The 1,153,433-nt window shown below is 40.9% G+C and overlaps 2 protein-coding genes across 6 annotated transcripts; one reads left to right on the top strand and one right to left on the bottom strand.

Moving 5' to 3' along the window:
* Nucleotides 1-194,621: 194,621 nt before the first annotated feature.
* On the bottom strand, nucleotides 194,622-712,314 carry FHIT (fragile histidine triad diadenosine triphosphatase). Of its 5 annotated transcripts, none has more exons than XM_050979501.1 (8): nucleotides 712,264-712,285; nucleotides 691,354-691,504; nucleotides 581,231-581,352; nucleotides 329,596-329,741; nucleotides 328,695-328,724; nucleotides 276,263-276,331; nucleotides 202,279-202,382; nucleotides 194,622-194,936 (listed from the first exon to the last, which is right to left on the bottom strand). In XM_050979501.1, exons 3-7 carry the CDS (start codon nucleotides 581,328-581,330, stop codon nucleotides 202,281-202,283), a joined length of 447 nt encoding a protein of 148 aa, XP_050835458.1. In that variant the 5' UTR covers nucleotides 581,331-581,352; nucleotides 691,354-691,504; nucleotides 712,264-712,285; the 3' UTR covers nucleotides 194,622-194,936; nucleotides 202,279-202,280. The 5 variants fall into 5 exon arrangements, with proteins under 5 accessions (XP_050835458.1, XP_030083861.1, XP_018770748.1 ...); XM_030228001.2 differs by lacking the exon at nucleotides 712,264-712,285 and adding an exon at nucleotides 696,939-697,011; XM_018915203.3 differs by lacking the exon at nucleotides 691,354-691,504 and having other exon boundaries at nucleotides 712,264-712,314.
* Nucleotides 712,315-768,844: 56,530 nt separating this feature from the next.
* On the top strand, nucleotides 768,845-1,152,405 carry PTPRG (protein tyrosine phosphatase receptor type G). The gene is made up of 29 exons (XM_030227885.2): nucleotides 768,845-769,192; nucleotides 854,709-854,813; nucleotides 977,415-977,594; nucleotides 982,954-983,102; nucleotides 1,022,059-1,022,154; nucleotides 1,046,828-1,046,894; nucleotides 1,058,015-1,058,172; nucleotides 1,062,331-1,062,523; nucleotides 1,075,593-1,075,777; nucleotides 1,077,709-1,077,817; nucleotides 1,079,530-1,079,579; nucleotides 1,081,920-1,082,715; nucleotides 1,089,355-1,089,487; nucleotides 1,113,928-1,114,019; nucleotides 1,126,161-1,126,252; nucleotides 1,135,965-1,136,061; nucleotides 1,137,672-1,137,754; nucleotides 1,137,979-1,138,113; nucleotides 1,138,767-1,138,901; nucleotides 1,139,300-1,139,472; nucleotides 1,139,568-1,139,703; nucleotides 1,140,049-1,140,195; nucleotides 1,142,036-1,142,129; nucleotides 1,143,392-1,143,468; nucleotides 1,143,895-1,144,023; nucleotides 1,146,273-1,146,419; nucleotides 1,147,146-1,147,288; nucleotides 1,150,285-1,150,420; nucleotides 1,151,143-1,152,405. The coding sequence occupies exons 1-29, from the start codon at nucleotides 769,108-769,110 to the stop codon at nucleotides 1,151,287-1,151,289; spliced, it is 4,269 nt and encodes a 1,422-aa protein (XP_030083745.2). The 5' UTR covers nucleotides 768,845-769,107; the 3' UTR covers nucleotides 1,151,290-1,152,405.
* The last annotated feature ends 1,028 nt before the right edge of the window (nucleotides 1,152,406-1,153,433 follow it).

The raw sequence follows: 1,153,433 nt of genomic DNA, 5'->3' as shown, positions 1-1,153,433 counted from the left end.
ATGACCTCTGCCAGTCAGGTCAGGTTAGCAATTGCTGCATCAGACACAGCAAGCACTGATTCCCCTGTTGTGCCTTCCTCTCTTCCTAATTACTGAGATCCATCTCTTTCCATCACCTAATACTGAAAGTGCAGAGTGCATGGGAAAGTATTTCTGTCATGTGGAACAGAGATAATGGGGGAATCATAAAGGAGAACGGTATTTTCTCTATTTCAGACTACTTTTCTGCTATTCTTATACTCCTTTAGGTATAAAAAAAGGTAATAGTATTTACTTTTTTAATTTTAGAACTGTAGCAGGTGGTGGGAAAAGACAGGATGAGACAAAGCATTTCACTTCTCATGATGCAGTTTGGGGCCATACCTTGTTCACTGCTTTTAAGTTTACATGATTTACTCCCACAGACCTACTGTCCCTGAAAGGGTGGTTGCTGCACTGATACACCTAAATCTACAGCTGCTGGGTGTAGTTTAGGACAGGTGCTGAGTAGTAAGTCCTGCTGTTGTGCTAATCACCAATAACTTCCTAAAATGAGTTGGTAGTTGGGAAGATATGTTAACATTTTAAAAGCAGTTGTCTTGGCTCATCAGGTACAAGGTCTAAGAAATACAGAGCAGAAATTGGTTGAATACCTCTAAAAGCCAAAGTACTATCTGGACCTGCTTGGTTTCTCATTCTTTGTTTTTAGAAAAGTGGTTTTTCTGGCACCCTCTTGGGATTTGTTCTGGAGAAAATGGTAGAATCTGTGGCAAAACCCTCTGCCTTTTTAGCTCAAGCAGTGAATCTGTCAGCAAGCATGATGTGTGAACTGCTGTGACTACAATGGAATTAAAGCTAAAAAGAATAATTTTCATATTATAATGCCATTTAGTCTGTCACTTGCAATCTGTCTTTTAAGAGCAGTTCTAGGTCACTGACTTGTTCTTAACTTTCAATTTCAAAACTACCATGGAATTTTGCTCAAAACCCTCTTGAATAAGACAAAAACTGTCTGTTCAGTTTCCTGGGTGCAGCAAGAACATATGATTATGAAAAAGATATTGAGAAAATTATAGAAAAAAAATCTTCTTTCTCTCAAAGAGTGTAGCATTGCTTTTAAAAGGGACTTTTCCCTTTGACAGTAGTTTGGTTTTGGTGTATTCTGAATAATAGAAATCTACTTTTCCAGTGTTCCATATGACAGGGAAAACTGTTTAATCAGCATTACGTCTTCAAAATTGCATTTAGCAAATAAAAGTGTGGTGGACTTTAAATACAAATAAGAGCCATCCCTTGGATCTTCTTTTAACTGCAAACCTTTAAAGAAATTATATTTTTACTCTCAGCAAATTACCAAGGAGAAAAAAAATGACAAGTGTAATCTATTTTTTCCACAGCTGGTCGGTTGGCCAGAGTTTCTCATCAAGGAGTACATGCTGTTTGCTCCCCAGATGGACAGGCTGTGTGAGTAACAAATCCACAGAGCCTGGGACACAAGGTAGAAATTACACTGCCTGTGCTTTTAATCTTGCATAGCTCTGCTCATTGGTAATTGCAGGTGGCCCATATCCAAATGAGACTCCATTGGGGCAGTATCCTGTTTCTTGTCAAAATGAGTCCTATTAAAGCCTCAACTGGAATTAGGCCAAAACACTGAATTAATTATGGGAGGGAGACTTATTTTTAAAAAGTTGAAGCCCCATAATGGTGAAAATTAGACACTTAAGCACCATCAACTGCAACTGCAATTTTTGTTTCTTCTGCTTGGTCCGTTTTGTCTGCCTGGCTCAGTGCTACAATGAGAGATGATGAGCAAAAATACACAAGAATGTGACTGTGAGCACTTGTTCTGGGGTGTCTGGGTAGTGCTGGAGCAGCAGTGCTTGAACAGTGCCTCAAGAATTCCCTGAGGCTAGGACAAGAAATGCTGCCTGTGCTCTGGCACAGATATTTGGGTCACATCTTGCTCATCTTGCTTTCCCTTTAATTTAAAGCATGTTTGCTGCTGTCCTCGTTCTGCCCAGGAGTATTCCTACTTTATCAGTGAAAAGGCATGGAGATTTCAGACTTTTTTGTGAGAGTCTTATTAGAAAGTCTGAATTACAAAGTGATTCCATACATAAGCCTTGAACTGTTTCCTTGGGGACACCAACTCCCCTCTCCTCATACAGTCTAGATGTTGAAGACCTGCATTTTCTTCTTCCTGTGCTTTTGAGATGCCATTCCAGAGCTCAAACCTCTCAAAGGTTCACTAAAATGCTACTGGGCATGTTTGAAAGTGATATGTCTAATTTCTAAAGAAAGCCTCGAGGCAAAATGCTTTTCTCTTACTCTGATTTAATCCTGCCGACTCCTAAATCATTATACTTTTAAACTAGGCATGTAAACAGCAGAATCCAGACTCATTAGTGTGAGACTTGGAGGGCTGCTGCCTGGGATGTCATGGTAACTGGAGCTCTCTGCTTTCCCCCCCATTTCATGAGTGCTGTGGGGCTGGAGCAGAGCAGAGGCCAGTCCACTCTGGTGCTGATCTCCTGGGACAGCACTGAGAGGGTTCTGGGCTTTCAGCTTGGCTCAGTGGGCTCTCTTGGTCCCTCTTTTTAAAAAAGTCTCACCCCTGCAAATCATGCTGGAGCGTAAACTTGGTGCTGACTGTGTGGATTAGAAGTGAGATACTTCTGGTTGTTGTAGGTGAAACCTCCTCAGAGCTCTTTGTGTCTGCCCTCCCTTTCTGGCTGGTCTGGCCCTGATGTATACACAGGGAAGATGTGTGGACATGGGTGTAGGAAAATGTTAGATCTGGAAAAAATGTAATCAAATTAATTTATTTAAAGTCTCCTGCTGAATGGAGATATTGCAACATGTCCTTGTTTTATCTGGTGTCTGGAAGTCTCTTGGTGTGGGTACCCACTGAGCTCATGCAGTATCCAGCTAGGACCAGAAGGAATCTCTCTGCACAGCCCTTTGTTTTCCCTCGTAACGATCAAAGCTGAATTCCTGCTGTGACATTACCTCAGGATCCCATGTCCACTCCTGCCCTCTTTTCTATGGTACAGAATTAAGCAAGCTGGGGTGGCTGCAGCCCTTTTTCCCTGTGAATGAAGGGCTCCTGGCAGCATTCCTTGGTGGTGTTTGATAGAGCAGTTACGGAGTACGTGAGTCCCGGGCTGTCAGACTGCAATCTGTCTCAGCACAGTTTTGCTGATAGTTCCACAGCAGATGCCTGTGTGGGCTGATTTCTTGTAAGCCCTGTAGACTACTTTATCTTCAGCAACCTCCTCAAACCTCGAGGTAATTTAGATAAAGCATTTGTGCCCTTGCTCAACTTCATGATCAATATTTAACTGCTTTGCTATTATAAAGATACCTTGCTAACGAGCACACGGCGTGCACCGTCTGCTGGAGTGCACATTTGTTGGTAATTTTTCTCCTCCCCAAGAAAGTAACACAAGTCTGTATGCAAACAACAGCATCAATAAGCAGCATGTTTATATCAATATAGAAAGGATAAATCTGAGCAAGCTACAGATAAAAAATACAGTGTAGTTCTTGTGTAGCTGAAAAATTAGAGAAAGGCTGTTTGATTTTTCTTTTTCTGAGTGTGTGTTGTTTTTCTTTTTTTCTTTTTTTTTTTTTTTCCCTCCCACTTTGGTGGGAGACAAGAAAAATCTTCCTAAACAAGTCATATTGCCTGAAATATTACACCTCTGCACCACAGGTATAACACCTACATGATTGAACTTTTAATCTGGAAAATAATCACAGCCTTTTGTTTGGTTTATGCCTGCTCTGTCCTGGTTTTGGCAGCAGCAAGTGTAAATGTTGTTAGTCCTCTAGAGTCTAGAATGACAAGGCCAGTTGGAGTTCTGGAATGCCAGGTGATTCTCATACTGCTGGGTTATCAGAAGGAAATGGAGAGCTGAGAATTTGGACAGTAACCATTCCTGCTCCTTTATGCTGTAAGAAAGAGATGTGAAGAAGCCAAATGAAGTTTGCTGAAGGGACAGGTTTGTTACTGACCTCAGTGAGTGCAGAGTAAAATGTGTTCCAAAATAGGTAAACTGCTATTTTTGCTGTCATTGTTCTGAGTAGGGGAAAAAGCTCAGCTAAAGCCTGGAGAAGTGTTTGATGAACACCACGGCAGCTCAATGCTCAGTGCTCCCCATGGCTGTGCATGAATTGCTTTAGGAGTCTGTCCTTCTGTCTGCCAGGAAAAAAAAATTAAAAATTGGCCGTTCTCTTCTTTCAGGCCAGTTGTGAGCAGTGGTGTCTTATGGTTCCTCCAGCAGCCCTGCATGCTGATGCACTCTCAGCATTACCCAGCCATCAGCTCCCAAAGAAAACTGTAAACTTTGTAAACTTTTCACAACAAACAGGTTTCAGAGCCTTGAGTGGGATGTGACTCATGGGTTAGTGGCACCCACCCCACAGACCTCCTGATGTGCCTACAGCATGTCAGCATTTTCCCCTCCTTCAGAACCACATGCCAGCAAGTGCCCAGAGAGATTTCTTCTTCCACTGGGTCATTGCTTTTGTCATCCTGGGCTGCAGTAATCGGGTCAGACCAGGCTGAACTTTCTGCATTTGCGTGAGAGAGAGGAACCTTTACTGTGTCATTTCAGTGTTATTTCAGAGTTGATTTAATTAGCCCTTTTCATTTTTAGCTCATGCAGGAAGCATCCTTTTTTCTTACCCACTTAGCCAGAAACATCATGGGCAGTTTTTATGGGCTTGCTGCAAAAAATATCAGAGCAGCAGCCTTGAACATTCTCTGAAAGCAGTGTTTGTGGCACTTGTGTGTGGTTACATCTGCCAAGGCAGCCCTCTGTGTCCCAGGAGAATTAGGGTCAGACATTGCCCCCTCTAATGATGAGCAAATAGGGCTTTTAATGTGAGCATATCTGGGCTGAAATATAAAACAAGGGAGCAAGCTGTTCATGTATTGGTGGTAGCATATTCCAAAGATGTGAGAAAAATAATTGCAGCTAAATTCATTGGGCTATTGATACACCTGGTAAAGATAGTGAATAGCAGAGAATTGTTGCTGGTGTGTAATCAGCCACACTAGAAGCAAAATGCTGGTAAAGGCTCAAGTAAAATGTGATGGAATCTAGAATTGCATCTTGGATCCCATGGCAAAGATGTGGCCTGATCCAGAATTCAATGCCAAACTTCTTCTGGCTTCAAGAAAGTTGGAATCTGAAGGCTGGAAATTAGCAGAATATTTACCTAAGGCTGGCCTTCAGTTTTCCATACAAAATGCAGCATGAGAGAATTAGGAAGCTGATGAAAAGATGAATTTTGAAGTGCAAAACTTAGCACCCTGGCCATGGCAAAAATATTTTAAATCTGTGCAGGAATACACATGGAAATATACATTGAACTCATCTCCAAGACAGGAGTGCTATAGTAATTGCAACTTATTTATGTAAATGCTGCTACTCATAGGAAAGTGGTGCATTTTATCATAAGCAAAATCTTTATCATAAGCATTTTATCTTTCCTCTTCTAAGCCACTTTTAGCAAAAGACATCTTCAGCGTTCAAAAAGCTACAGGAAGAGCAATTTCAGGACATGTTGGACTCCTTAAACACAATGCTTTTCCTTGCAGCTCAGTTTCTCCTGAGCCTAAGCTTATATTTTTCTTTCAAGAGCCTTGGCTTCCTTGAAGGCTTGTTCCACCTGAGGAGAGATGTCCCTGTCTTGGTGTCAGCTTTGATTCAGAAGGTAATGCTGCATGGGGCCAGGAATCCGTGGCCTTTCCCACCAGCTGGCCATCTATCATTTCATTACAGAAAAGTTACCAAATTGAAGTGTCCTGGCTAATTCTTCCAAAGCAGCTGTAGAGCTGTCCAGTATCTCACCAGGCAAGGGTGCACGCTGTCTCAGTTGATAATAGTCTGTGATAGCATTAGCAGATGGCAGAACATGGCCTGCCTGTGGAATCTGACCCACAGGGATCTTCCAACAGTGCCTGTTTTCTCAGGGAAGTTCTTGAGACATCCTCTTCTCTTTCTGGTCCAGCATGAACTGTATTTAATTTCTCATAGAAATGAAGGAAGGTATCCCACTGCTGGAATCTGGCCTTGTGACTGCTAGTGACTAGCTGAGAAATGAAGATTTGCTGTTAATATTAATCCCTAGCATTTCTTCAAATGAGACTGTAATGAAATTTGATATATCATTTTTTTAAGTACCGGCACAAGAGGTATTTTAGATTTAACAACTGCAGTATCTTTGCTTCTTATATTTTTCATTAATCTTGATGTGCTTAATTAGTTGCCGTTCCTCAGTGGAAATGTTTGACTAGAGCAGAATGAGACTAATGAAATCTCTTGGGTTGCTATTGCTGAAAAGGACTAAGTGCTAGAAAGACACCAAACCTGGCTAAATATGGTGTTTGTTCCTAGGTTAGTGCTATGTGACAATGTTGCATATGTAAAAAAATAAAAATGTTTGAAGATATAAGCACAGAATAACATGCTTTTGTATTTTTCTGGTGTCCGATTCCACAGGAAATGTTTTTTTAATTGTGACCCCTAGTTTGTAGGGCAGGTATAGGGAACCTATGTGCAGGCTGGAAGTCTGTGCATAGAAAGAGCTAATGGGAGAAGTTAATCTCTGTTTTGAAAGCCCAGCACAGAGCTTTGCAAATACCAGTGTACCAAACCCAAAGTGTGTAAATTCCAACTCTAGGATAGGCAAAATAGGCTACAGTTTTGAAATTGGATCAAAAAAGATAGAAATATGTTTGAGACATAACTACATAACTGAATAAAGTCTGAAATCTGAGGGGAAAAACCCTCTGTTCCTAGCACTGAGATCACCCACATTTGCAGAGTGGTTTGGACTAGGTTCTATATTTCCTAACTTTTACCTGAGAACAGTATTTAACATTTTTAATTTGCTTGTTCAAAAGTCTGCATCCATGGCTTTCTTCATTTTTAGCCAGAGCATGGCAGCTATCAGGGTACAGTATAAAGGCTTACACTGAATATTGGCTTATTTGAGACCAGATTCAATCTCTCTGTTCATTGTTTGGAAGGAAGAAATGGCATTTATCTTCTCCCCAGCATTCAGCATTAGTGGTCACTATTGCAGAACTCCTTCCATGCTGTGATAACAGTGTAACAGATAGTATCATCTCTGTCTTCAGAAGAATAGGAAATAATGAGCCAGATTCGCTTCTGTTCCGGTTCCATTGAAGTTGGGGAAATTATATCAGCAGGAAGTTTGGCCTCCTGCATGTTAATTGAGCTCTTTTCAGTTCAGTGCTTTGTCTTAGTTTAATTTTTAAATTATAGCCATAAATTGTGCCTAACAATGCTATGTCAAGACCTGCCCTACTGCCAAGTGCAGCCTTTCAGATTCAGTCATTGCTGCAGCAGTGAGGTCGTGAGGCACCCTTGGGCTGGTTTCTAAATAAAACACAACATTTTCCACCAGCAGTTACCTGCTGCCTGTGTGTGCCACCTTCCAGTGCCTGATGAGACTTGTACCTGTGAAATTAAGAGTCATGTGGCAGAAGGATGGGGAGCATATGTCTGCCTAAGGAGGCCCAGGACTTGCCACAGAGTGAAGGCTCCGTGTCTTAAGTGAGATTCATTGCCACCAGGGACCTGGCAAACAGATGCAAAGAGGTTTGGTTTGGATGGGTTTCTCCAGAGATGGTGCCAGCCTGGGCTGATCTGTCTATCTTAGTCTGTTTTCCTTTCCTCACATGCAGGAAGAACAGCTGGGAAGGAAGAAGGGAGATGGCATTGCTAGAGGCTCCCAGGTACGGAGCAGCTGCTGTGAGATGCTGGCAGTAATGGGGGAAAAGTGGCTCCCTGAATTAGATGTGAACCTTGGTGCCTAATATTCAACCCAATGCTCATTAAATATTCTGCAGTTCTTGGACGAATAAGCCTCATTTCTTTTGTGTGTGAGCGTTTGAGAAAGTGTCTGTTTATCTAATTTATCTGGTTTTAATTGCACCTAACTTTATTTAATCAGTCTTTATTACTGTATTCTCTGTCTGTAAGTGATCTCTCTTCTACTAGATTGCTCATTCTTTTTACTGCAGGTGCAGCCTGAAAGCTGAAATAGATGATACCACAGAAATAGTTTTTCAAATTTGTAAGAATTCATGAGCATTGCCTAGAAAGCAGATTTTGGATCGCCTTCAGGGGGGAACACATTAAAGCCAGGTACTTGTAAACTCTTTTACAACATATTAGCAAAATAACAACGTGTAAAATAAGCATCTTCATCATCTAAGAACATCTGATGTTGGTCCATTAACTGCCTTCCTCTTTGGCTCAAGCTGCCAGTGGTCTCCATATCCAGCCATCATTTGGTATTATAGCCAAGGAATTGCCTGCTGTTTTAGAGAAGTGACCAAGTTTAAATAATGTACCAGGGATTTGGATTATTTTCCTTTAAAAAACATTATGCCCCATGTCAGTTGGAATCATCTTGAGAAATGTTCCTGTATGCAAACACCTAATAGAATTACATCTTGAAACCCTTAATTTTGTCATTAGCAATTGTTATTTCCTCTTAGGCCAGGTAATTAGTCGTACATGAGAAAAATACAATTCTTCCTTCATTTATTAATGGAAGTATCAAGGGTTACATTTGGAAATGGTATTATGGTACACATCTGTGTCTATTCAAATTAGGAAGGTTTTAATGATACCTCAAGAATTAGAAAAGCAATTGCTTAACTAAACTGAGGGAATTCCTACAAATGAAGGCTTTATGTTTATACAAGATTAGTTTAATCTGTGAATTGTTGCATAATTAGTTACATTATGCAGGAAAAATTAGATATCCTTTTTTTCAACTCTTTGTAGGTATGCTGTCATCAAGCTACAAAGAGCTCTGACTTTCTAACTGCTCTTCATTAAATATCATAATTACTGTTTTGTAGGTAATGTCCTGCTTTGGCAATGTGTGAAATTAGTGTCCTGAGATATTCTGAAAGCTTAGAAGTGCATGTGTTAAAAAGTCCAGACCAAGTGTTTATTTAAAATAGAGAGATATTCAGTTTCCTATCCTGTAGTTTTAATTACTGATACCTAAACAATTTTATGTATGATGTGGAGGGAGCAATCTGACAGTTCCTAATTGCTTTTTTTTTTGTGTCTTGATACAAGCTTACCTTGTTGGCTTTATTATATGGAAATACAATCACTACCTTATGAAGAGATGTTAGTTTCCCATATGGCTCAATTCCATGTACCTGGCAATTGGGATTACATTCTAAGGGTATCATGGCATTTGTTAAGAAGGGTGAAGGTTTCAGAAGGGGTTACTGTCTGCTTCAGTGGTGGATCTTCCCTACATGTGCCAGCAATGTCAAAAGACAGGAGAGCCACAGTTCATGGAACCTGCTTTGTCCTGGCATCTGCATGGCAGAACTATGGTTCAGAAGAAGCTAAGGCAAAAGTCAATGTTTCCAAAGCTGTGAGTTGTGGGATGTGAGAATGTGAGAACCATCAAAAATCATCCATCTAAATGTATCTTGGATCAACCATCAAAACAAACTTATTCAAAACCATTGAAAAGTCCACATTTCCACACAGTGTGAGGGTGAGCCTGCGGGAGTTTTCCTGGGTTTTAGATCTGCTGCTGCAATTGGGTGCTAGACCAGGATTTTGACAATGAAATAAAAGTGGTATAAACACGTGGATCCATGTTTTGGGTTTTTAAACTCTTTCCATCTCAAAGACAGCTGGGAGGTGTTAGGAGGGTTTTGGTTTGGTTTTTTTGACACCTGTGTGCACCTTTTGGAAAAATGTTCAATCTCTACTTTAAAGTGCACAAAACTGTCTTGAGAATTTGTGATGAGAAAGTCCAGGAAATGTGATTGCTGGGCAGAGAGCTGACCTGCTGAGAAGGCTGCTCACAAGAGACTGGTGCTTTTCAAGTACCTTGACATCAGGGAATGTCTGGGTTCCTGGCAATGTAGACTCTTTGCCTTTAAGTAAATGCATTTGAGAATAGATTAGTTTGCAAGCACTTGAATTGATTTAATATGTGTTTACTCTTCAGATATTCACTGTGGCTGTTTACCTCTGCAAGATAAATATTTAAAATTGCATTTGAACCTCACATTAACATTTATGTTAGTGTCATTATAGTTTCCTTTTGTGAATGAGATTTACCTATCAGTCTTAAAGCTGTAATAAGAATGAGTCTATTTTTGTAATTTTCAGCTTCTAACGATAATCTGCCATAGGGTTGAATTAATTTTGTGGTATGTTTACTGCTCATTCATCATCAGAGTCAAAGCAATGAAGCAGTCATCAGGGGGAAAAGCATTGTGGTTCTGTGAGCAGTGCAGGATGACAAGCCTTGCAGTGAAATCCACCTGCAGCACAGTGCAGCCACCTACTCCCAGGCAGTGAACATGTATCAGGGGACTGAACAGAGGTCTCCAGGGCCAAAGTCATGACAGCTGAACAAGAAACTGGTTGCAGGCATTTATTTCATTCTGGAGCTTGTCACTAGAAGGGAAAGGACCCAGGTTATGGCCATAGTTTTCAGTTTCCAGTAGCTCACTTGCCAGGAGCAGAGTGCAGAATTTCTGTTTCACCCATGGCTGCCCAAGGAGTGGCTTTGTTGTTGCTCTTAAGTGTACCAGGTTTGTGTCAGTGACTTAGGAGTGAAGGTTCCTTTGCTGTCTCTGTGTTTGCTTATGTCTGAAAATAGTGCCACTACCTAAATGGCTTCTTCCCAAGATGGGATTATCTTCCAGTTGCTGTTTTTTTAGCTTTGCATTAAGTTCAGGAGTCTATCTGACAGGAGCAGGGGCACTGCAGAGTTTAGCTTTTCCAAGTTCTCACTTACAGAAGAAATCTGATATTCCCTTGTGTCCAGACTAGATTTTTCTTTTTCCATTCTCTAAGGACTTACATGAATTCATATTTGGTTGGACTTTGGAGTTGATGGTAAAATGCTGAAGAATAATTCTGAATTTCTGTACTTTGTGCAGAGTTTTCACGAGTGTTTCAGAACTTTTCCACTCCATAGGCAGTTAATAACATCATTATGAAAATTTTAGATTTCTCAGTTCATCTAGTGCTAAATTCTATCAAGGGAGCAGCATGGTTGTGTAATGGCATGGGTTTCATTAGTGGGAACTCTGTGGTTACAGAAATATTGTACTGAAAGTCAAATACCAAGGTATGCAGTCAAGGCCCTTCTGGTTTTGTAAAGGATAAAGACTTTCATCTTTCTTCCTAATTTCCCATTTAATAATGGAAAATTATTTAATGGATAACTGCATATACACTTTTCCTCCCCTAAGAATTAAGAATGTAATTATATAGCTGAGAAAGTCTGAGCATATAAAGAAGCAGATTCCTGCTAGAACACCTTACAGGACAGGCAGTGTCCTGGTGTGGCTGGAAATCAGTGCAGGATGTGTTCAGCTTCCAAATATTCCTCATTTGGGTTTGTACACTTTGATACACAAACTAAACAATATTCTTTTTTTCCTCCAGCACAGAGTACTTCTCTGGTGTCTTGTGAAGGATAGCAAGCAGTGATGGCAGAGATCTCTGCAAAACACTTTTGTGTATTGCCTGTGTGATACAATCTAAATGTGCTGTTCTGCCTCTGCAACATGGATCAAACATTGCATCTTGAGTAAGGACAGATAATGGGTGCTCCCCCTTGGGAGATAGAAGATGGCTTGAGGCTGGACTTTTGGCATCAGAGAGATTACTTATATAAGTGATTTTATTTCTCTTTTTCTGGAAGGTTATGGAAATGATACACCTTAATAGAAAAACTAATAGCCCACAGGTCTTTTAGGTAGATTAGCCCTGATTTTGCTGTGTGTTTCTTACTTCATAAAAGACATAAGGTATTCAGAGCAGTAGAGAAAGACTTACAAGAAGAGATACTGTTTTGACAGTTTGGACAAGTAATATGATCTTGTTTGATCTTTATTTTGGAGTGTGAGATGAAACTTTTGCATGTGGCTGACTGTTCCAGCGCTGACTGCAGGACAGAGCTGTCACAATTCCCCTTGCTGCTGCTTCTGGGGGAAGGGGCTGCCTGTGTGAGGAGGAACTCCTCAGTGGAGGTGGAGCTGGTAATCAGGCTGTGTGGCTGTCAGAAGTCTGGGCATTGTCCTGCCCATAATGTGCAGATGTCTCAGGTGACCCTCAGCTGACATTGCTAAGAAAGGGGTCTGGAGCTGGTCCATTAAATCTGTGCAAATGAATCTTAACAACTGACATGATGGCATTGCTCTGGAAAGCATCTGCACCCAGGCACTGAGCAAGTCCAGGGTGAGGGCACTGACAGGATCCAAGTTAAGCATTTTCTTCTGATATTACTGTGAGCAAAGCCAGAGCTGAACACTGCTGCACTCATTTCCTGGGTTTGAACTGGAGGAAACAAGCAGCAGGTGAAGTGTCAGCCACGTTCCATTTCTGGGCTTTTAGTGACCCAAATCCTACTTTTTAAAATCCTAGGATTATTAAATCCTAACTTAAATCCTACTTGTCCATGTCGTCCTGCTTTATACATACAATTGTACTGGTAGGATGGGAAGGAAAGGGAAAATGAAGACCTGAAGAGAGTTGTTACCTCCTGTAACTGGTTTGCCTGCTAGCTCAGGACGACACTTCAGGGTAGATTGTTTGATGTTTGGAGAATGATGGGTAAAGTCTTGCAAGAACTGGCCAGGAGCACTCTTGTCCTCCATAGATAAGAAATAATCCTGGTCAGATCAAAACCAATTGCAGTAGATAGAAGTGAAGCAAATATTACTATATCCATAACATTTGCACTAATGGGCATTGTGGCTCACAAATTCTGAATTATTTTTAGTCCTCAATTTCTTGAAAAACTAAAACAAAGTTGGTAAGAAATGCCAATGTCTTGCAATGAATAAACACTGAATTTTAATTCTCTACTGACAGTATATATTAAAGTTTCTGTAAGCCAAGTACTTTGTAAAAAATTTTTTTTTATTTACTCCCCAGATAGATAACATTTTGACTGTCTCCAAAACTTTTTCAGAAGTTACTAAGTCTGGTAACACTGTCTTTATAGTCTTTGCTCGTCTGTCTTGCAGCAAAATGCACATAAAAGTTAACTTTACAATAATACTATAATATTCATGGGGTTGCTGTAGGAACTTTGAATAGTACAAACTATGCACACTCTAGTTGCAGAATAGAAATATGGAAACTTCATGCAGAATATAAAAGTAACTTTGATTATTGACTTTAACTACAAAGAACTGTAATGAAATAATTTGGTGAGCTGTTGTGAAAATGAATATAAAATCTAGCCCAATTATTCAGATATACAGCACTGAAGAATGCGGCTAAAGGGCTAAGAGAACAAATGGTACCAACTAGAGTGTACCAATATAATGTTAAAGAAGATATCTGTGTCACATGGAGAAATGCACTGACAAATAAAGGATTTTCATGGCAGTGTGTATTGGAAAAGAATGCCAAATTAGATTGTGTCCTGACTCCACTGGTAATATATTTTATACTTTCTAGACCTTTGATTCCCAGCTGATATACCATGTTCAGGGAGATGCTTTTAGCACTGACCTTTCAACAAATACAATTCCACTCAAATTCACACTTCATGCAACAAAAACATGCATTTATTGCTATTAATTCTTTAAAAAGTGTATAGAGACTTTGAAAAAGATTACTCTGGGTGGAATGAGAGAAATCATACAGACAAGGCTGGAGTGGTTGTTACTTTATGTCACAAGATTTATTGCACTATTCTCAACAGTGTATGTTAAACAAAATTAGTATTAGTGAATCAGTGGTGGCAGGCAAATGTGGCATAATTATGAACTGCAAATGGTAGCACAGTCCTTTGTTACTAATGCAGTTAAGTCATTAATAATGAAAGGCATACGCTGAGATGTGGGCGCTGAAAGTACTTTAGGAAATTATAGAACATAATTACATCTTCTCTGCTTTTGGGCACTTTTTTTTCCTGCCTGATATGCATGTTCTATTAGCTTTAGCTCTTTACAGACCCTAAATATTTGTAGTGTTTTGATCCACAGCCAGGTCTTGTAAACTACAGTGGTCTAGATCCTCCATTTATGACACCTAGAGCAACTTTATGGATTTTCAGCATTTTCCTGTCCTACAGGACTGTAGGAAAGGACTGTGTTGCTTTTGTATCTGCTGAGTTACTGCCAGAAGCCTTGCCACTGAGCTGGAAAAAAATATTGAACTTTGTGGGTTTTGTCATTTCTGTGGAGCTTGTGGTAGAGGTGACTGTATGGGAAATGTTAATGCTCTGGGGAAGACCCCACAGGACCAGGGTTTGTCATTTTGCATTTTCGTTCCTGAGCTGGAGATGGCAAAAGGTGACCTGGAGGGCTGCCTGGGGGAAGGTGTCCCTTGATGTAAGTCAACATGACAGGCTGGGTTGCTCAGGCATACTCTGTTTCCTGACCTGGGGTTGGTTTTTTTTGGATTGTGTCCTTGCAGGGCAGGTAAGAGCCTCCCATGGCAGAGGCACCTCTGCATGTCTCAGCCAGGTGACCATCCAACATGAGAGGGGGTTTGGGCTGTGGAGTGGGGAAGGGACTCTCAGCTGTGTGAGAGGAATGTGAGGTGCAGAGAGGAGCCTGAGGGAATGGTGGGGGTGCAAACATGGTGAGTGCCAGCTGTGGGAGGGGAGGGGTGACCTGTGGGAGCAGGGCTGCTGTGCCCTCGGTGCATTACTGGGGAGGCAGAGCTGATAAACAAAACAAACCTCCTGTTTGTCTGGGACAGCTGAACCTGGAGCTAGAAAGGGAGTGGGGAGATGAATACAGCCCCCATGCTGTAACAGTACCAAAACATCTCACAAGGGCCAGAAGGGCTTGGATGAGATGGAGATCACAGAAAGTGAGGACACCCCTTAGATGTCCCTGCAGGGAGGTTGCCAAAGGGCCAGGTCAGCGTGAGCAATGTATGAGGAGGGGGAAGTTGCTGATCTGCTTGAACAAAGTCTCTCTTTGGGGATCACTGCAGGGTCAGAATGGCTTCTGACTGAAGGGCAATTTCCTCACCTTAGTGAAGCCTGTGGCAAAACTCCCATTTTTCCAGATGTCTCTTTAGATATCGAAACAACCAGAAAAAACAAACTTCAAGCTTCAGTTCTCTGCTACATCCACAAGTTATTTTGTGAAGATCATCTGGCAGTGATATTTTCTTCCTCCACCTGACATGCCCTCAGAATCTATGAGCTGCTAGAGAGAAGCTGGGCAGGTGCTGGGCAAAGTTCAGCCAGTTTCAGGCTGGTGAAGTGGAGCATAAGGACACAAGATGCCTTGATTTTTGGCTGAGTGTTCCTGGCACATCTCTTTCATCCTGCTCATGCACAGTTGCACAACTGAAATGTGGCCTTAAGAGGGATGCAGTGAGGAACAGTTGCCATGTGAGAAAAACAGTAACACTAAGACCCACATGCTTTTTATTGTATTTTAATATATTTAAATTTTCAATGAAGATTTGTTCACAGCAATAACTTCAGACTCAATTCCATAGCTCTTCTCCTTGGCTCCATGAGCTTTTCAGTCTGAATAGCTTTGTCCAGTCTGCAAAGCAATTGTCTTTTCTTCTGATGTCTGCTTTAAGTAAGGTTTATTTTGTACTAATTTAACATTACCTTACTGATTAGTTGACACTCTTTAATTGACTTACATTTAAAAGGTTTTAAATGCAAATTGAACAGTTTAGCCAAATTACCAAACAATCAACTTATATCAGAATTAGGCTAGATAAATAAGGACAGTAAATGGATGGGAACACCATTGCTTGCAAAATAATAAATTAACAGAGCATCAAAACCAACTTTGATTGTTGTGTAGCAATTATCTAATGACAGTTTATCATTCAGGTAAAACCATTAGTCCATTCCAAAGTGCTTCTACATGTTCTCCAATATACGCTGTGAATTGCTAGCACAGGGAGCTGAGGATGCACATGGATCTGTCAGGATACAAACATGTGATAAAAATTTAATTTGTGCACACAGAGATTCTTTACTCTTGCCTGCTGTTGGTTTTGAAACAGGTTAATTTTCCAGGAGCTCCTAATTAGAACAGTGCCAAGAGTCTTCAAATCTTTAAACTGACCTTGAGAAATAGTAAAAAATCCTTCATGTCTAGGCCTTGATCCTGCTTTCATGTCTCTTTTTATTTGGATTACTCTCCAAGTATAGAGGTCACTTGAAACTACAGGTCCCTTGTGACTGTGAGGATTTGAACTAGTATATCCCATCACAGGGCATAATTAGACATGAAAGGCTAATTTAACTATGTGGAAGTCAGTCTAGGTTTACACAAGTGGTTTAGGGAATGCTCAGTACAAAGGGTGGATGCTACTGTCAAATAACATTTCTCAGATAACCTTAACACTGAAAAGTAATGAAGTTTAACTGGTAGGTAGTTTTAAGGAAGATCACTGTAGTAGTGAAAAACACATACTGTGTGATGTTGTCCCTCTGTGCAGAGATAAAACAACACAGGTATTGACTAGAGCCTGCACAGAAATGGAAGTAGTGGTGCAACAATTTTCATTTGAAAATAAGATATTTGATATGTACAAAAAGACCTCAGTCTGCATTGAAGAAAGTTCTCTTAGCTTCTAACCAGAGATAATGGAATAGAATGCTTTGAAGTACAATTAAAAGGAATAATTAAAACCCAGATCCTAAAGCCCCAGCATAGCTAGAAGTATTTCTAGGGATTGGGATGCCCACTGGATGGACTGCTCAGGCTAAGGATTAGCACAGTTATGTCATGTTACAGTGATGTGATATACAGGGTATGTATGTCTAAGTATTTATATATATGTTTATAAATATATGTGAATGCAGATTTTTTCCATATTATGCTAGAAGGACAGATGTTTAGAACTCTGGAAAGCCAAAGTGTCCAAGACCTTTGAAAGCATTTGATCTGAGAACTTGTTGATGCCTGATACCTGAATTACCAGACTGGAAAAGAGAGTCCTCTCAGTGAGCTTTGGAGTTCAGAAAACTGGGGCAGCCCTGATCTATTTTCAGATATTACAGGAGATACAGCAAGGACTGCTATAAGGAAGCATAATGATGAGATTAATATTTTGCCACGTTTTACTTCATTTTAAAATACAGTATAATAAAAACTGCTCCCTGTGAAAGAAGAATGCAAATGAGTTTGGAGTGCATTAGCACACTGCTTTGCATACTAGGGGGCTATAATATATATATATGGATTGAATTCACCCCAAGATTTTTTTGAGTTTACATAGGAATTTAACTAGAGCACAGCCCAATTAAATTGAGACCTAGGAGGGCAGTAACCCTGTTGGAAGATTACATTGCTCTTCACTAAACCTCAAAGACCAAAACAAAGGAACCCTTCCAAAGATATGCTGGTCACAGGGATAAAGTGCTTAAGCAAGGCATCCAACGTGCAAGCTTGAGATTAGCAGGTCTTCATCTTTGTCTGAAATGACTTCATAAAGGGAATCCCAGCCCAGAGCAGGAGCTGGAAGTGCTGTGTGCCAGCCTGGGGGCAGGATCCTCATTAGCCATGGTCCTTATCGCTGCTCTGCTGGTGGTGGCCAAGTGCAGGGGGTCAGCCTTTCCCTTGGAATTTAAAGATTCCATTTTAATAGCTTTAATCTTTTGCTACTGTAGATCCAGCTCTATAAATTATTTAAAAGGCAGAAGGTTTTTTTCTCACTAATTAATGACAGGTTTGTTAGCTACCGTAACAGCCCGAGGCTTCACTTTCCTTGTGTAGTTCTGTAACCATCCCATGATTACTTAATATAACACCCAGCCTCTGTGGCATTATAAAATTATAATTGATGGTTTGTACCAGCAGCACTTGGAGGGGTGACACAGCAGTAGTGCTGGATGTATTTACTGTCACAGAGAGAGCAGCCTGGGGAGGAGAGAGCAGCTGCCTGTTGAGATTTCAGTGCTCAGGAAGTGTTGAGAGTTACTAAGATCATCGGGGCTGACCAATTTTATGTCCAGGATTAGTCAGTGTTTCACCACACCTGAGAGATCACAGAGATCTTTCGAGCAGACAGAACACCCAGGTAGTAGTGGCAATAATGGAGTCCTGCACAAAAGCTTTCACCTTCTTTCTTCCTTTGTCTGCTTGGTAAGGGAATAGTGTTCCATTAAGTGTCCTGTGGATGTTCTTGTGGAGGACTTGCTGTCCTCCTAAATCACCATAATACCAGAGGTCAGATCCTTAACCGAAGCCTTCTCCTCCCTCAGCTGTTAGAGAGCCTCTTGCGGGGTCTGATCGAAGGATCTCAGGTTTCTGAAATGTTTGAGAAATGCCCTTCATCTGTCAGAGCTCAGCAGTGGAAATTACACTGCTGCAGCCCACGTGTCTTTGAACACTGTACCAGGTATCTGATGTCTTTACACCTTGGTCTAAGTTAGCTTTTTGAGTGCAGCTAAACTGGAGCCTGCTCCCCAGAGCTTGAAGCCACTTCCTTCCACACTTGCTGGCAATACTAAAATGATGCCCAGACTTCCAGGAGCCAGTAATTAACAGCTTTTTGCCCATTTGAAAATAAATAATAATTAATTCCTGCATTTTAATATCTTACTTGGAGCAGCAGAAAGATCAAAGTTCCTTTGTGCTTGTGTCCAAGCATAAGATGACAGAAGCAGCAGAAGGGCAATTTGTGGCTGTGTGTTCTTGAGGTTTTTTGTAACCTTTTGCACTGACTAAGATTATGTCAGGGCTCTCTGGGAATCCTAAGGCAGGGTAGGAGCTGACATCTATGGAGATCAAAGATGGAATATCAAGAAAGGAAAGGAAGGGGAATAGGGCTGTCATCTCTCAAAGTTAATATAAAAAGCTCAGCCTGATGTGGCATCAATGAATTTTGTGGGGGTTTTTTTGTAGTGTTGCTCCTCATCCCATGTTGCACAGGATGTGTTGGGGGGAAGCTGGGTAGGGCTCTGCCAAGTCTCTGCCCTGTGTGGTGACAGAATCTCACTTTCTGCTGGTCTTGTGAAGCCCTTGGCCATGACTTTACATTTGAAAGGAAAGAAGAAGAAAAAAAACCTGCCAAGACATCTTCTAGAAATAGATCCTTTAGGTCTGGTTTTTTTCATCTTCTCACTGGCAGTATCTGATCTTATGTAAGTTTGTAGATGTTTCATCAATGTGAAAAGCAAGAAAAAGTTAAAAGTGCAACCCAGAGTTAATACTGTGATTTTGCAGTGTGCCATGAGCATGTTTAAAGTGTCTTAGCCTACACAGGTGTGGAATTTGGGTTTAGGTTGTGGAGACTGCCATAACTGTTATGTAGTTTCTGCTCTGTGTGGAGATCTGATGTATCAGCTCTATGTTGCAAATACATTGGAGAGTTAAAAATGTATGGAATCCATGAAAAGCTGTGATCTGTTGGTTACAACAGCAGAAGTTACTCTTTTGGCAGCCTGCTCCGTGACCCCTGAGGCACTGAGGAACTGGTGTAGCTGCACATTGCTTCATAGCATTAAGTGAATTAGAGAGAAGATTTGAAAAGGTGAAAATCCTGAGCCTTGGGAGGCTTTGCCATCTGCATTTTCCTCCTGCCTCTGCTGTGAGCAGGGATGCAGGTACATAGGCACAGCCAGTGGCCTGACCTTCCTTTGCTCACAGGCACTGGAAATGAATGTGAATGACTCAGTGTCTGTCTGAGAGAACAAATCCCACTCCCACGGTTTCAGCAGGAAGTTATGCTTTTAAAAACTTGATGGCCCTTAAAGAGCAACTCCTTTCACATTTAAATTTTGCCACCCCATGCATCTTACTTTCAGGATGATTCAGGCTGCTTTAGGAGTAAATGAGGGGTGCGTGAGAACAAGCCATAAGAATTATGTTATCCTGATCTTTTGCTCCTGACAACCTTGCTGATGTGCAGTGAAATATAAAGGCTTTAGAGCATAATTCACTGTTAGACGTTAAAGAGAAAAAGTTCAGCTATTCATAAATTAATATTAAATCTGTTTTCTGCAGCCAGTGTAAGGCTGGTGATGACTCACTTGCCTGTACTTAGTAAAGAGCAATGCTCTCTAAAGAATCACATCCCATCGTTTCTGCTGACAGCTATTAAGAAAAATATTTAAAATACCTCTTAAAATTGTATATGTAATTCTTGGTGAAGTGACATTACATTATTTTCATTCAGTCATCACCCTGAGCTAGGACTGGAGTTTGTGACACACTAATTAGCTCTGATTTAGCACAACCATTATTTTTGGAGTTAATGGTTAGCAAACGTTGTCTAATATTATTATATAACCATTAATATGACTAAGGTAAAAAATGAGTTAAGTAAAAATGGGAGGAAAGTTAACATGGCAGTTTGGAAATACAAATAGGATTTTGAGTTTCCCAGCAGTAAGTCAAATAAAACAGCTGCACCATCCGTCTCTAGAAAATAAAACATGAAGATGGACCATTTCTGATGTGTTGAAAGGTTCAGTCCAGGGTGGAATTCATTCATTTGCAGGTGGACAGCTCCAACTCTGTGCATGATGCAGGCTTTGTATTGCCCTGGTCCTGGGTATTCTGTGGGATGTAGGAGAGAGTTTTTCCCAAAGAGTTTGAACCCTGAAAGTCAATGCCTTCAGGGGAGGGAGGGTCTGCTCTGCCTCTTCTGAGGGGTCTGTAGGGCACTCTTCTATCTTAGGACAATTTAAACACTACTGCCTATCACCTGACCAGTTTCTCCAACCTCTCTCTGGTGTGAAGGGCTGCTGAGTCCTGCCAGGGCTCCTGGGTGAAGCAAAGACCTCTTTGAAGTCAGGACTTTGATTTTCTTTCTTTTTCCTTTTGCTGCCTTGTGTTCCTGAGAGCTTCTGTGACAATATTGTGATTTCTGCCCTGTCCTTCCTGCCTGCCCCCCCTCCTGGGACTGGAGCAAGGAGAGGCAGAGGAGATATTCTCTGGACCCTGGATCACTGTGGGCAGGACTGCCATGGAGGCCAGAAGAAAAGGTGCTTACAGGGAGCCAAAAGACTGGGCAGGGTGGGAGTAGGGAAAATGCTAGCTCCAAAACTGGTACATAAAAATTGAGTTGAAATCCCCCAAAATGGTTTTCTCATTTTTCTTTATATGCAGAGAATTGTCTGAGACCTGAAGCCAGAGCATGGAAAGTTTCTCTTTCCTATGTCCTTTACCTATACTGCAACTTACAGAGCTGAAAAAAATCAGCCAGCCTGAGCCAAATACCCCCTGTCCCTCTCAGATCACCACAGCAAAGTAAGACAGCATGGAATAAAGGGGGGCACTCCCACCAGAAAGATCCAATAATGCTTTGGGGGAAAAAAGGATTTTAAATGTTACTTTAATAGTAAGTTTTGGTGCATGCTTTGTTCTCTGTTTATGAAAGATATTTTGCCTGCAGGGAAGCTCTTTGCTTGTCTGAGTTTATCTAAGAAGATTAAACTCCAAAAGTTCATGACTAAAAAGCTCATCTGTGTTCACCTGTATTCCTCACCTTGAACATGTAATCTGATGAGTGGTTAGGGTAGAAATACAGAGATGGGCTTTGACTTGGCTGAACTAAGCTGAAGACTTATCTCCAGCTAGCAGGAGGTGGGAGCACTGCTGGGGTGGTGTGTGTGTGTGTCAGCAGCACAGTGAGCTCTGGGTGTGCCAGCAGTGACATTCTGCAGGTTGGTCTCCCCAGCCCTTGCAGAGGAGGAGAACAAAGCTGGTGCAGCAGGACCCCTCAGGAAGCCTTGGGTGGGTTCTCTGGCAGTTCAGCTCAAGCAGAAGATGGCAAAGGGATTTCTGGGAGCCACTGCCTCACGTGCCTGATGGCAGTGCCCTGCCCCACCACACTCCTGTGCTCTCTGGGCGTGGAACACACACGGAGCAGGGAATAAGAGTTGTTGGCAAGGAGACAGCTGCACTGCTGGCTCTGCAGAGCTGGTTGGGATGTGCCTGGGCAGGGCTGCAGGACTGTCCCTGTGGGTTCTCAGCCCAGCTCTGGTCCCCAGTGCCTCACTCCTGGTGCAGGGGGTAAATCCAGGCTGGCACCCACCCCTGCCTGCTCAAGTGCTTTGTTCTCCCTGTGGAATCCCTTGCTCCTGGTCTGAGTGCTCAGCTCTAACCTTTCCCTGCACCTGCCTTATTGAGGGTTCACAGAAATGAGCAGAGGGAAGGAGAGAGGAAGCACCTTTGCTTCTGAAATCTTCACCACCATGCAGGTTCTTCACTGTGCAATGATACAGACCTGAAAACCTGTGAGGCACAATTAACTGCATTTAAAATGTTACCCAGCTTCAGTTCCTGAGGGCTCTATGATCTAAAAGGAATATGTGTGCTCTGGGTTCCAGCAGTGATCTGATTTTCTGTGTAAATATTCAAGCAGGTTTGTTGCAAAAAAATTATCTCTAAAAATACTGGTAAAATTTTGATTACTATGAAGCTTTACAAGGGATTTTGAGTTAACCACCCAAACTAATTAAGTGAAATTTTCCTAATTTGTTTATTATGTTAATGATCTGAATTAATTTATAGTAATTTAGCATGTATTACTAAAGATTTATTATGTTTCCCACCAAATGACTTAAGAGCTATAAATCCCATGGTTAACTGTAATTACTAGAGACATATTTATTGAAAGGGATAATTACATCTGATAAAAGTTCTTCAGTTAGGCTTAATTAAAACAGATTATTCCCCCATAAATGAAAAGTAAATATGGTAATTATTGGATAGATATTCATTGCAAAAATGAATATCTCAGCTTTTAATTTTCTAAAGGGGTGGGTAACTCAACTAAATAACTGATTGTTTCTCAATAAAGTGTAATTAACAAGCCTAGGAAATGGATATTTTTATGGGAGTAAACATTTTGCTAGCTAATGACTGAAGAGTAGACACTACTCAGAAAAATCAACAAAAAATTAACTTTTTTTTTTGAGTGGACTGTTGGTACTTTGAACTAATGAAGAGCATGCCAGGAAAATTATATTTTCTTACGGTAAGACTCCTCCCAGTTTATCTAAGTAGCAGGACTGAGGAAAAACCACAACTTTTGCTGTTGATAATAAGGATTACAGTTTCTTAGGCATACACCAAATTTACTGTGGTTTCTGCTGTTAACAAATTATTTAATACACATCACTGCACATGAGATTAGATTGCAAATCTGATTTTTTCATAATTTATCAGTGCACTGTGTTAAAAGCACTTTCTTCGGGGCTTTCACTTGTAAATCAGATTCAAAAGAGGGGTGAGAGCTGAGAGTAGAAAACATGTAAACATGCAAAACCAGATCCTTTTCTTGGCTGAAATTACTTCTCAAAAACATTTGGAGACATGGGGAATAAGTGGGCTCTAACTCCTTGATCACAGTTGCCCAGGTGTAAATGGGGGGAAACAGACATTTAAACTCAGATCCTTGTCACAGAATGTGGCTTCCCACTGAAGAGTTAGGGCAGCCCTTTGGCTGGAAGAAGGGCTGGTTTTCCCCACAGTCCTTAAACTTCCCAGCATTATTAGCATGCAATGTGAATTGTCTGCAGTTTGGTGTCAGTGAGAGCTGCTGCTGCCTCCTGGGATTTGTGACTGGGGAGGGGCACAGTGAAGGATGTAAAATTTTGGGACTGTGCATATGAAGTATTTCCACCTGTAGCTTGTGGAAGGTTTTGTGGATGGAAAGGGGTGGGTAAGCTCGGGCAGCTGAGGGCTGTGGCTGCCCAAGTCCCCTGGGAGCTCACCCCCAGGTCTAGCAGGGAAGTGTCCCAGGAAAATGCTGCTGGCGGGCAGAGTGGCTGGGGAGGAGTTGGGCTTCACTGGGATGCAAAACTATGGAGGGAAAACTTGTTTCAGGTGTGTCTGTGTCTTGTTCATGTGTCCAGAAGGTTTAGAAGGAACTGATGCTATTTTGGTGTACGCTGAGAAATGAAGATTTTGGTGGTGTGATGTATGCCATTTACAAATTTAGATGGAGTTCTCTCAGTAACTCAATATAAAACAGGGACAGAAAATTAGAATATGCCAAAGCTCTCTTTCACAGGTGGCTGAAATCCTCTCTCCTCCTGCAGGCACTGCCAAGCCCATGATGGGGCTCAGAGCTGGGATGTGGCCTGAGCCTCACCCCAGTGCAGCATCCTCCTGTACTCTTCCCCACAGTAATAAATGAAACATTTCCCTTTGGCATTGCCCAGCCACACTGTATCAAGAAAAACTTTTCAACCTGTTGTTACAAAGAAGCATTTCTCATGAAATAGTGTGACCTGAGTTTCAAGGTTAAAAAAAATATAAATTAAATAATCCATATAGTGGAGCTAGGATTATTTTCTTTCGGTCAAATGAAATGCTCTGGATCAATCCTAAATGAATTTTGCAGAAATCCCTCAACAAGTATTTCAGGTTGAGCAAGACAAGTCCCTTCCATCTCCTTAACATGTTTTTCATTGATCACTTCCACACAGACAGTACAGGGTAAAAGTCAAGACTGGGGTCAAGAGGTGTGCCTTGAAGTCCTAGGAAAAAAGGAAACAAACAGGTTAAGCTCATTCACTGAGAGGAGCTGATTTATACAGCTGCTGTTTAACAGCAGATTTTGCTTTTTGCAAGAACAATCCCCGTGCACAGGAGGAGGGTAGAAATATTTGAAGTCTCAGAGAAATTAAAGCTTTTTTTTTCCCATTTTGAAATGAAATTAATTGAGGCAAAATATTAAATGAGACTAATATGCTGTATTCTTGGGAAATATAAATGCAGAGACCTTATGTTTATCTGCTTTTTAGACAATTCATGATTTACATACCTGTAACAATTTGACACAAAGCTGGCAGTCAGTGATAAAAATAATTAATGGTAAAAAATAGAGATGCTTAATCCAAACCAAGTTAAAGCTCCAGCATACATTCATTATTACTTGCCACTCAAATTAGGAGCATTTCAGCAAGTCTGTGTGATATAGCACACCTTGTACAGCTTGAAAACCCTGAAAATGCAAATGGAAAGGTTTGTGCTCCTGGACTCATCTTCCCTAACTGGTGGGAAATTGTTTAAGAGGGTATTTTTCAGGTAATATATCTTGGTTTTTCTGTGGATTGCAGACCATTGCAAGGAACTCAGGATCTTTTGAAATGCTGGTTTTGAAGTTGCCTTCAGTGAGTTGAGCTAGGGCACTCAAAATAGGACGTAAATTCCAGTGCTGTTGGGAAGGCTGTGGTATGACTCTCAAGACTGAATTATGTTGTGCACTCCAGGTTTGCTTTGCAATTTCATCATTGTCCTTAGAGATCATCAAGATTGGCAGCTTTTCCAGCAGGGATGCACTGCACCCCTGCTCCTCCACATCACTCCTGGTCCTTGGGAGCTCAGAGGACTTTGTTCTGTGGTATTTTACTCCTGCCCATGTAAGAGAGGATTACTCTGGAAGTGACTTGTACAAAGTAAAGGAAAAATCACAAGCTGAAGGCACCGAACGTGGCTGTGTCTCTCAAAGAAGCCTGGTGATGCATTACAAAACAGAGACTGAACAAGGCTGTGCAATGGAGGCTGTGCTTTCTCCAGAGCAAGGCAGAGCTGGGGCTTGCTGCATGAAGCAGCTCAAGAGCCTGGTTGTCATAGCTCAGTGTTGGTGGATTCTTGGAGTTTAACTTCAAATGAACCATAGTGGGATCTGGTTCACTTTACCTTCTAAGGAGCAGTTTGTACCTTCCTGTTGTCAGGCTGTATTCCATGATTTCTCTGCTGTGTGACCTGGATGATGAACACTCACAAATGAATTTTATTTTCCAAACTGGAAGGGTTTTGTGTATCATTCTTTTGTTTTTCCCATACTGAATGGCAAAGACAAGACATTTCAGGATGGTGAGCTGGAGACAATCAATATGTGTGTGTAGATATGCTTGTGTTGGCTCTGAAAGACTTTCCTGTCTTGGCATTGAGTTTCATCTGCCATTTCATCACCCCACTGTTTTATGTGTGACATGCTCAGAACCTGAATTGTCTGTGAGGTATCTGGAGCAGTTCTGTGTGTTCATTAGTGTTGGCTGCTGGAGGATTCCCATCAGTTTTCCTGTCACTGTGGGTGCAGTGAGCAGATCCCATGGGACAGATGGCTCCTCCCTGTGCTGAGTTTGCTGCCTCTGGCCCTGTTAGTGGGCTCAGAACATCACCACGTCTCATCCCAGGACACCTGGGGCTCTTGGAGAGCTTTTCATGAGGAATATGACCCAAATTTGGGTCAGCTTTTCTAAGGTGTAGGTAAAATCCCCTAGGTCATTCATCCAGTCAATTTGTGAGCCAAGATGTTTTTCAGCAGCCACACTGGTGCATTCTCACAGCACTGTATTTATTTAAGTGCCTGCTAATTCTTTTTTTTGTTGCAGTTTTAGCCAACCAGTCAGATTTAATGGACCTAGCTCTTTCAGTCTTCTGAAAAGCCTGTTAAAAATTGCTGTCATTTCTTTCCTTTTTTTCCTGTCTTTAATACTGAAGTGAAGGTAAACGATGGGGTACATGGCCCAGTAAGTGCTTTGGCAATTTCATATCCAGCTCTGTGTTGGTGCTGGTAACTTGTTACTAGTAATTTTATTCATTTATTCTGAAATGTCTCTTACTGACATTTCAGTTTGACACAATTTCTCAGACATATTTTCTGTGCAGAAGAGGGAAAAAAACCCCTGACAAAACCCCATAAAAACCCCTTCTGATATCAGAACATCCTTAATCTCTTCCATCAAAAAGCTGATGCAAAAAATGTAGTTATGGATGGATTTTTCTCCCTCCTTTTTTTTTTTTAATTTTTGCAATGGTTTTATCTTCTTTCAGTCTTTCTCTACAGCTCAATTTCTTATCAGCTCTGCAAATTCTTTGGTAGGATTCCTTTTTGACTTGTGGATTGAAAAATTTTTCTGTTATTTACTTTTTGTGTCTTTGGCATGTTGATTTGTCTTTGTTCATTTGATGCTTTTTTGCCTACCATTTTAAACTTCCTATCTAATGTTTCTGAGTTGAACTTTTAAACAAGGACCTCTTATTACCCTTTTTTCTTTGTGTTTTATCCTGTTAGACCACATCATCAATTTATTTGTTTTTTTGAAAGAAAAAGTAGCAAGTATTTCTTCTGAGCAACTCCTATGGTTTGCTAAATAGCTCCCATGCCTCCTGTGAATGCCTTGTCTTTTTCTGCCATTTCTTAGTTTCCTAATAATACCAATCCTAGGCAGCTCTTCTTTTTAGATTTTAAGCAATCCTGCAGCTCTAATCTCCCTAATGGCATCACTCAGTTACATTGTAAAGAGCATTGCTGCTGATCCCGCTTCACATGTTCACCATTTCAGCTCAGAGGAATTTTCTAGAATAAATACTTTTCTACATTGTTGGCTCTTTGCTCTCTTATCCTGCATCTGGGACAAGCAGCTTTTCTGGGGTCTCCAGCATCCTGTCTCCCTGTAGGTTTGGTTTTGCCTCCTGGGCTTCCCTCCTGTCCCTCCTGGCCTTGCTGTTACCCCAGCTCTTCTTCAAGAGCTCTCTGATGCTCCCACACCCAGCTGCAGGACATATTAATTGTATTTATTAATTTAGTAGAGTGTGCTTATACCATTCCCATCTCACCAAAGAGTTGGGAATGTCTGAAAGGTGTCTTGGATGGGAGAGCCAAAGGTGCACTGGCTGCTTCTTGTGTGGAGAAATCTGGGAGGTGTTTTCTTTAGGATTTTATTTAAAAGTACACAAAGCTTGGGCTTTTATCTAAAAAAAGGAGAGAAAGCTCCTCTTTTCCTGAGCAACCCTACTGGTAAGGGAAAAGAGCTTACCCTAATCCCTGCAGCAAGTGGTGATGAAAACCAAGAAATCCAACAAGAAAAGGCCTTTTTCTGCAGCAGCACAAGAATCCTTGGGCCACGTAATTATTCCTTTCTTCAGCAGCTTAATTTACAAAATCTCTTGAATATTCTTGACCTATAGTCAAGAACAGGCACCTACTCATCCTCAGTCTTACATTTCCTTATGGAATGCCCCATCCTCTGACAACAAAAGGCTCATTGTAAGAGAATTAATAGTGCCTGAAGGTTTAATAACCTCCAAGGGGAAAAACAGCTTGAAGACAATGATTGCTAAAAGCCAGAGCATTTTCTTTGATTACACCAGGCAAGAGTGGACTATGACTGTTATTGAGTTCCTGCTATATAGGAAGTAGCAATGAATTGATCTTGTGAGTTTATTTTTCAGAAAATGTTTTAATTTCAGTATGTGTGTTCCTTCCTGTTTGGTGCAAAGAAAAGCTTTCTAAAACTTTCTTGGAAATGTAAGTTAAAATACCATTTTAGAAACTGAGGGGAAGTTGGAACTTTTTTCGGCAATATGTTGGTAATAAATCATATTATGGCATGCATAATATTGTCTTAAAAATATCCTACTCCTTTTAATTGGGACTGCTTAATTATTTAATTTCTAATTTCTCAGTGAGATATCAGAACTGATTTAATTTTGGGGAGGCTGTCCAGGCACACCTGATTGATGTGAATGGCTCTCTCCTTTCAAGGCAATGCTTTGTGTTTGTGAGGCAGTTCTTTGCACACTTCATAAACTCTGCTAGCATGAAGTTGAATAATGACTTTTGAGCAGTGTTTTGGGTTGTAATGCCAGCAATCAGAGCAACAATTTTTTGTTTTTTTTTTTTTTTTTTGTGTGTGTGTATGTGTGATTGTGGAAGCCTTGGGATTGCCTCAGATTGTGTGTGGAACCTCATAAGTCACTTCTGGCAACCTTGGTCTTAGTCAAGTTTCACTAATTTGGCTTCAGGACAGAAATCAATCAAAATGCAAATCTGATTTCTTTAAGCTGTGTTTCCCTCATTCATTCCTTCTTTCCCTTGCTTTTTGCACACACACCTGCTCCTTTGCACACATGCAGGCACCAGTCTAGTACATGCAGCTAAAGAATGAGCCAATCAATCTCTGTGCCTGGAGGAAAATAGAGAGATTGTTTATTTCCATATGTAATCACTCCTTATTAAAGGAGCAACAGAACTTTTGACAGGACAAATTATTTTCTTGTGTAAGTAATAAGGGAAAGTGACAGGCACACATAGGGAATGAATGGGAACACAATACAAGCTCTTTAGTGAAGAGGAGATGTAGTTTTTGTGTGTGTGGTTTTTTTCTCCTACAGAGATAGAGGTGATACTGCCAATGTTCAAAGGATAGAAAAGGGATATAGCATAATCCTCTTTAAGCAAGAAAACTCTTCCATGTCGTGGTGAAAGTACCATGGGGAAATCCTGCATAGCAAAATGAAGAGAACAATCAGTTAACACCCACTCCAGGCTGGTAAATCCTGGAAAGCACAGGAGATGGTAGCCCTGAGATGGACAGGATCAAAGACAAAGTGCAAGTATTTACAGGAGTAGAAAGTCTACTGTAAATAGGCAGTGCTCTCCCTGGAAGGACAGGAGCTGAAACACTGAGAGGCTGAACAGGGAAACACCTTCACTGCTCAACAGCTGTGAGCACAGGGAGGAGGCTCTGTGTCCTTACCAAAAAACTGACCAACAGGGCCAGGAGCTGAGCAAAGCATTCTTGTGTGTTCAGTCATGCCCACTGAGCCATTCCCCACCTCTGACCCAGAGATCCAGTGCTGCCAGCCTGGTTTCTGTGTAGGAAAATGACTAACCCAACTCTGCAGAAATTGCAGCCAGATGAATGAGGACTTGAAACAATGAACCACTTTCCCCCTCATTTTTCTAAGAACCCAGAGGAGTGAAAATGTCAGTTTTGCTAAGGTGATTTAGGAGAAATCTTGAATTCTTTGTCTGACAAATAAGAAGCAAAATGAGATAAAGTCAGAGAGCAGGTAGGGAATGTGCAACAGAAGGCATCACAGAAATGCAGGACCAAACAATGATTTACTGAGGGCTGTTACAACAAAGTGACTTACCAATTCATAAATTCACTGTAAGCTTGCTTTTGTATTATCTCTGCTATCACCAGTCCTTAGGACTGATAAGGCACAGCACAAGAAATCTCCAGTCCTTTCAGTCTTTGTCACCTGAGTGGCAGAGTTCCCTTTATACTCGTGCTTTGCTTTTCCCCTCCTGCAGATTTGTTGCCTTCTGTCCATCCTTGCAGCTCTGAGCTGGGCACAGGAGAAGCAGGAAGGCCTGAAGCTGCTCCAGCAGCTCAGTGTAGCCCCCAGCCCTTCCTTCCTCCCCTGATGGCTCTGGCTGAGGGCAGCACCATGCACTCAGCTGGGAACAGGCACATTTGCTCTCTAGATCAGCTGAAGGAGAAGTGCTGCCAAGACAATGTCTTCCCTCTGATTTTCCCTCTTAGGCTGTGCAAGCACTTCTGAGCCACAAAGTGCAGTGTGAACTTCCTTTGCTGTTTCACACAACATCAATTTTTTAAAGCAGACCAATTACAGGAATGTTTACAGCATTTCTCCACTGCAGCTAACATTAAACATTGAAGAGCTCTCCTCATGATCTGGGCTGGAATCCAGCCCTATAGATGCTGGGGAGGCTTGCTGACCCATGGTCCTCCAGGAATCAGTGCAGAGCAAGCAGTGGGAATGCAGCTGGCTGGAAGCCCTGCCAGGGGCTGCAGCCTGCTGAGCAGGGGAGCCTTGGCATCCCATGCCCAGGACTCCCTGAGGATGCACAAGAGAGTCCAAAAATTCATTAGGAACCCAAGCCATGTTCTGGTTTGCTCCATGCTCTGTCTGGAGTGACCCGTGGAGCGAGGCATGGGCAATTGCTCAGCACCAGAGAACAGCAAGCAGCCTCCACTGTGTGAGCTGCCTGGGGGGGCTGGGGATGAATGTGTGATGTGCTGAGGACTTCTGCATCTCTTTTTTATGTGTTGGTCAAGACAGAGAGTGGCTGTAACGTGGGGCTAAAAAGCAAAGTGTAGTTGCTGCATTATGCAGTGGAAAGGGGAGCAGTGCTGCTCAGTGTCCCTGTCACTGGCTGGAAATGGAGAGGAGCTGCACCCGTCCAGCACCTATGACACCTTAGACCTTTCCTGGGTAAAGTTTAGCACCTGAAATGCTGAGTCACCAGAAAAGGGAATGAATTAGGGCCAAAGGATTGAAAGTCACATTTGCTTTGCTGTCCCTGGTGTCACCATGAACCTGCAGGCTAATTTATCTTCGAGCTTGTTGACCCACTTGGAGAATACTCCCAGTGCAGCTGTGCTGACCCAGGGCCAAGGAGAAGAGGGGCTGGGTAGGTGCTGTGTGCAGGTATTCCCTGGGCTGCTGGGACAAGGATCTGAGTCAGAGCTCTCCAAGGTATTTATCTGAATCCCCTTGAACAGCAGGAGTGAGGCTACATCTGGAGACAATCATTACTGAGGCACAGGTTGGCTTTTTGTTGGTGGCAACCCCAAACCTGAGGGATGAGCACAGGACACTGTGTAGCTCCTACCTATGTTAAAAGTGTTACAATGCTCTGGTTTCACAGACACTGAAATTGCTGAAATTATAAATCAGCAATTTTACAGCACCAAGATGATTATTTACACTGTGCCAAGGCAAGTCTTTCTCTTAAATTCTCATGCTGCTTTTGAATAAGATGAATCTTTCCTGCTGTTTGCATGAGATGGCAAAAGCAAAGACATCATCACCTTTAATTCAGAACAGACAGGTTAAGTCATAGCTGAATTTTACACCAGTGCAATTTTATAAATTTCCATCCAATTACTGGAGATTTGTACCTGCTGAAATGGAAAAATGCCTGCTTGATGTGTAGATTAAGGCTTAGGAGCAAGGAGCACAGAAATGTGAAGCAGAAGCTGTTCCATGGGAAAGGAATAGAAATGAGAAAGAAGAAGAAGAATTATCCTGCTTTAACCTGCTGTTGTTAATCTGTATTGCCCATTATAATCTCGAGTGTCCTGCTCTGTGAAGTGTGCAATCTGTAGTGCTGCTCCCTGCACAAGCAGTGTATCTAATATAAAGGACTGCCTCAACATCCATCATAATAATTACTGTGTCATAATTTTCTGCCCTTCCTACCTCTGTTGCAAAGAGATAGAAGAGGCCTTTCAAGTGTTTGAGATTTTTTGCAAAAAAATTTCTCATTTATTTTTTAATATGGAAAATCTGTATTTCTGCCCTATTTATTTTGCAGGTTTGACCTGAAATAATGAAATATACTTCACTGGGGGATGTAGAGACTTAATTTGAATATCTGAAACCATGTCTATTTAATTTAATATCTGAATTTGCTCTGCTGCACTGAATGGGAGCATATTAGAGGTTTCATTTGAAAAATGCTTCCCCCAAAAAATCCTTAATTCAGTGATCCACAAGTTCAGAGACTGCTTGACTCTAAAATTAAATATGAAGAGGTTGCACATGATCATTGCAGTTCAGGGTGGTTAAAAGCTGATCTCTCTTTAAGTGTTTTGTATCAGAGGGGATGAAGCAATGAGCCCTGCCCCATCTGTGAGACAGCACCACTCAAACCTGGTGCACTGTGCCCAAACCATGCGTGTGTGATTGCACCAGCCATGCATGTGTGATTGCAGCACCCATGCGTGTGTGATTGCAGCACCCATGCATGTGTGATTGCATCACCCATGCGTGTGTGATTGCACCAGCCATGCATGTGTGATTGCAGCACCCATGCGTGTGTGATTGCACCAGCCATGCATGTGTGATTGCAGCACCCATGCGTGTGTGATTGCACCAGCCATGCGTGTGTGATTGCATCACCCATGCGCGTGTGATTGCACCAGCCATGCGTGTGTGATTGCAGCACCCATGCGTGTGTGATTGCACCAGCCATGCGTGTGTGATTGCACCAGCCATGCATGTGTGATTGCACCAGCCATGCGTGTGTGATTGCACCAGCCATGCGTGTGTGATTGCAGCACCCATGCGTGTGTGATTGCAGCACCCATGCGTGTGTGATTGCACCAGCCATGCGTGTGTGATTGCACCACCTTCTTGGCTCGATATTTCAGTTTGCATGGTGGATTCTCAATGCTGGGAAGCAGAGCTGGGAAGTGTGGTGTGCCTGAGCAGCCTGCCCAGGACCCCAGCTGCAGGAGGGGCTGAGCAGCAGCTCCTGCCCAGCACAGCCCCCCTGGCACACTGTACCAGGGCAAGGTGGGCAGCACCACGGCTGGCAGGGCTGTCCCTGCTCCTGCAGGAGCAGCTGATTCCAGGGCTCTCTGCCCTGACCCTCAGTGCATTGGTGCTCTGCTGCTTGTCTGTGTTTTTCTACAACAGCCCCCAGGAGCATTTTTGGTGTCACTGAGCAGTGACATCAGTGATAGGTGATCATTGCTGTGGTTTCTCTGTTCAGGGGCATCATCCCAGGTAGTGGGTGTTGTTACAGGAAAGACTCTGTAGCCTGCAAAGCAATGCCTTGTGTCTGTCTTTGGGGTGCCCTGGTGAAGCCAGAACCAGCTGGTGGGACCTGAGCCAGGACACAGCACAGTACATTCAAAAACTGTAGCAAAATTGAGTGATACCTTTTGGAGATTACAAAGGTTTGCAGTTTTACTTTAGTGCTTCAGTAAGGCAAGTCCACATGAAGGCTTTTATTACAGAAAAATATAATTCCATCACTGAAAAGCAATAAAGATTTCTTTGTAAATGTATTGTAGTAAGTGTTACTGAAGAAAATACAAAGTCTCAGTTCCACAAAGGGATCCACTTGACAGAAAATGTAATTGAGATCAGGACCTGAACTGACCTGTTCTGTACTCTAGTTGTGTGGTTGGTTTTGTTTATACATTTTGGTCTTATTTTTAATTATAGAAACATTTTCTGCCTCTAGGTGTTTTTAAAATTGCAGCTTTTTGATGTGTGGGTGCAGAAGAAACAAAGAATAGCTTTACACTGTGCTTAGGAAACACAGTTAACACCTTCAGCTCATGAAAGAAAAAAAATAGTTGAGAGTGGTGTAAGCACCAAATCTTTCCATTAAGTCTGTGCAGTTTACTGACCATTTATTTGGTTTTAAGAATTTCCTTTTTTTTTTTCTCAGTGTGCTGTTGTATGCAAGAGCTGTAGAAACAATGCCTGTGTACTCACGTTTACACATGTGAGTTTCCTTACCAAGAGCTGAGCAGTCTCATTTTTCTCTCAACTCTTTAAATATTGGGTGGTTGTGTGGGGACCATGTGCCTGCCCAGGCAGAGTTCTGTCACTTCACAAAATGTGGTTTCTGCAAAGCACATAAAAATGGTATTATCTTTCATTTCTCTCAGCTACACTAATCTTAACAAGTAAAAATAAAAAAAAAATAAAACAGGAATGTGATGTTTGAATTGATAACATCTCTCTTAAAGATATAAAAACTGATAAGCCTGGAAATGAGCCCTGAAGATCCCACTGTGGGATGAGCTGCCATCCCCCACCACCCTGGGAGATGTTTTTCTATCACAGATGAAAATTCAGCAACCTCTGTATCAAATGTTGAGCTCAGCTGCAGCTGTCATTAAGACTAAATTTTTGTACATCTGAATATTGAAAACCTCTTAAACTCACCTAATATTATTCTATTACTGGAACACATCTAACAGTAAATTGGAAAAAAAAATTGGTACCTTCTGAAAAATATGCCTTCCCCATCCATTTTCAGCTTCAGCATTATGTAAAGATGACAGTTATCAGCTATGTAGAAGAGCAGCTATATTAAATGTTAAATAACCTTTAACAGCACCAAATATTTAATCATAAAAATTAAATTGACAGTGGTGTGGTTCACCTAGTATCCCCTCAAAAACCTGACAGCATCATTTCTCATCTATATTGATAAGTACAAGACATCCATAAAATTGTGGGCTCAGTAGCTGCCTATTTATGAGAGGCTATCTAAAACTCATTCATTGCAGGTAATATCAGTAAGTCAATTCAGCTTAGGCTGATAGCTCATAACTTTTCAGACTGTTGTATTTACTGAGCCATGGACTATCCTTTCTTCAAGTGTACTTGAAAAAAATGACTTGTGTTATAAGACTATTTCTTCTCAAAGTATAATTAAGTGCTTTAAAATGAACTCCAAAACTGCAAATTCAAAACAGTATTAGACTTGGGTAATAATATAAAAAATATTGCTTTAATAATGCTTTGGAAATTGCACTGAGTATTGGCAGTATTCTGTCTGTAGGAACCCACCCAAAAAATCATCAGAGGGAGCTTGGTGCCAGGCAGGTTTCACAGGGTGGCAGGAGTCCCTGTAGCAGAGCTAATAAAGCTCCAGGTTTAAATGGGAGATATTCCTCACAGGGTGATGTGAATGACTGTGGGTGCAGGATCAGCTTTACAGGGAGCAGCAGCAGGGACAGACCTCTCCATCTGGGGGATGTGAAAATGCCTGGCCAAATTCAGGCCTCCCAAGCAGTGAAAGCACATCTGTTGATGGTGTTGGCTGCCTGTACCAGCTGCTGATTTTTGGTGTTTGTTGTAGGGTTTGGTCCTGGCCCTGTCAAAGTGGAAGCAATATTTTGTGTTTCTAGAGCAATCCCTTACTATGGGAAAGTCTCAGTTCATGTCTGGTGTTCTGTGTAAGCACAGCAGAGATGTACACAATAGAAATTCTCAAGTAAAACTGTCCTGTAAATGTTCTGGTGGTGCTTTGTTGAAATTGGCTTGGACAGATTTTTTTTTTCCTATTTGCAGTTAGGGAATAGAATTAAAAGCTCATAGAAATACCCCTATTGACTTTAATAATCTTTTCACTTAGGATAAGAGCTAAATACAGAATTTACCAATAAATAAACAGAGTCAACAGGAGACTTGTAAATATTAGCAATTATTAAAGTGAGTCAAAATCACAGAAGTGAAGCTTGAAACCAAGGCAGAAATTGGGCAATGATGTTCCTAGCTGGGGATCTTCCCTTTGCTCTCCTGCATTGCTTTTTCCCTTGTTCACCTGAATTCTCTGGTGCTGTCAGGGGCTGAAGGTGAAACTAGAGAGAGGCTTTACTTCCCTTTCTGGTAGCAGTGGTCAGGTTTGCTCAGCAGTCACTTCTGTCCATAATTCAGGCGGTAAATTGCTGTTTTGGAGGACTTCAGGGTGGAGAATTGCGTTACCAAGCTGTTTCATTATTTTTAAATTTCTGTTTCACTGCTTTCTGGCTTCTGATGTTTAGACAGAATTACGTTTTAGTTGTGAAAACATTTCCCCTGGGGCCTGAGCTGCAAAGGAGGAGCTGCTTGCCCCTGGTTGATGTGCAGGGGGAGGGGAAGCTCCAGCTGTGGGGCCCAGGCTCTCTTTTGGGCTCTGTGAGTGGCAGAACTTGTGTCACAGCTGTCCCTGACACCTGAAGGGATGCTGAACTCTCTGATCCCAAGGGACTGAGAGCTGGGGCTAAGGACAAAAACTCTTTACAAACATGGGCAAAATAGCAGGAGGTAGGTTGAGGGAATAGAGAGAGAGAGATGGTGAAGAATACCTGAGAGAATTCTTGTGGTTCTGCCCAGAGCAGGAGGGGTGTGCAGTCTGGAAGAGGGGTACTAGACTGCCCAGGAAATCTTAAGTAATTCAGATGTGAGAGCAGCAATCAGAAGATGGAGCAGTGCTTTTAGCCAGGAAACAACAGTCTAGGGATCTCCTTCAGAGACCTGTTGGACTGCACAGGAATGCCTCACCTCTCTTGCAAGATGGAGGATTTGGGGTGTGGATGGGTTTTCAGGGTTGTTTTTTTATTTGTCCCTGGCATAGAGGTACTGGTGGCAGCAAACCTGTTCAGAGAATTTCACAGCAAGTGTCTGAGAGCAGAGGTATTTACAGCAGCACATCAGCCTCGGCTGCTCGGCGTGTCTGGAGCCACAGCCTTGCCCTGCCAGAGAAGAACCTGCAGTGTCTGACCTGCCAGAGATCAGTGCTGGTGCTCAGCTGTAGGGCTCTGTCAGCCTGACAAGTACCAGGAATGAATGGTGTCATCATCTGCCACGTGCCATAAAATTCTAGCAGGAGCAATTGCCACCCCACCAAGGAGGGGGGAAAAAAAAGACCTGGACTTGAAGGAAGAGGAAGGCAGACAAATTAATGAAGTTTGGATGCCCAGATATGTACAGGGGCTGTGACAGCCTGGAGCAGAGCAGATGAAAGGTGTTCTGTACACTGGTTCCCCTCTGGAAGTGGTCAAAGGGGAATATGAGGTTTCTGCTGGGAAATGTGAATTGGCTTCAGGTCAGGCAAGTTTGACAAAGACATTTGATTTTTTCTGGCCATTGCACCATGGGCTGTCACAGGGTCCCTCAGCTGGAGCTGGAGCTCCCATAGGTGTCCCTTTGCCCAGGTAGGTGGTTGTTCCTGGAGGGAGCCAGGGGGACTTGCTCTGTGTGGTACAGGAATCCACAGCAGGCAGAGCCTGGGCTGTGGAGCCCGAGAGGGAAAAGGGATTTCCACATCTGATATATTGTTTTGCCTTGATTGAGTACAAAATTGTGACTTCTGAAATTTTTCATAGCACTGCTGCCTTCATTTGGAGTTAGAGTTGTGGCATGATATAACTGCCACTGTATAGTAAACTTGAGTTCTCATATCATGCTCATCATGATCCCAAAGTGCTTTCCTGAAGAGGAAGGCTGCTGATTCTATCCCCATTTTCTAGATGTAGAAATGATGACAAAGAGAGATGAATCGATTTACCCTGCAGATAAATTGATTTAGTGAGACTGAGTGAAAAATGGTCACAGTCCCATCCTCTCTGCAAACTTGAAAGCACAATGCACCAGAGGAGCAAGAGCCAGCTCTTTGCCCATCACATCCACCAAACACTTGATGTTTGTCTCTCTCTGGGGCAGGGATGTCACCTGCTGACAGGGCTGGTGACACACACAGGTGTCTCTGTGCTGGGTCTGTGGCACCTTGTCCTGGCTATTGCTGTACAACAGCATCCCCTCCTCAGAGCCTGATGGCTCCTGTGCTTTGAGTGCAGATTGCATCTTTCAAAGCCAGCTGCCTTTGCAGGTGCCCTGTGGTGAGTGGTCAGCTCTGACAGCAGTGTGGAGCTCAGCCAGGGCGTGCTGCTGATGCAGCTGCCTGAGTGCAAAGTGTTCAGGGATCTCCCCTGGCCCTGGGGCTGAAATCTTGTTTATGCCCTCTGAAAAGCAGTAGCTGTGGCAGCACCAACATGCCTGGTCAGGGTGACCTCAGGCAGACCTGTGTCATCCAAATTGTCACACTGAGACCTGTCTTCATCTCCACATTGAGAACAACTTTTTCTGATAGCAGGTCAGTGGAAGTGAGAGACACTTGGATTCAAAATGAGTGAGTTTAGGAAAAAATGTTGCTGTTGACAACTGTAGATGTGTTAGAATGGTAATGGGCAGCAGGAATGGGCTCAGTTCAGGGAGGGCTCCTCCAGGGAGAGGATGTTGGAGCTCCTGCTTGTAGCTGATGGTCTGGCAGGTGAGTATAACCCAAATATGTCACATTTTGTGTAAACATCCAAGCTTTGGGAAGTCAAAATGTTGGCAACAGTGCTGTGCACGAGGTGAAGTATTTCCACACCCTGGAACTAATTATTTTTATTTGAGTCCTTCTGCATAGTTAACCTTGGTGCTGTTCCTGCTTCTGCAGCATGCATGTTCCAAACAGAAATAGGATTAATTGTTTTCCAAGCTGGTAGCACATCTCTTAACATAGGCAGGAGGCAGGCAATAAATAACTAAAAGAAGCCCATGGAGCAGTGGCTCCCACTGAGGATTTTACTGAGCACATAGAGAAATTGATTCTGTTAAACTTCACTTGCTGAAGTGGAAAGTTAAAGAAGAGAGAAAAATGCTAAGAAATAGAGTAGTGCACAAGACTGTCTTCTTCATTTTAGGATTCTCTCTATAAAATATGCACATCAGAGGCTTGGAAAGGCTTCCTAAGGAAAAAGAGTTTTGGTGCAATGTCTCAGGGGCAGAGGGAACCACAGCACTTGCCATGCTGTTTAGGAGGCAGAGGGAAATGCATTTTAAAAATTTGCTGTCTGTTCCAGGTTCTGGTTTAGGGTCCATGTGCAGCCTTTTCTCAGTTAACACTTCTGATGAAATCAGCAGGATGCCAAATGGAAAATGGAATGTCTGCAGGCTGTGAAGTTTGGCCCTTGCTAGACTGAGGCACTGATCTGGAGGCTGGCAGTGCTTGGGCAGATGGTTGTCCCCACAGACACCTCATCATCTCCAGCAGAGCCCTGGCAGCCTCTGGGAAAATCCCCTGACTTTTCACACAGGAGAATGAGTTAGAGGACCAAAATGGTCCTTAATGGCCTGAAAATCAATTAATCCAAGAACTAATCATTCAGTTGCTCCTTTCCAAGGGTGCTCCCTTCTCCTTTTCTGATGAGAGCTGTTATAAACAGGTTTGTATCCAATATGTAGTTTGTGCTCTCTGTGTGCCTCTTGACTCTTCAGAGGGGAGACCTCCACAAGGCACAAGCTTTGATGCATGGAGTGTGTGCCAGAATCATGGCTGGCCATTTGCAGGTGTATTTTAGGGATTTTAACCAAATTAATTTCAACCTGAGCCATCCTAAATAGAGAGAAATATGTTGTTTTTTATTTTTTTCCTAGTGTGTTTTTAAAGTGGGCAATAATAGCAGTCATTCACAGCTATGATATGTTCCTGGAGCTGCCAGAAGGGCTTTTCTGCTGAAATGAAAAGCACTGGAATGGAAGATCCCCTGCTGCAAACAGGTTCATTATTTACTGTGCTCCAATGGCTGATCCCCCTTGATTTCCTGGGCCCTGTTCCCAACTCTGGGATGGAAGGAGCACCCTCCAAAGGTTCCCTCTTCATCCTCTTCTCTGAGGTACTGCCTTGCAGTTTGTGCTCCCAATTTGTAGCTTATCAGAGGAAGGATAGGACCAGTCACAGAACCACAGCAAATGCTGAGTTGGAAGGGACCCATCAGGATCATCAAAACCCCTGGCCCTGCACAGGACCATCCCCAGGAGTCCCCCCATGTCCCTGAGAGCATTGTCCAAATGCTTCTTGAACTCTGTCACACTTGGAGCTGGGACCTCTTCCCTGGGGAGCCTGTTCCAGTGCCCAGCACCCTCTGGGTGAAGAGCCCTTGTCCATTATCCAACCCAAATTCAGCCATTCCCTCAAGTCCTGATGATCCTGTGAGTTGGCTGCTGAGGCTTCAGCCTAGTTAACCCCTCCACTGCCACTGCCTGGGTCCCCCTGCTCAGGGCATGTCCCTGATCAGGATCCCTGTCCCTGCAAATGTCCCCAGGGCTGGCTGCAGACAGACTGTGCCCTCAGCCTGTCCCTGTCCCTGCAGACAGCCCTGTGCCCTCAGCCTGTCCCTGTCCCTGCAGACAGACTGTGCCCTCAGCCTGTCCCTGTCCCTGCAGACAGACTGTGCCCTCAGTCTGTCCCTGTCCCTGCAGACAGCCCTGTGCCCTCAGTCTGTCCCTGTCCCTGCAGACAGCCCTGTGCCCTCAGCCTGTGTCCCTGTCCCTGCAGGTGTCCCCAGGGCTGGCTGCAGACAGACTGTGCCCTCTGCTCCCTGGCTGGCAGCCCCAGAGGCAGCTCCTCCTGCCCGGGAGCCACTGGCAGGGTGCAGTGCCAGGGAAAGGGCTCAGCTGAGCATGGCCCAAGGCAGCAGCCTGCTCCTGGCTCCCAGGCCCAAACAGAGCCACCAGCAGCCAGCACAGGCAGGGCAGTGTGTCTGTCTGCACCTACCCGTGGAGGCTGGCCCCTTAATCTCCCTGTGTCTCACTTCTGTCAAGGGGGTCTAATAGCCCACTGCATCATGGAGGTAGCCTGGGATAAGAAGCTATTAATCACTGCACAGTGCTCAGACAGATGGGTTTCATTCCCAGAAGTGTTTCTACAGACCATGGTCACACAGAGCTGACATTAACACGTTGGTAACTGGGATTTACATAAGCTGGTCCCTGAAAGCACAGCTGGATGGTGGCATAGAAGAGTTTCTGGGCTATTGAGTGTTTAATTTGGCAGATACAATTCAGTCATGCAATGATCTGCTCTCCTGAAGAGGCAAAATGGGAGGGTTTGCACTGCTTGGTGTGTAGCACAGGGACAGGAAGGGTTACTGCTAAAAGCAAGTGGGCTCTCTGAGTGGGGAGGTGTGTGGAAGGTCTCCCAAATGCAAGAAGCTTTGGCTGCTTTAATCTAAGATCTGACTAATTTCTAGGAAAATCCTCCCCTTTCTACAGAACATACTGGAAAATTGTGCCTCACATTGTAAAGGAAGAGATTTATCTTGGGAAGGTATTAAAAGCTTCTGTTCCCCAGTTGTCATCTGGGAAGATCCAGTATTGATTGACCCTGGAGTTGGGTTTGATAGGTTGCATTGGTGATTACAGTATTGATTTGTTTCACATGCTGTGTTTGCTGTGTGCACAGGTCTCTTGCAGCAAGAATTAGTCTGACTTGCCACTTGCTGCATGTTTTTCAGGAGGGGAATCAGGCAGGATTCATTTTTCACCAGGCAGTCTCACAGAGTAATTAACTGAAAGGAGGCTGGTGAGAATTCCTGAATTACCCAGGGAGCACAGCAGTCAGAGGTTGTTGGTTTTTTTTTCCAGGCATGTGTAAGTAAAGAAATTTGCATTCTCCAAATATTTAAATCAAATACTGTATTTAAAGGGAAATGTGTCATTTTAAAAAGCACAGAAATATAATAAGAGCTGCAAGCAGTTTCAAAGACTGCCTGCCACAGCTGAGGCAGGGAATCTGCAGAGAGCCCCTTGGAGCACAGTGAGGGAGGAAGAGGAGGCTGACTAACTCCCCATGTCAATTCACACCCTGGCCTGAGAGCTGCCAGTGGCTTGTCCTGCCTTGTCTTGACCTGCCTTTATCAGCACTACTGCCTGGGCATGAAGGGCTGGTGTTTGATGCTGGGATGTGCAAAGGAGTTGGTCTGAACCCAGAATGTTCTTCTCAAGTTGTGCATTGAATTCAAGTAGCACGTGGAATGTAGAATCCAAGAGAAGGCTCCACTGCTGGAAGGTGAGGGCCATGAAGGTGATCACAGGGCTGGAGCACCAGACAGCTTGAGAGGGTTGGGAGAGTCCAGCATGGAGAAGGGAAGGTTTCAGGGAGACCTTGTGGCACTTTCCAGGACATAAAATGGCTGCAAGAGAGCCAGAGAAGGACTTCTAAAAACAATATGGAATAATAGGTCAAGGGGTAATAATAGGTCAAGGCTTTAGTGATATAAATTAGATATTAGGAAGAAATCATTGTGAGGGTGATGAGGCTGGAACAGCTGTGAGGCTGCCCAGGGAGGTTGTGAGTGCCCATCCCTGGAACTGTTCAAGGCCAGGTTGGGTGGGAGATCCTTGAATGGCATCCCTGCCCATGGCAGGGGTTGGAACTGGATGATCTTCAGAAATCCCTTCTAACCCAAACCTTTCCATGACTTTGTGATGATTCTGTGAAGGTCCTGAACGTTGCCTGGAGGTCACAAGAGTTGTTTCTGCAGTGACCATTTATGTCCTGGAAGGGAGGACTGCTGTCCCATGACTGGGCAGGGCCTGTGTCACTAAATGACATCATAGGCTTCTGCAGAAGAGAAGTTTTGCACATGAATTTTAATCTCAGGCTCTTAGTCATCCCATCTGGTATGATGCTAATTAAAAAAGTGAGACATTTCTAGGCCTACATGTGTAATTTGGGAAGAAATAAACATACTCAGAATGAGGCAGAGTCGTGTGGTGTTGCTGTTGCACTGAACCAAACCTTCATTGGTGGAGGAGACCATAATTAATTGCCATGCTAATTGTTACACTCCAGAGCACATCTAGAGTCCTTGGGTTTTCTCCCACTGTAAAACTAAAGGTGAAAATGACTTATCCTCACTTGCTTGACTTTTTCCTGCCTGGAAATAATTAAGAAGAAGAAATGAGAACCCCAGAGGTGAAACTCTCACTTTGAACAATGTAATGTAGAAAGAGGTAAAGAAAGTAGTAAAAGCAAGTGTTGCTTTGCAGTGCTTAAATTGCATGGTGTGTCCATGTGTGTAGGCATAATCTGGGAAGACATTAAAAATGCTTAAAGTTTAGCAAAATTAAGGAAAAAAACCTTCAATTTTAAAGAAGTTTCTCCCCTTTGATAACTGACAAGATAAATGGGGCAGGATAATAATTCAGTTGTTAACTTTCATCACAAACATTTTCTATCCCTTTTGTGCAGGGCTTAGTCTTAAATGTAACAAATAATTTATAATTATCAGTCTATTTCAATGTAATTTTTTTACTTCAGCATTCGAAGTATAATGCTTTCTGTGAATTTTTAAAGGAGTCATACTGTAAATTCATAATGAAGATTGTTAACATCAAGAAGGGGCCACTTTCCTCTCTGTTTTGCTAATTCCAGTTAGAAGCAGAGTGGGATTAAGCAGTCCCCAAATGCTGAAGGTGTTGCTGGGGGGTCATGAGCAATGTGCTGCTGTGCTAGATGGATCTGTACATGCTGGGAAATAGAACTCATTAGTGGTGTCTAGTTTTTCCTATGGAAATTTCAATTTTTAATAGGAAATATTCTACACTTTGCTGAAACAGTAAAACTGCAAATAGACATCTGAAATCTGGAAGTGTTTATTTGTCTGCAAAGACTGAGTATTCTCAGATCATCTGGGAAAAAAAAAAAAACCCAAACAAAAAAAAGCCAGAGTTGGATAGCTGAAAAAAAGAAAGAGGGAGGAACCATCACTGGTAATTTTAATGTCAAAACCTCTACTTCTTTTAGAAAGAAATCTTGCTGAATGTCCTGAAATGCAGCATGGCTGAGACAGCAGCATTGTCTCATTGCAGGGAGCTCAGCATCTGAGCGAGGCTCTCCTGGTGTCCAGTGGGGATGTGGCTGTAGGTCATGTTCACTTTTCCAGAGAGATTCTGTCCTTCCCAGTGTCCATGAAAGAATCCTGCACCCAAGATACAGATGCTCCCAGTGCAAGAGGTGTCTGCCTGTCTGCCTGTACAGACCTATACAGATTGTTTTCCTGTAGAAGACCTGTACAGAAGAAGGGAAACAGGTTTATGTAAAAATTGTGAGCTATCTGCTGCAGCGTGGCCTTTGGGTACCTCAGTGCATCTCTGCTTTCAATGTACTGAGCATGCACACAGTTAGGTGCTCAGCCACCCAGCTGCCAGGACAAGTGCCCACTTCATGGACAGACACAGGTATTGCACCTTGCTGTCCATGACAGTATGCTTCATAGGAGAGATCTTTATTGCTCTGATAAAGGAACTGGATTTTAATGAAGGTCACCCCAATGCAAGGTGAAACTGCTGTGCTGTATCACTCCAACCCAGAAATCAATTCTTACTGGGCAACTTTGGCTTGAAATTCCCTCCTCAAATCTTTCAATCAGATTTTCCTGATCATTCTAATACATGGATATCTGCTGTGTCATGGCTGTGTGATCATTAAATTGGGGGAAAAACCGCTAGTGCACGTGTGCTGGCAAGCAATTTATTCATTGCAGAACAGTGGAGCACTGAGTATCCATTCCGTGTCAGTTGGAGGGCACTGTGCTGTATTTGTTGCCATCATCATTATAAAGGTTACAAATGACCTACCTGGAGCTCAGCATATATCTTCTAGGAGGAGGTGCCAACACAAAGGTAATGGGGGTGAATTTAGAGTACAGCTTTAGGAACACTTGCTGCTCTACTCTCTAAGTCAATAGGTGTTGGTTGGAAACAGCACAAAAAGGAAGGAGAGGAAGCAAAGTCTCTGTCAGTAATCTCTGAGCATTTTTTGTTTGGAGGCAGATTGTTTGCCCTGCCCAATGCTGACAGCAGCTTACTACAGTAAAAGTGATTTTATTTTTTTTTTTTAATCAAGAATATTTTTTTTTGGTACAAATCATCTTTTTTGTTGTTGTTGTGAAGAAGTACATGGAAGGAATAATCATAAGACCAGATGGCATTTTCAATAGTAGGCCTATTCAGATGTTTTCAAATCTCTAATTGGTCACTGGTTTTAAATGTTAAAATGCTTCACTAGTAAATAATTTATATTCTCTCCTTTTTTTTTTTTTATGTTTACAAAGAATTATGGAAGAGTTAGATATATTAAAAAGAATGGTATTTTAAAAAATCAGCTTTCCAGCAATGTTTCTGAGTAGTGGCTGTGAGCTCCAGCAAATCTGAATAGAGTGATTGTCATTCCAACTGATTAAAAAGTGACAGGCTGAGAAGAAAGGCAGGGATGTATTTGTTGCTATAAACTGGCAAAACTATGGGTGAAACTACTCTGATGATCACCAGCAGACAATGCAGTTTGATATCTGTCATCATATCCTTGCTTCCTATGGCATTGCTTGCTTGGAGGAGAATCCATCTGGAGCATGCCTTGCAGCACAGCACAAGGGAACTTGGACAAAAGGGTTTGGGTCAAAATGAATCCATCTGAACTTTCAAAAGACATGTGTGGCATTAGATGGTAGATGAAATGCTGTGATTTTTTTACTCACTGGACATGCTGAGCCCAGTAGGAAGGCAGAGTGAGAAGGCCAGTCAGGATATACTCCTAAGAGGTGTTACCTGATTATGTGGCAGCCACCTGGTGCATCCTCATCTAAAATGTTCCAGGTGCTGGAGGAGGAGGTGATGCACAGAGCAGGGCCTTGCTGAGATATATTCCTGCTGGAGAGAAAGTGGCAGACATGAAACTGTGCTCCACTGGAAAGACAAAAGTGAGGAAGAAAAACAAACTACCCAAAGGATAACAAGGGAAATCAGTCTGACATCACTGAGGAAAATAGCTCAAAGTTGATGCTTCTTTCCAGGAATTTATTGGGGAACCTTTTGGTTAAATGTTGTCTCAGTACCACGCTGAAGATTCTGTAAAGAAACATTTAGTAATGTTTCTGTCTGTGGACATTACAAGGCACAAAAGAATTAAAGAAACTGAGAGAAAAAAGGCCTAGAGAAGGAGCAAGGACAGGTGCTCTTCCAAGGTACAGAATGCAGCAGGGTGGGCACCTAACACTTCATGCTGTGGATTGGTTGCATGTTAGTGTTTGATCAAAGGTTGGGCTTAATGATCTCGGAGCTCTTTTCCAACCTTAATGATTCTACGATTCTGAGTCAAGTAAAATACCAAATGTCAAATTGGTAACTGTATGCTTAAATTAGACACCCACCTCCTCATTTGAATGTGGTGAGAAATCCCTGCAGTACCTCTGAGAAGGATGGTGGGTGCTGACATAGCCCTGAGCAGAGCAGGTTAATGGAAATGGCATTAACACAGCTCTGGGGAGATGCAGCAGGTCCAGGCTTAAGTTACAGTCTACAGCTGAGGAAAAGAGGAGGAGGGGAAGACCAGGCAGGAGTTTGTCAAACTTGCCTCGCCTGGGCTCTGTCTTTGAGTTTGATATGTGTGTCCATCACTGAGGCCTCTGCCTGCTGGCTGTTGCAGACATGTCTGGACAGCAGGGTCCTCAGTGGGTTTTAGAAAAGCTTTGGCACTTGGTAGGTGCACAAGAGGGCAGTGCCTGGGCTGGACTTTCTTGGAGGGGTATAAGTGGTAGATGTGCAGTAAAGGGGAGATGGACAGAGAGGAAGTGCTGCCTGCACAGCAAGGAAACGAAATCTTTGTGAGCACTTGCATTTTTCACTTCTTTTTTCATCAAGAAACCCTTGTCTTGTGCTGGCCACAGCAACCTCCAGTCAGTCACTGCCAAGGTGTGTGGAGCACTTTGGTGTCCAGGTTGGACATTTCTACACATTTAAATGTTACTGAGCATGTGAGCCAACAATACAGTTGCCCTAAAGAAGCAGAAATATGTTGTATGCTCTTGTTAAAGCAGCTTGTTCAGAGACATTTGGATCCACAGGGGTTCTTTGCACTTTTCATGATGCGGTTGACAAAATAAGATCGAGCTATACTAAGAAACAGCACCAACTCTGAAAAAAACATCATCACTATATGTGAAGCACAGATGGTGCTTTTGGTACTTGGTATTATAGCTGTTTTTAAGTTTATTGGAGAAAAATATGGATTTTTAAATCTTACACCTGCATGCTGAGAGGAAGCATATGTAGAGACTCACTGAATCCCTTGGTGTATTCTGAGTGGATCGTTACATATTTGGAGATGGAGTTTTCTCTTCTCCCTCACCATGAGCAGTATTTAATTCTGCTGAAGTCAGTTAGGCACAGTGGAGGATGAAAAGGGTATTTGGCTTCTGTCCTGTGTTAGTGGTCTGGTTGAAAGGACAAAAGGGAAGCCCAGTTTTTTTCTTTCCCATGCCCTGTGCATGCCTGCACACACCTGCTCCCAAGTGTGCACGGCTGTATTGATGCATCTTTTGCACAGAGGTGTCAGCAGGATAAACAGAGCAGCTTACAGGGATTAGATCAGAAGGACTCCTAAGAACAGCTTCTTTGCAAGAGTAGCAGATCAAAGCCTGCTGGATGTTTAAATATAACGTCATGCAAATATCAGGGAGTTGCTGGCCCATCACTGCCTCTGAGCCTCCTGTCAGTGTTTGCCATGCTGCTGAGCCAGACTGGTACCTCACCTCACCTCATTTTCTGCAATCATGTATGGTTTTCTTTGATATATATTTCTAGGGAAGCTGTGCCCCTAGTTTGTTGCTGGTGTTCTCAGGCACTTTTGGAATGATAATGTTGCTTTTTTTCCATCCATTTTGTTGCATTTCATTGCCTGTTTCCATGTTTCTTTCCAAACCCTGGTGTGTTCTGGAATGTCCTTATGTTTCCCAGAAGGGAAGCTCAGAGTTGTACTCTGCAGCCCAAAAGTTAGATCATCTTAGGCAGGGCCTCACTTTTTGCATGCAGAGAGGTGTGTGCTTTTTGTACTGTAATTTAGGTGTGAAGTTACCCCTTGGTCCAAGAGGATGGATGGGTGTGCACGCATAACTTTGTCAGGGTGCTCTCTTCTCTCTCTCTCTACTCTTACCAGGCTTCCTCCAGGATGCTTGGATAGCTAAGCTCACTCAGAGCTGGGGTCAGATCTCTGATCCACCAAAATCTTCTTGGGTCTCCCTCTGTCTTTGCTCCCAGCTGGAGAAGAAGTCACTTCTCTAACTCCTCAGGGTGCTGCAAGAATAAACTCCCTGACTCTCATGCCCCTCTCTCGGGGAGAGCCCTGTGAGGAGAGACAGAATCACACAGGCAGGCTGTTCCCTGGAGTCCTGTCTGCAGGGAAACTTCTTTCCTGTTCCTTGATATTCCTGTTGCAATCATGCCAGAGCCTGAGAAGAAAACCTGTGATTCTCTCACAGCTGGTCCCCCTCAGCCTTCCTTGCAACGTGAAAGGTTCATTTTGGAAACCTGATTTTATTTTATTTTTTCTACATTAGGGAAAAAAATTGTTATTTTGAGGCACAGCAAATACTCTACTACCAAGATAATGCAAGAGAATGGAAGATTCCCCTTTCACCATTCAGTACCTACTCCTTGTGAAATGTGTAATTTTCAGTTTCCTGTTTCAAGAATGTCGTGGGGATCCAGAGCAGATTTTTCTTTTCAGTTTTTTTGAGCTGTTTTGTGAGCTTAGATGTCTTTTTGACACCATGAACTAAAGGGCAAAAATATCAAATAGTAGCTCTTCCCCCATGCTAGAATGTCACATTCTTTCCTCCTTGGGCTGGAGATCTGCAGGCAGAGTGTTTGCCTAGTAAGTGCCATGACAAGTCAAGGTTAAAACAGGATTATTTATTCCTTTTTCCAACTCAGGATCAAAGCACATTACACGTTGTATGGAAATCACATTTGAAACAGCTGAGTTCAATTACCTTCCCAAATAATTGTCAGAAACATGCAGCTGTTTTTGAGGTGGAGGGTATTACAGTAAAACCTGACCTTGGCCATACTCCCATGGCCCTCTGATTTCAGTGCATGGCTCTTCAGGCAGAATGTAAATCCTGCTGAGGGTCAGATCCAGGCTGCTGGGTAGCAGCATCAGTCAGTCATGGACCAGACACTGCCAGCTAAGCAGACAACATGCCACTGGGATCTTAGGAAAAAGGGCTTGTGCCAAGCATGCCTGGGTGTATTTGCTGCTGTATTTTGGCTGGTATGTGCTGGCCAGGATGTATCCTGGGTGTGGCAGTCCAGCTTTGCTGGTTCCCAAGCTCCTTGTGAGGGCAGTGGACATTTTCAAGCTTTGGTTGCCCTGGCTGTGGTGCTGACATGGAGGGGAGCAGGGCTGTGGGAGCCCTGCTAGCACTGCTCAGGAGGCATTGTTGGTGCCTTTGGGTTTATATCTCAGTTCCAGAGCTGCACTTCTCTATTTGTTCCTGCCAATGACAACTTTTAAACTCCCCTGATGCCAGTTCCAAGTGGGTGGAGAGGTGGCAAAAGAGCCTGCTTTGATTCAAGTGAGTGAGGGGGCAGTGCTACACTGTCTGCCTGATTATTTATCTCCCTAGTTACACACAGCACTTGCTTTCTCTGGAGTGATTCAAGCATATCATAACCTTTTGCTTTAGCTCCTTTATCATGCTGGTTTGCTGCTACAGTGTAGTCAGAGATCTGTCTGGGCCTGTGCAGAGCAGAGGATGTCATCTCATTTTATTGCACTTTGATGTGCCTCCCCCATGTTTTTTTAAGTTTCCCGTTTATCAAGCAGAAGGTTCTAAGAGCTGCTCTGGGTGCTTTTGGGCTGGGCAGAATAGGCTCTGTCAGTAGGAAAAGCCTCCCTCCAATGTCATGTGGAGATAAATGGGTATGGGAGGTGCTCAGCAAGGCTTACTGTGTCCTGGGGAGTGCTGTCTGTGAATGCAAAGAGCATCTCTCTGTGCTCAGGGATCCTCAGAGAGGTTTTAACCAAAACACCCATGGATTTCAGCAGGAGGAGTAGCAGATTCCTGCTTTTTTCTCCAGTCTCCTGCTAGGCAGTGGATGCATTCACACATACAAATGCTAGAAGTGATGCATGTGAGATTTGAGCTCAGATTCTGGGCCAGAGGGAGTCCTGGAGTCAGTTGCAATCTGAATTTTACATTGTTACCATGCAGCCCATTTACTTCTCTCCTTCTCAGGCACAATTACATTTCCATACCTGGTGTCTTCTAACTCTCCAACACAATTTGCCATGTGTAGGAGATTGCCTCACTACCTCCTCTGAGTCTCTTTGGAACTGCTTGAAGGAATGGGGAATTGTATCTCCTGGAAGGTCCTTTTTGGAGATGATGCCTAATGGGAGTGTATGATGCACAAAGTAAAGGAAACAACGTGTGTGTTAGGCTGTGGTTGAATTTTTGGGAGTAATCCAAGGACATAAAGAGGGGAGGGTCCCCTAAGTGTTTAGTCACCAGCAATTGAGGCAGCATTTGTGTGTTTGGAGAGGAGCAGCCAGCAGAGGCTGTAAGTGCTCCCATGGGGTGGCAATTCCACCCAGAGCTGGAGCTTCCCTACAGTTCCTGAGCTCAGGGTGGAGGAGAGCTGTTTGCTCTCTCTTTGTGCATCTCAAACTTTAAGGAGAAGAATTGATTTAATTTCATCTCATCTGATCTTGATTAATGAAAAGTCATTTCTGCTAGTTGTGGGCAGAAAAAATAATCTTTGACTATTTTGTAACTTTGCAGATATATGTAGGTGTGTGGCTGGAAATTCTATAATTCTAGAAATTATGACAAGGCATCCATAAAGATGAGGCTGAAACCCTATGAAGCAGCATTGTAGCTCAAAGGAGTGTTATTTAATACCTATTAATGGAACCGCTGAAGCATAAATACTTTCAGCTCAAACAGATTTTGTTAACTCCTTTGTGCTGGCAGTTTTGGAGTGGGATGGCAGGTGATTCACCACTGTCTGGCAGGGTGGCTGTCCCTCCATTCAGTGCCAGAATTGGTGTCATGGGGATGAGAGCCAGACTGCCAGGAGGAGGAGGAGGAGGAGGAGGAATTGCAGGAGCACATGGGCAGGCAGGAACCTTTTAAGGCTGTTCTGGTGTCCCTGGGGCTGCAGAGACACTGCACCTGCAGCTGTGACTGCAGCTCAGATCTTCCCAGAGCAGTCTTTGTCCATCACATTTCAGGGAAGGACTTCAGCCCTCCTGTGAGGGCTGCTGGGGGTGTGGGCACTGCAGGGCCCCTTTGGCAGAGGGAGCAGAGCAGGATCACTGCTGAGCATGCACAGGGGCTGGATTTGTGTTGCCCAATGGCCAAACTTTCACAGGGCACCCCTGGGCTTTTCCAGGAGACTCTGGAGAGGGAGGTACCTCCAAGGGGTGTTCCATATGGCCGAGATCAGGACCACTCCTTGGGGTTCCTCAGTCTTCTCAGGTGTTTTGAAGAGTGCAGAGCTAACAGCTCAGTCAGCTGTCTCAGTTAAGTGTCTCTGAAGTACTTTTGTTCTAGTTTCATTCTGTTTACTCATGGGTTCAAAGATCTGGAGCACAGCATGGGACCAGCATATAAATAACTGCTATTTAAAAGGAAGAACAATGCATATTGGAAAATTTCCATGCAAATTTTTAAGCAGTTTTGGGACACAAGGTTATCTTTTCAGGTCATCCTTTGAAACACAGGATTAGAAGAAATCTGTAAGTTGAATTTCCTAGACAATAACATGACTCCAGAAGTTAAGACTTGAAGAAAAATTGTAAACATTAAATTGATAATATATGAGAGTGAGAAATTTTATAATCTATTTTCTTCTGGGTTATGCCTACACAAGGAAAGTAGTCAAATTGTTCTGGAGAATGCTTTAATTAAAATTGGTACAAAATCCCTGGGTGGACTCTAAGATGGGTTAAGTTTGCATTTTGCTGTGAAATGTGATTCTATAGACAGGGCACAGATTGCTAATTATAATAAGTGGTGTAGCTGCAGCAGATCAGGTTTCTGCCATGCAGTGTTGATGCCCAAGCTCATAAGGCATGCACCAAAATCTGTGCTCTGTCCTCTGCTGCCAAACCAGCCACTTGAATGTAGGAGTCACACTTCAACGATCTTTAAGAAGCACTGAAATAAAAACAGTGACAAAGAGCAGCTAAAATATGTTCATCATGGAATTAGGGCTGGCTGTAGAACCAAACCTTCAGCTTTGTCAGTGGCAGCTCAGCAGTTTTCACATCACACAGCAGCCAAACAGGAACTTTGTTTATCTCTCACGTCTGTTCATTCACACTTTTAATTAGTTACCAGCTCTCCTCATGGTGAGGAGCTGGTGCCTGATGTTACTGAGGTTCTTATTAGAGTGTTCATGTTTATGCACATGAGTTCTTTTTATATTGGATTTCAAGCAGTCACAAGTCCTAGTAAGGAATTAAATGTCAGGTAAAGAAGAAATGTGACCCATTGATCAAGAGATGCTGTCCCACCAGGCTATCCTGGCTCTGGGTCTGAGTCACAGACAGGTGAGGATGTGCCCTGTTATACTGAAAAATGAGTATTTAGCAAAGCCTCAACACACAGGAGCACTCAGCAACTTCCACCTGCTCCCTCACTGCAGCAGTGCTGCAGCTGGCTCTGCCATCCCTCCACAGCCATGGCAGAGGAAAGGAAAGGACCAAAGAATGACAGAGAAATTTAAAATCCATCTTGATATAATCAAGGAATGTTTTTTAACTGAAGACTGGAGACAAAGATAAGGAACAAGCATGACACAATATATTTCCCCCTTTAAACTTGTCCTGCACAAGGGAGCAGATCTTCCCAAGATGTAAATCAGCACAGCTCCACTGGCTGGAGAGAACAGTTGTAATTTATCCTGCCTGAAGGTCTGCACAGAAAGTGCTTGAAGTTTCTTGCAATTCATTGGAAACTTGAGTCATTGAGAGCACGCATTTGACTCCACTGTCCTCTGAAGCAAGTGGCAGCACAGGCAACTTATAATTACAAATACTTGAAAAATCTCCTTCAGAGAAACTGAGGAGCTTGGTAAGATGCTCGAGCCAGTGGTGGCTGATTTCACTCCTTGAGAGAAAGCCTTATTGCTGTGATTTCAATCTCAGCACAAAGGCACTGTGCAGCAACACTGTGGAAGAGGTTCCAGGGGTTCAGCCATGCTATTCAAGTATTTTCAAGGATCATCTCTACCTCGTGGAGATCGGTGGGATCCTTTCCAGAGAGCACAAAAGCCTAGGAGAAACAAAAGGAACCTATTTCAAGCTTTTCTTGTGAAAACAATGTCTCTCCACAACACCTGACACCTCATGCAGCTGGTAAATACCATTCCCTATCAGCTACCTAAGCTTTTTTTTATGGGTATTTGGCCACCTACACTTGACCACCAAATTTCCACTCTGTTTGCCTCTGCTTACATTTATATAACAAAGAGCTTCTAACTGTTCATTTGTCAGCACAAGAAAGTTGAGCACAGGAGGAGACAAATATGATGGGCACCATAGAGCAGCACTCAGAGCTCTGCTGCTGCCTGTGAGTCCAGAATCTGTAATAGTTATGTTCAGCCCTTGCTCAGAAAGAAATGCTGCCAGGTGCTTGGAATGATTTAACTCTCTTGTTCCTGGACAAAAGTGGATGCTGTTATGTGCTAACTCCTTTCTCTGCTGGATGTCTCATCTTTGTTACAGATTTCATGTGATATAAAGGAAACACAGAGCTTTGGGCATGGCCTTTTCTGTGAGGCATATCTAGGGATCACCTACACTCTCCTGTAATCAGCAATCAGTGAGCTCAGGAATGGAGCTGACAGTCTCTTCTTTCTCATCTTTCTGCCTCCAGTCCATGGGTAGGGATTTCTGAGCAGGAGAAAGGAAGAGGATCAAGTCCTGCCTGCAATGCTCAGCATGTGAGAAGAGCTTTCTGGGCTTTTCCCTGTCCATCCTCCTGCTCTCCAGAGTCTGAGATTCCCAGGCAGTGCATCCTGGTGGTTGCTGTGCCCCACTGGGAATGGTGTTTGTGCTCTTCAGCTGCTCTGCTGAGGGGTCTGGGTGAAGCCTTGCATTAACTCTCACACAGACCTGGCCCTCCTGTGCACCTGAGAGTCTCACTGAGGAAAAGTGCTGTGGTAATTTCTCTCTTGATGTCTCCTAGCACTGGAATGTGGCTTTTGGTTGGAGTTCCTGCCAGCCTCAGGTAGCTAAAGAATTCAAGGTATTGGAACAAAGGCTGCTGTCCCTTGGGAGCAGAGCTGCCTGAGAGGGAGCTGACACTGGCTCTGACACTGAAGGATTCAATCTTTATTTCCTTATCTACAGAATCATGTGTCTTTCTGAGTTTCTAAATCTGGAAAGTGGTCAACATGATTGCCTTATCTTTTCCACTTGTGATGGAGAGCAAGGTTTTATAATGATACATCCATGCCTAATTAGAGCTGATGTTTATTAAAGATGAATATAATTTGGCTAAGAGGTTTTTAGTGCAAAACACATAAGAAAAAAATTACTGTAAACAATAACAAAGCCCCTGAACTGTCTTGAACTGTACAACTGAGATTCTCAAGTATTGTCAAATCATCTCTTCATGAAGCTGAACTGCTGACATTTATTTAATTACAATGTATTTTGGAGATGGAGCAACACTCCTAATTGCTTGTGCATGCTTGCATTACATCTTTTGTACAATATCTTTACTCAATTTGAATGAATTTGCATTGAAACGGTGAGCAAATTATTTATTTTGCAACAACCAGACACAGAGATTGCCTTGTGCTCATGTCTTACATAGGATTTTGGAGTATTTGCTGCTCACCTTTATGTAGTAAAAAAAAGTTGCTGAGAAGAAGCTTTTCTTCTGGTAAGAGAAGACCTGCAGAAACAACCTAAAATTGTGGTTGAGCTGAGATAATGGATTGCAGTAACCTCAAGGCTTCCCTCACTGCAGCAAATCAACTTGTCCAGGCACTGATGTTTGAAGATTGTGTTAGGATTTCCTGTTTTGTTTTCAGGGTGTTTTTCTGGTTACCCATGATTAAAAATTTAGCAGACTTGCCTAGCTGTGGGTTAGTGAAGTATGAACTTCTTATACAGCTTTTTTAGAAGCCGAGGTGTACTAAAAATTCTGTCTAGTTTCCCTGTGCTCCTGAAGCAGGAGTATGCAACAGAGGAAAGCCAGTCTTGTTTTGGAGCTTTTGGAGGATTCCAGTTTCCTAAGGGTATGGCACAGTTTCTCAGGTATGACAGGCAAAGTGAGACAGGTGTAAGTGGAGTGATTTCAGCATTGATCACTCTGCAAACCCTCAGGAAAGGTGGGGAACGGGTGTGGAATCTGCTGGTGAGTGAGTGGCAGAGTGTGGCTGTGCCTCTGAGGGAAACAAAGACCAGAACAAGCAGTGAAAGCTAATCCATAAGATGATTCATGTGATAAGAAGTTATCAGGATGATGAAGTATGTGAGGTCTGTGTGGTCTGATGCAATTAAGGCTCTCTGAATCAGCACAGCAGATTACATTTGTTGGTATTCATGCTGTGCTCTGTGGCACACGTGTGTCAGAGCTGCTGGCAGCCTGGAGATTTCAGCAATAATCAATAACTTCCAATTGGTTGGCCCTAAGCACTTGGTGAGCCAGAATGCCTTCTAAAGAATGAGAAGGATTTGAAAATAAGCATCATAGAACCACAAGGTTTGTTCTTCAGGATCATGATGCTGTTACGTGTCTGGACAGTTTATCAGATTGTGGACATGGGATTTTACATATTGTACCACTCTTCACATTCCCTACTGGGAAGTCTTGCACATTTTAGGACATTTGCCATCAGACTGGAGGGAACAAACCCAAGGCCATTTCAGGCAGACCTCTGAGATGCTATAATTTGAAATTGCGGCTCAGAGCTGGGAAAGAGCAAAGAGTTTTGCAGTAAAATATTGATTCTGCAGAGAATTCTAAAAGCAGGGTTTGGAAACTGCAGCAGCTAAGAGGATTTTTTTTTCCCAAACAGCAATAAAGTACTTGGAGTATCTGTGTAAGTTTTGTGAGGGAAATCTGTCCCTGGAAGCTGCTGCAGTTGTCTTTGGATGAGTTATTGTCTCTTAGCAAGCTTTAGGGTGTTGTTGAGATCCTTCCTTGCAAGGCTGGAGGGATGAAGACAACACTTTTAAAGATTGCACTGCAATCATCCTTACAAGAGCTGGCACTGGGGAACAGGAGGGCAGTGACAGACAGTGTTTTTTGGGTCCAGAACTGTTGGCCTTGTTTCCTATAATTTCAAACATAATGAGCATCTTAGAGTCAGGTAAGTTTTAAAAAGAGATGCTCTATTAAAAACAAATAGTCACTGCCAGCAGGGATGCAAGCTGGGACTACTAAAAGATGATCTGATGAGGATAGTTAACTGCAAATGGGATGTGGATTTCACTCTAATAGTTTATCAACAGGAGCCTTCTGAAAAACTCTTAAGTGCACTGCCAAATCCAGATTCCAAAGCAAGGAAAGTAATCCAAGTCCAATGTTGTTAGTGTCAGTGGTTTCTAATTAATTGTATGTTACCTGGAAAAAATCACTAGATAGTACAAAGCATTATTTAAGCCTTGCTTTGTGTCTGTCTATTCAGATGTTCCTTTGTTATAAATTTATTTTCCTCCTCAAAGCCCTCAAGCTCTTGTAATGGACTATATGGGTTGCATTATTCTCTTCATACATCTAGGAGATACTTCTACTGTTAAAGGAAAAATACAATTCCAGAAGTGTCTATGTGTGCCTGGGTTTGTACATCCTGAAAGAAGAGAAAAACCTATAAGGAAAACAATAATCTCTTATGGTGCTCAAGCAATTATTTTGTCTGCCTTCTATTTTATTCTGAACTCCCTTTTAAGCAGCCCTATAAGTTTTCTAGCACTGGTGTCTACTCTTTGGTCATAATGTTTCCCTGCTGCCTACTTAAAGTAAGGGGAAAAGAAGCCTCATGTTCCATATGTTTATTGAGGGAATTTTTTGTGTGTGCAGTTCACATAAAATTGCATCCATTTGGCTCGGGATCTACAGAGTAATTCCATTAACAAAGCAGCTCTCTACCTTTTGTGTGTGCTGTTATCCTTAAAGCCCATTCCTGTCATTGTGTCTCCCATAAAAAGAGAAGTTTTGCAGGTGATTTAGTTCAGTTCATTTCCACTCTGTTCTATTCTCTTTCTTTGTAGACCAAATAACTTTTCAGAAAACATTTGATAGAATCATTTTCATTTTTCTATTCAAGATAAAACTTGTACTGAGTAAAATGTAAAGTAAAATGCATTTATTCGATCCAAATTTTCCCTTATATAAAGCGTGAAGTTGTTTTTTTTTCTGCTTTATTTCACTCTGTTCCTCCCTCCACCTCTGAGGGCTGAGCTCCCCTTTCCTGTAAAATGTGAGGAGCACATGTGGCATTGTGTGCCATTCAGCACTGAGGGCTCCCTGTGCATAAAGCTCTCAATTCAGCCTGAAATTGTCTTCTTCCAAAAGAGGAACAAAATGTGACCTAGCTCAAAACTTCTGAGACAGGAGCACAGTTTTCCTCAGTGCCTCAGAATCAGCAGTTCTAAAGCCAGTGGCTGCTGCTCCTGGCTGAGCTTGCTGAGTTTAATGGTGACCCTGTGTTGTTGCTTCTCAAGGACATCCCTTAGGAAGCCCCTGGAATCTGGGATATCTAGAGATTACATCTTCAAAGGAAGTCATTCCTCCTCAGCAGATGTACCCCAGCAATGCTCTCACAAGGACACTCCACAGGACTGCTGAGGGTTAAGAAATGGGACTGAGTTCTCCAACTCAATGCTTTGACCACAAACCCCAGAGAAAGGCAAGCTGGTTTGCCCTCTGGCTTACAAAAAGGCTGTCAGGAGCAAGGCTGTTTATTGCCTGATGTACTGGTAAAAATGGTCTTGTGGCTTCCACATCCTCTCCAGCCATCTGCCCACAGCCCTCTGGCATCTCTGTGATGGCACAGGCCATCCTTTCTTCTTGTGCTTTCTACAGCACCTCACACAGTGAGCTCCCAGGCCATGGAAAAGCAAGAGGCACATAACCAACAGCAGTAAGTGACCTCACTGAGCCTGCCTGCTTGTGCCTTCCATCATAAAGCTTCTGGGTTTTTAGGGGCAAGGAAAAAACTGGAGGGAAACAAAGGGAGATAAAAAAAAAATAATTCCTGCCCTAAAGTGTGGGCTGAGAATCTGCCTGAAATATGAAAATATCTGCATGGAAGTACATGTAGACATCTAAATGAGAGTCTTTAGTGTGATGAAAGCAGCTCACCAGCCCTCATGAATTGCACATACACTTGTTTTTTCGAGTGAAACTGGAAATGAGTGGCTGCTTTTCCCCCTCCAAGTTAAACAGATTGCTGGGCTTGTGCTTCACTGCTGGCCCGGGAAGGTCAGGGGAGACTTTCCTTGCTCACCCTTCCCAAGTGCTGCTGTATTACTCACTCTGGCAGGGTGGAGACAGTGCCCCTTTTAGAAACTGCATCACTGGACATTTGCTAAGGCATATTGCCAGATTTAATAATTGATGGGTGGGAGAAGATCCTGCGTCCCTGTCTTCTGACCTCACGGAACATTGAAATATGGCAAATAACAATGCACACATGACCCCATGGAGGTGACTGGCACAATTTTCCATTTTCTCCCTCTCTCTTCCCCTTTTCCTAACCTTTCCATACCCATTTTTTCTGTTCAGGATATTTGTGCATCTCTTCACCTGGCTTTTAGAGTATAATTTCAGTTTTAGGGTATATTCATATTTCCAGGTACAAAATTAAGATAATGCTATGTGTCATCACAGATAATGATATAATAGTAGATCCCTTTGTCTGAAATGTGCTTTTAGGTATTACCTTGGTCAGTAATTTAATTGAATTGGGTAGTGACAACACACTGACATTGTTAAGGTTAATGACCCAATGATTTACAAGACAAGGCACATTTACCGGCAAATGGATTTTAGTAATTGTTCTACTGAACAATGAGTATAACAATTTGTACATTGATCCACAAAGTCCTACAGCAGAGCCTCTGCTCTTACTTTTCCAGTGCCCCTGCCCATAAATTCAGTGTTGCTCAGAGAATGTTTTGTTGGCTTTGCTCTATTTTCCCTGCATTGATCCAAATTATTTCTTTTGGTGTGATCCCCAGCTTTTGTTTGTGTGGGGCCGTGCTGGGTGTGGAGAATGGCAGACCTGTCCAGGCAGGGCAGTGTTTCTCTTGGCTGGGCTGGCCCAAGAGTTTCTCCAGTCAGTGGTTCCATCTCTTTGACACATGCTTAATGTCTGTTTCAGTAAATTTGGACTGTTCCATTTTCTCTTCCAAAATGCTATGGAAGGCAATGCCAAATGGGGTGGGAGAAATCTGGTTTAGTCAGAGCTATGATCTGCATTAAATAACTCTGTCATCTTCTGCAACACAAAGCAAAAGTGTTTGTTCCTCTTGAGCTGCTGCTTAGAGCTTGCACAAAATATTTTCTATTAATTCTTTGTTAGCTAAATTGCAGATTTCTTCTTTTTGTGTTTTTTTTTTTTTTTTTTTTGTTTTTTTTTTTTTTTTTTTTTTTTTGTATATTTTGGTTTCTTGCTTTGAAACCGACAACCAATTCATTAATTTTGCTTAAATATTTAGATTACTATGACAAGAGTAACTTTACTGGAGCCTGGAATTTTGTGAATGTTTAAGACCAACTGGAAAAGGTCATAAGAAGTGTTCAGCCAGAGGCTTAAGTTCCTTGATATTAATTATCTGTATTGCTCATTAAAGATGATGATTGCATGAGACAGTGTTTAACATCTTTATTAATTGACTATTACTGGAAAATGCAGTATTTAATCATCATTGATTTGCTGTATGGCTCCATCACTGGCATTAGCTGAAACACAGAACTGGACACAGAACTGGACACAGAAGTGTTTATTGAACATGGTTCTTTCTTACAGTATTATTGACAATGTTATCATTTCCATAGTGGTAATGGACCAGTAGCTGTTGGTTAGATACTCTTTGTTACAACACAGTTTATAAACTTCATTTTATTGACCATTGATTTCCTCAGTTGTCCTTTTTCTTCCCTTATTAATTTTGTGTCATTGCTTGCTTCTAGTGCATTGCTGCCAACTTTCTCTCTTTTGCATTTGACATTTATTGGCATTTCTCCCATTTTTAACTACTTTCACTCCCCCATCACGTCACAATTAGATGGTTTGTTCAAGGTATTATTGCAATTATCAGCCCTGTGTTCTTCAGGGCACTGCATGTGGTACATCCAAATGAGATTGTAAGGCTTCTGACCTTCAGCACAATATTCAGTAGTGCTTAGGTCTCAGGCCTCTCTCTGTTTGGGCCTAGCAATGTTTTCAATAGTAAAAAGAGAAAATGAAGAAGAAAATGTCACTTTATCCCATGATAGTGTGAACTAAATGGAAATAACTGGATTCTTTTGGTTTAAGGAACAATGTGCCTCTAACAGTTATCCAGCACAGCGACAGTGGTGCTATGGTGGTGAGCTTTTTACAGGTCCATAGTTTATTTATTTCTCTCAGTGGGCCCCCAGTCTGCAGTTCAGGAGATGGGAAGGTTGTAAAGGTTGAATGGGGATTATTTCCTTGTTTGCTAAACTGCTGTCTGTAATTTCAAACAGATCATAGAGACCTTTAGAGACACCCAAAGGAGTGGGAAGAATGCCACAGTGGAAAATACATTCTGTCCCTTTCAAACTGATGCTTTTGGGTTTAGTCCTAAATAAAATAAAGAAAAAAAATAGTATGAAAGAGCCACCTGTAGATATTCAGAGAGTAACAGAGTGATGAAGAAGGACTTTGGCCTTTTAAATGTCATAGAGAGGTCAACGAAGACTTTGAAAAAATTTAAGACATTGAAACAGTGTTTAAAGACTAGAAAAGGAAATGACACAAAAATAAGCTTAAGAAAAGAATAAACAGTGAAAAGAGAAGCTGGAAGGATATATTAACATGTGTGTCAAGTGTTTGGCTCACTTTGCAATAAGAAGCTGCAGTGTATGAAAACTCCTACAGATTTCCTCACTCTCTGTGGCACAGGCAGGTGAAATATTCAATGAAGCCATCTATAACTTCTCTGATTGCATTTTAAACATTTATGTTTCTAGCCTCTATATCTAATAAACCTGAGCCTTTAAATGGAGCATGGGTTATTAAATCATATCTTTTCCATCAGTCTCATCAGTGGAGGGGTACTGATAATATTAACACTGAATGTGTGCTGAACCCTAGTCCTTGTGCCTTGATGGATGGTTATTTGGGATCTCCTGTTTCCAGGTGTTTTCATACAGAAATTTTATGGTCATTAGTTTCCACTCTTGTTTTTCCAACAGTCTCACTGAAGGCCGTGGGTTAAAGGCCTTACCCAGAGGTGCAAACAATAAACTGTATGTGTGGTTATTGCTATAATTACCTGCCCAAAATGTCATAAAAAGATGTGTTACCCTCTGACCCTTAGATTGAAGGGTATGGTGAGTGATTTACAAAGCCTGGTTGTCAATCTAAAATAAAAAAATTTGGGAAAAAATTAAAAAATGCTATAAAAAAGTAAAGGAAAAAATTAAAGGTATATAATGTCATTTAAATTTTCATAATTGATGGGCATTGAATGAACACAGGAATAAGTACACAGATTCTTTTCAATTCAAAGTCTTCATACTAATTATCAGATTGCTATAAGCAAATATTTGTCTTCACAGAATGGCAGGGAAATGAAAACTGGGCTAAGTGTTATGGCAACAATGTAAAAGAGGAACTTAATTACATTATTTACTTGCAGCTGGGTTGTTTACATTTCTGGCTTTCAGGCTATTTTAATGTAAAATTAGGCATAGCATAGAAGGTAAAACAAGTTCAGCTTGGTCCTAGGTCTGGATTGTGAGCAATCCTGCTGGTTTGCAGAGGCACACCTCAAACTCACCCTTTTCTTCCTCTGGAGCTCTGCATAACATTTTTAGGCAATATGGACTGTCTTGTGAAGATTTGATACAAAACCACACGTGGTATCATGTTTTTGCTCAGACTGAATTCAGGTTCCTGTTTGGCTCAGTGACAGTGCTGCTTCTCTCCTCCCTGAAGCTCTGGTGTCAGAGAGCACCAGCCAAGCCCAGGGATTGTTTTCAGCAGTGGGATATGGCAGGGATGAGGCACTTGGATCTACATTTCTTTAAGGACTTTTTGCAAAGTGTCAGGAAGGATGAAGTGACAAGGTCTCAGCACAGCCTGGCCAGGGCTGTATCAGGGGCTAATGGCTAAATAGAAAAGTAGAATATCTGTGCAGAAGGCAAGTCAGGAAAATAGCATCAGAGGAGCAGAATGCTTGAGGAAGCTGCAAATGAAGAACAAATTCCCTGGTTTGGTCAGCAGAGATTTCAGAGAGGGTGATTTCAGGGGAGTTTGTTTTTGGTTTGGACAAGGAGAGGAGGAAGATAAGGTCAAATCTGAGAGAGAGCACTGAGGCAGTCCCTGAAGGAGAAAGCAGAAAGGTTAGAGAGCAGCATCACTGTTGGCTCTGCTTAGCAGGAAATGATGTGCCCATGGGACAAACGAGGCAGAGGCACTGTGGGAAGGGGGAAAAGGGAGGGAAGAAATGGTTTTGACATCTTTTGCCTTTTTGCTTCACAGAAATTGTTCAGCAAGAACAGGTGACTGCATGCAGTGCATGGGCTGGAGCTCTGCTGCTGGTGGTCTGTTGAGCAAAATGATGTTGCTGTTAATGCAGCTGTGAGTGCTGGTAGGAAACAGGCTGGAGAAGGATGCAGAGCAGCAAAGCAGCTTTTGTGGACACAAAACTGCACTCAGGAGTGCAGAGCAGCCCTGGGTTTTGTGCAAGTCTTACAATACCTGACTGCAACTGGGGGCGTTGTTCTTGGAGTGTGCCGAGTTCTTCCTTCACAGACACAAACCAGCTTCATTCTTTCTGCTTGATAATTTTCTCTCTTTGCCCCAATAATCAGTTTACTGTTTCAATTGCTGCTTTCCTGATCTTATCAGCAAGCAGTGCAAATCAAGGTCTGCACTAGGTCGATTTTGAATTAATGAGTTTGACAAATGTTTTCATTTGAGAAGACATGCTGCCTCATTGGGCTTGACTTAGCAGGAAAACATCAGAGTGACAATGCTGGATTTAGCTTTAGTTATCAACACTTTCAGCCTACATTGGTCTAAGTAATTGTCCTGTTCATATGCTGACAGGTTAAAATAATGTATTCTGGAATGAGACTGCTAAAACAGGAGATGAAAAGCAGCCTAAGAGGGTTATCAACTGTTACTATCTGTGACAAACAGGGTGAGCTAGATATATGGATAAATTGCTATTGCTCCAGAGGTAATTCCTATTATTAAGAGACATAAGAACCCCTAAAAGGCATTAATACAGTACAGCTAGTAAAAAAGCTCATCTGTCCTACTGAAGCTCTGAACTAATGGCACATTACAGGGTTTTCTTGATGCTGCACTGACAGGTGGTGATAGACCTTTAAATAAAATAAAAACCCTACTAGGCTTTTGGGAAGTCAGGCAACTGTGAAGATTTAAAAGCTAATCTTTAAGAAAATAAATAAATAAGCATCTTTATCTGAGATCTAAACACTATTAGGAATGATGCTTCTGGAATCCTCTTTATTAAGAATCAAATGATGTCGTGCAGATGGGATCTTGGCAAAGTTGGCAACTGCTGATAAAATTTTCTGTCCAGAGAAAAGATGTTTGGTTTTTGTTTTTTTCAGCGAGTATTCTTGGAATCAAATAAAGCAATTATTTAAATATGAATTGTTAAGTTTCTTTTCCATCTGGAAGGTGGTACTGGATTACTGAGAAATGGAACTCAATGGAACTTAAAGGAATTGAGCAGCTGCTGTGGGCTTGGTGCAAGGCGGCTTCCATAGGAAGCCTCTTCCTCTTTGGACTCTTCATGCCATTAATTGGGTTACTTAACTTGTGTCAATGCAGTTTGCCAGGAAATTTTAGGAGGGGTTGGCTCACTCACAGTTTAGTTCATCTATAAAAGAAATAGAGTAGAAATGTCTTTAGCAGCAGAAACTCTGTGCTTCTCTGGAGTCATGCAGAGGAATTGTAATTATATGTGCAGAAATGATGGGAAATTTTTGTTATTTTCTAGGAGAAGTTATGTAGGACTTTATTTACCTCACTTGTGCTTGTTCCCCAACATCACAGGCATTGTTTTCAGCAGTGCTCAGTGGGAGCAAGCAAACAAGGGATGGGAGCGTGCATGCTTCATACCAGCTGCAGTGATGGAAGTTAAATATTGATGGGCTAATTTCAAATGGGAGTTGTGTGTGATAATAAGAGGGCTAAAGCTGAAGGAAAGATTGCTGCAGGCTGCTTGGTTGTTCCAGAGGGAACTGGGATTGAGAACTGAAAAGCTCTGCCAGGTAGGAGAGGGCAGCGCCGTGTTAACAGCAGAAACACGAGCTGGGAACTCCAGGAAGGCTCATAACAGGCACAGGAGGTTTGGGAAGGAAAGGGGAAAGAGGAGATTGTATAAATACAACAACAACAGCAGCTCAAACAAAAGGGAAAGCAGTCCTAAAATGGGGAATAATGCTGAATGGCCATATGAAGAGAAAGAATGGAACTGCACCTTTTGGGAGCAGTGCTGTAGCTTTATCCAGTTGCTGAACCAGTCCTTTAATGTAAGGAAAAAAATCTCACATCAGCTCATACACTCATGTCGCAGGAAAGAAAACCAATTTAGTGCTGGAGTCCTACTTTGCAGCAATTAGAATACAAAACTCTCTCCCTGCTCTAAACTGTCTGCCTTTCTGACATCCTTTACAAAAAGGAACCTTATAGTTGTAATTGTGTGATTATTTTGACATCTTTGTACATGGCCTTGCTGTAGGTGAAGTCCTAGGGAAGAGAGGGGCTTTGGACACAAGCAGAGCTGGTGCCCCTGGTTCCCAGTGCATGAGGTAATCCCAAACTGCAAAAGAATAAAAATTGTAAATGGTGAAAATAACATCAGGAGACATCATAATTTTTCTTTCTTCCTTTATTCCTCCTTTTGAACTTGAAATAAAAATGTAGAAGAGAATAAAATCTTTGCTTTGGGGAGGAAGGGTTACTGCTGGCCAGGGCTGCTCAGCAGCTTTGCCTCACCTGGGAGGCTGAGCTGTGAGAAAACAGCTGGAAAGCTGAGAGTGCTGGAGGTTTGAACCCCTGTTCCCCAAGACAGGGATGTGCTCAGGCCGTGGTGGTTAGAGAGGTGTCTTCCCCTTCAAATGAGAGCCTCCACACCAAAGAAAACCTGCAAAGACTGGGAGGAAAGAAGGATGCCACACCAGTGCTTGCTCACACGCTGAACTGGGAGCTGGCAGGGGTGGGATGCATTTACCAAGGCTTACAGACAATGTGTTCATTTTGTTTGTGCATTTTTAATATGGGGCTTGGATGTAACATTTTGCAATGCAAGGCTTGGCCTTGTTTGTCACATACTGCCAAGATGGGCCTACTCCAGTATGTTTTCTGGCAAACACAAAAAAATCTGGGTCAGGTGTCAGGATCAGTGCTGATTTTAAATGGATGTCATGGGGAACCAGGTATTGGAGAGGGGAAGGAGTGTGAATAGGTCAGCTACACCCTGCATTCTTCTTGGAAGCTGCTCCTTGTTAGCCAATGTTTATTCATGAGGAGACCAGCATTTCTAGGAGGCACAGGTTATAAATATTTAGCACTGTCAGTGGAGAAGGAAAATATTGTTGAAACAATGTCTTCATTTGTCAGAGGAAAAACAGGAACTAATTTTTTGAGAGAGATCATAGTTAACTGCTCTCTGTGAACTGTTTCTCTAAAGATTTTGGACAGATGGATGCTCATGCAGCCAGAGAACTGAATGCCAATTGAGAGGAACACGCTTCCATTTATAAAGGCAGGGAAATCATTCTGTCAGGCAGGATAGAGGTACACAAATTAGGCAGGTATCAAAATTATATCTTGTCTTCAATGGCAACTGACTCTCAAAAAGAGACTATGAAAAGGAATAGCTAAAGATCTCACAGGCTGCAATTTATCTCTGACAGGAAGCTACAGTAGTAATCACCTGCTAATAATAATGGCAGGCAGATTTGCCCTACTGCCCTTCAAATTCCCTTCTGTGCTGTCACTGAGAAATTCCAGCCTGCAATTCCTCTGCACAGAAACCTCCCACAGAATCCCTGAACCATGGATGAGAAGACAGGGGAATGGCTGCAGGGCTCTGCCACCTGGAAGAGGCTTCTTGGACCACAAAAAATCACCTTATTTCAAAGTAAATGCCAGGATGGGCTCTTTGAAGTGAACTCTGCAATTACCAAAAGAAAATTTTGTGCAGACAAGAGCATAAATACTGCAGACAGATAAAAGCAGGGGATGCAAGGCTGTGGTGAACACGTGGTCATATTTATTTGCTTAGGAGCAAATCCAGGAGGATGCTGCTCTTTGTCCCCAGCCTGATGCCTGCCTTGGTGCCCACCCAGGGGTGTCCCAGTGCAGCCCTGAGCTACTGAGCCTCTTGCTTTGCTCTGAAGATTCCTACACCCTCTATAATCAAAAACATTGTGTTATTTCCAAAGGAAATGGGATTGGACTTAAAAGCATAATAAATGAAAAAAAAATCTTCAAAATGTTTTGAAGTCAAAAGCTTGATATTGAGTAATATCAAAAATTGTGATCGTAAGCATTTGCTTTCTTTTAAAATTCTCAGTTTCACATTGGAAGATGAAAAGTCTGCTCAAAAACCATTATGTGCTTAGTATTTCTGGCCCTGGTTTTTGGCTTTTGACATTTGGAAGTAAAGTTGAAAGTCACTGATGAAAATTTAAGTTATTGCCCTCTAACTTTTGACAGCATTTTCCAAAGACCCTGCTAAGCCCAAAGTATTTTCTACACAGCCTGTTCTTTGAAATTCAGTCACTTTTCCTTTTTCCTCATAAACATGTATGAGTCTATGTCTGGCCTTTGGTAAAATAAGAGTAAGACGTATTCCCAGCTTAAATCTTCCTAACATCCAAATTTCTTACTAAGCTTCTACTGCTGCTGAATTTAATCTACTGTGAATTATCAGAGTTCAGCTTCTAGTGTAAAGTAGGTTTGACCTCTGGCTGTGCAGTTTTCTTTATTATCATTTTCATGTGTTTGTTCATGGACATTTTATTGTCCAAAAATTCTTGATGGTTGCATCAGGATCTCTCACCTTATAAGCAATGGTTGCCTGGCAATTGAAAGATCTGGACAGCTTATTACTTTTCAATTAAATAAGTTTCCTTTTAATCCTCAGTATTTTCTTCTTTATGAAATTTTCATTTTTCTGGAAAATGCTGGAGCTGTAGGGAGTTTTAGAAATGGGTTGAAAGTTTGTGTTCTTTCATTGTCCTTTCTCCAACCTCTGCTGAACTGCTGTTTTGTAACTTTTAACAAGTACAGTAAATGACAAATGATATCCCTCGAGGTTTATTCATTCCTATTCTCATATGCCACCACTTAACTTGACTGATTTCAGCAGAGTCTTCAGCTCCTGGAAATGCTCCCCACTTGATTCCTCAAGGAAAAAAAGCCACCTTGCAGGACTTTTTCAGTGCCACAGTTCACAAGACAGGCCCCATCAGCAGGGCTGCAGGCACAGGTTCAGCAGGCAGCTGCCCAAGGTGGGAACCTGCATAGGAAATAAAATGGGGATCAGATGGTGGCTCTGGGAGGACATCTTTATGCTCAGCTGGGTTTCTGTGTCTGTCCCTGCCTTCTCCCTGCTTGGTGAGGGCAGATCCCCCCTCTTGCAGCCCCTTTCTCAGATGCCTTCTTACTCCATCCCCTCTAGCAGAACCTTCCCTCTGGGGATGATTTTTTGTGGTGTAGCTGTGGCAACACAGAGAATTGAGAATAATGGAGCAGGAATGGGGTTTTCCATGGGAAGGTGTGGAGTGGGACTATTCCTGTGGCAGTTTTCCATCCTGAGCAGGTCTCATCAGGCTCCCACACCCACGATGCCTGCTGCACTCCTGCAGGAAGTCCTCCCTGCTTGCATTCCCCCAGTTCCTGATAAGCCACACAGGTCCCACTGCACCCCTGGAACTGCCTCTGGTTTAAGGCCATGGTGGTAAAATTGCCTGCAGGATGCACAGAAAAAGATTGAGTTTGAAAGGAGCCCTTTTGTAGCTGCAATGTCCTGGACCATAATAGGAGAGTGTTTTATGGCCACTGCTGATGTGGGTTATATGGCTGCAGGATGGGAATTGTGCTTTTTTAAGAGGGGTGAGCCTTGCACTTCCATCTTTTTATAGACTGCCATGCTGCTTTGAAAAAGCCTTTGCATCTTCAGTGGGATACACAAAGCAAACGTGAATTTTTTATCTCAGAGTTATATTGCTCAGTAGACCCTCTGTGATTTCTTGTTCTGTCACTCTTCAACCCCAGTGTTTGCAGTGTTTCTGCAGTCACCCTGAGCATGCTCAGGGACGATTTGAAGGGAGCTGCTGCAGGGGTAATGTTTGCTTTGGAAGAAATGTGTATTTTACAAATAAGTTTCTTTCCCTGGTTTAAAGATTTCTAAATAATTATTTTCTTTCACACCTACCCACCCACACATCCTCTACTCCCTGTAGCATTCCTGCTTGAATTTATTTTCTGTGAAAGAGAGAGAGACTTTCCAGGTCCAAGAATATTGCCTTGGAAATTGGTATATTTGCAGTTAGGACTAAAGAGATTGTTGTGGCTTTTCAGTACCTCATTCTCAGGAAAATTCTGTCCTTTGCAGAGATGGAGCTGCTGTGGCTCATTGTGCCACTATTCCCCTCTGTAGGGAAGCCTTCAGCTTCTGGATCCCATCCAGCCTAACCTTTGAAGCTTGGATTTGAAGGGAAGGTCCCAGCAGGAGGCTGATGCCTGTCTCCAGACAGATTCCAGCCCCTCCTGTCTCTGCAGTAATCTGAGTTTCCCTGGTGTACTGTGGGTCTGAGTGCAGGAAATCTTCCAGCAGCAATGCCACAACCATCTCTCTGTTCCCTGCCTTTCCAAACATAAATTGTTCTCTTTTCACACTAAGAGGGAAAGAATTTAAGAAGAGACAGAGGAAACCAGAAGACAGATTCCTAGCAGGGGCCTCATCAGATAACCAAGCTGCAGTGAGGTCTCTTTAATGAAAGCTGGAAAATGCATTGGAAATACTTTATCACCTCAACTATTGCCTCTGAATGCAGGGATTGGCATGGTGGGAGTTTGCCATGAAGTGACTGTTCTCCACCATGTCTCACCCTGTATTCCTGACAGGCAGCAGGCTACTGGATAATCTAAGTGCTTGGCAGACTGCTGGGATGTTCCAAAGGCTTTGAAAAGCTGTGCAAATGAGCAATGCCCCTCCATGCCCTCCTAAGAACATGTGATATAAAATCTCATAATGTATAAAACTGTATTGAATTAATGGAAATTGTGATCATTGCTCCAATGTTTACTCTTTAAAAGATGTTCAGAGAGCAATTTAAAAAAATAATTTGTGCCTTAAAAAATTTTACTTACCCAGTTAGTAAACTGAATCTTATTTCACAGCAAAGAGTTGAAAAAGGGATCAAAGTTTGCATTGGAAACAAGATTAATTTTTCTAACTATGAGTGTAATTAATAATTGAAACACCTTGAAGGAAGATGTGGCAAATTTTCCACCAGTGAGTTGTTCAAATCAATAGGGGATGTCTCCTAAAGACTCACAAAGTGAAATTCCAGTCCTTCTTCTGTTAGAAAGAAAATCAGAGAAAAAATTAAGTATCTCTTTTGTCCTTGATTCTCTATAGGGTCTATAAACATCTGCTTCCCCAATCTGCATAAATTTCTGCAAAACAAAATATTGTAAAATATTATAGTTCTGTGTTAACCCAGTGATTCCAGAGTTTCAAAAGCATTTTCTTTAGTTCTCTTCATCTTCCCTACTTATGTATATTCTCCCCCAACACAAAATTCTTTTTAAAACAATGTCTTTACCTCGTTCTTTTGTACCCTTTCTACACTGTAATCATTTCTTCATCATCATTCTTTCGTTGCTATGTGATGTTCCATTTCCCATGTGTTTTTTCTTTGCTGTAGCTGTTAGCATCCTTTTAACTCTTCACTTCCTGCACTTGCCAGTGCTTTTTCAGTAAATACATATCAGCAAAAATAGACTGGACTTTCTGAAATAACAAGAAGGATTTATTGGTAAATACTGAATGAATTGCAATTGCACTTAGAGCTGCAAAGAACAACTGAGGTCACAGGAACAATTTAATTTGGTTTAACTTAGTCATTCCTTCCTGAAACAGCTGCTTTCCTCTCAAATGGCTGCAGTGCTCTGCTCCATCAGAATTAGAGAGGGAATTACTTGGGTCAGCTTAGACAAGGCTGGTGATGGCACACTGGCAGCAGGGCTTTGACTTTGCATTTCAAAATTCACTCTGTGAAATGCGTTCAGCAAAATATGATGATATCAGGAGCTTATTACTTGGAAAAGCCAATGAAGTGGTAAATTTTCAGCTGCATGGCTTGATCTGTGAGTTGCAACTGGGTTAAACCCCTTACTCCTGAGAAAGTTTTGGAGAAACTCAATTTGAATTTTCTAATCACTGAAGGATTTGCAGGGGAAGCAGCTCTCCTAGCAGGCTCTGGAGTGCTCACAGCCAGGACCCTTCACTGCACAGTCCTCAGCATGTCTGGGATCACTATTTCCCTGCAGGGAGTCAGGGACTTCCATCACATCCCTTGCCAGTCCCACTACAGATATCCAACCAAAGTTCACTGAACAGCCACAATGTACATTAAGTACATTGCACATATTCCTTCCCTATTTGTCTCCCTGGAACAGCCTCATTGTTTTCTACACCACTTGGGAGCATGGAGCAGGCCAGACTCGCTCTGAGCTCTGTTTGTCTCCTCTTGTCTGGAAAAGGATGCCACCCTGGTGCCCCAGTTTTAGCTCTCTGCTCTGCACTCCTGAGTGCTCTCAAGTGTGTTCAGTTTGCACAGGCCAGGTAGAGCTCCAGTACAAAATCAAACCTGCAGTCAGAAAAGCCTGCAAAGGAATATAATTCAAAATGTGGGGGCTACTTAATATGTAGCTGAACTCCTAAAGGAAAAATCAAAAGCCAGCATCAGCCTATGTATCTCTGAAAGCCTGCTCACCCAGGTCTTTTTTCAGTAGTTGAAAGCTCTCCTGAGTTGAAATTGTGACAGACAAACTGCCTGTCCTTCAGAGCATCCTCCAAACTTGCACTGTATCAGCTTCACACTATCTGCTTTACTGATGCCCACTTAGGCTAATGAATGCTAAATACTGCAAAGCAGTGCTGGTGCAATCAGAAGATTCGCTGGAAAAACTGTGCCTTGGAAATGGAGTGCAGCATCCACCTGCCTTGCCTGCAGGAGCAGAGCACCAGCTGTGCTCAGGAGGTATCTGAAGCTTCTAGTGTCCTGCCAAGACACTGGAGGCACTGGAGAATTTTGGAAACCCTATTACAGTTGTGTCATTGCAGCTCATTTGAGATACAGCCTGGAAAAGGCAGTGCTGAGGACATGAATGAACTGGAGCACTTGGGACAATCCCAAAGGGACCTGCACTGACTGGTCTGTGACCAGTTTGACAACAAAGAATCACTTGGTTTGTGATGCTGAGAGGAATTTATTTTCTAATTATTAGCTGCTTATTTATCAGCTGTGTTTGGGGAAGGGCAGATCACACCCCACTCAGCTATGGCAAACATTTTATTGTGACAAACAGCCCTGTCTTCAGCTCCTGCTGGGTCGGGAGGGGCCCTATTCAGAGTATTATTCGTTTCATTTAGTTGTTTAAAAGAGGACCTAAGCTCTTCTAACAGCATGGGTCATCCCTATTCAAACAGCACCTCTTTCACTTGCTAGTCCTTTTTTAACTCTCCCCCTGCAGGGCTTCCTTTTTCTTGGAGTCTTTTCTCCTAGTTTGCTTTTTCTAGGGCTTGCTTTTTATATGTGGGAGAGCAGCCTAGCAGATGCTGTTTTATAACTGGCTGTGGTCTGTCTCTTCAGCTAGTGAGTACTGCTGAGCTTCATTCTTACTGTCACAGGGAGTCAATGCAAGCTTTGAGCAGTTGCTTCTGCTTGGAAAACAGAGAATACTGTTTTACTTTTACAAGCATAAGAACACTTCAGTGTTCCTCTATAATCCCCTGTCTTCTGTGTATAAAGACTGCATGTTCCTTACCAGAGTGGGTGACCTCAGACCTGTGTGTCTGCTTCTGATAATGAACCTTCACTTTGCTTGCTTAGTGTGAATTACCAGGGAATAATTGCCTGGTGATTGCTTGGTGGTGAAAGTGCCTGCTGTTGCAGGACTCCTTTAGCAAACTCTGACAGCACCAGAGCTGCAGTGCAAATCATTCCACTGCCACTGAATTTCTTCCTGCACCTAAAATGTGTGAATGCTCTGTGTTCTGCATTGCTCTAGTCTGTAAAATAGCTGAGAAGTGTGCTCTGGCTTTGTCCATCTCTCTAAGTCCATTCTTTCCATGCATTCATTCACAGAGAGGCTTCTAAAAGTGCTGGCTGTTAGACTCAGAGGTCAGGCCATATGTCCCAGACAGCTGCTTCATGCTCACCTTACAAAGGTCACAGTAGTTGTGAGCACTTCTGAACAACTTAATCAGTGTACACATGAGCCTGTGTGGGAAGCATTTTGCATTTCATTGATGAGCAGGTTCTGTGAGTCACATGTGGCTCTTACTGTTATTTACTTGTAAATTAATTTTCCTTGTTTAAAAAATGATTTTAAATTTCAGGTTCATGGAAATGTTTGTTTGCAGTAATTTCCCTCAAATATATATTGTCCCAGCCCCAATTGTATTTGTTTTGTTCAGGAACATTGCTCAAACTGAGGATGTGAACACTGAGAGCAGAGCAGCACAGAGAGATGGCTGAGGCTAACAGAGGGTCCCAGTGTATGGTCACAGCTAATGTACCAGAACAGGTCAAATTAGGCCTCCTTCTCTGAGTTTAAATACAACTTGCAATATTTCCCCACCATTTCAAGGCATTATTAGCACTTGCTGTAGAAAGTATTAAACAAGTGCTCTCCATTTATTCACATTAATGATTCAGTGCAAACTCCTGCCTTCCCATTAATATCCACTAACCTCATTCAGTGATAAAACTTGATTTAATCTCCAAATTACCTCAGCACAAAATTTCTTGGAGCAGCAATGCCTAGTAGTCCAGGCTACGTGAGCTGTTGTGACAGCCAAATAACAACAGTGGCAGCATCCTTCTGGAGACTCAGAGAAAAAAGAATCAATCCAGAACATAAAGAGAGACACAAAGAAATGGCTAAATGGTATAACCCAATGATACCATACATCTCAGAAATGAGTGCCTCAAAAATCAATAAAAACTGAAAAGGGAAGAATTGTAGTTGTCTAGGTGCAGGTATGTCAAAGAAGGTGAAGGTGCCAGCAAGGCAAGTGCCAGGCTCTGGGAATGGTGAGGGAGATTGGCCCTGGAAAAAAGGGGACACACTGCCAGGGCAGAGTACAGCAAGGAAAAGGTGATACTATCTGCATTGGAGAGGACTGTGGATAGAATAGGAGAGGGAATTATGTTCTCTGGGATTTGAGGGGCACCACTGCTTTTGTGTTTTGATGGCCTTCCTCCACTTGGATGCAGAGGTGGGAACAGCACAGGCTGCTCAGTGCCTGGGCTCTTGTTGGCTTTGGCTAGGAGGGTGAGGTTGGGTTTGGGGCATCTCCAGCTACAAAAATTCATGTTGCTGTGCCTTGGCTCCAGTTGTAGTGCTGTGGATCCTTTCCCTCCAGAGATGCTCCTTGGGCACAGCTTCCATGTGCCTGTGCTGGAGCTGGTGTGGGGCCAGCACTCAGTGTGAGCTTGGGAGGAAGCAGGTGATGGAGGTCACTGCATCATGGACTTGTTGTGAGGAGCCTGACTCTCCTGCCTGGCACAATGCACTGGCCCAGCTCCCCCAGGAAAAGCTAATATCATGTGGATTTTGTTGTTCTCCCTTGACTGTTCTTCCCTGGACATTCTTGTGGGCTGGTGGGTGCAGGTTTTGGTGCTGTGACTGCTGAGTGGTGGCTGCCAGGGATCCATCAGACTTTAACTTTGCTGTGCATTTTTTAAAAAGCACCTTTAAATTCCCAGTCTTTCTACAGAGCAGGAGCAGATTCAGGCTGCTCTGCTTGCTAGCTCAGATCTGCTTCCTACCCTGCATGCTCCTCTTATTGCTCCCTTTGGAGTCTGCTGGCAGCAGATCAAGCCTGGCCTGTCCTCTTGGTCTGCAGCAGCCTGCTGTCTCCAAAGGTTTGTGAGAACAGTAGGGCCCTTGCCTCTCTCTGGTAGCCATTACTCTGTGTGTCCTGTTAGAGCTGCATGTATTTTAAAAGAACCATGGGGGGAAAAAAAGAGAAAAAGGCAGAAATAAGCAGAAAAAAGAAAAAGGCAAGGTAGACACATGACAGTCATTGGCAAGGGAAGGAAGACCCAAATAATCCAGGGACTGACTTCAACAGTCTGAGCCCAGTGATCCTGCTGAATTGCCTGCTGTCTCCCAAATGGCATAATTTAAAATCATTTGCTGCAGTTTTAGGCAAGAATTATTAAATGAATATTAATCAGTCATTAAATTCTGTGAAACTGCTTCTTCATTCTGGGCTGAATGAGGCCATTTAGCTGAGGAGTATTCAGCATGTTAATGTCTCTGTGAGCAGGTTCCTTCCCCAGAGCCAGCCCTGCTCTCAGCCCTGCTAACAGGGGCAGTTTCTTGCACCAGGTGGGTGCCTCTGGGGCTGGACACTGGCTGTCTTCTCAATTCCTACAAGCAATGAATGAAGGAAACATCAGCCCTGTCTCAACGCCAAGTCTGTTCCTACCTGCACTGAAACCAGCACATTCCCATCTAATTAGGAAGGTTTGATTGATATATTTTGCTTCTTCTCTTCCTGTATATCCCAATCCAGTGTATAACTCCCCTTCCTCCTGGTGCATTCAGGTCCCAGTCATGTTTCCTGTGGCAGGAAAAAAATCCTTCCCCGCTCCTGACACATGCAGAATTTGAGATATTGAGGGGGAAACTGCAGACATCTTAGTGGTGGCTGTATTTCTGCTGCCAAGACCCCAAAGCCATTGATCATGAAGGAGCTGATGTTAATGCTTGTTTGGAAAAGAAACCCTTTCGAAGAAGAACATTTCTCTGGCATGACCTATGCCCTCTGCCTGGGATCCACCCAGCACCCTGTCTGCTCTCTCCTTTTGCAGGGGGCAGAAGTCACATGTGAGTGGCACAGGGGGTGGTGCTGGCTGTGACCCCTCATCAACAGAATGCCCACCTGAAGACCTCTGACTTTTCCCTTTGCAACTTCTGTTGATTTCTTGGCCCTGGAGAAACATGAGAGGCCTCAGCTATTAGAGGGCAGCATTGACTGAACGGTGACAACCAAATTCATCACCTTTCCAGAGTTCCTGTGATCCTCTGATTCTTCTTTTCATGTGCATAACATCTCCTTTTCCCCTACATAACAGCAAAGTTAGGGCAAAAAGGAAAACCTTGGATGAATTCTTCCAACCTTCATTCTCTCTCCAGGCTCTGGCACTTGAGGGTAAGCAGCAAACAGTAGTTAAATGCAGTGAGGTGTGCAGGGCTAGAACAAGCTGTGGAAGAGCCTGATTGGACAGATCATTGCAGGACTCACCCAGTGCTCACTGCTTATCTCAGGAGGTGTGGGTGGGTGGTAGGGGGTGGCTTGGTTTTTTTCTTTCTCTTTTATAATAAGCAGGAGAAGGAACAAGGCTCAAAACTTTCTAGCATATGTCAAATGCATAGGTGTGCATGTGAATTTTATTTAAGTGTAGAATGGTGAGCTTTCACTAGCCAAATATTCCTGGCTCTCCAGGAACCTCCAAGTGTTTTGCATGGAGAACTGTTGCCCTTGTAACTGTCTGCAGGTTGCAAAAGGTAGAAGGTTTAAAGTATTTTTTTAAACTAAAGAAGTGTTTTTTGGTAAGTGTCACTGATGGTTTTTTTTTTCTTATCAGCCTTTGCTTTTAATGATACATAAGTGAATAAAGCAGAAAGAAATCGCTGAGCCTGTGCAGGCAAAAAAGTTAACACATTCTCTTGCTCTCATGCCTGAAAAATAATGAATCACTAAATCTTGAAGTCACATTGACATTACCAATTGGGTTTGAAATCAGCTTGGACCTAAGAAGCTACAGAAAACCTGCCAAGTGACAAACAGCTACTGATGGTGATGTAAGAAATTGGAAGCATTTATTAAACAGGTGCAGATTTCTATTTCCTAAAAGTTATTGGTTGGAGCAGTGCAGTGCTTCCCCTGCCTGGCACCTGCTTCAGGGGCAATGGCCACAGGCAAAACCTGCTTAACTGGAATCATCACAATCAGTGAAAGCACCACGGTTCCCATTGCTCCTGGCTTTTCACCTTTATTTTGTTGCAGCAGCAGAAGGAATTGGTTCAGTATCAATTCATCTTTCTGTGGGGAGAGGGAGGCAGGTGCCAGCTCTGAATGTGTGCTGGAGTTTGTGACAAGGCTCAGCTTACTCCAGCTTGCACCAAGTGCTGTGTAGTGCTGCACAGGGCACTGACCAGCCCTGTGGTCAGTACCTGGGCAAAGCAGACATTGCTTTTGTATTGTGCTTTCCAGCCAGGAACAAGGAAGGGCTTATTTCCAATTTACTCCTGGCTTCTGCCAAGCTGCTGAGTACCAGCATTTCTCATGGGCTTTGCTGAAGCTCAGCCTGAGACAGGGGTGCCTCATTCGTTGGAGGGGGTGCTCCAAGCCAAGGGAGGACTGTCATGTCTGTATTTTCATGCAGATGAGTTTTCACATGGCTCGAGTGTCCCTGTGCTCTGGTGTGGTTTCTGCCTGGTGCTTGGTGCTGTTCAGTGCCACTGTGGGCACTTCCCTGAGACCCTTCAGCTCTGGGAGTGTCCCATGGGCAGGTTCAAGAACAGGTGGCCTCAGTGCCTGCCAGGCAGGTATCTCTGCATGGTTGTTCTGCTCTATGGTGCAGTTTTAGGAAAAAACAGCTGGAATCCTTCTCCTGGGTGAAGTGTTTGCATGAGATTCTGTGCATCACTTAAGTCAGCAAAGCAGAACCCCACTGGGGTTCTGATAGAGGATGACCTCAGTGATGTGCTTTCCATGCTGCATCCCCTGGGATGGCCTGCCCAGGTGTGAGCCTCTCCAGGGAGCCCATGGAATGTGCTGCTCTGCTCTGGCCTCCTCATGGCAGCCAACAGCTCCTCGTGGGAGAGGGTCCAGCCTGACCTGCTCTTTTTGGAGGCTGATTGCCAGGTTAGTTGTCCTTGTCTGCCCATTTGGGAGGGTAATGTGAGAAATGAGAACTGACAGTGCATTTTAAGTGCAAGCCCTGACAGAAATTGGGTATCCACACATCTCTGTGGAACAGTTCCAGCTCGGAGCAGAAAGAGGAGCTCTGCTGTAATACTGACCTGGCTCTTGGGCTCTGCTTCTCAGAGGGAAATATACTGCACCAGAAAGTTAAGTCAGCAAAGCTTCCTATGACCCAAATTCTAAAGGGAGAACCTGAGGCAAATGATTGCTGGGAAAAGAGGTTCATCAAAGGCAGAGAAATACAATATTCTCTGCAAGAAAGCCTATGTAAAATATAAAAGAGGAAACATTTTGCTGATTCTGATCCCTGGGCAGTAGAGCATTAGCTGCCAGGCTCCAGCTCATGTGCTCCTGCTGTGCTGGAAGAATGTTCCCTTGAGGAAAGCAATAAGTGATCCCTTTTCAGAGGAGAGTGCTGTCTGGCCATATCCTGCTGGATCCTGGAATCCAGGTGCTGAAGTGTGTTGAAAGGCATTAAAAATACATTAAATACTTTCCTTTATGCTCTTTTTCTCCACATAACTCCAATGGCTGCAGAGATGCTGTGTGATATAAATGCAATAAGAAATAGGAGAGGATACATGTGTGTAACTTAGTTTTTTTCTTCTGGAATTTAAAATTTATTCAAATTTCCAAATGGGTTGACTTAGAAAACATATGAGCAAAACCCTCATAACTTATGAGTACAGGGTATAATATGTGCTCCTAAGGTTTTAGGAAACATCTCTGGCTGTAAGGTCTTTGCTGAAGGCTGCCAGAACTTTTTTTTTTTTTTTTTCCACTGATCTAGATATGATTTCATTTGTTTTCTTCCCTGACCTCTCCTGGCTGCCAATCCAATAATAGATCACTGTTTTCCTTTCATTTTCACCTAGCTGGTTTGGCCTGGAGTGCAGTGAATTTTCTCCATAGTAGCTGGTATGGGTTTGTGCTGTGGATCAGGGCTGGAAGCAGAGCTGGTAACTCAGGGGTGTTTTTGTTCCTGGGCAGAGCCTGCACTGAGCCAAGGCCTCTTCTGCTCCTCACCCCACCAGTGAGGAGCTGAGGAGTGACAGGCTGGGGTTAAACTGTGACAGGCCCTCAGGCAGCATCAGACATTGTCCTGCTGGCTGGTTGCATCCTATTGAAGCTGTTTAAGCACCAGTGTTTTTGTGCTCATCCCCATCTGGCCCAGCCTGTGACTTCAGATTTTTCTTCTTGCCCTTTTTTTGTGCTGGAGGACAGAAACAGGTGAATTATAGACTATGAGCTGTAGATACACTGACTTTTGGGGAAATTTGAGCACATTAACATTCTTTTCAAGAACATTATTCCCCCCCCCCCCCAACCCCCTTCCTTTTTAAATGAAAGTCAAGTTTTTTCCTTAAATTATTTTCTTTTTTGGTGAAGGGCTGTTGGTCAGAGAAATTTGACTTTTCTTATGCAAAACTTCTTTGTAAATGCCACCCATTGTGTTTGTGAAGTATTTATGACTGACCACTGTGTTTTCTGAGGACATTCTCTTGAACTCCTTTATCACCTTGGCTTATGCTGCACTAAGACACACAGGAGGGTGAAGGGCAGAAGCATTTATCGGGTTTTTCTTTATAACTTTGCAAGATTTACTGATTTAATGCAAAAAAAAACTTTTGATCATTATCTTTCTAAAGCAATTGAATTTGCTTTATTCCAGCTTGGGAATATGGCTTAAATTTACTTGTCTTTCTCATATCATACACCATGTGTCTTCTAGTGCATGCTTTCAAGTTTTAAATTTTGATTTATTGTAATTTATTACCTAGAAGGTGTTCTTAAATTACTGCCTCAATAATATAATATACTAAAAACTCGGTGGTTTTATCACATCATACCTGTATTTGACAGCAAATTGATCTGACAGTATTATTACATGTTTTTGACAGGCTTATTTGAGATCCTTAATTCCTAGTTCCCTCTTTGTTTCATTGCTGTAACATCACTGGCATAGCCCTGTGATCAATTATCCACTTAGGAAGACCCAAACGTCTGCCAGTTTGGTTTCCAGAGAGGTATTCCCTTCAACATCTGTTAAATATGTTCATTTTTTCACAGTTTAAAAGAAGATTTCCTGCCCTGCTCTTGCTGGTGAGTGTCACAGGGATGCTCTGACAGGCTTTACTGGGACTCACCCTTTGGGCAGATCTGGTGGCAGTGGGAACCCTGCAAGGGACACAGTTATCTCTCCTCACGCCAGAATATTCCATTTTTAAAATGGAAACTGCAGGAATGGCCACTGCTCTGGCTTCTGGAGAAAGCAGCACAGGTTTGCTTGCATTCAGTTCTGGCTATTCTGAGTTTGGGAGAAGGAGCTGGTCCTCCTTGCAAACTGGGCTCCATGGTGTGGCCAATGTCCCTGGGGTGATGCCTGGAGAGGCTGCCTGGAACAGAGGCCAGTAGAGTTAGAGAATAAAGTGGGAATTTATTAAAGGCCTTCAACAGATACACCTTGGGCAGTGCCCAGCCTTGCAGAGGCTGCACCCAAGATGGACAATGGCCATGAGTTTTTCAGATAAAAGTTTGATCTGTTTGCATATCAGGGGTTAATTCTCCAGTTACAGCTTCAGGTAAGGAAATAATGTTCTCCCAGTTTGCTCCCTCCTGATTCACTTGTGTTTATCTGTTCAGGGCCTGAGGCAGAGGGTGTCCTTGGTTCTCAGGCCCAGAAGGATTGTTTTGTCTGGCCAAAATGTGAAGAGACCTTGCTTACACTGCATGGAGTTCAGAGTTTTACACTAATGCAGTATAGGATCTGAAAAATATAAAAACTAAAAAATTGAAGGCACCAGAGGAAGGGGTTGAATTTTGTGGCAGTGAGATCTCTCTGTCCTAGGAATGAGGAGCCCCTCCAGCCACTGCCAGGGTGCCCACACCACGTTATCTGCCTGGCCAGGCTGGGCTTGGACTCTCCCTGACTCTTGAGCTGCTGCCCAGCACTCACTGGGGTAGGAGCTTGGATTAAAACTGAAATATCCAGGATGTCTGTTTGGTGAAGCACAGGTGTGGCTTCAGCTCCCAGCTCTGCCCTCTTGCAGTCAGTGCTGCACCAGGCTGCAGCACCTTGGGGTGTTGTCTCTCCACATGGATTACACAGGCAGGGCTGCTCTGGCAACGACGTGCTCATTGTTATTAATAATTCATTTTTACGGCATGAAAATGTAAATTTTTCACAAATAGCTATCCTACAAAAGGGATAATAAGCTATTTTATCACTGCTAGGTAGTCTCAGGGGCTATATAGCTATTTTGATAGCTGAACTTTTCTCCTGGTGTTTTTGCCTATGTCATTAATTTGCACAGATACCTTGTGTACAGGGTTATGCTCTTGTTCATGATGCTCACATTGCTGGATCATTATTATACACTTTTAATGTAATAAGGAAAAATCTTTGAGCCATAAAAGAAGAAAATCTTATGAAGTGAGTTGCCTTCCAGTGAGAAATATGCTGTTGGCAACATATTTAATGCAGCACCTAGAGAGTTTGATAATCACTGTGTGTCTGTGATATTAGCATTCACATTGCTTATGGCATTTGGATCAACAACAGGGAAAAAACTATCTTTTCTCAAACTAAAAGTTTAAAAACTTAGAGTTTTACTTTAAGCAATCAAATTGGGACCCTCTTGTTATACTGCAGCACTCTCTGAGGTTTTTGAGCTCCATGTTGGCCTTGTAGATCCAGAAGCAGCATGTGTGACATATTTGGATTTATACCCCACAGACAAGCATGGCAAATGGCCAGGTGGATTAACAAAGGGAGGAGCAAAGCCTCCAGAGGAGAGTGCTCTTTTAACAAACATGGGGGCTTCTCTACTGATGCAATGTCAGCACAGCCCTTGGCTGTGAAGTCATCCAGAGATCAACTATATCCAGGGTAAGCTGCTTTAAATAAAATGAGGATTTGACCCAAGAAACGTGGCATGTTTTCTACCAGCCCTGCTTTGCTGAATTGGGTTGGATCAGTCAGTATTCCTCCTGGTAGCTAGCATGGAGTTGGGTTTTAGATTTGTGCTGGGAAGATTGTTGATGATTTGGGGGTGTTTGCTGGGCAGTGCTCACACAAGTCAAGGCCTTTGCTGCTCTTCTCCCCACCCCCATGAGAAGGCTGGGGGTGCACAAGGAGCTGGGAGGGGACACAGCTGGAGCAGCTGATCCCAACTGACCCCAGGGATGTCCCAGCCCACGGGGCATCATGCTCAGCAGGTAGAGCTGGGGGTGTGAGGTTCAGAGCAATGGTGTTTGTCTTCCCTAATCAGCATTTCACAGTTCTGCTTTCCTTGGGATGGATGAACACCTGCCTGACCACAGGAAGTGGGTAATGAATGCCTTGTTTTGCTTTGCTCTTGTGAAGCTTTTGTTTGACCCATTAAACTGTCTTTATTTCAACACAAGAGTTTTCTTTCACCCTTCTGATTCTCTCCCTGTCCCACTAAGGAGGAGAGAGTGAGCAGCTGTGTGGGGCTGAGCTCCTGGCTGGTGTTATACCTGTTAATATGGAAGATGAAACGTGTTTTATTTTAGTTTGAAGCTAAAATCCAGCTTTACCTCCTTAAGGGTCCTTCCATCAGATTGCATTTGCCTGCAGAGCCTGACTTGAAGTTTAGTGTGAAGAGAGTGGTGAGCACCACACACCCTGGTATAATGACATGTGACTTCAGCTTGTGCTTCTCTTTAGGGGATGACTAATGAGTCTCTGTCTCATCGAAGACATTAAAATACAATTACATTATGTTATATCAGCTCTCACAACTGCTAAATTACAGAGTAGTAGGCAGTGGATTTTCTGCAGTAGATTCCAGTCAAACTCCTCCTGACACAAATGTATGTGAAAATTCACCGTGTGGACAGAAATGTATTCACTATTGTATTTTACAAGGCAGATTTTTCTTATGTTTTTACAGGCTTTTCTAGCTCTGGTAAAGTCTCTAATGAAATTCCAGACTGGTAGTTGACTCATTAAACTTTCCCTCAATCCATCACTGTAAAACTGATTATCAAGATGTTGTCTTTTGGTGTTATCAATCTTGAGTGACTCTTTTGGAGACTGATGCACATCCGTTCTTATGACTGGCTCAGATGATATCTGCTATTTATCTTGATCTCCTTTTATTTAGTGTTTTAACTTAGAAGGTTATACTGCCTTTCTTGATTGAATTTTAATGATGAGGTCTTGACTACAAGACAGACCTTCCACAGCTTTCAGAGACATTTTACAAAATAGTGTCCTCAGGCTTTCCTGGCTGACACATTTCCAGATTGTCTTTTTCATGCAGTTCCAAATGGAGTCTGCTCTACTCTGTGTATGCTTCTACTCAGGTGGATGTGCTGCAGTGGTACAGCCAGCTTTAAAGAAAATTTGGGATATAGGGAATTACCCCACAGTAAAAACCAATTATTTGCCAGCTTCCCTGTGGCTGTTAATGGGTCTGCAAGGGGCAAATTGAAGTTAAAAGGAAAGTATGGTTCTGTCAGCAATATAATTGTAAATAGACCAACATGTCAGTGAAATATACCAGGTCAGTTGTGGCCAGTGAAGTCATATATACCAGGTCAGTTGTGGTCAGTGAAGTCATGTTCTGGTTAAGCACAGACAAAACCAAGCAAAAGAAAATGAGGAGAAAGAAAATAAGGGAGGTAAAAAGCTTTGGAATGGTATAGGCAGCAGCATCAGACTCCAGTGATGGGACAGTTTAGGGCACAGCTGAAGCCAGACCAGCTGGGAAATGTTTTTGAGGATGGTCTCTGAGCACCTGTTGAGGGGCAGGACAGAAAAACTTGGCACTAAGGAATGGAAGCAGCTTAGCGTGTTCTTCACCATGTGTATCTGACCTGTTACACATCCCTTTTCACAGCCATTCATTTTTAGGACCAATACCTCCTGTACTTGAAAGTACAGTCTCTGTGTTACAGGACTTATGGACAATTTTGTAATTGGAATAATTAAACCTTTAAATTTACCTTTTTTATTTTTTTTCCCCAGCAGTACCTTGCACCTTGGGTAGCTTCTGTTAAGGATGGTGCTGTGGACTCCAGTCCTGGAATAAAGCTGCCACTCTTTCATGAGGAACACACTGATGCAGCCCTGGTGGCTGCCTAGTTCCTGCTAGTAAGGGGTCAGACAGCTGCCTTCAGTGCAGGGGAGCTGTGTCTAGCACACAGCAATCTTGGGAGGTGATGTTTTTGTGTGCATCATTTATTCTCTTGCTGGGGTTTCCTGTTCATCCCTAGGGAATCAAACTACTCCACGGAGAGCTTGGGAAGTGGTCACTTCTTCTTTGTGCTGTAGGGCACCATGAGGGCTGTATCTTCATAAATGGACCCTTCATTCAGGCTGGTGGTAGAGCTCTCACAATGGGCAGGAAATGAAATGTGTTTATGTCAATAATGAGGAAATGAGGTGTGTTTAGGTCAGTAATCAGCAAGCACTCAAAGCATGTGCCCATGTTTGCCCCCTGCCCCCACTGGACACAGCTACACGTGCACTCATCTGTAATTTGCTTTCTTGGTGCTGCATTCAGAGCTTCTGCTTGTTCCCAGCTGTACTTCAGTACCCAACAGGGACTGTAAATCAGATGGTGCATTTTAATGGAGTATAATAGATTTCTGGTGAAGAAAGAGCTTTCTTCTCTTTGCCTCCTTGGTGGAATTATTTGCATTTTTTCACCGTGACTGCATGTGTGCCAGTAGTTCTGGAGATTAACCTTAATCTCTGATTGAAAGCAAAGCAAAGTGACATTAGCTTGTAAAATGGATTCTGTGTGAGATACATTTAATGATTTTTTTTTTTTTTTCCCCTCAGTAGTCAAAGGTAAACTGCTGCTAGCAATGTTATTGGACCCAGATTTCCTTCTTTTTTCTTTTTTTTCCCCTTCCCTCTTAAAGGCTTTACCATTCAAAGACATGAAGTTTTAGAGAGCTTTTGGCTCTAATTCACAGATGGTGTGTAGTTCCCAAGTGCATCCTTTATGATAAGGAATCAGTTGTTTGAAAGTATTTTCTCAATAAGCAGGTTCAATTGATTCTCTGTGGCTGCTGCCTGAGCTGAGAAACTACTTCTTGTCAGAGATGAGGATGAAGAAAACATGTAACAGAGAAGCTGGGTACTTTATGACATCTGTTTGTCCAGAGACAGTAAGTTTCTTGGAAAGCCTCCTATCTGGGCAGGTCACACAATTGTGTGGCTCTTTTGGGTGATTCATAAGTTCTAAATGTGTCTTTAGCTCTCAAATACAGAATCATATGATTTGTCCTACTTTTTTCTTCTTTCAATTGCCATGTGGGAAGATGTACAGCATCTTGCCCCCTGTTAGCCTCCCTCCTTGGGGACGACTCCATCAGACCTGTGGGACAAACCCCAGTTGTGCTATAATGTTTAATTCCAGAACGTTAGAACCAGCCTCTGTATCACACAAGCTGTGCTCTGTTCTCATGATGGTCACCCCTGCAGGGCAGCTGAGCACCAGATCTCAGCTCCTGCTTTTGCAGTGCCACGAGAGCAGGAGACAGATCTGATGGGTCAGAGGGATCCCTTGCCAGATGCAGATGTGCTCCAGAGCAGAGCCTCAGGCAGCCACTCTGCAAGCTACCACTAAAAGCTAATTCCAGTGGAAGTTAGTTTTTCATAGCTCTGCTGGAGAAATAAAGCTCAAGGCAATGTTTAATCTGTCAAATGCTTACTGGAGGACTGGTAGTTCGTGTTTCTGTTGTACTCTGGCAGTGCCAGCTACTGGCAAAAGGCATCTACAGGAGCAGAGGTGGGGAGGGGATGTTATCACCAGGGCCTGTCCACTTCTGTGTGTTACCAAAGCACTAAAGGGGAGTATTTGCAGGTTTTAGTGTAAAGGAAAGGCCCTACTAAATTGTCTTGGCAACAGGATTATCACTGGCCAGCCAGAAAATCCTTCTCCTTGGAGGATATTGGCAGTGCCTTGTCCCAAGATGCAGCTCAGCCATGAAGCTCCTGAAGCAATTTGAGGGAAGCTGGTTTTAGTTGCCTGATGACACTGACCCCATCATTGGGTGAATGCTTTTGGTGGCTGGAGTTGGATTGTGCTGTGTTTTTGGTGGCTGGAGTTGGATTGTGCTGTGTTTTTGTTCCCACTGCTGGTCTTTTTGGGATGGTGCAGTTCTTTTGACATCTGCAGCTCAGACTGGGATACACACTGCTCCAGTGGAATTGTCCTCTTACACTCACTCTGCTTTCCATATCTTGCATTTCCAGCTGTTTTTCAGGGGGCAGCTGTTTCCTCCCTGGCTTGCAACAATGTTCAGAACATGCAGAAATTCCACCTTTAAGTTTTGCAGCCAGTCTGGTATCTGTATTTTATAATTTCCTCTTTTTATTGTTGCCTACTTCTAAATGTCATTGGAAACAGCCTTTAGTGCCTCTCTCCATAGCCTGTCCTTATAAAGATCTTCCATTAAATTTTGTGTCAGTTCAAGAGGAGGAAGGAACGTGGCCTTACCTTAGCCATGTGCAATAAACATTTGTTATGTGCCTGCTGCAGTTCACCTCCTTGGCCAGCCTGTGCTTTCCTTGGCTTTCTAGTTACTTAAATGAGTGTGGTTTGGGGACCTTGTGCTGCCCCATGCCTGTTACTGTCATGGTGAATTACACTGGCTGCAGGAACACACCCAGTGACAGACTCTGACAGCCATCCTGGAGGTACCATTTGTCAGAGGCTGATGTGTCTCAGGAAAGGGCCTGGCACTTGACAGAGCACTTACCTCTCCCTCTCTCCCTCCAGCACAAAGGCTTTGGAGCTGTCTGTGCAGACTGTGGCAGTGCCAGCTCCTAACTGGTTTTGGGGATGTCTTCACTGCTGGAGTAAACAATTATCACAGCATTCCTTGTAAGGATCTTCAACTTTTTAGGGTAAAATCCTGTTTTCTAAAGTTCTTTGAAGGGTTCACTGCTTTGGTTGTATTACCCCACTGTTGCCTTCCATCCTTCCTTTTTAACTTTTTTTTCTCCTTCCTACCCCCTCCTCCCCCCATTTAACTTTATCTAAAGAAGTTCAGTGAAAATTTTATATCAACTGTTTAATATTGCTTACAAGCTGAGAGCATTAGAAAGCCCCTTCTGCCCTGCTCACCCCAACACTTTCAGAAGCTCCTGCACCCATGGTGCAGTGTTACCTCTGTGCTGCAGAGAAGGTGATCCAACCCCCACGAGCACAATCCGAGCTTCTTCCTGCTCAGCACCTGGGTGAGTACTGGGGTTTATTAGACACCATTAGGTGCAGAGAGACTTCAAGTGCTCCAACTTTCCCTAAACTCAGAGTTTTGAGAGCATTCTTGAAACTTCCCATGTGGGTCAGTTTGATCTTGAAGGAGGGAGGATGAATGCTGTTCATCTGGGTTTTCTTCCCCTAAGGAATGGGTCATTGATCCATGCTGGAAACAGCCAGCCTTGCTGACTTCAGGGAGCAGAGTACAGATGGGAGCTGTTTCCCTTTCTCTGTAAGCCAAATGCATTGATTGCCTTTGAAACAGAGCATTTTCATTAGGCTCATTTTATTTCTCAGATTTTTGTCATTCACAGTGTTTATGAAAGGAAGAAATTAATGGCCCTTGTTAAACAGTGCAGAGAAGAACTGGGAAAGCTTCCTAGGGTTTTGGTCTGATCCTTACTTTCTTGCAATAGATCCTTGGGCTTTTGGATGGGTTGCTCTGGTAGCAAAGGCTGGAGACTGGTGTCACCCACAGAGGCTGGCTGCAGGGCTCCCTTGCTCCCTGGGTCACCTCCCCTGCTCCTGTGTGTGCTGCAGCTGGGGGAGGTCTCCAGGGGACAGAAACACATGAGTTTCCCCTTACAGGCACAGTGCAGACTGGGATGTTTGGGCTGTTGACATCAGTGGTCCCAGAGGGATCCCAAGGCAGTGCTGCCCCTCCCTGCTCTGAGGCTGCTCTCTGCAGAGCCTGAAGCTGCAAGGCTGAGATCAAAGGGTGCCTCTTCTCCCAGCAAGAGTGGAGAGGCTGCCTGGCTCCTGTCCTGTCCTGCATGGAGCTCTGCACTGTCTAAGGGGCAGGAAACCTTCAAGTTGCAGAGAAAGCAGGGGCTGGCCAGGGTCTGTCTGTGGGTGTTTAATACCAAAGCCTGCTGGAGTTCCAGGACACCAGTGGCTGTGCATGTCCAAGCTCTGTCTGAGACCTTGACTCTAGTCAGGGACTTGTGAGAACTGAAAGCTGAGGAAAACAAAACAGACCCCAAGAAGGTAAAGCCTGGGTCCATGGGCTGGGAACAGGGGCCTGCCTGGCTGCTGCAGAGCCCTTGGTCCTACACCATGGGAATCCCTGCTTGCCTCAGTTTCTTTCCTACAGCATTTCACTCACCATCTGCCAGTAGCAGCTTCCCTCAGCAGCTCTTCTCCCTCCCACCTCTTGCACACACCAGCCCCAGAGGGAAGGCAGCCCCTCGGATGGCACCCAAGGCATGGGGCTTGCTGCCATGGCAGGGTGTGATGGCAGTGACCTCTGCTTGGATCCATCCCCTCTGCCCTCAAGCTTTGCAGCCAAGAGGAGGCTTAAAAGCAGAAAAAAACCCAAATCTGTCAGAAATCCTGGTATTTGTGTTATTTCCCTGAAGGCAGAGTGCCACAGCAGGCAGCTGGGTAGCAGTGGTCGCTTTGGAGAGCTGGATAGAGGCTGTTCCTCTCGTAGGGGTCTGGATTTTATCATATGCTTCTTATTCTGCAGGTTTCCTCCTCTAGATGTATTTACTACATGGTCTCTTGGCTAATTATTTCTAGCATGGCACTGATTGAGCTGTTAATAAAGTGTGAAGGTGCCTCGCAGGCACTTTTTGAGTCTTAAAGAAATGATCTACATCTAAATTGCAAATAGTAAAATTTCCTTACCCACCAATATTAAGGTGATAGCATCTCCACTATTGTAAAATTAATCAAACTTCTCCTGGTGACAGAAATGTTAATTTAAATTTTTCGTCACAATTACAGAGAGAGTTATTGCAGCCTCTGACTTGTAATTAATTTCTCTTTCTTTTCATCACTGTGTTACAGCCCTTTGTAATAGTGATAAATGGAGTATCTACCTGACCTTTTTTTCTTATATAATATAAATTGGGTTTTCGTTTAAATAAAAATACTTCTGGTTAATCAGTGTTTTTTCCATAAATAGAAGGATAGGAGAGAATAACTTGGGGTTGTTTCAAGTAAGTATCTCTGCAGTCAGTGTGACATGCAGCAAGAGATGAGATTGGGAGTAGCAGGGACCAAATACAATGTTAGACTGTTTAACACTGTCCCCATGTTGTGTTGTCCCAGTGGAACCATGTGCAGGAAACAGACAATGAGGAGAGATTTGCTGCTGCTGCTGAGAAGGATTGAAAATAGGATTGGCAGAGGATCAAACCACTGGCATGAGCAAGAACTGGGAGAGGTTGAGGGATAATTGTCACAAGAAGAAAATTAATGGGTCAGTCAGTCAAATGTCTAAAGTATGTCAGCACTGGGAATAGCAAGGAGGAACTTCAGGTCTTGTGTGTAACCAATGTTATAATTTAAATGCTGTAGCAGAGGCTGGGTGGAAAATGCCAATGGAGAGAGTCCTGATAGAAGAGTTACAACTCATTCAGGGAGGACTTGGCCTTGGGGGAGAGGCTGAGACTCAGACTGAAGTTGTGGTGTGCCTGCTGCAAGGCTCCTGGTGTGGGAACAGGAATTCTCTTCAGGGACACTCAGCTGTGGACCACCAGAGAGGTGGGGCAAATGACACTGCTGAGCATCTGGCAGGTCAGCTCCCTGGTGGGCTGTGTGTGAGAGAGAGAGAAAGTAAGTGAACCATTGCCAAATCCTGGTGTGGCTTGGGAAAGGGAGGTTGGCTATTCAAGTGGATTTGTTTGAGGCTTATCCAGGGATCTGGTAAACTGTTTTAGTAAAATCACCTGGGTATCATGTCACAAGTGGCTGTGAGTTCAGCAGTTGACAGCATTAATCCCTAATTTCAGGCTATCTCATCTGAATTACTCTATGACATTCAGTGATCTGTGTCACAGGGGAGAAAAAAATAAATTATGAGAATACTGCCTCAGGCTGTACAGCCTCATAGATCAGTACATATCAAATTTTGTGTGTATCTCTGATAAGCATTCACTTTTTAAAATGCTGGTTTGAAACATGTTTCCTTTATGGTTAAGTTTCCCACCTGTAAAATTTGTGTGCCTGTGCTGTGGTCTCTGGGTTTCACCCAGGCAAGTCTCCTGTTAGAGGCATTTGGCCACCAACCAATTTGCCAGGCAAGCTACATTTTTCACTCAAATGTAGTTAATGACCCAAACGAAATGAAATGCTTGTTAGGGGTTGATTTAAACAATGTGGTCTAATGACAATGTTCTCTCCTTTCTGCCCACTCTCAATTACAATTCCACTTTATTTCAACGAGGCAAAAAGAAAACGAGCTTTTTAAACAAGGCTTAGGAACGTGTCTGTTGGCTGAAGGGAAACGAGGAGGGGGGAGGCCATTTAGCTGGAGATTTTTACTTTCCAATTTCCTGACAAAAATTAATTAGAAGAATCATGTAATTACAATAAATGTGTCTCATTGGTCCCTAGTGGCTTGTTTCTAAACACTGAATGATTATTTAGGCATTCGTGACAGCAACAAAAAGTAACAAATAAATGTAATGGGTTCTTTTTATATACAATAAAAATGACATAGAGTAGCTGCATGTTTTACTAATTTTGCTACAGGATCTTAAAGAGGTGGGATGTTGTGCAATTGGTTTAATTTTTGCTGTGGGTGCAGGGGTTGGATTTGGGATGAGATGCTGACTGGTGTTCCTGCTGGTGTTCCACAAGTGACTTGGGAAGATGGGTACCCAGCACCCACCTGCTGTGGTGCCCAAATTGCATGTTGCTCCCATGCAATGGGAGGAATAAATATTCCCTGCAAGTGAAGCTGAGATCAGTGGCTGTTGTGGCTTGGTTTTTCATCATGCCTGTGATGAACTCTCTGTTACTGGTGAAAATGGGTAAACCCTTTTTGAGGCACTTTTACCCCAAAGCTCAGTGGGGCAGGAGTGGTGCACCTGTATAGTTGGAGAACACTGGGATAAATCCACCTCCACTGCTTTTCTCTGCTTGTTATGGGGCTTGCATCTGCAAAGAACTGTGATGTGATTTAGCCTTATAAATGCCTTGAATTTTGGGTCTTTTCACTTATTCTTGTTTCATTGTCTTTCCAGGATAAGTGAAATTGAAGGAAGAATCTCACTAATATATCATGCAAGTTGGATTTAACCAGTTATATACATACAGATAAGGTGGACATGCATCCTAATACACTCCCTCTCCTAAACTGTTTTGCTTACAGGGCAGAGGTCTCTCTAGTCTGTCCTGTCCTACCCTGCTGAACATCTACAGCTTTGTCAGATAAGTGTGTGACTTTATCCTGGCTTGGGTTCATCAAATAGATGGTTGAGCTACGTGGAAAGACTTACGATCTGGACGTGGCTCTTCTTTTTTTGTTTTCCATAGTATAACAACCCTTACAGCAAAGCTGGCCTGGCTTTGGGATGTTGGTTAGGTGAGATGAATCCCACCCTCTAACAGGGTTTGGATCTTAAAGGTTGTACATAAGAGCCATTGGTGGAGACATATGAACACTGTAAATCTTTTTACTGCATGTACCAACCATAAAGAGAAGTGATCTTCAAATGACATCATCAACACAAAGGGCACTAGGAGAAGTTCCAGTTTATGACACAGTAAATCATCAAGCAGCCTAGTAATGAACATTGAGCCTGGACAGTTTTGCAAAGTGAGTTCCCATAGAGAATGGTATTGTGCATTGAAATGTGGGCTCCAAACCTGCTTAGCTAGTAGCACTTAAGCTGCTTTAGTGAGACCATTTTAGATTTCCACAGTCGACCAATCTTCCCAAATTGCTCAGTGTCTAATGTAATCCCAGATGTATTTACCATACTTCATTGTATTTATAGAGGTGACTAGGCTATGAAGACATGGCTTATTTCCAGGGACAAGAAGACCAGGTTCTTCAGTGTATTTTCCTTTAAAAGCAATGCTGTGGTGCTCTTGGAGTGTGTGGTGAACACATTTGTCTTTGCTCAGTGACGATGGTTGATCATTAGCAAAATGTATTTGAGTATTTATGGTTGCAGGCATATTGACCTTAATGCTCCACACAGCAGTGATGGGATCACTGCCAGCCACCATGGGGGAGCTGCCACATGCACAGCTCTCCCTGAGCAGAGAAAATGCCTCCAAGCCATGGCAGCTGGGAAGGGCAGTATATGAGAGGAGCAAGTCCTCAGTTCAAGTGTGATAAACTGGCTGCTAGAGCCCTGTTCTTTTCCTCTCCACTGGTTCTTGCCCTCACTTAGCACACAGGCTATTAAAGCACATGCTCCTCTGGGGCTCTTCTGCAGAGCTGCCCTGCATCAAAGGGATTACACTAATCAGTACCAGTGTGAGGATGTGGCTCATGGACATGGGGATGCTGCCAGAACTGTGCTTGAGGGGTGTTCTGCTCCAGCAGAACAGGAGCTTTGTCATGTCACTCCCAGTGGATTTACATCTGCATAGTCTTTTATTCTTGGAAGTGCCTAAAGTCAAGTTATGTTTGCAAAACAAATATATAATGTCCTGAAGCATAATTTATATTTTGCTATAGGTTTAGGGTGATTTCTGGCCAGGCAAAAAGCAGACTTTTCTGTTGAGCAGCATGACAGTCTTGTGACATAATGAATTACACACAGCTGGTTTTTCTCTGGCTTAGGAATTTTGTTTTATTATTACTGTATCTGTGCAATTCCTTAATATTCTTGAATCTGGACTCTGCTTACAGGCACATCGAATTATTCATACACTAGAGTGAAATATGATATGGAGAGGAGCATGAATGTGCTTTGTTTGTGTGTAACTGCATATGTAATGGTGTATAAAGACTTAAGAGCAGCTACTTAGATGCAATGTCTCTTCTGCTTTCTCATTCATCACAATAATTTGTAAGCTTCCTCTTCTAGCACTGCTTCTCTTCTTCACCTCACTTTCCTGAAGTTCTTTCTAAGCTAACATCCCTTTAGACAGTTGACAGTGGCAATTAAATAAAATAGACTTCAAGGGGATGGCTGACGTGCCTTGTGTTCAGCTGCAGTGTTAACAAGGCTGGGCCTTTGGGATTGGATCTACAACCTCCACAGGAGTTTGTGGGACATACGGAACTCCCACTGACTTTATGAGAAATTGAGAAGGCCTTTAGTACAGCAAAGGGCTTTGGGGAGTGCTTTTCCTGGCCTGCTCTGGGATGAAATGGAAGCTCTTGGAAGGGAAATCTCAGAGGACAGAACACCGGTATTTACTCCCCAAGCCAGACAAGGGCACAGGAGTTAGAGGCATACAGGGGACAGATTTAAGATCTCACTCTATGCCTCAAATATCACTGGTTTGCTCCTAAGTAGAATGTTTGTCTTATGGAAAAAAGGCTGAGCTGAAAGTCTCACCTATGGCAAAGTAGGGATGGATGATATGAAATACTTTGTCAGAATGTGTAGGTTAGTCAATCACATTCCTTAAATGTATGTCCAATTGAATGAAATGTCAGTTTCCAATTGCCAATGCTATTGAATTTTCTAAGTGTTATTTTGTTGGTGTAGATGCATTTTGCTTTACCTTAATGTTTTAGTGCATCTTCAGCAGCAGTGATTAGAAACTCCCTTTTGTGTTTTGTTAGTGCTTCATCCATCTCCAGTAAAATGTATCTTAATAAAATACTGCACAATTTACTACCAAATCCAGTGTTCCTACAGGTTTACATTTAGCTAGTAGGGAATACCCAGTGTACTTGGCTGTGTACAGGGGGACCACTTGACTCTCTCTGTTACAGGCTCAGTCTGTGTCAGGTTTCTCTGGAGAGCAGTGTTGTGATTTAATAACTGGTCTGCAGTTCCATGAATTACATCCAGGGAATTGTTCAAGAGGGATGATAACACAAATGGGTTACTTGGGTTAACTCAAGCCACTCTCCTGAGCACACTGGATCAATTTCCTAATGGATCAAAGTGGGTTTGTTTTGGAAAAATGCTGGCACATGTGTATGTGCACTCCCACATTGCACCACATAGACAAAACCAATTCTGAATTCTGTTCTATTTTAGTCTGTTCACATTTCATCTGCATTTGAGACTTTTGAAGTTGATTGAAGCACTAGGGATTGTGCTAAATGGAGGGACATGGGGCTGATGAGTGAGTGGTCCAAATGTTCACTTCCTGTCTCTTTGGTGTTGTGAAGTTTAAATTGTGGGGACAGGGAATACTGGTAGAACAGTCCATAGCTTGAATTGTAACTTTTGCTGCCCTCTAGCCTGGTGATAACACCAAGCAATGGAAATGCCTGCAGTTAGATGTCTGGGTATTTATCCAAAGCCTTTCTTCTTTAGGATCCTTTATGTCCACTTGATTCATCAAGCTGGAGAAAAGCCATAGCATAAATCCATAGTTTGGTATCAAATTAAGCTAAAGCTAAACCTCCCCTTACTGCATAAAATTCAGCAATTTTTTCATCCCTTTACTGAGGGGATTCATTCAAACCCTTTACTAAGTGCATCTTGCTTGTGTAAGCTCAAACATGCAGCTGAGAATTGTGGGCACCCTGACATGCAGAAATGGAGCAGAGATAAAACATATGGAATGGCATTGGTCTTACGTGTTTGTCCATTTAAATGCACAAGAATCTGGGGGGTGTTCCGTGCCCCAAAGAGATGTAAAATGTTGATATTATGGCACCTCAGTTAAACATAAATTAATCTTTTTTTATTGGCTTTTGGTACTGCATTGTCTCCATTTTTTTGTGGGTTTTTTTGAATATGCATAACCTGCTGAAATAATATGAAGATTTTTTTGTTTCCACTGCTGGGATTTTTTTTGCCACGTGAAAGAGTGCCTTATTAATGAGTGTGATATAAAGTTAAATTTTTTTATGTTTGTGGCCAAAACTTACAGTTTTATGTGTAAAGTGGTTTGTGACAATGGGTGTGGGTCTTAGCCAACCATGCTGCTCCTCTCTGCAGGTTTGTGTTGTTGTGCAGACCCCTACTCACAACTTGACATCAAAGAGAGGAGAAGCCATTAAAGGGTGCTCAGTCTCTGGCTATTTTGGGAAGACAGCTCTTCAAGTCGATTCCTCTCAAGAGCCAGGTATCAAAGGAAGTTGATAAAGTTGCTGGTGAGCACTTTCTAGTCTTTTACTGTAATCACTGAAATGGGGGATACAAAGGAGTTGACATATCAGGGGCACTTTCATTTCAAGTGAAGTCTGGGCATGGAGGAGTGTCCAGGGTTGATTTCTGTGCAGCTTCAGGAGTGCTGAGTGAAACTGGCTTACACATTCAATATGGCACGCTACTCTTTTTTCCTTGTTATTTTTTTTGCATAACTAGTTTCGTTGACAGCAGACTGGTTTTGCTCCTTTGATCTCTGCTCAGTTTGACTGTATTTTCAATAACTACTTAGTATAAAAATAAAATGTGCAGGCCGCATCAAATAAACTAATTAAAGATTAGAATGAAAAAGTGTCAAAATCCGAGCCCTTGCTGAGGCAGATTAGTCACTGCACATGAGACACAATCGAGTAACTAATGGGTTGCTGTAGTAACGGGGGAATCGATACCCTGGGCTGCTCGGGGAGTTGACAGTAATTTCTGCTGGGTCATAGATTCTGGAAAATGAAGTGCCACCTACTACAGCACAAGTAATCTCTGTGGACTTTTTGACAACAGAGCATCCTACAAAGTTTATATCAAAGAAAATGTTAATCCCTCAAGCCTGCTTGTTTACCTCTGCAGGGCTTATCTGATATTGCTAGAGCCACAGACAATTAAGTTTAGCCTCCTATGTGGGCTCTTGATGGGTCAGCTCTGCAAACAAGCTTTTGATTTTGCCTCCTAAGTGATGGGTTTGTAGGACATGGCAGTTCCAGGATGCTGGACTGAAGGAAGGGGAATGTGGAACAGCCCAGTCTGCTGTGCCAAATCAGCTCCTCTCACTTGAGGAAAACTCCTACTCAAGGCAAGAGAAGTTCAGCTTGAGGAGGAATTGTACTTGGGTACTATAGGGTGGTTTGTAACCCAGCTGTAAAGCCAGGTTTGCTGTGAGCTCTGTGTATTTGTGCCTTGCAACCCGGAATTTCCGAGATCTTTCCTTGTTTTCTCTGAACTGATTGCAAACCCTCTGGGCTGGGATCACTCTTATGTGTCTGGGCAGCACCCAGAGCCGTGTCAGCGGCGTGCCCGGACTGGGGATGGGTGGCACAATGGGGCTCTGCGGTGGGACAGGCAGCACAGCTCTCCATCCAGGAGTGGAGCTGCAATCTCCCAGCGCAAGGACTTGGGAGGGAAACCAGCAATCCTCCGGCAGGATTCCCAGCTGCGGACAGGGAGAGAGAGAGTCCTGTGAAGCACAAGGAGTTAATGTTAGCCAGAGAGCTACGGGGGGGATAATAAGTCCTTCCAAGCGTTTTTGGGGATGGCGGTGCTGGAGGGAAAGTAGGCCACTCCCTAATGAGGGGAGTGGTGGTGTTAATTACGTTTGGAAATGGCCTGAGCTCCTGAAATTCATCTTCAGCACAAAACGATCAGGAAAGTAGGCTCAGGCAATTAGGAAAGGGGGTGTGGGGGGTGGAACAGTGTAAAAATAGCCTGGATAATTAAGAGCAGAGAAGGGACCATCTGCAGTGCTGGCGAACAGGGCAGAGAGGGTTCCGGCCTCTGCTGAGCCCGGGCCTCAGGGTGCGGGGCCAGGGGCAGTCACCGCACACAGGGTGAGCAGGAGGCTCCCAGCGCTGCCCTGCCCATGGCTCAGCTGTGCCAGGGTGGCCGGGACACTTCCCATGGCTCGAAGCACCCCTGTGCTCCCAAATCCCCGCGGAACGGGCTGGGCTGGGCTGCGGGAGCGGCTCTGCCATGGAGCAGAGGCAGCCCCGGCGCTTTCCCGGGCTGTGCTATGGAAAGCAGAGCTGTCTGCTCTCCCTGCTGAGCTACAGAAACCTGTCTGGGTGCCTGAGTCCTGCTCGGCACAGTGGGGAGCGCTCCCCTTCACCCTTTTCCCACTTTATGGGGCGATGTGTAGTGGGAAAGAGCCCAGCCTTACTCTGGTATTCAGCCCCAGCGCTGCAGCTGCTGCTGCCGTCCGTGCTGGTTAGTACATAATGCTGGTGAATAATAATACCTGACCCAGCTGAACAAGAAGTCTTTTATCAAATACATTTAAAGAAAAATGACAGTCCGTGTAGCATGTAATAGAATGGATGATAAATCACAAAATGGGGAAAAACAATTGTTACTCCTGCTGGTACGAGTTCCCGTTCAGAAGGTCCATAAGTTATGTTTTTGATGACATAAATTTAATGAAGTTCTCTGGAAATGTTGACCAGAAGTCAATATACAACTCAGTCCTAAGAAGTTTCCTAATAATACCTCTGTTTGTTTTAGGTAATAGATCTGTTCACGTGTACCTCTCCTTTTAAGTGCTGTGACATGATACCGTGATGAAGTTACAATATGGAGCTCGACTAAAACGGCATTATCAGAAATGTCACCCCCTAACAAATTAGCAGTTGTGATGTTTGCCCTCTGGTTACAAAACCTTGTTCCTTTTGTCTTTTGCTATAACTTTGTAATAACAAAGCCTGTGATGTAAATGTCTTCAGGGTATGTTTCCAGTAGCAAAGTGTGAAACTTGTTTCAGTGGGGATGTGGGGGGAGAACAGATTTCTTTAAAATTCAAGACAAAGAATTTTTTTGCCTTGGGCATTCCAGTTGCAGCTGCTGTTGATACCCACATGTCTGGTTATGTAATCCACAATCTTTAAAATTGACAAACAAAACAAAAAAATCCCCCCAGAAATGTAGTAACTAATTTCTCTGGAGATTGATTTGTGGTGGAGATGTTGCAGATTTCAAATGAGTGAGGTGCTTTTTGTATTTACAGCTGTAGAGCCTGGGATCAAGCAATAAAATAGAATCAGGGTTTGGATTTTTTTTTTTTTTAACTGAAAATAGAAATTCACAGGTCTTGCTCCAAAGCCAGCACAAAGACCTCCATTGGGTCCTATGTTTTTCCTTCAACAGGGCATAGGAAGAATTGCAAATTTTAAAAGAAATATAGAAAAAAGCCCCCCAGGCCTCAAAGCTGTGGCTGATCCCAGCTCTGCTTGTGTTGTAGCAGGTCAGGGGACAGCTCCTGTCTCTGGCTCTCCAAGGGAGGCACATTCCTGAGATGCTGTCCCCAAACCTCTGCCAGTGACAGCAGGGCAGACAGTGTCTCACTCTGAAGTCCACCTGACTCCAGTTCTGCCCTTGTTGGACTGCTCTGTGCAGGTGGGAGAAGATCTTGATGGGAACTTCTGCTCCCTGACTTTGGCAGTGTTCCCAAATGAATCAGTAAAGGCTCAGGTGCCAGCTTGGGTGTGAGGGCTTTGGGCAGGGACCTGTCTGCTGGGAGGTGCAGTGCAGGCAGGACCTGAGAGGATGTGAGCCCTGGCTCTCCAGGAGCAGATGGGAAACAGAGATGGTGGGCTGGGTGGGCACAATGAGCCATGATAGCACATCCCTGAGTTTGCGTGCATGGCTGTGCAAGCCAGCTGTGTAGGAGGGTTTGGGGCTGGGCTCCTCTGCCATGGGGGTTTGTTTTATCAAGCCAGCATGGTTGGTAAAACAAACCCCCATACCAACCAGTTCATGGTTAATAATTGTTGCCATCACCCTTCCTGGGAATCAAAGAATGAGCTAACTTGTGCTCCTCAGGAGCAGAACCTGCCTTCATTTCAACAAAGGAAACAGAGACACTCTTTGGTTAGATATAACTAAGTGTTGCTTTTTATTTTTAAGATGCCACGGAGAAAACTTAGAGTGTAGAAGCTTAATCCATAATGGTGACACTTCACTTATCCAGGCAACTGGGAAGTGCTTAAATAGTGAAGCCTGTGGCTTAATTGGGTGTAATTCTAGTGAAGAGTCTGTTTATTTTCCTATGGAGAGGCTCTAAGATGCCTCTAAATGAAAATGTTACAGGTCTCTACCTGTGTGCCCCTTGACTTCATTTAAACATGCAGAAACCTATAAAAAGCATGTTTTCTCTGGTGCAATCAGCCTCTGTTTTCCTCTAGTTCTGCAGCTGGGAATGCATTCTGGGAGGTGAGAAAACCCCTCCCATGTTTCTGCACATATCGCTCTGCTCAAACGTGGCACAAGAACTATTGCTTGGCAAGAGGGACTCCCCAGAGGGCAGAGAAAACATTGGAACCCCCTGGAACTCTCTCTGGAGTGATCCTACACTGGCACCTTCATCTGAGCCCAAAGGTCTTAGGAGCAAGAGTCTAGGTGGGCTTAGGGAGGCTCGTGCTCTTCTCTTGTTGCACTCCACATGCTTTTCATCCTCTGCAAATTCCATGTTGGGAATATTTTCTGTCCCAGAGCTGGGAAGGATCCTTTTTGCAGGATCAGATACTCAAAAGTTTTTCTCCTCTTAGTGTGCCTGTGGGTATTTGCTGTTTATATTCCAGGCACAAAGCCCTGGTGAACAGAGGCAGACCAGGGGCTCTACCCTGGCCACTCATCCTTATTTAGATGGCCCTTTTGACTTCAGTGTGGTACTCCTGCATGCCTAAGAATAGTTTTCCTTTGTGAGAGGTTAGAGGATTGAATATCAGGGCTTTCCATTTGCATATCTTGGTTAGAGTCTAAACTGTTCCTTGCGTCCAAGTGTGTGGAAAATCTCTTCCTCCTGTTCTGCCAATGTAAAGTCCTAGGAAGAGATTTTTATCTTGAACATCCATTTAATCCAAACTAAATGTGCTCATATACATTCTGGCTAGGTTTTCAATTCAGAAGGCTGATTTTTCTTCTCCCCATTCCCCCTCCTTTACACAGAGGCTCATACCAGGAACTTCTTTTTGAATATCTGTAGGCAATTTCCTTGTCGTACTTGGATCTCCAAGCTTCCTTGGACTTCTGCAACAACAGAAGCTTTATATCATTGGTTTTTCACCCCAAAATGCTTAGTTTCTATTAACAGCCTTACAAAAGGGCAGTGTATTACTATGTGGTGATCCCAATGATAAATGAAGCACGTTATATGTGAAGTAAAGGCTCTATTTATCCTTGGGCTTTTTTTTTTCCAAAGTCCCAGCAGGTTTAATGTGAGTAGCTTTTGATGACCTTCATAACAAATCAGGAGTAAACCTCAGAGCATTCTCACAAAGGTAGACAGCGTTGCAGACATTTTTTAAATTAAAATAACAAAAACAGCAACAAGCTCTATTAGTAGTATTTGGTAATGCAAAAAAAGTTAATGTTCACTGAAAGCCAGGTGCCAACACTGTTTGATTGTTTACCAACACAGTCATAAAGAAACAGAGTTATTAAAGGATCTGAAATCACTCAGTAATTCAGCTGCTGACGTTGATGGATGGAACTTGGCTTTTCCTCTTTGCTAAAGCTGCTGACTGGATAAATGTTTTATTCATGGAGCCCAGGGCAGGAAGGGATGCCAAAGGTTTAAGAATATTTTAAGAAACTCTTTGAGATGTCAAGCAAGTTAGCAGGTGTTGTTAAGCAAAGGAGCTGAAGTACTACATTTAAACATAACTGAGCTCTCAACATATACAACAACAATACATCAAAAGCCAGGATGCAATTCTTGTCTTGAGCAGTATATGGAATGATGAGTTGGGAATACAAGTCCTTTTATTTCCTGCACCTTTGTACCTTCAGCCATCTCACAGCCTTGTCTCTTTGAGCATTATTATACCAAAGGGAATTTCACACATCACACTGTGAATTTAGGCTTGGGAACAAATAAATATTTAGATACTAAACCCTACAAGGTCACATATTTATATCAAAGACAAAATATGGTGACAATGTTCATGGAAATTGCAGCCAGGAACAAACAATCTGGGTCAGAATAAGTGGCCTCTGCCTGACTGCTCAGTGGGAGAAGTTGTTCAAAATGGAAGTTATCAAAAGGCTATGATCAAAAATAGTGTAATGAGGAATTTCCCTTTATCCTCTTCTCCCTGAACCTGCCTTCTCTTTGTCCCAGGGCAATGTCTGCCAGCAGCAAGCCTAGAACTTCTCACCTTTTGGTGGAGCTTTGCAGCAGTGAAGGACTGGCTTGTGATTTATGTGATTGTTTTAAATGCCTTGATTTTGTTTTACAAAAATTCAGATCTGGATCCATTGTTGAATTTTGTAAAAAAAACTTATTTTAATTCAAGGATGTGTTTTGAATAAAGAATTTTAATGAAGAGATCCTTGCCCCCACAATCTTCTGCATGGACAAGTGTTTGAATATTTCATAATCAATATTAAGAACTTCTTTTAAGTTGCTGCAGTCTCATAAGAACAGAACAGACAAGCTCTTGATGGAAGTGAACTGTCAGTCTGAACACTGTGACATTAGGAAATAGCTCCATTTCCAAGTCTAGCTGTGTGAAATGTCCTTTCTTGCCAAGGGAGCAGCAAAGTATAGTTTAAATGTGCCTTATTATGACATCTCATGAGTATAAAAATTGGGAAGGGTATTAAGAATGAATAATTAAAAGTAGAGAGTGATAGATAATGGCAAATAAAAAGCAGGTAACTACTGCACTTCCACTGCCCTTTTGATTTGCAGAGATTCAGTGCTAAAGACCAAAAGCGTATTTCTCATGGGCCCCAGCTAAAATTCAAATCCAATAGACTGACAGTGAAAAATACTGTCCAAAAAAATGCTGTCAAGTTGTATCAAAATAAGTCATAATATTACCTCCCTTTATCTGTCAAAGACATTGATTATTTTCAATAGAGGAGCCCTCTGACAGTTGTTGAAACTGAAAAATCCTGTGTTGGAACGTTTTGGTTGACACATGTCACTATTTCTTAAACAGATAAGTCAAATATGTTATTTTTGACTCTCTGTAGGAACAAGTGTATTTATGTAGTATTTTATAAAAGATAAATAATGCAGAAGGAAAGGAATATGCATTAGCACTGCATTTTCTCAGCTATTTGTATCAGTGGGTGTTTTGTTGCATCTTTCACAAATGTTCTTTGCATAGAATAATGTGTTCCTTTGGTGGCTGTGATACATTGCAGGGATTTTGTAAGGTACCCTGAAGTAATCCAGATAATCAGTGAACCATATTGGTGCTATTCTTGGTTGCAGCTGTCAGTTCACTGTTGGCTAGGCTGAACTTGTGTTTCCAACCAGCCACATGTCCCTAGCAGTGATTCAGACATGAGTGTCCTGCCAAATGCCCACTTCCATTGCACATGGACAAACTGAGAAGGGCAAAATAAGGACTGCATCTGGGACTTGCTGCTAGTTTTTGGAGTGAAACTGGGGCTGAGCCTCTTCCCAAACTCCTTCTGTGCCTGGCAGTTTTCAAGTGGTGGGTTTGGACAGCCCTGGTTTACAGGTGTTGGCTTTGCAATCCTGCAGGACGTGTTTAGCAGAAAGGAAAGTCTGTTTTCCAGCTCAGTTCTTATGTTTGGAAATAGGGACCTCTTTCCAGCTGAAACCTTAGCAAATGAAGAATTTGTTTCCAGTATGGTCCCTTGGGAGGGGGCTGTTGAGTGGCAGAGCCATTGGGACTTGCTAGCACCATCAAGAGGTATTAGCCTGTCTCTGGCTGAGGCAGCAGCAGCAGCCAGAGACAGGCTAATACCCTGGTAGACAGTCTTTATTATTCATTAGCACATATTGTACTTCCTCCTAAATATAATTCACCCTACACTTGTATCACATTAAGGCAACACTAAATCTTTCTGTAATTTGAAGGAAATACTACTCCCAGCTGTTGTGGCAGAAGTGAACTAAACAAAATCCGAAGAGGTGCTAAAGGAACAACCATAAAGTTCCAACTGCATTTGGCACACATCTCCTTTGGTGCTGTTTATCACAGAAGTGGTTGGAAGCAAAACTCTACGCCTGTGAACATGATGATTTTGTGCTCCTGGCATCTCACACCTTGAGAATTACTCTGCCAAAATGAAGGAAGCTCTCAGACTCCTCAGGTACTTGAGCACTTTGCAGCTTGTGGGGGAGTGGGGTGACTGATGAACTGAGCAGTGAAGTTCCTGGAGCAGGTTGTTGTGAGGGACACAAGAGTCCAGTAATTTGACTGCTGGTGAAAATGAGGTCCACAGGGACTGAACTTCAAAGACACATCTGGGTGCCTAATTCTGTCTCAGTGCAACAAAAGTGGAGCCTTAAACTCCAGGGATGAGCTGGCCTGTGCAGCCTGGCTCTGCCTGTACCAACTCAACCTGAAGGCCAGCATTTAAACAGCTTCTCTGTTGCAAGCTTGTCCTAAGAGCTGTAAGCTCTTGTCATTTTGGTTTGCATTTTTACAGCATTTAGTGGGATAAGGTCCTTACCCATGTGGTTGCTCAGGAGCTGTCAAGATGAATTACTATTAATGGTAACAATAATAAAAATAAACAAGTGTAAATAGGGATAGCGACAGGCTCAGAGCTCTGACAGACCTGGGAAGCTTTGATCTTGTGTTGGTAGAGATCAGGATGTGCTGCCTCCCCAGATGACAGGCTTGGATGGAGGAAAGAAAAAAGGGCTGTAAACATTGCCTGTAAATTGTGCCTCCACCATCTTCCTCGGGCTCCCTCCCCCATTAGCTCTGATGATTTACTAAGATCGTGTGTCTAAGCACCAGCAAAAAACCAACTCTGAAATTAACCCCAGCAAACTTACAGTCTCACACCTGACCCCAGAAGTGTGCTGTGCTGATCATCCAAGTGGTAATAGATGGCTCAGTGTAAAGCAGAGGAGAAATGTGCCATTAGGAAGCAGGGACTGAGCTGCTGAGTGGTGACAGCCGTGACAAGACACAAACCAGCGTGGGGTTCTGACAGTGTGCTGTGTTCACCAGGCAGAGAGAGGGAAAAGAAAAATAGGGGTGTCTGCACATATGGCCAATAAGGAATTTTAGCATAAGCCAGAAATTACAGTGTGTGGATGGGCTGCCTGTTGGGGAAGGAAGCACCAGCCTTTGGGGGCTGGCACTGGCCAAAGGCCTCCTGGATAAAGGGAAAGTGCTGCAGGAATCTGACTGGCAGCAGGTGCTACCCATTGTCCATGGAAATGAGCTGAGGACAGGGAAGGAGCCTAATTTACAGGGAAGGGGCAGACTGTAATTTCTGTCTATGTGCAGATTTGGTTTCTGAGCAAATCAGATTTATGCTTCTTTCAGACAATTTTGCTAATAAGCCAATGACTCAGAACCCACAGCAGATGGGATTCTTTAGCTGAGGTAGAAACTATTGCTTTTGTCCTAAAAAGAAAGTTGCTATTTTTCCTTTCTAGAAAACTGATCTCTGGAAACTGTGAGAAACTGTGTTCCCATCAGAAACACAGCTTTTTAAAATAACACCCAGCTATGCTTATGGACTCTTATCTAATATGCAGAAATTCTCATTAGAAGAAAGTTACTTGTGACAGCTTAGAATGTCATATGCTGGGAAAAATATTTTTTTAAATAATTTTCTGTAATTAATTATATCCCAGAAGCCACTGCCAACAGCCACAGCACTAAGTGGTGATTTGTGGTGAGCTCTCCAGGTGTCTGAACAGCAAGATGCCTTCCTGCAGGAGGCTGCTGCCAAGAGCTTGGGAATATTTCTGTGGTGGGAAGAAGGCTGTCTGTCTGCTGCCCTGCCTTTTGTCACTGACTTCGTACTCAAGTGGAGACCAGTGAGGAGTGGAATTCCTTGGAGGTTGGCGTTGAGACCACTGCTGTGCAATATTCCCGTTGGCTGTACCTCTCCTACAGAGACAGGCTGAGAGAACTGGGGTTGTTCAGCCTGGAGGAGAACTTGTTACAAGGATGTGTAGTGATGGGACAAGAGGAAATGCATTTAAACTGAGATGTTATACATTATGAAGAATTATGTTAGACATTAGGAAGAATTTCTCACTGTGAGCGGGGTGAGGCATTGGCACAGGTTGCTCAGAGAAACTCTGGGTGCTCCATCCCTGGAAGTGTTCAAGACCAGACTGGATCGGTGAAAGGTGTCCCTGCCCATGGTGGGGGTTTGGAAGTGGGTGATCTTTAAGCTGCCTTCCAACCCAAACCATTCTATGATGAAATCCTTGGAAAGGGACATCCATATAGATGAGAAACTGCTGAAGATTCCCTTCACTTCTCTTCTCTTCTTCCCCCTGTAGATGTTCAAAAACTTGATTCCCTCTAAAGTAATTCAGCTTCTTTTTTTTTTTTTTGACAGAAAAGCATCCACTCTATAGGAAGTTTCTGATGGATGGCAGCAAGCATGAATATATCATTATAAAAAGACATTCTGAATTCAAAACCCTTATGTAGTCTGAATTTCACTGAGGGGTATTTCTTTTCACAGGCTATAGAAGTGTGGGGTACAAGGGGTGGTGAAACCTTTCCTGACATTGTTTTGTTTAAATCCCTTTGAAGACTGTCATGTTTACCTTTCTTGAAAATTGTGTTACAGCAGCCAGAAGAGGAGGGTTTGCTTGGCTTGGTGATGGGCATGTGAATGCACCCTGGGAAGTGACAGAGGCTTTACTGCTTCCCTCTTTGTAGACTTGTGGTGCAGGTACAGAAAGTACAAACCTGAGGTTTGTGATTTGAAAATGCTTTAAAAATAAATTAGTTTTTTATTTATATTATGATACATGCATTCTTTGAAAATCATGTCTGTGTGGAGAGCTTCAGTAATTACACGTGCAGACATTTGTATGGCAGGCTCCCCTTGAGCCTGTACTCAGCATTTTATGATAATCTGAAAAAGTAAGTAGCAAATTGCTGAAATCTGATGCTCCAAAATTTAATCAAATCTAAGTGTGAATAAGAATTTACCAAAGCTTTATTAATCAAAATACTGATAATAAAATTCAATGTGAGTAAAAGGAAGTTACTGTTAATTGGATGGAACAGTTGATTGTCTAATGGGGTGAGCCTCAGAACAAAAAAATATCTCAAAGAGCTCGATGGAAAACATCTGCTGAGGTCTGAGCAGTGATCAGGAAAGCATAAATATAAAATGGCATGAGATTAATTTGTTGAATAGAGGACAACACGGAAAATATGACAGTGTTGTTCTAGAGATGGTGATGTGACCTCACCTTGAGAAGCATGCTTGGTTTGGTTACCCTAATTAAAAAATGATAGAGCAGGAAATAGAAGAGGTTCAGTGAAGGGCAGCAAACCTAATCAGAAGCATAGAAAATACTTTAGAGGGAAGATTTGCATGCAGCAGAGACTGCAAAGGTTAAATCTGTTTATTTTAGGCAGAACAATACATGGGAAGTGCCACTGAGAGACAGGCCATGATGGATATAAATAAAACACCAACACCATGGCTTTTCCTCTCTTGGATAAGAAAGAGAGACAGAAAATTAAATTTGAAGTCAATGCATTGAACAGCTTTGATAGGAAGAACTCTTAACCTAAGTTTTAATTAGCCTATGGGACTCATTGCCACAAGGTAGGATGTTGAGACCGACAGATTGGCTTTGTTTTTGGATTGGCAATATCACCTCCAGGTGGGTGGGATGCAGCTCCATCCCCTGCACTTCGGGCTGAATGCTGCACACAGCTTATCCCCCAGGCATGCTGCTGTGCAATTCTCCTTTATGGGATTTTACAGGGCCTTTTCAAGCAGCTGGCACATGTTGGTCTCTAGGCCATTGCTTGACTCCTGGACTTTGAATTCTGTGTGAGTGACAAGGACTGGGTAATAATTCCTGGATAAAAAAAAAAAACAACTGCCGAAATTTGGATTGTTAATTTGGACTGTTGTGGTTTCCCCCCACCTCACCTTTTGGACTTGACTGTGAGTTGACTGAGTACATCAGCTTTGAGGAGAGGTTTTGGCTTCCCATGGAAGGTGTCCATTTGCCCATTCTGGATCGATTTATTTTGCTTTCTTTGTCCTCTTAATAGCTTGCATCCCTTACAGTCTTTAATTATTGCACATTTTGGACTTTTTCACTCCAAACCAGCTGCCATCAATAAACTGGTCCAGTAATTATTTCTCTGGCTTCAGAAAATGGCTGTCGTGAAGTCAGAGGCAGTAGGAACAGGTGGGCTGCAGAATGCCTGTTTGATTTGGTAAACAGCATTAAAAAATTGGCACTGTGACTTCCTCCTGTAACAGACCAGTTCTACTGCTTTTGTTGATCACATGCTGCATGATTTCCAATGCCACAGCATTGGAAATACCTTCTTTGCCATTGCAAGACATTAATTGCTTTTTTGATTTTCTTTTGAAAATGTAGAAAGTTAAAAATATATGAAATATCCACAGGATGGAAATCCTTCAAATGTGCATTGGTGTTTGGTTGGGGAGAGCCCTTTGGGAAATGGGGAAGAGTACAGATGGATTGACAAAGTCAGAGTAGGCTGAGTCTGTGGTACAGCACCAGCACAGATGCTCTACTCTGTACAGCTCCAACTCTGTGCCCAAAAATTGTGCTCTGAGGCACTTTGTGCTTGTAGGACAGTTTAGCCTAATGCAGAGCTGGTAACTTGGCACAGAGGAGTCCTGCAGTCTGTTCTTGGCTCTGCTCAGGCCCCCTAGCTGAGCTCAGGGAAGTCACTGTAGAAACCTCAGTTCTCTCCAGAATGGGGATTGAGAACCTCCAGTCCCACAGAAGGGCTCTGTGAGGTGATGAGGACTAAATTTGGGGTGACTGGCTCCTGCTCCTCCTGAGGATGGGGCTGTGCATGGGGCCATGTTGGGGTGCAGTCACCCCCAGTGCTGTGAGCTGCCAGCTTTCCTGTCCCTCTCAGCATCACAGGGCAGCTTCAGCAGCAAATAACACATCTGGGCTTCTTTGTCCATCTCTTCTTCCTGCAGTCTCAGATGTTATCCCATGTAACCCCCAACTGTCACATTTGGAAGTGCTGTTTTCCACCAAGGCTCTCTGTAAGGAGGTCCTGCAGGAAGGGCTTTGTGAGGCAGCTGATAATGAGGGGCTCAGAGGAGGCCATGGCTAATGAGAGAAACATTCCTGTCCCTAAAAAAGGTCTAGGGGACTTCAGTTCCCTTGCTATCCTCTCCACATTGCCTGGAGATCAAACTTCATCCCTTTGGGAGAGGAGGCAGCAGCTGCTCCTCCTGCGAGCACTGAGCAAAATTAATTCTCCACTGCAGGTCACAAAGGAGCAAGTAAATAGATTATTATTGTCCCCAGGAGTGACTGAAAAGTGGTGACAGGGGATTTGTTCCTCCTGCCACTGCTTAGCATTAGGACACACGTGTGGGGATAAAGGATAAGGAAAGGGGAGAGAAATTCTTGGGGGGCTCCCTCTGCCCCACAGATGAGAGATTTGCTTCTTCCTAGCACAGCCATATGGTAATTCCTCATCTTAAGGGCAAGCTGGATGTCAATAGTGGGCCCATACCAGCTTTGTATGAAACCTGATGGATTTTAAACTGAAGAGAATTGTGTCCCTGTTCACACAGACATCCAAAGGTCCTGTTGTTCTGCTTCCCATGCTAGCAGGGCAGCTGTTAAAGCTCTGGAACATTTTTGGACAAAGAGTACCATGATCCTGTGAGACTTTAAAAATGAATTAATAGAACATTGATTTAACTTACTGGCTTTTTGCAATGCCTTTGTTTCCAGGCAGTAAAAGTCTACTTGCCAGTTGTCCAGCCAGAAGCCAGTATCTATAAAAACCTGCCCCAGGCAGTTCATGGAGGCCCTTAGTTAATTAAGATATGCATTATCATCTCTGCCTTGGGCTGCTTGTGAGAGAATGTAAAAAAGCACAACTAGACAACTGTCTTCTCCTCCTGTTTTGAGACTCATTCTTGATCCCACTGTGATTGCCAGCAGCAGACAAGGAACACAGCCAGAAGAGTGAAAATTAATAGTTGTGACATCTGAAATCTCCATCCGTGAGCTTAAAAGCAATGCCTGCTTTAGATTGGGCCTTTATTTTCAGGGGGCAGCAGCTCATTCCCTCAGTATGAGTGCTGGAAAATGTAAAAATAGAGTGTGAAGACCCCTGCTGCCACTCTGCACAAGGCTTCAGACAGCACATGGACTTCATTGTGATCAAAAGGGATGTGTCCTGTTGTCTGTGTAACTGTGTCTGTTCAGGCATATGCATTCTACAGAGTGGCTGTTCCTAATAGACAAAGGTAAAATGGTATCCTCAGGAGTTTCTCCTCAAGTATTATAGGTGTTTGGATCTTGACACACAGTTTCAGTGAATGAGAAAGCAGCAGTGCTTTGTTCTCAGCCTCCATCTTCCCCTTTGCCACCTTTCTTCTCTCACAGGGACTCTGCTTCCCTCCCTCTGGCTGACTTGCACTAGGGTATAAACCATCCTTGTCCTCCCCAGGGGGACTTTCCAGGCCTGCACAGCTTTCCTGCTGCCTGCCCAAAACCTCTGAGTGCCCAGGAAAGCCCTGCTGTGCACATTTTACATTCTTCAGGATGCAAAATTGGTTGAGAGGAAGCTGGCCTGGGAATGCAGCAAACTCCAAGCTCCAGCATATCAGGGGTGCTCTTTGCTTTGGAGATGATTGTATCAGGAAAGTCTGCTTGGGTATGGGCACGTGGCTCCAGTGAGATGCTCACTACCTCCTTCCTAGACCATCAAAACTTGTCTGGTTTCTTCAGCCTGCTATGGTTGAGTTGTGTTTGACCTAAAAAGATGTTAGGGAGGGCTCTGAAGGCAGTCAGCAGCTTCCTGAGCCAGCTATTCCCCAGGGAGGAAGGAAAGCTCCTAAGCCCTAGATAAAATGCTCATCACTTAGACAAATGTGCAGAGATCCTCAAATCCTCCCTAGAAATAGGGGATTGCAATATTAAACATAATTATGAAATGTCTATAGAGCTGCAGCTACAGATGGAGCTTTATGAGTGGTTTGAAGTAATGCTGCACCAGCATCAATTATCCCCAGCAACTGCACAAAGATATTTTTAGGGTGATATTTTCATTTTACAGCAGCACTCGGTCACTTGCAGCCACCAGCCAGGTGCCACCTCACCATTTGCACCCCAAGCATGCAGTGATCTCAGCAAAGCCTGGCCTGTCCCGTTCTCTTGTCTCAATAATCAGCAGCTCAGATGAACATTTTCCACTGTCTTGGCACCTCTGCTGTCAAAATTGCTGTGAATGAGGGAGCCTGCCTCTCTTTTCCTGCAGCTGTGAATATTAGGTACAGAGTAGCACTAAATCTTGTTTAAGCTACAGTAATTCCACCCAGTGATGAATGTCACTACCTGAATAATTTGGGTAATTTCCTGCAGCTCTAGTGTACTAGCAGAGAAATGAATGTTAATTTACTGCTAATTTAGTATACTAACCCTTAATTAGCAATGAGCAAGCTCTGAAATATTTGATTCTGAAAGCTCATCAAACTTTTACCAGCAAAAAAAAATTCTCCCCTCCCAGCTGAACTCTTCACTCTATTTGAGGTTATTAGCAAAATGCTATGGGTGTGCCATTCATTACCTCTCACTAGGATATATGTGGCTGGGAACACCCCCATTTTCCACTCCTGCTGCAGAAACCCATGAAGGAGATTCTTGCTCTTATGCAATAGATTCCGCTGTTGTAGGGTATTGCTGTGTGCAGAGATGCTGTAGCTTTACTGACAGCCAAGATTAATCATGGAATCATTCAGGTTGGAAAAGACCTTTAAGATCATTGAGTCCAACTGTAAGCCTTACACTAATTGCACAGATTATCAATGGCTGGTGTCTAAAGAGGTGAGAGAAGGCCTGAGTGTATCTAATGGGCTGGGCTGGCGCTGCAGGAGGCAGCACATGGCTCTGTGCAAAAGCTGGATGTGACATGACAAGATCTTCTTCCACTTTTCTCTCTGGGCTGTTTTGTTCTTTTCCAGTCAGGTCTGATATATCCTGCTCAGTAGTTCTATAGATTTTAATTTTATTCTTTTTGTGTGATAATCTGCAGAATAAGGCACAGCACAGGCTGAGCAGGAGCCTGTGTGAACCGAGCATCTCCAGCACCCTGCCTGTGAATGGAGTGTGTGCATGGGGGTCAGTGGTGGTGGAAGGTGGTGGGGCAGGAGGAGAAGGGACTTGGGAAAGGAAATGAAAGAAAATGTGCATGTCAGCTGAACTGCTGAAGCCAAGCCAATGGCTAAGCTGGGCAATGGGCCAGCACATGACTTATCTGTGTTGTACTGGAGGAATTTTTTGTACTCTGTGTTGGTACTGGGGGATTTTTGCAGAGGAAGGACTGAACTGTCAGGTGAATTTTGCTATTGCTGGAGATGAAGTCAAGCAAAGCCCCATAATGCTGGGGTGCTCTGCTAACTGTCCAGCAGAAATTCCCCCTGCTGTGCAGGATTATTGGTGTGTCATCCAGCCCAAAAGCTCAGTGATGAGTGGAAGAGATATCAATGGGGACAAAGACACTGTGTGCCTTTTGTGCCCTCAGAAAAGGTGGAACTGCCTCAGAGGGGAGAGAGGGTGGGAACTGCTCATGGTGTGGTTTTATGCCCTGACTGGGGACAGGTTACTCAGCACCCATTGCTGCAACTTGATTTCCTACAGCAAAAAAATGAACTTTCCTGTTTCAATCTTTGCAGATTTATCCTTCCAAAGTGCACTCTTGGTGTGGGCTGCTTTGATGTTTCTGTCTGGGACCCCAGTATTTACCTGACATTTGTCAGTCCCTCTTTTGTCCCATTGGTCACCTGGTTGAATGACAAGGACTGAATTTCTAGTACTAAGGATTATCAAAAATGTCCTCTGTAATACAGGGTTCACTGAGCAGCTTCAATCACTTCTTTCAAGAAGTTAATGGCAAGGTCTTCTCTTGGAAATGACCAGTGCTGGATATTCAGAGAAGTGGCCATGGCAGATAAGTTCCAGTTTGTCTGCTGTGGGGTTGGGTGTGTGCAAATTGAAGTCTGTCCAGCTGGGCCAGGACAGCTGCAGCTCCAGGTGGGCCAAACCCACCAAACTGCAGAGTTTCACAGCCTTGCCTAGCCCTGGGCAGCCCCTGGCAGCACACAGCTCCTTGCCCTGCATCCATAATGCCATGTTCCAGATCCTCCCCACTGCCATGAGACCAAATCTTGAGAGGAATTCACAGTCAGACAAGTGCAGAAGAGCTGTGCTGAGAAAGGAGCCCTTTCTAAGGGGGGGGGAATCTGTTGGATGACAAGCTGATTTAAAATGTTGGCCAGCCCTCTACTGACCATGTCCCTCTTCCCTTCTCTCCCCCTCTTTCCCACTGTGTTTGTTGCCCCTCCTCAGGTCTCACCAAATTTCTCTGCAGCTGATGAACAACACAGCAAAAAATCCAACACTTTTCTTCCTTGTGTAAATGCCCCAATTCAATGCCAGAGAATACATTTCACCCCAAGCTGACACCAGCACATGGATGACTCCCTTACTCTCAGTCCTTCCTAGAAGCATGTTCAGGGCTGAGACATACACAGATTTATGCAAATTCTACATCTTCCTCACAGCAGCTCTCACCACTTTCTGTGCAGCTCATGTAGCTGTTTGGCAGGATAAACACCCAAATGCCTGGTGTAATCCATCAGCATGGCAGGCACATCTCTTTCATGCCATTTTTCTGAGATGTTCTCTGTCTTTAGGAGATCAGCACTGCTCCATTAGCTGCTCTTCTGCCCCTGCCAGGAGGAGTGGGGAACTGTTTTATTTGCATATTAGGAAAAAAACAGATGAAAAATGGCTGTGTGTGCCTTCCATTCAGCCTTCTCTTTAAAACTTTTTTTGATTTGTTGAGCCTTTCCTTCACAGACTATAGTTTTCCCAAGGAAAATTTTGTCATTGCTAAATGAGCCATTCCACAAAATAGAGAAATGTTGCTAGACTGTGATCTTCTCCTGCACCTCTAGGCAGAAAATGATGTGATGTTCTTACACAGGTGAGAGGGATACATTCTCCATCCCCTTGGTGCTGCTGACCCTGTTGGAGAACCAACCAACCATCTCTGTGTGCCTCTTCTTGGGAGGGGCAGATTCTACCCAGCTATTCTTTACCAGGTCTGAGCTGGGAGAACTCCTCACTTACTCTTGTCTACTTAGAGGCATGTAAGAGCAGAATCTGACACCAAAATTAGCACTTAAAATACATTATTTAAAGAAGTATGCACTTCCATATTTATGTGATGGCTGTTTTACTGCTGGAACACTTTAATAAGGGCATACACACTATGCTTTTCTTATCTGCACTGTTTTATTTAGACTCAAAGGCTGAGACTCACCTAACCTGATGTAGTTGTGTTCTTCTTATTTGGACATGCAGTTTCTACTGCTGTTAGTGAGAGGAAGCTGGTGCTTTAGAGATGTCATTTGTCATCCAAAAAATAGGTGTGTAAGAGCAGAGAGATGAATCTTAAAAGCACCTTTTCCACTCTGTTGATCACAAAGGACATTTTGGGTTCTGGGCCCAGGTGGGTCGAGTCTGCAGTAAGGTGAATTCTACCTCACACCAGAGTCTTCTGCAGAACTCCAGGAAAAAAAGAGCCCTGGTGGACTCAGGAAGAGGAAACTTGAGTTTAACATGTGAAAACTCCTGTGTGTCTATGTGTGTGGCTTTTTTAGTTGCTGTTTCATGTAACAGATATCTTTAGGATCTGTTTTACCACAGCCAAAGAGGGACCAGTAGTCAAGTCTATAGAGAGAGAATTGCTTACCCTGGAAAAAATGATTAAAGCAAAATTTAGAGCACAAGTTAGATAACCTGTGGGGTGGGAGAAAGTCTAATGCAATGTTGTGGCCAGAAGTTACAGAGCAGGTAACTGTGTATGTTAGCAGGACTCAGTGAATTGGTGCTGCCCTAATGTCTGTCACTGGGTACAACCACATCCCGAGCTTGGAAAGCCTGATGAGATGGAGCAGCCTCAGAGGACCATGAGGGAGCTCATGGCCTGTTTTCATTCCCATTTAATTGAGAAAGTCTGGAAGATCACAGCCCTAGTAATGAAAACTCACTCACCATCTGTAAGTTCTTGTACAGGGAGCAAGGCCTTGCCAAATTGCCCTGGATCCAGCAGAGGGAAGGCCAGCAGTGGGGGGAGCATGGAACTGAACACAGCAGTGGTGGAAAGGAGCAGGGCTCTCAGTGGGAGCCCCTGGTGCAGCACACCCTGATGACACTGGCTTCTGATTCACTGCCAGGTTTATAATCAGGATGGGGTGTTTTTCCAAAAGAGCTGCTGTAGTTCAAAGAGGAATTAATTCAGGGGAGTTGGTGCTGTGCAGTAGGTCAATATAGCTGATCACAACAGACTCTATGGGAAAAAGGACTTTGTCTCCATAAATCATGGCTGTGGTTTTGTCCAAATGGTCTGGAAGGAGGCTCTTGTTTGCTAAGCTGTAAAGTCTTTAAGCAGAAATTTAAATTTTCTTTCTGGAAGCTCTTTAAAATTGATTCCCACAGTAAACCCAGCTTCAGGAAATCCAGGACAATGCCAGTTAATTAATTAAGGCGATTAACAAGTAAACTGGTGCTTCCTTTGACTGTGGGCAAGCAGTTGATATTTTAGCAAACTTTTCCTCATAATAATAGTAATTCTTCTTGGGGCTGTCACACTGTCCTCCCCCACCTCCACTGTTTCCCAATTATGATTCTCTTCTTTTGATCATGGAAATGGTTTTTTTTTATTATTTTTATTAATCTAAAATATGCTGCTTGGAGATGACATTTTGTGAAATGTTCATTTTAATTATACAGGGATGGTTATCACTGCAGGGATGTTGGCACTGGCTTTCGATGCAAAATCCTTCTTTTTGCTGATTATATTGAGAAAGCTCTGTGAGCCTTAGGCACCTGAAAATTGTAATGCATCATTGTTCACTACTGAGAGCAGCAGGGAGCAGAAATTAAAGCTGAAGTGGGAGGGCAGTGTGGTGGCATCTGGATCAGCAGTCCATGAGGACGCTGGGGAGGCTGGCATGCAGGTGTGCTGCTCCTGGGGACTGTTCCCTGTGCACACACCAGGGGACCAGGGTGATGGTAGTGCCCACCTGCAGAGCCAGAGCCACGTGTCCCTCCGGCTTTGTTGGCTGCTAAAAGTGAGGGAGGAGTGGAGCCATGAAGGTTTTCCAGCTGCAGGAGCATGAACACGCCCCAGTGCAGTAACTGCCAGACCTCATGCCTGGCTGTGGTAGTTTGGACAGGGGTGTAGCCAAGCCTTAGGGTGTAGCACCAGGTCCCCACACAGCTGCAGAGCACACCCCTGTGCCCCAGCTGTGTGTGAGGAGGGCAGGCCTCCATCCTCTGCTTGGTGCTGCCATCAGCCCCTCTGACAGTTCCTGGCAGAGATTTGCCTTGCCAGCAGCAGGCTGCACAGAGCTGCTCCTGGATGATGGAGTTGCCCTCTCAGGTGCAGCAGTAGAGGTTTCCTCTTCAAAAGACACTCTTGTGGCAGTGGTGTTTAGTCTGGGCCAGCCTGCTCCTTCCTGCATATCTAATACTTCTCGAGGCTTTTATCCATCTCAGTGGGACTGCCTGAACAACAAAGTGCTCCTTGACACAGGTAGGGGTGGTGTGATCTAAGCAAGCAGCAGTAACTCCCCTCAGCTTACTGCTTTCATGAGGAGATATGAAAACAAATGAGGCTGGAGCAGTTTTTCATGGGCCATGCCCAGGGCAGACATTTGAGAGCTGCCCTGGGACTCAGGCAGGCAGCTGTGGCTGTCACCCATCCCACTGGATCCAGAACATGGACTGTGCTCATCCTAGGCATGGCTTTAAAACAGCATTATTGCAGCTCTGGGAGATCCCTCCTGGGTTCAGATAAATGTCCTTGGTGTCATTGCCTGGGTTTAGGTTTGGCCCAGGCACCCACATTAGCATTCCTGCTTTACTGCCCAGCCTGCCATGAGGCTCTCCTTACGCACTGCCGTATTGGCTCACAGGGAACTGAGACCTCAACTTAATGCTGAACAAACATGTGACTAATGGCAGGCCCTTCCCTACGGACTTCATCTTAAATAGATTCCTCTTCAGATTATTAAAACTTCTGGTTTGCTGCTCTAGGTGAAAGTAGAGCAGAGTAAATAGTGGATGTTTTTGATCTGTAGTAAAAATGAAAAATTGGCGAGATAGAATAAACAGCCATAGTTGAGTGGCCAAAAAGAAATACTCTGTACTCTGAAAAAGTACTTAGTTTAGTTTTAGTGCTTTAATTTTTAAAACTGTCCTGTCTCTTAAAAACCCAGCTCAATATTTAATTTTAAAATGTCATTTTAAAAATTAATGGTGCTGACAGTTTGTTTCCTTTTTGGGGCAAGACGAAAGGGAAGAGAGTGACAGAAACAACCCATTACAAGTCTTTTTTGTCCTTTCATTTTTGTTGTTCAAGGAATTTCATATTCAGAAAAATTAATAGATCTCCACTGGAATAATAACATAAAATGAGGCCTGTCTGTCTAATGCCACCCCACTGTTTTACTACCATGGAAAAGAAATAACAAATTTCATTCATAAATGTACCAAGTGACTCTTAAGTCCTTGGTATAAGCTATAGCTGTTGCATCAGGCCACATAGGCAAACTCAGCTATTAACTGAGATAAAGATGTACTAAAGGAAGGGATCATTAGAAGATCAGCTGAAACTCCTTCATTATTAATGAGAACTACTTCTACATGTTAAAAGACTCCAAACATCTTTTAAAGAATGAAGCATTTATCACTTTGGAGAAGGAAGCTCAGAAGTGAAAAGGTAACTCTAAACCCTTTTTGTCTTAACACAAAACCCTCTTGATTTCTTGGGCAATAGGATGTTTTGCCTGACTGATATATTAGAGTGGGAGGAGGGTGGGCATTGAGGGAGCTGCCATCACACAGCAGTTCCAGCTGGTCTTGCAGGAGAAGCAGGATTGCAGAAAGGTCCAGGATGGCAGAGAGCAGCTCCACAGACTTGAGTGGGAAGGGCAGTGGGAGATGCTGCTGCCCTGGCAGGAGACTACAGGATCCCTTCATACTCCAGGGGAGCATAAAAGGCTGGTGGGGGAAGAAGAGCTGGTGCAGTTCAGGGCCTCATCTCAAAGTCTGTGGTGTCAGTGGGAGCTGCAGAAGAAGGGCAGAGCTCCCTGACAGCTCATTCCTTGTGCAGTGCCCTTTCCTGCAGCTCCACAGCTCCTACAATGCTGGTTTGTTATAAAATGGAAAAGAGCTATTAGCTAACTACCTGGAAAACTAATTAACCTATTGTAGCACAAATCCTGGCTTTACTGTTAATCTCATTCAAGGATTCCTTCTGTCCTGTTTGGCCTGGAGCTTAACACTGGGAGCAGCATGAGCTGGAAGTGTTCAGCACCTTTGAGAAAGAGACCTCATGCAGGTAGCCTGCATTAGGGGATGCTGGAAAATAATCCCCTGGCACATTAGCTCATGGCTGTGTGTGTTGGCAGAGATCAAGCCAGCAGTTCATGCTGAGCATCTGAATTCACAACAAAACCCAAATTCTGTAAAATAATGCTGGCTTTTTTAAATCCATATTTATTTCCTGCTCTCAGGCGCTTACCTAGGTATTGATCTGATCAATGTGAGCACCCTTTTGGACAAACAGGCTTCTTAAAATGCCTTAAAAGCTTCATTATTAGGATAATGGAACCAAAGTTAAAAACAAATCAAACAATGCACGTGTAAAAGGTTTCCCCCAGACAGCTTGAAAATAAATTGAAAACAAATTCAATTAAAATAACAATCAACCTTTTTGTTCCTTCAGTGGTATGATTTCTCCAAGGCAGGTATACAATGATAAGAGATTTCTTTGAAATGCTGAAGATAGCAAACCCATAGGCAAGCTATGACAGATCAAAGCAGTATTTGTGCTAAAGAACAGCCTGCTACTATTAAGTTTCAGGCTGAAATGTTTCTTTTTTTTTTTTTCCTTCTAATTTTTTTTCCTTTTCAGTCCCAGATGCTTTTGCATCTGTTGCTGTTCTTTCCTCATGGCTTCTACTTCGCTGAGCCAGGCTCTAGATCTTGACCCAAAGGCAATGTCTTGTCGAAATTTCCTTTTACATGTAGCATTGTACTTTCTGTGTTCTGTATGACCGGAAGTTTCCTTTTTCTCTGCTTACTTTGTTACCCTTGACCTGGGATTTCTTTGTGCCATTAATCTTTTTCACCCCAGCTGTAATGGGAATGGGGCTGTGCTTGGAGCAGTGTTGGAAGCAGTGTGGCCAGAGGCTGGGCTGTGCAGCAGGGACTGGTCCTGCCTGGCTCAGCAGTGGTGTGCCAGCAGTGCCAGCAGCACTGGGGCACTGAAAACGGGCTGCCAGTTCCTGTCATGGTCCCCTTGAGGAGGTTTTGCTGTTGCACACAGAATTACAAGTGGGCTGAGGTTTTTGCTTCTCTGTTATTTGGCATGGTGCTTGTGACCCCACATCTGCAGCATTGTGTGCAAAGGTGAAAGTAATGAAGGCAGCTACTGATGAGCTGTTTTTTTGCAAATGATTTTGCTGTGTTTGCTCAGAGCAGTAAGGACATCCAGTTATTTACTGTTTTGTATGTGCCACAGAGCACCTTGGCCTTGCAGCCGTTCTGGAAAAGACACATTTTCTGTTTTAACCAAGACCTGGCGCTGCAAGAACCATCCTTGTATTATCCATTGATTAGGTGCCCCTTGGGGTTGCCTGTGTAGTGTGTTCCTGTAAAATAGGAGCCTCTCAGCCAGGCTGGTGATGCTTTGAGTGCTGTCCACAGAGAGCCCCTGATGCTGTTTGCAGGAGAAACTTGCTGATTTTGTTCACCCTTTTTGTTGCAAATTTGCTTGATGGCTACTCTTCTCTGCAAAGTACCTTTTAGTCTTGAAGAAGCTGATGGGCTTTCTGTTTTGAAGATCCACTAAAATGAGGTATGAAATACTCCTCTATTATCCAGTGGGTGTTGGGACATCATGTTCCCAGTGCTGTAACCAGAATGGGTTTGGATTGGTACTCTGCTCAGTTCCCTCTGCTGTCAGTGCACTGGCTGTCAAGTAAGGACCTGTTACACTCTTCTAGCAGAAGCAGAGGATTAGGGGGCTGAGGGCCATTTCTTCACCTCCTTGTTGATGCAGAAATATAGCCTGCTCCAAGAGCACCATGTTAGACACTGCAGGAAAGTGCTAATTGGGACAGTCTTGGATATCAAGGCAGAGCTCTGTCGTTGCATGAAAGCCAGGCAAGGAGTTGGTTTTGCAACACTGATTTCAGCAAGCATTTTTAGTTCTTCAGGAAAGATTTTTCACCTGTTAGTTCCATGTAGTGGCTGGGTTCAGAGCTGCTTCTTGTTTGGCTTGAAGGAGGGTGTCACAGAATTGTGACTGTGCTCAAAGGAGGAACCTGTCTTGTTCTGAATGCAAAGTGTACTCCTTGTTATTCCAGGCACAGTCACTTCCACAATCACAGATTGTCTTTGGAGTCCTCAGAATTGATTTTTATGCCCACTAATTACTGCCATGTCTGTTCCTTGGAAACCATGGGCAGTGAAGGTGCAGTTCATGGGCATTGGGCTAAGTACAGTTTATATTGAGATGAGTTAATATCTGGAGGAATATTTGATTTTAAATAGCTGAAGAGGTCTTGCAAGGTTGCTTGCTACCTTGAAAAATACTATGGTTGCAGTTACTGTTCTGCAACTTTGCTGTTTCTTTCCTCTTCACTACATGATCCAATCAAACTGCAAATCAGCTGGCACCAATTGCATATTACTCCAGCTCTATGTTTTACTGAGAACTCCCAATAAAATGGGATTTTAAAGATAATTTTGGATGATGTTTCCTTTCTCTTGTCAGCAGGCCTGCCAGAATAAAAATATGAATTAGGGCTGGTGATGGATTTAGAACTGTGCCTGGATATATCAAAGAAGAGCCGGAATATGGCAATAGTAGGGTGAAAAAGGTCACTGTGCTGCATTCTTCTGCAAAAGCAGCCAATCTGCAGGGTGTTCTAGAGCACCAGAATAAGTTCTGGTAGTGGGGAGATCTTGGTAATTAAACTGGTTGTACTGGGTGAGAATCCAATGGGGACATTATATGGGTAAGATATGTGGAGGGGATATCTCGTGGTGATATCTGTTTTATGGCTGCAAGGCAAAGGGAAGCAAAACAGCTATTGGGTTTATTCTGCTTTCAAACAAATTTAATTTTTCCTAAGATTGTTTCCACACCTTCTGGAACATTATGCTCCTTACAGTGATTATCAAGCCTTTTTTTTTGAACATGCAGAACACAGATTTATATGAAACTGATGGGAGCACTTATGATTAAGAGATAAACCCAGGCAAGCTAGCTCTTAACAGAGTCTTCTCTTTGGTTAACTCAAATCTTTGGACAAGTTTGAAATCTGAATCTCAATCTAAATTTCACAAATAACCTTTCCTTTTCAAGTGGCTGAGCCCATGTTCCAGGTCCTGCAAGCACTGGCTCTGAATATCAAAGCCTGACCCCATCTACAACGATGGAAAAGAATCAGTTTATCCTTCTCTAGAGTGTAGCCATTCCTGGGTGAAATGGCAGGAGGCTCTTTTTAACAGCATAAAGCACAATTTTATGTGGAGAGCAAATGATTTCACAGCCTACTCTGAAAGTAATTAACAGAAACAGGGTGTAAACACTGGCTTCTGTGCTCTCTGAAGTAAACAAAATAAGAATTTATGCTATTGACCTTGTTAAGTAACTAACATTTTTCCTCCTCTGCAGTAGCTTTTGCTTTCTCCCACAGTTCAACCCCCCCCCAAGCCTGAGGCCGCTTGCTGCACCAAAATTTTCAATCACACATTTGAATAAACTGAATAAATCCAGCCATACTGCTAAACATATGGTAAGTAATAGCATCATTAAGAATAGCAGAGTGCACATTTGACAACTGAAGGGATTTGGCTGCTTTGTGCCAGAGGAGTGACAGCAGAGGAGCAGTCCTGGCTGCTCCTGCCATCCCGGCCCGTCCCTCCCTCTGCCCCTGCCTTGACCTGCTTGAAAATTTGAGAAGCTGCCCATCTTCTTACCAGTGACTTGGGCTCTTATCTTACTCTGTCAGCTGTGAGGCTCCATTTCACCTTAAGTGTTGCTGTTTATTCTGCACAGGTGGAGATGAGAGTGTGGAGAGGAACAAATAGATGCCCTGAGCATCTGGTCAGGGCGATTGCTCCAGGGGATGCCTTGGCCCTGGCTGTCCATCCATGGCTGAGCACTTCTTGTGGCATTCAGACAGACTGTGACACTCCAGGGAAACCAGAAAGTCCAGCTACTGCAGCATGGTCAGGAGCACAGAGAACTGGTGTGTTCTCAGCCCTGAACTAAGGGACTGGCAGCCTGGGCCATGTTGGGGGGGGGGGGTGTTGGAGTGGTGTGGGTAAATTTGGAACCTGTTCAAGAAAAAGCCCATCACTTCCTTCTACCCTCCCTGCTTTTCCTGGAGGCGCAGGGGCTGTTGTGGCAGTACAGCCCCAGAGGATGTGCACAAGACCCTGCCTGTCCTCTGCCAGCAGTGCTCCTGGTGGCACCCTGCTGCAGGATGCAGCCCTGCTCATGGGTTTGTGGGTGCTTTGGCCTGCAGAACCTCAGGTGTCAGTAGGGGTTGGCAGCCACTCTGTTGGCTTGTTCCTGTTCTTGCTGCAGTCACTCATAACCCCTGGCCCCTGCCTTCCCTGCTGCCCTTTCCTGCCCTGCTCCATCTTGGCTTCTCCTCCAAGATGTCCTTGATTTGCTGTCTATCATTTTCCCTTCTCTCCTTATCAGATTTGAAGTCCATAAATGCATCAATCCCAATCCCTGCCCATCTCAGAGCTGTAGACCCAGGGAGTTACCTCAGTTCTTGCAGAAAGACCAGGCTGCTGCCTTCTGCCCCTCCAAGGGCAGCTGGCATTGGCAGCTGTCACTGCCCATCACCCTGGGCCTCAGCAGCAGGGTGCCCTGTGCATTTGTTTCAGAAATGGTTTTATTTTGTACCTCCGTGCTGTTGCTAGCCTGGTGCCTCATGAAAACACCCACAGCCATGTAAAACTTTTCCCTTTTGATAGCCAGCTTTGCTAATTCTTTTAGACTCCTACCTCTGGAAACAGCAGATGGCTTCTGACCAAAAAGTCACTCCATCAATATAATGCTTAATGCTAGGGGATAAGACTGCTGCTTTACTATGCATCCTGGGTGCATAAACCCAGTTCACTTCATCATCTCTGAGCTCCCTTCACTTGCCACCTGTTATCCTGCTCCTGTGGATCAGTGTGCTCCCAGGGAATCTCAGTTTCCCAATGGTGAGGTGGGCAGTGCTCACTGCTCACCTGCAGCTGAGCTGGCTCAAGGTGCTCAGCAGAGGCTTCTGCAAATGCTTCCTGCTGCAAGAGGTTCTCCCCAAAACTTTGTCTGGCAATATTCATGTCCCAAACTTCTGCGTTTAAAACCATCCCTGAGTGTTACAGAGAGGTCACCAGATCAGCCAGTCCCTCTGTTTTGGTACTGCTCTCAAACTCTGCTGGCTGCTGAGGTAATAAAACACCTCCAGAAATTACATTCTTTTGATTCCTTATTTTCAGCAGAAGATTTTTTTCTATAAATCAACATCATGTTGCAGCATTTGCAATCCAGATGTTGAAAAAGGACCCTGAATTAATTGACTGTAAGGTGATGATATGTTAAAATGTAAAAACAAAGCCAGGAAGTCAGTTCCTGTATTTTGCATTGGCTGAGCTCTTAGAAATGCAGGAAGAGAATAAAGCACAGTAAAAAAAGAAGTTAAATGCAAATGTCTATTTTTTTTTTTTTTTTACTTGAATCATTGAATATGCTCTGAATAGTAATCAAGACCAGGACATTTTTTTTTAAATAAGAGGTTTTAAACAGATTGTTTCAATGCAAAGCCATGCTATGTTGCAGGGAAAAGACACCATTTTATTCATCTAAATCACACTTATTTCTGAAGGAGTATGAGTGTGTAGGGGTGGAGTAAGATATCACCCAGGAGCACTGGAAGGTGAGTTTGGATGTGCCCCAGGTCTGTTTTGCCTGTGCAGTTTACTGTGTGTATATCTGACAAACCAGAACAGAGAGCAGGTAGTGGAAGAGACTCCCTAGTAATAGTTGAGAACTATCGATGCTGTGGGCTGAAAATAAAAACAAGATTTATGTGCCACCAAAAAACAATACTTTACCAAAGGCAGGGTGTTGCAGAAGGGTAGTGATTCTCAGCAAGGAACCTGGAATCTGTGCGAACCTGGAATCCACCTGGGGATCCTCAGCAAAGGTGTGCGAGCTTTGCTGGCGGTGTAGGAGTATTTGGGAAGGATGAGGAGAACAAGGAGAGTTTGTGTGCAGCCCCCTGCGCTCCCAGCGCTGCCGGGGGCACCGCGCTCGTTCCGGGGACGCGCCCCGCGCTGCGCTTTGGCTGCCCGATGGACGGAGAGCCGAATGTCGGAGTCACACCCTCGATGTGTGGCTGGCACCGAGCGATCCCTCAGCCCCCACCCTGCCCTTGTCCTGGAGCGGGAGCCCAGCAGATGGAGCAGTGTTCCTGCGCTCGGGGATGCGGGGTGGACGCGCCGCATTCGGGGGGAGCGGGGCCGCATCCGGAGCAGCGCTGTGAAAGTCAATGGGATGGAGCTGATCGGCTCCTGCCCATCTATAAAATGAATGAAAGCTTCAGTGTAAAAAAAAAATACGTGTTAAATTCCCATTTTCGGTGAGGGGAGGGCTCTGTGATATATATATATATCATATATATCTGATTAACATAAGAGTTTGTATAGAAATACTTTATAATTTCCAAACTTTATATACTCCACTGTAGATTGTTTTTACCTGAGCTATAATTTACAGCTAAAACTTAGACAAGGGCATAACAGAATAATCCTTTTGATCACATTGGCTTTTTATGATAACTATATACTTTATTATTTTTAATAAAACACTAGTAGCTGCTGTTAGCAGTATTCCCACAGCAGCAGCTATGAGTTCTGGCACAAACAAGAACAGAGAACCCTTCTCCATGTCTTTTTTTCTTAATAAATAATTGAAGGAGAAAACGAGAAAAATATGGTGTAGGATCCAAACAATAAACAAAAACCAGGGTCAGAAAGCAGGGCACATGCTTTTTTCTCCTTTAAACCTAACTACCCATATTTTTTTTCTTACTGTGACAGAGAAATGTACTCAGCTCTTTTTGTAGTGAATTGTATCTTCAAAAAATATTTCTATATATGGCAGTGCTGAGCAGCCTAACAGGTCTAATGGCATATTTTCATCTGTGTTACTGAGACAGCTCTCCTGCCACACAAAGCACAGCCCTGCTCCAATTATGAACTCGTGGCTGGGCCTGCCCTGAACTACCTGCTGCTCATCAGAATGGTTGTTGTACCCAGGTAAGTTTGGAATAAGAGAGGTCAGCATTTGGCCCCTCCAAGCTAATGGGAATCCAGCCCTTTGTAGATTTTCTCATCTCTCTCTTAACGTCTCTGTTGGGGCAGTAACACCATCAGTGCCTTGCAGTGTCTGTGCACCTCCTTGCTTCCCAGGCTTCCTTGCTCCAGTGCATGTCCTTTGGACATTTCATCATTTTCCCTCTGAGACTGCCCTGTTGAGATCTCCCTCTGCAGAGCCTTGCTGTCAGTTTGTCTCTGGGTACAAGATACCCAGCCTTCAGTGTTAATTCTGCTGCATTTCAAAAGAATTAGAAGTTTGTAGTTGCAAAGCAGACCTAACAGGAATGTAAAAATTTCCTCTGAACATAGATGTTTTACATTAGCAAGGCACATCTGCTTGGCAGGCTTCCCTCCATTTCAGGAGGGCTAAATTTGGCTTCTTTTCAACCATCCTACCTGGTTACACAAGGTAAGCAGTAGAACTGAGCTTTGGATTGTTGTGTTAACCATCCTGTATGCATTTCATTTGCCTGGTGTCTGTATTTCTAGTTTGTGCCTGTAGCAGGAAAAGAAAAAACAAACCCCAAACCAGTGGTCCTTATCACATAATTTCAACTCCCTCTAAAAACTAATGGGAACTGCTATAAAATCTTAGCTGACAAATAGATTTAAACTTCAGTTTGACCTCCTTAGCCAAGAAAAACAAAAGCTGAGAAGGGATTAGTTGTCTGTGAGCACATAGAGGGGCAAAAGCCCGAGCGGGTGGGGAAGAGCTGTTTCAGCTGGGGATAATACTTGCAGGAGAACAAAGAGGGCTAGATTTGTCCTGAATTAATTTAGGATGCCAGAAGCTCCTTCATGTCTGGTCAGGGCAATTCTGGGACAATGGCACAGTAGGAACATCAGACAAAACCCAAAGCTGCCTTTTTAAAGGAGGATTCTCAGGGTGTGAAAGGGATTATGGGGGTGACTCCTGCAGAAGCTCAGACTCACTGCCCAAGGAGTCCTTCACAGTCCACTCGTGTTTATTCCTGTGTTAAAACCATTTAATGCTCCGTTTGGAATTACTCTGAGATATAAAAAAAGCATTTCTTGTGGCTGCATTGCTTGGGGAGAGCTACTGCTGAGCTGGGAGGAGTTACCAGCAGCTTCCAGGCTCCTGGCAGATAAGTTGAGCTAATGTTTCTGCTGCATTTGGTTCAACCCATTGCCTGCTCTGAGCCCTTTCTTGTCTTGCCATTCAAATGCTTCTGACTTTGAAAGCCACTCTGTACTCTGTCCTTGCCTCCCTCTCTGGAAATCTTACCCTTCAAATTCATGCACACCCCCAGCTGCCTGTGATCTTCCCAGGGGCCATGGTCTGTATCTTTCATCTTCAGGGGACTCCTTTGGACCCACAGCTCTGTTCTTTAGCAGCTGCTTCTCCTCTGAGTCACCCCCAGACCAAGCAAATGCTGCAAGCCTGGAATGCCTCAATTTCCTTCTTCCCCCTGTGCTCTAGGCCTGTCTCTGCATCTCCTGTCCCCGAGCTAGAATATCTGACACCTGCTCTCAGCAGGGTTCTGTGGACATTGGAGCCATCTGAATGTGCCTGCTGGAGCATTTTGAGATGGTCTATGCTTGGGTCATTGTTGGTAGCACTTGCTCAGAGCTGCTTTGCTGAATGCAGCCCTAGCACTCAATTTTATTATTGAGTGCTCTGTTTGAAGTTAGGTACAGGGAAGGAACTTAAATTAGTGGAATGGTGGGTGTGATGGATGTATTTTCTGAGAGAGAAGGTCCAATTAGAGTATCAGATGTTTCTCTGAGTATCTGTCCTCGATATTTTATCAACTTTGCCAGCAGTTGGAAGCCATGAGAGCAGATGAGGCTTGGTTCAGAGCAGGACTTCTGTGAAAGTGATGCTTCTCCCATGGTTTCCCAGTGTAGCTGTTGTCTGAATCTGCCTGTGAGAGTCTGTGGGTCAGCAGGAGCCTGGGACAGACCCATGGATCACCAGCCCATGGAGCAGTGGTGCCATTCTGCAGGGCAAAGGGGGACTGCTGTGCAGTCAGGCACTGCAGCAGTTCTGCATGCCTGGCAGCAATGTATTCCAGCTTTGTACTGCTGAAATGGGGGGCCAATCTATCTGATCCATCTGCTGTCAAATTAATGTCCAAAGCTGCCTTTTGAATTCAGGTCTTTCACAAGGAGCAGCCTGAGTGACAGCTACGGGAAGAATACAGAGATGTGAATTTCCTGCACTATAACTCTTGAAGACTGAAATAGTTGGTATTCATAGTTCAGCTTAGCTTTGGCAAGATGCTCTGAAATCCTAAGTTACACAAAGGAGAAACCATGTGTGCTCAGATACACTAGATCTTTTTTTATTGTTATTGGACTAACTCTTCATTTCTAAGTAGCTGCATGCCAGGTGCATGCCATTTCCCATCCCACTTTACAACAGAATTTTAAATTATGAAAACATTTTTCGTTTGAACTTTGACTAAAGGACATCTAAAGCTCCATGAGTATTGCTGGTCTCCTAGAGACAGAGTCAATAAAGTTCTGGCACTTTGCAAGTACCACAAGGTAATATTTTACTTCATTATGAAGTTTGTGCACCTTGCAATAATAGTACTAATACCTCAGAGAAACAAAAGAACCTTTTTAGCATTTCATTTGCATAAGGGCTGAGTTTTTTACCTGTTGAATAGGTACCCTGGGGGTCCTTTGATTTGCTGTGGAGCTCTGTATGGCATGGAAATAGCACAGGAATCAGTAGCATCAGTGGAGTTTGGGCACTTTCTGCCTTGTCAGAGTCATGCCACTCAAACCCCATTAACTTGTCCCCTGCAGCTTAAGTGGCTTTGTGGGTTTTTTCTAGTGTTGCTGATTAGCCAACCATTAAGTGCAAAGAGAAACTCCTGATTTCAAGGCGAGTTTCAAGGAAGGCTTGGACAAAAGGCGTGGACAAAAGGCGTGGACAAAAGTGCATTTGGGAGCAGGGTGCTGTGAGCCCTGGTGTCCTGAGCCCACAGACTGGATGGGCATTCAGCAGGTAAAAAAAGTGTTTTGTGGGCCTGTCTTACAGCAAGTGAGGACCAGGGAGGGAGTTTCTCCACCCTGCCAGGCAGCACAGCAAGTGAGTGAGCCCTGGAGCCAGGAGCCATTTAGCAGAGCAGCTCTCAGTGCAAGATCCCAGCAGGGACAATTTTGATGGCCTGGGTAAGTTGCTCAGCTCTCACTGGGGCTGTCCATTCTGCTAGGGAGAGCTTTTGTTGGAAATATGAATCTCAAAACACTATTCTATTGCTCTGTGCAATAAGCTAATCACAAACCCACCACTTGCATTAACAGCTATTCCAGCATGGAAACAGTGGGCCCAACTTGTTCACCCATGTGCAAAAAAAGTTCCCATAAATTTTTTCAAAAATCTTTGCTACATAAAGGAATGCAATATCTGAATAATTATTTTTAGTATTACATGTATAGTTTGACACTTGCAAACCTAAGAAAAAAAGGGAATGTGTTGTGGTGACATAAAGGGGAAGTAATGAAAATTAAGGAGATACATACATTTAAAAAGAGTTAAACTGCATTTAACCTGAGTGTGAACAATCATTCAGAATTAGCAAACTCTTAATTTCCTATAATTTACATTGAAAATGGATGAGGGCAAATTGAATTAGGGCCTCTTTAATTTTAAATAGATGCATCTACATAGTGATGCAATTAAACTAATATGTTCTGAGGGTTGATTTAAATAGCAGATCCAGACCAATGAAAAGGGCTATGGGGCACTTTGAAGAATTCTATTAAGATGGGCATTGGAAAGTGTTCCTGCAGAGATGCAGGAAAATGTCCTTGGAACAGGTTCCCCCTGTTCTGAGCCACGTAAGGACTCTTGGACATCATCTGCAAAACCTTTCCAAGCAACTTGTGCCCCACAAGCTGTGGATCCCCTGAGCTCTCTGAGCTGTTTGGCTCTGGGCTCCTTTCCTCAGTGAGGAGAACACAGCAGTGTCTGGGCACAGGGCTGTGACTTCAGAAGCAAATAGAAACTCAGGGAAGGTGGTTGGTAAGAGCTTTTTCAACCTTTCACCAGATTTTGAATGACTGAATATGTGAAGTGTTTATTGTTATCCTTCTCTGGTTCCAGAGTAAATGTTTGCTTCTTTTAGCCAAACTTTTCTCTGTATTCCAGCCCGAGAAGGAGCACACAGGTGCAGTGTCTATACTGCTCTAGACTGATAGATTCCTTTTTTCCCCCCCAAAGACTACACTTGTCTTAATTTCCTCTCAATTACACTCAGGCTTTAACTAATGCTGACTAACTATGGCCCAAAATAATTATTGCTATCTGTTCTCTTTGTAAATATAACTCCAGCGTTGAGCTAGAAGAATAATGGCATATTTACAGAAGGCAGCTAATTAAATTGAGCTTCAATTGCTTTCAGTTTGCCAGAAGGAGCCATTTTCACAGCAAAAAATGTGTGCAAGCCTGCATGCTTACCAGGAACAACTTGGTATAACATAATTCAGAGTTCCCAAGACAAAAATTCAGTTCAAGACAAATTTACACTGGCAATAAAAATCTCATTAAGGAAGATATGAAGATCTCTCTACTACACCACGACAGTTAAAAGAGGTTATCATTTTTTCAGTTTATTTAAGGAACAGTATATATTTCATTGTTCCAGAGCAGCTGTAATTGCAAGTGTCTTTCAAACACTGCTTGCAGTGATGCATTTGTCTTCTGACTGTAACTTCAGAACCAGCCTGTTGATGCATCTTCATTAGGACAGGAGAAAATGCTGAAGTTTCCAAATTCTCCAATGCTCTGGTTCAATTTTTCCCTATTTTCCAGCCCTGAGTCCTGAAAAGTCTGTCTCCCTGCTATTATTCAGCCACCTGCAAAAACTTCCAGTGGTCATAACTTGTCTCCAAGTGTTTGCACTCCTTTTTGTTCCTTTGAGATATTTAGCAAAAACCTTTCATGATAATTACAAAGCAGCAATCCTTTTGCAAATCAGAGTTTGAAAGAACCATTCTTGCTGAAGCCTGTTGTTCCCAGTCTCCAGGGCCTTTTCTGTTCTGCAAAAACAAGGGGATTGTTTCAGAGTGGTTTTTTCCTCTATAACAAAGATTGTCTTCCTCTTGTCTCAGTGTTCAGATGCAGAAGTCTGGCCCACTGATTGTTATTTACAGTTTTCTTTGCTGTAGCTCACTGCATTGCTGGATGGAAAGCTAATTTTCTTCTTCTGTCTGCATATCATTCCTCAATTTGTTTTTATCTGTTGGAAATAACAATTTGGCAGACATCAGCACTTTCCCCATGTTTAATTAATTCATTTAATTTTGTGGCAAATGAGACTAATGAGGCTTAATTTTGCTATTTATGTATTGATTGATAAGTATGGAGCTCACAGGAGATTTGGCTTTACAAACCAAAATTAAGTGACCTCTCCATGAGGATGATTTGGCACACGTCCTTCACTCAGTGCATGGAAGTGGAGATGGCACAGAAGCAAACATGGCTATTTTCAGGTCACAGGAAGATGAAATATAAAAATTTGTAATGTAAAACTCTTCTCATATGAATGGATATTAGTACCAAGTGGGCAGCCCAACTTGCTGGCCAAAGAGTGCTCTGAGCAGCTCCCCTTCTGATACAGCAGTGCTTTCCTTTATTGAACAGGAGCTGGGCACTGATGTGCCTCAGAGGGCCAGGGAGCACTGGGAATTCTGATAAATGGAATTTTGGATTCTAGGGAGTGTCTGAGCTGAGGATAACTGGCTTTACATTTTTTTCCTGTTTTTGAACCACAGAAGACTTCTGTGCAATTTAGCAAGTTTCATGGTATTTTTCCTGTCTGTAGTGTTGCATTTAAAATATTTTTGGTCTACCTTGCCTAGTTTGAGTGTCAGTTCTTTGTGAAGGGATTTGTCATTGGAAGGATGTAACAGAGGCAGTCCTGGCTTCCTCTGGAGCTGTTGCAACAGAGATGGAAAACAACACCACAGGACTTTCAGCAGCATTTGGTGGCTGGAGTTTGTCCCTGGTGAGGCAGGAGCTGGTGGGATGGGGGTGTGGTGAGTGAGTCCTCACCATCCTGCCTCTGCTGGTGAGTTGGATTGGGAGAAATGTGGAATTTTGTTTGCACAATGAGCAAACCTGGGCTGAGCTGCACCTTCCTCTCAGGGTGGCTCTGCTGGTGAGTTTGCAGTGCTGGTTTGGCCTCCCTGGCTGCTGCTGCTGGCCCCACACAGATGGGCATTTGGGCTCTGGGATGAGACACAGTGGGCTCAGAACCCAGCAAGAGAGAAGAGCTTTTGTTACCCCCTGCCTGAAGCACTGCACGTATTGAGGGATTGGGAAAAGCTACACGAGTTTCTTTGAATTTAACCTCAAAATCTAATTTCAAAGGTAACCGCTTTCAAATTTCCAACTGTCTTTAAGTCTTAGTATTGAAAGCCCCTTGCATTCCCCCAGTGGCAATGCTCAGCAGCCCTTGAAATTATTTCCAGCATGTATTTTAAGTTTCCAAAGAAGAAAGCACAGGGAAAAAATAAAAAATCTAGATTCTCCTCAGTGATGTTGCATCAATACTTGGCTGATCTGTGTAATGTGAAGCACAGCAGAGCAGAGCTGAGCTACCAGGAGCTCGCTAACGAGAGGATTAGATTTGCCTGCAGATGGGCTGGCATAACTTAAGCAAGAGAGCAAACGTGGAGTAAAGTCAAACTTGGGCTCTGGGTGAAGGTGATACAGCTTTTCCTCTGAAGAGCATCTGCTGCAAAAGCAGCAGGCAGGAAAGCAAAGCAAAAGCAATTGTTTGGCCAGGGCTTAAAGAGCATTCTGCACTGAGTAAGTGCAGCTTTGCTTTATTTTTTTCCTACTGCTAATTGTATTTATGTTCCTGACCAGCCCAAGTGCACTGAAGTTTAGGTGTGATAGTCAAATCCAATCAAAATATACTCACTCCTCTCAAGTAGGATCAGTTTAACAAATAACATCCTCTGAGGTGGGCTGGGGAACAGGGAAACCAAACTGACAGCAAAGGGTTTTCAAAGCCAAGCAATAACATATCAGTGCCTCTTTGGTCTGGGGAAGGGCAGGGATGAGACCCCAGCCTGGGGAAGCAGGGGGATGAGTGCTGTGGTCACCCTGCTGCTCAGTATGGGGGTGGTCCTGAATTTCTGGGAGTTTCTTTGAGGCTTCCTCATTGAATGCAGATGATTCAAAAAATTACGCCTGCTCCAGGGAGATCATTGTCCATTATTTTGATAGTCTGTGGAGCAAATTATTTAATCTTATACTTAAATGTTTATATTTAATATCTATTAAAAATCTGTTATTGTTGAAATAGAAATTGTTGCCATGTCTGTAAAAGATGAACAAATTTTCCACCATTTTAAATACAGGACAGAAATGTTTGTAGTTTATTTCTGTATTTCCTGCATCATGTCTGACAATTTTTTCATCCTCATCTATTATGAAATTTGCAATCTGGCCAGGGTTTAATATTATGCTATTATATTAAATTTCCATATTTTTATTATTCTACAAGTTTTGGAATTTGCATTGATACCTTTAGGTTCCTTTTTCTTATTGTCTGCTCTTCCTTGATGCTGATCTATGTTCCTTGAGATCATAGCCGTGACTTTTCCATTTGTAATTGCATTTAAAAGCATTTTTACAGCTTTCATTTTAATTGGGTATTTTTCCTTTTTAAAGAAACCTTCTTTCATGGTTGAAAGGGTTGTTTGTTTGTTTGTTTCTCTTGTCTCCTGTTTATTATTCACTCAGTTTATTTGCCTGAAAAGCATTTTCAGTTTCTATTTTGCCTTGCTGGTTTTCTAGAGTACCAGCAGCCAGCATTAATGGTCAAGCAGGTATCTGCAGAGCAGATTGAAATGTGGCCATGATTACTAGCAGTGAATCCATGATGAATATTTAGGTGATTTGTTCTCTTCATCCGTTTTTTTATCCAGGGAGATTGACTGCTGAACCACCTCAGTGCATCCACTGTATTATTTTTTTCTGTTAGGAAGTTATCAGTTTCCAAAATGTTTCCTGAAGTTGAGCCCCTGTGGTAATGTAACTTCTTCCTCATATCATGGTAGATGTATTTCAGTAGGTCTGCAGGGCTCTCAGAGGGACAGCTCTCAGTGCACAATGGTAGCATCCTACAGTAACTGCATCTTAAATTTAAAGAAAAGCCTCTAATTCTATTTTCTTTATGTTTAGGAAGCAAATACAGCTGTTTTAGTCAGGACAGAGTAGGAATTACAGCCATAGGTGATAAAGAGGTAAAAGGTACAAATTCAGTAAAGGACCAATAAAAGCTGTTGACTCAGGAAGGGCCAGGGGCTGAAATTAGCTGGATTACCCAGCTAAATAAATGATCTGGAAAATCCATCTGAATTAGCTCAAGCTGAGCCACGGTCTGACAAGTGAGCAAATCACTCTCAGAGGCTGGCAGGTAGGAGATGGACATGTGAGAGACCATCAGCCCTCCTGGAGGAAGGAGCAGAGGCTGAAGCTTCAGGCACCCAAATGTCTCCTGCAGAGACTGAGGATGGGAATGTTGGGGCTCAGGGTCTGGCTGTGGGAGCAGAGCTGGCAGGTCAGTGCTGCTGTCTCCCTGCTCTGGGACCCAAGGACCTGCTCCCTGGAGCTCTGCAGGCTGGATGGAGCAGGGGAGGGTCAGCTGTGAGAGCTGGTGGTGGTAGAAATGAGAGGGGAAATCATAATTGCAAATAGCAGGTGAAAGAGCTGAAATTAATTAGCACTGCAGTGTGAGGTGAAGGTGCAGAAAGCTGCACATTGTGCTGTGTGTAACTGCCTGCTGATTGTCACAATCTCTTTGTTTGTCCACAATCCCTCAAGGCAAACGGTAGCCCCTTCACTTGAGGAGTTGAAGGAACAATTGTATTTTGGCCTAAGAGAGAAATTCTTGTTAACTTGAGCAAGTAAAACATCCATGCTGCTTATTCCATGCTTTTCATGCACTTGCTGGCTGTTAGTTTGGCGTTTTACAAGTGAAGCCATGAAGAGATGACATTATTTTTTCTTTTCACGATTTTTTCTATAAATTTATTCTTCATGTCTCTGCAGAAACCAACTTTCCCCCCCTATTGTTCTTGTTATTGACATTATACATAGATAAAACAATTTCAGAAAGTATTTCTCCTAGTTAGGCAGAGCAGAGTTCCAATATACCATGGGCACATCTGTCAACATGATGCCCCTGCCTGTCTTTATTTTCTCAGTTTGCTTGTGGTCCATTTAAAATTAGATTACGACTGATTGGTTCCTGCATTCAAACTGCTTTGAACAATGCTCCATCCATGGGCATATAAAACAAAACTGAGGCGACTGGAAAGCCTGAGGGATCAATTCCAAATATCACTCTGTAATAAAAACTGTATTTCCTTAATTTTTTTATTGATTCAGCACTCATTCTCCTGTAATGTTGCCGTGGTAATATTAAAACTCAGTGACTGACATTGGCATCCCATAGAAGGGATTTAAATAGCAGTACCAGGGAAGAAAGCAGGCTTTGCTTTTGCAATGATTTTGCTCAAACTGGCACAGAGGAACTCCCTCGGATGGAGGGAATAGACTGGGCACCTTTTTTTTCTTTGAAATATGTCATTGGTATTTCTTGCAGCCCTGTACTATGCCTGTGAAGCCAACAGGATTCCTGCTGTTGGCACAGCTGGGTGCAGCCTTTGAAAGCAGGTAGGAATTTTTGGGTTGTTGGTGAAACAGGTTATTTGTGTAGGGCACAGAGCTGCTGTCTGTTCAAACAAGCCTCAGCCTGCTCTTCATGTAATTCATGATACAAAGCAAATGAAAAGAGAATTCCTGTGAAACTAAAGACATTTGGCTAATTCATAGTCACAAAAGGTGTGCATCTTACAGGTGGGAATTTCAAAGGACCTAATGAGGTTTGGATTCACAGAGCCATTCAGTGAAGTGGGAGCTGGACATGAGTCCTTCAAAATGCCTGGGAGTCCTTGCTTGCCTATGAAAAACAGGATGGAGATTTTGTTACATGCTGTGAACCTCCAAGATCTGTAACACTGCACTGGTGAGAGGCATTCCTCAGTCTCCACTGCCCACGAGGTTCTTTCTGGGGAAAACAAGGTATTCCCAGCACTCCAGCTTGGGTTTCTGCTTCCTGGGGACACACACAAGTAAAGGACACTGCTAAATATGAAATAAAACTTGAAAGTAGATATATGAGAGCTCCAGAGGCTGCTGGATGGTTTCTCTGTCAAGACAGGTTAGTTACCCATCTGCTCTCAAGTGTCCCAGAACCATAAAAATGACATGTCTGGAGTCTGCTTCTGGACTGGGAAAACTGTAATGGAAGTAGTCTCCTGCAGGAAGTCCCCAAGCTCTGGCAGAGACAATATTTCATGTTGGGTTAGGCATAAATCTCCAAGATGTTTGTAGTGCACAACTTGGAAACAAAAACAGGGGAGAGTTTGATCAAAGCTGTCCAGTTGAGGTGTACTAACCAGAATGATTCCCAGAAGCAAAACTGATTAATGGGCATGTTTGAAATAACCCAAACCCATTTGGTGGCAAATCATGAAAGAGGACTGTGACAAAGTGTTTTCTGGACTGGGTGCAAGGAGGAAAGCCAAAGGCCTTCTCCCTTGGCTCAGCCTGATTAAAAAGCAAATTCCACCCACCCACCCCTGAGCAAAGAAGAAGCTGAGGTCTGGTCCAAAATCAGCATCTCTGCACCCCAGAGGGAAAGTAACACCTGTTTAACTCTGTTTCATTGCTCTCCAAACTGTGCTTGTTGTTGACATCAGATGCCAATTAAGAGTGGACAAAGCATGGCTCAGACCCTGTCTGGGTGGCATGAACATCCCCTGGAGCTGTGCAGGAGCCTGGGCATCTTTGCCTTGGTGCAGGACAGGTGGCAGTGAGCAGTGCCACATGCTCAGCTGACAGAGGGGGACACAGCCCACTCCACCTTCTCCCACACCAGGGAAGTCTCCCACCCTGGGCCCAGCCAGGGGGAGTTCCCTGCCCCATCCCTGCTCCCCAAAGTGGAGTGCAGCTTCCTCTGGACTTGTTTGCTGTTGACTGAAGCCAGGCAGTGGTTTTGTTCTGCTGCAATGCTGAACGAATATTGAGTGTGCCTCTAAGATAAAGTCATTATTTAGGAGCTCATTAAAGTACTGGCCTTGAAAAAATTTCCCACTGCTAATATCCTCTTCCATCACTGTGTCAGGGACTGGAGCTGTTTAGAGAAAATGCTCTGTGCTCTGTGGCTCTCTCCCACCTCTTACCTGGGGGCCACCAGGACCAGGGCAGGGATAAAACTTTTTAAGCCCAGAGCTAAGAAAGGTGTTAACTTGAGCAGTAAATTGCCAAGTAACTCTGGCAAAACCCCTCAGCACCTTCATTTCCAGAAAAGATCCTGAGGCTGTTTTCCCTCTACTCCTCCCTTTAGTGAGCTGGGGCACTGCTCTGTGCTGTGAAAGCACCCTCCTCCCTCCTGCTCTTCTCCCCCACTCCCCACTTTTCCTCCTCATGCTTCTGCAATTCACCTCTTGCTGTACCTGCAGGTTTTGCAATAGGAGGGGAGAAATCAGCCCTGCCATTCCCACACATTTCTGTCCTGTGTGCTGGGAGAGAGTTGGAGCCCCCGGGGACAGCTCTGCCCCTGGGGCCACATCTGAGCCTGCAGCTTAGGAAGCAGCTTGGGGCTGTGTCCAGAGCTTGAAGGTAACTTCAGAAAGGTCTGAAATGAGTTGCTGAACTTCACTGTCAAGAAATCCTCCCTCATAACCCCAGTGTGGTTTCCTAGGTGGGCACTGGCAGTGTTGCTGTGTTGGCAGATCCCAACTCACTGGGCTTCAGGAGAACATCAAGTGCCCCTGCTGGAGAGCCTGTCCACAGCCCACCTTTCCTCCAGGCAGTGTGCAAACGCCTGCTGGAGCTTAAATAAATACTATTTTGCAGTAAATACTAATTTGCAGTAATTATATTTAGTCCTTTTCAAACCATAATTTACAGCATCAGATTATTATCACAGTATCTTATCTGCAGTTCCTAATGCTTTATTGTTATCCCATTACAGGGAGTTCTGCTGCCAGTGCATATTGTCTATTTCTCTTACAAATGTTCTACAGAAACCTTATTAATTATTAGTCTCATCAAACACCTGTTAATGTTACCATTTTAATAAATCTCCTCCTTAATTAAATTAGGTTGTTCTGATAGTAATCCTCTAATGTCCACTGCCTTTCTGCTCTCATCACAGTCTGATTGTAGAGTGGGAAGCAGCATTCAATTATAATTGATGTAGGTCATAATTCAGAACCAAATTATAACATATAAAGCCATATGATCATTGAGGAATATAATAGATCTCTATACTAAAGTGTCATTTGGATTGATTAGTGCTGTTTCTAGAGCCTTGTTAGAGGTGAGAAAAAGCTTAATTCAAAAGGATCTTTTGTTTTGCTTTTCTTTTTCTCTCTTTTTGTCTTGAATTTGTGTATTCTATTTCTTCCCTTGATAGGCAGCATCTAGCTCAGCTGCTCTGGGACAGTGCTCATGACTGCTTTCCCACTCTTTCCCACTGGTGGTTCAGTTCTAAAGCTGAGCTTTTTTTTTTATTATTTTGTAAAGGCAGACCACGTGATGATTTTATTTAATGATTTAATAAAACCTTTTCTCCTGAGATTAGATGCAAGAAATCCTGGTGCTGATCTATTACTGCTGCTACCCAAGCATGAAAGTACAGTTCTATGTGCTGCAGCAATGCTAAAGATACAAGAAAATACTTAAAAGTGTACCAGAATGAAGACCTTACCCTTGCTGTGAAGTTGGCACCAGGAAGGTCCCCCAGACTGGCTCCAGGACAGTCCCTCTCTGCTGGGCAGTGTCCCAGGGAGCCCTGTCCTGGACCTTGCTGGTGTCACACAGGTCCTGTTTGCATGGCAGGTCTGGGCACCCCTCAGCCTTGACTGCTGCTTCCCAGTTTTCTGAGCAGAGCTGTGACATGTTCTGTGGGATTAGTGGTGATCTCTTATCTTGCAGGAAACCCTGGGACAAAAAGCAGAACTTTCCCAGCACCTCAGTCAGAACCTGGCTCTCAGCTCTCCACATCTTTTCTGCTGCTGGGAAAAAACCTTGTTTCAGTTGCTTCACTGTCTGCCTCTCCTCCCATCATCCTCATTTACCTTCCTCATGACAGCTACAGTCATTTATTGCCCAAGAAAGCAACGTAGCAAAATGTTACCTGTGGTTTTAATTGATTTTTATATAATTTAGAAGCTCAGGTCCTTTTCAGGGTCTCCCCCTTACCCTGTGCACATCTTCTACCTCCCTACCAGTCCACCTGTGGGCTTCAGTATCCATTCCCTGTGGATTTCACTGACTGCTGTCCTCAGCAGGATATTGGCTTTTTCTGGCCCCATTTCATGAGGTGGATCCCATCTCTCCCCAGTTATCCTCATTTTTCAAAGGGGATACTCATGGCTGCAATTTCTGAATCATTTTTGAATTAACCAAAGGATGCTGGAGCTACTTTGTATGTGATCTGATCCTTTAAAAAAATCCTTTTCATTCTTCCTTTTCAAACTGAGTTACACACCAAAAAGATTTTGGAGAGAAAAAGATACAAGCTTTATTTGGATGACGCTGAAATGAAATACTTTACTTTTAAAAATGAAACATGTTGGTTTGTTTGGATTATTTGCCTTGTATTTTTCAACAATGGAGTATTTTATGAATTTTTATTCCTCCTTTGCTTGTAGCTTGCTGTAATTGTGTTGTTTTGATTCTTTCCACAGTATTGGCTTTGGTTTCTCATTTGCTCAGTTACAGTTCTGTCAGTTTTTAGATAAACTGAAGTTTTTGTACTTCTTTGAAGTTTCCATTCCTGCCCCATGTGTTATCCACAGTATTTAAGACATGGATGCAGAAGATGAGTACTGCAATCCCAAGTCATTGAAAACAGAAAATAAGTGGAAATCCATGGCCAGGAGCTGTGGAATTTGGACTGGTAAGGCGTTGGTGTGACACAAGTGACTTGCAAGTGATTGAAAAGCCCCAGGAGCAAACGAAGGGGTTGGTTTGGTACCTCTGACCAAACTACAATCATCCTCTGGCGCTTTTCTGCAGCCTGAACTGCAGCCATTGCCTGCTGCAGGCCTGCAGGGATTTTTAAGAAGCAGGCTCTGCAGAAGAGGCTTGCAGTGAGGCACTGGCTCCTGGAATCCATGGTGGATCTTCCTGTGGGAAAGGGATGGTGCCTCTTGCTCTGTCCCCTGCGGAAGAGCCCTCATTCACTTGTGCACAATGTGATAATTGAGAGGGAGTTTCCTGGAGCTGAATGCTGCCTGCCCAGGGTCAGCAGCTGCTCTTCCATCTTGCCTTCCTTTGACATCCCTGCTGAAGCCCCAGCATGGAGCTGGAGGGAGCCCTCTGAGCTGATGAGCCTTTGTTGCTAAGAGACAGCTTCTGGAAGAGCAGCACTCATCAGCTTGTTGGGAGGGGATAACCAACTGAGAGTTATGGTATTTGGAAAATACTTCTATACATTAACCACAAACAGGAAAATTATCCTGAAATGGGGGGTATCCTGGTTGCTCTTGAGCCATGGAGGTGTTTTAGCCATGCAGAGTGTGGCAGAGCCCAGCATCTGCTGGGTCCTGTCTCTGCTCTCTCCCATCACACAGAGACATGCAGAGACCATTAACAGGTCACTGTGGTGCTGCTCAGAGCTGTGTGGGGCCCAGCCTCACTGAACTTTGGTAGATGAAGCGTGTCTGCTGAGTTATAGTCCTACTAGAGAGAGATTCATTGCTCCTGCTAGGAGATAATGCATTTCAGGGTATTTTTTGGAATGTCACACATCTCTGCTGGGAGAGTGGAGGCAGGGCATGGAGTCACTCATCCCAAGCACACTGCACTTTGTGCCTCACCCTCCCCAAGTAATTCTTTGGTCCATTTAACATCAAAAAAAGTCATGCCTGTGAGCCCTTTGCAAGAAGCAGCATGGGATTTGTGCCTGGTGAGGCCACATCCAGCCCAGGAACACCTTCCTGGCTGGCAGGGAGCCCCCTGCTCAGTGCAGCTGCTTCTCCCTCCTTCACCCCCATGGGGGTTTACTGGCTTGGGAGGGGAGGGGCTGTCTCCAAATGACTGGTGGGGCAGAACTGCATTGCTTCTCCTCAGGCACAGGGCTCAGGGCACAGCAGAGAGCACAGGGCAGAGCAGAGGGCACAGGGCACAGCACAGGGCTCAGGGCACAGCACAGGGCTCAGGGCACAGCTGTGCTTTGCAGTGAAGCTCCTCTCCCGTGTCCTGCACACTCACTTGTTGCACATTAGTGGGACGTGGTGGAAAATTTATGTGTGATTTCTCTGCCTTCAGATGGAGCAGAAATGCCATTCTGCCAGAGAAGTGGGCTTCCACAGAGCTGAATGGCTCAAAGAATGGTCCCTATCAAGGCTGATAATCTTCCCTGGCGATAACACAGTGGATTATACAGCGATTGGATGTTGAGAGGAGCTGACCTTAATCTCCCTTAACTTTGGTTTTCTTTCCCATCTGATAATAATGGAGAAAGTACAACAAGTGCCACAGAAGATTACACACATCCTGCCACACTTTGCAGATGGCTGATACAAAAATCAGAGACAATGCTGAAATAATTAAAAAGCTCACAAAAAATGAAGCAGTGCACTCAGCTCCTTTTGTGAGGCTGTGGCTAAGGAAACAGCCAGCCAGCCTGAAATGGACAATATAAATGTAAGTAGATCTTATTAAGATTCCGTGTGGCTGTTAAATCATCCTCAGCCGTTGCTTCCAGCTTAGCATCACTGCTAATGGTGAAGAGAGGAAGAGATTAGTTTAGGCTACTTTGAGACATCACAGATATATGTGGGAGGCATCCTCTGTTTCTTGAACTTGTATTTCACTGCCCTGCTATGTGACGAGCGGAGTGCCAAAAATACAGAAGAGTTGGCACATAAAATCCACGTCTACTCTAGCTACTCTGTCAAGGCTAGAAAAAAAAAAGTCCTGAATGAGCCTTGGAGAGTCAACAAATCACTAAAATAGCAGCTAAAAGAGGAAGTTCAGCACGAGTTCAAGTCATTAAAATTCCCTCTAATGCATGCTCTCGCAGACCAGTGGGCTGAGCGTGATCCTGGGGAGTGGAAGGATGTGTGTGAGCTTGTGTGCAAGGGGAAAATGGACAAGGCTGATGTTGCTGACCTTGACCTGCAAGCCTGATCATTCCTGTTGTTTGAGATGGCTGTGTGGATAGAAAAGGTCAGTGGGGCAGCTCTGGGCTGGAAATGGGGAGAAATGATCTTTAGCGTGGCTTTCTTGGGCAAGTCCCCTCCTGTGTGCAGTGTAGCACTTTTATGTCTTGGACTTTTGCTGGTACTTGCATAAGGTCTCAAGGGGAAGGCAACTAGGTAAGGGAATGGCTATGGTGTAGTGTAAACATAGATTCTTCATTTAGGAAACACTCGTTCCTAATGGTAATATTTGGCTTAGGAGCAGACAAGGCCTATTAACTGTGAATGTGTTCTTTTCATGTTCTTCCACACAGGCAATGTGGGGAAAAAAGGAGACTTGCACCTGGATTGTCCATGTTAGCCACATTTCTTATTGCCTCCAGAGAGAGTTCTGTTTAGGAAGTGCAAAGCACGCCTGGTAAATGTATTTCCATTTATTCAGTAGTTCTAAGATTGAAAACTATGGAGACTGGGCAAAAGAAATATCAGGGGTATCTCATATCCAAGTGTTGCTTCATTAAACATCTGAAAATGGCAATGAAAAAGCAGACATTGCAGAATGAGATTACCAGGGAGCAGGATGATAACATGAAAGGCTCAGTCCTCTGCTTGTACAATACACAAGTGGTCAGAAAAATAAAGGCAGCAAACTATCTTACTGTATAAGAGACAAGGATTTTCATAGCTGTTATTTGGGATGCACAGAAAGTAGAAAATGGCTTTACACCAGAGAGTCACTTGTTAACTTTGGATATGTGATATGTGAATGTATAGCTGAGATAAAAAAATCCTCTGGTTTCATCCTTCTTGTCAGGCAATATTTGCATTCAGAAGCTCCCAATGTAACGTTGAGCAGCTAAGGAATATATGACAGAATATTGTAAAGCTAACCGACATTGTGCAAAAGAAAATTAGTTTTCTTTTATTGCTAAAAGATTTGATCAGTCTTGGCCCTCTCAAGAGGCAGAAAGACTAGACCACAAATTCCTGTGAAGCTGCCTGAAGTCATGACAGCTGCTGGAGGAAGGGTCCCTGGTGACAGAGTGTCTCTGCCACAGGAGAGCAATGTGTGACAGCAGCATCTTGGGACCATGCTGTAAGAGCTGGGGTTTAAGCCAGTTGCCCACCATCCTTGCCAGTCCAGTGCTGGCCTCATCCCTGGAGCAGAAATCCCCCACTTGTGCCATGTTCATTCCCCTGCCCCTTGCTGCAAACTCCCATGAGCCCTGGAAGCTGCATCACCTCAGGAGCAGAGGCAGGAGCAAGAGTTGGACCTGTTGGGGACACTGGGGTGCAGGGACCTGCCCAAGCTCTGCCTGTGTGTGGGGGACAACCTTCAGCTCAGCTCAACCTCCCAGTCCCAGCACTGCCCTGAGGGTTCCTGAACCAGCTCTGCTGTGGTAGAGATTCTCCAAAAGCCTTTTCCAGCAAGGGAAAATTTGTAACGTAATTCCTACTTGAGCACCAGTTTTTGGGTTTTTTTTTAAGATTTTCTTTTTCTGCAGGAGCAAAGGGATATTTGTTTTGGCTTGTACTTGTTTGTGTCTTTAGGTCCTGAGGCAGCAATGAAAGCTGGAATTCCAGCTGCCATCCATCCACCTCACATCCCTGGTACCAAATCTCCTGAGACAAAGCACCTCCTTAACCAAATTCAAGCCCAGTTCACTCTCTGGGAAAGAGCTGCCCCTGACCTCCTGCCATCCTTTTGTGTCCCCTGAGGGGCTGAGCTGCCAAACCAAAGGGAGCAGATGGGGCAAGAGGAGTCCAGGCAGCACTGGCAGCTCAGGTGCTTGGTCACCCAAGCCTCACCTGCTGCCCAGGTGGGCTGCTCCTAATGCTGGGGCTTGTCTGCATTAGCTCCTGTGTGCTCTTCACTGGTTGTCATCAAGGGCTTTGCCTTTTCATTTTCACTGTTTAAAGAGCCTTTTAAAATTAGGTTAATAATGATTTGTGTCTGTACAGCATCTCACAAGTTCCAGTGGTTTCCTGAACCCCTTTGATTTTTGCTGTAATTCTGGAGGTCTCCAGGAGCTGCCAGCCTTGCCAGATCTCCCTGCTGGTGGCACCAGACTGTGGGCTCTGGGCACACGGTGACACAGGGGGTGAGAGCAGGAAGGTAAAGAGGAACATCTTGATTCTTTCACTACCATCCAACCTAAAATCAGGCTGGGAAGTAGCAGATATCCCAGTGGCGGTGAAGCCTGCAGCCTCTGGAGTCCAGGTGCACTAGAGCCTGAAGGGAGCTGAGCTCCCTAATGAACGCACGCCGTGGCTTTGAGCATCCTGCATCTGCTGCTGATTGTCTGCTCTCAGCCCTGGCTTCCAGCAGTGCTGGGCTTCCCCCTGCACGCCAGCAGCAGCTCTTCCAAACTTCCTTGATTGAGTCTGTGCCTGTTGCTCGGTGCTTGAGTGATGAAATGGAAGGCAGCAAGAGTGACAAAGATTAAATGAGCAGCGAGAGGAACCTGAGCTGAATTTTGGGAGAGTAATTAGTGGTGCCAGTGGCTCCAAGCAGAATAAGGGGGTTTGCTTTCTGCTATTATCTGTGTGGCACTGGAGAAACACCAGGCAACTCCCTCCTGATTCTTCTCTAATTAAAAGGTTTTTATGTGGAAGGTCTGTAATAAATGAGGATGTGATAAATTAAACGTCACGAGTTCCCCACGCCGTGCTCCTGCTGCAGCAGGAAATGGATTCTGGATCTCACAGTGAGGCCAGGGAAGAAACTGCTCCTTTCCCACTGCAAACAGGAGCTTGTGGCACTGCCAGCCTGGAGGCATCCTGCCAGGTTTGCTGTGCCTGGGGACAGTGGGCAGTGTGAGCCAACTGGCCGTGGGGTGTAGGAGCCATCCCTTGGGTAAGGGCAAAAGAAATGCTCTGAGTGTGGTAGGGCTCTGCTGGCATGAGTCCAGGAGGGGAAAGCAAAGGAATTGCCTTCTTCCAGCAGAGAGAAAGCAACAGTAGAGCTTCTTCAAGCAGTTGCTGCAGCCCCTGGGCTGCACTGGCCTCTTTCCCAGGACACAGGGTGGAAAATGCAGCTTTTCTGCCAAACTGCAGCAGCTTTGGCTTCTTCCTGGTGGCTTCCCCCACACTTCCCTCGTGGTAGGCTGGGGAGCTGGGAGGAGACTGGCAGCCCAGAGGGATGGAGCAGGAAGAAATTGCATCCATCTGCCCTCCAGGGCATGGTATCCCTGCTGGGACAGCTCCAGGAGACCATCCAGGGGCTGTAGCCAGGAAACACCATCTTCTGCTCCCAGCTGCCCTCCTGAGCACTGGGAAAACAACCAGTGCAATGTCCTGGGCTGGCTCCCAAATTTGTCTCAAACAGGAGATGCACTAAAGCAAAATGCACATAAACAAAAAAAGGAAATGCTTCAAGATGATCCTAGAGGATTTTTTGGAAGTTTTCTCTGACATGTCAATGCTTTTATACATTTTTTAAAGGCTTGGTTAGATTGAAAGGGAAAAGGGAGGTGGTTTTCCTGTGGCTTGGAGTCAGTGTTTAAAAAATATAGCTGTAGGTGAAAAATAATTGCAAAATAAAATTAAAATCTGCTCCTCAATGCCAAAAGAATGCTAAAATATAACTTTTCCAGTTTTAGGACCAGGTTTTAAGCATCACCTCCTGGCCTGTCCTTGCAGTAGGAGGAATGGTTTGTTACTATCCTTCTGAAGGATTCTTTTTATTTTAATAGGTAAAACTCATGCACAGTGTAAACACACCAAAAAGCACACACCCTATTGAATTTTCAGAGGCAGGTATTTTAAATCTGGCCTTTTTCAAAACTGCAGCCATGCATTATTTACACTGGAGAATTATAATGTAACAAAGCTGTATTAGATTAAAATTGTTCCATAAAATATTGTGATTATCATTTTTTGTAGCTTGACTTAAGGTGAACAATTTATACAAAAATATGAATTATTTTCTGTTACAAAAAAAATTATTCCGTGTGGGCTCTGTGTATTACAGTTATTAATCTTTCTATTTAAATGCAAATTTTTCCTTTCAACTGAGAGCTAAAGATACTTTTTATACAACTAATAAAACACAGCTCTGATCTTCTGATCCCTTGTAAGGGAGATGGCTTTTTCTGCTGTGTTTGGGATGTCTGTGCTGGAACATGGTGTTCCTTTACAGCAAGATACTCTCTTCCTAAATACATTGAGAGTTACCTGCTCAAAATGGAATTCTCATTTGTACAGCAAGGTGTGACTTGGACAATCCTCAGTTGTGTGGTTTTTGTAAAAACAGGAAAGAGCTGAGAAGAATAGTGACATTTTGTGGCCATGTGCTGTGCCTGCAGTCTTGGAGGGTCATTTATCCTTGGAAAACCTGAAACTGAGGTTTCTTTGAGAGGCTGGAGTCAGCTCAGGTGGGAGCTGGTGGGGTGGCTCTGGCAGGGGCTCGGGGGGGCTGCTCAGAGGTGTTCCATTCCCCTGTGAAGCAGTTGTTAAAGATCTGCCAGGCTTTACAACCACCACAGTGTGGGTGCTGTTCAGAAAGTGCAGAGAGCCTCATTTCACCCCCAGAACGCCAGGTACCCCCAATACCACCACAAACTCCAGGGGCATGGGCACAGTTTGCTCTGCAGAAATGTCAGAGAGTCTGTCTGAACAGTTCCCATTTGCAGAGGGAGTGGAAGTTGTCCTGTTGGACCAAGGGAAGACTTCCAATGTCTGATCCCTGGAAGCTGCAATCAGCTGAGGTTTCTGCTTGCCACACGTGCCTGGATGTGAAAAGGAGAGAGGTAACTCCTATCTGGCAGCTTGTGTCCTGAAGCAGAAATCAAAGTTGTTTATGTGACTTCATTTTCGGTAACAATTTCAGAGTAATTTCTGCCAATTTTTCATCTGACAAAGTGCTTCTATTACCCTGAGCAACTCTAAGGACAGCTTCCTTAATAATGTTTATATTGTTCAAATCTAGTTTAGTATTAGCAAAGGAAGTGGAAAACAACTCTGCATCTCCATCTTTCATCCTTCCATGATCACAAACCTCCCACCTCCCAAGAAATGCTAATTCCTGCCCAAGAAAGCTTTCTGATGGTTTTCCAGGTTCTGCCTGGTCTGGCAGAGCGTGTTGTCCCCTGGCCACCCCTTGGTCTCCCTTGTTAGTGGTGCTCTGACTCACCCTGGATGGGAACTTGGCTGCTCCAGCTGCTGGAAACGTGGGTAATTGAAAAGGCTGAAGTAGTGAGTGCTGTTATAATTAACTGTCTGTATTAGGCATTTTACAGTTCTGACACCTCGCAAGAGTGGAAGTTTAATGAGAATGGAGAGAGGCTCAAAAGCAATCCATTTTCCCAGTAAAGATTGTAATGAAGGTGTGAAATGATGCACAGCTAACTAAACCTGTCTGTAATAGCCTCTCTGTTATAATGCAGTGATCTGCCACTTTGGAAAAACAATACAGTGCATATGTTAATAGATATACACTATATCGTATCTATCTATATCTATATCTATCTATATCTATATCTATATCTATCTATCTATACTATCTATATCTATATCTATCTATATCTATATCTATATCTATATCTATATCTATCTATATATATCATCTCTATCTATATTGATATCTATCTATATCTAATCTATATCTATCTCTGTCTCTATCTTTTCTCTCAGTGTTTATGTAATGTATCATGCCAGCTGGACTGGGTGTGCCATGTGTAGGTCAGGTGCCAAAATGTGTAAAGAACTGACTGTTGACAAAAAATGCTCATTTGCTGTGTAAAGATGAACGAAGCCCAAGGAAAGTCCCAGAAAATGTCCCAGAGAGGGCATTCAAGTGGAGCACAAGGGGCTGTGATTGCCCGTGCCAGGGCCAGCTGTGACACAGCACAAAGGACTTGTGTGACCCATTTGCACCAGCACAGCCTCCTCAGGACACTGCTGGCATGAATCCCTTGGGATCTGCCCTGGAGGGGCAGGAAGAGCAGATAGTTTTCCCACTATTGCTTCAGAAGAGGCTCAGTCAAGGATGAAAGATGGAGATGCCGAGTTGTTTTTTCTTCCTTTGCTAATACTAAACTAAATTTGAACAATATAATAGCAATAGTTTTCTCACTATTGCTTCAGAAGAGGCTCAGTCTCTGACTATCAGTTTAAAATCCAACATCAGCAGTAGTAAGCAGAGTGTAACTTCCCCAGCAAACCCCTGTGGTCCCCACTGTCATCGCATCTCTGTCTGCATTTGCAAAGAATGCCTCAGATCCGGTGGGTGCAGAGGGAACGGGAATGGGGATGGCACACACCACGTGGCTTCTGGTGGCACTTGGGACTCAGTGGCCCTCTGAGATTATTTTTGGAAATGAATGTTTTCCTCTGGGATCTTGTCTCTCCAGATTTCCTCTCCATAGGTTTTTATGTCCCCCCCTGAAGGGTTTCACTCTCAGCTGGTGAGGAGCTGAGCCCCTGCTGAGCCCCGAGCCCTGCTGGAGCAGGTGCCCTCTGCACACCCAGACTGTGGTGCATGGCCAGGAGGTCATTTCTGCCCACAAACTGCCCCAAAGCTGTCCCCAGCATGGAGCACTGAGGGCTGCTGCAGATGTATTGCAGGTTTCCTTTTGGATGGGTGAGTTTGTTTGTTTGTTTGATTGCCTGGGAGCCGTTTGTCACCATTGTCACCTTTGCTGTGACAAAGTGACAAACAGCTGTGAGGCACCTCAGCATCCTCACCTGGTGGGAGCACGGGGCTGCTGCCACCTCTGCATTTGCAGCCAGGCTGAGGGGGCTGAGGGCCAGGTCTCTGGGAGCTCACAGGTCTGATATTTGCCATGCTGGACCCTAAATGCAGACAGGCATGAAAGGCTGCTTCCATTCTGTGCAGCTCTTGCTCCAGTTTGACCCCAAAAAGCTTTTCATGGCTGACCTGAATTACCTTCTCCTTTTTTAAATATGTGATTTCCATGATACAAATGTCAAGCACATAGATGAAGAAGAAAAATAGAGATAAACACCTTGTTAATTGTAATCATTATGTAAATACCTGAACCCATAAATTTCAATAATTAGTTTTACTTACTTTTTTTCTCTCTCCTTGCATGAATATGGCTGAGCTTTCTCATAGCTGCTGGTAGGACAGAGCCTTGATTGCTGCACTACATGAGTTTTGTGTGTGGCATATGGTGAGGTCTCATGAAACATAATTGTGGAGCACTAATGTTCAGCTCTCCTGTGGGGAGTATCACATCCTGAAGGGTGACTCCTTTCAGTAACACCAAGATCCTATAGGAAAAGAGCTTCTTTTAAAGCTCCCCCCCATATGATTTATGGTAAATAACACTTGCATTCACATATTATGTGTTTCTGCTCTTGAGGTTTGCCCTTGTTGGTGCTCAAATTTGTTTTTGTTTAGCATGTCACAGGACTTGGAGCAATACAGTTTTGCCAAAATGCGTGGGAAGGCTATGTAAACACCATCCAAGCTTTCCATATACTCTGCATCCTCTCCAGTATGCTTAACTGTTCCAGCCATGCAGCTGAAGTACACCCACTAATACAAGTTAATACAGAGACATGGTTAGAAAACAGAAGCACTTTAACTAGATTTTTATAAAGAGAACAAGAGGATCCCCTGAGATATTGTTGTACAAATAACAAAAGACAGAAGCTCAATTAGTGAAAGCATGGAAGTGAAAAGTGAGACAAAAATAATATAGAGTAAAATTCAGCAGGTATATTAGTTTGCAAAGTATACTTTCTTTTACATTAAAGGGCTGCATTGAGGAGTAAATTATCTGCTTTCCCTATGACAGGTTTCTAAACTGAGGTTGTCAGAATTTTTTTGCATTGTTCTGACTCAAGATAGGAAAAGTCAATTCCTTAATTCTACTAGATGGAGGTGTCACTTTGAAACTTCCATTTACTTTTTTCATTAAAGGAGAGCAGAAGTTGTCCAGAATTATTTTTTTTCCATTTTTTGTTCCCCTGAGACTCCAACAATAACCAGTGATAGCTTTTTTGTCCATATTATTTTAAACTAATATTTCCCAAACAGCAATATATAGAAACCTGAACCTCAACAGTTGGCCAGCAAGTAAAGCAAGAAAGGATTTGGTTTACAGAAATAAATCCAATCCTTATTCTTTTTCCTTAGAAGCTGACAGTGTGTTTCCAGCAAGGTGAGACTACATAACAAAATGTTGCACTCTGGCCCATGCCTGCAGAGTTCTTTGGTAATGTGACTTCTGAAGCCCTTTATGCCTTTCCTAGAACAAAGCCCTGGTTTCCTGTCTGATCTCCTAAGAGAGCCCAGGAGCCAGCAGGGTTGCCTGCAGCATGTGCAATGTGCAGTTTGCACTGGCTTCAGACACTCCTCAGCCTGATTTCATGCAGCTTCTCATGCTTTAATCCTGCTCTCATGGTAGCTCACTCTTTGGGACTGCCAAGTGTCCATACCTGCCACTGGTCTCAGGGGGAAAGTCCATTTGTGCAGAATCCTGAGAATAACCCTTGTAAAATACAGCTGCTAAGAAAAAAAAAAAGAAATTATCAGTCAAAAGTGTTTCCCAGTTAGTTGGTTCAAAATGATTGGTTTTGGCAACTTTCTTCTGTCAGTCACTGGTCCCATGTATTTACATAGGGCTTAGTGATGAAACCACTTGGAAACGTGTGAAATTCTGTATTCTGCAGCTTAAATTACCCTTCACCAGCTAAAAAGGAAACCCAAGGAGAATACTGACACTGGGAGAAGCAGGGTTGGTAAGGGAACTTTTCTGAGGTGAAGCTGGAGCTGTCAGGACCAGCTCCTGGTCGGGGGGAATGTGCAGGGCAGTGAGATTCAATCCAGTTTTGTGGCATTTGGCTGCAGCCTCCACCTCTGTGTGCTGCTACCCTGGAAAGAGAAAAGAATTTTTCAGAACAAAGGTTGTCTGTGTAAAGCACCTTGGAAGAATGTATAAATGTGTCTTTTTCTGAAGCGGCAGGTTGTTTCTATATTGCCTTTTTTTTTTTTTTTTTTGGTGTGTTTTTATGTGGAATTAGAAATTATACAATTAATTTGACTCCTTAAGTCATTGTCTTATTAAATGTTTCAGAACTTGAGCCACTGCTTTGCCTGTCACCAAAACTGGGCAGCTCATTGTCCTCACTACAAAGATGCTGTGAGCCAGGGCTTGGTGTGGGCTTGTTTTGATTGGGGTTGATATCAAATTTCAGGGGTTTTATTTTGCCAATGTTAGGGTCAGATTTGCATGCATGAAAACACAGTCCTGTTCTGCCTCTGAGCAGTGAAAATGCTGCTCCCTTGTGCAGGAGACCCAGAAACTTTCTCCCCAAAGGTGATGCACTGCCTGGCTGATGGCAGAAGTGGAGCAATATGAGCAGCACTGCTTGATTTAATAGCATGAGATCCTCACAATGTGTTTCAGTTTATAATATTCTAGAGATAAGGATCTTTAAATACTGAAGGAGCATACAGTGTACAAGCATTGTATTGACATTTTTCTATGCTATCATAACCACAGATTCATCTGCTTGTCCTTATGTTAGCAATTTAATTTTAATCCAGGGCAATAATAAAAAAGTGCATTACTGGGGAAAAATAAACTCTTCATAGCCTGTGTTCCTGATATTTTTAGGGAACTGAATTGCATTTTCTGTTGACAATACTAGGCTATCTTTAGGTCCTCTGTGAACATCCATGAACAACAGAAATGTGTCTGCTAATGTATTGTCAGGCAGAGGAAAATAGACTGTTTGTAGCTCTTGTAGTGGGGGGCGGATCTGGAGCCCTGTTGCCCTTTCACTCTGCGATTTCCTGTGAGGAATTGGAGCAGCTTTGGGGGAGTGGGAGGCACTTCTGGACCTGCTGAGGCTGAGCTGGGAGGCTGCCCTGCTCTCAGGGTGTCCCTGCCAGCTCTGGATGGGGATGGAGCAGGGCTGGGCTGGGCTGACCCAGGCTCGGGGGAGATGAGGGTCAGGGTTGAAGAACTCAGACAGGGGGAGCTGTTTCTGCTCAAATGGGTTAAAATTCCCCACATCTCTGGGGAGTGATTTTACCTGACAACAGTGAGAGTCCATTCTGACGCTGAAAATCAGATCCTTTTTCTTTTTTTTTTTCTGTTTCTAGGAGAAGTTTGGTGGTACAGTTCTGTGACAAACACTGGCTGTTCAGGCACAGGTTTTCCTTGCCCCGACACAACCCTAGCCAGAGATTTGTTAAAAACTGGGAGCAATCAAGAGCTCAAAAGTTCTGTAGAATAATTTGGATTCCATTTTTTAATAATTTACTGTATTTTATATAGATGGAGGACTCAAAAATCCTACAAGAAGGAGCACAATATGAGATTTATTTCCCAAAGCTGTTTTTTTCTAAACTCTTGCCAAGAATCTTCTACTACAATTTTGAGCTTTATTAAAAAAAAATCCTAGGAGAAATGTGTACTATTCTCCATCAAACTACTTAGGACATATTCCTAAGAGTCACTCACACTCCCACACACACCTTTCCACAAGTGAGATAAATTGAGAATGTCACTATCTTTAATGTTAGAAGTATTTCCATCTTCCACTGCAAATATGCAGTGATGCATCTAGAATAGCACTACCAGGGGAAGAAATCTTCACACGAACAGAATTTAGCTATTTGTGTTCTCTTTCTAGATGCACTTAGTGGTTTTTTCTTCAGTGGGATCATGCTGGCTGCAGGGAATTGGAGAAAGAAAAACTGTTTCTTTAGATGTGAGCCCGTTCTGAGTCCTGCCCCTTGGCCAGTCTCTGGCAGCCTGCAGCCAGTCCTGAGCCCTGCCAAGCTGTGGGAGATGCTGACTGCAGGGCATTGCTGACAGCAAGGTGGGTGCAGGGGAATTGCTTTGACACGTGCTGGTGGGGCTGAGCGTGGCCTTCACCTCCTGGCTCTGCACAAAACTGCTGGCTCCAGTGGGGAAGCAGATGGGAATGAGGACTTGAGAACTAATCTCCTGTCTGTGCTTCTGCCTCTGTGACTAATTGCTCTGAAATTTGCACATGTAATAGCTTTCGCTTTTCCTAATGCCTCTTACTAGGTTAGCATTTTAAAAAGATGTATTTTCTTGTCATTAACAGCACTAGATGCAAATGGGGAAGCAGATAGATATACATTGCTTATTAATTAAAATAGGAGCACAGATTTTGGGCAGTGCAGTCAGGCTCCAAGGAGTACCCTGTCCAAGGCAGGGTATGCAGCAAGAAATGCACCCCCTGAACCAGTCCTCTGTGGGGACTCACAAATTAGAAATTTCAAGGGCTGTTGAACACTGTGAATTTTCACTGGGGATCAGCACAAAGTTATTTGGCATGGGAGGTTCTGTAAGTGTGATACATTGGGAGAGTTCATACTGTGCAATGGCCCTAAAACTCACCCATCCTCCTCTAGTATGCAGAGACCCAGTGCTCAGATGTGTTTAATATAAAGCAGGTAGGATATGAGCTGACTGGAGCAGTTTTTCTGTCTCTTGTTCCCTCTACATTATTCATCTCAGGATCATCTCCTGTGCTATTTATATTCAGCATAAATAATAATTAAACCAGGGGACAGAGGTGTGGTGTGAATGTGAAGGAAAACTCCACGTCCCCGATGTTACAAAGCTGGAAAGTTGGCCAGGACTGGGGGAGGCCCTAGTCTGAGGAAAGGTGGTGTGTTGGAAATGCTTGCTTCCTACAGGAAAGCATTAACATGCAAGCACTACTCTTAAGTGGCCAGAATGTGGTGATTAAAGTGCTCTTGCTGTGTGATCTTGGGCCTCTTGCCCTTTCTATTCCTTAATTAATTTCCTCTATCATTTATGAATTAATAAAAACAAATTACCTGCTTCACAGGAGGTGAGAGGGTTTATTCATTTATGTTTGCAAACAGTGTTGAGATCCAAGGAAGGAAGAGGCTGCAGAAGTGAGAGTGCTGTTATTAGTGCATGAATGATATATGACAAGGTTTTATTCCTTGGCAGTCTGATAATTTGACATAGCAGTCAGTCTTTTTCCTTTCTACTATTTAACTTTTTCTGACATTGTTCTATAAGGCATTACTTTTGTCTCTAGTGTGATATATAAATGAGTGGACACTCTGATTTTGGGTTGGTCATTACCTTTGTTTCAGCCTTCTTTCTTGATCATTTATGGAGAAGGGCACTGCCCAGTGGCTGTGGAGTCATCTACCAGCAGGTCATGCATTTGCTAATAATGTTGGGATTAAAAATTGTTTCCATGTCCCACTTTCATGGAATAAACACAGATTTCTCTCCTGGAAGAATGCTCTGTTTTCTGCTGTTACTAACAGGGTGGCAGCTCTGGGGGTTCTCCTGCCTGGGACAGAAGTGCACAGACAGGACAGTTCCAGCTAGACATGCAGAGCTGGTTCTTGTCTACTGACACAAATCTCTACAACTCAGACTTTTAATTTCTTCCTCTGAAAATGAACTGGATCAAGCTCTTACAGTCTACATGCAACATGCACTGGCTCTGGCCAGATGCTGCCTGTGAGGGTTTTGCTGCTGGAGTTCAGCAGAGGCTGATGCATGTCCATGACAGAGAGAGCTGTGCTATCAGTGGGTGCTCCTGATACCCTCACTCCTGGTGAGTAATGCAAACTAACACTGTGTTTCTTCCTATCTGTGCAAACCAGTCTCAGGATGGAGGCAACATGAAAAGCCAGCATCTCTCCTCTTGTAATGTCTAATAGCAACATCTGATTCTGGATTTTCAAAGCTCTTGCCTTAAGGTGCTGCTGTGATATGGAGTGTGTTTGTGCCCAGGCAGTGCTGGGAGAGCAGCTCAGTGCAATTCTGTATGCAGAGAGCTCTGGGCTGGGCTCCCCTTGGAGTTCCTCAGCAGGCACTAAGGATGTGTCATCCTTTGAGTTATCTCTTACTTTTAACTCTGATTTCCTCCATGAAAGCTGTTTTGGTCTTGATTCCAAAACACTACACAGAACACTGCATTTCACAGCGTGCTTTGCCACGGAGTTTTGCCAGGGGAGCAGTGAGGAGATGAGAGCTGCCTTTGGGGCTGTGCCTGCCTTCACCCCTCATGTGTGCCATGCCTTTTTCATCAGCAGTTTTCTTTGTGCCCCTCCCAAGTTTGCTTCTCTCAGGGATTTTAAGGAATGTCCACTGCCCTCTTGGACTGAGCTGTGTGGGAGAGGAAGATCGAGTTGCTCTTGGTGTTTGCAGTTTGCCCCTTAAATCTCTCCTTGGAGGAAGCTGCTCACACCATCTTCAATCTTGCACTGACCTGAAGTGTCCTGTTACCTTCCCCTCCTGAATGTGCAGGGTTTGTTTTTCTTTTGTGCTTGTGACTGAGGTTCACCCAAGGGCAGAAACCTTTGTGGGGCAGGGAGAAATGGAACTCTCTGTTTTGCAGTGTGAGAGTGCCCCCAGCCCTCCCACAGCAGCCTCCCCTCCTTTTTGGGGAAGATTTCCCCAAAATCAGGGTGGTCTCTCAGCCTCTGGCATTGAAACCCCCCTGGACAGTCTGGCTGAGGTGCAGCCCAGCAACCCAAAGGCAGCAGGAGCCCTGCACTCCTCTGGCAGCTCTCAGGGCCAGCACCCTGGGCAGCCTCAAGTGGTGGGCTCCTGTCACCAGCCCTGCAGAGCTGAGTCCTGCTGGTGATGGGTGCAAAGACCTCACTCTGCTGAGGCCACGGTGCTGCTCCAGAAACGCTGAGCTAATTGCATGAGAGGTGAAGCTCCAGTACAGCAGGGACTGATTCAGCCTCAGGCCCTACAGCTCATGGAAACCAAAGACCAGGCATGAGATTGCAGACCCTTAATCCAGCTGAAATACCATGATGTCTGACCTCATTAGAAAGAAGTCACAAAACACATCTCCCTGGATTGTTCCTTGCTGTTCCAGTGAAACAGTGGGAGCTCAGCCAAGCAGCCAGGCATTCCTCCCTCTCCTGCAGAGTGCTGTGTGCTCCTCTCTGCCTGGGAAACACTGAGAGATCCAGACGGAGCTCCCATAAACTCATGGGGAGGAAAACTTATAACTTACTAATTAATATAAAGAAATAAAGTGATTGCAGCCACAATGCTAAAGCTGATGTTGGCTGTGTAGGGTGAGAGTAAGGCAAACAAGAAAGTCACATACAGGGGCCAGGAGAACTTTTAAGGGTTAGATTCTAATACAATAGGGAAGTTAATGCACTGCCAGTGCACAGTTGCAGGCTTCCAGCTCATAGTCTGGGATAGCTCCTGGCACAACTGTCCCTCCCCAGCACACCTGGTGCACTTCAGAGCATGAGTTGGGGTTGCACATAGATGGGATGGACTTTGCAGGTGGCAGTGCTGTGCCTTTGCTTTCAATGCCTCTCAGCTTCCCCAGCACAGACAAGTCCCTGCTGCTAATAGCAGACAGCTCTTACTCCAGCCTGTTTGGATGCTGAGGTGTTTGAAATTCATGTATGGGAAAGGGGGAGGAAAACTGGCATTTCCATGCATGTAGCTTAGTGCTTTACAGTGGTTTTCTGCAACCCTGAATCATGGATGAATATTCCTACAAGGCAGCTCGGTCTCTACAGAGGTCCCTCTGCAGTGCAGCAGGGTGCTGAGCACCAGCACTGAGGTTTTTCTCTCTCAGCTCAGACAGAGAGGAGGTCCTGGCAGTGCAGGGTAATCCTGCCTCTCACAGCTGGGCTGCAGGCAGGGCATGGGGGGCTGAGGGATTTGGCTGCCGTTTGTGGGCTGAGGATGACTGAGCTGCCCTGTCACTGACACATCACCACTAGCACCAAGCAGGGCCCTGGAGCAGCTGGGTGATCTGTCCTGCTCATTACACAGAGTGAGGCCACAGGCTACAGGCTCCTGCTGGGGTGTGGCACTGTGGGGTGCTGCCTGCAGGGCTGCTGACCCCTCTGGGGCATGGCAGGGAGCAGCTCCCCTCGCACAGCCTGTCTGGGGCGCTGGACAGCGCGGATGGCGGCGCAGCAGGCGGGGACAGAGCATCCCCTGGAGAGTGATTGATTTCCCTGTTTAGGGCTCTGCTCAGCAAAGATTTGCATCTGTGGGGCTTGAGCTTAATAAAGTTGGGGAGATGAGGCTATTACAGCAGCAGAGGAAGCCATCAGTGCTTCAGACTTTGCACAGCACGGCACTGAGGCACTTATTGAACCTGCTGCACAGCAGTGGGGCCAGCCCTGCTGCCAAGCAGGAGCCCTTTGTCCTGCCCCAGGTTCAGCATGGCCAGAGGGTCAGGTGCTGCTTGGAGAGAGCTCTGGCAAGTTCAGCTTTGCAGGCTCTGGGCTCAACCCAAGCCTTACAGCAGCACTGCTGGGCAGATACAGACCCTGACTGCAGTGCATTCTCAGCTGTGCTTCAACCTTTGCTTTGCTGCAGTGCACTGAAGGAGGGAGAGTTGTGTCACAGGCTTTGTGGAGGAGGAGGACAGTCCTGGGAGGAGGGTGGCCCTGTATCACCAAAGGGGTATTGGGGACAGGCAAAGGTGATGCAGAGACTCTATCATCAAAAGGCATGAAAAGACACTTTAGGATTAGAAATCTACAGTTCTTATAGAAACAATGGTGGACCTAAGGCCTGATTGGCCTTTAGGAATTTTCTCTCACACTGTTGGTGAGCTATGAATAGCACACTCTGGAGAACCATTTCTATAAACAGTGATTACAGAAAGAGAGATAATTGTTTAAATTCTTTGCTCTAATTTTCCCACAGCTTCTAAAATCCCGGGAGAACTATGTCCCTCCCTGTTCAGAGGATGTGTAATTACTACAGCCCTGGGGCCACCTTGCCAGTCATCCTACCAATTTAGCAATTTGGGAGACCTGGTGAAATGCCTGTTAGCATGCCTCAACACTGGCTTGGACAGAGAGACCCAGGCTGAGTCACCCTGCAAACCTCTGGTGGGATTTGGCCCAAACTCCATGTCTAGGCTTTGCTATGGACCCTCTGGATCCAGAATTCTTGTCTGTCCTGGTCCAACTTGGTAGGAATTGCCAGGCCTCATCAAGGCTGTGCCTCTTGGGCTCTGAGAGAGGGAGATGCCCTGCTGGGAGCTGTGGAAGGGTCCTGGCAAACAGCCAGAGGAAATCCCTGGGGAGCTGTCACTTCCTGGCAGCAGGGTTTGGCCTGGAGCATCAGCTTTGTCTCAAGCAAAAATCCTGTAAAGCACAGTCATAAAGCACAGAAATTGTTAGAAGGTCTTGAAAATCTCCTGTTTGAAGCACTACCTAAGGAGAGCAGCAGCTCTTCCTTTCAGCTGACTTTCCTGCATGAAAGTTGGAGCCATCTCCCTCCTCCTCCAGATAGTCTTTGCCTGGCAGCAGTGGCTTTGATGGGATTGCCTGGCTCTCCTGCATGTCTCTAGTCTGCCAGGACACCCTTTAGTTTAATTTCCTCCTCTGTGCCCATTTACCACCAAATTTTCTGAGATGTTTCTTGGCTGCAGCTGCCAATGTGAATATTTACCTGGAAAAGCAAACCAAGCCAAGCCAAACCTCACCTCTGTTAGAAGTAGCCAAGTTGTTGGTACAGACAGATCAGGTGGGGAGTGCATCACCTGAGGGCTCAGGAGGAGGAAGGACTTTGCTACTGAAGAGAGGGATGTAGAACTGTGGGGGTGAGCTGGAAGGCAGCTGTGGAAAGGAGACCTTCATCTGCAGGATGATCTCTCCACCTGTGAGAGGTGTCTGCAGCTTCCCTAGTCTGCTTATATCCCACTCATTGGGTGGGTAGGAGAAGAGAAAAATGAGTTGGAATAAATCAGAAAAGCTGGAAATGTAGGGTGTTATCTGCAAAGTGCAGGTGGAAGAAATGTGTTCTCTCTTAAAGACTTCCCACAGATTTAATTCCCTTGTGTCTTTTCTTTTAATGTCAGTGCTTAAAAATAGGACTGAAGAAGGAATATAACATTTTTGCTAGTGTTCAGCTGGCAGCTAGTTAGTGCTGGCTACTTATTGTATAGGCCAAATTGCTCAGATGAGACCTGCTTTATGGAGGTGCAAAATGGCTGCTGCTCTCAGGAAGCAGGAAAATTGGGAATCTTTTATCTTTTTTACTTCTATGGTGGCACAGTGACCTGCAATGCCTTAGCTTAGAGTAATGAGTCTTTTGTATCTGTGCTTACCCACCAGATAACAGCAGGTCACTTGGGCTCCTGGTAGAGCTGGGGAGGCTGAAATAAGGACAAGCAATTCCTCTAATGATCTCTGCTGCCCTCCTGGGGGAGGCTCACCTAGGATAATGCCATCCCCTGCTGAGTGACCACTATCATTCTTTATTTCCAAATCTGCTTCTTGCACTTCTGTGGTTAAGAAGGATTTAAGGCCATTAGCAGAAGGCAGTATGCTGTCTGGGAGAGGTTTGGCCCTGTGATGTGCTTCCTTCTCAGCGCTGGTTGGAGCTCTGTGCTCCTGAAATACCCAAACACAGGATTAGAACCTCTGTGGGGAAGGACTCTGCATTTGGCAGCTGTCTGGTTTAGCTGCCTGCTGGAGCAGAGTCTGCTCATCCCCTCTGAGGTGCTGGGCTGTGCTGGCTGGAGCCTGAACCTGCTGCTGCTTTTGCTGTGCATCTGATTTTAAGTTCAGAAGTTACTGGTTTGAGGGAGTGGTGTGACTGACTGGGTGGTTTTGTGATGGGCAAAGGGAGCAGGAGAGCAGCTGGGGTCCAGCAGTGGGTGTGCAGCAAGGTGAGCCTGGGCTCAGACTCACTGTCTGAGCTGAGTGAGTTAAAGGCAGGGAAAATGGTGACATGAGAGGAGGTGGTGAAAATGGGGACACTGTGTCTCTCAGGGAATCCCACCCCTTCCTCCGCCAGTGGGTGTATTGGGTAAAGTGGTTTAGCCAATAAACTAAACGGAATGAAACTAAACTGACTTAACTAAACTGATTCTTCCAGCCTGGTACCTTCCTTTGTGTCATGAGGAGCCCTGGGCTGAGCTCTCCCCTGTGCAGGTGTGTTCTCTGCAGTGACTGCAGCTTGGTGACCCATGGAGAGAGGTAACAGAGGAGTAAATCCTCCATGGGTGGGCAGTTCTTCCCTGCAGGGACAGCCCCCTCCTGTCAAAACCTCAGGAGAATTAATTTGATTTTAATTTAAAATGCACTTAAAAACCTCAGTATGGCAAGATGGAATTCTCTTTTCAGCTCCCTGCAAACCAGCTCTTCCCATCACATCCTGCTGCTTTCCCATAGCCAGCATGCCAGCACAGATATGCTTCAGAGCACAAGTCCCAGTGGCTGTGGGAGAGGCAGACAGAGTTTGTCTGCACAGCCCCTGCTGTCTGCAGTCTGCTCAGGCCAGTTCTGGGCCAGCCAGGCAGCTCTTTTCCCTGGCAGCATCAGGGCATGCCTTTTCCTCCTGCAGGCCAGCCACTGGCACACCCCATTGGCACAAGCAGCTGCTGGCACTGCCAGCTCAGGGGTGCATAAAAAACATTTGTGATGCCTCAAGAAAATATATCCCTCTCTCTCTAAAACTATATGAGATGGAGCAGCACCTTCTGTTTATGCTGCCTCCTGCCAGGCTTTTTAGCATTATTTATTAGCAGCTGGAGAAGAGCTCCCTGGGCAGCAGCACCTTCCCTTGGAGCCCTGTCCATGCTGTCCCTCACCGTGGCTCGCTGCCCACCTGCCGAGTGTGTTTGCTTTGCCGTTCAGCTGTTTTAAGGCCCCGCTCACCAGCTAGGATTTGGAGAGATTAATAATGTCTCTTTTCTCTACAATGTCCTTGACAAGCCAGAAATTCACCCATTTGCTGTTCTGAGCAATTAAAGGATGACATGGACATCCACCCCCAGGCAGCAGTTGGCGAAGGCGCCCTGTGCTGGAGCTGCAGAGCTTGGTGAGTGAATCTGTGGAGCCTGGCACAGAACAGCCCTGCTGACTTCCCCAGCCCTCACTGCTTTGTTACTCAAACACATCTAAACCCAGCACTGGCACTGCCAAGGCCAGCTGCTGCTGGTGGGTAATAAACCAGCACGTTAGGGTTTGCTTCTCTCACTGGGAACCTCGATGGATGGCAGGGCTTCTGTACTGATTGCCCTTCAGGTCAGAAACTGGATGGGACCACAGGGAGCTGGTAAGGGAGAAAAGCCACTCTAAACACACTGTAAGTGCCCCTTTGCAGGACTGGTGAGGTGGAAATGGTAATGTGTGTTTACAGGATGCAAAAAAGCAAAAGTGGCAAACTTGCTTGGATTCCCCTTCCACAGAAGAAATTCTGCTTCAGCAGAGGTGGGGAAATACTTGCTCTGATAAATGTTCCTTTATTGCTGGGATCTTATAGCACAAAAGAATCTATATTCTTACACAGAAGTTTTGGGAAAATTGCCAAGTGTTTCAAAATATGAGGGTAAACAATAAACAAAAAAGGAAGATGGGGAATTGGAGTTGGCAGAAGTGGAAACCTTTCCTGTCGGCTACTTCCCTCAGGGCTAGTTCGCAAAAAGCATGAAATGAATGCTCTGCTCTTATCTCCTGCATAGCTGGGAAGGATTCACCAAGCCAAATGGCTGAAAGTGTCCAGCAGGGACAGGTTTCCCTCTCTGTAGCAGCCACAGCACCATGAAGCATCCCCTCGAGTGATCTCACTGTGCCACACATTCCCATCCTCAGCAGCTGGTCTGGGTGTGAGAGAGCAGAGCAGGTTCTGATCCCATTTATCACTTTGCTGAGTGTTTGGAACTTCACTCCAAGGTTTTGTGTGGCTCTGGAGTACTTTTGAAATGCCTGGGAGAGTGGCTGAGACTCTGATGCACAGATGTGCAATGAAAGCACAAAAGCCTGTGCTGTCGTTTCAGGAACGTGTGCTGTTCCCCTGGTTTGCCAAACTCTTAAAACGATCCTAACACCTGCAGCCTTCCTGCAATCCAGCCCTGGGTGCTTTTTCTCCTGCTTGCTCAGCTTGTTTCTGGCTGCCTGTCACCTGGGAGATGCCCTCTCCAGCACTGTGGTTATCATTCCTGGAGCAGCTCCTGGGAGCAGAGGGGGAGCTGGGATTATTCCCTGCTTCCCTGGGGCATTCCATGATCCTGGATGAAGGACACAAGTGGCAGGCACAGCCAGGGATTAGCATGTAGAAATGTTGAATTTTAGGGAAGCCTAATATCTTTGAGACCCAACTCCCTGTAGAATTGTGAGTGAAATATTAGGAATGTTAAGGAAACAAGAAAGATGCTGGAATTTTGCAGTGTCAGGGGCTGGTGCTGGAAGGGCAATGAACTCATCTGCAAAGCCTGGTCTGTTTTATCTGATATCCCCACCTGCCTTCTTCCCCTTTGCCTTTGTCCACCCAACCCATTCAGTCAGAAATGCAAGCAGCTTGGACAGGGGATGTTTTCCTTTGTGTTTGCAAAGCCTGGAGATCCTGGGCTTTGACACTAAAAGAGCCTGGGTGATCTGGTGGAGATAGAGCTGACCTGCAGTGAAAGATTATCCCTGAGCTTCATGAGCCAGACTCTCAGCCCTCAGCAGCCTCAGACCTTTGCCATGCTGGGACTTTTGAGACAGGGTTGAAGTCTCCCAGCATTTTCTGGGAGATCTCTTGGCCCACCCACATGTGGGTGTCTCCTGGGCCATCCACCTGGAGGCAGCTGCCCCAAATCCACCCCGTGCTCTGAGATGTGCTTTCAGGATGCCTTGGCAGGCTTGAATACACAGGGCTGGGCTGTCTCCACAGGGCTGGAATGCTCTGGTGAGGACTTGACCTCTTCAATGGGAGAGCCACCAGTTCAGCCCTGCTGGAGGAACTGGCCTGGAGAGATCTGCACTCAGGCTTGGACCACCAACCACTTTTGCAAATGAGAGGGCTCTATTTTTGTTATCCAATCCTTCTTTGTGGAGCATGAGTGATTTCTTATGCACACAGAGGTTTGTGATGCAAGTCTGCATTATCCACCCTACTTCGTTACAAATGAATCATAAAATAAACTTAATGTAACAAAGCACACAAAAGTAGAAGGGGTATTTGGATTGGCTTGATGTTTTCTTTCCTTTTTTCTTTCTTTCTTTTATTTTTTTCAGTTTGGCAAGTACTCTAAGGTTTTTATCCAGCTTTGTTCCCTTCATGTTCTCCCTTTAGTTTTACATGGATCACTCCAAAGTACAGAAGACTCATGTAAAACAAAGAGAAACAGACAACACCAAGGTGAAAACAGACCTGGTATATCAGGGTTTATTCTTCCAACCAATGACTTTTGAACCCATGTGGGGGTCTTCTTGACAAAGAAGTTTAATTTCTACAGTTGTAGGTGTCATTTTCAGGGGTTTCCCCTCTGCAGATTGCTTTGTTCTGACTGAAGAATATTGCCATGCAATGCTTGGACCACCAGCTATGGAAGGCCCTGGCATGGGGGGCTCTCCTCAGGCACATCCAGAGCCTCTGATGCTTCTGGTGGGCCCAAACTTTTATTTTTCTTGTTGAGAAGCCTCTCAAGGGGCCACAGGAGGGGACTGTCTCACTGGGTGAAGAGAAGCACAAATAAAAGCCACAAGAAAAAGGAATGGAGAATTGTTTTCAGGTCAAGTCTGCACTAGAAAAAATATTTGTGTTCCCTTGAAAATCAAAAACACACTGGCAGTAGAGAGCCTGCTTTGGTGAGGCTTTCTGGTTACCTCAGCAGAACAAATATACTCAGGGCATCTCTCACTCCATGGGCCAGGTAAGAAGCCAATGAAACCATTTCCAGGTGACTTTTGATGCCTTTTAGCAGCAGCCTGCCTGCCAGGAGCATCACTGCTGCCCTGCTGGGAGCTGAAGTGCTGAGTGCCTGGGGCAGGCAGAGCTCTGCAGTGCTGTGCTGTCTGTCCTCTGGCCAATGCAAAGGCTGCAATCTCACAGTAATTCTGTTTGGCAGGGGTGCTGAGGGCTCAGCTTGCTCCAGGCTTCAGGAGGTTTTAGTCCCAGTCCTAAGCACTTGGAAAGCTGTGTGCTGGGGGCCAAGCTCACTGCCCTCAAAGTGGGTGCCAGAGGCAGCATTGATTTCAGAGGACAGGGCTGGTTATGTTTGCTGCTGCCTTGGATGCACCTGGGATCAAGGCTGGGTAGGCTGGATCCAAGGCAGCCTTGGATCACCTGGAGATACAGCCTGGCCCCAGCGTGTCCTGGGTGGCTACTCTGCTGGCAGAGCATTGTCTGGTGAAGCCAAACCTTGAGGGTGCAGCCCTCAGCAGGCAGGCACAGATGCAGTTGTTAGTGCCTCTGGAATAGCTGGGCCATGAATCAGGAATGGAGCACGTGTGCATCCTGATCCAGGGGACACGGAGCAGAAGGGCCTCTGCCTTTGTACAAGATGTGCACAGCCCCACTGTGAAATACAGCCACAGCTAAAAGGTAATGCTCAGGGTCTGATTTTTGGCTGCCTTCCTGCATTTCTGCTTGCAGATGTGAGGGGTTATTTTTGTGTGTTTTTATTTTTTATTTTTAATTAGAAAAGAATTCCTGAGGAACAAAGAGCTGAGAGCCCACTGTGTAAGATCTGAAAGCTCTGCTAATCAGAAAGGAGGGGGGAATAATTTAGAAGCCAGCCAAATAAAACTCAGGTGCCTATTACAAAGCAAACAAACTTCCAGTCACATCTGGAGTGCACTCTTGCTTGCTGCAGAGAGAGCAGCATCAGTGTGAACCTTCTGACATTGGAGAGTCACTTTTGTCCACACTGACCTAATGAGCAGGCCATTGGATTTGTTATAATTATAATGGGACTCTGATTAGTCCTTCTCCGTGCATCATAGTGAAGTCATGAGACTCCTGGACAGCCTACAGTGGTTCTTGGCTGCAATACTGAGATTAGTGGATGGCTAATTGCACCCAAATACCACCCACTTAGAGTTGCTTAAAGAAAATTGAAGCCTGGGTAATCAGGGAAATAAGCCTTTTATGTACTCAGAGCAACGTAATGTTTGTTTTTTGTTATTACCTAACAAGAAACACACCAAAACACATGGAAAATGTAAATTGTTTTATTGCCCAGGCAGTTGTTTGACAACTTATGAGGTCCCACAGTCCTGCTGTCTGCAGATGAGCAATGGCAGAGAGGAAGAACTTATTCACCAGGTGCCTGTGGCCCCAGGAGAGGGAGGCAGGGACAGCCCAGCTGGTGGAGAGGCTGAGGGTGCCCGTGCTGCCCTGCAGAACACAGCTCAGAGTGGGGCTCATCAGGGGGATCTGGAGCTCAGCTGGGGCTCCTGGGCCTTGGTGTACTCTGTGAGTGGACAGTCAGAGGGCCTTGGGATTTTCCAGCTGCTTCTGTGGAGATGGGAATCTGCCAGGCACCCTCATTAATTGGGGATTTAGCAGGAAGTTACTTTTCCAGAGCTTGGTGTTGGTGCTTCTTTTGCCCCTTGTTTGGATGAGTCTGTGTGTGATGGAGCTCTGTGGCAAAGGGGGATGTTGTGCCCATCCAGCCAGGTTTTAACCCCCCTGTCTGTGTGTCTGTATGTGATTTGTGTTTGTGTCTGTATGTGATTTGTGCTTGTGTCTGTGTGTAATTTGCTCCTTTCTCTTTTGTTTGTTTGGGTTTTTAAATTATTTCACTCAGTATTATTGAATTGATTTATTTATGTAATTTTATAATCAGAAGTGTCTAATTATTAGAAAACCGCATGAGAAAATTGGGATTTTGTCCCAACATTCTTATGCTAATGTAGCAAAAAATAATCATATTTAAACATCACTAATTCTAAAACACATTTAAATTGGGACCATTGAGCTTCACCTCCTATTTGTGTCAAGGGCTCTAAATATGTCTTTTCTAAAGTACAAGAAGTAAGATAAAAGCCTAAGGCTTCTAAAAAGTCATCTCTAAAAAATAATCTGGATTTCAGCTGGAGGTTGCTAGAGATGCAGTGAACCTTTTAGCAATGAGCTAAGCAACCCAAAAAATCAGCTTTATAGTACTTGTATCAACAGATTTGCTATAGAAGTCCAACTTCATTATCATGGCAACATTTTACAAATAAGTGGTGGAGCTGTTAGAGAGAAGCTGAGGTTGTGCAGTCCCACAGAGGAGCTGGAAGTGGCTGGTGAGCTATCATTATACCCATTTCTGGATTAACCAAATCACTGTCACATCCACAGGGCACAGAAAGGGTCTTTGGGAAACGGTGTCACACCTCAAAGGACAAGCAGGAAGCCCAGTCTGTAGACCAATAAGGCAGGCAAAACCTCTTTTCTTGCTGGCCCAAATTCATCCCAGGCTTGCACAGGTAATGTTTGATTAGCCTAATGAAGTGGGGAGAGACAGAGCAAACCTATTCCTCTTTCTGATTGCATTTTGGCTGGGAAGAAGGGTGTGAAGAGGCAGCATCCAGCCCCAGGTTTCCAGGGGGCTGCTTGGGTGACTCTTGCTCAGGGCTTGAAATCAAGAGCTCTGATCCTGATGTAAAATGAGCCATGCACCTGCCCAGGGGAGCTGCTGCCTGTGCCCACGACAGAAAATGATACAAGCTGCTGAGCAGGTGGCATGTGGAAGCCCAGCCCAGCCTGGCAGCTGTGGTTTGGGCAGCTCCCAGCCCCCAGTGGGGATGGCAGAGGGGACACAGAGGGGCCACGCTCACCCCACCTGTGAGCAGATGCTCTTGAGCTGCCCTGCTCCTTTAGAGCAGCAAAGGGCACAGAGCAGGACATGGCCCTGCACTGCAGGGCTCTGGGGACACATGGTGACATGCAGGAGCCACCGAGAGCCCACACCAACAATTTTTCCTGCAAGACTTCCCCTTGCCCCTGCAAGATACATGTGGGAAGAACACAGAGAACATAGAAAAGAAAAAGGGCAATCCAAAAGGCATCAGCAGCAGTGGTTGGGATGCTTGTGCTGCCTTTGTGCTGCCTTCAGAACCCAGAGGCTCGGGTGGAGTTCAGCTGTCCCACAGAGGTCCAATCTAAAGAGCTGAAGGGACAGAGAATGTCTCAGCCTCAGGTAAATTGTTCCACTGATTCATGAATTCCCACAGTTGTTCTGCACCAAGAACAATTTTATGTCTCTGCAGAAATGCCTTTGGTTTCCAGCCACTGGAGCTCAGGCTGCCTTCGTCTGCCAGGTTAAACAGCCTCTTCTTCCTCCTCTCTCTGTGACGGCGTTTGCTGAGAGCTCTCCAGCCACCTCTGATCCTTCCCAGGGACACAGGAACTGCATTGAACAGCCGCAGTTCCCCACCAAGGGTTCCGACCGGTTCTGACCAGTTCAAAATGGTTGGAACCAGTTCCAACCAGTTGAAACCGGTTCCAACTGGTTCCGAGCAGTTCAGAGTGGTACCAGCCACAGGTTCAGACCAGTTCAAACCTGTTCCACCAGGTTCAGACCGGTTCTGCCTTTCCTGCCCTTGCCTGCAGAGCCCCCCATATGTTCCCATCCCTTTCCCCTGGCTGCACTGGGCTCCTGCAGCCGGCCTGGTTCCGCTGGGGCTCCTGGAGCCTTCCCCGTCCTCTCCCGCAGCTGAGGCCTTGGTGCACACTGTGAGTGGACAACCAGGGGACCTTGGTGCACACTGTGAGTGGACAACCAGGGGACCTTGGGATTTTCCAGCTGCTTCTGTGGAGATGGGAATCTGGCCCAGCCGAGCCCTGCCCTGCTCGCTGCCTGCCAGGCCTGAGCCTGTCCTGAGCTGCTGCTGTGTCCTGAGGGGAGCTGAGCCCTGAACTGTCGCTAGCGAACACAAAAGAACCAGACCCACACCGCTGCTCCAAGGTGAAGAACAAAAAGGGAAGTTTATTTTCTGACTCCAACATTTATAGTTTTCCAAAAGTGACAGTGGATTGGAGGGTGACAGTGTCACCTCTCCAATGCCACTGGGCAAACCAACAGTCCATCAAGTCTCTCCTCCTCCATAAAGGAATGCAAAACAATGTGTTATCTCCAGACAGTGTGTGATAAAGTTCTGCACAAGGAGGTAAACATCAGAAGGCTTAGAAAATCCTAGAAAATCAGGGTGACACTGAACCCCTCTCTGCTGTCTGCCAGGACAGGGCAGGGGCAGCGGGAGATGCCAGTCCTGAGCTGGGTTTCAGTCTGCCATGGCCACAGTGTTTTTCTGCCTCTACTTTGGCCTCTGCCTGGCTCTGCCCGAGGGAATGGATGTCCTGAGACAGGCAGCTGGGCTGGGCTGGGGAGGAGGGATGGGGATGGTGGGGACTCGGCTGTGCTCAGTCTGCTCACACAGAGTTCACCAGCTCAGAGTGAGTGTAATTGCAGAGACAAAGTAGGAGCAGCCTGAATATCACAGGGATGGCAGAACATCCTGCCGAGGAGAAAAGGCCTTGCCGAGGTCCTGCTCCGGTGTCTGTGTGTGCTGTGCTGCTGTGTGATGTGTGAGCACTCAGCCACTCTGCTGCCAGGTAGAAATGAGAAATTTCAAGGGCTATTGAGCGCTCTGTGAATTTTCACAGTGGCTCAGCACAAAGTTATTTAGCACAGGTGTTTTGGTAATTGTGATGCATTGGGAAAATTCACAGTGCTCAATGGCCCTCAAACTCCCACCTGCTTGGTGTGGTGGTTAAGTATTAGTGCAGTGGATTATAGGATAAAATATGCAGGAGATACTTGCTGGCTGCAGGAGTTTTTCTAGTACTGGTTGTACTTGTTCCACGGTGGGTTTGTTTATCTGATGTGTACTAGAGGACAGAAAGTTGGCTTTAAAAGTTGAATGTTTTACCCCTGATGGATCTTCATCTCCTCATAGCCCAGGTGAGAGCTCTGGGGAGAGGAAATTGGTCTCTGGCCCTCATCCCTGGCTGTGCTCAGCAGCACCTCTGGAGATCCATTCTGGGGCTGCAAACACACAACCAGAGGCCTGGGAAAGGGGAGAGGGAGAAGAGGGGCCTCTGCCCACACTTTTCTAAATGTGTGCAACAGGCTGCAAGTCCTGGGTAAATTCTCTTTTAACTGTCACTTTCCAAGACACCTCTGTGCTAGGAGGGGTGCTTTGGGAAGGATGCTCTATCTGTCCTTTCACTGATGAGGGATTTTTGCAAGGATATGATATGGCCAAGTACAAAAGGATCAGAAGGAAACCTTAATTTTGCTCCAGCCCTGAAACACTCAGGCAAACACAAATGCTGAAATGATGACACAGGCCATTATTACAAAGTAATCGAAGACAGAAAATATTGTTTTCTGCTGTCTCCTAAGCTGAATTGTTGGACTGATCCTGCAAGCTTTGCTGGTTTTGCTGCCCATGGATGGGTGGCTAAACCAGAATGACCTGTGGCAATGTGGGGTGGCTGAGACTGCTGGCTGCTGCCATCTGCACTGCAAACTTATTTTTCATCTTTCTTAGTTATTGAATGGAGATTAGCAATTTGATGTGCCTCCTCCCCCAGCTCTCCTCTCATACAAAACCACAGAGCTGACTGGCTTTGCTCCTCCCAGTTCTCTCCATATTTTCACCCAAGCCCAGTTATCACGGGACTGTGCCTGCATACAACCATTCAACTGATGCTTTAAAAACCTTGCACACCTGCAAGAGCTTCCAGGAGATGAAAAGCTGGTGTGCAACTGGAGACTCCAGACAGGAAATGCAAGTAGGCTTAATGAATGGATTTTATTTTGAGCTCACTGAAAAATTTCAAAATTCTTATTTCTGACAAGGTTTCAAATGGAAGTTGCTGCCCCACTTTCTTCTCAGTCTCCTCTCTCAGGCCATGGTTTTTAGTGTCATTAACATGTAAATTAAGCTCATTTATATAAAGTAACATCTTGACAGGTTGACAAGTGTTGCATGTGGTACGAGTTTGAACTGAGAGCTGTTTCTGTTTCCACAATCTCTATTATTCCCTGGAATGGAAACACAGTCATGTGCAGTGTTGCCTGTTTCCCAACCTGGGAATGGAACTCGAGACAATTCTGGTCCACAAAAGCACCCCCCACCCCTTCCAGGGATGAGTACATCTTTATAGGTTTTAGGAAATTAGCATAGGAGAGAGGCCTTGTACCCCCTGGGCTTGGAGCTCTGCAATTTGTTTTATCTTTCTGCCCAGGGAAAGGCCCTGGAAAAGCACTGGGAAAACTGGCTACTGATACAAGAGACTACAGAGCTACAGATACATGTGGGAAGAACACAGAGAACATAGAAAAGAAAAAGGGCAAACCCAAAGGCATCAGCAGCAGTGGTTGGGATGCTTGTGCTGCCTTTGAGCCCCAGTTCCCTTGGCACTGAGCAGCTGGGACACCGTGCTGGGTGCAGCCCAGTGGCTGGGCAGGCTCACTCCAGGTGCTGTGGAAGCCACCAGAGGATCTGCTCAGTTCCTGCTGCTGCTGGAATCATGTTTGGACTTGTGTGTTGCATAGCAACCCTAAATTATTAGAAGAACCCTCAAAAGGCTATTAATGCTACTTATGCATAAATACCCTCTGTCTTGCTCGTTTATGAATTGTTTTTATGCTGTTTCTCAGCCAAGTGAAGGCTTTCATCTTCCTGAACAATGAAACTCAATCTGTTTCCAGAAGGCTGCTGGCTCCTGCTCAGTGGCACAGCAGCTGTACCTGGTCTTTTCTGGGGCAAATTCCCCGGGTTTCATTATAAGCAGGACTTTCCCTTGTTGCTTATTCCTCACTGCTGACCAGCCTGAACTCCCACTAGTAAAATGGGTTTCCTGGCAAGCATCAGCAGAGGTTCTGGTTCAGGTGTGGGAGTTCCCTGTGTGAATCCTCATTCCCAGATAGAAAGCACTTGCAGCTCATCTGTCTTAACTTCTTCCAGGAAAAATCATCCCTGAAAGCAAGAGATGTATTTTGCCTTTTTCTCCTACACTTTGAAAACTGTCAGTACTAATTTAATTAGTTGATGCATAATCACAGGTTGTAATTTCCAAGTCTAATGTATTATAATATTGTTTGTACTGATTTGATGATGAAAGGCCTTGTCAGAGACTTTGTTTCTTTTCAAAAAGAAAAGGTATTTATAAACCTTAAAAAAACCCCAAAACAAAGACTTTGTTGTTATGCAAATGAGACATACCAGATAAGGAAGGTTTATTTTACCTGAACAGGTATTTATGGTTATTTTCTATATTCTTGCTGTCATTGTTGCTGTTTACAGAACCCTTGACTTTCTCTGCAAGATGAATTCTTGCCAGGCCCAGCTCTGCAGCCTGAGGTTCTGCCCAGCCTTGCCCATGCTCATGTCCACCCACAGCCTCTTCTGCTCTGCCTGGAGCCCCATCCACCCCCAGGAGGGTCTCCCTGGCTCTGTGCCTGCCAGTGGGGTCTCAGAGCTCTGCAGCAGGACCCTGCTTTGCACAGGGTGTTCCAGGGCTGCTCCCCTTGCACTGCTCCAGCTGAGGGTCCCCAGAGTGCTCAGTGCAGGCACAGGGGGACTTGGGACACAGCACCAGTGGCTCAGCCTGTGTCTGGGTGTAAATCAGCATGTCCAGGGGCAAAAGGCCCAGTCTGGAGGCTGAGGGAGCCCTGAGATGATGCAGGGAGGGCTGGTGGCTGTGACCCTGCCTGGCAGAGAGGGGCTGCCATGCCCGAGCTGATGGGTCCTCCCCAGCTGCCCTTCTCAGGGAGCATGGAGCCACCAGCAGCATTTCACCAAAGCCCACTTTATTCCTCCAATCTCCTAGCAAGGAACATCTGCACTTTGCATCAGGGTTGGACTGAAGATCCAGCCAGGTGGAGTGGGAGTAAACAACACAGAACAGGAAGCTCCTCTGCTCTGAGCAGGATGCTGTGTAAACCCTTCTGTTTTGGGGGGATCTGCTTCATTTTGCATATGGTGTCCTCCAAGAGATGTCCATGGCTGCAGGCTGTGTGTCTGTTCCCTGGAAAAGCAATATATTTCTCCACCTTCCTGCTGGAGCCTTCACTGTCAGTTTTCTGCCACTGGGTGAATGACTCTGTGTGTCTGTCACCAATTGCACAGTCTGTTATTTAAATTACAAAGCTCATTCTTTGCATCAGTTTATGCACAGCAAGTTAGCAATCTATGCATAAAGTCCCAGCAGGCAATGATTGTCTCCTAAGGAAGGCAGAAGGAAAGGCAGCCCACTGGATTGACAGAAATATCCCTGAATTCAGATTTGCTCCTGGAACAATTTGGTTTTCTTTCGAAGAAAGTTGGAATTAACACGGTTGTGACTGAGCATAGGTGAGCACAGTGCTGAGAATCAGGCTGCCAACACAATTACAATGTGGTGTAAAAACCCCCAGTGTTATCAGCTTGTTTATGACCTCAGTGAAAACAAACCCCAGACCTGAAGAATTATGCTAATTCTTCTTTGATTTACAGCAATGGTAGCCAGCAATGTGCTGCCAGAGCTGCCTGATGTGTGTGTCCAAGGAGCCTGCATGGATCTCAGGGGCTTTCTGCAATGTTTTTACTTAATGGTTCATTAAGATTTGGGTTCTGCTTATCACAACTCCCACTCTGGGTATCTCCTCCAGCCATGGGTGGTGTGAGCTCACTGGCCCATCATTACTAGCAGGGTGAATGTGGGTGTGATCCAGGTGAGCTGGCAAAAGATTGTTATTTTCTTTAACTGCAAGCCATAGCAGGGCTGTTCTCTCCTTAGCTTGGGCAGTGGCCAGGCAGGGAGGCAGAGGAGACTGTTGTAGCCCATTTCTCCTCTCTGGGGTGGTTTCTGCAGGACACTGCCAGCAGACAGGGCTGTGCTGGCCTTTCCTCAAAGCCTTGAGCTGCTCTCAGACCAGTCCCCACCATCCTGCCTGGGAGTGTTGTGGAGTCACCAAGAGCACCTCCACTCCCCCAGAGGGGCTGAGCCACCTGGGTCTTGGAGCTTTCTGTGGATAAAAAGGCTCTTTTCACAGCCACTCCTATTTACACTTTCAATTGTTAAACAGGAGTTACAATTCTAGACTGACTGAGCCCTCCCAGCCCTTTTCTAGGTGTCCTCCCAAGAGGAGCTCTGAGGTGTGGCTGGTTAAGCTGTCAGGGACTGAGGTGAGTGTGCATCCCTTTTATGTCTGTGCCCACGGGGGTGCTGCATGGGCAGGGAGGGCAGCCCAGGGCTCTGGGCTGGGGTTCCAGTGGGTCAGTCACCCAGCAGAGTCACCTCCTCCCAGCAAGCCTCCCCTGCATTCTTGCCCTGTCTGAATTTGCAGTGCTGCCCTAACCACAGTTCTTGGTCACTTGTCTCTCTGGGGTTCAGCTGTGTTTGCTCTTGCTCAATAAATCAGAGGAAGCAGCTCCTGCCCTGGAGATCCCCCTGTCCCCTGGCCAGGCTGGTGCAGCAGGGCCCACTCACCCCCTCGACACCCTGGGCAGTTCTGAGCACAATGCTCAGTGCTTCCAGGAACCCCCATAATATCTTGGGAGTCATTTATTCATTCATAACCCCTGGAACAATTTCTGGATCCCTGGTCATGGTCTGCCTCCCTGCAACAAAACAATTTGGGAAAGGCTGCCCTTCACTCTCAGGTTTCAAATGACCTTTTTTTTTCCTCTGACAGAAGGATAAATTAACAGAAATTAGTGTGATAACTTTTGTTGTGTGGGGGTTTATGATGCAATATATATTGGCTGGTGTGAAATTTCCCCTTGCAGGGTGGAGCCCCTGTGTGCTTTGCCAAGCAGTCTCTGAGCCATGGCCTTACAATGGCACATCCTAATCTAAGGAGTTTAGGCACAAACAGTTATTATTTCTAAAGGAATACATGCTATTAAGTGCTATTAAACTTGTGTAGATATTATTATAACATTGGATGAAAAGCACTGGAAAAGGCTGAACTCTCACCTGCAAAGAGGCACATAATGCAAATCAAGAGAGCTGCATTTCTTTACCTCTTTATTGGCTCACAAACATGCAGCTTGTAGGAGTCCTTCAGGATACCCCCCCCTTCACAACTCTATTTATTTCCAAACACCACTAAAGGAACAGTTTTTTTCCCTCGAGGTAATTGCATAACTTCCTTCTGTTTCACACTAAAAAGCACCCTGCACATCAGTGGACTGCAGAGCATGTTTAGATATCTCTTATCCTTCGCTAATGATGTTCAGTAGATCAATCAGGGGGAGAGTAATTTATTTTTTTCCTTCCTTATAGAGGATCTTGATCTTTCTCTGAGGGGAATGACCTTGACTTGATAATGCAGCTAAACTGGGAAAGCTGTTTTGCTATTCAAACTGAATTTAGACTAGCTAAATAAATAGCAGGCAAAAGAACAAATCTTTTCCCCTAAATAAATGTAAGATATTAAGACCTGGCTTTGCAATGATTATAGTCTAACACACAGCTTGCTGAGAGGTGGTATTTTGCCCGTGTCCCCAACCCTGAATTTTAGATTCATCTCTGTGGAAACGCTTCCTTTTCACTATACATTTTGTGCATACAAAGAACAATTTAAAACTTACATGGTATGGTCAGTCAGAGATACCTAACTGGCTCTTTGGAAAACATGAATTGTGCTTTTTTTTTTTTTGTTAATACAAACACAAAACAAGTCAGTGGCACCACATTAATCATTCAAGTCGATTGGAAAGTCTCCAAGCACCAGCTGAGTTAAAAAAAAAAACAAACAACTAAACAAAAACCCCACACACTTTGATAAGAGCCAACTGGGAATGAGATTCTTTTTTTCCTCTAAGTTTCAAAAAGAACAACAACAAAAAAACAATTCGAAGAATTGGCAAGCAAACAAATTGAACTATCATGGCCGGTTGTAAGGGCCATGCTTTGGCTCTGGAGAAACAATTCATAAATATTCATTAGCCTGGGGAAACATGAAAAACAGGATTAGACTTGTTCCTGGGAGTTCATCTTTAGGGTCAATTCTGGGGTGAAAGAGCCAAGACAGGCAAATTGCAGTTTTATAACGCATTTCCCGGGACAGACAAGATCTGCAGTCTTCTCTCTTAAAAACAAAAGAAAAAAACCAACTTCAGAACACAGCAAAAAAGCCTTTTCACTTCCTCACACAGCAGAGATGCTGTCTCAGCTCAGGCACACCCGGTGTGCTCCCCGGGTGCCGTGGGACAGTGCTGGCTCTGTGTCCCCAGGGGCTCTGTGTGCCCTGTCCCCTCGGGCTCTGTGTGGCCTGTCCCCTCGTGCTGGCCTGTCCCCACAGGCCATGGCACTGCTGCCATGCTGTGTTTGGCATGAGAGGAATAGTGGATTTGTCTTTATAAACAATCTGTGGGTCCGCTGGTAGATAAAACCAGCACTGGGAGATAAAAGAAACAGTGGGAAGGGTTCCACTGATTGATGAATGGAAAAACATATTTGCTTTTACAAATAAATTTTAGGTTGGCTGTTAAATGAAATGAGACATTGAAAGATAAAGAAACAATGGGGAAGAAAAGCCCCTAAATTCCATAAGAATTAAAAATTAAAAGGGAGGTGTGTACATTAGAGGGGAATCTTTGGTATCAGGCGTATTGGGGAGTCTGTCCCTCTTAAGTACCTCAGCCAGTGGGGAAAGAAAGAAGGGAAATGCAGCTGGGAAATTGGGATAAAAAGGGAGGCTGCATCCTCCAAAAATTTGAGAGATCCCAGGGAATGCTCCATAGCCTCTCCCTTTATTCAAATACAGTAATAGGACTCCTCTGTCTCCTTTTTGGACATAATCCTCTGGTGTTTGTGGATTAATTTTCCTAACAGACACTTGTGAGGTTGCCTTAACCCATATTCACTGCTGGCATGAGGGATGCTCGCAGGGCTCAGTGCCTGTGTGTGCTGGAGCTCTGTACAGAAACTGGGGTTTCACTGGAGGAAAAGGTCCCACGGTTCTGAAGCTGGCAGGGTCACTCCTGGAGTCCCCCCACACCAAGTCAGTGCACAGCAGAGAGCTGATCAGCCCAAAAGGCAGATAAGATGGGAAGAGCACACAGTGCTTCCAGGAACCACCCCCAGCCTGCTGGGGGCATAGAAAGCTGTGACCTCTGGCAAGATGGCCAGGAGCAGGACGATGTCCATATGCTACCTGTCCCTGCCAGAGGCTGTGAGGAGGAGAAGTGAGTCAGGGAAATGCAGCCAGGTCCAGATGACAGCCCAGTACTGCAGGACTTGGAGCCTCTGCCCTCCTCTGCTTCCAGGGAAAGGCTGTTCTTCTGTTTGCTCCTGCATGCCTCGCTTGTCTGTTTGGAAGGTGACATTGGTATTGCCCATTGCCAAATGTGTGTGCAACTCCTTAGCAAGGGCTCTCCACTGCCAGGATGGATGGCTGTGTGCTGCCATGAGACACACACTGGCATTGGAGGCACCCCTGTGAAATCTGAGTGAGCCCTTGTGCTCATAGGAAAAAGACACAGCATGACTAGAAACATTGAAAAATCAGCCCCTCCACTTTTCCCTCCATTGCAGCACGCCAAGTTAATAGTGTTTTAATCCCTCTAAAGTGAGTGAAATTAGATTTTAGTGACTTTATCCATCATCAGTTGAGGACAGATACACCATTTGTGATTTCTACACTGAGAATCTTACAATCCTGCAATCCTATCAGGTCTGTGTGTCAAGGTTTTGGTAGCAGGGGGGCTACAAGGGTGGCTTCTGTGAGGAGCTTCCAGAAGCTTCCCCCATGTCTGATAGAGCCAAGTCAGATCTGCCACTGGCCAAGGCTGAGCCCATCAGGGGTGGTGGAGGCTGGCAGTGCCTCTGGGATAACAAGTTCAATAAGGGCAGAGAAAACCAAACCTCTGCATGATTGCAGCTGGAGTGAGGGGGATCTGAGAAAGGAACAGCTCTGCAGAGAGCAAGGTCGGGGAAGGAGGAGGGGAGGAAGTGCTCCAGGCACCAGAGCAGAGATTCCCAAGCTCCAGATATCCAGCCTAACACCCACCCAGCACAACTTGAGGAAATTTCATCTTGTTGCTTTTTGCTTGAGAGAAGAAATGAACCCCTGCCTGGTTCAACCTCCTTTCAGAGAGGGATAAAATCTCCCCTAAGCCTCTTCTTCTCCAGGCTAAAAACTCCCAGTTCCCTCAGTTGCTCCTCATAAAATTTGTGCTCCAGACCCTTCTATTGCACAGGAATGTGATCCTTAAAACCTGGTAGCTGGGACAAGGTGTTGGAGCCTCTCTGCCATTGGATGTGTAGCTGGAATTGCAAAACACCTCCCAAAGTGTGGGTGAGGAAGTACAGTCTAAGAGTCTTGCCAGAAATTGCACCAGTTGTGTTGACAAATAGGGCAAAGATGAAGCTGAGCTTAGAAAAACTGTAGCTATAATTATTTTCTGCTTTTCCATAAGTGAAAAAAGGTGGAAGTAAATTGGATAGTCTGCAGGATCCAGCTGTTAAACAGCAGCTTTCCCAGTTCCAGTGGGAAATGCTTTGCCTTGTGGTACTTGGGATACTGTAATATTGCCTTGCATTTTTGTTCTATATCTGCAGAGTCATTTCCTCCATCTTTGCAGTTACTTCTGTCATCTCTTGTGCCTTTTAATATTCCACAGTAACTCTCAGCAGAAGCACCAGAGGCTGAGGGGAAATTGGGCTTTCTCCACCTGAGCCTCTTTGTGCAGGGTTTTCTGTTTGCTGATTGCTATCTTGAACAAGCAGAATCCTGACAAATGAAAGGGGGGGGAAAGGGGCTGCTCCCGTTGAGCTTTTGTACCTTTTCCAGGTTGTTTTCCTCTGCTTGCTGGGTTACAGAGATACAATCACAAAGTTTTAATACTCTTGCTTTGGGGTGAGGGATTTCTAGCTCTGCAAGGTGGATTTCACTGAGCTTGATGATGTGGGCAGGCAGAGGCTGCAGGACAGGCTGTGCAGGGCTGCAGCTCTTCCCCAGGGTGATTAGAGCTGATCACCTGCTGGGTGAGAGTAATGCTGTGAGGAGTGACCAGTGCAATGCCAAACAACACTCTGCACTGTTATTAGAGAGGATTTAAACAGCTGCTCTGCAGTGGGTCATTCTGAGTCTGGTTTTATCCCAGTCCAGGTGTCTCACAGGTGTTTGGGTACAAGAGTTGTGGGAACAGCACTCTGGCTCAGCCTGATGGGAGCTGCTGGTTTTGGAGGGCATACAGCTGCTGTTTTCCCTTCATGCATGGTCAAGCATTCCCAGTTACAAACAGGGAGCCTGAGCCTCATCCCTCCCTGCTCTGTGCTTGCTTTAGTCTCTTGCTGTTTTCTTTTTCTTGCCCTGCATTGATACTTCCTTCACACTTCTGCTGGTCCTCCATCACCAGCAGCCAGGGCATTGCAACTGTCTATACTGTAACTTAAAGTGAGTGGCATCTTTTCTCCTGGCAACAAGCTGCTTTGCTTTCTTTCCCTCTCCTTCAATAAAAAGTGACAAGTGCTCCTTCACAGAGCAGTGCAATCAAAGGAGCTGCTCACAGAGAGCTGTCAGGGAGTTGTGCACTCTCTGCAAACAGTTTCACTGTGGGACCGCTTAAATAGAGTTCACATCCTTCCCATCTCTCTCCCTCTTGTGACAGTGCCTTGCACCCTTTCTGATGATATCAGAGCTTATCTCATCGTGGCTTATCTGAATAATCAGCTCTGGGTTTTTGAAACCATCTCAGAGAGATTTTTGTGGCTCTGCAAAGCTCTCCAATGTGGTAGATGCAGCTGAGAGCTGCACAGAGGCTCTGCTCCCTGTTCTGACACCAGCAGCCTGCTAATTGCTGGGTCAATGTACAAGGACATTTCAGGATGCACTGATGTGCATCTTCCACAGTGGTTCAGGCAATCACAGCCACTCTTTGGATGGAGGGTCTCATCTTGCTGAGTGCCAGCTCTGCCTAGCAGCCAGGGAGCCTCTCAGCAATGCTGCAAATCAATAATGTCTCTAGTTCTCCTCCAAATTCCCTGGAGTTTACCTCTCCCATCCTCATCTCCAGCAGTGTTCCTCAGCCCCGATGGGCATCTGTTGCCCATTGTCTCAGTGCCAAGCTCTTGCCAGTGTGTGTTGGAGGCACCTGGGCTGAAAATGCTGCTGTTCCACAAGCTGCTGAGGATCTGTGTTACCCAGGGCAGCCCCACTCCCAAAGGCAGAGTTTGCCAGGCTCCTTTTGGGCTGCAAGGGCAGCCTTGGCAGCATGGCAGTGGATTCAGCAGAGACCATGGATGGTGGATGTGGCTGTGCCCCTTTGCTCTCCACAGTGGATAAGGGCAGGGCACAGCTGGGGCATAAGCTTGGCATTAAATGCATGAATAAATCCCCTCAGGGTAAGGCTGCCTTGTAACCTGGCCTGGCCATCAGGAAGGGGAAGGACTGCCACAGCTATGTGTGCTGGCACAAACCAATTCCTGATGTGGAGATGTTGGCAGGAGAGTTTGGCACTGCTGCTGACAGAGCAATGCAAGGATGGAGAGTTCAGGGATGGCTTTTTGGCTCATCCTTAAATCTGAGTATAGCTAATTCCCACTAAATTTAATTTTAATTTGTTTGGACCAAGTGCATTTTAAGATAAGATTAGAGTTCAAGCTAGTCACAAAGTCTCCCATCTTTATATGAGCAGCCATTTCGTTTTGGTCTGTGTTCCTAGAGATGACCCAGCAGTGTGCACTGGAACCCAGCATTTCTAGGAAGGCATTGCTCTTTGTATTTCTTAGTTTTGTCTTGTTTTCTAATTTGTATCTACAGTATTGACACAGTTTAATCCCAGCTGGCAACTGAGAACCACACAACCACTGGTTCACCCCCTGCCCTCCCAAGTGCAATGGGGAGGTGACCTGGGAAAAAAGTGAAACTCCTGTGTTGAGATAAGAACAGTTTAATAATGTAAAGAACTTAATAGCAATATTAACAAGACTAACAACAACAACATGATGTTGTTGGTGGTGTTGTTATGAAAAGAAAATAGAGAGTGGAACAAAAACCAGGATGATTTTATTCCAAGGGATTCAAAGGACAATCTCTCAGCACCCACAGATGGATGCTCAGCCTGTCCCCAAGAAGCAATCAGTGGCTCCCCCCAGTTAATGCTCTGAGCATATGGAACATCCCCTTGGCCAGGTCAGGACTGTCCCAGCCAGGCCCCTCCCAGCTCCTCATGCCCCTGCTCACTGCCAGGGCATGGGACGATGAAAATTCCCTGACTCAGAGTAAGCACTGCCTGGCCACAGTTATACAGTGGGGTCTTATTGGTGTTATTCTCCTCCAAAATCCAAAGCCCAGCCCTGTACCAGCTGCTGAGAAGATAATTGACTCTACACCAGCTGAAACCAGGACAAGTATGTTTCAGTGAGTTACTACCTTCATTGTTAGGCTATTTTTTTATGCTGCTAATTTAAATGAATATTGCTTTATCGAGCATAGATGTACATTGGTATGAGCAGTAGGAAGCTCCGAAAACTACTTTGCAAGGATTCTCCTTCTGCTGCTGTGCTAATGAAACTGAAATACTCTTCCTTGCAGTGGTCTGTGCAAGATAGCTGGACTTTTTACATTTTGTAATTAGTTTCTAGATGATTATCTATTAATATTTCATGCTTGATTCTATGCCAATGTCTGCTTTTGGCCAAGGTCTCTTTTGACCGTCTTATTTTGCATATTAGTACTGAGCTTCTGAAGAAAACACTGATTTGCTGAAATCTGGGAGGCTGCACTTGCTGAGCAGACTGGGGTAGCAATTTGGGAACTTCAATAATTACTCCTTCATTCCCAAAAGTCTGCTTATACAGCACATAAATGTGAACTAACCTTTAGGAATCCTCTGCAGCTCTGACACCTAATATCAAACTTACACTTTGCTACAGGACAGAGAATGTATAATTTATGAGCTAGTGAAGTATCTTTAATTAAAACAGTATTTTCTAAATTTGGACTGAATTTAATTCTAATCTAACAGAAAGAAGCAATCCAAGTCCAGCTGAGGTTTTCCTTAAATACCACCCTTGTTATCTGGGAGACTTTGAATCAAGTAAGATAGATGGTTTTAATTTCCATGTTCTCAGTGTAACACTTGGGGTCAATGTTTGCATACTTATCATAGGCAGTTTACCACTGACAACCACTGTAATTGTTCAACTTTTCCTTGGTGAAGACCTGATTGACTATTATGCACTGTATTTATTTTGTCTCACACTAAAATATAGATGATTGATTATTCCATTATTCTATTGACCAAGGCTGTAACAAGGTGTGACAAATACGTGCCATTGCAGTCCATAACCAGCTGTGCAAGGTGGTGCAGTCAGGTAGGAGAATTTTAATGCACACAAATCTCTGGGAAGCCTAAGCAAACTTTCAGGACAGTGCATTTAAAAGATGTTACCTGAATGAATGGTCTTCATTTCTGCTAGGTACTTGCTAAGGATGAAAAAAGAAAATAACAGGTCCTGATCTGAAAAGCTTAAAATATGATTGAGAGTCCATGGGAGTCAAGGGAAATTCTTCCAATGAGTTGTTGGGCTTTGGCAGGGTCCTGAGGGTAATCCTTCTGTTTACTTCACTGAGAGTTGTGTCAGCCCTGAAAAAAATCTCCATTTGTTAACTGCATTAAAATGTGCTGAGAAAGAAATGTCTTCTGTCACTGATGTGGCACATTATTGTGAATTATATGCATATATGAAGGGGAAAGAGAAAAATCCTGTATTTTAAAGCTCTTTATCTGCAACTTGGTATTTGAAATACATAATTTAATTATCTTTGAACTACTTTGTTCCTTCTTAAAATAAATAGTATTTAATTTTCCTTTTAAATATCATGCATTGATGGACACAGCACTGGGGATTGTGGCAACAAAATGGTGTTGAACCAGCCACTGGAAATTAGAGCTAATAAACAATGCATTTGCTACCAGTCTGTCATATTAATTAGTCTTCAGAATGTGTCAGTGCTTTTCATTTGTATTTAACATTGCCTGAGCTTACTGCCAATTAAATACAATGTTGTTATCAACTCACACGTGATTACATTGGATTAATATGGTTCTTTTCTTTGATCCACTATAATTAAAAATCAGAGTTGTGATTTTAAACAAGTGTAAAAATACAATTAGTTTGTATGTGCAGCTGCCTTTTCCTTCTAATACACTTTAATAACATTCACCTCCAATTAACGGCTGGGGAAACCCTGGGCCCTGTTCAGCTGCTCAGAGGAGACTGAAGCATTTTGGAAGTGCTGGAAGAAGCCCCATGTCTGTCCCTATCCTCGCCCTCTGTCCCGATGTTTTGGATGATGTTTTAGAGCAAGACCTGTGACCCTTCAGCCCCCAGATCCTCCATGAGAACTCATCAGATGCAAGCTGAAAGAAAATACTGCCTTAAAATTCCATACTGTGTCCCTTGAGCATGATGGCTGCTCCATGCCTAAACCCCAGGGAGGCTCTGATGGCTGGGAGCACCACAGGGGGATGGGATGTGCATCCTCCCTTTCCTGTCCCCCAGCAGCCACAGAGCCCAGGGCCATATGGAGACATGGGCTGGTGTAAAATGGGCCACTGTGACTGTTGATGGGATGTGAGCACCTGTGTGACAGCCCCAGAATAACCAGTCTACCCAGTCTTGGCTTTGGAGGCTCCGGCGTTTCACTGGGCTCGATTTGGGACCTGCCACCCAGCAGGGGTAAGGACCAGACAAAATGCCACCACTCAAAGCAGAAGGACTCTGTTTCCCATCACTTCCCCCTTCTCTGCTGCTGACAGACAGGGCTCAGGCAGCGGAAAGGCTGGAGGAGGCTGCTCTTCTGCTGGAGCAGATAGAAGTAATTAGTCAAATCACTGCGGCGCAGAGAGGGAAGCTGGCCCATCTCCTGTGCACCACAAATGACTCATGGCATAACAGCTTCAGTAAAGGCGTGGTTTTTCCCCTCTTCTACTTCAAGCAGGGAAACAGAGATGAGCTTTTCAAAAGGCCATCGAGCCTTTTGTTGGAGAGCTTTGCCTTCCAGGTCTCCTAGGACCACTGAGAAAGTCATGACCTGAATAAATGTCATCAGCAATCTCTCTGGGAGGCACAGAGACCAAGAGCCTTTCTGCCTCCTGAAGGAGCATAGCCATGACCTGGTGAGCAGCTGGTGATAGCTGGTGACTTGTTACCCACCAGCCTGATAGACCCATTTATACCACTACACCCCAGTGGTGCTGGATCCTGTGGGAATAGGGCAGCCACCCCCTTGTCCCTACCAGCCACGTGGGGAGGGCACAGCAAGGGCATGCAGCCCTGCAAAAGCACTGCTGGCTGGAAGAACATTTTCCCAGCAAGCAGAAGCAAAGAGAGACTTGCTCTCTTGCTTTTTGCCTCACTTTCCAGGCAGTGAGGAGCAGTCAGTGCCGTGCCTGCTGAAACTTGCTCAGTTCAGCTGAGTCCTGCCCTCTGCTGTGCTCCACCAGATGCCACTGCAAAGGGCAGGGTCCTGCAAGAGGCAGTTTGTCCGTCCCACCATCCTCAAAGCTCCCCCCGTGCCCTTCCTCACCCATTCCCAAAGCAGAGGAGCAGCAAAGAATTAAGGCTGAATGGGCAGAAGGTAGTGAAACATGAGCCACGCCTTGCTGGCCCCTCGGAAAGTGACACAGAGTTATGCTGAGGGAGTGCTCTTTGTGCACATATTGTGTAGTGTTCCAGTGAGATGAAACCTGAGGCTCCTGATTCAGCTGATATTTCTGGCAAATTGTTGACCTATTGCAGTTTATTCAGGATTTTTGTTGTCCTGGTAGAGTGGCTCTAACGGTGACAGATTTGTCATTCTGTTTCTAACAAATATGCAGCTTTTGTGACTCTGAAATTTGTACCTTGAAGCATCCTGGATAATAATTGCTTCTGTGCTCCACAGTAACACTCTGTGTTTATAGGCAAGGAGAATAATTAATTTAACATTAATTAATAAGATTTAATATAGCCAGTGCTAGCTTGTGTCATAGAATAACTCATAGGGACAATTTTAATTTCACCTGAAGTTGATATTGATGGTTTCTCTCCTGGGCTGGAACCAGAGGATGGAATTGCTGCACTCTGGGCAGTGAGAAGGGCAGCTCTGCTAACAAGAAGTGGCTGTGGGGAAAGGGTTCAGGAATGCCACTTGTCACCTGGAAAAAATTTAAAGGAGAAAGCAGCAAAGTGGCCCTTTTTTTGGTTCACCTTGGGAAGGAACAACTGCAGAAGCAGTCTCCTTGCCTGGGTGTGATGCAGTGGGTTTGATGGATTAAATGCTGCTCTTTTAGAATTTTCCCTGCTTTATTGTAGCATGAGCAAAAGGACATTTCTTATGTCACTTCAAAGAGGAGATGTGTCAAATCATGGAGCACCAGGCTGGAAGTGACCTCAAGGATCACCTGGTCCAACATTTCTTGACAAAAGCTGTGTCAGACAAGATGGTCTATCACCCTGTCCTGCTGAATCTTAGAAGTGTCCAATCTCAGGGGATCCACCACTTCCTTGGGGAGATTATTCCACTGGCTGATTGCTCCCACTGCGAAAAATCTTCCTCTTGTTTCTAGTTGGAATCTTCCCAGAAGTCATTTGTACCCATTATCCCTCCCTTTTCCCTGGGACTCCTGGGAAAAGGGAGTCTCTGTTTTCTTTGTAGCCACCCTCTAAGTATTGGAGCATAGCTATAAATGCCTTCCCCAAGGCTTGTTTGTTCAAGGCTGAACAAACCCAGTTCTCTCAGCCTTTCCTCACGTGGCAGCCCTCCCCAGCCCCTGGCTCACCTTTGCAGCCTTTCTCTGCTCCCTCTGCCTGTTCACATCTATTTTATGTCACAGGCCCAAAACTGAGCACAGAATTCCAGGTGTGGGCCAGCTAGGGCTGGGTAACGTGGGGTACTGACTGCTTTATCTCTGCTGCTGATGCCCTTGGGGATGGCATCCAGCCCACTGCAGTGTCCCTTTGCTGCAGCCATGCTCTGCTCACTCAGAGTGATAAACCAAGTGCTGCCTTGTGCTTTGCCACCTGTTAAACCAGCTAGAGGCTCTGATCAAACCCCTTCTCTGAGAGCTGCTAGAAGGCTTTTATTAGCAGTGAGATGCAGCCTGCAGGGACCTGCCACAGTGATGTTTCCCTGACAGGGGTCAGAGATCAAACAAACTTCCTCAGTGATCTACGTCCAAGTTGTCTTTCATATCCTTTCAATATCCTTTGGCCTCACATTTCATACCACATTAAGGTTTTTCCAAAATACTCATGTTTAAGATGAAGCTCAGGCTGGAGCTTGTACCCGTCCAGAGGTGTGCCCTGGCAGTTTTACACTTTTTTGGGGTGTTTTCCCTGAAGTCAGGCAGTCAGGCATCCTTGGCTGCCATGGGCTGGATCTCCAGTGCAGCTCAGGCTGCATGAGTGAGGATGCTGCAGACAGCTGAGGTCCTGGGAATTGCTGATGAAACCAACTGCTCTGGCAGCAAACTATCCTGGGTCCCCCACTGGCTGTGTAATTAAAATGGGGACTGGATGGGTGTGAAGTTAATGCTGTTTACATAATGTATCTGTCCCAAGGTAAGCCTTCACATCTGCTCTCTGTAAAAGTGTAAGTGCAGGGTATAATTGAGTGAGAAATAGTTGGAGTGGAGAGCAGTGCTGTCCACCAGCAGCTCAACCAGACCTCTCTGCAAAAAGCATTCAGTCTAACCAGCCAGAGTTAGAGCTGGTATAAAAACAGGCTGGAGGCACTCCTGGTTAAAAACATTCATGGTTAGTTTTTAAATTTTTCCACTTAATTTTGTCATTGAGGACAAAGAGAAACTTCAGGCTGTAAATGCCACTGGTTCTCCATTTCACACTGACGTTCCCAGGGACAGCAGAACTGCCCATAAAGTGTCTGTCACCAAATGAAAACTGGAAAAAAAATCTTCCAGGTTTCTGCACCTCCCTGTCACTCACAACTAAATTGTTACTTAACCCTTGCCTGCCTACCTCCCTCTGCTGCTGGAGCTGGAGATGGTGACAGCTTCTCAACAGCTGCTGCTCTTCTGGGTGTGGGAGAGCTGCTAATGACAGTGAAAACAGGGGGAAATACCTGTCCTGGCATTTTAGGACTGGAAGTGTCTGCAAGTGCATTTGTGGAGTCAGAAAGGCACACCCAAAAGCTGTAGACAAAATTTGAACTACCCACCCAGGCTTTTCTTCCCACTTCACCAATTTTTATTTTTTTTTCTTTTCCTGAATGTCAGTTTACTTGTCAGCCTCTGGCTGGGGTTTTCACGTTGTTCCCTCACTTCTTTCAGTAGGATCCCTTTGCCAGAGAAGGAGAGAAATGTCACAGCATGACAGCTTCTCTGTCCCAGCTGCTCCTGGGAGTGGGGGCCTCTGGCAGCAGCCAGCACACAGCACCTGGACAGACAGACAGACAGCACAGCTCCTGATGGGGGCAGCAGGAACAGAGAGGGGTAAGGGCACCTGTCACACCCTAAGGCAGCAGCCCATGGATTGAAAAGTAAGATGTGCAAATGTGGTGGCTGCTCCTGGCACAAAGTGGGATGGTACCAGATCCATCCTGGCCTCTTTTCTGCCCCTCCATCACACCCCAGCACTGACTCCTCAATACTTTGAGATGCATGGTAATATTGGGTCATTTAATGGTTTATAGTATATGTCTATCTAATCATATTTATTGCTTATAATAATTTAATGTAGTATACTTCTATATGCATATATATATATATCCACATATAGCCCTCTAAAAGACCTTTATATACTTATGTTTATATGAGATATTTAATACATATGTAAAGATAATATAATATAATATAATATAATATAATATAAGTATAATATAATGATAATATAATATAATATAATATAATATAATATAATATAATATAATATAATATAATAGCATATAATATAATATAATATACTATAATATAATATAATATAATATAATATAATATACTAATATATAATATGTATGTATCTATGTATATTTAGAAAGGTGTTATACATGTGTATGCATGTGTGTATCTTTAAGGACCTTTGAAAAGGTCATTTAATGTATATATACAACCTTATGCACACATATATGCACATATAAATGTACATATATACAAATGTATATATATACATTTATATGTACATATATGTGTGCATATATGTACATATAAATGTACATATATGCACACATTTTTAACATTAAAAGGCATTGGAGTTTAGAGATGTAAATATATTTGTATAAAAATACCTGAAAACATTCTATATCTATATATGATCCATATCTAGTGAATATAAGCATCTTGGAGAGGCTGTGGCTCTGGTGCTTGGCTCAGCTGTGCTCAGCAGTGCCCATCTCACCTGCCCAGAAGGTCTGGGGTAAGTCCCCATCTCAGTGGGCTGCTGCCCCCCTGTTCAGGGACCTGTGACTAAGTGCCCAAAGCACCCTTGGCTGAGCTTGTACCTGAGCATTTGCATTTGTTTTCTGTCCCCTGATGCCACTCTATAAACAATGAGATTTCAATTCCCCCTCTGCCACCCCTCTGAGCATTTCCTGGCATCTGTCTGTGTTTAGAGCTGACAAACAGGGAGTGTGCTGCAGTCTGTCCTGTGGCAGATGCACAGGTGTGCACACACCCAGGGCTTGCTGTCTTGCCACTGTTAATTTTCCCTCTTGTTTTCCTGACAGTCAGTGTCTCAGCCTAGTCCAAAAGTGGCTCTGGAGGGTGGCTGAGGACAGGGCAGAGCCAGGTCCCTGCTGCAGGGCCAGGGCTTTGGAGAGGAGACCCAGGGGTGGAAAGGGAAGCTTTGCTTCTCAGCTACTGGATCTGACCAGAAATCTTCCGTTTAGTGACTGTAGCCCAGATACTGATGGGGTTTTTGTCATCTGCAGCCTGGTTTACACCAGGAGAGGCTTGGAATTCAGTGTTCCCTTCCCTCGTGGTTACAGGACTCAGTGGGGCTTGCACGTGCTGCTGGAGCCAATTCAGGATGGGGCAGTACCTGGAAAACTCAGCTGGGGCACACACACCTGGGCAGCTCAAGGCAGTGAAACATTCCTGCCTACATGTAGACAGCCAAAGCTGTTATGTTGATTTTCTGCTCCCTGGAAAGACTTTTCTTTTGGCCATTTTTTTGTTTATCTCTGGCTCAAAATTTATAAAGTGCTTGACCACCCAAGGAGCTTTGCAACTCCACCATCTGCATTGTCACACAGCAGGCAGGTCCCACCTGCTCCAGATCAGTTTAGAAGGAAAAAAAAACATCTAAGAAGGAACTGGAAGCAGAAGTGGATGAAAAATATGTCATTAAAAAGAACAAGAATTAGCAGAATTTAAGTGGCATAATGAAAGAAGCTTTGGCAATAAAGCAAGCTGTGTGAATAGGTCAGGAAGGGAAGGATGAAGGGACTCTTGCTGAGATTTAGACCTTGGGAAGACTATTCAAATGCACAGCTTCTACAAACACAGGGCATGAGGAGGGCCAGGGAGAGCAGCTGGCTCAAAGCACAGGGCAGGAGGATATGGACAGGTTATGTGGCCTCCTCCTCAAAGAGGGAAAAAGACCTGGCTTTTGGATGAGGAGGAAGATTTGGAGCAAAATTGGAGGTTAAGAAAGATGTGCAGAAATGAAATCCCAAACACATGAGCCCATGCTGAGCTGGGTTTTATAGGTACTGATCAACCAGCAGGAACTTGCAACAGGACATTTTTGGGGTATTTTATCTAAATAAAAAGCTTGCTGGGTTTATTTAGCACCTAAGGTGCAGGCTTGGGCTCCCAACAGCAGAGAGTGGGCAGTCTTTCTCCTGCAGTTTTCAAGGTGGGTGCTTGACCATCTTTTAAGCTCAGGGGTGGGATTGTGTACAAGGAATGTGTTCCATGTTGTGCAGGTATTTAAGAAGCGCTTGCTGGGTCCAGTACTGAGAGCTTGGTCACATTTTCCTGAGAGAAAGACCATTTACAGAGACATGAAGGCAAATGGGATAAATGCAACATGATTTATCAGGCAATATTAACCTGAAATCCCAAACTGATCTTGTAGATAAAGGAAATCCAACAGTTCCCCTCCTCCAGGATTTCAGTGAATCCCCTGCTTTTGTGCTCTGAATATCTAACAGTGTAAGTCGTGCTGGAGAAGATGGGGATTAATTAAATAACTCAGAAATAGGTGAGGAATTGGCTAATAGGGCCCAGTAATGGTAAGAGAGGTAAGTCTTTTTCAAGGACTGGGCTGCAGCTTACTTTGATCATTCTCTATCTGCATGGAAGGCCTCAGCAGAGGAACAGGGGTGTTTGCTCAGGGAATCTGGTGGGGACAAAGGCAAACACACAAGGAGCTTTGGGATATTGTAGTGAAAGGACCTGGAGGACCGTGAACACACAGGAGCTCAAAACCAGCTTGTACAGCATGGTAAGAGGCACTCTGCAGTCCCCCACAGCCCCATGGCAAGAGGAAGCACACTCAGTTTATCTCGTGTGGTGCACAAAGGCTCTGAATTTCCTCGTGCCCTGCTCCATCCTTGTGCTTGGAGGCTTCAGCTGCATGCTGGATGCTGTCAGATGCAGAAAGCTGTGACACAAACCAGCAATGCTGGTGGTACCATGCCTGGTTCAGCACCCCCTTGTTCACAGCTACCTGGGAAACCTGTCACAACCACGCTGTGGTTTTCTTGCTGTACATCTCCCTGCTGTCACCCATCTCTCTGCATGCCTGATTTCTGACTAATGTAAATACACACCCTCTTCTTTAGCATAATTGAATACTAATTCCTTAATGTGTGTTATTTCCACTGTATCTACATTTCCCTGCTATCCATCTTAAGAGTGCCAACAATTGCTATCACTGTTTGACTGCTGTGTGTATATAATTAGAACAGTTGGCTCAGGTAATTTCTTTTTTCTTCCTTCCTGCTTTCCTCTAGTCTGCCTTTTGGGGTTTTTCTTCATTTCAGGCTTCTTGGAGGAAGTTTTCAAAGCAGGGTGTGTGGCTTTTAACTCTTCCACCCATTGGATTGGAGGCCACCAGCTGCTGAATCCTCTAAAACCTCTGAGTTTGTTAAATTCTCCTGAGTAGCTGACTCCTCTCATTCTTCATTTCTTATCCCCAAGGCTCTAAGTAGAACTTTGTAAATGATGCTTCTGCAAGTGAATTCCCTGGTTGAAGAAATTGCCTGGCTGGTTTTATTCTCCCACCATTGCCAAGCATCTGCTGGTGTCCAGCTCACCCCCAGTGTGCCCAGGGAAGGGACATGCCAGGACCTGGATCTGGCCAGCCCATCACCTCCAAGTTATCCTTCTTTCAACAACAGGGAAAGGAAAATACCCAGTGGCTGAGGGATTCATGTGGAGACACAAAGCAAACCCACTCTGGAGAAATTCCCACTCTCTCCCCATGTCAGAATTTGTCTTGAAAGATTTTCTTTCACAGGGAAGTACCTGTTTAATTACAGCTATTGCAAAGACAGTTAATAGCTGATGAACACAGCAGTATATTTTAATTGAATATATTGAGCACTCTGAACAAAAAGCACAGCTCTTGACCTTTCTCATGAGTGAAATGTTAGAACAAGCTTCTCTACATTCTGAGCCCATGGAGAGCAAGGAGGGGACCACCCACTGCTGTTAATGGAGCCACCCATGTAAATCCCTTTATGACAGCTCAACAATGGGCTGCTGAATGTGCAATTAGTTTCATTTCATACAGTTATTGCTCATGTTGGAGGTTAAAAAAGTGGGAGGGATGCTCTGGTTAAAGCAGAATGCTCCAGGTTGCTGTCTTGGCCACTGCAGCCTCAGCTATCCCACAATAACACTTTTGTTAATGTCTGGAAGACTTTGGGTGGTTTAATGCTGGTGGCTACAGTTTGTCATTGCAATGGGACAGATCTGTGATCTAACCCTCCTCTCCTGCCCTCCAGGATCAGGACAAGACAAAGCCAGATTTATTAAAGAAGCCAGGAGCTGTTGCCCCAGTGCCCAGCTGGGTGCAGGAGCTGCAGAGATATGGGACCCACACCCCTCCCTGTCTCCTCACCCCAGCCAGCTTCTTTATTGATTTCTAAGCCTGTGATTAAAGTTTGCTCGTGCTGTACCTTCCTGAATTGGCACTTGGGTCCTTACTCCAGCAAAAACTCCCATTGATCCATGCTGGAGCTCAGGCTGAGTGAGCCCTCAGGGACCAGCTGTATATTTGCAGTGTGGTGCTCTTCAGACACATGACAATTTCAGCACAATTTAGTAACATTAAAACAGCATTACCAGTGTGTCTTTAACTGGCCATAAATAGAAACCTTGACTTGTCTACAGTGGTTTGATATTCCAAGCTAGACAAGAACATTTAGTCCTGGCTTGCAAGCCATTTTATCACCAAAAAGAAACTTTGTAGGTTAGGAAAGTCAAGAGCTTATTCTTGCAAAACTTCAGCCTGTGTCTGTGAGCTGCAGTGAAACTGCATCTAATATTCAAGTGCAGCAAAAAAAGGAAAGGCTCTTTTTAAGGCTCATTAGTGATGGCAAAAAGATACAAAAAGACCAACGCCATTTTACACTTGTAAAAATACCCCTAGCAGATTCATATTTTTTAATCTTCAGTACAAAAGCTCTGTAACTAAGGCATAAGTTCCCAATGACTAGCTAACCTTTTTTTCTATAGCCTCTGGCATTAAAACTCTCAGTGAAAAGACACTTTACAGCTAGTTCGGGCAGTTCATTTTCTGTCAATCAACTCTTAGGCTGGAAGTATAAAGGCAGCAATATGACAAGATTTCTATTTTAATATCTTTACTCTTGATAAGATAATCCTAGAGGAACGGTGGTGATCAAATATTTACAGGCAGTGCTCACTGACACAGTCTATTGTAAAATTAAATACATAAAATTATGTGGGGATAATGTTAATGTTGTGATAGAAGGACAAAAGGCAGCGTGCTCAAAATGAAGGTTGACTCTTCTTAATATATCCTCTGAGGCAGGACCAGTGCTGCTGGCATGGGAAACAGAAGAGCTGATTTCATTTCACATTTTGTGACCTTTCTCTGCTTTTCAGTAGCTTGTTTGCTATTTAAACACATTTGCTTACTTAATGATCTTGATTTTTAAGTATGTATTTGTGTGTGTGCTGAGTGTCTCTCTGAGATGCACTGCAAGGCAGAGAGCAGGATTTGGCACTGAGCCACTCCCTTGGGAGCCCAGGTTTGGTCCCAGCCCAGGTTTGGGCTGTGCAGAGCAGAGGGCACAGCCAGAGGGCACGGGGGGGTCTTTGCCCACTCACTGCATCAATGAGGGTGAGCAGGTACCTCTGGGGAGCTCTTCCTATTGCCCTGCAGACAGGCACATGCCCCAGGACAGGTGGAAGTGCCCAAATTCCTGATTTTATTGACCTTGAGACTGAGTAAATGCACTCAGGGAGAAACATTTGCAATTGCATTTTTTTGTCTTCCCCTTCTCTCTCTGCATTCTTGGTGGGACATGAGGTGACCTGAAGGCCCTGTCCCTGCCTTGGCTGTCCCTGAAGAGCACTGGCAGCACCCCAACACACCAGGGCTCATCTGCCACTGCTCTTTAATGGTGCTCCAGTGATGCTCAGCCAGAGCACAGTGGAAATGAAGTGCTGATTTAGGCTGAAAAACCAGTGCTAGCTAATATGGGAAATTACTCCAGCAATCATCACTCTTTTCCTGTCACTATGGTGACAAAAGAAATGACAAAAGCCTGAGCAGAAAGATATGGTGACACAAGTAGAGAGGGACAGAACAAATGCTTGGCAGCTGCAGCCAGGCCAAGGCAGATCCAGGAGGGCACAGGCAGAACAGGAAACCTGTGCAGGAGCCATTGCTCACTGAAGGATGCAGTTGTGTCCCACACAGGGGTTTGGAATGTGACACAAGTACTAAACCCAAGCTGCACCAAGTGTCACAGCCAATGCAGCTACCACAGACTTAAAAAATATAATAACCTCAGTCCTACAAATCTTTCATGCCACAGCTTTAATGCACTAACCATTGATTTTTGCACCTCCTTCCTCTGCAGGACTTGTTTGCCACCTGCCCTAGGGGGTCTGCAGCCTCCTCCCCACAGTGCCAGCAGCTGAGCATCCTTAGAGGACACAGAGGGACTCTGCCCTTCCCAGCCAAAGCCATGTTCACCTGGGACTTGGGAACAGCTGTCTACAATGAATGGGAAAGCACAGGGGGCACATCTGGAGACAGCCCAGGACTGTGAGGAGCAGCTGAAGGGACTCTGGCTGCTCAGCCCCTTGTCTCTGCAGCACTGCTGGTCAGGTTTCCTTGGGGCCCTTCCAGCATCCCCCATCTCACCATGCACAGAGACAAGGTACCAGCTCCCAGATGTCCAAAGAGCAGGTTGCTGTGCTGCTGGGAGAGAACTCTTGTCTCAAGAATATCTTCTCAAGAAACTCCAAAAAAGAAACTGGGCAGTTACAGCAAAATGTGCAGGTCTAAGGACAACTTGCTCAGGAGTCTCTGGTGGAGAAGGTGCCAGTGTGTTGGTGCCCATCCTGCAGTGACAGTCCAAGCCTGGGGGCCAGGAGGAGTCACCAGCAGATCAAACAGCATCCAATGTCTTTGCCACTTTAAGCTGAATTTTTATTTTCTTAGAGTCAAAGGAGGAAAAAAGGTGAGGTGCAATGGGGGAGCAGAAAAGGGTTCTGGAGAAAGAAGTGGGAAAAATCTTCATCCTGAAACACACCCTCTGCCCCACCTCATCTTTTTTCTTTCTTTTTTTTTCAGGAGGGAACACTGTATTTTCCAGCCAGCTCTACTCATGAGTGATTGTGCAGAGCTGTGCTAATGGGCTCTGCCAAGCTGTGGTCACCCTATGGAGCTATTGGCAGGAGAGGTGGCAAGTTGGAAAGGACTACAAGGCAACTCTGCATGATATTTTTTGATGAGCTGATTATTCAGAAATTTCACAAGAGCTGAAATATATCACTCTGTTCTGAAACTCACAGCCCTGCCAACACACAGGACAGCTTACATGAGCAGCAGCATTTTCTCCTTCACAGAGCTGCTGGCCTGCACGTCAGGATGCAGGAATTGGACAAGGCTTTTCAGCAGCCATCGACCACAGTGACAGTGAGAGGTGGGGAGTGGAGAGGAGGACACAGAAAGCTGGCACAGAAATTATTTTGGTACTTTCATGGCTGTCACTGTGTGTGTATTTGGGTTTTAGAGTTTTTCATTAGCTCTGTGGGTACTGGGGCATTAAGATTTTTATTGCTTTATGGCTGGGTATGAGATCACCCTGGATTCCACACGGATTCAGGTATTTTTATTTCAGGAGTGCTCAGTCTCTGGCCACTTTTCAGGGTACTGTCACATGCCCAGGAGCTGACCTTGACTCTCCCCACTGCATCCAGGACCTGCTGCCTTGGCATCAGCCTGTCTGCAGCCCAGTCAGGCTCCCACAGAGACCAGCAGAACATTTTCCCTTCTCTCCAGCATTACCTAAAAACAAAACACTGGCTTATTTGAGCACAGAATCAAAAGAGAGCCTGATACCTGGGGGTGGGTGAATGTGTGCTGGGGGAGGTTAGAAGCAGCATAGGTTTCTGAATTAACACACAAAGCCTTCAAGGAGCTGACACAGCCCATCCCCAGCCCATTGATCTGTCAGATCACATCCGTTTTGAGCTGTCTGGGGTGGCATCAGCTGTCCCATGGAGAACCTGGAGCTGGTACATCTGCATCTGGAGCAAGAACAATGCTGAACTGCTGAAAGACAAATAACAAACATCCCCATGCTGCACTCACAGCCTTTGCTGCAGGCACTTGAGCTGCCTGGCATGGCAGTGGATGGGCTGATGTGTCCCCATCAGATCAAGCTCCCAATAACCCATCTGCTCTCCCATGTGTGTCCTGAGCCTCCTCTTCTGCAAGTTCCAGGGCAGTCAGGGGACATGTGGAGCTCCCAGGCTGACCCTACATGTCAATGAGGAGAGCTGTGGCTGAACCATATCTGGTTTACTCATGGAAAAAGAGGCACACAGGCACAGCCATTGCAGCCCTTCAGAGGAACTGCTGTTTTGGGAAAAACTCTTAGGAATTGAAAAAATCTGAGAAATTTCCTTCCGTGTACGGACAGGGAATTAGGGTCTGAGCTCTGTCCTGTTATGAAGCCACCCCATTGGGACCACTCCCCTTGTGCCACATCCATCTGAGCACCTGCACTGGTGATTTCTCCCATGTTTCCTGCTTTGGGTGAGGGAGCCCAGCACTGCAGCATTCCCCAGACCCTGGTCAAGCCCCATGAGGATGAGAGATAAAGGCTGAAAAGGACAAAGATGGTTACAAAGTTCCTGAGTGTCTTCAGCACATTTCCGGCAATGGCACCTCTGCACACAGATCCTTGCCTGTGGACAATTAAGTCTGTAAGAATATATAAATGATCCAGACAGCATCTTCAAGGTCCATATCTTAAAAAAACCATGAGGGTTTACTCCACATACTGCTGCAGGATGTCATGTACTTCGTGATCTGCCTTTTCTAATCTCTCCTTATCTCTCACCCCAATCCTTTCTCATGTCCCTCATCTATTGCAAATTCCCTTTTTAAGCTGGAGCGAAGCGCATAAATATTTTCATGCTGCATAAAGAGGTTGTTTTGTGCATAATGTCACAGGAGGCCTTTTTTAAAACCAGGACCTTTAGTGCTGTGATAACGGGCTCCTCATTTACACAAATGAAATCTTCCATGGAGCTCAGCACTCATCTGCTCTGCAGCCCCCATGCAGAATGGCTGGCACAGAGCCTGCTCATCACAGGCTACAGAATTAATACAGAATATTCCATAATAAATAGGAAGCCATTGAGCAGCAGGTTTGAAAATGCCTTGCAAATGTAACTGATGCTGAGGTTTTTCTTTAGCGCTCCCCAGCAGCACAACCATTGTCTTCCTTCTATGTGAAATCACAGCAACTTGAAATGCTAAAGTGCAAAAGGACAACCATTTATGTTGGTCCATTTGCCAGCATCTTTGACCATTCTGTCTGCTCACCTTACCTTCTCTGTTACTTCTTGCTCCCTGACCTTCATTTCCTGTTTATTCAGCCCTTGCTCAGGGTCTAAAAAGTGCAGACACCATCAAAATGGACTTTTCATTTACTCTGCACAGAAAAACAAATAGTGTTACAATCTGTACAGTTTTTAAAAGGGCTAATGGAAGATACTGGGGGCCACATTGGGTCATGATAAGTCTTTGAATCAAAGTGTTTTTTAGGGCCAATATTTAAATAGCATGACAGTAAAAACTGGAATCAAACATCAGTGATTTTGCTCTAGTATTTCTAGTTATATTTGACAAGCATAAAGACTTTAAGCCAATGGACTGCATGGCTCTGCAGTAGAGAGCAGAGAGAGGCTTGGTGAAAAAGATGAGAACTCATCCATCGTGCATTTTCATGCTTCTCAAGCCAGGCTGTAACCCTGCAGGACAGACTTATCATGGAGCTGCTGAATTTGTTCTGCACATGATCACACTGTGCTGCCAGGCAGGCAAAGCTCTCTGGTTTGGACCTGCTTGACCTCCTCAAGCCCTGAGGCAGGCTCTGCACCCTATGGCCTCCCTCAGCATGACTCTTATTGAAAGACTTGGGGGCATTTTATTTTTCATCCTGACTTTGTGGGACACAGAAAGCTTTGGTTGTTTGCTTCCCTGCAGTTCCAGGAACTGCAGGATTATGGGTGCTCTTTTCATGCAGATCTTACGGACTCATTTTTTCTCTCTTCCATCTGCTGTTTGACTTCTTTTCCTGCATTAGGTGTTAACAATCAACAACTAAACCCATGGTGGGTTCCTTCCTGTGCAGGGTTCTGAACACAGCATCTCTTGGCCAGGGATTGCTCCACGTGAGAGGCTCCCACTCGTTTGTGGCTGGGAGCAGCCATTCATGCCAGCCTAACCCTAATGTGATTACTATCCCATGAGCAACTTCCCATATCAATTGTTTTACAGAAGTGTTTTGTATCAAAACTCCAGAAGCCTTTTCATAATGCATTAAAAGAACAGAAAAATGTAAGATCTCAAGAAGCTTAATATTTCTTGGTATAGAACTCACCTGAAGAAAAAGCTGCTTTCCAAGTTTATCTTGGCTAGTCTGTAACAAAGTCTTGGTTTGTATGAATTGCCACACTGTTAAAGATCTAATTTTTCTATGATAAAATAGCCTACATACAGTAACTGAATCAAAGAGCACAACACGGAGTAAACACTTTATAATGTACCTAAACACAGTAGCTACCTGAATTTCCTGGCACTTTATTTCTATTTAGGCCAAGGGACAATTTAAAAAGATTCATTCCCAAGTACACAATTCAGAAAAATATGAGTTACAATTCAGAGCAATATTTTGAACCAGAGCTGTTTCGTTGTCTTAGCTGGAATTCATCCTTGATGATATCCAAAGGTCCAATAAAATTTTTCATGGAAAAATCCCATATTTGTAGAACACAATAAAATTGTCAAGCTGCAGCTCCAGGGCAACTGAGAACTGGAGAATAAGGTTGTTCTTTCTGGGGACTTTCTGGTGTCTTGGGATGTGTTCCAAACTTTGTTACCTGAGAAGTATCAAACAGAATAGATCATTACATATAATAGCAGCTTTGATCTTTGTTAGTAAGACAAAATGTGAGGCTGTTTATTACTAACGACTTAGGTGCTCATTAGTGTGTTCTGACAGGAGTCACTGACAGCAATAGGCAAAAGGGAATGTTCAGTGTTAAATCCCCACACAGCACATTGCAGCTCCTATTACAGCCCCTTCAACAGAGGAAGGAGAAAAGCTTGCACACAACTATTTTAAAATTATTTACCAGAGCAAGAAAGAGATTTGTCTGATTTCTTATCTGCTTTTTCAATAAACTGCACTTGCAAATAATAGTAATGCCTGCTTTTCACATCGTGCTTTTCATTTCTAACTCACAAAGCACCCTTGGACAGAGGTCAGGATCACTTTACAAAAAACAAACATGAAGTGAGGCCACCTCTGTGATGTCCCTGAGTAAGACAGCACAGTCCCCAGCTCTGTTGACCGCTCCTCATAGGAACAAAGGATTAGAAAGGGCATCTTGTGTCATCAAATCCAGCTTCTTACTCTTCAAATCTATTTTGCTATAATAGCCTCATGCAAGACTCTTTGGAGCTCATGATCTTTTATATAAGCTCCTACAAATAATCTTTCAAGACTGTCATCTCTTGTTTATCCTTATCTACCCTGACCATGTGGTGGGACTCTGCCTAATGCCAAGGAATCACACACCAGTGATTTGGGACCATCACCCAGAAAATGCCCCCATGCTGGAGAATGAGTGGGGCAATTCTTGCCATGTCTGCTCCAATTTTATGCATCTCTTGGTGGTCCATCCTAGTAAAAGACCTGTAATAGATGCCATGACAGATGTGGAATGTGTTCCTGAAGCAGAGAAATAGAAATGCTGAGAGCCTGAAGCTGTGGAAGCCGTGTGTGAAATCCCTGCAAAAACTCACGGCACAGGTGCTGCTGCAGTGGTAGCTGGAGGCTTGCAGCAGCCCCAGGTGCTGACACAAATGGGGCTGAGTTTATCCCTGCAATACCTCTGCTTTTGTGTAGAGACTGACATCCTGGCAAACAACAGAGCCTCAAGTACACTCAGCCCAACATACTTCCAACATCCATCACCCCCTTCCTTTCTCAAATAACTACTTACTGCAGGAGTTATTAATGCCTTTCCACCTCCACAGCCTAGATACCGACACTCACACAAAGGCAGTGTTGAAGCTCTGAGGTCATGGTTGAGCTGCTGGTTCCAATGTCTCTCTGGGCAGTTCTATTATGCAGCAGCTACAGCAACAGGATACCACCATACAAACCTTTGCTAATAATTGAGCATGAAATAGGCTTTTGGCTTGGTATCTTCAGTTTTGTACCTTCACTTCAGAACATGTTTAGAGCTGGCTTCAATACTGGGAAAATTATCTCAGCTTATTAAACCCAAAGCTGTTACCCAAGTGTTGGATGAGGGCACGGCCCCCGAACTCGCTCCCCGGGGCTGCGCGCGAGGCTCGGCTCTTGCTGCTGCTGTGGCTGCAATTCCCCGGCCACCCACTCCTTTGTTTGATTGTCTCTCTCTCTCAAACATATGTTTCCCATTCCCACGGCATTTTGAGCAACAGTTTCCATTGTGAGCCCCTCCTGACTGGCAGTTCGATGGCAGCCTGTGAATCACTTGGCAGTATTTTGTGAATCTGCTTCGAGGAGGGTCTGGCTGCTCACGAAGAGCATCCTCTGGCAGCTTTGGGGGCAAGAGATTAGCACCATTTTGGCACAGGTTTGGGTGTAAAAATATCTAGTCACAGTTGATGTCATCCTTATTTGAAGCTCAGCATGGTCCTGCACCTCAACTTTTCTACCCCAGGTCCTCAGACAAATGTCCACCACTTATGCTCAGCTTCCCCCGTTTTCCTCTCATGCAACGTGACACACAAAGCCAACAATGAATCAAAAACTGATCCCACTGACAATATCTGATTTTGACAGGCAGCCCAGGTGGGCATTCAGGCTGCTGGATGTGCAGGTTAAGAGAACACTTGGCTGTCAGCTTTCTTCACCAACAGTAACACATTTGCTGCTTTGCATTTCTGCTGTACAGTCGTGTCTGTGTCTCTGGCCCTGATGTTTCTACTGTGGCCATAATTACAGGATCCAAGCACTGCTGTCTGCAATTCATGAATGACTCCCCATAGGGAAATGAAATAACTTTGTATAGTAATGTATAACTTTCAAGACAGTACTACTTCCAGCCTTAAAACAGAGCCCTGGAATGGGTGTGAGGGGGACATCATTGCCTCCCACAAGAGGATGACATTTCATTTATAACTCTAGCTGGCTCTCCTGTAGCTCTGTTTTCATAAGAAATAATCACATGCTTCAACCAGAAAAATAATCAACCTCAACACTGAGGCTGCTGTGCATTAGCACACCACATTTATTTGGGGAAGCCTTTTGCCCTGAGCTTTCCAGTCTGGGTGTCACTGCTGTACAGTCACTGTACCACTTCTGGCTGTTTACACCTTGAAGAGATAATGTAATTTCTGTGTATAAACCCTCTCCCTGCTGCAGAGTTAGAGAATATGGATATTTTACACTTAAAAATACCAGCAAGGGCCAGATTCTGTTTGTTGGATTTGTGTTGATAATTAATTTTCCTTGCATCCCATTGAAATGACAAAAACATTACTTTATATGTACTTACTGCAGAAAAAAGAGAATTTTGGGTGGAAAAGCACAGACCCTATGATCTGATCCATCTTCTTTTTGCTATTTCCAGCTACTTAAAGCATAATGTCACACTGAAATGCACACTTGGAGTGCTGCATTCTCTTCTGACAGATTTTTATGATATTTTTCAAGGTGACCTTCATAAAATGTGTTTCTTTTGAAGCTTATACTTCATTCTCAGGTCATAATAGTTTCACACAGGCAAGCAAACTGCCAGCTCCTGCTTTCTAATTAATGCTTCTTGGAGGCTTCTGAGTGGGGGATATAATTAATAGCACTTAAGTCTGGAGCGCAGAGAAATCTATAGCAGATTACTGGGATGTGTATTTACTTCAGGATTACACACAAACAACTCCCAGACCATGTCCTCTGGGAATTGCCCTGGCTCTGGCACCACCTGACTCTAACTCCAGTGTGAGCCCCCAAAAGGTTGCCCTGCTTTAGCAAGTGAGGCTCTGAAAATACTGAGGGTTTCTGCTTGCTGCAGCCCTTGTCCCTGCTCCCATTTCCCATGGCACAGCCAACAGGCAGCACCAAGTACAGAAAATACCTCTGACCATGCCTGTGGTGCCCACCCAGGGACAACAGTGCAGGCACAGCATCTTCTGGGGCTGACTGTTCTCACTGCATCCCAGATGCACTCTGTGGATCACAGACACAGCCATTTCTTTCTGGGTTTATGCAGTTTAAAGTACCAGAAATGATAGGAGGGTTTTTCTTACAGTAAAACAAGCAAAGGTGGGTGTTGCAAGTCATTTTGTATACTTGCCTAAATTTAAGGAAAGTGATGGGATTGCTCTGGTGTTCACTCTCATGCATGCAGCATAGATTGTCACACTCCAGAGGTGCTGGAGCAAAATCAGATGCAAGTCAAATTGCCAGTTTAAATTCCCCCCTGGCCAGCTGCTGTTATCAGGGGTAATTTCCCTGCTGAAGGCAATAGAACAGCATTTTTTCACCATGCCAAGATCTTGGTGCAGAACAGGCAGCTGTGAGGCAGGATGAGTGCTTTCAAAAATGAGTGGGGGAAAAGAAGAGTAGAATTTATACTCTTATATGTATTTATACTCTTATACTGGAAAGGCTGGAAAGTCTATATTACCCAGAAACATTGCCAGACTGGGGACAAGGGGGAGAGTTGACATCAGAAATCTGGCAAGACTGTGCAGGACACATTATTTGAAGGGATTTCTACAAGAATTTGGCATGTTGCAGGACACAAAATATTCAGGTTGTTAAGCAATTAAAAGCTATTGAATATTTGTAACTCCAAGTGCTTGGCAACAGAACATCACTGTCAACTTCTTTATGCAAAGGGACATTTTGACATTGTACTTAAGACTGACTACTTTTCTAATGGCATAAAAGTATTACTTCAGTTATGCACAAAATAGGAAAACTACTGAAACTTGTGCAGCCTGGTTCTTTCTTCAGAAATAACAACACAGAGTGAAGCTGCCTTTGAAGAGAAACATCTTCCACATACTATCTGAAGGTTAAAGTCTTTTAATCTTTAGCCTTTTTGCTGGCATGTGCAATTTAAAATGCTCAAAACAGACTATCAAAACACCCAGCTATACATAGCTAGAAAATTCAAAAGGCACATCTGAAAATAGGCTTGGAAATTAGGGTGCTGCATCAAATCCTGCTCTTTGAGTAAGGACCTTTTCCCTGTGCATCCACCTCAAAAAGCAACCACGTTATCAAACACAGCTGACCAGTGGACAGCCAACACAGAATGAGAAACAGCTCCCAAAAAAGGTCTAAAGAAGTAAGATCTTGGTGCTGCTAACAGGAGAGTGACTAACTGAGGAAATGCTACATTAAATATCTTCCCCCCAGAAAGTTTTTATTTCCTTTTCTTTCTCTCTTCCAGAGTCACATGAAGTTCTCCTGAGTTTCAGCTCTGCAGACACAGTTCTGTGAGCAGAAAGAACAAGTCCTTCTAAGGAGGTGGGATACAGTGGCATGGGGACACCCAGGGGAAGACCAGAAACACATGCAAAGCACAAATTCACTCATGATATTGCACACACAGATAAAATATTTAAAGATAAGCATTTTCTCAAGGGTGGAAACTTAGCAAGGCTAAATGTGTTCATTTCCTTAAGCAAGTGGGTGGATATTTTGGGTCATCTGGGGACTGATGTAGAAGCACTTAACTGTAGTTAGTCAGCCAAGAAAGGATCAGCACCAGCAAATGAAGTAGGGAGACAACTAAGAGCTGCTTGCGTTACTCAAGTATTTATTAGGAAAAAGTTCTTGCAAGTTCTTCTTGATTAGATAGTCTCTAAACACATTTGAAAGATGCTACTGGACCTAGTCCAGTTATGCAGGAGTTGTGGCAGGTAGAGAAGAGTTTGTGTTAAATGTAAGGGTAGGTGGAAAAGCCCTAAACCACAGCTCAGTCTGCCCAGGCTAAGCTAGCTAAGCTGGCCTTCTTTAAACAAAACAATGAAGTACAAAAGTAATACATGAGGCCTTAAAAATTGCTATTTATTAGCTGCAGAACCCCCATTCAGTTATTTCTGACTCTCCCTAAGCTGCATGAAAAAACCTCAAGTCAAGTGTCATTCAGGTAAACCCACAAATGGCAAAATAAATCCTTTGTAGGTGAAATATAAAAATACCTTCAAAGAAGGATGCATATAACCTTGTTAACTTGCCAAAAGTTTTCAATCTTCATCGCTTTAGAAGCAAGGTTAAGAGAGAAGACAAAGGCTGAGAAATGCAGAATGCATAGATACACCTTTATCTCAGATTCAGAGCCTTAAACCAGAAGCAAAATAATGTTGAGAACAAGAGATTGACAGTGATGCCTAATGTTGGGAATCAAGGGTTGGAAGGACTAGGCACTCTCATGATAATGATGCCAGGAAGATTTAATTTACCTGTTTGTTCTAGGAAAGGTAATAACCTTAATATCAAAGGAAACATATCAAGAGGTTATCTATGCAGACACACACTGACTCATTTTCATAATAAATGGAAATAGATGTCCAGCCACACAAATTTGCTTGGAGGAAAGGATTTATACCATCTATCCAGCTTTGTGTTTAGTATCAGAAGAGATAAAGAACATTTTATTGATATGTGGGGATTTAATTCCAACCCATTTGAGAATCTCTAGGAAAAAATGCATTTCCAATTTATTTCTGACCAAAAAAAGTCCCCCCAAAACCTACCAGATCAATAAAGGGAAACAATATCACAGTGGAATAGGGATGTGCCATTTTCCCCTAAGTACTACTCATTGGTGCTGGGCCACAGATGAAGCACCACATAATGCCTCTGTTAGAGAAGAGTGCTTACACATGCATTACCAAGGATATGCTCTTCCTGCCTGATTAATTCACATTTCAGCAGCATATTTCTGAGAAGGTGAAAAGTGGGTGTCTAATGCAACTCCAGCAGCCTCTGCAGAAATGTGACCATGTAGCCCAAACCCTGCTGCTCCAAACCCTGGAGGTCCCAGCTGCTGGGGAGAAATTTCCTTCCCAGATGGGAATAAATGTGTTCCATGGCTTTTTCTGTGCACCCACAGAAGGGCTGGCACAGCTACTTTGGCTGGAGAAGACAAGAGCATGGTCACAATGCAAGAAAAAAAAATGGAAGGGGAAATCTGCGGACTCCAAATGGAGTAATTCAAAATGCCATCCAAATGGCATTTGAATTTGCCATTTGAATGGCACAGGAGATGAGAGCTGCCACCTAAGTGTGCCACCCATGCAATGTGTGGTTTAGCTCAAGATTTCTCAAGCCAGGCTGCAAGCAGTGAGTCACACAGAGAAAGGAGGGTTATTTCTGGGATTTTGGTTCTTCAGAGGAAAAACATGAAACAGCCAGAAATGACAGAGAAGTGAGAGTGCTGGATGATGGCAAACAGCATATGGGGAGCAGGGGAGAGGGAGATTTGGCATCCTTGCTGCAGCATTACATCCCAGCCTAACTCACAGTGATCTCTGGGGCCAGTTCATTTCTGCTGGAAGAATCTGGTTCCTGGGACTCCAGGTATAAAATGAAAAACTCTCAATTTCTAGAGCACCAATGTTAGTGTTTGCCAAGTATTTTCTCTTTTCTATTCCTCCTGCAGATCTTTCTTTTTCTTTTAAGGTCAGTTGAAAATTTAGCAGAACAGGCAGTTTTCCAGCAGGCTTAGTTTTGGAAGTTGAACTGATCAGATCATTTAATACTTGACAGGTGAGGTTAGGATTTATGCACTCTATAGTCTGAATTCTGATGCAATTTTGTATGTATAGGTGCATATGCATATGTGGTTGTACACAGACACACCAGTTTTAGCTCTGTGTAGAGGTACCAGGGCTGTTTTCTGTCCTAAAAATAGAGGGAGGTTATGTTAAAGACTCCTCTTAAGTAAAAGCTGATGATTCTCATTTCTAGATGCACCATTATTTTTGTCTGGAAACAAAATGCTCTAGGATTTGTTGCTGATTTCATCAAGAAGGAGCATATCATTTCAGCCACTGTTGGAGTGCTGTGACCTTTTAGAAACAACACAAAACTAAGAACTTTGTTTTCTTTTGTTTCATTCTAGATATTTGCCCTGTTGTCTTCAAGAAGCCTCTGGAGGCTTGAGCAAAGGCTTGGGTGCTGCAGGAGTAAGTCAGTGTTCAGATCATTACCTCTAATTTTCCTGGAAATACTTCTTTAGAATTTCTGCTTCAGCTGCCATTTCTTCTTCTGTCCTCCACTTGTCAGGGGAATCATCTTTGTCGTGGCGCTGCAGCTTTTTAAGGCAGAAAAGAAAAAAAAGTCAGTTTATTATTTTTTCAGTTTTAATGTCAAATTTACGGCAATCAATCTAACTTTTCCATTTGCCTTCAGGATGGATGGACCTGGTGATGAAGAGAAGAAGGGTGAAGGTTGCTGGTTTAGAGTGGTGACAGTGGCTGCATTTACCAGGGCAGCACCAGGTGCCAGGGTGAGTGACAGGCAGGGACCAGCTCAGCTTTGTGGGCTGATGCTCAGACACTTTGTTGGCAATTGATGCAAAGCTGGCAGGTAAAACAATAGGAAAACACTCAGGTCCTTTGAAGCACCCATGGCACCAGTGGAGTGAGCTGGACACCTTGTCACTATTTCCTGTGAATTTTTCTCTCTGTCTTTTCATCTTCCCACCTTTCCTATCAAAGACCTGTTGTGATAACAAGGCCCTGTTGCAACTGTTTCCTACCAGCAGTTTATATTAATATTTTTTTCATTCCTTCTCTGCATGCAAGTTATCAATCCTTGCCTGCCATTGCTGAAAGCAAGACACATCCCTGGTCTAGAAACAAAACCTGTTATTTTAAGCATAATTATATTTAATTGATTTCTTGGGAAAAAAAGGTATAAGAAACATATAATTTTTTTGTCCAACTGGCACACTATGCCCACAAAAATTTGCTCTATCCCATAAGCAGTAACTGCCACATGGTATTGTCCCAGACATGATAATTTCTTCCTTTGTCACTCAAGAAGAAGGGAGCAGCTGACAGCTTTGCTGCTTTCCTGAAGAAGGGAGCTCCACATTAGGGTAAATACTGGCACTTGAGTGACTATTTGTGCACATGTCCCTTCAAGGAACGCCTGACACTTGTCAAGTGAAGGCAGCATTTACACCAGACAGCAGAAACATTTACTTAACAGATCAAGTGCTGAGATTCCAGTGGTTCTCTAGGTTTAGAGCACAGCACAGACTGCATTAACAGCACCAGTGCTTCTAAGGAACTTCATAATACCAACTTCCTGTTAATGTCACAAAATAATTTTGAAAACTAATGGATTTACACCTCTTATTCTAGGAAAAAATAAAGTATAGAAGATGAAGTGGTGAAAAAACAAAGATGAAGCCATCATGAACCTCCAAGCAAAGTGCAATACTGGATATGGAATGTTTAGCAATATACTAGCATTGTTAGCATCCCTCCAACTCACAAACACTTTTATTTATGCTATGTTTCTCCTACTCCGAATTTTGCTGCCAGCTAGAGTCCCATGTAGCTTTACACTCTGCAGCACAGATTTCCCCCTGCTCAGCAGATGAAGCTGCATTAGAAAACCATTTCCTTTCATGCCAATACAATGCAATAGCTGTAGGCAAATTAAAGTGTATTACTGTTCGACTCAGACAAGACTAATCTTCATTGTTACATTAGTACTAAGTATGTTATAAATCCATCTTGTAATAATGCCACAGAATGAGAAAAATTTAAAAGGCAGGGACTGGTGCAGTGTGCACACTGTCAGCACATGCCCTGAGTCCATGGGTCTGCTGTCACCCTCTGCACACACCCACAGGGTGTGGAGGTACCACAGCTGACCTGGCAATGAGTTCTTGGAAAGAGTACCCATCATCCTGTACTTTCTATGGACTGGGAATGCTCACATCTCACAAGAGAATGCACCAGGACAAGGCAAGTGGTGGTAAATCTGACTGAGGTGAGAGGTGTTCTCTGAAAAAAAGCAGAGTTTTGCTCATTCACCCTAATGCTGGTAGGAGGTATAGCAGGCTAAAGCTGGGAGGCAAGGGAGAGCTGCCCCTGTTCCTCAAGGTTGTCTTGTTCAACCCAGAAGAATTGCTTTTAGTGGCATGATTTGGCTGCTGCTCTCCCTTGCTATCTCATTTCTGCACAATCCAGGTGAGAGCTGGCTCCATGTGGAGACTGGTGAAGTGGGGATGTGACTGGTAGGTGGTGATTTTTTTTTTTCCCATTCAAAAAAAACTGAAGTGAGTGGTAATAAGGAGGGTTAACCTGCAATGGCTGTTGTCTAAATTAAAACTGTGCAGTTACAGACCACAGTGACTTCTCAAAGCTGGCAAAGGTGAGGGTTTCTTCTGCTACATAACAGCTAACCTTTAAAAATAATCAATCTTTGAGGTTAAAACAGATGTATGGAGAGCAGCAATGAATCCTGAAACTTGCCTGGAAGCCCAGCAGCCCTGGCTGGCAGTGCACAGCCCCAGGACACAGAGCAGCCCAGCCTGGATGGGAGCTCAGGGCAGGCATCTCGAGCCTCTCTCACTGAAATGGTGCCTCCACATTTTGTGAGCACACTGAGAATGTCAAACAACAGCCTGAGGTGTTAAATCACTGCCACAGCCAAGGTATTCATTGTTAACTGACTTACAGATGAGTATTTTTCAGTATAAAATTGCTACATCTACCCCTAAATAGGATCCCAGGACTGCTCTGTGCTCAGAACTCTTATTGTGCCAGTCATTTCTGAGGTGCAATCCACAATTATCACCCCAGAGCCACTTAGCTTGTGATAGTACCAAAGTAACACTGTTGAAAAAATGTTTTACTGCAAAACTCTGAAAGCCCCAAATTCTCTGAAAGCAAACCTGTTTGAAGGCACTCACTACAGGAGTGTCTCTAAATCCTGAGCATCAACAGGAAGGTGAGCAACGCCCTCAGCAGAGCTTGGCTAACTCCAAAAGGAGGGAACAGGATGAGAGAGCATGAGCAGCTCTTTTAGACAATCTCTATTATGCAAAATTTTTCTTTTAATATTCTGAACAAGCACTGTGACACACATTAGTCAGGTCTCTAATCACAGCTGCCCAGCAAATTACACACTGGATCTGCTCAACATTCCTCAAGCACCAAGGCTCGTGTTTATAACTCCAAACATCTTCTTGCCTTGCAGTACAAATAAATGCACTATTTCTAAGATATGCCCTTCTTCAAGCAGATCATTACTGATGTCTGACTTCTTGGGCTTCCTGATAAATTATCCTCTTCTTTCACCTCAAGCAGAAAATGCTCTTCCACCGATAATCTATGACTGTCAGTCTTGATTACATGTAAACAGTGGAGCTCTTTGAATATTTGTGCTTGTGAAAAGTGTTCATTTTCTCACTCATGTCTCCCAGTGTGAGATGCTGGCAGACCTGACAGCTGTGCTTTATGTTATTTTATTAAAGTTGCTAGTGCTGCAGAATGGGCTATGTTTTTATCACTGCAATTCTTAAGGGAAACACAATATTGTTTTATAGCACATTCACATTGGGGGACCTCTCCTTCTTGCCCTTTGTGGAGGAGCCCAGAATTCTCAACACAGTAAACTATAGGAGACCTGGGTCTATGACTGCCTGTTGCTTGAAGTAATATGTATATTATTTTTTTTTTTCTACTTATGCCATAACACCATCAGCAAAGCAACCTGTGTAAATACAGAGCACTAGCCAAAATTATTGGGAAAAAGCTTTTATGGTAGTTAGAACTATTCTCACTCCCCATGAATATTTATAGTTGATAGTTAAGAGTTTATAACCTCCAATGCATTTAACTAAAAGAAAAATTATAGTGATGGAGAGTAATTACACAAAACTGCAGCAACATAACAAAACTCAGCTGCCTCAGCAATTATAAAATACAGTATTATCAAAACCAGCAGCTACCAAAAAATAAAAAGAATGAATTTTTGCCAGTGGTTTGAATCAGAGATTAGGCATTACCCAGCTGCTGGTGTTCATTATTACCAACACACCTTGGGATATCCAGGCATCTTTTCTATAGTTAAATCACACTGTGGTGAAATATTCAGAGTGCTATCTCAACATCAGAATAACACATGAACCATGAGGAAGCTGAAAATCTAATTTCTTCTCACCAGTAGCAACCATTTCCAGAGCCTGGAGACAAACTTTATCCCAGGGCTGCTGCTACACCTTGCTTCCTCCAACTCCCCTATGGCAGCAGAGTAGTGTGACCAAAACACTCCAGAGCACACCCCTGCTCCTCTTCTTGCCCTGCAAGAAGCTTCCACCCCATGGAAAAACTCCAGGGCTGAGCAGGCTGTGGCTCCCCAGCCCTTTGGTGATAGTGGGAGCCTCCTGGTCCTGGTGATGGCTTCCAGCCATCTAAGCCTCCTCTGCTACTGCTTTTACAACTTAACTCCTGAATTGTTCCCTTTGCCCTGCTCCCCCTGGTCTTGACCCCTTTGCTCTTTTCCCCCAGTGCTTTCTTTCCTTCCACTTCTCTTTGTATTTCACTTATGACCTCAGAGTAAGACTTCATTTCCACCCCACCGCACAATGTGATTAAATGCAGCATTTACTGCTATTATCTGCACCTCCTGCTATGCTCCAGCCTTTCCTCACTCTCTGCTGCCTTGCTGAAAGGAGTGTGAGCTTTTTGGTAGGTGCCCTCCTCTGCCAGTCTGAGCCTCCTGCCTCCATCCCATTTGCCTTCAGCTGCGCCTCAAGTCCTGACTTGACTTGCAATGTGAAATGAAAGAATAATGGATGAAACCCAGCAGTTTCACAAAGCAGATTCTCAGGGATACTGGAATTACATGCCCTTACACATCCTGTTCCACCTATCTGGGAAAAATCATGGCGGGGGTAATCACTGCAGCAGCTCCCAGCCCTGGGCTTGTCTCCCAGCTGAGATCCCCCCAGTTCTGCTCAGGGCCCAGGAAAGGCAAGAACAAGGCAGGGAACAAGCCCAGCAGGATCCCCCTTGACCACACAAAACACCCACCAGACTCTGTGTCAATGCAGTGCTGGAGGCCCCTCTGCCCCAGCAGCTGCTGTGGGATCAGGACCCTTTCCAAGCCCCTTTCCCACTGCTCCCCCTCCCAGCCTGAGCAGCTCAGACAGTTCAGAGCTTTCCACATCTCTGGGCCCGTCTCCATATTTAATTACAGCTACAAAACTGCTGTAATTTAATTGCTCTAATTTACAGTGAACACTGCAGAAAAAACCCACATCCTATAATTTTCTCATCTGCTGACTTTGCTTATGATTCTATATCATGCAGATATCTGTGTTTGCATGAATCAGAAATCCCTGATTTTGGGGTGGGTTTTACATGCTGCATTAAACCTGAATTAGTTAAGGAGATGGGAAAAAAGCCTAAATTATCTGCATTTTTATATGAGACAATTTTTAAAGTATCTACTGGAAAATCCTTCTCCAATTGTTTTACTGCTTCTGCATGAAATATGCTGCTACCTCACAGCTGCTGATATTGCTGCAAAGCACATATTCCATTGGAAACCTCAGTTTATCAAAAGTGTGTTTTAGAGAGTGGTGGTTCTTTAGCCTCCTGTCGACTCTTTGTCATAGTGACTGCAAACATTTTTTCAGTTTTATTGTTGTGCTTTGAAGAAAGGCTTGAACCCCACACTTCACATATGAATAACTGCACCCCATTTAGCACTTAGATGAAGAGAATTTTGTGAAAACACATAAAGGTTAAGTAAAACCCTTAAGCATACATGTTTATGTGCTTGGCTAAAATAAACTCTGCAAACTGTCGTTTCTAACAATTCTGATAAGAAAAAAAAAAAAGACTAAATATGAAAGGAATCTTAAGAAATTTGCTTTTGAAAATATAAAAGACAAGCAAGCCCACAAGCAGAACGACACTTGCATGGGAAGCACGTTTACCATTCAGTGAAATATGGAGATTGCACGCTGAAGAGCTCAGAACTTGACAGACTTCCAGTTTGGCTCCAACTGAGATAAAATTCTTGGAAAGTGAGCACATTATAGAGAAGATACTTGAAGGAATATCCACTGGGGTAAGAAGTCTTGCCAAAGACTAGGGGAACTGCTATTTACAACCTGATTTGAATCCAGGCAAGGATCTAGAAAAGTGTTTAGATTTTCACCATGCCCATTATCCTCCTAGTTAACAGAGAATGTTAGAAGCACCTCTGTAGTCTTCCTCACCTGGGAAGAGAAGGTGGATTTTTGTGGGGAGCTTCCTAATGGCCTTGGCTACAGAGGGCTGTCTACACATGAGAGATGTGTCACACAGAGACCTGGCTAAGAAATGGCAATGTCATCAGGGTGACAATGTTGGAGGAAACCTTATCCTGCGTGCACAGCCTGTCATTCAACATTACTCATTTGGAAAAAGGCTATTTTTAATCAAGGAAAAGCACTTTAATCAAGGATAGAGTCAGTGATTCAAAAATTTCATGCAGGTGCATGCATTGCTTGACTGAAAGCCTCTTTTCCAAGAGGTCAGAGCTGCAGAGAGATGTGCATGTCCCACTCCAAGAGCAGAGATAACCTCGAGGTGCCTGAATCAGGGTGATGTATTCTGGCTCCTGCTGCAGTGAGTTTCAAAGTCACAACTTCCCTCAGTAATCTTCTTAACTTTAGACAAATATTTGCCATACTCTCAAAAAGATTCATGACATGCCAAGGAAAACACATGCGTGTTAAGGAGTTTGATTTGGTTTATTTGCTTTCTTTGTCTTTTTCTGACAGCACAAAGGAAATCAGCTGCAGGTGCTGTGGCATTGGCACAGGGCCAGTTCCCCACGAAGGGGAATGGGAGCATGCCCTCATCTCCAGGGGGGAGTTCCACCTCTCTCACCACATCTCTGGGACGTGCAGGAAGAGCCCATAGTGGTCAGAGTGTATTTCTTCTTCTCTGGGGAATTTGCTTATTGCTGTTGAACAAATCCTCACTCTCGGCAACACTTTGTGAAATGAAGATGAAAACATTCCATCCATGTGTTCTGGAGTAACTCATACTCTGAGTCACTCCCTCCACTGACTGTAGGAGGATTTCAAGGAGACTTCAGGGTCTGCAATCACACATACCACATATTTGAGGTGAACTACAGGGGCTTCAAAGCTTGATTTTGTGTGTGCTTCTCAGGGGACCCCTCACTCACCAACAGACCTTCCCAGGATGATCCTGCCTGCTCTGCTTTCCCCACAGTGCTCAGGATCACAACACTCCTGGACGAAGCTACATCCCCAGGTCAGCCTTTTCACCCAGGCACCCCTCCATACTTCTTTGGCTTTCAGCCTTGCAAGGCTACTTCACCATCTAGATTGCCTCCCTGGGATTTAGGCAGCCAATACCCTCTAGTAAGTAGGTAGTAAAATAGGTTGAAGAGTAAATTGCTCTCATTTAACATTCACTCAAAAAAATATGGCTGCATTTATTATGCAGCATATTGCTTTATATACTGTTTTGTTATAATAAGTCATGTTTAAAATGTCATGACATTTAAATCAACAGCAGTAAGAGGGAAATGCTGAAAAAGAGCAAGATGATCAAAAAGCCTCTGAAAAATCCTGGTGAGTCATTATGGGCCAAACACTCTCATTACAGCAAAAACAGTCACAAAAGAGCTTTAAACTCACCTGTGAGAAACCCACTGTAGAGAAACCCTCCCTGCCCAGGTCTCTGTGCTCCTGTGCTGTCCCCAGGTCTGTCACAGCTGGGTGGTGGCAGCTGGCTGTGGCCAAGGAACTTGGGCACCTGCTGCCAAGTCCTCCTGGTGCTCTTGCAGGAGCATCCCCTTGCAGGTTGATCCTTTCTCTGTGCTGCCCTTTGCCCCCGAGCCACTGCAGCCCTCTGGAAAGCTCTGCTGCACACCCACCCTTGGACCTTGTTAATGCCATTTGGCTCAGTGAGACCTGGGCTTCAATGCCTGTGCTGTCATACAAATGAACTTTACAAATAATACAAAAGACTACTTTAATGTGCCTTCATAGCCTTTGAGGAGGCACAGAGCCTACCACATCTACTACTGATGATCCACATGCACAATGGCAGATTTTCACCAGAAGGACTTTTAATGTTAAAAAAGAAGAGTGTGGATCAAAGGAGCTACTCTGCTCCTGCAGATTCACTGCTCCTCTTTTCCATCAGGTCTGGGCTTATATGCCAGCATCCCTCACTGCTGCCTCCATGCTCCCTCGCCCCCTCAAAGGAAAAAAAAACAACAACAACTTCAACAACAAAACAGATGGCAATGGAACGAAACATTAAACCTGAGCCAAATACCTGAGCTGTACCATGAATATTTCACTGAGGCATGGGGTAGAAAAGACAACAAAATGACCTTTTCTACCATCTTAAGGGATATCTAACCTGGTAATTGCTATAGACACATTGAAGAAACAAGAGAGAGACAAAGACTATTGGAAAGAAGTTGTATATATTTTTAAAAACTACCATCTCAATGTTCCCATTACAACCTGCCAATATGAATGACATTTACTTTTGCTCTGAGAAATGAAAGAAACTCCAAAAGACAGACTGCATTAAGAATCTATTGATATTCCACTGACCTAGTGGGATAAGAACCAAACAAATTTTATCAAGGGCAAATGCCCCAGAGTCTGTAAATTCATTTCTTAAAGTAGCAGCAGGAAAAGGGAAGAAAATCTTCAATACCTAGAACAGTTTTCAGACCCAGTGGAGGCTCCCATGTCTCAATGATCCAGTGGCAGCAGATAGTACCAGACCCATATATGGAATCAGAACTGGAGATTTCAGATGGCTAATCCCCTCTTCCAGTTTATCCAGCCCATTAATATTGCTGTAAAAATTATGCAGGAAGTTGTCTTATTAAGGGACATCACAGGAGGTTTTGCCCATGTAATTTTTTCCCTATTGTACAAACGTCACAAAGATGTATTTTTGTTGCAGTTTTGGTCTGTTGAAATCCTTCTGGGGAGTAAGCTGTACCCACATAATACCCATGCAGAAAAATAAGGATGGCATAATAGCCATGGAATAGAATATTCTGAATTAATTTAAGTAAAGGGACTGTGAATTTGTGAAGAATTAATTTTAGCTGGATATACTGGCAGTTAATTAAGGCTGGTAGCTTCTACTTGTAGAAAGGTGTTTTTGATGAAAATATATTGAAAATATTATTAAACTGCCTAGGAAAAAACAGTTGCTGTTGCCCATGCTAAAACCTCCCAGACATCCCATGTTTCTACGTAGAAACCATAAACTGATAGCATTTGCATAACAATTATTATTTAATATGTAGACTTCAGTATCATTGCTTTTGGACAGAATTAATATTAAAACCTTTGAGCACAGATATTTTAAAAATACTCATCTGAAAAGTCATAGGAACTTTTTTATTTTGCAATATTTTTGCAAGTTCTGTTCTGGTGATAGTACCCTAGCAGCAGATCACCACTTTCTCTTTGCATAATCCACAGGACATGCTCCAGAGCCACAGAAAATCCCACACTGCTTGGAGGGGAGCACATGACCATGCAGGATGGAGGGTAGGAAAGGTACAAAGACAACCTAAAGCAACCCAAACACTCCCAATTTTCAGAGACAAAAAAGTAATTTTGTATGCTTTCAGCTCAATCAGTTTGTTCATGCCTTAGGAAACGACGAGATCAACGGAAATGAAAGCAATTTCCAGCAGATATGGATAAAGCACGTGGCTCTGCTGAGAAGAACTTGCACGTTATTCCAGAAGCACAGTCAAAAACCTGTGGATTAAACGCTGAGAGAATGGATCATGCATGGGCTTGCTTCATCTGAATTTACCAGACTAGGGCTTTGCAGGTTTCCCACTCCTCCTTAGGAGGGAATTGATTGGGGAATCAGTTGTACAGTCACATACTTTGTGGAGAACTTGCAAAATATTTTATTTATTTAGACACTTTTTGAAGTTGCAATCCGAACTTCTTTCTCAGGTTTGTTGTTACATTGCTCTCTTTCTTTAGGTCTTTTTTATTTAAACTATCTTCTTCCAGTAAAACTTTCTTCTTCAAGCAAAAGTTAAAAAAAAAGGATCATGTTCTCAGTGTGTTTCAGGGTTTTCCTGTGCACATACTGTGTGGTACAAAGGCACACAAGCTCTCCCCATTCATCCTGACCCATAATCATTATTAAACTTAATTGCAGAAGACACTGTCTTCACAGCTTTATTTCTCATATGACATCTTGTGAATTGCTTTTAAGAAAAGCCATTTACACAACTTCTATATATATGTAAACTAGTACTCCAATGTCACATTCTTGTTTGCACATTCCCTTGTATTCATGTCAGCTAACCCTAATGCAAAAGCAAGTGGCCCTTCATGTATTTCAGTTAGGAAACAGTAGCATGGATTTTCATAAAACAAAAGTTTGACTGATACTATGCAAAATCTGTTCCACTGAAAAATTGGCATCTTGCCCATCATCTTCCACAAAGTTCAGTATCTTTGTCGGTGCTCATCTACTTGACTTCTTAATTGTCTGTGTTCACTGGCTGTATCAAATGGAGTTTTCTTTTTCTTTTGCTCCCTGCATATTACATCTTTTAATCGGGATATATAATTACTTACCACAATCTGCCATGCCAGATTTTCTAAGCATTAGTCTAATTAACTTAAGCTTGATAATTATGTTTCAGATATCATAACAGTACGCACAGAACTTGCAGATTATGCTGTTGGTTTAGCTGTTTCTGGTAACACTTTTCTCCTATTCTTACTTTTTCCTTTTGCTTTTTCTCTTTCTGCACAGGGTGGGAGCACAAGCAGAGAGAGGGACTGTTTTTCTCTTTAAATGATTCCAAGGTTTTCCAAAAACAAAAGCTGTCTGTGTTAAATAGGAAGCCATCAAAAGTAAGTCAGCACAAATGAGAATAGATCCATAATGCAAGGATTTCCTCTTTTTACAAGAATAAAAGATAAATATGTCACTGAAGCAAGAACCTTGAGCTTCTGATAGCGGAAATTGTAGAGGATTCTAGCACAAACCTACAGCATTTATCGGCTAATTATGAAAGTACTTAGACTTTGCACAGGTCTCCAGCTTGAGCCACTCTAATTATCCGCCTGTTGGCGACAGCCTGTCGCCAGGGAGGCAATAAATAAGAGATAACATGCATGGGACCTGGCACAGGCACCTCTCCAGCACAGAGAGATCATCCTTCACAGAGTGATGCAGCCCATCTGGGCAAATGAAATATGCAAGCCTGAGACCCCAGGTAAGAGTAAATAGATGCAGAGGACACTCATGTCACAGCCATAAATAAAGGAAAGAAAAAAAGAAAATCTGTGACAGGCTATGGGTTTGTATTTGAGTTTCTGGTGTAAATCAGATTTCTCTTCATTCCTGACAGCTTGCCTTGGTGTTCTGTGAAGAACATACCCTGCATTATTTGATTTGTCTTACTCCTGGCTGAGGGCATGGACACTGTGTCCCACCACACTGAATGGCCTCTGTCCAGGGAAACAGAGCCAGGCAGACCAGACCTCCTCTCCCTGCTTCCAAGACCATGGATCTGTCCTGCTGGCTGGAGTGCAACAGGTCCTGTTGGGTCCCAAAGGCACCCAGACCGCATTTGGGTACTCAGGCTGCAAACCCACTCATGTCTATGCCAAGAATTGCCATTTGTTGGAATTTTGGTGCAATGGTATATAAATGCTGACAAGCCCACACTGAGAACCACACCAAAAGCATTGCATTTGCTCTGGAGGTGTTGGTGAGGATTTAATCAGCTGTGAAACACTGGAAGACTCCTCAGCTGCTCCTGTGTTTTAGCAGACTTCATGGATAGAGACAGGACAGGCAGCCCTTGCTGAATTTTCCCTCATTCCAGCCCTTATTTTCAGATGATTGAAGGGCTGTCACCCTTGACAGAAGGGTGACAGCCGTCAAGGAAGTAATAAGGGTGGCAAGTACATAAATAAGCATAGCATAAATCTGAATATTGGTAATTAGCATTTCATTCAATCAGATTAAAAGTGTTAGACCACTGCAGCAGCGATTCCTTATAGAAAGCTATTTAACATTCCAATTATCTCTAATGAATTAACCTCAAAGTATGGCTGAGGTGCAACACCCTAAGAATCCCTTTGCTCATCTACAGTCCACTTGCAACTAATTTCACTTCACAAGCCTACCTCAATTAACATTTTTCTGTATTTCACACATCAGTAACTGCAGTACTGAAATACGCACTCCTTTCCCAAATTTAATAGCTGAGATACTTTCATTTTTTTTGATTCTACAAATGAAGGAAAATCATTTCCTGCTACTATCTCAAACCAATTAAAATTCTTATAATATTGGCTTTGCATCTCTTCAATACACATATGAACCAAAAAGTCCTGCATTTTTCACATAATAATTACTTGGAATTGATCTGCTATGCAGCAATCCAAAGACAAAGGGATTTACAATTAGCAAATTTTAAAGTTTAGTTTACATTTTTCATCTCTAGAGTTTTTAAAGAATGCTTTTTGGTTGAAAGTTTTATACTAGGAAGGAAAACTCCATTGGTACAACTAAATTATTTTCATTTAAAAAGAAAAAAAAAAGGAAAAATACAGATTTATTGATAGGTTTGAAAGGAGAACACACAGACTTTTAGGCCACTGTGGAACTACACAAAAAGCTATTGCAAAATAAGGGAAACTTTACCAGTACACCATGTGGATGGTGGGGCACTGGTAGAAGGACAGATCTCTAACAGAGATCTCACAGTTATCAAATGCTTCTGAGACAGGGAAGCCACTGAGCAGCCTCAATAGCAGGGCAGCTGCTGGGCCTCTTGGCCCTTCCCTTCTTCTTTCCTTGTTTTTCCTGGTGAATTTTATAAAAAGACAGTGTCATTTAACAGCATTCCCACTTTAATGGAGAAGCATGGTGAGGAAGCTCTTGCTCTGCATCATGGTTGTGGTAAAAGGAGCAGCATTTGTGAACAGATTACAAATCTGACGTTATTTTCCCTTTCACTCCATGTTTGCAGCATTATTTTAGAATTAAGAAAAATGAACACACATGTAAGATAACAGCATCCACGCAGCAATATGGCATAGCTGTTATTCCTCTTACAGGCATCCAATTTAATTTTATCATCAAATACCACACAGCACCAATGCCCGTGTTCTATTCCATCCTGATTTTACCCTCGGTGTAGAGCTAAGCATTTTGTGCTGTGCATATCATCTAGAGCTCCCTGTGAAGAGGAGCACTGCCAGCAGAGTGTGGCAGTGGGGATGCAGTACAGGGCTCCTTCTCATATCAGGAATGCTGGATTTTCCTTCCCAGCTGAAGCACCCACATGATGCCACAGAGCTTCACTGCCATTCCTTCTCTGAGCTGCTGAGCACTGCTATAATTAAGTTATGCAGATAGGACACAGGCATAATATAGCTTGCCCATATAGATACATAGAGTTTGTTTTGTCTATTAATTTTTATAATAAATAGGGGCATGCATGGCCTATTTGGTTACATGAGCAAATCCGTGCCCTGAAAGATGATGTTCTCATTAAGAGAAGCTGCAAGCCCAAATCTTATCTGAAGTGCTGTTTACTTTGCTGGCAGAACAGCCAGCATGCTGCAGAGCCTATATCTTCCACTGTGCCACTCAAAGTGAGAGCATTCCATAATAAATTCTAAAAGCTTAAAAAAAAAAAAAAAAGCCAGTAAGAGGAGAACAAACATTAAAAATAATAACTGCTTAATTTAGCTAACATTATAAACTAATAATTTTAGATGGAGTAATTTTTTTCATTATCACATTACCACAATAACATTCTTCTCTGGTGTTTTATCTCCTCTCAGAGATTACTGAATATCATAACATTTTGCCCTCACCTGAATTTTTACCAGTCCTTGGTTTTTATCACATACAACACTTTGGAAAGTCTAAATAGTAGTTAAAAATAAACTCTCTGCTAACGTTCTATTTCCACTTCATCCATTTATAACCAACACCACACTGCATTTATGCATGAATCTGTTCTTATGTCAAAACCTGTTTCAAGCCTGATTTTACTCATACTTTTTGTCAAGTGTCTCTGGGCTCCTGGAGTGGCTCTGATCCCCTCAGCCAAAGGGGATCCTTCTCCCTCAGGGGAGAAATTCTTTACATGAAATGGGCACTTTTATCCCTAAGCAGGTGTTCAGGACCACAGCTCTGTGTGGTGCCCCACCTAAGCAAATGCACCCTCCAGACTCCTTCCCACAATTTTCCTGGCTTTGGTGCCCAGCCAGGGCCATCCTGCCTCCAGAAAAGCACTGGCAGGACTCTCAGCTGCCTTGGAGCCAGAGAGAGCCCACAGGGTAGCAATTCACTGCCTCCTTTCACAGCTTACTGGCACCATCTGAGCTGGTAATTTCATATTTATTTCCTTAAGAGTTTGCTGCAGATGACAGTGCCCAGAAACTGGAGACATTTCAGGAGATTGCCTTGAGAACATTAGGAAAGCTGTAAATTCTCTCCTAGGGATTATTTCAGTGGCACAGGTCGAGTCAAGAGTTTTGATCCTTTCAATACATCTCTGGGGTTTTGGAACATCCATAAAAATTTGGAAAAATCTGCTATTGAAAAAAAAAAAAATCCCAGTTCATACCTAAAGAGCCTCCTGAAAATTAACACTGAGAAGTATCTCTTGTTCATTCTTTAATAAAGGGAGTGGGAAAGGCTGACAATAAACTAAAGAAAGCAAAATAGTGTCAATTTGCAGTTTGTGATGTGAAGACAGACCTTGTGCTGATTTTGGCACCAGTAGGAAAAGGAAAATCTTCAACTCATAATAAGATCCTAGGCAGGAAGGACATTCTCTCTAGACAAATTTGTCAGTAAATCTGAAGATGATTCATGTCCCCATTCAGCAGGGCATTTAAGTTTTCTTTCAATGCTTAAGAGCTGTTTGAACTCACTTAAGCTGATCACTTCTTAAATGCTACAATGAGATTGCACTGAATACCAGTAGGCACATCTATAAATATAAAAACCCTTCGGAGCCTAACAAGCATAGCTGGCTGTGTTACTCATTGTCCACATGTGAGAGCAAGGACTCCTGCTTTAATTAAAGTGATCCAGTGAAGACATCTGAATGCTCACAGAGAAAGAAATTAAGTCATCATGTGAGTCAGAAAATTGCATGTAGGGCTGGATTAACATTAGGGAAAAAATATGAGACATTAGATGAAATTCTTAATGAAAATATTATTTACTAATTCAAACCCAAACATTCTGGCAAATTTTAGGAAAACAACATTTCCTTCATTGTTAATGTTTCTTCTCTTGCATCTTCAGAAGTTTCTCCTATTATCACTCTTCATCGCTGTCATGTTTCAGTTGTTGCTAATGAACATTTGATCTTTTTCATAAAAAATATAGGAAATATAGGAAATATTAAAGGGTAAAAAGAGCCCCAGCAAGGAATGACCACATCCTGCAGTGTTTGCTCTAAGCATTTCAATAGCATGCCCTTTGACCTGCAGTGATAATTGGGGTCTGCAGGTCTTCCATAATTGTTTCCTTCAGCACAGGGAAATGCAAGGTATAACACAACAATCTGGAAAACTGTAACAACCACTGCTAATAAAAACAGCACAGAAAGGGAGGAGCCTCCTTTCATCCAAACAAGACAGCTTTGTATATAAACTCAGTATTGTGATTAACACAGGATAAATTAGTGGATCATAATTGGCACAATTTACATTAATTACACAATTACATTAATTTTGTGAAAATTAAGGTGAATAATACTGACTCTAGTATTTCCATCTCACTTTAGAATTCAAAACGGCAGTGTGAGAACAAAAGGGGTGAACCAGGCTCCAGAGGAAGTGAGGAGTGCTCCTTTCTGCTCCAGATATGCAGTGTCAGCCACAATTGCACTGTGGCCAGCATGTTTGTCAGACTATAACTGCAGCTCTTGAAGGGGATCCACCACCATCATTCTCTTCCTGGCCATTCTTCCCTTCCTTTTTCTCTTTTCCCATCCTCCATTATGATTTACATTTTCTCTCACTTTTACTTTTATCTGATGCCCAAGCAGATGCTGTGCAGCACCCAGCACAAGGTACCTAATCCACAATCCTAAATCCAGAGAGGAGAACATGAGGGCGTCTGGGATTCTCAATGTAGGAAGCAAGAACTGAGAACCACCAATTCCCAATCAAGTTCTGGCATCCACAGCATTGTTTCTTCTTGTTTCTAAAAGCATGTTCCTGTTAAACTCTATACTTCACTTACCACTGATGTCAGAATGACATGTGGAGCTAATTCTCTGCATCTGTCTGGGAGAAAAGGTGTATTGCTTCCATTTCTATCTGCCACTGTAAAGCCTGCCCTGCAAAGTGAGATGAAGAATTCCTGCTGTTTCTGTGTGCCTACAAAGCCCAATCTCCACAGCTCTTTCCTTTAAGGACACATTTTTAGCACGGCTTGAATGAAAGAAATGACACATTTGCCTATTTCCCCCAGCAAGCATTAGATCAGCCTCTGGCTGCCTTGGCAAGGAGTGAAATCATCCTGGGGCTGAGTGAAAGCAAACAGCCCATCCTGCCAGCAGCTCCCCCTGCTCACCTCGGAGCCACCAACAGGAGGCCAGGGCATGTCTTGCTGTTGGTTATTCTGCATTATCCAGGATAAGCCCTGGAGCCAGCTCAGGAACTCTGGATTTGCAGAGCTGTAATGGGGCTCTGACCTAATGGCACAGGAGAGCCAGGCCCCACTGGCAGCAGAATTTGACCCAAGCAGGGTCTGCTGCATTCTGCAGCATCCGCTGGCTTCGCTGGAAGCTCGTTCCGTGCTTCAGTGCCAGCAGGGACACAAAGCTCAAAAGGTCACACAGAGAAAACATAAAGGGGAAATTGTTTCAAGGCACAAGGAGCTGCTTCAATTTTTTTGTTCAAGCTGGTCTATCAGTTTGATTTTCAGCAGAGCACTGTGCTTCACCACACAGGCTCCTCTAACTAACCAGGCAGAAGTATGATCAGCTTTAAAGAAAATCGTGGGTCTCTCTGCAGACAACTCAATATTTCACTGCATCAAGCCCTGTTCTCAAACTATTTCTTATTGATCAGAATACCTCAGGCTATTACCTTTATTAATTAAATGATTTTTTATTTTTCCTGGTGAGTATACACGGAGATAAATGTCTCACAAATAAACTCAGAGCTTGCAGGCTGAGTCATGTGGTGATTTAGAAGTAATTTATCTTTTTCTCTCCCCCTCAGCAAAAAGTATTCATTGTCACAATACTCTGCTAGGCTAATGTGGCTGTGAAATGTGCAACATAAAGAGATATATTTCATTTCCAGCACAATTATACCAAGCTTTTATGTTGTACTAATTTGTAATTGCAATGCTAACAAGAGGATATGGATGGCTGCTAATCCATTTAAGCACAAACTACCACCCTGGTGAAGCAGGGCTGGATCTGACCCCTCTGGCTACAGCCAACCCCCTGTAGAGGCTGAATTTATATTCAAGTTTCTCTGTTCTTCAAAAAAACCCCTGTTTGTATATGCCTGAATTTTCACTGCTACCTTGAGCCAGGCCTGAGGTTATCAGGTGATGCTCTAAAGATGAGACACAGCATCTCCCTGAAGAACCTTCCCCCAGTGTTTTTCCCTGGCTGAATCACTGCAGAACACTTTGATGGGAAACAAGTGCCTTTTACTACACCAGCAGCCCCATAGCAAGCAGAGAAGTTGATCAGGTGCCTGCTAAGCATGAAAATATCACATTTCTTGTATCAAAGCTCTAAGCAAACTGTGGCTGTCCACTGACACCAAATACAAGGATCAAGTATGAGCAGAAACTCAGAAAGCTATGAAAATCAATGATTTTTGCTCTTTTTGTTCTAAAAATTGAAGCTTTCTGTCTATTCTAGAATATGTTACGATATTCTTAGACAGTGATATCTACACAGAAAGGGACACAGAAAAACAAAAAATTAGGGGGAAAAAATGGTAAACTCTTGAGTAAAAGTCAGACTTGAGACTGGATCGTTTTTTCCCCAGGCCTTTTTTCTCTGATATGGTTTTGCCCAAGTGAAAACAAACTAAAGAGTCTTCAAGATTTAGCCCATACATTTAATAACAAAATACTAAAGATTAGTTTATTTTCTTTAGGATTTACTAATCTCTTAAAAATCACAGCTTTACTTCATGTTGATGGTACCTATGGTTTTGGGCATGCTGAATTACTTTGGTCTAAGATAGTTTTGAATGAGACATTGCAAATCAGCCTAACACAAGAAGAGCCACATTCTCCTAAGCTTGCAGTGCTGCTCTACCAGTTTGGAAGGGTGCTTTACAAAAAGAGACAAAGGCAGCAAAGGCAATGTTAACAGAAACATACTTTAAAATAAATGACACATCAGAAACAGGGAAACCTCTGATTTTTCATTCTGCAAGCAAGCAGCTGCTCGAGCACCAGCCCACAGGTGGTTAAGGTTTATCTGCAGCTCCTTGGGGAGGAAAGTGGCTGTTGCTCCAATAACAGTAAGCCCCAGAGACTCTACTGACATTTTTCAGCTGGAAAGCAGGGCACAGTGTTGGCAGTATGCACATGTACACCACATACAAGTCCTTTGGCCTGGAGCACAGAGACCACACTCTCCACAAACCCGCAGCCATCACACAGCTCAGGCTGATCCATGCACTCTGAACCAGGCTGCTTCCATGGAAGCACCTCAGGGGAGCTTCTGCAACATCCCTTCCTGCTCTCCAGGGCTGTTTACTTACTGTTCCAAATCAACATCTGATACAAATTAAAAGAATCATAAAGTGTTTAAAGAAATTAGGATCATGCATGTCCTGTGACAGCTTCACTGAGAAACAGTGATGCTGCACTGAGTGCTAGTTTGTCGACCTTTGCTACTTACACAATTCACAGCCAATTTAATTAAAAATATAACAGATCTGAAAGCTGCTAAAATGCTTGCAATGACTATCAGTCATTTGATAATGGTATGAAAGAGCCATTAGAAGTGAACTGTAAGCAAACTTTTTCAAGATTGAATAACAAGGGCATTACAGCTCCAGCCATTAATGTCATGCTTAAAAAAAATTAGCTGTCCATCTCGCCTTAAAAACGAAGCATTTTTATCTCCCACACATTTACAGTCAAAATATGCTTATAAAAGGTACAGTAAATTTCATAGTTATGAGCTGCACATTTTGCATTCTGAACACTGAAACTGCCTCCACTGACTGACTTCATCGTTTGCTTGATTTAATACAAAAGCTCTTTCCTCCCCTTTTCTGCTTGTTGCTAAGATTAATACTCCGTGTTCATTAGTAATCAAATACAATGGCAAATGTAATATTGTTGCTCAGATGAACTCTTTTTATTACAAACACTCTCATGTTTAAATTATTTTCTTTAAATAGTTGTCTCTTGTTATTCTAGTTCAGCTTATGAAATTCAGAAAAACAGCAGCTTGGATGAAGGATGCAAAATTGAATAAGTGAACGAAAAAACCTCAGAGAATCAACATATATTGGTTACACCATTAAAACAGTAATGTTTAGCCATACTACAAGCCTTTAGAATTGCAAGACAGTCCTGGGATGACCAGGAACAGGATTGTCTGAACACAAACCACGCTCAACTGCTTTTGTCCCCTGAACACTTAAATACCTATTACCTTCACTTTAGGGCATGGGTTGGTCCCAGCAATCCTGCTCAGCCCTGCAGGGCCCCCTGCCAGCAGAAGGGACTCAAAGCCCAGCATCCACAAGTGGTGCAATCCTGAGAGTGTTGGAAAACCTCAGAGCTTTCAGAGGTTTGAAGGGGTGGAGACTTTCAGCCCCAGGAACGCACTACTGGGAGGTCAGAACAGCATTAGTGCTGTTATTTGACTGATGAGATTTCTGAAAATCAAATTTTAAATTTAATTCTCACTTGGACAAACAAAGCCACAGGTATTTGTTTTATGAGGTACATTTCTCAAATCTGTCTTACAACTTGAGGAATTCAGATTACCTGCAAAGAGAGACAAGCAGGTTCAGAGTAGCTCAGGTGTTGTGCCAACAGCAAACTCCAGCACAGACGTGCAGATATACGAGGCAGCCTGCACTCCTGGGAGCCAGGACAGTCAGATGCAGAGCTCCCCTGGTGAAAGCTTCAATTTTCAAAATTGTCAAAAAGATGAGTCAAAGAAAAAACAAAGAAAGCAATGGCTTCCTTTGATCCCAGAGCTCCAAGAACAGAGATTTTTAACAATACTGCATTATATAAATATATATATATATATATATATATATACAAACACATGTACAAATATACATTTAAATATATTTATATAAACATATATTAGTACATATTATACATATGAAAACCAAAAGTAAAAACCTTGTCCTTGGCCCCCTATTCTTAAAGGTCTCAAGTTCTGTTTTGAAAGTCATTGTATGCATCTTATCACTTAATAATTTTCCTGTTTAAAACTAGCCCAAATGATTTGCTTTGTTGAATTATTGCAAAGTTAGAGTATTTCTATGTGTAGCAGCAGATGCTGCTGTCTCTCTCACAATATAATACAACTTTACAACTTCTACTGCCTTTCATACCAACTGCATTCCCAGATGGACAGCATTAAATACAAGGCAGAAGTGAATTCAGGCAATGCACAGTAGATGTATGTATTGTGATACAGTGATGTAAAGTGCTGTCAAGACACTGTTTGATGAATAAATTAAGGCACTGAGCAACAAGGCCAATAAAAGAGTGAAGGGAAAAAAAAAGAAAACAGAGGCATGCACAGATGAGAAAATCTACTTAAGATAAAAAGATAAAAGTTGAAAAGATGAGGAGTTGATGAGGCAGAAAGATACACAGAGGCTGCTCCAGATGGTAGGAACAACAGCAAAGGTTCCTAAGCTTGTGTGGCACGAATATGTACAAAGGAACATGGCGTGGTTGCAGAGCCTGCAAAAAGACAAGTAAAGGCTGCAGGCATTGCTGAGATGCATCACTGCTTTTGGAAATAAGGAGGGACCCTGAAAAAGCTGCAGCTTTTGTTCTCAGCATGGTCAGATTGCTTAAAAACTCCTGATACTGTGGCTGTGAAAGGGTCCTTGAGGAATCTCTATTTCTCCATTCAGGGAAGGGAACATGCCATTACACAGTCTGCCAGCCACTGATTAACAACTGGCACACACAGAAATCTCTATGAACCACTCAAGGAATACAGATGCACACCAGGAATCACTTCTCTACCACACAAACTCTGTCTCAAAAGCTGGCCCAAGTGCAGAGCTGACCTGACTTCTCAGCAGTACACATTGCACACCTATGTCAGATTTGCCTTATGGGCTCCCTGTATTTTACATACAGTGTAGAGAAGTCAATCCTTAAACATCCCCTGCTACCTGAGGAGTTTTTAGCACAGACTGAAATGATGCATGAGTATCACCATCTTGTTTTCTATTTTGAAAAGTCAAACAGAACTGTGTTACGCTACACTGTTTTAAAAATATTAATAAACAAACACTAAACAATCTCAAGTTTAGCTCTTGGGCCTGAAGCTATGATACATGAGTGGCAAAGTGGCATAGATGTGTTGGCCAGAAATTACTCAGTTCTAACTAAGTGGCAAGAGTGCTACTTGAAATCACCAAGCATACGCATCCATGGATCCCTTTCACTCTCAAGTTGTCAGTGTGAGAACAGTGCTGAAAATAAACATCCCTCCCTTGACCTCCACTAACAAGTCTCCACAACCTTAGGCTTTCAGACTAGCAAGGCCTAGTGCTCACACATAGCTTCCACAGTGGCATTTTCAAGCAGAGAACGACAGCAGTGACACATTTAAGCCTTGTTCTTTTCCATATCCAGCTTTGTTTCCTTGCCCATCATCTGCAGCCTGTGCCAGCCCACTCCCAAGATGATCCTGGTGTATCAAAACAGGATTTAGCTACAGTGCTTGCACGTGTTGTCTTGCTCACCTCAGAACACCCAAATGTAAAAATGCTGTGCTTAACATTCATCAGACCAATTCAACAAAGCTATAAATGAAAAGAAATTGAAGCAACTTTGTGGCCAGGAATAAAGCTAAATTAAGTAGCAAGTGTTTAAAAGATCAAGACCTAAACCACAAGTTCCTACAACATGGAATCAGTCACTCGGGCACATCTGGCCAGAAATGAGCTTGATTCTTATGCAGAAACCCAGTAAATAACCTACAGGTAATTTAAAAGCCCTCAAGAGGGCACTCAGGAAAAGCCCAAGTCACTTACTGAATTACTGGTGGGACTCTGTACAGTGGCTAAGCATCCATCTCTCTGGTGTCAGCTCTGGAAGGCAGGGATGTAATCTGTCCAGTGTACCCAAACAAAACAGCATGCAAAAAACTGGTAGCAATATATATCCATGATTCTGGCTACCTCTTGTTTTATGCTCAGATTTGGGGATGATGGGTCATTACAAAGGATGTGCATTACACAAATAATCTATGATGTGCTACTGGCTCATACTCATATGAACATGACAGTCCAGAATATGAAATGCAATGTGGATGGATTCACTGAAAAGCAACAAATCAAACCTTAATCATCAGTCTTCATGTTGAAGATAAGACAGTGCTGTTTTATAAGAAATAGCCCTTGGAAAAAAGTTACATTGTTTATCTATAACCTACCCAACACAGACATTAAATAAGCTTCAGTCAACTAATAACTCAGACACCATTCATCTGTTTTGCTTTTACTTTTCAAGTAAAATTCTCATTAGTGGACCACTGGATTGACTAATTAATGACACAATACTTTAAAGAGGAGGCAAATGTCTTGTGTGTCCAATGCCTGTGCAAGAGAAACACAAATGACCTCAGGACCAGAAGAATTGTATGTTTTCATAATGAATTTAGGACACTGTCAGTCATGATCCTTTGCTTGGAATACCATGCTGAGATCCCCAGACTGAGCAGGGGCTTGGGCTGTCAGAGCAGACCAGATCTGAACTCTTTGAAAAGGATTAGGTCCTCCTTGGAGTCATGGGCAGGAGCTCAGTGCAACCCCTGAGGAAACCAGAGCAATCTCTGTCCAAGACTACAGAAAAAACAATTCTGTCAAAAATAGAAGCAAGATGCAAACAACCATGGCTAAAGCTCATGCACAATTTGGTAAAAAAAAAATCAGCCACCAATGTAGGTAACCTAGGTGCATTTATTCAATCTGACTGAGCAGAAAGAGCATTATTAAAAGAATTAACACATCCCATCCTGAGATTTGTATGGAACCAACTTGTGGGTGAGATCATGTAAGAATTGATTTTTCTGCCCGACTAAAAAAATAAGGTTTTGGAGGGATGAAAAATCATTATCTGAGGTGTTCAGAAAGTCTTAAGCAAAACTAAATCATACCTAAAATTTACCCAGTGCATGTATATGTCTTATCAAGGGGTGGTAAAAGTTGCTGTAATGGATAAATTATTAAATACTTTATTTAAACTTTATTTTTTAAAGTATATCACATATTTTGAAGACACTGGGACTAACATTAATTCATTTACTAAATAGGTTAATAAAAATTGCTGTAGCCAAGAGCTCTATTAAAAGTCCATAATGTTATCTTAATGGAGGAAAACTAATAGAGTTCTTTGGAAGTTTTCCATAAAATTAATATTGTAGAATTTCAGTGGATGTCTTAAATAGTTTAAATAGGCATTTTTATTAACAAACTTCATAATAGAATTAAAACAAATTAAAATCATTACTTTCTCTAAGAGGAAGTATTTACATTCCAAGCGTCTTAATGGAATTTATTCTTGAAAGAATGTAGAAACAATGCTCATTATTCAACATTGTGAAGTGGGAATTGGCTATTTGGCACCCACACATAGAAGATCTGCCAATTTGCAACTGCTGTAGCACTTAGCGGGAGCCTCTGTGTCTAAACCACTTTGCATGGCAGGAATCCAGGACCTCGACCTGCAATACAATCCACCTCCTTGTCAGGAGCCTTTCTTGTTGGAAAGTGTTAAACTCAGCCAGCAACCAAGCAACAAAAAAATAGTAATTAAAAAAAAAAAAAGAAACCTGAGTAATGCACAAGGCAAATAACTGAGGAAGTTATTGTATCAATCACCTTCTCATACCCTGTTTCCCCGGGCTTTTCCCCTCTTACAATTATCCCTTTGGTTTATCTCAGGTTATCCCATGTTCCTTATTTCTGTGGCTGCCTGCTTATTGAAGGTCTGTGCACATTTTCAGCTGAATGAAATCTTCCTATTTCAATTGCACTTCTTACCTGCTAATAGGGTTAAAACACCCACCAGGCAATGCAGATGAGCTGTGTGAGCCTTAGAGGGTTGTTGAGGTTGAAGGGCAGCATCCACAGTGCTGGAAATGACACACAAAATCCCACAAATCCAAGCACAGCACTGGAGGCAAGGTTTTAGCAAAGGGAGGGTGAGGGAAGAGCTGTGCAGCTGGAGGAAGCCCAGGGTCAGGGGCAAAGTTGATCTGGTCACCATCCTTAACTCCTGGTGGTGAGCAGAAAGCATTAATTATGATACAGCTAATGTGGCCAAAAGCAGCCATGCAGCCTGTGCCTGCTATAAAACCCGCAGAACCACAGAAAAATTTTGCTTTGCGCTCATGCAGGCATTTTTCAGGGAGAAAAGGGAAGCCCTGACCTGACAGAAGGGTACTGCAGCAAGTTTACCTTCCTACACTGAACTCAGCAGATTTCCAGTTCTGTTCCTAAATGAACAAACACATGAATTTCTGATGAAGTCACTGCATTTAATATCCAAGTACTGCACAAAGGCAATTGATACTAATGCTTTTGGAGTCCTATTCACCTATGAACATTCTCACTGGTTAGAGAAATCCATTTTCCTGACATGCCACATTTGATTATAAAAGGCACCATCAGCACCAGTTTTGGACAGCAGGGTAACACATGCACATGCCTTCCAAAGTGATCAAAAATTCATGTCCCACCCACACCTTCCTCGCCTTCCCATCAGTCAGGGGCGAGGGGAAGGTGACCATGAGAGCACAGCAAACACTGCCTGCAGGAGAGCCAGTACAGCCCCCAGGCTGGGCACTTCCAGTGGGAATTTTTAACAAGAGCAGGTCTCCTTTGTGCTAGTGGTGTCAGCTGAACACTGACTGACTGCCATGAAAACAGGGCATTGTGCAGAAGTTATTTGTCACTGTGTAATCAGCAGAGATAACCAGCCTTTGCTTCTCGTTATGGATGTTAGGCTGGAACAGACAGGGGTAGGAGGTGTAATATTGCATTGTAATTGCTCCTAACACTGGAACATTCTTCCCCCACCCTGAAATGACTTGCCAGAGAGTTAAAGCCCTTCCACAGAAATTGGCCGCATTGTGACATTCAGAGAACAGGCCAGAACACTGAAGCTATTTCAACCATTACCTTACCAGACACATTAAAGGACCAGATCCAAAGGCCATAAAAGTTCCAGGAAACTTTGTGTAGTCTATAATGAGGTTTGTATCAGGCTCCAGGTCCCAATCAGCCTTCCCTAGTTTTGGGATTCATGTTTGCTAAAATTACAAAATGTCCTTTCATTCCAGAGAATCTTATCAGAAAATTGATCTCTTTCTATATAAAGTCTTCAGCCAAGGTAAAGTCCTTTCAGGAGTTTTATGGTTTCCTATCATTCTTTTCAAAACCCTCTGGAAACTGGAAAATATGCTGATACTGTTTCCATGTTAAAAAGAATGGTTAAATAAAACAGAAATATAGTTCTCAAGTGTTTGCAAATATCCAGCCTTTTATAATCTCTTTGGCAAAAAGGGCAAAGGTTAACAGAAAACGGGAAAAAAAAAATCAGAATTAATTCAGAATGACACAATTATTTACAGAAGTACCTATCTGAAGATTATCTCATTACCTTACTTATGAGACCTATGTGTCTATGTATTTAAATTAAATTATCTAATGCAAATGTTATATATGAACAGCTCAGCAAGACACTGCATTGTATCAACACACCGTATTCTGTGTAAAAGCAGATTACCAGTTCTGGGATTGTAAACGTGTCAGATAATAATTTTATTGCTTTGCAGGTAGCAGAACCCCCAGTGTTCTTGTTCCCAAATAGTGATTGAGTGATAGCTTTTAATATTGTCTAATGATCACAAACATGTGGAGTCTTGTGTTAACATCTGGTTTATGGGTAAAGTCGCACACAAAACTACTCACAAAACAAATAACCCCCTGCCCTCCAAAAGGTAGAATTAATAGAACAAGAACATGTTCTTTTATTACTGAAGAAGAAGTAGCAGGGCATGCTGCAAACATTTATAGGTATGGTTTATGTAGTGCAACTAACTGAACAAATCACTTTATTCTTAGAAGTCACAAGCTCTAAGGAGGGGAAAACAGTTTGTCAGAAACATTGGAGGAAGAAATAACCCCAGAACCAAATCTCATAATTCTGAGCATGGCAAAGCTTTCACTGCAGACAAGGAGAGCTTTGCCTAAGGGCAGCCTTAGCCAGGAACATGTGATGTCCAGGCAAGCTCAAGAACTTTTGAAGGTAAAAATAAAAACCCCATTTCAGTTGTTCCACCCTTATTTTTTTATCAGTGAGCTCATTTTTTTATCAGTGAGCATCACATAACAAATAAATCCTCAAGGACTATTAGAAATCACCCTATTTGGTCACAGCTACTACAATTTTAGTTACAGACCTTCTACAAAAGTGTATTAAACAGGCTCCACTAGGGACTTCCCAGTCTCATCACATTTATTTCAGTATCTCAGATACTGCACTACCATACATTCTTCACTTATATGGTTCACTTTGTTCAAGCCCAATTCTTTTGCCTGGGTGGACTTTTTCCTAGGTACCCTGATCTTTCCAGATGTGAGTTCACAGCCCAGAGCCCCATCATGGTATGGCTTCACTTTGTCTCCAAGGCCTCTGCCCAGGGCTAGGAGTGCATGTGAACAAGCCCCTCACAGCTCCCTTCACAAACCTTGGGCCAGCTTGTACCTCTTGCTGGGCTCTCCTGGAGGGGACAGAAAATATCTTAGCCCTGGGGGAGCAGAAACTGATGTACTGGAGAGGTGCAGAGGAATTTGCTGGGATTGTTTAAGGACATTGTGGTCATTTTGCAGGTGTTTCCAGGGAACCATCTTGTGTTTGAAGGCTTGGGAAATCCAGCCTGTAAATCTACTCTTAGTACTGAGATGCAGAGAAGGAAATCCCCTGAGCAGAGAGTGTACACAAGGGCTGTTCATCACACACCTTCCCTTGCACCACAGGTCTCACCTCAGTTACTCTCACACCTGGGCTGCAGGTGCATTGCAAGGATCCACCAAAGCCAGTTCAAGCACCAGTGCAGACTTGGCTACATGCTGCAGGAAGGTACAGGTTCTCCCAGTCCTTAAAGCATCTCTCTCAGAGAAGTTTCAGAAGGGGAAAAAAACCCCAAACCAGTGTGAAGAATTCTCTGGGTAACACAGAGAGCAATCTTCTTCAGCATCACTGAAGCTGTCCCCACCCAGCCTGTTATTCCCTGGAACAGCAGGGCACAGCTGCTCTCCCACCCCAGCAGCCAACGCCCCTTACAGTGCACTGCCTCCTGTGGAGGGTGGCTTTTTCCAAATCCAAAAATTCCATAGCTGAGACTTGGATGAGACTCAGAATCTCTGTCCTCTAGACCCTAACATATGCATACATTCCCTTTCACGCTCTCACCCCTACAATTAATTGAAGAGTCATATATTTTAACAAACTGGTTAATTGAACATAGCTAAGTTGCAAAATTTAAGAAATTTGCCACGTTTACATACATAGTAATGAGATCAATTACTTTCAGCTCATGTAGACATATTGAGAACTAATGAGGTACTTAAAACGTGTATGGAGAAAGTCTACTTTCTATTTCCACACTGTAACTTAGAGCTTGTTAGGGATTTAGCTCTTTATCAGTTTGAGCTATGGCACTTACACTGATAGAAGGCCTGTTAGCTGTGGCTCCCCACTGCATTAAAAAGTCCTTTAATGCAGTTTTGTAGTGGCATACATCTCATTACAGTGCAAAAATGGGCAAACACTGAAGACCACGTTGCTGGAAAATACTTTGTCTGAGAACACAGCAAGCAGAAAGCTTATCCTTTGAAGGATAACATCCACCTCACTCATAATTTAGATAAGTAATTCAGAGACCTTTATAATAAGAAATCCTTTATCGTCATTTAAATCTATTGAAAAAGACCCACGAAGGTAAAGTGCCAAATTCTGGAACCGTTATCTTTATGGGTCACTTACAACAACAAAACACTCTTTCTCCCAACACAAAACACAGTGGTAATTTATTTCTTCAAAGAGATTGCACTGAGAGAACATCTACAGCACAGTACACTTCATACACTGAGCTCTGGGTTATTACATAGGAAGCCAATTTTCAGGCAGTGGTTTCAACATCTGAGCACAGCCCTGGATACAGCTCCAGGCACATCCGAGGTTTCTCATTAAGTTGGACATGCAATGAAAATGTTGGAAGTTGTTTAAGGGTGAGGAGAAAATGGACACCAATATTATAAAGGTACAAGAAAAAAACAGAAACAAGCAGAGAAACCTGTGACTCTGGCATGGAGAGTTACAGGTGAAGTCAGCCCAGGAGAGCCTCAGCAGGTCCCTGTGGCTGCACAAACGCGCTGGCCGACCTACAGCAAAGCTTTAAATCTTGCCACCTAGCAGACAGAACCAGCTGCTTTTAAACCATAGTTCTGACCATTTTTTCTGCCTATCAACCCTCTAGATATGTTATTTCCCTGGCCTAGATATCAAATGACACCCAATGTATGCAATTGCCCTCAGCCATTAGGCTGAGGTCAGTACAATGCCTCTCCCCAGGGGACAAGGGGCTCTTTATCCACAGGGGGAATACTGCACAAATATCTCAGCCTGGCTCCTGGGGTCACTCAGGTTATTAGGGACACCTCTGCAGCAGGAATGGAAGCTTCAGGTTTCCAAGAGATGCACAGAACAGCTTTTTACAGCTTTATCAATCTGAAGTCTCCCTTTCCCTCTTTTAGTTAAAATAAGTTAATAACAAGTTAATTTTCCTCCTGAATTTGTTCTCATTTGAAATGCCCATTTACAATATGACAACTAGCACCAGGACAGTACCCTTCAAATGCCAGCTGAATCCTGGGTGTGAGGCTGAGGGCAGGAGCCACAGGGATCACCTGTTCTTTGAGCAGAGATTTGCAGATCCAACCTTCAGCTGCTGAGGGAAGGAGAGAAACCACTTACCCAGCCGTGGCTGAGCGAAACAACCTCTCTGGAGCAGGAGAGCAGCAGCAAAACCAAAAGCTGCCAAAGGAGGAGGTAATCAGCTGTCTCAGGATGCAGCTGTGATCCATGGGGGTCACCTGCCTGCAGCACAAACTCCATCACCCAGCCTGGGTGAAAACGTGACCTTCTGGCACCAGAGGGTCACAACACTGCTGCTGTGAGGCAGAAAGCAGCTTATCCCCTGGCTCACTCCAGCTCTGGATGTGTCTGGGGCTGTGCTCCCCAGCTGTGCCCCAGCTGCCCCTGGCTTTCAGCACTCCCCTCTGTCCCCACCAGGCCAAATCAGCTCCAGGGGATTTTGTGGGCTGAGAGCTGGGCTTCAGGCCTGGCTTCCAGTTCACAGTGAGAATTGGGAGCAGGTATGGGGGTCTATCAACTCCTGCTCCCCACAGGAGATGAGAACCTGTAGAGGGGAGGAGGAGACAGCCATGGGCTGCCCCTGGTTTTGGATTTCCTTACACTCAGAATGCACGTGCTCATGTGCAGTATGTTCAGCCTGAATATACTGCTCTCTGTGCCACTCATCATACATTTGCTTGTCATTACAGTGCCTGTAAGTAAATACAGAGAAATAAATAAGAATACTTAGCACTTTAAGCCCATTAAAGCATTGGCAAAGTTTCACATGAGATGGTCTTTAAAGCTTGATGTATGGCAATAAAATTAGTTCAGAAAGAGACAGCTGCATAAAAACAATGTATGCCTCCACATAAAACTGTAAAAAATATTTTGACTGGCACAGATTTTAAGGTAGGCTTATTTATTGGAGCTGTGCTTCAGTAATTTAGAAAATACAGAATGGGAAGAAGAGGAGCATGGGATGCTCGCAGAGGGGCAGTTCCAATGAGCACTCATTGCAGCTGAGGAGTCTGAAATCACACCAGGAGTCTGAAATCACACTTTGATTTTGAAATAGCAAAGATTTGTACCCAGTGTTGGGCAACGACCACACTTTACAGCAAACTAAGAGCTAATGAAGTAAATTTAAAAATAAGTGGACTGGTGGGTTGAAAATATTATCTAAAAATATAATATGAAAGGAATATCTGATAACTAGAGAGTAATTATGCTTTAAAAAATCTGGGATCATCAAGTTTGAATTAAAACTAATGCATATTTTTTTTCATTGTGCTTCTGGACTACATGTGTCAGAAAAAGCCCATCAAATCTGTGTCTTTGATCCAGTTACCAGTAATAGAAGACATTTTCCCAGAGAGATACAAAAGAAAAACAGATTCATGAGAGCCTCTACTTCTTATTTATAGCTTTATGCAATTTTTATCTCATATCCTTCTTCCTGTCCTCTAATTGAAAAGCAAAATTTATACCTAAGAGCAACAGTGCAATGAGAGATGGTGCCTGCAGATTGGATTTGAGTCTCTAAAGTGAACAGAGTCACATGAATGATGCAGTGTTCTAGTTTTGCTGTGCTCTTTGCCATCTGTTAATGATATCGTGAGACAAAGACACAGGACCAGCAGCAGCAGGCTTAGGTAGCTCTTTCTTAGCCTGTTTTAAAGTGAGGACTGTGGTGGACTCAATTCACACAGGCCAAGGAAAAATAGGGCATCCTACTCTTTGGAAAATGTAAAATGAGACAGAAAATTCCTATTTTCAAACAAATATTAAAGGTTTATTTCTTTTGACAAGAACTTGGGCTTAAGAAAATTGATTGCTTTGCCTTTTCATATCAGATAAAAAGTTTCAAATAGTCAGTGACAATTTGTACTGGTTTTCCACTTATGCCTGGACTACCACCGAGCCTGTCTCGCATGAGCAAGGTCCTATTCATGTATTCTCTTAGTTGTCACACAATGAATTCTCATTACCAGTTAAAGCCTGTGCAGCCACATTAAAGTCCATTTATGTTCTGATATGTACATAGGCATTAATTCAGATTATATCCCTCTAATTGCACAAATTAATTGCTCTCTGATGAATTTTACAACACCTCATTTCTAAGGATTTCTCCTGAAAGTGGAGTGAAAAGGTCAACAACATGATCAAACACTACCCTGTTCAACATGCTTTGAAGATTATAATTATATCCAATTAGAAGTTTTTCCAATTATCACATACTGTAAGTTTTACATTCTAAGAACTAATAAGATCCTTTTGTATTTATTTACCCTGCCAAATATGTGTGCACACACCACCCAGTTACGATTTTCATGGATTGTTTCAGCTCAGTGGGGACAATGGGATGTCACATTTATTTGTTATTTTTCTCAGCCAAAGATCTACTTCTGCCTGGAAGGTTACCCCCACTGTCTGCAGCCTGACCAGGACTCTTGGGACAGAAGAAGAACACAAATGAGCTGATATTTAATGTCACAAGTATTGGTAGTACTTTATGGCTGTGTGCAATTTTTTTCATGGAAACATGCTCATGTAAGGAGAAACTCCCCAGTTAATGGGTTCTCCACGGTGACCACTGTACACAGCCCCTAAGCAAAGGAGAGGCACGAAACCAATGCATTTCCCAGTCTGCCAGAAGGCACATTTTTGTCATTCAGAAGGGTACAGATAACAGATTTGTATTCCAGGTACTAGTTGATTTTCAGCTCTTCTCGGAAAGCTATGTATGCACTTGTAGCCCAGAGAGCAATATAAGAGCAAGACTGTCAAACTTCATCTTTTCTGCAGACTAATTATAAAACCTAGGAGCCTAGTTTGCAAAACTGGCCTTCCTTTGCTGCCTCTCCATGCTATTTTATGTAACTTAACAGTATGGGGTTGTTTTATTATGGTAACAGATATGCTCAGTCTCTGGGTCTCTTCAAAACAGCAAAACTCACCAGTGCCAGCAGCAACATCAGGAGGAAAAGCTGGCAAGTGCTCAGCTTTCCTCAAATTAATTACCTGCTGAAATCACAACAATTAGTTTGTTGATTTGAATTTTACCCACAATACAAACACAGAAAGGAGAAAAGATTACAAAAGAAAAAAGCAGTAATGGTAAAATGGAGGTTTGGTTGTCATCTCTTGAGACAGGATCTCCCTCTTATGCTCCAACACAAACACCCATGGCTGTGATTGAAAGCCCATTGCTCTCAGGAAGATTTGATTACTTTCCAAACACAAGAAGGAAGCATCATTCCTCAAAAACCTGTCTTCCACAGTATACCTGGGGCTTTCACATCACCATTAATTTAGGGTAGCAACTCTCAACACTGCCTGTCCCACGGCAGCTTCATATCCAACTTCATTTACAGAATGGCTCGTCTCTGCTGGCTGAGGCTGCCCCAAACCTCCCAGAGAGCTAATGGCTAATTTAATGAACAGATTTTAATATTCCTGAGCTGCCACCGCATCAGCCTTTTTGCTGGACTGGATTCACATATTTCCTACAGAGCCATTTCTGTATCTACTTGTACATACTCAGGCACGCTCTGTGCCAATTTGCTCACTGTCTTGGTTGTAATATCTCTTTGAAACACAAAGACCTCATTATAAATATCAATAACAATAAAAAGCCTTTTATCTCTCTAGGCAAATTTTCTTTGAACCTAGATACATTTAGCATGTATGTGGGGTCCATATTTCAGCTTGAAGAATTGCAAATGTATTTATTGAGTGTTGGCAAAACTCTTCACATTGGTTTATATTCCTAACATGCACGTCCAACAGAATGAAATCTCCATTTGTGGAATCTATCTTCCTCACCAGCAAGGAAAAGATGAGTCAGGTCTCTCATTAGAATTGTTTCATTAAATCCTTCCTTATTCTCCCAGAAAATTCAGGAAAAATGAAATTTCATCCATTGCTTGGCTTCAACCAACTGTGAAAGAACTTCTAATTGAACTTGATATTTGAGAACTTCACAAGTTGGCAAATTACTAAGAGAACTTATAAGTCAGGCAGGTTAAAAGAAGTTCAATAGTGAATAGCAAGAAGAGCAATAGATCCAACAGTATGTAAATTAGGAATTGTATTTAAGCCAACATATTGCATTATGCATGAAAAGGTGAGTAATAGCAAATAGTTTAAGACATCTGTCTACAATTAATGAATCCTAAATAGCTTTATTAATGTAGGTCAAATTCCTTCTTCTTGTGGGAATTTGGCATTTACTAATACGCCTCTCTGAATTATTCAAAGATATATTTAATATATATACAAAATTGTATTGAGTGTGCTCTTAACAAAGGCTGCATTATGTTTGTATTAAAAACCTATAGGGACTACTTAATTTCAAATCCAGTAATCATTAAATAAATAATATTTAAATCATACTCTAATATATCTAAATCCAAATGTTATACAGAAGTCTGCAAAATATTGATTTATTTGTAGCCCACAGCAGAATGTCATCATCCATCACAGAGCAGGTATTCAAATTCTGATTTTTGTTCTTGTAAAACATAAACCTAGTATCAATTCCCATTGTGAAGAAAAACTGTGATTAGTAATTAAATTACAGTGCACTAAATTTACTTAACTTAAGTTCACCAGCTGGGAAAATTCTATGCCTCTGGGCTTAACAATAACTCCTAATCTTGCTGCTGCCTGTACCTAATTTTTTAACTTGTATTATAATTTTCTTTATTGGAATTTCATTAAAAATGGTAATGCCATTACTCCTGTTAATGCTCAAAACCAACACCATAATCCTGAATTTTAATTAGTAATTATAATTAATCATTATTCATTAATGAAATGTTTAGTTGCTAATTGTCTTTGAGCACCCCAGTCCCTAGGCTTATATGCATTTCAGAACACATTTAATTTCTCACAGTTTCTGTTTAAGTGGAAGCATCAACCTGTCTCACATTTAACACTTTTGTGTGGTGCAGTACTTCTGGTCTTTTATCCCCTCTTACAGGGTTCAAATGTAGGTTTGAACTCAGATTCAGAGTCCTGATTGGTGTTCCATTAGGGAGAATGGTCTGACCACAAATCCCTCCATCCCAGGAGCTGTCTCCATGAGAGAGTGGACCTGGGTCCCAAGGAAAGCATAAAAGAGCAGGCCGAGCATATGCTGGTACTTCCCCAAACTCTCCTCCTACCCTGAATTACCTGCATCAAGCTTTTCTAAGTTGCTCACAAAAGCCTAGAAATGGTTAATAGATATTACATGTAGAGACATGAATATAATGCATTATATTGGTCCTAAATACAACAAAAAAAAGCCTTAGAGATGATGGTGATAATTATTTTTGAAGCTGTGGGGATGTATAACAACTGGCTCCCTGATGAACAGATATATCACTGCTAACACTAATATATTAACCTTTAATTTATAAATGGAACTCTGTATGGAGTGTAGCCAGTTTGATCTGCAAAAGGAGCTGTGAATCTTACAGGGAATGACTGATATTCTGTGTCACCACTTCCTGAGTTCAGGTTCACAGATTACTGACAGCCTGTGCAGCCCTTGCTGGAAACCTGATCTGGCCCACAGAGACTTAACACCCTTTGGGTATTTTAAATTTAGTGCTCCTTGATGAGTCTGCATGCTATCCCTAAGAAATTATGGGCACTGACAAATGGATGCTGGCCCAAAAGACTGGAAAGCCAGAGTTGTGGGTTTATGCTGACATTGAAGAGTATGCTAAGCCAACATTCAACTCATTGGAAAGTCAAAATCAGAATTAATCTGAAGTTTTGATGAAAATCTGATACTTTTACTTCTGCACAGATCTTACTCCAGGAGAAGTCAACAACAGAAATAAATATATGTATTTTACAGCAATAAAATAGTATTCTCTTAAATTAAACAAGTTAAATATCTACTTGTTTTGTGAATTCACACAGACACACAGGACATTCTTGGGGGCATACTTCTGTAATTTATTTTTTACTTATTTTACATTAACTGTTCTTCTTACAAATGACATATTCTCCTTTTCACAACAGGATTTTAGATGTTTGATGGCTACCCATGAGAGGGTCAGCAAAAGTGTCTAGAAATATGGAGGAATTTATATATAGAGAAGTGCTGGATTTTGAAAGAGACACATTGTGCTCAGGGAGGCACCTTGCTCAGCTGGTCTTCAATTCCACTGGCATAAGTTGGAGTTGGAATATTTGTCTTAGGGATGAAGGTTTAGAAGAGAAATCTCAGCCCCAATGCACTCAGGGACAAGAACTTTATGAAGTACAGTAACAAAAACTAGACTTCCTACTGGTTCACCATCTGGACATTATCTAATTATTAATTAGGAGGTAGAGGACACAAAGGAAGCTCACTGTCTGCAAGGTGTGGTCTCCCCCCATGAATATCTAACAACACTTCCAAACCCATGATGTTAGCAGACAAGGGCATCTACTTGAGATTTACACCATATTTTCTTGGCTGCACAGAAAATAAACCTGCAGAAAGCCAAGAGCTGTTTCTGTGCTCTGGGGGCTGAAGGGTGACAGAAGAACATCTCTACTTGCTGCACCTCTAACAGCAACTGGGAAGCTGTGCTCTGTATAATGTTATGTCACTAATGTAGTACTTGATTCAGTGAGAGAAATTCTTAAAAGATAATTTTGAGGCAGATGGGGGATCAATAGTTTCCTGTACAGTCTGTACTCTCTATAGACCAAATAGTATTCATACATCTGAAGTTTAGCAGATGGTGTTTTTGCATTAATTTTCCAAACTACCAACTGTAGGATACTCTGTTTTCAGAAAACCAGTTGCCTTAAGGCTTGGATTTTTTAAAGTATTTCAAATGTTTTCATGTGTTGTAGGCACACCTCTTTCTCAGGTTCTTTCTCCCAAAGGTGCCGTTCTGATTTTGGATCTCAAAAAACCAAATTGACAACAGGCTCAGCCGTGCAGGTTCACACCATGTTTGTAACAAACCATGGAATATGACAGCAGCATCTCACTGCAGGGCATTTGCTCCTCTCTGCTGGACACACAGCCATCCTCTCTGCCAATGAGCATTTTGCTACTTACAAGAAAGGAAATCACACTGGTGGGTGGAAAGTACAATAGAAGCATTCAACATTCTCACAAGATGCCAAGGACCATTTGCTTCTGTTTCAAATCAGTCCCCAATGCCCACTCCACACTTGGAGCACCTGTTTTCATCTATCTGGATTTCTCTCCTGATTTAAATTATTTATGTAAACAAACAAAAAAAAAAAGTTGAGGAATTATGAGAAGGCGTAGTGCCTCCGAATATTTTAAGGAGACTGAATTCTATTTTGGCCAGCTGTTGTAAGCAAAACTGTTAAAAATTTGACTAGAGATGTACATATATCAAAACAGAAAAAGTTGCATAGAAGTCACCATGTCATGGATTTTGAGTTCTCAAAGAACTCCCCAAAACTGAGATACCTTTGATCCACTCCAAAGGGGGAGCAAAAGAAAACTTCAAAGAAGAATGAAAATCCTGCTACTTTGCACCTGCTTTAGCTGCAGCCAGTGTGTATTATTTATCATCCTCACCTCACTCCTGCATTGCTCTAAGCACGCTGAAGTCATTCAATTTAGCTTTGCAGTTTGGTCAGCCTGCCAGGAAGGAGTAATCTTGCCTTCACCTTCCCCAGCCCTCTCCTGAACGCAAATATAGAGTGACTGCTAATTTGTTGATTTATACAAGGTTTAATCCACTAGAGTCATAAAATATTAAAGGAATCTTTCTTCAGTAAATTTACAGCTAAATAAAACTGTAGCTTTCAAGTCTTGCTAGAAACAAGAGTGGCATTTTATTTGCTTGAAATCCATTTTCTGATTCAGTGAGGTGGACTGACATGGGCAGCCTGCTTATTTAAACCACAGCATGTGCAGGATGCTTGGGTGGAGTCTTTCTGAGAAAGGAAATGTGTTTTATTATTTCACAGAATAATGCAGCTAATGCATTCATCTCATCTTTTATTGTTACTGCTAAAGAAGTGTAATGAAAGACTAGCTACTTTCTGCTACAATTGATGCAAAATAATTAAGAGAAAACCCTGCATTAGTGCAAGATGGAAGCTTGCCTGACGTTGGTTGAAAATACATCCCTGAGCAATCTGGAAAAACTTGAAATAAGATCTCTCCCTGCTCTTTCCAATTAACAACCTATGGAGTCAGCATCCATCCCAACTCCAAAGTGAAGACAATGACGGAAATAGCCAAAAGACCAAATAAAAGTGATGAAGTTTTCTAGAGTACGTCTTCAAACACTATTTCTATCAGTGCATAATTTTGCAACCAGCAGCAATCTGGCAGCACATCATCAAGCCGAAAAAGAAAAAAATAAAAATCACCCCCTGTATATTTCAGATTGGAGGTATGTCAGAAAAGGCATTTGAAAAATAAATTTATTTTACAACCATCAATTTAATGTCAAGTGTTACCCTGCCCATTTTTATTTCCATGTTTTTAGGCAATTTCCATTTTGCTTTCCTGAGAATGTTACAGGAGGTCAAACAGAGCATTTTCATCGGTTTGCACCTAACACTGGAATTCCATTACACAGGGTTATACACAGCCCTGTTTAAAGGGAAGGAAAATCAATATGGGGTTACAGTTTCTTTTTTGCCTAACAGAGAATGGGGAAATGCCCTCTGGATTTCAACTTCCCAATAACAAGTTGGACCATAGGATGTCACTTGGGAGGTCCAGAAAGTCCCCTGTATAAGTGCTCTGCATATTTTTTGCAATTTTTCTCCTGGAAATCTGCTCAGGCACTTGCTGTAAGTTCTTTCAGGCAACAAAATTTCTGGGTAATAGGCATTTATGGAGAGTCAGTCCCATACTTAAATGCCTAAAAATAAGATTAAAGAACAAGTCAAATACCAATATTAGATTTGTTGAAACAAATACCAATATTAGATTTGTAGATTATTTAAGACTATCAGAAAAATATCAGAGAATGAACTCTTCAATATGCAGTTTGTCAATGGGAAAGCTAACAGCTTCCATTTTAAAAGATATTTATTCAACAGTGCATTAGTAAAAATTATTATTTTCAATAAAATATGATATTGATATGATAATAAAATATTTTTGCAGCAACTATGATTTGGTTCAAAATCAGAATTGATCCTTAGCAAGGTTTGGAGGCCCTTACTGACAAAGTTACAAAATAATTAAACATTTAAATCATTATGTGTGGTAGTGTGGATTTGCTGATCTTCAGCCTACAAGGCAGAACACCCAATTAACAAGCAATCCTCAAAATCCTGTATTTTCTATGCAATTTTCAGAATCTGTCAGTTTCTGAATCCCCAGACTTTGCAGCAGTATTGGGGCAGATCTATTCAAAGAAAATCTGTTTTGCTCAAGATAATCTCTTTGATATAACAATACCACAACAGAAAACAAACAAAAAAAAAAAAGGTCTTCTTTCCCTGCCTGAAGTTTTTTTGGAAAGGGGATTAAAAAATTACCATCTTTAGCTGCTCTTCTAATAGCAAGCCTGCATCAGAAGGGATAATCTCCCTTGCCTCTTCAGCACAGAAACAACAGTGTCTCCTTAAGCATACAGTGCTGTGGGTATAATCTGATTTACAGGGGAGATCACTCCAAAACGTAGTCTAAGCTTTCAGAAGTTGCTGCAGGTGCAGGTAAAGTGTATTTCCACACTTCTTCAGGCACAGGAAGCCCCAGCCCTGTCCCTGCACAGCTCAGCTGCAGCATTCCCAAGGGGTCCCCACGGCCCTGCTGAGCACAGGATCCCATATCCCTCATTGTCATCTCATTGCAGGGGTTCCATACTGTTGTCTCCTTATGGCAAAGGTTTCACACCTTCTTGGTGTTTCTCATGGGCAGCTCCTCAGGGCACTGACTCTTTCTTCTTCTCAAAGCAGCCAACTGACTCCAGTGCCCTTCCCAACCAGCCACCCCACTCTTGTATAGCACTCCTCTTCTCACTGGTTACAGCTGTGGCCTGTTAAAGTCAGGCCTGTTCCTAATCTTTGATAACTGGCCCAGCTGCAACTCCTTAGGGGTAAGATTGCTCTCTACACTATATTTTCTCATATTCTATCCTCCTACATCCCTCCCAAATTTAGGTCTTGCACTAGCCCTAAACTCATCCTCAGTGGCCTAGTGCTGGTTCCCCCTGAAGCTCCAGCCCCAGCTCTGCATGCAGGGGATGGTGCCTTGCTCCATCAGACACTGCAGCTCTCCACATGGGTCTGCCACGCAGCACAGAATTGCCAATACATATTTTCAGCACTGCTCAGATGTTGAGGATCCTTAAACTCCTTAAAAATTTCAGGAATTCATTTGTCAGTTGACATGTCCTCCAAGCACTGCTTCTGCTATCAGTGCAGAATTCATTTCATTGTGCTTTTCATTCAAACAGGGATTTCTTTTTTGTCTCAGAGCCTTCCTCTCTTTCTGCTGAAATCACAGCTTGGTCTGACACCATTTCCATGATGCTGCCTATCACCTATTCACAAACAATATTGCAGCAAAGACTGTTGGAACATCCAGCATTTGGGTGTTCTTGCAACAGAATTTATCCACCAAGAGAAAAACTTGATTTATATGTTGCAGACTTTACACCTTCCATTCTGTTTTGGCATTGGCTTCATACATTTAATATTCATTCCCTTCACTCTTATCCTGGCAGTTGTAGAGTTTATAAATCCTAATCTGTCTCTCTGAGATGGCAAGGTTGTGTTGCACCTTGTGTGATTCTCTGTCTCTCTCAAGATTTGTACCTTTTCTTAACTATTTGCAAAAACATGAGATTGGAGAAAAGCTTTAATGCAGGGCCACGGATTAATCATGGTTATCAAAGCTCCTTTTTAAAATGGATAGCAACACAGCATATACACAGAGACTGCACTTAAAATTGAAACTGCATCACAAAATTCATTTTTCCATTTATATATAAATTATGCATCTAAACAGAAGTGTTAATAATTTATTAAGTTGCTCAGCTAAATTCAGATCTTAATTAGTCTTTAGAATATCTGCAAAGTAAAAATACGTTGATTAGAACATGTAAATTTATTATTTGCCTTTTCAGCTCTTAGTATCAAGCAAAAATCTGGGGTTGTATTTTGAGGGAAGTTCAGGTACCCCTGAACCATTCACCATGCATACTTGATATTTTGTTGCTATTTTCTCTTACAGGCAACAAACACGGAAGAACAAAAATATTTGAATAAATTCAGAATTTTACAGGTTTTGGACATGCTTGGGGCTTTCACAGTGAAACACACTCTGAGTGAATAAAGATTTACTGCCATGGAACTGTGAGGAAATAGTCTGGGGCAAAACAATACAGCTGTATCAGAAGGACCCCAGGTTCAACAACATGGGGAAATAATGATGGAAAAAAAGGCACAAGCTAAAAACTGGGAAAGTATTTTGAAAGTCACTTCCTTTGCCTTCACAAACACAGTTAACCCAACAGCCCCATGCTCCTTCTTTGCTCTCTGATCAACAAGAAATGCCTGGCTGCTTGCAGTGCTCCTTTTATTTACATATCCCATGTTTCTAATGGGCCCTTATTCAGTTTTGAGTTTTATTTCGGGGTGGAGAGGGCAATAATTTAAATCCAAATGCACAAATGTTATGCTTTGAAAGCACCCAGGAATGGCTCAATAAGGAAAGTTGAGAGCAGGCCTGCTCTTCTTAAGGTTAGAAAGTTGAACATGGAGCTAATAACTGAGCACAGAGGCACTGACTGTCTGCCACTGCAATGTCACATCTTGGGAGCTCCAGCCACACTCTGCTGGATGCTGATGTGGCATCCAAAGGGGTCTGGGGACACCTGAGGGTGATGGAGCACCTCAGCAGCTTTGTGGATGGGCACAACTGGCCCTGCCACCCTCCGAAAGGTCAGCAGGTGCTGGGAATGAATCCCCTGAGCTGTGACAATGGTGACATTGTCCCTAATGTTAACAGCTCAGCCAGGGGAGGCACTGGAGCCTGGTCCTGCATCCCAGCAGGCACAGTCTAGTCCTGGATTAATTTTGCATTTTCATTTGGCTCAGCTGGACCAGGCTCTTTCTGCTCCCCCTCCAAGTGGGATTGTGGCTCTGGGAGCCTCAAGTCCATTTTCTGTTTTCCTCTTTGCAGTCAGTGCTGCAAGTTTTTCCCTGCTGGAAGCAGCTTCTCCCACAGCATCCAGAAATACATGTGGGGTTTTGTTTTGTTTTTTTAACTTTGTACATCTAAGACATTTCTGTGGACTTGTGAGCTGTGTTCTCCAGTACAAAGAAAGTCCTTCTTGGTGAACTGTAAGAGCTTTTGTCTCCCAGCCCTGCTTCACCCACTACTGCTACTGCTGCACTTTCAAAGATGAATTTTTCATCCTCTGCTTCCAATACTTTTTTTCCCCACAAGTTTCGAAAAGACATAACTATGGAAAGTTTCTAGATACTGCTCTACCAGTTGAAAAGTATATTTTATCTCTTTAGTGCCTTTCTTCCCAAAATGTAAAAATTGTAGAAACACCCCCCACATCCCTCAATAACCAACTGTGTGTCTTTGTTGAAGAATATGTATGTGTACCCACAGAAATACATCTGGAGGTGAGGAAATAAATTGCACTTATAGTGTGTGAAGATGAAGTTTTCTAAACTAAATTCTCTTTGACAGAAGTAGTCCTGCTTCAGAGAAAAAAATGTAACAGTAACTGTTAACACAAAGCTGTCAGGATTTCCATGCAAATTATGAAAGAGGAAGAGCAACCATTAGCATCCAAATGAGAGAAAACTGCCAGTCTTCATCATCTAGAGACAAACTTCTAAATTTGAAGATTTTGCTAGGAAGTTTCCAAACAACAAATACATCCCTGTGTCATTCACCTTTGTTCATAATGTCTAGCTTCATGAATAAACATTTTGAAATCATGAGATACCAATCATCCAGTGAACAGAGTCCTGTGACTTTGCTGAGCTCCCACATTACAGTGAAATTCAGATGCAGTCTAACACTAGAGGACCTCAGCCCTCAGGAAGAAAAAAAAAAAAAGTACATATCTTCTCCCAAATTACAGTAAAGATATGATATCTACCTCATCAAACAGCACAGAGATCCTAGAGGCTGAGTTATTGCTGTTAATGAGGCAGTCTCAGCCCAAGTACCCTAACCTAAGAGGTCAGAAATTGAAAATGTGCCTGTAATTTGCAAAGTTTTCAATTTAATGTTTCAATTTAAACCCCTCCCTTGCAGGTCAGGGCACTTTGATCCCCTCAGAGGACAAACACGAGGCACCTCTGTTGTACATGAGCAGGTCCCTGGTGTGGCAGTGGCTGTGCCAGCCTGGCAGGGGAAACCTGGACCTGGGAAAACTCCACTGCAGACACATTCATTCAGCATCCAGAGACTGTCCTTGCCAGTGCTGACAAATGTGGGACTGAAAAGCTCCCTCGGGAGGCTGCTTTGCTTCTTCTCCCAGGCTTAATGGAGGTGATTAACAAAAAAGTGGTTTTTTGGTGGCTTTTTTCCCCCAGACTGAACTCCTTGCTTCCCTTACAGCACTCGTTATCCAAGGGTCAGGGATGTCCCCCCAAGTCACGTCACAAAGTCTGTGCCACAGAACAATCCTAAACGAGCAGACAGCAGTTTGGGAATCTGTCTGTAGTTTGGGGGGCTCCTTTTCTCACTCTCCCAAGCTGAAGGAGAGGGAGGCCCCAGCATGGCCACCCCAGCACCCTGCCAAAGCTGCTCAGGGTGACCAGTGTGAGCCCTCACCCACACAGGAGTCACAGACATGTGCAGGGCCAGGAGATCCAGCACATCTCCAGATGTGCATCTAGCATTAGATGATGCATTATGAACCTGTGCTCCCACCCTTCACAGGTTCATAATGCATCATCTAATGCTAGACTTTGTATCAAATATTCTGGTTCAGAATTCCACCCCATGTCCTGTCCTTTCTTCAGAGGAATAGTGGATGCCCCTACTCACCCTCTCCGTGGTGTCCTGTGATTTTTAGATATATATTTCTTTCTATTTTCTCTTTTCCAGCCAGAGGACCTTAACCTGTTCACTCTGCCTTCCCAGGGAAGTCATGCAGATTCTCCTGAAGCTGTCTGGTTTAATAGATTTCACTGAAATTTCCCTAAATTCAAAAAATTCAGTGCTGGACTTTGCCCAAATGTAATAAATGCCAGATGCCCAAGATGAAGTTCTGCTCATGGAAAACTGTGAGTTCTGGGAAGAAAAGGGAAAGAAGATTACAATGGCTGCTAAATTTCAGGATATCAAAAATGTCTCTGGTTTCTTCTGTAATTTTCCATCTTTGTTGTGTCCCAACAAGAGCACAGTAATTCTCAGTTCTTCTACAGTTCAAATTAATATCCTGACCAGCCTTTTTTAATTAGAAAGAATACTTTTTTCAAAAACTATTACATCTTACAAGGTTACAGTGAACTGAGCACTTGTGCAACTACCATCTCACCAAAATAAATTCTCTGGCCAGAAAATATGCTTTAGCTAAAGAGAGAATCTCAATCCTGGTTTGGGACACAGCAGTTATATTTTAAAACACTTCTGAATAAAGATTCTTGCTGGATTTAGATTATGGAAAAAAATCATACATTTTTAAAATTGATTTGGAGGGATGGAACAGCTAAGATTAAAATTCAGGGTTAGGCACATACCTCTGACTGATTATAATTTACATCTCCAAATTGTTTTAATAAATATTTAATGCTAAAAGAGGGATACTGTTGCTGGTCATTTAATTTTTATATATATTGAATAAGTTATTTAAATTATTCACTAAAATTTTTAGCAGCTCAGCTATATCTTGTTCACAAATTCTTTCAAATCCTAATCTTTTATAAGGAAAACTGGGTCTAAACATTCTGGAGACATCCACATAAAAACCAGGAACAGGAGGAGGTTTGAGGACAGCAAGTCTGATCTGAGGCATCTAATTCAAGTGACATGTCCCAGCACCCCTTCCCCTGCCACCAGGACAAGCTGAGGTCTCTGTGACTGAGGAGGGCACGTGCCCACCTTGGGCAGATTTGCATGGATTAATACAAATAGAACACATCACTGAGCCCCGTGAAACACTCAGAGACAAATGAGAAACAAGTCTAAGGATTAAAATGAGCCCCTTGCTTATTTGGTCCCTCACTTTGTTAATTAATCTTTTGCTTTGCAGCCGTGGCAGCTCTTCCTTCTCACAGGAAGCATGGAGGGAGCACATCCCATCCAGGAGTGAGCCAGCCTTGGAGCCAGATCCTCCAGGCAGGACCCTTGGCCCACTGCCACAGGAGTTTCTGCACCTTCAAAAATATTTCAGAAGTGCATTGAGAGAGCTCATTTTACCTTGGAGCACCAGAAGGAGGTTACAATGCCATTGACTTCGTTTGCCGGGAGAGTGGATTAATTGCCTTTGTTACCATCACTGAGGAATAAAAATTACTCTCAGAGGAAGTATTTTCCCCAGGCACCACCAAGTTATCTTACAATCTCTTAACTTGCTCATTTGCTGGTAGAAACATCATCATTTTCAACTAATTTATATACACCCATAGATATTTTATATACATAAATATATATATATATATATATATATATATATATATATATATATATATATATATATATATATATTTCAGACCTGTGACAGGTATCTTGTCCAACATTTTGCAGCCCAGGGTTAGTAACAAGAGCTTTAAGCCATGGAAAACTACAAATCTCATTTTCACAGTAAAATATGGCTTTATTTCCAGCCTTGAAAGGCCATGAAATGATAGGCTATAAATTGCACGTTTTAATATCTATTTATAGGCCCTTCTATGGTGCACATCTATGTATAAAAAAACTTTCTGATTTCTGAAGTTCCAAAATATATTACTGTCCTCTACTTTCAAGGTCTTTTTTGAGGAAGTCACAGATTAAAGTCACATGGTTTGCAAATGGCAGGGATCCATATGCCATGGATAAATTAATGCCCAAGTACCAAACTGCTGCCCCAGAACTACATTCTGTTACAGACATTATCCACACCAGCATCATTTTCAGAATAATTATCCCATGAATACCCAAGGAAGCGTTTCCTGGCAGGCTGTGCCTCTGCATCTCCAGCAAACGTGTTTGCTCCAGCTTTGTACACACAGCAGTGACCCAGGGAAGGGAGGGCTCCTGACAGCAACCACAACACTGAGCAAACTTTCTCCCTGAAATCAATATTTGTGCTGTGCCTCAGGAGTTTCTCTTGGACTGGGGATCGTGCAAGGCAGAGTGGAGCTGGAGAAGCAGAAATTGTGTGGTTGTTCAGGGTTGTGAGGAGCAGGCAGTTCCTTCCAGCCCCTTCTTGCAGCCCTGGAGCCCTGATGCCTATAAAGAGCCTTCCTGGAGTCCCAAGACTGCAGTACCAGGGATGAGCAATGTGGAGCCCTCGAGAGATGGAGCATCAGCCCATCTGGGCTGCACCTTCCCACCTCCATTCCCTGGGGCAGCACCACCAGAAGCAATCCTGCAACAGAAACCAGAGAGCATTCCCAGACAGCATTCCAGAGAGCATTCCCCAGCTGAGGGGCCACGTCAGCCTTTGCAGGAAGTCTAAAAGCCACCAGGAATGAGGCTGGCTCTAATGCCAGCTAATGAGAGCTGGGGACTGGGCTTATCCCTCTTTGCCTCTCCAGGGGAGCTGTTCCAGGCCTGTGGCTGTGACCAAAGCAAGGGTCAGTGGCTGTGCTTGGCAGGACCAGGCACACCAGACAACAGATGCAAAGTAGATATCAGAACTTCAGATGACATCTTTTCCCCCATTTTTTTATGTTGACACAGGCCTGAGCAGAATGCTTAATGCTGGTACACACGGCTACCACAGCAGAAGATTTATGATTATTTTCATAACATAGGCCTTGTCAGGGATTTTTGATTTGATTTTGGTTGGATTATCTATTGCAATGCCAATAACATTTCACATTTTTTTAGGATGCAATGCAGTCAAGGCTGGTGGAAAGCAGGGACAGACCCACTTAAATGCAATTTGTTCGCAGCCTCGATTCTAGGAACTGCTCCCCAGGGGCAGCAAAGCTTGAAATGCTCTACAAAGGAATTTCTTAACATTTTTTTTTCATAGACAACTACTTCCATTAATTATTTGAATAAGATTTAAGTGAGATGAAAGGCTGTGCTCTGCCTTTGATGTGAACACATAACTATCATTAACATTTCATTATTAATGGGAGCTGGGCACACACAGTGGGAAGAATAGATCCCCTTTTATTTTAAGCTAAAGCTTTGTCTCTTTTCTCCATCATTTCTTTCACCTCTAATAACTAACCCAAGGTTGGAAGAGCCGGTCAGGTGCCTTAGTTGTGGTGACAGCCACAACACACCCTTGCAGTGATGGAAGCATTTGCCAGCCTCAGCACGGGTGGCAGAGTGACTTCCAACGAAATTTCAGCTGTTGAGCAGCATCCCCATGTTGTGGGGGTCACATTTTGCCTGGCTGACCCCTGCCCCACTGTACACCCCTTGCTGGAAAGTTCAGCTATTAATTTGGCTGTTATTTTTGCATTCTAGACCTACAAAAGAACCCAAACCCCAGGCTTTTTCCCCTGGAGACCTCATTGTTAAAGTCAGGTACAAGATGCCCATCCCAACCTTAGGAAGCATTTATCCCCTGTGAAGACCTTACCCACAGGAGGATATGGGACTATGAACACAACAGGGAAATATTTTGTATGAGAAAGAAACTTCAGGAAAAATATTTAGTCTAGGAAAAGATACATTGCAGTGGTATAACTATGGCAATGCAAGTATTTTACTACACTACTGCTGACAGACCTAGAGGTGTGGACAGGCTTTGGATATGAGACATGCAGAAGGTTTTAAGGAAAATTAAAGGGTACAAGCACTGGAAAAATGATACTAACTGCATAAGCAGGGATGCCAACTCAGGAGTTTGGTCAAGCCTTAAGCAAGATCCAGTTTCCTTATAACAAAAATACATTTTCTCATTCCATATCTATTCTCCTGCTTTAGATAAGGAGATTGTGCTTCTTTCACTGAAATACCATGTGAGCAAATTAATGAAGCTACCAGAAACTTAACTTTTTCATTTCCAGACTATATCATTTTACCTGTCCTGATTTTATGGTGCATTAATGTTGTTGTTGGCATTTATATGGCATATTAATTACATTCACTCAGTTATTTTCTCTGCTAAACTTAAAAGGTCATATCCTTTGTGTATACTTTTCTATATGGAAATTTGATTTCTTTAGCACACCAAATAGAAACTAAATCAAGGAAATAATGTATTTTCTGTGAAACAAGTAAATAGTATTCTGTGAAAGGACAGTTAATCTACAGGCTTGTTGTGAATGTGGGAGCAATGGAATAAATGTTTTATTCTATTTCCTGCAGGAGAGGAGCTGTGCAGCTCCTGTACACCACACACATTCTGCCAGTGCCAAGAATGTTTATTCCTGAAAGAGAAAAAAATGAGGGAGTTTATACAGCTTTCTATGTGCATAGTTTAATGCACAGAATAGAAATACTTTCCCCAAGAAGATGGCAGCAGAGAAGACATCTGATATACTACAGGCTATTAAGTTGTCAGTTCTTCTACCCTGTATATCTTCCCTTGAGTACAATTCTTGGATGTTTTCCTTAAAAAAAAAAAAAAAAGTTATATTTTACCCCAAAAAAATTTCCTGCAAAAATGAAGATCAATGGGGTGAATGGAGAAGTGTAAATATCACCTAGTGGAAAAAGCAGTCAATGCATAAAAGTTTTTGACAACAGCTTGGACAATACAATGATTTTGCTCAGAGATGAGGCTATTTCATCATGAAAAGTTTTCATACCAGGAAAATATTCATTGTGCTAGGGACCTGCTATCTAGCATTCCTTACAGATTTCCTTTTTCCCATGAGCTGACATGTAGGGCACTACAATGAATTGCAATGATAATGTGCTTTTTTGATTCTTAAATTTCAGAAGATGGATGAACAACAGTGCTCTGCTCCTGAGCTTGGGTTTATGTAAGAAGCTCCGCAGAGCAGAGGCCCTGGGAGCCCTAGGGCCCTCAATGACCTCCTGAAATCCACAGAAATGGTGTCTGAGGGAAGCAGGATGCTGGCAGCTCCTACAGGGTGTCAGAGCTGTGAGCACAAACTCTGCCCAGCTCAGGGGATGTGTGTGTGCCCCCATTCCTCCAGCTACAGAAATTGCTCTCATCTACACAGGGAGGCATTTCATCTCAGCCACCAAAAGGACAAGAACATGAGAGAAATGCACAGGACAGGAGCAGCAGGGCCAGGGGACAGCATGCAGAGCTGTGATGGGACAGTGCCAGGCTGCCTCTGCCTCTCTGCCCTTCCACTGGGATAATCCTGACATTCCCAGCCCCTCCAGGACCTGGGAACTGCCCTACCACAAACAAACAATGCTGCACCATAAACTGGTTACATCACAGAGTAATAACAGTGCTGAGGCTCTAGTGGAAGCTGAGCCTAAGAGCCAAGTAAGTTACTCAGACACCTGATTCATAACTGCAACAAGACTTTGTATTATTTAGTGGTCTGACTTGAGAAAAAAATCTGATACACATTTCTTCTGGCGGAAAAGTGGCTGAATTTCCATCAGCCATAAAATATGACACTAGTGCCTGGTGCTTTGCAAGAGACAGTATGCAGCTGCCACTTACAGCTATTCCTGCTGCTGCATTTGTGCACTGCTCAGTGCAGCTGCTGGGTCTCACTGGGACATGCTCAGTACAAAAGCCATGGAGAGCTGCCCCAGAGCTGTTGGTTGGGTGGCCTTCCCCATCACACACTGTTTCTCAGACAGTTTCAGCACCCTTCACTGTCACATTGTCAGGGGTGACAGTGACACTCATGGAGGGGTGTCTAAGGCTGGTGAATTAAGGTCATTAAGTTTTGCCTTTTTTTTTTAGCACCCATCCTGCAAGGCAGCAAATTGCATCTTTTCACCACAAAAACTGGAAATTCAGGAGGGAAAATTAATACCACAAACTTAGGTTTCCTTGTAACTGTTTTCCTTCTTATGACAGGCTGAGTAATTTTTTTTCTATTTCTGCTAAATAAAGAGACATTTAAGGCTGCAATTAAGCCCCGATTACAAATTAGAAAAGGAAACAGAAAATAATGACATTTATACTAAATATATATGATATTTACTAAAACCTTGGCAAGCACACTGAGCTACATCACTCCTTCAGCACCTTGGGCTTTTCAAATATATATTCTTCAAAGGGGGTGGTTCCATACTATCACAACAAATATCTTGAAGGGCAGGGAACTGCCAGCAGTGGCAACAGCAATATATGAAATTGCTTCTCAATCCTTCATATCTCCAGTATGCCAGCAACTGTAAATCTAGCAATGTAAAAGCAGCCTGAACCTGCTGGGCTCCAGTTGTGTTTATTGTAGTGTGGAATGGCCAGAAACCAGAAGTGAATATATAACCCAGTGACCATGCTTGTGCCAGGCTCCAATTAAGTAACTGGGGCTCTCAGAAAAATTTGGGCAAAACATGATTGCCTGTAATGGATCCATTTGCTCCTTCTCATTCATTCTGCACTGGGAATTTATGTTTTGTTATGAGGCCAGCTGTTCCTCCACGATGCAGGGATAGGGGAGGAGAGGTCTAAAGCCTTCTGTTAAGCAACAGAAGGGGTGTGTGACAGGAATTTTCAGGAGGCAGGACTCCCCCTCTGGGGCAATGCACCTCGTGTTACTGGGTTGGCTCTGGTTTTACCCCACATTTTGGCCATGGAGCAGCAACATGAGGACTGTCACACCCACTGGCTGCACCAGAAGCATCTCCCGTTCTTTTCCAATTCATCCAGTCCTCATGCATCCTCCAAGGATGCTCCAGAAGATTATTACATTATTCCTTCCAGCTGAGGAAGAGGAGAAGCAGATGGCAGAAGGTGACAGGGAGAAAAGAGCTTTCTCCTGGCTGCTAAAGCAGGGCTGTGACCTTCAGGGGAGATGGAAGACAGGAAGGGGGTGAGCCCTCCCAGCCCACAGAGCTGTCCCTTCCCTGGGGATGCACACCTTGGCCTGCCTGCAGCAGGTCACTAACTAGGTCAGCAAGGCACATGCTGCTGCTCACACACATTTAGGAATGGGCTGGAGCCCTGTTGGATGCAATGAAGCTTAAGCACAAGAGCTCAAAGCTGCATCAGCAAAGAACAGCAGGCTCAGGGCCTTGCCCAGGCACTTACTCTGTCCCCAGGCAGCTCTGTCCAGAGCCACCACATAGACCAGTCCCTGCTCTGAGCACAGCCAGCCAAGCCTACATTGCAGCCTCCCAGGATTTCAACTTCCTCAAAAAAATAAAGAAGAGAAGATGAAATTAGAAAGGACATTTCTCTTCACACTTCTGGTGGCTTATCAACATTAGAAACTTAAAATAAATTAACAATGCTAGATTGGTACTACAATGGAAAAATTAATTCAATTTTCATTTTTTAAAAAAATTCCTTTTATGCTGTTGGTGCCGCTGTGATATGAACAGTTCTGAATCCTACCCTCCATGAAGCCAGCATAATTGCATGCTGAGTGCTAGCTATTCTATCCACATTGGAAATGCATCCTTAAAACATTTCAGCTTAAGCCTTGTCAGTACTAATCCTAATGCCTGATGCTGAGATGTGTATTTTATTACTGTGTATAAATGAAAATGGAAAACCTTCATGGAGGATTACAGGCAGTAATAATGACCTCCACAGCATTACAGCCTGAAGATGTTCCCAGGAACCAAATGGGATTCTGGGATAAAAGTGACATGTGTCTATATAACCTTGGCACACGCTCCTGCTACACATGTACCTACCAGCTGTGGGATTGTAAACATATGTCCTTTCTAGTGAACTGAATATTCATCTATAAGGAGGCTAAAAGCAAGGAATGAGCAGGGGAGGTGGATTTTGGCTGAGGCAGCTAATGGGCTCCAGCTTCCCCCAGCTAGGGAAAAGGCTGCTGCTGTTCTGTGCTGTCAATGTGGACTGAGGGAGGGCAGAGAGTAAAAGAAGAAATGGCAGGAGAATGAAAAAAACAGAGGAGAACAAAGCTGGAGTGGTAGGGGAGAGAAGGGCAAAGGAAGAAAAGCAGGATGGAGGAGGAGGAGAGGAAGCAGGAAAATGCTGGGAATGGGGGATGCACCTCCCTGCTTTCATGTCCCACCTCTCCAAGGGGACAGTCCCTCCTGTGCATTTCAGGGATGCTTTGGAGAGGAGCTGTGGCTGATCCAGCCTGGGCTGGGTCACTCCAGTGCAGTGCCTGGGACTGCTCCAAAAGAAGAAGAAGAAGAAGAAGCACACATGGGGAAATGGAGACAGGGAAGCATGGAAAGAGGCAAGGTTTCCAGCATCTGTGCTCCCTAAAAACAGCCCTCACTGCCTTTTCTAACTGCAGGGAAATGGAAGTGAGATGCTCTGAAACCTCATTTTATTTGGCCCAGTTTTCTCTAATCTACCCTGGGGCCAGAAACACAGCTTTTCAATCTGCCAGAAAGTTGTTCTGCTGACCCTGAAATGTCAAACTGTTATAGGGGGCTGAATCCAAAATTGATTACTTCAGAGATCAGACAATAGCCAATTTTAGAGTGATTTTTTTAAAAGTCTTTCCTATGAACTTAAAAAAAAAAAAAAAGAGAGAGAGAGAAAGAGCCACTTTTGAAATAAGAGCAAGAAACCACCAGCTTTCTGAGACACCAGCAGTGGTTCTTTGCAGAGGAGGGGAGGAAGCACAGACCAACCCAACATTTGCAGGAATGGGATCCCAGGGATACAGCCCACAGGGCAGGTGTTTAACCCAGCACTGGTACACAAGCACTGCTCAGGGGTGGATGCACGCCTTGGCTGACCTGCCAGCCTGTTTCCATCATGAGCTCAGCCCTGCAGACTTGCAGAGAGACGTGTTCCTTTTCCCTCCACCCACAGCAATTCCAGTGCTTTGGGACCCATCCTGTGAGATCCACTGCTGCTGCAGCCACTGCTGAGCTCTTGGGGAGAGCCCCATCCCTCTGCCAACACCCCTCATTCCAGCTCCCCTTGAGCAAGGAGAAATGCCCTCAGGAAGCATTTTTGTTCCCGTCTCAGCTATTAGCCCATCACAAACACCATAATCTCTGTGTTTATACTGTAGTAAACAAGTGCTCTTGCTAAATCTCAGCAATTATAAGTGCTTCATCCTTTTCTTTAGCCAGCCAGACACAGAAATACATTTAATTAGTTAACACCCCCTGCCAATTACAACATCTGAGGAAAGTATTGCTGAGATCGTTGGTCCTAATTATTTTAATATTCAGGAGAACCACTTTAACATAACAAGATAATTACTCATGGATAAGAGTTTATGAGAGCTGCAATCCTTTTCTTTATTTTCTACAATGCAAGTCTGGGCCTAGTTAAATTTCTGAACACATTTTCAATTTAAGATTAAAAATTGCAATTTGTGAGAAATCATCAAAGTGCCATGTGCTGGAAGAAAAATAACTATATGCAATCTCAAAAATGTTAACACTAGAGCAAAATACATAATAGATACACTGTGTATTACATACAATTAATAGTGGAATCTAAGGGAATTGGTTTGTTTCTGTTCAAAAAGATCTTTTCACATGTACTGAATTGATCAGCCACTCAGTTAGGAGAAAAGCCCTGACTGCTCCTCACTTTAGAAAAAATGTGAGTTGCCCTTTACTTATCCAGCCTGCATCCTTTTGTAGCCATATGAATCCTCCTTGCCTGCTCACAGTCAATGGGAAAGCTGAGCTCTGTTGCACATCTGAGAAGCCCTTGACTCACATTTCTGCTGTTTGCAGTGTTGCCATCAATGGAGGAGTTTTTCAGCTGAGAAAACGTTGGACTTGGTACCTGTTATATTTTAACACTATATCACACCCAAAGAGAAACCCACAAGGGTTTTTCACATGCCAAATCCCAGAAATATATGCATGTATTCATCAAAAAAGAGTTTGGCAGGGGCTGTTGAACAATAAACTGTGTGCTGTTCCTTTCATGCACATTCAGAAAAAAAGCCTTTCTTCCACGTCCCTAAAGACAGCTTCAATATATAGGCAGTGAAAGATTTCAGTGTTTCTGGGTCTGTATTTGTACCCATGGAAGTACAGCCTGTCCACAGTGGAAGCCCATTTTCAAAGGAAATTTTCCTTTAAGAAAGTAATTTGCCCATAAGTCCCATATTATGTATTTGCTTGGTCCCTTTACAATGCACTGGTGGGGAAAATGGGAAGATGAGAGATGAGCACCACCATTAAATGTCTCCATTTGCTCTATGCATAAAGAAAGCACCTGATGGCACAGCTCTTGCTTATGAGGACAGGCTGTACTGGCTTTTAGGTTATGCCTACCCAACCATTTAAAAATATACTCAAGAGATGAATAGCCAGGCACCAACTCAAAATTCAAGCTAATCATGAGTTCTGCTCCTTTCACTAATGCCACCATCAAACTTTAGAGCTAATCTTAGGTAAAAGAAGTTGGCTGTTAATTAGGTGTTTAAATCTTGAGAAATATTTTAGAATTTGACAAAAAGAAAAATAAATGCTAGCACTACCCATTAATTTTATTGTATAATCAAAATAATTTAAATTTATTTACTAGAATATTTGCTAATTTTACAGCCAGCTACCAGAGCACACACAGAAAAAAGCCCTGTCCAAGTAAATATGTAGTAACTGAGAGGGAAAAGAAATCCACTTGATTTACTAAAGCCAACTTTGCCTTTAGCCCAACAAGTCTGCTTTAATTCAGTTGTAAGGATTATAAAAACAATGCATATCTAAACAGAGGTGATAAATTAGTGGAATTAATCCAAATAATAGGCAAATGGTAGGAGCAACACATGTAGAATGACTGCAAAGTTAGATTAATTTAAAATAAAACCCTGGAGTTATGTAAGCAATTACAAAAATTGCATTTAGCAGTAAAAGAGCAATTAAAACAAAAAAAAAATATGCCCTAACCCCAGACATTATGTGCTGGGGACAGGACAGGGCTCATAGAGAACTTGGAGATGAGCTGGAAAAGCAATTGAACAGAAAGTTTGTCTGATTTTACTCTGTTATGGAATCAATGTGCTCGGATATGGCCTCATAATACACAGATGAAAGGCTCATTTCTCCCCAGATGGGGCTCAGTAATCAGATATAGAAACAGCTATTTTTAATGAAGACCTGCAAAATCATAAAGGCTTAGATGTTGCTGGCTGGAGTAAAGCAATGGGAGGCAGACAAGGCAATTCACTAATCTGCCTAGTGGCACAAAACCAAGCCTGATCAACACATTTTTCACAGCAAATCACATTCCTTCAGTAAGGCTGGCCCAGAAAGGCAGCCATGCCAAGCCAGAGGGGAGCCTGCTGCCAACTGGCACACATGTCCCTCAGGTGGGAGAGCCCAACTGCATTACACAGCCTGGTACATTAAAAGACAGAAAATACCTGCTGGATTTTTCACTCCATCATCCTGACAAAATACTCCCATCGGTTCAACTCTTTTTTGCTTTTCCCATGTATCCAGCCCAGTCTATTTAAAATCTTTCCAAATGGGAGTATTCACTGGGAATGCAGGCAGCCATCCCAGTAATTGCAGCAAAAGTGAACATCTCTGACTTAACCCCTTATTTTCTGTGTACACACTTCATACCCTTTGAATCCAACATGTCCTGATATGCAAAGCCCTCAATGCTTTCTAAAATTGAGTACTATCTCCTAGTGGTAAATATTTTGAAAAACAGTGGCAGAGAAGATTGACTTCTCTTTGCAGGACACTAGAATGCCAACCAAGGGCCACCACACCAAAGAAACAAGCAGCAAATTCCTAATAAAAATCTTAGTGGAATAAACACAGTCTCAAAAAAACCCCATATAAGTAATTTCAAATGTGAAAATTTTGTGTATTTCCACACTAAGCAAAACCCTGATTTACTTAGTGTCCAAACCAAGTTGAAGTTTTGCATGAAAGGATCTGCAGGTTCTCTGTGGCAACTGCAGACACAGTTTGTGCCCTGGGCACCTGAGATCCACAAGCATCCCCCACCTGCTGTTGAAACACTTTGATAACAACTCTGCAATATAGAAGTGGTGTCAGATTTCTGGCAAAACAAAGTCAGGCTGGCCTTGCCAGGATAGAAATGAAAGCAGAAGATCCTGGCAAGGCAAAGATAGAAGGAGAGCTCCTATTCTGTGGGGGAAAAACCCCAAAATCAAGAAAAATACCTGGAAAAAAGTATTCCCCAAAATTAAAGACAAACAAACAACAACCCAAGCCCCAATTTTACAATAATTTTTGGCAATGAAAGTATATTCTGTGTGTTTGATTTCCTGACAAGACAATCTGGCACTTCCAGACAAATAACAGCACACAGACACGGGCAGACACTCAGCCCATGCTACCCAGTTGCCAGCCCATCATAAAGCCAAAAAGCAAACATAAACCCCACAGTAGTTCCACCAAGCCCTTTGTGCCCAAGTTATGCCTGTCATGCCCACAACAACCTAAGTCCAGCTCTCCCAATGGAAGGTTTGCTCAGCAGTGGAAAAATGGAGGTAGAGGCAGGGATCCATTACATCTTCATGTCAGCAGGGCCATGAGTGCAATATTCCCATAATAAAGAAATTAAGAAACACAACTGAGTTTCATAGAAATGTTAAGCACTATTAGCAAGAAGTCAGTGTATGGACTTCTCAGCCAAAGTGACCTCAGATCCATTAAAAACTAAACTCATGGCTGGGAGAGATGCAGGGCATTGCAACAGGTCCATTAGCAAGGGCCAGTGAGCTGTGCTAAGTGAGCTGTCGAGCCTGCAATGAGCAAAACTCAATATCTGTCCACAACCTCACTGGAGTTCAGACTTCTCCTCGCCTACTTGGGTAGAAGTTTGGCTTTTGGAGACCCTTTTCAGGCTTTTTCTGCTTCAGATTAAAACCTCCCTACTGACACTGGATGCCAGAAATAAAAAATAAAAACTTGCATACAAAAACATTGTTTTGATGATGGCTTACTGTTGGCAAGATGCACTGTTTTAACATCTGCTGCTGCTTCCTTGTCAGGTATCTATGAATAAGGCTGAGGATGTGTGAAGGAGGAGAAATCACAGAAATCGTGCTACTTACAGCTTTGTATTGAAATGATATTTACCTTTCAACTCTTGGTAAAACAAATAAAATAAAAAGGAGGTAATTTTACTCCTAGAATACTGATGACTAAATAAAACTGTGACATTTATTTCACAGCCTTTTCTGTGAAATAAATATTGGAGTAGCAGAAGCAGGGAGGGAGTGCTGTCAGCCAGGGACCCCAGCAAACTGAGCTGAAGTCAAAGAACTGTGTTGTGGCTGATGTCACTTTGCTGCCTGGAAATGCCAGCAGGGCTTCCCTGCCAGAGCCCCCCAGCTCCCTCTCCCTTTTATCTTGTACACACCCTCAAGGTGCAAGGGTGAGGAGAAACCCCAGCACAGCAGACATGGAACTGAACTGAGAAACTGAGAGGCACACCACTGGATTTATTATGAGAGCAGTGTTTTATCTAAAGAAAACTCCCTGCAAATGCAGAGATCCCAGTAAGGAGCCTCTTTCCTGGTCCTCTTCAGTCTCTGAGATTTTGATCTCTGTTTCCCAAGGTGGGCTGTGGCTCAGCTTCATGCATATCAAAACTGCCAGGCAGTGCAACTGCAATTTTGGGTCATCACAGGATGGAGCCCTCACTCTAAGTCTGTAGCCAGGTTTTCCAGCACCAGCAAGCATTTATCCAAAGCCATCAAAGGCACAGATGTTTACTAAACAAGACCTTTTTTTGCTGCATCAGTGGTGCTGGCTTATTTTGGTTTGGGTTTAGTTTTCACAATAGTGAAATGAAATGCAAGAGTAATGAAAGCCTTCCTTAATGCAAATTAGAGGACAAACACGTTTGTTGCTTGTAAACCCAAATAAGTTGGGCTGACTGAAAAATTCTATTTTAGAAACAGGTAAAACCAAAATGACTGAACAAAACTCCTAAGAGAGTAACAAGTTGCAATTTGCCAGCTCATAAAACACAGTCTGAGAAAACACTCTTCTGCAAGATCCAGTAGATGCCATGACCTGATAAAATAGAGTCCTCAGGCCCAGGAAATTCTTCTGTGTCAATGACAGCAAAAGAGAAATGCCAACAGCCCAAGAATAGGAGTTCTGCCCCTTATTGAAGAAAGAGAGGAAAGAGAAGGTTTTGATGTGTTACATGTACTCAGTGGAGAATTTTTAATTCAAGAGCCCAGCCTAATGCTAAGCAAGCTTAATAGATCTTCACACTGCTTTAAATAGGAATGGGAGTGGACTCCAAGCAGCCTGTGTGAGTACATGTGCTCACAATCACAGAGCAGGAGCTGGAGCTCTGCATTCCCCCTGTCAGGCACTGAACACCCCCATATGCCATCTCCACCAAGAGTGCTAAGCACCTTCAGAATTCAACACTAACTTCTGATACAGCCATAAATGAGTTCCCAGCAATAATCTGCTCTCCTTCTTCTCTTTTTTTTTAAATCTTGCTCTAATTATTAAGGAGCAAAACACTGATGAACAGCACTGATTGCATATTCTAAAAAAAAAAATAAAATACCACCCTCCAGCTGCTCTGTTGGTGAATCCCTTTCTTGCTGCTTGTTGGGATTTACTTTCAGCCCTTTGCATCTGAAACTAATTACTGCAACACCATCGTCAATTCCCTTCTCCTCTCTGGAATCGGAAGCAATATGGTACATTCAAAGATAATTTTTCATTTCTCTTCCTAAAGGAAGGGTCTGAGCTGTTCAATGAAGATAATGGTAAATGAGTCACCAATTTCAGAAGGTGAAACTTTCTGACATCCCTTTATCAGAAACCATTGTCTGAAATTTCAGCTGGTGATTTAGGAAACTTTTTTATATAAATGTCACCAAGACCTAGCAAAATCTGTCAGCTTTCTGTGTGATCCTAAAGACAAATTGCAGCAATATCGTGTCAACCAGCTCTGTTAAACTTACTTTGCTGTGTATGCTCCTTGCACCTGTTTCACTCTTAGCTTTTCTCTCAGAAAACATTTTGCCCAAGTTTCTTCAGTAATACTTGCTGGAATTTTCATATTTTTCTCAATTTTTAATGAAGACCCTTTGTTTTTAGTGAGAAGAAGCACTTACTAAGTGACCAGAGTTCCCAGGAAGTTGCAATTATGGTCCTGGAGTGTTCAATGGAAAGATTGTTCCATCAGGTCCAATATATCTGTGAGATGCCCTGTCAGAATTGGTTTCAAGAAGTAATTCCAGCCCTTATCCCTCTCCAGAGCTTACTCCTGTCTCCTATCACCTCATCATCCCCATTCCTGTATCTGCTCCCCTGGGCCAGGCACCAGAGGAGTGCCTTTGTAAGAGGCACAGTCCAAGAGATACTGCTACAGAAAATGTGTGTTTGTACATCCTCTGCTATACAGTGGGATGCTGAAAATAAAAGGAAATGAAAAATCCGTAACTCATTCAATTCAACAAGCAGATGCAACTTTGCCCTTCCACATAGACTTCTCTATGCTAAATATTAATCATAACAATTAGACTTTCTAGAAGATAACATTGTGCTTTCTCAAACTGATGCAGAACACTAAGATTTGTTCCTCGAGTTCTCTGATGCCTGAGCTATTGCATTGCTATGCATAACATCAGAAGAATTAAACAATTCCAAGCTATACTGTTATGACCAAAATGACACAACTGAAGCACTGCTCAGCTTCTGGTGTGCTCTCTGAATACAATCTGAGCCTTTGTTCACAGCATTACAACCTGACAGTACACTACAAAGAAAGTCAGAAAAGCAGCAACAAGATAAAACCAAACCCAGCTGAGGATCAGACCTCCCAAATCATTTAGTGAAGATGAGAATGAAAAACTGTATCATTTCAATTAAACTCTCTTCCAAGTACTCTCAAGATCTATCTAGACTGTATTTTTTAATTTATCTGGTTGAAATAAAGAACTGTTTGACACCTCATTTTTTTCATTATGGTGACTGAGAGCTTACATTTGGCACTGGCCATTTGAAAAAATGCAGCCAAATTTTCACTGGGTAAAACTGAAAAAAACAATGGAATGAAAGAAACTTTCATGCAAGTCCTGAAATAAGGGCTATTTGTGTAGTGTTTATTCTGGTTTGGTCCTGAACTGAAGCTTGAGTCAAACACACATCTTCTGTCCAGGCTTATTTACATTGGAAATTAAGAACAATTTCTCCACTGAAAGCATTGTCAAACACTGAACAGGCTGCCCAGGGAACTGGTTGAGTCACCATCCCTGGAGGTTTGTAAAAGATGTGTAGAGGTGACACTCAGGGACATGGTTTAGTGGTGGCTTGGCAATGCTGGGTTCATGGCTGGATTTGATGATCTTAGAAATCTTTCACAACCTAAATGATTCTTTGAGTCTATGATTTTATGTCAGTGCTGCCATGTTCATTCCCTTGCAAGGACAAGCCCTTATTAATGCCATGCACAGAGATGGAAACAACTCTAAATCTCCAAAGGCCACATCCCACTCTTTTCCCCTTCCCCATGTTTGTGGGCTGTCAGGTGAGTCACTGGCTCTTTGAGGTGACTATTTCATTAGGGGCTGTAATTTCCCCCTGTGTAGCCACTTGTGTTGTGAGCACAGTGTTCATGCCCACGCTTTGGAACAGGAGAGCTGCAGATCTGACAGCCCAGCTGAGAAAAAGCTTTGAGTGTGAGGATTAGAAGAAATTTGCAACGTTGTGTTTGTAGCATTTTGTACTCATTGTTCCCAGAGATAATGCCTTCCCTTTTACTTGCAAGATCTTTGTGTTTCTCACTACAATCAAGGAGAGGAAATCTGACTGCAAACCTCTTTGTTCTATATTATCATTTCATGTTGGTTTGGTGTGTTAATCAATGTGTCAGTAATGGCTGCAAAGAGAACTCATTCAATCCTCAAATGAAGAGAAATCTGAGCTTTCTAACACTGGCACATTTTCTAGTGGATAAGCTTTTTCACAGAGTAATTATTTCATTTTCCAGAAAGATTACTGATTACATCACATTGGAAAAAACTAAGAGAGGGGCCCTTTATCTTCCCCATGTTTCTGCAATTCTTGTACAAACTTATACTTGTTACCAGGAAAAATGACAAATTTGCCATCTGATCAAAATGTTAACAAGGTAAGTGTCAGTGAGATGGATCACTGACTGTCACTGCAAGCCAGAACATGAGGATACATGGATATTTCTCAATATATTCACTGCTTCCCCAATGTTCGCTAACAACATTTCTACTGAGAGTGTAATAAATCACACAGAAATAACAAGCTGCACAGGATCTCTAGGATATGATAGATTTGTCGTAATAGCAGCATTTGCAAGGTAGAAAACAATTGGTAATGATCTATAGAAAGACCTAATCAACTGTCATTTGCTATAATGTGGCAGACGAAGCAAAGATATGAAATCCATAACACTTCTTTAGCCACTGCCCTACCCATACACATACACACGTGTCAATTGGGGAATAGTAAAAAGAATTAATGAGCTTTGGGGTCACAGAAGTTGAAAAGAAAGTTAATAGCATGCCCTGGATGCAATCATTAAATTATACACTGCTGAACAAGGCAAGGGATAATCACAGAAACTGCACAGTCCTGTGACAGCAGTAAAGGCTTTTAGCAAGGCTGTGCCTCCTCCTTTGCTTTATTTCTTTTACATCTATTTCATTATTTTTAAAAGTACTTTATGTCAAAGTAGGGCTGGATAAGCAAAGGAAAAGCACTGTCTATGTTCACAGAGGACTGAAGTCTGTATGTGCCAAGGCTCCTGCAGCACAGGAGACCAAAACCAAATGTCTGTTTTGCACTGGGCTGTGCCAGCTCCCAAAGTGGCTGCTGAGGCTTTAGTGTTCTTTTGCTTCTCCCAAGGGGGAATGAATACTCACCTTCCAGAATACAGGTGCAGGATGATCAGCTTCAGTTTTCTGGAAGTCTAAGAGAACTGCCTTCCTGAGAGCTTTAGTGCTGCCTAGGGTTAAAGCCTAAATTCATGAATTTTAAGTACTGAAATATCCTCTTTGCATCACATCCTCCATTGCCATCTGTCTACAATAAATTTCAGGTGAAAAACCAACGCTCACATAGAAACCCAGAAGCTTCCAAGGTTACACAAACTGTTCTGTGAAGATTTTTCTTGCTAGCCACACCAGGAAAGGCTCTCTGGAACACAAGGCAGTATAGAGCATGCAAGGGTAATCCTTGATCTAAAATTTCAGAAATAAAATTGTAAAATTCACTCAATTTTTATGAGGCTCAAATCAATCTTTTCCCCTCCTTTTCTTTTTTTGGTCTTGTTTTGTTGGGTTGGGTTTTTTTTGTTTTTTTTTTTTTTATTTTTTGGTGTATTTTATTCCCCAGAAAGATTGGTAGAAGAATAATGGCTGCTTTGTGCTACTTTGCTTACAAACCACATTTTGCTAAGTGAATGCATTTCTGAGAACACAGGAATTGCTGTGCTGCCTCAGCACAGCAGTGCTCTGCCCCAGCATCCTGCCTGGCAGCTGCTGCAGGAGAATGTGCAGAAAACCTCCTAGTGGGCAATTATGGGAAAACCTGTTCAGATCCAAAATTTTCTTCCAGCCCCTCTATCAGTCAATAAAATTGGCACATCTTGAAACGTGGAGGTTTTTCTCTTTGCAAGCATTTGTTTCAAGTCCTTCCCAATGTTTGGAACTTAGTATTTTTCCACATCAGAGAGCATGCTAAAATCTACATTTTCAACAGTCCTTATCTTCCAGCCTGGCACCAAGCAAAGCTGGACAGATTTTGGAAAAGACTCAGCTCCTTGGTGAAATGGAATTGCTGAGTTCTTTTGTAAATCTGTCCTTAAAGGGTCACAACAGGAGCTGCTCTGTTTAGAGCAGTTTGAAAATCTTTCCTCGGTGGGAGGTTCTAAGCCTTCAGAAAGCTGGTGCTCAACACTTGTGATAATCTGGCCCCAAGATAAGTATCAGGGGCCAAATTAAGTGATTTAGAGGCAGAAATACCCTGCTGACTGCAGTGGAAATTTCCACTTGCCAATGAATGGCTCAATAGGATTCTGGAATAATAGAGCCATGAAAAGTGGATAATACAACAAACAAACATCAAAGGGTAAGACTTTCCTTTTCAATCATGTCTGCCTGTGCTCTGCATAAAAGGACTGAAATATTCTGACATGAAAGAAGGAGAAGGAGTGGTTAACTGCACAGCCATGCACTTCCTTCTGAGATGAACACACAGCATTTCTTAGGAGCAGTGATTTCTTAGTATTCATATGACATAGCTGGTTATGAGGATACCTGTCTTACATGATATAGAAGACACCAGTGGTACATGAACTGATCTCCTGGACTGGTTTCCTTTTCCAATCACAGAATCATAGAATTTGGGTTGGAAAGGACCTTAAAAATCATCTAGTACAACTCCCGTCATGGGCAGGAGCACGTTCCACTAGATGAGTTTGTTCCAAGCCTTGTCCAATGTGGCTCTGAACAATTCCAGGGATGGAGACATGCACCAAAGAGAAAACAGCCTTACATTTCTTTTTCACTTTGGGAGTGAAGCTTTGCCAGTCAAGTTGTTTTGCTTAGGAACAAATGACTTCCCTCTCTGTCCCTTAGATATTTTCAACATTCAGCCACTTCCATGCTGTCATCCATGATTTTGATCAAAAATGGAGTTTACACACAACTATTTTATGAGTGCTTGTGGCATTTTTGACGAAGAATTTCAGGGAAACTTACTGGTATCTTAAATGAACTTGGCCAGCACAGAGCTTGAACCTCAGGCAATTTCCCCAGATTCCCATGGCAATTTTGGTTGTCCTTACTAGCATGATTAAGAATTCTGTCCTTCAGTCCTGATGGAATACCCCATTAACAAAGGTTTCCTGCATGTTTAGAGGAGAAGGCTTGAGCATGAAGCTAAGGAGGGTAATTATGTTGTGGGCTGGATGGAAGTACATGATGTTTCCTTCATGGCTTCAGGTCTCTTCCAAAGCCCTGGGCAGAATACTGTACAGGTGTGTTACAGCTCCCTCTAACACACCTGCAGGGGTACAAAAGATTTTTGGGGCCAGAGGAACAGCCTGTTCAGAGAAGCTGAAGACATCATGTTAGGAGAACAGCAGGAAGGTATCAGAGTAGCTCTGATCAAGGAACAAAACTGGGCACCAGACTGATTATCAGAACAAGGTTATTTAGCAAGTAGTAATATCAGCTTTCTGTTGCTGAAATTATTTGTCTTGGTGAAGCCATGAGGTAACAAAGAAGAGACTGAGACATGAAAGATACTGAACATTCCCTCCCCCAAAGGGAGAGAGCAAGGCAGAGGATGAACATTTTAATTTCACCAGAGGAAATCTGACTATCAAGATGTAATCTCTTAATAAATGCTGTTCCATGTAATTAAAAGAAAAAAACAACAGAAAAAGCACCACAAAATGACTTGTGGACCAGCAGGAAACAAGAAACTCTCCATGGAGAGTGGCAATTCAGAGAACACCCACCATGTGGCCCACCTTCCCTATTCCCCCTCTAGAAACAGACCCATTTTACACATGGTGATTAAGGCACTAAAGCAAAAAGTATTAACATGATTCACATGTAGAAAACAAGGTTATTAGAAGTAGGGATCATTTCAGCATATTGTTCTCCTTAATAAGCATAGCAATGAGTAATTGAGTTTCAGGCAATCTCCAAGGTGGTGCTTTGTAGAGAAAACGGAACTTGGCATGATGTCTACTTTTCCTTTAATTACATTGCCCTAATGAGCAACTTTCTTTTCTTTACTCTCAGCAAATTTATTTCTTGAGAAGAAGCAACAGTAATAAACATGTTAAAAGGATCACCAGGTAGCACCTGAGAAGAAACATCAGGAGTTTAAAATGACAAGAGGTTGCTAAAAGTGGTGGAAAAACACCAGATTGTTCTCAGGTTCATTATGCTTATCACCCCTAAAAGCAAAGTAAAGGATGTCAGGAGCACATTACCTAACCTGGGAAGTGTCCTTGTTCTGCTGTTATTTCCCTTTCGCACATGTTCCTGAGAACAGCCCACAAACACGAAGTGCTGATACATCAATCCACAACTGCTCTGCTCACGCAGCAGCAGAGGGCAATTCTGCCTCATGCCCTTGTGCAAGATGAAAAGAGAAAATCACATGCCAATAACATCCTGCTGAGTGTCAATATTGCCTCTGCAACCTGATACAGAGGATAAAGGGCTGGCTTTTCCAAAGTCTTTAAGGCATTCAGACATCTGACTCTTGTTGAAAGTCAGTGGCTGTTTTGCTTACCTTTTTTTAGAAAACCACCTGAGAATCCTCTTGTAGCAAAGGACTTCCTGAATCTGCCTTTCTGAAGACAAAAAGCTGGGACATTACATATGTTCATTCTTCTCATTTTTTCCCTAAGCATTTCCCTCCTGGTGTCCCAGGAGACACCATACCAGTGAAGAAAGACCCCCTTTTCTACAGCTGGGTGAACATGTCTCCTCTTGTTAAAATACATGAGGTGTTCACCTTCAGAGAGCAGCAATTGCTGCTGCTCACAGGCCTTGGTTGAATAAAGCCAGTGCACTATCAGGTGACAATCTGACTTTTCAAATGCCAGTAGTACTACTCTTCAGGGGAAAAAAAAATTAAAAAACAAACCCAAAAATGGAAGCAAAGTTCTTGAGAATCAATCCAGTTTTCAATGTTTCTCAACACTGGGCAGCACATCCTGGAATATCTACCAGCTGTCTTAGGACCACACTTTCATACAGGGAAGCAAGTGCTTCATATGTGGTATTACTCTATGTAGCTGTAGATGGGTGATCAATCCACCATTTGCTTGTTCATGGATGTATGTGCACTCAGCTGTTTTGCCCTGACTCACTCCAGAACTTCACAAGGTCCCTTCACCTCTCTGCATCAAACCTGCAAGTACTGTTACTTAATGTACTCATGGAGGCAGGAGGAAACTTCATCTATATACATTAAAAATATACTCTGAGGTCTTCAAAAACAGACTCTTCAGATGTAAAAGTGTTAAATGAAATTATCTTCAAATAGAAAATCTGAAAGTGCCAATGGCAGCAGACACTGAAGACCTTAAGTGTTTATGCAGGTTTATGTATTGTTATTTCTTCAGTAAGCCTGCCACAGAAATGGCAGGGCTATGGGAAGAAAGTATGTTAGCACTTATAGTCTAATCATAAATGCATTAAATGCAACTATTTTACTGAGAAAAAAGCCAGGAAGAGAGCAGAGGCCCATCTCCTAGGGAGCTAATCTCAATTACTGCTCCCAATCATGCCTCAGCTGAAGAGAACCCTGCATAGAGCCCGTGCTGTCCATGGCCTGGCAGTTGTGTGCATTTGCCCCTTCAAAGACACTCTGATGAATGAATGAGAATAGATTTTTCCTTAGGAAAAAAGAAAGAAAAAGGTCATTGTTCAAAGAAAAGAGAAATTCTAAAACAGGCCTTCCATTAAAGCTCTATTTATTGCAATACCTTCCCACTTCCACAGACATTACAATCCCTAGAAGCAAGACACCAGTACGCTGAAGTAATTTATGTAGCAAAAGGTGGATACAAATGTTTAGCTGGATTTGCTTGTATGTTTACCACAAACCTATGATCAATTTCTGCAATTAAATGCAGGAGGGGATTCTTTGGCAACCTCATGCACAATGCTCCAGCTATCTGGGCAAAGTGGGACAAAGGCTGCCTTACTTCCCTGTTTTCCTGGTTTTTTGGAATACCTGTGCTTGGATAGCTATAATTGGGTTGTAATTCAGCCAAGCAAGATTTTGAAGCTTTCTTTTCCTTGGAGCAGTAAATGCCACTGCTTGATGTGGGCACCAGTTGTCACTTTCTCCAATTTGCAGGACACAAATGCTGAAATGGGAAAAATGCTGCACTGCACTACTTGAAACCCTTCCAGGGGCTCCCTGCAGCACTGGGAGGCACAGGCAGCCAGAGGAAGTTGAAAGCTCACTTTGCTAGCTGCAACTCTTAGTTGTCAGAAAGATAAAAGTTTCCTGCACATGCAAAATAGCAGCATGAGCTGGTTTTGAAAACAGATCATACGTTTCTGGTAATTAATTGAATTTTGGAGATGTTTCACTTCTGGCCCCCAAGGAAATGCTGTTAGCTGCTCTCTTCTGAGCATCCTGTGTGTTTTAAAGCACACACTTAATTCCACAGAGAATATTCCATCGAGGATATCAGTATGTTAAAACTCTCTGAGGAGGCATTACCCAGTGTGCACAGTTCTTTACTCCCCCAGCCCCCTGTGGTTCAAAGCTGGGCATTTGGTCACTGTGCTCTGCTCTCACTGGGCACTGATGGTCCCCACCTGCCCCTATGGCACCACAGAAATACTGAGCAGGGCTACAAACACTGTCTAATAAATCTGAGGGCTGGAGAACAGTAGGAGAGAGGGGAGCAGATTCTCACATCATCAGGAGGGAAATAGGCTTTTAAAAAGCTAGTTGTGTCTGTGCACAACAATGAAGCTTTATGTCTATATAAACTGACAAGTCAGATTGTCCTCCTGGGCCCAATTCTCAACATCAGTGCCATTTGAGGCGATGGCTGCCTCCTGCCTCTGCAGCCAAATGGCTCTGTCTGCCAGCAAGGGCAGGCAAGATGATTAAAATAAGCATTAACAGAATGGTTGGTGATTAGCTTCTTCCTCTCTCTTTTTTTTTTTTCTCTCTTTGCTTTCTCTTTTTTTTCTTTTATATAGTTTGGGCCCACCAAAGATTGCTAAAGCCTGTTCTTCATTAGCAGTGTACTTAACAAGTGTGAATTTAAAGTATTCATTTTCTTAAGGCCAAGGATTAAAGCAATTAAGGAAAACTGCTGCAACCTAGCACCAAAGTCAATCCTTAACATGGAAAAGAAACAATGGTGCTTAATGTATTTAAATAAAACCAAATTGTGCACAATTATGCTAAAACTCTGTTAAACTAAATTCTCACTCAGCTGCAATGTATTATTAAAATTTCTTTTCTGAAATTGAAATAACACTTTCTTTGCCCCCAGTATGGCATCAGATCTGTGGTTACATTGCATTGCTTTCCTGGCAAAACCACTGCAGCAAAAGTTAAAATCCATTCTCATTCTATCCTCATTTTACCATCAGCTTCTCCTTTCTTCTGGCCTTAATCCCTTGCCAGGTCTGCACTGGATTTCGGTGTGATTAGGTTTGTGCTTACCAACTACCTGCTCCAATATTCTGAACCTTAAAGAGAATAGGGGAACATTTCATTTGAAGCTTAAGGCAGCATTTTACTTTGGCAAAGAAAAATCTCTCTTTAGAAAATGGCAGCTCCCTGATAGGTTTGTTTGCTTTCCATATCATCAATCCAAAAAGATGAGTACCAATGGATACCAATGGGGCATTTTCTTCCCACAAGAATGAGTTCAACCTACACTGCCTCCAAGGATAAGCAGAAATCTGAAGACAGTTTTACCTCAGGGCTAGGAATACACAGGAAGCATCTGAGCAAGCCTAAGCACTGACAGCATGATCAGGCCTCAGAGACCATGTTCACTTTAATCTTCCTACCATCAAGTTGTCCTTGGTTGGAGGTTTTTTGTCACAAAGTCACTTGCCAATGAAGTACCATCAAGGACACAGCAAAGCAAATACTCCATAAACTAAATACAATAAACATCCTACACAAGGAGCCAAGAGATCCTTTGCAATGGCCACAAAAATTTGCATCTGCTATATTATAGATGAAATGTAAGTGGAACCGGCAGCCAATGTCTTTTAACCTGGGAGGACAATGATTGTAAAATCCCTGAGGCAGGAAAGGGTAAGAAGCATCAAGAGCAGTGATGGAATGCAGAGAGACAGCCAGAGTAGAGGGCAATGAGGCTGATCCATGGTATGCAAAATGCCAAATGCACATTGCCTTCCAGACAAAGCCTAGGTGTAAAGGGTCTGTGTGTGTGATCACGAGGGATGGCTGCCTTAATGGGAAACCTTTAACCACTTCTGATTCCCTTCTATAGCTGAGCTGTTTCCATTACTCTAGATCCTATGGAAGATCTTCCATAGCATCTAGAGAAATGAATGAAATGGCTTTTAATTAGATCAGATTATGGTATCCTGCTATCTTAAAGTAAGTGCAGCAACACAGAGAGCATAGAGGAAGGTCTCAGAGATTTCAGGTGTCAAATAAAGAAATACCTCACAGGGCTGGAAAGGGCAGAGAATACCACAAACAGTGGGGTTTTCATCTAGGGAGATAAATGTGACCCTAGGATGTCTCCCAGTATTGATACTGAGCCTTACTGACAAATTTGTCAGTTTTGCCTCATGTAGGTTGAGGACATGGAATAAGCTTGCAGGGCATGCCAGCATCATCCAGGGGATTTCCAATCCTAATCAGACAAAATATCATGGTCCAGAAAATAAATCATCCTGTTTAAAACACAAAGTAAATTCATTTGATGGGAAAAAACATAGTATCAGGTTAACTAAAAATTATTTTTTTTCCATCCACCTACAAAATCAAAACCGTAATTATTGGCACAGTTCTAGGTTCTATTGCAATACTCTCAACTGGAAATATTCACATACAGTTCATGTGCCCTGCCCTGCTGGAGTCACTAGAATATCACAAGACTCAGGAATCAACTGGGAAAGGCTCCTACTCCTTGGCAAGGAGAACCTCCTCTGGTGCTTGCAGTCAGAAAAAGCAGCATTGGCAAGACCACAGTAAAATCTGAAGCCTACTGGGAAGAATTTATTTGCTGCTGCATCAGGAGATTAGGAAATAAGCTTGTACCTGGGAAAACCAAAGCTTTAAAAAACACCCCACAAAACGACTTAGATTCTGTGCTGCTTCTGTCCTTTTCTATGGGTTTAACCATGCAGGGTGCAGAGAGAGCAGGGTCTGGCCCCGAGGGAGTTCAGACACAGCAGACTGATCTCCCAGCAGGCTACAATATGTTCCCAGAAGGCACAATATCATTCTGAGGCCAAGGAACAGCCTATTAACTCTGCATGCCATTAATTTTCATGAATAGTTCAATCTGATGCTCACAGGAGCTGTTGGGCATCATTCCATTTTGTCTCACAGACCTGGATGAGGGCTTATTTATCTTTTTACTTCATTCCTTACCTTTAAGCCCTTTAAGCAGCTCAGTGCAGCTGTGCAGGTTTCCAGCCCTGTGCCAGGCTCAGTGCCCAGCAGCAGGCAGGATGCTGTCTGCAGCGCGGAGTGATGGCATGTCACAGTCAAAGCCATTCAGGGAGAATTAAACTTCAGGCTTGTTTGACTAAACTTCTGAATTCACCACAGTTCCCCTGTTTTGCCAGTCTGAAGAAACAGCCCAGCAGGTTCTTGACTCATATGCCAAAATGCCTCCTTCATCCTTCCTGGAACTGGAAATGATTACTAATAGGTATTCGTGCTGAAATGATTTAGCATAACGTGCTGAATGAGATCACTAAGTCAAAGTATCTTTTCCTAAGTGAGTCTCTCACTGCTTGCCTGAATGCCAGAGGGGAAGGAGGATAGCATGAAACAAATTCTTTTGCTGGCTTTTTACAAAATTTCATAAATTACTTACTGAAGAACTCACAGTAGGAAGTTTCACTCAGGTTCATTAGAAGAGATCCATGATGCAGGTCTGGCAGGCAGAGGAGGATGGAGACACAGGGGTTTGGGTTAACCTCTCTCTTTCACACTTTCCCCCTTTTCAGTGCTCTCCAGTCTAGGCTGGGAACTGCAGACAGGCAGTGAAATGAGGAGGGCACTAGAGCAAGGCTGGGGAGGGGCTGGGCACTCTTTGCCCTTTGTGCACAGCCCTGGAAGTGCATTGCTGTGGCAGCTGCATCTGTTACAGGAGGCTGCAGGCACCAGGTGAAACACAGAATTTGGGGAGCAACAGGGGTGTGCACCACAAAACTCACCTCAGCATGCCAGGGATGCTCAGGGTTTCACTGAGAGGCCAGGCTGCCCTTACCCATCCAAGTCTGTCAGCCTCAGAATTAACTTATTGAGGTCAGCACTCATAACAGGAGTGCAGAGTTTTGATTGAGTCTTCCTTTCTGAGAGAGCCCCATCGTCTCTGGCCCAGTACAGCTATTACCTGCCAGCCTAAAGGATGATGAATGTTATTTATATTGCAGTAATGGCTAACCACTCAGTGGAGACCAGGGACAGGCTGTGCTATGGACTTTTCAAACACCCACTGAACGAGGGCTGCCCACAGATGCCTGGAAGTGCCAAGACTTTTCAGGATAATGTTCTTGAATGTCTTGGACACAATGACCTCCAACAACTGCAGTACTTGTGCTGACTGCAACAACACTGGGGCTGTTCTACAGTAAAGATGTTCTTTCATACCAAATTCTTATCAGTCACTGTGACATGCCCTTATAATAGCAAAGAACTCATCTACTTCAAAGGAAGCAACTACTTCATAAGAGGCTTTTAATTTCCTTGATTAATAAATGTGAAATATAATCTCTTTCAAACCAAACAGAAAATACAGAGGTATAAAGAGTTATTCTAATGGAAGGTTTTCCTAATATTTAGCTGCTATTGTTCTGCTGTCCAAGAAATAAAGAATCAGCGAATAAGAACTACTCAAGATGAAGATGAGAAAAGTAATCTAGCAATAGTAAAAGATGAAGAGCCTGATCCTATAAAAAATCCTGTAAGACCAATTTAACTTTGGCATGTGCGCACTTGCAGGCTTAGGCTTCAAATAATTGCAGAGAAATGTAAGAACTGATAAACTATAGCTTTAGCTTTCCACTACAGTGAGCCCAGAGAGTGGATAACTAACACTTCCCAGGAAATTCCCTTCCAAGAAATAGCTCTGCAAAGATGCAGAGGAAATACATCTAAAATATTAAATGCAGATGGTTTTTTACTATTAGTGATTCTCTTTGTATCTTGGAAAAATCACACAGTGACTTCTTTCATATGCACTGAGGTAAAAAACCTAAAATATTAAGTGTCACATTCTACCAAGGAGTGATTTAGAGAAGGTGCTGTGAAATAAGTGTCAGACCCTGCTTTATTCCTTCTGCAATTATTTTCCACTACCACAGTTCTAAAAATATATCCAGAAATCAGCAGACATTTGTGTCCATCAGATACCTGATTAAAATGCTAAGAAGTGCTAAGAAACACCTTACCCTTAATTATACTCTTTACACTTAAAAACTGCTTTAGACAGGGCTGTGTCAGAGCTTCAGAGCCAAAAGCCTGAAGACCTCAGAGCCCAGCAAACAGACTAAGCAGGGAACAACCTGATGTGCTTTCTTCTGCCTTTTCCATCAGGTAAGTGGTCACTCCCAAACTGAATGGGAGAAATTAGGCACACAGTGAGAGACTGCAAGCACTTTATGGCTGTCTCAATTCTAGAAGGCTCCTAAGAGGAGTGATGTCTCAGCATCTGGGCATTCCTTTCACTGTCAGACACTAAGAGCAGTGGGATTTATCAGCAATCTGCTGAGCATATACAGATGACAACTGCAGAGCTTGGAGAGCTCAAAGGCACTTACAGATAGAAAGGGGTTTGCAAAAGACATGTTGAACCAGAGCTGGGACCTGGAGCCTGTGAAAATTGCTCCCAATTGCTGTTAAACCTTTAGCTGTGGTAGCTAAGCCAGGCACTGCAATATGCACAATTTATCCTCAGTGTGCTTTACAATTGCACATACTGTCTGAGGGAGGCTGATCAGCCTCCATGTCACATTTTACAAGGAAAAGGCCATTGGGATGATTTTGGAAGGTGGTCTTTGCTGCCTAAAGTACAGCTCCATCTATCACTCAAATACATCGAAATGAAGTATTTACGAACAGGTTTTGGATTTTTAAAGTACAAATTTCATGAAAAATAGATTTAAAGCTCTCTCCAGCACCCACATCTCACCTAATGGGACTTTATCCCTTGTCGATTTCCAGCCTGTTGCCCCACCATGATCTACATATCTCCCTAAATCTTTTAAAGTATCTTCTTGTCAAAAGGATATGACTTGCAGACATCACATGGAGATGCATTATTTTTAAATGTTTTTGCTGTACTGACATAAGCTCCAAATTATTTCCAAAGTCAGCAGCATTTTCAATAATTTGTCCCTTTTTAATTTTTTAAAATAGCTTTATTCATCTGTGATAGCAAATTTCTTAAGTCCCTCCATCCTCCATCCACACAGTGATAGAACCCGGCATCAAACCTTTTATAGCAGCAAATGTGTCTTTGTTTCCCTAGCATTCTAGAAAAATTAAATCTTTCTTTAGCTACAGTCTGTACAAAAGGGTGTTAGCATTATGGTGTTCAAGAATAGCTAGTTAGACTCTGAGGCTACACATTCTTCTGCTAAAAGATACATTATCACATCTATGTCTAAATATTTATGGTTCCTGTTTGCTAAAAGCAACACCTACAATTGCTGTAATTGGAAATGACAAAATAAAAAAGAAATTCTTCCCCAATTTGCCACCCTTTTGCATCTAACAACACTAAATATATAGTCTAGTTCATTAGAGTTTTGCCTGATTCTGTTCAGCTATAACAAGGGAAAAATAATTGTGTTAAAAAAGAAGCAAATGGAATAGTAAATATGACAGAAACTGAAAGAGATTTGATGGGTTGATGCAGCATCTGAAACCCCTTAATACATGTGAAAAGGAAAAGATCATAGAACCATACAATCATTTAGGTGGAAAACACTGCAAGATAACTGAACCCAACCATCAGCTCAGTGCGGCCAAGCCAATCAGTAACCCAGGTCCCTGAGAGCCCCATCTACACATCCTTTAAACACCTCCAGGGATGGTGACTCCACCACTCCCCTGAGCAGCCTCTTCCAGTGCCTGACAACCCTTTAACCCTGTTAACTTTTGTCTCACTCAACTGCTTTTAACCACCACACCAGCAAAGACTGCCATAATTTACTTCCATTGGATCTCCTTGTTCAGCAGCCTCATTAAGCTTTTACCCTTACTAGTGGAGTTTTCAGGCACTCCACTTCATATGACTTGTCAGTAATATGCTTTCTTCTCCATTTTTGCATATTTAAGTAATTGAAAAACTTTAAAACACTCCACCTTTTTTTTTTTTTGTGAGTGGGGACTTGTCATCATGTAGATATCACAAAGGAAAAAATACCAAAGCAGAAAATGTCACGATGTCTCTTTCAAGCAGATGGTATTGCAGTAGCACTGAACAAGTTTATATTAATTACTTTCAGGAAGAGAAGGAGATGTCATATTTCACATAGAGGATCCTACCAAACCCACGAAGAACAAGCCATAAATTTAACAATAGTGAGATTTTTTCATAGAATCATTATGACAGCTGTCAAACTGGGGAAAACTTTTTGTTAATGCCAGTACAATTGTTCATTTAAACAAAAGCCAGTGATTCAGTCACACTGGAACAGCTCATGAGCTGAGCTCTGCTGCACAATCTGCACACATGCAGATATTCCATCTATATGCAGAGTTGCCCTTTAATTTCCATCTTTGGGGCTACAATGTGATTTGTCCAGAGCTGAGCAGAGCCCTACCAAAATCAGGCCAGAAGGCAATTTGTGATTGAGTTGTAACAAGCTGCCTGTGTTTTCTCTGGTTGGAAGGGAGAGGTCTGGCACCCCAGGCGAGCAGCTGGTGTATGCCAGCTCCCTGCATGCCAGGCTGGCCATGTGGTCACCCTTTTTCCCTGTGCCCTTAAAATAAGAGACCACAATTATTTGTAGAGATGCACCCTGCACCTCTGTGCAGTGACAGATTGAAGTCCCAAAGGTGTCAACTGTGAGCTCCCTCTCTGAAATCCCAGTGCAGATCTTGTGCCATCACAGGATTTTTGCAAGCAATAAAAATGCAGAGATCCCATCCCTCCACCCATGGGAGGGCCTGGGCCATTAATTTACTACCAGCAAAACCAACTCTGAAGAAGAGATGGAGTGTAACTCTTACCTCCTCATAGACATCATCATTCCTGCTGAAGTCTCCAGCCCTCCTTGGCAGCACATGGACGTGTACATGCTGAAAACGTGAAACAAAATAATGGTGATTATCAAGTTCATGACTTTCTTTTCTAACTGCCAGCATTATTCTCAACACACACAAGTAACCATGCACAGGCTCCCACAGCATTATATTCAGAGGAAAATACATTAACCTGTTCCATAACTGTATCTCAACTCTTTGGAGAATATAAAAGATGAAAAACATGAGAAACCAGCCCTGGTGTATTATATGAGCTTCAGAGTGAAATGCCTGGAAGTTTAGGGGCTCTGTGGAATTATTCATAGTTGTCAGAGACATATTTAGCCACAGCTTTGAAATAACAATGTCCCTTGGAGCTGAGTGTTGTGGCTTTGGAACAGAGGGGAATAAGAAGGTGCTGAAGATGGGATGTGGGGAGAGCTCGTGTGGGCAGCCTGGGCTCAGGGCTCCCTGTCTGGGGACAGGGCAGCTGCCATGCCATGGACAGCACGGAGGCAGAAGGGCTGGCAGAAGAGGACAGTGCCTCCCACAAGGTTAAAAAGACTTTAATGCTTCCTTTCCTCCCTGGAGGCTGTAGCCCAAATACAACAAACTGAAACCTGTGGGGCACAAGACTCATGCTGGGGGCACACCTGCAGGGACAGAGTGCCAGGTGGCCCAAAGCCTGTGAGGCACAAGGATTATGAGCCCAGTTTGGCAGAGGCTGAAGTGTGTCCCTCTCCTGGCACAGGGCCATTGCCCAAGGGGTAGCAGGGCTGAGGTCTGAGCTGCAAAAAGGCTGCACAGGCAGCTTTGTGTTACCCAGTTTGGGAGGAAGGTGAATGGTGATGTGTTTTCATCAGAAGTGCTGATAAGATCTGGGGAAAACAAAAAAAATTATGGACAAGAAAACAAATATATGACTTAGCACCTTAGTGCTGTGTCATTATTATTACCTTTTTTTTCTGACACTCTGTTCATACCATAATGGAAGGATAATGCAAAGTCCTCAAGAACCAAACTCTACTGGGAAAAATACTTTTCTGTAGTAAGTTCAGCTACTAACAACATTGCAATGCATTCTTTTCTCTTTCTCTCTTTGTCTTTCACTCTTGAGTAAAGAAAAACAATAACTGAGAATAATTCTTCAGGGAAAAAAACCCCAACACCTCAGTGAGGAGAGGCAGCAAATAATCTGAGTGATAGATCACATTTATGCATCTTCAGATCTTTTTAGATGGTGCCTAAAATCCTTTAAAAAAATGACTGCATCTGAAACAGCACCAAATGGTTTGCATAGAATTTAGATAGCTTGCACCTGATTCAATTTTATGAGGCAGAAATCAGCTGAAACTCCTGCACCTCATGGAAACATTCTCAAAATATGGCTTAAGTCTATAATGAAATATGAAATCAAAAAAGGTTTTCTTAGGCTATTTGTAAGAAAATTCAAACACCCCTATATTGTGTTAGCTTCTATCCATAATAACATTTGCTCAGTGAATAAAATGAAAACACAAGGATGTTTCAGTTAATGAAATATTCCAAATACCACACCATTTTTTTTCTCAGCTTTACCCTAGAGAAATCGAATATGTGATTTCTTATTCTTATCATTATCCACAGCTTTCAGTGTATTCAGACTAGAGATGAGGGTGAATCTTGAGGGTCAGAAACTGTGTTTTTGAGTAATATATCAGTGATAGTGTTCTGATAGTGTATTATACTAATATATCATAAGAGCAAAAGTGCTCCTGTGATGTATTATTGCAATGTATCATCTGAACATCACTGCTGGTATGATGTATTGCTCAAAATCACAAAGCAACTTTAAAGACAGTCTTCAGTAGCCCTAGGCCTGAAATTTCGCTTTTGGACAGACCTTCAAGAAAAATAAAAGTGTAGATTAAAGTTTGCAGGGGTACAGTAAAATTTCACTACTGTCTCACACCTGTTGTGCTCATTAGATTTTAAATTAATTCATAAGAATAGAGCCAGGTCATCTGCCTGTCAGTTTCCTTCTCTTCTGCTACAAGGAATGAAAGTTTTGCTACAAGTATCAATTTGCAGGAATTTCTCTTGATGAAATATATAAAACCTAACATCAGCTATCAACAACCATATTCCCCAGAAGTTTAGTCACCTTTAAGCATAATTTTTATCTCTGGTGCAGAATGCTCCAGGACACACAGAGGAGAAGATCTGTGTATACCCGTGACAGAGGATTTGGAATATCAGAAAACACGCAGGGATGAGTCCAAAGCTCAGAGCAGAGATGCTGCACTGCAGATGCACAGACCAGCACAGCAGGTAATGAATGAGCCTAATGTGATCTTCCACCCAAAATGGGCTCTTATGACCAGCATGGAAAAAAAAAAGAATAAAAAGTGTTTATGACAGCATATGGGGCACTTGGCATCGGTGGGGATGTTCTCAGGGGTTAGTCACCTTTACTACAGGCATTATGTTCTCACACACTGCCAGGCTGCATAGCAGAATCCATCAACTGCATCACAAAACAAATGAATATTCCCAAGGTTGGAAGTAACAACAATCAATTTAAAAGAGAGTAATTTTTTTACCAGTAATCCGTTTTTGGTTTGGGTTTTGTTTTGTTTTGTTTTTTGTTTTTGTGTTTTTTGGTGTTTTTTTTTTTTTTTTTTTAATTCTGTGTATGGGAAAGAAATAAATATCTGGATTCTCCCCACTGTTTGTATAACAGAAACAAACAGGATCGGCAGCAGCGTCTCACATATTTCCCTTCTATTCAGTTTTACCAAGAAATACAAGCAGTGCAGAGCTGTGGCTACCATGCAGTCAGAAACACTGAACAGGGAGATTTCACACCTTCTCCAATCTGCCTTTCAGCTTCTGCCCTTCTCAACTCAGAGTGGCTGATACTTTGATTCATTAGGAGATCTTTAATTGATCATTTTTACTCCTTAGTACTATTTGTTACTGCTAAAGCCTCAATCCACCAAGGCACTTAAGCACCAGCTCCATTTCCAACCTGTGAATTGGTTCACTGGGAATATTCACATCCCAAATGTTTTGTTTATGTCTCAGTGTTTTGCATTCACTGCTGGCTACAGAGAGGTCTCCCTAAATGGCAGTAGCAAAAATAACTTCAAGGTGCCCACAAATTAAAGTTGTTTCCTTTTATTTGTTTTCCAAGCAAAACAAAAACCTGCACATACCAAAAACCATTTGCAATTGACCGAAATACGTCAGATGCAAACAAAACACTGGAATGCTTTTTTTTTTTTTTTTAACCAAACAAATAGATTTAGGCAAACCTTCCATCAGAACACTGCTTGAACAAAAAACATCTTCACATTGACCAAAATTGTCAAAATAAAGCATTTTAATTTTTTTTCCCCAGTTATTGTTGGGAGCCTCATGCCTGGTGGGTGGCAGACAACCCCATCACATTCCAGCAGGCTGTAATCAGTCACTGTTGATGGTATTTCTTTTTTTTTTTCCTAAAAAATTGCTTTCCCCTCATTTTGCATGATTTTGATTAATAAGCAAGGAAAGCAACACACAACAGCCAAGACATTTACGTTAATGTACCAATCAATATCACCCACATCAGGGCAGAAAAATGCAGGCACACACTTGCAGTGCTTAGGTCCATCCCCTGCTCCTCAGGCACTGCTGGAGGAAGCAGGACACTGCCACGCTGGATGTGACAACAGTGACAATGAGAGGATGCAGCAGAAGTCCCCAGGTGGGGGGCACTGTGTGAGTTAAAGGTGCCTGAGCCCTGCTAGCAGCTTCTGAAACTGGGGGAAGATTTCCAGTCAGGGATATGTAGAACAGCAGTAGCTGGAAGGAGGCTGTGGGAGCTGGATTTTATAGGACCTTCAAAATTAAAATTATTAGACTGACATTTTTCTAGGGTAGGGACTGCAGCTTTCCCTGCTTTGCAATGTAAATAAAATCTCAGTTTGAGAAATTTCTAATGGTGGAGTTATCAGGTGATGCAAAATCACTCACAAGAGAAGTTTCTTCAAGACCTTTATACCCAGAATGACAAGAGCATCAGAAAATGTACTGCAAGGAACAGATCTGTAGTGCCATGGGAAACAAATGAGCCAGAGCCAGGGTGAGATGCCTCTGGCCTCCCACTGCAGCAAGAGGATGCTCTGATGAGCTCCATGGCTCCAGTCAGGACTGTGGGAGCACAGGGCTGCTCATGGGCACTCTCATCCCACCACTGCCAAAGTCTGGCTGCATCACAGGCATTTGTGGTATTACACCACTAAGGCTTCTCTCCAGTGAGCCAGGGCTGCAAAATGCCCAGAAAGTCTCAGCCAAAAGATCTGGAGCTTGTGTTGTTGGAGAAACAAGCATTCCGGTCAGGTGAGTTTTACTTCAGCACCCAAGGCCATGCAGAAAGCAATGTTCCTGGTTATGGCTGGTTTTATACACTGAATTATGGTCAAATAACCAACGTGTCACCACTGCACTGCATTTAAAGTGGAAATACCAGACAAAAATAGACACTGAAAGAGATTTCCCAGGTAGACCAGAACAGTGAAGAGCAGATGACCCTGTCACACACCACTGGGGAGGACATGGGCATTGCCTGCAATAATTCATGGACATTATGTTGTGGTCACTAAGCTGCTGTGCTGGTTAGCAGAGCAACATAGCTCAGCTTCCAGTTGAAAGGTAGATAACAGTCTGTCCATGAGCTGCTCAGGACCCAGGGTCTATTAGCAATACATGTTCTTACGGCATGAACTCATAAAAGCTGGGAAAGGGTCACACAACCCTGAGGATGGGGAGATGCCACAACATTGGCAGAGGAAGGGCTGTTCCCCTCACATCTGTAAAAGCAGAGCATGGCTGACCTGTGCCTTCATGCAGCAAAACCAGATGCTTTCAGCAGCTTCATACTTTTCCTTGTTACTTTTCATTTTTTCTATGTCAAAGCTTGGCAGCTGTGGGTTTCCACGGTCTCAGGGTGCAGCAGGACAGGAAAACCCATGACCTGCTGTGGTTGTGGCCAGGCAGGAGGAAGGGCTGGAGGGGAATCAGCAGCTCCAGGCAGCAAGACCAGCTGGCCAGGAGACACTCACCAGCCAGTTCACTGGGAAAAGGGATGGTGGCTCTCAGGGGAGACCTCACTTGCTGCAAAGTGCTCTGTCCATTACAGAGACAGGGGCTTCCTATGGGAGGCTGTGATAATGCTTCTTCTAAACTACCAGATTAACTGTAGGAATTCCAAACTAATAACCATTCTCCAAGTAAGACTGTTAGTGGGTGATAAAGAAAATCAGCCATAACACAGAGATAGCCACATGAAAAATAGGGCAATTTTGTCCTCTCTGTAAACTGGGCTTCCATGGAGCCCTTGTTTGCTATTCTCGATTAACTGCTCAATTGTCCCTGTTACAAAGTTATTCCATGGAAAGCCCTGCCTGTATATCCACAGCTCATTAGCAGGAAACTCTCCCTCTACTGCCCCTGAAAATCCAGCGGGTCACCAGCCACAGGCACACCTGGTACAGCTGCTCTTTCTAGCACTTCCAGGGCCCTTCACCTGCAAGTCCTGGCAGAGATATCTTTGTGGAAAACCAGTCTCTATTCAGTGAGTATTTATGAGCTCTTGATGTTTCTCCAAGTCCTGAATTGGTTTGAGATGGAGAAACAAATTTAAAAAATTTTTAAAAGTCCTATCCAGCATTAGGAAAAGAGTTTTGTACAACTAAAACACTCAATTTTAACAGCCTTTAAAATTATTGCCTGCATTAGTAGTGGTTTTTTTTCCTCATTTAAGGAGTTCTAAATTAGTCAAAGACAGACCACTTTAAAGGAGCTAATTTTTATAAAATAATAAAACATGACAGGAAACTGCTTGAAACCATTCCTTTGCTACAAAACTGCCCCATTTCTAGGAATCAGTGCTTTCTTTTTCTGCTTTACCAAAGCCTTGAGCACGAGGCTGCATAGGTGAAGGCCCTTGGTGTCTCCTCCCCAGCTGGCAGCTCTGCCGTGCTGGGGGCAAGGATTGCTCCAAATCAGGGAGGCTGCATGGCCTGACACAGCCCTGTAGCACCCCTGGCTCTGGTTTGTTGAAACACAAAACTGAGGTTTGCTTTTCTGCTGTTGGGAGGAGCATAAGGATGTGGTACAGATGGAAAGGAATGGCACAGACTGCCAGGCTGGAGAGCAGGATGTGCAGGAGAGCAGATTGATGCTTGCAAGGGAAGGACAGGGAAATCCATGCCTGTCCCAAAGGCCAGGGCAGCAGCAGGGAAACAGCAGAGACAGATGTGAGGATGGACTAGAAGAGCCACTGGAAAACAGGGAGGGTGGAAGCTGTTGATAGAATGAAGGCAGTGGTCAACATTTTGTGAATCAAAAATGTTGTACAGAAAGAGACTGCAAAGAAAGAAAACAAGAAACTGGAACAAGTCTTGGGAGAGAAGGTCACACAGGCTGTCCATGTGCTACCAAGCTGGAGTGTGAGGGTCCTTTGTATAAATCTGCATCACACTTTGCAGTACACACATCCCTAGGAGGAAAAATAAAGCTTTGCAATGATCCCTACCAACACTTACACCATGGATTTGCCTCTGGAAGAGTAATTATCCAGATACTTGCTCAGCACAGAAAACAGGTACTATGGAAAGCAACAAAATTAGGAGAATTTGCAAATGTCTCAGAAGCCAAACCAAGTGGGGGACTTGCAGCAGAGTACATCTTTAAACATGTCAGTTCAGAAATGTGCAGATTCAGCATTCTCAATAAATAATGCATATGTCAACTGCTATGAAGTTTAAAGAAATGAGCTGTGGGTGAGCTAGAAAAGGGATGTAGACTTCATGAAAACAAGCACAGAAAGATTTTTTAACCCACTTGATATCTGTAGTTAAAACTCCCATGGCTGAAGGCAGCTTTAGCTCTTGCAAGAGAAGTGCCAACCCCTCCCCTTGAGCTCCAAACCCAAGAAAACTGGGACAATAATGAGGGTAATGAGCCTGCTTGTTGGAAGTGGTGATCCAAATGTGCATCTCTGAACATCTCTTAAGAGATCCTCTGAAAGGCAGCAAATGGATCAACCAATTGGAAATAAAGGTTGATTAATTCTTTGATCTTGTATTTCCTGACCCCTAAGCTGCTCTGCAGTCTAGGAATGAGGGTCCATGCATGGTGGTGGGAAGGTCAGGCCAAGGACCATCACCTGCCTTTACTCATAGTCCATCCCCTCTACAGCACTCACCTGGGCAGACCTGCAGGAGCAGCAACAATTACTCTGCAAAAACAGCCCAAAGCCCTGGCAGCCCCCAGCCTTTTTTACAATGGGAATGACCAGAGAAGGTGCCTCTGAAGTTACTTTGGAAGGTGCCACATGCTCAGGGGTAGCTGGAGAGCACCTGCCTGGAGGCCCTATGCCTTTGCCTTCCCTGAGGGTCACTTTGCCCAGGTATTTTTGTGCAAATTTGGTGCTGCTGAGATTCAAATGAAAGCACAACTGCATTTCCTCCACCTCTGATCTTCAGTTAAGTCTTGATAAATGCATATTGTTTGAATACTTGTGATATGTATAATTAGGGTTCTTTAATTTATGTTTCAATAAAATGTTCTATAATAAACATTTACTGCTCTGTGAATAAACATTTAAATGAAGCTCCTAATGGGGGTTACACATTTTGAAGCAGTTCATGGCTTTGCTGAAGTCTCTGCCTATATTTAATGAGAGTCATTTCCATAATCTGTGCATTATTGCTTAAGCCTCCCTTTAGGAATATTTTACAAAGTAAAATTGTGTGAAATATTATCAGCTAAAAGAGAAAATGCTAAGAGGATTATCAAATTGTCCTGTTAAAGGGACAGCACAAACTTTCATTTCCCCCCTGAGATGCCAACACTGTAATTATATAAAACGTGCTTACTAATCACCACACCGGTGTGTTTTTACTGGGTTTTTCCCTCAGAGACCCAGGCTAAATTAAAAGGATAGGAGCCCCCTGAAAGGTCTGATATGAAGGACAACATAAAGCTAATTTACTTTCTGATATTAATAAGAGGAAGGACCAAATCCCCCAGGCAAATCTTGTAGATGCCAAGGAACATCCGGCTCGGTCAGGGCAGGCTGAGTTCTGCACAAAGCTGAGCACAGCTGCTCCCACCACGGGGCCCTGCAGCCCCACAATTAACACCCAGGCTCTCATCCCCATTTTGCTGAAACTTCCACCCATTTTCTCCCTGACTCCAGTAATAGCAGGACTCAGTCTCCCACATGAGATATAAAGCACACTAGGTCAAGGGAAAGATTATTGTTGGAATACAGAGGGTTTTCAATTCTCTGGAGCCTCTGCAAGAATACAAACACCTGTAAGGTATTTCTTCCGTATGTCTGACTACATTTGAGGAGAGCATAAAACTGAAATATATCTTCTCTGCTCTAGCAGGGAATAAGAGCATTATAGCAATGGCCCACTCCCCCTTTAATGCAGGGAGTGGGGGAGAGGAAGAGAAGATAAATCATGAATGTATGTGACAGGGGGAAGACAAGCCTTACATACCAGTTATTCTGAGAGGGAAATCATTCTCTCTAATTTTTGTGGCTGTTTCGTAGTCCTTTTAGACAACTGCTGCAATCTCTTCTAGGATGATGACCAGGTTCCTGCAGAATGAAAATACTCTGTCTCTACTTTCATTATTTAAAGATGTGTATTGGGTTTGTGTGGTCAGGTTTTGGTAGCAGGGGGCCACAGGGGTGGCTTCTGTGAGGAGCTGCCAGAAGCTTCCCCCATGTCCAGTGGAGCCAATTCCTGCAGCTCCAGGATGGATCCACCACAGACCAAGGCTGAGCCCATCAAGAACAGGGGTGGGGCCTCTGAGAAAAAAAAATTTGAGGAGGGGAGAAAAGCCCTGTGCAAAAGCAAGTACAGCCAGAGAGAGAAGTGAGAGAAACAGCCCTGCAGACACCAAGGTCAGAGCAGGAGGGGCAGGAGCTGCTCCAGCATAGCAGGAGCAGGAGCTGCTGCAGCCCCTGGTGCAAAACATGGAGAAGGAGCTGTGCCCCTGCAGCCCATGGAGCATCACAATGGGACAGGGGATGCCCAAAGAAGGCTGAGATCTCATGGGAAGCCTATGCTGGAGCAGGCTTTCTGTTCTCCTGTTGGAGGGAATCCTATACTGGAGCAGGGGAGCAGCATGAAGAGTCCTGCCCCTGTGGGAGTAAGGAGCAGCAGAGACAAGAAGGATGAATTTACCACAGCCCCCATTCCCCATCCTCCTGTGCCACTGGAAGGGAGGAGGGAGGGAAAATCAGGAGTGCAGGCAAGCCTGAGAAGAAGGGAGGGATAGAGGAAAGGTGACTTTAAGATTTGGTTTTATTTTTCATTACCCTACTGTGAGCTGATTGGTAATAAATTAAATGAATTTCCCCCAGTCAGATCTGTTTTGCTGATGACAGTAAATGGTGACTGATCTCTCCCCATCCTTATCTCTACCTACAAGCCTTTTGATGTATTTTCTCCCCCCTGTCCAGTTGAGTAAAGGGATTGACAGAGTGACTTGGGTGGGTACCTGGTGTCCAGCCAGGGTCAGCCCACCACAAGATGGAAGAGAGGTGCTGCTGCACTGAGAAAGAAATGGTTCCTGATGATGGCAATGTGACCAAATTCATATGTTTCTGTGGAGGATGAAATGCATTCAAGCCATGCTGCCTCTCATCACAGAATCCATCAGTGCTAAAGCAGATTTCCAAAGCTCTGTGTCAGTTCTATATACCCTTAAGAATACATTTCCCAGGAACTAGCACATATCTCAGTGGATACCTCTAACACTCACTAGACTGTATTTAGTTCTTTATAATATTAAAATTATATATAGCAGCTATGGGTTCCAAAACATGGGCTATTTCCCTGTTTTATTGCCAAATGTGCACATTCATCACTAAGGTTTAGCTGCTTCAGTTAAACCTTTTAAATGTAAATTATTTTCTGTTATAAAAAGCTGATTGTGGGAGTTTTAGTATTTCAAAGACGGTAATTTATGTGACTGGAACAAAATAAAACATTCAACAGAAACAGAATTTTACTTGATCAGAAATACTTTTATGTTTCAGTATAGTTTTCTTTTCATATTTTTCTCCTGCAGCAGTGGCCTCTGTCTTTCAATTAGCTAGAAACGTAAGATCTTACATAAAACCGTAATTTAATGCTATTTGCATATGCCTAATTCCACAACTTCTTTGCCTCTCATTTAAAGTATTTTAAAGTGTCATGAACCAATGTCTGAAATCTCTTGTGCAACCACTCAGGTGTTCACCCCTCAATAGTCCACAGAAGCCTCTGGGACTCTGGGGAATGGACCAATCTCCAAAAACCCCTCAGCATTAAGTCTCCTCCCTTGTCACCTCAAACCATTTCAATGACATATCAGTGAGGGAGCTGGAAATGAAGAAAGCAGATTTTCAGCTTGTATCATATGACTGCAGGTCAATCCCACTTTTCTTTGACTTACTTCCCCCACTCAGTGTTGAATTTGGGATACAAAAAAGCCTCCTTGAAATTCATCAGACTTCATAGGGCACCGACAACATCACCCAAAGGGGACTGAAATCCCTGCAACAACTCCTTGGTTCCTGTTGGATCAGCCTTTGCAGAACACTGTGCTAGCAGCACTGACACCTTTGAAGATTCTGACAACAGCCTTTACAGACCAACATCTTCCCCCAGGCTACCAGTGCAAAAGTACTGTCCTTGACTTCCCAAATAACCAGGATTTTTCTCACCACCTTTCAGAATATCCAGCCCTGCTTTAGTTCTCTTTCTGCTCAAGCCAGTGGCAACACACTTATTAACTTCAGCTGAAGTCCTTCCTGGTTTGACTAAATCTGGCAAACAGATGGGTTAATAATGGCAAAGGAGATATAATAATATGTCCACAGACTTCACCAAACTTCACCAATGGAGTGCAAATAAAATGCACTCCATTGCCTTTGTTCACTGTGTATTATTTTGAAGTTAGTTTAGAAAATGTACCAATATCCCTCTTTCAAACATTTTATTACCTTCTTAGGGTACTTTTGTAAGCCCTTGTATGGCAGGCAACATTTGCACAGCTCCCACCTAGGTGTGGTGAATGGCTGCAAGGCCAACACTGATAAACACCCAGAAATGCATCTTCCATTGAGCACCTGCTAAAACAGGAACTCGATCATTTTAACTTACCAGTTTAATTAGAGAAATGTATTATTGATCCAATCTTTCTTCATATTCATGAGCTGGCTAGAGAGAAGAGTGAACTGTTCTGCTCAGTTCACTTTCACCTTGATAAACATGAATTACCCTAACTGTGAGAGAAGTTATTTCAAAATTGTTTAAATCCACAGAACCCTTTCAACAGGGAACTTTAGTGGATTTGTAACACACACTGGCATTTGCCAGGAAGCCAGCTGAAACCACCAGACTTGCTGTCCTGGAGACCTTTCAACAGACACTTTGTCCAAATGGACTTTGACTGTGACAAGCAGGGCCATATGGGCAGGGGGGGAGCAGAGGTGAACAGTCCGTGATTAGTCCCTAAGTCATTTAACCTTCAGAATTACCATTCCACACACTCTGCCACCCAACAGGAGGCTGTACAAGCAGGTAAAAAGATAGATGTCTATTCTTAATGACTGTTTAGGAGACTGCTGAGCTCTGGTCTGTGCCCATGTTGGTTCAGTTCATTAATGTAATTAACCAACAATCAATCTTTTTAAATTAGTTACACAAAAACAGCTACAGCCAGATCAGCTGGCATGAAAGGTAGGTCACGGTCCATTTCTGCACAATTTAACATCCACACTGGAACAGAAGACAGGGCATGGAAGCATCAGAAACTGGAGCCAAATTCCTCCAAAGCCCCACAACTTAATTAAAGCGTGTAAAACTTGTGTATCTGCCTTGGTCTTGTCTGCTTGGCCTTCTGTGCTTTCAGCTCAACACCTTGATGATAGAGAAACTGCTCAGAAAATAAGAGGGAGGGAGGGAAAGAGAGAGGAAGGGAGGAAGGAAATATTTAGTAATGAAGGAACTTAAATAAATTTAAACAGTATAACTTTATGCAGAACTTGAAACTGTACTTTAACCAACCTCATGATCCACCAGTGGCTGTACAGAGAATAAAATGAAAACAGAAGGAGCTGCAGTCAGTGTTATTGTCTGTTCCTTTTCCATGGACTAGGAAAAGACTAGCAGAGCAACCTGGATTTTCACTGAACACAAAGGTTGCAGCACAGTTCCACCACCAACCTTGAATGCTGATCTGCTGCCCTGGGATCAGAGCTGCGAGCAGCTTGGAACTCGGGCTCACAACCGGACTCTTTCCCTTTTCTCTGGGGCTGGAAGGGATTTGGTCGGCCCAAACCCGGCGCAGTTCTCCAGGAGCGATGGCCGGGGGTTGCCGAGGTGACCGGGCCCTGCCCCTCCGGCGCTCCCAGCCCGGCGCTGCGGGCCGCGGTGCGAACAGCAGCACTGCAGGGTTTGCCCCGGGCTGCAGAGAGCTGACATTGCACAGACGTTCCCTGCTGGCACCAGGCTGAGGGCTGGGCTCGGGAGATGCCGCTCAGGACCCTCGGGCTGTGGCTGCCAGCCCGAGGAGCGGCCCCAGGCCCCTCCGGGTATCGGGGCTCGGCCCGGCGGCTCCGGAGCAGCTGCGAGCTCGGGGCGGGTGCGCTCTCAGCCCGCTTTGGCACTCATCGACAATTTCTTTCCCAACCCTTTAAGCTGAACCTGAACTAAACTGCTTTCAATTTCCCCAAAAGGCCAAGTTTGCAACTTCGCCGTATGTTTGTCCATTAAGAGAGCATCTGGCTTCTTTTAATCCCTTGCACTAACGGAGTTGATCCGATTGCTTGCTCGGGAGACACGGCAACGCAGGCACTGCTGCTGAATGACTGCCATGAAAGCGCGATCTTCCTCCGAAATCCACCATGAAACGGGTGGGCAAGAGGCTCCCTGCGATGCAGGAGAGCACAGCACTGCCCGGGCTGGGAGCCCGCAAACAGCCGAGAGCATTGCTCAGCTCCTTCCCTGTGCTTTGCCAGAACAGCGCTTGGAGGCGGCAGGATCAGAGCCACGGCCTCCCCCTGGGTGAAGTGTGAAACACTCGTCCGCTTCCCGCTTCTGTGAAAGCAGGCAGCTCGGCTGGTGCAGCAGAAAAGGACTGGGAATTGGGGCAGATGGGGAAGGATGCCTGCTCGAGTTTCATTATGAAAGCTGTGCGTAAATTAGCATGACTGGAGGGGGAAAAAAAGGCAATTCTAGGAGACCAAGGAGGAATATGCAACTTGTCACTTAACACTCCTCACCCTCTGCAGTGTTTCTGCCAGAAAACCACCAGAGCAGGTGCCTCCGGAAATGAAACTGAAGGAGACGTAAGTGAATTTAAAACTAATAACAGCGAGAAACTTTAATGAAACTCTCTCTGACTAGCTAGAGCTGCTTTTCTCATATAGGATTTTCTGGAGCTTTCATAACTCTGCACTCAAATACCATTCTCAGAAGTTGCAGGCAGCATATTATCACTTTGTGCCTCTGTGAACACAATGCACCTTTTCTGCAGCGCACGTATAACAGCAAAATGTCAGGAGCTCATCACGGCAAACTCTTGATTCATTAACAGAGTGATCTCTATTTTCTGGGCATATATGCAATTCTATTGCTCTAAGATATAAATGCTGCTAATTGTAATTTGGCTGCTTCTGTAGCTGGAGGACCAGGTTGCAGGAGCTGAGGGAGAGGAGATATTACCCCAGTAAAGCTCCCAGTCTGGTCTGGATCTGCCTCATCCCACACGCTGAGCAGGCAGCCTGAGCTATCCATGGTTTTTAGTATCCAACATTGCTGCCAGAGTCAAAAGCAAGCTGCAATTCACAAGGAATACAAAGTAGGGACCTAGAGGGCAGGCAAAACTTTCATAAATTCAGTTCATCTACCAACATCGAAAGAATTAGTAATCAGAGGAAGAAAGCTACAGAAGTGTTAACATTAATTCTACTCTGCTATGAGCCACGTGGTTAACACCATGACACCTTACCATTTACTGAGGGAGAGCTATTTATTTATGTAACCTATAGCTCACATTTAAATAATTAGTCTGCCTGATAAATTTTAGAACTTGCAATCTCTGTGCCACGTTTGCATAAGCACAGCATATTTAATGCAGGTACAATTGTTTAACACCTCCAGCATCACATTAAAGAGTTTCATGTAATTAGCAGAGTTGGGCACTCCAACTTTCAGGCCAGTTATGCATTAAAAAAAAAGGTGCTAGTTGTACAGTGTGAAGCTGCTGCTCCAGAAATGTAGTCTGCACTCCTAACAAGGGATGTTCAGAGAGCAATATGTGCTGCCTGGGAATAAGCAAATCAGGTCAGCTAAGACTGGACTTGATCCAAAGCTCCCCTCAAACCTTCTGTTATCTCTGAGAGTCTGAAGCTCCCCAGATCACTCTGCAGTCTTTGGTTTTCTCTCAGCTCACCAGGAGCAAAGGCCTGAATTTTAGAGGTGCCAACTACTTGTTCCTTTCTCCAGCATCAGCAGCTCAATGCTTCCCTACAGCCAGGTGCCAGAACAGCACCTGCAGGCAAGCATTTTTACAGGAGGGCATATTTCTAGAAGGTGGAGGGTAGTGCCCCTGGGGTGCTGCTCTGGATGCAGCAGTTCTGATTCTCTAATAAGCAGCAGCAGCTACAGAGGGAAACTCCTAATGAGCTCTGTTTGCTCCTCAGCAGAACAGTCCCTGCTTCCAGAAGGTGCATCAGGGATAGGCTTGGTCTTTATTGTTATTATTTTGTTGTAGTCAAGTAAGCAAAACCTCAGTTGTGTGAATCATATCATGGCAGTCTCTTGGCATCTCAGCAGATTAAGAATGCAATAAATACAAAACCTCACAGTTCAGGTTGTAAACATAAAAATAATACTGAATTTTAGTTTCAGATTTAAGCACAGGAGGAACCTGAAGTGAAAGCCATGCTCACAGAGAGTGGATGCCATTGACATTCCTGCTACGTAGGAATTTGCTAAACAACATGAACAGAACTAGCCTCTGTGTCAGAAGTTAGAGTGTGCAGAGTGACAACTAGCAAGCAAAGTGATATTCTGAAACTCAAATCACAAATCAAGAAATTAGAAATGCTTACTTAAGAGCTTTCCCTTGGGCATCTAACCTGAAAAAAAATAAATTGGTTTATTTGCTTCTTAGGTAGCCATTGCTCTTAAGCCAGATCATCACACATCCAAATTTAAAGCCAAATTTCTAAACTCACTCAGCAGCGAGCAGCAACTGACATCAACACGTCTTGTCAGATTTTCAAAGCACTTCAATGTTCAGCACACTTCAAAGAAATTAGCCACCTGCATTATTGCCAATCAGTTCTGAAAACCCTGTTTCATCTGTGTTAAGCTCTCATGAAAACTTCTATCTGTATATTTTTCCAAACGGTGTTTAGGCACTTCAGAAGCTATTCTTTGAATATTTTAGGGACACGTCAAGGCCCTTTTCACAGGGAATTATGTTCTAGTTCAATCTATCCAAAATTGTAAAGACACTGGGATCAATCCCACTGTGTCTATTTATCAAAAATCTTTTATCATCACGGGACCTTCATCTCAGATAAGTAAAATGAAGACAAGCTTCAAGTTAAAAATAGCACTACACAGACTCCTCTGTTGGTTACTCAGCTGCTGGGAACATTTACTTCTATATTGTTCCAAACTGAGTGGAGCAAACAAACCTCCTCTTGCTACTGCTGGAGAGAGGGAGCAAGACCAGATAATAAAAGATTCTTGATAACTCTGGGAAAAGAACTTCTCCTTGGGTGATAAGAATATATTTTCCAAGGAGAACTGCCACAAGCAACTCTTAGCAGAAGGTATGGGAAAGCAGCACATGGTATATTCAGGGACATAAAATACTCTTGTATTGGCAGAAGGAGTATAAAAAGATGAAGACAGGGATGAAGTATTCCATATTCTTAGGCATGAGAAAGGAAGAGATCCACATTTGCAAGTCCAAGGAAAGGAGGGGCCTTTGGGGAAGCACCACAAAAAATATGGCCAGGAAAGAAGAAGGACCTTCTTTCTCCACAAAGAAAATAACAACTGTAATGAATTAAGTTATACCAAAATCCTCATCTAGCAAGAATTTTAAGGGAATGCTTTTCCCCCAAATTTTAATGGGAAAAAACAGTTTACCAGCTTGAAAATAACTTAAAGAAATTTCTTCCCCTATTTCTGTGAAGAAACAAACTCAGTTTTGTACTTCTCCAAGCTTGGAACCAGATCCTTGCCCCCTCCACAAGAGGGAAAAGCTGGGGAGATACAGGACAGACAGGACAGACAAATCTCTTCTTTGCCTCTTTAGAGAGGTTTTTCACCCAGAGAAGCAGGGACTGCCCTGCCAAGGAAGGAGGACATGCAGTGAGGGGCTGATGCTGGGATGGCAGCAGGATAATGAGCAAGGCTGAGACCATCCAAGCAGGGACAGTGAAACTGTGAAGTCCAGCAAGAAGGAGCATCTCAGTGTCACAAATCCTTCTCATGTCAAATCAAAGCAAGAATAAACATAACGGAGCAGGCTGGGAAATCATCCTTTGTAATCTGCAGCTCACAAAAAGCAGCCACCCAAGGGGGTATTCCAAAGCAGCTCCTGAAGCTGTTTGACAAAACCCCTCAATTTCTGAAATGCTAATCAGGGCAGAATGAGCTGATCAGGGAAATGCCACGATGGATGAGGACAGGAGGCCAGCAGCAGATTACAGGTTTAAATAGACTTGTTAACATCTGCTTAGGGTAAACTATAATTAAGAAATCTCCTTTCCCTGTTTGGGGGTTTGAGAGTTTTGTTTGTTTGGGGTTTTGTCTCTGCTAGTTTTCTGCCTTTCCAGTTCTGACAATGAATTTCCTATCAGGACTCTGGGGAAGCAGAGCAGACTTTCAGCATTCACAATCAGCAGAAGCAGAAGATCATGGCAATGGAAAGGCATTTGAGTCCCAGAGTTGTTGCATTCTTTCAGAAGCTTTTCATCTTATGAATACAAATCTCTAAAAAACTCTCTTTACTTGTGGATTTACTTCTTGGGGCAGTTGCATCACTACACACCTAAATTTGAACAAGCAAACTGTTGCCCACTTGTCCATACTCCTTCTGCCACTTCACTCAGTTAAGAAATCAATCAAATTTTGTCAATTCTTTCCATGTGTTTAGTTAGAAGCAGGTGTCCAAATTACACAACCCTCAATTGATCACTTTTTCCCTTCAAAACTATGGAGGTAAGTCCAAACTTATGAGTAGGATACAAGTCTTCATAGTGCCCAAATACATTTTAAAGGGAAGATTTAGAAGGACAGAGGTTTTTTGGACCATCCTGACCAGAGGACATGCATTGTTGATAGCCAGAAAGCACATCTTGGAGGGATAGTGGCTGATGACAGAAAAACAGGCCACAGGTTCACCCAGACAATGTAAACTAGTATTTGGTTTTGGTAGGTTAATGCAGACCTTTCTAAGCAATTTTTAGGGGCTTACTTTGGCTTTAGACTGTTGAACCCAGTAGATTATTTTAGCACAAGGAGTGGGATGGAGCTTTTCACAGGGAGCAGCTTGCTGGGACAGGAGGACATTGTAACACAAATATCTAAACATAAATTCTAGCCTTTCCCCCCCATGGAAAGGAAAGCAGAACTCCAAAGGGTAGAGAAAAAAACTTATGATCCAGAGTAATACTATAGGAGTCAGTGATTAAACTGGGCTGGCCAAAGCAAGGTATCTGCATCTAAATTTAGCTCCCTAAATGATCTGGTTTGATTTTTCCAAGGTGATGAATGCCTCCAGCTCCTGTCGACTTCAGGTGCCCACATTTGAAATGTTTGGCCTTTAGTCTTCAACTTGAACTAATTGAAGGATTTAACATTTCAAAGCTAAGGGGTTTTATCCAATCCAAAGTGCCATAAAGCTGCAGTTCCCAGGCATGAGAGATATGACACACGAACAACTCAAAGGCAAAGCAGGAGAGGAAAGATGATTATTCCCCAAAGTGCATACACTTGAAAGACAGGCTAATGAGTTCTTAAATGACATCATTTAATCCCAGTGCTTCTCAAATACAATGCTGGAGTTTTCCCAACCTCCGTCATTACAGACTGCAGAGGGAAATTTTGACTGTGCTTCCCCTGCCTGCTGAAATACAGCAAAAATGTGTTGCTCAGTTAAGTTCCCTCTGAACTGCATAAGAGATGAAATTAGCCAAAACCAGCCCTGCACCACAGCTAGGCAGGAAAGCATGCCAAAAGGATCCTGTCCTCCCAAAGAGCAGAGACACATTTTCACAGAGATCCAGGGCCCACCAGCGCTGGAACAGAGACCTGTACAAGAGCACTTCCAGGGGTCACAATATGCTTAGAGACACCTCCAGAGAGGGAAGACTGGTGCACATGATCCTACAGAGTACTAAGTCCTCAAGGTGCTCACACCAGGGATGAGCAGCATTTCAAGAAAGCCTTGTGAGCCATTTGGCATCCAGTTCTACAGCTGCAGGGCAGAGGTTTTCACCAGGGGCTGTTCCAAGGAGACTCTGCCTACCAGGATCCACACTGGCTTTAAACCAGCTTCGCATTGGAAAATTAAATTTTCATCACTCTATATGATGATAAGCAATGCAGTGCAGTATAGATGCTTAATTATCAGTTCAAACATTTAATCAGAAGCAAGAACAATGAAAATACTGTTTCAAGAAAGGTGTGGTATCATGCAAAGTTCAAGAAAGAGTTCTAACAGCAGACTGAGGTTAAGTGAAGCTTTCTGTGATTTGGTCCTTGCTCTTTCTAGTAGAGACATTTCAGAAAGCACAGCAAATTGTGCATGAGGCTGCTTTATTTAAGGATAAATCCATGGAATCAAACAGCACTTTATAGAAGTGAGCCTATCCTTTTCTCTGCCACAATTTTGCACCACTGGGAAAGTCACCTCAGCCAGAACATCTCACTGTTGGTCACCTTCTGGGCATCCACATGAAACACACTGGACTGGTCTGCAGAAATCTTGAGCAATGAAAAGTTTAACTGTAGTCTCTAAGAACCATAAGCTGAATCTGTCATTTAAGTTGCTAAGTATGCAAAAGAAATCAAGCTCTAAAGCTAAGCTGTCACCCAAAGAGAATGAGCATTACTTAAAGTATAAAATATGTGTGTTAATGCTTCAGAGACATTCAGATACTCTGCTGAGAGGCTCTGTGTGAAAGCTCAGAGGACATTAATAACCTTGTATTCAGGGCAGAGTTTGGATGGCATCTGGAACTTCACTGAACGATGCAGATAAAAATAAACACTTGATCTTGTCCACCCTGAGCACAGAATAAAGTAGCAGCTTGTGATCAAGTCTTTAAGACTATATCACATTCATCTTCCAAATTAAAGCTACACAGACAGCCTTAATTCTGCCTTTTCCTAATCCTTCAGAGTTTAATTTTACAGTTCTAACTTTCTTTAAACATAGTAGTTTTTGCACATCAGTAATAATTCACCCATCTCTGGCAAGAATGATTTACATCCAGTATACTAGCACAGTAAATCCTAATGGAGTGATCCCATGAATCATAACATTGCATTACATTTAATTGCTATATTCATTAAATAAGAACATTGGATCTTTTTAAAATTAGAAATTTTGAGGTGCTATCAAGTAAGATTAAACTAATGAGATAAGATTTAATAGAATATGTAAGTTGTGTAAATAGGATTTTAGGCTGTGCTCGATTCTAGCTCGATTTTAATTTGATTTAGAACATCAACATCAAACTTTCAGCCTTAAGATTTGTTTCAGTTAATCTCATGCTAGCTTTAAGAAGTTGAGTCTAATAATGATTGCATTGATATTATATTGATTTCTTTTCCTCTTACACATTTTCTGAGCAATACCACTACTCCAGAGAAAACAGGAATGATGGGCAGGATTTGTTTAGTTGCTTATGATGGAGAGCACAGGATTAACTTTGCAGAGATGTTTCTGAGGCATGTAATTGCAATTCTCACCTGTGTGCAAAGCTGCTCTAGATCGAGGCTCCTCTGGTGACAGCAAGAGTAGAGACAAGGTGGCTGCTGGTGCACATTGTACAGAACAACCTCTATGTTTCTTACCTCTCTAAAACAGTGCTAATAAACATGTGCAATTAGTGAGGGGATCTCCAACAAGCACCATTTCAACAGCTCTGACAAGCTCTTGCCTCTCTTTTGGGAAAGTTCAACAGCTGTTCACCCTTTGTGAAAAACTGTTAAAAAAATGGCCAGAAAAGAGAACACAGAAGCAGGGTGTTTCCATTATTTAGGGAGTTCTAAAAGGCATCTGCAGGCTATAGACTTGAGTTATATGGACAAAGAGTGTAACTGAAGAACACAGGACCACCTGAGCAGCATGAAAACAAGCAGTGCAAGCTGAGCAACCCATTTGGGCAAGACACAGGAAAACAGGGGTCTCTGGAGAAGGGACTTGCAGTAAGCCAAGTGGGAGCAATCTTTGCCTGAATCCCTCTTGTAGTTGCAGGCAGAGACACTTGACACAGAACTTCAGAGGCATTAAACAAATGTTATCTCCAAGTCTGATGCACCAAGAAGGCATCAAACAGCAGCAAGAATCACAACTGAAAACACTCTCAAGATCATCACCAGCACAATGGGAGCAGAACAGCGCCATAAAGAGAAATAAATAGACAGTTTTGTAACTGAAATCAAAGCTGCATAGTTTGTTTTATGCTGATTTAGATTTTTGTAATTCATGTCAGAGAAAGGATGTGGCTTTTAGTAATGCTGAGCAATTGAAAGCAAGCTCAAGGACATATTCCTACTAAACCTACTTGTTTATACACTCCTTGCAGGCACAGACTGAACAGCAGCATCCACAGCCGGGCCTGCTATCTTTGTAATGCAAAATTTACTTTAGCACTTCCTGAGATTTCTCACAGTGTTGAAATTGCAAACTCAGATACAGACATTTGTAATTTCAGTAGATCCATCTGCACTTCTTAAGGACTATTACCCAGTGCTCTCCACTTTTGATCCAACTATGCCATCTGTAAAGAGAAACAATCAAACAAACCAACCAAACCCTAATATTTTTCAATTTTCTGCCCTATTTATCTGTCTTCAAAACATGAATGTGAAATCTGGACAAATCCAAGGGCTCTAATACTGTTTCTTTCCCTGCATTCCTGGCATAGTACTGCCAGAGAGGTAGAGGGTATTGGAGGAAATCTGAATGCTGATTAAAGTTTCATCTCTTGACAAATATATGTAGAACCACAGCACCTCATTAACATACACTTTGTTACCATAGCTTATCAACCCACTTACAGAAAATAAACCTTAGAAAATGCTTCTAGATTAGAAAGGAGAAAATAGCTCCTGTCAATCAGGACTAGAAAACCCCTCATCCTCCAGCTTGGGGGTCTGTCTACAGCCTTTTAAAGACAAATAGGAGCTCACTGTTTGTCTGTCCAGACAGTGGGATGCAGGCCAGGGTGGATCCAAGCACCAGGACCACAATTCAGAGAGAACCAAGCCCAGGTTTCCAGGTTCATTAACTGGAGTTCACCAGGGGGCTAACACAGCCTCAGGGCTTCTGGACCAGTGCTACCTCGCATCCCCTGACCTGCAGCTCAGGCAGAGTCCCAGGTATTATTTTTTTCATTGGAAGAAGCTCCTAATAAAATGGAAAGTCTTTCTGCATTTATACGTAACTCACCTATTATGTGAAGCTCCTCTAGATAAGAGTATGTGGAGAACACAGGCAATGAGATTGTTTGGCAACCTCTCTGCCATACAGAGTTATCTTGTCATGGAAGAGATGCACATGCTTATGATAAGAGTACACAGAAGGTCATATTGATATTGAAGGTTTGATAACTCCCACAGTGCAGAGGTGTCACTTGGTTGCACCATAAAACAGACCTGGTTTTGTCTGCTAAACAGAAATTTACTTCTGTGAGCCATTTCAATAGAACTCATGGCCACAGGACTCCCTTATTGTTGGTTACACTTATTTCTGCATGAGAAGCTATTAGCTAATGAGAAGATCTTCCTTTCATCTTTGGGGAAAAAAATTAATCACATTTCAAGTACTTCAGCACTGCTCAGTTCATTATTCTGGTTGAAGTTATTGTGTGTTTTGCTGAGGTTTCTAAGAAAGCCCAGGATACACACTGTAGTTGTACAAGAAATGAAGCGTTAAACAAAACCAAAAAAGTTTATCCTAACTTTTTCATGGAGTTAACATTTATCCTTCTTGTCTGCATTCTAGATAAGAACGGTATCTTGTTTGCTCCTTATTGTCATTCTTCTGTTTGTGCAGATCTTCAAGGGCTGTATTTGCATAATCTACACTGAAGTACCAGGAATACTTGATCTGTTTTGTGCAATATGAAAACATTTACATTTACAAATTTTCTATGTATTTTTTTAAAATACTGCTGGGTATTTTACATTCTTTCATGGAAATCTCTATGATGGTGAGTTCTGCCTCACCAACACTCAGTTTAGTCTACTATCCCAGTTTATGTATAGGGTTAATTTAAACAGAAATTGTTATTTAAAGGAGACCAACCTGCTGCTCATCCAGGCCACTCTAAAACTGAATACTACCTAACTCTACAACAGGACAATTTGTGGAATAAAGCAGCACTCACTGGAACTGTGGTAGGGTAAAATCCAGACCTTTATGCTGCAGGTTTAAAATGTGACTATTTATGATCAATCCAAGCAAAATGAAAATATAAGTGCTTCATTTTCTGCAAAGTAAAACCACCTTCACCACAATCACTACTCAAATAATTTGCCACTTGGTACTTTCCATTCAGGTGCAGGTAGAAAGAACAAAATTACTCAGTCAAAGGTGGAAAAATTCAGTGCAGATTAATAACTCTGTAAAAGTAAAGGAGGAAGATAATTACAATCTTTCCAGCACAGAACTATTCTGTGTACAGAACAGCTTTACCTAGTTTCAATCCACATATATTTTCATTTAAATACAGTCCTTTGCTAGTTCTACCACTCTCTAAAGTTTACTGCAGGGAGCATGAAAAAGATGGTCTTTATGAACAGATGGTCTTTTCAAGGAAATGTAGTTACACTTAAATACAGACAAATGCACTGCAGACTAATGGTCCTGTTAGAATGCAAGTTCTGAAAAGGGAAAATATGGGACCACATAATATGCTAGCCCTTAATTACAGTTGTTTCTTTCCCCTTCTGAAGACAAACTGATCACTAATGAAGCTTAATTAGCAGTAAACAGGTACCAGTGTACAGTCATTCATGTACCAACAGATGTCTATTGATTGTATTTGACTGAATACAAATGTGAGTAGCTGTTGTTTAGGTATTATTAGTATAGGATGGGAAATTGTAACACAACAGCTCCCTCCTCTATGACAAGTGGACAAATTCAGTCTGTCAAGCACAGCTGCATTCCTACCTGAAAGGATCAGTTTATACCCCCACACCTGGAGCAACCTCTTGTGTCCAGCATGCTTTCCACTGAGCCCAGCTACACTTGCAGCAGACGTGGAGAGATTATAGCAAGCCACAGCCCAAATGAGAAATATGCTTTTTTTTTTATACTTCTGAGACACCTCCTAATATTTGTTGTTTTGTGCATTTTGGTAGAGATCCTGCAGTTTTGTGAATGCTGCCTGGGCCAGCTTCAATGCTGAGTGCAATGCAGGAACAGCTGGGACAGAAAAGTCTTTTGGGGTTTTTCTTTTTTATTTGTTCGGGATTTTGATTTTTTTTTTTTTTTTTTTTTGTAAAAATCTTCTCTTTTTCATATTTAACAGGGTTCATTTACCAAGTTCATCAGACCTGAGTCTATGAAAGGCCCCTCAGCTTCAGGGCCCTGCATGACATCAGGAGTAGAGTATTTGGGGAGTAAACACTGTTAGCTGGGAAACACAATACCAGGGCAAAGATACAAAGAAACCTTGAAATTGAGAAGAAATCCTAACCTTTAAACTTTATTGGTTTTTGGTTTTTGTGTGTGCATGGGTTTGTTTTTTGGAATAGCACACTTTTCCTTTTTGCACTCTAATGAGAATGGTGAACCTTTCACCTTCCAGAGAGAAGCCCTAAGGCCTTCCCTAAGGGTCTGTGGAAAAGAGCAATGTGAATATTAATGCCATCTTTCCCTCCCTCTCTGCACTGGGAGCTGTGGCACAAATGAAATTCCACCCTTGGCAGTGTTGCCTTGGGCAGGACTCCAGTTCATCCCAAGAAAGATGAGCAAGAAGGTGAGCACAGCTGGGAGCTGCAGCCCTGCCCAGGAACCAGAGCTTTGTTTGCAATGGCACTGACACAGCAGGGGCTGACTGAGGGCACTGAGATCTTCCTGGTGGGAAAGGGAGTGTCTGTACCTGGAGCTGCTCCATTCCTGCAGCTGCCCCTCAGCCAGGAGGCTCCTGCAGGCACCAGGAGACACCTGAAGGAGGCTCAGATCAGCACAAGCCCTTGGGACAGGACTTGACAACATATGTTGGTTTTTCCCAAGTGCAGGAGGCATTGATACATGAAAGGAATACAAGATGTGCATAGTGCTGGACCAGCACTTTGGGATATCAATTTATTTCAAGTCCCACTTCAAGTTCCTTTAAATTTCAGCATGTCCCTTCTCTACCAGTGTCCCACCACAAAGCAACAAAGCAATGCCTCCTTTGTCTAAGCTCAGTTATAACAAGAATTGCCTATTTTATCAAAGTGCTCCCTGACACAGGAATGGAGCTTTCAAGAGAACTGAGGCTGCATCTGTATAGCACATAGCAGTGATTTCAAATTTTTCTGCAATATTAATATAAAATAGTATTAATTTAATGATAATCATATTAATATGATAAATCATATTTGAAGATGCTAAAATTTTAATACTCAGCAGGTTCCCACTATTTTTTTTTTATTTTAATGGAAAGTGAAATGTTAAAGTTACTTAGTGATGATGATGACTGAAAAAAAATGGTGAATAATATATTGATTAAAGAAATAAAGACTATCAAGAATATAGTGACAGATAATGTCATAGCTGAGAGGAAGCAGCTCCCCAAACTAAATATTCTATAATACCACAATATCTTATTTCTGTTTCTCTTCTTTTTTGAAGTATAGAGACTCAGCTAAAGAACAGCAATTCTGCATTCTCTTAAAAATTAGATGAGTGAATATGCTCAAAATTCTCTCTTCCCTTAGGCAACAGGATAACATGGCTAACCTTAAACTGGGATTTGGCAAAATAAAACATGAAAGCTGTTACGAGAGGAATGCCAAATCCATTAAGATGAAAACAAAGGAACTCTTATGTACATTATACAAGAGGGAGGCTTATTTGATGCCAGTTGAAACACTCATTCTACCTCTTTTGCTATGGTCAGTATTTTAGTTGAAATCCAAAGTGACTGACCCAAAATTTGATCTTGCCTCTTGGGTACTGAAAATCCAAAATAATTCCACAAAGGAACAGAATTAGTCAGTCCTTACTCTGGTGTTTATCAGCATACACTGGCACCAGTTGTTCCTTTCTCTTTTAGCTTCAGTGTTTAGTTTTAAATAAGACAGAAAGGACTTCTCACAGTAGAGCTCTATGCTCACACCACAGATGCTCCCAATGCCTCACAATCTTATTTCTCTCCCTCAAAAAAGGCAACTTGAATCAGACAAATTGGACCAAAACCATGCAGATACCACATCAGAGTTCCTGTCTTGAAATGAAGTGGTGAACCAGTGTCTCATCCACAGCCACTTGGGACTCTGGTATGGATTTTACACCACAGCCACTCAGTTTCTCTCAAGCCTGAGTCAGGTGTGTTTGGCAGACATGGGGGTATCCAGCCTCCATGTCTGATCCCCACCCTAACATGAAAGATCCTTCATGCAATAATGATCTTTTTCTTTGTAACACAAATATGCTCAGTAACCAAAAAATGACTTTTCCAAGGAAAGAATTAATCTGGAAAATCTGTTTCAACTATTTCATCCTGGTGTAGTGCTAAGTAACCCTCATGCTTCTATAACTAAGAAAAGTTTTCTGAAAATATGTATTTGTCCTGGCTTTATTTGTGTAGATACAACACCCTGAGCACATAATCCTTCACCTTTTACTTCTGTGGCTGATCAGATATGAAATTTCCACTTGGCTCATTAGCTTTAGTGTAGGATGAAAACAGTAAAATACTGACTTTCTTGAAGTCATCAAATGGGTCTCTGCCAGTTATTTCTGTGGAGACAAGAATAAACTCCATGGCAACTTCTAAGGAAATAATCAGCATTGGCTTCAGCCTGTGCTGTAAATGCTGGAAGTTAATTGCAGAAGTCAGACAAGGGGACATAGGATGATGATAAGCACTCAAAAATTTCTTATACTAAAAAATATACAATAACATCAACACTTTAACCATTGTCATCAGAGGAACTTAGTTTTCTCTCCTACTTTAGAAAGTAAACACATAAAAAGTTGTCAATATCTTTAGAATTTTCTTTTTTTTATCTGAAGAAACAGAACAGGACAAATTGAAAGAGATTATTTGAGAATCTCTAGTAAATTTGCATACACTTTCCCTAGGATTTGACTTTGATTCACAAATACCATCATTTGCACTGTTCCTGAAATAGGTGACACATAGTAGTCCTGGACACTTTGAGGTTTACAGATTCGAGACACATTTGTAACTGGTCCTGTAGCAGAGCCTCAGATCAAAGTGATGATTAAAATCTAAGTTCTAGTGGGAGTTCAATCACTTCAAAGCCTATAGACAGCAACATTAGCATCTAGCCATGCATAGTTTTAGTGTGTGGCTGGATCAGAAGTCCCAGAGGGAAATGAGGCAGCCTTTCTGTGGAAGCAGATAACACTCACAATACTCAAAGGTTTAAATCTCAGCTACTGTCAAACCCTCCTTGATGGTGAGGAGTCCTTTTGTGTTTATCTCAAGAACACCAGCGTTTTTAATTTTTTTTTTCCATTCCTGAAATAGTAACAACAGAATTTCCATATATGAGATTAAAAGCACTGCTGTTCCCTCACAAGTACAGTGCAATCTTTGCATCATTTGCAAGCAGACATCTGCTCTATAAATTCCCCCCCACTACTTAAAAATCATCATTTTCTACTGCAATACTTAGGAGTGTTCCCATTGTATTTCTTTGTTGTCTCATTCAATAATACCTCTGCACATAAAGGGTACTAACACAATCAGTTTACCTCTGCTATTATTTATTATTCATGCTGTGGGAGCACATAGAATCTCCAGCCATGGTGCCTTGATCTTATTTGTACTTGCTGAACAAATACATCCTAAGAGACAAGTTACTGTCCTGAAGAAACACTTTATTTTCAGCCTAAACAGACAAGGCAGTCAAAGGGTGGGAGAGGAAGTAATGAGGAATGGCTTGCCCACAGTCACACCACTAACCACTGACTTACCAAGGACAAGCAACAAACCACTGTGGAGTCCAGGAGAAGAGCCCTGGTCCATGGGAATGCTGCAGAGAGTGGCACTGCCCTGCCTGCAGCCAGAGCTTTGATTCCATCACCCTTTCACAGCCAGAGCCCTGTCCTGGCACTCACACAACCCCTCACATCTCAAAGGCTTTTGCAGTGGAGCCTTGCAGAGCAGTTCAGGATTCAGGAGCTCCATGGAGCTTGTGCTGGCACAGCTGTGGATCAGCAGCACAAGTTCACCCTGAGAGATGCTCAGTTCCTCCAGCTGTCCTGCATGTCACACAATAACCATGGGGAATCCCTCTTGGGATCCCCCACAGAGTTACTGCTCCAAGTTTGCCTGAACAGTGCCAAAAGTGCATTTATTCATGCCTGTCTCAGTGGCATAAGGAGCAATTACTGCATATGGGGATTGAATGAGGAAGTCTGCAGTGATTAAAGAACAGAGCATGGAGAACAGCTCGATCACCTTCACCCCTCCTGGAACACTCAGGCTCATTAGGCTCATCTGTTCATGCAGAACAATGTTAATTCACCCAAAAAAGGATTGCAGGAAAGGTGAAAGGTTGCTACATGTCCCCAGAGCTTACATATGGCACTGATAAGCTATGAGACAAAACCCCCCAAACTGCAAATGAGTGGAAAAGGGCCTTGGATCACAGTGTGGCTGGAGGTGAAACATCTGTCACATCCAGCTATCTACAGAAGCAGAAAGCTCATTTATTAACCAACTCTCCACCCAGAGATTTCTATGCACAAAAATATCAACTAGGTGAATGCTGTGAAACTGAATAGTTGCAGGTAAAAAGGCAGAGAGACAAACCCTCAGCAAAGCAACAAGGCTGAAGTGCTGTCTCCTGCTCTTCCCAGATTAGATCCCAGCCCTCTGTTCTGTAAAAACACACAGGTTGGCACCAACATCCTGGCAGATTACAAGTGAAGGAGAAATACCTCTCCTAATTTACATCCCACTCTCCACCTTTTAACCAGCCATCAGATTTTTCTTATGACCTTTTCCTGAGCTGCTTTTAAATGATAGCAGTGTATTTTTCCAAAGATGTGGCTCTGTTTTCTGACAGATGGAATAATTTTAATATATCATTTTACCTGCCTCACCAGGGAGCTCTGCAGCGTAATTAAAACACAGGACAGATGAAAAGGTTTATAGCACAGCTACATCACTGCAACATAATGCTCACTTGAGCATCACTTACACCCTGCTGCTTCCCAAGGATGCAGCAGAGAGTTCAGTGCTTGCTGGATGCCAGGCTCCTTGGGCTGGGACTGACTGGAGGGCAAAACAAATGCAGTAATCCTGCCCCAAAGCTGCTTGGCCTCAGCTCAGCACCTAAACCTCTGTTGGACACTGCCAACCCAAAATAACACCCACATCAGACAGAGCAGCTCTATGAAAGCTATGAAAAAAAAGCTATAAAGTTCTATGAAAGATAAATCAGGTGACAGGACCTCACAGTGGAGGCTTTACTTCATCCCCACAGCACTGACAAAGCAGCTTTACAACACGTGAAACACAAGCATAGAATGGCAATTTGTTTTTTGCTGAGTGAAGAAAAAAATAGAAATTTTGTAGCATCTTAATTTTTTGAATTACCTTAGAACAGAAATTAAGTATAAAAGTTTTGGTGAAGTCAGCAAATTACCAGAAACCAGATATGTGGATAAAGCACATGTGAAATAAGTGATTCAAATGGGCATTAAGTAGATGACATTAAGTTAAAAATCCATAAAGTAAAAAAGTTGTGGATCACACAAAGCCTGTACAGAGGGATGCTGTCACTAAAACCCACTTTACCTTGGCCCATGTTGATAACCCATCAGGACCATTGATATTTGTTCAAGAGTGTGAACTAACTGCAGGATCAGCAAAAGTAGAAAAAGTGATTTATTATGAAACAATAAATTCACTATTCAGACAAATCTCTCTTCTCACATTTGCCTTGGAAATATAAATATCGTGTAAGAATATCAAGGAATATCTTTTGTTGGAGAACATACAGCATTTAATTTATTCTGCTCAAATTTTAAATTTCAGTATTGTCATTATAAAATAAAAAAATTCTGCAGAGTTCTGACATAGTATTATTAGAAAGGGGCAATGCTAAAAATAAATAAATTTTTAAAAACTCATTGTAAGGCAATATCCAGAGGAAGCAGAGTGAAAGGTTGGATTATTTCTGTAAGTTAGCAAATGAGGTTAACTATGTTGTTAAATAAGTTTTCTGCTATGATTTTGTTTTTAAATAATTCATGCTCTTTTTTACCTCCTTTTGCTAACAGGCTTATGGCTCCTGGTTTTATGTTTAGCAAAAACAAAAAGTGTATTATTTTCTCCTGTAAAACTAAAAACATTCTGGTGGGGTTGGTTTTCTGACATGCATCATGACACTTCCTCTACAAAAAGCCTTTGAGACACTAGGAGAGAAATGCAGCATTCAGGGACAGACTCCTGTTCAGCTATCTGCAAAAATCAGATCTCAGCAAACCTACAGAGCAACAGGATTTCTAATAAGCCCTTCTGGCCATAAACATAGTTTATTGTAACATAAATATGATAATGTGAGGAGTTCTTGGCTGTTGTATTTCCAGCTGTCTTTTCTTAATGAACTCTCCTTTAAATCCTGCCCTTCTCTTGCCAGTAAAAGTCAGTCTTCTCTTGGGTCACTTTCTACTCTTCGATTTTCTCTAAGTATATCTTTAGAAAATCTTTCACTTTCCTTGTCATTCCCTCTCAACGCTCTGTTGGATCCTTGGCTCCCTCCCTTTCCTGAGTAGTGCCCCCATGCAGCTCATCCCTGCCCAGCCCACAGCCACTGCCTGCCTCACTGGGCCAGGGCATTGCCTGAGATCACAGCAAATTTCATCTCCACCTACCCCAAAATCTTGTAAATATCTTCCCTTTGCCTGTTATTTTTAACATCCTGCTTCTCTTTTTTCATCCCTGCACGAGTTCATTGTCTCCTCTTGATTTCACCAAACACTAAAGGTTTTTCTCTTGTGAGAGTCATCTCTATCACTTCCCTATTGCGTTCTCTTCTGCTGTCAAATATTTTATTTTAAGATAAAGACAACATTTGTATAATTGCAAGCATGATTATAAGACTTCTGCTGTGACAGAGGCAATGCCTGGCAATAATTTTGTTTTGCTTTTTAAGTAAAGGAAATGGATGTACTTATGCTTTTTAGTAAAGAATTAATTTCTGCCAACATTTTCAAACAGACAAAATTACATGAGCCAGGCACAGAGAGTTCTGATAGGCAGAAGCTGAAATATCATCCATCTTCATCCACTGAATTTGTACTATGGAATATACTTATTCTGTGCTTAGAGGGTAACTCTGCATTATTTCCTTTACATATGACAGATGCTCATTCCTCATTCTTGTTTTAGAGTAGAAATTACTGAAAAATACCACACATTTCACTGAACAGCAAAATTTAACCCCAGATTTAGCCCTCTAAAACGACAGAGTGGCTTTTATTCTCATTTGTTCTAAAAATTCAGTAATCCACTGCTCTCTAGCAGTTGAGGAATGTGGGAACAGGCAATCTGTTGCAGCCAGCTCTGTGTCAGACTTCCTGGGTGGTAACAGAGCTGTCACCTGGGAGCAGCTGCAAGGTAAGCAAACCCACTCATCTCTTTACACTCAGCTGCTGTGTCGGGAAAAAAAATAGATGGTGGCACTGATCTGGTACTGCCTGATACTTACCAGATATTATTTTTGCATTTATCACAAATTTGGTGGCCTAAAACCTGATGCTCTCCTGTCAAGCTCTCTCCCTACTACACTGCAGAGTAGCCACTCAGCAGATGGACCTGTGTAGTTGCATGAAAAACCAGAATGCATTAAAGTGTGGTAGAGTGATGGATGGCAGGTGCCCACCAAAGCCAATTATCACTAACCTTCCAAGCTGGAAAGTCTTGTGGGTCAAGATAAGGATGGGGAAAATCAATCACCAATTATTTTTACAGGCAAAACTAACCTGATCTGGAGAAATTAACTTAATTTGTTGCCAATTAAATCAGAATAGATTAAGGCATGGGTCTCTCAGACACTACCCCTGGTGCTGATGGCCTCAGCTTTGGAGGGTCTGTCTTGGAAATGCTGGCATTGGCTCCATCAGACACAGGAGAAGTTTCTGGAAGCTTCTCTTGGGAGCCACACCTGTAGCTGCCCCACCTTGCCACCAAATCCAGTCCTTTTAACCAAGGCCTTATGAGATTTGCAGGAGATACAAGACAAACAGAACCAGCAGTGTGCCATGATAAGAATCCTCCCTCTGATCAAACAGCTTCCCCTTTTTATCTGAGATGCAGCAAAGAGGCAGCTCTGACTTCTCTCACCTTGAACACTGCTGGGCCTACAGGAGAAAGCTGAGGAGCATCTGTTAAACACTGCACCCACAGCATGCCTCAGCTAAATCATTTCCACGGAGATGAGCACATGTGAATTCAGCAGAGGCTTTGCCTTGCAGGTGAGCTGGGCTCTGGACTGCAGAGAGCCATAACTGAATTCTGCTGGGAGCGTGTGCGAGCGCTCTCTGCCTATCTCGCGCTTGGGGTGCTCAACTTCAGCATCATTCAATTGACATAAATGCAATAGACTTCAAATAGGAAGATGAGCATTAGGCACAGAACAAAATTCTGAAGCTATCTTGTCTGGACCCCTACCCTGCAGGACTGCTTCCTGTAGTATGCACTGAAATGCTGTTGTATCTCCTCCTGGTGTGCCTTTCTTTCATTCTTGTACAATATCACCTTGTTAACATTCAAACAAAATAATATCCAAGGCCAACACTGAGTGCATTAGCAGCACCCTGTCCCAAGACACCACCCTGTTTGGAGACTTTTGTAAACATAAACCTTGATATTCCATTTTTAATTAACAAAGAAAGCTTAATATGCAATTTTTTTTCCCCACCCATCTGGCACTAAAGTTGCTGAGTTGCTTTGTTGCATTTTCAGGAAAAGTTTGGGACTATTAGAAGAAAATTAAAATATATTTCTCTCTCTGTGGTTCACCTGTCTGTTTCAAAGGTAAAGGGTGTTTGGAATTGAGAAAATAAGTGCTAGAGAAGATATTACCTACAAACATACTTTTATGCATTCTTTCTACTAGCAGCATAAAGGCCTTTTTTTCCTTTCCATGTGTTTTCTCTGTTCTGTATCAGGTCTTTGCATTTTCCCCCATCAGATCTTAACACACAAGAGGACAAAAACCAAACCAAACCAAAAAATTGCCATTAATGCCTTGTCCATAGCTTGACACAGGCTCAATTTCTCCGCTCCAATTTAAAGACCCTCTTGTGGTGAGATAACTTAGAAGTAGAATATTTTTATTTTGCAATCTACCACTTTTTCTCCTCAGTGATTCCTTTATCCTCTTGGGGGTATCTTCAGGGATTGTATATTGAGTTTTTAAATTAAACTCTCTGAGTCTTTTCCTTCTGTTGCTTTTAAACTTGTTGGTGAAGGAAATGTTTTTGAGCTTTGCAGAGACTTCTATAGTACTTCTTGCTTGTTAAAGCTACATCAAGTACCACATTAAAAAGAAATTCAAAGAAACTAGAAACAACTTTGTTTCTAACTGAAAGCAGAGATGGAAGAACATATAAGGAGCATGTTAGGAACTGCTCTTTTTCTGACTTAGTTTCATTAGATATCCCGGTGGAAATATAATATGGAACATATGTTCATAAATAAAGTGAACATCTGATTAATTTTGTTTCTATGCTTTTAATTGATCCATTTCTCAATACATAATGCACAAATTACCATATATATGTTGCACAAATGAAGGAAAGCCCACATGAAACCCTAGAATATGCAGTGGAAGAGACTTCTGGGATTTTCTGGCACAAGGTAAGTTTTAACTAAGTTCAGACCCTTTCCTTGCTCCTTTCTGAAAGGCCTGCAGCACATCCCATTTTAACACCAGCCCCCTGAAAGGCACCATCCTGTGACACCCTTCACACCAAAAGTGCCACCACCCCCCAGCCAGCCAAGCAATCCATCAGGGCCAATCTCTTGCTGTGGGACTGGCAATTGCCAGATGCTGCAGCAGAAGCTGAATATCTCTTAACAGCACATCTAATTATCTATATTATCCAGGGGAGAAAGAAGGGCCCTTTATATCTCCACATGGCAATCAATAGCTGCAGAACTTGGAGATATAATCCTTGACTTAACTATAATTTGTAACTTGTGCCATCACAGATGTCATGCTTCAAACAGAAGCTGCCCAACATTAGATCCAAACTTCTGAGTTCATTACTGCAGCCACTGACAACAGCAGCAGGGTTTTCCTTCCCTGGTGAGAAGGGTGTGTCTACTCAGCTCTCAGAGGCTGAGTGCTAATTGTCTTCCCTCCACGGCCATTACTGCAGGACCAGATAGCTCCTTCTTTAAAAGAAATAAGAGAAAGAAGGATGAGAGAATTTCAGCTCAAGGAGGTTTTATTTTTCATGTTCTTTCATGAAAATTGCTGTGCACAAGAGCAAACCCACAAAACTATGGACTCCAAAGCTGTCAATAAAAGTCCAAGATTTCTAGGATGCCCTTGAATATCAGGGAAATTTTCTCAAAAATCAGTTTATTTTATGTGAATTTCCTTGTTTATGTTGGCCCCTAACACACTATGATTATTTAAGTAACCCAGGATTAATTATTTCATTTACAAACCAAATCAGTAAGTTGTGAAAGAATGTGAAAGCAAGGATCTTTTTCTTTTAGTCTAAAAAAGCTAAAAGAGAAAAGGCTGCATATCTAGGCCCACTCCAGAGTTTGCTGTAACCTAATAAAAAAGGACACAAACTGATGAAGCTTATTCCCCTGGAAACAGGAATTTAAATTTACATTCATTTAATCTGAACACTTCAAAAGGAACATCTTAGAGCAGAATTATATTCTCCAGTTCATATGGCAATTACTACAGGGTCATATTGTCCATTACTGTGGCTCTCCTCCTGCACTGAGTTTCCATTGCTTACTAATTACAGGAATGCAGAATCAATTAGAGAAAATAATGAAAGGGAATATATAATTTCCATAAATAAAAGGAGCCACTTTCTTTAGAAACATTACATAAGCAAATGAAGGAAAGCAGCTTTAATTTAACAGATGGCAATCCATTTGAGGACACTGCTCACCACTAACCCACACTTCCTCATTAAAGAATTCTGTCACTGTGAACCTTTATGTATGACTATGTTATGATCTCTCCTGCCTAATCTGCTTTGAAGGGCTAATTAATACTAACCCACACTAGCCAATACAGACAGACCAAAGTAAAAAGAGAATTAGATTTACATTATCTGGAAATAATGCTCACTCTCTGAAAAACAGGTGAAGAACTTTACTGACCTAACTTATTTAACAAATGACACTTAAGTAATTCATTGACAAGGCAGAACAATAGCAGGACTAAAAGCCTATTAAATATTTTTTTTCTAACAGACATCACGCTGCATTGGCTGTAAATTTCTGGTGTAATTAATTAATTAAGACTTAAATATTTCAGTGATTAATTTCTATTAAAAATTCATAAAACATAATGACACTTAGGGAAAGAGATTATGGTTACTAGCATTTATTGACTGGGCTATAAAAAACCCAATCTATTTAAAAAAAGAACTCTCCTAGTTCAGCCTCAGAACACCCAAAGCATTTATTGCAAACACTGTGAAACCAAAGTGCTGATATTGCTCATACTTCTGGTGCATTTTCATTTTTCATTTGAGGACTGCTTTTAGCAGATGTTATTTAGGGACACTTATAAAATTCAACAGGAGCACAAAATTTCCGAGTGGTCTGATCCCAGACCTACAAGGATTTGGCTTAAAATGGTGGTGCACCTTGCCCAAATATCTCAGTGATCCCTGCTGAGCTCCTGTCACATCCAACCCAACCTGCAGACAGGATCCTGCCACCCTTTCCCACCGAATCTCAGCTCTATGTCCCCCTCCATTACTCTTGAGCATCCTCTCTTCCCTTCCCAGCCTCATACTTCAGGTACTTCTCCCAGTATAAACTAAATTCTGTCTGCAACAAATGGTAGAGTTCTTTTATTTTTAATTTTTTTTGTTTCTTTGTTTTACCACCTTGGAGCAAACTACTCAGCTCAGCCTTCCCGTAAAAACAAAGAAGATTTGTTTTTATCCCTTTTCCTCACCAAAGCCCCAGTCACACCCAGAGGGACCTGGATTCCAGTGCACAGAAGCAGCAAAGCCACAGAGGCACACTGTGCCTACACAGGCAGCATTTCCCTCTCATCTGCAGGAGATACTCAGAGTTTTTAAAACCAGCAGGGGACACCAGATTACCCACACTGACCTCTGTTTTACAGCACATTACATTCCTCCCAATTACCATTCCACTGAGATCTGCAGGTTTAGCCCAACCAGCTGACTTTGCAAGAACAGGGCTAACCTGTTCCATCCCACAGGAAGTTATAACAAGAAAAAGAAACTTAGAGGAGAGTCAAAAGAAGATAATTTCCTGGCATTCCAAGCTTAGCTGTTATCAATGCATATTTCATTTCACTTTGTCTTCTGCATAACTCTTAGCATATTCAGCCCCTCTGATGGAAATCAGCATGGTAGAATGACAACAAACATACCCAGGACTCTTCAACCCTCTTGGCTGTATCATTTCTATTTATCTGTTGTCTGCCTAAATCCCTTTATTATAAACTCTTTCTTGAGGCTAAACATTAATGAGAGATATTGCAAACTCAAAGCTCAAGTTTTCTGCAAGCTCAATAGAATTTATAATCATTGCAAATGCTTTTTTATATAAAAAGCTAATATTTTAAATCTTTTTTTCTTTTTTGAATTAAAAGCCTCTTTCATATTTGATGTATTAACTGTATTAGCATTTGTTCTCTATGAATATCAAATATTGGTGATAATTATTTGCATGTTAATGCTTATTAGTACATCCAACTGGATATGAACAATAAATATAAAAAAGTTTAAAGTGCAAAGTACTTCATATTCTGTATTTCTGGAAAAGGATGGGAAGCTGTAATTACCAATGACTGCAGCCAAGCCTGTAATAATCAGAGTTAAATCTAAGGTGAATCTAATATGAAAACTGTAAAGCAGTTTAACATAAGGTAGAGGGTTAAATTAGTTTATTAAAATTGGCTAGAAAACAGAATAAATTTAATTTCTTTACATTTCCTCAGGTACAGCATTTTGAGTAATGTAAGCATTTAAATAACCTATAGCCCTCCTTGATTTTTTCAATAAAATTCTCCTGGTTTTATGCTTGGATGACTTTGCTTGCTTATTTTAAAAGGAAAAAGATTATGTGGGGTCGAATTAGAGACCTGGTAAATGCAGGAGAATCTTGCTCAGCTTGTTTTTTGGGGTCACTATCCATCCCTGTCCTTTCCTCTCAGTTTTGCTCCTCAGGGATGTTCTCTCTCTGCTCTCACAGGTCCCTGCAGGGTTTCTCCTCCTCCTTCAAGCCCAGGAGCTTCCCACCCCGTGCCCATTGCCAGGCAGGCTGCTGCCCAAAGGAGGGAGAGATGCCAAAGGGGTTCCCAGCAGCAGGAGGGGCAGGATCCAGCAGGGCTCTCACCACCTTCCATTTATAGAGGAATTACCAGTCCTTTGGGACAAATCCTGTGCCTTGGTGTCTGAGCCTGGCTCTGGATCCCACAGAGCTCTGGGGAGCAGCTGGTGCAGGGAGCAGATCACCCCACATCCACCCCACAGAGACAGCCCAGCTGCTGCTGCTTGTTCTGCCTGGCAAGGGGGAATCTGTGCTTAGGAAAAAGGGGATTTATCCCCTGCTGGTTGCTTAAACAAAAGCTGCTCTGAGACAGTGAACATTTGGGCTGTACCCAGTGGGGTTTGGGCTGCAGTTCTTGGGGGCACTGAAGAGTCTCTCAGTACAGTCCCAGTCAAACCCAGCTCCTTGGCAAGAGGCAGGACCTGACCCCACAGTGGCCTTGGCCCCAAGGCAGGGGGGTCAGCCAGCAGGGACACCAGCACCTACACTGTGACAAGATAACCTCTTCTTTCTGTGTGAAAGCCAAGTTTAATTGCAGCTTCATTCAAGATAATGACCTACATAATTTTCAATAATTGGATACAATTTATCTTTTCTTAATTAAAAAAATGGAAATTAGCACAGGGAAGGAATACTGGAAAATGCTTCATTTGAAACCTCTTCATTAATTATCACGATGTCTAAACACCATTTTGAGAACTGCACTTACAGAACCAGAATCCAAATAATTTTTTCATTAGTCTGTTGAGTTTACTGTAATTCTCCAATTAAAAAACAACACCTACTTCTAGAAGATATCTGTTTTATTTGGATACTGTTGGTTTCACTGCTAAAATGAGTGATAAATCCACATATACATTCTTGAACAGGTAGTACAACCACCAGTATAAATGTGCATGTACACTATGAACTCATTAAATGAGGATGCTTAGAACTCACTGACAGTCTTATAAATGGCTTGGATCTTCCCAGAATTTTTAGTGGGCTTTGTATCAACCACAGAAGTCTTTAAATCCTTATTTTAAAAATTAATTATTATAATTCACATCATGTTTTTACAACTAGATCTGGCATCAGCATTTGATGGATGAAACAAAACAAGCCAGCCTTGCAGACGCTGGGTATCCCTGTTATGTGGTTGCATATGACAAGGGTTTATAAACTCAGTGTAACACACTATATTTACCAAGTCTCATTTTACATTTGTGGAGTTACTAAATTACTTTGACATATCCCCAGTTTATGTTCTATTACTGAAGAATAACTACACAACAGATGGCAGTGTGTTTGCATAACAATTTTTTTGGGCAGGTCAATCTACAAGGTAGTTATAGGGATTGATATATATTGGTGAACATGGGGATTATTTTTTGCACTATCAATCAGACAGTCAGTCAACAGAGTAATTTCTATATTGCAAAGGAGATGTTTAGCAAATGTATATCATTATGGACAATTCTTTAAAGAGCAAAACCATAGTAACAAGAAGAACCAGTAATAGAAAATGATGCTTCTAGGTAGAATCCTTTTCCTGAAGGACTTAAAACCTCCGAATCTTAAAAATAATATTAACAAAGAATGACTATAAAATCATACTGGGATTCATTTGGTGTGTGAATAAATATCTATAGCTGTATCTACTGCACTCTTCTGCATTAAACAACAGATAATTATGGACTATGTCATCTTAAGTGAAGATAATATCTTGCAAATAAGGTAATAATTATAAAGTTATGCTGCTCTGAGAGCCATGTCGTTTATTTATAAATAAAAAAAAAAAGCAAATCCCAACTAAAACTCTGAATCCTTGATTCCTGTAATACAGCCAAAGATATTTGAAGCAAAAGTTGCATCTTCTCCTTACTTCTTAGTCTCAGGGGAATGAACTTGGTTATCTTATATCAGCCACCACTCTGCAATGCGACATAACCTGGTGGCACTGGTTAATTCTTTGGGACTACTTGATCCTGTGTTAAGATGGAATGACTGGAGAGAGGGGGCAGAAAATTAGTCCACCTGCACCTCAGGATGTCTGGCTTCAATTTCCAGTCCTATCCTGGTGCTGTGGCCTGGATTCAACTATTTGCATGTCAACAATTAGGACAGTGAGAATTATCAAAGTGAGGAAGGGTTGTCACTCATAGTTGATATACATTGTAAGTGGATATACACTGTAAGAGCTTCTTTCTATTTTGCTGCCTGTAAGAACTGAGGAGTGACATTCCAACTGCTGTTCATCCAAGGAGACATCTAACATTGATGACTTTGTGTCAGAGCAGTGAAACAAAATAACGAAAGAGTTAACAAAGCCCCGCTAGTGTGTGTTCTTTCATGGAGCAACACAAACTTCATATTAATTAGTGCATTTTTTAAAAAAGAACATTTCTTTTGGCATCCTACTGCAATGTCTGGCTGCCATTGGGGAGGGCAGGGAACAGCTGTTTTCCATGAGAAATCCTAGCTGGTCTCTGTGGGTGAGTATTTCTATTTGTATGTACCCTGCTTAGTGCCAGACCACTAACTTTTAGTAATGCATGCTCTGTCTTTGAGGCACAAAAAGGGTGAGGTGGTGTAATCATTTGGAGGCTGAAAATTCACTGCATGATGCCTCCTGTAGTAAATTTGACCCTGGAATATTAAGGGGTGTTAAATAAATTGGACAAAGAGGTGTTTGGGGAGTAAAAGTGCCAGACACACTGCCATGAATGAGCAATTAGATGTTCAGGAACCAGCTTATCACAAATTACATGCCTACAATATCTATTACTGTAATGACCTTGAGAGTTGCCTCATACTCTCCCTTAACCTAATGAGCATGCTGTGTATAATCAATTACGTCTGCAATTAAAATTATAATTTGTCTAACAAACTCTTCTTCACTTTCTGACAATTTTTAACAAAGTCTGTTTCATACTGGTAAAAGATAAATATGAATTTTCTGTTGTGTGCTATTTTTTTTCCTTACACTGTGGCTAATTTATTAAATCATATTACTGGTCTCCATTATTTTTTAAGTTTTCAGCAAAATTTATTTAAGTTTCAGTCCTGAATGTCATGGGATAATTACAACATTTAACAGCAATTTCTCATTTCCCAATAGGGTTTGCAACCTGTCTTTGCCTGCTTACTGAAATTTGTTTTCATGTTTCACTCAACAGTTACTGCAGATATTCTGCCTTTCACCTCTGCACAGATATTCCCTGTTTTACTGGAGTGACCAGAAGATATTCTGCTGAAGAGAGCTGACATCTGCTTGCCAGCCCAGACCACCTGAGGTCAAGTCAACCCAACATCAGCAAAACTCAGCCCTGACCATTAAGGAACAGGCTGTCACTCATTGCAATCTGCTGCTAATTAGAGAGCCACCCAGGCAGGCTGCTACAGAAAAACTTCTTTTGCTCCTGTATCCAGCTGTTCAACAAATAAAAGGATTCATATAGAAATTGAATATGCTAATCATAAGAAAATGGAAAGACAAGGAAGAGGGGTTTTAAAAATGGATCTATGGATTTATGTGCTGAAGAAACAAAGCAAACCCTTCCAGCTCTCAAGGAAGGATAATGTTGGTGGTTCCCATACACAGCTTGCTCAAAGGGCCCCAATCCTCATGCTGAGCCCTAAGAGTTTTGAGTGAATCCCTGTATCCCTAAGCCATCCCTCCTCTCTCCAGGACCATCACTGTTGTCATCTCCTTGCAGGAGTTCCATACTGTTCTCTCTTATCACAAAGATTTCACACCTTCTTGGTGTTTCTCATGGGCAGCTCCTCAGGGCACTGACTCTTTCTTCTTCTCAAAGCAGCCAACTGACTCCAGTGCCCTTCCCAACCAGCCACCCCACTCTTGTATAGCACTCCTCTTCTCACTGGTTACAGCTGTGGCCTGTTAAAGTCAGGCCTGTTCCTAATCTTTGTGAATTGGCCCAGCTGCAACTCCTTAGGGGTAAGATTGCTCTCTACACTATATTTCCTTATATTCTATCCCCCTACACATCACCATGGGCAGAGCCAGGGTCCTGCCCCTGCAGCACAGGGGCAGCAGCTTGGCCTCAGGCCAGGATGGGGCACAGCCAGCCAGAGTCTCAGGGCATCACACAAATAAAGCCCAGCTGGAACAGTGCTCTGCCCAAACCCTTGGGCTCTCCTAAGCCTTGGACTGAGCCCAGCTTTGGGAGCCAGCCCAGGACAGCACATTCCCAGCACAGAGGTGATTAAACCTCACCAGGGCCATACAGATGTGCTGAGTCCTAGAGCAGAACAAGACCTTGTCTCCCCACCCCAGGCAAGCCCAGCAAACCCGAGCAAAATTTTTTCTTTCCTTCAAAAGCAAGGAACTGAGCAGTGGTTATGTAGTGAAAGAAAATCCTGAGCAGCAGCACCTGATTCAGACACAGAATAATTTGTTTTAAAAATCCTAATCCTGAACTGCCAAGTTATCTACCAGGGATTTCTCTCTAGAAAAAGCCAGGCAGCTGTGCTGACCTGCAGCCATAGATGTTGGTTTCTTTTATGTGATCCAAAGCTGAAAAGAGACCAAACACCTCTAAGGCAGATCAATGAGATGCAGGGTCTGTCCTGAAATGTGCTGTAAGTTACAGAGCCAGCTGGGGAGGCACCCCCTGAGCCCCAGGCTGAGGAATCTCACCCCAGGAGTTCACTCACCAGGACAGCTCTGCTTTGGCACCCAACATCTTTTATACATAAGTGAATTAGCTAAAAGACTCATTTCCTGCTCCCATGATCTGCCTTAAAGCTCCCAATTAGGTGAAAGTATGTCAAACTGGAGAGCTTTATTTGCTCCCCCTCCTTCTCCAACGCAGCCTTTCCCTGTCCTTACCCAGTTAATGCTGTGAAATGTTGTTGCCTATCCAGAAATACAAAGCGATGGAGCTGTTAGTTATACAAAAGGAATTCAAGTTCCCACAGAAATGAGTTTTGAATCCTCCTGATTTTGTACATTTGGAATGTTCTGCACCTGGATGGGCTCTAAAGGATGAGTGACTGCTGTGCAGGACAGCTAAAAGCAGAGGAAATGGGGGAAAAGTCCCCTTAAGGTACAGAAATACCCATGAGCCACTTCTCTCAATATGCAACTGATAATGGATAAACTACCCTGTATTTTGTATTTATTTTTGTCAACAAAATCTAATCAAAGTTCATTTTTTTTTAGAAACTCAATAGTAACATTAAATTAGATTACATAGAAAATTAAATCATAAATCCATGTAACTAGACCCTGCCTCTGTCTTGGTTGCTCCAAAACACAACTTTGCTCTCTTGAGCACCTCATTTAATTCTGGGAGGCTGAGCTTCCAAACTAGTTATGGATTTGATCATTTAATAACATGAAACAAGTAATTGTGTGGGGGAAAATTTATGATTTAATTAGGCCTTACTGGTAATCAATAGCAATCTATTAATTCATTAATTTGCATATCCCTTGTTTTTATGTGTGGCCACAAATTCTGTTAGCTTTCTTTTATTTTTTTTGAATTTATGAACTTTTTACCTTCAGTGTGCTAAAGGAGGTGCTCAAACTGTATGTGTTGAGCAGAGGAAACAACTGAGCAGTGGCAATGCCTGTCTGCCCTACAGAACTGACTGCAGGACAAGATTTAGTACTGAAAACAAAGATGAGAAATAAAACAACAGGGCCTACTGTCCCCAGGATCCATGCACAATTCTCATTAATAGTAATGAAAGATACTAAATGGATGTGACTGAGGGGAGTTTATTAGAATATAATAAATACTGGTATTTTCCCTTTTTTTTTTTACTTTATAGTTATACCTGAACTTCTCCAGGTGAAGTGAAACATATTTAAAGAAAAAATTAAAATCTTATATTGAATTATGCTTCATAGGTTATTGTCTCAAAATGCTATTTTTCATTCAGAATTATTAGATTTTCACACATCACTAATAACTGTAGGCTTACATTATACACTGTATGAAATCCAAAGATTACAATTGTAGGATCAAAACTGTTTGTAAAGAAATGGAAAAATCCCCATTGATTTCTTTCACATGTTTTCACAAGTGAGTTGAACAATTTATACCAGAGAAAAATCTTGCCCCAGACACCAAGGTTGTGCTACTTACATCAGGCTCAGACAATCGAAGACAGGTTATAAATTCATATTCTGCTGGATCATAATTCTGAATTTAACTCAGGGTGGCCTCACCAAAATGCATAGTTGAAAGAATGGCTTTTGTTGAGCACAGACGTGACTTATTTGCAGGAAAAAAAAGATTGTTAAATCTTTAAGATAAGTCCCCTCCACCTGAGGTGCTGAAGGTCAGGTGAGGAAATTAGTGATAATACCTTTTCTATACCTTCTCAATAGAGAATTATTAAAGCTCATTAACAGATCCATTTAAAACAAAAAAAGTGTTACCTCTGGGCATTATCTTTACCTCAAATATTAAAAATTATAATTGAAATCAGAGAAATTCAACATTCATGAAATCAGAGAAATTATTCATCATTAGGGATTTATTATCTTTACAAATAAGATCGAGACAATCATTCACATGAGCACTTTCCATCTGGTCTACTTTATTTTTTTTCTGGTTTATTTTCTTTCAGCCTCTCACAGAGAGAATTCTGTTCACTGATGCCAGGCAGACGATGGGAAATGAAGATTTCATGGTAGCAATGAAGGTGGTATCTCACAAAAAGTAAAACTTTCCTCAGATCTCCTGTCTGTAATCTCAGTTAAGGAGACAGTGTAATTGTTGATAGATTAATTTTGGTTTTTTTCCCCAATTGATGTCAATTGTGGCATCATTACTAAAATACCCAGAGATGCTTTTAATTTACAGAACTCGCTATGCAGAAGTTTCAATGATAATTTTTCTTTCCTGCAAGAGCAAGAGACTGAACAGTGGTTATGTAGTGAAAGAAAATCCTGAGCAGCAGCACCTGATTCAGACACAGAATAATTTGTTTTAAAAATCCTAATCCTGAACTGCCAAGTTGTCTACCAGGGATTTCTCTCCAGAAAAAGCCAGGCAGCTGTGCTGACCTGCACCCATAGATGTTGATTTCTTTTATGTGATCCAAAGCTGAGAACATGCCAAACATCTCAACCTGATTTTAGCAGGTAACTGCCTGCATTTATGGAAGAATCAGGCTATGTTTTGTGACTGTTCCTTTCACTTTTTAAAGGCACATCTCCCTAACATTTGGTACGTGTGTGCGCATGATCCACCCAGAGACACATTTCTGAAAAAAGAGGAATTTGGGTGTTTCTCCCTGCAGGGAGTGCTGCACCTCCCCTGCCTGGAAAAGCAGCACAGTGCAAGCAGCAGAGGATTTCTCAGCAGCTGTCACTGAAACTGCAAACCAGGCAGGCAGAGGGAGTCCAGAGCTGCAAAACCCACCCTGGCTGAGACTCCACCCTGGGGAGTGCCCAGCTGAGCTGCCCTGCACGAGTGCAGGGTTTTACCCCATCCCTGCTTGCAAGGGAAAGGCCAATGTAAAATGTGAGCACAGGAGCTGAGGATAAAGCTCCCTGAGACTGGATTTTAAGGGCATATTTCAAATTCTTTCAAAGGACAGCTTGGCTTTATGGAGTGAGCAGAGACCCAGCATATGAGTGGCCTTGCCAGAGGGCACCCAAGCAGCTTTCAGGAGAGATGGGGCAAATGAGGCTTGAGAGAAGGGTTTTGCTGTTTTGCAGGAAGCTCTTGGCTTGTCCAATGTGTGCATGAACTGAGACACACTGCAGTATCCTGAATTATTGGCTTTTTTTTTTTTTTAACAGTAAAAATATTACCTACTTTTCACCCTGTCATCCTGTCTGGAGCTTGCTGAGCAAGTTTTATTCTATTATTTTAACCTTAGTTTTCCATTTCTAAATCACTTCAAGCAGAGAGTTTTCTTTCAAAGAAAGAAAGTCCTGCATGGGCTAACCTGGTGCTGCCAGAACAGACTAAAATGGGCTAGGTCAGATATTCCTGTGTTTCAGATGTGCTTTCCACAGATTACAGGGCAGTGCCAGTGCACTGGCTCTTTCATGTGGCACAGGAACACAGGGCTAGGAAAGTCCTCCTTTCCCTTGATATTATATGCAAAAATGTTACATACACTCCTTCTTTTTGACATTTTTAAGAAGCAAACTCCTCCAAGCTGTGCAGACTCTTTGGAAATTTGCAGGGCAGCTTTAAGTACACACTTATTTCCTTTTCAGAAGAGGAGGTGACTTTCAGGAGAAAAAACGTGGAGACAACTTTTTCCTTTCTTGTTGCACTGATGAGGCACCCAGGGCTGCCCTGAGTGGGCTGCCTTTGTCTGGGACCCCCATGCACAAAGAGCTGGGACCCTGCCCTGTCACAGCATCCAGCCAGACACTGGAGCACCAAAGTTTAGCACAGAGCAGTCAACTGAAAACACCCTTGGGCAAGAACACCCAATAAACCCAACCCTGAACAGTTTAAATGTGGGTCAATGCCAGCTTGTGGAAGGCACACACTGGCATGAGGCAGAGAAGTCTTTTGGCATCCCTTCTACTCTGTGGTCAGCATACAAATAATTTTCTGTGGATCTTATGAAAAGCAGTACCTGGGAGGTAAGAATGTAAAGACAAATGTGCAAAATCACATGAGATCAGAGCACAGTCACATCATGTTTCATTTTAAAGCATAATAATTTTTAGAAAGAGTTAGTCAGAGACCTATTGTACTGAAATCTAGTTTTACAACACTTGCTTAATAAACAATTTTCACCTACTACAAAACACAAAAAACATCAAGTTAAATCTGAATTGAACAGGAATAATTTTCACATTTCTTGGTGAGATACATTTTAGTTGAAAACAATGTTTTGTTATAAAATTGAAAAAAAAAGAAACAAAACAAACCCAAGCATTCCCTCTTTGAGGAAGAGTTTTATAAGATAGGAGACTGACAAAGAAAAGAAGTATTATGGATGAGATAGAGCTTGAAAAGAAATTCATACACTAACCACACAAAAATTAATCAGACAGCCCTGACTGTGCTATTAATGATTTTAGACCTGATGCATGGGATTTCAGAAGGTTTTACATTTCAAGTACAATGCAGTATTTGTAGGACCTGTACTCAAGAGTGGCATTTGATTGATTGTGCATACTCCAAGACAGAGAATGCTTTAAATGCAAAACATATTGCTGCAACAGGGGAACAAAGAAGTGAAAGACACTTTCTAATTAAAACAGAGGATTTTTGATCCTAATCTCAGTCATTTTGGGGCAAATAAAGAGCAGCATGTCATAGATTTCTGAACACCCCTCCCTCTATTGTTTTTTTTTTTTTTTTTGGTCAAAACATGTCAATTCAATAAAATAGCATTTCCAAAGGAGGTTTTCTTTTCACAAAGGAAAAGTTTTTGTTGTCAAACACTCCAGTTGTAGCATTTTCAGAGGAGAATTTTTCTACCTTTTTGCTAGAAATACTTTTTCATTTTGAAATGTAACCCTGTTTATTGAAGAAAATAAAAAAAGGTCCAGCTCCCACCCACCAGACTGGGAGAGGAAAGCTCCAGTGGCAGCTCTGGGGCTGACAGGAACGTGCCCAGCCAGGAGGGAGCTGGATGTGGCCAGCAGAGCTGCAGGACCTTTAATATCTGCATGCCAAAGCAATTTAAACAAGCATTTGAACCCACTTACTTGCTTATTATAGTTTAATTTAGACAGTGTCAATATCTGTGACTAGCTCTGGGGATATTTTTGGAATTAAACTACCTAAAGAGAACATTCATCTAAGAAATCCATATGGCAGGAAAGAAGGGTAAAAACTGCTAGCATGGAATAGTAAAATGTTCCTTTTCATCACCATTCTTCAACTTAAATCTCTGGAAATTTCATTTACTATCCTCATTTATACTGCCCTATTTTTAACAATGCTTTGTTAGGTGATTTTTTTGTTTGTTTGTTTAGGTTTTTTATATTTATAGTCTATACAGACTATTCTGTGTTTCTACAGAGACAGAGGATTATATTGCTTTACAAGTCAGAGGTACAGCATGCCATGACATTCACTACTGGAAATTCAGAATAATCTAGATGCAGAACTATCATAATTCACTGCTAAAGAGATTCTTTCAAAAATTTCAGTCCCCATCCCTTCAGGGAACTTCACAACCCAGTATTTCTCGATCAGACTTCATTATCCAGGTCATCATTTCAATTTATCAGAGCCTTGGGGCCTTTGGTATTCACAGCTAGGATGGTGTTATGTCCATCAATCACTAGGCTGTTTCCACATTCCCACTTTTCTTTCATCTTCTTCAGTCTTCAAAACAATCTCTGAAACTTTCCAAGGTGTATACTGGACACAGACACCTCTCACTTCTGTCAGCTGCTTGAAGTACAGGAGCTGATCTGTACAAATTATGGGGGCCAAAAGAACTGTTTTCATTCTAGGCCCTGTATATTATTATTTGTTTTAGGGAAGGGTTTACAGATTTACCAATGCCTCTTAAATCTATAAGCCTGGCAAACAAAATAGCAATATGTTTTTTCTGGAAAGCTTATTGCTCAGTGAAAAACTAAATGCTACATGTTATGAACAGAAGTAAGGACCTGACAAAGCAAAGACTTATTAGGACTTATTTTGCATCATAGAAAACACAGATCTGGCCAAAGGACTGAAAAGAGGTTTAGACCAACACAAGGCAGATTTTGAAAAAATCCCTGAAGGAAAGGGCAGGAGTTATTATTGAGAGTGAGTGGAAGCCATAGAGCTGGCAAAAGACTTCAAGGAAGACGGGGGAGAAACTGTCTGGGTGATCCTGCTGCTTCTCTGTCTCTGTGAGGGGCAGTATAATCCTAGCTTTGAAAATATACATCACTAACTCCAAAGCACCCACCCCAAACTAAATATAGTACTGAAATAGTTCTGAAATAGCTCAAACCAGACGTAGCAGCCCTGAGACTGCTGAATTTACTGTACCAATTACCTGTCCACAATATTACATAGTCTCCAACCAAATACTATTAGTGTGGTTCTCAGAGCAATTCAAAGACACTGCTGCACTTCCTCAAATCATTTTTGGATGTCTCACAAGCTTCCAAGAGAATTATCATTCTTAAGGGTAAAGCACAGGAGACTATTTGTTCACATGTTTCAGTACAATCTGGGTTTCAAAAATTTGTTGCTTCCATGTCTTTTTGTATCTGAGTTTTTAGATTAGTTGAAAGGTAAGAAAAGTCTTCACATTTCTCAAAAACTGGCTTTTTTGTTCTTCTAAGAGAGCAAAAAGGGTTTCCAGTACTTCACTAAACCTGGGCTCACTTCTGTTGGTCTGCAGGGAAAGAAGGCTGAGGCATCAAAAGCATTGCAGTTAGTGAATTTAATCCTTCCAATGCAATTAGTCTGCAATGCAATCTGATTAAATTTAAAGACTCAAACCTCAAGTCCAGTACTTTGGGTCAAGACATAAATAGACAAAGAGGATGAAAGAGAAGTCTGCTGTGGGCTTAAATGAGCCCTGGGCTCCACAGCTCAGGTTAAGATTTCTGAGGAATGCAAGCCAGGTGGATTGATTTAACAGAGCATTAGAAAACATCTGGAAAAGAAAAATATGTACATCAAAAATAATCATGAGACAGTCTTCTCAGTGTAAAATAACTAGTGGAATGTGTGACATACAAAATAAGTTTCTGCACACATACCCACACTGCCACCATCAGCTTTGCTTTCTCATTTATTCAGGGGAACCTGTAATTGGCAAACAGGCCCTTCCTTTCTCATGGATAACAGAGGAGATGCTGAGCTGCTGGAGACTTCAGCACTGCTGCAAAATAGAGGATGTGTTCATACGTGTTTGTGCAATGGACACTTGCTGTGCAATATTATCTTGTCTCCACAGATAAATTAGTTGCTTCATGCTCCTGCCAGCTTGATTTGTTTAGCCTTTACAGAGTACAGAATCCATGGAGTTTCTTGTGATTGAATCTCATGTAAAAGGTAAACCTGAGAGCTTATTCTACACTAAGCTATACATCCACCCAGGCAGCCAGAGCATTTGCTGACTTGATGATCAAAAGAAGGCTATAAAACATACCAGGGAAATCTTGAGACGTCGCTCACTTGACATCCCAATAAGAGCCCTGCATTAAGATGCAGAGCTGATTTCCCTGATCCATGAAATTGCCTGGATATTTAAGGCATTCTCAAACAGAACCAGCATGAAACTCACCCTCCATTCCTGGCACAAGGACACCATGGGTTTTTTGTTCTCCAATAAAAAGAGAGCTCAAAATTGCAGAGATTAATAGTCTTTAAGGGAGGACCTAACCACAATTTCCTCCTTTTCTCAAATAATAAGAAATCAGTATTCAAAATCTCTTGAATGCTAAAAGGCAGTTTTGCTAGATGCACACTCTTCAGGTGCCAGAGATGCTCAGGTTCTCTGTTGTGAGTGGTTCAAGACCCTCTCACAATAAAACAGTGTGCAATTCTGTGACCATCTTTGGAAAAGGACAATTGTTTCTCTCATAAACAGGCAACAGGGCTGGGACAGGTACAATAGGTGGAAAGCTATGACAAATGATATGAAGGAATATATTGCATTATTTTGCTGTCTGAGACTGGGGACACGGTTCAGAATTCCTTACCAGGTGTACATTTCCAGCTGCTAAAGGGTGGGAAAAGACCCATCTATGCTTACAAATATTGGTGAACTGAGGGTCAGGTAGAATTCCTTCCAAAGACCCATCCAGTGAAAACACACAGTAAGGGGAGTTTGCAAGGGCCATCAGCTGCCCCAGAACACTGACCTGCAGGCTCTGCTGCCTTAGATGCAAAGGAGGAACAGAGTGCAGCAATACTGAAACCACAGCTCGATCATGAACAGCTTCCCACGAGAGAACTAGAAAGGCTTTAACACAAAATGCACACACCAGCAGCTTTCACACCACCAAAAGGGACATGTAACACTGGCAGGCAATCTCATCACTGATTTCTAGCCTAAATCACATGGAAAGGGTCATCTCCTTCCAACCTGTTGCCTACATTGCACGTATAATTTTCAGCATCTCCATTGCTAAGAAAGACCTGAGACCGATATTCAGGTCCAAGATTTTTCTTGTACATGGATTATCATTTCTTCTTGTGGACAAAGAAGGAGAATTCCTTAACCTTTTTCAGACTAAATTTCTCAGGTTTTGTCTTCAGCTAGACTGATAGCTATTCCCATTTTGTAGTAAAATTTTGTACTGAGCAAGTGAAAATTCAATACTCTTCTGCTTCCTGTATTTCTGTTCCTCTATAAGACATAAATTTAAACACAGTATTTATTTATATATTTACACAGGTATACAGAATTACAAAAAATGCAACTGGAAAAGACTCTTGAAACCATCTGGTATGTAACCCCTTTCAAAGCAAAATCAGCTACACCTAATTAGCTCCTGAGATATGCTTGCCTACCCTACTTAAACAGTCTCCACAAACTCCCCTGGATATTTCTGATGTTTTGCTATTTTTACTTTTAGAATGTTTTTCTAATGTTTGGTCTGTTCCAGAAATTTTAATTAAAATCTCTCTCAGAGGAGACTGGATTATTGTGGATTCTCATACATGGAAAAAAAAAAAACCCAAATAAATCCACATCCAGAAACAGGACACATTGAATTTAAGGTTCATAAATTATTTGTAGGTCACATAGGTGTTGTTTCAAGCTTTGTGATTCAGAAAAGTTTAAATGAAACCAGCTATTTATGTATCCACCCTATTGTTCCCTTAAAAGAAGATTTTGATCACAGTAATTTCTTTCCTGATTGAAGTTTTGAAAGCTCTAAATTCTCTGAAGAAAATAGTTGTTGGCATTTTTGGATGATAAACATCCCAAAGCGATGATGATAAATTACAGTGTTGCCCAATGATGCAGAAAAGTAGAGAAACTTAAACTGATAACCTCTGATTTATGAATACACACTCATAATTGCAAAGTCAAGGGGTTCACAGTTGTAAGAACGGGGCATTTTCATCTCAGTGTTTATTAAAAGTGTGAGAAGGAGGCATGAAGGGTGGCTGCCATTTTGTAATAAACACTTCATGCTCTTTGTTTCCAGTACAAACCCAAAGCAATTCAGAACTTCCTGTCTTTTTAAGGCCTACATGGGCATTTGTTACTGTTCACAGTCACAGAAGATGGAAATTTTTACATCTTTGCTCACTCATATAAATAATTCTTCTCATGTATAACCATTCCTATGTACCTTTTCTTAAAAGAGAGAAAAACACTTGTTCAAGTCATTGGAATAAAATTAAAAGAAATCCTCAGATTTTCTTCATAATCATACTGGTGAGAATAACAAAATTTACTTTAAAAGTATTTTAACTTATTATTTCACCTATCGACAGACACTGCCAGTGAAACCCACCCAATGCACTCAAAGTCGTGAGTCAAGGAATCTGTTTAGTCACAGTACAGAAATAAATCATGCTACATTCCTTCCATCCCAAGCTTGGTGATATTCTGATTTCTTCTTCTCTCTCCCTATTACCTCTCTGTTAAATATTCAAAGCAGGCAGAAAAAGGCAGAGGGAAAAACAAGGTCAATTCAGCAAATTGAAAAAAAAGTGAAATGTTCCTATCCACCATCATTTGGTTGTTACAGTTATCTTAATCAACTCAAACAGGTTCTCTGAGACATCTAATTTGATTTTACAAAGTGCTAACCCATAGCATATTTGACTTTCCTCTGATTCCAAATGTAAAAAATAGTCTTTATCTAACGTTGAGGCATATCATCTAACCACACATGCAATTGCATTTGCATTATGAGGCAGTGAAACATGGCTGGAGAGACATCTTGGATGTTATCTGTGTTATTACTCAAGTGGAGAATATATTCATAAATCCTTCTCTTCCCTTCCACCCTCCCACCTTTTTCTTTTTTTTGGAAGTACACTTAAAATCTGGTTTTTAGCTTCACTGGGCCCATTATATTTGAACTTCAGTAACAAGAATGTGATATGAATATGCTGAGAGAAAGCACAGACAAAAGGTATATTTTCATAATGTGCTTCAGTTTAACTGTTCCTACAATTAGCTACAACTCATTAGGCAATAAACAGAAAAACAGAGATCCTGAATGGAAGGGCAATATTTCCTCCATAAAACAAACAAAAAACTAAACCAGATGCCTTTTTCATGAGGCTTTCCTTGCATAAACACACCCAGCAGCTTAGAAAAGATATTTTCTTGATTGAAAATTTTTATCCAGGAAGAAAACATGTAAACATTATCTTGTGCAATTTCAATAAAAAGTATTTACTGCTATTGTACACTTGGGATTTTTTGATCCCAAGGATAAAGTAACAATACAGCAGTGCACTGCAGATTATGAGCTTTGATCTTTTATTAGTTCCTGTAATTGTGTCTTAATTTGTATTCTGCATAGAAAGCACTCACCTTCACTGTTTGTCCAGCTTCAGGGCCATCCTGTAAGCAAAGGGAAAAGTCTCAGGTTAGAGGATCTAATAAGGATCACACAGGAATTCAGAAATCTTACTCAATAGTCATTTACATCAATTACACTGTCTGTTAAATTAGCATATTTTTCCTGAGGACCATTCAATACTGAGTTTTTGGACAAAGCTCCTTTCCATATCAGACTCCAGCAAAGAGGGAAACTATCTCACATCACAAAAACAGCCTTTTCTATTTTTCATTTTTTCAGATTATATTTTTCAATAGCTAGCAATAGATTTCTGATCCTTGTGAACATAAAATCACACATGTAAGTAAGAATTTAATCAAACTGTGCTTGCTTAAATTCTGATTCTAATGAATGGGCTTAGTCTCCTGGTTTGCTTTAAACAGAGTTCATTTTTGGTATAAAAACACCCAGCACAAACAACTGAAAGGTCAGAATTTATAATGTATTTACATGGCTACAGCTCTCTGCTGCATATAAATATCTGTGAGGAGGGTTCACCTATCTCAAGTGTGTGCAGTGGGTTGAGTGTGGAACAGGGGCTGGGGCTGCCTTCTCTAGAGGCCAACCCTGCCAACACTTCTTTGAAAGAAGAATATTTCCTGAAATACTCACAAACAAGCACAGCATTTGAGAGTGTTTGCTGGCTTTATTCAAGGTTTTGCAGTTACTAATTAACCTCACTTTCCCACTGGTTTCCTCTTTCAATTTCTCAATGGCCAATCTGGAAGACTGCAATGCAGTTATTTGGCTTCTTGTCTGTTATTGCTGTTATTTTGCATTTATTGCCCCTTGAAGTTCCTTTTGTGGTTGGACTAGGGAAAAAGGCTGAAAAAACAAACCATTAAACCTTTCTCAGCTGACTGGTTTACAAACCTGGATGGAAAAGGTGAGTGAAGTGCCACGGAAATGTTTCTCCACCACGTTGCCGACCCTTTGTGCCGTACGGAACAAGTCGGCCACTTCCTCGGGACACAGGTCACGGAAACGCTCCACCGGCCGCAGGGGACAAACAAGGACATCTGAAGGTGGCAGTGTCAAGGCACACACACAAATCTGAGTGGCCCAGAACAGTCCCAGTCCCCAGCCTGCAACCTGGTTCTGATCACCCTTGAATCGCCCAAGCTCTTCCTCTCTGGTGACACAGCAAGAGCATCAGAAACACAGGGCTAATCACAGGGAATTATTTGATGCTGTGTTCAGAATTCTTGTCCTCAAACCCCTCAGATATGGACAAAATTAATAAGGCTCTCGTGCTATAATGAGACCTTTAAGGAAAAGCAAATTTTTCACAGACTCAAATTTACCATTGCAATGGAGAAATGCTGGTATTTATCTCCTGTAAAAGTCAGAGACATTTTCTTTTGTGATTAAAAATGGGGGTAAGCCAAACAAATTTAAGAGGGCTTTGGATGTGTTGTCTGAGACAGCAGTTTACAATGCTTTTCCCCATATGTGATACATAATTTTGAAAATCTTGATCTCGCACCTCTAATTTTAGGCACCTAAATGTGACAAGCTGGCACTATGCTGATCATAGCAGATCACTATTTCTACACATTATTTACAATTCACAAGGAATGCTCACCTGTTGTAACTATAATGTGCTTTTAAAAATACATTAAGATAATTAAGACTATTTCCTTTTAAGCACAGTGTTCACAATCCTGTAAATATACTTTGATTTAATTCTACCTTGGTGACTGTGATTTGAGAGTCAGTGAAATGAAGCTATAAAGTAAATAATGGAAATACACAGATGCTGCTTACAGTCATCTGATCTGCTGTGTTCACAGTAATTAATAATTGCTATGATTTCTCACTTGAAAGTCAATTATGCAACATTAATAATATGGTCCAGAATGCTTAGAAGAGTCTCAGTTGTGTAGATCCAACAAGCAAGTACTTGATTCTCATTTCAATTCCCTGCAGACAGGATTCTTTGCTGACTTACAGAATAGAATTTGCAGAATGAAGACCTTAAAGTAACCTTTAACACCACTTGAACTTTCATGACCAAAGGCTATGAAAATTATTTTTTCCAGTATTAAAATAAGTGTTCAAAGGACTATTTGAAGAAAATTAAGCTCCATACCATTGTATTACAGTCATCTTTATTTTTACTGCATCTTAAAGCCTGCAGGTGTTCAGGAATATTCTCTATAATCCAGGAAAGGTAACTAGGAGCTGCTCTGCAGTTAACAGATTCACAAAAAGGTTACATCAACCTGATTGTCAAGAAACACGTGAGACATTTGAAATAAAGAGAGATTAATACATGTGAAAGATCAATTATTTCCATAAGCATAAAGACAACATGTTTGCATACACCAAGGTTATGTTATAAGAATCACACTTATCATTCTGATAGGACAGAAAACCAGACATTTCCTTAAAGTAAAGATGTAGTGGCAGGTTTTGATCATTTTTCTAAATCCAGATGAGAACAGACAAGTCTGTAATGGATATTTGCTATAGTGGGAGCAGAATTGAGCAAGCTCCACCTGTAGCAGCTCCCAAGAGAACAGGAGAAGGCTGGTCCCAGCTGTGGGTGCTAATCTGCTTTGAAAATCTGTCTCTCAGGGGTTTTTTGTTCAGAATCAGCTATGCCACCACTATTCTTCTTTTTGCTTGTTACATTTTATGTTATTAACATTTAAGAAAGGAGAAAAATATATTTAGAAAGCAGGTACTTGGAAACAAAACAATCCTGGATGGATACAAACCCCCTAGTTTTGTGGGGTTTTAGTTCTGCAATGCTGTGTCCCTTGGTAAATTACCAGGGGTAGTAAACCCCTTGTAATTCAGTTGTGCATCGTACAGAGCACAGCCATAAACTGTGCTATTGGCTAAACTTGGGCCCAAGGGAAGAGCTGCAAAGTTGATTGGCAGACCTGATTTCCACACCAGGAATAAAGGAATAGAAAAACTAATTAATTTTACTCATAAGAAGGAAATCCATGTCAACACTAACACAGGAAAAAGGACATTCGTTTAATCTGAGTTCATTTTTCCAAAGGAGAGAAGGGAAGCTTGTACCCTTAGGGCATCTGATACTTAAGTAGATAATTACCCTTCTTCTGCAGCACTGCTTTATTATCATGGCTCAATGAACCATTTATAAATGAAGAATTTCCCCTCACTTACCTCTAGCAAAACTGTTGCTTACATTAAGACAAGTTTCCTTTTCTCCTCTCGAGTTCTCCCCAGCGGTCTCCCCCTCTCAGACTCGCAGAGGCCTCACCAGCAATTGTTTGTTCTCTACCTAGCTCAGGGCCACAGCCACAATTTTTTGAATTAATGCTGGTTTCTACAGTCTGATGTTAGCACTGTGCTGTTTGCCACTGCAGTGGGTTGTGGAAAACACGAGTTTAACAATTCTTGGGAAAGCTTTTGTTTCCATGGCACATCGCAGAGGGAGTGAGGGCTGCTTCTGACCAAGACAGGACAGGTTTTCTCTTCATTTGTCACTGACCTGCTCTGTCATTTTGCAGTTCTCTGTATCTCTCTTTCTCTCTCCTCTTCCATACATCATCTGTCTTATCTGCGTAGACAGCACTTGCCAGCTGGTGCAGTGGAGGTTTCTTATTAACCATGAACATCTCTGCTCATGTGGGGCACCCAGTGCTCCTGCAGTACCTAATGCTGCACCCCTGGCATTCTGCAAAAAGGACTTGCACTTCCTCCTTACATTACCAAAACTCATTTACAACTCAAACTAGATTTTAGCTATATTTCTGTCTTTGAATTTGATAAATAATTCAAAGGCACAATCATAGAATGGAGCATCTTTTGTGAACTTTCCATCATTTCAAAATAATTCTACAAAGAATAATGATAGAAGTTCTGAATCAGAGCTAAATTAACATGAGAATGTAATTAGGACAACATTCAAGTTATATTTAACTATGAATATATTAAAAGGAAAATGTTAGAATGAATTCATGAATTCGAGGTCATTAGGAAAACAACCATCCACTGCAACTTTAAATCATAGTTTTTAACTAAAGTTTTTGATGCTGGGATAGTTTTTAATTTCATACCTGGTTTGATTTTAAGCTGTACACCTGCTCTGTTCACCTCAGAATTCTTACTAAGGTTAAAATTAGATAACCTGTTCATTACTTTCTACAATAACCCACTGCAAACCCTGCTATGAAACCACTCCAGGTGACTATGTATAAAAATGAAAGAGAAAGTGAGTCTGTACTTGTGTTTATGTGCAATTACTCCTTGGACTGAAGCATCCACTGCCATCTGAGGTGCCACTCTGGAAGGGCAGGAGTCTCCCACATGCCCTACACCAGAACTGCCAGCCAGGTGGGACCCCTGAGTCACCCTGGGCTATCTGAAATGGCCAGGGGTGCCTGTGTGTGTCCAAGAGCCCCCCCTTAACTGTGGCTCAGCAGGACAAGGTGCTGCCACCCAGCACAGACGTGCTGCAGCACTGCTGACAGCATTCTGCCTTCAGAAAGTTTGAACTTTAGCTTTCCTTTCTCTAAGCACTGTAATTAATAATTTTTTGATTTCTTCATTCATTCTGAACTGCTACTGACTGATGAAGTTTCTATTTTTAAGCTTTGATGTGCACAGCTGTTATTTCCTTCAAGCTCTCTGAGTCAGTCCACATCACTAGAGCACATGCAATTTAATATGTCAGCTTCTCCATTTTAGGGAGTGAAGAACTTTTACACCTTATTACAATCTGTAACCACTGTTTCTCTCTCTAAATCTTGCAGAAGTCTCTCAACAGCCTTACTTCTCTCCCTAACACCTAAATATGCATACACAAATCAATCTGTGTTGGAAAAATCTTCCTTGGATTTGTGGATTGAAGGATGTGCTCACCCTGGGGATTTGGGGGCACTGAAAAGTGAGCACGTGCTAAGTGCACGCTGGCTTTGAGCTGATCAGAGTCAAGAGTCAGATCCTACCAGGAAATCAAAGCTCCTGGCCAACATCTGCATGGTGACCACTTCAAATGCAATTTTCCTTCCACTAATACACACAGAGTGAAGGCTGAAATTCAAAGGCTCAGCAGTAATTTTTATTTGCTTTATATGGATTCTGACTTAGAAGCTTAAATTATTGTAATTGTGTATTTAAGGCCCAGGCCAAGCTCTCTGTTCATTTCAATGGGACTGCACTCAACCCCTCAAAGTGCCTATTATAAATTTTCACACATAACTATCAAGGTACACACGTTCTGTAGTTCTGAAATGTTGGAAAAATGGCCTTTGGGGGGGTCAAAAAAGAAAGAAAACCAAAAAAAAAAAAGAAATCCCAAAGAGGTTAAAATTCCTTTTATGTGACAAGCTTTAGAGCTGAACATAGCTTTTTCCTGGTTAAGTCCATTAATTTGCTATATAGAAACACACTTTCAGTCTTGACTCTTGTTTTATTCCTGAAGTTGAACTTCAAACAGAACAATTCAAAGCTTTAAAAAGGAAAAAATTAAAGGCTCTCCAGGTACTGACACTTTAACAATAGGAATAAAGTTCTTTTTTTCCTCTTTGTCTTTTTGAGGAACCACTTAAAAACATTAAAATTGACAGGTTTTCTTAATATGTGAGGCTTTAAAAGAACAAAATACAAGGGAAAAAAGGCAAAATATCTAAAAGTGAAAGGGTAATTGCTACTTCATGAAGCTCCTGAGTTTCACCAATATTGTTAGCTTTCTATACCATTTGTTATAAAATTTTTTAACTTAGGAAAATTGTTTATTTTCACACAGTCAGGAATTCATAACTCACATTAGAACAGAAACATTTCCTGTTTCATTAAACAGTCTTCCCTCTCACAAGAGGGAGTGCAAGAGTCAACATCTAAGAAAACAACAGCAAACCGAAACAACAGCAAACCACCCAAACAGCAAACCACAACAACCAAAACCCCCCACAAAAAAAACTAAAGACATCTTTTAATGAAAAAAAGTCAAAATCTCCAAAATAAAATCTCCGAAAGTTTAAAATAAAATCTCCAAAAGTTTAAAAATTCTTAAATATCTATTTTTAGCATTCTAGTTTTTTTACATAAACAGTGCTTTAGTTGATGCTCAAAATTTTCCTTACTGACATAATTTTGGGAAACACCCCATAAACTACTTTTTCATTAGTATTTTGGTTTGGACTAATTGGTTTTCATTAAAAAACTGTCCCAAACTTTAGAGACTTAATATTCCTGCATGCATTTCATGAGCTTAGGAAAGTGACTTAAAGCACGGCAGCCTCGGCTCTCCCTCCAGGCTGGAAACACCCCAGTCACTCACAGAGCAACCTCCAAGAGGGATCTCCTCCTGCCTTGGAAATGGGGGCTGTGCTCACTTTAGGATTAATGCAGATTAGATATTGCCCCCATCTCTTGGTCCCAGCAGGAAGAACTTGATGGACATGGGAGATGTCCACCAGGAGCTGCTCAGGGCCAGCTCAGCCCTCACTGAGCAGGGAGGACCCGGCCTTGGGGTGGGTGCTGGGAGCTCAGGGGCTGGAAGAACAGCTGCAGAAAACTGTAATAAATGATTATTTCCAACTATTTCATGCACTGGTAAGAAAGAACCCTTCTGCACACCCCTAAGCTGATGGGAATGCAGAAATAAGGCACCGTGGGGGGCAGAGGGAGGGATAATTCTCTTCTTACACTGTTTTACATGAATTTGCATCAAGAGCCCCAAGCAGAGAGAATCACACAGACAAAGCTTCAGGTATTAAAACTCACCACAATGTCCCCAGATTCAGCTGAGGAGTGTGGGCAGGGGTATTAAATTCATCATTGCATCTAAGCAGAAGTTTTCTTTGTTCAAAAGCTCTAATTGCTCAGAGAAAGAAGTCCCAGAGCTCTGAAAAAACACAGGAGAATGCATGACTAATAAAATTAATATAACTGAAAAACAACTGCCAGTCATTTATCTTTTTTCCTGCCCTTGAACGATTCTTCAAATTTTGAAGGCTATGGGAGCAATTTCTCTGTGTGAGGAAAACAATAATGGTTTCACAGATGCTGCCTGTAGGAGGAGTTAAGAAGGAAGAGAACACTGAAACAGCACACACACATCCATACAGAGGGCATCAAAAAAGCCTCTAAAAATTAATCAAATGTATATTTTGCTTCATTACAACAATATGTCAAGGCACCCATTCAGTTCTCAGTAAACCCACAGAATGAGGACATGCATAAACCTTTAGCAATGCAAAACCTGACATTTCCCCCAGCCCAGAACAAGCCTTATCCAGTAAGATGGAGTGATTGACTTTAGGGAGGAAATCTGTAGAGGTGTTTGGATTAAGAGTAAATATATCATAACAGGAAAACGTGGAGGAAAACTCTTTAATGGATTTTACATGTAGACCTGTATTGAAATATATGTTAGAGGAGTGCCTGGGTACAATAAGGGAAATAGTAGTACATCACAGAGTTTGCTAGTTTGGGAAAAAACACAGCTCTGAACAATAAAGATGATTAAGAACCAATGCAAATGCAATAAAGTTACAATAAAAACTTAAAAATTGCTTCAGACTATTAAACCCACATGCAACTTTTTTATATATTGCTTTGCCACATATTAGCATTAATAAAATAAAGCCATTAAGATAAGACAAATTATCTAAATAATTTGATCTTGATAAGGCAGCACAGTACATGTTTACACTAATGCAGAAGATCAGATTTATGCAATATATCAGAGAACTAGTGGTTCCACTAGAACAAAGAGCAATCACTGCAAATCTTTGACATGGATCTCTCCACACTATGAGAAGTACAGTCTTTGAAGACCACATTGCAGCTTTTATACAGAGGGGTTTTTATTCCACTTGATCTTCTCACCCCACTGAAACGACTTAAAATGCCTTTTCATGTCAATGAAACATGCAGTAGTTCCAAGAAATGAACAATAAACATTACTTTTAAGAGTCAATATATTTAATTTAAATATAGATATGGCTTATTAATTTAAATACAGATATGGCTTATAGTCTGAATCTTGTTGGATAGAACAGCAAAGTACAAAGTCCTGCTACACAAAGTACAGTGACTCCACAAGACACAGGGCCACAGTGGGGAAATGTGAGACTCAGAACTGCTCACTTTTCATTTAAACAAGTCTTTCATATATTTGATATTCCCTTTAAATGCCTTTAGGGTATGTCAAGTAGGTCAACTAAAAGCTCAGTTCCTCATAGCAAGTGGTATTTTACTGCAGGATTTGTCCTTTTCTGCTGCTCCTGGCCTCGGGGACAGCCTCGGGCAGGAGCAGGTACCTAAGCGGAACCACAGTGAGAGCAGCTGTGGGAGGTTGTGGCTCAGAAACCATCTCTGATCCAAGTCCCATTTGGTGGAAATTTACTCAAGATCTAACATTTTTAACAGGAATCACAACCATATTCTTAGAGTCACACCAAGCTTCTGATCTTGGAAGGCCCAAAAAAAAGCAATAAATAACCAGGGACCAGCACAGAAATGCAGAAGTCCCAAAATAGAAGGATGGCATCTCTAACTGCTGTGATGCTCTGGGATCCTGTAAAGGAATCCTGCTGTACAGACACTCATTCCAGCTAAAACTATATCTTTATTACTCCAGCTGATAAATCTTTTTACTAAATGGATGACAAGACTTGTCACAACTTCATGAAGCCATCAATGCCCCTACAGCAACCATAAATGCACAAGACCACTGAAATAAACAGCCACACCCAAAGCTGACAGTGGAGACCAAACAACATTTGGGGTGCAACTGTCAAAAAGCAGGGGTTTGGCCTGAAAACTGGAGTGATGGCATTTGTCATAGTAACTGATTTATTCATGCAAAGCTACTCAGCAGCTACGAGTCTTGTCCAAATGACCTGCACCACCAGAAAAATTCCATTTACAAAAATAACCCTGCTGGAATTACATTTTAACATGCCATTGCAATGCCTCATTTCAAAGAGAGAAAGTGAGCTTGTGATCCAATCCCTCCACCTGAGAATATTGTGAGAAAATGCTTCAGCATTTGGTCTTAATTAAGGCTGCAGCCCCATCATATTCAAAAGCTAATGTGATCATTATGAAGCTATATTCTAGCTCATGATTCAGGAGCAATAATGAGGGAATAACTAATTACTAAATATTAGTTATGACAAATTTACTTTCTTGAAATGTATTGGATGCCATATACCAGACAGTAAGTTTTCCTGGAAACAAGAGGAGTTTACCTGGTAGAAAGATACCACAGAATGTGGGAATTAAGGTTCTGCACAAGCCATAAGCATTATTGACAGTTTTGTCTATGGCACTTGGAAGAACAATATTTTTTTGTTTTGGGCATCTGTGGTGGGTGACAGTAGTAAACTAATCAGATTAATAATTGGTGAATCACCTTGGGATTTCTCTCACCTAATTTTGAAGGCAAATTGGTTGGACCAGAGTGGATCTGGAACTGTGAAAAGCCAGATCTTTACTGGCAGTCCTTTGCTGCTTAGGAAGCTTCATTTCATCCTCTTCTGTTTTCTCCAGAGTTAAGTCAAGGGAGGTCCTGTTAGATGTGGAGAAGCTGATAACAGCTCTACTTTCTCCAAATACCTATCAATGCAGATGATTAAGAGCCTTCCATGTACTCTTCATAGCTCTGCACCAACTTTCTGCTGAGCAGCACAAAGACAAACCTGTAGGAGCACGTGGCAGACCAACAGTGCCTTCATTCCATAACCACTGAAGCATCAGCTGGAGCAATGCAGTACAACATCAATTACCAGAGTATCACAGGGGACAACAAATATGTCTGGATAACCAAGGTTTCAGGTAATTAAGGTAATTCTGAATGTAATTTATAGATAATGAGAAACATGAATAACAGGGAGTTTTGGAAAACTGAATTTGGGTAATTCAGGCTATCTTACACTAAGTATTCCTCAAAGAATATTGTAATGTATGCTGGGATTTTCAAAGCTTTTAAATGGACTAAACCACCTAATTCCCATTAATTTCTAGGATTGGTTTTCCACCTGGTTCTTTTAGGGCAATCAGAAAACTGCTCCAAATAAAGTCAATGGAGAGCTGTGTTTGCCTAAAACTGGAAGTGCTCATGGCATATTTTGCACAGTTAATTACTGAAATTGCATCTAAAGCAACAGGATAGGCTATGCTGTTCCAGGGAACAATTCCATGAGAGTAGGAGCAGCCTAAATCACTACACTCTTTGCAGGTATGGCATAGCCCTCTGTTAAAGCATCAGCATCTTTAGGAACAGTCCAAAAGCTGACAGAATCTTCTGTCTCCCTTGTGAAAGCCATTCACCACACTTGCATGACAGAGAGACAAACTATAATATCTCTGCCCTGCAATATCACATCTTTGATGTGATAAATGTCCCAGTGTGTTTTCATCAGTTCCTTTGAATGTTAAAATTGCAAAGTCCATGACAATGGATGTGCATCTCTACTGCATTGGCCAGTGCACTGTTGAAGTGGATGCAGTAGAGACAAGTAAGAGAGTTGATTACTGGCTTTGTAAATGTAAATTCCTTTGCTGTTTAGCAGGACTACTGAAACAGGGTTAACTACTGTTAACCCTGTTAACACCCAAAGGAGCCCTGCAGCATTCACCAGAGAAGCCCAGGTGCACACACACCCCTCGTTGTGTCAGGAGACCCTTGCAAACATTAATAGCTGGGTGACAATGGCACTGAAAGGGTAAACAAGGGAAAGGCAAGTGGGGGCTGACAGAGGCACTTCAGAAGAAAAAGGGATAGAGCAACAGTCTCTTCTGTAGTTTATGTCTCTGGGGATTAAAACCACGAGCACAGCTAAGAAGGGAATCAGCCCTCACTCAGCTGCAGTAGAGAGAAAGGTGGGGTGGAAATATCAAAGACCCTGTGTAGCATTTAAGCAGAGACTAAGAGGCAGCTCAACATGAAAAGAAATTATTTTAAGCCACTATTCTTTAGCTACTTAATTTTGACAACTTATTTCATACCTGCTTTAACACAAAAAGCTTGGTGTCGATGAGAAGGTTCACAGAGAGGGTGTGTGTCAGGACAAAATGCTCCCAAAGGTGCATTTTTCTTCACCTGCCACAGGAGTCAGTTTTGAGAAAAGTCATACTTAAGGGCTGAGAAAATGTAAAACAGATGTGGAGTACATCTTCAACATGAAACTGTCTGTACAAAGCACTCCTTTTAATACAAAAGGAAACTCAAGCAGAGATGCTAAAACATAGCTTACAAAGCACCCGAGACAATGAAAGCTATAAAGGAGGAGGGAATCAGAAAGTAGGTCTCCTTCCTGTTTTTCACTTGCATAATAAGCTCTCTTGGATAAGGACAACAGGGCCCAGTGTCATGATTGCCTGTGTAGATGCTGTTCTAATGCTATTATTGTCATTAATGCACATTGTTCCCAGCTCTGCTGAATGGCTCCGCCATGCACGGTACATAAATTCATACTCTCATCCAGAACTCCTGCAATATTCAAGAACAAGGGAATGAAGAAGACAAACTAGCAGCTTAACTGAATAACCTTATTTTGTGTGAGTGTCATCTGAAACCATTACTTTAATGTGATTATCTGTTTTTATTATTTCCTTTCTGAGGACCTGGAATAAAGACACAACCAAGACTCCCTTAGACACGGTCATTGGCATCATTACAGTCTTTCTACTGTCAGCAGCAGAGATCTGATCTGTAAATCAACTTAGACTGTAAGGGCTACTGAAAAGCAAGCACTCTTTATCATCCTATTACATACCCAAGCTACTGCTTCCTCTGGCTCACTGAGAAAAACAGACTGTTTTAGTTCCTTTACATAACCAGAGGAGCTCTTAATGCACAGATTATTGACTTAGTGGAGTTTTATCACGTCCCAGTGTACCAGGGGATTTTTAATCCAGGACTTCTTTACATGATCTATTTTCATGGCTCTTTTTATTGTCACAGTCTGTCATTATAATGATTTGCAAATCCAGAGCAGCGTATGCTTAGCTCTTTAACAGGTGTTTGTGAAGGAGATGAGGGGAAGGCATCTCCCCCCTCTCCTCTGCCCTCTGTAAGGGCCAAACCCCATCACATGCAGCACAAAATCCCCTCAGGGCTTGTGCAGCAGGAGCTGGCATGGTTTTCTGCCCACAGGAGCATTTCCACTCCCACCACTTCCATTAGCCCATCACCTCCAGGAAAGCAGCTGGGTGCAGGTGGATCTGCCTGGGTCAGCAGCAGCCAGCCTTGGTGGAGAGGCACATAAATGCACACATTCTTGAGGAGCCAAGTCTAAAAATGGTCTCCTTCATGACATCAGTTTCTTGTAAAAGCCACTGATGTTTTCTTCCTGTGTTGATACTACTGAAAGCAGCCAAGGATGTTCATGCCTAGTCCAGGGTCACTTGTGGGAAAAACAAATGCTCCAACCCAAAAGTAGCAAGGGGAGACCCTGAATGTCTTGTAGGTGTGAGATCAGCACAAAAATCAACCATACAGGGGGTATTGACAGGATGTTTGCAGAGGTGAAATCTTCTCTCTTTACGACTGTGGTTTCTGCTCTGCAGAGACTCAAACCTGCTCTGCTCCCTTCCACTCCCTTCTCCACTTTATTGCAAAGCTCAGATGGAAACACCCACATGAACCTCAATGCCTGCCTGCATGTAGCTCTCTATAAGTGCTGTAGAGTGTGAGGTTTTCAGGTACTTTAGGCTGATGACCATTAAGGGAAGCTTCTGATTTTATGTCGCTTCAACCCTTACATCCTACCTCACCCTCAAGAGTGGAGATTTCCCTTTCCACTGCTGGAACCAGTGGGACAACCTGCAAGATCCCTGTGCACTCCAAATTAATCCCAGTCCTTAAAGTCTCACTGGAGCAAGATCTGAGTAGCTGTTAGAGCTCCACAGCATGTCTACATATCCCCAAAGATTTGGGCTGTGATCTTTGGTTTGGAACTCTCTGTGTTACCGTAATACGAGCTGATAACAACAATGTGTCACTGCACTTATTTCCAGCAGACAGTTCCCTGAAGGGAAGGAAAAAAATGGTTTAAATCTGACATGCTATCAGTGTTAAAAGAGAAAGTAAATATATGCCAAAGCCAAAAAAACAATTGGAAAAAAAAAAATCCAGCAAAGAAAGATGACAGTATTACAACTGCATCCTGGATGAGAGGGAGAAAATGATGATGAATTTTTTTTTTGATGTTGAATTTAGTATCTGCAAATGAATGTCCAGATTTCTGTGTTTCTTCCTTCAATTACAAGCACACAGCATATCTTGGGGGTTTATGATCACCATCAAAGCCATCTTGCTGAGAAATGCGAATTTCTTTCTCTTTCTGAAGGTCACAAAGTAGATATCCCATATCTAGGGGCTTTAGGAGCAGGAACATTTGGTATTCCTCCAAATGAAAGCATCTCCAGTGTCATTTGTTCAGCTTCCCCTTGCTAAGCTGCTGGATGTGAATCACTCAGCAACCTCCCAACATGTCAGTGAGGGCTGTGTGCAGTTGGAGAGCTCAGTCTTGCAAAAGTGATGTGCAGACTTGCTGGTCTGGATATTAAACATGTTCTCTACTGGGTCCCCTTGAAGGTGGTGCCTGCATTTCACATGCAGCCCCACGCTGATCCTTACCACTGGTGTGAAAAACACTTGAGAATCATTTTTCCCTGGGCTTTACATTACTATCTTAGGATTCTTATCAGGCCACTCAGAAACTGGTGGCACAGTCATTACTGGCTGCATGTCACTGATAGAGAATGGAAGACACAAGAGATGCCTAAGCATAAGCAAGCAAACTGCAGTATAACTAAAAAAGGCAGAAAACACTGCTTTTTTTTGGTTATTTATAGGAACTTCAAAGTTCTCCTCAGTTATAAATCATTCTGAGCTACCAGTCTGCCTAAGGATGGCTGTGCTTTTGAAGGTGAAAGCTGGAAGATCAGACCTTGGGTGATAAAAAGAATGTTGGTTCCACTACAGACAAATTCGATTGCAGAGGAGATAAGATGGTGTCCAAGAACACGATAGATTAGGCTGAGATGTTTTTGCCATGCAACCAGTCATCAAGAGATAAAAGTGCTTCTACAGGGTAGATTTTCAGTAGGAGAAAATTAACCTCTGTTAAACCATATTTCCCATCAGAAAGTGTAAATAAAATTTCCATTTGACTGCCACTTTCTTAGGACAGTTGATTAGAATGGAAAGTTAATGAATAAAACCCCCAGCCTTTTAAACCAAACTTGAAAAAAAGTTAAACCAATAGTGAAAAATTTTAAAAACCCCTTGCAGCCATGATGCCAGATCCAATTATATTTGCACTACTAATTTATATGTGCAAGATAAGCAAAGTTATGAATGGAGATGAAAAGCCAAATAATTGTAAGAGGCAAGGGAAATTGTTCTATAGCAAAACATGCTTAGGCTGTCCTCAAAAGAGGAACCAACAAGCAATTTGATGTTGTTTCAGTATCTTCTGTTCCAGAAGCAGCTCATCACGCTGTGTATGAAAAAAAAAAAGAGGACTGGCTCATAAAACTTTCAGACAAACTATGTTTAGAAAGCATCAAAAAAACAACAGCAGCAACAAAATCAGCCTTTTCCTGGAAGAAAAGGATTTGTATGCAAATATACCCCAACATTTGTCACCAAAACGAAAGGATTTTGAAGTGAGAGAAGGATTTTTTGAATACAGTTTATCAGTACTTTGATGAAATGAGATGCCAGCTGCAAGGTTGCTGCTGTCTCCTTCAATAGCAATTAGGAGGCTGGGAAATGGAGCTGTAGCTTGTGCTCAGGGCAGAGCTGACACCACACATGCAGCACAATTCTGACACCTAAACCTCCAGTGGCAGCAGCCAAGGCATCAGGAGGCCCAGGCTTGGAAGTAAAACACTGCACTTACTGGCAACCTCTACGACCTGAGGCACTACAAAATGCAGGAAACACTCAGTATCACTTATAATAATTTAATGTTTTCCAGTGGGAGGAGGAATGGAGGAGCAATGTTTGAATAAAGCTAAAAGCAAACTCTGCTGCTGAGAAGGAATGGTCGGACTCGTTTTCCTTTACACACTTCCATTTTCTTTGTTTGTTCAGAAGAGTGTGTTTGCCCTTGGGCAGCTCCACCCAAGCCTTGCAACCAGCAAGGACTGAGCAGGAAATAAGCAGCAGGAATTACATTTGGTAGCCATGCCTCCCTCCTCAAGGCCTGGGGAAGGGATGAGCCCTCCAGCACACTTAAAGGTCAACAGGAGCAGACAGAGGTCAAAGCCATGGGGGCCACTTAGAGAATGCCTTGAGAGCAACTCTGTCTTACAGATTTTGGATTTGGAAACATTTGGTCACAAATGACACCTCTGCATTTTCATCTGCACTTACAGAAATCCTAAAATAATGAAATTCTGCAATTACTCAAGCTTTCTTCTTGAGTAATTTTGTCCTCAAAAGTACTGGAACATTCAAAAGCCTTGCTCAGACTTTGAAAACTATCCCCACTTCCAGATGCTATCACCACTGCTCTGCAATAGTCAATTGCTGATTGATTTCCTTTAAACTTGTGTAAGCTATAGATATATAGATGTGGACGTGCATTGAAACTCCTAGCGGGTTTCCTTGTTCAGAACTCCAATATCAAAACATCTCCAATCTCCCCAAGTGTGCTCTAGGACAACCTACAAGACAAAAGGAAGTCAGTTTCAACAAACAGGAGAGATTCCTTGGGTAATGAGCATCTTAAAATACAATTGTAAAACTTATTTTCTTGCCTTAACACACATTTGTGTTTTGGAGGATGACATTTCTGAGACTGCCACTGATCAATCACAAAACTTCCAAAACTTACCAACAACTAAAACTCTCTCTTGGAGGTTTGGCTTATGTGGCTGCATGTTCACACCTGCTTCCTCTGTTTGCATGCTGTAAACATTTTCCATAAATAAAAGTCCTAATAGGGGAAGGCCAAAGTCATTAAACATAATTTTGAATACATCAGAGCACAAAATGTTCCCACGCTGGCAAGTGCTGTGCAATAGAACAGATCTGCACATAATGGCAAGGAAAACATTGTGGAAGCAGATGTCAGGAAAATTATTTACCTTGATTCAGATTCTTCAAGGAGAAGGAGTTCAGAATATTTTTCTGAAACATGGATTAGCCCTGGTGGAGAAGAGGCTGGGCTGAACAGCCAGGAGCATTTGCAGCCCCATTCTCCCATTACACCTGTGTGGGTGGGGGAGCTTTGGGACATCTTCCCCTGCTGGGCACAGCAAGGGGAACCCCAGGCAGGGCTGGATGTGCTGCTGGCACCCAGGAGAGCAGGCCCAGGGAGCAGAGCCAGGGCAGGAGGGTGCAGCCTGGTGGGACACAGCTCTCACCTCGGGTGTCTCACCTTGGGCATCCCCCCGGTGCTCAGGGAGCTCAAGCACAAATCCAGCCCACACAAAAACCCACCTGGAATATCTAACACTGCACATTACATAGCTTTCACCACAGAAATAGCTGCATGCACAGCACAGGCTCCTCCAGAGCTGTCAAACAAGATTTGAAACCCAGTTCTTCTGGCATGGGATGCACAAATCTTCTGCAACAGCTATAGGAGATCTTGACTGACAGCAGGAGCAGCAAGCTGATATTGTTTGTTGTGCACTCAAAACCACACAAAGCAGAAACAGTTTGGGGACTTCAGCTTTACAAAATAGTTTTACTGCTCAGTAATGCTAGCCCTTGAGATACTAAAAAAAAAAGCAAAAAAGTTTTCCAAAGTAACAACTTTTTTAGCTACCAGAATGCTTTAAAGCCCCCAAAAAAGTAAAGAAAGGAGCCTGGGATCCATACATCCTGCTGCACATAATCCCCAAACAGACTATGTGCAATAAGAAAAATATTATTACTTAATATTTTTGCCTTACATAATTCAGTACAGTGCTGGATGTTGCTAAACCTTTTAACCCCTCAGTTTTTTTCCACTCCCAATTTCCACAAACACTGGTGACTTTTCTCTAAGGAAGTAAGATATACAAGTTAATAAGTTGAGTAGCATTTCATCCTCACATGATAAAAATTCATTAAAAATTCTTTAAAAAACAAACCAGGATGAATCCCAAACAGAAGAAAATCACAGAGGGCAACAGAGATGGCCTCACTTGGAACACAGCCCTTCACTCAAAAGAAAAATCAAGGGTATCTATTGCATCTTGTACAAACGCACCTCGGAAGCCACAAAAAAAGGTAATTGTAACACTATGTCAGGCAATGTAAATATGCAGGTAGGTGTCCAATTACTTCAGCTTTAAAGATCAGTGTAGTCTTTCTCTTTATGAGCAGGGAGGGTGCACACAGGTTTTGATACACACTCCTGATGTATTACCTTTGAAATCTGGCACTGCTGGGGACTGTTGTTGCTCAACCAAAGTGTATGTATGCAAAAGCTGGATCATTTTCATCATGCTGTGTGGTGTATAGCTGTGCTTTTCACAGTAAATATCTATACTGCTGAAGAAAATGCCCTTTTTCTTTTGAAGCAGCAGAGTACAAACCTCAAAGGTTGATTTCTTTGCAAAGACTAAGGCCCTAATGATCACAAGCAGCACAGGATTACTGCAGCCCCAGAGTTACAGAGAATATATCCCAGGCAGGTCCTTGTCAATACAGCTCACAGCACATTGCAGAGAATAAAGTTGGTATAAACTATTCATTCATATGTTACTTCATATTGAAAGATATATTGGTGACCTTCTCCAGCTTGACTGTTATAATAGTAATAAAACTGAATCCTGGAAGATTGCACTTGTGGTCAAAGTAGTAAAATATGACCTTATGCTATTCAACATTGACATTTATTATATCAATTCAAACACAAAAACTGCATTAAAATGATGTTAAGTGTCTGGCTTTCAAGCACAACAGCTAAGAAATTTGATCTGCCAGTAAGATTCCTTCACCAGCTCACCATTTCACTTTTCACCATTTCAATACATGAGACACATCATTTACCAAATCTGGTAGTTTAGGCTCTTTAAACAAAAGTCTGCTTGTATCTCAGCCACAGGACTCATGGCAGACGTGGCACCATGTAGTGAATCTGCAGTGTTCATACAAGGCAGCCTCAATATAAAAAACAAAAGTAAAATAAATCCCCAGAATCAGGAGTTCATCTTTGCTCTTTGAGTGGAAACACAAAGGGCTAAATGCAAAGTGCTGACCACCTGGCTGCAACAGGAACGAAATTTTTCACAGTCATTTTTAATATCACAGCAGCACATCCATTTCAATCACAGAAAGAAAACCTAGTCTCAGGTCAGCAAGGAAGATCGAGGATTCTGCAGCCCCACATACTCTGAACTCCTACTGGTTTCCCTAAAAATACAGGACAGAGAGCAGCATATCAGAGCAGAGAAGTGCACTGCAGATCTCAGAGCAGAATGAGGTCTAGAGCTATTTTGGGATACAGTAAAAGTTGAAGAATAGAGATATCTGGCATTCGTTTTATTTCTCTGATGCAGTTAGTGATGGTTCACAAGCAAATGTTTTTCAGGGTTACAAAACAATTACTAGTTAAAAATAAAACAAAAGAAAAATTGAGATTCCAGCCTCTAAGTGATCTAAGATCAGTCAAAAATATGGGCATCTGAGCATTTATTTGGAGCCTGGTAATCCTGCACAGAGACCTGTCTCCTGCTATGAGCATCCTGACTGTTCTGTGCTGTGTTACACACTCACAGTGATTTTAATGAGAAACTCAACAGCCATTTCAGAACAACAGACAGAAGCACATCAACCATTTTTTCTCAGAACAGAACTCTTACTTTTAGCCAGCCTAATTTCGAAAATATGCTTAATTCTCAGAACTAAATGAGAACACTAATGCCTCCCACCATGCTGGCAAGTTGTGAATTTTCAGACAGAAAGAGAAAAACATTGGATTTTTATAATCCAAGTTGCATAATCTGTCAAGAACAATGATTTGCGTCTGGCAAATGCTGATACGCGTTTTTAGTGGAGCTAAGCAACATCAGCTCAGAGAAGAGAGCAAAATCCCCCTGCCTTTGGGCCAGGCACTGCAAAATGAAGCTTAAAAAAAAAAAAGAAAAAAGAAAGAAAAAGTGGGTTTGTCATCAGGGTGGCAGACAATGACAGCTCCTTCATTTCAGCTCGCTGGAATACAGACTTTCTGTGTTCAGGCTATGCCTGACAGAGCTGCAGCTCCCCTGTAGTAAGGGTGACATCTCATTTGAACAGCAGCTTCACCCCAAGACATCCTCTAGGGCAGGCACTCCAGGCACACTCCCTTCCCAGAACCTCCAGCTTTGCTGGAGCAGCTCAGTGGCACATCTGTGCAGGAGATCTCCTGTTCTGCCTTGGCAGAAGCTGCTCCTGTGGTGCTCAGTGTCTACACAGATCCTTTTATTTGGTTCCCTTCCTCTCTAAGGGGTGCAACTGGGTCAGGCTTTTCTTTTTTTAAAACTCCTTTTGGACACATTTCAGCAGGTTTCTCCTCATCCACCCAAGATCCCAGCCTCCTCTTCACACAGCGTGCTCTTCTCACAACGTGTGATGCTCAGCAGGCCCTCACACCTGGATATAAAAACCTTCTTTCTTTGCTCTGTACCTCTTCCCCTACATTATTTGCATCCAACCACAATTCATTTCCTCTTATTTAAGAGGACAGAAATGTGACTAGTAAGGCATGTTATGAAGTAGAGTATTTCACAAAAAAAATCTGCCAAGCCCTCCACGGCCAAACTAATTATAACTGTACTCTCTGCAGCTTGATGAAGCTAAATGGAGATCTACAAACTGCTCCAGTAAATAGAAAAACATGCAAGTGAAAAACATTCATTTGGAGAAATATGCATCCAGCATTGAGGCTTCAGGAGCAGCAGTTTATAGACCCAGTTACCACTACATGCATTTTAAAATTGAATGCCTCCTCAGTATTCATGAAGTGTACCACAGTTCAATAGTTGTTTTCATGAGTTGTGCCTTCATTAGGTGAACAACATTAAACACCTGGGATACTGTTCAAACTAGTCCTAAGGGGCAAATTTTCATGACAAATGAGCTGAGATAAATTTTACAACTGAAAAAAAAAAAATCTCATTTTTCCAATGGTAAATTTACTACTTGTTTCAAAGAAATAAAATAAAGCAACAAAGACACAAAGTTAATATTAATATTACTTCTACAATATCCCACCGAAAAGATTTCAGTTTGCTCTGCACATAAGAGCACTTTCAAATACCAGAAGGAGAGTAAATATTTATTGACACATGCTTTTGTTTCCCCTTTCAAGTTAATGGGGTTAATTCCCCACTATCTTTGCAACCTTCTGTATGTTCATTATCAGGATGACTTCTTATATCTTTATGGCATAAGTATCTTACAGATTTTGTTCAAATCTGTTTTGTTCTTTACTTCCTAAGGCCTGTAGCATGCTTGTTTCAGCCCTTCCTAGGACAATGTACCACTGGAGATGTTAAATGTGCATTTCTGTGTGCCCTCTCCCTCGCTTGTTCAGAGCTGAGCAAGAAGTGCCTCAGTGCACACACAGCAGTCTGGCTCTCCCACCCAGAAGCTTTGGGAATGCTCAAATAGAGGGAATTGCAAGGAAGTCCTCTTGCCCTGCAGGCTGCCATGACTTCCCAAAGTTCTGGCCATCCCTCTGCACGTGTGGGAATGCTTCATCCCCCTCTGCTGCTGCTCTCAGCAGTGAGGAACAGCTTGTACTTGGGGTTTGCTTCTCTCTACTGGCAGCTGTCCCTGTCCCTTGACAGCTGACTGGACCGGAAAAGACTTGAAACGACTCAGAGTGGGGCTCTGACACTTCAGGACTTGGTGTCAGACTGATTTCAGGGCCATGGGGTCTGGCTGAGTCAGGGGATGTTCAGCTGGGCTGGCTGCCTCAGGCCAGGCTGCTTCAGGCACCCTCAGCCCCACTCCCTGCAGGGAAGCACTGACATTGTCACCTATGTCCCCAGCTGGCACTTAGGCCAGAGGCAGTAAGGACTCAGAGATGCATTTACAGCCACATTTTGTTCAGACACCAGGGGCAGAGAGAAGACATGTTGGGAAGGAAGAAAGGAGAGGGAGAACCACCCCATCCTTCCACTCCTACAGCAGCTGGAATCCTGCACAGGAAGATTCAGCCTGTGGTCCTGGCATTTTGTGCCTTCTTGCAAGCACTACAACAGCTGCAAACAGGGAAAACCAGCTGCATTTTCAGATAATTCTAACAACAGCTATTATTTCCATAATCCTTTATTCTAGCTTCTTAGGTCACAATTTTCTCCCACATCAATGACACCATCACAGGAAGGTAATATGGTCCAATTGAGTAATTTGTATAGATGCACAAACATCCCTAGCACAACAGAAGCTCTCAGAACATTTTCTTCTCTGCCTCTTTTTACTGCCTTCCTGGTTTATTTTACCCTAAACAATCCCTCTCTCAGGAGACCTTCCAGCTATCTTACAAGCAGGCACTGAGCCTTTCATACTTTAATAAAACATAAAAATTAAAGCAATGAGTATTAGAAATATCCATCTTACTCAATTAGATGCTCCATAGTGGACTGTAAACCTTTGAATGTGGTTGGCTAATCCCATTAACTGGTCAAGCAATTTTCTCTACTGCTTCCAGGAGCACAGAGCTCACTAGAAAATACATTTAGAACCATGCCCACCCTTTAGATTAGATTAAGCTGCCTATAGAAGTCCAAAGTGTTTCCCTAAGGTTTAAGACCTATATATTAATCCCTGTATTTTTCACAATTCACTGGGTATGCACTGCTCCTAAAAATTACTACAGGCTTGGTTTCACTTAATGTTGACTTTCCTCCAAAGTACCAGATACAGTGGAATCACAGGCCAAGGGAACAAGGACTTTCTTTAAAGATTACTAAAATTATATTTTTCCTCATAGTGAGAAAGAATTCCTCCAAATTTGGTTTATTAACAAATTCAAGGAAGGCTTCAAGAGGAGCAGTCTGGCTTTGGATTGCATTTCAAAGACTCCTGGTCCCTGCTGGGCAGGAGGGTGCAAGCTGTGTCCCAGCTCCACTCTGCTGGTCCCCATTTGTAAGGGCCTGTGCTTTATTGCTGTCAGCTCACACTTCCAGCCCTCCATGAGAGGGAAGGGAGATGAGAAGGGATACTCAGAGTCAGCCTCCTGCCCCCAAACACCTCACATGGTCACCAGGGAACACATTCCCCTTCCTTTCCCTTCTCCCTTCCCACCACTAAAGACCACCTCCCTCTCAAAGCTGGTCAATGGGCTCAAAGTTCCAGGGAATGCTTGGATCTGAATCCAGTTTTTCTCTTGGTTTGAAGGCAGACAAGGCAGATGGTTCATTATCAACATCAGTTTGTTGGGGTTTTTTTTATCTGCACTAGAAAATCCCTTCAGGCCCCAAAAGCTACACCTGAGGCAAGGTGTGATGTCCTGCACAGATGAAGTAAGAAATGGTCCCTGCTCAGAAACCATGCAGGAGAGACCGGGGACAGGAACACAGAAGGAGCAGAAATAAAGCACATGTTCAAAACAGAGATGTGCAGCACTAGAATATAAATGTCATTTCCTAGGGAAACTCTGCTAAACATCTTCCATAACCTAACTCAGCAGAAGAGTGCTGCAGATCCCTAAGAGCCCAGCAGTGTTTGCTATGTGGGCCCTCCTATCCATGTGGACTCATTTAAGACAACATAAAAGCAAATCAGTACCAAAGTTTAGTTATTTCCATCAGATAAAAATGCCAAAAACATGTTATGTCATTTCGTATTTTTGTCAAACAAAGGATGTTAGACAAGCAGAAAGAAGATATTTGAAATCAGTATCTAGAAAAGCAAATTATTTTAATTTTAAAATGGTGGCATCTTGAAGAGTGTTTGAATGAAGGTTCATAAATTGGCTGGAATTAAAGCAGAATTTAGCTCAGAATATTCTTCATAGCTGAATTATTCAAACAACATGAGGCTACTGAGAAAACATTGTCTGAGCTAAACCCTAATTACAACAGTGCAAAACAAACCACTTTAACTAATAGAGCACATCTTTCAGTGATGTCTGTTCTGAAAAAGGCTACTTTTTGTAATATGTGTGAACTCTATATTTTTCAGGAAGCAGTAGACTAATAGTAAATATTTGGCTGGCACAGCTTCAGCACACAGATCACATACCTGAGATTTGAGACCTCTCAGACAAGAAAATGCCTCAGTGAATCCTTAAGTTTGAATGGTTACAGATCAGCTGCCTTTGGCCACAGTTACTCCCCACAAGCCCCTGCATGACAGCACAACCTAGCAGGCTCTGCTCCAGCTAAATTAAAGGCAGAGAGAGCTGGAAATCATGAACACCTGCAATGTCTGCCCTAAACAAGGATTTAAAGGTCCTTATTTTCATAAATGAAACATTCTCATAACTGCTACAAAAGTGAGGACTCATGCAGAAAAAGGATGGATTGCAGAAAATATGCCGCATCATAGGTGTGCAGGAAAAATCAACTGCACCAATTGCCTGAGAAAGGAGAGAAACATGGGTAAGCTTTTAATAACTCCATGTGGTTTTTAGCAGGAAATGCACTTGGAAACACGTTGGGCTCCTTAGAACAAGAAGGTCCATGTTCCCCTGAAGGCAGGCACAGCAAGCAGAGCACACAGACAGGGGGCACAGGCACTCAGATGCCACTGGGACAGCTGCAGCCCCAGCCCAGGCAGTGCCAGAGCTGCCAAGGCAGGGCTTCTGTCTCCAAAGGCAGCTCTGAGCAGGGGCCCTGTCCTGCCATTGCTTCCCCATCCCCACGACCTGCCAGCACCACAGCCTGGAGCTGTGCTCGCTCTGCCCTGGTCACTCCTGGCCCTTAGAGAGCCCAGCTGAGCTCTGGCACCACTGAGGGTCCGGGTCATGATGGGTCCTGGCTGGAATGAGGGGGAGGGATGGAGCTGGTATGAGAAATTCTGGGCACTGAGGGAACAGAGTCCATCAGCCAGGCAGAACAGGGCAGCCACACCTTTCATCTGCTTAGCAGAGTCTGACATGTCAAGGGAGCCAGCACACGCAGAGGAGAGAATGCATTTCAGCTGGTGACATTTTCACTACAATACTCAGAGTTAAAAATGCATTAGCAGTAACTTTCCATCTATCAAAACCATGAGGCAGGAAGCAACACTTGCCTGGCAAAGTCTAAGAATGCTATTAAATGTGCTGGAGGCCAGACTCTGTCCTTTTTTATGATCCATTTGCATAAGTAGGACATTTTCACATAAGCCTACATGGCTTTAGGGCAGCATAACTTGCCACCTCTCTACCTGACTGCTACTTGCCTGACTAGCAAGCACCAAGAGCTGACTAAATGTGGTTTTTACAAAGCATTTATATCCTGACCCATACAGTGTGTGCTCATTACCTGAGTTTTTATAATATGTAAACAAAAAATAATTGTAAAACTGCCAGGGACACAAAGCTGCCACACCTCAGCTGAGTCACAGTAGCCATACAAGCACCTTCTAGCAGCCCTCAATGAACAGAAAGGACTTACTTGTGCTCAAGGAAAGAATATTCCTGTTTAGCTATGAGCTCTAGAAAACCCTTACATGCTGCTGTGTGTGCACCTCACCACAGTCTGGTCTTTGTTCTGCAAACCCATGAAGAACCCTGTCCCCCCTGCTCTTTCCCTGTTACCCAGCCTGCAGATCACTTGCTGTACCACCAGAGCAGCTCACACCTGCAGCTCCCCACTGCAGCAAGCAAGGCTCCTGTGAGACCAGCAGAGAGCTGTGGATGAAGGGATATAAACACCACTCCCTGTGCCAGCTTGTATGGGCTCTGCCCCGTGCAGAGAGGCTGTGCAGGTTGTCACAAAATGCTAACAGCACCCCAAATTTCCACCATCAAACACAGCCCAGTGCTGCCCATAGGAGTGACCAGGGCTTTTCTGGTTTGGCTGCCAGTGCTCCACAGAAATTAGCTGCTCCTTCCCAGGGGTTTCTGTGTTTATAGAATAAACACCCAAGTCCAGTATCCTGTGGTACACAGTGCACTCTGTTAACTTCCACCTGCATATTTACAGAATATCTATCTTCTTCTCTACAGAAGACTTGTGTAAGAGACTTTCAAAGAAACTTCTTTGAAGAGGTGTAAGGTAGAAGGCAGCCACAGGCACGTTTGCTCCTGCTCTCTGTGGGAGGAAAGGAGGAGGACAGGCAAATACCCTCAGTGTCACTCCTCTCTCTGCTGTTCTAATGAAGGTTCCTCACAGCCACCTTTCTGACAGAAAGCCTGCAGTTTCTTTACATAATGACTTCAGAATAAATTGCATGGGGATCAGAACAGAGGGAAAATTATAACTTGCAAGTACAGTTCCCCATCAAAGCTTCTCAGTTACTCCCTTATTTGGCTCATTCTCACCGTGCTCCTGATGATACACAAACGTGTGCAGTGCCTTTACCACACCTGGGGGTTACTCTGGATTAAAGCCATGTTTGTGTGGGCAGCATTTCAAGTAGCCAGGTGCCTAACTGTGAATAGAATAAAAACAGGAGTCCCTGCCATTTCCTCAGGGTCCCAAGAGTTAATCCTAAAGCCAGTTACCTGACACTGAATTTCACTCTACTTGAAAGCAACTCTCAACTTCAGGAGTAGGTAAACCATCTTTTATTTCTTCTTTAGGTGTCCCTGTTGAGTGATATTCTCTAGGAATTGTTATGGGCTCCTAAGGATCTGGGCAAAGTAGGTTCTTTCCAGATAATGTTCTTGCAGGCAGTGAGACAGTCAAGAGCTGCTGCAAGTGTTGCCCAGTAGCACTTGGAATGGCAAAGCTATTTCTGTTACTGAGGGCAGGGGGAGGGCCTGAGAGCAGTGGTTCAGAAACATTTCTAGCCCAGGCAGCTTCCTGCAGGTTCTCAAGATGCTAAGAAAGAAAAATTTCTGTTCTTGAATCCAATAGATGCTGCGGGGTGAACCGAGGGAAAATTCTCCTTGGGTCCTAAAGAGGAAAATATGAGAGTCTTAAACTTTCCCACTCATTCCATGCTACACCTTTTGCTCACTTCACCTAACTTTAGCCATCTAAATATTAGGATAGTTTAAATGTGTGTAAATCTAGTTTATAGCTATCCCTCAGGGGGAAAAGCAAGATTTCTCTGGAATGCAATTTTCCTGTCCTATGGCAGCTATCTCAGGCAACCAGGATAAATTGCCTGCTGGAATCTGATTCTTTTCAGCCTGGATGGCTGCCAGTGCTGACCCAGGTGAAAGGAAGGGCTGGGTACTACAGGGTGTGAGTGTGTGAGGGGATATTGAGCCCAGAAGGCAGATGGAGATTTCAGCTTGCCCCAGGAGGAACAAGGTTAAGAGGGGACTCTGCCTGGCTCATGGCTTTATCCTAGGACTGCTTTCTGATCAAGGAAGAAAAGGCTGCCCCTGGCTCCTAAAAATCAACAGCCACAGGCCTTACAGACTCCAGGCAAATGGGAAAGTCATCAATTCCTGTCTTCCACAAACTGTAGTGGGGCAACAGCTGACAGCAGGAAGCAGAAATGGTGGTGGTGTCAAGAACTTGTGCTGAATTACAGCCTAGTGCATCAGGACAGCAGCCAGGCAGGCAGCGTGTGCTGAAAAGGCACCAAAACATCTGGGAGTAGGTCCTGATTTCTGACTCTTAGACTAGGTACTGTGTCCAGGTGTGCTCAGTGTTAGCAAGTCATTCTCTTTGCTATCTGTCTCACCCTGGTCTGTGCAAACTGCAAAACTGAGCAGTGAGAGCCCACTGCCTTCACCCCCACTACTGACAGAAATACTAGAACCACAAGTGAAACAAGCTGAAGGATACATGGAAATCTTACAGCAGGGTTATCAGCTTTATCAGCTTGAAATCAAATTTAAGTCTGCCCAGCCAGTCCCAGAAGAACCTTTTGCTCCAAATTTACAGTGATAAGCATCATCTTCTTTTCATTTCATCAGCATTATTAATTAAAACACATCAATCTCTCTGTTATTTTGTCGTAAAAGCCCAGCTTACAACTTTTAAATAGTACCACAACATTAGATTTGCTCTACTCTTCTGGAAATCAAAGACTTCAGGGTCTCATTAAATGCCAACATTAATGGTCAACTCTTAAAAATCTTAAGAATGTGAGCTACATGTTAACTGTAACAACTGAAAACAAACAAAGAAAATGATGCCTGACTTTTCCCTGACTACCACATTATTTTGCAATATTTCAAGTCCCTAACTGGTAACTCCTGTTCAATCATTGTCATCTGGAAGTGGACCAATAACACTACCAGGAGAACCTGTCCTTATCCTTCCCACATCACATTTCTACCACTCTGAGTTCTGGTTTACAACAAAATACCAAGCATTTAAAGTCCCATGAAACTTTGAGATAGTTTTGATTTTTTGTAGATATTTTGTCACAGATTGTAATTTAAGGTTTAGAAAATAATTAAATGTAAAGCTTCCCCCCATATTAAAGTTACAAAATTGCCATGGACACCTAGCTGTGTTTTTAAAAGCTTCAGGGAGGGAGAGTTAAAGCAAGGAAGCAGAATGGCAGATATATTTGCAGGAACCACATACATGTCTAAATTGATAAATATATCTGCCTGCATGGGCTTTTATCTAACAAAAAGAAACAGAGAAAAAAAATGTGCAAAGAGAAACAGTAATTGTAAATAACAGTCTCTCTTGCTCTAATTTCTTCCTAAAATTAGTCACTTTGATTTCTGAGGTCTTGATCTACATTTTCTATTGTGGGCAATTTATTCCAAGCACAAGAAGTCAAAGCATCTACAAAACTTCAGTCTATTAACCTTGGGACTGGCAGCTTATTAAAAGTCATAGGTTGAGTATTCCAATTATCAGCCAAGGAGATAGAAAGAAACAAATTAAACATTGTGGCAAACAACAAGGGTCTTGTGGCCCACTGCAAGCAGTAAGATCTTGTTTTGTCTAGTGCCTATTATTTTGGAACAGAGTTCTCAAAGGGCTGGAGATTGAGAATATTGTGCTCCTATTCAGAGATTCTCGTATGTTTGTCTCTGTTATGTAAATCCCAGCACACACCAGGGATGAAAGCCATACATAGAGATCACAAGGACTGAGAAAATGGCATATTTCTCTTCCTGTACTACTTTAGACTTTGATTTTTCTGAACACTAATGCACGTTAAAAAAACCAAACACGAACTTGCAGTACCTTAAACGTGCAGATGTCCATGCCAAGAAGTAGGCTGTATTTCCTACCTTACATCTCACCTGCTCACAAAATTGTTTCATTCATTTCTAACTTCAGACTTTTGTACCATAGCATGGAAATTCTTGTTCTGGAAACCTGTCAGTTCCACAGGTCACATGTCAGACCACTGACACTGTTTCATTGGCTTGATAAATTGTGAATATTAGCTATTTAATGCCACATAAAGATCACAGTTGTTAGATTATATGATGTCTGCTATGGGACAAAAAAATAAGTGTGCTTGAAGATGTAAAAGAAAACTTCCAGGACCTCTGTATTTTACAGCATCCTGACTCCCTTTTTTATAACTTCCTATTCAAATCATCTGCACAATTTTGTACCCACAATCATGCATTTATGCATGATTTGCTTTGCTTGTATCCAAACAGCTTACTGGTGGGACCACAAATGAAGCTGCTTCTGCTGAAAAACCAAGTGGTGTGAAGAAACTGGAGCTCCTGCTTCCTCTTGTGTCAGCTCTGGCCCTTCACAGTGAATTTGTTAAACTGATGCACTGTGGAAAGAGTGGCATTTTCCTTTCCATGGAAGGAAATCATATCTAAGACTGAATATTTTTATTCACCAGAGCTACTCAGAATTGTAGTGTGTTTTTTTTTTTTTCTACCCAGCATTAAGTAGCAAGTGTGTTGGAAATGCTACTACTACAAATAGGGATAAGCTGCACTACAGAGAAAAATCTGAAGTATGTTTACCCCCCTTAAGACCTGAAGAGAAAATCTAAATCAGTCACTCACCTATTATCTACATTTTGGACTGATTTGCAGTGCACTATATTTCAGAAGCATTTATCCAAATTTCTGCTCAGGTATACAGTGGGAAATCACAGTGCCAGACTGAGAAGAAAGAAATAGCCTTAAAATGAAATGGAGAACAGCATTTTCTGCAGGAAAAAAACCTGCTCTTACTAATTGGAAGTCAGAAATTACATCATACAAGTGCAGAGAGGCAGTTCCTGTTCCCCACTTGGAGCAGAAGCCCCACAAAGTTAGGGAGAATTATTACACTGCATACAAATGAGCTGTGGAAAACATTTGTATTACTCCTGAAGTGTCACAATTAAAATGCAGGAGGGTATAACAACATATGAAGAGTGTTATAAATGCATAGTTCATCAGCACTTTGAAGATTTTTTTTTTCTTTATATATCTCTTACTACTATTCCTGATCTTCAGTTCTGGTATTAATTTCTTATAGCCAATCACTTTGCTTAGTGACTCAGGGAGAAATTATAAATAGTTCTTAAAATAGCCAAAAATCCAAGAAAGCACAAATTTTCTTGCCTTACCACACCCTAAAAATATGAAAAAAGCTGAAAAAGGATTGTTCTGCAAAACAAATGGAGGAGAAGCCCCCTAATGTGGAACAGCCACACAGCACAACAGTAACAAAAGGAGTAATAAGATCTGAATGTCATCTCATAATATGATTCTCTACAGAAACAAAATACTTTATGAATAATAGAACATTCCCATTCAGAATTACAGTCTCATTCTTTTGTATTTTTAACCTCTCTTCTTATGTGATAAGGAAGGTACCCTTGACTGCTTTGTACTTCTATCCTCTTGAAGCTGAAATGCACAGGCACATCCTCTATGAGGCACAGAAGAGACTTCATTAGCAATTCCAGATCCAGGATGCTATGAACTGACATCTCTAGTGTGCATCTCCTTGTCACTTTACCCTGCCTTAGCACAAAGAGAAAAAAATTCCTGTCAAACACTCTTCTAGACACATGAGTCTCTAGATAGAAGAGAGTATTTTAAAACAGAATCCTCTCCCCAGAAAAGGCAATGAGAAATGTGGGGAGTGATGCACAGTTATAATGCCCCACATTGGTTATGAATCTTCAAGCCCAGTGGCATTGCTCTGAAGGTTTCCTCTCTTCCATACAAACACTTAAAGTAGCTGCTTAAGTATAAAGAAATCTATCTACAGAGTAACAAGAATATTTATGAACAAATAAAACTTTGTGCGAACACTCAAGAGCAGAATTACACATTGGAGATGTCTGTAACACCCAGGAAATCCATCACAAAGGCCATTGAATAAGCTTCCAGTTCCCTAATTCTTTGTGTACAAAAATAAGCAGTTATTTGTTTATTGAATATCCTTCACTCTGGTGCAAAGACAACTTATGTTTCCCAATCAATTTTTTTGGCTTTAAAGTATATAATGGCCAGAACAGAAACAAGAACCTGCTTCCTGCACCTGTTGGGCTTTTTTCCACACTGAGCAATGTTGAGAGTAGCCCACCTTGCCTCTTGGAAAACAATCCCCTCTATCTACACGTACAGAGAGCTTTCTGTCAGTCACAGGAAGACAGGACAGTTCTGGCATTAAAATTATTTAAATATTTTAAAGAATGGGAAAATGAAATTTTCTTTTAAGGGAAAATTCTGGGAGTTCACCATTTGTTTTCACTTTGAATAGACATAAATTAAAGCTCCCTCCAAAAAATATTGAGATTTTGACACTGAGTGGGTTAGTTTTTTACATTTAAAAAAAAAAAAAAAAACTTGATGGAAAGTCAGAAAAACGTAATTAAGCCAGATGTTATATGATCAGAACCCCATTTTAAAACATAAATCATTTGCAGTATGACATGGTAGAAAGATCTGTGCTTTTTAAATACCTTGGTCTGAAGACAAATCTATATATAGTCAAGTTTTTTGAATGAAAACATTTAGATAAGAGTTATTACTAAACCTGTAACAGAATCCCTGCTTTTCAGGTTTATATATTGCTTCTACAGTTTCATCTAGAAGATAGATGGCACTTTGCATTCACAAAATACCATGCAAAGCATTAATCACATAATCTTCATTGTCTGCTCTGTAACACATATCAGAAAAAAGCATTTGTCAGAGAGAGAAACTGAGCAGCCAGACAGCTTGACCACAAGAAAAGCTGCCATTTATGCTTAAGACTTTCTAATTCCACTCTTGACCCAGCTTTATGCCCCTTCTGCAGTGCCTGTACTGTGCACAGCCTCCTCAGTAACACATCTGCAACTTCTCAGTACTTTCAGGCTCTTTTCCAGGTGGTTTTGCTTATCTCAGAATAAAATCCTTGAGAACAGAAGCTCAGCTAAGCAGAGCTGCCAGAAGGGTGCCCTGCCCAGCCCAGGAGCAGCCCAGCACCCACCTGCACAGCCAGCTAAACTACCCAGGTATTGCTTTCTGCCAAAATTGCAACCCAGGGCCAGGTTTCAAGTACCTGTAGCCCAAGGACAAGTTTGGAGCAACATTGCTGGGTGACCTTGGTCAAGCTTTACTGAGAAAACTGTTGCTTTAACTGGAATAGAGAATATGAGCTAAAGCCAGGCAAAATAAGAACAAAAAGATCAAAGTGCAATTGTTGAGTTGATAATTATTTTCCATGCAAACAAAATCATTGACTTGAAAATGTATAAAACTATAAGAAATAAGAATCAAAAAAGCAAAAGGCTGACCTCAGCAAGACTGAGGATCAGCCTCTTTGAAGAGAAAACAGAAGTCAACACTTCCCTCCTGCCCAACCCCAGAAACTCTTTGGCATCTCCTCAGTGGTGATGAGCATACTGTTAGCATAGTGCTAACATCATCATGTCCACATCAGTACATCTGTAACTTCATGGAGACTTTAAAGACATTTGGCTTGAGGTGAGAGCAAAGAAAGATATTTCAGTAATGGATTTGAGGAGATTGTGCAAAGAATTCTACTTGGTAAGGCAGTGAGACTGCCCTAGCAATAGAGGTCTGCAGCATAACCTCTAAAACCAGTGTGATCTCAATCTCTTCAAATCCAGATGTGATTTAAAATGAAATTTATTTCATTACTGTTCTTGGCATAGTAGTGAATACCTTTTGTGCTAAGACTTCAGATCAAGAACTAAACAAGTTGGTCTTCCAGTTAAGAACAAGGGACCACACATTTTCCTTTCCTTTCCTTGTGGGTTTCTCAAGACAGCAGACAAATTATCTAAACATCTTTTTAATTCTCTTTTCAAAAGCCAGAATGTAAACTTATAACACAGATTTGAACTTAAAGCCTAAGATGATGAATTTCTAGAACCAATCTCAGTGAAATTTAATTTCACTCCATATTTTGGGACTCTCTTTCAGCAAAATTAATCCATAGCTTACCACACTTCCCTGGTAGCAATATTGGGTACCAAGGCTACTTCAAAGAGCTGCACAAAAATGGGAAGTAGGCCAAAAAGCAATTAATTTTTGTTCTACCATTTCATTATATTTACACATACAAGGAAATACAGAGCCAAATATCCTTCCAAGGTTTCCTTTAATCAGGCTAAACAAGCAATGCTCAGCAGATGCCTAGTGTGCAGCAGTCAATGAAAAGTCATGTTTTGGACTGAGGCTTTCCTGACTGCCCCAGATAATTTGATTTCTTTTGCCACACTAGTGTTCCCAAAGTGGAATCCCTGCACACCTACATAAGTACAGGTGTCTTAATTACTGCTGGATTCTGATGGCCCAGACTGAGCTTTCTATTTAGGGCTTGACTACTACTTTGGGTTTGGTTTGTTGGGGTTTGGGTTTTTTGTTTCAAAATAGGGTATTTTCAATCATTCTTACAATTTTCTGAGAGTTTTCCAAAGTCACTAGAAAGGTTTTCAGGGAATTGCCTGAGTTTCAGGCCAGGTTCTACAGAGCTTTCTTGACTAAAGAGTAGCACAGCTCCAAGCAGCAGATGAAGAACAGGCAGTGATAGATTTCCTCTAGGGAATTTTACTTACTGATTTTAGGGGCAGGGGAGAGAATGTATTAAATGGTTCCTAAAACTGTTTTACTTTATATGATCAAGCAGATAATGTGTCACAAAATGGGAGTATAAATAATATGCATATAACAAACAACAACTCAGCTGTTCATAATATCTCCCTGAAGTGAGACAGTGAAATCTGAATAACAAAGTTGTGCATATCATGTAAAATATAAATGAGACAAACTATTTTTAAAAAGTACACTTCATATTTCAAAGGTTTATCTAAGTAACCTATTTCCTACTATGTATCTAATACTTCACTAACTGTAATGGCAGCAACATAAACTAGACTGATTACACTTACAGGAGAAATGTTTCCAAGAAAAATTCCACCCAGTTTGGGTGCCAGCAGCTGACCATTTCAATTGGCTAAATAAGCAAAATCAAACTTTTGTCTAAATATTACAGAGGTCAAAGTTGAAATAGGTTCAAACTACTTTTCTGAAAGTAGGAACTTTGTATGAAATACAGTTATATAATATTTCTATATATGTGTTTTGGGTATTTTTGATTGCAACTTCTAAGGACCAAAAGAGCATGAATAATTCATTCAGCTGTACTCACCATTAACTTTTGGTATCTGGTAACTCCCTGTTAGGAATTAAAGCTATTGGCTTCAGCAAACTTGGCTATAGAAGCATTGTGAGTCAAACTTTTACCATGAAAGCCATTTTGAGAAACAATTATGTAACTTAAGGGGTTCATTTCAAGACATGTCAGACTCCTACATTTTGTAAAGTGCTGTACCTAAGTTTTCTAGAAGCCAGTGTCCAACATTTCTTTTTCCAGGTTCCCCCAAATTTAATCAGTTTTGGTTTAATCTGAGGCAGTATTTTTTTCCATTATAAACCCCAGTTTGATTATTCCACCTCTTGGGGTCCTACACTTTGGTGCCTTTAAAGCGTTTCATTCTTAATTGCTTTTGGGCAGACTTTAGAAAGGACTCAGGATAATCTCCCACTGATGGAAACCCTCTGCTCTGCTAAAAGGCCACCAAAGAATGCACCTTTTTCCTTTTGCACCCAACTAATCAGCAGAAAGAAACTGTGTTTAAGGAATTCACATTCTTAGGAACATCCTTTTTGAACTTAGCTTCCCACTGGCATCTCCTGAGTGATAATTCATAGCTCAAGATACACTTCACAATCCTGTCCTAAGTAGTGTTAAATTGGTATTCCCTGCTCCACTGGGCAATCTATCTAGATGTGTAAAGAAAACTCAAGACAGTCACAATTATTTATGGTTGACAGACACTGGCAACATGAAATTGCACAATAACCCTTGGAAAGCTCTATACCTTGTTTGAACAATAAAAAAGATGAAGTTTCCCAGCAAATGGGTTATTATGATTAGAAGGAAATAATAACCACCCCAAGCCAAACAAGTATCTCAGCAATCAAGTGTCACTTAAATTGCTTGAATCATTTGACATATCTTTAGTGTGTAATACATATTAATAAAACAAATGAGGAATACCACAGAGATTTCAGAGGACAGCACTACAGTGCAGCTGGAGAAAAATCAACTTTAAATGAATTTAGATCATGGAATCGATATCTAGGGATTTACTAAGGATCACTGAATCCTTCATTATCGATCCATGAAAATACCATCCTTTTACCATGCAGGACACAATTACTAGTTATTTTAACAAATTCACACAATAAGAATCAACAAACTGTGTACTCATTAAAATTCAGTGCTGAATATATTACATAAGGAATTAAAGTCATCTCAAAAATGAGAGCATGCTTCAAAATTCATAGGCTTCATGCTCTTAACTGGAGATATGAAATGCATGCTTGCTTCCTTGTCATTTCAGTCTTTCCAGGAGCTTGATGCTAATTGGACCTCTACATCTTCTAACACAGAAGGAGAATTTAAAATGAAAATTATTCAAATAAACTCTATGAAAAAAAAGTCCCTATATTTTTCTACTTTATAAAGACAACTGGCTTGACTGTTTTCTGCTAAAACCTTGTAAACAGACTACATTGTATTTGTGCAGTTCAATCTCTTATTTTATCAGTGACACTGCATTACAGGCAAAGAACACTGCCACTCAAATTGTATTGCTAATAAATTATATCATGCTAGAATGTAGTTTTAACTATATCATGCTAGAATATGTTTTTAACTATATCATGCAAGAATATGTTTTTTTCTCTCAGTTTTGCACCTCAACCTCAGAAAATATTAAAGGGGGTGCAAGAGGTACATGAGAAGTTTTTTTTTTTAACAACAGCATTAAACAAATGTTGTCCCCCATCAATAATCTTCATCTCCACAGAGCAACTTTTCTGTGCCAAAGAAAGTTCTGGTCTTGCATCCAGTTTCCAGAGCCCTGGCTGAAAAACCCAGAGCACAGTTGAGATAAATCTACCTAAAACCTTTCCAATCATGGAGGCTGCATTAATTAGCCACACTTTGATAAAAATAGAATAAAAGATAATAATCTAAAAATCTACCACACATACAGGAATAACAACTGCTTTTAAAGACATAACCAACAGGTTTTAAACAGGAATATCTCAGAATGTCTAAACTGTTTGCTATCTATATCTGAAATAATAATTATTGCCATTTTATCCACATCAGAATCCCACAGGGATGTTTCAGTTGTCCATTTTTGTGTCTGTGACACCAGTGGACTGTGCTACAAGTTTTGGTTAGCACAATAGCCTCAACCAGAAAAAGAGCACACTTTTTATGTCTATTTTATATTTGTCTGTTTTCAAAAAGACTAAAAGAAATCTGTTGATATGTGGCAAGTTTCAGACAAAATTGCATTGAGACCCATTACCGTGAAGTTTGTACAAACAAAAATGTTTGAACCAGAAGTATGCAATGAAAACAAAACCCAAACAACACAGCAATGCTTACCCCATAATATTCTCAGCACAATCATATATAGAGGTTTTTGGTTTATAAATAGATGCAATTCCAGAGCATGCAGTCAGTCAAACAACAGAATGTGCCAGAAAAAAAGAGAAAAGAGGGAAACCTAAAAAAACCAACCAAAGAACAACAACAAAACTTAAAAAAAAAGAGAGAGTGGGAAAATGAAGTCTAAGAAGTTAGAACAACTTTTGGATAGTGAAATTTTCTCACATCCTATTTGTTAGAGTAAAAAGAATTAGGAACATTTCAAGTGTGCAGGATAATGTCATCCCACAACATGGAAATCACATAAAATGAAAGTGCTTTATAGCTAATTATAAAAAATCGTAAATTAAATTAGGCAGTTAGGAGAGGCAAATACTCCCACTATCCTGCTAAATTATCATGCCTTATATGCAGAAATCAGCCTCCAATGCTTCTCAAATCTCACCTTGCAAGGCTCAGTTCCCAAAGGATGCCTCTAAATACAGCCCTGCTTTACAGCTTTCTACCCAAATAAAAGAGCTGTTGCATTGCAAGTAAATTTGATTTCTAAAATTTCATTCCCTAGCACAATCCCTCTCTCTTTTAAACTTTGAAAGAAAGACAAAGAAAAAATAAATCATTTTGTGTAGGCAGTAAAACAATATAGTTTATAATTTTCCTTTTCCTGACCTTTGAATGTGTGCAGTTCTCTCTGAACTTACTCCAGCGAGCTGTGCAGGGGTTGGCATTTTTCAATTTGAAGCAGTAATGAAGGAGTGTAACTATGACTAATGTGCTGCACTTGCTTTGCTCAGTTCTGTCATTTCCTTCCATCCTGAGCAGGATCTCCCCTGCATCTGAGCAGAGCACACGGAGACCTTGCAGCACTCCCTGTTCCTCCTGGCCCTGATTCCAGCTGTGCACAACCTGCACTGACATCCCCCCAGGAAAATGGGCTGTGCTGCACTGAGACAGGAGCAGACACACCACAGGGACAGGCCACAGGAGCTGTTCACTTCTCCCATTTTTCTTTTGTATTGCTTTTCCATAATGCATCTTTAATGCATCACAAAAGGTGCAACGTTTTCCAAGTCAATTTTCTGGGGAGGTGAAGGGCTGAATCCTTAAGGGAGTGAAAATGCAGAAACTTGGAAACCTGTGCCAGTGTACTCCAACAGAAGGTCCTCCTCAATAGCTGCATTATCCCTGTAATCTCTATTTCTTTACTACAGAAGGCGAATGTAGCAAATCACAGCACATAAGTTATTTCTGTTGGGTTCCTTCTGGAGATTTCTCCATGTTGGTGCCAGCAGGGAATGCTGGGAAAAATTGATAAATTTAATCGTACATTATCATGCCAAATGAGACCTCTTCGTAAAGGGTGGGCTAAAGAAAGTGAAATTACAGCAATATTTGACTTTCTCTTACCAGAGAAGAGCCCCTTAACTAAGAACATTTTTCCCCCACACAGTTGGAAAGCAGTCCCTAGTTCAAGACTTTGTATGTTAGCTCCATATCCTCTCTGAAATCAACTGAGAATGTATCTTACTAAATAAATACTTCTTAAATTCAAGATTATTAAATACACTGTGTTTCAAGGGAGAGCAAAAGCACTTTCATAATGATCTTGCCATTGAAATGTTTACTTTCCAAGCACTGACTTTAAATGCTATTAAGCTTCAAAACAACAAAATCCAAGATTTTTCTTTGTATGATTACAAAGCTGAATTTCCTTTAAATTATTAATGAAGAAATATGATTAAATAGCTAATGCTTATAAAATACTGTGAAAATGTTTTAAGGAAGAATTGAATTCCAAAGGGAAAATCCTCACTGTCTCCTCCACCTTGGGTAGTGTGACATTTACCACTTCCAACAAAATAAACTGGGAAAACTCTAACAGATGTCTAGAAATCATGAACTGCTTACTAATAAGTGAAACTTTATTTTTCCCAAGAAGTTTTGTGGAAAAGTTGGACACTGCCTATTAGTATTACAAGCCTCTCCAGAGAACCATGAATGAAATCTTGCATCTCATTAGAATTGCATCCTTTCCCCAAAGTATTTGGTCCATTTCTTTTGCCTGAGAGTAAATAAAAAGAGCAAGGTCCTTCCCTCAGACTGCAAGTCTTATCTGAATTTTTATGTGATCTAACTGCTAAGTGTGTGCTCTGCAGGAGCTGTAGTCTCCTGATATCCTCAGAGGAAGAGGCCCAGGCAATAAACCTGTTCTCTGTCCCTTGCTCTGGGCACCAGCCTCTCTTCCCCACATTCCCCATTCCCAAATGCCTTGACCTTGAGCAGTGGGGTTTGATACACCTCAGCAAAGAACATTCTCAACATAAAAATTCACAGATATTCCACAGCAACTGGCAGGAGGAGAAGGGGGCATTGGAGATAACATCACACTGAGAGAAAGGCTGGGGACAGCAGGCAGCAGCCAGAGCCTCTGAGAGCTGTTGGGGCTGCTTGGCACATTTGGAATGTCAGGGATGTAGGACAGGATGTGTGCTCCATGTTTTATTCCATTTATGATCAGACAGCTGCTCTGAGAAGTTTGCAGTTGAGGTTTCAGACTGCAAACAGGAGTAGGGGGAGATGCAAAGTGTGGATCAGAGAAGGACCTTTCTAAACTCCCCCACCACAAGTTCTGGTTTTGGGAGAAGCCAACACATGTGCCTTGAGGGCTATAGCTAACCTGGAGAGTCTGAAGATCTAAAGAGAAATATTCCACACCCCTGGAGAATGGGAACATCCCGACTTTCTGAGAAAACAGGTGTGTGAGTAGGCAAAGTGCTGCAATAGTCCTCTTCTGAGAAAGGGATGCACCATCCCCCAAGCCCTGAAAGCAACAGTAGCTCCCTAATTAGGACCATTAGAAAAGGAACAGACCACTCTCATTCCCTCTATGATTTCCCCTGAAATGTCGCAGAACTGAAGGAAATTTCTAGAACTGAAGCCATGCCCCCCATTAGGCAGCGCCCACAGGGTGCAGCAAACTGCTCTTTGCTGACTGGTGCTGCTTGTTTGGAAGGTGCTTCACACAGGGGACAATATTTGCATGGTCTTGTTTTATCACAACTGGATTTCACACAGCACTGCATCTCCCACCTTCCTGCACACTGCCAAAAGGCAGCACCCTGCATTTTGCAGCAATATTGGATAAATATGTCTGAGCAGAGCAGACATTCCCTGGCCTCCCTGGTCAGAGCAGCTCTTCAACCCACAGCAGCTGGGAACAGGAAAGCTGTTTTATTTCAGCAGGGAGGATATTACAGTCTCTAATACTATTACCCAAAAGAGGTTTACTAGTGGGAATCAACATCTTGTCATATTTGCAGAGGCTTTTCTCATCCCCTATCTCATTTCCCTCTGGGCTCCCATTAAATTAATATATTACCCCAATGTTGTGTCAGTGGTACTGGAAATACCCTGTGAGTACAACCTATTCATGCTGTGGAGCATTGCAGGGAGCCTTGCTGAGAGTGGTGACCAGAACAGCTGCCCTTCATTTGGGGAAGTTGTGGGGGATCACTGAGCTCACTTACAGACTCAGGAGGAAAAAAACTGCAACAGGTTCCAGCCCTGGGACACAGCCATGCGTCCACACAAGCAAAAATGAGTTTTCTGAATATCATTTGACTTATGTGTGTGGTCCCACATTTGAAAGACAGAAAGATCAGAAACAGATTACACAAAAAGCACAACCCAACCCAGCCTCAGTGATTCTGAGGCAAAAACTTTAGGGTAATGGTGCCACAAGCAGATTTTTTTTTTTTTTATCATTCCTTCAGGGCAGAATTGGATTTTTTTTTCCCTGAGTAATCTGCAATGGATCAAAGGATCCAGTGGATCAAGCACCAAACTTAGCTTCTAACTGAGATAACCCCTGGAGATCCTAAATTTAGGAAAAAAAGTTGTTTCAAGACTACAAAACTGCTTTGCTTACACACTCCACTTACATAGCAATTCCAGAGTACTGCATTTATTTGCAGAATTGTCATATTGGCAGAAGTAACTGGCAAAAAACCTTTAAATTTTGCTTTGGATTAATGTAAATTGTGGATTGGGAAGTTCCAGAGTGTCCAATATTATTTTTAATTGCTTTTACTCTATAGAAAGTCTAAATGCTTCCAGGCTATTACCTGCTTTTTATATATATAAAACTTGTTAATAATTATCCAACCTTAGTGAAAGAGCAGTATGGGACAGGCAGAGGGAAAGGAGAAGGTGTCTTGGCTAAAGAGTTGAGCAGAGGCACTGGAGAGCACATCACACCATCTCCTCATCCCTCAGCCTCCCTTGGGCTCCATGGGCAATTCCCAGCTCCACAGGGATGGGACAACTGGACCTTCAATAATAACTCTGGAGGTCCTGCACTTCTTTAGACAAAGTTTCCTCTCCATTTCAGCTGGGGCTGTAGATCAGACCTAAGGGTTCACAGAGCATCTTACTGATCCATAATTTTACGATACATCTTTGAGTGCTGCCTAACAGGCAGAAGAATAAACTTTACCCTACTTTTTGAGCAGCAAAGCATGCTGTTTGTGCTCAGAATAAAATCCTTTCTTATAATTTTTCCAACATTCTGAGTAGCCTGCCAGGAGATATTTAGAAGAATAATAAATCTTACTGGTGCCAGGGATGTGGGAGAAGGGCTCAGGACTAATGCAAAGATCTGTTTTATGAGTGTCATCTGTTCCTGTTCTGCCAAAGGAAGAATGGCATATTGAAATTACTCTGCTGTAGGCAAAAACAGCAAGGACAGTACATTATCCTCTGTTGGCACCCAGGGAGGAAAAAAAAGAAAAGAAAAAGAAAAACATGAAAAACACATTGATGCCAGTATTGGGAAATACAGCAGAAAATGTGGTGCAAGTTAAAATATTAAGGTACTCAGTCACTGAAGCAGAAAAAATTCCAGGGAGTTGCATACTGCCAGGAGTGTCCATAGTGAGCCTGCTGCTCCTGCCTTTTTTACTTTTCTTCTTGTGGTAGGAAAGATTTTCAGTAGCATTACAGCAAATACGCCTGGTATTATGTAAGCAGGAGAGTGGCAGGCACAGGCTAATAAAACCAAAATGCCTCTCAACACAATGTCTGCTAATGCAGGCAAAGGAACCTGGCACAGCTGAAGCAACCAACACATATCAGCTGTCCACAGGAGGACATAATGAGCTTGGAGAGAATTATTGCAAAATTAAAGAGATCTTGCACATCTTGGCAAAGAAATCACAACAAGGGCAGCTATCTCTTCCATGCTATATGTGAGAACATCTAGAAGATGTGAGCATTTAAACCTGTAATGGGAAGGGCAGAATAAAGCTGAGAACAGAGGAATTTTACTACTTCTGTCTATCAGGTTTTGGTCAGCATGAACAACGCCTCTATTAGTGATGTTCATTTACAATGAGCAGTCACACATCAGTGACCACTGAGCTCTTGAAAATTTCTGCTGCCCAGCGGGAGGATGCTGAAGGCTTTAGATAAAAATCTTAAATGCCATCACTGGTAATGGGCTAGAGGAACCTAAGGAAGGAAATAAGTGAACATAACAATCTAGAGGTATATATAGATCTATTGCAAAGAGGTACATATAGATCTATTGCAAACACTGTTCTTGGTGTGTCTGGCCAGAAAACATAATGAACTTAAACTGCAGCACAAAGGGACTACTAGAGAAAATAAAATGTTTCTTCTGAGGGCTACCAAGTAGGGCTCAAGGGCAGATGTTTCCAAAGAGACAGAGGAATCTTGCACTGGTGACAAGTCCTGGGACAGAGAACAGATTAAACAATACCTGAAGTGTCTCTGGAATGATTTTTTTATATAATTCTGGCACATATTGCACTCATCATGATGGGGAAGCTGTAAGATTTGGAAAAGCCCTAGCAAATGGTTCCCATACCAAGGTGAGGAATGCATCAGTTCTGGATAACAGCAGATGTTATGGAGGAGAACTCAAAAGATGTTCCATTTTCCATTGAACAATTAAAACAATTTAGAGTCACTGGCTATAAAACAGACATTTGATGCAATGGGGTCAAATTGGTCTCATCATTGGGCACGCTGTGTGTGCAGAGCTGCCAAGACAGCCAATGAAGTTATGCCAAGTACAGAGCATAAACTAGACTGGCACTCCTGAAACTTCCCCATGATTTTATCTAGGATTTTGGTCTTATATTTTTTTACCTCCATACAGAAGCAGACTGTTTTCTTCCAAATGCAAGATTAGTACACATATTGACATGTTTTCCCAACTTCAAAAAGGTATCATTTCAGTCTGTAGAGCAGGGTTGGCTGGTGCTTAGGACAACCACATCAAGTGACCCATCAACAGCAGAAACTCATTTTCAAAGACATAGCTTTCAGCATGGCTTTCATCTCCTGAAGAGGAGAAGAAAGAGTTGTCTTTATTTAAAGATCTTAAACTCAGTGCAAATTACTTCTAAGATCCATCCAGAAAGAATCTCTTCAAGCAGAAGCATGGACACACAACAAGTAATATTTCAAGTGAAAATGTATCTGTTTTTCTCAAGAAACCCTGAAAATTGGACAGCTCCATATGTTAATATAGTCCAGGGTGTGAAACCCCCCAGATTCACAGGGCACTTTTCCCTGCTCCAATGCTCCATCTTCACCACCATCCAGATGCTTTTTTCTGCACCACAGAAACAGCACTGCAAGTGCTCCTCATACAAGCTCATTCAGAAAACAAAACAAAAGGCTGAAACACCAAGGTTTACCTGTAACAAAATAAGAAAAGGAAACAGCAAAGCACAGACAGGTGTCAGAAAGTTGCACTCTTAAAACAAAAAAACTCTATTTTTTAGCATGACAAGGAAGTGATGCTTTCACAGATCAAAATGGGATCAAATCCTCAGGCAATGCACTGTAGAAAAGCAGGCACCCTCACTGAAGCATTCTCATTAAAACACCCTCCCTCTGCCAATGTAACATTAGGGGTTTTTTTAAAAAGGAAAAGAAAAATCAGCTTTCATTTTCAAGTGACCTTTTTAAAAAATCCTTCCTAAAAAAATATTAACAGCATTGGTGAATACAACAACTCCAATTTCTGTGCTGATAGAACCACGGGTTGATTACAAACCTTTGTGTTTCTTCCTGTATTAAGGCAGCATTGTGCAATCATTGCTGACCTGGGATGAAAAGAAACAAAACAAAAACACACAAGCATAAACTCACAGCTACCATTATCCATGCAGGCTCACCAGGCAGAGGCTGGGGTATTAGCTGGAATTGTGCAAGGATGAGAGAGGAAGGGACTGTGATAGATGAGGAGATAATATTACACAATGTCACCCAGCAAATGGTGAGCACTCTGCAGCCCCACAGCCACGCTGATCTCCAGCAGCAACATAATTATATTTCAAATTAGTTTTCTGCAATGCAAAAGGGGAAATAAGAAAGATCATCTGATGGGATCATGATACAGAGAGAGACCTGAGTAATATATTAGGGTTTCTGGCCCATTATTATACACAGAAAATGAGGCTGTACAATTCCAGTTCATTTCTGGAGGTTCAAGGTCATCTTATTAGGAACAACATATTTACTGTGAGTCTGAAGAACCAGTATTGATTTGAATAGAAGTGCCTGTGCTTGGTTTTAGGATCCCTCTTTTCCTGTGCTGTCCGGATGAGCCATGAAAGGAAATCAGAAATGTCCAAGCATGGCTGGAATAGACCTTCTATCTGTGCTATTCTTTTGACACCACTACATGGAAGGATCAAATTTCCAGCTCAATGGTTTTCAGGAAGTACTGGAAACCAGCAAGAGGACAGGGGAACACCAGGACTGATATGCTGTACCAGAAAGCTTAACAGAGGCACTTTCCAGGCCAGACATATCCAGGTAATTCCAGGACCATGCAGTTTTTGTGCTTTGTCTCATCTCCTTCTGCATTGTCCAAAAATGTATAAAAGCATAGGTGCTGTCAAGCCTGGAGTTTTGGACTAGTTCAAAGATGCATCAAGAAAATCAGGGTGTAGATGAGCAGTATCTGCACCAACAGAGACATGAATCCCAAACCCCACACCAAGATGACAAAGGGAGACTTCTCAGTAGCAGAAATAATGTCCAACCAAACAGTGTAACCTCACAAAGGTTCTGTTTTCTCTGAACTCATTACAAAAGAAGAACCATTTGGATGATTCTTTATAGGTAACACACTTTGAAATTATTATTTTTACATTCCTTTTTATTTTAATGGATTTTCTGCTTCTTGTTTGGTGTTTTGGTAGGAAGGAAATGCCTGCCTCACAAAAGAAACTTATGAACTGAGTGAACATGTGTCTTAGGTTATAATGTAAGATGCAACCAAAAATATCTATTCTATTATCATCTTCATAGCTGTGGAGCAATGTTCTTTATCTCTTCCATGACATATCCCTGATAACTCCCTCTGGGTTTATCTCCATTAATGGGCCATCAAGTCTCACTGCATGACTCACAAAATTACATCATCCCATCCCGAAATGCTCTGCCCAGGTGGAGGAACCAAGCATTCCTACATGGATATAATCTGAGACTGGGAACAGCATGAGCAGAGCTACTTACTGGATTCCAAGAGGACAAGAGCTCCATAACCACCACTTGACCTTCAGAGGGAGACCAGCCCCTTCTACAGGATCAGCTCTTCAACAGAACCACATCCATCCCTTCAACAGGACTGCAGCCACCATTTAATCAGACTGCTGCCACCACCCTGACCAACAGGGTGTCAGGTATATCCTGACTCTGTCACTTTAAGCCAGAGTTTTCTGCCTTTATTTTAATTTTCCTATGAAATTGTAGTTCTGACTTTTAATCTCTCACTGGTTTGCTATCAAACAAGTACAACAAGCCACTGTTACAGTCTTGAGCTGTGCCAGGGAAAGTTTAGGTCATACATCAGGAAAAGAAGTCTTCACTGGAAGAGTGGCTGGGCAATGGGATCATCTGCCCAGGGAGGTGGGGGAGTCACCATCCCTGGACATGTTTAAAAAAAGACTGGATGTGGCACTCAGTGCCATGGTTTAGCTGATGAGGAGGTGTTAGGTCGTGGGTTGGACTTGACAATCTCAACCAAGATTTCCAACCTAGCTGATTCTGTAATTCTGGGTGAGATCTGAAGCAAAGGCATTCAGCAGCTCCATTTGGACTAAATCTAGGAAGCAGCTATAAAGGGGAACAATTAGAGCAATAGTGATTCATCCACCCAAACAGAAACCTTGGGGAAAGCCGGGAATCAGCCTATATGGACAGGAATGTTTTGCTAGAAAATAATGTCAAGACATGTATGCATGTAGAAAGCAGAAAGAAGAGAAACACCTTAAGCTTTTAAGTGCTAACATCCCAAAAGTTATGCACTAAGAACAGAACTGGTAATTTGCCCTGTGAGACCAGAAACAGAACCTTTGACTAAAGCCCTAACCAAGAGAGGCTTGGCTTCACAGAGCTGTATAATTGTTATCTGCTGTCTAATGCATCTGGAGAAATGGGTCACAGGGTGCTTTCTTTGTGAATAAACTTGATGGCTGCAAAAAATCCAGTCTGGCTCATCAGCTTCTCCTCCCTGAGGGAATAGTCTGCCAGACTCCAGGTGCTGCCTACCTTCTCAGGAATTCTACTGATTTCTGCCTCTAGCTAGTTTTAAGCCCAGGCATTGTACTTAAGTACCTCACAATGACAACTGCATGAGATAAAGGAGAAAATATATTTTTACAAATAATTTCCTTGTGTTTTTGTAGCACACTGTTATGGATGCTAATGCAGAAACGTGCAGAAATGTGCACAAATGCAAGTTGCAAGGTGATGGAGCCTTTTAAAATGTAGGGGTTTTATCTACCAGGACCAGGCAAGCACTGAGGGTTCTGCTGAGCTCATTGGCAAATCTGCTGCTTCCTGTATGCCCTGGTCAGACCTGTGCTTGTGAATCCCATCACACAAACAAGCTTTGCAAAATAACAACACAAGGCTGGCAGCTCAGGGGCACCATGAGGCCAATGGGGGCAGAAGGCTTTATTTTATTTCATTTCTGAAGACATCAACCTGTCTCCTTCTTTCTGCTTCCATTCTTTTCTATCTGCCCAGAACCTTTCTGTCCATTTATTCTGCATTCTTCCCAATCTATTTCTCTGCTGTCATCTGTTAATATTTTTTGTCCCCCCCTCTCATTTTACTGTATCTTCTTTTAAAGAAGCAGTAATCAAGGGTAAAAAAGACAATTAAGAAAAAAAGGAAAAGGGATAGAAAAAAGCTGAAGATTGCACCCACTCCAGTTCCTAACTCATTTCTATGGCTCCCCCTGAATCCTGCAACATTTTCTAGCCACCAAGGAGTCACAGTAAAATACAACTCCTGATTATGGAGAAAAGCAAATGGCACAGAAAACTTGGTAATTCTCATCTAAGGGCTGCAACTACCTATTGGCAGCAGGACTGCAGTGACAGAGTCTGTGATTCAGGTCCTTACCAGAACCTACACTGATGTTAAACCAACTAATAAAGAGTTGCAACAGAGATGTGCTAATTATATTTTTCCACTTGAGTGTGTACTGAACATTGTAAACTATCATTTAGTGTCATTATTTTAATGATGTATTATGTTGATAATGCAATCTGGGTTAATTCCCAAAAGTGAAATCTAGGGGAAAAAATGCTTCTCTGATATTTTTAAAATGCAAATTCTCTTTAACCTTAAACCAGAAACTACTATGGACCCAGGAAAAGCATTCATTTTCCATCAGAGGTAGCAGCTATAATTATTATGGAAATAATTGTCACAAACCAATTGACATCTTTCTTATTTTAGTAGGGGAAAAAACCCCAAAAGATAAAATCAGAATTCTATATGGTAAGGCCCATAATTAAGTGCCTTCTGTTAAGGGTTGTCTCATCTTTTGCTGAAAGAGGCCAACAGTCAGCAGTGTATTCAGCACTGGACAGGAGAAAATAGATGTACGCCTGTCCCAAAGGTATGAGGATATCAAAGTGTAACAAAGTGAAAGCAAAACACATAATTCTAATCACTCATGTTCCCCATCATTTTAAGCAGTATAAGTCATTCCATACTTTAAACAGCATTTATCCCCCCTGGCCTATTAGCCTGCAATTAGCAATAATAATTATCTCTGAAATTCCACCTGAATCAAGAGACAGGTCTTTCCTTACACATTTAGGCAATGACTCCAACCCAACCTGGCTGTGAAGGACAGCTCACACAGGTATTTGTTTACTTTTATACCTCATTGCCAGGTATCCCTGGATGACTGAAGAAGCAAGGAGCCATTGGGGGCCTCCCTGATCATCCAGTATTTCACCAATTGTCCAAGGACAAGATGAAATGTTTCTTAGCCTGATTATAAGAATCACATTTTCTTCAGGCAAGTAGTTTTACCTGCCTTGGTCTTACGTATTTCTGGTTAATATCCTGATATCTCTCTAAAAGAATTTAAAGACTGTATGTAAGATTTAAGCTTTTAACATGCTTGGAAGTCACTACAAAAAACCAACCAAACAAATAAACCTGTTAAAAGTATAAGTGTTTGAATGTACAATGCCAAGGGCCTGATGCTTCCTTCCCTAACGCTCATCACATCAGAAAAGACCACCCTGAGTAACAAAGGGATCTGCTAGTACAGGCAATGCCAATAACAGAAATGAATGAAGCCTGAGATCTTTGGTATCTTCCTCTGCTTCCTGCAGAGGCAGCTGTGGGAGCACTGATCTGCTGCAGATTGGCAGAATAATCTCTCTGCTGAACCCCACACACCTTTTGTGCCAACTACTTGTTAACAGAGCCCAAACAGACTCATTCAGTGTTTATCAAACCACGGAAAAACAATGGTTTTCCCCAGAGAGAGGCAGAAGATTTCAAAAGGATCGCAAAGCACTGACATTAACCACAGCTGGCAGATCTCCCAGGGACAGGGAATGAGTCTTTGCTGCTGAAGCCACTAATCATTGGGTGCAGGTTCTTGTCCCCAGCCCTGGAGGAGCAGCTGCTCCCAGCAGTCACAGGCAGCCAAAACAGTTTGAAAAACAATGGATTTTAGAAATGCAATACATTGGAGAGGGATTAAGGCATTTTGCCATTGCATCAAAGGCAGGGTTTGATTCTCACTTTGGACTGTGATGAGCTGACCAAAGCAAAAATAGACCCTCATCAAGGAGAGAGGCAATCCAAATCCCAAATCCCTTTGATTTATCCTGTGCTGGCCTATTTTTACCCAAAATCTACCCCAGCACAGGGAAGATGTGAGAACTTGCAGGTTACACAACCCTGTGTTTTCACAGTGCTGTTGGGTGCTGCGATGGCTGTAATTGTGATACCCTGAGAACGTTTGCAGCCTTCTGCAGATCTCACACTCACACTTCTGCCCAACTGGTGTGATGTGCTTGTGTTATAACAGTTCAACATGCTGTAACCAAAAGCTGTTGAGAATGCTGGTTCAAATGATTTCTCTCCTTTGTTTGGGTCTTGACATCTAGCAGTGAGTAGGTGATGGACACTGTGAATATTCACAGCCTGATTCCCTATTGTGGCACTGGGAAAACCATCTCATCTGTGTCTCAGCATCCTTGGTTGCCAGTCTGATACACAATGCCCAGCTCACAAGGCTTTGGACATTAGGGACCTGGTGGGTGGCACCTTTCTACAGATAAATGAACGATGTAAATCAGGGGGAGGTTTATGACAGATTAGGTGTTCCAGGAAACCTAACGGTCTTGGTGATCCTGGTCATACTGCAGAGCTGTCAGATGTATTTTCCACCTCTTTACTAATAAATTAATAAAAAGAAAATGCTTCCCAGCAGCTGCACTCAGACAGAACAGCAAACCTTAGTAGAAGATCCTGGCTGTAGTGTCCAAACCATGCTGAGTCTGGAGAGGAACTAACAACAAATGAAATCTCTCCAAGTGAGCCATTCGTTTTCTAGCTCAAAACACTGCTGGACTCACATATGTTGCCTGGGGGATGAAGCACGGGGATTTGTTTGAAATTCTCTTGATTGTCTGAATTTTTTTCTCCCCTCAGACTCTTTGACCCCTTGGGAAGATTCTGCTCTGTCAGGCATGCAATCAAACCCAAAGAGAAATCAAATGGGTTTGCTTACACAGTCATTAGTGGTCCCTAGAAAGCTCAGGGGGCTCATGTTTTCTGACACTTGTAAGATAAATTGGGAAAGGGTTATAAAAGAAAGGAAATAAAGACAGGAGAGAAGTTGGAAGACTTGATTGAAAAGGCCTACAGGAGGCACTCTACTTTTTTCACCAAACCCAGCAGTCTCTGCTTAGATTTTTTGTAAGACAAGAGCCATAGGATGTGAACCATTAGCTTTTTGCAAAGTTTTTCCAATCTGTACCGCATGCATCACCTCAATGTTCCAGCTGCAGACCAGTCAGTGTCATTTTCTCACAAGAGAGTTTCTCTGCAGAGTGCCAGGAGAACAGGCACAACCTATTAGAAAGGGCTGACAATAAATCCCTTATCTTTATTAAGATTCAAATCTTGCTCCACCCCACACTTATCAAATCTATTGATTCCAAAGTAAACAAAACCCTCTGTATAGGTTGGCTGTACGTGAATCTTGGATTTAATCTGAGTGTGTAGGTACCATGATTTAAGCAATAGAAAATTGAACCATCACAACAGGCTAGGAAATCATATAGAAGAATTTGCAATCAATCAAAATGCATGCTATGTTTGCTATATTGTCCTCATATTATTTCTGTAAATTAAATTTAACCCCTCATGAATCACACAACTAAATAACAGTGATACATTTGTACATGAAAATCTAGGATAAAAAAAAAAAAGATGAGTTGATTCACGATTTGTTTGGGGAAAAAATTGTTATCCACTTGAAGCCATCATTGGAGAAATTGCTTTTCAAATCTATTACATCTCAGGCATACTAAGTACACTCTAATGAGTTCAAAAATGTGTAATGACACCGCTAATTCTATGGCTAGCTCCGAATCAAGACTTTTTCTTTTCTTCAAAGGAAAATAGGATTATTAAGTGCACTAGGAGAATTTCCTTAACATGATTGATAGGAAGAAAGAGTAATCACCTTTGAAGTGCCACTACGTATAATACCTCTCCAGTGTTCTCTTTCTCCTCCTGACACCCGTGAGTAATTGAAAGTAAAGAAGCTGCTTAGTGTGATCAATGAAGCCCAGATGACAGCCTGTTCTACAGCACCTACCAGCACTGCAGGGTGACAACAGCCTCATCTTTGATACTTTAGGGTTGACACAGGGCAGCCCATTTTGAAGTGCCAGACTCCAGTTTGGCAGGAGTTGCAGTGCCACAGTCACTAATGACTTGTATTAGGTGCTCCTCTGTCAGCACCAGGGCCTCTCACTCTGCAGGAAATAATGCTGGAAGCCAGGCTGGAAACTGGGCCAGGCACTGCTGGGTCTGGACCCAGGCTCACAAAACAGGATTCTGCTGCAGAGAAGCCTCAGGAGCCCAGGTTTGTGCTGTTGGTGCCCCTGTCTGCAGCACATCAGGAACATCACCTGGGACATCACAGGGGGCAGCTCTGGCAGTGCCACAGGGCAGGGCAGACCAGCAGTGGGTACTGCCACAGCCCCCAGAGTGTCACAAACACACTGAGGCATTTTTCTGTTAGTCACAAATTCTGGGAATTGGAGAATTAAACAAAATTGCTGCACCCAAGTAGACTGCAGTTGACTCACAGCAGGTTTGTGAGGGAATAAATTATCTAAAAAATACCTGTATGGATTGCTTCCCATTTATCCATGGAACACTGTTTTGGTGTTAACAGCTTAGATATTTACAATGAATCTATTTACAATTATATAAGGAACTAGCAAGCAACTGTCTATATTTTACTGAGTTCTTTGCAAAACATCAGGCTGGTCTGAGCTGACTTCTCTGAGAAAAATTCCCATAAAAGATAACTTAAAAATCACCAAAATGTGTACAAATTTGGCTTCTATCCTGAGAACCAAGAAAAAAAAATCTGCAACATACAGAGCATCTCTAAAAACATTAAATGCAATTTTATTGATGTTTCAACAGCTCAGATGAGTTCCATTGTTTCACAGTCCTAGGCACTGAAATTGGAGGTGGTACACCAAGGTTAAATCACAGTAGTGACAGTTTCTTGTGTCAGACACCTGTCAGAGTGTAATAAGAAATCCGTGAAAAGAAATAAGATGCCAAAAGCACATCACAACAGGGTTTTTCATTTTCATACTTCATGATTCTAAAGTCACAGAAACTGTATACCTATGAAAAGAAGGTGGCAGCTACACACCAACATTTCCTGTTTGGCAGAAAATTAGACTGGGTTGAATGTAAAGACAGGTCCTGCCCAGCCATGCTTAAGAAAGGCTGTGTAATCCCAGCCTGGAATAATTTACACAGGGCAGAGGGAAGGGGACAATTTGTGCTTCACCTGATAAGGCCCTGGCAGAGGAGCAGAGATGGCTGAAGTGTGGCCAAATCAACACCCAGCTCAGCACCCCATAAATCCCCCAATAATAAGGGATTTATGAATTGTGGGCAGGATTTTAAGTCGGATTTGTCAATAGGGTTTTAGATATCAGCAGAATTGTCAGCAGGATTTTAAGGTGCAATTTGCATCTAGACACCCCACACCTGCAGTGCCTGCAGATTCTCCATGGGGTCTCCCTCTCACTTATTTTCCATGGGCACACACCAGAAACCTAAGCTCCCTTTTCTTTACAAATCCCCAGTGAGTGTCAGACACACTGACTCCAAACAATGAAATCACTTCAGAAAAATCAAAGCCATCAAAACTGAGCCACAGCAACAGGTTTAAAAAAAAATGTTTAGTTGATGCATTTTATAGGAGATCTATCAAAGGGACTGAGGAAAATGGAGCAATCACAAAAATGGACAGTTTCAGACCTGCACATGGGCCCATGACCACGGGAAGGAAATTGGTGCATAGGGGTAGCACTGGCTCCTTTTTGTAAAAAGGGATTTTTAAATACCTGTTCCTTGAAATTAAAAGGAAGACTTTCACAGAGAAGGGCTGTCTGAACGTTATTTGTGTCATCAAAGGATGCAGTCAGAGAATAACTTAGGCACCATGCACACCTCTGAGCCTGCAAGCCTGCTTAAACAAGTCCTGGCTTTACAGCAATAAGTAAATTTCAGCAAATCCCTTCTTCCCTCTTACATTTCCTTTACTTATATGAGAAAACTAATGGAAACCATTGCCAAAACCATGCATACATTAGGGGAGGCACATTCATCTCCATATAAAGATGTCTTTACTTTCAGAGCCTGGGCAGCTTTTTCTGGTTTGTTTTTAAATAGCCCTGCTCTGCAATATAGGCCAGTGCTGCATTTGCCTGAAAGTCTGCTTCTTGAAGCTGATTTCTTTAAAACTGTGAATGATACAGTCTGTTCTGAACTACCTATGCAGAGCTTTGGCAGTAACACTCCTACTAGCAGGAAGGGGAGTTTATAGCTGCAGCTTTGCAAGAAACAAATAACATTTTCCTGTGACTATTGATTGCCATCTATTTTTATGACACATCTGCGACTTTCAGTGACTTACACAAGTGTTCTGCATTAATAATATATCTGCCCCAGTTATTTATATATTTACTTGATAAATTAAAAAAATACATATTAATAAAACAAATATAAGGTTCTCCAGAGAGGAAAATATTAAATGACTGCTTTTATATGGAAGGCCACAGAGCAACACCCACCGAGAGACCGATTTATTTTCTGTACACACACGCAGGCATGTCACATTTATCAGTGTATATACATGTCCCCTGCCTTTTCCTCCTCCCCTGTAGGGAGTTCAGTGACCTGCACCCCCTCCCTTGCCAGAAGGGCCAGCAGCTGGGCTCAGCACCACCTGTCCCTTCAGGGGGCCAGAAGATGAGATTCTGGGTCTTAGGCCTGACCTTTACCACAAGCAATGTGAAAGGGACAAAGTTAGCAGCAGTGGTCATTTCCCCGAAGCTCTTCATGCCTCTGATATTAGCAGGCCTAGATCCACCTGCCACAGAATACATATTGCTATTTACTTTTTATTTTCCTGGCAATTTCTAAACAGAAAAAAAAAAAAAATTAAAAAGTCTCCCTCAGCTGGATGTGCACACACACAAAGTCTGTGACTCTCCAAAGCTATATTGTGCTGCTTCTCTCCTGGCAGCTGCAACAGACAGAAATATCCTTTAATCAGAGTTATCTTAAATCATCTGCCCATGCTCTGCACTTTATAATTATAAGATACTAGCCAGAAGGAAATGTTAGATTAACTAGTGCCCACAACATCTTTGAGCTGAGATTTATGGAGAAAAAGTCATTTTAAACTGAAAGATATTCCAATCCATTCTCAAGAGTCCTGCAGAACATGAGTGGAAGTGTAAAGAGAATAGCCAGAACTAGTCATACAGACTGCTAATGTCAAAGATGATGAAAATACAAAGTTGTGTATTACAATGCTAGAGGAAGAAAGATTCTGTCTCAGCCTGCCAGCCAACCCTGGAAAAATAACCTCTATCTGCACCTCCCCTTGCAGAGAGATTCCTTATCTCCCCCTCTGTGCTCACGTGGATTTCCTGTTTTAAAAAAGTGCTTTAAAATCTCCTGGCTGTTTTGAGCCTGTCTTTGTGAGGCTGGGGATGCACATAATGGGTTGTAATCTGCCAGGAAAGTCCCTTGATCCAGGTCACCACGCTGTGCCACCACACACAATGGGTGGCAGGCAGTGGAGAGCAGGAACCACGGCAACATCAAGGACAGAAAGCATTAAGCTGTGACAAATGTGAAACCACAGCCCAGCTGAAATAAATGGGGTATATTTCCTGTAAAGCCATGAAGCAAAAGAGTTCAGCAGCCAAGCTGCCAAGAGGAAAGAGCAGGAGTCAAAGGCACTGTAGCATTATATGTGTATCTGAGTTGGTTTATATGCTTGTAAAACTGCCCACTTCCTTTCACCTCTAAAATCAGTCTCTTAAGAGAAGTCTCCTCATTCTGGGTGACCTCAATAGTTGATTAGGAAATGCTTTCACCCTGTGGAAATGCCCTTGTGTGCCCACTGGCCATGGAGAAAGCATTCTGGACTGAGGTGCTTTAACTCCACACCTGCTGCCAAACCAGATGAACCCGGAGCCCAAACATCCTCTTCCATATTCAGAGAGATGTTTCTGGTGATGCTGTGGAAGCCAGTGCTGTCCTCTACAGAGACTCAGAGCTGCATTAAATATGTTCTTTTACCAACCTTCCTCCTTTCAGTGTTAGGACCATTAGGAAAATGGATGCTGGCAGGCTTTGCTCTTGACCTCAGTTCAAGCTCCCCGTGTTTTTCTATTAATCCCAAACAAAGAGGTAAATGCTAGGGGTGGCTTACAAAACACTAAAGTCTGGGGAAAGAGTGAGGAAAAATGCTTATATTATCACACTGCACTCCAGTTAAGAGATGCTGTACTTAGCATGTTATAAATCTGGAAGTTTCAGTTTTAAATTCCAAGGCAAATGCTGTTGAGCCAACCCTTCTCTTACCAGCCTTTAACAACTGCACCTCATCCTTAGTCCTTGGTAACACACAGCTATGCAGAACCAGCAGCTGCTGAAACTCACTCACTGAGTCCTGTCTCAAGAAACAGGTATTTAACTCAGGACACTTCAAAGATGAGTAACAGCAAAAAGGAGCAGGGGTCACTACTCCTTAGGTCCTTCAATTTTAGCTTCTGGTTTTGAAATACATCTGCCTTGCTAATTGGATAAGGGTCTGCTGTTATTTTCTTAATTGTTTTACATATATCTATTCACTCCAAACAGATTAAGATGAGAAAATGGATCACACACCTACAACTTCTGAACAGACAGTGCCTACCTGAGATTTGCATGCATGCCATGCTGCTCTGAAATCAAATGCATGTTCCATGGCATGTAAACTAAATCACTACAACGGAAGGAAAAAAAAAGGAGCTAATTAAAACACAAAGGTGAAAGACAAAATAAACAGAACAGGCAATGAGCCAGATGACAGCATTCTTCAGGTCATTACAAGGAGGCTGCTCCTCCGTAATGCTTGGTAGAAGCACCTCTCTCTGATAGAGAGACTTCTGTTGTTCTCTGTAAAGGCTTTTGCTTTTATTGCCACTAATCTCAATTTTCAAATGGACAATACATGGGTGAAATCCATTTTGGACCACTCATATGGCTTGTCTCAGTGAATGTTATAGGCAGAATAGTCTTTATCTTCCAGGAGTGCTGCTCACTGTTGCAACTGTTGGGTTTTCTCTTTTGTTGCTGGGATAAATTGCCTTCAAATACTCCTGCTTTTACTGAAAACACAAGACTTATTTTTAATCCTTCTTCATTGATAAGAAAAGCCTGAAAACGTATCTCAATGCACCCAAAATGTTCAGAAACTAAAACACAAACAATAGTAACTCCAAGGTTAGTCTCTTTCTTCTGAATCTCCTTATCAAGTCAATTTTAGAATTTTCAAAGGCAAACCCATGCTTCCTAGAACCTGAAGGTTGTCATTCCCACTACTAAGCCCATTTAATAATGGTTTAAGGGAAGCTCCCCTTTTGCAAAGGAGCTTTCATTGTTGAGGTAAGGATGTTGTGTGACCCAGACAAGACATTTCTCTACTTGAGCCCCAAACAACTCCAGTATACTCCATGTTCTTTCTTGTCTCTCGGTTTCTGCTCAGGAATCACAAACTGACTGCACAGGTTGGTGCCTCTAGAGCCTGGTACCTCTCTGATCTCTCCTTTCCACAGGAGCACTGCAGCAGCCCCTTCCCAGCCCTCAGCTGTGTCTGGCTCTGAGCACACAGAGCCTAAACCCCAGCTGGGGTCTGTAGGGTGAGCACTGAGCTCACCTGGGGTCTGTAGGGTGGGCCCTGAGCTCAGCCAGCCCCTGTCCATCCCTTCCACACCAGCTGGGGGAGGCTGAGGCTTGTTGCCCGTGTAGATGACTCACAGCCATCCCTGCACAATAAAACCTCAGAGTCAAAAACACAGGAGTTCATCTTCCATTGTGTTACCCAAACGCCTGCAGCCAAACAGAAACTAAAGAGAGTTTGTCTCTTGGCTCTTAAATATTTAATCCACACCTTCTACATGATATTCTAGCTTCTAGATACAATGCTGTAAATCACTGAACATCTGTAAGGAGTTACACTATCCTAGATTTTTTATATTTCCTTCAGTGGCACATCCATGTACGATGTGAAGGCTGATTAAGTTATGCCTTTACATATTCTGACAAGGTCTTCCAGCAGTGCTCAGGAATATTTCAGGCAAGAGAAAAAACCATACTGAAACACAGAAACCTGACAATTCTCACTCTTGCAGATAATCTACCTCAAGTCCATCCTAAATGCTAAATCCTTCAGAAGAACAGATGCAGGATGTAATTATACAAGAGAGGTATAGACAAGAAAGAAAATAAAAAGTGAGTTTTATCCCCTGCAAAAATTTTTCCTACACTACAAATACATAATTGAAATTAGGTGTCTTTTTCAAAAGAAAAATACATTATACTGACAAATTTAGTAAAAAGCTAAAGGACCTTGCCCTGAGAAACCTGAGTCATCACTGGTCATGGCTTCTACCAGGAATTGCTGTGTCATTTTGTAAATCACATTTTGTTGTCACTGCATTTCACCACAGCTGAATAAGAAGGGATTTATGAATTGTGGGCAGGATTTTAAGCAGGATTTGTCAGCAGGATTTTAGGTATCAGCAGAATTGTGAGCAGGATTTTAAGTAAAACAGGTGTCATTTGCATCTAGACACCCAGGGAATGAAGGACAAATGTCCATTTTTCCTTTGATGCAGTTAAGGTTCTTTGATAATGCAAAAATAGGACTGTGTCCTGAACAGTGCTTTTGCCTATAAAAGATGTGAAGAGACAGGATGATGTTCTGCTTGAGAAAAAGGTATGGCTGAATGCTTGACTGCTCAAAAAAATTACAGTCATTTCTAGAATATTCCTCTCCAGAAGGGAGTTACCTACCATCTTCTATTGTTGGTATGCTGCATTTTCCACTGTTGCTCACTAGAAATGAAGTCCCCTTGTTCCTCAGAATGAAAGACTGGGCACATGTAGAATTTTAATTTTTGTTTCTACTCTTTTGTCTTTCTGTTGAATAGTAAATGCCCTGACTGCTAAATGAAACTAGAGCCAGATGATCTTTAAGGTCTCTTCCAGCCCAAGACCTTCTATGATTCTATGAATATGTAACTAAGCTCCATTGGCAGGGTTGAAGAAACTTTTGCTAATATTAGTAGTCAGGGTTTTTTCCCACATTTATAACATCCTGTAATAGGTTTTCAGAACAAGTTTGTTTATTAATTGAATCTGTCATACCAGGAACACAAAGAGCATTCAGATTAGGCCAGGCTGGATGGAGCTCTCAGCATCCTGGTCTGTGGACAGTGTGCCTGCCCATGGCACAGAATTGCAACAAGGTCTTTAAGGTTCCTTCCAATCCAAACCATTCTGTGATTCCATTTTACAAAAGGACAGAAAAGCCAATGTCACCTGCTGGCTATGGAAGGGAGAACAGAGTAATCCCCATTCCCACATTCTCTGTATCCATTGAACAATTTCAGATCACACAAGTTTGCTGGCACACATTAAAGGAACTCAGAATATCAAAGTACTAGAGAGCCCATGAGTAACTAGATGGGGTCTAAGATAGGATTAAAAATTCCAAGTATAGGTTACTTGCACTTATTTCAGGATCTACTGTCTCCAAGTCCTAAAATTAAAAAGTCAGCAAAAGGATGTGCTGAATCCCAGATGTTAATTGCACAGACTCACTGGATTTGAACTGCAGATAATTAATTGCCAAATTTTAATACAAGCTGAACTAAATGGATGATAAGATTTCCAGGAGGTAGTTCTGAGGTCCAGAAGGGGAAGATTCTTTCTTAAAATGTGAGAGCCCTAGAGGCACAAGTCATCTAAAATGTCTGATTTCAGGAAGTTAGAGAAGCTTGGGAGAGTAGTAGAAGGGCAAAGTGAGGAGCTGTGATGCTTGAGTGCAGCAGCTCAAGAGAGCCTATGTGCTGCTAAATTCCTTTTGGTGAGAAGCAAGCAACTTTTCAGCTTTTAGAAACTGTGAGTAATTGTTAGCTAGGTTTCTTATAAGGTCAGTTATACACAAAATGCTCTGTTAGATTTTATATTTTAAAAAATCAAAACCAAAAAAATGGCATTTGCTGTTATGACACTAACCTCATCATCCTGGTTCTCAGGAATTCAGTTCATCAGTTAAAACTTAGAGTAAAATGACAGTAGAATTAGGGTATAAACCTTTTAAAGGGAAAAATATCTACCTTCATGAGGACATTTTTATCTGGGAAGTACATGAGGTTAAAACAACAAGACAAATACAGAGAGGAATTATTTTATCACTTGTGCAATAGAATACATCAGAGACTTCAGCTCTGATAAAAGCTACACTGTAGTTCATGTTGCCTGCTCATAAAAATCCAAATTGAAAAGGAACAGCAAAAGTAAATTGTGGCACAGGATTTAAGACACACATAGATTATGGAAGTGATCCTCAGCCTCAAGTCCCCTGCTTGGTTTATTAACCTGGTTTATTAATCTGATTTATTAACCTCACCACTCCTTTTTAACTCCATGCACTGGAGCACTGCCCCATCCCAAGTGGCCTTCCTGGTTTATTCTCTGACATAGACAGAATGAGTCCTTTTAATTTTATTTTTTCTCTCCAGAAATGTGCTATGGAGGCTCTCAGGCTGAAATTCATGGGTGCCTGCCATGTGTTCCAGGGTTTTATTAGGAACCATGACTGAGAGGTATAATTTGAAACTATTCTTATACTGCCAAGGCCAGGTTTATTTTCCTGCAACAGGTAACCTAAAGAAAATAATTTCCTGTTTGAGGAGACACCTAAATGACATTTAGCTGTGGGTAACAAAATAACATGCCCTACAATTAGATTTTAAAAATGCTGAGCTTATTTTGGCTGGTGCCTGATACCTTTTGAATTTCACTTCATCCTTTGCAGCTCCTTTTCAAGGAAGTTTCAGAGTATCTGGTTTGAAGGTTCCTGACCTGAAGGTCATCTTTGATATCAGCCCAGCTTTTGATTATCAGTTTAGCTACATAACAAAAACTTCCACATCTGCAGAGGATGGTAAGTACAGCACAACCAAGGCTGTCTCAGGAGGGTGCTAGGCTGTCATTCAGGCTTTCATTACGTCTCAGCTGGATTATCAAAACACATTGTTCACATGCCTTCCAGACCAGGCACTTCACAAACTGCAACACAGCAAAAATATTGAAGCTGGAGGGATAAGGAGCTGTCAGTGAGCACAGCCCACTGCACCCATGCTGAGAGCTAAACAAGAACCTCAGGCAAGGCAGCAAACTGCAGTTCTTGTCTCCCAGCCCACCTCTAATAACAGTTCTTCATACCTGCACCAGCAGAGAGCCCAAGAAATAGCTTTGGCCCCTCTGGGTGTTATTTGGTTATTAATGACATGGCAGAGAGAGGTTCAGGACTTGTTGAGCACTGTGTGGTGCTCTACACATCAGAACACTGATTTTTCCCTACCCCAGGAAAAGCAGATTTGCCTTCATACCCTCCCAGAGCCCAGGGATTCTCCTGTCAAATTCAGCCAACAGACCCACTCTTCATCTGCTCAAACCTATTTACTTCACTAAAAGGAAAATATTCAAGACTGGCCAGACTTTCTCAATTCTCCTAGAAATCATCCAATTCACCCATGTAAATCCCAGCTCTCTAGTTTTGAATGAGAATTATTTAAAAACTTACTATTTCAAATTTCACCACTTTGATATTGAATAGAACTTTTATTTTTTTAATGTGAGAAACTTTACTAAGAAGATGCTTAACATATTACTCAGTTGGGGGGTTAAAGATTATATATCTGTATTAGCAGAGGGCTGCAGTGATTCCTCCCTCCAGTCAGCCTGGAAATATCACTAAGGGAAACCAAAGACTCTTGGAGATCAAAAAATTAAGACAAGCCAACTATGACCACCACCAGGACTGGTGTGTTAACAGAGTCACGAGAGCTAATCATGCAGAATGTACTTTAACAAAGAGTTTACTCTGAAGTGAGGTGAGTCATAACTCACTGAGCATAACACAACAACCTTGGGATAGTTTTAAACATGGACTAAATATATTATTCACCTGCATCTATTCACAATGCTATCTCAGCAACTCTTGCATTGAAGTACTACCTCAGCTTTCATGGCATAGTTTGTTAATTCTGTGATTCTCCTACATGTGAAGGGCATTCAGAGGTTTCCTGTATTTCGTAATGTATTGGTATAATTACAAAATCTCATTAAGAAGGACTTTATTATTGATTTACTGGTTTTCTATTCATTAAATTTCACTGTAAAAAGGATTATTACTTTTAAAGCCAGCATGCTTAAACACAAATGGAATTATCGTAAGAGAAACAACATAAAATGGGGCTATTAATATTAAAGCAGCTATACTTTGAAGATTATTCATTTAATAAATCTTTGTGATATTAGCAAGATTGATGAGCAGTAGTACAAATGAGGGGAACATGGGAGAGATGATCATTTATTATCATTACAGAGATATAAAGTATGATTCAGTGTTTCATAATGGATGTTAAATTTGATTTAACATATGGCTGACTCATTCTCTGAAAACTATTCTTAAAGACATAAACTCATTGAAAAGTCAAATCCATTGTCTTAATAATACTCATGAATTATCTTTTGATAAGAAAATAAGTACCATGTCCTCAGACAAATCAGGCAGGCTGTGGCAGAGCTCTATGCCAGCAGTACAGAAAACACACCTGGAGACACAAACACCACCTTGAATGTGCCCAGGCAGGTGGGAACTGACAATGAGCAAAAATGTCTCTTCCTTTTGCACAGCCACAGACCATTTGTGCTCTGCATGCTGCCCAACACTGCTTCTACCTGTGCAACAGACCAAGGCAACAGCATTTCTGATTGTGAACAGGGGCAAGGCCTCCAAGGGATGTCACAGGAGATTCCCTGAAAATAAGTTTAAACCCCATTCAAGAGTTATCTTGAAGTGCTTAGTGTGTAGAGAGCAGGGTCTCTGAGATAGGACTGTTTATTTCTAAGCTAAAACATTTGTATAATTCACATATTATAAACCCCATGCCAGTGCTGAGCAACAGGATTTTGTTACCTTTTTGACACTATTTATTCATATAAAATTGAATAAACTGGACAATTAATTGCCTGATCAGGTAAGAAATTCTACTGTTTCAAATACCCTATCAAATTAAAATACACATTTGATAAACAAGACAACTTATATGCTAAATCAAGCCCTGATACCTGCTCAGAAAATATCTATTGAAAGAACTACTATCCAAATTAAATGTGGAGTCACAGAAAGTTCTGTGTCATGGTGATCTTTCTGCTTAGCAATCCTGGCCACAAAAACTTCTGAAAATTCCTTCTGTAGATCCATCATGATTGTGCCAGTGAATCCAGAGCAATCTAAATATCCTAATATCTTCTGTACACTGCCCCCACATGCACAGGGCACAGATGAGACTGAATGAGCACCACGTCCTTGGCACAATTACAACTCTATCGTGTGCATTTTCCACAGAGGGCATTTCTGCTACCTCTTTCTTTGCCTTTAGTTACCTGCAATATTTCTTGTTTAATTAGGAAAATAATTGAATCAATACCTCACCACCTCACTGCTCCTCTCCCCTGAGATGCAGCACTAACAGGATATATTCATATATTTATTCATTCATCATCCTATTGTGATAGTCTGATCCTTGCTGCAATAGCAGCAGCACAAGTCCCAGCAGCATGGATTACTGGGATGCTCAGTGTTCTGGACTGCCAAGTTCCTGCCTAGAAACCATCCTTACAGACTCCAGTCTGATGCTTTAATTTCCCACCTCCTCAGACTTTTACTTGTTTCTGCACTCTGCCATGTGCTACAACTAATCCAGTCCTGTGCTTTATGGAAAAGGATTGCTGAGCTGCTCCACTACCCCTTTACATAAAACACTTTATATGTCCAAAGGAAAGGCTTTGCCCTGTTCTAACAAACCACAGCCCCACCGTGGAGCCTGCTGCAGGATCTGGCCTTTAACAACTGACATATTTCCTCTGCATAAATCTGCCCAAGTACCATCTCATCTAAGTGAAATGTGACAGACCTAAATGTACAGAAGAGTAACAGAGCCATAGAGTCTTTATTCTTTTAATATTGCAATAATGTAATCACCTGCTAAAATGCCCTGTTCACTATCTCTCCTCAGCCATTTGTTTATTTAGTAGGAATTGACTCTGCATATCAACTTTGCATACATCTCAGACCTGTCATACTTTGCCTGCCTCACCTTTTCTCCATCTCTTGTGAGAATTTACTTTCACTTATGTAGCACTATCCAGGCAAACTGGGTATCTGCTAAATGCACTAAGTAGTAAGAGAAGAATATGGTAACAGGATGAAAAAGTTTCAGAACACTTTGTAATGGACAGATATGCAGATAGTCTAGTGAGGCAGAGACTTTGTAATAGGAAAATTCTAGTCTCTACATAGGTTTTAACTCACTCTTCTTTCTAATTTTACAGACTGACAATGGATTAAAAAGCTCCCAGGAGAAAGAGAGCATCCTGAAATGTAGGAGGTCTGGAAGAAAAATGAGCAATGGTCATTAAGTGAAATCTTTTGACTACATATTCTCTTTTTTATTTGCTGCAGTGACTTTTTCTACTGCTGGTAATTGACTTCTGCCTGCTTACAATTAAAGGATAACATCCATGTTAGAATATACAAGTGAAAAAATGCTTTCTGCAGGTGATTGACACAGAAAGATAAGGATGTACATTAGCTGTGAAAGCTGTTAATTGCAAATATACACAAGCATTAGCAGTGCTGTCCCTCTTTCACTGTCCTCAGCAAATAACAGCTGAGAAAGGATATTTGCATGTCCTTCTCATGCCTGTTGCACATCCACAAGGAGGCATGGAGATGTTTTGATAATTCTTGGCTGGACTACCCATTGATTCTCACCCAGTGCAGTTTCTCATAGGTGAATAAACTATGCAGAATACTCAATGAAGTGCTGAGGAGACAGAAATAAGGAAAAACAATCTTTAATTTCTTTTGCTTAGTTTGGAATTGATCAAAATTATGTCTCTTCTTATAATAATTTAGCAGGTATTTGGAAAAATATTATATTTTTATCAGACACATATCCATGTTGGGTAAATTAACCTGTGGTGAAATAGCAGATCAGCCAGATCTAAATAGCAGTATTTTCCTAAGTGTATAAAAGTAGTAAAAATAACCACAAAATTTGTACTAAATGGCAAGTTGCTTATATAAAGATCAAAAAGATGGTAATTATGCAAACAGTGCTTCAAGCACACTTTGCCCCAGCATCATTCCTTCCAGTACTGGACCAATCCCAGGTCATTATATCTGCACCACCATCTCTTGCTAAAGTAAGGATGTTCTGCAAGGCTTGTAGTGTTTCACTGCACATATCTGCCCCATCAGATACAGGTTCACCTTCTGCTTATTTGATTTAATTTTCATCAGTTTTTTTTTAGTATAGATGATTTCTTTCCTTCCTCCATATGAAGAGAGTATCTAATTCTAGAATTTTATCCTTTCAATTTCAGTCTTATTCCACCTCTTTGAGCATCCATATATGGAACAGGTGTTATGTGTATATTTGAAGTGAAAAAGACTGGTTCATTATTGTGTTTGGAAATTCAAATAATGTTAATCTATCTTTGATGCTCATCTTCTTTGGCCAAGTCATCACAGACTTCTCAATTAGCATTCTGTTCTTTTACATCCACAGTAACTTTTTTCCTACTTCTTGTTGTGTCATACATCTTTCTCTATATCTATTTAATATATATTTAGTTCTAGACAGATATTTATGTGAATTTCAAAATAAAAAACATTCATAATTTACTTTAAATTATCTGATTGTTTTTACAAATTTTTGAGAAAGGAAACAAACCAAACCAGTTAGTAGGTGGAATACATCAAATACCAAGGATACCAAGGCTATAATTTTGACAACTGCTTTCTCCCATTGTCTCTTCAGTGGGGCCACCTTAACCTCCTGGCACACCCAGCTCTCAGCAGACTCAGGCACCCTTAATTTGCAGGACCCATTGTTTCTAAGGGTACTCAGAGCTGTCATTTTGGGTGAAGAGTTGAGCACATTTGCACCACTGTAAAGTACTACCAGACTATGCAAATGATCCCAGGCCCAAGACCATGAAGTACTGAGGTCTGAAAACACTAGACATACATATTGTTCATTGTGTCTTTTCCTTCTCATAGCCCTGGCTTCTAAAAAGACTCTCCAAATAGGAGGAGAGGATGTAAATGAGAGAAAGCCTTTTTCATGCAGCACCATGTTTTATCTGCATCTTTTCATTCTCTCCCAGCCAAGCTTCAATGCCATGTAGATGACTTTCACAATATATGGCTTGTCTGTTCTTTTTCCTTCTTGGGCTCTGAACACCAATGCTATTGTTGAACCCTCAAAGGCTCTTTGTAGCCCAAAATAGCTGAACCAAAGCCTTTGCCTTATTCAGTCCTTTTACCCAGAACCTGATTCTTATTCTGTGGAGTAGTGATGAGTCTTTTAAACCCTGCATGCTTTTGCAGGCATTTAAGGTTCAAAAGTCCCTCATGTCTAGCTAATCAATACTTTAGGAAGATCTTGTGTGATGCTCATTAAAGTCTAATGCACAGTATCTCTTCAGCTCCTCTGAGCTCCATGCTCAGAATACCCTGCAGCTTCTCTCCAGCTAAATGGCCTTTGAGTTCCTCACACAGCTTGTTGAGGTGTTTTCCTGCCCATTTTTCAGTGATATAGTTTAATATCTCAGATAAATCTTTTGTCCTGAAAAGAAAAAAAAAAAACCTGAAAACCTTTTGTCTTTTATCAGCAATCCTTCAAGGAGAGGTGAGTAGAACCAACTTCTCAAGTGTCAATTCCTGGAGCTGCTGCTGTGCTTTTTGCTCTGCAGTGAAAAACCTGCAGGCTGCTGAGCACACAGCAGGACATCCTCACACATTCCAGTCCACACAGATAAATGGTTGGATGACTTTGAATGGGTTATTTCCTCCATCTTGCTCTTTGAACTCTCCTGTGGGCAAAGCTGATGGAGGCTACATTGCCTTCTCTTCTGTCTGCTGCCTCCAACACCAAAGACTCCAGGTGATGTCAGCCCAAAGGATGCCGAGTGTCATTTAACCTCTAATCAAGCCTCATCTCTTTGGGAGGGCTAGAATAAAGCTTATACCTTGCTTATTTACTATTTCTGGCCTATTTAAAGTGTTGAAGTTGCCCACACATGCAGATGCCAGCCATCTGCTCAGGCAAATACGTGCTGGATACCTGCTCAGGACCACAGTTCAGCCCAGACTAACTCCTCCTACCCTGAACCAGGAGCCTGAGCTGCCCACTACTGACCAAGGCTATTTAACAAGCTTTTCCTTCAGCAGTAATGAACCAGACAGAACTACCAGCAATAGCCACACTGGGGAGAAGGAGGAGGAGAAGGAGGAGGCTGCCACAGAGAAGCACTATAGCACACAGGGGCTGCTTGGGCATCATTTGGCAGCTCACTGGCTCCTGCCTGGAGTTACACAGCAACCCTTCACATTACCTAAGAGAAATATGAAACAGGACAGCCAAGAAACTCCCTCCTGGCTGTGAAGTCAAGCAATCTTTCATTTCACCATGTTGGGGTGACATTCAAATGAACATGCTGTTTAGATTTCCTCCTTCCTTCCCTTCTCCATAGCTACATTTCTATTGATCAAAGAAGATCATCTAAGTGAAAGTAAATAACACCAGAGAGAAAACAAAGACTTTTTGAAAACAAATTTATACCCTGCTAATTGAGCAGAAAGGCAAACATAAAGACTAAAGCAGCGGCTAACAGTTATTTAGAAAGTTAAGCCAGGATCTCCTAGTTTTATACACCAATATGGGTGGCTCTTTCCTAGCTAAAAAGCCAGGGCAGTGTTTAACCTCAGCCTATGTGCTTGTTTTATAATAATCTGGGATGTACCAAATAACCTAAACTACAAGCTACTGTCACTCTTGTTTGTAGCTAGGATGTTTGAAATAGCAGTTCAGAAGACATATTTATCTTTTGCCACAATATCTGGAAAGCACTGTAAAATGACCACCTGCCAATCTCAAATCAGAGCTCATGACCAGTGAAACTCTTGTCTGCTTTACCAGCATAATTCAATTGATTTTTTTAGAGAAGATTTTATAGAAATCAAACTGGAATATAATCAGGCAGGTAAGAGCTTCACAATGTAAGCCTGGATGCCTCCTGGTGTGTAAAAACAATTAAAAGACTAGATGAGAATTACAGTTCAGAACCAAATGGGTCTATTTTCAGATTGAGTTCACATCCCACCCCATGAGCCTGGCAGAACCTCCATCCAACAAGGCAGTCTTGGATTTGGGAACATGAAACACATAAGCACAATCTCTACTCCCACACACCCCCAAAGCATTTCCCCAAAGACAGCAGAATTACCTCCATTCCACTTAGGATGTTTTTGCATCCTCTTCTTCTGAAAGATATTAATAAACTGATGTGACAAATTATCAGAGGGGAGAGACACAAAACAAAACTTGTTTTGCTAAAGATGCCTTGCTACCTTGAAATGCTCTGATTAAGGAAGGTCCAAACCAATGCTGAAAGGAGGCACCCCCACAAAAAGAATCACACAGCAGCACTGCTGGGCTTGGCACAGGACACAGCTTTCCAATGACAGCACTACTGCAAGGAGACACTGCCAGACCCAGGCTAGTCAGAACTGGCCATTTCACCAAATTAAAACACAGTTCTGCTCTGGTCTTGATGCCTGGAGAAGCTACCTAGAACAGAGGCTAAAAGATAAAAGTAGGTATTTATTGAAAGGCCTTTCAAGGATACACCTTGGGCAGTGCAGGAGTCTCACTGAGGCTGCACCCAAGATGGACAATGGTCACAGGTTTTTTGGATAGATGTAAGTGTGGTCTATTTGTGTGTCAGATGTTAAGTGTCCAATTACAGCTTCAAGTAATGAAATCTCATTCCCCCAGTTTGCCTCCCTACTTCACTGTTTACATTTTTTGGGGCCTGAGAAAGTGAGGTGTTTTTGAGTTTCAGGCCTAGAGAGAAATTGTTTTGTCTGAATAAAATGGGAGAACAATAGCTGACAGGCTATGGAGTTTTAGAGTTATACACTAAAGAAGTACTGATCTGAAAAATATAAAAGGGAAATCTTAAGGCATCAGTCTGACTGGCATTTCTAGAGCAAATTTGCTCATCTTTCTGCAAACTCAACCTTGGGCCTTTGAAAGTCAAGTTGTGCTCTCTGGCTCCCACCACAGAGATTGTCCTGACCACATCCTGCCCTCAGTTACACCTGGGCAATCCTGGCTCTGGGAGCTGAACTGGAATACAAAGCAAGTACAAATGTGAGAAAGGCAGCACACGTGGCTCAGCACGTACACCAGAGTGGTTTTTTGGCCAACACATTCTTAGGTGATTTTTCTAACTTTAAAGCAATTCAATAACCAGCTATTTGGAGTAAGCAGAGGAAAAAACTGCTGCAATTTGAAAAGTGGGTCTAAGTAAGGACTTTTAGATGAAGTCCATTCCAAGCTCCCAGCAACTCCTCTGGGAACACATTTGAACACTTTTACTCATGTCTGTGAACCCTGGCAAAAGGGTCCATCAGTTTTTCCAGGGCCTGGCACAGGGGAGCTGTGCACAGCACTGATTTCCCTGTTTGCTGACACAGGGACAAATGGGGTGCTTTAATTCCTCTTCAGGCTTTTTTTCCATTTCAGAACATCTTAGTCATAAGACTCCTAGTGTTCATGGGAAGCAACAGATGCCAATTGTTCAATTTATTTCCTCCTAAATTAGGTCCATCCATCCTACTGCAACTCAGTGTCAGGTGGAATGGGAACACCAAATCTGTGGCATATATAGCAAGTTCCCAACCATTTTTGGTTTCAGCTTGGGAGAATAATGATGATTTCCTAAGCTAATGCTGAGGAAGGAAATGCTTAGACATGATTTTGTTTTCTTCTAGGAAATGAAACACAATAAAACCCACTAATTTCTGAGTGCTTTGGAAATAATTGCTCTTTTATTTAGATGATGCTTCTTGCTCTCAGTCTCAGGGAGGTAAATCCAAAGCAAGTACTTGAAATCAGTGGAATAACCTCTCCAATTTGATCCTCATTTTCATAAGCTTATATAAAAAATACTCAACTGGCAAAAGCTACAAATTATAAATAACAATAAACTACGATTTTAGTTTTACTGAGAGGAAAAAGTTACTCTAATTTTACCTTAAAGAATAAAAAATTATTCTTTTCCAAATAATGCCAAAAGTTAATAGAACTGTGCAGCAACAATTGCAGTAGGAGCAGCAAAGCAAGCATGGCCTCAGTCCTGGGCATGGACATGACCCTGTTAGAAAAGCAGAATCACCAGCATCCCACACAGCTCTGCAGGATGTACACTGCCCCAAATAACAGAGATTCCTAACACCTTTCAGAGCAAGGAACTCTATTTTCTGTGACAGAAGCAGTACCCTGTGACCAGCCAGGTGAACTAATCCCTGGCTCTCCTTTCAGTAGGATCCTGCCCATATCCATTTGTTTATTATAATGCTGAGCTTTTCCCTCACCTATTTCCATGACCTTCACACTTCCATGAGACAAGACTAAGTACTATCATCCTATCCAATTTCAATTTTATTACTCTGATATTTTGTTGCTCAAAGATGTCAAATTCAGTGTGATTCCACTCTTGCTGAAAGTAGTAAGAATGTGATTATCACTAGGAGAAAAGTTTTGAGCCATCTGCAAAAAATAGCAATAATAATGAAATAAGCTTTCCCAAAGATGCCATACATCACCTTTGTTTAATATTTTTGTCAGTTCCACTTAAAAAAATTAATGCCTTGGGAAAAAATAATTGAAAGTGTCTTCCTGGAGCACTGTAAGCACACCCTTGGGGTGTTTATTATTCTAGCAATTTCCCATTTTAAAATACACAGGTACTAACAACCAACAAATTATTACATTTCCTTTAAATGAACTGAAACAACAAAGATAATTAACTAAGAACATAAGCCTGCTTTCCATATGGTAATACACATCCCAAGGGTAAAGCACTTCTCTTTTAAGAGATTCCTCAGAGAATTCTTATCCACCTTGTAAGGGTAATTAACAACCTCAAACACAACTGAACCTGCTTAATGTCACAATATTCTGCACTGCATTACTTTTTCATGGTCTGTAAAAAAAGAGCACAGGACCTTGGAACAATAGGGAATTATTTTCTGTCATGGACAGTGCTGATGTAACTGACAGTATGATTTAAAATCTGAAAAGGTGGTTAGAGCATCCTTTACATTGAACAACAATTTTGTAGGGAAAAAAGAAAGGAACATATTGGCTAAGAGGTATCTAATGTGTTAAAAATCAGGTTAGATAAGCAAACTATACTTTTATTATAATTTTATTAGTGGAAACAAACAAGACAGAATACTAATGCTTTCTTAGCATGCACAGTGCATATTAAAATTCAAAAGTTTCTTGTCTACACTACAATTTTAAGCCTGAAAGCTGTATTAGGCAACAAGCTTATTGTTACTAGGAACAATACAAGGAAGAACGGGGTAAGTGGAATGAAATTAAAACTCAAAACCTAAACCCAGGGGAGCAGGAAAGGTAAAGATCCAGATCTGGGGTCCCCAGCACAAGAATAGCATGGACCTGTTGGAATGAGAACAGAGAAGAACTAAGCTGCTCACAGGGCTGAAGAACTTCTGCTGTGAAGGGAGTCTGAGAGAGTTGGGGCTGTTCATCCTGAGGCTTTGGGGAAACCTTGAGGCCCCTTCTGGTACCTAAAAGGGCTTCAGAAGACTTTTCACAAAGACATGTAGGAGAAGGGCATATTGCTTTAAACTGAAGGGAGGGAGATTTGGATTAGATCTTAGGAAGAAATCCTTTCCTGTGAGGATGATGAGGCTCTGGCACAGGCTGCAGGCAAGCCATGCAGTGATGAGTAACCTAACTCTGGTTAGTGGTCAGGTTTTCATATTTTATTATATGGCTTCAGTGAGGGATTTGACACCTTCCTAATGCTGCAGAGTGGACCTGTTTAAATACAAGAATGTTTTACATGGGAGAAATCACTGAGCTGGAAGAAAGTGAATGATTGGCACGGGGCAGAAGCGCTTTTTGCTTCAAGGCTCTGGCCTGTCGTTTGCTGGAAAATCTGTTTTATTAAATGCCATTCACACTTCCCAGATAAGTCACTGAGGGATATGCCAGATTCTTTCCCAAATACTGCTTGATACTCAGTGCTGATCACTGATGCGAGCACAACATCTCTTTTGATGTTTCTAAACACTGACCTGTATACATCTCCCAACACACCAGATCCTTATAAGGCTAAAAGAGAGAAAGATATCAACCCTTTGGACAGAGAAAGGGCAGAGGAAGCTGTCTTTATTTAAATACACATTTCAGATACTTAGAGCTCAGGAAAATCCAAACTGGGTGCCACTTGCCCTGTGATTTTTTTTTTGCTGTTATAGCAAGTTTTACTTAAGTGTAATTTTGGTCAATCAAACAACTATTACCAGAGGACAGGATGCAAGAAGGCAATAAGGAGTGCTGATATCACTGAACCAGTGATATCCCAAGAGCCCTCAGTGTGGCTGCACTCCTGTAAAATACCCCTCTCTCACCTGCCCATGCAGAACAGGGTGCAGGGTCATGGCCAAAGTTTGCAGGTGACTTTGAAGGTCAGAGGAGCAAACAGGAGCTGGCTTGGACACACATTTGGCTACAGATGCACACAGATGCCTTTAACTGAACTAAGAGCCCTCGTTTGACTCAGCTGTTGTTTGTCAGATGTGACAGCCAAACACTGATATTGTCCACATCAGAGGCTACTTTTCATTTCTGCTGTACATGTCAAATAAAAGGAGCATATTCCAGTGACACCCAGCAATCAGGCAGATTATCAGCATGAAAATTCTACTCTATTCAGGGACTGTACAGAATGTTTTTCTGCTTAGCCCACTTCAATCATACAAAACATAATAAATAATTTCTTCAAAAAGCTCATGGGCTCAGATCTCCCTTAAAGAACAACAAAGTGTTCTTACATGGAAGTCCCCTAACTGACATTTAACATACATAGTACCTACAGCAATAAATAAAGTAGATTTACTATTAAAGCTGTGAAAATCAAGGCTGTTACTACTGCAAGTCTATCCATCACCAGCACTTACTGCAAACAGCTTTTTCTGCAGCTTAGGCTTGTATAAAAATTTCTCCAATCAGGCACCACACAGATTCTAGAATGATATGCCATAGCACAGCTCTAACACCTATCATGCTTTACAACCTGGTTTAAAAAAAAATAATGTGAAAATACCACCAACCACCAAATACTCAACCTTATTGAGTATTTTTGTCTGTGTCATCTGCATTGCTGTTTTAGTCTCCCTTTTTTCCCCCCTTTGTATCAAAACCAATGACAAACTGCATGCCCACACACACATTATTGAGAAGATTCACTACTAACCCTAATACATTGTACTATTTTCTACAAAGGAGCATACTATACTTGATAATAACCAGCAGTAGATCATTATAATTATATTTACAACCAGTAGAGGCAAGAAATAAATATTCACAATACAAGCAAAGATGGCTTTACCTGAAGCACAGCTCAGATGATGAGGTGAAAGACCACTGATGTTCTCACGATCAGTAAATGCAGTACAGGCCATGTTGCAGGCATGATCACACAACTACTAACTACCAGTTAATATCCAAGTAAAAATAACATAACACCTGTGCTCAGCTGAAGGTTCTGATTCCTGACAGCGGCTGCATGGGATTTGCCATGGGATTTTGCTCATCTCCAGGTGAGCCCCAGTCCCCACTCACAAGGTCCCCTCCCTGCAGTGAGGGGGATGTGTGGCAGATGCATCTCCTGGCCTGGAATTTCCCATCCTGCAATGGTACCACCTGTTTTGGGTACCAACATGTGCTACAGCCCCCTCAAAATCTCCATAAGAGCACAGACCACAGGCAGAGACTTTAAGCTCTTAGAGGGTGTCCAAAGGAGAGCCATGGGGATGGCTTCTGTTCTTGGTGCCTTTCAGTGTTCATCCCTCCTGCACCCCCCAGAGCTCTGAGCAGGGCCAGCACCTCCCACAGCCACTTCTGCCCCCCGAGGCTGCTCCAGCCCCACCATACACCCAGACTCTGGGGGGAAGCTGAGCCTCCAGGTACAGCTGCAGTGGGACAGTCCGGGCCAATGAGCCCAGCCAGGGCAGCCCTACAACACCAAGACCTAACAGTCCCTCCAGACAAAGATTTGTATCCACCTCAAACAAGTGTTTAAAGATAAAAGAACTTGGTCTTGAGGCAAGCTTTACCACAAGAACCGACAAACTCCAGCAGGTTCAAAATTTTAACTGAAGCCTCACCTGCTTGTCTCCACTGCTCTTTCATAAGCCCAGACCTTATAAATGTGTTAGCAGTGTGATACCTCAGTACATCATAAAATATGTAAGAGAGGGTAGAGGATAGCAAAGCAAATGGCTCCAGAAGTAGCAAGACCCTTGGTATTTCCTGACTTTGGGGTACCTTTTATTCCTACTGTTGCATTAGTGTTATTTTCCAGGTGTTTGATGCAGTATTAACTAGCATCATGTTTTGAGGAAGAGAGTTGTAGAACACTGCCCAAAGGAAAGGGAAAATGCCTTGAAATGAAGTGTGTGATCATTTACAATGCCGAAAGCTTTTTAGCTACGGGCATTGTTTCACAGCCAAGGTAAGCACTCTCTCCTAGGGGTACAACTACACAGCTGCTGTTTAGAAGGGAAACTGAGCTTCTCTTTCCAGGCCTTCTTACATTCACATGGATGAGAACTGATCTTCCAGCCCTGGAGGTAACAGGGATGCCCCCAAACCAGGCCAGGAGCAGCCACAGAGGGGTTATCCTCCAGACAGCCCCTCCAGCCTCCTGCAGCACATTCCCTGCACACAGAAGTGAGCACAGCTGTAGGGAAACCCACAGAGCTGATGGACACACCTGATCCAGGAGGCAGGGAGGGATATGAAATTCAGAGCTGCCACGATGCTGCTTAAGGCAGCAAGGCACCACAGGCAAATCACAGGAGTGGGGCCACTAAAAGCAAGGGAGAGAAGAAAGATTTCTTCTAGAGTCCTTCAACCATCCCAGTAACAGCAAACCAGAGACCAGAACCCACCCAGGGCTGCAGACAGGCACAAGCACAGCCCAGGGCTAAGCTTAAACCTCAGGGCAGAAAGCTGAGAGGGTGTGGGAGGAGGTCCTGGCACAGTTCAGCACAATCAGAGCCCTGGAGATGGGCTGCACACGCTGCAGGAGCCTTGGCAGGCGTCTGTCTTAACTCAGAAGGAAGGAGGAGGTGGCAATTTTGAGATCCCTTTGTTCAAATATATTGTTAGGTGTTAGGCCATAGGTTGGGCTTGATGGCCTTGAAGGTTTTTTCCAACCTAGTCTTTCTGTGAATTCTGTGTGAAACATATTGTGAATGGCAGAGCTCAATCAAAAGTCTTCTGTAAGCTCCTCATCTGGGCTCTCCAAACTCACCCCAGTTTGTAGAAGGCACAGCATAAGTGAGTACATGCAACCTCCTCCATCACCTGGAATACACAGTGAAAAAAAGGGTGAACATTTGAATTAAAGTAATTAAATGCATGTAGCATTCTCAGACTGAAAGTTTATTTAATTTCCCGTGTTCCTTATCCCTGGAAAAGAAATTAAGCTTCATCTCATAAAGACTTGAAAGCTGGACAATCTCTGGAAAAATTCTGCCTTTCAAGAACACTAGAAATTGGAAAAATATATTCTATGCAGCATAAATAAACCTTAGCCAACAAAGAGGCTGCCTTCAGCTATACATATATGAATGTTCAAGCATATAATTGATGCATACATTTATTAATGCAAGCTCAGAAGCTTTACACCTTGTAGTCTAGTTGACATATGATCTTTTTATTTTATTTTCCAATAGAACAAAAAAGTAGTGCAGAAGTGATAAAACTCTTTGAGATTAAATTGGATTTTCCACTACAGAAAGCTGTTTGGAGACAGGTATTCCAACAGCAAGAGACAGTACAAAAAATTTCTCAGAGCCTTAATGAGAGTGACAAGGGGAAAAAAACTGTCTCTGCTCTTCTAGAATGTTACTCCAAATGCTGGTTTTGTCATAAAATACTTCTGCTTCTTTGCAGAAACTATTTTCTTGCTGTTATTACTTTGCAGTATTTAGCTGAAAGGTTGGAACAAGAAAGCTGCATTATGTCAAAATGTCTTATGTGCTATTCAGCAAAATGTGACACCAGTTTTGGGTACAACACATAATAAACTCATTATTCACTGATTAAAAGATCTGCACTCACTGTAATAATGTGAAATATTAGGGTTCCCCTGACAGAACTGAGGGGTTGGGATATTTACTGAAGAAATATGGGATAGCAGTGGGTCTGGCTCCATACACTGAGTTCTCTGCAGAAGTCCAGAACTTCCATCCCTTGCTTCACACTGATCTCCTGGCTGCTCAGATCCTCCTTCCCCACACCACTGGGGCTGCCTGCAGTCCACAAACCCTGCTCCAAGCTGGGGAACTGTTTGTCCCTCCTCCTCTCCTTCCCAGACAGAGACAGCTCACCATGTCACAAATACCCTCACATCCCTTCTGCCTTTTCATCTCTATTCCTCTTCTCCTTCACACCTCTCCTCTTCACCTTGATATTTCTCTCTGCCACCAGGACGAGTTTCTTACTCTGTCCCCAAAGACAACGATAATTCCTCAAAGCACACCTCCCAGCCCATGCCAGGATCTCTCAGCTCTTCACCACATCTCTGCATGCACATACACACTTCCTTCCTCTTCAGGATGCTTGTTGTCTCCTGGTCCTCTGTGGTGTCACACATCTTTTACTCCATTTATCTTTCATGTTCACAGTTCTTAGATAAAGACAAAAGAAAAACCACAAATCCCCAAACCATGTCACAAACTGCAGGACAAATGAAAAACTTCCTTTCCTTCTATTCCCAGATTTCTGCAGTCTAGTAAGAGATTGAAGTTTAGACAAATTGAAGATCCCATTCAAGTTGTGAAGTCCCTTACAACCTGAATTATTCTGTGATTCTATGTGAATTTGATCAGCACTGGAGCTGGCAAAAAGGTAGTTGTGGCTCACAGGCAGCTGTGGTTGAAAAAACGATATTAACATTTTTTTTCAGACAGATCAGACAGTTCCAGTATAATTGCATATGCAGAAAAGTTCATTGAACCAGGGAGGTTTCAGCTGAAACACACCCAGCTGAATGAAGCAGCTTAAAAATTGTCATTTCACAACATATCTCCTAAGTCACACAGATCAAGGAAAACTTCAGGTCAAAAAATTGTGTGCAGTTTATGAGGCTTTCCTGAAGGGCAGAGGGAGAGCAGGTTGTTGGTGGTACTACTAATGGAGCAGATAAAGGGAATCTGTCTTTCCAGGGAAAAGCATTTGTGGGCTGAGCTATCAGCTAAATCCAAATACTTCAAGTCTAATACTGAGAACTCAGAGAGTAAATACAGACTGGCTGTGCAAGCTGCTAGAGAAGGGATTTGTTGTGTAATTCACCGAAGACCCACACAAGAAGTTCTGATACACTCCAAGTAGTAAACCCAGAATATATATATACACACACACACACCATTTTTATGTCATGATTAGTCACTTAACAGACCAGTTTATCCCAGCAGACATTAAGCAGAAAGATTAAAACTGTTGTTTGTTCCCTGATGCTCTCTACAGTAGACTCTTCCTGGAGTTTTGCTGCTCAATCCATTACAAACTTTGCAAGAGGGACCTGTTTGTGTGGGACATCCCTTCACAAGCAACATCCCACTAGGATGGGCCATGCAAGGTTTGCATCCCAATGGAATTAGAACCAGACACCCCACACTGTCCATTGGTTCTACTTTGTGATTGGATCCAAGTGGCAAAAGAAGCTTTTCCCAGTCAATTGCACAGGCAATCTTAATTTCAGAATTTTCTAACTCCACTTCGGTATGTGTTTCTAAAATAATTTTTTGCACTATATAAATTACACAATGTTTCAAAAAAATGAGTTCAGGCCTTTGATGTTTGATAAAGTTGAATAGTTCAACTATTCAGCTACATTCAGGCACAGGTGGTTACCAACAACCAATGCAATGCATGCGTATCATGATTTATAGAAATCTGCTGCTTTTTTGAGATATTTAAGTTATTTACCCAAATTACCTCAACTACTTCTTAAAAAGGAATTATCATGAAAATTCAAAGAAACAACTTCAATTACTTTTGACTTCTGAGGGAAAGACTGACTTTCTGAAAACAAAAGTAATAATAATTTATGGCAAATTTCCCCTTGACTTCCTCTCAGCTTACAGCCAATAACCACTTTGAATAGGACTAACACATTATTCAGACTTGTTTTAGGCTTGCTAATCTTCAGTATTTCCTGAGTTCTGAGTTGTTGTTATTATTACCAAAAGATGGATGATAGTAATAAACAACTCTTTTGGAGGATGTACTTTGGGGATTTCATTTCCCACTTTCAAATATCTTTTATTTGTAGGTCTAAAGAAAAACACTGATATTGAAATTAAACCCCATCTCTAAACTCAATTGAATTATTCTATAGAATATAGATACTGATCAGGAATTGATCTGGTACAAGCTGAAGTCAGTGGAGGGCTGGATATTGGCCTTTAGGTCATGCTCTCCAGAGAGTGAAAGGGATCTTAACAAAATTATAGTTAATTAACTGTAGTGAGCCAACATCCCTGTATAGGTCTACAGCACACATTTTGCATATTTTAAGTGTGTGAAGCCTTTGTTGGAGGAAACAAAAGGGTTCCCTGAAGCATTTTTCTGCCCAAACAGAAAGACTGTCCATCATCTGGGCAGAAAGGAGGGAGCAGCAGCTGGAAGCAGTGAGGTACCACACACACCACAGCATCATCTAAAAGGTTTTGGGCAAATTGTACTTCAGAGTAAGAACAAGAAGCACTTCTTGGAGACTGACTCAAAACTCGGAGATTGCCCCAACACTCCAAATAAATTAAAGCAGCAGAGGAAAACAGTCATGAATGTGATTCCAAGAGAAACTGTGATTTCTGTGCACCTAAAACCAGATAGAAAAACCTAGTCAGAAAAGCCAGCTCCAAAATCATGGAAAAAGTAAACTCCTCTTTTTGCAGGAATGCTGTTCTGGGTAGAAAAGAGAAGTAAGCAAGTAATGAACAATTTGTGATCACTGAGCAGAAAATATGAGTCACTATTCAGGGCTATTATTTGGGTCAAAGAAGCAAGAGAAGAGGAACTGAGCCATGATGGTTTGGACACAAGTGGAATAAATGTACCCAGTAAGGAAGAGAAATACTGAGATGAAATTTGTCAGGTAAATGTGAAAATAAGGGGCCTAAGGCCCTGCCTACAAGAACCACCCTTTGATAAACTCAGAACACAGTCACACACTGCCAGCAAACACTGAAGTTTCATCTGCTCTGCCACACTCTCTAACAACTAAAACAGGCTACTTTGCTGAAGTATTTTCTACATAATAAGATAGTAATGTATAAACAAAGAATAAAACAAAAAACTTTTTACCCTTCATCTAAGTGGTAAATCAACTTGAATTTTGCCTGTCCTGTTATTAAATCTACCATTTATCATTTACCTTTATAGTTCCAGCTGGTCAATCCCAAGCTGACATTTGGGATAAGTTTGTTTTAATCTGCCACTAAATGGAGGCCACCTGAAAATTTCCTTTTTTAACTGAAACATTTACCTATTGTAATCCAGCACAGAGCATGAATGGTAACTGTTAGGAATATAAATTTCCCTCTCCATAAGTATTGTGCCTTATCTGGTAGTACTTGCTTTTCCTACTGTTAGTCTGCCTAGTGCATACATTTGTTCAAATAATCCCAGAGAGTAAACATGCAAACAGGTATTTCACTTGGCTACATCTGGAAGAAGACAGCAGCAGAAATTTTGGAGCACAGTATAACAGCTACAAGGGCAGTACTGTTAGAGCAACAATATTATCAGAAAAATGATAAATTGGAAAAATGTTTACTGCATTCAGATTAGATTAAATTCTGGTAATTTTACTATTTCATGTCAGTAACAATTAATAACAAAGCTTAACAAATTTGTATTATAAGGGATTGGTACAGACATAGATTATTTTTTAAAGGTCAGTTTCAGAATATGAACTAAATGTTTCTTGATCATGAGATATTGGTATCTCTTGCTGTCATCACACACACAAAGAGAACCCAATAATTTCTTTTTTATAGTAAGCATGTGCAGGCTTAATATATTCTATGCAATAAACAGAATTTATAAGCTGTAGAAATAGCATTTTTAATTGTTGCCTAGTAACAGTTACAATTTTGTAACTGACCTTCAGCTAAAAAAAGAGAAAATATAAAAACAAAAAAAGACAAGAAGACAGTATTGCACTATTAAAAATATAAAATTATTTTGCTACCATTTCTAAAGGTTCATTTAAACTTCTTCCTATAAAATGCCTGGAAGAGTTAAATAATTCCCTTGTTAAGCCATTTCCCACTTCACCATCCAAGCTCAGATTTTATGAAGTGTTGCTAAAATACGACACAGAGGATGAGTCTGTCACCTTGACAGCAAAAGTGTCCTGGTTTCTGCTGGGAAAAAGTTAATTTTCTTCCTAGTAGCTGGTACAGTGCTGTGCTTTGGATTTAAGATGAGAATAATGTTGGTAACTCAGGGATGTTGTGGTTATTGCTGGGCAGTGCCTACAGGGTCAAGGCCTTTGCTGCTCCTCATCCCATCCCAGCAGTGGGGAAGCTGGGGCAGGTCAGGGAGATGGGGCAGCTGATCCCAGGTTATCCAAGGGATATCCCAGGCCACACAGCTCAGCACACAGAGCTGGGGGAGGCTGGCTGGGGGCTGCTGCTCAGGAACTGGCTGGGCATCAGTCAGTGGGTGGTGAACAATTGAACTGTGCATCCCTTGTTTTGCATAGTCTAATTATTTTATCATCATCATCAATTATTACTATCATTATTATCATAATCATCATCATCATTTCCCTTTCCTGTCCTATTAAGCTCTCTTTATCTCAACCCACAGATTTTACCTTTTTTCTTCCAGCTGTCTCCCCCATCTCACTGTTGGGGATAGGGTGAGGGGGGTGCCTGTGTGGGTTGAGCTCCCTGCCAGGTTGAACCCCAGTAAAAAGCCAAATTGAACTTTTGCTGTCTGAGAAACTCCAAGGAATAACATAAAGAATTACCTATGTGTGCTATGTTTGCTAAATGCATATTAAGTTTTGTTTTCACTGTTAATCAAAAATGTATAAAAATTGCACTCACCAAGGGAAAGGATCAGGTTCTAGGGAAGTTCTTGCTTGTCAGAATCATCTCTGACATGCAACTCTGGAAATCCTCTTTTGTGTGACCAAACAAAATGCAGTCACATTTTACAAGCATAAACATTTTTACATATGGCACAATCTGACAAATACAAAATCCCAGACTACAGCTCCTTTTAGCTCCTCGACTATTCAGTTGTAAATATTCCATGATGCTAAAACATATAGCTCTATATACACAGTTAACAATTCTTTCCATGACTGCTGACTGTTTCAGCACTGAAACAGATCCTTCAACATTAGAGGTAGCAAATCTGGGGACCATTTGCAGCAGTCCTACATACTGAAGAACAGATATCTCCAAAAAACATATTTCCTAGGTTTAGAGGTTAACCAGACATCCACCTAAAGGGCATTCCTTAAAGGGTAGCCTGTTTTCAGGTCAGTTCCCTTGTTTAGAAGGTTCAGCTCTAATTGAAGCAGTAAGTTAGCTGATTTTACACATTTGGATGGAAGAGGAAAATGGCTTTTGTGATGAGCATCTGCTGTTTTGTTAAAAATGTGGTTAAAGACATTAACAAAAGTGACATTACCAGCTGTTCGAATGTCAAACAGCTTAGTAAAACTGTTTTTTGTCAAATGACAACATATGACACCAAAATCAATTCCAAACCAATAACACTCTCTTAGTTGCAAAACAGGCTGCAATCTAGAAAAAAAAATGTTAATTAAAGTACAAATTATATTTTTTTTCTTCTGGAAGAACAGAACGCCAGATTTGATGGCAAAACTCAACCTCTTTTCTAAATTCATAAAAGGCAGAATATAATTTACAATAAGTCCTCTGATGTATAAATAACACCTTATTCCCATAATACACCTGCAATAGCAATGGAACATGACAGGCTGTGCCTTGCAGGGTAATTAAACATGCCCCTGGTGTTTCAAGTACAGCCTTTGGACTTGTAGCTTACAAATCCCCCTCTCTCTTGTGCTGCAGTCATCAGGCCAGCACTGCCTGGTGTGTGCTGCTGCTCCACCACCCCACGCTCCTGTTTGCATCATTTATAATTATCAGATTATTAGAAGGTGACACATTAGCAGCCTTGTCAGCCAGCATTCCTCCAAGGGAAAGATTATAGCCTTTGTGTGTTTGGGCCAATGGCTTTAATGTTCTCTAAAATATGACTTGGGAGGAAAGTAGACATAAAATAAATTACTAAAATACAAATTTCTACCTTAAAGTCAGGCTTCAAGCAAATGTGGATAAATTTGCCTTCAGTGTCTTAAGCAACCTGTTAAGATCAGATGAAATCCTAAATGCTGGTTGGCTCACACCTTATTTAAGGATATAGCCTGGATTTTTTAATTAGGAGAAAGATGCTTGGGAAGTATTTGGGGAAATGCTTTCCCAAAACATACGGAGAATTACATGAGTAGAGAGACTCAAGGTAAGCTCAGTCCTCTGAGACAGCTCTGCTGCAAAAGGGATTGGTGGGCAAAGGAGGGAAACAGCTGTGCCTTCTTGTTAACTAAATAAAGGACAAATGCTTTAAATTGTGATCGATGTCTGCAGGCTCACAGCCCTTGAAAAACATGGAAGCTGGAATAGTGGCTTCCAGATGGAATTGCCAGTGGTGCTTTAGTGACCAAGGAAGTCTGGTGACATCCATTGGATTCCATGCTTTTGAGCAGAAACCCAGCTTGTTCAGAACACATCATGGCAGTTTTCATTTCTATATTAAACACAGCCCACTGAAACTCTGGTTTCTATTAAAAAAATTAAATTAATGTTATTTACTATTTTGAACACCCAAGCACATTTCAATTCACATTTTTAGCTAGCTGCAGCAAAGAAACAGGATATGGAACGTGTTTGTTGCTGTCCCCTCACACCACAGCATATGGTAGGTGAGTTACAGGCACTTGTGTTGCTGCTGCAGCTCTTGAAAACTAAATTGTTACATTAAAACCTTAGGCATATGCTAGTTTCAAGCTGTAAAATACCTGCTTCCTTAAACACACAGATGCCAATAATCCCCATATGTCTTGAGAAGATTTTGAGGCACTTTTAATAATTTATTAACTCCGTGAAATGCAAATTTGAAAATATAATGAGAAGAAGAGGAAAGAAATTTCTCACGTTTGTCAAAATTAACTGAAGTGTTGAATCCAGCCCCCTTTGCAGACTGAATTCATGTCCAGCACACTGGACCAGGTCCTTTCAACCTCTGTGATATATTCAGAGTTGCACTTCCCCTGATAGAGGTACCACTGATCTTCTCTATGGCTGATTAAGTCCTAATTTGGAAATTATGCATGTTGTAGAGGATGGGGTGGGCCTGGTGCCCAGGAGAGGAGACACTGTCAGGCAAGTTGATCCAGCCTGAGGAAACAAAGAGGAAACCCATAAGTGGCAAGAGTAGGGGGGGGGAAAGAAGCCAGGGAAAAACAAAGATTGTGCTTGAGGAAAGAAGAGAGAGACTAAAACAAGAAATAAATATCCAGTGGCAATGTGTTGTCATCTCATTGCAGGGGGTCCATACTGTTGTCTCTTATCACAAAGGTTTCATACCTTCTTGGTGTTTCTCATGGGCAGCTCCTCAGGGCACTGACTCTTTCTTCTTCTCAAAGCAGCCAACTGACTCCAGTGCCCTTCCCAACCAGCCACCCCACTCTTGTATAGCACTCCTCTTCTCACTGGTTACAGCTGTGGCCTGTTAAAGTCAGGCCTGTTCCTAATATTTGATAACTGGCCCAGCTGCAACTCCTTAGGGGTAAGATTACTCTCTACACTATATTTCCTTATATTCTATCCCCCTACAGCAGTGGGTGCTGATAAGGGAATGCAACTCTTGCACCAGCACAGGACTGCCTTGGGTTCCCCTTCAAACAGCCCCTGCTGATCTCCTGGAAATTTCAGTAAAGGGGAGAATTTGCCTGGTAGAAACCACAATTATCTGAATGCACTGTCTCTGCAGACCTGTTTGCAAGGCCTCACTTACTTATAAGCAAATCATTATGTACAGTAAATATAAGGGACTGAACTCACACAGTGCAGCCATTAATCTGATGCTCCCACTGCATCCACCTTAGCAATAAGATGCTTTTATTTCCAGCCATCTGCAGAGCTATGGATTCTCCTCCCCTTACTTCTTGCTTTAGTTTGCTCTCAAACATCACACACACACAGACAAATCAAGACATACATATTCCACTGCAATTCATTAGGATTTCCTAGCTGCTGTTATTATTGATTACTAATTGTTTGTCCCTGCTGCAGACAGAATTTATATGCTGCATGTTAAAATGAGGCATTGCCCAGGAAACTAAGAAAAATGATGCAAAAGGCTGACAATACAGATCAGCACTCAAAACCAAACATGCAAAGACAGCAGCAGACTGATTTCTTAAGTGTAGGAATAATCTGTAAACTTAAAGCTTAACCACTTTGCATGGCTGTATCAGGACACAATCTAATAATAAAATACAGCAGCAGGCTACAATGCTCCCGAGTCTGCCATTTCTCCCCAGCTGTGCAGCAGCATGTTGCACTGGTGAAAATTAGAAAGCAATGTAACCTCAGCTGACAGGTTTATTAAGACACAGAAGACATTACACAAGCCCCTTTGACATTATAATCACTAACTCAGTCAGGAGCAGAAACCTACTTGCTACCATTATTGGAAGTAATTGGTAAAAAGAAAAAAGTAGAAAAAAAGAGGAAAAGAGTAAGCAAACAGCCTTGTAAATGTCATGTTAATTATTTAGGATACAGGTGCTTTCAGGCACATAGCTTGCATCCCATCTGTACTTGGGTGGTTTTCAGTGATCAAAAGGAAAGAGCCAGTGGAGGAGTCTACTCTGACCTTGCTCCCTTAGTTCAGCTGCTCTTAGCTATGTTAAAAACCAGTCTGTGCTCAAGGCTGCACCATTGCTACCAGTGCAAGTCCCAGACTGCAAGGATTTATATTTAAATTACAAAATTGCTCTAAGCTGAGACATGGTCCACACAGCCACCACACAAGTCCTTTTTCTTTTTCCTCAGCCAAGGTGATTTTTATTGAGCTGTCTAATATTGTTGTTTGTGTTAGGGAAGGAGAAAGATTTCATGGGTTTATGCTTTTGGACTTACCTATACAGATTTCAACCCTTGGATTGATGTTAGAAAATACCAATCCAAGAGTGTCACAATTTCTAGAAAACACGTAAGTAGTTGTCAGTCCTTCACCTGTGGGACACCATCTATTGCAGGCAAGTAAAACCTTTTGTATCCCACATTTAAATCCCTGCTCATTGCCACTCTTCCCATGCCACTCCACTGCTGAAACCACCATGGCAGGCACCAAATGACAGAAAAGCACAATTCTTGCTTTTAGAGTTTGCAGTCAACATACAAAGACCAGGAAAAAAAAAAAAAAAACAGGTCAAAGGCAAGTGCAAACTAAACTAAAGAAACTGAACTAAATTAAAATTGAGATCTGAACTGTCTGCTGAGGAAAAATCTTTCCATTTTTTATTGGTTGTGCAGCCCTCTTAGAGCTTGGGTTGTCTGAAGAGTGGGGTGGAAGCCTGTCTGGCTTTTAACCTTTTCTTTCTCTCCTCCATTGTTTAAGAGATTCAAACATTCATCCAACTATTCCCATAGCTCTTGAAAACACTTCAAAACAAGACTAAGAGCTACATTTTCAGGAGTGCTCAGACAGTGCTTTTCTCACTGTGATCTGTGTGTGAGCACACATGGAAATGCTGCCCAGAATACCCTTTTCTGAGGAGAACAAGACAGTAATTTAAACATTTTCAGTCTCAAGACAGGTTTGAACTTCTTTTGCTAATTTTTGTTCTGCTCCTCTGGGCAGGACCTCTCTTTCTCCCTGTGTCCTCAGAGAGGCTGGAGCCTCAGGCATGTCCTGGGCAGACCTTTTGAAAGTGCCTCTGGCTCAAATGAGTGTTTCCTTCTGCCCTCAGGCACAACACAGGTACCTGGCAGGCACTGCAAAGGACAAAAGCTTTGTTGTTAAGGGGCACAAAGTGAAGGTGCTCATAGTTGCAGACTCCTCCATGGATTTCTCTATGACCCAAACCAAGTTCACTCACAACCCTGATCCAGAGAATGTACCAGAGAAAATCATATACCCATATAACAGAGAAATCAGACCTTAGGAAGGGCAAATGATAGCCTGTGAGTTCATGAGCCCAGAGCTCCTCTGATAACTTCAGAACGGGGGCCACCTTCAGTGTGTTACTGCAGGCTGAAAGGAGACTTGAAAGTTCAGAGCAATGCACTCATTCCATCTACAAACTTTTCTGAATAACAATAAATGCAAAGCTAAAAAGCATTTACAACACTGGATTTCCCAATTTCCACTAGACTGTGCCACAAGGGTCTCTTTAATACAAAGGAATTTCAAAATTGAAATTGAATCTACAGCCTTTTGATGCTAAGCAGCCTCTGTAAGCATTAAATGTTCAACATACCTACAAATATCTCTCAAAGATGGTATAAACACATATGATGACATGACTCAGCTAGATTTACTTTAAGAAGAAACCATATGAAGGCCTTAGATGGCCCCATCTGATAGACATGATAATGTACACCAACCCTTGTGTCCTGGGGGGGCTTAGTGGATGATTTAATAGGTATAGAAATGCTTGTGTTAGGAGAGTCCTTTAATATATTTATTTTGCCTTTAGAGCTTTCTTCTGAAGAATTCTCTGTGAAGACCTCAGGAAAGGTCATATTGCTAGGAATTTTACACCTTGTACAGAGAGTCCTCCAGAGAGCTTCCTGTGCCAGCAGTGAATAAACATTCCTGAGTGCTGTTGGCTCCCACCTTCCCTCAGCAGCCTGTGAGGCAAGAGCAGAGCTCTGCTGTCCCTTGCAGGATACATGCCTTTCGTTTTAATGACTGGGAGCTGAGACAAGATCTGCTTTTGTTTCCTCTCATTTCCAGATGCCTTCTTGTTTTGTCAGAACTGACAACTTAGAGGACAATCAAAACACTTTAAGAAACCCTTTTTGACCTTACTGCCAGGAGTCTCACAAAATTAATGTTTACAGCTATTTATATGCATTGGGAAATCACTGTTTCCCCTCTGAGTTTACACGTTTCACAATGTCTTTTTCTAGCTCTCTGGACATCACCACAATTGGAGAACTTTTCAGAAGCCATGATCTTTACTTCAGAAAACATACCAGGACTGATGAGAAATTGATGTTTCTCAAACACCCAGTGAGAGACTCTCCAGTCACCATTCAATGGGTTGATTCATTCCACACCATTCCATGCATAAAATGTTTTCCAAGCACACAGCTTCCAAACCCTTTATTGAACTGTATTTTCTGCTCCAAATCTATACCAATGGCAGTCATTAATCCAGCAATAGTTTCTATCCAAAACACAGAGGCACCCTCTTGTTTGTCTTCTTAGGAGTTACAGCATCCCTGTGTTAACCCTATCACTTGGAATGCTTTGCAGGCCCAGCTTATTTTGCCAATAAAAGATTATTCTTTAGTAGTAGTTGTTCCTACTGACTATTTAGTTTAAAAAAAATCAAGAATAAAATAGAATAAAAAAGATTAAAGCAAAATGATTGCACAAATTATTCTGTTGCCAAGTAAAGAAGTATTTGTGGTCAACTTCTGTACATCTCTACTCTTTAGCTTATCAGTAGAATTGGACACAAAGTCATTTGAAATTTAAAAGTCCGAGAGTGCTTCTTTAACAACTGCTTCTTTTCTCTAAGAAAAAATTTGAGTTTAATCAGTTATGTTCTCTCATTCTTTTAAAAAATAAAAACTGAATTATGTTTTAAAGCTCCTAAGGAAGAGCACCACAAGCCCTGAAGAAATCAAATTAGGAAGACCAGCTTGATGTGCTGGGAATCATCAAACAAACTTTATCAGATGTCCAGCCCTTGGGTACTGCTTGAGACTGTGCCAGGAAATTCTGTAACACCAGGTGAAAGCATGGATGTGACCTAAACAGAGAAAAACAGCTTAATCCATTGACCAGGCCAATGCTAGACATCACCTTTTGACAGAAAGGGAAAGGAATGCACAGATTTAATAAGGAAGAGATATCATTTTCTCTCTAGTAGCAGACTGGCATCAGGGAAACATTTGAAAAATTGTTAAATCAACTGTTGTGGCAGCTGAACATCCTTGAGTTTAGCCAATGTGATCTAAGCCTTCACAATGTGATTTGAAAATCCCAGAAAGCAACCTGGACTGGAAATTGCAGTGAGGGTAAAAACATAGCTTCTAGGCCTTTGAGTACCAGGTAGAGATTGTTCTTTATGGTTGCTTCCTGCAGAGAAGGAGCTGGAAATGTGGGGATTGTGAAAGGAAGCCCTGTCAATCAAATTTTACAATTATTTTTTCAGTGCTTTATTTTTACCCCAAAGCAATGCAATTCACCTCAGCAGGAAAAGTGCCTGAAAACCTTCAGAAATGTCAAAGACCACTTGGGTACAGGAAAGGGAGGTAAGATGTCATGTGTGTGCCATTAGGCTGGTAGTCAGGGCAGCATCAATACAAGGTAAATGATGGTAGGGATGTTGCTTTTTCATCCTTTTTTTCCCCTTTTTTTTTTCCCAGTAGAAGAGTCCCAAAAGAGCCATTAGTGAGAAACACAGGCAGAGTAAAGACAGGCAGAATGATACACTATCAATGGATTGAAAAATAAAACTACATTGATTTTATAGACATGCTTAGATTGCTAAGTAGCAAATTGCATCTTTATAATGCCTTTAATTTCAAGTGCTCTTCTGACTGTACACAGAAGAATCAGGACACCCTCAGGTAAAGTGCAGCCTGTTCACTGAGAGTACCTCTTACAGAACTTCCAAACCTCACTGAGTGGGGCTGCAGATCTTCAGTACGAGGACGAAAAAACCTACTGTGTATAATCTTCACTGGGTATATTCTTGTGTGGGAAGCTAAGAAAAATATGGTAATTATAGTGCAGGAGGAGGAATATAGATAAAATAGAATGTAATCCTGAAACTTACCATTTACCCAGGATATCACATTTTATACACTGTGTTCAGTAGGCTTAGGAAGAAGAGCAATGCAATTTTAAGGAATTAGTGGAACCCAGGACATCTTCATTTACTCCACAAGACTGAAAGTGCTGGTCAATCTTTTATTCCTCAGCATTCTGCAACAGTTGTCACATGTGAAAGGCAATTTCTGAGAAAACAAATTGTGAAGAAACCTAGAGCTGCACAGAACTGAAGGTGAAACCTGAGGGACCTTTATTCCCTTTCCATCCTGCTGTCTCTAATGATACCCATGCATCCCTCCCACAGACTGGGCTCCACTAGGCTGCTGCTGAAAAGGATTTACAGCATTCATTTGAACAGCAATATCACAGGACAATGGTTCCATTGGATTTTGGTTAAATATTTACCTGTACTTTGAAATCACAGCCTGAGCAGGACACCTTTCACAGACACCTGAGTTCTCAGCAATTCTTTTAACTAGCAAGAACAGTGTGTGACACAAGGATTAGAATTTCTCTTTCCAATCTCCCCTAATGGTTGGGAAAAATCTTCCTGGTTGTCTCCTCAGCTTTTCTGCTGCACTCTCTCCAAGCAGCATTTACACTTGTCAGAAAGCTGTGCTATTACTGTGCTCTCAAATTTTATCTTGCATAACCAAAATGCTATGTTAGGCCTATCTGCAAATTTCAGCCCAGTGCACTGCAGCATGTTCATAAAACAGAAGTTCATACACACAAAGCCAACATTAATATGCAGCAGCTGAAAATGGATAATCTCAGTACACTGAATGCCAATGCTGTAAAACTGTGAGATACACTAAACTTGGATATACTGTCCTATTAAATCCAAAACTAATGTTACTTCAGTGGTGAAACAGAGCATTGGAATTACCAGAGCTGTGTTCCCAGTGTTACAGTGGGAATAATTACAGGGTATTGAATACATTATATAGGGAATTTGACAATGTGAAGCAATGATGTAACAAGGGAAGTGTCTCCATACAGTTTCTGCTCTTAATTCCTTTGGGTAACAGTGACAGAAAAAATAAAGAGGGTAAGAGACAGAGAAAGAACACTAAACTCTTTCTAATCACCTTAAGTGTACATTAGAGAATCTGACTGCAACATTAGTGAAATTACACAGCATAGCTCAGATCAGAGGGACTGGATTTAATATACAGAAACCCTTTCACAGGCTGCACTGAGAGCAATATGGTAAGGAACATTGGGCTGGAGATTTGCAGGTTGAAAAAACACACACTGTACAGTTTCATTAAAAGTTTGAGAGCAGCTGATATTCTCAGTAACAAATCTTTCAAGAAGCTGCAGCAGCAACACACAAACTACCACAGCCTTAAGCTGGTAGCAATTACACAACAGTTTAAGTACAATACATGACTGGCCAGGAGAGGGATTCTATTTTCATAGACACTCTGGGCAGCCCATCTCCGAGACAGCAGGACTAGTTTGGGATATAAATTATTGGAAAACTCAAAGATGACCTTTGACAAAACCAGCCTAGAAAGAGCAAAGCACTAGAAAATGCTCAAAGCAAAATAACTGAACATGAATCCATGCTGACTTACACTGCAGTCCCAAGACCCAGACAGACACTTGACAACCAGCAGCTGCATGCCAGAAAAGAAGAAACATCTGGGAAGAGAGATGCCATATAGAAAAATGTGTGTTTGTGGGTGAGAGATGGGGACTGTGCAATGGGGGGGAGAGTGTGTGGATGTGTAACACAGACAAATGCTGTAACTTGCACCCACACTAAGGTGTTGGCTAGGGAGAAACTCTGCTATCCAAAACAGTGCTCCATGACAGAGCATAAACCAGGGAAACAGAAGGTGCACTATTGGAATTGGAATGAACTAGGTCAATGCCAAAGCTGTCAGCCCAGGAAATGTCCACGTCACCAGCAAGAGGCCAACAGATAAGTCTGGCAAGTCTCCAAACTTACCATCACACCTCTCCATAATTTTCACCTCTTTCCACAATTATCAATAGGATGAGAAGCACTGGATTTCCCACTGCACAGATGAGACACACAAAAAGGTGCAGCACAAAGGTAAATATGTGGAGAGAGGTGCAGAATGATGGGCAACAGATAGGAGCAGAACACCAGAAGAAGGAGAGTTTTGTAAGGAAAAGGAGGAATTACAAAGACAAGTGTTCAAAGGAGCTGGAGGCTGTCACACAAGTAGAAAGAGTAGAAACACACAAAGAGCTGAAGAGGCAGCATTCATCTGGAATAAAAGCAGGCAGTGAACCATATAGCAGAGACACAAAGAGAAAAGAGGGGCTGCAAGAGGAAGAAGTGTTTGCACACTTTTTCTGGAGGGTGAAGAGGGTTCATGAGCATACATGAAGGTCTGCAGCAGATGACAGATTGCTGAAACCAACATCTCCTTCTAATCCTTTTGTCCACATCAATTGACTTCTAAGACATGCTGTAAGGCTGTGCTGCAGTTTCAGGTTAAGGCTGTGAAATGAGGAGAGCTGTTCACTAAGATGGAGCAGTATTTTATACCCTGTGGGAGGCTGTTGGTCTGCTGTGATGCACTGTGAGGTGTTTGCATTTACAGGAGTGCCAACAGCATAGACAGATGCTTTGTTAAACAAACTGTGGACATCTTAAAAGTCAAAGGTACATGAATGTGCCAACATATGGCAAATACTACTGGTGTTTTTTCTAAGAGCAGAAAAAGCCCATTCACACAGATCAGATGTGGTTAAGGAAAATAAAGCTAAACTAGGCCAAGATTAAGATTGATACACTGCCTATTTAAGCACTTGCAGAATAAATGCTGAGCTTCCTTCTCAAAGAGCAGTGCTCACACCCTGGGCACTCATCAGAACTGGAATCCTGTATTTAATCCCCAGCTGGAAGAAGCCATTGACACAATCCATCTCTGTAACTCTCAGCTCTTTGCCTGTGTCTCACCCCTGGCTGAGACCACAGCCCATCCAGCAGACAGGCAGTGAAGCTAATGTCTCTTTTGTCTCTTTTTTCTGTCAATGCAACCAGTGTCCACCTTCACTCTTCCAGGGTACTCAGAGCTAACATGGACATCCTCAGTCCTCCAAAGCAGGCTCTGGGTAACTGGCATGAGCAGAGCTAAAGCTGCCCAAGGAACAGATGCTGAGTAGTTAGGAACATAAAGACAAACAGGCTGATTTTTTGAAAAAGGGCTGTCAGGAAACCCTTCTCAGAAAGGGTTAAAGATCCAGGAAGAAGCCAGAGGGACCTGCACATCCATCCCTCCTTGTGACCACAGAGTGGTCTCTGCTGAGAGCATGAGGACTGCAGCCAGAGCTCTGTGTCTTTCCTCACCTCTCTGTCTCAAGCTCCAGAGCAGTTCATACATAACAAAGGCTCTCAAAGGGGCAGCACTGCTCCTTGAGAAAGGAAATTACTTCTGCCTTCCCTCCTCCAGAATCCCTTCCTACACAGCTTGGGGAAGGGTCATGGGGCTGCACAGTCATCCACTATCTTCCCCAGAACAAAAATGCCCTGAGCAGCTGAGGGTTGGTGAGAGCACAGACAGGCAGGGAAGATCACAGAGTGTGATCTCCACAAGTAACAGCGAGGAAAGATAAAGCATCAACTTAACCAGATGTTGTCAGATCAAATCAGAGACACTGCTGCTCCCCAGCTGTGAGTTAATGCAGGTCAAGACACTCCATTCCTCTCTTCTATGTGCTCTCCCACACTTGCTATGTAGATAAATGCAAAACAAACTGCACTCTAAAACCAGGATGAAAAGCAAAAAATATCGCTCAGATTATGTAGGTAAACCAACAGGAAAGGAACAGCTCTCAGATTTGAGAGATGAGTAATATTCATATTGTTTAAGATTATTTGTTCTGTTGTCAGGGTACAATTTAATTGCTCTTTGTTGACAGGTTAGAGAGAAAAGCCACAGTGTGTAACGTATTCACAATAAATATAGATATATATGACCAATGCAAAGCTTTTCAGTGGAATTTACAGAGGTGATAAAAAGGGTCATACCAGTAATGCAGTGACCACATCAAATTACAAGGCCTTTCTTGATAGACCATGTACTCAGGTACATATAAATTAACTCACTCTGTGACAAACCTTTTCTAAAATAAGCACAAGCCAAAAGCAGCAGGAGAAGCTTAGCTGCAGTTGTGTTACACTGTTATCAGTTAAAAGGTCTAATTAAAAATATATTAACTCTAATTTTTACCTAAAGATAGAAAATATTGTGACACCAATTCAGGCCCAGTGAAAGAAAATGGTGCATAAAAATAAGATGCATGGGGAGCAGCTTCTAATAAATAAAATATTTTAAAAATTACAACCTCCTGCCTCTCAGCAGCAGTGGACTCATCATGAAGTGACCTCAAAGCTTTTGGTTTACTCAAGTTAAGGACACATTTGCTCCTTTCTCATTTCTTCACCATTGTCTGACTTGAGAAAATACAGGAGGAAGAACTACAAGAGCTACAGGTTAGAGTAGAAAGTGACCGGGGCTATAAGAACTTTTGCTACTTTGTAAATCATCACTGCAAGCATCAGGTTATTCTGCTTAAAACCACCTTAATAGGGGAACTTTTAAAATAGTGGTATTTGTTAAATCACAGCAGCACCTCAGCATTGCTGAACCTTTTCCCTCCACAGGCTTCTCTTTCCGCTGAGCCACTGCAGCTGCCTCTCTCTTGGGGCAGTAACCTTGTTCAGGCAGAGTTTGAGGAGCTGCAGCCCAGCCTTGAGCTACGTCCCTTCAGCTGAGACTCAGTGACCAGGCATGTGAAGCAACCAAAGAAAAACACTTCTGTTTAAATCATCTTCAACTATTTAAGGCCACCTTGCTGTGATTTGCACTGGAAGAGCCCAGGCAGGTTGATGATTCCCTTTCTGAGGAGAGCTGCAGCTCCCAGCTGTGGCTGTGATCTGCCCCAATGGGTATTTTCACATGATTTCACTTTTTCAGAAAAGGATGAGAATCCTTCCTCAGCTGTAACACAGGAAGATTGGAACAACTGGCTTCTCTTCAGGCAAGCTCAAGGGCAGTGTCTCTGCTGAAATTATCCCACCTGGACCTGTTGGGATAGGATTTGTTGTATGATACCAGGATCAGTGTGGCTAATGATGGAGTGCAGGGAGGTTCTAGCATCACTAAATGTACCAAAATCTGTCTGGTTTTATTCCTGGCCAGTCATTTCACCAATCTCTCTTGAAGTGCAGTGGGAAAAAAACAAATTCCTGACAAATTAATTGATGAAAGGGAAAACAACCCAGCTGAGCTTAAAATTGTCAGACTGGAAGCAGAAGCATTTCAATGGTGAAGAAGACTAGGGAAGTATTCTAACACTGTATGTGTAAAGAAACTGTAAAAAGCCTTGAAGAGAAAAATAAGGAGCCTCACAGCTGTCTTTTGCAAAAAACAAAATATTAGTGTTCGCTTACAAAGCATAAAACAGAATTTAAATGATGCACACAGCATAAAAAGAAAGAAAAGAAGTTCAGAAAGCAGAGTCAGGCAGGGGGTTTGAAATACTCTGCAAGCAGCAGGAATAACTGAAAGCGATTTAACTGAGCTATTACCACAAAAAAACAACAACTTACATCTCAGTATATTATTTTCCAGTTATACCAATTACACACAAATCCATTTTTGATGGTTAACAGGAGATGGTAAAAATATTCTATAATGGGATCCACAAGCTACACTCTGAAGTTAAAAAACCCCCCACACGACATAATTTTGTAATTTATTTTCAAGTAAATATCCCATGAATTTGAAATGCATAGCCTGGGCTGGAAGTTGACAGGTACCATCAAATGATGAGGTACTAAAATTTTTAATTTTGAATTTTAATCAAATTTCCTACCCTAAACATCAAACAGATTTTATGTCTAAAACACCATGTAAAAATGACACTCTTCCCTGGGAGATTTATGACCTCAGAGCACAAACACAAAATCTGATCCTGGAAATGCTCCCACACGAGTACCTCTGATACAGGTTGGGTCCCCAGTGACTTTCTGGCAGGAATCCAGCAACCAGTGACTCAAAGGTGGTAAACACTGGCACAACCTCAACTCACACCACCATGGGTTGGAGTGTTTATCTCAATTTCTGCAGAATTAGAGCCACAAACATGGTCTATAACAAAGCTATTACTCACTGCTGAGCAGTGTTGAATTCCCTGTTCACAGGGACAGCAGCAGACAGCCCTCAGTCAGAAGCAGAGCCCTGCTGAAAAGTCTTTCCCACTTGCAGAGCATTTAATCCCATTAAAGTATAGCAAATGTTTAGTATAAAATGTGCAGAAGGGAAGTAACTCCCCCAGTACAATATGATGGATGTGACTAAGGGAGAAATATGAAACTACCTTGCAGCAGGAAATAAGAGGGAAGGACAAATCTTGCCCAACAGATTCATGTTCTTTCAGTAAGCATGGTTTCAGAGAGGCTCACCAAAACAAGGCATCAGAAAACAGATTTAAACTGGAAACAAGATATCAGAATGAGCAAAAGCTGAAAACCCCTTTCAAACAGCATTGTGAGAACAGGTTCATTTGGGATTTGGAGTGGGAAGCAGAGGACAAAACCAGCCTTGGTTTTACTGATACAGCAATTCATCCCAAAATGGAAAGGTCTGGAATGAGCACCTGCTCACCACTGGCCACTGAGAGCCTTGGCCAAGGCCAGTACTGGAAGGTGCTGGCTCACTCTGTCTGCACTCCTACGTGTATAAACCTTTCAGCATTTCGGTATTTCAGGGTGTCTCACCACTACAAGAGCCTCAGTTAGAGGAAATGAAGGCTGTGCTAATAGCAGGAATTCTTTAAAGTGCAAGGCCAAGGTGCCTGGAACTCCTGATCCCTGCTGTGTGCCACCCTGCTCAGGACACAGGGCTCTGCCCACCTGACCTCCCCATGACCACTGATCTCTCCTCTTGTGTAGGAAACAATTTTATACCAACTGTGCTCACAGAACCTCCAAAGGTGCTTCAGCTGTAAAAGAGGTGCTTGTAAAGATTTGTTTGGGGAGTTTAGCAACAGGGCCACCAGATGGACCTCAGCAGCAGGAGGAGGAGACTCAGCCTTTGCCCTGCTCCCCATGGCACTGCAGAGCAGCAGATTTTAGGGCAGTGTGTTTCTTCCAAGGCATTCTCAGCACCAGCACTCCCAGGCAGGACTCTGAGAAGTTGTAAAGCAGCTTGGACAGTAACGTTGCAGATGACAATCCAATTCCAATTTCAAGCCTCACAGGGTGCTATTACAAACAGCAGGGAAAAATTACAGGAGGTACTTTGGCACCTTTAACTTTTAATAGTCATTTTAATCAGATGATCTTGACATCATTTTCCTGCCTGTTTGGTAATCTTATTTGGAAAAAGGAATGAACACAAGATCATTCTGCAACATACAATAACAGTTATTTTTTCCAGTACCTGTTTTTCTGAGCTTTCTTCCAGGGGAATCTTATCATAAATCAGTATACTCTGAATTGCTGGAATTGACTGTGTTGGCAGCTGGTGCTGATAGCTACAAATGTGAGTCACAGAACTGTAAATTAGAATATAGAGCATCAATAGATTTCTTTAGGCAGAGACTTTTTAATAGCATTAAAGGAGTGACTGCATTTATGGCTCAAGTGGTATCTTGAGCTCTTTTCCAGCTTAACTTGTAAAGTCACTTTAGTGGCAATGAGACTTCAGCAATTTTTTCCCCTAAAATTTATGTTTACAAAAACAAGAGAATGAAAAAAAAAAAAAAATCAGTCATTTCTTCATTTGTTACAAGCAGTCATTTCTTACTGGTGCCTCTTTTTTGGGGAAGTGGAAAAACCAGAATAATCAAACCAAAGCCCTCTTAAAAACCCAGATGAGGGGTATGGCCATACAGGCAAGGATTTTTATGAAGATGAACAAGACATCTTTGAGTCTGTGTCCCTTAGCACTTCAGCATAAAGATGATGAAGCTATAAATAAAACTTCAGTGTACAGCTTTACCAATAAAAATACTTAGAACAAGTAACAGAGCTTTAGATGAAGTTGCAGTGCAAAATCCCAAGGATGATTTGACATCCCACACATTTGTCTCTCTGCCTTCTGGAGACATTGATGGGCCAAATGGTATGTTTTATATTTACCAATATTTTTGCCATGACAGCAGGACCTCAGAACCAGGTTTCCATGGGGTTTGTGTTTTTAAAAGCCCTAGAGAAATTGTATTCTAGATATAAAGCTATTGAGAAAAACTTAATTAGAATTAATATCCTTTCTGTGTATACTAAAATAAACTCTCACACATTAGAAGTCAGAAGGAAAAATCAAGCCAGATATTTAGAGAACACATAATTGGAAAAAAAAATCCCAAGAAAACTAAAACCAAAAAATAACCCCAAAAATCAACCAAATCAAAAACCCCCAATTTTTTAAAACTAGTAGATCAGAAATAATGGAAAAAATGTTTCTCTTTAACAAATTTTAATGTTACCTTTCAGTCTAAAACTTAAAAAAAAATAAGTAAAGAAGTGCTAACTTTTAAGCAGATGGTTTGAAAGAAACCTTCTTCTGAAAATGGAAAACACGGAAAAAATGGAAAAAATGGAAAAAATGGAAAAAATGGAAAAAATGGAAAATATTTTATTTTAGAAACTGACAAAAGTAAATGTTTAAAATTATTTTACATGCCAAAATGGAAACAGTCACTAATTGTTGTTTGTGCCAAATGAAGCTCTGCTCCACTACACCTGTTCCAGGTAACCCAATTGTTTCTTTACTCACATCAATCAAAATGTGTGCTAAGAGTCTGCATTACAGCAGAGCTGCCTGCTATGAATGCACAGAGAATTAGCTGGGATGTGTCATTATGCAGCACAGTAATTCCCACTAATCCTCCCCAAAAACCTTAAAAAAGCAGCAAGAAAAAAAAAGAGTCAATTTTACTTTCTCACTGAAAAAAGTCCCATCACTACATTCACTGACATTAATCATTTTTTTTTAAAGATTGGATATTTTGAAGCTCAAAACACAGCTGGAATACAAGAACAGTAGAGTAACTTATTCTAATACAGTTAAGGATTCCTCTGCTCCTGTACTGAGAGAAGTCTGAGTCGAGATTTGCTGGTTTTATCCCCAATGGCCATTGAATGTAACTCAGGTACTGCCTTGGGAATTCAGGCTTCCCAGGCTACCCTATTCCTTTGGAATTCCTTTCTGGAACTCATGGAAAAGCACAAATGCAGCTCAGGGTGCAATCTGCCATCCAGGGCAGCTGGAGCTCAAATCAAACAGATCAATATTTGTTAGATGCCTCTGCTGTGTGACTGGACTTGTTCATGTTAGTCCTCTGAATTCCAGAAAAAAAGTGCAAATTCTGAATGCAGGAACCAGAAAAATTGTTTTCACAGATCAGAATGTAGCAGTATGTGTATCCATGTTGTTTTTCAAGTCATTTCTCCATCTGTATGAAGGATACTGGAAAGAAATTTTTTATAAATTAAAATGTGGGAATTTGGAGATAACAAAGATTAGAAATGCTACGTTATATTCAGAACACTAAAATTTAAGGAAAAAATTATCAGATATCAAGAAGATATCTTTAATTATGTTAGCAGGGCTCTTTACTTTAAAGTCTGCCTGAGACTTAATGATTCAGAGGTGATATTCAAATCGTGATTTCATCTCATTTCTCAGTTTCTAAAAGTAAATATTTTCCCTTTATTCAAGCTATGTGATCATTTTGGTCTATCTGCCCCAGAGCTTTTGATGCCATTATTATTATTATTATTATTATTATTATTATTATTATTATTATTATTATTATTATTATTATATTGTGATCATAATTACAGTCTGCAGGAAGCAAGCAGATCCAAGACAAGGTCAAAGAAACGGTTTGCTGTCCCAGGGGCACCACAAGAAATGAAATGGTAGGAATTGTGAACCACTTCCCTGTTCTCTCTGTCTGTTTACAGATGATAAAATAAAGATTTCTCAGTCACTCAGATACAGAAATCACAGCAGCAAATCCACAAGGGACAAAGCCCTTAATTCTGTCACTCTGGACTCACATTATTGCACATTTAGCCCTTGCTTCTTATGATTTGTAAAAGAAAGATGGATCAAATTATAGATATCATGCAAAAAGATAATCAAAAGATGCTGAAGTTGTGCTAAAAGGCTGTCCTTTGAGAACTGAAGTGTGTAACTTTGTAATTAGACTTTGGATGAGAGGACTATCATGTCCTAGTCTATTGTTGTTCTTATCAGTGGTCTCTGGAGACTGTGGACAACATCCAGTAATGATTGCAGAATTTGATCATGTTTCTAAATTAATTGTGCTGTGGCCTGTTGGGAGTATGCAGTCATATCCAGTGGAGAGGAAGGGAATATTATTGTATCGTGCCAAATAACCCCAAACAGTCATTGTGCTCAGCCTGGGCTGTGATCTAAATCAACTCAATCTACATTACCAAGCTGAGATATTAATTTACATAATCAGGTCTAAGTACAGAATAGATATGGAACTGCAGCACTAAGATACATTTCTCATTCAAGATTTGCAGTCTAGAGTGGTGTTCAAATGACCTGAACTTTTTAAAATTTCTATACCGTGTCAGCAAGAGAAAGTAAAGGATTTACTTAGCTGAATGAGGGTTGGGAGAAAGATTAAAGAAAAGCAAATGTTACAATTTTAATTTTTTTAAATTCCTACATGCCTGACCTGTCAGCACCCAATGAACAGGCACCTCAACATCTGTGACAACCCCAAACAGGATTCTTCCAAGGAACCAAGCTGCTGTGGACAACCCAAACATAAACCCCACAAACATATGCACTACTATAAGTAGAAAAATAGGAAAGGACTTTGGAGATGTTGCAGTACTGAGCCACCCAAATGCTTATACCCATCAAAGCTTCACAGATTTCTAACTTAAGAACCAACTGCTACTTTCAGAAAGTGAGAAAAAAATGCCATAGATTGGCATTTAGCAGAACGTGTCCTTAAGCACTGCTCAAGATACTGTAACCTCACCATCCAGAAAGCCACCCAAAAGTCACAGCAATATCCAGGCCATACAGCTGTGTGCCCCTGGCTGCAGGTGGTGGCAGAGGGACAGGAGTGGCTCAGATTCAAGGGCTGCTCTGCCTGAGGAGATGAATGGAGTGAGCACAAACCTGGGCTCCTCATCAGCCCCATGAAACTCTGGCACAGCTGGCATCAACCTGCTGGCTTTGGGCACTGCCTCCAACACTGATCTGAGCATTTCCCTCGCAATTCCCATAAATCTTGGGTTAGGACACTTCCCCTGAGCTCACTGACTCACCCTTGGACAAAGGCCAACACAAAGTGTCACAGCTCCCCCCATCCCCCTGGGCACAGACTGCAGTTCTTAACCCATTTTTGTGCTGCAGAGGCTTTACCTGGGCTCCCTAGCTCTCACCAAGGACTGCCAGTGCTCAGCAGATAAACTCATTTATTCCAAGCAGTACTTCAGAGAAGCTCTAAAATTCCTCTCTGGCAGCCGTGCCTCTCCTGCTGAGCATGAACCCAGGGTGCAGCAGCTGCTTGGGCATTTGTGCATCAGCTGTGTGGGCCACATGTCCAGCCCAGGGCATCTGAGCCCTCCCAGTCAGCTCTTTGTCACTGCATTTCTGGGCTCCTTCTCATCTTAGCTGCAGGGCACCCCAGGAGATGGTAAAAATTGATTACACTTCAAGTAATTTCTGGAAAATACATAGCTGTTTAAAATGTGAGTGCTCCAATTCTGCAGTTTTTTTCATTAGAGATAAAATCAAGCTAAACCAAACCAGCCAAACAAACAAACAAAAAAAGCCCCTAAAAAACTCAAAATAAAAAAAAACCCAAATTCAAAAAACCCCAAAACAACAAAAACCAGCCCCTCCCTCCCCCCTAAGAAACCCAAAACAAAACACCCAGAAACAAAGTAAAAAAGGAATTTGCAGCTTCAGAAATAAAAACTGATTCACTTACAGAGTTCCTAACATTTCCATTCTGGCACTGCCTTTGAAAGCCAGTTTGAAACAACCCCTGCCTACCAAATTGCTGAGGAATTATTGTCAATTACAGCCCTCCATCTGTTAAAAGGTATAGTCACTGATCACTGCTGACCTCTCCTGTCACAGGCCAAAGGGATGAAACATTCTGTCAGCCACTCAGTTTTGAAGTTCCAGGGAGAAGCAGACAGAGAAAGATGGAGAAAAATGAGCTTTCTTTTCTCAATTTTATTTAAGTATTTTTTTTTTGTGAAAGTAAAACCACATTTGCTTTCTCTCTAGTGAATAAATTGCACATGGCAATGCAATTTTCTTTAAAGTCATTAGCTTAATGTTTTAATTTTGGTATCATTTGCTGAAATCTTCACCCAATCAATCACTTCAGCTTTTGTTTCCTAGTTCTGGACAGTTCTGCTGAGCAGCACAACCTTGCTCCCCTCTCTGTTCCAGCACCTATGTAACTGGGTTGCACATAAATCTGACAGGATTCAGCAAAGTCACACTGCTGGGAGAGACCTGTTGCTGGGGACACCTTGCCAAGCTACAGAGAACACTCTTTCAAAGCAGATTTGGGTTAATTAAACTTGAATGCATGAAAACCGTGTGACATTTACCTGTGACTGCTCCCTCCAAGAAAAGGCTTTCTGTGATGGAAGAGACACTGACCTAATGGAAGGTAAACACAAATCAGTCTCACTGAATTCTGACTTAGCAAAGTCTATATACAACCACATCCACAAGGCAGGGCTGTTAATTAGGACTGGGAACTCCTTATAGAGCTGGGCTGCCACTTCTAAGGATTTAAAAAAGATTAAAAGGGCTGAAGAAAGAAGTGTCCCCTCAGGAGCACTTCCAGCCCACATTTAGGTCAGCTCATGACTGATCCCTCAGCTATACCAGATGTGTTTTATTAGAGAATGCTGTCTTCTGCTCCCAAATGAAATGCAGTTATTGAAGCTCATTGGAAAGAGCAAAACCTGGCTGGTGCAGCCTGGGCAGGCCAAAGAAAACAGGAAATTTCAATTACAGGGAAAGTCTTACAGAAAATGCTGATATTCACGTTCATCTGCCACTCTGCTAATCTTTTTTACAACTAAAAAAAACCAGGAAAAGGAGGTCTAGAGCTATTAAATGATTTCTTCTTAAGATCATTGTCTAAACAGGAGAAAAAATTAAAACAAGCAGAGAATCTACAGCTTCACAATGTCAAAATATGTAAAATATGGGGATTTTTTAAAATTAAAATAAAATCAAAATAAAACAGCCAAACCATCTGATATGACACTTTTTTTCCCAGGTTAACCAGAGCTGTCCCTTCAAGCCCTACTAAATGATTTCCAGGTTAGGATGCATGTGTGTGATGGAACTTGCCTAATTAAATGGGACTGATCTCAGAAGAAAATGTCATTCTGAAACAAAATTTCAAATTATTTATTTATAACATGTCAAATCTAAGGAATATTTTCCTACAGCTGTGCATGCTAACTATAGAAACATGTTTCTCATTGACCATTTTAAGCTGCAGATAAGATCTTTGTGTGAAAAAAACCAAACCCACAAATTCAGTTGCCTCTATATCTTTGCTTAAAGTGGCATGAAACTATTTGGTTGTTGTTTCTGTCTCTTAACTAACTCTGGGACAAACTTTGGCTTTTGTAACTCACAGCTTAAAACATGAGCAGCCCCATCTGAAGCTGGTCCTTGAGGGCTCTTTCTGCCTTATATACATATTACTCTCTTACACTTGCAGGCACTTTCTTCATTTCTTGATTCACTAATATTGTTTTTTTCTGCAGTTTCACTGTTTTTTAATGTCCTTTGAGCACCAGGGATGAGCATGGTATCCTAGCACTGGCCTCCCTGATGTGAGGAGTGAGAAAGTGAAAATCATTGGAAATAATTTCAGCAGCTCCATTGAGAGCAAAGACTGCTTCAAATTCATCAAAACAAAAGGTGCTGTGGTCATACAACCTGCAGTTTGTCCCCTGAAGTTAACAGGTTAATATTTTCAAACTGAATTCTAGATATCAATTCCCCAGGAAAGGGATTTTAAAAACATAATAAGCCCATTTCTCTTGAAGTGCAAAGCACGTGTAGGAACAGGAGAGACCCCATGGCAGGTCTCCAACACAGCAGTGGCAGGTGAAGCCCAGGGAAGCCCTGGTGATTGAGTGGGTGATTGTTCTTGCATTTCCCTGAAATATGACAGATGCAGGATCTCACTGCAAGGAGAGGTTGAGGAGTAAATCTGAGGACCAAGATTTGGCACCAAAACATTGGACCTGAAGCCTTGGTGTTCTTCATTCCTATGGTGATTTGTATACTCTCAGGAATGGGCAACTTGCCACTGTAGGTGATTTTCAGCTACATTTTGACCACAACTCCTTAAAGACTTTGTTGTTGAAGCCTGAAAGATGGATTTTTTTTCCAGGTCTTGCATATTACTTGGCACTGCTGAAAGATTTCCACATCTCTCCCTAGAAAGGATGAGCAAAGCAACTACAGCACAGCCTCTGGCATGCCTCACAGCCCACCTTCAGCTGGTGAGATGCTGTCCTGACCAAAGCTGGCAGAATATGACCTGCATTTCACCCAGTCCTTGGCAATAAAAGACAATAATTATCTTGATCATAATTGCAATTCTAATAATCTGACAAGAGACATAGCTCAGAAGATACTCAGGAGAGCTTTATCAATTAAAGTCACCTCTTCATTCACTACTGCAACCCATGCAAGGTCTGCAGCACTTTTCAGCTTTGCTATCTTGGGTGGTAATAAATAGACTTTTATGGCTTTCCAGATGTTAGTGTACAAAGTCTCTTTCATTATTCATGCTCCATAAACCCATACGAAGAGCTGGGCACAGATCAAGCACATGGGAAACCTAATTCCAACTATCTCACCATATTTTAGTTGCAATTTAGCAACAGCATGCTCAGTGCCCTTATTTATGAAGGTTATCTGCTTTGGAAATATATAAAGCCTCTGCTTGTCCTTTTACAGAAGTTTTTCACTACTGAAGCTTGAAACACATCATGATAGCTTAAGTCACACAAACAGCAAGGGACACAGCAAAGCCTGATTTAACTGACAATCTCTGCTTTGAAGGTAAAACTTCCCAAGCAGCTTAGATCCAGAAGCTGACCTGAAGGCTCATCTAACAACAGTTTGTGTTGTTAGACAAAAAGGAGTCAAAGACTTTAAGAGTCCAGGAAGGATCATGCAACCATGGTTTCAGTTCTCTTTTTTTTCCAAAAGATTTTTAGATTTTTGTTTTGCATTTTAGGAGATTGAGAATCTTAGTTTAAACCAGTTCTTAGCCACATTTTACCACATTACACCATGAGCCTTCAAAATAAAAAACCAGGCTTTTGCTAGTCTACTAAAAATTGCTACCAAAACATCTATTTTATACTGATGTTCACAAAGATGAAGATACTTCACAAGCTAAAAATCTGTATTTACATTTTACATGTTAGCAGCATGGTCTCCTTTCTGCAGATGACTTCCAGCCCCTGGGATCAGAAATCCCCAAACCAGTAGTGAGCCATAAGCAGAGAAACTTCACATTCAGATGAGTCTCCCTGCCATGAAAAGGTGTCAGTGAAAAGCCAAGTCCCAAATTCCCCTGATTCCTCCCTCAGGAGGGGCACATGTGAAGGCAGAGGGACACAAATCACAGTCCCAAGTGACACAGGGCATGCAGACTGCCCACCAAGCCAGGGACATTCTGAGAGAGCCAGAGAGCTTCGAGGACAGGGACAGCACCAAACCTGCCAAGACCCACAGGTGAGGTTTGCCTGTTTGTTTTCTCACTCTGGAAGATGCTGCAAGCCAAAGGGCACAAGACTCTGGGGAGACTCAGAGAGCAGAGCTCTAGTGGCAGAATATTCCTTCTTGCTTGATGAAGGGTGGAGACAACAGGAATTTCTCCATGTTAATTCATAGTGTCCCTTTCTCTCTGTGCAGAAATAAAAAGTGCAGGGAGTGTTCTCAGTAGAAAATGAACCAAAATCCTAAACTGCATGTATTTGTATGTAGGTGGCTGCTACCTTTTTTAATCACAGTGTTTCTTTGCCAAGAGATCATTTATAACATATGTATCAAATCAACACTTCCACAGAGCCAACTGTGAAGGAAAAAAAAAAAAAAAAAGTTTTTTTCTCATTCCTTTAAGGGACACAACCAGAAAAATATAACTGCAACCCTTTTTCAGCACTAAGCACCCTCCAGCCCTCCTCTCATCCACAGGTTGGGCAGTCCAGCTCAAAGGAGAGTGCCCCTCAACTGTCTGGACCCAAAAACTCAGAGAAGCAAATCCCCAGTGACAGCCAGTGTGATATCTGGCTCTCCATCCTCAGCTTGATGAGTGAATGGAGGTGAATTCATGGTTCTGTGCTCCCTCTGTTGCTGACCAAGCCCCTATCCCAGGCAAGGGAAACTGGGAGCAGGGCTCCCTGGGACACACCATTGTGCCCTGCACACTCTGGGAAAGCACAGCAAGGTCATTCACAGCCCACAGGGAGGGCTGGATTTGCACCAACAAAACAAAAATCCAGCCTTGCATGAAAGAGCTTACCTTGCTTTTAAACTAAACCAAGGTAAATTGGCTTTGATTTACCCCAGACATCCTCCAGCCCTCACCTTCCCTTACAATACTCAGGTGCAGTAACTCTGAACTATCTTCTGACCACCTCACTTCAAACAACAATTCCTTGCAAGTGATAAGCTTAGAGCTAAAAGTGATGAAAAGTTTAGATGATTTCAAGGTTTGTTTTTCTGCAAAGCTCCGAGCTTATGACAAACAGGAATTTCACAACTGATTCATTGGAATTAGGACCAAAGCAAAAGTGCAAGGAACTCTTGAAGAAAGCATGAAATGACTGTACATCCACATTTGTCATTCTATAAAATCAGTTCTGTTTCTAGGAAATCCTGCCTGCCTTTCCTGATGATGGATATAACAAGTGTGTAATTTGCCTCAGAGGCAAAGCAGAAATTAAAAATGCATTAATTCATGCAAAATGAGGTCTGGGATATATCTGTTTTGTTTTGTTCTATTATTAAAATAAGAAAGTTTAAACAAGAGGAAAATTTGGTATGAAACATAATCCTTAAAGTCCTGGGGTCCACTACAATGCTTGGACAAAATTCAAATACATTTTATCCAAAATATGGCACCAGCTTCCATCAAAAAATTATATGTTCAGTCACAAATGGTTATTGTAAAATCTTTATTAACCTAAGTGCATATAAAAATTGTGAATTCTTAATACAAAGCAGTATTTGACTTTTAAATTTCATTTTAAGCTTGCCCTGTTCACTTGGAATGTGATTACAGAGTAAATTAAAAAGTAATCACATGTGAATTACATTTCCTCATGAATGTAATGACTTCAGGAGACTGATTAATGTTAAGCAGTGCCTGTCCTACCTCATGCATACCTTCCCAGGTGAGATGTGCAAGATAGCTGTCGTGAGTTGATTTAATTTCCTTTCTCTGGTAGTCCAGTGAGAAATGTTGAACAGAAACCAATTCAGCACGTTCATTAGGCCTGTATATGTTCGCTTCTTTTGTCCACCCAAGCACCATCTGCAAAATACTCTCAGTGTCAGCTTATGATTGTGAGCAAGACCCCAGAGACTTGGCTCATCCTGTAACCTGCATCCCAGCCAGGAAAACTCTTTACATTTAGATGGAACAACTCAGCTGCTGCAGAGAGCAACAGATACATATGTGTCAGCAAATTAAAGCCTGATGAAAAAGAATACCTTGTCAATAAACTAGGAAATAGGCCTGTCTAGGAAAATAGACACAGCAATATATATACACCCCTCTAAAAAGCTGCACATAACTCAAAACATGTCTAAAACATTTTCTTTAAGAATTATTTTTAAGTGAATGTAGGTATTACATTAAAAAACATTACATTTACAGGAATACTTTATTATCTATGAATAAAACAAATGGCACAAAATTCTGTCCTTAATTCAATAGCCACACAACAGTTTAGTTCAAAATTTTTTTCCCCAACAATTGTTTTTAATTTAAATAAGAAACAAAAAGGATATAAACCGTATTCTCAGTTCATCTTACACTTCATCTTTTCCAGAGAAAGTCTCATATCCCTCTTGTACTCTTGGCTTTGATAATAAATAGGAATCCACTTAATATCACAGCTCAAGGAAGTCACAAGAAATAACCCCAAATTTTTGCACAGGTTTGTATGTTTCTATCAATGGTTTCTATTCAGAGAATCATATAACTGGGTACTTTTGAAAGAAAACATTCCACAAGTTACAGAGAACCAGCAGGATGTTTAATGCATGTGTAAAGAGGTAAATGCAGAATGTCCCTGAAGCCAGGAAAGGAAAATCCACCCACAGGAACCAACCCTACATGGCTCAGCACTGGTCTCAAAGGGTGATACTGATGTTTTTCCAGTCTTAGATGCCTTGATGGGCAATAATGAAACTGAGATGAATATAGGGACACCAACATTTACAAAACAAATCTCTCACTTAGTTTTCACCCAGACAGAAGAAAAATTAAATTAAAAAGTATAGACCCAGCAATGATTTTAGCTGTATTAATTTTGCAGCTAAATTCAGCCTTGTAAATACTAAAGACAAAAGCATAGGCTAATTGTTCCAGAGCCAGTTCATCTCTGATGACAAGAGGACTGTTCTGAATTCTAAGTGTGCTTTTTAGTGGCAGCATGAGAATAAATTCCAATATATTGCAAGGCTTTTTGCAATTATATATTCATATGTACATATATTAGTTTTCATCACCGTATGTTGTCACTTTCCATTATCTCTGCATCCTCAGCAGTAAGACTTTGTTTATTACTGATTTTTCTCTCCATCCTAAGCCTGCTCCATCTCCTCTTAGCAGTGCTCCCAGCAAAACCCAGCCCAAAGCTTCTCCTGATTTTGCCATCCTGGTTTGTTCTCAGGTGGAGCCACTCTCTCACAGCCTCATTTTTTGGCTGGCCTGGCTGCAATTCTCTTCCACCATCCAGCCATGTCCAAACAGATCACATTTTAGACATATTAGATAAAAATTGCTCCATTTAAAACTCCATCCCTATTCTGATGCAGCAACAAAAAATCCTCTGCAAACTGGACCATCACCTGGTAGGAATAAAAAGCCCTGGGAGTAATAACTTTTTAAAATCCATATGTGAAACTTCAAAATATCTAAATATCTTCCTAAAAAGAAAAGGTCACCTGTAGCAAGGGACAACATCACTATGTGACTATTAATAGAGCTCTGTTTTCAAAGGGGAGCCTTTGCATGTTGTGCAGTGTCATGCTCCTTTTTCAGCCTGTGGGATTATTGCTTTAAACTTTCCTCCTGACACCCAGCACTCCAGTTCCCTTCATGAGAAGGGCATTCAATCAGCAAACACCATTTTTCACAAAGCATATGATGGTGCTGTCCTCCTATCTGCCTCTTTTTATTTCACTGGACCTTAGGATCTCAAGAGACTATTCAAAAAGACAGCAAGAGACACTACTGCCCCAACTATCATTCTGTTTCTTGAATAATAACTGGAAATTAATTGGCATTAATTCACTTGTTCAGAGTTTTACAGAAGATGTTGCTTGCAAACAGCAGCCATGGTTGACTGATTACGGATAGGCAATTAATTTGGAAAAGGGTATTGTCAAATTAGAATCCAATATCATCTCAGTAGGTGTCACTGCAGTCAGAAGAACATGTCAAAAAAGGAATGCTAAATATTTAGATGGCACTGGCATCACCTGTCCTGCTCAAAGGAAATATTTATTCTATTTACCTGGCCTCTTCCAGTTTTAAACGTATCTTTAATCACAAAAATTCAATTCAGAGCTTAAGATAGTTGTTTGCTGCAATAAAGATTCAGAGGGCAAGCACAATATTTCTCTGCCCAGAATGAGCCTCCTGCAGCACATACTGCTTGTAATGACTATAACCATTGAGACATTTTTCTGCAAAATGTGTTTCCTGAATTATAAATGAAAATAAAATGAAACATCTAGCTTGACACAGGTTACTTCAGTATGCACCCACTGCCATTTTTCAGGGCAGGGTGTTTTCACAAGCAATGCAGTGAAGGGGACAGAATGTTCGTGTGGCTGTCAGGATGCCTGAGCCTATTTGAGCTCTGCCATTCATTTACCATCTTCTCCAAGCAACATCTTACCTCTGCCCTGTTCTCCTGCCATATTTGCTTCTTTCACTTACTTAGCCTTCAGTCTTTCCTAAATCACATTTTTGTGTTTTTTCAGCCTGTAACTTGGTGGGGTTCCAGCTTTGATTTAGACCAGACAGCATAGTTGCAGTTCTGATGGAGGGGTGATGTCCTGTGCCACATTGTCCCTCACTGGCTCTACCCCTCAAAGCAGCAAACTGGACACACTGCCCACTTCAGACAACAGGGCTTGGGCCAGTCCTGCTTCTTACTGGCCTGTTGGTTTTCCTTCTTCACTGATTATATGACGTTCATAAAGCAAAAAAGAAAAAAAAAAAAAACCCTTGATAAGCTCAGCATTTCTTTACTATCAGCAAAATCCACAAAACATAAAACTACCAGGATTTTAATATCAAGTGATGTGGCATGGCTGAGATGGATCTGGCAGCTAAGGGCAGTGCCCATATGCATTTTTACAGCCACATAATGGACTTTTTCTGTTACAAGTTATGTACTGCATAACTAGTAGCATAATCAGCCACTGAAATGTGCCACTTAAGAAATCACAAGGCAGCCTAAGGAAAGCTTTTAGAATAGAAAACCTAAAATTTTATCAAGTGTTCTACTAACTGTTTCCCATTCAATTTTGAAATGGACCAAAGCAGACACAGAATTTTAGAACATGTATTTGCAAGGGACATATTTCTGAAGCCATCTCCTCTCAAATAAGGCAGAAGCACAAAGAAAAGGAAAAAAAAAAACCCAGCTCACATCAGGGTGTCATCACCTTTCTGAGTTACCAGAAAGCATGAGCATTTCTAATACATAAATATTCTCCAGCTTATTGATATTACTGTCTTCCTACTGAAGATCTGCTCAGCTTCCAGCACCATCCACTGCAGAAGGTTCCTCATACCCCACAAAAACACAGATCAGATACAGAGTGAGCCTGAGAGCTGAGAGGCAATTTTTGCCTCCTGACAACTTCCAAAAAATCCAGTCCCTGCTGCTCTTTTCCCTAAAGCTTGGACACACAGGTTCAAGGCCAAAAGAGCAAAGAGGCAGCAGCTCCAGCTGATTCCATGGATTTGCAGCTCGGAGATGCCAGGAGACAAATTATCCCAGAGAAGCTTTGTGAGGAAGCTGAATGAGCTAAAGGGAGCCAGTACATCCCCACCAAAGCCACTCCTGCTATGGAGCTGCACATGTGGCTGTAACATTCCAGAGTGGCAAAAAAAGTCTTCTAAACAAAGCTTGGGAAGACCTCAAGGGATGGGCAAAACTGAACACACTTCACTTCGAGAAACTTGTTTGATTGTTACCAAGGGGCAGCAGGAAACCACCACACCTTTAATGGTTCATGCCCCATGAGTAGAACAAATGTATTCAGCAGTCAACATACTGAAATGAAGGAAAATTTAAAAAAAAAACAAAAACAAAACAGAACACTCATTTAGGATGCAGAAAACCTAACTTGAAATCCCTTTGCTGTTTCTCTCAGTAGCTTGAACCTGGTTCCTGCCAAAGGAATGCCCTAAGCTCTCAGTAACTTTGAAGTGCAGCAGATTACTTGCACTTGTATTTTGTAAAATCTCTCAAAAGGCCTTTTCATTCCAGTGAAAATGAAGCTGATTTCACAGTATCATGTTTTTGTGCACCTTGGAACTGGAGTTTTCCTGCCAGCCATATTAACATTTACATTCAAGAATAAATGAAATTACCTCAATCTTCTCAAAAAACTTGTAGCTAATTCGGGATTAATTTTCTCAATAGCCTTGATCTGAAATACTCAAATTTGGTTTGATTCATCAAAGTGTAAAGTAAATATTTCTTTAATAACTGAATTTATCTCAACATTCTGCCTTTATCACCTATTCCAAGAAGTTGAGGTACTACAGAAAATCAATTATTTTCAACAAAGAAGTAAAGACATCAGTTAAATCTCCAGTAGCTACAACAGAATAGTCAATTTAATGGATTGGTATATTTTTCTGACTTTTTCAGTTAGGCCTCTGGCTTCATTCATGCTAAAGGGCAGCAATGAGAGACAGAACAGTAATTGCTCCAAGTGGCACCACAACCTTTAGGCATTATTAAGAAATCCAGCCAGCATTTTGGAAGATAGAAATTATACCCTTACACTCCGTAATTTTTAAGACAATTGGCTGAAATACCAACTCACATCTTGTGTCCTTTGTCTTACCAATAAAATAAATAAATTATACTCTACTACTAAGGGTAATAAGAGGTACATTTTCCTTTTGACAGAGATATAAAACTGTCATTAATATGTTATAAGGGAAGATTATAGTCCTAAATGTAGCTATCCTTTCCACTTCTGACATGTCAAATTAATCTTTGCTTACACCATTACATGAACTAGACACAGGATGAAAATTCATGCCTCTGTAAAATGACACTGCAAGACCCCTGCAATACTGAATTTCCATTGCTAAGTGAGAACTGCAGAATGTACCCCACTGCTGCCATGAATCTTCTGTTCAAGAGTCAGATATCCCTATGCCAATTGACAATACAGCCTCCTAAAACTGCTAGCAAGGATACAGCAGTACAAATGCTGTCTTCATTGGCTGGATTTTATCTGTGAAGTACAAATTTCACATATAGGATATATTATGTATATTTATGTTCAGAGTTACTAATTCATGATTCAGATGGTTCATAATGGCACAGAACTTGGACTGCATTAAAAGCCACACAGCAGTTTACAAATCTGTTTGACTGCTCAAGACATAGACCTAATATTCTCTTCTCTATGGGAATGGATTCAAAGCTGGACTGCCTAATTTTAAGATTAAAAATGAAATAAAGACTAAGTTTAATAACATTCACAGGGTTTAAACAAAGATTGCCAGCTGACACCTCGAGGGAAAAAGCTCAAATTAGTTCTGTCAGCTTCCTTTTGAACAGTTATATGTTACAGTGATAAGAGGGGAAGCAGATTTATTTTAAAAGTTGACTGCAGCTGAGTTCAGAGGACCCAAGCAGAACATTGTATTGTAGACTCAAAAGGAAAACAAATACAGAGACTGCTCAGCACAATTAATTTTCAGAGCTTCCAACCATGGCCATGAAACCCCAATTCTTCTGTAAACACATTGTAAATTACAGAGATTCAGGAAGCAAGTAAAGAAAGATGAAAGGATGATGCTTCCTCACAAAGAGCTTCAAACAACTGCATTGCTCTACTAGGCCTTGTTCACAATCAGAAACTTGGACTGTTCTGACTGTGGGTTCATTGGTAGCTCAAGGAAAGTAAATAAAATTCCATTGTATCCCTACAGTTTGTGTTTTTAAAATATCACATTTTCCATATAAGGAGGAGATCGAGTGTTATCAAATAAGGTTAAAAACTCCCAAGGTGTTAAGCCAGTGTGACTCCACCCAAAGGAGGATTGCACTTCTTGGTTAAAAAGTGCACTGAGCACCCATAAATGCATGGCATCAAAAATCTGGGGAAGGTTTTTTAGTACTGAAGTTCTTGCTGCCATCACATGGTCCTTTGACAGTCTTTAAGAGCATTTGTGCAGTGGGCCCAGAGAGACCAGTCCTGGGAGCCCCATGCAGCACCCAGGGATGCTCACAGAGGCACCACCAGCTGGAAAGCCCTCAAGGACAAAGGGTTTGCACAATCTCCCACCTCCACAGCTGGCTGGACAGTTTGGCAGAAGCTCCTGAAATTAGTAACTCACAACAGCTATTCATCAATTTGCTTTACTTTGTTCAGTACTCTTCACCTTACAGCAGTGCAGCTGATAAATCTCTTTCTCTGATTTTGGTATGGTTCATCTGATGTTCATCCAGAACTGCTGTGGGCCCTTCCTCTAGAAACAGAAGCCTCTGTGAATAAAGCTCTTTGTGACTATTTCCATCTCACAGGCCTGGTTGTGTGGAAATGACACAAAGTAATTTCTTTACATGGAAATGACACCATTTAATTTTCTCCACACCTGACAGGTCCAGAAAGACTTGAGAAATTTCTGCTCAAGTGACGAAAAACTCAAGGTAAGATTTGGTGTGTTGGAAAACACTGTACCCCTAATTGGTCCCTGACCTGGGTTTCAGTTCTACATTTGAGCAGTGAAATCCCTCACTTGGCTGGGAATGATGGAATCTCTGTGTCAGGTTTCAAGAGAAACCTGACACAGCCTGCTACCAGACAGAAAATTGGAGAGTATTCAGTGAGACAGGATATATACAGAATCTACCATGTGTGCATCAGGAGGGCACACAGAGGAGCAGAGGTGTGTGCTATCTATAAATACCTGGATGTATATCAACACACACGTGCAGAGGCTGCTAAATTATAGCTGCTAAAATTGCACATTCAAAGAGCATAGATTCCATCTGATCAATCATTCAGGACATATTTACCTTTAATCTGCATAAAGGACATGATCAGAAAGCCAAACATCTCACTGTGAAGATATGCTAAATCAAAGAAATTCAGAGTGCTTTGGGCAAACCCCCATTATTATTACTTTAATCACATTCTTATAGGGAAAGTGATATAAATGTGTGCCATTGCTGGAAACCTGACCAATTTCTTTGATGTCTTGCCCAGCATGAAGTGAGCCAAGGATGCCCTGGAATCACAAAACATTATTTGTAAATTCACTTGTAAAAATTTGATATGAGCCTAGAGTGAAATTCAAAATCTGAAAGGGTACAGCAAAATCCTGTTAATACCTAAATCTATTGAAATAAGAAGTTATCTAAAGTAGTAAGGGCACAGAAACTACAATCTTCACTTCTTTTAACTTGAACTGCTGGGGACCTTTCTCAGTTGGTCCTTTTCAGAGATTTTGAAGTGCCTAGGAAACTGAAAGAGTGCCTTAATGTTCTCTTATAAGAAAAAAAAAATAAAAGTCTTCCTTAGACACAGCAAAATCCAGCCATAAAATGACCTCCTGCACACCACCCAGTGTGTTACATTGGAACTGGGGAAAGCCCAGTGTTAGAAAAACCAATAACACAGCACAGGAAGCTGCTACCTACCCTCTTGTTTAACTCCCCTTCCTCTCCTACACAGCTGGCTCAGCTGGTGAGGCTATTCCATCACCAGATTTTCAGGATGTTAAAATGAAGCCAGCACATCCTCCTTGTTTCTGGGCTGACCTAGACAGTCTCTACACAGAATCACACCAATTTCCATCCATCCCATTTCTTGCAATGGGCAGGTTGGGCAGCTAATGGAAACCAAAACTAGAGGGGGTGTGGGTGTGTGTGCAAAAGAGATAGACAAGATACACTAGAAATGAACATTATCAGTGTCAATCCATGGCATAGATTACAAACATTAAAATAAGAAAGCAAAAAAGTGCAAAGCCTTTCACTTAGCAGAACTCAGCACCAGTGCCCACAATAAAATATAACTAAATAAGGCCTCTTTGCCAAGTTTTGCAGAATTTTTGAATGGAGGCTGATGTCCAATTCCTGATGGACAATCAACCAGTGTTATTTGGTTTTCACATTTCTCTTTGTCTAAACAAGTCCTGTTCCAATTACAAATATTGGCATTAGGCTCTGTCCCACTGAGTGCTTTTAGTTATGGACTGTGTGGTGTTCAGTGACCTTACAGTCAATACCTAAAAATGTTAATGCAATGTGTTCTATGTCACATCCCCACAGAAAAGAGAAAATCCCATTATTAAGATATTTGACAGAAATGGGAGCAATCTTACTTCAACTCCTAAACTTAGCAATGCAGCATCAGCAAACAACTTTGTTTCTCTGTGCCTTCATTAACCTTTCCTGCTAATGGTGTTTCACTCTGCTGGGGCTATACATAGCCTCAGAACCATTACTAGACATGAATTTCATTTCATTCATGAGATTATGCATACTTCTCCTGGAATCAGTGCAGGAAATACAGAATGATAAAATGGGAAAAAAATCTGAAGCTAAATAAATGCAAAATGTACTGCACAGAGGAGCATATTTTCTGTAATCTAATAGCACTCCTTCTTTGGCTAGCAAAAGGAGAGTTTTCTCAATAAGTTTCTAATTGCTATATAAATACTTGCCAGGTGAATACTGGCACCAGCTTTTTTTGATCATGAGGGTAAAAAACATAAATATAAATGTTCTATTAAAATGTGAAACTGCAGTTAGAAAATTTTACTACAAAAATATAGCAGTTGTCTTTTTTGCCTTTTTAAACCTACTATAACTTTTTTTAAAAGATCTTACAATCCTCATGGAGTGAAGTCATACTTGACAACTAAATACAGCTTACTACTACACATCAAGGCAACATGAAAATACGTTTAAAAATACTGAATTTATAGAAGATTAAAAAATGTTTGTTGAAAATGTTTAGTAAATCTTGTCCAACATGGCAGCAAAGCAGTCTACTAGCAGATGGCAATCTCTCTAGGAAAAATATGATTTCATCCACATGACTGTAAATTACATGAAGACTATAGGTAATTTCATAGCATTACCTCCAAGAAAATAAGAGTAATCTTCACATATTGCTCCAGGGAGGGGTCCTGATATTAAGGGGATGATGATGACCTTGAAATATAAATGGGCAAGAAGAGATGAAAGGAAAATTACCTATAATTTTTGTTCTCAACCACTGGTAAATCTAAAGAATCCCTGGGTGAACTCCATGTCTTGTGTTTCCGGCAGAGGCAGAGCACACTGAGTTACTAAAATAACTCACTGGTGATGAATACCTGCTTATCCCATCACCACATCCTTTATAGGAAATTTCAACCAATAAGTTTGTCTGTTCTGCTCACCAATATGCAGAAAGCTTGTTAGAGCAAAGGCACATTTCAACTGGGTTTCTCTTGGAGAAACTTAACCTTTTTATTTTCCTTGGCCAATACAGTTACTGTTTTAAGAAAACAGCTTTTGCCAAGAGCTCTCAAACACTAAGTCATTTTAATGATTCCTTCCTTTAAATAAAAAGGAATAGTTACAGTACTGTTCATTTTCAAACAGAAAGAACAGTGCATTTCCTCTTTCTATCTGCTTCAATTCAGATATTAGAAAGACTCCCATAGAAATACTACATTTGAGCTTTCTTTGATCAGTGTTGAGCTTGCTCTCCTTCTGGTATTGTTATTATGCAAATTTTTGCATTTTTCCTCAAAAGGGTGCTATCCTTAAAGATATTTGAAGGTGAAAGATACACCCCTGCCAGTAGAAGGCATGGCACTCCTAGACCAACAGACAGGGCATTTTACATTCTTCTTGTAGCCCCCAAGAGACTTATTCCTGCTGGCCAGAGAGGAGTGAAAATATTAAATTCCAGTGCCAGCCCACTGCACTCACTGCCACAGTGGAAATCAGGAAGCAGAGACAGATGAAGAACCTACTGAGGAGGTGAAACAACACAGGTGATTTCCTGTGACTCCATCATTATTTGAGCTAAAATAGAAAGTTCATTACCAAGCAAAGACCACAGTAGGGGATGGACACAAACAGCCCATTTGCTTTGAAGGTATGTGCAGAATGAGACCCATCACTTCCCTGCAGATTTGATAACACCTCATGGAATCACAGGGTGGTTTGGGTTGGAAGGGACCTTAAAGATCATCTCATTCCAGTTCCTGCCACCTTCCACTATCCCAGATTGCTCCTAGCCCCATCCAACCTGGCCTTGGAAACTTCCAGGGATGGGGCAGCCACCCCTGTGTCCCAATGTAACAGATACAGACAGAGCAGAACCTTCCTGAAATGTGCCATGAGACACAGAGTCTTCCAGGCAGTGTATGCAGAGCAGGCCAGAGGGTACAGGGAAGAATGTTCCATCTAAATAGCCAAATTACATATACTGTATTTCAGTAAAATTAATAACAAACTGAACTCGGAGGCACCTCATCTAAATTTGAAATGGAAATTTGCATCTGCCATGTTTATTTCATTATTATTTCATGAGGAGTCTATGCTTGTTTATGAATTCTTAAAGTATATTTAAGCAATCAAGCATAATAGTGGTGTAATTATCTCAAACCTATTGCAGCTCCAGGACTTTATGAGGAATCTAAGTGCATTTCATGTAGCTAGCTCCTACGGTGTCTCACTCATGAGTTTATTCCCTGCTGGGTCTCATTGAAAAGAAGAGGCACTGACAAGGGAAAAAAAAAAAAAAAAACCTGTTACCAGAAAGGGGAAAGCAACACATCAGTCCTGTGAACTGACACCACTCCCATAAACCACATCCACATCTGTCCCTGCAGCAGCCTGGAGCCTGTGGCAGAGATCTTACAAGGCAGAGTTTTTGTGCCTTTATTGGGTTCAAAGCTACCTGAGTGAGGCATTGCTGAAGCAGGCACCTGGACCTGGCAGCCAGCCGGCAACAGAGTTGCCACCTTTAGGGGAAAAGAATCCAGCTGGGGAGCTGGTATATAATGAAAATGATTGAAAAGTGGTTTTGCACTTAATAACACTGCTGCCATGGTGATCTCTTCCATTCTGCTGCTCTCTGGGTAGAAGGCACTTGCTTGTTCCCCTTCACATGTGATATTAGCTCTTTTTTAAAAAGAGACAGAGGTGATAATGCTTGGCAGCTTGCAGATCAGCAGGGCTGCAGAAAGCAGAAAAACTCTGTTGGGCCAAAAGAGACAAGCACTGCCTCAGACCAGCAAAGCCCCTTCCCTTCCTTCCAAACTGAAGTATCATAGCTTGAAAATTAGACTGTGCAAGCTAGAAAATTCTTGTCCAGGCTTGCTACTACCAGGGCATGTTTAGGGCAGTTGTGGGGCACTTTTCCTGTGAAAACAAATATGGACATAGGGTTTAGTAGGAGTGAAACTGTCAGCTTGTGCTGCAGCACAAATTATCTTTTGTCTCCTTAAAACTAATTCAGCCAGCTGAACTCCACCCTTTCAGTAAAAGCAAATGGGATCAAATGCAGCAAAGATAATCTGCTGCACAAATTATTCCCAAGTTAAGCTTTTCCCAGACAACATATCTAATTATTAATGTTTTAAAGGGTGTAAAAAGTGAATTCCAGGACATATTTCTAATTCTTACCAGGAGGTCTCCCTTAAAGTCATCTCCAAAAATTGCCACTGCTCTAAATTCTGGTACACACCTTTGAACTTTCAGTCTTGCAGTGGTACATTCAAGACAAATGGGAGGTGACAGCTAAGTAGCAACAGTTCTTTAGTATAAACTGAAATTCATTAGATGAACTTTCAAAGGGTCTATGCAGTGTCTCACACTGAAAGAGCAGCTTTTCTACAGCCTGTTCCAGACATCCAAGAAGTTCTTGCTCCAAAACAAGTCTGGCTGCAGCAAATATTTGTCAAAATATTCTGAACTGATGCAATAACTGGATACACAGTCATTGACAGGGATTAGGAGGTTTCCTTTATGGTGATACTATAAAAGGATTAGTTCTATGGTTTTACAGTATAAATCCCTAAAGGCAGATTTTATTTTATTTTTTTTAATATATGAACTACAAAAAATATCATAGTATTTCTTTGTGAGATATGAATTTACTGCAATTTTTAGAACACTCATCTTTATCTTTATTGCTGTATTCCAGTAGACAAACAACACTTCCCGTGCTATCCTCACTTTTAGCTCCCTCTCTGCTTTATTAACTCGATCCTTTTCAGCCCTAGTTCAGTTGATATTTGATTAATTTGTGATCACTGCTTCTGGGCATCATGTTCTTAAAGATACAGTATTGTCCAGAGAATTATACATGGGAAATAACATCCTTTGTGTTTGCCTTTATTATCCTTTCTCCTTGTTCAGTGCCCATTTTTCCTTCTGTGCCACAAATACTGTATCTTACTGTATCACTGTATTATCCTAGCCACAAAGCTTTGTTCTCTGGTAATTGAAAAATTCTTTATTCATGGCTATCACATTTACTGAGGTCAAAAACTATGCACATCCCACATATTTGAAGTGCATTAGATTACACAGGCAAGTAAGTACAGAGTTGTTTAAAAGAATCATGCACAACTGCTTTTTAATCAGCAAAGACCCTTTAAAGTAGCTATCAGCACTGTACTACCAGGAACTGCCATTTAGACGCTCCTACTAAAAGCACAAAGATTATTCAATCTTCTTTAACTTAAAATAAACTTGGGTTACATGACACCAAAACATGCTGTATACACATTGTTTAGTCCATACTCTAGAAGTAGCTGGGCTCATAATTTCTTTTCTATAAATATTGTAGAAACGAAACCATACAGCTTGTCCCTTTGAGACAGGGAAATCATAGAGATACTCTTGGATCCAATACTGCTGTATGTTAAAGGACTTATTAGAATTTAAATTACTATTGTGTATTGTTTTAATATGTCTTCACAGCATGCACCACAACAGCTCCTTTGCAGCTATTACACTGTACATTGGCTACATCAATTAACAGAAATGCACATTATATATTATTGACCTATTTAATACCTAATACATTTTTCCACAGTCTGTTTTTTCTTCCTAATGTGCACTCACAACACACACCATGAGTTAGTTTTGCTAAGAAATTCACATATCTGTGCACTTACTCCAAGAACACTGTGCATATAGACATATATCTGAATCTAGTGACTCCTTATTAAAATCGAATTTTTCTGCTTTCTTTCCTTTGCAACATTCAAATCCCAATTTTTTAAAATAGGATATTAATGCCAAGTTAGGGACAAACCCTCATTAACTTGTACCAAGCAGCACAGAGAAAGAAAACTTCTGCAAGTTCAAATGACTTTATACATATGAAAAATATCAGATCTAGGTCAACATGACAAATAAAGTATATCTGATGTATAATATTACTCAATAAACAGACTGAAAAATATCTAAAAGCAGTTCACTAAATCAAGATAAAGTGTTGAAATTGGCATTTTTACAGATGACTGTTTCTAAAATCAATATTCTAACATTAAACTTTATATTTGTGACTGCCTCAGAAAGCAAAAAATAAAATCTTCAAAGCAGTGCTGAGAATTTAAATATTTAACTTTGACAGTCTGAAAAAAATATCCAACCATTTTAAAGAATTTCAATTATGTAAATGAGAAGAGTTTATACATAACTGACAAAATGAACTGTTTCTTTGGTGGTCTATTAGTATTGAAATGGCTAAACCAACATCTCTACTACATTGATCATAGTGACTTATAAGCATACAATGACTTAATGGTAAAATATCTTATCTATATATAATGCTACTGAATGCAAAAGCCTTTATGCATTTCCAGGTCTGAAATGAAGCCTACATATGCAAAGAAAAAAGGGGATAAAAAGAAAGCTTTTCTAAACTTTATCCAAAGGGCTAAGCAGCTCTGGTTGCTCACAATAAAATAAAATAGTTCCTATTTCATGGCTTCTGATTTAAATTCTGTCTGTGTTGGAAATGACCAAAAGCTGCTTAAATGTGACATGGTCTGTGTGGAAAAAATCAGTGGCTTTTCAGGAGTGGATAAGGTCTGCACCTTGGAAAGTTTCCTCACCAGGCAGGATGTCAGGGCCAGCTCCCAGGAGAGGCTCAGCTCTTTTCTGCAGTCTGTAACCCCACCCAGGCACAGCTGGGGTGCCTGACACTCATGTTTTAGTGAACAAGTGTTTTACAGAAGTGCTTGGCTCCAAATCCACTGCTCACTGTGGCTCTGAACTCACAAACCCAACTGGGTGAGGGTGAGAGACCACTCCAAGGTTCAGCACCAAGGCAAACTTTTTAGAGGTCTCAAGCAGTGATTTGAGTGCTGATGAGCTACACACAATCCTTTTTTGCCCTGTCCAGAGGACATCCTAGAGCCTGGATTTAATGTGGGTAAAGGAGAGTACAAAGAAAAAAGGATTGGGTTCATAATGCCTCCACAAATCCTTCTCTTTTTTCCTTTCTCATTCCCCTCCTTTAATGTCTCCTTTCATATTTCTTTTCTTCTTTCTCTCTTCATGCCCAAGCAGTGGTGCTGAATGCTAAAAACACCTGACCCAGCCAGTTAGTCACTTTGGATAATTTCTTTGGGAATGAAACCATGTGATTTGCTCTTTGTATACCCACCTAGATACCACAAGGTTGGACACTTCATTGAAAGTAAAGTTCTGGTATCCAATTTTCACAACCTGCCTACCTGATAGCAACCTCCTGACTCCAGGTCTATTATGGCTTTGGTTCTCTTTAATGGAGCCTTTTTCATTTTCTCCTCACAAATGTGCTTCAATCTATCTTACATTTTAATTGAATCAAATTTAATTTAAACCAAATCAAAGGTCCTTTCAATACATCTACATAAGAAAGCACTTAATCTTAATAAACTACCATTTAAGATGGAAAGGGAATCTACAGTAGCAGTGAAATATATAGCAAATCAAAATTCTCTCTGTTCATGTAAAGGAATGAAGCCAAAATAAGCTCACTCTACTGTTTAAACTGTGCTGCATGTAACGTGTAAGGAAGAGAAATGTGCTGCTAAAGTAATACACTGTGACTGTGAACTATTCGCTGAAATCTGAAAAGAATCCCATTTCCCAAAGCAGCTTAGAAAATGACATTTGCTGGGACCCTGTATTAATGAGATGAAGATCCTTACCCCCTTCAGATTTTATTACATTTCAGAAGACATTTCAAAAAGTCAAATAATTTACTTTGCTTAGGTTAGGAGGAGTTAACCCTCTGGGATTCACTGTCTCTTCAGCTCTACAGTTGTCTAGCATATGAATTTTACTAGAGCTGTTAACTTTTATTTCCTGCAATGCATGGATATGAAATACTAACTTCTCCTCCTTCCTCCTCTCTGCCTTTGCACTGCCAAGTGTGTACAATTCTTCAAAACCACAGTATAGTCCTACATTAGCTGTAACATGCCTACATATATTATTTACTACAATTTACATAAGAACTAGCTCACACCAAAGAAAGATTTGTGATCTTTCAACAAGAGTGAAAAAGAGACACAGTTTATGTGAGAAAACTCAATTATCTGTTAAAGTTTTGTAAAAATATCAAAAGAATTCTCCTTAACAAAAGCATTTCTACAGGGGCTTTGAGAAAAAAGAAGGCAGTGTCTAGTAGAAATCCTTGAGTAAATGCACTTTGAAAACCTGAAAATAGAACATTAGTTCTGGAAAAATCTGTTTCAGTTTGTGGAAAGGCAGATCCACCAATACCTCAGCTGGTTTTGTGCAAGGTTCAGAGAGAAATCAGGCTGTTGCACAGCCCCTGCATCGAATTCTGAGAACCTTTATGATAATACCACACATTCAAAAACGTGCCATGCTGCTCTGAGAAAAACCTTGGGCATGACAAACACAGAACTTTTATAATCATAAGTAAAAACACAAGGGAAACGATGAAATGTCGAGATTAGCAAAAGCATGAATGAAAAGGCTGCAACAGAACATCTTAAGAGACACTGTTCAGGCTTAGAGGGAAAAAGAAGCAAGAAATATAGGGATTCAAGAGAACAAAAAAGAGGACAAAGCAAGGCAGGTCACAATGAATTACAGTATCATCCACCCTCTTATTCTTAGGCGCTGTTTCCACGACAGAATGCAAAGAAAGAGACTTAGAGTTACGCCTAGGGTTAGCATCTCAGAAACCACAAAGCCCTGAGCTCCAGGCACACTGCAGCTGCAAAAGGCATCCGAAGTAGAGTGCAAAACTGCCACAACATGCCTGCCTCCATGGCTTTTTCATCGGGGGCAGTCCTAGGCCTGGGCTTCTTTTCCTGCATGGAGCTAGGGTTAGGGTTACGCCTAGGGTTAGCATCTCAGAAACCACAAAGCCCTGAGCTCCAGGCACACTGCAGCTGCAAAAGGCATCCGAAGTAGAGTGCAAAACTGCCAGACCATAGTTCATGTTATCTAGGTTGGACATGAACTTGGTTCATGTGATCTAGAAAAATTTCAGTGTGGGAATCGCACTTTGGTTTTCTTTTGCATTTCGGAGATTACAGCATTTCTCCCTTTGTGGGAGCAACACCCTCGCATAATAGGTTTTTTTCCTAATATCCTATCTCTGCCCTCAGTTTTAAAGCATTCCCTTTTGCTTATGTAAATATTCTCTGTCTATTTTCCCCTCATGTTCCCTTCAGGTACTTGAAGGACACAACCAGGTCTGTCTAAAGTCTTCTCTTTTTCCAGACTAAACAATCCCTGTTCCCTCAGGCTTTCCTCAGGGCAGAGGTGCTCCATCCCTCTGATCATTTTGGTTGCCTCCTCTGGGCTTTCTCCAACAGGCCCATGTCCTTCCTGTGCTGGAAACAGCTCTGCAGGTGGGGTCCCACCAGAGCAGGGCAGAGGGGTAGAATCCCCTCCCTTATCTGCTCTGCATGCAGCCCAGGATATGGCGTAAATGTGCCTTTTGTGGCCTAACTGGTTTTAAATTTCAGCAGGTACAATATATTACACATTACTCATACCTCAACCATCCTCTTTCTCTTCCTTGCCCTTTTTATTGTTGTATTAAAGATTAGTCTTTTCCTGGGAAGCTATCACAATGTTTGTTGAAGATATTTTTATGTGGCAGCTGGAAAGGAATTACTGTCTGGCATTCCTGATAAGGTTACAGGTGAATACAAAAGTGTAACTTTCCCTCTCTGTTACATGGTTTAATGGAGAAGTGTTTTGTTTTGCTTTCTTTCAATTCTTTCCATATCTCACTTATTTGAGGACTTGTGTGTTACAAGAAACATCAAAGACTGAATCAAGCATTTTAATATTAACTGTTTCCTGACTGGTATTTCTGAGATTATAAATTTTATGGAAACCTCCCACATATGTGACCCTCCACACATAGACTTAAATGCACTGGTGGGTAAAAAAACCAGCCTTTCCTAATTCCCCTATAGCAATTTTTCATTTAAAGCACATTCTAGCTGAAGAGAGAAGGAGAACATGCATCAGTAGAGTCCTTGCTGTTCCTAAACTCCCCATTCCTAAAGGTGCTGCTGACACTGCATTCCATTAACTTCTCAATAGCTTTGATGCTTGGGCACACAAAAAGTAAATTGGGCACACATTCTCCCAGGAGAAAACTCCACACTTATGTGTGGCTCAAACACCCAACTAACATGTTCAGCAAAATAAAAAAGAAGCTTCCTACCTAGAAATATCTCTTCCCCAACACACACAGTATAAGTGAAAAACGTCTGTGGCACAACCACTCATGTTTCTCCATGGACCTGTCTCCCCATCACCAACCAGGAGGCACAACACAGGATTATGAATGGAGCCTATTCAGAATCACATCAAAACAATTGCTTACTGCACCATACCCTGAAACAACTGGATCTGAAGCTATTTGTTCTGATAGTTCTAAAAAAAAAAAAAAAAAAGGGAGAGAAAGTTCTGAAAAATAAGTTTGAAAATCATAAGGACAATATCTGATTGTACCAGTTCCTCTTTGCATTTCCAGCTGGAATTCAACTGTTACAATAGGGTAGCACATAAATCTCTCCCTTCTTTTAAGTTTTAAAAGTGATCATGTTTGGGGTCAAATGAAATTTTATACAATGTATCTTCTACTGTCCTAGGGAAAGCACATAAAATATTACAAAGGAGATACAACAAGATACTGCATATGCTTTCTTAATGGCTGGCCCCCTTCTAACTGGAAATAACCTTTATTTAAGCAGTTTGAAATGATGAACTGAGGCTTAAAAATGCCTAGAGATCCTAAGAGAAAGATGAGTCTTCCTTTTATTCCTTCCTTTCGGATGATTTTTCCTATACTCTGCGTTAGTTCCTAGCTGTACCCAGTATTTTTTATTGTAGTATTAACCACCTACCTTATTCACAAGAACAAAGTTCCAATATCTCCCTGAAAGATAGTAAGTTTAAGGCTCCTTTTGTGACTTCTGATCAAAGTATAACATATATGGCAAAATTCTTCATTATGTGCTGATACCAAAAAAGAAGAAATACTTTGGAGATAAATAACATCCTATAAACTAGGTCAGTTTTTCCTCCTTAAGCTGAAAGGCTCCCTAGTACCTGTGAACCATCATATAAAAAAATATATCCTTATTCTGCCTGACCAAGATGTGGATAAAGATTAAAATAAGCCAGAGAAGATTTGAGCCAGAGAAAGAGCAAGTATATTTAAAAGCTTTCATTTGTAGACAGCTCTAATGGCTATGTCTGGCTTCACTTTAATCAGAAAGATGAAGAAGAATTCATAGGCTCCTTTCAGCCACATTACGTGGCAGCTGTTTGTTCATACAGTAAATGTATAACACCATGTCTTGATTATTAAATATGCATTTGCAGGTTTACAGGAAGATTCCTCTGTCAGAGTTCAGCATTCTTTATATTCAGGTGCAACAGCCGTATCTTGTGTTAGGCAACCTCAGCATATTAAGCACACTTTGATTTTCCTTCAGTTATTCCATGATGCTTAAAAAATTGATTTTTAAGATTTTTATCAATGAATTTTCCAGTTCTTTTGGGGGTGATTCTCTGCTATCATGAGGATTCATGATGGACTTTCATGCCTGGTTGTTGTCCACCACTCCTCTGCAGAGCTCATTTTTTATATACATTATCTTTTGAGAATACTTCATTCTTTGTACTAGATTAATTACAAGCACAATTTAGCTCTTTTTGACATTACTCTTTCTGTGCATCTTCCTGAGCTATGGTTTCTCCTTCTTACATGTAAAATCTAATGATAAGGAGCTTGCTGTACCTGATTACATTGCATGATAATGAATTTCCTCCTTTAGTGTAACTTTACATTACTTCCAATTACACAGGCCTAGGGTATAGATTTCTGCTTGCATGCACAATTCATTTCACCAAAGTTTAAATACAAATTGCCCAAAGCCTTCTTTAAAGAGATGTTGTTGTCATGCTCCAGCCTAGCAAACAAGTTCAGATCAAGCAATTTCTGTCTGAAGGGGCTGCCATGGGTGTTAAGAGTTGGAGTCAATGATCCTTGTGGATCATTTCCAGCTTAGGATATTCTGTGATCCATAGACTGCCTGTGTTACTCAAAAGAACAGCCTATCTTATCTTAAAGGTCCTTTCTAGTCTGAAAATCCAAGAATCAACGATGATTGCAGCATGGCCCTCTACACTATCCCCTTTATAAAAGGATGCTTGGCTGAGACACAAGAGCCTGGAGGTTCTTGACATAGGTGGTCAAAAAACATTCCAGCAAATTATCCTGATCTATGGATGTAACAAAAGACTCACTGGAGTAGAATAATTTTCAAAGTCCTATGTATACCCTGGGAAAAGAATGGGTATCAATTCTCATTTTCCTTATGGTTAACATACATCCATTTCTCTAAAAATTACATGTGAATGTATACAAATTAAATATGTAAGCAAAACCAGACTCATCTTTCCCACATGGTAGCCCCAAATGTAACAGCATTATTTGTCATCTCAGCCACAAGTGAGCTGAATCTGGCATCTGAACTCCTTTTTCAGTCAAGCAAACACTTATATAGGTCGAAGGAAAATTGCTTCTGTAAAGACTGTGAAAATTGAGCAAGGAACAGAGGAGCTGGTATACAAGGAGCAGGATGCAGGATGCCACTGGGAGATTACACTGTTTAGCTCTCCATCTCCACTGTGCTCAGATCCCTCTTAGCAAAGGACACAGCTGCAGGAGCATAAAACACAGCCTGCACACACTGCACTGCTGAAATGCAGCAGAACAGGTCAAAGGCAACTGAGGGAAGAGCGTGTCTCATACACACACAAATGGAACACCCTGCCTCCCATCAAGGCAATGCAGTCAAATTATAAGTACAGTTGGTGACTTTGGCTGGGCATCTTCTCCTGTGAACACCTTTTTCCCAGAGGTGCAGGTGTAGTGTATGGCCCTTACTGTTTGCTCCTTCAGCTAGATAAATAACTCAGTCACTAGCCTGAAAAAACACCCATGTTGGAAACTGGGAATTACTTCAGGGGAAGTGTCTATTTACCTGCCTGGTTCTGCTGGTCCCTTTTGGAACCTGTGATTGCTGCATCATGGTCATCTGTGCTCCTTCAGGCAGAAGAGAGCCTAAAATGAACTTCTCTGGGTCCTGCTGCCAAAATAAGGAAGTATAACCCTAATGAAATAATATTGCAGTTGAAATGTCTGTGCAGCTTGAACTTCATATGAATTCTAAAGCTTTTTATTTAATATATGCATGGGGCTGTAATTATAACTTGAAAGTAATTGTAAAAAGGACTTTCACTTCTAAGATATGTAATAAAAGAGTGAGGAAAAAAACATGAAGAGCTTTTAATACTTATTTTTCCCAAACATTAAAAACACTGAAAGGGAAATACTTCAGAATGACTCATTTGTAACCTCACAATTGAAAAAATTATTTAAAAATCCCCCAAACTTGACAGCCTACAATCAAATAAATCAAATAGGAACAGAGCCCAGCCAGGAGCTTCTACCACTCATTGACATCTAGAAAATGTGACTCTGGGAAGCCATCACTCTCCAACTACAATGACCTGAAATTATTTGGTAAACAACATGACTGCAATGTAAAGGTACAATAAACAAAGCAATATTAAAAATTCAGGAATGACTGCAGGGACTGTGGAAATTATTACTCTATGGTTTTTGTTTTATTCAAGTGCCAACAATATTTAGTCATCTTTCTTTCTTATTTTTATTTCTTGCATCCCTCTCAGAACACACTTGTTGTAATGCATTATGTTAACCCTAACTAAACAGCCACTGAACATGTAACTTGAACGTCAGCAGTCTTACAGCCCTGAGGAGCCTCAGCACATAGGTTTTAAAGAAAAATACACAAATAATAATCCATACAATGTGCATTGATTGTACCCTATGGGGATTTTTTTATCCAAAAGTACAGACACAAACACTCATGCTGCTTTTTGGTATCAAGGGAAAACACTATATGCAGAGAAACTACCTTCCTAAAGGCTAAATAACCTGCTCAGCCAAAACACACACCAAGATCATACACAGATCCCAACCTCTGACAATCACTGCTACCCCAAAAACCTTTTTTATCGCACAAGAACAGATTCCCAAGTCGCATTCCAACAAGGTAATTGAGGTACATATTTTCAGGCAAAGTCTGAATAAGCAAACCTCAAATGGTCACTTGACCAAGTGCTCTCTGTGGTGGAACTGCCAAGCTGAAGGACAAGAGAGGCAGCAGGTTCAGCCCCAGCAGCTGTTCCCAGCCCCACAGCCTCACCAACACCAGTGAACCCTCTGTGCAGTGAAAATCAGCCCAGTTCAGTCAAGGACTGCAGTCAACAGGACCTGATCATACCCAGATGAAAAGCCTGGAGACCAAAACACCACCACACTTTCCAAGCCACAGCCAGCCCAGCCTCAGGCTTATTCTGCTTTCCACAATGACCATGGCACATTCCCATTTTTGCTGTGGGAATGCAAAGAGTTTGGGCAATCAAAATCCACAAGGGTTAAGCTACAGTATAGGACAAATTCTTATCAAGGACACAAGAACCTCCGTCCAGCAAGCCCCCTAAAAAAACAGGGTGAAATAGGAGCCTGTGACCTCCTGAGGACTTAAACCACCAGTTTAGGCCTGCAAAGAGCATTTCACAGAAGTGCACATACATGGTGTTAGGTTCAAGTAGACGAAATGCAGGAAATCTTGCAAGGACAAGATGACAGAAATAATTTTGCTTGGTCACAGTTGATGCATCTGTTGTGTACAACCTCTGTATCAGAGGGTCAGAGGAGAATGCACTTTCAAGAAGACACAGAGAGTCTGGTTGGATTTCTAGTTATCCTTACCAATGCAACTTTTTTTCCCAATTCTTTGTATTGTTATCCTTTAATAATGACCTTTCAAGTATCAGAGGAAGACGTGTGTTTCAAGTGGAAAGCCAATTCCTTCCCTTGAGGTCTATGGCAAGTGGAAACCCTTTTGGTAGCTAAAAAAGGAGCGAGTGACTATCCTGCTCCCTGAATTCTGTTGTGTTAATTTTTCAACATGAGAAAAAATCCAAGCATTGAACTTCACCTTTCTGTAATAAGCCACCCACATGTTGAGGTTCTTGAGCTTGGAAGTCACAAACTTCCAGGTGTGCAGAGTCACCCCAAAGGGCAACGTGAATTGACATCTCTGAACTGAGACTCTGGAACCTGGGTTTCATTTCTCTGCAGTTACAAGTAGGACCAGCCAGGAAATTCTATAAATTGCTCAACTCTCAAACTCCAGGTTCTCTCATCCCAACCAAAATGTAATCTCAATTTAAAATTATTATAATGTTCATAAAAATATTCAGATTTTAATGAGTCTTATTCTTAACATAAATTGTTTTGAAACAGTTTAAATTAAAAAACTTTCTAATGTTGATTTAATAAGGCTCTGCATTTACTTTCTGATTGATCAACAAACTAACATGGAAAAACATTCGGACCATTTGAGACTATCAATATAATAAAATATCAAATAAGAATTTTCTCCTAACGAAATTACTTTGTAGACAAAAAAATTTGCACTGTTTCCAAATCTGGCCATATCAGTATTTATATATCAGGCCACTTCAGCACTGAGTTTTCAGATTCTTCCTCTAACTCATGTGCACCCTTCATGGACCTGGAATTTGTTTGGCTTTAATGATCTTAATTATATTTTGTCAATAGTATTTTCACACAGTTCAATTTATTTTCCTCTTATTGGTCAAACGGATTCACACCACTGCTACCCAGAAGTTTGACTTCTTGCCTTAAGTGAGTTTTTTCCATAATTGCTCCAAAAATTATTTTAGGATATATAGGCTTCATGGATACCCTGAATTACTCAGCCATTTTTATTCCAAGAAAGTAAAAAGTAAGCAATGGCTTAGATATAAAAGTTAAACACAGGTAAGGGATTATTTCAGCTGTACAAATTATTGTTGCTAACAGTACTTGACTGATTGATTTGCTCTGTGTATGTCATAAAGGAGTAGTCTGTGCATTCACAGTAGGTATTAGTACAAACAAAACTACCAAAGGTATATTTGCTTTGACACACTCCCAGTATCATGACATTTTGATCTGAGCATGATGCTCATCAATCTAGCACAAGAACTGCCTTTCAAACTTAGCTGCAGTGTTTACACTTGGATATAATGAGACAGACATTGTAAATTAGACAACAACTAAGCCAAATAATTTTAAAAACAACAAAGACACCACAAACATCTCATCTAAAGCCACAAAGAAAATTAGGTGACATAAGCCTTTTCTTAGATAGCTTTATATTTTTAATTTAATTGAAACGTTTTCATGCACTGGGAAAAACGCTGTAGCCTTCTAGAAAAGATGAGTTATTAGTGACTGTTGATTGATCTGACTAAAGCCTTCATCATAAAAAATGTATAGCTTCCTATAATTAAAAAATCCAAGCACTGTAAGTTGACTAAAATTCTGTGGACTTTTAAATAATTCAAATTTGTGTTTAGTAACAGCAGCTGTTTAATTAAAAGGTAGAAACTGCAACTAATCCACTATGGTTGAATGAAATATAATCTATAACAGAGTTTAATCCCCCTAAGACAGAGAACACTGATATGGATTCTAGAAGTCTGGGGCTCCATTTAATGAATCTCACAAAAGGGATCATAATACATCTGAGCCAGCTCATCTTTGTTTCTCTGATTATCCACATAATGAATCATTTCCCAGCTTGGTGCTGAAATTATAATTCCTGTTTTTTAATATTAAAAAGAAAGGTCTTTCACATGCATTATGTAAACTCCTCTGCTGGAATTTGTATTCAAAGCTTTACCAGAGTGATAAAATAGATGCACATGAATAGAAGAAATGCAATTTTTGACTCTTAGACAACTACTTAATTGTTCATAATTAAAACATTTTGTAACAAAATTCTTGCATAAATGTCCTGGAAGAATTTTTTGCAATGTAACAGTCAGCTAAGGAAACTGCTGCACACAGGAGGTCTGCAGTTGCCTGCTCTCTCTCAGCTGCAATGATTCAGGCATGATTTCAACTTTATATCAATTCCCAGAAGGATACTTCAAGGCAGGCGCAGAACAAAATGTTTTTTCATCACTTTTATATTTTTAATTACAAAACAGAATGAACAAAGAAAAAAATCACCATGTTTTCCTCCTCAGATCCAGAGAGCATTCATTAGTTTGAGATGCCTGTAATCATTCTGAATTTTGTGGACGCCAAGGCAGAGGGGATATCAAAGCAGACAATGGTAGTCCTTAATTAGTGAGGCCAGGTGGCACACAGAGTCACAGCACAAATTCCCCTCCACGTCCCTGCCAGTGATTGAAAACTTGACCTCAGCAGCCATTCTTCAGGGGTGAAAAATAATACAGTCACCAGGTGGCCATCTCTTCAACATCGACAGCCATCTGCACCAAAATGTGCTAAATTATGTTTAGTTCTTTTTAATGTGAACCATTATCCATTAGAGTCACAGCAGGAAACCATGAGGTCCTGTTAATTGAAACTTCAACTGTGACTTAAGCCTCTGTCCCAGACAGGAGACAGACACTTCACCTGCTGAGTCCTTCAGCCTAACATGGGCAACATTTTTCCTAAGTGTCTGATCAGATATAGAACAGTAAATGCCTGTTCTGCAAAACAGGCCAGGTTTGGAGAAGAAATCGTTCTGTGGAAGTGTTTTTTATAGGCTTCTCAGTGCTGTCTGTCAGACTAAAAACCAGTTTGATTCTGCACACTGCTGTTTATTTTACTAATGAGCTGACACACAGTGGTACTTGTGATTTGTCAACAAGCAGCTTTTTAACCCCTTCCTGGTGATGCCCTGAGAAGATGAAACGCAATGTGAGCTGCCACAGCTAAGTCCTGTACAGAAAGAGAGCTCTGTCTCTGCCAGGAGAACCCAAAACTTGTCCTAGTCTGTCTCCTATTAGTAGGCACAGATCTTGCTTCCTCATCTGCTCCTCAAGTATGGGGGGACTGAAAATATACACCCAAACACAACAGAGGGTGGACATGTTGGGGAAAAAACCCAGAAGCATTGAAAAATGAGAGAAATTTTCACTCATCATGAATATACTCCCTTCAATGCTCAATTTTCCCCAAGCACCTTGAGTGCTGTATCCAGGGTCCATCTTTACCAAGATCAGGGCCCTTGGCTGGCACGCCCTGGCACTCAGCAATATTTCCCCTTTGTTATTTTCACTGCACCTGAAAGAGATCCAGCAGTGTCAGAAACCACTGTGAGGAACAGCCATCAAAGACCACTTCAAGAACCTGGCAGAAGGCAACCTGCAAGGCAAGGAAATATCTGATGGAGCTGGAAGCTTGGGACACATTGATCCAAGCCACTCTGTTTCTGGAGGAGTGTGTGAATAAAAGGCACCTGTAACTCTTGAAAAGACTCAATTAAAAGTTCATGGGCCCCTCAGAGGTTTGTGAAGTGGTGGCATGGCTGTGATTCGTGCCCTTTGGGAGCTGAGCCAGTGCTCAGAGAAGTGTCTGCACTGCCACATCCCTGAGTGCCCAGGCAGTCCCTGGGGCTGGGCAGGCAGAGGGGGTCACAGCCAAGCACAGACCTTCACTCAGAGATGTTTTTATTCAATCAAATATAATAGCAAAGACACAAAGTGCTATGACTCTGAGCCTGCACATTAACAGAATCATGGTTCATCAATTTTTAAGTCCGCATTTAGAGCTTCCTCCTAAAGGCCAAAAAGTGGCTACAATAGATTGTCTTGCAAAACACAGCATCTGTTCTCTTTCATTCCATGGTTAGGGATAACCTTCATAAGCTGATTTGCTCATGACAATAAATTTATTTTCAGAAATTATACTCCTGATCTAATATGAAAAAATAAATAATTCAGAAGTTTCACATTATTACAGGGAATTATATTTAGGAGATCAACTAGGGATCTCTGTAATGAGAAACATTCACCTTGCTAGAGGAATGCTACTCTGCATTTAATCTTATAATATTCCCTTCAGGGTGTACAAGACAGCTTGCTGGAAAATATAATGACTCCTTAACTGTTTTCTGAAGAAAAAAAAAAAAGAGTAAAGAAAACAGTGATATGGAAATGAGATCTACATTTCATTTGAAATTCCATATGCACTATTTTAAAGCCACCTTGTTTCAATACGGAGAAAAATAAAAAGACTTTGATGGGTCTGTTATTTGGAAAAAGATATTAAAGCCACAGAGAAACAAAAGGATGTGTGGTCATGGTAATATAAAGTCCCTTGTATTTCACAAAAAGAAAAAAGCTGCTTCAGCTGTTTCTAGTTTCTTATTTGTTATCAGAAAGTGAAAAGCTGGTTCACAAAGTTCCCATTGGCCAAGAAGTGAAAACATCTGTTGGAGCCACGAGTGAGTTGCCAGGCACGTGCAGAGCACTGGTGCTGCAGCAGTGCAGCTCCACTGTCCCCAGCACAGCTCGGGCAGCAGCAGCAGCTCCTGCTGAGAGCAGGGGGAGCAGAGCAGTGCATGCCAGAGTGCAGCCACATCTGAGCACAGCTCAAAATAACCACACTGCAACCAAGCATTGCTCTCTCCTGGCTGTCCTCTCCAAATGCTGTAATTTATGTTGGTCAGAGAAGGAAACTATCCACTTTTTCCAACTAAAACTATTGTTGGGTGTCTGCTGCATTCAGGGTAATGAATATTGATGTTTGTAGCCATCTTCCAAATGAGGTAACTAAACAATACATACATAGTTTCCACCCGTCTGGAGTCTCCAAGAAAAATCATTAAATTGTCAGTATGGATGATCAGCTCTGAAGGAAAAATAAGTATTATTGATGATGACAGCATGCTATTGTATCTCTGCATCATTATGCCAGAGGTGTACCTTTTCAAAGCATCCCATGAGAAGTAGACAGACAACACCAATAATTGCCTGTGGGATTGCTATTTAGATGCAACAGCCTGAAAAAACATGTCTAAATCTTCTAAATGTCTTCTTGTTTTTTTAAGGATGGTACATTCTGCCTTGAGTATTTCAAATTATTCATTGTAATTAGAAATCTTCTCCCAAATAATTTTGTTGCAGAAAGGAAATCTTGAATACTAAAAAGAGATAATTTGAAAGATAACTTGGATACCTCAGAAAGAACAGTGGCACATAGTCTACAATGGAAAAGAGTTCCAGGAACAGAGATCACAAAAATTTCCATTTCAGTTTCCAACCATGTTATTATTACACATCAAATGTCCATAGACAACTGCCATCACAAAAATTATTGAGCTAAAAATTTCTACTGAGGCACTAATTTCAGGGTTTCACTATGAAACAAGTATTCTGACATAAAGTAAGTCTTACTGCATTTTTTTCCTCTAATAAGTCTCAGAAGTCATGTATGGTATGCAAATAAGGTATAAGTATGCAGTAACATATAGTGATGTTTGACACAGAATCAGGGTTCCCTGTATCACCAGATCTCACAACACTGATGCCTGCCAACTATTTTATTTAGTTTTGAGAGTTTTCCATCAGAGATGACTTTATCAAAAACATTCACCAGTCATCTTCTGCTTCCATTTTAGCTGTTTGGAGAGAGGGTTTAGTTCATGGGTATAATACTTTGTAACCAGCCTAGCAAGACAGGCTGGGCACTCCATGGGAAAAGGGACACTGTGAATATGGAATATCCTGATGTAGTTCCATCATGAATAAAACTTCTATGCACTCCAAATCCTGAGGCAAAATAGAAAATGTTCTTTACCATTATCAAGAAATTCTTATTTCTCTTCCCCCGGGAAATGAAGCAAAACTATTTGTTAAAAGTGTTGGTGAACAGCATTCACTAGAAATATGTTAAAATGGCATATATTACAATTAATTAGATTTCCAGTGGAGTAATGTGGTATTTGAATTTGACATTAAATCAATTCAAGCTTTACAGATACTCTTGACAACCCCACCCGTAAAATCAATAGTAAAACCTTGTATCCCTCAGAAAGGACAGTGATATCCATGTGAAAATACAAATTTAAATAAAATTGGAATTGTCTGTAGCAGGTAGCTTTGGGATTATTCCAGCAGTTGTACAGCACTTAACATGCCTTCTGAGATAATCATATTCCCAAGCACAATACAGAGGGTCTTTAAGCTGTAATTATGAATATTTTTTGTATGTTATCACATACATGGCACTTTTTTCTTTTTCCCATGGTCAAAGGAAAGTTAAGAATTTTTTTGGGATTAGTTTAAGTAAAATACTTACATTCTCTTTGCATCTACTCTAACAAAGTAGCTTCACAAATGACACACTGATGGTGAGATTCTAAATTATTCTTATCATAATTCACTATGAGGACTACAGGGAGGAGAAGGCAATGTCCTTTGCATGGAACAAAACTTTTCCTAAGGTGGCTTTTATTGTTGTCACAACTCATCTTCCAGTTTCTCATTATGGTAAATAACAATATCAAAGAAAAGTGGGTTTTTTCCAGAAGGATACTATAGGCATCAGTCTAAGAACCAGGACCTGACAGTGACAGAAGGAACTGGCAAGGCCCTTTCACAATCACTGAAAATACTCAGGCTTGAAATGGGAAACAAAATGAAAGAGTCCTGAAGGATGCAGCTACCACAAAACAATTCTGAATCTCCCAGAGTGGAAGAATATAAATATTCATTGTGTTCAGCAGAGAATAGCACATTGCCAGCTCACTGCAAAATAGAGACACTTTAGTATATGTTGAGGCCTCATAACAATGGGATTTGCCAATTAAATCTGAGGGGTGTGATCATTTCTGTTGTGATATGGTGAATAACATGCTGAGAGAAGCTCAGATGAAAGGGGTTTGAATCATTGCAATATTCTGTTTCAGCCTTCTTTTATTTTTTTTTTTCATCCTGTGTGAATATGAGAATGAAACGTGGTAGACAAGCCTGGGGAGACTTAAAGGAAGGTTATTTTGAGGTTGTTTTTCTTTACTTATGACAGCTAAATGTTAAACTAATACCAGCTACATCTACTTCTCTTTTAAAGCCTGTAAATTGCATCTAATTAATAGACCCTGATGAAGTAAGATACCTGTATTCCTCCAGATTTGGATCTAATGGAATATTTCTGTTACGTGCATAGAAAATTAAAATCCTGGGACTGTGTTGTGCATTTCTAAACAAATTCCCTTGGTTTCTTCCACCAAGTAAGTTTGAAGGACTGATGATGGCCACCCTGCCAGTGCTGTAATTTTTAATCTTTTCACTGCAAGCAGCAAAACCTCCTCATTGTGTCTCTCTGAAGCTGAGGGAGGTCCTAATGCAACCTGGCAGCACTGGCAGAGAGCAGCACAGAAGAGCTCAGCACGTTCCTGCAGGGTTCATGGCCAATAATCCTCACAAGGAGGGCAGCAGGTTTCCTACCCCATCCTTTGAAAAGTCTGGGGCAGGTGAGGCCCTGAAGGGATGGACCCAAGATTGTCACCACCCTCATAATTTACATTAACACAGAATGTGGAAAACAAGTCACAATCCCCAGAGTGGGAGTAGTTCAGGGTAGATTTAAAGCCCTTTTCCTAGAAAACCTCAGAATCCAGCAGGATACAGGGAACCCTAATAGAAACACACAACAAAAACCTGCTGTCCAACATCTCCACAGCTGGCTCTAACTCCTAAACAATCTCTGCCAATAACCCAGTACATTTGTGTGTATATACCAGTAAAAATGAGATATTTAAGGAGCATTTTGAAGGAGAAGCAACATCATTTCATGGGAGTATATTGGGAGCTCTTCTGTCTGAGGGCCCAGAACAAGGTGCTGGAAGCAGTGCTGAAAATGAGATCCATGAGCACTGCATTCACTTTGGACATGAACAGATCTGAGGATCACATGTTCCCACTATGGTCATTGCTACTGTTTTATTACTATTTATAGTACTACTGCTTATTAACTGGCAGGCATAGATATTTAAAGGAATCTAAAGGGAAAAATTCCTTCCTGTATATCTATATTTAAATCATGTTTCACATGTCTTTTATAAACCCTATTCCTATTAACAACAAGCAGAGTACTTCAACCCTCAATAGGTTCTGTAAGACACTGTCTGTCCTTTTAATACAACATACACTTACTTATTTAGGAAATAAAGCCATCAAAACCTAAAACACTTCCAAAAGCTTCCCAAAAGGTTTTGGTGTTAAATGGATAGCTTTGTCTGGAGGATCATTTAGCAGAACCAAAACAAATATTACCAGATAACAATAATAACAATATTAACAATAACAACAACTTTTTGCCTGGTATGATGGCACCTTCTAAGGTGACAACTAGCAGAGTTTTCACTGGGCATGAAGTATCTTATTTCAGGTCACATTCTACAGTACATATTTTGATTGCTGCTCACCCTTATCACTATTTGGCAGATATCATGTAATCTTCATGCACCAACATAAATTCTACCTATGTTCATTTTTCTTGGTAATCTTATTTACCGTCTCCCAGTAGCCATCAGTTTCCAGTGTACACACAGCTAGCTACATGCTAAACCTCATTTTGGTCTCTAAAAATTATTGTCACAATTTCCTTTGATTTCAGCAAGACTTGGATTTGGCCTAGGGAATTTATCCCATTTATTTGCAAAGCTTTTGCTAAATTTGTAAATCCCTGGAGAAATGTTCATATCACAGGGAAAGAAATTTCTTAAATGTGACAGAGTTGATAAATTTCTCAAGCACAGAAAAGTTTGGAGGATGCAATTTCTATAGTCTGAGCAGTCATCTGGCACACTGGGTGAGAGGAAACTGGTTAATCCAAAGGGCTTCCTAAGAATTTTTTTAAACAATTTCTCCTCCATCCTTTTAAATGTCCATACAACAACTGTCAGATTCTATATTAATATGCATTATAGGGGCAAAGATGTGAATAAGTGAAGCAATAGTTTCCTTCCAGGCTCTTGCTGCTGATCCATAAGCCTTATGATGTGTAGAATCATCATTTTGGAGGCCACACACTGAAGAGATTTCATTTTGCTTAGTTATCATAAGAACTTCATTGCTGCAAAATAATTCATATCAGCTAGAAAAAATAAGCCCAGCAATCAGCTGAAACTTAGCTCCGGACTCTTCTTGTCAAGAGTAATCCAGAAAGAAGTAGAAGAATAAAAACAAGCAAAGGGTAATGACAATTTTCATAAGCAAACTATGAACAGCTGCCCCAAGGTCAGTAACTGGAAAAATGATGTTAATGATCCTGCATTAGTTGGGTAACATGTTACTGCTCAAACAAATCAGCCCAGGTTTGAACCATTGTGTGGCTCAACATCAGTACCAATTAAGGTGGCAGATGATGTATAAAGAGCCTGGACAAAGGATATTATTATGTTACGAGCTATATTGATTTTTACAAGGTTTGCTTGATTGACTGACTGATACTATCAAGTAATTAGCTTTAATCTAGGGTTACAATGACCAAAAGAAATCCTGAATCAGGTTATATTAGATCTCAGATAGTATTTTACTGATATAGAAAAGTGTTTAAACAAGGCAGAGCCCTGGTTTCCTTTGTAAAGTCAGTGTTACACAAAAGATCTGTGCAGAACTTGGCACACCCAGGAGGTTCCCAGGCTGCACACAAATTCAGGTCACATAGGCAGTGGTCAGAGAAGAATGAACAACTTGATAAGAGATCCTGATAAGCACAGGAGTTGTCTGTAATTAGTTTTGTATTCTGGCATATCTGATTTTTTAAAAGTGTAGATGTAAAATAGTATGTAATTTCAACATGCCTTTTTTTGTTTGTTTGTTTTTGTCAAAGATTCTAAAAGACAGACACAGGGGATGGAGAGGGGAAGATGACAAGATCATTTGTCCATTGTGGTCACTTCTCCCACTGACAAAGCCAGGGCACTTCAAGAGCATTTATAAATTGCAAGCTCATCACCCATAAGAAAACCAGACTAACTTGGTGCAAGGAACCTGGTCCTAAAAGCAAGCTCCTCCAGTGGGTGCCTGATCCCAAATACCAAACCAACACTCTGTTACCTGGAAGAAAATTCTTTGTGGGCAGGAGACCAGGTTACAGATGCTTGCAATACTTCTCCCAGGAGAACTAACAGCAAAATGTCTTAGTTTAGTCTTTATCAGCATCAGCTCTTCTCCTCCATTTTACATGTATGCCTAATTTTAGATAGTCTATAAGAAACACTGCATGTTTTGATCTCAGAGCTCCCCAACAGACCTGTTCATTTCCACACACATACTTGCCTTCCCACTACTGCACTTCCACACTTGGATTTGCTCAGTGTGATGGGTCATTTTGCCTTCTCAAATATCATCTCCCTCTCTTCACACATTTCCTCTCACCCTCCCATCCTCCTGAGCCCAAATAATTCAGCTACATACTCTGGAAGGTTTTTACTTTCTCCCACTCATGCCTAACTTTTATATCTACATATACACACACACAGATACCTCCAGTTTTTCCATATCTTCCTGAGCAGAGCTCGTCTACTTAAAAGCATCTAGTTAGGCTGCTTTCCTGTTCCAACTGATAAAAGCTCAACAATTTGGACTAAAAACCACAAATTCCCACTGCATTTGTTTGCCCTGGCTTCACCATGCCCTCTGTGTGATGAGCTACACGTGGCTGCAGTCCTCCCAACACACTTGTTTGTGAAGCAGCTGTCAAGCCTTCAACTGCATGCAAGTTGTAAATAATACCATTGAAATACCACTGAAGGTCCTGACATCAGATGTGCCATGACTTCCACAACAAGCAGTGCCTCTGAACAAAAGCTCAGCCTAGTGCTGAAGGTGCCTATCTGTAAGAGGAACACATTTCTGCCACTGTGCTTGCCTTGCAGTATATCCAGGCTCACATACAATTCTCTTTCATCTGGATAGTTTTAGAGTCATGGTATTTAAACAGTTTGAAAATTAGCAGCAGTGTGAGCAAATCACAGCATAGCTTATCTCAGGAGAGCTTTTAATGTAAAGTCCTGCTCTTGGTCCCTGGGTGGGGCAGGTGGTGGTATTGTTGAAACACAGTATGTTTTCTTATTAAATCTCTCTTTCCCCCCTTTTATTGATTTGCAGATCTTTGTTCCCAGAGTGAATTCTCAGTTCCTTTCCTGGTGACACATTTTGTGCATTGATATTTATTGTGGGTTTGGCTATGTATATGTATGCCCCAGGGCTTCAGCTCTTATCAAGAGAGAGATTCAGTGTCTCAAAGCTGCAGGTCCTGTTTTTTCTGGTTCAACACATCCTTGCTCTAGAAGTTTCTGGGTTTGCTTGTCTCCTGAGAATTTACAAACTAAGACAAAGTTCCGGAGCAAAGAGAAATGTCTGTATATGTGACAGCAAAAGAAAAAAGAAAAATCACAGCTGTTCTGATCAAACACTCTGCCAGCTCATTTGAAAACTGTACTAATTCAGACTGAACCAGCATAAGCTGATGTGTGCATGCAGATGTTCACAGCCGCCCTGGAGCCCAGAACAAAGCTCCCATCCCAAGGACCTGCTGGCAGCCAGGTGGCCTTTGGAGCCAGGGACAAACCTTGGCTGAGCCTTACACAGTCCAGCCTGTGCCCCTGGGAGAGAGAATGGGAGGTGTGCCATTCTTTCCAAAAAGAACATTTTTGACTTAGAAGTTGGCTGGCCACCACTAGCTGCAAGTCTAAGGGGACTAATGACATATTTTCCTGTACAAGTAGCTTCTGTGAGTGCAAATTACACACAAAACCCTCAGTAAGCAGGTTTGGGAAACTTGACCCCAGAGAAAAGGAACATTTTTTTTTTTTTTTTAAAGTAATTTGCATAACCTGCCATTGTTTTTAGGATGATGGGGAATGCTAAAATGTACATTTAAGAAAACAGTAATGTAGGCTGTTCCTTAACTCATTTGGAAATGTCAAACTAGTGCTGGCTGGGATAATGTCACTGCTGCTGGAGATCAAGGAATGGGGACCATAAGACAGAAGGCATCAGGCACACAAATAAGCACATGCAACAGAGACTTTTACATCTCTCGTGAAATCATCTATTTTCACTTTGAAAATTGTCCAGCTGGTGACACAACTATCCCTTTGAAATTTATTTTTTTAGGAAGGCATATGTATGCTTTGGGACAGAGTTAAAAGGACTTGGATTGGATCACGGATGCTGCCCTTGTGGACAGTGCACAGTCAGAAACTGCTCCTATGCACTCTCAGGGATTTCTCCCCTTTTCTTGCTGAAAACTTGTTTTTTGTTAAAGAGAGATAAAATCTCCACATAGCTTCCTACAATAACTGCCCTTTTCCTCCTGATGGGATAACAGTTAAGCTAATGGGATAACCCTAGGAAGCAAGAATTCCACATGAACCAGACAGCACTTACCAAGCAGATTGCTCTGAAACAGAAATAATGCCACATATTTCCCAGAACACCAGAAGCCTACATCGAAATTACCAAAAAACTACCCAAGTCCCTGGTCCCTGAAACAGTTTCAGCCTGAAAACAGAGATTGCAGAGAATCCATGAAATCTGAGAACATGCTGCCTTGGACTTTCTGTGGAAAATGTTCAGATAATTAATATAACACACAGCAATATAAACCTCAAGACAAGGTTATATTTATTGAAAATGAACATATTTTATAGTCAGCAGCAGGAGAATATCACATGTTCCTCCCATTTGGAGAACGTTAGCCAAATAATTCTTCCCTGGAGTGGAACCCTCGCCCCACTGAAATCCACAGCTGCATCATCAGAGCTTCACTATCACCCCAGTCTTTATGACTGCCAGTTCCTTGACCATTGAAACAAAGTTCCAAAGAAAAATGCTATTTCAAAGCATCCTTATTCACTCTAATACACAGGCATCAACCAAGTAAGTTTTTTTACTATTATGAGAGACCAACATTCTTTTTTTGGTCATATAAAAACATCCTTATTAGGCAAAAGGGGAAGCAAAGGGAGGATAATGATAGCATAACAATGCTGCATGGGAGGGCAAAATGTATTCCAGTGGCTTTGGGGAGTGTTCTTTTATCTCCTTTGCTGGAAAGATCTCTATCTTTGTGAAAGCCAATATTCAATAACTGTGGTTGTTCTTTTTCATTCTAAAACAACTAAGACAAACTATAGATAAAAAAGAAGATATTAGATTTGCTTTTAAATTCTGGTTGTTGGGCCGGCTGTGATTTTAGACACAGCTGTAATTCAACACCCCTGCAGGAGTTCCCCACTCCCTCTGCCTGCCCCCTAAATGATTTATATGCAGGAACAGAGACCAGGATGAGAAACAGCAGATGCCAGATAAAACCACACAAGCCACACGCTCAGTAGCTGTGAAAGTACAAATGTAAAGGGAAATGCTGTGAATCACCAGCAGGAATTGCAGCTTGTCCAGCCCTGCCTGGGCTGGGTGCTGCAGTGCCCTGATGCCCAGTGGGGGCTGCCCACCAGTGCTCCTGGGATTTATGGCACTCTTGTCCCTGCCATGCCAAGCACAGGTCCCTTTAAACAGTCTAAAGCCAAGGCAGGAGTGATGCAAGCTACAGAAGTGACTACAATATAGATGTTCCCAGGGAGACTGTGTTTCTTTAAGGCCAGAAATCCATGAACTACTTCAGTGTTTTTCTTTTTTCAGCTGCCATTGTCTCATTCCAGCAGTCAAGATTCACTTACAAAGCGCTTCTTTGAAGCCAAATGTTATTCCACAACATCTATTTTAAGAGCAGTTACCAAAAATTCAGCAGCATTTTATAGCATCTTACAATGTCTTGAAAAAGCAAAAGCCCTCTGAATATAAGAGAAAACCAAATGTAATTCAAAATATTACAGCCTGAGCAAGGAACAAAGGGCTTCCCCACATACCACAGCTACCTTTGTTTCCAACTTCAGCTGGATTGGTATGGAAATGCTTATAGAAAATACATCAGTAGAGTAATATTTCTATTATTTTATTTATAAAGAAGGCTTAAAATTAAAAAGTCTTTTAGCAAATTAGAACTGAAGTGCCTTTATTTAAGCAACAAAACCTGTTTTCCAATGTTTCAAATAACACTATGAATCAAATAAACATTAGTAATAATGACAGCACCCATTCAAGGCAGCAATTAAATATTATCTCCTGGGTTTTAAGAGCCACGTACTTAACAGAAAGGGACTTTATATATGCACTGACACACAGATGGCACTTGAGTTCTAGCAAAAGAAACAAATTCAAATACTTACAAAACCACTCAGAACCCAAATGGTAATTTTAGTATATTCCCAAGAGAATTGTCTGTATCTGAAGATCAATGATTAAGTTATGTGACTATCAGAACATGATAACATCTAGCATTTACAGCAATAAAATAAAACTGGTGCCTTAACATATTCACTGGAGGCCAGAGGAGGGTTTCAGGAGGGTACACCTCCCCTGAGACATGCTGAGGTGCTGTCATGAGCACAGAGAGGGGGTGATGACCCTCTGGGCATGCCTCAAGTCCAGTCTCATTTACTTTTGTTCCTCAGAAGTGCAGGGTGCCTCAGAAACATGCAAAGAGGAAGTGAGACATGGCTCCACAGGCCATACAGCAGGGAGGCAAGGGGAGATTGCCTCTGGATCAGCCACAGAAGAGGACTGAGAAATAATGGGAGATATGAGAGTTATCAGCAGAACAGTCTAAGACCTGATGCAGCAGGTTGGTTCACATTTGATTATGTAAGATCTGAAGTCTTTTACTATTCTCAACAACATCAGAATGGAGAGAGATGATGTAAAATTGACTTCAGGGACTTTAACAGTAGCCCATTACATTTTAATACTAAATACTCATTGTCAATTATAAAAGGTGACCTATCCTCAACATGAAACCTGAATAGAATATTTACATTTACTGTATAAAACTGTGCATTGGCAGAAATCAAACATTTGTAGTACAAATGCTTCTGTTCCCATCTTTGGTTCAAATTCAGGAGTGACTGAAGGTTGTGACCATCTGGGGGCATTCAGTGACCCCTGTTAAATGAACTCCCTGCTCCACTCCATGTTTTTATGGACAGCTGTCACAGCACAGCTGCTATCTCTTGCCATTTTGGCAGTTCCATGGCTAAGCAAGATTCATGGAAACTGGTTCTGAAATGAGAAAAATGTGGGCCTGCTGTGCAGGCTGGTTTGGGCTGCACTGAGCTCCTCCCCTGGAAGTGCTCATTCACACCTCTCAAAGTGCTAAATCCACACCTGCACAGGCACAGCACAGACAGGTACAGAGGCAGTGGGAAAAAGCATTCTGCATGGCACAAAGAACAGGTTATGCACTTTGAGAACTTGAAATATCACTTCTCTAAGGAAAAAAATCAGCTCATTCACTGCTGGCAGATGTAGTGAGCTTTCAGACAGAATAAAATAATTTTGTGAATAAATACTTATTTACTCTGAGCTCAGTGTTTCTCTGCCAGAGCATCTGCAGAGCCACAATTAACTCAGCAGATGTAACTCTGCCTCCTCCACTGCCCAGCCTCACCACAGTGTCCGATTTGAGTTACCTGGGAGACATCAGAGAAACTGCAGTAAGAAAGCCAAGCTTTGGAAACACCAAGTCTTTAATGAATCAGCACAGATGCACTCATTTGGTTTAATTTTCAGCTTAAGTTAGTAATTGTCAGTTCCGGAAAAGCAGAGAATAAAACTATAGTGAGAAGTCAGTGCTCACTGGAACTTTTAATATTTCTGCACATCCCTCTGCCAATTTAGAGCTCAACACGAGCTGCAAGGTATTAGGAGTGAAACATGCAGATTTTCAACTAAATAATGGAAATGTGATTGAGCCACAGTAAACCAAATGAGAGCAAGAGAGGATCTGGGAATATGCATATGCAATAAGGAATATTAAAAAGTTTCTTGGGCCCTGCAGTATGACAATGCACTCTGATGATCATCTTTATTAGATAGCACTAGATAAAGAGCCAATTCATTAAAAATTAATGGCACTGTACTGCCATCCATACATTATACATAGCCATAAAGTGGATGTGGACAGCTAAATGCTAAATCTGTTGGAAATAACTGCAAAGTGAAGTAGGAGAGTGTGTCATAAAATAGTAGGAACCATGTAATAAGAAGGCCATACAATAAAATGGAGAGAAAAGAAAGACAATCTCACTCTATGAGTCTGTAAAATCAAATGAGATTAGAAAAACTACAGTAAACCAAACCTCTATTCTGAAACAGAAAAATTATTCTCAGAAAATGTACAACAGCAAATACAAGAAGCTTATTAAAGAGTGAAACTGGAGGGTGGTAAATACAATGACAAATGGCAAAGATGTTTGATTGCAAAACAGCAGAGCTATTCATGAAAAGAAAACCATTTTATTGCATCTTTTGATGAAAGCTCAACAATTTGGGACATTAACATCATTGAGGCAGAATCAGTAAAAGGTATGAAAACAGGCAGATAAACCTTTTTCATTTGGTCACAAAATGAAAATCCAATTTACACCATACTGTCTAATTAAATAAGATTCATTTTAGAGCAATTTAAAAATCTGTTTCATTTTCCTAAAACTCTTCAAGTTTTGATTACAGAATGAAGGCCAAATTCCATGGTTTTGGATCAAAAGAGCTATTCAGAATACTCATGTGTGCTAGAATGATATTTCTAAAGTTTGTAGATAGCTTTAGTGTGGACTTAAACTATCTAAAATAAGCCACCATTTGGTATGTTCAGTCCTAAAAAGATATGCCTTTAAGAACATTTACCATTCCACATATTTACATAGCAAGATACTTTCTGAAATGATTTTGCTAAATAATGATTCCTTCACAGTGCATTGAGAAATAGTGTTTTCTCATGGTGATGAGGAAGAGGAAGAAGTGGAACTTCAAAGAAAACTGTTTGGTTCAAACACAGATGTATTTTCATAAACACTGTCTTAAATCCTAATATTCCTAAGACTTATTCACAAAGCACAAAATCAGGCATACTCAAACAATTCTATCTTTCAAAATCAAACTTTAAAAGGAAAATTATATAGAGAACCTCCCTGCTTATCCCTGAAACTAACAACCAGGTTTGGGAATGTAACACACACACACTGGTGCAATTTCAGAGCCTGCACAAAAGCTGAAGGAACTACAAGAGTTAGCACGAGGCCACTTTTGAAACTTGACCTGGCTGGTGGATGGGAAGAGTGTAATTCATATTCAGAATGCCATTAAATACAGCTAAACCAGGCAAAGCACCACTCATTTCTACTACACTGAAATGAAATTCTGACCCTGCAGCTCTAGGAGCTCCCAGGCTGACAGTGACAGCAGGAACCACACGCTGTGTCATCCAGGGATGACAGGTGCTGGCATTTCTGAGCCTCTGTGAATGCCTGTGCCTCGTGTTTCCAGCACGTTCTTTGCTTTAATTGCCTTGTTGCACTGCAGCACAGTTCTCTCTGAAAATGCATTGCTGCAGTTTAGTGGAGCTGGACTCCCTGGACTGAGCCTAAACCATGGGTGCCACCCTTTGCTGTTCAGACCTTTCTCTAATCCAGCTGCGTGTTGCACATCTGGTTTTACAAAGTATTTATCACCAGGGTTCGTCTCTCTCACTTTGATATCTCCAACATAATTCTGCAGACTACTAACAACTTCTGATTTTAGCAGCTTCTAATGACAGCCCTTTAGATGAAGCCAGACACAGACAAGGACTGGTACAAAGAGAGCTTGAAAGCAAGTTTTGAGTTTGGGGTGGGAAAGACCCCTCACCCTTATGGATCTGGAAAGCATCTATTCCATGCATCAAAGATCCTTGTGGATTATAAATGTGAAAACTAAGAACAGAAAAGGAATTATTCACCACATTATTAAACATGACAAAAAGCTTCTGAATTGAAGCTTAAAACAGGCTATTTAGGATTCCAGCAATCCCTGGGACTTTGGCAACAAAAAATGTTCAAAAGCCTTTTATAGTTGCTGTCAGATTTATGTAAAGCATCTGAGATTCCTGTGAACTTATTTATATAACAGCCTAAAACTTGAAGCCAACTTGAAAGTCTTCCTATTCTAATTATTCAGTATTGAAGGCACTTTACAAAAGATACTCAATGTTCTTTGTTAAACAAATTCTAAAATGGTGGCCAGGAAAACACAGACTTCAGGTGAACATTTTATGGGCTGGCTGTTAATGTGGATGAGCTACAGCATTTGATAAAAAAGTTACTTGGTGATTTGTTTTCCTGTTTTCTGCTCAGAGACATGGGGGAGATATCACTGTGTTCTACATTCCACCCACATTCTGCCCCAATAATCTCGCATCATTATTTTTAGGAAAATTATAAAACAAAAATAAAAATAAAAATAAAAATAAAAATAAAAATAAAAATAAAATAAAAATAAAAATAAAAATAAAAATAAAAATAAAAATAAATAAAAATGAAATAAAAAATGAAATGAAATGAAATGAAATAAAATAAAATAAAATAAATAAAATAAAATAAAATAAAATAAACTAAATAAAATAAAATAAAATAAAATAAAATAAAATAAAATAAAATAAAATAAAATAAAATAAAATAAAATAAAATAACCATCTTTTTCAGAAAGGTACCACCAGAATACTTTCCAGAGTCAGTCTCAGGATGGACATAGGACATTACTGGGTGCTGAGGCCCAGCTGACCTGTCACCCAGGTACTGTCATTCCCAACCATTTGTTTTCTATCCCACATGAGCATTCTGCTATCACTCTGGGTCACACCTTCAGCTCCAAAATGGAGGGACATCAGCTGCAAATGCCTTCAGCACCTCTCCAACAGCACCCACGCTGCAGGCAGGGGACACCTTGGGAACAGGAGAGGGACATGGCCCCACTGGCTCTGCAAGATGCAGGAAAAGCTGCTGTATAATAAACCAACTCCCACCCCAAGAAGCCTTTTAAGCTTTATCCTTCAAGATCATTTGAATGTGAATTTTCCATTTCATCACCCTCTGTCCAAAAGCTCTCAATGCCATTTCCCTTCTTCCCAGCTCCCAGTTCTCCTGTTTCACCATTGCACCATCTCAGTGAGGTCACTCATTCTCTGCTATTTCAGACACTCCCCTTCATGTCAGCACTTCCCAACCCCCAGGCTGTGCATACTTTGAATGCAGACTTGCTTGTCAAGCAAAGCTCTAATTACCTCACGTCTTTATATTGATACTTTATCAGGTGTCTGCAGCTTCACAAAACCAGGGGTCTAAGAGGATATAAATACAAATCTCAGAATGTTAACATAGAATCCATAGAGACATTATTGTGCTTCACAGACACAACAAAGGGCATTTGCCTGTATTACCTGGGATGTGAATTATCTTTTACAAGCACTGTGAAACTGGTCAGATTGTTCTATCCCTACATGTCTCTGACCAATCAATGCCCAAATGAGGGTACCCATGTAGAAATTAAGAATTTCTTCACTGAAAACATACAGTTCCTCCTCATCCTTGTTTCTTTCATCACTATGCAGCAGTAAATACTACCTTGTATTAATTATTCAAAGCAGGAGAAAATTTATAACCCAAATGTGACATAAAGCAAACTACTTAAGATCATAATTTCTTTCATTTATCATAATTTTGCCATGTAAGTCAAGGGCCAGAAATGTAGCTGCAGCACACCTAAAGAGAAACCCACACATGAACTAAGTACCACAAGCACTAAGGATGCCAATCTGGCTGGCTGGGACTTTTGTTTGGTTGGTTTTGTGGTGTTGTATTTGCTTCACTGTGCTGATGAGCACAGTTTAACACCCATGCATTGTTATAAATCAATGTGAATTCTCTCTCTTCCTGTGTTTCTTTCTTACAGGACTATTCCATAGACATTCTGACTGTGGGATTTTTATGGATTAAGACAGAAGCCAGCAGCATTCTTTATTCACTGCTTTTTAGCATAAAAACACCACTTTGATTGCTTTTCTTTTTTTCCCACTTAATCATGTTTTAGACAGACAGCATCCAGGTTTAACTCATCCCAGCTCAGTTTTCTCTGTTTCCCTTTAGCCATAAGAGTTACAGACAGAGGTTACAAAGAGCAAGAAAAAGGTAATTTAATATTTAGTTCAATGACACCTGTGGAAGAATCTTGTGGACCTGTGCTGAGATCCCAATGAATCACCAGTGACTTACGATGCAAAACCAGTGACATAAAGGGGTAAAATGTCTATAAAGTCTTTAGGACTCCATTAGCTATTAGAAATAAAATATTAATATCTCTATTATGAGCATCCTTAAGACATGAACAGTGAATTTCAGGCCCTGAGTTAATCTTATCCAGTTTATGCCAGTGCAGATCCCACTGAACACAAAGGTGGGAAACCCATCCACACAGGCAACACAACAAAAATGAGCACTCCTAATTTCTATTTTCCCTTGCGCTGCCTGGATCACTTGCATTAAGCAAAGTGAAGCCTCCACAACTTGTGTTATATTTACTTTATGGGCAGGTGTAAGAACAGTGCTGGCTGAAAGCTCTTTGGAGACAGAACAAAACCCAGTGCTTTTTAGTTCTTCCAGTAGTTCCCATTGCCCCGGACCACTGCACATTCAAAGTGAACTGGAACTTCTCTCACTGCCATACAACTCTCCTACAAAAACAAAAGCCCATCTGAAGAGAATCCAAAAGACATCTTTTTCCCTTCTGACAGAGCAAATCCCCAGCTGTACTCACTCCCAGCGCCAGGCAGGCACGACCTTCCTGAGCACACTGATCCGCACAGTAAGTTTGCGCTTGCTTCTAAGCAGGGCTGCTTTCCTGCGTTTTGATCAGGACTTATTTACTTTGGGGTGTTGTACGATACTAAGACATCTAATAGGATGCAGAGCCTTTCACCTGCAGGTCAGTGCGCTCAATTTCAGCCCAGTTTATGCAGCTCGATCTCGCACCACGCCGTGAGCTCCGCAGGGGCCGCCGCGGCTCCCGCAGCACCGGGGATGCTCCGAGCTCCGGCGGGGACGGGAGCGCTCAGCCCCCGGGAGCAGCCAGCTCCTGCTGACGGAAAGTCGATCGTGCTGCACTGAGATCAGGTGAAACACAATGCTCTTGTCAGCTTTTTTCCTCTTACATCAATAAAAGAAAACTCGGGGCTGCCCCATTTGTTGCACGGAATTGCGGTGGCAGATGCGCTTCCACCGGGCATACACAGGGCCTGAATCGCTTCTGCAGCCCGCAGGAATCTGCTTCCAGCACCCAGCCCAGGGCACATCCAGCCAAAAGGATGCTATGAAGAGCCTCAGAGAATATAGTGGTTCTCCAACAACACATTAAGCTTCTTTTTTTTCTTCTTCTCTTTTTTTTTTTTTTTTTTTTCCCTATAGAAGGATAACAGCGTATTTTGAATAAACTGATGGCATCCAGCAGTTAGGGAAGAGTTACTTGCATATATACAATACTTAGACCAATCTTTTCCCAGGAAATAATGAGCTGAATTCTAGCAATTCCAGCCTCAGGTAGAGTGGTGAAAGTCCCCTCATCTGCATTAAAGTGCATAACACATTTCTAAGTGTCTCCATCACTGATTTGGAAATATGCTGCAAGGGCCCAGGATCAACATTAACAAAGTTATGTAACACATCTGAACTGTTCAGTAACACATAATGCCTCTTGGACTAGAAATCATCAAATTAGCTAGAAAAACACCTTTTTTCCCTAGAAGAAGCTTTAATGTTTCTGAGGGAAGACAAATAAGAAGGATTTGTCCATGGGAAATATTTAACTCATCTAAAAAGCAAATGTGTTTACCTTTGACTGAGATCAAAGTCACATGACACTGTAAGTCAAAATTGCAACTCTGACTACAAAAAAGGATCTTATTTGAATTTTAATCTCAAAAACTGAATTAGACTACCTTTGCAAGTCAAAATAAAGTCAGGTCAAAATCATAAAATCATAGAAACATGGAATGGTTTGGGTTGGAAGAGACCTTAAAGATCATCTAGCTCCAAACCCCCTGCTATGGCCAGGGACACCTTCACTAGAATCTTCTCTTCTATTTATTATTGAAAGAAGCCTTTTGCCCAAATAAATATTTTCTATTAAACAGAAAATTTGTTTTGACAATATCATATTTTTGCTTAGAAAATCTCTCCCACAGCAAATTCAGCCTCCTTTAAAATACTGGGGGGCGTTACATCTGTCTGTTTCTTCAGGGAAGAGGTGGCTGCTCTTCATGGCTTTCAGTTTTGCTGCCCTCTTCTCTGTCACAGAATCCCTCTGTTGGAGATGCCAGCACTGAACCTCAAAGGGCAGCTGGCATTCAGCAGCCCAATGTTCCTGTATAACAAAGACATATGGCTGTGCATGTTGAAGTTTTGGCAGGATTTTACAGAAAAAAAGGCTCTCAGCAACCAGAAATAAAAATGGTAAAGAAATTTATTCATAATTGCATCTTGAAGTGGAGATATGTACAAGAAACTATTATGTAACTACAGCCATCAGAAAATACAAAAATACATATACAACCCCTACCAGTTTATCAGTTCTAGGCCTGTGACTGTGATATTTAAGAGCTTTCTGCTCACTGATATATATTCTGCCAGCTGTCACATTGTATTTCTAAATTGTTAAAAAAACCCTTACCTATCAGCCCCAAAGGCATTCATTTTTCCCTGGACTTTATAAAAACTAGAATATGTTTCCGTGATATTTCTTTTACAATAGAAGGCCTGTTAAAAACAGCATCATGAATATTCTAGCTATGACAGATATGAAAGGACATAATATCCAGGAAACAGCTCTTTCTTAACATATTCATGAAGAGGTCCTTGTCAATCACAGCCAGTGAATTGAATAAAAAAATAATACTCAGAGTCTTAGGAGGATACAGCTGAGTTTTACATGCTGGAGATATAAAGACTGGGTTCCACTAACAAGATTCCTGGCCTGAAGTGCCTTTGTGAAATTATTCAGAAACCTGCCAATAACAATATTTCAGGCTGCAGAAATCTCCATGTGGGTCCGTGTGCTGCTGCCACAACTTAATGGAGTCTCCCAGCTGGTGCTTTAAAGGAACGATGTCTGCAGTCGTCCATTCATCTTGGAGTTTCAAAACAATTTGCTTTATGGCCCTGCTTCTTTTGAACATTAAAAAGCTTACATCTTGAAATATTCAGGAAATAAGAAACAAACTGCCAAATGCCTCAAGCAGGAGAACAACTTACAAGGCTACTTATTTATATACTTTAAAGTATAAAAGCAATATTATTTCCTATTTATGCTGCGTTGCTGACTTGTTCAGCATAGATAATTAAACACAATTTTATAATAAAATAGTTTTTTGCTGCCTTTGCTACTTTTAAAGCAGGTACAAAGCAAAACATTTAAAACATACTACTTGAAAATATACAATATAGAGCCAAACCTTACTTGATTTTTTTACATAAATCAAAAGCCAATTCCAAGTATTTTAATGTACACAATACAAAGTGGCAATCTGAAAAAAGTGCTAGTTTACTGACATTTTCAAACCACATGTCACCTTCCAAAGGAACACCCCTCCCTGAAATAACATTACAAGCCAATTTAAAAGGCTGTGTCCATTCTACTTCAAACATAATTACATGCCATTTAAATTTATTTTGTATCAAGAGAGTAAAAAACCCAAACCTAAGTACCACAGGTGCCTATATGAATTAAAATCAGTGAAATAAACCCAAAACCATAATTACACCACACCCAGGGTTTCACTGCTGACCACAATGTCCACAGCTGGCAAACACCATTAGCAGAACTCCTGCAGCATTCCTTTGTGCCAGACTGCTTCCAGGACACTTTAAATATCACAGTGATTTGCCCAGGAAATACACACAGTTTCCTGCTTGAAGATACAAATCACCTCAATGCAAAACACTGGGGTAAATTTACAGCAGCTTTCAAATCCATAAATTGCATGTTTGAGATTAATCCATATACATGGCATTCCACAGCCTTGCTCCTTCATGGAGATGGAAAGAACTGGGCACTGCTGGACACCCCAGCCCACAAGGCAATATACAGTGCTGACAGCTTCATAGATTCATTGTTTGCATCCCCTTCACAGTGCATCTGATGCCAATTCAGCAGGATTTATTTCCAAAAGATAGGTATCCATGCCTAGATTCCAGGGGAGGGTGCTGAGATTTGCCAACTCTTACTGCAAAGACATTTTAAGGCTCACAAAATCACTGCATTCTTTTTTTTTTTTTCTTTTTTCTTTTTTAAACAGGAAACAAAAATAATGTAGAACAACCTCACAGAACACATTGTAATGAAATCTGAAATATGGGTTACTGAAACCTTGAGGCACAATACCAAATTGCCAGGAGTCTGTTTCTGAAATGGAAATGTCTCAGGCTTTTGTTTTCACCTACCTGTGGCAGAGTACACAGAATTGCAAACAGAAATAACCCAGCACATTTTGGACTCTGAGTGCAAGTACCAGTGATATGCCACATCTGAAAAAAGCCCCCAAACCAATAAATCTGTCTGGCTGTCAAATATTAGGAATACCTACCACAGGTAATGTCTGGTACACCACCACATTTATTATGTGACTCACTCTTATGAAAACAATGACTACCTGAATAATAATAATAAACATTGCTGAATCAAACTGAGCACTGGCTTCAGAGCCTTCTCATGTTTTCACTAAAATAAATACACAGGCTTTCTGAGCTGTAGAGGTGAGATTCAATCAGGTTGGAAGTTTAAACCTGTGCAAATTCAGCATCAGCATGAACCAACATGAGCACTGCAAGGACAAGGAGGAGCCACTGTTTGAAAATCACCAAAACAGATCTGAAATGCTAAAGGATGAATTTTCTGCACACAGAAGCTCAGTTTCATTTTCCCCATCACTTCACCTTTGGTAAACTTGATTCATTAGTGTGTTAGTGTATTAATTGACAGTTGCTTCCTGTTCTAAGTGATTGCTTTCTAGTTCTATTAGGTACTGTCAAACAGCAGCACATGATTAATTACAAATAAACCAAGAACTTTGCTAACAATGGGCTGTTACAAAACCTCCCACCTTCAGGAAAAGAATTCTGCTGCTCACATGGCTGGGATGCTTTCCAGAGCTCCATCTGCAGCATTTCACACACATTCAAGCTGCACTGGCTTCTCATGAGATTTTAGCTGACATTCCAGGTAGATATAAATGCGTTACTTTTCCTTTTGTGCCTTACAGACTGACCCCTCAAATGCACAAAGTCACATCCCAGTGTTGGTCAGTACACAAAACATCTATCAAATGAGAAATTAGATTTTATGGAGGAGAGCAAAAGGCTGCATGTGAGACACTTTGCAGACCTCTGCCATGAAGACCAGGTCCAACACAAAGCTATCCAAGCCCTGCAGCCTCACAAAAAATCTCCTGATCGATAGTGGGAAATGAAGATACTTCATTTTGCTGTCAATATAATTAATATGAACTCAACTTAAGTGATTATCTATGGTCTCCTAGCTCACCAGAAAGAAGTGGAAGTTTAAAATGTTGCAGTAGCACAGCTACAAAGGAGGATGGCTGGATGGAGACATCAGACAGGCTATTCATCACCCACCTCAGCACTAATGGCACAGGTTCATAATGATTAAGAAGATCCATTCTGTCTGAGGTTGAAGTTGAGGTGGTTTAACTCTCCCTTTCAAATCTGTTTACAATGAAATTCCAGGGCTTTTATATATGAACAAGTCCTTGAATTGCAGACTGAGAAGAATCCCTTAATCAAAATCTGAACTGAAATTTCTTCTTAAAAGTTCAAACCAGCTGGCTGCCTAGTTCCTGTTACTGGGATGAACTACAAACTCTTTTAATCAGTCACAGTTTCCCTCTGTCTGTATTTCTTTTGGGTTTATCTAAAATTTAATTTCAGTAACTGACATTCCTGAAATTACAACTCCACAAGGTGACCCCTGTTGCTCTCTTTTGGAGCCCATCAAAAAATTGAAATCACCTATACTGGAGTAGTTTGTACCACAGAAACTTAAAATATTTCCAGAGGAATTGTTACTGTTACTTGGAAAAGCAGAATTTCACAAGTAAAATATTTCTTAATCAACTTCAATAACATTAAGAGAAGATAATTATTACCTTCTGGAAAACAATTATTGTCTTTATACCATGTGGCCAAGATCAACATCACTTCCAGGGTAGCCAGAGACTGCAGAAATGGAAACCACAAAGTATTTATTTTAAAGCATGGAACACAGAGAAATAACACCTATTCCTCTGACAGCTGTGGTGAGTAGCTCTGGTATGTTCATGGTTCATATTTTTGGACAGATTTTCTATGGTCTCAAGAACCAGCTCTTAGGAACTAATGGAATTTTAAGTAGATTTCCTCTGCCCACAAATAAACCCCAACAAAGGTAGACTGTACATATAAGAAAAAGATGATTTACCTTGGCCCATTATAAAATAGAAAACAGATGCAGTTAAGTGGACCCTTCAGCTGAAGCTGTTAAAATACAACCATCAATCATCATCATTTGGGGGTAGTCAGGAAAACAAGAGTAATGAAAATTGGTGCTTTGATCATTTCACTTAATTTTCTTTGTAAAAGAAAACAACCACATGCACAGGCAAAATTTCAAAGCCAAAAGAAGCCATTTACCAAGATCCTCAGATTCTGAATTTGTAAGTGGCTATTACTTACACAGCCTCTTTTACTTTATGGACGTGTTTTTTGTTTGTTTTAAGCAGTTTTATTTAAAAGAAATCTACTTTGCATCTGCCAAAGACTGCAGAAACAGAGGTGCCTATATCTTTGTAACACACAAACAAAATTATTTCAGCTAATATTGGGATGGAAAGATGAAGTATTTAGCTGGTTGTATTTTTCATTTATAAATAAAATTAAATATTATTTACCAAACTAGTAAGAAAAAATGATGGATACTAAATGGCACCTGCATAATCCTGTATTCATCTCTGTAAGCCTCGCTCAAGTATTTACCAAAATGACAATGCCAGACAACAACATCCCTGGGATGAGCTTCATAACTATGCAAGTTGAAGTTAAAAAGTGAATGAATCACTTGTAAAAGCTTTCCTTCTATCACAATATCCCTCTTTTTTTCTGACAGGATTTTCTCAACTAAGTAATGATTTATTGCCACAAAGTCCTAAGTACTCATCCAGAAAAACCATATTCAGTTTTAAGCACATTGTCTGTTTTACCAGAAACAATAATCTATGAAGTTTTATTATTAATATTCTGGAAAACACTCTACTTACACCCCTTCTTAATCCATTCCTCCATGTGCTTTTTCTAATTCACAGATTATCCTGCTTTCGGAATAATTCTCTCCAATCTCATCACACTGTCACACAGTGTCTCACTGCTGACCTACTTTGAGTCAGATACTAAGTCCAATAAAGTTAATCAAACACCTTTCCTCTACATAAAGTACAGTTTTTCTAGCATCCTTCCTTCTCTGAGAGTTGAGATCTTTAGTTACGTTTCCTCATTGCTGCCTTGATTCCATGCTTTCATGCTCAATCTCCCTCTGTAAAATCTCCAAAACCAAGAGAAGATAAAGAGGGTGAGAGATTTTCTGCTGAGCAAAAGATGTGGGGCTTGTGGGTTAAAACTAATTGAATTCCATTTGTCTTTTCAACATATTCCAAAAGTAACAGAAGAAGGTAGACTGTGACATTAAATTTCAGAAGACACTTACTCAGCATAAGAAACCCCAGCTGAGGAGCCTGAATACCTGACAATGATCCAGATAGCTCTCACTGGCTACAAGTCATGGAAAACTACTGTTTCCAAAAGTTACTTCAAGTGAAGTACAATAAAATTCCATTTAAAAAAAAAAATCAGCATTCAAATAAGGAAATGGCCAGCTACATATTTAGTTTGGCTGAAATCTTTCCTGCCTAATGCTTAGGCATACAATGGAAGGCTCTGTAATCCTTTCACTTTATTTCATTTCATTTTATAATTGCTTCATATTTTGTATATAATCAAATTTAAAATAACTTGCAAGTAGAATTTAAAGAAACTTCATCTCTTTTTCAAAAATAACATGAAAAAATGAAGTAGCAGATATGGCAAAAGATCAAATCACCATATAATATACCTGACAGAATTTTTCATAATTCTATTTCCCAAATCAGCTACAAAACCTCACTTTGTGCTTTCTCGAGAACCATCAAGGACCAGAGAGTGAGAACATAAAGGACAAAGTATTGAATAAATGGAATGGAACAAGGCAGTGCATTGTGTGTGATGCAGAATCACCCCACACCTTTGCAGCTGACATTCAGTGCTGGCAGGGAGTGAGCACCTTCCACAGAAAGGAGCCAAACAAAACACTGCTGCATTCCTCTGGGCTTTAAATCCAGCTCTGGATACAAACCCACAGGTCAAGCCCCCTCCTGGGACAATCTGTGAAGGACTTGCCCAGGTTGAGCTGAGAGCCCATGAAGCACACAGAGCCAGAGCCATTCCTCCTGCACATGGGAGCACCTACACCTTTCCAAGGGCACTTAGACTGAATTTCATGCAAATTAACACATATAACATACAGAGAATGCATGAAATGGATACATAATTCACAGTGTAATTTTGGTGCTGTTACAGTAAGTTTGATCTGTTTTCACAAGTACAACATGGGGGGGGGGGGGAGTGTTACCCCCCTATTTTTTCTTTAGAACAAAGCAAAGATAAAAGTCTAAACAGTCCCATCCCTTTGGAATCATGCATAGAAAAATGACATTTGCCACAAAGGATTTCATTTTGCCAAGACTCTAAAAAACAAAGCAAGCAACATGACAGGAGAAAGATCAAGAAAAGCCAGAATGTTAGAAGAAAATAGGCAATGCTGTTTAAGTGCTTCACTTGTAGCCTGAGAACTTCCTTCCATCAGTAGAACACATGCATCTGGAAATACTTTAATTTACAGAGGTCAACACCTGAATATAGAAATTTACAGGTGTATTAGAACCTGCAAATAATTGCTGGGTTAGACACCTGGGAAAAAACCCTCTCCCCAACATGTCCCCAAATTAATAGTATAATACTGGAATGGATTTTCCTGGAGATATTGTGCAGCTTCCATCACCAAAGATCTGTGGGGAAAAAGGATTAAACAAACAGTTGAGAGGCAGAGCATCAGCATAAACCAACACAGGCTGGTACTGCCATGGGATGGCAGAGTGCACCGACTGCCTCTTGGGAGACTTCCAAGCCTATTTTCCTGTGATTCTAAATCGTGTTTGTGTGTGTTTTTCCCCACAAAATGCAAACCTACATAGCCCAAGAGAAAGACTGTGTTTAGTTTGAAGTTACACAAGAAAGTGCATCTCTAGAGTGGTAGAAGTGGGAAAGGTTAAGAACTTCAAACACAACTAAAAGGATAGTAATATTTTCAACATAGGCTTGAATATGTTTCACATTGCTAGAAAACTCTCAGGTATAGAAATGATTTGTGAAAAGGCAGCTTGCTTATGGTTCACCCTACAGAAGATCCTGTACGTTAGAGGACGATTTTTGACTTCAAGTTGTGTCGCTCAAAAAGAGGTGGAACAAAAAGAACAAATAAACATGGGTTTGTTTCTTCAAGTGGTGGCATTTCTACTTCTCAGCAGTTCAGCACTTCCAGTTATGAGCAATCCAAGTGCACACAGAGGATTTCACCTCATATTGTCCAGGAGAGGCCCCCCTGTGATGGCAGCTGATGCCCAGGACCCTGCACATACTGCCCATGGCCTCTCCTCACCAGCTGTTAATATGGATGGGATAAAGTCTGCTGGAATAGTTTCAAAAGTTTCTCTGGGTGAAGAAGCAAGGAGGGAGGTATGACAGGAATTCTCTAAGAGGCAAGAGGGTATACAGGAGTTCTTTGCATCTCTGCCTTCAGGGCGTCTGTCAAAGCTTCCTACAGACCAGAGGGGACTTTTCTCCCTGCACTGCAGTTAGTGAAGCACACAGAGAGGTGACCCCAGCCTCCACAGACCAGTGTTTGTTCTGGGATAGCAATTCCAGTGTTAAAATTTTTCAGGCTAGGAACAGTTTGAGTATAAGATATTATTCCTGTATGATTTCCAGAGCCAGACACTTGTATAAATTAGACATGTCATGAAAAATCTGAATTATGTGTCGCATGGTGCAGCAGAGAGTAATATACAGACCTTTATTATGTAATAAAACAATTGTGTGCTGGGGTGATATTTATAGTATAATCCCGTATGTCCTCATAGCACTCTTTGGAAACATATAATTTAATACACACTGTATATTTTGTCTCTGTGTGTTTACATTTAAAGTAATGCAAACTTTATTCTCTAAAATCCCAGTAATATATCTGGAAAGGTTATTGCATGGCAAACTGGTAAACACAACCATAAGCCATTCTCTCTTGAAAAAGACCACTTACTGCCTGTGACTCATTCTGCATATTTCTTTAATATTTTCCTTTTTAAATCTGAGCAAGCTTCTCAAATGCTTAATGAGTAGGCTCTAAGGCTTTAATTTTCAGCCAATCCTAACTTTATTACAAAACTTTATCAAGCTATAAACACACTACTTCACTACGCTGTCATGTTTTTATAAAGTAGTTTATAAAAGGTGACATCTGGCAAAGAGGCAGATCTATAAAAATCATGCTGGTGGATGTAGTGTCATTTTTTCTGCCATCCTCCCAGAAAGAGTAATATTATTTTGACACACACATTCATCCCCACTGTCAAGCTTCTATTTTTATAGTTAGCTTACTGCACATATCCTTAAGCTATACAAAACCTTTGGGCTAATGTAAAGAATGACATTTCTGCATATTTATTATAACACTTATTTTAGGGGTTGACTTTGCCTGATAGGATTTTTCCAAGTACAATGTCATTTTCGTGACAATACACTTGGTTTGGAAACAATAAATAAAGATGCACGAGAAGTCATGAAAGGCCAAATATGCATGGACAAGTGTACAGCACCTCAGCTTGGCAAGCCCTACATTTGTCCTTCTTTAATATTTTATCAGATGTGTGAACTGTATTTTGGAGTTCAGCACAAACTTCAGTGCACATAGCATAATGAAATCTCTCCAGGACATTATAGGTTTCAGCAGGCTATAATTTTAATACTGTGGAGGTTTTAGCTCTGAAATGTTGGGATATAATTTCTTTCAAAGAGTTCATTTTTTTTCCATGTTTGTGTTGGCTCAAGCACAGCCAGGATATAAGCAAGTGGAAGAACACTGAAATCAGGAAGCTGATGTAGCACTTTTGTGATTTAATTACAGCAAATAACTGATTAATCTCTGCTATGTCGTAGCTTATCTGCTAAAGTAGATATGAATCCCAACACACCACAGAAAGGTTGTTTCATTTGATTGTGCATAATGACTTGCTCTTTCTCAGACTTCCTCCAATACAATGGATATCTCACTTTTTAAATGTGAAGTCTATCATTATTCACCTCTGTTGAATGCTAGACCTCTAAAATATTTAGCTTTAAACCACATGCACTATTCATGAAATTACTTTTTAGTGCCTTTTTCCAGTATTTAAAAAAGCAACAAAAGTGTGCATTCACACAGCAACAAGCCCAAAAATTAGAATTATTTAACTGCTTTTGAACATGACACTGATGTAGACAAAACCAGAAATAGGAGTCTGCTCACAGCATCATTATTCTGCCATCAAAAGGGTTCAATACTGGAAATTCCTGAGCTGAGATCATTATTGGCAGTTCACTAAATGATAATTTGGGTTAGAAGCAGCATTCTGCTCCTTAAACAGAGCACTGTCTTTGACATTGATGAGAAACATTTTACAGTATTTTTTAATGCTGAATTCAAACTACATAATACCACAGATCTGTTAGGAAACCAACATCACCCTCTGGATTGTTCACTCTAATTGTGGTACAGATCAAGACTTGTTTAACTTGATTGTTCCAATTCTAATATCTGGTTCTAATATCCCAATTCCACAGCTGCACATGAATAGTCAGATCTTTGCATCTGTATCGTGCCCTTAAAAGCTTCAATTTCAGAATCAGGGACTATTTTTCTCTCTAAATAATATAACTTCAGTATGAGCCATAGGAGAGAAGGTCCTCAAGTGCACTAAGCCTGAGGATTTCTGACCCTAGGGGAGAAGTAAAGAAATAGGAGACCACTGTAGGGGTGAAAGTAACAAAACCTTCCCGTGAATCCATCCTCAAATCTCCTGCTTTAATACCTTTTCATCTTTATACACAATCAGTGGTCAAAAGCAGGTCTTCAGAAATACCAGAATATATGCCTAATTGTGCTAAAATAAATATATTTACATACTGCTGTGCCTTCTAATTTGCCAGGCTACCTTCACAAGGTGCAGTTGGGGCTAGATCGTGTCTACAAACTCCCTTTGAGCACTGCATTATATTTAGTACAGAAATCACAACTTTAAAATGCTATTTTCTGTCTATGTTGCACATGTACTTATTGGGCACCTGCAGCAATCCACCCTTTGGAATTGTTCTGGCATGACTGAGGGGATCACCTCCTTTGAACAAAAATCTCAAGCAGTGCCTCTATCTTCCAACACCATCAAATATAAACCAGCACATCCTACTTGGATGGTGATAAGGAAAAAGGAGCAGACAGACATCAATGTGAAAAACAACACAGAGGGCATTCCAGAAAGCCTAGACTGAAAAATACCCTGCTGAAGAGTCATGTAAACATAATGCACTGGGGATGCTCTTTATAGATCTGACCTGGTTTTGATTAGTTTTGGGGTATTTTGCAAGGCAGTACATTGGACTGGCATGGTAATCAAGGCCTGGAAGTATTATTACCTGGAGTCAGCAATAATGAGAACGGAACCTCTAATTTCAAATTATAACACATTGATTAATAACCATGGGATGATTAGTCAATCCAAGACCTTAATGCACAATGGAGAAATTTATCCATTATCTGTTCAATGTAATTCTTCTTTCCTCTTGGTGACTTTAAAAACAACCAAGGAAAATTACTGTCCCTCAGTAAAGGCTTTTGAATTTCATATGCATTTAATTAGATAACTGCCAGCTCAAGGACAGGAACCATGACAAATAGTTGTTCTTTTAAAATTAGAAGAATAGACTGTTCAATGAACAATATTGATGTTCTCTTGTACTGAGTTATACAGGAGTCTGCTACTACTTCCTTTAATTTATCTAACCATTTTTAAGATTTAATGAGTTTTTTAACAAGGTTTTAGTTACATATGCTAGTTGGTCATTTTAAAAAATGTTGCTAACAGCAACAGTACCTGAATGGATAAAAATACATATCCCACCAGAATCTTCTTGGATTAGGAATAAAAGTACAATTTATTTAGAAAAAAGGGCATTTGGGATTAAGAGGCCATCTTTATGTTAGTAGAAAAACAACAGTTAATTCTGTTTAATCTGTTTAATTGCTTCAATAGCCATAATAATAAAGATTAGCTGGCTGTGAAACACTTAACTATAAAACAAAGGAGGATTTTTTTCTCCCATTTCTGGTACTGGGTGTTGTTTTCTGCTTTTGCAGGATGAGGGTAAAATGGAGGAAGGGTTCCTGTTATGATCTTGTTGTTTGAATTTTGGTTTTGATTTTTTTGTGAAGCTTTTTTTTCTTCTAAAATTTTTGCAGCAACAGTCAACTATCTCCTTCTTCCCTACTACATATACACACAGCCTAAAGGCTGCCCAGCAGATGAAGCACAGTTTATTTATTACTAGGAGCACCCCTCCCCTGTTCCACAGGGGTTATGGCTTGACCGTCCTGAGTTTGGTACAAGAGCACTTGAGATTTAAAAGGCCAACGACACCAATAAGAGAAAAAGACCTGCAACAACCTCCTGAACTGTCCCTTCCCAACTTTCCTCACTGCAGAGACAGGATTCCAGCTCCACTCTTGCTGTGGACTTACACAACCTTCTCTATGACAGAAGAAGCACAGAAGCCATGTCTGTGCTAAGGGCTGCCTCCCCATCAGCCTGGCCTTCACTTAGAGCTGCTCTGCTTGCCAGACCTTGTCACCAGCCTGTGCCCACCTGGGCTCCCATGGAGGGACACTGACCATCCCTGCAACTGGATTTGGCCCCAGGCTTCCCAAGAGCTCCAGGCACAGACTTTCTGCCTCAAGGAGTTTAAGTTTATCCAGTAATCACCTATCAGACACATCTGCCTCAAAGAAAACCCTTCATACATTAAATGCCAGACCTGAGATAATTTATTCCCAAAACAGTTAACTCAGAGTACATTTTCCTTGGCAAGTAAAACAGTGTGCTCTCTAAATAATGACACCAGCTACCCAGTGACAAAATATTTCCCTATCTTTTATACCATTTTGATAATTCACTGTGTGTATTACACACAATCAAGACATCCAGGTTTCAGAGGGATTCTGAGCACATCGCTCAGACTGACAGAGCAAGTATTCCAGACAATTGGCTCCCTGAGGGTCAAGACAGTGATGCTCAATCAGGATTCAAACGGGTCATAAACCCTTCATGGATCTCGCTCAAGTGGGTGGTGATGTCTCCCTGGGGCAGCTCATCCTTTTCTGCTACAGTAAAGCACTTGTCATTACAGACAAACTGCCCGTCAGTCTCAGGCACTCATTTAATCGAGACTTAGTGAGAACAGCAAATATTATCAGTGCCACAAAAGCCCTAAAGAGACAAATATATTAATCATAACTGCCGTGATGGTAATTTAAGACACTCTCAAAACTCTGCTGGTGGTCCTTATACTAAGATTGCTTTTTAATGTAGATTCAGATTTCCAAAAGTGGGTGCTGAAATCAGGCACTGCCATTTGGGTTTAAGCTCTTCAAGACAAATGCACTGAGAAGAAAGGGATGCCAGAGTACCCTTGAGCACAGAAACTGGGAGTGTGGCAGAGCACTCCTGAATGTTAGAAATCTTTCATTCAAAACCCAGGTAAGGGTTCCATGCCCAAACTAAGCACACAAAAGGAAACTGCCCTTTAAAAAGCTCAAAGTGCTTAGAATAGCCCAAAACATTTGCTTTTTCAACAGTTCAGATAACCTGGCATATGACCAAGGCAGCTACAATAAAATACAAGCATGAAATGAAAACCCAACACAATCCTGGCAGCTTGGGACACAATGCTTTGATTGTGCTGTTTTCATATCTAATTATGCTCCTATGCAAAAAAAAAAAAAAAAAAAAAAAAAAAAAAGGAAAAAGAAAAAAAAAAGAGAGAGAAAAAAAACCCAAAAAACCCAGTGTTATACACTACAAAAAAACTGTTGTAATAATCTAATGCTAGGCTTGGCTGGCTCAATAAAATCTTCCACAAAAGGTTTGCTCCCTTTCTCTACACCATCCTACAACCACACAATTCCACACTCATACAGTCCCAAAATTAATCTAGCTCAGATTCTCATCACTGCTATAAACAAATAAAGCTTTTATGTTCAGCTCATGTTTTGGAGTAAGGCTGAACACACGATAATTAATTTCTTGGGTTGCTGTAACATGCAGAGTGAAGTCCTTGCTCATTCAGCTGCATGTACACAGGTGTACATTTCAGCCTGGATCTTTTTATATCCTCAGCAAAGGAGTCAGCCAATGTAACAGTGATGTCATGTTCCCAGGAGGACAAAAAAACCCCAGTTTTATAAATCAAGTGTTCTTCTGCTACAACATAAAAAACTTACTGGAAAAGAAAAAAAAATCTAAAGCAGTTTCCAACTTTGCCTTTCCAGCTGGGTCTGATCCCTACACAATCCCTATCTCTGCTCTGCCTTGCAACTGCACTTCCCTCATTATCTGAGAGTTTTCTCTTGGCTTCCTGGGGAATTCCAGTGCAGACATACCCAGGTACACACAGGTGCAAGCCAATAAAGCAGGAAGCTCTGCCTCTGCACCTCTGGGATGCCCAGCTCACCTGCACAGCCCCAGACCCTCCCCAGCCCCGGCTCTGGGGCTCCATGGAGCACCTCTGGCTCCAGCTGTGTTTCCCACAGAAAGCCATCAGTCCTGCCTGGCCCACCTAAGGGATGGTTGGCAGTCCCATGAGCCCAAAACTGCTTTCACATCAGGGAGGTGTGTTTAGCACCCACCAGTCCCTTTCAAACACACACACATCCCTCAGAGGTTTCATCTTTTGTGTTTGGAAACAGGCAAGTTATTCCTGTCACATTGCTTCCAAACCAAATTTCTCTCACCATGCATATTTATCAAGCAATTCAGGAATATATAAAATACATTTCTACATAGCAGGTGGATAAAATATATTCTATCAATGTAAAACTGTTTTAACTTGAAAATCTTCTGACTATATTCCAAAATATTAAAGCATAAATCATAGTATTTAGCAAGATAAACCAAAGCAGAAGCTGTATTTCAATAATGGGGGTTTACAAGATCCTTGTACTGTTTTCAGCACTAATACAGCAGCAGGATAAGGAGAAATGAGGCTCCCATGGCCATGGCTGTTATTATATAAGGTTCTTTTTCCAAAACTCCTATATAAGGTTCTTTATCCAAAGCACTTTTCTTCTCAAACTTAGAATCTGATCAATACCCATAACTAAATAGGCCTGGAAATCAATCTGTGTTTTCAATCCCCTCTATTTTGTGAAAAAGAAATAAACTATTGCATGGAAACAAGAAACACATCACCCCAAAGCAATCTGAAACCTTTTTACAATACTCAGGACAGATTAGTCTGAACAGATCCAGTGACTTTATTAGATAATAGATAATAATGCCATATACATAGTGACATCAGAAAACTTTGAAAATAATATACAGTTAATCATAAACAACTAAAACTTTTATAAGCATTGAAAAAATTACAATATTGGATATTAAAGTCTTGTCCAGCCAAGTATACAAACTTTGGATTGACTTCCATCATATTTGAGTAACCCCACTTACTGAAAAACAACTTGTTAGTTCTTATTAGAATAAACCTGAGCATGTAATTCTCTTTGATTCTAATCTGGAGCTACAATTCCTAAGCCAGTACAGGGAGGAGCAGAAAGATAATCCCTATAAAAAATATCTTCACCAAAATGCAAAAGAAATTAAAAGCAGTCAAACAAAAAAATCACTCAGATTTGAAAAGAACTGTAACTGTCCAGTGATAATAATCCTAGAAATATTGCAAAAGTTTATGTGGGCCAAGAATCAATCAGGTATAATTTGGGCTCTCTTTTGGCAGAGGGATAAACTCTCAAGGTCTCTTTGCAGCCTACAAATTTTGTGAAGTGATTTGGGATCTATAAAGACAAAATCCATCATATAAACATAAAAGGGCAAAATTCTGCTCTTTCTTTAGTGTGTGCTAGGCCCCAAACACAGAGAGAGAGAAGAGCTTTCACTTCAAAAGCATTAAAGGCTTTAGTGCAAAGCCCAGTGTCAGGATCAAAGGGAGGCCTGAGGTCCTGGATGGGATGGGGGAGAGGGAAGCCCATCCCTGCTGTGCCAAGCAGACAACAAGGGGACATCCTTACTCCTGCTTCGTGTCACAGGAGTGGAACCACCAATACTCTTGCAGATCAAAGCAAAAGCAACTTTCCAGCTGGATCCATGCTGGCTGAACACATCTGTGAACAACTGGAAGGTGGGAAGCATGGGCTCATGCTTAATACTCCTGGAAAATTCTAGAAGAATTCTGTATGAGAAACCAGAGCCAGAACACACAGTAGTAGGGATCATTTCATTTTAAAATGACAAAGTCTTTTTCTACCCTGGGTTTTTTCCTGATGCCTGTTGTTTGTGATATGAAACAAAACACTGGGTCTTTATTTTCCATGTATTTAAATTCCTGTGTCCTGAAAATTAAGGAACAGAATATGCTTGCTTGAGATTTTACTGAAAAACTAAGAATGAGCATGCACACTTCATTGTGTCACCAGAATAGTATTTAGTAAATGTCTAACTGCAAAGAAAAAACAGCACCTTAGATTTAGAAGTGTCTTTTCAGAAAGAAGTCAAACTTCCTTTGACTAATTACAATGTTTTGGATTGATCCACAGACAGCAGGATATTGCTGTGTTGCAAAACCACAAGAAATAAGAATGCTTTAAAACATGAGCACTAAAATTAATGCAGGAATTAGGCAGCTGTTCAAAACTATCCATTTATTTAAACATGAGGTCTTTTACCTTGGTGTCTTCACTGTAACTCAACACTTAACACACATTTGCTTGGGATCAGCTCCTTCAGGCTCATTTTCAGAGTTCACAGCAATAGTCCTGTGTTACAGGAGGGCCTGGCACAGTGCACCCCATTTAAGTGGCAGCCAATTCACCCCCCTCACCAACAAGTAGAGATGACAATTAGTGACAAACACAACCACAGGGCTTCCCTTGTTGGACCAGGGCAGTTCCTTCTGTCAGAGCAGTTGCACAGGCTCATCATGACTTGGTGTGTTCAATTAAGACTCTTACAAAAATGGGTGTGAAGGGCACAGAAAATTGCCATGAAAAGGCAAATTAATTAATGAAAACAGCACAATAGGGGGAAACACTGCTAATAAGTGCTGCTTAAACAGATTAGAATGCATTCTGATGGACTTTCCTTCTCTTTCAAACCATTTTCTTTTGTGTCCATTGTGTTTCTGAGGGTGAACTAGACATGATGAAAAAAGACACTAATGCAATCTCAGCAATTAGCTCAAGATTCACTTTGGAAATTGCCAAGTATTAAAGCAAGGGCAGAGGGAGAGGAAACATTTACATTTGCAAACAAACAGGCTTTTTCTAGCCACCTCAAAGCCACCATGGCAACTGCACCTCACTTTTTCAGTAGTGCAGAACACTTTATTTTTACAAAGAAACACTCAATCACTAAAATAAAAGAGCCATCTCTGTGAACTGAACTTCTTGAATGCAACATTTGAGTGAGTGCATTTGTCTTCACTATTAAGAACATATTCAAGATTTCTTCCATTTTGGATCATAAACACTTTTTCTTTTCTGCCTGCACTGTGGGGATCCGAGGATACCTGACACTCTTGTGACTTGCAGGTTATATTTTCTGCTACTATCCTTCTATTTGCTACCTGTATGAAAACTAAAAGTGGGCAGTCATTGCTACTTCATCAAATGAACCCTGGCTATGAGTGCGTGGAAAGTTCTACTAATGTCAAGAAAGGTGAATTTTCTATAGGATTTTTCCTGAAGCAGCTAACTAGAACAATAACATATGCTGGAACACGTCCATGTAAATCCTGAATTTTTCTATTTGAATTGAGCTTACTGTATTCTTCTTTGGTATGAAATATTCATGGCAAAAAAGAGAAACCTCTTTAGTGTGGGGTTAAGCTTTTAAATACTGTGAAGAGTTTTAAAATGTCATGGCATGTAAAAGCAAGCAATATAAATATTATGAGTTTTCCTAAGTCAAATCTTTGGATTTTCTGATAGCAACAGATTACATTCAATATCATTTACACATTAAGGTTTATGCTTCAGGTAAATTCTACAAGTCTTTCTGAGTACAGAATTAATGTGCTACTTCTTCCATTACAGAACCTCTTCCTCCACAAGATCTTCAGTTTCCTGTAGGAACTGCACATGTGGAATAGCCAAGGAAAAGGCATCAGCACATAGAACTTAACTCACCAGCTTTCCTTCTGGCATAAAATCATCTGTAACAGGGAGGAATTTCAATCCAGCATGGGGCCACTCACATTCCACTCATGAGTTTAAAAGGAGATCATTCAAATTCAGAACTAGAAACATTTCCTTCTGGAGCTCACACAATCCCTTTCTTTGGGAGATTAAACCTCTGCCATTTGACAAAGCAACAAGAGGAGGAGCTCCCTATAACTTTTGCCACTGCAGATCATTTTGCATTCACGCTCTACCCCCTCCTTATCCTTCCTCCTGTTGCTGGAGTCCACACAGGACAGAATTATGTTAGTGGGTTGTCCATTAACATATAAAAAAGAGAGGAGACTGGGTAAATAAGCTTCTTTTTCCCAGGCTGACCCCTGCCTCTGGCAGTGAGAAGATAAAAAGTTCAGCTGTCCAGTTACCACAGATGGAAATAATGGACATCCAGCAAGCCCCCAGCTCCTCACAAGTGACATCCTGTGCTCATTTACAGCCTGAATTGATCTGCTTCTCCTTCTTGCTGAAAAGCCCTGATAAGGTTCAGAGGAGCAAAGAGAAATCCAGATTTTGTAATCAAGCTGTTTTGTACTTCAAATTAATATTTTCATATTTGCTGTAATTTAAAGATGCTCAAATCAGTTCATATTACCAAGCTGAACTGGTTATGCATAATTTTAATTCTTAAAATTTGTCACTTGCTTCCCAGACAATAATGTTATGCTGTTTCTAAACACAGATCTAAACAGTGACTTTCTCACTTTATGGGTCCTGCAAATTGCTTTGTTTCAAGCAGCCATACTCTGTTATGTTTCAATTACAGTCACATTTTATAACTGACATTCTTAAAAGTATTATATGTTAATATATTAATTTAAGGAATGTCAGATGGAGTGTGTAGACTTAGCACAGAACATATTCTGACAGACCTGACAAAAAACATGAAAAATGTGTGCTTTCTATCATAATGATTATTTTTCAGATAACACCAGCTGTGCAACTATTAAACCAAGTGACTGCTTTTCCACATAACACCAAGTACCAGCATTCAATCATGAAAGAAATATAAATCTCCATGGGCTTTTTCCACATGCTTTAAATCAGCAGCAATCTGTGCATTTGTATCTGCACTAAAAACATGGTAAAAACCAGCAATGTCTTCCAGCTGAAAACTCTTTGGTATTTTATTGATAGAGACCATGATTGGGATATGTAGTGTTATGTTTATAGGGATGTAGTTCAGTTTTAATCTCAGTTCCAAGTTAAATATGACAAAATACATTAACCAAATAACTTGAGCAACTACAGGAATGAATAAATCTTTTATTTCATCCTCCCCATAATTTTATTATGGAAGTTTTGGATTCTTCATCAATGCCAGATTAAAATTGTTCAAATCAAATACATGATGAAAGGTATCATTCCCCTTATGAAACTCCAAGCTTTTAGAAGAGTCTTTCCTTCTCCCTCTCCACTCAGCTCTCATAAGGTCCCACCTGGAGCACTGCATCCAGCTCTGGGGCCCCAACACAAGAAGGACATGGACCTGTTGGAGAAGGTCCAGAAGAGGCTGGAGCATCTCTTCTCAGACGGGGGGATCTGGGGTTGCTCAGCATGGAGGAAAGAGGGTTCTGGGGAGACCTTACAGCACCTTACAGTACTTGAAGAGGGCCACAAGAGCAGTAGAGAGAGAGGCACTTTTCACATGGGCATGGAGTCAGAGGGCAAGGGCTGATGGCTTTGAACTGAAAGAGGGTGGATTTACATCAGAGAGGAAGAAAAAATTCTCTTCTTGAGATAGAATTTGGGGAGGCCCTAGCACAGATTTCCCACACAAGCAATAGATGCTCCACCTCTGGAAGTGTTCAAGGCCAGGCTGGACAGGGCTTGGAGCAACCTGGTCTAGTGGAAGGTGCTCCTGGCCATGGTAGGGGGTTGGAATTGGATGATCTTTAAAGGTCCCTTCCATGCCAAAGCATTCTGTGATGTCATGATTCAGCTATTCTTTGGTATTACAAGATTCTGTCTACCAGCTGCATGTTCAGGGACTCTTTGACATCTTTGCAACTGGATAATGCCATCCTACATTCACATGCTGAAAGACAAAACCAGTCTTCTGCCTAGTTTCTGTCCTCCTCTGTGGAGTTCAGATGGGTTTATTAAATACCTCTAATTGTGTTAAACACCTCTTAACACCTCTTAAGCACCTCTTCTGTGTTCATTTCAGGCTCAGAATCACACATAATCTCTGTATCTCTGATCCTGAGGAAATGGAAAGGAAACACAGGCATTTTTTCTGGGTACACTATTTTAGATGGGGTGAGCTATGAAGGCTCCAGGGCAACAGCATTTGGAAATTGGGATATTTTGAACTGGTCTGTGACCCCATAAAGTTATAAATGGAATTGCTTAAAAATGTAATAATTATATTGAAATATCTGATTCAGACTATGACACCAGTTCTGGGGTTAAAACATGCATAAAATGCTCTATGTAGAAAGGTTATAAAGTAGGAAAAAAGGAAAGCATAGGTTCAGCTTGGCACTGCACGCACATGTAAGGCAAATAACTCTGGCTTGTGAGGAATAAGGCTCATAAAAGATTGGATCACATTGACTGATAAGCATTTGCTTAGGGCCAGGAAGAAGAGTAAGTAATCCACTTACATATCTGACACCCCACTGGAAAATCAGAAAAATCTAAGTCAGCATAAACTTTGCAAAACTGTTAAAGCAAATGCTCTACTGAATCATCATATTTAGACAGGAAATTGAATCAAGATGTGTCTAAAGCCAGTGGGTTCCAATGTCCCTATCCTTTAATTGGAGAGAACACAATACTTGTGACCTCCCTGTCAGGCACTCAAAACCAGATTTCAAGTCCTACTAGGTCTGCTGCTCTGTCTGCATTCTCTAACCTCCCAAACTCCACACCACTTCTCCACACAGCCTTATAATGCTCTTTTCTGTCTTTAGGGCTCACAATAAGACAAAAAATCCTATCAGAATTAATATTAAAAAAAAACCAACAAAACAAATCAAAACAACAAACAAAACCAATGCAATAAATAACACTTATTTGAATCCAGCACAGCAATGGATGATTCTTTGTTTCTTAAGAGCAGTAAATCCCATGAATAGCTGAAATTATCTGCATTGTGTTGCCTGACAGATATGCCCAGAAAGGCCTTGAAATCTTTGCTTTCATCTACCTGGTAAATTACCTCAGATGGGGGGAGATGTTCTACAGTCTCATCTCTTTGTTATTCATTATTGTTCTTAACTTCATCAGATTGCTACTCTGGGATGTCTAAGAACAGGGATTTTCCTGTGGTTAGTGGACTTTCTCCTAACTGAAAAATAATTTTAAAAAAAGGCAGAGCAGTGCACTGTCAATCAGTCACAGCAAGCATGATCTAAACAGCTGGATTATGCTCCTTGGGGTGACTCAACATGCAAATATTTTCATTTCAGTTCAAACACGGCTATTACTCCAAAATCTTTTGGTTTTGACTTACTGGACTTAGAAACATCCCTCTTAAGCAGCTGTGGTTCCACAAACAACCTAACGCTGAATTATTTACTTGTTCATCATTGAATCTATTAAATAACATATTAGTATATAAAATGTCAAAATGGAGTGAGTCTCCTTGGAAGTGTCAGAGGGAGAAATGCTGGGAATCTTTAGCCATCTCTGTTTGGCCAAGAAAAAAATTGGAGAGCAGCCCCTAGCAGGCTAAGCTGACCTGCTGTTATCTTCCCAGCCTGTGGATCCTCCCTACCTGCCAGGTCTTGTCAAAGGACAGCTCCAGGGAATTGTTTGTGGGGAATGTGCTGAGCAATGTTGTTCAAGCCTCTGCCACGCATTTTGCACATACAGAGAAAACACATTTAATACCAGTATCACCTGCACACAGGAGGTGCTAAAGGCTGAAATCACAAAGCTGCCAAAGGAAACTCGTGGTTGCTGTCAGGGAACAGCCCAGCAGTCAGTGGTTTCCTGGCAGAGGGGAGCTCTGGGGTCTGCCCTGGAGGCCCTTCACTCTGAGGAAGCAGCTGAAAATTCAGTGGAAGCAGCAACAGGGAACCAAGCACATCTTAGCCAAATGAATCAAGTTCAACCAAATGTCCCCTCTAATTCTCTTGATTTGCATGCAAATCAAAGAAATTCACTATTATTGGGAGAATAATTTTCTTTTCCCTTAAGCCGTGAAGGTCTTGAGGCTGATCTTTAACCTTGACCAAATCTGCTGACCCTTTAGATCTTAGGTCTTTTGCTCTCACAGTCATTCATGGACTTTGCACTTTCTGATGGGATGATTTTCAGAGCAGGAGATAATCTCTGTCTAGATATTTAAATGTGATGAATTCAAATACTTGGTTTGGACCATTTAATTTCATCATGATATAAATAACAATACACATTTCCATGGTTAGTTTTTTTTAACATCCCTTCTTAAAGAGGGATGCAGACAAACTAAGTCCAAATGGGAAAAAAAATTAAAAGCAGTGTATTATACAGTTTCTTAGTCCATGGTGCAGAATGATAAACACCTACAATGTCTGTGTGCACACAACAGGCTTTTCTGGTTCATATACACACATTTCCATTTCTCTTTAACAGTAATAATAGCCTTTTTGAGGCATTGAATTGCCATGGACATATTAGAGAAAGAGACAGCAAAGCCTTTAGCAGCAGGTGGCATGCTAAAGGAGAGCAAAGTGCTTCTTGTTGCCAAATAAACACAGGAGCCATTATGCACTCAGCAGCCTCACCTACAGCCATGGAAGTCAGTGCTGCTGCTTTATCAGAGTATTAAGTGATAGACAGGCTGTTAGCCAGAACTTCTTTATCTGCTCTTATTCTGAATCCTGTCATGCTATCTTTCAAATTTATCTAAACTACCATGACAAACAAGCAGACAAGCTCTCAGTTTTCACTGGCACCTCAAGGAGCTTAGCCCAGAGCTTTGCACTGTTTTTGCCTGACACAAGATAAGGAGTGTGGCTGGGTCACTGTCCCCCACGGCAGGCCAGGAACACTGAAGTGCAATCTCTTCATTCATCACATTTTTTATGACACCTGCTGTTACACACTCCCTATTTTGAGCACACCATGAGCACCAGGAATCAGGTTAACCAATAGCTCTGGCTTGTGAGGAATATGGCTCATTAGAGCCATAGACTTTTCCATTTCCAGGGCTCTTCCATTGGCCTTGGCACTCCTCTGCTTCCCAGTGTTGAGTTGTTATCTCCAGCATTGTGCAGTTCCTGATCAGCCACTGGTGGCAGGAGACACCTGTGACAATATCACACCTGGCACCATGTATGACAAATAAAAATAAATCCCAGCTGGTACAGCCAGCACTGGGATATTGGACTGATTTTCCACATCTTACATAACACCTTCAACCAGGACATTGTGCCTGAAGTACATTATTCCATTTGGTGCTTTTTCTGGATATGGGTTTCACCCTTCAATTCATATCCAGGGTAGTGGAGAGTCTGGCCAAAATAGCTCCAGATAATGCACATTAATCCATTTTTCTCATCTTATGAATGTTTAAATGAAGGTGGAGCAGGATGTATTTGTTTTTTCCCCTCATGAATTCCTTTGTCCAGGTTTGACTCAGGGAATGACTTTTCCAGTCACAGAACCAGCAGCCTAAAAAGGGCAGTATCATGGATTTCTCTTGCAAGCATGTTTAACAGATTGGTTTAATGGGCTGGCAACAGAAGAGCTCCATTTTTCTAATGGCTGGAGTCCTCCCTTACAATCTTCTGCTTACATGCAAAAACAAAGCCTACCTTTTCTTCACCTTTCTGATAGCAATTCAATCATTTCTGTAGATCAGTAAATCAGTAAAGCCACCTGCAAAATCTCTGGGGCTTCAAATTGTGTTATGCTTAACTTTCCTGCACTGAAATTATTTTATTAAGTGATTCAGTGCTCTGCACAGACCTCCACCCTCCAGAAAACTGGAGCTGATGACTGCAATAGATTTTTCAACAGAACAGTCAAACAACACAAATGATTTGCAACATTGCAGGACCCAGTAATTCCCACTATTCATCTTTTCAGGAGAGCTATGAATCCAGTGAAGATTTATAAGCAGAAAGTCACTTCATTCTCAAGTAATGTACAACTGGCAGCAGAAGGCACCCAGGTTTAGCAGGATCTGTTCATAACACACTGCATCACTTGGTGCCATGGCAGGCTGTAAACTCTGACCTAATTTGACAGAACAGCTAAAATTTAAAGGACAACATTTCCCACTTCACTTCCAAATGGGTAACCTGCAATGTTCCAACAAAAGCTGGCCAGCAGAAGGAGGGCAGACAGGAAAGTGTCCATGGTCTGCCAACTCCAAATTACTGTTAAGCAGTTCAGCATTTCTCTGGGGGGGAAAAGAGCCAAAAACCTTAAAAGAGTAATTAATTGTCATTTAGGAAAGGTCCTCAATGAAATGTATTTTTTGTCTTTTAATCATACATTCCAGTTTATCAGCAACCACCAAATTTTTCTGCACACACCCCTATACTGATGGCAATTCTAAGTTAGTAGCTTTTTCGGAGTCAAAAAAATATGGTCATTCTAAAACTCAAAGCAAAAAGTCCTTAGAAGTATCTTAGTATTTCCCAATAGTTTCAGGGCTTTTTTTTTTTTTCTTCCTGAGATGTTTGAATCCACTGTCTGGAGAGTAGGACACATCTCCATTATTAATGCATCTCCTGGGATAGTATCTTTGAAACTGTAGGATGTATTATATTTAGACATAAATAAATGAAAATCTGAGTTTCATGGATAGCAAAAAAACAACTTAGGGATTCAGAAGTTCAGGAGAGTAAATTCAGAGAGCAAGCATCTCCTAACCAACCCCAAACTTCTGCATTGTGTGCTTAAACTGTATCTCTGCATCATAAATAATATCCTGAATGATTTCTTCTTTCAGGATATGCCCAGGACCTAACATCTCCATGCAGTACACAAGAAAATTATCAACTCTGTTTTAACTTCTTAACTTGACCTTAATTTCTCTCTTCACCAAAACGCAGAAGTTTTAGGATAACATTTCAATCTAATTTGCATGAACCTGAAATGTCACCTGAATTTGTATTTGCCTTTATTAAGTGCATTGTAGAAGGATGTTTGAAAAAAATTAAAATTCCACTAGTCAAAAACTTTAACCCAGAATTTGCAGCCTGCCCTGTAGTTCAATTCCCAGTCAAGAAGAGACTAGAGTTCAGAACAGTCAAAACCTAAGAAAAATGCCATTCAATCAAAGCAAACCCTAATCTTCTGTGCAATTCATGATGGTAGGACATTTAGAAAATGAGATAATTTTCCCAAATCATCCTAATGTGTGGAATACATGAAAATTGCCATTTTCCATCACCCCTATGCTTTTCCTGAATGAATGCCTGAGGCAATCATGTTAAAATGCTATTCAAAAAAAAAAAAGAAAAAGAAAAAGAAAAGGAGGGGCAGTAGAAGCATTCTTGCTGAAAATGCTTTCCCTACACCTGGTCCAAAATTAGTAGTGATTGTAGACCTCATAAAACATTAATAAAGTCAGTTTTCATCTTTAGTGGCAGCATCTTTTGTACCTTCAAAATTCTAGGGGGTGTGAATACTTGCTTGTGCCATCTGGATTAAATTTTACTAAATCACTAGAAGTAGTGCAAAGGCACTATTCTCTCCAAAAGAGATAAAATAATAATTTTTATAGTAACTCTAATTTCTTCAGTGAATTAATAATATTTCAAAGAGGACTTCTGACCCATCCTTTCAACCTAAATTTTCCAGTTATAATTACCTGGTAAAATATTATGCCATTTCCATATGCGTGGTTAAACCTTGCCTTCTCATGACTAAGTCTGATTACATTCCAGAGCTGCAATTTAGAGATTTTTGATATCCTTGGAGAATTAAAATATATTAAAAAATAAATCAAGCAATGTGAATCTCATTAGGGAATCATCTCTAGTAGTTCAAGCAAAGGTCTCATTTATAACTTATAAGCAGCTTGATTTTTTTATGCTCTTGGCACATCCCTAGAAGTTTTACAGTGACATTTGTTATTGATCTCTCAAGAACTCAAAGGAAACACCTCTTTTCATTTAGAAAATTCCTCATTTAGGATAGCAGGGGCCATGGCTTTATTCTAAACATTAACCCCTGCTATCCATCTTGAGTTATCACTGTAAGTGATCATGTTAGAAATATTAAAAATAAGAGATAGCTTGTCATAATGCTAACCCTTGATGGTTAAAGAAATGATGTTATTTATATCCATTTATATGTAGTGTATTCACAAAAGTCTAGGTGGACACATCCACAGCCTTTCCCACTCAGCAGTGGCTCAAGCAGTTCCTGCCTTTGATAAATCCACCCCGGCTGGACCTGATCTTTAGTTGTCCTGCACATGCTTCTTGATGGCACTCAAGATGACCTGCTCCATGACTTTTCCCAGAATCAAGATCTGGTTGACAATTCCTTGGATCCTCCTTCCAGCCCTTCTTGTGTGATATTTGCCAGCTTCCAGTTGATTGGGACCTCCCCAGTTAGCCTGGACTGCTGGTAAACCATGGAAAGTGGTTCAGTGAGCACTTCCAGCAGGTCCCTCAGTGCCTTTGGGTGGATCCCACCCAGCCCCACAGAGCTGTGTGTGTCCAAATGGTGCATGGAGCAGGTCCCTGACCTTGGGTTAGGAGGGGCTTCATTCTACTCCCCATTCCAGCCTTCCAGCTCTGGGGGCTGGATACCCACAGAACAATTGCTGTCACTCTTAAAGACTACAGCAAAGAAGGCAGTCAGTATCTCAGTATCTTTTCCTCACACTGTCATGATGTTTCACCTCCCATCCAATAAAGGATGGAGATTCTCCCAGAGCCTCCTTTAGTTGCTAACATATTCATAGAAATATTTTTATTGCCTTCTAAGGCAGTAACCTAATAAAGTTCTAGTTGGGCTTTGACCCTTTAAATTTTCTCCCTATATAAACTCATTACCTTGTATACCTCTTGTATTGTTTGTTCCCTTTTCCAACATTCATAAACTCCTTTTTTTTCCCTGAGTTCCAGCCAAAGCTCTCAGTTCAGCCAGGCTGGTCTCATTCCCTGCTGGCCCCTCTTCCAGCACATGGGAACAGCCTGATCCTGTGCATCCAAGATTTCCTTCTTCAACAATGTCTAACCTTCCTGGACTTCTCTGCCCTTCAGGATCACCTCTCAAGGGACACTGCAACCAGACTCAAAATTATAAACTCTAGTGCATATAAATCATAGTCCAGGAAGTTCTCTGAAGCTCTTTGACTGAACCTAAACACAAAGATTCACAAGCTGCCTAGAGCCTGAAACATTCTGGTCATGAAACATTACCCCCCCAGCATGTGGTATGCCTATCAGCACAGAAGTGGTAAAAAAGAGCCGACTAACTTTATTTATTACACTTGTATTGCTTACAAAACCATTTACTTAATGGATGGGTATCATTAGCAGTCCAACCACAAAAAAATAATACAATGATGTGTTACATGGGTTCATTAAAATAATATTTCAAAGCAATCATTAGAACAAGAAGCTAAAGATACAAGAGAAAGTAAGTTATCTGCAAACAAATGAGGCAGAACAAACATGTTTTGAAGTAAGTTAAGAAACATGTTTACAAATATAGTGCACCATAAAGAAAGCAGGGCATGAAGCTTAGAGACCGCTGTTCATGCAACTTATTACACAAAGCAAAAGGGACAACTGGTTTTGAATCAAGGCTCTCAAACCTTTGGTCAGTATGCTGTGCTCAGGAGAATGTGCCTGAACACAGAGAATACAGAAGTTCAGTATAGAAAACACAGTAAAGGAAAGGTTATGAGTTACAGTTCCTTAGACTAAAGGCAGAAAACTACAGACATTGCCACCTCCTACTGTGGATTAAAAAAAAAAAAAAATAAATCACAAAACCAAAAACCAACAATAGCAACAAAAACCAACAATAGCAGCAACACCAAAAAAAAAAAAACCACAATAAAAAAAGACTCCCCATACTATTGCAGAATCAAAGAACATCCTCATGCTCACAGGCTTCCATGGTGAAATAAAAGCATTTCCAGTACATCAGACAAAGGTTGTAAGGACTATGCTGCTGTGACAGCTGGGGAATCATAAGTTTGCCTTACAGTAAATTCAGGCAAAGAAACATGAGTGAAGGTTCTGGAGCATGATACTCATTTACTGGAACAGCTATTAGCAGAAAACAGAAACAGGGGGGAAATTGGCTTGTTGAAGCATAAAGGTAAAAAAGGCCAATACTGAAATCATGCTGGACAAATGCTACCAAGGCAGAGTTATATCAGAAAAATTTTTGAGAAAGACAAAGAAAAAAAGTATAAAATCCATTCCATTCTTAATTTATTCCTCTTTTCTCTAAAAAGGGACAGTGATGGTGATGATTTCTGAACAAAATTTAGCCTAATTAGAGAGAAAAGAAATCTAGAATATTAGCATAAAAGTTGCCCTCATCTCATTGCATATTAAATATTCCACCTGATTTTCATTGTTTTTCTGAATATTTAAGTTTTTTTTTAAAATTGCAGTCAGGAAACTACAAGGACTAATAACCAGCCTATAACCAGCTGCTTAGAATCATCAGCATATTTAATTTTCTGGACCACCTTCTATCTAATGAAATTAAGAAAGCTGTTTTCCAGACATCAGAGCACCCAGCAGCTGATGGCCTGAGAGGAGCTCCTGTTCTCCCCAAACCACCTGAGCCACACATGTTTTGTTATGAGCCAGCAGTGACACAACTGTGCCTGCATCAAACAGGCAGCATGAGAGAATGATTTAATAAAGAGTAAACTGAAGGGGGGAGAAAAGAACATTATGGAAAGGAAGTAACAGCTCCCAAGTTAACGTTGCAATCAATTCCTATTACAAAGCTCTCTTTTAGCAGTTCTGTAATCAGCCCTAGACTGGAAAAGGTGCTGAGCTCAAAAATTGTCAGATTTATGCAAAAGCAGAAGGGAAAGCTTAAACAGGCTTTGGTTCTGGCCTGTTAAAATACTGTCAGGTTTCAAAGACATCCATCACGTTCCTTAGTCCCATTCTGTCTTAAAAAAAATAAAATAAACCAAAACCTTTCTCCAGCACCCTTGAATCTTGCAGCCTTGCACAGTACTTAGCACTCCTTGGGCAGGTTTGCACTCACTGCACACCATGATATGCAACAGCAGTTAACAGGATGTCTAGGTATTCTTGCCATGGATAGTTTGGATCATATCTGAGATACCTGAGAGCCTTACCATTTACTCTCTTCTGAGAGACAAAAAAACTTCTGAGAACTCAACCAAAACCAAGGGAAAATCAAAGTAGGTTGATCTCAAGTTATCTTCTATGACCAGCTTCTTAAACCAGTGTAGAATCCTAACAGATTACCACAGCCTGGAAAGTTGTGTTTCCATTTTTATCTTAACCAAAATGTCTGCTTAACCAAATAAAAATGGGGTTTTGTTTTGGTTTTCTTTCTTAGGGAAGAAGCAAAGGAAGATGTTATAGCATTTTACATTGTACTTAAGTAAATCTAAATGACTTACCAAGTTATATACAAGACTATATTAACTGATATAGAGAAAAGCAATGCTCATTTTTAATTTATTGCCATATCCTTAAGTGTTTATTCAATATATCTCATTATTGGAAAACTCAGACTTGTTCAGTGTACCAGAATAGGAGCTGATCAAGAAATCTCAGCTGTTGTAATATCTCTGCTCTAAGGAATTGAGATGGTATAGGAAATGACAAAAGGAGGCAAGAATCTTTTAGCTAAAGGACAATGGAGGAAATAAAGGTAAGGTAAGAGAATAAATTAGTAAGTGGTTATTTGTTTGGTTTTTGACTATTACAAAAAAAGGGAAAAAAAATCAGCCTAGAATTGAACATGTCTTAGCAAAGAGCAGAATGATACAAGTGCCACCAGGTGATACAAGTGCTGGCCAGGAGATGCTGTGGGTGAGGGCAGCTCCTGCCTGGGGCAAGGAAAGCCCTGCTCAGCACACCCAGCCTTGCATGCAGGTGCCCGAGGCTGCAGAGCTGATGTTCCTCATCTCAGAACAAGTGGAGCATCCTGGGTGCCAGTGGGGCCTCAGCCTGTGCAGGAACACCCAAGGGTCTCTGCATAAATAAACCATGAAGGAGATAAAACGAGAGTGACCCACTTTGATCATGTCATTTTCACTGAATCTGCCCTCAGGCTAATGCAGATTAATCTTTTTCTCTGATTAACAACATCATTAAAGAAAATAAATAAAGTTCTCAAGAATGTGTGGAGTGTCAGCACCTGCACATTTGCACAAATGTCATTTTCTGGAGTAAGCAAATCCAGGCCAGTGTGTAACACATGGCACAGTGACCTCTGTGCTCATCTCTGCCAAAGCAAGGACTGGACACGTTTGACAAAGGAGCTCTCAGACTGCAAAACACCATGAAAACCACATGAGGCAAGTCATAAATTTGTTAATTAGTTACAGGTTTATTGCAGGTGAAAAAATTAATATTTTTACATTAATTTCCCTGTCACCCAAATGATAAGCTAAAATTTAATAAGCTTCATATTGCAAATATACTACAGACTGTGATTATTAAGAGGCACCTGTAACCTTTATTTGTGATGACAAATTCTAGAGGATTACTCATCACACATGAATCAGTCAACTTTTGCTCTTGAACTTTCAAGACCTACCTTACCCTAAGTATCTACAATCCTGTTACCCAGCGAGCTGTGAGGAGAAGCTGGTGACAATCACACATCACACAAAGCATTAGAAAAGTCTGAGTATGCCCTCAGATGACAGGATTAGTGCTGTCTGCAAGGGCCACCAAGCACTATGCCTATTTTTGTGCAGTGAATACCTAAGGAAGTATTTTACCAAGTATTATTATAAATAAAAGTGCTGAGACCCACCAGTATTATATAAATTCTTCTACGGATCACATCAATTTAGAAATCAGATGAGGTTATCACTTTGATAGGATGCAGATTCTCACAACATCAAATGCACTATTTTTTTTACTGCAGTTGTCACCCTGAAAAACTCATTAAACAGGAAAATATCCATTAAATACTAGATGGATCAACCCTACAAATATTGTGAAACAAATTTCAAAGTATTTCCTATCACACAACCATTGCTGAAACACAGGCACGACTGAAAACCCCCACCTTTCCCTGGGCAACCAAGATGAGGACACTGAGGTAGTAAGGGGACCATGATAACTCACACCCTGAATTAACAGTGGTTCCAGCAGCTTTTACAGCTTCTCAAATTCTTTTACTTTCCTAAGAAACAGACACACCTATCATCCTGCTCTCTTTGACCAACACCCTAAATAATTCAGCTCGTCTAAGGAAAAAGGGAAACGAGAAAGGGAGAAAATCCACCTTAGTTGCTCAGAACCTTTTTCCATAAAATCACCTCCAGTGAACCCCCTGCAAAGGCAGTGCTGAAGAACTAAACTAAGCAGCTCCTAATTTATTGCTTCTTTCATTCAGTGAGTGCTTAGAAAATCCAATACTGAATTAATTCATTACATTAAAGCACTAAATTCTCTGCTAAAGTTTACAGTTTCAATCAACCACAATTCAACAATATTAAATTAGCGCAGCACAGCAGGTGAGAATTAAAAATTACGGTTACTAAACAAGTAGGAAAAAAAAGGCTTTTATTGTTGTGGCACATCTCTAATATGCTTCATAGCTGATTATTGGTACTGAAAAGATTAAAATTACTTAGTTATTTAAGTATATGTTAGTCTAATATGTAAGTCTAATGTCTACTTAAGGAAAAGATTATATTTTCAAAACTACTGATCAACAAGAAGTCTTACACTGAGGTCCACAAAACCTTGGAGGCACTCAACATTAAATAAAAAAACAAATGTGGATAAACACAGCTCTATGGGAAAAAATACAATTTCAAGTTAAAAAACATATCTATCTTCAATATTTATTTTTATTTTTATTTCTTGGGGATGAGAATAGGATTAATTTCAGGAAGAAGGTTTAGAGTAAGTGATTAAAGGCAATGCACATGAGAGTCTCTGATTTTCTGGCAAAAAAACCCCATTCTTTCCTTTGAAGGTATGGAAAAAAAAGCACAGAAATATTAAGTTTCAATGGCTTCATTTTGTATCATGTTTATGTAACATCTACAGGAAACCTCAACTCTCACAAACAGAAAAATCACCATCTTAAGAAGAGAAAATTACTGTAATTAAGAAAAACCCCCAGCAGGCAACAACAGCAAACCCTTCTACCCTCAGGGTAAGGACTGCTCCAGGCAGCCTGATTTCACCAGTCTGGGCAGCTCCTGACACCCAGTAACCTCTGCTGGAGAGATGCTGGAAGGCAGAGGAATGGCCTGATTGTGAAGGAATGAATTTCAGGACAACAAAATCTTTCTACACAAACTGGCACCAACATAATTCTGCCAGCATAGAAGGATGGGGACTCTTCTCTCACTGAAAAAAAAATTAACAAAATTTCCAAAGAATTCTAAAATTAAATAACAGATCCAGCATATACCTGAAAGGATACAAAGACAACAGCTAGGCATCAATGTGCAAAACTATTTCAAATTATTTAATCTTAAAAATCTGAGCATCACCATCAGTAAGATGTGAGGACTGTGCCATGCAGCACACTAGAAGTGAAACACTCCATTTCCACTTCCAGGCTGTTCTGCTTGGCTGTGCATTGAAGAGAAAACTCGAAAAGCACATAGCAGCAGATTGTTGTCCTTGAGAGCTCTGACCCCCAGATGAAGCCAGGTTTGCTTGCTCTATTCTTCTAGGGCAAGAACTGTTAGACTGGAGATAGTTTTCTTTAATTAAATTTATGTCACAGAAACATGGCTATTGCTTATTCAATCCAGACAAATTTCTGAGCTGAAATTAGAGCTCTTTTGTTTGGCAGCAAAACAGGCTTTGAGAAACACCAAGGAACTTTATTTCAGGAGAGCAGACCCAGCAGCAAGAACGGAGAGGGTGAAGCGTTTCTACAGCCAACACTTACATACTCAGGTAATGCACACTCCAAGTGCTCAGTATTTGTTGCAAGTTTCATTTCTGCTTTACAGTTAAGAATGAAGAAGAAAAAGAATTTTACAGGCTATAAGCACTCAACATGGACCTACAGTGCCTCTCCTTTACCAGGAATGTAAAACCTCCCCCACAGGAGAAAAAGCTGAAGCATCTGGCCAAGCTTCGTTTTCCTCGTGCCTTGTGATGGCTTTAGGCTCTGCATGAAAACTGGGGGTGATCTGGTCCCCCTGCTTAGTGACACCACCCAGCTGTGACCCCAGCCTGTTGTGCCCCCAGTGAGCAAAGGCTCCTGGCCACAGCTCTGCCTGTGCACAATACACACAATGAATAAAACCTGTAAATAAAAATATAAAAGCTCCCTGGCGCTGCCCTCCAGAGTCCTCAGAGCTCTCCAACACTGAGAGACAGTCCCACAGGCCCAGTGGGGGCTGGGAAGGAGGAAAGCTCCCCTGTTGCTGACTCCCAGAGACCCATCTCAAGGCATACAAAAAATTAATTACTCCACGAGGTACACAGCTACAGCATCACTTGAAAGTACGTGACATTTTTGGATAGTTCCCAGGCATTCGTGGCCAACAGGTGCCTGGTAGTTGCACAATTTTCTAATTAGTTCATGTGCTGTACTTCAAAACTAATTACTGAAATGGCTGGATTATAATGTAGCAGGGAGTCATTCGTGTGCCACCTACCATTAAGGGGAGGGAAATTTTGTGAAGGTTAATTAGCATTTTTAAAATACTTTGGAGATTAAAAGCTTTAACTATATGCCTAATAAAAGAAGTTAAGGTAATACCTTCTATTCAGTGGATTCCTTTTTGCATTGAAAGTGAATTACAAGGGTTGCTTTAAGTCCAAGAACATAAATTTTCATGTACAAGGAATTAAATCAACTCCCAACAGGATCAATCTGTTAGAGGGTGGAGAGCTCCAGCAAGACACAAATCATCAGAGGTGACCACGGCATCCTGGTGTGAGAGAGGCAGCTGCTGGTTCTCAGGCAGAGGTTGTGTGCAACTAAAAGTAGACATTTCCCTATAACATGCCCTTGAACAGGTCAAAAAAAAATCAAACCATTATGAACAGGTACCTTTTTAATTAAAATAATTCACAGATATTCTCCTCTTGGGACACCTGCTGGCTGTTCTCTGCTCAGAAAACACCCACTGGCCTCTCCAAGAGGGGATCTATGTGCATCTGAACCTTTACTGAAGTTGCAGATTCAGCATTTTTCACTCTTTTTGCCTACTGCCACAATTTTCAGAGTGACAGAGGACATCAGAAACTTTCTCCTTAAAAACAAACTTATTTTCTTCAGACATAGAGTTACATACGATATATTTAATGAATTTATAATTGCTTTATGTGAGCTTGGGAGAAAATATACAAATCATTATTAAGCATACATGTGTATTTTGTAATAATTCTGCTTCTTCACAACAGTAATGGGGGTAAAAAAGAGTTCATTAATTATAAAAAATATGTTCCAATTATTTGTTTCACATGATTACTATTTATGCTGTAAATCCGAAATTGTCATTGACTTAGAAAGTTATTACTGTCATCAATAGAAAGATTATTTTAGTGCTACAGATGGTTGTCCTTTTACAGGCCATTTTAATGACTTGTTCTTATATAATCTGTCATGCATTATTTTGTTGTTGTTACAAACTTTTTAAGTTTCATATAAATCCATTTTGATGTTTACTAAACAGATGGTGTTACAAAAAAAAAAAAAAGAAAATGAAAAAGCATAATAATGACATTTAGTTCTCAAAAATACTCCAAAAGCTACACATTTATTTTGTCAAATATGAAATCCATGTCATTTGTTAAAAAAAAAAACTTTGCACAGAAACAAAATTATGCATAAGTTGTAAACTTAAACAGCTTAGAAAGCAGACCATGAAATCAACTGAAAAAAGGTTTTTCTGAAGGTTGTTGAACTTCAAAAATGTTTGTCAATCAAGATAGACAAAGAATCTATTTACTGTAATTTTCAGCACTCCTTTTCCTTCTCCAAAGCTCCACTGTCAATTAACTACAGTAATTGCTAAGTCATCTAGATAATTGTTTAATATACAGGTGTGACTCAGGTCTGCTGCTTGAAATCTACTTGTAAGCTGTGGTCATCATGTAGGCACCTCAATTTACAGAAAGTTTTGCTTTGTTATTGTAATCTTTATGATTCTTTTGTTTAATCAGTGCATTGTCATCAAACAGACACAAAGACTTGAAGAGCTGAGCACCACAGCAAACACAATTACACCTAAATGAACATAGATCTCTGAATACTGTAAATTCTACATCGAAACAATAAAACTCTTCAATCCCAATTCATCAGTACAAGCTGAAAAAACTTTCCCTTCCCATCCATGACTTCTAAGATTTTGCAGAAATCCACCTCAAAATGTGAACATCATAAAGTGAAGCATTCTTAGGTGAGGAAATTCCAGAGTTCAGGATCCCTTAGCTCTGTACATTCTAGTCCTGTACTGCAATACAGAATTCAGCTACAGAATAACCTTTCTCCCAAACAATTCCTCTCATTTCAAACTGTAAATAATAGCTGCTTGTGGAGTTTGTCTGATTAAATTTTCAGTTCCCAGTAAATATTAACGTGACTAAAAGGGAATATATTCAGCTGATAATAACCAGTGGAACTAGAGCAATACCATAATAAAAACCAATTCCAGGTGACGAACATAACCATGCTTTTAAATAGCCAAGGAAATATTTTCTCTCTGCATTTTAAAACAGGAAAAGGAGGAAGAAAAATCAGAAAAAGAAATGGTTTTTGTTCCAGGGATGCTCCTGTAGTAAGCTTTCCACAAGTTTGGTCAGTTTTATGTTTATGATAAAATATGACGAGTAAAATACAACTAATTAGCCCATGTTAATTGTGTTACCTCCTTACAGCATGCTGCAGCAGAATAGGTATAACTCTGTATCTGCTTTCTTATCAAGCCAACAGATGTGTCCCAGCAGGAAGTTCCTTTGACAATACCTACTTAGCATGGTGATAATTCCTGCAAAATGTGGGTTTCTCTTGACATAGGCAAAACAGTGAAAAGGAAGTAAAAAAAGCCACGATACAGATGGACGACTCTTGCTGAGGAAAGTTATTAAAATGTGCAAATTTGTGCAATTGTTTCTAAGAGGGAAAGACAGAGTTACTAAATTTCCACTGTCCTAACAAGAACAAGCATCTGCTAGTGCAGCAAGTGGCTCATTGGGCAGGACATGGGCCTCAGTGTTTATATTCCTGGTATGTAAACTGGGCAGAATTTATTTCTGGTGCAGCTCCATTTAAGTCCTTGGAATTCCACCAAGTCTACATTTGATTCAATGGTGATCATTAACAATAAGCTAAAGGAAGGGCTATTATCAAGGCTGATGTCATTCCCTTTCATCAGTCTTCTACAGGGAAAAATTAGAGTTGACTTGAACTCAGGATGACTTCAGGGTTTTTTAAAATATATTTGGATTAGTACAGTATCAATTTCTCATTAAACTGAACTCATTCAGGCAGTGATTGCAGAGAATAAAAGTAAGTGTAAAACTTTCTACCTTCCTTAAGAGTGTGTATATTTTTAAAGCACTGAAGACTCTCATTCATTAAAGAAACACAACTCCAGCCATCTCTGAGTACAGTCATAAAAGTGACTGTATCTGTGGCTGCAGGGGCATATTTAATGAATAAGATTTAGTGTCCTGAACAGACAAAACCAAGTTGCTCTAACAGACCCTGCTTTATCTCCATCTCTTGCTCCATTTGCATGTCTGTTGTGCCAACCATTAGGCTTTAAATCAGGGCAATGAACTGCCCAGCAGGAAAAAAAAAACACTTGAACTATCTTTTAACAAGATGAAAGGGTTGGACAAAAGATGTCTTAGGGCCAAGCTTTATGTTACATAAGTGATGACTTTCACTTCAAACAGTACTGTCTGTAAGCACACTCATTGTTCCTGTGTTTAATCTGGTCTATGCTGGGTGCCACACATGCAGTGCACTCCACTCTGGGCCACAGTGGAAGGCTCACAAATCCCATATTCCCCTGTCTGCAGACTGGAAGAGGCTGGATATGTCACAGTCAAAGCAATACAAATGCTTTATCAGAACAGACACATCTTAAGGCTGCCCTGTGAGAGAGCAGCACCTGAAAGCAGCCAAGCAGCAGTCAAACATCAGAGCCCCAGCACTAGGTTGGATATTTATGAGAATCAACAGATTAATGTGTGCTGGAACCTCATCACTCCCCCAAAAGAGGCTCAAGAAATTCCTCCATCAGAGGTACAGTCATAGCTTAACAATCAGTGGGCTGAAACAGCTCTCCTATGAAGACAGGCAGACAGACTTGGGTGTCTTTGTCAGAAGAAGGGAGACCTGATTGTGTCCTTTCTTTACCTGATGGGTGTGTATAACAAAGATAAATATTTTTTACCAGGGTTTGTACCAATAGGACAAGGGGCAACAGTTTTAAACTAAAAATAGGAATACTTAGATTGGATATAAGGAGCACATTATTTATGCTGAGGGTGGTGAGGCACTGAACAGGTTGCCCAGAGAAGCTCTGGATGCCCCTTCCATGGATGTGCTCAAGGCTGGGTTGGTTGGGGCTTTGAGCAATTTGGTCTAGTGAAAGATGCCCCTGGTCACAGAACTGGGGTTGGAACTTGATGATCTTTAGGGTCCCTTCCAACCCAAACCATTCCTATGATTCCCACCCTTTGATTCTGCCTCAGTTTTGGGTTTTATTTTTCCAGGTATATTTTACCTGTGGTGGAGCTCTCCTTAAGGTTCTCCACTCAGTGTTTGGGCTTCACCGCTGGCCTGGAGATCCTGGGACCTGCTGTTCCCAAGCTCCAGAAGATGATCATTAGAAGTAAAGAAGCAGTGCCAGGAAGGCCAGGCATACTGCAAAACTTGCAGACAGACCCAAAACATTGATGCTCTTCTCAAACATTGGTTTCAAAGTGGTGCTGTAGTAAACTGCAGAGCCCAAGACTTAAAGAAAGGGTGATTTAGACTTGAGAGCTCCCAAAAGCTCCCCAGAAAGAGAGAAAACTTGCTGCAGTTTTTTAAAACAGGTTGGTCATTTGTTTGAAAAGCAGTATTTCCAAGATCTATCTACAGGGAACTTCACCATGAACTTTTAGAACTAGGTTTAAAAAACAACAAAAAAACCCACAGGGGCTGCAGAGGAGTTGCTGTTGCTTGATGCAATTCATTACAATTTCACAGAAAGGTTAAACAAATTCTGCTGGTTGCTTGATTTAATTCTGTACCAAATATGAGGCCACCTTGCTGTCTGTAATTTCCATTATTATTTAGCAAATTCTCTGTCAGGTCTGTCTATAAATATTCCAGTTTTTCATAATTCTGTGACTTTCACAGCCAAATCCATTAACCAGTTTGGATTTTTTTTCCCAAAGGCTGTACATAGAAGCATCTCTTGGGGTCTGAAAGTTATCTTATTAGGAGAGGTTGAAAGTACACAGAAATTGCAGAAAAAACATAGTAGATAAAGCAAGGCCTGGATAAAACTTAAACCAGCTTTATGAAAAATGCTTGTAGCTTTTTTGCCACTCTAGTACTTCCATCAGTGAGAAACGCTCTCCTTGTGCATCAGTCCAAAGGCATGATTTGAGGAATGATTTCAAAGGCATGATTTCAACTCCTTTTGCCCTTAATTTCAGGGCTCTCTCTTCCTCTCCCTGTTTTTGCACCTTTATTTTCAAACAGAAAGGAGTGTGAATGCTTGAAGTACAGACTGTTCTCCAACACTCTGTCCCTTAGGAAATGCTGACACAGCTAAGGATCAGAATATTCCATGGAACCTAGAAAACTTTTTCAAAGGGAACACCACAAGAACATTTTCAAAAACATTGTCCTTAATTTTCTTTTTGGAAATAGATTAATAACTTCACCTAAACTTTGCAATATTATCAATAAAAAAGGGCAAACATGATGAAACCATTCAGCCTAAGATCTAAAATGTGTTTGTATCAGACCTTAGCCCTGAAAATAAAATTTGGAAAATCTAAAAGCAAATGAAAACAAGACATTTGAATGGGATATCATGGGTTTGGATATCTCTGCATCAGTACCATGCATAAAAATGGCAATTTGTAATTTCAGAACAGTTTTGAATGCTATTTGCAAAGCTAGGAGCCATCATGTGAAGCTGGCCACAAATTTCTGTTTAATAAATATTGAGTTCCCACTCCATGTGGATTTTGCTACCTCGAAGCAATTTTAAAACACATCAATCAAATCCCTGTGAATCAGCAAAAGCAGATGCTGCTAACTGTTACAGGCAATATCACCTGAAGTTTCATTTTCTGCAGTGCTCAGTTAATGTAAAATGCATAGGAAGACCTTGGAGCAGAGACTGGATCCTGGGATTTCTGACTATAACTAATTTCCCCTAAGTGCCCAATCTCTAGGTCCTTGCATCAGTCTCCCCCTTCTCTCTCCCTGGTTGACTGAAGCTTGAAAATATTAATAAATATATAAGCACATCCTCACTTCTTTTTCCCTTTGCAAACGGCATGGACTATGCTGAGAAGATGAAACATCCCTCTGCAGTGGCACAGAGCCTGTCCTGACCCATGAGAGCTGAGGATAGACCACCCTGACCAAGGGAGCCCTTTCTCATCTGCTGTGGGGAGGAGGCACCATCACTTTGCCCTTTCCAGTCTGCTTTCTAAGAAAGGACATCCCTCATTCAGCTTTTGATGATACAGGTGCCCACCCTCCAGAGGTTCAGGTCTCTGCCAGAAGCACTTTACCCCACACCTGAGATAATGTACAAGTTCCTTCCCAGGGCAGGATTTAAGCAACACTTACTCTTCTGAGTTCAGTGTGAATGAGCTCAGGTCACAGAGACAGTGGCTGTCACATCCCACTCCCCACACATTTCACTCCAGGAGCCTGAACATTAACTCAGCATCAGCTGCAAAGGCCAATTCTGCCCTGGGACAACTCAGCATCCCAAGTCCAAGTCACTCTGCAGATTTGGTCAATGGGGCACTGTAACAGCAGCAAATCTCCTTTCCTGCATGTTTTAAAGAACTATTATGGGAAAGAACAGGGTAGCCCCATGTAAAATGAATATGTAAATGAAATCTTTAGTGGCAGAAGTGTATTGTGCCTTTAAGGCACAGAATAACTCTGGGCCACAAACCATCATTGGCTCACACACAAATCTCCCACTGCTGTCAGTGGGAATCTCAGGCACAGACCAAGATCTCAATATGCCCCTGAGAGTCTTTATTCAAATAAGAAATTCAAATGCCTGGTGAAGCTATAGGAAAAAAACATCAAAACCAAATCCAACTACTTTCAAAAATAGTAAATGAAAATCATGGTTCATACCAATTTTATCTTAAATTTCCCTTTGATTTCATGAAAACATAGGCTCAATGCTTCCAGCTTTTCTTACTCTCTCTCAGAAGCCACACTCTGACTGTTGAAATTATGAAAGATTCCTTTGAGGAAAGCAAAATTTTACTTTGGGCCAAGTGTCTGATTTTGCCTGCAGTTGAATTTTACTTTTCTAACACTAAGAAAAATGTTCAATGACAGATTTGGCTCTTTTTCATATCAAATCAAGCTTACTAAATTTTATAAATTCTTAGCATTGTCATGAAGAATTTACCCTCCAGTGGGGGAAACCCAAAATAACCACCACAAAAAAAACCCAAGGTAAACCAAAGCAAAAGGAATCACAGAACAAAAGGAATCACAGAGAGATAAATCTCCTAGTAAAGCCAGTTTTGCATGTCACAGAATAATTTTACTTTCATCAAGGACAGTTTTGCCTGTCATGCAAGGGGAGTTAAGCAATTTGCCAGCTATTCTAATAGGATAAAACCTCCTCCAATGTAGACTTGGGGACTACAAGCCAATCAATTAGACCTTAGTGGGGAATTACTGAGATAGTAATGAGCATTTGCTCTCTGCAAGGATGTCTTTATAAGTAGATGTGATCCAGAAAATGTAAGCTAAGAGCGAACAAATGGCTCTGTGTGTGTGTCTAAGTGAAACAAGGATAAACTGAAAGCTAATGGGTATTTAAGGAACTCCAACTCTGTGTTGCCAAGACAAATCCACCCCATTCTTCAATAGCAGGTCAAGGAGTAGTTGTGGGAATTCAAAATCTCTGCACTAAATTACTGGAATCAATAGGAGTGAATGCAGAAAGAGGGTAAGTACTGACCACAGCAGGCTCACTCCATGCTAAGACTGAGCTCTACTAAATATTAACTGGAAATTACACAAAGTGGTAGAAAATTCACTGTGAGTTTAATCAATGTGATCTATACCAGCAACAAACTTCTCAGAAAATCTGTCATTATGTTAAGATAAAGGTTATTGTTCCTTTACCCGTAGTAGTACAGTGGGATTTGTATATATTAAATCTGACACTTTGAGGTAGAAAATATAAAATTGTTTCAAAAGAGCAATAGTTTAGTATGAAAAGTGTTTTGCAAAATTACAGAAGCAAAATACAAAAGCTTAACCTGTTCCATTAACTGCTAAAATTATTTCCAGAATGGGAATTATATATATGCTGGCTTTTGTTAATCCTAAAAATACATATAGGCCTCATGTTAGAAGTACTAGTAATGTCAAATAATCTCACACTAGTGGAAAAGCTGATATCAAAGATTTACAAAATTCATAATCCATATTCTGAAACTAAAAATGTGACTTATATTTCCCACAGTTTTGGTTTGTCCCATCCTTATCCTGTATTTTGTGCATCCCACAGAAGAGACCAAAGGTGACAGCACTCTTCCTCCCAATTTTCTACAGTCAGCCTTGCAGGCCTGGAAACCACAAGTGTTATCTTTTACCCTGGGATCAATTTTTCCTTTCAATTTAGAAGTCAGAGGTTTCTTCAGATGGCCAGAGTTTGAAGGAAAAGTCTGTTTTTCTCTGTAACAAGTGAACAGTACAGCAAGAAACCAGCAGTCAAATGCCTGAACAGAACAAGTCAGAACTTAACATTTCTACTTATCAAAGTCACGATATGGAGGTAATTGCATCTGTTTATCAAGTTATTCCCATGTCAGCAAAAAGCTTGTGTGAATGTACAGCTAACCTGCTATGAAGCCGAAACATGAATTCTAGCATGAAGGAATATGATTTGAAAAAATTATTTGAGAATAATTTTTTTCCTCAAAGTCCCATGCAAGACACTATTTAGGAAAATAAGTACAGAGGGATGAGAAGTAAAATATGGTCTTTGGTCAAAATGTATCTAAAATAGTACAGACATTCAGATACCACTAATTAAGACAAAAGTAAGAGGTCATAAAATGTAGCAGATATGCCTAATGCATTCTTCCTGTTGAAGGACAATAGTTAGAAGAGAACTTTCCTCAATCCCTCTCCCCTCACCCATAGCATAAGAAGCCTGTAGAGGACACGGTGTCAGAATTTTGGTACAGCAACTTGGTGGAAACAAAAAGCAGATAAGGTGTGTTTGAAGCTCACAGGGTAAGAATTTTTCTTCCCAACCTCTCCCATGTACCATGTCAATCCATAATGCTTTAGTAAGTGAATTGTTTCACTTTCCTTGCAGCATTTGATTTTCAGCACAGTTAGAGAAACGGGATAATGGACACGACAGACCAGTAGCATGATGCTGTAAAGCAATTCTTGCATTCCCAAGACACATTAAAAGAATCTGTTAGCTCTGCACTGAAGCAGTGAAAGCACAATTTGTTTATCAGACTTCACACTGCCATGACTGATTAACAATTAATACATACAAGAAAAATGAGACAACACTACACACTGAGCAGGCGAGATGTTTCTGGTACCAGTTTGGCAACTCAGTATCTTTCATCCTTAAGAGGCAGTGAAAAATAAGATATTAATCATTTGGAATGGAGGACATTTTAACACCACACCCTCTTTTTAATAATGCTTACATTTAAATGCTGTAAAACAGATGTTTTACTGTACTGGCCACGTGTGTCCAGTGGATCAGAATGCACTCAAAGGAAGGGCTGCCTCTCACCCTGCACCCAACTCCCTCCAGAAACCCCAGCTCAGCTCCCATTTATTGCAACAGCCCCAGACCAGACAGGATGGGGGCTGGGGTAGGGACAGCAGCCACCCTGGGCACAAATAAAACAAAATAGATCAAAAACCCCCAAAATGGTAGGGGATAATAAACCATCCCCAAGACAAGTTTGTAATGTACATTATCATTATTTTACTCTGTTGTATTATACACAGTGTATTTCAAATGCAATAACAAAAATCCTTTGGGGATTCTCAACAAGCTTCCATTTTTTCACACTGCCAAACTTTTGTCGTCAAAAAGAGTTGAACTCCAGCAGAAGATTGTGACAGAGTGGCAAGTGTCTTTTTGTAAGCACTTACAATAAAGGGGGAAAAAATTTACATCCAAAAAGTGAATGTAAAAAGAGTTCAAAAATCTTCAGCTCTTCTTCTGAAGTTACTCACAAATATAAATCTGTATCACATCCTTAGACAAGGCTCTGAAAATGTTAAAGACTGACAGCCACCTCAGCAGCATCTGTTGTTTGAACTCTTAAAAAAATTAACCATACTTGGGACTCTTAGAACATTGTAAATGTTATATGCCCAGTGATTCCATGAGCCTTGAACAAACCTCAGAGTACTGAGACTTGCTGGAAACTCCTGTCTTACAGCATCTCTAAAATATATCAACTGCTTTTCTTGGATTATTTTTACATCTCTCAAATGCTCTCCTGAAACTGTAATAGTTCAATTACAGTTCTTAGTTCCACTCTGCCAAAGTAAAAACTGGGAGATACAAGATGCAAATAGGCTGCATCAACTATTTCAGCAACAGGAAATCATGTTATGCAGAACACATTGTTTGAAAGTCCACATACTTTTCAACACTTGACCATGTCTTCACTCAGAATCCATAAAGATACTTCCATTTAAAAGCAATAATAAAACCATCATGTTGAATCTTCAAGTATATGAGAGATCAAAGTACAATACCATCTCCATTACCATCAAATGTAAGCAAGGTGAGACAGAACCACCAGTGACCCATCACTCACCTACCAGAACAAATTAATTACCCCTTGGCATAAGGATAATTTTTACATACAGAGTCTGGCTCATAATGAGGTCTTTACTATGCAACCGTATTTCACATAATTGTCATCTTAAGTAAACATGTTTTAATTACTGTCACTTTTTTTCATTATTCATTCTCAAGCCTACAATACCTGTCAGGGCTTAATGGATTGTCATCTCCTGCTACTTTCCTGTGGTAACATATGTCCCCATTTATTTCACCAACACACTAATTAAAATACACAGAGTATGCAATGAATTTAAGGTAATTCTGATGGTGATGGTATTGCAGTTGTCCATCCTAACAATCCTTCAGAGCTTTTATTTGCTTCTCTGAATACTTTCATGGTGCTTTGTAGCTGGAAATAACGTTCTGTGTGGCTGTTGATAAAGTGACATTTGCCACAAGCACCATCACTTTGAAGAATATCCAAGGAGCAAAAAGGAAATCAATGCAATTTCCAGATAAAAACTTTAAATTTTCATTCAATTACATGGTACAGAATAGCATATTGAGAATAAACTTACCTAGTGGAGGGGAAAAAAGGGTGAATTCTGGAAATAAATACTGCCCTTTTTCATATGTAAACCTTAGTACCCTTACAAGTAAACTATTTCATATCATTATGTGGAAGCTGCTTACTTGTATGTTGTGTTATTTATATTAACACCATTGAAAGTGGTCCATCAAGAACTTGAAGGCCAGTTGATTCTGCCACTTGAGCAGGCTCATAAAATATTTACTCTTTGTACTACAAATGAGGTATCTCAAATGTCCAATTAGATGCCATATTCACACCAAACTACTGCTGAATCAACAGGTCCAGCAGTCCTTCAGCTATTCCTGACAGAGCTTTTCCTGGAGCCCTGAAGGGAAAGCAAAAACTGTGCTGTTCAATCCCATGCCAACCCTTTAACCTTTATATAAATAAAGCAATAATTTGCTAAAAGCACTTTCACAGCGCACCTAAGATGGAAGTCTAAAATAAAATGTAAAAGGGAGAATAGCAGGAGAAAGCAAAGTAAAAGAGGAAAATATATTTATGGGGGCCTGGATTTTGTCTACTTTAACCCCACTGACTACAGGGTTTGTACATCAGAGATGATACCGGATACATCCTGCTCTTGGAGCCATTAGTGCTGTTCAAAGGTAATCACTGTATGTCCAGTGAATCACATTTGATTCATTTCCAACATCTCTGTTCTGAAGGAAGACAGTAAAACTGCAGTGTCTGCAGAAAATAAATGCACATGCCTTATTGGTAAAAAAATTATGATCAGCACTATAAAAAGAAAGAGTAATTTAATATTTGTAATCACAAAAGAAACTCAGTGACTTGTTTCTGTAAGTCACATATATTTCTCATTTCCTTAACCTGACACACAGAGAATTGTCTGCTTGAAAGTTGAGTTTTGAAATTAGCATCTGTCTCTTTTTACCTATCAAACACAATCACACTGGGCATGGCTGAAACTTTTATTGCTCTCCTGACAGACACCTGGAGCCAGTGCTGTCAGTGCTCCTCTTTGTTAGCAGTGAGCAAGTAAATGAGATGGACAGTTCTTCAGCAAAATGCTGAACAAAAAGCAGACTGAAGCCTTTTACAAGGACATCACCTTTTGCAATACAGAAAGATTCCCTTTTTTAACTTTCTAGCACTGTCATATTTAGCAGCTCACGTTCCCTCTTCTCAGGCAGTTTTTCTCTATGATGAACCTACATTGTGAAGGAGACTAAGCTAATCACCAAAAAGCAGACAGAGGAATTCAGGTCGGGTTGTGAAGGTGAGGGAAGGGGGAGACTGTGCCTGAGCAGGCATTAACAGGTAGCAATATGGGCAGGAGCTGAAACCCTGCTGTACTTCTGAGGAGCACACACGAGATTCTTCTTCAGTTCCAGGGTCACTGGCACGGCAGTCAGTGCTCCCTCTTCACCTCCTGCTCTTTCTGGGACCACCAAGAATTACTCTGAGCAAGTTCTGTGTTAGTACAGGAAGCTAATAAAACATTCATCTTTGTCCACCTGACACTGCAGAAACAGGACTGTGTTCATTCTGGATAAAAGTGCCCTGACAACACCCCCAGGCTGGCAGGCAGCTTTATGAGCTGGGGAGCTCAGAGTAATTCTGGTCCTGTTTGGATGCCCTCACTCAGTGTCAAATCCACTGTAGAGGCTTCTGAGATGATATTGCAAACATTCTGTAGCATCCCAGTAACTTTTAAATGGGTTCAGCCAAGTTCATGAGCTGGAGAGCTGCTGCCAGCAATGCCCCAGCACACAGAGGATCACAACACCTTGCTGCAGTATCATCACACCACAGAATTACACAGCAAAATGGCCAACAGTATTTTGAAGCTGTCCAGAGAAAGATTAATTGATTCCTGACTATAGACTATTTCTAATCATTGCTGCCTCTCCAAGTGATAAGAAATATTTGCTTTTCTTCATCAGGAAGGAACAGTGGCTGCTGGAGCCATGGTGAATTATTTCTTTCATATCCTTGGAAACATATTATACAGCCTTAATTAAAAGAGATTTCCAAAAGAATAGCAAAACACTCCTAATGGAAAAAGGACATTCTGGCTTTCAATAGCAAGGAAAATAGAGTGCATTTGTTTACTTCCCTTGATATTTTATAAGCCAGGAAATGTTTTCTCTCCATATCTCACCTCCCAATGCTTTGATTTGGTCCATTCTGCAATATTTCACTTCCAGCAGCAATCAGGGGCTGTAACAGGCCAGCTTTCTCTTACAACACTTTCATTTAGTTCCTGTACCTACATTTAACACAAGACATTATTTAGAGAGGAGAATAAAAAGAAATATCAGGAAAATGGGTTCTCCAAGGCCTCAGGATCCAGAATTGTGGACATCAAGCTTCCTTTAGAAAAGGAGACCAGAACAGACTGGTGACTGTAATCATACACTGATTTCACTAAACCAGAAAATTCTAACAAGACCCTTGGGAAGCCTCTTAGAAGAGGAGGCAGAAACAAGGTACAGAGTGGTGCAAGTCTACCAAATCTTGTATCGTACTTTTCCAACCTGTTTGGAGACTTAGCACTCAGTAACTGCTCTTCACCAAAGCAAATCCACACAGATATATCTTCCAGAATCTTATCAAACATGCATAAAATCTCCTAAGGAAATTTTAGCTTCATTTTTCTGGCTACAGATGACCATGTTTCCAGTGAAAATTGAATAAAGGACAAATAAAATGAGCCAACTTGGGAAGGAACTCACACTTCAGGAGAAATATAGCTGATTCTCTTAGAGCCAAGATCCAACTCCCAGAATTATTTCATTTTTAACAAACAAGAAAATGCAACCCACTTGACACTGGGAATATGGCTTCCTGAAATCCATTCCAATTGCTGCAATTAAATGTGGCACATAAGCCAAGAACATGGAATTACTTAGACTCTATCAGACACACATTAACAAGTTTAACCTTAAAAAACATTATTAATAAATTATCCCTTTGTAAAGTCAAGATTGGTGAGGTTAGATAATTCCTGCTGTTACTGTCTTTTCTTTAAAAATTTGGCACAGGTAGAATTCCTTGCGTTTTCTTTCCATTTTAAATGCTTTGAAGGATGCTGCCAGCAAGAGAAGCACACAAGTCATGCTGCCCAAATTTCTCAACATGGAAATTACATGTCTTGAATTTTCTCACCAGAGTACAGGCAGAGTTTGAACTGACCACTAACCAGTGCTGATGGCAAGGAAAATCCTGTGGTTTCAGCAAAGTGTTACATGAACTGAAAAGGAAACACAGCATGGGAGCACCTTGACTCCTGGCCTTTTCTGCTCTAACGAAATATTTGAGACTTTCTCCAAGAAAGATGGGTGCAGCAGTCCAAGTTTTCAGGAATGTAAGGCCCACCAAGTAAGTAGCTCATGCTTAAAATATTTGCTCTGTGTGAACAAAACATCAAAGCTCTTATGTAACATGTTTGGAACAAAGTTCTTCCAGCCACAGACTCCAGAATGGCTCGTTGCATTCTGCTATAGTGCCCCAGCAGTTGCAGAAGAAAGGTACAACTACAGGATGTTCATCTGCATGTGCTGCAGAGAAACACCACCACTGCTTGTGCTTACTACAAATATGCCACAACAACTGCAAACAGAGATTTTTTGATCCTAGATCAGAAATGCCCTCTCTCCTTGTGAGGGTGTTCTCAGGAGCCAAGTGTTACTGTAGAAAAGACAAAGCTTATTTCATTTTTCTCCCCAGACAATTGCCATCAAACAGGGATTTCTGAAACATATTACAGCTTGTCTCGCAGACATCTGGAGCCAGGGCTGGCACAGACTCTGCTATTCAAAAGAAAAGTGAAAAAGACAGACAGCACTTCAAAATAAATCAATTGCATTTATTAGCTCCTTTTGCTGATGTTTTGGGGAAGGAAGGAAGGAAGGAAGAAAAGAGAGGAAGAGGTTTTCAGCACTAAAGGTCTTATTTTCTTTGCTATTTAAAACTCCTATTAGTTCTAGTCAGATCAATGGCATTATGCATTTTCCAATAATTTGTCTGAGATAAAACTAGAGCTATAAAAGCTTCAGGATTTACTAAGGACATCTATTTCCATTCCAAGAGCTAAATAAAACCAGGAAGAAAAATAGACCAATTTGAGCCCACCATACTTGGGTTTATAGTTGAATTTCCACACACTGAAACCAAGCGTGGCTCTCAAATTTGCCTTGAAGAAGACCAAAAGTCAGAACATTTGCTTGCACAGATTTAGGAGTATAGTTTTGAAAGAGTTCTCACAGTGCTCCTTTGGAGCACAACTAATATTCATGTTTTAGAAAATGTACTGCAGTAGCTGCAACATGCTGGAAAGTGAGCCTTTTCCACCTAATACCAAAACCTAAAGGTTTTATAAAATCCATACAGAATGGAGACTCTGAGAGAACAATTACAAAATCTTCTTATAAAATTTGTAAAATCTTTTTAGTTCAGAAGAATGAGCCAGCATGCTCAAAGCTTCATATGGAAGGCTGGAGTATCTCATACTGTTTGACAAACCCAAATGAAGTTTTCTTATCACTCTATTGGACAGCAAAATAAATGCAATAAGCTGCCAAAATACTGGAGCTTTCTGAGCTATCTGCAATTGCATCGTCTCATTTCTCTAAAAATAATACTTGTCGGCACAATTAAACACAGAAATAGAACAGCCAATTCATTAGATTCAGTTTTCCTTTACACTAACATAAATTGGGAGAGATGAAGTGAAATACTCTGAGTTAATTCCCAATTTGTACTGATGACAATCAGAATCTGGCTTAAATATGATCATCTGCTAAAATACATGAACTATGAATTTCAAAACAAAACAAAGTCTCTTCCTACAGAAGGCAACTGTGAAAACAGATGTCTCTGCTGTAAGAATGTTCAGTTTGATGCTATTATAAGAATTATAAAAACCAAGATCCACGGAAGCTTCCTTCCTGTTGGAAAATATAATATGGTTCACTTCACTAAAACAAACAAAGTCTGGCATGTAAAAAAAACCAAATAAACCTACACTACTGCTGCAGTCATTAACAGTAGTTCCTACATTCCAAATTTCACTTGCTCTTCTCATAACCTGAACAAGGTCTCAAAATACTAAAATATTGTTTTTAAATATTTATGATTCTGCTTGGCTTCAAAAGCAAATCACTTAAAAGTGATTTGGTGGATGCGTGGGAGTGGGATGGGAAGGCAAGTAAGAATACTATAAACTCATTTTTTGAGTACAAATAAGGAGAATGTGGTGCAGGGTCAGTGTTGCTGAGGGCATCGTGGTAACCACTGCAAAAGGCTGCACTCAGATAAATCTCTGTAGGAAAGAGCTTCTGAGGCTGCTGACACTGAGCTTGAAACAGTCCCAAAAACCATCCTGAAACAAATCCTGCAGTGCCAAAGACCATGAGTGACTAAAATACACTGAGTAGCAAATAGTAGAAGAGTGGAGGCAGCTTCTTGATTCCTGCAACAGCAGTCAGCATCCCGTGCCTCTCTGCCAAATGTAGTGGCTTTGAAATAGGCTCAGTAACACAGACTGAGCCACCTCCAACTTCCCTCATCAAGCTCTATGAATTCTTGTCTGGCTGAAGCACCACAACTATTTTTCCTATCCAATATTTATTTCAAGAATTGCTCTCCCAAAAGACTTTCCAAAATATGCTTGTATGTCTTCGTTTTGGCTTTGAAGCTGACACCTGTCAGACACACACCAACATACAGACAGAAAACAAGAGCGTTTTTCTCAGCCCTGGATTAATCGAAGAGAATTCCTTTCCAGAGTCTCAGGAGCAGCCTCCTAACCAAGATACAGTCATTGCAACTTTCTCCTCTACACCAAAAGCCAGAACACTCGCTGGTAACTAAGCCTGGGGTGTTCACTGCTTCCAGTTTCCTGTCAGATATCAGTATAATCAAGGCAGTGCAGAAGTTTTAGATTGGGCCATACAAATCAGCACATGCTCCTACCATAACTGGGAGTGACTGGATCTCAGTTTGTGAAACCTTTAGAAAAAAAAATTGAATCTTCAAATAAAACAAGTTTAGAAACTAAAATTTATTATTTTCAGCAACAGATCCTGGTAAGAAAGAAGAAAGTGATTCTTGGACAGTTGATCTCTGCACCCATATCTATATATATAGATGGAGAAATCAATTCATACAGACAAACTTCATGGTTATACAGTGCTGCAACTGTTGAATGAATCAACTGTCAATTTATACTTTTATTTATATAAACTTGTACTTTTAATTTATCCTTGTACTAGTTTATACTTTGTTGCTCCTTTGATTCATTAATAATACTGGGCAGCTCTGCACCTCCAAAACAGAGTGGAAATACTGGAAGACTCCTAAGTTTATTTGAATAATCTTCAAAAGTTTATATGGAAGCACTTTTGATGTGGAGTTTCTTGTGATTGTTCTGATTTCCTAGTAGAACTGGTCTAATCAAGAACGCATGTTGCAGAAATCCAGGGGAAACACAAAAAAACTTCAGTTTCTACTCCTGGCACTGACAGACCAAGCCTTGATCCTTATGTACACTGCAGTGTGCATTTTGGGATCAGAGAATGACAACCTGCTGCCACACACCCACATTTCTACTGTGTCCATTACATACTTCTCAGAAAGGTATCAAAGTCAAATTAATGAAGTCAAAGTCCTTCTGGAGAAACTTGCATAAGTCTGCAAAGCTCTGTCTGTGCCACTAAAAAGAATTTGAAGGTGATACACCACAGCTATAGCTGCCTTCTGCAGCTCTTCTGCTCTATCTGCAAATTAATCAGCAGCAAGGACTGGACAACAAAAACTACTTTCTGGAGCCTACATGACTACCAGTGATGTAAGACACAGGACCATCTAACTTCAAAGAGAACATTTGTTTTTATGTATGAAATAAGATGAACAGAACACTCTGACTACTTACAAAAGCAATTTCACTATGCACTCACAAGAAGACAAAAATCACATAGTACTGCCTGTTACTAAAGCACTTTGAAAACAAAAATTTGAAGTGCAAAAAATGTAAAAAGGGAAAGAAAATATCACTTAAAAATAATTTAAAACTTACTAAAGAGTAACGGACCTTTGAAGTACTAAAACCTACTTTACTTAACAAAAGCATTTGTAGAAAAGATATTGCTGAGGGGGAAAAACCATTCAAGCAGTTTTCAGACATTTCCAGGAAGTGATTTATCTTTTGGAGCAAAGGTTAAAGGCTCAGAGGAAAAGACAGGTTAATTTTGAATGCAGGAAAAGAGTCTGGAGAGGCAGTACTATATATATTGGCAAAACTAACATCAAGGGAGAAGTCCCAAGTTTTGACACTTTTTTTTTTATCCAGAGGAGAGACAAAGAGCTAAAATTTAATTTTGCTCTTTCTGAAAGTTAAAGGTGTCTTACTACCACAATGAAAGGAAGGCATCTTTATCCAGGTGGCTTAAGATGGCAAACAGTTAAGCAGAACCATAATCCTCCCTAAGGTCACACAGGCCAATGCAGAAGAGATGAACAAGGTCTCAAAATTAATAAGAGAAAGGGAAAACCACATTCAGAAGCTCTAAAAATTACTTGCAATAATGGCACAGGTTAATACCACTCTTGTCCTGAGACTCCATGCAATTTCCCAGAGGGTCTTAAAGATCACAGCACTACAAACCAGAATTTTTAAATAAAATTGGATAAGTCTTTAATAGGAGCTGATCACTTTTCATACTTTTGAGGATAGGGGAAACGAAATATCAAATATCCCTGTATGAAATATGCCTTCTTTGGATTATGGCTACTTTGCACATATATTAAGAGCTTTCCCAAGGAATTTTAGCATACTTTTTAATGTACATAATAGACAGGAATGGCTCCCATTAGGGAAAACAACATATCCTAAATAAAAAACAAAAGCCAAACATATAGAAAGGATATAGCTAATTAAACTGCCGAGCACAACTCCATACTGACAACCTTTCAGAAGAAAAATTACATGGGACAAGAAACACACCTGTTCAATGTTCCTGAGAAGGGAGCAGCAAGGCCCAGGTTCTCTGGCTCTGACTCTGCTCCTCCATTACTGCACTGGGGATGCTTTCTCCCCATCCCCAGGTTACCAACTGGCCCATATGCCTCCCCTGATCTTCTCCAGACTCTGCTCACCTAAAATTCACAGTCTATGTGATGCTTCTTCTCTTCCTAGCACAATTTCTGATTATATTCAATTTTCCTCCTGCTCTCTCTGTAGCTGTGTGATATCTTCATCTCCCTCATTCTGAATTCCCATGTAGTTATTCTGGGCTTGTTTCTCACCTCACTTTTTGCTTTCTATTATATCAATTCTGCTGAGCTTTTCCTGACTTGCTGGGTGATAACCTAAATCTCCTGAGCTCAGTGGGAACTGCCTGCCAAGCCCCCTGGATCAGAATTTTACTTTTCATGTAAGGAAATATTGCAGAGGGTTTTCTAATTCCTGTGATCATTTCAGGGATCTATAATCAAAATCTCAGACTTTAAGTCCTGTATAAATGAGATCACCATAATCTCTCACACCAATCAAAAACCACATGTCAAACACTGCCAACAGCAGAAATATTGCTGTTTCTTCTGCCGGGATGGTTGGTTACAACTTGGAATTACCACTTGCAATAAACACACTTATTCTATGCATTATACTAATTATTGGGCACACAAGTCCATGCTCTGCTGAAAAAGTGAATAGCTGGAAACATTGCTATGAATTTGATCACAGAGACACAAAATGACCAGTATAAATAAAGTAGATTATAAAAGAGCTCTGGAGCAAAATAGCCACAGATACAACATTACATAGGTTTTGCCATTTAATGGCAAAACAGATCTAAAAGCCTCAGACTTGGTTAGAAGCACAGAATTGCAATATTCACAACATGACTCAGCTTTCATTTCTGCTTGAAGCATCTCTGATTAATCCAATAAGAGGAAGGAAATTAAAGTTTGAGTAACTTTTTGCTTTTGGGCAAAAGTTGGAAAGAGATGTAAAGGGTACAGCAAATAAATTGAGGCAAGGTGATATTAAAAAAATATGAAAACATAGGAAATTACTCTGTATTCTGACACAACACATAGAGAACATACTCAGCAGAACTGGATTCCTCTTCCCTGAACAATCTGATTGACCCAAAGTGAGCCTCAAGGGTGCTCCTAACAATCAATCCTGTCAGCCAGCTCCAATGTGGCCTCACACTCCAAGCTGACATTGCCCATTTGTGGAAAGATTTCTGGGAAAAACAGGCAGCTTAATGGTCAAGGTAGGAGTTTATAGAAAGGTCAAAGTGTTGAAGCTGCTACTCAGTGACAATGGATTGCAAAGCCTGGAACTCATAAATATGCAAAATCACTTAGTACATAACAGGAAGTTGCAAAGCTCTTATTGCAAAGAGGTCTTGGAAATGACATGCTGAAACTATAATTTCCTACCACTTTGACAACAGTGCTCTATATGATCCTAGTTAAGCAGCAGTCTAAAATGGATTTCATTACATTTTGGAAGGCAAACAGATATAAACATGGAGAAAAATTCAACTGCTTATTCAACTTAAGCAAAGAAATGCTTTCAAAGTAAAGAAAAGGAACCTATTCATTAATAGCTTCCACTTTGGGAATTTTGGACTGATTCCTTATGTATTCCTGTTGCAAAGTCACCATTCTTTGATGTCACAGCACTGATGGAAGCATCAGGAAAATGCAATGCTGGATGTCACTACAAAGCATTCTGGGCTCCAACTGGCATTAGGTTCCCTAACAGATTAGAGTGAGAGGTGGGTCACAGCAGATGCCCTGCCTCGGTTCATTACTCAACACCTGTTAAAGTTGATTAACAGCCCCAGCTAATTAACTGTTAAGAGCAACTCATGTTGTAACAGATCCCAGAGGTATGAAAGTTGATTTCATTTACATGCTTGTCTTCTCTCACAAGGTCTTAGTTAAGCATCAGCAAAAATACCTTCCATGAAAAAAAAAGGGTCTAAATCTTTTATCCAAAATACCAGTGCCACCTGTGTATGACCTGTTTTCTAGTGTCAGATGTGTGCAGGGAAAGCCTTACAATAGGACTTAAAATGCTCAAAATACACACCTGCCCTGCAATTTAAAACTGTTTCCAGAGAATCTACAATAAGCTAGAGCCATGTGCACTGAAGCAGCTGAAACAGATGTCATGGCAGTCAAACAAAAAATGTCCTAATTTCAAATTCAAAATTCTGTGCTTTGGCAAGCATGATTTCCCTAACATAAACCAAAAGAAGTGATATTTCTCAGTGCTGAGAGCAACAGAGATACATAATATAAATTCTGCTGATAGCGAGGTAAACTTTGTATTTTTTACAAACAGTGGGATGCTATGCATTAGAATCACTGATTCTAATGCATACCAGCCTAAACAGGAGTAAAGGTATAATGTTTCAGCAGCATTTTACACAAGTGTACCTCATATGGAGAGGAGAGGTTTAGAACTCCACTATTGGTATCATTTAGGATTAGTGGGCCACAAAACTTCTAAAGACAAAACTTCTTGTCTCACTCTAATGATAGAAGAAATTTCTGCATTTGACAAGAAATTTCTCAAACCATTCATGTGAACTTTAAGACCCCACAAGCAAAACTGATTAAGAAAAAAAAAATCTACCCAATCAGGCATTGGGCAGCCAATTCACCTTGCAAGGAGATATTTATTTCAAGCAGCCACCATTCTTCCGAAGCCTGAAACTGAAGACAAGTCCTGAAAAAAAAGAAGTTGAATGATACTCTGCAAATAATAAGAGAGAAGGGCAGGCAGAGTCTCTCAGGACACAGTGAGAGTAAGTGGACCACAACTAAAGAGCTGAAAATATGCTTCTGTCTCAAAATATGTTTTTCTTTTCCCAGCAATATAAGTTGATCTAATGAAAGACTTCACTTCTTGCAACCATTACATTGCTTATGATTATTCCAGTATTTCTTTAGTCTCCTAAATGTCATATCCAATCATTTTTATCTCTTCTTACTCCTTTTATGTATTCCATCCCCTTGATTCCACTGGAATCTACCCAGCCACAATCAGGACTGTCTGTTCTTCCTTTCTTCATGCCTTTTTCAGGCCATGAAATAACTGGTCAAAGGAGACTATAAGGAAGGATAAAAGAATAAAGCTGCTCCAGTCATACTTCATTTTGCTGTATTAAAGAAAAATATTTTCTAATATTCTGAAATGATACATTTTCTAAACTGGCTAAACTGAACAGTTAAACAAAATTAATTTATTCTATAAATTCAAAATCATTACTTGTATTAGATCTTTTTTTACACTTTGTTTTTTTTTTTTATTTTTCTGGAAGAACTGCATATGCAAGGATATAACACAGGAAACAAAATAAATCACACTTCTATTATAAAGCCATATGTATTTGTATTTCTTCTAGACTTCCTAACAGCAGCCAATATTAACGTCCTCAAAATATTTTTCTTTTCTTCAGGCTGTCATTTTCAGCTTAATGTTTATATTTTCCCCCTTTCCATAGTATATTATATATCCACATATTTACAAACAACTCTGAAATCACTTCTGTCCCTCAGCTATATCAGCACTGTACTTGTTATCGTTCTTGTCCCTTACAGGCAACATCTTTACTCCAGCATATTTCTAATTTTCCCCTTCTTGTATCACATCAAGATATAGAATTATGATTTAAAATTACATTATTATTATCATTATTATTATTATATTAGCAATCTCAATTACAGAAAATTTGTTGTTCCTTTCAAAACCTGAACACTTTTTCCCCATGCTTACAGCTCACAGTTAGTAAAGGGAAGAAACATTTTACTGTTTGTCTGTAAACAGAGAGATTGCACAGATTCATTTCACACCTCCAGCAAGATCTTTGTGACAGTGCAGGATGCTCCCAGACATGTGTTGCTTTCAGAAATAATGGATCACAGAAACATAAAAAGATGCAATTTCAAGCTCTAGTGGAAGAAGTGAAATTATCATGTCATCAGTCTAAATGTAATCTTTATTTCACATCCCACCCCCAGCTTCCCATTCAGACACCTGCAGGGGCCAGCCTGACCAAGGGATCTGCAGTCCTTGTCTTCTTCATTTGCTACTTTAAAAAAAGATGCCAAGCATCCAGTCATTATCTCTGATTCAGAATAATGGCAAACTCTTCTTTTTATTCTCATGTTTATGAAAATAATAATTGTTGCACAGCAGGTATGTCTCTATAAATACACAGATGTGAAACAGTCCATAGTGGTAATACAGAAATAGAGAAAGCTCTTTTCATCATTATTATGCCTCTGTAAGAGAAACACAAGGCAGCAATTTTATGGGCAATATTTAACTTGAATTCACATCAGAAACAAGCAAGAATTGGTTGTGCCAGAAAAGTTGTCTTTTAATCCTGAATTTCATTTTTCCACATTTACTGAAATAGACAGATTTTGAATTTTTAAAAAAGAGAGAAGAAGAAATTTATATATTCCACTAAATGAAAAGGTTTTAAATTTTGCTTTTGATTAGGGAGCATGGCAAGTTTATGCACTTGTAGATATGATACAACAAAGGGAAAATGGCAAAAAGTAGAATATAGATGTTACTTTTAAAGAAAGTAAATACTAATAAGGACCATGCTGATTTAGTTGGAGGACAGAACTAGTAGAAAGAAAGCACAGTTCATTAGTAAATACATCTAATTATAAAGCAAGAAAAAAATTACAAGGATAGTCTGAAATATGGATTAATGTTGTCAAGTTTTTTAATTTTCAGAAAAAGAATCCTCATTGCCTTTCACAGTTTTCAAAGTCATCATTCATGGAGCATCAGAGCTACCTGACTCATTTTGGCAGCCAGGGGAACACTGGAAGCTTTTCACAGCTCATCTCAGAAGCTTTGGGAACTCTGAAGCTCTTCTGTAACCTATTGGACAGCCTGGTTCAGCCTCATAGGAAATAGAACAAAGAAAAAGTGGTAGAAAAATAGAATAAAATGGATGGCAAACATTGCTGAGGAAGGAAAAAAAAAAGGAACAAATACGAGAAGTGAAGAAGATGACCTGCTGCTCCCTGGCTTCAGTCTCAGTCTTTGAAAAGACCCAGATGCCACTGCCACTGTGTATCCTTCATTTCATTTCTTCAAAGCCTGGGTTTCAGAGGGGCCAACAGGAGAGGCATGGACAGCTAAGGAAAATCAAGTATGTTAATTTACCTGAGTGAAAATCATGTGCATATCAGGCACAGAAAATACACAAGGTATTAACCTGGCTATGAACAGGAAGTGTCAAACAAAGGAGCTATTTAAAAAATAACCAAAAAACAACCAAACCCCTGTCTCAACACTGAAAAGAGGTAATGAAATAGAACTGCTCCATGAGGCAGACACAGCAGTTCCCTACTGCAGAGCAGGCACAACCTGCCTCTAACGTCACTGGAGCACCTAAGTGTTACAGGACAAGATAAATAAACATACCATTTGTTATATGCACATATGTTACAGAAAACAAAGGATATTTCTCCTCTCTGTAGAATGTAAATGGGATTAAAATCTGTCAGGAAAAATAGAGATTTTACTGAATGGATCATAGAGTTAGAAAAGTCACAGACTGAGAGCAAAGGTGACAAAACTGAGAAGAAAATAAAAAGGAAAACTAAAACTTTGTAACTAAAAAGTTACAAAGGCATGAGGAAAAAACAGGAGAATATGGTCACCCCATTGCAGTAATCCACAAAACATAAGCAAAATTAACAGCTAATTCATGGAACCCTGACTGCTCACTTTAAACTTGCAGCACTTTTTCAGAGTTGTACCTGCTCATCTTAACAGCATCCTCATTTTGCAGCTTCAATTCATATTCCCAAAGCAGCAAAAGAGCAATCAAACTCAAAAATAGAAAATATTCTCTTTTGCCCACAGGCATCCCCAGGACATGAAAACAAGGAATGTACTTGATACCTATCACAGCTTGTGCCTGCTTGTAACCAATGGAACTGCTGCAAAAACGCAGCAAGGAGAAATGTCACCACTCATCAGTTGCCTTCTGCATGAAGAAGCTGCTTGTGCAGACAGAGGCACTTTTTGGTTTATTTTGATTGTTTATCACTTCTGTTGAGGCTCAGGATGCATCAGCTTGCATGTGGCTTCTTGCCAGGCCCACGAGAGACTGACATGCAAAGCACAAACACCTTCTGCTGCTCAGCACCAAACTTAACATAGAGAGTATGAGGAACGAGCTTTCAATTCTTGTAGACACATTTCTTTACTGTGATGGATTTTAGGGTAAACTGGTAGGTTAAACAATTCCAGTCTGCAGCCACACATCAGATGCTGCACAGCTCTGGAGATTATCTCCAGCACATCCAGCCCTGCACTGGAAAACATTCTACTTGTGACCAGCTCTCCTCCTCCACAGCCATTTTAACAGATGACAAAAATATCTCAAGGTAAATGGAAGCACATTATTTATACCTCCTGGGACTCTGGCTACTGATTTTACTTAAAATATAGTCTTAAACTGTACAAATTATTTGAAAGCTAAAATGCATCATTTCCTACTGCTGAATTCTAGTGCAGAGAACAAACTGTTACTCTGTATTTAGTGCTCTATGTCCAATATTTGATTTTTTTCCTTTGGCCCTAATGCTTTTACATAAAACTTTCAATTTTGCTTATTTTGTATTTAGTTAAACTGCATCCATATTTTGTCATTTAGACTTTTATAAAGAGTAATGCACATGTGCATTTATCAAAAATATCAAAATAACACATTTTAGTTTACATGGGTAAGGATGCATGAAGGCAAATGCCTTTTCCAACTTGATAAAGGTAACTTCACTCTTTTGGAAATGTATTCTAATGATGATAAATGAAGATATAGAGAATGTTTTTCAAGCACACTAAGTGACTGCACATCCTCATACATTAAAGTCATTATTTTTTCCTTTCTTTTTCCTGATAGCAACAGATTTTATTATGGTCAATATACAAAATACACAAGTTTCACCCTTTTTATTTTTTTTAATGGCTTCAATACTCTCTGGTACACAGCATAGAAAAAATAATTTGGCACTGCTTCTGAAACCATCTTGGATTTTTGCAAGTGAGCTGGGTCACAAATCAGTTCATGACTCCACAAGAGGAATAGTAGCCATGAGTGTTTTTCCGGCTGAAAGTTGGAACTAGAAAGTAAAAAAAAAAAAAAAATCAAACACCAAGGAAAGAACACACTGAAGAGCCCCAAACTGCTTTTGATTAAGTTATTTCATTATTTATCGTGTTTTTCCCTAACAGACTGCAATGAAGTGGCACAACATTTTCTCAGTTCAGCTCAACATGGTTCATTCAATCTGACATCAAATATTTATTCTGGGTACCTATAAGAAAGGCAAAGAGAAAACAAGAACCTGCTTCAAAAAAGTTGAAGGTAGAGCCAGTTCCCTTTTAATGGTGCAGCTCAAACTTAAAATGCCCTTCCCTAAGCCCAGAAATCCACATTCACTTGCCTCTCTCTACTCCCTGGAGATGTATCCCAGACCCTCTGGCTGGTGGAGGTCCTGTCAGTCTCACAGGTCATGCTGCTCTACTGCATTCTTCTCTGGAGCCAGACTGCTACTCCAGGAGTCCTCCACAGAGTAAGAACTTACTCCTTCCCTCTCCTTAAATGATCACTTCAGTATGTTCAGCTGCACAGAACAGCTCTGGAAGGAAACAAAGGTGTTAAAGTAGTTCCAGCCTTTATCTAAGCAGGATTCCAGCTTAATCATGATTGTGCTTAGCCCAAGGAAGGGACCTGGGTTCCTCTTGCAGAGGTCTTGTAGAGCTATTCCCTGAAATGCTCTGCAGTGCTGGCAGATACTCCAAGTCCAAACTTATCCTGTGGGGATTTTCAATAAGAGTGTACAAAACCTTACTAAAGCAAAAGTAAAATATTCCTTTATATAGATTTACTTAGTAGCAATGTTTCTTCTGCCATTATGGAAAAAGTTGTGAAGCTACAAGAGTTTATATTCATATACTGGAAAACAAGTAATGAGAAAAACACACATATTTACTTACACTGAAAAGCTCTAACTCGGAAAACACATAGAAGAAAAATGTTACTGCATGTATCTTCTGAAAATAAATCAAGTTCTAGAAGTTGGAAACTAATTTCTGTCTTGCATATTTTCATTTGTTCAAATTAATGAAAATTTAATAACTGGCTATTTTAAATTTTTTTATGTGTGGTAGTTCAGCATTTTGAGCACTTAAAACATGAGGACTTAAAAATGCCTCTGACATGTTTGCAAATACAGTTAAGACTGTCTCAAAATTCCTCATGACAAAGTCATTTTATTTAACTTGTCCTATTTAAACCTCAAAAATATCTGTTTCTTCGTACAATACAGTTCAAAAAGTTGTTTCAGGTTATTGTGGTTTTATGGAAAGGAAATCCAAAGTTGTTTATATGCAAAACTAGAGCAGCAGATAAAATTTGCGACTAGCAATTTGTAAGAAATAAATGGAGATGCTCTTCTCAAAGACAATTGCATCTGCAGAGAGTAAAAACAATCCTACCTCATTTAAGATTAAAAAAAAACCCACACAGAGTCACTTAGAACAGTGATTAGAACAGGGCTAGGAGACACAATATGAGTATCCAGCTCATTTATCATCTAAATTTCCTCCCAAACCCAGTTATTCCTTCAGTATTCCCACTCTGGAGACCAGTCAATTGCAAGAAATATTTGATTAATGCTCCCTTTCTCTTACCAAATAAATACAACACAGACAGCAATCTCCTGGTTACAGACTAACAAAATGGTTCCTAGAAGAGCTCACAAAGGGCTACAGTGAAAGTTGGCATAGGCCCTGCCAGGTGACTCTGGCTGCCTGCTCTGCCCATCCTGTGTAAAATATCACAGTGACTGCAGGAATTTGCTAAGGAATAAAAATCCTAAGAAGATCTTCAATAAAGATTGATTTACTGGTCAATATGTACTGACAAACTAGATTGTGCCTTCTGCAGCAAAGAGGTTAAATCAAAGCTTTGTTGTTGTACAGACTGTTTTGCAAAATGGACTATTTGTATACATTCACTAATCAAATTATTTTATTTCACAGGTAAATATGATTCACATCCCAATTCTAAAGAAGCATGTACAATTACAGTACTACACAACACATCCAGCAGAACTGTGCTTACAAAGATCTATCACTTTTTAACAAATTAATGGTTATGACATTAAGCCTATACTAAAATGCTTGACTCAGTCATGTTCCTCAAACTACCAATTTCTAGATTTTACGCTGTAATAAAATATTTAATTTTACAGTCCTGATACTTCACTGGAAATGCAGGCATTCTTTTTACTGTAGTTCCTGAATTAATGGATCCAGACCTTTCCAATCTCAAACTCAAAGGAACTGGCACTACCCACCAACCCCATCATAAAAAAAAAAAAAAAAAAAAAAAAAAAAAAAGATTTTAAAAGCATTGGGACATTTCCTTTTCAGGAAAGAGCTGTTAAAAATCCTCTTTGAATGCCCAACACCATTGTTTCCAAGGAGATGGCATTTAACCAACCTCTGGGGCTGTTTTGGTCAGTGGGCTTCATGGTGGATAACTTTCTTTTACCCATTATAAAGGTTTAGTGACCTTTTCTTTGATTACCCTCCTGCACTTTAGGCATGAACAGTGGGAAGAAGGAGCTCACTGGGCATCTCCCAAAAAACCCTCTCCATTTGGATGTGCAAGGAAGCCAGCTGGAGATGGCCATTCCAACACCCTCAGTCAGATAAATACATCACCACACAGGCTCCCTCTGTTGAGGTTTAATGCTTTCACAGCTCCTAGTGCTAAAGTAAAGGACCAGCTCTGCTCTTAAAAATCATCCCCAGGTTTCTTTTGCCCACACATTTCTCACGAGATCCAACTGCTTGTACATTATCCCCACCACACCTCTCATGGAGGAACTTCTTGCTTCTGCTGCCACTAAAAACTGCCCCAAACCATGGGGGAGAATTCAACCAAGTGGTCAGAGTACACCTTGCAGCACAAAAATATAAGCAGTTAAGCTTCTTCATCCTGTTAAGAGCTCAGAGACCAAGAGAAGAAGAGGTGAAGAAAGAAAAACAAAGAAGTGTGAAGACTTAAAAAAGGATTGAGCGAGGGAAAATCTGGTCAGATAGCCAAGTGACATGAGAGGAAAGGACAGAGACCATCTAAAGGGAAAGGCATAGGAGGATTGTGCCCTATCTAGAAATCAATCCTGCACATTGTGGTGCAATTATTGAATTGTCATAATACTGAATTGTCATAAATATTGAATTATTGAATTGTGTGCTTCAGACTTCTCATAGGTGCAAATAAAGGAAGATATGAACTTTGCATGAAACAGAGCTCTGAAAAATAATGACTCAGACTGAGTTTCCCAAATTAGCTGATGATAACGCTCACTGTTTCTCTATGAAGACAAATGAGCATAAAAACCATCACATGGTTTCTCAGCAGAGAGTGCGAGCAGAGGTTCACTAGTTCTGTGAAGTACCTACAATTTGATAAGTGCCACAGGAAAGTCTATAAAGCAAATGATAGTGCAGCTAGTCCTAGCACAGTGTATAAAAACCAGAGCCATATACTCAATCATGCAAGGAAGCAAAACTCTCAACATCTGCTTCTGAAGCATCCACCACTGTCTCTGCATACTGAAAGATGCAGAGATCAGAAAGCAAGAAATAGTTTGATGATGTAATTAGAGTTAGTTTTGTGGTGTGAACAAGAAAACTGTAAAAATTATTTTAATTCTGATATTTCCTAACTCCTGACTGACTTTGCAATAACCATCCTGTTCTAGGTTTTTTGTATTTATAGAGAGACAGACAAGATTGAGTTATCTTGGAAGGATGGCACTCCTCTTCCTTGCAGTCTTCATTAGTTGTGTTTGGACTTCACACAGCATGACAAGCTGTGTCCAGCAAATAAGACATGTTATTTTTCTGGTAATAATAATAAAGGCTTTACTTAATGAAGATGAAAAGGCTCCTGTTATTAAAGTGATTTACAGAATGACAGATATTCTTCCATTGACTGCATTGGAACAAGTTCCCTGCTGCTGAGACTACAATTAAAGCTTTCAAGATTGACCTGGCAGTAAAGACTCTGTAGAGTTGTCATTTTGGGAAAACATTGTCATACTTAAACAAAACACTCTTAAATACAGGAAGAATTTCTCAGAATGGCTCATTTGCCTATTAGATATTAAAGTATTACCTGCAAGGATATAATGGGAAATAGAAATAACCATGACAAGAATGGAAAATAAGTTGAAAACAAGCTCAGATATGTAAAAGTGGCTTGCAGCTGACCCTGAGGCAAGGCAGTTTGGTGATGTGGCACGTTCTTTTCCAATATGTGCTGCCTGTGGCTGCAGAACTAACAAAGCCAGGCAATGCTGGTGCCTGACAGCAAGCTTGTTGCTCCTGACATGCTTTTCAGGAAGCAACTGCTTTTTAGAGGAGCAGGTGGAGGGAGAGAAAAATATACCACTGGAACAATTCTATTTTAGACCTTTTGTTAAAGATGTTGTCTTTAAAGAACAGAAACAGAAGGACAAGGGGGAAGGTGGAGGGAATAGGGAATGCATAGTCTGGATTTATTAATGCTCTGAAATGCTGTGTGAGGGGAAATTCCAGGAACACCATATGCAGCATTCAGGTCAAAGTCTAGAGGAAAGGCTGTAGATATGGATAATCAGCATGAAGTGAAGAGAGGAAAATATGTGCTTTTCACTTTTTTTTCAAACCTGCCATGCCTCTTAGGAAGTTTGTAAACCATCATGTTCTCTTCAGCCTCCTCCCATCATAATGATCTGTCCCATTCTTTTAAACCATCACTGTTAAGCAACTCCTGTATTGATTGTTTCAGCCACTCTTCTGTATAGTATAAATTGATGTTTGTATTTTAAGAACTGATATAATAAAAATCCAGAAAAAGCTTATGAAACACTACCAGGGCAGCATGTTAGCCTTTATTACCTGTCAGACACAGCTGAAACCACATGCTTGTAACTCTTCTCACCTTCCCCACAGCCATCCAAGAAGGTTCTTGACAATATGAAGAGCCATGTCAATCTTACTCTGAGGCCAAAGGCCAAATATATTTGGAATAATCACACCAGAAGCTCTCTTTGGAAGCAGCAGAGAGGGACAGAGGTGCTTTCATGTTGCTGAACTTGCTCTTCAAGTGAATAACAAACTTCTCTATAAAGCACTAGGAGTACATATTTCATTAGGTACAGTTTGAAACAGTCTAAGTTCACTGGCAGCTCCCCCAAAAACCTCACTAATACCTCACTCTATGCCAGGTAACACTGCTGAAAACAAGATCTTCTCTCAGAGAGCATTTTAAGATTTTTACAAAGTGCACTCTTGAAGTAGCTGTAGGGTGTTTGTCTAACCCCAAAATTCTCTCTTTCTCCCCCTAACACATACAATATCAGCATCCTGAAGAATTTGTCTGTTGAAATACATAATTCCTGATGAGTAGCACCTCTGCACACAAATTTATCTTTGATTCTTCTGCCAATGAGATATGGTTTCTGTTTGTTCATAACAGAACACCACACACTGCCTGGATACAAGCTGCTGCTTAAGATAAGCTGACTGCAATTTCAGTATACAGTGGTATATTTCTTGCCCTAAAATAATCTGACTTTATAGCAACTGGATGTATGCCAGTTTCTAATTGTTTGTCTTTAGACTGCTGGCTTTCTTCTAATTATTCTCTTCCTGGGATACTTGGCTTATCTACTCCTCATTTTGTGCTAAATATTCCTTATAAAGTCTTCGCAAGCTTCCTTGTCTTCCTATATGTCTAGTATGTTCACTATGAAATAAATTCTTTCATTATTCCAAGCCTGGCAGTGGAAACCTTTCCAAGTTTTAAAAGCCCATGCTATCTCATTTTTCTTCCTGTAGCCAATAGGCATTTCAGTGATTCCTTGGCATGTGAAAGCTGCCATCCTCTCTCATCTAACAAGCTGCTAGGACATTTTACAGTATGTTTACAAGGAATCTGGGAAGACTTGTTTGTCCAGCAGTGTCTCTTGTCCACTTTGATGCTGAGTTCTAGTAAATGAATTTGTCTTCCTGGCACTTAAACAATGAATGGTCTTTCCATAAGCACTGGTTTGTCCCTACCTCTCAAATCTGATAGGGGAAAGTAATTTTATTTCAGTTCTTGTCTCTATATCTGCAAAGCTCCACAAATAGAAAGGGCAGCAACAAATGGTATTTACTGTTCATACACACCACTATTAAAGGAACCATATGCAATTTGTGTATATTCTGCACTCTGATCCTTTTGGGGCAAGAACATGTTTTGGTCTGTGTTGTAATTAGTTTAATAGCACTCCTGATTTCCAGGTTGTGTCCCTAGGAGCCAAAGTATAACAAACAGACACTATTATTAAGCCTGGGAAAAGCATCGAGATTTTTTTAAACGTGATTACTCTGCTGGCTTGTGCTAGTTAATAACTGGGCATCATGCTCACCCTGTCCACTACACAAAAAACAAAGCAGACATCCCAAGAGGCCAATTATAGACAGACCTCTGGAGAGCTACCAGTGTTCTTGAAGGAATCAAACTACCTGGTATTAGATAACTTTTCTTCTCAATGCAAACTGCTACTGGTATTTTATGCACTTTTAAAAATAAAACCTTTGGATAAAAATTTCAAAATACCTCTCCTGCTTCCAGAATAAGCACGTGTCTGCTTAAGAAATTAACTAATTTTATTCATTTTTTAAAACCCAAAGTATTTTTTGATTTGTCTATTAATTTAGACTAAAAATATCCCCTTATTATGCTTCATGCATAATAAGGGAGTGTCTGTCTCAAAAAGGTTACATTTTAATGAGTGCATTTTTAAAAACATGGGCGGGAAGTGGAACAATTATTCTGCTCTCGTATACGGAGAAACAGAGACACAGAGGCTTAGATTGTGCCTAATTAGCCCTCCTGCTGCTTTAGGCACACTCTATCATCCATGGAGAAACTGCCACTTCTTCCACAACATCATTTCAGAAACTAATCTGAGTTCTTGGAGCTTTCAGTGACTGTGATTATAGTGTCACCATTGCTGAAACAGAAAATGAGGGAGGAAGAAGCAAAAATCATTTCAGCACCAAATCTGGTCACTGAAAGACCAGAGACTTGACCTTGCATCCAGTCAGATTCAGTGCAGCTCTTTATCCTATTCTATATCTTGATTCAAAGCCTACTGCATTCAATGGTCAGACTCTTAGGAGCAACCAAGATTAAATCTTTTATTAAAAAACCTTGCAGTAACTCATTTCATATGATGAATCCAACTATAAGAAAGAGTGTCTTTAAATATCTTGAAATTTAATGGCAGAAGAGTAGTAATTAATCACAAACCTTCTGAATTATTATTCTAGGAATTAATTACTTTGAAAACATTTCTGCAAAGTGAAAAAATCTTAACTGAGGGGGAAAAGCCCACATTTATATTTATAATTCTCAAGGTACACCCTTTTTTGACATACATCCTTCTCATTTTTTTAAACAGAAAAAAAGAGAGCACAGCATAAATGATAAAATCCAAATGAGATTATTTTGTAGATTTTAATAAAGAGTACAATGTCAATTTCTATACTGCACTTCACTGCAAAAAGTCATACTAACACATAGAAGTTCTGCAAAGTAATTAAAAACTAAAAGAATTGAAGAATGTGTCCATGTTAAAATCACTTCAACCCATATTCAGGCTGAGTATGTACTGAGCCTGAAAAGTACTGAGAAAATCTGGGAAAAGTAGGTTAACTCTAAATGTTGCCTGTTTGTTAGAATCAAAGAGACAGATCAGAAGGTATGGCAACTAGTGATGGCATGATCAAACCAGTTCAGAAAAGTAGCTGTAACTTACATAATTCCCACAAACTTCAAGAGGTTTCCTAAGTTTTGTGGTTTGAAAATAAACTCAAAGCAATTCCTCTAGGAAATGTTAGAATGGAATTAAACATCATTAGAGAGATTTTGACACTTTGCCCTCCAATGATCCAAATTACAGAAGCAGGACTGTGTACATAATGATGTAATTACATGCGGTCATGGACAGTTTAATTACCACATGCCTGAGAAAACCTATTTTTAAAAAAAATTAGGGCACTGTTGGAATTTTCTTACTTCTATACCTGACTGATTTTAAGGATATTGATAGTGTTGTCCTAGATTACAATGCCAGTGTATAGAAATTCATTTCCTTCTGACACACACAAAAAGCACATGGATTAAAATGTCACCAACTGGCATTAAGTGATACTTCATGTTTCTCTTTTTAGAAATATTGGCTGTGGTCAGACAGAACTACAAAAGGTTTTCTCTAAAATTAATATTCACCAAAGTAATTTTGAAATTGTTGGATAGTCAGCTGCATCTTTAGTGCCTAAACACTGCTTACAGCCTATCCTTAGCTCTTACATTGCTGACAGAAAGTGTCACACATCTGATGCACAAAGTGTGTGCCCCTGAGAACTGCACAGTACCGCAAAAAAAGCTGCCAAGCCCCATTCTGGCACCTGCTGATGCAATGCTGCTCATTGAATAACTGCACTGGAAAGCCATTTGCATTAAAGAAAAATGTGCCTGAATCAATGGAGGGCTCCACACAGGGGAGGGTCTACTGGCAAGGCAGGGATTGTTTCAATTGTACATTTATAAAAGACTCTAATTTGGATCACACTGTTAGAGGCAGGTAATAACAGTTTTCCCTAGAGATTTCCTGCATTTCAGTGGTCACATTTGATCTATAAATAAACTTGCCAACATGTAGAAGGTTTTTTTAACCTTCTCATTAATAATTCTGCTGGATTACCCAAGCGCAGTGAGAAATACATTTCATAAAATTGCCTAAGGTACATGGCAAGGGATGACAAGGGATGACCCACATGACATTGTGAAGCTGGGAGGAAGCACTAAACTGCCTGTCCTTCATTATGATGAAATTCTAGTGGGGTTTGTGGTTGCCAATGGGAAACCAAAAGGGGGTCTTCAGTTTTCTGTTAAAAAGAAAGCATACACATAAATTTCTTAATACATCTGTACTCTCACACTCCTCACTAAAAAGGTATAATGAAAATCTTTGTTTGTCCTAAATATTTGGCAGCACTGGAAGCTACACCTAAATCTTCAGTATTTATTGCTCACCAATTAATTAGAATTCAGAGTCATGCATGTAAGTCCTTGCTCATCAAAATATCTGAAAATCTCACACTAACATCTTAAGAACCTACAGCTGTGTGTGGCATTCTGCATTTCCAACTCCAAGTGATTTTAAATTCTCCTCCTTTCATGATGAACATTTGTATCTTCATGCAACCCTCCTCTGGCCCATGACCTCCCCAGGCTGGACAGTGACTTTCCCCAGTCCTACATCTGCCAGCAAGAGGGCAGATAAAGGAGCCATGTTAGAGCTGGGATGGAGAGTGGGTAGAGGTCAATTTAAACTCTAACCCAATAAGGATCTCTTTTGTTTTATTCCAAGCTTGGCTTTGCCTCAAGCCAATTCTCATTATTAAATGAAATCGATTCATCATTCCATAAGTGGGAATATGGATTGCCAAAAGGGAAAGCACCCAACTTGGCTGACCAGTAAATTGCTCAGACTTTTACAGAGAAACAATTTTTCCTGGAAAAAACATTCATTTTCTGGTTTTGATTAAAACAAAAAGACACCTTATACAACAATTGCTAAAGCCATGCTTCTATTAATATTAATACCAAAAGCAAAATATCTTTGAGATTCAAAGGAAGGTAACTCTGACCTGAGAAGCACCACATAAAATTAAAATTCAGACACCTTCCTCAATCTGGAACCACTTTGGACCTGCACAGTTGAGAGTCTGTTCAAGAAGTCCTTTTCATCATTATCATCAGTTTTTTACATTCCACTAATAATTTAATCTCTGCCCTGTGTAGTAATTACCTTTAAATGTAATTAAAAAGTACAGTAGCACCTTGAAAATTCATCCTTGGGGGGAAAATCATCTCAAAATGGAGACTATAGTTTTAAGAGGATGAGGATGGCAGCAGCCAGGCAGATGATGGAATAAGTGTTACCACCCCCACGTGAACTCCTGCCACTTGTTATTGCTCAGCATTTCACTTGGCAGTGGCAGGCAATTCACTGGAGTTCCTGCAGGACATATTGGAATAACCAGTGCTACATCACATGGAAATGCAGATGATAATTCATGTCAGCTCTACTGGGGCCTGCTTTTAAAACATACTTTAAGACAACACTAATTGCAGAGAAAACCCTATTTGCTTTAGATTTTATTTCCAAGGGTTCAGCTGTTTATCCCCCTGCAGATCCAAACATTTACTGTACTCTGAGAGTTCACCATACTCTGGCAATTAAATTAATGGCTGCAGCAACAGCAAGAAATCCTTTAAACCCCTGTGGGCTTGTTCCTTTGATTAGACTAGATCAGTGAAGCTACAGCTATTTGCAGGCAGATTAGATAGGCTTGGGTTTTATTGCCATTTGCACTAGAGATTGAAAGGTCATGTTTGTTGACATCTTACCAAAACCCATCTGTGAAAGTTTACTTTAAAAGTTATTCTTCAGGAAGATTTTTAATTTTTAAAGAGTACCATATGGATCTAAGAGGAAGGAATGACCTAAGCAGGGCAATACAAAGCAGAGCATTCCACTTTTGCAGCGAGCAGCAGAACCTATCTGGCACACACACATAATTTTCTCCTCTTTAAGAGCAAAGTTTGAACAAATTATGAAATATCGGGTACTATTAATATTAGGCTTTGGGGATGAATCACAAGGTAGTTCAAAATCTGCATCTCTCTGATCTTGTTTTGGCTGAAGGAAAGAGTGTCCTGTCTGCCATGCTATTTTTAAATGCATCACGCTTTTTAACATTATTTAAGAATGTTTATTATGATGATGTCATAGGTAACAACAAGCCTGTCAGAGCATCTTACAAGTATTTCCATTCCTATTCTATTTGCAGTGTCAAATGCCAGACATTTTGAGATCAGAAAATATCTGCTCAGCCTTGTGGGAACAGCACTGCCATTCTGCAGCTTCTGAGACAAAGATAAAAGAATAGGAAAGTTACTGGCAGAGCTGGGAAGGGAATCCAGCCTTCTGCAGACCCCACTGCCAGCCTTAACAAAGAGCTGATCACTTTGTCCCAGGATTTGACCCTTTGCAGGAACACAACAGTTGTGCTTGAACAGTAATGATGCTTTGAGAACTTCCCCACCAACAGCAAGATGACCCCAGCAGTCAAACAGAAACCTATAAAAAGTGAGTGCATCATATATTTGTATTGCTGGGAAACAGCAGTTAACTAATGGAGTTTTGATCAAAAATGTGTGGCTTTCCATACTATCAACCAAAACAACATTTTCCCTGAACCTACTCATTCCAGACATAGCCCAACTCAAGCTCAAAGTACCAAACTGTTTACTTGCTTTAAATTCAACACTAAAGTCAGTCATACTACTCAAAAAAAAAAAAACCAAAAAAAAAAAAAACCAAAAAAAAAAAAACCAAAAAAAACAAAAAAAACCCCAAACCAAACAACCCAGAAAACCCCCAACAGTCTAAAAAGAAAGTGTGGTGTACTTTGCTCTCACATTATTTACATCACCAAAATTTTCTATTTTCTTTCTTTCAGATTCCCATTAATATCTACACATTTCATCCAAATACGTATTGTGATAGATGAGATTTCCTTCCCCCACATGAGATTTCTGTAACTTGGTTTTAAGAAAGATAGCAGATTTTGAAATATTCTGCGTTTCTAATACTTATAATTTCCATCGTGAAATTTGTTTTAACACCTCCAGAGAAAACCACCAAAAAACTTAACATTTTTAAAATGTGCAAGCTTTTGCCCTTTTTACCATGCAAGTTTCACACCAATTTATTCTACTCCTACTGTACTGCCAGGATTAGGATTGCCTCAAGAAAACAAAACCTTTAATTAAACTCTTATGAGAGGATAAAAAGAAATTATACTTTACTTTTTTTCTTAGCCATATTAAAATAGGTCTCTTAGGCCATTACATTATAAGTCTGTAATCCCACTCACTGCCTGTGCTGCTGGTGTGGAGCAGATGTCTTCAACCCTGCTCACAAAGGAAGTGCTTTCTTATGGATTTATGGCTCCCAAGGAGATGAAAGGTTTGTACATTTAATTTTGAAGGATGTGACTTCACCTGAAATGCTCAGATTTAAGACTTCTTGCAAACAGCAGAGGTATTCATTTCTCCAATCTCTTGCAAACCTGGAAATTCCAGTTATTTTCCCCCCTTTTAATTGATTGTAAACAGAATTATGCTAGAATGATTATTTTTTTAAAAAAAATTTAAAAAATAAAAGAACAAACTCAAAAAGGATATCTGTGACTATTTCCCAGCAGTTTAGAAAGTTATCTTTATTGGGATGTATCCTATTTTCTTATAACAACATATAAAAATTCCTCAAATAAAAAAATCTCTTCTTCAGTCAGTCAGCTCTTGAAAATTCTATTTTTGCTCTGTGTTTTATTGTTTAAAATTTTGAGGGGTGTGGAGGGTTAGAGAAGACAGGAGACCAATGCCACACATCTTCCTAAAAGGCACAAGATCAAAACACTCCCTTGAAGTATCTTTCAAAACATCCAAAGGCAGAATTTCCAGACTGTTCCTTATGTGTTTCTCATTATCTTGGCTCCCCAAAAGAATGCCATGAACAGCCAGTGCTGAGTTGTTTTCAACTTCTAGAAAATACACATGACAAAAGCAAGCACCAGTAGTACTTCATTTCCACCTGAGATTTTTCAAATATTTATATGACACTACAGAAATATGTTCTAGAGTGTACCACAGAAGGTAATAAAACTAATTTTAAATGTCTCCCAATTTCCAAAAGCATGAAGTTCTTTATGGCTTCTATACCTGCAGCTTTTCAGTTCAATACCTGTGCAGGAATCCACTGAGAACAAGCACGTAAAGAAACCACAAGGCAGCAAGAAATCTGGGCTGTGACTTAGCTCCTGATTTCACACCCTGCAGCACAGCCTTTACTTGATCTTTGCTACAACTTTGCTAAGCAGTCTAAGGAAAGGTGTCATTATTTCAACATATAAGGCAACAGCAACAAAAATAACTCCTAGAGTAAATTTTTGTACTTCTTTGCATGGAGAGAAAGCAAGAAACCCACTGGGTAAAGTTTCTGTGTTAGTTTTTAAAAGAACAGCTGCCCTCTACCAGAGAAAAAAAATTCTTTGCATTCAAGTGGAACACTCTAACTCTTCCCAAATATCTCCACTACAGCTTCCAAGTTAAAACTACTTGTTTCTCTAAACAATAAAGTTCACAAAAGAGAAATGAGGAAATGTATCAACTCTATGGAATCTTTGATTTTTTTATTTGTATACTCCCTTTACACCATGCACTGGTAACAAAACAGGCAAGTTAATCATTCAGTCAACGTATATAATTCAATAAGCCACTGAACTTGAATGCTCATCTTGGGTAATAGCAATTTACCAGTTGCATGATTGGCACAGTTCTTTGGAGAGAATTCAGTTATAAAAACGACATTTTATCGGCCTTTCTTTCGAGGTTCCAACCTCTCATTTTGGGCTCTATAATAAAAACTAATGCCAACCACAGAATCACATGTTTATTTGGTTTTTCTCGTGCTTCACTGTCTTTAAACATCAGCCATATGTAACCCTCTTAACTCAGAGTGACCAAGGAAACATGGACTGGTAACTTGAGTTTATAAAACATAAATATGTGTTCATTGAATTCTTGCATGTGCTCCAGAAAAAATGGCATCACGTACCAGCCAAAACCCTTGGATGCATTCCAGAAGTGAACCCATTCCTTCCTCCTTTTTTTTGTGTTAATCAAATTTTAAACCTTACCAGCTGTTCTTTCTTTCCTTGGTCTGGAGAATAAGGCTTTAGCTTAAGCTGGAAAGGAAGTTCTTACACCTAGGAAAGCCCATTTCCCAGTATTTTGTAGTGAGACAGCTTCCTAGAAAATTAATCAAAATTCATCACCAGCCAGATGTTGCTTCTCAGTGAGAAGCCTTTCCAATTGCCTAGCAGATATATTTCTCTTCCTCCCAGGGTTTTTTCCAAGGATTCCCTTTTCCCCCTCCAATCTTATGGCACTAAAAAATGCCTCAGCTACCTGCAAAATGTGAGAACTTGCATATTAAAATATTTAGGTACCCAGTCCTCTGAACCCTTAGGGTCCTATGCTGTCATTACAATGGGATGCAAATTTTTGTGATGTCTTCTGTCCCAGATTAGCCCTGGCTAACTTTTCTTATGCTCTTCAGTCTAGAGCACCTTTTCAGGTTTTACCACCAATTTAGGGAAAAGATGAATGGCATTTGAGTTCTGTAGTCTTCCTGCTTAAGGACACCAGAAAATTACAGTCAAGTTTCACACAATTGATATTTTAATATGGTGGCAAATGGGCAGATGGGAACGAGGTCCTCTCATTAGCCACTGAGGCACAGGGAGGTGCAATTAAAAGAAGATTCTGGGGAGGGCAGTGAACAGGAGCAGGCAAACAGGTGTGGCACAGCTTTGAGAGCATGGCACAGAAAGCAGGAAGGGTTGCAGTCATCCTCCTGCTAGTGGGGCTTTTATTTTGTGTTGGGGTTTGGTTGGCTGATTGGTTTTGGGTCTTATTCCACAATGGTAGCCAAACAAACAGAAGTTATAGCCAGTAAAGTGTCCCAACCCAAACAGAGGCTGCCAAAAAGGACGTGTCTGTCCAGACCACGTCCTCTAAGGATTGTTTGAACCTGTCAGCATTACCAGGGGCTGGTGCAAAAAACATCTCCCTGTAGTGCAAACAAGTGATTGATCTGTGATTCTGAGGTAATACTGTGGAAAATTTGTAGTTAACTGCAGTCAACAAGCTGGTTTTAAATTTAGGTTGCTAATTTTTCATTTTTGAATTTGCACAGTTTGTGCACTCCTGCAGTATCACCCAGAGAAACATCCCTCTAGAAGGACTTGGATGCACATGCCTTCACTCTTGTAAGATCACAGTTCACTGTTTTAATCCATAAGCTGGTTGTGCTGAGGTCCATTTTGGACAATAACAGGCACACAATCTAGGATAAGAGCCTATGGATCCAGTCATTAGTGAAAGCACTTCCCAGGGGAAAGATTATCAACTCTATTAAATGCTGTATGGTGTAACCACAGTGGTTTTTGTTACCAAAAAAGAGACTGTCTAAAAATAGATACAAAAATACAAAATCCAGCAGACATTAAAGCCCTATCATGTAACTATGCTCATGATAAAATACTATTTTTTAGTATATTTATGGTCCCCAACAGCCTGGAGCAGGGACTCCAGTCCCAATGACTTCACCTCGGCCGGTCCATCTCTGGCTTTTACAAAGCTTTTGGAAGGTGCCAGGAAGTGGCACAATAAGGATCAAATTTGCCATCTCTTTGCCCTGTGCAGACAGCAAACCAACAGATCACACAGCAAACCACCATGGAAGAGAAGACTGGATCAACCACAGCACAACAGCAGTTTTCCAAGAAGGATGCTCAACCTGTCCTGAGCACAAGCCACAGCTGGACAAAACTTCAGAACCATCCCAAGGAGAAAGCATTTCTCACAGCTATTGCCACCAAATCAGACAGTGCAAGTGTGACCAGCCTGCCCTCTTCCTGTCACCCCATGTGGCCTCACTGGGCACAGCCTCACTCAGGAACAGGCTGCAGACACTGCTCCAGCGTGACACACAGAAATTAAGAGACATTTTATAGCACAGACTCTTGAAAGCACAAAGATTAAAGTACGGCGCTTCTGCTGACTGCAGAAGCATTTATTTCTAGTCATGGATGCCATTTGGGGAATATTCTTTTCATATAATCTTTTATTTTCAATTTAAATGAAGCAGCATTACCAGCATGTTAAAGAGTTCATTCATTAGAATTAGAAACTTTCTTATAATACTCTAATACTTTTTTCAATAACAGCTTTTTAAATTCTCTAACTGCCTATTTGTATACATGTACATACACTCCCTATGTTTCCAATCCATTATATTGAAGCACAGCACATATATTTCTTTATTCCAATATTGGTAATTCATGGATTTCCAGTGTGTTTAATTCACCCCTACTGAAAAAAATCTCCATGATATTCATTTCACACAGAGAACCATCATATTTCATGCGCTCCTTGAAACTCATTGCTAAATTTTTTTTAAGCCTTTGTACATTTTGGATTAATACAAAGTCCCAAACCCCTAAAGACATTAGTGTTCAAATGAATAGAAATGGCTTTTTGATCTTAAAATTGTAGCAATTATCATATCCCATAAATTGCAGGAAAATCAAGTAACTTGAATAAACATTACTTGCTTCCTCCCAAAAACTGGCATCTACCATTTGCCTCCTTGAATGCTAAAGCAGACAAGAGAAAAGTCTGCATTTGTTCTTCATGTTAAATTAAGTAGATCAAGTTTCATTAGTAATATATGCATAATATAAAAAACTCAGTTATGTCTTGATTTTTCAGGAAAAGTAGATAAATCTGGATTAAGTCTAATTTGTTACCATCAATAAGACAAGTAAAAAATGCTGCACACTTTTTACAATTGCAAAGCTCAGTGATGAAGTCCCTCAGGCCTTAATTTCCCAGATGTCAAAGACACTTAGGAATTTCAATAATGATTATTAATCATCTCACAGTACTTCTCCACAAGCACAGAACCCTTGTCCTGTAATGTGGTGTTGGTTTTAACCCCTAAATTTTAAAAATACAAGGCATAACACGCTGGAAATACATTAATTACACATCTTACTCTCAGGAACTTTGTGACAGTCAAGGCTTGTACTGCTGCTTTTTCTCCCTCCCTATTGTGCCTTATTAATCTCCAACACGTTACTTCCCATGACTTGATAAAAGTTTCTTTTCTATTTGAACGTTCCATAGCAATCCATCATTGTCTAAGGCAGAATGGGTGTAAGTTATATTCTCTCCACAAAGAATAACCTCAGTGCCTCCTTTGATAGCAGCATTCACATTGATATCATCGTGACACTATTTATGACAGCAGTGTCAGGGACCGAACAATGTTCTCCTCCATCATAATTGCTGAGGTGGAAGAAGTTACACAACTGAGATTAAGCTGAGTCGAAGTGCCAGGTACTCTCAAATCAACAACAAATATAGACTGGTTTTGGCTTGATATCACTGCATTTTGTGGTCCAAACACATAATTAGTTGATCAAATCACATGACAAGTTTGTTTATTCACCATCTGTCAGCACCTCTAGGTAGTCACCTTCCAGAAGAGTATCTCTGCCTGCATTCTTGCTTTCCCAGATGTTGTGGTGATTTTTCCTACCTGTATCCTATCCATCAAAGCGATGTAACAACCTGCTGGAAGCATACACAGCAATGTTGGACAAATTTTCCACAAAGCCTTTTGTGATCTGCTGGAACGCAGCAACGGATTAAGCACAATTCAACTTAATGACACTAAAACAAGATCTTCCAGCTGAAATGCTCAAAGACACACTCTGAGCATTATTAATTGTTTGGGAAGGCCAAAAACAACTTGGAGATTCTCATTCTTCTGGCTTCTGCTCTTCTGAAGACTCACTGCCCTTCCAATGTCTAGATAGTGCATCTGTGTTTCATTAATGGTCTTGAAGAAAGAGAAGGGAAATAAGGATACTGCATGGGAGAACAAATCTCTTCCTTTCCTTCCACTGCAGAAGAAGTGATGTGTAAGTTTTTCTTGCCTTCCCCACCAGTATTTACAGAGCACACAGGACAATGTTCTTACAGCCTGTCCAGAAGAGATGCAACAGCAGTAAGAGAGTTGATTACAGACCTGAATGCTAAAAAGAAGAGCACAAGGACGTAGGAATAGAAATTCAATGCAGATGGCTAACTGGAGAAGTCTGTCAGCAAAGGAAGGAGGTGAACACTTACCCTTGAAGAAGAAGTTCAAGAAAATGTTGCTTTAAGCATCCCATAATATTTCTGATTTTTCAGACATAAATATTTTAATAACTGTCATCTCTGAAATTATAGTTGTGTTAATACTTCAAAGATTCTTTTATGTTCAAGAACAGAACAGACCCTTGTGATTGAATCAAAACAAAAATATTTGGAAAGTTTTCATTCTGTCCTCAGCAAAGAAAAACATAAGAAGTAAAATATTGTTTCCACTCAACTGGCTTAAGCAGCACACAGTTATGGGTGTTAAGCTCACCACCCGACATTACTTTATAAGGTTTGACCAGGATTTTTGCTAGCTTTGTCTCAGTTCCTGATTTTTTCAGTCACCAGATTTCTCTACCTAGATATTTTACTAGGTCTCTTTTCATCTTCTGGCTTTTCAGCCTTAGCTTTGCAAGCAGGGATACAGGGCATCAAAGGAACAGATGAAGCACCAAAAATAAGCAAGCAAGGGAAGGCAGCACCCTACGTGACAGGCTCCCCAGCATTTTTATGCTCATGTTTCCACAATTCCAATTCAACATATTGAACAAAGAAAAGATCATCAAACAACTACTAACTTTTACTTTCTGGAACCAATATGGTTTGTTGATGAGAAAGAATTTTTTGAAGGCAAACATAAATTTGATCAGCAAAAATGTGATTTCTGCTCAGCTAGTTAAGTGTCATTTTTTAAGAGAATATAAAGAGTTAATTTAAATTAAAATTCAGTGTTTTAAGTTCTAAAGCTCAACATAAGTGAAAGGATTAGACATAAGACTTTCTAATATCAGTTTAATGTATCAAAGATAACGTGTATGGCAGGAAGCATTCTGGCACATCAAAGAGAAATAAGTTACTGACATCTTTTGTAATATTTATCAGCTTCTTAATCTAACATACTTCATATACATGTATCTTTTTGCACTATTTGGAAATCTTCATAATCCATCCTTTTCCTGATGAATATTCAGCACTGCAAAAAGAAAGTTCATGGGATTCAGTCCCCCAGTCACACGAGCTCGGTTTGTCCCCCTGTGCTGTTCCTGCACTGCTCCAGACACCCTCCCGTGCTGCTGGGCTTGGTTCTCTCAGCATCCAAGGCAGAAAGCAAACCCAAACAGCTCAGAGAGCTGCAGGGTTGACCAGTTCCAAAGTAGCACAATCAAAACCTTTCCAGTGGAGCTCCTGCACAACAAGCACCTACAACAACACCAGGAAAAAATATATATACCACAGGCAGTGTAATATATAACACTCAGTATATAACTCCCAAGCCCTAACCCCGCTGGGCTCAGTGGGACTGGTTTGTTATTGTCTGTCAAGTGTGGAAATGTTTCATCCAGGGAAAAAGAAGCAAAAGGAAATGTATCCAAGTAAGAACACAGCTGAGGGGAAAAGCCTGTAACACCAAATCAGCTTTTTAGGCCAAGGCAGCTTTTTCTACATTCAGTTACACCCCAAACCCTTTTATTAGTTAGTTATATTTTAATTTTTTAATGTATCACTGACTATATAGATTCTCTAGTTGCTTTAATTTGCTACTTCTTTAATGTGCATTTAGGACATGTAACAACGCTTCATCAAAAAAATAAATATTCCTAGGCTAATCTTTTAAAGTCCCTTCCTGTAGAACCCTATATCCAACCCCCCTATTTCATTACACAAACCTGAAAATACTGCCCATGTTCCAACATGGTGTGTTCAAACCTCATCCACTCTCCTACCAGGACTATGTGCAGTAATGCACATATAATCAACAACAAATACTTTAACCTCAGCAAGGTGAGGCAGCATCTATCAGAGAGATGAAAAATACATGGAAGCATCTTTGGGTGGTGTAGGTTCCTTCTTTTGAATTAAAATGAGAGTGTTTGGGATTTGTTTTCATAAGCTTTTAACTTCAAGCACTCAACTGAATTTCGACTAGATTTTTGCTTGTTGGAATATGAACCAAAAATGTTCTCTGTTAGTTTCTCATTAATTTCTCTTAGTTTATCTCATTAAACAATTACACTTTAATGCACTTAAAATAAGAAGTTAAGTAAACAATTCAGAGTCCAGCAGATTCTTATGGAGGTCACTGTGTGTCATACAAACACCTGCCAAACATATGCTTTGAGAGAAACTTTTAATTCTCAGTTTATTTATTGGTAATAGTACTGCAAAAGAGCTGGATAGAAAAGCAGCATAAAATCTGTTGAGAGATGACTTCAGGGTTGCCATGGAAATTTGTCTGTGAGCATTCTTCTGTGTGTATTTGAGTGTCAAAAAATTCTGCATTGGGCAAATTTAGCAGATAAGGAGTCTGCTTTAGGTTGAAGAAGCTCAGAGAAAAAGCCTGAATCCCACAGCTAAATCATGCGAGAAAGTTGATGCTAGCAATGTCTCTAAATTTGTCTGAGCAACTTACACCTATGAACAAGTGATGTGTAAAGCCAAAAGCCCTGTGTCACCCTCACCCAGCCAAAAGCCCTGTGTCACCCTCACCCAGCCAAAAGCCCTGTGTCACCCTCACCCAGCCAGAGCAGCCCCTGGGTGATGCTGGCTCCCACCTCTGGCTGGGCTCTGTGTGCTCAGCACCCACTGTGCACTCAGATCGCTGACCAAGAGCGCAGCCTCAGCCCCAGGGTCAATACAAGTGTAAAATAGGAAAACAAAAACTACTGCCTTTCAAAGAGCTGACATGTAGAAAACTCCTTAAAGCAGAGCTCTCTTACCATACTTTTTGCTCCAGCCCTCTAAAACAGCCCTGCTCTGTGTTGTAGTTTTGATTGAAGTGTGAATTTAACTTTTACCCGTGGGTCGAGATAAATAAGCACTGCCTTGCACATTAAAAGTTGCTCCTTTAATAAGACTTTGCTTCCAAACAAGTCAGAATATTTCTTATAGAAGAAAGAGCAAGCAGAAAATTTTCACACAGGGACACTGAGAGAAAGGCATTTGGCAAAGAAGTGGAGTTTCCTCACCACCTTTCTGGCAATCTGCTATTTCTAAGCAAACCTTAACAACCTGATTTTGTTTAGAAACTTGTTTTCTGTAGAAAAAAAGTCCTCATATTAAAATGGAAACATATTGCAAGAAGGCTGCTCATAGTAACATTTCCTGCAGGTGAATTGTTTAAATGAATTCTAACCTCATGATAAACTTAAAATATTTCAACTTTATCCTTTTTGTTAATTTTATTTAAATGATTCCAAAAGCTAAAACATATTCCAGTTGAGAAAAACCTCATACTTTGTATGAAAGATGAAATTCATCAACAAGAGATATTTTATATTAGAGAAATTCTACTGTCAAACTGCAGAAATTACATTTTCCTTTGATCCACATATTGTATTTTCCTGAATGCATTTGAAATCAACCTAAGTCTATGTTGTGGAAATAATCAGATTCAAACTTTTCATTCTGATTTATTTCCAACTACTTTTTAATTTTTTTAATAAAGAGAAATGTATAGGTTATTATTGCTATGTCCTACCAAGTTCTGTCCCTGAACAGCATTAAAAAGAATTCTACAGTGATTATCACATGCTAAAGATATACCTTATTTTATAATTTGGGATATTTGCTCTTAATTCACTAATGAGAAATGCCACTGAAGGTCTGACTGCACTGGGAAGTTATTATGAATGTATTAGGCTGAGTGCATCTGTGTGTCAGCACACACACCCCCATATACACTCTCTGCAAATAGAGAACTGTGGTGGGGTGACCCTGGCTGGATACAAGGTCTCACCACAGCTGCTCTTCAGAGTTTAAAAACAGGTTAAAAAAGGTTAAAAACATTGTAACCATTATTGACAGGTCTGAGAATGTTCTCATGTTCAAGTTACAAACATTGGAAGAAAAGGAGTTTGTGACAGAAATGCTGAGAAAACATTATGACCATTCTAAACACAATGTTATAATTACATTCCTTGAATAACAGCTGGTTGAAAGAATTGCTACTCAGAACAAAACAAAACTCTGATTTCTAGCTGGGAACAGTCAATCAATCAGAATTCCCAGATTATAGAAAACTCCTACAAGACACTATTATCTATACAGCCACAGCCAGAAGGTGTCAGGGAATCAATTCATATATTATGCCAGCTTAATAAAATCTGCATGCAAAATTTATGAATACAGTAATATTCCCTTATATTGTAAGTTATTAATGGTCAATTTAATGACTATCTACAGCTGAAGTGCTTTGGTTCTGTATGATATTTTAATCATCCTTAGGCATTTATTTAAATGCATTTCATTTTATAGCCATCAGCTCCTCACAGATAAGACAGCCATTACATTCATATAGAGACATGCGAGGTAGCTACTAATTCTGTCTTTAAGCTGTTATTGATCCCCTAAAATTTACTGCATCAGGAAGAGAACTACATGTGCCATTACAACAGTACTTTTTCTAGTGCCTAAACTAGACTAAAAAGGTGTTTATGAGAAGTACTCTATGTGTAATCATTCTAATATCTCTTTATGTTTACAGTGCACAAGCCCTACATTACTGGAAAAGCAACATTCCCTGAAGATGAAGAAAAAATGTGGAATTCAAATACCAGTATCCTTAAGATAAAGCAGTGCTCTCCTTACTACATATTTACATCACAACAAACTTCTTAAAAGCTTTTTTTAAATTTTAATAAGGTAGTATTCAAAAGTTCATTTTGTTGCTTTTAAATAGAAACAGTCATGAATATTAATAGCCTATAATAAGTATGGGAAACTTCTGCTTGGATCCATGGTTGGACAAAAGAACACAAGTCCTAGGAAACTTTTTTTTTTATATAAGAAAACAGTATCTTTTAGATCAAATCTGATTGTTGATCCAATAAACTTGCTGTAAGAGACCTGATAATCCCCACAAGCCAGCAGAAAAGACTGAGACTCCAAGATGGAACATAGCAGGTGTTTACAATCAATGTGCAAAGTGTGTGCTGAACACAGTCCCTGACTCCAATAACAGCCATAAAAAATTGATGAGATGCAATTTTCACCCCACTATTTTTTGAGGCAGCTAGTAATCACTAAATTAGGGCTTTTCAATTTGTTTGCTGTTTGTTTGTCCTGCATAGCCAAAAGAAAAGGAGTTAAGGGACTCTACACAAAGAGATCAAGAACACCACCTAGGCATAATTAGCCCTCTTTCAAGTAAAATCCATAGCAAATGTATTCTCCTATGGAAAACCTCAGTCACCTGCACTGGAAAGGATAAAAGCCTAAATCTCATGTTTATTTTCCATATCATAACTCAGTTTCTCTTTTCATCAGTTTGAGACAAATATAACCCTTACAGAATTTAGACCTCCTCCTATAATTGTTATGGCTCACAAAGCTATTTCTACTTCATATATCTTATGAGTACTAGTAATTATAATTCATTAAAAAGCATTTTAATCCATTACAATTTTTCCCATGTCATCAAGCAAGATAACATATGCACAAGCATTGGACTAAAGCAACAAACTAACCTGAGAATGGAATCACTAAATTATATTGTACTAGTGCTGCAGCTTCTTGAAAATAAGGCACATGCCTGATCAATGATCAGGAGTATCTGAACATACAAATTACATTCTCAGATGTATTTTAAGCTATATGTGCTTACAATGTTATATACTTATATACTTATATTGTAAAATATTTCAAAGGTTTCAAGAGAAATGTGATTCTTAAATAGGAAGACATTCTTCATTTCCATTTTACTGATGATACAATAAACAAGGGTTTCAAAAACAGAGAAAACAATTTAAGAACCCACCCAAACTCAAACTGTTTTCATATGGATCTATGCCTCAGGGAATCAGTTTAGTGTAATTTCTCTACTGTCTAGTAAAAGGCAAACCCCTGTAAAATCTTCCTTTTGGGTCGCCATTAGTATCTCTCCTCCACTCTGCTGTCTACTTACTTTTGACATAGAATCTGCCCCTCTGCCAAATCTGACAGGGAATTAACTTTTCTAACCTAAAGATAAAGTATAAAATGTAAATGTTATCACGCTACACACATGATAAACGTTCATATCCAAAATCCTTTATACTACTGTCCTTGCAAATTTAGCCCAAACTGGCAAGCTCAGTTAGGAAAGACATTGAACCTATGAGAAAACAATGTATTGACCCCACATATACTTAATTGCTTTTATTTAGAATAAATTATATATGTGTAACCAAAGACAGCAATATGAAATAATCTTTTATTTTTATTTTGACTTCATAGCTTTAAAATTATGTTTTTGCTCTATAAATACACAATCTGCTCCTAGAAAGTTCGATTCAAAAGTAGTTTTATTAAATGATCTCATTTGAATAAGTAGAAAGACCTTAAATTAATAAGGACTATTCACACAAGTACACAGAGGCCAAATCAGCACCACTTTGACTGGTCTTCTGTTTGTTTTATTCTGTTCTGTAAGCTAAATGCAATAAAATAACAGAACATAATGATGAAAATCACAAAGGAATTTGTTTATGTTGTACACATGACCTGGTCAGCACCCTTGGCTCTGGCCTGCAGTTTTCTGGCACAGGGATTTTTCTTGTGGAACTGCTTTGCAAGCCAGGATCCTCTGTATTCAGAGGAGCAACACACTCTGTATATGCACAACGTTCAACTTGGAAGCATCTGATAAACACTGTCCCCATTCTGCCACCAAGCCATAGCACTGCTGCAGCTGCAGCCCCTGGCATGCAAGGCACTGCCCACCCAGCTGCTGGGGGTGGACAGCTGGCAAGCCCCAACAAGGTTTTGTAATTGTATTCCAGTGCTTCAAAAAAGAAAAAAATATGACAACAATAACTTTTCTCTCATTGTCAGACTTTCCTAATCAGTACAGGGTTATAACTCACCATCTTTTGCATATCCAAGGATAGGCTACTTTTCAACTCCCTGATAGTAAAACACACCTCAAATCACACACACCATGCTCAAGGTTCCCATTTCCTGCTTGAGCAGCCCTTTGACAACTTGTGAAGTGGGAGTTCTGGTGAGATTGAAAACCTGTTGACTGAGGTAGAAGCCCAGAGCAGCAAGGAGCAAAAGAATAATCAGAAGACTTTAACACCCTAAAAATAGGTACTGGAAATCACCTGGCCTTCTGTCAGCCCATTCAAGCACACTTACATCATACAGACACTTAAGAGAAAATATCCTTCCACATAAATTCCCAAGCTACCAACCTCAGATGGGTTTTATGACTTGCACATCAGGAACAAAAAGTAAATAGGAGCATTAAGATTACGATTGAGGTTTAATACACAAAACAAGAAGCACTCCAAATTACTGTCAGTGTATCTACAGAGGGGGAAAAAGAGGATAAAAGGAGGGATGCTTCCTCTGAGGCTGCATACAAGTTAAAAAATTGCAAAATTCAACAGGGAAGTGAACTAAAAGCCAAGTGTACTGAATTCCATGCTAAATTCTATTGCTTGTGGTTAATCTGTAGGAGTAACTCACAAAGGCAGTAGTTTTAATATCTTTGGACAGCATGTGTTTACCTAGGCAGCTATAGAAATCAGGAGGGTGGTTAGTCTCAGCCATATGATAAAAAATATGGCCAATCACATACTTTTAAAGCTTCAAAGCACAGAAGTGCTTGTGCTAGGAAGTGAGTCGGGACACCTATCTCTAATTAAACTACCAACACCTAACATCTAACCCCAAGGCAAGGCTCAATCCTGTCTCAACACTAAAATGACATTAATGTGTGTGTTTCTACAGCACATCATGCAACCACCACCACACAGCTTCCCTGATCACTCAGTGTTTGCTCTGCCCTTGCCCATACCATGACCTGTCCCTGGATCACCTCTAATAATGAAAGCCAAGTTGTACACAAATACTCATTATAGGCACCACAACCACCACCCAAACTCCATGGAAATTCCAGGAGTCCTGAGAAAATTGCCTGTTCTGTTCAGTTAAATCCTGTTTTCACTGTGAACAGCAGCTGCTCCTTCAGCTCCTTCTTAAGCACTGCCACTTCCCACTGCAGAGAACAGCATGGTTGGTATCTACAGGTCAGAGCCAAAACATAACCTGTGGCCTGACTCACTTTCAGCAGAAAGCACATCATAAAACATTGTTACAGTTTTTGTCCCAACAGGCAAAACGCACTTTCAGAGCTCATTCATGTCGCAGGTGAAAGATCTTAATTGTCCAAAATCACAAGAAGTTATGCCACATTTATTTCTATAGGCCATAATTCAACAAACTGCAGAAGTGTGTGCTCAGCTTTAGGCACTTGAGTGGTCCAAGTACATGGTACTTCCTGCTCCAGGCCACCAACTTCCTGAGCATTTAAGTGACAGAATAACACCTTGTTGTGATTTCAGTTTAAATTCTCTCAGAACAAAAGTCTGGGCTCCAAAGGTAGGCTCTGAGAACAGAGGGTGAAATTGCAGTTCCACTGAAAAGACTGTATGGCAACTTTTCTTTCTGCTGATCAAAAATATCAGCCAGAAAATAGTGGTTCTTGATATATTTTTATGCTGCAAGCACCTGTAATCTAAAGATGGCTTTAGTTTTTAGCAGAAGTTAAAACATTACCTCTGGTAGTTACTCTTAGACACTTAATACATGACGTGACCTACTGAAAGTACTTTTCTGATATTACTGACATTTGTTTAACCTCTAACATTAATTCTTTGTAGCCCAATAAATTTGAGTATCTTCCCCCTGTATCATCAAAAGACTGATACTGACAAAGAAAGTCAATCTGAGGCCCCCACAAAAATAATAGCTTTCTATTACATTTGCCATTTCACCTGAATAATTCCTGATAATCATGAATAATGATGTTATTTGACATTCTAATGATATCATGCTGTGCAACTTCAATCCATCAGTCACTGTCAGGAAGGTCAAATATTTGTATTCCATTACATTATGCAGAGTTCATTAAACAGTTAAATGACATTATACACCTTAATTATACTTCCAAATGAAACTAGCACATATCATTTAGATTTTAGAGTCTGTGTGATGCATCTCCATTTAAAAGAAGGATCATGATTTTGAATATTTGCTGGTGACAAAGAAATAAATTGAAAATTCAAACAGTAGTTCTTCAGCTCTAGCAAATCTGATGGGAAGATGAGTTCACTTGATACACCTAAAACCACCACATTCTTCACACACCAAGTTTATCATATTATCTGCTGGTCCCATGGGTTACCTAGTGACCCTAACAAGGGCTCAAACACTGAGATATAAAATGCCCCAGGAAACTGATTGCTGACTAAAGCTGTCTGGATCCAAAATGAGAATGTAGCATTTATGCAAGGAAACAGACAGGAAAAAAGAAGAGAAAATTTGTTATCAGTAGTATTTTCCTCTTCTTCAAAGCAATGATTTAACGTTTACCTCAACACAACTCAACTCAACACAACTCAAAATCTGCTGCACTGGATAAAAACCAACATCAGAAAAAGAAAAAAACCATATTCAGTTGTAGAGTTAAAAGAGTTCTATTTTATTATATCTAACATTACAAAACACTACACTCAGCCCAGCTTATCAGTGTAAATACTTACTACCCAACTACTACAGGAAGTAATCTAAAAGACTTGCTTTGCATGAATACAACTTTTTTTTTTCTCCCATCAAAACAATTGTCAAGAAAAACAGTAAGAGGTTCTTAGACAGCCATTAAGCAGCTATCAGTAGCTATTCATTGATTTAAATGGACTCTTTAAGAAATCATAGTCCTTGTGACTTTATTAGGAATCCCCTTTCCACCACAATCTTCTAAATGAGATACATACACAATAAGCAAAGAAATGGAAAAATGAACACAAGGCGAAATATGTTTAAAATCTACAAAAAATTACAAGTAAGGACATGACCTTTTTTTGATTATTGTATTTTACCAGATTACAAAAGCTTTATTAAAATCCAACTTTCCTCTTAGTTACAAATTGGTTACTTCTAAAATGAGTGTCTGAGTCTAATACTAAAAGAAAAAAACAGCCTTTTTATCAGATTGTCTTTCATTTATTACAGTATTTTATGTATGGGAAAAGAACAATATTCATTAGATAACAGCAGTTATGTTCTTCAGTTCCTCATCTAGCTTGAACCACTGTGGGCAATGTGCTTTTAAGTAATCAAAATCAACCCAGTCATGAAACAGTAGAAGTATGAAACTGTAGAAGTTCAGCAAAATTCAAGAATCCTGTTGAATATGACCTGAGAGGGTTTCCCTCTCCATATGAGTCCAGCCTCATTCACAGAGCAATGTATGTCTCTTGGTATCCCTATCTTACAGAAAAGTAGCTGAGACAACTAAACCAATACAGCTTTGGAGAATAAATGGAGAAATTTCAATTGAGTAAAGAGCCACCATCATATAGAACTGATCTAAAGAGTTTATTTAAGTTTAATTACCTTTCTTTGCTTTCTGAAGAACTGGGAAAAAAAAATATTGTTTTCCTTCACGTTACCTATTCTTCACTGTTCTAAATCTCTGATAGCTGCCAATAAGTATTGGAAGAAACTGGGAATAAAGAGTCTACCAGTTTCTGAGTTATTCCCTACTGTTTCTCCAGCTTCATTAAAACTATTTTCCAGTAAAGACGACATTTTTCCACTTATGGGAACTACGTCCAAATGTCTTTCATTTGTGGTATTTTTATAGTCCAAAGTGATCTGAGCTACACTGTCATCTGCAGAGTCAAACCTAATTAATTGCTTCTCCACTTCCTTTTGTTAGTGCCAAATGCATCATCACATCCTTATTAACAAATACTGCAGAGTGGTGAAGGCCAGGCCCTGGGATTCAGTGTCTAACAGAGCAGATTTAAAGCCCTAAAGAAAACAGCAGCCTGTGTCACATCCTCAGCATTCAGTATGCCCAGAACTCCAAGGAGGAGGACAGAAAGATGATAACTGTCTTTTTTTCTTTCATATGGAATGGATATTTTAAACTTAATTTTCTACTGAATCTGCATGGAAACTTTAACAGTTAATTTAAGCTTCAACAATATAAAATAAAAAAACATTTTATGGCTAATATTTTTGCATCAAAAGGCACAAAACAACTAATATCATGAGATGAATCATGAAACTGAAATCAGTCTTAAACCTTGTTGCTAACTGTGCAAATTGAATTGCTTTCAGTACATGCAGCACACTTATGCTTCCCTTTCCTTAACAGACAATGCAGCAGTCACTACAGGTAATGATATTTAATTACTCAATGGGAATGGCACTTTCACAAGGTTTATCATTGTGTTGCATATAATATGTATTTATATTAAGACTAATTTTGGAATTTTTCAGTTTCATTATTTTACTGAACAAACAAGGCTGTCATGGAATATAATTAGGACATCACAAAGGACCTTCTTAAATAGATATTCAGAATTCTGTGGCTCTGACAGCAGAGGCTTTGCAGAGTACAGCAGTTCAACTGACAACCAACAAAAATTAGATTCAAGAGTTGGAATAACATTAGTTTTAGATGAGTCTGCTGGCTTTCACTGCACTCTAGTACAAGGAAAATGGGACAAGGAACTCACAGGGAGCCTCCTGAGCCCTGCAATAATGGGACAGGCAAAGGTCCACTGTCTCTCATGAGAAACACACAACCTCCAAACTATTTTATACCTCCACACTGTTTCTCTTCCTTTTCTGTTTAGTATTTGTATTGGCACCTTTAGTTTTTAAATAAAGCACTTGTAAATACATCTTTTTAATGGTAACGTGTTCCCAAATATGTGAATTCCAAATGGGAAATATTCTCAAATTCCTTATGTGTCAGAGTATCTTACTCTTAAAGCTATCTTCTACCCCTTGTAGGTAGAAATGAACAATTTTGCTCAGTGTGTGACTACTGACAAACTGGTACAGTGTTAAGAATAACAAGTATTCACATCTTGCTAAGAAGGACAAATACTTATCTTTTTAGAGTTAATGAAATTGCCCGTGCTTACGAGTGGAAACAATTATCAAAGGAGACCTGCAACATGATCTCAGCAATGGCTTTGAAAAATCGAAGCCACCAAATGCATATGGCAGAAAAAGCCTTAAATACTATTAAAACTGAAACACAAATTAAAAACAAAATCAGATTAGATAAATCATGATTTTTCTCTCTTCAAACCTGCAGGGATAAAGAGCATGGATTTAGTAAATTATTGTTTTTTCTCTGCAAACCTGAAGAGATGAGGAACTCAGGAGGTGTCTGACAGGTGAGAACACTGTCATCTCCTAAAAAAATCACCAGCTTGGGAAATAGGCTTTAAAAGGAAGAACCTATCCTTATGTCATGCAGTAAATGGGCACAACAAACACTGAGATCTACAACAGTTGACAATTTTTCTTGCAAAGATTAAAAAGTTTAAAAAGGGAAGGAGAAGTAATAAGATGGTAGATAGTTATTGCTGCTGAATCCTCTGACAGATCAAATGACAATCTTGATTCAACTTTCATTATTTAAGAAGACAAATAGAGCATCTCTCTGTGCCTTTTCAATCGTGACAAAACACAGGTATCAAATCACATTATTTCCTTTACTCTGATATCTTGGAGGCAATATAAAATGATCCCCCCTGGACAACACTTTAGCTGAGGTACAAAGTTAAATTCATTCAGGTGCCATCAATGTGATGGTTAAAGATCAAGGGGGATCTGAGAAAAGACTCAAAGCTAGATGGCACATCACTCCCTTTCCCCTGCTCCCTCACCATGCCCCCACGTGCAATAAATAGCAGAATATCTCAAAGGCAGTAGATTTTTTGAATACATAGGTACAACAGCCATCTAACCATTGCACAGAAGAGTACCTTGCATTTTTACAGCTTAATTAAAATAGTAATTCTTTTATCCTTTCATTTAGTAGTAGCAGATTCTTTGTATCTGTTTCATATCAAAATACTCATAATTATGTGTGCTGGTATTTAAATTAGGAAGATCAAACCCCATTACATTTCCAAACAGATCCCACGTATAATTCTCTCAATTCTTACCTATGTCAGGTACATAAAATCATCTGTTTAATTTGCACACAAAAATGCCCCTGGTTTTAGCAGGCAGTTTTGCAAACTGTCTGCTACACTGCAAGCACTGGACAGATACAAATGAGCAGATAAATCCATGGGCTTCTAAAACACCAAGAAATGTAAAAAACCAGTTCTCAACAAGAATAAAGAATCTACACCACACATCAGGGTTCCAGCAAAACAAGCAATGCTGCTGTGAATGCCAGATAAATAAACCAAATTTTTCTTGTTTAAGGATGAATAAATCCTGTCCTGGACTCTTACTGGAGGTTTGGACTAAGATTATCATTCATATGCAGAAAAAGAAAACTCATATTGACATTTTGTGTCTCTCCAGTTCAAAAATGGGTCAAACAAGCTTAAGATTTGTATATAAAGATGTACTAAATGTTATAAAAACCATTGTATCCTTTTTTTTTAACATCCAACTTTCAGGTAAGAAGGATGTTTCTCCACATTAAAAAAATATATTCAATACCATAGGTATTTATGACTAAGTCATAATTGATAATAGATGCATTTAATTTTGCTTAGGAACATGAGAGAAAAGGGGAAAACGTGCATTGTTTTCTAAGCTAAAATAGCCTCAGCAAAATATTATGTTAAGTCAGCAGTGCTCCATTAACATTGCTGATAAAAATAGAATTGTACAACTCTGCAATATTTTTGTGATGAACTTTCTCCAGGTCAAATTCAGATTTTTTTGAAAGACAAGCAAGTATAACTTATTTTATTAATATTGATAGGGTCATAGTAAGAAAACATTAATTGAGCAGAAATGTCATTAGTATGCCTCCACATGACTGGATATAATTTGGTGGCTTTCTTTTTTTTTATCCTGAAAATCTCACTACCTAAGAAGGGTGGCAATTTCATGTTTTGCATTCACTCAAAATGACTGTAGAAAAAAAAACACAGCCAAAATTCACCACTTTCTTGTAACACTCTGCCAGTTTCTCTGCTTCTCAGTGTAAGCAGCCATGTCTCAAGTATCTCACTAAATTTTTTTAAGGAGAGTCATTTGAAAAACACATTTATCCTATTTCAAAGTGTTTACAGACTTTTCACTCGCAATGTAATTTTTCTCCAGCATAACAGAGCTATGCCAATTGAATTTAAAAGTTTGCCTTCATTTTGTCTTTAATTTGCACTACCTGAAGCTAAAGCAATTGGCAGGGGGAAGAACACGCAATTTCATTTTGAAAATATGCCAAATTTTTCTACAGAACACTGAGACAGGAGGCAATTGGCTCTAACAAGAAAGCATTAGATTGTTTGCAGTATTGCTAGTGGTGCTTGCACCAAACACTCAACAGGTAGGAAAAGCTTGGCAGAGGTGCTATGTCCTCACGATCAGGCAGTTAAAAACCTAAAACATCAGACTTCTTTTCACATGCAGTTGAAATTAATTGAATTTTGCCTTAGAGGGAATGCAATTCCCAGAAGTTAAGTGTTAAAATGTATAAAAATACAATCACTAATATATGAGTTACACAGAATTTTAACAATTTCTAAATTAGCTATTAACAGATATTTAGAAATAGAGTAACTTTACATTCCCTTTCAAGCTCCTAGCAGGAATATGAGGTTAAGAGGTCAATAAAGCTGCTTTATTTGTAATTCTCCATTCCTATTATCCAAGGTAAATGGTACCCCTTCAGAAATAAGATGCTTTGAAAGCTTATCCAGTTATCTTGACTTCACTTCCTAACACACCTTTTTCCCTTCCTTTTTGTATCAATCTTTCTTTTAAAGATGAAATTCCATTTTGAAGGATTGAGAATAGCAAAAAATATCACACCTCATTGTTGTCCCACTAACAGTCCACATCAGTCAGTGAGTGAGAGAAAAAGAGAAATTATTCTCAATTCCTCCATGTCAACCCAGATTCCATTTTCATTCCTCCAGACAGATATTAGCTTCTTATTAATCTTAAAGAGAAGTTCAATCTTGATTTCAAAGCACCAGATAATGACGAATGTTCCTCATCTCCAGCAATTTGTTTCAGTCACAAAGTTTACTCTAAATATTAAAACAAAATCACTTCTCCTAGTTCAGGAATCCCCAGATTCAGATTTACAGCTATAGCTCTTATTAATGCCATTGTTAATCTAGGACTTTTATTCCTGGGAAATTTGTTCCCATATATATAAACCTGCTTTCCCTTCCCCTTTCTCTACTTCTCCCATCTTCCTCTTGCTCCCCAAATCACACATGATTTTGAACTCAACAGCATCACCAGAAATGCAATGTTTTCACAATTGGGCTCTAGGATTCTTCCCAGCCAGGAATGCAGTTTATTTACTGAGCCATGTGCTCACTATATTTTTTTTCCTTTGAAGGTAGCAAAGTGAATTAAATCCCACATTAGTTAGGCTTTATCCAACTAAAACATCATTAATGAAACTGAGCCTAAGAAAACGTTCCTGCAATGTGTGCTCACAGTGCCTCAATTCTGGCAATGTTCATTTCCATGTCATAATTTAAATATATAATTTGTATCATACATTCTTTCTCTACAACCAGGCAAATTCTACCTGGGAGGGACATAAAAAGAAGTACTTAATCAAACAATGACACATTTTTAAAATATGTTCATAAATAGTTCCATTTTTACATACACATTGGAGCAAAATCTTGTATTCTGATACACAAAGTTCATCAGAAATGTTCATTGGACCAATAAAAAATCAGACCAACAAAAAGCAGAATTTCCAGGTTTACCTACTTAAACTCATACTCATTGCACACAATTTCTAATTCTATGAAGCAAACAGCCACCTCAATACATTCCCAATTACTAACAGGAAAAGATCATTGAATCCTGAACTAAAAGCAACAGCTCTTAGGCAGCCTCTGAGAGAGATCACTCATCTGAATGCAGTACAATGTTACACTGGAGCATCAGAAAGAATATTCAACTTTTATTGTACAATATGAACATTTTCTCAAGAGAGATCACTGAGAGATGCTGAGGTTTTCATGTTTTGATTAGAAGCAGTAGAAGCTGGCAGGTTACAAGGAGCAGCACAAGTAAAATACATTAGCAAATGAATAGCAGATTGTGCACACTTGTGCAGCCTTAGAAACCCAGATATGGGATGAGTGATAAAGTGAAATACATCTGTATCCATGAATTATGCACTCCACTTCCTACTGTAGCCTCATTTTACAACAAAGCCTCCATTGTCTGCTATGTTGATATCTAACTTTACTCAAGACAACTTACTAAAACATAATTTACCCAATTACCTGCTCAGAGAAGGTGCTTGACCCTCTGCTGAAGCCCTGCAAAGCAATTATGGTGCCTTTTGGAATCACTGTACTTGATAATCTCACTTATCACTTCAAACCACAGAGGAAAACATTCCCTGAACAAAAGAAGGAGCACAGGTGAGCACCTTTGGACAGGAGGTGAGAGACCCTGTATGTGCTCCCCTCTGGAGCAGCCATTGGGGAAAGCACAGCACTGGGTATGAGTTAGCTGTGCACTGGAGAGGAGGAAAACAGGGAGGGAAGGACTTGACCCTACAAAAAAACAATAGAAGCCAGAAGAGCTGAAGCCAAACAGACTTGAGGCCTTGCATCTCAAAACTCAAGGTATTTTACACAGGTATGTGGAAGTCTAGTACTGTGTCAGAGCAAAGCAATTGTGCTTAAGATTTCCCCTTTTCCTTAAGTTGCATCTGAAAAAATCTGTATTGGTGACTGGACTCTCTCCAGATCTCTGCACCTGCACTCCTTGAGGGGAATACAGTAAATTGGCTTTACCCTCAAAAGACTAACCCCTGCACCAGGCAGGCTGAAGAGATATAGATCACTCTGTGCTCTGGAGAAGGCACTAGGATGGCACATCCCAATGGCCTGCTCCTTCATTCCTGTATGTTTAGGGAGCATTCCTGCTTATTTCTCATGTACATGGCATGTCCTTTACTCCCCTCTTGGCTGCTGAAGGTTGTACTGGTTTGGGCTGGGGTGGAATTAATCTACAGGAGCTGCCCTGGGGCAGTTTGGGATTTGTGCTGGAAATAGCAGTGACAACTCAGGGATGTTTGCACTGTTGCTTTGCTGCTCCTCACCCCATCTTGTGGGGGTGGCACTAGGAGCCAGGAGGGGACACAGCTGGAACAGCTGATCCCAGCTGACCTAAGGGATATCCCAGACCATGAGGGGTCGTGGTCAGCATATAGAGCTAAGGGAAGGAGAAGGAATCCAAAGAAGGTATGGGAAGAAGAGAAGGGGTGTTCAAACTGTTCCATGTGATCAGGCACTGCTCTCCTGGGGATGGCTGAACATCTGCCTGCCCATGGGAACCAGAGAGTGAATTTCTTGGTTTGTTTTGCTGATGTGAGCAGCTTGTGCTTTACTTGTTAAACTGTCTTTACACCTAACACTGTTTTCTTATTTTTATCCTTCCAATTCTCTCTCTCTTCCTGCTGCAGGGGAACAAGAAGGTGGCTATGTAGTGATTAGGTGACTAGGTGTTAGGTGGTGATGAAGGTTAAACCACAATAGAGGTCCTCAAAATATAAGAAGTACAAAAAAAATCTTTAGATTATAATTATGGTACATCAAGGAATATTAATATATGTTTCAACAGAAAAATACCATATATTGGGCTCTTCACAGCAAGAAGAGATGACAGATTACCATTGAATCACTGCATCTCCTCTTAGGAGTTGCAATAGGAAGTTCATGCCAGATGCCTCTCAAAAAATGTGTTCCTGAAGAAAACACATAGTTGTATGACACTGAATAGCACAGAATAGCCCAATATACTGGAAACAATAAGCAATAAATGAAATTTCCAATTGACTTTCCAGCAAATCTATTCTCATTACAAATGGAGATTTTGCATGTATTGCATTACTTATGGTAATTGTGTGACATCTATTATGAATAACCATGTATTCCAATCATCTCTTTTAATTATATTCTGCTGTAAGAGCAAGTCATGCAATAGCTTGCCCAGCCTTGGTTAACTGTGTGTGTGCTGCATATCACCTTCTAATGGCTATATTGAGGACAAAAGGTGCACAAACTGTAACAGGAATGGCTTGTAGCTGTCATCTCCTTCATTAGCCAGAAACTACTTAAATGAGTAAAAAAACCTGAACTTAAATCCAGTTATATACTGAGGAAAAAAACTTGTTTGTACTCCTCTCTTTTCTGAAGTTCGTAGTAATTGGAATTTGAATGCAAAGCTTGTGGTTATCTGCTACTGATGCAGGAACATAAATTTTCTATAGTGTCAAAAGTGCAACAGCAGCAAACACCTCCTTTGTACTTGTTATCTGCTATCCATTTGTTTGTTTGGGTATTACTGACATGATAAAAAGGATAAAATTACAGGTTTGCTCAATAAGCACACCAATTACAAATTTACTCTCTCCTAGACTAGAAAGTAACTGCTGGACTAAAAGCATTCATTATTTAGAGAATCAGAGAACCTCTTTAGCTTGGAAAAGAACTTTCATCTCCTGAAGCCCAGTTCTTCACTCAACATTGCCAAGGCCACCAACTAACCCATGTACCCAAGTTCTACATCTACATATCTTTTAAATCTCCCCAGGGATGGCAACTCCTCCACTGCCCTGGGCAGCTGTGCCAGGGCTGGACAATCTTTTTGACAAACACATTTTTCCTAATGACCAATCTAACCCCCCCCACCCCTCACAACAACTTCAGGCCACTACTCTGTCCTATTTCTTGTTCCTTGGGAGAAGACACTGATCTCCACCTCTCCACAACCTCCTTTCAGGTAGTTGTAGAGAGTGACAAGATACACAGGACATCACAGTTTTTTAAACCAGAATGCCCATTATTGTGTTAAACCTCAAAGGAAACACTCATTTAACATTTCCAGAATCCTGCCTTAGTTTCCCTGACACTTTTCATACATAAGTTTCCTACCACTTAATTTCATATCCTTCCACATGACTTTGCTCTTCTGCATTTTAAGCTTGACTTCTTCCAGCTCCTTAGATTGATGCTTTTCTCACTAAACATTTGGCCAGGTTTCTTGCTGTACTAAAATAAATTCTTTTACCAGGTATTTCTGTCACCCCAAAGACAGAAAGCTCAAATTAGATTCACTTCAGTTACTTTGAAACTAAAGTTGTAACATGCTTTGAAAATTGAAAATAAGGGTAAACATGACAAAATGGGAGCCCTTCCACAAGTCCCTGGAGCTCATAAGTACAAGCAGTTCCACTTTCAGAAGACACATATTACTAACACACCTTCAGAATTGGACAGTGAGTTTCCCTGAAACATACAGAGCAGTAGAGAGGTTCATTCATAATGTGGTTTAAGCCATTTATAAGTTCCAATCAATGATAATGACAAACAGGTGAATAAAAGCCATTAGACAGAAGTGGAATTGTAACTTTTTTAGCTGAATTTTAATATTTGTTAGCAATTAAGTCCAGAAATTTAGTTGCATAAATCCAGCCTATTATGACACTGCTTACAAGCCCAGAGATCTCATTACTCTCCACACAGTCAGGGCTGAAGATTGGTTCAACACATGACTAATAGCAGACTGCTCACCCTCCACAGCCCTGGTAAGATGCGACAGGTTCCAACCTAGGAGCTGCTGCCTCTCCCTTATGTGGCCTTACACAGCTTTTCTAACACCTCTTCCAATGTAGGTTGTGCTGTAGCCTGAGAAATTCTTACCACTAATCTGCTGAATACATGCAAGTAAGTGATTTAACTGGTAATTTATTCCATTTGCAAACAGGCAAGAAATACTTCTGACCATATTACTTTAATTTTTTTTCCTTTTTATTTACAATACTGCCACAATGGATTTAGAATGGGATTTTCATCAACACCATTATATTAACACAACTATAACAATGCAAACAGAATTGTATATTGTTATGGTGAAGGGCATCCTCTTTCAACAGTCAGCACCTTCCAAGCATTTGAAGGGGGAGAAAGCATTTTTATCAGACCAAATAAGACAGCTGAACTCCATCCCCACAAATAAGTCATACAGACAAGCCTTTGTGCATAGAGCCCTGAATCTCTTATCTTCACAAGCAGCACTTCTTAATGCGAGTCAAACACCACCCTTTTGTTTGTAGACTGCAAACAAAATGACTCCAGCCCTGAGATAATTAACTGGCCTCTCTATCACCAGCAAGTTCAAGTGGTTTGCATACACAGAGCAGATCAGTCGTTCTTTGGGCTGTTGGAGGAGAGCCCTTTTCCCAGAAGGGAGTTGGAGAATACAGCAAATACTCTGTTGGCTTCGTGCTGCCAAGGGCACAGTCCCATTCCTTCTCCTCTGTACAACACAGCTTAATTTTGCTTAAAATTATTAGGCAAAGGAACTGTTTTTCTTACACTCATTTGTGCAAGTAAACATGATAAGGCATTAAATCCTGCTTGAGGGATCAGTAAGGAAGAGCCATGGAACAGCTTTATTTGGGATCAAAAAATTCAGGAGTTTTCACCAATTCTCAAGAGCTTCAGATACTTACAATACATAAAGCCTGAAGTTCCTCTGCATTCCTGATGAAGAGATATATTCTATACTTCCCTCCCATTTTCAAAAAAGATGCATCATTTACATCAGTTCTTCAGGAGGTCTTTGCTGCACTAGCAAAGGAACTGCATCCTCTTCCTAATGCCCTCCTCTTCTAGAATTATTACACATTTTGTAAAACTCATAGTCCAGGCTTTATTGTACCAAACAACATTTTGTGTCTCCATTGTGATTCCCTTGCATCTCCAGCCTCCTGTTTAAATTACAAAGCCTTTACCAAACCCCTTTAGTTTTAGCTCTTTGCTAAAGAGCTAAATGGAACATGACTGCTCCTTAACATTGTGCTAAACAAACTAATAATAGTGGTAATGTATAGGAAGTGTCTGTAATGGGCACTAAAGAAAAGAGTACTTTCCTACAACATTAGATATGTCAAACAAGCTGTTGCAAACATGCAGTGTACATTATTGGAATATGTAGATATAAACATATTCTGCAAGATAACTGAATTTTATTTTCTTACTCTTAGTTTGATGGTAAATATTAACACTTTTTTAGGCTGAAATCCATAAAATTCATACTTACAGAGCATAAATATAGATATGATAAATGTGTAATGTACAAATAAAACCATAACAGCAATTCTGTAAATTTATGAAGAAATAAAATTTCATGTACAAGATAAATTCCATGGTTTTCAACCAAACTTCTGGGAGAATACTACTGCTCTTTCTAGTGTGCTATTCTTCAGTGGAAACTCTGTCAGGTCTGTAACTAAAAATTACTTTGAAAGTATATTAAGTAACAATAATAATTCTAAAAGACCATTTCTTTTTAACTGCAAAACTTTTAAGGAAGGCATTAGGAAAGTATTTGTGGCACTACAGAACACATCAGTCTGAAGCAATACAGCCCTTGTGACAGCAGATGACAGGGAGCTCCCAGCCAGCCAAACTGCGCAGCAGAGCAGATGCTGCTCTCACATTGTCTGACCCTGGATCCCATCCCACCCCTGCAGCAGACCAATTACACTGCAGCTCAGGGTGTTAGCAGGCCTTTGAAGGGAGCATCTGGTTCAACTAATGTTTTCTCTGCTCATTAATAACAGGAACAAGCGGCAGGAACTCACAGAACAGCACACAGCCTCGGCAACAAATAATGACCATTATCTCCATGTAGTGATGAAGGTGCCAGAAAATATCATATGCTTTGGGGTTTTATACATGGTCTATTCCCCACAATCAGAATACCTTCTGGTGGGAAAACTTGGGTATATATGAAAAGAGCAGTACAAAATAGTCCAGTGAAATTCAGTATATAACAGTTAAACAGTCTTCCTTTTTTATTTCCATTTTGTAGGGGGTTTTTAGATGGAAAAGCCTTTTCATAATCAATCCCATATGAAAAGTTGCTATAAAGTGTTTATTCTAATTTATTACACACATACATGTGCCCTTAGTAAGGGAGCCAAAGTGTCCACAAATTTCTATAAAATTACTTGGTCCCAATAACCCTCAGTTTGCTGCTCCCAGCTGGAAAGACTGTTCCTTTTAATAACCAATTCAATAAACTGCTGAAAAATGCTTTGTATAATATAGTATTGCCATAGATCTGCTGTTTGTCTCTGTCATTACACACTGCATTCAATCAATTTACAAATGTTGCTATGTTCTTTTTGTGCTAGTTCTTATGGTACCCTGAACACAAATCTAAAGATCAATACCTTGTCTACTGAAAAAAAAAAATGGACGTAACTAATGAATAATTTTATTTATAATAAAAAGTCCTAGTCTCCAAATGGATTCTGCTAATGTTAAAATTCATTTTTCATATTTAACACAAGATGAAAACAAGTACCCTGCACAACACTGTAAGAAAGGCAGTGATAAAAACCAGTTCATAGTTATTGAAGATGGGAGTGAAAGCTCCCATGTAAAGCTCTGGTGCAGGGCTAAGAAAACATCAATAAAATGGTAGGTCTTTCACAAGGTATCTGTAACCATATTAAAGCACAAAAGGTCCATGTCAAAGAGCAGATGGAATTTGTTTCAAACAGCACCACAGTTCTGCCCTATGGAAGCAGCAAGGTTCTGAATGAAGCAATTCAAGCAAGAAGCCAAGGAGAAGCTGAGCTCACGCTGCTTGCATGAGCTGATTCAGTTCGTCTTGTGCCTTTTGTGTGACAGAAACAATGCATTTGCTGACTATAGACACATCCCTGCACTGCTCCAGCTATTGAATAGCTGCCTCCTCCAAAACAACCAAGGAGCTGTTCAAGGGAGCCACAAGTGACTGCTTTTCACAATCACCCTCTGCAAAGCAGCAAGCTGACAGAACAGAGAGGAGACAAGGACCCTTGTAAAAAAGGAATGGGTACCTGTATAAGGGTATCCAAGCAAGCTTCCAGAATACCCAGCTACTTCCTCCCCACTCCAAGCTTACAGCCCAGATGTGCTCTGAATACGGTATCTGTGTTCCCACCCAGGCTCTCGGCCCTGCAACAATGCCAGAAAGGCATCATAAAAGTACACTCCAAAACCCAGTACCTCATTAATCAACACTGTCCCCAAGGCCACATGCCTTCTGCTCTGATATCAGACAAGAAGAAGGCAACAGCAGAGCAGATACAGACCCCTTATTACTACAAGTGACCATGCCTCCAAACAGCCTGTGGTCCAACACCTCTGAGTCTCTGCCTGCCAGGTGACAGCAAAGGGACTGGATCTCCCAAGAGGAACAGGTACTAACCCTGCACCTCAGCACCTGCACCTCTCCTCTGTCTCCTTCTGCCAGAAGAGGTCAATGTTTCCTACTGTCCCACACATGTGCACATGGTATCTTGCACACTGAAGATTCCAGTTTAACGTTGAGTATCCCTTACTCAGTAATAAGAATCCAGCACCTTCCTAGCCAAGAATCTGCAGTAATCATTAGAAGGGATCCCAATCCAAACTGAGTTCCTGACTCTGTGAACTCAGTGCACCCATTGGGCAGAAGTGTAATGCTGGGAAAAATGAGGCACCTCTGTCTAGGAACAGGAGAACCCTTTCCTAAATACTATGTTCTTACTCTACCTAATTTTGGACTGCTAGCACAATTTGCCTTTCAACTGTCAAGCTAAATTCACAGGATTGGCAGCTCAAAATAAAACAAAACTTTGCAATGTGTTAAGTGAACAAGCCTGCTTTGGCATTGCTCAAGTCACACTGAGCTCCACAAGGCCATTGTGACAGACTTTCTCCCAGAGAATAGTTTTATTTTAAAACTATTACTGCAAATTCATAATTCCAACTCTATGTTCTGTTTCAAGATGGAATTTCAACCTTACTAGTTAATTAAAGCCACCACCTGGAGTGATCTGGCTTTCAAACTGATTTCCTTTATCTCCCTAATTCACATATATTAATATTTTATTTTCTACTGAAAAAAAATGTCACACATGTGCCAAAGACAAGGCAGATAAAATTATTGCAATAAAACAAAGAAAATACACTTCTTACTGCCAGGTCTCAAGATGAATGCTGCATTATACAGACACTTTAAAAGGCTTACAACTGCAAATTGCTCTATTTTACATACTGTATTCTAGCCTTTACATCAAGACCTCTCCTAATTTCTTCTCATTGTAATGAGAAAGGAAAAGGGTTGGGTTTTTATTACCTGAACAATTATTCAATGGAGAAACAAAGACTACATTATATATTACAACACAAGCTATTAAAACAATGTGACACTATAAAATACACTGCAATACTCATTATGGGATAACAAAGCTAAACCCTGAGCAAATAAATGTATCTTCTGAAAGTCAGCAATAATTATACAACAAGAGTTTATAATCTTTAATTATTTAAGAAAAGAAGCTTGTAATAATTAAGTTTTATAGGCTCCTTAACTTGTCATTACTAGGTGCTCACAGAACTTGAAAACAAGTTCATCTGAAATACTCTTTTTAACAACAGACACAATTGTTCACTTAACTGAATAATTAAAAAAAACAGTCAAATATAGTTTATAAAACCTGCACTCACAGAACAGATAAGAGTTTATTTACTCTCTGATCCACACAATGCATACAGCAACTGCTCAGGCACTTACAGGTCCTGCATCACACAGTGATCAGTGTGACACCAATGTGTTCTTACATAGCTTGGAAAGGGTTTTTGTTATGGAAAATCTGTAAATCACCTTGGATTTACATCAGGAATTTCAGAAACTTGAAGATCAGAAAAACTCTTAATTTAATTCATTAAAATCTATTGGTGAGACAGTGACACCTTTAAAGTTTCTATGAAGTCTGTGCATCTTTGCCATGATCTGACTTCTGGTACACACAAACACCATTCAAAACAGGTGGATAGAAAAGTTCAATATTGAACAATTATAATCTACAGAAGTGGTGGGAGGAAAGGAAGGTTCCATATTTCAGAGGAAATACTTTTTTGAGTTTAAAAATAATATATTAAACGTCATTTAATTTTAAGTTATGAAAGAAATAACATAAAACTACAAAACTAGCAAGAAGACTTTCAATAAACTCCAACTTTCTTTTTTTTCCCCAAAACCAGTCATTCATTGCCTGAGCTCCTACTAAAATTTCATCATGAACCTCTATGGGAAAAGTGATCAGTCTTGATTATTTCTGAAAAATTTCGCTTCCAGACACTAAAATCAGCACAAGTTACAGAGCAGCAGAATTTTGACAGGAAAATAACACACTACACTACAAAACACATTAAATAGGTACATTGAGCATCTTGTATAATCAAGTTGTAATACAGTTTTGAACTCAAGAATTTTACTTAGACCATGAGGCTTCATGTTTCCATCGTGAAATGTGTGCACTATACAGATGGTTTATTTAATCCATTCCCACCTAAATTAATTAAAGCAATCTGTCCCCCCCCCAAAAAAAAAAAGTCTTTAAAGTCTTCATACAGGGTTCTAGTTGCATTTGACAAATGGTGTACATTTAGCCAGGAAAAGCTGAAAATCCTCCATAAAAGAGCTACCACATCAAAAAATTAGTGACGTTATTAAAAGGGAAGTGGGATGTGTTATTTAGCATAATTTGGAATTGAAACAGTACCACCTCCAATAGACTTTAAAATGCTTTTAGTAGCACCTGGTTGTTGATATATCTTCTGTGGTGAAAAGGTCAATAGAATTTCACCTCAAAGGTCACAGTTGCTAAGCAACTGTTTTCAGCAGTTCTGCAACACTGATCAAGCATCTTCTGATCAAGCACCACTGCCTGGCTTTGGAATAAACTCATGTTGCATCCTACCTGGCTTTCCAAGTGTCCTGATCGTGTGCTGCCTTTCCTAGGGAGCAGCACCATGGAAAGGATACGGCCTGGCACCACCGGCCTGCGGTTCACCAGAGCAAAGCACAGCTCTGTCCTCAGGAACACCACCGAGGGCTTGATCAGGTGCTGCCCAAATCTCAGCATGGTCAGGGTGGATCTTCAAGGTCTGAAAGAGACAACGGTTAAGATAATTAAGGGATTAACTCTGCCTTTCCAAGCAACAGGAATAAATCACACTGCCTATGTAGCTTCTAGCACAAGGTGCCTCCTGGGCTCATCAAAGCACTGGGTGTCTTGGAATGGTTCTTACATCTTCCCTAAAATGATCATGGCTTTGAAGGAGTGGTGGAAAAGGCTTCTTTCCAAAGCAAAACATTTACATATAATTTCTTATACTCTTCTCTCATTATCTTGGCAGGGCTACAAAACTCTAGGAAATGCAATTTCTCCTTCCCATTCTCATTTGTCCTGCATTGTAAACATTTGGGTCATGTGTTCTTTGAAAAGCACAAATAGGATTTCTCATTTTTTCTGCCATAATGCAAATCAGTGCACACAAGACTTACGAAATAAACCACATTTTCTTAATCTCTCCATTAAATACCTCAACTGAAGAAACACTGGCAAATTGAAGAAAGTTTATTTAGCCATTTTCCATCCACACTTTCCAGCTTGAGCAACTGGAATGTGAAGATGATCACTGCCACATTTTCTCTTATAGACAGTCAAAGAATTCCTCTTTCATTCACTAAAATTTTCTCTTTTCATGACAAGAATGAAAATCCCTCTTAAATAGCTACAGCATGGTCCCAACTGTGTCTATTTTAGGTCTTTAAGCCCTAGAGTATTTAAAGTATTTAATTCAATCAGAAATATCCAAGGTACTGCAGGGTGAAAAATGAAAAAATGAAAAATTTCATGTGGCAATACTTGAGACACATTGGAAGAATTAGACTCACATAACCGAGCTTGAACCAAGTGACTAATCAGGAAATTCAGTTTCATATGTTCTCTGAGACAGGGAAATCTACTGCTACAGTCATGGAGGGTCTTCTGTTGCAGCTGTTTTCTTGCAAGATTACTGTGCACAGTTAAGACCTAAACTTGGTTCTTAATCTAAGAGATTTATTCTGATTTATCATCCCACTTGTGACAGCATATGTCACAGTTGAGATGGCCACAATACCCAGAGTATCACCACACAATTTCCGAAAGCTTCAAGCATTCCCCCAACAGACTAACACCATACCTCATCAGAAGGCTTCAGGCATCTGCCCACACAGAGTAACATCCTATCACTTCAGAAGGCTGCAAGCAACTGCCCTTCTTGTTCTTCAGCAGAACCTTTTATCCCCTCCTGTTGATGCATTGCACCTCTGTGCCCTCTGCTCCCTTTGGAGCAGAGTTTTTTTTTGGTTGTGGTTGGTCAGTGCCCCTGGGCACTCCATGGCTCGTTGTGTCAGTGCTGCTCACCTGCTGCCCACATTTGTGCCCACTGGGGATGAGGCTTAGCCACAGCCCCACCCCAATTACCCCAAACTGTGTGCCTGTACACTTGTACCTGCTCCCATAAGAAAAGTACAAATAACAAGCCCCTCCAAGTGCACACAGTTTGAAAATGTTTTTGAGAAATACTTGTTCTTCTAAAGGAACTTCTGGCTTTGTAGTGGTCTGATTCTGCAGAAGAACTTAAATTAAGGGCAGTAGATGCATCTAATCAGAGTTTACACCAGAAAAACACATATAGATCTTAGTATAAGATACAGTAACAAATAAGATTACTATATTTCCATGTAATAAACATTTTCTAAGCAGGCACCATGTCTTATTTTTTGAAAATCACAGACGAAAGGAAATGCTTGAAGAGACCATGGAGGAGTGGAGATTTTAAGTATGCCTGTTTGAAAGATTTGAAAAGGTTCTACATTCTTTTCCACATAAAGACAAGAGAAGATTAAGTGTCTGAGATGTGTCCCTTAGCATATATTAAACTTGAAAGTTGACAACATACAAAAATCAAGTCTCTTTAGCTGCTAGAAAAATTGCTTAGCAGAGAAAACACCTGCTATCTTGTGGTGATGCTTGAAAAAATAACTATTAGGAACTTGAATCAATCTGCCTCTTTTCTCTTAAGCAATCCATCAGCAACCCCCCATGGGTGTTTTTCATTCTGATTAAAACATGCAAGAATGTTTTCACACAACTCAGTAAAGAGACACGGTTCTCTTTGCAATGAAGGAAATGCTTCTGAAAAAGGAGAGAAACACATTCCATACCAGGACTACCCTCCAGTGATGAAATGCTGAGCTGGTGTCTCCAGAAGCTGAAAAATCAAAGATCCCCCTTGCCCTTGCACGTGGCAATGCTATGAACAGAAATCAAAGTACTACTGATGATTTCTTGTTCTGTCTTCCAGGACACTGATAAATAAAGGTACTGTCCAGAGACAAGGGACAGAATTAAGCACAGAAACAAGGCTTCAAAATCACAAAAGCTAAATGTAAAATATGATGATTGGAAATTTGACTTAAGGAGGGAGAGAACCTGAGATTTGGTAATCAACTGGAGAAGTCCTCTGGCTGATTGCTGCCATAAGCAAAAAACCAGAAAAATGTAGCAAAATAAGATTGGTGACATTAGGTTGCCTGTACTGTGTTTTCATCATGGACATGATATTTACTTACTTTACTACCTGTCTTGTTTTTAAAATACCTAGAATAATCAGTAACGTAAAAGCACTAATGTTGTACCTCTCCTTGCAATACTTTGAAGAATCACATTAAAGCCCAAGTGGGGTGATCCAGAACTATTAGAACATTTTAAAAAATCTCATGTATAGAATTAAAGCATGTATTAAAAATTGTTTGTTTACTATGCATAAAAGTATCTGAATAATGTATTTCTATCTCCTGATTCAGACTAGATAAATGTGATTCAAACTAACGTGCCAGTTGAACTGATTGTGCTGGGTAATATTGCAGACTTCCCAGTGCTATTCTCCAATTCTGCAAAGGTATTATGGGAGACTTTTTCTTAAACAACTGTTCATAATCTATTATATTTTACTTCAGTTGCCTTCTGCCCTAGTGATCCTCTGTTTCTTTCTGCACAGTACAATCATCTGTGTTCAGAACCAACAAAAATGCTAAAAAATGTCTTAGGGAAATAAGTAATGGGTACAAGTGAAATACCCACGAGTGTGCAGCAACACACTACAGCAAGGCTGGAATAGTCCAGAGTGCTGCCAGGCAGGAAACTGCTACTGGAAGAGCAAGTTTTTAGTCACCTGAACTCTATCACTTATTGCTTGCATGGTCTGTAAAGCAGCAGGAATCAATGAGCACAGGTGTGTGCACACAGGTCATGAGATGCAAACTGTGTGTGCACAAGGCTTCCCAATTCCCAGACTGGCATGACCACTCTAAGTCTGTTCCTCCAGGGATTTCCATTTTTCTCATAAAGAGGAGGTCAGTGCCAGACAAACGAGAAACAACACATAATTGGTTAAAGATGTTTCCTCTTTAATGATGGTAGCCTTTCTAATCCCCAGTAATAAGGAGGACAATTACACAGTAATGTTAGAAAATGAAAGAAATCCATTTCTGATTAAATTTCAGCTCAGTTTAACACAGTTTCTATTCTGACTATTCAGATGAAAAGTGTATTTACTCTTCTTCATATTGCAGATATACATTACATTGCCTGTTTCATCTGCCTCATTTTCCTAATTAAATTCCCTTCAAGCTGTGTTACTGCAGTTGTAGGTAGGAATACAGTATTAAAGGCTAACACAGCAAGTAGACTAATTTTACAGCCACAACAGACCTCAAATCTGTATAACCCATACTAGGAAAAGAAAAAAAAAAGACACTGGAAATCTACATTACACCCTGAAAAAAAAAGTGTTAAAATTAAGAAAAATCTTAAGACACACTGAAATGTGTTCAAATATTTTTATAGTTTTGTAAAATTTCAGCAGGTGATGCCCTGATGATTTTTTACTTTTTCTTTTATATACCTTTTACATATTCTCAGTGTCTTTAGCATATATATTTGTAATTCCTTAAGTCTGATAACTTAGCATAGTCCTGGTATTCTGTTAGGCCAGGAGACCAAACATCCTAAAGGCCTCGCAACTGGGGGCCAGAAAGCCCTACAATACCTAGAGAAACCAAGGTATCCTCTAGAATACATCCTATAAACTAAAACTAAGCCCACCTAGAAGGGAATACTTGGGAAAGGAAGATATGACACTATTCATTCAAGCCTCTCATTGGGGCATTGTGAATATATTACCTTGCAAGGTCTATAAAATTGTACGCAGGATCTACCCTGAATGTGCATTTCAGTGCATTCCACCTTGGCCAAATCTTGCACCATAAGGATCCTTATTAAATACCAAAATAAAAACCTTTATCCCTTAACCGTGCCTGGCTCTTAATTTTAGATCCAAGAAAAAGGCATCATAGGCACATGGCATTTACCTAGTATGTATAAGTACTACTCATATATTAAATGTATTTTTGAGAGGAAATCTATACACTTGTCTCTTTTCCAGATTTATTCAGTTTTGGGGTTAGGGGCTTTGGTTTGTGCTTCAGATTTTAAGCAGTATAAGCCCTGAAATCATTTGTGCAAATACACAGTGAGAACTCTGAACAAAAGATAAGTTCTCTTCTGAGCAGAAGTTAAGTTCACCTAAAACCAGGTCCATAGGACATCAAGATGGGTGTCTTGTTACAGGTCATAGCTAAAATCCTGCTTGTTACAGGTCATAGCTAAAATCAGAGACTTGGAAAAGTCTGGAAGTTTGCTGACTGCAAGGAGTGATGGCAGCAGTTCCTTAATGTTCTCTTCCTGCCACCACAGACCTCCCCATTGGATGCTTAATTGAGATGGTGTTGGTGCTCCAAAATACCACTTTTTTTTAAATACAATTACTCCTCCTTAGAACAAGGTGTTGAGATCAGCACCTGCTGGGAACCAAGCTCAAGGCTTTTGCTGAGAATCCCCTGAGCACTGTTTTAGGAAGGCTGCACATCTGGTTGTAAAGAGAGAAGATGAGAATGCAAAATGGGCTGCTAACTTCAAATGTGTATATTAAAGGAAACCAATTACAATACCATTATCTCTCTGTGCTAATAGAAAGGTCTGGTTTAGAAACACTCCCAGGAGTATTCTTAAATTTTAAAGTTTATTTTACCATATTAACATCACCTCTTCATGAATGTTGACAGTCCTGATTCCAATACTCAATTTCACTGTAAAAACACTGTGAATTTATGTGGCAAAACACAACTTCTTCCTTTCTAATTTTCTTTAAGGTCTTACAAAAATAGAATTTTTTTTTAATTCATCAAGATATGAAAACTTGTGTTACACACTGTAGTTAAGGGAACAAAGTAACTATATCCTTAAATTCCTATTTGGCATTGCTCCCTTTCAAAGGTTTGGTTATGGGGAAAGTGATAGCTCTACTTAGACATCTGAATTCTGCACCATATTCAGGAAATAATGTGCAATGAAGACCTGCACTGCAGGCTACCTTCCCTCTTTTCATGTTTTGGAATTTTTTACTTATTCTCTGCTCTCACTGCCACTCTGTAAGGATGTCACTCTGCCACTTTGTAAGGATAAAATCCACACAAGTCAGAATATTACTTATTTAACTCAAGCACCTGGCAATAAATGTGCTTGTTGCTAGCAGCCAGGATTTGACATTTTCATCAAGAAATACCTAAAAACACTAATAGAAAGAAATTATTTTATTCTAAAATCGCTTCGTTTTTCTACTGGCTCTATGTCCCTAGAACAGCTTTATCTCTCAGCACCCTTCACTCCCACTCCTGCACAAAATGTAACTACATATTTTGTGTTCTTCCAGTTCCAGAAAATAGCCTCTAATTAAAAACTGCTCTCCCTCTCAGTGAGCCAAAACATCACATACTATGCCATTTCTGTTCTGAAAAAGCCAAGAAGAATTACAAAACTAGAAAAGGTGCTCCTGTATCTTTGACAGCCATAGCCTAGATTCTCTCCATGGGAATGGTATTTAATGCTCTACGTTGAAGGGAAAAGCTTGTGTGGATTATTTTTCATTTTCACCACCCACAGAAGCTACTGAACAGCAAGGCCATTAAATGTGATGCATGCAACCAATCCTGTGGCATTGACAAGGACCAATTCCTCCCATCACAGACAGATTATGATGGACTCGAATCAACTACACGTGGCTTCCCCTGCTTAATCTAGCAGGGAAGAAAACATCAAAATTATTACTGTTTAAATAGATAGCTATTTTCTTAGCATGGTCAATCAAGCTAAATTATCTACACTTACAATGAAAATAGACTGCAGCCTGTTGCACAGTTCCTCAGCACCTTCCCATGTGTGATGCCACACATCCATCCGCAACCTCACAGCCTTTGCCTTGCAGCTCTGTTCCCTTTCCCCTGAGCTGCAGCAGGGTCTCCCAGCCCCTCTGGGAGAGGATTTTCCATTCTGCCCTTACAGCCTTACCCCTGAAAATGCCAATGTTGTTGTTATAGTGGGTTTTCCTAGGGCATGACTATGATCATCATGGGAAATGTCCCTTCCCCTGCCTGGCTGTGCCTTCTGGGTGGCACCAGTGGGCCAAGGAGAAGACTGCACAAAGCTTCCTGGGAAAGCAGCACCACCCCTGAGCACAGCACAGGACATGGACAGCATGATGAGCAGCAACCTGAGGGAATTCTGAGATCCTGAGAAAAAACAGATAGTTCCCAGTTGTACTGGGTCTGACTGGGATGGGCTTTTGTTCACAGGAGCCAGTATGGTCCTGCAGTTGGGTTTTGTAACCAAATCAGTGCTGATAAGACACCAATATTTTTGCTATTGCTGTACAAGGCTTTCTCTTTTTCTCCATTCTGCCCATCACCAGAGAGCTGATGTAATCTTCACCTTTGGCTCCTGACAGGAAAGATGCATTGCCCCCAAACCTGTCTCAAAATACTTTGTGCAACCAGTCCAGCTGTCCCATCAATTTATCTAAAGAAGAAAACACACAAAATTCAAACAAAGACTATAGCCTATTTAAAAGCTACAGGTCAAATAAAATATACCAGCATTCTCATTTCTTTGTGTACTAGCATATACATTTACTTCTCAAAATTATCCCTTTTCTGGCATTACACATCCTCTCTACTGCACCTGGTCAGGCAATGTGTGGGTACACACAGGCAGCATGTACACAAGTCTGTCCTTTGCAATTTTTTCTGGTCCATCATCAAAACAAAATTTTTTAAGACTTTTCCCCACTCCCAAAATCCTCACAACCACCCCATAAAACAACTAAACAACTCAAACTTCAGATACCCAGAACCATGTTGACCAAGAACAATGCAGACACCTAAACAAGTGAGCAACCCTGTAGCAACACTGCAAAGCAAGTACAACTTTGACAAGTTAATCAGCAAATGCAGAATCAAGCTAGACATCAAAGGCAATATAACATCCATAATACATGGAGAGGGCATAAATATTTTTAAATGATGCAGACGTAGTTGTCAAATTCATTTCTACAGCAAGCATTTTGGAATACAAATCAGGCCAACTTGTTTTTTTCTTATCATTCAGGTAAAGAGTGCAAAGTTATAAACAATAAATGAAAAGGTTTGTAGAGGCAAAAGAGTTGTATAATAAATTAAACTTGTAGAAAAATGAGAGTTTAGAAGAGTCCTGAAAGCACTAAACAGGCTCGACATCCTTCAAGTGTCCATGTATACACTGTGTGCCTCAGAAGATGACTCACACCCCATTTAAGCATGCTGAGAAAATCAGTCTGGCAGGGGAAGCCCTTGTTTGCCTCTGTGCTGAGGTAACAGCCAACTTCAAATATGAGGATTTGTTTCCAAACATCACTTTTTTGTTGTTGTTGCTGTTTTGACATCCTAGCTAGACCTGCAACTTCACTTTTCTAGAGTTTTAAAGACCTTTTACAATTATGAGCATGAAATAAGATTGCTGTCTTGTATTATCCTGCAGTAGGTTTGTGTCCATTTTATGCCAGAATGCACAAACTCAATGCACCACAATATTACAGAAGTTATCTTTCAAACAGAATTCCAGTCCCAAGACTTAATCTAGAACTTCTCACAAACTTCTCTGCCCAAAAACTGTGCCCATTTTTTCTCACATTAGCAGAGGTTATTTAAGATTATACCTCCTTCTATCATTAGCCAACAAAAATTCAGCAGGAATTCAAAGAAAAGTCTGACAATTATGAACAACTCAAAACCCATGGACTACATCAGTGATTTTAAGGAGAATGTTTTGTGAAACAGATCGATCAAAATCAACCATTCATTCTCAACAACTTCTACCAAAAGAACAAAATACATAGAAATCCATGCATATCCAATAAAATAAATTATGTTCATAGATTCTTCTTTAGTGTTCATCTTCTAGAGAGGGGGGAGGGGAAAATTTTAAAATAGCGCAAAACAAAACAAAGAAACAGACATTAAATTTCAATATTTAACAACTTGCATGTACCACAGCTATTACCCTGATGCATGGAGAACTCAGGGGTTTGATTTTGCTTCTGCAAGTCATTCTGATGAATGAGATCTTTAGTGTTGTAATAACTGCTGTGAGTAATGGAACAACCAATGGCTTTTATTAAGAAGGAACACTGAATAATGTATTACCAACACTAAGATCAAGGGAAAATACATTTTTATTAGGGAAAAATATTAATATCAATCATGCAATTTTTTTTAAGCAGAGAGGTGAAAGGCAGAAAAGGAAAAAATTAAGAAAATGCTTTACAGTATGCATGAAATGGCAGAAATTATACCATGAAAATCCTTTTTCCTAGTGTGGTTACCTAGGGCTACATTACATGGTAGAGGAGCAATAAAAAATTGTGACATCTCTTGAGATATATTAATGTAAGGGAAACTCTACCCCAGCAAAAGGAGAGATGGGGGAGGAAGCTCATTCCTTTTGAAGCTACAGACTAAGAGAGCTGACATGATGGAATAAGTAGGAATGCTCTTTTGCTGAACCCTTCAGTGGAAAAAAAAAGGTAGCTTTAAAACTGGAGAGTGAAGAAAAAGCTGTTCTATATTTTATTATTGTTATTACTTATATTCCAAAACATAAAGTAACTTTACAGGCTTTAGAAGCCTTCCCCTGAAGTGGCTTCCTACTTCCTCTGAGTGAATGCAATTTGGACATCTATAGGATTGGACAGCAGAGATGGGGCAAAGAGAGCTGCAGAAGACAAGCTACAGGGAGTTAAGTGAAAAGATTCAAGGAGTAAAGAAGTCCATTGGGAGAAGAGAGTAATGGCTCTTCCCAAAACTTTATGGTGGTGTAAACCAAAGGACAATCAGAGAGAAAGAGAGAGAGGGTGAGAGCACAGGGTGTGCTATGGCAAAAGGCTGCTCCACACAAATCTGGGCCAGCACAAGTCCAGGCAAAAAGAAGAGAGGTATGAGCCAGAAATGTTGGATGATGAGTTTCCAGATACAGTCCAGAACTTTATAATTTCTTCACTGAGAAACCAGCTACATCACTTCCAAAAGCTCACCTGAATCAGTAAACACCTTTAAAGATTTATTTTTTGTATTTTATTCTTTCGTCCTTTTGCCCAGAATTTCAGAATGCAAACTTATTATTATTAGACCTTGGCTATTTGGTAATACTATGAATTTGAATTTATTCTATTTAGAGCAATTCCTGCGAGACCTGAGTATCTCTGCAAGCATTTCAGCTTGCTGAATTAATAAATGTAACACAAACATTTAGAGGAAAATGCAGATACCATACTTAGTCTAACAATTCCTCAGGCATATAAATGAAAATAGACATTTAATGAAAATTTATTGTCATATTTACATTTATATATAGCTAATAAGACTAGATAGTGGGTCCTTCACATTTATGCACAGTTCATTTATGTTTATTTCTAGATTTTGGAATCTTTAAGACAAATCCCATTAGTTCTCATTTCATCACTTCACATATGTGCTTGCTCTCCAAAATGAAAGCACTTAAACCAGATTGTTCCATGAACACTGGAATTAATGAAGCATCATTTCATAGGATTTATGTCCACATATTTCCCCACCTCCTTTCATCCCCCCCAGAATGAGAGAGCCCTCTGCCAGAGCCCTGAGTGTATCCCAGGCAGGTGATTCCAGCAGAGTTATCCATGTGCAGAGCTGCCAGCCCGGGGCTGCACCCTGGGGAGCAGCAGAGAGGAAAAAGAGGCTCCCACCATGCAGAGCAGGCCAGGGACACTGGCCAAAAAGTGAACTGTTAGGACTGTACAGGCTAAGGACAGAGCTACCATGGTACACATACATATCCAATGCATTAAAAAAAAAAAAAAAAGAAAGAAAAGTACTGCTCTAATGCTGAAATTTGACAGTTATTTTTTTAAAAGTTAATATTATACTCACTGGAAAAATACAATCTGGTGTGACATGTTCTTACTATTTCTGGTTCATTTACACCAGTCAAATTGTGGACTGCAGGCAAAGAGCACTTTTCTAGGTTTAACTTTGCCTCTCTGAACAGGTTTTCCCTCTGATTTTCCTCAAATGCTTTCTCTTAACTTGACCATATGTTTGGAAAATAGCAAATACCATTCCTGCTTTCTGGTCACTTCGCTATCTTTCTCAAAGATACCTGTGGCAGAAATCAGAGGTTTCTGGATTTTTATACAGAGCACTATGAGGATCCTTGCTGAACAAGGTAATGTTGAATGATAGCTGGGTTGCAAATCACCTGAAAGAATAAGCAAATTTTGAAAAAGGAACACTCCCTGTCAAACCAGCATTAAAGCATGACAGGAACCTACTTACAGATTTTTGGTTAGATTAATCCTGAACACTATGACTCAAAAAAATGTAGGCAAAACCAGGCCTATTTGATATTACATGATATTTTTGTGAGAAGTTTCATATCTGGTAGCAGAAAACACAGTTAAATTAAAATACAGCTATTTACTGAATATGACTTCTTTTCATAAGATATTTTCTGCTGAAATTGCTTTGCAGCTCCTGTTATGCAATACATAAAGACATTAGATTTGTTCTAGTAGGACACTAAGCCTGAGAAGTTTGGGGTTACATTTTCACCTCAAGTTGCTCTTCAGGAATCTTTTCCCACAAGACAGATGTTCTTAACAATTTAACCACTAAAATCTATTAAACAGTTCTTTTGGCTTCACTAGGTTACTTTCAGAATCAGGCCTTAAGACAAGTCCAGCAACTCCTTAGAGATTGATTTACAGAAGTAAGAGAAGTCAAAGATGATCTTGTCAATATTCTTAAAGTCAAATTTCAAAATCACTGATGTACTAAAGCATTTTCTTTACTGTAATACTAGAAGCACAAATACAGAGAAACCAAGCCCAAATGTGGTAAAGAGCCTAAACCTATTTTCAAAATGCTAGCCTGCATTGTCCTTGGTAAAAGATTAGGAAATGCTTTAAAAAATTACATAAACATAGGAATTTTAAAAGTGCTCATTATTTTAAAAAATGTATTATTTAAATTTTCTTATTCATCTAATAATCACACATTTTACTATATCTGTACATCACGGTTGCTTTTTGTTTCATAATTGCCAAATGCCCTGAAAAATATGCATTTTCATTTAACTGTAACTACCATAAGATTCTTCATGTTTTTTCCTTTTAGAAAACAATCTATATGATTATTTTTTAACCTAGACTCACCATAGAGAACTGCATGAGTCTCATAATCAAGCCATAAACCAAGCAAACAGTTTTGTTTGTTTCTGCTGTATTTCTGGCTCGCTTTCCTACCCTGTATCACTTCAGGCATCAACAAAAAATGTTTTAGTGTTCCTGCTTTTAACTTTTCAAGATTAAAAAACATTTATAGTCACATGGTGGATTGGAATAGCTGAGAGTATTATGTTCTCATTTTTCTGTAAACTTGCTAACATTTTGAACAAGAATTGGGTGCCAGATGACTGGTCTGCAACTAATTGGGGAACAAATTTTTTGGTAAGATTTACTGAAAGGTCTTTGGAGCTCCTTGCCAGCCAGGGTTTCTAATAAGATACTCATGAATAATTAGAAATCTATAGACATGATTAAATCTTAATCTGCAATCTGCAGGATAAATGTTTAGGCTGAAGTATGGCAAACTGGCAGAGATCTCAACCAGGGACCCCTCTGCAGCTCCAAGAATTTGTCAAAGCTGAAGCTCTGATTTGTTTCTGAATTCTTCTGACTCCCCTGGACAGGTAACTCATAAATTGGGCTGCCAGCTCAGTGCCACAGCCCTGCACCCTCAGCCCTGACTGCCCCAGTACTAGCATATTCTATAAAAGGTAGGCATAAATGGTTTATTTCCAATGAAAACTTTGGCCTACCATTGCACTTCTTAAATAATGGATGCAATTTATTATTTAAAAGGTGATTTGCACAATACACATGTACTACCCAAGCTGCCCAGTAGGAAATCACACTTAGTCAAGCAAAGTTCTCACTAACTTGCATTTTTTCCTCAATAGCAAGCAGTTGTTCTGTAAGTAATGCCACAGCAATACCATAAAGCTCTGGGAATAGCTGGCTCTCAGCATTCTGGAAATGAATACAACTGTAAACAAAAGAGACTTTGAAAATACTGAAAAATTAATTTTCTTGTGTTGTTATAAGAGACGTTTTGGCTTCCCTGAGTGCAATTCATAGCTAGGAGAAAACTCTCCAACTCCATACACATAGGAGAGCCTCCCAGGTCCACAAAAGATATGAACTTGGCATAAGGAATGTAGTCTAATAAGAAGATTTGTAGGTTAACATTAAAAAGGTGCTTAGAGAAAGGGGCTCTCTAACTCTCTACATAATTCTATCATACCAGCCACTAACCTGGTACCTTTCTTGAATGTAAGAAACATTTCACTTCTCTAACCATTGTCAGCTAAAGACTTCAAAGAGCTTTGGGAAAATGTAAAGAAATATGAATCTAACAAATAAGAAAATAAAGCAGAGATAGACATTAAGGAGTACAAAATGACAGTGAAATCTTTTTTCCCTGGTCAAATAATTGCTACCAAAACTCTCAAAAATTAACAAAAGACTCACCAATCACTGTGTTTAGCTGTGGTGCAAATCTATGCTGCTGCTTTTAAAGAGGTGTGAAGAACTAAGGGCCTTCCTTGAATTCTCTATGCTACTCTATAAGCATTCAGCAGGCCTAAAACAAAAACTAGCATAGAATAAACTGCCAGAGGAGAAAATGAATGAAAGGAAAATCATGAAAATGTACTCAATATACAAAATGTGGACACAATACATAAAAATCACCGATTAAAGTTTTCCCAAATAGTGAAACAGTATTTTGCTAGATTTGCTCACAAATCTTCTGGTTTGTAGAATATCTTCACAGAGGTAAGAAATCTGAATACACAATGAAAATAAATGGAAGTACATTTAGAAAGATTATCTTCATGTTTATCACAGAGAAGACAGTACCATCTTTGAGGCAATATGTTTTCTCAATTAATATTCATTCCCCAAATTAACTGGATCACAAATTCCAATATTCCAAATTAATCTTTCTCCATTGCAAAAATCAAATGACCAAATTGACAAGGATGAGAATTCAGACAGCTTGTGTAATGCCAATTTACATGCAAGCATTAAGGAACAATCTTTAATAATAAAGTCATATTAGAGTTTTCAGCAAGCCCCAGTGCCTCATTCCTGCAGGTGATTCACTGAAGTTCTGCATATTTCAGAGAAAGTGAGTGCCTGTGTGATACTGCCCAAGATATCAAATACAAAGCTTTCTTTAGTGAAAAGCAGTGCCATGTAAATGTTCAGTTTGCAGCCCTGAGCTGCTGGGGAAGTTATCCAGCAACAAGAAGAACACACCTGCTGCTGAAATAGCAAGTGCTGTTTTCTGAACACAGAACATCCTGTATGATCTGAAGGGTTCTAAAATCCAATTGTATGTTCTAAAACATACATCCAAATTTGGTGAATTTCTCTGACCCTAATCTCTGTCAGCTCCCCATCGGTAAAACAGAGATAATACCACATCCCTCACTGGGGCTTTGCAGGGATAAATTTAATTTAAAACCTGTGTAGCACTTGGATACAGTAGTGATGAGCAGCACAGAAAAGCCTATGAGGAAATTAATAATTCTGACGTCTGAGCAGGGTCTGAACAATGTGCTGGAAATAAGGCTTAGGGCCACATATCAAACACTGAGGATAAAACAACATCTCAAATAGCTGCTCATTAATTGAGCACTGCCCATCTTGTGCACCGAGCAAGGAAGAAGTTTTCTGGAAAATATTATGTGTTTTAGAAAATTCTAATTACTTTATCAGAATGCATATGTGTAAGAGAAGTTGAATTTCTGTTGCAAAGCCAGTCTCAGCACTCTCTTCTTGTGCCCACTTGCTTTTGCATTCTTAATAATGTTCTCTGCATGAAGCTTATACATGTAACATTTATATAAAAAAGAATGAATTATAATCTCATTGTGAATCTCTGATTTCCATGCACAAGTGGTAATGAAAGAAATCTTTGTTTAAAAAAATTTCTTTAGAAAAATACAATAGCACTCTTGCCTAGGCTTGGTAAACTGGCAGAGATCTCAACCAGGGACCCCTCTGTAGCTCCAAGAATTCCAGGGCTTCCACTGAATTTCCTCTTCAGTTGCTTGGAATGTTCCAAGAGTCACTTCTGTCCACACTTACGGTGCACTGCCATAAGAAACTTGGAAGGGAAAACACATCAGGGCACTGTCCTTTTAATTTTAATCCAAGGCATTAAATTTTAATTCTCAACAACAGCAGCAGCTGACATGTTCCCCTTGGTAGTTCCCGTGGAAGTAAATCAGGCAGAAATGAAGTTAGAACTGCACTTGGGAATGACAGAATAATAGAATCTCCCCAACATGCTGTCCCTGCCTTCTTCCTCATCAAAAAAAATCCCCTCTGCACTTGCAGAAGCAGGTGATGGTGCTTTTCTGGTGACAATCTCCTGTTTCAGAGTGCACAAATACACTCAAGGCAATGGATATCACTGGGAGTGCCCTGGAAGAGCACAGCCCTCCCACAAAGAGCCCTACAGAAACAGCTCTGCCACCTGACCAAGGCAGCAGACCCCAGGAACATGGACAACTCCCAGGCCTGACTTCATTCTGCTGACATTTAAGTTGCTTCTTAAAATCCAGAAGAGTTACACCCAGAAATAGAAGACCAGACCCAGACCCTGAAGCTCAAAAAGATTTCTAGAACTCAATTAAAATAGCATAACGTATTCAAACTAGAACAAATTTTGTTAATACAAAATAATATGAAAAAATAAAGTAGATTTTCCAGAGACTACTTGCACAAACCCTTAAGAAAATAATACTCCCATTTCATTAATATCATTTATGTATGATCAGTGCTCTTAAATATCCCCAAGAGAAGTAAAACCTGTTATATTCCAGCTAAAATATCTGTCTTCAGAGAGTAATTAGCAGACATTTTTTGTTCAAATCAACACCAAATTCATTTTACTTTGTGAACAAATCTTTCATAGTATAACAAATATATAGAAATAAGAAGCCAGAAGGTTTTCTGTCTAGAATATGCCATCTTCTCAAAAAGGCAACAGAAAGCCAACATCTTTTAAATATTTAATTAGGACTCAAATCAAATTTACATAGTGATATGCCACATTCTCAGCTAGTGATGAAGACAAACATCTCTGTGTGTTATCAGTACTTGTAAGGGTAGTGATTTCTGTTTCACTTTGCCTACAGAAGATCACCAGAGATTTTCACACTCTTGTGCATCATTTCAGATGTTTTTTTAGCTTTTTATTTAACTAGTTCATTTTTGCTATAAAATGAGACATTACAGTCCCAACAGCAAAATATTTGGTACTTGATCAAAGTTTGAGATATGCCCTAAAATAATTGTATTTGCGTTTAGCAAACACTACAATTGAGATTTGAGCAAAACTGCTGATTGAGGCTGATGAAAATTACTCCAGCTTGACATGAATTGACAGATGTGATACTTAGCACACATCTGGATTTCCCTGGAAATTTTCTAATTTTCTTTCACTAATTTAGAAAAGGTTTATTTAAAATCTGCTGGAATGTACTGAAGTACAGATTCATATAATATCCAGTCATACAAATTAAAGGGAAAATACAGCTGAGAAATTTAAGCTCTGGCTTCTTGAAATGGTAAAAAGTTATCCAGAAACTAGAAATTGAAAATTTCCTAGGAAAAGGAAAAAATTGAAAAAAACAAACAGCCCATAATTTAATCACAAAACTAATAAAATGGACATACATTTCTCACTTCATGAGCTTTTTGAAAAAAACAAAAGGGAAAAAAAATTCCAAGGAAAGCTTTCTCACTTTTCCTTTCTATTGAAATACTTAATTGTCAAGAAACCAAATTTCAGTAAACAGCCACAAATACACAAGCACACAAACACTGCTACAAAAACACTATGGAAATCTCCATGCATTTCAAGGGTATGACTTGTAAAAACCTGAAAATATCAAACACAGTCACTGCCTGCTAGCAAATATGTGGGGTTTTTTTAATGACAAAGTGGTATGAAATTAAAAACTTTCATCATTAATAATTTTAAAAAATTAAAGAGATAAATTGGCCAAAATAAAGTAATAAACAAAACCCCTTGCCTTCAAACTTGACATAGCTATTTTCTCTTTCTGACAGCAATGTAATCAGTTAAACTGTGCATTTTCCTCTTCCCCCAGCATCAGAAGATCAGAAAATTGAAGGTGAAGATAGAAGGAGTAGCTCATTCTATTAGAGCTCCTATGCTGTCTAGAAAATGTTGGCTGGGAGATCTACGAGTGTGAACTCCGACCTCAGGACAACAGTGGGACTGTGGCAAACACTTGATCATTTGACCATGGCTTTGGCTTGCTGGATCTCCAGGGATGGACATTCCACAACGACCCCAGAAACAATATTCTTCAATATGGAGGGGGGGAAATGTAGATTATGAATGAACACTAAAGAAATCAATCCTTAGGTTCCACCAAAAACATCACAAGCCTTATGGAGATACAGGTTCTTATGTTAGATGTGTATTACCCCCTTCAACTTGTTAGCTGGAAAGAGAAATTCAACAGTTCCACAGCAACTGTTCCAGTTCCACATAGATATTCCAAGCTGTGACTCACTTGTGTTAACCTTAAAGAATGAAATGTTGGGCCTTGCTCTTTTAAGGTGTAGGACTAATACTCTGTAATTCATTGTTTAACTGAAGAATGTGTACAGGTTGCCATGGCAATGGCTAATCCACATTCCTACAGCTGAATATTTTATTTAAAATTATTAGTTTTACAAAGGACTTTGATTTCCATCTCTTCAGAATGTACAGCACAGGATACTGCAGCTCTAAATTTGCTCAGGTGCAGCCCCTCAGGTTGTGCCTGTGCCCTGGACATTTGCAGTTTTAAGGCAGGCAAGGGGGCTGTGGGGGCTCACTGCATTCCTGATAACAGCCACTCTGTGGAATTCGCAATTTGGGAGGAAGAATCTCAGATGAAGTCCCAGGATCTCACAAGAAGTCCCTGAAGCAATTGCATCCTTTGAAATGTGATTTCAAACCCAAACCCTTGAAATGGGATTTCAAACCCAAAGCAGTATGGGGAGCAGCCTCATTCCCCCTGGTGAACACTTGTAGTTCTGTGCATAGGGTAAACAGTGCAGTGACCCTGTTTTGTAGGAGATTCACCTTCTGGAAGGAGGGATCCTGTTAGTGCCTACTCAGGTGGATAAGTGCCTTTGTTTACCGGGCTGGGTAATTTTTTTTATCCTGCAATTTCTACAAGTCCATAGAGAATGGCTTGCTAAATTGAAAACAAAGGTATTTATAGAGAGAAGAAATAGTGTGATTTTTTTTTCAGAGCATCATACTCATGGGAGAATTCTGAAGACAATCAGAACCTATCAGTAGTGTGCCATTTATTTTATGCACGTTTGCTGCACACATCTATATATGCCAACACCCACTGAACAACAAAGGAAAACAAGGCACTTCCACTGCACGGCTTGTCATTATTTCTGAGCTGGAGAGGAACCTGGCTAAGCACATTCCTCCAGGTTTTTGAAATGCCCTTTGTTCTTCCCACACACTGGCATTGCCCATCCCTACTGAACACACAGAGCCAGACATTACTGCTGCAGAGGAAACAAGTCATGGCAGCAGGAGGCAGAGCTTTTACTTCCTCACATTCAGAGTGTAGAATTTACCCACCCCAGTGCAGGGTGTTCATGGGAAGAGACAGAAGAGAGCAGGATGACAGAGGGATCTGGACTAAGCAATCCTTTATTCCACAAACAGATGTTGCTAATGCATATGAACAATCAGCTCTTCCCCAGAGGCCACCCTGTCCCCCAACAAACCAAGGTATGCAATCTGACTGGACAAATATTGATTTCCCAGAGGAATTAATTTTTCCAAACACAAATTAAGTATTATCTCAAATCAGCAACCAAACTGCAGCAGAAATTTGCATTTAAAGATATTTAAAATTATTATACTGCAGTACATCTAGTATGTAAACATTCAGGACAGCCTAAGTACAATATGTATTTACTTACAGACCTTGAGTGTACTAGATGTAAGTGTTGCCATATTTAATTATTTCTGAATCAACACATTTTTAAATTAATTTTTCATTTTATTGTGGTTTAATTTACTAAAGGCACAATCCAAAGCCTTTCCACAGGAAGGAAAAATTACCATAACACTTGAATTGACTCAAAAGATCTTCTCCAAAATGATACTTATCACACCAACATTGTAGGTCCAGTCTTCCCTGCAGTTATTTAATGCCCCTTCACTTAGAGAAAGTTAATTTAGGTAAATTTTCCATAACTTATTTTACTCTTTGAAAGAATTTATAGCCTATATGCCCATTTCAACAGTATGTATCTCCCAGATGTGAGACTCGTATGTGACCCATATTTAACTGACTTTAATAACATCAAGTTACCCAAACTTGAAGAGGAATAAAAAGTGGATTATAAATGGGTATGCCTAATCCACTCAAGAACACTCCTATTATTTCATTAATCCCATTATTTCATATCAAAACAATAATATGAAATATTATGGAAACTGGAAAATGTATTTCTTAAGTGGTGTATATACAGTACTCTGACATTTCTCTGATGAATAAAGTACATCCATTATAAATCCTCTTCTAATTTATTCCATTAACTTATTATCTATTTGAACAGTTTATTTGAACCCCCTACTCAGGTCAAAGAGTGATTTCTGCAACCAAGAGTAACCCTAAGATGATACAAGTTAATTTTCTGTGTCATCTGACTAACTTCCAGCAGTTCATATACTTTTTCACTATTACAGCAAGCACATTTTCTGTTACTATAAAGAAGACAAGTGTTCATATACAAGAGCAAAGCCAAACCAAAGCACATTTTTTGCTTTTATAAGTATCAATTGGAGGAAAAAAAAAATTTTAAAAAATGTTCTAAATCCAAAAACTTGCTATCCTCAAATGTCCTTTTGTATCAATATGATTAAGGAAGTGCTTTTTCTCAGGCAAATATTCAAGTGAGGAGGGAGAATAATGCAATGATTGTGTTTACCAAGCTTCAACTCACAATCTGTGGATGGTATTGTTTCAGTATTCAATCTATCAATTTCTACCTCAAAATCTCTATTCCAGATGAGAGCACTTGAACACTTCATCCAACAGATGTGTTTTACAAATAAATTTGTAGACTTCCAGATTGATCTACCAATTCTAGACTAAAAAAAGAAATTAATGTGATGGCTCAGTTCTTGGAAGAACATTTAGAACACATCACCCTCTTGCCTTTGATTCCCCCCCCCCCCGTTCAAAACCTTAAGATCAAGGTACAAAACTCCCCATGATTCAAAAGAACAAACTAAGTGAAGTGACAGCAAACTAAGCCAACCTTCAATGAACTTTGCAATTATGGAAATCTGAATTTAAAAACTTGTGAATTGTTCACTATAGAAGTCAACAGAGAAAAAGTGATTTGGGTTATACAAAGTTGGGCACTGATTTGTTCCAAGCTCATGGATAGTCCTGACTCAAAAAGAAATTAGGTAATATTGGATAAAAAAAAATCAAAATAACCAACATGATTTCAATCAGTAGTGAAAGGCACATAATGAATGAAAGAAAGTGAAGCCATTCCCAGCAATGCATATGATTCAGGACTAAGCAATTGCATAACTGATCAAAGAAAAAAAACATATTAAAAAAATGGGCAGCAGAGGACACTAAGAGATTTCATTAAGAACACAGAATTTATAACTGTGCTGCATATATGCATGGTTTGTGGCAGAAGTATTAATAGAAGTAATAATACAGAAAAAAGACAAAAGCATTCACTAAGTATTGGTCTTCAGGAAAAAGCAAGATGATGCCATTCCAGGGTAAGTGCTTTCTACAACAATTATTAGAGAGACAAAGTTAATTAACAGTTGCTGAAATGAAATAGATCTGGATAATTTGCATCTCAAAATTTTGAGACAGCTAGCCAAGCACTAACAAGAGTGTCAAAAAGAGATTACATTGCTAAGCTTTAAAAAACAAACAAGCAAAACCAATATCCATAAATTGGGCAAGTCGGGCAAAATACTGGAATGGTTAATGTCTGACTTTACTAACAAGCAAGTAAAATAAAGCAAAATTAATGCCATATGAGATGGATGTATGGGAAATAAAGTTAGCTACCTGGAATTCACCTTTTTTTCCTTTAAATGCATTAGAAAGCTTGACTGATAAAAAAGGGTACATTTTCAAAATTAGGGTACCCTTCAAATGGGTACATTTTTAAAAAACAACAGCACAGAACATTTTATTAAGAACTAGAACAATTCAACATGACATACACAAGGCAATTTTTTTAAAATCACTAATAGACACTAATAAATAACTATAAATTACAATAATCTAGGTTTAGATGAACACTGCGGAATTTGGCATTTAATTCCATTCCAGCATCATTATTGGTATTTAAAAGGAAATTAAAATCATTGCAGATAAGGCTTTTGCATAATAGACTGAAGAATGCTCTGACGTAGAGTAGAACATAAATGTTCAGCAAGAAAATCATTTGACTGAGAAAGCTGAGCAGAGGCTGTGCTAAATATGAAATTATCAAGGTCTGTTGCCATGTTTGCATATCAAGAACATACACTGAGAATCAGGAGTTCAGAAGAATTCTGGAGTCACTGGGACCAATGTCAGAGACTTTGCAGCAAAGGTTCTGCCTCATCACTGGACATGCACACAGGGAAGTCCCAAGTGCACAAATGGATATTAAATTACTGTCTGCTCTTGGCACTAGTGCAGCCAGAGCTGGAATAAGGCCTCATGCAAAGAATTATTTTTTTAATCAGGCAGATACATTGTAGAATATTCAAGCAACACAAACACAACAAATCAATTAGAAAACATACTTTGCCAAAGGGCACAGAACTCCATCTATCTCTCTTGTTGAAGGAAAGCTTGAGGAGTGTCTTGAGTGCAAAAGTAGCTACAAGCCACACAGAGCTTTGCAATTTAGAAACAAAAAGGTATAAAAGCTTCTATTGATGGAAAATGACAACTATTAAAAGATATGAGCTCAGAAATAAAGTGCATGTTTTGTTTGGTGCATTTCACTTAAGGAAATGCACCAAAATAACATATTATTTGAACAAATTACCCAGGTCAGGATCTTTCAGCAAGAGTAATTTTTAACAAATAGGTTAGGATGATCTGAAATACCTAATTCCAAGAGTAATTTATTTGGCAAAGTCGTGTGGCTTTGTCCAGTGACAGTGAAGGCACTCTAAGGTGACTACACGAGTGCAAGCCCCTCAGAACTAGGAATTAGTTCCTTAAAGGAATTTTAGTGTTGCACATTGCAGGCTCACAAATATTGTAGTGCTTTTTGTGTCATGATAATGATTATTGAGCAGTGTGGTAGGGGACTGAGTAAATGAGGTAATCTGTAATTAAAATTAAATGTAAGTTTAATTTCTTAAACCTTTGATTCTGTTATGAATTCTGATCCAGTACTTACATAATAACCCACATTAATCAACATTATCTCTGTACCTTTTTAAAAACTTGGTATGCAGCCTCTTTACTAAGTGCCAAAAAAGTCTGCCATCACAAGCAGAAAAAGAGTGATTTACATTTACTTTCAAAATATAACTTAAGGAGTTTCAGATGACAGTTGGAAGGGTGGTTGTCACTAATCACACATATGTTTCTATTTGCAATCAGGTAGAAAACTAAAGTTTAAATTTACTGTAAACTAAGCACAATATTTTCATTTGCAAAAAGTAAACAAATATTTGGCTTTTTCTCTGCAGTCCCTTATTCCAAAATTGTTTAGCTTGAACTGGGCAAAGCTAAATCAAGAGAAAATAAACAAGGCAGATGGTTAAATAGCTGTATGGTCTGGAATTCCATCAACTTCCAGCTACCAGCTTACCACAAGGTAAAACAGCTCATAACCAGTACCAGAAAAAGTAAGCAAACCCCTGGGGAGGTCTATGAACCAGCACATGGAAAAGTGGTCTTTTGTGTCCAGTGGTCATTTTCAAGATGAGATTCCTGCTGAAATTCATACAACATAGCTCTAAATTTTCAGAGCAATTCAGCTTCCACTGCTACCACAGTGGCTGTATGTCTGATTTATTCAGAAATATACATATGCACAGGTTTCCTTTCTTTTTTAAGGAAGAGGGGGAGGCTATTCCTATTCCAGACAACACTCAAAAAGGTGTCAAAATTTCTGATGTATTTCAATGGATTCTGAAATATAAGCACCACTCTAAACAGAAAACCTTTGAAAATTTTAGGGAAGGACAACTCAGGACAAACAGTGAAATTCAGCAGTTTTTTTTTGATCCTTAATGTAGATCAAAGCTGTATGATTTATGAATTCTTTTTTGGGGGGGGCGGAGCGTGGAGGAGGGAAGGAGGGAGGAAAACTAGTAAAAGTGAACTTCCTCCCATTTCTGAAATGCATATCCACATCCTGCAGGGCTGGTGCAAGGCCTATGAAAAGTCTACTAAAGGTCTCCCAGAATCCCAGGAGAAATTTCTTCTGGAACTGGAACTTCCTGCAACGTTCTGCTAGGACATTCTAACCACATCCTGCCTCTAGTTTGGATGAAAGGTGGATGCAATTCCTCCAGACCTGTATAAGTCAATGCATTCCAAGCTAAGTCTAACTATAAAAGGAAAATCAAGTTTCACAAAAGAAAATTAGCTTGCATACCAACTGCAGCTAATTTCACCCAAGAGGAATTCTTCCAACAAGAAAGAGTTTTAAACAGAGGCTATTTCCTCCAAATAACCAAACCCTTTTTGACAAACTGTAAAAGTCAATTTAGAGGTTACTTATTTGGGAGCAATTGCTCTGATTCCAGCAGTGTAACCATCTTTGGATAAGGCATGGCAGCCACACCACCAATCCAGAACTTCCAGGATATTCAGCTAGAGAAGCTTCTGGACTCCAAACACCTTCCAGGGGTAGGAGAACTACCGCTACTAAATCTCTGGCAAGAAAACATCACTTAGCAAACTGCAGATTTTTTTATTATCTACATCTCTCTATTTTCACCTACCCACTGCTTTCAGCCTTAGGTTTTTGAGGGAGAAGTAAACATTTCTCTAGTGCACAGACCCATCTCCATGAGAATGCTGTGTGAATCATTCTTTCTTTATGCTCCTTTCACTGGGATGTGGAGACAAGGAAGTCATTTCTCAGCACTACAGCAAAACTAAAAAAACTCTAAAATCAGTAATGCTAGGCAGCAGCTCCAGCATGAAGGAAGAAAAAGAATTTGCCATGTAATTTCAAAAGCTGAAGAGAGGGATTCATAAACAGGCCCAAGAGTGCCAAATACCACCTCAGCGATAGGAGGGAGTCAGGTGTCTCAGAGCCAGGAAAAAGCTTCGCCCACATTCAGGAGGTGAAACAGCAAAGAGTCCTAACACAAACACACACCCCCCCCAAAAGCCCACACTCCTTCAGAATTTACAACTGTACTTTATTAGCCTCCCACTTTAATGATTCCACATTCAGGATAAGAAAGGACCTTATTTACCGTGTCTCAGTTGCCTGAAGAGAACCATTTTAATGGTTACAGTGTTGTGCAAGTACCTCTGCTCAGGGCACCTCTTCATTTGTTTAAAAACAGAAGTCTTGTTAAAATGCAGCACACTTTTTACTACGGGAAATAAAAATAACTGTGTTAGCAGGAGGCCCTGTAGTCTTTAGGGATTGAAAAGCAAAGAAAAGAACAACCCAGAAACCTCAGAGTCAGTATTGTGGCCTCTTGGAAAGAGGTTTAAAAGATCAAGAGCAAATAGATTAGCAGCCCTTTAGGCAAGGCTGGAACCTTGATCTTATCTATGAAAAGGCAAGAATAAAAACCATTAAGAAAGACTAAGAGTGAGTTCTGTTTAATTTACATTTCTCCGTTACTAAAAATTAGAAAGGTACAATGCTCTTTAAGGGAGAAGATAAAATTCTAATTACTCAAATTTTAAAATTTAAATATATTCAACTTAAGCCCTGAATCCAGAACTGCAGTTTAGGATTTTTCAGTGAGAAATAGGGGAAATCATTGATCTTAATATTCATTCCAGTGTGAGGGGGAACACAGACCAATCACAGCAGCACTGAAAAGAAATGGCTCTTTAATTTTTAATGCAAATGTGTGGGTAGGGGGGTCATGTGCACTGAGATGCACATGCTTCTGGATTTTCTTACATCTGATATACTCACAGGTCAAAGCAAATTCTCTGGAGACTGGCAACAGCTGGTACTTAAAAGACTTGGACCTAATGTTTTTCACACAATTACCAGCTCAGTGATACTAAAACACAACCACTGTGCAAAGCATTTCTTTGCATCTAAAGGGTAAAGGAGGTTTGCTTCCACTGTGTAGAGAAGACTGACACAAGATTGTTACTGCTTTACTTTTCCCCCTGAAATGATGAAATGATGTGATAATAAACACTGAGCAAGAAGGTACTAACACACCCGTGACACAAACAGAAAACCCATGGGGAATTCAATAAACCAGGGAAGGAGAAATTCACCCTGACACAAACTGGTTAACAGTAAAGAGACAAACTGTGCTGGGGGGGCTGTGCACATGATTTATTCTTTAATACCTTCTGCTGCAGTATTTTTGGGGCACATCAAAGAACAATATAGGATGATGTTGACAATCTCTCTCACATATAAAAATTTCATTATAGAGTGTTCAAGGCATCTCCCTGTATGAGAAACAGGAATTCATAGCAGTTGGCTTTTTTCTGTCCTGAGGAAACCCCTCACCCTCATGGTGGCTGTGTTGGGTCTGTGTGGCCAGGTTTTGGTGGCTTCTGTGAGAAGCTGCCAGAAGCTTCCCCCATGTCCAGCGGAGCCAATTCCTGCAGCTCCACGATGGATCCACCACAGACCAAGGCTGAGCCCATCAAGAACAGGGGTGGGGCCTCTGAGAAAACAGATTTGAGGAGGGGTGGGAAAGCCTGAAACTGAATAGTCTTGCCAGAATTTGTTCTGAAGCTGCAGATGTAAAATACAATGAAAATCTGATAAATGGGAAAAGAAGGAAGAAAAAAACAAAAAGGTCAGGACACCACTGTCAGAGCTGCAACTGTTTTACATTCTAATAAGTTTTTAAATGGTTCTTGTAAACACTCTTCTATTTCCTTCTGCAAAGTTTTCAGCACTCACTAACTTTTACAGGGACGTCTTTACTCTATGTCTTCTCTTATACTATCACAGTGAAACAAGTTTTATTTTGCATCTCTAAGAAGTACAGAGTTCCTTTCCCTTCTGTAGTTATAGCAGCTGGATAGCCTGAGCTGACTGAAATGCACCCTCATAATTTCCATCTCAATTCAGTGTAAACTCTTGCTTGTTTCCTGATAAAAACTGGTGCACTCTGTCCTGTCATAATTGTGTGGTTGTCAAAGTCTGCCTCAGGAATGACTGCACCCTGGAAACCCAGCAGAACTACAGATGCACTTAGCACACAGCATAGACTTCAGAGTCTTCAGAAAGGATGGCACTGCATTTCTGGACCTCATGAAAAAAACTAGCACTCTCAGTTGTTTTTAATACACGTGGATGAAATTGCAAAATCAGAATATGTAATAAAACCAAGAAACAAAATTATCCTCTCAGTCCTTCCACAAGCAAAATGAATTAGAGCTGTATTTGATTTTCAGAAGTAAATTGACTTAGATTTTGACCCAAAATTCATATGGAAAATAACCACTACATGAGAGCTGGCCAGGAAAAGCTGCCAACAGTGCATCAAGAGTTTTAAACAGAGGCCACTATCTACTGCTTTCTTTTCCAACCTAGAAAAAGAAACTGCTTACCAGATGCTGAAATCTTCAGCAGCAAAGAATCTATCATTCTCTTCTCATTACTGCACTGCACATGAAAAGTATCTTCCTTTGACTTCAGTGTAGTCAGACGACTACAGACTAGAAAAAGGAGAAACGGTCCCTATGTTTTATTAAACACTTTAAAAATTGATACAAAGAGTGCTCCAGTAACAAGAGCTGACAGCTTTGATTAACATAGCTACATTTCCTTCCTATTCCTGCATCACAGCCATTGTAATTTAAAAAATAAATAAAACCTTCTTCATAAAGAGCAGGAAACTTCTAAAAACAGCTATTTGTAAAGTCAAATCAAAGAGGAAATAAACCTAAAACCTTACTCCTCACAAGTCATGCTACATAAAGTGGAAGGGTCTATACCTAGGAAGAAGCCTCTGCCAGTACTGTGCAATTAACTCTGATTACATTAAGTTCTCAAACAAGTATCCAAAATCACTGCATGGCATCCAGACAGAAAAAGCAACGTCATCTCTGCCTCAGACCATTCCTGTAACAGACAGACTGGGGGGTTCACTGAGAGAAGTGGAAGGGAACGCAAAACTTCAGACAACACCACAGCTTATTTTCCTTCAAAGGCTACAGAGCATCCCCAATACTCCCATGTGACACCAAACAAGGTTTCTCATGTGGTAACAGAATCATCTCGCCCTAACACCATTCAGGCCTATTTAAGTCACATTTTCTGTTGTTATTTTTCTTTTTTTTATTAAAGGAGGCAAGAGCAAACAGCTTTATAATCATATTACCTAGTCTCAGTCAACTGTTTGCCAATGTAACAATATAGTATAGTGGTGTATATTAAAGTTCAAAAGTTGGACTCCAAAGCCAAACCTATTGAGGAGAAATATTTATAACCTTTAAATCAAGCTGCAGGAAAAGAAGTGATAAGGGATTCTGGTTGACTGTTGGGGCAGTAGGGCACAAAATGAGACAGCATAATTTAAATCCTTCAAAATTATATACTAACTTTTAAAATGTCTGTGTTTGACACAAATAAAATAACCACTCTCATGCATATATAAATATTGGCTGTGACAGCACTACTTGTGGAGTCTGAGTGCCAGGGCATGTGCATGCCCCCATGCCCCCAGCTCTGGAAATGTTCTGCTTTTGAGGACAGAAATTTCCTCTTTTACTTAGTGGCAACTATTAGCAGTCAAATTCATTTTAGTAGGATTACTTCCAGGCTCACCAACATACTGACTGTGTGCACCTAGAGAATTGCCTACTGTCTGCAGCATCCTGGCAGTACCAGAGCACAACCAAGATTTGATTTTCCTGGGCTCTTCTGGAGCAATTTGGTAATGAATTATTAACAATAAAAATAGCACAGAAAATACAACAAAAGCTAATGCAAAAACTGAAAAGGCTAGGGGAGACCCTACAAACTGCAGGGTATTTTAGATTTTATGCTCAAATTGACTTGGAGTTATGGAATTCTTTTAATTTACGCTTCTGCCTTTAATGTAGCTGTTAAATGAATGTGTCCCTGACCTTGGCTGGATGACAGAGGTAATCATTTCCCAAGGATGAATTGCTCTTGAACAGTTCTTCATTATCAGGCAGGCCTATGATTTCTTTTAAAGACTAGACGTGCCTCTATTCTTCTGCTTTGTTTATTTTGATATAGCAAGTGTGTCTCATTACTAAGGAACATGCTAAAAATCTATTTTATTTCCAGCTTATTTCATTCCAGAGTACAGATCATCTTCACGTGTTTTTTTGAAAGAGACCTGTATAAACATTAATGAGAAATACTGGATGCTGAATATTTCAGAAAACTCACAGGAACCGTAGGAGGTTTAGTCATAGAATTTTTAATTTTCTTTTTTTTAAGTCTGGCCAAAAAGTGAAAGCATTAAGCAATCAAACCCAGCTTATTCCATGCCTAGAAAACTGTGGTAGACCTTATCAACCCTGTGATCTTTCATCATGAGGTAAAATATCTTATTTTTGATTCTAATTAGCCTCTGGATGCCTCAAAATAGGAAGAATGTCCCTGTGGAGATTGTGTCCTTTGCTCACAAAGGACAAGAGGACTTCCCAGTAATACCACTGCACATTTGTCACTTTATGATCCTCCTGGCACCACTGATCTTTGACTAAAAAAGACACAGACCAAAAAAACCTACTTTTTCTCATCTCTCCTTCTTAGAATGGAATCTGCTTTTACTCATCTCTATGATTTTTCTCTTTCTTGCCCTTTCTTTAGCAATAACAAGGAAGGGATACCTTACATTAGTTTTCTAAATTTTAGTATGCAGGTTGCTCAATATTATATGCAAATACTTCATAATATATTTATATACTCTCCTTAAAGTTTGCCAGTCTCAAAGGGGTTGAGACAAAAGGTTCTTAGGAAACTGATGCCAAGTATTTCCAGTCCTTAGTATTCAAACTAGAACATTGTAAGGGAGATAGATTTTTCCTGATGATCATTTTACTTAATGATCTTTACCCAAAGAACTCTCCATGGACTCATCTCCTATTTCAAAGCAGAGCTCCCTGCAGTCAAACCACTCCCCATTCCCAGTCTTTTAATCCTGGAGCCAAACATTTCAGAACTCCAGTCAGGAGACTGCCCCACTAGCAACCTTCACCAACCAGAACAAGCTCCTGCAATTCTGCACAAACTTCCAATTCTTCCAGTTTGCTCCCCTTGCTGTGTGTTTTCATGTATCAGTAATTAGAAATAGCATGTCAAATCTGAATTCTTTAGTCATTGTCAAGTGCTTTAAAATCTGTACCTGCTCAGACATTCAAACCAAACTTCTTGAGCTGAAAAAGTTACTGCTTTTCAAACTGCAATATTCTTATTTTATTAACTTGTAGGGTCATGGTCAATTGATGAGTACCATAGAATACCACCTGAAAGTATTTTATAAGACAGCACCTGAAACACAAATTGCTTGATGCTGCCTAGTGCAAGCAACAATAATCAAAAACACAAATAGCCAATTTATTTCAAAATTGCCATTACTTACACAGTAAACACAGCTCACTCTTGTATATAAACGTTTTCAAGTGAAACTGCTTATACTGGACAGTAATTTTAGCAAGCTCTCCAATATATTTTGCTTGTCTTTTAATGAAATTTAACGGCTGGGAATAAGGAGCTGCAAGCAGACCCCAGGTTGCCACAAAGCACAAGTCCTCACTCCTCTGCCTGTGGACTGAACTTCAAGATGAGCTGTCAGAGCTGATCCATTGTTTCCACTGAGGGAGCCAAATGTGGTTCCCAGGAGAGGGACTGCAGTGACTCCTTGGAAGTGAATCCATTCTCACACTTGAGATTCTTTAAGGGATTCAGAATTTACATACATGATGAAGAATTTCTTCACTCCTGACCCAGGAAGCTCTCTACCTTGATTATTGTTTGAGAAGAAAACTAAAAATACCACCACCTTGTCTGTAGTAACAGGTGAAAGGTAGGCAAAGGATACACAGTGTTGGTTCAAAACTCACCACCACCAAGTACCAAATAAAGGCACAGCAGGAAGTCCTTGCTATACTTACAAAGTATTCAGATACAAATTTGTTTTTCCAAATAAATAAAATTATTCAAATTAAGGATCCTTATTAGTATTTTGCAAATTGGGCTACATATGTTGCCAAATAAAATGGATTTCTTTAACTTCCCTCATTTTTCTGAGATAATGTGTTAAGAACACAGTTGTTAAAGTACATTGTGAATCAAATTTTTTAAACCTATTTAACAGAGAAAAGAGACACTCAGGTTTCAGAAAATGCTTTTGCTTCTAAAGTAGTTCAGAGTCATGATTCCGCTCAGCCCCCAACTGAACTGGATTGCCTACTGCATCATCCAATTCCTAGTCTTCAGAAATATAAAAGTGCTACCAATGTTAGCAGGCTTTGGCAACACAAAAAATTGGCCACTGTACTCATAGTGAAGTGCAAAAGTTGCACTAATCAAAGATAATTTATGGACTCAGCATAAGGAGTGAGGGCACAAACATCAACAATATCAGCAATTAGGAATATTAGAACAAGAATATTAACCTGTCTGTACTTCACAAATTCTTCATGTTTTTGAGATTTATTTTTAAAAAATGCAATAGAATACTCTATGGCATTTTCAGAGAACTTTATGGATGTGCATTTTAACCTGTAGGGTAAAATACTTTGGACAACAAAGTGCAAGTTAAAAGATGTTAAAGAATTCCAGAACATATACTTTCAGTAGTTACTATTATCTGCATTATAATGTCAAAGCCATTATCTGGAATTGAAGTTAAATCTCACATATCTACTGAGCAACCCAAGAAGAAATATCAGACTATTTCAATATTGGAATACTTCAGTTAATAAATGTTTAATATTGATAATTTCTGGTATGTCCATTTCATATTTCTAATTGAAAGACTCATTTTTTCAGGATGGCCTTATGCAGGACTGCTTTGATTCAAAAAGCTCTTACTTTCTAAGTGGTCATCTCTATTTCCAGGACAAATCCTCAAAAATAAATTAACAAAATTTTCTTTGATGTCTGCTGAAGGAATAGCAGGTTTTGTATGAATAATTAGCACAGGACCAACAACAGAGGCCCTGAAAGGGGTAGGTCCTCTGAAAAGCCCTTTCTAAGCCCTCCAGAGGGCAGAACTGCCAGACTAGATGTCTTTCAACATTAAGCTTCATATTCCCTGGGAAACCAAGTGCAAAACAATCTTACAATGTTAATGAAGTGCTGAGATAGAATAACAAGTAGTCAGGTGCAGCTAATATTAATCTTTCTCCTGTGGGTCCACTGCCCTGATGCAGCACTTCCCATTTCCTTTTTCTTAAATACAAACACTGATCTCTTTTTTGCAAAGTTAAAAATCAATATTGTACGAGGACCCAGGCCTAAGCAGTTAATACTTCAGCTAAAATGAACAAACCTCCTGCTACACAGTCACACAGGCCCTCTTCACACAGTGGGGCTGTGTAGATATTTTATCATTCATTCATCAAAGTGCAGGTGAAAATTTTACCCTCCACTACAATCTGCTTGGAAATTATGAAAATGATGCAACATAAAGAAACCTGCTCTTCAGGGAGCAAAAATACCTACAAAAAAAAAATAAAATAAGAGAAAAATCTAACTTGCTTTGGGAAAGATCTGATTTTACCAATTTGGCTACAGAACCTCAGCATGTGGAAAAAGCAGTTTATACTGAGAATGCCACATGAGAACAGTCACCCTGGAGGATGAAGACATGTTGTGCTTTTGCACAAAGACTGTTTAGATTGGGAAAACCAGACAACCTGATGTTCCCAAAGAGAAGAAGTAGTCTCAGAAGAAAAAAAAAAAAAAAAAAAGGCAAGATCCTGGCTGGAGAAATTATTCTGGAAGCAAGAGCCTACCCATCAAACAAAGGCATGGATATGAATGCCAGGGAATTCCCAGGGACTTGGACCAGGAATGCCCATGAGCAGTAACTGCAAGCAGTGGTGCAACACAGACTGGCTCAACTTTCACCCAACCTTCCCAGGGCAGCAGCAATGTCCCAGCTGGGAAAGGAAGCCAAGAACAGTGAACACAGCAGGAAACAAGACTGATAAACCAGGAAGAAGGGTAAAACTCATTTGCCCAGGTTAATGCATGTACTATGTGAGTCTGCAACCACAGCAGATAAAAAGAAATTGCAGTACTGTTTCCAGAGAAGCAGACATGAAGCCTAATAAGCCTAACTGTGAGACTGAATTGAATAAACTTGCTGTTGACCAGTCAGTACCCGTTCTGTGATTCCCCTTAATGTCTGACTTCTCAAATCTTAGCAAAAAGATTTGCAGGTTCACCTGGCTTAACAGAAAGTGTACATGTTTCAACAGCAACAATGCTCATTCTGCTTATTAGAGTAGAAAAAACAGGGTGGAAAACCAAAGAAATTTCAGTTAAGTGAACAAAATCCTGAATCAAATGAAGTACAACTTCAGCACAATTACATGGTAGAGTCTGTAAGAAACAAGAGAAAAGCAGGGGCAGAGGTTTCAGCATCCTCTTCACCTCCCCCCCAAACACATACTTCTCATGTGAAGAAACTGAAATCCCCAGGCTACTGCAACTCTTCTCTAAGATGAAAAACATAGAGTGATCAAGGAGCAAGTAATACAGACAAAGAATTAAAATGATGTCATGCCTTGCTGACTCCATTGAGAGAGGGCCAGGGTCAGAAGCAAACTGATGGGTGATGCTGAGGAAAGAACCATTAAGACCATGGGCTCATACCAGTGCTGCTGCATATTCCTCTGGATGGAAGATGTGAGACATCCTGGGCATAGGCAGGACACATATTATTACTCCAAGTAAAACATTTATAAAGCAGCTAGCTAATAGCCTGCAGCAGTTTAAAGTATAACATTTCAGAAAAGTGTTGGATTATTTTTAAAATCACCAACCAAAAACATCACTTGGTAGAAAACAAAGGAAAGGAACAGCCTTAGACCAGAAAAGAAGTGATGGCATTTTCAAATAGTTGAAGAACAGGAAACAGTACCCAAGGCAAGTTGGGCTTGTCCCTTGAGTTGAAGCTGATGCACACTGAATTGTTCTTAGTTCCACTAACAGGTTATGTTGGTTTTTCTATACCCTTTTTTCTTAGCTATCAAAAGAGACCTGCTGAGATAAATACCTCAAACAACTGTGGTAAATACTAAAATTCCTCTATCCCCAGAAGCAGCCACAGCACAGAAACAAACTACACCTATTGAAGGCCAGGAGAGGTGGAGACTGAAAATTTAATAGCATCCCACTGTTCAGTCCAGAGACAACAGGGGAGGAAGAAATGCAGGTAGCCCAGATATGCACCATCTACCTTCAGGCAGCTCATGTTCAGATATCAATGAAGAGACAGATGTGCAAGCAGCTGGATAATTTAGGTGCTCAGCTCCTTTGAGCAAACAGTTATTTAGATTAGAAGCTTATTGTCAACACAATGTAGTTTTAAAAAATTAAGATACTGAACCAGTTAGAGCTAAAAGATGAAAAGCAAACGTGCTTGTTGCTCTTTCAGCCTTACTGGAGTGTACTGAAGATGATGATCAACACAGAATGCCAGCAAGTTTAACAAAAACAGGACTACAATAGGAATTTTGAGATTACAGTGAAAGGAATGTCTGCTCAAAGGCAGACAAAAACACATTCGAACACTTATTTTCAAATGACAGTCAACATCACTGAACTTCAGCCTTAAAAACTTAATAATTTTCCCCCACAGTTAGCAATAAATATTACCTTGTCCACAAAGGAGATGTAATCAGTGCTACTTTCCCCTAACAAGATAACATCTGGCAATAAGAATTATATTGATTATTTGATTCCAGCAACCTTTGCAGAACAAAGCCTCAGCCATGAATGCATAATTCTCAGCTCTCTATCATGGTTTATTATGTAATAAGATATTGATTGAACTGGAGGAGGGAGCTTTCTAGGGCCAGTCTTTCAGGTGTATTTAACTAGCCCCTAGTTTCTTTTCCTAAAAACCACACAGTGACTGGGTAATTACACCTCATGCTATGTTTGCCAACTGACTGGGTTTTCAGGGACCACTTACATTTTGCTCCTCCTGCAAAAGGAGCCATAAAACAGAGCCCACATGAGTCAACTGCTGAACTGCTGCAGTCAGAAACACCGTGACCTTCTGACAGCAGAAGTCTTTGCAAAAAAGACAATGCATGAATGATCTTTGATAAATCACATTTTCCAACCTAATCTGTTTTACAGCTAGAAGGCAGATGAAGCCATGCCTGAGAAAAAGCAACCTCCCATCACGTCTCTTCCACTTGCTTCTATTTGCCCATTACCAAAACCACTCAAACCCTCAGAATACCTTCATTATCAGCTTACTGCAGGAGCCTAAAGGGAGATGTCAGGGCCAAAATTTAGACAGCTTGGCAAAAACCTCCTGGCACATCCCTCTATGAGAAATTCTCCACAAAATAATTACAACCAATGTCAAAAAATACATCCAACAGCAACAGAGGGTAATATGCAAAAGATGTTTGTAATTAACCACTTGTTCTGAAAATACTAATATAATTTCATTTTGTAGATTCATTAATAGCAAATTAAACCAATTATTTATATTGCTGTACCATAGTTTGTGCTCTGTGCATTATGCAACTAAATAGCATTGATAAAACTACTACATTGCTATGCAGAATGTAATTAGAATTCCATTTTGCATATGCAATTGCTGCTGTACTATAATAAAGAATTAACTGATAAACAAGATTCAGGATACAGCCATTTGTCCTCTTTCCAATCATTATATTTCGTAATGAAATGGCATTGCTCAATTTAGCTCCTAAATATCTTAACAGAGAATAATGAACTTGAGATGTTCTGGAAGGCAGGCTAGGGAATGCTGTGTCGATAACAGCATTGTGTTCCCATGACAAGAATGAACTGGGAAAGTATATGACATAAAAAAAGTTCATTTTGTGATAAGGAAAACATTGTGCTTATGCTGTATTGAGTTTGTTCATATTCCTTTGTGTGTGGGGGTTTTATTTCTAATGCATCACAGCTAAGTATTTGTGCCTTATTTCATCATTCTACAAAGACAAATTGGGGAAAAACAAGACCAAACTGTACTGCAAAATGGTTCATTCCTGAATTCTTGATTCCTATTCTTTTAATTGAGTCCAATATGGTTTTTCTGTGGGCACTAAATACAAGTACCAAAAAAAAGCCTAAAAAAACGCCAAAACACACACAAAAAACCCCCAACCAAACAAAGAAACAAAAAAACCCCAAAAGAACCAAAAAACAACAACAAAAAACTGAAAACAACCACAAAAAAAACCCAGAACAGTCACAAATTCACTGCAATATAATGAGAGATCACCCTCTGTTCTTGTGGTAGCAGCACTTTTGACATAGGGTTCTCATTAAAACACCCAAAGCACCATCATTCCCCAAATCTTACATGCAGGGGACAGACTTGAGAATGTTCTCTCCCAAAGGATCAAAGTGGTTTTTAGAACTGAAGTTCACCAGTAACACACTGAGAAAAGCAATGTTGCCATGCTGCAAGTACTTCTCATCCTGAAAACACTTTACAATATTAAGCTAGCATCGTTATCCCTTTTTTTATTGAACAAGGTACAAAAGGATAAGTAACATGGCAAATGTCTTAACAGTGAAAAAGCTGGAGACAGAATTTAGATATGACATCCTGTTCCTTATCCTCCTTGCAAGGCTACAGAGCTTCATATTTATCCTATAATTTACATGAAAATATAAAGCCTACTAGCATTAGAGTATCTTTGTGCCAAAGGAAACTTAAAACGTATTAAAAATACCATGACAACAGCCTGCAAAACCTTCTCTAAACTGCCTTCTAGTACACACCACTGAGAACATCTCAAGTTGACCTGTAAAATTAATTCCTTGTTCTTTTCAGATGAATTTAGCTAGAACCAGAATTTTAGTGTTAATACATTTTAACACAATTCCAATGCCCTATTTTATACTTCATTTGACAATAAATATGAGCAGCACATAAACCTCAAATATTTACTAGCTCCCAGCATAGGAGTGTGTAACATCCCAAACCTAAGTGTTTCTAAAATATTTTGGAAGGAAAACATGTGTCATCCAAGGAAGTGGAATAGCAGCTCTTTCCCTTGCCCTTTCATTTTGCATCATCAGATTAATCCCTAGAGTAATTTCACTCATTAGAACTGGTTTGGCTGATTATGTTTGACCTAAGCTCTACTGCTACCACATTAGTGCTTGTTGATTTGTTAATTAAAAGTGCAAGTCCATCAAGCTAGTCACAAAACGGAAAATCTCTTCAGAAGTAGTAGTCTCTATAGCTGCTAATTTCTCCATGCCTAAAGCCAGTTTAGTACACAGGAGAGCAAACTATAAAGGACATTTTTTGTTCTTTATGCAAAAGCAATGAGCAATGAGTAATAAAAGGTATCAATTATTCACATTGCTTCCCAGCAGTTCAGAATCTCAAGAAGCACAAAAAAAGCTATACTGCTTTTCAGCAAAGAGCAAAAATTATTTGGTGAAATGCAGATATCTCTTTACAGAGAATTTGGCTAAATACATTTGGAACCAAGAAAAACAACCCCATCTTGATTCCTTTCTCTCAATTTGTAAATAATATGGGTCTTTTGCTGAAGTGTAAATTCCAGAATTGAAAACTAAGATGTGAGAAGCCACTGAATAGCTCATACTTTGCATTACCAAGCCAAAAAATATTGCCTTGCAAGAATTTATGCTTCTGGAAATGTTGAGAAACCACACTTTGCCCTTTGCCTCCTTGACTTGAATCAGCTGTACTTAGCCATCAAGAGCTGAGCATTCGAAGGAGAATTGCTTCCACAGTTGCAGGTTTGTTGATGTTGGAAACATCATGGTTTATATCTCTTGAACATATTGGACAAAGCCCCCTGTGGGTGTTGGGGTTTTTATTGGTTTGGGGGTTTTGGGGAGTGCACCATTTTGCAGGGGGAGGTTGTTGGGTTTTTTTGGTTGTTGTTTGTGTTTACTTTGTTTCCTTTAAGGGAAGAGGTAAAAAACAGTAAAGGAACATGAAAATATGAAGTGTCAAAAATGCTTCCAAATGTTGCTTTATACTCAATGATTAAACCTTTGCATGGGAATGCGGATTATGCATTTTAGAATTAGAGATTGTGTTAAATGAGTTAATGAAATGAGCAGAGAATAAAACCAGTGCTTTGTATTCAAGCTGCTGCCTTATGCATGTAACCATATCCCAGTTCGGAAAACCTGAGCAGAAAAGGCATATTGGCTTTCTAAGCTTTATCAACATAACCACTCTACCCATCAGGCATTTGATGAATTTGCTCATTACAGCTCTTCTTAACAGAGAAGACTCAACAAAAAACTGAGTTTTGCTGTTACTTTTCCCAAAGTCCTTAAATTATTACATTACATTGGTTTAGAATATTGATATCACCATGCATTTTCTAAATAATTAAATACAAAGAATAGAAAGGGCTAGCTTTCCTTTATGGTATTTTCTTAATGAACTCAAGAGGGAAAAAAGGATATCAAGAGTTTATGAAGTGTTTAAACATAAAACCAAGGAATTATAGATAAAGTTCCAAGCCATTAATCCATTATATACTGAGAATTGGACAAGCCCTGTGAGATATCATTTCCAGAAATGAATTGAGGAAAGCCATCAGCAAATAGTTAACACTCTGAACCTCTGAAACACTCCTTGATTCAATTCAAGCTGCAAACTTCTATGTTTAGAAGCTAATTTACACTGGAATCTGGAATTTAATCATCTCATCTCATGCATTTGAAAAAGGATGGCTTTACTTCACATAGTCTAAATTAACTTTGAAATTTTGCTACACATAGTAATATAATATCTAGTCAGATATGCTGATCTTACCTTGAAATAAATTAATTGCTTGATTCTTCCTCTTAATATAATCCTGATGTTGATAAAATTTCGCTAGGCATCATTATGAGTGGCTCTGGTCTCTCTGGTCTTTGTTTAAATAGGGTGGAATATCTATATAAATATACATATTAAATCACATAAAAATCATCAGGAGTGGGGATAGAAACAGGTTTGTTAGACAGGAGGTAAGAAGAGATGAAGGGAAAATAATTTTCTGTTTGATCCAAAGTTCACTGACTTCCAAATAAATAAATCAAAGGCCTTTGAAATAATTTTGTTTAAAAATTGTATTTGCAAAGTGAGGACATTGTCGAATTTTCCTTTTGCTGTTGTTGTTCTTTTGAAGTCAGTAAAACCTGGGCCATTATTTACATCACACTTACTGCATGAAGACTACCAAAGTGATTAGCTCTTTATTTCCAAAAGTGCTCTGAAGAATCCTCTGGAAGGGAAAATTCTGAGAAGTCTAGATGTTCAGGCAGTAAATAACGTGGGAAGTATATGATTTTCTTTTCCTCAAGAAACAAATTCTGCAATCAGTAACACGAGAGAGAAACCCCATAATCAATATGAAGAGAGCCTTCCTATGCTTCAGACTGTATGAAGGCAGATGTGTTTTTTGATAAGAGTCCTCTAGCTCAGGAAGAAAAATGTCAAGTATTTGCTTGATCTAGTGGGTTTATTCTTGTTCACCATTTGGAAAGAACAGCAAGTTCTGTGATCCTTCTAAACCAAGGTCCTGACCTTCACAGAATCACAATGCAATCAGGCTGGCCCTTCAGAAAGTCAGTCAGTGGGATGTTAGAATATGCAATTGTTAGTTCACACACTAAAGACTTAAACTGGTTTATTATCACCATGCTGGGCTCTACCAGTTCACAGGCGTTCACACCAAAATATTTTCCACAGAACAGGATGTGAGAACAGCCATTTTTAGGGAGACTAAAAATTTTCCAAAGGGAAACTCTGTAGAAGGATATTTCACCAAAAGTGCCATTTATTTATTTACAGTCCATACTATTTCTCATTTTTCAAAACCCATTATTTACAATAGAATACAAAATGTTACCTGTGTTAAGTCCTCAGTGATATATTAGCCTACCCAATAAGCAAAACAGTAAGAGTATTTGTAGACAGATTAAAATACCTAGTGTTGCAACCTTTCCCTATTTTTGGCTCTGAACATGGGCCAAGGTATGACCTTCTCTGCTTGGGGAAGCCTCCGTGGCTCTGCAGGCAGTCCCTGTACACATCCACTCCGAGTTCCAGCGCAGACACAAACAGCCAGGGACAATCCCTGACAGGAGTAACACTCTGAGCTGATGACCAAACCTGCTGAAACTTTGTTCCTTGCTCAAATCATCCGGATTATCAGCACAATTCAGCTCCTGTGGACATTGGGGGGCCTTCTCTGAGCCCCCACACTCAGGCAGGCAGAGGAAGGAATGGAACAGTCCCTCAGGTGAAGCTGGAGCAGCAGCAGCAGGCAGGAGCAAAGTGCAGCACTTGGTGCCAGCCAACCATGAAGGCATGTGAGATCAACTGCACCTTCCATTAGAACAGTAAAGCTGGATTTAATTACCTTTAACATTACTAAAGACATCAGAATCTATAACTTCCCTGCCATTGGCAAACTGACCTCTGTGGCTTTGTTGTAACTATTAATAATAAAGCAATGATAGTAAATTATGTGTGTTCATGCATAAAAGTAATTTTTCTGATTAATTCTAACTTAATTTGGAAACAAATATATTTCTCAGAAAACTGAGAAATAACTCATATAAGGAGATATCTGCTTTACTATTTAAGGTGGGGGAAAAGGGTTTTAAGTCAATTTTTCAGGAAATACATGTAACCAGAAAAGAAGCTTTACTTTTTCCATCATATCAAGAGGGATGAGAAAATATTAAAGTAATGGAGAAATTAGACATTTATTATTAAAAAAAAAACTGATACTGAAAGATGTTAATAACATAAACAAAAGAAAATTAACAACAGCAAAATAGAAAATTCAGAATAGAAATCCACTCCCTGACCTTCAGAGCCAGACATCTGTTCACCCTAAAAGAAAAAGGGGATGGAACACAGGTGTTTGTCTCAATCCCAAAAAGGTTTGTTCACTCTGTGGTAGCAACAGTTGCCTTTAATCCAAATCCAAGACTAAACCATTCCTCAGCCAGAGCACATCTTTAACACTTGTAGCATACTCCAGATCTCCTAACAAGATGTAATGCTGAGTGTACAGCCTGGTAACATTAAACACCTTTGGGCTGAGATTGAAATAGGATCAAGTTATTTGTATTAGATAAGGTTTTATTCTCCAGCAAAACCAGCACACCACTTACAAGTATGACAAAGATGCTGCAGCACAAAGATATTGAAATAATCAACTGGAGGTATGAACAAGTAAATATTCCATTTTGTTTCATTTCCAAAAGAAAAAATAAATTTAAATATCAGACACAATATGCTTCCTGGATAAGGCTCTACACATATAGAGAATTAGCCCAAAACTAGCTACTCTATCAAAACTATAAAATAGTCTGCAGATAGGAAGAACAAGCAACCCTTAACCTTTGGTTTAACTGTATATTAAACAAAACAAATTGGACAAGCAAAACAATTTGCTTTTCAGAATTCACACAAGAAAATGCTATTTGCAGAAGGCTAAAAACGTTCTCCCAGTATTGTATGGTATTTGGATTATCTATTATATCAAGAGGCAAAGAAATTAAACATCCTGAGAATCAGGTCCACTTGTCATGGAAAGAAAGTTTGTGAGGAACAATAAAAGAGGCTCCAAATTGAAGTTCATTAAAAAAAAACCAATGCAATTGTTCTAGTATCAAAATTCAAATGGGAAAAGAAATGCAAGATATAAAGGTTCTCAGACTGCTTCTTGTAAATTAGAAATATAACCTTTCATGGGTTCTTTGCTGAATATTTGTGTGCAGCAAGGACCAGAAATACGAGAACATCAATCAGCATCTAACAAAGGGTCTGTAAAGGATTGCTAGAAGTCCTACCTGTGATCTTTGATTCCTCTTGAACAGAAAGATAAACATGCTGAAAAAATGAAGAGCTGGATTAAGCAAAGTCAGTATGGAAAACTCTACAAGTTGTTAAGCCACAGGAATAAAAAACATCCTAGCAGGGATATTTTCAACTTAAATATTCTAAAAGGAAACAAAAGTGGGACAGGTACAGTCAAAGCATGAAACAGTTCTCTTGACAACATTTCATTGTCAAAGCCTTTTGTCATGTTTTTTGATTCTCTCAGCTCAGAAATATATTTTTTTTTGCATAGAACTCAAGAAGCTGTGGGTCAGCTCCATTCCTCATTTCCATCTGCCTGGTATGCAAACAAAACTGATACTGAAGATGCAAATGTCACAGAATCATAGAATGGTGTGGGTTAGAAAGGATGTGAAAGAGCATCACTATCTCAGGAGACTTCTCCTCTGCAAGAGGAGATCTCTTCAGGCAATACTGATAGGGTTTCATTCATTTACTTCTATTGAAACTGCTTTAGAAAATAGTGGAGTTCTGTCCTTAGAAGGCATAACAGCCATTCTTTGAAAATTCCATTAAAAATCTAAGCTGCTCTCCATATCAATCAGAGTATCCTAAAAATATAATTTAAAAAGGAGAGAAATTCCATTGCAATAGAAGCTTGGAGGCAAATCTCATTTTGCATGGATTTTCTGATGTATACATCCTGAGCACCACTTCAGAGTATCCTCCGTGAAAGGTAAGACTATTTCAAACACACTTGTCCTTCTACTCCCCGCCACCCTCCTGGCTCCTCCCTGTCACAGTTCAGGCTCAGTTATCCCATGGCACTGTTCAGCTCGCCTCCCTGGATTCAGCTAAACCTTATCTTTGACACAGTTAGTTACTGCAATGCTGCTGCTCCTCTGAGGCACAGCAGAAGTCAGACAGAATGCTTCACAAGGGCCTGAGCCCTGTATTTCACAAGTTCACAGGGAGCACAGAGCACTACCCCATTCACTAGAAGACCAAAGGGAGCAGTGAGGCCATCCCTGAGCAGCTGACATTTCTGCTGAGACACCAGGCCACTGAACACCCATGGGATGCGACAGGATGGGATTGCCCCTTTCCTCCAACAGGAAAATTAATTTCCTGTTTTATTAATACCTCATCACTGTAATACAGTGCAACTCCAGGCATGAAATCTCAGTAGGGAATAATGAGCATCTTCTGTCTTTACAGAAAGGGCCCTCATTCTCCTTGTAACACGTGTAACTCTCATAAAACACAAGCACACTAACACAGCACATTAAACCCAGTGAACTGGAACATCCTTTATGAAGGCCACTCCTGTTATCCCTTTGTTGGGCAGTAAATCAGCCCATCCTGCATGCACCCACTCACTCACACACAGCGCTGTCCCTGCAGCACTCAGAGGTTAATGCAGCCCTTCCTCAACTCCTGACATTGGGGGTACCATTGCACATGCCCCTTGATCCTTTTTATGTTTGCAGCCAGTTGAAGAATATTTCAGAACTAAGAGAGCCATCAAAGCCTCTCCTCACAAGTGAATTCACAGGCTTTCCAAGGTGTGATCACTGAATCCTGTCAAAACTTACACGTGGAATGCCAGTCGCATCACTTTTTGTTAATCACTGAGGTCCTTTAGCCCAAGGCCAGTATTTCTTCTGATCAATATAAATCTTTTCTGTCATCTTATTTTCGCTGTCACTCTGTGAAGTATTATGTTGCTGAGTCAAGATCCTCATTTATCCCTGGTGCTGCAGTCCTGTTCTTCCTGACAGCTACCCTGTGAATATATCATTATCAATCTCCCTGATCCTCCCAGGTTTGCACATAAATTCACCTCTCAGGAATTGAGTTCCATAAAGTCATAAGTCCCACCCCATTAAATGCTACCTGCTGCAACAGAGGCTTTACTTCAAAGCAACACTACTGAGAGACATGTTTGCTGTGTTCTGTGGTGAAGAAAAACATTCAGCAACAGCAGGAGTAAAAACATGGACCCTGGAAGCACCAGCTAATTTTTCACACCCAAACAAAGTGCCATTCAACCTAACACTTGGTGCAGTATCACCTCCCCCATCACACTGGAACACCCCTTTATACTTTCATAGAAATACTAATTAAACACTTAGAGAAAATAGTTCTTAATTTTATACCCTTAGCAGACAGCTAGTATAAGACAAGTATTTGTATGCACAACAGTGAGACCTTTGCATGCATACATCATAAAGCAGAATCCTTGCCATTTAAAACAGCTGAAAATTGAAGTATTTTTCTTCTGCACTGCTACCCAATATCAAAATCCAGCATTTTTCATATCAGTTAACCAGTACTCCAGTCCCAAGTCAGGAGGAGGATAATGCACAGCTTTCAGAAACACCGTCATTACTGGCACAGATTCACTGCTGGAATAAACTGCACTAATGCTAGAAGAGTATCATCACTCTTCATAGTGCAACACATTTAGGACCAATTCAGAAAAAATTTGAAAGTTGGGCTCTATGGTTTTTTTCCTCCATCCTGCTTGTATACACTCCAGAACATAACACATCAACTGTAGTTATCAGCCAGGGAAAACAGATAATGAGAATATTTAAATACTAGTACTAATTAAAACTTCTTTCCCTCTCATTCCTATTCACTTCTTAACACTACAACCTTTGCCTTTTGTTCTCTAGGTAATAAGTCCATGTCCACAAACAAATAACCACAGGTATTTCTGTCTGTATTTACACCAGTGTAAAATGAAATGCATTTTTTTTCCTCTCAACCATCCAAAAGCTGACAAAGTCTGTAACAGGAAACAATGCCTTTACTCTTGATCATATCACCCCATGATAAGAGGAAAACCAATTGGCCCTTATATGGAAGCTGCCTGCCCGGTTTGGTAATTAAATCCAGCATTTCCATTTCAAGCTATTCACATGCATCTTCAAACCCAGAAAAACTTTCAGAATTACCAATCTGATGTGAGACATCTTAGTTCTTGGTCTTAGCTCAGCCAAAAACACCATCACATTTGTTGGCATGAGCAGCTAATTTCCAGTAGCCTTTCCTACATCTATCCCTTCAATTTCCTAATTACATCTAATTTTAGACAGACAACTGTATTACCACAGCAAATAACAAGGATAATCAATCACAGGCATAAGCAGACCAGAAAAGGATACTGACATCTATCCCTGTCCCTTGTGTGTGTGATTTTCACAGCTGCAGCCATTCAGGCCATCAGTAAAAAAGGAGATCACAAGGATGCCCTCCCACAATCAAGAGGGCCTAGGGGGAGGTGTTTTGGAGGGGTTTTGGTGGAGTTATTTTAAGAAACATTTTCAACATGTACTTGTTCAATTCACCAAACTTTCCCAGTCTCATTAAAATGCCAATTTCTCTGTCTCCAAATGTATTCTGCCAGTGTTCCTGTATAAAATCCCTTTTGATCCATATATGCCAAGACAACACTTTTTAACATGGTAGCTACACTTGATCAGTATTGCAGAAGAGAAATGTCCATAGATACAACCAATATCTATGGACAGCTTATTAATGGTAGGAAATCTCAACAAGCCACAGTAGGATATAATTAACAACTTATGGCTAAAACAAGAAGTAAGCAGATACCTTCATTACTAAAAACACCTGTTATGAAATGTTCTTGTTTACAGCAGCTACTTCTTTTTTATGGGTTTAGCATTCCTCTTAAAGCAATTTATCTTATTCTGCAAACAATGAGTTGCGTATTTTTTTTTTTTTGAGTGTGTATGTTAACAGAAAATGATAAAACACTACTTCTGTCACCTTGTTCTCATTCTTGTGAAAAAAATCAGAGAGCAGACAGGCCTGTCCCCCCACAAAGACCATTTGTATTTATTTATCCTGATAAAACAGAGAGGTGAGTGATAATTCTAGACAGAGACCAATTTGGATCTCATTATCTCCACACTTTTTTCAGTTACTACATTTTACATACAAGACTGTATGTACCTTGGCAAGGGATTATTCCTTTATTTTAACTGGTAAAATATTTTATGTCTTCTCATATGAACCATGCAACACAAATATCCTTCACTTATTGTATAATAATAATATAGGCGTGCACTGTCTGGTACACTTCATTGCCTAAATGGATTTTAAAAAGTAGCTTTTGGGTTTCTTTAGTCCAAAAAATTCCTAATTTCTGAACTAAAATGCGTTTTCAGAACATCAAATCTTTTCTTGTTTTATTGACGACTGTGAAAGTAGGCAATGATTTCTAATGTTAGCTCTTTGTACCATTTATCTTCTAAAGGATTAACTGATTGAAAAAATGAATCTTATTTTCAAAAATAAATCAGAAGCAAATACAGCATTTATTTTCTTCAACATTATGTATTATTAATAAAAACCTGCAGTAATTCAGCAGAATTATTATGGATCTCCCCAGTAGAAACCTGTCATAGGGAGAAAATAATAAATAATAGACTGTCCATCAAGCCAGGTGAGCCTTCACTGTGCAGTGAAATGTACTCTGCAGCAGGTGTGGATCAAAAGTCACTTTCTGGAGCACAAATGGATGAAAACATATATTTCTAAATCCTAATACTTAATCATTCCAATTTTGTATACTCTCCTCTGCAAAGGGAAGGGCTTAGAAGTCAGCTTTAGCATATTTCTTCTAGCAGCCTTTGCGGTGAATGAAATTTTGACAAATAATAAATATTGAATGTTTGTCGAAATTTACAATCTTTGGAGATCATTAAAATCTAGATTATACTATTTAAGGGGCATAATCAGTGAATGCCTTTTCTGTATTTAATATGTAAAATATGCAAGGATGCCAACAGCAAATAGTTATTGGTTTAAACAGGACTTATTTTAATTATGACTAACCAAGGCAGTTACAGTGTTAATAATTCAATGTTGCTTGAAAACCACTCTCTCATGACTGATTTATACAGACTGAAGTAGGCACATGTTTTATGCTACAGGTGGATGTGAGGTCATAAGAAATCACTTTACAGTCTTCCCAGAAGTGCAGTGTCAAAAAGGTCACCTGTGGTAAAGGATCTTTTGGATTAGTCTTTCAAATCAATGCATGAATTAAAGGCAATTTACATATAAATGGGCTAATACTCTGGCTTTGAAATTAAATGAATTTTTAAGAGATTTAAGAAACAGCAGAAAAGGTCAGTTAGGCATTAAGTATACATAATGCAATTTTTAAAAACTCTTTGTCTTGGAACTTCATGTTTTTGGTTTATTAATATTTGGTACTCATAGCCTGTTTTTCTCAGAAAGGTGCTGCCAGGTATTTGTGAGCAACTGCAAAAATAACCCATGCCAGAGGGAGCAGTTTTCACATAAGTATGGCTTCAGACATAGAGAGTGAAATGTTGTTAATATTAAAATATTCTGAAAGAATTTTTATTAAAAAAACCTAAGAAGCTGTAATCAAAATTAGTTAAGTTTATTATACACTGGAAAATAAACAAAATTTTAGGGATATTTCCCATATGAAAGGCTGGAGTGAGGGTTGAACACTGGAAGGGGGGAAGGGGTGGGAGAGGGAGAAAGGTGGATTTAACACTCAGTTTTATTTCTCTTTACCTTGTTCTGACTTGATTGGTAATAAATTAAACTAATTTTCCCAAGTCAGGTCTCTTTTGCCGGGATGGTAATTTGTGAGTGATCTCTTGACACATGAGCCTTTCATTCTATTGTCCCTCCCCTGTCCAGCTGAGCAGGAAGGATGATGGAGAGGCTTTGGTACCTGACATCCAGCCAGGGTCAACCTGCCACAATCCTACAGTATTTAATAATCCTGGGTCATTAATAATAATACTGACAAACCAGCATGTGGTACAGACATCACCAATGCTGTTCTATGAAAAGATCCAAAATCATTTATACCAAAGTTCATAATCCTTCCATGCAGCTAATTTTAAATATTACAGAATTCTAAAGAAAATATTATTATCTAATCAACCTTGCTGACAGTTTCCTTAGAAAGCCTGTTTTCTATCATATTGCACAGTGTAAAACTGAATTTTATGTGATAATTACTAAATTGGTCCCTTCCCTTACAGGAAGGCAAAAGAAATCAACAGATGCTTGCAATGAGCCATGCAGCAAAACAGAATCGAAACTGACAAAATTTTAAATTTTGAGTCAATTTCAAAAGACAAACAATGAAGCTATGAATAGCATTCTGGGGCACATAAAAGGAATCATTTGGAGACTCTTTTTAGCCTCTTTTTATTCTTTTTTCAATTCCCTTTTGAATGGTGAATTTATTCCTACAGAACCCGAAACAGTTTAAACCAACTACAGATTTACCTTGATAAATTTCCATTTTGTGCAGATACTTTTAAAGCAGGTGTATGATTTTGTACAGCAATTCAGTTGATAAAAAAGCCAGATTGCTTTTGGTCAGTAACTGACTTTTATGCCCATAAATGGGGTTACTTATTTAGTTGTCTATTTCACAGAGCAATTTTTTGAGTAAAAGCTATCCTGAAAAAAAGAAAAAGAACATTTAATTCTATTCTATTGTGGGTTAAAATGCAGTGATTACTTATTTATACAATTTTGAATGGTTTCACATATGAAGATTCTGTTAGGCAGAGGAACATTATCTGTTGCACAGATATGAGACTCAGCACATGTTGAACAACGCCTACATTTTCAATCACTGTTTTAGGAGAAGAATGCAAAAAAAAAAAAAGATAAACACATGACTGAATCATGTAGGTGCTGGAAGATCTGTGATCATAAAAAAACTCCTCAGAGGAATGAGATCTAACCCTTAGAAAAGTAAATTAACAGCAGATTTTGTGAAGTTACACAAGAATTTTGTAAAAGAACAAAAGATAGAGTTTATAAGGCTATAGAAAATTGTGTCAAATATAACAACAAAGGGCATGAACTTAAGCTCAGGAAGGGTCATCTTCAAAGGGAATTCTGGAAGAAAGGTTTTACACAGCGAGTGTTTGCGATGGAAAATAAACCTCTATGACAACCTTTGCAACAAGCGATATAAACTTTAAAGGTGACAAGCATGGGAGAGACAGTTATTGTGCAAATATAGAAAGAGGGAGAGAGAGCTGTCTGGCCTTTTCAAAACTAGACTTTGCATCCATCCGTCTTTAAATCACCAGCATTGCAGCCCTATCTGCTGCCTCAGAAGTTCACTAAAAAGAGAAAATTGACACCAAACTGAACTGAAGGATCTAACAAGAAGATCCTGACAGTTGAAATGGGTCTTAGAGATTCCATCTACAAATGTTATTGCCTGAACTTACTCATTTCAGTGAAGGAATAAATCTTGCCCTATCTATTTCAGAGCCTTCATTTCTCTTGTAATGAGTCTTCACTTTAACAAGTTTTGATTCAATCATTTGCATTTTATAAACCAAACGTATAATCTTCAGTGACTACCCATTAAAAATACCCTCAAGTTACATATTAAAAACCTTGAAAAATTACCTTCTGTCATCTGGATACCGCTCTAAATCCCACATCTTCAAATGTCAGAAAAACCCTTGGTTTAAACCATGCTATGAAATATCAAGTTGAATACTACTTTTGAATACTACAGTTGAATATTACGTCATAAGTTCAGCTGCAGAATAGACAAGGGAAAGTTTCATAAAGCAGACAAGCCTCTGGGGAAATCCAGACTGCATTTGGAACTGTATTCTCAGGAAGGCTCAAAAAGGAACTTGACATCATCTTCATTACATATTCAAGGGCACACACAGTTTCAAAAGTAAAAAATAACTGATCATAAAAAATCTCACAGAAACAAATATATATAATCAAATCAAGAGGGCTCCAGATGCTCAGTTCTTCAGTGAAGGGATCAATAAAATGGCTAAAAATGACAAGTTTCCTTTAAAAATTAACTCTACCATATGCAAAACAGGAAAGAAGCTCCACTAACCACAGCCACCTGCTTGCTGAAGAGGGAAACTACCTCTGGAATTAACATTTTTTATTATCTGTGCTAACAGATTCTACTATGAGATTGATCTTGGCCTACCATCATTCAGTAATGTTGTTAATAAGAACAATTTTTATCATAATTACTGTATTTTAGAAAGCACAAAGAGTTGAATAGCTCTTTAATGATGTTTGGGGACTTTCACCATAAAGAAAATATATTATCTTACCAGATGCCAGATCATGCAATGAATCATTAACAAGAAGGTGTTTTCTGAATACTTCCCAAATAAATACCAGCTGATTTGTCCTCAGGAAGCAGACAGTCACAAGCATCTCTTATCTGAGATACCAAACCAAAGTCAAACACATTATGTACTAAAATCCTTAATGTTCATTTTTAACTTTTTTTGTCTTAAACAGGACACTATGATTCAAAATTATACAATTATTTTCAGATTTTTAAAAATATTGGTAGTTTTGTATCAATTTTTAAATTTATTTAAAGGGAAGAAAAATATATATACTACTCCAGGTGTACCCTGGTGATCCGGTTATGAGGAACAGCATATTTCTTATCTGTCAAGACATCTTTGAAGATCAAGATGGTTAAAAGAATCATTTCAATGGACTACAAACTTTAGGCCACTGCATTTGAACAATCAATCATCTCCACACACCCAAAACAGAGACTAAAACCAACATACTTGGCTATTTGGTATTTTCTGTTTATTTTAGGCAAGCCAGTTCTGATGCTCCCTGACTCCCTGCTGCTGCTCATCTCACAGAGAAGCCCTGACCTTGCTCAACTCCACTGTAAGGACAGAGCTCACAGCCATCAGTGCCACCTTGCTGCACTCCAGGAAAACACGTTTGAGTTGTGTTTGCATCACCCTCCAGCCCCTTTCCATGAGAGAAGTGGAATGGGGGCAAAAAACCACCCACAACAAAACAAAGTGCAGGGGAGAAAACCCCTCACTGTACTCAGCACTCCACTGTCTCTTTTTTTCTCCTTTGAGGAACAAGCTGTCTCTAACAGACTCACTCTGGTTTTTTCTGCCTCCTTCTGACTCTAAAGCTGGGATGGGGGAAGACACATCTATTTGTTCCTCTGTGAGATTTTCACTAGAATGAAAATGTCTCCTGCTATTTGGTCAGCTTTAAGTAGCCCCCTGCTGGACCAGACCTCATGTCGCTGGAGAAAAGCAGAGGTCATGGCAGGAAAGCAAGAAAAAGATTTATGTTAAAAATGTAAAGCTTTAGATCTTATTTCCCAATTGCAAGTGACATGTTTAAAAAAGAAAAAAAATTCTGACAGAGATAAGAAAGTAGAAATTCCTCAAATAAAGCACAAAATTAAAGACCAAATCCTTTTCCCTAGCACCAAAAAGCAATAGTTACTTCCATAAAGAATTAATAATGACCATTCACAGTTTTATATAAGAGAAGAGGGATGAATTTCACATCCGTGATAGCTGCTGGTTAGCAGTGAATAATATAAAACTAATTTACTAGATATGTGTCTGCCAATACATCAGTTGCTATAGTTGTTCATTCCAGAGCTAAAAACTATTGCATAAGCAGCAATCTCAAAACTTTTTTTTACAGAATGCAAATTTACAATTAATGGAGCCAGTGCTTTTCAAGTAATAGTTTTTCTTTTCACATTACATATTTAATAATTGTTTTTTTCTTAAAATGACTGATGGTAATTCTTTGTCCTCATAAAAATACAGATGCACTTTCCTGCAGCATGTACATTTTCTGCTACACATTGAGTCAAAGTGCAAGCAAACAACACTGCATGTGATCTAATTCATATTTTTACTTCTGGCAGGATAAACCCAGGTAAGGTCTGTATTTGCCATTTTACTCTGCAAAGGTGATCAAAGAACTCAGGAGCTGCAAGAGTAGCTTGACACAAATTTTTTCCTAACCTATTCATATTGAGAAGATTATGGGGTTTCTGATCCATTTGCATGCTCAACTAGCCTTGTATTTCTTATCTAACCTCAAAGTTTGTTCAAATTTCAGTTCTGTTTATGCCTAAGGAAAAAAAAAGAAAAAAAAAGAAAAATAAGTTATTATAGTATTTTCCTTCTTTGCAATGATTACTTTGTGCTAAGCAACCTCAGTTCTTAGGAACTTGGAGGCTGAGAAGTACTCAAGAAATTAGGAACCAAGTGAGACTCCCCTTCAACCAGATCACCCCTATGTTAGACAAGAAGTTTATTTACAGAGTGGGAATAGATCACACTTCCCCCCACCTCCAAGAGCTGAGACCACAGATGATTAATTTAAGGTAAACCCAAGGCTTTGATACTTCGATACATTTTGTGCCACCCACATACTCCGTCTCATTCTTTCTTGGATCATTTCCATTGCACTCCACTGCAATTTACCAAAACAAACCCACAGCCCTGTCAAGAGGGGCACGAACAAGAAAACGAAGCCTAAATCAAACCGTCAGTATACAAATGTACAAACTTCCACTTTCCAAATCAGAAGGATCACAGTAGTTCCTTATAAGAAGTGAAGATTTATAATAAGATTCTGCTTTTAGCTTTAAAACCAGTGAGGTTTCCTCCCTGCAAAACTAACAGCTCACTATTGAAAGGTTTTGATTTCATTACATGATTTCTCTGGGTAATTTACACAGTTACCAGCTCACTTGCAGGGTCACTTGGGGTTCCATTATTGCCACATGTATTTGAATGGGAAAGACTGAAGGCTTCAATGTCTGGAGATATCCTGGCTTGATGAAACTTTAATTTCAGAATTCTCATAGGCACACCAGCTGCACAATTCAGCTCCCCATTAAATAACATTAGCTTAGTGGAGAATTAGAAGATGCAGAAGGCTACAAGCAGGAAAGCAGAAGAGAGCAGGAGAACAACATATTTCAGCAGAAAGTCAATCCCTCTCTAGGGGTCAGGGTGTACAGCTGGGCACTCTGTTTACCAATGCCAAGCCTCTTGGCTTCATAAAATTGGCTCTTGTGATTGGATTAAAAAATTTTTGCAAGAGCTATAGAGGAATAAGCTCAATCAGAGATCATGAAATAACCATCACCCCAGCTCTGCCTGCTGGAGGTTGGACTGTCCAGCCTCATTTCACATTCAAAAGACCCTTACATGCAGTTTGTCCTGAGTACCTAAAGCTGTTTCACAGTACTGGATATATAATAATCCTGATTTTCTTTCCAAAATGTTCTCATGAACAAATTGTGTTCCCAGTTCAAAGACAAGGCATGTAGATTAAGAGACTCACAGAGATCAGTGTTACACGATTTACCTGATTTGGGGCATGGTTTTTTCCCCCCAAAGGTGTTTGCAATCGCTGTTTAAGGACTCAATGAATATGTGTCACATGGATTTTGTATTCATTTCTTTGTTCCTTGCTGCACAACCTTGTAAAGAAATCACTGATGGGTCTTATTCTTGTTGCAGCAACCAGAGCAGAATGCTCATAATCAGAAATACATGCTTACATCAGGAGGTTGCAGGAGGCCTCTTCTATGTATTATTCAATCACCTGAAAGAAAACACAACTTGGAGGACTTCACTAGAGAGGGTCACAAAATTATTCAGGGGAGAAATTCAAGTATAAGTGTTTGTTGTGTGGGAAGAAATGTACTCTTAATGGGAGCCTTACCGAATTCCACAGAACAGTTCAGTTTGGGAGAACACAATTGGTATTTGACTATTTTTGCCACAAAATCATCAAACCAAAAATAATTCAGTAATCACTAACATTTAGAGCATCCATCATCTGCTATTTGTTGAAGAACCAGTCACCAAATTGACAGTTTAGTAAAAAGTTGCATGATTGGAAATCATTACCACCAATATAACATATTTTATGATAAGCACCAATTAGGAATTCTGTCATAAAGCAAAATCCTGAAAAAAATAATGTTTCTTTGGTGTGAAGCTTCAACATTACCTCTTTTCATTCAGGTTTTCCTTTAAGCCTCACTCCAAATATTATGAATTCCAGGTTTTCATTAGATCTGCTTTAGAACAAGTCCCAACTCTATCCTTACAGGTCACATGGCTACAGATAATCAAAATTTTGACAGGGCTACATTAATTGACATGAACTTCCCAAACCTATACAGTAAAGCAATGCATAGTCTGAAGAGAAGGAAAAGCAAAGATATTTCTCATTCCTGCACACTGCTAGGAGCTCCTTGTTAGAACCTATTTTAGCTACCCAAGGATTTTAGCTCCAAGTCTGAGAAAAAAAAGTCTATACCATATAGCTCAGTGATTAGAATGATTTTGCAGTGTGTAAAGAAGGGACAATATGCCCCTATGCATTTCACCATCAATTACACTGGTGTGCTATAGGAGAATGGAGATTAACATTCCTGTCATGCACAAGATCTATGCAGCTGCCTCTTATTATTTGGTGAAGGTCATGAGTAAGGCCAAACCTAAGACTGCATTCTAGCTGAGTAATTCAGCAGTCCCTTCTCCAAATGTGATTTGATAATGAGTTATTAGGAAATATGAGCCTGGGGTAAGAAATATGCCGGTGTTTAGGAGACAAGATTCTGCAACAATCCACAGTTATTGCCAATTAGTGACACGAAGATTTCTCTCAGTGTAAGTAAAAAGCCACCATGAACAGAACTAACCTAATGTGGCATTTTGTCAGTCTACAGACAGTTTAAAAACACTGGAAAGTGCTCCAAGTAGTAGTTCTATTAAATTAATGCTATTTAATTATTCTATTAAGTCCCTCTATCCAGGTGCCCACTCTGTGCTTGCCAGTAACTTATCTATTGCTTAGTTGCCAACCATACAATTATTGTCATCCAATAAAACCCTTCTGGTTTCACAGAAGCAGCATAAGCCTTTAGAAAGTGGAAATTTTTTGCTCCAGAAATGCAATTCTGTAAATTGGGATCAATTATTGAATCAGAATAATGGAGTAATTCATACTTTGTCTTCTATTCTTCCAAAGCATTCTCAAAGGTAAACAAAAAGTTAAAAATAAAAAGCACAGCATTAGGTATTACAAGAAGTTAACATGGGAAAGAAAGGCTTGAAGTAAGGGAAAATTCTGATTAGTAGGAAGATGGGATTTAAAACCATCTACCTTAAAGACTCCTAAAAGTTAAACTTGACTGTTAGTGACCACACTAGGATGGTCACTCTAGGACTGGTGCTAAAACATTCTAGTCTTTAGCCTGCAAAAACACCCCTCTTTTTGAGCCAAGCAATTTGGCAGCACAAAGGTAACTCTAGAGGCCAATTTAGATAAATTTATTTATACATATATGAGTATAAGCATGAGTTTCCAAGCCAACACTTTGAAGAGACTGACAGAGGCAATGTTAACAAAAAGCTCAGACATCTACTAATTAAGAAGCTTTATTCTTGAACATATTTCAGGTATGTTTTAGAACTATACCAATATTTCAGTAATTTGACCTTCCTTGACATCACACATTCGCTCCTCAGCATCTCTCTTAGAATCCTTATTTAAGACTAAAGCAGAGAGACACATGGAAAATACTTTAAAATAACTGTCAAAGGTTACAGGCATGATTTCAGCTCATTACATTAAAACTCCATTAGTTCTCAGTTGCAGGAAGGTTGATCCTGTGCTTTGACTATAAGTTCCACCATTTTGACTCCTTGGGATAAAGCACACAGAATCTAAATCTCAAAACTATAGGTTCAGGTTTACAGGGCAGAACCTAGGACAGCCTTTTAAACAAGGAGCAGCAAGAAACTTGATTATTTTGGCGGGCTTTTCATTACAACCTAAAGAAGTAAATTAGTAATTATAAATTACCACATAGCTTTGAAGATGAAGAGAACTCAAAGAGAAATACAAGAAAATCAGAGCATAAAGTAAAAATTTTATTCATCGATTAGCAAGTTTTTATAGGAATTTGGTATTTGCAATGTTGAAGAGAGAAGGAGGCATTCCTTTATCAGGGTGAATGGGGGAAGATTGCTGAATTTGTCCTCTCAACAAGTTCCACACCCACATCTACTTGCCCACACAGGCTGTTTTCCAGGTTCCACTTACAGGCCTTATGCTCCCTGGATCAGAGAGCTTCCTCCCTGTAGGTCTGTAAGGCAGCTCTCAAATGGGCTCCTGATTTGCAGCTTAATCACTCCTTACTAAAGTAATTCAATTTACAGGAATGTGGCTTGTCAAACCTTTACAATGTGAAAAACGAAAATACATTGAGAAATTCAAACACTTGTAAAATTCTACCATTGTGTGGGAGTACCAGGAGCTTGGACCAATTTGAAAACACAGAACAGTCATTTGAAAACACAGGGAAGTTGTTTGACAATTGAAATCCCTAATTTTCTAAAACCCATATGCACAAGCTTTCAAGTGGCAGTTGCTAAAAAAACCCAATCATTTAAGAGCAGCTTCCACTAGAACAGACTTTGGGATGGATACTTTTTTAAACATCAACTGCTAGAGTTTGGTGACATTAGAACAAACCATAACACAAAATCAAGTGAGAAAATCCAAGTCCTAAAGTAACAAGTAAATTTTGTAATATTAAGAGTTTCTAGTGACCTGCTTGAGATTTTTTAACTGGTATCTCATGCAGTTAAACTCCAGCCTCCTGGTAAATAGGACTCACTGGAGTAACACAGTGCTGAGCCTACAGCAGAAAAATGTCAAGAGGATTTATAGGCACATTGACTGTAATTTACATTCAGCAGAATTTAGTATCTGCCACATCTACTATACTGCTTGAAATCTTCTGTTTATCAGACATCTGGGGAAAATTTCAGATTGCTAGGAGATAAAGAAATTTCAAAAACATTTGGAAGGACCTCATAATAGTTTATTGCAATGCTTTGAGATAAAGCTTTTTATAACACAATAACTATATTTGGTCACTATGAAACTATCCTAAAATTCTGATTCTTAAAAATAATACAAAAACTTCAGGAAACTGAATCTTTAGGGAATGCCATAAAGAGAGGAAAATCAAAACCCTTAAGGTTTTGGGAAACAGTTTGTATCCAGAACCCTTACATCCAAAATGTAGAGATCTGCAGGAGAAAAGCAAAAAACTGTTTTCAGCCTTAATAATTTTTCCAGTCATAGAATCATGGAATGTTTTGGGTTGGAAAAGACCTTTCAAGACCATCTAATTCCACCCCCTGCCATGGTCAGGAACACTTTCCCCTACCCCAGGTTGCTCCAAGCCCAGTCCAACCTGGCCTTGAACACTTCCAGGGATGGGGCAGCCCCAGCCTCTCTGGGCACCCTGTGCCAGGGCCTCCCCACCTTCACAGGGGAGAATTTCTTCCTTATACCCAATCTAAAGCTACTCTCATTTTGAAGTCATTCCCCCCACTCCTGTTACTACACACCCTTGTAAGTAGTCTCTTTCCATCTTTCTTGTACCCTCTTCTTCCCCAGGATTTTTTAAAAAATCTTTTATGAGAAGAGAAAGAGCTCTAGAAATCATGAAAGAAAAGCTTGGGATTTGTTGCAATACTGAACAGTGCCTTGTTTAAGGTACTCAGTTTTGGCTGAACCCTGCACAAATACTGAAGAATGCAGCACATTTACAAAAAGTGTGGTAACAAATTAGAGGGACGGTGAACTGGTCTGATCCTTGCCTTGACCATGGAAGTTATTTTACATTTTTATCTAAAATTCTTGCATTTCAGAAGTTTCTCTAAAGAAAAGTCTACAACACAAAAGAGCCTACTGAATTTACCCCCCTATTCACAGCACTGATGTGTGAGGATGACAAAGTTGGGCCTGTGAAAACAACCAGCATTCCTCTTTTTTTGAGCAAGGCAGGACTTCCCAGGTTATTATTTTCCAAACAAGTAGGATATCAAACCGCAGCATTTTTATGAGGAGACTGTACTTGGAAAAGAGCTTTTTCTCCAAAAAAGTAGACATATAACTAAAGGAGATAGTCATATCCTCAGATTTCCTGCAAGTCCAAATGCCAGGAAACAGAGTAAACCCAAAGAAAAGAAAAAACATGAAATATTCATCAACTTGAGACATACTCGTGCCCCATTTTCTCATGCTCCCTCAGTTTTGGGGGAATGCCTTGCTTTTCATTTGAAAGGCCTGGAACTCCATTTATCCTCTTTAAAATAATTCCTCTATCTACTCTGTCCTCATTTTTATACACATTTTTAGAAAAAGAAAAAAGGCACCACCACAAAAACAAACAAACTCACACAATACATCCCTGAGCCTACACAGAGGATAAAGTTTCTCAACCACAACTTTTTAGGCTGAACTTTGAACCTGTAGCTCCCAGGAGTCCTTCTGAGTCTTACTCAGTACAATAAATACCTGCTGTACCTCCGCTAGCAGAGAGAAATGGGAATTTTCCAGAAAGATGAATGCTCAGAATTCTGGCCAAATGAGGCAAAAACTTAAACAGGTCACTTTTTCCTGTACTTCGGGTCACTTTCACTAAGTCCAGAGTCGTGTTTTAACAACAGCTGGAAGTCTAATAGCTTGTAAATCACCTGAAGAGAAACAACAAAAAGGAGCCAGGCCACAGCCAAGAAAACCTTTATTTTCAATGACTATTTGCCCAAAGGCTACAACTGAAGTATCCAGTCAATATTTGATTTGATAACCTCATAGACACACAGATGATGTCATGCCACACCCACTACTGTAACCCCATTCCTGAAACTGCCTAATGGATTTTGACCTTTAAGCTTCTTCTCACTTCTCTAAGAGCATGTCCATGTCAACCAGAGATTTAAGACCATGGTTTGCTACACGTGATAAAGCAGCAAACTTCTGTCCCAATGTAAAATCTAAGGCTATACAGAATTCCCAAGCTCTCAAACACTCTGATCAGCCAGGCCCCTGCCAGGGCAGGCAGCTGCTTACCTGATGGTTTTCAATTTCACTTGGGAATAACCCATAAAATGTTCAGGAAAGAAGCACCTAGAAAGTTCCACTGTATTTTTGTGGAGGTTTCTTCCCTGCTTAGAATAATTTCAAGCAAAGGTCCATTATGGACAAGTTTCTAAGAATATGTAAAGGATTTATAAGAGATTGTTGGCAATGCCCTGATCACCCTCCTGCATGTCTACAAAAATCTTCAGATTGAGAGCTGCCTTAAGCAGAGTAATTTTTAACCTTTTCCTTATTGCCTAATAGTAAAAATAAAATAGATATTAAAAAAAAATTCAAAACCCAAAATGACAAAAAAAAGGGGCAGAAAATACAGTGGTCTGCAATCCAAATTCATTAGCTAAATGGGAACACATAGCCAGGAACTGCAGATCTGCAATCAGTAAACTTCCAGTAACTTCAAAGCAGCCCAGATTTCTCCAAAAGGAATGCACCAGAAGAATGACATCTTAGAGTCTCAAGGTTAGACAGAAAACATGAGCACAGTGGAAAGTTCTTTTACCCAGCAGTTCTCTCAAACTTTCCTTCCAAAGCATTGCTGCAACTTCAGTTCATCCCCCTGGCAGCCTGAGGCAGTGACCTGCTGTCAGCCAGGCATGGAATTCTCTTTAGTCCTGGAAGCAACTTCACCCAACTCAACGAGTCAATACCACTTATTGACGGGTGGACACACAGCCCAAATGCCATTTTCAAGTTGGTGAATTTTCAGTATTTTGGAACAAATATTAATAAAGGTTATCAGAGTCCTGACATTTGCTACTGGAAAGAAACTCAAAATTTTCAAGGGATAAATTAATCTGGTTTGTAAACATTCACAGCAACAAAAGATTATTAAAATACTAACTGAAAACAGCACAGGTATCTTCCAGGTATCACATTCACCATGTATAGATTTTTTAATGCCTTGCATCTATAATTATGCAACAAATTATAATGGTGCTACACAGACAGGTAGGTACAAATCCCAAATAAAGTCATGATTCAAAACTGCATCAAAACAATAATTGCTCCAGCAGAGACCACAGTAACATGTGCAAAAGAGAAGAATATGCAGATTAAAATCTGTGTGTGCATTAAAAATCAGTAACATTAGATAAGCATTTACGAGTTTAGATTTGAGCATGGATTAACAGCAAAGCAAACCCATGCAACAAAATGTTACAAAAGAAAGCAGTCACTGTAAAATTCACTGTTTTGTCTTTTTGCCAGATGATAAAAACTATTCCCTGCATGGAAATTAGATTCTTCAAAGTTACCATACTGAATCATTTAATTTGTCTGAGTACTTCTAATGCCGTTACACACTGCTCTAAGAATTTGAATTTTAGATTGAACTAATGAAGGGCAAGGTATTTCTTTACACAGACAGTTAGAAGTCAACTTAATAGCCAGATGCAGCACAGCTTACAAAAACACACAGCAACCCACTGCAATTTCATTTATCCAGGAGAAGGATGGATGTATCTTTCACAAATATTGTCTGTACTTAAATATTTCTATTACATCCTTTTACATGCCCTCTATGTGTAACAGTGCCTCAAAAGCTATAAGCCTATTTATTTAAATTTGTTTTTTTCATTATGCAGGGTAGGACCTCCAACTGTAAAACCTAAAGTTTGAATGCAAAATGTTTATTTGGAATTTGAGTGATCTTAAAAGCTTATTATTCTTTAATTGATCTTATTATTTATAAGATCTTTATTCCTTAGGTGATCTTATTATTCTTAAATTATTTATTGCATATTTAGCAACCCCAAGCAGCTCAGGCATGGCTCAAATCATTCTACCTGGGCCTTGTGTTCCACTTAAAAAAATTATCAATAATAGATGTGCAGAGGAAAGTCTAGGGAAATACTTCTATGTCATACAATAAAGAATTTATTCATGGTTTACTTTGTGTTACCCTTTGTTACCAACTATAATAGCCCAATAATGACATTAATTATAGATCATCCAAGCACTCCTTACAAAAAATAATGCTATAATGCCACCTTTAGTATTTCTTCTAACTAAAAGTCAATGCAAAGATTAATTTAGTGAGAACTACTCCATCTATTTCTGGAGAAAGATCACCTGTTAGATTGAAGTGGTCAGAAATATTTTGTCAGCAGAAGGAAATGTGTTGATAAAAAGGGGTATTCAGAGGTTGCTTTGAGTAGAAAATACTTAAAACCCACATGGCATCTTCTTTCCCCTGCCACATCCCCACTATTAATTGCTCTGTTTCATGTGGTTTTAATGTACATTGGTCATTCATGTTGCCATAAGCATGATCTTATTCATTTTAAGAAAAGAACTCAGTCCTTGATTAATTACCCACAGCCTGGAAGGTGTGTAAACACCCTGTGAGCCTTGCAATGCCATCCCAATCATCAGGGACAGGAGAGGCCATCAACAGTTTTCCACAGGCATCAGAAGCCTGCATGATGTCATTACAAGTCACCTGCCCTGCAGAGCAGCCTAGAACTGCTGTAACACATGAAAAGGACAAAACCCAGCCATACAGATGTGGAATATCTGCACTCTATCCAAGTGCATTTTGTCCCAGGTACTGTGACACTCTGTGGGAATGACTCAGTGGACAGGCTGGGCCAGCAGTAAATATTTCAGTACCAAATAAATAAATATTTCAGTACCTTCAGAAGTGTTCTGATTGTCTGAAGGACTCTCTCTTTCCTCCTGCACTATTTAAGAACTGCTTTGGGTAAGTTAGCAAGTAATAAGTATTTCACAGCTAGGAGCAACCAGTATAAAAGAAAGCAGAGGAAGATTAAAAAAAAAAAAAAGGCTGAAAACATCAGAGCAAACATGAATAAAAGGTCCAACAGGTAAAGGGACCAACAGCAGAGCACAAAAATTATATCAAAAATATACATCTCATGGAACAAAAAGACAACTTATTATAATATCCCTGGCCCTTTCTCTTTCTACAAACAAAAAACAAGTACCCAAATTGTAATATCAGCATTTGTTGGTTACTTTAAGATTACAAACTGCCAACAGGTTAAGCACATCACTGCTAGGATTGTATTTGAGAAACAGATAACACAAGAAATATTACATCTGCCACATCCCATCCTTCAAGTCATCCTATTCACTCCAGAAGATTGAGGTTAGGGGAATACTCCTAGTCTTTCATAGTTTTCCACTATAAAATCCTGCCTTTTCCTGGAACTCTCTAAAGTCCTTGCTTCTCTAAAATCCAATCTGTTGTGTACAGACCCACTTTACTATTCTCTTTGGATCAGAGAATGGAAAAAGGCAAAATGGTTTGGAGCACCTCTGCCTCAAAGCAGTCTCTGGACCTTACTAAAATCTAGAGCCTTTAAAAAGCCATCAGCCAAGTAAATAATATAATAGCCAGGGAGAAATCACTTGTGAGAAGAATCTGTTTATTGATGCCTTTTATACCTAGGAATGAAAAATAACACATGCAAGTCATAAATCATAGAAACATAGAAACATTTAGGGTGGAAAAGACCTTCAGGATCATCAAGTCCAACTGTCAAGTGCACAACGCAGCACAAAACTCTCAAGCTTTCCTTTCTCACGATACAACACCAAATGTGGATAATGGACCCTCCAGTGGGAATGAAGGAGGAATGACTGTTGTGGTTTAACCCCAGCCAGAATCCAGCCCCACACAGCCCCTTGCTCACTCCTTCCCTGGTGGGATGGGGGAGGGAATTAGAGGAGAGGAAGTGTGAAAACTCATGTGTTGAGGTAAAATCAGTTTAATGCATAAAGGTCTTGATGGCACAGCAATAACTAAAACATCCCTGAGTTATCAACAGGGTTTCCAGCACAAATCCAAACCAGCTCCTGAGCAGCTACTGTGAAAAAAACTAGCTGAACCCCAGCCCAAAGCAGCACAGTAAGACCTAGGCCTACCTGACACACACCTACACAACCATGACATTCCCCATGGGGGGCTAACCACAAGATGCACAGAACTTGTACACCAAGAGTTTGAGATGCTCCCTTCCCTGCAGGGCCACAGGGAATATAGGACCTGATTATGAACCATTAAAGTAAAAAGGCAAGACCTAAACTACCTTCAGTCTCAAAAGCTGAAAATACTATTATTTTTGTAGCAGAGGAACTAAGGAAGTCTCAGATCTGAAAGTGGTCTCAAAACTAGAGAGTTACTTTAAAAGTAAAATACAAATTTTATATTATCAAAAATAAATGCTCTCAGCAGCCTTCACAACAATTTCAGCAAAGAAGAGCTGGAAAAAAAAATATGCAGTGGTTTTTTTCAGTGCTTACTCTGGAACAACAGCCACTGTTATATTCAAGTAGAAAATTCAGGCTTTTAAGGATTCCTCAGAAAAGCAAAAACCTGACTTATCTATTGATAGCTCACCCAGCTTCCTTAAATGGACTGCAAATAATTTACTGAAAGCTTTGTAAAACTCTAGATATTTTTCAGTGCAGTAAAAAGATAAAAATCTTGAATTTCTTCTCCATGAGACGTTTCCACATCACTGGAATTGTGCAGTAGTAGGCAAATAGGAGATGATATAGTACAGATGATTGCACATAACTTCAGAAAAGATACTGAGAAAAAGCTTTTCTAAAAGTTATCCCAAAACCCACAGTCCTTTTACCTTCTTGGAAATTTGGTGATAGTTTGGGATGTTTTTATGATTTTTTTACAGAGGGGCCTAGGGGTCGAAGGCTGGAAAGGAGAGAGGGGATTATATGTCTTTCACAGTGCAACAGCAACAACAACAACCACTGCTAATTGCATTCCCTTGCATTTAACAGATATGAAATCAAAGATAAAAATAATGCACAAAGGGTCTAGTCCTAAATAGACTCTTCCCAGCCTACCAACAGGAAGGTAGCCCACAGTGATCCAACATGCTTAACTGCTGATGAAGAGGTCAGGTTTTATGAATCCAATGGATTTGTAACTGAAGCAAAAACTATTATTACACCCAAGAATTTGCATCTGAAATAAAGGATTTCCAATGGTTCAGTCCACTGCAGGAAATACCTAAGCCTTACAAGAGGCAATTTGCTGTAAAAGAACAAATCCATAAAGAACATAAATGAACTGAAGGTGTGGAAATATACAAATATGTGAGACAAGAAAAACATTAACATGTATAAAGAGTGGAAATAAATACATGAAGTCAATCAAAACTAATCCAGTACAGACAAAGGCAGCAATGCAGCCAGAGTCAGGTAGCATCATGATTATTTTGAGGCCATATGTTGTTCTTGCCTTCAGCATCTTATCAAAAAGTACAGAAATTCCCATTCAAGTACAAGTCAAAGTAAAATTATATTCACTTGATAAATAATTATTTTTTAAATTACACAATTAATTTGAAGATTCTTGCTATATCACCTATTAGCCATTATTTTCATGCAAAGCTTCCCATTCAAAAGTCCCTCATAAGAGTATAAAGGTGTCATTTGGGGACAAAAGCATAAAAGAAATGTGCTGCACGTATTAAGGACTGACTTTAGGTATTGCAAAAAGTTGGTATATTCCTGTAAGTCTGTTTGCTAATGAAGCAAACAGATATGGATATGCTTCCATTTGGTTTATTCATACATTATTTATTAACAGCTTCCAAACTCTTACAATAAAAGCCACAACCAATAATCTCAATGAAGCAGCTGTCATCAGCAGACAGCAGGAAGTCTGAGAAAACAGGCAGTAACATCAAATCTTTTAAAACTCTCTTTTACCACCTTCCACAATTATCTTAAATAAAAATTATAGTGTCCCCAGTAACTGCTGTAGGGCAGGCTTTATTTTTTCCTTTTCACCTTTTCTCTTCTAATACCCTTATTTAATGCCAAAAAAATTCCAAAGATTCCAAAGGACTTTAGAAGCCTGTATGTGCCAGTTCTCCCAGATCATTCTGACACCTATAATATTCTATCCTACACAACATCCCTCAATACACAAATGGCTAAGCCAGTCCAAAGTGCAACATGGTCAAATCACTTAAAAAAAAGTACAAGCCTGATAATTCTTTGAAGCTAACCCATTTGCCATGCACCAACAAGCACACAACCTTCTAAAAAGGAAAGCCAGCATTCAAAATTCAAGTTTGTAAGACCTCTCAAAATGAAGCAAATTAGACCAATGTTGAGTATCTATAATACTTATTAACCTTTATGTTCAAAACGTTTTCTCTCAACCACCCTCTTTTATCTTAAATGACACTAAGCATTACAAGGTTTAGAAGTCTAGCTTAAACAAGAACACAGATAATTGATGTGTAAAGCTTGGTTTTGACCAGAATTCAAAATCATGTAATCTGTGTATACATAAGGTCTGCACTGGCCCTGCTGTATCACTCATGAGAAATAAGGTGAAATCACTGATCAAACTTCTCAGTAGAGAATTTTTATGGGGAAATTTGTCTTTTCCCTAACAACACAATCTCCATGTGATAGATAAACTGTAGCAGCAACAGTACAGTCCTTGGTTGCAGTTATCCTAAGAATACTACAGCAAACTTTCTGTTAGCCAGACCCACCAATAGAACAATTTAGAGTTTTCTAAGCTGAAATACCTTAACTAGTGCTGTAGTATTCACTTAAGCCACCAATAAAAGCCATAGAACAGATATATTTTATGGATATAAATCAGCGTTACAGGATAGTAATTCCTAAGAAAGAATAATTACACCAACGTGACAACTTTCAGTTGTGCATCTGCATTCAGAAGAATCAAAGAAAGCTTTTTTTCCTAATATAAATATGCTGTCATAAGAAAAGCAGAAGTAGTAAAAAATGTGCATTTCAATCCAGTGGGAGTAATGTCTCCATTTAACAAGATGCTTCAAGTTTCCCAAGGGAGTTGTTTGTTTGTAACACAAAGCACTACACTTCACGTTTCTATTATGTCACGTGTCATTTGTCTTTCTCTAAGAAATCTGTGTTGTCAATATCTATTTCATTGTTCAGTAAATTTTCATTACACATGCCATGATGCCTACATTCTGTTATTTGCTTGGTATACATCAGTGTCCCACATCTCCTCTTTGGTTCAGGGAAATCTGGCTTTGAAAGAAAGAGCAGCAGTGGTCTGGATCCATCTCTCATACATGGGAATGACAACTGAACCATCTGAAAAAACATAAATGAGAGCTTCACAGAACGATTAACTTAAAAAGCATTCTCTGTGTTTCTTTTGGGACAATAAAGACAACCATCTAAAGAAAAAAGAAAGTTTCTAATTCTGCTTATTCTACTTCTCTCTATATGACAGAGCAATATGGGACATCTGACACTGCTCTACCTAAAACAAAACAGCATAAAAATCATCTTGAGACTAACATTTTTCAATACTATTCACAAGGTACCTGTATCACAAAAGCTGAAGAGAACCATGCTAAAACGATTTGTTAGCATAAATTTCTAAGCTAATTACTACTGTGTCTTTTGAATCACACCTTTACCATTCTTTTTTCAAACTCCACCACCCCAAGTGATAAAAATCATCAAATTCTTACTGATAGCCTCTTGAGGGGCATCTGGTTTTCACAAATATATATGGTGTATATATACACACATCTTTAAAACACTGTAGGTCCATCACTTCTGCCAGTGACATTTGTGACTTCCATGTTATTAGTATGTCAAAGTGAAGAGAACTGTTCAGAGATATTCTGATGAAAACATAGGCATTATAAAAGAAAAGAATAATTAATTTCTACCATTTTGAAGAATGTTTCAGATCAGTACACATTTACAACCGATCAAATTTCAGGATATCATTTATATTCATATAGATATGGCTGTTGTCTTGCTTGATAAATACTTACTGTCTATTAACCAGATGCCTGTAAGAGCTGTATTTACTTACATTCTCTCATCCTGCCTGAAAGCCTGCTTCTATGTAGTACTTAAAAAACCACATATTTTGCTCCTGTTGAAATAAGTAATAGCATTAACCTCACCCATCTTTGTACTTCTATACAAAACAAGCCATGCAAAGCCATAGAGAGGAAAGGAACTATTCCTCCAGGAAGGGCTTTAATGAAGTAGAAAAAGGCATAAACATCTCTGTATGCCTTGTGTGGAACATGGAAAGTCACACAAGGAAAAAATACAAGGAATTTGTTATGTGTCCTGTCAGAAAATGGCTGCTACATGAAAGCAAAACTTACTGCCCTAAGGGAATCCTGCATTTTCTTGGCTGTTTTTTGTTTTCCATCTTGCTTTCTGCTAGAGTTACACTTCCCAGCAAGGCAGAGTGTCAAGAAGCTTCAATACACAGAGAAAGATCATCTGACAACAAAAAGCATATCCAGACTGTCAGATGGAGTGGGTACATTGGAGAGAATTAGCTGGGAGAAAGAATCTGTCCAGAGATTGTGAAATTCTACTTAGAGGCAAATAAATCCTTCTCTCCAATTTAAAACATTTATTCCATTCTAACTAGTCCTTGGTCTTCAGGTGCCTGCTTCAGATGATGAAAGACATTTAAGAATCACAGAAACACACTCTCACTTAAATAGAAGACAGATGTGTGTTTGTTTTAAATGATTCACAAGCACTTGCTGTGAAACAGTGCTGCCTCTCCTGCCAGTTATCACTGGAAATTTTTTTAGAAGATTTTTCAAGTTAGCCAACATAAGGAATGTGATGTTAGTAATGGGATAACAAGAACCACAGGTGAGGCAGCTGCACTGATATCAGGGCAACAGCAAAGGACATTACAGCTTTTATCACACAGTGCAAGATTAGGAAGGTCTAGAGTACTTTGGTGTGGTCACAAGAGAGACACAGCAGAGTTACTATCAGCTCATCTTCTCCTGAATAGCACCAGTGCAACAGGACTAACTCTAGCTGAAAGAAAAAGAAGTCAATGAAAGGAATATACTTGAAACTATTTGACTATCATGATCAAAGTACGATAGAAACAAGAGGATGGCAGTTCTGTATAGGAAAAAAAAATCTCTATTTGCTATAGTTCAGGTTTCCTTTTTTGTTTCCTTTAAACAACATAGCAAAGGTTGAGACAATTCTGTTAACATTACTGGGAAAGCTACTAAAATTGTATGAGGTTTTGAATATAGCTTATGTTTAATAGCCTGAACTGCAAACCTGCAACCAAGATACTTTGCAACACATCCCAATTTTCAGTGTATTTGGCCAAGCTAGAAATGAAGCAAACTAATGGAAAAGTCATTCTTCATGTGAGAGAAGAAAAAACACAGCAGCAATTCTCAATCTTGCCAAGTTTCTAACTCCAAATTCACAATATTCCTCATTTACTATCAATGCAATTAAAATGCAGCTATTAAGACCTCAGGAACTTTATTCTTTTCATAAATACTAAAGTTGTTGGATATGTTACCAAAATTGTTACAAACGCAGATAGCTGCTGAAAATACTCTTCAAGACAAAATTACTGTTCAAGTGTTCACAGAACAGTCATCAAAACAATTATTTATTCTCAGACATAACAGAGAGAAAATAGTAATAATAACTAGAGCACCCAACAGACCAAAATTACTGAATTGTGTTATCAGATATGTGCAATTAACTCTTAAAAACTTCTGGACAGACCATTTTTTTCTACTTAACTTTACTTGTACTCACTGTAGTGGAAATGATGGCTCCTGCTCCTGCTGAGTTATGGAAGTTGTCCAGGTAGCCTGAGTACATTTTCCTAAGGCTGGATCCCAGCTCAACACAAGAGAAACACCTGGCACAGGAAGTGAAACACAGCGTGCCCAGCACATTTCTGTACAAGCACCAACAGCCAGAGCACCTGTCCCTGGGTGCCAGCCCCAGCAATGCCAGCCTTTTCCTTGGGATCTACCAGGACCTTCCCCACACTTTGCATCCATTGTACATTTTCACCAGCACAGTGAGCAGCGTAGGACCTCGACCCATTCTTCTTTCTTCTGAACATTTAATCTGCTATTTTTTTCTTTCTGTTGCTATAATAGAGAACCTAAGTACAAGAAGTTCTTGTGCTTTTATTCAGTATAATTAATCAAAATTTAGTGGGGGGGATGTAAAAACTAAATAAAAAAAGCAGTGTTAGAAAATACAGTAAAGATACTGCACCTAAAAACCCTGACTAATAATTGGGTAAAATTGACACAACCATCAAATGGAGATACTTTCCACAAACCAGAAGACAGATATGTTAAATTTCAAAATGCTAAGATATCATAGTATCTTAACAAAATGCAGGCAGTTAAAACATCATAAAATAAACCCCAAATGCCTTTCAATACTAAAAAAGGAAGTCAGAGTAACAATCAAACCCCCATGACAGATGAACCTTTTATCAATAAATAAAGCACATTTTTAGTGGCTTCTCCTCTTTGAGGAAATTCTTAAACAACGCCTGCTCAATGTAAAATCTGGAAGGTATGAAAACCCCCCCTAGCAGCCACATGAATGGGATTCTGCAGCCACCATTTTCTCTTAACCACAAACAGATTATAATTTACAGTGCAAGAGATTAAAAACCATTTTATTACTTCTCACTGCCATTCTGCCCTTACAGTACTGTAATTATGACTGGCCAAGTAGATCTTTAATTTGCACACCTCAAATACTGATTATCTGTATTCTGCAGACATCTACAAATACATACATCAAAGCTGCTGGCTTCCACAGAATGTTAACCAGGGCTCATTGTTCCTACATTCTTTTTAGAGTTGAATCCCGGTGCATTAGGTCTATAAACAGGTCCACTTAGTCATTTTCTTACAAGCTATTCATGTAGAAACTATAATGTTCTGTTCTCCCCAGAAGCTTATAATACATCACATGGATAATTGCATTTGAAAAGATTAAGCATGAAACACAAGAAACACCGATAAAATTCAAAGTACACCTGAGTCATCACAGGAGAAATGCCATTATTTCTTAAAGAGCAGGTAGCATGGCGGGGTTGGGGGCCAACCAGAAAAAAACCCAAAACAATACCAAAAAAACCAAAATTAAAATTTCAAAGAGCAGAATCCTGTAAGCACTGAGCAAGCATATTAGCCTTTGAATTATACACACTGACCTGAGACACAGAGCATGCCATGAAGTATTAAACACAAACTACAGTGGAATTAGCCTCATATACACCCAACAGGGCATAAATCTTCACTAAAGTCTCCTAGTAAACACAAAACACTCAGACAAATAATGTATTGAGAGAAGACATTCTCCAGCCTCAGCTCTCCTGAAGCTAGAAAGTCTTTCCTAAAATTTAAAGTCCATGCCTGTATCTCTAAATAGTGACAAACACTAAATCTGTTCAATCAAATGCAGTGTAACAGGAGACAGTTATCTAAAATTGTTAGTGAGTTTTGTGTATGCAATTGTTTCATATGAGCCACTGTATTTTGAAGAAATTACCTCTTTTCCAGTCATGTCAACCATTATCTCTTTTGACACCCATTTAACTGGCAAGGGTTCAACCACTTACTAAGTAATTCCATTTGCTATATATTAATAGTTTCAATAGTTTTTGCTGTCTCCTATCTGAGTACCCTCAGGATAACTTCCAGTGTTTTCCCATTTACATTTGATTTAGAAAAAGTCATAACAAAACACAATGTCACTTTTGAAACTAATAACAAAGTGTCATTTGAAATGGTTCATTAAACTTGCAAAACATGCATTGCATCCTTTCTACTGAGCCAGTATCTATATTAAAGGCAGTAAATCCAATTGAAAACAACTTTTAATCAAACTCAATGTTGAAGTTCTTAATACAACAACTGACAGTGTACAAAGGGCAAGGTGTACATTTCATTGTCAGACTAGTTCAAATAATTAATGAGATTTAAAATTAATTTTGGTGTAGCAACATGCAATTTTTCCAACTACTACACTGACTCATTTAGTGGAAAATATTACAGCAAACATTTCTCAAGTCCAGTTCAGTAGTCATTGTTATTAACAGAGACACTCAGAATCAATATTGGCTTCTCTGGAAGTATCCAGAAAGCCAGCTTGTCTGTATTATTAACAACCAGTAGGTGCCAGCCCCTACAGAAGGCAGAAACAACCTGACTGGTATATATATGAGAGACCAGGGTTCCACCTGTCCAAGAAGCCATTTGTTTCAAGTATATTCAACTTCCCCAAACCAGAGGGGTTTGCATCCTGTCTGACCTATGCTGGCTATTTCCCCCAGCCCCTGGGCAGACACAGCTCTGTCTTAAGCCCCTGTGTTCCACCAGTACTGAGTTACAAATATCTTTTTTCAGAACACTGATACTGCTAAATGGGGCTGTGGTGACTGGCTGTACCCCAGCACTGCCCTCTTTCTTTTTCAGAGTCACACACTGCAATGAGCTCCCTCTTCTCACTTTCGGCAAAGCTGAGGGCCAGGACTCGAGGATGAGAAGAAGACTGCCAGCTCAGGTCACAGGGCTCTTCAAGGGTCGCAGCTCTGCTGCCTGTTTAAGCCTTCCTTGCAAGGCTTATCTCCCAGGAAACCCAAATGCATGGGCATTCTACATTGAAACAGGAAAAGTGCAACAATCATCTGTTCATTGTATTTGTTTCCCTGTTATTCACCACATAAAGACATTTTCAGTAAGAATGCACAGACTAAACTAAGCAATGAATTAATAGATAATGTTAAGGACTTGAGACTCTTTCAAAAAACTCAAAAAAGTATGTTTATTTTTGAGATACCTTAATTAATGTTGAAAAAAAAGAAAAAGCCCATTCCTCAGTACACAGCACAGCTCAATTCTTTTCAGCTCGGTCAGAGTTATTCCTGTTTGGTTTTGTTATTCTCCAAATTATCACAAAAACATCACTTCAGGATCCAGCTATTGGCACTACAATATTTCAGCTTCCACTCTTGCTTTGTAGCTGAGCATGTTCCACAATTAATTCAACAGTAGCAGTCAAGCAACTAACGCAAAAATGCAACTTCTGTTTTTCCCGTTAAAGATATGAACCCCTACTTCTGCAACATTTACAGAATCTGCACCAGTCATTCTAATCCCTTTTATGGAGCTTTTAAACATTGACTGCATTAACTAATTAATTTGCCATTAACTAATTTATCTACTGACCAAAGAGAAAGAAACTGACACTGGGAAATGATTAGTTTGGAGGTTAAATTAATTAAAAACAGTACCATAGTGACAGAATTTAATCTCATGCTTCTCATGAGAGCGTGGAATCACTCACAACTGCAGCAATGTTTGATAAATCCATGGAGAGATTCTATGATGGGAGTGGAATTAATTTGTGTCACTCCTAAGAGTATATGTGCTCACTCAACAGTACCTGTACTAAACAACATTAAAAACACACAAATTGAGCAAACCAAATGAACCTGTTGTTTGAGCTAGCACATGCACAAGGGTAGTGAAGAGCCACTGAAAATACATCATCAAGCACAACCTCCCCCCCAAATGCAATCACTACATCACTCTGGAAACTACCACCAACTAACAAGTGCAGATGAAGAGGGAACTCTGGGCCTGAATGAAGGGAGCAGTGATGAGATTCCCAAATCCTCTGGCAAAGAAACAACAGAGAGAAGCATGAGAAGATGGGAGGATGAGCTGCTCCAACCGCAGGGACTCAGGCTTCTGCAGCAACTTGATTTCTCCACTCAACTCTTTTCTGGACCTTAACACAAAACACCCTGAATACATAAGCTTCCACCTAAGCAAGGCTCTAACTATCCAAGACACTGGGCTGTTTTGAATGGAGGATTAAACTAACACAGCTTGTAAGGCTCTTTCCTTATTAGCCCTCAATAACAGAGTACTGGTGACAGAACTTGTCACCCCATTGAGGTGTATAACCCTACAGCTCAAATCAAGAGCTGCTTTTGCAGCTTATACACAGAGAATCCAAATGGCTTCAGTTTGAATCCCAAAAGAACCAGTGACAACGTGGTTGTGGCAGCAAAGTTTCCAGCATGCATTGTACAATTCTGCCCAGAAGCCAAGGTAAGTACTCACATTAAGCAGACCATCTGTAAAAGGGAGATAATATTTTGTCCTGCTCTTGGTATTATTGGCAAATTATCTTCTATGTGTGAGCAGGAAGTTGCACTGCAGCTTATGACAAGAACGACATTCACTAGGTGGTAGTGTCAAACAAATAATAGTCATGCTAATAACTAAAGGAACTATCAAGACAAATCAATATAAAAAGAAATTACAATGCTTATGTAAAACATTATTTTCTATTCATTGAAAAATTACAAACCACGAAATACAACTGATCTAGCAATACGGCCAAATTGTTATTGATTTGCATTAAGAATTTTTCCCTACTTGACATTTCTAGAATTTTTATATAATTGTATATTAAGGCACATAGTGAGGATGAGATCTATTATAAATTCCACACATCTGCTGAGAAACACCATTCTGAAATTAACTGTCTTGAAACTTATATTTAGAGCACATGAAAGTAATTCAATTTCCCAATATTAACTCTTCTTACATCAATACCAGAATTTAAGACAGGTTGCATTTTTGTTCATGCTGTAAAACAAAACCAAGAGTCTCTTTTCTGTGGGGCCACAAGGAACAAGTATTTTTTGCAAATTTTTTCAGAGAAACAGATTCAGCTGACAAGGCTAACATTTGATAATGACTGAATAACTGTGACTTACATTCTAAACAAATGTAGGATGTCATGAAAACTTTTGAAGTTCAAGTCATGAAAATGAGATGATTAAATCCAAGTTGTTATTGTCATTAACATCATTATCTTTTTTTATATATATAAGCAATTTAAGGCTGCTTTATTGGATATTTTGGAATACAATAGAGACTTCTATCATTCCAAATAGACTATTGACCTCAGGGTCAATACTCAGCCCCACAGGTACAGCAATGATCAATTCAAGATGCAGGCCAGCATCTCTGAAAATGATACCTCTTTGTACACACTCTGAGTATGCAAACATGTAAATTAGTCTGGAGAGAACGTTACAGTAATGGGATTTTGGAGAGTGTTACACACCATTATGATGGAGGTCTCAAACAACGAGGCTTGTTTCAAACAAAATTCATTGCCATTATTTTAAAAAATTACAGTTATTTTCTCCTATGCCGCTATCATTTCCTTTTGAAATTAACTGTGTGATACCAAATGATATCTGATTATTTGACAGAATTTGAGACATCCAAGGCACATGCTATTTGCCTCGTGGAGCTTCACATGATCTATCCTCAAAACTCAACAGTGATCTAGTGATACTGAAAAAAACACCACAACAGTTTGGGGTTTTTTTGTGAAGGAATTTAACATTTAAGCTCCACAAACCAGCAAGCTACTTCCTGATTACTCTAAGTCCTTATCACTAAATGAATTTATCATGTCTTTTGTCCTCCATTGTTAATCTCATACTTCCACACAAGGAATTAATCAGAGAGCAACAAGCCAGTACCTCTGATATCTGATATCATTAATGGCATTTCTTTATTAACAAGAAAAGAGACTATTTATCAAAGCTCTAGCTTTAGGTTTTACAAGCTGCTGACAGAACAACTGGGGGTCTAGCTTCAGAAACAGAACCACACTGAAAGGGCTCAGAAACACGTTTCCTTTAATCATTACCTGATAATCTTCATGCTCATCTGGACCATTTTAGACTCACACTAGCATCAAGCTTGGCCATCTATTTGCCCTGTAATATTTCACCTGCCGCAGAACATTCAGGTTGTTGAAGCTGCAGCCCCCTGAGCAGGAAAACACTACTGTGAGAAGAGGACCCAACACACCCCAGCCAGCAGAGAGGACATGGCCTGGGCAGACAGGCCACAGCTTGGCACGGGAGAAAAATTAAATTATCATCACAGAACAGACAACAAACTGGGTCAAAGTAAACAATGAGGCATTCTGGGGATGGCAAAGCATAGAGTTGTCTAAAGGAAAAAATTGCAGTGGACTTTGCTAAGAATGTTGGGGTTTGTTTTATTAAAATCATCAGTATCTTTGGTGAGACAGGCCTTTTCTCCAAACTGCTTTTAACATAAAAAGTAAATCATAAAAGACCACAGAATGATTATTTCTTATAATCCCCTCTGCAAACTACCTGAAGTTAAAACACAGAAAGAATTAAATATCATATGCTATAAAATTCCTTTTATTTTTATCTGATGCTTCACTTGATACTCAAGGAGAAGATTGTGTGCTACTTTGAAGATACTCCTAAACTAAATTTCCTTGTTCAAATTAGAAACTTTGACATTTAAAATGAATTTTAATAGGGTAATAAACACAGGATATTTCATAACTCCATCCAAGATATGAGGCATCTCTGACCTACTGACAGCCCAGACTGAATGAAAGTCATCATTAAACACTCATGAGGCAGCACACCAACAGACACTTTGGAGTGAGTTATTTGAGTGGTAATGACAAATATGAGAAAAAAAAAAAGGCAGTTCAGCCTCCATCAGAAGTAGACTGTGATATTGTAATTCCTAAACTCAGTACAGCTTTACAAGATGTGTTATAAATTGGCCCCAAGAAATCAGTAATTCTGATTTCTGGGTGCAAACTGGCAATCAGCAACATTTACAAAATCTTCCCAGAAATCAGTGCAATGTATAGAAGAGAAAGAGACTTCCTATAAATCACACAGAAAAAGAGAAAATATGAAAAGTTCTTATTACAAGAAATTTAAAAGTTCCTTTTCTAAAAATTATGGAACTGGTATAAATCAAGTACAAGAGAGGTGTCCATGCATACTATACACCAGTGCAGCCTGGTTTTATTAGCACTGCAATAAAATAAGTCTTATAATCAATTTTTCCATAGGCAATAGCCTGCCCTGTTGCTTAGCATGGCAAAGTCTACCCCTTCATCCCCATTCCAACATAAATAATAGGTTGCTACAGCTCCACTTATCTGTACCAGTAATGGAAGAAAATTCCTGAAAATTCAAAATCTCACAAGTTCTCACTGATAAAATGAGACAAGTTGGTAGAGATTTACTTGGTTTAGAAACTGATTTTCTGCTTTATCAAAACTGGATTTAAGCAAGCAGCTACAATAATTGTAATGGAACACTACAGCTTTATAACAAATTCAGAGTTTATTGTGAAATAAGATGGTGCAACAGTTCCATTAAAAAAAGACAAAAAACAAACCAAAAGAAAAAAAAAGGAAAAAAGCCAGAAAGAAAAATGAGGATTAAGGGAGTGAAAATATTCCAAGAGAAAAGACCTTCATTAGTACCACAAGTCTCTATCACAAACAGGTTCAAAGCAACTGTACACCAAGTAAATCAATCTGATCTGTACCTTGCCCAGAATATCTATCAGAATATCTATTCCTATTGCCATGCTTGGAGGGGAGACACACAGTGCACAAAACACATCACATTTGATGAGACTTTTTAAAGGTCAGGATTTTATTTAGGAAAGCATTTCAGTGCTGGTTACTGAGTTACTGGTCAAATGTAGAACTGATTCACTCCTGTATGCCATAATTCCCATGATGAAAGCAAATATGGCACTGACTTTCTATGGAAGGGATATAACACACAGTGAATTAACTCCAGTCAGAAAAAAGCCTGGGATAGCACAAGAAATAGAATACTTATTTCTGCAGGTATCAATAATGCAATTATCACAAAAAACGTGTTACAAAATTATTTCTTAAAAACTGAGATCCAAAACATGAGTTGATAAAGGATTAAGCAAATCAATTGTCTGCAAGGCATTTCTAAATGTTTGCTCTGTGGGTGACCATGAAAGGGAATGTGTTCCCTAAATGCAGACTTTTGACTGAAGTTCAAGCTGTGCATGTTTTCCAACAAATCTCATTTCAGAGAGATTTAAGATAAAAGTCAGACTCTTAATAACTGAATTCCAGACTAAGTATCAAGAGAAGAACTTAAAGCCCTTACTGAGGCTTGAGAACCAGGTAAGCCCAGTGGGCCATGACATGACTCGTGCTTTGACTGCCTGTTGGCAGTTCCACCTCAAACAGAGGATGGGACAAGATTGGAACAGTAAAACTTACAAACAAGCAGATAATAAAACCATCACCAGGAAATGAATGGCTGCAACCCCCTGGCCAGCTGCAGATAAACAGGGACCCTACAGTTCCTTCCCTGAACACACAAACAGTGCAACCTCCAGGTGTCAAGGCAGAAATCATTTGGACAACAGTTGTACCTAAAATACCTGAATTAGCATCAATCATGCACCAGAATGCTTCTTTCTCTCAAGTAATACTCCTTCCAACTCCCCTAATTAAATCTGCTTATTCATTTTACAACAGAACAACAGATTCTGACAAAGCAGCGGCAGTCAGGACTCTTGAATTATTAAAATTTTTTTGTACATATTGATAACTGCATGTTCCCTAATTACTTTTCAAGATAGAAGACAGAGAGCCAGGTACATAGGGAAATACTTGCAAGTATAAAACCACAAATATTTGCACACAACCTGTGTGTGAACAAGGAAGAAGCCACACCAGTAGGAGTGAGGAATTCAGACTGCATCACATGAAAAATTTAACAGACAACCCTGAAAGGAAATGTAAAGTATCTAAACATTTTTAAATTACTAAAACAGGCACATTACAATCTATATAAGTAAAAACATCACAAAGGATTAGATCCAAAAATCAGAATAACATTTTTCAGTTTGAATCAAATACTAGCATAAGCTTAGTTTGTAATTAAATGCCTTCTGGCAAACCAGAAAATATCCAGCAGAGAACTATAAGGAGACACGATGCTCATTTTGAAGGCAATATCAGAAAGAAATCTGGAACACAGCACAGATGCTGGTGCACTAAAATGAATGCTAGTTCAGAGATTCAAAACCTTTATCAAACTTCACATCAGCTAAGTAAAATGAGTTTTTAATCAAAATTTATTTCTCAATTTTGCATATTTTAATTGAGCATAAACACTCCTAAGGTATCAATAGTGATAACACTACAGTGTAGCTTTCCTCATCATTTCACCAAGAAGTAGAATATTAAAAGCAACACATATTGAAATGAAGAATATCTAAAAATAACGTCAAGAAGTTTTTCAACAGATGCCCTCAATGCTTATGCACCATGAAAGTTAATTTTTAAGCAAATGACATGAATTTTAAGAGCCAAGGAGCAGCAGAAATGCTGCCCCATTTCCATTGCCCTGAACATCAATAATGACACAAGGGCCACAACATCGAAACTACACTTGGGGAAAGTGTTTCAAAATAAACAAAATTATTTGGTTTACAAATTAGGACTATAATGTGCTTAGAAAACCAAAACAAATGGAGATTCTTGAAACAAAGAAAGAGGAAAACTTGGACATAAAAAAATCTGTCTATTTTGTTAAGAAGACAAAATTTTAATTCATAGATGTTAAAGTGGGAAAACAATCATTAAAGACATGACCCCTGATAATTGTTCCTGCCCAGTTTAACTACCTTTTTTAGTGGGTATTTAATTGAAAACTGAACCATGAACAAAACAAAAACTAGCATTACATACACATCCAGCATAATTCTACAACATCTGTCTCTTGTTTTGACTTTTCTAACCAGATCAGGGATTTTTTATTGTCAAAAAAATCTGAATTTGAAGAACTGAGAAATAAGCTAAATTTATTTATAAAATGCTATTTTATAAACCATGCCTATGGATAAAATAGAATTTCCAGATTTTCATAATTCACAACCTTTTTTCTAGCACTGCCTTTTCTGTTTCTTGAAAAGACTCTATTAAAAGTTCTCAATTTAGGAAATTCTCATTTTGGCTAAAACATGCCTTTGTGGTGCTGCCTTATTATTATTAATGAGCAGCAGCAGTCTAATCAGATTGGGAATTCTAAAGCTTTTATAAATGCTACAATTACTTAAATTTTTTTTCAGTAAGCACTAAATATCAAAAATTGCACCTTTGCTCAGCTAAGCGGAACTGCCCTCATGAGGGCAAAATAACTTCATTCAGTATTAGGCAAACTTCACTGAAAAAGCCAAAAAAAAAAAAAAAAGATCTAGAGACCTTCTATAGTCTCAAATCATTCAACTGACATGCTCAAGGTTGAAAATATTGGTTAGAAAAGACTCCAATAGTTTTATAAATTAGGAAAGGAAGCTTGTGTTAAATTGTTATTGAAGGAATTAGATTTCATGGTCAACCTATGCAATACTCTGTACATCAGCAGCAGACCCTGGCAAGAAGAACATAATGGCAGGGGAACTCACTGCCTCATCCTGCTAATTGAAAGGACCCGACCTTGTCAGGGTCACGCACTGCAAGCTGGAACAGCCACACTGCAAATTATCACTGCTTTGCAGCTGCCCCTGCCTGCTACCTGTAAAGGCAATGTAACAGAGCATGCTACGCTCTGGTGATTAAAAATTAACTTTTTCCCAGTCTACATGGATTTTAGAAGCTTTAGAAACAGAAAAACTTAAGGTAAGTGGGTTTTTGCCTACATTTCAAAGTTATTTAGAAAATTAATACACTGTTCCATGTCTTGAGGCTATTGATATTCAGGTTAGACCTGGAGCTTTCCAGGAGGTGACAAGTTTGCAAGCAGGGATGTATTTACATAGCATCAATTCAATGTTCCAAACTTTCGTGTGCAATTTGCCTTTACTTATGGAAAGAGTAACAGTGCAGTCAATAAAACAACATCAGCTAAAAACCCGACCCATACAACAAGGGGTAAGAAAAGAATCCTATTACATATGTACTTCAATGTGTAATTTTAGGACACTCAACCCCAGTATTTCCTCCCCATTATTGAAAAAAACAGCATTCCAAATGTATATAAGCAATATATGTGACTGCTGGGAGTAAACTTTCAGTTCCCTGTAGGCACTTTTCCACTGATAAAGATATATTCAGCACATGTATATACTGAAAATTCTACATTGCTGTTCTTGGCATGTAATTAGGGGCAAAGGAAAATGTGCAGGACTAGAATCTTAAGTGTTGGTTTAATAACCTTTATCCAGCTCATTTCTGAATGATTTTCTTTCTCTCTGGAGAGGCTTCTAATGTCAAACACTGGTATTAAGGTGAGCCATGGTTACAGAAGAGGCACAGAGAGGGCACATGACAAAATTATTAATTATGGGAGGGAAGTAGGCAGAGAATTCTTTTTACTCCATAAATGTCCTTGGAAAGCAGAATATTTAATACCGAAGTCAAATACAGTTTCAGTAGTCAATAGCCACTAAAGTCTTACTGCTGCTGATAACAGTTGGGGATTTAAGAATGCCATTTAAAAACTGTTGCAAATGTGATTTTTAGAAGGCATTGGATATTTTTGAGAAGGCAAAAAGATTTACAACTTTTCAACTACGCTAACAGAAATTGGGCAATTATTCAATATCTAAGATATCTAAGCTATCAATCATTATCCAAGCTAGTGAGCTAAACAGCTTTAATAGAGTAATTTGAAATACACTTTTTCATACTGCTGGCAGTTATTGTTCATTTTTCAGATTCCTTCCTTTCACACCAAATAAGAATTGTAAGAATTGTACCAAGGCCAACAGGAGAGGTGGTCAGCACTATTTTCTGCTAAACTGAAATCTAACAATTCTTATTTCTTATTCTAACACCAAAAGGTTTATCTATAAATAATACCTTAAAGCAATAGGATGGGTAAATTTTAGGGTTGGTTGTTTGGGATTGGGGTTTTTTTTGAGGGAAAGGGAAACAGAAAAAGAATTGTGGTTCTACTCTAATTCATTTTATCTTTAGTAGATTACCAGAGTTACGGAAACTTCATTTTTCCAACAATTCCAACATAATTTTCCAGCAACTATGTGAGCAGGCTTCATTAGGAATTGTATCTTTGAACTAAAATTTTAATGATAATTCAAGCCAGAATGTAGGAAAATGCACAAAATTATAACAGATCAAATATAACTTAAGTTTTCAAAGTAAAATATTTTCATTAAAACTTTTTAACAATGTGATGATTTTTATTTTCCTTTGTCTAGGAAACACTTTCTCTGCATTATGAAAGCTCTATAGTATCCTGCATTCAACTACCTAAAGTTCTTTGCCTGATACAATCCTCCTTCTTACAAACATCAGAATAGGTCACTCTGCCAAGGAATTGCATTTATGAAAAATGCATGTTGTGAATGCCAAAGGCCATGCTTTTAGAATGAAAAAAAAAAATAAAAAATCCAATACATCCTTTAAAAGATGACAAATAGTCTTTATGAAAGCCATTCCTGCTCTTTCCATTATGGAAAAAGAAATCACAGTGGGAATACTAGCCTCAGCATATATTTGGCAGCTCACTGACCAGACAGGCTATTAACTATATAAAGGGATATTTCTGAAAATTATTTTTCCTTAAATAAAGTTTGGATTTCTCAATGGTTGAAATGCAGCGATGAATGCAAGTGCAAGCTGCTTATTAGAAATACTATCTCATCATCCCTGCACTCCATATTTTACCATATCTCCTATATCAAATGCATTTCTTCTGGAGATTTCCATACATCCCTTTAGTCTAAAACCTCCTTCACATTCCTAAACATCTCTTGTTTCCGAGTATCCCTCTTTTATTTTCTACAGCTTCCCATCACCTGGCTGTTTACTCTGCCACCATGTCTAATGTTTAAAAACCTTTTTTTAGATCCTGAAGCCTCAGCAAGTCTCCTTCACCGCCTTTTTAGAGGCAGAATCTGTCCTTTCATTAAGCCAGTTCTACTTGTGTCTCCCTGCAGAAGTAGTCAAGCTCCTCCTTTGTGTGACAGCAATCACCTCTGACCTTACCACCAGAAGACAGTTTCTTGTGGTTGTTGGTTTGTTGGTGTCTTTCAATATGAACATATACAAAACCTATACTAAGCCTCTATTATGAGATTGAGAAAAGGTTTTGGTTTTTAAACAGTGGAGCAAAAAAAGGGCTTGGTATATATGATGAACCCTCTGCTACCAGCTGATAGCCAGCAGCACTCAGATGGACTGGGCTTAAGGTGTTTCATTAATTATGCATATTGGAGGGATGTGTCCTATCATTAAATGAAACTTGAAAATTAAACAAAGCATCTCAAATTTAATATTCTGATAGCATTTCCCAATACTGAGTCATGTTTGATACCACTGGAAAAAGCTCACTGAACTGGAGATATGAACAGAAATTCAAAGTGACAGAACAAAGTACTGTGCATGGTCACTTATAAAAGTTTAACATTTAAAAAAAAGTCAGCCCAGTTTGTCCAAGAGCACACAACATGACGAATGTAAAAACTCAGTTAAAAAATGAATTTTTAGGATTTTCTTGTTATCTAGCTTTCAGTAATTTGGTTTTGAAGGAGTGGAGAGGATGGAGAATTTTTGTGTGTTTCAGTGGATGAAATTTCATAAACAAATTCCTTTTCTTGCACTATTGCTTCTTGTTTTCTGCATCTGTATTCAGGCAGCCAAGGGACCCAAAGAGCTCTTTCACTGAAAACAGAAAGAACTGGAAATATACTACATTCTTTATATTCTTTTCAGCCATCTGTCTCTCCACAGATGTAACAGAGCAGAAGCTTAAATTGACTCTAGTCTGATAAATACTGTTACAACAAAATCTACAGGTACATTATTTTAACCTCTTAACAGAAAATAAAATTCAATTCTTTCAAAGTTCATTTTTGTTTCCCTCCCATGACACCATAAACCAAAACTGAATTAAGGTTTTAAAAGCAACACTGAATTAAGGTTTTAAAATAAAAAAGAAAAATAGTGTCAAAGTTGTATCCTAAAGCATTTTTTGCTGATCATGTAAATAATTCATTTTCTATAGTAGAACAGGCAAATTAAGAATGTAAAATTTTCATTTGCTTTAAAGACAACCTAATTCATTCAGAAAGGACAGGGTGTGTGGAGCTAAGGCAGTAAAGACTTGGGATTTGTGAAGATTTTACAAACAGCTAGTGAACACATTATTACAAACATTGTAAATTCAGGGCAGATTTTTTCTGCTCTGAGCAATCATTTGTACCTGGAATTTACAAACATTGTAAATTCAGGGCAGATTTTTTCTGCTCTGAGCAATCATTTGTACCTGGAGTTTGCTTTCTGGTTTTGAGTGAGAATGCCCCTGACTCCTCAAGGAGATACTGACACCAATAACATGACAAGCACCTCTTGTCAAAGCAGCAGATAATGGGGCACTACGAGTCACCCCAGAAGAGCCAAACTCCTGAGCTCATTCAGAGGATGTGGCCCTGTCTCCAAATGCCCAATGCAGCTCTGCACAGCCCTGCATTCCAGGCTTGAGGAGAGCCAGGGATTAGGCAGAGTGCACACACACACACACAGCCCCCCTCAAGGCTTCCTTCTGTTGTAAGAACCTAAAGAGCACAGCTCTTACTGCCTGCACCCTGCTAACCTCTAATTGAGATTTCCTAGCAGAGGTATAATTTAGATGAATGAGATCAAAGATTTGCAATTTATTTCCAATGTCAAGAGAACTCAAAGGGTTTTACTAACTCATGTACATAGTGACCCATTATTTTAAAAGGATAAAAACTTTTCTTTCCAAAAAAGTAATTGGAAAAGTAAAGTAATCTTTTGTATTGGATACCATTAGAGAGCAGCCTCCTCCAGCTGGCTTGATTTGCAGAGGCAAAAAGGATACAACCAGATGCTCTCTTAAACAAAGTATTTCCACTGAGTAAGATTAAAACCAATTCTCTTCAAAAATGGATCTTTTAATTGCTAATGAAAATTAACTGGAGCCTCAAACACCACCCACAAGGAAAAAAATTTAATTCAAAGATTCTTCCATCTCAAATTTTCATAATATTGGGTTTTAGACATAAAACACATGACAACATCCATATTAAGTCTTCAAGATATTAGAAAAAAACCTTTTTCCCATGACTTCCTTTTCAAGGATCAGCTGTCACACTATGTGACTCTTCATGTGAAATGATACTACACAAGTGATAACATATTTGAATTATAACAAAACCAATGGAAGATTGTTATTTTATATTTTATTGCTTTCAATATTTCTTTAGCAATCATCATTGCAGTCTGTCTAAACAATTCTCTGTGCACTGACATTCACAAAAATGTGTTTTCATCAGGAAGTTAGACACTGTCATTAGGTTTCATGAAAAGCTATACTTTTCAGTTCCTAGTCAATTTTTTACACCTCACTGCATCATTGGGATGTGAATGCAACAGTTTTTACATCTGTCAGGCTTAGTTCTATTTACTTGAATACAAGCATTAATAACAGATTACTGGCAAACTGTAGAGAGATGATGAATTAGTTATGTTCTTATTATCCAACACTGGAACAGGACCAAGAGAGGAGGGTTCACCACATTCTCTGCCAAGAGAAAACCTATTGATAAGCCACAACAATCATCTACAAAGCTTGCAAAAGGCAGTGATTCAGATCATTGTTTCAGAGCTGATATTTTACATACCAGATCTGGCAATTTCTTTTGATTTCCTTGAGCTGTTTCGTAAGAAACTTGTTTGATGGTCAACAGCTGCAATACCTTGAGATACAAGTAGAAGACATGCTTAACCTGCTCTAAAGCCTACTACTTTTCATACTCTTCTACTAGTTTTGAGAAGTTCCAAATACCATTTTTCATGCCCTTTTATATCCTTGTAGAAGTAGCTGTCTATGCTGGAACCTTACAAAGGAAAGTGTTAAGGAATTCTTATCATACACCCTAAGATGAATTAAATACACATTTGTGCACACAAAACGCACAAAATGTTCTCTTCCAATGAGGGTCTTCACCTCATAAGGTTCTACCAGGAAATGGAATCACCTGAGGATAGCTGGACAAAACAAATCTGGCTCCAGCACAGGTGGAAAAAAAAAAAAAAAAAGACATGTTTTAGCACAATGACATCACCCCTACTATTAAAAAAAAAAGATGTATATTTTTTTTTAAAGACTGTCAGTCATGACTATGATAAATAAAAGCCTCTGAATTTTAGAGTTAGTTATACTATACCCAAACTATAGCTCCCTCACACACAGTTACATATAGAATATATATATATATGTGTAATGCTCTTCATTAAGCAGAGCTATTTATACTTCAAAACCCATGCATTCATGCAAAGATGCTCTCAGGTAAGAAATAGGAAAAACTGTGGGAAAATGTTATGAATAAATGTTGTCTTAAGGTTTGTTAAGTCTCAACCAATTCTGCATCAATTGTCAGAGAGTGCAAGCAGCTTTGTAAGCTTCTCACAGACAAGAGAAGTGTCCTCATTTATTCATGTCATTGGTGAGCTGTACTCCAGGGACAGCTGCAGTTAAGAACCCCCACATTCAGCATCAAGAGTCATTGATATGTAGCCCAGTTCCTAAAATGTTCAGAACAAAAAAAGGAAGATTTTGAGACAATGAGAAAAAAGGCATGACAAACTGAACATCAAAAACCTGTGGCTTTTTCCTCTGCAGTTGCACTGCTTATTCTAATGGTCATTGGTAAAGCCTACATAATCAGTAATAGGGCAGATCAAACCCAACCACAAATATCTGACACAAGCTTTTAAAAGCCTAAGACCAAATCACATTAAAGACCAAAATTTTACTAATTGCATTCTGCACATAGACTAAACAGGATCATGACAAAAGAGTTCCCTTCTTTAGACTTTATCTTTTAGTTCAGCCCTCCAGCCCAACCATCCCCACACACCACTGCTAGGATCTGCAGGACCATATTTATTCCAGAGAACTCCTACTGGGATTGCAGCACAGGTCCCTCTGTCCCCAACCTGCTCACTGCCTACTCAGCAGCAGAGCATAGCAATCTGTGAGAAAGAAGAGCACAACCAGCTTAAAGCCCTGCCACTCTTACCACTCTGCCTGTATCTATTTATCTTAGCAATTCACTAGAAAGAAATACCTTTCCAAGTGCTCACTTTTCCTCATCAGCCTTGCACAGAAATCACCTGACATGGAAGTGTTCATAACTACAGTTCACAGACTAAATACTATTGCATCTTTTTAAACAAACAGATCAAACATAACACATTTTTTTGCAAGTATTTTCACATACCCACCACCACTTAACAACGGGCATTCCTAGAGTCAAGCACAGAAAGGGGAAACTACAACTTGAAGCATCTTTTGGAAGCTCAAGACAATTAGAAAAGACCATGCACACTGTCTTCACTACTTCATGACATTCATGTTATTCTGAATGCAAAGAGAGCATATAACTGGGTTTGCTTCCTGATCTAAAGCAAACCAGCATGGTTTTGAATCAGTGGAGTCTGGTTCTTTTAAAGACTTTCTAAATGCAAAGACCTATAGACAACAATTCAGAATCAGGAGTGCATAATCAGAGGCTCAACTGTTGCTACACTAAGTCAAGTTTCTGTTACGTCACATTGTTTTCACAGATCCACTATGCCTTATGTCTGTACAAAGGTACCTCAAGAACAACTTCAGTTTTAAAGCTAGGAATAAGACTAATTCCCCTTGCTATGCTCAAGCATATTTTTCCCTAGCAGGTAGATACCTTTTTACTCTTCTGTATCTTGGAGGGAAGAGAAAGAAGGTGATGGAAAAAAAAAAAAGAAAGAAAGAAAAGGAATCTTCAGGGACAGGTTGCCAAGAAGCTGAGAATCTCAAAGGCTACATTAATCAAGGAAAATCTATGCTTTCAATACTTTACAACTTTTGCACTGAAAAAAATTCAAGTGAATGAAAAAAAGACACTCTTCCCAGGAATCTTGAAGCCATTAGAGCATCTTTGTAAGAACAAAAAATCTACAAGGAACAATATTCATAGATAAACCATTCTCCTTATGTCACATTCACTGCAAGAAGAAAATAGTCTCTGGAAAAGTGACATAGTGGTCAACTGTCAAAACAAAATGTAATTTAGCACTAACAATAGGTAAGGATTGTTAGTCTAAGTGCTCAATACCAACCATAAGGACCTCCTTGAATGAAATGCTTTTAGCATAAGTTGTAGCTAATAAAATTTTAGATCTTTCTCTCTGCAAAGAAAGAAGTACTATGGAATATCTTATCAATTTCAAATTATGAAAGTAACAAAAATTACCATTTAGATTTTCTTCCAAAAATTACAGTCTTCCTCTATTTTTCCATCTATCTTCATAAAAGGTACTGTGGTTTTTCCAAAAGTAGACCAATTGTCCAAACATTCACTTCTCTGCAGACAGCAGCTACTTCGTTTCAATTGTGCAGATATTCATCACAAAAAGTTACTAACTGGACTCTGAAAGCAGTTTGTGAAATTTGCCATCATTATTTTTATTTTAATATTCTAAATCACCTTTCTTCAGCTAAATTATATAAGCACTTAAGCTTTTTAAAACATTCACAGAGCTGAAACAGCAGAAGCTGTTTACCAAGTCACTGGATCTCTCCTAAAAGGTCTCTGCTAGAAGCTAATTTTGGGAAATAATCAAGCTTGAAGTAGTAGAAATGTTTTTGCAAAGCCTGGGGCATTCCACTGGTTTAACCCCCCTGACCTCACCCTAGCTTGGTGGAGGTGCCAGAAGGAAAAAACTTGAAAAGGCCAAGAAGCAATTATGAGTTTAATCCTGAGAAAGCAGAAAACAAGAGTGTGACTTAGAAAGCCAGGGCTGGAAGGAGTGAGCAAGGTTGCCTTAGCAAAGCTATTTACACTCAGAGCTGGAGAAGGAAGCATGAGTATTTTCCTGGAACCATGGAACCTGTGCCTTATACCAGGATTTTCTCCTGTCAGAGACAAAGGGCAGCCCATGGCCAACCCCTGAGCCAGGAGATGCAGCAACTGAGAGAGACAGACCATGCTGTATGCAAGCAAAGCCAGTTTATTACACTAATCACCAGAATTTAGAGTTCTCTTACTTCCTCACAAAATTTTCAACTCAGAGCCCCTTGCCCCTGTTCCCTTAGCAAAATAATCTTTCCAGTTATCAAGTCCTTGTTAACATGCTCTTGCACCAGCAATCACACGTGGTATCTTCACTTCTTGTTCTTGCCTTGAGTTTATCTCTCCCAGTTTCCACTGTACCAGAGGCAGGAGGTCTGTGGTGCTACCCAACTCATCTTCTGGAGCTGTCTGATCTCCTACATTTCCTCCTTTCTGTTCTACAATTGTTATTTGTTTTACTGATTTATTAATCAATCAATCAGTCTATGAATACACTGAATCAAGCAATGCAGGTATCAGTATAATTAATAGCATCCTTAATACAAACATTCCCATCTTAATTAAATTTTTGACCCATCCAGTAATCCCCCAGTCTCCAAAAAGATTGTTAAGCCAATCGCTCCATCTACTATTTTTAATTTGGCTACATTATCTTGTAAAGCTTTAATACTTGCATCAATAGATGGGGAGTAATCAGAAAGGTTCATATAACACATTCCAACAAAATCTTCACTTCCACGTTCATGTGCTAAAAGCAAAAACTCAATCGTGGCTCGATTCTGCAGCGTAACTTGTCTAAGCAAATCAACACTGGTTAATAATCCTGTTAAAGCAAGGGGAGCACCATTAGTTTGTTGAGATAACCAGCAGTCTAGCTGGTTTAACAATCCCAGAGTCTTTCCAGCTGCTATTCCTGGAGCAAGAAGGAGACAGCCAAACACTGTTGTAGTGACCAAAAGTCGAGGTTATCGCCGCAATTAGGGCTAAACACATGAATACTGTCGTTCCCTCTCTGTGGAAATTTATGTTGTAAAATCATGGGTGTCAACAGTGAGAGTCGCCCTAAACTGCAGGGGCCTCCCTCAATATGCAATGGAATAGCAGCTCAAGCTCTGTCTCACCAAATGAAAAACACTCCTGCTGGTAATGATAATGGAGCATTAGTAGAGCAAAAGATGTTGGTGGAAGAGTAATTTCGGCCTTGAATATGGGTTGGCTCAAAGAAACATTCCATGCTTTAGACTGGTTGGCCCCAGAATAATTAAATTTAACACAAAGGTTCATTTTTACAGATCCTAGAAGTTCTAATTCCTGAGGTTCAAGGGCTGCACAAGGGAGATATGGGACCCATTGGTTCCATGGATCGGCATTATTCTCAAAATGAAGAACATGAGCTGAAGGGGGATGTGGCCTTGTATCTAAAGGTAAACCAACAAGACAAGTAGTAAATGGGTTTTCAGGAGAGGCTGTAGCCAAGCATAAAGTATCTTGCCCTTTTCAATTGCTAAAGTTATCCATACATTCAGTTTTGGCTGATAAACAGGTAAAGTAAAAGTAACAGGAGGAAGTACTAATACTAGAAAAGCCTTTGCTAGGGTAAACCAAATACTAGCTTGAGGCAATGGCAATAGAGGATTCTACATTGCTGCTGTAGGAGGAGTTAGAACTAACAGTACAAAACTTATTAACAACTGCAAGCCATTGCTCACTTGATAACTCCTGATGTTCAGGCAAACCATACTGATGCCCACACACCAGCTGTTTAATCTGTATATTATTCCGACTGCTCCTTAAAGGGTCACAACACCAACAGTCAGCTCTTCTTTTATGAGATGCACAATACCAAAGGCACCCACACCTTTGACACTCGCACAGAGTCCATGCTTGATGATGCCCTGTGTGACAGGTCAAGCAGGGAAAGGAAATTAACAGACCTGCAGAGAGCTCCTCTTCAAAAGATGTTACAAACTGGCTGGGATCTGGGTGTTGCCAGTCTAGAGCAAGAAAAAGGTCATCAAAAGGAAAGGGAGCACAGTACCGACCACCTCTGGACATATGATCGACTGGCTCCCCGAGGACGGAAGACTTGTCTTTTATGACTTTGACGTCTCTAGGAAACCCAAACCACTTCTTCAAAGGCATGAATCCTTTTCTGTATTTTGATCAGCTGGTTGTTTGATGAAGGGCCTGATGTTCTTGACTGGAACCCAACGAGGACCAGTATCTGTGGAAACACAAGCATAACCCGTTCCCCATGTAATGAGGGGAAATGAGCCTATGAGTTTCCCATTTTCCAGGTCTTTTACAAGGACTTATGCTTTTTGCCCTATATCTAATAACATTTCTTTACTAGGTCCCCCTATAATAAAGTGCTTTATTATAGGGGGACCTTTGCTATCGGCATAGCAATTTAAAAAGGTGAAAACACATAATGCTTTATGTAGCTGTTCCATTGGCATATATCCCTGCATTCTACCTTTCTGTTGACCTAAAAGACAATTAAGAGTTGAATGAGCACATTCAATAATTGCTTGTTCTGTGCAGGAGGGAGTGATGCCAGTGATATGAGAGATTCCCCAAAGGGTGAGAAAGGAGGAAAGTCATTGAGAAGTGTAAGCAGGACTATTATCAGTTTGGAATAATACTGGACACACTCCAGCAGGTGTGTTTTAACACTGGCAGACAATTTGCTTGGAAATCTTCTTATACATAATGGTAAGATAGCAAACTGGGAGAAGACTTCTTGGTTGTTTTGAATTACACAGGACTCACTATTGCAGTATTATTACACTATTTCCCTCCAGAACCTTCACCCTCAGAGACAGTCACATGGGTTCCCAGCTTTGGTAATTGATGCAAGGTCCCCTTTCAATCCACAGTTCTCTTCATATTACACATAAACATGCACATTACACATAAACACCCAGATAAGATAGATGAGATCCAATCCAAACCACTCAACCTCCAACAGCCAAACTGCTTGCTGTCCTAAACAACCTTTTGGGATTTTTGTTTTTGCAGCAGAGAAGAAAATCCAATAACTGGGATATCATTTTGCTTGAGAAATTTCCATAACACCAAAGTCACTGCTGCTCTGAAAAGCTGCAATGACTGTTTCAAAGAACTACCATGAGGAGTGCCATTCTGTAGAGGTGTGTAGTTCCAGACTTGGTATCTTTTACTTCTGTGCCTTAAGGTCACTTCCATTCAGGTGGAATTACAGTCACTTCTATTTTAGGTGGATTTCAAGAAGATTAAACCCTATTGACAACCATCCTGCTTTTCATCTGAATTTGCACTATAATCTTCATACTTCATAGGAAGGAAAAAAAGAATCAGTTATCCTCTATACACTGAGTATCAGGCACACATCATGAATAGTCCCTGAAATTAGATAATGTTCTATTCCCTGCTCCTTTAAGTATTACTACATACTTAAAAAGTTAAATAGAGGTAGAAACCAGATTAACAAAGGTGAGTTCACCTAGAGAGAGTCTGTATTAATGAAGAGGTAATACCATAAATCTGGTGCACATGGAAGTGTGAAAAAAAGGTCAAGTCAAGAGAATGACTTCTCCTTCCTACAGGCAGATTGCACAGGTGCAAACATGCACAGAAGCTTTCTAAAATCCATGGCATTTTCATGGCTTTATGCAGTAAACTACTCTGCTCCTTGGGTAAGTTTTACAAGACAAACTGAAGTATCAGAGCTACAAAAACACTCTGAATTCTGTACAGGTTCAAAGAAAACAGCTTTTACACTGCACTTCTGCACTTTTTCACAAATCAAAAAAGCTACATTACAAATCATTGTGTAAGCAAAAAGAGCTCCCCAGACTTTAGATAATATCAAAACCTATTAATGCATGGGTCTTGATACTATTCCATGCACACAAATTTATTTTTATTTAGGGGCAAAATAAACAGCTGAGGCCATTACAAGCAGAAAACCACAGTCTTCTCTAAAGCAAATTCATTTTGTCTGGGTTTTGATAACACCAGATGTTTTCTGTTGCTGTACAAACAGAAGTTGTTGAAATTTATTTCTGTGAAAATCAGATACCTTTCTAGAACACTTAATATGCAAAGACAAGATCCAACCTGTGTCTAAACATCAAATTAGAGTCAAACTTCTATTGGAAAATTGAAATATGTCAATTAGATTGAATTCTAGCATTAAATTGGAACTGAACACAGGAAAAAAATACTGCTACTCTATACATCTAAGAATTTTATTAAGAAACAAAAAATAGGCAGAGTAAAAATCTGTGTTTCACAGTAAATGCCTAGATTTATTTTTGGAATTTATTACTGAGGAAAAGTAACTCAGAGCTTTACTGATTAAGACTTTCCTATAAAACTGACTTAAGACCTGTGACTTCCAGGAAGGACAAAAAAAATCCAAAGCTAGACAAGAGATGATCTGTCCCAGTGAAAGGTTTATCAGGCATTCAATTGCTTTCTTACAACCATAAGTATGAGAGGTGGGCAAAAGATCAGTGATGCCTTGTCCTCCTTGTCTAAGCAATTAATAATTTCCATCCCTTGGGAAAGCTTCTTCAGGGATCAATTCCCAGGTCTTCTGAAAGATACCTGAGTGACAAAACACAACTACAACCACCTACAACTACATGAAAAAAAGTACTCAGGAAAAAAAAATGCCATCTTACAGGTCATAATTTCACCATTTCTTTGGAGATAATAGGTATCATATTCTATCTTCAGAGGTTTCAGAGTGTGTGTGTATATATAACAAAGTAATTCCTCTCTAGATCAGAGGCCCAAACACTCAACAAAAGTCCAAAATGTTTTCTGCACTGTGCTGAAGCTGCTACTTAGGGTAGCTTGCACATAATGGGTAAGGACATGGCTGAGATACATTTTTAGCCAACTCCCTAAAAGTGAGCAACCCTTATGAGGAAATTCGAATTGTGTCAAGTCAGTTAAATTAACACTCAAAGGCCAGGTCACATAATAGCATGTGGGTACAAATATGTCCTTTCTACCATAGGAAGCCTGGGTAATCAGAGCCAGCAAAGTTTGTGTCAATGTACTAAAATACAAAAAGGTCACCTTTAGTGAATTAAATTAAATGCACAATGAATCAGGCAGCAAAGCTGCACAGCCACTATAAGTTGTTTAACTGTCCATTGTATGTAACAGGTAAGCGGGGAGGGAATTTACACCCTCAGTAGTTCAGCAGAGCCCTGTCCCATTCACCCTCCAAATGAAAACCTTTGCAGCCTTCAGTTTCTTGTGACATCTATGGTATCTTCGACTTTTGAACTAGATTAACTGAATGCGTATTTTCTAATAATTCTACCAATACACAATTCCTGGAAGTACTACAATAATTCTATTACCTGACACCATTAGACAGGTTCCCATGTTGAAATCCTCTAAAAGATTTTCAGCCTTATTACCAAAAGGCTTGAGCATCACCCAGCAGCACTTCTAATTTTTGCACAAATGACCTAGACAGCACTACATCCTGAACTACAGCTGTCCTAAGAAAAATAGGACAAAACAAAACTCTTCTGCATCACCATAAGTAAGACTACCACTTTTTCTGTCACTAAAAGCCTTCATGTTTTAAATCTCTTCACCAACTATTAAAACTTTTGTATCTCTTCTCTAACTTCAATAACCTCCACATGGAAAAATAAATGATCGCATAGGTGTCAACAAGCAAAGTACATCTTTATTTTGTTCTAAAAAGAAAGTGGCTGGGAAGGCATCTTTTGAAACAGCAGCACAGGTTGGTGGGCAAGGACATGACTGAAATTGTGCCCTTCCACTCAGCACAAACAACTGCCTATTTCAGTCCCCAGGTTTTTATGCATCATCCAGGTTAATTTTGATTACAAGCTATTTGTCTTCTGAAGACACTGAATACATTCCCACACAACCGTAGGAGTCACTCTGTCTCAGGGAAACACAGTACTTCCTGGAATTCTTGACATGCCAAGAAATCAGAGTTACTCCTATTGCTCCTTGCTGACAGCTCCTATTATCAGTTCTGCCATTAACTTGGACTGAAATCCAATTCTGGCCAGCCCCTTGACAAGGCATTTAAGACAACCAAATACTTACAAAAACTCTTCTCATACTTTTTGTATCTGGGAAGTTGAATTCTTGTTGCCACTTGGTATTTTGTTGTTTCAACTTTTCTACTGAAAAGCTAAACCAAAATATTCCTCCTTGGAATTTTAATGCAGAGACTACAGTGGCATGGACATTTTGCATAAAGAATCTATATCCACCAAAACTGCACTACATTGCTTTTTTTAGAGATATGCTGAACATCAGCCTAGCTAAGAAATCTGCTGACACAATAGAAACCTTTACTATGTTTCTGTACAAACGCACCAAGAAAAGTGCTTTTCACTTGCAGTTTTCAAGACCTGAAAGACTCTTCAACACAGTATAGTGCACTTGCATGACTGAAAACCCTACAGCCATATGTGAGTTCTGGAACTCTCAGAATGTCCTACTGGGATGGTGCTGCTGGGGCAAGAGACCAGTTCCCCTGTTTGGTGAAGATAACATAAGTTGAGATAAAGGAACAGAGTTATCATCATCTATCTTAGATGGAAGCAAAGAATGAAAGGTAAAATTTTTCTAAATATACATCTAAAGTACTTTTACACTGTAATTCAGTAGGAATAATGAAGACAATCCTCAAAATACTGGTCAAAACCAAAATTGTTTTACCACTGTCAGGAATGAAGTCAGGAAGGAGCAAGAGGCAGGAACTGAACTCATGTTTGCTGAACTTAAATCAACTTTCAACCCAAGCTTTCCTTTATTCTTCAGCACTACTGTGATATTTGCAGCTCCGGGACTTATTTAAAGATTATTTCTAATCTTCATTTTCAAATAGGTGTCTGTCACATTCAATAAGAGAAATGTATTCCAAAAGCCAGGTTAGACTTAACCAAAAAAAGAAATTTCCCTGCATTCAATTTAAAACCTTTCAGGAAAAACTTTATGAGAGTTATAATGGAGGGAGGGGAGAAATGAACCACCACCCAAAAACCTTCCATTAACAGTATTGCTAATAGGCAAGACATCCTTCATTTCTTCTAACAAACCACATAAATTTATAATGTGTGTGTGTGTGTGTGTGTGTGTGTGTGTGTGTGTGTGTATGTATATATGTATATATATATATATATATAATAAGACAACTTTCTCCTCCCTAACTACTTGCAAATAATGGAATGAAAGGAGACTCAAAACAGGAAAGTCTGAGCTGCAATGAACGAAAACTGAGGGATTGGGGGGTAAGCACTTTTTTAATTTTGGGGGCTTGGGGAACAGTGATGTGAAAATAAGCAACCAGCAAAAAACATAACTGAAATTTCCTCCAGGGAGAAGAGCTGTATAAATCTGTCCAAAAGATTGAGGAGCTGCTTTACTGCAGAGAGAAAACAGTACACAAGAGGATTCAGAGGTAAAGTGACAAACATAATGCTTCCACCTGGCAGAGATATTGACTGATATCCACAATATAACTACACAGACTGACACGAGGAAAAGAAAAAAAATACAGCAACTAGCAACAGACAAGTAGTTTCAAGATGCTTTAGGTATGAAAGACAGAATTTGGCAAGACAAAGACTAGGATTGATCAAGTCCACAGTTCCTAAAATTGCTTAGGGAGATTGTCATAATATGGCAAAGGACTGTACAGTCTGAATTTGTATAATGGAGTCAGAACTCTCAACAAATGCTACTTGAAAGAAACAATCAGGGACTGGCATATGTCCCAAATCAATAAATGGAGGTAACTCTAAAACAGAGTATAACGGTATACCAGAGTCTAAGAGAATCTAAAATGCCAATAATTGAGTCCTGAACACAGCTGGTTTAGATGGGATACAGCTTTAGAAATTCTACACACCAAATGCTCAAGCACACATTTTAACCTATTGTCACTTCTTCAATAAACTTCACACACAAGCATGCTCTTCTACCTTTGAGGAAAAAACCCAATCTGCTTCATCTTGGTATAGACTGAGCTGCAAATGGTTACTCAGGGACAAGCTGGGCACCAGTGGGTGCTCAACAATTGTACTGAGCATCACTTGTTTCTCTCCCCTTTTATTCCTCACTGTCTCCTTTTCATCACAATTATTACTACTATTATTATTGTCACTGTTTTTATCATCATCACTATTATTATATTTTTTGTTTCCATTATTAAACCATTCTTAACCCAGGAGTTTTATATTTTGTCTTCAATTGATTCTGCTCCCCAATGCGGGAATGAAGTGGGGGAGTGAGCAAGGGGCTATGTGGTACTGAGACACCAGCTGGGTTAAACCATGACACATATTAAAACAACCAAAATGTTATGTTCAACCCTCATTTTAAACAGCTTAACCTAAATTGTACTATAAAAAAGTCAGCATTTAAGTACAAGTTTGTTGAAGGCTAAGAATTCTCCTGTGGAGGAAAAAAGCTTTATAATAAAACTGATTCCCATTACATTAAAAGTATAGTGTTCCTTGATGCAAGCACATCATTCATCATCTCCTAAGTGGTAAGTAAAATGTCTGTAAATCAGGAAAACATTTTAAAAATCCACAGAAAAATTCCAAAACAAAAAATATTGTTAAATATATCTTCCTTTTATATTTCCTCCTCTCCCAATACATCATTAAATGTATTTTTTGAAGCCCCTGGAGAACACCCAACTCTTATAATAGGATCCTTTCTGGGACAGCCTGTCCCAGTACCTCTCTCCTGTGAGGATGCTGGGACAGGCTGCTCAGAGAAGTTGTGGATGCTCTGGAAGTTTGGATGGGGCACTGAACAACCAGGTCCAGTGAAAGGTGACCCTGCCCATGGCAGGGCTGCTGGAACAAGAGGATCTTTCAAATCCTCTACAACACAAACATTTTGTGGTGGTATTTTCTATACCTCATCACATAAAGAGACATTCTTTAGGCAGCAAGCACGGCCACAAAGGAGGAGGCCATGTGTCACCTTGTTCCAGGGTGAGCCAAGTCCTCCAGTGCATTGTCACACTGGGTGAGATTTCCAACACTGAAAAGTTCTCAAGTAACACCAAATAAGTCATTAATTCATTCAACTTATTTTTCCTCCACCAGTGCTTTTAAGTTGTCCATGGGCTACGTGGAGGTTTAATGATTATTTTTTTAATTTAAACTACTTGAGCACCACTGGTTGCTAAGGCAGCACTGGTTTATCAATATGCCACCTCAATATATTCACATGCAACTCTTTTTGCTCAATTTTGTGTGATTACAGGCACGTCCCCTTGAAGAGAGCTGGAAGCAATCAAACAACCAGAAGCAATCAAGACCCAGAGTGATAAGTACAAAATGGAGCTAAAAAGCTTGTTCCCTCCAACTGGTCACCCTGCCCAAATGGGAAGGGCTGCAAGACTTCCCACTGTGAAGCTGGAAAAGAGGGCAGATAAGGATGGTTCAGTCATCACTGTCAGCAGCAGCACATTTCTATTGCAAATAAGGAAATAAAAAGGTTTAAGCAAAATGGAAGTATTCAAACATTTATGTGAATATTTCATCTTATAATGCTCTTTCACTCCCCGCACTTCACTTTCTCTGTACTTAATAAAAAAAGGAAAACCCCTGTACTTTTCATTTAATTCATACTTCAGTAAATTACTATTCTAAAACAGCTATTACCACATATTAAAAGACACTGAAACAACTGAATTTGGCCTCCATACCAAGGTTACAAGGAACATGAACCACAACCAGGAACTGAATTCCATTTTTAATGGCCCAGTCTTGATTCCAATGTTTTTTCAATCAAATTGCCTTTAAGGAGTCAATTGTATTTCACAGAATTAAACAAAAGCAGTGGTAAGGTCAGGATGACAGAACTATCAGGAACCAGCTCTGTCTACTCATCCTGTTCTTAAGAGATTGTGAACATGAAATCACATTCCATTTGCAATAATCAAAATACTGTGTACTCTAAAGCAAGCCTAATTGATTTTTTTTTTCCCAAAAAAGAGGAGCATTTCAAACCATTTCAGATGGTATCCCTTCCCAAAAGCCTTGGCAGAAAGGCTTTTTTCCTTTTTTCTTTCTATCCCTTAGAAAAGAAAACAAGGATCCAGACAGGGTCTGTTTCTTTGTGTCATATTTGCTGTGCTACCCATGTAACTTTAATAAGCAATTTGAAGAAGGGAGACTTAAACAGAAATTTCAGGGACATAAGATAGAAATTCTGAAAACTTATGAACACCATTGGCAACTTCTTCATAATTTCTTTAAGCAGGGTTAAAGGAGCTAAATTGATTGTGTAAATATGAAGCAAAACAAAACAGCAGCATATTCTTGATTTGACACAGGATATTTGTTACAAATGAGAAACATTTACTATCCATGGATCATTAAACCCACAAAAATAATTTACATTAACCAAATTGTAAACTCCAAGGAATATTTTTAACATCTGCCAGTATAATTTCTTAAACCACAATCTATATAATCCATTTGATTTTCATTTTTTTCTGCTCATTAAGAATCTTGCATCTGGTACCTCGGGTATGCCAGGGAGGTCAAGATCTCTGGCAAAATGAAACATATTACAGCATATACTTCAACTGTTTTTTCTTTCCAAATGAATTACTTACTAATTAATTAAGGTTTGAGTTGAATTTATTTTGCTTCAGTTTTGGGGGGAGGAGTTGGTGGCTGGGGGTGTGTGGAATTATTTTTCACAAAGCAACTCTAGAACATCCAACACACTTTCTAGTAATTACATTCAAATAACACTGATTAATTTTAGAAGGTAGGACACATTCAATAAACTAAAGTTTCAGAAAAATATATAGTCTTATGAGTTCTCTAAAGCCAACATCTATTTGAAAATATAAAGGAGGGGAAAGAAAACATCTCCCTTATGCTTGGGAATGATATACAGGTAAGATGCAATGAAGAAATAGAAATAATATCACATTTAAAGAAACTGAAAAAAAAATTTTCAGAATCAGTAATGGCATGTTGTGCTTTGAAATGACAAATTATCCCAGGGCAAAAATAGATTCCAATATGACTGTGCATTAGTGAGTTCATTTACATATGTCTTAGAAATTGCATGTATCACAACTTTAAGTAAAATGTAGTCCAAATAAAAATTAAATTATAAAAATAATTTTCTTTTTTCAAAATAAATTAGTATATTCTATTGCCAATAATTCATTCCTTGCACAAAGGAACAGTAAAATTTAGAGCAGCATTTTGAGTCTTATGTTTTTCAATCAAGTTATGATCAAAGTATCTCCTGCCAATCAAAAGAAAGGCTATTATCATCAGTTATTTGAGTGAAAGTTTGGAGAATTTTCATCTTTACTTCAGACCAAGAACTTCAGCAATCACTGAAAAGACACTTTGCTATTTACTACAGTTCTCCAGGGGAAAAAGAAAAACCAAACCAGAAAAAAAAACCCACAATCCAGCACATTCAGAACAAGTCCGAGCATCACATCCTCTGAACTGCCAGAACTGAAGTTCAAGTCACAAGTTCTGACCTTCTCAGGAATGCAAAGTCTTATATCATGCTTATTATGTGAATACATTAAGTTGGGACATGCTGCAAATCTGGGCAGAAGTGATCTCAAACCACACAGCTGATGAGCAGTTTCTCTAACTATAACAAAAATATTTTATAAAACAAGTGTCAAATCATTAAAAAATCTTATGAGCCTGGTCTTAAAAATCTCATTTTCCTTTCTTTTCAACAAAAATCAAGTCTGGGACATTAAAGCATGACAGCAACCTGTGCGTCATCTTCAGTCATGCACAGCTCCCTTTATAGTCCCTGGAGGCAGCAGAGCCTGTGAGCTGTGATGGAGGGGCTCAAAGTCACACTCTGCAGCTGCTTCTCCCCCTCCTGAGTGTGAAGGGAGCCAAGGACAAATAGTGAACTCTCCCAGGCTAAGCACTGTGCCTAGAAAGAGGTAGAAGTGTTAAGAGTCTTGATCAAAAGACATGACATGACAGATGAGAATACCAAAACTGCTGTACAGCAAAGTAAGAACAATGATAAGATAAATGTAATTACAGTCTTTCACCGAGATCCTGTAAGCACACAATTCTTTTTGCCTTTCTCCTTTGAGCCAGGGTTACAGAGAGGAAGAAGCAGCAAGGAACAGGAGATCCTCATTAAACAAACAAACATTCTCAAACTACAGGATGTACAGGGATACACCCAGCTCTGTCAGAAAAAAGAACCACAGCAAAAAGAAAAAAAACTACCTTAGTGCTAGCAAAAGCTAAATTTATTTTATCTCCTTCCTTCAAAAAAAACTTAGAAAATGTCATTGTTTGGACAGTGTATTATAAAGCTCATACAATTTCCTCTGCCATAATTAAATTACAGATTGGTTTACAAAAACAGTAACTGTAGAACCATAAAAAGTTTACCGTTCTGCATTTAATGAAATGCTGCAGTCTTTCAAAGATTTATGCATATACTCAACTTGATCCAGGTGAGGCATTCCACTGCGAGGGCTGTTACGTTAAAGCAGCAGCAGGTATAACCAACATTAATTTGAAGCTCATGGTTGTTATAATAGCTAGAAAAGATTTTAATTTGTGTTTAACATCACTTTTAGGCATGAAGCACAATCTTATTAGCACAAAGTAGCTCCCACGTTAAGCTACACGTGCTGCCAAAGCACAGGAACACCTTTCTTGTTCATTTTTACTTTCCAGTTTCTGTTGCTGATACACTGTTCTTATACTACAGCTATAAACATAAATAGGATGCTTCCCATCCCTGCTTTTCATTATTTGTATCTAAATCCACATCTTTTTTTGGCTTCAGCTTTCAGAGAACCACACTGAAGTATTTAATGGAAAAGTGCAATAGAAAAGTGGAAAGCAGGGCTATGGTGAAAAAAAGGGTTGAACACAGACACAGAGACACAAAAAGATAAATCAACCTTTTGCTACAACTTCATTTTTCTCTTAAGTCAGCTAATAACATGCTCTGTCTCCTATATTACAGATTTCTGTACATTACGCTCAAAGCAAGTCAGTAAAAAAAAAAAAAATCTTCTAAACATTTTTCCTGTTCATAAATTACTATCTTCAACAGCCATTTGATCAGGCACACCTTCAGCACTGTGGTCTGCCCCTAAGTTGAACTCAGCTATTTTCCTTTTATTCTTATCAAGACAGAAGGAAGTCAGTTTTCCTCCAAAACTTTCACTTGTCAAGATGTCTTTATAATAGATTTTTTAATGCTTTTTAATTCCTTCATAAAATCATTTCAGAGTCACCAGACAGAACTACAACAAATTTGAGTATTAATAAAACAATTCCATTTATTACATGCAAGATTTTGAAGGAAAGAATTCTTATGCTCTTGACATGCCACAGGCATGTGTTAGAAGTTAGATTGAATGAAAAAAGATAAAAACTTTCAGAGTCAGCATTAATCCATGGTCTCTTTTGATGCTCACTCCCTTGGCAGCAGGTATTAGCTTTCCCAAGCCCAAGTGCTCAGAGGAACTACATTACTACTATTGCTAAGTCTTATTTACCAACCAAAAGGCTTTAACATGAGGGAAAATATGGAAAGGCTCAAATACCTGTGAAAACCCTGAGGGCTGTAGCAAACATGGGCAAAAAGAAAGCTCCCACACCCTGCCTGGAACTCTCAGTCTATAAATCCCAGCAAACTGTGACTAAAGGTATTTAACCTTCTGCAATTACAAAGAAACATGAAATAACTTAGCAAGATCTACCAATAATAATAATAATGAACCCTTTAATTTCCAACTTGGACAAGACATTCAAACAGATCTACAAAAACCTGAAATAAATTCTCAACAGCATCTAACTGACCTGGGACACAATGTCATAGTTTTTGGGCATAGACAACACCAACTCAATGTTCAAAATATTTGAAGGCAATACTAAGAAAAAATATTGACTATAACAAACCTGACCCTGTTATTAGGCAATAGACAACCAATGAATATTGTCCTACCCACAGAAGTACAGTGTTACCTGAATATCTATTCCCTCAACAGTGGCATCTTTTTTTTGGACAATATCACACAAAATTTATTTCTGTTCAGGAAGAAATCAACAGAAGAGACTGGACTTCTATTCACAGAAAATCTGGGTGCTACTCTCAGCAAGTTCTGTTCTCAGCACAGCCAGGTACTCAGAACAATTTTCTACCTGACTGGAGAAGGTTTCTTTTACAGTGAAGAGCGTTAGCTAGATGCAAAGGCAAGTGCAGTCATTAAGTCCCTTTGCCAGATGATCCATATGTAGAAAAAGTGACAAATAAAAGCTTTCAACAACACAGTTTAAGACCAAGACTACAAATACTATGAAGTTAAATACTCTGGTGAAACATGTAACTTTATTCTTTGTTGTACAGTACAAATATAATTAGACAAACCTTGACATGTGCCTTGGGCTGGCACTCTGCTTTCCTCTGCAACATGTTCTTGAAGTTTAGGAATTGTTTGGTTTAGAATTTAGTTTGTATTTATGTACAGCTACTTTTTATTGAGGCTCTTTGTCTCCAAGGTGCAATCACTTTGTGTTCAAGGAATAGCCTGACAAACACAGAAATCTTTTACCTGCTATAAATTTAACATCCCTGTAAGTGAATGATTCAGTCTGTTCTCCCAGACATCTGAGTGGCAGCAAGACTAAACATTCCCTGGTCAATCCACTTCTGACTGAAGTCATTTTCTGCACAACACTAAGAGAAGGGAACTTTAAGGAAACATGAGAAAGTAACCTATGAGATGTATTATTGAGAAGTCTCAACTTTAACACCAGCCATATTACAGCTGTGCCTACTTAGAGTCCCCAAGTAATTATATGTAATGAAGGACTAATGTTTTGGATGAACATTAATTAAATCAAACCCTTTTTCCTGGTTGGCATGTTGCATTATTTATATTATATTGCATTTACAGGCCACAGTGTCCTTATGGAAATTAAATACGAGTGAAGAGACAGATTTTTGCTGTCAGCACTAAGTAGACCACTACCTTCAGAACAGTCTTAGACATTTTCTCATTGCTTGGACAAAAAAATAAAGAAAGAAACTGAGGGAAACTTCAGTTGGTGAGCTACAAATATATGCTGGCCTTCAAACAAAATCAAGGAATGCGAAAGGAAGGATAACGAGGACGAAGTACCAAAAGGCTCATTAAACATCTTATTTCTAAAAAAATATGTACGTCTGAATGTATTAACTTAGATGTTAAAGATTAACTGCATTTGAACATGCAAAAAATTAGTTTAAATTAAACACTCAGCTATGCATTACTGCAGTACCTTAGATGCAGCAATGCTCAAAAAAAAGATCCCCAGCTGCATGCCCTACATAGGTGTTGCATTAAGGTAATCAGCAATTATATGGAGAGATTTATGTGGCATTAAAAAAAAAAAGGTTTATGCCCTAAAATAGTTTATTTAACAAAATAAAACTTCAAAGTAATAGCTATTTTAAAATCAGGCACTTTGGTGCCTAAAGTCAAGTGCTGTTAATTACGTGATGAATTCCAGTCTTTTTCATTAAACAGAATTACATTTAGCTGGGATTTACTAGATTAAATCTAAAGTCAAAACTAAAGATCATTCCATTTTGAAAAGAACCCTACACTTCTATAATAAAATTAATACCTTCGCAATCAAAACAGATTTCAAATTTTCAAAGCATTTTGCAAGCATTATGCCAATTTTGTAAATCCAGGAACTATATTAAAACCAGTTGAAATGACCTGTCAGAGGACACATAAAGAGTCAACAGTGGGAGTGTGAAGAAGTTGCATGTTTCTTAAGACCCAAGCATCAACACTTTTACATCCAGATTTGCATACTTGGGTAAAGAACCAGGGAAAATGAGGCTACACATCAAGAAAAATAAAGCCCTCTCTCCTACATTACTTTCTTTGCTACCAAGCCAACAAAACTTTAGAGAAGGATTCTCCCAGAAATGAAGTTTTATAGTTTAAAAGTAATAAGTTGCTCCAGCTGAATTTGTATGTTTCATTAATGAAAGTGAAAACACTTAACAATTTTTACATTTTTTAAAATTAAACATGTTCACTATACAACTGAAATAAGAGGAATGAACAGGTCACATACCTGATGGACTTCTAAAGTTATTTGAAAAAAGTCTTTTACCCTCACTTTTCAAATTATGCTATTTCTGTTAAACCAGATTAAGTAAAATTATAATGCTTCTATTAAAAACTCAGACCAATAAGGAACATTAGCTTTACTTGGTCCTTTGATATAAACTAGCACAAATTTGCATATTAAATAAACTTAATGCCAAGCCTATGTCTCTATTTACCTGCTTTAAATTTCTTTTAGATTACCTCCAGCTCAAACCCAACTCCATTCAGTTGGAATGTACAAAGGTAAAGTTAAAACTGATTTGGTCACTTCAACTCAATTTTTTGCATAGACAAAGCTTATGGTAACTTGATAATAAGCCAAACATTATTTGCAACCACAAATATTATTTTGGAAGCACAGCCTAATGGTTGAAGCAAGAGATGATAAATCCATTTTTAAATAGAAACCAATTTTCATCACAGACCACTGAGTGACTCTGGGCAAGTTAATTAACCTCCCTGCAATCTGTGAAATTGGGATAATACCTGGCTTGCAGTGCAGCTTATTTCATTAATGCTTATGAAATGCTGAGAGATCTTTAGATGGATATACTGTAGCAAGAGAAACAAGCTCAGTATTTCAAACAGTACTTTGAAACATAATTCCTATTTGAAAACACACCTCACTGTCAAGTAAAATGTCACTTCATAAGTAGTACTCAAGTGACTTTAGGTGCACTAAAACTGTACTCACAAGAAAACTGTAATCACAAGAAAAATAACAAGAAAAGGCCAAATATTATGTCTCTTCTTTCAGGTACATACAGAATTATCACTATGAATTTATAGAACTCAGATTCTCATCACAAGCAGCCACAAATATTGCAACCAACTTTGAAGAGTTACTCAGGGTCTGCCTGATTGTGATTACAGTTCACCAGAATCCCTAACACAAAATTTATTCTGTAAATAAGTATTTACAGAACACATATTGACTACACTGATGACCACGTTTTCCCCCAAGCACTGAAGCCAACAAAGAATTTCTATAACTTATATACTCAACAGAAATTATCTTTGCTGTTTGCACTCGGGAAGTACCAATTCACAGCCTTTCCCACACACTGAAAAAAAACAACACAATGCTGCTGTGGCTCAAGCAAAGTAATTACCACTCTCTAGGGCTTGATGACTCCTTTCTTGGTGTACTGAAACAGTTTATAGAAAACTAATTTTCTTAGTGATTAAGGAACATTAATAAGGAACATATTCTTTCATAAGTCAAGAGTTAGCAAATACCTAAATTCAGCAGTGATTTATTATAAATGCATAATAATGATGTCTCAGCCAAAGACAATTGAGCTGCAAAAATACATCATTAAGACCTGGGATTTTCTACCTCAACTCCCTTCTGCTGGAAAACAGTTTCAAGCAAATTAAATACTTGGCCTCCTCTTTTTCTTTTCCTCAGTTGTAAAAAATAACAAACTTACTTAAACTCTTTGTTCAAAAGCCAAGTATTCTGGGGATTTTCCCTCATAAAAAGGAAAGTTCTTCAACTCAAAGGTGCTACCATTTCGTTGAAGGTCCAGCAGATAACATGAGTAACAGTGATAAGCAATCTCTAACAGATAAGCAAATCCTGTGAACCACAGGTAGAGAGGAATTGTATTCAATAAACTGAAGGGAACAAGGAATGCCTTGACAAGACTTAAAGGTAGAAAGAATTTTCTGAAAACAGCACTGTTAAAGGAAAGTACAACCTTAACTTGTTTCTTTGGGTATTTGTATTGCAGCTTTAGAAAGTTATTTCAAGTTTCGAGTGTGTGGTGCTGAACTGTGCCACTTTTTACACTTCTCCCTCAGCTCTATGTTACAGTCTAAACTGTCTCAAATCCAGAAAAAAGGCAAAATCCTTTGGGTTCAAACACATTTTTTCCCATGACATTTTACACAAGTTAATATTACAATTAAGTAAGATATTAGGAGCAACTAACTACTCATTTTGATAACAATTAATGGAACTCCAGTATAAGCTAGTACAATTGTGTTATCATAAAGCCAATTCAGGTGTATCATGGTAACTCTTAAGTAAATCTAAAAGTAATCTCATTTTCCTTAAAACATATGCTTATTAAAAACTTTAGATTCATAAATATAATAACCTCTTTTAGTTTCACTGTACTCTACAATTTTATTGTATATTAGACCATTGTGTAAACACCTCTCAATATAAAAATTAAGATTCAAAACTCCAAAACCTGTTAACACTAGCAAATGAAGCATATGTTTAGCTACACAAAATATTCCTCTGCTGGAATTACCTTGCTGAAATAAGTGAACACATAACAAAAAAGGGAATTTTGATATTTCATATTTTGAATGCCATTGCTTCACACGCAATCACTGTCTCTTACATATAAATTAACATCCTACCATCTGTCAAGTGTTCAGATAATCACAGGGTTTAATGCACAATATGGTTATTAGAATGTGACCTGATAAAAAGAAAAAGAACACAACCTAATTTGGATTACAAAATCTACACTCTAACTGGCAAATGACAGTTTGACAAGCTATTATTCTGCATTTTGGCTTCTCCAGTAAAAGCAATTTTACGCATACGTAATTCTATTAGTCATACAGTCAACTGCCTGAGAAGATTACTCCAAACTACAAAATTTGCTTGGTCATTCAGGATTTTGAACCTATGTAAATGTTTGAACCATGAATAGAAGTTTAATGATCTCTATATACACATACCTAAGAAGAAAATGCAAAACTTATTTTGCTCTATGTAAAATAATCCTGTGATATTATCATCAACTGTAACCACAGATTTTCTTCAAGAAATCACACAAAAAGTCATTAAGCCCATTAATTACTTATTTATCAACTGGCACTGGCTGTTCCAGAAGTAGAGTGTACAGGACAGCTCTTTACCCAATCTGTTTCATATGCAAATGTGTCATCTGCTAATAAGCACCATCATTATTATCATGTATTACCTACATACTCTCTTTATGGCTTTTTCTACTCCCAATGCCTTGTTTTTGCCAACGTAAACACTACTGACAGTTGTCTCTACTAAAGACAGCTAAGAAAAATCCTATCACTAACACAGAACTACCAGGCAAGCCCCATGTGCCCATGGCTCCCACATTTTTCAGTGACTCAACTACATTGCTAATGCTTCAATAAAATATATTGCCAAAGGAAATACTCTAATGATAACTTCAAAGGGTAAAATTCATGCTCAGGAAAGGTATGCCTTATAAAAAAAAAAAAAAAAACCAACCATTTTAAGAAAGTGACACAAGAAAAACAAAGCACACACAACAACAACAGAAGTTCAACACAGTTTTACTACCTGCAAAAAATGAAGTTTCCATTTGGTAAATTTTGCTAAGATCTGGTTACACTACTCAAGGACCTACCTCAATAATAAAGCATCATGATCTTGCTTTCTTGCCAGGGGACAAGACAAATCAGCTCTTGGTATATGCAAGGCCTGACAGCATTTCAAAGTGTATCCTACTTACAGCTACACAAAACAGGTCTCATCATTCAGAGGTCTGCTACTCTGATTACCAATTTCTTCCAAAAGGGAAATAAGAAAAAAACAAGGAGAAATCACAAGGAAGGAACATTTAGACTACTTTGTTCAGGTTCAGTTTTACACATAGCAAAATATTTTCCTATTAAATGCCAGAAAATATCAGTTGTTTAAGTTAAACATCAAAAAAGTACCATTTTTCAAAGTAGCTAAGCCATATATGTGAGCTTGGTCCTTCTTTTGAAAGATCACACAATATAATTACCACAGGTCACCAAATTCTCACTGTATAATAATGCACACAGTGGAATTTATAAGACATGCTCAGCTGCATCATCCAAACCTGTAACTGCTTTGTGAAACCTGTTCCTCTGTACTGACAAGGCTCTAAGACTGTTTTTCTGGGGAAGTTACTAAGATAGACAAAGGAAAGAACAACCATGACACAATCTACTGATTCTCTGGATGTCTGTAAGTTGAGGAAGTGCAGAGAAAAGCTCTACAAATATTTACCCAGGGAATAACTACAGAGTAACCACCAAGCAGTAAATTCAGTATCTCACTGTTCATTTAATTCATGAGATAAAAAAGTGTCCACCCTATTCAAAGGCAAGTCTCTCCCCAAATTAGAACATAAACACTTCAGTCCGTGGGGTATACCTTTTTAACCCTTAAATTTAAGCACTTGGGACATTACAGCTTCATAACAATAACTGATAATTTTAAGCAACTTCAAGTTTAAACTGGAAAACAATGTGCCTCAAAACACAGACTATAAAAGTTAAAGAATTAGAGAGAGCTGTACTTGCCCAGTTAAAATTCTAAGTGCTGGACTCTTCAGGGCAAACTTAGACTGAGACAAGCACTGATGCTAGTCTGCTCTGCTGGCTACTAGTTGCTGCCTGTTCACGGGGCTGAAAGCAGATTTACACAACCACAGCTACTACATCACACCTGAAAATCACACCTTTAATGCTGCACCTGACACTTCCAACTGAATATTGTTGGTCAGCCTCAAATAACCACCCTGATGATTAACCTATGAAAAGGTTTGGTTTTAAAGATTCAGTGCATCACCTTTAATATTCTGGGGGTTTTTTTTCCATAAAAAAGAATATTTTCACAGGAGGTTGATCAAGCTTTTGTGGGTTTAGGTCAATTTGCAAGTTCTTTGGCCTACACTATTCACCAGGGCATTTATATTGTGATTGTTCACTCATCTCACCTGTCTTGTATTGTCTTATGAAAATGAAATTGAATACATTAATATCAGAATAATTAAATAATATGAAACACAATGCAAATCTTTTCACTGAAACACTTAGAGTAATTTCTTACTAGGCCAAGGTCAGGAGAAGCTGAAAATTAAAGTCAAATTAGCCCAATCAACCAAAATATAGCATCTGACTTAAAGTAGTATATTACAACTACCAAAGCAAGTGGCAATAAAAACACACTTTTGCCTACTGGGAAAGGAAAATACTGTGGGTGAGGGAAAAACAAAAAAAAAAATTTTAAAAAATACCTTTGATAATCAAAGGAGTTTCATACTTCTCTATCTCACAGAATATTCAGCGAATTACGTTTACTTCTCTATAATAATTTCATCCCTAACAAGATCAGAGAAAATTATTTATTCCACCCCCAGTCTTCCTACATTTGTACGTCATCCTAGGGGACACTGCCTTTCTGAACACTGAATTGCTTTTGGCCATCTGATATTACATTACTGCAGTCTTCTGCAGAAGGAGCCAGAAAAGAAAAAAAAAGAGGGGAAAATAATTACATTAATGCTGGGAATCAAAGTTTATTGACTTTCCCTTGAGCTATCATACCAAAAAGCTGATTACAGAAGATGTCAACTTATTTAATGATACCACCAACTTCTCTCTGAACTCATCAAAATATCTTCTGAAAAATTTCTCAGAAGTTTTTCAAGTAGAGGAATACATTATTAACTCTACTTCATCTGACTGAGGATAACTGTATTTTGCCTCTGCTCCTTCCACCTCTTTGTGTCTACCAAAACACTAAAAACATCATTGTAATAAAAAAACTCCAGGATGCTCAGAATTGCATTCTCAAGCAAACCAACATCTCATTTTTACATCCCATGTACATCCTACTTATTCTAAAAAACCTAGGGAAAGGCTTGACTAGAATACAGCTCTAATAAAAGTGAACATCTCATCACCACCCATGGCAGCTTGCTCTGAGAACTCAAGCTCAAACATGGTATTCTGCAGTATGGACACTCTAGTGTACAGAGACTCCATTGGCCATTATGGGGTTTTAAATTTTCACTCACACTGTCCCCTCCCAAGAAAGAGGGCTGCCCATACCTGTATTTGCTCCAAAAGTTGTCTTGAAGACTGTTAACGCTTCTTCCTCCTTTGGAGAGCAGATTTCTCTACCAACATTTTTTTTCCTAGACCAAGAGTGTCAACAGGAATGTCTTCCTTCCCTTACATTTACAAAATGACTTTATTGTACAGTGTGCATAGGGAAATACTCAATTAGGCAGCTGATAATGAGAAAAAAATGACCAGAGCTGTCTTTTTTAGCTTTTTTATCAGGGTCACCAGTGTAACAGAAGGCACCACTCCAGCAAAGAAATTGTCCTTGTATCATGTACAATACAGCTTTTTCAAAACATACAGGGGAAAGTACAATACAACTGTTGTCAAGTTTTCTGAACACTAACAAAGCCAGGAAGTACTTAATTAGTTCAACAAAGCTGTAGCTTATCACATTCTTTTTCAATGCAACTGCGAGCACGCCATGCAGAGTTGACAGTAAACCTCTTCTGAACAACATGCAATTAGAAGATTCATAAAATATAGTGAACAAAACACAGTTCAAAGGAAAGGCAAAACTTCTTTAGAAGAAAATGCTCCTTCAGCAAGATCTCCCCAAGTCAATCTGTTTCTTTAATTCACATGAAGGAGACAAATCAAGTTTGTTGGTTTCATTACCTGGTGATTGAACAAAGGTATTTATGCTCGAATACTCCTGCCAACACACGGTACACCTGCACGTCTGTAACAATTTAACACGGTTTAGTCACAGCAGGTAAAAGCCTTTCATGTTGCAGTGAATAGGCCCTTTGATACTCATCCACAGTCAAACGCTGCACAGGAGATCACTCTGCAACAGAAAACTGCTGTGAAAGTTTGGCTTGAACACAAGACTGACTGTTCAAGAACACTGTTCAAACAGGATATCATGACATGACAGATCAGAAGAAACAGCTTTCAATAAAAGGCAGACAGGGCATGCTGCTTACCTTGTGCAAGGTGATTTGTTCAGTAGCATTAGAAGGGACAACATCAGACAGAGCCAACAACCCACACAACTGAATTTGTGTCAGTGTCTCCCATGACAAGAACAATCTCTTACATTTAGGATCTGTCAGTCCTGTGAGGGGAAGTTGAGATATACCCAGGGAGCAATACTCAGTAAAGAGGACCAAATTTCTGTACATTTTGGATGTACAGTCTGGTTGGATTAAATTAGCTTTTGTCAGGTAGGAAAAAAATGAAAAAAAAAAAAAATCAGTTTCTAAGCTATAAGAGGGAAAAAAATGCATTCTACTACTTACCAATAAAATTGGAATTCTATATTCATTGCTAAATTTTTATTCTTATAATCAGTCTTTAAACACATAAGAAATGGGAAAGTCCTTTTTAGGACCTTTCAGCATTGTCTATGCTTGGAAGCTGGCAAAGATTTTCCTGGAAGAAATTCAGTTTGCAAAATGATATAAACAGTGACAGCAACAGTGCTTAGCATTACTATAGCATTAACTAGAGGAACCTACTGAAACAAATGTTTATCATAAAGTATTGACTCAAATAGCATAAAACATAATAGGTTCAGATTACTGCTGTCTTATTCAACACCACATTTTCACGATAACAAGAATAAGCAGGTTCTCCTACCTGCAGGTTAACAGGTTGCCTATTATTTTAAACTGTACTTGTGAATTATGGTAAGGATTTATGTTCCTCATGCAGAATACAGAATGCTGACATTGGAAAAAATGAACAATTGGCTACTGCGGCTTCTGTGTTCTAACCATTAGTACCAACACTTGAAAGGCCAAGAAGACTATAACATTTCATAACAGGAATGTGGCCAAAAGTCATCCTCACTTTGTGGCACTGAACCCAAGTTTAAGTTTCTGTACAGTGAAGCCACACCTAAACACTCACTGCAAGCACTCAGCTCAGCTCACCTGAGAATGAAACAGCCACCAGACACAGTATTCCAGGACAGCAGCTGGAACGAACAGGTTATTTTCCACCTTCCTTGCTCACATAATTTCTTTGAGAATATTGGCAGAGATTCCAAGAAATTCTTTGAATAATTTGAAAATGAAGAATAGACTGCGAAACAAAAATGTGGTGTGGGGTTAAAGATGCATTTCAGTAGCTCTCCTTCAGGAGTATTATCAATAAAACAATAAATACAAGCCAGTTTGGGATCTGCTTTTGCTCACAAGACAACTGAATAGCTTCAAACTTTAGTTTTGTGTTTACCCTGATTACACTAAATCTTCTCGGTGACTTCAGTTCTCTGCAACTCTCTTTGAGTGCTTTTAAATAAGCGATTCCCTAAACCCACATTTCAGTCTTACTGCTCTCACAGAGAAGAGTGGGTTCCCTTTTTAGTAGTTAAAAGTGTTCAGTGAAGCCTTGGACATGCTTTAAATTGTCATGGACAATTTAAAGCATATTAAAAAAAAAAATCCTTCCACTTTCTTCAAGTACCTCCTTAAATGCAAACCCTTCCAGTGCAATATATATGCAGTATGCTGTACAAAGACAATGCTGTCTGCAGTGTCAAACAACACACACTTACCCAGACCAAGTTTTTTCATTACTGATATTCTTTTTTAAAAAGTTGCACCAAAAGTTTTAATGGAATGATTAAAGTTTAATCTCTTACCAACTATGATTAAGTAGAGTCCCTATAAATTTAATCAGAGCACCTTTTTGCCATTATTGCCCAGCAGCTACAGCTTCAAGAGCCACAGTATAGAGAGAATTCTGTTGCACATTACACTTTAACCAAGAGCATCAAGCAGAACATCAAGCATAATGCATTTTTCATGTTTAGCCCAGTGAACAAGCCTTTTTTCCAAGACTGAGAAGTTAGCCTTTAACAACAGCAACCCAAGGCAAAAGGATTACAAGAAACGTATCAGCATTTCCAACAGGCTTTAAAGCAATCTAATTAGGTAGCCACATGCTATGTTTTGTGAGAAAACCAGCAACCTAATAACTGGATTGTCATCATAAACAAAATGCTAACAGTGAAATACTACATTTTCCTCCACCATCTGCATCCTATAAAATCCTGTCAGTATCTTAGTGGGCAGATAGACTGTCTCCTAAATAGCTTAACAAATGTATGCCCTATTTTAGGCTTAGAACTACAATGAGAGGCATTCAGGTTTAAGCACCACCTTACAAGAAAAAGGATTCAACACCTGTTGGATGCACAATTTCAACTTTACAATGAAATTAAATGAAATTTTGCAAAACATTTATGATGAAATAAAACAAGATTCATTGATACAATACAAGATGTTAGTCATCCTCACTTAAAACTTGAGGAACGTATTATCACAAAATTTGCATTTGTAGATTTGCTAAGTCAATTACAGGTAGCAGTTTATAACACCACTAAACCAGTTTCAGGAAAGTGAACTTAACACATTACCCACAATTTACAGCCTATGAATGTTAATTACTTTGTTTTGAACCTACTACTTCTAGTAGGTTCACTACTACTTCTCTTTCACTTCCTTTCTCAACCATTCATCTTACTGACATCCACAAAGCAAAAACACTGCAAATAGACAAATGTTCAATTAATGTAATGATTTAACTTACTGTACTTTGCTCTAAAAAAAAATAGGTTTTTTTTCCTTCTTCCAGCTTTCAAAGCACACTGTTTACAGTGTGAAAACCTACTTTCCCCTCAAGCACTCTATTTTAAGAGTGTTTTGTTCTTGTCTAAGTTATTTTAAACTATGTACTTGTTATAAATTCAGAGCAAAGCTCTCATTGATGCCCTTTCTAATACTGCTATAGTTACCATATACAGCCCAAATGAAGCACTGCTTTGTTTCATCGGCTAAATGATGTGTCAGTGTTTGAAAAATTTATCCTTAAAGCAAGAGCTTCAGAGAAACAGCTGCTTAATAGTAAAAAAAAAAAAAAAAAGTAAAATCAGTTTAAAAAATAAAAACTATTTAAATAGAGTATATTATTCTAATTCAATACAGAAAAAAGTTCCTTTACTGTCTCATTTCTGAGAAAATATATCAGAGACAACAGAAAATACAGGGTTGATATCAATTCAAAATATGAAAGACAATCCTTGATTATCAGCATCACATCCAGTCCTGACTTTATTCCTCTGGTCTTAGTAAAAGAATAAAAAGATTTTTGTCCCCTTCCCAGGAAACAGATTAGGTAGGCATGACATTTTCCCACTTCACCGTCGCATGCAGTAATAAGCTTTCCTTTTGTAGCATTTATGAATTCAAACAGTGCTGGGGTTAAGCCGGAGCAAAGCAATTTGGCATGCTTGCATCTGCTTTTATCAGGGAAAGGAAAAGCAATCCATGAGGTCTGGACTGACCTTAAAGCACAAGTATTTATTTGGAGATTCTAAGGGCTTACCAATTGTGTTTGGTAAGAGGGAACTTAAATTCAATCACGCTCCCGCCCAATGTCACCTTAATTCAGGCAATCACCTTTCAGTTCTTCTGCAGGGCCAATAACGTAATTGGTATTCTGGTACAACGAATATTCTCTTTAAAAAGGACACATTAACTACACACTCCCATTCTAACATGCTTCTTTCTACAGGACATAGCAGGTTTCCAAAGTTAGGTGCTTCCAAATTCAGATAACTTAAAAAAATTAAATCTATGCTGGTCAATGCAATTATATTTTCAAAGCCCTCTGATGCCTCTGATATGCAATGGTCCCAGAAAAATATTAAAGTCAATCATCTTATAAGTGAACAAATACTAGAGAAAATTGTCTTTAAAATCTAGGACATATGAAAGAGCTGGTTTGGAAAAAATGCATTCAGGGAATACACTTCTTCCTCTAGGAACTCAACACTCCAGTTTTATTTCAAGGCAACATTGCTCTAGCTCTTTCATGAAATCTGAGTAACTTTCAGTGTTTCCAACTCTCATGTCCACAATAAATTAAAAGAAATGCATTAGAAACAATTAGTGGGGAAACATTTATTGCCTCTCAATGACAAAGATACTTGATCAAATTTAGATCCACTGCAATGCAAGCAGTGAATACATAGTCTGCTGCTTTGCAAATGGAACTTTTCCATCTTTCAACCTAATAAATAGTACTGTTATTGCCAGATTGTGATGTGCCAGTGATTAAGGTTTTATTATTCTTTTTTTTTTACTTCATTCACTCTTCCTCCATCTGGAAAATCTGAGACTACTTTAAAACTGACAGTACATAAAATTAATTCTCAATGACATGATAAGCAATTCCCACATTTCATACATTCTAAGTACACCAGCATCCTATATTCAAACACAGAATGTGCAGATGTGGCACTTAGGGACATGGTTTAGTGGCAGTGCTTGGCTAATGGTGGGACTCAATGAACTTCAAGGTCTTTCCAACCTAAACGATTCTAAATATACATTCCACATTATACAAATGACCAACAAGAAAGAGAACTGTTGTAAAATTCTTAATTCCTCTACTGATTACTTAAACTGAGCATAGAATAACCCTTCATTTCTTTCTTCTCTAAGTTCCATTCAGAGCTTTGTCTGTCTGGAGCCAGACCAACATCAGCTCAAACACAAACACGCCCAGAAAATCAGGAATTCAAGCCAGATGTTCTCACAAAAAGATAAATTGATTCAGTTCACCAGGGCTGCTCAGGGCTCAAAAGCAAAGCAATCAGGCTCTCAACATGCCACAGAGATCACCACGTGCAATTCCGTTACGGCCAAGGACAAGGTTCTGCAGTCCAGACTGGCTTCACTGCCGTTTTCTGCTCAGCCAGTCCTGGTGCTTAACATCCCACTAACACACAAAGGACAGACCTAAACTGCCTCTTCAGTCTGAACAAAAACTGCACGATTCTCTTCATTTGACATCAAACCCAGACCAGTAGCCCATGCTAAGGGGCAAATCATAGCAGCTAGAGTTGAACTCAGAGCTAAAGGGGTGAGACAGCAGCTTCAGGATGAGCTGGCTCATCTTCACCCGTTCACAACAAAGGTGTGGTGAGTTTCTATCCACACGACTAGAGCATCTAAGAAATGTGCTCATATGAGGGCAGAATTAGACTCCACCTCCTCTCCAGAGAATTCTCCTCCTGCCAGGATCTCTCCAAGGAAAAGCAAGTCTGACAATTAATGTAGGTAACAGCACCTGACAGCAGCTGTGCAGATGTGCCACCTAAAGGAGGCAGGTATTGCGAGGGATCGAATGGATGTTTTCAACCTGTTTCCAAATAAAGAAGAGGAGAAAGAACTGGGTGTGTGCATGTGTGAGTAAGAAATGGAAGCCAAATCTATCTAAATTAAAGATAATTATAAGGAGGCTATTTGGTTCAAGGTCACCTATGGCAGGCAACACCACAGTTACTACAATAACTTCAGATAAAAAGAAGATTAGACAGGTACAAACAGCTGTAAACCTACAGAGTGCTGCTGCCACATACAGACTTCTCTTAAGTGTTTTCCTTTGAAAATACTTTTATTTATTAGAAATATTTGCTTGCTCCAACCTCTTTTTTCTTATATGTTTTTTTACCTATTAACAGCTTAACTGCCTATATATATTAAAAATTAATGTACCATGTCATAAAAGGCAAACATGATCAGGAAAAAAAAGCAAACTCACACCACAGTGTAGCATACATTTGCTTCTTTTGGGCTATACAAATCTGGTGTTTAAATGGTCTTTAAACCATTGATCACAGTGATTTAAAACTTATAACAACACAAAATCATATCAATTTAAATTTCACTGTATAATGTGACTATCTTGAATTTCTACATCTTTCTTTTATGTTGCAGTCTGCTTTAATTATCCCAGTTCAACTTTCTGAATATGACAACAGAAAAAGGTGAAAATGAAGTGAAAAATTAAAAGATGAAGTTGCTGAAAGAAATATAAGCTTATGGGATACCTGAATCTCAGAAAAATAGCTTACTGATGAAAATGGGTCTTTTTCAGGCTGCCTGATATAATATCCAGCCTCTTTTTAGCAAAAAAAACCTCCCTATTTCTACTTTAGCTATTAATCAAAGAACAATTATGTTATACATTTATGAGCAAGTACAGAATGCTGAATTATCTTAAAAGACTAAAGTTATTGTGATATTATACACACAGATAACTTTTATTCTCTGATACCTAAATTTTAGGTATTTATCCACTCAATACACAGTGAAAACCCACAGTTATGCAGCCTTATCTATCTTAATTTCCTGCTTTCCACGGAAATCCTTGATCACAGTACTACATAAGCAAGCCTCATGCAAATTCAGAAGAACAATTAAAAAGTCACTTTCAATTTTCTTGTTTTTCCCACCTGGCATTATTAATCAAGGGAGCAGACACAAGACCAGTGCATTTATTTTTAAATACACTGGCATTAATCTTTGCAAACATAACTACACCAGCACAACTTAACCACTGTGAACAAAGCACAAGTCAGCACTTATTCTCTAAGATTTGGAGACCCTCAGCATATCAACTTCCAGCATATCAACTTTCTTTACATTTTCCCTCTATCACTCACCCCTTTTGTCTGATAGTGAAGCCAGGTGGCTAAAGAAGTTGTCCTGTCAGCTTCATCTTCAATCTCTGCATGCAGATCTGTGCAGGTAACACGAAGGGTGTAAGGCAATGCTTGTCACTGCAATGTAAGAAATACACTTACCTTTAGAGTATCCTATTTCTGTAATTTGAGACTAAAAAGGGATAATAAATACATGTCCAGATGTATATGGCCTATACACTTATAATCATGTTTATTTGGTACAGCTACTACTGCATGGAAAAAGTCTGTACAAATAGATGTTGCTTCCCTCTACTGCTTTAACGACCCCATTATTTGGTCACTAACACTGAACTCATCCAGCAGTCCTGTACATGGACAGGGGAGCCAAGGCTAAAGCAATTTTGGCCAATGACAATTTGCCACAGAACTTAAAAGGGACTGCCCTGCATGTCAGCGAGACAGCACAGACAAAAGATCAACTTGTACAACCCCAAGTTTAATCTGAAGATGATTAACAAACAGGCAGAACTAACTACCAAAGGAAGTGGGCAGAGAATTACCTCTCAGTCTCTTCAAATGAAGAGAAGCTTTCCAGCAGATCCACTTCAGCCAAGCATTACCAGCCTCCATCATGGGAAATGAGAGACATTTACATTCCCCATGCAGAAGTTCAAAGGAAGAACTTCAGTGATCCCTTCTGATCTGTACAACTATTAGTCTCTACCTCATAACCCTAGGGACAATTTTTATTTAAGTTTAGCACAAAAAGAAACACAAATTTCTGCAAAACCAAAATTGTTTGAGTCTTTCCTTCAGTCTTCCTGGAAAAACTGATGGAGAATTACTCCTTGTCTGCATCTTGTCACTGCTCCCAAAAAAACTCCCACTTCTACCCTCTTCCCTCCTTTAATTTCAGAATTGCACCTAAATTATGATTCTTCAAATTATTTAGATTAGCAAGAGCTGGCTACATAAGTACTAAGATACCCATTCCAACAAAAACAGGTCAAGTGAAGGAACAAAGCTGCAGATCTTTTAGCTAGGAACTTCAGAGTTAGGAAATAGCACCACAGATTTCAGGTGCTTTTGTCTTCATCACTGCTGAAAACATTTAGAGAGATTTTAAGTGTGCCTATATACATTATATATGCAAGTTTTTATCAGCATGCATTTGGGTTATTCTCTCAGAAATCCCTCGCTCTTGTCCACAGAAAATCTGATTCAGGTTTTAGAGTTCTTACTGGGAAAAGAAAAACAATACACAAAATATATTTTAGCCTTTATATGTTACAGGTTTTGTGACAGAAGCAGCAGCTTTCTGCTGTTTAAAATGTTCCTGTTCACTTACATTTTACTTCTGATCTTGTTTTGGATATTCTTCATCTGTGACATTGCCAATGATTTATTCTGGTTGGAAATCATAGGATTTATTTCTGTTGAGCAAACCAGTGAGCTTTCTGAATGAATTATCATCAACTTCTTTCTTTTTTTTTTTCACTTTTTTTTTTAAGGAGGCCAAGAACTACTGGTTTTCCCTACTGCACTCTGGAAAGTTCATTGCACACTCATTCTGGTTCTGTGTCATGCTCTCAATGATTATTTAGTGTGTACATGCTGTCTATAATGACCAGATGAACAGAATTCAGCTGAACATCTTTATCTAATTATGTCCCATTTCATTTTCATGAGACTTATTTCAAACTTTTGCAAAGCAGGTCTTGGGTACAAATCTGATGTTTTGTTTTTTCCTTTCCATAGCTCTCTAAGCCACCCCCAGAGCTCATCAGATAGAATAAAATCAGTCGTTGTTGAGCTTTACAACAGTCATATTGATTGGTATGTCCCAAAGGCACATTGTCATCATATTACCACTGATGGGGTTATGGGCAGACACACACTTTGACATTCCCCTTAGATGTGATAAATGCAATCCTCATTTTCTCAGATCTTGTGCAATTCACCCCAAATCCATCGATCACAGAATGACCCTTTCTATTCCACTAAAGCTGCGAAATCCAAAGATAGAAATATCTTCCTAATTCATACATACACTATACATTCCATAGTCCTATTTCTCATTAGACTGGGATGATTCAGCTCATCATTTCCATGATGAAATTTCCAACTGGTGTGTTCCTTTTGAATAATGTTGTACAGCATCACTCTGAATAAAACATTATTAACAGGTTTCTCCCCAACTATAATCTATCTCATTTTTGAATAACAGAAGGCATTCCTGACATGTGTCATGTGTGAATCATTTTGTTTGTGGACTGCCACAATCATTATTATTATTATAACAAACAGAAACCACTTGGTAGTTGTTACTGGCTGAAGTTTTATTTGGAAATTTTACTCTAGTAAAAACATTTTTAAAACTAGACATAACAGGCTAGAAAAATTTCTTCCTATGCTTAACATAGGAAAAAACACTAATAAGCATTTACTAAGCATTACGGTTTGTGCATCTTTTGCCAATATTCTCAAAACAAGTAAAAGTTGGTCATTGCAACAATAAAGCAGCCAAGTCAGACACATATGAACTTCAAAGACCAACCAGCACAAACTCAGTGCCCTAACATTGCTCCTATCACAGAACTGCAGAGTGTAGAGATTATGGCAAGGTTTGGCCTAAGGTACAAAATTCTAGATGCACTATTTTGGGAAAATGTAATAAAATCTCAAAAGGTTTGAACACTTCAAATGCTAAGTAAGTGCTCAGGATGAAAAAAGAGATTCCTGTCAGTGCCCTACCGAATTATAAAACTGTTCTTAGTTTTGGGTCTTAAATATACAATTAAAAGTTTCCAGCTCTCATTTCAGATAAGGAAATTGCAATTCTTCTTTGGAAATTAACTTTCCATCTAGCTCCTGTACATGTTCATTTTAATTATTATTTTTGAACCACATGTCATTTAATTATTAAATGTGGCTTACATTTGCATAGTTTTTTTAATTCTCTCTTCTTCTACCATTTCATTTCATGTGAATGGGGTGTGAGCAGTTTGCTGACTCTGCTGATAGGCAGAGAGCAGGGAGAAGTCCTCGCTCCACATTTCATTCAGATAACAGAAACCTGCAAGCTGCTCAGTGTGACAGATGAGCTCTGTGAGCTAAAACAACTTGTTCCGCCTGTCAGGCTGCAAGAGCCTACAGCAGCAAGATACAATTGTGATGACACCGCCATCGCCAAACTGGGTCAAACATACGGTCACTTTAAAACAGAATGTCACCCCTTCTTTCTACTTGAGGAATTTGATTCAGTGACACTAAAAGCTGTTAGATACCATTAGCTTTATATCCAAGTTAAAATGAAACTGTTTCTCTGACAGTATTTGAAGGATCCTCTTTGCCATTAAAGTTCGTAGGAATCACAAACTGTCAAATAATGTCACTATTGCCCAGAGCCAGTGGGTGCTTTATGAGCACAACACTTTCCATGCTGCACCAGGGGAGAGTGGCCTTTGGAGTTATAGAACCATTATGGCCTTTGTGGATTAAATGCACTAAAATCATCACAGACTTCTAAAAAAAATTATACAGATATAAAATGTTTTCTTTAATTGCAGGAAAAAAATAAAAGAAGCCTGGCTGCATATATTATTTTGATTTTTAGATCACCACCTCATATAAAAATTAACTTTTTTTTAGTGAAATAAAAGAATTATTAAATGAATGATAGTAAAAATGTAAAAATAAATGAAAAGTAATATTTAATAAATTGTTCAAATTATTTCCCTCAGTCTTGGAAGATTTACTCAAGCCATACTGTGATGTTGGAATACACCATGCCATATTACAAGCATGTACTGTTCAAAGATTAAATAAATGTGGTATACAGGTCACACCACATGCTGGTTCTAGATAAGATTTGGAAAAGCAGATAATGAGATGAAGATAGTTCTGGTCATACTCTGATATTTGATGATCAAAATCTTGTATGCATTAAATGCTGTGTAAAGCCATCTTTTTTAACAGAATTACACTATGTATATGTTTCAGCACGGATACATTTAGTCCAAAAGTACTAGAAATGTAGAAGGCAACAGTAAAGGTCTGAGACATCCAAAAGTAATTTCCTCCTCAATATTTACCAATTTGTGTTGACAGTCTGAGTCAAGCTCAAATCATGGACTCAGGCCAAGCAAAAATTCCCAGCCTGTTAGACTCCACAGTTTAATTTAGGTATTTCAATACAGCATAATGAAGACGTTTTATATATTTCAGGTTTTGATGTATCTATTTTTCTGGTTTGTGCTACATACTTGGCTTTCAAGTTCAACACAAAAGTTTTCAGGAAAAATATTTTCAAGAAAAACTTCTCATGGAGCCATAACATTAAGATGATTCATATTTTTGTGCAGTTAAAAACTTAAACAATTCTTAAAAATAATGGTTGTTTACTTGCTTTGATTTTTAAATGTCTTTGATCTCATTCATTAATATTCATTAGACTTCTGGTGTTGGACTAATGAGAATCTTACACATTTATGAGAAGTTATTTAAACAATGCTATCAATTTTTTCTGACTTATGTTTTTCATCAACACCAAGAGTAGTTAATTCTTTGTATTCTCCAGTTTTTTCTTCAAACTTCCTGAAGACATGGTACACATTCTCCAAAACAAAAGAGAACTCAACAAATGCATAACTAATTCAGCCAATTTTGAGCATGGAACCCTTAGCAGATAACAAGAGAAACACATTATATATATGGACAGAATGAATAATGCTCAAAGGAAGAATCCAGCCAAATCTTTTCAGCCTCAGGAGTTTACAGGCACAAAAGCAGCAGTGCTGTCACCAGAAGACAAGAGCTGCCACTGATATTTGCCATCCCAGGTGCACACGCAACTGCAGGAACAGTGAGGCACTTGTGTGCTTTGTGTTTCAGAAAACATCAGCTGTGCTCAGATTGAGTTTCCATTGTTTGCAGTCCATATCCACAGGAATCTGAAAGGAAGAGTCCCAGAATGCTCCCAGAATCATCTGCATTGCACACACAGCATAAATGAGAAGCACCCAAGGGAACCGAAGCCATGCACCACAACATGGCAGCAAACAGATTCAATACACTACATCAAAATTAATACAGATACATGAATATATATTCAGATAAAGCTACACCAGTTTGAAACCATCCATTAGAGAATTCTATCTAGGAAGTAACTCCTACACCGCAAGAGAAATAGCCATTATAAGCTTCCTAATGACAATAAATAAAATAAACGTGCAAACGCAGCAAAGTACCTGATTATGCAGTGTCCACAATAGCACAGTCACACCATACACCAATCTTCCATACACAGAAAGCCACTGCTCTGGTCTCAGTATCAAATAATAACAAAAAAAATTCAAGGACAAAGTATTCCTAATTCTAGGATTCCAAATTTATCTCACAGGATGCTTGGTACCTAATACCTTAGAATCTACTATCAACCCCAAACTTTTCAAAAGAGTTTATTTTGTATGAAAAAGATCTCCACTGGTACAGATGTTTTATTATGTAAGTATATGAAAATGAATGTTATTCTATTCAACAACACAGTTCTGGAAGCAAATAATAAAGTAAATTTAGAAGCTCTAAGTAGCATCCAAAGTATTTGTATAAGCCAGAATCCTGATTATGTGCAACACCAGCCCTTACATATCACTCCCAAAGTTAAGTGTTATTAATCTTCCTCTAAAGAACAATATTTCCACCATTTCTTCCTTTCTGTTCTTCTCTATTCCCCTGCATTCACATCCTGATACTCGGTTAGTACCCTCAACCTCTCCTCTCAGAGATGTGCCATCACAGCATCCATCACACTGGGATGCTATCCCACCTAAGCAAGTCTTCTAAAAACCAGCTATGCATCAGAATTAATGTGACATGAAAAGTGTTAATATCACAACACTAGAAGGCAATTTTCCCCCTGACACCTGAGAAAGTGAAAAACAGGATAACATACTATTTAACAGAAATTTTTCCAAGTGAGTCAAGTATATACAATGCTTGGGGTTTTGGGGTTTTTTGTTATAAAATGTATTCTAACTCAAATATCCTAAAATTTCCAATTTTAATTTTTTAAAATTTTTTCTAAATTACACTATCAAGGCCTAACAGCTACAGCTTCAGCTGCAGCACTGGGAAGGCTACATCTCACAACAGGTATAAAACACTGAAGTTAATTAATAGAGAAGGATTCAAACAGCAAAACTGAGGAGAAGCTGACACAGAAATCTTTCTCATTGAAAACACCTAGGTAAAGAGAAATGACAGTGCCTGCTACCAAAAATAATGAACCAGTGGAGGGAAGCTTACAAATTATACTAATTAGTAAGAAGCAGGCAAGAAAAATAAGAGCCTCAAAGCTGGAGCAGCATCTTGGCAAAACCCCCACAAGGAAAGGCACCCAGTTGAGGCCCCACCATCTTCTGTGTCCTTCAAAGGAGGCACCCAGCAGTCCAATGTCTGCCCTAAGAAATTAGAGCCAACCAGCCTGGGCAAACACCTGACTTGCTAAAGCAATTTTTTAAACTTTTTTTTTTTTTTCATAAACTAAAAAGAAAACAGTGTGTTCCTACTAATGGCCAAGCCTGGTTATATCCACACAGGCTGAAGCAACTGCAGGTTGAATACACACTGAACAAGCTTTGGCAAGGTAGACAAGTGCTCTGCTTACAACAATTTCTATTACTTACTTCTGAAAGCACCACAACTGCCCACATGAGATTGATATTCTTTTACACATAAAAAGACTCAGAACCATTTTCTTAACCTCTCATATAACTGCACAATTTGTCCATCCTTCCAGTAAAACACAGAATTTTGTTAAGTTTTAGTACTATGTTCATTCAATCAGTATGTTCTGCCTCATTCAGATTTCACCTCTTTAAGTCAGAAATGTCGGAATGCTCTTGGCAGGAAAATCTGATTTGGTTAAACAGCTCAAGACTTTTCAAGTGAATGTAAACTTTGAAAAATATACTTGTTTTTTAGTGAAAATCATTATTATTGTTTTGAAAATTTCTTCATTCCTACAAGTTTCAATTTTTATTTTTTTTTTATGTCAAACAACCCCGAAGACTTCAACCATTCTAGAGACGGAAGTGGAATGCAAGGGGGTTTTTATAACAGCTTTTTTTAGGACAAAAAATTAGGCCCTTGCAATACAGTTCCTTTTGTATTTAAAGAAGCCCACTTCCTTACTAATTGTCACTGTTTCTGTGACCAAAAACTGCAATTAGTTACACTTCACAACACACACATGAATCCTTTTGTGGTTATATTATTCAGCCTGAACATTAATAGCAGAACTCTTATAAATTCTGCAGGAATTGCATCACAATGCCTATTTTATTAAACCATTTGTGGCAAGAGACAGTTAAAGGCTGTGTATCCTTTAAATATATTATTCTAGTTGAGAAAACAGTCTATCAGATGAATTAAAGAAGCCAAGAAACCAAAAACCAAGTAAGACTACTATTCAATTTGTACAAAGAGTACTTAATTTTTAAGATAACATAAAATACTAAAAAAATAAAATGCATTACTAATACTCACTTATTTTCAAATAGACTTCATAGCTACAAACAAGTTTCACAAGAAAAATAAAACTGACAGCAGAACAAAACCAACAAAGGAAAATAATTTTCATCAGTTCAAATGAAACTAACCAGGGCTACCAGCAGTAAAAACCCAACCTATTTTAAATTCCAAAATGAATCTCCTCTCCTGACCTTTATAAAGCTCAAGATGCATACGTACACAGAATAAACAAAATAATTTGAAAGCAAATTCACTGAGTGTGCCTGACCTTTGAAACAGCACAGATAATTTTAATCAGATTTGCACAATGTTAGTCTGTCTCAGGTTCCTTGTAGAACACAAAGATGACAAAACTACTTAAGGAAAGAAAAAGACAACATTTTACCAAAATAAAATATCTTTAAATATTTTTTTAAATATCCCTAAGAAAAGATATTTTCTTTTCAGAAAAGATTCCTCTGAAATTCTACTCCATCGATATCAGGCTAAGGTGCATAACTCAGCTCTAGACAGAAAAGCCCTTTCTGCCAGTTTGCAAGTTTCTGTCTCAGTTAAGATGAAGACTTGACATCAAAAGGGGGGGGGGAAAAAGCAATTTACACAAATATTTTAAAAATTGGGATTTGAGGGAGTGGCCTATAGTTGCCTCCTTGATCACCAAGCATATAGTGGCTGCTTAAAGCTTCTCAGTTCCATTGATTATCTTAGATTTTTCAGAGTTAATGACTAAAAAATATCAAGATCTGCAGGACAAACCTGACAAGCAGTGCTAACTAGTAAAAAGCTCACGTTACAAAGAGCAGAAGGTCTCAGAAATATACAAAAATGAGCCTTAGCTGAACTATCTGACAGCACTTTCCTTTGTGGAAGGACCAGGAGTTAAACCTTATACTTTACAGAAGCCCCAAAGTAGGTCATTGCAAGTGCTATTACTTGTGCCTGATGAAATGAGAATTACTAGCATGGGGAGCCAAAAGTCCTGTTTAGGTTCACAATGTTCAACCTCCAAATTAGAACTTCCATGCCAACAGCAACAAGAGGATTCTGCCCAAGCTGGAAGAGACAGCATGAGACCAAAATGCAAGCATTTAAAAAAGCTGAAGTTTTGCTTCGGTACTTTTAAGAAAAAGCAACAGTGAGCAGGACAGAGATCTTCATTAATTATTTTCCCAGCTGGGGGATGCCATATGACAACATAGCTTTGTCAAATAATGCACTTTATCTAACACCACCAGTTCAAATTACTCCTGGCCTAGCTGATTTTAAAGCTTCACTTCTTAGTATTTACAAAGAGATGTTCAGTTTAATAAACCACTTAGGACAGCTGGAAAGGAAATGTAAAGTAAATAGTGTTAACTACATGAATTTATAAGTATTCATGGCTCACAAATTAATTTTCTATATTGGCTATTTCCTTGTAGAACCTGTACTACCCTTGTAATTCTTATGAACAGCAAGATGAGACAAATGTGTTTCTAAGGAACTTGGTCCCTTTATCCACACTCAGATCATTGTGAGCAAACCTGGTACTATTTGACATGGCCTCTAAGACAATAAGCAAGAGAACATCATTCTGAAAACCAGCTTTGCTGAGAGCTAACACATGTTGAGGTGGGATCATGAACACAGCTTTCCAGAACACCATTCTTCCATTTGCGTGCCACTGATTCATTCTCTGAAACTGCTGCAAGCCAGCCAACCCTTTAAGATTATGGCAACAACCACATTTCTCTTCTGCCACACTGTTCTGGTCTTCTTCTCTCTCCTTTGCTCACAGAGAATTTTACAGTTTGTCTGCAACAGCTATCTGATATCCTCATCTTTTCCTACTAAGGAGTTTAATTTATTCAGCTTATCAGGAAGCTGAGAAGGGAGCTGATCACTGTGTACAGACACTTGCACAGTCTGTCAGTGTGAAGCATTCTGACCTTGCAAACAGAGTTACAGAGGCCCTGGCACCTGGAAATAAATCACACAGTGCAGTGGATGGTTCCTTACAATATTGGCAAATATTATTGATAACTGCATTATCCAGTCTCAATACACAGAGAACCTGTTACAATGTCTTACAATAACTATGAAACATTTAAGAAATAATGTAGAATGATTTTATCCTTTCTAATGCTGCCTTCGTATTCCTATTTTATTATACAAAGAATGCTCACACACGACCAAAAGTAACATTACACTAAAAAAATAAAGGAAAACAACTGCCAAATGGAATAGAAGCTGAAGTCCTGGGTCCTAAAATTTTCTAGAAAAAGATTAAATTAGGTCTTCATTTGAGCTCTGCTTGTCTGCATTTTGGTTTTCTGATAATTATGTGAACCTAACCATATTTTTAAATAAGACTACACATTTTCTTCAGCAAAACATCTGCCTAATCAAAAATAAGACTTAAGAGACTCACAAACCCCAGATTTAGGCAACTCCCTTCTGACCTTCCCCCCTCTTTCTAATTTTGAATGTTTTAAAAACAAATATCACCTGAAAATTTCTCTGCAATGAACCAAATTCTGCTCTTCTGAAATAGGATTCATCACAACCATATAATTCTTAAATATTTAATAACACAACTAAAAAGAGACTGAAAGCTTGAAATCATTAGATGTCACATCACAAGAAATAAAAAGGAGACATACATTTCTCTGCTAAGTGCAATTTCAAAGTCCTTTCACAGAGGGATCTAAAGACTGCCAGCTAGGTTGCTCTGCTACTGTATATTAAACAAGCAAGTAATGAAGCTATCGGTTTTGATTCATAAAAATGCCAAAAAGATTGTGGATAAAGTATACAAAATTAATGATTTTTCCTTTTATTTGTTTTTGAAAGGGAAGTATCAGGAAGGTAGCAAAAGTCAGGTAAAGCATCAAAACAGGCAAAGTAGTAACAACAGAAAACAACAAAATCAAGCACCTTTTCATTTTAGTGACCATTTAGATAAACATCACTGCATTAATGCTATTTAAAAGCTATTTCAAAATACAAAGTCCCTATGAAACACTTTACTTCCTACCAGTTTAAGGAATCATTATTTTGTTTTCAGTAACAGAACACTGATGTTCATTCGTAATCCCAGCTAAATGCAAATTTGAGCCTCATGTGTTACCTACTGCTTTCTAACAGGCCTTCATTATCTCTTAGTTCTCAGTTAAGACTCGTGCACAAATCCAGCAAAACAGTTTAGGAGGTACTTAATTTTTAGTATTTGCATAATAACACTGAACAGGATAAATAATATGCATACTTAGTGCCAAGCACCAGCACTATGCCAATTTAAAGCCTTTTTCTTTAACATTTCAGAAATAACTCTGAAAGCAAATTAAATGACATATATAAAGTAGTATGCAATGACTTCTGAACAACAAAACACCTGCCAAGGCCAATACCTACAGGCACATCAGATTTTTAGTGACTTAAGACCTTGCTAAATCTCGGCAAACATTAATGCTAAAAATCCTTTCTATTCAGAAGAATTGATACAAATGTTTTTGGCTCCTCATACAGTAAGACAGAGCATTATTTTGATAAAGTAACAGGATCACTGCACTGCCAATACAGAAGTTCTGTACTTTGGAGTAGCTACAAATGTGAAGCAGAAAAATGCAGCTGTTGTTATGTAATCTAATGAGCTATACTGGGAATATTCAGTATTGCAGTGCAAATTGATGAGAGGAGAAGCACACAATCTGTATAAAATAAACAGGTTTATTTAAATCGCACAATTAGGAAATTTTCTTTAGTATTGTCCAAAAGATTAAAACCAGCTTTTTTCCCCAAGACCTCTTTACAATTTTTCAAGTTTGCTACTAGAATAGCCACACCACTTCCAAGAGGAGTAGGTCTTCAGAAGCACTCTATCAATTTGAGAATTCTCTCCCCTTACTGTAACAATCTGCAGGGACCTATGAAAACACCTGCTCCTCTCTGAAGGTATCCTCAGCCCTCCCACCCTGACACATCCCCCTCAGGGATTACAGAACCTCCACTCTGGGGCCTTTTATAACTTGGGATTCTCCCCCACAGTCCAAGTACTGGTGAAGGAGAGCTCTTTCAACAATTTTCCAGTCTGTTCCATCTAGGAATACAGTTAACAGACTGTGTTGGAATTTAAGGGAAGGGAGGAGGAACTAGTCTTAATTAAGGGCTTCTGCAGAAACCTTTTCAACAGTTGAGTCACAGAGAGCACAAGTGAAATCTAATTGCACACTCCCCAGTGACACTGCAGGGACACTGAGGCTGCTGGGTTAGGCACAATCAGGGCCAGATCCAACCCTCTCCAACAGGAATCATATTCAACTAATGCAAGTACACTAAAGCTTTTCAAATGCTGATTATGAAGCTGGTTTTCCCATAGAACCCAATTTTATCCATAGTTTGTGTGCACATTATTATGTGGAGAGGTAACTCCTTCACTACAAAAACTTACATGCAAAAGTGAATTGCTTCTTATTCTGACATTGACTGTTTACCATGGATACTCAGAATCATCCTATAGCTTTAGGGACAATCATATTTCCCTCCCTGGTATCCAAAGGAACCAAGCAGGCATTTTAGCAAAACAAACTAAGATTTGTTTAGGCCTTAAAAAGAAATAAATAAATAAAAAGCAAACAAGCAAACAAAAAACCACAATTACATATGCATTTGAACACTGCACTCAGAAAACATGAGTTATAAACTGCAAGGATGCACAAGGAACACATTGCACCAAACATGTCTGAGAGTTTTATTTGATGAATTACTGGTGGAGTTGAGAAAGACAAGAAGAATGAATGTAATTTATAAAGACTTTCTTTAAAGCGTCCATCTCCCCTTAGAGCTTATGGAAATAACAAAGCAACAAAACTATGTAGCCCTGTAAGAATAACTTAAATCAAAGTGATAAAATAGCTATAGGAAGGCAAAAAAGACACTTGAGATATTATTTTAATAAGGAGAAAATATGGATGATACTGGATCAACTGGATCAACTTAGACTGATGCACAAAATAAAACACTGCCTACACAGCACCAAAATACTTGAAAAGTAATCAATTTGCATTTTGTAATCATTCTCCTGTTAAGATCTGAGCTACAGAAGTCAACGCTTTTCTTGGAGACTTAATGTATCAACATTTGGCCCTCTGTAGTAAGCATGGCCAATCTGTCTGTAGCTGTTTATTTACACACTAAAGACATTCTATACACAAATCAGCTGACAAAGTTGCAAAGTGACAATATTTTTAACCTTTTCAAAAACAGGCAAAATTATAATATAAATAAATGTAATTGACATAATAGAATCTGCAGATTCTGGAGAAGAAAGAATGATTGACATGTACAAAACTGAGTAATTAAATTTTCTGCAAATTCACAAAAGGATTGATGACAAAACGAATGAGAGGATTATACATTGTAACTATAAAAAGGCAAATCCTATAAAGTACACACACAGTTGTAATATGCAAGACAAGTGGATAATCCCATGTTCAGTGTTAAGTTACATGAGTTGACCCATTGTTTCCAATAGCATCTCTATATCCTCCAATTTTCCCAGCATGTAAAAGTATTAACTTGGTCACTAGCAAAGTCCATGGAAACTGCAAACACACAGTTCAAAGGCTGTCAAACTAAAATATGTTACTAAGACTCCAGGCTTTGTGTAACATGTTCTTCTCATTGCATTCTAAGACTGAGACACAAACCTTAACAAAAAAAACAACATTATAAGCTGAATAAAAGCATCTGAAAATGGATTAAATGTTTAATAAATAAGTGAATGAAAACAAGTACACTTCATGTTTCACATATTGCTGCCTTATTTCTTCTAGTTTTCTCAAAACTACAACACCAACAAAATTAGCATTATTATAACAGTACATTTTGAAGAGATTAAATTAGAACATGCATTAGAACTGTTATACTTGAAAAAGTAACAGTTCCCATTGAATGAAACAAGCAGCACCTCTGACAAAATGTCCCAAAAGCGAAAAAAAATAGAAATCAAGCTAAAAGAAATAAATTAAAGGTTTCATAGTAAGTGGTGAAATTGACAAGTAAACTAAATTCAGCTTTTCCCAGCACTATACCAAAATAGGATAAAACCAGTGTGGGGTCTATAGAATATAACTGCCAAAACATGGCTCCCTTCACAGACTTCTACTTGGAACCAGCCTTAGCCTAAGGCTGCTTTTATTCCTCTGCCCAGCATTAGGGTTATGCCTAGGGTTAGGGTTCTGAAAAGCACAAAGCCCAGAGCTCCAGGCACACTGCAGCCGCGAAAGGCATCCCAAGGGGAGCACAAAACTGCCAAGACACGGCTGCCTCCACGGCTTTTTCCTTGGAAGCAGCCTTAGCCCCAGGCTGCTTGCACTGGTAACAGGACGGTGTAGGCTGCTTTTTCCAACTGTATCCAAACTCCAGCTCCACATTATGCAGCTTTTGTACTGCAAAATGTGCAGACAGCTCAAGTGTGAGCTGTCTGCACATTTTCCGTACACAGCTCAGTGGGTTTTGTTGGTGCTGTCTCCTTGCCCCTCAGAGGGCTGAGCAGGAAGGGTTTCTATGGGCATGGGTGAGGTGCCAGCTCCACCTAAGACTAAATTTTTCAGTGCACAGAATGTAACTTTTAAAGATAGGAAAAGTATTCTCCTGTTGTTCAAAGACTTTAAATTATTCAGAATGTCTAAAACTACATTTGAAAGGAAATGTGAATGTAGGTTATAAAATACGGGGACCTGCTATTTATTGGAGATGAGACATCGTGTCCTGAGAAAAAAGACAAAATATTTAATGCCATTTTTCCATTAGACATTTCAGAGATTCCATTTAAAATTAACATCTGAGCACATGTTCTGTAATGTCTTATCTGAATCACTAACAGCCAACATTAAAAAATTAAGTACTTTAAAAACTGCTTACAGGTGGACATATTGTGCAATTGCTCCTTGAACTGAACTTCGTGTTTTACTCTTTGTAAGATTACGAAAGCCTGTAAGATTTTTAATTACACTACATCCTCCAAAAAAAAAAAAAAAAATTAAACCTAAAATAATTCTTTGTCTCAAAACTTTTAGCTGAAAATCCCTGAGTTCACATTTTAGGTTCCATCCTTCAGCCAAGAACAAGAGGACTGTTTTAGGGAGGGGGTAGGGAGTTGGGCTTTTTCTCATCCTTAATCTTGATTTTATTAATTTCTGTAATAGGTTACTAGGAATCTGCAATATGAATCTATTCCTTGGACACATGCTATCCTCAGAAAGACATAGCTACCTTTATCTAGCGTACGGTATAGTCAAGCAGCCTACCCATGTTCAGCTAAACCATTTAGGAACTGGTATAAAAGCACTTGATCGATCACTTCGACAACGCATGTAAGGATTCTGAAACGGTTTTAAGCGTTACTGCCTTACACAGAAATTTAAATTTCAGCGACTGCTCAGGCTCAGTGATCCAAGCACGGGCTGGCTGTTGCAATGACTGCCTCGCGTTCTGCTGAGCATTGGAATTAATGGATGTGCTATAACACGCTTTATTTCTGCGGCTCACCGAGGGGCTGCAGCACCGCCACGAGGGGCAAATAAGACAATTTTAATTAGCGCGAAACGTCCCCACGAGGGTATTTCAAAGCCGGAGGGGAGGGACAGGAGGATGGTGGGGCCGTGAGGGGGCGGCGGGCGCGGAGAGCACGGGAGCGGCACCGGCTCAGGGAGCGGGGCAGCGCTGCCCTCGGGCTCCCCACCAGCGCCAGCAGCCCGCTCCTCCCGCTGGAAGGATCCACAGCGAGGACAGGGAGAAGGGGTGAAATTGACACAAAATGGAGACTTACAGTCCCGCTGTGACACGCGTGCGCGGCTCCGCCTGTGGCGGCGCACGGCCGGGGGGCGGGGCCACCGCGATCTCGGGGCCAGCTGGGACGGTGGCTGCGCCGCTGCCGCCGGTTTTGCTGGCTCTCGGCTCTTTTCCTCCCTCTCGGCTGTTTGTTTTCCTCGCTGTCGCTGATTTCCCCGCTTGTGGCGGGCACGGGAGGATCGGGAGGCGAGCGGCTGCTCGGCCGCGGTGGCCGCCCCGCAGGTGCCAGCCCTCCCGTAGGTGAGGGACAGCCGGGGAGTGCAGGAGCGCCGTGCTCAGGGCCAGCCGTGCCCGAGGGGAGCCCGCAGGGAAAAGCCTCACTCATTGTGTGGACGCTTCCCTTGGCGATACGAGAGGCTCACACCATTACAAGTGGGGAAAGTGATGTTACAGTGTGTGCTGTGCTTGTGCCGCTGCCCTGTATATCTGGTTTAGACCCTGCTGGAGACAAGAGTTGGGATGATAGCTTCCATTTTGCTCTCATTTTGCCTTAATTTTTAGTTCTATGTAGCAACGGTGAGACTGTCAGTCAGTACTTCGTGCAGGCAGTGATGTCCCTGCTGAATTCGCTGCACAGACTCGGATGTTGGAGCTTCTTCAGTTCAGTATTGGAGTCACACAGGGCTCTCTGTAGCAGCAGCTCCTTCCTGAGCAGCTCATCCAGCACCATCATCAGCTTCTGCCATTTCTCCTTACACCCTTTTTCTAAAGGAAACAAGCTTGGTTAGTGCTTTGCTTTCATTCAGTTGGACTGAGATTTTTTTGGTGAAGACAGGGTCTTAGAGTAGAAAGCCAGGTTTCCAATTGGTCTTTGGTTTGTTGAGAGTTTTGTTTGGTACCCAAGAAAACTCTCACACAGCTACTTTTGTGTATATCTACTGTAGGGGAACAAAGTAGCTGAACATTACTAACAGTACGTCAAGCAATTAGAGATGCTGAGCTCAACCCCAAACCTTGAACTTTATTTTATGTACTAAAGAGCATGTTGGATGTATTTGCTGGAGCCAGTACCACTAAGAATTAGTGCAAGGCGCTTCTACTGCTGCATTAAGGAACACTGCCATAAATAATAAACAATACTCCAGTTGTCATAGTTTATTCTATAAACTCACATTGAAGACTTTGATGTCTCCAACCCATGAAGGTGGTATCGAGTGTCATTACTACTGAATGCCAATAGAACACCAAGATTGCCTTTTGATGCCAGTGCTGTGCATTATGTCTCTGTGTCTGTACTTCCCATGCAGCTAAGTCCCTTGTCTAATCCCAAAAACCACTCTGTGCTGAAATGACAGCATCAATTCCCACTGCTATTACACATTTTGTCAGCCCTTTGTGACACTGCACAGCAACAGGTCCCTTGAGACATTTGTCTGCAGAGCTACCCTAGATATGTCCCTTTTACAGTGTGTACACCTGTCTTCTAGGATTAAGCAATTGAGAATCCAGTAGTGCCTACCCCTCCTATGAGCACTTGATCCTGAGAAACATCCTGACCACTCGTTTACAAAAGCAAACAGAGTGGGAGCAATTCCCTTACCTAGTACAAGTGAGGTTTTTTGCCATCACAGGGTCACTTTCTTTCTTAATGATCACACTTTTCCCTTCCTGGCATGTTTTTCTATCATTAATTGTAAAGGACACCATATCATTAGTAAAAGCAAAGACCATCAGACTTATATATGGACAATTTCACTGCCATTTGCAGATGGTAATCCATCCAAATCAAGGAATGATCTGTGAGATCATGTGCTCATCACACTCTCATGAAAATACACTCCTTTTATGTGAGTTGTCTCTTGTTGACTCATCTTTTTATAAAAGATTCAAAAACATTTCCTCTTTTAAGGTCGACATGAAAAGATGAAAATTTAAGACAGTTTTGTTGTTCCAAGCACATGCTCATGATTCTGTGAAAACACTGTACTGAAATATATGCTGAGAAAGCAGACACTTCAGTAAAGCAGCACATCAGAAAATCTGCTTAAATATGTCACAAAATTTTAAAACCAACAGAAAAACACCACCAACAAACAATCCTGAATGTTATTCAACACTGTTGAAAACAAACTGCAAATTCTAATCTCTTTGAATAGCTCTAGCCATAATTCTCCACTTCTACCTCTGCAACCCGTCTTTAACCAGAGATTATGTGTTAAGTAAATACTTGCAGCTGCTAAAATATGTGAGACACACAAAGAGGTGGGCTACTGCTACATCAGAAACCTTGGTTTACCAAGAAAACAGCTTTAATATTTTGTTATTAACAGGGAAACGTAATACATGAGCAGAAGTGAAGTGTCTTTGTAGATAATCTGCTTCTAACATTCAGCTGAGCATGAAATCTCTTGAAGAAAAGCCTGATAGAGATCCCAGGAAAACATTCCTTTAGCTCACTGCTGCTTCTTTGTTCGATGGGGCAGTTCACTTTGTTCCTTTACACTGAGCTACTTTATACTAATACAGAAAGTATTTATCCTCCCTCTAATCCTAAGAGGAGCACAAGCCCTTAAGATCTTGACTTTGCCAATTTCCAAGTTTCAGTAAGTCAAGTCCTTATAAAAGGTGTTTTACCTGCAAAATGATACATGAAAATCTCTCTTCGTCTGTGACACATGGTAATTGTATTTATTTTTTAATTAATTCTGTGGTGTCCAATATGAAACTGTTAAATTATATTTCGGTACAAGCCTTAATCTGTGGTGTTACATAGCATGTATTTTCAATCAACTTTCTATTGCCTTTTGCCTTATCTGTTGTGTACCCAAGAAGTAGGAACGTAGTTCCGAAGAAGTAAAAATGCTATAGGTAAATTAAAATCCTGCAGTTTTGTCATATAACAAGGTGATTCTTCTCATGGTCTCTTTCTGCTGGGTTGTGCAATTTAAAGTGTGTATTTGCTTCTTTTGTGTGAAATTATACAGTTCACAATCCAAATGCTTCTGTGAGATCTCAGTGTGCAGTCATCAGAAAATCAGCAAACTATCATAGGATTTTTTAAATAAGTTTTGACTCCTTTCTTTTGTACTCAGTTCTAAAGCTATCTTCTGTTGGTTTCATTTGGGTGGGTTACAGAGATTGTGATGTGTTGGATTAGCACTGTTCTGGGGAGGCTGGGCCTTGGTTCATGCAGTTTCACTTTCATGGCAGCTTCTTTATTACCAATGCAGGTTTGCTCTCACTAAGTATTTTCTTCAAGCCACAATGTATTTTACACTGGTCAACACATCAGCTACTTAAGACCAACTGGCTGTTCCTTCTAACTTGCTTTTCATAATTTTTCCTCAAAACCAGGAACAATATTTATGTATCTGGCAGAGAAACAATGATACTGCATCTAACCAAAACAGCTCCTTCTGAGAAGCTGGTCATGAATTCCTCTCTGGTAGCTTGTCACCACAATATGTCTGCTGAGTTTACACCTTATGCATTTCCCATAACTGCACCCACAAGGCATCCACAAGTGACTGAATTTTCAATAATAACACCACATCCTTTTTTGAACTCTCCTCTTCCCTACCTCGGCAGCTGCAGCTCACCACAGAACTGCAGCCTCTCTTTGTGTTAGGTGTTGTACCTCTGTCTGGAGTGAAGGACTCTACAAACAGCACAAGAGTGCAAAATTGCTTTTACTTTCAGAATAAGTTTCAACACTCAGGGTTTTGGGAAGTGAGTTTTGCACAGAAAGTAATGAGCAATAGTCAACATCCAAAACAGAAAAACATTTTCGGGTTTAAATCAACAAGTACACAATGTTGTTTTCCCATAAGAAGCAGTGGCAGTGAAGCCTACCCTGCCAATAATGAAGCACTTCTAAAGGAGGACTCAAAGCTCTATCAAGGCATGAGGAGTGGAGGCACATTTCCCTCCAGAAATCAGCTCTCACTGAACCTGCTCACCAGCTGTAGGTGCAATTAGCTGTGTCCAATTTACATTTGGAGCACGAGGGACCAGCTTTCACAGCACGCTTAAAACAGCAAACACAACAAGCTGGGGTTTGTCAACACAATGCACAGTTTCTCAGTTCAATGGGAAACTTTACAAAATGTATGTGCAAGGTATAATTACAGCATGCCACAAATAAAATTTCAAAAGGATAATTGAAACAACACTCATATCTTGGAAAAAGAAGCTGGTTAATTGTTATAGGTTCACAGACATGTCACAGCACACAATACAATTAATAAAATATAAACACCAATTTTCAAATCAACACAGCTTGATAATTTGAATTCAAATTTTAAGAACAGAAGAAAAAACCCTAAAAAACACCACAAGTCTTTCTTTCATCTGTTTCCTTTTTCATGCTCTCTGCGGCCATTGAGACTAGTAGGAAACCAGCCAATTTAGTCTGAAAACTTTGCAGCATAGCAGGGAGTTTCATTTGTCATCACATGCAATAGCAGCTGTCTCCATCAAGAACGAAGTTAATCAGTACAGACTAAATATATTAGGTAATTCCTTAGATTGTTAACATTGTACTTTTGAATGAAAACCAGTCTTTGTCTTCTGATGCTGGAAAAGTTCTCTTTCAAGTAAATCAATTTTGTGGTTTGAAACTAAGGAGCAGTGAAATTCCTTAACGTATTTTTTACCCAAATATTTTTGGTAACTGAAGACATTCAGTTTACACAAGGGACACAAAGTGTTAAAATTTTAAAGGCAGAAAAGCAAATAGGTTTGTACAAAAAGACTTCAGTATTTACTTTACTCTTATGATAACTTTTTCTAAAAACAACAGTAAATCTTTTTATTTTGTTTCAGGTTTTATTTTAATTCTTTCTGCGATGCTTGAAAAAAAAAGGTGGTGTATGGTGCCTATTTAACTAAAGGAGCAACAAAAACTTTTAGAGCATTTTAATATAAAAAGAACTAGATCTTTATCACAAAAAAATCCCAAAAACAAACAAAAACCCCAAAAAACCCCACCAAAACAAAAAAAACACCAACGTTTCCTGTACAACAGAAAACATATTTAACCTTAAAAATCTGCTAGACAATTTTGTGAGGAACCAGAGCAACTAAAATACATATTATAATAATTAAATAGAAAAGAAAAGGTTGAGCATCACATATATTACTTGCAGAAGTTGTTAAACAATAGATGGGATTAGTAATGCAAAGAATATTCATATTCTGATACTATCAAAGGCATCCATCAAAGTGGAGTACATTTTTCCAAAGTCAAGGAAAATTTTGGCACTTGGCTTGACATGTCCTGTCCAAAGAAATTATAAAACGTTTCCAAGATATACTGAGTATATTACTCATAAAGTATTGTGCTTTACTAGGAAGGAAGAAGCAGAAGGCAGGAGTTGCAGGACAGACACAGCTCTTAAAGCAGCACAGGTAAGCATGGTTACAATCTTTGGTCTTTGGCAAACTGGGCCTGGGTTTACAGACAAGCTCAGCATGAGAAATATGGTTCATATGGATTTACAGAACTTACATAAAATTCAAAAATTTTTACGTGAAGGGGTTTCATTTTGAAAGCTTGAAATTATCTTTTTCTTCTAAAGATTTGGTAAGTCGATTTAGAGTTCTGTTTTACAGAGAAAAAGGGACTCAATTTCTGTTGTAAGCATCTCACTGGAACTAACAAAACCAATTACAGGTTTGCTCAAATGTATCTTAAATTGCTTGGTGGACTAATGTTGAAGGACTCAGTATAGCTATGGAGTAATGTTTCTAAAATTTCCATATGTCATTTACACAATGTCATTTAACAATTTTTTTTTTCTAAATCACATGAACTGATTTAAATCAGTTACTGTTTTTAATCAAATTCTGTTAGCCTATCTTAGAGTTTGTCCTTTGAATCTATAGATTACCCAAAGGAAATTTACCTTGAGAACAGGATGATAAAGTATTGACCAAAATGTAACTTATCCTTTGACAATTCTTGTGCTTGTGGAAAACATTCCAGTGGTTGAAACAGCTGTGCCAGTGGCTACTTAAATACAGTTGCAATCTTGACTAGGTCACAGAAAACTCAGGAAGCTCTCCACACTCTTGATAGCTTAAATATTTTGTGTTTTACTTTTGATGTTCTATTTTGAGTAGGTAAGGGATATTCCAATGTTTTTTAGAATTTTTTTTGTTTGGTTTCTCTGAAAACAGTTTTTTTTTTCAGGGGGATAAGGGGGTTTGAAAGTGGCTGTAGGTTTCATAAACTGTGTCTGCACCTACCTCTGTGAGCACCCATGCAGTCAGCAAAGAAGAGGAGCTAGAAAACACAGGAACAAGTTTTAAACTGTTCTAAAATACTCTCTCATAGTAATTTTTATTGCAGCATATTCTGACCTTTTAAGTCATAAGGAACTGATATTATTACAGTACTTTTGGTAAATGGGAGTCATCAAACCAGTGTTCCTCAAGATCATTCAGAACAGTTGCAAGGACAGTTGATCTCATGGGCTGCCGGTGGGGAAGGAGTGCTCAGAGCAGCACAGTCTCTCCCTGGTCCCGTGCCATGCTGCCCATGTCTGATAAGGCACTGGGAACAACTGACAACAGTGGTCCTCCCCTTCTGACCTGCCAAGCTGTCTCTATAAATCTCCTGTCACTGCTAAGAGGGCAGAGTGAGCCTCCACACTGGAAATGCCAAATACTCAGGGCAAATTCAAACTTGGTGTGACTTCTGCAGAAGTCACAGGAGGAGGCTTCACATCAGATATCACAATTATGATTTGAACATTAAGAAACTTGGGTTTGGTGCCATTTCTTAACAAATACAAATCACAAATATGGCCTGGAAAATTTTTTATTTGTCAGCTGTAGCCAAACAGTTTTCTCAACCCTGTTCAGAATGTGTCAAAGCTATTACTTTAAACATTACCTGGATGTCCATATGCTTTTTGTTTTCTGACATTGGTTTAGGATCACTACTAGCTCAGGTAATATGTCTTCTTCATATTTGGGTGTTTTGATAAAGCACATATGACCCTGTCTTACATTTCTTTCAATAAGAAACCCAAGGAGTTTTCAATAGGTGTTCATTGACTTACAGAAGACCATGATCATTTTTCTCTGGCATTAATCTGGTAATATAGTCTGCAAGTAGGAAGGCAGCACTAAAAGCAGGCATGGCCCTGTGCAAAGACTGAATTCGCAGCACTCAGTCTCACTGTCTCACAGTCTCAGCACAGTCTTGTCACTTCATTCTCAGCTGTATCACTCCTTTGGGGAAAGGAAAGCATTCCAAACTGGGATATCAGTAAAGTGCCACTACTGCTGGTTGGAGAGAAGGGAATCTGAAGGGATCTGGGTTTATGGATGATTCACAGTAAGTAACTGAAGGCTGCCACTCTGCTTCCTCCTTCATCAGTACTCTGTGGCTGTTGTGAGCTCCCTAGCAAGTGTTTAGAAGTGAGCTGAACCAGCTGAGACTAACCTTATAAAAATACAGGCTGCATGAGTGAATCAAAAGCTATATTGCTAAATTCCAGAGAAAGACCAAGATATTTGAGGTTTCAAATTAGTCCTTTATATGCCTCCCAACTGGATTCATTATGAAACTGCTTGTCTTCTAGAACATAATAATTCAATAGAGAAACAATTTACAAAGATCTGTAAGTTGTTGTTTTGCCTTTTTTTTTTTAATATTAGAGTACAAACAAAAGTGCATTCCTGTCACAAGAAACTTCTAAGCAAAGCAGAATTAGCATGAGAGGCAAATAGAGCAATACAGAGAAAAATGGTGCTACTCAAGAAACAGATAGTACTATTAAGATCCCCTAGTTGGCAAGACAGCAAGCCTGGACTGATTGCCAAGAGAATGGCAACAAAAACGTTCAGATAAATTCCAGTCTCAGTCTCGCAGACATGAGGCCACACAGGAACATTGAAATGCAATGTAGTATGCTTCCCTAAATAAGTGGTGGGAAAAAAATCCCTTCATTTTGTTAGGGGAGAGTTTTATATTTGGTAGAAGAGAATGACTATAAGCTATAGGCAGAATTTTAACCTAGATTGGCGTTCCACTCACACAGTAAGTAGGCAAAAAGGCTAGATTTAGCTGATATATTTTATGATTCCTCTAAGATGGGGAAGGATCTCTGCTCTTCACTCAGTCTCCGAAATGTATTCTCTGCTTAAAAACAAAGCAGGATGCAGTTGGATCTAGTAATACCATAGCAGAATACAATGGATAAATTGGGAAGAGGATATAGATAATAAGATATCTAGAAACTCAGTAAAAGACTAATCCATCTTGCAGCTGCAGTGTTTCAAAGAGTGCAACCCTGTGCTTGGGCACTGAGGTGAAATTATAACCATCTTACTGTGCTGAAAAAGAAGGTTGCCATGTTTTTTCCTAATACCTTCGTTCTCAATTCTACCCTTTGTTATGATCTGTCTCCACAGGGAGCAGAATCTGGCTCTGGCTGCTCTAAAATTTTTATGCAATATTTAATAAATGGCTCTTGGTTTCAGCCTCTTTTCCATAAGACATCATTTGAATTTTAATATATTTAGCATAATATGTAAAGTCTATCCCCGTGCAGGTATTTTTGCTATTACAAAACTGAAGACATTCCACTTGAATGCTATGGGGGATTATACCTGAAGAATACTAAGATATGTGAATATTTGTACACGGACATCAACTTAAGCAGTGCAGAAAACACATTTTACTAAATCAAACCAGAATATGATGAAAATTTTCAAGATTTACAGTAAGCTCATATCTTTGTACTGTGACTTCAGTAAAATAAGCCGGTGAAAAAGATATTACTGGAATCTGATGGGTAAATTTGACCTGAATTTTCATGTTAAATTCACGTTTAGCTTTTTTGGACTTGTTTTGTACTTAGAATATGAAGAAGCCTTTTAAAGTATGTATTGCAACTCACTTTAGAAAATCACCTTTCTCTGACATATCCAACATGGTCTCCCATGAATTAGTAAAACCTGAATAATTTAATGCAGGAAGGAGATTTCCATAATTTTGTGCAAAATTGTGTTCAGTATCTCATGTAACGAGCTGTGTGTAACACCTCAAGTGCAATGAGGATTTTAAGTTTGAAATCCATACTCTGTTTCTGTAATCAAACATGAATAGTATTAAATATCAGAGAATGGTTATCATAGTGAAATTTTCCTCTTTCAAATAAACATAGAATAAATATGGTGCCTAGTGCAATTTTACTGCATAGCATAAATTGTATCTGCTTTGTATTTAGCATTCAGTAAGAAACAATATGAATCTGCAAGAGAAGGTTTGTAAGAATTCAACTGCATCAATTTCTCCTCTCTTTCCTTAGCAATGAGACATCTCACTTTCCACAGGGAAATGGATGGATGTGAGGTGAAGAAATGATGGTCCAGAACACGGTGAAGAGCATGGTGTTTGATTTGAGGTTTTAAACATTATACTCTAAAAAAGAACCTGTGGCAGAGGAGCACCCAGTTGTGCAGGCGCCATTTGGTTTCCACTCCTTCCCCTTATGGGAATGGAGAACCTCTGGCAGCTGCCAGGCTTGAAATTCAACATTAATGCACTGCCACACTGGAGACAATCATGGAGTCAAAGCTGCACAACAGTGGAAAAGTCGTGGGGATTCTGTTCATTTTTCATAGATGTTTATTTGTTAATGGTGGGGGCCATATTGGTTGATTTACTTGAATGATGCTGCCATTTTGCATCAAGCCTTTAGTAAATATTTAGGAATACTCTTTTTCTATTTAGTTGGACCCAGTAATGTCTGTTTATTACTTTAATTATTCTTGGTATGAACAGGCTTTTATATACTTAAGAAAGAAGACAAACAGATTGGAAAGTGTCCTGCTGGCACACCAGCATTTGGGAAAGGATAAAGGCAATACATCCTTAGACATTTATATTTATTTCGAAACTACAAACCAGCTAAGATATTTTATTCTGTGCAAACACTGGCAAGAGATCAATATAAACAAAATGATCCCAGATGAGCAGCTCCAGCTCATTGTTATGGCCATTTCTCCTGCAACTGCCTGTTTTAGCTATTGAACAATTGCTGGTATTTCTGACTGGAAAGTATCAGTTACTTTCCTGTGAAGAATCTCGGAAGCATGGACTAAGTGACAGTGGAAAATGGTATACTGTGATGTTATAAATGATACAAAAAATCATGGGGTTGAAGATAAACCTTTTATTCATAACTATAATTTTTATGCTCTTGCATCTCTATTTATCAGCCTTCATTGCATGTCAGTTTTCACATTCATTCTTTTGGCACTACAGCTCTGAGCACCTCTAGCCAGTAAGACAGATACTCAAGATCTCTGTCTAAACTTTCATTTTCTAGAGCATAAGTTAAAACCAGATGGAATCTGAATTACAAAAATACAGTAATCTCAATCCCTATTAATAACCTGTAAAACCAGACTTTTTTGAAATGTAGTCTGCATATTGTCCTTTTATTTAGTTTCTGAAGAGCTTGTTTTATTTGTCATTATTGATTCTGAATGAAATAATTAAGATAGCTTTTACAATAAAAAAGCTACAGCTAGAGCCCTGATATTTACAACAAACTGTGGCTTTGATGCAGTAAAAATAGTATATTTTTTTCCATGCAAGCCTTTATTTTTAAGAAATCAAAATTTCCATATCTGTTGAGTTGGCAATAAGAAACTGCACAAAGAACTTGAAGGAGTACTTTCTTGTTGTTGCTATAGAGAGACTTCTAATTGCACAACATAAGAAAGCAAATTCCTTAAAAACTCATGATGCAGCTCAAAGAACTGCTCACACCCAGTAAATAAAAGTCAGATGAGAAAAAGTTGCCTGTATTTCTAGACCAGCCTTAAGTGCCAAGCTTGCAGCCATGCACTGTGCCATAGTCCCAGCATAGCTTTCAGCCACACTCACAAACAGGAATCAACATCAGCTGCATGTCCTGCAGAATTCCCTACAATTAGAAAACCTCCCCAGGCCCTAAATTTTTTGAGATACTCAAAATATCTACACGATTCAAGTTTTGATTCTGTGGAGTACTCATTGTTTAAAAAACACTTATGCACATACACACCCATACTGTGGGAGTAGTCATAGCCCAGCAATAGTATTTTTAGGCATTTTTGTTAGACATTATCCCAAACTTCAAACATAGCAACCTGGATCAAGTCATGTCAACAATTAAACTGAAGGACTGAAGTCCTTCCAGTTTTGAATCGGGGTTGCATAATGTCACAATTTAAGGATGTTTTTATTACTTAGTGATAATTAATAAAATATTGTCTCAGTTGTTTCTTGAAGAGTATTGTGGATGGAGCACTGCAGGAAAACACCTATGCAAATGGGACTGTGACTATATCAGATATTTTTAAATAATACATTGTCCATAAATACTTTGATACTGTTTTTTGAGCAAATGCACAGGAAGGATTCACTCAAGTTGTTCATTAGCTCTAAAATAGGAACATCTTCATTCTACATTAATTTGGTCTTTGTGTCAAAACATTTCTTACCTGAAAAATATTGCCCAGTTCAGCAAGCTCTTAAGCAGAGAAATAATGTTACTGTGTTGCAACTTGTGCTAAAGGCATCAGTCTAGTTCTAGGTTTAAAGTTAAGCTCAAAATAAAAGTAAAATCCTAACCCAGCTGAAGTCAATGGCAATATTCCCATAGGAAACAATGATATCAGTGTTTAATCACACAATTTTCATATTCAAATACCTGCATCCAACAGCCCTCCTTAAATTGCTACTACTAATACCACTTTTTCAAATTAGCAAAATTGAACAGGCATTATTCTTCTATAGCTGCATATATGACAAATATATAAAGCACATATTTTAATGAGGCAGTCTGCAAGTTCTACACAGAAAATCCCTTAGTCGTAAATATGGCAACACTGTCCATTTACAAACTGACAGAAGGCAAAGAACACAATAAATGAGAGCTAAAAATACAAGCAGCTACATCTGTAATACAGAAATATAGAAATAATAAGGATGGGAGAGGACAAAATAGAATTCAAGTTAATGGAGTAACCTGGGAGAAGACATGAAGAAAATAAATACACTATGGATAAAAGAAAACAAATATCTCCTAAATCAAAAGGAAGGTCAACTGATACTGGCCAGAGAGAAAAAGGATTGCTCAACATTTACATTTTTTCCCTATATTTAATAGAAAAGAAAAGGAGATCATGGAGCTCAGTGAGATAAATATTAATGAGGTTTGGGAATATCTAGCAGCAGAATTAATAAAAAGCAAGTAAAAGAATATTTAGATAATTTAAATATTTATTATTCAGAAGATCTAAATCATATTCAACCAAAGGATCTTTAAGGAACTGACTGAGATAGATCTGACAGACATCTTTGAGACCTCACCAAAAAAGGTTAGGTACCAAAGGATTGAAGAGGGATAAATTCTAGGAAGCAGAAAAAGGTAAAAACCAGAGAATTTCAAGCAAGCTCCCAGTTTTTTCTGCACATGACAGTACATAATGTAACTAATAGTGTATCATTTAATGCACAGCAACATCAGAATACTCTTTTGAGACTCTGAATTCTGTGTCTCTGTCCATCTCCATCTACTTTGTTAGTGTCATTCAGTCCTAGTCATTGCTGAATAAAATCAAAAGTTAATGGGTGTCAAAAACCTGAACCCAGATTAGATTTGGAAGTAAACAGATTATTTGCACGATAAAACAGAATATTTAGCTACAAATTTGTAGAAACTGAAAAGCTAAAGAACAAAGATTATAAAAAGAAACAATCAAGTGGGGTACGGATAAAATTACTTAGAATTACACATTTGTTTTAAACCACGGAAGTTATGGTATGCAAAAGTTCAGCCCCAGTATAACTCAGTAAGATGGAAAGCAATACCAGCAATACCAATCCTCATTCAGAGTGATACAAGAAGTGACATAAGTCTGTCTGAATCACATGACCATGTGCCAGGATTGTGGATCAGTCACTCAGGGGTTAGTTAGTAAGATTACTGTTCAAAATCTGTTATTGCACAGGATCACATCTGGGATCCAAATGGATTCCCATCTTGGGAGGTGCCACCACTATCTCCTGTTCATCCCAGTGACAAACTGTTCACACCCTGTATTGGAGATCACTGGGTGTTTGACACTTATTCCTACTGGAAGTTGTTCCAATATGTCACTCCTGCAATAGCCAAAATCTCCTAATTTTCAGCTACAACAAATGCATTGCCAATGTGAAACTTCCCATTATTGGCAATATTTTTAATTTAAATAATTACCCTCTATGTCAGGTGTTTGCCTCTCTTCATTTTTGGCAGGCATTAAACAGAACCTTTCCCAGGCTTTGGTATTTTGACTAGGCAAATGAAATTCTATACATTTTCTTAAATCACATTATTAATCTTGTTCTTTCAGGCTGTGATTCTCAGTCATATTCAAGATCTGGTCTTACATCACTGTCTGAATGCAATACTGTTTACCATATTTTCCTGATGCATCGTAAGATGAAGTTTTCTCTCTCCTATTTTGCATTAGTCATTACAGTTGTGTTGCAGTGTCCCTTTGTAGACCTTCACCAATTAAAAGCAAAAATCCTCTTTTTCATCTCTGAACTCATGACTTTGCAGTATTCAATATCAAATGCCCTTCTATTTGTATTTCTGAGATCATCAAATCATCAGAGTTGACCCACATGTTATCCTAGTCCTCTTCTGCCTTGATTATCTCTCCCAGTTTTCTGTTTTGAAGAAATTTCATTAGCACATTTTCCTTTCTGTGTCATGCTCATTAATGAAAATATTAAATGAGTCCTTGAAGAACTCCATTACCACAGTCTTTTCATTGCAATGCTTTCCCTTTAAATTATCTTTCCTTTAGATACTTCCTTGCCTACTTTAGATTTCCTCTACTATTCCCCAACTTTGCTTGCTTAACTGGTAATTTCCCAAATGGTATTATATCAAAACCCTTTATGAAGTCCAGATGAATGAGACTTGCTTCATTTCCTTTGTCAAAAAATCAGTTACTTTATCTGAGAAAAAATACCAGATGCTGCTAAAGTTACATTTTGCTGGTGGTTTATTCTGCATTCTGATGAAACAGTGCTATGTTCTCAATTTTTACAAAGACTGTATGCTTCACTTCTCCACTATCTACATGTTTCTTAAATTTTCATGAGAATTTCTAGTATGCAGAGGCAATACTCATGCTCATCAGCCACATTAACACAATGGCCCTTTTGGAGTCATTACAGTTGATCGTGCCAATGGTCCATGGATTATATACTTTTCTAAGGTCTGGTGCACTTGCAAACAAAAGGGTTTTTTCTTTGTGTTTCTGTTTCTTAAGAGACACTTTTTCTTCCTCCCCAAATCATCCTTTAATATTCACATAAAGCAGCCAAACAAAAGAAACCAAGCCACAAAAATTCTAGCTAAGATGATGTGATGAATACATTTAATCCTGAAGCAGAAAAGTAATTTCTGTCTCTGATGTAAGTTTTTTGTGGCTGCTTTTCTGTTTTGTGCTTCTGTAGAACAGAAAGGCCCTGACCCACTCTGGGGATCACAAGAACACATGCAAATTCAGTCTCATTTTTAACCATGCATCCAAGAGAGAAACTGTTCCCTGAGAAGTGCAGTTGTGGTTTTGTCTCTTTCAAATCAAATGTTGCCAGTCTCTGACTCTCCCCATTCCCAAATAAAACTATTCTGAAGCAGATCCATGTTTGCTTCTGACCCTGGTAGCATTGGCCTCTGGACCAGAGAAACCCCTGGAGACTCAGATTATGTCTAACAATGCAAATTATTGAAGGTGTTTGGGAATTTGTTAGTCCTGCCTAAAGGTCGTTTTTAGGCCATGCTCTAAAACTGGGACAAACCAGGAAGGGAATACAAGGAAATGAGGCCATTAGACAGCTTTTCATTGTTGTCCTTTTGTTGTCCTTTCCTAATCCTAGTGACATCTGTGAGTATGTCAGGGAAAAGGCCATTCTAGAACCAATTGAAAGTAATCCTGTATTGAGTGGAAGGATTAAATTAGCATTAGCTGCACTGCTGTGTTGATGCATCTCAGTCAAAGCCTCCTCATTGTCCCCATCATTTGCACACATTTCTTACCTAACCCCATCCTGGAGATAACCAATTTATTTGCTGAACAGGGAGACCCTAATATAGATTAAAGGGCAGTGTTACACTTTGTAGACTCAGTGAGGGCTGGGGTAAATTTTACTTCTTCCACACAATACAGAGCTCAGTGGGAACTCAGTCCACATTTGCAGTTCATCCCAGGTTTAGTGCAGGCACAGCCAGGCTGCACCTGCAGCATTAACTCTGCTCACTGTGTGCACAAGCCAGTTACCTGCTGCACATGGGGAACAGAGTATTAATGTAATTAAGGTCATTGGCCAGCAACAGGGAGACAGGGAGCTTTAATAAAAACAATACAAAGAACATGGAGGAATTCAGGTAGGCTTCATCATTCACAAACCCAAAAAAATCCCAAACTCAATTCCAGCTCGATAAAAATACAGGTACTGAATCTGCAATGATGAGTCTGGAGATGATTAATTAAATCATAGAAGATTCCAATAAAAAGCCCTGTTGTAAGTGGCTTAAAAGAGAAATTGTGGTTTAACGAAAGAGGTTTAACATCCTTGCAAGTCACAGTTCACAGACTCCTCACCAAAGAGTGAAGGCTTTGTTTGGGACACGCCTGTGCCAAAGACCTCCTGTGTGACCACAGGAGTGTATCTTACTTTCCCTGTCCTTTGTTAGTTATCTATAAAATGGATAATATTATTCCTTTCTCCATCCTTTATCTCATCTGTTTAGATGTTAGTTTCTTTAAAGAAAAATGTTGCCTCTCACAGCAAGAAAGAAAGAGTGTGGGCTCAGTAATAATAACTCTGAGACCTAGACATTTTCTGACAAAGTAAAATGATTTCCTCTTTGTCTCCTTGCTCATCAGCCAGGAGTATCAGGATGTGCAACTCTTGTGAGTCCATGGATATATAATGGAAGGCTGCATAGCTGGAGAACCACAGGGCATTCACAGTCTTTTACCAAGGGATATGAACTGTATTTGAATTAGGAGCAACTGACATTCAGGGTCTCCAACAATACAGGTAATTTGGACTTGTATAAGGAAGTAGGAAGTACCTATTAGAAAGAGAATTTGTGCAGAATACTGACCAGAAAAAGAATAGATAAGGGCTATTTTCAATAACTACCTGAAGTCATCATCCCAGTGAATTGGAAAAAACCACACAGTTGCTGAAATGCATCCACAGGAAGAGGAAAATGCCAACACAGAAAATACTAATGAAAAGACATAATGTATAAAATCTAGTTCCACCTGCAGTATTGCAGTCAGCTTTGATTACCTGATCAGATATGGGATGCTATCACTCCTGGAAGGGTGCAGTGCAGGAAGTCAGGGTAGTTCCTGCTTATGAGAAGCTTTGATGCAGAGCAATTATGAGGCATTAGGCTTGTTTTCCCTGATAGGTTTCAAGGACACTGTAATAGAATAGAATTCAAGGTGAGACAGAGGTATTAAAGTTATCTTTGTACTCAGCTAGAGACAACCAGTCTCCTCTGAGAAGCACATAGCAAATGATCTCAGTCTAAAGGAGGGGCTGAAGGGGGGAGCAGGAGAGCAACTTCCTCATTTCCACAGGAGCTGTCCCTCTCTTTTGGGGACCCAGGTTACTGTTTGGTCTCCCTTGGCCAATGGAGCTGTGTAGCTCCATTGGCCACTCTGCTGATGAAGGGAGCTCTAAGGGAGCATTAAAGTCACTCAAAGTAATTCCCTTTATAGAAACAGTACACTGTCAATATATAAGTTCTATAGTTTTATATAATTTTTTTTTGGTTGTTATATAGGAGCAAGACCAGGAGACAGAAGATTTAAAAACCAGGTTATGTGAGGAACAAATAAGAATTATTTTCCTTTGCTAAGCAGATAAAATCTTCCTGTGCCTAATAAATAGGTTATAATAGGGGAAGTCTGCTAGTCTGAATGTTAAAATCTCACTAGTGGCCTCTTTATTTCTAACAGCCCTCAGCCCAACAGGGTTTTTTTTTGTGCCATAATTTTCTCTGCTAACAATTTTTAAATTTTCTACTCCAATCCTTCTTAGCTGTGTCCTCTCAAATATGTAACCATTACAATTTCATGTGTTTGGTGATTGACATGAAGTTGGTAACAGTAAGAAAGTATGTATTGCATCCTTGTAGACTTGTCAAGACTCTGGAATGAACATATGCTGTTAGGACTGATTTGTCTGGCAGTCCAAAAACACTGATTGTTGTGGCAGGCTCAGTTTCAGCACTGAGTTACTTCACCATCCTTGCTCTATCAAACCAGCAGAATTAGTAATTGAAGCATCTTTGAAGGGGAAATACATTTCCATGCTCGTTTTTTTGAATTGCTGGGAAAGGACTATGGATACTTAAGTTTTATGGAATGAGAAAAGGTAACACACTGGAGGACTGGATTTGCTGATCAGTACCTTAGAATCCCAATAATTTAACTTTCACAGCTATAAAAGTCAGTATTGTTTTGTATAGTTTAACAGATTGCAGACCTTCATTTCTCATTAAAACTACTGTGGTTTTAGTCATTGATCTAATTATAATATATTGAAAAGTTCAGTAATTTATAATTCCTGTTCTATAGAATTGAATTGAAAGTATCCCTCTTTTGTCAGCTGGTACAAGTGGAACTGTTGGATTTACTCATACATGGCTTATGAAAAGCACAGAATTACACTTTTTTACAGACCTAATTTTTCACCTGAGAGCAATTCAGTAAGAGCAAGGTCTCCTAAAGTGCTTACACTGGTCTTGGACACGTCTTTAGAGGTGACTAAGAGGGAGTTTAGACTCACACTACAGTTAATCCTCAGATTCACTCTTCAGTTACCACTTGGAGTCTATAACTGTAAAACTTGTCCAGCAGTAATTGATCATGATCCTAAACAGCCAAGAAGTAATTGATCATGATCAGAAATTCCTTTTGCCAGTGCTGAAGAGTTCAGAGTTTGTCTCAATTTTGCTGAAATATTTGAATGCACAAATTGGAGATGTGACAGATCCATACTGAGTGACTCGACCCTGCAAATTCCATCATGTTGTCCTCAAAACCCAATTATTGATTATTCTAAGAGAGAATACTCATCTCTTGAACTCATAGCACACTGCATGGAAAAAAAAAGATTATTAATTGAAAATTCAATATATTTGTATTTAGAGAGAGGCTTAAAAAGTCACTGCAAATAAAATCTCTTTTCACTTGGTAAATGAGGAGTCTTGGACTCTTTCTCCAATGACCTTGTATTTTTGAAATAAGTATATTAATTAAATAGAAATTAGAGCAGTCAAAACTGAAATCAACTCTCAAAATCAACAAGGCTTCAGGAAAAGAGAAGGATGAAGATCTGTCTTAAAATCTGCTGAAGCTAAAATGAGATTTGAGTCTATTTTTTATATCCTTCCTCCTCTAACCATTGATCACCAGACAGAAGGTAGTAGCAACACCACTGCTGCTTCTCACTCTATTTTGTGCAAAGGGATTTGAAGCAGAGAGCCAGCCCCTGACATCTGCAATGTTCTGAGGGGGGGAAGTGTCAGAAGAGAATGGAAATTAAGAAACAATTTTTTCTCTCCTTGGCATTTACCATCAGTTATATTTGGCAGTGTCATATTCAATAATGTAGATTTGGAAGATACCTGGTTATTCCCTGGCACTGGCATAGGGACACTGGTTATTTCCTCTGGTAGGGAACAAGAAATTCACATGCTAAGCCAAAAAAATACATATTGCATGCTGAGCCTAGGTCACCTTTGTGGAAGACTTATTAATTATTTAGTGTTCAGGGGGATTCTACCAGCTTCAGTTGTTTAGATGAATTTTTAATAAGTCACTATTAACATAAATGGAAAGTATAAATTGCTTGCATTATCCTCTATGCAGTGGTAGTGATGAGAGGCTTCTGCATTAAGGTCTAAGATGGGATGTTTACCTAACAAGAACTGACATCTGAATAATCCTGTTCTCCTGGGAATGGCTAGAAAAATAAAACAAAAATCTTTTCACCATAGAGGAGCTCTTTTTTTACTGTAGCCAAAAGCACCTGAAGCAGTTATCTGAAGAACTGAAAAGAAAAAGCAATACCTTATGATGTGCTCAGTAACTTACCTGGAGATGGAACTATGTTCTAAAAGAAAATTTATTTGAGCCAAAGCTCAACATCTGACAAAAAACCAAATTTCTGTAAGGAGAGGGTGCCTTTTCCTGAAGCATATTACTTACTGTATATATTTTTCTCAATACAATTTGTTGTTCATGAAAGAAAGATTTAAAAACCAAAATTCTAATTTATCTCATTATCACTGAGAATTTCCAGTACTGTCTGTTTTCCCAAGAAATCAGAAAACATTTAATAGGTGTATGCATTAAATTAGGTTGTCTTAATGCTTTTTATATTTTGACTGCTGCCAGGACAGTGAGTCAACCAAGCACTACACTTGATGTGCCTAGACCTTCAACATAGGGCAGACAGAATGGTTTTAAATTCAGAAAAGCCAACATTAACTTGAAGAAAAACTGGAAATGAAACTTTTTTATTAAATATTATTTAAGACAGGTGGGGGAGACAGAGCTGCATTGGAATGTTTTGTACATAGCTGTCCCAGGTCCCTCTGTCCTTGTGGCTGGTTGGGTGATCCCAGTTAACTCCATGAATTCCTAAGTCACTGAGGAAATTCTGTTCTCTTGTTGCTTGGAAGAAAACATCTGTGGGATTTGCCTGGTTTCACCCTCCTCATCTCTGCAGTGTCTTTGCATGAGTTTCAAGCCATCATCTTCATTCTGTTTCTCTTTTGCTGGCCCATGAAGCCTGGAATTGTTTCTGTCTCAACACACTCAACAGCTTCCCTGAGGAAGGAGCCTGTACAACCTCTCTGCAAGACTCCACCCAGACAGGCTTCTTGAAAGAACATAAACACAGTTGTGAAGACATAAATAAAACAAATACCATCTGTCATGCTAGCATTGCCCCATATGTGTAACCACCTTTTCTTAGTCTTTTCAACTGATTTTCCAACATACCCAAATACACATTTGGCTTATTAGAGCATTTTAGCACCTTATGGATGCTATTCCAAACATTCTAAGTGCAGTCCATGCAAGTACCAAAATAATTCTGGATTTTTCTTGTCCAACTACAGTCATTTAGACTTTATCTGAATTATCTGGGACTGTTTTAGCCCATTCTGACTTTGTCTATTCCCTTACCCCTCACATGAGAAAGAAGCAAATGGGGCAAATTAACTTTGCACAATTTTCATGTAATCAGCAGTCTTTCAGCATATGTGACTTTTCTTAATTTTTTCTGCTTTGTGTCTGCCAAATAAACTTTCAAAACTACTCTTAGTCCTTAACTTTATCAGTCTTCCTATCTTTGTAAAAGTCCTGTTATAGATGAGGTTAATTTTTTTTTTCTTTTGCTACAAAGGATCATTGAATCCTGTTGAGTAGTATCAGAATCACAAATGCCTGAAGAAAAAAGGCAGAATCCCATTTGCACCAATAGGTTGCAAAGCCAGGGAGAATGCATGAAGGGTAAATTGGTGTCCCACCACTGTGCTGCAGTCCACGTGGGCAGAACTGTGAGGGAGATGAATCAGAAAATGAAACTGCTCAGTATTTCCCAGGTGTGATAAGTACTGCAAATGTCATCAGAATTCCTCAGAGTTGAGTAGTCATGATCTTATTTCGAGGCAAAAGATCTCGGTATGAAATACAGATCAAAAGGCAACTTGAAAACCTGTTGGTTGCGTAGCACAGAGGTTTACAAATTACTGTGAAATACAGAAAACTGTCACTGCCACAGACTACTTGTGCAGCCTTGGACAGATCATTTAATCTTATGTAGACCCAGAAGGCCTGACTAGAATGAAGATTCTGCTTTTTCCTCTCTTTTGTCTGTCCTGCTATTTACATTGCAAGTGTCTCTGCTGAGGAGTACAGTAGAGTCTCTCAGCAGTGCTGTAAAGCAAGTCCGTGAATGAAGACAAAGGCTGTACTGTCCAACAGTGTGGATCCTAAGACATTAGAATTTGTCATGCTTAAATAGCATTCTTCTCATCATAATCTTATTAATGTGATAAACTCCTGATTCTCATGATGGAAGTGCAAGTGCAAATGGTAACATGGCCTTTCTCTGCATTTTGGCCCTCTGGGACCATATCTGACTGTTAATCAGCTTGAAGCTGATTGACAGCTGTAACTTCAAGATGAACAGCAACAACAAATTAAATGTCCTGCCCTAGAAGGACAAGAAGCCTCCTACTTAATTGGCCACAGGCAGAGAAAAGGTAGAGACTGTGAGGAAAAGAAGACCAACTGGATGAGATTAAGGTAGAGGAGGCTTAACTTTGCCCTTGTTTTTAGCAATGTCAATTGGTCTTAATTCCACAGTGGTGCTGTATCAGTGTTAAACCAGCCAAGTGATGGAAAAGTGAAGTCGAGACTCAGTTGCCATAGGCAGGCACATGATCAGCAGGAGTGCCCACCTATATTCCCAATTACCACTGAGCAGACGCGAGGTACTTCCCTTTCTGCCATCCCTCATGTGTTTTTTTCCTGTTGGATACTGATATGTCCTACTACTGGCACGAATTTCTCATTTATTATTTCAGTATTAGAACACAGCATAGCATCAGATCATAACATGAGAGAATGTTTGTGTCTCTCTCAAGCATAGCCTTGGTGCTGTGTAAGGTGGGAGGGGAGGCAGAATGACAGTAAATAATAAATAAGGGAAATAAAACATATTTGAAAGCATGTAAAATTTTGGTAAGGAAATTTTTTTATGGCCATGGCTTTGGGGAAAATTACTTTTATGGCCAGCTTTTCAACAGGCCTGCAAAATATTCCTATAGTGTTTGCAGGTGCAACCATATGTATGTGAGGCATGACTGTCTAAAGAAAAAGCTTTCAGCAAGCTGAGAGAGTTTCTTTTTTATTCCTACTTGCTTTTAAAACACACAGGTCTTCTAGGAAAGAAATAACAACCTCCAGCTGAGCTCCTCTAGCTGTGTGGTTGGAAGAGTGAGAAAGGCTCAGCATCTTGGGTCTTCCCTGAGAAACCAGTACTGAACTCTTATGAATGTCACGCTGGATGCAACTGGGTGCAGAAGATTGAAGAATCTGGCCTGAGCATCTAGATCGTTCCATGTAACTTAGCTTTTGTTCCTCTTTCCTGCTCCCCACTCCCCAATTTACTTGCAGACATGGGCACACACATCCATGTGTGTACACACACATGTGGAGGTTTATACTGGGACATGGATTCGCACAGACACACCTACAGAGAGACACAGATACTGTGTACTTCAAAAAATGCAAATCTTTCCTATTTAATCATAACCTGCCTGCAAGCAATGTGTTTAATCATGCTAGAAAAGATACAAGTTGATAATTGTATTCAAATGAAGGAATTGTACAGAATTTAGAGGTTAGAAATCCTGAAGGCTGATTGTTAGTGTTGAGAGCATATATTTATAAGCAATTAATGGCATGCTTGGTTTTTTTTTTTTCTCCTACACACTTTTTGTCAATGATAAAGTACACCCTGTATGGTATCAACCAGCTCTATTATCAAATAGAAAGAAATAGGTGAAAGAAATTCACAAAATCCTGTAATACACTTATTCTCTGCCCACACACAGCTATTCTCTCCTCCTTTTCTCAGTGGGCTGTAATTTCTCCTTACCCTTTGAAAGAAAGCAGAATTATAAGAAAAATGGTAAACATGTTAAAGAATTGGTCACAAAATGCTAATATATTGCAGTCCTGTTGTGTCACCACCTGTATGTGGTGAATACCTACACATATGCAATAGCACTAATTATCAGGGACTGACCAAAGGTGGAGGAAAGCACTCTCATAATTCAGGACTGGACATGTGCACCTTTAAGAAAGGACACTGAGCAGAACAGGGTTTTTTTTGGGGGGGGGTGGGGGGTGGTTTAAAATCTTACACTGAAATTAAATCCACAGTTTTTCCTCTTTTCTTTTTAGCCACAAAGAAAACTATAAATCTTCTCCCCATCTGTTGATTGGAAAAAATTTGGAAACAAGACTGTTACTTGGAAAAGCAGGGTTTTCAAAAGCAGAAGTTTTCACAAGAATATACTGCTTTTTTTGACAAGCAAAGAAAAGTCTTATGTTCAGAAATATATGGGAAAGGGCAGAGGAGAGGAAAGAGACTGGGATTGATCTCAGAATATCCTGAAGGTAGAGTGCTTGCACAAATATGGGAGACTATTCCAGGACTTCATTTGAAGGAACGGTTAATTACTTCAATAATTATTCTACCATGAGAGACCTTTCTCCTTAGAGTCTGGTGTAGAGCCCTGTCTTGTGTCTTGTGGCACAGGATTATTGACCTACTCCTAGATCTTCCTTCTGAGGGGGTGAAGAATTAATATAACTAAATATTGTATTAATTAAAACTCAAGGACTACAATGACTTAAGGAAGAAATCTGGAATTGAAGAGGATCTCAGGAGATCATGTATTCCACCCCCCTGTACTGAGCACAGGAAGTGGACTGGATTGTAGAAGTTTGGAGCAGGGACCTGCTAGTGTGATAGCCCTCTTCTTTCTCTTTTTGGAAGAATAGTGTAACAGAGTAGAGAATAAGAGCAGAAAGGAAGATTGTTGTTCCCATCAACTCTCCAGAAGTAATGTTGATGACATTGAACTCTCAGGTTTTTTTCCCTTTGTTATCTTTAATTTCTCATCAGAACATCTGACAAAAGTATTTTACCAGAAATCCTGAGTGTGTCAAGGAGTGTACATGAAATAATGACAGAATTATTGGTGTTTTCCATCCCAAATCATCCATCAGTACCAGTGTTCTCTAGTCTTCCAATATGTAAAGGTCTACTCTATTCCTGAAGTTCCCAGATCAGCACTGAGAAAAGACTTGTGAAACTAAAGCATCAGAAGACATCTGATCTCAAAAGGATCCTAATTTCTTCTTCTACCAAGTACCTTCCTTAGACATTTGGATTTAGTAGCCAGGTCCGTGTTTTGGCATTGAGGGTTGCTGGCCTCCACGTTCTCCTACTTTCTGCTTTACCTGTAGAAACACCAGGAAACCATCCAGCTGCAGAGCATTCCAGTGCTGGTGAGGCAGCACTGGAATGCTCAGTCCTGCTCAGCAGCACAGACACCATGCAAGTTCCTTCTCCTCATTCTTTGTGGATAGAGAAGTCCAAATACACAGAAATCCCATGTCATCTCTTGCCTCCATGGGGCTAGTGCTAAAATTCCTGAAACCTGTGTCCCCAGGAATTCTTACCCATAGCAAAATACAGGTTCCTTCCTAGATGTGTGTTGCTGTGCTGTCATCTAGTGGCAAGGATGAATTGGATGTCATTCAGTGACAGTGGATGACAAGGTGTCCCTTTGCTGGACTAAATGCTCGACGTTGGAGAGTTCACAACTTTCTAAGTGCAGCCCCAAGGCAAAGATCCCTTCCCTAGTTTGTTCTCTGCAGGAAATCACTGCAGAGAGCCTGTGGAATGGGCTGAGCAATGGACATCTGGTTGCAGACAACAAGCTGTACCACACCATAGCATCTCCTGCCATGTCCTTCCTCTCCATCTCCTGTCATCCATCTTGGCTGTTAACTGTTTGCAAATACTTGAAGCTGAATTTCCAGCAGTGATTGATAGTTTCTTAACAAAAGCCATTCGGAGCAGTGTCAGCTAATGAAATGAGTCATTAAATCTATAATCATCTAAGCTCAAGAAGATACTTCTCTCAGCAAAAAAGTCCTTCCTCCTGCATTCATTTTTTAATTGACTCTTGGGGAAAAATTAAAAGTGCCACAATGCAGTTTTCCAGGAGGAACCAGACAAAACCAGCTTTCAGAATGACCCACATTTGGTTTGGTGTTTGGCAAGCTCGCTGATGTCAGCAGACAGACTTACTGGCATCGATTTCTGAGCGCTTTCACTCAGATTGGGAGTTTCATTTGCCAGGTGATGTTACACTTGCTTGTGCCTAGTTTTGGCAACATTATTATTAACACATATAAACATTTACAGTCCTGAGTTTATTTTCAACTGCAATGCTTGATTTAATGTCTTGCATTAATGTCTGTAAAATGGTTATAAAATTATGTAGAAAGTAATAACCCTTAACAATATAACTGGTCAACATCTATAGCACCTCTTTGGCATCACCTGCTGAACACTGCTGGGTTTGGCTGGATTAGGTAAAACAGTTGTAGCACATCCTTTGTTTGAAATGCTGATCCCAAAACCATTTTGATAGGAACCCTGCGAGCTGCTTTTCAAAATTTGCCACCACAAAGGTGGGCTCTTCATAGGTATCAGACTCTGGAAAGAAAGACTCAAGAAGCAATCTGTGCTGCAAAGCACCATTGTCAAAGCAGTATTCTTGTGTAAAATCTTCTTTCATCCCTGCTACAGGAAGTTGACAAATATTCTAAAGAATCCTTTTTATGAGGAAGTTGGAAATTGTGTTTATATTTTTGCCTTACAGTACAAATTGTGCTCTATCTCTGAGTTTAGAATGATTCCTTAATTCAACCAAGTACAATAAAAAGATACCTAAATCTCCAAGCAAAGAGAAGGATGTAATGATGTTCTTTAGTGACAAGGGACATTTAAGCACATTCTTAAATAACTTGCCTCTCTGAAGACTTCAGTAGATTCTCAATGGAGGGAAACAATGCTGCTCTATTTGCAACCTTTCTTGTTTTGTCCAGACCTCTATCCCTATAGTAAAGAAGAATATTAATGAACCTAAGAAGCATTCTGTTTTTCAAATTATTATAATTAGTTAGAGGCAGTAAATCAATGACCTTTTGCATTGGAGTATGATAAGACATTTCTTTATATGTTCCAGAAGAGGTTTAGTTTATTTTTGGCTCAGAATTTCATTTTCCTTGGGTGCTCTATAGAAACAAAATTGCAACTTTTAATTAATAAATTGAATGACAAGCTGTAACAAGGTCAATCAGGTTGAAATAGATGCATGTTTATTATAATGTAACTGCTTCTTCTATTGACCTATAATATCTTGATACAGTAAATTTTATACATAAATAAAGTGTTAAAAAATAGAAGGTTTAGGTCAAATACAATGAATGGAAGTGTATGTGCTTATATAAAAAAAAGAGGGCTAGACCTTCATACAGAAATAGAAAAAAATACCAACTCTTTATTAGGAGCAGTTAAGAATGATCTAACAAGTATACATCAAAAAATAAAAGTGGAGAAGATGTCTCAAGCATTCCAATGTCACCTTGAAACAGCTGGTCAGGGCGTTTTGGACAATGACCCTTGAAATAAGATTGGCTTAAAAGTAGTATGTGGAGAAAGATGAGAGCTGTGCCATTCACTGCCACAGTAACTACAATGCTATTTCACCACTGCATGTTGCTTTTCATTAATGACCATTTGCACACGTTTTACCCCTTTAGCAGCCATTTTTTGTATGTTCCCATTTCTTTCAGAGGAGGCCCTTTGTGTCTGTTCACAAATCTAAGCCATGCCCAAGGCCTGTTGTTCACAATCCCCACACAAATAGGCAGAGATTGGCAGTTCTGACACTGGATGGAGGAAAATCTTGTGAACACTTATTTTCCTTCACTTGTACATTTGTAATTACTTCTCTGGAGTGACAAAGGGCAAAAAGATGCCTGGATATCTTGAGTTTGACTCAGTTGTTTCTCCATTTGATTACCTGTGGAAATAAAAGCATAATCATTTCATATAATGTCATAATCCTCTCTCAGCCTCCTGCTTGCACATTTGTTTCTATTTGTCCAAGCACGGAAAAAGGCCCATAAAATTCTATCATTGCTGATGATACTTTTCTATTGGTAGTCCTTGTTTTGACTTAGTTCTTTCTGAAGATGCTCTAAAAATGCAGATCACAGATAATGTTACTTGCTGTATGAGGCAACTTTCAAGTTTTCTTTCCATTTTACCTCTTTCTGAGCATACAGGTGATTTTTTCCCCAATTCTCTTCAGTTCCAGAGCAGACATTAAAACTTCTTTTCTTTATAAACATATGCAGCTTGGGCTTTGCAAACTTTCAGTCTTTGTCCTACAAGAACATCACCACAGAACTTTCCATGTAATCTATGCATTTTGGTACTACTGAGCTCATATAATGAATCTCTTAAAATGTACTTATGATGAGGATGGATTATTTTTAGTACTTGGAAGAAAAAAATTATATATATATGTGTGTGTGTGTGTGTGTGTGTGTGTGTGTGTGAAAATACTGTCTACTTCACATAGATGAATTTGGTTAAATTCCAAGAAAATTGAATTTTCATATATATAGTTTCCTTTATTAGATGAGTGTGCATTCCTTCACCCACAGAAAATCTGTACAAATTCATCTTATGTTCCTTGGGTGTGCAAACAATACCAAAAAATAGTCGAAGTTAACATATTCTATATAAAACACATTTGCATCTGCTACGCACAGCTTCCTACGCTCTTCATCTTTAATTTAGCAATGGCTGGATGATGAAGTCATCGAGCCTTAGGAATGTGCTCAGGTCAGGGTCTGAAGCTTTATACTTCATCCAAATACCATTTGGTTTGGCCCCTTTTACTGAGATGCAATCTATCCTGCAACAGAAGATTTAAGTGAGCACCCTCAATAAATCAAGCTGAAATGAATTTTCCACTATGAATTATGTTGCAGACAGCTGCAAAAGCTACATGACTGGCTTTTTTTTTTTTTTTTTGTAAGTTTGAGGCCAAATTGTGAGATTAAGGATTGAGCTAAGGTTTGTGGCTGTAGAAAGGAATCCAAAAAGATTCTGCATGCATTAATATCTCTGATGAGAGCTGAATCTACACAAAGACTTTGTTTCATTGCCTTTGACAATGGCTACAGGAAAGACTCTTCTGTCTCAGCCTATGATTTGTGCATACTTAATGCAAGTCTGTCTTTGTAAGTAACAAGGCTTTTTACTTCAGCAATCGATCTGGGCTGGTTCCATAGCCAGGGTTAATTCTGGTCCATGCCACCATGAAGGCTGTGCTGAGAGTGACTAAGATTCTATTGCTCTGAAAGGCTGATGAAAATATGGAGCAAAAATTTTTTACTCAGAGTAATTAAGTGTAGCAGTATTGACTTTTTGAAAGTTATTGTAAGCTACCACAGCCAAGGAAATGGCTCCAACTTTCCATCACATTGTTTTTATTTTGCAGTGGCCTCCATGGCTTTCAGCAGCCTCTTTTCAGGCACTGGAGGAAGATGACAGCATCCAGCATTTCTCATGGAAGTATTTCAAGTTAGACAGTGACAATGTCTCCCAGTGTATCAAAGAGCCCAGCTTAAACAAATGACCAATTTGTCCTGGAGAGTTCTGAGAAAAGGACACAGCTTCTGGGTGGAATTATTTAGAATGCTAATTCCTTCTGGAGTTTTCTCCATCTTTCCTGGCAAATCAGGAAGCTGTAAGTAGGAATTTCCATTGCTGCAGCAAGAAAAAAGTAAAACAGGATTCCACCTCTTGCTATCAAAGTAACCCAGCACAGGTGGTGTGTTCACTGCCAAATACTCAGAGCTCTGCACCATCAACTGGAAGGAACAAATCATTAATGCAGGAGCCTTGTAACATGCCAACATACTCAAGGCTATAAACAGGACAATCAGTTGTGCCACCTTTAAATTTGCAACAGAAAATCCCAAGTCAGAAAACTACTTAAGTTTGGAACTTAGAGGTGTGTGCTGAAGATAAAGAGGGCATAGCATTAGACACGTAAATAATTTGAACATTCTCCCCTTGGACATGAAAACTTCTCCATTCTCACAGTGGTTATGTCTGGGGGTTGGTTGGGGTTTTTTCCAAGCACATATTGAAATACAGGTCACTGCATCAGGAACCCAGGCTGTGAACACAGCAATTGGATGAGGAAAAAGAAACCCACAAACACCTGAGAAGTGGATCAGCTATTGTTTGCCTATTGCAATGAAATAATGTATTTCAACATCAGTCAAAATTTGCATTTTTCTGCATTGTAACAGACAACCATTTAGTAGCTATTTGCCAGCAAGTGTGACTGCTAATGCAAGATTCCTGTATTCATTTAATGGGAATGTAATTGTGTTGTAAAATACATAATCTGAAGTAACCTACTATGACATTTACACTTGATTACCATATCAATGCATGCAGATACCTTTGCATTACAGACATCTTTGGAGGTGTTCCTTGAAAAGTGCACAGACAATGCACTGTGCTGTATTTCAAGCAAAGAAGTCTCTACTTGGAAGGAGTTATGGTGGTAAAAGGCTCTCCAGTACCTTAACTGGGATGTTTCACTACTTTTTTCCTTTCTTAAACATAGAACACAGATGATGCTTCACACATAATTGTAGTTGTTTCCTGGTGCTAATGTCACAGACATCAGAGAGGAGTGCTGGAGCAGGTAGCCAGGTTGTTCTGTGTTCCACCTGCTTGTAAGTGCATTATGACCTTGTAGCATGTATAAATTTTTTTTAATATTCTTATGATTTATGTCATGAGATTCATAGTAAGCACAGCAGGCAATGTGCAGATGCCTAGGGAATGCTTTTCATTAACCTAGAACATCAGAAATAAAGGTAAATTAGACTTAAATACTTCCTGAAGCACCTTGTAATCATTATTTTGGGAAAAAATTTCATTAAGAGATGTTTCACATCAAATACTTTTAGACAATCATCAGAGAAGATATCATTTTCCATGTTTCCTGTAAACTATACATTTTGTCCTTTACCTTAATATTGCCCAGAGGTACCTCCAGACATCTTCAAATTAGTCAATTCACTTTAATTAAATAAATTATTTTACCTCAGCAGAACAATTCTCTGAATATAGTGATATTTTCTGTTCTCTTTTTCCAAATATACAGTTCTTTTGCAAGCTAAAATGCAGTATGCAATGCTGGGATGGAACTTGTGCAAAATCTCTGGATATATATTTGCATTACATAGCCTTTTCAAGAATGTTTTAACTCTGTGGCTTTTATTGTCATATTTCATCATACTTTGAGTTCTGGACAAGTGCATATAGGAAACAAACTTTCTTTAATATTACTTGCCTGCTAATGGCAATAACAGAGTGTGAATGCCATCTTTAATTGGCAGATCTGCCATCTAAAAGGAGAACAGCCAGCAACAGCCAGGTGAGCAGCCTCAGGTCACTGTCCATCAGAAATGTCTTCCCCTGGATGCAGGGCTTGGTCTTTCCCTGGCTGAGGGTTTCAATGTGGGTTTGGTGATTTGCTGAAATAAGAACAATTACCCTTTTCATTACAAACTTCTAGAGACCCAAAACAGAACAAAAAGGTTGGGATTGGCCCAGTTGTGCTGTTGAAGGGATTCTAAATGATGCAACAGAAAACCTAACAACTGCTGTAGAATTTTTTTTTTTTTTTTTTTTGTGGCAGATTTCTTCCTATGCAGGCTGACTCACATGAATTGAAACAAAATAAATGAGAGTGTAATATTATGAAAGACATGAACCCCTAAGGTCAGCTCAAACTCTGGCTTATCTAATATGCCACCTTCTTCAGAGCAGTCTCTTTCTCTTCTGAAACACAGATGACACTGCTGAATGAATGAATCCCATTAGCAGAAAAGTGCCCAGCTTGATCTTTCTGTGCTTTCCAAATGCTTCCTGGAGGCACACAGACCACACACACTTGTCAGGTGCCTCACAATGGCTTGGATGATTCCAAGTACTTAATCTGATTGAACTCAACCATGGCTCCACACAGCATAACACAAAAGCATCTTTTAAATGTCTTGTGCCTGCAGGATTTGTCCTAAACAGCTGAACACCTTCATGAAATCTGCCTTGCTCTCTTTCTTTTTGTTCTCTCAAACCTGTGTTACTCAAAGATATCAAAGCACCAGATCTACCCAAGATCACTGCTGCATCTTCCAATCCTCAAGGAACTGGACTCTTATTTTACACTGGGAATTTATTCATAGGGACTTCTAGTTACACAGTGCTCTCAAGATTATTTTTAGAAATCTGAAATTTGAATAAATTCATATAATGTATTTAGTGTCTACTTTATGTGGTTTTTACAAGAAAAAAGGTTCACCTGACCAAACTAGGATCTCAGATATACAAAATCTTTTAATGAGTTTTCTAAATAGATGATCTTGGCATTTAAAAATCATCTGAGGCAATGAAGGTTTTTCTTCCTCATAGGGAACTGAAATTAGTTCCCAGACCAACTGGTATTTTTTGCTGTACATTTAACCTCTGGGGTTCTGACTTGCATCTTTTTCTATAACCAAATGATCATTAAGATCTAAGGTCAGTGGCATAGATTTTGCTGTAATAGATTTTGCTGTAAATGTATATTAATAGAGAAGAAGGAGATCAGTTTTGCAGACCCCGATATCAGGGCTGTCAGGAGAACCAGTGCACTACATGGTTAATTACTGCAGTGCTGAAACACTTTGACCAGCTACAATTACCCAGTTCTAAAACTGGAGCAATTAAATTTCTTTAGACTTCTTGCTGCAGAAGTCTCAGAGCTGTCTGATTGTGTTCTGTCCTTTGGGAGGACAGTCAGGGGGTGTTCCTGGCTCTGAGAGCCACCATGGTCCCCACCATGGTGTGCCTTGACCACCAGCATGTTCTTGTCTCATCCAGCTCAAGGAATACAAGCTTTACCCAGCTTCACATCCCTGGGCTGGGATGTCCTTTGGTTTGTGCTGCCCTCAGAGGGGCTGTGTCTTGTGTGCAGGGCCCCTTTCCCTCTCCACAGTGCATAGGCCATTAATGCTGAGCCTTGCCATGAATGCAGAGCATTACTGTCCATCTATAGCTACTTTCATCAGGCATAGAAAAGCACTTATAAATGCTGATGTGTTAAACCTTATAACACCCCTAGGAGGGAGATGAAAATTTCAGCATACACTTTACTGGTGCAAAACACATAAAGAAGAACTTCAGATGGTGGTAAAAGGCTGAGATGGTGAGCAGAGTGCCTTTAGGAGTGAGTCTGCATCAGAAGCCCTGTGATTTGCCTGTTTCCTACACTAAGCCAATGATGTGAGCTTTTTTTCTCTTTCCAGTTCTTAGAGTACCCAGACATTCCAAGTGAAAATCAGGACCCCATGGTCTCTTGGTACATGGTAAAGCCTCAACCCTAAAGAACTTAAAGCCTAAGTAAATGAGATATAGAAAGCTTAAAACAGAATACAGTAGAAAGAAGTGCACAAAGTTGAGCTGGGAACACAGTCCCTGAGTCCCAGTCCAGGGACATTGCCTCCAGACATAATTCCTTTCCTTTGTATTAGTCAGATCATAACTTGCCCCTCTCTTGAAATTAAACACTGCCATTACTGAGGCAGACAACTCTCCTGATATCTTGTAACATTAGGAAAAGGTTACTTTTAATGTTTTCTGAACTAGAACATGACAAGGAACAACCTGAAAGAATGAAAGGCAAAGTTGAAACCAATAGTTGAAAGGCAATAATTACATAAAATTCCAATTTTCCAATTCCTAATTCCAAAAATTCAGGAGTGTTTATTGCTTATTAGACAATTTCTGAAAATTATCATCTTTGAGATAAAAAGCAGGGCAGTCAGCAACTTGTAATCTTATGATGCCTGAGCAAGGGTATTTTGCAGTGTGCACCCAAGGACCCCTGTGTCCACAAGGAGGGACAAATGCCCTCTCTCTTTTGCACCAGGGCAGCCCCAGCAGGGCAGGAGGCCAGGCTGCAGCCCAGCTCTCACTTGGTACAGCCCTTCCACATCCAATGTCCTCATGTGTGAAACAGCTGCCTGGGCAACAGAAGAGGAAGACCCCACCAAGGATGTGGTTTGGGGTTTAGATGCAGCCCTGGAGGAAATCTTCTGCTGCCCTTTGATCTTTTGGGTGGTGGCTTTTTGGTTATAACTTTGACCACAGAGGGGAAGCCTGGGCTGCCTGTACCTGTCTGAGTGCTGCTGAGTCATTCCCCAGCTTCCATCCAGGCACAGGGGTAAGGAGACAGCTCTTGAGCATAATTGTTTTGTTTCTTTGAGGATTGAGAAGTCCTGTGCTAAGGAAATTTATAACCAGCTAATAAAAATGTGGCTGTTGCAGTTAAACACAATAAAAATTACTCTTTGTGCACCAAAGGAAAGGCATACACACACACATAACCATGTTCATGTCAGCATTGTTTAATGTACAAGTGTATATGTGGCTACATTTACTGATACAATGCAAATTCATTAATCAGAGTTTGTACAATATTCCACTAAGTAATGATGCACTAATGTTTTATCAAAGTTGGGCTTTTATGATATTCAAAATCAAACTATAGGAAAGCTGTTGAGTTACACTCATGTCATGGATCTTTGCCAGCCTCACCTGTCCAGCTCACTCAGGCTTGCAAGCCTCAAAGAATCCATTATCTCAGGGAAAAATGAACCTAAACTAAACTACAAACAATGAGATGCAGTATCTTGGACAACATTAAAGTCTTTAGACAGATGATACCAAGTCAAAAGGATGTGCTGTGACATGAGTTTATGTTATTTCATTGGTTTTGTGCTGAAACAACTAAACTTCAGCAATCTGAAATATATAGACTAACAGAAATCTCTTGGGAGATCCTCTATGAACATTTTATTGGAAACAAGAGACAGATCTTTACTTTTCATTTTTTCCACAGGACCTTATTAATCTTTTTCACCTGAATCTATTTCTTAGGAAATAGTGGCCTTTTTTCATCTCATCTGTGACCTCACCAGCTTCTTAGCACATTAGCATCTTTTCAGATTTAGTATGATTTTCACTTGGGGTTATCTGATTTTTTTTCTACTAGTCAGAAAAGCAGGACTTGCTTGCATGCTCACAGTAACATCACAGAGAAAAGTATTTGGCAGAACAATCAGCAGTTATTAACCTTTGGGCATAACTCTGAAACCAAAAATTCCTTTCTGATTTGTGTTCTCTTAAGTTACAAATATAACACTTGCAGCAGATGATTTTCTGTCAGAGAAGCAATAGATTGAACAGTGGGAATGCCATGGTGCTGGAGGTTAGGAGTTTTGCTTTTTTTTTTTTTTTCTCCCTTCTCTCAGGGAATTTTGTCCTATTTGTTGCCTAAGAGATGATAACAACTGGTGCTTAAGAGAGACAAAAGAAGTGACCAAGGTGGGGGAAAGGGGTGCAGCTGGCTGCAGCCTCTTAGCGGGAGCTTTTCTCTTGGAAGGGCAGAGGTGTCTTCCTTGGCAGACACCTGTCCTTTAAACTAGGACATATGGTTAGCTTTTAGCTTAAATTAAAATGGAAAAGAAGCTAGAAAATCAGTACAGCATAAGAAGAACTTGGCGTTGTCTTTTAATGGTAATGATAAAATAACCTGTGGAAGTGATGTTTAGAGTATAGACAATGTGAATTTCAATGTAGTTGAAATACACAACTTTGTGATAGCACTTTCTGAAGACCCACCTCATCTTGCAGTTTTTTTTCTGTTTCAGGAAAGGGAATCTCAGATATAGAAAACTAATATTTTAATCTGATTACTCTCAGAAAGCAGATGATTCAAATCATGACAAAGCCTAAGCAATGGGAACAGAAGGTGGCGGGGGGAATATTAAGCAAAGTGTGGAGCACACAATGCTTCAATCTCATGGTATCAAAAAAAGCTCCTTGTTTCTCAGAAGCACTGACAAGTTTAGTTCTTGGTCGTCTGAAGAAAATTACGGAGGAAAAAGAAAAGATTTGCAGATAGTAAGGCAGCACCTTCTGCTTTCATGGAGGGAGCAGGAAGATGGTGCTGCTGCCACATCCTGCCTGCCCTGTCCTCTGCTGTGGCACCAGAAGGAGCTGTGGCTCAGTGTGGCTCTGGGGGGAGCAAAACTGAGATGTCCCACAGCCAAAGCCTGGCAATTTTGAGAGCATTGATGGTCTGCCACTCAAGATACTTGGGGGATTTTTTTGCCCAAGCCCAATCTGGATGGTGCTGTGAGCACCACTGGATACCAGAATAAAACAGAGTGAACCTGGAAGGAAAATCTGTGGGCCAAGATAGTAGTCAAAGATCAAAGAAATGAAAGCAAATTTAGATCTTTGAGAGGGGAAGCAGTAATCTCTGAACAGGAGCTTAGCAATTCAGACACATTTGGAAAGCAGTGGAAGAGATGCACATACAAAAACAGACACCAGAACACAAATCCAATGTGAGATAACTCTGCATCAGATCAAGGTGTAAGAACACAGACAAATACAGAATAATGTATTCAGCAGAGGTGTTTGGGGGAGAATTATAGAAATCACCAAGGGATGCTGAGACTTGTCTAAGGATTAAAATGATGAAACAAACTTATGAGAGCATTCATAGAGCTGCAGTCCCTGCACTGTCTTCCAGTAGGCAAACTTTGATCTATCACATAAGATTTAAGAATCATGTAAGAATTAAAAGTGAAAATTAAAAAAGGGAAGGTTCAAGGTTGCCAATATGTCAGAGTAGCAGGGGAGAAACAGGAGGAAAATGTGAGTTGCCTACATCTCTCATAAGCAAAGGCAGTTCTCACTGATATCAAGAGAAGCAGTTTGCACATAACTGAAGGCAGAATGTGCCCAGGAGTCATCCTCTGAGACTGTCAGCTATGCACCTTTCAAAAGCATTAAATACACATGCTAAGATATATCCCTAGCTGCGTGAAGCCACTTAGCAAGACCCAAATGACAGATCCTGGGAATGCTTTGCAAGATCAAAATCTAGACTGCTGTGTCTCCATTTTTTCCCATTTGGAGATTAATCCAATGGTGAAAATCACTTCCAAAACTTAAATTGGGAGAACTGAATTCTCAGATCTGTATTAATAATGGGGCTCTCCCTGAGCAAACCAAACTAACGTTGCCTGGTTTTCTGTGGAGTATGCTCAGATTGCCTCTCTGTAGTTCCCAATATCTAATAAGGCATGAGATGTAATGGAAGTTTTTCCTCCTAAGCAAAAACATTAGGATCACCTCTTTCTACTCACTGCCTACAAACTGTGTAGAAAAGTCTTAAAGTCCTCCATCCCTGTGCCAGTTCCCACAGCTGAATTATTCCAGGAAAGCAGTCTGAAACATTTCTTCACTATGTTTTAGACATCACAGTCCTGTGTGCTGGTCAATGGCTTTCCAGTGGACATCTTGCAGTGGTCCCACATTAAGTCACCACGTGTCCAGGGCTGCTGTTATTTTAAGAGTTTAAGCTCTAAATGTTTAAAAATCAAATTTTCAGTGTGATGACCTAGGAATCATTCCAGGATACCAAGAAAAATACATTAATTCAGAGAAATCTTCAACATCACTACAGAATTTACAGGGCTGTTTCCTCTTTTTGGTTATTTATATGTTCATGTCTTACTCTGTTTTAGTTTTCTAAGTGTTTTCATTGATTTCTTTTTCATTTTCAGCACAAACTGAACACAGTTAATCAGTAGATACCAAATGCATCCTGCAACATTGCCAGTAGCCTAACATAAGTGGATTCAATCGCTGAATTGTTGTAAGATTAGACCTAAGCCACAGTATAAGCTTCATTGATCCAAGCCCAGCAAGATATCCATTCAATAATATGTGTTTTAGCAAGGTTTTCCACTTGTAAAAACTTTCTGCAATTTAGTGTTCATCCAATATGCACTATAAACATGCTGGATCAAATCTTGTATCAGTTTGAAGAACATCCCACTTCTTAGTAGGGAAGCAGGGGAGCTGGGTGTGTTGTGTAAGCAGAGACACACAGGGAGTGAGGTTCACTGTCAGAAGAGGCTCATCTGTGGAAAATGGACACTGGGAATCCTGAAAAGCTCTGGGAGGACAGGGGGTGAAAGCAGGAATGAAGTGCTGGTGTTGATAAAGCCATGGGCTCAGTAAAGCTGTTGTTACCAGCTGAGTGGTTCTTACATGGAAGGGGAGAGATCACCAAGAGCTGCCTGGCTCTGGTCACTGTGCAGTCCCACCCCTGTGGTACCTGAGAATCCCTGAGTGCTGTGTGTCCCCTCACACTGCCCTGCAGTGGCACACTGCTGCTGCCATGCTCTGCCCATGGAGCTCTGGGAAAGAACTGGTCCTGCCCTCACAGCACCTTCCTTCCCTGTGGCTCTGGCTGTCTCTCCTCACAGCCTTGGTTCCCCACCTCTTGACAAGAGCATGAGATTTCAATGGGAAACAGGGTCTAATACCACAAGAGATAAATAATGTGGGATTCCAAATTGCTCTGGGGTGAGGAAAACAGGACTGTGGGACACCCAACAGCGTTGCCAATATCACTGACACTTAGCTGTGGATATTAAGGGTCTACATAGCCTTCAGCATGGACACTGATTCTCTTTGGGCTGGAGCAGGCACAGGTGCCAGTACGTGAATAGTTCAGAACAGACCCCTCGTGACATTAGAAGTTGTTGGGTTCCTCCATGCAGGGATCTCCCTGTCAGCAAGACAGGCAAAAACCCCAAAAGGCAGAGGTGATCCAAATGCATCCAAGGGCTTCAATTGCTGCTTACAGTGTCCATCACCTGACACAAGTCATGAAATGATGTGGCTGTGATTAGACCACAAATGAAGTGGGGATGCTGATGCCAAAGGAAGAATGGGAATTGCAGATAGAGTTTCAAAATCAAATATCTCCAATAGGAAGGCAGTGATTTAATAACACCTAAGGCTGCTTTTTCATGAGAAGGTTTTCTTTCTTTGGATTTTTCTCAAAGCCCAGCTCTTATTTGGTTCCTAATGCCTAAATGAAGAAATTGTTTTTCAGTCCTTCATCTTGAACCCTTAAATGCACAGCATGCAGACTTTGGTATCAGAAAGGACTGACAGCATAATGACTTTACATGAATGTGAGACTTAAAATTACAACCAGCATAGTCCTATTCACTGGATGTTGCCCTTGAGAATAAACTTGGGTACTGGTAAACACATTCCTGAATACAGTCTCAGTGGCACAAATACCTTGTCATCTTTCCATGCAGATAAAGAAAGCCCTTTATTATATAAATGTCCCCATTTTTATTTTCCAATTGGGAACTTACAGCATATATATATATATATATATATATATATATATATATATATATATATGTTATTCTTGGTGCTGCTTGAGGAATGAGTCATCCTTACTTCCACTGAGAATTGCCCCCAACTACTTTAGTTCCATATAGGGAGCTGCATTATTTTGCTTAATTACATAAAGATTTCAGATCACTAAGATTTTATGTTATTAACACAAACATCAAATGATTTAAGCGAGTTCCTAGAATACCTCAGTGAAAAAAATCAAACCAAGTGCCTTAGAGGAACTGCTTCTTAAGTTTTGAAAGAGTAGGCAAATGAAAAAAAAAAAGTCAAGTATTTTTCTCACAGGACAACTAATAAAGAGAAAGGCAGGGGGCAGGGATATCTTCCTTTCCAGGTGAAGCCTCCTGTGGCTAATCTTTCACATTTTTATTTAGCCTAAAACCCCACCCTGCAAAAATATAAACAGATCTTTAAATTTATGATCTTGAGAAGTCTACCCACATGAGCTTTTGCAGGATCAAGACCTGAGAGAATGATTTCTGTTCATAAAGCACTTTTAAAGTTTTATGTGCCAAATTTTGAGAACAATCTATTTTCACCCACCCACTCTGACCTTATTTGCTCAGCAGGCACTATTTCTAGACCTGCCAGAAACCTCAACATGGCTGTACATTTTGCTGTCTACTCTTGAGGAGATAAGGCCAGTGTTTTCAAATGCTTTATGCACTTAGGCAGCTGCTGGAATGGTTCCTCACAGACCTGCTGGGTACAGGGGTTTTCAGTGAATGCAGATTCAGGGAAGCCCTGCATAGGTCTATTAATTCCATGATTACAGTCCTGGGACAGATTTCCTTTGAATGCAAAGTATGGCTTGCCAAGAATCAAACTGGGGAAAATGGCCTTAGATAAACTTTAGTAGAGCAGAAACACATGAAGAGCTCAACAGAGGGTGTCTGGTTCCCCCTCCCTGTCCTGTCTCCAGGAGAACCAGGTGGCTTTTGTCACAGCAAAAATCAATCACACTTCTCCCTGCTCCCACCTAGTCACTGTGTGTGAAATAAACCCTATTTCTAGGGTTTAAGTAGGATAATAGGGGAAAATGTAGTTTGCTTCAGCCTATGGATAATACACAAGGTAATAATCTAGAGCAAGATCTAGATTTCAGGAAAAGATCCTAAATATATGCTTGTCCAAAACTTCCTACTTTTGCTACGAGTTCCTAGTGTGTGAGGCAAGACATTGACACCCCCACCTCCCTAAACTCTACTGTAATGCCTGAAAGGCATCAGTTAATCACAGACTCACAGAATATCCTGAGTTGGAAGGGACCCACAAGGATCATCAAAGTTCAGCTCCTGGCCCTGCACCGGACACCCCAACAATCCCACCATGGGCCTGAGAGCATTGTCCAAGTGTTCCATGAGCTCTGGAAGGATCTGTGCTGTGAGCACTGTGCTGGGGAGCCTGTTCCAGTGCCTGACAACTCCCTGGGTGAAAAACCTTTTCCTGATATCTCACCTAAACCTCCCTTGACACAGCTTCATACACACAGCTTTGTCTTCTATACTTTGTGCTTTACTATGCAGTATCTTGAGCTTCACACCAGAAAAGTTTCTTAAATATAATTTTGCACTTTATGGTCAAAGAGTGAGAAGTCAGTAACTCTGTAATTGGTAATGGAGTTTACAGGAATGTTCCTTCAGCCATGATTGCTTTCTTCTCTTCTTCTCCTGAAAGGTGCATTCACTGTAGGAACTGGTAGATGAATAAGACTGACAGTATTTGATTTGAAATTCATCCTAGTAGCTAGTTATTAAAGATAACAGCTTGTCTGAGCTACTGAATATAAGAAAGCCTTCCTAAAAACCAACTCTGATAAGCATAATAGTTTCCCTTGCCTTTTAAATTCAGGGGCTCAACATTGTCTTCAGTGGTAATTCACTTCAAACAGGATACTACCAAAGCCTCTGGTTAGATGAACCATCACACTAGCAACATTCAGCTCTTGAAGTTTCCTTTATATGTATCACAAATGCCAAATTAAAAACTAAATTTTGAGCATATAGTCTGTGGGATTATTCCTACAAGCAGTCACTATAGAATTTAGCACATTTCTGGGACATACTGGCAATTACCATGACATATCTATGACACACAATATTTTGAAAATATCCTTTGTAGACCCTGATAGGGTCACTGGATACAGTATGGAAAAGGATATCTTGGGACAATTCACTGAGCCTTTTTATTGCTGAAGCACAGGATAGGAAATCCAGGGTGTGCTGCACAGGGCACAGCACACAGCATGACTACAGGATAGATGTCAACAGGCTCACATTTTACAGATCAATCCCAGCTGTACTGCAAAATTTTGCAAGGCTCAGGCAGACCCTCTGTGGTGCCCATCCATCCAAATTCATACTTTGGCAATGTGGATACTCAATCTAGTTTGGGTGAGCTGAAATAGCTGCAAGAAAGCACAGAACATGGATAACTGAGTCAAACCATTCCTAGGCTGCAGGTAAAATTTTCTCCCATTGGTTTATCCTGCAGAAAGTGGGAGTGTTTGGGCTACAGCTAAAAGCTGAAAAGAGAAGCTCAGAGGATTAGACAAGCTCAGTTTCAAATTCCTGGCTATCTAATTCACCAGCCTAAATTAATTTAAATATTTTAAGACCTGATTTTGAAGTAATATAAAATATTTATAGATTGTAATTACAATTGACAGCGTTGGTTAGTTCAGACAAAAGTATCAACAGACTGGAGTGGGGAGCAAACACCTCCTCTGGGGGTGTATAGCTTGATAAATATTGATATTGAAAACCCAGAAGCTTTTCCTTTGCAACTCCTGGGAGCAGATTATTTCCCAGGTGTATCCCACTGAAGGGATTGGGCATTCCTTTACTGTGTAAGTAGCTCAGCAGAAGGTGCTGTGCTAGAAATCTCAATGCAGTGACAATCCCTCTGCAGGGCACGACAGGATGAGCTGCTCTGGGAGGACTCACAGCTCTCACATCCTGAGAGAGCCTGTGCTTCCCATGGGGAGCCAGCAGCACAGAGCTGCTGAGGGCTGGGAGTGGGGATGGGAGGGCTGGTGAATCCACATGAGTCAGGGAATGGCCTGAGTGGGGGTGAATCCACCTGAATCAGTGAGTCAGGGTTGGCCTGATGTCACAGTGCACTGCTCTGAGCCTCAGCATGGGTAGGATTGGGAGGGATCTTTCCTAGTTAAGACATTTACACCAGGAAGAAAAAGAAGACAGTGTTGGTCCCTTCATCCCTCAGCTGTGAAGTACAGATATTTTCAAACATGGACTTAATCTGCAGGAACCACTGCTTGCAACTTGTCCAAAGGAAATCTACACCTCTCTTGGTGTAATTGAGCAAGAAATATACAGTGTGGGCTCTGACTTTGATGTCTTGCTGGATGAAACTTAAAAGCTATGATGGCTTAGAAGCAAGCATCAACACCATGAGTTTTCAAAATGAAAAGGCATCATTCAGAAAAGCAGAGATCAAACCCCAAACATCCTTAGATACCTCTGATAACTCACTTGTGAAATGGACATCTGCTGCTACTGAGACTCTGCTGGATGCCCAACAATTCAAAACTCTGCTAAAAGCTTGTACCATAAAGGTGGGAGCAGTGGCCAAAGTCTCATCAGCAACAACAAATAGTTGCCCAAACATTACATGATAGGCACCATTATAAGAACATGGAAAAGAGGAACGGCTTTAGTGGAGATATAAATAATGCAGACTGGCACAAACACATAGGCTGTGTGAGCTGAGAGAGTCTGCCTTTCTGGAAAAAAAAAAGAAGTTATTTGCAAAAGGGCAAAGGACTATGGATTATAAAATAAGTGTTGAAAAGCTGGTACTCCATAAATATGGTAAGAGTAGTTTATCTGCAAGAGGATTCAAAGACCAAAGAGAATTTCACATGCTTAGATGAATGTATTCCTGAAATTCTGCTACTCAGCTGTGGCTTCCCTCAGTGCAAAAATTGAAAGCAGAGACTTGATTTATTTATCAATAAATCCACAGTCTAATTGAACACACAGGGAAAAAAAATAGTGCCTGAGGATAGTTAAAGAAATATTAAACTACCCCAGAGTGTTTGCTGAATCTGCCACTTTGTCCCAGCAAATTTCTGTGTTGGGACACCCATGAGTGGGGAAGGAGCTTTCTCAGTGTGGGGGAGGAATTTGCATGAACCACTCTCTTGCTTTGCTCTGTTGCTGCCTCTCCACCTCCCCTGGGCTCCATTCTGGGGATCCTCAGTCTCAATCCACGGGCTGGAAATGCTGGCCAGGATGTTCAGGGTGACCCTTGGTGTGCTCCTTTCAGCTCCAAATGAATTCTTGGTCACACAACTCTGCCTGGACTCTGCAAAAGCAGAGAGAAGATCAAAAGAGAACCACAGCTTCCCCTCTCTTCCAGGAGATCCAATACAGAGTCTTAAAGGATGGGTAGCAGAAAAGTTATTGCTATTTCCCAGTTGTGCCTGCCCCACTTTCAGCATCCTCCTTCTTTGTTTAAGTTCTGTACTTCTGTTAAAACACTGCTGGATTTGGAATAATCAGAATCAGCAAAAAGATACTGATTTGTTTTAGTCACCTCTGATCTTTGCAATTCCAAGAATCACCTTCTCAAGTTCCTTTTTGCATTTTTTGGTTGATTGATTGTATGTCTGTTTTTTTATTAAAATTTGTGTGAGAGTGCAACAAAAGTGCAACTACAGCATTTCAGGAGCTGAGGAAGTAGGGCTGACAAGGAGCTTAGAGGATGTTTGGTGTAGCCCACCTCTGCTGAGGAATGTGGATCAAATATATCCAACAAGGCTGACAGCTCTTTTATCTAATCTGGTTTTTAAGACTCCAAGTAATAGAGATTCTACAGACACTCCAGCAGCCTGTTCCAGTGTTTACCTAAGTTTATAGTTAGAAAGATAACCCAAATCTCCTTTCTTGGAAATTAAAGCAATATTTCTTTCCCTAACCTCAGAGGACAATGGATTAGTACCTCCTTTTAGTGGCTTCTTATGTGCTGGAAGTCAGTTATCAAAGCCTCCTCAATTGTGTACAGGAAACAAACTGAGTTTCTCCAACCTTTTCTCATAGTTTATAGGTTTCTATTTATTCCTGTTTCTGTCCAGTGGGACTGAACCTTTTATTTAAAAATATGGTACTTAATTCACATTCTGGGTAAACTGCAGTCTCCAATACTTCTGAGCACAGCAGAGTAATGATGTTTGTCATGTTACAAGCAGGGCTACTGGTAGTACATTTTACAAGATTTGCTTTCTTATGAGTACATCTCACTTCTCATTTACTGTGGATGTTATCACCTTCAGATCTTCCAGGCTTCTCCTGCCTTTTTGGTGTGCAAAGATTTGGCTTCTCCTGCCTAGATATAGCTCTTTTTATTTCACTTGAGTGAATGTGACCTAGTTAAATTGGAATAATTTCCCTGGTTTACCAAGAGCACTAGTTCTAATTGTGGTGCTCTAGTATTTCCAGTTCCTTCCAAAATGCTGTCATTTACAAATGTTACAATATCTAATTTATTTTTTCCAATTATAACCTGCTTAAATTAGGCTGAGAAATACATGGTTTCTTGAAGGTTCCTTTTTCCATTTTCTTGAAAGCAGGCACTATATCTGTCCTCCTCTGGTTTTCTGGGACTTGAAATATCCTCCACAAGTTCTGAGAGATGATCACTAATAATTATGAAATTGCACTGGTTAATTCCTTAACCACTTTAGGGGCACAGGTCTTGCTGTCTACAATACATGTAATTTAACTAAATCTTCTGTCATTCATTCTCTATTCTAGTTCACACTCCTTTGCCCTGCTAAAACAAAATTATCAAGTTACAATTAACTTTTTTTCAGGAAAGACCCAAAGATAGCATTTAATGAGTGAGCAAAATTGCCACCACACCCTCTTGGCCTCCTTCCCCCTTCAAAGAAAATCCCACAAAGCTTTTGAGATGAAGAATTAGCAAAAAGTAAAGAAAGAAAATAACAAAAGCTGTTATGGCAACTTGAACTCTTTCCTGTTCATCTCTTTGTGTTGTTTGCTAGACTTCCCTCTTTGTTCTAATTAATTGACAAACTCCTGCTAGAGTCATTCATTTCTCAAAACTTATTTATTTTGCCTCACAACATTTATTTGCACAGCACTACTGTTGTGTACAAAGATTACTCTTTAATGGAGTTCAGAACACCCTTGCACAGCATGCAATTCTGTTCAGTCCAAAGAATACAATACCCTGTATACTGAGTCTGTAACTTCAATTAATCTTGTTTGGTTTTACTCTGCTTGATTACTCTTTATGTGCTTTCTTAAAGTCATGTGATTTTTACTTTTTATTTTGACTATTTTAATTACTTGCTTCTGCACAATATTTACAAGGATATTCCACAGCTCTTTTCAAAGCAGTTTGCATTATCTAACTGGAATAGATTTGCTTTTGCAATAACAAAATTAAAAGAATACAATCTTTTTAGATCTTGAGTATGTATTTAAATAAAAATGAGTCAAAACCTGTAACTCCATACTTTAAAATTTGAGACACCAGATAAAATGTTGGCTTAGTTTCAGCATGTCTGGATGTGAACATACCCCTTGTGGAGGTCTGTTTTAGAGGCTACCTGGGCTGCAGCCACACAAAGCACAGCAGGAAGATATTCCTGGAGAACAAATACAGATGACTATTGGCAGTGCTGATCTGAACCTCCACACAGGTTTGATCTTCAGAGCTGGCCTACAGACAATAGCAGGAAATAAACCTGCAGGACTGTAAGGGGAGCAAGCATCACCTGCAGTAGGACTGAGGTCTGTAACCTTGGCAGAGGCAGAGGACATCAGTACCAGTGATGGTGCAGCCAGTCTTGGGCACTGCTGGGGCAGCACCCAGCCCGATCTGTCTGGGGCAGGGGGAAATGACAATGAAGTTGCTCTCCTTGCAGAGCCTCCAGCAGCTCCTGGCATTCAGTCAGGCACTCAAGTCAGCTGCTGTCAGTGCCCCAGGCAGGCAGGATAAGCTGTGCTGACATGTGTGCTCCCAGGGCAGGCCTGGGCTCAGGCACAGCTCCAGAGCCCAGCACAGGCTGAGGATCAGGGCCAGGTGCTGCCCTGGAGCTGCCCCAGCCCTTTGGCAGAGCCTTGGACCTCCAGCTGACAGAGCCAACAGCAAGGGCTCTGGAGGGAGTGCAGCTGCTGGGAATGCCAGAGAGACTCTAGCTGGCCAAAGGAATGCACCTCCTGCACTCTGTGCTGGGTATTTCCCTGAGGCCAGCGAGTGTCTGCTGGCCTCAGTGTCTGTTCCCAAGGGGAACAGCAATGAAGCTGGGGTTTGGATCTTAGCATTGTTATTTAAGTGACTGGTTAAGCCCGAGTCTGTCAGTGATAGATAGAAATAACACCTGCCTGATCTGAAAACAGGAGCCTCAGTGACTTCACCATGCACTGCAGATAAGCAATATCTTGCCTGGTCACAGATGCCCGTGTTAACACTGCTGTTGCTGCCAGTGTCTGAGAGGGCAGCTGCCTCCATCTGCACATCCAACAGATGCACAGATGCCACTGGTACCTCTGCTTGCTAGATAAAGCCAGCCAGCAATATCAGCAGACCCCAAGCGAGCTTTATTTAAGCAGCATGGGCACTGGTGCCATGTGAGGGCATGCAGAGATGCTCTCCCACATACTGACTGTGACACTATCAAGAGCTCAGTTAAGGGTGGGGATGGCTGCTGCCAAATATTTCACATGCAGAAGGAAAGCCAAGTTATTTATCTTATTTTATTTACAGTAATAGGGGACTGTTGAACAGCATGTAAGTGCACTACAATAAAATCGATAGAGAATATTAAAAGCAGAAATAAAAATCAGCCAATATAAGGAAACGACTAACTTGAATGAAAGGATCTAAAAGGAGGGAACACTCAACAGCTCAGAAAAACCAACCCACCAAAACAAAAGAATGATTCCCAGGTTTGATTAGATAAATCCTCAGCCTTTCACTAAAACAAAATACCCTTGACATGATGGTTTCTCTGAAGCCTCCAAAAGAATTTTTCTCTGCCTACTTGAAAAATGTTCATAATCAAGAACCTGCAAATCCATAATCTCTATTTGGTCTGATCTCAGGTGACTCATTCCAGAAACTGATTTACCTGCACTGACACTGCAGGACTGGAATCAAAAGAGAGCTTTTAACAATTCAGAAGTCAGTCTGTCCATTCCAATGTCAACATGAGTTTGCCATTGGTCTTAAAATAGTGGCAGAAATTCTTACCCCAAGTAGAGGGGTGCTGGATTACTTTCCTTTCAGATATAAGCACTAGATGGCTGGTACTCTAAGCATGACTAAAAGGTTTCTCTTTGGTAAATGTACTCAGATTTTGAGACAAAGTTTAATGGGCAAAGCTCAAGTCTGACTGGAAAAGCTGTTTTCTGGATCACTGACCCAAGTAAGTCCAGTTTGTGAATGATCTATGTGATAATGTAACAAAAAATTGTTTTAAAAAAACAAAGTTGTGTTTGCTGTCAAGCCAATTTTTGCTGCTTTAACTGGACTTTGAATGAGCTATCAAAGACAGCTGCCCATTAGTGGAGGTTACAGCAAAAGCCACCAGTGTCCTTTGCTGAAAGCCCCAGCAGCCATTGCCTGAGCCCCTCAGGCTGTTTGTAAGGGCTGCATTAAAGCAGCTCCCTCAGCTCTTGCTGCTGTCATTGCAGCACTGCATTAGAGACAGCACCTGGCTTCTTTCTAACCAAAGACTATGGAAAATGGGGAGAGCAATATAAAGAAGAAAATCAGTAAGCAAGTTGAAATCTTTTACCTGAAAGTGTACTTGATCCACACCAATTCTTTTGCTTGAAGCTATGGTCCCCTTGAAAGTTTCTGAGCTTATCTCAAAGGTAGAAATTTTGAACTATGATTGTTTGATAGTGGCTGGGTTTTAGCTGTTCCTTCCTTAATTCTTTTCTGCCACAGAATGTCTTAAAATGAATGATTCGATGGTTCCATTCTTTACTTTTCAATTTTTCTATTTCACTATTATTAATTTGTCTTGTTCTGCTGCTTTTCAATTTTTTTTCCCCCTCTGGTAAAGTTAAAGGACAGAATGAAGTATTAAAAAGAACTATGTCAAACACTTGGCTGGTAACCAAAGGGTTACAAATATTTTCAGTTGCACGTTCCAGCTCCAGAGATCCCAAATTATTGTCCAGGTAATTGTATTTAAAGTGGTTCAAATTCATATTCATAACTGCTAGGCCCCAAAAAACCCAGAGAGTAATGAAAAATACTGTGGTCATTTCTCATACTGAGAGTGGCCTCTGCAGCAGAGAATGAGAGGTAGGAGGGGGTCCAATGAGGAAATAACAAAAATCAGCTTCAGAAAGTTTTTATTAATGCTGTAAATAAATATTTGCAGAGAAGAGAGAATGTTTTAAAATATGAACACACAAACACACTTGTGCACTTAACGGCATGCTTTGATTCCATATTGTACTTCAGCTAAAAATTCTATGCCACAGAAAGCAGTAATTATTTCAGCTTTGCATATTGCAAACCTGGTCACTGTCATTCTTTCTTTGCCTCCACATGCCTCAATGCCATTTTCTACAATCGTGGGGAGATTGCCTTGGCTCTCGCTCAGCTGGCTCAGCTAATGCAATTCACAAGCCTTCAAATGTAAGCTTGTAAACTATTTAGTTCTTTTTCTCTCTAACAGCTTGTCTATTAACAGCTCATTGAATGGAGGAGGGAGAAGAAGCTAGTGAGACCTCTCTTGGTATTGTTCAGCAGTGACCCTGGCTCTCTCGGATTGGTGGCCAGTGCTCACTGAACAGCGTTTGTCAGGACGCGTTGTTTTGCTGGATAATGGGGTATTGTGTGAGCAGCCGTCTGGATTAGTAGCAGGTAACAATAAGCTGGGAAAGTAAGTCTCCTGTGTGATATGGTTAGGTCATAAGAACGGTGTATAAAAATCCAAGGGAATGTTCCTTAGGATGGCCCGAGTACTGCAAGAAAACCTGTGCCATGCTGGGAACGCTCTGTCCGAACTTCCCTCTGTGCCCGGCTCAGGACCCTCATCACCGCTGTGTCCTCCGGCTTGGGATGGGCTTGGGGAGGGAGGATGGTTCACTGCTGCAGGGTTTGCAGGCTGTGTGTGCACTGCTCATGGCCTGTGCTTACTGAAGGTGGATTTTGTCAGGATCGTTAAAGGCTGGGCCAGGAGCATCAGAGCCTGCCCACACCGTGCCCGTGCCCATCTTCCTGCAGCTATCTGGTGGAAGGCTCTGCAATCCCTGCAGTGAGAAGTGTGATGACAGGGCTGATGATGGGGCCTGGCTCCTGCTCCAGCGCTGCTGTTCCACTGCCACTGCGAAATTCCGTGTTGTCCTGTCACAATGAGCCTGACACACCCTCTGCTTTCCCAATGGATTACACAAAATCGCTAGGATTTTATTACTGATGGCCGAGATTTCTTTAACTTTTCTTGGTGTTCTACATGGCATCACCAGGCAAGCTGGTGGCTCAGCGTTCAGTGAAGAGAATCACGCTCAGCACAGATTTCTCCCCCTCCACAACCCCCGACCCGCCGTACTTACAGGCCGTTCTGTTACAGAAACACCGCGTTTCCAGCTTTGTTTTTTGCTGTGCTAAGTGTTGCAGATCTCGTGTTATCTCCCAGACAGACTGACAAGGCGGCAGCACGGAGAAATCAGGTTTGCCAGGAGAGATTTATGAAGGCGAACTCGGCCGTGCGCGCATTGCGACTCCCCCGTGTGGCTCGAAACCGCCTCCGGCTCAGCCGCGGGCCGGGGCTGCCCGGGCTCGCACCGGCAGCAAACGCGGCCCGGGGAACACCCCCGTGCTCACAAGTGGCCGTCGGCTTGCAATTAATACTGACCCCGAGAGAATAATGCCATTCTGTGGAAAAAAAAAAAAAAAAAAGGTGTAAATATTTTACTAATTGTGATGCTGTGGGAGGCATTATGAGGTCTCATATTCTTTTGCTATGAAGTTGTCTTAACAATTTAATTCTCAGTTTCCTTTTTCCCCATCAATGTGTCTTAAGATGATACCCTTAACAGATGCTAAAATCTATTCGGTCATCATTAGTTATTTTAAAAGTGGCATCATAAATTAGTGCAGACTAAAACAACAGTTCAATGTTCTAAACACGTGTTAGTTGTACACTCCTCTTCAGGTCACTTATGGTAAACATTGCCCCGTTTTGGTTTAGCTAGGAAAGCCTAGTTTTCAGTCCAGAATTGAGTATTTTTACACAAAACCACACTCACACACATAAATACAGTTTCTACTACTATCTTTTGTATGTCTTATGTATATTTTCTTGGGCATGGGCCAGAGGAAGCAATTGTCTTCTTCCAAATTAAAGGGTTTGACTCTGTCCCATGCTACACTGTCTAAAATTACCTGTCAGCTGCTTGAAGAGAGGTTAGACTTACACCAGAACAGACAAAGGTAGAATTGGGCCCAGTGTTTATTGTGTTTATTAAAGTGTTTATTACTTTCAGGAACTTGGCATCCTCTTCTTCCATTCATCTGAAATCAACAAAAAGAGATGCTGAAATTCTAAAATGTTTTAAGCCCTCCGACATTGCAGATGTGAGCAGAACGCATTGTAACTACCAGACCTTGATGGCTCCAAGATATGCATCATGAACATGAAATCTGGGGAGAAAAGATAAACCTTGCCACACTCCCACAGTAGCAAAACACTGCAGAAAGTAACAACTGCATTTTTGTGGTATTTGGTCACATCCCTCCTTGCACTGGCAAAACTTTGACTTGGACCCAAGTAGTTGCAGTTCCAGGAAAGGGAATGCCCAGTGGAGTTGTGCCCAGCTGCAGTGGATCTGTATTTGATGACAATTGAAAAGATGAATGAAAATCGTTTTGGTTGCATTAGAGATGTAAGCTGTCAGGGATTTGGATTACTGCTTATTCAACGTTTTGGATGGCGTCTTTACGCTTCCAAGAAATCCTTTTTAGTCCAGGCATCAAGAGGAGACAGGATGAACTCCAAGCAAGAAACTGGAGTTTGCAGACAAGTAGCTCATGATCCTGACACTGGAGAATAAGGGAACGGAAAGTAAAACAGAGAAAACAAAGGAGACTTTGTGGGTGTGCTGTACTGCCAAACCTCAGTGGCCTGGATACATTGTTGTTGTTTATCTATCTCCAGCCGTGCTTATGGGTATGTATTGATCTGAATAACTCATGTCTGAGGGGTCACCGGGGCATCTGATTTTATCCCTTTCTTTGGGAGGTTTATTAATATTGACACTTCTTCATTTAATTGGGGCTATGGAATCCTTTTAACTGGCTATGGAATCCTTTTCAAATGGAATCATATTAGCTAATGTACTGCCTGTCCACACTCAAATCCAGAGTGCTTTACACAAGTCTATATTTGAGTAATGTTTTAAGAAAAAAAAACTCAAACACCAAAACCAGGGATATCTGAAACCAGAGAGGAATAGTAAAAACAGAGCTATGCTGTAATCTGCAATCTGCATTTCTCTGTTGCAACACAGGGACCCAAACTAAAGTAACAATTACTTTTCCTGTACCTCCCAAGTGTTATTTCTTTCCTTGTTCTGTCAAGGCCATTCCTCCCCGCACCCTCCCACCAGGGGCTGCAGTAGTTTCTGGAAAGCAATTATTCACGTCTGTACAAGCTCTTGTAAGACATTACCAACTAAAAAAGATAGCCAGAACATACAAGTTTGCACATCATCTTATTCCTGCAGTCAGAGTGTATATCTGAGGGAACATGGGGATGGCAAACGTTACTCTTTAACTTTCTCTTCTTTCCTTAAACAGATTGGGAGTCTGCTTCTACCATTTATAGAACAGATTTTTGCTTCTTGAAAGTGCTCTCCTGGGATTGACTAGGAGAGTGTTTTTTGCAGTCTGCTTGATTGGTCTTCATTGTGGAGCAATTTCGGGGGCCTGGCTTTGGACACCATTTGCAATGGGTTTACAGCAGAAGGTCACACGTTGTTAAAGAGTCATTACTGCCTCTCCCCTTGGGAGCACAGCACACCTGTGTCTTTACCCTTCACCAGTAGCTTCTGACACATCTTTTTGACATCTGTGCAGGAGGACAGGGACATATCACACTAATTTCTTTGGCAGAAATCAGCAGTGGAGTGAAAGAGGGAAAGGAAGAGCAGAAATTCCACCTTCAATGAATTGATTCATTCTCCCCAATTTTGTCTATGTTTTTAATGATGTTTTGCTTGTAATGCATAAGGCTTTTAAAAGAGTAGGGGTCTCTTTATGATACTGGCTTTGTGGAGTCCAGGAAGACAAGGGGGCTGGAATGTGGACATGAAGATTGCTCTTGGTAACTGTGTCAGTAACACGTCTAGATCCAGCACACCACACCCCTGCTGCTCCTTACAGCAGCTTACATTCAGCCTGAGCTCACACTGCCTGCAAACCCTGCCTGTCCTTGAGTCAACTTCACTGTGCAGGAAAACCCAACAGTTGCAGTTATCTCCCTGGCAAGCTGCACGAGAGTGGAAAAACATCGAGCATGGATAGAGGCTTCTCACTCAAAGCATTTCTGCTTCTCTGCAGCTGAGGATCCCAAGACTTTCATTGAACCCAAACAGTAGTGAAACCTACAAACTATATTTGCACCAATAATGGAAGACCCTTAGTCTGTTGTCTCGTTAGTTTCCACCTTAAATTCTGCCAAGGCAGTAATTTCCCTGAGTCACAGATATGGTCACAGACAAGCAGGACAGAAAACTGGGTCTTTCATCTCATCCTTCAGCTCTGGTCATGAACATGCTTGCTCTGCTCGCTGCCACACTGATGATAGATTTTTATATTCTTCTCTTAACATGAGAGGATTTGTGAATTAAAGACACACTCAGGGCCCTAGCAAGGTCCTACCACAGTTCTCTGAACTGCAGCTGCTTTTGAAAGAGAAACTCGCTGCTGATCAGTCCAACCCTCCACACTCACTTCTACAAACACAGCCAGTTTGGGGCCGTTTTGGGAGACAAAAGAACTGTTTGACTTCAAGGTTAATTCGAAGTTTTCAAGTAGGCGTCTCAGCATGTGACCAGTGTCTGTTCTGAGTGATCTAGCCTGGGGCTACCCTAAGGTGGTGGCTCCTTTTTTAGAACACAAGAAAATAAATGTATTGGTCTTCCAAAAAAGCCTTGTGCAAGCCCTGTGGGACACTTCCCAGCCAGGACATCTTGGAGTATCTCTCAAGTCAGTGCTCATTCCTGTCATGCTGGTTGAGCTGTAGATGTGCAGCCTGTAACACTTGCAGCAATCTCTGACCCACAGCCTGTCTTAGCCAGAGTTTGCATCACCCATTAACGTTTTTTATACCTTTCACTTTACCTGCATCTCTGAGTTCATTTATTTTTATGTCTTCATAAATCAAACAATACAGCTCATTGCTATGATTATATTGAATAAAGCCCTCTCTTTTATCACAGCACTTTGCTTGCCCTCCACCTCTGGTTCTCAGCAGGTTCTCAGATGCCTTGTTAAGACCTTCAAAGCCTCACAGCATACTCTGAGAAGAATGCATCTGTCCTGAGGCTTCCAGAAACTAATTCTGCAATAGTGTAATTTATGAAAGTAGGCATCCTTTTTTTTCCTTTCCATGCAAAGCTGAACAGGGACTAGGGCTGCTGAATTAATCTGGAAGTTTATACGTCACATTACTTATAATCTGAACTGTAGCTGCTTCTTCGTACTTCATGTTGAATTATCCTTTCAGGGCTAAATCCTCACCTGGTCTTTTCCCCACAGATTAACCATTCCAGTGAGGCTGGCAGTAAATAAAGGAAAATTCATCCTTTTCTTTCTAGACACAAAAAGAAGTGTAACTTTGTATATCTGACTTTTTTCTTTGATTTTTATTTTTCCAATCCTTTACATAGTCATTATAGTTGTTAAGAAGCCTGTTTTTGAAATTATTAATGCTATTAATAATTTTCTAATTCAATAAAACCTCTCATCTTTGAACTCCTTGCAATATTTTCTGCTTTCTTCAGCTTTTCACTAATTCAAACATATGACAAATACAACTCTTCGTTTCAGTTTTCTATTATTTCTCATGTCTGATCAAATAAATTAACAGACTTTCATTTCTTTCCCAGGAGTCATACCCGTATGTTGATGAAGACAGCATAAAAATATTACTTGTTCAAACAGGAGGGGAGAAAAGAAGGATAAAAGTTATCTTTTATTCACTGTTCCAAGCAAACCAGGGCTGCTGGTCCCATTCCTCTCACCTTGACATCACCTGCTTTGCTAACCATAAATATTGTAAGATTTGCAGAGCACCCATTGGTCTGGTTTAGCTGCACTGGGCTATAATGTCCTCTCTCAATCCCTTCAGTAGAGTAGCAGTTATTTTAATCACACCAGCCACAGTACTTCAGTCGCTGGCAAGAATCAGCTGTCCTGTCAGATGAGGCTGCTCCACAGCCAGGCAGCCCCAGCCCAGCAGAGCAGCATCCTGCTGATGCAGTTTGCTGTGTTTGGGGAGTTAAAGATCCGTCTGCAGGCCAATTTGTACCTGAGTATTGTTGATAGACAGCGTGCCTCGGGCACAGAGATACTGCATGCAGGAAATGGATTCTCATTTAACCGTGTTTAATTTTGTTCTCTGCATCTCCATCATCCATCTTTCCATTTCTCTGCCCACCCCAATTGCTAATGCAAAACAAAGCTACTTCAGCCACCACAGCTCCTAAACTGATGTGTGACGATGCAATGATTGATTTCCCACTCCAGGAAAAGTGGGTCATTGTACATGTTGTACCACAGCAGGCTGAACCAAGCTGGTCGTGCTGACATTGGGCTTTTACAGATTTGTTTTAAGAAGTTCAGACCTGAGGCGACTACTGTGAATATCCAGCCCGAGCAACTCTGGTTTTTGATGGGAGCTCTGCCATCCTAAAACCTTCCTTAGCAGCTTAGAGAGATCTGAAGTCATCTGTGCTCCTCAGGAGACAGGTCTCTGATTATGCATTTTATATCTTACTTTCATGTTTGCACCAAGAATGGAAAATGCAAAATTCCTCCAATTCCAAGATATGGGTCCAGTTTCAGGTTTGTCCTTTCCCAGGAGAGAAAACCCTAAACTAATTAAAAAATATGTTTTAAATATAAAATGGTGCAATTAACAGCTTTTGCAAAGGATTTTGAATTAGTGAGAAAAATACTAATTCAAACTGCTCTTTGAAAAAAATTCCACTGTTTTTACTTTTTTTTTTGTGATATTGCAATAGTGTGTAATAACTTTTCTCATGTAATGAGGCCTGTTGAAACCCACTTTCAGATTGAAACACCTTAAGATTGCCTCTAGTAATACCAGGGGGACTTCACTTGAAGATGCAAGTCTCAGTATTGGTGTAGAACCTGCCTCTCTATCTGCTGAAATAGAACAGCAAGGTTGCAATCAATTGCTGAAAGGGGAATATTTTGCAGGTTTTTCTGAACAGCCCAATAAGTAACTGAGCCCAGATGTCACGGCAGAATCCAAAAGGTCAAGGCAGGTGGGGATTTGATTTTGATTTTCATAGGAACAAAAAAAAAAAAAAAAAAAATCTAGAAAATTTAGTTCTTAAAATTGTATCTTTGTTTTTTATGAGAGTTGAAACCATGTTGTGGGAAATGATTAAATGGACAAGTTGGATGAGACCTTTCTCCAGGGCCTGTAAATTTTTGCTTTGCTTTAGGCAAATCCTTACAGAAGTACCTTCTCTCATCTTTGCACACCCCAAAGGGTAGTGTCCTCAAGGACAGAGAATATCTAATCAGGTCCTTAAATCCTCACACCTGAAAAATCCCTAGTGGGATGAGCAGTTTTGGCCAATGAGGATTGCACTTTTAACTTCCAACTGGGATTTTGGACAGTCATGACCTGGTATGTGGAAAGTCAAAGGAAAGGCTACAAATGTGTCCTGATGAGGGGCCCGTTGGATGCAGCAAAATCCACTGCCTTGGCATCTTGTGATGAGGGGGATAAACCTGGATGGACACAAAACCTCTTGCAAACAGTGCTAATTACCTGAGGTGCTGCTCTAGTGACCCCTGAGCTGAGGAAGGGGGAGAGAAAATCACTGCCATTCCACAAATGACTTCTGAATTTTCCTACTCTGTTCCTCCTCGTGCCGACCATCTCCTCTCCTCTGGAAACACCACAAATATGGAAGGTTTGCAGGTAAGCAATGAGGGGCATAGCAAATGACAGAGCCAGGGCTGAGCACACTAGGCGCTGATAAACCTGGCCAAACCCTTTCCTTTCTGAAACAGAATGCCTGGAATGGATGTAATTAACAAAGAAACAGACAAAAACTACCACTGAATGAAATTTAAGCATCAGCAGACCACAGCACAGCCAGGAAATACCAAGTACAAGCAACCATCCCTTCATCCTGAATTCACACCATTTTCTGCTTCTGTTTCCTGTGCAAAATTATCACTCATTCAGAAAGTGCTGCCGGGGGGGTGTGGGGGGTGGATGCAGAGTGGCTTGGGACAGCCTTCATCTGACTTTGCAGAAACACCAAACAATTATCTCATTTTGAGGTGGCTCTGGAAAAATGTGGTATAATGCACAATACTGGGGGAAAAATAGCAGTTTTGTGGGATGCTTCCAACAATACCCAGAATGATGAGTATTACTGGGGGAGGAAAAATCTATGTGATTCTAGGGGTAGTGGGGGTGGAGGTGTCTCTTGAAGTACCCAAAAAGATACGTACCACTGGAGGAGAATAAAATCTGTATGATTTCCACGAGGATTTCTGGAAATACCCGGCACAGCACTGAACTGTGGCATTCTGTGGGGGATAGATTCAAAGGGGATGGGAAACTGCGTGGTTTTGGGGCGGGGAGGGGGGCCGGACCCCTCTGATAGCACCCCGAGTGATGCACACAAGTAGCGGGGGGCCCACGAAGGACAAGGGGGGAGGCAGAACGAGACAAGGAACTCCCAACAGACAGCGCCAGGGCGAAAGCGCGGAGCCCGAAACTGCAAACGGCGAATTTCCGCGGCGCGGTCACACACCGTCCCCAACCCCGCCGCTGCCGGCGGCGTCCTCCACAGATACACGCACACAGGCGGCGAAGCGGGAGCGTGCACGGGAGCGGGAGCGTGTACACGAGCGCGCCCCCGCCCCGCCGCCGCGGCCGCTTTAAGGGCGACGGGGGCGCGCCGCCGGGGCGCCCGGCGCGCCGCCGCCTCTCCTCTCCTCTCCTCGCCTCGCCGCCGCGCCGCGCTCTCTCTCCCTCTCTCTCCCTCGCCCCGCTTTAAAGTCTCCGCCAGGATCCGGGCTCGCCCGCCACTTCCTGTACGGCAGGATGGAGCGCGCCGGGGCCCCGGCTGACCGCCGCCCGCCCGCCCGTGCGCGGAGGCGGCTGTGAGCGCCCCGTCCGCGGCATGCGCGCCCCGCCGCTGCTGCCCGCCTGAGCCGCGCCGCCCCGCGCCCGCCGAGCCGCGCGGGGGGGTCCCCGCGCCCCGCCGGCGCTCGACTCTGTCCTCCCCCTGCCCCGCGCTTGGGGGGATTTTTTTTTTTCCCCGTAGAGGAGGCGACCAGGAGCCCCCCGCTTTCTCCCGCAGGAACAGGGGTGCGGGGAGAAACTTATTTTCAACAAGTTTTTTTTCTTTTTTTTGGCCCCTTCCCCCCCTCCTTTTTTTTTCCTCCCCCTGTGTGTTAATTATTTTAGCCCCTTTCCCCTTTCGATGTGCGGCTTTGGACATGCGGAGGCTACTGCAACCGTGTTGGTGGATCTTTTTCTTGAAAATCACCAGCTCCGTGCTCCATGATGTGGTGTGCTTCCCCGGTGAGTGAGCGCGGCGGCTGGGGGGGCTCCCGGTGCCTCGTCCACACGTGTCCGCGACCCCGGGGGGAGGCGGCGGGGCACCCCGCGGATGCGGAGGATGCGCGGGGGATCGCGGGGGCCCCTTTGCCGGGGCGGCCCCAGCGTTGGTCTCCTCCCGCTCCGCAGCACTCTCCCGGCTGCGGGCAGCACTGCCCGCGAGTGGAGCCGTGAGCGGAGCACGGGCTCGGCTCCGCGCTCCCGGCGCGGTGTCCCCGGTCTCCGGTGCATTGCAGCGCCCGGCGGCGTGGGGCGGGCGCGGGGAGGGGGGGTCCTTGCGCGCTGCTCTTCTTTCATGGGGCTGCCTGGAGCTCCCTTTGTGCTGCGGGACCGCCGCTGGCCGCCCCGAAAGGCAGCGTGACTCCGCGCTCCGACCCCGCGTCGCAGCCCCCCGGTTCCCCCGCCAGAAACTTCGCGCTGCGCGGGTCCCTGTCCTCCCCACCCCACTCGTGTCCGCGGTGGGGGTCTCGCCGTGCCGCGTGCTGACCTTGGCAGGGCGGGGGGGGAGTCCCGCGGGGCTGCGCGCCCGCTCCGCACCGGGGCTACAGTTGTACAGCCACCACCGCGCACCCGCGGGAGAGGGGTTCCGCGGGCGGGGGGCACTCGGCGACCACCGTACAGTTCTCCCCCCACATGGAACCCCACGGCCGGTGCCTGTGTATCGCTTTTTGCCCCGTGTCGAACCGCGGGGCTCGCGTGTTTCGGGGCCGGGTGGGCGCTCTCCTGCCCTGCGCCCCGCACTGGGACGCGCGGCCGCGCCGCTGCCCCGGCCCGGGGGAACTCGCGGAGCTCGGGCTCCCTCCCGCCGCCTCCGCAGTGCCCGGGCCGCCCGCCAGGGGCGCTGTGGCGCCGCCGGCGCCCCCGCGGGGCGCGCGCCCCTCCGCCGGCGCGCAGCGCGGGCCCCGCCCGGCGCGCTCCCGCCCCGCGCGCGCTCCCGCCGGGATCTGAGCGCCCCGGGAAGGGCCGGGAGCCCCCAGGGATGGCGGGGTTCATTTTGCCCTGGGCCGCCTCTCTCCCGGCGGGGATGAGGATGGGGCGGGGGGTCCGCGCGGTGTGAGGCTCCGGGGGCAGCGCGAGCCCCTGTTCCAGAGAACTGCTCCCACCGCGGCTCCTCCCGTCCTTGCCGTGCGCTCCTCAGGCTGCCCTGCCTGTTGGCCCCGGCCAGGTGTGCAAGAGTCTAATGAAATAATTAAATTCTGGAGGTTCTATACGAACTTTTACTTATGCGTTCTGTTGTTTTTTCCATTAAAAAAAAAAAATTCTTCCTGGAATACCCTTTTTCCCCTAACAGCAAATGCAGAGCTAAGCAGATAGACCCATTCCATTCCTTCCAGCAGCTTCTCACATGGTAAAATGATCTGAAGCAAAAAGAAACTAAGCTGGGGAGAGGGTTAATACCTCTGCAGCTTTTGACGAAACATTTATCTTCTTTGTATTGATTTCTTCTCAATTTCAGCCCTTGGAGTGATGCCTTTCTCTCTGGTTCTGATATATATTGTATAGTAATTACATCTAGAAGGCAGGCTCCAGGAATGCTGCAGGAAAACAAGCCCTGATGTTGGTTTAATATGACAGTATTGTATGACTTGCTGATTTAGATCAGCAGTGTTTGAACCAGATAATATTTGCATTATGGTTTGAATATGAAGATGGATGCAAGCAGAGGGTAGTAGGATGCTTGCAGAGTGTTGGTAAACTCTTTAATGCCAGAAGCCATAAAACAGCTGTGTAATACTCGGGAATGTTTCAGGGCTCTTCATTGCTAAAGGTTTGCCTGGAAAGCAAACTGTTTTCCAGAAAGGCTTTTATGCCTTTAGTTTTTGTACAGAGCTACCACGTTAGACCTCGGTGCTCGCTCGCTGCCGTGAGCTTTCCTCTGAAGAGCAGCGGTACCTGGTGTGCAGCCAGGGCTGCGAGTGAAGCATCCTGAGGAACGGGGAGCCTCCGACTCTGATCCCGCACATCAGAGATGCCCGAGGCAGGGAAGCTGCAGGGAGGATCTCTGTGGGCTATAACAGGACATTGGTGCCGACAACATCCAATGGCAAATCATCGGAATTTGTGTTGGCAGGGAATCCCGGCCAGATATTAACCATTTAGTATCTGCCACAAATGCTTCTGTACCTTTTTGTAACATTTTCTAGAGAGGATTAAAGAAGTAAGGTATTTGTCAGCTCGGTTTTAATTTGTAAGCATCCTTCTTCCCTCTGTTTCATATCTCATTCCCTTTAAATGGAAGAGAGGTCACTACTTGTTTTCTCCCCTGCAAATCACTTTACTTTGTGAGGAAACATAAAGGCTGTTCTTTTCTTTGTTCAGTTACAATAAATGAACCATGTAGAAAATAAGTCTTTGCAGTATTTCTTTGTTAGTGGTGTTGTAATAGGCTTTCATTGTTTAAGTAGGTATTTTTGTTGTTGTTCCTTCAGTTGCAGTAAGAGAAAAGGGGTCACTCTGGCAAAAAAAAAAAGTGTGGGTAAGGTTTTCCCCTTTCTGAACTGTTTAGTGCATTTCTTTGTGGGCTTGTCACTGATAATTGCATTGATTAATAAATCAAACCAGGACAAGGTAAGAGAGGTTGTTTCCATGGGGTCTGTTTGCTTATTAATCTGAATTCACAGTACCAAACATCAGTGAGACATAAATATTAGTGTTAAGGTGATAGCCTTACTATCTGATTTCTTGGTGCTTTGCCAAGAGAGAGTAAATATTTTTTTGTGAAGTAAAAGGTACACATTTGTGCAGTTCTTAGCTCTTTTTTCACATTCTTGTCATCTAAGGAATGACAATTACTACCATTATCTTAGGCTAGATGCATAAATAACAGTAATTTTCTTGAGTCTAGATTAGCTCTTTGGTAATGAATTAAATTGTTGCTAACCTGGTAACTGCCTAAATGGGGTTTTGGATTTTGAATCTTTACAGATCTGAGCTGAGAGTTAATTTTGCTTGTAACTGTCTTCTGCTTGGAGGAAAAATTATACTGGGAGTGATGCCTTTTGAACTAAGTAAATACTACTTCAGAGATTCCTAAAGGTACAGAGAAGACTGGCTTTGTCTAGTGAAGATTTTACAGAGGAAGGTGCATTGTGCATGTAGAGAAATACGGAATGTACAGGAGAGGGCCCTCCAAGACTTTATTTAGTCCTGTGGCTTTTATGAAGATGACACTTTGTACATTTTAATTATCCCTTATTTTCAGCGCTATTTCAAAATATGTTACAGGAAGTTGCTAATGGAGTCCTTGAAGATAAAGACAGTCAAGTGAACCTTCCCAGGCTGCAAGAGCTGAGCTTGTGATTTGCTTCCTGGGGAGGGAACTCCAGGGAGAGCTTTGCTGTCCCTTAGCAGGCTGGTGGTTAACGGGGCCTGGACCCAGCTTGCAAAAGTCTTCAAGTAGTCACAGGATCTGTCTGTGCTAGCAGCCAGAGGAAGAGCTTCCTAAAGCTGGGAGGGAGGAAGAGGCATCACAGCAGGAAAGGATTTTAGTACATTCGAAAAGAAGAAAGGAACACAATTTGAGGGTAACTGGAATTCCCTCACTGATACTGCAATATCAACAAAGCCTGGATCCAGGCTGGGGATGTTGCTCTGCTTGGAAGAACACGGAGGATTTTTTGCCTGTGTGTATGAGTTAGGATTTCTTTTATTGCTCTCTTCTCCCCTATACCCTCTCTTTTTTGTCTAGGAAGGGAGGATGTGAGGGTTTCTGATCCTGTTCAGAAAAGGGGTGTCTTAGAGCAGTGATGGACTTGTGGGAGTCAAGCAGAGATGACATGTCCTTCACCCATCCCATCTGCATCCACACTGGAAATCTTTGTGAAACAAACAGATCCTGCTTGGTACCATAAAAAATCCCTGGAAATGACTTATTGATTCAGTAGGGTGATGGTTGCACTCCCAGTTTCTGGGTCTTTGCAGGGACAAGTGTTGGCTCTACTGTTATCAAGTTCTGTAAGTTTAATGGTTGGAATTTGTTTCCAATTACAGAAAAGACAGCTAACAGCTCTATCCATCTTATAATCAGTGCTCAAGGACTAACATACTTAGAGTTTTCTGAAATAAATGTTATTAAAGTTGACTCTAATTTAAATGTTCAAGTTTCATGGTTAAATTAAGGAATGACTTCAAACTATTAATCTCAACTGTCCTTGGAAAAAAGTGCTAATCATTTGGTTGCTGCTTTTTAGCAGCCAAATGAACATGTGGCATGATGTGCTCTGAAGCCTAAGGGTCTAGTAATAACACTGTACTTTAGCTAATATATAACTTTAATCAGAGAAATTATGAAAAAATGAGCCTAATTTCTCTTTGGCCAAGTTATTGTGCTTCCATTTTTATAGAGTTGCTCCTGTGTGTTGATGAAATTGTAGTTATTTATGTTTATGTGCCATGCTACTTCAAGTTTAATTCTAAACAACAATTCTTAAGTATTTTAGGAAGTGAAGCTTGTCAGACAAATGTTTTTAAAAATATGGAGTCATCTGAGGGTTTAACTATGCACCATATGGGTTAATTTATGGTTTATATATTCCATCTGGGGACTGCTTGCTGCTTTAGGTGTCTAAATATCTTGATCAAGTGTTCCCTTCTTCATGAGGTAAAGTCATATCAGTGTTTCCTCCAAGTGAAAATTGTGGATCTGTGTTTTCTTGCACAGGTTGATGGGAACATAGCTCCACAGATTGCCAGGTACAGCCCAGTTCCACCAGGGAGTATCAGTTTTGTGAACATGTGCACGGGTTGGAAGCAAAGCAGAGAAGGAAGATGTGCATTAATGCTCCCTTTCATGCTGAGCAGGAGAGCCTGGGGTGTGGCCAACTGGAGGTGCCCAGCTAGAGAATAACTTTTGATAAAAGCAGCTACTTTCCACTTTTGTGTGTCCATAAACCTTTAGAGAAAAAAGAAGAGCACAGACAAATCCTTGAGTGCTGTGAATTTTCCCATTACTCAGTACCTTGCCCTGATGATCATGTCACCTGTTTAGCAGGGTACAGATTACTTGCCCTAGGGCAAGTCAAATTGGTTTCTTCCTTTCAGTGGTGCTGACAGGTCCTCCAGTGCTCCAAGATGATCTCAGCCCACTTCAGTGAGGACAAGTGTGCTGTTGAATGAATCTGGGCTGCACTGGTTGTGTCTCCAAATGCTCGCATTTCGATGTGCACTCATCTTCTTGAGGCACAGCTGCCAGGACACAGCAGATTCCAGCTTTATGCCTTGAGCTGTCACATATTTGTGGCCTAAGCAGAATCTCTTCCCACCCTGAAAGTGAACAGATGAATTAGGAAGCAGATTGCAAGCACAGCAATGATGCTGCTGAGATATTCCATGGATATTGCTGTTCTTGTCTCATTTTTCCTTTCCCCTGATATTACTACTGGAAAGATGAAGGAAACGGTGATGGGAATAAAATCCCTGCTTTGGAGGAGGAGGAGTGAAGGCACAGGGCAGTAAGGGAGCTCAGGAGTTCATGCAGCCACTGAATGGCTCACTTTACAGCAAATTGAATTAGTAATCAAGTGAACTATGGTTAAAGTAAATCAGCTACTGTATGGCCTTTTGTTTTTTTCATGTGGTTTTATTCTGCATCTCCAAGTTTGCTTGGGAGCTGAAGTACTAGTGCTCTTAATTATCAAGTCATTTGAATAATGATGAACAATTTTCTAGAACTTAAAACATGTCTGCATCATGCACCTGCCAGCAGTACTGGCACATAACATCTCAGTTGAAGTGGGTGTTGCAGTTTTCTATGCATAAATGCTGCAGTGATGCCTGATAGATGTTTATCCTGTCCAGTGCCTGCTTTGAGGGACTTTGCATTCATAGTGTGGGGGCCTTTCTAAAGAAAATCTAGGTGTTTTGAGACTTGGATGCTTAGCTTAGGAAAGCTCCTTTGAAAAATCCTTTTCTCTGCTTGCAGCAAAGTAATGAATGAAACCTTGAGCCCTGAAGAGCTGTAGTAGTATTTAGGAGCAAAATGCAGGATGTTATTTGGTCTTGTGGCAGCTGCTTTGTTCTTTTTTTGAAATAAAATGTGCCTGTCTCTCTGACAGAGTGCTGTTAAAAGTTCTGTTGGGAGTCAATTTATTCTGCTGACAGGAAAGGAAAGCTATCTGATGACTTCTCACAGGCAAAGTGAAGAGTTGTTCAGTTTCCCCCCACCTCCCTCTTTCCAGCTACTGTCCTTGCAGGAGGCTTGCAAGAGACATAGGAAATGCTGTAATACTTGCTTTAACCAAAGCAGCCCTTGCCCTTTTCTTGCTCCTATAAAAGTATCTACTTGGATTCTTGTTTTTTAACAGTCTTAGACCTGGAGTTCCTTGGAGAGGTGTCAGGCTGGGTGATGACCAGTGTTGTCATCCCAGAGTGGAAGAGGACTTCAGTGTAAGAAGAGGTGAACACTGAATAAGCAGGATATGATGGTAATGTTGTGCCAATGCACAGCATTAAAAGTAATCTTTCCACTGCAGAGGTAAATAAAAACACTTCTGTCCTGGCCCATGTTGATGGTCCTCAGCTGAAAGCAAATGACTTTGTTTTGGTCTGTACATTTCTTTGGAGCAAGAATGTCCCTGAGGTAACTCCCATCACTGAGAACCACTCTCTGCCTTTGTGTCAGTTTCCTGTGCTTAAAAATGCTTCCCTGTATAATCTTTTTGTCCCTTTACCAACCTCCCCTCCTCTCCCCTTCTAAATTTTGCAAGAATTTGGTTTGTATGTTAGAAGGTGGTGAATTTTGTGATGCCTGTCTCAAAATAAATAGGTTTTGACTAGGAGCTTTTTAGGGCAATTTTAGTGATTTTTTTTCCTTAGTCATATGTTTCTATTAAACCTCTGTTTAGTGGCCTCAGTGTGAGGCTTGTGTCCAGCCATCCCTCCCCATTCCCAACCCCCTGGAAACAATAAATCTACCTAGTAACTTTCAACAAATTAGGTGCAGATCTACATTGCTATCAAAATTGAGTTTAAGGATTAATTTTTTATCGACTTTCATTGACATTTAGATTACTAAGGTGCTTTTAGACTTCTGGAGATTATGGTATAGATTTACTTCAGTCAAAGTAGAAATGAGGGATTATGTAGGATGTCTGTCCCTTAAACATTGCATCCATTCCCTGGATAGGCAGAGAGAACCAAAGTCTGTTCTTGTTGGCCTCCATTCTACTTGTAGGTAGTTGGCTTTTTATTGTTACAGTGCAGTAGCTTGTGTATTTTGTATTTAAATACATGCTTAAAATGCAACTAAAATTTGCCTGTTGACAGCAGTTGCATCATATTTTAATTGGTGAGAAGTGCTAATGGAGTGTTCAGGTTCTAAAATTAGTTGTTTATTTTTCCTTCTTTGCCCAAGGGTTTTGCATCAGATGATATGGTTTCTGTATAACTGTTTGTGTTCTGAAGTGACACCTTTGTACAGTTTTAGCTATTTAAGTAAGTGTTAAAAGTTTGTGCTCAGTGACAGCAGTTTCAGAAACTGTGACTTTTTAAATTGTTTCTTACTACATTGTTTATGCATTGCAAAGTGCTTCCCTCCTGTTTACTGTCAATTAATTCATTGTTATATTTGCAAGCTGGGGGTGCAAAATGTGCAAGTTCTGTTATTTCTTCTCTTGGTGCAATGGCAGAGCCTCAGCTGCTGCACACCCTGATGGCACGACTGCTGCTGCTCTGGCAGCTTTCACAGGTGAGAATTTGTGCCATAACCCTCATCATGACATTGTTCTGAAATACAACTGTGCTTGGTATTGTCAATATTCTCTTTGGACGGCCTTGTGTCAGAGGGGTGCTATTTTAATATTGCCTTTATATGTCTCTGAAAGTTTTTCTTTTACTGTGTGGTGAAATGCAAACCCACCTCCTAGTTTGAGTCTGCCTGTGGTGAAGCAGAGATGTCCAATCTGTCCATTAAAATTCTGGCTTTCTGGAGGATGCTTTATCATATGTATCAGTCCTTGGAATTGTTGTCAGTTGTCCCTTTTAAATCCATTATTTGTTTGGTGCCCATTTTGAAATTATCCCAGACTTCCTTCTATAAGCAAAGTAGTTACCAAAATAAATAAGCCACCAAGAAAAGTGGTGCTTAAATTAGTGAATATGAAGCTATAAATATACAACTGCTTTAACCACTGTCTCTTATCTGTTTTACTTTCCTCTACTAGTTGGAAGAGCCCTCTGATATTTTGTTACCATGAGAGTACTTCCACATTAGGATAAAACCATGCTACAATGTCCTGATTAACCCAGTGACCTGAACCTCACAAACCCTTTGTCATGAGATTTTATCCAGTCCTTGAATAATTTTTTGTCAGAGTATTTTTTTTTTTTAGCTTTTATCTAGGTTTTTTTCTGTTTCTTTAGAAAGGTGCACACCAGAACTGAACACTGGTCTTGTTCATATTATGTATGTGCAATGCTCTGCCCTTGCTGTTTGTCCAGGGATTTTCAGTGCCCTATTTTTCTGGCACAGCAAGGAAGCTCATGTTGATTGTTTGCCTAGTATGACTTCTGGATCATTATTGGAGTCAGTGCTGAACAAAATACTCTGCTGTTCACTGGCTGTGCCCTGGATCACTGATTCTTAGGGTTTCTAACTTTATTTTCATAAGCTCTTCAAATTAATTTTCTTTCCACTTTTAATTTTTTTATTTAAATGTGGCTTGAAAGCTGCTATAATGAGAATTTTAGAAATAGAAAGAAAAGCTTAAGTCTTCTGCAGCCTTAGTGTTTCAGATAATTTCTTCTGGTTTTGTTTGTTTCCTTTTTAAGCCCAGCAGTTTTTAATGGAGTAGCAATCTGGGCATCCTCTAACAGTGCAGGTGATGGGGAGCTATCTAAAGAGGGGAACTCAGGCTTTGACTTCTGTCAGACATGGAAGGTTTCACACAGCTCCAGAACCTGCCTGTGCCCTTCTGGCCACACTTATCACCCTGGAGTGACCTGGCTGTGGGTAAGAGATGAGCTCCACCAGACCCCTGGGCATTGCAGTGTGGTGCAATCCCAAGGAGGCAGTGCATTTCCCAGGAATGTGGGGAGGCTTTGCTGTGTCCATACCCTCACCCTGTTACTGTTAATGGTAACAGTAGTAACAGTAATAGTAACAGCAGCAGTTTTCTTGGGTAGAAAGTGTTTCTTTTCCTCCTCTGCTGGAAGTGGGTGGGGGGACTGGATATTGAGCTGTTAGCAGAATTTAGATCAGCTCTGTTACTGTGACCCTGTGTCCTTTAGGGTGGCTGCAGGCACACAGTTTGGGGTAATTGGGGCTGAGCCTCATCCCCAGTGGGCACAGCTGTGAGCAGCAGGTGAGCAGCACTGACACAACGAGCCATGGAGTGCCCAGGGGCACTGACCAACCACCAAAGGGAGCAGAGGGCACACAGGTGCAAGGCATCAGCAGGAGGGGTAAAAGGTTCTGCTGAAGAACAAAAAAGGCAGATGCCTGCAGCCTTCTGAAGTGATGTGGTGTTACTCTGTGTGGGCAGATGCCTGAAGCCTTCTGCTGAGGTATGGTGTTAGTCTGTTTGGGGGAATGCTGAAAGCTTTCTGGAATTGTGTGGTGATACTCTCTGCATGGTGGCCATCTCAGCTGTGACAGGTGGCCTCCCTTGGATGCTTTCAGCTTTTTACCTCTAAAGTAGTCAAGCTGCTATCACAGTTTCCCTTTGCTGTGGAATTTAGGTCATGGACTTCCCCAAAGTCTTTGATTTGGTGTTTATAGAGAGATGACACAGAGGGAAACTTCATGGAAATGAAAAGGAAAGGAAAAGAAGTTACTTGAAATCTAGCAAGCAAACTTTGACACTAAATGCTGAAATAACTTCAGGTGCTGCACCAGCCTGTTTTTGTGGCATTGCAACTTTGTTTTTCCTCTATGAAGTGGTTTTGGGTTTTTTCCCCACGTAAAGACCTATGCAAGATGAAAGATACTCTGGAAGGGAAATGTAAAAATCTTATGTAAAATGGATAAAATACAGCATGAACTGGAGAAAAAGTTCCATGTTCATATGAAAAAGTTGATGCCAAAAGTTGATACCATGTATCAAATGGTGAAAAGACAGTCCCTTCTCCCTGAGCTGATGTTATCTGGGAAGAGCCTGGGGTATGCAAAGGTATGTGAGAAAGGGGAGAGATATTTATGAGTAAAGGAGAGAGGGAGACCTGCCTTCCGAATATAGGAGCCTTTACAAAAACCAGAGAAGACCTGATCTGTACCTACCAGGTAATGCTCAAGTTCTGGTGCACTGAAAGGATCATAAATCATCCTTGATTGCTCCTGATGCTCTGGTGTGCTTCAGGCAGGCCCTGGCAGTGCATGCTGTCTGGAGAGCAGAGAAGAGTGACCAGGCAGTTTGCCAGGAAGGTTTTAATTAGCCTTTAACGTGCTGGGCTGGACGGCCATCACCAAAAGTCCCTCCTAGTGCTGCTCAGTGCTGCACACACTGTCCTTCTGCACCCTGAGCTCTGTGCCTGTGCTGGCTCTGGAGGCTGGAGTGCAGTGGATCAGCCTGGAGGAGCAGGTTCCTGTGCAGGGATGGGCACTGTGGTGCTGATTCTGGGACCTGCTAGAGCGTGAAGCCTGTGAGTAATGGTAATGGGAATGTATTTCAATTTGTAACCCATTCTCCTGTATCAAGATTGGACTACTTCTATTCTGTTCCACATGTGCATCACTTGGGGAAACATGCTGATAGTACTAAACATTTAATTGCTTCTCTTGATTTTATTTGTAAATTAGAATCTAGAGGATCTGTAAGGAAAAAAAAACCTCCAGAGCTTAATTGGGCAACATTTTAGAGTTGCTAAAGAAAAGAGAACGTGGCTCTTCAGCTTTTGGAGCTGAGACAAATGCAAACTTATTTATTGATCCATACATACGATATCATATTTTAACTACTGTCTAAACTGGAGGTCATCTCTATACTTGATTGCTTAAGAATCTGTCTATCTTATCACATCTTGTACTCATTTATAGTTGTTTCCATTTCTGGCTTTGTTGGAGAGACAGCTAGTGTTTCAACCTAAATTAAAATCAATAAGAAGCAATTTCGTTTGTTTTTTAACTACTAGAGCAGACTTCTTTTTTTTTAAGTGAGTCTCTGTCTGTTCAGCTAAGTCACTTGGTTCTTTCCATCAAGATAATTGCCAGGCCTCATTAATTCCTAATTTTTGCATATGTAGGAATTGGTTTATTTTCCAATGTACCTAACAAAATGTCAAATATGATTTAAAAATAAGCACTTAGTCTAAGTCATCACTGAGAAATAAATGCAGTAAAAAAATACTTGGCAGTTAGAATTAGCTTAAAAATATCTTGGGGGCTGTAGTGAATGCTGAGACCCTGGAGTCCTGCACTGGTGAGGTAGCTCAGGCTTTCCCTGGCACATTTGGGCAGTGATCTGCAGGGATGACTTCCAGTGGAAAAAGCAGAGTCTGGGGCTCTGTGCTTTCAGTCTTTGGCTAGGATATTTCTGCATTATGCCAATTCATGTAAGAAGCTGTTGTGTTGTCAGCTGGCTTTTACCCCACAGCCAGCAGGTTGCCAGCAATAACAATTACCCTGAGTCAAATTCAACATGGAATTCACAGTGCAGCAGTGCTGGGGCTTCCCAGGTAAGGCAGTGGTGAGCCATCATGTAAAATCACAGAAAATACCTGCAGGCAGTGCTGTGATGAAATGTCCAAAAGAGGAAGTGTGAGTTGATCACAGGGTGATCAGGGTGACAAGGAAATCATCCTTGGTGGTTTGCTGGAAAAGTAAATGCCTGTACTTTTATCAGGTGGTTCTTTGGGTTACTGTGATCTTGTTCAATGCTTCTTGTAATTTAAGAAATGTTGAAGAATTCCTGGAATGCTTAATTCTGAATACAAAAACCTTTTGCTTGGTCTAAATCTCGTTTCCTGTTTGACCTTCTTTTGAAGTGCCTAAGTGTTATGAGATACCTGTTACTTTAATTTCTTGGGTTCATTTTTCTCTCACCTTCTCCTTTCCTTCCGCTTGCTTTGATTCAGGTATGTTCATCAGTTAAGGAAGGGGGCAAACCAAGGGCAGAAAAAGGCAGATCTGGCTCCCCTGGTAATCAAAGCAAGAGACTGTTCTCTTAACAGCTAAAGTAGAGTTTTGTAGGAACAAGACATAATTAGTTACTAGATGACATGATGAAGAGTGCATTTCCTTCACCCTTGGAGGCAGCATAGGAGTTGTGTGTGAATTTCTGGAATTTGGTAACAGAACAGCAAATTAGTTAACTAATAACTTAAAACCACATAGCAATTCATGTTTATGTGCCAAGAAACCAGCTGTGTTTAAATCCATAAGCACACCTGGGATCCAGGGATGTAAGGTAGAAGTGACTTGTTCACATGCTAGTGACACCTACCTCAGGTGAATCCCAAGCCATGGCTCAGTGTAAGGAGTAATACATCACAGCACAAACAGATGCTCTGCCAAAAAGGTAATTAATACTTCATGTCAAGCACTATCTGCATGTACTGTTTTCCCTATTTCATGCTATTAAGCAGTGTGACCTTTTCTCTTTCAACAATCAGTTTCCAAGGTGAAAACCAACTTAGGAAGAAAATGAACTTTTTTTCATTGGCTCTGTGGAGTTTTATAATTTCACAGTAATCTTGATTACACCTTCACACTGTACAGTTCTGGCTTCTGTCTTGATCAATGACTCTTCATTCCTGTAGTTTGAGATGGCATCCTCCCTTCACTTCTGTATTTGGGAGACATGATCAGGCATTTTGGGTGCAGAGACAGATGGGGTCTGTAAGATGCTCACTGTCAATGAGTAACAACTCCAGCTTGTCTCATTTGCACCCTGTTAGTAACAAGGTCACTTGCTAAAAGGCTGAAGAGCAGGACAGAATTATTGATGTGCCTGACAGTTGTGCTTTTGGTTGAGCTGAGGATATGAGCATTTCATTTATAAAATGAAGCAGTGCTCTTTGCAAAACCAGGTGTTTCTAAGCTATGTACACTGAGACAGAGGCCTTACAGTTTGATTTTTTTACAGTCTCTTTGCTGCTGATTTGCCTTTCTGCTTCTCTTTGTGTAGTAAAGGCCATCCTGGAGTTTGCTGCTTTCAGGTGGATTCATTGGACATTATGCTGAAGCATGTGGGCCTTACTGGAAGTGTTCTTTCTTGGTGAGGTGGACATGAAACACATGGCTTTGGTGAACACATTTCCAGGGGCTGGCTGGGGCATGCAGTACTGAGTGAAATAAAAGATCAAAGCCAGGGGTAGTGTCCTGTCTGCTCTGGCAAGTGGAGGAACTATCCAGTGCTTCCCTTGGCACCTCTCACTGACTTTTGCTATGATGGATACAAGCAGCATCAGCAAAACCTGCCTTTATACTGCCTTATGACCTTTCTGCCTGCCCTTGCTGTCTGTAGACACGTGCTCTGTGAGAGGCTTGCTCACTGTTGGTGTTTCATGATGGGACTCTGCTCTCCTGCCTTCCAGGATGGCACTGCTGTGGTGCCAAGGTGGCTGTGGAGGAGCCAATGCCATGGGTTTGGATATAAAACCAAAAAGAGCTCCAGAGACCTTTCAGCTGGATTTCTAAGGATAATGCAGTGTTAGTGTCTTGGGTATTTGCAGCATCTCATGGAAATACCTTAGACTTAGAAGGATTGTGTATTATTCAGAACTATCAATAACTTCAGAGAGCTATTTTGCTATTCCTTTGTCCTTTCATTCTTTTCTGTCTTCCACCAATGCCTTGTTCTGATGGTCACTGCTCTGTGGTTCTTTGATTGTGTTTGGATTCCTGAGTTGTTCTCCTTGGCTGCGAAATGAAAACCCAGCAGGATGTGCAGTGCTGCCTTCCTGAGCACTGAGCTGTCCTTGCTGTGGGCACTTGCCTCCCATCTGCAGGAGTCCTCCCACTGGGACTGGGGGCTCCTCTCTTTGCCCTGTCCCTCTCTGGTGTAGCTGGGCCTTTACCCTCAGCAGGGTTTGCTGTCCAGCCCTCAGGTGGGCTGCAGGAGGAGTTTGGGCTCCTGGATGCATGGCTGGGGGTAGCTGTGTCTTCCACCCCCCTGGAGCTGAGCAGCTGGAGCACTTTTCCAGACACCTGGACCTGATTTCTCAGGTATTTATCATCCCTGGCAAGGAGGATGCTCTGTGGCTCTTGGATCACTGGTACCAGAATGGGTTTCTTCCATTAGTAAAGCAGTAGGTGAAAGATGGAACTGAACAAATATTCAGCAGATATTGCAGTAGTAGAGTAGAACTGACTTTTCACTGGGGGTTGATAATGTGTGTCTGGATCCATGATTAGAGACACCATCACTTAATCAGTTTGGCTTTTAAGTGGAGACCTGTCCAACCAAGTAACGAAGCTGTTTTATAGGGCAGGAAACCTCTTTGGTGTGTGATACTGAAGGCAGATGGCCTTGTGATTCCTTTGGCTGAAGTGTCTTCAACTTTTCTGTTGAAGGCAGAATTATAAATGTCCAAATGAAAACTGGTAAAACCTGTTAATTTTGCACCAGGGTCGAAGTGGTGGGGAAAGGCTACATTACATAGAAACAGGTGGAGGGTTACACAGGACTATTAGTTTTGGTCTTGAAAAAAATCCCCCTTCAAGCAGTGGGGATTTCTACCTTGAGTGTGATGGTGCAACATCAGATGAAATCTGACTGGTGAATGATTTATTGCAATGTTGACAAGGAAAAAAACTTCTCTACCACAGGCTACGTTGATAGAGGACAATGATATTTCATTGCAGTTTCTTCCCTGAAAAGCTACAGTGGCATTGATGTTTTATAGTTTACATGTTGCTTCATCAGTTTGAGCAGCTCGTGTCATGGAAGGGAAATGTGTGGAGATTGCTTGTTTTCAAACACTGATGCCTATGGACACGTTTTTTGCAATGAGGGAAAGCAGTGAAGAGAGAAGCTATTTGGACAGTCTTGATCACTGCCAGATTTCTCCCTTTTTCTGTCTAGGCTTTATTTTGCCAGCTATATATTTTCTTTAGTGTTTCAAGAAAAAGCAGTAGAAACAGCAGTAACAGAGTCTATGTAAAATACACACTGGTGTCCTAAAATCAGTTTAACATGTATTTGAATCTAAACTTCAACTGTGTTTTTCTTTGCCACTCCTTTCCTAGTTCCTCTCTGTTTGGTGCCATCCCAGGAATGCTTGTGAGGCCCAGAATTCTCACTGTGGAATATGGGAGGATTCTGCAAGTGACGATTTTAAGGAAATTGCATGGCACAATATACCAGATCATAGGTGATTTGCTCAAGCATAAACAAATTGAAAGGACCTGATGATAATTTTGTGGGAAAAAAGTCTGAACTCTGCTATGATTATGGGAGACTTTGTATTGGAGGATCTTAAACAGGACAGTTTGTGGTGTCCTGGTTTGAACCTCCCTGTGAAGAAAGCACACCTTGAAGAGTGATGGGCTCTGTTGGCCATGAAGATCTCAGTGTCTCCTGACGTTCCCATATCCTGAGAAAGGAACCAATGGACTGGGCCATAGCTCTTTTTTGAGATGATGAAGCTGAACACACATGCTAAAAATAACTTCTTAAGTGGGCTTGTGTGTAACCAGCACCTCTCAGAGGACAGTCTGCATTTCCATCAGTTCCAGGATGTTGAACCTGGTTGAATTGTTCTAGCTTTTATTTCTGGGGTTGGATCTGACAGCCACAAACAGCTGAATGTGATACCCCATCCTTGCAGTGAAGAGCAGTGTGAACACATCACACCTCTGACTGGCAAACTGGACTCCTCTGCTCTCTGTTGAGCAAAGTCAGTTCTGTTTAGAAGCAATTAAATTTAATTAAACTTGAGCTATTTGGACCGTGTTCTTCACAGTATACTCATAAAACAGAGTCTGTTCTGGCTTTTTATGCTCCAGTGTCTTGAGTGTTTGCATGGAAGCTCTGAGTAGGTGGCTGTGCTTTCTCCCTCCCAGACTCAGGCTCAGCAGGGTGCTGGGAATGTCTTTGGTGGTGCTTTCAAGACTTGCTGCACAAGGATGAGCAGGTGTGTGCCCAGGTAAATGCAGCCCAGGCTGACTGACCCAGGATGGCTCCTCACTCTTGTGGCAGGGGAGGAGGTCAATTTTCTGTGCTGGAGCTTGTTGTGCTTAGCTCAGCTGAGGTATCAAATAGTCAGACTTCCTCCTGCTTGAATCTGTGTAAAGACAGGGTGGGAGAGCAGCCAGGCCTTCTTGCCCTGGCAGTTGGATGTGCAGGTGTCAGCCTGCCTGGTTTCTCTGCTTGGGCAGCAAGACAAGGAGAGGTTTGTGTGCACAGCAACAGATTGAACTGGGTAGATCCAAGGTAGCTTGGGAGGACTCTGGTATCTCTGTGGGCCATGTTTATTGTGCCTGCAGGTGGCCTTAGGGGTCCCAATGTCTTGCAGTGCTGACTTTGAGTACACTGACAGTGAAGAAGGGGTGGTGTGTATACTCCAGGGAGTTGGTTTGGTTTTGTTTTGTTTTGTTTTTTTTGTTTGTTTGTTTTTTTGTTTTTTGTTTTTTTTTTTCCTTTTAATGGCTTGAATTCCTTTTGGACACATCTGTCTTATCAGACCATGCTACACTTGAGAATAAAGGAGCCTTTCCTCAGTGTTATCTGAAGTTCTCTGACCAAGGGGATGCTACAGCTGCACCTCCACCCTTTCAGCTTCTCTAAGGTTGGCTGCAGCATGAATCTGGTTTGCTCTGGAGGTTCATAATCATGAAATCAGCATTGATACTGAGCTGGTGGAATTTTTCAAAGAGGACAAATAGCAGTAGTCTTTCCATTTCTCTTTAATCAGATAACCTCTTCTGAGAGGGGCTGTGAGCTGGCAAGCTGATATGCAGTGCCTGAGACAGATCAAAAATGATACAGCTGCGAATTACTGATTAGTTTCTGAAAAAGCAGCTCTTTGTGGTTTGTAAAATAAATTGTCTCTGTGTGATGGTATTGGGATGCTGTTGATCATGCAAAAACCATCTTCACAAGGCTGAGTTTTCATTTAAAAAGGCATCATTGTCTGTTAAATATTTGGGCATTCGTATTCCCCCTGAGCTGATCAACTATTTGAAATGCATTATCTCTCAGTGCTGCCACAATTAAAGAATGGCAGGCTCAGGTGAAAGGGTTTGTCTGTTTCATAGATTGGAGAGATATGCTCAGTGAAAATGAACATCCTCCCAAGGTTAAATTAGCTATTTAAAGCTCCTCCAATTACGATCTTGGATAGAAGGATTTTTTTTTTTTTTTTTTTTTTTTACATGGATAAGAGTTAGCAGAGGACAAATGACATAATTGGAGGGGGAGACAGAGACTTCATACGTGCTTTCTTCTAAAAGAGTGAGAGGGAATAGACAATGCCAGGGAACTGCCTCAGATCTTAGTCCTTTCTGGTTGCTTTTCTCTCAAGCAGCTTTTGCAGGTTGGGAAAGAAAGAAGAAAGAGTAAGTGCTTGTGTAAAAATGGCCTGTGACTTCTCCCAGGTGTGCTATGTGGGGCTCGATGCTATCTGGCCTTTTTTGTAAAATGTGACTCTCATATTGGGATATATAAATAGTCTACTTTTGCTCACAAATAGCACAGGAGAATGTATTAGCTGGTGAGCTGAACTGACATATTCCTTTGTGCACAAATTATAACAACTTAAATGAAAATTACACTCATAGAAAGAGAAAGCACTCTCTTTAAATTAGATAAGGAGATTATGACAGAAAAAGATCATTGAATAAAGGGAGTTTTAAACTAGCCACTGAAATAAATGCATGACTTCAAACTTTGTCCTGCCAGAATTTATTAATAAAACACAATGAGGCATTTGGAATACAATGAAGACCTCTTCCTTTGAAGGTTACAGTGTAATTTGTGTAATTGTGTTTGGATAATTTGACTTCAAGATCTGTCCTTGTAATTTGGTAAACTGCAGATCTTGCTGCAATCTGCTGCATTTTTCTTGTGCCTCACATTGACACATCTAATTGCCTCCTAAGTATATACTCTGTTTAAAGCCATTGCACTGCCCTCTGGACCTTGAAAAATTCGTCTTCTGGTGTGTAATGATAATCTGTGTGTGGATCTTATCTGTGCAGCATCTGGCCACCTTTGCTTGCTCCCTTGCTGAGCACACACAGCTAATTGCCTTCCTGAATAACCTCGGTTTACGACCACACAGCTGAAGAGAGCTTCACTGTATGATGCCTTAATTTCTCCCAGCTGCAGAATGCCTTCTCTTGGCAGGGGAGCCAGAACAGGGAGTCACAGGCATCTTCTTGGAGCTGGCAGATCCTTGCTGAGAAATCCCCCCTCACTGTGTGTGTGTGGCAGAGTCTCAGCTTGTCCTGTGAGTGTGAGTCCTGTGTGAGTGGCTTTGGGCAAGGTGGTGACTGGTGCTGGTAGGGTGTCTGTGTGATTCTGAATTTATTATTCTAATGACACTCTTATCAAATAGGTTTTAAACCCTTGGGTTTTCTCAAGTTGTGGGCTTTGAAAAAAGTTGCCATTTTGTTGCTGAATTCCTTTGAAATCAACACTGTAGGCAAACAATTCATGTTCTAAGGCATCAGTGCTTTGGGTTTGTTCACTTGGAGAGTCTGAGTTTGCTCTTGGCTGATGAAGCAGGGAGAAATTTTAAATCTGGGGTAAAAGTTCAAAACACTGCTGAGGGAGATAAAACCAAATTGGATAAGAGATGCCTGTGGGAGAGTTGAGGGCAGAGAGTCGTGTTGAGGAGTTGAGTCACTGAACTCTGAGTGCAGGCAAAGCTAATTTAGAGATGGGGTTTTGCTGTGTTACAGCAATTTCTCCCATGGCTTTACACAGCAGGGCCTGAAGAATGGCTGTTGTCAAAACCACTGGAAACTTGAGATGTCTTTGAATCTTAAAATTACAGTGTTTTTTCCCTAATTATTTAGGAAAGACACCTCTTCACATATGTATTGATTCTTAAATGAATGGTATGAGACTTGAAAAGAAATTGTGTAATTTACAACTTATTTCTGCGTCCTTGGATTGAAATATGTGTAGAGTTCAGAGCAGAAGATGTTGAGTGAAGTTATACAAGCTTAATAAAAATAAACCTATACATGACTTTGCATAAATGGAGGAAAAATCAAAGGACTAACGAATTTGCATAGATAACATTTGAATTGTTAATTCATATTGCACTTCATTGCAAGGATGTAATTTTTAATTAAGAATAAAATGTGGTAGATATTTTAAATGGGAAATGATTATAATTGCAGATGGAAATTGAGGTAATGAGAACTGGTTTAATTAATTGTTAACATTTTTCTATTTTTTTTTTTTAAGGCTTGTGGTCTGTGGACATGGCATTTGTTTTGTAGATGTGTGTATTTAAACATACAATGATTAAGGCATGAAATGTTGGCAGCCAACACAGTTTTGGTCTTAAGTTGTATGTGTTGCTTGATGGGCTTTGGGTGGATGGACCTTGGGGAATCTTGAATCAGACTGATTGTGGTGTTTGTAGGATTGGTGTGAAAGTGAGGTATAAAAACTATTTCCAAAATGTCCTTTTTAAGCCCCAGTTATCTTTCACTGTGGATTTCACAGATGATGCAAATATTTCACTGGAGAAATTGAGGTCGTGTTTGTCCCCAGTAACCTTTGCCTTTGAAGCTGCCCATTGATGAATATGACAGCATTGACCTGAACTGAACTCCCCAAGACTTTGTGGCTCTGTTGGGCTCAGTCTGTGATTTCCTGACATGGCCCTTCAGGAAGCTGTGGGCAGCTCTTGGAAGAGCTGAGCAGATCCTGCCTGCCAGGGAGGGAAGGGAACCTGAGTGAGCAGCTCCTGACATCAAAAATCCTACACGTGTGGGGGAGGCTTCCTGCAGCTCTGCAGAGCAGTGTGCAGGCAGGGAAGGAAAGAAGATGGTGCTGCTGCAGGCAGGGGAACTCCAGGTGTGTGCTGGAGCAGCCCTGCTGCTGTGGTGTGCCCAGGGTGTTTCACACAGCCTGCTCTGGGCAGCACTGGGTGCTCCCACTGCTGGAGAAGGTCCCTGGGCCCTGTGTGCACACCAGACTGTGGCACTTTATCATTTCTTCTTCTCAAGGTCTCTGAAGATTTCCAGCCTTCTTTTTAGGGAAAAGCAGCGTGAAAATCTGCAGAAAAACCATTTCCTATTCAGATAGCTGTGACAGTGAGGTAAAGAAAAATACTTGAGCAGATTCCTTAGAAGAGAGGTACTTCTGCCATTTGAAAACTTGGTAAACTTATTTATCAAGCTTAGAGCTCTGCGTTCAAAAGGATTTTGAAGTGAACAAAATTAGTGTTGCCACTTACGTTAAGAAGCACATATGAAGTCTCTGTCATCTTTGGTTGCAGAGGGACTTGGAGAAAACTACAATTAGCACTAATTGGTGTGCTGTCTGAATCTTCTGTCTGTTGGTGTGAGAATGGACCCTTGAAATGATTGGCAGGAACTACCTGCCTGCTCTAATTCCCTCAAGAGCTGTTCTGTTGCATTGCAGCCCATCACAAATGAAATGAGTGTTTACCAGAAGCAGCCAGCTCACACGTGCCTGAATTATCCATGCAGCACAGATGCTGAAATTCAGTTACTGAATGTGCTGGGTACTGGTACCTGTAATAATGATGGAGTATGGTTTTTTCCCCTGACAAGTCTAGAGTTTTGACTCCTGCAGACATCATTGCTCTGTGATGCTCCACAGAATGTGTGGAAGGGATCTGGCACACCAAGCAGTTGTCTAATCTTTTCAGTATTTTTTTTTTTAATTTTAGATTTTTTGCCTTGTCACTTGGAAAGCAGCATTGCACCTGAAATCTGGCTTGTTATCCATGTTGGTCATGGGAAAAAATTTGCCAAATTAGTTAAAAGCTACATACATAGAAAAACATATCCCTGCTTGGTTTTGGGTAAATATAATAGAAACCTAAAGAGTAAACTAATATTCAGTAAAATGATAAAAGAATTTACTTGAATGGCAATGTAGTGGGGTTTTTTTCCCCATCTGAAGTGTGCAACCAGAGATATGAAGTATGTTAATGTCACTAGGGTAATACACAGCTGATAGCAGTGCAGTCATTTGCATTTCTTCCCCTCTCCTTGTGTTTCTTTTTTTTTCCCCTGAAGCACATGTGTTGGGAATTGAAAATGCAGCTTGCCTATTTTACACTGGCAGTAATCTTTCCATTTTTTTAATGTAAAAAATGAGTCCACAAACACGAGCAGCCACTGATGTATGGGGCTATTGATGGAAATTGAATTTGCAAAGGGAAAATGGGATTTGGTTGTAGTCTGAAATGATAATGATGTAGCCCAAATGGATTTGTAATGGTCATTCATTCATTTTTTTCTGCAATTTTGTGGTTTGACAAAACATTTATGCAGGTGACTATGAAAGTAGTCCAGGTTCACTCTGTGTGGGAGTAACTAGCTAATGGCAAGTTAAAGTATGCAAAGTCTGAGGTTGAGCCTGTGCCCCTAGACTTCAATAGTGGAAGGATGTGATGCTGTGATTCATTTTACTGAGAGGGGAAACGTGGTTGGGGTAGTGCTTCTTTGAGATCTAAGAAATAATGGAAGCAAAATGTACCTTGACATAATTCTTAACAATGTATGGGTTTGTAGGATGGACCCAGTGAGTGCTTTATGTAGCACAACAAATGTGTGAGAGACTTTGTGCTGTGTCTGGGTAAGCACAGACCTGGCCCTGAAGCATTTCCAGTCCAGCTGTGCTTAAACTACTGTGCATTACATGGAGCTGCTGTGTTCCTGTAAGCTCTACCTGTGTGACAATCCCCACCAGCCAAAAGTCTGAATTTGGGGCTGCCAGTGGACTGCAGTTTTTTTGGTTTTTGTTTTATATCCTGGGTGTAGTTTTATGTGCCTTATGATAACATCTGTATTGTTCTGATTTCAGTGGAGCTCTGTACTCCCTCCTGTGAAAGCAAAAGAATGACATGCCAGTGTTCATATGGTCAGAATAAACTGGTGGTGACAGGAAAATGATAATTTAATGGTGTGGATGGATTTTTGGCTTTGTTTTCTTCTTGTTTCTATTTTTTCCTTCTTTTTATAGACCAGTGAACGTCACACTTGTAAACTGCCTTCCATTTTAACCAGAGTATAGTCCTTGTTAAATGTTGTATAATTTAAAAGTATGAATAGAAGTAATTATGGAGTATGGGAAAAAGTGCTTCTGGCTTTATAAATATATCCCTTTTTATAAATTCTTTCCATTTAAAATCATTACAGCCAGTGGTTGAGATGCAGAGGCCCATGTGTGCATGCCCATGTAATGGACTCTGATGGACTCCCTGGTTCCTTCCAGTGCTGAAGGTTCTGGATCTGCTCTCCAGCTGCAGGAGACAGAAAGGGAGCACGTGGGGCAAGCAGGGCACTGATTCACCTGTAGTTAACATTGCCCCTGTTTTCATCCTGCCATGAATAAAGCTGCAGCTTCCTGGCCAAGAGCTTGGCTTTAATGCTCTGGAGCCCTGGTGGGGCTGTGCTGGGGGGAGCTGGGCTGGCTGGAGCTGCAGGAAACCTCCCATTGTGAGCAGGATCCCTCAAGTATTTCCTGCAATGTAACTTCAGCTGCTTTGGCTATGGGCCCTACTGCCTTTGTACTTTTTTTTTTGTAACCACTCCGTGAATGGTCCCGATGCAGAAGAGGCTCTGAGCATCATAAATCTGTTTATTTTAATTGGCTTTGCTATCCTGAGAAGCTCAGGGCAGAGCTAGGTGGCTCAGAGGGCTGTGGGTGGGGTTTGGTTTGTTTAGATTTCAGTATTTGGAAGCTGCTGGTTTGTTTTAGAGCCAAGCAGGCTGGGTTGGTTGGGCATCCCATTTGGGTGAGCAGTTTGGGGCAGAGACTGCTTCTCTGTCAGCATCTGCAAACCTTCCCAGAGCCTGGAGTACTGCAGCACTATAAATAGCATTAAGGGACAGCACTTCTCCCTATTTCCTTCCTCTGTCAATGACAGCAGCTTCTTTTTTGTTGTTGTTGTTTTTCATAATTTAGGATTGGCTGCTAAACAGGCTGATTTCTTCCCATGATACAATAATTCATGTTTCTGAAGCAGAGGTGTGAGGCTACCCAGACTGTGATATCACAGAATGGGTGAGGTTGAAAGATTTGCACCTTTGACAAAATTATTCTCAGAGGGAGGTGACCCCCTAAAAAGCCACTTTGCAGTCTCACCCTGGTGCAGTGAGTGCTGTGAGAGGCCAGGTGCCAGCAGCTGTGGAGTGCAGCTGACACAGGGTTTGGGGGGTCCCTTCAGCAGCAGCAGAGTTGCAGGCATGGATGGATGCCCTGAGAGCTCGCAGGCAAAACCAGCCTGGGGGCAGCCTGTGTGGCATTTTGACTTTGTGCTCAAGACACTGACAAATAAACATGGGTAGAACCATTGTGGTGTTGACTTTGGAGCAGGAGCTCTTAGCCAGTGCAGACTCCTCCTTCATACTGTGAAGTTTCATGCTCTGTGCCCAGCTGGGTGTGTGAGGTTGCAGCCATCAGTACTTTTGGTTAAATGCTGTGCTCTTTATGTTGACTCAACAGCTCATTTTTACTTCTTGGCTTTAACTCAGGAACACGCTTAAACATGAACTTAACTCTTGAATTCTTTAAATGTATTATTGAATTGGAGCCAAAATGGTGAAAGTGAGAAGCTTTTCACTAAAGAAATAAATTACTGGGGTTTTTGTTTTGTTTGTTTGTTTTTCAAAAACTATAAGTAAATTGTTTTTTATAAAGCCAAGTATGTGATTTATTGCTTGGTGTTTCCCTTTTAATTTGCAAAATGTTTATCTGTTGCTCTTACCATTTGCTGCATGTACAGCTCAGATGTCCTTTCCTGCAAAGGCAAGGAAATTATTGATGCATTAGTGCATCCAGATTTCCTTTGGTCCAAGTCCTGTGAAGTCTCTGAGGTTGGTTTTTCTCCTGTCTCCTGTAATTCTGTGGAGGCCCAAACTGCTGCAGCTCTATTATGAAATGTTTTGCTGATACTGCATTAAAAAGATGGAATTGTCAAATGTTTTGGTTGATCACTGGGAGTATTTTTTAAAGTGTAGCTATGTACGTGCAGATGTTTGATTTGAATGCTTTCATTCAATGGCCCCAGGTTTCAGTTGTTTTACTGGAAGTTCTAAGTATTTTTTGTCTTTTCCTTACTAAAACATTATGTTCATGAAACATTATGTTCATGAAACATTTATGGTAGCAATCCATTAAGAGGAAGATGAAGGTTTTCCTCTGAAGAGAATCTGCAAAATGTCTTGCTGAAATGACCTCTGTTTTCCAGCTGTTTTGTATGCATTATTGCTGCTTCCCACTGCAGGTTTAAAAGGTCCCAGTGATGTAATGCAATGATAGCTTTGTGTGCAAAGCTGCTTGGAAGCAATCTGAGTCAACAGGAAAGCAGTATCTTCTTAAAGCTTGTGACATATTAGTTTTGTGATCTTGGGTATGAGGGAGATAGAAAGGGCAAGGGTTTGCTGTAGATTCTCTTAAAGATTCTCTTAAAGGCATGTAGAGTTCTTGAAGTAGTAATAAATGGCAGATTGAAATTGATCTCAGGGAGACTTGCAGTGTTAACCATGGTACAGAAGTAAATTACTTTAGGTTTTTGGCCGCTTCATCAAATGGATCATGTTGTGTCATGGTGTCAAGAAACAGCTTTACCTGGAAATTTCAGCTATTTCTGGGCCTTTCTGGAGTGCCTCTAGAACAGTCAGCTAAACTGTAATGAATGATTGAATGACTATTTGTGCATATAAACACACACACATCATCCTAATAGAAGGGATAATGTTCTTGAAGACAGGATTAAGGACTCAGAGGAGCATTAAAAGCAGAAATATTTTTTTCTAAGTGAAGGAGAGATGAGTATTTATTATTAAAATAATAATTAATACTGCTAGCAAGTATAGAAGAAAAACTGTCTGGTTGAGCTGGTACAGATGAGCAGCTTTAAAACCACAATGTGCAGTCAATCACTTCCTTCAAGTGGCAGAACTGCCTGGTGTGTTGCTGCCAGTGATGATCCTGTTGGCTTGGGTACCTTTCAGAGAACCAAGGGACAGATGTTTATATATGCTCTTCTACAGTGGAAGGCAACTGGCTTAGTGGCTGCTAGATGGACGTGGTGATAGGCTGAGATAAGCAGCTCTTGGAATACAGAGCCTTGGTCAGATTTGCCATCAGCCTAACCTGGCACATTTCTGCTGAAGTCAGGGTGGCTGTGCCTGGTTTCACTGCTTCAGTCCCTGGCAGTGCTTTGCCTTGGGTGTGCAGGTGTTAGCTGTCCTGAGTGGGGACGTTCTTGGTGCTCTCTGATGCTGAAGTACCACTGAATTGCACTGTGGGCTTCTGTGATCCCACATACCCTGAAACAGATACTTGGAGAAGGGAAGGTTGTCAGAAATAAATGTGGGATTTTTATAAAACAGTGTTTTCAGTTTGGTTTGTTTTTAATTTCTTATGGATGTATGGTCTATATGAAAAAATCTAATAGTCATGCCCAGCACTATTACTATCCCAAAATCTTTCCTGCATTTCTGTTTTTCCCAGGAAAGCTCAGAGGTTTAATCTTCTTGTCCTGGCAATCTTTCAGAGAACTCTAATGAAAGTTTTTTTAAAAAAGTATGATATACTAAATAGGTTATGTGTTTTGCTAGGCTCTATAGATTCCAGAGGAAAGAATTTCATTTTTGTGAGTTCCCAAGTGCTTAAAATGTCCAACATCTGATAGGGAAGTGCTTGGTTTTCTAAGGAAGGATAGAACTTAGTGTATTATTGTCCATGGATGAATAAAGCTATTCTATTTTTGTTCTGCTGCACTGGTGTTAAATTCATGAAATGCAAATCTGAAGTGTATGTACTGTGCATATTTGCCTTACCCCTGGAAAAGAATAGCAGTTTATTACTAAGCACAGGACAATTTTTCAAGGTGTCAGTTTGCATTCCTTTTGCTTACTAATGAACTATGGAAATTGGTTACTAATGAGCTATAGAAATGGAGATTCTGCCTTCTCCCAAGAATGAAAGTGTTCTCCACACAGTAGGCAAAATGACTTGTTACAGGTTGTGGAGAATACAAGCTGTTCAATATATTGCTTTTATGTTCTAGAGGGTCAAAACACCACCAGCTCCCAGCTTTGCTGTCACTGCCTGCAGTTTTCTTCTAACAACTCTGAAAAGTTTATTCCTTATCAATGCATAAATCCTCTGCTCTGTAGTAAGCAGATTCTTGCAAATAGAAGTAATAAGCCAAGAGATACTGAATCAGAATGGAACCTGTGCCATTTAGGTTTGCTTGGAAATGGTGCATTTCTAAACAGTGACTGCTGCACATCAGTCCTTGTGTGCTGTGTGACACCTGAGAACAGAGTACTCCAGTGTCTGGTTCCTTTCTTTGAGTGCTTGAGTACAAAAACCAGGGAGGCAAGGTCTGTGGAGTCTGTAGGAGGAGGTAGAATGTAGATTTTTCCAGCCACTTGCAGATCTGCTGGAGATAAAACTCTCAGCTTTGGAAAGAGATTAGGCAAGAAGCACCTCCACCTGTGTATATGAATTTCAAGTCTCATGAGCTTGAAGCCAGTAAGTTTATGTACAAATGAAATGTTAACCCACCTTAGAAATATTGAGTGTGTGTTTGTGTACACACATGCATACAGTAATACACAAAGGCTTTGGAAGGATTGTTATTTCTGTAGTCAAAGAGCCATGATATATTTGGTGATTGGGAAGAAACTAAATGCAAACAGAAATAGATGGAAACCATTTCAAATGCCTTGTTGTACACCCTTCAAAAACAAACACTCTTTCACATTTCATTTATTTCCATGTAACCATTTGGAAAAGAGGGTGGGATAGAAAGAGAGCATTAGCTAAAATGGGGCAAATTCTGTTTGAAATAAAGCAATAACTCTTAGTCCATGTATCCCTGCTGGGTTGTAACATTTGGATGCAGTCCTGGGGCAGCAGGATCAGATTCCTTCCCTAGAATGACAATTAACAGGTTCTTTTTGCCCTGTCCATGAGTGGAAAGAGTCATGCAGGAGGAAGCCAGGGCCAGTGTGAGCACCATGGGTTTGTTTGTTTTGCCAGCATAATACTGTCAAAGCTTTATTGAATGAGCTGACTTCAAGCTGTTGATATAGTTCAGACCTTGGCAGCTCTCTAATCTCCTTGAAGCTTTGCTGTTTGATTGCATTGGTTTGCCCTGCAAATAGTCAACTGTGTAAGTTATCTCAAAGTGAGAATATATTTGGAGCCTGTGTTTGTAATGGACAAGGTTCACAGGAGTGCAGAGACCTTGTAAAGCACACGAGCTTGTTTTTGAATATGCAGTGAAATATCAAGTCCTGCTTCCTGAAACCTGTCAAACCATGTGGTTACAAGAGTCCTTTGGACAGTTAGCTTTAATTATTTCATTGTTTGTGAAATTACTGTCTGCCTGTTGTTGTCAGGTTACTGCTTTGTTTGTTGGTGGTATTGCATGGTGGTACTCAATTGGCTTCAGATAAAACAACGTTTTTTGTCATTGTTAGGGGAGGGAGAGATGAGATACAGGAAGTGTGGGTGGGGGTTATGTTTTTGGTTTTTTTTTAAATTAGCAGGTTGAATTTTGTTGCCTTCTTTCACAAGCAGGGTAATGTGTTCAAGGAAACAAATGCATGTAGTCTGTTCCTCATTGATAAATATTTCCTTTCAGCTGCACAATAACTGAGGTACAATGTGACTTCTGCAGTTCAGGCTCTGTAAATAGTTTCATTCTGAATGTCCCCTCCTAAGGCATTATATCTTCTTTTGGGTACCAATTTGACAAATCTGTGCTTAGTGTAGAATAGCATTTTTGAGAATCTGGATAAAATATGTTTGCTGCTTTCTGACACTATTAAAAAAGTGTATATTTTAAGAAATGCAACTTCTTATTCCAGATGTTTCTGTTCCAAACTGCTGTGCTTAAAAGAGTGGGGGAATTAACTAATGGAAAGGTGTGGGAGGATGTCTACTTCCAAAAGCCTAAATGGAGGGTGCAGTGAAGTTTCTGTGGTTGTTTCTCACTCTGCTGGAATAGGTCATAAAAGCTGCTGATCAATAGTACAAGCAGGTGATTAGCAGTTTTAGCTCTCTACACTTGCTTTAATTTGGTTGATGTAGTGTGCTGAAAATAGGATGCAGGACAGAGGTAGTGCTGGTATGAGGCAAGGGAAAGGCAAGATTTGGAGTATTTTTGTGAACTGAAAGTAATACCAAAGGCATGTAAATTGTCAGATTGGAACTTGTTGCATTTTTATAACCAAAAAAAAAAAAAAAAAATCACTTGGTTACTGAGGATCATTGGATTTGCCAAGATCAGTACCAGTAAAAGAAATATTCCCTGTTTGAAGAAAGTGATTCATTGCACCAGATTGTATAAAGGAATCATTATCCCATTGATGACATTTTCATCAAACACCAAGGATTTAAGTTCCTGCTTCATGCCTCCTGATAGTGCTGTTAGAAATTTCTTCTTTTCAAGCACTGTGTATGTGTGTCAAAATTCAACTGAGAAGGTCATAAAAATTAATTGAAAAGGAGCAGTAACGTGAGGTCTCTCAAGAACAAGCTTTCAAAATTGCAGCACAACTTGAAACAGCATTGGATTGCCCTGCTAGAATATTTTTCTACAGGTGTAGAACTCAAAGATAGTTTAGATTGTTGTGGTGCATTCTTCAGTGCTCCTGTTCCACTTTTACTGTAATATTGGCATAAATCTTATAAGTATATATAGAATTAATCTAAAGACAATGGTGTCATGCAGATAGAGCAGGCTAAAAAGCCCCTTTTGTCCAGATTGCTTTAATGTTGCCTCTTGAACGTTTCAGTTTGCAGCCTTAAAATAGCTTTCAAATGCAGCTTTTTGAATGGAATACATAAATAAATGCACTCTTCCTTTCCCAGAGAGGCAGGAAGGGTGTGTGTGAGTTTAACTATTTCATCATTCTTTTTCAGATGAGTTACTGACACAAAACATTACCTTCCCCCTGCCCTAAACAGGAGTTGAAGGAAACACTTCTTGGTGGAACACGTGGTTGTATCCTGAAGTGATTAAAGACTAAGTTCAAAACTCCTGTTTTCCCCCCAAGGAAGTAGAAGTTCAAATTACCACTAAAGGTTTGGCAGCTATAGAAATGCAGGAAGCCTTCAGCAAAGTTCTTATATATTATTAACCTGTTTCAGAATTGCAGTCCTGCCCTTACCTGTGAGCCCCTTCCTTCAGCAGCCTGGGAGGCAAATGTGCCAACCCTCCTGCTGAATGGCTTTTCTCTCCTGGCATTTTCAATACTGGAATCCCTGGAAGTTAAAAGGTTTTCAGAACGTGTGAATTTCTGCTGCACAAAAATAAACTGAGCAAACATAAAACATTTATTTCAGTTTTGCAGCCACGATTTATCTGGTAACTTTCTCCTTTTTACCTTTTCTCTCTTCTTTCTGAATGTTCCAGTTTGTTATTACAGACAATTTAAATTCCTTTCCCTCCTAATAATCTCTCTCTTGCACATACAAGATAACAGCCATATATATAGTTTTGCTGGATTGCTAAATTGACAAAGCACCAGAATAAACAGCAATGTGTTGCAAGAAGAATTAGCTGGTGTTTAACCTTCTTTTTTCGTTTATTCAGGTTCTTTTGCTCTGCCTGGCTCTAGTGAAAGCAGCCCAGTTGCTGCAGATCCTTTGGTGGCATGCACACCAGTTACACCAAGGCAGCAGGGTGAGTGCTGGGTGTAACCAAGAGAGCCCAGAGCCAGATCATTTGCAGGGTTTTTCGGCAGCCATCCAGGAGGAACCTGTTCAGTAATCTGTAAATGTGTAATCCTTCTAATGCGTCAGCTGTGTTAGAACACATTAGTGTCAAATGTTAAGTGTAATATCTTTGTCTGTGAAGCATATTGCTGAAACAAAATTAAACTGGAAATATCATGTGATGATGGTGGGAGGAAGAAAAACCTTGTGGAATTGTTTGGAGATGGATCTGGGTTAGGTTTCTTAGCTGTTCTGCATCACCCTCCAAATGGAAGTGGCATTACCTTTCCATGAGTGTTTGGCCTTTAACCTGTTGGTGGCTGCAGGAGACCCTGTCTGGTGTGGGCTAACTTCACACTGCCATAAGTTACTGTATTGGGTTTCCTTGTTCATCTGTTAATTCATATTTGAAGTGTATTGTGATCTGTTAGCAGTAGGAATGTGACTACTTGATGGTGGTGCTTTGGTGTTCACTTAAAGGAATGTCCTTTTCCAGTGGGGTGCAAGGAAGCTTGAGGGGCTCAAGCTGTTACAGCTCTTTTGAACTGTGTGCTTTCAGCTTTGTGTGGCTTTTGGAAGTGAAAAATAAATGTTCTTCTCGGTCTGCAGACCTTTCCTTCCTCTGTAATTTTAAACCCATTTCCTCCCCTTTTCTCCATGAACAATCCAAAGTGCAGAACTTTTTTTTATTTTGGTTTTATTTCCCGCCTTGGCTGCAGGGTGGGGCTGGGAACGTGGGTGATAAGCTCAGCACAAGAGGGGCAGCCAGGGGCCAGAGCCACCTGCGTCACCAGTGTCCTGTGCTGCTCTTGGCCTCGGCTCCTCCTGCCTCTTCCTTCATCTACTTGAGGTACCCAACTCTGGGCTGAGTTACTGACAGCTTTTACACAGGTTGAGGATAGCTGTCCCCACCATGGCATCCTCCAAGCTGCTTGTGTCTCCCCTGAGGAGGGGTTAGATGGACACAGCATCTTTAAAATCAGAAGGAATTCATATAAATCAAAGCTCGCTTGGGTTTAAGTAGCACGTTGGGTTGAGCCTCTTTAATGCTGCATAACTCAGCTCTGGGCAGGCACTGTAAATCTCCAACTTGCTTCAATTGCCTTATGCAGCTCCTGAAACATCCCAACATTTTCTCAAACTTATCAGTGCTTTGACATTAAATATTTCAAGAGGGTTTTGTTGAACAGAGTGTAGCTTTTTTTGCGTGTTCTTCTTAAAGGTTACTTCTTGTTGGAATGAAATCGAAGGTTGGGAGTTCTTGGCAGATGTTATGATTAAATCTGACTGGTTGTAGGCTCCTTCCTCCCCCAGCTCCCAAATGTAACATTTGGGATGATGAATAGCAGAATTTATAAGTGATTTTGGTAGCTCTAATTGTTCAGGTTTTGTGTGTGTGCACAAACAAACTCATTTCCTGTGAGCAAAAGCTGCAAAACTGATGGTTTTCTCTGGCTTGTAACTGTATTTAGCATGTCCAAAAGTCCCCTTCATGTCAGTGTCCTGGTAGTTGTCAAGGAATAGTTTAATACATGACTTAAGTAGGCTCAGCTGTAGAGAAATCACAGTGAGGGCTGGATGTGTGTTAAGTGTTATCTTTTCTGTATATCTGGTGGATGAGTTTTATGCATTTACACCTTTCAGCTGGACTTTGTTCCTTTTAAGTGCAGGAACTAGATATTACTAGATCTCACCTTTGAAACAGTGCTTATTTCTATTTATTCTCCCAGTGGAATGGCCTGCTATCAGGCTGATGTTGACCTAGATGTCTAATATGTGCCTGTTTTGCCTCTGGCTCTTCAGCCTTCAGTCTGTACAAACATGGTTAAATAGAGCTCTAGTGAAACCCTGAGTACTCCACCAACTGCTAATCCATTTCATCAACTTTCATGTATTTGTATACATCTAAAGTTTGCAGTGTATTGTGGAGAAATATATTTTTCTTCTCTAGTCTTTTAAATTAATTCTAGGTTTTAGTAGCAGTGCTGTGTAATGAAAATTAAATAAATTCCCCTATGTCTGAGTCCTAGAAATAAACCTTATTCATATACTTAAAAACAAGACTTCATGGAGTTTTGCATGTGTGTATAAAGCTCTAATACATTCAGATAGGTGAAAACTGGGTTCTTCTTCCAGGGAAAGTCCTGGATTTTCAGATTCTCAAAATGGAGTCAGACTCTGTGCATTAATAATATTTAAGCCTACACAGACTTAAAGGCCTCAAAATACATTGTGTTTTGGTTTGGTTTTTCAATTCTTGGGTTTTAAAGACGTAGTTTCAAAGATAATTGCACTTCTTTCACGTGGTACAAAATCCTTCCGGTGTCACTCATGCGAGTGTCGTGTTTTGGGTGGTCCAAGGTGATCACAGAAAATAGCAAGGTGTTTTTTTCTTCATCAAGTCCCTGACCTCCCCCTCCTGCCACACAAGCCAGGGAGGTGAGCAGGTAGCTCATCATGTTTTTCATTGCTTTGGTCTCATGTAGAACCAGCAAAGCTGTTCTCAGGCAGTTCCTAATGCCAGCAGAGATTTCTTGGGTGAGCTCTGTGGAGAAGAAACCTTTAGCTATGTTCTATTAACAGTACTACACTCTTGCAGTAAAAGGAATTATTTGGGGCAGAAGTCCATTATTTCTGGACCAGTTTCATTTAAAGTTACTTGTTCACCTTTGAACTGCTGTTCATTGCCTGGTGGCTTTACAAAGGAGCAGCCAAGGCTTACTGCAACTTAAAAATCAATTAAAAAAAAATCCTGCATCTCCATTTGTGACCTCAAAGTGGAGAAGGCAGGCAGATGCCAGATTGATTCAATTTTCTTCTTGGATAAATATTGATACTGAAATATGCTTTAGAGAAATCTGCTGAAATTCCTAGAAATAATGTCTACCTTCAATAGATTGTTAGTGCCCTGACCTAGCAGAAGATATATTATTATTAACATATTATTTACATAGGAAAAATTAGGTGGCTGGGTACAGCAGATGCCAATGCTGTCTCTTTCCCTGGAGCACTGCAAAGGCTGCTAATGTGACTTAAATTCTGCTGCTGCCACAGTTCTGGGTCTGACAGTCCGAGCTGAGCAGGATGTTTGCAGTTGTCACAATGACAGTAGACTCAACATTGCTTTGTCTTTTTTTATACAGCTACAGTCTATATTTAGTGATCTTGAATCCTAGTTAGCAATAGCAAGCAATATTGTTTAAAAGGAATTAAAAAAAAAAGGAGGAAAAGCTCTGTTCAATAGCTAGGATAGGTCCTGGCCTCTTAGTGCTTTCCTGAGCTCTAGAGTGAGGCAGGTACAGCTGAGCAGGGTCAGGGTAATCCTTGTTTCAGTATTTGAAATGGCAAACAAAAGCCCCTGAGTGATGGAGCAGGATTCCCAACTGGGGTTGATCATATTGTCACTTGTCCTTCTCGCTCAAGTATTTGTTTAACTTCTAATTTCAATGGTTCCAGGAAAGTATGATATTATTTTTAGTTATTTAGTGTGAGGTGGAAACTGTAAGGTAAAGAGGAGATGTTGTTATTGCCTTCAATTGCTTTGTTTCTTGGTGCTGTGTTCAAGTCTGTGAAGAAGAGAGCAGTCTCTGCTGATGGACACAAATCTCCCCTGTGTTGCTGCACATGAAGCCTCCAAGGAAGCTGCCATTTTAGTGAGCCAAACCCATCTGATTGCTGTTAGAAGCATGGCCAGAACCTTCCTATGTTAATGCTGCTTGAATGGCTCTGTTCTTCAGGATGCAAAGGATGTGCTTCTGGGAACATCTGGCTGACTGTTTAGAAGATGCCAGTGATCCAAGAGCTTGAATGAGATGTCCTTTTGGGTAAATCTGTGCTCATTATTACTTTAATATTAATAGAATGAGACAATGCATGAAATCCTGGCTCCAGCATCCTGGATGGCAGAATGCCCACTGCTTTCTGTATGCTGGGCTTTTTTCCTTCCATGTCTTGGTTGCCATGACTTCTTTTTATTCTGTGGATGATGCTGCAATGAGCTGTTCAAGGAAAGGAGAAAGCAAGCTAACTCCACATAATTTAGGCTGTCACCCAGCAGTCATCCTGCATGGCAGCTGGGGGAATGTGACACTTGAGTGTTCATGTACCTTGACGGGGAGCTGGGGCCCAGAGACCTCTCCAGGAGTGTGCTCAGTCAGTGTTCATCCCCAGAGTTCTGTCATTCTCACTTCCCTCCTGCCTCTGCCACTGCAAATTAGAAATTACTCTGCTGAAGTTAAAGTAACTAAATCAGTGTTAAGTGAGAAGAGATTTAAAATTGGGCCTCTTATTTTAAACTAATAAAAATAACAAAACCGAAGTGTGCTTTGGGGTTTTTTTTTTTTATCACAGTTCTTTGAAAAAATAACAGTTCTGGCATTTGCAACTGAGAATAGAAGTTATAGAATAGTGTTAAAGCTAACAACAGGCTTAACTTCACCTCCCTCAGATATCAAGTATTGTCAAAACTGAAGGTCAGAGATCAGTGACATTTACAATAGAGAGTACATAGTCTGTATTAATGACAAAATATGCTTCATCCTTTTTTGTACTTGTGGGCACATGTGAGCAGTATTTGGCCTCAATGAGAATTGCTGCAGTGCAAAGCTAAATAGTTTGAAGTCTTTGCTTTCATCTGTTATACCTTTCAGTTAACACACTTTTGTCTAGATTTGCTGGGCTTCCCACTGTTGTGTGATTTTTGAATGTACTTATTGCTGCAAGTAAATGTAAGCTGTCTCAAAAATGTATAACCTTTTATTAACTTCTAACCAATGAAAATAATGCAAGATGCCAGGGTAATCTGACCTCTGACTTCCCTTGAAGCATGAAATTTGGAACCTGCACCTCTTGCTGCTTTGCTGTTTATTATTTGCTCTTTGCTTTTTATTTGTGGGGCAGGTTTGCACATCTAAGCTCTACTCTTTGCTGTAAACTATATTGAAATACCAGAACCAGCATTTTAAAAGTTCACAGGGATTCAGCAGCTGAAAGTTTCTTTGTGTGTGGAGCATGGTGGCAATCACTCAATGGTAGCATTTACTCTAATGATGCAGACAAATTGTGCTTGCTCTTCTCTCTGTATATACATTTATATTTCTTCCCTGCTGTGCACAATTTTAGTGCCTGATTTATCAGCCTCAATTACAGTGGTAGAGCTTGATCTCTTTTCCTGCATCACTTCTATATGCAGCCAGATGGGTGCATTGGCTGCCATGTTTTTTAAAAACCAAAAACACTCAGCAGCCCATCTGGAATCTCGGTTGGCGTTGGCTAAAGCCAGCACTGAGCAGAGATTCCAGATAAGTGCCAGCAGCAACACATTTCTCACTTAAAAAAAAAAAAGCTTCATTTTCTTTCAGTTCTTGAGCTGCTGCTTAAGCTGGAATGAAAAACTGTGTTAGGTTCAAAAATACAAAAGCATTGCAATGTTAGAGATGCTTTCTAAAAATTCAGGGACTGCTTTACAAATGTGCTGCAGCTTTTCTGCAGTTGTGCTGCACTGAAATGTGGATTGCAGAATGTGCAGGAATTTGCACTGAGCTCTGGTGGAGGGAGGGCTTGTACCACTGAGAATGAACTTGGGTAGTGTGGGCTTCCATGTGGAATATGTCAGCACAGCTGGGAGTCTGCTTACAGCTTTGGGTGGCTTCCCCAAAGTAAAAATGATTAAAAGTGAAGTAAAATGTGCTTGAAAAGTCTGACCATTTAACTATAGAAGCAGTTGTTCAGCAGTATGGAGCTGGAATATCTTTCTGCTTCCCAAGTTACTGACAGCATATGCACAGATTAAGGTGGTATAATAAGCAGTGCCTGAATGGGAAGTAAGAATGTAGGGGGAAACCAAACAAAAAATCCCCCCCCCAATATGTCTTGCATGTGGAGTAGATATCGTGTTTATCTTGGACTCTGCCTGTGTGCTAGGAAGAACAAAAAGCATGCCTTGACTTCTTAAATTTTTTTTTTATAAACTCTTTGATTGTAATTAATTTCTGCAAAGAGACATGTAGCAAAATTGGGAGACACTCCAGGACCTAGTGTCCTGGAGTGTCTCCCAATGAAAGGCAAAATATGACCTTTTGATATTCTTTCTGCATGTTTTGCCCTTACTTTTAATGTGAAGTAAAATGGGAAGCTTTATTTTGTAGATCAGTGGAGAAAAAATGACCCACCTGCAAAGGAGCTCTGCCTTGCAAGAGAGGGAAAGCAAGGAAATTCCCCTCATCCTGAGTGCAATTACTGTAGTTGTGCTTTTGTATCTCAACAGACTACTTCAACATGATTTTGGAGGAAAAGAGATGACGGAGAAATTTAGATCAGTAAATAGCTGTGTTAAGAATTCAGATTCCTGAGGGTAGTTCTATCTTTAAACAGACAAAAAAGCTCAACCCAGAAGCCCAGTAAGAGTGAAGATTTTGTTTCTTTCTTAGAACTTGAGCCTTAATTCTAAGTATTTCCAGCTTTGTATCCAGTTTTTCAACAAGGAGTGTAAATTTGTGAATATGTATTTTTTGGGTACATTGCAAAGCCTTATTTTCATGTGCATGGGATTTTTAAGTTGTTTCCATTTTCATCCATGATGAAGTATTCAGAGACTGGGTGCTAACACAAGAGCCATAATAAAGTTAGATTTATTTACATGCAAGTGCCAGGGTAAGATTTAAGTTAATTCATACTGTTTTACTGCATAAACTTCTTTCTATCTCTCCTCTTTATGAAGCAGGAGTATTTTTGTTTCTTTAGCCTGGAAATTTACTTCAGTCTTTCAGATGTAGAGAAGAGGTGGAACAAGCTTCATCTGTGCAGATGGAGCACTGCTGAAACAGGGCTAAACACCTCTCTGGTTGTGTTAATGATTTTCATTTTTGGAGCAATGGCTTTTGCTGCATCCACTCTGAATTTTCCCTTGGCTGTCCTCTAACACATTTCTCACTGGAAGTGCTTGTGTCTAAGTGAAATAGAATGGTAAATAGTGCACAAAGAGCATGTAACCTGGTTGTGTGGGTTACACTGCTGTGTTTAGTGGAGTGGCTGCTGGGGGTGAGCTGGGGAAGCCCTGCTCTGCCATGGGGCTCCTTGGTCTCATTCTGATCAGCAGTGGCTGTCCCTGGCAGGTCAAGGAACAGGCCTCCCTCCCCTGAGTGCTTCCTTGCCTTTCATTTTCCCCATGTAAAGAGGGCACAACACTGATCAAAGTGATGCCTCCCACTGGTTAAAGGTGGAGTGCTGGATTTCTGTTTGCAAAGGAGGCTTTGATCCATGGGAACTGAGATGCTGTGGGCAGAGCTGGGTCTTGCTGTCCTCAGCCACTGCTTTAGGAAGTGCTGTCACTTCAGCAGGCAGATGTGAGATGTGACAACCCAGAAGTTCTGCTGTCTGTGATCTGTGAAATAGGCTGGAGTCCTGGGTCAATTTGTGGTACAAGTGGTTGCTGCCTGGTTATTGCAAATAAAGTTGAGCTTGGAAGATTATGGCTGAACTTTTGAAACCTGTCTGGCTTGCTACCAGAGGATGCTGCTGACATTAGATGGCTCCTTACCCTCAAAATGTTTTATTGTTTTTGTCAATGCTGTATTTTAAAACAGTACTACAAAATGCTGTTATATTTATGTCTAACAGTCCAATATTTATTTACAGTTGAGGTACTCTGTTTTATTTAATGCTCTTTATAGTCTGTCCATTTAGAGTGGTATTTGTAGAATAATGTATTTATAGAAACATTTTGACTGTCTATTATGGCATGGCAGTATCCTGATTAAGTTCTAGTTGGGCTTTGGCCCTTCTAATTTTCTCCCTGCATAACCTCCTGATATCCTTGCATACATCCTGAGTTGCCTGCCCTGACTTCCAAAGGTCATAAGCTTTCCTTTCCCCCCTGGATTCCAGCCAGAGCTCTGTTCAGCCCAGCCAGGTCAGTGGTCTTCCCTGCTGACTTCTCTTTTGGCATTTGAGAACTGACTGGGGCTGCAGGAGCACAAATAGGGCCAGAATCTTCCAACTTGTGTTTTGAGTTTTCCAGATTGTGTTTCTTTAGAACTTGAAATAATGTGAGCAGTGAGAAAATGCAAAAGCTTCAGCATAATGATGTGTGGGTGTGGTGCCAGGAACTGTTATTTCCCTTGTGAATATTTGTCATTCTTTGAATAGGATCAGAAATAGATGTGAGTGCTTACTACTATGAGTGTTCCTTCTTGGTATTTATCTTATTCTTTTGTTAGGTGCTGTTCACCTTAATGTTTCCTCCTCCTCCCAGTGCCTCTCACCCCTTCTGTATGTTTAGTCTCCAGCTTGTCCTGTCTTCCTTGTGGGTTATGACTTGTCTTGGCCAGGAACCAGTGAATTCCTGGAAGGGAAGTGGTGTCTCTTGCTGTTCCTCCTGCACCTTGCAGGGCTCTGAGCTTGGGAGGCATTGCTCTAATGCAGTGGTAAAGACTCCTGACAGCTCTTCTCATGTGTTTCTCATCTTCTCAAGATCATTCTAACTTAAAACCAAACAAAAAAGCCCCCAGAAGCAGCTCCATACACAAAAAATAGAATATAGCCCCTGCCCCCCACATCCTTGCTGAACAGGATGCCACAGTTAACTCTGGCTTCAGCATCCCAAGAGCTCCCAGTCTCAGCTGGGAGTCTTTGCTGTGACCTCTGAAACCTTCTCATCACCTGGGCTTCCTTAGGTGCTGTTACCAGGAGAATTTGACTCCCAGTTTATTTTGGTTGGAAGGAAAAAGGAGAGTGGCTGCTCTCAATTTTATTTTAATCTGCTCTAGAAATTTAAGCTTAACCCATGTATCTGGTTTAATCAGAATTCTGGGCAGAGTTCTGCTGCATAAGCACAGATATGCACGTGGTGCCTCTTCAAATCTTACAGGGTATTTGAGATGACCCCTCAGGGTCAGCAAACCTGACACCTGTGGGATACTCAGGTCCTTCTGCTGCAAAAGCACCACCTAAACCCTGGTGGGTCACCTTGGAGCATCTTGGTGGTGTGTGCAGGAGAAACTGCATAGTTCCATGTGGGTTTTGCCCCCATTGATGGTGTGATGTCTGGGTTCTGTGCTGATGGAGACAGGGAATAATCTTCATCTGTACTTTAGAATGAACCTGGCACAGCTTGGGTACCACATAAGCAAAATTGAATCTCATCATCCATAGCTCATTTTTATTGACTTTGGTACTGATAGAAGTACATCATAAATGAGAACAGCATCTCATATCAAGGCAGCTTTCTTTTCTGCTGCTCAGTCAATGAGATCTGGGTGGCAGCAGGCCTCTAACTCAAGGCATAATTTTCCCTAATTCAGGAAGTACTGTCAATATCCATGTTTTTACTGGCCTTTTCTGTTTACATGGGCACTTGCTTCTAGCCTGTGGCAGGCTGCTCTAAGGATTTTCTTCAGTATTTGTACTTGGTGTTTCTTTGAAGTTTTTTGTTTGCTTGTTTTTTTCATTATGAGGAAGGAATACTCTTTGTACTTTATTTCTGGCAGGATTGTTAAAATGTGAGCTTAATGTTTTGCTGGTAGGGAGTTTATTGCTCTTTGCCGTGGTGGAGTTGCTTGTTCTTGTATATATCTCATTGCTTTTATTTCAGTGTCCCAAAGGAATTTAGAATATGCAGCAGTTAATCATGTCCTATTTTTCTATGCAATCATAATTTTTCAGCTTGTCTATTTTTTTTTCTTTGTGTACATTCCCAATACACTTTTTTGTTGGTATTTTGAGAGAGGGAGTGTGTGTGTGTGTGTGTGTGTTTCCATTTGGCTGTAGGAATTTACAGAGACCTGTGAGAGGCTGGTTTGCATATCTGGAATTGGAGTGATTCCTTGCATCAGTACAATTTGTTATCTGTAGAAAACCTGGAGTGGTGGTGACAACTGCCATCCTGTGTGGCCAGGATAATGTGCCTTTGTTCAGCACAGCTCCCTGTCTCTGCCCAGTAATTAGTAGATGGAAGAACACTTGTACACCATGTTTATTTAAATGTAAAAGCTTGCAAGGATCGATAGACAGACTTCAGCACAGAGGCCACATCTGCAGTACCCAGCAGATGTAGCCATCTCCTGTAGCATGAGGATGCCAGTAAATAAGCACAAATCCCTGAGAAAATGATGCTGTGTTTGAGGGGATGTGTGTTATCTCCTTTTATCAGCCTCTGAGCTGCTGCTGTTGTGCTCTCTACATGGGATTAGTAATAGTGGGATTAGTAATAACATAGTATAACTAGGCAAAGGGAGGGGAGATGCCACATTCTGGAGCTGCAGAGTGCCTCCAGGAGTTGCTCTGATTGGGAAGAGCTCAGCTGTTTGGGCTATGTTTGGTGTGGGGATTTTATTGAGGACAGAAAAGACAGCTGTTGCCATTGACAGTTGTAATAAAAATCATAATAGGCTCATTTTAAATGGCCAAGTGTTTGGTCCTTCACCCTTTTCCCCTTCTATGAGATGCTGTATTTTCAATTTCTGCTTTCCCCAGTGATTTGGGGAGGGAAAAGGTTGTTTCTTAAGGCTTTGTTCTTGTCCCCTTTGCTCTTCACTTTAACCTTCAGGCAATTTCTTCAATTCCAACTAAATCAATGGTAGCTGAGGCTATCATCTCTGTGCAGATTTGTAGAAGTGTCTCTGTTCACTGCTAAACTTCTGCTTTTCAATCTTGCATATTGGCTTGTTTCTGTACCATGCCTTACAATGTCTTCTCAGAGCAAGCAGAGTGTTACAGAAACCTCAGCATCTCATTTGGCTCAGGACCACAGCAGACAGGTTATTCTGAGTTTCCTCCATTTCTCCAGGGTGTTTTCTTGTTCAGGCATTTTTCTGCTAACCTGTTCTGATTAATATATATTAAATGAATCTGTCTTCTCAGTCCTAGTCATTACTCCTGTTGGTCCAGCCAAAACACTTGTTCTAACCCACTTGTTCATGCAGTTCCTTTCTAGAAATCCCCTGTAAACTTCACATCCAGTTATTGTGTCTGATGGATACTTTTTGTCAGTTGTGAAAGCAATACACAGCTGTGACCCTCTCCGTTTAGCATCACTTGCCGGGCTTGCTGAGGTCCCTTGTCACTTCTGCTGTGCTCTCTGCTTGTCAGATATTTCATGATGCATCTTTGTGCTGCCTTCTCTGTGACTCTCTCTATGTTAATTTCTGACCTCCCTGCTTTCATCTGCACAGGTCTCTGTCCTGTGTGCTCAGTCCCTCCTGAGGACCTGTGTGTGCCTTGCTGCTCAGTGAACTGAGCTGACAGACATACAAATTGCTGACTGTTCCCTGAATCAAGGTTCAGCAAAGTGTTTGGAAAATGCTTGGCATCTATATTTGCTGGCAGCACCCACGAAGCAATAATACTTGAAGTGGAAATCAGTCTGACTTCTTGGTACAACCTCTCCACTTGTAACTCCTGGCATGGATGGCTGAATCATCTCTGTCTAAATAGACAGTACTGTGAACAGATGGTAAATAATTTATGAAAAGTGAAGCTATGAGCAGCCCTAAGACTGAACTTTGTGTCATATCTTTCTTACTGTCATAGATGTAGGCTTGCAGCTCTGAATCACAGCAGACTATACTCCATTTATAAGATGAATTTTAAATCATTCAGGAGTAAATGAGACAAAGCTGAATTTCTTGGTTTAGGCTAATAACAGGCAATGATCCCCCAGAACAAAGGGCTGTGAAGGGACTGAAAAGCATTGCCAGAAATTCATCTTCTGCCTCTACCCACAAGCCCTGGTCTAAAGTAATGCTGAAGCCACTTGTCATTTTCACTTCAGCTGTTCCAGTGACATGTTCAAACCCAGCACTAGATGCTGTGTCACAACGTTCCTTCGTGTTTGAAAAAATAACGTTAACTGTGAATTCAGAAAGATACTGCAGGAGGAATAAATTGAGAATTTGAGAAGTAAGGGGCCATGTTGGTAACTGTGTCACCTCTGTAAACATGAGGTGACTTTGATAAAACCCTTTAATGTCCAGGATCACAGCATCTGCTTCAAGAGACGAGTGCAGGGCTAAATTACAAACCTGTTCCTGGCTGTAATAAGGGACTGAAAGTACTAAATTCTGTTATTCCTGAGTTTATTACAGGTAAACTTGTAGTCATGTGGTTTTGGTTGGTGTGTGGTGTGTACCCCATCCCCCCACAGTTCACATAACACTGATTCTGTCTAAACTGTTCTAGGGAAAACACAGAGCATGAGGGCTTCTTTGATCTCATACATCAATATGCAGAGCACAAATGATCTTTCAGTCCTCCTGTGATTGTTTTGAAAGCAGAACCAAGGTAAAAATGAAGGGCTGCCCTGGCAGTCAGCAGGGCATGTTTGTGGATCCCCTGGCAGTCAGCAGGGCATGTTTGTGGAAGCTGCCTTGTCTCAGTGCCACATTGCCCACTGCAGAACTGGTATTGGTACTGGGAGAAGGTTCTCTGAGCCAGCATAACAGTTCTTGGGGAAAAATAAAGGCAAGCCAAGTGGTACTCCTGTCTTTTTGATCAGTCAAGTCTGTCCAGATGTTTTGTGTCTCCCACAGCAGTTAAGGTATTGGCTGGGAAGAGCTCCCAGTTGCTCCCTGCAGCAATTGTCTGTCAGAGGATGTGTTGGCTGAGGATGCCTGATCTCCTCTACATAAAAATGAGTGTGTGGCTGCTGGAGTCACTAAGCTGAATATTGACTTGTAGGGCTTGAAGTAGTCCCTGCTCCCTTGAATAAGTCCCTGTTCTGGAAGAGACCATGGCTGACCTTTGGAGGATTCTGCCACTGTTTTCTCCTGATGTGGACCCTTTTTCCAGCAGAGATCTGATTTTTGGCAATGCCTATGGATTTGCTGACAAGAACCATTGCTTAGTCAGTAGCTTGCAGCACAGCCTGCCAAGTGCAGCCATGCTTTGTATCAATACCTGCAGCTGCCCTGAGCAATGTGCTGACTTTGGGGTATATGTAAAACAGGGGGGGTGTGACCCCTTGAGCAAATGCTTTCTTATTTACACAGCCACAGCACTCCAGAGAAAAAAATTAGCTGGTGTTTGCTGGGAGTCCAAATGGTATCTGACATACTGTAGTCAGTGTTTAGCTCTGAGATGTCATCACAGAAGGGAGTTTTATGGTGATTGATATGTGAAAAGTCTGAGATTCAGCTGCGGGTTTTACACTTGTTTTTTTAGATTGTTTCATAAATATTCTTTGAACTTGATCTGTTTAATTAAAAAAAAAAACCATCAGTGGTGAGGCTGTTCCACACCAGTAACAACAGTTCACTGGTTGTGAAGATAGACAGATTTCAGTCAAACTCATGTGGAGAAATTTTGTTTGGAAATGATAATTTTGTTTAAGTAGTGATAATGTAGACATTTTATCACAGAAATGGGTAATTTTATTTTTTTTCTCTTTGGTATAACTTGGATGCTTGTTCCTGCACAGAGTGAGAAAGAGTGTAGTTCTGCCAAATAAGTAGTTACATGACTCATTACAAGGATCCTTAATTTTCCTTATTAATTTTTTAGGAGTAATTTGTGAAATCTATTAAGCATGGTAGCCCTGATGAAAACAGTGTGATCTGAAAATCACAAAAATTCTCAGAATTATTTTTGAGATGAGTGCTATCCTGTGCTAAAAATACGTTGTGCTACTGCAATCATTTTGTAGCTGGATTCACTCCATCACACAAGCTCTTTATCTGAAATTGCTATAAGCCATAACATAAAGCTTTTTACTTGCTCACATCTAATTGAGGGAATATTTATTTGCTGCATATTAAATTCAAACTGGCCTACTTCTGAAGGAATATTTATTACTTCAAATCTCAGTGCTTTGAAGACAGAAGTTTTAGAATGACTCTTATTCATGTGACAAAGTAAATTAGAAGTTTGTATTTCACTTCCTGTAATATTTGAAAGGGAGTAGTGTAGTGTTTGACAGGTATAGTAAATCATGATTTGTTGACAAAATTAAACTGTAAATGAAAATTTAACTTTTATTGTGCACATTTTGAAACAGTTTCCAGGATATGTATGGAACTCCACAGACAAATCTGGTGTGTTAAAGCTCTGAGCTTATAATGCAGGAACGTCTATCCTGGCTTTTACAGCTTTTCATGCATTATGGATACATTGGGGAATAGGGACATGTTCCCTTCCCTGCTGTTGGCTTAGGGAAGCAGCATGGCTAGAAATCCCAATGTCTTTTTATAAACTCTTGGGTTTTGTGCAAATGGAGCAATGTCAAGAACCAAAGCTGTTTCTCAAATATTTATTAAACACAAGCCAACCTGTTAGCTCTCTTTGTCCATGAAGTTCTGCTGGTGATCCTTGAGCCGACCCTGGAGCACAGGACCTGGCTCTTCCGTGGGGGATTTTCCAGCCCTCTGCCATCACAGCCACCTGTCTCCTCCTCTGCAGCAGCAGCACCGAGTGTATTCTGAGAGAAAGCCATCTTCCAGTCAACTCTGCTCTCTTGCTGATGAGAAGGATCAAACTTCCATGCTAAAAATCAGCAGTAATGAACAGCAATTACTGGGCAGAGTCAGCTGTAGTGATGTGCAGCACATGTTTAAAAATAGGAGAGAGAAGTAGTTGGTTGATCACTTACATAACGTGGCAAACCTTTGATGCTGCACATCTTACCCAGTTGTGTTGCTCTGAGCTCCTTGTGCCCTGGTCAGGGCTGTGCTCAGGACTCAGAGCTCTTTATCCCTGATTGCAGCTCCCTTCCCCCCAGGCAGGAACTTTGAGCCCTAAGTGTGCTGAACCCCAAACAGTGTTTTTGGGCTGCTACTCATTCATGGGGGAATGGCCTTGGATGGAGGCTTGGCACAGCTGATGTGAGGAGTTGTGTTCGAGACAGATCACTTGTTAATGTTTTCCCTAATTTATTCCTTTATTTGCTTGTGGTGTTTTTAAAAATTGATGAAGTCTGAAATAGGTTCTTTGCTGCCAATGAAGTTCTGAAATAGGATTTTTTTTTTCAGTAACCTGGACAGAGCTCTGGTTTCAGGGTGAAAACTCAAACTATTTTATCCAGGCATGTCATATGTGTGCTGCTCTATGTATTTTTTTTCATGAAGGTTTGTACTTCTCTTTCCTGTAATGTGCACATAATGTCTGAGGTGTTGTGAGGTCCAAGCAAGTAAGATATGTGATACCATCTTGAAATGGGATGTTGCCTCATTGAACCTGCCCAGGTGCTGCTGAGAAAATAGCAATACTCTCAGCTCCTTTTGTTCAAAATTAAATGAAAGCTCTTTCATTTAATTTTGAACAAAAGGAGCTGAGGGTAAAGTACAAAAATCAAAGACAACTCTTGACTCACTTAGGAGCTAACACAGGCCAAAGAAAAGATGACACTGAGACAGAACCTGCTTAGACCATCCCAAGTCTTGACCTTGTGTCAAAGAGCTCTAGAGTATCTAGCAGAGGCTCAGGTTGTGCTCTGAATGTCCCCTAAATTATTTAGAGGTCATTAATATTTGTTGGACATATTTGAGACTGATTTTAAATATAAATGTAATGATTGAAAATGCAGTGGGAAATAGGATATGAAACCCAAGTGAAGGTTACAATACATGAAGGGCAGTTTGGGGTAGAAGGGGTGCAACAAAAACATGAGGAAAACTGGACATATGTGAGAGTCTGTAGCAGTTTTTGTGCAAACCTGTTTAAACATTTTCCTCCTGGGATTTTTTTGTATATTTTTCTTCCTCTGGTTTGGTATTCTTGAATTTCACACTGCAGTGGTTCAGCTTACAGGCTAGTAAAGCAGAGCCTCGCATCTTGCAATGAACCATCAAGAAGATTTTTCTAAAATGCTGAAAACCATATGCTTTCAGAAGTAGCCTATCACAAGTAACTGGAAGGTGAAAGCCATACAATATGTTCTGCATCTTTAACTATGTAATCACAGCAGAAATGGCTCTGCTGGTAAAACAGATATCCCAGCAACCAATTGAAGGAGCCGTTGGTTTTTTTGCTATTTATTTTAAAGTCATAGTTGAATTCAGCCTCAGCTATTATGGAAAAGGGAGCAGTAATATGGCTCAGTGATCTCTGCAGGTGGGGAGGATAACTGAAAGTAGCCAGAGAAATGCTAGTGAGCCAGCCTGAGCTGCTGAATAAGTGAAGGAAGAATCACCCTCTGAATGTTGTTAACAGCAGTATCAATTTTTTGGTACAGGTTTTTATGTAGTTTATCAGAACAGGGGCTGGATTTCTTTTCTCTGAGTAAACATTGGCCATAACTAAATGGGGAGCAAACAAGGGAAGATGAGACCTACTGTGGAAGTTTAGAAATAATGTTTGGCTTACAGGCTTAAGTAAAGAAACCCACTGATGTTCCTAAGAAAGTTACAGCCATCAGATGCTGAATGCATGGAGTTCACTGACCTCGTGCTTTAATTACTGACTGCCTTTAGCCCTATCAGGCACAGCCAAGTGCCCTCCAGGTGGTTCTTTTTCACGTAGGAAGTTGTGCTCAGCTCTTGTTGCATCCCCACTTGTTAAGGAACCTTGTTTTCACTTTGTTGGAACGTGATGCTTGTTGTATGTCTGGGTCCTTAGTGTTTACTGTGAAGTCAAAAGTTTAATAAATAAAAATAATAAAAGCTTTTCTTGGTTCCAAATTAGCATCAGTCACTGCTAGAGACAGAATGGGACTTAGAAATGTGGGTGTGTTCCTGGAGCAGTGTGAAGCAGAACGGGATTGGAGACTGCAGTCATGCGAGTGGAAGCTCTCGAATATTCTGCCAACAGTAGCTTGGAGTTTTTAACATCATGTCACTTGCACAGAAGTTGCTTCTCCAAGTTACAGAAGGTATTTGAGGTGAAGGCAATGAGGGAATGTTAGACTGGATGTTACACCAGTTCTACAGCACACTGATCTTAACTTTTTTATAAAAAAAATAGTCACTGGAAGATCTGCTCAGGGCATGGTTCAGACATTGCTTTGAGAAAACTGTGATGTTAGAAAGACCCTCAGTACAATGGCTTGCTTCTCATGGAACAGCACTGTTTTTCAGAATTGCCTCAGTCAGGGACTGGGGCTGTGTGTGCAGATCAATGTGAGCTCAGGCTCTGCTTCCAGCAGCTGTGGCTGCGCTCTGAGCTCTAACAGGTAGCTGTGGCTGTGAGCTAACACAGTGGATTATTGGCTAAAGTGAGGAAATCCAGTTTGGCTGCACAGGCTCTGGTCCAGGCAAGCTTGGATCCGCCTGCAGAAGACTGTGAACAACCCGTGGGGAAGAGCAGACTTCCCTGCTGCTTCCTCATCTCCTTTTCTGACAGCTGCTGCCTGTGCCGAGCGCTGCGTGACAAAACTCAGCAACAACTCAGCAGGTCCTGCCAGGACAGCACACGTGGCTGTGCAGAGAGAAGCAGCTCAGAGAGCTGCATCCTGGCACCTCTTAAGATTCAGAGTCTGTCTGCACTAGGAGCAGGCAGGTTGTGAGATCTTGACCCCCCCAGGAGTATATGGAGCTCCAGAAATCTAGCTGTCTTCAGTGGGATTATTTGTGATGTGAGGTAGTGTGTAACACAAGTAAGGGATATCACAATCTGTCGCCTTAAATTGGCAATCTGTTACAAAGATGAAATTAAAATCAAGGTCAAATTTCCTTTCTCCCATGCATGTATTTGGCTGGTATGCAAGTCACCAAGAGTTCTGTGTGCGACTCAAGATACAATTTGGCCCTAAATTAATTTCATTACTAAAGCTGAAACTCAAACATGGTGTGAATGAGACATCTGCTAGTCTGCTGATTCATGTCTAAAGAGAAATGTCATAAAGGATTTTTAGAATGCAATGTTTCATATGAGGCAGCTGCACTGACGCTGCAGATCAATCTGTCTCAAATGGAGTCTTAAATAATAAACCCTTCTGTGAACCTTTTTGCTGTGAATGTCTTGGAAAATGCAGAGAAATTCATGTGCAACAGTGAAAATGAGGAATGTAATGAAAAATACCAGGAAGTTTCCCACTAATGTTGGACCATCAAGTAAATTGTCCCTGTAACTGAACTTCCCTTAAATCCTCTTGGTGTTTTCTACTTTGCCTCCTGGAAAAGGAGGACTTCAGTTAGGTGTGGCAGCACACAGTCGTAAAAAGTCATGTACTTGGGAAATACTAGCTTAAAATGTCTCTTCTTGTTTTAGCTGACTAATCACAGAATGATTTGGGGTTGGAGGGGACCTCTGCCAAAGCAGGTCCATCTAGAGCAGGTTGCAGAGGATCTCATCCAGGATTTTTCATATCCAGAGAAGAAGACTACCCAGTGTCTGGGCAGCCTGTTCCAGTGCTCTGATCTGCCTTTTCCCTTCAATTTTGTCGTATCTATTTTGTATTGGTACTTTTTTCTTATTGGAATTGTATTTGCTCATATTGAATACTCTCATAATCGCAAACCTTCACTAATAGTGACAAAATGTTATTTATTTATGTTTATTTGTTTTTTTATTGGCTTTTATAGCATCTGTTTCCTTTGGCATGTGAGCTTCTCTGCTACTAAAACAGGGATTTCAAGAACGTGAGCTGAAACTGCAGTGAGGTTGCATTTAAAACTCCCTTTAATTTTCTTTTTCTTTTTTTTTTTCTTTTTTTTTTTTAATGGGAGCCTGGGTGTGCAGGGATGGCAGGGGTAGGTAACATGCCTCTTCCAGTGAGAATAAACAGGAGGAACACAAGAATGTCAGAGCAACAACAATCCTGTTTTCATGCAAATTTCCCAGGAGTAATAGAGGCATATTGTAGATGACACATTACCAGGCTTGTCTTTAAATAGAATTTTTTTCCCAAGTCTTCCTGGGGGCACCAGTGACTGTTCAATGCAGCATTAATGGATGCATTCTCCTGATGGAATAACAAGGATTTGGAGACTGAATGAGACACTAAACTTGCCTCCTGCCAGATTTTGTACAACTCTTTTTCCTTTAAATCTGTACCTGGGCTGAGGCTTTCATGTCTGCAGGGCCAGTGACCTTCCAGCAGGACTTCTCCTGTGGACATCTGGGGGATTGTGAGTAACTGGAGCAGGAGGAGCAGCTGCTCACACTGATTTCAATCAGGAGATGGACATTCCAGCAGCTGGGGGTGGGAAGGGTCTCCTGAGCATGGCTCATGGTGATGGAGAGATGCTGCAGAGCCTGCACAGTAATGCAGTTCTGGAACTCACAAGTGCTGTCCACTGGATCAGTTCTGCTCCAGGAGAACACCTCATAGCTCCCAGGAGTTCATGCAGTGATGGAAGTGAGAAGAAAATGCAACTTGGGCCTTATTTTGAGGAGTGATGTATGTTTCCTCTCCTCCTTCCCAAAGGAAGCTTCCCTATTGCCCCATATCATTAGTCCAATGGTAGAGCTCTCTTGTCCAAAGTATTTCACCATTTATCTAGTCATCTTTCTTTTTCTCTTTGGCCTTGCTTTCTTTTTATACCTTTCAAAATGGGGAAATTTGAGGGGTGTCTCTCCACTTATTGAAGAGGACACTGCAAATCAGTTTGGGCACTAAAACTCACCCTTTGACTCACCTCTGATTTCCTCTGTGTTGTCATTGCATTTCCTCTGTGTTGTGTGCTCTCTGATCCCACTGTGGGAAGACTGCATGGAATAGCATTTTAGCATCAGCAGGGTTTCACTGGTTGTGATGATTTGGCACAATTTCCATCTGTGTTGTGCATGATTTCCAGGTCTCTTTATGTCAGAGGGACAAGATGTGTTTTGTGTTTTGACAGCTGTGTGTTGTTTGTGTTTTAATTTACTTACTGGGATGAAGTCCTCAGCCTGTCTGGATGAAGGTGGCAACAGTCAGCACATCACAGATTGGTACAGTGGTGTTCCAGGGACATGAAATATTTCAAGCCTATCAAATATGTTTTGTGCCTCTCCAGGTTAGGTCTTTTGTTAATTTCTTTCCCCTGAAGCTCTTGTCGTATCTATTTTGTATTGGTGCTTTTTTCTTGTTGGAATTGGATTTGCTCCTATTGCTCCCCACTTCTGCTTAGTTTAAATACTCATTTTAGCAGAACCTGAAATTGAGTTCTTTCCTCTTGCCAGTTTTCTGCCCGTGGCAAATTATCCAAGCACAAGACAATTGAGCCTTTTTCTGATCCAATGAATATTTAAATATTTTATGCAAATATTTGCTATATATTATTTGAGAGCAAGTGAGCAAACAAGAATATCTCCATATGCTGATGCCTAGTATAGTTTGCTGGTAGTGGGGGAACAGGAGCTCCAGCACATGCTTTTGCAAGTTGTTGTTAGGCAGAAGGAGTAGCTCTGATGTGGGGTTGCCCTTAGAATACCCTGTAGCTCTGTAGTGTAAGGACGTTTGGTGAGTAGGAGATCCAGATCTGCCAGAAAGGAGGTTGCAACCTGCTTGTCTGCAGGTGAATGTTGTAATTACTTACCTAAATTTAAGTTCATGAGCAATTTTTGTTGTTCCTTAAAACTGTATTTTTGGGTTTTTCTTTTTATTATTGGAGGGAGGAGGAGGAGTAATTTTTTTTTTTTTTTTTTTTTTTTTTACTGTAAAGGACCATTTTGGATCTCAGCTTATGCTACAATAATCCCCTATTCTTCTGAGGCTGTCCTTACTTCTACAGAAGCCTGGAAGAGCAGGGCAGTGCTAACACAAATCTCCAAAAGACTGAAATGCTGCAATACACTCCAAGGACTCATTTGTAACAATATAAAAATTAGAATGGACCATATATGATAATTTAAATTACATTGCTTATTTCAAGACTTGGCATCTCTGAAATGCTAGAACATCCTATAGAGAGTCAAATGCCATTTCATACGTTGATTTCTTTGCCACAACCCCCTTCTCTCTGAAGTAAAAGCAGCAAGAGGAAATAAAAGCAACTAAATGAAAAAGGAGTGGCTAATCTTTTTTCTTTTGTTTTATATTCATAGCTGATGTGCAAGTAATAATTCATGTTACTGCTCTGTGTTGCAGTATGTAGGTGTGTTTAAATGTCAGTCTCCTGTCATGGAACCACCTCTGGCTATTACTGAACTGTTAACTTGGAGTGAACAAAAAGGCTTCTGAGGAAAACAGTAACAGAGCAAAGTTCTTGTGTGTGTGGGATTTTGTTTACCTTGTTCCTCACAGAACTCTGAGAAACCTGGTGAGGGAGAGTGCCTGGCAGAGCACACTGCCAAGGGCTCCTTGTCCTGCAAAATATCTTGGCTGTGTAAGAAGCTTGCTTGTCTGTGTTGCCAATCACAGTTATTCTGCACTGAATGATAGGGTAGAGCCTTCTGGTATTTTTCACTCTAGTCTTGGACTTCCAGGATTGAAACCTGTTATTTTACTGCCTACTAATTCTTGCTGTTAATATGGTAAGCAATGCAGACTTTTTTCAGCAAATAAGCACATATCTCCATGATCACACAGGTCTGGCAATCACCTTGCAGGAAACAGTGAAACATCCCAGTAGGAAAATCACTGACTGCATACCATGGAATTCAACTCTGGCTCAGGCTCACCACTCACTGAAGGAAGGTGCTGATACCTTTGTATAGTTTGTATATCTCCTGTTGTATAAGAAAAGACCTGAAGAGAACTTGTTCTCCTGAAGACCAGTTATTTATCTTGGCTGAACCTAACAGCAATTCTGATTTGTTTGCCAAGACGGGGGTGGGGAAAAAAGGGGCACAACAAAAACTCTTCCCCAAACAAGTATCTAATTTAGTGGATTTGTTTAAGCTGAAAGAGACATCAGAGCTGGCAAGTTTTGAAATACTATCTTTTCCAGCTTAATGAACCATTTTCTTTTAAAGCTAATTATTCCCCAAGTTAAGCCTCACCTTCAGTCAAAACCAGAATTCTGACAAAACACTTGTGTGGAGCTGGAGCAGCTGCCATGGTCAAGGACTGGGGGTTTTTTCCCTTTATTTTCTCTTCTGACCATCGTCCAGAAGGGGAACCCAGAACATTCAAACCCATTAGGAAGCAAAACTCTCCAATAAGTCAATTATGTGTTGGTAAACCAACACATGTTATGTTAGTTCCTCAGAGGATAATCAGGAGGGCTTCTCTATGGAAGTGGGAAGCATTGGATTTCTGTTTTCAGCTCTTTTTCTGGATCTCTAGTATAATTGTTTGACCTTAATGAGTTAATTAAAAGGAGAACTTTTAACAATCTGACAAAAGTCAAGAACTTTTGAGCATCTCTAAAGGTGGAACAACTTAGAATCAGATGGCAGAGGTGCTTCATTTAAATGAAAAAGAGAAGCCTTTTTTTTTTTTTTTTGATTAACAAAAGTCTGAAGATTTTTTAGGTCAATGCTTTTAGGAGGACTCTTTTTGCACAGTTTCACTAGTAAATTTGAAGAACAGTTCACTGAGACTGCTTTAGAGTGCCTTTAGCACTCTTACACAACAGTTTGGAGATATATTAATATTCAGCAGTATATGATACAATCTCACAAAGTAATTGATAAAATGGCTCTGCAAATAAGAGAGCTTCATTTTCCCCTCTCTGCTAAAAGCCTTGGAGCTGTTGTTGCCTGAAATCCACGTCAGTGTGGGAACTGGGCTGTGAACAGTGCAGTGACACAGGGCAAGAACAGGGCAAGTCACACTGCAGTCCCTGGTTTAGTCCTGGCTCTGTGTCACCATTTGATGATCTGCTGCATCACAAACACCTTCCTAGAGCAGCAGAGGGTTCTGCAGCTCCCAGGTTTGCTGCTTTGCCTTTTTTCATTTGTGCCTTGTGATTTAGAGAGCCTCCATCCAAGAGCAGAAGGCGCCTGGGTTTGTGCAGTGTCTCAGTGCTTTGGAGCTCAGTGAGGAGGGGGAAGCTCAGCCTGAGGCACCTTTGGGGTGAAGATTCAGCTTGTACACCAGGCAAGATCCTGAGCTGAACACAGCACTGCAGCCAGGAGGCTTTGCACTTCCAAGGCTGCTCCCAGCTCCTCCCTGAGCCAGCAGCTTGGGGAGGTTTGTGCCACTGAGTGCAAGTGCTCTGTGCTGCTGGTTAAACTGGCCCAGCAAACATGGCACCAAGGGGAGGTTTTGAAGTGGATTTCAGCATAGATTGAACATTAAAGACCAATAGATGTTTGAGCAAGCCCAAGGTGTGCTGGAGTGGTTACACAGGATGCACTCAGCAGTGGCTCAGGGAGCTGGTGGCTGATCCTCTCCCCAAAGTGGGGGATGAAGCAGAGGAGCCTTTGTGGGACAGCATAGTTTATTACCCAGTAGGTGCCATTTAAAAAGATCTGAGGGAGAGATGGCAGAAGTATAGAGAACTTAGGACCAAGTAAGGTCAGTTCAATTTAGATGCCCTGGTATATTTGTGTTTTGAAATATCTTTTTGAGGAGTAGCAGTCTTAAAAGGAAGAGCAAAGCCTTGCCAAACAACATGCTGTTTGATTTTACATCAAACCTTTAAGACAGGATAATATTCACTCCAGGGAGGAAGAACAGCTAAATAAACATGTAGAAACTTAAAAGGTGCTGGGGTTTGGAGTAATCAGTGTGCAGTGTCCAGTGATGTCTGCTGAGATTTCCTAAAACAGCTCTGTGAATTCAGTCAGTGGAGTTTAACCTACACTGTAATTACAGGGTTTGCAGAGACAGTTGCCTCTCATAGATTTGCATCAAAGTTTCTTGAGCCTGTGTTTTTTTGGGTTTTTTTTCAGTGACCCATGACTCTGCCCTTTCTATGTCATCAGTCTTAACCCCCAGCCAGTATTACCAAACACTTCCAGCAAGTCCCTCAAGTCTTTCCCTTCTCCACTGCTTTGGTGACCTGAACTGAGCTCTTACATAACTGCATGATGTGGTCTCCTGTGCCTTCTCCCTCTGGCATCTTCACCTCTTACCTTTGCTTCTAGAGTATAGAAGCAGCTCCTTGAGAGGGCACCAGGGTGTCTCTGTGGCCATGCAAGACCGAGCCTGGTGGATTTCTGGTCATGGTCAGGGCCTGTGAGCTGTGATTTATTGTTTTAAGAACGTGCTTTATTCACTAATGAAATAACTAATAGGAACAAAAAATCCTGATGGAATGAAAACAAGTGGCAAACACTTAAAAAAATACTACTAGGAGAGCAGCAGATGATGCTTCTGTGGTTTTCTTTGCCAATTTCATATTTCTTAGTAGAGAGTTTGGGGCTTTTTCCCCATAATGCAAAATTCTTGGCAGCCATATAATGAAGTGTTAATTTTTAACAGTGGTTTTTTTTTTTGGTTTTGGATTTTTTTTTTTTTTTTAATGTTAATGTAGGGTTAGCCTGTCTGTTTGTTGTGTGTTGGTGAGGTTTTTTTCTAATTCATATGCAACCTAACTTATGCTATGAGAGACTCTCAAATATAAAGAACCTCCCCCTCCCAGCCCATCACTGGTAAATCCTTGTTTACAGCTTTATGTCTCTGGCTCAGTAAAAGCCAGAGTGGGTTTTGCTGCTCTCTGCCAGTCTGGGGGAGGACCTGCAGTGCCAGCAGCCAGTGGTGAGCAGCACAGAGCAAAGCTCTCCATCTTTGCCATGAGCCACCAGCAGGGATCCCTGCACCCCCTACGTGCAGCTCATTTTCTGCTGGTTCTGTGCTCAGTTTTATTTGCCCCATGGTGCTGCTCCTCCTTTCTCGTCATGGAGACAAGTTTGGGCCACCCTTGGTGCCAGAATGGTGTCACATCCTCCTGGGAAGCCCCTGGTGTGGTGTTTATGGTTCCACACCACGCCTTTGGAGCACAGCAATTCACAGGAGGTGAACAGGACACAGGGAGGAGGCTGTTCCAGGGCTTGAGGACCTGCTGTGGCTTTTCTCCTTTGTACTGGTTATTCCAATTTTTGTGATATTTAATCAGAAACCTAGGGTACTGCTTCCCTGAAAGCCCTGGTTCCTGGAGACACAGGATTATAGGAGAAGCTTGTCTGGGCTTTTCCTATTCATGTGCCAGTTGTTTGCCTGTTAGTGGAGACAGAATCCTTGGTCCTTAGAGAAAAACTTCAAAAATGTCACCCAATAAGGTTCTAAACCCAAAGCAAAGATTAAAAAACTAATGTAGTATTTCTGTACAACACACCCAACAATGAAGCAAATCCCTCTGCAGCTCTTGAGCTGTTTGTGAACAGACTGGGCTATGGTGCACTCTGGGAGGGGAGTGGGGAGAAGACCTTGCAGATTTGCATCCTCTTTTGCTTTACCCCTTTTCTGAAAAGAAACAAGATGAGGAAGAAATAACAAAGAAGTCTTTGAGGGGGAATTGTTCTTGAGGAGGGTATTGTGGGTATCTTAAAAAGAACAATCCTCTGCAAACAGCTGCTGCTCCTCTTTTAATTTTTAAGTAGCTTTAAAATCAGGAGCTTGATAGTGGGGAGGGCGGCATCTTTGCCTACTTCTAGCTCAGAAAGGAATATTTAGTCATGTAGAAAGGGTTTCTGAAAGCAGATTCCCTTTGCAAAGATGATTGTCACAGTAGCTTAAATTGTCTGTCAAGCATCATAATGGAGTTTTACTACTGTAGGAAAACAAAAGCAAAAGATAAGCTTAACTCAGTGAAACAAAAGAGAACAAAGGAGGGAGAGCAGCAAAGAGCCTTGCTGATGACAGGAGAGCACAATGATTTCCCTGCAAGTAACAACTCAAAAGGGGCTCCTAAAATGAGGTTAATACACTGAACAGCTGCAGAGGCTGTAACAGGGCTCACCTAGAGCAGTAACAAGGTTTGTGGGCTCAGAGCAAAGCTTGTTCTCCAGGGAGGGGCTCTGAAGGAGCATCATCTAGGGCCACATGCCCATCCAAAAGTTTTGTTGTGCAGAGAATGAAAGAAACTCCCAAGTGGGAGGAATCCTGAAGTGCTGAGGATATGGCCCAAGACAATTTCTTGTCATCGTTGTTCCCCTGGGGGAGCACCTGGATATCTTGCCCTCCTCCTGTTTTCAGTTGTACTGAAGGCATGACTTAGGCCAAAAGATGATTTGAGAGGTGTTGCCTGGGTGAGGCAGTGGCAAATATTTGCCTTGAGTTAAGCAGTTATGAGGCAGTGGCACTGTCAGGAGCTCACTATCAGTCTTAAAATGTCACATACACTTTCTGCCTAGCCCTTGCAGTCTCTATGGCTTCCAATTTTGCTTGCATTCCTAAAATTGTTTATAAATATTCATTATTGAATGTGAAATGAAGGAGTGAATATCAACCAGGTAAGCAGTTGCTAGCCTGTAAGACGTGCTGTCTGTTGGGATGCGGCAAGCAATCTTGGTTCCCAGAAATTCAGCTCTGATCCTGCATGTGCTAAGACATTTAGGCTTCCTGTAGTGAGTGTTTGTGTGTCTAGACTTAAACATAGGACATGAATCTGTGTGTTGCACTGTTATGCTGAAAATGGAAAGTCTTGCCAGGACTGTGCTGAAGTTCTTCATGAAACACCCCTAGAGCTTCACTTGCCCCATGAAAATGGAAAAGAATATATAGTACAAAGCCTTAAAAGACTAAAAACAGTGTGACCAGGCTACTTCTCCTTTTTAAATGTTGTGTTTGTGGTGTTTTTTTTTTTTTTTTTTGTTGCTTTATTCTTCTATTTGCATATTTTTACATATATATTGAAAGTAACTACTAGCAGAATGGCAAGTGTGTGACAGATGTTCACCCTGAGCTCTCCTACCCCGTGGCAGTGGGTCAGTGAGTCAGTGGGGATGCTGCAGGTGAGGGATTGGATGGTTGCACCTCCTGTTTAGAGCTGTGTAATTCACATTTATCTCTCTCCTTGAAAACGGATCCCTAATGTGCACTCCAGAGCAGTCGTGGTCAGCTGCTGATCCTGCCCTTAGCCACTGCCTGCCTGAAGGACAGAGATAAAAGGGTTGATCAGGTGGCTCCTTGATGCAGAGAGGCACCAGGAAGAGCTGCAGGGCCCGAGTGGCCCAGGCTGCTTTTGGGACACTTGAGCAGCTTCACTTCAGCCATTTGTCACTGATCTGCATTTTCAGTGTGAGTTCACAACCAGCTGATACCTGTACTGCAGGTACTGTGCCTTGCTGGCAATTTGGCAGGTAGACATCCAGTTTGCTCTGCAGTAGGCTGTGAGAGCCTTTGGAGGCAAAGGAGAGGCAATCTTTACAGATATTGACATCAGTGTCTTGCTTGGGTGTTGGATGCAAACCTGGCTAGATACTGGTTGTGAGAGTGATCAGAGGTTACCTATCAGTGGCTTTTCAGAAATACATGGGATAATGTACTGAGCATGGCTCAGAAAATGTCTGTCCTGGCACCAGCTCAGTTGAACATTTCTGTATTCGTAATGACTTGGATGATGCAGAAGGGAGTGTCCTTATTAAGCTGGCAGATGATGTGAGGCTGGGCTGGGCTGTAAATACGTCACATAAATAATCTTTTTTTAAAAAATGGGTGTGATTCATTGAAGAGAAATGTAGAACAATGGCTTGGATTTATGCAGAAGGCTTCCAGAAAAAGGTCTGGAGCTGTGGTGTGTCACAAGCTGAACATGAGTCAGCAATGCCATTGCTGCAAGAGCACTTTCCAGAGAAATCAGAACTCCTTCTGGAGAGGAGCAGCCATCACGTCACGTTGGCTGTGCTGCCTGCAGGTCACCTGGTGTCATCCTGCTGTTTCCTGCTGTTCCTGACACCCATGGGAATCCTCTGTGCCTGCTTTGGGGCACTGGGCTTCAAGGGAAAAGGTGGAGTGACTGAGTGGACTTGACTTTTGAGGCTGGTTACCCTGAAGAAGTTTGCCAGGAGCTGTGAGAATAGGCTTCAAGAGAGAAATCTGTTCTCTCTATTCCTGCTGCAAGAAACTTAATCAAGTGGAAAGGCTGAACAGTGAGGCTGGGAGGATTTGGGAAGATAGTTTGAGAGGCTGTGGGGTGTGTTTGACAGCCTCTAGGAACAGACAGGTAGGGTCTGTTGGCTTTAGGGAGAGCTTTGGTGCCCTGTTTCCTATGGATTACCACGTGTTGGGTACCTATGGATTACCATGTGTTGGCTGTGCTGGGTCCCAGCCTTTCTGTGAAGGAAAGGGGCACCATCAGCAGCTCTGGCTGTGCTATGAACCCCAGACAAGGGCTCACCAAGCCTTGGAGCTCAAGCAGGATGCTGCAGCTGTGAGGCAAACTGAGATGAGGGGGAATGTGCTCTGTTTATGCTTCTGTACAGCCCCAGTACAGATGGTTGTGTGCAAAGGCTTTATAAAATCCCCATGTCTGTTTGCTCCTGCTGTTGTGCATATCCAGGGATGCCACGGTGAGTCTGTACCTGTGTGCTGGGAGTTGTGTTTACATCTGTGATTTCTCTGAGGGTCAGCTTTTGTCTTGAGAAGTTGTCATGGCTGGGATTGGGGCAGCAAAGCTGTAGGGGGCTGTTCTCTGTGCAGGAAGTGCAGACAGGAGTCACTCACAAACCTGCTCAGATCATGGTTTGCAGCCTTTCTGATATGGAGGCAGTGCTTGTTCCCTCTGCTGCTGCCTCCTCTTCCCTTGTGCTGGCACCATGTGATGTTTACAGGCCCCCAGAGTGACCCCAGTCAATGCAATGAGCTCAGCTAAACACAGCCATTAAAGAAAACTGTTATTTTGCTGAAGGCTTTTTTTGGCTTAAATGTGGTTCCCCACTCGAATCCACAGACAGCTGCACCAGCCCAAGTGGGTTGTTTGAGCAGGGAGAGGAATGAATGGAATGGGAGAGCTTGGAGAATGCCTGAACTTTTTCTTGTGCCAGGAAAGCATACCTTGCTAGAGCCCAAAGGCTCTCACACCCCGAGCAAATGGCTCAAATCCAACTGCTTTGGAATCTGTGGACTTCAGGTGTGCCCCTGAGGCTGTTGCACCATGCAGGTGTAGTGGCTGTCAAGTAGCAAGCATGTAATTTGAATTCTGTCGCCTATGTAAGCATTAAATTACATGCTGTTAGAGTTTTGAAGGAAGGTATTTAAAGCCATCTAAACTTTAATAGAAACAAGATTTCAATTATTCTTGTAATGAGAAGGATGAAAGTTTTCTAGTTTATCTAGAAAAAGCCCTGTTCTTTAATGAACCTCTTAACCTCTTTCTTTAATTAGAAATGCACTAGTCTATAGCTGAATTTCTAATGAATAATCTATAGATTTAGCAGCTTCTGTCTTTTTTTTTCCCTTGCCCTTTATAAAAAGTTCCCAGTAAGCTACATATTTCCCACTGTGCAACTCACAGAGCATGCTACTGTCTTGCCATATGGTTGCTTTCCTCTAGCAATTAATAGGACTGCAAAGGCCCCTGACTCTTTGGGGACTGGGTATTTGCTTGTGGTCTTGTCAGAACATGCAACATTTTGAAAGGCAGTTTCTCACATTTGTGTCCACTGAATAACAAGTTGCCCAAAAAACAGCGTAGTAGAACTTAAACAGACCAATTTGGTTTATACAACTAAAAAAAATGGTAAAAAACCAAACCAGAGTTTGCTGTATCATTTCAAGTTTCTCAGGTCACATTCAAGAACTAGTTTTTATGGCTGGATGCATGTTGCATGGATGCATGTAATCAGTTTCTTGGCAAGTGTGTTTACAAGGACATTGTTTACAGTCTTTTTTTCCCCTTGCAGTATTTAAAAATTAATATGACCCCAAACAAGGAAATTTAAAGAAATCAACTAACATTTGTAGAGATGTAGTAAGGGGATGGAGGAGAAAGATTATGGAAACAACAGTCAAGGGTCCCTATTCAAAAAAGGGGAAAAGAGATTGCATCCCACTGTGTTGAAGCTGCACCTTTAACCCAGCTATACATGAGCCCTGAAGCATTTGAAGAATATTTTAGATCTTTCCCACACAAGTCTTTTTCCAGACATGAAAACTATGGGCACCTTTTAAGAACAATCTTTGTCTGAATTCTCTCTTCCTTGTGCTTCTGGAGCCGACTTCCATGGCATTTGAGAGTGGCTTTGCTTGATTTCCCCTCCCTGGTGGCTCTCATTGTGCATCACAGCAGGAGCAGCTCTGCCCCGAGAGCCCCACAGCCTTCAGGGCTGGGAGCTGCTCTGTGGTGGAGCATCACCAATGCTGCCATACCCAGCTCCTTGGGATTTTGGTTTGTAGGGATGTCCAGGAAGTGTCTGACAGGTGGGTCTGACCAAGGCTCAGTGAGAGAAGTCTTGTGTTCTTGTGTAGCATGGGCTGCCCTTGAGGAAGAAGGTGTCTCAAGGGTGAAAATATGGCTCAGTTGCTTTAAGGGAAATCTGAGAACCTGGGCTTGTTCATGGCTTTTGGGCAGCTCTGAATGAGCCTCTGGCTTTAGAACTGTTTAGGCTGCAAACTTGTGGAAGGTGGAACATGTCCCCTTCTGCATGTATTACTGTGCCTAGTGAAAAGGAACCTTTTCCTGCATGTCTCTAAGATAATATTAAGGGTATCTTTTTGGCTGGAATTTAGTCCTGCCAGGGGAAATGGGATGTGGGAAGGTTTTAATGTGTCCTCTGCACAGAAATCTGTCCAGCACTGGGGACACCATGGGTTAACAAAGCTGACACTGAGGAAGTTAGGAGGTGTTTTAGTGCACCAGTATTCTGGTGATTTGAGGGTTTGCTTACCTACCTAGCCTTCAGGAGATTGTTCAAATACCATTTTTTTCAGTATATCAGGAAAGGAAGGCAGAGAGAGGATGATGGAAACTAATCCTCTTGTGGTGCTGGAGATGCTGGCTTTATTAAAGCTGTTAGGTTGCAGTGGGTCTGATGGAAACTGGCTTAGGACAGGGGATTACAGAGCTTGAACCCACTGTCAGATGTGGAGTTGCAATGTGGGGCCTCACCTCAACTCCTGCTTAAGGTCAAGGCAGCTTTGTGTGCAAGCCTTGATTCCAGGATGCCTCCTAAGCACCTGGGGAAAAGTTCTCCCCACACCTCCAGCTTATCTCTGAAAGGTCAGCATCTGTGTTTTTTCCCTTCTTCCTCTGCTGCCCTGCGCTCTGGAATGGAAACAAGAGTGTGTCACATTCAGCTGTGCCCTGTGAACATCAGGTACTTTTGAGCAGATGCAAAGGATGCCAGGGAAATTTCCCTCTGCAAACTTGTTGAATCTACATCAGAAAAACTGGCCAGGGATTTTATTGCAGCAAATATAGCTGTCTCTCTGTTGTTGCTGTTAAAGATGCTCATATGATCTGACAATGTTAATGAGGGGGTAACATCAGCTGAGTCTAAAAAGCTCTTGTACAGGAAGAATATATTAAATTTCATGGTTATGGACACGTTTTGCCTTCTTAGCTACCCTGATGAGGAAAGAATGTGATTTATTGTGGAGTAACCCAAATGAATTTGGAGCAGTTGATCAGTTGGTCCTTTCCCATTAAATGTCTTCAGGTAATACCTGGGCTGGAAGGAACTGGAATGCTGTGGTGCTTCAAGAGAAGTTGATGTGTTTATAATTATATCTGGTGCAAGAATTTCCAACAGCAAATGAGTGAATAGGAGCTGTACTTTTATTTTGGGCTTTTTGGCATGTGAGTGGTGGGGAGGTGTCAGCCCCCTTCCATGGTGGCTAATTACATTTCCCACATGACATTTCTCTCTCCTTGACATATCCCATCATTCGCATCAATGATGATTGTCACCAGCCCCCCCGGCATCTCCTGTGCTTGCTTGAGATATGAAGCCATTTGTTCAGGGGAAAAAACTCCCAGGGTTTTTTTCCGCTGTCCTAATTTTCTCACCAACTTACTTGAGATATTCTGTGAAGCTTTTATTCTCATAAATAAGCTTCTTCTCCAGATAGGCTTTTTACAGATGTCCCAGCCCAGTTAGGTCCCTTGGTTTCCATGTGTTCATTACCTGCAAGAGGAGTGTGCTTGACATGGTGTTTTTGTAAAGAGAAAAACATATTTATATTCCTTACTTAACAGAATATAACTGTTCTGTGTATTGAGTCTGAGCTGGTGAAGCTTTGTTTAAGAAGGCATGCTCTGCATGTCTGAGTGTCCAAACAGAAATATTCTGTGTGCATAATGTATTAAAAAATGACACCAGCTTCTTGTCTTCTGGAGGACAAGAAGGTTTTTATCAATTTAAAGGCCACTCAAGGAAATGAAACAATACAGTTCTAGTGATTTATTTATGCTGCTGCTGTTGTACCAATATCCCATTTAAATGGTCTTATTCCAGAACAAGAATCCACACTGGAGGTAACAGCAATTGCAGTACTTATTCCAGGAGCTGTTGTAACAGAAATTAATGCAGTGCAGCTTCTTGGGAAGATGCTGAGCTTTAGGTCTGGTACAGGGTAACCCTTCTGCCTAGACTTCTACAAGTAAAGTCCCACAGGAATGGGATTAATGCTGTGACTTGGAGGAGAGTGCTGCCTACTTTTTTGTGACTTTGGCATGAACATTGCTAAAAACTGCTCAGAACCTCTGACTTTGTTTTTATTAATGAAAATAATTTCCCTATGATGTTGCCAAACTATGTTGAAAAGTTGTTTCCCCTTTACTGAGGCACTGCTGTGCCAGCAGATGTCCAGTTTCTGCCTCTCTAATTGCCTTTTAAACTCTTCTTCATTAACTAACTCCCACCTTCTTAAATATTCCAGGATATGTGAATCTTCACGGTTTTTTTTTACCTTAGAAGTCAGGACTGAAACCTGGCCAAGCAATGGAACATTAAATTTAGACCTGGGAAAGGGCTCCCTGTGCTTCTTACAAAAATGCATTTAATGTTTACATGTGAGCTGAAAAAGGGGACAGGGAACATCACAGAATTATTTAGGCTGAGCCTGGGGAGCAGTAGAAGGGGGGTCAGGGGTAGCTGGGAGAGAGGGCAGAAGGGTGGTGGGTGCAGCACAGGAGGAGTTAAACCCAAGGCTGAACCTCGCTGACTCCGATTATCAGGAGTCTCTGGTGACACAAGACTTGGACATTAGGTGAGCTGCTCATCCAATGTGGCAGTGAATTCTTGATGACAATTATTGATTCAGGTCTCAGAAACTGGCATATATATTGGATTTTAGAGGTGATATGTTGGGCTATCAGAGAGAAGCAGTTTTGGCTCTCTGCCTGACAAGTGGATTCAGTCATAAGACCCAGCAATTGCAAGACATTAAGCTTGAATGGGTCTAACTGGCTGGGGCAATTAGGGTGGTGCTCTTGTGGAGGGTGTGTTTGTCTGAGTAGGGAAAAACTCTTGGAGGCTAGAAAAGCAAAAAAAAAAACAAGAAAAAGCAGACCTTGAAGCCATTCCAGTCTTTGCCTCTTGCCAAAGACACTGCTGAAAAATACAGTAAAGGAAGATGAGGGAATGCCTCATATGTGTGTGTATGCGTGTATATATGTATAAAATAAATATTTTTATTTAGGGGACAGGAGAGGAAATTTGAAAGGTTGTTACTCTTGAAAGCACATAACACATCTCTTGAATTGGTAAATTGATGTCAGGTGAACTCCATATATCTCTGAAGATCTGGCTCCTGAAAAAGTCTGTCACCTTCTTCTCTTGTACTGACGTGCCGAATATGTGACATGCTGCATATCCACCTAAATCTTTTTTATTCCTAGTTAAACAGAAATGTTCCAAATATGCTCTTAGTCTGTCTGACCTTGGGCTTGTGTTCCCAAAGGATCTGTGCAGCTAATCAAAACTGGACCTGCATGGTGGTAGGTGCCTGATGCTGTATCAGGGCAGTATGCTTTGAACACATTCTAAAAATGAGTTACAGTTCACCTGGAATGTTACAAATACCAGGATAGCAAAGTTGCCCTGGCTGTGATAAATTGGTGGCCTCAGGGACTCAAGATTTAGTTAATGAAAAACTCTGTTGTTGCCTTCTGCTGTTTCCTCAACTGGCACTGAATGCAAAATCCTTCAAGACTTTTAAGAGGAGCCTTGGAAGTCTGGTGTGTGGAAAGGCAGAAGGGCTGGAGGAATGGAGGGAACCCCCAGGTGCACTTGCAGTCTGTGACATTTTACATAATAAGGCACAGCACTGAAATACCCTTCAACTGTAATGCAGTAAGCTTTGACTCAGGTATAACAGTGGTTTGGGGAATTCTGCTCCTATTTGTCTAAATCTCTAGATTCAGTCAGGGTTGTTCTATTTCAACATGGACAAAACTATGGCCTGCTCCTCTATTTCTTTAGAGCTTTGCATACTGGAGCACTCAGGATAAATCACGTTGATGTCAGTGGCAAAGCTCGTGCTTCTTTTGATGGTGTCAGGTTTTATCCATCACAAATTGCTGAACATTTTAGAATTCAGTCAGATGTAATCAAAACATAAATGCAAATTGGTATCATCTCATAATGTAGCAAATACAGGGGGAGTCTCTTTCTCATGGTGGTGTGAAAGACACATCTGTGCATATTTTTAACACACCTATGCTGTGATGAACAGATTTAGCTACTGTGTCATTATGATCACAGGGGAGAGACATTTCATTGTCAGTGACTGATTGCTTCTGCTCAGTTCTCGTTCCTTCATCGTAAGGAGCCTGGGGATTATGATGGACAAGGCAGAAAAAATCATGTAGCTGTTTGCTGTGATTTCAGATGCTGGTGACCTTCTCTCCACCACTGGGATGTCAGATGCACAGTCAATGGTGAGAGGCAATGGGGTTTTATTCCTTGAGAGAAGGGAGAAAAAGTACCTGTGCATTATCTGGGAGTTTACTGTGATGATAAAATTACTGAGTGCTGATTTCAGTCCTGTGTGGATCTCCTTAAATCACTGGATAGGGTTTTGAGATAGTTTCTCAAAATATTTGAAGTAATTTCTTAAAATACAAGGAATATTTTCAGAAGCATTATCTGATTTTTCACAATGCTTTCCAGAGAAAAACTTCTCAGAACATGATGTGCTGATGGGGGGATTTAGGTTCTTTACTTGGTACAATCAGTCAATTCACTAATTAAACTCTTCCTTTCACCTTTAGGAAAATCATAAATTAAACAGAACTGCTATTTTAAAACTCAGCCTTTAAAAACATTGAGGGGGAAGACTACCTCTTCCAAGTTATCTGAGTCAGCGTGGGAACCTTTGTTATCCAACGTGATTCATGTTAGGGAATGCAGCTTGTGAATCACAAATGGGGCTAGGGTGTTAAAGGGTGGGGGGGAAGTATCTTATTTTATCTCCCAAGCAAGAATTTTAAACTGAAAGCTAGTTTTTTTTCCTGCTAAAATAATGGGACATAGCAGTGGAGGAGAAGTATGAAGAAGCTAGTTGGCAGAGTTGTAGGCAAGTTGGACAGTGATGAGATAGTTTTGGAAATGGTTGTGTGAAGTTGCGTAAGAAAATGGGATCAGCCTGTTCCTTCAGCATGGACCAGTGTGCCTGGATGGGTTGTGAGGAGGAGTGCAGGTGGGGTGTGCAGGCACTTTGGGATAAAATGAGCTATATATTTGTGGTCTTCTATTTAGGAAGCTTTGATTAACAGCTCTCTGTGAGGTTTCACAGTCTGCTCAGCATTTCTGTCACCAAGTATTGTGGGAATGAGGAGAATGTTCCTGCTGTTAAGGCAGTCATAAAAGAATGTGTAAAGTAAGTATTTCTGGTAACATGGTGAGTCTCCTCACCTGGGGTTTTGAATTAAATTTCTCCATGAATGTGTATGGTGGTCAAAGCAGAGACATCTGTAAGACTTTTGAGGAAGAGCTAATACATCATGCTGACACCTGTTACAGTGTGACATGAAATTTCTTTCATGCTGTATCACCACGACTAAAGGTGTTCCCTTCCTTTGTAGTAGCATTTGGAAGTTAACCAGGAGATAGGAGCTTATGTCTCCTTCCTGTTATGTAAATTCCAAGTGCTGCTGGGGGGCTTTTAATAGGTAACTGCTTCCATTTCAATGTTACTAAGCTGCAGGGTGTCCCTTGGGTAAATGCAAATTATCCTAATAATAAATTTTAAAAATATTTCATAAGAGTGTACCTACACCAGCAGGATGGAGAGTGGGGAGGAGGAGAAAAAGGCAGTGGGGTTTTGGCTGGGCTTCTAATGAAACTTGTATAATTGAATATGTGCTAAATGAGAGCAGCATCTAATGAGAATAGATGAGCAGAATGACAATTGAGGATACGTACCTCAAACTTAAAACCAGCAATGAGGGCAGTAAACATACCTGGTATTAGGTAGCCAGATAACAGAAAGTTTAAGACTTAATAAAAATGAGCAATGTTCTTTCTTCAGGAACACAAAAAAGATTTCTGTAGCATTGTATCATGTCCTTTCTTTGTCCTTAATCAGCTGCAGCAGAGGCCTGGAGTTCAATACATATCGACTTAAAGCACATGCTGAAGTCTGAACTACTTGGGTTTCAAAACTTCGATTGTCAGGAGCAGCATACTAATCTTGGTTAGGTTATCTGTTCTTTTAAAGTTAATTCTGCAGTGTAGTCACACTTTTAATTCTAGCATATTAAACTTTGAGCTGTTTAAAAATCCATGCATCCCTAGCACTGAGCAGCCTGTTGGAAGAGCAAGCACATAACTTATTACAGAACTCTGATTGCCTTGGGAGCAGCATTGCCTGTGTCCATTAATCTCAGTAACATTATATACACATAATATATTGATAAAATGTTAATGACCTAACTTAATGCCAATAAAAGCTGGAAATGAGGGTGTAGGAGTTCAAAGTTTAGCACTCTTTAGCCTTCAGTCATTCTGGTTGGTTTATTTGTTTGCTTACTGATTAGTTTTTTAAAACCTCTCCCTTCCCCCCCCCCGCGCATTGCCAGCAGACTGTCCACAAAAGCACAGGTTGTGCCCAGATTCTAAACTAGCTACTCACACACCAGAGGATGAGAAATGTCCTCAGACTGGCCACTGCACAAACATTTTGATATTCTGCTCTCCTTTGCCAGCTCGTGCAGTTCTTTGGGCACCTTCTGTGCGCGGCGCTCACTGCGCCGGTGCCTCCGCCAGGAGCTGCTGCCTGCCCAGCCCTGGCTGGCACCTGAGACTGAGCTGTCTCCTGACATGCCAATCACTTAGTCCAGGCCTGCCACTGTGAGGAGGAGCACCCCAAGTGGAAGGGTCTGGTTTGGAGCCTCTCAGAGTAAAACCAGCAGCAAACACTGCTCAGTTGCTGCTGAGCCAAGCTTTGCTGCTGTGCTGCTGCAGCACTGGGAAAACTGATGGATTTCTGTAGCTGGAACAGCAGGAAAATGCAGCCTGGGTAAGGTATTAAGGCTTCCAAGTATTTCAATTAAAACTTAGTCTGAACTCTGCAACGCATCAAATGGACGGAAGAGAAACAGAGCAACAAAAATCAATATAAAAAGTAATTCATGCTAATGACATTTAACAGCCCTGCCCTGCAGTGTGTGATTCTCTGGGGAGGAGGACAATGTGTTGGCTATTGAAGTCTTACATAAAGTGTGAAGTGGAGAATGTGTGCTGGAGGGCATCAATATAAATCTCGTAACATATTTTGAATTTTCCCCCCTCCTAATTAAATCAAATGAAGCTTATGGTGATCCTCATAGGATATTTCTTGAGAAGAGGGAAAAATAAATGGAGTCTATTCTGTATGTTGAAGGTTAATTTTAATAAATCAGAAAGCAAAGATCTTGTAATAGGAAAGTATTTTCTGCACTCACCCAATTAAATGTTAGAAGCTGGATAATGGAATAATTGTAGTTAGTCAATTGCTACAAAGTCATAATAGCTTCAGTACAACTAAGACTCTGAGGCAGTGAAATGCCAGTGGTAAAATAATAAAACCATTATTTCAATAATAATCTCAAGTTAATTAGAATAAGGCAGTGCAATGTATTTTTAATATTAGACAAAAACAATTAGCATAGTACTTAGTAACAACAATATCCTTATTATCTGAAAGACGAAATAGGATTAATACAGCAGTAAAGCATTGAAATCATATGTCAACAAAAGAACACAGAGGGAAAATGACTTTTTAAATAGCCTGAGCCCCAGCACAAGTAATGGAAACTTCCACATCCAAGGAAAGGAAAATTTGATTGTAGCAGATGTATGGATGAGTTTCTTAATACAAGTATGGTGTTTTCCCTGTGCCAAATGTTTATCTGTGTGGCTTCTTCACAAAAAAGTCTTGAGTATGTTCTGATTATTCCTCCCTCTTCTTATTCCTGACAAGATTGAGACATGATATATTCCCACATGCCTGCCTGAGTACAAAATAACTGAAAGTTAAGGCTAGAAGGATTATTTAAGTTATGATTTGACCTCTTGCAAAGCACAGAGCAGAGGATTCTGCCCTGTTACTCCCATGTTATCAGGCTGACATTTGAAGCAGATGCGTGCTGTAGGTGCCCTAAGTTTCAGGAGTCTCTTACAGCTTGTGTCAGTCAGTACTGTGACCCTGTCACTTCTTAATATGGTGAAAAACTGCAGTAGATTTTGTTGCAGTTGCCCTGGTGGAGATCTGGAAGGCTGAGAAAACATTAAGCATTCAAACCAAGCCTCAGACGAGGGCTGTAGCCAGCCTTCCATGGGGACGGGTGAACACAGGCTTGCAGGGAACAGTCAAGAACAAAATGCTGGGTTTTGTTCTTAAAGCCTTTTTAGTTGCTTTCAAGATGATCTGCTGAATGTTGTGGCACTTTCACTTTGGTGCTTTTGGGTCGTTGTTACATGTTCATGTTTTGAGGTGGAGCAGACACTCTTGCTCAGCCTTACCTGCACTGTGAGTCCTGAGGAAAATGAGGTGCTCCTTCTCCAAGAGTGAAGAAAGAACCAGTTCAAGTCCTCTAAGCTTCACTGTCCTCCTCTGGGCTGCAGAGGGGAGACCTGGGCTGAGCTGGAAATGGTGACCTAAATGGGAAAAGGGTTGTGGGCAGTGGTGTAGAGAAGGGATGGGGAAGGGGCTTAGGGAAGGTGAGAACATGCAGCTCCTGGAGCCTCCTCACTGTGCAATGGATCAGGAGTGATGGATGCCTGTGAGCTAGGTACAGTTCTTTGGAAATGAAGTTCTTCCTTGAAAACCTTGATCATTTTGCTCTCTGTGTGTGTTTTACTCAGAAATACATATGCTTGTGTTCTGGCAGATGCCTCATTAGTACTGGTAGAAGAAAGGCTCTTTTTTTGGAGCAACTTCCCTGTTCAGAGAAACACCAAGAACTCCTGCACAGCTACCAAGATCTGCATTATATTATCTGCCACGTTGCAATAATATTTTGTAATTTAAGCCCAAGGACATAAATTCAGGAACTGCAGTATAGTCAATAAACTAAAAAAAAAATTGCTTGGTGTGGATAATTATGGCACTGAACTTGCATTACATTTTAACCTACATGAGACCCTGCTGACTTGACATTGTTAGTTACTTCCTTTTCTTGTAATGCATGTTTCACTGCTTTAGTCTAGCATAGTGGCCAAAAAGAAGGCCATGGATCTGTTCCACTGTGTCCAGTCCTATTTTACAATCCAGCTGCTTGATAACCACTCTGTTTTACAGTACAGCTATTTGATAGCCACCAACTTGTTTGTATTCTTGAAAAAATCCAGGAGATACCCTGTAGGAGGAAATGCTCTCAAACCATAACTTCAGTTTGTTAGAATTGGCTGCTTTCATTTTCTTCTTTGTTACCAGTTAAATTTTTGCTGTGAGTTGTGTATTCCCTGTGGGTTTTAGCACTGGGAATAATGCCTGATATTTTGTTGGGGAGCACAGGGTGGTGGAGAAGGTTAGGAAAGTTCCCTGTTTCCAGCTGTGGCAGTTTCTGGTTTGATCTAGATAAAATAAGAATCTTGAATGAGATCTGTCCTCTGATTAATTTGTAGCATTTTTCCTCCTATTAATTATAACCTGCTGTCTGGGCAATAGGTAAGAGAGGGCAAAGTCTCCCACAGAATCAAGAAAAGAATCAAAAATATATAAGGTAATTTCCACAAAAGAAAGAGGCATTTCCCAAAGGCCCTTTACACAATGGGAAAGCTCCTATTTTCTGCAACATCCTCATGTCTGTGTGTTGTTTGAGATTTTCATGATGCTGTCAGCTGCTGCAGACATATGGCTCCAATTGATTTGTCCTGACAATAACAGTTACCAGCACTCATTTCTCCACACCAAGAATGAGGCACATCTGTTATAAATTTGTTGACTGTCAAGGACCAGTAAAGACCTATCTGAAGAACATCCTTTATTTTGTACTTCTCCCACCCTCCCCATCCCCTCTGAAGGGTGGTTGTGGCCTGCTGTCCAAGACTGGCTATTTCAAGGTCATTTCCATGGAATGGTGTCTATCATGAGCACTGATTTTTATCAAGAATGGATTGCTGTGAATGAATAATTTCTAAGCACACCCTCTCATTTTATTCTGGGAATTTTTAGTTGTTCAGAAAGGGTTTTGAAGTCTGGTTTGGTTTGTACTCAGAGGGTTATTTTGCCCCTTAGTCCCATTTCAGGCTATAGGTGATTATTTTAGTGTGTACATTTGTCTTTGAATGCCTAAAAACGTTTGTTTTGAGTCTGGGCTAGAAGATTCCTGCAAACTACAGTGGGAGCTAATAGAAGTGAAAAAAAAGCATAATTTTTTGCAATATGACAAATACACATAGAAATGCTTCTCCAGGATAATGTTACTCCTCTGCCACCCAAATCCCTTTGGTTTTTTGTTCATCTTCTGTGGGTCTCTTCTGTGGTTGAATGCCTGGCTGCACCTTCTGGCTAGTGCAGTCTGTGAAACTCTTTTATCACCTTGGGTTTAACTTTGAAGGACAAATTGGTGCAACTGCCTGGATGGAATATTCCACTGGCACTCAGGTCTGATCCTGCATTTTAATTCTGCTTTGACTGATGGCTATCAGATGATACCAGGTAATGATTTGTCTTTTCTGCACCTCTGTTTTTCCTGACAGTGCTGGCTGTCTTAGCAAAATGCTGTGGTATCTCACATTGTGCAGGACTGTCTAAGAGCAGTTTTACCCAGCTGTGAGAGCTCCGTGATGTGGTGGGAGCCAGGGAAGTGGACTTTCCATAGCAGGCTCTAATGTGTTCCTGCTGCTCTCATTCCTCAGAATCAGAAAATACAAATATCTAACGGGTATGGGAGGTTTATCCGTTGCCTCTGCAAGCAAGACATTCCTGCCTTCCAGGTGGAAGGGTGAGAAGGATGGACAGGCACTGCAGATATTTTGCTTCTTTGACTGGCACAACTCATGTGAGGATGATTTCTGTTCCTTTGCTCTGCCCTTCACCTGCCCTAGGGGTGGCTCTGATAACACAGCAAGAGCATCTCCTTGTTACCTTCCCTTCAGCAGGAGGAATGTGCACCTTGGCATAGGACCTTTACCCTTAGATTGTGCAAAGATGCAAGTTTTGGCTTTACAGGTCTATATGAGGCTTAATGAAGTTGAGTTTTGACTTTTCTTTGCGTTTGCATAAAAATGATAAAGTTTCCTTTCCTGCTTCTCATTCAATAGCACAAGCTGGGATTCATAACACTGCAAGGGAAATATTAATTTAAAAGAAAAATCCTTTTCCTCCATTTTAAATTAAATTTCAAATGAAGAAAGACATCTCTATTCCTCCCATGGTACTTTTTCTTTTGTTTTTAATACAACGTATTATAACGTCATAAATAGAAATGTAATCTTATTAAAAGGCGTGCAGCAAGTGCTACTTTATTAAAAATTTTTTAAAATAATCATTTACCAAGTTGAAATATTAATGTAGCTGGCTGGAAATTGCAGATTTTTTACTAGGGCATAGTCATCTTTTAAAAAGCAAATTAAAGTAGATATATTTTCAAGAAGTGAAATTTCCGATAGTGACAGCTTTTTATTAGCATATTCTGGCACCTCTGGATAGGTTTAATTTTTTTTTCTTAAAGCACTAATATTTATTAAAATGTAAAGTTTTAAAAAAAATTTAAATATTTTTCTGCCCCCTCTTCCCCCTGTGTTCTTCATTGTCTATAAGTGGAGTACAAACAAAATTATCTTAGATCTCAATTTGAATGTCTCTTGGCTTTTGTGTAGTATAAATAAACTTACATCAGCCCAGGGCCCTTGCCTGTGAATGACATAAAGAGTATGTAACACCTTCTCACTTACCTAATTCCAAGGGGCAGAAATGCAGAGTCTGCTGAATATCTCAGCTGCCTTGGACCTCAGTGGCAATTAAGAACTTGCAGCTCTTTCAAGGATTTCTTCCTTCCTGACTTGATATATTCCTAACTCTGACCTGAGAAGCACCTTTTTTCTTTTTCCTTTCCTTACTTATACTGAAAATAATGAATAGTTATTGATCACATGTTGCTTAATGGGCTCTAATAAATTTACACTTTAAATAAGATTCTCCAGTGGAGTGTTTCCAGCTAAACCAGGGCCCAATTCCTTTGCATTAACACCACTCTGCTGCAATGGAGTGGCTAGAAATTGAAAAATTTTTAGCCTGCTCCATGGCTTTTTTGCTTTTGAAGTGTTTAGGCTTAGAGAGTGGGCTCCTGGTAAGAAGATGGTCAGTGCCATTGCAAGTCATGCCTGGCCATGGGCACCCATCCCTGTGGTGTGCACATTTCTGTGGCTGCTTGGTTTGCCCAGTGTTTGGGTGCTCTCCTCCTTGCCCTGTCCCCAGGGTGCCCTGGCAGAGCTGCTCTGCAGTCCTGGCTCCTGCCACTGCCCTTCTGCTCCAGCTGCTGTGTTCCTGTCCCAAAACATTTTCTTGCTGTGAGCAGTGCCCTGGTCCTGCTGACCTGTCAGACCTGCCCACCTGAACGTGGCTTGCCAGCCAGACCAGACTGAGTCTGAGAATTTTATGTTCTGTGTAGCATCCCTCAGAAATGGTCCTGCTGCTCCATTCCCCCAGCACACAGCTCCCAGGATTCTGCCCATTGCAGGGTCTTTGCTGGTCTTGCATCTGTTCAGAAAGCTGATGGCATGATTTGTTTCCAAGCCTGTTTCTGTTTCTTTGAGTCTGGCCCTGATTTTCTCTATAGCACCAACCACCTTCATCTTCCCTGTGGCTCAGTCTTGTCCCTGATTGCTTCTCCCTGAGGATGGCTCTGGCCCCTTGCTGCTGTTCAGTTTGGAAGCCTCAGCATCTCTGCCTCTTTTCTGAGTATGCTGTGGGGGTAATTTGTTGTTGTTTGGTTGGGGTTTTTTTTTGTGTTTGTTTGGTTTTGGGTTTTTTTTTTGGTTTTTTTTTTATTTGATGGTTGTTTTGGGCTTCCAAAATCCTGGCAAATCCTAGTATCCATCTTAATAGGATAATGACTTGAGCCATCTCAGTTGGAAGCTAAGCTTCTTGCAGTTTCTTGGTATCTCAGCAGATCTGCTTAAAGTAACTTCTTATCTTGTGTTTGTATCTTTTATTTCCCACCAGGGCAGTGCAGTAAACAGAGGGATACAGTCCATGTGAGCAAAGATCATCTTTGTATGTGCTAAGATGGATCATATCAGTTGCCAAGTGTGCTCTACATCAGTCTTTATATTCCTGCAACCTTGAAATCTAACCACATCCAGTAGATGCTATTCTCTAATCATTGTCACATTTTTTTATAGCTATTTCAAGTCCTGTGTTCAAACAGGATTTGGTTGTCAGTTGGCAAGTAGCTTGGCTGTGTGGCTGCCTCTTTGTAATGCATCAGTTTGTTCATCAGAGAAAATTACAATGTCAGGAGTCCTCTTCCTCCCCCTCCCTGAAATTTTGATGCATGTTTTGCAGAAGTCATGAAAGGATTTAAATCCAAAGCTGAAAAGCCTGACTGGAACTGATTGCTTTGAGCTTCTTGTTTACAAAATATGAATTGGAGGTTAAGAAAAGAAAGACAACAAGAGGTTTTCTTATGAATAGACTTACTTCTGATTTCTCTACCAAAGATTGTGGTGTGTAGGGAGAATGTAAAAAAAAGAAAAGCAATAAAAGTATATTTAATGGTGAGCAGCTTTTTTTGATGAAAACTCATTTTTGATAGTCTGTGCAGTATTGATAGAAGTTCTTTGTAGTTGTAAGGTGTAGCTTTACTGATCCCTGTCATGGATAGAAGGAGGAATGTTGTCAGAGAGCAAACATTGATACGTTGTCAATATTTCATGCATTTGTTATTTAAAAAGTAATTTTCTTATTTTAATGTGTTTTTAAATTGCTTAGAGTAAGAGAGGATATCTGTTTTGATATGAATATCTCTTTTTTGTTGGCAAACTAGAACACAGAATATCACCACAAATAAATCTTTTCAAGTATTGCATAAAAGGGTGAATCTGTTTTACAGCATTGACACTGGCTATCTGGGAGATGGAAAATTCTTACAGTTCACAGTGAAAGCATAAAAGAAGCATAAAATACAGAAATAACAACTGTGGAACACATGTGCACTCTTCGGAATTAACTTGCCCGGGGGGAGTTATTTTCTAGAGTAATTAAACTTTCTGTGGGTATTGAGGACCATTCTGGGGCTTTCTGAGTCAAGTGGGGACTAAGAACAAAGCTGGATTGTAATTAAATAGCCAAGCAATCTGCCTGGGCACTGAGAACCTGCAGCAGGCAACAACCTTGTTTCCTGCAGGTGGGCTGAAGTCTTCAGGAGGTTTCTCATGATCCTTACAAAAACAATTACATTTGTAAGGCTGCAGGCTGTACACCAGATTTCTCTGGCCATTCAAGGCACAGGGCTTTTGTTGTGTTTTAGTAATTGAAGTGCTTGTAATGACTGTAGGATTAGTAGCATTGGGGATGGGAGTTTTGCAGAGTTCTGTTCCTGAGCTTCCCTGGGAAGGGATGCTCTGGGATGGCAAAGCTTGGCCATGGATTGTGCAGCTCCTGGCTCTTTCCATCCATGCCAGAGTGAAGGCGTCTCCTGCTGGTCTCTGAGGCTGCTGGGGACTGCTGGGTGCCCCTCTGCTGCTGATTCCTGTGCTGTGTGCCCCTCTGCTGCTGATCCCTGTGCTGGGTGCCCCTCTGCTGCTGATCCCTGGGCTGGGTGCCCCTCTGCTGCTGATCCCTGGGCTGGGTGCCCCTCTGCTGCTGATCCCTGGGCTGGGTGCCCCTCTGCTGCTGATCCCTGGGCTGGGTGCCCCTCTGCTGCTGATCCCTGGGCTCTGCTCTCAGCCACAGCTGATCTGCACTGACACTCAAGCAAAGCCTGTGTTGATTCCAGCACTTGTGTGCACCGAGCTCCTCCTCTCAAACCTGCCCCTTGCTTACTTAAATCGTGGTGTTCATCTGAGCTCCCCTGGGCCTGGCAGAAGGTGAAAGCATCCCTTTGTTCCTTACTGAGCTCTTCACCTCCTCCTCTTTCACTCTTGTGCTGTGAGAGCACTTGTTGCCTGAAGATCACCATTTCTGAGTGCTCTAAAATCTAGCTCTTTATGAGGCTTGTTATGAAAATTGATGTATGAAACAAGGAGGTGGAGGGTGGAGTGAGGCACTGGAGACTGGAGAGGGTGACAAGGAGCACACCAGGACGTGGCCAGGCAGGGCTGAGCAGCCAGCACAGAATAGGAGGGCACAAGGTTGGTGTTAAAGGTGCTTTGATTCATTAAATGTGTCTTGTGTCATCACCTCTTGTCCCTCCCTCCCCTGCCCCAGGTCTTAGATTTTTTTTTTGCTAAAAATGAATTTTACTTTTTTTTTGAGTAATAAGCCTCAAACAGCATGTGGCACTGCAGTGACAGGCTTGCCAAAAACTGTCTGAAAGTGAGTTATTGCTTCCAGTATCTCTGTGCATGTGGCCCAGGATAGCAATTGTCTTTTTCTGCAGTGGTATTGCAGCATGAACTTCCATCTAATTCATTACCCACCCTAATACTCCAGTCTTTCTGCATTACTGCTTTCTAAACAGCACTCTCTCACTTCATTCCTGCACTGATTATTATTTCTCCCCCACTGCATAGCCTTCCATTTATCTTCAGTGGAATGTCTCACTTACATCAGCCCGTTTCACTGAGCCTGCCAGGCAGCTGAATGTTTTTGAGACATTCTTGCTGCCTCTCCTCCTCTTGGTTTAGCATCATTTACATTTATGGAGTGTGGGGTTGGCTTTGTCCTCCAGATGGTTTGAGCTGGTTGGATAGAAAGGAGCAGTGACCCTGTGCCCTTCCATCCCACCACTGTGTCATTTCAAAGTGACACCACCACTGGGGATTTTGGTCTGTTTACTTCATCTGAGCTCTGTTGCTGCTTTTGTTTGTTTGTTTGTTTTTTGTTTCGTGAAGGGTTTTTTGTGTGTGTGTGTTTCTTTGTTTGTTTTTATTTGGTTTGGTTTTTTTGTTCTTGTTCTTGCTGCCAAAGGCCTTAAAGCTCTTGCTCCCAGTGGTATGAGGTTCTATGTCAAGATCTTTATTGAATTCTCTGGAGACAAATGACCAATGAACCAAGTATTAATTTGGGATTCTAAACAGCACCAGACCTTCCTGCTGGGAAATTTCCAGAAAAAAAGTCTTGCCTGGGTGAAAACACTAATGGGAAACTGAAAAGCCAAGATAGAAGTTTAATTCAGTTCACAGATCAGCTCTCTAGTATTTAGTGTCTTCTCCCTTTGAACAGTGCAACTTATTTGGAAGGAAGGGAGAGAGTTCTCAGAGTGGTGGGCTTTGTTTTTGGGGCATATATCCCAGACTAACAACTTGTTCAGTCAGCACAAAAAAAAAAAATGAAATCTCTATTCCTGTCAGTTTCCATTTCAGATTTCTATTTTGGGAAATAAGTGTGGATGAAACCCTTTGTTACAAAATCTGTGTGTAATGCAAGCTGTCAGGAAAAAAAAAAAGATGAAAAACCTTGTTTTGTGAATCATAAGCCAAATTAAATACATTTTTACAAAAATAAAAATGAATGTTTGCCTGCTTGGTTCTACCCAGCTTTTAAGTTTGATCCCAAAATAATTTTTGTGGATCTGGCTGGAATTGCTGTCACATGCTGGAGGCACTAAATCTGGCTACCTGGGCACTACTGATCTGTTTCAACACAGAATGGTGCAAATCTCAAGTTATTTCTGCTCAGTCCAGGGGAGCATGCACATTTATGCTCTTCCATCTTTCCTCCAGGAGATTGTGCAGCTGTAGGTGGCCAGACCTGAGTGCAAACTGAGAGGAAGACATCTCACCGTGGGATTAGAGCATTTCTCCTTTCTTTTCTTAAATAGTTCTTTATTGAGCTTTCTACCTTTGGCATTAATTTGAGAGCTGGAACCAAATAACCAGGAAGAGATTGATGTGGCATCACTTCATTTCCCACAGTCGATAAATTGTTAAATGGGCCAAAGGACACAGGTTAAAAAAATCATTTTCTATAAAGAAGGAGGGATTTTTATTAGATGATGAGCCCCTTTCTGTGAAGACTTGATAGCGGGGCATGTTTGATCTCATGTCATGCAGTGGAGCAGCTCTGCTGGCTTCATAAAGAGCCTCAGTGGGACTGAAATCAGCACTGTGCCCTGCATTTTCTGCTGGATGAATGCTGGGTGTGCTGCTCCTTCAGAGTGGAGGAGGGTGAATTTGGGGGATGCCTTGGAGTGAGGGCTCTGTGAGCCCACAGAGCAGGGAGTGCAGAGGGGAAGCCCTTGCCCAACAGCAGTTGTGCTCTGGGGGCTCTGCATAAGTTTAGCAAAAACTCTGGTTTATAGGTGGATATTTGTCTCTACTGATGGAATCCAAAGGGGCTTTTAATGGGATGAGAAATGAAATTATGGGTTGCCAACAAGGAGGCAGGAATATGTCTGGAAAGATGGCAGTGGGTGGACAGAAGTCAGGCACAAAGCAGGTCCTTGCTATGGTTCTTTGGATGAGTCTAAGATTTTTTTTACCAAGATATTTCATGTACTTGGGGGAATCCATTTTGAAGATGTAATAAGGCTGTACTACCACAAATGCTGGCAGTCGATGCAAGCAAATTATTTCTAGAGCAGAGAGATGAATCTGCTGATTTTGCATAAGTTTGTGTGTTTTTGTGAGTAGTGCTGGATTTAGTGAAATGATAATGGGATGATTCTGCGTTAAGCAAGGCACTGAAAGTACAAAATACTCCATTAAGGTCATATTTATTTGCTATTCAGAGGGTGCTCTTTTAACTCCCTGTGTGCTACAGCACCTGATTATGTGAGAATAAGAGTCAGTTCGGTGGTTCCAGCCACAGCACTTTCTGTTGCAAAACCCTTAAAATTTGGGTACTTGCAATAAGGCAAGAAGTGACATAAAGCTCCCTTTTGCAATTGTTAATGCAGTTAATCCAGTACAAGCTCCATTATACGTGTGTGGTTTATACATTTCCCAAATGAACCTGCCATGAATGAAGAGACCAAAGCAGCCCCTTCTCAGAGTGCCTGGGCTCGTGGATTCAAGTTTCTTCTGCACCAATATACTGGGCTGCCTCTGGATTCCAGCTTGTTCCAAGCTTGTCTTTGTGGAGACAGTGCAGAGGTGTTGGAGCTGGCTGTGTGAGCAGTGACTTTGCCCCAATATTTGGGTTTTCATTGCCTCAGCTCACTCTGCCCAAGCTGCCTGATGTACTGGAGAATTGAGTTTATCTGCTTTTTCCCAAGTGCCTGCTGTGATTTTGTCAGTACTGGCTGAGAGAGCATCAGCTTTCCTGTGGAGGTCAGCCTTGCATATGAACCTCTGCTCTGAAGTTTCATTTCTGTGTTTGCATCACTCATTACTACAAATAAAATTCAGAGGTGACAGGACCTTTGTGAAGTGCGGTGGGGAGAGAAGATGAACAAGGATGAGGATTCCTCCTTTCAAGAAATGCAGATAATGATGGTTAACAGGAGTTTGAGGGACTGTGAAGGATGCACAGAGCAAGAGTTTTCAAGGTTGCAGAGTTTTCAGGTGCTCCCAATTATTTTTCTGTCTGACTACCAAAATCAGAGGTGTCTAAAAGGACTCCAGTTTTTAGAATATAATGTGCTTTAGTCTTCTGTAAGGTATCTCAGCTTTGATGTCTAGAGTACCAGTTTGTTTGAAAACTTTGTCTTAAAGGTAAAAGGAGTGTATTTCTGTATTCTCTGGAAGTGTCAGAGAGCGGTTTGGTGGAATAAGGGTTTTAAAAACAGCTGGTTTTGAGGTGTCTGCAGTTCCCAGAGTTGGGGGATGAGTGTTCCTGGGATGCTCAGACTTCATTTCTTCAGCTGTGGCAGTGTGACATGAAGAGCAGACCCTCCTTCCTGGAGAAGCCCTGCTGTTGTCTGGGATATTTTTTCTGCATGTTGTTCAGGAGGAAAAATACCAGACTGGTTTGTTTGGTTCTTTTTACATTACACGTAGCTCACGCGTGGGTAGAGTGGAGCTCATGTTCCACAGACTGAGAGCCCTTAGTCTCAGGGTATTCTGCAAGTTCTCTGGCAGAAGCTTTGCTGCAGGGCACCATCATCCTCTTGGCAGGGGCAATGTTGCAGTTGGTTTATTTTGTGTGGCTTTGTCTTGAGGTAGAAGTTGATGGCACTGTTTGTTATCTGGCTGAGTGCTTATTCTGAGCACAAGGGCTGCAGGTGATGCTGGTTGACATCAGTGGTCCAAATTTACCATCTTTGTCACATCTTGCACAGCTGATGCCAGCTAAGTGTAAGCCATGAAAATGCAAAATCAAGCCTTTTCTAATCATCCAGCAGCATCTGTCTCTTCCTGACCTCCCAAGCTTCTTTTTCTGTGTCCCCTTAATGGAGCATCATTAATGCAACTTGAAGTTGCCTCACTGTCTTGCTAATGAGCTTTGCTCATCTGGGTTATGAAGCCAGGCAGGCTGAGAGAGCAAGAGCTGTGGGAACTCCTGGCTGAAGGGACTGCTTTGCTTCTCCTTGGGAGGGCACCTGCTCTGGGGGAGAGGGGCTGATGGCACTGGGCACCACAGTACAGTGTGTGCCCAGGGGCTGCCCAGGGCAGCAGAGACTTCCTTGTTGCCCTTAAACTCCATCCCTTGTAGTACAAGGAAAAGCCTGTGCTGCAAATCTCTTTTCCATTGCTTGTCCACACAGCTCTGCTGCTCTGGGACTTTTTGCACTGTGTTGATACATTGGAGTATTACAAAACTGCCCTGCATTTAACTCCTGGCATTGAACACAACAGGTTAGCAAGGGGCACACCTGGTGACTGCTGTACTCATGGTTGGGATAAGGGCTTCTAATTCTGCCAGTTAATTTAATCCCCATAGTTTGACAGCGTGTCCCTTGGACTATTTTTCATCTTCAAATTGCATTTTACTGGTTAGTTCCTGTAGAGGCCTGCTGTGCTCTGCATTTATGTTCTTGTTCTTAGGATTTGTGCTGTTAGCACATCATCCATCAGACAGGTGAACTGCAGAGAATGAATGGATGGGGTGAAAAGTCTCCGTGTCAGTTTTAGGAATGGACCTGTGGATTCCACTTGCACAGGAATTAAGGGGCTGTCTGGGTGACTGTCATCTGGGAAAGGGACACATCTCTGGTGGCAGATGTAGCATCTGGGTGTCTGTTATTTCACTTAAGTTGTGAGGAACTCATCATTTTCAACTCCCATATTTCATTAATGGAAAGTTGTGAAAATTGGCTGTGTGTTCACAGGAGAACAGCTTCTGGCTTTTATCTGATATTGGGTAGAAATCTCTGCAGCATTATCAAGGGATGAAGTCTCATTTAGAATATAATTTGTTGATGCTGTCTGACCACTATATGTTGTTGTAACTTCCATCCCTCTTTGGCAAGGTATAAAATAATCTGCAAAATATGGAGATCCATGTCTGAAAAGTTTGTATAAAAGTAATGCACTATCAAAATAGATTGGCTGTGCCTGAAATATTTCTGGATTTATTTCCTGTCAAAGGGTGGTAAAATATTTAAGGCAAATAGCCTAGTTGTGTTTAGGAATTTTACCATGAAAGAGCCTAGGGAGATGAATCTAAGTATTATTTATTCTAATTGTGCAAAATATTTTAATTGCCCAATATTATAAATTTATTATCTATCAGTTTCCTCCCTTTTCTTTTATTCTTTCCTTCTGGCTCATTTGGCAACATTTATTCTAAGAAATTGCCCAGAAGCCTGAACTCATTTCAGCAGAGTGTTACAGTGCATAGCATTGCAATGTCTCCAGCTCACATGCTTCTCTTTAGCACAGCCCAATTAAAATACACTGAAGGCACCTAGATAAAGGTGCTGCTTTTTGCTGGTGAGGCTTGCAGGAAGCTTTAGGCTTGCAGATGGGTGTCTTGGATGACTCCTCTCTTTATCTCCATTTAAGAAATGGTATAAAAGCCCTTCAAGTAATGTCTCTGTGCTTTCATGCCTTTTTAAAATGCAGTGCTGTGCAGTCTCCAACAAAAGAATGGTTTTCTTAGTTTTGAAAAGTTGCTTTTCTGCAGGCATTGATTTGATACAGAACTAATTGCTAGAATACCTTATGATTTAGTGCTTTTTTTGTTACACACTAACAAGATCTTTTCTTTAGCCTCCCTGCTTGAAGTGTTCTCATAATGTGATGCTTCTCCAGACTCCAATAGCCAAGGCTCTGTCTCCCAAGGCTGGCTTGTAGCTCTGTGTTGAACTATTCAGTTAAGAAGTTCATACACATTAGGGACTAGGAATAAAACTGTGATTCAGCTGCTACTCTAGTCCAAGGTGGCAAGTCAGAATGACAATGAGGTGGGCAATGTGTGTACCTTTGAATTTGTCCCATTTTAATCCGAAAACAGATTTGTGTGCAGCCCTTGTCTTCAAAGAAAGCTTAGAAGGATGTGAGTGTGGCACACAATGTAGTTAATCTACCATTATAACTAATGATTTCACCATTCAGACATAACGTATCGATCTTAAAGGATTTTTCTTTCATAGCTGATGGCTTGATACCTTTTAAACACTAATGCCAAGGGTATAATCTCTCTGAATAGTGTAATAGCTTTACATTTAAGGTAGATTGGGGATAAAATTTTGTGTTTTCATGTGAGCTATGAATACCAGTAAGGTACTCAGGCAGGAATTACCTTATCGTACCTTTGAGGGCAGTTATCAAATAATTTTTATTGGAGAGTTAATCTGTTGAGTCAGAGTGAATGGAGAGCTGCTCAGGATGCTGAGTGGAGCCAGCATTGCTTTTGCTGTCTCCAGGTCTGTGGCCTGGGCTGATTCATTTAGCACATCATGGAAAATCATGTAGCATTCAGTGCTGCTTAAAATGATATGAAATGGTGTGTAAGGGATTTCTCCACGTTGGCTTTGAAGGATGCTCTCCTCCTGGCAGGGCTGCAGAGCCCAGCACAGCTCCACAGGCTGTGGGTTAGACCCAGCACACACCAGCAGCCAGGGGAGCTGCTCAGGGTTTAATTTCACGCTTGTGTATCTGAGTGTGCAATCTCTCCCTTTCTTTTTAATCGTGTATCTGCAAGCCTCAGACCATTTATTATGGTGTTCATTTCCCCGCTGCAATCAGCTCTGGCTGGATGGATCAAAGGAAACTTGCAAGGCAAGGGTTTCTGCTGTGCCTTCTCTTCATCTCTCCCTCCTGCTCTGTGTCCCTCTATTCCACCCCTCTCATTTGGCTGCTCCATGTTGAGCCTTCCAGGAGCATGTTCCTGCCCCTCCTATTGTCCTGATTTCCACTTCCCCAACTTTTGCAGGGCTCCCAGAAGAGAGGAGCCTCTCCTGTTTGCTCCCTGTCAGACCAGCCTGTCTAATTGCTGGCTCTTCTCCAGCATCCAGCTCTGCAGGAGTGGAGCAGGAAACCACTTGGCTGCTCCCTGTTCTGGAGCTGTTAACTGCCTCCCAGCTGAAAAAAGTCTTTTGGAATCCTGTAGTGATTGGTGCTTATATAACCTAAATGTTTTCTCAAAAACTTGAACTTTTCATTGGTGTCAGGTTGTTTCTGTCAGAAGGTACATCCCCACCTTCCCCCCCAAATCTGGAAAAAGTAGTGATTCTACCTGAAATACAAGATTGTTTTGCTGTATGAAGCACTTCCCTTTTTGAAATATCTTGATTTGAATGCTTTGGCTCTCCCAGACTTTTATCTGAACAGCCACTGTATGCTCTGTCCTGTACCTTGGTCCCCTTGAGGATGAGAGAGTCACTGACCCCAATTAACACTGAAGAACAGAAGCACCATGAGACTGAGTCTGATTTTCTGATGACTTAACCAGTGTGAGATATGGCCAGCAATATCTGTTTGTTCACTAGCACAACAATACTTGTGTTTTCTTGTGTTTCTGTGGCCTCATGAAGAAATGCCTGGTTGTACTGTGGACAGGCTGAGGGAGGAAGGGCTGTTGTGGCATGATTTTTGCAAGAGCCAGACCCTTACCTTTCCAGTTCACAGCATGGCCAGAGATCCTGAGCTATCATCCATTTCCCAGAGTTTCTGTCATCCTTTTCCCAGGGTTTAAGTGTATATACTTAAACCCTGGGAAAAGGATGACAGAATAAGTGTATATCTTCTCTAAATTGCTGGTGACTGCTGAATTACTGCATGTTTATAAGGGGATTATTATTGACATTAATGTTGGGCTATCTAGCAGTGGTGCAGGATTTTATTTAGAACAGGATGTTTCTTTCTGTTTCTTTTTCAGTCCTACAGAAGCTATTTAGCAACCAACAAGTCTCTTCCTCTAGTTCTCTTGCTAAGTACTTGAGCTCCCTCCTGGTTTGTAACATTTTTTATGGTGGAAATAAATCTGTGTACAGCATGTCTCTTCATCTTTTATAAATGCAGATAGGTGCACAAATCTATTATGTATCTATGCAGAAAACTAAAACTGCATATTTTCATAAGAATATCAGGTTTATAATTGCATGAATAAGATGCTGACAGAAGCAAATGTTCAATTTCACATTAAAGTTAGGCATTCATACAGGCTTGGATTTGCATAATTTAATTTTCTGCACAGAAGACTCTGAAAATCAGTGGCATGATTCATGGCCATACCATGGTTACTGTGAAGCTTTTGGATGGCTCTAGCTAGAAGTACAGAGGTGTTTAAGGCCCAAGATGTTTTGCACTGACTCAGACCCCCTGTACCTTCACCAAATCTAGATTATTTAGGCTCAGTTCCTTTCTCTGCTTGTAAAGGCACACAGGAGGGCTCACTGAGCAGGAGCACCTTGTTCTTTGGAGAAGGCAGTGTCCAGTCTTCCTCCTGCTGAAAGGGTCAGCAAGAAAAATCCCAGCTGCTTGCCTTCTCTGTAGAGGATGCTCAGGAGAAAGCTGCTGTCTTTCATTTTGTAACAAGGAGAGGCTTTAGGTGTATTTGTCAGCCCATGTGATTTTTAAGTGAATAAGTTGGCCATTTTTTTCTGATAGCCTTTCCAGCAATCTGCCTGGGCTATTTCATTGTTCTTTTCCTTGGGCTTTTCATGGCCTCTTATCTTTGTTCAGTTTTGTGGTTTTTTTGCCAAGAATGTTTGGATCTTCACATCCCACACCCGTTCTTTCCTGCTGAAATGAGTGCCTGTTAACTCCCAACCACGTAGACATAGAAAAGTAAATAAAAGGCCAAAAAATAAAAAAAAAGACTGAAGTTAGATGTTTAATTTAGTAGTTTTAGAGAGGAAAACAAAGTATGTGAGGTCGTGTTGCTTACAAATCCTGGTAGCATGATGTGTTCCAGTGTTTCTAGTTCGCAGCCTAGGGTGAATTTAACATTTAGAAAGTTGCCAAGGAATCTGGAAAACTCATTCAAATGGCACAATTAGTACCTTTGCTTGCACAAGAGATGATTTGGCAGGGGCAAACCTGTACTGCCTTTCCTGAAACTGCACGACTTTTGGAACCCTGAAGCGTGCAGAAATCCTCCTTGCAGAGGGAAGGTTGTACCCAGAGCTGGGTAACTCACTCATGGATAACCTGGGGCACAGCAGGCTCTCTGCTGCTGTGCTGCAAGAGCCTCCCAGAAGCTTTTCCAAAGGGAAAGAAAGGCAAATTCTGAGTTACTGGTGCATGATGTTCAATAAAGTCCTGTTCCAGGCTGCTCTCCAGCCCAGCTGTAATTGGCTTGGGAATAGAAGGGAATGCAGCACTTGGTGACTGCATATGGGTAGCAGTGCTTCATGGGGTTTTCTGAAGCTTTAATTTGAATTATTCAGCTAGTTTCTTACTGATCAAATAAGCGGTTTGGGAGAAGTTGGGCTTGAATTTCCTTAAAGCCATTTGGTGCATACTTGTTCCTCATTCCGTCTTAGTCTATGGATCTGAGGTGGTTTTTGTTTGTGTGCATTTATTATGGTGCTCTGAAAAATGCAGTTGAATTTATTACAGACTTTCTACTGACATTTGTGAATTTACACACCTCCACTTTGGTTCAATCAGATGCATAGAAACAATAAACCAAATGTGCATATGAAAAGCCCAAATACCCCACATCATCATGGAGGCAATTCATTCCTTTACAAAAGAAAAAATAAAAATTGTTGGAGGCATAAAAGAAAAAGTCCTGGGATGGAATGTAGGTGGGTAGGGGTAGGATGTGTTTTTTTTTTTTTATCTGGTTTACTTGAATTTAACACCTTGTGGCTTGTGGAGTCTTACAAAAATTTCTCCGTTCCTGTTCTCTCCCTTTTATGCTGTAAGTCACTGGTGTGGCACACTGGGTGTTTTGACAGACATAGTTTGGTAGTCATTGGCAAAGTAAACTTATCTTTGGGTCTAAACAGAGAAAGTTTGGTCATATGTCAAGGCTCATGTTGTTTGTTTGTGTACATCAGAATTTCCTTATGGAAATTACTGGAGTTGCACAGGCATCCAGACCAGAATAATGGTGAGCCAGTCCTGGCTTCTTTGGATGGGGGAGGTTTCAGCCTGTTAAATTCTTTTAAGCAATGCCTGGTTTGTAGTCTCTGCTCAGCAAAGATTGAAGCTTCACTCTGCAAACTCCAGGGAGCCAATAGCACTTTATTAACAATTCCTGCTTCTCTTCTTGGCAGCTCTGACCGAAGGTTATGTGGGCTCTCTGCATGAGAACAGACATGGGAGTTCTGTGCAGATCCGCAGGAGAAAGGCTTCAGGGGACCCTTACTGGGCCTACTCGGGTGAGTGACTTGTCTTTTCAGAGCACTAAAACATCAAATGTCTCCAGAATCAAATTGTTTACTTGCTTCTTATTACTACTGTGCTCAGTTTAAATGAGTTTTACAGTGCATTTTCCTTCTTCTGCCTTCCTTGCAAATTCCCCCTGTACACAAGCCTGCCTTTCTTGCATTTCTCCCATTGACCTGCAGGATTTGCCTTATTATTCTCCTCCTCCTTTCAGTCTTGTTTTTATTTCTTGACATACCCTTGGTCAGGCATACTCCCAAACTTTTCTTTGTTCTTGTGGTCTAATCAGTACATTCCAAGCTCACCATTTGCTTACCATTTTGTGCCTTCTAGGAAGACTGTAAGCATCCATATATATATATATATATCTCCAGAGTAAAAAAAACAACCAAAAAAAAAAGCCAAACTAAAAAACCAACACAATTTTTACAGTTATTTGGTTCTGTGCATGTATTTTTGTGGTAGTTTATAATGACAACAATCAGACTTGTCAGTGCATCAAGCCAGGATGTGTGGTGCTGAAAAGATTGGATACTGGAAGGGTATTTTATTGTTTGTCCCACTGCTTTGATGAAGTCTTATGGAAGAGCTCATGTACCTGCACAGTTCTGAAATACCACAAATAAAATTACACTTCAGAATGATGTCATTTGATTTGCTGGTTACTGTGTTCTAGAAATGGTGTTAATAGCTGTGTTGATTCTGTGGAAGATATCCAGTATCTAAAAAGTTTTGATGAAGATTTCAAGCATTATATTGAACTTGTGTGTGCTTTTCTGGAAGAGCTGAGATATGTTTCAGACATTTGTTGCCTGTCCAAGAGGGTTGTTGTGCAGGGCTAGTTTTAGCTGAAGGAAAAATATTACTTTCTAAGAGGTCTGAATGCTGATATGAATATGCAGCTGTTACTTTTTGACTGCCAACACCCCTCTTTTATCCAGACCATTTATTTAATGGGGAATGAATGATTATAGGTAAGTGTAGAGGTTTTTTCCATCAATATACACAAGTTATCTCTATTAGATGTCAAAATACAATCTATCTCATTTGCAAATGGGGTCAGGCAAGTAAAATAAATCTAAACATTTCAGTAATGTAGAACAAATGACCACTTTTGATTTTCAGCCAGTTCAGCCTCTCTTATCTGATGCCATTTTCTTCATATTTGCTCACTGAGGGGACCAGAGGTTATGAAAATGCTGAGCTTCTGTGTTTAGGTTGAAAGTGGGAATAAATGGTGGGTGGCAGAGCCCAGATACCAGACAGATGTTTGCTTCTAGCTGAGCACAGTGAGGAGGATCATCATGTTATCTCTTTCTTTCTCCTTGCTTCCTCATTCCCCAGAATATTTCCCAGGAACCCTGAGCAGGGCTTGGCTAAGCACTTGATGTACTAAGGCTTGTCCTGTGGGTAGGGTTTTGGACATGCCTAGGAAGTTTACATCAAATGAGCCTACAGAGAGGGGAAACTTCACTCTGCAGTCAGCAATTAGCCAGTGTCAGTGGTTTCCAAGCTCTTTTACAGACATTATCTGGTAGGCTGCTTCCCTGCCCTATCCTCAGATGGTCAGGCCAGCTCCCCTCCAGTTATTTGTACAACAGCTGCTGGCCCAGCCCCAGCAATTATGGGCAGGGAGGGAGGCTCTGCTGGGCTGAGGGCTGGTGAGGCTGGAGTTTCTTCTAAGGGACTTTGCCAAAGGGAGTAAACAAGACCAGGATGGTCCCTGACAGCCATCAGTGGGAGCTTCTGCTGAGCCCCAGCACAGACCATGTCTGAGCTGAGCTATGGCTTTATATTGATTTCAGTTGAGTAGAACTGATTTACAGCAGCATAGGTCTCTCTGTTTTTATGGCTGTGCCTGCCTGCTTGCAGAGCTTTTGTGTTTTTGGGCTTAACATTTCTGTAATAAATCCTGAGCTGGGGGTGGAGAGGTCCAAAAGCAGGCGGCCAGTTGTGGTTTTCCTGCTTGGGGGTGGGAAAAGGGCACAGCCATGTTGCAAAGAGCCCTCAAATATCCATCTTCCACAGGATGTATCTGTCCTAGACTGTGCTTTTAGATTATTTCCTCTGTAGCCTGTAGGAAACCCTTCTGCTGCCTGGAGCTCCTGTGGAGGGTGAATGGTCTAGGAGCTGGTGTAAGCACTGGAGATCAGGAGTTTTCCTGGTTTTATGAGTGATCCATAGCATTACCCTGTGCTGCCTGGTCATATTGATCCTCTCAGGCACAAGAGTTTGGAGAGGAGAAACTTCATTCATGAAGGTGTTGAACAAAGCTCAGACCTGTAACATTTGTATGAGGTACCCACAGCCCTAAAGGTGCCTGCAGCAGGAACCTGTGAGCTCCAGTGCCTTGTGCACAGAGCTGCACCACACTTCTCCTTTCACTGGAAAGGAAAGGATTTCAAGCCTTGTAAAAATAACCCTGTCTACAGACACAATTCTGACTATAACATTTATTCTAGTTCAGAAATAAAACTTGCAAAAGTAAAGACTAGATAATTAAATGAAGAAGGCCCATTTTGAATGGGTTCTGTCAAAAAGACAGCAGGAAACACAATCAGCCCTTTACAAGAAACTTCATTAAGTCTCTGCTAGCAGCTCTTTAAACCAAATTCAGAAGTGAGCAAATGCTGAAAACAGAAGACTGGCTTGTCTTTAAATAGGAACAGCAAAACTGAACAGAGACTGACATCTCCTTGATGTTCTTTTTAGGATTTTTAAGAAGCTCAAATGACATTTCTAGGGGGAATTCTCTGTGCATGTGTATTCATGTATGTTTTGGCAAAGTATTTATTGTGTTATTTGTAGTATTATTGTAAATTTTGACATGACTGTGTCTTAGAGTTTGTCAAAGAGTTCCTAAACTGGGACTGGCCACATTACTTGTAGTGCAACAGAAATGTGGAATAGGCACAGCACAGTCACAAGGAGCAGATGTGGATCCTGAATGTGTTTTACTGCAGTCTTTGCTTTTCCAACTCATCTTTTCTGTTAGGCTGACCACTGAAAGGACAGGTTTGAAATTATTTTTAGCACACCTTTATAATTGTCACAGAACTCAGTCTGTTCTTAGTACCCATCATAGTGACAGATAGTAGCAGTTTAGGTGCTTTATCATCACTGTGGACATAGTTTTGTCAATATGTAAGCTGGTTTTTAAACAAAAAACCAAAACAATACTTGAAACAAATGCCTACAGAATTATGCAACTGAAATATCCACCAGATCCAGGGCTTTCTGACTGACCCTCCCTTGTGTAGTGTATGCTCCTTCACAGAGCATAACATTCCAGACCTTTAGAGATGGCTCTCAGTGCCAAGTGTTGCATCTGTCAGTGCTCAGAACACTTTGCTGGTAATCTGGGCAGACCCTAGTTTGCCTTGCAGTAGCCCAAAAAATGAGTAGCTTCAGGGTCAGGGCCTTAGGAGGAGGTTACAGTGTGAGATGCTGATGCAGATGGTTGTACCTCAAGTGATGGTAGCTCTGGAGGACCTGTATCTACTCATACCTGTTCTTTTGAAAAGCTGTTGTGCAAAATTAATGTGACAGTCAGTGCATCGGATTGTGGAAAACCAGAAGTAGGGGCTTACCCAAATCAGGAAACTCCTTTTCAAGTCTTCAGGCAAAAGATGTCATGTTTAATTATTCCCAGTGTTAATTTTTGTGATTAATGGTATGGAATAGGTCTGCCCTGTTCTGGGGCAGGATGTTGTAGGTGATGGTGCTTTTGTCACTGGAGTTCCCAGCTGAGCTGGGGTGCTGGCACTGGCAGGGCTGGTGTGCCCTCCTCCCTTGATGACTGTTCTGCTGATCAGCTTCAGTGTTGTGAGCTGACTCATTCAAGAAATACTCTTCTGAGTAATCAAAACCATTTGGGCTTCTCAGAGAACAAAAAAACAGAGGTTGGCTGAGGATGTAGATGCGTTCTTTTTAGATGTTTATCTAACTGTGGCTTTGTAAAAAGAATCCTGTGTAAAAAAACTCATACAGTTGTTTTTTTCCTTTAATCTTATGGTGCGTTCAAGGCATCTCCTTCTTCTTTGTACCTTCAGTCTCTCCTATTCTGTGTAAAATTATTTGCACCACTTGTGATGCTTCTGTTATTTGTGCATGTCCTTACTGGTGTTTTTTCTGACTAAAATGTTGAATCCTTTCTCTCTAAGATTCTGTGCAGCTGCCGTGAACATTAGGAGAAGTTAATAGAAGAAAAATAGGCTTTACAAGAGTAGAGATGACCCTGAGAGTGGGGAAAGGTGTCCATTAAGAACAGGAACTTTGGCCATGCTGTCAAGCTAGTGGACACTATCAGTGTGTGAATGCTTTGTCCTGCAACACTTAGGCACTTACTGCTGTCTTTTAAGATGCTATTATTTAAAATATAACCGGTGGTGAATGTAAGAATTGAGTGTTCTTCTCAAAAGCAATTGCTGGCATTAAAACAGGAATGATGGGTAATGGTTATTTCCTGAAAGAACAGCAAATGGTGTTAACTGTGATGGAATGTAACTTGGCCATATCCTTTGTAAATGTGTGAATTTCTCTCTTTGCTTAGATTGTTCTCATTAAATAAGCTGCTAATGTGAATTGGACAGGAAATAATCAGCACATAGTAAGGAAAGCATCAAGACTTATTGAACTGAGAGGTAACTAATGGGCTATTTGCTGTGGTCAGTATTTCACTCCTTCAGTCCCCCAGAATAATAAATCTTGGTATTGACCAAAACTCTGGCACACCTCTAAAAGTACTCATCTCCCTTAAATGCAGGATAGTCAAAATGGGGAGGTCCTGGCTCTCTTGCTTTCTCACTCTTTTGAGCTGACTTTCTAAAGAGGAGCTAAGCTGAGAGAAGCAGGAAAAACATTCTCATTAATATCTGATCTGATCCGTAAACTGAGCTTTGAATATTTTTATCTGCATTCATCAGAGATGAATAGTAGTCTTCAGTGAACCCTGCTGGAACCAGCTGCAAGGCATTCGTTTCCATATGCATCTTGTTAGTGGAACAGTTGTTCCAGCAATCAATGCTGCACTCTTTCATAAGGGGAGCTCAGGAAACCATAGCTGGAGAGTTTGCTGCTACTGTCTGAGCATGAACCCTCATTTTGAACGTGCACAGCTAAAGCAACTGCCGTGTGCTCTCCCAAATAAACAGGAATTACCATCTGTATATTTTGATTGTTTGTGCTCTGATGTTTCTGGTTCATGAGGCTTCATGTCCATGGCACTGTACAGATGTGCACGAGGCACATCTGTGTCTGCAGATTCTGCATCTAAACGTGCACATACCCAGAGCATGTCAAGGAGAGTTCCTTTTATCTTTCCTTAGCTATCCTGCCCCTGGGAAGGAGCCAGTACAAAATGCTATCTTTTGTTTCTGCTCTGAGATTGAAGAAATGAGGTGTCACAATCCTTTCCCAGAGAACAGGGTACATCTTCCTAACCACAGCTTGAACAGAGTTCACAATCAGCTTGTGTTGAGTATTTACCACCAGCAGTTCCCTGGGGAGAGCCAGCCTTGCCAGGAGCAGCCCAAGTAGTCTCTATCATTTTTACTGAGCCATTCTGCTGGGGAGTAGAGCCCTGATTGAGAGTCTTGTCATTTACTTTGTTTGTCTATTGGCAAGTCTCTAAATAATCTGCTAAGGAAACCTCAGATAGTAATTTAGTTTCTACTTAGACACAGACACGATTTCATTATTGAATACCATTAATACTGTTTACTCTCTCTCTTGCCACCTTTTCTTGTGTGCCATGCTAACAGTTTATTCCAAGTTCTGTCATAGTCAGTCCTGGGATATCCAGTCTATATTGAAATGCTTGGCTGGATTTTTAAAAGCTGGATGCAGATATGGTGAAATTCCCTTTTTTATTTTTTATTTTTTTGGCAAGGTTCTCACTAGAATTTGATTGGTTTTCATGCTTCTATGCATTAAAGCAAATCTCTGATTTTTGAGTGTTGTGAATTTTTTCTTTACTGTTTCTTACCAGACAGGCCATTGGCAGATGAACAGCTTTGAGAGGCTGAAACAGGAGATGTGCAAGGAACCAGCCCCTCAGCTTTCACTCTTTCGTGAATGATTTTCCCTAGCACAGCACAGAAGTATAAAATAACAGCAACAGATGCTAGATAAAATCTTCAGAGCTGCAGATACAGTTGTTCCAGTAGTGCTGCAATCCCAACTGTGGTGACCTCCTCTCACATGAGGGAGCACAAAGAGCTGCTTTAGCTGGGGAGGGGAGACCTCTCACTTCTTTAAATGTACTGTGCTTTTTGTTGCATTTTCTTTCAATGTGAACACTGGGACATTTGTGGAAAACCTCTGGAATTACAACAACCAGTGCACTGTTCCAAAGGACTGAGAATGTGCTAAAGTGCAGCAAAAAGTTGTCAATTTAGTTGATCTCTAGGCACTGAAATAAGCAACAGGACAAAATATTTTAAGTTCTTCAGACATAAGAACACATGAAATGCATATATTTTAAGCAGGAAAAAGAAAGATGGATTATTTGGGTAGCAGCTGTGATACAAGCTCAGCAAATGGACTGGAGAGTACTCAGCAAGTTTGAGTCTGCTGGTTTTGAGGTCCTTGAATGATTGCAGTGATATATTGAAGTTCCAGTCTTGATTTCATATGTAACTGAACACATATAGGAGAATAACGGTGAGGAAAAAAGTATGTGAACAACAAGGATGCTTCAGTGGGAAACAAAGCAAGCACGGAAGCTCTGAATAGCCTTGTAGTGTGTGGTTAAAAAAAAAAAAAAAAAGTAGCTTGGCACAAACATTATTGCAATAGTCCAAGCATGAAATAATCAAGAAATGAATGAGAATTCTAGTTGCAGGATATAAGCAGAGTCTTTGTATGACATGGCTGAGCCAGGCCAGTACTGCAGTCTGTGCCGTAGATGTAGAATTATTTCCATTATTTTTGTTATGTCAGATGGCTTCTTTCTTTCTTTCCAGTTACTGCTCAGAAGATAATATTTTTTTCACTATCTCTGCCCCAGGAATTGCCCCAAGTCTCCCCTTTTCCAAAAAGTGTCTCCATCTTGCATAAAGTGGTATTGCAGATTTAGGGTTTCTAATCATGATGATCCTTGACAAGCAGCCCCTGCCTGCACAAGGAGCAGATCTGCCACGCTGGGCAGGGGAGGAGTGAGAGGGGCAGGGCTGCTATGGCATACAGGTGCCATGTGTTTGTTCTGTGCCAAAAGGCACATGTCTGCTGGAGAAAGGAAGAGTCCCCTGTGGATCCTTTGGGAATGCAGAAGGAGTGCTTAGCATCTGCAGGAGTTCTGATTCTTGCAGTGACTCTGGGGTGGAGCTGTTTGCACGTGGGGCCTGAGGGACAGGGCAGTGTGAGTGACTCCTGCATGCCCCCCATGCCAAGCACAGCAGTGGGAATTCAGTGCCAGTCCCAGGGCTGTGCTCTGTCTCTGAGGCCACACATCCCCCCTTACCAGGTGCTGAATGAAGACACCTTGGTTGCCTGGGGGACTGCCTCCTTTGGGGGAGACCATGTTGGTAGCACAGCTCTTGTGAAGCTCCTGAGCTAACAGAAGGTCTTCTGGAGGTGATCAGGCTGTGGAGCTTAATTCTTCCTTCATCAGCAAACTCGATTTCTCCCTGTGCTGGCGCTTTGTTGAAGCTCTTAGTCTGTTGGAGGCTTTCAGTTTTTCCCAGTGGGTTTGAGGAAGATCACATCCTTTTCCTATTCAATACACAGAACATTTGGCTTTAAGTTACAAAGTTTTTTTTTTTAAAGACTGCATGTGCCCAAAGAGTTGGATGGGCACACTTTTAACTTGTCAAATTAAATAAATATGAAATCCTGCAATGGAGTGTGGAGCTGTGCATATAAATTACATCCTTAAGCAGCACTTGAGTGATTTTCTGGAAATGTTTTCAACTCTCCTCTGAACTTTTAAGGGTCATCTCTGTAGCCTTTCTATCTGAGGCAGGTTGTTGGTACTGGAATGATTTATTGAAGAGGTATGCTGCTCTGCAGTGTAAAAATAATGTCAAGCCTCACTGAGAACCTGAGTATCAAGCTCCTGTTTATGTAAAGCTGGAAAGCAAGTGGGTTTAATTCAACTGAACCCTGAGTGAATATCTCCTAAGTGTGTGTTCCCACCCATTCCCATCTCTTAACACTGCCCTGTTGTGAGAGGAGTGGGACTGTGGGATGATAATATTTTCAGGATAATTAGTGAGATGAGTGGTTTCATTTGTGAAGAATTAGGAACCCTTTGTCCCTGTTGCAGAGGTATAAAGATTGGCACTTGACCTGCCATGGTAAGGCTGGTGGGTATTGCTCACTCATGGAGCCCTTGTGGTTGAACTCTCAGTGGGGTCAGATACTTTTCAAACACATAACTCCTTTAAAAATACCTAAGACTTGGCCAGCAAGTAACTCTTCCACCAGAGGAGTCTTTGCTGCCATGAGTGTTAGACCTTCCATCTTCTTCCATCTCCATCCTGCCAGTTTTCTTCCAAACAGTACTTGCCAAGTTTAGCCTAAGCCAGTCTGTTCTGGCCGTGGCTGAAGCAAACCCTCTGCCCTGCACCCCTGGGTGAATGCAGTCTCACTCCAGGGATGTGAGATGCATCCCTGGGTGATGCACCCCTGGGTGAATGCAGTCTCACTCCATGCACGTTTTCTCCAGGCTGCTGTAGGGTTCCAGCCCTGCAGGCACTGCACAGCTGCACATCCCTCCTTAGACAGCTGCTGAGAGGGAAGCTCCTGCTGTGGGCACAGCTGTGGAGGCCAGGAGGGCACAGGGAGGCTGGGTGCCATGTCTCATCACCCCAGTGTGTCTGAACTGAGGCCTCTGATGCTGGCCTGGGCTGCTTCTTTGGCTTGATGTAAATGAAAGCGTTCAGGTCAACACCTAAGGTGTGCAGCTGGAAGAAAGTGGAGGAGGAGCTGTTCCATGTGGGGCTCTTGATTTCTGACTCTCTTGAGAGGTTTTCTGAGCTGTCTTGATGTATAAATTTCCTCAGAAATGAACAAAAGAGGAAAGGTCCCTGCAGCAGAATGCCTGAAGGTGATGAGTGTTGGCATGTGACTGCAGTTTCTGTTGCTTTCCTTATGTGCAATAGTGAAACAAATGTTTCCTACGTGTCCCAGCTCCCCATAACACACTCACAGCTAGAACTGAGGTGACAAAAGTCCTTTAAATCCTTAAATGTTGTTCATTTGCTTTTGCTCTGCGCTGGGTGGACCTCCCAGGGCCCCTCTGCTGTATTTCACATTATCTGGTCCTTGAGCACTGTGTCAAGCTCCTGGACAAACAAAGCACTAAATGGATGGGCTCAGAATGAAGAAGTGGAAGTGATGTGATTTGCTCTGTGTTTGTGTGAATGCATTTCCCAAGTACAGAAATAAGATTTACCCAGAGGTAGCCCAGCAGTGAAGTCATGGAGAGCTGAGATCACTTCATGTTCACTTTTACATGCTCTCTTTTGCTCCTGAGGTGTGGTGGTGTGGCTCAGGCTGCTGAGCTCAGGCTGCTGCTGGAGCCTTCTGTGGCCCCTTGGGGTATGAAAATTCATTTTACATGCCAGATGCTAGTCTGCTCCTACCCAGAGGTGACGTGAACTTTTCAGACAGATTCCAACGTGGAAGCTTCTGTGGCACTTCAGATCGTGTTTTTAATTTATATTTCTGTTGCTGGAGACATGAAATTGAGACCACTTATCTTCATGGTACACTATTAGCATATGCTGATCTCTGAGGAAGGGGATCTGCTCTGTGAAGGTGTTTGCAGAGAATTGGATGTGACTTTTGTAAAGAAGGGCTCAGTGCATGTAGCTCAGTCACTGCTGATGCTGCACAAGGGCTCCCCAGATGCCTGAGGGACATAATTGCTCTCAGTGCAAACACAGAAGAGTTACCTCTACCTTAAATTTGTGCAAGTCATCTGAGAGGTGGCCTGGTGTTAAATGCATGGATGGCTGAAGCAGAGTGCAGTGAGGTGAAGTCTATGAACTGGGGAAGGCACTAAGAGCTTCCTTTTCTCTGTTAAAACACCAGAGCTGTGCAGCTCTGTGAACAGTTTGGTGCTTCATATTCCTGTGAAAAGTCTCCAGTGCCTAAGAAGCTCTGATCTAATTTCATGGCCTCCAGTTGTGCTGTGTGCCACTGTTCCCTGTACTGATGCTTGTGCATCACTAAACCAGGGGCTGTGCTGTGTCTGTAAGGTCACCCCTCAGTGTGGGTCAGAGCTACCCAGCAAGTTTGAGAGTTGTGGTGGGAGGGAAGGGGAGTTGGTAGCCCAGATGCAGGAGAAGGCTCAGATACCTAAACCTATTTCTTTAGGAAATGAGGCTAATCCACGATGGGCCCCTGTTCAGAATGGCCAGTGCTCCCAAGTAGCTTTTCAGAACACGTGCCAGTGAAGTTCTGCTTCTGTGGGGAGACCCCTGTGAGTGTGGCAGATGGGTTCTGAAGGCTGAAAAATGTCTGGGTGGTTCAAGTGATCAAAATATTAGTCATAATTCTATCCTGTTGTGCTAAGTGAAGTATAACTGAAATAGTCCAAGTGCAGCCTTTCCATTTGATGCCCTGATCAGACATGCCAATGGAGGAGGTCTGCACTGGAGCCCTTGGAAGAGGGATTTGTAGGCAGCCATCTGTTTGGCATTAGCAGAGGACCTTAAATGAGGGAAGGTGTTGTGGTGTGGCACCTGAACTCATCATTCAGCATTGCATCTTACAATTTCAGTATGAACAGGAGTACAGAGTATGGTAAACATTTTCAGTTTCCCCCCCCCTCGAAAGTACTGCTGGAAACTGTAATAAAAAGTAACTGCTGAGAAAGTAGTTTTGCTGAGTTATGCTATTTCTGAAAAGGCATAATGCTCCATAGGCTTTTAAGTGATACTGGGCATATTTAACATTCTTTGATGTTAATTTCCTGGCATATGGACATCTCTACTTATTAAAATAAATAAGTACTTTCAAATTTAATGAAATGATGGAGGAAATGGCCTTTTTTCACATTCACGTCCGCTTCACTGGATAATTTAATGTTTTAAAATGTAAGTTCATATTAAAGTTTAAAATTCAAGTATTGGTTTTTAAAATTCTGTAATAAAAAGGTTTTGCTGTGGGAGAGCTGTATGAATTACTGAGCATGATAACACAATTAGCAAAGTCTAGCTGGTGATTTCTCTGGTACAAAATGCGAGCTGTAAATCTTCCCAGTAGGACCTACAGCACTGGTTTGCTGGTGGGAACTTCTGGTTCTGGTTCTGCTCCATTCCTGGGGCAATACTCTGGCAGACTTGTCAGCTGCCTGTATTCCAGAGTGAAGGTACAGCTGTGGAAAAGGTCTCCTACATCACTGACCTTTCCCTCCCCTCACACACACATTTTACTCTCTGTTTGAGCTGACACTTTAAGCTTCTTGGGGCAGAGATGAGCACTTGTTAATATTGGCTCCCAAAAAGATCTTGCTGTTTTCTTTTATACTAAACATGGATATTTGCTTCCAAGGTCTTTGCATCTAATGGGAAATTTTCTTTATAGGTGTTACTGTGTTATTATTAAGTACAGGAAACACACTTTGATCCTCTCTTCTGTGCTGAGGGAGAGAACAAGAATTCCCTGGAGAATAAGTAATGTTCAATGTAATTGACTGGATATAAATATTTGAGTCCTAAATATTTAATGGAAGTCGTAGTGTTTGAATGTAGCAATGTGCAGTTGATGGAAGTTTGCTCTGTGTCTTTCATGTCTTGAGAGACTGCTCACGTGCTGTGTTGAAGCCAAGGGTGGCTTTATTTCATTTCAAGGCAGAGTAGAAACTGAAGAACTTATTTTCAGGGAGAAAAATGGCAAGAGACCCGAATGAAAAACCTACTCAGCTGAAGCAGAGGTGACAAAGTTCACTGTGATTATATTGATTTTAAATTACTGTGTAGAGCTGGGACTAGCCTGTGTCTGGTCCTGCTCATGATGAGAAGAAGAAAAGAAAAAGGCATGAATACTCTCCTCTCTGCTTCCAAATATTTTGTTACCAGTATGAAAATCTGAGAGCAGTCTTGTCCTCCTGACATTCCCAACAGGCAAAATAAAGGTGTTCCAGCATCCTCAGTGGAGCTGAAAGGGGATAAGAGGCACAGTGAGATCAAAACCTGTTTTTTCTCCCTCAGCAGCCTACCCCTGAGCCCTGGCTCCTGAAGGGAGGACCACACAGTGCCCTGTTGAGTGTGTGACAGATGCCTCCAGTCTGTGTGTGCCCCCAGCTCTGCCAGAGATGACGTTAATAGGAAACAGAGCATGTCTTGAGTTTGATGCACTTTTGGTGAAAAGTACTGCAACTGCCTATGCCACAAATTAAAACTGAGCTGGAATTAATAGCAATTAACAGCATCTATATTCATCTACTAGAAGTTTTACAGAAGAGTCATTACTGTTTAACTTTATGTAGTTTGCATCTGTTTCACTGTCAACGAGAAAATTATCCAGCCATTTAGAGTTAACCATTTATTTTAGACCAGGCATGTGTTTTAGTATCTAATGTGTCTTTGGGGAACAAGAATTTAGAGCAAATAAAGCTAGTTATGGTGGAAAATGGATATATATCAATGGTATATATATTATTGTAATGAAGCTCTTAGTTGCCACATGACTGAAGGAGCACAGGGGTCTTGTACCTGCAGTAAATCCAGGGCAATTCTGGTGGGAGATGTTGAACCTCCTTGTTTGGTGTGATGGAGAGAACGCCTGAGGCACTGGGGTAGGGAAGAGGACTGTTTCTGTTCCTTGCCCATGGTTTTTCAGCAGTCTGCCATAGTGTGCATTCCTGGGCCCGTGCCAAGCAGAGATGCAGCCTCCAAGTGTGACTTTATTACTTCAGTTGTAGATGATTAATTTTGTACCAAACCGTATGGGCCTGATTAACCCAGAACACTGCAATAATGCTGTTTTAAAGATCTTTAGTGCATCCATTACTTCTGTTTCCAGTCTGCTTTTTCACTAGGAAAAAACCCCTTGTTTCTTACCATTAAATTTTGAAGTAGGGACTGGTCCATAAAAAATGACACTGGGCTGACAGTGGCTTGTTATGTTTAATGTTCTCTTCATTGAGGGAATTCCAAGATGTCCTTATTTGTAGCACCTTTGTAAGGCTGGAGGTTATTGCTCCCTCCACCACTGTAAGGGAGAAAAGAAAGCCATTATGTGTCCTGAGCCATCCAGGAGACTCAGGAAGCAGAGACTGGGGATCCAAACCAGGGTTTGTAGATGTTCACCCCTTTCAAGACACAGCCCACTCCATTGTGGTAGCACCACCAACCACTGTGTGGTAGCACACCTGTCTGAGCCATGCAGGTGTGTTATTCTCTGACTGGAAGGCTCCAGCTCTCTGGAGCAGGTTATTCTTGCAGTGCAGGAGGCTGCTGCCTGCCTGTGAGTGTTGGCTCTGTTTGAGTCAAAGACTTGGGGTGGTTCTGCAGGCAAGGCAGGATGCTTTTACATTCACAACTGTCTCAGCTTTTTTAATAAGATGTTTCAATATCTTTGGGGTGTGCTTGTTGGTTTTATATGTTTTCATTTTTAAGCTGAAAAGTATTTTTCTAGCTCCACTCTAGAAGTGCAGGTTAAATAATCTATCCATATTTTGCAAGTCACTGAACTTTAATACCTTTATCTAAAAGCATTTTTGGGGCACTGCTTGGCTCTTAGAAACCTGCTGTGTTTGTTAAATCACTATTTAGGTTTTGTATAGTTCAAGCCTTTAGAAAATAAAAATAACAATCTCCTATTGTCCCTGGAAAAGCCTTGTACCCTTATCAACATCCTCCGGCTTGGCTGGGGAAAGCAAATCCACCCCCTCATGCCAATGGCCCTGTATGGACACAGCCTCATATCATTTCTGTGGGATTGTGACTTCTGTGACCTCTTGCTAGTGGAGAATTTCCCTGAATAAATCCTATGATAATGTGCTGCTGGCAGAACTTACCCACACTGGGGGAGCAGCGATGCTGTGGAGCTGGGAGCAGCCATTCAGACTCTTGCACTTGGTAAAAGAGGCCTTTTTTGCCAAATCTGGAAGAAGAAAAACAGTGTTTGTGGGAATCACTTGTGTTTCCCAGCTGTGGCAGTTCTGCTTTCTGCTTCTCTTCAGCCCAGGTCAGTCCAGCTGAAGCTGGAGGTGATTATCACATTGGTCTCACTGTCTCTTCTCATCTCTCCTCAATTTTCCTACCTTCACACATCTTTCTTCCTCAAACATCCATAGCAAGACAGAGCCCTCCAGCCAGTTACACTGCCCAGTCTCTCCCACAAACCCTTTTTGAATAATTGTGCCCTGTCTCCACAGGACTTGCTTTCACAAAAGGATCTATTGCTGGCTTTTTTAGACTCCAGATCACATTATCTTGATGCATACACATCATCTCCCTAAATGAAAAGGAAATTACTTTTAATCAATGAAAATAGAAATGCCATTCCTGTATGGTTTTAAACCCAAAGTGCTGGAAACAATCTCCCTGTGTCCTGCCAGCCAGTGCCTCTGAGAGGTGTTTCTCAAGCAAGCTGCATGCCCAGGGACTGACAGGAAAAGCTTGCTTCTTAAAATAAACCAGTTCCTAAAAGTCAGGTTTTGGCTCCCTGGATGCCTATATTTTTGCAGCCACCTGTCCTGGCTGCTTCCTGGTGTGATTTAAACCTGTGCAATCTGCCACTGTGTGCTGCTAGAGATTGCTGTGCAGTAGGCTGGGCTGCAGAGCACGTCAGGATGTGCTCTAGGAGCATTTCCCTGCCTCCTCTACGTGGAGGTGGGCAAAAACCCAGACCCCTGAGCTGAAACTCCACATGGTTTGTATGAAGCTGTTAAGGCTGTAGACTTCAATGGCAGAGAGATTGAACTGCCAGAAACTGGGTCCATCTTCTCTGACAAAAAGGAGAGATAAAGGAAAAAGCACTTCCCGCAGGCAACTTCCATAAGTGGAATTTTACTACATGCAGACCTCCAGACAAGGTTTTGATTCATGAGATAACAGTTACCTTTAAAATAGTGAAGGTTGGATTGAGGAGAAGGCTGCTGTTAGATTAATGAGTGTTGATGGCACTGACACAGGTGTGATGTAGAATTGCTGCAGTGGATGGAAGTCACCAGACAGAGAGCCAGCAGAAGCACACTGGGTTAGCTGTGTGCTCACCTGATCTCTTGGGCTACAGGGGACTCATGAACACACCTGTGTGAATGTGAAATGAGGTTTTCTCTGTTTGATGCTCTGATTAAGAACTAAATAGCTTTTTATATATTTAGGAAATGCATTATCAATTAATTTAAATGAAGTTCCTCGATATTCTGTTTCTCTCCTCATATTCAGTCATTCCTGTTGGGTTTTTTACTGAATATGTATCTTAAAGCAAAGCCAACTGATGGAAAAGAGGAATACATATTCCACAGCATTAAAATAGATTGAGAGTTTTGTCTTCAATGGCTTAAGTAGGCAATTTCAAGACCTTGCAGTATAAATAAATTCTGCAGATTTAAAACTTTTTCTTTGCTGGTTCAGTTCAAAATGATACCAGTATCTCCTACAGAAATTGATAATACAGAGAAAATGGACTTCATTTTCAGAGAGATGAGTTAGGATGAAAAAAATGCTACTGGAAGGAGGAATTTGGGAGAAATCTTAATAGAAATCTCCAATTAGTTGAATGGCTGGTTATCTGTGACAAGACATAATATTTATTAGACACTGCAAGCTGCATGTATACTTAGAAAAATGTAAAATAATATTCAAGTTTGTGTACTGTGGGTTGTAATATGTGGGTGATCTTTGCAAGGCTTTACGGCTTAAATAAGTTTTATAAAAAATATTTGGAGAAACATATTAGTGGATTACAAGATTATGAAAATGACTGTGTTTGGATACCTTGTTAAAATCTTTGTCAAACAGCCACTTTATTACACTTGGCTCTAATTTGATAAGCAAGGCCAGCAGAATGGGGGTCTTTTATTTTTGTCAGTAAAGGCAGTTCTATAAAATAAGGAGGAAGAAAATCTATCCCTTTGAGCACATAAATAAAAAGTGGAACTAACTGAAAGCTAGATGGTAAATGGTATGAAGTGTGAAGTCCTAAACTCCTTTCATCAAATACTTCAAGTTTAAAAAAATAGTATATAAATCCCACTGGAAGTAATTTTATGAAAATTAGAAATCCTGTTCTTAGTCCTGGAGATGGTGTCAATCTTGCAGTGATTAGTCATAGGTGTGAGGATTAGGTGAAGTGTCATCAGCTTGTTTTTAATTGCAAGGGATTTTATAACATAGAATGTCTATACGAGACTGCAAATGCAGAAGAGAGAAACAAGATAACTCTTGAAACTGACTGCTGCATGTGAAGTGAGCTGCTTTGTCCATCTCTGACAGTTTTACAGGTAATCTGCAAATCATGTGTTGGTTTTCAGCAACATTTCCTCCTGTCCATATTGTAGTGCAATATTGATTTGGGAGTTTGTGTGTTTCTACATCTTGGGTTTTGTTTTTCAGTAGAGGTGGAGCCCCATGGTGGCTTCCATGCTACTGTCTTGATGATGATGATGTTTTCTCTGGTGAAAATGCAGGACATCCAGGCCTTTGAACTGATGTGGAGTAACACTGGAGGATGGAAATGAACCCAAGCTGCATCTCCTTTTACTGTCTGAGGTTTATTTCTCTGCTGAATTTTGAAATGTGCCTACTTCCCTCAGTAGCTGGGTGGTGAGTGTCCTGGGAGGTTCTCCTGCAAAGGTCTCAGGTCACTGCCTAAATCATTGCATCAGCTGTAAAAACCCAAAGATAGAGGGGAAAGGGATGAGAATTGTTTTTATGGGGTTTTTTTTCCAGTCAGAGAAGAAAATAAGAGGCTGTTAACATGATGGCCAATAACTAATTATCACCTGTGTCTCCATTAAGAGCTGCACAGGGGGTTAGCATTCCCTGTGCTCCCCCTGCTACTCCTGCCCTAAACTGGAATTTTTTTCAGATGAAAATGCAACAGTCTGGCATGAATGAACACCGATATAGATCTGTCTAAGCTCCTTTCTCACTTCAAACTCAGTGATAGTTAAGACAGGATTATAAAGAAGCAAGAAAATTCAGCTCAGAAGTCTCGAAATCAAAGCAGCTCAGTAAAACGAAGGTATTCTCAAACCTTTGTGCCAATTAACATTGGGCTGTGACAGCAGAGTCTTTTTTACCTCATAAAAATTCCAACTTATGCTTATTTGGGTGGGTGGATTTAAGCAGGGGAACCTATAAGGTTTGCTTTTGATTAGCTTTCCCCAGGCGCTGGGTCAGATCAAGCACTACTTGACAGTTGGATTTTTATCACTTCAAAGAAGAAAATATTTAGCATGATATAGAGATTAGATGCCCCTGCTGGTGCTGTTAACTGTGCTGAGGACACCTTTTTCAGCCAAATACATGTCCCAGAGGAGACATTTCTTGCTCCCCATCAGAAGCGTTTGAATTTGAAAAAAATTTCTACAGGTTTTGGTTCAAATCCGACTTACAGGGAATCATTTCCAGAGCTCAGTTTTTGCAGTCACTTAAACAATCATGGAATTTGATTCATATCAGTAATTCTGTAAAACTATACCTGGTGATTATGAATTACACTGCATATATGCTCTTAATATAAATGTCAGGACACTGATATCCAACTGTGCATGAAATAAATAAGTATAAGCTCCTTCAAGCTTATTTAAGTATTATTTATTCAACCCAAGTAGCATCATTACTTATACAGGAGGTGTTTTTATAGTGGACCTTTTCCGTTTTAAAATTCAATTAATCATGGTATGGTGTAATTATTTTTTTTTATCTTATTCATTCCAGGGAGAGAAATAATTGGCTGCTTTTGCAAGATGTAGCTGCTTTAGAGGAAAAAAAAAAATCCAAAAATCAAATAAGAACATTTTCCAACTACCTAGGATCCCCTGAGAGTAATTACGTTACAATATACAGAGTTCACTCCATGCACAGCTGAAATGTGGTCAGCCAATTCCACAGTGAAATGAAAGAACCATTTAACAATGCTTAAGAACAGCACAGAACAGATCAGTACATGGAGTGAGGAATATTAAACTTCACTAAAAGTTTTGGGCGTTTAGAATGTCATTACTAAAATGGAAATTGTCAGGCTCCTGGGATTAATACCTCTGTACTTACAAAAATTGCTGTAATGTCAATGACCACAAGTAGTCATGACCTTGCTTCTATTTGGAGGGATTTTAAAGGTCTCCCATTGACCTTAAAAACCTAATTTCCAACATTTTAGGTAAGCCCATTATTGCAGAGATAGGAACACAGGAGGATCCATGCTGGAGCAACAATTAGGTGCCTGAGTTCAGTGTTACTGCCCAGCTGTGGCCAGTGGTTTGTGCTGGTGAATTTTTTATGAGAGAGGAGCGTTTGCTACCTGGCTGCAAATCCCCCGTGTGCTGCTGCTTTGTGCAGTGCTCGGGCTGCCAGTGGAGTTTGCAGAGAGAAGGAGCTGTTGCCATGGGAATTTTGAAAGCTGTCATTGTTTCCCCCTTTGCCAGCAATTGTGGAGAAGCAGGACTCACTGGAGCAAATTCTTCCTGGGGTGGAACTGCTCAGCCGTGCCGAGATGCCTGGCAGATGTGGAGGCTGGGACAGCTGCAGAGGTGGACAAGGAGGGGGAGGCTCCTTTTCCCTGCCCAAACCACTAGCAGAGCTCACAAGTGACAGGGCAGATTTGGAAATTCATGAGTACTGGGGTTATTGGGCAATCTTGTTCTTTTCCCAGGGCTTGTGCTTCTCCAGCAGTCTCCAGGAGGAGGTTTTCAAAGGAGTTCTCTATTGCTATAGAAATAGGAAAATGTGAAAATGAAAAACTCTTTTGTAAAGGTCAGCCTGAGCAGGGTGCTGGGTTGACATTTATGTCTTTCAGAAGTTCCTCTGAGTTGTTGCTTTGTTACACATGATGAAGAAACTTACTTAGAGGGCACAAGGCAATTTTGGTTTATTGTTTTGTTTACTTGTAATTTTTTTTTTTTTGTTCTAGCACCTGTTCAATACCTCTCTGGGCAATACTATTATAGGCAGCTGCTCTTGTGGTGCAAACCCAGATTTCCTGGCAAAATTCTCTTTCAGTCTAATGCTTCACAAGCTTTTCCCAAGCCAGAGATGAATGAATACTCTTGGAAAGTCTGCTAAGATTCTTGAGCCTGCTATTTTCTGTGCTGTCTAAGAATTTAATCCAATAACCATTTCTAGTGGCTGTGTCAGACTTTTGGATCAGACCCAAAGCATGCCAAAAAAAAAAAAAAGGTTTAGATGTGTATGAGAAACATTCTTCTGTGGCAATAGGATATTGGAGCTATGTTTGAGTATATCCTCCTATTTTCTTGTGTTTCTTACATATGCTCACATAAGTTTGGGTCCATTCCCATAACTTCTTGTGTGCCCCTTAGTTCAAAAGAGACAACACTACTTTTCTTTCCCTTGCCTATCACCTTTGGTCTCCTAAGAAAGTAATGGTTTGACTTCTTCCTTTGTGCTCCCACTTTTCACTTCTTTTCCTTTCACTTTTTTTCCAGTTTGCTTGCTGACCCTAGATAGATAGTGTAGTGAGGCATGGAAGTGACTCCCCAGTATTTTTATTTAAAGCCTGAAAATTTCTTAGAGGTCTTTATGAACCTATTTATCAGGCTGCAAGTGGATGCCATCACCAAACTATTTGCTAGATGGTTGATACCTGGCTCTTGTCCCATTTTCTGTGACTTGGTGGCTGGATGGAAGTTTTGGGCTTGCTATCCTACATGTGAATTCAGAAACCAAAAAGAAATCTGAACCTGTGTTTCCTTATGCTGCTGCCTTCTTTCTTATCTGCAAAGTATTTGTGGCAATGAAATTAAGCAGATGAAGAGCCTTATCTTTCATTAATCCATGAGAAAAGGCAGAGCTCTGCTTATGAAAACTTTTGCTCTGGCCCACACGTGCCTTGGTGAGGAAATCAGTGCCTGATCTGCTAATTTTATTCGTGTACTTATTTGCCCATTTACTTTCTCCCAAGTGAAGATGACTTCTTCATTGAGGGTTGTTTTCCCTCAGTTATCAGAGCACAGAATAAAGCAGCTGTTTATATTGATTTCTTTTACACTGTAAGGATCATTTAGGATGCAGGAGACCAAAAACTTCACACGCACCACAAGAAATCATGTGAGTCTAATGATGCCATTTAACAGACAGGGCTTTTCTTGACATAAATTAAGACCCCTCAGAAAAAGTTTATAAAAATTGAAAGAAGCTGTGTTGTATGAGGATGATGAAACAAAGGAGTGAATTGAGGAAGATGTTTTTTTGGCTTTAAGAGCTGATAAATCTTCAGCTGAGTAAGAAATTTATGCTGCCATACACTGAGGTTCAAGAATTGCTGTTTTCTCAGTTGAGAGGAAGTTCCTCTGTTTATGGAGAAGCATGAAGGAGAAGGGGATTTTTTAGTCTGCATTCCTGTAATTCCAGGGCGTTGACTTTTGACTCTTGAGAGAAGACACTGCAGAGGAGGCAGTGTCTCAATTGAAAGAGCTTTTCAGAAAGCAGGTAGGAAGAATTGCTATTTCTAATACAGACACGCAAAATACATTCTAAAAAGGTTGATTAAAGTGGCTACCCACATAAACCTGACAGCTAGAGCTCTGTTGTGCCTACAGCCTGAATTTTTAATGGGAAATCCCTTTCTTGAGTTCAAGTTCTCTTTTTTTGTAGGTGTAATTGACTGATGTTTCCATTGGTTTTGGTTCCCACTTCACTGGGCTGTCTAGGATTTCAAGAGGTTTCCCACTGCTGTGTCATAGGCAGCACCTTCTTTACAAGACAGTCCTCAAAATCTCTTTTCTTAGGCTGTCATTCAGAGCAAAGGTAGACTGATTGAGGGATTTCTTTTTAATAGTGACGTCCCAGAATCCCATCCCTTATCCTTCTGGCATCAATTAGCTCTCTGTTAACTACCAGGGGGTGCTGTTACTTTCAGCACATCTTAAGAACTTGTAAAAAGATAATTGTTAACCTAAATGCCAATAGGACTTTAGCAAAGGCTTGTTTAGAGCTCAAAGGTTTCAGCAGCATCAATTTGATAAAATATTGACTTCTGTTCCCATGTGGAGATATTTCAGTCCTTTTAGGCACTTTGTTGAATGGAGTGAAATACTCATCAGATCTATGGTCAGTAGAAGATGCTGACCAAGCCACAAGCAATTGTGGCTTGTTCTCTGTAGTTTGCATATTTGAATCCTTTTCATTCTGGAAGTGAAACAGAAGCAAAAATTTTGTGTAAATCTCTCTTTGCATTCAGCTGCTCATCAGAGCATTCTGTGCCTCATGTTTCAGTTCAATCCAAGAGCATACAATTTTATTTAATTTTTTTACTAATATTTCACTGTTTAAACTCTTGAGAGATGAAGGTGCAGGCTGTATTCAGCATGTTTTAAAACCTGGCAAAAAGTGTCTCTAATTGACATCTGAATGTTGATGCACACCTCCTGCACAGCCCGTTAGGGATGTCTCCACACTGCTGTGACAGCCTGCTGTTATTATACAATTATCTGCAGTGGCCTGCACAAGTAGGAGGGCTTGGGAAGCCAAGGGGGTGTGGATCTGTATTTAAGTGCTCCATTGTCACATCCCCTGTATTAAGTGGTGATGCTGCTGCTCCTTTCCCCTTTAACCCTCACGTTACAGCTGAACATTTCCCTGCTGCTCTTTGCAAGCAGTTGGTATTGCTCCAGGGGGGTCTGACGTTGGTTTGGCTTTTTCATTTTAAATTCATGTGTTGTAGTTTGAAAGATAAAATATCCAGCTCTAGCTAACTGCCAAAAGAGTGTATCACTTGCTGTAAGAAATCACTTGTCTACCTTTTAATTTGCCCTAGGTGAGAAGTGAGAATGCTGAGATATGATACCAGGCTGGGGACTTGCTAGAAGATTTGAGGGAAGCAAAGTGAAGGAGAAGCTTTTCTCAGCTTCCTATTCTTCCTTCAGATTGCCAGTAACATCTTGGGAATAGTTTCATTTAATCTTTCCCTTTTGCACTTTTTTTAATGGAGTTTGTGCTTTTGTTTGGGACTCGCTCCTGAGAGCAGCAGTATCCACACACTGGGTGTTTTTCAGTGAGGAGGGGTGAAATGCTCACGGAGCCCATATTTCTGTGTTTGGCAGCACAGCTGAGCTTTCTGACCCACAATCAGGGATCAAGAGGAGGAAGGAGGCACAGGAACCAATCACTCACCTGACACTTCTCTCTGCTTGACTATTCAGGGTCAGGCTCTGACCACAGGCTGCAGAGTCCTTCCAGATTTTTAATAGCACAAATGCATCTTTTGCAAATTCTACTAATACATCATAGTTTGTTTTGACTAAAACATTGTCAGGAAAATTTACCATCATAGTGTCTATTTCTGTGATGTGACAGAGAAGAGTTTAATAGTTTGAAAATGAATGAATTTAAAATTGGATAGTTGAAGGTCAGAACTTACAGTGATAACTCAGCTAATGTAATATTCATACCTTGGTCTAAAATAGTGCTGTATATCAATATGTTGTCCCTGTCTGCCATGATTATCTAGGGTAGAAAGACATTTGTGTGCTGACAAATATCTAAGGGAGAAAGAGACAGGGTGTTATACTAACAGTGTGCAGGAAAATTCAGAAGTGAGGTACCTGGAAGAACTGGCCACAAACCATTTGTCTCTTCTGACTAAAGCAAAGTGTATTGTGTATGCATTAACCACTGTCAATACTTGCCACAGTAGAATTACCTGGGCCATCCTTCAGCTGGTTCTGTGCTCCAGATTAATGACTTGTTTTTTTAAAAAGCACTGAACTGGGAAGGGGGGAAATATCTGATGTGTTTCTAGCAAGCTTAGTTCTCAAATCAACAATGTGGCCTAAGAACTGAAAATTATTCCTGCCCCTTCAATACAGAGGGACGAAATCAAACAGGATGCATAAGAGATGGATAAACTAACACCAAACACCAGCCTAATACAGGTCAGCATTCAGTCTGTTCCAGGTCTGAGAAGCAAAAGTTCATGCAGGGATGTCTTTTTTAATTTTTGACATTTTCAAGTTTTACAAGGTTTGTGCTGCAAAGGATTTCTTGGACACTGCTTCACTGCCTGCTATCTCCCACTCTCATCTCAGATTGCCTGGCCAGGGAATTTTTCAGTGTGTTCAAAATCTTGGTTATTCTTTGTCATCCTAAAGTAAAAGATGTGCTATATTTCATGAATTGTTACCCATTGCTTGAATAAGAATGATCTGCCTCCTTGGCTTTAAGAAAAGGAGCATACCTTGCCCTGAAGAGGCATAAGATGAGACTACAGGACAGGGTCAGTTTGGATCCATGATTTCCAGACAAAGCATGAGGAGGAACTGCACTTACTTGAAGAAGAATATAAAAGGATCACTATTTATCTGCAAACTCCAGTGAATTGCTGATGGAGTAGACTTACCCTGAATTAATTATAAACACTCAGCCTGCAGCTGGCCAAATGAACCTTCTGTGTGCATTTACACTGTTCTGCTCCAAAAAGAGTTCATGGTCCTTTACTTGGTGTCACAAGCAAAGGTCTGAACTGCAGAGCTGGAATCTTTTGGGAGAGAAATGTAGTGTTTTGCTGAGTTGGATATGGTGGCATGAGGATTTGATATCCCTCTCTGTGTGCTTCTAAATATTCAGGGCAAAAGTTGAACTTGTGCTGAAGGTTTTCTTTGTTGGGTGCTGGATGTTTGGGTTTCTGTTTGTTTTTAGTGAAGTTGAGATGACTTGAGGTTTCTATAAAATTCATGTCTCTGTGTACCATTCTTACAGGGGTATTGCCAACCACATTAGTGAGGTCATGGCCAGGCTAGAAACAGTTTGTAGACACCTCTGCTATCTCCAAGAAAGGGTAGAGTCTGTAAGAGCTAATCCACTGCCTGAACAGATGATTTATTTTTCCTGACTTTCGAAAGAACACGTTTTACATGAACATATGACAGAGGATCTTCTGCAAAGGAGGAGAGGCAGTTACATCCAAAATGAGAACTGAAAAAAAATACCTTCAAACATGTTAGACAAACCAATTTATAAATACAAGTGTTCTTCCTCTGTTCTTGTTACCAGTTTTCTCAAGAGTCAAGAAAATTAATCAAAAGTAAGCCTCCTTAAGAGGATATTTAAATACATATAGATTTTTTTTAATGCACTTTTATTTTGCACAGTTTTCTGGTTTATAAGCCCTTTTAACTCCTGAAATGGGAGAAAACTCATTGTGATACTTGAGAGGAGGGTTCAGTAATGATCAAATGCTTATCACCTGTGATTGTGCAGCAAAGGGGGATGTGTTGGCTTTCATACCATCACCAACACTACCATGGATTATTTGTATGAATATTTTGGGAAAAATTATTTTAATGTGCTGTATTTTAGGTACAACTAGAGAGTAATATGGTCCTTTCTTTTTGAAAAGGTTACAGCCAGCTACTTTAAAAACAACATTTAAATTTATAATAATCTCTAGGGGGTTATCTTCTGGTTTTATAGAAACAGACCTCTCTGTCTTAAAAGCTTGTTTCTTATGCAACAAAGACAGAATTCAGATAAAAACAACAGATTTATTAAAGTGTACTTTGCAAATTCTGATGGCCAACAGAGAAAGAAGAAATCAGACACTTCCCCCCAGGTCCTCTGGTTTACCAGGGTATCCTGTCCACCCTTTTACTCCAAGCTATGGGAAAGCTGTGGATGTGATTTTGGGTGGCTTGATGCTCTGTTTGCCTTGGTTGGAGCTGAGACTGAAGCTGTTGTCATCTCCCTGTTTGTTCATTTGGTCTTGAATGGTTCCCAGATGTCCATCCAGGGCTTGGGAAGTTGTACCCATAACTAAAATGTCAGCTTCATCATACTCAAGGCAAGGAAAATGGATCCCATAGAGAGCAGCTGTCTGCCCTGTGACCACAGGAGATGCTAACTCCAGCCCAACAGGGAAGAAGAAAGAAACCCTTAGAATAGGGGTCAGAAGGACATTTATTTTCCCACTTGCTGTGAGGAATGACAGTTCAAGGTCCATCCTCCAGTGGGATCTGTGTGATGTGGCCACGTTGGAAGGAGTTCAGCAGTGTCCTCCCTGTGTGACCAGCCTGGGGGTGCTCTCCCAGAGCCTTTCTGGTGCTCCAGAGGGGATCCCCACTGGCAGAGGACCACATCTCACCCACCACAGCACTCCTCTCATTCCAAATCCATCCCCTTCCTGCAGTGCAGGCTGAGTGTCCTGGCCCTGTAACTGGGCTGCTGCACCTGGGGGGCAGCTGGGAGCTCCCCCAGGCTGGCACTGTGTGTGACATGCTGAAAACATCCTGTATGGCTGATGCTTTTCCTCCAGGTATGCACAAATAAATAAATAAACAAACAAGCAACTCGAAAACAATTCTCTGAATTTATTGTTGGCAGTTGCATTAGAGAGAGTGTAGCAAAGTGGTAGATAATACTTTTAAGCTTCTAATGGATTTTTAGAAAAGTTCTTTCTGTTTTTTTAACTGCAGGCTGGGAAGTCACTGCTGCAAAATGTATTCGAGAGCCATGAGATAGAACAGATAATTTTCTTTCACATAAAGCTTTAATGTTTTCTTTTTCCTAAAGTAAATAACACCTTGCTGAGCCGTCTTTAAGTACGCCAATTTCTCCCTGGAAAGGAGATTGCAAAGGTGTTAATTACAGTGAGCAAACTAGTTATTAATGGTATTTTTACATTCTTGTCATCTATTGGTGGCTAAAGGAGGATGGGGGGAAGAGGTGCTACATTTGTAGTACAGGTTCCTTTCTACCAGCAGGAAAAGGGTAGTGAGAACAGAGAGGGGTTTGAATAATTCTGTAAGGGTTAAAGGAGCTGACATTTGGGCATGGATGGCTGGTTCACAGAAGTTCTGGAGAGTTTGCCTTTACTGCCTTTCACTTTAGTGATCCCTGCACTAAAGTGTCCCCAAGTAGGATGTGACACAACAACCTGTGCCTTGCTCATTAAAGGCTCCTATCAAGGCCAGTCTGGGAGCTCTCTGGGGCCATGGAGCAGAACAGCACCTCTGGAGCTCCTGCCATCCCTGATGGCACTGCCTCCAGCTCTGGCTCATGGGCACTGGCTGCAGCTCTGCTGCCCTCTGGGGCTGCTCAACCCTGCTCTCAGAGCCCCTTTGAGATGAAGATGATTGATACAACGGGTTAAGTTGCTTAATGATATTTTTACCAGAAATAATCATCAGATGGCAATAGAGCCATGAGCTCCATGTAGCAGATCAATGCTGTGTATGTAATTATAATCTCCTGACAGTGAAATTGGGCCAAAATAGGAGTTCTCTGAAGGGCTTACCTCTGTGTTTACTTTTTATTGCTGCTACATAGAACCTTGGTTTTCCTCAATCTTGAGTGCTCTGTGTGGTTCTAGTATTTGCCCCTCAAGCAAAGCATGGTGCTTACTAAAACAGCCCACCTGTGAACAAGTGCTAAAGGGAATACCCTGTATAACACTCCTCACTCACTTTTGTGTCCCAAACAGCTCCTTCAGCTGCTGCTGCAGCAGAGAGAAGAGTAGGCTGGCTGGGCATCTCTCTGAGCCCATTACACAGTGCTGTGCTGGAACACAGTCACAGAAAAACTTGACCAAAGCCAAATGAGACCAAACAGCAGGGAGTAACTTATACTTGACCATTAGGCTGCTTTGATCATCTCTGTCATCTCAGTGTTTCTGAAGATACAGTTGTTTGGTCAGCAGATGTGACTGGCAGTGTCATTTCATGCTGACAGAGCATAGAATACAGGCTGATTCTACTGAGAGGCCTTTTTGGGGGAAGAGGTGTGACAGAACGTGGGTACAATCAGTTATTCAGCTCAGAACAAATATATATGGCACTGTCTAACAGAAAATGGTTCTGTGGAGAGATGTGCTGTAAGGAATTCTATTCTATTACACAGAGATTAAATGTGAATCTAAATATGTTTTGAGGGGGGTCGTTTGGGGTTATTTTGGTGTTGTTTTTTTTTTTTGTTTTGTTTTTTTGTTTTTTGTTTTTTTTTTTGGCATATGTAGCTATTTTCCTGGATAGCAGCATGGATTGTAGCATTTCTGAGCCAGCAGGAACAAGGAGAATCCCTTACATGCAAATGTAAAGCTTCAATTGCATTATATCTCTGCTGTAGGTGTATGTAAACTGTGCATGTGTAAGGAAATCTCTCCAAATTGCTGCATATTCAACAACTCCTCAGGCCACAGGGAGTTGCTGGTGGTGAAATAACAGCAAAGCTCAAAGCTGGTGTTGCAGGAGGAGCACTGGAAGTGTTGAACCTGCCTTGGGCAGGACTGGGGGAGCCCCTGGAGCAATGGGCTGTGTGGGGCACAGGCATGAGGGCTAGTGCTCTTACTGGAACAGGATTTAATAGGTGGAGAGTAATTTGGGGACTTAAAATATGTATAAAAAGAGATTTTGCAGACTGTGGTACTTAGTCTTGATTTCTTGTTTTCAAGAAGAAACATAGTGAAGATGTATGTTGTACTTCAGTATTAGAGGAAATTGTGTTGGTTCAGCATCAGGGTTAGCCATTTACTTATTCTATTGTTTTTTCTTGCCTCCCTTAATCCCTCAGAGTTTTGATGTTTTCTCAGTATATTTTTGATGTTTTCTCAGTGTATTTTTTTCCCCAGCTGCAGCTATTCTGGTTTGGCCCTGTCTGTGTGCCTTAGCATGTGTATTGTTTATTCCTGTGCTGCTGTTATTGAATGGGCATTGGTTTTGATCCCTCTTATTTTCTTAAAAATAGTTATTGCTTTGATAGTTATTGTTTGGTGTTAGTTAGTTAGAGGTTGTTTAGCTTTAGGTCTTCCTCAGAGACTGTGGGTCAAACCCTGAGCTGGGTAAAATCAATGTAATCAATAGAGCACTGCTGATGCACATCAGCACAGATGAGCCCTTGTGTAACATCAGCTCAGCAGAATCCTACTCAGACCTTTCCTTTATTTCCTAGTTCAGCTTTTGGAAGGCATTTATGGTCACAAACCACTTGTTTTCTTTCTGCAAATCCTGTGGTTTTCAAAGCATAGAGCAAACAGTACTCAATTAAGAATAATAGCTTTCCATTAGGCATGTCAGAAATGTCCCCTTTTTTTCTGTGCAAGTAACTTGAAGCTTGGAATACATAAGAGGAAAAACTGTAATCTTTTCCCCAATGACTTAATGTATTAGTTCACAATTCCCATATTTCAGGCATTTGCCATTTGCCATATCATGACACTTTCAAACATCAGTATATATCTCTTTATGCAGAGGACAGTTAAGAAAATACCTGGTGCCTTTTTGCCTTTGTCTTGGCAGTAAATCCCACATGCATGTGTGGGAGCAAGGAGAGCCAGCAGTACTTGGCCAGCCAATTTCCCAGGACATCAACCAGCAAATGTTCCTTTTGCAATTGGTGTTCCACAGCCCAGAATTTAAAACCACAGCTTTAAATACATGACCCAGCCACCACTAAAGAGGCAGCAGAAGGCTGCCAGTGGAGCCCAGCAGTGGTGACTTCTGTCTCCTTCTCTAACCTTTATATATGCTGCCTCTGTGTGTCAAGAGACAGTAATACATCTTCCCAAAATAGATGGCTGCAGGTTGTGCTGGTAAATTGGTTGACTGACAACAATGAGCAAAAGCATCAAGAGATGGTTGTAACCAGTGTCCCTCATCCTGTCCTGGAGCATCTTCATGGGAGGTTAAGACTCCAGCAATCTTCAGTGAATTTCAGAGATGTAGCTTCTTTTTAAAATGTACATTGTCTGCAAAGGAAGATGTTAGGGTAGAAAATGGAGGATCTTTCAAAATATGACAGTAATTATGATTTGTCCTTGATGAAAAGCCTCTCACTGCTGGGTGGGTACCCTGCATGGTTCCTATGCACAGCACACCCACTACCTGTCCCTGTTTCAAAATAGGAAAGGCTTAAAACAAAGAAGGGAAGAGCACTGATTGCCAGGAAATTGCAGCACAAAATGAAGGAACAGCAGAAGAAAATTCTGTTACAAACAGGCCTCCCTTCCTGACCTGAGCTGCAGAGAGTTACAGGTCACAGCACAGAATGCAGTCCTTCATCTGGATGCTGCTGGGGCAGGCTGGAGGGGAGTTGAGCAGCTTTCTTCTGGTGGAGGTCAAATGCCAGATGAGGTGAACTTGGCACGAAAGAAGCGAAAAAGCCAAGTTTGAGATGTGAGAGATAGAGACAACATCATATTAAATATTTGTTTTGCCTCAGTAAACTCTGAGCTTCCACCTTTGCAATATCCTCCAAAGTCTTTGTGAGTAGCAGGGCCATTATTTTCCCAAAGCACTTGTGCTTTTGAGCACGTCTTCATAGGCTTTTCACATGCAGATGGAAATCTGGGCAGAAAAGTTGCTTCTCCTTTACATGACCTCCCCTTCTGCCTCAACCTGGCCTGTTGTCAAGTTTCCACAACATTTTTTAGAAATCCTGCATTTTCTCTTGGTTTTTCATGGTCAAGGCTGTGTTGTCTCACCAGTGACAGAGCACCTTTACACCATTTACTTGATAGCTTGAGAAATGAGAATAGGCTCATCATTTATAGAAAGCAGCCCAACAGCTCTACAGAATTCAAGGCAACATTTTCCTGAATGTTTAAGAAAATGTTGTTTTTATTGCAGGCAGCTGGTAGCTCCTTCCCAGGCTCTGAAATGTAAGACTATTTTGTAATTGAACAACTAATACGTAAATAATAATTAAGTGTTTAAATACTTCATTAATGTAACTGGTTTTTTTTCCTGTTTTGGAACATTTTCTTTTTCCTTGGTTCAACCCTGAGCTTTGGTTTTAAGTGGTGCCACATTAAAGAAAATTTTCAGCTTTAGAGAAACCACATCTTCCAATCTGAAAAACAGTATCCTAGCTTGTATTTCAGATCTATCTTTGAAGATACCCTTGATGTAATTCATCAATACCTTTAAGGAATAGAAAGGAGACTGCTCTCTGTTAATTACAGAAAAAAATATCATTACCTAATCATATACACATAGGAAAATTTCAGAGCTTTCACTGTGATTAATCATATAATGTGTAACACTTGGCAATTAGTCTAGACTGACTTTAAGGAGTTCTATGTCACAAATTTTAGGCACAAAAAAACCACCACTTAGTTGTATTTTACATGTCTAATACTTTAAAAAATAGATTTGTTTACTTCTTTTAAAATACTCTTTAGAGCTCTTTTGAGTGCCTGAGTGTGTGTTACAGACCTGCCAAGGTTCTTCCTGCAGTTACACATTCACTTGTTAATGACTTTGTCTTAATCAATACTTTCTCAAATGGAGATGCTCAGATATTTCAAGAGTCACCTTAAAAGACCTCTGGCAGATAAATAATTAAACGACCTGCTGGCTGCCTTCCTGCATGCAGAGAACTTCTGGTAGAGACCTAATTGTTTGATTTCAAAAATCAAAACCTGCCAACCCCTTGAAAAAAAGGCAGTTTTAGCTGTTTGAAGAATCTCACTGCTTTTAACAGGTCATTGTAGTGATGAGCTGCAGAGACAAAGAAGAGATGCTTTTGTTCATTAAATTTTGTAGCTTGCAGAAGAGAAGTAGAATGAAGAGGGGAGTGTTGAAAACTAGTACATAAAATCTCATCTTGTCAGGTTGCTAACTAAGAGCTTGATCCTGGAGTTGCTCAAGTGTCTGCACAACTTGCTGGTGTCAGTTGTGTTGAGAGCATTACACAAGTGATTGAAAAACGAGACAAAGGAAATCTGAAAGCCTTCCCTTTATTGCCCTGGCATTAACTTCATTAAGTGCAGTGGTAATAGGGGAGTCTGAGCATTGGGGCTGGTTGTCTCTCTCCTTTATGTCCTTCTGACCAGTGGAGCCTCTGCTCTGACTGTTTTGAGCTTGACAGAAATAGCTTTGACATGGTGACAGGACGGGTGCTAAGCTGCACAAATGTGCATATTAATTTGGTAATAAAACAAGTTAGTATTTGTCATTGCTGCTTATTAGATTGATGTATTATCTATCTAGACAGTACCCTGCACCTTTTGGAGGCAGGGCTCGAGGATGACAGCTGCCAGCACGGGGAAGGGGTGGAAACTGGGGTCTCAACCTCTTCATCTTCAGGAAAAAACACTTGCCAGGACTACTCTGTTAGTAGCCATTCTGCATTCAGTACGTCCTGTTTGTAAATCATTGCAGGCTTAGACACCCCAGAGGGTGGATTGGGAATTTAATTATGTTATGTTAATTATGTTATGCATATTGGATTGAATATTAAAGTGGACTGTCGGATTCTTTGGAAAATGTGGTGACTGGTTCCTTGAGGAAGAAAGATGTGCAAATCCAGATTAGTAGTCTTTAGGCAATATCTGATGTACTTTTGACTTGAGGATTATGTGAATAAAGTTTCCTGCTGCTCTGAGAGTGTTCTGAGTGCCAAAGGGCTCTGCTGACACAGTCAGGGACCTGTGAAAGCCGGGGCATCTCGTACCTCTGTGTGCTCCTGTTGGTGACAGATCTTCAGTGCCATGGCAGAACCCTTCCATGAGTGGGGCTTGTGGCAAGTCAGGTCATTGGCCTTGCTGGGATGCAAATAAGCCTTGTTTAGAATTCACTGGTGAGCTGGGGCAAAGGGATGCTGTGAAATTCAGTGGGATCAGCACAGCTACACTTAGCTTGAACAGCGGAGAGTCAGTGGAGATAAAGCTGTGTTAGAGGGCATCCTTTGTGCAAATTAGGTTTTAATTTTGGTTACCTCTTTTTAGCTTCTTCATTTATGTGTGTTTGTATCACTTCTAATGTGGAACAAATATTGACTTTTCTTTACACTGAAGATCAAAATAAAAGTGTCTCAGGGAACTGAAAGAATAATTTAGCATAATATTGAGAAATAAGGAATTTGACAATCTGCTAAGAAAAGTAATATAAAGGATTATATGATGCTGAGCTTTCCAGGGTCATTGGAGTTCATGAGTAAAGTTGTTTTAAGATCATCAAGATCTTAAAATTAGGAAGAATGCAACTCCTTTCGTATTTTTGGATCATGATTCATGTATTATAATATATACAGTGTGTGGTCCTCCTTCCTCTGATCTGTCCCCTTTTCTGTCTACCTCAAAAATGGTGTGAGGATGCTTTTTCTGTTCAGCTCCCAACTACTAAGTTTGTCAGATAAACTGCATTTTTATTTAACTGGTCTAGAGCTTGATGTGTTGAGCTCCCCGCAGTTATCAAGAGAGCCTCTTGGTTATAGCAGCACAATATGTACCTTGTTATTTATAAACTTGAGGAGGTTGAAAAACCTCAAGTCCAGCCATACTCAGCATCTTTAAAGCTCTTTTTTCAAACATTTTTGCCATTAGCAAGAAAGCAGTCACATCAGACCTTTCCTTCTTCCCTGGTCAAGATAATTCTGCTTCAGACAGAGCTGAACTTGAACAGGGGAAAAACTTTTGCAGTCTCCTGTCCACTTTTCTGCTGCAGTTTGATTCTGTGGAAAAGCTCCCAGATCTTTCAGTGATGAGATGCAATAGCAAAGCTCATGACAGGGACAAGGGTAATAAATGTTACTTTATTCTGCCCCTTTTGACAGAGAGGAATGGCACTTAATGTTTAAATCACAAAGGTTCACTTTGCAGGAGCTTGATTTTGAACCCTGCCTTCTGTGATATGCAGAAATGTAGTAGCTGTTCAGTGAGAACAGTTTTGTAATGTACAAGTTGCATTCTATGCACCCTCTAAAGCTTCCCAAAGCATTTTGTTTGTTCCAAATTCAGCAAATAATGCTTACAAGATCACCCTCTGAACATGCCTTAGGGAGCTTCATACTTAAAGCTGATGTCAGGGTTGTTTCACACCCTTTCAATCTGACATTTGATATTCATGACATATTTGTCACTTGACAACTGCTTGTCATTGCTTGTAGGAGGAAATGTTTTCTGTCAGGACCAGGCTGAAGCACCGAGCTTTGTCCCATTCTCCTCTGTGATGGGCCTGCAGATGAGTATTTTTCCCTCCACCCTGGAATTCTGCCCTCAGAGATGCTCACTTTGAGGCTGCAGTGTACTCTGCTGCAGGACCAGTCAAAGCAGAGGCACAGGGAGCCCTCTCTCTGTTTCCTAAGGGATCTTCACTGCTGCATGGGATGAAGTCTCTTGTGTTCTCCTCTCCTGAGATAATTTAGATAGCACTGGAGTCTCCTGCCATGCCCTCAGCTTGTCTGTTCCCTTAGGTACTCATGGAAATAGAGGGAGCTTTGCAGACCTGATAATCCCATAATGAAGGTGAAAAATGCCTGAAAACTTTCCTCCTTCTGGTATCTTGCTCATCTCTGCAGTGAGGCTGGAAGGATTCAGATTCAGGCAGTTCCCTCAGCCCTAATCCTTGAAAAACCCAGTCAGGAGATTGGTGTTAAACCCCATACTATTGAGAGGAAAGAAGAAAAATAGTCCTCTGCTTTTTTCTTTTGAGCTGTTCTCTAATTCTTTTTGGGTGGCATTTATTTAGCTTTTCTGTGAAACCTGGAAGGATTGGCTTTTATTTCCCCTGCCCCATTTTCTGACTGGAGTTGGTAAGATCCTCCTGTAACCATCCCAGATGCAGGCACATACATGGCAACTGAATTTCCAAAATGTGGGAGGCATTACCTTCTTGAGTTTCATTGGCCTGTCACAAGCTTGAAGAGGAGTTACCAGGAGTCCCCATCTCCCCTGAAGCAGTCAGTGCATGGCCATGGCTGCTGTCCTGCATCTGGGAGCCCTCAGACCAACCCCTGTGGGGAAGCTCCACTGCACAACACTCCTGGTGAACTCCTCTGTGGGTGCAGCCCCAGGAGGGAAAGGCTCAGTGGTGTGTGAACTGAGGGCTGGCTGAGCTCAGTCTGCTCCAATTCCACCTCCATGGCTCAGGGGTCTGGCTGCACCTCCCAGCAGGGTGTGTGCTCTGCAGCTCATGATGTCCAGTGATGCTCCAGTGAAAACAGTCAGGTCTAGCAGGCTCTGGCTGTGTGGTTTTCTGCTAGATGCCCCACTCAGGGGTAGACATTCAGACCATTTTGCCTCTTTCTAAACAGATTTTTGTCTTTCTTTGGAAGCCTTCCAGGAGAAAATGCAAATAGAGTAGTGATGGAGAGCATGTAATACTGATTAGTTTTATTCTGGAAATGCCATACACATGATCTCAGCTAATCATGCTCTCTCTATATATATATATCTATATATTTATTAAAAAATGATACTGTTTTTCAGTAGGGAGAAGGGGTTCTTCCTCTAGAAAATCAATTTTTAATTCCTTATTCTTACTGAAAAGGTGGCATACAGTCACAGATTTAATTAAAGGTATAGTAGGCTTTGTCAATCAAGGGAAGCAGAATTGTACTTTGGTTACTTTCCAAAATGGCAGAGGCTTAAAAGCAGAACTAAAAAGCCTTTCCCACAATGTGTTAACACATTTTGACCATTATTACAGCTCACGTTTGTTGTTGTTTTGCTTGTGCTGATAAGAGAATATCATTATACAGAAAATCAGATTGAACAGTTTCCAGTCATTGCTGGCTTGGTGCTTTAGATCTTTCTCTGCTTCTCTGTGTAACTTTAATTAAGCATTGGGTCAATCTTGGAGGGGGCAAAGCCTTTCAGAAAGTAATATGTAGGGAATGGTATAAAAGTATTTCTTTCATTTCAGCAGAGGTTTCATTTGTTGTCAGGGCAAGAGATGCATAAAACTAATTGCAAGACTGCCAGGAAGAACATATCTTCTTGTTATGATAACAGAACTTTGTTTACCTGACCTTCTAATTAGTCAAATGTGGATTCTTGTTTGTATCCTGACTGCCTGATCTCTGTGGGTTCAGCTGGTTCAGGTACAGATGCAAAAAACAGAAGAGCAACCCCCTCAATGTTGATTTCCTTCATCTCCCACCCCAGCTTGTGGAAACAAATAAGATTTCAGCATGATATTAATGAATAGTAACAGAGTCAGAATAATTGGTACCCTCCTGGTTGTGATTAGGATTCAGGGGAGTTACTTAACAACCACTGTTTCTTAAATATGAATTCTGATTAATAACAGATCTTTTTCTCTCATCTAACAGACTTTGCAGCTGCAGTACTTCAAAATTATATTTCTTTTTATGCACTATCATGTCTTGAATTGTAATAATCTCAGTAGGAAGTTTTGAACAGCATATGTCTGTGTGACCCTTGGCTTTTATTTATTGTAAAATTTTTCATTTGTTTATTTACTTTTGCCTTTATGATTAAGGATCATGCTGGTGCTGTTTAAATCCTCTTGTAAGAGATACTGAGATAAAGGTTCTTGGTTACCTCTGGCAATAAACACGCTTTGAGAGTGGCTGTTATGTAAACACAAGGATGCCCTAAGTGATTTCATTGTACTCACTGAGTAATTAGACGTGAACTGTTAATGCCACAAAAGTATCTTAGGAAATAAACTTTATTGTGGGAGGGGGTTCTTATTTGTTTGTTTTTGTTTGATGGAGGCCTTACAGCTCGGGAAGAGCTTTGGCAGCAGCCCTGGCCATGTGTGCTGCATTAATCCCAAACTGGCTGCCACATCCATTGCTCCCCTTGCTGTCACAGTTTGGTGCATGTCAGTCTTCATTAAGTGACTATTTTAGGAATCTCCAGCCATTCCCAGGCTCCAGCTCATTAAGAGCATTCTAGTGCAAGGAGTGCAGGAGGTCAGATGCTATTTTATGAAGTGCAGTTATGTGTCCAGCAACCCTCCAGCTGCTGCTCCAACGTGTTGTGCTGCTCTGGAAATCTGCGTGGAGCCAGGGGAATGAAAGGCACTGTCAGTGCTTTTCATCTGCCCTTTTGTTCCTGGGACATCCTGGGGTGTTGGACAGAGCAAGGAGCTGCAGCAGATTTGGCTGTTCATCAGACTTGTCGGTGGTCTGGAGGGCCAGAGCTGTTCCTGTGCCTTGGCTTTTTAGAATTACGTTTGAAAGGGTTTGAGGAAAAAGTGCAGCGTGGAAAATGGATGTTTCAGGAGTTTGCAGCAGCACAGTAACATTTGCTGTAAAAGGAGCAAAGCGGTGGATTTTTCATGCCTTTTGAACTTGCTAACAGGTTTTCATATAAATTTAAAAATTTCCTCACTGATGTCAGCAGCAGATATTTCAGAACTTACTAGGTCAGTTACAAGCAAGAAGCACTTACTTAATAATAAAGTATTAATATTTATGGGGATTGCATATTTATTCAGGGATCTCAAATTGTGTTACAGATTAAACGAATTACGAATATGCCACAGGTTGAGGTACAGGGAAGTTAAATCAAATACAAATCACCCAGGCTTGGAGCCGGTGAGGTTCTTCAGGGAGTGCAATAATTTTTATCCACAGGCTGAGCATTTGCAAGTGCTTTGCAGAGTCAGGTTTAGTGAGTCCCTGAAATTGAGTGTTGCAGTCCTGTCTCCAGCCCGTGCAGTAACCAGCAGACCATACTTCTGCACCTTACTTCATCAAACAGCAAATTCCACTCCAGATTCAACCAGCTTCTGTTAGGTAGTTTTTATTTCTGTAAAGGACTGGAAATGAAAGACTCACTCACCCAAATCATGTAGAGATGACTCAGATAGAAAACTTTTTAAATCCTCAGGCCTCTTTTTTAAAAAGGAGAAAAGAAAAAGGAAAGAAATCTGTGAACGAACTCCAAAGGAGTATCAAGAGACTTGGGCTGAAAGGAAAGAGTGTGAGCCATTCAGAGTACCATTAAAAGCTGGTGTTATGCCAACTTGTGGTCCAGCACTGTTCTTCAGTGTAATTTATTTTACTCCTAAAGCAAACCAGCCCCACTAATGGCAAACAAAAAAAGCCTCTTTCATCCAGGTTTTGATTGTTGAATGAAAGGATTTTGGAGTAAGCAAACCTAACCCACTTAAATTTCATGGCGTGTGCCTTCGCCCAGGATTTTTTTTGTGTGTCTCTGTTAACTTCTCCACTCTGTGCTTGTGTTGCTGTAACTGTGTCATTAGATCAGAGAAATAGCCCAGAACCTAATCCCAGTGTATCATCTCTGCCCCACCTGGGCATTCTGGCCATGGCTTGTCAAGTGGATGAACTGGCTCACCCTCAATGGTGTGAATAAAAGAGTGTTTGTGGTGTTTGTAAATCCCACTGAACCAAGGGGGTTGCTAAGTCAAAGCACATATTTGGAAGGATTTCTCTGCATTGGGGCATGAAGGAATCAGTGCTCTCAGCTTTGCCTGTGTTGAGAACTAAAAACTGAGTTACGTGAATAAATGTAATTCAATTAGGGTTTGTGTTTAACAGTTTGTTTTAAAGCAGAATGCCACCAAGATGTTCAAACTCTTGAAAATGCAGATTTGTAAAAGAAGTGTGAAGCTCAGAAACTTTGCAAGACCCTGAGGGTGTAGAAATTGGGTATGAAATTAGTATTTTGGAGTCCATAAACATCCTCTGGCTGTGCTGCCCAGCAATATCCTGAAAGATAATTGAACCAAAGTTTTCTAGAACACTATACTTTTCATCCAGAAAAATCATCAAAATTCATATGGGTGTTTCAACTTCCCTCTTTTAGCAAAGATCTGACACAAAGTAAATACACTCATTAAAGGAGGTTTGTGCAGGAGTATGTCTACTATTACTTTGGGGGAAAAAAAAGAGGCCTGTTCAGAGGAATTTTAAGCAAGGTTCAGGTTAAAGTAATTTCAAATTCTGCATAAGTGTGTCGCTTTCTATGTGTGCTGTTGGCATTGTTTGGTCTTTTGTACCCATGTAATTTACTCCCACACAGAAGCCATTTAGGCTGCTCTTTGCCCTCTGGGAGTGGTTTAAAATGATCTTAATGTAAATGAGAGCCCTACCCTGAGGTCCAGGCTGCTCCCTGCATCTTCCTGCCTGAGGTTACTGCAGTTACTGCAATCAGTGTGATTGCAGAGTGGGGATCAGGGCTGCAGCTCTGACCCCCAAACTGCACCTCTGAGAGCTTTCCAAAAAGAAACTCTCAGAACAGGGTCTCATTACTTCTGCAAATCATCTTTTTAAGCAAGTGAAAGGAAGATCCTTTGTAGCCTCCAGGGAATCTTTCCAGGGTCCAACCAGACAAGAAACAGAAATAGAAATCAGGCATTCACAAGAAAGGAAACAGTTCAGGTGAGAGACCCTGGAAGCTGCCCTGCATTGTCTGAGTGCCATTAGGGCTGGGCCCAGAGATTTGTTTCTCTTAAATAATGAGGAGGAGTTTTTCACACTTTAGAAGTTTTTTGGTTTTGTTTATTTTTTGTTTTACTTGTCTGTAGCTTTCAAACAGGTGTTAAGGAGAGGTCTCTCTCTCCTGACAGGTGAAACCTTTTCTGGGTGACTGGTCACATAAAAAATAATTTAGCCCCTGTTCTTGTTGCTTTTCCCCTGATGTTTGTATAGCTTGTTTAAGAAAGTCAGGAGGGGAGAGGCATTTCAAGAACAAGAAATAATTTGTGATCTTACTTGCAGTAATATGTATGTCCTGGAAAATGCCATGTTTTGACTTTTCTTACCAGTGGATGCAGAGCCAGGTTTCTCAGCTAAGGACCTGAACTGGAGTGAGGAACATCCTGCTACTTGTACTGGACTAGGCAGGCAGATCTTGTGGAAAAACAGAGCTTCCTGAAATTTAGTTGTTGTTGAAGGAGTCAGAGTTTCAATTGGAGAGTTTTCAGTGTACATCCCCATCACCTACCCAGGGCCTACTTGTTTGGGGGGTTTCTTTTGGGATAGAAAGTAATTCATTTGTCACTGTGATGTACTCAATCTTGTTGTATTTCAAATCTGTGGAGCTACTCCTGGCTTCTGCTCTTTGCTGGTGGTTTGACCCTTGCAGAGGGGTGGCTGCATTGGTAACAACAGCTCCTCTTGCAGCTGGACCCACATTTTCCTTTTGGCTTCCAGTTTATCTGACTGGATGTTCTACAGTGCATCCACATTGCTTCAGAAAAGCAAAGAAACGTGCTGGGGAGAAGGGGGCAGGTGAGAGATCCCAGCCAAGTGTGGAGCTGGGTGGGTTTTGTGGTTTGATTCTGCTGTCAGCATCACAGGCAGGGAGCTGGGAGAGCATTGACAGCATCTGTGCTGCTGCCTGGCCTGGGAAGCTGCCACAGGAGCTGTTCCCAATGCAGCCAGCCCTTTGTGCAGGACAAGTCACACTGGATACAGACTCTCAGACTCCTCAAAGTCTGGTGCTTTAAAGCTGAATCTTGCAATCATTTCCTTCTTGGCACTAAGGTCCAGCTTTCAGGGCTGAAAGTGGAGCTGGAAGCCTCCTTATTTTGGGCAAATGTTCCTGGAACTTCATGTAACAGCACCATTTTCAGAGATGTGCAGGAGGGAACCTGGGAGAAAAAAAAAATAATAGAAAGTCATTCTACTGGTTACACATCAAAAACATGTGCTTTGCTTAAAAGAAACCCTAAACCATGAGACCAAACCACTTTGTGCACTTCTGTACATACACACACACTCAGAGGTGCTGTAGCAATATATCTAACATGTATGTTCTGCACAAACCCAGAAAATTACACAGCTACCAGAAGGTTTTGTAATTGTACATTGTTTTTCAAATTTCTGTATCATTTCCACACAGAACTAGGAAAATATAAACCTATCAGAAAGTAAGCAGCTCTGGTTTTCTTTGTGTTAGGATTTTTTTTTTTTTAATAGAGCTTGCTTTGCCTTTAGCTGCAAAGCCTGAAATTTAAATTGCTGCAGGCTTCCTTGATTTCCATGGTTGAAATAAATGCTCTGTATCATTTTGCTATTCATGTCATTACTCCCCGTAATCACCACACTCATCCCAGCACACTGTGGAGTGTGCTCAGTTGAATATCTCTGACTTTCAGGAGGCTTCCTGGCTGGCTGTTGTTTGTTTTGAAGCTGCACAATGACATACTCTATTGGGCTAATTTGATAGTTTGCATTCCAGTTGCTGTGAGTTACGACTTGTGTTTTCTGTTTGCCATGTAAATGAAGAATTGAAATTTACAGGGAATCATTTGCTTCTGTGGTCTCTTCACCTGAATTTACAGATTGTGATTAATGATCCAAGTTTGGTGAAAGTTCAGAACTTTCACCCTTTTCCCTCCCTCCCTGCCTACCTCTGTAAAAGTTAATTGCTGCTGCTGCATATTCAGCAGGGAGCTGGGATGGAAATGCAGGAGAGTTAATTTCCTGCTGAACACGGGAGCACATCACTGCTTGGACTCTCTTCCTGTGATCAGATTCATGCACTCAAGCGTTCATGTCCCTGCATTCACGGGGTGACCAGTTAATTTCCCGTGTGTGTGGCTGGAGCTGCTCCTCCTGAGCAGGGTGAGCTGTCCCTGGGAGCAAGCAGCAGTGCAGGGCTGGGAGCCAGCAGAGGCTGCAGCATCAGGCTCAGTGCTGCTTAAAGTACAAGCAGTGTTGTGAAGATGGACACATGCAATTAGGTGTGTTGGGGAGAGAAAACAATTTTATCCCAAACGCTTCTGAACATCCGTCAGGTTTTTAGTACGGTTTGGAAAAGTTACTGCCCAAGCCCTTGACTCCTGCATTGCCACAAAAGGCTCAGATTGTGGCACAGATAGCAGAAACACAGCAAGCTGAGGTGTTCAGAGGTCAGTATAGCTGGTAGATCTGTAAGTTAAATTGTGTGATTACAGGGGAGTGTCCCTCTTTGTGCCCCTGCAGGAGAGAGAAGGCAGAAGGCAATGCAGATGCTTCCCTGTGCTTGATGCTGGACAAAGGTTGAAAACTAGAGAATATATTTTAGTATGTTAACTTTCTGTGGCTGTGATTTACTTCACAAACAAGGTCTCAAAAGTCCCTTTATTTTACTAGGATCTCTTGGGAAGTAGAATGTTTCTCAGGGTGATGAGAAGTCAGTCTCGTGTGGCTTTTGCAGGTGTTCACATTGTGAGAGTTAGGCCAATCTGTCTGTCCCCCGTGTCACAGCGACTCAGCACCTGCTTACCAGGTTTGAACTAACAGTAAAGCCTTTCATACTCAAAAGAAATTATATTTTATTTCAAAGATCAAACTGTACTGGCAGGATCTGCCCGTCTGGAAGGGGTAGGAGGGAAAGGAAACCATATGTGGATGTTGTTTGCTTTTTTGAAATGACTTTTATAGCAATCACTGAGAACTGACATCTTTGGAGTTTCCTGACCAGAGGTTGGCTGACTAATTACTGTTTCTATTACAATCCTGAGATCCACATTGTGAGAGATGAGAGAAGTAAAAATAAAAGCAAATGTGCTTGGATCCTGTTGGTTTTCTAGTAGATGAGACAAATGACTTTGTGCTCTGCTTGCTATAATCAAACAAATGGTTTTAAAAATGCATTTGTGGGTAGATACACACACACACACATATGTATATATCCATACTTGGATTTAATCCAGAGAGGTAGGGGGGTCTTTATCACAGAAGCCAATTTTAAATAATTATATTTAAAGAGTAACAAAGGGGAAGTCATGCACAGCCACGGAGCAGAAAGGCTCAGTGTGTATTGTAGCTCTGTAATAGCTATTATTTATCACAAATGTGCCGTCTGTTTGTTCACACAGAGTAATGAATGACCTTTCTGTTTCCACAGCTAGACCTGTGTAGACTTCAGCTGATGGGGGTGTAGTGCAGGAGCTATTTATCATGCTTCACTTATACTGATCACTGGTTTAAGCTGAACCACCAGGGTAATGTGTTGGACTTACCTTATGGTTCAAAAAAGTAGCTTTTATGGTTAACAGCTACTTTGTGTCCCTGTTATAATTCAAAACTGACTTTGCTGAAATTTGAATCAAATTACTGCCAATATTGTCATAAGCAAATTTATCAGCCAAGGACTTGTCTACTGTGTCTTAGAAATGCAGGGCCTGATTTGATGTTTTCCATTTTATTTCTTCTTTTTTGTGTGTGTGATTCCTTTGTAGAGCTTCAGCTTCTTACATTGATAAATGGGGTAGAATGTATGAATGAGAAGAAGGTAACTCAGGAGAGGTAATGCATACCCATTTTAGTGCAGAAAAGGTATATTTAGGTATGTAATACAAAATAATAGGTATATATTGTATTAGTGCAGAAAAGGTATATAAAGGAAGTTGCATTTTTACCTCCTCATACTGTTCAGAAATTAATAATGTATAGAACAAAAAAGACTGGTTTTGGGAGGGCAGGGGAGGGGTTAAGATGGGGTGGGAGGGTGAAGTGACTGAACCATTCTCAGGAGCCATCAAGGTCTCCTGTTTTGTTCTTGCAGGTTGCCCCAATTAGTTATATTTTACTGATGCAATCCTTGGATGTCAGAAGTCAGTCTTTTCCCATGTGGCATGTTAAAAAGCAAAATGCATTATTAATGCTTGAGGTGGGACCTCTGCAACTGTGGTACAAAGCGTTAAATGACATTAATTTAGACAATAATACTATCATCACACTGCTTTACAAGCCAATAACCCAGCTCCTGTTCCCCCTTGTAGTTTATCTCAAGGAGGGAAGTGGATTATTGCCTTATAAAACAGGCACAATGGTGTAGGTGCTGTTCTGCTGCTATTACTGCAAATGTTTCAGGAATGCTGAAGAAGAGAGGTGGCTGAATGAAAGTGGAGAGAGGTGGAAGACTGCAGCACTGACCCTGTGATGTGGGCTGAAAACTACAGAGTGCATTCACGTGTGTAAAGCCACGGTCAGGAATATCTTCCTGGTATGGTCCGGTGTAGGAACATGGCCCAGGAGTCACTCACACTTCTTTTCACACTCACCATTGGATGGGAGAGAGACTGAGAGAATTTTGGCCTCGAGGCTAGGCCTGCAGCTGCAGCATCATGTTTTGTCCAGGGTGAATTTGTGCATGGTTAGAGCAGATATTAAGTTTGTGCTACCTGCCTATTGGCAAAGCTCTATCACCCAGCTTGTTCCTCATCAGCTTTTGTTATTCTAAATAACATTTACAGTCATGACCCAGCAAATTCCAGACTCTGCAGGGTGTTTCTGAAGGACAGTGTGAGGCTGAGACCAGAAAATTCAGCACTTGAGGTGATGCAGGGAGCCTTGGTTTTGGGGATGCAAAGGAAACCTGGTGGGCTCTTACCCTTGGACTTTGTTCTGGGATTTGGAGAGCTGGGTAGGTGCTGCTGTAGCTCCTGTGCACGGTCAGTTCTCCAGAGGGGGAAATTCACTTTCCAATGTACAAACCACTTTGCTGTTGTCTGGCAGATGAGCACTATGTGGTTTGGCACAAAACACCTTGTAGCAGTGCTTTTCGTGTGTGAAATTAATGGTCTCTCTTCTCATTTGATCTTGAACTCCTTTTCAGTAAAAGCTTTTCAATAAAAACCTTTACAGTATTCAGTAAGACAAGTGGTAAGACAGCAGCATTCGATTATTTAACCTTCCCTGTTATTTGGAACGTGGTCGTGTCCCCTGACATTGGTTAATTACTCTGAAAATTACCTCGGTTATCCAAAACCTCAGCTCTCCACATACATCCTGAGTCTCTGTGACATTCACATACCCAAGGTTGTTCTGTATTAGCATAAACATCTGACCAGCTCCCAGAAACTAAACAGGGAGGTTTTGGCTCTCATTACATTTATGTGTATTTCTGCCAATCCCAACATGTCTGCTGCTTTATATTCATCCATTTAAACTGGGGATTTTTGTATTATACTTAGAGCCACCCTGTGCTACATATTGCAGAAGATCATAGTATTATAATATTCCCACCTGAATTGTCATCCCACCTACCAGTGAACCCTCTTTAATTTATTGGTAAAAAAAAAAAAATCCTGATTATTTTCCATTTACAATATTTAAAGTTAAATTGTATTACTGCTAATACTGCAGAAATGTCCAGGAAAGCTAGATAAGAATGAGAAACTTAAAATTATTTGTGGTTTTGGAGTGTGTGTGTTAAACATTCATAATTTTCTTTTGAGTAACTGTTATTTGAAAATTATTCTTGTTTTGTTTTTTAAGTAAAAGCATTGTATAGTGTTACTAGTCTCTATTTTCAACATTGCTATGGCTGTGTTTTCAAAGCCACTGCAAACAGTTCAATGACATTTTGAATTGATGTCTAGGAAGTGTTTCTCTTATTACACCTTTCCATTTAATTGTGAGTCAAAAGAAAAGGGAAATTAGGAAGAAACAGGAAGATATTGGTATTGCTAGGTTTTGTCTCAGAAATGTTGTGCATATTGCAGTTTATCAAAACATAGCTCAGGGTTTCTGAGGTGGTTTGCATGAAGCAAAATATTTGACTTGTTTTTTAGATCCCATCAGAAATTACTCTAGAGAAAGCAACATGCAAGATTTGTGGGAGAACATAAAGCATTATATTGATGGATCTGAGGGTGTGGGAGGATGGAGAGGTAATTTTGAGTGATAAAGATGAAAATTTTATTTTCAAATCTCAGTATGATTGGAATGAGTGCTTTATTTCTTCCCCCATAAGTAATTATAACAGCAAAAATACTTATGTGCCAGGAGGGAGCCATGCTGCTGGTGGTTTGGCTTATTGGAATGTTTGGGGTTTAGTGATTCTGTTGGCTGTTCACACCCAAGCCACTTAGTGCTAGAGGTGCCTCTTCTCATGAAGGTCACACCCTATGTGTGCAATTATACTTTGAATAATGTATCTTGATTGTTAAATGCATCTTGATTGTTATTTTTCTCCTACTGGCATAAATAATGAACTGGTAATCTATAAATTTGTTGACTTAACAGCAGTTAATAAGTGTTTTATGTGGATGAATTGGGTTGTCCTACAAGTGATGCTTAGATATGTAAGTGGGTTTGGAAGTGGGTTTGTTTCAAATGAATTAAAGAACATGGGGCTGCTATGTTCCTGCTTGGTTTTTGTTTGGTTTTTTTTTTCTTTGTAATACCTTAGTAAATAAGCTGAATTCTCTGGAAATACATGTGCATTATAAACAGGGCAAGCAGCTCAGCTGATTTAGAACTGTACTTTGACATTCTTGATCATAGTTATTTTAAAAATAGTTTGAAATCAAGGGAGCTTTTAAATAAGGAAATTAACTTATATTCACGTTGTATAATGTAGCAGGCAGGGTGGTGTTACCACCTGTGTCAGAATACAGAGAGCATGAATACCACTGGATCTTGTCCGTCGCTCTCCCTCCTGCCTCACAGCCGGGGGGCAGAGTAGGAGTTCTGGAGTGGTTGCAGAGGGTGGAAACCACAGCTCTCACTGCTCTGGCTTGTGGGCTATTGCCCAGACACCCTCTGTAAGGGTAGAGCTGACAGCTGGAGGCATGGCAGCCCTTCTGCTCTCCTGCAGGGCTGCCCCAGAGCTCAGGCAGGGCAGGGCTGCTCCTCGGCCGCGCGCGGGCTCTGCCTGGCAGCAGCGCTCACGTCTGTGCCCACCAGCCAAGTCACGAGCCACAGCTCTGGGCTTCTGGCCCACCCTGCCATCTCCTCCTGCATCACGCTGAGGGACAGTGCAAGAACATCCTAAGCCTTGCAGGAGGACAACAGTCAGAGCACAGCTCTGAACTTGGTACTGTGGTGGTTGGGAGTGAGGATGTTCCAGTCCTCTGCCTGCTGCAGATCAAAGAACCTCCTCTTCCTCCTCCTCCTCCTCCTCGCTCCTTCCTGAGCCGAGCTCGAGAGTTCAGGTACTCCTTGCTGAACAATAGGACAGTGAACATTACACATGTCATGTTTTCTGCTATTCCCACTCGGTCTGTGCAGTGAAGCGTGAGAAGGTGCTGGGGATGGTTAGTTATTTCACAGAGCCAGGAGAATAGATGAGGAACAAAGTCAGTTCCTGCTGGGATTCTCTGTGGGAAGTATCAGTTACAAGCAGCTTAGTCTTGGTCCTAAGCAGCATTGAATGGGATCTGTTACCACAGTAAGAATTCCATTACTGAAAGCAGAGGAAAAAAAAGTACCTTTTTTGTATCTGACAGCAATGCACTGAAGTTGCTGTGTAAGAATTAAAATAACAAAACATGATAGTTTCTGCCACTTAGTAAAAACACCATGGAAAAAGGTAGTCTCCTAAGATGAGTAATATATTATGTTTTGGTTTTCTGCTTTTCTCTAAATCAACTACAATGTTAAAAACTCTTCATCTTTCTGAGTAGGTGGGATCTATTAATATTTTAATTGGGGTGAGGTTTTAACTCGAATCAACAATATTGTTACTAGCTAAAAATGCCTGATGGAGCACGGAGGGTCCAGGAAGAGGAGTTCTATTCCCTCAGCCTCTGTGCTTTTCTTCTCACTGACTCCAGGACGCCCACACTCAGCTTTCAGATGAGGAGCCATTAGATGGGCTAATGGGGCATCGAGCTAACCTGAGGCAATGTAGAAGGGAACAGCCTCTCTCTTAACATCTTATTAGAACTCCCTCAAGTATAACAGGAGGGTAGAGGTAATTAAGCTAAAAATGCAAATAAACACGATGTGACCATTTTTATGCCAAGTGGCCAGCTAAAAATAAATATCTGCTTGGTATAAGTTGTTTCCATGGAGCAGGGTAAATACCAGTTCACTGCTTGTGGCAGGGTCGTGATCTCCTGCTGTGGCCCAGATTGAAAGGTGAAGATTCGCAATATTTATCCTTTCAGAAAGTGTCTGGGGTCCTGTTAGAGGAACGAGAAAAAGATGGACAGTTTGGTAGGTTGCTCAAGTTCATCTTCCCACATTGGGCCAACTGCAGCAGAAGGGGCACAGCCATTATCAGTGCTGGCCCTGTGAGGACAGTAAAAATGAATTTATGGCTCTACTCCAGTTCTTAATAGAGCAACTTGTTCTAATTGTGCCTCTTTGTAGACTCTACAGAGAAGAAATGTTTGGCAGAACATGGAGGGTTAGCTACCATTATGCCACTGAAAATCCCTGACTCTGAGGAGAGCAGGAGGAGCACGTTTGAGGCAAGACTGTCATGGAACAGCTTGTCTTCCAAGTTCAGCATCAGTTGAGAGAGAAATCAGTCCATCAGTTTTCACAGACAATACAGCATTCTCCTTTAACCTGGTCCTCCATACACCAGTGGAAGTTTTGCCCCTGGCATCCATGGTTCTGGAGTTAAAGAGCTTTCATTTCAGTCATCACAAAGCTGCTGATACTGATGAATGAAATCACCTAGTGAGCCCGTCACAAAAATGACTTCATACATTTCCCCTCTTTGTAAGATCCGTGTCTTTTCCTTGGGTCTCTAAGGATTACAGTGCTGATGGTGAGCTCGTTTCTTACTGCATTGGTTTGGAACAGGAACAGTCTTCCTCATAGCTCAGCCCGTTCCTGAGCAATTGAAAGAGCTGTGCAATTTTTCCTGCACTCATGCTTTCTCTCAAGCATGCCAACTTGTGATTTGGGCAAGTTGTGTTTACATTAAATTTCATTCTCTCAGGAGCTTTTTCATTCAGCAACTGTCTAGCACAAGTTCACAGTAGAAATTTGCTTGATACCGAGTGCCCTTTCCTCATGTTGGCTTTAAAATGACTTATGGGTACTAAGCTTCTTGCAGGATCATGTGCCATCATTTATTTTACACAACAGTCTGTTTTACATAATAAGATTTACAACATCAAAGACAGCAAGAATGTTCTTTTTAAGAAAGAGACTGTGAACCCCTTACATGCTTAGGAAAAACCTTATTTCCTGTATGTATTTTTCACCTACTGGAATGCCTGCCATTTAACACTGTCTAGGGATGTAAATGAAAGCTGACAACAGAAATATCCTAGACATACCTCTTTTTTAAATACCTTTAACTTCTTTTAGCTGCCTGTCTTCCGGCTTTGCTTTGTCACAACAAAAAGCCAAAATCTTAGAACTAGTTTGTTTACAGGATTTCCAGGGTACTCCAAATAATTTCTGTGCCTGGTGGAAACTCAGTAAAGATGTACTGAGAGCACTGTCAAATATGCACCAAAGAGAAGATCTCTGGCATTGTGGGTTTTTCCTTCTCAGTGAAGCATTTCACTGCCACTGACTTGAAATCAGGCAGAACCTGGTGCTTTCCTTTACAGCCTTTGCCCAAGGAAGGAGCCATGGAGCAGAGACTGTGCTTCACTGATCTTTTGGGTCCTGCTGAAAGGGCAGGGGCAGCCAGGGATGTCTTTGGAGGGCAGAGACCTGCCCTGCATTGCCCTTGTGAGCAGAGACCTCGTTCAGTCCATTTGTTCACATAAGGCTTTCTTGCACAGCAGTGCAGAGGAGGTTGAAACAAATCGAGGACTATGAGTAAGATACTCGCTGGTGAAGTGATTAAATACACCAAGTGTTAGATCCTTCTCTTATTCCCAAAAAGAAGGCAGTGACATACAAAGGGTGGAAGAGGTGGACTTGTGACCTGCAATGTCTGTGCATCAGGGGGTCAGGAAGAACCACTACACAATGCAGGGATTTTTATAGGTTGTTTAAAGAGCTGGTTTGGGGAGTAGTAGGAGTGAGAGGTTAAGCTAAGTGCAGAAGTCAGACCAGTTGATTATCAATATATTGCTCTCTAAAAATTTTAGATTTCCCATTCACTGGAGTCCTTTAAAGTCCTTTGCTGTTTCAGTGTCCTCTATCCTGCTTCTCATAACCTTGTGAGATGGGCTGGCTCTGCAACCTGAACAGACTTTCTGGCAGCTGCAATACCCCAGAACTGTGCATTTTGGGATTTTGTAGCAAAAAGAAATCCATGGCAAGAAATACCTTAATTTTTTTCTTTCTTTCTTTCCTAATTTTAGACCATTTTAGTGTAAGAAACCACTTATTCTTTCTACATCGCACAGAGTTGTAGGGTTAACTAATTTTGTTAAGATCTAGAATGTGCTTTTAAATATACTCTGGAGAAAAATTTTGCCGTGGCAGGCAATGAAGATGATGAGCTAATCAGTTGTCTTTGTCACCGGTTTTACGACTCATTTTTTATGGTGCTCTGTCTTTATGAAATCATATGAAATGTATGAAATTGTCCTTGTTTGCAAGACTCTTTTAAAATGTTTTGGAATTCTTATTTGCAAGCCGTGTTCCAGCTATAAATACATTGGCAGATTAGAATTTCACTGCTGCAGTTTTTCCTAACTGCCTCAAGCACAATCTTCATGCAAATGGAGTAATCCCTTTGCTCTGCAGTCTCTAGGTCAAAACTGGAAGAATGCTTGCAGAGCCCTGAGTGCCTTCTTTAGCTGGCTCCTGGAGAAGAGCAGACAGACACTCACTGGAACAGCTCGTGACATATGTTTGGCAGCAAAAGCACCCCCGATTCCACGTTCCAGATTATACTTCTCAGCTATGGCTGGCCCTCTTCCTGGGCACTCATTAGCTTTTCTTTTAGTCATTTTACACCCAACAGAGGTTGTCTCCTTCTGCTGAGATATTCCTGATATCTTTTTTTTGGTTTTATTTTTTTTTTTTTTTTAGTGCAGAAGATGTGATCTCTCCTGTGTGGTGGTGGGAATGTGTTGGGGTTCCCTTTGGCTGAAAGGGTGGCTGGCAGGAAACAAGTACATTTATTCTTAGCAAACAGGGACGTGTGAGCTGGGGGGAGCAGCTCAGAAGAAATTTCCTGTGTGTCAGGAGTCTTCCTTGGCACTAGGTGCAGCCTCAGCTCTGCCTGCTGCTGTGGAAGTCAGGACTGTGTCAGACACCCACATAGACAGACCCAGCCTTTTGTGCTTGAGCAGCAGATTTCTCTCGGTCCATCTGGGTGCTGGCCCCTTTCCCAGCTTGGGGTCATCTCCCATTCCCAGCTGCAGCATCCTATGTTTCTGAGGAGCAGGAACAGGATGATGAAAACCACTCGGGGCATTTAAAACCAGAGAACAAATAGCAACAAGAGAAACCTCAGAATGCAGAGAGGTGACTGGCTGAGGTAATTTAAAATAAAAAATGGCTCTTGTCTAGCAGCTCCTTTATAACACATAGTTACTGTCTAGAATATCTCAGGAAACCATTTTGTATTCTGCTAGTGTAAACCTAGATAGCAGATTTATCTATAAAGATTAGGAGTTATTTGGGAAAGTTTCATTTCATTGTTGTATTAAAACCAGAACATTCCTGTCTCTTTGTCATCTAACTGTTTTATATATTAAACTAATTACTTTAGTGAGGCTAAGTTAAACAATTATTAGTCAGACTGCGTATTTGAGTCTCCTTATGGCATCAAGATAAAAATCCAGTCATCCCACGTTATAAGCTCTTCCCTTCTCTTCCCTCAACTCCCCCAAAAAAGGTTTAAGTTATTTGGTTGTTTGTATTCTTTGAAGAATACGAAGGTTTTGCACTTCAGACAAGCCCATTTCCTTTTTTAATGGGAAAAGCTCCAAGCACTGCTTTTCAAACAGAAGGAAAAAGATTATTTTTGCAGACTTCTGTTGAGCAGTTTTAGAAAACACCCTTTAACAGGAAAGCATGGATTGTCCTAAATTTCTTCAAGCTGGAGAAAGATAACCTTCCTGTTTGAAATTACTTACCACAATTAATGGTTTGAGATGACAGTAATGTATAGGTTATTTTATCCTTTTACCCTTTCTATATGAATGAGTTTAGTGCCCTGTGCCACTTGATGTTTGTTGTTGAACTTGTGGTATTTGGAATTGAAAGTTTGTTTGTAACAAAGAAGGGCAAAGACATCAACTCCTCACGTAAAAACATTTAAAGGAATGGGCCCAAGAGCAGACCCAGTGTAAAGTCAGTGTTGAGAAAAATGGATTTAAGCATAGGTTAAAAGAAGGCCAGATCTTCAGTTAGAGATGATTGCCCAGGCCCTTAAGGACAGAAGTGATGGAATTAAAGGGACAAATATTTAGTTGTGCTGCACAAAAATGTTTTGAACTTTCTCACGAATCTTTTCTTTTTGTATCCGCTGATGAGTGTAGGTCCTAAAACCTACATTGTTAGGAATGCAAACTAAACATAACCACAAGTTTACAAAACACCAAAGCATTTTTGCATGAGGAATCATGCAGTGTGGTCTGGGAAAGGATATAACTCCCTACCTAATTTCTAAACCCTTTAGTTTGAGGAACAATAACTACTAAGTACGTGTAGGGCACACAGATCCATAGGGCCATCCACGTGGTATTGCAGGGACAGAGGATCTTGTATTTCTTCTTGCTGTTCTGCCTCTTCAGAGCTGTGGATGATTAGACAAGGATAGAGACTAAAACTTCCATCTTTGCCCCAAAATGATGATAAATAATTTTGTGACGCCTTTTTCGTAGTCCTATAGTAGAACAATGTGATTCAGCTCTTGACCAAATTCCCAGTATCTGACAGTTTGGCAATTTTAATCACACTGATGAAGCATGAGGTCAAGATTGTGAGAGATGCAGAGAATGATTTGAAGATAAAAGTGCTGTTATTGAAAATTTTCAGGATTTCAGATTTAGAAGAGGTGGTTTTGCTTTATTAAACAGAGGCTGTTAGCTATATGGGCCAAGGCATCCAGAAAGTTCTTACTAAGAACCAGTTCTGGGGGAAGTGAGCTTCGCCTCCAGCATGTTCTTGGTTCATCATATTCCATGGATGATTCATCCAGGAAAGTTCCTGCTTTCCGTTAGTTTAAAAAAGAAAATTAAACCTCCCAGCCTTACCACCATTAAAATGTGTTACATGATGTTCAGATATGCATGTTTTGAAAAAGAGCATATAATTTTTTTCCTGATTTCTGCATTTCTAGAACCTAATGCTAACCTCCTTTCCCTTCCCTTTCCTTTTCTTCCCTTGTTTATTTGAACGATGAGCGTGAAGCAGAAAATAACTTTCTGGCAGTAAATGCTCCCTGGCATTGGAAAGTATTTGATGGTTAAGTTAAGAATGAAAAATATGGGGTTGGAATATGTGGTGGTTGAGCTGCTCTGCTGGCTGGGCACCTTCCCGGATGGCCAGACGTGTCTTGCTGCCACAGATTTATAATGTGGCATTTCTGCAGAAGGGGAAAGAAAATACTCTGTGTAAATGGGGAAGGGAGAGGCTTTGAAAGAGAGAAGCTGTTTTTGCTTTGGGTTTTAGATGCTTTCTGAAGTCATCATTCATTTCTTGCCTAAAAAACCCCCAGTGAATAAAGGAGTGATGCCTTGCATGGCCCCAACTCCTGCAGAGCTCACTGCTGTAGCAGAGCTTTCCTTTGCGTGTTTGGAGAGTGTCTGGCCCACGAAAGCCCAGTGCTAATGGAGCCATATAGGGCACAGGACATTAATAACATTAATGCCAAGCTCCCACAGCTGTGTTATGTTTCCTGTGCTGTGGAATTACCCTCTTAGCCAGATAAGTGCCTGCTTTCCACTTTCCATTCCCTGCAAAAGTGAGATTCGTTTCACTGCTCAGTAGCTCAGAGAGAGGCTTTGAACATGAATTTCTCCTGCAATTGCCACAGTGGGACAGCCCCTGCATACCAGTGTAATTTGCATTGCTGTCTGAGGACACTTCCAGGCTTTAAGCACTTCAGGAGCCACCAAAGCAATTTATGCACTGGGCAGCCAAGTGTGCTCTTTGCCGTACCCTGCTGTGCCGATCTCCCTGCAAAGCAGAAACCCTGTGTACTGCCCCACCTTTCTCCTTCAGCCTCCTCCCCAGCTACACTTGACCCTGGAAACAGCTTTCAAGCCAGAGCTGCCTGCAGAAGTGCCCTTTGCTCCTGGAGCAATCTCACCCTCCTTGGGGCAGCAGCTGGGGAGAGTGGGGTGTGGGAGCAGGGTCCCTCTCTGTCATGATCAGTTTAGTGCACTCTGGGAGCTGGTGCTGAAATGAGCTGGTGAAATGCCAGTGAAAAGGTGCTGGTGATGACCTTGCACTCCCACACAGGCAGCCTGACCATGGAATAAACTTGTACTTAATTTCAAGTGTCAGCATAGAAACCCACCATCTCTTTGGTACTAAACACGTAGCTAATTCCATTGCTAATTCCACTGAACACATAGCTAATTCCACTCCAAACTTATGCTGTGTTTCCGACTGAAGTTCAGCTTATTTTTAACCTGAAACTGACTCTGGTAAAGAACATCCTTCCTGTATCAGGCTGTTTGCAGAGCTATGGCTGAGCAGCCAGAGGAAAAAAGAATGTGGTGTTCCCTATGAGAAACTGCAATGCCAACAGGAGCATTGCTAGGGACCAGGATACTGTGGAGCAAATGACAGCATGGGATTGGTTTGATGGGAGAAAAGTAGATTTAGCAAAAGGAAAATAAATGTAAAGGTAACATTGGTTTACGTGGAGATAGTGTCTTCTTACTGCATGATACTTGCTATTTTATAGCAATCAGAGATGCCAAGCTAGTGCTCAAAGTATGGATAGCATGATTTATATTCAGGGGCCTAGCAACTGGTACTGTTTTAGGAAGAAAAGGCATATGCTTTTAATATGTTAAAATGTGTCTTTGGCAGCATAATGGTTTTGAAATACTATTGCTCTTCCCTCTCTGTGTACTTCTCCCATATCTTGTTTCCCAGATTCCACAAGATCCAGCCATCTGGCCTTCTCATTATCTGGCCCATTGTATATTGTTAGTCTACTCTTCTCTAAAGAAGGAGAGGCAAAAAAAAAAATCATAATTAAATTTAGTGTAGTTATTAATTGTGTGTTTGGAGTTAGATTTTAGTTTGTGTTTCTTTATGTGTTTCTTGGTCCTGCATGGTTGTACTGTGTTAGTGCCTGGGGAGTTGCTGGCTAAGTGTGGAGGAGAGTTTGGGGTGTTGGTTTTTGCTTGCTGGCTAAAACTGGGGGGTTTTAACCCTTTGTGCAGTCGGGACATGTGGCTCATGCTCAGGCTCAGCAGCTGCCAGCCCTGGGGTAGGTCTCTGTGTGCAGCCACCTGTTCATTTTCAGGAGCTGTGAAGGAAGTGCCCAAAACTTTCCTTGTGACTCCCCTCTGCAGGGACAAAGCAAGGACAGCAAGTGCCTGTGCTGGAGGCTGTGTGACCTTCCTTTAGTGCAGGGAAAGGGGAGCAATGGCTGTGATTTAAACCCCTCAGAGCAGGTGGGATGAGTCCTCCAAGCTGATCCAGGTGGTGAGGGCTTATCAAGAAATCCAGAAGTCTACTCTGCTTTATTGTACATGAATGTCTTGAAAATTCAGGTGTTTTAGAATCTGCTTGTGGGCTGGGGCTGGGTGGGCTGGGTTGGATGAGAGCATCAGAGCAGGAGTCAGGGCAGAGCCATTCCCATCCCTGAGCATCTGAGCTCTGTTCCACATCAACTGGAAGGGCCCTGTGTCCTCAAGGAAGCACAGGAGTCAAGGACTGGGAGAAGGTAGCAAAATCCATTGATATTAATCCAAATTAACCTTTGAACACCTCACATGTTCTGAATGCAGTTTTTTAAATGGCAGCAGACAGCGGTAAATGATCTTGTTTAATATCTCTAGCTTCAGTGAATGTGAAACATTAGTATGAAATCTCTTATTGTTATAATAAATATCTGGTTTAGCCTGATAAGAGGTGAGATGGTTCATAAAATGCTGGATGAGTAAGCCTAAAGAATCTTAATTGAATCTTCTTTCTTACAATGTCAGAGTAGTCAAAACTAGAGGTCTGGGGAATTGTGGTAAAAGGCTGCTTTGGCATTTCCTGATTGGTGAGCTGGGCTGGTGATGAACCTGTTTCATGTCCCCATGAAACCAGCTGAAGACAAGTCCCTCCTAACAGCAAATGAGGCATTTTCATCTAAATCTAAACCTTCACTCTATGAAAATGTGTGTGTATGAGTTGGGAGGCACATAGCTTAATTTCATAGGTCAAATAAGGATGTGAGGCTGAATTTAACCATACTGTCTGAACTAGCAGGAAATGTGTTTCTTAATGTCACCATTTTTCCTTTTCTTTTAGGAACTGTTACATTGCATAGGGAACATTTAGCAGTTGTGTCTCTGAATCCCTGTTGTTTACTGATGTGACCTTTTATAGTGTTCAAATGTGGTGGGTTGTTTTTTTTTTTTTTCCACATAAAATGAAGCTTAAATTTAAATTTCCTTTACCATTCACATTGGCATGGCTTTGTCTTCAAGCTGAGCAAGTATCCCTGCCTCAAATGAGTAATCTGCTGGAGCTAGTAATATGAGAAAAGGCTCTGAAAAAGGTTAGTACATGCTGCATTCAAATATCCATATTGCAAATACAAGACCTTTGGTTTAGGTGACAAAGCAAGAAGATAGAAGCACACACACACAAAATATTAGCTATCAGGAATTTATAAACCCTAAGCACTTCAAAGAAGGGTAACAGATATTTAAGGGGATCATAAATCTTATGCCTAGATAGTAAATACCCACATTATACTCACCAAATACAAAGAAATGCTTGTTTCTTCATGCATAGGTCTGAGCTCTGACCTATAGATTTCTGAGAGTTCTTGGAAGTTATTTCTTATTTTATGTCATGATGTTACAATTTCCTGCCATGCTGCAGCTTTCTCATCATCTGGGAAGAATCATGTCAAGTTGTCAAACAGACTAATTGGTTTAATTTTTTGCAATTCTTTCACTTGAAAACTGATTCTTAGCTGGTGATAAAATCACTTTTGTTTTACATGTTAGTGCCTTTGACAGATAGAAGTATTAGATACTTTGATAGGATTTTCAGAATTGCCTGTGGGTTTTGGACATTTAATTCCCATTAATTTCAGAGAGGTTCTTTGCTTCCCTCGGGACACTTTCAAAATCTCAGCCTTTGTAAACCTTCTGGAAATGGCTGCCTTTAAAATCTTTTCATTTTCAACTTAGCGGCAAATCTGTTTCTCACCCAGTTTCCACAGCTATAAATGGAAGGTGGGGCTTTTTCTTGGAGCCCTGGGTGAGGGAGGCAGCCAAAACAAGCAGAAATAGGATGGCAGTGACAAACCTCCCTGAGATGCTGACGCCTCTCTGGGAGGGAGCTCTGTTTGCTTTCGCAGCCCTTTGGGCAGAGTGCACATCCTCTCCTCAACACGAGCTGCTTCCCACCGGGACTGGGGGGAGCAGGGGGAGGTTTTAGAGGCACAGAAGTCACCCAGAGAGGGCCTCTGTGCTTCCCACTGCTGTGCTGCACCTCCCCATCTCCCCATGCAGGGAGGCATGCAGAAACTCCTGGTGGTCTTGCTAAAATGTGGTGGTGGAAGAGCAGGGGTCGAGCTCAGTTCCCTGGACTTGTTGTGTTTTATATGTTGGAGTGCCAGCCCCTGGTAGAAGGACACTCAGCTGGAGGGCTGCAGCTCTCAGGAAAAGAGGCTGGTGTTTGCTGCAAAGCCTTCCCTACGGTTTAGTCTGGAGCGTAAAGCTTGAGGAGCTGAGTGATTTCTGGGTTAGAACTGGTGAGTGAATTCAGAGGCAGACAATATGGCCTGTGAAATCTGGGCTGATAAGTGTGAGGAAGCAGAATGTGTAAAACAATGGGGCTGGAAGCAGGCTGGGAGCACGGAGCCAGCTGCGCAGCCTTGGGCGAGCCTGGGAGTTGAGATACACGTGATGAAAGCAGCCTGGTCCAGTAGGGGAATTCTGCCTGAAAACCTCACTCCTGCCCTGAAATCATCCGCCTTCATCTCTATATTGCTGACATTTCTTGGCTGAACGGTTTGACTTGTCAGTAGCAAAAGACAATGTGAGAAAAAAACATCTTGCAATTCATGTTGTTCCTTTGCATTCGTTCAAATTGGCTGCTGGGCAAGGGAGGGAAAGTCTTTCTCCAAAGTTTTAGAAAGGGAAGCACAGCAGAGTGGCCCTGGGTCATGCTGTGTAGTCTGGCTGTGTTCAGCCCTAGCGCTGATTCTCCAGGAGTTGCTCTGGAATGCCTGAAGCTCCTGAATGTTTTCCTAAATGGGCCTTTTCCTCATCACAAGGAAGGGTGTGGAGACAGAAGTGACCTTTGAAGCCGTGTAGGGGTTGCAAAAAATACATTGCTGTGGATCACAGAGGTTGTTGTAAAAATACAGAGCTTCCAGTGGGGCTATCTTTGTTTTTCTGACTTGCATTTGTCTGCTGGTAATAAAGTCCTGTCCTTTGTCTTCAAAAGCACCAGAGAGATGTGCAGTATGAAAAGAATGATCCTGAGGCCACCAAAGAGTCCCATTTTTTGTTGTTGTTTATACCAAAGTATTATGTTATACTATTGGCAAAGTAATTTTCAGCTCCAAGTGAGACAAGATCAGTCACAGTGGTTTTCACAAGATTGATGTGAAGAGCTAGAGTGGTGCTAATTAATCAGAGATGGGGAGAGCGTGTGCCTGCATACTCAATTAGTGTAACAGTTCCTAAATTGGAACGGAGCTCTGCCGTACAGGAATACCAAAGCAGAGCCTGAAGGGTGCAGGGATACAATTCATAATGCACACCTGAACTTGGTACTTGAATTCTTGCACTCCCTGAGAGCTGAGCCCAGAGTGGTTTTCTGTGGTAGGTGCTGCAGTGCTGGGAATCACCAAAAATGCTGGAAAGGCAGCATTTCCTTTGATTTAGATGATGTTATATAACTAGGCTCCTTAATTATATTTTTGCTTAAACAGAAAGAGGACTGGGTGTTTGTTACAGTAAATCATCTTTGACATAAACAATACTTAGTTACAGCTGCTTCTCAGTGTTCTTTGAAATCCAGTCCCTTTTAAGAAAAACTGCAGGTTGTGAGAGCTGCAACAATGCTATAAATAACAATGAAGTGGTAGTTCCAGATTTGTTTCAATACTGCACATGGAAGCTTAAAAATGAAAACGGATCTCTAATGTAAAGAAAAGCGTAGATCATAAGACAGAATACTTTCTGTGCTTAATATATAAATCAACTTCACCCTTAACCTCTAGTATTTGTATTTGTTTGTTCTTAAGTTACAGCAAAGGTACTTTTTTTCCCTGTAGGTAGAAAAACCTGTAAGCCATTGTGACCTAAAGCAGCAGAAGATTTTTGTTAAGTCTTTGAAAATAAACTGATTTAGTGGCATAGCAGCTTTAATTTTATCCAGATTTGTAGTTTACATCAGGCACAGCTGTTGAGTAAACCTGCAGAATGAATTAGAAATGGATTAATGAAGCTCTAAGACAAATACATCAGAATATTTTAAACAGCTCTCAAGAAAACAGTTTTATTTAATTTTAGTCATGTTATGGCTTTATACTCTGAGCAAAATAAAGTAAAACAATTGACCCAAATTCTAAATTGACAGCCAACGTATAATTTTTCCACAGGCTTTTGAAGTATGCAAAAGCGTATAATTATTTTCTGACGAGTGATATTGGTTCCTAGGGTTTATGAAGAAAAGGAGCCCTCCCTAACAAGTATGGTTTGTGGCAGCTGGCCTGATACCTCCTGCACCATTCCTCTGTCTGTAAAACCAGAGGTAACAGCCCAGTTCCACTCGTAGAAAGTTCCAGTTTCCATCTGGAGAAAGTTCACTGGTTTGATCCAGCTGCAGAAACCTAAGTTGCTTTTCCTCTCCCAGACTCTCTCATTTCAAGCCACGTTCAATGCCATGTAGTGTGGATGAAGTGGATACCTTTGATCTCTGAAGTCATGAGTAGGTCACTGATGTTTGATTCTTGAAGGGAAAGCACTCGGTTCAGCAGAGGGGGAGAGGAGGGTGATACCTGCTGTAGACTTATTCCACTCAAGAAATCCTTAAGCTGCTCATGTGCCTTCTTGAAGTTTCTGCCTTGTTTCTGCTGAAACAGGCCTTGAAGACAGGAATTTCTCCCAGGTTTGCTGGTGGAACCTGGGCACAAGTTTCTCTCTCACTGTGTGGGTTGTTGCTGCTCTGATTGCGTGTCACTCCTGAAGCTTGGCTGACACAACAGGAGCTGCCAAGCAAATTTAAGAAAATGCCAGCAGGTTTATTGGTCTTAATCATCCTGCTGCAGTTAAACTGCTGCAAATCTCTTGTAATTCAGAATATCCTCGTTTTTGCAGCTTGGCTGAAGTGTTACTACTCAAGAATTTAATTTGGCAGGAGGAAGATTGTACCTGTGTGGAAGGAGTGTTGGCCTCCCACTGACAGACAATTTTGCAGTTGCTCTGGAGGATGACTGTTGGAGCTGGCTAGAGATGGATTTATTCTTTGTTCTGCTTATTTGTGGCTAGGTTTTGTATGCTTGCTCTACAGTTGAACCTGTTCCTGTAAGAAGTTGAGAAGGGATCAGGAATGCTTAACAAAAGAGCAGGTACTTGGGAATATGGATAGAACAGTGTTTGTAAAAAATAATTATCCTTGCCTTACATCAAGGCAGACAAGGTATGTTCTTCACCTTACCAAACATAGGTCAAACTGAGCTTAGCTCACTCTTGAGAGATGAGAAAAGCCTGTGCATGTAGTTAAATTCTAATGCTGTGGAACAAATCTTCTGGTTGATGTTCCGGAGTAGGTTGTTATTCTAAAACCGCTACTGAAATTAGACAGTAGATACAGGAGTCTGTTTTGTTCCACCCTTTCTTCAAAATGGGTTAAATTCTGAATTGCTGAGAATTTCATGGCCTTTGGCCATTGAGCATGGCTTGTCTGGTTCAGAGTGATCAGCTCCATGCCCTGCAGAGTCACCTAGAGCAGCATATGCTTTTATTTTCTCATTGCAGTGACTTGGCTGTGCTTAAAATCAGTGTGAATAAAGAGAAATAAAATTCAAGTCAATAAAATGTAATAAAGAGCATCCCTGATACAGGTACAAAATGATACTGCTGTACCTCAGTCATGCAGTTGTACAACAGAAAATTCTACTTAAACAAAATCCTGATTTTTGACAATTTGGAATATGTTTTTCCCATTCCTGTGTGACTTGATGGTTTAGTCTAAAAAAGCTCCTATTCTGTCTCCTAGACTATAATTTGCCAGTCTTTGTTCCTGCTGCTTTGAGTCCTGTAATCAATCCCAATTATCTCCATGTCTCTGCAACTGATTTCAAAGGATGGTCTCATGCCATACCTAAAGCCACTGGGGTTACCAATTAGAAAAAATATTGCTGAGTGGGTTAATGTATTAGCAACCTCTGTTCAAAATATTTTTTGTGAATATAAAGTGAGTTATTAAATGGCTGAACAGGGATGCACCTTATTTTATTTAATGCAGCGGGCTGAAAATTGAGATGGATCTTTGCTTGGACAAACATCCCTGGAAGCTGTTTCTGTTGAAGCCATTGTTCTTTGATCAAAAGGAGTTTGTGGCAGCGATTGTTGTTTTTTATGAGATGGGAAATGTGAATTGTATGAAATGTGTTACCTTAATGTCATTTGTTATGTATCCATGTTTTCAAACTTTTCAGAATGAAACATGATCCTACACTAGGCTATAATGATAGGGTTGTTTGGGGTTTTTGTTTCTTTCATGGGAGTCACTTATTTTTATCTTTTTCTCACTGGTTTAACTTTAGCCTTGGCACTAGCTATGCCATTCTGATGTTTTCAGTGGCTTGTGTGTAACAGGGTGATTTAGCCCTGTTTCTGAAGGAGCAGGCAATAACTTCTCATGAACACATCTCTTCAGGAAGGAAACACCTCAGGCCTTTTGATCCATGAGAGGAGGAAGGAAAACCAACATGCTAAACTCTCACAAATAAAAAATACATTAAATCTGCACCATTGGCCTGAGCATTTCACATGTTCCCAAGTTTTAATGTCATCTTTTCAGGAGCAGCTGTGTCGGGGTTCTGGATGCTCCTTTTGCTGATGGATGCTCTGAAGGATGGCCAAGATGGCCAAGGAACTTGGGAGCAGTTTGCAGAGTTTCCTTTCATGTCCAGCATGAGCTAATTCATGTGCAGCAGAGCTGAGTGTCCCTTCCCAGCTCCTTTCAGGCTCAGGGAGCCAGTTGCTGTTAAGGATCATTTGTGAATCCCCTGAGCTAATGAGTCTCCTTGTGATCCAGTGGTATCCAGCCTGGACACGTGAGCTGTCTGCCTGATGGAATGAATGTTTAGGTCCTGAATCAATGGTTGGATCTGGGATTTTCATTCTCTGTTTACCAGCTGGTCAGAAGCTTGACAGAAAAGCACAAATTAAAATCTAAAGAGAGCCTTAAAGGAGGGCCAAGCAGATGGAGATCAGTGTGGAGACTGGTGAAGGGCTTAGAAAGACATGATACAACTTGTACTGCTGCCCTCAGGCTGCATCTGTTATTGGAAATAAAACTGGGGGTTATCATTATTGTCACTTGTCAAAATGGATGAGCTGACAGAAAGCAATGCTGGTGTCTCTAAACATTTTCATGGTAATGCATCTGCTGTTTCTGCATTAGGACACAACTCTGCTGCAGCTTCAGCTGTACCACAGAACTGAACTCATGAGGAATTGTGTGTAGCCACACTCCTGTTGAACATGCATTTGCTGGTGTCACAGGTGGATTGTATGCCAGGCCAGCTGTACAGTTAAATTTCTGCCCTCTGCCTGTTTGCAAATAGCATGACTGTGCATATTGACTCATATTATGGATATTTTATTGACAGTAGCTTTCTTATACCCTTATACCCAGGGCTATGTGTTTGAGTGGCTTATCAGCGGCTGTATATCCACAAAATAAATTAAACACAGATATTTATAACAAAATCACTTTTTAAGCAAAGCAGTGAAGTGATTATGGTACTTTTAATAAGCAAATTATTTAAAAACTACTATGGTTCCCTTTTATTTTGCAAGTGAATTAGTATAATTATATGTTTAATTACTAAAATAAAAAGACAAACTGCAAAGAATGTTTTTATTCTAATAATGAACTCTGCTAAAGTGCTGAGTCTTTAAATGCATTCTACTAAGCAGGAAAGGATGAGGTTAAAATTTAGAGAGCAGGCAAGACAGGGGATGTGGTGAAAAAGAGGTTGAATTGGAAGATAAGACACACAACAGTCCTTGGATAGGAGTTCTGCACAGTGGAGTGTGTGTGCATGTACACTGACAATCTAATTAGGAGTGCTTTAAAAAAATGGCTCTTTATGTGAACCACTGTTTACAAAATGTTCAATATATAAATTCTCTTCTGCTTTTGATTTGTATGTGGATGTAAAAACCTTATTTTATATATCCTTTTATAACTGCACATAGAAACAACCAAAACCGGAAAGAATTCTGCAGTTTGTATAATAAAATAGTCCCGATGGTCTTAATTTGATTGGTAATTAAAAACAAAGTTAACTTGGTACTTGATTGAGATGTAAAGATGTTGGTAATTCAATGTTTCCCTCTCCAGAACAGTAAAGTTTTGGAGGTTTGGTTTATGGTGGGATTTCATAGTCATTCCAAGATGTTGTTTTCTTATGGATTTTGATTTTTGCAGATAGGTGACACGATCCACATAGATCTGACTGTGTTTACTGTGAGTTATGCAGGAAGCTATGAAACTTTTTAAAGCTCTTGAGGGGCGTCCTGGCATTCTGGACTAGATGGTTGTGAGTGGTTGTGTAGTGAATTCTACAGAACTGGGCTGTTGCATGAGGGAGTGGATGCCAATATCTTCTATTCATGTAAATTCCAGGGGTACTGCAAGTGTTGGATAGTCTGAGCCCCTGGGTAGGACAGGCAGAGAAATCTCTCCAGCATTTGCAATGCCAAGAAGTCCTTGCTGATGTTTGTCCTTGGCATAAACACAGGCTGACCTGAGAGAAGTTTGGGAATTGCCCTGGCTGCCAGGTGAAGCTGATTTCTGCCCAGCCCATGTGCTGGATGTGCTCCAGGAGCTCTCAGAGTCTCCTGGTCACCCACTGAGCAAGGAGCCTGCCTGGCTGACAAATTAACTTCTGCCCTCTTGAAATGAAAAACAAATAAATAATTGCCTCAGGGTGACTGTGTATTGTAATATTAGTAATAAATTCATGGTAAATTACATTTATAAGGAAGCAGGGAGGCGCCATGTATCTTTGGCAATTTATATTCACAAACTGCCAAGTTGCTGAGCTAATGGTAATTTGTGGGAGGTTATCAACCTTGGTCTGCAAGATAATTTAGATTAGACCTTGTATGATTCTAGTGCATTCACATGGAGCTGGGGAAACAATAAAAATATTAATAAAGGAATTAAAAATGGAAATGCTTATGGGAAAGAAAAGGCCCCATACACCCCTTAATAAATCTTGTCCCTTACAGGATGATTTACTTCTCAGTTCTCATTCTATGCTAGGATAATTTCTGTAGCTTTCTAGCCTGTGCTCATCACTTGGGTTTTTGAACACTTTCAGGTAGTCCATTAAGTAGCGTGTTCATCAGATCATTATATCCTGTCACTGAGGAGAGGATTAAATAGTGATACTGGATCTATTAATCTGAGAAACTGTGCTTCAGTTGCAGCAGACTGGAGAAGAAATGGAGATGACTTTTATTGGCATATGGCCTTGATAGAATATTGGTTCTTTGCCTAAATTTGGGGGTTTCCCCCCTAATGTATTTGATTTTTCCACATACTTATAAGGAGAATTACCTGTCTCTTACCAGGAATTATCAAATTACATGTAATGGTTAAGTAAAAAATGTTAGAACCTGTCTCTCCTGTCAAGGAGGAAAAAAAAAAATCATCATTATTTAAAAACCTCTGTGCAAGTAAGCAGTCAATCTCCAAGGAAGAGGTGAGGAATAGAAAAATTACTGAAATATATTGAGATATGAATACATCTGCTGTAGGGGAAAACAAACCAGAAAATTCCATCTCCTGCTAGTTAAAAAGGAAAAAACTCCATCTGCCAGCACCTGAGATTGGAGGGAACACAAATGAACATCAACTAAAGTTATGATAAAATATTAAAGAAATATTTTAAGCTATTCCCATGCAGCATTCACACTTCACTGCTAGTATGTGCACAGGGACACAGAAGACCCTGGATTATGTCAGCTTGCTGGAGCAAGATGGAAAAATTCAGAAGTTACATAAGGATTTTCGAACACAGATACTGCATCCTGGCAGGAAAACCAACTGTTGGGAATGGTGACATGTAAAGAGTCAGATAAATTTTTAATTCACTAAATTCATTACTTTTTTGAAGGCTTTTGACTACATAATTGAAAGTTTTCCAGAGTGGTGGTGTTATGCAATCTTGCCTTTTTAAAAATATAACAAAGATTTTAGGAAACCAGCCTGTTAAAGATACTTGTCTTCATCAAGTTAGGCATTTTTCATTGATATTTATTTTAGAAGCAATCATTTAAAACCTTAGTGGGGAGAAACTTAGCCAAACCTGTGTATTCAGCTGAGAGAGATTTGTGGCCAGAGTTTTCCTGGTGATATTGATAAGGCCAGGTTGATAAGAGGAGCCAAGGGGTCTGAAATGCACATCCTGGGAGGGCTGCTGGAGCAGGAGGGGCATCTGCAAAGGCTTTGCCCCTGCTTGGATGTGGCTGTTCCAGAGCTGGAAAGGTACAAGTTTAACCCAGGAGATTGTCCCATAGTGTAACAGGCTGAGTGCTGGTTCTGTAATTCCTGGTGCTCCTGCAGCTGAGCCAGCCTGGGAGGGGAGGCAGGGGCACACTCAGGGTTGTGCTGTCCCTGCTCTGCTCCCAGCACCTGGAGTTAGCAGAAATGCAGGAGCTGGGGTTTGGCAGGAGGTGTTGGGCAGGAAAGCAAAAGTTAATGTGGAATGTTAGAATGGCACCATGGGGGAATGCAGGGAATGAATGGGACGGCATTTTTTGTGTGCCTGCTCTGCAACAGGAACAAAAATATGGAAAGAACAGAGCAAAGTGCAGGCTTAGCAAGTGCATTCCTTCAGTGCATTGCTCTGCTAACTCTTCCTTTTATTTGTTTAAAGAAATTTACAATTCGTTTATCTTCCGGTTTTACTGCAACAATTAGCTCAGCCCCTCTGTTCTCTCCGAGGGTGCTTGTGATGAGCAGTTAATTAGGAAATTAGTTTATCACAGATTTTAAAATGCAGTTTGTTGATTGACCAATGACAACATACAGATGATTACCTCTAACTCTTTCTGATTTATCTTGTTTTACGGTGAGCTACATTTAATAACACCAACCTTGCTTTGCCTCCAGTCCTCTAGAGATTTGTTTCAGTCATCATCACTTGCAGATACAGCTCATTTGTGCCCTGATTCACACCCATCAGCCCCAGAAAGGTCACACCTTTCACATTTATTTTTTTTTTCACTTTAAGCAAAACAATATGTTGGTAAAGAATAAGAAAATGAAACACTGCAGAATTTTTGTGTGAAGGCTGCCCATGGGAACAAGGGCTTTGCCTCACAGCTTCTGGAAAGTTTTCCTCAAGGGAATAGTGTTGCCTCAAGATGATAGACACAACTTTCCTTCTGCCAGGTGATCCAGTTCGGCTGAAAACTTGAAAAGCTGATTTTGACCAGTTTACATCCTGAAGCACAGATTGGGTTGTTTAGTTGCTCAGGCTGATGATTCTGCCCACCTGTCTGTCCTGACAGGCACGGCTGTGCCTGCCAGGGCAGACAGGTGGGCAGAATCATCAGAACCAGAATCTCTGCATAAGGGCCAGAGATTCTGGTTGAGAATCTCTGCCCCTACTGGCAGAGATTCTCATCCAGAATTCTCTGCCCCTACTGGCACGGCTCCTGAATGCCATGGGATGGGAAAAGCAGGGTTAGAAGTGTTCAAAACATTGCAGTTTGACAAGGTTCATGAAAACCAAAGGCAGGGTTGAGAATCACAGCTCTGTTGCTGCCTCTCCCTCAGAGGGGTGGTGCTGCAGGGACTGTGCTTTCATCAGACACCAGCAAATCCCCTGGGGAAGCAGCTGCTGTGAGTGCCTGGACTGTGGAATGGGGGGAACCTTAAATGACATTTAAGGTTAAATGACATTTAAGCACACACTGTTAGATGCTGCTGGAGATGACCACAAGATGCAAAATCCATCCCAAATCCAAGTTTCATTACTCTGCTGCCCAGCTTCCCATCGTGTGTGCTCCTGTGAGATGTTAAACACACTTTGCTGCAGAGCAGTGATCACTTGTCTTTGGTCTCCCCAGGCCCTTCTGGGGATTTAGAGGGTTTTAGGTTGCATAATCAAACCTCTGCCAAGCAGACATTAGTGGAGAGGAAGTGGGAAATCATCCTGTGATGAGTTTTACTGCTGAAATTTCAGAAGGGCTCCTGCCTGTGTGTGCCAAGTGAGGGAAACTCCCTGAATTTACAGGCATTGTCTCTGGGCAGCAGTGACAGAGATAACTGACCACTGGATTTTCTGGGAAAGAAAAGGGCACTATCAGGGAAGATACTGGAAAAATAAATCAGAGTACTAAATGAGCAAATATTTTACTGTCATTACTTCAGCCTTCCTAGGGAAAGAGATAACATTAATTGCCTATCAGAGAAATGGTGGGGGATTGTGACAAATGGATATATGGCAGACAGGATGAACAGTCAGATATGGGAGAAATAAGGCAAAACAAATAATAATAATTTGTGAATGTGGGTCGGAAATAGTTGAAAAATGTTTAAAAAATTTAATTAATCTTGTATGTGTGAGCATGCACATGCATTTTTTTTATTGGATTAGCAGGGACATCTTTCAGAATTATGAAATACAAGCTGTATTCTCCAATACTGAGAGCTCTTATAATTGCCAGAAGTACAGTAAATGTCCCTATCATTCTCTGGGTTTAATCTCAGCATAATTAGCTCCTTGCACAATAGAGTGTTTAATTTGAATGGCTGCCAAGGCTCATTAAGTGAGAGAAGTAGTTCCTGAGATCTCTGTTGTTAAAATTGGGATTCTCATATGAGAGAATTTTCACTGGAGGTGTCACAGGGTTCTTTTTGATATTCCAGTAATAATTTTAGGCAGGAAACTAAATATTTAAAGAGATACTGCTGTATCTTTCAATCAGATGCCACAAGTAGGACTTCACACCCTTCTCAGAAATGGATCTGTGTTCCAGCATATTTTTTAGAGCAAAATGGGACAAAACCAGTGTTTAATCAGCACTGCCATCAGCAGGGAAAGAGAATATTTTTCTAAGGAGGAGAATCCACTTTTGCATGTGTTAATTGCAAAATAAAGTTTCTTCTTAGTTTGGAGAATAGGAACCCTTACAGTGAGTATGACAGTGATTTCTTTATAAGAATGAAATCCTTTCATTAAATATTTTCAATTCTATTTTCCTTGGCTCTGATTATCTCTGTTCTGCTTCCCTGAGTTGCTTTAGTGCTGCAAAAACTATTTCCAATGCCTGCAGTGGGACTCTGGTGCTGACTGAAGGCAGTTGTGTTCCTCCTGTTACCTGACAATTACCTGTGACTCATTCATGCTGTCACCCAAATTACAGCACTGCTAGACTGCATTACTGTGATGGATCTCATATTCCTGGGTTTCCTCAGGTTAGAATACTAACAGTGCTACTTGGTGTCACCTCCAGACTGTTTGAAACTGGATGTCAAAGGCTGTACCGGAACTTTGTGGAAAATATCAAAAGCCAGCTGGTGTGTTTGTGGAGTTGGAGGGGATTTTGTGCACTCTCATGCTGGTTCACACCTTTGGGACCTTGTCTGTGCTGCCTTTTGCTTAAGGAGTAAGACAGCTACATAAATACAAGCTAATGGGAAGAAAAAAAGCCTCTCAAAAAACAGCTGACATGTCTGTGCACCCTATTATTTTTCTCTGAGTTTGGATATTTTGTTCTTTCAGAAGTCCGATTTTTTTTTGAGTAACAGAGCAGGTGTGTTTCTCACTCATGTTCTTTGTGCTAGACTTGGGACAGTAGAAATTCTATGATAAAAAAAAGGTGAAGAATCAGACCCCTCAAGAAAAGGTTTCTTTAACTGTGTTCATCACTGACAGTGCCAAAGTCTGGAATTTGAGAGAGCTGTACCTGATGTCTTCATGTACCTATCTTGTGTTTCTTGGTAGTGAATTGTGCTTCCAATCCCTTCTGGACCTGGTTTCCATTTAAATCACCTGAAAGATACAGTAAGGTTACTCTTGGGGTCTGTCATGATTTATGGGTATGTGAAATAATTACAAATATTTCTGTGGCTCATGTTTCTTCAGCTATGGCATGATATCTGCCTGAGATTCTCAAGTGCTTTTTCACAATATTTAGCTTGCCCATCTGTAAATATCCACTCTTGTCTCTTTTTGAGATAGTCTGGGAGAAGTGCATAGACATTAACTTAAAATGTTGAATTCTGTTCTTGAGGCTCTGGTTTGGAGCTGCCTCATCTCTGTTTCTAGTCTTCTATGATCCCTGTGTTATGTTTTTTTAATATTGCTGGCTCTGTGAGGCAAGAACTTTCTCTTCCTCTGTGTTCAGAGGACACGATGGGACTCTGTGCTCAGCTGGGCTCTAAATTCTAGCAGGGTATCAACATAATCAGTACAAGCTTCAGACTGCAGAGGATGTGGAGGATGAATTATTTGCTTATTTAAGAAAAGCCTAAAGAGCTTAGATGGCAAAATTTGCATGAATTATACATTGCCTCAGAGTGGCTCTTTAAATTTTCTGCTTATTCCTGTGCAGGTGATAGAGCTTTGGATGTGACTATTTTTAGTGTGTGATCCCACTGCACCACAATTAAATGTGTCTCAGCTTCATGGCTTTTCATAGGAAAATACCAAAATGGCCATAGAGGTCTGTTTAGCCCAATATTTGGTGGGTTTTGGGAGCTCAGGAAGCTGGGCTGCTGTGAGGACAAAAAGGGGAAGGCAGAATGTTTGGGAGCTCCCTGCCAGGCAGTGATGCTCTGGGCTGAGGGGCCTCTTCAGCCTGACCTGTGGAATTGTTTTAAATAGCCCTTGACTGGGGTTTCTCCAATGCCTTTTCCTAATTGATTTCTTGCACCATTTAAATATTTTTGGCCTCTGCAATGTCCTGTGGCAACACATGCATTAGCCAAAGGCAGGAGCATCCACCTGATGCCCTGGAGCTCTTGGCACAAATGTGAGCTCTGGTTCTGTGTTCATCTCCTTCATGCCACTCCTGATTTTTAAAGACTGCTGGTATACTCCTCTCTGTCTACCCTGAATCTTCTCTTTTTCAGGCTTGGATTTTTTTGTTTTTTGAAACAGAAGCCATTTCATGCCCATCCTCATCCTTCATGCCTTGGCTGATCACTTTTTTGGAGATGAGCAAGCAGAACTGCTGTCAGTATTCAGAAGGCGAGTTCATAAGATGGCTGTGATGGTGTTTCACTCTTTAATTCTTTCATAGTAATTCCTTGGGTTCTGTTTGCCTTCAGAGCCTCTTGCAGCATGGAGGTGACACAGAGAGAACTGCCAGCCTAAGTGATTACTCCAAAGTCTTCCCTGAATATTAACAGCTAATTTCAAGTCCATCATTGTATATATAATTAGCTTTGATTCTGCATTGATTGTCATTGAATTTCATCTGCTATTTATTGAGCAGTGCTGTGAGATCATTGTATACCTCTTTGAAATAATTTTTGGTGCATGACAGGAGTCAAGAGCTGTTGGTTGACAGACTTTTATTTTTAACTTAATCACAGAAAAATTTTAAATGCTTTTTCCTGGATAAATTAAGATTTGAGTATCTGTCTGGAGTGGGAATCCCTTCAGTGTCAATTTCCTTCTATGGAAAACCTGCCCAACTATTATTACTGTTTCTTTCCTTTTTTAGAACAGGTTTGCATCAACTTAACATGCTCTATGAGCATATTTTATTTTGATGTGTTAGTGCTGCCTAATGTTAGCTCTTTCCTGTAAAAGTAGGTTGTATTGTTGCAAATTAAGTAAAGTGGGAACCTGTTTAAGTTCACCCTTGTTTATAACCTGTCAGGGTGAATGTACCAGTTTAATGCAGATGGATTAGAATTTAAGTTGGTACCATAGTGTGTGAGAAAACTTTGCAGAAATGAGCTTATGTGGAGCTGACAGTAACATTTAAATTTAAAGTGTTCAAAAAAAGTCGATAAAATTTGTTTTAAAATAATTTGGGGCCTTAAGGCTGCTGTTTAATCTATAAAATTACCACTCTGAATTTATATCCTCTGAGTTTTTCTGAGTCACTGAATTCAGTTAAATATTTCAGTATTTAATAAAGCCCTACCATATATCAGAAGCTGTCATTTAGGGATCTCTTTCTCTTCATCAAATAATTAAAATCAATGAACTACAGCAGCCAATTTTAAAGTCAGGAGAATGACAGTGGTTCTGTGTTGTTATTTTAAAAACAAAACCTAATTAAAATAGCCAGTGATAGAGAGATGCTTAAAATCTTCAGCTCTTCCTGCTTACAGGCTCTGACTAAGAGCTGACTGTAGAGTGAAAGCTGACTGGATCTAAAAATGTTGGGGAGGGAAATGAAAGGTCCTCAGAGAAATGGCAGAAGGAAATTGTGAAGTCTGAAGTCTTTGTAAGTTGAGTGTGAAGAAGATAGAGCTTTCATCCTCCCAGCTATCATCCTGCAGTCTGTAGGAGTGTAAAACTGAGTTCCTTTAATTCAGTCCTGTTCAGTACCTGTGGCAGCCTTTAGAAGAAGAGATGCCCAAGGGTGGGGGGCAAAGAGCACCACGAGAACCAATTGTCCCATGTCCCCAGCTCCAGTGGGCATCCTGGCAAGGAAGACTCATTTAAGCAGGGAAGGAAATTCTTTTGCAGTAGCTTGGATTTGGGCATATTTTTAATTGCCACCACAGAGTTGTTGGAGAACATGAGAAGGTAAATGTAGCTCCAGGAGGAAATCAGAGAAGTTGGATTTGCAGGCCTTTTGCTCCACAGCTCCTCATGGGAAACACTTCTGGCTGCCTACAGGCAAATAAAAAATGGCAGGACCGTGTCATAAATTGTACTTGTGTCATAAATGTTGGTGTATTATATTGCAGTAGGGCTGATTTTGGGTAATAAGTATTTTAAATTTGAGGGTTTTCATGTTTAGTTAGGAGAAGCTGCCTGCAGCATTGCAGAGGTTTGAAAACCCCAAGGTGTAGGCAGAGCTGCTCTTGCCAGCACAGTTCTTTTTAATCATATTGTATGTTCCTTTTGCATCACTGTAGAAAGTAAACAGAGCTTAATGTGACCAGGGTATTCTAGCAGAAAAACAGAAGTGGGACTACTGATAGTCTGTGAGGAGAATTTTGTCTTTTGCTAGAAATGTTCTTCAAACCAATGCTGTGACCATTCCTCCATTAGCCCAGCGAGACAACACGAAATATAATATTGATTGGACATAAAAGGGAGAGCGTGGCCACAGTCCTGCAGTTCTGGGCAGACAAACCCTGCTGTTCCTGGTGCTAATGGCTAAATTATGACCTCAGCCCTGTCAGCCCAAATGTGGCCCTGCAGGAATTAATAATGCAGTTGGAACAGAGCTATATTTTGCCTTTCATCTCCATTAGGTCTGGGGGTTGACAGTAGAGTAGGAATTGGCAGTTTGCCTCAGACTACAGAGATGGCCAAAAGTATGAAAATAAGATCTTGTTGTTCACTCAAACAAATGTCAGCCACAGGCTACTGAATCTTATCATACTTGTTTTGTTTGTGAAATATTGTTGAAACTGCAGTGATTACTCATCCGCTCCTTTATTTCCATTCATATTTTATCTATATCCTTCCCAAAGGAGGAGGGGAGTTAGTTTATGCTTAATTAAGTGTAAATAAGTGATTGCCTGTTTCTTTTTTTTTTTTTCCTGAGTTTTATGAGCTTTTATTTCTTTATTTACAAGTCTGCCTTTGGTCTGTGCTAGAAGACTGATCTACAGAAGGTCTGGCCTCTTTTAAATAAGTGAAAGCTTGATCAAAGAACTGATCCATCCACACATGCAGTTCCTGGGTGCTAAGTAAACTAATGAAGTGCTGTGTGTGCCCTGCCAATATAGAAGGTGAAATATGGTTCGTATTTTCCTAATATTACTCTTGGAGCTTTGCAGCTGGAACTAAACTGCCACTTCTCTTGTAAATTGAGTTGTAAAGTGCTTGTGCCAAAATGACAAGGAGTTGCTTGAGAAGTTGGATGAATGGAAGCCTGCCTTTGGCCAAATTACTGGGCGCCCAAGTTTAAGTGCATTGTGAGGGTGAAGAATGTATCTGTTGTGTTCTCTGGGTAATGGGGACTGTGCTGGCCATGAGCCACTGAACTCCACGAGGGACTGTGTAGGGTTGAGATTTATAGAGGAATTGGAGTCTGAAAAGAGGTTGACAGAGAAGGTACAGCAGAAATTGGAGACCTCTTCACTGCTCTTTTCTGACACTTTTTAATCATTTTGTTTCTGGCAAAGAAATTGTGAATTCTTAAGGGTGCAGTCGTGGAGAAATATGGGAAACAGACAGAGGCTGCTTGGCTGTAGATGCATCCTGTAAGAACTAATGTGGTATTAAATACAAAGTCTTTTTATCTTCTTACTGATTATCCCAAATAGTATTAAAATAAGGAAAAAATACCATTTTAAAATTCCTTTAACTTTCTATTATCTAACTACTTATGTCCAAATTCTTCACAGTAATTTTTTGTGAGGTTTTGGGTTTAGGGTTTTTTGGGTTTTGTTGACTTTTTTTGTTTGTTTATTTTGTTCTGTATCTGGAAGTCCTTTGCCTAAATTTACTGCATAAGTATTTTCATCTCTTTCACTAGAAGTAGTGCACTTATGTGAAGATCTTGATCCCTGTGTTTTGCAACCTCTCACTTCTGAATAGCCAAGTGACTGTACAGGAATGCAGCTTTCCTTTTTAATACAAAATTAGCTTCCTGGCCTTTGGCTTGAGAAAATAAATGAAGTGTAATTTTAAATTATGTCTTTTGGTAGTCTCACAATAATATTCTTTGTTGGTTTTGCTTTGACAGAAAGTCTGTATAGTCTATATAGTCTGTATAGTTCTACAGGCCCAGTTGCTACATATAGTGGGAGAAATTCAACACTAAAGCTCCTTCATTTAGAAATGGTGATTTCTTCTTTGAGGGTTTTTGGAAGTTAAGGCTAACACAAATGGCTTTAATGGGGTTTTTTGTGTTACTAACAAGTACCTATATATATATATATATATATATATATGTATGTATGTATGTATATATATTTCAGATATTTCCTGCTTGTCATGCTGCAGGTTTTCCTGCTGCACAGGTCATGACAGATCCTTTGGGTTGTTGTGGCCTCTGAGTTCCCTGCAATCACAATCCTTCCAGAGCAGCTTTTGCACAGACAATTCCTTTGTGCATTCCCTGGATAGCACATAGTAATGGGGGAATGTGGCAGTTTTTCTTTTGTGAAATCACTGGGGAACTGGATGCTTGGAGTTAAGTTTGGAAATTGCCATGTCCTGGGTTTTGTGTCAAACAGCAATGAGCTGCCAGTAGATAGAGCTGAGCTGATTAATGCCATTGTCAATGACATAAATTTTTATTTCTGTTCTTCTTACGTGTCTATGGGCTTAGGTCAGATCAAGGTTAAATCTCTTCCATGCAATATCTTGGACATATCAGAGTTGAAACTGTTACTACAGAGCCAACTACAGTAACTGCAGCTGCCTGCATTTTATTTGGGTGTTACCATAAAAAAAGAAAATTCTGCAAGTCCCTTTTTTTTCTAAGGTACAGATTCAGATGCTCTTTGTAGGTTCTTATTTCCATCCCTTGGTTTTGGAAGAAGCCCTGATGACTGATACAGATGTGTCTTGGGCAACCTGGGTGAGGCTGGAGCCAATTTCCTCTGTGGGAAATGAGGCTGAGGCAGTTTGATCACAGCTGGCTGTGAGCATCCTCCCTGCATCCTCCTTGCCTGGGCAAGGCAGGTGGAGATTGGGTCCCAGTGAGCAGTTTTCCACTCAACAGCATGGGGTAACTGCTGCCTAATTACTACAGCACTAACAAGGCTGGGAATAGCTGCCACTTCACCATGGAAGATACTATATTTGTGTGAAGTATCTGTTGGTGCAATTTTATCTTTTTTTTTAACAGTATTATCCCTTAATTCTAAACATTATTGTGCCTCTGTGGTGCAAACAGGTAGTTTTGTGTCCATTTATTTTCAAAAAAACTTGCATATGGTGGTGGGATGGAAAAGAGTTATGATGTGCTAGGTGTTGCTTACCATACCAATCATGAGACAGTAAACCCCAGTCATGAGTCTTTGGAAAAGTTGTATTCTGGGACATGATTGGTTCTGTCCCACCAGGCATGTGAAGCAAATGGCAAAGGAAATAATTTTTCTTGTACTAAGACCTCATGTTTCTGTAATACACACTTGTGTTTTTACATTTATTTTTTTAGGCATTGCACTTTCTTGACCTTTCTATGCAACATTACTCTGTGCAAGCAGGTGCTGGAAAGAGAAGTGTTTTGTGTGGTTATCTGTCTGTTATCACTGTAATTATGAACAGAGAGCTCAGCCCAATTAAAGAGAAAGGGAATAACGTGGGTCATGATTATAGCACACAACACTTCTTAATTTGTGTAGGTAGTGGTTTAGTCTCCTGCTTGCTAAATATGATTCTAAATGGCTTCATTATTGTAAAAGAAAACTCTGACACATTATCCTGTGCTGTTTAAGTTGCTGGGCTGTGCTGCTGCTTAACCTGTGTCAATTAAAGTTTATTACAATATCTGGGTCCTGTTTTGTCTAAGGTAGCACAATTTTTCTAAGGTAGCACTTTTCTCCAACCTTAAGACAGAATTCATAATTTGATTCAAAACCTAGAAAAATAGATGGCATTTATTCTATGGGAAAATTTCTCTGTTTTGTTCATTATAGAACAAATATAGAAACATTATAGGACTTAGTTTTGTAGTTCATAATGTGTTAAAAGGATGTATGGGTTAATGCTGGTTAATAGCTGAACAGAAGGTGTAAGAGGGTAATTAAAAGTCAAATTTTATGTGTTCAAAAATTATGTTGCCAGTTTCCCAACAAAGGAGTGTAACAGATGTTTTCCCATTCAGACTTGAATCTTGATAGGTGACAAATCATTATCAGCAACTGTTGATTAAGAGCATTTAATACTATAGGGACATGATGATGTAGAGATGAAGAACTGATCACTGAAGACACTTCTGTGTGTGCTTAAAATTGAAAAGCTATCATCTAAGTTATTAGGACTGTTTTCTTCCCTTTTTTTACTTTCTTTTCTTCCTTTCTCTTTCCCTTTCCCCCCCTTTATTTTTTTTCTTCCCAGAAAAAGCATGTGTCTTCATTTGGATGAATTACCAGCACTGGAAAATTTTACATAGTCATCTGATCTTGGCATGTTTGGTAAAATGAAATGTTCCATTCAACTTCCCACATCATCCCCAAGTCTTTTATATTTGCAAGTTATCATGTGAACATGGAAAATAATGAAAACTTTGTTGTATATTTTGTTCCTTTTTGTAGATGTTAACTGTAGTATTTTAAATGGCTTTTTCTTGATTTCTGATGCAGGGATGTGACTCATCACCTATTTTCTTAATTTTGATGCAGTGCAAATAAATAATGATGAGTGACTAATTTGTAAATTGAACCACAGTGCACCACTTTGCATTTTCTCAATGGAAGCCTTTGGCCTAGAAAGCCTAGACTGTATTTCAGGAGCTGGCTTGACTCTGGTAGAGCATTCACACGTTGCCTTGTTGATAGAAAACCAGACACAGCGCTCTGCTACAATTTGAGTTTTGGACTCTGTGACATTTACAGTTCTTGCTGATGTTGGGATATGCAGCAAAGTAGAGGGAGTAGGTGAGGAGTGCTCTCTGAGAAATGCTGTAGCTCAGGGAATTCATTAGGCTGGTTTTGATCATCTTCAGTTATTGAAGAAAAAAGTGTATTTTATTTCTAAAACTTTTTTTAAAAGGAGCCTTATAAAATTATTGTGCTTTATGAAGCATTGGCTTGCTATTATGCTGAACTCCTCATGTCTTAGTTATGTGTTTTTGCTTGTATAAGGCATTTAAGAGAGCAATATATGACTGGGTTGATGCCTATAAATTCAAATAAATCCTCAACTGAACTATTTAGGGGCAATAGACACAGCCTGTTGGGGGAAGTGGGACTTCATTACATTTCTGAATGCATTTAGATACATTCAAACAATGTTTAAAGTTTTGTTTAAACTGATAGATGCTGGAATATCTCTGAGTCAAAGCAGCAATTAGGGCAAATAGACTGTGTGGAAAGAGATGTGAATCCCTGCAGATTCAGATAAAATCCAATTTTATGACCCCATATACTGCTGTACTACTTTCTGACCTTGTGCAGATGAAAAATGATGCCAGAAGATTAATTCTGCTGCTCTGGCTTTGGTTCCCACACGCACTGGATTTGGGACGTGGGAAATTTCAGCCTGTGCAAAGCCAGGCAGGTGCTGGGCTGTGCCTGGGGCTGGCAGAGCCCCTGTGAGCCTGGCTGTGCCTCTTGGCTCTGGCTGCAGAGGGGCTCCCTCTGGCAGGGACTGTTCCTGCACTCAGAGGGGTCTGAATGCTTTCCTGACGTGGATCCAAGTTCTTCAGCTGGGAGTCTTTGTTGGGATAAGTAATGGAAGGTGGCAGTGGGGAGAGAGGGAAATGGAAGGAATTGCCCAAATCACCAATGGCTTTGGTCTCCTTTTCTTCTGATGCCCAAGTCCAGGTTGCCTTACATCCTTTTGTGCCTAAGAAATCAGGGGTGGGGGGTGTAATCCCAGTAATGACAGTACTGAATTTTTTGTGGTTGTGATCTGAGAACCTGGCAGGAAATACTTTATTGAAGGACAGGAGCAGATGAGCAATGAGGACAGGAGTCATTCCTTTTTTTCCACTTGTCTGACACCTACAATTTCTAACCCTTTATAACCTTTGAGGTTGCCTTTCAGAACCCAGAGACATTATGCTGATGAAACAGCACTCTCCTCGGGCTGCAGATTTTCAAGTTGAAAGAGTAAAATCCATGTTTCAGTTTTTAAGGGCAAAGTGTACGTGCAGATGTGTAGTACATTCCTGCAGAGCTCCTGCAGCTGTCTGGGGCAGCAGAATGTGAATGTGTGTTCTTGGCCTCTCTCACATGTGAGAGTAATTCAGTGTCCAGACTGAAGTGAGCCCTGCAGCCCCAATCCCCTGCAGCAGCTCTGACTACTTTAACAGAAGGGCACTGTGGATGGCTGGTTCTCATTCATAAAGAGCCAGTGTGCTATTAAAGCAAATATTGAATTAATATTTGTCTTCTTCTGGTGTCTAGACATTAACCTGATGTTCACATCCTGCTAGAGTAATACTAACTTCCCAATTTAGGAGAGGGGATCCTGCCCAGGTCTTCCAAAGAGCAAGGTTTGTGGCTAATTCCCTGCCCATAAAGCACTGTGAGATGCAGTGAGGGTTTGCTGGGGAGGCATGCAGATGTTGCTGTGGTTGGAGTGAATTGGCTGGAGACTCTGCCCAGGCTGCTCCTTGAAGAGCTGTGGGCCAGCTGTGCCTGCTTATTTGTGCCTTAGTTGCCAAATGTTATTCCACTGAGGTTGACTGGGTGATTGGCATGTCAGATTCACACAGGGAAAAAATAGATCTTTCATCTTGACCTAAGGGGCTGTTGGAGTCCTTAATGAAAGGAAATTGCTTCTGCCTTAGTGGAGAGGAAAGTAAAAGCTTTTGGGTCTAGCATCATCTCACAGCAAGAATTCAGAAATCCTGCTTCAGCATCCCTTAATTGAGCCTTTAGAGTTTCCTCCTGAAGAGCTTACCTGGAAGAGTTAAATTAATCACCAAGTCCTTGTGCTGTAGCTGCTCTCCTGTTGTTTTTCTTGTGCTGGGAGATGATTAGTTGCCTGGACAAGCTTGGCATCTTGAAATCTGAAACTGTCTCTTGGCATTTTTTAGTGCTTCAAAATCTTGGTTAACATTTAGTGTGTACTATTAAATATTACTATACCCCAGTGTTCTAAAAATTGATAAACTCTTTAAGAGAAATGCAGGGCAGGTGAGCTTTTGAATAATGGCTTCTCAGAAACATGAAATATAATTTTATATATAGTGGAGACTGTGTTTTTCGCATGGTAAAACTGACTGTGAATGATTTGGTTGACATACCTGTTTAACTGTAACTCTGTTAGTAATAGATCTTCATGGGAGCTGAAGTGAACATTTTAATTAAGTGGTTTTTAACTGGCCCAAAGGGCAAAGCTGCACTCCAAATGTTTGCTTAAAGAATATACATCCTCTTCTCTTTCATAGTTAAGAAACTCCAGAAAGCAACAGTTACAAATACACTGATTAAGTTTTCCTTTTATATACCTATTTGTTATTTTGTTCCTATCCATCACACTAAAACTCAGTACAACAAGTACTAAATTAGCTGGTTCTGACATAGGTTATTTCTTTCTCAAAATATTGAATAAGCTTCTTCTATAGTTATATTTGAATGTTAAGAATTTGGGTATGAAATATTTGCCCACTGTTATCAGCACTGTAGTAACATCTTTGGGGTTTGGAGTTTTTTAAAGTTGGTTTTCATCTCAAACTTGCTTTCTTTTTTTAAAGATGTGAGCTGAATATCCAGTTAGCTTCAGTGATGTTAATATTTCATTTCTTAGCGTTGAAATTTTTGGAAAGTTCTTTTTCAGCAGATTGCATTAATATACATTACAATTATCCTATTTGCTAATAGTTACAAAAGTGATGAATTCTGTGCATGGTTTTGAGTAATTGAGGTATCAAGGCATGTGCCATTGTTACTTTCCTTCAGTAAAAGCACATAAATGTTATACATTTCCATATATCTTGTTATGACAGATCAAAGTGAGACTGTGATCCCAGAAATGCAAATAATGTCTTTCAGCCTTGCCTGAATCAGAGTAGTTTCAGATCTACCAGCTCCTGCATTGCTCATCTTGTGGCACTGAGCTGATTTCCCAGAATGTAAATATCTGTCAGAAACACCCAAGTGTGGAGGGAAGGACATCACTAACCCAGCCTGTGTGGGTCTCCTCCCACAGTTTGTGCATCCCTGGCATCCTCTGCTGTGGGTCTGTGTAAAGCAGTGCTCACTATTCTTTTATTCATAAATTAAATTTGGAGCTTTCCAGTTACTGAGAACATTGCAGGCTGTAGGAGGGGGCACAGCACAGGCACAGCTCCCTTCCTTTCCCTTTCCTTCCATACATTTTGTGACATATTCCAAAGTCCAGAAGGTCATAACTACTTTCAGACCAATCTTCCAAAGCACCAGGGAAGTGTGAGCTAAAAAAAGGAGCTTTTTAAGCTGCATCTTGTACCAATATTCCTTTTTTTATGTAGCATAGTTCTTCTAGTGCATGTGCCTGGAAACACAAACTAATAAATACTACAGATTGATAAATTATGGGTTTCTCAGATATGATTTTTGAGTTAGTCAAGCATCAGTATTCATTTTTGTGTTCTCCATAAGTGCATAGACATATATTTAAGCAGACAGTCAGAGCTACATGGGATATCAGCCTTGCTATTTATCCTACAGAGAGATGGCCCTGCTCTGACTTCTCCTTTACTAACACAGCCCAGCACTGTGCTGAGCATCGATCACAGAGAGCAAATAGGAATCAATTATCTTTTATGGGGTTAAATGGGCCGTAATGAAAAGTCTGTTGATATAGCATATATTTATTATAATTAATCTACCTAAAAATGAATGATACTGATATAAAAATTATTGTAGCAATGTCAGCGTGACTGGAATATTAAACTCCTTTTGAGGTCATCTTGGGCAGGGGTGGAATAGTTGTGTGTGTGTATTCACAAGGTTTGATAAGGATTTTTGTATTTGTGGGGTTATTCATTAGGGAGCTCAGCAGGAGCTGCCCAACATTTTTGTAGTAAGGCTTCTGTGATTTCTGCAACATTTCAATCCTCAAGATGATGTGCAAAGAAAGCTCGCAAGGAAATGTGCCAGATAATTTAATTGCTCTGGTAGGTAAGAGTCACTCGTTCTGTAAGGCTTCAGATGCTTTGAATACATTTTATTTTTCAGCCAGCATCTTCAAGCAACTTTATGGTTCCAAGTTTCTGAGGTAGCAGTATCTTAATTTTGAAATACGCTCTGCTGTTCTCCCTTTCACTCTTTTCAATAAGATTTATAGGTGATAGGAGCCTCTGGAAGGGAGACATATGTTTGCCAAATTCCAGGTTCCTCCTGACCTGGGAGTCACACTAATGGCCACCAGGAACCGTGCACTTAGCAGAAGAGCAAACTAATTTGATTTTGTGTGCTGTAAAAATACAAACCAAGCATAATGATAATAATGCAAAGTGTAGCAGAAATATTGTATTACACTAACCCTTTGACCCAGGGGCATTTAACTCTCCAATATTTATGTATTAATGTTCTTCGAGAGGTTTCCTTCAGTATTGGAAAGCGATGTGTTCAGGGGGTGAATCTGTGAACATTTTCATCTTAAGTGAGAATAAATGTTTATAGCAGAATTTCATGCTGCTTCTGACTACCTACCAGCTAGTGATTATATTTATTGGTGCTATTGTACAGCTCACAAAATAAATGTTTAATTTTGGTTTTTTGTTTGTTTGGGTGTTTTGAAATTATTTGTCTGTAAAGCAAATTGATATTTCATAGACATCTTTTTCTTGCTTCCATTTTTTAATTAAAATGTAATTACCAACTCAGATTTAGGAGTCTGTCATCTTTTAGCATTGGTCTTTCTTTATTAAGCTGCAACCACAAGTGTCATATAAGAACAAAACAATTGCCCTGTAATTTCAGATGATGGATTTTTGTCATTATGATTGACTTGAACATACAATATTTGAATATATATGAGATATGAAGATGCTTGGATGTTTGTGTTTTCTTTTAAAACAGTGCATGAAACACTAAAGATAATTTTCATTGCTTTGTTCATACCCTTAACATTAAATCAAGTCTAGAAGCTTTAAAGACAAATAAACATTCTTCGTTACTGCTTAACAAATCATCCTAGATTTGTGAAGTTCTGAATCACTGCAGAAGCTGGTAGAGCATACAGTCAGAATGACTTGTGCAATGCAGAACATAATGGAGGTTCTTAAACAAAATGCATAAAGATGTGGGAGTCACACGTTGATCTGATTTTTCTTAGTTATGTTTAGCTAAGCTCTCAGTCTCTTGATCATTTATTCAATACCCATTGTTTATTAGCATTGGGTTTTCAGTTGCTCCATGTCTGTATGCTGTTTCAGTTTCTCTTGGTGATAAATTTTTCTTAGAATGTGCACAGCCATCTTCATAAAAGATACCCTTAGCACATTTGATGCCCACCAATATTTAACAGAAGGCTTCCTCAGAACTCAGGGTGTGAGTGCCCAGGGAAATGCCCAGGTAAAGTCATCTCTGGCTTTCTTTACTGCCCTTAGAGTAACCATGGGGTGTGTTTGGGAAGCAGCTAAGAAGAACCTCTCTGCTTCTCACTTGGCCTCTGAGAAGGCTGTAAGGCTGGCAGCTGATGTTTTCATCACTGACTCACTTTGTCAGAGTTTTCATAGAATCAAATCATCAAATGGTCTGGATTGGAAGGGACCTTAAAGCTCATCTCATTCCAACCCCCTGCCAGGGGCAGGGACACCTTCTACCTAGGCCAGGTTGCTCTAATCCCTGTCCAGCCTGGCCTTGGACACTTCCAGGGATGGGGCAGCTTCTTCATTCTGTGTGTCCCTGCCCAGGATGTATTTTGGCTAAGCTGCTGTCTGACCTGTTGCTGCCTGCTGCAAGCCCTTGGTTCTGCCATAGCCAATTTGGGCACATATTGTAGAGAAACTGCCCACTTGAAGCATTGCTCCTGCTTTGCTGAATGTTTTTGCAGTTACCTGGGGAATGCACTTTCTTTTGGAGACCTAATAATTGAGTAAGCAAATAACCCCCCCTTGCATCATACAGGGAAGAGGAGTGTGTGGAAGGGCACAGGGCAGTTTCTACCCAAGAGCTTTGTGTTATTACCTGCTGAATGCACTTTTGGAATGCAGTCTGTTGCATGCAAAAAACTGACTGTCCTCTAATGGTCTGATAATAAGCAGAGTCCTAAGGGTAGCTTATTCATGTAGTGTAACAAGTTAATCTTGTTAGTGTGAGTTTTATCTAGCTTCATAATCACTGAATTTGGTCATTTCCTCTTGGATGCTCTTCTTCCTCCTGTTCTGTGCATGGTCTGCAATTCCCTCCCCTGTGCTTAAGCTGCAGGTAGAGGATTCTGAACAGCTGTAGCCCCTTTCTGCACAATTCAGAGCTGCAAAATTCTGCAGCAGGAATTCAGGATTCCTGAAATGGGTTCAGCCCTGTCACCTTCTAATGACATGCAGGATAAGAATTTTTGGTTTTTTTTTTTTTTTTCAGTGTAGAGGTGTCTAGTCCTTATGGCCAAATTCAAGGTTGTGCCTTGTGCCTGTCCTAGGATCCTGTGTGCAGAGAGCAGCTCCAGAGCCTGACACAGGGCAGGGAGCTTGGTGTGCTTAGGGTGTATCCACCTTCAAAACCCTCTCTTGGACCTTTTTTTTTTTTTTAAGTTTAAGTAAAGAGAAGCAATGAAATGTTATAGGAAGTGTTAGCTTTTCTGCATTATCACAGTGGAAAACAGCTACCAAGAAGATCAGACCAGGCAGCCAGGCCATGATTCTTAATTGCAATGCTTGGCTTTTCATCTTCATTTTAAAAAGGTGGATTGATCCATTAAAATGTACATTTTAATTTTTACCAAGAGTGCTAGTTGCAATTAAAGAGCCACTGAAGGTCAGTGGTAAAAGGTTTGGGAGGTTGGGAGCCTGAGGTAGTTGAGATTACAGCTTCCTGCAGTAAAGCTGTGGACATTTAAAAGGAGTGTAAATAAAAATGCATTCTTGGTGGGCCTCTTTCAAGCCGGGCTGCTGGATTCCTCCCTGGGGAGCTCATTATCTCTTGAGTGTGCTCATCTTCACGTGGGCTTTGCTTTCTGACACTGGGCTGGGTCTGGGGCTGTTGTCTCTCGGTGCTCAGCCAGCCTGTGAAGGGTTGCACGGGCTCTACACACTTTTGGCAGCATCTTTTCTTACTCCTGCTAATCTTCCAGGAACCTGTGGCTGTGACAGTCTTCAGACAGCAGTGAAGAGTGAGCTCCCAGCTGGGAGCTGTAATAACTGTTGTCAGGAGCATCCCAGAAGAGGGAGGAGAGATGGATTCTGTTTGTTTGTATCTTTATTTCTGTGGGGAGGGGCAGGCAGTGAAAGCCTTTTTTTTAATACCATCACTTCCTCCTTTAATTTTTCCCCCAGCATCTCAAACGAGCAAACAGAAATAAGTAAAAGATGGCTGGCTGCCCTCAGGGGTGTTGTGTTAATGTCCCTCACTGGGCTGCTGCAGCTACAGAGGGGCTCTGTTTGGGAAGATAATTAGTATTTTCAGTTGTGGCTGCATCTGCAGCAGTGAGGACCTGTAATCCCTGTGCTGTCCCATGCAGCTTGCTCCTTGGAGGAGAGGCTTTTGTGTGATAAACAGTAATAATATCAATCTGTAGATAATCTAGCCCCCTTTGCTCTGTTCCCCCTGAGGAAAAAAAAAAGCAGCAGTAGCTGCATGTCATCTGCATTTCTTTTAAAAGACAAAACAATGATCTTGAACAAACACAGTGGAAAAGAAAAGGCTGCCTCCTCTTATTTTTCTGTTGCCCTCAGCGTTTCCAAAGAGCAAGAGAATTTCTTGATGATTGGTTTGAGAACCTGGAGAATTGTGCTGAAATCCTGATTAATGCACAAGTTTTTCAAGCCTCTCTAGTGCTTTCAGTGTGAAAGGAAATGGCATTTGCAAGAGAAAGAATCATTGTTTAAATAGCAATGTCAAATTTCATATTTATCTTATTTTCACTGCCTTCATGATTCAGGTGAATGCTTGAAGCTTGCAGTCCTCGATTTGCAGTGTACTCTGAGCTTTATGTGAAAAATGAGCAGCTGAGGCATTCTTTCCTTTTTATATTTTGGTGAAGGAAGAAGTGGTCTTAATTCTGTAATTCTATGATTGTTTTCAGGTAAAAGGAAATTAATTTCCAGCAAGAAAACTGAACCTACCAGGAGCCAATTAGAAAGTGCATGGTATAACACTGTCACTATTTTAATTTAGCATTCTATACCCTAACATCTGTATCTAGGGGAACAATAGAGGAAATCTTATGCAATGACATTGAACTGCAGCCAATTCTGTTTGCATTTACTGCCCCTAGCTGAAAAGCAAAAAATAATTGCAGCCAATTCCTGAATTAATGTTCCTGTGCCTCTCTGGATTAGAAAATATGTGGGAAAATAAAATACAGTAAACTGCTCATCTACTGGAGTTAATTCTAATAAATCCAGAAGCCAAATAGCAAAGTCAAGTTAAGGCAGAAGCTTTTAATAAATACTTCTGTTCAGTAAATCAGATGATGTATTCATATGAGATGTTGGTGATTTAAGTATGTACCATCACACTGACAAGTAGGCATGATATTGGACAGAAGGTATTAAAATCCATCATTTTTATATCAGCGGGGGCAGATAACTTGGATACAAGCGTTCCTGCAGAGCTGAGGAGTTGATTTCCACTAAGGATGAATGCTGCTGAACTGTTTTGAAGGAGATGCAGACCCAGCTGAGAGCCAAGATGTAAGGCACTTATCTTCTGTGCTGAGGCTTTTCTCTCTCAGCTCTTTGGGATTGGAGTTCAGTGTTTCAGGAACAGAGCTTGGTGACCACAGCTAAGGTGTAAAATTTCTTATCTTGGAAGTGTGTTGTGTTTTGACACTGGCCCAATGCCAGGCACCCACGACAGACTTCCCCTGTCACAGCTGGGCAAAGGAAAGGAAAATTTAATGAAGGCTTCATGAGTTGAGATAAGGACCAGGAGACAACACTCCAAGGGCAAAACAGGCTCAACTTAGAAGTACAAAGTGAATTTATTACTACCAAAGTCAGAGGAGGATAATGAGAAGTAAAATAAGCCCTTAAAGCACCTTTTCTTCACCTAACCCTCCCCTCCTTCCCACCAACAGCACAGGGATACAGGGCATGGGGGATTTGGTCAGTTCAGCACTGAGGTTTTCTTTCACTGCTCCAGGAGAGGAGTCCTTCCCCTGCTGTGCCCTGAGCCCCTTTCATGGGCACACAGTCCTCCCAAAACTGCTGCAGTGTGGGTCACCCTTCCACGGGGTGCAGTCCTCCAAGGACAGGCTGCTCCAGCCTGGAATGGCCCTCTCTCCCCACCTGGTCTCCTGCTGGATCACAGCCTCCTCCAGTCATCCACACACTCCAGCATGGGCAGCTCCCCCATGGGCTGGATCTATGTGTCCCCTGTGGATCCCCATGGGCTGTGGGTGGATCTCTGCATTCCCCATGGATCCCCCTGGGCTGTGGATGGATCTCTGCATCCCCCAGGGATCCCCCTGGGCTGTGAGTGGATCTCTGCATCCCCATGGATCCCCATGGGCTGTGAGTGGATCTCTGCATCCCCCATGGATCCCCATGGGCTGTGAATGGATCTCTGCATCCCCATGGATCCCCATGGGCTGTGAGTGGATCTCTGCATCCCCATGGATCCCCATGGGCTGTGAGTGGATCTCTGCATCCCCCATGGATCCCCATGGGCTGTGGGTGGATCTCTGCATTCCCCATGGATCCCCATGAGCTGTGGGTGGATCTCTGCATCCCCCATGGATCCCCATGGGCTGTGGGTGGATCTCTGCATCCCCCATGGATCCCCATGGGCTGTGAGTGGATCTCTGCATCCCCATGGATCCCCATGGGCTGTGGGTGGATCTCTGCATTCCCCATGGATCCCCATGGGCTGTGAGTGGATCTCTGCATCCCCATGGATCCCCCTGGGCTGTGGGTGGATCTCTGCATTCCCATGGATCCCCATGGGCTGTGAGTGGATCTCTGCATCCCCCATGGATCCCCATGGGCTGTGGGTGGATCTCTGCATCCCCCATGGATCCCCCTGGGCTGTGGGTGGATCTCTACATCCCCATGGATCCCACAGGTTGCAGGGGCTCAGCTGCTCCACCATGGTCTCACCATGGCTGCAGAGGAATCTCAGCTCTGGCTCCTGGAGCACCTCCTCCTCCTCCTTCACTGCCCGTGGTGTCTCCATGTTGTTTTCCTCACATGTTCTCACCTCTTCTCTTGCTAGGAAAAAACTGTGTCCCACTTTGTTTTGATTTTCTTCTCAAACCTGTTATCACAGAGGTGTTACCAGTCTCTGTAACTGGCCCAGTTTTGGCCAGCAGCATGTCCATCCTCAGAGCCATCGGGCACTGGCTCTGCTGGGCATGGTGACAGCTTCCAGCAGCTTCTCACAGCAGCCACCTCTGTGGCCACGCCAAAACCAAAAACCAACACAAAGTACCACAACAGGCACTGCTGTTTGATTCTGGACTTTAATTGCAAATAGCCTCAAATCCTCTAAAATTCTCTGGTCCCAAAAGAATTCTGGATAGCCTCTTCTGATGACTGTAGGAGAATAATAATGTTATATTAAAAGTTATGAACAGAAGTCATGGATTACTTATTTTTTCTTTCATTCCATTTTGCGAATTGTTGGTATAATCTGAGACTTAAATTCAGAAGAGCTTTACTTTCTCTTCCTTGCTAATACAGTGGTACAGTTTTAATACATTTTACAGTGCAATGTATGTAGAAAACCACTTTATACATAATTACTAAAAATAGTTGTCTTTTGAACTGTGCAGTGTGTACAGGGCTAAGCATTAACACAGGAGTCCTTCATTTGCATTTGTAATTCATGCTGCTGTAGAATAAAACCTAAAGCTTTAAATGTCTGTCTCTTCCTGTCCCTTAAATCTTTGTGAATAGATGTGACATTCTTACCCTGATGACAAAAGTACAGACTCAAGTTGGTTAAATATTTCAAAGCTTGTGGTTAGATCAATATTTCACAGCGCTGCGCAGGGTACGCAGGATGTCATCCGCACTTAGTCTCTTTGAAAGGCAGCAATTAGAGTGATACGGACTTTAAAGGTGTCTTCAGAAAAATCATCATCTAATCAGGTGTGCTGGCTGGCAGTGGCTACTTCTAGGTCAGAGCATTAGTTAATGCTCAGTGGGCACACTGCAGCTGTTGAAACAATGTGAATTTGGTTGGTGGAGACATGCCAAGCAAGACTTGCGTCTCCTTATTATGCTTCAGGAACTGTAGCTTTCAAGAAGCCTTCTGCCCTGCAGTGGCTCAGATCATTGCATTGCTATGTCATGCTGAATAATTTGCAGCATTTAGCACTTAAATTGGCTCATTGCAGACAATCCAATTAGAATAAAGTCTATTATCATTTTGGAACCTTGGGATGAAATAGTGTTTAAGCGATGAGCTGCCTGTGCTTCCTGTAGTTCCTCAGCCTCGCAGGCCAGTGTGCTGTGCTGAGGTGGTGGAGGGATGCTCCTCCCAAGATGTATTGGAAACCTGCAGTCTCAAAAAGGGTTTGAAGTGCTTCACCTTTTTGTCTTTTGTTGACATGTAAAACTTTCTAAGCATTCTTCTTCTTGTCAAGGCAGACAAATTAAAATTTTGATGCTGTGATATGAGCCTGATGTTGTATGGCTGATGAAATTTGGTGTGGCTGCTGGCCTGGGCTAAGTTTTCCATCCCAGGCTCAGGAAGCCACATATTCTGTTGTGAATTTTGCTGTTCATTTTTTGTTCAGACTCTGGAAGCCAGCAGAGGCCAAGTTTGGAAGAGATGCAGCCAGGTGTGTATGCAAATTCACAAAAGCACCCAAAATAATTTGGGCGTTTAAATTCCATGGACTAGCTAGACCATAGAAACGGGACCTGAGCTGCAGAGGTGCACTTTATGTCCCAACTAGATGTGTTCATATCTAGTTTTGGGTTGTTGTCTGGGCCTTTAGTGGCTCTTTGCTTTAGGACGTGGGTTTTGGTTGTATTTATTGGTGACAAATTGAGTACAAATGTTTTTTCCCCTTCCTCTCCCCAGCTTGTACCAAGCCACATGCCATTCCTCTTGTGCCAGTTTTTGAGCTATGTAATGAGCAGATCTGGGAGCTGTCCCAGGTTAAAAATAACTCTTTTCTTCATTAAACTTCAGCAGAAGCTGATGTAGCTAACACATTCAGATGTTTTTGCTTTTATTCAGTATAAAAACTGTAATAAGGTAGATGGGAAACCGAATATGAGCAAATGTCTGTGCTGAAGTGTTGTATATAAGCTAATAGACTGACAAGAGAATAATACATGGATATTGCATTTTAATACTAATATTGGTTCCTAATGCTTAGATAAGTCTCTCAGCACTCAGGATGCTTTAGCAAGGGGAGATAAGGGCCAAATCCATTAGCTTTGGTGAGATTTGGATCTGCTTACCTTTGGATTTCATGAAATCGGGTGCTTACATCCTGAGCAGCCGTTGTGCTGGTTGAATGCAGCTGTGCAGGGCACGAGCACACGGAGAAGGAGAGCAGGGAAATCAGCCCTGAGAACATTCTTCAAGCTGGGAGATCAGATGGTGTTCTGTGTATCGTTCATCTTGTTGAAAGGTTTTTATTTATGTACCTTTGATCTGACTGTGTATGTAAACATACTTGCATATAACATTTTCTCAGCCCTGAAAGATGTAGCCTGGGATAGATTTTTGTGGTGCTTTGAATTTAGGCCTTTGCTTTGTTCCTCAGTGACATTAATTTGTCCACAAAATAATAGTAAGCACATTAATCTTCTATCCAAGAAGGTATTTCATGCATAGTGTTTGGCATGCAGTAGCTGCATATTACCAAAACCACTTTGTTAATAAAATTCTTCTATTAAAAAGAAAAAAAAAGAAAAGCCAAGTGTAAGTATTTATGCAAGATACTTATATACTGTGACATATTGAAAAGGAGTGTTTTAATATACTAATTAAAAAGATGCCAACTCAACATGTTAGAGTACCCCTGAATCTTGTAATTTAAGCAGCTCGGGATTTGTGGCCAGAGATGGCTGGTTGATATGGACAAACTAACTTTGCTGCAGAGGATGGACTTGTTTTCTTGCCCAGTCTCATGGTACATGTGGTACCTGAGATGAAATGTGTAAACTTTTAAACCTTGATTGCCTACAGGTAGCTGAAACATGCCTCCTATCCTCTGTTGGTCCATCACTTGCAAAGGAGTGGTCCATTACATGCAAAAGCTTTTTTGTTCAGTGGGAATATTTTAAAAAATAATTATCTAAGAGTCACAGTTTTGTGGTGCACCTGAGCCAACCCAAGATTGCATTACGCCTGGAAATCACAGTTCTGTCCTTGGGCACTGCCACATGCTGCTGCCTCTCCTGGGCTCTGCTCATCTGACCCATTTACAGTCTCTTTAGGAAGAATTCACCCCAGGAAGAAAAGGACTAGCTCCAGGTCCCTGTGGGATCAGCCCAGCAGCCAGAGCAGTTGAGGGGTGGTTAAAGGAGAAAGGTCCAGTGCTTTGAGCAGCAGTCCCTGCTGAGGACAGCTCCACCACAGGGCTGTGTCTCACCCTCAGGCATTACTGCCCCATGTCTGGGTATTCTGTCATGGCTGATGTTTCACCACTGTGCCAGGAACCCTGTGGAGTTGAAGGTTTGTGTTCACAGTGTGAATATTTGCTCTGTGTTCCAGTCAGAATAATGCTTTGAGAGGAGCAGGCAGGACCAAGGAGCAGCATTTCTGTAGCACAGCTCCATGAGAAGTGGTGAAAGCTTTGTTGGATTGCATGAACAGTAGTTTCAAAATAAATTTAGCACCTGCTGCTCCCTGCCTTGCTCACCAGAGCTGGCCAAGCAGAGTGTGGCTGGTCAGTACTGGTTCCATCCTGGAGCTGCAGGAGGCTTCTGCTGAGGTGGTGCTTTGTGGCTGCTTTTAATACACCATTGGTGAGAAAAGAAAACACTTCATGTCTTGTGGGTACACACTGCTGTAAAATGCAGGAAAGAAGTGAAGTTTGAGTTGATTAAAAAGCCTCTTTGTTTATTCAACGGTGATTAGCTTCAGAGCAGTGGTTGGGTTTTGTTTTTAATTTGTATGTGCAGAGTCTCTCGTAGAATAGCCAATTAATGAAAACATACAAAATGAACACTTCTTTTTAACTGTCCTAAAAATAGAGGTTTAGATTGGAAATGTTATCTCAACTTTAACTAAGCAGCAGTGGAAGCCATAATAATGTGGTAGTAGCTGAAGTTGACACAGCAGGTAGTGAATCTTCAATTGGATATCAACTTTATTATCCAACGTATAGCTTCAGCTTGAGTCTGTCTCTTGTTGTCACAAGAGTAGCATTTGCATAATTAAATAAATGATCTTAAAACTGTCTGCCCCTGTGTGGCTGTGAAATACAACGCTTCTTTCTGTCAGTGCTCAAGCTCATACTCATGGATTATTGGAAAATGCATCACAGAAAATTAACATCAAACGTTTGCTCTTTTATGAAAGGACATCCTGAACCAACAGCCTCGGCTTTGTTTCTCATCTCGGCTAATTGATCTTGGAGCAACTCTTCATTAAAGAGAAGAACTGAAAGGGGTATTTTGAGGGCCTTTTTGCACTGGCTAAAATTTAAAATGTCATGGTGAGGAAGACTGAAGGCATTAGGTAGTTTTGTAAGGTGGAGAGGTTGATAGGCTTGTGTTCCCTTTTTTAATTTGCTTTCAGAAAAACTTTCAGTTTTTCATGAAGCAGATTATGCTAAGACTCACAGCATTAACATCAAAAGGCATTTCAAGGGTGTAGCTTCCTCTATCTTCCTGTGTGGGCTTTCTTTTATTATTTATTTTTATCCTGTTGTTGCTAGGGACTACATTTTCTTTTTTTAATTGAAAAATTCAGTGCAACCCGTGCACTGGTGTGTTCCCATTGCAATGGCCATGGAGATCATCAGCCTGCCAAAGCTGTGCTCCAGAAGTTTTGGGGCTTTGGGTCAGGATACAAACCTGTCATTTTAATCCTGCAAGTCACACTTTGGTCCCATGTTTTGTCCAAAGCAGTGTGAGAAGCAGAATAGTATCATCCTGCCATTTTTAAAAATCTGGTTTCTTTTTGTTGTAGTGCTGACTGTGATCACTTGCAATAAGGTGGAACCTCAGGGCTGTCACTGTCAGTGTGTCCTCCTTGCCTGGGAGGTCCGGCTCTGTCTCCTCCAGCTGGTGGAGAGAGCTGTGCTCTGGAGGTTTAATTGCTAATGAGGCTGGCAAAACACAGGCATGGTGACTGAGAGCAGGTGTGAGACCCAGCACACCTTTGGAATGTACTGGAAGATGTTCCCAGTTGGGACTGCTTCTAAGATTGGGAGGAAGACTAGGATTAAATCTGGTACTTCACTTTGAGGTACCTAGTGAACAAACAAATCCATGCTATGATTTTTCCTAGTGGCTGGAGACATCACTCAGGTCATGGCACACAGCAAAGGAACTGGCTGGTGAAGGAATGTCAGTGGCATTGATATTCTCCTTCTGCCTCATCCAGCACCCACTAAATCCCATGGAAGATGTTCAGCAGGACATGCAGCAGGGGCTCGTGACACTTGAGAATTGTTACACGGGCATTGGCACTTCTCTGGGAAAAAAAAAAAAAAGAGAAAAAAACATTGCTAAAATGCCATATATCTGTTTCCAGGCTTTGTGTTTCTGTAAAGGTGTCAACTGCACCATGGTATTTTTCAGACATAATAGAATGTCATAGTTATACCAGAAACTCGATTGCCACTGTAATGAAAGCCAGTGTACATCCATGTACACATTTTAAACTATTTTTGCCTTTATGATTTTCTTGTTTAACCTGACATTTTGCGATTACTTTATCTTGGTGCCTAAATATGTCAGGTGTTTATAGTGCATAGATTCCCCCCACCCTTTCTTTTAATAGCACTAATTCTGTGTGAACCTTCAATTTCTTGAAGTTTGTTCTCCATTGTAAGACAATGCTCTGTTAAAAAAGGAAAAAAAAAGAATGAAATACTGCTATGTGGCTTGTGAAATGAGGACAACTGATTTATAGCAACAGTCCATTCCTTTCTTTTAATCCATTCATTGAATTCAGCTTGTTCATCCTGAATTTATTTCCCAAGACACAGAGCAAACATTTAGTTGAAAAGTGAGTAGCTTATTCCATTTCCATATGTTTTTAATTGTCCAGTTCCTCTGAGAAAAGGCCATTAACTGAACTAAATTACAGTTTGGATGTGAATTTTTCAGCATGGATCTCTGCCCAAAAGGTGATAAATTAGATGCTAAGCTGTCTTTGATAGTGACCTGAGAGATTAACACAAAACTGTTTTGAAAACAGGAGGAGAGATTTGTTAGCCAGTCAGTGACTGTCAGGTTCAGGCATCATAAATTCCTGCAGTACTTGCTTTTTTTGAAGTGAATGACGATAAATAGGAAAATTTCAAGCAAACTTAACCCTTTGGCATCCCCATAAATTTTGGAATTAAACTTGAGCAGCAGTGATGTTGGAATTGTAGGCAGACTGCAGTGAACTGCTGTTTGGATTTTTGGTACCTTTGACTGGTGCTGGAGCACGTAAAGGGCTGATGGGAACCTGTAAAGAGCATGAGAGCTGTAATCCTGGGGTGGGCTCCAAGTTACAAATAAAGCAATAACAGCATACAACCAGACAATTAAATCTCAGGGCTTCTGTGGCTTCAGTTCTTGTGTTTTGATTTTATGCAACAACACAAGTAATAGAGAGGTGTGTTTTTCTTCCACCACTTTTAACAGCCCTCGAGTTAAATGAAAAGTGTTTAGAGTGTTTTGTGCAGCTGTGTTTGGTACATTAAATGCACAGACATGCTGGTTGTATTGACCTGAAAAAGGAGAAGATATACATTCCTGTAATTCTAGCTGCTTTGTGGTCATTAGGAAAATGTCATCATTTTTATGCTTACAGCTGCTATTTGGAGATGACCTTTGGTGAATGGTCCCAGTCCCCCTCATCCCATTAATCTGTGTTGCTGGGTAGGGCAGGGCTTTACTGCAAGCTGGCCCAGGCACAGTTCATCTGGCTGGTGTTGGTGGAGAGTCTGCATGTGGTCACTGTAGGACTCTAACTCCTGCTTCTCTTAGCCAACTGTGCTCTAGGAGATGCTTGCTAAAAGAGTATCTGTAGGTGGATCTTGCTTCCAGGATTTGACTGAGAAGAAACTCAGTTCTGAAAGACTCTTGTTCTCCTCTGTTAAACATTTTCCCTCTTAAAATGTCTCCTCCCTCAAGGGATTTAAAGAGAGCCTGGGCATGACATTGGAGTGGATAATCTTTGCAGCTGCCTTTTTTGGCAAACCTCTGGGGAGAAGGGGGTGAAACAAACGTCTGGGAAGCCAGAAGACAGGATATTTCTTCAGACAAGCTGAGAAATAATCAGGGGCTATGGGAGCTTCTCAGGATGAGAATGAACAGAAACAGATGGATTCTGGAGATTACCCAGTGGGATTTAGTGGCCATGTCAACATGTAGGGTAGGGGGAGGATATTTGGTTTTAAGAAGTTTTCTGATTGCTTTTATTTTAAGGCAGCCCTAAAACTAGTGACAGGGCTGATGCTGTGTGATCCTTGGTGCTGCCAGTCACTGGCAAGGTTTTGACTTGGTCTCAAAAAATATGGAAGGAGTAAAAAGAGGGGAGCTGCCAGCAAGGAAATGGTACCTCTTACTTTTATAAAAACATTGAACTTGCTGGGACAGCTGGGAACTCACATTTGTATCTTTTGTTTCCGTTGGGAGATGGCTGGCATTCAAGGCTTGCACCTTTCTTCCAAGTCCTTTTTTCCTGGACTTACATTGTTAAAATCCCTGGATTTGTACTTCAGCGTCTTGGTCAGGTGTGAGAGCAGCAGGTCTGGAGCAGTGTCCCTCTCAACAGGCAGGTTAATTCAAGTCAAATGCCACCTTATCTGCTGAAATGAAAGAAAGAGCCCACACTTTTTTGATACTTGATCAGGACAGTTACAGTACTTTCCTTTGTGAGACACTTTTTGTGATGACATGTTCTTTTATTCTTAAAAGAAATAGTTAAATTTGATTCTGCAACAGAAAGATGATAAAAAGCACCAACTAGCTAGACTATTTCTGGTCTCCCCAGAAGAATTCAAAATGCTGTATTTTAAGACAGATTTTTTTTTTTAATAAGTTTAAGCTATAATATGGAGACACAACTATCAAACATGAAACAGCGCTATTCTTGGGCTGTCAGCAAAGACATGAAGGACATGGGGGCACACATTTATCCTCTCCTCTTCCTGATGACCCTATTCAATACAGTTGTGGGATTCCTACATTTTTTTCCTACTTATTTTTAGACACGGTTATTCTTTTGTTTCTTGTTGCTTGGCAAAGCCACTTGAATGAGGCAAATCTCTGCAGAAAAATGATTGTAATTACATGGAAGCAAGTGCCTACAGGGTGATGCTAAGAAATGATTTGAAATGCTTGCAAAATAGTTTGAATTGATTGGCTGGATTGGTAAGTTACTCTAAAAGCATAATGAAGAGCAAATGTAAATAAAATAGGAAACACTGTTCTCCAAGGGCAGGTAGCACTGATGTCCATTCTGCTCAAAATGGACTGTAAAAGGCTTGTAGCTTTTTCTATAAATCATGCTCCCTTCAGCTCTGTGAAAGCTTTCAGTGGAGCTTTTGAATCTTAAACAGGCAAAGCAGTCATAGCAGATGCAGCCTTTTTTCTTTCCTTCTCCTTCCATGGGGCACAGAACAGTAACCAGATGCAGTAGCAGAGGCTGGGCAGAGAGCTGCAATCCCCACTGCCCCGTCACCACTGCTGACCCATTTTGTTATGTAGCTCATTCTTGTACTTTTCACAGCTCTGATGAGCCATCTTCTGTGTTGCTGAATGTCATTTTTAATCTGCAAGAGCTGCCTTTTGGGTTTTCTGTATTTATTTCCATTGAGAATGTCATATAATAGATACAACTCATTGTGAATTTCAGCTCCCCACAAGACAACAGCTGGATTCGGTGCTGAAGGTGTTTATCAGGCTGGCTCTTGTAGCAGTAATGGCCAAAATTTTGTGTAGGAACAATGAAATCTTTAGATTGAGACTTAAATCCCACCTTGGTACTAGACACTTTTACCTTGCAAGTCTGCATTTGTAGCTTGATTTTTTTTTTTTTTTTTTAAATGAACTGATAGCATTTTCTGCTGAATAACTGATTTGAATCAAATCTGGTCATGGGGCTGACAACAGTGTGTGGAATTGACTTTTGTGGCACTAGTGGCTTTGAATGAGTGAGTGTTCCCCCTCTGAGCTTCCTTGTATATTTATTAGCAGTTCCTAAACCCATTGCAATTACTGATTAAACACATTTTTCATCTTTATAAACTGCTGGTGCTCCTAAGAAGCTTTCAGGCAGTGTAATGAAAGAAAAAGGAGTCCTTTATTGTAGTTTGAGGAAGACCTTGCAGCAAGTACTTAATGATAACCTGGAGGACACCAGCATTTTGTCCTGCTCACTATCCCATGCTGGTTTCCTGTTTAAATCAAGATTAATTTTGATGCAATGTCTATTACAGTGTTCTGTTTCCTTCTCTGGGCAGTTAAGTTAATATCAACTACTTATCAATGTCCTTACAGGTATTGTTAAGTTCTTATGTTTTAGATTTGGCTTGATTTTTTGGTGGATTTGGAAACAACTGTGAATTTCACTGGGAATGTCGTCATCATTCTCATTTTACAAATATTGAGGAGAAGAAATGAGCACCACTCTAGTGCACAGATTATGGAATCTTTGATTTGGAGCTACAATGTTTTGAACAAACTTCTGTTTGTTCAGTTTTGCATTATGGTTTTCTTTTGCTTCTGTAATTGATACATAATTTTGATCTGAAGGGTTGAAAAGCCTTGATTCAAAACGTTAAAATCAATTGATTCTACTTGTGCAGAGAGAGAGAAGCTTTATTCCTCTCCAGCCTCCCCTTGACTGCTTCCAGTGAAGCCATCTGCCAAATTCATCTCAGCTGGTGAACACTTAGCCCCCAGATGTGATGTCTGGGCAGACATGCAGGAGCCAGCTGTTTGCAGCTGTGCAGAGCCTGTCCTGCCAGTGGGGTGGAGACCAGCCGTGCTTTCCCTTCAGCTCTAGGGACAAGTCATGGTGCTGGTATTGATATGTGGTGCTCTTTGTAGTCTGGGGCCTGGCTGCTGAGATTGTTCTGGGGTCCAAGAGCTGCCAGGATGGAGGAGATGAACGTGAGGCCCGTTCATGGTACATTAGGTGGGGGTCTGTTCACTCAGGCAGCCTTAGTTTGGAATTACCTTCCCCTGGTGCCTTGTCACCTGGTGTCTGCTGGCATTTGGGAAACCATGGTAGGCTCATCTGTCACCTGTGCTTTTGCTCACTGGGCTGATTGCAGAGATTGTGATAATCTAGGGTGGGAAGTCTATTTTCCCTGAGATTACTCAATAAACCGTATATAATCTTGTATGCAGGCCTGCAGACCACATGGGATAATGCATTTACAAATCCCTAAATAGATGGCCTTGAATGTCACAAGCACTGTTTATATACATGGAGGCTGCAGCCATGGACCTCTTTCGATGTAGTCAGTTCCTGCTGCTCTTTGTGAAGCCCACCTCGTTTCACTTCTCACGTCTGCTCTTGGATGGCTCAGTCAGAAGTAATGCAGCCCAAAAATACATTGACTCAAAGTGTGCTCAGTCCTGCTTTACTGCCTCCCCCTTGGATTCCCAGAGTTGTGTGGGCTGACTTGCTGATCCCTGTGTGGGTGGATGGTGGCTTCATCAGAGGGATCTCTGCCAGCAGCCCAGGAGCCACTGTGTCATCAGCTGAGGAGTAGGAGGAACCTCCCCTGTGGTCACATCTGCTGGCATTCCCCATCGTGGGGTCCAGTCAGGCAGCAGGGAGGGTGCACAGGTTTCCCACATCTTGTTGGAGAAACCCTGATGGTGCTGAATTCCTGCCTGTATAGAAAGGTGGCAGTGGAGGTGATGGTGTTTTGTAGGCAGAGACAGAACATGTCATGATAGCCCATGGGGAGAGACAATGCTGGGGAGAAGGGATGAGTTACCACGATAGATTTGTATACCAAGGAATTGTCTTAATATATCAACTCTGCCATGTTGTGTGACTTTGTTTCAGAAGCTTCTCCTTTTTCTAGTTGCTTTCTAAATGCATAAAGCAGGAATGTTTGCAAACCAAGTGCTTGCAGTTTGTGCAGATCCATCTCACACATTAAGCATTCGCCAGGACCGCTGACACATGGCTCTCCAAGCAGCCAGCTGGCCACTGCCATATATAAAAGTTCTGGCAAAATTGTAGAAACAGATTTTGCTTGGGAGAGAAAGATGTGCTGGCTTGAATATGTCTGATGAACAAGGTGGAGTCAGGGACACAAACCCCAGCACTCCTGTCTCCGTCTCTCCCTCCTTCCTTGCATCTCAAGCCTATTTGAGAGGTGCTGTAGTTGTTTTAGTAACTCCTCCATGCATACAAATGTTTACATGTACAAGCTTGGGGTGGGTTTGCTTTCCAGCACTAAGGCTATGAGGTTTTCTGAAGATCTAAGGTTTAATACTATGTGATAGTGCACTCTTTGTTCTTGTAGGACCATGAAATTAAGGCAGAAATTGTCTTCAACAAGAAAAAACACAAACCCTAGCTATCAAAGGGACTGCTAGTGTGAATTTATGGGACTATTTTATGTGAGCCCCAGAACCTACAAAAAGCCATCCTGACACACTGGACTGCGTGCTTTTCTTCTGCTGCTGGTGGAGGCAGAAGTGGCTCATACCAGGATGTGCTGGGGTTGTGGATATGAGCAGTTACTGTTTGGAAAAGTGTAGACTAAAAATAGATATCACTTGTTTCTGGATGAGGATTTCTTTCTCTTTTCCTACCAACACGTGCAAGCACGAGCTGTACTGTTTTCAGGTAACCTTTTTTTCTTTGGAACACAGAGAATTCATCTCAGAAGGTTCTTGGGGAGAATTCCTCATGACATTTATGTTGTGAAAAAGGGCCTTACTGCCCATCTTCGAAGTCATGTGGCAGTATTGTGCTATCTCTGTGACACTGAAAAATATAAACACTAGTATGAGTGAGACAGTCATCACTGAAGAATAAGCTGAAAGTTTGGAAAGCTGAGATGAAAATGGAGCTCCCAAAGGAATGACAAAACCTCCTTGGCTCCTTGTTTGGGGCAGATGTGTTTTGGGTACAGCAGGGAGGTAAAAGCAGGACTTGGGGGTGTGGTGCTTTCTCCTGTGTAACTCAAATGAACAGAGAAGAATCCCCACAGGATCAGAGATTCATTCCTCCTGAACTCCAGCATCTCCCTCATTCTTGATGGTGCCTCTTTCCCCACCAAAACAGAGTCCATCCCCTCAGACCCCTATTCTGGAATTACACATCATCTTCTGCATTCCTGTGTCACATCTTCAGGGGCTCCTTCCCAGCTTTGAAAGACTCCCTCTCTGCCAGTCTTCTGGCTCTGTTCCTAGTTGTCTACCAGCTGTGCAGTCTGCCCTTGCTGGTCCTGCCCCCCAGACATTTTCTTCCTTTTTCCTTTAAAGAGAAGGATATCATTGCTGCCCTAAGAGCATTACTGCTCCTGCAGCTTCTCCCTGTGTGGGGAATCCTAAATAGGAGTCTTCAGCCAGGCTGGAGACCTTGGCTGACCACTGGCAGGGAGCTTTAGTGGGGCTCTGCTGGCTTGGCTGTGATGGCAGACTGCCACTTGAATTACCTGGGTTCAAAATGTTGAGGAAATTTATTCAGTTTCAATTAATCTGCAGAAATACCTAAGGAGCTTATGTGAGAATCAGAATCTGATGTTGTAAAAGGATTTCACATGAGGAGACTCTTGATGCAATGTCAGAAATCCTCCCTGTTACTAAAGAATATAGATGCCTGTGTGAAATTGGAGGAGCAGGAGATGTGGACAGTGGCTGTTATTGATATCCAGGACTGCAAGGAGGGAGAAATGGGGCCACCTTCTTTGACTGTGCCCAGACATCAAATCAGCTCCTCTGGGTTACTTCACTACCCTCTGAGTATATTTCTGAGAATTCAGAACCCACATTTGAGTGTAACAGAGTTTAGGATTGTTTAGGGACAGGAAGCTTGACTGGCTGTAGGGTCAGTTTCATCTTGATTCCCCAATAGTGTGTTAATATTTTCCTCCAGTAAATATTTAAGTAGCCTGGTGATTATTTTTAAGGAAATGAGATCAAGCTATTGGTAATGGTGGTGAAGAATAGAAAGACAGTGTGCCAGAGTAATTTGTTTCAGGTTGTTTTATATAGGAAATCACAATTATATGTGTTTCTCTGTAAGGCCTGCAGGGAACTTTGCAGCTAGTGATAATTTTTCACTTATTACTTATTTTAGATCTTGTAATTTGTGTGTTGCTTGGTTGCCCTTGTTGATACTGAGTTATCACAGTAGAAACCTCTGCATTTTTGGTGCTGGGAGTCGTGTTTTGGGATGAGGGGAAAGGCTCTGGCTGTTTTGTAGGTGGTTGGAGAAGTCTGAGGTTGGGTCAATGGGAACAAGGAGTGCAGCACATGTAGTCTCCTACTCTGCTTTCCTTCTATGATCCCTGACTTTATTGGATGTTTTCCATGGGATTTTTGTTTCCTTCTTTTTTTAAACATTAAGGCTGTTTAAAATGAATCCGTTGTAATCCATGTAGCAAAGCTGTGTAAGTTCCTCGTAATGCCTGTTGGGTTGTTTTTTGAATGAAAATCCCTAATCTGTTATCTGTCTCTGTCTTTAGAATAAATTTTTATAGCTGGGATTATCTCCTCCCTGGGTAGTTATGTCATAGTTCATTTTTGAGACAGTGGCCAAGCAGCAAAATAAGGAAGAGGAGGTTGGAGATGGGAAAAGCATTGGATCAGCCCCGAAAGAAGAACAGCATTTATTCATGCTGAAATGTAACCAGGCCAAACATTTTTCAGCTAAACAAAGCATTTCTTTGAAGCATGTTCTTAATTCTTTTTCAAAACATAACTCCACTGCAAAATAAAGTTTTTCTTCAGAACAGGAAAATAAAATATTTATTTTGCAGCTGATCAAAGTGAACATGTGAACTTTTCGAATTACTTTTTTTTAGCTGAAAATACTCCCCACATTAGACTAGATTAATTCAGATTCAGACTGGCCTTTTTAAACAAACCCCACAAACTGACTTGTGTGTATCCATGGCAAATCCTGCTACCTTTGTCTCCTCATGAAAGTAAAGTAACATTTAAAATGGAAGAAAGAAGTTCAAATTGAATGGTACAGTGTGGGATAGAGAGATTCAGCAATCCCATATTTCTAATTGCAGATCAGGAGGAGGTGGTTTTGGTAGCAGGGTAGAAATATTACAGTCAAAGGGAGCCATCTGTTCCTCTTTTAGCAGGAGGGTTGCAAGAAATGCCTGAAATAAGGCATCAGTCACTGTCTGCCAGTGGGTGATGGAGGCTGTGGTTGGTGATGAGAACCAGCCCTGGCAGAACAGCTCTGCAGAATTTGCTGGCATTTCTTCCACCTCTGAACCTGCCTCTTTGCTCCAAGGTCAGGGAGTAACAGCACCATGTTTAGGAAAGCTTCGTGTGCAGGAGGAAATTGTTCTATTAATTGCCATTGAGATTTCAAAAAAACTTGTGCTACCTTGATCCAGAGAGCCAGGTGGTATTCAGTAATCTCAGACTGCCCTGGAGAGCTGTCTCAAAGAACAGAAGCCATATAATTAGATATAATTACATTTCTAGATAATATTTTCCCCTTTCTTTTTGGTTGTGCTACAAGCCCAGTAAAAATTTTATAGCCTTCATAAACCTGACTGGCACATACCTTTCCCCCAGCCTGAAGGATCACTGTGTATTACAGTGCTGGGCAGTGATCAATGGCACAGTAACAGCACTCACAAAAGGCTTGAGACCCAAAAGATGCACTAATGAGAGAGCACATTTTACATCTTGAATATGAATTATTCTCCTGCAGCCTGAGTGCTTGCATCATGTCAGACACCAGAACTGAGGACTGAGGTAAAACCTCTGCTGAAAAACTTCTTTTGAGGATGTTTTCAGTGTAGTGGGATTGCACTGTCAGTGGGTGAATTGGGAGCAGGGCTTGTTCAGTCCCCAGTTTGAGTTTTGGCAAAGTTTTTGGGAGCTGGCTTTCCAAAAATCCCTTTGCTGTGGATACTTGAAGGTAGAAACCATCATCTGTGATCTTTGAGCAGTGTTGTCTAGCTGGGGCTAGATCCAAACTCTCTGTGTGTACCCATAGTAACAACCCTTTGGCAGTACAGCCCCTCTTCTGAACAGCAGCAGGTATGTGGAATGGCATTGGTTGCATTTTGGGGAATTTCTTCCAAGATGTCCAGTTGTGTGCCAGGGATAATCCAACCACTGGCAGTGGCACAATAACTGGTGGAACAGTCAGACTTTGAATGCTGTCTTGTGCTGAGATACTTATTTGCAACTTTAAGAGAAGACTCTTACCAGAAGAAAGTTATTTAAAAATGCCATGAGAATGTTTGAGTAATTGTCAAGATAAGAATTTGCTTTGTTGCAAGCAAATGATGTTGTAGAACATTTTTGAAAAGGATTTGGAACACCTTAGCTAGCAGGTTGTTTCAACCTTATCTTATTTCATACTAGGAGGGACAGTTTCACAGACAATTCGTGGGTGTTATTTTGTTTTGATTTGTTTGTTTTAATTGAAGTGCTGCATACTGCCTCTTTTTTTTTTTTCCTTGCTGAAAAATATTAAACTGAATGTTGAGAATAACACACAAGCTGCTCATTTCACAAAACTCTGTGGCTGAAAAAGATTCTCAAAAGTGAGCTTATTTCTATTTGAGGAAAATACCAGTTTTCCTTTGGTATTTGAATATCAAACCTGAAGGAAGCTTAAGGCTTGCTGTCAGCATATTGCTGTGTTCTGGGCAGCAAGCTGTTATCAGCATAGGTGTTTCCTCTTTAGATCCTGTGGTCTTGCATGTACTGTGCAGTCCTTGGAGAGCAAAATGAGGAGTTAGCAGCGTTATTTGATGCCTCTGCCATCTGCTCTAACTTTCACTTTTCTGCTTCTTTTGTTTCCCCCTCTTTTTAATATATTTGGGTTTAAAAATGTCAACCAAGAGAAAAGAACATTTTTAATGGGTAGTTACAAATATACCTAGAGATCTCCTTGCTGTTAACTCTGGAGTATGTTTGGGACAGACTTCCATGTATCACCTCTTTCTGGTTTTGTCCCTCAATGGATTTCCCTATTGAACTGCACTTCTTTTTCACTTTGCCTGGTGAACTGTTTCTCCTAAAGACATTCACTTGGATTAATGGTCCAGCCCATCCTGATGTTCACAGGAGATATTTTGCAAGTTTGTCTTCTAAAGGGTAGATGCAGAGAAAATGGCTCTCTGTATATTTTTTACCTTTCATTTATTTCCAGCAGCTTTGCTAATATGGACAGCCTGCAGAAATATAAATGTGGCTATGACCAGGCTTGGTGGATATCTAAAATTTAAACAATTTTCTAAACATGTGCCAGGAATGAATATGAAAACACCAAATTTGCCTGGATCCTTCAGAGAGCCGTTAAGAATACACTTTGTCTCCAAAACTAGGAATTAATTTGGTTTGGAATCTTCTTAGCCCCATTTGGTTTATGTGATAAATGGATGTATATAGATGTAAAAGGGGCCTATATAATGCATGCATACATGCACAATAGCAACACATGCACATAAACATTTACAGTGTGCATTAAACTTCTGATTGATTTAGGCTTCAGAAAGAAGCTCAGGCTATGGATTTTTCAATGCTTCTCACAGTAGTATTTCTCCTTTTGTGTGGGAGGAAATAGCCACTGTAAAAGCAGGACTTCACTGGAATAATTAAAAGCAATTAGGTCAGTATGTTTATAAGTAGTCTAACAAAGTGTCTACTGAAAAATAATCAGTGAAATTCTGGTAGTTCTGCAGGGGAACCTGTGAGGAGAATGAATACACAGGGGAGCTCCAGTCAGCGAGATGTGCAGTCCTTTAGCACTTAGCAAATCAGCTGACAAAGGGAGCTTTGAAAAGAAAATCAATTTAGGTAAAAGAACGCATTTATCAGAGCTTGATTAATGATGCAGAGATATCACTGGGAAAACAAAGGTTTTCACCCAGCTGTTTCAGAGTGCTGGCTGTGCCCAGGACAGCTGTGTGTGTGTCAGGCTCTGTCCTGCACCACGGGACACACACAGAGCACCCTCAGCCACCTGCCCAGGTTTGGGCTTGTGCACCCTTGGGGATCCAAGGTTGGCATGAGGAGTCCATGAATGGTATCTAAGAAAAAAACCCCACAATTATCTGTGGTTTATCTGCACTTACTGGGCTGTGCACCCACCTTGGGAGGTGTTTGTAGAGTACAGCTCAGACAGACTGCAGCTCCCCAGCCTTACAGCCTTTGCAGCAGAAGGAAAATCAGAAGCTGCAGGATGAGGCACACAGCCCATGTAGGAGATCCTGTGCATGTTTATGTCCTTTCTTCAGTTCCTCATTAGTCTTCAAAATGTGGTGGGTTTTGTTTGTTTTGTTTGGTTTTTTTAAACCTGGTTCTCAAGAGTTTTGTGACCCCAAGAGTTTGCTATTGTTGCAAGGAAATGATGCTCTCTCCTTTTTTTTTTTTATGAGCAGTTAATGTTAAATAAATTGAATTTTAATGTTTACTATGGTCCCAGAGGAAGGTGAAACCATTACCTAATGACCATAATGATGAACAGATTTTATTTAAATTTGGAATAATATTTGATCTGCTGCGCTATTAATGTTGATGCTGTTAAAAAAACCCCTCTATAAATACAAAGGAATAAGTGTGATTAATGCAAGCAATATGAAGTTGAAAGTGATATAATCTGTTTGAACTGCAATTTACTTCTGTGCAGGTTTAGATGCTGAATCTAGCTATAAAAGCTTCCTAGTTTGTAAAAGCAGAATAGCACATTACCCTACATTTATCTCTTCCTTTGGAATATTCTTCCCTTAGGTTTATCTAGGTGATAGAAAGGGATTAGTAATTATCACAGAATGATCTTCCAGGATTTAAAATTCATAGTTTTGTACATCAGAGGTTTGGGTTTTTTTCATTGAAGGGATTTCAAAATCTACATCAAAATTATTTTAATGATGTTTAAGGTGTATATATGTATGCCTTTTCATATATGATCACAGAGGAAGTTCCAACATTTGGTTTTTCTTGAAAATAGTTTTTAATTGATAAAAATATATGAGAGGTTTATAAAACAGGAAAGCTAACTCCTTATGTAGCGTTAGTTCCCAAAAACTGCTCAGAGAGATCTTGTTCACATGAGTTTCAGAGTTCCAAAAAACCATATTTCTGTACTTCTGTGTAGGACAGAGCCCTGGGCCATGCCTGTGAGGTTACTCTGGTTACAGATGCTGCAGAAAAACAAGAGTGCTGCACATCTGGCCTTGGTGCTCTGGCACTTAGAAGACCTTCTGTGATCCCTTGGGCTCAGAATGCTGGAATGGTGCCAATCTCACCTGCTCACACAAAGCCAGGATTTGCAGCAGACCCTCTGTGCTGAAATCTCATTTAAATCTCTGTGTGTGGTGCTTGGGGCTGGATGCAGCTTTCAGTGCTGGTGTAGGCTTCCCTGGTGCTGCTGAGGGAGCGAGAACAAGAAACCTGGGTCGTAGGGGCCTTCCAGGGTCCCTGTTAACATCTGGAATTGCACATGGAAGGAAATTGCAAGCCCATAGAGGCTCTGGAGAACAGCTGCAGCATGTTTCCCATAGTTAAAGGGGAATCATTATCTTGAAATACAATCAAATTAAATAAAAACTGGCCTAAAAGTCTTTTATTGTTTCTAACCTTGGCTGTCCTGCCATTATATTTTCTACAGCCATGATTTATGAGAGAATGAGGTGATACCACCAAACTGGTTGTACTTCACGTGGGTGCTGCAGATCCCAGCCAGATGCTGATGATAAATCCAAAGAAAATTTCCTTTTATCTTTTTTAGCATTAGTGCTGGGTGCTGTTTGGGACAGGGGTGGTTGGGGCACTCTGTTAAAGCTTGATGTCCTTGTGACATTGGGGAAGGAAGCTCTCAGCTCTGAGATGAGGCTGCAGTGATCACCCACAGCCTTGGAAGTCTGCAAGGGAGGACTGACCTGGGCCTGACTTGTGCCTTGCAGACTCCAAAGCATGGGGCTGTTACCACTTGAAGAGGTGTTGTGCCATGTGAATCTGGCAAAAATGCCCTGTTAGCCTGGGAACATGGACCCTTCATCCTAAACTTGGGTGGGGCTTCTCATGGTAGTGTTTCGGGGTGAAACCTTTCCTAGCTCAGCCCTTTCATTTTATTTGTGTATCAATTAAGAAGCTACCTCTTAAGAGACTCTTTAACTATCCCTGTGAAGTACTGACTGCTTATGAGGGTTGAAAATGTTGTAGTCTCTGGTAATCCTCTCTAATGTCACCAAAATGTCCTGGAACTCCTACAGGCACTGGAAATCCCTGTGGGGTCTGTGTTGGATGGGCAGCCACAGGAGCAGAGATGCTGCTTCTCTGTAAATGTTTGCATGTGTTTACCTGGCAAAGAAAGCTCAGGACATCCAGCTGTAAGGACTGTGTGTTAAAAACTGAATTAATATATTGTCACACAGATTAGAACGGAAAAACACACAGCCAGATCTCTAATGTCTTTTCTTTACTCTGCACATTGAATAGCAATTATTTTATGAAGAAAGTACATGGTAAATATTTATAAACAAAAAAGGCAAACAGTGAGACCACAGTGAATAACTGACTATAATATTGGAGTCCTGTTTCAGAATAATGTACAATTGCATTCCTCACTATAATAAAGTTCCTTCTTTATTTCACAGAAAGTTATACAGTTGTCAGTGTTCACTTCCAGTGGGGTGACACTGGATATGTTCTGGCTAAATTTTTGTTTAATATCAAGGTAGTATTCTTGTTCTATGCATAAAAGCAAGTAATCTTGAAATATAGATCTTTTTTGGGTATAGTAATTACTGCTTCTTCACCAACTGGAAGAGCAATTAAGCCCCAACTAATGACCAGTTTTCTACACTGTAGTTATTATGCTCTATCTTAATAATAGTTATCTCATCAAATAGCTTTCTTTTTTAGAAAAGAAATGTCTAAATTCATTACACATTTTATAGCTACTGGTCAGAAGAGCTTAATGCTTTTATCTTTTAAGGCAATTTTAGTTTCTTTCTGTTCTCAGGTGCATCTGGTTCTATTTAGATTTTTTACCCTCTTTAATTTGTCTTCTCTGGTCACCTTAGAACATAAACCTGCTTTACATGCAGGGCTGGAGCTGGAACTTTCATCTGAAATAATGACTTAATGCCAGGCAAGGGAGATGCCCTGCTCTGAGGGCAGATGCCTGTAAAGTGTGAATTTCATTCTTTGCCTTTTAATATAACAAATTTTGAGAACTGGCATTTGGTAGGTTGGGGGGTTTTGGCATTCCTTTTTCTAACAATTTAAACTACCACATTTTGAAACATCTAAGCAGTAGCCACCAAGGTAGAAAGGGTCCCTGCACTCTGTGGTTTGGTGAGGAGCAGCTGGGAATAAAAATGGCCCATAGGGGTGAGGCAGCACTGCCAGGTCTGGGAGTTTTATTGTTGTTCTCACGGCATTTGGTGTTTTTCTTTAAGCCACAGCTTCTGGAGTCTTCTAATGAGAGACAAATTCATCACCCTCCGTGTAAAAAGGCAGCAGTGGTTATGGGAGAGGAGCTTGAATGTCTGTTCCTGATATTGCTGACTTGGGGGGGGGAAGTCTCATAAAACACCCCCTCAGAACACTTTGGTCATATTTTTGTAATTAAGTATCATCTTTCAGAGATGAAATGCATAGGATTGGGAATGCTGTAAACAGAGAGACAAGTTCTCCATCCAAGGTGATCCCTTTTTCTTCCCAGTGTGTTCTGGCAGCCCCTCTGCAGGACTATGTCTCTGTGTGACTTGTGGGCTGAGAGGAAAAGCCCCTGCAGGGGTAGTTTTAACATGCCATATTTTTTTTTTTTTTTTACATTGGTGTGTTTCTTTGTTTTCTTGTTTTTATTTTAGAAGCAAACACATCTCACATGGGTTGAGATGAATTAATCCTAATGCTTTGTTAAACCACGTTGCCACAATTGTAATCAGGGCTAACTCAAGGCAGAGATATGAGAGAAATTGAAGTAAGTCCTATGGTTACTTAGTTCTCCTGTTAAAAATTCTTAACAGTTTAGAACTGAATTTGTAGAAGCATTATTAAATAAACTCTGGCTGTGGCATGTTTGCTTTAGGACCTTGTTTAGCAAATCACTTTAGTAAATACATAATGTGAAGCCCATGAATGATATTTTATCTGTGCAATGGATAGAGCACACAAGTGAGTGCTCAGTGTCCAAGATATGAGGAGCCCTTGAACTGGAACTATTCACACAATTGAAGTTAAACATTTGCTGAAACGACATTGGATTATTCAGCTATTTAAAGTAAAGCATGTGCTTTAGTACTTTGCTGAATCAGAGCCTATAAAAAGAAATGTTCAGAAAAACATGTGAATGCTGAAAATGGAAACTAATGTCTAGTTAGCTGATATTGTGTGGCTGCACAAGTGAGCTAAAGCTGGGTGCGAGACCACTGTTGGCTGGGTTAGCTCTGTGCATCTCACATCCAACCTCCACACTGTGAGCTTTACTCAGGAGTCTTTGTGCTGGCTGCCTGGGGTGAGTAAAACAGAAGTCTATTCTAGGGCAATAAATCCACTGCTTAGTTTGCAAGTCATCATACCAGGAGCATTATGCCACATGATATGCGTGCTATAAAATGCAAGGCTTCTCTGAACCACTTAATCGAGGCATAAACTGGAGCTGTGAGGTAAACTCAGGAGGCTGAGTGTGAGTAATGATCAATAAGATGTGTCTCAATAACTCTTAAATTAATAAACTTCTACTACTGATTTACTAGCTTCTCTGTGTTAGTGGAGTTCTAAGTGGTTACATCCAGAATTTACTTCAGAAGAAGCCCTGCTTGCTTTTTTGCTGCGGTGAGAACCTGAAAAGACCAGTGAGACCAGAAGTAAAACACAGCTAGTATCAGTCACTGATAGTTAAAAAGAGACATAAAAGCATTGGTGCAACCACTGTCACAAAGTTTGACTATTTGCATGAGCTTCTGTTCCTTAGTAAATAATCTCCTCCCAAAGGTGTGCACCAGGTTGTGTTTCTGAGAGCAGGGACTTGAGGAGGACATCACAACTGAGGAACAAACTGAGAGCTGTATGTGCTTTTAAGGCAGTCATTGAAGAAGGCCTGGAAAAGAATAAATCCTATTTTACCAGGAAAAAAACCACAACAACAACAACAAAAAAACACAAAAAACACACAAAAAAAAACCCCAAAAACCACACGTTTTATTGTTTGGTAGTATGAAGTTTATAGGTGTCATCCAGAGTGTAGGTGTCACCCCCATTCTGAGACAAGTAGCAATCCATGGATTTTCATTTGCTTATAAAGACAATGGAAGTGCCTCCAAGCCAGGCACTGAAACACTGGGTGTTTGGCCCTTGGACACCCAAGTGAATCCATGTGTATTAGCCCAGCTCCTGGTATTGATGGGTTTGGTTTCTTTTGTTATTTCCCCTGGATTAGATTCTTTTTTGTATTTATCAATAAAGTCAGGTACTCTGGAGTACTGCTAGGATCAGTTGCTCAAAGGTAGTGAGACTGAACAAAACAAATCAGGGGACATTGAAAAAAGATTGTAAATTTTTTTTTTGTGTGTGTGTGTGTGCACTTCTAGATTTTCCTCTGAAACCACAGACCCTGGAAAGTTTCTAGTTTAAAATGCTGGACATGATTCATTCTCAAGAGACCAAGACTTCAGTCTCTTGAGTCCACCAGCTATGGCCTTAATAAAGTCATTAAATTGCTTAAGACATGCTCTATAATCAGGAAAGTTGTGTTTAATTATACATTTTGGTCCTTGTTCGCACATACTGCTGCTGCAATTGCCTTAAAATACTTTGAATACTTCTAACTTCTTCCTATACATTTGTACTGGAAAGAAATTCCAGTCATGGATTGAAATCTATTTTGTGTTTTACTTTGAGCAAAATAAAACCAGAAAGTCTGTCTGCTCCTCAAAAGGCTCCTCCTGGATTCAGTGTAAGGTCACAGATACCACAGGAATACCAACAAGTGCAACAGTGCATTGCTCAGCATGGTAGGAATTGATCTTGTCCCCACAGTGAGCCAGTCAGCATCTGGATTTTTGTAGTTGAAACAAATAAGGGTTGACCTGAAGGAAGAAAAGAACATTTTGAATATTTGTGTGTGGTACTTAGGCTGGATTTGTTGATCTGTTTCCCCCCACACTTTGCTTTTTGAATGCTGAAAGTCCGTTGACAAATTCTGTCTGAGCTGAAAGAAGGAATCCAGGCTTTTGGAGGATATCTGTGATTTAGAGGAGACAGGATTCTGATCCACACATTTCTGATCCAAGAAATATCCTCAAATTAGGGCAGTGGAGGGCTCTGTTTGGGCTCTGTCATTGAACCCCCAGCCTGGCTGACTTCTCTGAACAATAGTTCTGGGCAGTGGGTGGCCTTCCCTCTGGAGAAAAGTTATCCTCACAACTGCCTTTACTGATGAAGACCCTCTGCAAGTGTCTGGATTGAGAAGTCTGCATCTCCATCAAGGGAAGATGCTGTGTCCTGAAGATCCCCTGGCAGGCAAACAGGGCCTGGGCTGGACACCTGCTGGGCTGGTGTAAGATGTAAGCTGCAGATTGAAACTTGGAGAGCAATTAAACATGGCAACAGACTTTAGGAAACAAAACCAAAAAGCCACACACAATGACTACTCAAGATTTGAGTTCTTCAGTACTCAATACCTTTCTGAACAAGGTGAGAACTGTTTTCAAAGCTCTGAGAGGTGGCTTTATGAAATATAGTGACTCAGGCTTGTCATGTCAGTATGTGTTATCCAACTGCTTATTCTGGCATGAAAACCTGTTAGTTTTCACTGATACTGTAGGAGTGGAAAACCAAACAAAACCTGAGATTCCTTCCCCTGGAACAGAGCAAGCTTCAGCAGTCTTTTGGAAATATTACAAGGCTTTCCTTGATTAAGTGAACTGTTTACAGACCTGGGTAGCTATCAAGGATGCCAGAGGTTAAGTGAGATAATTTATTTTTGATGATTATCCAAAAAACCAAAATCTGGTTTTTATTCTGTGCATTAACATGCCAGTTAAGCAAATGGAAATACTGTTCAAGGAACATCTAGTTCATAAATGAATAAGGATTTCAGGCCTGGAGTAGAGAATCTGTACAAACTGTGCAGCAAAGGCTGCTCTGTTGGAGTGTGTGGTTTTGCATAACAGGTGAACTGAAAATGATGGGTATGACAGGAGCTATATTTAAATGAGTTGAGTTGAAAGCAGTGCAAGAATAGAGGAAAATGATATACACAAATCACAGTGAATTCTGTCCTCCGCAGATCTATTTCTTTTGTCCCAAGCAAAAATTGCTGTGATGGAACATGAGGAACTAACTTTTGGGACCGAATGAGCCGAAACAACAGTCTGAGATTGGCAAAGGTACATGACTTGTGGCATGTGAAGAGGAAAGAAACAAATGTCTTCTGGAAAAAACTGATGAAAAGAGCAGTTTCATTTTCCAGGACTTCAGAAGGATTTTTAAGGATTTTTTTCCTTAGGTAGAAGGAAACTTTAAGATCACAATTTCCAGGGTTTTAGGTCAATACAGTCATTCAATTTCTGAAAGGTCAAAGTTGGAATGAAAAATATTGTGAATGGGTCTTTACACAACCAAGTTTCTGGGTTTTTGTTGAGTATTTTCGCATATATTTTGGAGTTTCAGATACTATTGGCTTAAAGGAAGGACCAGGAAAGTGCAGAGCAAATAATGTTGTTTTGTGCAGCACTGGCTGGACTGCAGCAGCATGGTGTGAGAATCTCTTGCTTCCCAGCCTCTGGTACTTGAAAAATACTGTGGTGTGATTAAAATCATCGTTTAGGGTATGTTCAAATCAGAGGAGAGCTCCAGAGGGCTTCAGTGTCTTTATATTCTCAAGGGAAAGTCCTGGTGTTACCAAACTCAGTGCCAGTCTTGTCACATCAGTGACACCAGTCTGCACTGGGGTTAGCCCATCATCCCCACACTGCTTCTGTCCTAAGTCACCATCTCTTTGTACCTTAATCTTAAATACAGCAGTAATTTTATTCCAGTTTTACTTCTTGACATTACTGAAATGACTTAAATATTTCAAGTCATGTTCCTCAGTGGACTCATTAGGTGGGGCATACAATAAATTTCATTTTTTTATTTAGGGAGTTTTCACTGCCATTTCTCTAGGCTTAAAAGCACTCATGCTTTAAATAGCAATTTACCTTTTTTATTTTGCTGTAACAGTCGAAATGCACTGGTTTTCCATACTTTCAGACACCTGCAATCTCATCTATGCTGCATTGAATTGAATCTCCTATTTGCATTGTTTGGTTTTTTCCCCCCATTTTCTTTTATACCATGTGAATCCTGTGTCTGTCCTTGTTACATCAGGCTTCCACAAGAGACAATCAGGTTGATCTCCAAGCTCATCCTTTCAGTGAGCATCAACTACTTACCAGGTTTCCCCCCTAAAGAAATTTCCTACGTGTGGAGAAAAAATGGTAAAAATGATCCAATTTTTTGTTACCTCTCAAGAAGCTCCTGCTGAGATGGGCAGTGTGCTGTCTGTTAGCATTGTAACAGAAAGAGCTGCATTTTTCCTTAAAAGAGCTTTGTTATGAAGTTCATTTGACTGAAAATATTTTGCATGCTTAACTACCTGCCCGTGAATTTTTCTACGCCAAGTAATGTGTCAGGAGCTAGCGGAGCATAGTAAGTTAATTACTTGTGTGCATACTGTGAAGGAAAAGCAAACAGCAAGGCACCGGTGATAGGAAGAATGAGACTTCATTTCAGTCACCAGAGATTGTGTTGTTAATGAATCCACTCAATCAGCAGGGAATTGGTAATGTAGATAAGCCCAGGTATGGCTGTGTACCGATAGGAAGATTAGTCCCTCAACCAAAACATTGTTTTTAGTGAGAGTTTGCTAATATTGAATAGTTTCTCAGAAGCACCAGTGAGATAAAGTAACAGCCGGAATAATTATGGCTGTCTCGAAAAGACATGATGATGCTGATGATCTTCTAATGTGCTCTGCAGACACCATATAAATCCAATATCTTACAGATTTCACAGTGAAGTGATACACTCCAGATTCCATTTTACGCAGTGTGTCACCACGGGCTGCCCAAACGCTGCTGTGACTGCAGAGCACAGGGGGCTGTGTTCAGAGCTGGCTGCTGCCTTCCCCACACCGGACAGGGAGGGCTGTGCGAGCACCTGCCTTGCTTCCAAGCATCCTCGGTGGCAGCAAGTGAAGTTGCTCCCATGGGAGGCTGTGGGAGCTGCAGGCAGTGAGGTGGAGGAACAGGTGATGCCCTTACATTGCACTCGGGAAAATTCATCCTGGGAACATCTGCATCCCAAAGCCTGCAAGCTGCACTCTGGGGTGACCGTCCCCAGATGAACGGTTCCTGTGGTGCTGGAGGAAAGAACTTTTATCTCAGCTAGGGTAGCTTTTGGTTTTTTATTTAACTTAGTGTTTAAATGTGCACCACAGGTATTGTGGAAGTGAATCTCCTGCAGCACTCACCCTGACTCCACCCATGACAGCAGTTCCTCGCTGCCAGCTCTCTGCAGCAGCTGGTTTTCCCCCAGAGCAGCTGTTCAGGTGTTTGTGTGCATTTCCCTGCAAAGGGCAGTGCTGACAGAAGGGAAGGGGTCTGGGGTGAGAGAGGGGTTGCTGCCAGTGCCCTCCTCTAGCACTGATGGGTCACTATCTAAAACTCGTCTGGAGAGAAGGGGTACAAGCAAATAGGATCCACATTAGGAATATTAAGTCCTTTTCATGACTTTGATTTGGTGGTTTTTTTGGCTTTGTTTGGTTTTAGGGGGATTTTTTGGGTGGGTTTGTTTATTCCTTTTATCCTAACTCTGGACTTTGCTAATGGAAAAGGAAAGCTGGTTTGGAGCAGTTTAAGCCATATAGTGTAACATACTGGAAATGACAGATATAGAACAAAAATGAGAGAACCAGTGGTAAATGTTCTCTGTCAGCCACAGAAGCAGTGGCTTCTGATGGAGTACCTCAGGCTGGACACTAGGGCTACTTATTGTCTTCCTATTCATTCCTCTTAAATTAATGGTAGAAACATAGACTGAATGTTAATAGAAGTTGAGGGCAGGGTTCACGATGTGTCATTAAGTAAAAGCTAGCAATCTCCCAGCAGCTCTCCTGGGAGCTATTTTACTGGTGCACATTAGTGACAGGGACAGCTGGATTGAGAAGGCTGTTGGAACAGAGATGCCATTAAGAACTTACTTGGGCAAAAGTTGATTTTCACCTAAAAAGGCAATATCACAGCAAAGCCAGTATTTGTCGAGATTTGATGAGTGACTTTGGGGACTACTGTGTTTTCTGTGATGTGATTAAAACAATGAGGTCTTAATCTGGTGGCTGTCTCTGGTCAGGTTAGGATCAACAAGGGGTTTTGAAAAGCTGAGGGTGACATGTTTCAACAACAGATAATTTTATCTTCCTGGCTTTATTTTTTAAATCCACCCTCCACTTAAGGACACTTCTGTTTTTTGTAAAACCTCAGCCAAAGCAACAAGTGAAAATCATTTTTGTAGTAGGTTTCTTTTGAAATGATGAGTCCTTTCACCAGTGCCTCTGGATAAGCTTTATTGATATCAGCCCTCTCTCCCTTTATTCCCTTTCTATATTGCTCTGTGCTCTCTGTGGGTGTTTTATTAACTTGCATCCTGCAAAAATTCAATAAAAATATACAGTTTTTTCCTGTCTTTCCTCCTCCTTTTCTTTTTTTTCCCATGCTGGCTTTCAGAGACAGAGCTGTGGGGAGGGCTTCTTTGGTTAGTTACGAGGAACAGATGGGAATCAAGAAAAGGTACTTTCTGTTCCTGTACCCACCCAAATTGGAGGTAATTAAGTTACAGTGATGCATCATTTACGTTAGCAGTTTCTTTGGTGAGATCAAGCCTATTAAGGGTACATGTGAGAAGTAATAGGACTCAAGTCTGTGGTGCTTTGAGAAATAACTGGAAGTGGGTTTTTTATAAATGTGTTTGCAGGTACTCTGGCACCAAGATCTGTAGTGGGACAGTTGAGTCTTGCACAGCTTTTTATCTCCATAGCTCTCTTGAAGTTTTGAGCAATCCTTGCAGCTGCTCTGATGAGACAGGTGAACTTCTCCCTTTATAAAGGAAGGGAGTGAAATGGAGCATGTAGCTCCTGGTGGTAGGAAGGAGACAGAGAAGCAAGATGGGAATTTTAGATTTCCTGACATAAATGTCACGGTGTATTACTGTCACTGTCATTCAGTGTTCATGTCTGAGCCCCTGGGCAGGTTCAGCAGCATGGGAGCATTGATGCTTCAGCAGGGTCTCAGTCAAGCCCTCAAACAGCCAATGATCCACAAAGGGGTTTCTGAGCCCATCATGTCTGTCCTTGCACATTTTCTCCTTGCCTCACTACTCCTGCAGCCTGAAGTGTGTCTCCCACACTTTTAGCTCAGCAAATGCTCCCAGGGCTGCTCCCCAGTTTCAGCTCCAGATCCTGTGGGGACTTTCACCTGCAATGCAGTGGTAAGATCACAGGCACAGAGTGGCTGCTTGTCTTCCTGGCTTGTCTTCCTGGCTTTTGCCTGCTCTGGGTGTTGGCAAAGGTTGCTGTAATTAACACTGAGCCAAATTCAGGTCCTCTTGCTTCCTTTACTTTCAGCAAAGTCTCACTGAAGCCCCCAAAGCCTCCATCTGCATCCAACAACTCTTGGGTGGGAAACTTTCTCACCCATTTTCTTCCTCTTGTTTGCTCAGATTTATTTTCTCAGAACTTTGTTCATGCTGTGCTTTCTCCTTGGAGTAGCACAGATGGGACCATGGTTTACATCAACATTATATGAGCTTGTGCTTTTTCATATGTTTAATTCTATGAAATGCCAGACTCATTTCTTCTTTTATCTTTGCTCTCTGGAAGAAATTATGTTTTTTTTTCCTTTCTCATGGGAAGGTTGATCACCTTTCTGGTATGTTAGTGCCAGCTCTGGAAGATGGCCTTGGAGCAGAAACCATGAAGCAAGGTGTTACAGAGCAGGGGAGGTTAGCCCAGGGGGATGCATCTGTTCAAGTTTGAGATGTTTTATATTATGTTTGTCTTACATTGTTCAGTTCAAGCTTTTGGAGGCAGCAGCTGTTTGCTAGTGAGGTTTGGAAGAATGGAACCCCTCTTCCTTCTGCTGCATTGGGGCACTAGAGCAGTATAAATATCCCTGTTGTCAAGGTCCATCATCATACAGCTATTACCCTGTAAATGAAAAAAGGATAGTTGAAAAGAGAGACCCTTCTCCAGAGAAACTTGGCCTGGATGTGACCTGTCCAATGCACCCATTACTAAAATCTGTGTCTTCCTCCCAACAACATAAAGTGCTCTCACTCAGCTACTGCATTGATTTGTAATACATCTTCATTCTGTGATTTCCATTAGGATTTATACTTTTCAAAATTATATTTAGGAAAAAATCTATTTTTATGTCTGTCCCTAGTCTTCATAGAGCTTTACTGAACTAGTATAAGAATAGAAGAAAGGTAATTTACGATGCCTTCATATAAATTAATCTCCTGTTTTTCCCTTATATTGTAAGTTATCACCTCGTTTATTATATGCAGCTCAGGGTGAGCAGTTTTAAAAGGCCTCTGACGGATATGAAATGAATGGTGTGAGATGTCAGATACATTTATTAAAAATGTAGAAAATGATAAAAAACAGAGGATGTAGATATACATTGTCTCAGTCACTTGCCACCAGCAGGCACTTTCAATACCACAATTTATCCTCCCACTCAGTGAGTTCTGCATAATAATTTTATTGATATTGTTGTGCTCTGTGCTCAGTATAAATAATTTTGAAATATTAGTTGTTAAATTCAACAGGTCATTAGGCAAGTCTATCTAGAGTTTATTGTGTGAGACACCCCTCAAAAAGCCCCAAACTATTTTGCCAGCACAGCTAAACTTGGTAACATTTTCACTTTTGTGTGGTGGTAAATTATTCAGCTCACAAATGCTGAAACTTGAAATGCTTATGGAAAAAGCTTGTTTTAGTAATTACACTTACTCCACTTTTTTGTGAGCTTCTTGCAATATTTGTCCTAAGGTCCTGGTGTTTCTTAATTTTGGATATTTATCATATATTTTGCCACTGGCAGGTTGATAGGTACAATGGGAGCTTCATACAAGATTCATGGCAGCTTTATACTTTTTTGAGGATAAAAATTGGGATGCAGAAAGTCTGTATATGGGGGGGGAATATATAATAAAAAATTCACTACATTTGTGACTGTGTAATAGAGAGTAGTTCACTAAGGAATATGAAGGTTGAAAACACATTCAAAAGTTCTCCAAAGGTAATTGAAGGGTTAGGAAGTTTAATTAAAAATCCAGCAATAACTGTAGCATCTGTGGATATGAAAATTTAAGGAGAACATGCATGGCACTCTGTCTTTCAGTTTAAAAGCTGCAGACGTTATAGGAGAGTTTATATTTAGGAGCATGATTTAAAGCCTTTCTTTGTGATTGCCACATTCTGGCAGTGTGACAGTATCACTGACACCATTGGTTTTGAAGATCAGCTTTCCTTCCACAGCCCTGTGGCTGGCCAGTGCTGGAGCTGGAGCTCTGGTGGCATTGGTGCTTCTGTGCTGCTGTTGCTGGTGGCTCAAAGGTTATCTAAATCTAAACCCTTTTTGTTCCATCTTCCTCTATTCTGTGCTTGTTCCAACAAGTACTGGTTGATATGCCTTACTGGAGATTGTTCTTGGGGAAAGTTTCTTTCAGATTTTTTGACTTCTCAGAAAACTGTCCCTGGTTGTTTACACCTCTCCCAAGCCTTGCACACCTTCCCTGTACTGAGCTTGCAAATTGCTTGGACCTGTTTGTGTCTCAGCAAGCTCTTCAGGATCTTGCCCTTGGTATTCGGTCTCATTTTTCAAGCAGTAATTGGAATTTTCTGCAAGCACGAGTGTCTCATGTTAAACAGAGTGATGACAGAGAATAATAAAATGAAAAGCCCTTTTCCCCCAGGGCAGGAAATCTTTGTTCAAAGCAGCACTGTGAACTCTTAACTACAGGCTCTCCTTCTCCATCCCTTTGATTTTGGTATGCCATCACTTTAGAGCTAGACAGTATAATTTCAGCAACTTTTCCCCCTAATATAATGATTTAAAAACGTGGCTGCTTTCTCTGCAATGGGAAGACCTCTGAAAGATGCTGCTGATTTTTATCAAGGCTTTCAGGGATTTTTATACCTTTACCTCTTCAGCCTCATGCTAAATCAATCAGCAAGAGATGTGTCATTCAAATCATTCTTTTCGGCCTTGTATCGAAGTGCAGTCTTTAGGCTCCATCCTACAGATTTCTCTTTATTTCTGCTTCCCAGGAGGGGACTGCAGGTGAGAGGAGAGGCTAAAGGGAAGCTGATTTTTCAGCCAGTTTGGATCTGCAGTATGTGCCTTGCTTTCTGTTACTGAAACAGCTCCTTTTAAATGGCAAACAGCAATGATGAGATCTTCTGGCATCAACTAACAGCTTCAGGTTTTTTGGTTCCAAATAACAGAGAGGAGCCCTGGGACTGAGATTTCTGAAGGATCTTAAAATGCTTCACTTCTGTCGCGAATTTCACTGATACTTGTTTGTTTAAAACAATTTTTTGCTGTTTGAAAATCCAGCCTGCTATTGATGTTCATTACTTTGTAGCTGAGCAAGGGCACCTCTTCCTTGTTCTTCCTCTGTGTGGGAGAAAGGAACTGATTTTGTTTGCTGGTGGTGACATTTCAGTGTTTCTTGAGATTTGGCTCGTGATGGAGCAGTTCAAGTAGGGCAGAGATTCAGATCTGTAGCATTGCTCAGCTAAATGCTGGAATGCTTGGGCAGGTCATAGCTGCCAGTCCCTCAAAGGGGAAGCATCTCCATTTATCCAGAGCCTGACAGAGGTTCTTACCTGCTGTGCCCCTCCAGAGCTGTGCAAGCAAAGGCTGGGATCTGTGTTTTCATCTGAAGAGGAAATACTAATTCATTCTGTTACACCCTAATAACTGGTTGGATTTTGTTCTAAGAGAAACATGGAATTTTCTCCCATATTAAGATGATGGGATAGGATGTCTCCATGAAATGACCAAGCTAATTGCAGAAATGAGGGGGTTTGATTGCTTTGCAATCATTATTACCATTTTCATTCAAAAATGAAAAGTAAAGAGGCATCGAGCACAGACAAAGATTTGTCTGAGGTAATTCTGTTAAAAAAAGGACCCAAGAAGACCAAATAATAAAAAACCTCCAAAATTAAAGCCTCCAAACTAGTTCTTTCCATGTCAGGCCTGAGATTTAAAATCACATTTTTGTAAATAGGTTTAGAAAAAAAGTGAATTTAAAAAAAGTTTATATTTCTACTTCTTTATGAATGAATGGTAAAAATCATATGACTCCAAATTTGCTAATTTCTGTTAAACTATATCTGTGTAAAGGTATATGTGTTACAGACCAGTTTATATCAGAGTAGCTGATCCATTAATTAAAAAGTTTTGCAAAATCAAAATGCCAGTGTTTTTAGTAACAGATGTTTTAAACAAAACCTGTGTGAGAAAAACAATATATTTGACTTTTTTTTAAGTGGAAGTTTTTATACAAGCTTTAATTAGATTTTGGCAGAATGCATTACTTTAATGGTTTTTCATTAATGAAGACTGCTCATTTCTTTGTACAGTAAAAAGAAGAAAAAAGTAATCTTGGATTATATTTAAGGAGCAGACAGTGTATTAAAAAACTATTAAAGTTACTGCAGTCATTGACAGAATGATTTTGCATGAGAAAAGAGTCTAGGAAGCATCAGGTAATTTCAGACAAGGATGGCTGATAACATCTCTGGCCTGGAGTGTGGGTTGAAATGTGTGTGAGACCCCAGCTCTCCTTCCAGCCTTGGGAGCCCTTCTGTCCCTGATTTCAGCAGAGGAAAGCTCAAGTCCACAGAGACCTGGCTGCCACCCCAGCACACCCTGCTCTTGCACTTGGCTGATCTGGGGTGGATCCAGCCCTCCTGCCCCAGCTTTTGGACCCAAACCCATGGTTTCCTTTTCATTTCCTGCATCTCCCAAACATTTTCAGTTATCATTCTTTCTGTGCTGCCTCTGCATCAAATATTCCAGCTCTAGGATGGGGCTGCTTGGTGTTTACCTTTGCCTGCAGATTGTCCCCCCATCTCAGTGGAAATGTGTGTTATTTGTTAACACAGGTGTGGGCTCTTAACTTGGCTTCTGAAAACCGAATTATTTATCAGCCTTAAAAGGCCAACTCAAATTCATTTGAAATTTTATTTGATTTAAGTCACCATGCTTACTGTTGGAAAAATGAAATACAAATAGCCATAAGTTCCTGTGTTTCAGATGGGTAAATGTCACACACAGAATTACAGGATTTCTTTTTTTAACTAGGTTTAAGTGAAACAGAGTCTTTATTTAGTGTCATGTTTTTATTTAAAGTTCTAAAAAACAAAGAATTCAATAAAGCAAGACAGGTGTAACTGCAAATGATTAATGATATAATTCTCAGTACTTTATAAAGTGTCTAACGCTGAAGAGATTTATACAGTGCAGAATGGCAATTGTGCTTTGATGGAAGGAATAGGTAATCAATATCTGCAAGCTTGGAAAAAGTGTTCTATTTCCTCCTCTAATGATATAGGGCTTTTTGCAAAGCAAGGATGTCTGGAGCATGAGACACTTGGAAGAAGAATTAATTTGAAATCTGTAGTGGAAGATCAGTTTTAATTGAAAGAGCACTTGAATGTCCATGGAAAAAAACAGGCAGTTGGGCCTGAACCCTTCTGATGGCCACCTGGGAATTTGTGAATCACACTGCACTATTCTTGATTACATTTTATAGGTTGTCGAGTGCCTTTTTTTTTTTCTGGGTAGGAGCTATAATTTATTTAGTACTGTATCAAGCTCAAAAGTTTCCCTCTCCCCTCCCTGGCCTGCCTTCTCCTTTCTGTGGTCATTGTTAAAGCTGGAGCAGCCCCAGTTCTGCACTGCTGGGATGGAGGTGTTGGGGTTGTGGCCCCTCTATCAGTCTCAAGCTGCAGCCATAATGGTGCAGGTCACATTGCATGTAGTCATTTCCATATCAAAAACCTGTGAAAGAAATTAATGGCAAGCCCAGCCATTAATGAAATCCTTAAAATCCTGGGCTGATTTTAACTAGCAGGTCGTGAACCTCTAAATCAGAGCTCAGCCTTATGACTGTAATTTGTGATGTCAGGACTTGGAGTCACAGCACCAGCACTAAGTTGAGGTTTTGAATGGCTGAGAGAGTTTCATTGCATTAGATTTTTTTTTTTCTTTAATAATTCAGCCTGAGTATGGAAACATTTTATGCATGGAAACTTATCCTGTCGCATGAAGAAAGCAGATACTACTAAGCTTTATTTTGTTAGATTATAGATTTACAAGCAAGTGAAGTTACTGTGTTTATCAAAAGAGATTTATTGCTATTAAATTAATTCAAACAACTTAATTTAAGAAAAAAAAAAAAGGCTTGTTTTTTAAAATGAAACAAAGCTTTGAAAAGTTTGTGAAACACTAAATTTCAGCAAGAGTCAGTTCAGGTACCTGAGTCACTTGAGGTCTTAATTCAATACAGTGATTTGTTTGTTTACCCTTATGGCTTATTTTATTCATTTTGACAAGGCAGTTTTCACTGCAAATAGGATGAGAACTGGCTATACTTAAAATATATAAATAAATAAATAATTGCGACAAGATGCATGGAAGAAACCCTACTGTCTCTGTTAAAATGAATCTGCCTACTTAAAAAAAGGAAAAAATTCCTCATTGACACCAGAATACTTATAAAAGAAAAACTGGAGTGCACAGCTCCTTTTGAATGCACAGCTGAAACCACTGTGATAGCCTCTGTGGGCAGAGTGCTTTTGAAAAGCTCACCCCTTGTTTATAATAAAGCCAGAAAACGAGAGCTGGCGGGTTTGATTATGTGTAGTGCTAGATATTTAAAGCAAATTCCCAAATTTCATGGGGTAGATGCAAGGTTATATGTAAAGTAAATCTGAATTTCCAATTAACTCACTACAGACCAATTACTAAGAGCATTCTGATTGGAGAAAAATAGCTGTGCTTGAGTAGAAGACATTTGGTTTCCACTATATAGGGGTTTTAATAATTCTGTTCTCCTTGGTTGTGGTACATTGGGAAATAACTGAAAGCAGCTCTTGCTGACAATATAAGTTGAACCCCAAGATAAACAAAACTGATTTTTGACCTGGCCAGATGATGTAAATGATTTTTAAATGATATTGCAATTTTGACTAATTGTACTTGAAAGTAAAATTTTCTTATTGTCATTTGGGTACCAGACAGCATTTGTGTGTGATGAGTATAGCAAAATCTTGCTATTGATTAAGTGTCCTGCATCAGCTCACCAGAAGAGAACACTAATGCACTTTGCAACTAGACAGATTAAAACCCAGAGGCCAGAGAAACTGGCCAACCCAAACTGCTGGGTTTGGATGGCCTAATTGAATATACATATGCTGCTCAGATGCAAGGGTAATAAATGCACATTGGTGCCTCATTTCCTGCTGGCTGCCTACTGAACAGACCTGCTGACTGTAGCTCAGAGGTGTGACACTGGTGTGACATCAGGACTCTCAGGAGAGCAGAGTTACTGGGTTGTAACTTGGTTTTGGTAGTTGAGCTTGGGCAAGTTGCTTCCCTTCTCAGCCATCATCTTCCCTGTCTTTACATGAGAATAATGTAGCTGATTCCTGCTGTAAAGCACTTTAAGAGCTGTGAGCAGCAAGTGCTTTACAAGAAATCTATGCTGTCATTTCAGGAGCTTAAACCACTGCTTGCACTTATAGGAAGATAAGCTCTCAGTCTTTGTTAATACAAATTAAGGCTTGGAGAAGCAGGTCATAAGAAAAATTTGAAATTAATTTTAGATCCTCCTAAGAGTGGTGCTGAGGGTCCCTGGTGTACTTGTACATCTTGGGCTGGTATGTGGTGTGGATGACAAGGTCTTTGGCTCAGACTTTTTATTTTCCATATTATTTTAATTGTTCATCAAAACCATAAAACTCATGTTAGAATAGCAACAAAAGAAATTTACTGTGTATTGTCCTGTTTACTTCTTCCAGAGTAATTTTTTCCCCATTGTTGTTTTCTTCAAATTTACTAACATACATTTAATTCTTTCTTTTATTATTTTCTGGCTTCAAAGCCTCCAAAAGAAATGAGCTCATTAATAAAGATCATATTATCTAAGCATAGTATTGCAAGAACACAAGTTAATGTGTGTCTGTTACATTATTTGTCCATAATGAAAAGATAAACTATACAGAAATATATTAAGGCTGGAGCTTTAGGGAAGTTCCTGGAGCAGTGTGGTAATTGATAACATATGCACGGGAGGAGCTTGGGAACTGCAGAAAGTTTTCTGGAATAGTTGTTTTTTAAAAAAGGCCATTGTTCATTACTGCCAGAGGCAAAGTTGGAACACAGCACAAAGCCAAAGGATTTCAGTCTCCTCATAAGTTAAAAAGTCTTAACCTCTTTCAAACGTGGGAATTATAACTGTGGTGGAGTTACCTGGGGAGCTTAAGTGCTTCATCCTCACACTTAAGAGTTCTGCAGCACTGTGGAGCCACTGGGATGCTGACATTGGTGTTTTTTCACAGGTACCTATGGTCCTGAGCACTGGGTGACATCCAGTGAGAAGTGTAGGGGGTCTCACCAGTCCCCCATAGACATCGTCGACCACCTGGCCCACGTTGGAGAGGAGTATCAAGAGCTGCAGCTGGATGGCTTTGACAATGAATCTTCAAACAAGACTTGGATGAAAAACACAGGAAAAACAGGTATGTTCTCTTCTGCTTGTCTCCATAGCCCGACTGCAGTCAATTAAAAATTCAAGCCATGTTCCACCCTCCTCCTTTTTCATTGTTCTGTTGTTTGGGTTTTTTGTCTTTTTTTTTTTTAATGTAATTTTTCAGTAGGAGCCACCTACCTCTGCCTCTGCATTCTCTGCAGAGCTAGTTCTACAGATTGATTTTAAGGGATTTTTTTTTAAGGGCTGCTTTTTTTTTTGGTGCTTTTTTTTTGTTGTTCTCAGTCTAAACGAATTCTCTTGGTAGTCAGTTATTCCTCAGAATAAAAGGCAGTGTAAGAGTTTCAAGGTGTAACCTTGAATTATCAGCTTTGGGAGGCTGTAACACCTAATCCAAAAGAATGCTGAGATGCAGGGCTCAGGGGGAAGGAGAGGGGAAGTCTTAGAAATTGGAAGATTTTAGAGAAGAAAGAGCAATAACTGCTCAGAGTAGTGGGGGCTTATTAATGTTTTTCTGGTATGATTATAGCACCGTGTTCTTCACTGAACTGAACCCTTTTCTGCTCTGTCTGTTCTGGCTTTTAGAGAAAAAAGAGCAGGCATGAGTACTGCTTATTTTTACCAAAACAGTTCAACGAAAGGTCAAGGTTGATTTATATGCAAAGCTGCATGCATTTGATTACTCTTTAATTCTAAAAACGTAAAAAGCAGAAATTATAAGGCCAGCCTCTTCATTTGACAAGGTCAAGTATTTTTAGGGAATTGGATTAAACCATTAATTAATTCAATTTTATTTATTGGAAGTATATTTTTATCTTTATTAACATCTGACATGCATCTATGTAGTGCTCTCTGTGCCATGTCTCCTGTCACAGGTGGGCTAGCTGGACCCAGGGCATGTACCTGCTCTGGAGTTGGTGGCTCAGCTGTGCACACAGTGTGACCTCAGGTACACCCATCAACTCCAGGGCACTTCACATCTGAGCCATGGCCTGGAGTTCAGCAAGTGCCTCAGATCCAGCTCCAGCAGTTCAGGATCTTAGCAGGAGTTATTGCCCCTCAGATGAAATGGAGTGGCAGACTGTGGCTTGTTTTCCTTCACTACAAAGCAAATCCAGTTAACATAAACCACCACCAAGCATAGCTGGGGGTTTTGCTGAATTTACTTGGGTTTTTTTCCCCAGATTCACTGAGAAGTGCTCCTGTTTGCTTTGTACTCCTGAGTTGGTTGCCCTTGGTAGCAGCATGAGGTTTAGGCAAGGTTGAATGCTATGGAAATTTGGTGCTTAATTAATCTACTCATGTTATGCACCCTGCCCTTTATGGTCAGAGAGGCTGTTTGTGGTAATCAGCAATAAATGTAATTAGAAAGATCATGAAAAAGTGATGGTGCTGTTCTTCTAAGAAGGACGTTAATGCTATCCTATACATGCAACATTGCTGCACATACAATGGGAAACCATGTTAGAATCATAAAATCATTTAGGTTGGGAAAGACCCCTAAGAACATTGATTCCAACCATTAACCCAGCACTGCCAAAGACACCACTAAACCATGTCCCTAAGTGCCACCTCTTAAATACTTACAGGGATAGTGACTCCAGCACTTCCCTGGGCAGCCTCTTCCACTTCTTGGCAACCCTTTTGAAATTCTTTCTCGTATTCAATCTAAACCTCCCCTGGCAACAGTGGAGGCCATATCTTCTTGTCTGTCCCCTGTCATTTAAGAGAAGAGAGTGACCCCCACCTGGCTGCAACCTCCTTTCAGGGAGTTGTAGAGAGCAAGAAGATCCCCCTAGGCCTTCTTTTGTCCAGGCTGAGCGCCCTCAGCCTCCTCAGCATTTTCTTATCAAACTTGTTCTCCAGACCCATTCCTAGCGCTGTTGCCCTCTCTATTCACACTCTAGCCCCTCGGTGTCCTCCTTTTAGTGAGGGGCCCAAAAGTGAGCCCAGTGCCAAGTACAAGGGGACAGTCACTGCCCAGGTCCTGCTGGCCACGCTGTTGCTGGTACAAGCCAGAACCTTGTTCTGTTGAACTGAAAAGTGTCAGCAGATTTTCTGGTCTTGGCACAGTTGGCAATGAAAGCTGAAGCTTCAGTCTTCTCTGCTGGGTGATTTTAGCACTGCTGCTATATTTGATTTCCTCACCCATTGGGGTATGGATTTTTGCTGACAAGTTATTGCTTCTCAGAGCAACAGTAACTGTCACTTTTCCTGGTAACTTACGGCCTTTTACTGGTAACATGAAGACTCTTTTTGCCTCGCTGTCAGCCCTGATTTCTTCCGCTGAGCTCCTAACTCCTCCCTTGTTTTATCAAGTCCCATTCCTTTTCTTGGTTTTCTGACCTTTTGAAGAAACTTGCCTGGCATTAATTTTTAAGGTGGTAAGTGGCAGAGCAGCAAACCAAGTAGGATGTTTTGGCTTGTGGGTAGAAGATAGAGGCCGACTGTGCCATGAATCGCGATGCATTTTGGCAGCAGAGTCTTGGAGCAGATGGCCACACAAGACCTTCATATTGCAGACTGACAGAGACAGTAAACTAAATAACTGTTTAAGAAATGGTGATGGATGTAGAGGGCATTTCTCAGCAATTAATGTCTGGTTTAAAGAGACAGGGGTCCCTGGGAAAGCTAAAGGCCCTTAACCTTAATGCTCATTAACTGGCAGGAAATATGCTGCCTGGGTTATTGTTATGGCTGTAGGGCCTAGTAATTTTTTTTTTTTTATGATTGAACAATGAGTTATTTTTAGGCTCTGAAAGGTAATTCTGTATAGATTTGTTCTGCCCTTTCTTGTTTGTGTCCCCCTCTCTATCAGGTAAAGAGCAGACAACGTACAGAAAACAGCATTTCGTTCATAAAATATCAATGGATTTTATAGGTCTCTGTCTTGACTAGAAGTGCTTTTGTGCACAATTGCATTGGCAAAGGCACTAACATGGGTTCAATTGCTTCACTAGAGTAGCTGGCCATAGTATTAAATGGTAGAGAACACTTGTAGGATATACACATTTCATAGTTGTATTTGCATTAGTTATATTCATACCAAAAGTAAAATCAGGAGAATTCTGCTCAGAAAAACTTACTAAAATTTCTGCCAGAAAGGTTGTTTAGTATCCTGTGTAATATGCATCACAGTGGCTGGTCCTGACCATCAGAGCTGCTCTGTTAGGGCAGGGGAAGAGCTGCTTTGAGTCCAGGTTTATTCCTGCTCTCATAGAGGTGATGGGCATCCAACGCCAGCCCTGAACCTGAAAATGACGTCACACAATTGTGGTCCTGGTGGCTGCACACCACTTTCTTAGGGCTTTTAATCTCAATTATGTAGTATTTTAAATTAGCAGGCTTTAGGCGTTGATTCCTTGCACTCTACAGAAATCCTGGGATAAAAGCAGTGGCTCCCAAAACCCAGTAAAGTGATTTTTGGTTCTTTCAGTCCTGAATATCTGGGGTCACAGAAAAAGGATGGAAGTTCCTGGCAGTAATGTTGCTTAGCTGGGAAGGTGATGGGAACATGTGTCATACAGCTCTGCAGTGTAAGAAATACTGTAAAATGAACAATTAGATGAACATTCCAGATTGTACATCCTCCTAATTATCCTTTTTAATTATTCATCTAAAACAAGTAAAATGACCCCTGACAGAGCCATAAATTATTTGGGAACTATCAAATATTTATTAGATGCAACTGAATCTCCACAGAGTTTTTTAACGGATGCATGCAAATCTGCTTTGCTGTATTCCTCATCTCCTACAATTTCATCTATGGAATTTGTAACTAACTAATTGAATGAGATTTTTCACCATTTAAAAGACTGCTGAGCTCATTGAGAATTTTTTGAGAAAAGTAGAGAGCAGTGGTGCTTTCAGTCCTGTATATTTCAGGGATTTGGTGTCAGCAGGCAGTGACTACCCTGGCTGACACAGGCACTATCCTATAGTCACTTCTGCACCACCCATCCTCCTCCACAAAGCACTTGCATGCAAAGGGAGTGCAGAAAGAAGCAGAAATCAAGGAAGAAAACAGCCTCATGATTTTGCTGGTGCAGTTTAGAAACATCTGAACATCTCATGCAATTTGACATTAGGATGTTTTTGACACAAACCGTTTAAAGTTGAGCTGTGTGGAAAAATTGCACCTGAGATGATGATGCTGTAAGTCCCTGTCAGGGGAGGGCACAAAGCCTGGCCTGCAGCACTGAGTCACCAACAGAGAAATAACTTTTATTTCACAAGTAGCTTTATTTAGGTTTTTTTCAGCAGTGAATAAAATCCCCCTCTTACATAATAAAATTGGATTTATAATAATGTTCCTGTTGTGATGACACAGTTGGCTTAAGAACACAGAGAAATCCTTGAGGGTTTTGCTATTTCCATTAAAAAAGAAAAAAAAATCTCCAAAATCAACCCCAAAACTTAAATTCTAGGATTCTAGGCTCAGCAAACACTGGTCTGCAATGACTTGTATACAGAAACAGTATTCAAATTTTAGTTCTGTTTTTGTGAGGGATTAGAAGAAATAATTTTGTGGGGAGCAGTTTTTAGGAATGGTGTGTATTAAAACCAGGAGATGCTGGTAAGGAAGGGGATATTGTACTGAGAGTAGCAGAAAGGAATTTTTTGAAAGCTGGGATGAGTTCTTGGTTGGACCACAGGCCTCCCCTGTAACATGTACCAGGTTCCACCATACGATTCTGCCCTCTGTACGGCTTTTATTGTTACATACAATACAAAGGCTTTTGGAAGTGAAAAGAGAATACAAAGAAGATCTTTCTGACCCTTATTGAATCACATAATAATAATATCAGAGTTACTGTAATAAAACACAGTTTTGAGACATGAGGATGTCTCATGACTGGGTCTCAAAAATGTTATTATGACTCTCCCTATTTTCCAGAGAGGAGAAGCAGGGAAGCTAAGGAAAGCAGCCATCATGTCCAGCAGTAGAGGTGGGACAGGGCACAGGGTCCCCACCAAAAAAAAAAGAGGAAATCCAAAAAACAGGAGACCCATTATTTTCTTAATTTGTGATCTACAGACCTTGAGGGGTTTATAAGGGCAGGGACCATGGTCAGCCATTACCCTCTGGAACCCCATTAAACAGGTTTTGATGCAGTTTCCATTTAAATTTTAATCAAAGTCCAATAAGGAGGGCAAAATGTCCTTGAGAAATTTGGACTTTGGGATTTTCTGTAGTCTGTGTAGCTTCATAATCACTTCCAGAATTAGCCAACATTACTTGCAGACCTGATTTTTAACAATCCTTGTAAAGAGGAAAATGATGACCCGACACTTTACATGCATTAGGAGAAGTATTCTGATATAATGAGCAAAAACTGTGTTTCAGAAGAACTGTGCTGATTTTCTTTCTTGTTGTTCTGTGTGTGCAGTTGCTATCCTGCTGAAGGACGATTATTTTGTCAGTGGTGCTGGGTTACCGGGCAGATTCAAGGCAGAGAAAGTGGAGTTTCACTGGGGCCAAAGCAACGGGTCGGATGGCTCTGAACACAGCATCAACGGCAAGAGGTTCCCCGTGGAGGTGAGTGGAGAGGCATGTGCTTGTGTTCCCAGAGAAAACAAAATCAGAATGAATTGCTGTAGTCTGAGGCAACTGTGAAATAAGGCCATGTTTCTTCCAGTGATCGTATCACTTTGCAGGCCCTTCCGGCCCTCACAGCGCTCTATCCATCATCTCTCATGTGCTTCTGCAATGTCAGCTCCCAGCTCTGCTTTGCTGGCCTTGCCAGCTCTCATGTCCCATGGGTTAAGTTGCAAACAGCCACTTTTCTCGTTTGTCCCATAAGCTTTCCATGTGTGGGAGGATCTGCTTACAAATATCTGCCAAGTGACCTCATTGTCCTCCAAACTTTTCCTTTCCCATGACGCTTTCAGAGAAATAGCAGCAGCGGTTTGGGAGCCATTGTGCTGAGACCTCTGTCTGTCAGCAGAATTGCCTCCTTGCCCACACACAGACCTGACCTCTACCTGGGTTCAGCTGCTGTCCCCTGCCTGGCACTAACAGGACCTCTCCATAGATCCATGCAAACAGCTCCGTGTTTGCTCTGTCTGCTGGAGCCAGCTGGGCCTGATCCAGCCCCAGCCAAGAGCGGCCCAGCTATCCCAGGAGTGAGGGATGGCCTCGGGCACAGCGCCCTGGGAGCACAGCCCTGCTCAGAGCCAGGGCCAGGCACCACCTGTGTGCAGTGACTGTGGGGACATGGCTTCAGATGGGCTCAGAGCACAGGGCCAGGCACCACCTGTGTGCAGTGACTGTGGGGACATGGCTTCAGATGGGCTCAGAGCACAGGGCAGGCACCACCTGTGTGCAGTGACTGTGGGGACATGGCTTCAGATGGGCTCAGAGCACAGGGCCAGGCACCACCTGTGTGCAGTGACTGTGGGGACATGGCTTCGATGGGCTCAGAGCCAGGGCAGGCACCACCCTTGTGCAGTGACTGCAGGGATGTGCCTTTGAAGGGCCCTGAGTGCAGGCACTCTCAGAACTGGGTGCTGTTGGGTCTTGGTTTGTGAGCAATAGCCCCAGGTCTCTCTTTCGTCACTGATGTGTTTTCTGTGTCAACAGAGCTTGTTGATAGTTTTCACTCAATAGTCAATGTTTTGCATGGTGAGATAAACAAGAGGTTATCTGGGATTACCTTTGCCTGTGGGTAAGCAGATATGCAGCTCCCAAGTGTGGCATGTGGATCCTGAGCAGGTTGCAGGGAGCTGTGCTTGCTTTCCCAGAAAGTTCATGGGTGAGCAGAAGTGGTGGTCCTGGGACTTGATTCACCCCCCAGCTTGCCATAATTCATCACACCAGGCTTAGGCAAGTCACGTTTATCAGGAGGTGAGAAGAGGCTTCCAAAGCTCAAAGGGAGGTTGTCATAGATTCTGGTGCATTATCAAAACCTCCAATTTTCACCTGCCTGTTCAAGCTGCCCCATCACACAAGAATTAGAAGCTGGTTTTTGTATCCTAATTGTGTACCTGTATGTTGGATTTTCTGAGAGGCAGGGATTTTATTTTTTTTTCTTCTTTTTAATGAGCTTTTCCATTATCATCTCCTTGATGTAGCTGTGATTTCTCACAAGGGGCCACCCCAGAGCAGATGGAGCAAAGGCTCAAACCCTGTCACACTGCCCTGTCTCAGTTGGCAGTTTCTGTGGGTGGGTGGATTTTGGAGGGTCCAATATGTCTAAGGTGATAAAATTGAGTCTTTATTGCTGATAGATGCAAAACCAGTCTAAATACTTGGGATTAGACTTCTCAAACAGTAACTGTACATATATCCTCAGTGGGGCTTTTAATTTTTCATGCTAATTGTGGTGCAGCTTGCAACTGTCTGATGCAACCCCAATTGCCTGATGCTGGGAGGTCTGTGCCAAAAACACACTACTTCATTTGAGAAGTAGCTTTTCTAGGGAGGCTGTGGAAAGGATAAACCAAAATTCCATCCTACAGAGAGCAAAGCCTAAACCATTCTGATTCTTCTGAGCCCATGGACGCAGGAAAAGCTTACAGCAGAGTGTAGGTGTTGGCATTCCAGGTCTGTAGCAGTTAGAGTGGCAATGCAGCTGAAAGGAAATGTTTTCTAAGTCTTTAGTTTGCAACCAGATGTGGACTATGCAAAACCCATTAGTTCCAAAGCACATCCCAAGGGAACACAGATAGATCAACTTCATCCATAGAATGAGGTTTGTGCACATTAAGTTTAGAAGTTTTTTCCTCTGGGAAACAAAGTTTAGAAGTTTTTTCCTCTGCTGGTAGTCTTTTTTCTTGAAGAGGATACAGAAACTAATTAAAAATGTCAGATCTAATACAGAGCATTATTGTTTGACCGTGTTGTTTGGTCTTTATTATTACAACTAATGTGTCAGATGGTAAGGCTGTCTACGTTAATTGGTTTCCTTCATTGAAGCCCATCTGGATCGTGTTTTTTTATGATTTATATGTTAAATTAGTTAGTAAGATATATGAGAACATCCTTTTGTTTCCTGCTTTAAAGGCATGTTGGATCAAAGGCATATTATCTTACAATACTTTAATGTAGCATATTGTGACTTCTTTTTAAACTATGGCACATGTAATGGTATTCTTTCATTATGTGGTCTTGATTGCTTATTTATTGATTAGATTTTCCTTAGTGACACTTGATCTTTATGGAGCCATTATGAGTTTGGCTTTCTCTGAAGCAGCATTCATGATCAGAGATGTCCATGTGCTTCATACTTCCATGTACATCCAGACTGATACCAGGCCTGGCCAGCATTCACTAGAAACTTCTTTTCCCCTCTTTCTTGCCACTTTCCAAGCAATATCTGGGTGAGGCCAGGAAGTAGTGCTGTGATGCTGCATTAAAGTGACACCATTAGTGTATTGCTGTGTGAGTGGAGTGTGAATCCTAATGAGGACATGGGCTCTGTGCCAGTTTAGAAAAAGGCTCTCTCTTTTTTTTTTTTTTTTTTAGAGTTACGAAAAGTTTTTTAATGTTGCATTTTCTAAATTTTAATGAATTGCTGACTCCTTTGTATTTTGTTATTGTTCTTCTCCACTATAATTCCTCAGGTTATTTTTTTCTTTCTGAAACCGCAGCAATATAAGTGGACATGCAAATGCTAGAAACCACTTAAGTGGAAAAGTGACAAAATTAAAATAAAGAAGATGAGCTTCCCTCAGGCCAGGAGAGAACCCAGGTTTCCCTCATTAGAGCCAAGAGGAGTAATTGCTGCACTTTAATCTCCTGTGCCACCAAACTGGTTCCCAGCAGCAGGCAGGGCTCACTGTGCTGGCTGGCTGCTCCGAGGGAAACCCAATGCTTAATATTTCATAGTAAGTGAGGAGCTGACGTGGCAGTGCTCTGTGTGCTGCTGGAGTGAGGTACCACCAACCCAGCATAACCATGGGGTTATTTTTTAAATTTTTTCTTAGCTGCCTCGTAGTAATTTTTATGCAAAATGCTGCTTATTTCTGTGAAGAGCAGAAATCAGAAGAGTGATTTTAATCATGGCTGTGTTAATTTGATGTGAGCTTTGGCTGTTTATGAGCGTTCTCTTTAATGGTGCTAATTGTCAGTTATAATGTGAACTCCATTATACAGTACTATACAGTAATTTATTTAGTAAATGAGTATCTTATTCCAAGGACCATACTGCAATATGCCATAGAGACCTCATCCTTTTACTCTTACATGAGCAAACTTGCACTGTTTAGGCTAAATTGCTTCTGAAAGAGCAATGTGATTTTATACCCACAAGTACCAACATGCATGTTTTTGGAAATCTCAAGTTCTTTTCCATTAATTAAAAAAAAAACCCCACCAAAACCAAAACAAAAGACCCAAAAAACCACCCCACAACCAAACCAAACAACCAAAAAAACCACGGCCGTCACAAACCATCCCAGCAGAAAATGAGGAGCTGACACCCTCTTATGTCAATTACCACGCTTTTACATTATGTTTATGTATTCACTTTATTAAATTATTATTACAAAACAATCATTTGCATTAACAATTCTTGCTGCTCTTCAAGTGTGTTTCTTAGAAGACTTTCCAAGTTCTAATGGTGTCTTTGTTCTTGCTACTTCTTTGATTTTCTTCCTTTTCTCTTTGAATGTACATACTGACATCTGTGTGGTCTAGATCTACAATTAGTTGCTCTAATTTGAATGCTCAGATAACCTTGCGAGAGTTTATCATTGTGTGCTGTTCTACCTCTCATTATATTACTTAAATTCTGATAGTTTGTATTATCACAGGCAGATGACAATCAGTGTCATAAAAGTAGAAGAAATGAGTGATATTCAGTGCACAAACAGGGAATAAACTGAGATTAGTTACTCAGTTTACTAGGCTGTGTTTTCTTGTTTTATCCTGAATATTAAGACTTTCTATCACACCTGGAATCACCTACAGTAACATCCAGCCTTCTGTCCACCTCTGAATGGCAGGGAATATTTACTTTGTAATGTTAGAAATGGGACCATTCCTGTTCTGTAATTTTACTCTTGGTGCAGCTGTGACTCTGTTTAGATTTGCACACACTTTGTGACATTAAATGATGAACATACCACAGCATGTTCTCTTCCTATACAAGAGAGAACACCCTGTATTGCAGCTGGGTTTATTATTTCTGGCATCCAGAATATCTGGTAATTGTAATTTTGCAAAGATCTCTTGTGCTAATTTCAAGCACAAGTAAAGCTTAAGTATGAAACAGGGAGGCAGTGTTGGGTTTATTTCCTTATATTTTGTTTACTTGTTGCTCTTCAAATTTCCATACCTCCGTCTGGCAAAGTAGAAGTCAAAAAATGATAGGGGGACCTAAAGAGAACCATTGGGAATATATCACAGCGAGATACTATGACTGTCTGAAGTAATTTTAGTGTAATATTCTGTCCAAGGACCAAATCCACACTTATGAAGGGATACTTAGAGCTCCCAGTAACTTTGATGGGAGATGTGCTGGTGAAACTCTGGGTGAGGATGTGGTTCCATGCTCATGCTGTCTGTACTGTAGAGTGTCCAGGGAATTTAGCATGCTCTGCTTATTCCATCTGCATTTCTTACAGCACCTCTGACTTAATCATTCAGACAAGGAAATGGCTTGGGGATTTTCACATTTAATTTCTTTTTCTTCAAAATGACACTTAGGGGGTTTTTTTTGTGTTTTCTTACAGTCTTCTCTCTCCCCTTTTCCCACAGTCTTCAAGGGTGCAGATAGCCATAAAAGTAAGATTTTATTCTGAGTCTCTAGGCTTTACTCCTTTTTGCTCTTCACTGCTTTTAAATCTTGTTCAAGTTTCTCATTGTCAGGAAAGCAGTGTGTCATCATTTTGAAAACATAAAATGGATATATTGAACACATCGCTGAGTTTCCGTCTTGTTTCACTGTGAATAGTGGAAATTAAACATCATCTTATCACTGTCTGGTTTACTGTTTTATTTTCCTTAGTGTAGCTGCTGCACTGCCTCCTCTCAGTTGTCTTTAGTGTCTCCCATATACTGACAGAAGAGTCAGTTGAGACTTTAATTAATGACTTTATTGTAATCAAGGTTCCATTTTAGTGCTGAATGCTCCATCTTATAGTAGTGAAATATTTAGTCTCCATCTGGCTGATCTTTTCTGTGAATGTCCCATGATAATTAAGAAGAAACAGGAGAGGATGGTCTGAAATTAAATATGTTTAGTGGAGGGGTTAGTGTATCCTGGGACTGTTCGTGTAGAGACTCAGACAAAATTTAAGAATAGAACAGCAGTTTGGTTTTATGGCTGCATCTTCCTGCTGTCTGCCAGGCCCCAGTAATTTCTGGACTGAATAACAAATGTTACAATGCATCCAGAGTTTTATTTTGAAATAACTATCCAGTAGCATGAATCAGAGATAACCCTTTTCATTGTGGCTGGGAATGTCCTGCTTTCCCCAAAGGATTTCGACTGACTTGTTGAAAAGGTCAGAGGCAGTAGCACTACACTGCAATTACAGTATGTTAATGATGAGCTAAGAGTTCTACATTCTTCTTAACATAAGTCCCTGATTTTCTACATGATTAATTGGAATCTGAAAAGACTGACAAGGAGAAGGAGGATCAGATGGGGTGAAAATAAGAGATAAGAGGCTGACAGCCAGCTCTTGTTGTAAAGGAGAGTTATTTTGAATAGGAGAAAAAAATCAATACAAAGGTTGGAGGATTTTACAGAGTTGTAAGAGCTACTTTAATGAAAGGTAGCAGATTCAATAGGATTGTTGCTTGAAATGTAGGATTGTCTGAGTTAGAAAAATGGGACTGTCTCTCCCCAGCTGTAAAGGTGAGCTCTGCATGCTGAGCTTCCTGTATACTTAGTCCACTGGATTTACTGGCATTTGCTCTGGACACTCAGTGCAATGAAAAAGGGGGGAAAATATGTAGGGGAGCTTACTAAATTCTGTTCTTCTGGAAAAGTTACTTAATTATGGGAGGAGAAGGAAGAGGACAGCAGGTGGTAGCTCTTTCTGCTGCTTCATCATGTTAGGTATCTGCCATGTGAGAGTGTCTAGCACTCAGAGAAAAGGGGTTCATTATGAGGTGGTGGCTTCCTTCATTTGGCCCTGACTGCAATGAACAGGCCAGGACTTTGGTCAACTTGAAGGGATGTTTAGCATGAACTGTTCTCTTATGCACTCCTGTCAGCTTCCATTCCCCAGCAGTGATGGTGAGAGGTGAGTGCAGGTAGGGAGGATGTGCACTGAGGCTTTCTAACCTGGGTTAGAGGTGAGCTGAGGAGTCAGCTGAACCTCAGCATCAAACACATTTTGGACAGAAGCACTTAGTGTGGGTAGAAAAGGGGGCTTCAGCTGTGCTGCAAAAGAAGCTTGCTTCTGCAACTATTAAATGAGCTGTTTAATTACTCTCAGTAGAGATGGCCACTTCAATCTTAAACAGGGAGCCAAGTTTTCGAGAATTGCTTGTAGCTTTTGAAGTTTGGGGACTTAAATGCCAGAAGGCAATTTTTTCAGGTTGTAGTGCACAGCCATGAAGCATGTGAGGCTTACAGGGAGGGGAGCTGCAGGTCCCTCAGGTGTGTCTGGGCTGTGGTTCTGAGCACTGGAACAGGTGCACACTCCATGCTGTGCCAGGCTGGCTGCCCATCAGGGTCCTGGCATGTTGCTTAGGAACATGTGAGGATTGCTAAGTGCTCAGCACAGCCCCTCTCCATTGGGCAAGTCCAACAGTCTTTGGAATGTCTTCCCCTGGAGATGTGTGACTCTTCCTGGTTATCCCAATAGGCTCTCTGGAAATAACAAAGAGGGATAATATTTAGGGGTGTGAGGGATAAAAGAAACATTGCACAAATATGTTGCAACAATACCTTAATGTGGTTAATGGGCTGGTTGGTAGCTGTCAGAAAGTATTTCCTGTGGAAGCCATTTCACTGGGACTCCAACAATCAGTAGAGATTTCACTAATGTTAATCATGATTTAAGGCAGCAAGCAGGGAATTATTTAAATTATCTATTATACTGGTGCTTTACTGATTGCATTTTACTTCTTTTGGGTTTTGTTTGGGGTTTTTTTCCTGAAGAATTCTAAACAGTTGCTATAATTTTGTGCCAAGACAATAAATTATGTCAGACATGTTTTTTGCTGTCAGAAAATTCAGTACATTTATTCAGATACTTCTTTTTTGTCATTTTATCATGTGTTGAAGAACTGCATTGTAAGGGATGACTACCAAAAGCATCTTCTAGTCTGGTTGTTTGTGTATCCAGAAAGGTTTTTCATTAGAACTGACTTTCCAGTGCAGGTCACCAAAAGGCTTTTTAATTCTAAAGGGGAACAGGCTGTGAAATATATTCATTGTGGACTGTGCTGATCAGTAGTACCATAGATACCTTCTTGCCCTTCCACCCTTAGCAGTTTCTTATATTGAATCTAAAAGCTCTTTGGGATAAAAAATATCTTTGGTGGTTTAGTGCAGCACCTGCCCCAGAGGAATTCTTGCTCTGGGATGCAGCAATGTGAGCTTAATCCTTGTTATTTTCCCAGTTCAAAGGCATTGTATTTCCTGACAGGATGGGAGGGTTAACTAAAGTAGAAAAAAGATCTAAAATACAGCTAGAATTTACTGTCTAGTGGAAATGAAGCAAAAATCAAGTCGCTGAAAACAAACAAACAAAAAAGTATCTGTTTGCTCATGCTTTGAGACTCTCATCTTTCCATGCAGAAAAAACAATTTGGTGAAAATAGTTGTATCCCTGAATATGTGTCCTCTTGCTTCCTGTTTGTCTAATGAGGGGCTTAATGAGAATTATTTTTTTTTTCCCTAAATAGCTGGGCTTTCCATCACATTCTATAAAAGGCCAGTAATGCCCTTTCTGTCACTGTCCCATCAGGCTGGCTATCTGCAGAAGGGGCTTTCCTTTATCCTCTGGCTTCAGAGAGGAGGCAAACTGGGCTGGTATTTCCAGTAAATGCCTGCAGCTACCCTCAGTGTCCACTGCCTTTGTCAACATATCCCACAAAGACACTTGGCTGTTGTTGGTCATTGACCATTCAGTAAGGTTTTTTAATAAAACATAGCTCTGATCTACACATGTGTAAGAAATTCAAATTTAGGCTTCCCACCAGAGCTAGAAATACCATTACCAGGTGGGAAAGAGCTTTTCCCTCTACAGTGGGCCAACAGTTTGTTAATGGTTTCTTCAAGCACAGAAAATGGCACCTCGTCTGCCAAAAGAGCATTAGCTTCTCCAGATGAGATTGTTAATTGTCCAGGAAAAGAAGATTGAGAATGTTTCCCTTCTAAATTAGGGATGAATCATTCTTCTCTGGGACTGGGGGAGGATTTGATTTTTTTACAGACTTTTTTACAGACTTGAGGACCAAATGCAGGGTGGAGAAGCAAATTTGCTCACCCCAAGTGGTGAATGTAATTTGAGAAATAAAAACATGCATTAGTACAACATCTCTCACACATTTGTTATGAAAGGGAGAGAGAGATCTTAGGGATTTGATTGTGCCGTAAATGGATGAAATTTCTTTAATTTTGTCATTTTTGCCCTTGTATACGTTTTTACTGCTTTCTGTGTTTTGAAGTTCAGAACTGCAGTAGTGCTTGTGTTTGCTCTTTACCTTCACCAGATCACTGTAAGAGTGATTTTAGTTAATTTTTATACCTACATGAAGCCCTTCCATTCCTTCAGGGTGGTAGTGCCTACAAATAAGATAAATTCAATACTCAATGCCTGCATGCAGTGCTCAAGGGGTTTTCAAAGAGTAGAAAGTTTAGCTTTTTTAAATGCAAAACTACCCTCAGATGAGTAGTCAAAATTACAATATTTATTTGAAAAGAAGAGGAAAGCCTCTTTTGCTTCATTTCTCATCAGCTTTGATTGAGTGGGGAATTCTATGCTCCCTTCTCAGTGGTCTTTGTCCTCCTAGGGCAGGTTAGTGCTCTTGAGGGAGAGGATGGCTTGCTGGGAGTTGAGTGACACACTTGATCCTGAGGTGGCATTTTCCAGACAGAACAATAATATCTCTTAAGGAAAAGAATTGTCATTACATCCAGTTCAAAATAGGAGATAGGGCAATTGTGAAAAAGATTAATTTCAAATTCTTTGCTTGAGAGCTCTTTTTCTGTTTGGGAGGCAGGAATGTGTGCACTCACTTAATGAGCTACATTCAAAAGATAAAATTTCAAGAGAGTAAAAGTGAAAACTCAGTATTTCCTGAACATAAATTGAGTCACCCATCCTCAAATCCATAGTTATGTTCTTCTCATCAACCTCATCCAATATTCCTCTTGCTTCCTGTTTACCGAGGAAAATGCAAATACCTGAAGTGTAGAGACCTTCATACATATCAGTCACTGATGTTAAAGCATGAGCTCTTTACTCAGTGATGCTGGAAGCTACAGGCTGCTGTTGCTGGAAAACCATTTCTGAAAGCCTGGTAGCCCTCCCACTGAACCATATGGTGATTTATCAGACAGTTTAACAGTAGCAAGACCCAAGTTGGTCAAGTCTGAAATTGCATATTCCTTATGTTGCTTCTGGTAATATGGTTCTGTTCTGTTCCTTTTGTAGCATTGTGAACGCCTGCATTGAGCTGTGTATCCCCTGGAAGGGAATTGCTGTATGTCCAGGCTATGGGATTACAGTGTTACAAGTTAGTCTTTCAAGAAACTAAAAGCATCAGTTTCTGGATTCTTGCAGCTCAAATGGCTGTTGTGTTGGTCTATTTTAAAGAAAAGAAATATGCAATATATGAAAGCTCAGATGCAGCTCTCATGAGACAATGTCAGAGGAAGTTAATGTTTTCTGTAGAAAAAGAGCAAGCTCTCGTTTCAAAGAAAGCTTCCTAGCAAACCATTTTGGTTTGCTTAACACTTGCCACACATGATCCCTGACATAATATTGCTGCATTATTAGCAGAGTTTTTTCCCATCATACTTAAGTGAGGTAACAGTGGAAAGCATGCTGGTAACACTACAAGGAATAATTTGGCAGCAGTCAGAAGCTGGAACTGAAAAAAGGCAGTAGGAGAGAAATAATTAGTAAGGATAATTGTCAGGCCTTGACAAGCTGGTGTATCTTTCTAGCAGTGAATGGATTCACTTGACACCCAGAGATAGCCATCTGATAATGGCACTCATAAAATCAATACATCGATACTTTATCCTTAAAACAGTATTTAAAGTCTGTTCTTAGACTAATTTCTTTACTTCTGTTAAGTTATAGAAATCTGGAATTTGAGATAATGCATTAATTGCAGCCTTATTCATTTGCTGTATTTTAATGCATCTGTGGTGATTGCTGAAGAAAGATGCCCAGTGAGCTTAATCTGCTTATGCTTTAAAAAGAAAGGATGCTGAGAAGATTTAAATGGGGCCTCATATTGAACAGGTTTAAGAGTTTGCAGTGCTCACAGTGGCAGGGAGTTTTCTACAAGAGTTATTTCGAATTTAGAGCTTCCCTGATGTTGGCTCTGCTGACCTCATGGAGAGGGCTCCAGGACTGGGCACAGCTGAGATTTTGCTTTTGTAGATTGACATTGTGCAATAATGCCAAATTGTTGCTGGGTTAAACATGATGCTGCATCTTTCTGTTAATGTTTTCTGCTAGTCCACATCTTTTCTCATTGCAGAGAACTATTTGTGGGATTGTGATCCCACAAATCACACAGGATTTGTGGGATCACAATCCTGGACACAGGAATAGTGTGTGCATGGAAATAATGCCCATGCAAATAATACTATAGATAAGTATTACAAGAGATTTAGGTCTGCTTCTCTTAGTGTACTCATCACATTTCCCCAACTTCATGTTTGTTGGATGAATTGAAATGGACTGGAAATTTTATTTTTGATGACATCTGCTGTGAAGGACAGGAGACATGCAACAGGACTCTATCGCTTCCCTGACTGCACCACATATTTGTGCCATCTCTAGCAAGGCAAAAGCCTATGTTGAAAGCAACCTATTTATCTAACAACATTAACAAAAACTCATTTTTATCATAAAGGCTGTAAAGATCGGTGGCTGCTCTCTGAGTGCCTGAGAGGAATTATTTGTACCTCTGCCTCCTGTTATTGACGGGCGCTTCATTGCAGGGCCGTTGCTGTCCCCGCCGTGCCACCACTGGCTTCACTGGCAGGTGGAAAATTCAGCACTTTCATAAGCAGTGGGTTTTCTTCGTTTTAGAAGATTATGGCATGAAAGATGGAGGAGGAGATCAGAACTGGCAGGAAGCTGTGATTTGAATAGGACCTTCAATTTGACACATGTTATGTCCTTAAGAGAGGAGTCAGTGCCTGGTTTTGTTGACAGGTGTGGCGACAGCTTTGAGGGATGACAGGCACTTCACTGAATCACTAAATTGATCTGATAATCAGTAAGTGAGTTTGCTAAGAGCAGGTACTATGTGACTTCTTTGGGGCTTGGTTAACTTAGTGACAGCTTGTTTTAAATATACTAGGAGGCTGTAGTTTATTTTTCCTTTCTTTTCTGGGAAGAACCCCACTTAGAGCCAAATAAAAGAAGCCATTTCTGCTCTTTGACTGTAAAACCAACCTGAAGATAACCAGATCTCACTTTTACAAAGAAGCTGCTGTCACAGGCTAAGCTATCTCCATTTTCTCCAGATAGCAGTGACCATCATCAGCCACAAGTGTTTGTCCTCTTGATGTGGCTTCAGCCTTTCACCTCCCCTGCCTTCCCTAGACAGAGGGCATCAGCTTTGCAGCAGCCTTTGACTCGCCTGGAGCCCTGATAGCAGCCTTGCTCCCATTTCCAGCTGGTCATTCCCAGCTAGCCTGGTAACCCATGGACTTTTTCTCCTTTGGAGCACAGAGAGGAGGTTATTCCTTTCCTTGGTGGCCTGATGGCCCTGCCCCATCCCAGAAGGGCAGGCAGGTGCCGTGCCTTGAGGTGCAGACAGCGGTGGCTGGAGGGGATCTCCCTCAGCTGTAACCCTTGGGCTGTTTGTGAGCTCATGGCTGGATTTGCAGTTGCCTCCCCATTAGTTCTGCTATTTACTGTGGAAACTTGACACAGGACAGGTTTGTCAAATTAAAATGTTCTGCCTCCAGCATCAGGCATATGGATTAGAGTTTATGTTGGTTTGTACTGGAGCTATTCAGAAGGGAGTTTTGCTTCAGGAGTTTTCCAAAGGCAGTAGAATTTGTAAAAGTTCAATATGGATTTATTTTGTGATGCCCCAGCAATGAGCAATGTCTGTATAGTTTGCTTGGGCTCAGATAAAAACCATTTGTGGTCAAGGTAAATATTACAAATCAGAGATTTTTTTTCTTATGTGCATTCATAGTTGTCCTCTCTTCTTAAGACATAAATTGAATTTGTGTTCTTCATACCGTGGTGTCTAAACGATTTCCTCTTCAACAAAAAGTACGTAACAAAGGTTAAAAATTATTTTTGCAATCCCAGCATTTAAGTATACATTACTATCTGTTTTAAGGATGGATAATCAATGTAAAAAATGATACTTCCGTGTATTCCTAATAGGTCACTGTGTAAATATCCATAATGGAATCGATCCCCTAGGTTATGGCAACCATTAGTACAGAAGGGGTTTCACAATTAATGTATCAGACATTTGTCTTTCCTACTTACATGCAAAATGATTATTTATTGATTATTTTCAATCCAGGTTAATGATGTTGAAGAGGTTTCAGTATCTCAATTTAAAGTACTTAAAGTGCGCTTCAACAGAAATATTATATCCCTTTCAAGAAGTTGTGACTAATATCTGATAAGTGATTCTCCTCTGCATTCTCTCTCATTTATATATACATACGTATATATAATTCACAAAATAAGGATGTTTGCACACCTAGAAAGTGTCAGTGCCATGTGAATGAATGGCCATGTGAAATGATTGTATTTTCCCTGTTACCTGAGAAGCATGTGTAAAACCAAACTGTATGCTGAAAGACTTGCTTGCATAAAGCTCTTTGGCAACAATAATGAGCAGAGGGAAGTATATTAAAAATGTGTAATAAGTGACTTAGTTTTCCTCATTTGGAAAGGGACCTGGCACATGGCTCTGGATACTTTCAGGTCAATACGTGGTGGCTTCCTCAGTTCCCAAAAGTCAAGACCACAAGCATCAAGGTAATTGTTAGTCCTGGAAGAGCTTGTTCTTTGCTCCTGGCCCCGTTGATATGTGTCTGTGTAAATCCTCTGCTGTCTTGTAGAAAAAGGTCTCTACAAAGTGAAAGATGCCTGCCAGGCAGCCTGTCCCACCACAGTCAGAAGGGACAAAGGACTGGCCAGTTGAGGCAAGGACAGTCTGTTTTTTCTATTAAAAATGGTGGACATTTTCTTCCTCTTTGGAATCCAAAAGATTCCAAAGAAACCAAGATCCATAAAGTAAGTCCATTTCAGTTCAGAAGGGTGTTGAGCTGACGTGTTTGCCTCCACTTGCCCGTGCACACAGGCAGGGGGTGGGGGCTCAGTGGCAGCTTAGGGAGGTGGTGGCCTCACTGCAGAGCTGTGGATGTAGTGGGAATTCCCTGCTCCATTCACAGGCAGAGCTGCATGTGAGCTCTGAGCCTTGGGCTGACATCTGCTTTGCAGTGAAACTCTGCACTGGAAGCTGACATCAACCCTCTGTGCTGCTTTAAATTCATATTCTCCTTGGAAAAAGAAATCTAATATTTCAGTGAAGGTTTGATATTTTTATTATTATTTTTTTATTTGTGACTCTCCTAGTCATTTTCCTGATTAAGTGTCAGCCCTTCTTCAATGAGTTTAAGCCTACTGACAGTAGACTGACTTTTCTTAATTATCTTTTCCAGACCCCTTTAAATTAGTCCCCCAGGGGTCTGTGAACCTCATATTGAAAATGACAGCTTTTATATTTCCTTACTAAATACATACAAAGAGATGTCCAGGGATGCTGACTCACATCAGACTGTTAATTCCCCCTGGAAAACAAAAGAATATGATCTTAAGTGGCAATACATCTGAGAGACTGGGGTACAGTATGGAGGAAGAAGAGAATGGCCATCAGATGTGGCCATGGCTTTGTCCATGCTGGAAAGAGTGTGGGAGGGGAAAAACTATTTGAAGCCATTGAACTCATGCATAAATGTATAGCTTTCAAATAGCTAATTTTTAATGTCATAAAAGAAAACTGGCTAGGGCTGGTTCCTTCTTTATAGCCCTGTCATAAAAAATGAAAAATGAGGTTTATAATTTATGGTCCGAAACCACCTTAACTATTGCAATACAAACAGCATCACTGTGCTGCAGTTTATTTCTAAAATGCCTCTGGTGAAAATATTGCAGTGCCATAATTAACTAATACCAAGATCCTGTTTGCTTCGCTTTCTCTGCTTTCCCCAGAATTATACAGTTAGTATAAATCCTCAAGGCTCGGAAGATGGCTTCAGAATAATCTTACATCACCATGTCAGTTAAGACAATCACTAATAGTGTTTCTGTGGCTCACAGAGTCTGTCTCATCACTGCTTGCATTTATAAGGAGTGAGTTACATAGTTTTTATCTATGGCTGTATGTGCATGCATGTGTCTATGTCTACAAAAAAAAAAAAAGGTAAGCAAAAAAAGAAGTGCAGAGGAGAACAGCGTGCCTGCTGTCTCCTAATTACTTTGTTTTTTGATATCTCAGCAACATTGATCTTTCAAAATGATCTCTTGCTGGTGGCATCAGTTTTATGTTGAAAAATATTCCTGCAATTCTGGCAATGATAAACTAATTACAGACTATACATTTTTAATGATTTAATCTCCTGTCATATTCCTAGAGAGAAGTGATCCTGATTCCAAACAAATCTCCCATGCATGACCAAACACTCATCATGAAATGTATGGTTTTCATTAAACCCCGTTGTTAATAAAGGCTTTGGATTGTTCTGTTCAAATGGGGAGAGGTTGGGGAGTAAAAGCATGCTGAAAGATTGCTGTAATAATGCTGCAGTAAGCTCTTTGAATCACACAGAGTTCCCAGCAAAATTCCACTGCCATGTGCCTCCCATTACAGAGGGCTCCTGACCGTGTGTAATGCTGGAGCCACACGTGGCAGAGGGGTTTCCATGGGTGGTGCTTAGGTGCATTTGTGTTCCTTGGTCTGTGCCAGGAATCCAGGTTTGTGTCACTCACCCCCATCTCTGTTAGTGCCTAGGTTTAGGAATGATGATTAGTCAAGCAGTGGGTCAAAGAAACAGCTTCAAGAGATGCCCTTTTTTAAGATATTGAGGTCCCTGCTCTGTGACTTGCTGCTACATGAGTGCACTTTATACCCATGTGCCACTTTGGCTCAGTGCTGTGTGCCTTGGTGGGGATCTGCTTTTTACCTTTGCATAAAGACTAAAGGAATGCACCTTGGCCTCTGACTGGGGTCAAAGGTGGTGCTGCAATGGGGGAACATAAAGTGATCATCTCCTTTGCATCTGCTGGAGGGACTGGATCTGAAATGCCCTTCAGCACCAGCTCCTGGTAATTTAGCATCAGATGCAGAAGTAAAAGAGGGTCGTGATTCTCTTGAGAGCACAGATGTAAGAGGTGTTGGAAAGATGACAGAGAAAAACAATTGTTAGAAATTTCTTTTACCTGTGGGAGAAATGTCAAGTAATTTCAGTGAGCTGTAAACATCCCTGCCATTTTTTCTTGCTTTCAGGTACTTTTGCCCCTTTCCCAGAGAGCTCTTTTGTTGATTTTAATGACTCCAATCTTTGGGAAATCTGAAGATAAGAACAGCATTTAGAGAAGGCATTTAAAGCAAATTTTGGTATACCTGCACTGACTGTGTGCATGCTGGTGCACTGGTAACAATCTGAGTCAGATGCACACACATACACACAGCTAATAAAAAACAGGGCCTAGAATTACTCAGCCTAGAGAAGTGAACATGGGAGGGTGAATTAAGGTTCCTGTGAACTTTTTGTGGATTTCCTGGCAGTGTGACTATGAAACTATTATTATGAACTAGAACTCCAATTTTATTAATGTTCTGAAGTATGGAAGGAAGCAACAAATCTGATTTAAGAGAAGACATTTGTCTTGGCAGTGTGATTTACTCCAGGGTTGTAAATTTGACGTGATGGAGACTAAAATGTACTGAAACTTAAATTTCTCCCATATCTCACTCAAAGTCAAATGATTTAAATAGCAGAATATGAGAAATGACATGTATCCTTGGATGCAAATATATTTTTGGTGCTGAAGATTTTAATTTCACGTCTGAGCAAATTTATCAATTTGACAATGAAACTTTTAGGAAAACAAAGGTCAGAATTTCCAGGCATGGTGTGGGGATGCCATGACAAGTGCATCACTATCTCCTGCAGTGAAGGTTTCCTGCCTGGTAACCTCCTGTAATGGGTCCCATAGTGATAAAACAGGTATTATGGAAAGTGAAATGTGCTTTGCTGACACAGATCCTGCTAATGCTCCTGTCCTGCCCTGCACACCATGCTTCTCTCTGGCACTGTGCCTGCCCTGTCTCCTATGCTGTACAAATGTGTCTGGGGCAAAATACCATAAGATTTTAAAGTACAAAGTGTTAACAAACCCAAGCATAGCTGGGATGGGGGACTGAGTGTTGCAGGCAAGAGTCTCCCAGCACAATCCAGCATTGCTCCTGCCTGCTCTCAATCTGGGGAGAATTCATTGCTGGGATTTTGTCTTCTTTGGACCAGCTTGTGTAGATGGACCAAATCTTAGTCCCTGCTTTGGACTCTTCACTGTGGTTTTCCCTTCTGTTCAGTAATGGTTTACACTGCCTTGAGGGTCAGCAAACCCTTGGGATCATTTGCCCTCTGAAGGGATCCTGTCCTTCCACTGAGGATGAAGGGAAGTAACGGTGTTACTCCACTCCTCACTTTCATACATGTCAGAGGTGCCTGAAGTTTATTTTCAGGCTTTGACCTTTTGGTAGTCAGCAGAGAGATGCTTATTATCTGATGAACATAAACTTAACCCAATGGCTATAAGATCAGTCTGGCAGAGCTCTAATCCTCCTATTCATTTTCTGAGTAATGCCTTTTAAAATCTCCATATTCTGGAAGTAAAAACCATAGCTTAATATTTTTTTTTTACTATTTTTTAAGATAAACCGGTAACTTTTATGGCCTTACTCTGTGATTCCATGAAATGGGATTAATTTCTTAGCAGCAGTGGACCTGCTCTGTCAGTTCAATAAAAGTAATGTGGACAATTTCAGTCTATTACTTTTAAATTAACTCAGCCCATATGACTCTTCCTAATACACTGCCACCTTGTGAAAAACAGGGTTGCGTTTTATTGATTCATGTGATAGATGAGAATATTAAGTGTTCCCTGGCAAACAGCACCCCAAACAACACGAGGCTCTTAGGCATGCCAGGACTGGGGAACTAATTATGCTGAGACAGAAGAGGTTATTTTACTCATATGCTGTAAAATGGAAAAAATATTAAAGTAACTTTATAGCTTAAAAAAGAAAAAAAAACAGCACTTCTCCTTCATTTCCCCCCCCTGCCCCCCCCACCCCAACACAGCCTGGCTGTTATGTTTTTTCTTGCCATATTTTCAGTCAGTTTCTGGAAATTGAAGAAGGTCATTGGGGAGGGAATAATAAAGAAACTGAAGCAGGGAAAAGCTCAAATCAGTGAAGGTACAAGGAAATGAAAAGGTCCTTGTAACATAGCACACCTGATATGTATGTAGTAGCCTTGCTTCCACAAAGTCAGAGAGATGAACAGGTATTGCCCCTTCAGAGAGCCAAACTTTTCAAAAAGATTGCTTGTTAAATTTTTACTTGGTGAAAAATGAAGTCTGAAAAAGCTGGTGTGGTGATCCTTTGAGGACATTCTAGAATAATTGTAATAATGCATTAAAATGTCACTAGGGGAAATGATTAATTGGAATTGCCTTCATTTTTCTCCTCCATTTGCTCGCATTCCTGTCCTTAGTTCCTCATATAAAAAATAAAAATAGTAACATCCAGTGCTAGCACCATATATGAAGTCTTTCTTACTGCACAGTGACATACATGAAGCCTTGCTACTGACACTCATGGAGTTGCATGCCTACTACTCCAATTGCTTTATTCACGTTTTGGTTTTCAGCATAAAAGCTAAACCACCGAAATCCCCTGTAAAATTCTGATCGTGGCAAGGACATTTATCATTCTGTAACAAAAAACAGGTGGGTTGTTTTCTGGCTGTGTTGGTTTGTTCTTTCCACAGCAGAGAACCTGATTTTCAGTTTTTTCTCTCTCTTGTGCTCATTTCACAAGGACTAACCCAAGCCAGGGCACTGTGCAAAGCAAAGATCAGTGGTAGAGGTGACTTTTGTTCTCGTGGCTCTAAAACATGAGCAAAGTGGGAGTAAATGGCAGACAGATGTAACAGAAGCAAGAGAAACTGGGAGCAGGAAGTTTATTTTCATGAACTCTTGTCTGTGCCTGGTGGTTCACTCCTCCAAATGATGAGCTTTAAAATAGGCTGCTGGGCCAGCATCCGAAACTTGACCTTGTGTGGGTGCACTTTCCCTCTGTGTGTTTTCCTACATAATACTATGTGGTGTTCAGGATGGGAATCTCATCCAGTATTTTTTTTTTTTAAAGTGGTTTTCTATTTCATCAAAAGAACTCAAGGAGAGGAAAAAAGCAGCATCACAAATAAGTAAAATAAGTAATCTGATTGTTGCTTTAGGTATGTTTCTGCTCATTTTAGCTTGTTGTCATTCAGTTTGATTCACTGAACTGATTCAATTTTTTAATGGTTCACTTATGCATGCAACTACCTGGAAAAAAATATTAAAAAATGCCCCTAAAGCAAATCTTACTGAGATTCTGGTCAAAAAAGGATCATAAATAAGCAGAAGTAAGAGTAAAATCTAAAACAATATGGCACACATCAAGTAAAAGGAAAGTACAATATGTGAAGTGCAGAAAATAAACATGAGCTACAAAATAGAAGTTAAAAAATAGTACCTACGGTAAAAAATCAAATTCAATATGTTTTACAATTACACAGGAGAATGAGTTTCTTCAACCTTTAGAGTCTTTCTTTATTCAGTTAATTTAAAGACAACAAGGCTGGAAGGGTATCTCTTCCAAGGCACCAGCAGTTTTGTAGAGCCCTTGCTGAAAGCTGGAAAATTTAGCAAGGAAGAAAATTGCATATACTAAGAATATAACATGATGAATATGTTGTGTCACATACATACCATCTGTGAGTTATTCTGATAGACAGAACAGCTTGTCTGCCAAACCCTAAAGCATGGCTTTGATTATTGCATACATTGTAAAATAATAATCTTGGGGACTTTGGGTGAATGGAATTATGACCTTGAGCTTGTACTGTAAAGGTCATGCCATTGAGGTCTGTAAGGGTACCTCTCTACTGCTGTAATTAGGTCTTTTGGTAATGGGTGCTGTAGAACAGGATTTTCACAAATGAGGCTGCCAGCAGTTACCAAGGAGAGGAAAAAAACTTCAGGACATAACTCCTAGGGAACAGGGATGGTGGGGTGTTTTTTCCTGCAGTGGTTGTAAAAGGAGATGTGTTGTATCCAGGCTCTTGATGCTGAGAGAGAGTAGTGCAAAGGGGAGTTTTGAACTTTCAGGGGTTGCAGCCACTCAAGGAGAGGTGGCCTGTGCACAATACTTTGTTATTTACCTGCACAGCTCTGTAAATCATCTCCTTTTGTGGTGGTCACAGTGTTCCCCACTTCTTGGCCCCATTGCAGGCACTTACACAGTGGGAGAATGATCCACAACTCACAGATTGGGCCTTGCTATTCTGTTCTTTACTACTGTTGAAAGTTAATTTCATATGCTATCATTTACTTAAAGTTGTTAAATGGTAGCCTGAGTTTTAAAAAACCCTCATTTTTGTGCAATAACACGATTCAGCTGCGATGGCTGCTGCAGTAAATGTCTTATAAAAGAGGTCCCTTCCTGAGCTATAGTGCCCATAAATATTAGCTTTATTTTTATAAGTAGTTGCTTTTTCAGCAGCAAAGTAGCTGTAACCATAAAAATTCTTAATAAGAAATGCTTTCTCAGTCACTGTTTATATGTTTAAACATTTAAAAGAACCATTTTGTATTTCCTGAATAGCCCTCAATATTAAATGTAAGTTCTATGCAATTGTTTTTCTGTAGTTTGGGGATTTTCTGCAAAATTACTCTGAGCATAAGGCTTCCTATTTTTTTCCCCTTTCTTTTTTCTTATATTTTGGAAGTGTTGAGCAGCTCTTAGTGTTAAAGATCTAGATTTTGAGAATGAAAAAATTTAAAGGAGGCTTCATGCACATCCTCTCTGAGCAATCTGTTCTAACACAGACATCACCAAGTGAAATCGAGGCCATTTCAAAACATTTACTCACTGTTCCTAATTGGTACCTGTTCTGAGTCACCCTGATTTGCTGGTGTGGTTTGAAAAATCACGTTTTTTTCCCTGTCTTTCCCCCTTTCCTGTGTTACATGAAAATAATAGAGAAAACCAGTTCAAGCTGCTAATTATATGGAGTGACATATGAAAGGTTCAGGTGTTTTAGGTGCTTTTCTCTGGCAAAAGGAAACAAAAATCCTGGTGTGTCAAATCCCTCTGTCCTTGCTTAGTTGTTCCATGGGTGGAAAATCTCAGCACCTTTCTGATGCTCTTTGATAGGTATAAAAAGCTGCAAGCATTGCTCGTGCCTCTCTGGAAGCAGAGCAGAATCCTGTTAAATGATTTGTGACTCATCCACTAGCACTTCTCCATATTTAAGAGCTACCCAAGCCAGGAGAAACCCTTTAAGTGTAGCCGACCTCAGAGTGAGTAAAGGCAGCCTTAGCAAGCTCTGTCATTTGAGTCCAGTCCCAGGGTTCCTTGTGCTTTGCTGGAAAAAAAAGGAAATTCTCTGACTGAATCCTCTGAAAAATTATATCCAACCCTGTTCTGTGAGAACCTCTGTAAGCTTTTGCAGAGAGAGAAGGAAATTACTCCTAAAAGTTTCATTCTGTGTGTTGGAATTGTTTATTTTGGAATCTGCATTGAAAAGGAATAAAAATGGTCAACAGCTAGGAACTTATCACTTGATAACCAGAAGGCATAGTGAAACTGCAGAACTCATTTCCATTGTCTGTTTGATTCGATCCTATAAAAATCGTGACAATGAACATAAGCAAGCATAATATATTCTTTCATTATGCTTCTATATTTATTTTGTGTAATAGGCAGAAAAATAAGCATGTCACTAGCAGTTGCCCTTTTTGAGAATATTATTGTTGATTGAAACATTTTGAACAACATTTTGAATCAACATTATTGTTGACTGAAACCTTTTAAAAGCTGTGTATAGATAGTGAATTTTCACTTCAGAGGCTTCTGTTTTTACATATTCGTGGTTTAAATCTACATTATTTTCATCAAAGGATGTGATATTTTCTGAATAATACCATTGAAAAAAAACTTTCCTAGGTTTCCTTTAGGCACCCAGGGAAAGTCAGTGGCTGTGCTGAATAAGAGATGTGATTAGAAAAAAATAATTTGTGCTGTGCTATTAGGCTTTATTCTCACAACACCCAAAAGACCAGCACATAAAAGCTGTGGTTGCTTACGTTTTCCATGGTGAATTTTATAGGATCACATCAAATAGTGTGAATGCAGGTTTTGTGGTTTCATGGATTCCATATTCTCCCCCTGATTTCTGTGCAGAGTGCAGTAATTGCCATAAATTCTGCAGAGAATTCGTGACCAGCTGTATTTTCTGTTGTAACAAGGGAACCCACCTTGAGTGGGTTTGCCAGCAGTAAGTGTTGGTAGCAAGTCCTTAGGGGAAAAGTTGTTCCTGAACAGGAGACCAACTTTTAAATAAGCAGAATAAATAGGTGCAGAAAAGGAACATTAGGGTCATATAGCATAAACCAGTATGAAATATGCTACAGCTGTACCTCTCCAAATACTGTGGCTGCCTTGGCCACAGTATGGTGTAAATGAAAATAGTGGAGAAGGTTTTACATATTCCAGTTGCTTCATCATGGGAACTGTGAATTTCCACAGATCCAGTTAAAGTTAGATCTGGTTACAGCGGACACCAGTTCTGTGGAAGACCATGTGTTTGGAGAAAATGTTCTAGTCCAGAGTCAAAAATCTTTCTGAAACTATGTCTTAAAATATGCACTCAGCTTCGGAATAGCAGATGCTCTACACTCCAGATGCAGTGTATGGGAAGAAGTCTGCCTTTTTTTGGTTGCTGCTAAAATAATGTGTATTGCATTTCGGATTGGAGACACTTTGCAGTTCAGGAAGAAGTTCCCCAGATGGAAGGATGTGAATTATTTATGCAATGTTTATCTCAGGGTTTACTTCCCATCACAACCAATTAAGGCTATTTCATTGCATTAAAACTAACGTTTTCACATTGGGGAAACCATTTATCTAAGGAAAGCTTATATATAGTATCCACTACTTAAAAGCTTGAAAGCTTCCATCAATCATATAGTCTCAAATTCATTTAAAAATGTACAAGATGGGAAAGTAAAGATATTTTCCTACGTTAGGTCTTGCCAAAATGAATTATAATTAATTGAAATTTAAGAAATTAAGATATTATATTAATGTTTTTCTTCCTACTCAGAAGGAAGCAATTGCATTCAATAGTCCCCTATCTCCTCAGTGTTGCAGTCACTGGACAAACCTCAGCCCATTTTAATCCCTACACCTAGAGAAGAGAAACCTTTGCTCCCACACAATTATCTTAGGCCTTTTCTTGAATAAGCAAAGATTGAGATCAAGCCTTACAGAAACAGAATTTATTATAAAATAAAATTGTCTGCTTGGTCCGTAACTATGCATTTAAAGTGGCTGTATTTGTGTGGCAGTGAAGAATTTGCTGTAATTCTTGTCTTTGTTCCTGTCCTGCTGCCAGAGGCCGTGTGAGCCTTGGGCAAAGTGTACCAATAGATAACTGTGATAGCCAAGGCATTAAACTGAAAGGTCAGCTTATTATTAATTTTAGAACTGTTTTCCAGTTGAGGTACAGCCAGGACTCACCAAGGTTTCTGCAGATCAGATAAGAAGGGCTTGTGTATAGACCTGCTCCAAATGGATAGCATCAGTCTGGGGGAAGGGAGAAAGAGAGCCCATTACTGTCACTTGACAACTTCATTTCAGTCCTTGCCCCCAATAATTAGAACATCTAGGAAAGCCAAATTGTGGAATCTGGGGAGTTAAGGTCTGGTCAAACAAATCGCTGCTTTTTTAAATGCCTAGACAGACAAGGAGGCCAATCAGTGAAATATTCTAGGAAAATACAGACAAAAATAACCAAAATATCAGGCTCCAGTAGTTTATGTTATGCTATACGTTGGATCTTTGAACCACCTTCCCCCAGAAATGTTTACGTGCCTTGGTAGGCCAGAGACAATCCAATGAACTCTTGCCTTTTTGTTAAGGTTCTTTGTGCTCCAAATACTGTGCAGAAGTCCTGTGGTTTGCTGGCTTCTGTGCTTGTAGCATCTTTTGAACCAGGCTTCATGTTTGTCAGTCTGGATCCTGTACAAACACCAAGCAAGGAGGCTGCTCCAGGTCTGAGCAATGTACACATGGGTGGCTTCAAAGTGAGCCTCCTGCAGTGAGGGTTCCCTCTCACTGACCTTTGAGTGCTAATTTTGCTCATAAGGACTCTTTGCTGATGTCTAAAACAAATTTGCATACCCTGCTTTATTAGAGCAAGCAGGAGGGGCTACCTCCTAATTTTCCAAGGAATTCTCTTTGAAGACCAACTAACAGTTGAGGAAAAAATGTCCTATTCCTCATCCACGTGAAATCAAAAATGGAGTGTCAGATATTTATCACCATCTTCTTTTATGTTTCTGAGAGATTTAATAGTGCCCAGAATAATAGCTACATGCTGTTTAAACTGAGGCATTATTTAGCAATTGGTGCTGTCTCAAGAGGATAATTACTCAGAAGTATCTATTTGAAAATTCATCTACTGCTAGTTGTATAAATGTCTACAGTGCCTGAAGTATTTAAATACTGAGAGGCTTTGTGATTAAAGTTACCATATTACAATATTAAACAGAGTGGTGAATTTCTATTAATATTATGTGTGCTCAGATTCAAATGCTGGTCTTCTCTCAGTGACTCAGGGGAATCTGCACCTACTGATAGCATTCCCACTGAGCAAAAGAAAGGGGGTACATTGTGTGACCTATAACATCCCCAGGTGCAGAAATGAGTGCTCTCAAGTTTAAAAAGGCCCAGGTTATTTGTGTGCAGCATTGCTGAGTTTGGAGGGGATGTGACAGCCCCTGAAGTGCCTGCTGCCCATGCTGGGCATGGTGGTGAAGTGCTTTGTGAAGGAGGATAGGGAGTGTCTTCAGTATTTGATCCATACTTATGAAACTAATGGGGTCTCTCTTTAACTTTGCTACTTAACTGCAAAGGCACTTGACTGTGTGTCTTTGAGTAGCTGAGATCCCAAGTGAGTAGTTGGGTTTTGATCACATTGGTCAATGCACTCAAAAATTATTATAAAGGTCTGACACCATCATGTGCAGACACACACACAAAGCAGGATCATATAAATCTCATTTTCTAGTTTAACTGGGTTAGAAGACTCTGACTTTGCACATAGAGTAATGAACATTAAATTAGTTATTGCCACTCAAGGAAGTGTTCCTGGAGTCCTTACAGAGAGCTGTCTGAACATGTGAGCTCAGTACTCAGCAGCAGCAAAAAGGCAAAGAGTAAGATTCGAAAATATTAGGAAATTAGTGCATGGAAAAATCTTTGCTCCGTGGTACATATGAATTGAGTGGTTCTGACTGCCCATCCTAAAAAATGCTGGGTATGTCCAAAAAAATAGGAGGCCTTCAGTGACAAGAAAAAAATATAAATAGTTGTTGTGACATCTCGGCTTGGACTCTGGGTACATGATTACACAGGGCTGTGAAATTTTAACAAAGTAAATGTTACTTGCTGTGCTTCCCAGTGTAGCTAAGGTTCTGAGTCCAGAGAGACAGAAGGTGCACAAAGGAACCCCTTTCCAGCAGTGTATCGAAGTGCATGAATTGAGGAGCCCCTTGGGAAATGAGTTTCTAGCAGTCAGCAGAAAATACAGGTTGGAAAGAGGATTTAACAGAGCTCTGGGCACACCAGTCAAGGATGGTCCTAGTGCAGCTTCCAGGTCACAAAGGCCTGTGAGGCTTGCTGGAAGCTGCAGAGGTATAGCAAAGGGAACAGTTGCTCTTTGTCCATGTCTTGATTTACTTTCTGTTAGTGCCTGAGACATGATACAAAGCCTGATGCACCTGTAGCTGTAACCAAGTGTTTTGTGAGGGCTCTCCAGAGCTGTATTGCTGCAGCCTGGAGTATCAGACAATATCCATGGCCACACTGCTCTGCACAAGATCGGGGTGGAGCATTGTTAAGAAACTCAACAGAAAGAGGGCACCTTGAAATCATCTAAAACCCATCAAAATACCTTGCAAGTTACGTGCTTAAATGAGAAGGGAATGGAGTTGGAAATTAGCAGATCAGGCTGGTGTTTTGTAAAAGATTGGCGCACATAATTGATAGATATGCTGGTGCCACCTGTAGCCCTTGGCTGGCAGGCTGTGTGATGGGAGATCTCAGGAGTGAAAGGGCCAGATGATTTGGTGGAGGGAAGGAGATGAACTGAAATACTTGAATTTTACAATCTCCTGGGATGTCAGGACCCTGTAATGCCAGCCCAGGAACCACTGGGTCTTCAAGGAAGCCAATCATGATCCTGAATGTGTTTTGAACTGCTCTGAGTAGCAGGGCTACCAGAAGCTACCAGAGCTGCCACTGATTTCAGCGAAGTCTTAACAGCCCTTTGGTGTGAGAGATAGGGATGCTGTCTTTTCTTTCCTTCTCCTTTTCTTTCCCCCATCTCTTGTTCTCCTTCCTATCTCTTTCCTCCGTCTGTTCAGCACAAGCCTGGCACAGGGAGCCAGACACACTCCTTTTCACAGCACTGCTGTGATCCCATGCCTGGCGAGGCAGGGAAGAGCTGTGTCCTGTGCCACCTGGCAGGAGTTACCAGGTGCTGAAGTGGCTGATAACAGCCATTTTCATTGCCTGCTTTCCACAGTAATGAAGTTGCAAGTCTCAGTTGCAGAAGCTGAGTTATCTGGCTGTGCACTTCTTTTTTTTTTTTTGCTATAACATGTTTTTTTTTCTGCAGAAATTAGGACTGGACTCCAGACCTAGATGTAGCCTGTCTCACTTTTTTTTCTGAAGGAGACTGTTTTTCACCACATTTAGTACCATCCATAGATTATTTTTGTAGGAAGAACCTATTTGCTTGCAGAGATGGGGATAAGGCATAGGTAACACTAGAAGACTTAATTGTTTATACTTGAAATTCTTGATCTTTTTTTTTGTTCTGTTCTCAACTTTTCTCCTGTATCTTCAATTAAAAGTTATGAAGATGTTTAAATCATTAGTGTTGCCATGGAGCTGAGCAGCCTGGGTCTGTGCTCTCTACTCAAACCAAGTTTGACTGTTCAGCCTTACAGACAGGGTCCTGCTAACACCTTGACCTATGACTCTTCATACTCTGTTTTATTGACACGAGTGAGCCAAGATGTTGGATGCTTTTTCCCCAGGAGTCACAGGCCCTGCTGCTGGAGGGCAGGCTGAGGCTCTGGGTCACTGGTGAATACTCAACTCTCTCAAGATCAAGCAGGTGACATTGCAGCTGTTGGATTCAGGTCACATTCACCATCTTTTCTCTACAGCTAGAGAGGAGATGCATGCATTGGTTAAGTGAATGTGGAGATTATTGAGTACACACAGGCTTTCTTATGTAGGGCTCTAATTACAAACCTGCAATATTTCTCTCATAAATTGACCTAGCAGACTTCTCTTAGTGAAGTGTTAGCATTAGCTGCTGACAGGCTTTGGAGTGTGTGTGTGTTTGACAGGGGATGCTGTGGAAGGAAGCTAGAATGTTGGATTAAAGAATGAAGCTAGCCAAGGAGGAGGAGGAAAGCTGAGCAAAAGCTGAAGGAGGACATGAACCCTCTTTCAGGGACAGCAGACCCTTGCAGCAATCACTGCTGCTCCTGAGACGTTGACACGAGAGTCAGGAGCTGGTGCCTGGACCTAGTTTAAGAGAAGAAATACTGCAATGGGAGTGTGACCTTTGGAATCTGCTGGGGCAGGATGTTTTTTGCATCTGGTGAGGTTCTTCTCCTGAAATGGCCCCAGTAACAAACACACATACTAGTGAAGTTCACTTGTTGAGTGAGGAAATTGTTGTTTTTCTTACAACTGAACATTTCTGAATAATTCTCTGGCTATGCACTCTTAGGTGACTGATCACGATCAAGGCTGCATGGTTAGAGCACATTTCCACCATTTCTAGTTACTGTGTATTGTTGACTTTAAAATTCTCTTTGAGATACCTTTCTGGGTTTAATCTCTTTTCAGTATTTGAGTGCAGCATATGCTCACCTTTTTCTAAACCTTCACTACAATAATAGGAAAGTTTAAAATTTAAATTAGCATTTCAACTTTAATTCTGTTTCTTGAGCCATGATGCATGTTTAATAGATGGTGGTATATTTTAAAAATCAGTTTGGCAAAATCTTGCTTACCAATATGAGATTTATGCAAAATAGTTTTATCTCAAATTTGTGACTCATCATACATCTTGTTATAAAAACGTTAAATAAAAGAAACACAACTTTTACAGAACATAGTCTATAAACGGACTCTTGAATGAAACAGTGATTTCTAGGTTAGTATTTGAATTTTTAACTTCAGTGCCACATTTTTAATATATTTCAGATTCCTTGATCCAAAGCTTATTTTATATTCTGAAGGCATGCAATTGCTGTAATCTCAAGAGAAGATAAGCATGACATCTGGTTCACACCTGTGGTTTTAGGGATAAGAGCCTAGCTGCTTTATGTATTATTCAGGGCACTCTCTTGAAACTGCAAGGAATTTGACTCTTTGAGGCCCTTTGTCAAAAGGTTTTTGTACTTGTCTAAAGTAAACATGAAATATAGAAGTCTTCTCTCAGTAGGTATTGAGTAGACTATTTATTCCAACCTGCCTGCTGTCAGGAGGGAAATCAGTTATGCAGGTTAATTATCAGATTTATGACAAAGACTTTACTGGTGAAACTCCCACATTTCAAAAGTTCCACTGAGGCATTTCGTGCTGTGACAGAATGACACCAGGAGAGGTGAATGCACCAGTAGCACATACTGGGGTGGATTTGGTGGCAGGTGGTACCTGCCCAACCTCTGGGCAGCTTGGGGCAGCTCTCCCTGCTGTGTGATGGGAGAGGCTGCACCAGTTGGGAGTGTTCCCAGTTCCCATTTGTGTTTGCTGGTGCAATCCAAATGTTTGATGCTGGTGGTAGAGGAGTGGCATGAGCAAGAATTAAATTGGTTGGGCACCTTTAGAGCCAGAGACACCAAGAGTCTGGAGAGAAGGCAGCAGCTGTCACACTGAGAACCAGAACTTCTCTGGTGTCCATTACACAGGTGAATTGTTTGAGTTTGAGATGCTGAGGCAGAAGAGATGCTTTCAGAAATACACAGGTGTGAGCCAGACTGGAAATGTAACCCTTGGGCATGCAAATAATTTCTATGATTAAAATACAGTCGAGGGAAGGGATGAAACTGGCTCAAAGCCTGCTTGAGCAGGGACCCAACTGGGCATGCCTCCCACCAGGAATGTGTTCTGAAAGCTCTACCAAACCAAAGACTGTGAAATTTGGACTCAAATGCCAATCTGGTGGCGCTGTTGTGTTCTTCGGGACTCCAAAGAAGTTCAGAGTTCTTTTCTTTCAACATCAATGGGCCTGTAAGAAATTGGAAGTGTTAAAGCTGAGAGGTTGTTTTAGTCACTTTATATAAAAGGTGATGCCACAAGCGAGCAGCACATCAGATGCACCAGGGGAGTCTCAACATGTTGTCTGCAGACAGGTAGAGCAAGGGAGGGGGTGAGAATTAGAGCTGTGTTTCTGTTTCATAGGCATGGAAGAATAACTTTGACATTTAGCAAAGGACCATTACAGAATGTGTTTGCAAATGGGTTTGCAGCTGTGACAGTGGACAAGGGTTTAACTTTAAAAGGCTACACAATTTCCAGCACTTTACTTTTCTGTCAGTTTTGCTGCTTGCCTGAGTATTTTGCTTCTTGCTGTGCTGAAGTCTAGTTCTTTTTGATTTGTTAGTGTAAATCCAGAATCATGTCCTTAACACACTGGTGCCATTAAGATGGCACTTAGCTAATCTGTGTGTGTGTGTCTGTCACTTAAGAAAAGAAGTTCACACATTTCTTAACACTGCATTCCAGATGTGTGCAGACTTCACTTTCTGCTTGGTGAAAGTGTCAGAGGGTAAGGGTAGAGAAACCTAGAAAATTAGATACAGAGTACAGTGATATTACATGTAAGGTTTTCCAGCACTGGGGAGTTTGGGTAGGCAGCCCATGGTGGGGAAGGATTTCAATTTGAGGTTTTATCAGGAGATCCTGAGTTTTAGAAAGGATATAGTGTACTCACTCCTTGCATATTAAACCCTTTTGAGAATCTTGAAGTAAAACACCCACATTAAGCAGCTGCATTGGAAAAATCCCTCATGTTCCAATGGGACAGCTGTGACAGAACCAGTGCTGTTCCTGCAGCACAGGCTGTCACACATCCCTCCAGTAATCTGCAAGTAGCTACTGAGAGCAGTGCTGAGCACTCTGTTTGCTCTGCCTTTGGCATTATGATGAGGGTCTAGATAGAGGTGTATTCTGCAAAATATGAGAAAACCCATTATTATTTTACCTTCCAAGTAAGCTCTTGTCCTGGCCTGGTTCTGCTCTAACTGTCCATCTACTTCTTCACAATTGATAAATAAAAATAACTCTGCAAGTGTACAGCCTGGAGGATTTCACATCCCCTCAGAGATAGGAATGGCCTTTCGCCCAGCAAAAAGCTGCTGAAAACGTGCCCCATCTGCTGCATAGCTTTGAATCCAGAGTGAAACTATAAATACATCAAAATTTGTTCTGAGGCATTTGGAAGTTCATTAAACCTCTTGGAAGACCTTGCCTTCTCTCACTGGAAAAAAAAAAAAAGAAGAAGAAAAACCCATCATCCCATCATCAAGAAAAAAGACCACACACAGAGGACATTTTGAATTCCACAGTGCAAAAAGAGGAATTTGTGCTAAGACATGAGCTCTCAGAGGAATGACTACTTCTGCTAGTGCATCTTTAAAGGGAATGGGATATGAGATTGTGTTAATCACACATGCTAGGAAAAGGAGGCTTTGTGGGGTTTATTCTTCAAGTGCAGCTCCTTTGTTTTTCCTGAAGAGCGCTGGAGTATTTTTGGAAGGAAATCCCAGTTCTCTCCATTCTGGCAGCACTTCTAGGTGTTTAAGAAAGTAAATGGATTCCTGAAAGATGATCTGAAGTATGGGCAGTTTGGGTATTTTGAAGTTTAAAACTCTTCAGTAGTGGTGTTTTTTCTTTTAGGAAGGCCATGGGAAGCAGATGAAGAAGATATCTAAAACAGCCACTTTTGGGTGGAGTTCAGAGCTATTCTGTTCATACAGTTAGTCCATCCAGCTTGTTTTTTGTTGCTGTGTCATTTGGTGCTTAGCCACTTTGTAAATCTCCTGTTTCAGATTTTCAGCCATGACAGCAGCTAAGTATTGCCTTTAATATTTCCATTTGTGCAGTTTTAGGAAGCCGCGTTTGCCTCAGTGCTGTGTGTTCCTGCTGTCTTACTTGGAATATGCCACCATTAGACAAAGCCACTGTGAGTGAGACTCACAGCTACTCAATAAATACACAAAAAAGTCTCTGATAGAGGACGTGAAGACCAGTGAAAGACACCAGTTGGCCTCCCAGAGCCTGGGAAGATGTCCCTGGGTGTGTGGGTGCCCTGCCCTGCATCCGTTGTGTGCTCTGAATTTCTGCTCGTAAAAGGGATGTGAACCACATGGCATAGAATGGTTTGGGTTGGAAGGAACCTCAAAGATCACCTAATTCCAACTCCCTGCCATGTGCAGGGACACCTTCCACTAGATCAGGTAGGTTATCTAGATCTGTCCAGGCTGGCCTTGAACACCTCAGGGATAGAGCAGAAACAACTTCTCATGACACCTTCTCCTGTCAGTTATGAGCTGGTTGAAATTGGTACCAGTATTAAGGAGGCAATAGACTCCCTCCATGAGGTACCTGTGTGAGTCTTCCTTATTGCAATATCAAGCAAATGAACAGCAACCTCAAAGGTTTTTTCCTCCAACAACACTCCATGTGGCACTTAATTTCACATGGTTTTCAACTGTGTGTCATTTTTCCCATTAATTTCAAAATTTTCAAACTTTTTTCATAAAACTTCTGCTTAAAGAAGGGACAGGCAATGACCACATGAGGAGCTGAGGCCCAGAGAAGGGCAGTGATCAATGCAAGATAGCAGAAACTCTCTAATAGCCTTTGCAGTCCAAGGGCTAATAAGTTGCCACTTCTCAAGTTACCAAATTACTTGATATTTGAGAAATATTCCTACTTTTACACAAAAAAAAAAAAAAAAAAAAAAAAAAAAAAAAAAAAAAAAAAAAAAAAAGCCAAACAAGAATACTGAACTTTTTTTCTCTCTTTGTTTTCATGGGCTTCTTAATCTTTTCAGGAAGGAAAGAGCTTTGTGTTTTCTAAGTTTTTCTTCCAGGCATGAAGGCAAGAGCCTCGGTGAGTTTAAAATTGCAGTGAAGGTTCTCCTGGAATCACATCATTCTGGTTCCTTGGACTTGAAGTGAAATACCATTTGTCAGGAATCCTCTGATGGAAGGGTAGAAATGAGCAATACTGTGTGGGGCAATCTTTTAGCCTTTTTTTATTTTTACCTTCTCTTCTTGGATCTCTTCCATCCCTTGGACATGTGGTTCACATCCCTTTCACAAGCTGACTGAACACCCTATTGCACCAGTTACCACCCACGTTTCCAGAAAAAGAGCCTCCTAAATTTGTGTGTCTAACAAGATGCTGTGATATATCTGGATACACAGGTATAATTACCACGGGATGAAGGCATTTGGAGCATTTTTAGGAGATGAGAAAGAAAGGTTCAGAAAAGCCTCCTGCTCGTTGTGCTTCAGTTCTTGCTTATGTCTCAGTATTAAAGTGTTAGTATTATAATCTCCTGTGTTTGGAAGGAGGTCAAACATGAAACAACATTTGTAACACAGAGGAAGGAGGATCAGAAACAAGAGACATTGCACTGGGAGGTAATAACCACACCTTTATAATTCAAGGGTCTTGTGCATTGTGAAAGAGAAGAGTTACTGCTGATTTTTTTTGTTGGTTTTGAATGATTTATAACATTTCACTTGTGGTGGAGTGTTGCAATCTATGTTGTCATGGAAATTCTATTGAATTTATAGTTCCATTTATCCAAAACGATTTTCCAGACTTCATTTCATGGTGAATCATATGGCTGTTACTTGGAGTACAAAGCAATTGCAAAAAAGTTTCACGTTATGGAAAGCATAAACACTGACACCATTATTTTCATATTAGGGTAATACAAATGAATGCAACACTCAGCTTCTTAGCATCAAATGGGCCTTCCTTGTGTAATGACTCACTGTGTACACACGAGATGGATTTTTGTGTTAGGGGTGGGAGCAGGCCTGAGGGGTGTTTATTTCTGGCAGTAGAAATCAGGGAAGTTTCTGTCTTGGCAAAGTCCTTCTCTCTTAACATTCAGGACTTGAAATACTGAGTGGTGTGGGTGTGATCCAGCAATGCATGGCAGCCCAGGGTGATCCCAGAAGTGCTGGGTTTCTCCCTGTTCTACTGAACTGTCACTGGACCACTCACAAGTTTAAATGCTGTGCAGACTTATGGGCAGCTACCACCCTTCAGGTTGAAAAAGACTCTTGAAATTGCTTTGTCTCAATTTATAGCATAGGTACACCTACTGCATTGTTAGTAGACAATAAAGCAAGAATGCATACTTACTGTTAAAGGAGATGAAAGGGAAATTTGCCATACTTCTGAGGGATATGAACGTCTAAATTGAGTTTAATTCTGGTACTTCACTTGCGTGATCTTGCTCTTCCTGTTGTTTCAGCTCCTTTCATTTCTTTCAGCCTAGAATTGTATTCATTATCAAGTTGCAATTACACTGGGACAAAGTCCCTGTCTGACTCTTTGTTTTGCAATTTTACCCAGCACACTTTTAGGCACTGTAGAATACCAAGTTATGACATTCAAAATACATCTCTCTACCTGCCTAACTATAGTTAAAAATTCACTGATGAATAATAGACTAGGCAGGAAAAACATGCCATTATCTGCTCCTGTTCAACTTTATCTTTTCAAAAGAATGCAATATACTCTGTGTTATTACATCAAGCTCTGGTAGGAGAACTGGAAAACATCACGATTCACTCTTCCCCTTGCCTTTCCTAAGCAGATTTTGAATTTGTTATAAATGATAAGTTTCATGGATTTTTTTAAAGAGAATATAATGAGAAGTCAGACGTTAGACTTTATTGCCCCAGTGTACAGCTCACACTCCAGTAAACACACAGACTGCAGGACAGTTATTTTGAATTTTTAGTGCTGTAGTGAAGATTACATTATGTCTGTAGAAAGTTTTTATTCCAGCCAAATGGATCACATCATCGAGTTCATTGGAAATCTATGCACATATTTAAAGCAAAAGTAAGTTACATGCAAGCTTTCAATTAAGAAAAATCATGTATGATTCATAATCTTAGCAGAGAAGTTTTAAATCCAGTTGTAAAAGTGTCTGAGAATAATTTATTCTTACAATGTAAGCAGCAAAGACACTAATTAAGAATTAGTATATTCAGTGCTTAACTCCATCATTTAAAGCAAACATTTCAAAATTTTTGTTTCACCACTCTGCAAAGAGTTACAATCTACCTGCACTGAAAATACTCTCAGTCTCCAAAGCAGTACATAATAATCCTCATTGCTGCTCCCTCTGTGTTCTGCTGCCTAATTAATAAAAAAATTGGCTGGTCTATAAAACCTTTTATTTTTTATGCTTTTTTGCCATTCTTTAAATTGCACTGTAGTCCTTGGATTGCTGGAAGGAAATGAGCAGAAAGATAATTCTGATGATCCTTTCCCGTGCACCAGAATTCCTGATTCTATTGAATATTCTGTACTCCACATCTGTGACAGCACAATGAGCCTTTGTTCATTTTTTAATCTAAAGAGGAATCTGCTGTAGGAGGTTGCACAGGGTGATAGCAACGCAATTTAAAAGTCTCAATTATTTATTTTTAAAATACTTGGCATCTGTCTATGGAAAATGTACTTGCTTGGTTCCCAGTCTCTTAGAATTGCTTTGAACTCACTCACATCTTCTGGGATCTATCAAATGCTCATTGTGGCTTCTCTCTCATAAGTGCTGAATGAGTTTGGCCATGACAGTCTGTATTGGATGTAAACTTTCTGTCTTTGTAGTGGGGTAATGACAGCAAAGAGATGTCATGCACGGGAACGGTGATTTCTGTCTGGATGCCTGTCATGCCAAGCACAGGGACAGAGCCTTTTATTTGTGGATGGGTGGTGAGGGGAGGTCGTTCATTGGAAGCAGGCTCAGCTCTTGCAAGCCAGTGACTTTTCATAATGAGGGTTTAGTCATTCAGAGGCAATTGCACTTAATAAAATCAGAACTGGTCTCTGGTGGGCAGTATTTCTCAGTAATACACACATTTTGGACAGCCTGTCCTTAAAACATCAGCCTGATGGCAGCCCAGTTTGGCATCAAAATCTAAGCACAGACATTTTGCCAAGTCTGGGTAACACCAGATTTCTGTAGAGGTGTAAAGAACACGGTTGAAGCAATGTGTTCCTGCAGGGAGTAGGTTGTCCTGTGGATGAGGCAATGTCCTGCCCCTAGGGCATGGTGGAGGGGTGGGAGCTTGGAGGCTCTCCAGGCTGGAGAATCACCCACATATTGGATGTGCAGAGTGTTCACTTGTCTAAGTGTTGTAGGCTGGGAATAGACAGACCTGGAGTGCTTGGAAGCTGTAATGGTTGGCCAGTGGATCTTCCTGGACAGCAGAGACTAGAAAACATGACATGTTTTCTCAGGGTGACTGGTGATTATCTCCTGGGTTATGGCAGAGTGAGGGCTTTCTCCCTAATCCTCTGTTTTAAGGCACTTGTAACAGTCTGAAGATTTTGCCCTCAGTGATATTTTTTAAGGCTTAAATCTGTGCTGTACAGCAAATCTCTCTCAAGTTTGAAAACAATTCTTTTATAGCTTGAAGAGTGTCAAAGCATGAGGTTTTCCCATTAAAAGCAAGCTCTTGCCCTCTCCTTGCCTTGGTAAAGCTCTGTAGCTGCAGTAATATTAGTGTTAGCTTTTTAGGATGGAGAGTGTCTTCCTGCAGGAAAAGTACCTTTGTTTCACTTTGTCTCAGCTTGGCTTTACCCAAAATACTGAAAATTTCGAGTTGCTTGGACACTCATGGTTTTTATACCTCTTTACAAGGTAAATGCCATTGCACTGCCGTGTTGCACATCAGAGATTAAGGAAGGCCATGTAAGCCTTTCCCAGCCTTGTTGGTTGTAATGGGGCTCGATGTGAAAGCCTTGTAAATCTGTAAATCTCATCTGTTGTGCCATAGAGAGCAGGACACTCCTGCCCTCCTGGCCCTGTGCCACGGGGACGGCTCTGTGGAGCACAGTCAGCAGGGATGTGTGGAGCAGAGTTCTGGCTGCACACAGGTACTGTCACACTACAAAGGGCATTTCAGGCTTTACTGCAGGATTCTCAGCCTTCAAATTTTGGAATTTTGGAAAATAGAAGCTGTTGTGGTATCACATGCAAAAATGTGCAAAAATGCTGTTGTGTGGGGCTGAAATCAGCCAGTGCCATAAATCAGGTTGGTTGTGTAAGCGTGGGTGATTCTCCATCCTGCATTTCACAAATAGCATGTTATAATACGATCCAAATTTTCTTTAGCTTAAAAGCCTCTTTGTTGCATTCTGTGCTGCTGCTTTTTACATCCCAGGCAGAGACAGTAGAAGTCATTTATATGCAAAGTGCCCCATATATTGTATACACTAATTATATAATAAAGAGTAATAATGAAAATTTTCTAGCATGTTTAGGCCACTTAAGTATGCGGTGAAATTAATTTTACAGTTAACTGTCTTATTCCCACTTTGTACATAAAAAAACCTTATCCCACCCATAGAAAATATTAAATTAACTATCTACTGATAAATGCATTCAATATTATGTATATTATGAATAAAAGAACAAAAATACATTGGATACATTTGCATTTTATTGTAAATTGGGGAAAACTGATGAGGCTGTATTATGGAAGAGAACAATGTGTGATCACATAATTAGAAAATTGCCATAATGCTAATGCTCAGTGGTGTCCAGGTGTGGTTTTATGAGCAGCCTGAACCATGAGGCTTTGAGGGTGGAACTTTACTGTCTTTTTACCATTGTTTTTGCAGGGTATGTGTCTGTAAATTATATAATAGCAATTCTTCAGACATTGTATTCCTAAAATGTTCCTTCTAGCTGTATGAGCACATAAGGAAGCTACTGCATGACAGATGACAATAATTTTTCATACAGGACAGCTCCCCTTGACGTGATGGATGCAGAGAGAGCAGCCACACTCTCTGGAAAAACACCAGGGAGCAGTGGTAAAATGCTCCAATGTCTATGGTAATCAAGGCAGAGCGTGGTTCTTGATTAGGCTGTGAGATTAAACTGCTAAGACGAGGGATCTGAATGAAAAACTCTTTTACCAAAGCCCTTTGCACTGGTATGCAAGCGTGCATTGTAAAAATTAATTTCCTTAAAATGCCGTTAGCAAAATTGATCCAAAATGATTTTGGCATATGCTGAACTCACTCAGTGATGCTTTTCTTCATAAACTCCTGTGAGGAATACATTGTGAAATGTTTTCTGTAAGGTATAGATAATTTTAGACTTTATTTTAAAGAGGAGCAAAATGTAGTTTGTGAGTGTTTTGCCAGGTTTGGTCTGTGCTGGATAAATTGAACTTCAGGCAATTTTTCCTCAAACAAACTGTTTCTAATTTCTACATCAATGAATGGCTGTACCTTGCTCTGCCTTTGTTCAATGCATGAGTTGTCAGAATCTGGAGGCACTGCCACCTTTGTGAGATGCTGTCATCATCTGTGTGTGTGCTATGACTATGCTGGGAATAGGAAGGCCAAAGAAGAGGAAGAAAATTGCTTCCAAATTTTATGAAGGTAGTGTGAGTGCCAATTTTTTTTGTATTCATTTCTTTGTGGGCTATTTGGAGTGTGGTCTTCCTTCTGCTGAAAAAAGTGCCTCTCCCTCTGAATGCTCTGACCTTCACGTTGGCCTTTTCCCTATGTAGTGATGTTTTTTTAACTCTATAATACTGGCAAAGCACCTATCCACTACAGACAGTATATACAGTCAGAAGCCTGGGAATCAGTAAATGTGAGTAGGAATGCATCTGTGCAAGATAAAAGGGCATAATCTCTCTTGGCATATACAAAATATGGGGAACATAGTGCATTTGTGAATGTAGTAGGATGTGTTGTGCAGCACTATTTTGGAAAAACCCAAGCAAGCAAACCATGGCTGATAGAGATGGACTAACACTAGGGGCTTCTTTTGGAATGGAGGGGTTGAACAACTACTGGAGAAGCAGCAGTGTGATCAGGCAGCTGGCAGAAGTGGGAGCTCAGCTGCTGTGGGAAGTGGAACAAGAACTGTACTAGAAATTAAGAGCACAAGCACCCAGAGGCCTGGGTAGGCTGCCCTTAGTCATAGCATGTGTGTAGTGGAGTGGGATTTTTTACCAGCAGAAGCTATAGAGGAAGCTGTTCTGGGGTAATCATTGTTCTCACCTGCTCTTACTTGGGGTTTGTGTAATTATTAATATTTATTATTCATTAAAAAATTACATCTATATATCTGGTTTTGTCTCATGCTTTTTGCAGAGTACTAACACTTTGGAAATAAAAGTCATGAAATTTAACTGAAGACAGGGAGACGTGTGACCTTAACTGATAGACCTGAATATCAGAGGCTCATAAAAATGCATTGCTATGGAGACAGACTTTTATCTTACAAATTACTTTAGGAGTAAAGGAATAACTCTAAACATCGAAATCCTTTTCAAAATTCTCTATGGATTTTGAGATAAATATGTTTAGCACATTTAACAGAGCGGGAGATGAGCCTTCAATGTGCAAAGAAATGAAGAGACGCTGGCAGAAAGCACAAAGTTTAACATCTGAACAGACTGGCCATACTGTTTACCTTTGGATTTGGTATTAAAATGCATTGCTTGAACTCTGTTCCCTGCTTACTGTCCCAGCAGGGCAGTCATGCTATTAATCAAGATGCTGTTTAAACAATTGTTCATCAGAATTCCTTTATCTCAGGTTCATAACACTGGGTTTACATACAACGTGTATGCATTACATCATGTGAAAGCTGTATGAATCAACACTAATGTGATTCTGTTGTTGGTTTTAATTTTTGCAGATGCAGATTTACTTCTACAATCCTGATGACTTTGACAGTTTTGGAACAGCAGTTCTAGAAAACAGGGTGGTAGGAGCCATGGCTGTGTTTTTTCAAGTAAGTTAAAACAAAGGCTATATCCATAAACCAAAGTGTTCACTGAGTACTATCTAATTCATTGAATTATTTCAAGCTTAATGGATGCATCTGTTTTCTTGTTCCCACCTGTCTAAGTGAAAGATATTTCATATTGTCTATGTGTGATTTAAAATGTAAATAAGTATATTTAAAAACATAATGAAAAATTTTGCCTGGATTGTTCTGACTTTATAGCTACTCTACAGATGCAGACTGGAGAACACATTTATCATGGAACTTCCTTTGCTACTGAAGCACATTGCTGCAGTCCCTGGAATACTAACAAACCAACACCAACTGGTTTTGTTTGGGAAAAACTTAAAATTCAAATGTAGCTTGAGAGAAAATTAATCAATACGTTTCATCAATCTTATCTGTAGCAGCTTCTAAATTGTCATAGTATCAAGTTCTTGAACAGACCAGATTTCCAAATGAGCGAATTTATGCATCCACTTGTTTGAAATGCATCCTGAGAGATGCAGATCTGGGGCTGCTGGGTGAGCTCATTTGTGGTTCCACACACTCCAAATCTGTGCCGTGGGGCAGGGACCACTGCTGGTGATGGGAGTGTCACCTGTGGCAGTGGCATTCAGCAGTGTGAGCCCCTTGTCACCTCACATCAGAAATAGGGTCTTACCTTTCTGACTTGAGGGTGAATTGAAGAGAGGGAGCTGGAGCCTCTCCACACCACCAGGCTGTCACAGACAGAGAAGTAGCTAATGAAGATTTGAAATGTCTTGGGGTCTTGCTTTTCAGAAGAGAGGAACGATGGGAGGGAAGAGCAAGGGAAGATGCTGATCCTTTGTGAGGTTTCACACTAGTTTTTACTGAGGAAGAAAGTGATCTTGCTGTTATCTTTGTGAAGCCAGATAAAAAGGAATATGCAAGTACTGATATGTAAATACCTCCCTTTTTCTTATGATGTTAGAGTGACAAGCCTGACTCTGCTGCTCAAATTAAGTAAGGTTGTCTTTTTGCATGACACTGATTTTGATCAAATGCTTTGATAAGGAGAAAAGGACAGATCCTTGTATTGCATAAATTGCTGTAACTCTGCTGACATCAGGATAGTGGAAGGAGGCATGTTAAATTCATCACTGTTGGATTCTGAGCAGTTCTGTGGCATTTCATGTTAGGGCAAAGTTGGTGGAGCTGTGATAATTTACAGTGGCATGGCACGATGATGATTCCCCAGACTTCTTAATCTCGATGTACTACAGGAAGCTTTGGGCAAGTTGAGTTTGGCCATACAAGGCAGAAGTTTAGAAGCAGAGCAGCCAAAGTCTGGTTCATACCACAGTGAAGCATCGAGGGTTTGATGTGTGTGCTGTGTCAGAAGGAGCATGGGTTTGTGCCATGGTGTGTACCACATGTTGTGGCATCATCTCTCTGGAATTTAACTGCTAAATTGCCCTGATGGGCTTCACATCAGCCATGTGAAGCACTGCCCCATGTCACAGCACTGTATTCCCTAAATCCTGTGTTTGTTATTCCCCACCTGCAAAGCCAAGTGCTGCACTTAGTGTAAGTCTCTCTTTGCACAATTCCAAGGGAGCCATTAAAATAACTTAAAATAGTGTGTTGTGCTGTTAAAAACCCCATCGTTGATTGTCAGAGACCTCAGGCTTTTCAAGACCCCAAGTGAGTGTTGTAGTCTCCTCAGGGAAGCAGAAATCTACACCACTCATCATTTACAGCCCTGCTGGCTGCAGGGCATGAGGCTGTAAAATCTGGATGTTGGTGCAGCTGGGCTCCTGAGCTCTGGGAGCTGTGAAATCTGAGGCCATTACTGATGAGCACCCTCTGATCTTTTCCAAAGAGTGGGGTTTAGGTAATTCTTTGGCAAAGTGACCCAGGGATGACCTGTTTTGTGGCTGCAGGGAAATGATTTGGGGGTTTTGGCATATTTTCCTTTTCTTTTGGGATGAAGTGAGAAATCAGTGCTGTGTTGTTAAACTCGTGAGTGTATCAGGTTTTCCTTCTGTGCAGCTTTGCTCCAAGACAGAGAACAGTTGAGGAAGATTTGTAAAGCCCAGAGGCCCCAGTCTAGAAGGGCACGTGCTGAATCCTGGCACCTGTAAATAAACTTTAGGGACACCAGTGTGACAGCTGCTATTTTGGCCATCATGAGGATTTTCCAGAACTAGTCCCATAGGGCTTGAATTGTTGTACATAGGGTTATTAATGGATGATGGTGATCCTTTTGCAGATCCCCACTGTGTTTGACCAAGGTGCTGTTTTAGCCCCCTCAGCTGCTTATCTATGACTTGGGAAGACCTTTTTCTTGAGAAATAGTTGGTGTTCCCTGAGCCTTGCTCTCCAGGACTCCATGCAGATAAACTTGCCATGGCTAATATTTCAGAAAGGTAATTTAAAGCTGTCTTTTAAAATTGATTCCTAGTGACTTTTGGATGAAATGTCCCTAAGATGTCCATGGTCACATTTTGATTGGCAGCTTATGTTGTTCAAGTACTACAGCTTTCTATTTTCCAGAGCTTTGGTCCCATCTTGAACTTATTTACCTAGAACATAGCTTTTAAAATTTGTAGTAGAAAGGTCATACTTTTTTTTTTGTAAATGCATTAGAAAACTGTATCATGCATGCTTTTCTATGTAAATATTTTAACATAAATTATTGGATACATTTGCCATTAAGACCTGGATTTTTGCTAATGTGGTAATGCTGTGTTGGAATGAATGTGCACAACACTGGCTGAATTTATAGTCTGGCAGGTGTTTTTTGTTTGACTGATGTTCATAAATGTTCCTTTGAAAATCAGGTTCTCCAGTGAGTGAACATTATACTGAACTATATAATTATTGGTGAAACATTAAATAATTAAGTACCCTCTTTCTTCCTTTTTAAATAATTTAACTTGGACTATACAAGAATTTTCCTTATTGAATTCATTATTTCAGGGGCAATTTCCAGGTAAAGTACATTGGTTCTAAACTTGGATAATTGAAGCACTTGGAATTTTGCTGTAATTAAAGCTGTGCTTTTTTCATTACTTTCATTTTAAGCTCTGTTGATAAATGCTGTTTCTGTTTGTGTGCTGCTGGTTAGTTGATCTGACAAAAAAAAATTACAAAACTAAGAAACAATTCTTGCAAATACAAGCTGCTATACCTGCTCATCTCTGTGTCTCATTGTGGATAGACACAGGGAGGGTCTCACACAAAATAGCACTGTGGGGACTCTATAGCAGGTATTGTCAATTTGCAAATGAGATAAGCTGGCCTGAAATCTCTAGCTGGATTTTCTTTGTGGTTAAAGAGAACTCAGTTGTAATTTTAGCAAAAATCAAAATCCCCTGGAGACAAAGGAGAGAATGCCATGACTAATGAGACCTTGCCCTCTGACAGGTTTTTCAGGAGGACACATTATGGCCACTCCTTTCAGTGTTGTGGTGATTTGGTGTTTCTCAGAGGGAAGCTGGTAGTGGTGGGAGATGTTCAAATTGACAAGTCCATCACCTCCTGCTGCCAGCACCCTCTTGGCTGGCAGGAAAGGCTTCTGGATTTGCAGGAAGGATAGTGATGGACCCGGGTGAGGGGTCCTGTTTTGTGGCAGTCCTAAATGAGCCTCTGGTTCCACCAGCTGCTGGAACACATGTAGCAGGTCCCAGCCCAGCCAGGCACCTCAGGCTTGATTTAAATGATCCTAACTTGAGTAGTTGGTGCTCGTGTTTCATTGCAGGCCATGTAAGATTCAGCTTGGAGTTAATGATGTTCTGGCTCTGGGCCTTGGTTAATTGTCAGGCTGAGCTAGCTTTGAAGCAAACCAGGACTGGAAGGCAAGGCCCAGGTCTCTCATGGCTCCTGAGTCATCCGTTCATCATACATGTAATACATATTTATAAGTCACATTTAAAATGAGTAGTTACTTGGATTAAATGCATTCAGACATATTGCACAGCTCTGTTTTAACCATCTAACAATATAATTCATTGCATACTTCACTACTTGCTTTATTAAAGCCAAACTTGAAAGTGTTCAAAACAAACATATTGCTTTTGCATTTGAAATATTCATCTTTTAGTCCTGCAGTAGATTCATTATGGCAGAGAATACTTCATTCCTTGATTACTGCTGTGAAAAGGCACAATACTGATTCCCTAAGCACTCATCAAATATTCGATAGCTCAGAAATTCAGGAGGAGGTGATGGAATTCTTGTTCCTACTGGGAGGGCACATAAATCTATTTTATATTTGCAGAGAAAACCGTCAGTGATTAGTTACTGTGTCTCAGGTACTCAAACAAATCATCTCTAAAGAAATTAAGTAAAAATGAATTTTAAAATAACTTTTAGCAATGCTTTCATCATTAAAATTAGCTCCATAATGATGAGTGATGTTGATACCTCGATCACTCAAGAGCAGCAGTGCAGAGCTAGATTTTTAAAGGTAATTAGGTACTTGGCAGCAAATGTGCAACTAGCAGTATTTTTAAAAGTACATGGAATAAAAATCAAGGGTTTACATGTCTTTAGCTGAATTGCCTTCCAATGCAGACATGTCTTTGTAAGTTTGTTGAAAAAACTACTCTGTAGCCCTTTTAACTTTTAGAGCCATATGTGTATTTTTTGCATATAAATGTCCTTATATTTACTAGTTCCTCGTGTATCCAGGGATGTGTTCTTCAGTTAAATGCATGTTTGTGGCCTTGCTGTTTGTGAGATTTTTTTGGTAGTAGTTCTTGGTCTGCATCATCAATGTGATCAATCACTCACTTTTCACAGGGGCCTAAATGAGCTGAACACAGAATAAATTGGTGGAACACCATCAAAGCTATTGAATATTTGCCAGAAATATGCTTTTTAAATGTATGTTTCTCAAACAACATAATTCAGCTTTTAACTTCCCTTGGGAGCCTTTTTGTTCCCTGTTCTTCCCTTTCATTAACTGGTTCATGTGTTTGCCACCATGACAAAACAGATTCAGTGAATAAATTATTTAAATACGGTGACTGTTGAGAAAGCCCCATCCAGTAGGAGACAGGGTCCCTCCCATGTCCCTATCTCAATTCCTGAAAGTTCCCTGATTCTACCTCTCTTTTATTCTAATGCTTTTTGAAAGTCTGAGCAAAACTAATTTGATTTAGACAATGAGAACGGAGAGAGAGGTGTGCACTTCTCTTGGAATATTATATCCACCCACATGAAGCATAATCAGTACTCCAGTGTTTAGGCAATATCTTAAAGGTGATTTGCAAGAGTGAAAATAACACATGGCATCATTAACATGCAGAGCATCATCTAGAGTCATTGAGAGACTTTTCATTTATTTTAATAGACTTCAGATAGATGTAAAGAACTTAAAATTGAATTACGGTATTAATTCTTTTAATGGTTACATTAGAACCCATGGGGTTTTATTAATAGTAGCTCATGAATAATAAAACTGTTGGTATTGATTAGCAGTGTTATTTAGTATCAGTGCAGGTGTATTTTTATTATCTCCATACCATGAAGATAAGTACATCTCCTTATTCAGTAGCTGTGTACCAATAACTCTCCATGTAAGTGAAGACAAACAAAACAATTTGAAGTGTATTTTTCTTTATTAAGTCCAGTTTTGCAGTCTTTTGAAATGTTGCAGTTGTTTGGAAACAGTAGTTGTTACTGATAAAAGCAGTACTAGGGCCTTGAAATGGTTTTAAAATAGTGGAGAGGTACAAAGTAGCTCCCCTGACACATAAAGACACAGCCGGAGCAGGTGGATGTGGCCACTGCAGCACCAGAGCACATATTTCTGAGAAGCACCCTACACAATACATGCCAGGGGGTGTAGTGACATAGGAAGCATCTCTGGAGCAGAAAAAGATTCTCCTAATTTTCCAGCAAATAAGTGGGGATAAAAATGCCAAAAGTGATTTTTCATCATGGAGAATTTAAATTCAAAATTTTGAGAGTTTCTTAAGGTCTGTTAGATTTGAGTAGAGTTCAGTATGTCAGTGGCACAGACCAGCCTCCAGAGGTGTTTTTACCCAAAATATGCAAGTTTGGGTGCCTAATAGCAAGTGCTCATGCTGATCAAGTTTCTCTGAAACCATTTTGATTGGAGGAGGGTTTGGGTAGAAGACAAAGTCATGGAAACTGTTTCTAAAAAAATCTATTCTACCCTTTCCATTAAAGAAAACAATTTTTTTTTAAACTAAGCTCAAAATTCTGATTTTTTATTTCAACTTATGTTGAAAGTTTCTTAGGAAAATATGAATATTTTTTGAATATTTTATGTAAGAAAGGAAAAGGAGAACAGATGGGGAATAACTCTGAGAGAAATATATATATATATCTATATATCTCCAATCTTGGTGCTTATTAAATTTCCAGTGCTTAACAATGAGACTTTCTTCTGATCCATATCTCTGCCCACATTAGTCATGTTTCAAATGACGTTTAATAGTAAAACTACTGTTTACAACAGATTTTTTTATTTTGTTTTTAAATTAAGGTTTCTTGTAGTAATGTTCTTCATTCTTTATTTTGGTACACAAATGAGAAGGCTGACTCTTGAGAGCACTAGGCAAACAATCCCTGATGAAGTCTTGAGTTTAGTAGAGAAGCTTCAAGAGGTTTTTAGTTGTGGAGGGTGATGCAGTTCTGAGCAGGGCTGAGCTGCATGCCTTGCTCAAAAAGGAGGACAGATAAGAGGTAAGGAAGGGGCAGATGCAGGCATGAGCCCTGGAACCTTACTGTGAGCAATTTGGGGAGCACAGGGAGCTGGAAGGGGTCTGTGAGCCCAGCAGTGTTCATCACTCAATGCTGTTGGACTCAAGAAACTCACTTTGTAAGTGAGCTGAATTGCACTGAACTGCAGTGGCCTTTTCACCTGTGGGGGTTTTTTGTACCAGATATGCTTCAGTTCTCCAAACTTTCAGTGCACTGAGGCAGACCTTTGCTGCTGGGTTACTGTGCAGAGCCTGGGATTCCCTGGTGTCACATCCCGTGCAAACAGGAGCAGAGTTTCTGTTGTGCGCAGGGTGCCGTGGGCTCGGGCTCTCGCTCACATGGCTGCACACTTGTCATGGCTTGTCATGAGAGGGAGCTCATGTGGCTGAGTCTGTGAGTGTGAAGAGCAGAGGTGTTCACACAGCAGCCTGAACATCCTGAGCAAGCCTGCTTGGAGGAATGAGGCACAAATGTGTGAGCGAAAGGGGGGCTGGGTTTGGAGGCACAGACTGACAGGGCGGCTGAAACAGATCGTTCTTGGAAGCAAACACATCGTTCCACTTCTGCTTGCCTGTGTTCTGCCAAGAGGCATTTGCAGTCTCTAGATCATGATGGCTGCAACCTGCTGTGTTGAAACTTTCTATCCACAGGCTGACTGTGCAGTGTAGAAGGGTAATTTACCTTATGTGCACTTATCTTCTTCAGTGCCCAAGCAATCGTCTTCCTTTCTCTTCTTCTCCTCACTCTGTGAACTTGTTCATGGTATTTTCCACTTAGGCAAAAACTCTGATGACCTCCAAAATGCAATACTTTCAATTAAAGCATTTCTGTTAGGTTGAGTTTTAAAGGATATGGGCAGTACTGAAAGTGGTGCCACGCAGTTCTTTTTACAGTTCACAGCAAAATACATACCTACGGAAATGAATTTCCAAAGCATCTAAAAAATCTAATTGAAAGTAAAAATTAGAATTAGATCCTTTTTTTTCCTCAAATGCACTGTCAATGCTTTCTTAACTGCAAAGCCTGAGACCACAATTCACCACTTGTGCTGTCTCTGGCTTGGATGCAGAGCAAGGAGGGGGGAAAACAGTTGGGGATGGGTTACCAAGTGATTTCTGCTTTTTGTGATAAAACACATCCTTTGGTCCAATTTATTTAATGGAAAAATCACAAATGTTAGGAAGGAACTGCAAACTTTCTTGTTGTTTAGAGGACTTGGACTCCAGAGTTCTGCAATGCTGCAAATACGAAAAATGCTCTGCACATTTTCTGGGGTCTGTCCTCAAGGTCTTGAGCTATCAGTCATTAATGAGAGCTGGTTGGATGTGTTGCATGGGAATACATCTCTCTGCTCTTCTGGTTTAATGTTCACTTGAAGTTAGGATCACTGTCTTTCAGTTTACAGCATTGTAAATGGTTTTGACCTGCAGTTTTTTTGCTTTCTGAATGATTCTTAATTGATTAATGTATTGAGATTAATCCCAAGCAGGATGCCATTATTAACTTGCTTCATTAAATTACATACCGACCTGTTAGCATTAATTCTCATAACTGTCCCCTTACATTTTAGTGGTTCTATTTTAATTACTTGCTTTAAGAACTTGATCCGCATGAATTTGTGTATTCTTTTCTTCCCTTGCCTTTCTCTCCCCCTTGATGTTCAGAAGTGCAATCAGCTTAGGAATATTTATAGTGTCTAATGTCAGCTTCTTAAACACAGTAATTTACTTCTCTGTGATTTAAAAATGTCCTGTTTAAAGAAAAAACAAAACAAAACAAACCATTTTGTAGCCATGCCATAAAAATTTTTTAAATTTAATGAAAATGTCTTGTGGAGTTTTCATTACTTGACTCCTGAAAATGACACTTACATGTGTAATATGTAAAAATTACAGTTGTCAGCCTATAATCTCACCCCTTCTGTGATTCAGGAAGATTGAGACTCAGGAAGTTTACTGATTATAATCATTAGACTGAAAAACAAGTTATTTCCCTAACTACAGTAGTAGTTTGTGCGTTTTGGTCTCTGTTGTGCATTGTTGATGCATCACTTGGTCACTTTGTCAAACATCATCAAGCCAACCTAGAGCTGGGGCAGTGTGGAGGGACCCCCAGCCTTGCTTCAGGCTCCATCACTGCTTTAGGGAGGGGACAGCAGCCCCTCTGTGTCTCTGAGCACTGAGAAGCCATCCAATGTGGCTTGTTTGTGACTTTGTGATAGCAGTGATTGCTTCATCCCTGTCCTTCTTACATGTCCCAAATCCAGTGCATTTTTACTTGTTCTTTTCTTTAACAAAGAAAGAGATAAGCTGGAAATAATCTATTTTTTGCTAAGTTTTCGGAGAGTTTTGCTAAAATTGATCTTAGTTACAGAATAGCAGGAGATGTAAAGATAAACATTCATCTCCTTTCCTCTCCTCTCTCCCAAACAGAACAGTTGCCTCTGGGAAGTCCCTTTTTTCTCCCAGTTTTTAGAAATCTAGCCTGGATTTCAGGAAGATAGTTTTGTATACCTGTCTGCCCACCTCATTTAAAATTTAATTTGCTTTTTTTATTTTTATTTTTTTTAACAGGCTCTGTATTCATCTAGCTCTCTGACCCATTTGTCTCTCAGAGGTTACAATATCAAATGTATTACGTGTGGTTTACATTTGTGAGACATAGATGGAGAAATAAAACATTTCAGCCAGGAAACTTCAGTTCTCCAATCCATAGTTTCCCAGTTCTGCAGGATTTTGAACAGGATTTGTGTAACCCTTAGAAAAGTTGCACCTCTTTTTGCCCTCAGTGTCTTCCATGAAACAGAAAATCTTCCTATGTCTCTGGTTACCTGTTTGTGTTATGGCACATTTTAAGCAAAGGTGAGCACAGGATCTATTCATAAATGATTGTCTAGTTTCACTTTGTGCCATAAAATAGAGATTGGTTGTAAAGTCTGAATATATAAAATAGATGGGTAAAATTGGGGCTTCCTTTCCCTTTAGATCTTCTGGCTCAGATGAAAAAGTTATTAAATACAAGCTGTTCTGCCTGAAGAATTATTACTGTAGTTCTCAGCTATAACAGCACCACGTTTCTCCTTGTATTGGCAAGAATAAACAATACAAGCTTCAGACAGAATTTCCTGGGTAGCATACCAAATGTTCTGGAAAACCTGCTCGGACAGCAGCTGATACATTTTTAATACAAATAAAACATAATTCTTTAGTCTTGTTCCAGTTTGATCCCTAAGGTGGAAAAAGTATACAGACTATGCATAATTGATGTATTTGTTTGAAGTGTTTAGCTGGATACTCCATTCACAAAGTCTCTTTTTGTTAATAGGTTGCTGTGAGAGATGTAAGAATCACTTAGGGCTCCCTTTGTACAAATAAATGGAACGTGTCATTTTTGGTACAGGCACTGAGGTGGTTACACAGTCATCCTGACTGTGTCTTTGTGCTGCCCTCACCATTCAGCCTTAGTCAAATCACAGAGCAGGTCTGGCTGAAATGTCAGTATTTTCCCAGATCAGAAGTGATGGGAAAGCATGAAAGCATGCAAGGGAGAGAAGAGGATGGTTGGGAGCTTTCAGGGTCACATGGATTGGTGTCAGGTTGGCATGTCCATGTAAGCACCACCCTGGCTGTTACCAATGGATGTGTGGTTTCTTGTGCAATTCCTAAACGTTACACATGATGCAGAGCAAGCATGCAGGAAAATATCCCTCAGTAATTTAATTATCATCTGTCCTAAATTACTATAAATCCAGTGTTAAAGGTTGCTGCCAGAGGGTTGAGTTGTTGCTGGGCTTTGTCGTCTGTAGTGTCTGTGCTGCAGGATGACTGTGGGAAAAATGATTATTGAGGGCGTTCTGAGCACATGGTTCTCATTCCAGAGGTCAGAAAAAATGCAATGAAAGTAAATCATAATCTAGTCTGGTCCCTTCTTGATGTCTTTGTACAGATGTAGACATTTGTATGTATAACTGATGGTTTAGCTGATAATGCTGATGGCAGATCACCCCCAAAATAATTCTGCAGCTGAGATGGCAGCTTGCCCAGAGCAATCCTGGTACCTGATGTTTTACCTCCTATGAATCTAAATCAGAAATCTTCAGGTTTATAGGGTGGAGTTAAGGGTGTGTCAACCTGGGAACCCTTTTACAGCATAACTTTATAGTAGCTTTCAGAGGTATCTTCCACATCTGGGATTCACTGAAAAGCACACCAATTTGACTAAGGTGATGAGTTCCAAATGAGCTCAGTGGTCTTGGGTTGAGTAATTTAAAGCTCCCTTAGTTTTGAAGTTCAGGTGTGCTGGTATCAGTTTCCAGAACAAAACCAACACAGAAGCTGGGATGTGCTCTTATGCTCTGCTGGAGGTAGGTGAGAGTCGAGAATGCAAATCACCATCTTATTCTATGCAGAAAAATGAAACTTGTTAAACAGAGATTGCTTAAATCTGTTCAGCACCTCTGAACAGTGAGTTTTGGTGGAGCAGGATTTTTCCTATGAGCTTATGGTGTTTGCAACTGCTTCACAGCTCTGAGGAGCCAAGGAAAAGCTGTCTGGCTGACACCATCAGAACAGCATTTAGCTGCTGATTGTAACTGTACCATTTCTGTGCATCAAAAATGCATTGAAATGTGGTCATTATCAAGTCTAAAGAGACTTTCTGCAAGAGGGTATTGGTTTTGCAACATCTCTGCTGTATCAAATGAAGCCTAACTGGGGATTTGGCAAAGTGTTCTTTATCAGTAAAGTAAAGTGATGTACCACATTAGAAAGGAGCGTGGTTATTAGAAAGCTCAGTCTTGCTCCTGATGAAATGGATTTTTGTCACCGTAAAATTCATCTTTACTTGCTGCTAGAATATTGCTAAAGGAGATTAACTTTGGATCTCAGTGTATTTTATAGTGTGTCTCATGTTATTTTAAGGCTGTAAATATATTAGCTGATCTGTAAGCTTCACTTAAGTTACTGCATTCTGGGTTTTGGAAGAAATAGGATCATGGTTATGCAGGAACCATGAAGATTGAATTAAATCACCCCTTTTGATATTTATTTTCCCTTGGGATCATGATATCAGATCAATATTTAAAAACAGCTTTATGGGTAAGTGTTGATTAGAAAGCAAAGCTCCATAACCTTAACAGCTAAGCTAGCAATTTTTTGGTGCATTTTATCTGTGGTTTGTATGGCATTATCCATATGCCTGTGTAAAAAGTAAGAAAATGCTTTTATTATTTTCTTACTCCTTTCTCCCTCCTGCCTGCCTTGCTACCTGGCAAACCTACTTTATCCTATCTAGATCCTATAAAAATATCTAACATAATTTGAAATGCTCTTGTGTGAAACATGATTAGACTGCATCAATCACTTTTCAAAGATTTTTTTTCCCCCATCATTTTGTATTCTAAACTGCTAAAATCACACTCTTTTATATCCTCCTGCATTTCATGGGAGGCATGAACAGACAGATAGTTCCCCATCTTGGGTGAACCAGTCTTATTAAGTACTCTCCCAGAGTGCATACCAGTCAAATTAAGCTTTAGGTTAACATTTTGGAATGCTCTCCTCCTGCCAACTCATTACTAGTGATATGGCAAAGCAAACTGTTGCCTTCTGCTATTCCAGATATCTACAGAGATTTATTACATTTCAGATAATAAGCTTACCTTCCTAATAGCATACAGCCCACCCTGCCTTATGGCTTGACTTGCCTCTGCTCATAACTTCAGCAGAGAATTAAAGGCCAGAAGTAAAGCTGGCTTTTAAACCTGTCTGGGTAAAGCTGTTTGGGGCTCCCTGTGTTGTGGATGGGAACATCCATCATTTTGGAGTCTGAACTCACTCATTATCTAGACCAGCTCTGCACTACCCCTCAGGCTGGTACTGATCCCTCTCTGTGGACAGATGGTGGTGGGAGAGGAGGGTGATGCCCGGGCGGGTGGCACCACCTCAGTGTGCTGCAGGGCCATATGGGCACTCAGGTTTTAGAGAAACCTGGTCTGTGCATGCAGTACAGCTGGCTGCTACCACACCTGTCTAATAGAGTTGTTGAAAGACTGTCTAAATTCATGCTGAGCTGTGGAGATTATCTCTGTCAGCTGTTCTTGTGTCAGAAGCAATTTTTTTAAATGCTGCATTTGTGTCCTTAGTGCCCAGCCTATGTTTGCCTTTTAGAAAGTGCCCTCTTCCTTCATTACTGCTTGCATTGCATCTGAGACATACAACTGAGACATATAGTGTCTTAACCCTAAAAATAGGAGATTTTTTTTAATGCCTTCATTATCATGCCATATATATTTGCTGCTCCTCTTAAAATCTGAGTGTAAAGAGAGCAGCAAGTGCAGGTGCATCCTACCAGTGTGATTGGGGTACAAACCAGACTCCAGGGAACATGGGATGCTCCAGCATGAAGCTTTTGGGCTGTGGTGCTTCTCTGGAAGCCTCTCATCCTCACAGCAGCCAGCAGTGCAGTGCTCCTGCTGTGCTTGTTCCAGCTGGGCTGGAATTCTGGCTGTGTTGGGTCTCAGGCACTTTGGGCAGGACTGGCTGGGCAGTTTGGCAGTGAAGATGTCCCTCAGTGCCAGCCCTCTGTGGATGGCCTTCACAGAGTTTGGCTCTTTAGCTCCCTCCATAACAATCCGGCTTTTGGCAGGGAAAAACCTGATGCAGGTTGTGGTGTCAGTTGCAGGTGGTTGTATGAGGGTGTTGACATCAAGAGACCATGCAGCCTGGCAGATCTTGAGAAGAGAGATAAGAGACTTTTCTAGAGGTTGACACCAAAACTGGGGCTGTGGCAATGCATGAGCCAGGAGCCTGGATGGTCCAGCTGACCTGCCACAGTACTGGGGATCAATCAGATCATAACCACTGTTCATGAGCTGTGCACACCCAGGAGTTGCAGTGCTGGGTGTGAGAAGAAAGAAAAAATAATAAGGAAACATAAGGAAACACCTCAAATTAAAGGCCAGGTTTTCTAACGGGCAAATTCAGAGAGGAGAGGAGATGGAAGAATCTTCCTGAGAGCATTCCTATGTACATTCACCTGCAGGAAGCATCTTCACTCTTCTGGGTCAGGCTAGACTTGTTCAAAGAGCACCTTTTGTTCTAACCCTGTTTTAAGTTTTGTTTTAAATCCTGTTCAGTTGTATTTTACTTCTTCTCTCATAACTTTCCCTGAGATTTTTAGATTTTGGCAATTTTGAAGTTATACCCTGTGTAGGAGGAGGGCTTCCTGACCAGAGACAGAGCTTGAAAATGCCCTCCATAGATAGGTCATGCTCCACAGGAGCACAGGAAAGCTCTAAGAAGCCCATGGAGCAGAGGCATGAAGGCTGGAGAATCCTGAGGAGTTCTGTGGCTTTAAGATTATCACCTACTCACAGTGATTGAATAGCATTCACTTTGCCACTGCTGAAATGTAGAACATCTTGAAACAAGCACACATGTCACGTTAGTTTTTGTATTTCTTTGTATTTCAAGAGGAAGAAACTGCTGCCACAAACTGAATGTTTGCCAGGCTTTTAATGCACTTGTGTTCTAAGTGCTGTTTTTCTGCACAAAACTTGCCCATTTGTTCTAAACATGAGCCATGATACTTGTTGAAATGTTTTTTTAAGGAACCGAGTGAGTTGTTGGGTCATGCTAACCAAGAGAAAAATAAACATCTTGACATATAATCCTCACTGGTTTTGTCTAGTGTTAAACCAGGTGAAACTGTGGGGTTGAGCTGTTCTTCTGTTGCTGCACGAACTTGAGCTGAGAAAAAAAAAAAATGCAGGCCATATCCTGCCACTCTTAATTCAGTGGCTTGAAGAAGATTGAGATGGACTGCCTCATTTCTTTCCCCTGCTTCTTGGAGTCCTGCTGCTGTGACTGGATACAGCTCTGTGGCTGGCTCTTGGTGCACCCACACTTCATTCCCACTGGCTCTGGAGCCCCTGGCAGTCCTGCAGCTGGTACCCTTGGCACCCTGTCTGCTGGCATCCAGGTGTCCCCTGGACAAGCCCACTCACTCACCATCCTCAGCAGCCAAAGCTACTTCTTTCTCCTGTCTCCATAAAGAACATCTCAGCAGGTGGAAGAGCAGAGGAACTTCCTTGGAGGGGCAGGAGGTGGAGAGGAAAAGGTGGGAGTGTTGTGGAAGGATGCTCAGTTTGGGAGGGGAGGATTCTTTAACATTTGAGGAGACAGAAACAGCTCACTGAGTGGAAAGAGAAAGTGAGGAGGATGTGGCAGGAGTGTGATGGAAGAGGGAGGCTACTCAGACTTGAAAGTGGAGTCAGAAGTGAGGAAACTGAGGATTAGTAGGTGCTTTCTGCCTTAGGTACTATGAGCACCAAACTGTGCAAGTTCATAGCATTTTGCAAAGCTGCACACCTGCAAGAACTATATAACACTGAAAATTTACAAAAATATAAGATGGAAGAACTTGCTTGAAAGAAAGTTACAATTACAAGACTGTATTGTAGTTGTCCTTTTATGCTGGAAAGTATTGAGGAACAGCACTGGTTTAACATTGGGTTCTTGTACCACAAAGATGCCTGAAAGCCCACCCAGCCCATGGCTGCTGCATTAGAAATGGGGAATTTGGTGTAGCAAAGATTCCTGCTGCAGTTTTGGGAGGCCAGTTTACACCAACCTCCTTAGAAATGAGATAAAAGGAGCAGCAAACAAACTGTACTGGAATTTGATTTTTCAAAGCATATGATTAAGGAGGGGAAAAAAAATCTTCCCTACAATAATTTGTTTTCACTGGATTTCTAATTTAATTGTGAACTGAGGTGTGGTTGTCATTAGGGAAGTGACTGTGTTACTTAATTGACATTTCTGCATCCTCTGTGCTTGTGACTCATAGATGCTGGCTTGAGTCATCTGTACTGCCTGGCTGGAGGGAGCCCAGGGCTGTGCTGGGAGAGAAAAAGACAGGACTTTTCTTGTAGAATGGATGAAAGATGTTGGGAAGCTGAGACAATTCCTTTTCCTTGTTTTAAAGGAGAGATTGATGTGACCTCTCTCACCAAAATCCTTTGTGTTGGCTAGAAAAGAGGAAAAGGCTGGAAATCTCTGCTGCATCCTAGACAAGCTGAGCTGGAGCAATTAAATTAAACCCCTGCAAAATGCTGGAGTTCCAGATGTCCATCTGAGCTGTTCCTTTTCAGCCTTTGCATTTTGCCCAGGAAATTTTCCTGTTTAGCCAACAGACTTCATTGCTTTATTTTCACTAAAAAAAAAAAAAAAAAAGAGCTGGAGATACTTTTTTCTCACTTGCACAATTTTGTACCAAATTCAAGCCAGGAGAAGAAGAAAATGAGAGCTAACTTCCATTTGTGGTTTCACAGTTTTGAGTTTAGGCTCTCCAAATGTGTGAAGCTGTACATCAAGGAGTAGGTGTTGTAAGATGGTCTGGCTGTAGTGCTTGTTATATTTTTTCATTACACCATTTCATTTTCCTCCCTACTTAGGTCAAAATGGTTATTTTTACCTAAAAACTGTAAATTGAGCAAATTGAGAAAACTCCTAAAAGAGACCCAACTCTTTTTTTTTGGCCCCTTTTTTATTTTTTTTAACTCAGAGGATGAGAACAGTTTATACCTGATGGCAGTTTTTATAAAATAGCCTCCATCCTGATAAAATGTTACCCCCTGGTGTGTCATTTTTCCAGCTGAACTGCTGGTAGGATTGAGAGATCTTGCACACTGCTGCTTAAATAAATAGACTACATGCTCTATGAAGAAATCATATTATTTTCTCAAAGGAGAACAAGTAGGCTCAGTGCACTGAAATTGCTTTAAATAAACTTGCAGCCACTGTAGCCCTTTTTTGCGCCCTGCAGATGGCAAAGTCTATCAATCAAGCTTTCCCAGCTTTGAGAAGCTGCCACTGAAGCTGCCTCTCCTCTGTGTTGCAATTACATTTTTGTCTTGTGCAGAACTTTGTATCTGAGATATTCTGTTGCTCTAATCAGATTGTGCTTTTGGGCTGAACATATCTTTTGTTTTTCCTTAGATATATGTGTATTAAGATCATTCAGTAATTTGTTAATTGAATGTGCTATTCACTTGCAGTAAATTAGCTTCATTTGCGCAAGAATGCTTTGGGGAAATTAATTAATTTAGCAGTGGAATAAGTCAAAAATTGGGCGAAAGAGTGCCTTACAGAAAGAAAGGAAAATACATCGTCTGTTGTTTCTCACCATGCTGCAGGTTGCAAATCTTGTGATAGTGAATGGAGGAAATGCTGTGGAGAGGGAGCTGCAGAGTTTTCCTCAGCCTGGTGCTCCAATCAGCCACTGCCAGCAGGTTACAATGCACGATCAATGTTCCCCTCTGCTAACAAAGGAACTCAGTGTGCACAAACACAGAGCACTCTGAGCTGAGTTATTAAGCAGACTTAACTCTTCCTCCGAGTTTCATGGTCTTGCTTTTTTTTTTTTTTGAGACAGTCTCTTGTGTCAGGACGTTGCACCAACACACAGATTCTGTTCAATGTTCTTCCGTGGTAGCTTTGCTCTTTTTGTGACACTGGTATTTCAGCCAACCTCTGGTGTAAAAGTGACTATTTGTGCTCCTTGTGTTTTCAAGCATCCCTGCTAGACATAATGAAAGGGGAAGTTGCTGATCTATAACCCACTTTGTCCCTTCCTAGGCCCAGCACGTCTGCAGCTCAGGTGCAGAGGCAGCAGGTACAAATGATGCAGGGGGGGCTGAGTTAAAGGCTGTGAGGAGCAGTGGTTGCAAACAGCTTCATTGCACTCAACCAAAGATGAGGGACAGCCAGAACACCTGACCCCAAAGTCAGTTCAATAGCTTTTAAAACCATTGTGGACTTCAAAAAAGTAAAGGCAAAAGTGCAGCTTCCTCTTTGGCACTGCTAGTTAATATACCCTGGTAGTAGATATCCTCCCATGCAGTAGTGAAATATGAAGTTCATACATCACTAGCAAGCTTTCAGTCAGAATGATGTATTATTCAAAGTGGAATTAGCTAGAAGGATCAATGCACACCCATTACTCTATTTAAAATAATCATTGGAAGACTCATTAACTTTTTCTTCTCTTCTCTTGAAACAACACAGTGAATGAGGCATTTAGGAACACCCCCTCCTCCAGCATATGCACCTCTATGACTTCAGAATATTTTCATTCATAGCAGGATTATTAACACCTGAAGGCCAAACCCCAAATTTAACTCAACAGATTTTGCCTTCAAATCTCTAAACCTGAAACCAGTTGCCATAGGCAAAGACAAAATCAGCTCTACTGCACATTTTTAAAAAAATCAAAGGTCGTGGTAGTATCTGTGTGAAATAGTGCGTGTGCCACCTTAAGGTTCAGTGTCATATCTTGCCTGGGTACCTGTTATTCTCTCTGATTTTACACATGAGTAGAAAATTGAAGTATTAAGGGGGCAGTTTCCATTTCTTGTTTACTCTTACAAATATATTCTGCAGGATACTTACTTTGGGCAGTCCATTCATTACACAGCAAATGCCTTCTGCCTCCCTGCTCACCTCTGTCAGGCTGCAGGCTTCTGGCCAGATTTGTCCTTTTGCATCAGCTCATATGGGAGATGTGCAATTATAGCTTATATGGGGGAGATGGAAGAAAATATCATCTGTGGAGGAGCAGGAATATATCATTCTTGGATCATTTGGTGCTTGTGAAGGTGAAAAACTTAGAGCACCAAATCTAGCTTATCATTATGTCGGGAGCTCTGTAGGCATTTTCTTGGCTTCATGGATTGCTCAGTGTGCTATTGTGTCAACCAGTATCCCTTCTCAGCCATCAGCTCTCCTGGAAAGCTCCAGATAAATATTTCCTGCTTTATTTCAAAGCAAAGCACATGTAAACTTTTCATATCTGTTCATCCGCATTCCAGATCCAGCTGAAATCTTTCACTTCCTTTTATTCAGTAATGTTTAAGAAACTAGATATTTATCCACAATCAGATTTTACAATGTGGACTTCAAAAGGGAGAGAAGCAAGAGGTGGGACAATGGAGTTAGTGCAGAGCAGAAGGGTGTGGACCAAAAAGCCAGGATCCTTTCCAAGTGCTGCAGGCTGATGCAGGTTAAAGCATCGTTGTTCAGAAGGATTAGGAGTAGGGCTGCCCAAGCTGATAGCTGGCCCTGAAATTTGGCCTCAGACATGGATTTGAAGAGTTTCAAAAGCAATATCCCTAGTGCTTTCCCTTTAGTGAAAAAAGAATGTTTCTTTTGATGGTGATTATCTTGGCTTCTTTGAATCCGGTTGCTGTGATGTTAAAATATGTATTGTGTGGCACAGTGTTCACATTAATGGGATTCTTCTAATTTCTGTTCTAACCAACTGAAAATCAGGTCCTTTCCCACAGAGATTGGGGACTGGCATCTGTCCAACGTCACTTAGCTGATAGAAGAATAAATTGTTTAACCATGTTGATTGTCCTGAAACCCTACAGGACAATTTAATCTCTGCAACCTAGTTAATTCATAATAGTTTTCTTTTTCTTCTTAGTTGTTTGTACAGAGTGCTTGGAGCTTAGGTTTTTGGCTGGTGAGTTGTATATCTTAGCTACAGGCTGTATGGGAGCTGAAGGCACACAGTTGGGGGAATATTACCCCTGACTTTCAGTGTTGTAATTGAAAGTAGAGTTTGACACATTGGCATCTTTCTGTGTCAGCCATTGTCACTGGCTTCAGCTGCCACGGTTAAGTATGTAGTCATTCATCCTTGGCAGCCAGCGTCCTTTGCAGCATGAGAGGATGGTCTCTGGATGTTAATGCTCAGCACTCTGGGAGCAGCTGGCTATATCGAATTCAAGGCATGCAGATTTTCTTGGCCATTTTACTTAGCAGATGGGTAAGGCTTGATAGATGGAAGATTTAGTTTCCAAGTCAAGGGCCAAATGTTGCAGTGGGAGAGAAAAGTAAATTATATCACTATTCAGAGGGGAAAGGCTCAGGTACTGTATCACAAAATTGTTGCCATTCATTTTCCTCTGCCTTGCACAAAATGCATGTCATTTCACCTTTCAATATAGCCGACTGTGGCATTCTCCTTCACTTTGAGATGCTTTGCAATACTGTCTGTGAGCCCATTTAATGAGCTTGAAAGCAGTTGCTGCAAATTTATGACAGTTTAATGTCTAAATGCCAGATATTTTTTAAGGTGGAAATGAAAGAGGAATTTGTATTTTGTATCAACCCAAATAGGTGCGTTTTCTTCAGTCCTTTTTTCCCCCACACCCTTTTCTTCCAACATATTTTTAAAAGGAAAGTGTATTCCTTACTCCTGATCTGTTCAAATGATTAATATTCACCTACTTCTCACAAGGCAGCTGGTACCAGTGATCATTAGAGAGCTTTGTGTTGTTCCCTTCAGACCTCCTTGGTTGGTAGGAGGATAATCTGGGTTTCAGAGAGGCTGCCTGGAGCTTTGGGCAATGGGGGTGTCTGGTCCTTTGGACAGAGGTCTTAGAGTTAAGGTCTGATGTTGCTGTGTGGACTCTCTAACTGCCTCAAATGTATTTGGGGGTTTCCCTGTTTTTATTTGTTGGTGTTTCTAAAATAAGCATGGTGAGATCAGTATGTTTGCCTGAGATCTTTTTTGCAGCTTTATAGAACGGTTTCCAGCAGAAAGACAGGTCATGGATTACTTACATGACTTTAGCATATGGCTTTAATTATACAGCATGTGGCATAAATTTTAACACTTTACGAGTCTGCTGAGTTTTGATAAATCAGGGTCTTCAGGAGGTTCTGAGTTTGTCCTATAAAATAATCAGATAAGCAGAGAGCTTTGGCTGCTCTACAATGAGTGATAGAAAATGAGAACAGGTTGGTGTTTTTTAGCTCATGAGGACAAGCTGAGCTCAGTGCAGCTGCAGCACAGGGGTAGTTCCTTGCCCAGTAAAGTCTATTTTCACATCCTGTGGCTTGGAGGCTGAACTAGCATGGTCAGCCTGGTTGAGGTGCTCTGGTCTGTCCTCTGCTCACATTCCTGCTCTGCTCAGTCACTGAAACTGTCCTCTTTGGAGTGTTATCCTGAGAAGGGGCTGAGCTCCCTGGCCTGCCTTCAAGGGTACAGCTGTAGAAGCAACACTTTGAAGCACAGGGACAACACATTGTGCTGCTGAGGGGTGTTAACAGTGCTGTCAATAGAGCTCATGGCTGATCAGCCTTGTTCACTGAAGATGGAGTAATTTCTCAGTCCCTGCATCAGATGAAGGAGCTGTAAGTAAATCTAACCTGTCTAGAGTATGATTTCCACCATGACTTCATGTGAAGAACATATCTGGTTTATGACTGCAGAATGGGGTCACTTGTGCCTTCCCTTTTCCCATATTGCAAATATTTGTCTTGTTCATTGCATTAGCATCAAGCCATTCTTTCTATTCAGAATGGCATGTGCACCAGGTATTGAAGTCACCCACAGGGTACAAAAAACAAAAGATTTTGCTTCTTCATGTCATGTTCATCCCATATTTACCCTATGGTGAGAGATCTGTTAGCACAGGAAGCTGCTTAATGGTATCTCAGTGTTTGTTTTTCCATTGTGCTTAGCATGACAGTTACCTATTTATTTCTGCTGAAGAGGATTACAGGCATTTTTCAATTATAAATGATTCACGCAAGCATTATTTCATCTGCTTGCTGCAGACCTATAGACTGTTAGTCAGTTTTGATCAAAAACATCTTGTACAGGAAGCAACATTTGTAGTTGTGGTACTGTGGGTATTTCAGGGCAATTTCAGGATGCTTTTCCATCTGTCTGTTAATACTCACTCTGCAGCAATGTAGGCTTGTGTTTGTGCCTGGAATTCCTGTGGCTTAAGAAATTTGTTATTCTCGGTGTTTCTTCTGGTAAGTTCTTGAAGGAGTAGGGGGAAACTCACAGTTCTTCACTCACAAGAAAAGGTTTGCCAGCTTAGACAGACATCTGTTGGGTGAAGTCATAGTGCCCAGACCCAGTTACAGATGTGTGATCTTTCTCTAAGGTACCAGCAGAAATGTGGAATATAGGATCAATCTGAATAATTCATTGCTGTTGTCCTTCAGGATATGTTAATAAAATCATAAAGAAACACGTCTGGAACACATATATAACAAAGAAAGTTAAAAACAGTTTGTAGGAGGATATAAGCTCAAGCTTCATGACATGGATTCATAGAGCAGGTCAGAAGGACACTTCTTATTCTGGAGATTTTTTTTCCTTCTGCTTTTTTTTAAGTTTTTTTTCTTCTCTTCCTTTCTTTTAAGTATCAGCTGTTATCAGAGACAGGATTCTTTTATGGGTGAATCTCTGATCTCAACCAGTGTGGTAGCTGCAGGCCAGTTAAACCAGAGATGTGCAGCAATGAGGATAGAACTTGACATTTTGGATTTCAGAAACTTGATTTCCTCTGTGAACACAGGCAGAAAAAGGATACAAAGAAGTGAAAAAAAAATAGAGAGATGAAAATCAAGGTGGGTTTTTTGGGTTGTTTAAGAATTTGAAGAAGAAAAAGATGTAGGAAAACTTTTGTTCTGAAGTCTGAAGCCTTCCACAAAATGAGAAACCTTTTGGTCACTTTTCTAATGGTCTTGCCAAGATCCTGAAACAGTTGTACTGAAGTGTGAGAGAACTGTGTGTGAATGTAAGGTAAGAGGAAGGAGGGCATCTGGAGGAAAATAAAGCTATATCCCATGCAGGTTTGAGCTGACATCTCTGCAAGTGGTACTTGTTTGAATAGGATTTTTAAAGAAACACAAGATCCTGCTCCCCATACCCCTGGAGAAAACAAGATTACAGATGCATGGAGCATTTGCCTTCCAGCCTCCACAGAAATCCTGTGCCTGTTGGTTTTGTGCTGTTGAAGAACACAGCTCATTGCAGAATGTGCTATCAAAGAGGCTGCATGGCTGGATCTATACAGCCACAGCACCTCGGATTAAAGGGGCGCTGCCAGGGCTGAGGTTAAGGATTGATCTACTTTGACACAAAATCCCAAAAGGAAGAGTTCTAACCTTTATGATCCTTTCTGTCTATTTGCTATTTTCAAACTGATTGCAGCTGTCACCAGAAATAAAACCAAAGTAAACAGAATAAAACTCTTTACCACTTATATAGTTAGGCAGCAATAAATAAAACATTGCTTAAGTCCAGAGCAATATTTTCTTATGTTCTTGTCCTTAAATCCTAGTAGCATTTTAATGATTTTTTTCAATGATTAGATAAATGGAAAAAATGCAGGAATGTGTCACACAACAGGCCCTGTATTTTTAGTGTTTCTTTTTGATTTTTCAGATGTCAGAAAGAACCTACAAAGTGGGTAATTTGGTCCACTGTCCTGTGATTATTATTTATACTGGATCCAAAGTGTACAGAGCACCCCTTTGGGCATATAAAAGTTCATGCTTCAAAGAGCTTGGAGCCTTCAGGGTAATGGTGTTATGTCCAGTAACATCTGAGCTGTATATATTTCAAAGCTGCTTTTGCTGCTTTGATAATTTTATTGCATTTCTTGCCCTAGATGATCATTGCAAGTTCTGGAGTACTGTGATGAGGAGAGGATTTTCAATTTCCATTTACAACACCAAGCCATTTTGTCTCTAGAGAAGTGCATGAGAATGTGTCCTGAACACAGCAGAGTAGTTCATAGGGCAAATGAACAGAAAAAGAAAAGTGGTTTGTTTTGGTTTATCTCAATGCAGTTGGCTGAGAAGATAATGAGGTTTCTAAGAATCCTAATTAGTTATGTGGAGGAAGGACAAGATGAGAGGCACTTGTGCTTGTGAAACTTGGGCAGTAGATTCCAATTTTCTTGTCAAGCTATTAAAATTTGTGATATTTTTGCAGCACAATTTTTGGATGTGCTGTGGTCAACGATGTCCTCCTCCTAAGAGCAGCTCTAAGCTGGCTCTGCCCTTCATAGATCAGTGTGTTCCTTTCTCAGGGTTTTCTTCTTTTGTCTCCACTCCTTTCCAAATGCATTAATACATGGCCATAATGTGATTAAACTCTGTTTTTCCTCATGACATTGAGGTCATCAGCAGGCAGTAAAATACAGGGCAGCTCTCTTGTATCTGATGTGTTGCCCATTAGGAGCTGTCCATCCAGAAATTATCAACACTGCTCAGGTTCTGAAGCTGGTGGGGAAAAGAAGGAAGAATGTGCCCCATGAGTAAGATACATGGCAGTATATATCTCCCAGAAGTAAATTGGCAAGTATCTTAAATAGTGGAACATGTTCACAGAAATTGTGAGTTATTCCTACAATACCTCTGAAGAGGTAAAAGGTTAAAAAAAATTGCATTATTGGTTGTGAATTCCTTGTCTGTGTGCAAGTAAGTGACTGAAATGATGGGTTTAATTTGGAAGTTGTGGAACTCAACAGGGTTAATCCTTCCTGCTGCCTTTCCCTCCTCTCCCTGGTGGTGGATCTCACTGTTGTGGAGGATGTGGGCAATTTCTGAGTGATAGAAGGAATGTTGCAGGGTTTGGTCTGGCAGTGCAGGCAAGTACACTGTCCAAAATTGATTTTTTTTTTCTAGATCCTCTCACAGAGCTCTTTTGCCTTTCCTTTGTCCAAGTGACACTAAACTAAATAAATTTAAAAATATGAATAGCAATGAGATGCCAAGGCCAAGTTCCATTAGGGCTGAAAGGGATCCAGCTTCCCTGACTGCAGTGGCAGCACCAGATTTATGGCTGTGTTGGTAAGGAATGAACTGGTCTGAGATGACTTCTGTTTATCACAGCAGTTCTCTATGAGTTTTTAGGCTTTGCAAGGCTCATGATTGCTAATGTTTTAAAGAATGCAGAGGACACTTTTTGTTTTTATTTAACCTTCCTCACTTTATTTGGTGACACCATGTACCACAGGCATTTGGTGAAGATCCATTGTAAATGTGAGAACTCAGCAGCTTGTTAGGAAACATTTTTTTCTCCTGTTAGAAGATTAAAATGAAACTGTTCTGTCTAATGCCAGAGTAGATGTAACCAATCCTGTATCCTTTGCATGTAGGTCAGTCAGAGGGACAATTCAGCACTGGATCCCATTATCCATGGGTTGAAGGGCGTGGTACATCATGGTAAGTAGCTGCTTAAACTTTCTACTTGTTGGGAAGGGGAGAGGGGCAGAAATATTGTCCTTAAGGGATCAGGTCACCCCTGGAAGGACGCAGTGAGCCCACACATTCCTCATTCACTGATGTTTAAGGGCATCACAGGCATTATTTGATAGGTAAAGATCAGAGTCATTTGTTACCTGAGAATGGTTTAGGGTGAACAGTAAACAATTTGTTTCTTTTCAGTCAGTGCTCCAGAATGCATAAGTTATCAATCACAACCTGCTGCAATCTATCATTCATATTAGAACTTCGAAGGCAGCCTGGATGCTTCACTCTGTTATTTATCTTCTGTTTGCTCTAAAAATACACCTCTCTGAAGTTTCTATTTGTAAATAAATTATTTGTCTTTCAAATTTAGGGAACTGATAATGAAACAGAAAATTAACTATCTATGAAAATTAATTAAACTTTGCAGCAGATGAACATCTTTCTAATGCTGGCATAAATACGATCATTCAGCTGTTCTGATGCATATACCTATTATCCTTGAACTTATAGCAGGTACTAAAATAAATATTAATATATTTTATACTTTTATAACCAATTTTTTACTTGGGAATTTTCCTGAAGCCTTACCACAGGTAATGCATCATCAGCAATGACATCAAGATGCTCCAGTTCCCAAAGTACTCTTGTCAGGTTTTAAAATAATGATTTGTAAAGTTTTAATAATCTCATTGTAATTCAAAAGGCATCTGCTGGAATGGTGCTCAGTACAATAATAAATCTCTGTTCCATCTATAGTGCTGTGATAAAACATCTTTGTACCTTTTCTGAGGATTGTCTTTAGACATTAGCTAGTGCTGTAGAGCTTAACAGACATTTTTTTTCTCTTGACTGCAACCCTAAAACTAGTTGACAGTGTTAGATTAAAACAAAAAGGATCTTGGATTAATTGTTCTCCTTTCAGAATCATTTAACTTTGCAACTGGGAAGGCAAATAAATCCAACACAGTGAAAAACGGGTTAAAAGATAACATGCCATAAAGTCCTTCATTTAGAGAATTTTCCTTAGGTTTTGCTGCGTATAAATTGCAGTGTTCTGCTGTGAAATAAAAACAACACACTGAGGTGAAAAACTGGTGTGGTTTTCCACAAAAATAGATAACAAAACAGGCCAGCTAAAGCAAAGCTGGGATGCGTTAGGCTGCACGGTTTTTTCAATGTCTGTGTAATTTGACACTGCAGCCAAGTTGCCATTTAACTGGACTGGGGTCTCTTTCTACTTTTGTTCTTCACCTGCTTTCTATTGCAAGACTCCAACCTCCTGCAAGCACACAGTGTTTTGGCCACCTCATCAGAGTTTTCTGCTCCCTGTTTTGCTCCTCAGACAAAACAGCCACTCCTGGATAAAATCACACCAGTGTCTCCTTAGAGGATTCTTCCATTCCCAAAATTAATTGTTTGGGTAGGATGTGACTCGTCCCCAGGCTGTGATTCCCTGACCACACAATGATCAGTCCATCTCCGTGCTGTCCTACCCACAGCAAAATCTGGGTGGATAAAAGAGGTTTATTTTTGTTTTGCACACAATGCACAGAAGTCTGCTAGTGTTTCAAGTAAAGGAAATCACTTGATATATTTCAATAGCTTGTTTCCTTTTCAAAACATTAAGGAAGAAAAAGAGGAAAATCATGCTTTCCTTCCTGTTTCAAAGGCCCTGATTAAAGGCCTTTTCTAAGGTTCTTTTGGTGGTTAGAGTAAAGGAATTTCTTCCTGCAAAACAGTTGTTGAAAGAGATCGTTCTCTTTAACTTAAATATTGATAGAACACTTCAGTGAAGAATTCTCATATTATCTCTCTTTTAATGTTATTATATAGAATAATAGTAAAGATGTGAGGGTTTTAGTCCAGATTCTTACATTTATTTTCTTGATGTGGTTTACTTACATCTTACATGAGCACAGTTTTATGAATTTATCTGAAAAGCTTCTTCCTGACTTCCATTTGCCTTGCATTCAACTGGGACCCTAAGGCAACATGGAGTTTTTGGCTGAAACACAGTGAAAAACTCTTGTGGCTTTTGAATAGAGTGGTTGGATCAAGCAGGAATCCAACAAAAGAAGGCAAAATCAAAACCTTAAGTTTCTTTGCATTTTACAATATTTCCATCACCATGTTGGTTTTAGGTGGTTGTCACAATACAGAGGCACATAACATACAATGTAAAATTAAGAATATTTACATGCATTGAGGTTTTCTTGTCCTTCTCCCTCCATCTGGCAGAGCATGTTTCCTGAGTTGTGCTGAACACTCATTCAATTCTCAGCATGGGAATGGCACACCCACACAAACCCTCATCATCCTCATTTGTCATTTACTAGCAGGCCTGGCCCTGTGTGGGGACTCCACTCTGTACAGGGCTCCCACACTGGCCTGTCCCCACAGTGGTGACAGATCTGGTGACACTCAGGTGGATACACAGATGATACTCATGAATGATGATATGGGGTTTTTTAAAAATTTTTTGTATCCTTTTTCCTTTTTCTGTCAAGTTCTTGTATTCTTACATTGCCCTTGCAGGGGTATGCAGACATTTCCAAAGTCATCAGTACTTTCTGTAGAAGCGAAAGCAATTTTTGCTTGATATTTCATCAGGGATTTGAATTACTTACTAATTTGATGGAACATAAATAATTGTGCCCTTCACAGTGTCACCAGCTTAGTAACAATGGTAGAGAAACATACACATAAAAATCAATACAGGCTTAGTTGCTACTTAGTTGATTTTGTTTCCTCATCTCCAAGCATAATTTTGTAGAATCTTAATGGCGACATTAAACTTAATTCTACATGAGCAAGCATATAAAGTTTCTTAGCAGGAAGGGAAATCATGGTGTACCAAACTGACAGATGATGTCTGGATCTATGATAATGCTTTGGGGTCTGCCCCATGTTCTTGATGCTGAACAGGATGTTCCCACACCTCTCCCCAGCTCCTGCATCTGCCCTCCAAGAGCAGCACAGGATCAGAGAAGGCTCTTACAGGAGCTGTCAAATGCTTGTTGCTGATTTTGAAATTGCTTTTGGTTTTGTGCTCTGCCAAGGATTTGTCACACCTCCTGCCAGCCAGGTGCCTGCTCTTCTCACTGCTGCTTTCCCTGCCCCAGGGCACGTGGAGAGCGTGTCTGCCACGGAGCCCAGCCAGGACTGACAGCTGGGAGTGGGCAGCCCTCCCTGGGAAAGGGATGGGCTATGAGCAGGTGGGCTTTGAATTTGCTGGGGCTGACTTGCTCTTTCAGCTCTGAATGCTGGGGGTCTTTTTTAGCTCCTCTGCAAATGCTGTCCTCATCATGAAAGGATGGTGCATGTTGCTCATGTTGGAGTTGGATCACAGGTAAAAAAGTCACTGGTGCCTGGCTGTGTTTGCAGCACACATGGGGCAGTCTTGGTGCTGCACATCTGACTCCTCTCTCTGGTTTGCTGCCCAGGTGCTCAGCTTGGTGCCCTGCCCTGAGCCCCTCTCTACTCCTCATCCTTCTTTGTGATGCTGAGGATTGCAGGTCAGGAAGGAGCTGCTCTCATGCAAGGGCTGAGGAGTCTGCTGAGACCTCAGAGGGAATAACTGTGCCCTTGTGGGAATAGGGACTGAAATACCAGGTTATGTGTTAGACAGTTGATTTGCATTAAAATGGCTATGAAAGCTTTTGCCTGCCACACGTTCCAGCGAGGTCTCAGAGGAGCACCTGGCAGGATGGAGCTATTGCACAGAAACATTGCATTTCCCACCTTTGCTGTCTTTGATTTGCCCTTTTTGGTACTGTTTGGTATGCAAGCCTCTTAGAGAAGCCTTTTCCATGTTTTTACCAGCTGCCTGGAAGGCATTAAAATGAGCTGCTTCCCTGATGTCAGTCCTGGGGTGGCACCCAGTGCTGGAGGCTGTTTGACATTCACCTTTTCCCAGCCTGGCATAGCTGCTCTGCACAGGACCACAGTCCTGTTTTACTGTGCAGGCAAAGTGTTGTCAGAGGGTACAGCAGCCCACACTACCTCAGGCTCCTGGAAAAGATTGCAGGATGATGGAAACCATGTTTTTGTCACTCCGTCCTGTTCTCTGTGGCTGTCGTCAAGAATCTACACTGATCAGCAGAAAATTATTATTAGAACACAAAAAAATTACCACAGCAGAAAAGGCTCAATGTCACAAAAATGGGGCTCTTATTACCTTCCTTGTCAAAAGTGAGCTCTGAAAATCAAAGTGCTTCCAGATCAAAAGCTTAGGTACAAAGTGAATCGATGGCATCTGTTGCTTGTTTGTGAACATGAGGTGGGGTGAGGGGAGGAGAGGAACCTTGGTTTATTTAAAAAGGAGGTTGGAAAAAATCTGAAAAAGCTGTAACTGGAACCCAGCATGGAGCAGAGTTAAGTCTTGGATCTCCCTTGAGATGGGCCAGAAGTGGTCAGGCAAGGGATTACTAAAATTTCTGGTCTTGCTGGGGAGAACTTACCAAAATGCACTGGAAACAACTGCTTTAATAATTAAAAAGGATAGAGAATAAATATGTTGCACATCTCTCCAGTTGTCCTAGGTGAAAAATCAGTGAATAACCTGTTAAAATAAATCAGCACTAAAAAGGAAGCAATCTAGACAGTGTTAGTTACCCTGTGGATCTATCACACCAGAATGCAAAATAACAAGAAAACACCATTAGCACCATGACACGTTTTTCCTTTTGTTTTGAACTTCAACCATAACACCGCCTGACAAGCTGTTTGCCTTCTACACCAAATATCATGGGGTTGTAGAGAAGAAGGGTGGGGGAGAGGGGTGAAGGTGAGATGTGATACTGTGGGACCTCATCTTTGAAAGTAAAACTTAGAAGAAAGCAGCAGCTCAATTTGGAACAAGGAAAGACCATCAAAGGGAGAGCAACACCATGTGTTAAGCTGAGAAGGGAACGTGGAGGAGCATTTCTTTTTCCTCGGGGATGAGCTGGATATATTCTTTTGTTTTCTGATCTGTTCTTGTGTTCACAGTCAGAGTAGCCCTGTGAAAGGGGCCAGGACACGATTGCTGTGGAGCAAAGGGGAGGAGGAGGGAAGTGGGAAATGGAGATGAGAGCAGAGGTGATAAGTTCACACCTTTATATAGGGCAGCTCTGTGCATAGCTGCAGGGGTCTGTATCATTTAAAGGAATAAATGGTGGAAGTGTTGGAAATCTCTGGTCCTTCACCTGTCTGCTCTGCAAAAAGCAGTGCTGGCCACAGCTGAGTAAAGACCAGCAAGCTGACAGAGAATTAATAATTGCACAGAAAAACTAACTCAAACTAACAAAAAAGATAGCACTTGTAAAAGTTAGGAATTAAAGCTGATGTTAAATGTGAACAAATCATCTGCAGGGAGTAGGAGTTGGGTGCTGTGCTGGTGGGGTTTGGGGATATTCACTGAGAAATGATGGGTGGAGAAGTCTGAGAACATGTGATTTTGCTCTGGCTCTGCAGGAGCAGATGTGAACAGTCCATGCTCCTCTGGGCACTTCTGCTTCACTTCAGCCTCTGCCAGGGTCCAGCTTTTGCTAGGGATCCTCCTCTCCTCTAAACTTGGTCATAGATTCTTTTTCCTCTTATGGCTGGTGCTTATTCTGTATCTCTTAGTTTCCTAGCCTGTCCAGCCTGATGTACCTCTGCCTCAGGTCAGGTTTGGTGGAACCTGGAGAAGTCTTATCCCAGTCCAGAATGCCAACAGCTGCTCTGCATCAGCGCTGCTTAAGCATGAAAGGTTCAGAATAACATTTTCCTTCTTTAAAGAGTTAAGACCTCTTTTCTGCAGCTAAACCTTTTCCTCCTAAGCTGTTTTAAGAAAGGGAGTGAGAAAAATTAAGCCTGAGACGAACATGTGGCATGGAAATGGTTTTTTGTGAATAAGAGACTTGCCTTTTTTATTCCTTCCTCCTGTTTTTTTTTGTTCCTCTCACTGGTTGTCTCAGATTAAATTAGTCTGCAGGACTGTGTTATTATCTCACTCGCCTCCTCCCTGCCATGCTGTGCTTGCTGTGTCCTTACAGCTCCTTACATTGCTCAGCAGAGGCTCTTTAAAAAAAAAAAAAATTAAATAAAAGTGAGAAAAATAATTGCACAATAAATGACAAGAATTACCCTGAGTGCAGAGAACTGTCAGATACTGCTCTTCCTGCAGGATTTACACAGCTAGCATTCATCTGATGATCCTTTCAGTTAAAGTAATATATAACATTTGTAATCTCATCTTTAAAATCACCCCCACGAGTCTGGTCCTTGGCTCTGCTTTATCTGGGAAGTTCTGGCTCAGTGGGTGTGCAACACGGCGTCCTTTTGATTATTTCTGTGTGTTTGCTTTTTAAAAGTTTGAATGCAGAAGCTTCAGAATGTCTTGGCTCATTGCGAAAATGAAATTGGCAATAACATTGTTTAATAAATTTGGGAGACTTTCAAAGCTCTTCATATTGGTATTGCAGATTGCAGTTATTCAAAGGGTGGCTGGGTACCTATCAGGCACTGCACATACGTTAATTTTGGAAATAAACTCAGTTTAAGATATTGTTTTCAATGCAGCCAAGTTCCTGTTTTCTTACAGAAAATCATGATGAAAGTCCCAAAGCATTCCACGAGATATAAATGGACTTGGCATATAGCTATTTTCTTGTGATGTCCAATCCAAGTTCCTGTTAGATTTAAAAGAGTTTTGATCACAGATAGTTTGTGTGCTGTTTACCTGCATATCTCAAGAAGCCTCTTACTCTAGTGATTTGATTAAAATTCAGGTCTATCTTTTTCCACTGATTTACAGACTGTATTTTTAGCAAGTCAGTCCTTGAAGGCAAAATGTTCAATTGATGGCTCTTTCATAATAATATTTGTGGGCATCAGCTTCTGTAAACTGCAGTAGTTGGTGGAGAACCACTGCTGGTATCTGGTTTAAGATCTGATTTTTTTCCTCTTCTCAGTAAACTATTGTGCACAATTTAGTATTAGTTCAGACCTAGTCGTGATGACTTGACAAAGAGTGTAAATAGGTCAGGCTTTTAAAGCATGTCTGCAATTGCTCTGCCTTTGGGTCAGGTTGTGAGAAAATGCCCCTCTGTCCCATGCAAAATGCTGGGGAGATTTCTCAGCCTAGACAAAGAATATGCTGGGTGTGAGACACAGACCAAGAGGCAGATGTGAATGGTGTATCAGAAGGTCAAATATGTTACCAGGTGGCTCAGTTAATTGTTTTTTGTGAATGTAAGAGTTGAAATACAATATTGTCCTTTCATACTGTGGAACACTTAGTATTTTAAATGCCACATTCATTGTCTTAATGGGCAACAATGACTCTGTGGTGCTTGCTATTTTTACCTTTGAGGTGTTAGATTGAACATGTTTTTCCAAGCATTGGTGCTGTAAACAAAGCATTGCTGTTTGTTACCTGTGAGTAAAACTGCATTAGTGGGGAGATGTTTTGGATACTGCTCTTTGCTGCATCACCTGGGAGCACTGGTGGCAGCAGCAGGTTATTGTTCTTTCCCAAGGGAATGCTCAGTATTTTGAGAGCTTGTCTTCAGGGTCAGGATCTCTGGGGCTCTGCTTTCCTCTTTGTTTATATTTCTGTTTGGGTGCTCAGATGGGAGGAGGACAAGGAGCAGCAGAAGAGAGCATTGCAGGGCTTTGGTTTACATGTGAGAGTGAGTAGGTGGCTGATGGGTCAGTTTTGCAGCCTTGATTTCAGTGATTCACAGGTGTTTGCAGGTGAACATATTTGCTTTGCTGTCTGTTATTGCTTTTGTGTGCCAGTTATTTCCTAGTACCTGCCAGAAAATGTCTCATCAGTCATGTAGTTTCCAGCCTTTTCCACTTTTTCCCTCCTAAAGCTCCTCATTCCATTCAGTCTGTTTCCAGCCTCCTGGACACAGTTCATGCCCATCCCAGGCACTGTAAGTGGGAAACAGGAGATGATAATAAAATACAGTGAAGAAAGGTTTGTTATTGTTTCCAACCTTGTTCTTTTTCATTTAGTAGAAACTATATATACATGCACACATGTGCATGTGTATATATATGTATGTTTTAAAAATATTTCTATGAGAATCAGTGAATGCTCTTGCTTAGCCTGGAAATTATTCTGCTTGCAGTTTTACCAACAACAATAACTGACTTAACGTTGAAATCTTTGAAATTATATGACTTCAAAATGCCATTTTCAAAACTGTCTCAAGGTCTTAGGAACTTTAATTTCATGGCATTTACTGTTTCAATATGCTCTTGAAGGATATGGCAGGCAGGCACTGGAGTTTCAAAGTCCCTTTTTCTTTAAGCTTCTCATGAAGATCTTTGTGACTCCGATTTCTAAAACTCTGCACCATGCGTCTAGATGGCAAGCGATACAAAAGAATGATATGTTTTCAAAAGTGTTACATTTTTTAAAGCATAATCAATTGATTATCATCTATTTTAGTAGTCATTTTAATCCAATTAAATGTATTTTTTCATTTTAATCTTTGGCATTCATTAATGAAAACTTAGAGCGTTGCTTGTAGCCATGAAAAATTAGATCGAGTACACCCTGCCCTACTTAAACTGTGTATTAGCAAAGCTACTTTTTCCTTGAGAAATATTCTTTTTCACAGCTGACTATGACTTCCCAAGTGCTTAGGAAAAAACCCTCCCTAATTGATAACCAAAAATTAATCATAGTCGGATGCTTCCAGTTTGCATTCAAATAAGGTATTTCTCTGTCTAAATAAGCTTCCTTTACTTGATTATTCATATTGTAGTTCAAAATGTTTAAAAATGAAAGACAGAGTTGGATGAAATGTAGACTACTTAATACAGTGTGTATTTAATATAAAAGTTATGCATTATTCATTTTTGCAATTTGAATAACTTTGAATTTAGCATCCCTGTTCTTCATCTTTTCCTTTGATGAACAATTAATTATTAAAATATAATATTGTCAGCATATGGCACAAAAATCCTTGAAAGTGTAAAATGAGCTTCCTTCTCCTGCCATCCTTTGATAAAGGGATACCATATCTGTGGTTTTGCAGAGCCTTTATCCAGCATCTTAAGTGATTCCATCATTGTAATTAAAAGATTACAAAAGTTAGAAATAGTTAAATTGTTAATTTTAACTGCAACATTTTTTTTTTAAATTCGAGAGGAAAACACTTTTCAAAATGTGCCTCTGCCTCCCAGCTCTCATGTGTGGTCACTGGCTGTTAATGCAGGGGATGGAGTCAGACACTCTTTGGGATTCCTTGTGGCCCACTGTGTGCTGAGGGCTGATGTAAGGAGACAGCTCTGAAATAGAAATCCAGTGTCAAGGTTTGTGTACTGCATTTGGAAATCAAGTCCTGTGACTGAGTTTCCAGTTTTCCTAACCAAGTTTTTCTGCATAAAAATGAGCCAATCAAATTAAATGCGACCTTTTGCTGTGATTATGACTTCTTGATTAGAATCTCTTTGAACTTTGGCCAATCACATATATTTTAGTATTTATTATTTAGGCACACTTTTTCTCACAGAGGTATGCTATGATGAGGAAAAAAATGTGGATTGTTATTTGCTTATTTCCTGTTTGGAGATGCAGATATGGTCAAAATCTACTTGGATTAGGAAAGGAATTGTTCACCAAGAGTTTGCAGCAGTGCCTTGATTTTAATAGAATTACTCATATTTTGGAATGCTAAAAGCTATGAAAACATCACAGACCTGTTGATAGTGTGCAGAAAAGAGAAGATACGTGAAGTGTATGTATCATTGGCATCGTGCAGCAGCAGTGGAGTTAAGTCCCCCAATTATCAGACTGCTGCTAAGAGGTTTAGGCAACTCCTGATTTGATCAAGACTTATAGAAGGCTGTGGGATGCTGTGGAAGTGAATTCTGCAGACTTCATCCTATTTGGAAGACGTGTGTGTCAATCACCAGCCCACCTGCTTCTCCCTCCTGTTGGGGCGGGAGGGGGTGGTGGTGGGTTTGCTCAGCAGCTCTGGTGAGACAGAAAAAAGACTTCCCTCAGCCCAAATGTGGACTCGTGTTTGAGGCATGCAGGATATTGAAAGTAAGGAATAGAGATGTCCAGGAGAGCCCCTCATGTCAGCCTGCCTGAGGCAGTGAGCACCTTTGCACAGGCTGAGAGGGCGCTTCAGCCTCTGTGTCAACATGAATTGGAGAGGATAAATGCTCAGGGATGGCAGGGAAATTGCCTTGCCTGAAGCTGTTCCCTCCTTTTGTTTGTTTCTTTTTCTTCACAGTGTTAAATATTACCAGCTTGTCACTGTTACTTGCAGGTGAATGCTTCCACTGCTTAGGTCTGCATGTCAGGCTGTCCAAGGAGATTCTCAGAGAAAAAAAGGTTTGTCCCCACCCAGACTTCTGGACCCTGGGAAGGACTTTCTTGGACTTGGGAGAAGGGGCAGCAGTTCTGCCTGTGAGACCTGTTAGTGGTGCAGTGCTGGCTGTGTCTGGCAGCACCCTGGCAGTGCCAGCATGAGTGGGTGCAGGCAGGCCGGAGCAAGCACTGCTTGGATGTTGCTTTGAGCACCATACTGAGCTTCAGCAGTGTCCTGTGTCCCTGTTCCTCAGCCCAGCTGCCTGGCAGCTCCCAGGGAAGTTTGGCTGAGCAGCACGGCTCTGCCTCCTCCATCTCAGCAGTCCACTGAGGGTTTGACTGCTCCTGCATCCCTTTCTGCCACTGGCAGAGATGGGACAGAAGCACTGCCTGGTGTGCTCTGGCCAGAGAGCAGAAAACAGGACCCCTGGGCTGGCTGTGTCCCACTGGGTTCTGCCTTGCTGCCATCAGGCTGGAGAGCCATGTACTGAGTGCTGGAACCATTGACTGCAGTGTTATTTCTGTACTGACATAAACCAGTGGGGTAGCAAGTGCACTTCTCACCTGCACACGTTCAGATGAGGGTGTGTGTTTGGGATGGGGCTGACTAACATTTTGGCTGCTCTTTTAAAAAACCACACGTCAGCTCTTACAGAGGGTTTCCATTTTTCATTACATGTATGATAAAATATGTTGTTGCCATTACACCTTGTTAGGCTGCCTAGCGATGTGATGTCTGTTTTAAAGACACATTAAAAAAAAGTGTAATCCTGCTTGTCAATCTTCCCCACAGAGAAGGAGACCTTTCTGGATCCCTTTGTGCTGAGGGAACTTCTGCCAACGTCTCTGGGGAGCTACTACCGCTACACAGGTTCTCTGACTACTCCTCCCTGCAGCGAGATCGTGGAGTGGATCGTTTTTAGGAAGCCTGTGCCCATTTCTTACCACCAGGTGGGTTTGTTGTGTCAGTGAAGCCCAGCCCTTAATTTGCCCTCCTTAAAACAGTGTTTTCTAAACCCGCCAGTTTAATTTGGAGAGCACAAATGTTTCTGTTGACAAAAAAGGAAGTGTCTGTGATTTTTTTTTTTTATTCTCTTAAGTAATATTGTTTCTGAACAGGAGCCATCAGTCTTGAGAAGACAGTACAACATGAAACCCAGTTTCCTTTCAGTGATTTATTTCGTATTGTTTTTGTTAAGATTAAATTAAGCTATGGTGTAAATAGTTACATAGAGTTCTCTTTTATTCTTTTTAATTGAAACTTTCTTTTCAAAGTAAAGTGAGTGATTTCAGTTCTGCTCAGATTTAGTAATTTGAACTAATTACATTAGAAAAGACATCTTTCCATTAATTCTCCATGCTTAACTGTTTTTATAACACAGTAAAGCTGCCATTATGTGCTCAGCGAGTTGGTGCACAAATCTTTAAAATTAGCACATAGCAGCTTTTAATGTAAATAGACACAATGTCTGGAGTCTGAGGAATTATCCTGATATGGCAATGTCTAGATGAAGTCAAATGTTTGACAGTTCAGTGTATTTTGACATTTTAAGACTGTGGTCTTTTGAAAGCCAACCTGCTGGACTTGGTCTTGCCTCTTATTGATCTGTCATAATCCACTGAAAAAAATGTTTTTACATTACTAATTCTGTTGAGGGCACATGAACAGTTCACTGGGTGGTCCTGACTGACAGATGTTGCTCTCAAAGGTTTCAGAAGTACAGAAGGCACTTGCCATACCCCGGCTCCAGGCTTTTTTTCCTGGTTTCTAGATCTCAATGCTTCTCCCATAGATTCTTTCATCTTTTTTTGACAGTCTGTGTTCAAAATCAGTTGCAGTGCTTCAGCTGAGGCCCTCCAGAGGCTGAGGGGCATGTCAGGATTCATGTCTCAGCCCCCCATCCTGGTGATATTTTTCCTGTTTCACAAAAGTGTGCGGCGCTGCCCATGTTCAGCTCCTGGTCAGCAGGAACCCTTTTGCTGGAGGCTTTCCCTGGAGCTCTCTGGCAGTGCTGAGCACACTGTGCCCCCAGGCAGCCCCCAGTTCTGGCTGGAGCCTGGCACTCTGCACATGGTCCTGTTTGAATCAGACCCCTTGTTTTTTTCAGGCTATTTCTCTGATTGTCGAGATCATTTTGAATTCTGTCCTTGACTGCAGGATACTTGCAATCCCTTGTAGCTTTTCACTACATCAATAAGTTTACTGTTTATTATTTGGTGGCTGCAAGGCCTGGCCCATGCTCAGTTTTATACCCTGTGTGCACATCAGGTGGGTCACAGCTTCTTTTTTCTTTTTTAACAAATGCAAATAAAATGGTAAATATCAATTTCAGCTGTCGCTATAAAGGTACTTTATCCTGGCATAGCTCCTTTCCTGTGCTGTACAGATGTTATTGGTCCAAATCAGGCCTTTAAAATTTGGCATTGTGCTGCTCTGTTCATGTGCATGTGGTTGAAGGGTTGGGGATTCTGTGTGTAGACAGACTTTCATTGATACTACAACACATGTGGAATAAATAATAGTACTCCCCCCTCCTGAGTAGCTCTAGATGTGTGTGTTTCAAGAGCCTGCCACCCTGCCACTGCTATGATTATTGTTTGTTCCTCTAACAGAAACAGTGTAACATAATCCATTGCCATAGTTTAACCTTCTTTATCACAAACCCCATGAAGCAGCCTGTAATCCCAGGGGATGACAGTGATACTGTTTAAGCTTTGTTGCTGTTCCAATTAAATTCGTGCTTTTGTGCAAAATACCTTGCTGGAAAAAGGACAGTAGTGAAGTGGTCCATTTGTGGAGGCTTCTCTGTTTTATTTGCAGTCCTCCATCATCATCATCTTCCCTGATAATTAGACAGCAAACCAGGACAAGCTGTGTCACCCTGTGGCTGCATTGTAAGCTAAGTGCATTCAGTGACCCAAAGCATGGCTTTATCTCTCGTAATGCATACCTCAGAGTAGCTCATTGTGCTCACAACAGTTTCAGTATTTTTAATTGCCATTTGTGTATCCAACCCTTAGAAAACTACACATCAGGCTTTAATGGTTTGTAATTGCATGACTCGGTGTTTTAGATCAGGTTTCCCTGTATCTACAATAGTCTTGCAAGAGCTTTTAATTTCTTCTTCTGAACAGGAGCTCTTCTACTCCTTGAAGAGCATGAATGTAGCTCCTTGACTACAGATCTTGAAATATTTTTTTTTTTCTGGCAGCTATAGATAAATTAATTTCTCATTTGTCGTAGATAATATTTTTATAGTGAAAGTGAGGTTGAAATGGCTTATATATACTTCAACACATAAAAAGTGGAAGGTTAAAAATCATGTTTGAATTGGCAGTTGTTAAAATGCAATTATACCTCCCCAAGGTAGCATGGCAGAAGAAAATATTTTAAAAGTTCTCTCTGAAAGTTTAAAAATTCAATTAATGTCACAGATGTCTAAGCCTAGAGACTTGACTTCAGAAAAGGAGTTACTACCCAAGTTCTTGCACTTTTATAAAAGTCACTTTAAGCCCTGTTAGCTGGCTTCATCAAAACTGCATCCAGTACACGAAGTACAAAAGGTATGTAAATAAGCACAAGTTTTGATCTGTGCTTTTATAGAAGGGTGTAGCAGGATCATCAGCAGTGGGGGGTGTTTTAAAGACAAAAGTGTAAGTCAGTCCTTGCACCCCTTTTTTAATCCATCCTCCTATGCTTTTGAGAGGGTCCTGCTAATAATTAGGGCATGTTTTTTGAAAATTTCAAGATGTTTCTTTGAAAGAATCAGAAACAGAATTGTGTTGAGAACCTCAGAATAAGGCATTCATATAAGATATTGGAAAAAAAAAGGACAATTCAAATCCCAGCATCTGCACCTGCAAGCAGCACCTGAGCTCTGGAAGCAGCACCTGAGCTCTGGAAGTGGCACCTGAGCTCCCTGCCTGCAGTGGGAACTGGTCACCCCTCCCGGCTCATCCCCTGCTGTCTCTCTGCTGAAGGGGGCTCAGATTACTGGTTTGAAGGCAAATTAAAGAATGGTAGTGGGTGCCTCATGAGCCAGTGGATGATGATTAATTGTTCTGTTACACACTTCTTTGATTATTTTTATCAGCTTTATCAACTGAGGCCACCATGATAATTCTTCCTGTTTTAAGATTTGGGGCTCACATGCTTCTCCAGAGCTTTTAGAGCAGACACACTTAATGAAAAGTGTGTAAGTTTCAGTGACTTGCCATTAAGCTATGAATGTTACTCAAGTCCCTTTTTGAATTCCTGGGCCAGATTCTGTGCTCCCAAAATCCATGCTATCAATATGTGTAACTGATGTGATGCAAACAATATCAGGACTGATTCCTTCTCTGCTCTGTCTTGCTTTCCAGCAGCAACATAACTAATTCTAGTTTTTGTCCTGAATGATAACAAGGTAACAGTAAATGCTGTACCTACCTTGATAGCTGGGAGAAAGACATTAGCTGAAAATATTTACTCCTTAGTTTGCTAGAATTTTTTTTTCTGAGAAACACTAAGATACAAAGTAACAGAAAAGTTTTCCAATTACAGTTCTTTCTTACAGGTTAATACGCTTTCTTATAAATAGCTCAGATCTGAATCCAACAGAAGAACTTATTCCCAGAGGAGTATATGCTAGCTGTGCCTAAAAGTGCTGCATGAGCTGTCTGTGAAGCTTAGCCTGGCAGCTAAACTTGGTAAGGTATTCAGAGATAAGGAAGCAGTGCCTTATCCAGGAGAAAGCTCTCAGTGTGGAATGACCTGGATGCACTTTCTGACGCGATACGGTGAAACAAAGCGGTGCCAGCAGTGAGGAGGGTTTGGCAAGGCTCTGTCACACACAAAAGGGATCTTAAGGGCAAATGTTTCTTTGCCAATGACAGATGTCCACAGGTTCTAGAAGGCCTTCTCCCATGTTGGGCAGGATAAGCCCTGTGCCGAGATAAGGTGGTTGGCAATAATTTCAGTGGGCAGTCTGACTTCCCATGTGCTTTTATCAGTCTTGGCATCAACATTTACTTCCTTCCATTTTGCTATCTTATCAGCCACCCAGATTTCACCACATTGTTTTTCTAATTAACATCCCTTCTCTCCCCTGCCATGATGGCTGCCATCAGCTGGAGGCATTTTACTCCATCTTCACCACTGAGCAGCAGGACCATGTCAAGTCTGTGGAGTACCTGAGGAATAACTTCCGACCCCAGCAAAGCCTGAACAACAGGAAGGTATCCAAGTCTGCTGTGAAGGATGCTTGGAACCAAGACATGACAGACATCTTGGAAAATCCACTCGGTACAGAAGCTTCCAAAGGTAGATTATGCTTTGGAATTTTACACTTGACTAATAGGAGAATTTTTTTCAGTCTACTTTGTTATCAAATGGTATCAAGAACAGCTGTGAGCTACCAAAGAAATAATGCAGGTTGTGCAGGCATTCCTTGTTGGTAAGTGTCAATAAATTAACTAATTCTGCTTATGCTGCATATACCTGTAGAACTCGCTGTCACAAGGTGCCATGACAATACAGCCTTAGAATATGTGGGTGTCAGAGCCACAAAATAGGAATCTCAAACTGGCAATGTCCCTGGTTCTGCCAACTGGCTGTAAGGCTGTGGAGATGCCAGACAAAAAGGGAAAACCAAAGGGCCAAGGTCAGAGGTAAAAATTCAGTCCCATTAGCACTGAGGCATCTGGTGTTTGAATGGAAATACTGTATCCAGATGTGGTTATGGGTTTCATTTCTCCAGTAGCTTCTGAAAAACTGCCAACCTTTTAATTCAACGTTTGTATCAGCCTGTTGGTAAGGATGACAGGAGGGAAAAAATCTCTTCCTTTTAGGCAGGTGATTTTCTAATGTCTTGCTGAAGTGTTTCATGTGCCTTTTTGTAGAGCAGCTGGTGCTTGCTTCTGTCAGACAGCAGATAATGAGCTGGAGGGAGGTTCCTGTCGCACTGGCACAGGCAGCCCTGGCTAGAGGAGCACATCAGAAATTCTGAGAGAAATGTGTTCTGGATAAAATAAGAGTAGAAATAAATATCATTTACTACTTATATTTGCCTTTATTTTAGTGACTGGTGTTATTTATAGGTAGAAGAAATCACATGTACTTTCCAGTCTTCAGTCTTGCAAAGTGCTTGGTGTTTAACCAGTAGAGGTAAAGAAGAGAGGGGCAGTTTGCCAGAAGGAAACAGCTAAGCAGATTTACAAGCTTCCCTTTTTTACCTGGCATTTTCACCTGGCCAGGCACAGAAAGTGCAGATTTTAGAGGATGTGAATCATGAGAACAGCTGCATTCAGCAACCTCCCCTTCCCAAGAGAGTGCTGGGAGAGTGTATTTCTCAGGCCTCATTATTCTCTGAGCGTGCTTATTTATACATATATATATAATATACACGTACACAAAACTCATGTACCAGGCAGCCTTGGGACAGAGAATTTACATCAGAAGTGAGATGGAGATCTTGGGAATGAAGAAACTCTGCCACGCTTGGATGCTCTGGCCTGTAGTTTTCAATCAGTGTTGTAACAGCAACATGTGTCAGTAATTTCTTCAGTTATATCCTCTGTACATATTATTTACCCAGAACAGTGATGAAAGTTAATGAGTTACATTATGCTAAAAGTGACAAAACTGTCTCGATTTTATTTTCAGTGCAGCCAAGGTACCTCTGATAAAACATTCAAGGAGATTTAACTGCTTTGGCCACATGCCTGCATATTCCTCACCTCACTGGATTCTTTTTAAGATTATAAAGAATCTTGGGGTGGTTTTCACCACCATAGCAAATAACTGAAACCTACAATTTTGTCAGAGCATTACAAACACTAAGGTCTATAGTTAATGGGCTGATCCTGAATTTGGAGCTGTCGAGACCAAAGGAGCACCTTGAATAACCAGAAAGATTCACCATGACTTTGATCTTTAAGAACCAAGCACATGTGGCTTAGTTATCATGAGTGAGCCAGTCCACAGGAGCAAGGGACCAGCACTACCATTAATCCCTGTTTATGTGGTTTGGTTCTTGGGGACTGGTTTCCTGAGCAGGTTCTCTGTAGGTCCTCTTCCATTATGTTCAAGTACCTTAATGCTCTGTGTTTGTGCCTGCCTGGGAATTTGAATTTGTAACATGAGAGACCCTCAGGTGGGGGACATGCATTTCCCATGGTCTGACAACATTCAGCATGCCATCTCATAGTAGGGATGAGGCTGGAGTTGGTGAATTCTTCTTCCCCTCAGCTTTTGGTCTAGGAGGCTATTGGCTGGGCAGCCGGTTGTTTTGTACCAGTTCTGTTAGCTTGTCACTTTCTGGGTTGTGTGCACACCAGGGGACACTGAAAATAGGTGCATTTTTTTCAAGAACTTAAGATAGGTTGGTGCAGTGTTGCTAACACAAAATGTAGTATATTCTCCAAAGGTTACAGGGATGAGATATAGCTGTTCCAGAAATATAACAACATGGATGGTTCTGGCCCCTTTTTTGAAAAAGGTGAGCAGTGATGATGTACCCGGTCCACTGCACATTCTGAACTACTGACATATAAATAAAATGAGCTGAAGTCATAATACTTGAGTGAAAGCAAAACCTGTTGTTTATTCAGCTAGTGAATATAGTAGCACTTTATACAGTGTCATTCATGCAAAAGGACTGAGGAACAGAGTGCATGAAGTGCTTCCCAGCCAGACAGTCTTGCATTCAAGTATAGAAGAGTGTAAGGTTAGCATTACAAATTTCTTTTATGCAGATTCTTCTGCACACCTCCTGGTTGCACCTCAATGCTTTCCACATTGCATTAGGCAAGGTGACCAATGGCTGTCACATGGTGACTCTTGTCTGCCCTCCCTGTTCCTGATGTGTGTGTTGTAGAAAAAGGCATGGTCACGAAAATGTGTCTTTTACTTGCTGTAAGGTGATATGGTTTGTGATGGTCTTCAGCTCTGCAGGGGAAGTTTGGGTATGTTTGTCGGTGTGAATTTTTGCAATTTGTTTCCTCTGTCACACTCTATTAAGTCTGTGGGCAGTATTGCTAATCTGGAAAGCAGTGTAGCATTCATTATGTAAGCCTTTCTTATTTTGGAGGAAAATGTGCCCAGAACAATTTGCATAATGTTCAGAATAATTTTCAGAATTCCCTGGTGAATAGGGAATTTCAGATCAACACAAAGCAGTGGTCCATTGGCAAATGTGCCATCCTGAACAGTTTGGGACCAAAGAGCTCTCAGCTATTTCTCTCAGCTATTAAAGCTATCTCAGGTCACAGAACTGTGGCCACTAGTGTGACCTGCAGATACACTGGAGGAAAACTTTCTCACTCTATACCAGTCCTCTGAGTATTTCCTTAGCAAAGCCCCAGAAGTGGTGGCATTTGGTAAACAAAAGGTCTTCTGGGAAAGGCTGTTTTAGGTCAGTGCTCCTGGGTCCAGTTTGTTAACCAGTGTGAATGTTACCAGCTTTTTGCTTTGCAGTTACTGTCCTCTCTCTTCTCTTGTTTTAATTCAAGAGAGGCAATGAAGAGAAGGGCATTGTTTTCAATCATCAGAATACAAGATGGTGAAATACTTCAGCTAATTTGAAAGAGGACTAATTTTTCACTTACAAGTGAAAACTCCAGATTTTCTTTTGTGTCAGAGTTTACCAAGAAGAGTTTTCCTTTATTCCATTATCTTATTGCTTCCTCCTATTGGCAAAAGCTGATTTAGAACAGTCCTCTGGAGGACTGCTTGTATGCCTGGAATAAAAGCATATGCATAAGACCTTTGCTGAATCAGAGCCCATGTGCTGAGCTTAATTTTTAAGTTGACCCTGGAGCTATTTCAAAAAACCATACAGATGATGTTTAAAGATCTTATTTCTGAAATCCACCATCCAGGTTAAATACTGTTCAGCTATGTAATTGTGGCAACTGGTGGGTTGATAATAAACCTTTGTACAGTGATACTTTTAAAGATGATGAGACTTTCAGAGATCCAAACTGTTCAGTGGATCAGACTGTTAAATGAGGCATTATTTAACAAGAGGGTTCACCCATGTTACAGTACTAATTTATGTAAAGTTTTGAAAAGTTAGAGGTTCTCTGTACACACATTCTAAGCCAAGAATGCATTTGTGAAGCATTAATCAGATCCTGTAATTATCAGTGCCTGTGGCAGTGTCTGACTTTTTGGACAAGATCATCTCTGTTAAAATTGCTTCCTTTCTTCTCTGGCCTGTCCTCTGTGGCTCAGGACTGTGTTGCTCTGTCACATCATATATTGTGCTCTCCTGCAGCTCCTGGGCTGCTTTCAAGCAGCTCTGGTAGAGGGATTGCTAATTATTTATTGCTTTAATAGCATACATTGCTCTTCAGGGACAAACAGAATTCTTACATAAAGGTCCATCCAGTTCAAGGATGTGGGTCTGCAGGGGATTCTTACTACTTTCACATGTTGTCCCATCAAGCAGAGTCATATTTACAAAACATTACCTGCCTTAGTAAAGGTGTAGGCATGGAAACTCAAGAGGAAAAGGTGTTTCATTTCCTTGTTTCAGGAAGTACCCCACGTGCAACAATACTTGCCCATTTTATTTTGCTGCTGATTACATCAAATGTTGTTTCTTTATGTTTTTTTTTAACACTCAAAGAAACCCTTTAACCTTTCTACTCATTAAATGTGCTGCATGCCTTACAACACTTAAACAAGCATCCCATGTGAGGGGCTCTTGACATCAGAGTTTTCTTTCACAGATGCCTGATTACTTTCCCAAAGGTGTCTGATTACTCTTTGCTGGAGTCTCAAACGATGCTGTTTCCCATCAGTGGGATTTCACCTCAGAGTACCATCTGTAATTATGATCCTAGACTAAGTTAAATAATGAGCAGTCATAAATTCACTCCAGTAAAACTTAGCTTTGGACTCTAAATTAACAGCTGGGACATTTCTCTAGTACTGTGCAGGTGATCATTTTTCTTACTGGTTTTTGTTATGTGGTAGTAATTCACAGTTTGGAAGTCCTTTTAACCAAATGCCACTAAAACATGGATAGAAGATATTTGGATTTTCCTCCCTGCAAGCCTTGTGCTGGAAGCATGGCTCAGGGAGGGGCCTGCAGCCAAAGGTACTGCACTGCTCAAGCAAAGCAGTGCTCTTATTCACCATTTCATGGCTCCTGCTGTCAGAAATGAGACTACAGCCTTCTGGAAAGGTGCTGCTGCCTTTCTGCAGAGCACTGGAGTGCACCTCCCATGCAGCAGCATCCAAAGGAGCAGAGATTCAGTGCACTGACATCAACACTTTGAGGCAGATAGTCTAGAGCATTGGCAGCAGTGTTTCTGAATGAGAACAAGTTATTTGTCTCATTTATAGCTTCTGTTATTACTCCCAGTAATTTGGTTTTGCTTTCTAAATGCCCATGTTTTATGGAAACTGTCTCAAAACAACTTTGCAGTCTCTTCATGCCCTCAGGTTCTCTCTGGGAGTCCAGAAGGAGTCTTAGGCAGAGAAGTTCTACTCTTGCAGAATGTCATTTTTATGTTTTAGTCAAACCTAAATTACTAAAAATACTCCATAGTAATATGCAACATATCCAAAACAACAACAAAGTGAAGGGGAATTTTAAATGATTCATTATTGAAAATGTAACTCAGGATGGCTAAAGCAAAATTTAGCTATTTATTTTCTTTAAATATCACAGTGGGAATGGAAATAAACAAGAACCTTTTAAAGTTAATTTACAGTATGTTTACCATTAGCATTGATTCTTTTTGTCCTTTGAAAGAATCTTGGAAGATTTCTTCATGGATTAATAGCTCCTTCCTCATTTTCTTGTACAACTGGGCTTTTCCTATTTGTTTTTTGATTTCATTTTGCTATGGAAGTTATCATTTCCCAATTCTATTCCCCTTTAATCAGGTCAGCACCCTACTAGGTGGGGTGCAAATGAATTCATGTCTCATCATTAGGACTTCTGTTGGTGTAGCAGCCTGTCTTGGAGCAAAAGGTCACACTGGAGGGTGGTGATGCTGTTCTGCTCACTGCTTGTCCCACATCTTTGTGCTGCAGACCTGTCTGTCTGCTACTGCCCTATTGCTCCAAGTAAAGGTGCAAGAGTCTCTTTTTGAGCCTCAAGTGGCTGCTGAATGCAGCAGAAATCAGTGTGTTCCTTCTGCATATTTCATCCCTTCCACCTCAGCCCTGTCTTGCTCTGTAGCACTGGCTGGGTCCTCGTGTGTGCAGCTGTCATGGAGAGTGTCCTGCAAAAGCAGGAAAGGACAGGCTTCTGCCTTCCAGACACAGGTGGAACACCAAAAAAAACTGACCCATTTTGGGGGGGAATCAGATGCAAAAAGGTGTGGTACTTAATCTTGACATAGACCTCATGCTTCCCCTGCAATGGCTCTGTTCTGTGGGGTTCTGTTTTACACCTATAGTAACTTCTGTGTAGTTGTAATGTGAGGAGTGTGTGTGTCTGGGTGAACATTTTGTCAATAGATTTATTAGTAAGCACTAAGTCACTGCTTATACTTCTTCAGAGATTACAAAGGGTCCAAACCAACAGAGCAAGAGGAAAGTGTAGGTGACGTTTGGGTTCACAGCTGCCACTAAAGCTGGAAGAGCTGAGCTTGATGATTTATTCCATTTACACCTGGAGGGAATTCCTTTCTGCACTGCCTACCTGCTGGCCCAGCTGTTCAGCCCACAGAAGTACTAATTTTAGTTTGAACCATGAATCCCTGCAGCTCATCCTTTAAAAAGCATCCAGAAACTATGAAAGGAAAGCTGCTTTCCTAATCTGATTTTGGGCATCCCACAGGCATTTACTGGGAGGCTCTACCAGCCCTGTTGCTGTATCATTCCTTGCTCCCCAGGCCAAACAGCCCTCACCAGAACATTGGAAAGATCAGTTTGGCTAACAGAACAAATAAATGTCCTTCTGGCAGGAATTCCTTCTTTCTCCCCATTGATAGTGTTTGTGCCACTGAATGTGATCACACATGTGGCACAAACACACTGTGTAAATAAGGGCACAGGTGTACATTTGAAACACAAGTCACCCTCTGTGTGCACACATGGATGTGTGCAATACAAACACAAAACTTGCAGGGCAGGTCCTTGCTGGACATCAGTTTAGCCCAGCATGGCATCTGGTGGTCCATGCCTTTGAGTAAAACAGGATCTGTTGCTGTGATGCCATGGAAATTTAGGTGCTACAAAGCCATACAGGTATTAATCCAAATGCTGGTTGTGTGAACACTTTAGGAAATGGGCCAGCAACAGAGGGGCAAACCCCAGCTTGTCCAGATGCCCTCTGTCAGCAGGACCCGTGTGCCCATTTGCTCATGAGGTTATTTCACAGGGCTCATAAAACAAGTGTGGGGTCTGTGCCTCACACCTCAACAACCCTGTCTGTTTGAAGCATAGTGGAAGGTAAGAGCAGGGAAGATAAATAGTCTGTCTCCTAGCTACATTCTGCCTGTGGATTGAAGTAGATCAACACAAATATTTGTGTGTACAGCATGCTCCGGAGCCTGCCAATGCCTGCTGGCAAAGTGCAGGCAAAGGTAAAGGAAAAATGTGTGCTACTCTTTAAAGCAATTATCCTTATGTATTAATAATGTCATTTATAAGCACTGTGAGAAGTCAACAATGTACACTAAGCAAAGCTGAAAAACTGCAAACATTTAGTAAAAGAAAGGGGGAGAAATGTTATAAGTATGCCTCTTAGCAGTGTCTGATGTATTAGAGCCTGTGTTGTCTGTGCATATGATCTTCATAGTTTATTTGTTATCCTTTGGGAACACAGCCCTTGCTGAACTCTGGGATTGAATTTGACAGCCCAAAGCATGCTCTTGTTTATTATGGATTGGTGTCTCCTCCTGAGCACCTCCAGTGAGTCACACCTGTTCAATGTAGCTGAATCTGCCCCTGTATCACTTCCCTTACCGTGGCACTGAAAGCAAGTGAGTTTTCTCATTGCAGCACAACCCATATTTTTATTGTAAGTTTTGAGGATCTAATAATGAGAAGGAATATATATGTGTGTGTGTATATAGGTATAGATGTAGCTGAAAGTGTTTTCCTTCCCTTTTCTGTTGGTGGCATTGCTTTTCTCTTGTCTGCAGTCAGGTTCCTTGGGGTGACAGGGCTGAATGAACTTGGTGCAGTGTTTTGGCAATAGCACAGGCACTGACCACAGCTTGCAGGCACTCTGAAATCATCTGGGATGCCTGTGGCTGAGTTGGGTGTCATTACAGCAGCAAGTGCTGCATCTGTCCTGCAGGACTGGCCCTTCCAGATCCTTCCCAGGGCTGGAGCAGAGGGGAAGGAAACACCCTCTCTCCCCCAAGAACTTGGCCCCCAAATTGTTTGCCCCTGTGGTGAAAGATATGAAACCCCCATACTGACCTCTCAGTTTCTTTTCTACTGAGCATGGGGGAAGAAATGCCCTAGCTACCTTCCTTTGTGCTCCTGCTTTGTAAGGGAGAGACACTGTTGCCTGGCACTCATCCTGTTGAAGGAATCATCCTGCATATACAGACTAGTAAAAAGAAGTGAGGCCTCTCTCACCTTACAGCCTCCCAGAGCAAGGCAAGACCCTTGTCCCTGTCTTTTAGTTACCACTGAAGAGCTCTGAGCCAGTAACAAGCTATGGGCACATCCTGGTGCTGATGTTTCCCCTTCCATTTATGAATTGCCTTAGAAGATGCCCATGTCACCACAAAGGATTGAGGATCTCTCTGTCATGTTGCTTTTCTCTGCTGAAAATTGTCAGGGCTTCAGCACACAATGTGTATCCCACAGCCCCAAGGAGAGGAACAGCAGTTTTGCATTGCTGAGACATTCAGCAGGAGGTAGAGAGTGGGATTTTTCAAAGGAGGGCATCGCACAGCTAGAAATAACTGCCTTTAAAGTGGTGACATTTTTATGCATGGACAAGCTAACTTAGAACATTTTTAGAGGATTTTATAAATCCCGCTGAGCCCAGTGCAACTAGATTCATCATATGAAGACCTGTTTTACAGGGAGAAAGTGTACAAGCCATAACTGAATACACATTTCTTGCACTCTCACAAAGTTTCCTTAAATAGGTCTTTTCATAACCACAGGTAGCATATGCAAAAAGCAGGATGAAACCCAGAAAGTTTGGCTGGTATTGCATTTCTGTCTTTGAAAGAGAAATACAGGCTGCTTTTAAGGAACAATATTAACTTTAAAAAGCTGCAATATTCTCTTAAATGCCATTTCTGCATTCATGGGTGTGTCTTAGTATCAGCAATTAATTTTTGCAAAGCAACAAACCCCTTTTTTTGTCTTTCAGCTCGCTGAAATGGAGCTGCCAGGAGCTTTTGGATTAAGCTTTATCAGGCTTTCAGTTAGGAAAGCCTCGTGGAGGTTACGTAGCCAAATACAACATACAAATCAAATTATGGGAGAGATGAATGCAGAGTTGTTAAATTAATTTTGTTTGTTCCAGCCCACTGGAATGTTTTTAACATGAAGAAAATCATTCTCTGCTGTATGGCTGGCCTGCCTAGTGCTTATGACTGTATCAGCATGCAGCATTCATCTGCCAGTGGCAAACAGGTTTTGTCCAGGCTTGAGTGAGCCCTGGAAGATGAGGCTGGCCAAGATGCTGGATTCCCCCTGCCTTCCCCAGTGGGCTGATCTGCAGAGAAAAGCCTGGGTCAAACTGCTGGGCAGCCCCACACATGGCCAGCAGCTGGGAGAGCCCCTGAGGCTGCCTGAGTTGGGTCAGAGGGGCTTTCTCCAGATGCACCTGCACAATGCTTCTGCCTCTTCAGGACTTTTCCAGAAGGCAGGAGCTGGCTTGTTTGCCAGATTCTCCCAGTTCAGGTCATCCCTGACAGGAAGGTGAGGGTGTTTTTTCTCTCCAGGAGGTCCAGGGCGTGTCTGTGCCTGCAGTGGGGCATGACCATGGTGCTGCAAAGGCTCTTGCCTGTTCAGTGCCTCTGGGATATTGCCTGGTTGCCCCAGCTGGGGGTTTCTGTCTCCACAGGTCTTGGCACAGGGCTGCTAGCCCAGGACTCAGTGGCTTTGGTGTCCTGCCAGCCCTGTGCAGGTATCTGCTCAGGATTGCACACACCACAGAAAGGCATCCTGAAAGCCCCCACAATATTTTAATATCCCTCAGGATCTGAATTTTAAACAGAGCATTAGTAATATTTTTTTCTAAAATTAGCTGAGATGCTATTTCGGTATGGAATAATGCTGGCTCTTGGTTTTGGGTCTTTTTTTTTTCCTCAAGAAATCATGAATTCACAGGCTTTTTTTTTTTTTTCCTTTCTTATTAAGCCTGGTTTTGTTAAAAAAAAAAAAAAGAAAAGCTTGTGTTTCTCTTTAGTGTGTCCTGATTAAACTTCCCCTTCCCTGTCCCAACCTCTTCCTGCATTTCTATCTCTTCTTCAGCTGCACATTTTGCAAAATCAGTAGAGGTCCTTTAGCCTGTGATTCTTTTAATCTTCTTTGAAAAATCCAAGGCACAGAGAGTATTGAAAGAAAAATTAGATCTCTGGGAAATGCCAGTTGTTTTATAGATGGTCAAATCATTGGACTTTTTTTTCTTGCCTTTCAGACATTCACTATGTTATGTATCACTTTAATTAAATCATCAAATTGAATTATTGGATCAAATGTTTCTTTATTCCATTGTGTCCTAAGCAGGTTTAGTTAAATTAATAAAATCATATGTTTCATTTTATAAAAAAAAATAATTCTTTTTTGCCCATTCATAAGCTGTTTTAAAAAATGCAGTTGAACAGAAAAGGTTGGTTAATACTAAATTACTCCAGGTTTTTCAGATACTGCTCTGTGCCTTGGAGTAAATTGAGCCAAGTCATAATAAGTCATGAAAATTTTGTAATATTTACTGAGAAATCAGAATATTATAAATTCAGCCTCATTTAGCTGGCTGTGAATGAGGCTTATCCTCAGTGAAGTCATCAGAGTCACTCCGGTGATTCCAAGTGCTCATGACCTTGTTGGATCAGGGGGCAGGGGCAGGGAGAGCCTCCTGGAGCTTGAGGGTCTCCTCTTTATCCTTGGGAAATCCCCACTTCTCTGGCTGTTCCAGATGCCATCCAGGCTGGCTACAGAGAGTGGCACAGAGCTGGGGACACGGCAGCCCCCTCTCCCTGGGGTGACTTGGGGTCCTTGTGTGAAAAGCAGCTGGCCAGACACCACTCAGAGGGCTGCTGCAATTAAGGTGGATCTCTCTGTCTCTCAGGAAGGTTACCTGCTTGAATTATTTCTAAAACAATTTGATGCATGATTACTTTAAATATATAAATCTCTGCATGTCCTCCTGGAGGACAAGGTCTGGGAAAGAGTTTTAGGTCTGATAGTGCTTCACCCTGGCTCTGTCTCTGATGGGATTTGATTAGGTGGAGCAGGAAAGGCTGGCCTGGCATTTTGAAGTGTAATTCTGTGATGACAAAGGGCGTCAAAGAGGGCAGTTATGATTTATTGGTGCAGTTATCAATAAACAGTCATGTCAGGGAGAATTGATCTGACCATCTCAGCAGAAAGAGGTGAGCATGAAGAGACATACCAAGGATCAGGGAGCTCTGTAAAAAGTGATAACAGAGGTGGCTTTTGGCTGTCCCATCTCATCCAGGTCCTGGCCACCTTTGTGCTGTGCTTTGGGGGGCCAGGAGGGAGCCAGAGGGAAGCCATGGTGTGGCTTCTGACTTTGTGGCACTGACAGCCAAGTGCTGCTTTGATCCCTTCAGCTTGGTGTAAATAGAAACTTACATACATTTATCCAATGCTTTCTTCTTTGTTTTCCTGGATCATCCTTCTGGGTTGAGCAGAAGGATCTACTGCAAAACAGCAGGATTGTCACCCCTCATGGCAAGAGCAGATATCAATGATATTTCCTGCCCAAGCATATTTCTGTAATTCATATTGTCTTGTTCTGCTAGCTGCAAAATGTGAGTTATAACTGCACAAATGCATTTGACAGGTATTTTTCTATTGTACTGGTAATACTGGTGTTTAAAGCATTTAATCATTTTTATTTAAGAACTGTAGCTATTTCAGTAATACAACAGCAGTGCTGCTTGGCCAACCTGCAAGTCCAGGCATAGGAATAGATGTATTTCCCCTTCAGTGCTGCCAGGACTCTTTAGAAGTGAAATAATGACCAAATATACATGCAGTCACAAACCTGCAGAGTGCAAACAAGCTCAATGTGTTGGCTTTAAGAGGAAAAGTCAAACTGGGAAAAATAATTCTGCAGGCAGTGTCAGCCTGATGGTCTGAGTGACACTTTGTCAGAAGAGACCAGCTCCTTTGCCACGGCACATGTGCTTAGGTATCATTGCAAGTGATTTTCTTTGGTTCAGGGTTTATACTGAGAAAGAGAATGTGAAAATCTGCCCTGAATTGGGTATTTTAAACGTGATTTTTAAAGCTTGGGAAACAAATCTAAACTCTTTATAGCTGGGGAGGGGATGATGCAGTTTTCCCACAGCATGTGAGTGCCATCTAGCGTTGTGCATCCCCAGCCAGACCTTTCCCTGGCAACTCCTTGAAAAGACTTTCCTCAGCGCTGCCAGGGGACTGTGCACACCCCACTCCTCCAGGGCCCGGACTTCTCTGGGCCTGGGCTTGGTCTGCCCTGCAGAATTTTGGGTTTGGCACTGCTGGAAGCAGAGGCCATGTTTTTTTCCCCAGAGGTTAAGCTGTCCCTGTGCTGATGTCCCCACTGACTTGGGCATGGCTGGGAAGTGACTTGTGCCTCCAGGCTGCAGGCAGGGTCAGGAAGGCAGGGCTGCCTGGGGGTTCCTCTGCCTGCTCAGAGGACATGGCCAAGGCCATCAAAGAGCCACACTTCCCTGTGCTGGTAATACATTACTGACAAGCTGTTGAGCATCTTTAAAGAAAGATATATAGGAGGAGGAATATAAAGTAACTGTAAAAATGTACTAGATTAACAAGAGAACATTTACTGACCACATTGTCAGAAGTTTCAACTCTTTCCAGGGCCTGCAGAGCACATTGGGGTATTTACCCCTTCCCAGCAGGAGGGTGGGGATGAGGGAAGCTGGGGATCAGGTCCACTGTATTTCTTAATGTTCCAGTGCAGAGCTCTTCAGTCACCAAGTAAAAGAGTAGGTGCAAATGTCAGGACTGAGAATTAAGTGGAGAGCTAAGCAACCTGCCTGCAGAGAATGGATTCTCTCATTCACTTTACTCTGGAGAGCAGAAAGCAGCTGCAGGTGGTATTAAATCCCATTGGTCTCAGTGGATTGCAGTCTAAGCTGTTACTGTAGGCCAGAGCATTGAAGAAAAAACCTAGCTCTTAGAGTGAGGCACTGTTCATTCTGTTTGTTTTCTCTCAGCTATTTAGAAAAGCTTCATATTTTCTCCTTCTGTTTTTCAGCTTGTAGCACTCCTCCGGTCAACATGAAAGTGCAGCCTGTGAACAGGACAGCACTACTGGTGACCTGGAACCAGCCAGAAACCATTTACCACCCTCCAATCATGAACTACATGATCTCATACAGCTGGACTAAAAATGAAGATGAAAAGGAGAAGACTTTCACCAAGGATAGTGACAAGGACCTGGTAAAAGCACAGCATCAACCCCAGACATATGTATCAAGCTACCCTAATGTTGTTATTTTCTTGGTAGAAGGGGTAGAGGAGGAAAGCAGTTGTTACCTTACAGGCAGGCTAATGTTTGGCCCACGATGAATTGCTATTTAAATGTTCAGCATTAGCTGAACCTTGTCTAACAGGCTACCCAAACACTGGAGTGTGAATTTATAGTTTATGTGAGTGCATGAAGGACTGAATCTGCAGACACTTTTTCATGTAGTGTTGCTGAGAAGCAGCTGGCTCGGGAAATGGTGAGGCTCTGAATACCTTTTGGCTTGAGTTCAACTTACAGATTTTCACATTAAAAGTCTGATCCCCCAAAATCTGTTCCTGGGCTCAGGCATTTCACTGTGCACAGCCCCTTGCAGGCTTTGGAGCAGTTTCTGGCAGTAAGTGCTGCCAGAGGCAGGAGTTGCATAGTCAGGGCTTGAAGATTATTTTGGAGTGGCCCTGTACAAGCACTGCCTACATCTGGCAGTGTGAGAAAAAGAGAGAAGAGCAAGACAGTTCCAGCACAGATGGAAACACTGCTCTATCTCCTCCATTTAGGATTTCATCTGCTTGTCATTCTTGTCTAAGTGGAAGCAAGTATTGTACTGGTCCTTAACATTCTCTGCATATAAAACCAGAGTGACATATTCAGGTTTGAAAGGCCTCCATTTATTGTTAATCAAAGAAAGCCTCTAGAATAATGAAATCAGTAATTGTATATGCACATGAAAAATGCAGCAGCACAGTGTTATTCCTAATGACTGTTACCATATTTTTTTTTTCAAATACGCAGTCCTCTGGGCCCATTCAATCAGTTATACAATAATACTTCTCTTATTCCCTTAGATGAAGCTTCTTTTACTTCATTTCCATTTATATTTCCAATTTCCCCACTAGACATTGTTATCTGGGTCACATTAGGGAACAATCTGCCTCATGAAATCAGAAAGGAATCCATTGAAAGGCACCCAAGGTTATGATGTATTGTAACCTCTCTCTTGTCATAATTTCACACTCTTAAGGGAGATTTTTTTAATCAGGTATAAGGAGGAGAGCCTTAATCAGCAAAAATGAGGTGGGCACCATGAAAGCATCCTGTTTTATGTAATAGAAATAACTACAAGTGCAAGGGTTGTGATGGAGTGATAGCTTGGAAATAAATTGCAGTGAGACCTTGTGCTGTTCAGCAGAGGTTTGGGTTAAGACAACAATGACATCTTAGTCTATTTTAGGGGCAGAGAAGAGGAAACCCATTTTCAGAGGAAAGTGAAGATTGTTTTCAGTGCTCTGGCAGATACAGCTGGGCTGTCCCATCTTGAGTCAGAGCTAGACAGTGTTCTGCTGTAGAGATAACAAGTATTTCAAGTGACTCATGTAGCTACTGATGTGATTGTGGACTAAGCCAACTCTCAGGTTTAGGAGCAAGCAGGGATATCCCAGCCCAGGATGCTCAGCCATCAGGTTGCATAGCACACCAGCATAAATTGCCTGAGCTTGTTTGTAGCAAAATAGTCAGTTTGAATATGCAGTGACTTTTCTGGGCTTATCCTGTGTTTGGGTCATGGATCTCTACCTAAAAAAAAATCCTCTTATAATTGCTATAAAGGTGAATGACTTGAGTTTTAAGTTTTTCTGAGGAGAGCAGAGACATTGAGGCATGAGGGCTGTCATGAGAACAGATGTGGGACATGTTCATTTCTTTCTCATGAGCAGAGTCTGCAGTGTCTGGGTGCATCCCTTCAGCCTTGCCCTCCCCAGGGAACCACTGAATATTTCTGTGTAGAAATATAGCTTGTCTTACATGGCATAAATGTTCTGTGTTAGAACTATGCTTTATATGTTTCAAACTGATCTTGGACAGTACTGTGGGGGTAAAAAACTGAATAATATCTATTTTTTTTAAACAGAAGGCCATCATTAGCCATGTCTCACCTGACATCCTTTATCTGTTCAGAGTTCAAGCAGTTTGCCGAAATGAAATGCGTAGTGACTTTAGCCAGACTATGCTCTTTCAAGGTAAAAAAAACCACATACAAATTTTTACATTAAACTATTCTTTGTTTGTTTAATTTTAATTTTTTTTTTTTTTGTAGAGTGCAATGTGGTGTGAAGTTATTTCAGAAGATATTTGAATGCATGTAGACAATGCTAATTTCATATTGTGGCAAATGACTTGATCTGAATCTCATTTCCAGTGAGGAGGGTTTGCCTACACCTCTCACTGTCAGGTTTTGTCGTGTTTTAGGAGAATTTAGAGCTTTTCTTGGTACTTTGTTTTCTGAAACAAATTCATCAGAGACTGCTTACGCATCAGAGGCAAAGCTCTAACAGAATGTGAGTCTGATCAGTGTCTGGTTTATGTAAAGAGGAAAGGAGATCAGTCCTACCTTGACAACCACATGTGGAGGCATCCAGGTTTTACCATGCACACAACCTCAGTGATTTCCAAAACATACATATTTAAAGAAAATCAAAAGAACTAGATGATAAGCTGTCCTTTGTCATAGATTTCATTTTAAGTTTATTGGAGAAATCTGGTAAAGCTGAGATTTGGTAGAAGAACTTGATTATTTTAGAGTTTTTTAAGTGCTAATGTTTTGCTCCTTCTTGGGAACTTATTATGACATTTTTTATTAAGTAGGGCAAATTTTGCCTCTGATGAGAGCATTCCCTCCCAGTTCAGCTTATAGATGCATAAACCTCAAAATGGGTAATGGAAGAATAAACAAGCAGAGAGTTAAAAGTTTAAATCCTTAGGAAGAAGCAAAGAGTTGTCACTTGGATCTGATGCTGTATATGGAACAAAATAACACGGGCATTTTTTAGTGTCATTTTCAGAAAGTATGGGGGGTTTGATCCTGCTTTGCTAGCACTTAGTGTCTGAGGGATGTCAAGCTATGGACATGGTTCAGTTCTGTTGTGGTGGCAGAGAGAGCAGGATCAGACAAGTGTCCTGTCCAAGTCACAACTCATGTGGAGCTCTGTTCTTGGCACCTCACCACGGTGTTTTAGGGTTCACTTTTAAGTGCAAGGCAGAAGTTAGAAACTGATGTATTGCTTAGCTTTTACTGGATGATGGAATGGAAAATTCTTTTAAGTTTGACTACAATAACTGTTTAATCACAGTTAGGAGCAGAGCATTACTGGCAGCTCTGTAGGAGATCCTTTGGAATCTCTAGCCCAGTATCCAATGCTGTGAAAGTGATACACACATCTGCAGTGGGAGCAGATGATGTGATTCCTCCTCCAAGTCCCCAAAAAGGAGCTGCTGTTCTAATCTCTGGCTGTACCCAATCTCTAACCTAAAAAATTAATCCACTCAAGCTTTCGAAACACTTATCAGAGGTTGATAGTAGTTGTAGTTCAGATATATAGCAATAAATGATAATATTGTAAGGACAGAAAAAAGCTATTATCATCAAGCTACTCTTGCTTCCTGTGTAAGTCAGGCTATTTCATCCAGCTTGGGATTGAAGGAGAGAATTTGTTTTCTATCAGTAAGAATTTGTCAGTAAGCTGGCATTGCCAGGCCTGGGTAATTAAAGGCAGGTAAGTCTGTGTTTAGACACAAGCGCAGAGTGAGTGAGTAATGCTCAAAGAGCTGAGTTCCCTTTCCTCCAGGCTGAGCCCTGTACCTGCATTCTGCAGCCCCATGTTGAGCAGTGGTTTAGCAGTTGTTCCTCTGCCTCCTCCCCTGCCCTGATGTGCTGCTCTTCTTCCCTCCCCAGCTAACACCACTCGAATTTTCGAGGGGACCCGAATTGTGAAGACAGGAGTGGTAAGTGATGGATTTAAGGAACGGGGATTTGGGGACATTTCCCACCAGGTGGCAGCACGATGTTGGAAATCTGCAGGACCCAGCTCTCCTGGGGAAGGGGTGTCCAGACCTGTCACAGAAGGGTTTATAGCATAAAATGCAGTTCCAATATGAAATGGTTTTCTAGCTTCATGCTCTGACAGCCTTTGACCACTGGAGAATCAAGTCATAAAAGTTTTCCTCAATCTAAATTCAACCCATTTAGAGAGGATTTGTAAAATATTAATGATGACTGTGGAAATAAATTTAATATATTTTATTAACTGTATGAGCACAAGTATATGCAACAGAAATAAGGTCTGACACACAGCATCTTTGCTCTTCCAGTGCTTTAACGATACCTGTTACTGTGTGAATAAAGCCTGAACAATGTCTTTGTTTTATTTTAATTCAGGTGAGACTGTACCATGTCACTGAGGCCAACTTTTGTGTTCCAGAATCAGAAATGTTGGTACATTTACAGTAAAAGTGGAATACACTGTTTCAGTTTTGAAGCCATCTTATTAGTTTATTTAATATAAATAAACTATAAACTATCCATAACCTAAATTTCTTGGCATCTGCTGTACTGAGCTGTTCAGTCAGATTTATGGGCTGGATTCATACTATTGAATTTACTCTAAGTACATTGCTTCTGGTTTTATTCTGATCCAGTTTGATATACTCCCTAGTAAGCAAATAACATATACAAAGCTTGCATTTGAATGATTTATGTTTGTTTAATGATGTATAGAGGTATTCTAGATACATAAAATCTGCTGTCAAATTTTAATACTCAGTCCAGCTTTGAGACTGTTCATGCCAGCAAAAAGCAAATCTCACAGTGCCTTAGGGATTCAGATTGATAAGTACCTGAAAGTTTAGATGCTTATTTAAAGTTTTGGCTCGAAATCTCTAAAGCACAGGTTTTCATCTGAGATCTCAGGTTTTCTGTGATTGCAGCTGGTCAAAAATAATGTGAGAAAGCAGCCTTGCTTGGCTTGCTGCAGCATTTCAACTACACAGCTTGACTGAACCCGGGAATTGCAGAGAGGTGCAGAAATACTTTAAAGTTACAAATTTCAGTTTCCAAAATAAACATTTTACATTTTTTTCAATGTTCAGCAGCACCTGTTTAACCCTTTTTTGTCCTCATTTGGTGCGTACTTTTCCAGCTAAAAGGTCCTCCTGCTGATGGACTCAATAATGTGAGACATTTTTCAGTAATTCAGAGAGGAGGAATGGTCAGGTTGTCCAGAGGAACCGCTGACACAGCTCTTCCACAGAATTATTCCTTGTCTTTAGACAGTTCACTTCAGTCTCTTTTTCCACATGTAATTCTGGACTAGTTCTTTATGAACAGACCAAGGTTTAGTTCTTTATGTGTGTACAGAGGGGTTTTATTTACAGCAGAGCACACACAAGTGTACAGGACCCTCTTGCATGCAGTGGGTTGACATTTGAATAATATTGGCAGGGTGCAGAGGATGCAAAGTCCATAGTTCATCACCTGCTTTTTCTCAGTGAAGCAGGCACTGCCAGTCCTGCCTTTCATTCACTAGTGCTGGCCTGGGACGGTCCTGTGGATGTGGAAAACCTGGGTGTCACAGCCTGAAGGTCCTGGCAGATGTGGTGGTGGCTTGCTGAAGGGCTCCTGATGCTCTCCGAGTCCTTCAGGAGTGCCCAGATGGCCATGCTGCAGTTCTTTGCTAACAAGAGCAATGCCTCACAGCAACACCAGTCCTTATGAGAATAATCCTGATGGGTAAATTAAGGAAATAAAAATAGTATCCTTTGAGGCCCTCACAACGTGCGTGGGAAGAGCCAGAGTTCCTTGTCAGAGCAGCCCCAGCAGCCATGGATGCTCACGCTGGCAGCCATTATTTTGGGACAGCCGTTATGTAACACTGTATTTTTAAACTCCTGTCTTCTGAGGATTAAAGCACTGTGAGTAATGCAGCTGAACTCATTAAACTCCTTTACATTCTTCTCACCCCAAGAGGAAACGTTACTCACAAGTCAGTAGTGATGTGGGAGGAGAAGGTCTTGATGTAAAATCAAGATAAGGATAAAGAGGGTTTTAATGATGATGTGGTGAAGGTGGGGAGGTTTCCTCTCTTTGTGGTTTGCTGGTCGCTCTGTGGCATGTTCTGTCCTGGCTCAGCCTTTCAACCAGCTGGTCTTGGATCTCTGGTTATAGGAGACTAGCACATGTGTGAAATTGAGGGAAAAGCAAGAGAATGACCCCAAGTGGTATGTTGGGCCCCTGCTGATGCTTTCTGCTGTGTTTTCTTCCCCTCTGCTGCCGATGATCTCCTCAAGCCCACAGCATCTCCTGCCTCCTCAGCAGACATGGCTCCCATCAGCTCCGGCTCCTCCACCTGGACCTCCTCGGGGCTCCCCTTCTCCTTCGTGTCCATGGCCACGGGCATGGGCCCTTCCTCCAGCGGCAGCCAGGCCACCGTGGCCTCCGTGGTGACCAGCACCTTGCTGGCAGGGCTGGGCTTCAGCGGTGGGGGCATCTCCTCCTTCCCCAGCAGCGTGTGGCCCACCCGGCTGCCCGCGGCCGCCGCCCCCAGCAAGCAGGCCGGCCGCGCCGTGGTGGCCACCACCGAGGCCGCCGCCGCCTCCCCAGGGCCGGAGCGGGACTCGGCTCTGACCAAGGATGGTGAGGGAGCTGAGGAGGGGGAGAAGGATGAAAAGAGTGAAAGCGAGGACGGGGAGCGGGAGCACGAGGAAGAGGAAGAGAAGGATGCTGAAAAGAAGGAGAAGAGCAGGGCGACGGCAGCCTCAGAGGCACGCAACAGCACAGAGGCCAGCGTGGCTGTGGCTTCCCCCAACAGGACTGCTGAGGAAGAAGGAAATAAAACCCTACCGGGAGAAGTGCCAAACCAAAACGTTGCCCCCACGGCTGGAGGTGTGGAGAAGGAGAGCTCTGCCGAAGCCGACACTCAGCCCCAGCTGCTCCCTTCCACCCAAGTGCCACCAGCGTTCACCGACGAACTGGACCCGGGCAAGATCCCAAGAAGACCAGAGACAACAAGAAATCCTCCTCCAAAGATGGACAGGTTTCCAGAGGAGCATCCCTCAGATAACAAATTCATCACCATTAACCCAGGTGAGTGATCTTCTGGGAAACCGTTTTTACCATGTAAGTGTTGGAAAACAACACAATCCAAATTCCTCACTGATTTCCAGTAGATACAGCATTTTTGTGGTGTCTGGCTACATCTGAGTGGTGGGTTGTCACAGGACCCAACCCCACAACTTGTTACTGGGGGGGAGGGCAGAGTGGAAAGGAATATCCATTTATTGGGACAGATTCATGGTCCTTGTAGCTTATTGGAAGAGAAAATCTGGAAAAATTTTCATTCCCAACATGCTACATCAAGAACTTTATTGAGAAAGGGAGGGAATGCAATGAACTATAGTTGTGAAATTATTTTGGAAGAGCAGCTGCTGTGCTGAACTGGCATTTCATAGGAAGTTTGGTATATGTGCTTCTCGCTAATTTAGTTTATCTGCAGGATTCTCCCTGACTGGGCTTTGGGATATTCTTCCAAATCAAGGATCATTGCTGGTTTATTTCTCAACACAAAACCTACATGCTCTGATCTTCCAAAACAAGGCACCTTCTGTGGGGGAAAACAAAAAAAATCTTAACCAGGCAGAGTTCACCTATTTTCTGTTTGTCCTGATGAGAATTGCCAGTGCTCCTGTACACTCCAACTCTGGATGTATGTACCAGCTCCACAGTGTGTGCACAGCAAATAGAGCCTCTTGGAAGCCTGCCCAGGAGATCTGCATGTGCACCAAGCCTGGTGTGGTCAGGGTTTGCTGCACAGGCCTCTGCAAGCTCATGGTCCCTCATGGTGCTCCCACGGAATGTCCACACGTGTTCCTGCTTGGGGAGCTCCGGGCACTGGTGAGGAAAAATGCAGGAGGCACATGGAGTACATGGGGGTTTATTTTAGATTTATTTTGTTAGATTTAGCTTGCTATATTTATTAGACATTTATTGGAGTGATTATCTGTATTACCACAGCATTTATGAGATAGTGCACTTCTTTGTTTGTTGTTTCTGGGGTTTTTTTACTACTATTGTTTGTTTTGCTAATCTGTAGAGTGTTTTATAATTTTCTTTTTCCATCAAAGCTGCTCTAAAGTACTGTGGAAAAGCCTTGCATATTTATTTTTCCCTACATTGATAAACACAAAAATGCAGATATTGTGCATTCAGTTGTAGCTCAGAACCAATTTAAAAAACAAAACTAAATCCAGTCTTTAATAGCATTTGTTACAGAAATGCTGACCAGTCTGTAATGCTGTGAATCATAACTGTTCTTTCAGAGATCAGATTAACAATGCAGAAGCTGAGAAACCTGCAACAGGTTGTGCTGGTTTGGTTTTTTTTTTAAATACACTGCTCTTTTTCTTACTCCTCAGCTGGAAACCCTCAAAGGCCAGTGCTCCCACTGAATAAAGTCTGAGATGCCTGTCAGGCAGTTTCCAACCTGCCACTTGCCCTAATCACCTTTGGGTTAGGAAGGAGGCCTGTAAGGAGTGCTACCCTGTGAGAAGACACTTGGGAATGCAGGAGAAGGAGCTTTGCTGGATCTAGGTTACCAAAGACACAGGCTGGTGAATTAGACTAGCACAAAGCCTCAGACTAGTTGCTTCAGCTGAATTGTTTTCCCCAGTAACGTGGAAATTTGCAATTCATACAGACAGACCTGACCTAACTCATGCCAGGAGTTGAGTTCAGTGAAACTCCAGCCATAGCAAGACCTCTTCCTGTGAGAAAGGGCCTTAAAGGTTTTCCATAACAAGGTAAGCCTGAAATCAAGACAAGTGAAGCCAAGGGGGCATTGCCAGAAGTGTCTGAAAGGAGTCCTGAGCAGCAGCACAGCTAAGACTGTTAAGGCCACTTCCAAAGTAAGCAGAACGCATCTCTGCAGTTTACTCTGTCCCAATGTGAGGGCAGAAACATTTTTGGATGCATCTTTTCTCTTCTGCATCTTTTAAAAGCAGGTTTTTAAAAGCTGCCAAGGTTTCAAAAATGTTTTTGTGAGTAGAAAGTTTAATCATTTTAAAGAGTAGAAAATTGTTTCATAACAATGCACATTTGTAAAATTAATTATATAGCATCGAATTAGCAGTTGTAAGGAGATAACTGAAGAGGGAAGTACTCATGAGTGTGCATGATTAGAGGAGAACAGGGAACTCATGAGAAATTACAGGGAAAGTGCGAGGCCAATTAGTGCAGCAAGGCTCATTTTCTTTTAGTGCTTACTTCACACATACATACACACACACACCTCTCCTGAGGCCATGTCATTACTTTCCAAATGGCACTGGCCTCTTTCTGACTGTGGTATTGGCCAATGCTAATGATTTTCTCCTGTCACTGAATGCTTGCTTGCATTCTTCTCTTTCATTTCCCTGATCATCCTTTTCTCTGTTTTGGTGCCCACATTAGACTAATTGTACTTTTGAGCTGCAACTGTTACATACACAGCTGCTCAGCATTGTCCATGGCTCTGAAACCTGGAAATCAGAAAAACAGCAATTAAAATTACACTCTGACAAAAGAGGGAGGAAAAAAAAAAAAAAAGAAAAGTAGGGGGAAAAGATGGAACCCAAGATGATTCAGTTTAATCAGGCTAAAGCAGATACTATCCCACAGAATTTTGGTTGATTGTACCAGACAATTAAATAGGTCCTTTTTTTTTTTGCTGGAGTGAACGAGTAGGCTGTTGTAAGCAAAGTAATAGCTGTGGGGTAGGGGCAAAAGCCTGAGTGGTGAGCTGGCCCTGAGGACAGACAGATGGGTTTGACTCCTCATCCAAATTTCAGCCAGCTCCCGCATCCCTCAGTGTTCACCCACCTCTGCTGAGTTCCTCCCATGAGAGGAGGCATTTTAGAGACAGAGAGATCTTGATGTGCAGGGTTAAATTTCAAGCCTGATGTATGCATTTAACAAAGACTGACTATTGGATTTTAGAGCAGTCTTTGCCAGGTCTGAGGTTACAAAAGCCTTTTAGGGATTACCTCATTAGCATAATTAAACATCTGTGTAATTCTTCTCCATCTGCAGCAAGGATTATTAAGCTGTATTTTCATGTGGCACTTCAGCCATTTTCACACAGAATCACAGAGTGCATAAAGTTGGGAAGGACCACTGGAATCAGCTAGTCCAGTCTCCTTGCTCCAGAAGGATTCCCTGTGCACCTTAATCAGGATGGTGTCCAGACAGCTTTTACATGGTAGCTTATGAGAGCAAACAGCAGAATAGCTTGAAAATAAAAGAATTGAATTATTTAATACCTGCAAACTATGAATTTCAGATATAGGATTAAATATGATTGGCATCTGTTACAAAGCAGTGAAAAGCCATGCTTAGTAGTGCCCAGCCTGTAAGCCTGAATGTTGCAAGAGTGCCTTGAAGAAATAGGAGGTAACAGCTGCACCATGGTACAAGCTTGTATCAAAGGTAATACTTTTTTAAGAAACATGGGTTTGCCTTTTCATCATTTAATAATATGGCCCATATTATTTTCCATAATTAATTAATACCTTTGTATAAGTTCATAACTTCATTTACTCAAGGGAAAGATGAGCAAGCTGACTTTCTCTTTCTCAGACCCTGTGGTCTGAGGCAGTTCAGCAGCAGGGCTTTTCTTTGGTTAATGGTATCTGAAATGGTACAACAAACAGAACTTTGTCCTGGCAGTTTGTGCAATGGCAAGGAATGATAAAACTAGATAGGTTATATAGTACAGCTATGGTTGCTTATTATAGCAAGCAGTGTTACTTAAGGGAAATAAACATGTTTCTTTTCTCAGGAACCATTTTCCAAGAATACGCAGGAAAAAAAGCACATTTCACAAACTCTAGAATGCTTCTTTCTTACCTTGACCTTTTTGCAAGAATTGCACTGCCAGAGCCTCCCTGGCTGCCTGATGCCATCCAGTACTCCCTGTGCCAGGGCTCATCCATCCAGTGCCTGGGGGGAGCTGCTGGATGGGTGGTTCACAGAAGTTATGGACTTTTCCAGACGCAGGAGTAGATTTAGTAGTGCCGGGGTTTGGATCATGTGGGACCTCCTGAAAGAGATATGCTGTAATAATTTTTATTCCTTCCTACTGGGATGAATTCCAAGCCAGTAAAAGGCAAACTGAATTAATTCAACGAAGGCATATGCCACTGGAAACTGTTTACATTTCTTAGCAAAAATGGAGTTTCCTAGTCCGTTTTTTAAGCTTCCCCCATCCCCTGCCAAGTACAGCTTATGGTGGGCACTGTTACAAGGATACGCTGTTGACACTACCAGGGCTTGACATTCTTGCTTTGGAAAAGAATGAAATGGTGACTATTTTTTTATTTCTTACTGTTTTGTTATATGGGAGAACAGGAAATTGTAGGGACCCAGATCTGTCTTTTTGTGTGTGTGTGTGTTTTCATTTCATCTTTTTCCAGCATGCTGGCTTTTCTTAGGCTATTTTGCCATGACACTCAAGACAGACACCAGCTCTCCAGCTGCACTGCTCTACCTCTGGCCCCAGCTGCCATTCTTGTACAAGTTTTACTGGCACTGGTTTGTTTAAGCTCTCCCAACACGTTACTTAAACAGTGGAAAACACCTTAGACTTTTTCTTCAAAGCCAGCAGAGGAACCGTGTCTTTTCTTCTGAAGCACATCACTGCTTGAGCATTCCCAACTGGAATTTCAGGGCCAGCCATCAGCGTTAGGGAATGGCAGTTGCTATTCTGGCACTCAGCAAACTGAGCACTTTCTTCTCCTCACATCTGTGGTACAGAGAGTTGGCAGGGGCAGATTTGTGTGTTCTCCACACTAGACTGACTAAGAGGAGCATCGTGAGCACTGCAGAATTTAACAGTGTGCATTGGGACTCCAGCCCATGCTGTGCTTACAATGGAATTGAATTTTCTTCCCATGCAAACAGAAACATATGGTTTTGTGTTGAAAGATGTGGAGGTGAAACTAAACAGAATATTGTCATTGGAGAGAACTGAAACAACACCCTAATGGATATGAGGTGGTGGGACTATTTGGCTCGCCTACAAAGTTTCATTACATCACATGGTTTTTTGATTTGTCCCTTTTACTATTCTGATTAGTAACACCTCACAGGCTTACTCTTTTTCCTGCTCTTAAATTATTTGAAATGCACTGGTAATAACTGATGCTTCAAGACTTAGCATTTCATAAGTTTGGCAAATACAGAGAATAAGCATTTGCTCTAATTTGGGGGTTGCTCTTTTCCTTATTCTTTGCTAGTCAAGGAACTCAAAGATGTTCAATCAAAGTGCACCTTCACTTCCCCCAAACATCCTTCTGATTAGCACATCATTTAGGCTGCTTGCTAAAGGGCATTACCTCTATCAGCCTAGTTCTCAAAACTAGGAAGATTTCTTGCTGGGCTTGCAGCAGCCTGCAGCCTTGCTGTGTTTTCAGCAGTCAGGCAAAAGCATTTACAATTAACCTTTACTTCCACGTTAGTTGAATTTTACTCCTGCCTATGGAGGAGTATAATCTAAATGCTATTAAAATAGAGTATGACTTCATGTTATGTGACATCTGGTGACTTCCAATTATCTGTGTTTTGCCTGCCTATGGTGAAAAGGCAATTATGTTCTTCTGGTAGGATTTGCAGCAGTTTTGGAAGCTATGATAATACAATACTGAGTGAGGGCAAGGAAACATGTTGGTAAGGAAAGACTCACACAGGCTTAAAAGTAGAAGTCAAGTGTGCATGTTTCAATCCTCCTTGAAATCTGAAGCTGTTTGTACTAATCCTTTCCCATTATGTCCTGTTGACAGGTATTGATCAACCACGGCCTGTTTGTTAGGAAACATGAATAAGATATGGAATCCGCTTCTGCATTTTTCTTTTATCATTCTGTCTAAACCAATTTATTCATCAAGTCTACAGGAATTTGCACAAATTAGAGGTCTTTTGAAATACACTGGTGCAGTGTCCATGCTCACTGGCTCCAGTACTTGCAGAACTTGTAGATATTCCTCTTATATATGATACAATAATTTTAGTGAGATGTCATGCAAAAAGTGAAGCAGAGTTAAGTCAGCCAGATCTCAGGGTATTGACGAACTTTAATTTTGTTCAAAAGCTGTGGCATAATGATTTCTTCTGTCAGTTACAACACATCCTATCCATTCATTCATCCACCCATCTTGACAATCCATATGCTAAAAAGTGCTTTCGTATGCAGTAACCCACCAGATTGTGACAATTCTGCAAATGATGTGACATGACACCCAACATGTTGAGGATTTTTTATTTTAAGATGGTAACCAAGAAATTTATTTCTAAAGCTAAGTATTACACAGAGCTTTGCAAACAGGGCTGTCCTGCACTGTTGAGAAACAGAGTACATTTATCTGCAAACACTGGTGACAGAGCACAGCATTGGCTCAGGGGGATACTCTACATCTGATAATAGGTGCTTGCACGAAAGAGCCCTAAAAGTGTCTAAGAGACCGTAATTACAGGCAGTAGTAAAATCCTAGCCATATGTGGCAATAAACACCATACTTCTGTGCTCTCATGTCTCAGACTGAAGACAAATGGAGTCCCACCCTGCAGTTAGAGGATCTCTGCTCTGTTTACTCATAGCATGTAAAAGGGATAAGCTATTTGTTTTGTTTACATTTTTCCACACAGTAATTCTTTTTTACACCCAGTGATTTGTTTTGTTATGTGTTCAACACACAGCTGGCAAGAACAGCTCCAGCATGGCCACAAGACCTTCTCCTGGTAAAATGGAATGGATCATCCCACTCATTGTGGTCTCAGCACTGACCTTCGTGTGCCTCATCCTTCTCATCGCTGTGCTTGTCTACTGGAGGTGAGCCTGTTTCCTTACCAATGAAACTGATTAGGATTTGAAACACATTCCAGGTGTTTTTAATGTGGTCCTGTGTTTTGTTATTTTATTAGAAGTTACGGTGATAGATGCGCTAGATAGTTCTCTGGGTGCTAGAACAGCTTTGTTGGTTAACTATTCAGCTGTCTTAAATACTGATTTTTATGTCATGAAAATGAGCTTGGTACAGTTCTACCAATGGTAGAGCCAGCTGTAATGGTGACAAATACTGGGGACAAATAGTCCCTCTGAAGTAGCTATAAAAATTATCTTTGTCTTGGCCTTCAGGAAAGGTGGTTGTGGTAGAAAATCCCAGTTAGACTGGCCTTGGTTTCATGGGTGTCTTTGCCACAAACCTCCTCTGTAATCTTATGCAGTTCTTTCTTTCCTTTGACTGTACTTCAAGAAAGTGGGGTAAGCTTGTTTCACATTCCACAGGCATGCTCTCTAGTATTGGTGAAGAGGTCAGAAGCGCACCCTGCAAGGTCTTGAAAGTTAAGAGTGCCTCTTATAAAGAGATGCTGTCATTCACACCAGTGGGCATTGGTTCAGTGGTGGAGACCAGGTTTAGCATCAACAAATCCCCTTCCATTTGATTTAGAGTAAACAAAACCTGCAGCACCTGCTCATGTCAAAATCAGAACCCAGAGGCACCTCATTTGTCTGGAAGTTAACATTAACCAGGGATAAGCCACATACAAGGTATTTAGGAATGATTTGAAAATCTGATTAGCTGGGATAAAGTAGCTTTGGTGGGAAATACCAGCCCATTGGTCATTATATTTACAAAATCCATTTCAAATGTACCAAGCTATTTTTCAGTACACCCATTTTGCTGACGATTAGTTGGCCCAATTGTTCAGGCTGAGAAGGTTTAAAAGAATTAATAAGTAGATGGCAATAGTCTTGTGAAAATAATTTCCATTAACATTTGTAAGTAATTAACATCATTGCAGTAAGATGGTGAATAAAAATTGCAGTGGTATATGCACAAAAGCTGAAATAGGAAAGGTTCTAAAGATCCCATTGTATCATCCTGTTTTTCAATATATATTGTCTTTATTTGAAGTACTAAACTTGGTGAAATTCACAGGCAAGTTCTGGAAGGATTTGGTATATCTCAAAACACTGGGATGAAGGATTAATAGTATTTATCTAGTGTTGATACAAAATGCTCTTCTAAGGCAGAAAGGTTTTGAAATGCAATGCTAAGAGCTATTGTCTAGAAGAATGCTGGTACCTATCACTGTTTGCAAAATATTTCCATTTCTTTGCTATTTCATTAGTGGAGCAAGAGAAATCATTGTAAAATTTGTGTTTAATTTACTCAAAGAGTAACAATACCATCCCTGAAAAGATATTAAAGTTGGTGGGGATTAAAAATAAATATAGACATAAAAATTACATTGTGTAGCAAAGTTTTTTGATAAATTTGAAGCAAGAAATAAAGGAACAAACTTGAGATAACACATGTACTGCCTTCAAATAGCTCTGAAGATTTTTAGTTCTGAAGATTTTTATCAAATACAGAGAGTGTATTAAAAATACATGTGTGTTATAGGATAAATCAACAAGCAACCAGAACACAAATCATTCCAAGTAACATTTCACATTGCGCAGACCATGTCACTGAAGCAGCAGCACAGCATTTCATTCATCACATTTCATGTGATTGCCTTTCCTCGGGGAAAAAAATGTTTACCTCTATGAGTGTTTTAAAGTAAGGGAAAAAAGAGATTTTGAAGCACTGCAGACTCTAATTTAGAAGTTTGAAAGGAGCAGTAATTTGCATTTTCAGGAAAAAATACTTAGCTTAAGATGCAATGGGCAACACATGGAATAATTTGCTGAATAATACCATCAAAGCAAATGGCATGAAAACAAGTTTGAGACAGATATTCCAGAAAGGGAAATATGGTATTGAAGTGCACAGCAGAGAAACACTTGTGATGAAAGGATAACCCTCAAGGGGACAGGCGTGCTAGACCAAGGGGTCTTTTCTTGCACAGCAGTACTTTGTTTTGGTGTTAGAAAAAAACATTTTAAGTCAAAACCCAGAGAACAAGAGGAAGCAGAAGAGACATAGTTGCTCTTGGCAATGCATTGTGAGGGTAAAACAAATTTTTTTTTTTTTCATTTTTGAGCATTTGTGGAATTAGATGATTTGAGACCAGTGGTGACATAAGTGGAACAATGAAGCAGACCCTTCTGCTTGTTTCCATCTCATAGTGCCCCATTATCCAACATAAGGAGTTAGAGAAGTTGCTTGGGAAGGTTTGGCAAAGCATTTATTTTGTTTGGTCTCTCTGTGGCTCATTCCGCGATAAGCAAAGAAATAAGTTTTGTGAAGAAGACTTCTTGTAAGGAAGCTTCATTTTCTGTTCCCTTTATTTGAAAAGGAGACTGTCATTGTTTGATGAAGATTTCCTTTTTCCATCTGTTGAGCTTCCATGCTGTGTTTTAGAGACTTCTTGTAACTGAATATATTTGGAAATGATCTGTGCCACTTCTGAAGAAGACTCGCTTATTTGCAGAGGTAATTTGCTGTTCTCAGTTCCTTTTCATGTGGATCCTGGACAAATGGTGAAAGAATATGAGTAATGTTGAAGAGAAAGGGTCACTTCCATCTTTTTTGTGTGGTGACCATCTCAATAATGAAAAGGGATGGGAACTTGCAGGCAAGCAGAGCTCTGAATTACCTTTCTACTAAAGTTTCCTGGATTCAGTACTTTAAATGGCACTGCTGCACAAAGAGGCCTGTGTGATTTTAAGTTGGTAGAGTGGAAGATAAACTAGGTCAGCATAATGAAGCTGCAAAAATTGTGCTGCCTTTTATCCCAGAAAAATGAGGAGAGCACAATCACAGGGTGACCACGAGCCACGACATCCGCTGTGGGCTGTTGGTAGTTGGGCTCCCAGGGCAGGAGGGACAATGATACTGCACTTGCAGTTTGCTTCTGTGCATCTTTGATTCCTCTTGAGGAAAGGCTGGCCTGGCTGATCCTTGAGCTGTCATGGACATGATGAAGGGAGCTGTTGCTCCGAGGACCTCTAGTGCTTAAATTGATTTCTTTTAGCACCAAGTTGAGAATTTGAGTCTTAGCAGACAGAAAAGGTGAGGAGACCAGACCCTTGTTTTGCTCACCATATGGATTCACCATTCACTTTTGCAGTGGCACAATGGTACTTGTTTTTCTGCTTTCTTTTCTTTCATACTGGTTCCAGAAATTGTGTGCTGTAGGGACAACAACTGAGTGTTTCTGAAAACTGTACCCTGGGATTTTAGGACTTCCACTGGAGCACTGCTAGCTCGTCTAGAGCCCATTAAAACGTGGGCGTCATGAGGTGCTGTTTCCCAAACACTTTATTTTTGCATTTCTGGGCATTTGTTTTGCATCTGTGATTTTATACCCAGACTCAGTATCATGAGATCCATCTGCAGATCTTCAAGGTCAGTTTGAAATGTGACTTGGATTGTCTGCAGTCTTTGCCACTGTTACTCTCACAGCCTTTGCTACGAGCTCCGAGAACTGCAGGGTGTGTTTGGTAGTGACCTCCAAACTATTTAGGGATTGAGTGTGACTTCAGTTTTTTTGTAGCAAGATGAGTTCCTATAGTATGCTGAGCTGTAATATGGCTTGAAACACGTCTTTTTTAGAACTTCCACTATATTCTGTAGCAAATTGAACAAGTCCTGAGTATTGACACTTAGGGGTAAACCCAGGGTCAGTGTCACTTTCATCTTCACACTGGTGCCAGGAGGGTGACTAGAGTCAGGAAATCAGCTGAAATATTTTGATACACAGCAAGTTTTGTTCTTTGGGGGGAAAAGAACATATTTAGGAGAGTGTGGTAACCTTCCACTGTTTGTTTTTCATTCTGATTTTTAATCTAAACACTACAGTTCTATAGACTGTGGTTTCAGAGGGAAAAAATAAGCAGAGAATATTAAGAAGCAATTAAGATTTCAGAGTTTAGCCAACAGCAACTTTTAAATGAGAACTAAATTATAGCCATTTCTCATTTTCAGCTAAGAGGAAGAAATTCATTCACAACTATAGCTGGAGAGTTTTCTTTTTCTTTCTTTTGAACAGATACCATAATTCACCTTGAATTATTGCCACAATCAACATCATGATCCCAAAGACAAAGTGGGAATATTGTACTGCATTTCTTATTAAATCAAGCTGTTTATACAGTGCTAATATGCTTACTTTGGGGGGGATTTTTGGAACAATGCAGCTGCTGCCTTTCAAAGAGCAAGCAAGCTTGCATTGCTTGTTTTATAGCTGTGTGTGTATAGGAGACAGCTTGGGAAAAAGATGTCTTTAATTTTCCTTAGGCAAAACCCTATAGGATTCAGTAGACAGAGAGAATTTTCTTAAGTTTTTGTTAAGGATCCTGTCAAATTGAACTGAATCACTGGGACAAGTCCTGTGACAGAGCCTTGTACTTCTCTGGCAGGACCTTTCTGTGCAGGAGAAATCACACTGAGCACCAGGAGATGTGCTCTTTTTTCTGACTCATTGATTTCTCTGGGACCTCAGGCCAAGTCACTTACAGGTTGAGAGTATTGTTGAACTCAGTGGCAAAGATCTCACTGGGAGCAAGCTCAGGTGTTCAATATTTCAGCATCTGAGTTCTGACACTGGTGAAATAGCAATGAAGAAGGTTGGTCAGCTGTATTTGTAAATCAACTTGTAATATAGCATCAAAAACTGCAACATAAAGAACCCACATATTTACCATGTCTAATAGCCATGCCTCAGACAGCTACCTTTTGGTGTTAAATTCTGGGGAGCTTGCACAGCTGCTTAGCTAAGAGAGTGTTACAACTTAATTGGGAGGAAAAAAAAATAACTTCTGCCTGTACCAGGTTGTAAAAAGTGCTGAAATTGTTATTTGAACCTATCTCTAGGTTTTATTTTATGAGTACACAACGTGTTGTTCATCTACGGTACTGATTGGAAAAGGAACATTGCAAATTTACAGACCATTGTAAAATTGTTTGCTTACAATGATAAAAGCTTCTTTCAGCTTACTCTAAAATGTTTGTGATTCTTCTCATTTTCTCACCCATGGAGGATGTTGAGTGGTAACACTTTCTGAGACCCTGGGTGTTAATTTTAAGAATGCCTCAGATGCAGTTGCATGAGTATTTATTTCAGCAGCAGCAGTTCAGGCAGGGTCCTCTGTTCCTGCCCTTGTTCTGCCCTCTGTGATCCCATTGCAAATGTTTGTACAACCATGTGAGGAGCTGGATTGTGAAATAATCCATGTTTTTATAAAAAAAACTTCTAAAAAAATGAGAGGAGTTTTCATGTCCTGATTTAAACCAGATTAGCTCCCAGTCTGGTTCATGTAGTAACAGGACAGAGCTGTACCAGCATAACTGAGGGAGCAGCACAGGGCAGGAATGAGAAGGATGGATGGGGATGCTCACCCCAACATTGTCCTCAGCCATGCCTGAGGACCCCATCCAGGCACCTGTGCTCATCTTAGCAATGGCAGTGCCCCAGAGCTTGTGTCACCACAGGCACTGAGGAGAATTCACAAGGACAAGAGACTTCCCTTCTCCCTGGAGAAAGGCAGCTTCTCAGGGAGACAAGGATAAACATGGAGGTGAGTGGCATAGCTGAAACTTCTTGCAGCTTCCATCTCTTTTTTTAGTCCCCAGCTGTGCCTTGCTCATACTGACCAAGTCATGCCTTTGTTTTCCTCTGGGAATGGCCACATTTAGTCTCATATGTTGAGGGATGGGGCAGATCACTGCCTGGTAAATGGGATGCAGCCTAGCCTGATCTGGAGTCCTCTGATCTGCTCTCAATCCAGGCAATGCAGGAAAAGCACTTCAGCTCTTATTGCAGAAGATCCACGTTGTGTGAGATTTTGTCTGTGTCAGAGGTAAACATACTGAATCTTAGGCCCTTCTGTGTTTAGTATCTCAAAAAATGCTGCTCATTTTCATTAAAAGGGAGCAGGCCTGTGATCAGCTCCCTCTTATCCCACTCTGGGACATGACCTCATCTTCTCTGCTGACATCACACCCTCACTTTCAAGCTGGATGCTCAGGGCAGCCACTGGTTGCTTGTTCTGGCTGTTGGGACCATACTTTTAGTACTCATCATTCTTCCTTTATGAGGAAAATCAATATGAAAACTTCTCTGGCAGCATCTGTGCTGTTTCATCCATCAGGAGAGAGCCTGGGGCAAGAGCCTCAGGTAGAACCCAAGACCAAACTGGAGAGTGTCACTGCTGCCCTTCACGGTGTTGGCTCAGGGGTTTTATTGTCCCCTCCTGCAGGGGAGCTGAGCCCAGCTGGTCCCAGGGTTGGTGGGACACAGGGATGGCTCCATGTGGGAAAGGCTGAGGCAGAGGAGCCCAGGACCTGCACCTGCAACCATCCCTCAACAACTTCTTGTTCCATGACCATTTCCCAAAAGGCTACTTTAGGGCCTTTCAGAAATCAGGGGAATTATCAGTTGTTATGGTAACAGATCCCCTGCTGCTGAATTGGCCCCAGATGCCCATTTGGGCTTTTGAACAGACTAACTCAGGCTCATTAGACAAAAAAGAGAGACAGATTTGCAGATGGAAAGTTGCTTTTTAAGCATGCTGGATGATCTGTTAAGAGCTTGACTGTGGAAAGGGGCATGTTCTCTCATTATCTGCCTGTTACTTTTACTCTTTTTTAATTAACACTAGGTTTAATTTTTTTGTCACAAAACAGAATTCTTACAAAATCTCATTTCCTTTCTGGTGAGGCCAATAGTGGCCTGCCACTTTAGAAACCAACCTATTTTGTCTTGAGAAATGAAAGGTTTTTGCTAAGCTGAAATGGAGATGAGTGGTGATTTCCAGAACTATCAGGATATTGACAAAGCTCAGAAAATAGTGCTTTTAATTCTAATTATAGAGCATCAGGACCAAAATCAATAATCACATTCCAATCCAGGAATGCCCATTTCAAGGAGATAGGACTGTCTAGATTTTCCTTCAGACCTGAGCCATCCCACTGGTGTTAACAGAGTGATTCCTGAATAACTTCTGCCTGCTACAGTGGATTTTGCCATTGTAAATTTGAGTCCACATGACTGAGGAACCTGTATCATCTTAAATAGGTTCTCAGGAGTCTGTAACTGCAATATCAAATTTCTTCTTGCCAGATATTTGAAGCCAGCTTCTTCCTGTGTCCCATATGGCCAGCCTTTGTCTGAAATTCAGGAATCAGTGTTCTCCTCTCAGCTGTCCTGTAAATAAAAAGCAAATACAGTTTTATAGCAGGCTGATGTATCTCCGGGTGTAAATAACAGAGGACTCTGGGTTTTTTTTATGTGATTCACCTTTTCAGCAAGGAAGATTATTGCATCAGGTGGGGCAGGCAGGGCTGTTAGCAGACAGGGGAAACAAGTGCTTGAGTACATAGAAGGGGTCTGCAATGAATTCATCATCCTCTGCCCCCATTGTGCTGCAGATGTCAGGGGCCTTTGGCTTAAATTACAGCAAGAGGGAAAATTCTGTTGGACATTAGAAACAGGAAATGATAGGAAAGACAATCAAATGGTGGTCTACAGAATTCCCATCATTTCTAGGTTTCAGACAAAGTTAAGCAGCTCCAGTGAGGATGCACCACAGGAGTCTGATCCCTCACAGGAGCTTCCAGGCCTGTTCTCCACAGTCCTGCAGTGCCAGCTTTAAGCACACATTGAAGTGTGAGACAAGAGGAAGGATGGTGCAGTGTGATAAATTGCCCTGTAAATCACAGGCTAGGAGCCTGCCTGTCACTCTTAAACTGAAGCTTATGGGTCAGTTGCATGAACATCTTCCTGCAGGCACTTTTATGGATGTGGCCACTGAACTCAGTGGGAGCCTAGATGTGCATCACCTTTATTTTGAAAGATAATGTCAAGCGTGCAATCATGAGTCACAAAACAGGACAATATGTGCTTTGGGTGGAAGACTAGAATTCAAAATATCATGTTGGTGACCTTGAAAACTCTCAAACACAAAAGTGTAATTTTTTATTTTTAATTTGCTATATGATGTGGCCCATAAGAGCTGAGACATTCATGCTGTAGTTTGCCCACAGGCCATCCTAAGGGGGTGAAGCTTATACAAAAGTCTTGGCAGCAAGTTGGAAAACTCCTGTTGACACCTTTCCTCAGTGCTTTGTTTAGAGGTGTAGCAGAATTTCCCCAACAATTCCAAAAATACTTTCTTCTGCACAGAGAGCAAAGGAGAATGGGCAAGGGCAGCTGAGGTCAGGCAAGGAGGGATCTGCACAGCTGCAATCAATCTTATGTTTTGTCTCTGTGGAACTAATTAAATGGATTAATTGCAGACGTATTTTTTTCCTCTAGAAATGCTTTCCCCAGTGCTGTTGTAATGCTGAGATCTGGAAAAAAAAGAGCAAGATTTTATCTGTGCAGCTACCGGTTTAACAGTTTGCAATGCATAAGTTTGAGCAAATATTTTTTAAAATATCAACATGTTCCTATTAATCTCCATTAAGAACAGGTTTTAAGTGCTCAGAAATATGCCATGAGGAGTGTGGGTTTTCTCATAACTACAGTGGCAGTGGATGCCATGTACTACTGGCATCTCCTACTCATCTGCTGGGTCTATTGTAAGTTACTGTAGAGAAAACTCTTATACACATGTAAAATTTTTGAACTGTTGACTTTTAAAGCTGTAAGATACTTTAAAAGAGAAACAAATTTCACAATTTTTGTGAAATTATATCACTTTATGAAAGAAGGCTCTATTAAGAAATTGATGTACTCTTTTTATGTTCCCCTTCTCAGCTCAAAGAAACAATTTGTATCCTCATTGTCAGTTGATCTGTTGCTAGTTAATTTCTTTCCTACAATATTTTTAGTATGTAAGAGTATGTGTTAAAGTGTATGCAGGTATCTCTGGAGTAGATTCACTCTCATAAACTGGTGGGTTCAGAGCTAGAGCAATGTCTCAGACAAACTGTGAATGAAATATCCTATAATACAGCTAGATGTACCCTGAGGGAACAGTAGGCCTCTGCTGTGAAACTGTGAATTAACCACAGCAACCAGATAAATTATATTTTTTCCCTCTCCTTGTAACCATAAAATATAGCTATTGAAAGGCCCTCTCCTGTCCTCAGTCCCATGGCAGCATTTGGACTAACATTAGCACCAGCTATTTCACAGCAGGATGTAGTCTGAGTGTAAAATTATAGGGTAAGAATATTAAATCAATTTGGCAACCTTAGCTGCTTGGATAAATACTGGGAACCAGCAAACTAGTAAAGCAATAACAAGCAGGGGTGAACTTCATTTTACTGTTCTTAAAAACCTGTGCAGTTTGGGGAAAAACAAGACTTTGGAATGCACAACACGTTGTGCTGCTATTACAAATGTTGCAAGTGCAGGAATTCATTCAGTTTATTGTAGAATGCTGAGTTGGTTGGTTTAAAAGAAAACAGTTCCTCTATTGCTATAAACAGCATGTGTTTTACTCTATTGACTTACAGGTTAAAATCCATTTCAGTTCCAAGTTTTAAGCTGAAACAGGCGTAGGCAGCATGCCTGGGTCTTGATTGGTGGGTTGTTTCATATTTTGGAAACCCTGTCTTTTCCAAGAAAGAGCAAAACATTTTTGAATTCCCCTACAAATTTATAAAGTAGCAGAAATAAGCCAAATATGAATTGCAAAAATATTGTTAATATTTTTTTAAAGTAAAATAAAGACAGTTCTTATTAATGAGAAATGTTCTGTTCCCTGAAAGTTCAAAATTGTTTTATGTTTCTGATCAAATTACCAGTTAAATGGATGGATTTCTGCACAGTGATTCACTCTCCACAGCCATTTTTTAACCACTGTCTGAAGGTTTCCAGTGCGTGCTGGTAAAATTCCTCACATTTTGTAGGAACCACATCATCATTAAAAATAAGGATCATTTACTCTCCAGAGTCTTAAAAGTTTCCTAACTTTCAGTGTTCATCTGCAACAGTGACTGGTGTTGCAGACATGAAGTGCAAGCTGGGAAGAGCCAGTGCTCACACCTGCCTTATTATTTCAGTTTATTTTGTTGGGTTTTGTTTTGCTTTTTAATAAAAGCTTGGGACATAAATGTACCAAAATAGTAAGTTTCTGCCTGTTTATACAGCTCCTTATTTTTGAAGCATTCAAGTGTGCTGTTCCAATCAGGGAGTAAATGGGTTTGCTTTGCAGGCTCAGAAGAGCAAACTGCAAATGCTGGTTTAGTCAGTTAAGGCTGAATCTGGACTTTATCCACAGAACCAACATTTAGACAACAGCAAAAAAATATTCTGCTGGCCTAGATATCATTGCAGGCTTCATACTCATATAAATTAACTAGTTTTCATCACTTTCCTCACTTTAAGAAACACATCTTCTAATTTAAAGGTGCTTTTCCTGCAACCTGTTTATTTCAGCAGGCTTTTCTGTAGGTCTTGTGTGACAAAAGTCACGTGTTCTGCTAATACCTTGTCTCCCTACAACTGTACAATTGTCCTGTGTCCTTGTTCTATTTTTGGGGACCTGGAGGGGAAGGGAGAGAATGATGAACAGCTTTTCAAGCACCAAGGTCATTTACTAGGCTTACATCTACCACAGTTATTCTGAACATGTTTATGGTATGGGGGGGGGTTCAACTTTATATTTATTAGCAGTAATTCCTTATTAGAGTAAAAAGAATAATATTTAATAATTAAAGCACACCATTTGCATGCACAAATTACCATAGTTTGACTTGGGTACTATTTAATACTGAATCTTTCTAGGCAAAGCAATTGTATCTCTGTGGAGATCAATCCTAAAGAATAAAAGAGATGAAAGGATTTTTTAAATAATTTGAGCAAAGAAAAGATTGTCTTCTTTTTCCTGAGACTATTGAAATAAAGTTTCTGCTTTCTAAAGGAAAATATAGTAATTAGGAAATTTGCAAATGGAAATCAGCCTCTGTTGGTCTTTGTCTTTATTTATATCATTAAATGTAGTCTTTAATTAGCATATATATTATTCATGTTTCAATATAATTCATTTTATAAGTCCAAGTTCAACTATAAAAATCAAAATTGGCTTGATGCACCCTATTGTTCGCATGCAAAGCAGTTAACATAGATGTAAAGATATGAGGTGAATTGAAACATCCATATTTCATAAGGATGCAGTCTACGTTTTCTGAAATTATGGCTTGAACTCTTATTTTTAACTTTTTCTCATTTGCATACATATTACTCCCTGTTTAAATGATGTGTTAATTCTATTCATTAGACTTCAGTGGATGCTTCTGACTCTCCTGATAATCAAGCACAGGTCCCTGGAAAGCAAATTATGGACTTTCATGTTGCAAAACCCATTGTAAACGTGACATTTATCACTGCAAAGCCAACTCCTGTGGAGCACTTGGCTGCAGTCAGGAGGGCAGAAGCCTTTTTCTTCTGCTTATGGCAATAATTGTCATCTGTGGATAAGGAGCTGGCACCAGGTCCCCAATGGCTCTTCAGAAATGGTTGGGCACTTCAGAGCTGCTCCACAGGCTCCATGGTAAAAATGCCAGTTCAGTTTTTTGAGGGAATAATTTGACTTAGGTCCTCACACAAACAGCTTCAAGAAGATGGGTGGTGAGGAATTTTCTGTTCCATAAAATGTGATGGTAGAGACCAGGATGTGGGGACCTGACCTAGATGGGCTCTGAACTGTCTGAAGTGTATTTGGCTGTCAGAGCCAGAGCCTGTGGCTGGGGCTTTGCTGTGCTTCCAAAATATGCTTGTACTTCAAAATCTGGAAGAAGAGAGCCCTGAAAGCAAAGCACAAAGATGACAGCAGTACAACAGGAGTCCTTTCTCCTTTCTCTGGCTTACTGAGCCATACCCTATTGTGAACGTGGGAAGAATCTGTGGGAAGAAAAGGGCCACTGAAATAGTATGGGAGTTAGGTGTCTGCTGTTACATATTGATTTGCCAAGGCCCTGTCAATTCATCTCTTTAATTTTAGGTGTAAAAGCATTGTTATCCCAGTGGCAAACCCAAGGTGATCATTTTGGAAGGTTTTATGGTGATGGGGTGAGCCCTTAGTGGTGCCACGCAGGGAGTTGCTATGTGTGATCTGATTAATAAAAAAGTTGATGGGATGAAGAAATATTTATATTGACATCTCTGTGAGGACATCCTTGACATCTTTAAAAGCCCATAAGTATAGTTTCCATCTGTTTTTTTGTAGAGCCTGGACCTTTTCAAAGGCAGTGCTGATGTGTTGCAGGGAATTAGTTGAGGTCTTTGTGATAGAAGAAGGTGAGAGTTCAACGTGTGGTTTTGTTAGACACAGAGCTACAGAGAACAAGTCCCCTGTTGTATAGCTGAAAGGTTCAGGTGGAAACTACTAGAAAGAAACCTGTTGTCCCTGCAGCTTGGTTTTATTCAAAGTGCAGAGAATAAGAGAGCAGAAGAGATCACTGCATTAGATGCACATTCTCAGCTGCTGCTTCATCTCCCTGTGTCTGCCTGTGTAATCTCACTCTCAGGATCTTTCTGCATGAGGAAACATCAGGGCATGGCTGAGCACAGGAGAAAAAATCCCATTTCACCAAGCTGCTGCTAGGCCCATGAGTAATGAAAAATCTGTGTGTTAGTGAGTTGCAGGGCTGGCTCTAGGGTCTGAGCTTGCACTTGGATCCTCTCTTTCTTTACCAGTGCTTCCTTGTGCTGAAATTGTGCAAGGGAATCCCTGAGCTTTACACCAGCATTTTTGAAGCACTTAAACCCACCTGCAGCCCTGTTCTCTTTCACTCCCTGGGCAGTGAGTGTTGAGTCCAGTGGGGCTTCTGCACTGTAAAGCTGGGACAGGCTGTACTGATTTCCTGTGTGATGAGCACAGAAGAGGATTCTGAAGAAAAGGAACCTTAACCTTAGGCCAAGGTTTAAGGTTGTCCACAGTTCTCAACATCGTGGTTTGGGTTTTGTTTGTGTTTTGTAAACGTGGAAAGTAGACAGCTCACCTCTTTGGGGAAATGAGGCAGGGGATAAGCATTCCCCTTCCATCTTCTTTCCAGAGTTTTTTTCCTTGGTGTGCCAAATACAACAACTTCCAATCCCAGAGAGAGATGTATTGGCAACCTCACTCTATTTTGTTCTGGTGACTGGATTAACATTGACATTGTCGTTGCTCTCCAGCATTCTTGTTGTATTTACTGAGCTTTCTGCAAAGAATGAGTTGAATACATATGGGTTGAATGCTTTCTGTTACAACTCATGTTCTTGACCTTCTTGGCTTCACATATTTCTCCTTTTAAAGTTACTAGCTGTATCTGAGATCTTAACATCAGTGGGTCATTTTGGGAAATTAATATTAATGAGATGGCTGCTGATTGTATTGTGTGGGTAGAAACAAATGTTTTTATAATAAATAGAATTTAATATTAATTGAGTGGTTTGGAGTTAAAGGAGGATATAAAGTGACAAGCTAGTGGCACAGCAAAAGTCCCTTTGCAGGAATCCAATTAGAAGAGGGAGCAGCAAATTCTATGCAAACTTGCTATAATCACACAGGGGCAATCACAAGAATGGAGCATAATTTGGAACTTGGGACCTGTCCCCTTGAATGTCTCATAATGTCCATGAATCAACATTTAGCTACTATGTCGTGCTAAGTTTGCTTATTATTCAGCTTTTTCCTGACAATGCTGCATCCCATTGCTCCAGACCTCCCTCTCCAGAGGGAGACAGTGTGTTTTGCAATAAAGGACACATCAATTAATGCACGGTCCTGCTACATATCTGCAGGAGAAAAATGACTCATTTGTTAGCCTGCTGAAATTACTTTGCACTGAAAATCTTCTGCTGATGTAACAAGCTTTTGCCTGATCACTTCAAGCTGTTACCTTTGCCATTTCCTCAATGAGGATGATCAAGAATTGTCCCCTTTCAAAACTGCAGTGTTTATTCGTGATTTGGAAAAATAGAAGATTTGCTAAGATGTGCTGTAGATAAATGGCTAAGTCCTGCCTCAAGAAACCAAGTGCAATTATCAGATATATCTTGTGTTATAAAGAGTGATGTAAAGTATTCATTGAGTTTGAATTGTTCAAAAATAATTTCTCTAAATATTATGTATTGTTTTCATCTGGCAGATGGAGTTGCAGAAGCTGCTATAGCAAGAGTTTGTTTGTGGCATTTCAGGCAACCTGGGTATTGTGTGAAATTGGCTTAGCAAGCCTCTAAAAGGAGGGTGCAGAATGTAAAGTGAGGGTGTAGGAGTGATAGCCAGGGCAGTGCTTCCAGGCTGATAAAGAAGCATGTGGGAAAGAAAAAAAAAACCAACAAGGAGCAAGTCAATTTATCCATTCTGTCAAAATGGCTGTGATCAGCCAGGAGGCAAATGAATAAACGGATCAACAAGTATTTCACACTTGTGTGTTCTCGACAGGAAATCACAGATCTGAAACCAAATGTCTGGGACAAAACTACCAGAAATAGTGGCAAAATACTCTGCTGTTTAGTCTGCATTTTCAACGTTTTTAGCTCACAAAAGTCCTTGAATTAAAGCACTAGAATAAAGCAGGAACTTGTTACTACATTTCCCAGATATGAGCAGAGATAAAAATATTTGGGTGGGTCTAAACAGCAGGACCTCAGTCCCCACTGGAATCTCCCTTGGCTGCACACCTGGATGTGTCTGGCTGGCCATGGTGATGGCTCCTGTCTTTTCTTCTCCCAAGCTCACAGTCTTGCATCCAAAGCCCCACCAAAGATCACATCAGAGCATGGAAATGAAATGCATGAATACAGCAGGAGGAAAATGATGTGGATTGCTAGAGGTGCCAGAGCTGAACAGCTCACCTGGCAGCAGACATCTACTATGTTCCTCCAGGACATTGTGTCTGCCAGAGCAGCCACAGCCCTTCATGAGCTTCAAGAAAGGGAAATGCAGAGCCAAGAGCTTGTGTTTAATTACATATCTGCTTCTGAGCAAGTGCCTCGTGCATCCAGGCACATTTCCTTTTCCCGAGTCCCACATTTATCAACATTGAAAGGTTATCAAGCACTTAATAAAAGATAAGTGTAAGGTTTAGAAGTAGTGCAAGTAAAGAGAACAGTCCATAAATAGAAAATATATTAAACTGTATCTGGTGTTAAGGGCTCTAATAATTAACACAGGTTGAGTGAATTTCTCCTGTTTTGCTTATCTGCAATGAACTTTTGTCCTGAATCAAAGTGTTCTGCTCCTGTGGATAGAAGCTCTTTCTACACAGTGATCAAGACAACAGGAGAGCAATGTTTTATTTGCATAAGTGTGTGCTTAGTGAAAAAAATTTTGTCATGAGGACGAAACCCGTTTCTAGTTTTCTGTTTCTAATTTTCAAAATAATTTCAACTTATTTTTTTAAATGGAAAATCTCTTCTATGTCTGTTATTTTATGATTTTTTTTTTAATTCTTGGCTCTTCTATGTAATTTGAAGCCTGTTAATAGACATTGTGGTAACTCTTCTGACATGCCTCATACTTTGAATCCTTTTTGGCATTATCTTGGCATTTGTTTATGTTGTTATTGATGCTATTTATTTTGTAGAAACATTCTCACAGACAATACAGTGGTTCAAGACAGATGCTGCTGGGAGAGTCCTGCTGATGTGGGGACTTTTCATTGTGATTTGTTAATTGATGTGGGTCTGTGGTGGCTGGTGAAGGGAGCCCAGTGGGGATGTTCACACCATGCTGGCTGCCTGATTTAACCAGAAACCACTCCAGTAAATGCTACTGTGCAGCACAGTCTGTTAGTGCAGAGCTGTGCCCAAGGTGGGAAGCCCAGCACACAAGGAGGGCTGGAGCAGTGGAAGCTCTCAGTACCTGCATGGCTCCCTGGCAGCAGGGAGAGGTCCCTGGGTCTCACTGGGGTGTCTCTCCAGAGTGAGGTAGGGATGAATTCCTCATGCTGCAGCACAATACACAGCATGCTAACTCTCAGTGGTCTGGTTCCCTGGTTGGCAGTGTATTGCCCCATATTTGTGTTTCCTTGTCACATTTGTTAACCTTTGAATGCAAGAAACTCATTAAAGCAATTCCTCAGATGCACACTCCAGGCTTCCCCAGAGCTCTCCACTCAGGCCCTGATTAGCATCAGCGACTGCAAGAAGCAAATCTCCAAATGGCTTGATTGATAGTGAGATTAATGATCCTCAAGATTTCTGTCCAGGTTTATTATTGGGAGGCTTACAAATCTTTGCTTTCAGCGAGATGGGTGGGGAGGAAGGACCAGCTGGCTGCCACCCAGTCTGTCTGTATTAGTGTGATGAGGTGATGGACGTAGCCCTGTTAGAGCACCAGCAGTAGGCAGTGTATTTTCAGTGTTCCTATTATCTACCAGGTACTAAATGATTTGCTGCTCTGCTCTTGGTGCCAGCTGCTCTTTTCTTTTCGTTTGTGCTGTGCTTCCAAAGGTGTAATGCCATTCCTAATTGTGTTTTAAACAGAGTTAACAGAGAGTCCATGAAATTTTTAAAGTAGCTGTTTCTTGTTGAAGTGGCCAGTGAAAAAAGCCCACCCTCCAAATACTCAGTGATTAAGAGAAAAAGGAAATAATCACTCTTTTAATATTTATCTTGGCCCCAGATAAGCTAAACATGAATTATGTCCAGCAGTGTTGGGAATTTTTCCTAGCTCTCCCATGCAGTTTTAGTCCAGGTGCACATGGACACATGTGTTGAGGAAGATGAAGCTTCCCACTGAGTATTTCATTACATTTAACAAACTGGCATTTCTGCCTGAAGATGGGCAGGGACATCAAAACTGAGGAACAAGCTGTGCTTAAATTTTTACAAGACTTTTGTGTTAGATTCCAGGCTGAGCCTTGGGATACCTAACATATCTGTCAGTTGAGTGTCCTGATGTCCCATTTGGAGGAAGAAAAGAATATTTTTTTTATAAAGGCAATAGCAGAGCTCTTCTGTTTTGAGAGTAATTAGGTGGGAGTAATTAGGGACATTAGTGTGAATATTCCAAAGAGAGACTGCTGTCTCTATTTCTGTTGTACTCTCCTAGGTTGGATCATCTCTGTTTTGGTTCTCTTATAACACTGTGTCCAATCCAGAGCAATTACACTTTGCATTTAAAATTACTTGCATTTTAATGTCCCAGCGTGTGACCCTGGTTTTATTCATTCTTTTCCTAAGATTCATCGTCCCAAAGGGAATTCATGTCCTGAAATTATAATATCAAGTATATCAAATTGTGAGATCTTGGAGGTGCTACTAAAAGCGCCTCTCTAGTAAGAGGCAATCTTCATTGATTGCTGTGGCTCTTGTGATTATGGAACAGCTCTTTACTTGCTTAAATCCAGCTTTCTTTTGTCAGAAAGACAAAGTTTTAAAGTTTTAAGGCTCCTTTTTAATATTACATGATGTTTTGGGCATTGGAAGCACACATTTTATAGGAAGTGCCTGAGGTATTATTTGATTGGAAAAGGCATGTCTTTGTTTCCCTCTGTAATTTTCTAGCCTTTGTTATGAATGTTGCATTACATAAATACTTGGCTCAGGGAGAAGAAAATTAATATGGTCAGGTTTTCCTTTGGTTTTTAAAGCTGTGCCTAATGTAAAACCATTTTAAGATACCACCTAGAGGTATGTCTACCCTATTTTTGCCTGCAGACATGAAAGTTCTCAGTGGTGATACAGATAACCAAGGAGCTTGTTCTCTTGCAGTAGAAAATACTGATGAGTAAACCCATTCAGTCATCTGTAAAATTGCTGAGTGTGTCCAAGGCAGATGTTGTGGGTATTGATTAAAGCAGGAGAGGAAGGTTTGGTGCCTCTGGCCCTGTCAGAGGTCACCAGGAGAGTAATTAGCTACCAAGTGTCACAGGGCCAAGTGTCATCACAAATAAGGTTTCACCATTGCCTTTGCTGTTCTCCAGGGACACCAGGGTGATGGGACAGGGAAGCGTAGAAAACGTTTGTGCTGAGTTAAACTAAGACTTAACCACATGATTTGCAATTAAAGAGCTTTCTGAGTGCATTTCTGCACTGGCCACCTGGGTGCTCTCTGCTCGTGCAGCTGATGAAGGGGGAGGACATGCAGGCAGCCCATCTGGGGGTTTTGGCATTTCTTAACTGTTTAATTATTTGAATGCCCTTCTGAAAATAATGATGTCTCACATAATACCTGAGTTCAGTACTGTTTGGGATATAAATGGGTGTCTGGGCCCTGGTGCAGGATAGGATCTCAGAGGATTGGGAGAAGAGGATTTTTAATTTTGTGGAGAGCTGTGTAGTCAGCTGGCAAATTTAGGCCATAAATATTAAATTAGCCCTCATTTTGTGTCAGAAATCCCTAGTCTTGTTTGCAGATCCCTTTTTCAGCTGAACAATTTTAATAGTGGTGTGTTCTTCAGCACAAATACTGTCTTGAAGTTTTGTCCACCTTCTTTTTTTTCCTCTTTCCATCTGCCATTTCCTAGCCTTTTCCTGTCTTTATTTCCCTACAATACTACAGAATATTGTGGTTGGACAGGTGATTAGCATTTGGAGACTTTTGTGGATCTGTGTGGGTCAACTCCCTAATGTGAAAAAGCACTTCTCCTTGCCCAGAGGAAGTCCCCTGAAAGACACAGTCTACTTTTCCCTGTTCTGTCTAGGATAACATGCCAAGGGCTTGGTATGCCATGCACTCCTGAAACTACCCATTACCATCCAGACCTCTCCAGGTACCAAATCTGGGTGATGCTTAGCACTGCTCAAGGATATTTCAGGCAGAAACTGCTTTGTGGGGAGAAAGCAAATAGTCTTCAGGAGGGATCTGCTGGAAAATCAGCATTACTGTTGGGAAATTTTCCTCCTTTATCAGCTTTCCTTTATTCTCCTAGGTTTTATGCATTCCTGCTTTGTACATCCTCCAGCAGCTCCAGTTTGGTCAGCATTCAGTGCTTACTGCTCCAGCATGGCACAGGTTCTTTTATAACTTGGCTTTTGAATTCTGGTCATTAAGTATTAAGACCTGTGAAGGAAAATAACTGTAGAAAATTAAGGCAATATAAGCCATTTTCTGGCCAAAAATAATAAATGCAGATGTCTCTCTGATACAATGAATGTAATATCACTGCTCCATGCTGGTCACTTATTCATATTCATAAGATCAGCTTTTTTCATGTGGTTTTCTCTCCTCTTTTTCTTCTTAACGCTTGAGTCAGTTTTATTGCTCATAAAAATCAGTGACTGATGACCCCAGCTAGAGCAGTGCAGACTGCAGACAGCTGTTGTCCAGGCTCCCATCCACTGCTCTGCTGGTGACATGGTCATGATTTGCAGCACTTCTGTTGTTCTGAAGTCTGTGCTCTTTTCTGAGGAGTCATTGCCAATTCTGACAGTGACAAATGCTTGCCAAGGAATAGTGAAGCTAGTTTAAAGTGCAGAGCCATGTGTTACTAGTACACTTCACTGCATACATACTCTGGTTTTGGTGCCAGCAGAAACCAATCTTAATTGTGTCTCCTGAAAAACATGCAAAACAGTTCAATGGGAATCTGAAGCAGCTTTTCTTCTATTGAAAGTGGGAATGAATGTACAGAGGTAGTGAAAGGGGGTCGTTTCCTCTCTTTACATCCTTGTTTAGGAGTTAGTTGCAGACACCCCCGTGATGGAGGAGCATGGGGAATGAATGCCTGTATCCAGGTTGCATTTGGTAAAGACTAAGCCATGTCCTGTGCAGCCTGCTTTAGAGGTCCCTTACTGATCCTAGTCTGACTCCTGACTCCTATTCCATCTTTCCAGTTCTTCCCACCAGCTAGAAACTCTGTGCAAAAGTAGGATGGCTGCAGGGACTCTTGGCCTCTTTATTATCAAATGCATTTTCTGCAGAGGTTCTGTCTGTGGGAGGCTGCTTCTGGATGAAGGGTACCTGAAGGACAAGATTTGCCCTGCTCTGACAGTAGTGAATAGGCCTCCAGGACCCTTTCAAGCCTCTGCCCCCAAATTGATCATGCTTTAGCAGGTAATGACCCAGGAATAGAGCCTAGAGCTCCTAGATGCTGGTACAAAAATAAAGTCATATAAATCTGGCTGGCCATGGAGAACGAATACACACTGCTCCAGCTAACAGCAACACCTGGAAGAAGGACAAGTGAACAAAGAGCAATGAATGTGCTGGTAGCTTCAGCCTGAGGCAGGGCATGGCTCTTGGGTGTCCCCAGAATTCCCCTTTAGCTTTTCCTGTCTTCAGCCACTGCCCTGGAGGCTCCAGCAGCCACTGCAGAGGCAATTGCTTGTTCCTCACCATAATCCTGGCTCCTCCTCTCCCTGCCCTGGCTGCTCCAGAGCTCACAGATCCTGCCTGTCATCACAGATCAGGGGATGCTGCCTGTGCTAGCCCCAGTATGGAGGAGTAAAGGCCAGGCAGTGCCCTTGGAGCAATTCCCAGCACTCCCATTGTCTGTGGCTGAGCTGTGTCTGCATTAACTCTGAGGCACCACCTTCTACACAAAATTGAAATGCATCTATACTTTCAGGCCATTATGTGAACTTGTTCTCCCTCTTGCTTTTAGAGGAGCATAAGGGAGAAGCTAGTTATTAGTTACTAAAGCTTGAGCTTTAGTAACTGATAACCAAGGAAACCTATTTGGAGTGTCAAAATCTCACAAGGCATCTCTTCTTATGGAGAAGTTAATCTGGTATTTTGGTCAACAGAGATGGAACAAGCATTTAACCCAGCTAATCAGGACCATCCTTTGGCATATTTTTATGCTTTCATCTTAGTAATAAGGTGCTGCTTTTCTGGGCTTTTCATCCTGTTAGTTTGCTTTAGTAACTCACAGCCATTATCTCTGCAGAAATATTCTGGGCAGGGGGATGTTCTCCCTCACATTGTCTTTGCATTCCAGACCCTGCCTGTGCTGCTTCTCTGGGGAGATGCTAATCTTGCAGTGTTTTACTTCTGCATTTGGGTCCATATGTGACAACTGTGTGTCTGATCACCACAATCTCACACAGTTATTGTACCCCAGGGAAAGAGAGCCACAAAAACATATGGGGCTAGAGAAATTGGTGTGCTTCACTGCTCACGGGCATGTTTCAGAGACAACAGACTGGTATTTCACAGAAAAGATATGGCTCCCCAAAATCTTTTAGAACTGAATCAAGGTTGTGATTTGTTTTTCTCAACCGGTGCTGCAGAAATGCAATAATTATTCTAAAATTAGTGTTTCAGTTATTAAGATTTTAATAATCATTTATGCCATGACAAATCCCAGTTGTGCATTCACTATGGACTGCTTCTATTAGGAAAAAAGGCCCATTATTCTTTTCTGCTGATAGTGTTGGTTTCCTGAGCAAATGGGCACAGATATGCAAACACCTGCCCATGTATACACACTGGAGTTAAAAGTTACAGGCTGTTGTTCTTATGTGAAAGTAGGTGTAGATTTGCACCTTGTCTAGCCCTGCATCCTCTCCTCTCTCTGATGGCTCGAAACAAGCAATTTCCTGCTCTCATCCTTTTCCTTTATCCAGCCCTCCCCATGTACACACTCAGATTTACTGCAGCCTCTTGTAGCCTTAGCAACTGCTGCCACTTAAGGTTTGAATCTGGAGGAAAAGGTAATGGGGAGGGGAAATGCCAAGGGACAGAAAGGAGCATCCTAAACTGGAGGAGGAGGCAAATACTGAATTGTCTGAAATGCCTCTCAGTAGCCTTGATGGCAGCTATCAGTGTTTATTACTATAAACCAGACATGAGTTTCCGAAAGGCTCCACTTGGGGCCAGGTGTTGTCTTACTCAGGAAGAATGGACATTATCCAAACTGGAGTCATCTGCCTGGCACCTCGAGATGTGTTCCTTCCTGGAGCTGCACAGAGGAAAGAGGCCAGAATGGGAAATAGACCCAGTAAGCAGAACTTGCTGGAAAATTCATTCAGCAAATTTGTTAAACCCATAAAAGAACTTTTAAAGATCTGAAACACAGAGGAGGTCACTGGGACAGGGATGCAATGGCCTGTTTGCAGTAAGCTCAGCTGTAGAGGCTAAACTTAAAATATTTACAGCTATTATGAACAAGTGGAGGAAAAAAAAAGTTTGAGAAACATGTCTTCACATAATGTGTCAGTATCCAGTGTTGTAAAGCTCCTAGATGCTGGATGTAATGAAAGTGCTGCATTGCATATATATATTAGACAAGAGTGTGATGTTTGTGACTTGAGAAAACCTTTAGTCAAAGTCTAAGGTGTCTGTCTTTGCAAAACAGCTGCAGAAATTCTTCCAGGACTAAAATGTAGAATTTTTAATTACATTAATGATTGTAGCAAACTTTACTTTGTGAAATATTAATTCAATACATTGTTAATCCAACATAGTGCTCAGCAGAGTTGTGCTGGTCTGGGTATTCAGCTATTGCCATCATGGGCCTTAAAATACTGCAGTGTGATTATCTGACACATTTACATGTTTTGAGGCTATTAAGAAAAAGCCATCTTATGACTGTGTATAAAAATCTTAATGCCAGCCTTTCAGAGCCTCTGAGAGTATAAAATAACAAATTAACCAAAAAAAAATTGCTTTTCTTCAATATCATCAGCTTAAAAAAATCCTGTAAATCCCTGCATAAAGGTCTGTCTTTTTATCAAACACCTTTTTAAGGCCTTCATTACCAGGAGAAGCCATTCAAGGATTTCTGTAGTATTGACTCAAGGGAAAGAGCCCCAAATACATCAAAATCAGGAACATTTTGCCTGCTTCATATTCATAGTTTCTTCTTTATGTGTGACTGATTTATTCCTCTGCGTGCCCCCAGGGTGTTCATTGTCCAAAATAAAGGCTGCCAAAAAAAATGAGAACAGGGAGCAAGTGGTGAGGCAGGGGGAGTTCAACCCATGGTTTTAAATGCTGTGAGACTATTGCACATCTTGCATCCTCGTGTGTAAACTCACCTTATGGTGTTTCTTAACAAAAGTGTACTCAGTAAATGTATAACTTCTGCAGAATGCAAGCCATCATGCCTGAAAATAGAAAGCTGCTCCCAGACTGTGACTCCATGCTGTGAAATCCAGCTCTCCTGAATTGTCTTAAGTTGTACTTGTGCTGCCATAGCTTGTGCTTGCATTACAAAGCACTGTGCCTATGCATTAAAAAGTGCAGATGCATGGAAAGCAAGCACCTGTGATAATTTTAGATCCTGGTTTCACCTAAGAGAGTGGTTTGGTTTTCAGAACCCTTTTTTCTCCCTGGCATGTATGGATGTTGGAAACAAAGGCACTGCAAATGACTTTGCTCTGACGATGGGCTCTGCATGCAGAGCACAAAGCCTGAGTTGCAGGGCAGCAAACTGCAGGAACTGCAAGGCAGCAGCCTGGAAGCCACATGTGCAAATATGTTTGAGCAAGAGAACCTGCAACTTGGCAAAGGCACAGTTCACCAGGCCCCCACAAACTTTGCCCAGGTGCTGAGGAGCAGTTGAAGGGTGACAGTGAGGGGGATCTTTCTGCAGCTATTGTTTAGTGCCTCGACAGATGAGAGCAGACCCTTCTCCTGCCACAATAGCTGCTCACACCAAGCAAGGCTCATTAAATATTCAGTTCCAGCCTCAAGCAGCTCATTAAGTCAGCAATGAGCAGTGACGCTGGCGTTGGAAAACCCTGCCTCAGTTAACATCACCATGCAGAGTCTCCCTGGATCTCTTGATGTTATTCTACTCAGTACCTTTTCTGTGATGACCAGCTTGTGCTCTCTGCTTTGCATTAAATACAGGTAAAAAAAGGAGTCAGGTGGATTTAAGTTCTGCTCTTCATTGTAGGCCTTTTTAGAGAGGAGTCCTGGGACCCAAGGGAAGTGTCTATTGGATTTTTGTGTACCAGCATGTGTAATACAAGTTTGCAGGAGGAGGATGGGATGAAGGTTATATGGCATTAGTGTTAAAAAACAAACAAACAAAAAACCTTAATGTTTGAAGGATAACTTTCTTAGCAGAACATCATGATATGAAGCAGTTACAGATGCTGCTGTTACAGATGGTGGTTGTTACACAGCAGAAACTTTTACAGTAAATGTATTTTCCCTGGAAATTGAGTATCCTAGGTGGATTTGGGCTTGAATTGTATGCTGAATGTGTTTCTTGTGTGCAGAATTCCTTTCTGAATGATGTATTTGAAACCTGTTTTGCAGCCACTAACTTTTATTATTATAATTTCATATTCAATAGTACTTAGCAATAATGTATAGAGGCATTTATGATGGGTGGATGTCAGATGGCAGTGAATTAGAGCACATCAGAATCTAGAATAAGAATTGTAATTGTAGAAAACAAACATATGTTTTCATGTGTTTTAAAATTATAACATCTGAAAGTATGGAACAGAAATGGAGAAACAGAACATGTGCAAAAGTTTTTTCAGAGAGCAGTTTTTCACACCCTGAATTTATTTTTTTTCTTTTTTCTTTAACAGAAAGTGTTTTCAGACTGCTCATTTCTATGTGGAGGACAGCAGTTCCCCCCGTGTGGTCCCCAATGAAAGTATTCCCATTATACCTATTCCAGGTAAGACTGGCTTAATCTCCTGTGTTTGTGCTACTTGGAGTCTGGATTAATTACATAAAGAAGGGAAGGTTGTGCTTGTGATAAATCATGGGGTTTTGGTAGAAATTTGCTCTATCCGTGCTGCTTCATTTAATTTAATGTGCTTTGTAATGGGGCTCCGAGTGCCAATGCTGTATTTTTCCACAGACACCTCTCCCACTTAGTTTTAATAGAAATTTCAGAATAACCTTTGCAAAATGTCAAAAACATGAGTAACAAGTCTTGAAAACACTGAGACGTTGCATCCAGGGTGAAACCAGCTGCTCCAGCAGGGCAGGTTGCAGAGGAGGGATTTTCAGTTCCCCTGCTCTCTCGAGACTGGGGCCTTGCCCCCACTTTCACTGTGTGTAGAGGTGGAATCTGGGGCTCTCAGAAAGGACAGTGAGACACAGGCATAAGCAAACAATCTCAAAGTCCAAAGCCATCTGTTAATTTGGTATTAATAAAGTTTCCAAAGGTCAAATTCTCCTCTCAGCTATACTGAGAGTGATGCTGGAAGCTGTGTATAGTGTATTCTCTCTTCATGAGGCATTTCCCTGGGGAATTATTAAGTGCAGATGCAGCTGCCATGAAGCTGTGATGACAGAGAGCAGCTTGGTGTTAGCGTGGCCTTTGCAGCCGCTGCCTTGTTTGATGATGGGCAGGCTCACAGGCAGAATTAAGGTACCAGAAATGTTATATTGACCTCAGTCTGTCAAAGGCTTTAACTTGTTTCTTGAAGGTGTTTTAAGTTTCCTTGTCATTTTCTGTATCTGCATCATCGATCTGGGTTTCAATCTGTAGCTAATTAGGTTCATTTTACAAAAAAACATTCAGAGCCTTTTCTGAGACACTGAAGAAACTTGCTTCCTAGCAAAGTGAAAGAGTCCAGTTATATTTTCCTTGATTTTATTCAGTAGACATGTGTGACTTATTTCTAGAAAGAGTCTTTCAAAGTACCCATGGGAACTAGTAGAAAAGGTCAGCTATTACATTCCTGCAGAAAGTGTTAGGCAGTTTGCCTTGCAGTCTGATGCTGTACCACTGAAAATAAAGAAAATGTGCTATTGTCCCCTCTCCTTTCTGTTGGAAACTAAAATGCAAGTCCTGGCCACCTTATGTCCTTAGCAAGAAGTCATCCTTCTCCTTTAGGGTAAAGGAGGTGACAGATTTGAATCTTAGACCATCAGTGATTATTTTTCACAGAAATACTTAAATAGCTGGAAAACCCCATTCTTCCTACTCTGAAACCAAGGGGAAAAAATGCCTGTTGGGACTGCTTGTGGCAGTCAGTTCAGTGGTCCCACCATGTCTGCTGTCCTGTGGTACCTCCTTGGAGCTTGTGGGGAAGGGCAGGCCGGGCTAAGCTGGACTCTGGCACAGCATAAACCCAGGGGATTATGTCTACAAGGCACTGGAAGGAGACAAATTCTCCCTTCAGACAAAAACCTCTTTGGCCAATGTGTAGTACTTTTACTGTAATTGAGCCAATTTTTTTCTTAGATATAAGAAACCAGCAGAAAGCTCCATCTTCTCATGCTGCAGTGTGTGTTGCTGAGACAGTGATTCTTCCCTGTTGCACAGAGATGTTTTGATGGTCAGTCCGTTAAGACTGGAGTACATCCATATGAATTGTAGTGTAGGCTGAAGAAATTCCATTAAAACCATGCAGGCAGCAGGTACTGTCAGGGCACCATGTGCACCAGTGCTTCCCCAGCAGCCCTTCTGGCACATAACAGAAAGTGACTAGGAACAGAATATGGTCTTTTGGGGACATTTCCCATGACTAGAGTAAGCCAGGCTGAGAGACCACAGCAGTGAGGTACGTGATGCTACTGTCACTGCAGTGCTCCCTGTGGTGTGCACAGACTCAGTAATGCTGAGACAGAGCTGCCCACCCCTGATAAGGGGCACTGCAGATTAAGGCATCCCCTGAGCAAATGCTGCAGGACACCTTGAGCAGCTTTGTAGTTAAAAATCTGCAAGGATTGCTGATGAGCCTTAAGGGACATCAAGAAAGAGGTTTAGTCTAGGTGGTCACAACAGTGAATCCAACCCTTGAATTCCCAATCTAATGACAACATTTTTTGTGGATATAATGGACATAGAGAAACCCCTGCATACAGACATCCAAATGGAGAGGCCTTAATCTGAAGTTGAATGATGCCCAGAAAACTTTAAAAGAGAATGAACTGGTGAATTTGAAGATTTTGACACTGACATTAAAGCTATTCAGGCCACCAAAAGCCAACCCCCCTCTGTAATACCTCCCTCTGTGTGTATCACCTATTACCTGTACAGGGCTAGTCATTAATACATGGATACTTTCAGCCATGAGGCTCAAGTTAGTAGAGAAAAATTCCAGCTATGTTGGCTTTTTCCAAATATGGGAGATACTGCCTTGAAAGATCTGGGAGCTCTCGGCGGCATTTGCCTTGTTTGGAGCAGTAGAAGTGGGCTGGTTTCCCCCATATACCTGTTGCTAGATGACAGCCTTCCCTGACGTCAGCTGCTGCTCCCACATAGACAGCCCACTGAAATGCCTTAAGAACATGAAATGACAAAATTCTCCTTTAAACTGGTGGCAACTGATGAAATGATAAGCCTCTGAACTTTTCCTCTGGAAGCTGCCGCAGGGTGTGAGAAAGTCTTACTTGCCATGTTGATACTAGAAGCAAAATGCAAGTGGCATTTTCACAGAAACAGGCTTTTTAAAGTAACCTTGTTAGATTGTGAAGCCCCATCTTTACAAGAGGAATTTGCCTGGGTCCCTGTGGGACTGTGCCTCTACCTCCTACAGTTCAGTGGACCAACTTCCACGCTTGCTTAAGAGCAAGCAGCCACACTGATGGCAATTTAGAGCAGCCGAGTGGCTGAAGATGTCCAGTAGGTTTGCCAAGACCCATCTCAGCACACAGTGAGCTTCTGGGCAGAGGGAACTGAGTGGGTCTGGGTTGGCTGGTCCAGGCACAGTGAGGTCCTGACACAGCTCAAGGTTCCAGAAGAGCACTGGTGTTTCTGTGTTCCACTACTCTGCTCCATGACCTGTTGGCACAATCAGAGGTAGTTTTTGTGTTTATTTCTGCACAATGTCCTTCTCTTGTTTATGCAAACCCTCTGTTTCCTCAGGTCTATGAGCTCTAAATCAGACTGCCAGCTGCCTGCTATAGGCACGCAGTACAACTTTTCAGATGTGACATCTAAAAATCTTCTTGCAGAGCAATCATTTTATCCATTTTCTATTTCACTTCCTTTGGCTACATACATAATTATTGTGCAGGAAGCCACATCACCCATAGGTGCCTATCTGCAAATTCTCCCTGAGATCCATATCATTATCCTTATTCATAATTATCTGCACTGCTTGATCTAGAGAAACACAGGACAAAGGAGTTATCATTATCTGAGTCACCCACTGGATATTATATCTGAGGTATGAATCTCAACTCACATAAGCCTTGCACCTAACAGTTATGCATCTGTAATCAATGGCAGATTTCTGAAAACTCCCCTGCCATTCTGCCCAACAAAATTAATTCTCTGTATCTTCTCTCTTTGTCTCCATGCTCAGGTAATTTTGGCCACATACACATCATGTTTGCCTGGATCCCTTCTCTAAAACATTTGCTCTTTGCAGGATCTCGTTCAGCCAAGCTGCTCCTGCTTCTGTTTGTTTCTGAATGTATGGTCTTCCTATTGCTGGGTCAGTATCTGACTGACTTTCTGGATCTTTCTAAACTTGATCCTTTCCAGTAGAGTCAGGAAAGTAACAACAGCAGCAGCATCACAGCTGCACACCTGTATGTTTTGCAACCATGAAGCCAAAATGCATCCATCCCTTAGCAGTTCTCCTTTCTTCTCCTAGCAAGACCTGCTCCCCAACAGCACTGCAGAAGGGCAGCTCTGTGCAACTTAGATGATATCAAACAGTGACATGAATAAAAATTCCACTTCTAACCTCCTCCTCTCCTTTGTGTCAGAGTTTTCCTGCTCTTGGATGGAGCATTTTTCTGGATCTTGCTGTGACTTTACTGCTTCCTTGCCCAGCCCATGGGCACAATGGATGCTGTGGCACTGATGTCAGTAGGACTTGAGGTGAGGCAAGTACAGAGGTACTTGAGGCTTAACCTGATGGGAAAGCTCAAAGGTCTGTGTAATTTTGACCATAGTCCAGAGAAGCACAGGTCATAAAGACCTGACCTATCAGCTGGCCAATGCTGCTGATACATTTACCATATTTTCCAGAAGTATTTAATGTCTTATATTTTCATTATAAGTAAAATTTCGCAGAGGTGATGCCAATCATTTCAGCTGTGTCTAGACTACAGGACTTCAGAAACATTTCCCAGTTGTCAGATCATGGTATGTTCAGTTTTAGGTTTAAATGACAGTAAAATAATTTTTAACTTGTCATGGAGTTTATTAATAATGTATTTTTAAAAACTACAAAATCTGATGGAGAAACACTCGTGGTTCTCCAAGAATGTCTCAGTATGGATGTACAAGTCCAGGAAATTGAGGAATAGCAATGAAAAGGTGCTTTGCCACCTCCCACCCACCAGGGTGTGAAGGCCAGGGCACCCATGACCCTTTTTCATTCCCTCTATCTCTTCATGGTTACAAGGAGTCCCATCATGAGTCCATCTTATTAATTCTTAGCACTTCAATAACTTGAATAGTGCCTTGAACCTTTCCTGAAAAATGTCAGGGGTCAGACTTGATGTGTTTTTTCAGGCTCAGCTGCTGTGTTCTGGTAGCATCCACCCTTTGACAGACTGTTTCTGTTGAGAGACAGTAGTGAGTATCTCATTTGACAAGGAAACTGCAAGTTCCCAGCACAGGTATCTTACTGTTTTCTGCTGAGGCTGTCTCAAGTTGCATCCCCAGAGCTCAAGAGCAGAGCCCAGGACAGACAGTGACAGTGCACTGAGCACAGTGAGCCTTGGGAGGTACAGGAACTGCAGCCAAGGGCTTCTTTCTCAAGGGCATGAAGCTCTTCACTGAGCACAGAGGTGGTGCTCTTCAGCTGCTTAAGACTTTATTCCTGCTCTCTGCTCCCTGTGGATTTATGTTCCAGCACCATATTGTGAATTGTACCTATCTTCAGCTTCAATTAAATTCATGAGTGCAATATGGCAAACACAGCCATCCTCTGAAGCCAAGAAAACATCAAGGTATTTTAGGGAACATCCACCCTCCTTTTACTCTGGTGCCAGCCCTGCTCCTGCAGTAGTACACTGTGGAATTTATGGTATGATGTCGAGTTGTGATTCTTCTAGTGGAGGCTTCAGGGGTTGGCTACAACCCAAAAGAATTTGTTTTTATGGTGGCCATGTGAAATGCAGATTGATCCTTTTCTAAGAGCTGTTACACTGGGAGGCAGAGCCCTGGAGTTGGATCTTGATGAGCTCAAATGTAAGGCTTGTGTGTAATTGATGGCAGGACTAGGACCTGAGGATGGAAATGTGTGAGACTAAAATTGTGTTCCTTAGCTGGCAATACCAAATAAGATTATGTTTAATATCTGGTCTAAGGGAGAATTCATATTTTCATTCTCTTGGACTGAAATTGGCTTTTTGCTTAAAGGCAAGAAGTGTATTGCTATTACATGTATAATTAATGATAACCTAATCTTTGTACAAGAGATTTAAAGTGAGCTCTTATTTTGACACATATAAAATTTTATCATTAACATCTTTATATTCCTGACTGACACATGGCTAATAGCATTGTAGTAGATTAAGTCTGGAAGCAAGAGAGATGAATGTAGTTTCAGAATTGCACAGGTGGTTTTTCATATTCTGCTTTTTCATATGTCTTCCCTTTATCAGAAGCCTGCCCTTGTGTTCATTTGACTTGATTATAACAAATAGATAACAATTATCTTGCTGAAAGAACTCCTGTTTTTCTTTCAGCATGCCCATCTTTCCAGGACTTTCAAATGTGTTCAAAGTGTTTTCCATGCCTTTTCACTTTGAAAGGTGCTTTTTATTAAAAATAGCACTTCATAAACACATGATTACATGATTACAAAGAAGTGAGCAATAATGAGGAATAGTACCCACAGTAATCAACTCTTAATGAGTTCTTATTCATCTTAATTCATTTTAATTTATAATTTGTCTTAATTATTGAGGTCAGTGACTTCAGGAGGATGCCACCCTTAAGAGATATTCAGCAGGTATTTTGTTGTCCTAGAATGAAACCTACTGCATAGTCTTTATAGTATTTATGGAGATTTGATCTCCCCAGAAGGCAGATACCTTCTCAATACTAAGGCTTTTTAATGACTTTGTTTTATCATAAATTAATTGATACTAACATTAAACAAATAAAACTGTTATTATCTTTCTGGAAATTTTTATACAGCACATAAATGCAATCAGTCAGAAAGATTAATTATTGCAATTGAAATACAATGGCTTCAGTTGCATTCTTATTTTAAATAGTTAAGCAATGAAAGCCAGTATACTGCAGAATTAAAGGCTCTGACAATATAAATGTGTATAATTCAACTGCATTAAATCTACAATGGTTTGAAGAAAGCTGGGCCCTGCCCTGTTTTACATGTGGAATTACTGGTAGAGTCCAGTATTTGGGTGACTTAGGGCAGGGGCTGACTATTTCTGTCTGCTCAGCATTTCAGATTCAATCTGTGCCAAAATTTGAGCAGCATGTGAAGTTTCAAGCTCTTTTGAGTATGTGCACTTTGGAATGGATGCTCAATCTGCAGATTTAAATAATTTTGTCTAAGCTTTTCTCTAGAGGTGGACAATTGAGTTGATGGGATTCTTTAATAACCTCTGCTGGGGCAGAATTTTGCCCCAGGGTGTGCTATTCATCCTTGCAGTATTCTATATGCTCAGCCACTCTTGTAGAGACAGAATATCACACTCCAAATGGTTATTCCTGCTGCCATAGCTCTGGCAGCCTTGTATGTATTGTAGCTCATGCAATGGCTCTTAGATTCCATTTTAAGTGAAATGCATCCTAAATTTTGATGCTAGGTATTCCAGATGCATGCAGAATTTTTTCATCCCGCCTTGTAAAAAGTAAAAAACCCATGAAACTTCACTGAAGGTGGTTAACAATAAATTTTAAAAAATCCTGTCATTGCATTCAATGTTCTTCCTAGGAATGGAGAGTAAGAGAGTGAAAGATGAAGTAACATCCCAGGGTTTAGTGTGAAAGGTGCTTATTTGCTATGGACATGGGAAAGCATTTTTCATATATGTTATTTTTCAGTGAGTTAAGAGATCAAATCCAGTCCTGTTACAATCCCACTGGTAGATATTTTGGGAAGACTTTTTTTGCAGAAAATGAGAACTGCAAGGATACACTGTTCATAATGGATTCTCTATGTTCAGGATCAATGTCCCTAACCATGTCACTGGTCTAATGATCATCATGAGCCAAGTTGGGTTTGTGCTGCCTTCAGAAAGAGAAGTTTCTCTGTCACTTCACTATTCATCATCCTAATGAGTAGGATCAACCCACCTACCTCACCAACAACTAATTCTTCCCCTTCCCCACAAATCAAGAAATCCTTTCTTCCAGTCAGTCATCAGCCAGCTCAGCAGGTGGATTCAGATCACTGCTCAGCCTCCCAAGCAGGGAGAGGGCAGTGGGAGAACCCCTTCATTCTTTGGCTGGAGCTAGCTGTGAAGAGCACACTGAGGACTGATGGAGCTGCTCCTGGGATGCAGGGATGGCACAGAGCATTCAGTGGCTGCTGTGGGAGCAGATGGACAAGGCACGTGACAGCCATGGCACATGAATCCAGGTGGCTTAGTAAGTGAGAGACCAAAGTGCAGGGACTCACAAACCAACCAAATAAGCTTTCACATTAAGAATAAGGCATAAGATGCAGGGAGTATATTGGATTTATGAGGCTGGCTAAGGTAATAGCTGAAGAACAGAAAGCCTTTACAGACAGAACAAAAGATATGGAGAATTTTCTTACCAAGACTATTTCATGTGTCAAACATATGGTCTTCAGAAACACCAAAACTCCATCTGAATAAAGGTAATATGAGGAAGCACTTTGGTTTTGACCTTCTTCATTAATTCTTGACCCAAACCCATCTATTCCAATACAATGCCACTAAACTATCCAGTGAGCTCTCAGACTATAAATGAATCAAAATGAATCTGAGACCCTATTATGTGGAAATGTCATTTCTGATAGGATATCCTATTTTTCTTTGAAAATTGGCCCCTATTGCTTTAACATTACAAAGGCAGCTTATTAAGTGGGAGCTATGGGAAAATCCTTCCTGGTAGGATTACTAATTATCTGAACTTAAAATGTAACCCTGTTCCAACCTCATTGCTTCTATGTGCCTTGGGCTTCTTTTGAAGGTGTCTGTCTTCTAAAGGAATGTGTTAAATATTCTGCATTTGCAATTGCCATTTCTTTAAAAAGGAGGTGTTATGAAGGTTTTCCTCTACAGTCATTTTTTTAAACAAACATTATTTTCTTCTTGGCATTGTCTCTTTGTGGCAGGAAATGAGCTGCCTGTGCTCCCCTTTGGGTTCATTTGATACTCCTCTCAGGTGCTTGGCTTGGGCCAGCAAGTCAAGATGGGAACTCCTCCAATATATTAAATATTTAGCACAGAAATTAAACATACCCCACCATGTGTCAGCTTTGGCAGTGTCTGATTATAAAAAAATATTACTAAAATATTGTCCATCTGAGTATACTCCCTTCTCTGTGTAACACAAAGGGTTAGTATGTTATTATGGTGCCAGATTCAGCTCATATTTCACAGTGAAGTAAATCCAGAATCACTTTATTGACACTGATAAAACAGATGGCTAAACCCAAGCTAGACAGAAATGTAATTATATCTGCAGTGTTAGAGGTGAAGGTATGTTATTAAAACACCTCCCTTTCTCTTTGAATAATGTGTAGGTTTTGCAAAATGTAAGGATTGCACTGACAATATCAATGTCACTCCAGCTTCTTGATGGGATAAGGTATATAGTACAAAAGTGAATATGCACAGAGCAGTGGAGCTGCTAATTAGCCATTATAGGATTCCATTAATCTCTTCAATCAACTAAAAGAATTACAGTCATTTAAGTCTTTTTGCTGTAAGATGGAAAGAAGGCTTAACCAAAGCCTTTGGGCTGACGATAGCTAAAAGGAAATCAGATTCTGTACATCTAGCTACATCTGTTGGTTTTCCTGGAGAAGGTCACAGCCATCTCCAGGTATTGCCAGCTCAGGCCATTCCAGAGTGCTGGGGCTGTTAGCACACATTCTACCAGAGACCTGGCAAGCTGCCCATGGCCAAGCATGCCTGTATCCAGCTAAAGTGATTTGTGTTCCTGGGCAGGAGTTTGGAGTTGGAGGTTATGAATAGAAAAATTCCAGCCCAGATTGCTTCAGCATTTTCCTGCTGCCCTGGTTCATGTGAGAGGCTATCTCCTGTGCAGCTGCTTTCCTGTGGCCATCAGCTGGAGCAAGTGGCTGTGCAGGGAGGACCAGCCACATCCTACCACCCATCCCCTCAGGGCTGTGCCTGTCCCTGTCACAGACCATGCTGGACCATGTTACCTCACCAGTTTGAAAGCTGGAAACCTTAAACCGTTTTTTAAGTTTCTAATGTTTACAGTCCTGATTTAAGTCTTTCTGATGTGTAATAATTATATTTGCTCCAGCATGGTTTTCCTGAGATGATGGGCACCTTCATTTGCCTCTGACCCAGCGAGCTCATATGTCAGCAATATTTCCTATTAATTATTTAATGTGTAATTTTTACCCATGTCATCAAATGTGGTAAGAAACTGCATTGGGTTAAGGCTTCTGGAAGGAGTTAGAATGAAAATGCAGAAGAGGAAAAAGGGAGGAGAAGCACTAAAGGACAGTTAACAAGAGAGAAGTGAAGTAGCAGTGGGGATAAAGGTGGAGACACACTGCCACCATGCAGTGATGATGATAAAAAGAAAACTAACCACGCTTTGCCATGGATTTCTGGTGCAGACCCATCCTTGAAATTGGTGGGAATTCAATGGACTGGAGAGCATGTTATCTCTAATGTATTTTTTGGCTCACAGATCACAATTAAAGTTAAATTCTGCCTTCTGCAAAATTAGCTTGGACACACCGGTCTGCTGCAGCCAATCCTTTACCTTGGTTGGTCTCAGTTGAGCTAAAACTATGCAAGGAAAAAACCCAAATTATAACTGTGGAGCTTCTCTTGTGAGATTAAGTGCAATTGCTGTCATAGCAGAAGCTATTTTCAAGGAAATCTAGGATGTATGAGTTACTTTTCAGAAGAGAAAAGACCTGTTTTACAGGTTCTTTCTACAGATTTCTAGGATTCCTATAGATCATTCCATTCAAATGTCTTGGCTGTGAAAATATTGATATAAATGTTATGAGATTATGATACTCCCAATATTATATAGAATAAATGTTGCCACTTAAATGTTTTTAAATGCCAGCATTTCTGCAGGCTGCAGCATTTTGCTAAGAAGAGCATACACTTGTCAAATGTTTTGAATTCTGTATTATTCAGTAAATGAGCATGTGGTTAATTAAAGTAGCATTACTATACTGTGAGGTGACCAGATTGCAAACATATCTTTAACAATTGGCCCTTGTAAATAAAATAGAAGAGAGCTGATTAAGATCTGAAAATGTCAATAGATGCAAAAAGCCACCTTAGAGCGTTACCTTATAAAATAAAAGGAGAGAAGTAATGACATGGTCAATATTAACTGCCATCAGCTGGAAAGAAATCAGATTGTCAGGGATCTATAAAATTCTTGCCAAAGTAGAACCTCATTTACACATACAGATCTTCATACCCTTTGCTAAGAAAAGCGTATGTGACAGCTTAGAGGTTTTAGCTGCCAAAGATCTTTCACTCTGAATACAGTAAATGTCACATCTATTTATTTATCGTTAAATTTTGCTAAGTATCTGTAGAAATATTTGGATTTTTTCTATCATAATGTAGATGTTTAAAAGGAAAAGAATCCAGATTATAATGCAGCTGTAGCACCAAACCATATGCCTGCTAAATGGGAGCAAAAATACACCACTGAATTACTGGGAGTAAACATAACCTAGATGCTATCTTCAGAAGAATATTAAATGGATTATATAAATACAGGGTATTGCCATAAAATCACACAATCAGACAATAGTAGCCATCAGGCAATAGATTATTTCATATGCTGAAAGTAATCACAGTTGTATAGCAATTTGCATTTTCTAAATGCCAGACTGAAAATATTAACTGGCAAATCTTGGCAAGCACAGTTTTTCTACCAACTGCAGTGGTGGTCATAACAATATCCAGGCCTTTTTTGAGAGCTAAATAGAGTAATAAGACAGCCATCCTACACCCCAGCTTTATTAGAATCTGCCTGGAGTCCTGGGTGCTCAAAACAGTCTTGTTTGTCTAGAGTTTGAGCCTTCAACTTTCTTCTTGTACCAAGACATATAAGGGTGATTTATTGGTATATTGGGTGGCACTGCCCTGTGCTGTGCAAGAGCAAATGGTCCAGTGGGATACTCAATAATATTCAATGTTAGGAATAATGTCTGGCATGAGAGAGAACTCAAATCAGAGTGGCTGTTGTATTTGCCTCCTCTTTTGCTTAGAAGCAGTGTCATAAGTCCATTTGGATTCTACGTTATTGTATGAAAGGGGAAAAAAGTTAATAACTTTAATAAGAAAGGCCTGTGTGTTTGCTCAGTCTGATAGAACTTACTGGGAGTAATTGTCAACTGAATTTTCCCATTTGGGATCTCTTCTGTTCGTTTTATATAATGTGAAAGGAGAGGAGGTTTCTTCATCCCATCCATGGCCATCTTCAAACTGAGCAAGAGCTGATTATCCTTGAACTTAAAGTGTTTGTAAATCAGTATCCCAGGGAACAGGCTCTCAGGATTTATAATTGTAGTGCTTAGAATTGGAAACACAATGAAATGTTTACCTCAAAACTGGCCAGATTTATCAAGATTTCTTATTACTGCATACTGAACTAGCTCTGCCCCTGGGAACTCTGATCTAAATGATATCGAGTGAAGACTTCCTCTCCTCAAGTTTTAGGTATGAAACAAAGAGCAACTCTGAGTATCTCTTTCCTTTTTTTCCACAGATGATATGGAAGCAATTCCAGTCAAGCAGTTTGTTAAACACATCAGTGAGCTGTATTCTAATAACCAGCATGGGTTCTCAGAAGACTTTGAGGTACGATTTAATGACCCACCAATAAAATGTTGTTTTCCTAAAGTTAATTGTGTATTAATAATTGGGGACCATGTGACAGCTGTGTGAGGCTGTCATGTCAGGTAAATGCAGTGCTCAAATGTATCAGAAGAAACAGGATGATACCAATTTTCTACCAGCTATGAGCAGTGTGGGACTGGACATTTACACATCTTTTTAACCACCACAGATTAGGTGCCTTTAAGGGGGAGCCCTCCTGGGTTTTTCTTAAATAGGCAAACAGTCATTTTTAACTTGAGGGTTTTCTTCCAACTGTTTTACTCTTCTTGTTCCAGAATTTGCTTCTCTTGGTCATCTGAAAAGACATATATCTCCAGAGTGAAACAGTGCTTGCAATGAATAAAAGTAGTAGAATTTGGTCTTTGATGAAAACCAGCTCTGGGTTAGTTCCTTGAGCCCTTGTTCATGCTCTGTTCAGACAGAAGAGGCTGCTATTGAAGTCATTGATTATTTTGTTCCAGTAAAACCAAGGAAAAAGGATTTGGGGTTTTGTTGGTGGTATTTACCTAATGTGACTATTTTTGAATTTGCATCTTGTTACCTGTGTAGAACAGATTCTGACCTATAAATATGCTGCCATTTGGAAATAATTTAAGTGGAGTGAAAGTAGTTTTTTACCTTTGGGTTACCCAACCCATATTATGCAAGCATGGTACACATCAGGCAGCATAAGACAGTAGAATCAGACTTTTCCTTCACTCAGTCTAATCAGTCACTGCTGAATGTTTGGAAGCACTGAGAAACAGGAGAAGCCCCGGGAAACCACATGGAGTTGCACTTCTGGCTTCCCCATGAGCAAAAGAAAGTGTGTTTGCCTGTTGCCTGTAAATCAGAGCAGCAGCTCTGCTTACAAACAAGGCACTGAACCAAAATAGGTGGCCTTATATCTACAGCTTCTTTGCTTACTGCACTGTAAAGACAAGATTGTATGCAGAAATTGTTTTTAATGGGATCATTTAAAACGTTTATTGTTGCTGTTTGGTTACTGTCTATAAAGAGTGTCTGCTTTGTCTGATGCCAAAAAAGCATTGTGTAAGTTAGAAACATTTTGTATTCATGAGGAAGGCAAATGTGTAAGGTGTTAAAGTGATTTAGTTCAATTGACTGCTAGCTGGATGGCTGAGCAGGAATATTGAGGCATTTAACAATGTTGATGGTATTCAGGACAAACATTTATTCTCCAGAGAGCAGAATTTGATCAGGATGTTCAAATGCAACTCACTCTTCTCAATTATTTATGAATTGTGACCCCAGTGCTATTCATCACAGCTGGGTTTTACACCATTTAATTATTCAAAATAATCAACAACACATCTGTAAACTTGGTCTGGCTTTAAGCAAGCTTTGCTTCAGCTGTCACAGAATCACTGCTATTAACAAATGTTGGACACCTTCTGCCTGTGTTTTAGCAAAGAAAAACACTGCTCTAATAGCCTTATTTTTTCCTCTTCCTCCTGGAGTTCCCTGCTGTGAGTGCTGTGCTGTGGCAGCTAGTTGGAGAGAGCTTTGGCCAATGAGTCCCATTCTGGGGAGCACAGGGTCCCCTCCAAAGGGGAGTTAAACTCCTCTGGCTGCACTGCGTGCACCAAATTCTGCTCTCTGTGCTGGCTTAAAACTTGGAGTGTCTGCTTTGAAGTCAGCATAGCTACTCCACATTTATTTCTCCATAGCTGAGGGCTCAGCTTCCTAAATGGAAATGAAATCTCCTGCTGGAGTAAGGAGTAGCAGGAACAAGGTGATTTCTCTTTAGGTGAACCAGCCAGCTCCCCTTCATTGCTGCTGTTCTGCCCTGCTGAGGTCTCATGGGCCTGATTTGAAACCCAGGATTTTTCACAGAACCTATATGTGAAATGTTTCTCAAGTGCCCAAACTGACTCAAAGGTCAGAGCCCCAGCTTGGAGAGTGGCTGAGGGACAGTGGAACCCAAGGTTACATTCAGTAGCTGTTGGAGTGGCTGCAGTGCAGCTTCCCACATCCAGTCAGATCCATGGTCCGTGTGCTGGGGTGGCATCTGCCAGCTGTGGGAAAGACTTAGCTAATGTTTTATGGAGAAATAATAAGATTCCCCTAAAACAGAAAATCCAGGGCTGCTAGCCTTAGGTGGAAAGTACCACAGCCATATCGTGCCTTCAAGTCTGTGGAACTTTTGAAAAGAGGTGATGGATTCTGCAGTCATACAAAAAAATACAGCTTTTTACAGCTAAAAGGGGAAGAGGAGAGGAAGGTGAGGACATGCTGAAATAATGTGATCAATACTGCAGAATAAATCCTCCCAAAGGCAGCCACTGCATGGGATTTTGTTTAAAAGAGAAAGAAATTGATCAAAAATCTCCTCAGAAATTTCTGTGGCAGGAGGCTTAAGGTAGAACCTGCAAAAGGAAAGACTAAGCTAGGCACACACATACACTGCCCAATGTGGAAGGTGAGCATCCTCCACTTGTTTGTTGCTAGATTTTTGTGTCACCTCCTGTGGTTTTGGCAGCATATTTAGGGCTGTGTTAGGTTGATTTTTACAGGAAGAAGATTCCTTTAAAAGTAAATTGTGTGAATACTCCCTCCTCCTCTTAAACTGAGCTGTAAATACAGCTAAATATTTTGTGAATGTGCTTAGGAAGCATTTTATGTGCAGAGGAAAAAAGGACTTTGAACTCACAAATCTTCCCTTGGAAAGTACATCTGAAATGAATCCTTATTCCCTTTGGGTAATCGTAGTGCAAGTAGCCAGCTTTATTGTCTGATGATAGCTGGGCTTTCTTGGATATAGAGAATTTTAAAGATTTCCTTTGAGTCCTGTGAATTTTCAATTTTTGGTATAAATTAGAAATACAGGACCCAATTTAATATTGAACAACAAATAGCTTTTTAAAATAAAGATCCTGCATCAGTAGTGCTGGTCTCTGACATAACTCTTTGTATTCAACCTTGGAGTTTGTTCAGCAGTACACTAAAAACATTCAGGGAAGGTTTTTGGCTTGCTCTCAGGTAGGTCCAGCACTGTCTTGCTCTGGTGTACAGGATGAGGTACCACTCTTTTACAGGGGCACTGGGGCAAGGTTGGAGGGCAAGACTGAGCAGAGACTGAAAGGCTTCCTGAGCCAGAGATTATATCTATTCTTTGACTAGCCAGAGATTTTCATGGTATCATTACATTTAACAGTCTTTGACAGACTTTTCTTCCATAAATTTCTAATTGTGTCTTGATCTCTTGAACCTTTTTAGGCATCTGGTGTCCAAAGCATCCCTTGGCAATGAATTCTATAATTTGTTCCACAAGAACAGATTTCCTTTTGCTCTTAATTCATATTGAATAACTTCTCTTGGTGCCTCCTACTTTTTGCATTACAAAGTGCATCCCTGTTTACTCACATGATTCTGTCTGCCTTTCTATTTCCTCTTAATAATCCCTTTTCAAATCTGAAGAAATCTAAATTATTCACTTTGTTTTTGGGGGGAAGCCACTCCAGACTTGTGATGAGTTGTCCCTTTTGTACCTTTTTATCTTCCTTTACCATAACCTTGTCAAGATGGGAAGACCACAGCTGTGCACAGAATATGGCAGGTGGTTTTAATGCACTGTTCAGTGATGTTTTCAGTGTTCTATTACTTTTCTCCTTCCTAACATAGTATTTGGTTTTTAACAACTACTGTGCACTCAGCTGACACCTCCAGAAAACTATTGAGTGTGACCCCAAGGCCTCATCACTGCGTGGCAATAGCAAATTGGGAACCTGTCAGCATGTGTATATAGTTGGGGTTGTTTTTCTCCAAGTACATCACTTTGCATTTATCAACATTGAATTTCATTTGCCGTTTTGTCACTCAGCCACTCAGTGCTGTGAGATTGTTCAGCTTCCCTTCACAAATAGCTTTCATTCTAATTATCCTGAATAATTTGGTATTGTAAACACACTTTGTCTCCTCTGCAGTCCACTTATGAATAGGTGAGGTTCCCATAAGGTCCCACCAGTGTAAGCCGAACACTGGAAATTCCTGGGCAGGTGAGTCCCACCTCTACCCTGGTAGTGCACAGAGTGTTTTCTTTTTGCTCCAAAACCAGAACAGGTTTTTAAGTAATATTTTCTGAGAGGTCTTTTCATACATTTTAGAAATTGATATGCTGCTCTCTCTTCCAGGGAGCTGTAGACTTCTTCAGGGACCTCTCCCCAATGTGTTCAAGTCATTCACTAGCTCTGCTCCTCAGCTGAGGAGTCTTGCAGTTTGCCCCACAGAGAAGTCAGATATAGTGGGCTGCCTAAAACCCCTTATGGATCTCAATTTAAAAACTGATGTCACATTTGTCATCCTCTATTCCCCTGATAGCCTGACTATATAGGACATGTGCCCTCCAAATTCCTGTATCAAAAAGAGTGTGAAGTGCCACCTCCCACGGTAGAGCTTTTCACTCCCTCCCCCTGGCCGGTTACTGGAATAACACTGTAAGTTTTTTTGAGTAATCATGTCCTTTTGCTCTAAGAAAAGAACACTAAGCCAAGAAATCACCTTCCATCCCCAAAGCTAACTGTGAATTTTTACAGTTTAATGCAGCATTTGGATTTTTGAGATCAGGGAGTTTTATTTCCCTCCTCTGTAATTCTGGAGTGGGCTGGTCAGTGCTGCTGCAGGAGCAGTTAGAGAGGGGAATGCAATCTCTGCAGACCTCTCCTGCCTGTGGCCCTGTGAGCACAATGATTCATTGCCAATTTGGAGTCTGAACAGGCTCGCTGAACTCAGAGGCAGGCTGTCTAGCTCCCTCATCACATAAATTGAAAATATCTTTATACTCCAGTGGCACCTTCTTCTAAATGGTCTGAAATGTAAGAAAATGACATAAATCTATATTTCCAGCCATGTGGCAGGGATTTGCTAATGTTATTCTCATGGTTGCTGCTGCTCAGGGCAGGGGTCACTGGCTCTTTTTAACTGGGGACCTCAGAACGTTAGCAATGGGTTGCATTGAAAACAGATAATGCTGCACTTTGCACACTTCTTGAGATACTAAAAACCCAGTGTAGTTATCCTGGCATCCCTTACAGATTAGACACAGCTCACACCAGGCACATGCTTATAGCTGCATCTATACCAAGGAATTTGGCAGCAGAAAGATGCCATTTCAAAAGCATGCTGCTAGCAGGCAATATTGCATTGGGAATGTTTTATAAACTGGCCCAAAATTGCCTTAATTAGAGGTATTCTCATCCTTTTCATTGCTGTACTGAAACCAGAGGGAAGCAGCGCTGTGAGGCTGAAGGAGGAAGGATTGCTGCAGAACAGGGCCTTCCTGGAGTTCTCAATTCTTATCTCAGTGCTTCACCTACCCTGAGAAATTGGTGTTGTGAATTAAGAGATTAAGAAAAGTGATAAAAGAACTTCAGATATCTGGGGTTTCTATCACTAACCACAGTACCACAGCCATTCCCAAGGGTTGTGCCTGGAAGCCCCCCTTGGATGAGCCATTGGCTGGGCAATGCAAGGTTTTGGTCAGACTCTGACACCTCTGCCCCACCATCCTTTCCCCTCTCATGCATTTTACAGGAGTTTTTAGCTAGCTATTGATGTTATTCCTGTGTTGAGTCCTTTTGGTTTGTTTATTTTCACCTCTTTCTAGGCTGTCCCCAAGTCACCTCTCTCTCGAGTGCTGTTGGAGAGTTTATACCAGTGCTAAATTATTACAGAAATCTACACTGTTCCTGGGGGATATCTTCAAATACTATCTGCAGTCTCTGTTGGTATGCTGTCTTCATGTTTGCTGTGATAAAACAAACAGAGAGAGCACTACCACAGAATTCTTGTAATTTGGGATTAAAATAATAGATCAAAACTGATATTGGGGCTGGATGCTTCCATGCTGAAAAATACCAACATTAACATCAAAACACAGCTGTGGATCTTCTCAGGTTTAGTTGCTCAGATTAGGATCCTTTCTTTGTTGTGACTCCTCATTGCTATTCATAGGCTTTCACAGTTCAGCCCCTGCCAGGACATCAGCCTCAAGTAATGGGAAACAACAGCAGCAGTGCTTTGTAAGGCCAAATCAAGAGACCGAGTTCCTGCTCAGCCACTGTAGCAAAAAATCCTGCTCAGAACCTTATACTGCCAGCAAGACACTGGAGCAGTTTGATTTTACACTTAAATGGAAATTCTTTGAAGTTTAGAAGAAACTAATCTGTAACTTGTTTCAGAAAGGCAATTAAAATGGGTCGTTAAACCTGGGTGTATCAAATTCCAATTAGCATTAGCATGGACAATATAATTAAAAGGTAAATTAGCCATAATAGCATAGACTAGAACACTTCTTACAGTAACTAACAGTCAATTGAAACCATGTTCTTTGGTTTCTAGGGTTGTCAATGATTAAGTTGAAAGGACAGAATAAAGCCTGTATCCATTCATCCTGGGACAGTAATGTGTTCTGGGAAGTTAAACATGAGGAGCAGCAGTGTGCAAGCCAGCCATCATTAAAATCAGTGGAGGGCACTAAGCAGGATTAAGGAAAGCCAATGGAAATATTCTAGAGATGAAAAGTTTATGGATGAATTATGAATGTGATGACACAAACACTATCTGTCCTACTCCAAGGTGCCAGTAAGAATTTTGTGCCTGCTGGGAGAGGATTTTGTTTAGGCTGAGCTGCAGTGAGCAGCCCTGACCTGGTGGCCTGCCTGCAGACGTAGGTTTTAGTAGTAATGCAATCATGGTGATGTTTTTAGTGCAGCTGAAGGACTTAGTAGCCAGTAAGGTTTAGAAATCCCAGGGTGTTCATTGCACAAGCAACAGAAAATGCTGGGAAAGTAAATATGTGATATACATAAATGTGGTAAAATGGCATAATTAAGATGGGGACTTTTGGAGACTTTCTCCAGGGTGTTATTGATTAACACTGAGGTGTCCTCTTCTGCCAAGGGGTAAATAATACTCTGAACAGAGGCACAGATAACAGACTGCAACTAGTCTTGTCTCTTTGCAGCCTTCTGTGCATTGATGAAAGGCAACCAGCTCAGCTTTAATAACAGAGGAATGTGAAGTTTTGCCTTTCTGGCTGGTGGGGGGAGCCTGTGGTTTAGTAATTTGCTGTTAAGATTTGGAGAGATGAGCCTCAGAGGGTAGGAGAGCGTGGATACCCACCCTCTGCTCTCAACCCCATCTGGGTTTTGGCACAGCCAAACCCAGGCCAGCGTGGAGCTGAGGACCCTGGTCCTCAGTCCCTTTCTCATTGACAGCTTCAGTGTCCCAAAGCCTTGGCCGTGTCCTGGACTGGAGGGGAGGGCTGAAGACTTTAAAAAGACAAAAATAGCTGAGGTATATTGGCAAGGGGGAAGCTTTTCTGTAACAGTCTCCTTTTGCTATGCTTCTGCATTGTGTAGATATAGGAATCCACCATTACAACAGCTTTCCAGAGTATTAAAAACCATTTAGAATGCTGTGTGTTAAGAAAAGCCATTTTCAGATCATCAGCTCTCACAGCGTCAGACCTCCTTTTCCACTGCTGTGTTTTTCACCATCTTAGCTTAATCTTCCTCTTCTATTAACGTTATATTGGCCAGCTGGGAACATGTACAGCTGAGGAAACAGTCACCATCAACATAAAAAGGTTAATTAAAATGATTAACCTCCCCAACTATTCCCTTATGGAAAAGTCCTATAGAATTTAATAGAAAATGATACATTTACTATGTAGTATTTAAACTGTCAGAGAAAATTCCTTAGCAGGGAGGTAATTCCCTATTAAATTCTATAACTTCTCAGAGTATTCTCCACAGAACCTTATTGGATTAATCTGTATTAAATTCTACAGCATTTGGCATAAATTTTTCAATGCCAATAACTTCTAAAAAGAATTTTATAGTGATGCAGGGATGTAGGGTTTGATGTGAGGCTTTTCAGAAGTAGGTAGGGTATTTTTTAGGAGTGACCTGTAAGGGTACAGCAGTGATGTTGAATGATTTCTAAATGAAAATATAGGTAAAACAAAATTACATTAAATCAACCTAACATGTAAATATTGCTGCTCTTCCAGCCATGACTTAGGCTGAACTGATCCTGCCTATTGTGTTATCTGAAATCCCTTGCTTACTGGAGCTGACAAGCAGAATTAGGGGAAGAGCACACTTTAATATGGGTTTTTTTATTTGATAAAAGTGAAACTATGAAAATTCCATTAGGGCCAGCTGAGAGTTTTGCTTGATTCGTCTTTGTCTTTGCTCAGCTCATCTCCTTGAGCACAGTATGTTTCTCCCTGTGGAGGGTTGGGAAGAGAGAGAGAAGCAATTGTTATTTGAGAGTGTCACATGGATATAAGAGCTATAAAACGTACAAGGTTTTAGTATACTTTGCACTTTTAAAATGTAAATGTTGGGGAAGATATCAAAATTGCTATGCAAGTCCTTGGTGAAATGTCTGCATAATGCTGAACTCCTACATCTGCTGTTTGTATAGCATTTCTTGTGATAATTTTTCTCTGTCACTTAGCTCGTGATCTTTGTAGCAGCTGTGAGCTCCTAATGACTTTGCCTCTTAGGTTCTATACTGTTATTTTTAAAGTCTGAAGTACAAAGTAATTTGGCACTTCCTCACATATCCTGGGGGGAAATTGGTTCTGTTTGGTGCAATTTCTGAGAGTCACAATAGATTTGAATAAATATAATTTCTTCCACAACTTTGTAAACTTCAAATTTTAATGGTTTTTTTTCAAAAATATGTCTTGAAATGAAGAATATTTATGCTAGTCATAACAAGAGGGTTCTCTTTTTCAGGAAGATTATGGTGAAACAGATACTAAAAAGGTGTATCTTGGAGATGAAAAGACTTCTGAGTAATTCGGTTTGTAGGACAGTTTCTGAAGGGTGTAGCTCTCTAGGGGAGTGGCTGCTTCACTTTAGAGTCAAAAAAAAGACCCTCCATTGCCCCATTTCAACAGCTCTGTATTCTGTTGTTAAACAGAGTAAGGGGTGGGTTAAGAACTTAAAAATTCCAGGGGAACTGGGTATTTTACCTACAGCCCCATCTAGACAGACATCTGCATCTCTGGTTTCATGAGCACCCTGGTCTCTCTCTGCTTTGTAAATGTGCATGGGTGCAACCTTCTCTTCACTGGATCAGGGCTGTTAATCAGCATCCAGGCAGTGGTATTTAAAGCCCTCATTGTTATCTTCAGAGATCTCTTTTATTTATATTTTACAAGAGGCATCTCTCTGCAGAGAACTAGCAAAAGATCAGTGCCAAACTTAAATGTCAGAAACCCCATTTTGAGAGGTTATAAGCAGATAAGTTGTCCAGCAATCAAAAGTCTTCTGTTGAAACGGTTTTTGTTCTTAGTTTGCTACACTGCACTGGCCACTCCTGCATCTGAGGGACCCTATCTTAGCTCCCCAAGGAGGGACTAAGTGGGGCATGGCAGGAGATGCAGAAGGTGATGGACTGGTGGTCAGAGGGGACAGCTGGAGCTCAGGGTGCTCATCTGTCCCCAAGCCTGTGGAGAGGAGTGTGACCAGGGACGGCTGACGTGGCTTAGTGTGAGACCACAACATACAGGACAATACTGAAAGGCTTTGTGTTTAACCCAGCAACTGAAATACTGATACTTTGAACGTGGTTTCCATGAGCTGTTGCAAAAGGAGAGAAAGCTCAGGGTTTTTTGGACTGACAAATTTTCCATGTGAATAATCTTTCTGCCTAGGAAGTGCAGCGCTGTACGGCTGACATGAACATCACTGCAGAGCATTCCAACCACCCCGACAACAAGCACAAGAACAGATACATCAACATCCTGGCCTGTAAGTGAGCACTGCCTAAGCACAATGAATAACCCAAAAGGGCACTCTCCTCTTGCAGTGTGTGTGTGTGTGACTGGAACAGGCAGATGGCCCCAGGGTACATTATTACCCAGGGTATAATAAACATGTGAAAGTGTGGCTGGGAGATCCTTTCCCCGTTAAAGGCAGTGAATGTTTTGACTTCTCTGGGGCCAGGATTTCACTCCAGCTTTTGTTTTGAAATATTTCACAGCTTGAATGTCCAAGCAGAGTTGTAGAAGTTTGGTATAAAATTTTTCAGAGGAATAACTGGGATAAATATATGATCAGAGCTCTCCTGCCTGCTAATGCCTGAAAACTGGTCTAGGGGAAGTACATGGAGGAACAAAGAGTTTTACTGATGATTCCTGGGATTACCCTACAGTCCCAAAGGTGCTAAATCTTACAGAGTGTATCTGCTGTATTTCAAACTGCTGTAGCTCTGTGTAGGATTTGGACAAATAGTGATCTTTGTAGCACAGAGCAGGCTTTGCCTGTATCCCTCTGAGAACTGCAAATCTGGACTCTGCTCTAGAATGCAAATGATCTGGGATGGAAGTGCAGTAACTTTTCCCCTGTTGTTCTCTTATGTGGAATGGGTGGCAGATGCAACTGTCACTGGTTTAGGGACAGACATGGGCAGACCACTGGTAAAAAGTTCACAATGTTCATAAACATGGCAGTAAATCTTGAATGCTTTTGATGCTTTTGATGGCATAGGAAGGAAATGCATGTCTCTAACAGATTTTCAGTAGTAATCAAGGTACTGGCTGAGGACCAGTTCTCATACCTGTGAAAGACTTGCTGTGTGGCCTTGGGCAGAGGCATTCATTGAGCTTGTCCCAGCTCTGATTTTAGACATAGAAGTCTCATCTCTCTAGGTACACAGATATGACATTGAAGGAGAATTGAAGCAGGCATTTCAGTCCTCCACATTATCATTGGAGGATCCTCTTTCTCCACTGGTCCTCAAGGAAAGCAAATGAAATCAGTCTTTATGCTTGAAGTTGGCTCACATGTCTCATCTCTGCATGAGCTGGAAGCACCACACAGCCCAGTGCTTCTGCCTAGGAGCAGGACTATGATTTTTTCCTGCTTTAAGGTGGAGTCAAGCATTTGAGTGAAACAAAAAGAGGAGCTAAAGATCACAGCCTCAAGTCTGTCCTCATGCTGTGATGATGGTGGTGAAGGAGTGAGGACATTCACTGAGCTCCCAGAGCCAGCAGAGCTGTCTGAGCCCAACACTGAGGGGAGGATAATGAGCTGAGTCAAGCAGAGGCAGCGTTTCACAGCCCCATGGGGTGCCCTGGCTCTTTGAATCTCAGTACCCTGAGTGATGTAGATGATTCTAGAAATTGTGCTCCTGAGGCTCCAGTGCCCTTTAAAGAGAAGCTGTCCCAGCATGAACCACGTACTTTAAGGGATGTGAAGGCTGAAAACCTGCACATGAGCAGATGACCAAGAGCAGATACTCCCATCTCCCTCTTGACTCCAGTCCAAGGCCAGTCCTTCTGTGTATTAGTAAGGGCAGCCCTGATACCCAGGAAATACTGTTTCCCTAATGTTTCTCTGCTGTGTTTTTTATCCTGCAGATGATCACAGCAGGGTGAAGCTAAGGCCTTTACCAGGAAAAGATTCTAAGCACAGTGACTACATTAACGCGAATTATGTTGATGTAAGTTGTAATGGTTTTTATCTGCTCTACCTTTGAATCCTTCCACAGGAAGGAAGTACTGTCACTTGTGATGTGATTGTGTTTTCCAACTTCACCTGATAGTTTTGCTACAAATTCATCACTATTCTGAATTAGAAAAGCACCTTTCTTATTACTTCTAAAATATTAATTTTTCTGCCATGATACTGCTTTCATCTCACTTGGCATTATGGTTTTCTTTGAAGGGTTACAACAAAGCAAAAGCCTACATTGCTACCCAGGGACCTTTAAAGTCTACCTTTGAAGATTTCTGGAGGATGATTTGGGAACAAAATACAGGAATCATTGTCATGATCACAAACCTTGTTGAAAAAGGAAGAGTAAGAGATTTTCTCGTTTGTTAGTGGTTGCTCCTTAACACTTCCCCGAATCACCTGGGCAGAATTTGTTTAAATGGCTTGGGATGATATGTACTGATGCATAACACATAAGTAACACAAAACAGGGACACATCCTATTGTATTTGCAGGGTGCCCGACAAAGAAAAGAATGATAAATCTGACTCCATGTTCTCAGAAGGCTAATTTATTATTTTATGAAACTATAATATATTAAAGAATGCTATACTAAACTATACTAAAGAATACAGAAAGGATACTTATACAATGCTAAAAAGATAGTAATGAAAACTCGTGACTCTTTCCAGAGTCCCAACACAGCTTGGCACTGATCGGCCAATGAGTGAAAACAATTCAAACCAGAAACCAATGAAACAATCACCTGTGGATAAACAATCTCCAAACACATTCCACCTTTGAGCAAAACAGAGGAGAAGCAAATGAGATAAAATTGTTTTCCTTTTTCTCTGAGGCTTCTTAGCTTCCCAGGAGAAAAGTCCTGGGCGAAGGGATTTTTCAGAAAATGTGAATGCCACAACATCCTGAGCCATGATTTTTTTCAAAAAGCTCTAGACACGAATACAAAGCAGCAGCTCAGGCCCTTACCTAACTCACCCACCTGTGTCTGTGTTCAGAGGAAGTGTGATCAGTACTGGCCCACGGAGAACAGTGAGGAGTACGGCAACATCATCGTCACGCTCAAGAGCACAAACGTCCACGCCTGCTACACCGTGCGCCGCTTCACCGTCAGGAACACCAAGATGAAAAAGGTGAGCCAAGCCCTCATCCAGGTGTCTTCTGGCTTGGGTAGGTAGGATGCAAGGCACACCAGAGCAAAACTCAGGGTTTGTATAGGCAGCCTGGAGAGGCAGGTGGGTGGGAAATAAGTAAGTAAAGACAGGATTACGGAGAACCTGTTGCTAAGGTTTCACCTGTATTTCTTTTACTCAAGTGCACTGCAGCTTTAGTGTCCTTGTAATTGCTGTTATTACCTGTTCCCACATGTATTTTTCCTCAAACTCTGTCTCCACCCATCAGCAGGTAGAGCTGCAGGTTTCTTCTGTCAGAGTCCAGCACTTTTGCAGCTGAGCAAGTCAGAAGGACTGACGATATTTTTATGCTTCTTTTCCCTCCTCTCTCTCTTGTCTCTGCACCCCCTGGTACCCAGGGCCAGAAGGGGAACCCCAAAGGGCGGCAGAACGAGAGGACTGTCATTCAGTACCACTACACCCAGTGGCCTGACATGGGCGTGCCCGAGTATGCCCTGCCCGTGCTCACCTTCGTCAGGAGATCCTCGTCAGCCAGAGCCCCGGACATGGGACCAGTGGTGGTGCACTGCAGGTATGGTGGCTGTGACAAATAGTAGCTGTTCTAGCTACTTCTGCATTTGCTTTCATCTGTCTGTGTTTCATGGGTTTCTCTTATGTTCTCTGTAGTGCTGGTGTTGGCAGAACTGGTACCTACATTGTGATAGACAGTATGCTGCAGCAGATAAAAGACAAAAGCACAGTTAATGTCCTGGGTTTCCTGAAACATATCAGGACGCAGCGCAACTACCTCGTCCAGACAGAGGTAAAAAATGCAGTGGGGTTGAATTTAAGGCCTTGTTCATTTTTTCATTGTAATCAAAAAGAGAATATTTTTTTTCCAATTACTTCCCTGTAAAAATTGATTATATTACTGATATTTTTCTGCACTGGAATATCTCTCTTTTTTTAGACCAGAAACTTCAGATTTTGGTTTTGACTTATTCAAAATTGTATGTGCTACATTTATAAATACATATTCTGAATTTGGCAGTATTTGCATGAGTGGCTTGTTTTGCACACCCTTTCCTTTAGTGTGCACTGCTCCTCAGACAAAGATGTACATTTAGGTTATTCCAAATGTCCACCTGACATGCTGATGTTTTTCTAGGAGCAGTACATTTTTATTCATGATGCCTTGTTGGAAGCCATCCTTGGGAAGGAGACTGAAGTGTCTGCAAACCAGCTGCACAGTTATGTTAACAGCATCCTCATTCCTGGCATAGGAGGGAAGACACGGCTAGAAAAGCAATTCAAGGTAAGTCATAATCACTGCCATGCAGAGGGACCTAATGTTCCTACCCTCTTTTATATGGCCTGTCTTCACTGCCCATTGTCATGGCTAAGGAACCAAACCAGAAAACTTGATCAGCACAGCTCAACATCTTGAGAGGTTCAGTCCTATACAGTCCTAGCTTCACTGCTGAAATCAGTGCTCATGCTCTTCATTCAGAGGTGAGAAGAGGGACAGAGACACTGGTTGGGACTGTGCTGCTGGTCTCCCTGTCCCCAAGGGGGCTTGGATGTTCCCAAGTCTGTGGTTAGCATGGCTGCAAGTCTTCCCCCAAACTGTGGCTCTCATGCATACAAAGAGGGGAAAGACAAGAGATGAGGTTCTTTGCACCACCTTCTATTTCATCAGTGTAGATAAGGAATTACAAATGTTTTAAGACCAGGAAACACAATATGCCTTTCTCATTGCTAATTGTGATGCTTGCTGTGTTTCCTGCTATGTCATGGCTGCTTCCTCCCTGGCCAAAGTAATTTCTTTTTCCCAGATCTCTTATTTGAAACCTGAGATTTTCTGACTCCACTTTATTTGAATACATTGTATAATATTTTGTGAGAGTTTGTATCATAAGGAGACACATGACATCTGTTTTCACAGCTAAACTCACTCAGTTAATAACTACCCAATAACTACCCAAGGAACTGAAGCTGTTAAATTACACCAGGTGCGAAGCTATTCAAGAAATGAATCTGAATTCACTTGTAGGAATCTCAGTATTTCTCCATCACTCAAGACATTCCAGATGCTTAATTACTAAATTAAAGGAACAAGTACAAGAGCACGCCCACAGAAAATGCAGGAGGAGGCAAAGATTTGTTATTTTAAAAAGTGTTGCACTTTTACAAACAATTCTAAATTATATGTATAAATTATATGTTTTCTGATGACTCGTGCCAAAGTTTAAAAACCCTAAGTGCCATTTTCAGAAATTACTTTCTCTGACAACATTGCACAGTTATTTAGAATCCCCATAACTTCTAATGGGGCTTATGCCAGTGCACAGATGAGTTGAGTGCTATCTTGTTTAGAGTGCATTTCAAACTGGGATGTGACCAGCAACAATTATGAGATCTTTCTCTTGTTTCTGCTGCTCCCACAGAGCTGGCAGAAAATAACTTGTGCTCATACCCCAGTAGAGCAATTTACATTCAACCATCTTAGAGTGAAATGACACTGAGTATCAAGGTGTGAGTGCAGGAGATGTGAAAGCCACCTTTACTCTCTTTGCTCTGGCAGAGTTTCCGTATGTACTGGGGAGTATTCAAATACAAATCTATATTTCTTTGTGCCTCTAGACAGCCCAGAATGAACATGGCAGACCAGAGAATGTAGCCCATGGCCTCAGATCTCAGATGCTGTGTGGTGGGTTCCCCAAAGGCCTGGCAGAAAAAGACATTCTGCAGGAACGATCTGGCTGTTATTTTGGGAGAAAAAAAAAAAAAATATTAAGTTTTTGTTGCTCTATTTTACAAGCTTTTATTCCTCAAGACCTGCTTCTGACTAAACATACCTGAAAATCTGTGAAATATATTCTCAAAGATAATGAAACGTAGTGTTCTGTGAAAATACATTTTGATGGAACTTCATATGCAGGATGTTGCAAAGCTGTGAGCTGCAGAGATCTTTTTATCTATTAAACATGTTGTATGAAAAGGATGATTTCCATTGGAAACTTGAGTACTTTAAACAAGTTTTAACAATGCAGTTTATTCTTCTACTAATGCATCTTTGCAGGAGTTGGCAAAGAAACCTCCTCTCTTCATTTAGAGCGCTCTGAGGGCTGACTTACTACTTTATTCTCTTTCAGCTGGTTACACAGTGTAATGCAAAATACGTGGAATGCTTCAGTGCTCAGAAAGACTGCAACAAAGAGAAGAACAGGAACTCATCAGTTGTGCCATGTAAGATCACATCTTTGGTTTGATTACTGCCGAGCATAACTTTTTGTACTGAATTCTCCCGGTGTTATGCATGAAAAGACATAGCCACTAGGAAGGGGAAATGTAATCTTTTGTTCAGCCCAAGCTGTCTTGTCTTTCAGTATTACCCTGATGAAAATGAACAAAAGGAAATAGTTGCAGTGTCAGCCAGATATACTGTCCAAGTGAAATGTTAATTTGAAGTGCTTAAGAATTTGAATAATTAGGTAGGGGATAAATCTATGGAACACTGAGAGATTACTTTGATACCAGCTCCCAGCTCTGGTGAGATCTCCCAGAGTGATTGGCACCAGTTATTTGTAATTCAGCTACTGCACTCGGTTTCTCTGTGTGAGCCACCCCAGATTTAAGGGTATTTAGTGCCTGAGGACACAGTTTCACAGTCATTAAAATAGAATCTGTGCATGGCTGTCAAGCAATATGAACTTGCACCAGACCAAGCACGGGCAGTGTCATCCCCATCACACAACCCAGAGTACAGGACACAGAGGACAGATGATAGCCAAGCTAGCACAGAGTAATAGTGACACAGATACAGTCCCTCATGAAGTTTGTTAATAAAAAGGAAAGTCACCAGAATACATCTTAAAAACAGATGGGAACACACTGGAAATAGGCTATTTGGTTTGGCCCTTTGTGTTATGCAGCTGCACTGATTTCAGTTTGGCTTTTGGGGGCTGTCAGAGGGTTTGAGGATGATGTTGAGCCCAGCCCTGAAACAAAGGGAAGTGTGGATCTGCGGAAGAGCACCCACTTCTGGGAGGTTCCCCGTTAGGGAAGATGGTTGTCTCTGGAGGTTGTCTCACCCTGTGAGAGATGGCTGTGCTACAGAGTGGTAGGGAAAACAAAATAAATCAGCTGGGTTTGTGTGCTGCTGGAGACAAATGGAACACTACACACAAGAATTACCCGAAATCCCCTGTTATCACTGCATATACTGTTATTTGGTAATTCAGCCTGCTGTGAAAATCTTTGCTATAGTAAAATTTGATTCCTGAAATTACTTTGTCCTTGTGGGAATATTGTGCAACATTCTCTTTTATATCCTGTGTTAGCAGGCAGTGCTTTAACACAGTTAAAGTGCTGGCCTGCTCCTGTGGGAGATGGGAGCTGCACACTGTTTGCTTTGTTAACGGCTGAGAAATTCTTACTTTCTGCATTGTGCCATGATCAGACTTTGATCTTTTGTTTTCTCTTTGGTTTTTTTTTCCTTAATGTTATAGCTGAGCGTGCTAGAGTGGGCTTGGCACCACTGCCTGGAATGAAGGGAACAGATTACATTAATGCCTCTTATATCATGGTGAGGAAGCCAACACCTAATTACAAAGTAAAATCAATTCTAAGGTGCTAAATACCAGATGCCTATAATTGTCTTAATTCTGTATGTAATGGCTGTGTATTAACAGATGAGATTTTAACACCTTCCTCATAATGTAAAGCTATTAACCATGTTTTATTAAAGATTCTTGCCTAAAAAAATTAATTACAAGATGCATTTAGATGGAATGTGTATTTCTGTGAGATACAGTCAAATAGATACTGGTATTTAAAGTAAATTAAAGCAGTAGGGACTCTGTAGAATTGAAATGGAGTTAAGAAAATATAGTCTGTGTGAAAATGTTGTGGTGTGAAATGAAATAGGGTCATTATGTGTCCCCAGAAATTAAATCAATGCTTTAAAAGTATGGGAGGCAGTAAGTAATGTGTGTTTGTTTTGCTGCCAAAGGGCTACTACAGGAGTAACGAGTTCATCATAACCCAACATCCACTGCCACATACAACTAAAGATTTCTGGAGAATGATCTGGGACCACAATGCACAGATCATTGTCATGCTGCCGGACAACCAGAGCCTGGTGAGTTGCCTGCGTGGTGCCACTGTCACAGCCCAGCTGGGCACAGCACAGGGTCACTCATTGCCTGCTGGGGCTGTTTTGTGGCTGAAAGCAAAGCCAATTTTTGAGCCACCTACTCAAGCTTTGCCATAAACTGGTCACAAAAAGATAAGTTCAATAATGTAGGGATGTTCTTTTGCTGTTGCCTTTGCACTCGCCCATGGACATCCAGGGCTGGAGGGACATCCAGCCCATCCAGGGCTGTGCTGTGCTCACAGATAGCACAGCACACCAGTGCTGTCAGCATCTGCAAGGCTCCTGAGGGCTGCCTGGCAGGATGCAAGGACTGAGGGTATGAACAGGCTGGGGTTATGGGTAAGGACTTTGAGAGGAGCAGAAATGCAAGGTAGGGACAGGAGGATAATTGCTTGTTTTCCTGTGAGCTTAAGTCTTAGGCCATGCAAGACTATGAGTGCAAGACTGCACATGCCATTTTTAATGAAAGTAAAAAGCAAACAAGTATGTTAATTTAAGTGAAAATAATGAGTCAGACAGAGAGATAGAATAAGGAGACACAGGTGAAGTGCTAATCACTACTTCCAGATTTACTAGCACATCTCAAGAGGGCGTGTTGAAAAGGATTAGGAGCTAAGCGGTTCGTTTCTTCATGCACGCATCAGTGAGGTGAATAGACAATTGTAGCTGAAAGTGGAAGAGAAACCACCCTCATTACAGCAGGAAAATAGCAGTCATGAGGGGCTACTAAAGAGGCAGCAGTCAATATGCTGCTTGTGTGTGGGGATGAAAGGGAGTGCAGCCCTGCAAGGAGTGCTCAGAGACATTCAATTGGATCAGAAAGTGCTTATGAAATGAAAGTATGTCAGGTGGAAATGAAGAGGCTGATCTTGTCTTCACATGTACATGAAATAGCTCTGCAGAACCACAGTGATCAAAGGGTAAAGATGGAATGCTGGGCTCAGCCACCATGCTCTCACCTTCCCAGGGTGGAGGTGGCCAGGATGGCAGTGGCATCTGGCCTTGGCTCAGTAGTCAGTTTGGGATGTGTTGGCTGGCAAGAAGGGATGGCACAGGATTCAGACAGCACCAAGGTGTTGGATGTGCAATGCCAAAAGACAAGACAATAATGGAAGGTACCTGTATGAGGACCTGTCAGTGGCAGGACAGGTCCTTTGCCTGGCACTTGGCCATATTACTCTGCTTCCCAGCACTTCTGCTTATTTAGGGCAGAATTGTAAGGATGTAAAACCTTAAGTCACATTTTCAGAATGAGCACTGACAGCACAAATCTCAACAGTATCTGGCGGATCAGAGCTGCAGACCCACAGAAATACACTTGGTTTAGGAGGGATGTACAAGGCCATGGCTGGATGACATCAGCTCATGGTTCATGTTTGCTCATGAGTGAGAGATGGGATGTCCAGAGACATGGGTTTGCTCTGTGCATGTGCTCATTCTGCAAGGACATAGACCTTTGAAGGCAGGAGAAGATACAGACTTTGCATGTAGGTGGTGACAGACCATAATTTCCTTTCTCTGCAGCACATTAGGAATTCACAGTTATTTTTTTAAAGAAGGACTTTGACAGCTGTTTTAAGGAACAGTTTTCACTTACATCCTGCCAGTCAGGCTACTTCAGCATGAACTTCTTCCAGCCTTCCCAGTCTCACTGAGGTTTTACAGTGTCCCTGCAGTAGAGGTGTTTTGCTGGAGAACTTGCATTAAGTTTAGCCAGTGTTTTTTTCAAGGCTAAGAATATTTGGCTTTTTCTCTTCCACTTTACTCCTCTGCTCACTCCTAAAAATTCAAGACCTACATAAGTATCCATCAATCTCCTAGCTAGGCCTGATCTACAGACCTTGAGTTTTGGATTAGACCAAAATAAACACAAATTAAAAATAGCAAGTCATTATGTTTTAAAGGTCAATGAGTTTTTTCTAAACAAATATCTGACTTTCAAACAAAACTGTGTAGGCAGGAGGTCATAAAGCCTGGGATACAATACAAAGGTTAAGTACGAGCTAAGATTACCATTTGCCTGTGAAACCAGTTAAAAAGCAGATGTTACCTGTTTGAACACACAAAGGGAGAATCTGGCAGGTTTACTGCCTACTGCAATAGTAAATTTGTTTTAGACATAAGTGTTTTTTTAAGGTCAGTTCCTGATCATCTCTATTTATCAAAGCAATTTTTTGATCAGTTGCACCAAGCTATCTGAAAGGCTGCAGTAGTGTGTTCTTTCATTTCTCCAGGCAGAAGATGAGTTTGTGTACTGGCCAAGTCGTGAGGAATCCATGAACTGCGAGGCCTTTACTGTGACCCTTATCAGCAAAGACAGACTGTGCCTCTCTAATGAAGAGCAAATTATCATCCATGACTTTATCCTGGAAGCTACCCAGGTAAAGTAAACCTTCAAATGTGGGTCTTAGCTTTTCACCAAAATTATATCGATGCCATTTAAATACAGAAGAAGACAAGTTCAGAAAATTTTTTAAAAGGATTTATTTGTAAATGCATGTTGCTCTCAGGGGAAAGGTATTTTCATTGGCTCCTTCTCCCCTCTCACATCTTCTACTTCCAGGTAGATTCCTCTAGATAGAGGAATAGTGGCTAGTAAGGCTAGTATTAATTGTCTGTCTTGTTTGAAAGTGAAGACATGTGATTTTACCAAGGTGCATTGTCTTATTTCTGTTTACAAAATTCAGCATTTATAGTTGTTTGGGGGTCTTAACTAATCATCGAAATGATTCTTTTGAACTACAAACCTGCTTCTAGTTTGTTATCTGGATTGCAGCTGGACTTTGCTGCAAGACATTCATTTGCAAGCCCATTTGAATTTGACTTGGTTGCTCTAGTTTGACTTCTGAGCCATAAGGACTCTGAGAGAGGTTTGATATGAGCCCTGAATTCAAATACAAAATCTTTTATTGATTAAATGTTTTGTCAAATTTGCATTATTTTAGGGTGTGCTCACTGTTGCAGAGATGCTGGAGCTGTGTGTCCTCTATGTAAACTGTTTGGAAGAAGAAGGTTTCCCTCCAGTTTGCAGTGAGGCTCTTTCCTCTCTGTCCCTGGGGTGGATGGCTGTGAAGGGGAGCTAATGCCAGGCTGGTTTGTCATTGCAGGATGACTACGTGCTGGAAGTCCGCCACTTTCAGTGTCCCAAATGGCCAAACCCTGATGCTCCCATCAGCAGTACCTTTGAACTTATCAATGTAATCAAGGAAGAGGCCTTAACAAGGGATGGCCCCACCATAGTTCATGATGAGTATGTCATCAGTTTTCTCCCATTTGTGTGCAGCTTGTACACTCAGCTGAAAGACACTTGTTAGGACTGATGTCTATTTCTGCATGGAGTACGTGGGGTTTAATAGTCCAGGAGAAGGTGGGAACAGATTTAGTAGTCCAGGGAACAGATTAAGAATATATAAACTTCCAAGGATGAGTTTTCAGTGGGCAGCTGAGACCAAATACATTTTGCTTAGTGTAATTTTTGTGTTGGTTATAATCTTATGTTCTTCTGCTCCTGGAAATACCCAAAGCAAATCCTACAACCTGTTTCAGAACCCAGCAGGGCTTTGATTTAGTTAAGTCTCTAAGCAGCCTAATGTGGGCTGATGGAAACAAGTTTCAAAACAGCCCAGGCTCCTGTCTAACAGCTCAGGTTTCATGTGCCATGTAAGACAGAACAAGCTTGGCTCAGCTGTGTCTCATGATGAGCAGCAAAAATGTCTTGTGACAAAGGGCCCAGGTCTTCTAATAGCAAAATATTCCAAGGGGCCCATACAGTGCTAAGTGGGAGGGAAGGGGCCCACTAACTCCAGTCCAGCATGTCCCAACACTTGCCTCTTCTGTAGCACAGTGGTGAGCCTTGTCTCACCAGCAATGCTTGAACGCCCAGTTGTAAAGAGTGCTAAATACTGCATTGCCTATTATTACTTGCACACATTATGGAGCTGCAGAATACAATTACAGTGAGGCTGGAGCCTGGGTCTGACCTGATTTCCTTAGAGGGAAAGAGCACTCCTGTAGTCATTCTGTGCCTAAAATCCCAAGGAAGCCCAACTTCTGACAGTGCTCATGTTGTCCTAAGAGCACCACGCCAGCACAAACTCCTGCTCCACCTACAGCCCCCATGCACTGCAGCCTGTTAGAACTTGCCACAAAACAGAATCAGTGGGAAGGTCTTGGGAATCTTTGTAACAGCCTCGCTGCCACATTCTGGTGTGTCAGTGTCAGAGCAGGCACTGTGCTGGTGTCCCAGGAGGGCATTGATATCCACTGGTGCTGCTGGAGCTTTCCCTGCACATCCAGGTTGCTGCAACAGGTTTTTCCCAACTGACTCCTGCAAACGGTGCCCTGGGCTGCAGCAAGTAGTTTTTCTCCCTCCACCTCCTCCTGCCTTGCTTATGCAGACTTTAAGCTCTGTTGCCTTTCACCAGCACTGATTAATTCCAGGCTGGTTTTAATATTCATGCTTTGGGTAGTCTGAAGTGAAGTTTTGCTGCTCTTGCAGTATTTAAGATTATGTTTTACAAAATTAGAAACATTATTGATTTGGGCATTTCATTGCCAGATGAAAAAAGAAAATCAAAATTGCATTCCAAGCAATGCTGAGTCATTCTCTCTGTACATTGCTTTTTTGGTTTATTTGTCATATTCAATGATTTTATCTTTACGCCTAATACATAATGTGGATTCTGCTTTTAATTGGAGTCTAAGGAAATGTAGCTGAAAATGAAAATTTCCCTTTGCTACAAGCAACAACTATATCACATAATCTACTAATAATTACAACTGTAGAATAATTCCAAATATATGAATTTGCAGATAACTGAATTTATGTGGTATTTAGGAAGTACATGGTGGGATGAACTTGCTAACATTTTTTAAAGTTCAGAAATTCCAGCTTGAGACAGTTGTCAAGATTTTTAAATGTAACTGCCCAAGTGTAGGCAACTACGTAAAGATCTGCTGCATAATTTTCTGCTAGAAAATTCTTCAGATTGTTTGGATCTGGAAATTACCAGCCCAAGTGAAAAATATGCTGTTACACCCTCAGAAGGATTTAGTTGTGTCCTGTCAAGTTCATGCACTGGACACTCTGTCCACTGTCCCTGTAGATGAGTCACAGCCATCTGTATGGTGCTGCTGCTTCTCCTCTAGACCTTACATCCAATAGAGCACATCCACTGTGATCCGAGTTCTGTTTCCCTTTCTAGGCAAACTGAGCTTGAGTTTGCAAAAATCATACAAAATTAAGTCAGCATATGTCTTGATTTCCATGGGAATGCTGTACAAATCCTAGGGGTAATTTTGCAGTACAAGATGGTATTTTACAGCATTTGCTGATTATTTCAGTTTTCATATAAAGCTCTCCAAGTGGCTTGGAGAGCAGGTCAGCACTGATGACCCCATTTACTAATGGGAACATTTAAACACACATTTCTCAAAGTCACAGTGCAGACCCATAGCACAGCCAGGACAGAATTTCAGTCTCCTGAGTACCAGGAGAGCAGAGGAGAGTGGAGGCTCCTCAGAAGCCGTTGTGTGGGATCCTTCATGCTGTGCCTCACCCCTGCACCTACAGCCTAAGCACACCCCCAGGCTTGCAGCAGTGAGGTTTCTATCTGATATCTCAAGGATATCTCAAGGACTGATGTGTGCTCCTGATGAATAAATGCTGCTTGGGATTTATTACATGACAACACAGCTCAACTCTTCAAAATCTGTAATGTCTCCTGGGTGCCTGGCTCAGGGATGTTGCCTTTACTGATGAATCAGACCTAGGCAGGATTTTGAGATCTGCCCCAATTACTTGCAAGCACCACAGAGCTGTATTAGTTTTCTGCAATTGTCAGATGTGGAGGAAGAGGCAAAGTCTCATTTCTTTCTAATCACTCATGTTTTGCTTGAGCTCCCACTAATGAATTTAAAATACACTCCACTGTAATGCAGATGCTCTCAGCCCATGTGTTGTGGGAGAACTGATTTCAGTGTTCCAGTCTCCAGGCTGGGTATTTTGGAATGGTTCACGTTCTGCTGCTGTGATGCAGTTCTTTGTGTTCAGTAGTACAGATACCTGAGATTACTGGTGTACCATCAAATTTCTTCTACAAATTAAAATGACAAAAAATAGCCACTATAAAACAAGCATTTAGTAAATACAGAGAGGAACTACCGTAATGAAATAAGGCTATAACAACACTTTCATGACTCTGTGTCAGTTTCTGAGTAACTCTTCATTTTGGCGTGATTTTCCAGGTATGGAGCTGTGTCAGCAGGAACTCTCTGTGCCCTTACCACTCTGTCTCAGCAGCTGGAGAATGAAAATGCTGTCGATGTGTTCCAGGTGGCAAAGATGATAAATCTTATGCGGCCTGGAGTATTTACAGACATTGTAAGTCTTTAAATGGACTATAAATAGATTGTTTACAGGGTTTTCCTCTGAGACCAAAAGCATGAACTAAAACATGCATTGTGTATGTTATCAAGCCCTACAGCATCTGCTACCAAGCAGAATTTGCATTTGAACCTTCTTTGTGTAGTTGTAATTTTTTGTTAACCTCAAAGCCACACTGTAAGTCTCTGATTTGCACTTAAACTTATTTCTCATACTTTGGAGGGAAGCATCATACAGGCAAGTCTTAGCAGAGAAGGACCTTTCAGCTTGTCACCATCTGCCTGCCAGCCCTGTGAGCTAAGCTGTGCTCTTTAGATCTGGCATGTTGTGGTATGAAGGGATGCTCAGGGCAGGTGAAGCTGCAGGGAGATGAGGTTCTTCCCTTAATGTCCAGCAAGAGCGGCCCCTTCCCTGGTGTTGTGGTACAAGGTTCTGCCACCCAGGGAGTGACCTGGGGCTGAGCTGTGGCCTCAGGTTTTGTCCCGCCCTCCTGAAGTGTTTAACAGTATATCAGAAATTATGTCATCTACTTCTAAATTGGAGTTTGGGTTGACAAAGTTAAACTGGATGAACAGAGGTAATTGCTCTAAGTCTACTTCTTTGCTATATGTTTGCTTCTGGTAATGAATGCCCATGACCTTCCCTGGAAATGCCAAATTAAAGTGCCACTCATTTATGTACACTCAAAGGATTGAAATAAGTTGTTCTTTCTTTTCCAGGAACAGTACCAGTTTCTTTATAAGGCAATGCTAAGCTTGGTCAGCACTAAGGAAAATGGAAATGGTCCCATGACACTGGACAAAAATGGTGCTGTGATGGCCAGTGACGAATCTGATCCTGCAGAAAGCATGGAGTCTCTTGTCTAATTGGAAACCTGAAAAGGCACTTAATTTGTAGAACTTCTGAAGACTGAGTGAACTTTTTTGAGGCCTTTTTTGCCAGACTCTAGGTTATACAATAACCCAATTACTTTTTTACACTGATAAAAGTTTTGATATTTATTTTTTGCCATTTTATGTCTTAATGGTATCCTACTGAGCATTTGCACCTCTGTTTATTTCACACAGTGAAACGCAATTTTATCTAGTTTGCACTATATGATCAGTGTTACTGCCTATAATATCCTAATACAAGACAAGCCCTGATGTGACATTCCATGACAACAAACATATGCTTTTTCTGTTTTGTTTAAATGCAGTGAAGTTTTGCTAACTACAGTGACCCTGGAATCTTAAATCTTGAATGCTAGGCCAGATGGATTCTTTCTACAACAGATACTGTACCCCTTCATACCACATTTATTATTTAGTGATCATGTCAAAGTTTTGGTAACGGTGTTCTGCATTCCAGTGGAGTGGATGAGCAGTGTTCATCCTTTCTTGACAAAATGTGGCAGGTGATTATTAGCTACAGTGCAGGTCCAACAGCCTTGTAGAGCTGAAACAATTATTTCTGTATTGTTTCAAATTGCTGTGTTCTTACAGGCCTGAGACTTGCTTCACGTGGAATATATGAATTACATACAAGATAATTATAAATTAGATGCAATTCATATGTGGGATGCAATGATAAGTTTTGAATTTACAGTTTCAAAGTTTCCCCATGTATTCAGGAAAATGTTGATTTTGGTTTTTAACCAGCCCTGTGATGGGAAAGAATTTTGTTTTATTTTCATCGGAGCCAATACAGTGAGAAATCTACAACAACCCAAAAGCAGACCAGTTTTCAGATATATTAAAGGTAGCAATATTTTACATTACTAAGCTATTCAATATTTTAAACACATCTAATTTCCTTACTATTTCTTGAATATGACTTCACACCTAATGGTATGTTACATAATGACAGGCGTTTCTTAATTTCATAACTGTTAGATGCCATTTTTACAGGTGTGTAATTTTCATACTTTAGTGCTAAAACATAAAGTACTGATCCATATTTACTGGTGAAGCAAACTAATAAAAAAACTACCTATAAAGTTACATTCTCCCTCTTTTTTTTTGCCAGACTAATTCCATAGCAAAACCTTAGTTTATTGTGTTTTCCCTCCCATGCCAATAGAATGGTTTTCCCCAGATTATGTCAGTAATTATTGTTTGGAGCATTTAAGTTTACATCCTCACTGGCTCCCTCTTCCTTTGTATTTGGTTGCAATTCAAGAAGGTCGGTCCCTGTTTAACAAAAGAAGTAAGCACATGCTTAATTCTCCTGAAAAGTAAAATTAGTTGTGCCCTTCATAGCTTGGCTGAGTAGGGAGGGGTTATTGAATCTGCCTGCAGAAGAAAATACGTGATTTCAGCCATCCTGACCCTTAGTGTACAGTTAAAGGCACTATCCCTTACATGTGGCATTAATTTCTTCTAAACTACAGAAAATATGCATTGTAATTTTTCATGACTTGTCAAAATACTACAACTTTTTTTTTTATTTAAATGTAAACCTATTAATTTGGCAAGGTTCTGTTTATTTTCACTCACAAGGAAGCTGAAAGCAAACGGCTTAAAAGGATATTGAGAGTAGATATGTTGGTTCAGAACCTCTTAAGGTGCAAACTGATACAGCCTCGCTGAGAGCACAGGAGCTGTGCAAACTGGTATGTGCTAACATTTGGCCTTTTATCTTAATAAGAGAAAGATTCAAAGTATTCAAGGATTCATCAGCAACCTTTTACACAGTCACCTTTTACTTCTCACTTTGTTGAATCCCTTCATCCAAGAAATCCCAGTCATTGCTAATACCAAACAATTTAATAAGCCCGTGGTTTCAGTAAGGCAATCCCATGCCCAGCAACAGCTAGTCCAAATAAAATATGAGCAGAATGTTTCAATATTGTAGCTTGCATCCCCTTTGCACTGCATGGAGATGGGAGTCAGTAGGAGTTAGGATGGCCCTCACTACACCCCAGTAACAGAATGGTTAAAGTAAGTTCTCAAGTGCTGCCCCCAGCAAGGGCTGGAAGGTTTTGCTGAGTGGTTTTCTGGCCAGCCTGCATCAGCCTCAGAGGCTGCTG

Source organism: Serinus canaria, chromosome 12 (assembly GCF_022539315.1).
Source record: "Serinus canaria isolate serCan28SL12 chromosome 12, serCan2020, whole genome shotgun sequence".
Classification (NCBI taxonomy): domain Eukaryota; kingdom Metazoa; phylum Chordata; class Aves; order Passeriformes; family Fringillidae; genus Serinus; species Serinus canaria.
This window is presented reverse-complemented; position numbering and strand designations above follow the sequence as displayed.

Bases quoted from the DNA above. Each gene is read 5' to 3' on its own strand.
- PTPRG (XM_030227885.2), top strand. From the start codon at position 769,108: ATGCGGAGGCTACTGCAACCGTGTTGGTGGATCTTTTTCTTGAAAATC. The intron at 1,144,024-1,146,272 runs GTGAGTTGCCTG...TCATTTCTCCAG, and splicing joins TGCCGGACAACCAGAGCCTG to GCAGAAGATGAGTTTGTGTA. The intron at 1,146,420-1,147,145 runs GTAAAGTAAACC...TTGTCATTGCAG, and splicing joins TTATCCTGGAAGCTACCCAG to GATGACTACGTGCTGGAAGT.
- FHIT (XM_018915203.3), bottom strand. From the start codon at position 581,330: ATGCTGAGATTTGGGCAGCACCTGATCAAGCCCTCGGTGGTGTTCCTG. The intron at 328,725-329,595 runs GTTTGTAAACCA...CTTTGCTTACAG, and splicing joins CACTCACCTTTTCCATCCAG to GATGGCCCTGAAGCTGGACA. The intron at 276,332-328,694 runs GTGAGTGCTTTC...TCACGTTTTCAG, and splicing joins AAGCTGGACAAACAGTGAAG to CATGTACACGTCCATGTGCT.